The sequence below is a fragment of the Venturia canescens genome, chromosome 8 (genome assembly GCF_019457755.1).
Source record: "Venturia canescens isolate UGA chromosome 8, ASM1945775v1, whole genome shotgun sequence".
Lineage (NCBI taxonomy): Eukaryota > Metazoa > Arthropoda > Insecta > Hymenoptera > Ichneumonidae > Venturia > Venturia canescens.
The window spans coordinates 13,859,796-14,996,418 of record NC_057428.1 but is presented as its reverse complement, the minus strand read 5'-3'; the positions used below and the strand labels follow the sequence as shown (position 1 = coordinate 14,996,418).

Sequence of the window (1,136,623 nt, the reverse complement as noted above, 5' to 3'; positions counted from 1 at the left end):
TCTTTTCTTTGCATCAATGTTTGAGAATCGACGAAATTTCGGACTTTATTAACTAAAAAACAAACGAAAACACGCTAAATGACGAGAGATATATTTTCATTGGTATCTCGATCGCCGGTGTTTCATCCTTAATTCGCTAACAAGGATTAATCGAAGAAAAACAAAACAAGAATCGCGATATTCTCATTACACTCGAAAAAAATGCGTGTTTTTCAAACATTCGCTCATTCAAAAGTATACGAAATTTTCTCGAACGTCACGACATCGTTGATCATTTTAATTCTTTGATTTTTTCTAAATATTATTATTGTTATTACTTGCTTCACGCCGAAAATGTGAATTTAAACTTATTCTATGAAACGTCGGTACGATTGAGATACGCGACATTGTTTTATTCTGCTCCCGATTCTGCTCCCCTCAGCTCCCGAACCGATTCCCTTCGACGTCATTCAACTTTGATCTCCCTTTAATCCTCTCGTTTTCTTTGCACTCACAAATAATATAGCCCGCGTGTTAATAAAGGAAAAATAATATGAAAAAATGAAAATAAAAGAAAAGAAAAAAGAGAAGGAAAATTGCCATTCGGCCAATTGACAATTTTCATTCGGAGACTCTTGTCGTGTATTACTTTGGCGAATTACATTCGCTCCGATCTGTTAACCGTTTTCATAAATTAGTGTTGATCGACTATTTGTTAAATACGGGGCTTGAGACATGGCGATGATGAATTTTCGAGGCGACGAGTGAAAAAGGAAATATCGAAGGACGAAGGGGGGAGAAAGAATGAAAAAATCTAACATTACGAATAGCGCGTCGTTACATGAAACGCGAACGTTTGTGCGTCGGTGAACCCATGTCGACGTCGTGCGATGCAGGCCGTTTATGGTGGCGCGCGAATTCGCTGCTTATAAAGGCCGACAATTCGGTTTGCCTTCCGGAACGCCGCGACATCGGCGAGCCTGCGAAAATATTCATTTTTAAAATAAATAATAAGTTAACGACACGAGATTTGAAACCGGCCGATGAATTCATCAAAAAATATCAGGTGAAATTGCTTTTTACGATATTTTTATACATTTTTTTCCTCGGGATTCTCATTCATCGGCATTAATTGAAGAAAACTTTTTTTTTCTCTTTCTTTTTTCTTTCGGAGGTAACGTACCCGAAAGAGCTATGGCTTCCCTGAAAGTGTGAAGTTCCGGATCCGGATCTACGCCTACCGCTGGCGATGGCGTAACCACCATGCTCGGTGTGGGGCTCTGTGACGGTGGTGAACCGCAAACCATCATGCGAGGCTTCGGTGAACTCCTGAAGTAACATTTTTCATATAAATTTCATGATCTAAATCCATTTTTCAAGAGAGAATACGAAACAGTTTTTTTCCGTGTTGCTTTTGTGAGCGATTTAGAGTTTCCATAAATCCAAAAACGTCAAAAATATGCTCAATGTTAATCCTCTTCTATCGTACTAAAAAACTTATTCTTATTTTTCAAATTCAGTGGACTGCGCTCGAGGTTTTTGTAAAAACTGTTTGGAACGAGGATTTTTCGGCGTAACTCTCCAACCCAGAAAAACCCATATTTCTCGCATTCACCAAAAAGATTTCGATTTTAAATCAAAATAAAATGTTTTTTCTTCTTTTCTCCGCAGAAATATTTCCAGAAAATCGATCTTCTGCCCTTTCAGAATGGGTTAATCGTTCACCACACTTTGATCCGTGAAGCGTTTTTTTTCTTTAGGAAGCTCAACAGCGTTGACTCAGTCCGCGACAAACTTTCGTCTGAGCGAAAAGACTTGAACGGAGTATTTCGAAGGAAATTAAATATCTAAATCGTCACCTGTGTGTATGTGGTCGTGGAGGAGGTGGTTTTCCTGCCAGATATGCTATAAGATCCTCCCGGCGAATCATGCGCCTCTTTTTTCGTGCCCAGTTCATAATCTCTTTACTACACTTTTGTCGTCCCATTTGAAGACCCAGTTCGCTACACCGCCGCATCCCGTCGACCGAATCTGTGGAAAGTGCGATGAAAAAGGGATGAGAACTTGTAAAAAGAATTGAAATTTTCATGGCGATTTTTTCGTATGATTTTTTTTTTTTTTTTTTTTTTTTTTTTTAATTCAACTCGTCATAATTTTTTTATGACGAGTTGAACTTTTGTTCACGATTGTTAACGAAACGTTGATATTTTACAATGTAATTAAATTTTCCGTAATTTTGAGTTGTATCAAAAGTTTTTAAATATTTGGTTTCAGAGTGCTGCGCAACATCGAAGCTCCTTTTGTGCAATTGTGTCGAATTTTCTTTTTTCTTTTTTTTTTCGTCTGTGCACAAAACCGTCGAGCATTTCTCCTTAGCATTTCAAAAATTCATACTTTACGATGCTGTTATTCTGAATAATCATTCGTTCCGTCCTATTAACAACACTGATGCAGATCGCAGCGTTTTCATTGGATGACGAGTGACAAAAGATATTTATATCACGTCGACGTTGCGAGCTATTTCAGTAACTAATGCTCCTCTCCATAGTCGCAATATTTCCCCTTCTATTTTCCTTCGCCACTTCGTTCCGAGTATTCTTGCACGTTCTAATCGATAATTGGCAATCTGATAAGCTCGCGAGATCTTCGTATTGGAATGAGCAAATGTCAATAATGGGAAAAGGGATTTTTGCTTCGAAATTTCCCCCAAATTTCTCCTCCGAATCACGTACTTCAATATTTCCATGTTAAACCTTAATATTGCCACGTTTACGATCAGAATAACATTTCCAACACCGATTGAATGATTCAGATTAAGAAAACGATTTAAAATTTTCTCCCAAATTCTCAAATCGCTTTTGCGAATGTACGAAAATGTCAAAAGATTTTTCAATCCCTCAAACGTCAAATCCAAGAATTGTCAAAGCCTCGGTGCACGCTCGCGCGTTCTCACTTTCGCGAACCACGTTTCAAGTTTGAGAAAAAATAAAGAAATTGAAAAAAAATCGCACTGCTCTCGACGCCAGTGGCTGCACATTCCAATACACAAAAATCGCAGCAGCACGAGCGTGTGCACACGTCCGTGCATCAGTGTGTTGGTACTGACTGATGGGGAAGACGAACGTGTTTGGAGCCTGAAGCGAGACAAGCATAGGAAGGGGAACGTACGAAGTTGAGAATGAGAAGTGGAAGAATGCGTGAAATGACGGGAGAAGAAAGAGAGAAGGAGCGTGGCGGGGGGGGGGGGGGGGGGGGGGTGGAGAAATAAAGAGGCGAAAGAAAGAAAAAATATAGAAAAAGAAAGATGTTTAAAAATGTTGTTGACAATAAACACATTGGTTGAGTGTGCACGCACCTTTGTAAAGAGAAGTGACGGTGCCCGCGGCTGTCTGAAAGGGCAGCCAGAGCGACGCACCCTGAGTTCGGTCTGTAAAGTAAAAAAGAGAAAAAAATGCGTCGAGAAGACGCAAGGAAGACTGGTTAGTAAAAAAAAATTTATTTCAATGCTAGCTCGCGGTATACGACGAAGATAATGATTCAAATAATAATCATGACAATAATAATAATTCATTTATTTATGTACACAGAGTTATGGCCAAGTGCATAGTCTGTATGAATATATATGTATATATACGCGGGTGATAAGTGGACGTCCTTCCCGACGGCTGTTTCGTCCCTGCATTGGACTCCCGTGACCCCCACCCAAGCATTCACGTCCCACGAGAGCAAGAGTTTCATGAGATTGAAAAAAAAGGAAGATTCTACTTTCGCATAACACACGAAATATTTCGAGTTAGTCTTGGTTTTAATGTGAAGGAGACGAGAAATTAGGCATTGAGAGCTTTCTTTGTTGAAATAATGTCGCGACTAGAAAGGGGGAGGCAGTGGTCATTCGATATTCTGTCAACTTTCGTCCCTCATGGTCAGGGCCGCCTGTCGAAAATAACAATAATGATAATAAGAACGGCCCAAGAGTCTCGCGAGAACGTATGAATGTGTAGGAACTGCGACAAAATATTGTGGTCGCACGTGACAAAATGGTTGAACGAGCAAAATGGATACGCAGTTTTAAGAGTTCCGAATGCGAGCGACGAGTTTATACACGTTTATGCATCTGGACGATTTTTCGATGAGTCAGAAAAGGAGAGAAAGAGGGAGGGGGACGAGAGAATAAGTTCACGTCTAAAATCGAAATGAGCCGAAAGGGAAAACTTGCTATAATCACTTTTCAGACGAGAGTCCATCAATCTCGGGAGAACTATTATTATTGTCATTGTTGAAAATCGCATCAGGTTTCGCGTGAAGAACTACGTTAGGCAATAAACCGAAAGAGAAGGTAAAAATATAATTTTAGAGCCTCGCCTCTGTAGAGCTGAGCTATGGCCGAGGCTGTTGTTTGAAACCCCGTCCATATCTGTTGTGAATATAATTCCTTCTCGTTGTGCAGCTGATTTTCGTAATCCGGCTCGGCCTCGATCGCCTCGACGCACTGTTGCTCCCAGTTACTGTACCAAAGATCCATTATCGGATCATCGTCGCTCCTCTCGTCACTCATATTGGACACGAACTTTGCGATATATATATATATATATATGTATATAATATATACGTATATTTATATATTTATGTAAGAGTATTTTTTTTTAAAATAATCTTTCTTTTTTCTATTGCCTTCCCGTGATACATATAATACGCCTCTCCTTCCACGCACTCGAAACACCAAAGATATAAAACAAAAGTGTTATATATATAAACTCGAAGGAAATATACGAGGTACACGCAACGTCTGCGGAACTGGAGTAGTGATGCGGGGAGACTTTAAGAGGCGAGGAAAGGAGAAAAGCGTAGAAGGGAGAAACGAAGATAGAGGGAGAGAGAGATTGGGAGGAAAAAAATAACAAAGAAAATTATTTTAACGCGCACGAGAACGTTGCTGTTTTGTGGCGTTTTTTCTCTTCTTTTTTCTCCTCTTCCTTTTTCGTCGACTCGGTACTATAAACACGACGAAAGTTAAAATCCCCGATGAATCCCACTGACACACCGCACACACGCACAAACACTCACGCACCCAAGAGATCCTGAAAAGATCTCCGCACGGGACGATAAAATATGTACACGAGATTGCGCTTATGGAGGTCAGGTTGCGGCCATTACGCGAGAACAGCAGATCACCACTGCTGTGACGGCCTCAGAGCGACGGTGCTGCCGTTCGACTAAATTTTTCCATATACTTTCTTCTAATTTTCATTTGTGCAAGAGCGATCGCAGCGCTACTTGTAACAATGGTGACAATCGAGAGAAATTACTTGCTCCGAGAGCTGGCGCCGCTCTGCGTCGTTTTTCATAACTAAAAATTTGTCCGCAAGTTTTTTTCATGAAAACAGCACTTGAGAGATTAAAGATTTCGGGGTGTTCCGGAGAGAGCCAGCCGAACACTTGTAAACAAATCTTGAACTCTCATAAAATATAAATTTTCCCCCCCGTCGGTTCCCAAGAAGTAAGAGTTGCGACTTGCTGCTCGCGAGAGTGCGTGCTAGTGTGTCTGCATTTTAACAAGATGGTCGACGCGCATCGATTCGACGACGATATAAGGTCGTTTTGAAACGGGAACTTGAGAGAGAAAAAAAACGAAAAGAAAACATGGGCACGGTGTACCCCAAATGAGGTGTTGAAAAAAACGAGAGTGTGACGGTGTGTGAACTTTTTTGTTTTTCATTTATACCCCGAGTGCAACGAATTTGTAGAGAAAGTTTTTAAACTTCTGGTACGTAATTAAAAAAAGTGAGAACATCGAAATTCCGCTAGAGGGTTCCCTAAATAAAATGAAAAAATAAGAAAAAAAATATGGCCAGAACGTACCTGTCATCGCGGTTTTCCCCTGGCAACAAGTGTCGTTTTTTCCATCTCAAAAACAACAAAAGCGTTCGATTGATCAACTCGTAGAGCGTCTAATTAACATTTCCAAACACAAATCCCTGTTTTTTTCTCTCCAATTTTCTTAATCTCATTTCGTTGAATGAAAAAAATAAAAAGAAAAAAAGACAAGCGAAATCTTTTGAATATTAACTCGTTCACTCGTGCTCGTTCGACCTGTTAGCTTTTACCGAGTTTTCTATGTATATATCTATATACACCCATATTCATATATACATATATAAACGAGACGGTATATATATCTATACATAACATATGCATGCGTGGAACGGGGTTGGTAATTCGATTGTCTACGGCTCCGTAACGAGATCCGCTCGCACGTCTTCCTTTTTTCTCTGTTATACCTGTTTATTGTTTTCATCAAAATCGAACGTTTTTGTTTGCTTTTATTTATTGTTTCTCATCGATTAAAGGATTAGTCAGTGCTGGATAATAATATCGTTCGAATAAAAAGTTTGAAAAATCCACTTGAATAATGGATAAACTACAGGAAGGACTCGCTCCGTTTTCATCTGGTGAGTATCTCTCGTGTGCCGTATGTCTGTTCAACGGTATTAGTCTCCGCTATACCGTGTGCTCTTTTTATACCTATATACATTTCTATTTATCCTGCCTCGAATAGTTTACACGTTTGGGAAGCCTTGTGCGTGCCTAGAAACATCAAACAGCCCGATTTTCAGCTTAACCTTCTCTCGATGCACTCTCATCACATTCGACTTTTGTTTTGCTATAATGTCTCCTCGGGTCGCCGCTGTATTAACTTACGTTCTTGAAAGAATGATATTTTCGAGCTCGTACCGGGTCCTCGGAATTTCGGTTTTTCCGTGAAATTCGATACTTTCTTTCGAAATTCACCATTTCCGTTTAAGATTCCAAGAAAATGTAGTGAATCTGCATTGAAAAGAGAGCAAGCGAATTTCGAATATCAGCGAATATTCACCCACGTCATGGGGTTGAATAATGCAAGAAAAAAGTGGCATTGAATCGGGTGACAGTTGACTCGTCTGTTTGCTCGATTTCCGGTAGAGCGGCGATGCAGGGAAATCGTTATCGCTTCCAGGACAAGGGGTGGGGACTTTTTCAAGGAAGGGGCGAAGTAAACAGCGGCGTTCTGCATCAGTGTAGAAGTTATTTGTGGCGGTTAATATTTCGTGGAAATGAGAAGAATAAAAAGAAGATGAAGGACGAAGAAAAATGTATTTTTCGTAAATAAATCGAAAAAATTGCTCTCTAAATACGAATCGAGAGAGCAGTAGATGAAAATCGTTTCGCAAATAATTCTCCCACAGGAAGCATGCCCAACGAGCTTTGAAGGTCAAACGGTAGCCCCGAGTAGATTTTCAGTTGAAATTCAGCCTTGCAAGCAATTTCCACGTGCCAGAGAGATCGCGAACATTTTGGAGGTAAATTCATAAGGTAATAGAGTCTCTCGTAAATTGCATCAATTTTCGTGAAAATCAATTGATGCCCCGATCTACGTGAGGCGAGTTGAAATATCCATTAGGGTCCCGTGTGCCTCACCGAGGTCGCACTGAAACGGTGATGAAATAATAAAATCGGTCGAACAAAATTAACCTCAAATATGATCGTGAGAGAGAGAGAGACAAAGACAAAAAAAGCAGGAAAAACGATAGGGAACAAATCCGTCGACGGGAAAAAACAAGTTCATTTGAAAGCCGCAATAAAAATAAACTTTTACGAGGTGAAAAAAAAAAAAACAGAAGAGAAAAATGAGAAAATGAATGAGCAGAAAAACAATAACCAGAGGGGCTGCAGCCCGATATAAATCTATGTTTCGCCATGCGAATAGCGACCGAGCTACAAATAAAAAAGAAAAAAACAACGCTTCTGGTTGAGTGCAAAAAGTGACACGGATCCAGAATACAAGTGCGAGGGTCGCTCGAGAGAGGAATAGAGGTCGCTCCAAGGGGAGAGGGTGGGGTAAGCCAGGGTAGGGTAAAGGACATGTCGCTCGGGAGGCTGCGTGCGGAGCTTCGCAGCCGCGGATCAATTCGTTGAGGGGTCGCTTTCGCAGAAAAGTAACGGTGTGTCGTCCGTGTCACACACTTGAGGAAAATTTCTCGCTGGCTCATTAACATGAACGCTCATCTGTCAACGGGATGACCAATGTGACGAAAAAGCCTGTCAAAATTCCGTCGATTTACGATTCTCAAAATCTTCATATTTTACCGTTATTCCAAAAGTAAAAAAATATACAAAATAATGTGGATTTAAAAACTCGCATTTTTTTGGCGTTCTCGTATTTTTTTATCACCGGAATTGTAGAAAAATATTTTTTTATTTACCTCGAATATTCCTCTCGAGTCGCGATGGGAACAATAACAACAAAAAGGGTCGAATCGTTGACCCCCCCCCCCCCCCCCCCCCGTTTCACGAAAATCTTAGAGACTCGATATTCTCGAGTCACGTTGTTCACGAAATGCTACATTGTTCCACCTATGGCGTCGAACAACAGGCACGTCAGATTAATCGTGTTTGAAAATCTCAGATAGGTATTTTCCGTTTGTTCTCTTATCGACAGTCCTTGATGGACGGGAGCACCCTCGTGTCACTTGCAATATTGGCTCTGGAGACTCGCTCAACGATACAGAGTGTCCTAATGTCGAATGAAAGAAAAACGACGAAACAAGATAATTTATGGGGTCAAAGTGACAAAAACAAGGCGACGAAAGTAAAGAATTCTGTTTGATTCAATTTTTTTTTTTATTTTTGCTCGAAATTTTCATTTTTCAATTTTATTTTTAACTCTCCCTGTACATTATCCTCTCCACATGTTTCCATTTTACCAAGTTCGTTATACCCCCCCCCCATTGCCCAAGTGGAATCCTGCGAGTGAAGAGCTTTCCATTTTTAGACTCGCTTTCCTCGCATCGATGACGAAACAATGAAAATTACTTGTTTTATGTTCACTTCGTTTACTTTTTTTTTTTTTTTTTTCATATTTTTTTTTCTACACTGCGTTAACTTTCTCTGACGTAATCGATGACGTATATTCTTGAGTTCCTGGCTTTGCTAGTTCACTGGGCTTATCGCTCGGTACTTTGTCAATATTTTTTTTTACGTTTTACATCACACCTGTCAGATTTTTAAACGAAGAGCTTTGGACTTGGTCATTTACTGATTCAGGATAGTCGTTCGAGTTCCTCGATTAATTGACGTTAATTCTTTGGAAATTGAACTCTTTTGGTATAGATTCGCGTTGTCGGAGGTTTGGGAAAATTTGAGAGTTTATCTCCTCGAAATTGGATTTGACAGGAAATTTGAATTTTTATGAATTTTTTATTTTTCATGGCGTAGCTCTTCGTTGAATTAATAATTTTATTTGTTTTTTTGTTTTTTTTCCAATAGATGAATGTCCCAACAGCGGTGAAGACAGTGACGAAGATGTAATAACCGATTATCTCAGCTCAGGGCACACGGAATGTGGCCACATATCGATAATCAACGGCGAACTAACGAGTCTGAATCTTCATGGAAATAAACAATCGTCTGTAAATTATACCAAAGAGAACACCGATATTGTTATGTCGGAAGGAAGCGAGGAACACTTGCGTCACCATCCACCAATTTTGGGCACAAACATACAAATCCAACCGAATCAACACGTTCCAATAATCAGTGTGACTCCTCACTCGCCGGGACTGGCTAAACATTACCCCGTTCTTGGTAGGCAGACTTTTTGGTATTTTTCATACCGCCAGTTGCTGAAACTTCGGTGTGTAAACTTGAAACGAGATTTCCGTTTAAAAGCGACTGGGATTTTCCTGGAAGCCAGAAAACAATTAAAAAAATGTTTTTAATAAACCATTTGGAATGAAAAAAAACGTGTAAATTCTTGAGCGATGATTGAAATCTGACGGGGTGATAAAAAATTAATTTTTTCGGATGCTTCTTTGCAGAGGACAATCTCCAACAGCTCCATGAGATTCACAACAGTATTCAGCGCATGCGAGATTCGACATTGAGCACTCTGGCGTACGGGAACCGAGGAGGACAAAATGAAAATTCACAAAGACTGAGCTCTTCGTGTCCGTCGCTGTGTCCGATCGGAATGACGGACGGGAGCGGACGATCGGGTGATCGAGGAGCCGGATCTGATCCTGACCTGGCTAACTGCTCGACCAACAGCTCACCGACTCATTTTCCTCCTGTTGCCTCGCATCAATTGCCTCAAATTGTTTTGGGCGTCGATCGACGACGAAGTTGGACCGATATCGAAGACTCCAGGCACAATCGTCGTCGCTGCACGGTTGGCGATCACCTGCAGGCACAAAATATGGTAGGATCGGGATTAAAATTATTCTGGCAAATGCAACTTCGTCGAGGAACGTTCTCTTTTGAGGTGAAGGAGAAATTCGGTTTCTACGGAAGAAATTTTTTCACGTTGCAGCGACAACGCAGCATCAGTCTGAGCAGTTTGGACAGCGAGATGGAGCTCGAAATGGACGGAAAATCGCGCTCTTCGGTCGCCGGTGTAGGCAATCGATCGTGCAGATCTCAAGCGAGTACTCATTCCCTCAACGAGGCTGATCTCGTCCAGGTGAATAACCGAATTGGACTCGATCGAGTGTAAATAATCGTTTAAAACAATACGATTCGATTGAATGTGTGTTTAAAACTGTGAATATTCCAGAAAATAGCGATGAAGAGGGGAAATCAAAGACTGGGAGAAACGGCTAATTTGTTGCCTGGCGTTGTTGGTTCTCGCCTGCCGTTGCAAAAATCCATTTCCACACCGTCGATCATCGGGCCACCGGGACAAGCTCATCTCGTCGATTCTGGAACGTTAACAGCGCCCTCCCTTACCGCGTAAGAAACATTTTTATTCATTATTCCTGCTGATTCACATTTTTTCTACATTATTTTTTATCGAATTATTAAAAGTTGAGACGCACGCGTGCTATTCGCGGCACAAACGATCGGCTTCACTTTTTCCAACTTCATACATTTTACGCCTGATCACTTTTACAAATGCACCAGCCCATTCGAGTTCGAGATTTTTCATCGTAGTCGTGTATTTGCATGGTAACTGAAAATATTTCGTCAAGTTACGAGAAAAGCTTCAGAGTTGTAGAAATCTTCAAACGAATGGCTCGTTGCAAGCTAATAAAAAAACACAAAATTCAGCTGATTTTTGAAACTCCGAGGGAAAATTATCAAAAATTTACTAAAACAAAATTGACATAGGGAAACTCCACCAAAACTGTTCCGAGCAATCTCAAAAAACAATCGAATTCCTTGTTGAAAAACAACGCTATCCAAATGTACGTTGACAATTTTCATAGAAATTGGGAAAGGTTTTGTGTCATTTTTCGTCACATGGTGACGTTTCGAAATTCTTTAATGCCAAGTTATACACTGTCGATCCTAATTATACTGGTTATAAAAGTTGAATTATGAATTGAAATTCATACGAATTTCGAGTTTCGATTTCGCAATCCCTATAAAGTTTTTTTTTTCGAATCCAGAAACTTCGACTCTGAAGCAATTCTTGACTCGACCTGATATGGAAAAAAAAAAAAAAAAAAACATTTTATCCGTGATTCTTTAAAACGTTTATCTGATTGATTTTCGAATGGAACTTCCGTTTGGTACATCGAATTGATAAAATTTTTAAGAGCACCATATTCGATATTTAGTAAGAAAATTATAATACCAAAATAATAGTAGGATTTGAGAATAAAAAGCCCTTAATTCGCACTTGATAAAATGTGATAAATGCATGAGTGCCACAAAACAGCGTTCATTTTTTTCGCTCGCGTTATCACGATTCGCTTGCGTCATTTTTGTGCACCGGGTAGTTGGATATTATTCAAATGCATGAGCAAATTGATCTCGTCACGATGATACACAAACAGAGGCACGTCTTTAATCGGAAAATCATTCGCAGTCAGTTTTCACTCGGGTTAACATTCGCCATGTGATTGCAATGGAGGTTAACCCATGATTCGAGGGTCACACAAAATTGAATATCAGTTGAAAAAAAATGGTCCATTTTATTCGATTCTACAGGAGCACCGAACTTTCCTGATAAATTATGCTCGATCTGATGAAAAAACTTTGTCAATTTAACTTCAAATAATCACGTTTTTGACAGAAGGCAAAATCAAAGAGATAAAAATAAACAAAACAAAACAAAAAACACATCACGTTAGTCTCATAGTTTTTGTGTTTGCACTCGAATTCATTTGCCATGACCCTGCACGACAGCAGGAGGCATGAAAGAACTGAGAAAGGTAGTGGAAGTGAGACCGAGACGGAGGATCTTCATCCGGCCCATGGGCATGTATTTCACGAGGATTTAATCCGAGAAGGGACAGCTAATGTGCAGACGTCCCTAGACGAGCTCATGACTGAGTGAGTACCTGAAAAAGAACGAAACATCCAAAGGGAAAGAGAATATCTAAAAATTTAACCTTTTTCTTTCCACGTAATCGACTTAAAAAAAAAATTTTTTTTAATACTGAAATTTCCAACTCCACATTCTTTGCTGCATATTTTTTCAAGTCTAATACGATGGACACGGTTCGTATGAGCAAAACTCTTTTTCAACCAGTTCAAATTTTGGCAATGGATAGCAAAGACATCGCAATGCTCGTCTTGGTCACGAAATATCGTCATTAGTGCTTATTGTCGTTTTTTTTTCTAAGCTTGCATTTTCATCATTTATATTTAGTTATGGAAGAGATTTATTCTTCAAGAATAATTATTCATCTGGCTTGAAGCTCGCTGAACAAAGATAGTTTACGCCTCATTAATCGATCGCAAATAACTTTTTCTGATTATTATGACGCTTGTGTTTTCAGTGGCACTGTGTACGACGATCATCATTCCGAAAAAACTAGAAGAAAGCGTGGCTCCTTGTTCTTCCGCAAGAAAAAGGTGAAGAATCGAGGATTAACCAGCATTCAAATTTCTCATGCATGGGAAAAAATGAAAAATCATTAATGACGAAAAGTACCAAAACCGCCATATTCCACTTACTAATATTTTTTTCTTTTTCACTCACCAGGACAAAAGTTGTAAAAAGCCTAGTCAACAGGCCCATCACTGGGTGTCGATGATTGCAGGATCTCAGGGAAGCTTCTCGTGCGATTATTGTTTGAAACAATTTGGCAGCAAATCTGTAGTCCACTGTGAAAGTGAGTGCACGAATTAATATCATTTTCAAGTAATAGGAAAAGTATTTCTCAAAAAGTCCATTGAATTTGACCAAAATTGAAGAAATGTTCAGTGACTTTCTCCAAAAAACCTAATCCGGAAGGACGAACATTAATTCACGAAACTAAATAAAAACCGTTTTACGAAACTCGCTTTAATAATTGAAACACTCTTGTTAGATTGCGGTGTAACGGTTCATCAGAACCAGTGCAAAGATCAACTTCCGGCGGACTGTACGAAGCACAAGAATAGCTCGAGCAAAGGCTCAATAAAATCGATTTCAAGCGCATCCATTGCATCGAGTGTCGGGAGTACAAAACGGGGCTCGACGGTCTCACTACCACTTCCGGGTGCGATCGGTGCGAGCAGGTATGTTATGGTGAAGCGGAGCTTTCGAATATTTTCATTTACTGTTATTTATTATTATTATTATTACTGTTATTGTTATTATTATTAAAATTGCATCAAGTCTTCGTTTTTATGGGTTAAAGTTTCGCACGCTGCCGACGCATGGTCAGACCGAAGTTCGGAATTAGCACAGATAAAGATTTGACGAAATTCTATGGAAAATAATGAGTTTTCAATTGGAAAAAGTCGAAAGAAAAGAAAAAGTGGAAAATGATTCTTTTTTCTTTTACATATAAATTCAAAAGAATACGCTCGTTTTTTTTGCGGTGGGAAATGAGCTTGCGCAGATGTCTAGATTGTCCTAACCCCGCTCGCTTCAATCGCAATATACATTTATACAACATTTCGTTCGAAACACAACACAACGTGCCTGTGAGCTGGTTGTCTAGTTTTTTTTTTTTTTTTTTTTTCATTCTAATTTAAAACTCGACGACTGTCCCGGACTTATATTTCGGCTGCTTCTCTCGCTCTTGTGGAAGCAACGAAATTTTCGTTCGTTCAATGATCGTTGCTAGAGCTATGGTGTAGTGCTAAACCCAACACACAAACTCAATTTAATTAAGTTTTTACAGTCACTCGAAGCTTCGTCGAAGCCTTCGGAGGACCGATCCTCGGAATCAGTCGCGCGTTTGCCATTTTTTTGTTTCATCAAAATTTGTTTTGATTGATTTGATTGAACAAAGATTGATTTGCAACAATAAAATGATGAAAAACTTTTTCAAAATTTGATAGGTCGAGTTAGTTTTTCAGTTTTTGAAAGTTTGAAAATATTGAGAGGAACGAAGAGAATAAATTGGTGTGAAAAATTCATTTGCGTCTAGAAATCTAGAAATTTTGACTTCGGATTTCAGTCGGGAGGTTTCGCTGTAAAATTTAGAAGATGAAATTTCGGACTGAAAAACACGCGTCACTGATTCGAGAAGCTTCCCTCTCGAAAAGCTCATTCCACACAGGCTTTCGAGCCAACGAATGAACAGGAATAAAACACAAAAACAACAGAAAAACTTACACAAAAAAACCCGTAGGAACATTGAAGGAAAAACAAAAATGAGGAAAATGAAGTTGAAATAAAAGCGAAAATAAGATCGAGGTGAAAAAATCAACGGACGTGTTACGAACAGACCGTCCTGAATAGAGCTAATGCAATGTGTGTGCTTTTTCCTTCCTCTCGTGCATTCCCTACCCGTCGCAACCGACGTATACATACCGAAACCGTATACCGTATCAACAATAAAAGGGAAATTAGCAGCAAGAAAACGGTTTCAAGCTACAGCCCCTGGCGGCGTGTTGCCACCAAGCTTGGAGTCAAGTAAGTCAACGTTCCCAAATAATCTGCTGTGTCTTTGCTCCTACCTATCGAAAGTAAAAGTAACACACATTTCTTTGTATATATATTTTTTTTTTATTAATTTTCCTGATTCAAAAAAGTCGGAATTGATCTTGAGAAAAAAGCGGTTTTTCTTGTTCTACCTTCGCGTGCATTGTTCCACGACACTCTCTCTCTCTCTCGTAACTTCCTCGGTGATACAATAATCGCACAGAATATCCGTATGCATATTTTCAACGAGCACACATTGCGATACTTGAATTTAAACAAAGAATAATAAGCGTTTGTGTTGACTCTAAGAATTTGCTGGTATTTCGAAAAAATTTTAACTCAGTCGTAAATATTCGTTGTTTGACGGAGCAGATAAGAAGGAAAAACGTAACTTCGATGGACTGCCGAAATAATGGATAGTAAAATGAAGAAAAATAGAGCGTTGCGAAAAAAATGATGTCGATCGATACCTGGCCCTTAACACTTATTATTTTTTCTTCGATTCATATCACTCCTACCGTCATCAACTGACTTGAGTCTCGTAGTGATCGATAGAAAGAAACACCTCCTCGGCCTGCCTGAAGCTTGCAAAGATTGCTTGCTTTATGATTATTTCTTTACAAGGTTTTCTTGCGACTCCAAATGTGTACTTTGTACGAACACGAATTTTATGTGTGTGTGCAAGCTCGTCGTTTTCTTTCTTCATGTTTTCATCCCTTCAAACTCATTGTACCCTGCCCCCCTTTAGAGTTTGCTGATTCTGCTCATTGCCCCCTAGTACTGCATCTTTTGATTAACTACTCATCGTTGAGCCCATTCGGTATGAGAATTTTTTCAAACTTAACGAGTGTTGGAAAAAATTCGTGAGGCTCTAGTGCAACGTATACAAATTCGAAAGCTCTGAAAAGTTTTTTGATGTCTCACAGAAGAGAATACGTTTTGAATGGTCCATTTATAATCTAAACTAAAAACCTTGAATTTTATGTCACTTTCTCAAAAAATATCAAAGAATCTTTCAGCCGAACCTCAACAGCGATTACCACTGAAATTGATGACAGCAAATTATCGAGTGAACTTTGATGCAAAGAGGATCTCTGTGACAATCAAAGGAATTAATTGTTTATTATTCTCCCAATTTCACATTAGTTGTATTTCGAAAATTTTCATCCTTCCACTTGGAACATCAAGCAAAATATTTCATTTGCTCATTTTCTATCTCGATGTTTTATTATTTGTTTTTATAATCCAACAGCTAAATCGCTATTTCGCTGAAACATGGAATGCGAAAATAATTTTCACGATTCAGAGTCGAACCGTGCTCATTGGCTCCACTGACCAATCATCATTCTTCTGTCATTAATTCTTTAAACTATCGTACACCACGAACGTCACTGTTTAAGGGGCAACGTGACAGTGTTTTACTTCACTCTTTTATCTTCGAAGATTCCTTGATTATTCAACGCTTTTTTTAAGAACGTTCCACTAATTAGAAACTTTATTTTTTACAGTCAAACGATCAGCGAAGAAAAGGACGGCGATGGCAGTCAGCATCGTGACATTAACAGGTAACAATAAACGAAGACAGCAATTCGATGGTCGTTTTAATCATGCGGTTTAACAGCAAATTGAGAAATCATATTTTTTTCTTCTTTAAGTAAACAATCAAAACTTCAGTGGCGAATTGAAATTCAAGTTAATTTGAGTATTCTGAAACTTTATACGTTAGTCAAACAAGGTCGATTTTATTTCATCTGTTCCAAATAAAAATTTTCATCCAAAATTCAAAGACCTTGCAAAAGCTGAAATTAAACGAATACTTGGTAAATAAATTTTATATTTTCAGTGGCGTAGACGATTTTGATTTTGGCGACGACTTCCATCAGTTGACTGTGGGTGACATCGAAGGCCTCGATCCTGAGCTGGGTCTGGGAAAAGAGGAGCCGGATTCGTGGAGCGCAGCAATCGGCCGAAGCGATGCGTTGAAGCTCGTGAACAATTGTGAGCGAGAAGTTAAGCGTCAGGAGCACATTTACGAATTTGTACTTACGGAGAAGCATCACTGTTTGGTATTGCTCGCAATGGAGAGGATATTCGCGGAAGGATTGCGCCGACATTTTCGTCTCGGTCCACCGGATCTCGAAAGAATGTTCCCAAGGTTACGCGACCTCATCGACATACATTTACGCTTCTTGCTGAAGCTGCGAAAACGACAAAACTCACATCCGGTTGTACCAACCATTGCGGATATTCTCGTCGATCAATTTTCCTGCGACAATTCCTCGCGCATGAAAAGCGCTTACGGGGAGTTTTGCAGTCGTCACAGAGACGCCGTTGATGCCTACAAGTATTATTTGAGACACGACCCGCGGTTCGCACGTTTTGTTCGACTTTGTCAGGTAAAAAAATCTGCAAAAATAAATTCATTCGATATCACGAGAGGTTACTTCCTTTGAGACATTTCGCCCCAGGCCGGAAGGCTCACTGACTAAATACAAATTACTCGAACCGATACAACCTCATGAACTTTCATTAACCATGAAGACCCAGGGTGTTAACGTTTGTGACTCAAGAAATGGTAGAAACCTCGAAGAGATCGTACAAGCATTTTTGAAATCGACGTTTCAATGGCATGCTTTTTTTAATTGCAGACTAACCCGTTGCTCAAAAAGAAAGGAATTCCCGAATGTATATTATTCGTGACTCAGCGATTAACGAAATATCCATTGCTGGTGGAGCCGCTCATAAAAACAAGCACGACGACCGACGAAACTACGAATCTTCGCGAAGCACTGGGTTTGGTGAAGGAAATACTTGGGGACGTTGATGCTTGTGTCGCTGACAAGGAGCGAGAAGATCGAAAGTTGGAAATTTACAACAGGTAAAGTCCAACAGGTGATGGTCATTAATGTCACTCGGTGTTTTCTTTATGTGTATGAAAAACGGGCCTCCCCTTAAAGTTGTTCGAGCCATCATACGATATTTCGTTTTTTCAGAATCGATGCAAAATCATTTGCCATGCATCGGGAAGTAAAATTCAAAAAATCGGATATCATGGCGTTCAACAGAGTGTTAAAGTTCGAAGGCACGGCTTACCTGATGCAGGGCAGAGGAAAAATGGCGCCTGTCGTGGTCGTCGTACTCTCGGACGTTTTGTTCTTCCTCGCCGAGACGAGAGACCAAAAATACGCATTTTTCGTACCCGACAATAAAGCTGGTGTTGTTTCGTTGCAAAAATTACTCGTACGTGAAAAAGCCGGACAAGAATCTCGCGGCATTTATTTAATAAGCAGCAATCCAGCCGAACCCGAAATGTTCGAACTCAAAGTACAGAAACCCAAGGACAAACAATTGTGGATACAATCCATACGCTCTGCCGTTGAGGCTTGCCCTCAGGATCCTGAATGCGATAATCTCGGTGATAACTCCAGTAATAAATTACCCGATACTCGATCCTCATCCATTTCAATGATTTCGGCTGACGAAAGAATGCGCATTGCTAAAGCCAAAGAAGTTCACATATTAGGCATTGTTGGTAAGTTATCGTACAGTTTTTATCTCACTTTCCATTCCTTCTATTCATCAAAATATCTCCACAAATTACTGCGTTACCCATATTCTCAAAATTGTCTTGCATTTTACTGTCATTTACATAGAGACACGATAAAGAGTCAAATAATTGTCGAGAAAATTAATTGGCAAGAGCTTAAGAAGTGAAATTTCTTCGTCAACTTTCGAGATTTATTTTAAAGGATGTAACGCATCAATTGATCTCGTTTCTCATGCCACAGCTTTGCGTGAGGGCAGAATTACATTCGCTTATTAAACCCTGCGACTAATCGACTCCAATCTTTTCTGTGCAGGTGAGCTCCGAAAGAAAGACACCGAGCAAGCATTGCTTTTAGAAGAAAAAATAAGTCTGCAAATGAGATTATTGTCAGCTGCTAATGTTTGGAACGAGAATGATAGCGAAAGCGATAGAATCGAGAGATTTGAGAGAGAAGTACCGGATTACACGCGATTGGTACGAAACGAAGGGACTGATTCGACCCAATTATGGCAAGAGGTATAAAAAGATGAAATTCAAAATACTATCAAAATTCATTTTGCGCCAAAATACATTAATTTCTGTTATAACTTTTTAATTTTAATTAATTAATCCATCACTCGTTATGCTTGTTTTATTTATTTTTAGGTTGTCGTAGCTGTGCAGGAAGCAACGAGGCTGGCAAGTTCTTTGTCGTTCAGCGCTGGTGGTGCTTCTCTCTCAAGAAGTTTGAGCTCAGCTGGTGAAAGGCATACAGATGCTTACGTACCACCTTCCTTGTGCGTTCCACGCCGAGCTGAAACTTTCGCTGGTTTTGATCACAATAAGGTACGTCGAAGGCCCTTCAGAAATTGGAATCAAAAAGGTTGCAATTGAAGTACAGCGTTCCGAGGGGAAAAATCAGTTTATTTGGATGCTTCTCATAAAATGAAAGACTTTCTTGGAAGATCTCTCACATTTATTCGAAAATTTACATAAATTTTTTTCCATTTTGTTAAACTAAAGTGATTTCATTTAGCGAATCAACAATGAGCTTTTGAAAATTCCAAAATAAAAGTGGATTAAAAATGAGCAATAATGAAAAATGTTTCAATTGTGTACAGGAGAGATATCCATGGCGCGATTCAGCAGCATTGCACAACGTGATGGCACCGCCGAAGCAGAGTGGTGAGCCGATGAGAGAGGGAAACGAGGGTAAATTGGAGGACGTGGCTGAATCAAACAAAGATCAGCAATTGGCAGCAGTTCGCTTGTCACATTACGTGTATACGTTGCTCTGTATAATAAGCAATCAGATGACAACGATAGACAGTCTGCAGGCGCAAATGGCATCGCGAAAGGAAGGTAGCATTGGAAAAAGTTCGAGCAATCGACCGAATCCGAATCGGCAATTGGAAGAATTGCGCAATCTTCAGGATCAGCTGAGTCGTGAAAAAGCTGCGTTTCGTGCGACTTGTCAACAGGAGCGAACCCAATTGCAGGAGGAACGAAGCGAATTGTCGAGGCTTCGAGAGCAACTGGCAGCGGAACAACGTGACGTGACGCAACAACGCGATCAACTGTATCGTCGTCTCGAAGCTCTCGAACGCCAAGGCGTTTCCCTCGTTGCACCCTCAGCTGTTGGACCCACAACCACGACTCACGTTTCTCACTCGAATCCCAGTACCGATACGCTGCAGTCGAGAAAATCACAGATCGATGGCAAACGAATACCGCTCAATCTCATCAGCACGACTAATCAACAAAAAGTCCAGGCCAGCTTACCACCTATCAAACAACAATTGCCTCTCAAATTGGCCAGCGGCAGCAATAACAACAACACGAGGTAGGTGAATATTTATCAGTTTGGTATCAAGAAAATCATTTCAATTTTTTCTTCGATAAGAAGAGGTACTTGAATAATTGAATTGATTCTTGTAAGAATTTTTCTTCTTTTCAAGTTGGTTAAGCATTGAAAACGAAAAATTTCACTGTCCAATCGTTCGCGGAATATTTATTGTCAAAAAATCCAAAAAATCCAAATGCAGTTTGGAAGACGTTAGAGAGATAAACTTTCGATTTTAAAAGGGGAATCAAAATAATATAAAACTTTTGAGATTTAATGAAAATAGTGAAGCCATAACTTTCGGAACGGTAGAAAATTTTGAGAGAAATCAAAGACAAAGTACCACAAAAATTGGAACGGCAATTGAGTAATGAAATGAATATACAATCAGAAGCGGAAACTCGACGAGCAATAACAGCCCCGATCGTCATGCGCGAACCGGAAGTAGTCCAGCAGCGATAACAGGATCGGCGTATTCGTCACCGGAGCTTGGCAACAATCACAACAACGGGAACGTCGGTCAAGCTCAAACATCGAATCGTCCAATGCGAATAACGCGATCACCGCCTGATCCCTATCATCAGCAACATCATCAACAACAACAACAACAACCGCAGCAACAACAAAACCAACAAACGCGACCAGAGCCGCAACAGCCGATGGAAGAAGAGGTAATATTTTTCTGACGACTCTTTCGTTTCGGTAGGAAACATTCTCGCCCTCCTCGATCATCGGCCACTCCACTGGATACCCCGACATCGACACCGACACCCTCGCGAAGTCAATCGCGCGAGACACAGCCACGAAACCGCGTCAAGTCATTTTGACTTTCAAAATTATCTCGTTGAAATGAGATCGTGTAACGAGTTTATTAAGCGTGTCGAATCCAAATTCTTCTATTCCTCTTCATTGCTCTTTCGAGAACAACCGCTTGTTTTTTCGAGTCATTATCGCCGTTGGTTAATTATTGTAATTGCGGAAATGTGATTGAATCACAACATGCATGGAAACAGAACAATTCGTTGATGTTTTTTTTTTCTTTTTTCAATCTATAAAACATTGGGTTTTGTACTATCGTTACAAGCATTTATTCAACTGGACGAATTTACACAAACGTGCAAAGATCGAATCTTTTTTATGAATTTTTTCCTCCGTGAAAACTAATGAAACGAAGGTTGCGTTGAAAATAGTGGAATAACGTGTTCCGATGTATCTTGATTGCGAATTTAAGGTCAAATCATTCGTTGTCAACACACAACACACTCATAAAAACATTCCACATCTCCTATCACTTAATCCAGAAAACGATTTATGCATGAATCGCAGTGTCAAAGATCTTGATCATAATCGTAATCATTGAACTGCTCAAAGAGAAGGGCAATCTTGACGATCGTTCGAACGACAAATATTATTGAATGGTGAGAAAAAAAGAACAATCTATATATGAAAAATGGGAAATACTAGAATAGAATTCTCACGCCAGTGACGAAATGAATCATTTGAGATTCTGCATTTCTGCAAAGTATTCCAGAAGAGTATTAGCGATTAGCATTTAAAGATAAATAAATCCGTCGTTACTTCGGTTTTCCCATTTTTGTCGATCTATTTTATAGTTTTTCTTTTGTTTTGTTTTTTTTTTTTTTTTAACACTTGTTGAACAGACTGAAAGTTTTTTAGAATCCTCGAACGAACGGAATCTCGTTTTTTAATAGAGTAGAGTTTTAGTGTCGATAATTCGAGGAAACTTACATTGAAACATGTTCGATTCGGCATCTTTGGAACTTGCCAGAAGATACGTAATCTATTTGAATGAAAATTCTATTGATGACGAAAACTGTCTCGAGAGAAAAAAATTTTTTTTCAGAGACAGCGAAAGTTGCTCTTATCTAAATTTTGCCAATGAAATTTATTCTCCGCTCGTATTTCGGAACTATTCCATAGAAAAATAAAATGAAACATAGAAAAATTAGTGGAGGATCGAATTTTCAGTAATTTCGATACAGATTTTCCGAAATGATGAAATATCCAAATATTTTCTATTTTACGTAGATGACGACGATAAGATATCGCTGTTCTAAGTGCAATGACATGATCGTTCACAATAATAAGAACGCGTATGTAATTCGTTAACAATGAGAATGAAAACAAAAAATTGAATCACACATTTCGATACTAAAATATAAATTTATCATATAAAATGTTTTTTTTTCTTATCCCCGTACATACGTACAAGTGTGATGTAATTTGACGAAAATTCGACTATCGAAATGTACAGACTTTGTGTATATAGCGTGTGCAATCTACAAATCATTGTGATTAACTTTGTTTCTCTTCGATCGGAATAATCAACCGACATGAATTATTTTGTAAAACTCAAACGAGTACAGAAGCTGTAAGCATATTGTTTGCGTCAATTTTCGAAGGAAAAACTCGTGTGATAGACTGAACATTTGAATTCCGGAAAGCCAAAGTGAAGCATTTATTTTTATCATTTTCTGGACATCAATAAATCCCTTCACTGAAAAATAACTGTGAAAACTTTCCTCAGACTGCTACAGGAAAAATTCGTTGCTGGAAATTGCTATTTGCTTGTCTCCGGTTATGCATTTATTTTTCAATATTCTTCTACTATTACTATTATTATTTTACACTGAGATTAAAATACCTTCCGCTTTCCAATCGCTTTGATAATGAGTGCAAACGAACGTCACCAGCCAAAGTATTCCGATCGAAAAACAGTGCTAAATTTGTTGAGTCAACGTTGACTGCATAGCTCATTTTGAAAAAAAAAATCTGAAAAGATGCATTTTTTTCCTTCAATTATTGTCAATTTTACTGTCTCCTCTGAATTGAACGAAGAATTCATGGTACGCTCTGGTACAATGTTAATCGAAAAGTATTCAATTGGGAAATCAAAAAAGAAAGGATGAAAACGACCGTTAATCTTTAAAGGACGGGTCTGGTTGAAATATCGACCACTAGTTTGGTCCGGCACTCCACTTGAAAAATTCATCGATATTATGCAGAAATTTCGTATAAAAAACGGTCGATTTCAATGTAAAAATTTTTCAAAGCGTTTATTGGAAAAAAATTTGATTATTCACTCATTTGCGATTCTGCAAAATTCCCTTGTTCGAATTTTTATAAGTTTTCCTATTGCATCTTTTTCTATTCGCGGAGTACACAGGATAAATATACAGACGAATATACATATATAAGTAATGAATGTAGAGGGAAAAACTGCTCCTGGTACTTTTTTAGACGCGAGTTACAATTTGTAGCGGGTATACCTTTATTGTACCGAAAGTTTTAGGATACTTCATAGTTAGTTGTATTCCTACAAAAAATGTTGAAGAGGTTAGGTTTTCCTATTACGAAAAAAGTGACACCCTGCAACGGAATTCGTTACGACACCGAGTGCGTATATACGTTCAAGGACCATCAGAAACAAACAAGCACTTGACTTTTTTATTTATCGTTTTTTTTTTTTTAAGGAATGCACTGGCTGTATCGTCGAAAGTATAAATTAATTGACAGAACTTATTTTGACAAACTTTTTTTTACAAAAGATAAACCGATTCTGAGTCCAACGAGTGTTTGATACGTGAAAAGATTTCGTTGGAAAATCACCTGGACAAAAATGCTAGAAATTGTGCAAAACAATCTTTTACACGTGTCGATTTTCAGTGCTTACTCATCCAATGAAGAAAAATCTCAATAATTGAACTTAAACTCATGTTGAATGATACTCACGGTTCGATAAATTTTTCCCAATTTTAATATTATTGTGGTGTAGGTCAAATTGCTTTCATCTTTTAATGATGAACGTTGTTCAATGTCCGGTTGAGTAAATTATTTGAGATTCTGTATTTGCATTAATGAAACGAATGTTTTGAATAGCCAGAAATGGACGATGTCGAAGCATGTCAGGATTCTTCCAGACTCTTTAATGTTAATCGAACACTTGTCACACGATAAAACTGGCAGAGTGATTCCAGATGTTGCAATCAGTGCAGTATTGGAAAAAAACCTCGTTTGGCTTTGAATAAAAAATATTGTTCTCTTTTATTTTGAGTCCATTGAACAATCGCAGCTCTAAAAGCACTCTGAGAGTGAAATTGGAGGAAAATTGACGAGTTTAGGTGGAGGAGATAAAAAATTTTTTTTATTGCTAAAGCACACTAAGCAAAAAAGCAACCTGGGATGAAAGAAAAAACAATAAATGGTCAAATGTATGGAATGGAGAGTGATTCTATAAAGCTCCCAATCCGGTATCGGGGAGATCTATAGATTATTCACTGCCAATGTTATTATTCGATAACCCCTTTTTTTAATAGATGAAGTTCATTTGATTGCCTTTGTAAGATGAACTGAGACAGTTTGAAACATAATCAACGCAGATTATTCGCTCGATAGTATGAAATTCCAATTCTTGAAAATAATAACAAAGAAAATAATAAAATTATACAAACAAAACCAGCGTTGATTCGCGCAAAGCTGAGAATCATAAAGACGAAGTAACGCAATATTGAAATGACAAAGACTATGTGCTCGAAAGAAACGTTGGATTATTGGATAATCAACCAGTGACTATGTTTCATCGAGTGTCTCTATAATCTGAACGACCTACGAGATATGTCATTGAACTCTTGTAAAAAAAAAAGAAAAAAGAAAAATAAGAAAGCAAGCTCTTTACGAGAAAGCAAAAAAAAGTATTCCTGAGCCAACTAAATAAGTGATAAGATTTTAAAATCAATCGTGCAATATGTACCATGCTGGATTAAAAATGCAGATTCTACCTAGTTGCAGGGCCGTTGCGAAGAAACAAATGATAAATAATCATTTTCAAAAAGATACAAAAATATATGAAAAATAAAAAAAAAATTTTTAAAAACAGAAGAAAAACCCAATGGTCAGTATAGACGAAAATCTACGGGACAAAAAGCATCTGAAGTAACGCGCTAATTGCTAGTAACTCTTTCCAATCAATCGTGGTGACAATAGTATTTACTGTTATTCCGTAGTAATATAGTGTAAAAGTTAAATATATATTATATATATTAAATAGTCCCATATGTATCGTGAGATGTTGATGAAGCAAAAACGTGAAGAAATGCAAAAGCTCGTTGTTACTACATTGTTGTGTATGTGTGGGAGGGAGTGAATGAGTGTGCTCGTGGAGGATATTAAGAAGATAAAGGAAACAACAAAATCGCGCAAGTTCGTTGATAATATTTGAAAATTTGACCGTTATTAGTATTTAGGGGAAATAGATGTCTTGCGGACACTGACGTAATACTGAGCAATTCTCACTGATCTATTGCAGGCATTGAAAAAAAAACAGAATTTAAATCCTGATGGAATATGATTTTGAAGGTTATTAGGAAACTTGAATTTCCTATTGACTTTTGAAGAATGCATAGAACATATAAATTTCGCTCTGTCAAATGCTCTTGGAGTTGGACTCAAACCGGTGGATGAAAAAAAAAACTCTTCACATTTAACTTTATTCCTACCGTTTGATTCGATTTGCTTTTAAAACTCGACTAATATATGTATTCGCTCACACTTTGCAAATCGACCTTTCATCCACACCTCTGAACGATACTCCGAGAGAAAAATTCCTGAATTCAGCTCAAATTCATTTGTCCGATTATTCTTGATCTACGCTCGAATAATTGAGCTCTACAAATGACGAGATCAGTAAATTATTGTTATGGAGAAACTGAGGGAAAACAAAAAAGAAGGAAATAACAGTAAAACCGAGACGACAGTTGTACCTGTTTTAAACTGTTGGGCATCAAGTTCCACGGCCTATAAAAAAAGCTTCCTTTCCGTTCGACTATATTATTCCTGACTATTGTAAAGTCATGAATTCTTTTTTATTTTCACCTCTATTAGTTAATCGATTTTTCGCTTGTGGCTAACGACCTTTTTAGCTCCTCGTTCAAAGGTTACATGATTAAAAAAAAGACGCGGCGTTTTAACGAGAGTGACTATAGCGAGAATAATTACATCCCTGAATATACGGATATATTTTCCGTGGGAAGTATTTTTGTACGTTTACTCTGTACTATTTTACTCTAAAGCAACAAAAAAGAAAAACGTATAAGAAAATCGAGGGAAAAGAGAAAAAAAAATAAGGAAAAATACTATATCTATTGTTATCATTGTGATACCGGCTATATAAAATATCGATAACCGCCTCTACCGTTTAAAAATCTCTAATATACGATTATAATATTTTCATATTTCACCTAATATTCAGATAACAATCCTCTCTCGCGATAAATGTGTGTTGGATCGTGATTATATATGCATCAAAGTGTTTGAAATACTGTGTAAAAGCTAAAAAAGGAGTATTAAAGAAAACAGGCTCGTCGAACTTTATATGTATAACCTCTAAATGTACGAAAAGGAAAAAAAAAGAAAACCAACCCTATTGCATTTCCATCAAAGACTTACTTATATTACAAGACTTATTATGTATTATTATTCAATTTCGTCACGCAGTTATATGCATTTAAATGAGAAAAATGACGCCCGCCCTATTCTACGAGATTTTATTCTTCTTTCGCTTTTGTAAACGACGAGAAATGAAAAAATACACACCCACATATATATATATATATATACATATATATAATTCGCGGCGTGTTACGATGAGGCAATTTTATATATATTTATCCCCTGTTAAATCATGTATAAAAAGAAAATAACTCTTAGATTTATCGAGTATATGAACTCATCTTGATAATAAAACTTAACGCGACTTTCTTCTAAGCGATATCGAATAATGAGCTACGACAATTCCTCGTAATTTATTTACGAAATACAAAAGAAAAGGCTAATCTAAGACTTTGTCGAATAAATATAACGAATCGTTTGAGTAATAGACAGGAAGAGGCGATGCGAATGAGATTGAACTGTGCAGCGGTTCGCTCTATATTTTCTACAATGACTTACTATTGTCCTCTATTTCTTCTTCGATTAAACATCTATATTAACTGGTATTTGGACTCACGGTCCTAAAACCTAATTTACACCGTATTCTATACTCTTTTTTTTTTTTTCTTTTTGTTCTTTCATTTTTAAATAATCGCTACTCAATTAACTATCGTACACCGATGAATAAGTAGCAACCTCAAGAAACAATACTTATTTATTATAAATGTACATAAAACTGTTATTGTAATAAAATGAAAAAAAGCATGACACGATTTCGGACTTTTTATTTAAGATTATTTTTTTTTCTTCTCATTTAATCATTTATTCGTGTCTCGTGAAATAGTGTACATGAAATATTGATAAAAAAAAATACTATTTCAGATTCTTAATACTATGTATTTTACAAAAATATGGAAAATTATTTTTACATATACATTCGATATCGTGCATATTCACACTCAATAAGGCTTTGGCCTTGCTTGTTTATCTCGCTTTTTAACGCTCAATTTTGACAACGACTTTGCTACGTTGTTCTCTTGTGTCGTCTCATTTTCTTTCCAAAAATTTAGGATTCCCATTTCACCGCCGGTTACTAAACAGCCGGTCTATTGTAAGAAAAAGAGAATGGTAAGAAATTTGTATCTTTTAATTCTTTGTACGTTTCAAGATAAATATGATCAACTGACCTTCTCATCGTACCAGCTGTCACGAACGAGCTGCTTGTTCCCTGGCAAATCATAACACGTCTCTAACGTGTCATCCTCAACGATTAAACCGCTGAGATCGCTGAAATACATGAGGCAAGTGAAATTATGAACATTTTCATGTTTTCAACTCTGTTTATTGCAGATTGTTCTTTGTTATCCGATCTCACTTGTTAAAATTAGTTGATCCTGCCAACAAAAATGGATGCCCAAAAACGTTGCTGTTGTGCATTTTGACAACGTAGCAAGAATCCAAATCGGAATTCTAAACAAAAACAGAGCGATTTTAGTAAAAAGTCTTTTGTATTTGAGGTCGACTGTCGTCCTACAAACCATAAAAGTTCCAAGTGAGTCGCGCTCAAATCTTCTATATGGTTGGGCATCCTTACGATCCCAGAGTTGTAGTTCATGGGTGTGGGTTGTACACCAGATATTGCCGTTGTCAAGCCAACCAAGTCTGTCCTGTAAAGGAATTCAAAGAAATTTTATTGATCAATTAGATTTTTTAGATCAACATTTGGAAAAATGTATGATATTGGTCTGGAATTTTTCATTTGCTTTGACAACTTACAACTGACGATTCTGTATTTAGAGCATATTTGAGAGCCGAATCTTCGCTGTCTTGCGTAAGGTCGAAAATATTTATCAAGCCGTCTGTACTTCCAGAGGCCAAATAATCTTGTTTCGTTGGATGGAATGATAGAGTTGTGATATCGTCGATGTGAGACTCCCAGTACCCACCAAGTAAATCACTTTTTTCTTTCATTCTGCCATTGTTGTATCTTAAATCCCAGAACAAAATGAACGCATCACCACCTACATGCTCACTTCCAGCTACAGCATACCTGTCGTCATTGCTTATGTCGAAACTACTGAAAGGCCTGAGTTTACCATCAGGCGTGAAATCTGAAACAGACAAATTTTAGTTTTACAAGTACAGTTAAATATCACGAATTATATTGAAATCTATTTTTCCACCTAAATTGAAAGGAGCGAGAATTGAAAAATGAATAAGTACATTTGATTGAAATTTGATTATCACTATCCTCTAATTTTGATGTGATTATGATGGTTTTCTTGTTCCAGTTTAACGTTATCCTTATAATTGATTTTTCATGGATATTTACCTCTGATGGTGGCAATTATTTTTCCTTTGGCTCTCAGGTCACAGGCTGTGATAAAGCCATCTCTCATGGCAGTGTACACAATGTTTCGAGATATAGGACTGAATTTGATACCGACGATAGGAGAGTTGTTCTCATTGAGAATATTTATTCTATTTACACTTTCTCCCACTGAATAAACTGAGCTGGTACAATCCGAAGCAGCTGCAGCGATTCTGAATTCTGATTCACTGTAATCATACACGGAAATATCGTATTAACAATACGAAAAATTAATCATTGCTTGCATATAATATTTCAGACTGCATTTTCATTTAACAATAAAAAAGGAATATTACCCCTGATGAGTACCGCAAAGTGCTAAAATATAGCAACCTTCATCCTCGGAAATTTTTTCCTCACCGCAAATCGCAAGTTCGCATCTTTTCAAATTTTTCGGATTTCCAATTTCTGTTATTGAAGTATCAGCGTCCCTTTTTTTTATTGGACGACCCATTTTGAGCATTTTTTGCACTGAATTTTCGTTTTATTATAAATATGTTTTTCTATTAGATAATTGATACAACCGTAGCTCACTGAATATATACGTTACTACGCGCAGTAACCAATCCAACTGCCATGTGTTTTCTCGTATTATCATCATTATACCGGTTAAAAATTAAAATAAAAAGCATTTCCATCGCATAGAGGCGGTCGATTTGTGAAGCGTGATATGACATGTTTTCACTCAGTCGAAATTATAGAATCTCTGCTGCAGTTATATATAAGCTCTACTGTGAACGACTGATGATCACAAAGGGATCTTAGATATTTTACCGAACAGCTGATCGTCAGTTTCCTAGTAAATATTTCATTTGATAATAAACCATAATTTTTTGTTTTCACACGTACTAGCAGTTTATTAAAGAATGTGATCTCGCAAAATAAAGGTCCAATTTTAAGGTTATTTTCTCACATTTACCGGAATCATGCTGATGACTAACCATTTCAGTATTCTTATTAAAGAAATCACTGAGTAGATTTTTTTATTTTTTCTCATAGAGTGTATTTTACATAATAATTCGAATTTAAGTGATTACAAAAGATAATTTGTTTTAAACATTCTGTTTTTATATATATGTATATGAACACAGGGAGAAGTTGTTAGTACATTTTGATCCCTTAATTGTGACCGACTCTGACCGATGCTAACGATAAGCCTTTCAGACCCTTTCTGGCCTCTACCATTTTCAATGCTCAATAAAAATCTAAAAATTTTCATATTTGAATGTACAAGAGCTTGATAACTCAGACTCTCTTGTTCCAGTATAGCTGGCAACGAGCTGTCGCACTGAGTGTCTAAACTGCCTTACTCAATTCCTGAAAAATTTTATAAAAATATTGTTTACCACTCATCTGGCAAGCATCGTCCTACCAAATTATTTTACATATTCAGATAGTCGTCGGAGATCGTTCCAATAGGCCAGTGAGCCCTTTGATCTCCGTGGTCAGAGTCTCCTTCAAATTCATTGGAACCATAAGCTCATCAAGGGACTCGGAAGAACTGGATGAACAAATGCTGTCTCGGAAGTCAATCAGGAAGCCACTAAAAACACAAAGGACTGGTTTTATGCTTTGCAGATCTGTACGTAATCTGTTTGTGTTACGGACTGTTAGCACTTTCATTATTTATGTTTCCAATGAAAAATGTTCTTCGGTACTTTTGAATGGGAGTTTAAAAAAACACCAATTTTAAATGGGAATCAAAATTGATTGTGGATAAAATAAAGAAACAGCATTCGAGGTCTTCATAAAAAATCACAGAAAATTCAAGGTACGCAGTCTTTAGAGTTACAACAAGAAACTAAATACCATCACATTTTCTCGAGTTCTCGTCGAAGTATTTTTCCTGCTGGATTTTTCGGTATTTTATCAACAAATTGAACATGGCCAAGGTGTTTATACTTGGCTAAACGTTCGGCAATCCAATTTTTTATTTCTTCAGGATTCAAATGGACTCCCTTTTTCGTTACGACGAACGCTTTCGGTACTTCGCCATATTTCTCGTGAGGGACTCCTATAACGGCGGCTTCTGCCACTTTCTCGTGTCCCTGAATCAAATCCTCGATCTCTGCTGGCGCGACTTGGTAGCCCTGAACTTTTATCAGTTCTTTAAGTCTGCCCCGTATGTAAAGGTAACCTGAATCCATTCATTCAAAACAACTATTTTTATTGAATTCTACTGACGCAGGACAATTTCATAAATTCCATTTTTGTCTTAAACCTCGATTTAAATTTAAATAAAAAATAGGAACTCGATATTCAGTCAAAAAGTCTTTAAATCTGCTAAAATCGTCGAGAATCAAGATTCTCGTGTAAGCAACTTCCATAGAAATTTTTGACGAAAAGTTATGAAATAATCTTGAAAAATGTGCAAAGTACTTGCAGAATTGGAATAATGACAATAGTTCCAGGTGATTATCAATTGGAAATGAACTTGAAAGGGGAAATAAATGATTTTACCACTTTTATCTACACTGCCCAAGTCCCCAGTTTTCAACCAATCTCCTTCCATGCACTGGGCAGTGGCATCAGGATTGTTGTAATACCCTTTCATGACTTGTGGTCCTCTGACATAAATTTCGCCAACTTGATCGAAGCTCAAATTGTTTCCTTTGTTTTCATCATCAAAGCCAACGACGCGGATATCGGTGTTGGGAATCGGTTTACCGACTGAGACGAAAGGGGATTCCGTGGACATGGTGACGACCGGAGAACACTCGGTCAAGCCATAGCCTTGTAGGATTTTCGTATGGGATGGTGCGAGCTTGAGATATTTGGTTATTACTTCCTCGCCGATCGGAGCCGCCCCGCACACGAGTGTTTTCGTCGATTCCAAATGGCTTTTCGTCATTCTCGGATCGTTAACCATCAGCTGGATCAACGGGGGCGCCAAGTACAGCTGCGTGGGACGAGCTTCTTTGAGAACTTTGAAAAAAGCTTCGGCGCTGAACTGCGGGATGAACTGCATCTTCGCACCTACACTGTGAACATCTTCATTTAGCCCCCGATAAACTGGAGTTTTGGGGGAGAGAAAGAACGCAGAAAAATCGACGGGAAAATCGCCTTCGGCTTGGTCCCAAACCGAACTCGAATTAACTGTCATTATGGGCACGTTGCTTCAAACGAATTCTCGATTTTCCAAAGCACCAAATAATAACGCGATAACAGCTCTGGACTCGATAATCGACTCAACCACAGTAATCTGAGACTTTTGTATCGCCGTGAATAGAAATAGCAACATCGCTTAGAGATAAACTGTCAAAGTGCCGTCAAACGCTTTTCAATACTGCAGTGCTTTGTACGCCTCGTAATCAGTTTGAAAAATCAGGCCCAATTTACGCATTTCTGAAAAGGTGGCAAACGTTCTTACGTCATGCTCAAATTGAGGTTGACGATCAATCCGTAAATGTGATACAGCGGCAAAATAATTGGAATGTTTTCTTGCCAGTTGGCCGTTGCTGCTGTCGAGAGTGCTACGCCTTTGACTGACAATTGCTTCAAGTTCGCCACGACGTTTCTACGAATTATAAATGAATTATTAGCAAGGAAGATCGATAAGTTTTAAGCAAAAGTATTAGGATAGATTTTGGTAGGAAAAATCATTTGTTTTGTCCAGTTTATCGAAGGGTCGTTGCTTTCGAACCTGTGAGACAATTCGACTATTTTTGGGAGTCCGGTGCTCCCGCTGGAAAGAGGAAGCAGCATAGAATCCTCTGGCTCGGTGCCCGTTTTTTCGCCTGTTTTTTCAAACTCCTCAACGTCTTCTCTCGTCAAGTCGCCAAATTTAATCGCACCTTCCGGTACCTCGCCGCTGCCATCCTCGACGACGATGATCGGCAACTTGACTTCGCGATTGCCCTCCACGCTCGTCGCGACGGTCGCATATTTCGAGGGCGTCGTTACGACGGCCGAGGCATTGGCATTTTTCAGCTGGATTCCTATCTCGTAAGCGGTGAACGCTGTACTCATGGGAACCAACTGAGGAAATGGATTTTTTTCATTGAGTTTCGTTATGCCGGATTTTCCGGTGTTATTCACGAGAAAAATATTTAATAAAATTACATTTTCAATGGTAAGGACTACGGGACGGGAGGATTTTATTTCTTTTCTAATTCAAGGAGCTTTAGGAACGATCACTTAACAAATTTACCCGAATTCCTGCTTCGCTCGCCCCGAAAACTACAATCGCGTATTCCGGCACGTTCGGCAATACGACCGCGACCGTATCGCCCGGGTTGAGATTGCACTTCCGGAGAGATGTCGCTAATCTTCCGGAGGCTTTTCTCAGCTGAGCGTACGTGTAACTCCGTCCAGTAACGATGCAAACCTGTTTTCCAAAAACAACAAGGCAGCAAAAGCTCAAACAATGTTAAACCATCGATCAAATTTTCAATTCTTTATTCATGTATTTTGATTTTTAAAAGAAAATCATTTTTTTTCAGCAATTCCTTCACTAAAGTTAATCACGAAGTTAAGGAGTTTCAGTACAAAAGTCAAAATATTAAGAAATTGATGAAATTTGGTGATAATGTTCTTCAACATCAAGTGCGAAAATTCAAATTTTTTCAAAATTTTCTTCTACTTAGTTATCGAGTAATTACGCATTAAAGCAGATTTCTCATGCCCGGAATGTATACCTATATATATGGAAACGCTATGCTTATACACGTAAACTTTAGTGATCAATTACTCGATAACTGTGTAGAAGAAAAATCTTAAAAAATTTGTGTCGTCAAATTTGGCACTAAAGAATATGTTCACCAAATTTTATAAAATTCTGAACTTTTTGAATTTTTTAATTTTTTTAGCATGGATTAGCATGGCAACATTGTATCGCCTGTACCGAAACTCCTTAAGACGAAAGTCATAATCACAAAAATGACGCAAAAAAATTAAAGTTCTGGGCGCTAGCTCAAAAAGTTTGTGGCGAATCGTTTTTTATCAGCTCAACAATCGGTCATCGGTCGAAAAATTTTACCGCAGCAGTCTTGTCGGCCCATTTATCGAGGTTTTGCCAAACATAATCGTGCAAATGGGCGCCGGTCGCACAGTCGACGTCGTCGTGCAAACTTCGATAAACGTTGTTGGGATCAACGTTCGCTTTTGTCGATGAATTTCTAGCACTCGAGGCACAAAGGATTCTGCGATTGCGCACATAAAGTTTGACGTTCGACCGAGTTATTTTCCTCTGGAAAAAAACAGCATTTGAGAAGCCACTGCTCAACTTGATCGAACACCGAATCATTTTTAAAATCACAATGATCTATTTTCAAGGTGTAAATAAAAATGGAGAGAATTGCGTCGTCGGAGAAATATATTATTGATTTTGAAAGGTTTCTGCTGTTCGTTGCTGCTGCGACCGCGTCAGCGATCAGCGACTGACACGGAACTGAATTATGAAAATATAAACGAGTCTCTTATGTCGACAGTATATGGGTGATTTCTTATCATTTTCATTCGTATTATCTAATCAAGTTTAAACAACGTTCAAAGCTCGATTGATTCTCTCCTAATTTGAGATTAAAAATGTTACAGGTGAATAAAAAAAATTTTTGTATTTTCACTTGTTATGTTAAGCAGGTTAAGACCAGATGATTATTGTTATACTCTTTGATTCACACGCTCTCTGACGGTCGCAGAGATTAACAAAACTACTGATGGTCTGGATGCTGTAAGGGGATAAGGACAATAAGAAACAAAACGTGATCAGAATCACTATAAACGAAATAATAAAAAGAAATATTGAAGCGACAGTGAAATAACGAGGTGCAAATATTTTTTTTGAAGGAAATGACATTTTGCAGATCGCCTTCCATAGTTTGAACAAATAACTGCATTTTTCCTGGTCAAGTGATCGGCGATTCCAGTACTGCAGATGAGTCGCTGTGAAATAAATGTGATAAGAGAGCTCGAAAACGAGCCATTCCTCGAGTGGCCTCAAGCGCGAAGGTTTGAAAGAAAAAATGTTTTGACATTCAATTTTTCGGAGATAAGGAAAAGTGCAGAGCCGTCTTGACAGCTCTGTCAGTTCCCTTGAATCGCAATTCGTCGAGAATGGGCAATTCAGGGTGGAGTCTGAGAGAAGCGAGTTGAATTATTTTAGGAATTCTAGGTTAGAATTGGTTAATTTTTGAACGACAAATATCTATGTCGTTTCACGAAAACTGAGCACTGTCAATGATGCAATATTAGAAAAGCATAAATCCTTCACTTTCACTTTGCTTTCACTTTTCGTGGCGCTGTTCAACAGCGGTCAACTCTGAAATTAATCAGTTTACTTCACTCAATCGCTCATGCAGATTCCTTCTCTCCTTTTTAACCCATTTATATCCATAAATTATTATTCAAATTCAACACTAGATGATCCAGGTAAAAATATACGGTCCCAAAGAAATCTAGAAAAAATGGTAATATTATCAGTGTGGAAGGCCCAACTCCGGTGGAAGGTTATTGCATGCTTCGCTGCCGCGATTCCAGCCTTACCCTTTGAGTAGATAAAGCAGATTCGCTCGTTGATATTCCGGAATAGAAATTTTTATAATTATTTCGCAAATACAATCGATTTTATGATCAATCAGACATGCTTCTAAGCCAGCTGCTAAGTTGTTTTTAAGTGTGACATGAAACTAAGTTTGCCTGATGTTTTATAGTCATTTGACCTTTTTTACAAATTACTAAAATCGATTTCAGCTCGTCCAATCGGTTGGTGGTTGTTCAGGTGCGTATGGTATCGTTTTAAAAAAGTTTCTTTCGTCATCGTTTCTTTTCGAAATAGCATTGAAAGTAAGCCCTCAAGGACTTTAACCCAAGACCTCAGGCTCGAGCCGAGGCCACTGGGAGTCGCCAGATGCGGTGTTCTGGGATTCATGCGGTGACGTCACGACCCCACGTCGCTGCTGCGTCCCCGGCCCAGGAGCTCGAGTGCGAACAACCTGTATGCCTATACCATACCAAACTCGGAGTATGGAGTATGGAGGCGTAGTGAGAAGGAAAGGGGCAGGAGGCATCGAGAGACGAGTTTCATTCAACAATCGGCATTCCCTCGTGGGACGTCGATGCGCGAGGAGCACGGAGAGACGTTTTGCTTCAGAAATCGTTCGAACTATTTTTCCACGATCTAATAACAAAATTAACTGCACTCGTATTATAATTGTTCCTTTGCGAATATCCCTGATGAACAATAATAATAAATTAATTATTATTCGCACTTAAATTAATGCCAGCAATCGTCGTTAAAAATTTTGGTTTACCAATTTTCGAAAAGTAAAAACGTACAATAACATCGAAAAAATTTTTGAGACGAAATACATGCGTAAATTTAAACGCCGATTTAAATTTTCATCGCCAAAGGAATAAACCTCCCTCCCCTAAAAAGGATTGCGGAGTTCCTGAAATTTTTTATTTTTGTTTGTCAACAAAATCACGAATAAGAACAAATGTGACGAAGTTGGTTAATATCCCGAAGGAATTATTCGACCGCGCCTCAACACGCTGACCGTTTTAGTGGCGCCTCGTGGAGCAGAGCTTAAATAAAAAGTGAAGTGGCGAAGAAGGCACGACGTAAGAGGCGCTAAAACAAGGGTTGCTCGCCCCTCCCCGTGCTCCTCTTTCTTCGTCCAATCGTGCCGTGCCTCCTCGTTCCGTGTGTTGTCCGCTTCGACGCATTTTATTTTTCATGACACGCCGGGGAATCGCGAAGAGCGCAGTGGCTAACAGGACAGTTAGGTCCGCGCAAGCACAGTCGCTCCCACGTGGTCGGTGAGCACGGCTACGAAAAACATTCGGAATCTCATTCCCGCGACAAATACAAACATTCATTTGACTCTCCGTGTGTGCACAGTTTATTTATTTTTTCGAGTGTTTTCTCTCCCGACCAATTCAAAGGTCGATTTCTTTGAACTTTACGGTACTTCAAAACTTATTGTGTTGTTTTCGTTACAATTATTGAGTGCTCTGTTCGGAACAATGGAAAAGTGTCAATCGATTAAAATGAAGTGGATCTTTCTCATCGTTGCGTTTATCGCCGCCAACATCGACTGTCAAAGTAAGTAATTTTCTCGTTTTCTCAAGGTTTCTTTTCTGTTTACCAGTTTTTCTCCGAACCCTTCCGACTTCGACGCGTCGACAGATTCCCAGAATAATTCCACTCCCGATTTTTAACACCGAAAAGTGGCTTTTTCGTTCCTACGAATCATTGCGTTCGTCGGTTTTTTCCTGCGACATGCGGCGTCCTACTCGAACTATTTATTTTCACAAAAATTAAACTTTCTAGCGCTCGTCCTCGTCTCCTCCATTATTTACAAAGATTATTATAGATTCTCCGTACTCACTCGACCCGGATGTTCCATCGAATTATAAGGCATTGTCTCTCTTCGAAAGTGCCCGTTTATCTCGATAATCGATGAAACAAAAATTCCCACGCAATCCCGGAGAAATTTCGCGAAAGTATCGACGTTCCATTCCTCGACCAAATTTAGCGACTCGAACGAATAACGAAATAACGAATAAAGTGCGAAAAATATTTCGATGCATATTTCATTCGATTTTTCCCAAAATACACGAAAAATTATAAAACCACGCGAAATTTATCGCGAGTAATTTTTCAACTGATATCGAGTGCGGAACGAAATATTGGAAAAATATTTCAATGACACAGAATTGAAACAGCCTAGCCCAGAAAAAAAGTCTTCAGCTCGTCTTCGTAGTTTCCGCCATTGATCAAACAGCGGGATACTTCCAAGATTAATATGCGCGTATTCTATAGAAAATATCGAAGAAATGGAAGTTCGGAGGCGCTCGGGAACCCTTTCGTCGCGTTTCGCGTGCACCCAGGGCTCTCTAGTGTCGTTAAATCTTGCCGAGCCCCGCGATAAGAAAGACGTCCCTCCCCGAAGTATACAGTTTTTTGTATTAAAATAAAAACTATCTCACGATAAAGGAGCACGAGGAGGAGGATACGCGGCGAGGCAAGAAATAGGGAGAAACTTCCAGAAGAAGAATAAGTTTTAATCACGATAATGGAAGACTCGCTTTTCTCCTGTACATAAATATACACTACGACCGCATTATTTTACTCGCGCAATCGCGTAAGAAACTTCTTCATAATATCGCATATTCCCCATCGTTTAAATCCTCTTTCCCGATAACCATGAACCATCTAATTGCAACTAGCTTCTGCGCCCCTTTAATCGCGATAAGAAATCGTGTATTTAAAAACTTCTTAGACTCTCTCGTGGCGTCGGAATTCATTATTCCGAATGAGGAACGACCGTAAATATTCAAGTCTACGAATACTGGAGTATTAAATTTTTCAAAAGTTGATAAATTTATCAATTTTTATTCTCAATATCTCCGTTTCTTTTTCTTTAATTCTGCCATTTTTCAAAACACTCTCGTTTCTCTTGAAATATTTATTCTTAAAACTTTCAGAATATTGACATTGACATTTCTTTTTCGACTATTTATTATGGAAATTATCGAAATAATTTGGCTATTTTTTCCCAAAAAGCGATTGCTACGTTGCGAGTTGAAAAACTTCGATATTTATTTCCCAAGCTGAGTCACAAGTTGACCAGTGAAATCCTCCACTTTTGCATAAATATAATTTCACGAAACTGCTTTGTCAAAGTGACTCGAACGCCGTTTCACGTAGAATTATCTTTTTTTTTCTTTTTTTTTTTCTTCCCCCTGTAAAACGATAAATGATGAAATTTGAATGCACAAAGAAACGGTTGACAGTGAGAATGAGAGTGAGCCCTCGAGGCTTTTCCGAGGAAAGTTGTAATTCTGAAAGGTTACCGGGGATCGTTGAAAGAAGCTCGAAAAAATAGTCTGCGATCGCGACGAGGTTTTCCGGCGTCCGTTCATTCTTCCCCAGGCTTTTTTTCGTTGAGGCTGAGAAGCGGGATGTTTTCTCCGGAGTTTGTTTCGCTCGTCGGTCCCGCTCGTGGAGGGGGGCTCGGCGCGAGGGGGGCGACGAATTTGTAAGGAGCTCCGAACGAGATAAGGTCGAGGTGGGAGCGCAGCGAGGATCTGCGAACTCGAAAGTATCGTTTTAAGGCGGTCGCACACTGAGAGAGCGAAAGGTCGAAGGCGAGGGAAGAAAGGAAGCTTATTTGTCGGAGGAAAAAAGGCGTAACCCCAACGAATCCTCGGCCAAATTACGTCCTCGTCGCTGCGGAAAGCGATTGTCCGGAAAATGCTGCATGCCTGTTGACGTTAGCCTCGATGACGACAATGAGATGAAAATCGACGAACTCCTGGAATGCACCGGGAAAAAAAGGAGCGAGAGAGAGAGCGGGCGCGTAATCCGCTGTACTTTCTCATCCCGTCTCCGCGTCCATTCACGCGCGAGGAAAATTCCTCGCATTATTTTCTCGCACGCACACCAGCCCCGGTATTCGGATTCCTGGTTAATTTGACGGTTCATTTCGTCCGCTGACGTGGACGAGCGCAGGACTTTTCTGGCGATCTCACTCTTTTTGGCTGCTTCTCGCGCCTCGTGCCGGAAAAACTCGGCGCTACAGGATCGCGAGAACTTTGGTGACGTCGGGGAGAAAAAAAACTCGGGCGACTTTTGTCAGCCAGCGTTGAGCTCTCGCTGTTCCGTAACGATTCCATCGTCGTCTCAGTTCCTGCCGCTTTTTATCTTCCGTTCGAGAAACCTCGGAGGTCGATAATTCGCGTGAGTAATCTGCAAATACCTCGAGGCCTTTCTCACTCTCGTTTCTATCGCGGCAGCATATATTCGCAGCTCGTGAGTCAGACACTCGCCATTCCGGAACTCAATACGTTTGGATCTCTGTCGATAAACATCGCGCTGCGAGCAGGCTGCTCGTGAGAATGCTCGTTCGCACTTCCGGTTCCTAGTCCGAGCTCCGTCTCGAGGAATCTTTCGCTTCTCGAGTAACGGACGGAAGGCCTCTTCGCTTGGCATCGACGACGTCGGTGGGAAAAGCTTTCTCGATCTACGACCTCGAATCAGAGCTTTCCCAGCGATCGATCAAGCCGCGTTTTCCAACACGTTTTCGTCTGCGACAAAAATTCCAATTTTTTAAACCATTTTCATGCGCATTTTCCTTCCACACGGACCTATAGAGACCCGAAAAGACTGCGAAATTCTGTATTTTTAGGGAGTTTTTAAAAAAACGCTTCTAAAGAATAAGAATATCACTGCAACCTGCCTGAAATATAGGATCTCGCATTATTTTCGGCTTTCATAGGTTCACGGGGAAGGAAAATGTATATGAAAACGCTGAGAAAATTGGACGATCGGACCTGGCTCGTGAAGCATGCACAAACGAGTATTTCTCAGAGGAAAAAAATGTTTTTCCACTTTTGAAATACCCTCGAAACCCTACCGAAAAGTTGGATAGGGGAAAAAGGATTTTATCGATTTTCTAAAGCAGCAGGAGCCCTCCTTAATGCGCACGTGATTGAAGCGGGCAATAAAAACGAGGCGATCGAACGCCAGTTATTTTTATGAGGCTCCCAGAGTCTTTTTACACCTGCAGCAGAGAGAGTCTCGTATTCATCGGCGCATCGCGCGGCTCGCCTCGTCCGCACAGAACCGTACAGAGCGAAGCAGGTAACACGCGTATCGCGTGAGTCGCGATAAAACTGCTGCCGGCCGGAAACGAGCCGAGGCCCGCCAGAGAATATTGTCAGGTCCGCAGCGTACGCCGCGGAAAGAAATTCTTCCGAGACTCAACTGGGCGCGAAGTTGAAAAACCGAAAGTGCTTCGGAGTCGAATTTCAAGAAAAAAATGGTCTTTTCGTTGGAGCGTCGCTCGTGCTGATTTGAGTTTGGGGAATTTCAATCTTTCTGCTGGCCGAGGGGCCCGCAGCACTCGAAAGATGTTGACACTCTTGCGCAACGCCGAGAAAAATGGCGAGGGGAAAGAAGACACCCGAAAGCAGAGATCGCAGCCTCCGTGGACCGGCGTCGCTCGAGTTCGATCGCGATGACCTTTTAGAAAGCACGAGTTTTTGCGCTCCCCCGCCCCGATAAATTTAGCGCTCGCGGATCGGCTCGCGAAAACTTGGAAACTCTCTGGAGCGGAGCGATTTAGAAAAAGCTGAGAAAGCCAGCGGCCGGGGGGACTGGGAACTCACGAAATCGCTTCGGCTCTTCAAAAGCGTGAGGAACGCGAGGAAATGGGTGGAAGGGAAAGATCCGGCGGTGAGTGGGAGATCGGCACGCGCTTGGAATCACACCTGAGAGGATTCTCAGCCCGAGAATCCTCCCGGAGCTGCTCTCACCTCGCCGAATCACTTCGGCTACATTTTATTTCCACATTTAATCCGGTGCCCAGCTCCTGAGAAACGTTCGTCATCGCGAGAACCGCCGAGTCATCGGTTTCGCATTGAATTTTACGAGCTTTGATTTCCGCTCAAGATTATCGAGAATCTTCCCGATCAACCGATCCCCCGAAGTGTTTATTTCACCGTTTCGTTCTCGGCCGCTCGATGCGCGTGAAGGAACAACAATCGACGGATATTTTCTCCGCTTTTATATTTGCTCCTCGGAATCTCGCCAACTGAGCCATCAAAACGAGCATTTTTGTTTCTATTAAATCGCTCTTTACACTGCCATGAAAGTCTCATCTCCGGAGATTTGTCACTGGATTGTCGTAGCATCGAGGCCTTTTCCTCAGATTCCAACCAAATAAGATTAAAGCGAGGAGGAGGAGCTCGGCTCTCCGTGAGCTAAGTAGTAGATTCAACCGATTTTCATTTCACACTCAATTTCATTCCAAGCGTAGAATGCGCCACGAGGGTAAGAACGATGGACGGAGAAATCCTTGCGCAAGATTTTCCTTCGAATTATCTCTTCCGTAGAGTGCGTCTCATTGTGACCTTCGAACCACAAAAAAATCGCGCAGACTCGATTTTTCACGAGAAACTTTGCCAAGGGAGCAAAAAATAGCAGATATTTAGCAGCTGGTTGTGTATTATTCTTAAAAACATAGAACAAAATTTGGCAATGTTCAATTGAACCCGTGTGGACGCGACACTGGTGCAAATTTGCACCCACGAAAGTGTCTAGAACTCAAAATTCCTTTCTTCAATTTCGCCATTATTCTATAATGAAACTTGATTTCTCAATTTTTTAAATAATTCTAATCGATTACCAAGGAATTGTTACTCCTAAAAAGTCTCGTTTCGTAAAAAGATTAATTTCGTACATTCATGGACGAAATAAAAACGTTTTGAAAAGTCCAAGTGCACAAATTAATTATTCAAAAATATTACCAAATGCACAAAGTATTTATCAAATTTCACAATATATTTAGATACTGATTTGAGGGTTACGTGACGAAATTGGGGTTGCTCTAACGTCATATTTTGTTGCTACGAAAATAATTGTATATCGAAGAATCTCCGTGATGATGTTACATTCCAGCAAAAAATAGAGGCTACAAATAAGAAACTTTGTGCTCCGAAGAATAAAAATTCTCCGAACAAGAGATTTGGTTTCACTCGTTTAGTTTATTCACACAAACAAAAGTTCAGCGATTCGGATAAATGAACTATTTTTATTCTTATCGCAGCGCGGATGTTCGTTAGATTTTTGTTTTCAGTGTACGAAAATGTGCAGCGCTTACTCCAATTAAAATGAGTAAACGAAAAAATGTTCGTATATAGGAAAGCGAGCGTTGACGAAACGTTGAGGCCCAAGAAGATTTTTCAGCTCGCAAAATCGTTGAATCATTTCTAATCCTTGGCAGGTGAGAATAACGCGACGAGTGGCAATTTACTAAAGCATTTAGTCATTTTAAATATCTTCATAATCGCGTGGCTTCTCATCGGCGAGAGAGCGAATTAATTATGATTCACAATAACTCGCACCGGTGCGAGCGTTTTTTTCTCTTCCTCTCGCACACTGGCAATCTCACTTTTTTTCTTCCTATTCACCGTTCTCTTTTTCTCCCACGTGCGTGATGCCAGCCGCCAACGTAATCGTCCTCTTTGCCTTTTTCCGTCATTGCATCAAGGCGCGTGTATAAATAAATTTGCAACTGGGACAAGTTTGTCACCTTGAGTGTAATTAATCCGCGGTTGCACAACGAGCGATAAATATATTGAGCGAATGTTAATGAAAAATGCGACTGTTTCGATCGATATTGTTTCTCAAATCTGCGCTAATTGCGGACACGAATCGAGCGCGTTCGCTCTCCAACTTTCCCGTGCTTTCGGAGCGCCTGCGCCGCTGCTCTTTCGACATCGCGCGTTCGATGATCGTTTGAATCTTTCGAGGCGATTACAGAACGCGAATAACTCCGATACGCTCAATTAACGAACGAACTTTTGAGCCGACTTTTCGGATTATTTTCTCACGATTCTTGCGTCAGTGTCGTACGAAAAATAAACATTTGTGCGCGACACACTTGAGCACGCTAACGACTTCTCGTTACGATTTTGTAGCCCGAGCATTTTTTCCCATTTTCTAAATATAATTTTTCCATTTCTCCTCCCCTTCGCGTTGCCCTGCGCCGCACTTTGTCCCGCATTTGAAGATCGTTATCGCGCATCAGCTCTGCCGTGAACTTCCGGTCGTGAAATCTCCGGAGGAGATCAAAGTTCCCGGCGCCCCATCGCCGAGACTCGGCCGGCTCGGAGATTTTTCTAATCTCCCAGAAGCATCTTCCTTCTTGACCTCCCACTGGTACATATATACACATTTTTTCTTTTCTCTCGACAGCGAGAAAAAGGGGGCGTGTAAAATCACTTTGGGCTTTCGTCGCCCCAGCTTTGGGGCCAAACTGCTCGTCGTTCGGAAGTTTATTTATCCGAAAATCATCGTTCCACCAAACCGTAAGAGCGTGTTTTCATCTTTTTTTACACTTCGATTTTGAAAAGAAAGAAAAACGGAGGAAAATCGCGCGGGGGGGGGGGGGGAGATGATCGGGGAGCGTTTTTTGAGCAAACACGTGCCGAAAAGCTTATTTTCTTAACTCACTTCTTCCATTAACCACTCAACATATTTTCTTCAACGTGGTCATTTCTCGCTTTCGTTTTAAACTCCACTTTCATGACGTACCTTCCGCTTTTTTTGTATTTACATACTCGCAGCGTGGTCAGGCGCCCCGGGAATGAAAATAAATTCCGATGCTTTGTACGAGCTCGCCGCGCCGCAATCCTATTAATAGAGGCTGTCATAATTCGAAAAAACATGCGCCGATACATCAGCCCCCGAGATCCGGCGAGCCTCCCGAGTTGGAAACTTTCTTTACGCGGCGGGCGCTTATCTCGCTCTTTCTTCCGGCGTTGCACACTCGAGGAGATCGTCCCCCTCGACTGCTGATCCCTCGCGAATCGGAGGCTGATTTCGCACCGCGGCGAGCACCACCGAAACATTAGCGTCGGGGAAGAGAGCGGAATCGCACACACTCGAATAATCAGCACGGCAGAAATGCTCGAGAGAGATTCGCGCACTGACGATCGAGTGCGTTTGCATTTATTTTCGACGATTCGCGCGATAAATCATAAGCACGAAAAAGCCCGCTTTCGCTGTTTTTAAACCCGCGATATCCGCGCGCGCCAGCGCGCGGAGATTTTCGTTCTCGAGTGCCACAAAAAATAGAGTGCGCCGCGAGGAGCGTTTTTTTCGTTCATCAAAACTTACGAGCGCCACTGGAGCGGCAATTTTTCATGAAATTATCACAAAATTCGAAGTCTCTGCCCACGTCGCAACAGAACACGAACCGAGACAATTTATCTCCGCAAAATTCAGCTCCGCCGCCGAGAACGAACCGCGAGACTCGGAATGGACAGGGAATGAGAGAAAGTAAAATTCGCTATGGAAAAAATGCTCTCGAGGCTAATGGGCTTCCGCTTTTGGCCGCAGTCCTAATGGACCCTCGGACATTCCGTGTCCTGTTCGAGCGCCACCCACCAGGCGAAGACGATGCAATTTTCGTTTCGCTTTTTCCCTCCTTTTGCGCCGAGCGCTTGCTTCCTGTCAAACGTCCCATTGCACGATCAAACGAATCATCGTTTTCTCTCCTTTGATCTGCGCCGGAGGGAGGCGCGCGCCGAAACGCGATGATTAACGAGAGACTCATTCGCTGCTCGGCCTCGCACGCCGCGCTCCAACTTTCAGTCTCGACGATTCGAAAACAAAGCATTTATTTTTAAGCCGCGAACGTGCCGCGTCGGGAGAAAAACGCCCGCACCGTTTTCCTGACGAGCCACCAAAAATCCTTCGTAGATCAAACTCGAACGGGAGAAAATCGAAAATCATGCCCCACCGCGGCTCCGGCCACTGGAGAGAACGGCAGGTGGTTCACGTCCGAGGCAAAAATTCTTCTTCCTCGTTCAAAGTCCGACGCTCGCCGCACCCCAAATTAAAAGAAACACACTCTCGAGAGAGCCTCCCCGTGGAACGTGACCACGTGGCCAATGCACTCCCGCACCCCTCGGCCGACTCGACTTGACCCTTTGGCAAGTGTCTCATCCTCAATCGAGAAACCAATCCGGCGCGTGCCGGATCCTCCGACACTGCATGGGTCCACAGATGCCCAAGGAAAACAGAGTTGCGAACGTAACTCCTGGCGCCTTGGAATTTCGAATTTTTCACTTTAAGGTACACGGAGATATAAAATAGTAAGAATTACTATGCTGCCATGGTATTTTGGGGTTCTATGTCGCCCATTTAGAAGCTTTTTACCAAAAATATTGTCATTTCCGAGTCAATTCTGAATGAAAATTTTTTAATTGCGTATTTTTTGCTGTGACAAAGGTTTAAACTGTGCTATTTATTCCTAACATGATTCACCAAGTAAACGTTGTAAAATTTATGTTGACTCGACGATGACAAGTATAAATATTATGCCGTTTTCATATACTTAGTACTGTTTTCACAATTGAAATTTTTACAGTTGAACGTAGTAAAATTTGAGGAGCTCGAACACAAGCATCGATCATACGCCAAAGTGTTTAGAAATTTACTATGGTAAATAACAGAATTTCATTCGCGATTGTACGATAATATACATGCGTACCGATGTATTTATTTTGACACCACTCATCAATTTTCATCGAGTCGCCTCACAAAAAATTACTACGTATGTTCGTAAGAATTAATAAATATTAACGATATAGAAGCCTACTTCTATGGCACCATAGTAGTTTTTAGTGAAACTTTCTCTCCGTGTGTAGATCGTGCCCGAATGATCGATTTTTACTCCCTAATCAATGATATTATCACTGTAAATTATTTTCATTTTTTAAACTTATTTTTCCTCGTTCCCGAAGACGCCCGAATCGATCGACTCGATCGATTCTGCAACAGATTTTCGTTCGTACTTTTCGCACAATATGGTTCGACGCGTGCGTCCTTTCATTGTAGCAAAAAGCGATCGAGTGTACAGTTTCGAAAGGGCTTTTAAGAGTGAAAAAATTGATGGGCCATCTGTCGAGCTCGCACGACCGAGAATCGATACAAAACTCCCATTAGCGGAAGTGCGCCTTTTTTTCCGCCTCCCACTATATCTCGCACCTTGCTCTGGCGCAACACACGCGTCCTGCGTGCCGATCGAGCACTGCTCGCCCGCGCGATCCAGGGCTCGTGCGCTCATGAGCTGCTTCTTCACGCAACAGCTCCGGCGCGCACGACTCCTTTTTATTTCGATACAGACGCAACTTTGTAGTACTTCGGAAGCAAAAAAAGCAGGCGGATGAGGAAGTGAGCCCCCGCACTCGATGCGGCTTGTGATCAATAGACCACCGTCGAGGGGGCGGCCTCGCAGGCAGATGCTGCGATTCCAATCGAACGATCATCCGATCGGAACCCATGGAAACCTCTCACGGATATCTTACAAAAACGATGACGAAATTAAAACTTCGATTCTTTTCACAAAAGCCAACAACTTTGATCGTCCCGATCCCACAAATTTGTAGCTTTCGTTCAAATTCTCTGTAATTACGATGAAAAAAAGGCTCGATATTTTTGGAAATATTTTTCCCTCTCGTTGTCTCGAAATTTCGGAATCCTCGACGATTGAAATCTCGAAGGATAACTGCTGAAAATTGTTTCCTTTCCCCCCGCCCCAGTCGTCCCTCGACTGCACGGTCGTCGATGATCGATTGAAATCTCAGCGTGGAAAGATCAATCGACAAAAAAGAAGAATTTTATCCGCGAGCATGAAATAATTAGTCGTCGAGAACGGGAAAAAAGTCGGACAAAAAGTGTGCTCGATTCTGGTGAATTCGTTCGAAAATGTACGCTCTCCGAGCGAGATTTATACCTTAAAGGAATAGTTGCGAGGAGACTGGCACGCTAATTGTGGTCTTGGCTGGCAAGACACACGGCGAGTCAACAAGCGAACGAGAAGCGACTGCTCGTTACACGCGATCCGGTGAACCTCTTGGGAGGCGTTCGCAGTAGCGGAATTTCGTTCGCACCCTCGCCAACTTCTATAGCTACGAATAACTTCATATACTTTAGTGGAGCGTGCGGCGCATCGGCGTTGGTACATGGCGATTCTCGCAGCTCGGGCCCTTCCAAATGCAGAAATTCTCCGTCGTTTTCTCAATTCTTTAAAAGAAACCAGCAGTTCATCCTCGAACCTTTGGCAAAACTTGACAATTTTTCTCAGTTTCTCTTCGCGCTCCGAACATTCGATATTTTGTTGAGCCAACTGCAAGCCTTCCTGACAACGAACCATCATCAATCTCGAGACCACCGAACACATTAGTCGCGAGTACTTTGAGTCTGTACCGATTTCCTGGGTCTGAGAGATCGAACGATATCCCTCTCGGAGTCTGTTTTAAACTCGGAAAATTATGCCACGTAGATACCGACGCGACAGTTCAAAGTGAAAATCCTTGTATTTGGGGAATCGTGAGTTTGGGCGGGAAAAATTTGGAAAAGGCGAATGTTGTTGCGTTATTGATCCCTGTCATTTAACGAGAGTGGATCACGAAATCAAAATAATCAGAATTTGATCAAATTTGGTCATAACATTCTTAGACATCAAGTATACAAACACAATTTTTTTCAAATTTTTTTACCACATGGTTACCGCGAATAATTGAGCGTTAAATCGAACTTCTTCTGCACGAGATGTAAAACTGATGTATAAAACTCTATGCTTGTACACGTGAACTTTAGTGTTCAATTACTCGAGAGTTATGTGGTAGAAAAATTTAAAAAATGTATATTTTGTCTTATACATTTTAAAAGAATGCATTTACCAAATTTGATTAATTGTCATTTTGAAATTCTTAATATTTTTAGCATGGTTTAGCATGGCAATATTGTATCGTCGCGATTCACCCTCCTTAAAGTAGTTCGGCCGTTCTATGACTAGTCAACTTCACAACTACTTTTATGTTGATTAAATTCAAGTCTAAATTATTAATAAAATAATCAAACACTTGCATTGAGAATATTTTTATCACAAGAATAAAATAAAATGCTTTAAGAATATCATAAAAGATAAAATTAATGCTTCAACTTGACTAGATAATGATCGAGTCGCGGTATCAATGACACTTGAAATACACGTGACCTAGGCAACATTTTTATTGTGCGAAAGAAAGTTTAATGTCACCGAGAAAAAGGAATGATCGATTCGTTAAAAAAAGCGAAGCTATACTAGACGAATGAGAGCACGTGAGTCAGTCTGGAAAATAAATTTGATGAAATTCCCGCGATTCCCGAATTCGTCCGAAGTTCGTTCAGCCGTTGCCAGAGCAGTCCAACGTAATGACTGACATCGGTTTCCGAGGCGTCAAAAACTAAAGTTTTTTCATGCGTTCTTTCTTAAAAGCTCCGTAAGCAAATGCTTTTTAAAATTTTCTTCACTTTTTCGAAGCACCGTACAACTTTTTCACATTTAACATTATTGTGACTTCTCCCATAGGATAGGGTGTTGAAAGCTCGAAATTGTAAATGACCTAATCCGAAATTTTGCCCCTTAAGAGGCCCCGGAACCGTACTTATCGTCACCAGGGGACCTTAAACTAGTTATACGGCAAAAAAAAGTGGACCTCGTACTTTATCGAAGAGCCGAACTACTTTAATAACCGTAAAAGTGTTTGAGTTTTTTTTCCCCAATTGACAGTGGGACTCCACGCTCAATTAGCAGGTTTGATGGCGTGAGTTTAGTGTCCGGCGTTCTTGCGGGTCGAAACGCTCTTCGTTTCCGTCTCCAAGTTCTCGGTTCTTCGGCTTCTGAAAATAGTGTGAATCGCACTATTAAAAAAAAACTTATTTCTCACGCGTCGTTTACGATCCGAGCAATAAACGTTTCGAAAGGCAAGGGGAATGAAATTAATCTCGAAGTGAAAAAGCTTGTACTGGCCTAATTATCAGACTGGGTGGCCACACGGAGCCCGGATATCTCGAGACGCGCCCATTCGACGTCGCCTTCGATCTTAAGAACAGGGTTTCTCTTCGTCAAGGAGTTCCCTCGAAGGAGAATCCGAAGGACTCTTGAGCTTGAAGAATCTCCGGGTGCGGGAGGTCCCATCATTTATAATCCTCGTCCCCGCGCAGTCCCCGCGGCAGCGACGTCGTCGAACGAGCCTGAAAGTTTGGCGAATCGAAGCAATTGAAAAATAATTCGCAGGTATTCAAAAGGATCGGAATTTACGACACGCTGAAGCAGTTTTTAGGAGCGTTCGAGTCCAACGAAACGAACGAAAAAAAATAATGTGTAATAATTCACCAATTTTTTATTTCACTGGAGAGCGTCGGTGCAGCTTGGAAAAACTGCGAATTGCGAATTTGGCAGGGAACGAAATAGTAGAATTACTGGAATTATTGAAGGGTTTTTTAATATCACTTCGTTGGACCCTGCAGCTCCAGTGGCGCTGAAATTTTTCTGAAGATTGATAGATTCGAGTACATTTGGTGGAGCTTAAAGGAAGCTTCTGCGACGCGGACAACAGCGAACCCACCGCGAAGGTTCGCTCCCGCCTCTCGAGACCTTCTCATCCGCCGACCCTTTCGAAATCCGTCCAGGTCAAGCACGCACGTAACTCAATCTCGAAGCTCATTGTCTCCAAAGATTCGCCGCGTGAGACTCTCGCGTTTCTCCGCGAGGGATATGATTGCTGCTCTGAGAACTCGGCGCTCGCGGTCGTCGCCGCCCGGAGAAAGATCGAGAGGAATCGAGCAGGCGGAGGAAAGAGACGAAGAGGCGAAAAAGGAAGGAAAAATACGCGTTCGCGGCTCGTAAAGTGTCCCAAAGAAGCGATCGCTTTTTACTCGCCAACTTTTACGAGCTTCATCGCTGCTAACGTTATTATTCTTTCTTCACCTGTGCGCGGGGCCCCTGCACCACGTGCGTTTTTACACACTCGCGATATCCAGTTTGCTGCGCGTCCGCGTCCGCGAGACCGATAAATAAAGGAGTTTCGATGAAAACAGAGGGCGAGGAGCGGAGTGGCGACGAGAAAACTCGAGGCTCTCGAGGAGTCGGCAGCTGCTCAGCTTCCCGGACGACCGGAAACTCTTGTGCAAGAAACAGCGATGCGGTTCTCGCTCCCGCGAGCTACCAGAACTCCCGAGGAGACGTTTCGACCGTAAGATCGTTTGAGTAAACTCACAAGAGTGAAAAACAAGCTGGGATTGTCTCAATAAAATCGTCCAAATCGCATGCATGCACAATCGTGGTGAGCGATTTTCTGGCAGTCCCGCAGACAAGTTCAATGTCCTGGAAGACTCTCGGTCTCTCTTTTCTCGAATGGCATGTCAGCGAAGATCCGCTCGATGAAAATCGCCGATAATTAATCTCGAATAATTCGCATTCGCTGTGAAGATCCTTGTAATTTGCATTTCTTTATTTCACACACAGGCGACATAAAAAACGAAGAAAATTAATGTTCCCCGGTCCCAAATAATCTTCCTCTCCTTCGCCCGTGCTCCGCGGACACCATCCACGATCTCACAATCTTTCGACATTCTTTTCATAGCTGAACAATTTTTGTGTGGGCACGAATACGAGGCTCCAAGAATTTTTGAGCCAACGACCTTTACCGAAGGAGCTCGCGATGTCTTTTAAACTCGAGAGACTTCGACGAAGGCCCCGAAAAGTTTGTAAATATTCGACACCACCAACGAAGCTCTTCTGTCGCAGTTTCTTTATCCTCTCGCCCCCCCCCCCCCCCCCAACCTGCCCCCCTCTTCGCACTCGCGCTCTCCGCTAACGAGGAACGCGTCCCAATTTTATGCGTCCTAAAAAACTTTCCCAAGCTTCGGATGCTGCGAGAAACATTTTCAAAGATCCAAAAAAAAAAAAAAATAGTAAAAACTACAATTTTCATCCGTCAATTCCTTCCAAAAATTCTCGCGAAGAAAACGATCGCAGAAAACGGTATCTCAGGGACCGTATAAACGTCCTGGATTGCTGCATTAATTCAAAGAGCAATAATAACAATTGTTCTATCCACCATAGTAAAAAAACCCATAAACCTTTATTCAAAAGATTCAAGAGTCTTTTTCTCTGCAAGCATAGTAAGAAATCTTTCCAGTCACTTCAAATGTTTATACTGTTAAGTATGCTCGCGCAACCCTGTAAAAAACTATATTTATGGTAAAATATGTCACACGTATTCGGTCGATATTTATCGTAGAATTCACTGTGCTGACAGTGAAAACTTGTGATCTGCAAAACATTTCCACTTATCGTCAATTGTCAGTTTGGCACGATGAATAGCACTCGAGAACAAAACGAAATATAGTTCTGACCTGCATCACTTTTCGCTATCGACATATGAAGCTGTTCAGAATTGAAGGGACGAGTGAAATTCAAAAAAACTATGCTGTTTGTAATCCCGGTGGTCAAATGCTTTGAAAATTCTTGAAAAATGGTGAACATTCCTCACTATAAAAACGAGTCCGTTTTCTCCGTGGACTCCGCGGAGATTATCACTCGCGTGTGCGACACTCGGCGAATGCTTTCGATGTTGCATCCACTGCGAAGTGTAACCTCGATAACCACACGACGATAATTGATGCCGACTGTTGCGTCTGCGGCTGCTCCGTATAGTATTCCATGCGCATGAGGAGGTGATGCTTCAGTGCAAACATAGTTATAGCCCGATGAGCTCAGATCATTCGATCGAAGATAAAACGCGAGCTTCCGTTCGTGAAACGAGCAGCTGAGATTGCGATCGCCCGCTCCGATCGGAGATGCGGAAACGGTGGCTGATCGATTTGTTTGGGAGATTGGATCGACGAGATTTTGTCGCGTGTTTAAAGGAGCTGAAGATTTTCATCGATTCGTCGAAGGATCTTTGAGTCTGTCGCTCTTTCTTCGATTTTTTTTTTCTATACAATTTTTGCTCCAGTCCATCGAGTTCTAACGATGCGTGTGAATATTTGTTTGAATAATTTTATCGTTCGTTTCGTCCCACACGAGATCGTAAGTGAGCTTGACACATTTATCCATTTCGCATCGATCATGAGTTTGAATATTTCTTTATCCTCCGTCGCGCGTCTTACCGCGCACGCGCGCGCGCGGGCGCGCAACGGTAACTGGAAGGTAATTGTACAAATTACAAGAAACACGTTTCGCGCGTGGGTTTCCATTAACGAGGCTCTAAAGCAGCCCGAAGATACATTTGCGACACTTGCTTTATCCGAGACACGTCACAGCTGGTCTCATTGAAATCCACCCCACGCAGTTGTGGCATCTCGTAGCGCGGGATGGTTCCGCTCTTTCACACATTTTACGACGGGCGGCTCTAACATTCGCTGAATACTCGCAGGCCAAGAATTCTCCGAAGCAACGATAAAAAGTAAAATTAAACAAAACGCAGGTTTTTTGACGCTCCGAATGAAACTCTGCGCGGCGGAAGGTATGAAAACGTTGGCGGAAACGCCGAAGCGTGTGTTCGTCGAAACTTTTCGTCGATTCACTAAAATCTGCTCACATTTCGTTAGAAAGAAACTCGAGGCTGCATGCTAAATTGCCGCAGTGGCCTTTTGTCAAGGGTGCTCGATGAGACGCGGGGGAGAGAGAGAGAGAGCGCCGAGTTTGCGGTTAGATAATAGCGGGTGGCGATGCTCGGCGTTATTGTGGTCCTTTTTTCACCGGCCACGAGTTTCAGGGCCTTGCGAAAATCGCCGTTGTTTAGCTCTCCGTTTCGTTTCATTCGTCCTTTTCGTCTTGTCCCCGCCACATTCTCGTGATCGTGCGAACGCTGAGAGCGCTCGTTACCTCTCTATCCGTCTGGTGGTGTTGCGCCGTTGGTAAGGAAGTGGGAAGTCTCTTTCCCTTAGCGAGCGCTCTCGAGGGTCCTTTGTTCATTCGAAATTCAAAGGCTTCTCGTCGATTCCGCGACGGAAGCCAGCGGCAAGCTTCGCTACGTTTCGCACGCTGTTCCCGCGGCTCTCTCTCAGTCTCCCCGCGGCGTTGTGTCCACGTCGAAGCGGCTCGGTTCGGATGACTCGAGAGCCAGCGAACCGCCTGATCGGCCCTTGTGCTTCTCAAGCTCACGCAGAAACGTACCAATCGATAAGAACCAATCGACGATGAGGATCGCAGTTCCGAGTATGAATGACGCTTCGATCGCTCCTTCGTCGCAGCGCTTCACCCGCCAGCTTTCCATTATCTAACTGCGAGAACCGGAGATCCGATTCCACCGAAGCATACCGAGGTTACGGTTACACTTTCGGGAGATACGCGCACAGCGGAGAAAAACATTCCCGTGGGAACCTTTCCGTCTCATCGATCCGTAATCCAATCAACTTTTTCCCTCACCACTGTCCGCTTCGGAATCGTAAACACTCAGAAACGTGATGGCTTCCCGGGACGATTGCTCGACGTTCCGAGCCGCAGGAGATGAAATTCGCAGCCGCACAGGAAGTGCCTCAAAACCTAGCTTTCTCAACTCTCCATTATCCGGAGACGAAAAACTTTTTCATCTTCGTCCAAAAGCACGAAAAAATGGGGCTCGGAAGATGTCGATCGCGACTTTTCGCTCCGCGGAGCCTGACGCTGACGATGCCCTTGGAAAAAAGCAGATTCGACTCGTCCTTAAGGCAGTTTTGCGCGTCGGAGTCGCACAGACGCATTCGTCTCGAGTAAAGCCTCTCCGCCGTAAACGAGAGGAGTCCCCTCCGGAGCAGTCGCAACGTTCCAGTCCCCGAGCACATCGCCAAAGCCTCGCAGCTCTCCTAGCTGCGCTGCACCCCCTCGCAGGGCATCAAACTTTAATACCGCTCCATCCCTCGTTCCCGCGTGTGGAACGCTAAATCACTCCCCGGTGTGGAGACCCCCCCGAGTCGAGGCGACGGTCGATAATCCGGCCATAGGAATTCCGCCTGCGGATTCTGCGTGCCACTTTCCTCGTGGAATCAGCATCCCTTGGACAAGTGGATTGTGCGAGATCATTGATGGATCGTCGACCAATGGAAAGCGTCGATTTCTTTCCTAGTCGATGAACACTCCTGAGCTCGTCGCACCCTCAGCCGCAGCTGGAGTGCTCGATGTCGACGATAATGCTGCGGCGCGATCGTTCGATGCGAGGGCTCACTCGTTCACAAGCGGATTACCAAATTTCATTAGATTCGATGGCGCTGCGGAGCTTCCTGGCTGTTTATGAGCTCGATTAATCTTGGGGGACGAGGTTCGTGGTGCTTTTCCTCGTTTGGAATACTCCTCGGTCTGCGCCTGAGCTCCGCGATCGAGTTCCAAGAGGAAAAATTTGCGTGGAAAATTGCGTGCTTCGAAGTTCCTTAAAAACACGGCTTCCTCCAGGGTTTTTTTTTATATTTTGACAGGAAGGCGAAGATTTCGAGGGGGAATTTATTAAACTAGAGTCCTGATGCTCAAAGGGCTTCGACGCGCATTAAATTTTGTATTCCGCGTGGTTGAAATTGTGCTGCTGGTGCCATTATTTTCCTGAGAGGAAGAGTAGGAAAAAATGGAGTTGCGGAAAACGAGGAGCATTGGAATCCGAAACGCGGGGTCTCGCGGGGCTTAAAGTTTTTTGAGGTTCACGTTCCACACGAATCCGTTGATCTTCGACGCCATCGACAGGAGGAAGGACGAACGAGAATGTAATTAGAAGTTTCAATGGCAGAGAAAATCTTGCATCGCTCGAGATCGGGTTTGGCCCTTGGAGGATTTAAGAATGGCACGAGCACGAGAGTTGGGAGCCTCGAGCACAAAAGCCTCGAACATTCTTGCTGCAACCCCATCAAGTAAAATGGGCTGCCTGCACTCGGGCAGCTCGCCCTTCTGTTTTCTTCCGCTTCCTCGCGTCGTCCCGTTTCGCGGCGGGGTGTCCAAATTGTTTTGGGATTGTCGGGCGGCCAGGTGTCCACTCGGTGTTCCTTAACTTCTCTGCGCAGCACTCGAGTTCGCTTTCATCCTCTGGGCCGAGTCACCCTCGCGATATTGAGATTCTGAACTGAACTTGGCAGCGGTTTCTGCTCCGCGAGTTGAGAGGTCACGCGGGCTTTTCCAAGGTCGTCTGGGAACTCGAGGCTTCCAGAAACCCCGGAGCAACTTTAACGCTTCGGGGAAGGAGCGTTTTGTCGTTACGAGAGCGGGATATCGTGCCAGCGCCGGAAGTACGTTCGAAGTCTGCTCGCGCCGAGCGCTCACCCCCTACGAAAGCCTTCTGACGCGTCAACCTCGTGGATAAAGAGTGCAGTGTCCGACCCATCGAAGGTCTGCGTTGGAGGCTCGTGCCGCAATGTTTTTGGCAAGCCTTCCGCACCGGGAAAACTTTTCATTCGCTTCGATCCTTTCCGACGTTTAAAAACTTCAAAAAATCTTTGTTTTTCTCCCCTCGGGACGGTGCCCTCGGTGCTTTCTCGTCTCAAATTTTTCGCTAGGCTTGACCAGGTGTCCGTCCGCTCGCAGCCACGCTTCGCCTCGTCTCGCTCACCCTGCGAGAAACCCTTTTACCTCCATCCCCACTCACATGTGCCATTCGGTCTCGAACAAAATCTCTTTCAATAAAGAAACGAGAAAGAAGAAAAAGAAGGAGAAACGTGAATTCGAAATCGGAAGTAGGTGGCACACACGCACACACACACACTCGAGTGAATGGCGAACCTCGTGCGTTTTATTTATACGTCGTCGAAGCCGACAGATGTTTCCGCACATGGGGGTCCCTCCCCCTCCTCCTTCATCTCGCCCTCTTTCTCTCTAGGGCTTTCTTTGCCTCCCCTGCAATGCCAGCACACGAGTCCCCCCGTTTATCTCGGGCAGCTCTTTTACGCCGAACTCTCGTGCGCGTCTCTCTTTTTTTCTTCTAGACGAATTCATGACTCGACGCGACCGGAATATCTTTGCATTCGTATTCCCCGCTGGCCCGGTCGCAGCTAATAATTATTTTTCTGTTCGTCGCGGAGCAGCATCCCTAACGCCGAAACGAGGACTCTTCCGGTAATGAGCTGACGACGCCGCTCGCTCTGCGCGCCCCTGTAAGACACGAGCGGAAAAAACTTGATTCCCGTTTTTCAAGTCTAGCGGGCGAATGTTCCGAAGCGTCAAATCGATCTTCGGTTTCTCTTCCTGCTGCTTCCTACTCCGACGAAAGTCGTCGAATCGACAAATTAGACAGCTACGGTTCGGTGCATGACCGAACAAAAAACTTGAAGCTCATTTTTTAGGCACATTTAACTTGGCAATGAGCCCGCGACAGGAGAGACGAATCTGCGACCGTTGCTACGAGTTAATACAGCAATTTTCGTTGTTTCTTCGCAGCGGTAAAATCGGGCTAATCAGGCACTTTGATAACTGACAAAAGTGCTCTGTGCTTTCCCCCATTCAAGTAACGTTGCGTACCGAGCGTAGCACGCGTACACGCGGAGCTCGTGTCGAGCCGTCGATCCGTCCGTCCTCGAAGTTGACTCGACCATTGTCCGAGATCGGGAAGCATGAAAAGTCCCTCAGGCGTCGCAGGCTTCGTTTGCTTTTGCGCGCGCGCGCCCTCCGCATCTTTGTGTGCGCCGTGAGCTCTCGCGTACGTGGTCCTTTCTCGTGCGCGCGGGCTCGTGCACTCAATTTAACGTAGTGCCGGTGCACGATGCCGAACACCCACATGATTCGAGAGTCCACTTGCTTCGCTGTCCATATATTATGCTTATTACCAGTCGTTACATCCTCGGCACGCGATCGCGCGCGCCGCCGCGCCCGCGACCGTTTCGTTCGAGGATTCTCCGGGCCGGGTTTTCGCACGAGGCCGCTCCGCGAGGAATGAGAGAAGAGCGCGGAGCTCTACACGCGCCTATCGAATATCGAGGAAAAAAAGCGGGCCGCAGCCTCGGACCTTTGTCGCCTCGCGATCCCTCGCGGCCTGCGCGCGACAATCTTTTGTCTGCCGCGAACCTTTCATTCGGCTTCATTACTCATACGTTTATCGCAGGCACTCTTACAAGTGTGAAAATACGATGAGGCTCGAATGTGGGATGGTCGATCACCCACGCGTGACAAGCAGAACTCGGTACAGTTTCGAGATAAAAAGCAAACTCATTTTTGCCCTCTCGAACTTTCCGCGGGGCTTGCAACGCCTTGGGAAATAAAATCTTGAAAGGTTTTTTCACCTTCTTTCTCGTTGTTCGGCGCTCCGTTCAATTTTTTTGAAGAATCTTTCGTCCGGAGTAATTAGGCAGGTTCTTGAGTCGGGTTTGCGAATGGTTTTGCTCGTAGTTCCTTGAAAGACTCTTTGGATTCGATTTTTTTTGTTTATCTCCGGTTTCTTTCCGCATTTCGATGCTTAATGTCGATTTTATTGCGGGGTTCACGAAAACCTCGAGACTCGCATGTGCTTCTGGCAGCCGCGGACGGCCAATCACTAAAACTATTCCCTCGTGGCTTAGTCACGAGAGGAAGCAGTACGAGCGGGAGCAAACAAAAGTCCGCTTCTCGCGAGCGTACAGGTAGTTCGAGCGAGCTGCTGCCACGCATACGAAATGCCTCGGCAATGAAATTCTTTTCAACTGTTGTATCCTCTCGAGAAAGATGCCACGAGACAACGATTTCCTCTTCCCCATTCTTCTTCAGTAAGCGAGAGAGAGAGAGGAGGGAGCGTTCCGGGAAATTTTCGAAACGACTTTTAGTCAGTTTTGAATTTGAATGCGTTCCTCGGCGTCGCGCGCGCGCGCGCGACTTTCGAGAAGGAAAATGTAGTTTGCATTCAGAGGCTCGATTTTTCTCACAAATCTTCACGTCCGCCCGGCGCGGGAATGAAAATATAAAATTATCACCGGCGGAGCCCCGATCGTCATTTCACTCCGCAATTAGGACGACCAATGCGCAGTCGCGCGCCCCGAGTGAGAATTTCGCGTTAGTAAGAATCGAGAAATCTGCCCAATGACGAGGCTTTTCGTCTCGGAATTCCTGAAATTCCTGCCCGTTCCGCCGCTAATATCGGGTACGAAAAAAAGGAAAATCGGAACACGTACGATTTCGCGCTCCGCGCCGCCGCGCCACGCATAACGCTTCGCAAAGTACATCTCGCAGGGACGCGCGCCCGATCCCCTATAATCATAATACCTGAGGAATATTAAATTGCCACTCGGCACACACTTGCATCAGGGGCTCCCAGCAGCGGGCCAGCAGAGGAAGGCCAGAGTCTCCGGAAGAGGATAGAGAAAGGAAGAAAACGCTCGTTACCACGCTCCGGCTGCTTTATTCCCCGCGATTTTCTCAAACTTTTCGCTCGAAGCCCACCACGCCGGACCAAACTTTTCGTGCAATTCGAGCCCCGGTGAAAGTACTCCGAAGGTAATCGGTCCCGCAAAAAAATTCAATCCCCCGCACAAAAAGTGGCCTCAAGGCGCCCGAAAAAGCACGGAAAAAGTCGCAACCGCAGAGAGTCAAGGAAACGACGCGATCGCACGAAATCAGCGCGCGCGATGTCATACATTAGTTTTGAAATTTATGGAGCGATCTCGCCATCCTGGAATGCCTGACGAGTTGAGATATCGAGAAATGCTGGGTGTAGGCTATTTCCATGTAAAATTATCCCTCGAGGAGGGATACACGCGTAACTGGTGATTAGGAAAGATCGAGAGAGCTGCGGGAGCAACTCGAAAATGGATGGTTGCCCCACTCGCCGCTCCCCGGGCCGCTCGCTCGACTGTGCCCCGCGCCCGTGTTTGTGTCCGGCGCGCGTTTGTGTGAGTATCATGAGAGCAAGTGGTCAATAATCCTTCTAAAGCACGCGATGCGCGCGGTGCTCCTTGTCCCTGTTTTATCCTCCGTAATGTATACACACACGCGGAGCGGAGGACGCGCGGGGAGATCGAGGCGGATCGCCAGAAGGAAAGAACTGGCAATGCGCGAAACGGGTGGCCGCATCTGTAACGCCAGGTGTTGCATACCGAGAGGAACGCCGCGGACGCGGCGGCCTCCCCCCTCCGCCGCAGCTTCGCTCTGTTCTTTAATCCGTTCTTCCGAACCGCGAGGCCGGAGCACGATCGTTCGGGATGACCGTGAGCCGGGGCAGGGACCGAGGATTCGCGGGATTTTCGTAGCGAGTCGAGCGAAATCGTAGAATTTTGTGACCGGGGAATCGTGAGTTTTATTCGCCGGGGCGATGATGAGGAATTCTGGCTCCCGGTCGTCGAAACGTGAACGCTCGAGGACTCGAGCGTTTTTGGGAGCTTCGAACTTATTTCGGGTTTCATTGAAAGTTTGTGGGGTTGACGGTGAACGGAGAAGCTCCTTTGCGGGGAAAATTTTTCGAGGGTTCCCGTGGAAAAAGGATTGCGGCGAGCCGAGGTTTTTGGCCCTGCCAGGCGAGCAGCCTCCTTGGCTCCGAGGGTCGAGCGGCGCCGCCGAATAATGGCGCCAGGCGGTATCGCCCTGAAATGACACCCTCGGGACGAGTTGCTTGAGTTTGCCAACACACCGGGCCCAAACATGCTTTTCCTGCCTCGCGCGCGCCCACTCGTGTTTCCATTTTCCCCTCAAACTTCCCCGCCGCGTCCCTCTTTTCGGGCAAATCATTCGAGTTCACAGCCTCCGAGGGGGAGGACGAAATAGAAGGAAACAGAGAAAATCTTAGCGAGGAAAGCTTGCTCAGCAAAATCATCGCCAGGTGTGCATCGAGGCTACGGGCTCGTCACGCTCAGATGCAACAGTGACTGCGCGACACTTCCGGAAGACGGCATGCACTCGGAATCGCAAACTAAAAAAAATCCATCAACCGGAGAACAAACGCTCAGAAGTGATCGAAAAAAAACATTCGTAATTCTCCATTTTTTTCCCCTCTCTAATATGAAGAATTGTACGAAGAATTTCTAATTAGCAACTTCAAAAAAACTCAGTATTTCCGCAGAATTCGATTGAATCGCCCCGAACCGAGGGCGCCCTCGATCTCGAAGTGGCTCGTAAAAGCTCTTCGATTTCGACGAATTTGTCAAAGCAACTGAAATGGAAAGGCTTGATATTTTAGCGAGAGAGGGCCGCGGTAGTAATGAAATGATACACAGTAGCTCTGGCCACATATGGCAGGCGACTGGGAATGCAGAATAAATTCCTTGCTCCCGTAGCAGTTCGGATCCGCGAGCCCATTAATATGCCCATGAATTTATATCTATACAATGTCTGAGCATGCATACACACTTTATTTAGAGTCTCTCTTGCACTTCTCTCGAGAGTTAAGATCTCGCGTGTCTCTGCTTGCGCGCACAGCGTTTACAACGTGTGCAAGAGCAGAGATGGGGACTGTATAATGCGCGTTTAACCATACACGAGAGTTTGCGGACGCGGCCGAACGAAAGCGACTCGTGTCCGGCAGAGCGCAGGGCTAGAATAAGCAGCGAACTTAAAAGAGCAAAAACCAAACGACTTTCAGCGCAGGAGCTCCACAACTTCGACATAATTCATCCCGCGCCCGGGAGTCCGGAATGAAGAGGAAAGCGTTACATGCTTTTTTCGTGCCCTTGGACACACGCGCAAATTTTTACGTGCGCATTAAATACTCGCGGTTATCTCCATTTCCAGTTTCTCGCGAAAGCTTACGGCCCAAAACTCCATTAAATTCACGTTCGAATACGTTTGGGCTTGGAGGTGGAAAAAACTCGGAGTTTTCTCGCTTTTTCTCCTCGTTATCGCTCAATTATCTTTGTATCATTCGAATGATTATTCAGAACGAAATTCTTCGAGAGCGCTCGCGATCCAGAGGTTTTTAGACATTCGAGCTGCTCGTTTCCGGTCTGTTTATTCGTACGCTTTTCGCTCCCGAAGCCCGCTCCTATTATTTGGAATTTCGATTCCAAAACTTTCATTTCACGTCGAATTTCCCATTTTATTTAACCGTCACGGGGATCCTTGGAGGGTCAGAATTACCGTTGATGCAACATTGACGCTTTGAGGCAGCGGAGCGCAAATTTTATATTTTCATCAAAGCTTTTGTCCCCGCACTCCAAAGACGTTCAGATCTTCACGCTCGTGCCCAGCAGTTTTCTTACCTGCCGTGATATTCCCTTTCAACGCGGTCGTGCGGTGAAAAGACTCGCAAATATTGAGTGTTCTGTCAAAATCGTTGATGCAAAGATCGAGACAATGGGAGGAGGATGATGCAACGGTTGCAACAACGCGGAGCCGCCGACTCGAGAATTCATTGGGTCTGGGCGAGTGTACAACGGCTCGCGTATATAAGCGACAATCTCGTTAGATCGTTACACCGCGAAGGGAAAAATAGACGGATGTGTATATAAGTATAAAGTGATATCCATTAACGATCCCAGTGGCTTACGGATCGATGCGCTCTTCGCCGGAGCATGAGTATTAATATCCTCTGTCCTATTTTTCGTCGGCATTCGCTATTTTTCTTTCACGCTACAGAGCTCAGTTCCGAGTACGAATCTGCATTCTATGCGATAATATATCGAGGCGATCTTCGCCTGGGTCTCTGAGAAGCCATTAAAAAAATGTAAAACGAGTTTTTGTGGGGCATTTATTTAAGGCGAGTGCGGAGCAGCTACATATAATAAATGAAAACGAACCTGTGCGAGGCCGCACGCAGTCGTGGGTTGCGAGCATTATATTCAGACGTTAAAATCCCCATAAAAGCGTTCAGCTCCTCATCCATGAAAGCGGAGTTTCCTTCGGCGAGGGAAAAATCACTTTTCCTTTACGCAGTCTGCGATCCTCGAGGCTGCGGATGCAGAATCGACCGAGGAGTCGCTCGCCTGCTTTCCAAGCCGGTTCTTACGAAACTCGGAAAATCCGAGCTGAAACAATGCCAGCGCACTCATCATTACAACGGTAGTTTCCACTTTAGTGTATCCACGCAGAAAACGAAAATATACGCACGCGAATACGTCGCTAGAACAAAGTCGCCTGCGAGTCTCAACAGTCGCAGTTTCACTTGCCAGGCACGGCCTCGCTTCGTCCCTATTCGCCATGTGATACGACTCTGTCGACTTATATTCTCGGACACATAACAATATGAGCCTGAGACTCGCGCAAAAGAGTGTCTCCGCGTACCTAACCCTGCGAAGTCACTCACTTCAAATATACTCGCATTTCCAAGTCTCTTTCCCTCCCCCCTTAATCCGCAGCTCCATTCAACGGGTCTCCCGAGAACGGTTGATTGATTGATTTTATTTGTGCCCTGGAAACCTCTTGGGACAGACGAAACTTAAGAATAAAAGTATAACAATGCGTGATAAGAAGAAAAATGATCGTAACAACCAAGTGAGCAAGAAAAAAAAGAATCGTAAAAAAATAGTGAAATCGTGACAATATAAGTAGCTTGAATCGTACTTAATAGCAAAAATAAATAATAATATAACAGCAAAATGAATAAACAGCAAAAATAACGCAAGAATAATGGCCCATATAATCAAAATAGCCACGCATAATGAAGCACAAACTAAACGCAAAGCTAACAAACGCGCAGATTCATTGATTGGTAATTTGCCTCGGCAGAACTTTGGGGCACAAGTTACAAAGATTACAAACGGTATTAAACAAAGAGAATTTAAAGTAATACAGAGAATGTAAAACAAAGTCCTAATTTAAGTGACGAAGGGAAAGGCAGCGCAAGAGCAACAGCAGAATAGCAAAATGAAGTAGCAAACAATTGTGGAAAAGAAGAATCAGAGAATAAGAATGTACAAAAGTGTGAATAGGTTATAAAAATAAGTGGAAATTGCAAAAAGCTAGCGAACAGTAACAAAGAGATAAGCTTGAGAGGAGTCCTTACAACTAAATTTGCATCATAAATCAGAGTCAAAAAGAAATTTGAGAGAGATCTGGTATGTGATATTTTAATACACCGATGCCTCAGTAAAGCTTTTAGGCAATGTTTTAATATCAGAGAATAAGTATAACTAAAACTACCAAGAGAATATAAAATAAACAGCATTAAGCACAATACGTGGCAAAGAGCGAAACGATGCGATTGGTGGGAAGAACAGCATGGAGAAAAGAACGATAGCATAAGCGCAGAGTATCACCCAACAAGCCGAATCACACAAAATATGAAATCATACAAACTTGCAAAATCGTACAAATCTAGAAATGAGAAAAAAATAATAATAACTCCATACGAAATCACAAAAACTAAAAAATCATAAAAAATAATAGGAAATCATGAAATTATACAAATCGTACATAATCAAAGGCATAAAAAAAGGAGAAAAAGAAAAATCGCGCTTGATCGCCCGCAAACGAAATTGAGAGAGAGCGAGAGTGCAGTCTCTCCGCGAGAGCAGCTTATTTTTTCGCTGCTTCGCGGGAACGCTGAGCTCGGAGTCCCATCGTCTCGCACACGTCGTGCGCAAGCTACGTGTACACTTGAAAAGAGAAACCGTTCGCACGACTCCGCAGATACGAGGGACAAGCGCGCGCTCCTATTTATATAGATGCGAGTCCCTGCGCGTGTATTTCATATTTATCTGGTCATACATACCGAAGAATAGAGGTACACATGTCTAGATAAATGTTGAACATATAAATTCCACATTCCATATTAAGCTGATCTGCTTCGCGAGCAGGCTCCGAGGCTCTTATCAGTCTCGCTTCCTCATGGCGACGCTCAGCCGTCGCTTTTTATTCCCGTCATCCGTTCTCTCCTGCTCAGTTCGATATCACTTTTTACAGGTGTGAATAAGTCCCGCGGATATTCAATATCGAGGTTCGTGCCCTGAAAGGCTCTCGGGACGATTCGAGCGCTCTTGTCACGAGCCGGGATCGTCATTGAAACTTTTTTCGTGTGTAATGAGCAAGAATTTTCATTTTCTTCCGACCGGTTTCGTTGCAGCTCAATCGAGCTCGATTGAAATTTAAGTCGGAAGTAATCTGCAGCGATTTTCGATCCTCTTTATCAACGATACGTCACGGTGATTGTCTTAGAGAGTTTTTTCAATAAATTGAGTCCATTTTCTTTTTTCCAAAAACGTGAAATTTCACCGGAGGCTGAAAAAGCCTCATGAAAATACCTGCGCAAAGGGAGGACTCGATAACCCAGTAGTACATTTTCCCACCAGCCACTCCCCTCGCTCAGAATGTGTTATTCGTGGGATAGAGGTCTCGCTGTGCCGCGCTCGTGAAACACGAGTGCAAGCGCGAATCTATGCAGTGAGCGAAGGAAAAGCGATTCGCTAATCCTGGATGCCTGGGGCGCCGGTTCACCGTAATCTCACTTCGAAACGTAGAGAGCGAATGAGAGAAAGAGGCCAATGAAGAGGGAGGGAAAGAGACGGAGGTTCGCCATTTTTTAGGATTTTCTCTCGTTGAATTAGTGGCACAATAAGAGAGGCAATTTAGGATTATTCTAGCGAGGAATAAAATGAACTGCTTCGAGGTTAGAGGCTCGTTGTGCGCTCGAGTCGCAAGAGAAAACTGCGCTCGGTAAACGGAAGCAATTAGAACGTGTCTCGCATCGGGTTTATAGAACTAGAGCATCAATCCCGAGTTTGAACAAAGTCTTTTGGAACATGCGTGCGTCGGAGGGGAGAGCGAGAGAGTCGAAATGAAGCGGTTGAGAAGCAACTCGGCTGAAAAATCGTAGACATCTGTCAAAGTGATTGGAGTGGAGCTCGGCGACCGCAGACCAGCGATTTAAGCTTTTCGTTCCCGGCTCTCCCCCTCCTTCGTTTTTTATCGGCCCGAATTCGCATTTGCGAATTCGGGCCGATGCGAAAATGAGCGAGGGAAACTGGTGCCAGATGACTGCGGGTTTTCGGGCGTGGAAGAGGCGAAAAAGAATTTGCGCCCGCACGCAGGCCCCGCGCTCGCGTCGTATATCGTATACTTATCCCTCTCGCGAGCTGTCGATACAATAAAATGAGGGGCGTGGAGAAGCATATTGGTTAAAAAAAACCTACAAAAATTTTCGTTGCTCTGCAAACAAATAAAAGAGCAAATAAAGAGCGAGCGGAGGATGAAAAAATTGTCCAGACGGTGTGGGCCACGCTCGTAAGGCCGCTATCATTTTTGCCTCGCATATGTGCGACAAGCTCTCCCGCAGCATATGCGAAAAAGCTCGAGACACGATTATACACACGCTCGTTCGTGTGTCAATTTATCCTTTTTTTTCGCGCCAACCGTATACTTTTCTCTCGCTTCTTTTTGGCCGCGCGTCTCTGTGCTTCCTCGCCACCGAAACGTGTGTCTGTCAGAGTGATAAATATAATTTCGCTTCCAGCAGCAGCCTCCATTCACAACTTTCATTCGCGTCCCCCTGCGCAACCGCCACGTGCCACTGCTCGCCCGCATCCTCGTTATTCTCTCAGGTTCGAAAATGCGCGTGAAGAACGCTCGATAATGAGGCAAATTACGATCTTTTCCGAACTCTGGAGGGGACGGAAATCGTGCGATTCTGGACGACGGAGCCACAAAGCCACGTGTGTCGATTCTTTCGCCGGATTTTCAAAGCACGAAGAGACCGCGTCTCTTTGCTGTCCTCGAACGTGCTCGGAAGCAAGTATTTGCTTCCGGAACGTCACTGAATTTGGTTTTTCCGGTACGCCCATTCCCGGAAAGAATTTTCGCAGTTTGTCCTTTCGCGACTTGCAAACTTTCGTTGGAAATTCGCGCACGAGCTCCCGAAAACGTGGCTCGCGACTTTCCGGACACTCTCTACAGCCACTGGAACGTCCAGCACGATATTTATTCAGTCGCGGAACACCTCAAGGGGGAGGCGGAGGAGGAGATGAAAAGCGAGAAGAATAAGTGAACCGATCGTCGGTGGTGGTTCGATCTCGAGCCGGATATCCGGCGATCCGGAGATTAGAATTGAATCTGAGCAATGCGTTCTCCTTTCTACAGCGAAGTATACTCGTGAGCGGTGTCTCGCGTTCTGCGTCTCTCTCATGCTCGTCTCTCGTATGTGCTGCCGCGTTCGAGAATAGCTGAGAGTTTCGCGTGTGCACCTCGTTAGTGAACGAAAGAGAAAGAGCGAGAGTCGAAGCGGCAGGAATCCGAAGTGCATACGCTCGGAACGAGAGCGTTGCACCGCGTGCACCGCGTATATGCGGGGAGTAAAAAATCGTCGAAATTTATTTCACGGGGAGAACTTAGTGGATTAGTTACGCAAAGAAATCGTGCGCGCGAGCAGGAGAGAAGAACGGGGGATGCAAATTTCAACGAGTTTTTCAACCTCCCCATAAATTAGGCTTTCAAAAAAAAAACGTTAATTGGCCCTTCGAAAAAACGATGGACTTCATCAGGGGAGAGCGGACGCGTCGGGACGGAACGATTCTCGCACGAAGGTCCAATCGAATATGAGGAAAATCTGGTGGAAAAAGTGCTGGTATAAGAAACGATGGCTCGTCGCTGCTGAAAATCGTAAGAAAAAGAGCGCTCCGATCGGAGCGAGCGAATGAATGAAACTTTACGCGCTTCTAATATTACATTCATTCACTATCCCGGCATCGTCGTTTATTCATGAAAAGTCCTGGTTGCTCAACTCGCTTTCGACGAATCGCTGACCCGTGCCAAGCGCTTGAAAAATCGCGTCCGCAAAATCGTCGGGACGGTTCCGTCCGGTGTCAGATTCGATGGAAAAAGAGCGAAAGTGGTCGACAAGCCGCGGTGTCGTTTTTTTCTCCCGAGGGGAAGTCGAGAGGAAGCGGGAGGTTAGGGATTTGCGACCGGAAGCTCTCGAGCGAGGAGATTATTTCGTGAAAAAAGGTCCGCCGGGGCGCGCGCTCGTCGCGTAAATCCCGTGCGCACACGAGCCCGTATGCACACCGAAACGCGTCTCGTCTCGTTTGCAAAGCATCGCGAGAGTGTGTACGCTCGCGTTGAAGAACGAACAAAAAAGCGGCTCAGAATTACGAGACAAAAATTGCTTCGAAGAATTTCGCGAGAAACACGCCGCACACGAGTCCGAAGGTACGTCCGTGTACCACGACGCTCCCAGTGTTACAATGTATGCACGTGCAAATACATTTTTTCGGCAAATTTACTTTTCGCTTACAACGCGCTCTCGCAGTAACGAGATGGGGAGAATTATGAATCATAAAGACGGCGTTAAGATGCCTCTGTGGAGACTCACCGCTCCTCTTTTCTCTCATCCAATAATAATAACGAACGGACGAACGGACGGAGAAAAAACTCAGCGTCATAATAATAATGCTCGAAAGCCGGAGCGCGATCGCTACCTCGGGGAGTCGAGACGAGGACCGAATCTCGTCCCACCTCTCTTGCCTCCCTTCTCGTCTTTCCTCATAGAATATTTGCTCCGCGACTATGCGCTCTGCGTGTACACTGGCGGGCTACCGGACTCCGAAGATGGAGCAAAAGCTGCTGGCACATGCGAAGCGAACGCCGAGGAAGAAGCGAGAGGGAGCAGCAAAAGGAGGAAAGAGAGAATAAAGAGTAACAGGTGCAGCGCAGTGCCTCTCCGTCCTAATTGACTCGGCACGATGCGCTCGCCTTCGTCCCTATCCATAATGCATTCGACGCATTCCGGCATCCTAAACGACGAGGTCTCTAATCGCGCGCAAAAGCGAGCGGCTTCCTCGTACCTTTTCCTGGGCCCCTCCGCTGCTGTTCTATTTCTGCGGGAATTTTCTTCGGGGCCCGTGCATTAAATATTTGTCAACTTCTCCGTTCGAGCAGATCCGACGGAGGTGATTTTCCCCTCTTTTCTCGGTTCCCAGTCGCGGTTGAACGTGGCTCCGAAGCGGGGGGTTCGTCGGAGAACTGAGCGCGAGGAGGAAATTCCCGATTTCGAAGCGAAGTGATTTTTGCGGGTGGCTGCGTAGCGAGCCGGTCAATCAATATTAATGGCTCCGCTTCTCGTGTATCGTTTAAGCCGATTTGAGGTACGCGAGCGGACCGGAAGTGATCGGATCCTCCTTACGGAGAGCCCGAAATCGTTTCTTCTTCAGGTACGCTCGATTAGATCCGTAATTTAGGTCCATGCCGCGGATACAAGACATAAAACGTAATGTGGCTCGTGTGTATGTGTATAGAAACGTGAGGATGCTTTAGTTTCTGGTCCGGGTAGCCAGCCGACAACGAACCGCAGCATCATCCGGTCTTCTCTGGCCAGAACACGTTCCATTGTGGCACGCATCGAGCTCCCTTCCTTTCTTCCTCTCTCATCTCCTTCTCCTTTATCTTTCATTTCATCTCTTCTTCCCTCTTACATTATTATTGTTATTATCCTCGTTATTATTGTTTTTCCCCCTTAAGTGCTCCTCCGGAGATGAGCCTTCGTGCCTTCCTTTCCTCCGAATCCTGCTTCTTCGACCATTAAAGTTTAGCTCGCGTTTGGATCACTGCCATGCTCTTGAGGATCAAAGTATTTCGGTTGGCCCAGAGCCCCGCGCGTAGTCACTGCGGCTAATTCGTTTTTTATTCCATCGAGACCGTCCCGAATAGTCGGTGGAAAAATTTCTGTCACAATGGACTTGGCTATTCGACGTTCGTTCGAAATCTTGGACGATTGCTCGGGAAAATACTCAATAAAAGTCGGTGCTCGCGATGCGCCTGCTCAATTGGACGTCCATCCGTCGACGTTTCTCATTCAATTCGTTCGTTTCCTCCGATTTTTCTTTATTGCCCGCCATCTCGAAAAAAACGCTTGCCGCATCGAAAGGAATTCGAAAATGTTTCAAAATGAGAAGACGACAAAAGCAAAGTGGCAGCTCCCCTCGTCTATGCCTCTTTCGTACCGCCGCGTTTATTATACGCGTTCGTTACCGTGTTCTTAGGTTGACCGACTTCCGGCCGCTTCCTTCCGTCCGTAAATTCCTATTGCCCGCAGACTCGGTTTCTTCGCAGTATTTCCAGTTTTTAGCTCCCGTATTCCCGCCCCCGAAACGCGCTTCTGAAACTTTTTATTCTGCTCGCGCGCTCGTTGAAATTGCTGCGTTCTTTGGCTCTCCCAGGGAACATTGTTTATTAGTTATTTCTGCGTTTTTTGCGGCCCGAAATTGTGCGTCTTTCTCTCCTCTTTTTTCGTGTATCCTGTCTACCGTGGGTAGATGAAAAATTCCTGTGGCATGCTCGATTCACACGAGTCGCGAATGAGAAGCACCGAAAAAACGAGGCGCGCGCCTCCACCACAAGTTCGTTCGTTCGCAACACGCTGTTGCATAAAGGCGGGGCGCGCAGCGCACACGAGAGAACGCCCGACGATATTGAACGGGGGGTTTGATTTGTGGGAAAGTTTTGAGCACCTTCGAGCGCGCACCGGAAGCGGGGACAATCGTCGCATGGAAATCGTGAGACTAAATCCGGCGTCATTGAACTCGTTGATTTGTCTTACGACTTTTGGTCCACAAGTCTGAGAAATCGAACGTCAAACTCTCGGTCTCCGCGCGGACGGGTAAGACGATCGGCCAATTATAGATTTCGCCTCGTACCTTAACGAACCGATAGACTCGACCGTTTGCGAAACGAAGCCGGTGAAAGGTCCCCTTAATTGTTGCCCAGCTAATAAGCATCGCGGCCTAACGACCGCGCCGACGCACATCGTGAGCGAATCTTTCGAAAAAGGTCCGCAGCGGTCGCTGCCCAGGCCCAAATCCATGGGAGGTTTTCGAGAAATTTGTCGAGGACGCGAGACGAAATTAAAAGGCAAACGAGGCCACGGCTCGTCGGAGGGCACAGCGAATCTCCGCTCAGCCTAAAGCCGACTCGGTATCCCTCCTCATTAACGAAGATGAGGCGACGAGAGAAGGCTCGTGCAACCTTGCAGCCTCCGCCTTCGCGTGCACATCGCCGCATGCGCGTATTTCGAGCCAGAGTTCGCGGAGAGCTCTCCAGCTCGAGGACCATATGGCGCTCGACGGTCCAGTGCGCCTCGCGGAGTACCGGGAGACCCGAATTACTAAAAGAAAGTGAGAACCGCGCGGAGAACCTGAGAAGGAAGCGGTTCTTCGGGGCCACGAACCACCCAACGATCGAGGTCACTTTTTGCAAACTCACCACCCTTCGGACGAGCGGAGCGGCTCGTGATCGTAAGCCGGGGAAACGAAAAGGCCCAGCACGCTCGTTATGGCATTACGGCTAATGCCACATGATTATGAGTTTCTCGATATTCTCGTTTATTAATACCATCAATTCTGGGTGCCGTGCGAGTGTGTAGCAACAGCGGAATTGATAGATCACCGCTTTTAGTCTGACCGATCTTTTAAAGTATTCTCTTCATCCTCCGGAATAAATCGAGTGAATTCTCTATCGAGTGCAGCAGTCGTTTTAAAACTCGACGATTGTGGTTTAGAAAAAGAAGCTTGGAGCGACGACGGCGATTCAATCGCACCGAATCTCGGCCCCGTTCATATATTCGAACCCTCGGAGTCCTCTTCGCCCCGATAAAACAAGACAGGCGTCAATTAAAAAACGCTCAAGACTCCGGGGGCTCTGTTTTTTATAATTTTCCGGTGCACAAACTGTAAGAAAGCCTCGCGAAGCACGCCGCGCAACAATTTTTCACAAATCATAAGCACGCAGCGCGCGCACACCTTCAATTATGCACAATTACGTCTAGCAGTAAAGAACAACAACGCGCAGCTCCCAGCGCATTTTCTTCGTCGTAGGTCCTGCTCCTGCTCGACTCGATTTTTTAACGGTGCGTCAGGTTTATTGTGCACCGCGGAGAGGCGGAAAGCGAGCGAGCTCCTTCTCGTATGCGGAGCAGGGGCCGTCGAACTCTCGCACGCGGTTTGTGTAACGCCACGCACGCCTCGCTAAAAGAGAGCTCACACACGGACAACCTCCGATCCCCGACGAAACAGAAGCAGCCACGAGAGCTAATCGCCCTCGCCAATTATCATTATTCGCGGAAGCTTTTATTTTCATATTTGCACGAATACGCCCGTTTCCTTTCTCAAATATTCATGCTTCACTTGCACCAGCCCCCCGGGCCCCGGGAAACCACATTTTCTCTCGAGCAAACTCGAGTTTTTCGCAACGTTGCGAAATCACGAGAAAATTCATAATCCTCGGATTCATTTCGTCGACAAATTTCAACAGGATTTTGACTTTTACTCAACTCTCAATTTCCACGTCGTTTCCCTCCGCTCCTCTGCCTAATTGGACTTCTCATTTCAATACTCGCCCCACGCGAGTATCCTGTTTCCTGTTAATTTCACAAAAATATGTATCGCACCCAATCAAATTCGAAGACACTCTCTTCTCTACTGCGGCAAATAAAACACGGCGGCCTCGAATCCTCCTCCTCGGTGCTTCTTGAGAAAGCGTGACCGCGCGCTCACGTTTCACAATGTTACTCTAACTGCATATACGCATAGCTAAACAACGGATACATCTAATGTTCATCGCCCATATTTTTTTACTGCTTTCGTAATTAACGTAACGGGCATTGCTTATCGCTCAACAGGAGTTCTTCTCCTCGTCTGAGCGATGCTTTCATTCACGAACGATTTTGGGAGGGTGGATCACGAACTCAAAATAATCAGAATTTGATCAAATTTGGTGATAACATTCTTTGGCATCAAGTATACAGATACAATTTTTTTCAAATTTTTTTACCACGTGGCTATCGAATAATTGAGCGTTAAATCGAACTTCTTATGCACGAGATGTATAACTGTATAAAACTCTATGCTTTTGTACACGTGAACTTTAGTGTTGTATTGCTCCAGAGCTATGTGGTAGAAAAATCTAAAAAAATGTCTATCGTCTTATATATTTTTAATGAATACATTTACCAAATTTTATTAAATTTTTTTATCAGTTTGAAATTATTTATATTTTTAACATGGCTTAGCATGGCAACATCGTCGCGATCCAGACTCTTTAATTGAAGTGGAATTTTCACTGAGATGGAAAAAACCGTTTGACTATCGAGGCCAAAGGGTCCTCGGACAAAATATCCTGAGACACAATATATCCTCTACAGTTTTGCTTAACGATTATTTGTTTTTCATTGTTTTTATTTATTTATGCCAGACAGGCAGGCGAATGCACGCACGTCCAAACAAACACCCTCAAACAAACAAAACTACGCACACACATTGAAACATATGGTTCCAAAATAGTTTCGTCGATTACGATACTAATAATGATTTCCTTGATTAACAGAGATAAAAATATCCAAGACATTCGGTATCACAAGCGTGGGGTATTTTCAAATCGAGAATCATTTTCCTCGGGATTTTTTGACACGGGATATTTCGCCTCAAGATCTTTACTCTTAATATACGCAATTTATTTGATTTTCAAGTATTTTCAGATGAAAGAACCAGCACAGATAGTCTTCATCAACCAAGATAAATGACTATTCGAGACTTTTCGTGACTTTAACCCTAAAGAATATAGTGAAAAGTCTGAATTTTTGTCCGGGAAGATCCAAGTACTGTTTATTCCCGTGAGAAGCGCGTCGTCGATTATCGATCGATTGGCCAACGAACGTTCTTTGCTTGCAGAAAGCTGAATGCGGTGCTCCATGAATCGAATACCGCATACTCGGCCGAGCACGCGTGCACGTGCGTTTACGTTTCTTGCGATTTCTTATGAAATGTATAATCGTGAGATCTCATGCAAAGATAGAGTGAAACGGAGAGAGAGAGAGAGAGAGAGAGAGAGAGAGAGAATGAGCACCGCGGGAAGTCGCGTTGTTTTCCAGCATAAAATCGCGATGAAGGATGCTCACGCGTGCCTAGCCGGGTCTATACGCTTTGAAGAATGGGAGAGAACCGGGCGAGCTCCCCGTCGAGCGAATGCGATTTCAAGAGGCGACTAAAAGGCTGAAAAACCGGGAGCTCCTGTCGGCTCGGCGCGGCGGGATTGAGCGCTATCGCTCGAGTTTCCGGCGAGAAAAACTCACCAGTTTCGCCTGGTTTTAACGCGCGCGCGAGCCGCACCACGCGGAGGAATATTATCGCGAGTAAGTTGGGGATAAAAAAGCTGGCAGCGTGACTTTGATAGCGTTGGATTAAACGGAAATAAACTCGCGGCAAAGTATCGAGGAGAAATGAGAATGACTGGATTCATTAGCGCGAGATGAATGCGGGATGGAAAATCGAAGGAGCAAAAAGAGTGAGTAATTAAACGTCCGGATGAGATTGCAGCTCGAGACAAGGTACGAGGCCTAATGGCGGACTTCCGGCGCTGGAAATTCTCTCGGGTAATCTACAGCGCAACTGCACAGGTACCCGGCGAGAGTCCGGGAGGGTGTGCGGAAAGATTTTCATAGCGCAGCGACGCGGGGCAACGAAAATAAAAGGAATTTCTTTGGGGTCGACGCGCCTCCGGAACTAAAGGGCGTATCTTTCGTCGGCGAGGTGCACAAAAGCCCCTCGACAAATATCATTCGTCACTTCTCTTTTCACGACTGCGTACACACACTTATCGCCATTGCTCAGACCTCAACCTCGGTCCATCAAAACTTTAAATCATCGCCTTATCGGCGTGAGAATGTTTGCCGTTCTCGCCGCGTGGAATTCTCATTGTCTAACCGGAAATTCGTAGTTTTTCAACTTTTCTACTCTCTTATCGCTCCCGATGTTTCGTTAACCTCCGCCGCGCCGCGTGTAAAACTCCTTTTTATTCTCTCATTTTTTTCCGGAATCGGAAAAATTCTCGAAACGCCGCGCTCGGCTCGAATTTTTCTGCAAAGCGACTGATCAGCATCGCGAACTCTCGATCGAAACCTTCCAAAAGAGTAAAAGCGAGCAGGATCCTCTGGATCCTCTCATTATCGCGTGCAAGCTCCTCCACCACGCCAAGAATCTGAGCTCCGTCGAGCCCATACGTCGGATCAGCACGCGAAGATCGAGGGCGACCCGTGCTCGTCGCGACTAGCTCGATTAATATCGCTGCAGGAGCGTAAACGGCGTGACTTATGATCACTGCAAGAGTAATCGAGCATCGAAACTTTCAATAAACAATCCTCGAGTCTGAATAGCCTGAGAAACGTAGAAAAAGGATTGAACAAGGCAGAACAAAAACCATCCTTTTGACGTCTCTACTCGAAAAAAACTCTGCCTCAAAATCTTCACTCCGAAATTCATAACATCTCTACATCTACTCGTGTATAATCCACAATCTTCAATATCACACCGGACTGGATACGTTAAGAGTATCGATCAGTCGATTAACCTCACTTGGAATTTTCGAGATCGAAATTCTTCAGCAGGGTTTTACCTGCGCAGGACGGTGGCAAAAATCGGCTGGCAGCGCATTTTTTTAATCGGGCAAACTGCGTCGAAGAATGTCTATTTCGATGTACCGAGTGATCCGTCCCCTTAAGGATAACGAACTGTTGTTGAATACGTTTACTGAGAGTAGAATATTGTTGATTGGCTGCAACGTAACTCGACAATTATTATTAATGTCGCGTTATGTTTGATAATAATAATAATTATTATTAATGACGATTTATTTATTATTTATGAATTCATTTACAATTTATTTATTATTTATTATTAATGACAAAAGAGGAGACACGTTGCATTGTATTGATTTAGCAGATTTGAGAATAGGGCGGTTTGGAGCAGCGTTGTTCTTGAGTAGAGCTGCAGAAAGGACGGTTGTTACTCCGCCGATTCCGCTGGCAAGATTTCCAGATGATGAGCCCAACAAAAAAACTGAAATTGCCTGCAAATTTGCCAATTTTCATGCCCCCCCCGACGTCGGTAACTCCCACAATTTTCTCACAACTTTTCTCCATTATTTATTATTACGTTATCGCAACGTCGTATATTACATGAAGTGTTGTAGAGAGAGAAAGCCTGTCGGAAATGGGTATGAAAATAAGGCAGAGAAACACGGAAACGTAGACTCGTCGTTGCCTCTCTTGGAGATTGTGTCCCGCGCGATGTTGGTGACCGTAAAAACTCGTCTTTCTTTCGGTGGTCGCGCGAGCGTGAAGGAGGCGAGCTATCTCATTGTTGTAGCGGAGAGTAGCCGGCTGGAGTACGCCTGTAAACGTATGTCTGCATGTTACAGTATAATGTTGAAGCGTGTACACGCGATAGGATTCTACAGGGTGATGGAAAAATCGGGTCTGAAATGTGGAAAATCGAGTGGGAAGAAGGGATCGGGACGCGAAAGTTTCAGTCAATTTTTCGCCCTTTTCTTGTGGGTTGCGAAAAGATTTACGGCCGCTCCGATTCTCTGCGAAGGCCTCGAACACCGAGTGTGCAAAAGGGCTCTGGAAATTTTTTTTCAACCAAGATTGACGAGCCGCGTCGATCCGAGGCAGCCGAAGCACGGTCCCGGTGCTCGCGAGAGAGAAAAATCGACAGGAACTTATTCTCGTCAACGAGCCTTCGATTATTTATTTATTACAGTGCCCCGCTGATTCAGAGACCGAAGTTTTGTGGCACTCGCGATACACGGATCCATCGGCGTGTCTCTGCGCCGTGAAGTTCACGAAGCGAGACGACGAGTACGGTGCTCATCTTCCTGGTGGCCTCCCACCAGCTCCTTTTCGGATCCGTTTTTGCCTCGATTGGCCGGCTCTCATGTTCTTCGTGTTCCGTGTGCTCCTCGGAGTCCATAATCCTGACATAGTACATTAAGAATAGAAAGGAGGAGGGCGCAGGGCGAGGAGCGAACGTCGAGTTTGAGCCTGCGAAGCAACGGGAACGCGCGGCCGCTCGCCGGACTCGGTATACCTCGTACCGGAGCGAGTATACGGGCTCGCACGCACGTGTGTAAGTGCACACCGCTTTTATGCACTTTGCAATCGGATCCGACAGTGAGAAGAGGGTGGTAAAGCAATCTCGGCTTTCCCAGAGCAGCAAGCCCGGCGATAGAGATCCCGCGCGCCTCCTCTTTCTCCCAGCGCGATCCCCGCACAAGCCTGTGTGCGAGCGCGCGGTCTCGCCTTTCCATAAGTACAATAACCATCCTCGGATTAGACTTTTACGAGGAGGAACAAGTCGCCGAAGAGCATTTCACCTCGGACGGGGAGAAAAAAGAAGAAACCCGGAATATGCCGCGATTTCTCCTGTGTTTATGAAGCAAAGGGGGCGCCCAGGGATTCACCGAAGAAATAGCCTGCCTCGAATCACTCTCGACGGCTCAATAATCTGCACGGAACTCCTCGCGCGAGAGTCACGCGTTCCAGAGCCCGTTAACACCTTCCAAAGAGTCTAAAAGCCAGGGAATTTCGTCCCGAGAAGAAACGCTTAGCCTACGAACTTCTGCCTCCGCATCGCCGCTGCTCCACGCTCCTCTCCACCGGAGCGAGGAACGTTGGACTTCTATCTCCCGCTAAGTCTAAGGTTTAATCTGCTCGCTGTAAGGAGTGGTCACAGGTAATGTATATCCTCTCGCGCAACGATCCACGCAGAGAGCCGGATAGAGCCGAGATCAAGAGGGAACGGGTGTAGATACACACGGATATGTGCTGCACACGTTTATATAGACGAAATAAAACGACGAGAGAGAAAGGACTGCCGGGGAGAATACGCTCGGGATAGGCCACAAAGTGAGACAGATTTATGTGTATGTACGTAATAGCTGGACTTATGCCCGGGACAGAGAAAAGTCTCGAGAGCGCGTGCTTCGTCTATCGCTCTTCGAAGCCTCTCCTTCCCTCTCTCTTTCTCTTTTTCTCTTTCTCTCAGCGCCTCCGCTCCTCGGAGTGCATTATGTGGAGGCTAAACCCTCTCAGGTTCCTGAGAACCAAACCTCACAGGAGAGCCACGAGCGTGCAGAAGGTTCCGTATAACGCGCGCTCGTACACTCGCATGCCACACCTTTCGCACGGCCTCGCGCGCGCGCGCGCGGGCGACTTTTCGTCCGTGCTAGATTCCGGATGGTCTACGCGGTTTTTGCTTCCTCGCGGGGACTTTATTTTTCGCGGGTTGCTTCTCTCGTTGTTTTTGGGGGCGGGTCGAGTTTCGCGGAGTCCGCGGGGTCGAAAAGCTGCGTCGGATTCGCGCGGTTGGGTTCTCGCGTGCTGCTTTTCACCGCGGAATCTCTTGACGTTTCTTTCTCCAATTTTCGTTTATTTCGCCAATTTTTATTGGCCTCGCTTCCGCTCGGGGATTCTACGAGGAGGGTCTTTCGGTGGGAGCAATTCATGCGAATCGGAGGAAAAAGCTGTCGGAGGATTTTTTACGAGGAGGGAGCCGCGCGGATTTAAAATTCACTCGCGGCCGAGGCTGATTCAATATCTGGCAGCTCTTTCCGGCATCGTAATGATATACAGGATTCCACACATGCGTGCGGGACTCGCTCATGATGGAGCATTCACCGGGGCCGGGAGGGGCAGAGGATGCAAACGCGAATGCGCGAGCTCGCGGTGAGCGAGCACGGAGCGATTCGCAGTGAATCTCCCGCCGGATTGAAACAAGAAATGAGAATGAGAATCGAAAGATCTCTCGCATCCTCGCTCGCCGCGTACGAAAAACTTGACTCAACTTCCGGTGATGCTCTCTCAAACTCCTCGTTTCCCCTCGGCGGCGCGGCTGCGGTAAATTCTATCATACACAACGCCCTACCGCCAAGAGACCAGCCGCCCCGCCGCCGCTACAAAACCGCGAGTTATTTTTCTCTCCTTCTCGCTCTCGCTCAGGCGCTCCCCGCGTGAGCTCCCGAGATCCTCAATGAAATTGCTTTCGACGTCGAGTCGTGTTCAAGAGCCTCATCTTCTCGTTTCTCGTGGCGCTTTTTACGAGAGTCAATGCGCTATGAGCCTTCTGTGCTGCCGCGCGCGCGAGCAGCACAGCCTCCGACAACCCGAGCGAAATCTTCGCCGTGCGTTAATCGTTTTAGCTTCTCCCTGATGCTCTCATACTCGTTTTGCTCTCTTCCTCTCGCCTCTCTCTCTCTCCCATCGTCTTTTCCTTTGCCATTTCTTTTTGCACTCTCCTTTTCACTCAAAGATTACATCCCGTCTGAAAATATATATCGCTCACTTTTTCGAGCGCACCGCAGCGAGACAAGAGCCAAGTCTGATACGGAAATGGGTCAAATTTTTCAGCTGTTTTCAGCCTGGGATTGGTCGCTGCGTGGTTTGTTGCGCGCCGCTACGAACGGTTGAGTTATTGAAGAAAACTTGGAAGATCGAATCCCAAGATTTTCCGAATCATTCGAATTTTCAATGAGTTTCTTCCGATTCATTTTCCCCTCGATCCAACGCGCGCCTCGTGTTTTTACTCTCCATTGTTCCGAGCCTGTACACACACGACGCTTTGCGCGGGCACTTCGCTCCACATTCCTCTCTGCTCGTGCCACACACACTTCTATTTTTCCTGACGCTCGTCTCTGTATAAGAGAGTGGAAAATCCTGTTTGACTCCCGATTTCCACGTAAACGCACTCGCCATTATTTCCGGTCTCGCCTCACATCGGGTTCTCGCGGTGACTTTTAAAAAGTCATCTGCTCACGGTCGCCGCTCGCTATTGTCGTGACGACTTCGAGCGTTAAAAACGCCCGTGGAATTAGCGGAAAGAATCTTCCGCTGCTAAAAAATTATGTTTGTGAGAAAATGAGACGAAAATTGTTCCAAATTGGTGTATGGAGCACAGTCATTTGAGGGGGGAGCAATCGTATGAACGTTTCCGAGTTCCCAGCCAATTATTATCTATCCACCCACTGGTGAGTCGAAAAAAATGATGGCAGATGGTAAAAAAGTCAATTAAGGTCCGACTGCGGCTGCGGTCTTGCCGAAAACAATGTTCGTCGTCGCGTACGCGTTAAATGTAGGAAAGATTTTACGTTGCTCGAGTCGAGTGCGACATTGAAAATCGGCGTTCTCACGCTGCTCGTGAATGAGCGGCCCGAAAAAATTCATACGAAAAGAGCAACAATAAAGAAAGCCTCGAAACGGATCGTTTCGCGAGTTTCGACGTCGCCGGTGAACCGAGAGGTGCTCGCGCTACAAAAGCTGCGGGAGGCGAGAGGGCAAACGGGAGAGCAAAATATCTGAAAGATGAGGGGAAAAAACGTTCCGAGGGAAAAAAGCTTAACGGCAGAGCTGAACGACTATGGCGACCCGGCGACGAGGACGATCGCGATCCCGGAGCATGAGAAACGAGAGCGCTAAGATGAAGGAGCAAAAAAACATCTCGCCGCGTCATTATCACGTTCCGCCCAAACGATCACTCGAAATGTGTTCCACCGCTCCGAGAGACGAGGGGCGGCCTCGACTATCCCTGCTTACTCGCGATGTACCTGCAAATCTACCGGCCATTTACCCCTCCCCAGACTTCATCATATTCCGATGAACATCGTAAAATAATAACCGCTCATTTATTTATAAATACCAGCCTTCGGTTTCGCTCCGCTTTCATCACTCGAAGCGTATTCGACAAACAAATAATTCTCAAGCGAATTCAAACGGGAATGAAAAAAGTCGGAGGAAACTCGTTCCTCCAGCGAAAGTCTGTCGATTTTTAACCCCAAATTCCTGCGAATTGACATCTCGATCGATCGGATTTGGAAGCGTTTCGAAAGAGCCCATTTTCCGTAACGAATTTCCCGGAGAATCGTGAGGCACGGTTGAACATTCCACTCCCGCGATCTTCACTATTGTAGTTTACAAAATAGAATATATCGTTCGTGAAAAATGGTATTTATAGCGCGTGTACATCGACCGTAAGCGTTTGGAAGATCGATGTCTTCCGTTTCCGTTATGCTGACGCATGCTCCCGTTTTTTTTCCACGAAATATTGCGAAAGGAAGGCTCCCATTGGAAAAAAAAACAAAGTTAAAACAATAAAAAAACAAATGAAAAGAGAAAAAGCTTGAGAAGGAAAAAACGCAAAGGATCGAATCATCATTATCGTCAGCAAAAATCCGGGAGCTCGCTCGACTGCTGGCACGGTGGTCCCAACGGATTTGCTCTCGTAAGAGGCGAGGGGAAGGCACCACGATGTGTTATCCACCTGTCCGACGTGCACACACCGAGAGAGAGAGAGAGAGAGCCGAAGCACGTGAGAGAGGCGAGCGCGGGGCGAGAGAGAAAGAGAGGCAGAAACGAGAGCTCTCACCGGCGAGACCGTTTAATCGCAACGCTAATGACCTTCCACGGTGCGTTGACTGAATGCAAGCCAACACATAGCCAGGAAACTGGAGAACTTGAGAATCCCGTAGAATTTACATTTATATAAGTCACGTATATACAAAGCGAGTACAAACGCTCGCGATCGCGTTGCAAGATAAATCATAAGCGAAATGACAAAACGCGAATTTGATTACTCCTCGTAACTGAGCGATCAAGTGGGTTTGCATTTCTGCTAATCCACACTTCTCCTTTCGAATTGTTCTTCGTAATGCGATGACAAGACTTTGGTTAACGAAACTTGGAGACTGCCAATTCTAAATTCCATAAGTTCGGGGCTTTTTTACTGTTTTTGAGCGAAGCTGAGAAGAGGAATTTCCTCATTCTGGGAAATGCTTCAGGCTCGAACGTCGATAAAATCTTTTTCAATATTCCACTGTTCGAAGTTATCGCACGAGATTATTGCAGAGACATTCGACCACGATTGAACGAATCGGTCCCCCCGATTGCCCGGGTTTAAAAAATTACCGTATCCACAACTTTTTTGAAGCGCCCTTTCGCGCCTGTTCGCCGCGTTCACGAGGAGTCGGATAAGTGACGTGACGAGAATCAAAGAGGACCGAAAAACGCGATAGTTTATCGATGCAAACATCCGGTGAGGGGCCGCGGAAAGAGAGACGACGAGCGACGGAGAAACGAGAGCAAAGTCGAACGGAGGGAAAAGGGGAAGAGGAGGTCAACGTTGCGGAACCCGTGGCGCTTAATGGGCCTGGGCCCTCATTCCTCCTCGTTTCGCGTTCCCAAACTCTAAGAGCTGCCGGGAGAGAGACGAAGCTTACAGGCGCAAATTAATCGTTACGTTGTACGCACGCGGGGAGCTCAAAGTGCAGTGTACAAAGACGAAGAGACGCGGGTGAATTCGCACGACCTTGCTCACGAGGAAGTGGCCCCCTGAATATGAATTCTCGTAGGGGATTCCACACCCGCGACTGCTTAATTAATTAATCAATTAACTCGGCAATTGGCACGCAAGAAATTCGTGGCGCTTCGTCGTTTGACTTTTATAAAATCCGGAGCAGAAAAGTGCGGCCCAGCAGCCGCACTTCGAAACGCGATTTCTTCGATGCGTGCATATGCGGGCATGCGAGAAAGCTCATTACCCGCGCGGAGAGCACCTCAATAAATGATTTAATGAAGCGCACCAGCCGCTGATTATTCCCTTTGTGCACGCGCATAAAAACTTTTGGCTTAACGACCTTCGAGTATCTTTGATGCTCGCTCGGTGCGATTCATTAAAACGCGATTTTCAACGGAATCCTTCATTTTATTCGCTTTCGCGATTTTTCATGACGAACGATCGATCCGAGCCCGAAAACAATGAAATTTCTCATGCTCTCGTCGCCCTGAAACTGTGCTCATTTTCTCCCTCTTCTTTCTCCTCCACAGACGTCTCAGCCGACTCCGCAGATTCGCTTCCTGCCTACGACCCACAGTTCATGGACCGATGTTACTTCCCGGCCGAATTCCAGGGCGAGTTTCTCATGCAGGTGAGCGGAAGAGGCGCCCGGGGATCCACCAATACCGGCGAACCGATCCAGTACTCCTCTGTCAACATCACTTACGACTCCATACCGGTCTGGGGATACTGCCACAAACGCGTCGGCGACAATGTTCTCCTCGTCGACAAGTAAGTTTCATCAAAATTGAAAAGAAACTTGAGTTTCGCAATCCCGAAATCGTTCGATACGTTCGATTCGCTTTTGGATCGACGATTCTCGTTATTCGTGTGGAAAACTTGAAAAAAAATCGTGACCGAGAAGCATTTTGGACGAAAAGGAGCATCGAATCGCGACGAAATTTAGTCTCCGGGCCCCCGAGACCCGTTCCGACAGTTGTTTCTCCATCTTCACCCATTTTCATGTTGCCTAGGCTCGTCGGATCATCGATCGAGCACCGAAAGCCCCGAGATTGTTGAAAGCCACAAATAATCGGTGTGTGCAATCGCGATTAAATCGATCGTTTATCGATCCAGGATCAATAATGCGCGTGCGCCCACGTTCGTGCCGCGTCGGAACGAACGGCGCGTCGAGCCTCCGGATTTATAAATGTTTTTCCCCGCGTCGCACTCTGCTTTACTCGTACGCGCATTAACTCTCATTACTGTTCTCTCTCGCGGGAGGCGCGACGACGTCCGGCGTCTGAGACACGTCTACGCCGGGAATAGATCTCTGTCCCCGACGCGTCCCGAGACAAACCTTCATACGCTCTCGGTACATTGCGTGCTGACAAATAAGAATTTTTTAAATGAAACTGCACATTAAACGGGCGCTGACGTGCCGCCTCGAAACTCGGAGGATTCGAGCTCGAATCTTTACACGGTTTTCCTCTTTTTTCTTTGCGTTTTTGATCTGCTTTCGCGAGACAAATTTCGGAAGAGACTTTCCCCCATTTTTCCTGTCTCGTTTGGTCGGAAAAATTCACTTTTTGACGTTTGATCATAGTCGTCGTTCGTTGAACAAACTTTTCACGAGTTTTTACTATTTTTACAAATTAATTTGTTAAAAAGGTTTCTTCATTTCGATCGATTCGAACGACAGTATTGCTGGCTCATTCACTTTTTCTGTGTAGAAACAAGAAAAAATCGTGCTTCGATCGTTTCCACGTTGCTGGGAATCGGAACAACGATTCTTCACAGATTGAAGGAAAAACGAGAAATCGTTGCGACCAAAAACGATTGTAAATCCGAGTGGAGCTATAAATAATTGCGTCAAGTAACAGACGTTCGATCAATTGCGACACTGACAATTACAAACGAGCCGTTTCGTCGAAATCTTTTATTTACACGTTTTTATAACCGCGATGCGATACTTTTTATGGTCACAATAACGGATCATGACACGCTCGTAACCGGTCTGCCATGTTTAGTTAAGTTATTTTGTGCCGTTTACGCGAGGACTTTGGTACACTGAGACTAACGCGGCGGGATCGAACGATCCTACAGAAACGCGCATTACTTTTTCATGGCGTGCAACCGCACTCGGTCCCGCAGAGTTATGGGAACTCTTTAAGGCGATTTTAATAGTATTCCATTAGGAAAACCTTTTCAGTCTTTCGCTTTCGATTAAAGAAACTTGGAACAATTATAATTCTATCGAATCCAGTCGACGTTTACGCGTCTCGAATCAAGTTCGAACATTTTCCAACTTTTGCGTCGGAAAAATTCGTTTTTATATTATAAAAAAGGAGAAAAAAATGGTTTTCATCGCATCGAAAAAGAGTCTCGTTTCGTCCGCGAGATTTTGTCAACTCTTTTCATTTTCGCAACTAAAAATCGAAGTCCTGAGCGCGGTACGATCGTAACTTCTCGCCACTCCGAGTTCCATTCCAAAGTCGGAATTCTCTGCGTCGTTCTCCAAGTCGAATTCATTGAAAAGTCAATTATTCGGAGCTTCGTATTTCTATACATAGAAGTGGACGAATGTTTGAGCGAAGCGGAGGAAAAGTCGTTAAAAAAGTGGCGAACGGCCAGCAGGTCGACATAGTTGCGGGGCGATGCGCGTGTCTCGAGCCCTGGCGAATCTGCTTCTCGAAGAGACACTTTCTCCCGATGTAACCACGCGAGTCTCCTCGTCGCGACTACATTACACAAGCCGAGATGGGAGCTTTTACGAGGAATTAGCGGGGGAGCGTGGGGCAGCTCGCGGCGTCTCTTTCTCTCTCGGGTGGCCGCGCGCGCGAGAGGCGCTTTCCTCTTGAAACTCCTTCAACACGGCCCGGCGAATTCCTGACTCGTGTCGTTAGCTGCGCGCGTGTATTCGTCGAATAAATTCTCCATTTTTGTTGCGCTCCCTCGGGGACTACATTGTAAGAATTCCCACGAGACTTTTCGTCGCGGTTCTCATCAACGCGAAACACTTTTTCGCGTTTTCTTGGCAAAGCCATTTTCTGGTTACAAAGTGTATCGTTACACATTCTCGTAAACGTCGAGCTCCGCGGTCACCGATCGCTGGAACGCTCCAACGCAAGTTTCCTCTCGTCCGCGCCTCCCCACAAAACCCAAACTTTCCGCATCGTCAATTTTTCTCATACTCCCGTATTCCTACCATCCAAAATACAATCATTTATTCAGCCTCCGAGTATCCATTCTTCGCTGTGTTATTTTCCCCTCATTCGCAGCACCCTCGCCATTACTCTTGCTCATTTCATCGTACGAGATAAATGCCCGGGATAAAGAGAAGAAAAAACTAACAGGGGAGTTGTCTCCAGGAGATTTAAGAGGCCCGGGCGACCCGGGGACAAGTGTGCGGAACATTTCGCTCGGATTTTTCGCTGGACCATAACGAGAAAAAAAAATCGAGCAAGATAGAGAGAGAGGAACGGTCTAACGTCCAGATGAGCGGGGACACACCTTTGAATTCTCGCGGTGACTCTGCGTCGCGGACCCGCTCCGTGGATTAGTCGACGAATTCATTTTTTCCTCTGGCTTCTTCTCTCTCTCTCTCTCGGAGACTTTTGTTAGAGAATTTGGTTGGGACACGAGTGCGAGAGGTGCACGAGGCGACTCGTTCTCTTCCTCCTTTTTATTTTCCTCCTTCATTTCTACATTCATCGGGAACGCGAAGCTCCGTCCTTTCCCTTGGGAATCGAGAGGCCGAGAACGAGCGAGCGGATCTCCCAGACCTTTGTACGCGCCTATTTATATACAAATAAATATATAATGAAAGCGCACCGGAAGAATGAGAGATTGAGAGAAAGAAGGATCGTCGCTATATAGAACACCGAGTGTGGGTGTCGTCCGAACAAGAATGCATAAATTGGCATCCACGCACGCCCCTGCGCGCGCGTGTGCGCCCGTCCTCGTGTACATTCTACACCCTCATTCATGTTAAATCGTTAACGAACCAGCGCCGATCCCTCGATACACGAGCATCTTCTAAGAATTTCTACGCACTAAATCGACCGATGTTACGATCATCGTCACCAATCAATGATGGTAATCGATTAATCTGCGAATCCGGCGACGTAGAAAACGCTCGCGCGTCGAGCAACGGGAGCTGGACTCGAGGCTCTTCGGAAATTAATCGAATACAGAAAAAATAACATTCGAGTTGTGATCAAAATCTTTGAGAGAAAGTCAGCTCTTCGTCGGCTTCGCTGAGAAAAAAAATTGGTGGCTCAACAGCAATTGACGTTACTGCCGAAGAGTTTTCTCGTTTAACTGCAATCCTTTGGGGGGAACGAATCTGCAGTTTGGTCTAAAACTATTTTATTCGTTTAATCATGTTTAACCTTGTAATGATCAAAATATTTCGTTGTTTCCATGACTTTGCGAATCGGAGGTGTTTGGGGCCTCGCTTTGGCAGACGAAATATCTTCGTTTTTTAATCACGAACTGAAAAATCGACTCGATCATCGAATTTTTCTGGCCAGGGATCCCAAAATAACTGCGCAAGCATCGAGAGATCCGAAGACTCCGGTAAATCGCGAGAAACTCGATTTTTTTGGAAAATCGCGACCCCGCCGATGAGTCCGACCCTGCCAATCTCGTTGCCATCGATCGAGGCTTTTTCTCCCGATGGAATTGGGTTGCGAGGGCGAAAGGGTGCTCCAACGTATTTGTGGAAGATCCTGTACCAGGCAGAGGAGGAGGAAGGCAGGGAAGGCGAGCTTCGAGAGATATGAAAAAAAGGTTGAAAATACGCGCGAGTCCGTGGATAATATATCCTACACTAACGCTCCGGGTCGTCCGGAGCAAGACGTACGAGAAGTGAAGAGCGTATGCGAGGTAAGAGCAAGAGGAGTCGGGAGGGCTGCCCTAATACAAAGGATAGACCGGAGCTGCCCAGCCCCCCCATTCGAGAACACACTCCGCGCGTATCCGCTGCAACTTTCAGCCTTTATTATTCTTCCCTCTCCCTCTCTTATTTGCTTTTATTCTCGTAAGAATGCAAGCCCAACTTCCATTAATCTCGAGGAAGATTCGCTACGATGTAGTATCTAGCCATTGAGCTGCTGGTGGGCGCACAAAACAAACGTGGAAAGAGGATGAGCCGGTATCAGGCTGACGATTAAATCTGAACAAGCGAAAGCTCAAATCTAATGGCCTCGTGCGTCGATCAGCATTTTCTCATGTCCCTCCGTCCGTGCTCCTCCTCGCAATCGATCAAATTCAACGGCAAACAGCCTCTGCAGAAATAATTCGTTGCAGTTGATGAAAATCGACGGAAGTTGGACCGCGAGCGTCGCCAAAGTTTCGATGCTTCTCGAAGCAAAATTTCCATTTTTTCTCACATCGCCTTCTCGTCCGACTCCATCACGATTCGAAAAAAATACAATGTTTTTCAAACGGATAGAAACCTTGAGAGGTCTGAGATCCAGATGCTCGTTGCGTTGACACGTCCGAGTATGAAGAAGAATAAAAAAGCACGTGAGATGGCTGATGACTATGTTTAGAAGCTACACATATGCTCGCTCGTAAATCAAACCGCTCGAAGATTGAGGCTGATAGGTTGAGGCAAGCATACGTGCGAGCGCAGGCTATCGGTGATGAATACACTCCACACATGCAACCAACACAACTCGAGAAGCATATTATTATATCTGAATGTAATTTCGTTTCAGATACGCCGACGGTGAATGCATAAGGTGCTTCCGGCTGAAACGAAGATCACGCAACATAATCGAGGTATTCTCGGAAAATCTTAACAGGTGTTACACTTACGAATCTGCCGCTCTCAACTCCTGCAACACTCTCAACTCCACGTCGATTCTTTATCGTGAGTAAACATTTATTCAATGGAGAGCAATTATTTGAAAAAAGCGCATCAGGCGTTGAGGTTTCGAATGTTCGCGAGTATACCGCGGCAGCAGGAAAACGAAGAAAAAAGAAAACTTGAAACTCAACTATTTTTTCAATTAGAAATTACAAGTCGTTTTTTGCCTCGAGGCTTGCTTTAGAAAATACAAAAAATCTATTGTTTTTTCGATCGAACTTTTCGGTATCGTTTCAAGGATATTTCAAGTACTCGAGGAAATACTCATTTGTACAGAGCCAAGTTTGAGTGCCGAAATTCCTCAGCTGCGTACAATGGTCGTAATTATTTTCTGCAACGAAAATTCCAATTTTTTTTCCCGTTCTCGCATATTTTTTTCCCATACGAACCTATAAAAAGCCGAAAAAATTGCGAAATTTTATATTTCCAGCACAGTGAAGTGATATTCTTCTTCTTTAGAAGCGTTTGTTTCCAAACTCGCTAAAAATATAGAATTTCGCTATTTTCACGGGTTTTTATAGATTCATATGGAAGGAGAACATATGAAAATGGAAAAAACATTTGAAATTTTTGTCGCACACAATAATTGCGATCTCCACATTGTACGCAGCCGAGAAACTTCGACAATCAGCCTTTGCGCATAAACCACGTACAAATTAGTATTTCTCACACAAAAACAATGTCGTTTTTGTACTCTCGAAATATTCTTGTAACTTTACCGAAAAGTTCGCCACGCTGAGTTATTTCCGTCTACCCAAAAGCCTTGCCGAAAAGAATAATTTTTTTTTACTTTTTCAAGCAAGACTCCCTTTAATTCGAAACTTCAGGGTCATAAAAAGGCTTAAAATTGGCCTGGTTAATTGCTTAAAATGTTGGATCAAAAAAGTTTTCTTTCGATTTAAAAAAAATAAAAAATAAAAAAAAAAATAGTTTTTAGACCAAATGATCTCACGAAGCTCAAAAAACGTTTTCCTGTTTATTCTTCGGTGTCGTTATGCCCGGAGACGTACCACGCGGCGCGTTGGGTTCTCGGATTTCTATCAATTTGTCATCGCATTGTGCGAGCTCGCCGATAAGCTTGGACGACGCATTTCTATGCGTCGTGGGACGTGTTCGTACAGTTTTTTTTTCCCCCTTAAAGAAACTGGCGTCACGCACGCGCTTGTACGTACGGTAGATCGCGTGGGTTTCCGTCCGCCGTACTTCGCACTGTGCTTACCATCAATTAAAATACTTGCGGGTCTACTTGATTGCGCATTTGCATAATCTGCTCCCTGCGAAGTTCGCCTGGCCAGCTTTGATTTTCCCCCCGCTATTCTTCCCTCGAGTACTCTCTCACACGAATCATTAGTGCGTACTTTCGTCAAGAACTAATGAAGTACTCGCGGGGCTGAAAAGCTGTTAGAGTTTGTTGTGCGAGCTAACGACCGCGGGACAGGAGGAAGCGAGGCGATCGCGCAGCTCTGTTTAGAATGGTAATGAACCGCACATCAATTTACGTGAGTTTGAATAACTCGGAGCAGCGTTGGATCGAATCGGGAGGAAAATTCATTTCGACGTGTGCAAACGTTCGTAGATGAATTCTTTAAACTTTTCAGCATCTTTGTTCGATTACACTTTCTCGTCATTCTTTTTCCTGCGTTCGTGTCTCCCCGGACTTTCATATTTTTCTCCCACCCTTTGTTTCTTTTCGTTCCCTCCTCTGGCTCTCTCGCCGCACTCCTCGAGCTCTCGATTTCTCTCCCTCCATTCTCCGCAGGAGAGGAGAGAAGGGCGTCGAGTGTGGAAGCTTCTCCGAGGAGAGCGCCCGTGAGGGACCACCAACGCGTTCTGGTGGCTCCCCAACTACGAGGAGACTAGTGTACGGGGGTTCCCCGGTCGGAGGTAGGTCGATCTACCGTTTTCTCTCGCTCATTCACGGCGGCGAGGGGCGAACAACGTGTGGCTCGCGCGTCGCCGGGCATCCTCGTCCCTCTCGGAGCGGACACAGCCTCGTTCCTTTCGATTGTGTTGCTCCCCGAGCCTCTCCTGCGGCCCTCTCGACGGATCGCTCGTTTCGCTCGTCCTCCTGACGCATGCACTCGTCTAACAACGGCGAGCTATCCTCGCACGACATTCTCCGGAGGCGTGGGAGTGGTCCACTGCCAGCGTTTCGCTCGCTCGCCGGGGGTTCTTTCGCCCCTTTTTTCGACTCCTCGCGAACACACACGTCCGATTTATTTGTACGTGTGCCCGTGCGCACGGAGCGCGCGCGTATTGTGTGGATTCGACGAGTGTGTGCGCGCCCGCGTACACGAAGAATTTATCGGCTCTGGGAAAATTTACCACTCGATTCTTCGACACTCCTTTCTTTATGGTAATCGCGGCCGAGGCGCGCTGCCGCGGCGAGCAGGGGATGATCGTTCTTTTCCATTCGATCGTGCCCGAGCTCGAGCCACCTCCCGTTCAAATTATAGCTCGAGGATTAACGTGAGCATGTTTATGGATCGTGTATTGTCGGAGAGTGAACGCGAGCGAAGCGATGGTCCCGCGCGTGAGTCAGTGGGCGCATTTATCATTTCGTCTTCTCGCGCGACTCTCCTTTTCTCCTCGAGGATCCCGGGGCTTTCGGTCACAAACGTCGCCGACCGTTCGAAAGTGTTTTTTTCCCTTTCGAACGTCTTCACCGTCGCTACGAATTTGAATAATTGATCGTTCGATCCTGACGAGGGTCTCGGAAGATTCTCACACCGCGGAGCCGCCCCACTTCTCAGGCCCCGTCGACTCCGAGACGCGAACCTCGTTTCGAAATATTTTGTGAAAACAATCGATTCGCGATCGAGCAGAGAAGCCAGCGCCGCTCCCGGGAGAACCAATGTTCGTCTTGGATCCTCTCGAACTTTGGGAGCACAGCGGGTTCAACGTTCAAAAAATGGGAAGGTCCGAGGCCATAGTCGATGATCCTCGCTCTCGAGTCGATCGTTATCCGTATAAATATGTGCTCGATCAGTCACGTCGTCTCGAGCGCTCTCGGGAGCGTGCAGCAAGAAAATATGAAGACGTTATTCTCGATATTTTTATTGTTTCGGAAGATGACTCAACTGGGAGAATAACTGTAGGGCGAGGAGCGGACTGCTCGGGACTGGCGTTAGGAAATGTTTTGGCTTCTCGAGTTTCTCCGCTGCCCGTGCACGTTTCGATCTGTTTCTCTTCGAGGAGGGGCGAATGGAAAAAAAGGTATAAAGAAATCTGGCAATGAGTGGTCCCCGGCGCGTACGAACCTGTTCGAAGCGTTAACCGAGAGTTTCCGCGGCTTATTTTTACTCCGAAATCCACTCGCATCCGCAGGCTCGCGTGTGCGTTCGTTCCGCGGGAGCTCCAATAAAACGGAGTGTTCACAAAGCTCCGCAGTGGCGAGAGTTCGGCGAGTGTATTTCCACAGTGGCAATAATAAGCGGGGAAGAGACTCCTGCGGAACGAAATCCATTGGCAACGCGCATTGAGATTGCTCCTACAAGCGGATCAATGGAGCGAGGAAAACCTGAAAGAAGCGAACAGGTAGCCTCGTTCGCTCGGACTCGTCGACGTCCCCCCGCCTCTCTCCTCGCTCCCGCTCCTCTTTAAACTGCTGCAGAGTATAGCGATGTGACGAGAAGAAGAAAAATATGAATGAAGGCTCCTGTGCTCGGCATACTATCGCCGACGAATCTCTCCCTCTTTTTTCCCGCTCACAGGCCAGCCTGTTACCTGTCGAGTGACGACCTTGCCCATGACCAAAAAATCTCGGCCCTTTTCGTCCTTTTCTCCCCCGCTCACTACTTCTTTCCTCGACGACGTCCGGTGTGTCGAAGACGTCGTCGGGGGTCACGATTCTTCGGAAGCATTACCCGAGAGACCCCCGAGCACATTCCATTCCTTTCCATCCGGATCTCGCACGATCCCATTGACAGCTTCTTTCCCTTGGCCCCGCTCTCCGCGTCCCTTTCTTTCTCCGCGCGAGCTTCCTTTTCCTGCGAAACGCAGTCACACGGAGCGGGGACGTTTGTGTGGCAAATATTTAAAGCGTGCTTTTCTGCCACCGCGCGTAACCGAACCTTCGGATTAGTAACGACCGAGAATGTCCCGGCGGATGTATAATGGCCAATGAAAATATTTGCTCAAACCCTTTTCTCGGGTTTTTCAAGCGCCGAAGTCTCTGCAGCATCGATTCGCATCGTCGATTCGCTCGTGCTTCGTCCTTAATCCAAAGTCTTCTTTATTGGCTGGTGCTCGTGGTAAAACCCTCATTAACTCCCATTATGCGGGTCCCTCCCGCAGCTTATTTCCGCGTGAGGCCTTCTTCGCTTTTTGTGCGTGCGCTGGTGACGGCAGAGCAGAAATCCGTCGAGGAGACTAGCTCGGGCGGATAATCTGAGAATCGTGAAAACCGAACGAGCCGGAGGTTCCGATCGAATTATCGCGGAGCCGGCGAAGGGAGCGGCCCTCGGCGAAAGGGCAACGCGAGCCAAACGCGATCGCGTTTTGTTGTCTCCCCATTTTCGGTCCGCGTGTGCGTGCGCCTCGTTGAAACATGAGTTTCGCGCGAGCTACGAAAAACCGAAGACGAGTGTCTCGGATTTCCGTCTCGCGCGGCGTGTCACGAGCGAGGGCGGACAGCGAGAAAAAAGTTGGGAAGCCTCTGCGGCAACCGGAGAGCGAATCCATCGAAGAATCCCACAAAAATATGTGAGCCGACCTCCGCATATCTGCGCTACGCCGCGATACTACTCTCCATTCTGATGCGCGTCAAACGAGAAAAGAACCGACGAAAAAAGGAATCTCCTGCTCCCCGCGCGATCGCACGCACAGGAAAAGGGAGAATACGCTCCGCTCTCGAATGCCCCCGCCGAGAAGAAAAGACCGCGACGCGGAGAGAGAGAGAGAGAGAGAGAGAGAGAGAGAGAGAGAGAGAGAGAGAGACCGAGCGATCTCCGAATGGGACCCTTTTACGAGAAAAAAATGCGGTGTGTAGTTTCAGGCGCTTCCTGCCCAGGCACCGCGCGCCACAGCCAGCGATCCCTGCCTCCTCGTTCCCGCGCGCACTGATCTCGGATAATTGTCCGTGTTCCGATCGTAATAGCCAGTGTAACGTGGTTAGTTCCACCACCGCGTGCCCGATAACTTAATGAGCCTCTGGCTCAACATTTCTCGGGTTAATATTGACCTGGCGAATATCTAATTGCTCCCCCTCATTACAAAACTCCCGCATTCGTGTCGGCCCAACTAAAATTTATTTCCCTCCGGCCGCTCATTCCTCGGGACACGACGAAGCGACGAAGACTTCGCGAGGCTCGTTCCCTTCGAATTAGTCGCGTTCGACGAGTCGTCGTTTTCTACGATCATTTTTCAACGTTTTTTTCACCAATTAACTCGAGAATTCGAAATTTATGCGACCGACGAAATTTCAAAGTGTCTTTGCGGAACGAGGATTCTGAATGCTCGATTAATTCCATTGACACTTCGACTCCCCAGGGCCGAAAGCATCCCGCGAAGACCCTTCGCTAACATCGCTGCGTACCCGCGAAAAAAAGAATTTTAGGGCCAGTAAATACTTCAAATTTGACGAAAACGCACTTTTCGTTCACCCTCGTACATCGGAATGCTCCATGAGAATAACAATGATTTATTACGGCGCCTATTTTCATTACCTGGTGCCCTTTGACCCTCTCGCTTCGCGGCTCCGCCCTTCGTGCTCTTTGCGTGCGCAAACCTCTTCCTGCGTACTCGATCGCGTACTCGCATGTAACGTTGGACACTGCGTGCTGGGGAATCCCCCCAGGAATCCCAGCAGAAATTGACGAGGGAGCGAGGGACCCCGGTTACAGGGTGTGCCATCCCGTTTTCATATCACAACACGAAAACAAACTTCAAGATTTTTCCAACAATTTGAACAATTGAAATAATTAATGCAGCAAATCGGTGCTCCGCGGAAGGTCAAACCGAAAAATAACTTTGTTGGGAGAAAATGAATTTTGTAATTTATTGGACGGAAATTGGCTCCGAGACGCTGAAAAATTTTTCAGTTTTTTAGTTTTTTAAAGAAGTTTGATCGAATTCTGAGGAAAATGGGAGAGTTTCGACTCTAAACTTGCGGCGGGTTCGTTCTTTTGTGCGAGGACACCCTGTACACGGTCGGATTAGCGGATTTCCTCGCATGTTGTGCTCTACTCGTTTCTGTAGCGTTTTGTTAATCAGAAACAGGACGCGAGAGAAACGCGCGATTCAACTCGGTCACGTACGCGTTCTCGCATTCTCTTGTAATCATTTTTCTCTCCTTCTTTCTAATTCTACGCCCAGAATTCCTCATATTCATTCCAGCGCGAACGAGGGCCGAGGGAGGGAGGGGAATAAGAAAAACGAGGAATTGTGAATTCGAGAAAATTTCGACGCTCCTCTTTTCCATTGTGGCATATTTCTTCGGGTTTTTTCTTTACGCCTTAAAGAAACTGCCGTCGCGACGGAGCACGCACCGTATAAATAGAGACACGCGGCCATCGCAGCCTGATGAAGAGCTTTTCGGATTCCGGATCCCCCTCGATTTATCGACTCTTCATTTGTCTTCCGCAATCCCACGAGCTTTCTTTTCAGCCATTCACGCGCAGCGTGTTTCCCTCGAAAAGTTTCGAGCAGGAAATCTTTCGTGGAAATTCGTTGCCAGGCAAACTCTCGGAGAAAAATTCAAAATCTCAAATAAAATTGAACGCTTTCGTCAGATTTTTTGAAAATATTCGAAAAAAAATCGAACTTGGCTCACAATCCTTTTGCAGGTTTATAAAAAATTACATTTTCATAAATTCTCCCTTTTTCTTCCCCAATTTAAACTGAATTCTTCCTTCTTCTCTCAGGTACGAAAGAAATCGGTGGAATTCCAATCAGAAACGAATTCTGTCCGATCGCAGGTCGCTATCACTACAAGTACAACATAAACGACGGTTCCGAGGACAACATCGAGTGCAACACGTTTTCATCGGACTTCGACAACTGTCCGGACGGTTCGATACTTCGGCTCCAGTTCAAGAGATGCTCGTTCGAGAGTCATGGTAGGCTGGATTTTGCGAGTGATAATCGAGATGATGGGAAGGATAGAGCGAGGATGTCGCCGGATATGAGTGAGCATCTGTGGTGTTTGCTCGTTTTCGTGTTTTGTGTCCTTCGTAAATGACATTTCGTTCGTTTATCACCTTCCCATTAACGTTTTCATAATTAACTAATTGCAAAGATATCGAGCTTGGCGAATTAGCACGATAAAATTAACGTTCGATTCGACGCTTTTAGCGAATATTCTCTTTGGTGTCCGGAAGGGCTGAAATTTCGACGAAATTCTTGGCCGAGGCAGGTCGATCCGAAAGAATTCGAAGTCCCATAAAAATTCGTCTTTTCGTATATCTAATAAAACGAATAACCCGATGCTGGACACCAATGAGACGATAGTAATTTTCTGTCACGTTCGCACCACACTAAAATCACTCATCACGAGCATTAGAAATATCTCAAAGCATCACGGATTCACAGCTGTCCTAAAAAACGAAAAATCATCAAACCGATTAGTTCGAACGAGCAAGAGCTCGATTTTCCATTGCTTTTTCGTAGCTCAAAAATGATTTTGTTGCAAAGATATTTACGAATGAGAATCTTTCGGTCTTGCTATCGATGAGCTCGGAGGATTCGCGGGCGCAATTGGGAATCTTTGTATTTGGCTTGTGCATATGCATGCCCATTGGGAGTTTCTCTCGTTGGCATCGCAATCAATGACTCCTCGCCGGGACTAAGGGACTCGTTGATTTTTATTTTTTTCCCTCTCGTTTTTGCCCTGCTCGTTTCGATTGTTTTTGTTATTCGTGGATGAAAGAGCCACGCGCGTTTGCCTCGCGTTCCAATCGAACACAACCGCGGAACTATTAGTCTTGCAACTTTTGTGCTACTATTTTTCGAGGCCGTCGCAGTTCGTTTCATGCAATATTTCATTCGCGCACAGTTTCATTTTATTTCAATTCTCCTCGCACCCTTTTACGAAGCCGGTTCGATTTTTGTCGCGTTCCGATTCCCACTTTATTTTCTCACTCGCTCCTCGCCCGCTCTCGGGGCCGCTTTCCATTGCTTTTTTTGACTTTGCACTCTCCGTGTTCCTTGACAACATTCCGAGGCGCGAGGAGGCTCCGTTTGATCGTGTCCCGAGCCCTGAGCGCGTCGATTAAATCGCGGCGAATCTCGGCATTAACGCCGCCAATATCGAGCTCTTATTGCTCGTTCGAACTGCCAAATTGATCGAGTTATTTTTTCTTTTCTCTCATTCAATTGCTCGTTCGCTCTGCCATATTTAATTTTTTATAAATAAAATCCTTTTTTTCTCTCCTGCTTCGCCTTCAGACATCACGTTCAATTGCCTGGGAAGCTGGCCCGGTGGACCCGACGGCTCGAGATACGTCGCCCTCCTCGATACCCGAGTAGGAGGCGAACGCAGACCCCAATACCGCTGCGGCGTAAGTCTTTTTCCATTTTTCCATCTTATTTTTTCGCAATCTTTTATTTTCGCCTTCTCAGTCACTCAATTTATTAATTTAACGTCCCGTGGCTCAATCGCTACAGTTCGCCGCGTATTTTTCCTCGTTTCTCAAACACGCGTTTCCTGTTGTTCATTTCTTCCTGTCTTAACATTCAAATTTTCATTTTTTTTTCCAGCTCTATCATACCGACATAAAAAAAGGCAAAACCTACTTATCCTTCAGCAGCGACTCGAGCTGTACCCAGAATCTTGAAAACTCAACGAGTGGCTACGAAACCCTCATACTGAGCAAAGCTACAAATCAGAAAAGAACCCCAAATTACGTCAAGACTCACGTGGCATCGTAAGTCCAAATTTCAGCACTTTTCGGCTCTCACACAACAGCTAGTTTTCCGGCTGCGAAACTAAACATTTTTCGTTTAGTCAAACTCGGTTTGTTCGAATGAAAAACAGCGAATGGAACAACGCTTATTGCTGGACGAATCAAAGAAAAAATCGATTCAATGGATTTTTCATTTCTTTTTTTTTTATTTTTTAAAAATTTTTTTTAGGTACCCGAAGTGGGCGCAGGGCGAGTGGGAAGAATCTCTCATCGTCAACGGCACGATGACGTTCAACGATCTCAATGGATATCACAGTTACACTTTCATTACAGTCGATTCGAATGACGAAACCGGACGGTTCATAGTTTACTCGAAGGATCATTGGTAATTAGTGATTCATCGAATTTCCACATTTTCTCGTTTCTCTTCTGCCTAAAATTTGCTTCTGAAACATTGATTCGAAAAGAGACACAAATTATTCATTAGTTAATTTTCTCGTTTCTTCACGAATTTCAGTGAACAAGAAGCCTACGCTTGTCTGATGATGAGGCAAAGGAGCGAGAATGTTCTAGAATTCAAAATTGGTAAGTAAGAAATCATTGAAAATCGTTTATTCGAGTAATTTGCCTAATTCTGGAGACTCTCATTTCATTGGATTTTGCAGGAACTGTATCAAGCCCAGTTTACCAAACGGACTTGTGCGACGATCAGAATTTGGACAAAGCGGACTGGATGACACAAGCTCGTGAGTATATTGAGTTGAAGAGACTATAAATTCCGTAGAAACACGAAAAAACGAACAGAATAAGAATGAAAGAATTCGAGATCGAGAGTCTGCTGTTTTTGGGCTCATTTTTCCCGGACTTTCAATAACCCCGTGGCACGCGTTTCAGGTCTCGAAAGATTGGTCGAATCGCCCTGTCCGATAACTGGCAAATACATGGGAAGGATAACCGATTTGCCAGGAACTTGTGCAGAGTTGAGCAGCAATTGCAATACTCGAGAAATCATGTACTACAAAGTGACCGACTGTGAATCCGGAGAACTCTACGAAGGTAAATATTTTCTCGTCCCTCATGTGGTCCCAAGCAATGGATTTATCATAATTCTCTAAATTGAATTTTTCACAGAACGAACCTACTTGTGTCTCGGTCAGTGGGAAGAAAATGGCGTTATGTACACTTACACGATGCGAAACGACACTGGCACCAACGAATGTTTCGTCGGTCTCATTGTGAACGACGAAGAGATTTACATCAAAGAGGCTGGTGATCATTGTCTCAGGAACATCGATCCCCAGAAGGAAGGCATGCGCCTGTACAAGAAAGGTCAACATTTTTTATTTCATTTTTTCAATGGAAATTGCCTTTCGAACGAAACCATGATTTTCAACATTTTTGTTCAATTATTTCAGGCCAATGCTATGGAAACTCACCGAGTCCGGCACCAACTCCGATAAAGCCTCAAATACCGCACGATCCGATAATGAGAATTACGTCAACGCCTCGAACTCGACCGGGAGGTAATTCATTCCTCCTTTTCATTAATATTTTTTCGGAATTAACAGCTTCGCTTCGATACGTCAATTCACTGTGAGCCACAATTGATATTTGGGATCGTTCGTTCAGCACGAATTTTCAAATACGTTGAAAAATAGTCGGAAATTTGTTCAATGGAATGATGTTCTCCCGGATAATATAAATTTTGAAAATCTTTGTTGCAGCTGGACCAAAGAAAACTCCACCGGGTCACTCGTCGGCGTCGTCACTATCGAGGACGCGAACAAACGAAATTGCGTTGCTCCTCACAATCGTTGTTGCCTTCGTGAAGTCAATCGTCCACCAAAATTTCGTTTAGCGAACGCCATTTGAAGTAAAACAACGAGAAACTTCAAATTTTTAATGAAGATGGGCGACACATATTTATATTTTGATATACCCAAGGCGATCGATCAATATTATACTCGCGAAGCGTGTTTAACGAGATCGCGAAGTGGCATTGTAGAAATTGTAGAAACTTAATATTATTATTATTATTCGTATTCCTATTTTAAAATACCGATTTATGGAGAAAAAACTCGAGAATATCATGAAATAAGCTTTCGAAAAAAAACGGAAGTTTCGAGGAAAACGATTTTTATACGAGTCACAAGTCATTAATATTTATTTTACATAGCAATATTAATAAGAATCGAGATAGAAATATTTTTCAACGACGAACTGCCGGATCGTGAGAGAGACGAGAAAAAAAATCGACATACTTTTTTAATAACCTTGAACACTGAATCTACACGAGTTTCACCTCGCAACTGCCTTGTAAGATAAGAGTTCAATGTTGTATTTATATCGTGAGCGTATTTTGTCATTTGCGTTGTTTTTTTCGAATTTTCATATCGTGTGGGACTGCAACGAAAGTTTTTGTAGTACTGGATCTGTCAAAATTTGTTAGTCGCTTCACCATTCGCCGAATGGTTAAATTCGAGACTCAAAAACAATACGAATGAGAAATCTGAGGCATTGTTTTGGGAAACTGATAAAACATTTTATTTCATATTCATTCAATCTGGAAGAAAATTTTTCGTTGCAATCCGATTATGTGATTATCAATTTAACGAATTCGATAGTTTGTTCAATTTCCACGTATTTTTAAATGTTCGTCCGGTGTCGTGTATAATCGAGATATAAATTCAGGGACGTTTTCATACGTGCTGGTGTTTTTGCTTTCGTTTCTTTGCCTAACGAAGGAACGGGTCGTACAAGGATATCGTTGTAGAATATCCATGCAAAGGAAGAATGTACAGAGCTTAAGAATGGCTAAGCGCGAACACAGTGACAAAATAATTGCAACGAGCAGTGAACAGTTTTTTGTTCTTTTTCTTCACACGAAACATTTTGACGAAATGTTGATTGAATTTTTTGTCACTGTTCTTTTCGCTAGTCCGTGTGTAAATACATGTAAACTTGTTATTTGTATACAATCTATAGATTTTAGATAAACATATTGTGATATAGCCCCCTTGATTTTCTGGTTCGCAGACGGAATCAATCGAGAGGCTTGTCAGGTGCATTATTTTTCCATCTTATTGTTGGATATCAGATGCTATGATCAATAAATATTCGTATGAAGTGTTCTCTCGATATATCGAGAGCCTTTTTTACGACATTATGACAAAAAAATTCTCTTTAACCATTTTAAACTCCAACCGTGAACAATTCCAATGTGACAATTTCTGTTTCGGTATTATTTATAAAGAAGTTCACTCGCTACTTTTATGTTGATTTATCTTCGGTCATAACGGTTCATGAATATAATCAACAGAGGTATTCGGTTCTTGCAGAAAATGGGAAACTGAATCATTGAATAGCGCATATTCTGTATCTGAGAATTTTGGTTCAAAAATGCAATTAAGAAACCAAGTTATTTCCTTATTCCGTCAAGAATCTGAATATTCATCAGGATTTTAATGAGGTGAATATTTTATTTTATTTCTGCAAAGACATTTTGAGAAAAAAGTTAAAAAGCTGCAAGTATTTGAACTCCAGTTTGCACACAGTTTCGACAAATCAGATTTTTATTGAAAAAATATAAACTTTGCTTATAAACTATGGTATTACGTTATAAAATGATAATATCAAATATTATGCTTATGTTCATCATGTTTTGTAGATATAGAAGCTGTTTTCTATTACAGCAGATGGTTGAAGTTAACACTGAATTAAAACAAATCGTAAGAACTTGTATGTAGAAACAAAATGAAAAAGAAACTTTGTGATAATCTACTGGTATGAGATTCGGAGGAACAAAAAACCATTTTCATTGGAAAACGTGGATGAGAAAGTTCACCATTTTTTTTGCTTTTCAAATTCCATTATTTTGGTTCTTCGATCAGAGCCCCAGGTGTACTTGTTGACACCATTTTTGGCAGTGACCCGATGACAAGGAACGAGGAGGCCAATCCTGTTGTTTTTCATAGCAGTTCCAGCAGCTCTGATGCCTGTCGGATGGCCAATTTCTTCAGCAATTTTCGAATAAGTTGTAACTTCACCGGGTGGGATTTTCATTAACGCTTTCCAAACTTTTATTTGAAACTCTGTTCCACGCAATAAAACCGAAAGCTTTTCTCGCTCGACGTTCGAAAACATCTGTTTTGCTATTTTTGCAGTGTCGGTTTGATCTTCGGAGAGTTTTGCTTGAGGCCATTCTTTGCGCAGAATTTCCAGACATTCGTCGAAATTGTCGTCAACAAACCAGAAAAAACAAACTGCTTTTTCTACACCGGTTATTCCAATGAGACACTCTCCGAACGGTGTTTCGTGACGGCCGTAACGGATTGTTATTTCTTTACATTTCGATTTGTACTCTTCGTTACTCATTTCCAAAATGTTCACCATTTTTGTTAAATTTTCGTCTCAAAATATGTTTGGAAATATTTCGCGTAGAACAAATGAGTTTTGACGATCTTCCGAGTTTTTCACTCGTATATTGCGTCGGTTTATTTCAAACTTTCGTTATAAACGCGTTGACGCGGCGGCGTTGAGCAAATCCAATGGAAAGTCTGACGAATCACGTCGCACGAAAACGTAAACACTGCCGGTGCACGCGGGAATTTTTTAACATCTGAGTCGGTTAAGTAGAAATTTACCATGGATAACATGGATACTGCAAGTACGAATTCGTCCCAATAGGTTTGCATGGAAAATTTTCCTGAAATCTTCGACGGGGTATTGAATACGCAATTGACAAATGTAAAAATTTATATTTATTGTTGAAAATGGTTGATATTTAACAAAATTGATTTTTTGTCATGGTAATTCGATTTACTGCGTGATTATTCGCAATATATTCAGAGAAATTTGAGTTCGAACAGGAACAAAAAATGACTAAAAATTCTTTTCGGAGGTCTCGCATCCATCTAAATAACAGTCCAGCAATCAAGTTTTATTTTCGAGACTCGGCCATGGTCAGAACGACAAAAATAAATAAAAAATTATGAGAACTGGACATAAAAATAAACGTATTTGGTCGATGAAAAAGCGAAAAAAATAGATAAACAATGATTTTTCTCGAATAACAAATTTCTATGACTTTTCGGATAAAAACTAAACCGGAATTTTTCGAAATTCCGAAAAACGAAAGAAACGATACAAAATTATTGGTCAAAATTTGTTGACACTTAAGAAAATGATCTAAGAACTCAAAATCTCTTAAAAAATTCTAGATTTTTCAATTGTACTTGTTTTCAAGCTTCCTCGGCTCTTCTATTTTACGGTAGAATATAACGTTTAACTTTTTCAAGTGAAAATGGCACTGTCATTTTCACGTAAACTCCTCGTGATCGCGAATCCGCTACCAAACTGCTCAACAGTGAATCTCTCTGAAAAATAACAATGAACAAAAAGATGAACTTTTCTGTGGTCAAATTTGTTTTTCTACGATCTGGTTACTTACCCAAAAATTGTGGAAATTGCCGCACACGATCAAACTGTGTTTGGCTCTGGTCAACGCCACACAAAGTTTTTCGCGTTCTGATAAAACTTTGAAGCTTTCTTTACCGATGCAGGTAACGATAATGACGTCACGTTCTTGGCCTCGAAATTGGTCAATCGTATTGGCGTCACAGACGACTTTTTTCTTTATTTCATGAGGTATGAATTTGAACCTTAATTCGAGAAAGTTTTTTCCATTAATTTCCTACTAAATGAGTACAAAATTGAGCAGGTGAAGGAACAAATTTCAATCGGAAACTCACAGATTACTAATTTCATAACGTAACCGATAATTTTGACTCTCGTGCGTCGTTATTATGCCAATCCTCACAGGCACATCGACATTCCGAAAATTCGACTGACTGACCAAAGACTCGACGAGATGGGCGATGAAAATAATTTCATTTTCCAAGGATAAGCCGTCGCTCACGTCGACCGGAGCGATCTCGATAAGCTTGTAACGAGGAAACGGCAGTTTCTGCAAATACGCTGCATTTTTAATTACACCACCGTAAAAACGTCTGTTTGGCCACAGAGAGACGGGATAAGACATCCGGTACTGCGTGTCTAGTCGGATTATCGGGTCGCGGTCTCCTCCCATAAAAGCCTTTCGTACTCGACTGAAGAGCGATTGATTTAGACCCAAATCCCTCGCAACCTATTTCGAATAAAAAGTTTAGATTAGAGGAAAAAAGATGTTCAATGAAATTTGGTAAAAATCCAGTAAAATTTTGTTTTTTCTATCATTCGATTATTAAAATTGGCTTTTTCGAGTATTCTCCGCTCTTACTATTATAGAAACGTTCCAAACGAACTCATTGATGTTTTTTTTTTAAATAAAAGCTCGAATAATTATTCAATTCCGTGAAGAGAGTACCCAAAATTGACAATTTGTGGGCCCTTCAGTGGGACTTTCCTTTGAAAATAAGCTAAAAACTAGCCTACTTTTGACTTCACGCTGGACGGTTCCTCGTTGGAATCTCCAACGAGTATCAGGGTCCTAATTCCCAGCATTAGAGGGACAAGAGTTTCGGTCTCGGTGCATCGAGTCGCTTCGTCAATGATGCAAACAGAGATCGCTTCTTCTCCTCCGCTGTAACGGGCAATTGACGACTTTATTTCGATCACCAACCCAAATAAATCGATTCTACGCTCATTTTCAATCTTACGAAAATACAGATTGCATTCGATCCGTGTAACAAGATTCTAGAGGACAGGCGATTATATCGGCCCCCGCTAAAAGCGTTTCTTCTGTCGCTGTCTGCAAATTGTCCAGTCCCAACGAATCCATTTGTTGCGCCTTTAAAGAGAATTCGGTATTTCACCATGCAAGTCAAATTTAGTGAAAAAAGTAAAAGAAATGTCTTTCATCAATAATCATCAGGATTTTGAATTTTCTGAAGAGACTTAAATTTTTCAATATTCCAATCTATTAATAGGAATCATTTCATTATGAGTATAAATGAGTACCGATTTTCGACTCGTAATAAGATCATATTTGACCTTCACGTCATTGAGCTTTCGCGCGATTCGTCGCGAGTCCATCAGCGACGAGTTTTGAGGGCTCAATAATTCAAGTTCCAGGGCATTGATGCGCGCTTGGAGTTTCCGTTCCTGCAAAAAACGATGAAAATAATAATGAATGAACATTCGATACAACTGAGGGAACGACTCCAATCGAAGTCTTTAGTTAAAAGATGTGAATTTTCGACAAATTTCATATGCTGGGGACAGAAGGCATGAAAAATTTGATTCACCTCTTCCTCGATGCAGTCTTCGTTCAGTTGCGACAAGTAATGTGCTGTTGTCTTTTTCACCGCTGGCTTAGCTAATTCTGAGAGCGCGATTCTTCTGACCGAGGGATGCGTCGCCTCGCTTTCTCCTATTCGGACCATCTTGAAACGATTGCTGAAGTCGGTCTCGGAGACTGAAATCATTTCGATACAATGAAACAAGAAAATAAACAAATCACCAGGCGTCAGAAAATGTTGGCTCCTTTCAAAGGCCATTTTTCTCCCTCAAAAGAATATTTTTCAGATCAAAAGTAGCCATTAATTCTGCCCTTAATTTTGGCTTGTTTTTTTCTTCATATTTTAAGTATCTCTGAAGATGATTTCAATCATTTTCATTTAAAATTATGTTTTCAACTACGACGAATTCTTCAGAAGAAATAATCTTCACGAAAGTAGGAAAGAAAGTTTGAAAACTATATATGAAAATATGTCGGCAGGTCCCCGAAAAATGGTCCTTCAGGAAATGGATGAGACGAGAACGACAAAAGTTTTGTGATTATTGTGAAAAACTGCAATCTCACTGGTTTCTCGTATCTTCGCGAGTCGCAGTACGATTTCATCGATCGCAGCATCAGACGAGGAGCAAACGAGTATCCTCAGGGGTTGTTCGTGTGCGTATCTGCCACCACCGTAAAGTATTTTCATCACGAGGTTGACGATGATCCTAGACTTTCCAGTACCCGGGGGTCCTTCGATGAGGCAAATTTTCGGAGTCTGTTGAACGACTGTTTCCGTTATTCGGTCGACAGCTTCCAGCTGTTTGGCGTTCAATTTACCCTGCGAATTCTTTTGGTTAAAAGATTTGCAATAAATCAAACAAGATTTACACAAATTGTACTTTTGTCAGACTCGGATGATTAGTTTCCAAGTTGTTGCCAGTTGCCAATTGGAAATCCTCCACTTTCGGGTGCAAAATTTGTTCGAGTAAGGGAGAGACGACAACATATTGAAGCGCCTGGACCATTTGCATGTTGATTCTCGGACAAGAAATTTTTCGTAACCCGACAGTTTGAATCGCTTCGATACTCGATGGATCGAGAGGCTTTGTCATCAGTGTGTACGTGAGCAGAACGTAAGGTTCCTTTACGAAGTTCACTGGAATAAAAAATTTCATCAGAATCCCTTAAAATCCCTACAAAATGGAGTTCAGAGTCGATTTTTTCTGACACTCACACAAATTTCGATTAAAATGCGTCGAAGGAGTGATACTCGATTCGCGAATGCTCGTCACGTGTGCAAACACTTTGCACGTCCTCTTGTTTCCATTTGTATTTGAAAAGTACTCAAAAAGAACGAGATCGCCGCTCGTAGCACGAGACTTTGAGTTCATCTCGAGCCTCGAAACTACAACTTCCAGCATGAGGGTTGTCACGCGGATATTCGTTGAAGGTATCGTCGTCGAGTTGATCGAATTATTGACCATCGAAGACACGACACGATTCCTGCAAAACATTCGAATGTCAATAAATGAAGATTTTTTCAAAAATTCGTTATTCGGTAGTGAAAGTTTGTCGGCATTTAAATTCTGCTTTTCTCACGTAATTCGTTTGCGTACTAACGTCAAATTGTTTCCATCGGCCTCGAAGTTTTTCACTATTCCGTGCCAAAGCTCCAGCATCAACAGCGGTTCCATCGAGTCGAAATAGCTCCGGTAAGTTTCGTAAATCGGGAGCACACGTTCGAGTTTTTTATTACGCAGGACGAGCGATCTTTCGTCCGTTTGTTTTTCGTCCTAAAATGAAATTCGGTGTTTTAGTTAGGAGCGAATGACATTTGGACACTTCGTTCCTCCGCTGTAACAAAGATTCATTCATGTTTTCATCCTCACTTCCAACCATTCAGGATCCCAGCGAAAGATGTTGATCAAAAATTGCTGGAACTGTGGACACGATTGTTTATCCACGAGCTGAGCGCGCCTTCGTCGCCGTTGTACTAGCAAAGGAACGTCCTTCGAAGGGCATTTTTTCATGGCGTTGCCAGAGTTTATTTCATACTTGTTTATTTGCGTCGCTCCAACGTCGAAAGACACTCGCTTGACGGGCGTCGAAAGGCCGTTGTTTCGGGACTTTCGGAAAATGCTTCTGATCCTATTCAGTCTCGGATCTCGAGATTTCGTGAAAATTTTTTGTTCCGCTTTTTCGATCTTCGACAAATCGGGATCTGTAAAAAAAAATGATTCTCAATTTATTCTGAAGTCAAAAACTTCCTTCAATAATTCGTGCGTTGTTACACTGGATTTCGCCGTTGGGGAAAAATGGTGGCTCGTCCTCGGTACTGAGAATTTTGCAGGGGATTGCGGAGTCCAGAAAATTTCGTGGTCGTTTTCTTCTTTCGTGTTGCAACTTTTTTTTAACAGATTCCGTATAAGCGTTTGCTTTGCTCTCAATCGCTTCGAGTACTTCCTGAAATGTGATCGATGAATTTAGACTTCCTGCGTTTTTTTACGAACTTTAAAGACTCCGTAGGAAAGGCGATTTCAAAAAATTATTTGTTTCTGTTTACGTTTTTTTCACTGAGAAAAAAAATGTGGAAAAAATCATCGTGGATTCGACTGCTTTTTTCGTGCTTTTATTAATTGAACTCAATCATGCGCTATTTTGAAAAAATACCGTTGAATCCACCACATTTTCGTCCAACTCAACGGATTTTCTTAAGAAAAAAATCGTTCTCAAAAAACATAAAAAATCGTAACCAATGGAATTTATGACTCGGAACAATTTGATCGAATTATAAAAATGAAGGAAAATTTATTGAAATCTGAAACCCCACTCCAAACGACCGTGCGCGAAAAAGAGTGTTAAAATTTTTTCATTGGTGCAGTTATAATCGCGATATGAACAAAAAGGCAGATAAAAAATGTGTGGAGAGTTTGTTGCGTGTAGATAATACGAACCCCGAATCCGGCGATACGAAGCCCATTATCGTGAGGATAAAAACTGCAGCGTCGAGTTCCGAGGATACTTCGAGCCTCTCTTTCACTTGTCATAGTCTTATTACGCTCGTACTAAAGTAACAAAAGAATTCAAGAACGATCTTTTGAGAAATGAATGGTACGATACTTCTCGAGATAAACCGATGAATCCAAATACGTGATTAACAAAAAATTCAATAATTCGAAGTAATTTTGTGAGTGGAATTGAAAAATAAACGAACGAGCGTTCATTCGAAATAATTGAAACAACGAAAACGGCTGAACGAGGCTCATCGTTCTAGTATCCACTTTTTCCCTCTTTTTTTACACTTTCAAAATATTTCCACTCAAGAAATTCATACGTTCAAAACAAATGAAAAAACGTACGTAAAACTCTACTTCACATTCGACGAACTGTACTACAGATTTGTGTTTATGTCACAGCGATAACTGTACTATTGAAAACATTTACACGAAATTTCAGTCACACTGACGAAACTATTGTTTTCACCCGATTGAACTCGTTCCCATTAGTAAAAGTAATTAAATTATTGCGTCTCGGCAACGAGCACTCGGAGCACAATCCACACAATGAGTTCGAGCGACCGTAGCGCACGGAGATTTGTTTATATTTTGGGGGGTGTCGCATGTCCGAAGAGAGAAAGAGAACGGAGACCACATATGAAACAGAATATAACTAGCGATTGAGGCACGTGAGTGAGCCGGCAAAAATGGCCGGCGAATTAACGTGCCACTTTTTTTATGTTTACAATTCTTCGAGGTGCTCGCGTATTCCTCGTGTAAACTCAATTTTCGGGTAGGAAGAAAGTGAATTTTTTATTTCTACGGGGGCATGGAATGGTTTGTGGAAAAAAGTCACAGACAACGATCAATGAAATTGAATTTTATTCTCTCGTGAATTCCTGTCGCTGAAATCATTCAAATGGGCGAGTTTTTCATGGGTTAATTGTCGCACTAACCCATTGGAATCTTTACGAACAATACAAGTTTTTTGGAACGCAGATCGAGATGAAACAGTTGGCCAATTTTCAAACAAATTTTTTTCCGGTGACTCCGATAACCGCAAATTGTTCATGACGTAATTCAAACTCGAAAAAGTTTTGTCCTCGCGAGCAACGTTGAAATATTCGTTAAAATTTTGTTCTATTTTCACTCGTGTTCTTTCGATAGTTTATTTGTTAGGGATAGTGCTTTAAAAAAAAACAGATTTTTGGTTTTATTTTACATATACCACAACATTTTTTTTAGCAAAGTCGTTGTGGTCGGAGTGAAATAAATGGTTCGCATCTTTTGCAGCATTTACAGCGGTGACATCGACCAAATATCGGGTCATTCAACAAACAAACCGTGCACATTCCTATCGTTAAAATATATTCAATAATAGTTTAAAATAAAAAAAAGAACTTTTTCACATCCTCGTTTTCAGTGGTATAAAATTACAAAAAATAAAGAAAATATATGGGTGATTGGAGGCACACATTCGGATTTCGACTCTTCAAAGTTTCGAAGTGTTTCGACTGCCGTGGCGCCATCCTCAGAATGTGCCAGTCGCACATACTTCAAAACCGCGATCAAGAGACTGGCGTAACATCCATCAGTCAGTGAGGAATCTGTTTTACCGACCGAGCAGTACAAACACATATTGTAGATGGCGCTCGAAGTCCTTTAATGATAAAAAAGTAAGTTTAATATTATCGATGTATGGCAAGTGGCGAGAGGTGCATTTCGTAGTGTACATTTTGAAAAACGTTCAACTAAATTACTCGACTGCAATTTGTTTCAAGAGTACATAGAATTGGTTTATAGTGATAGAGACTTTTTAAAATCATGTTGTACAGAAAAAAATCAGAGTGCAGTTTCTACAGTGGAATTCAATGCAAACGACTATGACACACTGGATTGTGGGGCCAAGTAGTAAAAACGTGCATCCTTCAAACTAAGTTTTTTTTTTGACTTGCAAAACGTTAAATTACACTCCATGCCCTCCTGATGGCGTAAAACCCTGCAGAATAATGTGCTCGCATAATGCAATAAATTCTACCGTTTTGTAATATTTCAAAACAAATATCGAAATGCTTTATCATCATATCGTACCGATTCAAGGACACTTTCGCGAGGACGTAAACAATAGACGCTGCTAGAACTCCACTCCACGAGCGTAACAAAAAGACGTTGAAAAATAAACACTTATTATTACCCGAGTGAGCGACAAGTCGATAAGTGTCTTGCCCTTGTTTAACCTTTAGAGGACCGGCATTTGAGAGCTGAAACCGCCTTTGAAAAAAAGTGCTCAAATTAGTGTCTGGTATCACGCATCAACTACATACAAAGTTCATATATCACAGGATGAGCCGATATATCGGCTTTCCGGTCCTCTAGAGGTTAAGCGTTCGTGAATCTGTCGTATGGCAATCGTAAAGTTGAGGAATAATTCGGGAGTGTGTTAACGAAGCACTGGAATCAATTTATTCGAATACACGGTGCAGTTCTTGCAAATTATTTTTGCAATAACAACAAAAGTATCGCAAAATTGATTGTACAATCAATGAGCGACGAAACAAAGGAAATACACTTATAAATTCGTTTAAATATTTATACATTATACGAATATCGATAAAAGTAACACTTGAGTTAACCCTAGACCACTACGAACTATTATTTCGATGTTAAATCCCGTAAAGTGCTCGAAATAACGGGTTTAACCTTGTTTCTAGCACCGAATGTTCATCGTATGTGATCACGGGCTCAAATTATCCACAATATTGGCTAAACTTTCGTGTTTTTCGTAACTGTAGAAGAACGACGAACGCAGAGTCACGTTCGGTGAAGATTTTAATGACGAAAATTTCACAACATCATGGAAACGTCCGCTCGTCAGCTGACGCTTTCCGCAAATTCATGGCTACATCTCTGTTTTTTTTGGGTTCACAACACACGCCATAATACAGATTGACCTTCGTTGTCATTGAGCAGTGCATTGAGCTTTGCACAAGTGTTTTATGAAAATTTAGCACCAGATCGTTTCCCCTGACAGTGTCAAGTGCAGTGTTTACCTTCAAACGTTGCTCGCCGACGGTTTTTTTTCGAACTTTTGGACTTTCAATTGGGCAACTACCGCTCAATTATCTCGAACGCGTCGAATGTTTATCTACAATTTAGCTCAATGGTTCTACGAAACTAGGCAACTATGACAGGCTCCTAAAATCCGGTGTGATTTAATTTGCTTCGAATTCCCTCTCATAATTCCGGGTCCGGGGCCATTTTCGCGTAACCGAGTTTCTGCAGTACGGCCTTGATGTTCGGGTAAACACTCGCATCCTCGATCGTGCTCGGGATCTGAAAATATTCATCAACACAGAATTTAGATCGCTCGATTCTCCGGACTCCTTCTCATACTATTTCGCGAGTGAAAAATGAATTTTTTATTATTCCCGCAGTGAGTTTTCGACGAATTTTGCATAATTTTTTTCGACTTTTTTCAGACCTTCACGGGCCTCGATCGGGCCAGATCCGCGATTGATTTCCGGCAGGTTTTGCCCGACCGCGTTCTCGGCAACGCGCTGACAGCGGCTGCGATTTTGAAGGAAGCGATTGGTCCGATGAGTTGTCTCACCCGGTAAATTAATTCTTCGTTAATAGTTTTTTCGCTCTTCGTCGTACCTACGAATATATTTGACACATGATTGATCATTTTCTCCAACAGAATTTTCATTTTTCACCATTTCTCGTGTAACTTCCTCTTTTTTTCACTCCAGACATGCTTCGAGCGCCGGAATTTAGAGAAAATACTGACCGTTTCTCATCACGTAGAGACACAAAGGAATTTCACCCTTCGTATGCTCGGGGACACCGACCACTGCGGTGTCCGCGACGTCCGGATGACCGAGAACGACGTCCTCGAGGGCAGCAGTTGACAATCTGTGACCGGCGACGTTGATGACATCGTCGACCCTCGCCGTTACGTAAATGTAACCGTGCTCGTCAACGAAGCCCGCGTCCATCGTATCGTAATATCCCTGACAATGGTTCAAACATTCTACGAATTTTGCCTGCTGATTCATTCGATTGTCTAGGCACTCGGAGACTCGTTCAAGCAATTTTTGAAATTTTCCAAGTGAAAGTAAGAATCGATTAATAAGCTTGACACTCTTTCGAACCGTAATTAAAATTTGCTTGGAAAAGAAAAACTTTTTTCATTTTTACGTGCAAAAAGTCTCAAAGTTCAACACGTTAATTCTGCTGTCAATTTTTCTCTAATACAGTTGAGCTGAAGAGAAAAATCGAAGGTTCGCTTTGCTCGCAGTTGGCCAGAGCAACCAATGGAAACGACTTGACGAAAGATAGAGGGCGCAGAAAAACTTACGGGAAATTTGGAAAAATAAATATCCTTGAATCTTTCCGGTGCGAGGTAGAGTGACGACATTGTTCCGGGAGGAAGTGGCAGCTTGACAACGATCCTGCCGAGTTCGTGAGTCGACGCGAGGCTCCCATCTTCCCTCATGATTTTCACTGAGAAGCAATGATAATTTATCATTTTTTAAAAATCATTCTTGATTTTCAAATGACTTGCCAACGTCGAAAACCTTTAAAACACTTGCTCTTGCCATCAGGTCGATCCGACCGAAATCAAAAGCTAATTTCGAATAAAACAAAAAGTTCTTCGTCTCAGAGAAGTTTGTAAATTGGATGCACTAAGATCAACTATTTTTTTTCATTTTTAGTCGCAAATGGTTGAGTTCGTCGAACATAAGGGCAGTCGAATCCAGCTTGTTATCGTCCAATAAATGAGCTTTTGTTCAATGAACAAAATGTTATCCTCAGCATAAACCTCGAAACAATGCCAAAGTTCTTTCGATGAGAATGAAGAGCTTCTAGTCTCCACATTAATAGCTTCTTTTCGTACGTAATATCAGGAGCCAATTGAGCGTACCGTCGTAGCCGGGGAATGCCATTCCGGTGGTGTATTTCGGTGGACAAGTACTTTCTCCGAAGCCAAGGCACGTGGCTGTTATTGCGTGTCCGGTTTCCGTTTGCCACCAATGATTGAGAATGGGTACTTTGAAGACGTTTTCCGCCCAAGCTTTAGCCTCGTAATCACAGTGCTCACCAGCCGTGAATATCACTTTTAGCCTTATTGAAAAAAATTACAATTATCGACAAGTACGTAAACGTGCGATTACGCAAAAGATTATTCAAAGGAAACATTTACTCACGACTTTGTTGAGTATTTTTTGCTCATAAGGGCCTCTGGATCGGCTCTTCGCAGGACTCGGAGGACCGATGGTACAGTCAAAAGTGCATTGACGCTGTGCTGCTCTATTAATCTAAATGATTAAAAACGGAAAGGCTCGATAGTTAAATTCCAAAAAACAAAGAATCCCAATGACTAGAGACTGGATGAAAAATAAGGAAAATTCCACATGATTGTCCGAAGCGTACCGAGCTCGAACAATGATGGATCCGAAACAATTGTTTTGGCTTTCTACGTGCAGAAGATGTTAGCAACGCTCGGTGTGTTCCACTGAAAGTACTATGCTCATGGATGAATTCGTACCTGAAATATTGTGCAGCATCAGGTGTTCTGTCGGGTTTTCCTTCGTACATTAGACTCGTACCGCCGTACAACAATGGTCCATAGCAGATGTAGGAATGGCCGACAACCCAACCGAGGTCCGAGGCAGTCCAGAAGACGTTATTCTTGTCCATGCCATAAAGGACCTTCATGGTCCAGCACAAAGTAGCGATGTGACCACCAACGGGTCTGAGAACGCCTTTGGGCGTGGCTGCGACGCAGATTATTGAGTAACGTTATTATTCAGCATCGTAAACACAAACAACATTCGTTTTTTCCTTATTGAAAGGCATTTAGATCGCGTACTATTGCGATTTACCCGTTGTTCCGGATGTGTAAAGAATGTAAAGGGGATCATTCGCCTCGACGGATACGCAGGGATGGGGATTCGAGTTCTCAATCAATTCCTCCCAGTCCTCTTGATGATCCAACAGCGGAGACTCCCACACCTTTCGTCTCTGGTAGATAATGCACTTTGGTCTGGGAACGCTGATCAATTCCATGGCTTCGTTTATCATCGTTGTGTACCTGGTGATCGAACCGAATCTACAGGAAGGTGCTTCATTTTTATGCTTTATTCGTATAGCGAATTGCCATTTAACAAACTTTATTATTCTAGATGGCTCGAGTCCGCAACTGGCTCCGATGATGACTTTGGGCTCGGCATGATCGATCCTCACGGCCAATTCTCTTGGTGCAAAGCCTGTTTGGTATCGCACAAGATGAATGTATTTACCGAAAAGAGAGAAAATGAGAAAAGAAATGGGACTACCAGCAGTAATGAGAGGCTGCGCAGATCGCTCTTCGAAGCAGGGCATGTGACGGATGAAGAAAAATTTAACGAAAATACAGGGAAGTGGAAAAAGAAAAATACTCTAGGTCCAGAAGGCGGGGATATTTCGCAACTCGTCTCACGATCACTATTGCGTTCTTACGAACGTCACACCTCCACCCAACGAACAGGCTTAACTCATTTTTCAATTCGTGGGAGCTGCTCTAGCTGCATAGCATACTGATAAGTCTTATCTCGCTTCGGAGCTTCGGAAAACCCTTTAGCTTTGTTGATCTTAGCTCCGGGGGGCTTGTTCAAAGATGAAAAGGGTAATCGTTCAATTTGTAGTCCCGCACCTAAATTAGCTTTACGCTTCATAAATATTGCTAGTCTATATACATAAATTATTTATGGGCGAGTTTTCGTCAAGTGTTGTTTCTGCTTTTTCATTTAGGAGGGTCTTCGAGGCCAAGAGCGTTTTAAAATTGGACTGCTTCGAACCGTTCGACGATCGACCGAATCACTAATTCTTACTGCTGGTCTGCTCAAAGTCTACCACGAACTTTTCACAATTCTTTTTACCTCCAAACACCACCGAGTGGATAGCTCCGAGTCTGGCTGTCGCCAATATCGCCATTATCGTTTCCGGGATCAACGGCATGTAGATGAGCACTCTGTCACCCTTACGGACCCCCATGTCAGCCAGTACACCCGCCAGTCTCGATGTTTTTTCCAGCAACTCGTCGTATGTGACTTTTCGAATTGTCGGAATCAATGGGCTGTCGTGAATGAGTGCCGTCTTCTTACCGTATCCGGCATTCACGTGACGATCTACCGCGTTGTGACAAGCATTTATCTCCCCACCGACGTACCTGACGAAAATCGAAAACAGTCGACAATGTCACCGAAGACTCGAGCACGCTTGAGACAAAACGAATCGATTTTTTCAAAGATTTTCTTTCGATCATCACAATTTATTGGAATTTCTTAACTGAGAAAAAACAATTTTTCGGTGGACATTTCAATTTTTTTATTCGGAACTTGTGTTAAAAAGTTCGTTTGAGTAAAAGATCGTAACTGTGATTGACCAACTTTATCGATGACCTTAACGATCTTCGGATAAATTGAAGCAATTCGATGGCAACAATTTGAAAAAACCAGTTCTTGTTGCCCAGAGATGCGTTCACAATTTTCAAAAAAATAGAACCACCAATTCTACTTTTTCAGAATAAACTGCGAGAACTTAATAAAGAACTTCTCGGTGGATGAGAACTGAAAGATTTTTTGTTGATCCATTGAAGGACAAAGAAGCCTGTGAAAGTTTATACGTCTCTACCATTTTGTGAAAGGCTCGTTCGAGTTATCCAAAACTTTGTCCCAAGGTTTGCTCCAGTCGACGCAACGAGCCACTTCGGCCCAAAACTCCTCAGGACACTCAATCGATCTTCTGAATGCTTCTGCGTACGTCGGGCTCACACAGGAATTTTTATTCAGAATTATATCTAAAAGAATTTAATTGGATTTTATAATTCATCGTTTTCTAAACAGGAATCTAAAATAAATTTATTTTCAATTGTAAATTTCAGATTTTGCAAAAGGGTTTTCTCTTGTTGGTATCAAAGCACGCGACTAATGCGAGCACGAAGGCACGCCAGGACAACCATGAAAAAATCGCATTTCAAGGAGAGTTCTGAAGAAACTTGATCAAGCAGGTGAACTTGAAGCCCCAAGGAAAAATCTTTCGATGAAGAAATTCGAATCCGAAAATCAGGTGTTGGATTCAGAAGCCCAATAAGGGCGTGATTCGTATCTCGAAATGAAAAAAGTTAGTGAAAAGTCACGAAATATTTGTCCACTACATTTTTAGGTGGCCTCGCTTGATCCACTTCATAAAGGTCAATTCCTCGTGCGATAGGAAAAAGCGAGCTTCTATGTCAGTTTGATGGCATGCTCATGTGCTTTACGGGATGGTGGTCGAGCTTGATGATTTCTCGAAATATTTATGCTCCAAGAAAGGGATAGAGGAGTGAGCAGCTCTTTTTATTTTTCATGATCTTCGAGTCGATGGATTATTCAAACGGATTTCTATATTTTACGCGAATTTTGGTAGCTCGTTCGCTTTTACTCTAGAACGCAACGTGCTTTTTCTGTCGTATTTTTTTTCCCCGGTCGAACAACCCGATGGCATTTCGTGAAACGAACGAACCCTTCGCCAAATAATGTACATAATACCATGCATTGAGTACACACAAAACGTGCCATGAAAACTTAACTGCTATTTTAGTTTCCGGTTGCTGTTAGCCTTTCGACATGAATGAGAGCCCAACAAACTCTTCTCGTTTTTCACAACGACAAGAAAACTCATGCTCGAATTTTCATCGCCTTTCATTACAACGTTTCCTGTATTTTTAGTCTCTAATTATTCTCCACTGAGAATAAAGTTTTGTTCGTCTAACGAAGTCCATTTGGTCGAACGAAATTATAGGCGATTCAACTGTTTTTTTTTCCAATGCCAAATTTTTTTGTTAGTTCAATCGATAATAGTTGAATCCACTATATTTTCGTACAACTAAGGATTTTTTCGACGAAAAAGTTTTTTTTCAGTGAATTCGTAAAAGATTATTCAACAATTACTTTCCGGATAAGAATAGAGTCGAAAAATTCATTTTTTTGTATTCAATTGATCGGAGCTTTCAAAAATATTTTTATTCTCCACTACCTTCTTGGGGGCAAATCTCGTGATAAGATGAAAATGTTCACTTTTCTATTGAGATTTTCAGCCATTCGTTTGTTTCTCTATTTGATAAAAATGTCTCAGTAAAAAAACTTTTCGTCAACTTACCGTTACCGGCATCGCCTTTTCTCGATAGTTTCGTTCGCGCTATTCGAGCTTCGAAGCTCTTTTCAATGTCTTCTTGTATTTTTTGTTCAAGAAAATCACTGTTCACTTCCGAAAACATGTTCAGCTCTGGCTCTTGATGATTTCAGTGTTATAATGGTGTACACGACTCGGAGATGAGTCGACGGACGTTGGAAGCTGATTGCAGAACCGATGGCGTCGCCGAGTTCACGAGGAGCGGTCCATTCACCTGGTTTTGTCTGCTTCCTTTTCGCTTCTGAGACAATAATTAATTTTTTTTTTCAACTATTCTTTATTCCTTTCTCGGCGATTTCGATTTTTCACGTTTACGATTTCGAGTGGCTAATTTGAAAAATAGAGAGGCAAAAATAATTCGGAAAATAACTCAAAGTTTGAAAAACAGAGTTTTTTTATTTGATTTCTTTTTTTACTGAAAAAAACGTGTGAGAATGAGTTTTATCGTGCGATCGCTGACGAGTTATTAGACAACTCGAACGAATATATTTACAAACATTGTTTGCTTTTGAATTCTTGATTAAGGAATTTCGGTACAGGCGATACAATGTTGCCATGCTAAACCATGCTAAAAGCATAAAAAATTTCAAAAAGTTCAGAATTTTATAAAATTTGGTGAACATATTCTTTAGTGCCAAATTTGACAATACAAATTTTTTAAGATTTTTCTTCTACACAGTTATCGAGTAATTGATCACTAAAGTTGACGTGTATAAGCATAGCGTTTTCATGTATATAGATATACATTCCGGGCATAAGAAATCTGCTTTAAGGAGTTTCGGTACAGAAGTCAAAATATTAAGAAATCGATCAAATTTGGTGATAATGTTCTTCAACATCGAGTGCGAAAACTCAAATTTTTTCAAAATTTTCTTCTACTTACAAGGAACATCACTTTGGTGTCCCCCTCCGATTTTCTTGAAACTGCTGTATGTGAAAGAGCATTCGAAAGTAAGAGACACGTATTTTTTTTTATCGGCGGAAAAACGGTTTTAAGGGGTGAAACCACCCTTGAAAGTAAGGCATGTCAGGGGGTGATTTTGCAGTTTCACCAGCAAGCACTCAACTGATTTTGATAAAACCAAAACCAAAATGTTTCTTATCTGAAGTGATGAAAAGTTCACCCTGTGCACGAAAAAAAAAAAAAAAAACAGGGGGTTAACCACCCTTACATTCTTATATATCTCACGCCACAATAAAAAGGAACGAATATGAAGGAATGAAACGGGTTCTATTTCCATGAAAACATGAAAATAAAGTTCACGTGTTTTTGCATTTTTGCAAAATAGCAGTCTTAAGGGGGTGAACTACCCCTTTTTTGAATTTTCGTACCGTAGGTGGTTTATTTCTGTTTTACATGTTTTTGCTGATTCGAAATATTATAATAGTTTCGAATCAAGATTTTCTGACGTATCGAAGTCAATACAAGACTCTGAATGGGTGAATCTCCCCCACTCGATTTTCCTCTTTATTCGCTATTTCAAAATTTCTCCCTGCATTTCGTTCAATTTGGTTGCTCTGCATCGAAATTACAAATTTAATAATTTTAGGAACATATAAAACTCGTATTGACCTGGATGGTGTCGGTTTGGCGGGGGGGGGGGGGGGGGGGGGAAGTTCTCACAACTACTTTTTCGGTGATCATAGAAAGCTTGTAAACTGCACGTAAATGAATAGGTACCATGCTACAGATAAAAATGCCTCTATAAAACACTTTCATAACTTTGGCGGAAAAATAGAGGCGTAGACATATGATCCCGGTGTTTGTGCTAGATAAAAATGTTATCAAGTAGTTATGATCACCTGATATTTTTGGCATTCTCACACACCGAATAACATTAGTCATTCCGAATATTCTTGAGTCATGCATCAGATAAAAACGTTATCAGGCATCGTGAGATTAATAAATATTTTTTTCTTTCGATACTTATTTTCGAAGGCGGTAACCATTAGCATTGTACTAGTGCATTTTTGAGTGAGCTCCAAATCGTGCGTGCTTTTTCTGTGCTTTTGGTGTATTGTGCCTACTACTTTTACCAGCATGAAAGTCAACCCAATCAACGTTATCAAATTGTTACTGGCTACATTTGAAGCTATGAACATTGCACAAACTCCTGTTAATAATGCAGAAATAGAGATGAAGGAGAATTTCGAAAAAATTTTAATCGATTCTATGCAAGATTACAACGGGATTGAGATGATACAGGAAGAAACTCTTGATTTTCAAGAACCATTTAAAGAGTTCGAAGCAATTGCTGTTGAAGATATGATATGGCAAAAGGATGATGATGTCGATTCCGACGCTTGTTCTGGTGACGATGAGCTGAGCTATGATTATAAAAAAAAAGCTGTTGAATATTGGAGATCTGGTAAAAAAAAGAATTACAGTGTTGAAACCGTCAAACAAAAATACAAATCTGTAAAATCCATACGGCAGTTACGACGCTGGGCACAACAACTGAACAAGGGTGGTACATATAAAGAAAAACTTGCTCGAATTTCTGAATACACATTACGGAATATGAAAACTGCTGTAGACGCGGGTGTCATTGTTCATGATATTGACCTTCGAAAGTGGGCTCTACAGGCACAGAAAGAAATAGGCCATGAAGATATACGATTCAAAGCTTCTCATAACTGGCTATGGAAATTTAAGAAATCGCATCGCATTGTTTCCAGAAAAATTAATAAATTTATAACGAGAAAAACTGTGGAGGAAGAAGCGCTTCTGCAAACAAATGCGGACAAATTTGTTCAAGATGTTAAATTACTAATAGAAAAGTATGGGTCAAGTAATGTATATAATTCGGACCAAAGCGGTTTTCAACTGGAAATCCATTCAGCACGAACTTTAGCGATGGAAGGATCGAAAAAAGTTGAATGCGTTGTACAATCAGTGTCTTCAACGACCCATAGCTACACGATTCAGCCAACAATAAATGCCAACGGGAAACTACTTTCTCCACTTTTCATAGTATTAAAGGAGGCAAAAGGTGAATTTGGACCGAGAGTAACGAACGAATTGTTTAAGCCAGATAACGTCATAGTAACAGCATCGAAATCTGGGAAACTTACTTCCGGTGCGTATTATCGTTAAGGGTGCATCAACTTTTTCCAAAATATAGTTATAAATATATAATTTGTTATATGTTTACAGATCATTTTAAAATTTGGATGGAAAAAGTTTTTTTTCCGAATGTTGGAAGTGACAATGTATTACTGATTGATTCCTGGAGTGGACACTGCCCCAAAGTTGTACGTGAAGCCACCCCTCATGATAAAAAAATCATCACAATGATTATCCCAAAAGGTACAACTGGAAAAATTCAACCGCTTGATGTATTTGGATTCAGGATATGGAAAAATTTTGTACGACATTTTTCAGATAGTGTTCTATTAGTGGATGCTGATATAAATTTACATTTGAGGAATAATATAATCAAACTGCAATCTTTGGCCCACAATCAATTGTCATCTCCACGCTATATCAATCTTTTCAAATATTCATGGTTTAAAAGTAATTATATTACGGAAAAACCGGAATATTTCGAAAATCCTGTTGATTTTGGGTTCGGTCAATCAAAAACACACTGTGAAATACCTGGTTGCAATAATATAGCGATTATAAAATGTGCATGGTGCAAAAAATCTTTGTGTTTGAAACATTTTTTTGATGAATATCATTATTGTACAACGTATGAGCCATAATTGCTGGAAATGATAGGTTTTATTATATTTTATTTCGATATATGTACTTATCTAATAAAATCCGATTCTATACTATGAGACGGTTAATGAATTGTTAATGTGTATTGAAGTTTCATTTAAAAAATGTTCGTTAGTAAACAAGATCAACAGCATAGACTTATTCAGACTTCAAAGTTGAATCGTAGTAAATATCAAATGGCTCCCCTCCTCCTTCCCTTGCCCGCCAAGATTGAGGTCAATACGATCATTATACGTTCCTAAAATTATTGAATTCGTAATTTCGATGCAGAGCAACCAAATTGAACGAAATGCAGGGAGAAATTTTGAAATAGCGAATAAAGAGGAAAATCGAGTGGGGGAGATTCACCCATTCAGAGTCTTGTATTGACTTTGATACCTCAGAAAATCTTGATTCGAAATTATTATAATATTTCGAATCAGCAAAAACATGTAAAACAGAAATAAGCCACATACAGTACGAAAATTCAAAAAAGGGGTAGTTTACCCCCTTAAGACTGCTATTTTGCAAAAATGCAAAAACATGTGAACTTTATTTTCATGTTTTCATGGAAATAGAACCCGTTTCATTCCATCATATTCGTTCCTTTTCATTGTGGCGTGAGAAATATAAGAATGTAAGGGTGGTTAACCCCCTGTTTTTTTTTTTTTTTTTCGTGCACAGGGTGAACTTTTCATCACTTCAGATAAGAAACATTTTGGTTTTGGTTTTATCAAAATCTGTTGAGTGCTTGCTGGTGAAACTGCAAAATCACCCCCTGACATGCCTTACTTTCAAGGGTGGTTTCACCCCTTAAAACCGTTTTTCCGCCGATAAAAAAAAATACGTGTCTCTTACTTTCGAATGCTCTTTCACATACAGCAGTTTCAAGAAAATCGGAGGGGGACACCAAAGTGATTTAGTTATCGAGTAATTACGCATTAAAGCAGATTTCTCATGCCCGGAATGTATGCCTATATATATGGAAACGCTATGCTTATACACGTAAACTTTAGTGATCGATTACTCGATAACTGTGTAGAAGAAAAATCTTAAAAAATTTGTGTCGTCAAATTTGGCACTAAAGAATATGTTCACCAAATTTTATAAAATTCTGAACTTTTTGAATTTTTGAATTTTTTTAGCACGGATTAGCATGGCAACATTGTATCGCCTGTACCGAAACTCCTTAATGCGTAATTACTCGATAACTAAGTAGAAGAAAATTTTGAAAAAATTTGTGTTTTCGCACTTGATGTTGAAGAACATTATCACCAAATTTGATCAATTTCTTAATATTTAGACTTTTGTACCGAAACTCCTTAAGCTCCCGTGGAGCACGAGGACGAGAGAAAAAGTGTCAACGAATTTACGTTTTTCTCGAAGAAGCTCAACACCTTGAAATCGACAAAAGTTACGCTTTATCTTCGAATATCTGATGCTGGAAGAGAAGCCTGCAGATTGATTTTTTTCGGTCGTCGAAGAGTGCAACAGGCTTTTTACAACCCGGGGGACTGAGGTCTCGAAAAGCAAAAGTTGTTGCCCGTCTGCAAATACTGTAGCTCTGATCAGTTCTACGTCGTGCAGTTTCGATAAACCACAAGTTTCAAATTATACACAAAGTGTTCGAAGCGATAATAACCTAATGTGAGCTCCACACTGATGGTGTGAAGTGTGATAAGTGCGTTGGAAAATGCACTTTCGATAGCAAGGTAGAGCACACTATCTCCAGACCCATTTAATATGTAATAGAACTTCACATTAACCGATTGCCTTCACAGAATTAAAATTACAGCAGTTTTATACAAAAACTTACACGACGCTTGCACGCGCTTGTATGTCAGTGAAGTTTTCGAATTTTTTTGAATATCGCAACGAGCTTAAGATTTCAGGACTCATATATCAGCACTCAACGTTTTGTAAGTTTCGTATCTATTTGAAAAATTCTCAACTTGTTTGCATTTCTCTCTTGAATTGCAGAATTCGAACGTTTAACCTTTTAAGGACGGGGATCGAACGTTAAAATCGAACTTTTTTTTACACTAAATTTGTGGATAATGTTGATGAATTTTTCAAGTGGAGTGCCCGACCAAACTAGTGGTCGATATTTCGACCACTAGTCGAAATAGTTCCTGCAAAGGTTAACTCAGGAAACACGATGCAAATAAACAAGCAATTTTTTTTTAATTAAAATTTTTGACAAAACCAAGGTAATTGGCCCGCGTAATTTAGGACGAGAGAGGGAATGCTCTAATTATAGAAAACATGGATATTTAACAAAAATCCAATGATCAACGAACTCGTTTCACCAAAAGAGTTGCGTTACATCGTACCTTATCCTGCCTTTTTCCACTGGTTTCAATAATTTTGCAAGTTTGAGGTTTCGACGAATACTTTCGGGACCCCAGACTCGCATTACAAAAAATAATTAGTCTAGTATCGCTTATTATCCATTTGAGACATTTTTCTGGAGTAATTACTCCATTGGCTTATCGTCTCTAAAGCGTTTGAGCTCGAGTGTAAGAAATGTTGACATAGCATTAAGAGCCAATCCGACGCCAATTATTTTTATTTTGACATATTTTGAGCCAGTCCATTCAATCTATAAAAGAAAGTTCGAATAACAAAAAGCTTCGGTAAAGTTAGTCTCATTAGAAACGAAGAGGATTAAAATCTGGGCACGTTTTTATCTCTCTTCTCTCTTTCTCTCTACACATTACTTACAATTTACGTACGTAGCATACGTTAATAAAAGATTAAGACTTCTAGAAGAGTTCGTTTGAAAATTCCTTTTTCTCAATATCGATTCGTCTCATTATTTACTATACTGACAGCACTAAAGTATCGATATGTTTTCCAACATAAAGTAATATCCTGGTGAATACTTTTCAAGTGTAAAAAGATCGCCAAGTATTGAAATCCACTGCTCCATTTTTATTTAGAAAAAAAAATCTAAATTTTTGAATATCGTCGAGAAACATACAATGTAAATCCCCCAAGTTCACAGTCAACATAGTAAAAAAAACTTGTCGTGCATTTTCAAGAAAAACTAGTTCAGCAAAGAAATTTATCGTTCTTATGCACGCTTAGCAAGTAGAAACATCCATTAATACATTTTTTTTTACCCTCTGTGATTGAGAGAACTCCAGCGACCTTACACAATCATCCATTTGTCCATTCCCCATTCCATTGGTCCATGAACGCCTCGAGTCTAAACCACTATTCCTCCGAACTTATTTCCCTAACCATCCAAATCAGATTTTTATATACTTTTGCAAATTTACGTTAAATATCCATTTTTCCAATAAATTTGTTATTTTCTTATTGATGATCACAGCCAGTTTCATTCGGGATCAAAAAAGTCTTCAATTTCCAAAAAAATTGTTTCATTGCATGGTCAATTTTGACTGCATTTCCGGAGTCAAATCATCGAATTGAAGATAATTTTTTAACGAACAAAAAACCGCTTTTCCTGAGAGCAGTTCCGCGTTGCTCGAGTGCTCCGCTATGCCCAGCTCTCTTCTTTAAATTCAGCAAAAGCAAAGATACGAAGTTCAAGTTCACGGTAACCGATAAGAGCCCAATTTCCTGTACAGATACGCGATGCGATTAGATTTAACGTCGTTATTTTGTCAAAAACGTCCTGTTTTTCATCATGACTTTTCAATGTACACTGTTCGATGGATAGCAAACAAAAAGATATATCGAGTTCAAATTTACAGGTTTTTGATAAAAGCCAAACTTGGTGTATGAAAACGTCAGCACTACTGATGCTCTACGCCCTCATCTATTCCGTTCTCCACGATTACTTTTCCTCTAGATAAAAATTGAAAAGTATTTGTCCTTTCTATCTGAAGGCGATGGATCAGTCGGTATTTGCAGATTGAAATTTCGAAAGCTGATTTCTGCTGCACCGTTCGACTCGTAATTTGGCGAATGTCAGCCCAACAGAAATAAAAAAAAAACACACATTTTGAGCCGTGTTGCATCGAAATCGATGATGAAATGAAGGAGTAAGAAGCTTTTATAAATTTATTGAAAAAAATTATTGACATTGGTTTATCGAAATATGCGTGACCATCAGTTTCTGAAAAGACAAACGAAGAAGCATAAGAGAAAGTGACGTTTAGTATACGTCATGGATTTGACGGAAAGTCTTGTTGTGCAGTGGAGTGCTGTGGAAAAAGTGTAGTGCTGAAGAATAAAGGACAAAATATACAGAGAGGAACGTGCTCGATGTCGAAAGGCACATCGGTGGACACGTCAAAGCCCTGGAATCCGGTGTGGCGAATCCCTAGGACTCGCTGCGAGCGTGTGGATATCGAAATTTTGGAGAAGATAGACGAAAGTGATAAAAAAAATAACTGGAGGGAACAACAGCGAACGAAGATGCGAAATTTTCAATAATTATGGTAAATTTTCTTATTTCTCAATTTATCGATGTCTACCGCTTTTTCAAGCGAGAACCCAGCGGTCTTCGCTGCTCGAGAGTTCGATTTGTTGGGGAAAAAATATCATTGCAGCCGAATTTGCATATACATATATGTAAATTCAACAAAATCACTTGCCAATTTTACCCCCACCACCGCGAATCGTTTTATTCAGAGAAAGTATAGTCTCGACGAGAGCCTCGGGCCAGCAGACGACAGGGCTGTCAATGTACTTGTCCCGAGACTCTACCGAGTCTCTTGATTGGTTTTTGCGTTTGCGCATAGCGCACGAAATTCGTCTTTCGAGACGAGTGGCTGCCATGCAACACACACCCACACCTGGAAAACGCCGTCCATCGGATTTTTCTGATGCACCCATTGCGTAACCTTGAAACCTGATGGAAGACGAGTGCCGCGACGTCTGTCGGTATTCTGCAGTAGCTCGTTTCGAGTTCTGCAGTACCGGCAGAGGTGAGGGGCGGCGGCGGCACATTTATCGTGCGATATATCACCTTAAGCTTGCTCACATTGTTAAAGATCCTTGGAGAAGATATTCAAGTATTTCAGAGAAAAAAAATCGCGAAGGGAGGTTTTTTGGATCTTCGATGGATAGTTTGTCAGCTTTAGGTGCCTAATCGGGTCGAAATCTTACTTTCATAATCCTTTGGAGCTAGTGGAGTAAGAAAAAAAAACAGAAAAATCGATAGTTTCGGGAAAAACTGGTTTTTCATTTTGGCTCTGGATTGAGATTCAGAGTACGTTCGGTTTTCGTATTTTGGATGAACGCAGCGTCGGGCACGTTAGTTTCTAATCAAAGTTTTCTCTTTGGACCTTAATCGTACTGAATCTTGAAAGGAATTTTGAAAATATTTTCTCAAAAAGTTGAACGCCTTAGCAAAGAATCCAGAGACACGACAAATTTGGGGGAAGATCGTAAATAATTTTCGAAATATTTTATCCTAAAATTGACCTTTGACGATAGCGATTTGCGTAAGAGATCGAGACACCCGCTCTCGCTGGTTTTCGATGGTACCGAAGGATTATTCTGACCAGGATCGCTGCGGTGCGAGTTTGAATATGAAATGGAATTGAATCGATTCGACGCAAGAAGGAAAAGTCAAACAGAAGTTTCGAGATGATATTCGCGACCTTAAATGGCCCTGCGACATTTCCGCGTGTCTACATTTGTACTGACCTTGTAGCTACACCCTTTGAAAGAGGATTAAGAGGAGAGCGAAAGAGCTCGGGGTAAAAGCAAAGGGATAAGTAGATGAACAGGGAAAGATACGGCGTAAGAAAGCTCGCTCTTCCAAATGGCCGTGTCGGACTAAACTCGATTTTCACCACTGCGCTCTCCCGCGATGTGACTTCTCCTTTAACTCTGACAAGCTTCGTGCAAGTACTGCAAACTCACGACCCTGGTTTTAATATCGTGGGCGTCGGATAAATGTACGTTCATGTTTCGGTTCGCCCTTCATCGGAAAAATCGTGAATTTTTAGAAATTTTTGTTATCTCTTTAAAATCTTCGATTTGGAAGACTCGAGAGCATGGAAAAAATGATTCACGACGACCGAAGAACTTTTTTCCTCCACAAATCCGTTTCGAAAGCTCATTCCTTTGCGAAGACGAATTTTGAGAACCGCTGAGTTGAACGACCGAGAAACAAGGAACGAAAAATCGTCGACCGAGAAGGAGGATCACGAAAACGAAAGTGCGGACTCCTGGGCCGTAAAAATCAATCGATATTTCACAAGAACGTTCGAGATGACACATACGAGGTACTCGAAATTCTCTTCCTTTTTATGTCACAATTTGAAAGTCGCACATTCGTTGTTTAGCGTATCTCAATAGTCCTTAATCCAGCACTTCACCTTTGCAGCCTGCTATGAAAATTCCTCGTTTTAATAACTCTCACTTGGGATTAATTTTTATAAGCGAATCGTATAATGAGCGGAATACATGAACGAGTGAATAATATTTTCTCGGTTCTCGTTGCAAGTTGAACTTACGAGGCTCAATTGCAGACTGGGCAAGAAAAAGTGAACCGAGAGTTGCGTTTATCGTGGACGAAGGTAATCGCGTTCCGCACTTTCGAAAACTGAGGTTCTTTTCGGCCTCCTCGTAGAGGGGCAGCAGCCGCTTCTTCCACTTTCTTATCCCCGCGTTTATCGCTTCCTCGCACTTCTTCAACGTTATGCTAAAGAGCACGCCGAAAAAATAAATACGAATCGACGAAGTTCCAGCGTCACGTGACGCGAGTCAACTTCCTGGATGACCGTTGATCCCTGCGCGGGGTCGGCATTGCTCAAATGGAATAATTTTGCTGCTCGACGTTGCTTAACCGAGTCGATGAGCTGTTCTCGCCACGTCGATGAGCCAAATACTATAAATAATAAAAAATTACTCTTCCAACATATTTTATGCGACTGAATGTCCTAAAAAGCAGAAAATAATTAATTTTTTTGCTTTTTCAGGAAGTAAAATGTTGAATTTCACACGTTCCGATCGAGCTATCCGATCACGCATCTTCCGAGCACTTTCGTTGCTATCTTCCTTCGTATTTTCTCGGTGAGCTTCTCCTGATCTCGTTTGCAAGCTGCGCGAGGTCTCGTATTAAGAGCAGCGTATTTCCATCGAGAATTCTAAACCGTTACGCAATTGTCATACGTGAGGCGTTTTACATACGACTTTAAGCTGATGGACAAACGGATTAGTATCAGAGGCGTTTACGTCGAAATGTCTCATCGACTCTGCGTTATTTTTTATTCCCATTCATCGCGATGAATCACTTTCGAATAATTTCATTGCAGATTCAGCTGCAATGGCGGGACTCGATGCCCATTCGCCATGCGACAGCCTTTCCACGGGAGTTTTGAGCTCGGATTTCCATTCGAATTCTTCGTTCTAATACCCTCAATCGTTCCCTCGGGTCTTTTAGACCCACATTAAAGTTTCGTTTTCCTTAATCGTAAAATCAAAACAACTTTCCGGCGTTGATCGTGCGTGAATTCAGCACGATCTTCGGAAGTGAATTGAGCCGAATACGATGAATGTAATTCCGCTGAATGAATGAATGACCGGCGAGTCGGTTCGCTCTCTCCATGCTGGGTATCAATTACTCGGGAGAAAACTCAAGAATTCTTAAAAACTTGTCAACATGCGTCGCGGAGCTCGGTATCCCTCAGCCCCGGCGTTGATGAAGGCCAGCAAAGCGACTCAAAACAGCGCAAAGTTTCATCAACGTAAATTCATTTGGTGACGAGAAGAAAAAAGCTTCGGAGAAAGGGACGCGCCGACATAATGCTATCCCTGGTGCATATCTGCGGTCCAGGCAAACTTCAATCTCAGCCGACGTTACAGCCCCAAGATTGTCGTCGTCGGGCAGTAACGAAACAAACTCCGCAAGGAGAACAACAGTGCCACTACTCACTCGCAGACCCGGAGACACACTCGCTTCTTTGTACCGCACGCAAGAGACCCCTCGCCTCAGTCTTCTCGTAACTCTTTTACCAACTCGTGCTCCGCAAGACTTCTACGCTACTTTCCCTTCGCCTTAGCCGCAAACTTTTTACCTCCAACTTTAGCATGCATAGCCCCAGGGATTGGAAGAAAAACGGGGAGAGATGAAAATTTCATCAGCTCCATTCAATCAACGAATCGCGAGCCTCGTTGCGACGTTGTGCCAATTTCTCATTAATCGCGAGTCTGTCTCCTCGCGTTCATCGAACTCCCAACTTCGACTTTGTATTGTTATTCATCAGCCAAATATACCCTTCGACTTGTACAACGCGCTCAGGTCAATGGTCTCGTAGCCGTCCGAAGCCAAGTGACAAGTGGCGAGAGCTTTAAAGTCAAAACATTTGCGCGAGCTTCATGCATCGATGATTTTCCATGCATGAGAATGCACACACTTCATGCATAACTGCGCGGACTTCTCCGCAGGCGGAACGGTGCGTTTCTCGTCTCAGAACGACGCCGAACGACGGAATGTGCGTCAATTGTTTTTGACACGAATCGTTTATGGTTTAATATTTATTGAAATTTGCAAGGTCGGTGCGACGCACGAAGGAGAACTGCAATACTACTTCGATTAGGTCTTCAAAAGCGAAGGAAGAATGACGTTCGTTCTGAGGATAATTGACGAATCAGACTCTGCGAGTTTCGAACTGTATACACAGAGTTTCTGAAAACGAATTTTCAAACGAGACATAATGATTGTTGTTCTGCGAACGAATAATTTCCCTCTCGGAGAGTGGCGCAACAGGATCATCCTGAGAGACTCAACGAACACGATATCCTTGTCGCGAATCGTAAAACGTAGAGATATCTCGACTAATACCATTTACTCGCCCACCTGGTCGCTCCGCTTTCCACCGTTTTGCCACTGCAAAGGTTACACTCGGAAGTTTCAATCTTCGCTCCAGTCTCTCTTACGGTTTTTCTACCTTCTTTTTTACATTCACCCTACTCGCTGTTGACAGCGAATTTCATGGAACGCAGCCGATGAAAATGGAGCAAACTTCTTACTCGCTCTACCCCTTTAGCCAACCACTTCTCATCCTCGGAGTAGAAGACGCACGAATTCGGGGTCACGTGAGCGAGAATTTTATTTCCATTGAACAAGGGATTCAATTTTTTGCTTTTCGATCGTTCGAATGGAGCAGCTACAAAATACTTTTTCAGTTTTACATTTTTTTCGCGATCCATTTCGTTCCTAGAATTCGAAGCATTTTTCCAAAATCCCACAAAAATGCAGTTGAAAAGTTTTTCATGATTTTTTGTCGTTTGCATTAACGACGCTTGAATTGCGGTTCATTTGACAGCTTAAGAAACGAAAGAAAGATCTTTGTGATTCTAGCAGCTCCGCCGATGTCGTATGAAGATTTCCGAAAGGTATATGAAAAGAGTAAAACATAAAAGTCCAATAGAAACGAGCGAAGGAGGAGAAGGCGACGTAGATAGAGAATAAGGATTCCGAGATCCGCTTGGGGACGTAGGGAAAATACATGAATCTCAGGTTAGTCTAACGCGAGGTTTGTTGGTTTGTGTACTTTAGCAGTCCATTTCAACTTGTCAACAATACGAAGAAAAATAAGTCGAGAAAATTCCTCTTCAAAGTGGCTATTTCGTCTTATGTCTTCTGACCGAGCACACGATTGATCGATTTCGTCAGAGCAAAATTAAAAACAAGTTGCGCAATTTCAAACATTCGCGATTGCGCTACTCGGAGATACATTATTTTCCCTCTTGCTCATGCCTCGAAGAAAATCTCAATGAAACTACCCCAAAAATCAATGAACCAAACATTTTTTTCTTCAACATTCAATTTATCTGATTTCTCAAAAAAATTATTCGAATATTCGAAAGATTTGTCATTCTCTGACCAAATCATTTTCAGAATAAAGTTCATTCGAGTAATCCAACAATCGATACAATCGAAATGAACGCTGTCAATGTTTTTGTATTCCCGCAACCTTTTTTTGCTGTTTTTAAGTGATCACAATGTTGATTTTATTTGTAACGATGCTCAGGTTCACTCGGCTGCCGATGACGTACCGCTTTGAATATTCGAGAACAAATATTTTTAGTGATTATGACACGACACCGATGGCGAAGGTTGACGCGTCACTGGCAAGCACTTTGGGAGCGATGGCTTAAAGGGGATTATTCTCGAACGGGGAAAAATCCGAATTCGAGGTTTTCTTCCAACCGGTTGTGAAATAATTCGGAGGTACAATAAAAGTTATTCATTTATTCGTGACAAGACGCAAGAATAAAGTGACGAGTGATGAGACGATGGTTTTCAACGATGGGGCTCCATGCCCGAATAATTATGGTCCCAATTCGTTAGCCTTTTAAATTGAGGAGCTCAAAGCTTCCAGCCGTCAGAATGGGAGAACGTACTTGACCTTGTGCCGGTTCAATCGCAATAACATTTTCATCCATCCACGTGTCAACGAAATTTCGAACCGTTACTGCTCTGCAGTGAAAACGGCTCGGTCGAGTCGCTTGCTATAATTCACAATCGTCCAATTCAACGCTTCTCGAGATCCATAAATTTTATTCGAATGCCTGAAAAGTGTGATCCTCGACGAAGTATCTGCTGTTCCTTCCTCCCACGCGAGGAGTAACGAAATCGATTTGAGAATATTCAAGACAAAATGTAAATTGAGCTCGACAATACTCTAATGGACAAATATTGAGTGGAAATAAGCTATCGCGAGGAAAACTCTCTGCTGCAAGCTCCAAGCTCTTCTTACGAAATTCATAAACAGAAACTTCTCAATTTCATTTTATTATAAAATCACGTTGACACAAGAAATATAAAGATTTTAAAAACTGTAATAATGCTCCAAATATTCTAAGCATCAACGAGCCCATGACGAAGGATAAAACATCCTGCACCGTCAGAGCTTCGCAATAAGAGTAGCCCACGATCCGAACGATGGAGGTTTTCCCTGCACGCCCTGTTCGCATCATATGTCGACAGCCCTTCGAATTTGTTGACTGAAGAAAGCCAGCGGGGGAAAAGAATCGTTTTCTCCCCGCGCCTAAGCGGTCGACCTGCAAATGTAATATTAAATAAAATTTTTTACCCTCATTAGGAATCTCTTAATTGAACAACGGACCAAGGAGTCGAGGCTGTTCCCCGAAGGGAGCAAAATTCCTTTGTGTTCTATCGAAGGATCGTCGACGAATGGCGTGACGCGATAGGGAAGCTGGGAAAATCAAGTAGGTTTCCACGAGCTTTGTAATATTGAGAATTTTCATAAACATCGTCAAAGCATTACAGAACGGCGCAAGCAAATAATCGTGATGACATTAAGCATTGGAGAACGAAAAACTGTAAGAAGATGAATGAAGAAATTTCCCGCAAATCGTGACCACCTTTTTTCGCTGTTTTCCAGCATCACACTCGGCCACGTCATCCTCGGCTGTTTCAAAGGCTCTGCTTTGCTGTCCCGCATTTCCAAGCTCCTCCTCAACGTCTTCAACTTTGACTCATTACGTCCGATAAATTTACCGAGCGACTTATTCAGCAGAAATCCGACTATTCGTGAGCTCATTGTCACTCGGACTTTTCGCTCGCGAGTATGCACATCATTCAAACGTTTCTCTCGCGACGGTTAAGCTCGCTGACAGTCGTTGCACGGAATGTGGAACGACGGGGCGGAAGCTTTTCCGCAGTTCGCGTCCATCCCCCAACATTTCAATTCCGTCTCGTAGTTACGCGGAACAAAAAAATTGGAAAATGGAATGCTCTTCTGGTGATTCGGCGATAATAAACTTGATCGGTTCAGCATGCATACGAATGTGAGGAATTCCAGGCCGAACTGCCTCGACAGTGATTTTCCTATGACCGTGTGGAATTTTAATGACTTTTCAAAGGGAATTCTCAACAGGAGAAAGCAGTGAGTCGATCGAAACCCTCAAATAATTAATCGAAAATTTGCTCGCTTGATTTCTCATTGAAAACAAATTTTCGGTTAATCGAATAAATAATAATTATTGAGAAAATCCTATTTCTACTGTTCTTCAAATTAATGCAAAAAAAAAAAACAGTTGAAAAGCAGTTGAAAAAGTACGATTCGAAGAGATAGAAAACAGCGAGTTAAAAAAGTTCAAAAGTACGTAGAATGCAAATATTTTTTGAAGCACGTTCGCTCGAGCGCGCATCAGTTTTCCTATCCACAGGTGCCATTCATTAGATAAAGCGTGAGTAAAATCGTTACCTTCGCAGTGTTTCTGAATGACGAGAAGAGGCCGGAGGAGGAGGCGGTGATATGATAAACGTAAAAAACCCCCTTTCACGATTTGATTGAGGAGACCAAATGGATCTTTGACAGGAGTCAATCTCCGTTCGTGTGTCATTGATTTTCCATGGTAGCGAGAGTGCTCTTATCAGTGTCCATCTGTCGCAAAATTTAACGAAATATAGATAGCGCTCGTGAAGTGCATGAATTAAGGGGAAAAGCATAGTCCAGGAAAGGCTTTTGTAAGGTAACTTTCATTGCTCGAGTCGCGAGACGCGAATGCATTTTTTATTCAACAACGAAATAAAATGACAGACACAAAAAAAGCGTCTGAACGACGAAGAGTTTCGTAAATTGTCGTTTCTTAAGCAACGACAAGTCGAAATGATTGTATCGCGTTTGATAACGAACCAGCAGCTAGAAATTTCTGTGGCACGTCTCACAAACACGGCAATAATTGAATTCACAAAATGCACCCAGAAATTTAACTCCAAAATAGTATTGAGCAAAATTTCGAAGAATTTTGATATTTCTTTCAGAGCCTTGGTGCGAAAATGAGTGCTTGCAAGGAAATATGAATTCAATCGATTCACTGGCTCCCAAACCAACTGAATCGAAGGGGGAGCAGTAAAATTTCCCAAACAAATGAATTGTTTAACTTTTGCGATCACGAAGCTGTCAACTTTGATAAATAATTCTACTCGTCAACGTAGTATCGAGTCTCTTGATTAGTGACTGTATAATTATTATCTCGGGGATGCATGAAAATTAGCATATTGATCGATAGAGCAGCAACAAATTATCAAACTTTTATAATTCTTAGTAGAAACTTTAGTGAAACCAACTCATTGCTATTCGGTGTTAGTTTTCCAGAATTACAACCATTTGCATATTCCATTCCAATCGATATTCCTGCCAACACCTATAAGGTTGCGTTTGCAGTATGCGTTGCGTAACGAAATCTACGATTTCGTCTCGATCCGAGTTGTTCGAGGCGCTTCCAGGGCGTTCGAGTTTCGAATTTTTCCACTCGTCGTTGCTTATCACGTTTCCTCGAATTTGGAGCTAAAATTTGAAAAACTTCTAAAAATCCACGCTTCTCGTGATATTCTCAAAGGCTCAATGAATTTTCAGCAATAAAAAATTCTATTTTTGCCATTTATCAGATTCTCAGTGGACTTGATCGAAAGCTTTCGAACGACAAAATGAAACTGATACTGTCGTCCCGATTGTTTACGTCACGGAGATAAAAAGTTTGAGCAGACTTTTAATAAAGTTGGTTCCCATTACCCGAGCTTTCCAGTGCGAAAATAATCCCACGTGTTTCCGTCGCACAGCGAACACTCACTACAATATTAAGTGCACTTGTGTAAGAAGGTTGAAATTAATATTCCCTGCTGGTTACACGTCTACCGACCGAGAGATTTCTCGAAGTTAAGTTACCTTCGAGCTTAACGCAAGAAACCTGATAAAAGATCGAAGAGTTATATTTGAATGCCTGTATATTGAGGCAAACAGAAAGGAAGAGAGAGAGAGAGAGAGAAAAGGACAAACTACGGTTCTACAGTCGCTTTCAAACGTTTCGGTAACTGTACGTAGATGTGAGTGGTACACAAAGCGAGCATTCGCCTCCCATTCGTTCACCGTATCAAAGTACATGCATATACGTCGGAAACGAGCATTAATTCGAGAAATTTCCTTCTACGTCGAAACGATAATTAATCGATCAAATTCAATTTTATGTCCAACGTATGCAAAGTGTACGAGGACGAAGAAAATTAATCGAATGAGTACGATGAGAAAATATGAGGACAGAAAGACATTTTTTGGAAGATGAATTCTCAAATTTTTAAATAGCCCACCGAGTGTGAAATTTTGAGAAATTTTTTTTGGATATTTCGATAGTTTAGACGGTTAAAAATAACATACTAAAATTTCAAGTGAATATTTCGGATAGTTTTTTTTTTTTATTTTTTTCGTATGTTTCTCCGTACAATGACACTTAAGTTTTTCAATCTTATAAAAAATGTCAACTTGGCGGGCCAAAAATCGTCAATTTTTCGAGCGAAATTCGAAATTTTTTTTCCAAAACTCTGCCATTTTGGTGAATTTTAATCTTTTATCACAATCGCGATTCATTTTATGGGAAATACTTTCTAGTGTAATTTTTTTGGTTTTTTTCCAGTTACGGGGAAGGGCGCAGTCACTCCAGCAGTGCCGATGAGTTTTTTTTTGTGATGGCGAAACATAGCGAAGCCAGTGCGGTGGGCTGAAACATCTTTTCAATTTTTCTCCAGTAGGAACATGTCCAAAGTAACGTGCGAACAAAATATTCGAGTCTACAGTCATTTTCGAGAATAAAAGAGTTGCAAAGAATCACTGAATTTTGCAGCTCCTCCATAAAAAAGTTTCCCCTCTAAAATAACTTTTTAATGAATTTGAAAAACGGTCCAGTGCGGAAAGCCTCTCGTTTCGCTCTCTCGAATTCCATATGAAAATTTTCTTCATCGTCGTTTCTCGTCATTTTTTCATTCCACTGGGTCGCGTTGACACTAAGAAAATTCATATGGCTTGACATTTTACGGAGATGCAATTCACCGCCACACATATACATACGCGCCCTTCAGCCGCGCAAGGAACACAAGCACGTGTGCCTTATCGCCGGCCCACCGTTCCAACTCTCTTTTTCGCGATTATCATGTTATAAAAATTCCAAATGAAAAAATATATTCGCGAGAGGGAAGAGGAGCGCGATGGCTCGGCATACGGTGATTCTATGGCGCCCCTTGGAACGCGCATGCCAGACCAACGTTGAGCGTATTTAAGGGCTGATGGTCCACTGTCTCTCATCACTGTACCGCCAACCCCAGAGACTGGAACACGGTGAAATTCTCCTTTGCGTCTACTCGCAACACCACTCGATTCGTAGCCAAATTACAAAATTATTTATTGAACAATAATTTGTTCAGTTAACAATCTCGCTTTCGTCTCCGTATCTCTTCGGAAGCTTCCACGTTCTTCGGACTGCAACGCTGTTTTAAATTACCTCGAAATATCTTCCACCAAATACGTAAAACAGTTTCTTCTCGGCTAACACATTCCCACGAGGAGTTAAGCAACTGTTGGGGGGCTCCAAGTCCACAGGAAAACAGCAGGTGAGTAAAAAGCACTGGAAAAATTCTAGAAAAACTTTTTTTCGATCGATTTTCTCGCTTCGATTGCCTCACGGTTTCATCTCGATTTACGTCCGGAATCTCCCGACCTCACTTTCTACTCGCGCCACCTTTTTTTCGGCCGATTTTCGTATTTTTTAGCTGCCCCCTCGGCTTTTATTCTCTCGACAAGTGAATTAGTTTTGCTACTTTTCAAATCGGTTAACGATGCTTCGCGGTGGATGTCGAGTGTCGAAAGCACTTGGGAAAAGTTGAACTCCTCGAAATGCCGCGATGCGCGAGCGGTGGCGCGATCGATGGATTGCAACAAGTTGTACCCGCACGCTCGCCGTCAAACCCCAAATTCATTCGCGGTTCTCGCATTTCTTAATCGGTTAATTACAATGCGCTTTTCGTCATTCCTTCGCGAAACAATTTTCTCCTATTTTTGTTTTTTATGATTTTTCCGTTTGGGTTATTGAGTCAGCGAAAGTGTTGGGAAAATGATTGATCGATGAGAAAATCGAATTGGCATTTCGTGGACGAAAGAGAATGATTTTTTTGGAAAAAATAATTTTCAACGATATTCACGGCGAAGAAGGGAAAGAATGGAGAAATCTCTCGATTGCTGCCGCACGAACTTTCAGCCAATTGCAAACGACTTTAGTTTTTTTTATACGAGAAATAATTGAGTCTGTTTTTGACACATGAGCTGAGAATAATTAACGTTTTGCTCCAAGTGAACGCATGTTTTTGACGTCCTCGAGCGAGTTCGTTTTTTACCGGCGTTATATTTACCACCCTTTGGCGGGGCGATGTCGTAAAAAGCCTCAAATGGGAAGTACCCTTTGAGAAAATGAAGACAGCAGTCAGTGGCTCGGGATAATGCGTTCGCGTTAGCGTTAATTACAAACTTTGTCCTTTGATGAAAAATTGGCTCTGATTTCATCAAGCTAAAACCGCATGGATATTATAAGACATTTTTTAATCTCGAGATGCTGCTGGCTGCAGCTCGAAAAATGAGGCGAATTTTCAAAAGGGCAAACGATTTTTTCGGCAAATTTCACAACGTGGAATCAGAATTCGGTGAATTTATTGAAATTTCGAACGAAAAGTTATCTGAAATTTGTAAAAACGATGGAGAATAAAGTGCCTCTGAATCGAGAGAAATCTTCGAGCAGTGGTAATTGTGGAACGAAATTCATCGAATTCCTTCCACAATGGTTCGAGCCCTAACGAGGAAACTTTCAAAGTCAAGGAAGCAGAGCAAATCAACCACTTTCGGTAAATCAGCCCCAATAACGATGATGAATATAGTTTTAGTTTCTCCCACGACAGATTATCGTGCACCAACAAACAGCCGGATGAATCGAAGCTTTCTAACGAGAAAGGTTAGTTCGTTACTTCTGCGTGTCGCGTCCCTCGACTGCTCTCACATTTAAACGTTTCTCATGAACATTCTTCCCCTGAATTTCATCACCTCCCATAACGCGTGGTTACAACTTCAATTTCTTCTGTTCCGACGCTCGGATCTTCATCGTTTGCACACACCTTGTTAGTCGTTATTCCAAAAGCTATTAACCTTCCGACGAGCCTTCCAAAGTTCGAGTTTTTTTTATTTTTTAACATTTTGTCGTTGTGCTTCGCATCCACGATGACGCTCCCTCGGAACCCGAGCCGGGCGCGGTACAGCCACGTTTTATGGGGCCGTATGAATTAATGGAGTTACCGCACCATTTCAACAATAGCCTCGCGAAGATTTAACGAGATTTCGGCATAGGAACGAAATTCTGAAAGCTGTTACCAGCATTTTTTCAAGCTTTTTCAACATTTTCCGGTGTTTTTTCGCTCTTCGGTACAAACTCCGAACTTTTCCCCCTTAATTCGGTTGATTAGCAAGTGATAACGAATCCCATAACTTTATAAACGCGAATACCGAGCGAGATACAAAATGTCTGGAGCGTATTACACTCCCGATGAAGATTATTCGCCAATAAAAACTTTATGCCAACATTAAATTGCATTAAAAGCAGAGGCTCGAATATATCAAAGCTAATACAAGTGCGCGCGTTGTCGTAAGTCACGATTGGATTTTGATCGCCTGTAGCCCAAGAGGAAAGTCCCTTGACAACTCCCCCCGAGTCAGGAGTCAGCGACAAAGTGGAAAACTCGGGAAATTAAACGCGACGGAGAGCCACAGATGGAACAGCCTGTTTTCGCGTTATTAATATCCGATCGCTGCTTATTTCGATGAGGAATCGACCAGCGTCTTTGCTAATAGAAGCCAGGCCCAGCTGCTTCTATCCGATAAACGATTCCTAGCGGATTCTTGGACCAAAAAACATTCGAGGGCGGTGAACTCTTCGTGGAAATTGGAATTTGCTTTTTGCAGGTTTCAAATTAACTTTGGACACTTTGATTGGACAAATGAATTTTCATTTTACTTTGAAATTGAGTTTCTGAACTCGGAATTACTCATTCGTATGATCACAAATATCGAGATTTGCAAAAAAATTGAACGTTTTGATAAAAAAAATGTTTTGAGAGTATTCTGTCGAAATATTTCTGAGTAAAATCGATTTTTCAGTCGAGGTTGGACATAATTGGAGAATTGTTGACGTTAAGATTTTCAAAGAGTGCTGCTAAAATTTTAAATTCGTTTTGTGTCGTAAAAGGAATCTTCAATGATTTCTAACTCTCGTAAGTCCGATGAATTTTGAAATCACGTTAAAATTGTAATAAATCGATATATTAAGAAAAGCCAGTCGTTGCAACACGCCCTGGGATAGCGGGGCATTAACTATGCATGAAAACTTCGTTGGAAGCACCTGCGACCGGCGATCTAAAGCGGGAATCCGGTAGAAAAGAAAATTCATCTCTCATCTCATCGATACTTTTCTTCCTGCGAAGACGATTACGTGTATTTTCGAGATGTGATGAAATATGCGAGGAAAAATTCCCTGGCCGCCCGTGAGCGTGGGAAAATCTGAGCGGAGAAGCACAAAGTCTAATTCTCCCGATAAACTTGCGTTTCCTATCGCTATTTCCTGGTGAAACATTTCGGGAAAAGTATTGTGAAAGGAATAATATTTACACGAATTTTTTTCCATTCCCCCAGCACCTGGTGCACTTTCTTAAGAAAAGTTACGGTTTTTCTTGCCAAGGCTTCACGGTTCGCATGTATAATCAATTCCCCCCCCCCCCCCCCCCCCCCCCACTTTCCGCCAATCGAACGTAACAACGAGCATTTCACATAAACTCGATAGCTAGGGTTTGACAAAGTCTCAGAAAATACGAGAAACGAATGAGAAAAAGAAATATCGCAACTAAAGACCCAGGAAGAAAGTCGTTTCCGGTCGATTTCGTATTTCGTTCGAACAAATTTAAAAAAAAGTCCTTCAATTCATCTTTTTTCAATTGAAATTCTCGCTCCTTTCGTTTGTAGCCATAATCTTTATTGTCTTTGCGAAAAGAAAAAAAAGTATTTTAAAAAATGACGATATATCGTGAGCTTTGTTGATTGTACTCGTTTCGCAATAATCGTTTCCAGACTCTCGATTGTTGACTCGGGCAATTTGGCTTAATTTCTAAACTGCTCGTAAAAAAACAAGCGAGTAATTCGCACGTCGGTTCATATGTTTGTTCATCAGTGCGAGAGGAAAAATCTTCCCAATGAAAAACGTGCAATTACTTGCAAGTGCAGCAAAATGAAAGCGGATTTCTCTCGCACGAGTTTTATGCATTTTCCTACCCATTGAGCGTCGTGAATTTGTTTCATTCCGAATGAAATCGCGGAGATAAGATGTTTCTTGATGAAATAAGGAGTTTGAAAAAATTCGATGAAAATTCGATGAATGTCTCAATTGAGATGAAAATTAATGTGAGGATTCTAAACGGTAATTTAATTTTCACATCAATTTTCGCGAGACCTAAAAAATGTTTAAACCATCTGAGAAGATGTTTGCCAATAACGAAATTGTTAAATATTTCTCGACTTTTCCACCGTCGTCGATTTGAGTCATAAGATTCGTTGTCGTTTGCTCTTTTCGCTTGTGATTTTAACGATAATTTTGAAAATATGATTCCGTCAATGTGGGAGTGAAGAAGGAGCAAAATTTTTGATGGAGCGACTTTCATTTATCGAGATCTTACGTGACTTTCGAGCTTTTTATAAAACCCATTTTCCGACATTGAGAAGCTTCTCGTACCGAGAAAAATGCTTTCACGTGTTTCAAGGCCGCGTCGCGCGATCTTGCATTATAAAACGCCCTCAGTCCCTCCGCCTTATTCTTCGACGCGATGATTTCACCTGTAACAATCGACACATTTTATTTCAAATGCTCGTCCTTTCCAATGCATACTACAATGAAATAAATCACATTTTTCGCTTCACACGTTCCCTCGAGGATATTGCGTTGCATTCGTCGATCGCGTGTCTTTTTCTCGACCGAAATATCGAGAAAAATATGTCGAGAGAATGTACGCTCGCGACAAATAGAAAAATCGTGAAACTTTGTGTTTGATCGAGCAACATTTTCCTCCACAATCCATTCAAATATCACCTTTTATCAATGATGATAAACAAATTCGAAAGTTTTTTTTCCACCCTGTTTGGATACCGAGTAATTAAATTAGCCGGCAAGACGAGGGAAGCTTCTCGTACACTTGGATCGAATAAAATTGTTGAGAAATAAAAACGCAGCGTTTGCTCTTACCGAATAACACTCGAGGATGTTTCTCTTTCTTTTATCTCTAATAAAGGCAGAGAAAATGTTGTTTTTTCTCGAGGATTACTACGTTTCGTACATTAAATTGAATGAAGCGTGGAGATACATTAAGCTGGTTGTTCGTGGTGCTCTCTGCTGAGAGGTCTTTCGACGATTTCTTCGAACATAATTCGTGCGCAGGAAACGATGGAGGTAAAAAATCGTGTTCCGTTCTGCTGCTCTCTCTCGCGTTTCACTCGCGCTTATAAAATCATATTTTCAAGGACGCTTTTATAATTGAACGAAACACTTTGCGAGACGTCTGTTTCGCGAAAATTGCCACTGGCCTTCAAGGCCACTTGGTTATTAAAAAATTTGTCGTTCAAATCAATTTCCGCTGCGAGGGAGAAAGAAAAATACGAAAAGAGAATCGCCGGCTCGACTGGCGGGAAGACTCTCGTGACTGACGCCCTCGCATGCAGCAAAAATCGAGCTGTTTATACAGCCCACCAGAGATGGAAATGTTGCGTGTGACATTTTCGTATTAAAATATTTCTCTCTCTATCTCGACATTAATTTCGTTGTTCATACAACACGTGCCCGACCATGGGAAATTACAAGTCGACAGAACTCCGGACAAATCCCACCGTGCACGAGTGCGTAAGCACAACGCACTAATTTTAAATTGCAACGGTATGGAAATCGAGTATTACTCGGAAGGGAATATTTATGGAGGGGGGACTTGATGAAATGAGGAGTAAACATGTCGAGGCTTGCACGGGGCACCAAACGACGGAAGAAGGCCAGAGGAAAAATTGGGATTCGATATTTCGACCAAATTTTCCACAGACTCGAAGTGAACAGTAAATTTTCTGGTCTTTAGTCATTTGGGTACGAAAATGATTATTGAGAAGCCCACGGGCCATTCGGAGCTCAAATTCCCCGAGTCTCCGAACGGATCAAAGTTGAGAGCAGAAAGTTGATGAAAAGAGGAACAGTGGAACCAAAAGTACAGAAAGTCGAGCATCATTGACTGTGAATATTTAAACATTTGAAGCTCCAACTTGAGCCACGTCGTAGCCCTGAAAGCTTCATGGTAATTTGGACCGCTCAGGCATACTGCGGAAAAGATTACACAAATTGAGGCACTGCTTCGAATAATGTGAGGCTGTGATTTCGCAGCAATTATTAACCTCGGAAGCTCTCAAGCCTGAGCTCAACAGCGCGTTGTTACGAAGGAAGTTTGCGTGCACGTAGGTGCTGCATATTCAGGAGAATGGATGCAGCCAGCAGGCGACCAGAAGTCGCAAATCGCAACTTTCTCGCGGCAACAGGTTGCCCCTTTCTCGGGACTACGTGCGACTATATCGTTTGTGTGTTTACCACCCCGGGATTGCGCAGCAAAGTTCTCGTGGTTGTACGTCAAATTCTTCGGAAACTTGCACGTGCGTTTCGACGCCCTTGTTTCTCGAATCCTTCGCGAAATGAAGCAATTCAAGTTGAACCGATAACGACGCACGTCACTCAACGATCCCTCGATCACCATGGTCACCAGGAGTCTTTCGGGGCTTCGAATATCAACAACGCTGCGGGATTGTGCGTCGAGAAATTTCCGAGGCGTTAAATTTCATTCGAATTGCCAATATTTTGGGACTTTTTTTCAGAATTTCTTTCATTGTCGTCAAACATCGTGTAGAGATATTCGAGTATAAAATTTAACAAAAAGTCACATATTAAAAGAACGATTTTGCGTGCTTTTTAGTGAATTTTTGCAATTCGGAAAACTCGCGTGGACGCGAAATTTGGGCTTTGCTTATTATTTTTCTTTTTACGAATAACATTCGCTTTCGTTCGGATTGAAAGATCGATAAAAATTTCCATTGGTGCAACGGAATCGACCAAAGGGGAGTCGATTGGCTCTTTTTTTATTTCCGGAAAAAAATCGAATTTCCGTTTTCCAAATTCCTTTTTGAAGCTTCTTCATTGTCAGTAATTTCAAGTCGATATTTCCATGGGAACGAGGCTTTGTGACAGTCCCTTTTTGTCCTTCGACCGATTCGGGTATGGCGCAATTACGAGTAATGAGATTTCAGCTTCCGGTTGTTTATTCTCTGCATCGGATTATGGACCAGTGGCCAAGATGATTAGTTTGCGACACTCATGAGACTGAAAGCGCTCAATATTTTGTACAAGCTTGAGAAACAAGTGGGAGAAGATTCACGAAAGAAAAGCAAAAGCACCAATTCGAGGGCTGAAGAGAGTCCGAAGGATGGAGAAAAAAACGGAGCACGAAGTGGAAGGAGCGAGGGAAAATCCAGCGATGAAATAAGTGATTCTGGTGTGAGCAGAAGTGAGACTTTGATGGAATCGCCAAGATTGTACAAAATGAAGAAAAAAAGTGAGAGAAAGATAATGCGAGGGACGAAAACCCAAAAGAATTCGACGAAATGATTTTCTCGCACTTTGACATCGAGCCAAGGATGGTTACGTGGCCCTCAAAGTTTTTTCGCTCATACTATGTGCCAGGGACGATAACGTACGTGAAACTTTGGCTGGAGCGGCGCGGTCGAAGGATCTTCGAAGTTGGAGAAGCGGAAAAGTACAGCGTGGAGCAAAACTAGCCTGAGGTGATTTCATTCCGACTGGAAATTGCAACTCCACCGTCCGTGGCGCCCTCGATCATGATTTTTTCGCTCCCCTCGCGGTCCGTCACCGGATGGTCTCGTCCACCTCTGCCGAATCGAATTGGTCTGCTCAAGGACGCAAAAACTTGGTGAAACATAGCGCAGTGTGTAACCTGCTCAAGGAACTTTGAAACAGAATTCAAACGATGCACGAACCGATTGAAATTTTCGCAAGCTTCTGAATTCGGGGCTGCGAATGTCAAACTCGTTCAAACCTTCTTTCGAAAGCGTTTTAATTGAACTGACATTCGGAAATGAATATTTTCGTCTTGGAAATGGATGAGGCGAAATGAAGTTGGAAACACATTGGCTGCTTCAACTCGATGATGAAAATGATTGTTGATCGCGTGCCTGCAGTTTCAATTGATATTTCAATCCCCCACATGCGTGAGGGATTCGCTATTTCCAGAAGCGTAACATTGACTCGAACAGATTTAATTAAAACAGAACAAACGATTCGATTTCGTAATATTTTCACAAAACGTTGCAGATGAATGGGCGGATGACAGGACAAATAAAAGTTCGTTCCGCGGGCGGCATGTGGCCAGAAAATGCAACGTTTGCTCCCGTGGATTCTCGATTTCTGTACCCACCGCACCAGACACGACGAGAGGCACAAGTTTTTTAATAATAAAATTTTACTAAATCCTTGGATCGTCGGCGCACGCGATTGCTCTTGTTTGCTGCTATCGGTTTGTCAGACACTCGGGAAGTGAGTTGTAGACGCGAAACAAAATGCTGCTGAAGCGCAGCAAAAGTAAACGTGCTCTGAGAAACTCGACTTTTCGTACTCCACGTTCTCCCTCTGTTTGGCTTAAACACTGAGAAGCCAAGTTGTTGCAATGCGCTGCACTCCTCGCCTGAAAACTTTGCTCGAAACTTCAATCACACACCGCAGAATTCAGAATATGTGACGTGTTGGATTAAGCAACACCGTCGTTGTGCGCAGCGACAAAAAGACGACAAAATTCAACATTTTTTCATGTTTTTTTTCGAATTCGTGGATGAAAATTCAAGAAACTTTCGCACTGATTCGAACGAGGGGCAGTGCGAAAGAAACTTTTATTTCAATCTTTCGAGGAAGTTCGCAGTCGGCGAGTAATTTTCGCTTGGAATAAAACCCCACAAAAGTGCTTTCGAGCCTAAAATTTCAACTGCGTATACTTCGACGAGTCGATCACTTTTGGTGGATCGTTGGGGAGCAAGCTGATTTGTTTCGTGTTTCCTTCGTCGACGGGGCTCAAGGTTCATTGATTTTTCATGTCGGAGCTTTCGTTTCCGTCGATTCGTTTTGAAGTTTGATGAAAAAACGCGAGAAATGATGCACTGCACGGCTCTTGGAAAAATGATGATGAGGCACAAAGGATCGTGAGGTTGTCACGCAGCGAGCCTCAGGAGATCCAGCTGTTGTGAGTTCCAAGGGAAGAAGAGCAGCGAAGGAAGAAGGAATAAAAAGAGGATGAAAAGTTGTTGCTCATTAATTCCCGGGGGTGCGTGCACTTCGCCGTGTCTTCGAGGGCGAAACATCGACGTGAAAATGTCCACGAGCTGCTCTCGTTTCTTTCTTCGTTTTTCTTCATTGTGCGGGCGGGCTGGTGAGCAAAGCTCGAGACACACGTCACCAGTTTGCGGTGGGTACAGCGACTAAGTCAGATTTACCTCACGCAATACCGCCGGGAAACATCACTGAAAAGCTCTCCGCAAAGAATGAAACGGGAACAGAAGAAGCTGAGGCGCGGGCTGGCCGAGCCCGTGATCAAGCTCTGTTGCGTAAATTCATCTTTTCTTTGCACGACTCTTGCGCTGTAAATAAAAGGGACGCGGAGACGCGCTCTCCGCACGGGGGCGGACCTCCGCTACCCCCGGAACTTTCATTTCACCACCGAGCACGACGAATTACTCGCTACTAAATCGTTTAGTCCTACGGTCTTTACACTAAGGCGAGCGTGAATGTCTCGTGGATGGAATTTCTAATGCCCCTCAATCCTCCCGCACGGAGCTCGCTCGTACACACTTTGCAGACTCGTTTTTAACTCTCGTCTCGCGTCACGGTCCACGCAACTTCTCTTCGAGGATCGTCTCAATCTACATCACTTTTCACCCATCAATGTTTTTGATTACTTGTTTGTAGAATTTCTTACTGCGAAAGAAAAATCGAGAGAATTTACGAAGCGACTCAACGATAGGTTTGCGCCGGAGTGAGCGAACAAAAATTAGTGCGTTGATCACCCTTTCGTTTGCGTGGCAAAACTGAGCAGAATCCAGAGCCGGTGAACCATCCGTTTTTCATGTTTATGAAGAAAAAGGACAAATAAAAAATACGGTCGATTCGCTAGCACGGCAATAAGAAACAATTTTCAGTGAAGAATTTTTATAATTTTTCATTTTTTTTTCATTCAAGTTTCAGAAGAAAGCGAGGAGGAAAGTTTACTCGATTTTTCGCTATTTTTTGCTCACTCGGACGAAAATTTATCGAATAATGAAAACGAGGATGCATCGAGGACATGGAAACTTTTGAATTAGTAACGTGATTACGAAAGGTCGCGATATTTTTACTATAATTAATCGTGTTTGGTTGGGACTTTGTTCATCGAACGGCTATTAGCTCAGTACACAATGAGAAGCGATTAGCGGACGATTTCCCCGTGTGCTTAATCCTCGTACTCGTTCATACTGCTCATTATTATTGTTACGAGGATCGTCATACTCATGCGGCAGACATCACATGTGTGACAATGATTATTCCAGCTGTTAATTACCGCTGAATCGATTACGTATGAAGCCCGTTGCAGTGCCATGGATCGTTAGTAGTTTGAAAAATTTTGGTGCGCTCGTTTTCATTTTTTTAGAGAATTTCGCGTGGGCCGATTCTGTCGTAACTTTGCAATTGGCTAGAGCTTTTGAAGGCTTGGAAACGCCTGCAGCCACGCGTTGGACGTTTTTTATTCGGAGTAATTTTTTTCAGATTGCGTGAAAACAATAGTTTTCGAAAGACCTCAATTTAACAAAGACCCCAAACTCTCAAATGAATTTGGACGTGGGCGTGTGTGTTTATTTGCAGAAATGAATTTCAACGCATCTTTCGTGACAATTTTGTCAATAATCGTGATTGCTACGATGACCGAACGAGCCATGGGAATGCCCCCGGCTCAATGCAACCCGGGACTCTTGGACGAAGTACCCCCCCGAATCCGCAAGGTGTGCATGGCTCTCTCGACCATCTACGAGCTCGGTTCAGCAATGGAAAATTACATCGACGACAAAGGTAACTTCTTTTACCATTTCAAGGAACGATAAAAATACATTTTTTGTTATTTCTATGAACAGTACAATCAGAACATCAACTACTGACATGGGCTGACGAAAACATTGAAAAAATTCAATTTTTCTTCCCCTCCCCCCCCCCCCCCACAAGCGGAGTCGCTCGCTTGGCACTCGATGACTGATTTGACATTTAAAAACTTCGAAAGAGTTTATTAAGCTTTAAGGGGTCGTTGGAGCTTGCGTTGCTTCGGTGTTATTACTCGCAGTTTTAAAGCACCGGAAATCCTCGTTCAAACGCAATCGGTCAGGATTGAACGAACGGAGTTGAATTTTTTTTTTTTAGAGGGATGAACAAACCACTCAAGCTCAGATAATTATTGAAGAGGCTTCCCAAGATCGGGATTCGCGTTTCTAGAAGCAATTTGTTTTGAAACACGAAGCAAGCATGTTCCGGAAATTTTCGAGGCAACGAACGAGCCGCGTTTATTAGTGAGAAATTGGTCTGCCTCGGAGCACACACTCGCGGTAAACACGAATTTCGAAGCGCTCGCAATTTCCTAACCCGCAAAGGTTTACAGCGAAGAAAAGCACCTGCGCGGAGTTGGTCGTTGATTGAATAAAGCTTACGCCTCCCTTAATGATAAAAGCTGTACACGATTTGCTAGAATCTCATTAATCAACCGCATGACAAAGCTCGCATCGATGATTCTTGTGTCGTAACGCATGGAAGTTATTGGATCGCGATTTTCAATTAGTGAGACGACAGTATGGGAGAGCAGCGAGACGAAATTTCTATAAAAATCAAAGTTTCAAGAAAATTATCAATTTTTCGTGAAAAAAAATGTTCTGCCTCGATGCGAGCCAACCGAGCGAAAAATTTCTTCGAGAAATTCAAAAACCTCGAACAAAATTTAAGTTCCAGTGATCCAGCAGAACATGCCGCTCCCTGACAGCGGCGTCAAGCGCCAGGACGTCGACCACGTATTTCTGCGTTTCGGAAGACGGCGTTAAAGACCCACTCTCGTTGCAGCTTCACGTCCCTCTTCTCGTGGTCACCTTTACCGCAAGACATTAATCCGTCACCTTATACTTAATAAATCAATAAATAAAACTATTTAAAGCGCCGAAAGATGCAAAAATCCATCCTTTCTCTTTCCCTCTCGCGTATTTATACATTTCGGCCGAACTATTCGAAATATGAGAAAATTAAAATAGAGCTTAGAATACACCTTCGTTACTCTCAACATCAAACCCTGTTTTCGAAACATTCTCTCCCCTCTGTCACTGATTTTTCGAATAAAAAAGAGCCCTTTTTCTCATAGTTCGTCTGACTATTGTGCTTTAGCGAGGAGCTCGAATTATTTGCATACGGAAACGTTCGCCTCGAGCGACGAGGAGAGAGTCGATTTTAAAATCTATATTCTCGTTATTTTTCGCTCCAGTTTTCTTTCCATTATTACGATCCTTATCGAGCACCCATTCAAGGAAAGTTGCATCGGATTTATCCTCGCTAAGCACAGCTTTGTACGTGTCAAGCACAAATGTAACTCGATAAGAATCGTGACGTGTTGATCGTAAGAAAATGAAGCTGACGCTTTCGTCCGCCTCGGTCATAAGTGTCTTGTATTTGTGAGGCGAGAAAATAATTTAGCGTTTATTCTTCTCGTTTGAGCTGACGAGAAACGGAAGCTCGAAAATTCTCAGTCGAATTAAAGGATCTCGACTACTCTCGTCTAATTGTGCTGCACCCTTAAACTTTTAAGTCTTTAATCGCAAAATACTGTGAAACGTAGAGTTGTGAGTGTGCGAATCGAGCTTGGCTGTACTGAAATAAAAAATGGGAGAAGTTGTAAAGAAAATTGAGGATTTGACGAGCTCGAGAATCGACACGCAGCGTCCCTGCATCGAGAAATGCTCAATGTTTACAGTTCCCTCGCCCCACCACCTTAATCAATTTTATCCTCATGTCCCTCTCTCCGATACGAAATGACACGAAAATGGTAATAACGACTAAAAACTACACGCGCCAATGAAGGAATCGAGTTTATTAAAATAAACAATCTTACGCTGAATCGTGAACGAAAAATCTATTTGTTTGATGGACTCCGGTGACGAGCGCGCCACTGGGCTCATGAATAATCTTCCTGTACATGTGCGACTGCACGATCGTATCAAATGATTATATATTTATTGTATAATATATGTATATAAAAATAAGCTTCTGGTTTCTGATCATTTCGCACCCACTCCTCGCGCGCAGTCGTTAAACTTTGTTGCTGGCAATGCTTCGAGAGCTGCTCTGTTTCGAAATTTTCGTCATTCAGACGGAGGGAGAGCGGAGAGAAAAAATTCAATTGGCCGAAGGATGAATTTCGGCGGAGCCGGAGCCAATCGCTGGTCCAATCAGCGCGCTGAAGCGGGCTTGTTTAGAACTCGTGAGGGAGGCTGAATTATTAATTATTGCGAACTCAGGCCGCTGCGCTCGCATTCGGGGGACACGCGCGCGTTTACATTTTTTAGGCCGAGTTTATGAGCCCATTTATGGCTTGAATGGGGACAATCAAAGTTTATTGGATTACTCGCTTTTTCATGGGGGTAATAAACCCCCGAGGAGCGACTTTTAGCAGAAAATTGTACGAATTATTGCTCCGGTTTCGGGCTCGTTGCATTAATGATTGGACGTTCGGTCGCTCCTCCACGCGATGACGCGACCTTTGCTTCCCCGGATCGGTTTCATACGCGCGTCAAAGGCAAAGTTTTCTCTGAGGAATGACACTTCTTCGTCGCGTTAACCGCGGATGGATGACTTCTCTCCCACGCGCCACGCCGACGAGGAACGAGAGGAGCAAATTTTATCATGAGTCACACGGAAGCGAAAGACAAAATGAAACTCGAAGATAATTAAGGGGGAACCGTTAATTTGCGGAAAGAGGGAGAGTGATACGGAAGCAACGGCTCGAGATTCTGTGCAAAGACGAAAGTTCAAGAGCATACTTCATATTTATTAATGATCCTGAGTTCCGGGAGGAGTGAGACGCCTGTTGTTTGATCCTGAACCGTGTCTCGTTAACGACGGTCGATCCTAAGTACCGATAACCGCGTCCCTTCGCATCCGGACATCGCGCAGCTCCAATTCCACGCGACTTTGTGCCACAATAGAAACGAAAAACATTGTAAAAGCACGAAAAAGTGAGAGGAAACAGCGGAAGTCGAAGTACTCCCGAAACGTCACGAGAAAATTGTTTTCCGTTGCCCGTAATCCAAGTGAAAAAGTTCATTTGAAATTGCGCAGGAAAAAGTTTTTGAATTTCTTCGTTCTCGCAGGTGAACTTTCGACCCGAAAAGGAAATTTTGACAGCGCACACTAGTCGCCACATCGGAAGCTCCTGATCGAGGAGTAGAAACGTTGAGAGCGAGCAGCACCTTAATCGACATGCAAATACGCGAGGCCTCTATCGAGGTCCACCGTTCTCGCTGCTTACAATGCAAGAGGTTCAAGCCCTTCAGGCTCGGGCGAATGTATCGAGTGAAAATAACTCACTGCACTGACCCGCGAGGGAGAGAAAAAAGGAGAAGGCGCCGGAGGGGAGGGCGAGACTGTTTTATCAGTTGATTCCAGCGCGGCACGCGCAAAATCTCGGGAACATCAATCTCTCGTGGCCAATAATGATAGTCCTCGGGGAAGGAACGCGCACGTTTCTCCGCGACCCTCCCGCTGTGGAGGCAAAGTAACGCTGCAATTGAGGGATCTCCTGGCAGCGATTAGTCAGAGCGCGCGTGTGTGCGCGCTTTTATTCAATTACGAAAAGTGACTTGACACGTTTCGCCAAACCGTTGACTGCCAAACGCGTGATTCTTCGCACGTTTGCTCAACGATCCCTGCGTCATTTCTATATTGCAATGCATTCGTACGAATTCGTCCATGAAAACAGCGAATCAGGCAGGATTCGCGGATCGAAACGATCGTTGTTCGATATATTCAACGTGATTTTCGTCATTCTGGAGATCGTCGGCAGGTTTTATCTTCCTCACGCAGGAAACGTTCAAGCAAAAATTCACATTTACGGATCGGAACCGATGCGATTTTTTTCTCGACGATATAAACTCGACACTAAGAAAAGATGAATGGAGCGAAAATGTTGAAAAAAACTGATTTCTCGGTGAAACGATTCCAGTGCACAAAAGAGACTGAGAAGCTCGTGAAACTTGTGAAAAGTCCGCTTTTGTCGAGCCGCGGAGGGGCTTCCGTGTCGAGGAAAATGGAGGTTCAAGGTTACGTTTTAAGGTACTAGTTCAACAGAATTACGTCGACTCGGAGGTTGTGCAGTTGTATTCAAGTTTTACTTGAACACGAAGCAAGTGATTGCGTAATTTTACTATGGCTTCTAGGGCTTCCAGGAAATATTGTCCTCAGCTCGCTCGGACGAGGTGGTCGAAGGGAATTTCCTGCTTTCGAAAACAACTGCAACTTTATACTCAAAAACTATGCAACTTCGAACACCGCTTTGAAAATGCGGCAGGGATTTCCCTTTGTGAAAGAATGGGAAAAGCAATGAGCGCAGCACTTTTCACATTTTCTTGGCTCGAGCTTCCCAGGGATGCGGTTTCATCGGGATGCGAAAAACATCGGAGCTCCGTCGAATCTGCACGGGCATCGAAAAATTTCTACGCCTCGTCAAATAACTAAGCAATTTTCTGTCGCTCAATTTACGTTCGTTCATCGAACTCGATTTGTTTCACGATTTCTTATAGTATCTGCAAGGAATCCAAATTCGAAAGCCTTAAACGCACGTGCAAGTACGAAAATTTAGCTAAACCAGATTCCACGACGATAAAATAACGAGTCAAGTTTCACCAGCGTCATCGATGTCGATAAATTTGTCACGCGTCGTGGTAACTTTATCGAAATGATCGTTCGACGTCCGTGCGATCGGCCGCCGTGCGCGTAATAATTCAAAGTGTCTAATTCGATCGCGTAATTCTCGCTCGTGCGAGTGGGTTCCGAACAAACGTAAGACCCGCGATGTTGGTTTTCTCATTGGAGAAAAACGGGGAGAAAAGAGAGCAAGCGGGCGTGAGTTTTGAGGATTATCACAAGTGTTCGATCTCTCGTGCGGCCTCGGCCCTCCAAAAATCGTGTGGAATCGAGTGCACGATAATTTTTCATGTTTACCGACGATTCGTCGTATCTGGAACAGCGAGCGTCTCAATCGCGTGAGTTCGACGACGGCAGCAGGCCGGACTAAAAATGTTGTTTAAAAAGCCGAAAAGCGACGAGCAGGCCCACCAAAATTTTATTCCATCATGAAGCACCGCCGATGGCACTCGATCCTCAATCTGTCTTTTCTCGTTTTTCTCCTCGGAGAATCCTGGAGCGAAAAATTCATCGACGTCGGTAAGATTTTTCCGAATCATAATAAATCGCGATGGCGAAGCTTTTGCTTGTGATTTATTCACGACTCGTGTGAGTGCTCCAAACATCATATTTTTTTGAGAAGCTTCGTCCGGTAGAATCCCAAGTTTGGGCCTCATCGACCTTCGCTAAGGGTAGCAATCAACCTGCTTGACATTGTTTAGTGGATCGCTCAGTAGTTACAGCAAAAGTCACGAGGAAACTTGCGGTTTTTTCGTTTCCTCAATGCTCTCGCGAGACGCTCGAGGTTTTATCAAATTTTGGCTGACCGTTGGCGTCAGACGCGAAGAAACGTCAGTTTGTAACGATATCGAAGAAACCGAAGACTCCTCGCGCCTAGAAACTTGTCTCCCAATAATTTGAAGCAAATTCGTTGAGTAGATCGCTGGGAAAATGGTGCGTAAGTTCCGAAAGCAAAGTAGCGCGGGCCCGAGATGACTGTGAAAAAAATTCGGAGGAAACCGCGTCGTAAAATTATTTTCAGACGAAGATTATTGCGTGATTCTTATAAACGGGGGTTTGGCCGAGCCACAGCCGTTGTTTCTGTGTCCGAACAAAGGGGGAAACACATTTTTTTACCCATACGAACCGGGGATACTGCATTTGGTTGTTGCGACCGGTGAATCCTTTCGTATCGCTTGTCCAGGCAGCAGGTTCAATTTAAACAAAAGGAACCGCTTCAACGACACGTTCGCTACGTGCGTAGGGGAAAATTATTTCTACATCGAAGACGCCAACACTGAGAAAACGTTCGACCGGATATCCTGCGAAAAATATCCCAACTACATCGCGAGAAAAACGCAGCGAAGTTGCTTGAATGGAACGATTTACGAAATTGGATTTCCCATGGACAAATGGATGAGCGACCAGCTAATGTACGAAATATTTTGAAGATATTTCATTATTTTTTAGCGAATAATCGCTCGTTGACGAGCAGCTCGTAACGCAGGTTTTTACTGAGGAAATTATCAGTTTTTTACGCTCTTGCGTATTTCGATTTGCCGCTCCTAATTTCTTGCAGACCTTGACAGCTCAAATATTCCGAGTTTTATCGAGCTCAAGTAAACACAGTCGCGCGATAAGAAAACGCAGTCGCGGAGCTCGAAATAAGCTCTTTGGAAACGCGAGAAATATCGAATAAACGAAATCTCTTTATTGTGTATTTCTATGAATCGCAGAAAAGAAGAATTCCACACGGTGATCGATCTCTGCCATGACAACCGTCGAGCTCATACGATCTACGCCCACGCAACAATCCAGTCCACCATCGACGCAGCCCAAAAATCCTTCCCGAGAACCTCCTTCCGGAAAGGAATTTTCTATTCTTCCATACCAATCCACAAGCTCTACGGTCGAGACGTTCAACGTGAAACTATTGCACAGATTCTCGGAAGCTGGGAAATGGCCAAAAAATACGTACCAGAAAAAGGTTCGACGTTAAACCTCATTTTTTTCCATTTCAATCCATCAAACTCAACTTTTCAGCAATCATTCTCGACCACGAATTTGTCGCTTGACGCCTGCGGTGGCATTTCTTACGAAATTCGATCGAGAAAAACAAATTTCTCGTCGTTTGGTCACGCAACGATTGTTCAAAATTCGCGAATTTTTGTAGCCGCAATATAGAAAAGTTTGGCATCGTTTTTCAACGATATTTGCATCACGAGGCACTGAAGAATGGTACTGAAATTTGGTTGTCCACCGGGTAGTTTTGTTCCAAGCACATTTTTCGAGGTCGACGACTCCAAAGTATGTTAATTTTTTTCCCCAAGTTCCAACCTTTCGAAATTCAGTATTTTCAATCGAATTTTCCATCGTCAGATTTTTCTAGCTTTCCCTTTACTCTGATTAACATTTTTTCGTCTGTTTTTGACCGAGCTTTCATGACGCGCGTCTGGAAAGGAATTTCCACAGCGAGTCCGTCTTATTTCTTTCGATAAGAAGGGACGGAAAGGCGCTGTAAATGCAGTAGCTAAATTGAAACGCGTCAACGCCGAGGTCGTCGGTGAGCGAAGGGAGTTTGGTGAAAACGTGTCATAATTTTCTCCAGGGCAGTCGTATTTGGCTCGAGGTCATTTGGTCGCCAAGGCCGATTTCGTATACGGAGCGCAGCAGCGAGCGACATTTTTTTATGCGAACGTCGTGCCCATGTGGCAAAATATAAACGCGGGTAATTGGGCAACGATGGAGAACAGCGTGAGATTGTACGCGAGCAAGAGGGACGTAAATCTGGAGGTTTGGACCGGATCGATCGGGACTTTGCGATTGGAGGACGAAAGGGGCCGGCAGCACGAGATTTTTCTACACTTCGGTGGACAGCTCAAGCCTGCGGTCCCGGTGCCAAAAGTTCTCTTCAAAGTCGTCTACAGCCCGAGAGACCAAGCCGGAATCGTTTTTCTCACAGCGAATAATCCATTCCTGAAAAAACTTCCGAAAGATTACAAATTGTGCGAGGATGTTTGCTACAAAATCGACTACGTCAGTTGGAAACCCGACAACGCCGAACGAGGCTTATCCTACTGCTGCGAAATCGACGATTTCAGACAAGTTTTTCACGCTCTCCCCTGCCTCGGAGTTGTGCGACTTTTACTGTGATCGCGGAAATGACGCAACGGGCTGAGGAGCGACGACGATCGAACTCTTCTGATATCGAACGAGAAATCTTCCGATCGCGATGCTTCCTCGAGAGAAAATGACCATTTTCTTCTCGATCGACGACGTTTTATCGAAAATTTTAATAAAAGGGCGTGAATTTAAAATCTCGTTTTTCTAACTGTTTTTTATTTCATTCAACGTTCGGAGGGTAAATTCTGAGTGTACGAGCATAATTTTTCGAACGACAAAAACCCGAGTTTTCCAAAGCGTGGAAAGCGAAAGCAGAAAGTCTAAAGTTTGATATCCAATTTCAATAATTCGATTTCGAAAAACGTGTTTTTCCGATCGAGCCTTCAAGCGAGGACTCGGAGCTCCGTTGAGCGATCTCGTATTCGACGTCATTCCGCGCGGAATAAGTTGCAGCGGAACTCGAGCCTGATTCATCGTCGCGGGGGGTCATGAACTCTGCGAAATTCCGCAGTTTGTTGTTTTCGTGGAGTGGCGTTTCGTCCGAATGAATGAAAAAGTGTAGGCTTCGATTTGACGATTATTATTCCGAGACGGGGAATTCGGGGTCGAAATTGGCGGGGGGAAAACGAAGCGGTATCAGCAATGCAGATTATTGCTCCGCTGTCTTTTCAGCAATTTAAATTTCTCATTGTCCATCGAGTGAGGATAAAAAGAAAGAGAAAAAGAGGGAAAATAGATGGAGAGAAATGTATTTGGTAAAGCGCAGGGTCATCGTTTCGTTGATTAAAACGCTCGTGCGTTGAGTAAGGTAAATGTACGAGTGATCATGAACGTTTTTTAAATATATGACCGTGTAGCGACTACATAAATATAAATAAGTGCGCGTAGCGAACGGTACGTTTACTCTAACCGATTGACCTTTCGGCGGGTAACCCGCGAAACGGCCGCGCGCGACTCTTTAATATTCCTCAAATAATCTAATTTTGTCTGCGAGAATAGACACGGAAAATATATTCGGAAGGTCCTCGTTCCGGAGTGCCTTAAAATTGGCTCATCAATCCGGCTTTTCAAACGGACGAAAAAACCTCTTGAACACTGAACATTGGGGGAAAAAAAATCTTTTACAAAAAAATATTAACCTTCGAAGGACGGGCCTGGTTAAAATATTGGCCGCTAGTTTGGGTGGGCACTCGACTTGAAAAATTCCTGGCTATTATGCACAAATTTGGTGCAAAAAAGTCGATTTCAACGTAAAAATCTCCGCCCCTTAAAAGGTTAATGAGTGGTGAAAAATTTGGAGTTTTTCGCTTACTTGCTGCTTAAGGTAGTCACGTTGAATAATAATTTTTCATTATTCCCTCAAATTTGAGTAAAATCTGCGGTTTTTCAAAATTCGTCAGAATAACAATGATTTCCGATTCGCGACTCGTTAAAAACAAATTTGTTTCGTCATGGGAATTTTGAAGGACGTCGTTGTGACTCTTGAACAGCGGAACGAGTTCGGAGTCGTAATTCGACTGAGACTTGGCCAGGAAACTTCGTGCAGAGTCGTAGCGAAGGAATCAGAATCGTGTTTAGTCGAAGGGGATGCTGAAATAAAGTTTATTTTTGTTTTCGTTAAAACGAATTATGTACAGAGATTCGCAGTAATCGGTGTGGTACAGCACCATTGAGTGGACACAATCAATGATCGGATGGAGAGAGCGAGGGAAGAAAAAAAATTGGACAAACATTTGACACCGTTCGATGTGGCAAGAACATACGGAAATTTCGCGCTCTTTCGGGCTCGTGATTCACTCGTTTATCTACATTTGATTTAAGACAAATAACACTAACAATATTAACAAAGAAGAAAAATAAATCTGCAAAAAGGGTACATCATTGGGCTGGAATTATTGGCTGCGATAACTCTCCACGAAACAATTTTCCTTCGTTGTATCACTGGCGCAGGATGCCTCGATCAAGCTCTAAACACATTATGTACAACTCGCTTCCGTGTCCTGGTTAAAAGTTCTCAAAAAACAAGTGTTAAGCATCGCGATCGCAGAGACTTCGAGGCTTCGTTTATGAGAGAATCGAAAGCTTGCATTCAGCAGTAAGAAAAAATTGTGTTTTTCGACTTTGTGACCGAGCCAAGACGACTGTGGAATTTCATTATAGAATCTTTCGAAAATTCGTATTTTCGCCGGCTCCATAACCGTCGCGCTATCCATTGAAACTCGAATGATCGAAGGAGCCGGTAACGGAGTTTTCAAGTCTCTCGAAACGAGCGACGGGCGAATTCGATAAACTGCGCGAGTTAAACTATTGTCTGACAAAACGTATCTCTCGAGGAGCAGAAGACGAAACTCCTCCCTTCAAATTCAACGCTTTAATAACATTTGTATATTAATTTATGTATAATATTATCACTGAAATTATTGATTCTGCTTCGAAAACGCGTTATTAAGACTAATCGTACAGGCTAACGTCGTGTATACGCTTATAGCTAATGACTACCGGGGCCCAGGCAAATTCGGGCAAGGCTTCGAGACGTGAACACAAGGTATAACAACCGGAAACTTATCGCTACTTGTACGAGGTGTAAACGCTTTGTTTTTACAGTTTATTATTCATACGGACCGAAAACTTCGAGGTTTACTAATTGTAGGTGGCAATCGACTCGAAAAGTTTTCACGTTTGTACCGAAACGTTGATTATTTCGCGCGGTTTTCATTCGATCAGCGAAATAAATAGAGCTCGATTGAATTCGAATTAGGGAAAAATGTTCAATTGTTTTTTCTTCTTTTTCTCTCACGATGATCTAAAGCCACACTCGTCGCCACCGAATGGATGTTTCGAAAGCAGGAAGTTTACGTAAACGTTGTCTCCCCAGCATGCTGTCGCTGCGTTTGCCAATACGAGAAAGTTTATTAAGGTGGCGCCGAGTACGGTGGTTGCTGTCAGCAATTCTGATTGAGCTGATACTTCTCGTCGCCGTAGTATGACACTGTCACGACATCCCCGCCGACGTTGATGAGACATTGGCCCTGTAAGTGAAATTGGAAGGTTTTCTTATTTCCTTTGCCCTCATTCCTCCTCCCTCGCTTTCCTTACTTTCCATCTACCAGCATTTTCGAGGCAACCAGCATGAAAGGATTCGACGAGGATGAGAAAAGGAAGTGAACGGAATATGAACTCTGCCGACGACTGTGTGGGAGCACCTTCTCTCGAGTGAATTGCTCAATTATTTAATGTATTACTCTCACAAACTTCTGGGCTCGCATCAATTCCGAATGAAATTAGACATTTCACAGATCAAGCTTTATGATTGCGGGAATAACGAGAAGCCTCGGACGATGAATAACTTCGATGATTCACGAAAATAAAACCAATTTTACGTATTCAAATCTTGCTCGACTTTATACGATTTCGAGAGCTCATTATTGAAAAAAATCACCTTCGAAAAAGTTGCTTCCGAATTGATCCTCATTATTCGACAAATAAACATAAAAAATCTCTTCAGTCTTTGACACTTAAACTATTTCGGGGGGAAGCGAAATCGATCGAGTATCTTCGGAGCCTGAGACCAGTTTCTACGATCAAAGGAGCGCCGCCCATGCAGCAAATCATAGTTCGCATTCATGCTCGATCTCAAATATCGCTATCCTTGAATATAAACAGTGAATATCGCGCCCGATTCGACCGGTACGATAACTTCGTTAACGCTGATCTCCGTAGCGTGATGAAATTTGAAAAAACTTGAGCAAACTCGAATCGGAGTGGGGCGGGGGCGAAGCTTTTAATGTTTCAGCCTCCGATAAAACCGTCAAAACTCGCGTCGTTCTTGTCGACGCCTTTCCCATTACTCAGTCCCGAAAGAAACAAAATTCCGAAGAAAAACTGCGAGGTGCATCGAAATAAATTGTCGAGACAAAAACAACGCGCCTTCGATATCCATTTGGACGTCGAAGTGCTGGGAAAAGAAAAGATAAATTGTGAGGAGGCAAAAGGAACGTTGAATATTCACTTTGAGGATGGCAATGGGGAAATTACAAAGGTGGGCATATATAACCCGGATTCGCGGCTCGGAAGACACAGATATAGAGATTTCCGTAGCAGACGTTTCTACTTCAATTCTACTTTCCGATATATAACGAAACCTCCAACCTTTTCCTTATTCTTCGAGCTCATTATTCCAGCCACGAGGAATGCGAAAGCTCTTTGGATCAGAGTTGCCATAATTGATTTGGGCGAAGATGAAAACAGAAATACGATGGCGGAGGCCTGACGAACGATTTGGGTAAGAATTGGACAGGGAAAATTGGCAAAGTCAAGGAAATATTTGATTTAATGTTTCTTTGAAATTAGTCGAAATTTTTCATCCTCTCGAACGATTCGTTCGTTGGGATATTTTCATGTGGGAAGCTGTTCTGAAAGGGTGTACAAAAGTCTCGAGAATAAACGCTGCGTTCCAACTCCGTCGCATTTGCCGAGCGATAAACCTCGACGCTGCTATCTTTTGATCGAAGTTCATCGACAAAGTGTCCGGACGTCGTTATTCAACGACGATTGTCACACAATGGGTGGATGAGCTTTCGCGGAAGAGCACAAGCCGACATTGAATTTTCATTCCCTCCTCTTTCTTTGCTCTTTTATCACAGCATTCAATGAAAAACTGACAAATGTCTCGATTACTAACTAAGTTAAATGTCGGTTGTTAATGGATACGGATATTGACGAGTCGAATAAAAAGTCACACGGTCAAATCGAATGGGAATTTTGACGAAGACTGCAGCCTTTTGAGAGCCAATCGAAGAAGTAAATAAAATCAATATTAATCGAGGGAAATGCTGGCCAAAATCTTGATTCAACGATTGAAACCTCTGACATTATCGAGAAAGTCGAAAATTAGTGGAAATACCAGTCGAATTAAAAATGCTTCTTTACACACAAATTCACAAAATTGGCAGCTCCAACGATTTTTGAATTTATACAAATTTTTTCTTTTTTCATGCCAGCGAAATGCATTTTCAAACAAGAAACCCAACGAAAGCAGGTTTTTCAGAACAGAAGAATTGATGAAATCGTTTTTCCTACCAACGACCAGTCTTTTTGTTAAAACCTCTCATGTTTTGAGCTCCCGAGAAAAACAGGTCATGGAATGTTATCATGAAAAGCGTGGAAGTTTGAGGAAAGAGGGAAATATTATATTTGGCTTTGAGCTCTCGTGGCTCGAGAATTGAAGAGACAAGCTGCGTCGTACGAAATACTTTATTGTTGCAAGAAACGATCGGTGACGTACTCTTTTCGAGGTGAAAATACGGTAGACAAATCGATCGCGAGGAAAGCTGTCCGCGTAATTCGTCTCAATAAATAAGAAGATGATTGGATGAAAAAGTAATAGCCCATATTCAGGATGTTGAGCGACTAACTAGAGGCCAAAATAATAGAGAGGTGGAAAGGGAATGAAAAAGCCGAGTCACGCAGCGCGGGCTCAACTTAATTGTTCCATAAAACACGTCGAGACGAAAGTGAAATAGACAGGGATGGTTGCCGAAGCTTCGATTTTTCGGGCAACTCTTTCCCCACTCGAACGTGTACGTTCCAAGAGTTTTGGAATTTCCATCCTGATGAAAAGAAGAGAAAAATTCGAAGAAAAGGAACAATTCATTGAGAATAAGGGCTTCGAAGAGCTGACGACATTTCGGAATGTTGACGCATGGGAAATGCGTGTACCAGCAGAGACCTTCACCTTTAGTCATCGAGTTTCTCCATGGCAGCAGTAGCAGCAGCAGCATTGTATTTCAAAGAAGCCAATAAAGTCAGAACTCTCTATTTCTCGACTTTTTCAATTTCTCCCAATGCGATAGGCGAACACTGAAGAAAAAAGAAAATCAATGTGAGAGATAGAAGAAAAGAAAGGAGGAAAATGAAAGCAAGAAAATCCGAGTTATCGTGTAGGATTGATCGCGAGATCGAGTGACAAGACGCTTCGAGGTGCAAGCCCGTGGAGGCCAAGGTTGCCACTCTCCTCTGTGTTTAGTCTTCATCATTCCACTCAGAAATAAAAGTTATTCCCTCGCATAAGATAGCTCCGAGCCTTGATAACGCGAGATAAGAAAAATCTTAGGAATTCACTCAAATGCGAAATCTGAAAGCGGAAAAGTACAAAGGACTTTAATGACTACGCAAAATTTCTGACTCTGGTCGGTGAGTCTGATTTTCCATGCTTCCAAGCCATTACAATTGATTTATTCAGAACACGTGCACCAAAATCCACAAATTACGATGTTTCCCAAAAAAATGGCTCTTTGAGGTCCACCAGATTTTTAGTGTGTCACGTCTCCTCCAAACTGGACCTTATTGGGCAATAAACAAATTCTATCTGGAACGTGATACTCGAGACTTGTTTTCTTCGATGTTTTACGAGCTTAAATACACCTTGAACCTACTACAATTGACCGTCATAATTCAGGAGTATTAAGCACCTGGCTTTTCATAAGAAAATAATAGATTCATGGAGATGGATAGAAACTCGTTAATTTAAGAAATATTTTTCCAGCTAACCACGGTGAATGGAACGAATGGAGGATCTTAGAGGTATAAATTTTGATGAGAGAATTCTGAATACTTTTTCGAAGAGTGGAGAAATTAATAGCACGAAATTACGTGTACTTCGCGTATTTTTTACGTTTATCGGACAGTGAGGTCTGAAAATATCGTGATTTTTATTGTCGAGAAAATCTGAGCCCCTGATTGAATAATATCCACTCCCAGACTGAATTCGGTAGGGGGAAAGTCTCTGCTTTTCTCTCAGACTCTCTTAATGGAATATTAATGATTGAAGATTTGAAATACTTCTTTTCATGGCTCGTACCACCGAAACGGTTGGAGGTAGAATTAAATGCCCCAGGACCAATGTTGCAGGGCTGAAAATTTCCCACGAAAAAGTATTCGATAATATTTATCTATCTTCGGCTACTCAGCTCTGAGAACCCAACGAAATAGTAGCTTAAAGTTTTCCCTCGGTACTGATCTACTGAAAATATAAAAGTGTGGTTGCTCTGCGCCTTTGGTCCTATGAACTTTTATTATTCCTGCAAATCTGGCGTTGTATGCAGTCTGAGGATTCCTGTCCTCCAACATGTGAAATTGACGTTGGTAATTAAACTTTGACAGAAAGTTGGTCGTTGCTCGAAAATTGGAATTGTCGAACGATGGAAATTTCGGCAATATATTCATTGCGACACAAGCTCGAAAGTTCAAATAGCAAGGAGGCTCCTTTGCCTTCTTTCTCATTCCTAGGCGCCGAGGGAATGATCGAATTGGGCCGGGCGCTGTCCCTACCAAGCGTAAGCGGATCGATGCGGTCCGCAGGGTGGGAAAAGTTGCAGGAATCGAGCTCCGAACAATCGAGGTTGCAGTGTATTCGATGACATCCAAGAGTGTTGCGACGCCGCGTCACAATACCCGAGAAAATCGATGAGACACTTTCTTCGCGGATCGTATCCGTCCGTAACGAATTTAGTAGCGATCGATATGACAATTCTGTCCAGGATATGACTTGCTTCATAAACGTACGTGATCTCTGCACATGTTCGTCGTAGGGGTTAAGGTTGAAGAGCTAATTCCAAGTTGAAGGTGTTTCGAGGCTGACAGAAATTGATGGAAGAGAATGGGGGAAAACGACTTGCCTGATTTTTGTGCGGACTGTGGAGAAGAACGCACTGAGTCATGAAAAATGCCACCATCGCATTTCCGCCGAGCGCGGTTATGTGGGCACGAATGATCGCTAAAACTTCGGTCACGAAACTATGAGTAAAGCCACTGAGACCACCGTTCTGTAAAAACGAAAAAGAACACCATAAATTCTTCTCATCATTTAAGAAATACAAGGGTCGAATTCGGTTAGATCAAATGTTATTTCAACAGTGCAACGACCTTTTCCTACTTCGCACCTGTTTCTTCCCCCTCCCTCCCCTCCCCTCCTGCCCCTCACCCACGCAAAGCTTATGTACGCTAAATTATTCCATGGATCAAGAGACGCGGTAGCGGCTCGACGCCAAGTATTTTTATTACACAGAATTTTTTAACATTTTCCCTCTCACTCAACATCACGCGGGCGTGCATTCCAAACGTAAATAATAGTCAAGTTTTCGTAAGAATTTCAAAGTAAAAAACTTTATAGCGCCTCTCGTGATGGCCTATTCATTGTTAAAGGTTTCGTTTAAATTAACCACGCGTGGCCCGTCGAGACACTTGCAAATGGACGAAATCGCACGGAAGCTATTTGAGGAACCATAAAACTTGTGACGATAATTTATTGACCGTGTTTATTCATCTTCAGTTAAACGAGTCCTCAGAATGATCTAAAAAACAACGTTATCGTCAAGTTCGAGAGTTCATCATTTTCTGGAGATTCTCGATTCGTATTGAGGAACGAAAAATACTGTTAATTACTTTTATCGAATGAAAGATCTTGCTCCATAAAATTGGTCAGCATTCTTTATTGCTTCAACCATTTTTTTCAGGGCTCGAGCGAATACATAAAAAATATACTTTCGCGTATGCTTGGAGAATAAAAACGAGATATCGATACAATTGTGATCCGTTTTAGCAGAGGAATTCATTCTACTTTCAACGAATTTCAGCAGATTTTTATATTTCGTCTAAATTCGTCACTTTTTTATCGCTACGGAAATGTACACATCAGTGGATACAGACTTTTCGTCGAGGCAAAGCTTACCTCTCTTATTGACGTGCTTTCACGAATGAAAAAGAAATTGAGATTGCCTAAGTATCGCTCGATTTTCCCACCGGGTAAATACGACAGGGGCGTTATATCGACTCCGTAGCGTTCTTTGAGGGGTACCTGTTGAAAAAAGTAACAATCAATAACAGAGAATATCGACTGTGGTACAGAGAGAGAATCGAGGAAAATTTTTTACTCCGAATCGATGGTAACGTGGTCGTAAATTGGAAAAACAAAAGCAATGGCAATTGATAATTATTTTTGACTCTCGTAATGCAGGAAAACATAATATTGCCAAAAATTTTGAAAATTTAGGGGAATTTGTAGGGATGCTGGAATTTGCCGAATAAGTTGAACGATTGAAACGCAAGGCACACGCGAGTTTCGTTGTTATCGACTTACATGTTTGTGTCTGTGTTGAAAATGAGATTTTGTACGGAATGGCGAACGTGGCCTGTGCTTTTGAGTCGAAAGTCCTGTGAGAGGTGACGAATTCGTAGCGTTCGGGTTCGATTGATTTGTCATGGTTTCCTGTGCTGCTGTTGGAACGTCAACTTGATCCTCGTCGAGACTGAATATTAAATCAGCCTCGTCTGAAATCACGAACGAATGGTCGGTCCTTAATGAATGACTTTCGAGACTTTGTCAATCGTTAATAATTGAAAAAGTCTTGCTCATTCGACTAATTTTTAAATTGGACTGCAGGATATTTACCAGATTTTTTCACCGGATCTTTACTCGTAGAATTCGGTATTATTTTTCTCTTGTATTTACTGAATCTGGTTGGCTCACCGAGACCCAGAGCCATACCGACGACCGACAACTGAATTTCGTCCTGCTCAGGTAGCGCAACTTTGAATTGCATGTCGCACAGGGCGCATGGCACCATTCGCCGAAGTTTGAACAAAACCGTCTGTAGAAAACGACAAAAATGGTAAGAAACTCTTGAAAATTATCTTGGTTTACACTATTATGTTTCCTAGTGAAAATCTTTAAATTCTTTTTTATTTCGACACATTCAACGAAAGCTTTTCTGAAAATTTATTTTACTCTTTTCGCTTGATTTCGTACCTGAAGCATTCGGGCAAAATATTTTGAAGGCATAGAGGCAAACTGTCCGGCTGGTATTTTGGCTCTCGATATTTGTGTGAACATTTGCAAATTTCGTACAATTTCGAGATCCTCCAAGCCTGGTATAATCTGAGTATTAACAACGTGAAAATCGTCGGGAGGTCTTTCGTCCATAAGAAGATTTATTCGATCCATGTCCTCGACATCGTCGACCTCGAGAACGCAAGCGTCTTTGGTGCCGATACCGAGATCCAAATCAGGCAAATCCTCATCGGACTCGTCAGTGTCCGAGGTCGCAATGGAACGTCCGTTCTCAATTTCCTGATAAAATAAATCGTTTTATTTTTACTGTCCTGACAAGCACAATATTTTATTTTATTCTTTAGTGTTGGTTGTTTCAATCTAATTTTCCTTGGTTTTGATAACGATCAGCAATGCTTCGATGGGATTGTTTCGAATCATCACAATTTTCAAAAACAAGCATTAAAAATTTTTTTTTCGTTTTTAATACGCAAATGATAATAAATTGATGAATTACTCACAACGATCGGTTTGAGACGATAAAATTCCCGATTTTTCTTAACAGTTTCAATGAGATTTTTCTGTATTTCAGCCAACTGTTCTTCGTTGTGCCAGGAGTTGCCGGACGCGATTTTGGGTATAGTTGGAGTGGGCAACGCGGTGAGATAAACAGCGGTACCAGCGGCCATGCCAATGACGAGGCGTTCGCCGACAGAGACTTGGACTTTGAGGCCAAAAATAGCGTTCATGCCCTTGACTTTGAGCTTGTTGAGCAGAAGACTGTGGAGTTCGTACTCGAGAAAGGGGAGGCAATCGGATATTTCTTTGGCATTGAGTTCGCCTCGCAGATCTCTCTTGCATTTGCAAACGGTGGCTTGAACGAAAACGCCTCTGCCGGTCATCGGTACATTCTCCGGAAGTTCAATCGTCGTGAAAAGCACGTCGGGGACTTTGGCACGTTTGCATATTGCGCATTTCGACACATCGACGCGAAACGGAACGCTCGCTTCGCTATAAGGCAAATGACATAAACTGCAAGCACTCAGTGTCGGTAAATAAGGAATTTCGTGATCGTTGCTCTCCGATGTTCTCTTCAATTTTCCACTGGCTTGAGTCTGCTGTTGTCCTGGTGAAACGGTCTCTTCGCAGCTCTTTTCCATTTTTCCTACATTCGATTTTGGCTGCGTCTTCTCCCGTTCACTTTCCACTGACGTCGTCATTGTCGTTCGACTTAGAAGCGCATTATCCTGGTCCTGACTCGCGTTGAGCAAATTTATCACAGCTGCGGTTCCCGAGGCGTTGAGCACGCATACGTCGTCACTGAATCATTGTAAAACAAACTATGATTAGTGAGAATTCAAAAATTAAAATCTGCTGAAATAAAATTCACCCAAAAACAGGTGAAACAAATTTTATTCGCTTTCCTTCTTCTCCAAAATTGTTCCCAAGCTTACCATATGCTAATTTCCTCCTTGTAACCAAGAACGACGTTACAGGCAAGAGCACGAGCGTGCGATCTGACTTCCATCCGTATTTCCGTCCACCAAGCGTCGCGTCCTTCAGGTTCTTCTAAATTTGTTATCCTTTCTAATAACTTGACGGATCGCGCGCTCACAAGGCCACCGATGTTCAGAATAAAACCAGGTGGATACTGTTGCATGGTGATGAACGGATATTCGAGCATTTCCATCGTATCCTGATTCATCGTTCTTACGATAGCGGTCGAGGGCCTCATTTGCCCACCCATCGATCTGTCGCTACCGGCCAATGAGTTTCCTGGAGGTATTTTATCACGTTGTATCAATTATTCTCCATTGAATTTCGACGAGATATTTTTACTTTGTTTTTTTTTTCGGACGTTTACACATTTTAATCCAATTGACTGCGTTACAATATTTAGTTTGACTTTCGGTTTTCATTTAGAGAGTACGACAGTTAAAATGTTGTGATAGTATCTCAGCACAAAAAAACTCAGTTAAAATATCCCTAATTAAAATGAAATTCAAAGTGTTTATGGGCGTTGTGTAGTTGATGATTAAAACTGAAATGATTTTTCGCTCGTAATTCGTTCCATGCTATTTTTTTTCCACGAAAAAATTTTGTTTTTTCGTAAATTTACATGACAAATACCAGTTAATTTTTGAATGGATTTAAAACGGATGAAGTTTCGTTGAAATATTTTCTTCGACTATCTATATGGAAACCGTCGTTTGTTGTACGAAGTCACGCAGTTTTCGTTGATTCAACAAGTTTCGTTATGTACGATTACCACATTCACAATCATGATTATTCATTATGCCTGAAGGAAAAAATTCATGCGAAAAATCCTCATTTACTGTGGACAATTTGACATTCCAGAATATTCGAGTTTCTTAGTCCGGACTGCAACATGCTTTTACACAAAAAAGAAAACGTAAATGACGATTGGCACAGATAACTTATAACTCCCATTTTTCCTTGCCCAGAGTATACAGTTCAAAGTACGGATTGAAATTTTTACTGATTTAATCACACACTCAGAAATCATTTCAGATGAAACGTTTTCACGTGTCTCAAAAAAATATGCATGAGGAATTCTTCTGAAATGATGATAAATTGATGGCACAGAACTTCTGAACAATCGAAGGTCGGAATAAGATGAAAAACATTTTTGGGCGATTCTGAAAACGAAAAATTAGAAACAACGTTTCAGCACATCTATGATTTCACTCGTGCGAATCTTCTAAATACATAAAAAAGGATTTTTCTAAATTTCTAAATTTATTTCGATTCTGTAAAAAAAATTTTTTTGACTGTAAATCATTTGAAAAGTTCGATTGATCACCCAAATTTTGCATGAGAAATTTCATTTATTTGCAAGAAAATGACCATCATGAATTTGATAGCGTCTTCGAGAATTTTGAGACAGTAGAAAGAGATTTAAAAAAATCCTCCAGCCAAGAAAATCCCAACAAATAAATTGTCCAAGCTGCAAATATTACGATATAAACATTCATAGACAAATTAATGAATACCAGATGAAAATGGTTGTTCGTAGAATGAAAAATGGAAAAGAGAAAACGACAAGTACGTCAAGGGGGGACATGAACGTGCCCTAAAAGCACTGAGCTTTTGTGCTCTCCTCAACGAAATTTCGACAGGAACAAAGACCACAGCGAAGCAGAAACTTTAATCCCTTTTTTTTTTTGAAAATGTTTTCGAAACATCAGGTCTTTTAGGGCAATGGGAAAAAACGTCTCAAATGAACATTTACTGGGAATACAAAAACATTTTTTTTGTCGCAGTACTCACGTTTATGACCGAATCTATAAAATCCTGGCGGGAGAAATAATGTGAATGAAACAGAAAAACAAAAAACATAACTTCCTAACGGCCGTTTCGCAATGATTTTGTTTTTTCTTCGCTAAATATTTTCGTCTCTATTCGTATCGAGAAAAGAAAATGAACGAGATATTGATTGAAGGCTTCTACGTTTAGTCGCTGACCCGTACCGAGGGAGCTTGATGAACAACGTAATAATCAAAATACGATTTTTTCTTTCGAGCCAAAAGAGTGGAAACTTAGTCACCCAAAAAGTCAAGCAATATTTGAGTGCCGAATTCGTATGGCATCCGAAACGGAAAATATGTTCAGAGTATGATTTTCGTCTTTAGAGCTCGATAAGATTCCACTGCAATAATAATGTGCACCTGGGTCTTTTCCTACGTGATGAACGTGCATAACTCAATATTCTGAAACAAAAAGCTCGTATAAAACAAGGCAGTAGAAAGCGGGAGCAAAAAAAATCTGAAAAAAATTATAAAACCAGAATTTCCAGCAGTATCTCAGAGTCAAATGGTTAAAAAAACTTTCGAATTTTCATTGCTCTCATGATTGTGACGAATTTCACAAGCAAACTTAAAAATTCAAAGCGTTCGAATGTGATAATGATGAAAATAAGATAATGAAATAAACTAAAGCGGGTATGAAAATGTAAAAAGAGAGCCAGGTGCACACGAATAAAAATACTTCACAAGCAAGTCGAATACCGACCTACGAACTACGAATGGTATGAATATTTATCAATGTTCGATCGTTGCGTTAATCAAGTAGGAGCACGCGATGTGAAAAAAAAACTGAAGAAATTCCTCGTAAATATAAATCCGAATCGAATTTTCAAATAATTTGAGGAAACGGAGATTATTAATTCTCACCTTTGGGCGTAATACTGAGATCGGAGTCGCTAGATCTCCTGTGCATATTGGGTACAGCAGTGCTGTTCTTAGCGGACGATGCGTTAGGAGTGACCTTTGAGCCCAATGACGATGGCAAACCACCCGATGACGTTGGAAGCGGTGATGAGGGTTGTTCGTCCTGCTGTCTATGGGTGAGTTGCGAGCAAGGCACACACAAATCGTCAGTGATATTAGGAGTGTTAGTATTTTTAGTAATAAGGGTGGATGGACGCGAGGAAAAATATTCTAAGCTACCAGCGCTGTGGCTCTTGAAAACGGGGTGTTCCGAGTCTTTGGGAGCAAGCAAATTCGAGCTCGTTTTTAATTGGGAATCAATCGTTATTTCCGGCTCGTTATTCAACTCGTTATTTATCGTAATTGATACGTCGGGGGGAGAAATATTAAGAGTCAATTCCGAGGAAATTGGATGGACATTGTTGGACGATCGCTCGTCGTTTTTTCTTGGATTGTTTTCTCTCTCCGTTGGGTTTTGATCTTTCGAGGAGCTGGTTGGAGCTGCGACATTGGTTTTTGGTACGTTTTCGCAGCAAGAGGACTCCGAAGACACGGGATCTTGGGCGAGATTCGAAGTGGAAGAATTCTTCATAGGAAACGAGTGTGTCGTCAGAGTCGAGACGTGTCCGCGGCCGTGAACGTGAGGCCTGTCAGGGGATCGCGATCGCGAACGTCTCCTGTGGGTTCTCGTGCGATGAATCGAGTCCGGGGACGGCGTCGCGCTCGCGTTCATTCTCTCTCGCCTCTTGCGCTGTTTACTTCGCGTCGAATCATGTCGCTCGTGGTGCATGTGGTGGATCATCATTTTCGTGTCTATCGTTTTAATCAAATCGAGCATGCAATGCTGGCGATATTTTCTCGTGAATTTTTCACTCAACGTCAACTCCTCGGCATGGATTTTCTTGAGCGCTACGTTCGCACCGAACTGTTGACACTCCTTCAGCTCTTCCGGTGAACGACAACTCTGCACGTTTATGTTCGTCGTTTGGATCACCGGGACCTGCAATCGACTGGTTTTTTCCTCGGGAGGCGGTGCCACGACTATCGGTATCGGGCTCGATGCAGATTTTTTACTTTTGACCGATTTCACTGATTCTCGAGTCCCTGAACGAACGAATGGTTTCTCACGATCTTTGGCCGGACCCTTGTAAATCACAGTGTCCGTTCGTTCAACCTTTTTCTGCGTTTTCCTCGGGTTCTTCGCTCCAGCACTCTCTTGGCTCCGGGAATAATCAGTTTCTTGCAATTTTTCGGTTTCTCCGGCTCCAGAACTTTGCACGTCGCTCGTGGCTTTGTATTCTTTGGAATTTTCCGGTTCACTGCTGATTTTCGAATCGCCCAACATCGTTATTTTATCGAAAGCTACGCCCAGAGGGCAAATTTGCTTTTCGCACATTTCTTCGAGCTTTTTCGAGTTCGTCAGATCCACAGGTGACCTTGCTTCGCTGCTCGATGCCTCGCCCTTGATGGCGCACAATTCCGGCCTCGGGATCGACGGGAAAATAGAAAAATCCCATATCCTCGAGTCCGGTGACTCCGGGGATTTTTCTACGGGCGAAAAATCCGGCGGAGTCGCATCCGCTTCGACCGGTGTACTCGTCACAAAATCCGGATCGTCCACGCTGTCGAAATGCTTCTGTTTCGGCAGGAATTTCAAATGTGGCAGTCTGCCACTGGATGGAGATTGGGGAGCGGAGTCGATCGAAGATTTCGGTGACGAAAGTTTAAGATTTTTATCAGCGTTGCTCGAGGCCGTTGAAGAATTCGTCGAGAAGGGAGCTACGAAATGATCTTTCCTCGTAACTTCGTCTTCTTCAGTTTTATCCGGCCTTTTTTCGATTTCTTTCAGTGCCAATGGTAAAATTAAGTTCGCTATCATTTTCGGGGATTCCTCCGCATCGACCGTGTCTTCTAGAACATTGTAATCGGTGCTTGAATTCAAATTTCGCTCCGCTTGAGAATCAAACGAAAAATCATTATCGGTCGGTGGTTTCTCAAGTGTTTTCGAGACTTCGGGCTCCATCTCGATTCGGTGTGCACACAATGCCGAAATTTCCTCCCCGGCCGTGGCAGTTTCAATGAAATTTGTATTTTCAAAAGACTTACGAATAAAGGAATCCAAGCTTTCCTCGTCGAATGAACTCGGTGCGTTCAAGGAGCAACTGTCATCGAGAACATTGTAATCCGTACTGGAATCCAATTTTTCATCTTTTCCGAAAGTTGTGCCACTCTCGTTTCCATCCGATCTTTCCGTTTTTTCGATTTCTCCGATGAATCGCACGATTTCTTTGGTATTCGGCGACGACATCGATCCCGGCTTATCAATGACGTCACGAAGGTCGTTCTGGCTTGAGATCTGCTCGCATACGGAAATCCGTTTTTCCGGGAGCGGTGAATCAACCTGAAAAAATCGATTTACATCGGTAACTGTATCAGATTCCAGATTCTGGCGATTTTTTTCGCTGTACGGTGAAGCGAGGAACCACGAGGTGAGTGGAACTTCCGCAAACGGTTCATCTTCGTCGGGCAAACTGGGGTTTATGAGAGATTGCGTGTCATCAGGAAAATGATAATCTTGGCTGCTCTCCGAATGAGAATCTGGTGAGAAAATAGAGAATTTAGTGTCTGCGATTTCCGAATGGGGTTCAACGATCTCAGTGACTTGCAGAGTTGTTGAGAAGTCGAATCGATCGATATTTGTGTTGCTGGCGAAATCGGTAACCTCGGAATTCGGCGGTACCTCGAGCTTGGAATCTTCTAAAAATTTAGTTTCCGGTGGCAAGGAAATGTCGTCGAGAATATTGTAATCGGTGCTGGATTCCAAGCTACGATCTTTCTGGGACTGAGAAGAATCTTCTTCCCTAACTGGAACGATTTCAGCGACGTTGTTGCTCTCGAAGGAGTGCTTGATGATTTTTATAGGGGATGAGGGAGGCTGAGTGGATTGATCGGAGCTGCCGTAAGGTTTCGAAGCTTTCGAAGCGCTTTGAAATCTCCGGGGGAATGGTCGCTCGTCCGGAGAGTTTGGATCGATGAGAGAATAAGTTTCATCGAGAATATTGTAATTGGTACTCGATTCGGAGGGATCGTCGTCGTCGGAAGTCGAGGTGTCGGATTCGGAGGAAGAGATCATCGGTATGGATCTGTCGCTGGCGTATTTCGGGCCGAGCTTTGTTTTTGTAAGGATATTTTTGTCTTCGAGGTTCGCACGAGCGTCCGAAGGTTTGCTCGTTTCGGCGTTCGAATTTGCTGCTTCATTGTCGTTGGTCGGGGGCGCTTGATCATCGCTGTACTCGGTTGAATCGACGAGAAAATTCACGGGGGAGGGAGCCGGAGTTTCCCGATCTTCCTTGACGCTGTCGAGCGGAAATCCCGCGTGTACCGAGCGGATGAGGAGAGCGGCGATGCCGTCGTTCCCGCTGCCTTTTTTGTGGGTGAACTTTTTCCGTCTTATCGATTGTCTCAAGTCAGCGATCGACGATCTGTTAGATTCGGAGCCAGCCAACGACCACGTGCTCGAATAACTGCTGTCCGGGTCGCTCTCGTCGTCGAAGGAATCAGCGAACCTCGATTTTATTTGGGCCACTCGTTTCGGCAGGATGTTTTGATGCAAATAACGAAAGTTCTTCAAACCACGTGAAAACGGATTGCCCGCTGGTTCACCTCGCATGTCCTCCAACGCCAACATGTTTTTCAACGATGATTCGCTTATGAGATCATCCGTGAGGGACAAACTCGATCCTATCCCCTTTCTTATCGGTCCACTGCTCGGAGCGCTGCTGCTCTGCAGCGAAAACTGTCGCGCCCGCATCGCTGCCGCTCTGTATTCGGCGACTCGCATCGTCACTCGTCGCTGGTGCTTCGGCGATTTTTCATACTTTGGAAATCTCGGATTAATCGTCGTCGGCCGTATGTTAATGGGGGAACAGGGCACGGGGCTGTGACTCGGCGAATTTGCAAGCAATGGCAAACTGTCGTCACTCTCGGAAAAATCACCGAGATTTTTCGTTTGCAAACCAAAACACGTTAGACTGTGTAAATTTTCATGCAGTTTGTATGAAAGAAGAGAAAAAGAGTGCAAAAGGATTTTTTTAATTGTACGTTTTGCGTGAATTACTTTTTTTCATTGTTTTAATAATTGTGTGATTTCATTATAGAATTGTAATAAAAAAAGGTGTTTTGGCTTTTTCCACTTACTCCTCGATATTCGAAGGTTCGAGTGGAAGAGTCGACGAAATGTCCTGGATCTTTACGAGCGTGACGGCCGTTCCAATTCCACGTGCCACGATTCCTGATTCTCCTTCCAAATCGAAATTTTGCACGTAACTGTAAATTGTATCGGTGTGAATTTCTATTATTTATTTTTTTGCGCAAGTCGAACTGAACTCATGAATTCTTGACATTTCAAGTTTTACCCAATGACGGCGTTTCCACCGAGATCCAAAGCTTTCAAGCCAATTTTCCTTTGAACTTCACCGCTCATCTTTAAAAACAAAGTCTGTCGTGCCTCGTTCGATGCTCGAGGAGTTCGAATTTTGTCGATCCACTTGTACTCCGGATCGTCATTCACTACGAGCTCTTCAACGAATCCGTGGATCACTTGTGCGTGATATCCGTGCGGTACGTTCGGAGCTGGAAATTTCGAGAATCAAAAGTTTATTAAATAATTCATACCAGAGCGATTAAGACTCTTCCAAGCTTAAATTTAAAATTTACTTTTTTTAACTTTTGATTGAGGCAAAATTTTCAGTTTTTTTTTTTTAGAAATAAATAAAATCATATACTTCCTTACAATAAAAAAATTGGACGCCGCAAGAGGATTGTCGAAACTTATTACAGTCGGAGAATAACTCGACTTTAACAATTATGTTTACTTCGCCACGAATACCATGCATTGTATCGAACACGGGAATCCACCCAGTCATCACTGCACCTGAAACAGGACAATAATCATTTGCGCTAAAATAAATAAATATTAGGATGGATAGAAATTTTTTAAAATTCATCAATCGTCGATAATTGAAGATGACAAACATTACAAAAACAAAAGGCTGGTAACAAGGGAGTTACAGTCGTGAAGTCTCATTGATTAAAAAGATTCAGCTGATTTGGTATGATTAAATATTGATGGAAAAATTAACGTTTTTGAAGATGAAAACAAAGTCGAATAAAACCAATTAAGTAACGGTTAATTTCAGCAATTTTAGCGGACGTCCGTTGTAACAGACTTACCAGCTTGGGTCCCACCACTCGAGTTCATGGTAGCTTCAAGGGTCCAGATGTTTTTGACAGCTAGCGGAGATCCAGGCAATAGCAAGGGATTCAAATTTACATAGACTTTGCCGATAGCGTCGTTTGCTGAATAAGTATCGTGATCCATTAATCTAACTTGTAGAGGTTCGTCCTGAAGTTCAGCATCATCCACTTCAAATCTGTACCACTCGGAATTCCACTGCGGATTCAAGGACTTCCGACAAACGTCTGTTTTGTACGTTGTGTTGCCAAATTTTATTTCTACGTAAGCATCGGTCGTGTCTCCAGAACGGTCCATCACCGGCAGGTTCCTACCTGCCAGTATCTTCACTTTGATTTTTCCTGGCATGATTTATTGTTGTCATCCAATCGGTTTTCTAAATATGATAATTGATTATTTGAAAACAGTGAATAATCACAACACGAAGCTGTTCAGTTTCGTGATATTTTGGGTTTAGTACTTGTGAGATTTCTCTTCATTTTGAATTTTTGTTATCAAAGCTTGACGTATGAAAACACTTACCACTTCTTTTTCTGATCTTTCAAAAAAAAGCTATACAATGGGGAAAAATTTAGGTTAAGCAACGCGGTATCCGTTGAGAATTAATATTTGAATGTTTTGAAAATGACAGAGAATATTTCATCGGTCGAAATGGAATATATTTTGAGAAAATCACAGAAAAACTAGAATTTCGAATGTAACCTGACACAGTGGGAATGTAACGGATAATATTTTCACTCTCTTACCTGAGACCTGAGTAACAATGTGTCAGTGTATGTACATGCGACTTTCGTACGTCGCGTTCGCGTGTGTGTTGTTTTGAATTCTATTTTAGTCAGCAGACGGTTCACATTTAGGTCCGCATTTTTTTTTATATATAGAAAAACTTGACGGTATATTAGTGACGGAATGAGAAACTCACCGATGCGATAATCTCCAAAAATAGAAGGGAAAGTAAATAATTCACAGTGAAGGTGTAATCAAATGTTTGGACTAATTTTTGTTACGGAATTGAGTTGAGGTTAAGGCCAAAAAAGTATAACATATGGGCGGTTGTCTACCTCTTTTTTTCCTTTTTCTTCGTAATTTTTTATTCATTCTACAAAATCATCGTGATTGAAGTTCCACTTTTTTTTTCAATTGTTAACCTTTGAACTTGTAAGGTTTTTAAATAATCTTTACTATAAACGATATTTGCCCGCGGATAATTCGTAAACGAAAAGAGAGCTTTTTCATTTTGAAAATAACGCATAAACCGGAAGTGATCTCGCGAGTCTTCATTCCCGCGAGTTTGACGTTCACCAGTGCCGCATCGATAATTTGCGACGGACGTCTTGCATACTGAACAGGGAACAGCTGGTTGTCAATTTTTTGTCAGTTTCCTTCTGACGTACGAAAATCACTGATAAAAAAAAAACAGTACTCGTGTACAGGTCTCAAGAAGGCGGGAACGGCATGGAAGAAGAAAAGACAAGTGGTAAAGAAAAACAGTTGACAATCAGAGGATGGAAATTTTATTCGTGCCGCTTTCATGCGTAGAAGATTTTGGCATTCATAGTGTTCGTACAGTATTTTTTTTGTACAACAACATAAAAGTTGTAAGGTTAAGAACTGCCTGTCAACTTAACGATGTTACAGTAGCAAGTACAAAAACAATGAAATTGAACAAATTTATTATTGACCGCAAACCAAAAATATTAGCCAGTAGAACGAATATTATTACTTGTTCACAAAATATCCAAAGCATAAAGAAAATTTAGACAATTTTAATATATAAGAAATTTCGAAAAAATACTATTTGCATTCTAATTATAAGAACTTCAATATAGATTTTCTTTTCAGTTGACCAAGTAACTTCGACCCAAAAAACGCTGTCATCTTCGCACGATCCTGGCTGGAATGATCCACCTAAGTGGGCTTTTTCACCATCACCAGGTGCAGGAGCAGTGCCCACAAAACGAATGTTGAACAAGAGAGTGGCTTTTCCTCTGAATTCCGGATCCCCAGGAACAAGTTTGAACAACAATCAGGCACCTCCTGGCTTACCGAGCAGTCTCCCTCCTCCTGTACAATCTTCTCCTTTGACGTCAGCACCTCACCGGCCTCTTTCGATACCGTCAGGAAAAACTGAATCTCCATGTTCCACAATTATAGCTTTTGACAAGGATCAAGCTCTGATCGAAACTGTAGAAAACTTTGATGCGGTTATGAGCCAAGAACTTGAATTTAGTAACAAAATAGAGGAAGTTCAAAGAAGATTGGATGTTTTGAAAGTCATGTGGAAAGAGGATAAATTGAAGGAAGAAATTTGTGATAAAGTGCTAAAAATTTCCCAAGGTATCCTAGCATTTTTGAGTCCAAAAAATCAGTTCCGTTTGAAAACATAATATATTTTTATCTCATATTCATAGCTCTGAAAAACAATGACGCCGAAGCTGCTGATAAAATCCATGTTTCACTCGTTATGGAGAATGCAGCAGTCTGCAATACATGGATTTCTGGCATTAGACACATGATCCTTGAATTGAGAGAGAAATCGAGTCAGCGGGACACAGCAGTTTTGTTAAATTCCACTGCTTATCTTCTTCCAAAAGCGGAAAAAGGAGAAGAAGCTTTATGAATTTTGCAATACATTGAATATTTGTTAACAATAATAAATGAATTATTATATATCTATTATTACTGACATATTTTCTTTCTTTTACGTCATTTGTCCAATTCGAATATTGATGTCATTTTCGTTTTCGTCCAGAATCCATTATCATAATTAAATAAACCGAGAATCGAAGGAATAGTATTTTTTTTTTCGCAAATTTAATATAATAAAATTAAAATATGTCGTCGTTGAATTGTAGTTTTTTTTCAACTCGCAGTATGACTAATCTAGAAATTTTCGTACACTCGCAGAGTACAAAATATTCTCATAGCATAATAATTTTTCCGAAAGGAGGAATATTCCGATCTTGTAAGCACCGAATGAATAATATAAACATTCAGGTTCTAGTTTACGTTTGTCACAATCCTCTCGTGTTTAGACACGCACGAAGCACCCAGCATAAATTTTATTGGATGGTAATTTTATTTACAGTCGAAGCATACATTTTTCTGCATGTATGGCAGATGTTATGGCAATCGGTCGGTGTGGACAAAATGTGATATTCGGATGGATTTTCGATACCCAATTTGCTCGATTTGTTTACGTTCATCGCGCGTGTTTACATTTCACGCGCTTATATACTTCGCTGTGCTCGGCCGGGTGTTTGCTTCGTCGTAGCGGGAGCGGAGTGGGGAGAGGGGCGGGCACTGCCCGGAGCGCGAGGCAGGAGAGAGAGCGCGAACGTATTTCGCCTCACTCACCGCTCGGCGGGCGTGGGGTGAGGGCTAGCGCGGAGCGTCGGTTCGGTTGGTTAACGTCGCGCATCGTCGATTGTAGATTCCAGTGAATTGAGAAAACGGGACACAAAATACGACACATGGAATTCTACTTTATCCTTTGTGACTAAAGTAATCTTTTCCTACGATTTAATTTTTTTCAATCAATCGAAAATCCAATGGAATTATGAATAAATAATAAACAGTCAAACAAATAGAATAGCAACCAGTTGACATCGGTCATAAATTTGATAAAAACAATTATTTCACTCTCACTCAAGCAAGCAACTGATCGGTCACCCAAATAACAAAGTAGAAAAACGAAAAAATGTAGGATCGGTTATAACGATAAAACACACGAAAATACAACGAAACGAATGTTAACGTTAAAATTTAATGAAAAATAACGATTCCTTCGTTTTTGTCGTTCGTTACGAATATACAATTTTTTTCCTTTCTTTTCTGAGTCCCTTTTTGACGCAATAAATGCGGACAAGCCGATGCGGATGTCTTTCGTACTCGACATCATTATCTCGATAAATTTTGCGCATCAATTCCCAAAATTTTCGGCGATTCATGGAAAATGATATCGAGGCAAGGGCCCGTAACAGAAACAGTTATTTAGCGACGCCTGTAACGCAGCTTCGAGAGTCGTGTGTATGCTCGCACGCATGCGTGTTCGCAAGCGAGCTAAGATGCAACCGTACCCCGAGCAACGCAACGCAAAGCAAAGCACCAAACGCACGGTCCTAAAGCCATGGGGTTGTCGGCAAGCGAAGACGGACAGTCTGTAAATCTACTCAATATATTGATAGTTAGACACAGCTCCGAACTCGATACAGTTTCTGTGTCACTTTGAAGTCGCGCAGGCAAGATTCCATGCAGATAAGTCGGAGTTGCAAACGCTGCACGCTGAGCAATGCACGCAACGCGTATAACCGCAGCTATGTACAGCATTACGAACAGTTTTTACTGGTCAAATGCTAACGATAGGACGCGAGCAACCGACCACGCGTGCAGCCACGCGGGCGCGCTCGATTCTCTTGGAAACGGCGGTACAGGTCGTCGCTATACAAATGTTTCTGTTACTCGACACGTGCTTATCCATTTGCGCAAAAACGCTTTTCTCAGATAAAAAAAAAGGAAGAGTGGAGCAAAGCAGAACATTCCCCGAAAATGTATAAATTTTTATTCGAAATTTCCAAAGCAGATTTTGAACATTTCGTTCGAAATTATCAAATCCTGCTTTCCGTCTTTACATCCGAATAAAATCTTCACCTTTTCCGGAGTCGTTTAACTTTACAGTTTACCCTGCATTTTCGTCGGTAGATCAGAGTTATTTCAGTTCGTTTGTATCGTTGCAGGAGTCCGTTGTTACTCGTCTTTCATAAGAATTAAAAAACCTTAACTTTTCATTCGTTTATTATTTCGATAATAAATAGAATTGAATAACCCCTTTTTATTCTCGCGCCGGTATAAAGTTTCATTTTTCGTGATAAAACCCGAGCTTGTCCTCGAAAAGGAGACCAGCAAAAATATAAATTTGTGATAATCAATCGATTAAAATTTTCTCTGGTGCTGTTATAAGTGACAAGTGAAAAAGAAGAAACAGTTGTTTAACATAGTGAGAAGTTCCTTTTTGATCGAGACCATGCAGCAGGATAGGAAGAGCGAGGAGATCGAGGCGTGTTCCGACAGACGTGAGTAACTACACCAACGATTTTCTTTACGCTGAAGTTTGCAACGTTGGAGTCCAACGAAATGATGTAAAGAAACCCTCCAATAATTCCAGTAATTCTCCAATTTCGTCCCCTGTCGAATTTGCAATTCGTAGTTTTTTTTTCAACCTGCACCGATACTTCGCGAAATAAAAAATTGGTAAATTCCAAATGTTTTGTTTTCCCTTCATTTCGTTGGACTCCAACGTTGCAAATGTCAGCCTCGTTTTTTTACAAGTACGCGTGCGTGAAATTTGACAAAAGGTTTTGATGTTACATTCTGCCGGTTTGAATGACCAAAAAACACGAACGTCTGGTTCACGTTTTGACGCTTTATGGAATTTTTGTTTCTGGAAAAGAACGGTCTCACGATTTGAGACAAAGAGTCAATACCGTCATTATATGGAGAGGGGGAGGGCGCGTGTGAAAAAATTAAAAATCAAACAAATACTCGAGTTCAATTAAATATTTGTTAAAACGAGTTTTTACGTTTGGTATTATTGTCACCGAGCAGTATTTGATCACGGCAGGAATGTTGCGGGACTCAATTTCTTGGATATAAAAGAATTTTGATAAAAAATTTTCCCCTTGAGACGTAAATCTTTGGAGCAGCCGAGCAGGTTGAGCGTCGGTCGGTCAACGCAACGCTTCTCATTACTGTTCGTCGGTTTCGAAGGGGGGTTGAGCTCATGAAACACAGAAAAGCAAAGAGCAAGCCTTACCCTCAACGGGTTGAAGAAGCGCAGAAATCTTTCGCGCGTTTCGTAGCGTTTTTCAATAACCAATTTTAAAAAAACGGAACAAAAGCCTTTTTAGTGATCGTTTGCGATCGTTATGATCCTGCGACAAAAATCTCATATTTATTTGAATATTTCTGTGATGATTGTCCCCTGTTTGAATAATTGTCAACTACTTTTTTCGTTTTATACGATTTTAAAACATTGAGTACTAACTAATTGCAGTTCTGTCATGCATTCTACGATAAATATTTCGTACTGAAGGAAAGATTCGATATCGACCTGTGTTCGGTATTCAATTACGTTTTCAAGAGTACGAAAAACGAAAAAACCATTACTATTGTTTTTCGATTATTTTTATTCGTACGCTCGTGCGGAGTGCATCGCGTTTTCGATAAAAATATGAGGCACGTTCTTCAGAACGTTGATTTTTAATTCCACAATTACTTGAGAATTTTTCTACCGCTCTAGCGACTCCGTCGGTATCGGTGAGCAATAAATGCTCGGTACGAAAGGCTCCTCAATCCGCTGCGTTCATTTGGAACTCTGTTTTACGATTAATAGTAAAATTCGATTAATTTTGGAACAGTAAAAAGTAATTAGGTTTGGTAGAAATAATACGATTCTCATGCATTTCCGATGCGGCTTCCCGTGGAAAAAGCACTGCCAGTGCGTTTACATACCGAAGGAAAAAAAACAGCGAGTTTAAATGGTATTCGAATCGATTTATCTACCAAGTTTTTTGTGCATTCGAGAGCAAAGCTCGACGATATTTTATAGCAGAACTGTTCGAAATGAGTTCATTAAAAGTGCTTCTCAAACTCATTACGTTGAAGAAAAGAAATGGAAAAGTGTATTGATTGGATATCCTTGAATCGAAGAAGTCTCGTCTCTGACTTTCGAGATGAATAAATTTTTGATATTTTATCGAGCAACCGAAGCATTCTCGGGTGCTCTCGAGACTCCAAATATTTTGCTTCCGATAATACCCCGAGACCTCGTAATTTTGACGTCTTATTTTTGCCCCTCGCGTTTTCTATTATTGAACTCGTATTTCCAAACAGAGTCGTCAAGGAATTTGAACTTTTTCATTAATTTATATCCTCTTACAGTGCACCGAGTACTTGACATTATTTTCGGCTTGTTCACATGTGAACACGTTACCTTCGCGTTTCATTCTTGACCAATATATTTCCTGGATAAATCTTCATTTTCCTGGAATAGCAAAACCAATTATTCGATCTTTTCGTAGATTCGATGCCCTTTTTCCATCAATTAAACTTCACAACGATCAGAAGTCACCATTTTTTATCGTAAAAAAGAACAAGTTGTGAGAAATCCTTGAAAATTTTCTGAATTTCATTTGTCATTGGAAAATCCTGCGGAGATGAGAGCTAAAATTTTGTGTGAATCCATAATTTTTGTTCAATTTTTTTTTTCCCTCATTTTATCATTTCTATCAATTTGAAATGATTTTTCATCGAATCGATCGGATTCGAAAATCGTTATCGTTAAGAATGCAATTCGTATTCGTATCCATATCTTGATGTATTTTCAAATACATTTTTGTTCATATCAAACGATAAATTTGTGTCCAGGAGAATGGGACGAAAATCATGTTGATAAATTTTCCATCGAAATTGGCTTCACTACGAATTATGAAATAACGAAAGTTTGTGTTCTCTCATGCAGTGTGACGATGACATTTGATCACTGCGAAGTTGAACGAAAAATTAAGTGTTTCGGGAAGCGCGACAGGTTGATGCATCGCTGATGCTTTTATTCATAATTTTTTCATGTTTTTCTAGCTCAGCAGTTATGAAACTAAACTGTACTTTTGCGCAGGCAACAGCCCGACTGTTTTATTCCAGATTTGAGGGTTCGCGAGACGAGCCAAAGTTTGATTGTTCCTCCGGAAATTCAGTCACCTCGTGTTTATGTATGCGTGAGTGTGCGCGTGTGTTGCTCGTCCAACTCCGCGGTTCATATTTTAGGTCGAAAGTATTCCAATGATGCTGTCGTACCCAGAGCGTTGTGTTTTTTAATATTTTCGGCGCAGGCGTTGCGAACACGACTAAGACTTTGGGTATGCGACGGTAAATTTTTCACTCGGTTTTTCTCCCTACATAGAACCCGGCCCGAGAGATGGTACGGAGAAGAAAAAGGAGCGTTTAAATCAACGGTACGAGGAGGCTGCGGAGAATACACGCGGGCGTACACACGAACAGGAACTAATACGCTCGGATATATCGTCGGGCGAAAGTTTGGCGTTCGATAAAAGTTTCTGGTACAGCGAAGCGCTGACACTGTCCCATCGCGTTTGCATTTTATTGAATTCCTGCGCTCCTCTTCTATCCCAGGCGTCAAAAAGTGCGATGGTAAACACTCGAGCAGGCCAAAGAGGATCTTGTCGCCGTGCTGCCAACTTCATTTTTCTTCTCTACGAAACAGCTGAGTTTTTACGTCTCGCTTGGGTAAACCGATAGTTGAACGATGATTTGATGCTCCAGGAGGAAATGGCCGAAACACTCGGGCTCTTGAAATCACGGAGGGCCGTGAGGGATGCTCGAATAAAACGCGACGTGCTTATGAACTTTTGTATCGCCGGACCCTCCGAGCGGCAAAACCTTTTTCTCGACTCTCAGCTCAAATGGGGATATGACTCCAAAGTTTCCGGCCCTCCTGTCGACCAACCAACGTGCTGAACTAAAACCCAAAACACTTTCAACTGCTCGAATTTTTTCGCTCCAATTTAATGCACGATTACATACGAAATGAAAATTTATGAACGCGGTTGCAATCCCTAACATTGCAGTGGGTTTCACTAAAATATTTGTGATCGAGCCTCTGCCAGCATGGCTGCAAAGCTTCGATGCTTGGACGATAGTTTTTCAGTTTTTTTAAATCGATTCTAAAATCCTTTTCAATATTCCCGAACTTTGTGCGCCGAAACTATATGCGATATTCACATGTTTGAAGTTCTGAACCTTCGTGCCAGCCCATGCACTCTCCGACGTAGCTCGAGCCGTCCACATGAGTTTTTGTATATAATTCTCATGATACTTCGGTAGCAAAGAGAAAACAACAATTATTGTTTTCCTTTCTGACTTTGTCACGTTGAATTTTTTCTACTTTCGCTTCGATAATTCTTCTGTTTCAAAAGTAAAGGCTTCGACGGATGTTTATTCTCTATATTATCAAGTTGAAAATTGAAGAGCAATTTTGTCCCCAGGTAAATTGTAAGTCGATTGTATGGTCGAGCTTCCACAAATTTTCGAGTCGTCGATGAGCTGAGTTTGTTTGCCAAGTTTTTGGGTCAAGCAAATTGTCTCTGGTGGCACGTTGATAGGAATGACCACTCGGTTTTCTGGCCCTCTCCAGCATCCACTTCGTATGCCGGGTCGCCTATTTAAACTTTTATGATGCATCCCAAGTATACAGACACAACGTAAAATCCTCTTCGGCTTTCTCTCTCTCTCTCTCTCGCTCGCAAGCCTTCTACCTGCACCGTATGTACAGATGCTCTGGAACATTTACCGATGATTATTTATTCACGAAGAAGAGCGTGGCTCTATCGAGAGATCGTGTTACGAATTGCTCTTGCGGTTTCGTTATAGCCAAACATCCCTGTAAAATGCATAAGATTTCGGAAGCCCTCGAGTACTTCTTTGCCATCGAACCGACAGCACTTTTATCGGCCTTGGAGCGTGTAAAAAACTCGGCGCAAGTGCGCATGTATTGCGCACGGAGGAATGCGCTATAAAAGGAATTAACGACGCCGAGGATCGTTGCACCGCATGAAATCTGCATTCCTCGAGATCGTTCGAAGCGTTGATGTCTCTTTCTTCGAGACGCCGGACAATGCAGTCTCTTCGACGTCGCTGTTTTGCGCGATATTCCCGGCGGGGACCCCGCGATGTACTCGAAATTAACTCGAATGTCAACTTTCTCAGGCCCTTCGCGACACTCTCGAACGAAATCTCACCTCAATACTCGCTTCCGTCTTGTCGCAAGGGGCGTTGCAGATTATCTCAAAGGGGCGCGAGGATCGCAATTAAATTTTGCACAATATTCGCGTACCCTGGCTCAGTTTCGATGCTCGATTATAAATAATTTAATTTTACTCCTCTTTCCTCAATTTTCCGAACGAAAAGATCGGTACATCGGAGGCATTTACGAGGCCAAGGAATATAACCGCATGGAAACGATGCCAAATGGGAGCGCAAACACGGGGAAATATATGGCTCAAGGGATTTGTCGAGGCTCTGTGTGAAGATTATTGCGGGGGAGCGCGTCGATATTTCGTGACAAATTTCCGCATCTGAGGACAACGCCAGACTCATTGAGAGATTAAAAAAATAGGACGGGGGGGGGGGGGGGGAGCCTCATTTTTTTTTGTAAACCGGCGTTGACGCCGTGGCAGGAAAAAAGAGGAGGAGAGCAGACGCTATGAAAAGCATGGTGGAGGTGAGCCACTCGACTCCGGCACAGCATCAACTTCCGGGGCATGAATAGAAAGAGCACGCTTGCATTCATTGGAAGTGGTGGCCTGGAGTCGAGCGCATAGTACGTACACATGTAACCCAGTCTCAGGACGGGAAGGTTTGACGCGTGCGCGCATACATTCTCGTCACAGGGGATAAATGAACGGCGGTGAGGGGCACCGAGAACGAGAGTTTCTCTGTGAAAGTTGGTGGGAACACGGTATCACGAGGAATGTCAAATGAAAGGATTTTTCCTACTCGATAGCGTCCTGAGGAAATGAGCCGGGACGTGGAAGCTTCGCTCGGACGAATTGTTGCTGCTTAAAGTGAGCGGAGCTTACTGAACGAGAAGACGATTTTGGAGGCCGCTCCTCGGGCCAGATACGTTGATAAAAACTATTCCGCAAAGACTCCGGAACTAATGGCCACGCCTGCGGTCTCGCAGAGAAGATCGTAAAGCTCCGCTAATAACGGACGATAAAAGCTGCTGCTCCGGAGCTCTCCTCAAAGCTCCGCGCCCCGGCTTTGCCAATGGAAAATTAATAAAAACCTGTTTTACGGCTCGTTTCATCGGAGCGGAACGTCCTTCTTTCTCCCCGTGATTATTATAACGAAAAAGTACGAGAAAAAGTATAATGGAATAAAAATGTAAAAAGCTCGGTGAAAATGGAGTTAGTCCTGTCTCTCGGCTTGTCACGGTAAAGTAGCGTTTGTGCGATCGGATAATCGAAAAACTCGTGTACCAACGTTGCGCTGAACAAAAGCTGATCCGATTAGAGCCCAGGTATTCTAGCACATCATTAATTAAAGCAACTCTCTCTCTCTCTCTCTCTCTCTCTCTCGCGTCTGAATATTTGTACAGGCACTTTTCGATGGGGCTCTGCATGCGTGAGCACGAAGCGAGGTCCTCATACCGCTAAGGGAATAAAGAATGTTTTAAAGGAGCCGGTGACGTCGAGTAACGTCGATGGGCACACGCGCTCCACGTTCCTGTTGATCGAAAAACTGGGTTACAGATACAGAAGCGTGGGACCGACGCGGTTTTCCCCGACTGCATATACACACCGCGGGGGATATGCCCGAGGTCCTGTTGCTGCAGATTGGCAAGTTAGGGTGGCTCAGCACCGCAGTCACTCGTCGCTTCCCCGATCGCGTTATCATTTTCTCGAGCGCATTTTATTCGCCAAGAAACAACATCGCGGCGCTGCGCTCCCCGTTTATTCTCAGGGGGGTTCGCTGATCCTGGCGGGGGGAGTCGCCATTGCCCATGATACGGCCGCTCTGCGATGGGGAAAGAGAGAGCGAGGCAGAGGGCAGAAGGAAAAGCCGCGCGAGATCGTTGCCTCTCGCAGGAGAGAGCAGAAAGCTCCAGCACGAGAGAATGAGAGTTGCCGTGTACCTACGCGCCGTACGCTGGGCACAATATTGATCTGTGGATGAGAGGTGGGGGCTGCTCTTTGGATGGTGGATAGAGCAACGATGGTGGTGGCTCGAGCGATGCTGGAAAGGGACGAGGGGGCACCAGCAGGAGGCTGGAAGAAGGGAGAGCAGAAGGTGAAATTAGATGAGGTGGGAAGGCGGAGGAGGCACGGCTGAGGCGAGGAGGGATGCGTGGTCGTCCAGTCCGCAGCTTCAACGTGAAAATCTCGCAGGACGCGCGCGCGTCTTTTCACCGCGCGCGCGGGAACTCCGTATAACTCGCTTTCCCAGCGGCGAGAATGAACGAGGCAGATTTTCATCTCGCCCTTTCTTCCCATGGTGTGGTTAGCGACCTGCTTTCCCGAGCTTCGCAGCATCCTCGGAGCCCTCCGGAGGCGGCGAGCGTTTGAATTCTCGCGCCGCTACGAAGCGACCTTTGAACAAAAGTCCCCTCGAGAATCTAAGCTCTCGGATATATAGGATGCTTTCAACGTTGGAAATTTCCAACGCACCACACTCGCAGCTCGCAACAATCAGGTGCCGGTCGTCGCGGCAGCAGCCGGCGCACGCGATCCACGAACCGCCCGAGCGCGAGAGCAACAGCACGCCGGTCCTGCTCCTCCCCGAATGTTAAAACACACGAGATGTCCACCGGAAATGATAACGCCGAGATCGGAAGATAAGAGGAAAGCCCATTGAGCTAATAAGCATCCCCGAATACGATGTAAAAAGTAAATGAAAACAACATTCGTACCGTATCTTGTTTACGAGGCAAGGTATAAAGAAGAACTCGAGTTGTCTCGTGCTCTTGTGCGGATATACCAGAGACTCGAGGAAAACTGTTCCTGCGCACTCCCGCGCGTACACAGCTCCCAGCATCCACTTCATCGCTCTCTCTCTCTCTCTCTCTCTCTCTCTCTCTCCCTCGGCTACACGCTTCCTCTTTTTCTATATTCCATTATTTCCATCTCGCTTCACCCCCCTCTCTTTCTCTCCTCGTCTCCCTCCCACCAAAAGCTCTCTTTCTCTCGCTCTCAGCTGGCTCAACAGCGAGCTCATTTTCCTCTCGCTTTCTCCCTCAGCATCCCCGAGCGTCGACCAATGCCTGGTACACGCTGCTTTTCCGCGCTTGTATGGGGGTCGATGGTCCTATACATGGATGCCCCATGCCCCACACGTACGAATCCCAACCGATTACAATGTGTGGGTGTACACGCACATGGAAAGAGGGAGGTTTGTTCCCCTCCTGAGTCCGTCATTGGGCGCCTGATATCGCAGGTGCTGCTCCGACTCGTGAGCAACGGGGGTACCAAACGGGCATCCAACCTCGGGAACGGAGCCTGTGCTCCTCAGTTCCGTTGCAACGCTTCTCGCGGCATCGAGAGGGAGAGAGAGGATACAGCGACAAACGGGGCTTGTTGGGTTTTTCGTTTGGTTATCGCTGACGGGTATTGAGTCTCGCCCGTTTGTTCTTCTCGTCCCATTTTATTCGGAACTCGAAAGGCGCGATCTCGTTCGTTCGACTGCTCGTGCCTCGTTTTCAACATCGCCGTTTTTTGTGTGCCTACTATTCGCGCGCGTGTGTGTGCGTGCGTGCCTGTGTGCGTGTGTGTGCGTGCGTGCGTGCGCGTGTGCCTGTTTACGTGCCCGTGTCGCTCTGTGTGCCGTGTGTCTCTCTCTCTCGCTCATTAAACGTAAATTAACGATCGTAATCTTGATCGAACGAGTTACATGCACGTAGCACAACACAAACAAAGTTTTAGGGCTGTTTAGACGAATACTGTTGGGAAAACGAGCTCCCGGGTAACGAGGAGCCCGCTTATCGTCGATTCAACCAACAACATGAAATCGAGACGAGACCAAACGACTACCAGAACTGATTGAAAGTCTTAAAAGACTGTCGCACGCTCGCGGATACTCGGACTCGGGCGCCGAAACATCTTTCAAACTACACGCCACCCGGAACCTCCCGGGGGATGATGAAGTTTGCTCGAGATATACGAGCAAACTATAAGCTCGGATGGTGATCTCAAGGGGGGGAGGGGGGAATAAAGAATCGCGGGTGGAGAGCGGTGCACGGGAAAAGCCGATCTTTGGGAACAGCGAATCTCACGGCGACCCGGTTTTTTTCTGCTTATAAATAAACCTCGTTATCGGGCGAACGCGGAGAAGGCATTGACGATTTTCGGATGGCATGCTATCCGAAAAGCCGCTCGAGCAGCTCAATGCTCGCTTTCAGGTAGCCCCGATCCGCTCCTGTCGTTGTCGCTGTTTTTGTTGGTGTCGTTGTTGTCGTCGTCGCGCCGGCGACGAGAGAGCCTGCTCATCAGCTGCGACATCAAAACCGTTGAGGCTTATGGATTCGCCGGCGTCCTCGAGGATCGACGCCCCATCGGAAAATCCGGAGGCTCGAATCCTCCGCGCTCTCGTTTGAGGAAATATTCGACCCGCTGCGCGCTCCGTTGAACGAACGCACTTCCGGCCAACTTTGAGACTCGCGCCGGGACTCCGAGGATTCCAAGTCGTAAGTCGCGCTTGTTACTCGATTTACAGCATTGTCACGCGAGCCGAGAACGCACCGAGACGCACCGACGCTTTTCTCCGCTCTTTTCTCCCCCTTGCATCTTGAAAATATATAATTAAACCACCGAAAGATATTTATCTCGACGGAGATCCTCCGTCGTAACGTCAGCAGCGGCGGTCGTTGTCCGCGAGCCTCGAGTGGCTCGCTTAAGCGTGCAAACCGAGCAGCGAGCCACGAGCTTTGTTGAAACACGGGGCGGCAGCCAAGAGGGAGCGCGGAAAAAACGAGAGTGCCGGAGAGAGGGAACGCGGGAGCGCTCAGATCGCTGCTCGTGTTGTGAACGAAGACAGTTTACCCGGGGAGACACCTGTAAGCTCGCCGCAAGCGCTTCCAACTCGCTTCTCCGCCGCTCATTTTCCTTTCTCTCTTATTTTCCAAACTTCACTCGAATAGGCTCGAGCCTCTGGGCTGCCTCGATGCCGAGAGCCGGCAAACGCACAGCCTTTTCCTTTTCGTACTCCAGCGAGCCAAAACCATTATTTTATTAACTCACGCGTTTTGGGTTAACCTTTTAATTGCTTCTCGATCTCTCGCAACAGCTCCGAATATCACTTTCCATTGCTCCGACTCCTTCCACCGGGTCTCAACAAACAGTATACAAGAAACTTTCATCGGAATTTCATGCTTCCGAAGAATTTGGAATCCTTGAAATTCAACACGCTCCAATGAAGAAGCTCGACACCGTGAAAAAATCCAGCATCGTTTCAATCACCTCGAATAACTTTTCTCTCCGCACTCCCACACTCTTTTCATATTTTATCCAAACAGCTGTTGAAACGAAAAGTCATTTCTGTGCATACTCCGCAGTGTCATCATATTTTCATCCATTGAACTCCGGGTGCAACGAGACCTACTCAATTTTCGGCATCGTTTAATACTAATTGCCCTCACCTGATTTACTCCCTCGCATAATATAAAATATCAATTATTTCAACTAACGCAAGAGCCATGAATATTCTGAGTGAACGATTATTCGATTCTGACAGTATAATTATAATGTAATACCGAGACAGGAGTTTCAGCGAGGCCGTTAATTGAGGATTAGAATATCGAAAAAAGGGACGCTCGACCGAGGACTTTCCCGTCTACTCGAGTCACTCGTTGACAGAAAATAAACTCGCGTAGTGCCCAAAAAATGTAACGATCAAAAATAAGTTTGAATTAGCCAGAGTGCCGAACCGAGCAGACGTGTCCTTTTCCAATAAAACGAGCCCTCCTCACTTCTCACAAACTCCTCATTACCGTTAAGGAGGGTGGATCGCGACGATGCAATGTTGCCATGCTAAACCATGCTAAAAATATAAAGAATTTAAAAATGACAAAAATTGAATAAAATTTGTCAAATGTATTCTTTAAAAATATATAAAACAATATTCATTTTTTGACACTTTTCTAGCTCTCCAGTAATTGGACACTAAAGTTCACATAAGCATGGAGTTCACTTATATACAGTTGAACATCTCGTGCACAAGAAGTTCGATTTAACGCTCAATTATTCGATAACCATGTGGTAAAAAAATGTTATTTGTATACTCGATACCAAAGAATGTTATCCACCAAATTTGATGAAATTCTCATTATCTTCACTTCGTGATCCACCCTCTCCTTAACTGCGATAAATCCTTATGCTTGGTGAATTATAAACGAAAAAAAAAAGCAAAGAAAAAATGTTGTTGGTCGATCGGTTGAAAAGCGTGAAAACAAGTGAGAAAGAGCAAAGCTTCGGTTGATTTTGTTGCACGTTTGGGTGCACGTGACGAAAATATAATACGACACTGCAGAATGGATCAAGCTAACCACAAATCTCTCCTCTTGCTATCACTCAGTCCGGCGGATCGCTCTTGAGCAAACTTTAATCCCTGCTATAAGTATTACGTGTATACCAGCGTTACGCTCTCCGGGTTAAGTCTATTACGGGTAAACGAGCCTTTAAACAGATCTCGCGCACGTGTACCCCTTTCCCTCGACACACCCACGGCGAACGCGTGTCGCCGTGTAATTCGATACACGTATTGGCTCGGTGCCGCATGTGTGCGACTCTCGCGGAGTGCATGTCGGTACGGTCTTTGTCTCGCTGAGGATATTCCGTCCTTGGCTTGGCAAGCAGATTCAAGAGATTTGCCCCTTTTTCTTGCTCTCGCCTGCGCTCCCTCTCGCTCGACTTTTTCTTCGTTTTTCTGCTCGTTGGTGAACGCTAGAAATGCTCTGGGCGCGCGCGCGCTCGCAAATAGGTGATCCGATCTTCCGCATTCTTCGCCGCTATCTCGGCTCTCCGGCAAAAGCTGATCGCGATTATGCACAACTCGCGCCCGGTCTTACGTTTGCCATTTTCAAAGCTCTCCGCACGCTTCGTCGGGCAGGCTCTGACAGTGCTTTTGTCATGCTTCAACTTCCGGTGCCCCCCCCCCCCCCCGGCCCCGCTTTTGCCACAGCCCGCGAAACTCAATCTTTTCACTCGGCAAAGTAGAACAATCGTTTTCGGGCCTCGGACGAATGAATATTTTCAGAGACGCGCCACGAAAACGAGGACGCGCGCGATACCCGGCAAAACAATCCGGAATTTAAGCCTTTTTATCAGACAATTTATTGTAGCGGGCGGAGCGATTGACGTAACGAGAATATCGCGTGTTTTTGTACGTGTATGCGTGTGCTTGGAGGAACATCTGAACTGGAGATGACGCGCTGGGGTTCGATGAGGGCGCATCGGAAATAAATGCCCCGTAATTCGCGGCCGATTTTCATTACTCGACTAAATTTGCTTGGTCTATTGAAGCAGCGCTCGAAATACGGTTATAACGTTTTGCATCGAATTAATGCGGGTATTGAAATTTCATGGAATATCGAACGTTGCCAAGCGTACTAATGTGCTTGAGGGCGCTTAAACAGTCACGAAAAAAGCATTGAAAATGTAATCGTCGCATTAATCAGTTTAAAAATTTTTTAAATTCATTCAATTCGACTCCTCTAGCTTGGCTCATTTTCTCGAGATTATATTTTCGAGCGCGCTTGCTCCTGCTGCACACACGTTCCTCGTAAATTACCCGCGCTGCAGCACAAAAATGGCGAAAAGGGCCAAATTGCCTGAAGACAATTTACCGAAAGTTTCTCGAACAAACTAAGTTATTTCGTCGTACTTTGCCCTCTTCTGACACGCTCCGATATCCCACCCGGCAAAAGGAACTTTATCTTGGATGGTTTACGTACTTCGATATCTACGCGCGCGTGCCCACGATCGATGCTCTCCCAAACCCTGAAATACGCGGGTCTCGATAAAAAAACTTTGGCTAAATGTAACGAAGAGATCCGCGACTATATGTGGGCTACGAACAAAAGCTGCGTGAAAATTTGGACTTTAAAACCTCCTTCGCACTCCAAATATTCGGAGGCCTTCGAAAAGGAGGCAAATTTATGACGTTTGCACTCTTGAATTTGAATTCCGACTCGACGACGACGATTACTTTTCGTCTACATCCCAATCTTAATCTCCCCGGTGTAAAACTAATTCTGAAAAACTACACGGAAGTTTGAAACATTTCCGAGGCGAAAGCCTCGTCTCCTCGTCAGAGGCATGAAATCCAAAGACTGGCTTCTTTCAATGGATCAAAAGGAGGAACGTTGACTCGAAGATAACATTAAATCGAGCAGGTGAGATTCGAGGAAACGATCCACTCCGCGAACCTCGCGGTGCATGAACTCCCGCATTCGCCGTTGCGGCGCGCGTGTGCCAGAAAAACGTACGACGAATACGAAGCTCATTTTATCGAGAAGTTTCAACATCTTTTTCTGGCTTTACGTCCACTCGCAAGAAAATCACTGTCACGCACTCCGATGTTAATCCATCGATGCATCGATGATTTCGAATTCGTGGAGCGACCCCCGGGTCGAAAGTTAGTTCGGTAAACTGCGGCTCCGATTTCTAGGTCATATTATAAAGGGAGTTTATGAAGTTTGAGTAGTTCGTAAAGGTCGCAGCCCGCCAGCCATTAGGCGATTAAAATCGTTGGGAAAAGAGCCTCGGACGGGGTAGGATTACGCGGGGGGCTTTTTCAATGGAACGTTTGAGCGGCGGGTGACAGTGGGATCCGGGGAAGGGGATTTTTGTCCTTCGCGCATCAAATTTCGTGTCCCCATTCGTTCGCAACTCCCAGCGTCGAAAGCGGCCTGTGTCGGTCCAGCTCTGCGTTTCTTCACCGAAATCCATCACACGCGTGCACAAGACCGCGTGTCTTCCGGCACGTTGTCAAACACCTCAAGAGGCTCGCTCGTATTAATTCAATTCGATTTATCCGGGCGGGGCTCTCTCGCTCGTTCGCCTCGGCCGAGAATCTGCGCTCCCCGACATAGCGGGGGCGCCTGCGCCCTCGCAAACCTCCGAGACGTAATAATGCACGAACGAATGGACCTTTGCGTATATCCGTACTCGCGGTGTACTCGGAGCTTTACTAGCCGTTACGTGAAATGGAGCTCTCGACGCTCATTGTCCTGCGTTAAAACGATAATTGGTCGCGGGCTCCGGGGCTCCCGAGGTTCCAATCCGCGCTGCCTTCGTGCACCGACTCTCGCCTCTTTTTCGCCTGTTTTCCTTTCGTCTTTCTCCTCGCCCGCCCTTTTTCTCGCCGCCGCGTTCGCGGCTCGACCTTCTCCACATATGCGAAGGCAAGCAATGTTTTTGGCTCTCGACTTGCTGACGGAATCCTTCGCTCGCACGTGCACTGTGCACGAGGCAGCAAACTCTCGTCCGAGGGTTTACTTTTTCTTCGTTTTTACTTTTTCTTCTCAAACTTCACATTTATTATTCGCAGAGTCGTATCGGTCCCCTCTTTTATATTTTTAAACATTCTCGTTGAATTTACTGCGACATTTTCGAAGCTCTCTCTCTCTCTCTCTCTCCTCGTTTCTCGTTCAACCTCCCATGTGTGCACTATAAGTACAAACACTCACGCAAGAACAGTGATTCGTGGTGTAAAGCTCAGGTTTACTCTCTCCTGTCGTAACTCACCACTTCCTTGCACAATTTAGAAGCTGTAGGTGGTTTAGTTACGGAGGAGAGATTTCCGTGAACCGTTTTGCCTCGTCTCACGGGTCTTACCCGCTTTTTTTTGCGCTTTATAACACTCTCAATGTGTGCTCCCTGAATGATGCAATGGCCAATTTTCCTCTGAGTTTACCCGAGTTGAATAGCAACTTAGAACGCGGCTTTTATTTTTTTCAATTTATGATTTTACTGCTCAACTTTTGAGACCTGCTTGTACCTCGATAAAATGTAGCAAGAACCCTTTCAACTATGCTGCGACCGCGCCCGTATAGAAAAATCTTGTTCGAGTTATGCCCCGTCCTCCGATCACCTGACGCAGGACTACTTTTTATTGGCACTTTTCTCTGTAACAATGCCAAACGTCAATTAATTTTCATAAGTTATTCGGTGCGCAGTTTATTGTGATCGCAGGATTATCGGTTTGAAGAAGAAAATTCCTGTGTAACGCTCGATCTTGAGGAAAAAGATTGTTGTAGCAGAACATATTTTTCGATCCACACTCAAACTTTCTCCAAAACAATTTTTGGTTCTCGAGTGCCATTTTTAACGAATTTTTCCACTTTTTCATTGATTTTTGCAGCTTTTTTTTTCCCATCCACGCTCTCTGCGCTTTGTTCGACGACTTTCAGCAGGTTCGTTCAGTGGCATCCATCAATTTGTCGGAATGAATGTGTAACGCTCTCATATATTCGAGTTTACGAAAAAAAAACACTGAAAAACGCCGCGCCATCGATGCTCGCTGCGACGTCATTTTCAGTCGAAATATAACAATTTGAACTTCTGAGGCTTTTGAGTCGCCTCGGCGTCGCGTCGTTTCGTAATCGGGAATAAAAAATCATTCGAGTTTTTCAAACGATAAACAAATAAACGAGTTTCAATGGATTTTTGCTCCAAGAAAATCAATTCTGCATGGAAATGCGTGAACGATTTCGAGTTTGCGAAGAATTGAGAAGTTCCTTCGTTCAATAACGAAAGGAAGGAGCTTCGAAGGGTTGTTTTGCTCGCGCGATTGCTGCGAATATAACTAACATTCGTCTCGTTGCTCGATAACGAAGGAAATTCTTCGTTGGAGAATATTCCAACAAAGTAAATTCCAAGCAGGACGTAAAAACAAAAAGATGAAAGGAAAATTGGACGACCCCGCTTTCACCGTTATCGCGATTAGCTGCGTACACGAAATCAGGGTGCAGGGCACGTTTGCGTGCTCGAGGCGAAGCTTCCTGGGCTAGACGCACGTACGACAGTCGATCGGAAATGGTGGGATGTCGCTTGAAGGAGGCACGCACGTTAAATATTCTTGAAAATGTGAAACTTTCTTTCTCGTAATTGCAACGGTATTCCACTATCTTCATCACATTAACTCGCAATCTCGATAGACTTGTCGCGAACGTTATTCGCTGAGTCCTTCAGCAAAAAGAATATTCAGAGGCTTCCTCTGTCGCAGAACTCGCTCTCGAAAGTTCTTTCTCCCCGTCCCGGCCTCCGCCTTCCTCGCTCTCTCGCTTTTTCTCTCTTTTCCATGCATTAGCCCACTTTTCTTCATCCTGCTCCGAGGAAACGTCAACGTTGCTTCCCAAAGAATACCGTTAAATCTTAATTAAGCGAGCGGCAAAGAAAACGTCGATCATTTTGCTTTCATTCCGGAGCTGCGAAAAGCCCTTTGCTACGAGCAAAGGGCTTTTCGCAGCTCCCAACGCCCCGTCGCAGTGATCTCATAAGAATTGTAGTATCTCGCATCCAAAGGATTTCTATTAGCAATAAAAATTTTCTTGTCTATTAAAAATGCATTTGTAGAAACGCTAGCGAAAAGTCGCCTCCGTCTTGGCTTCGAAACTGGACGCTACGAAATTCGCTCGAGGACGAAAAATCCCCTGCAACGCGGATTCCTTCTCTACACGTTTTCGAGAAACTGCCACGTATCCGAGGCAGCGGCAAGGCCGATACAAAGCAACCGCGCTGGCGATTTTTTCGAGGCGAATTCGGGGCTAAAAGTGTACGCCGAATTCATACGCGCGGTTTCCGTAGCAGGTCTTTGTGTTTCGATCAGCGTCACATTTTCGTGATACGTGCTCGTGATTTTGGGGGCTCTGGGGCTGAATGAACTTTGATCACGGGGCTATGATCGCTTATTCTGGTGAATTGGCAACGCGACGCCCGCGCGAAAGCACCGCATCTCTTTGAACGAATAATTCAGGGGGAAGTTGTGCATTTCAATTTGCGCGGTAATATTCTCGTGACGCGTGACACACGCGCTTCAGTCTCACTTCCGCTTGGCTCTTTCCACGCTGATTTTTCTCACTCCTGCAGCGCCAATGTTCCAGTGAGAAAACCGCCTGGCAAACGAGACCGACGATATACGGCGGCCTGGTCGGGGCCACAATCGCGTTTCTCGCTCTTGAAAAACAGGGCATGAAACGCGGTCAGCCAAATTTGCGATGTTTAACCAACCCAGGAGCAGGCCATTTGGACGTGATTTCCGGCAAAGATATTCGCTTGTGCGAGCTCCCTCTCGCCCCGGGTCAAACAAAACGGTGCAATTATTCGAGCGAACCGCGCTTCCGAACAGAAATTCCCCTCGAATGTGTTAATGCAAATCCATTAATTTTTCTCTCCTTCAACGCACAAAGTTTCGTTGAACGATGTTTGGCGCCTTTCTTGAGTGCTTTCAGGCATTTTGTTGACCTGAAAAAAGTTGGAAAAACCGAGAGCTCGCTTCCGAGTTGATGCGATCGACCCTACAACCGAGAAATCTTTTGCTGCGCTCACGCACACGCGCGCGCCCGCGTTTAGCGAAACTCGCGATCGATTTTGTGACAATCTTGCCGGCTGTTCGAGAGCTCGCCTTTTGCGCACGTCGAACGCCAATTTCTTGTCGCGACTTGGTGAAATTTCATGCATTTATCGGAGCTCTACGATCAAACGAGATTCTGATACGTGCCAGTAATATTCGCCCTGCATAACGATCTCAAAGTTCGCTCTCGTTATCACTCGACACACACGTTTTCCGTCGATCGGCCTCACCCACCGACTCGAATATATGGAGCTCGTGCAAAAACGCTTTTCCTACTCGATAAACTGATCACTCATCAGCATGCCATTTTTTTCTATATCACGAATTTCGATCGTCGAACCTCCTTTTTTGCGGTTATCGAGCCTTACCAGCGAAAGTTCAAGCGAAATATTGTTTTATGCGACGCTGAACTTTGCAACGATGGACTCCAATTAAATCAAAACGGAAATAAACAATTTTCGTATCACCCATTTCGTCTCTTTTATAATTCACCGATCGCGGCTTTTCAACTTAAAATATGATTCGTCAAATAACAATTTATTGGAAAATTCAAACGATTTTTTCACTCACTTCGTTGGACTCGAACGTTACAAACTTTAGCGTCATTTCAGGCCCCGAAAAAAAGACTATTTTCACGAATTTTTCTGACCCCTATAAATTATAAATCTGGGGAGAAAAAATGTTGGGCCTCAAGAATACACTCTTAAAATAGACAAACAATTTTTTTTATATTTATTTCACCCAGTTTTCGTACAGAAAAACAGGTCCAAAAAATATGTGTGTGCTTCTGTTGATGAAATTTCTGGAATGGATGTTCGGAGAAAAATATAAAAATGGTTTTACACTCCATAGGTAAATGACTATGGCGCATATCATACGATTTTTGGTTTTTTACAAAAATTACAAAATGCTGGCCATTTTTCCAAAAAACTACGAAGAAGCACGTTTTTTTTCATCGTCTTTTGCAAAAAAAAAAATAGTTGCGCTCGAAATTTCAAAATTCACGTGATGTGCGCTTGTCGTAAAGAACATGTGGTCAAATTTTGGTAAGGATCGGTTCGACAGTTTCGGAGATTTGATCAACGGGCCGTCGAAAAACAGAATTTTGAGAAAAACGCGTTTAACGCTAAACAGTACTTTCGATAAATGTAACAAAAAAAAGCCGATTTTTCGAAAATTCTAATTAGACCCCTTAATGCGTCTGCGAGAGAAGAGAGATGAAAAAATTTCGACGAATTTAAAATGCAAATATGGATGAGGAGCATCGAGAGTTTTTCTAAATACTGAGACGAATGAAAATTTTATTTTCCCAGGCACGTGGCATAGCCCATAATGAAATTTCGTTGTTTCTTGTTCGCAGGGGATCGAGCACGAGGAAGAGGAAGAAATAGCCGCACCGAGACGGTGTTCGACGAATGCCAAACCCCGAGTTTGATGAGATAATCGAAGTCGATTCAGTCACCATTGCCAATAATCGCAACGAATATTTACTCGTAAACAGAAAAGTGATTGTCGGGGAGTTATACGCGAGGTGAAAAAGGGCGCATAGGAACATTGGAATCGATCGTGTTAGTATTTCGTAGCGGGTATGACGGCAAAGTCAGGAGGTTCATTAGATTTTGCCGCGGAGTAGTTGCACGCATTTATTATTTGACGAGTGTTCCGGTGCGCGCGTGCGTGCCATCGGAATAAAAAAGTGTGAAAATACTTCGGACAAATGCAGACCTCAGCAGCGACGTATTAAACGCGCTCTTCGCGAAGACAAAACGCGAAGAATAATAATAACAATCGAGAGGCAAAGCATCCTGAAAACGCCCTCAGACGACGCGAGCATTTTTTAAATCGATCAAAATGTCGCGCATCTGCGTTGTAACGAGAGGTAAATCCAGCCTCGTATCCGTCAAATACCGCCGAAGAATACAGTCCTGGATGCTGAGCATCGTTCCGATGTTCTTCATACTAGTCACACTGCCCCATGGTGAGTTTACAATATTTCATCATTTTCACTTTTCAGTAAGAAAATTCGTCACTCAGGCCTCGACCTCAAAATTACTTGACCGTTGTTTTATTATTCGTGCTAAATATTCTACGATTTTCTCGTCGAAGAAGCTCACTCGAATCCGTTTCGTGCTTACATTTCAACTCGACTAGTCGTTCGGTCTTTTCACAGTTGAATTATTAAGTTTAAATTTTTGAGATACTTTAATTAGTCGCTTTGGAAAAGTCGACCGGAAGTCGACCGAGTTTAAAATGTTGAAAAACTTGATTCTGATCGATCAGACTGAAATATGAGGAAAAAAAAATGGGAATGCCTCGTCGGGTGAATAAAAAGTTTGAACTTTCGATTAAAAGGGCAAAGGGAAAGGGACGAAAATGAAAAAAGAATATTCATTTAAGCTCGGAACGGCTTGGAGCATTTTTTCACGAAACATCTTTTCCCAGCGACTCCGAAGGAAAAGTCGTACTTCCTTAAGGCCCAATTATATCAGTCAACGAGTTTATTCGACGTCAGATTGAGAAGACGTTGCCATGGTGATCGCATCGATTTTCCGATTTTCCGGATATATCGAGAAGGAATATGAAGAAAGAGAGTCAAATATATTGCAAAAACATTGGAAAAGCATCGTGTGCTTTTCATGAATTTGACAGATCAATTATTGGGTTTGGGGCTTTACTCGACCGTATTTATCTGCATTATCCTTCAGAGATTTCTTTCATTGATCGTGTTGCTGTAAGCACCAGCATCAATGCAACTATATATTTGAATGAGCACCACTGTACGTTAATAACAATGGCCGGAGCACTGCTCTGGGATAGATCGATTATAGCATAGAATGGAAGCATCCAACGAGATCCTGGTCAAAAGCTCAAATACTCGACTTGGCCAGCCAGAGCATTGATGGGCAGGCAGGAGAAACGATCTTCGGCTTAGCCCCAGCGATTAAGCGCAGCTTTATCCTTCTCTTTGTCTCTCTCTCTCTCTCTCTTTCTCTTTCTCTCCTTGTTTTCCCTTCGCCCAAACAGCTTAAACAACGAACCTCTACTCCCTTATTATTTATATATATTGTCTTCAGTCTCCTTCAGTCTCTTCATCGCGATATCAAGTTCCCTCGCAAATGATAGCCGACGCGGATTCACAGCTATATTTTTGTACGCAACTATGAATGCAATTGCGCACGATAAATGTTTTCCAATCTAATAAACATGCAATAAATTGATGTTTCGTGTATGATGCTGACAACGATACAGATCCAGAAGGTTTTTCTCGAAGTTTATCGACACGCTTCGTTTCGTCCTCGTTTTTTATTTCAATTCGTCGTAACTCAGTTTGAAATATACTCATGTTATATATCAACTGTGAAATTAGCTCGAAGTTTTTGTCTCAATATCACTGTGCCTATCCCTGATGGAATCGTGATTTTTATCGAATCCCGAGTGCGCGCGAGTATCTCCAAGACGGTGCTACTTTTCCAGTACTTCGAGCCTCGGTTCTTCAAGTTTTACAAGATTTTTATAACTGGTGCATCGAGATAAACAGAAATTGGCCGTTGAGCGAAACTCCTGCTGTTGTTCGAACCGAATTTTCTATTTTCCACTATTACTTTGTGCTCAATATACTGACAAACGATTTAGTTTTTTCGATCGAATCAACACTTTTTACGCAGATTAATCAAGCAAGTGGGAAAAATCAAAGAATTTTGTTTTCCAATCATTTGTTTTATTGATCAGCTTCTCCACAAGCTGCTTCGATAAATATTCGTTCGAATTACAACAAGCAAATTTAAAAAGAACTCTCCAGTAGTTAAGGAGCACTGAAGACGAACCGACAGCTTCGTCGATCTTCCAGTATAGGACAGAAATTTTTGACAAAAAATGAGGAATGTTTGGACGAAATTTCATGAAGCGACGCTGCCACTTGAAACGCCAAGATTGCAATCAAGCAAATGATGATCATACAAAGGAAAGTTTCCCTTCAACGGATAGCCACACGGATAAAGGTTTTATTTTGCTTTCATTCTAAAGAGGATCTGAGGGAGGTAAAATAACGTGAAAAGGGGAACGAGGATGCTGCAAAGGTTGCACGCTTTTTTTACGATCGAGAGAATCGATGCATTTGGCCAGCCATTTATCCGATTCCCCAAGGAATTCTTCGCCTCGCAGACCCTTGTACACGCGAGATGTAATTGTGTGTGTACCCTCGTTTGAGAGCTCGATCAATCCTCGTTTTTTATAACACGCAAACCGAGGTTGCAACACATTCCATATGTGCGGGCAAACAGAAAGGAACTAACACCGCGACGAGGGTATGACTGCAGCTACTACGAGAAAACAAGCGCTCAGAGAGAGAGAGAGAGAGAGAGAGACTGAGGAAAAGCGTAACGAAGGAAATGCGCGCTTGATTCTGCGTATGAATCCATGAATAAGAACTCAAACAGGAAAAAGCTTCGGTCAGTACGTGCCGCGTGGAATTCACGGAGTGACGAAAAACAAAGCTCATTAACGCGGGACAAAACTTTGTCGTTATAATTGGCCAGTAACGTCATTCAAACTCACGAATTCAAGCGCAAATTCCACTTTTTTGTAAACCTGTTTTTTTTCCCCGTGCCATCGCGCATTTCGATGCGCGTCCCCAAACGACATACCAACATTTGTTCTCGCGATTTTCAAAAGAACTTTAATAACTACTTACCTCGAAGGTAATAACGTTCGTCGAGCAGAACTGCGCGTTATTCAATTTCACGCAGCCAAACCTCCTCCGCAGCGACTGCCCGAAATACGGGAAAAAAATGTACGGAGAAGCATCTGATCCGGATCGACTTTTGGTCGACATCCTTCCACTGCTCGTTTATTTATTTCGCGCTTTAACGTAAAGAAATTTTTAATTATATTGCCCTTGCGAGGCACAAAGTACTCGAAATTAAATAATCGCTATAAATGGCAGAATTTATGAAGCCTCGATCAATATTCAAGTGGATAAACCGTAACTGAATATTTGAAAGAGCAGAATCCCCGAGCGCAGGTGTCAAAATTTCGTTGCCCTCAATTTCAATGTACGACTCGTTTGCTCCTTGTATTAGTACACGTGGAAATGAAAAGTTGGATGTAAAAGCGAAGCTGCATCGGGGTAGAAAGCTCGCTGAAACGAACAATCGTTGAATGTTGAATAAGACCGTTGCTGGCAGGAGGAGGGCGGAACGGGGCCGGTGGGAAGAGGAGGGGGAGAAAGGTCGTAATAACAAGAGGAAAATGTTGGTATTTTGTGCATGCGACTTTGCCACCTGTAATGACGATAGCGAGCTTGCATCTGCTACTAAGATATTAATATTCATTGTAAAATAATGACGCAGCGATTGCTGCTTCGTTAAGAAGGAACGCCGGTAAGGCGAATATTTATTATTGAATTAATGACAAGCGGTTGTATCCTGAAACGATATTCTTTCGTTTGCGTATTAAGCAATCGGAAATTGTAAATTGGAGAGCAACAATTAGTGCCTCCTTCGGGGTGAAAGTTTACTTTCTGGCAAAACGTCTTTCGTTTTGCCACTGAAATGCTGTAAATTTAATGATCGGTTGATCTCGTAATTGCGATGGAATTTTTGTTCACTTTTTTCCGTTCAGTTTGTGCGCGGAGGTTTCGTTAGGAAAGGGAAAAGTCGAAAGTTGAGGAGAAAACGTGTAAAATGCTGGCAACTCTCGACTCTGCTCTCTAATTAACCGATTTTCTCTGCACAGCTTTTTTCTTTCGTGTACGAGTGAAAAATTCGTAAAAGGCAGTGAGCAATATAAGAAGCTTTGCTGGATGAGACAAAATAATGAGAGCGCGATGTAGAACTTTTCAATTTGCGGAGAATTTTATTTTTTCCTCGCGTCTCTGTCATTTGTTGTTCGCCTCGGCGCGGGTGTTTGTTGGTTTTTCTTCTCGAATGTTGCTCATTTTTGTTCTCGATATTATGGTCAGGTAACTATAAGTTTGAGGGCATAAAACGCTGCGGGATGAAAAAGAGTGAGAAGCGAGAAGCCGTTAGATATTTTTTCCGTTCGATCGGGACAAATCCCTGGCTTGTGGAAAGTGCCAAAGACTCGAGCCTCGTATATCTCTGGTTACTTTATGGCTGGCCTCGGCTGTTTTTCAATTACCTCCATCCTAGAAAAAGGTGTTTTCTACCACAGGCCTCTCCGTGTACTGAGCCTGGGCTTGATGCTGTTAAAGTATCCATGTACCTATGAGCTGTTTCATTTCAGCTCTGCGCCAGCCTGCGAGAGCTAGCCAATTAGTTGAATTATTTTTCACCTCATTTCGTCAACTTAGATACCGAATTACTCCAAATTAATAAACCTTAATTTTTCATACATTTTTCTTCCCTTTGCCACTGAAAACTGCACTCGATTAAAGGGATTTTTCAAGCTCTTGAAAAATTTCGATTGCAGCATATTTGTAGGGCTACAAACGACCAAAGCGAAGCTGCATCCCGAGCTCGTTCATCGGATCCTGAAAGAATCTTTTCCTTTCAGAACTTCCTCGTCACAGCACCTAATTATTTTACGGAACAAACAATAAACAAAACGGAATTTAAAATGCTACTTTTGTTCTTCTTCAGAGATCTCTAGAAGAAATTCGTTTACGAAGTGACCAACCGGACAGAAATGAACCTCGTTACAGTTGACACGGAATACCCCATTGAAATACACATTATTGTACGTGTAGCCACGTTCCTAGACAGTATACAGCGTGGATTTTCTTCAAAGCATCTCCACTCCTTTTCTTTCTCGTTTCAATGTAATTCTCCTGCTCCTCGTTCAAATAACCTCTCTATATAGACAAAATGTGTGCTCGATACTCGCTATCGAAGCTCCTCGTTTTGTCTCCCATTCACGTTAGCTGCAGTCTTTCTTTCCACATTTTCTCCTCTCGCTGTACGCGGCTTACAACTGCAACAGCGCGGATTCTACTAGCGAAACATGCCAACACGAATACTGTAATTCTACTAGGTTGCGTTTCTGGTGCTCTACCAGCCTACAGAACTTGGCTTTCACGTCTCAAAAGTGTTGATCACTCACTTCACCTTCAATTTTGAAAGCTGCAATTCTACTGAATGCTTTCACCGATTACGAATAAACTTTGTCCACTTTTGCAATAGATTTATTGCAATCGGTCATAAACGAGGTGAAAAAAATTGGACTTTTCACCGACTGCATTGTTGCCTTAAAAATTGACGGTAGCGAATTATGCGAAGGGGTCGTTTTTGAGCGGCGACGAAATAACTTTTTGGCGCAATTGTAACTTCGGGGTTGGACAAAAACGAGGAGAGAAAGCACGCGTACACGGAGAGATAATTTCACTAAAAACTACTGTGGTGCCATTGAAGTAGGGTTATATATATCGGTAATATTTATTTATTCTTATGAACATACACAGTAATTTTTTGTGAAGCGACTCGATGAAAATTGACGAGTGATGTCAAAATAAATACATCGGTACGCATGTACGTTATCAAGAGACTCGGTAGAGTCTCGGGACAAGTACATTGACAGCCCTGTCGTCTGCTGGCCCGAGGCTCTTGCCGAGTATACTTTCTCTGAATAAAACGATTCGCCGTGGTGGGGGTAAAATTGGCAAGTGATTTTTTTGAATTACCGAAGTTATGAGTCATCTGAGGCTTTGAAAATTGAACTTTCAGCTAATTAAGAAATTCTCTTTCGATTGCGCCCAAAATCAACACGATCGGTGGCGTAATTGCTGAGAAAAAACTTTGCACGGGCTCAAGATTATGCAAAAGTTACTGACACATCACGAGTTCGACGTATACGTATACGCGTTTTGACGTAGTTAGTGGTAGTAGAGTTGTTGCCTCTACGCATTCTGATTGGCTCAACGATGTCGGCTCCTCCAGCTGCTAGGCCGACCGCGGGTGAGGCTCAAGTGTTAGAAGGCCTAAAATAGCGAACAGGCATTCTGTATATCTATATATGCGTTATACAGAATGCCTGTTCGCCATTTTAGGCCTTCTAACTTTTGAGTCTTACCCCGACCGCGCTCAGACTCCGTAAATATTATATATATATATAAACCATGTGTCAGTTTTCGATCATCGTATAAACAAACGGAGTTTTGTCATTATGGAATGCGTGTGGAATATATAAAAAAAACTTTCGTCATCTAACCAAGTGCATAGTACTAAAACCTGTGGAATGCTAAACTAAACCGGTATAAAAGCAGTCGCGTAAATGTAGTCTGGTGTGTGAAAAAGAATAAAATAAAAAAATACGCGGTGCATGTCGACGAAACTTTTTAAGATTTCATTAATTCGTTTGACTGAAAATAAGTTTATCATTTATATCATTTGTGAATATAGGTTATAAGATATCAATACATCGATACGCACATCCGAAACCACCCGAGACTTGTTTTCATACTGAACGTCATTTTGACAGGTGAGGTTATGATCCCCAATGTGCTGTTGTGTGCGGACTCTAATTAATAAATGAAAATGGTTAGTGAAAATTGGTTAATGTATATTTTGTTAAAACTTGTGGTATACTAAACCGGTATAAAAGCGGCCGCGTAAATGTAGACTGTGATCTGTGTGTGCAAATAAAACATAAAAAAATGCGCGATTCATATATATGTCAACGAAACTTTTCAAGATTTCATTATTTCGTTCGATTGGAAATAAGTGTCAACTGAGATAATCTTTCAATTAAACCAGAGTTCGCGGAATATTGTCCAGTGTAAATATATCATCAGTTGCGTGATTACATATCATGTGTAATAATGTAGGTCATATATACGAGTTCCCTTTGATAGCTGTGTGGTAACGAACCGGCCGGGGTTTGACGTTACGAAGTGTGGGACAAATGTAGCAAACGTTCGCATAGTTAGTGAATAATATAAATAAGGCAAATCAGTTTATCAAAATAGGTCTGGAAGTTGTAAGAAAAAATGTTCGTCAACCTATAACGTCAAATTTTCTTTTTGCGATCTGAAATATTATGGTTGATAATTAATAAAACAAGAACACACAGAACTGTTAGTATATATATAATGTAAGAAACTCCAATCGAATAAATGTTTTCTAATTTATTTCTTGTGTCATCGGTATTTTTGAATATTCCCACATTTTGCTTCCTATTGAGTTTGGCTCTGCTCTTTCCGATCCTTGTTTTGACTCCATCGGTTTGCAGCGGATCGATACATAGTATTAAATGGTTGCCTAATATGTGTCCTATACTTTTCTACTATTTCTTCATGCTGATTGTGGTAACATGATTCAAGTGGTTTCCGACTATGATCATCAATCGCACATTTTATATATCAGATTCTTAAAACAGTTTCTGGTGTTGATATAAGTGTTGTTATACTTTTTCCACCTGGTCTGTCGAGTAATAAATTTTGAAACTTCTTCCAAAAAGTCTTTGGATGCTTATTTTGCTGATGATATGAAAAGTCGTATCTTGGGAATGCTGTATGCAAACACAAATTTTGATAACAAAACTTATGGAATGACATGTATGTTGAGTATTTCCACTTTGCAAACTACAAATATGGAATTATTATAAAAAAAATTCATTCGAATAAGTCTACTGTTGCTCAGTTTTGGATGCGATCAAATATAATGCCAACCAACATCCCCAGAAACTTACAGAATTGCTGAATGCAATGTGCGCTATGTCATTTTAATGTAACATCATGACTTTTGACAACTTTTCATTATAATGCTGTAAATTCGGATCATTGACATACTGCAAAAATCTGCAAACTATACAATTTAAATACTGTGCCATTCATTTTACATTTTGACTCTAACTGTAACATATATATGAAGTAAAAAATTGATTATAAAAGTCTTCAGTTGCTCATTTATGGATAGATTTGAAATTGCTGTCTTCGAAGCTCATCGCGCAGATACATTGACTCTGAAATTTCTGTGGATAAATATATATGCGACGGATCACCCCTTATCTTTGATTATGGTAATATGTAATGGAACTTGGTTCGGCAAGGTTTTAAGTGTTCCTTTTCAAATAGTATTGAAGTTTGTATGACTGATACACAGCGAATACTTCCAAACTTTGATATTTCTGTGTTGCAGCATGTGTGCCAATCATTCAAATCATTTACTCCAACCGTATCATGTAATCTAGAAAATTTATCACAAAAGTCTTCCGCTTTTCTAAATACTTCAATTTTCCTTTTTCTACTCCATTGTGAGTTTTCGAATTTCTAAATTCATTTCTGAATTGTCCTGAAATGGTTTTCCTCCAAAACCAATGCAGGTACCTTAAACGTCTTTGAATTCTGTTGCTCTGTTGAATTAAGTTCGCTTAGTTTTTTTTGCTGCTTTGAGTTCTGGCATAATAAATGTTAGAAGTTTTCAGGTACTTTTTTTCAGCAACTATCAAACTGTGGATAATTGGATCTCAGCGGCCACTTGCAAACTTTGGAAATATATTTCATTGGGGGCACGTTTTGGATGAAATGAAATCTCTAGATTCAGAATGCAAAAGCGACATTCAAAGTGGGCAAATCTGTTGGATTTTTCGTGTTTTGAATGTGATCTATCTTTCATTTGAATTTTGAAGAAAAGTTATAAATAAAGTCTGTTCTATTAAGGAAATCTTTACGTCAGTTGTTTCTTGGTATGAAGACTTGGAAAAAATCGGCAAAGGCCAAGGACAGACCGGTGACGAAATATTTCCAGTACAATTTTGACGAAAAATAGATCTTATTTCGTGGAAACCAACGTTATAAGCCGAAAATCATATTACGGCCCACAACACGCATTTCTTCATGCTCTTGGGTTCCCAATAGACAAAACATATTAGAAGACAAGGAGAAAAATCACCAAAGTCCAAGACCAAACCAGTGCCGAAATATTTTCAGTACAATTTTGAAGAAAAATTGGTCTTTTACGTGGAAACCAATATTATAAACCGAAATTCATTTCTCGGGCCTATCATCCCGGATTCCTCTATGCTGTTGAGTTCCTAATAGGCATAACATATTAGAGTATAAGGAAAAAAATCGCCAAAGTTCAAGGGCAGTCTTGTGACGAAATATCTTCACTACAATTTTTACGAAAAATTGGTCTTTTATGGTGGAAACCAACTTTATAAGCCAAACATCATACCGAGGGAAAATAAGATTGGGAAAAGTACATTTATGGTCCCTTATTTGCTGATAATTTCATGAAAAAGATTATCCCATAAAAATTGTTCGTATGAGAATGGAATCTATAAAAATATACTAAGCAAATAATTCATAGAAATTTATACTAAAATCCTATAACCGTCATAACATAAATGAGGAACTTTTGAGAAAAAAGGCGTGATATCAAACCGTAAACTTCCCCTAGGGAAAAAAAGGTTGGGACAAGTACATTGATGGTCTCTTGTTTCTGGATGACATAGAAAAAAGACTCAGAACCAGGAAAAAAATTCTATAGAAATAATAAACGAAAAATTGAAAAGTTCAAAAAAATTCAACAAAAATAAAAAATAATCGAAAAAAATTCTGTAAAGAAAAATAAAAAATTTTCAAAAAATTCATAAATATTGGACAAATGGAAAAATGTACTATCCAAGTTACATGCAGTATAAAAATGTATGATATCAATTGGAGGCCAAGTTTTTATTGATAATTTGGAATATTTATCCAACAAATCGGAAACTTTAATTGAAATTTATGATAATTATTTTCAAGAAAAAAGTTAATGAAAAAAAGTCATAACGGAAGTTACGTGCAGTACTAAAATGTATTATATCAATTCGAGGTCAAGTATTTATCAGTTATTCGAAATATAATCTCCGGCAACAAATGAGCGTTGAGAATCCTTGTCGGGCTCACAACGTTTTATCAAAATTACTAAAAAATGAATGAAAATAAAATCATTAAAAATTCACATGAAAATCATTCGTTACTTCAATAAGGTACACACTTTAAAGAATCGATTCCCCTCCGACTTTCAGGATCTCCTGGTATTATTCACAACATTCAACTTCGATTGGATCGGTACAAATTATGTTCAAATACGTCTTAAACGTACTTGTCCGGCCCATCACTTTTTATTCAAATTGCTCATTCGAAAACAAATCAAAAACGAAGTTAATGCATGTGTTAATATTAAGGAACAGTAATTCCCGAGAAAATAATTTTCCTTCGAATCACTCTTGTCAAAATGAAACGAAAATGAAAGATGAAGTTGATTAATCTATTTATATTGTATGGAGTCATAATTCACAACAAAATCATTTTTCTCCAAATTCCAGGAATCCACGTGTCGTACTCGACTAGTGATATTTATCAAAATGTGTACGTGACTATAGAAAAAAAAAACATTTCATGGCTGAGTAGGTTCGAAAATTTCTAGTAATGTGCCTGATTATTTCTCATTTTCATTGGTTCTTACCGAATGGTATGTGTTCACTGAAGAAAATGAGAAGTGGATATTGCTATACGAACTTGCGAACAATCAAGTTCAAATTACTTGGAGATATTATTTTTATTTCTATCGATTTTATTATATTTGTCATTATAGAACAGTCCTGATTTGTTTTCGAATGAGCAATTTGAATAAAAAGTGATGGGCCGGACAAGTACGTTTAAGACGTATTTGAACATAATTTGTACCGATCCAATCGAAGTTGAATGTTGTGAATAATACCAGGAGATCCTGAAAGTCGGAGGGGAATCGATTCTTTAAAGTGTGTACCTTATTGAAGTAACGAATGATTTTCATGTGAATTTTTAATGATTTTATTTTCATTCATTTTTTAGTAATTTTGATAAAACGTTGTGAGCCCGACAAGGATTCTCAACGCTCATTTGTTGCCGGAGATTATATTTCGAATAACTGATAAATACTTGACCTCGAATTGATATAATACATTTTAGTACTGCACGTAACTTCCGTTATGACTTTTTTTCATTAACTTTTTTCTTGAAAATAATTATCATAAATTTCAATTAAAGTTTCCGATTTGTTGGATAAATATTCCAAATTATCAATAAAAACTTGGCCTCCAATTGATATCATACATTTTTATACTGCATGTAACTTGGATAGTACATTTTTCCATTTGTCCAATATTTATGAATTTTTTGAAAATTTTTTATTTTTCTTTACAGAATTTTTTTCGATTATTTTTTATTTTTGTTGAATTTTTTTGAACTTTTCAATTTTTCGTTTATTATTTCTATAGAATTTTTTTCCTGGTTCTGAGTCTTTTTTCTATGTCATCCAGAAACAAGAGACCATCAATGTACTTGTCCCAACCTTTTTTTCCCTAGGGTCGTACAATCGCGAATGAAATTCTGTTATTTACCATAGTAAATTTCTAAACACTTTGGCGTATGATCGATGCTTGTGTTCGAGCTCCTCAAATTTTACTATGTTCAACTGTTAATTTCAATTGTGAAAACAGTACTAAGCATAGCAAAATGGCATAATAATTCTACTTGACAGTTCATCATCGAGTCAGCATAAATTTTACAACGTTTCCTTGGTGAACTATATGTTAGAAAAAAATAGCACAGTTTAAACCTTTGTCAGAGCAAAATACGCAATTAAAAAATTTTCATTAAGAATTGACTTGGAAATTACAATATTTTTGGTAAAAACCTTGAAAATTGGCGATATAGAATCCCAATACCATGGCAGCATAGTAATTCTTACTATTTTTTTCTCTCCGTGTATGAGAAGGAACAACGCGCGATGGCGCGCCAGCGGTAATCGACGACGATAAAATTTTGTTAATGGTTTTTCCCCTCCCAGCACGAAGAGAAAACAATTAAGGATAACATCTTTCACTTTTATTGCTAGGGAATAGAAGAAATATCGATATCAGCCGAAGGAACTTGGCTCCGCGAACAGGAAGCAATGAATTCTGATAGTAATGAAAAATTTGCACACCTGCTCTACGCGTGCGAAAGTTTAACGGTACGTGCACGGTCCAGGGATCGTATATTTCACCCGGAAACAAAGGGAAGAGCACACGTGAGGTATACAAACGCAGCTACGAGGCTTAAGAATGTCCGGGGGTCGCCGAGCTCCAGGTGAGAAATCGCTGTACCAGGTGCGGCAAACGTAATCTTCGTAGGTGCTGGCTGCTGGATATGTGACGTGAGAAAAAGAGCTACCGGTGAGCTTGAGCCTTTAAAAGTTCATTGCGGGACTGATGGAGCTTCCTGTTCTTGGTCGCAGCGTGCCAGCAGATTTCTCTCCTCTGATTCGTCACACTTTTTTTCGTTCCGTGCACTCGCGCAAGCTCTTTTCCCACGAATTTTGATTCACGCACGAAATCTCTAATCACGCACGCGATTCAGCATTTATTAGAATTTTTTGTGATTAAATCGAGGGGGCTTTACGTGTTTGAATCTGTTCGTTCCTTCAGCCAACTTTGCTCAATTTTTGAAGGTCATTTTGGCATGCATGACACTCGTATGGATCGTTTCGCTGTGAACGTGCGCCATTGAAACAGCTCAGCAACTCTCTTCAAGCTTTAAATATAAGCTTAAAGGGAGTTTAAAATCGCAAAATCTCCGTGTGGTTTATCTACCAATGGCAACGACTTCGAAAGCCTTCAAAAGTCATTCGAAATTGCTTAATCTCGAGTACAAATACGCTGCAGGTCTTGCCTTGGTGGTTTGAAAATGTTGGCCTAACACTCGCCCTTAAAAAGGTTCACACGAATCCAATGGTAATCGAAAAATCCCAACTTTACGAGTTGAAATTTGGAAATATGCTAGACATATAAACGGTCCATCTATTCCCGGAATTATTATAGGATCTACGGTCTAGTTTTCGAAAAAACAATTACCGCAAATCACATCTTTTGAAGGGGTCATCCACAGGCTCTTATGACAGGCAAACTTTAAAGAGTCAAAAAACAAGAATAAGAAAATACAATGTTTTTAGACATCAATGATGCCTTGAGAAAGCCTCGTTATCGGTGAAAATTATTTGAGGATGAAAAAAGAAAAACACTTGTTTGAGATTAGCGAGTAATAACGACACAAACGGTGGAAGGTTTGACAACGCCAGCTGGTTTGAAATGTAGATATGCATACGCATACAAACAGAAAATGGCTGTTGTCACATTTTGAAATACGAAAGTATTTAAACCGCTATCTATATATTAAAAATTTATCAATAACAACAAATAAGTTAAAAATTATTTTAATAATTGCGAGAATAAATTTTCATCGTTCCTTTGATCATCAAGAGAGCAAAAAAGTTCAGTTGCTTTTTTGAATCACAAGTAACGCATCATCTTCCTTAAGGAGGGTGAATCACGAAATAAAAATAATGAGAATTTGATAAAATTTCGTGATAACATTCTTTGACATCAAGTATACAAATAAAATTTTTTTCAAATTTTTTTACCACATGGTTATCGAATAATTGAGCGTTAAATCAAAGTTCTTATGCACGAGATGTACAACTCTATGTATGTAAACTCTATATGCTTATACACGTGAACTTTAGTGTTGAATTACTCGAGAGCTATATGGTAAAAAAATGTAAAAAAATTTATATCGTCTTACATATTTTGAAAGAATGCATTGACCAAATTTTATTAAATTCTTATCATTTTGAAATTCTTAACATTTTAAACATGGTTTTTTCATGGTAACATTGTATCGTCGCGATCCACCCTCCTTAAGGTAACTCCTGTACTGCATGTTGGTCAAATGAGTGCTGAGTTTTCAAAAGGGTGGAAAGCGGGTTCGAAGGTTTCGATAAATTTGAGTGGAAAAAACACTTGCACTAACAGCAACAGGTGTCGGAGTACCGATAATGAAACTAGGCCGTTTATTCTATTTTTATTATCTTCGATCGTGCGAACCGTTCATGCTTATCCGGAGTTTAATTAGCCCCAGTAGTCGCGACTCCTTTCGTCGATCCTCACTCACAAACACACACACACACACACACACACACGCACACAAACATCAGTTTAAAACGAAATTATTTCAACGAAAGGCTCTCGCACTGGAAGCGAATTTTAAGGACTTTGAAAGTGTGCGACGACCACGCCCTCGATCTTGAGCGTTGGAAGTTTGGGGGACCAATTTTTCGCTCCCTTTTTCTTAGTTGATTATCGCGGCGTCACGAAAAAATACGATAATTTGTCACTTTTCCTTTAAGGGAGAACATACGAAGCCAAAGAGGAGCATTCGAAAGAGTTTAAAATTGCAGAGGAATCGCGCTGAATAATATGCGTTTGCGGGGTATAAACTTCATGATTTATCTCATGTTTGTAAGCATGATTCAGTATGAATATGATATTTGCTTCGGCGATCTATCGCGTCCTGCATATTCATCGGTCGACTTGCAACGACGAGTCACGTATGCTGTGCCAAGGACGGAATAATCTTTATTCAGTCCGCATTTCGTAGTTTGTTTCGACAAAGAAGAATGAAAAGGAAAATCGATAATTTTCCATATCTGAGCATAGCTCCGGCCCAGTATTTTTTGGCCGGAAACCCTTTCGAGGCCAACTTTTTCGTCGCAGACCAGCAGCATTTTTCGTATCAATGGACGAGAATATTTGCTCCCTGCTTCCGTACCGAGGATCTCTCCGCGCTTGTTTCCATCATTTTCTTCCGCTTCCTTTTCCTCAGCTTTTCTTCTCTTCATCGCCCCCCCCCCCCCCCGCCGCTTCGCAAATGTAGTATATCGGCAGCCTGCAATTTTTCCTGTGTACGAAAAGGATCGAATATTAATCTCGTAGCATCGATATTTTCGTGCGCGCACCCCCGAGCCTCCGGCACTTATCGTGCAGCAAGGTATTTCGTTGTCGTTGAAAGCATATTGCTGAGGAAGGACAAAAAAACCGAATCGCAAAAAGGGCCACCTGTGCGTTTTTTTCGACTTAAAGGCAACGCGCATAATGCGCTCTTCCCAGTGAACCTCGTGAGCTCCTCTCACACGTAAAAACGGGCATTTTATGGTGCCGACATGCCCCGACTAACTAGAGTTCCCACCAGCTCACGAATCTTGCCCCCGCAAACCGCCACTTTCACGTGTTAATTGGCAAAAGCTACGTTTTTTTTCTCTCTTCAATTTTTTTCATTTCTCTTCTCTCTTTTTTTTTTTGATCTCATGAATAAATAGTTTCACTGGCGTGGGAACTGGGGTTCGAGTACAGTTGAAATTTTCTCGGATCTCGAGGTGAGCAGTAGCAGCAGTAGCTGCCGGGGGAGCGGGTGTGAGGTCAACGAGAAAACGGGTCGAGAGGAAACCCGAGGCATATGCTACTTTGAGTCAGTAGTTCGTGTGATTTGAAGGAAAAGCAAAGGGGGCTCTGTGTATGTGTGTGTGTTCGCGCGCGCGAACAGTGCACGAGATTCCTCGGGCGAGCTTAACGAGGGACAGACACACGCCAATCCGTTTATTCAAATCGTGCCGACATTTATAACGGTGTATACGAGTGCGAGAAGAGGCGGGCGGCCCGCGGGGCGGAGGACCCTCCGGATTGTACAGTCGCGCAAAGAGAAATGCGTTTGTTTGGCCAGTACAACGACGTATGCTTATGCTCTCGTAACCTCTTAATGGAGATTTATGTTTGCAGTCCGGGAAATAGGAAGCCCACTTGGCCAAATGGTGTGTCGGCCTCCTCCTGCTCCTTCGTGTTCTATTTCTCCTTAATGCTTCTTCCCCCGCCACTCATTTCTTATCGCATACTCTTATGAGTTAACAAGAATCGTAGGCTCCGAGCCAAAATTGTTGCTTCGAGACAAGAGCTTTGCGTGGGCTCGCAGGCTTTTAAAATGCGCGCTTGGGAAGATACACACTGCTTGGCTTTCCTCGAATCCTTTCAACGCGCGCTGCGCCACCTTTCAAAACTTTTGGCAGTCACTTTTCCGCGCTCGCGCGGCGCCTTGGGACGATCAAATAATAAATTACCAAATAATTTATCAGTCGCTGTTTTGCTTCCATGCTTTTTTAAATCATTTCTTTCGACGATCCTCCGTTATAAAGCTTATTAAACGCATCCGTCGTACTTTGAAAGCGCGCGGTTAGCATCCCTCCGATTCTGCAAACGGATGAAACGTTCGCGACAAAGCGCCCACACTCAGGATCATCGCACGCACCCCTCGAGAATACGCAAAGTTACGAAGCCCCTCGCCAAGTTCCTACTCAACACACAGACAAATCTCTCCTATATTCCTTGTGCATTTATAATGAAGAGTTTGCAGTTCCAAGACATCGCCGACGGTGTCCCAAGCGAGCGTCCAATGTTGCTTAGTTTCCATACCAACGCTGCGAAACAATATTGTACAAACATTTATAATCCCATTTCGCAGGAATGTACTTCGAAAATATTCTCATTACGGTCCAATATCGTGGACTCCTGACGACAGATCCGGGCCAAACTTCACTCTGAAGTTGCGCCTTCGGTTTTCGCTCGGTGCCCGCGCAATAACTTGGATATTTCGAAACTAGAACTTGAAGAAATTTCATCTACTTTGGCATTTGTCACAAGAGAATTTCGGGCTTACAATAAAAATAAAAATTTTTCGAAGTTTTATGGAAAATCATCAGAAAATTTTTTGTTACTAATAATAATAATATTTCTCATTTATTCACAATCATTTTCGCGATTCATTTTGGTTTGGAGTATAAACCATAAAACGAGTAATATTGTTGTTAACGTTGACACGATTATTGTCGGAGTCTGTGCAAATATTTGCAAAGGCATTTCTTCATTAACCTCATCTCCATTCGCCTCTCGAATCGCGTAACAAAATACATCGCACGAGTCACGCACACGAGGAACGATCAAAAGAACAAGAAACATAACGCAATGGGCCTCATCGATTTAACAGGAAAATCTCATCGCACTATCAGTCCAAAAGAACAATCACTTAACGTATACATGCCACAGTATTTTCCATTTGAATATCGTATAATAAATCTCCGGAATTTAAAGTCGTCTTGCTTCCCGATCGTTTCTGAGATTGTCCCGAGCTTGTTCAAGGCTTCTCAAGAGCAGATTTTTTCCTTTTAATGCCAGCAGATATCGGATTGAGAACAAAAATGTATGGGCCGTCGATTGAGCGGCTATTACTTTATTCGGTCCCATAGGAACGGCACCGGGCTTCTGATTCTTCGGTCCATCTATCCAGAAATTGGGAAAGTCTCCTTCCCTCTAAGGACACTTGTTCTCGCAACTCGGTATAAATCGAATAGTTGGACATGTGAAATCGATCTTTACAGCCGGCAACACTGAGCCGATCACTCGAATCGTGAAAGAAAGTTGTTGGAATTTCGTAATGTAACGTTGAGAGCCACCAAAATTATTGTTCGGGAAGGAGAGTGTGTTGATGATAAACGAGGGTGTGTGCTTGACGAAGCTCGATGTTTCTCGCGCATTCCGCGACACCGCGTACACGCCCGCGGAGGAATTCTCTCCACAGAGAGCCCGCCCCAACATCGAGCTTTATTCTTTAGAGCTTTTTTGTTAGTTTCTAAAAGGATTACGCCGCGGTACGAGGGCTCTGGTTGGCTGCTGCCTTCATAAGTGAATAAGCCTCGAAGAAGAACGAGGTGGAAGCGGAGAAGGAGTGGAATAAAGAAAAAAATGTGGTGAAGAGGGATACATAAGAGGAAGAGCGGGCCCCGGCGAAGGAAGATGAGAAAGTGTGCGGGCGAGGCCGCGGCGAAGCGAGCGAGCGAGCAAGGTGGATACAGTGAAGCATAGGCCACTTACTCATTCGTTCGGGGATTGTTGGACAGGTAATTAGAGAAGCAGCCCGTCGCCCCTGGGCCTAATTATAAAAGATTTTGCCTCGTCGGCCTCTTTCCTCTTCTATCGCGTTCTCTTTCAGTCGCTCGCAACTCTCTGTGCAATACGCTCACAGAACGAGCCCGTCTCTCGAGGCACTATCCCTTTCTCTGTGTCATACAGCATCCTCCCTTCGCCTCGTACCCTCCGGGACTTGTAACTCGCTGTACCGCCTCCTCTGTCTCTGTACTGTTGGTCTGTGTGTGGCATTGTACCAGTGTACCGCTATGTCAGTGGACCCGCGTGGCAAACTTGCTCGGGCGTGATCGCCGCAACGTCAACACGACAATTTGATGAACAATTATGATCTGGCAAGCGCGTTCTCCGCAATCGTCAACCGTTTACTCTCGAAAACTACTTGTTCATCGCACTGCGCCCCCTCACCGAGTCAAATGAGATATTTGACTCGCTCGAGTTATGGTCACTCGTGCAGCCTCTTTCATTAGACATGCAGAATACATGCGCGCGCGCGCGACTCAATTGTATTGTTTAGTTACACCGCGAACGCGCGCATACCTCTGCCAACGTTTTTCCCCGAAGGTCCGCTCACTTTTATCCCGGCACTATTTTCTCGGGGTACATTATCACTTATTCAACGTTGAGTCACGTTCGTTACGCTGTTTTTTTTTGTCTTTTCTCAACGTCGAGACCTCGTTAAAAATCAGCAGTTCCCAGGTCGCAGCCTTTTCAAAAGTACGACAGTCGTTGAAGTTCTTAGCTTTTTAAATCAACGATGTTTTACGCTGAAACGAACGAACCAGTATAGCTTTCGTGCATTAAAGGAGATTTAGGGACATGCCGCGATGAGGCAAATTAATCGTTGGTACTGGAACAACGATAAAATGGAGCTAGTACCTTAACAACTGAGCAAAAGCCATTCGCCTGCTCGAGAGCCTGAGGATTACCGAAGACTCGATGTCGTAGTGCCCACGCGAAGCCTCTCGAACAGCCAGGTGGACATTGGACCTCGGAACGATTCGCATCTACCGAAATTGCTCCTTTACACGTGACATTACTCGATGTACCGCGTGCTCTCTGTGTTGCCACATCGCAGGTGCACGCTCCTGTTTCTCGTAGACATTAAACTCTCACGTCACAATACACTATACAGATTCGCGTCTTGTGCTGCTGCTGCTGCTGCTGCTACTGCTCGAACACTCGACGGAAATCGAAATACGAGGATGTTTGCCATAAATCGAAACTGCCGGCAAAGGGTTGTTGCGCTCGCAATCCCTCGTTCGATTTATCCTCGAAGCACTACTCTCGGACTCCTCGCATCTTGTACGATCTCGTGAAACCATTTCGGTTTCTTATTACGCTTTGGTCCTTCATTCCGGAAGTTAGACGGATCAATAGACCACGAATGCGCGCCGAATGTCCTTTAAAAATCTTCATCTGCTGTGGAATTTTTTTTGTAGAAATAAATTCCCGCTGAGCTCATGTAATCCAGCAGCAGTTACTTCTGGAATTTTTATTTATTTTCGCGTTTCATTGAGTTCTCGACGACTCAACAAATACAAAAGCTTCCACTTGGAATATGTGTCGAAAGACGACCGCACTGGCAACGACTTCCTTCAAACTTTCTAGCCCCTTGTGGCTTCGCCTCGCTCTGTCCGTTGCTAGCTTCAGCAAACAGAGTGCAACTGACACTTCTATCGAACCGAAACGCGCGTTTATTCCACTTTTTACAATCGTCACAGACCATGGAGAAAATCTACAACGTGTGCATTTACTGAGTAAATCGAGACGCGGAGATAAAGCGACGCGAGAATAACCGTCAAGGCGCGATCTGGCTCATAAGACGCAGAAGCAAAATCGTTGCAGAACTTGCCCAAGTTCCTCGTTACCATCGTACCCTGCCTAGTGACCACTCGTTTGCAAACGCTTTTCTCACTAAATTATTCCATCCGTTCAAACAGGAGCGGGCATTCCAACGTTTTTCCCGAATCCACTGCGATTATAAATAATCCGATGCACTAACTGCGAGTCTCAACCTTTTCTAAAACAATCAAATTTGACAAGAATGTTTTGGGGGCAGCGCGTCTAAGTGTCACACGAAAAAATATCACACATCAAAAAATCACGCACATAAAATCTCACACGAGCGAAAATAACTATGTGGCAAAATATCACCTCGATAGTATATATGCAGAGCAGGCATTCGTCACGAATTAATCGAAGCTCAATGAAGTGTGTGTGTCCATGAGAGAATGCATAGCCAACGGTTAACAGTAACATTAGAGCGGGGCTAATGCCTGATATACTTGGTCTATTACACGTTGATAATCGTGATCGTAGTTTAGTACCAATCCCACGAAGTGTGGGTCTGTTTTTTGTTTATGGCTTTGTTTTGTGGCTTCGAGACCAAACGTTACACATCCTTTACTTTTATCTATACCAAAATAATTTAACGGCGATGTACTCTCTCTGTGTGATATTTCGTGTTCTTTTGTCGCGTGATTCACAGTCATGGAACCAATTTTTGGAGGTACTGATCACTCATTTATTGACGTACAGTTAGTTAGTTAGTAAGCGAGGAAATTTCTTTCACTGAACGTAAAATGTTGCGTGTAATTCAGTGCCGCATAACCGGACGAATGTTCCGGTGTGTTCTGGGACCAACGAAAAATCATCATCAACGTTGATAGTGATGAGAAGCACTGAACTATCGAGTGCATCTATTGATCGAAACTCGACGTCCTTTTGCAGCTCTTGATGTGTCTTCGCTGATGAGTTTTTTCACCTAGCGAGAGGCATCGCCTCGTGCATTCTTTCACGTTACCGAAACTATCAAGCCACCACGGCATTAAGCTATCTCGAGTTTTTTTTCACCTGTGCCATCCGTTGCCTAATATCGAGTATCGTCTTTAAGGGCCCCCTCCGCCTCTCTGCGCTTCCGGTAAGCCCGGAACGACGAGGGTATTCCTAACGATGTATCTTGCTGCTCGACCCCATCGCTCTTTCGCTTGTCTCCAGAAAGTGTACTGCACGGCACCGTACATTCTTATTGGCCAGCAGCAGCCCGACAAAATACGTCGAACTGATAACCCGAACGTTTAACCTCGATCGACTCGCGCCCCTTCGATAAAGTTTCTCTTTTTTCTTTGTTTTCTTTTTCTTTGTTGTTGTTTTTATCTTTTCTAACTTTGGTAGCGGGGGGAGAAAAAAAGTCGAATTGCTCGTCAACCAGGGTCGGAGCACGATGCAATGTCGTCAGTGACGAAGGAACACGGGTTACTCGACCTGCTGAAAGTCGTTGATCCGCGCATGCGCGGAGACCGGCTACTTTTAGCTTCAATGATTCCGAGTTAAACAAACCGAAGTTCGTTGAATCAGCGTCGATCACAGATTCTGTTTCTCCTCGTGCTGCTGCGTTGAATTTGAACAAAAACCTGAAAGAGTCCATCGAGCTTTGAGAGACTTTGAATAATCTCGAGTTTTGTCACACTTCGAAGAGATCCCGAATGACGATTGCGACCTCAACCGAAAAATCTGGCTGAAAAGTGGCTGATCCTTTTGCTGCGTACTTTGCTGCTCGGCTATTCTCGAAAGGCCGGAACAGAGTGCATCGTTGGACCTCGGACTTTAGGGGACTCGACTTGGCGAATATGTGCGGCGAAGAACAAGAACATCAACATTGGCTCTTCGTCGCCTCCGGTCTGATGGGGGCTCTCACTTGCGGTCACACTTCTTCATTTCATTGTTGTTTATCAGAGTGCTCATGTGCTTGTGCGGGCATGTGTGTTCGCGCGCGCGCGCGCGCGCGCGCGGGTCTCAGCCTGTCGTATTTCAGTATGTGTGCGTCGCCCTCGCTCTCTCGGGGCACAAAACATCTGCAGCAGTGTAAACAGGGTATGTGCACGCGTCGATAGTCAAGGGCGAATAGAGACTAGAGCGAATGAAGAGAGCCATCGAGCCACCGAGGTGGGGGAGTGAGGGAGAGAGAAAGAGGGCTTGAAGCAGTGTGGGAAGTCTGCTCAATCGTGCGTACGAGCACGTATCACCACCATGTTACGCGTCCTTCGATGCCGCTCGATATACACCTCCATGTACGCTTCGATGTCGCGACGCATGCTTGCCAACCGACCATGTTGCCCTCCCCCCCCCCCTCCCCCCGCCCCCCCCCCCCCTGTGCACCAATTTTATTGCTATTTTTCCTATTGCACTCGTTGCCCATCTCCAATGTGCGCGAGGTACTCGCTCTCTTTTCAATATTCCATCACGAAAAACACTCGCTGTATATAAGAACATCTCTTGGAATAAAACATTCGACAACGAGCCTCCCTTTGGCTGTTTGTGACGACGGCGGGGACGACTCACGGATTCCAATTCATAGCCCCTCACTCGAGCTCGATGAAAAAAAGGGTCACTGGATTTACAGATGTATTTGTGAAACCCTCTCTGGAATTCTAATCATTTGCATGTTTGTTTCTATTCCGGTGTTCTTTTGCTTTTGTTGCGTTTCATATCAATTATTTTCATCCTGCTTCTTCTCTGTTTGTAGAAATTACGACTTCTCATTTAAACGTCATTTCGTAATTGACCTGGGGGTTTTTGGTAAACGAACTCGAATAATCTGAGGTGTAGGTGAACTCGCGAACACTTTTCGTCCCCGTCGGAATGAGCTTTGAAGAAAAACTGAGGAGTTCGAATTTATCGAGTTTTCAATAAACACACTCGTCTCTCAGTGATGAAAAGATTTTCGCGATTTCACGACACACGATATATCGAATGGTGGAAGGTTCGATTATTACGACGCGAACGTCCAAATCGTTACCTTTTCCCTGGGCGAAATGGTTTGCTGTAATTCGAAATGGGCGAAGTACTTCCGGTTCATTATTTTCAAGCACTCCGCACGGACTGAAGTGGCACCGTTTTTTAAATCAAAAAGCCTGCAAAACATCGCGCCGATAACAAGATTAATGGAGATTTGCCGCGAGATGACAGACTCCCAAGGGAAAAGCGTATAGAAATCCCGAGTTGTACACGCGCGAGGCCACCGACTCAGCGGGCCGATACGCATTCTGATTGTGAAAAAGAAAGAGTGAGAGAGAAAAAGCTCCGAGTAACTATGAATACTTAATAATATTACTGGCTATCAAGCGTCATGCAAATGAAATGAGAGTGATTCGTTGAATCGCAATAAAAGAAAAAGGATTCCTCGCCGCATTCGCAGGCAAGCCCCCTCCCCCCCCCCCCCCCCGCTCGCGTTGCTCTTATACGCGGTATACGGCGGAGCGGAGCTAGCTTGGAAAAACCTTTTTCGAGTACAGCGTGAGAGGGAAAGGAATAAGAAAAGAGGAAAAATAAAGAGTATAAGAGAGCGAGAGAAAAAGAGAGACGCTGAGGGGCGGCAGTGCGCGCGGAATGTGGAGCAGTGTGTCAAAGCGACACCCTTCTCAACCGCTTCTCTCCCATCTCGCTTGCTCCAGCGTTATATTCCATTTCCAAGCCGCCGCCCCCCCCCCCCCTTCTCCCTTCGCTTCTCTCGTTTTTCCTCTCGGCTTTTCTATAACCCCTGTTCGCGCAACGGCCTGGACTCGTACCAAGGAACTCGGTTATATACCCTGGCTGGGTGCCTGCCTATACCTACTGGCCTACCGCTCACTAATACCTCCGCCAAGACCGCCGCACCAACATTACGGATCTCCTCGTATATTTTTTCTCCCCATTCGTACACTCGCCTCTTCTTCTTCTTCTTCTTCTTCTTCTTCTTCTTCTTCTTCTTCTTCTTCTGCTCTTTTTTGTCTTCTTCATCCTCGCATTTCTCACTCGTACTTTCTGCTCGTTTCTTCCCCCGAAACAGCATTCCAACAGAATCTCTCGGTGTGATATTCTCGTCTCTGCGAAACCTCACTCTTTCTATCCGTCATCCTCTCTCATCCTTTCACACATCCTCCGCGCCTCCTTCCTTTATTCCACGTTCTCTCTTTCTATATTCTCGCATACATGACTGAAGCCTCGCTCTTTACATCTGCCGGTGTATACGGCATGTTGCAAAGCACTGCGCGCTCTAGAGCTCTACTTCGTTTTCCTTTTTTCCTGCTCTCTCTCTCTCTCTCTCTCTCTCTCTCTCTCTCTCTCTCTCTCTCAGCCCCTCACTATTCCACGGGGCCTACGGCCTTCTCTTGAAAAGCCTCCTACGACTCGGGCGAGACGGGCAACATGAGATCCCCGAAGCTTGTCAGCTCGCTTCGCTCCTCCTGCTCCTTCTCGTTTCTCTATTACTCAGCATCCCAAAGCACTCTGCGCCATCTTCATACTCGTGAATCTTTCGCATTCCAACCTACCGTCGCCCCCGACGAATCCTCTCCTGACTGTACTTTCTGTCTGCCTCGCTCTTTCCCTCTCTCCCTCTTTTTTGCTGTTTAATTTCTCTCCCTTTGCTGCTCCCCCCTCGGCGGCCTTCCTCGCCTTTTTTCTTCCACGACTCCGACAACAGGAAAGTCGAGAGGTTGCGTGAGCAACTAGCCATGTGCTGTTGCTACGAAAATATGAACGCGGAGGGATGGAACTGGCACGAAGCTTTTCGACGGCTCACTTTCTCACTTCTCTCGCATGCCACCCCGAGCTTATCACGGCTCGCTCCTCGTTCACTGGCTCAGTGTACCACCGAGCTGCTGGGCGGTGGGGCCGTGTAACTCGAGCATTGATTTTGCACCCTCCGTTGCTCGCTCGTGCTTCTAAATGAATTCGAAAGAGAGAGAGGGAGAATAAACGACTTTAAACGAAAATTTTATCCCCCTCGATCGATACAGTTTCTCGCGGGGCGTCTCGCTGCGCGGGGATCCTCCGGGGGATAGAAATATTCGTTTTTTTCATAATGATTGATCCTTTTAATTTCGAAGAGGCTCGTCAGACGCTGCTTAACTTCGTGGACTGCCTTCGTGCTCCTCGCTGCGTCTGAACGGTCGAAAAAAATTTGAAGAAGCCTGAAATTTGTGAATCTGCCGCTTTCGAGGGCCTCTTTTCCCGAATATTCCATACTCCGCATCGTTACAATCGTTTATTTAATTTTGAAAATCCTATTCGGAAGTACTAAAATTCATGTTTGAAGAGCAGCTTTTCTTCCCGCTTCGCGAGCTCGTTGAAGCTTCGGTCGAAAAAATTCGATTGAACATTCATACAATGCGTGAAGCAAAGATGCGAGCGTGTTGACCAGAATCTTGGAACGAGAAAACGACTTTGAGCAAGCCTCGCTCACAGGCACTCATCCCCGAGCGGGGCAAATCGAGCCACCCCAAGGACAGCCGCGATGGTAGACAAGAGTTAGCTCAGATTAAACGCGAGACACTTTCACATCGCGCTCATCTACGATGATCCTATGGTCGACCTATTTTAAAAATGTTTGCGGGCTCGCTCGTCAGCTTGCGATCATTGCGCACGGCTGAGAGTCCGCTGCTCCAACAATTCTCTCATATATCCTCGTCTCGTAAAAACAGCACATGGAATTCGCGCTTTCGAAAATCATGGTTTTCATGAAAGTTTTCTCATCCCGTGACGAATGAATTTTCACACTAGCCCGTTGCGTTAAAGCGACAAGAAAATCCACTTGATATACTGACTTCCCTTATTCATAGGCTGAAACTATTATTTTTCATATTCCAACTCGGTAATATAATAGCACCGAGATCTTCCTCGAATTGTAGAATTCAATGAAAAATCGTTTCATCCCCCCCATGCAGACTCTGTACTCCGTCGCGTTGTACACAACTCGAAGAGGTGGATAAACGAAAATTAATTAGCGCAATTAAGCTCTCTGTCATTTCTCACCGTTTATTTTTGTCTCATTTAACACTCGAAGATACATAGCCTCCTTCGAATAATTACTTCGTGACTCTATTCCACTTAACTTCCGGGTTCGGTGCGCCTCTTTCTCCCTTTGCCTCGCCCTGCCCCTTTCTCTCTCTCTCTCTCCCCCCGGAAGAAACTCGTCGCTTAATTACTGCTCGGTGTCCATACTTGTAGTCTTCTTCGTCCTTTTTCTCGTTATGAATACTCCGCCGCGCCGTGGTACGCTCCGAGGGCAGCTTTCACCATTATCTTTTCAGTATGACGCTAGTTTGCCACGTCGCCTTGTACATTCAACTGCCTTTACCAATGGCCAACTGCATTGAGTAGCGTAAGAGCCCTCCGCGCCTCACCGAGGGACAAATGCACTCAAGAAGTTTGCCCCCCTTCGTACTAAACTTCGACATTTCGTTGTATCACCAGTGCACGCTCTGGCATTTCACATAATTACTCTTCTTACTATTGCTCCGCGATCTGTTGGAAACTGCTACTTACAATGGTTTTTCCTCCTCTGGAAAATCAACGGGAAATATCTCCACTATTCGTAATGAACGCAGTTGCGCACGGAGAGTCAAAGCTATAAACATCCTTTTCCAGTAAAACGAAAATTCTTTCTCGAGAAATATACTGAAAACCTTTGAGACTCGTTTTTTGCACATTTCTCTCTCTTTTTTTTTTTTTTTTTTTCTACCACCGCGGGATAATTTGATACACACGAAATCCAGAGTCGGTGCGGAATAACGTTGAATTAGTTGGACAGAAAACACATTGACGCTGCGTTATGTGAACGTAAGAAACAAATATTTGGACACCGGGTGGGTATGAACGAAAAAGTTTTGACTTTAAAATTGCTTTTGGCCGGTGAGAGTGCTCTCGAAAATTCTCATTTTCTGGTAATAGTTACAAATTTTCCAGGTATTTTCTTTAAGGAAGATCATACGTTACTTGTGATTCAAAAAAGCAAATGAACTTATTTTTTGCTCTTTTGATAATCAAAGTAATGATAAAAATTTATTCTCACAATTATTAAAATAATTTGTAACTTATTTGTTGTTATTGATAAATTTTTAATATAATGATAACGGTTTGAATACTTTCGTAGTTCAATCGTCAAGCAAAATGTGACAACAGCCATTTTCTATATTTGTATGCATATCTATATTTCAAACCAGCTGGCGTTGTCAAACCTTTCGCCGTTTGTGTCGTTATTACTCGCTAACCTCAGTGTTTTTCTTTTTTCATCCCCAAGTGATTTTCATCGGTAACGAGGCTTTCTCAAGACATCATTGATATCTAAAAACATTGTATTTTCTTATTCTTATTTTTGGCTCTTTAAAGTTGGGAAGATTCTGTTTCGTTAAATCCAAATGGTCGCACAGGAGGTTTGCCTGTCATAAGAGCCTGTGAATGACCCTTAAAAAATGTGATTTTCGGTAATCGCTTTCTCGACAATTAGACGCGGTAGATTCTGTAATAATTCTGGGAATAGATGCACGCTATATATTTCTAGCATATTTCCAAATTTCATCTCCCAAAGTTGGAATTTTTCGAGTTTAATTAGATTCGCGTGAGCTTCCTTAAAGCGTATTTTAACTTGAGTTTAGTGAGAGGAGTCGTTGTTATTGAGATTTTTCATGTCGTACGCGATATGCTTTCTGGCAATAAAGGCTTTAGTGTCGTACATTGCGGGATTATAGCTCGGGGGGGAAGGCTTTAATTTTACAATCGCCCGATGGCAGCCCAAACGGACTATTTTGTGCTCGTGTTTCTTGTTCGTTGTATAACTCGCTAAAAGCCTGCTCCTCGCAAGCTTGGATGGGCGTGAAAGAGCGTTATGGGGCGAAGGAGGAAAAAAAGGGAGGAAGTATTAGAAGCGGGGCAGTCAAGTCGAAGGCTTTTCTCTTATCGATCCTCTCCGTGAAAGCTCGGGGAAAATAATTGAAGCTAAAGGGAAAAATGAGGTTTGCGTTTCTTGCGCAGATCGAAGCTGCGTAAAGGCGAGCGAGCGCCGAGATGAAACAACTTTCCGATTAATTTCTTCACTTTTTCATTCATCATTACAAAATCTTCATTCGAAATTTTTCTTCGTTCGTGCTAGCCCCTTTCCCGGTTTTTTATACAATTTTTATTGCGAAAAATGTTCACGTCCCGCGAGCCCGGACGAACACAGCCGTAAAAATAGTCGTAACTGCGAAAGCAAACTTTACTTTTTCAAAGCAATCTACTTTGGCTGATTCATACGCGGACACACACCACATTTGTCGAACATTCGTAAACGACTCGAGTGCTCGCGGTCCCGTAAAAATCCAATTCGACGAAGCAACATCTTCGATTTTCGACCTCGTTGCTTTTGTGACAGACCGAGTGTGTCTCTCCTCGTATCTGGAACGTCCACTCCAGGGTGTCGTTTACCTGGAGATCTCTCAACCTGAAACACAGAATAACGGCGCTGTGTCTCACTGCTTGTTGTACCTTAAAAAATTCACGGTTACCACGAATAATTGATCGTTAGTGTTCGGGGACTGCGGTACCCGGAAACGAGCCACGAAATCTTCACGTTTACGTCCGAACCACGCGATTTTTCGCTTGCTTTTTATACTCCGCGCTCGCCGATTCAGCCTCTGAAATGGACTGTTTAAGGGGCCGAGCCCGCCGGTTGCTTATTATTAGACGATATTTGAGAAAACTTGCTTCTCCCGGAGCTCGTTAAAATCTGGGCTTCCTAATGACTTCATTAAGTATTCTCATGGGTTTAAAGACCGGCTTCTCAAGCGCTTGGATAGCGTTTACAGCGGTGCGTCGTTTAATCAGCATCTCTGCGTTTTTTCATCCCCCATTTCTCTGGTAAATATTCCAAAGGTTATTTCCAGAGAAGCCGGACTTTCCCGTTGCATTTAAAATCCCATTGAAAAGCCCGATCGATCTTCGCGCAGATTCATCTCCTCGTCATCGAACTTTTCAACGCAATGAAGACAGCGAGAGCCGCGCGTGTCCACAGAAATATACCCGTTCAGCATCGAAAATTCGTTACGTTTCGCGAGCCCGAAACGGTATAAGAAAAGCAATTGAAAAGCATCGAAACCCCCGGCACAACAGTCTTGGCAATTCTCATTATTCGTTTCCCGATACGAGTCCGACGAGAAAGCAGCCGCAATCGCGAGGCTCCTCTCCTCAAAGGGGACACGCGCTTTCAAAGTCACCTCAAACACCAGGAAGTAATCAACAAGTTTCTCTCCCTTTTCTACGCCATTTCTAAGCAAAACGGAAGAACGGAGACCCAGAATCCTGCTAAATTAACGCCAAAATGTAAAATAGCATCGACGCCTCTTCCCCCCCCCCCCCCCTCCCCCAGTAAATCTGATTCCATTCGAACTTTTACGTTAACCTCTCTGCGATATTGACGAAACATTTTGCCCCACTCGCACTCAACCGCCCCCAATCATACGCTCCACGGAGACACGTTCCACCTTTGAAAAATAATGATTTTCCAAATACGTCAGCCGCGTGTGCGCTCCCCGCGCGTATATGAAATGGAAAGCTTGGAGGGCGAGAGAGTGTAATGTAGCGTGTTACTACTTGGCTACGGAAGCATTGGAGCTATCCATCGGGAATTGTTGAGGATATACGCGTATAGCCAACATCCACGTGGCCACGATGAGGTTAGATGGTTAAGGGCGGGGGGAAACACGATATTAAGGAAGATCGAGGATCCTAGGAGCTCGCAGACTCGATGTACAACGAAGTAGATCGAATATATACGATGGCGTAACCTATCTGCCACGCGATGCGAATAATATAGCGCGCGGAATATCGTCGTCGAAGAGCGAGCACGACTCGAGACGAAGCTAAAGATGATGAAAGGGCGGAGGGGACAGGGGCAAGCTGGATTGCAGAGGTTTCGATATACTTTGGGGGTTACACGAGTGTTCGATGTGTTACGTGATACGACGACGCTGACGCGGGTCTGTCGCTGTATCGATACAAAGATGACAGAAGCAACGCCAACTATCGAGCGATATGTGTGTTTACTCATGTGATTGCGCAATGTCACTCATCATCTCATCACGATGATGTTTCACGTCCCTTAAGGTACACGCGATGCCCGAAGGATCGTATTTTATGGGAGTCTTAATTAAAACGATTTTTATCCTCCTCAACTCCTTAATTTAAGATATAACTAGGTGAGTCACAGACGCCCGCGCTCCGCGAACGTCGTCTTCTTGCAAAGCGTAACTTTTTATTTATTTTTACCAGGATTCATTTACGTTTAGTAATTAAACTCATTAATAATAACTATTGAAAGAATGTTCAATTCGATGAATTTTCGAGAAATCGAGTCGAGCAAAAGGTATCGACAAAATGTCAAATGTGGTTTGAATTCCAAGCTGTCGTTTTGACAGGACGGACGAACGTTGTTTCTTTCCGAATGAATTATTTAGCCCCACAATGGTCGTGGTTTCAAGAACCAATCGGAATCGCGGAAAAGCGGTGACAATGAAGAAGCTAATTCACGCTTCACAACCTTACTCTTTATAAAAAGGGATCACTTTGAATTAACGTCAGAGTTGTTAATTCGAAATTGTTAATACATTTTTTCAACTTATCTTTTGACGAGTGGAATTACAAGCCACTTATTAATCGGGGATCCAACACTGGCTGAACCCGAATATTTCATTCGGCCCTGGCGAAAATACTACAGTTTTTTATGCTAAAAATCGCTTTTGAGAGAGCAATGGTAAAACACGAACGGAAATGAATCGAGAAAAAAAAGTTGTGATTAAAAGACCGAAGGCTATGAGAGGAATGGGCCAAGCCAAGGAGAAACAAAATGCTGAAATAAGCAAATGTGAGGTTATACGAGTGCTCAGTACCAATTTCGTTCAATCTTTAATCTAACATATCTTTATTACTAGTAAGACGATCGTCTCGAATTTTTTCCCAAACTTTTAGTATATATTTCATTGTTATTGTGTACGTTTTTCATAAACTTGGTAAGAAGCGCGTTCTTTCGTTACATGGAAATATAAACGACTTTTTACGCACAGTCCCTATAACCCTGTCTATTTTTTTCCCATTTTTTGAAAATACTGAAAATTTTGATGGGGATTGCTTAGTTCAAGGTAGTTTTTTGAATAGGGAAAGCAGATAATTTTAGATGAATGAAGGAAAATGAGAAGAAAATGTTGTATTGACAGGATAACGCGAATGATTTTTCGTCCCACGATGAAACGTGGTAAGGCACAAAGAATTTGTCCCCTCAACCCTCGATGCAGCCTGCGCAGATGAAAATGAAATTTATGGGGTACAAACTAGTTCGTAATTCGCGAAAAAAAGAAAAAGAAATGTATTTGTCGATTGTTACGTGATAAAGGAGGAAAATAGTGCTGCGATTTATATAGAGAGGATTGTAATCTTTAATCGAAATTCAATGGTCTTTTTTATCGTGATACGTTCGTTCAAACGGGATCGACGATACAATCGAAGCAATTTAGAAAAAAGACCCATCATCAATATGTGTTTTTTTTTCTTTCGTCAACATTTCGCAATTCCCCTTCGATGTAATCCGAAATTCGGCTTGTTTTCACACGCGCCCTCCGCACTTCATCTCCGATAATGGAATTGTGTGCGTGTCCGTTCACCTGCGACGGGAGGCTCACAAAATTACTCGAACTATGTAACATAATACAGAATTTAAATTTAAGCGTGTTTAATCAACGCGTGTGAATCAAATGCAATGAAATGTGGACACAATATTTGCCAAAATACAAGATGCGAGGGCTCTCGCATTGTGTAGAACGCGACTAAAACAACAGCCGATCGTATGCTCTGCTTTCATAAATAATTACTGTATTTCGTTGTGCTGGAACGACGTTCCGCACCGGTAATTGTTATTCGGGCAATAGATACGGAAATTCAATGATAAATTAGTCGAAGTGGTGCGTCGGTATTTGAGCAATCGCGATGGACAACGAAGTAAGCTTTTTTTTTTTCAAATTAAATTATTATCAATTAATATTTTAATCAATTAATTAATTATTTATCTTTTATTTATAATTATTGTGTATTAATTATTAATTATATTTGATTAATTAATTAATATAAAAAAAATAAAATTAAGATTTTAACACATTTCGGAGCTCACGAGAAGCTTCGCGCTCGGAGTCACGAGATTTTTCGTTGCAGTCTGAAATGAAGTGCCCGAAGGTGAGAAACGCTCTTGCGGCGATGAAAAAATGTGTTTTTTTCCCAATTTTTTTTGCACCGTTGATGCACACGTCATTGCCAAAGCATCTACGAAGAGAGAGAGAGTCGTTCGAAATATGAAAAGCAATCTTCGCATCGAAGTCGAATGGTGATTCCAATCCGAAGTGAAATTTCCCGGCAAGTAATAGCGATGCCGATCGTACTTTGACCTTGGTGCGTGTGTCAATGACGCTCGGGAAATGATAGGAAGGAACTCGAGCGTTTCTCGATCATTCGGCAGGATCTTAGACTCCCGAAATGCAAGCGCGAAGGTCAACGCGGAATCGTGTGAAAAAAGAGGGAAAAACAGGGCGGGATTGTCTCTGCTGGCATTCGCACACGGTAAATATGTACACACGTCCGTCGAGGGAGAGAGAGGGAAAAAGCCGTTGGGTGTCCAGGCCTGGGATCGTAACCCCGGGGCTCGGAGTAAGGGATCGAAGGAACAAGGTTGAAGCCCTCCGAATAAAGCGGAGCATGTCCGCATGAGTATCATGTCGGTGAAGAAGGAGCAAGCTGGAGAGTCGGAGAGGAATGGGGAGACCGAGGACGAGGTGGCAGCGGAGGGAAGGAATAGTTTGGACTCACCTATTTCTTGTGTCACGAAGCTTTACGGGAGGGGAATGAAGTCGATGAAGAAATGCGCCGGGGAGTGAGAAGACTCGAGGGTTTTTCCACAAAATTGGAATAAGCATAAGGGAGAAGAGACGCGCGGTTAGAGGACGAAGTGCCGCGCGACGTACAAGTATTACAGATGAAGCCAGCGCGAAGAGGACTCGAGTCCCCTTGCGACGAGATTTCCTCTCGCCCCCGCGATCTTACAAACTTTCTCCGGCCGCCCCGCCCCCGCTTCTTCACCGTCGTCTTCTTTCATCTCGTGCCCTCCTCCTTCAACACGCTTTCTCGAGGATCGCCTGGGCCATGTTCTCTTCCTTCTTGCGCCTCGTTTTCTCTCGCCGCGAACCCCCGCCGGGCGCCAAAGTGAAACAGAGAACAGGCTGCTCGGGGGGGTCGACGATCCCCCGCGCGCTCACTCGCTCCCGCGTCGCCGCGCGCCTCCTGCGCCAACTCGGAGCCGGCGAAATTTTCGGGGCTGCCTGTTGCTATGGTGACCATCCGGGACTAAACGCCTCGCGATATATAGGGCGACCCTCAGACACGAGGAAACCAACACTTCCACCAAATATTGTTATTATCCCGAGTGTGCTCGTGTCCCTGTGGACAATACACACCGCAGCTTCCGTGCATCGATACAGTCTTCATCCTTAAGGCACGCACATGCCCGCTGTCAACGGACTACCACTTTGTCGCGGCCAACTGCAATTTAACGGGAGAAAAAACCGCCGGGAACTCTCCCATGCTCGATGGGAAAATGAGTTTTCCTTTTATCCTCTTCCCAACCTTGCCTCCCTTCACCGTGTATCGCTGTTTTTACACCGTTCCAAAAGCAACCCTCGAATACTAATATTTTATAATTTTCAATATCCTAGGATTGATTTCATCGAGCGTTGTCGGTCATCAACGCGGTGTATCGAGGCCGTAACTGGTCTCTCGTTACACGAAAGACCAGTCGAGCTCGTACGGTTTCTCGTTCGAGCACAGCTTCGACCCAATGAAAACGGTCTTTCCAACTTCTGCCTCTTGGCTTCCGCTATTATTCCATCAACCTCTTCACTCATTTGTATTTTCTTTCACTCGGTGAAGCGCAGGAAAGGAAGTTTCTCAACGATCCGGGATAGCTCTCCGTGCACGGTGTTGATCGATCGACGGATTATTTATCGCTTGACCGAAGCGCATTCACAGCTGTGCAGCAATGAGCAACCGATTTAACTTAAATTCGCCCAAAAACGAAAGGATGTTTGAGAGCGCGTGAAAAAATGGCCGATCTCCTCGGACTTGGTTTCCGAGCTTCCCGTGGCAAGCTCACATCACCGCCTTCGTTCCTCGTGTATTTATACAGCTGCACGTACCTTTTTGATCTTAATTGAAAGAACAAGAAACCCTTGGGAGTTGCGGACATTCACGATGCTTTAGCCAACTCGAAACCATAGCAGGCGCACTCGATGCTTATTGTACACCTTCGAAAGGGACAGTAATACAATGATGCCGAGAAACGTGTTTTACTACGGCTATGGTAAATCTTTAACGACACCCATGGCTCCGTTCCAAATCGACGAGTGGTATATGCCCGACGCCCAGCAATATCCCGGTTACCCCTATTGTGAGCTATCGCATTTGTGCATCATATACGCGCGCGAGAATTCTCTCTCTCTCTCTCTCTCTCGTATTACCTACATATCGAGGGAGAGAGACACTTGTGGCGTATCAGCATCGGCCTGCGCTCGTCCGAGCTCTTCATTTCCTTTCCTATCTCTGCGCAGCCACTTGTCGTCGCTTGGCCAGAAATACCGATTCGCTGTTTCTTATCCGAGCCCCTTGTCGTCGATGTCAAATCGATATAAAAGCGTTTTTCTACTTGAGTTTTAACTCGTCTTTCTCGCTGGCGGTTTTCCTGATGAAGGCTCTCGCTCGCGCGTTACTTTCTTGGGATTCCTTCGCACCCGATCAATAAATTTGGGCTCGGATTTGTGCTGGGTTGGGAATGAGTGGTTTTCTGAATCTGCGATTCAACGCCAGGCGAGGCACGATGAACTTTCGACGTTTCGCTCAACTCGTATGAAAAGTCGATGAAATTTTTGTTTGTTCCTTTGCTGAAAGCATTATTCGGTAATGAACGCGCACATTGTGCCATCGTGGAATGTCTTTCATTCATTTCTCGTGCGCTCGCGAGCCCTCTTCTCACCCCCTACGTCCGAGGGGGAGCGTGTACAACAGCCTCTGGCCTGGCACCGTTTCCCGTCGCCATGACAACGCCGTTGTACCATGCGGAGAGCAGACCTCGGAAGGGGACGTTTCGTGCGGTGGCGCTTGCTCCCCTGCAGCCTCTTAACTCACGCGACCTTCTTCATTGTACACCGAAAGCTCACATTTTCGAAGTAGCCAAAGCGTCGGGGAGGGCGGCGGGCAGCAGTTTAAGCGTCGCCGGAGCCCGCCCGCACGAGCAGGCACTGAACAACTTTTCGAATCATGCGAACCAGTCGATTTAAACATTTACTCAATCCGGACGAAATCCGGCCCTAAAAGCTTGCAGGAACAAGGTCAAACGCTGTGGAAACGAAACTAAAGATGTTGGCGACGAGCGATAAGGGCACGGGCTCAAACCCAATTGCGTAGACTCAATGACTCGAGGCCGAGTGAAATAATGATGAAAGAAAAGAAACGCGTGCAAGGTCAAACGCGCGATGATGCAGCGTTGGGCGACTAGCGAGCCGGAAACTTGAGCTTTTGCGTCGATGGGCCTTTACCAGAGCTGCGGACTCGCCTGGAATTTATGCCCAATGGAAACGTCATTTCGAGTATTAATTCAAAGTCCGATGCTGAGCCCCAGAATATTTTCAAACCCGGCCACTTTATCACCGACACGTTTCCGCGAGCCGAAGGACATCGCCGCGTTCATAATTAACCAGAATTTTTTGTTTTTTTTTTTTTTTTTTTTTTTCCCATTGAAGCAGAGTATGAAACACTACCGCAGGTGATTTCCAAGACCAAGGGCGAGGAGCCGGTCAAAGACAGGGCTGGGAAACGGCGGTCTCGGGCCGATTGGCATTTAGGGCAAGTGAGATAGCGATTATTGGAAAAAAAAAGAAAAAAAAAAAAAGCAGCAGCAATCCGTCGGTCCCGCAGGTTATTGATATTCTCCGCGGCACAGGCTAAATCTACGGCTGCCTGCTGGCGTGTTCTCAATCAATTTCTCAATGTTTACGACAACGAGAAATTCACGTTCGATTATAATGAATATTACGAAGCTATATCAATCTCTCGAGCTTCTACGCCGCGTGGCTGACACTTTGATCCGCGCATTCATTATAATTACGGAATATCAACGTCAGGATTGAGATCGATGGCACGTTTCATTGGTTCCTTGGGATAAAAATAATTCAGGAAAAAAGAAATGAACGAGAAACAGCGAACAAAAAAACAACCCGAACAACAGCTGAATGGAAGATTGCCTTGATCGAGCGACGGTCAGGTCTCTAAGTAAACTGCATTTCCGCTCGAATTTTCCAAAGACATTGCTCTCGCGCTGCACCTGGGAGCCGGTCGTGTCTCCTGATCGAAAAGAATTGTTTCGCAGTGGGATTTCCTCTTAATCCCCGGGACTACGTGAGCGTACGAAATCAAGTGAGACAGAGAGCGCGCGCCTCAACCCCGGCTGGAGCTTCGTGGCTCGTTTCCAAGTCCATCGGAGCGTGTACACCTGCATTCCTATTGGAATGCTCTAGGCCCGGAGTTGTTCCTCCCCCTCGCTCCTCTTTCTGCAGCCTGCATTCTCTCCCTTTCGCTATTCATCCCTTTCGCTCGCGCATTACCGGAGCACCGCCACCGCCGGAGACACTTGTGGCACTCGCGCGCGCTTCGTCCGCACGAGTCTCGAGGGCCTCCATCACCACTTGTCGCGCTCGAAAACTTGCTCCTTCTCCTGGCCCCGTGCTCTCTTCTCTACCTGCTTCTCCCCGGCGCGCGCGAGTGGCTTTTCAAAAGAATAGAGCGCGCACCGGGGCTCTGCCAAAGGGTCTATAAACACGGCTCTTTTTATAGTGTATATCCTCTGTTTACGGAACACACTAACGAAAAGAGATACAAAAAGGGAGATAAAAATAAAAAGCTCGTCGTTACTTTTATTATCTTATGTTTTGTGAATAGCTAAGAGGAAAACGCGTTAATGTTCGACTTTGTTGAGTCACCGAGCGAATTATTCGCTGACATTTTCTCCCTCCACGCGTAAATGAACTGATGTCGTCTCGACCGCGCGAAACTCTTCGAGGTACGAGCCTGTGGAAAATGATCGATTCCCGTGCGCAGTTTGAATCAACAGTTCTCTCCACAAGCGATGGAAAACTTGATAAAAATAGCGATGAGACTTTCTGCAGGGATGATTTTTGTGAGGTTGGACATGACCGAGTATACGAAGAGCACGGACAGGGAGAGCCTGGCAATCGAGAAGAGCCGCAGGCAGCTTTAAACTTGGGCGCTTAATTCGATGATGCTTTGTTCAAAACGTTTGGCGAATGTGCACTCCTCGGTGGGGATATCTCGAACGCCCGAAATGTTTCGCAGCTCTGTAACATTGTGAGGAACTTTGCACAAGTGACTCCGGGTCCCGCGAACGAATAAATATCCGGGCGATATCGCACACGCGAAAGTGCCTGGCATCTCTTGGCAATCTGAAACGTCGATAGTCGTATTTCGAAACGCGGTTGCCAAATAGTCTCTCCCTCGCTGGCCTTCTTTTGTACCGGACCTCTATCCTCGGGGAATGGACGCTGCACGGAGACTCTTCGCGCTGAATATTGCGCTGCATATATTTGTCCGTGTGGCTGCGTGCCGTTGCTCTGCTCCCTCGTTGACGCGCGCGCGCGCTGCCTCTGTCACTCAATCTCGCATTTTCCTCCCGTGCATACCGAGTGTCCGGAATAAAGTCTGCCGACGCTCTCCTCTTCGGGGAAAAAGGCTCAAGGCCTCGAAGCACATCCGTTCATTGCGGATCGTCACTGTTCGATTCGGAAATTTTGGCATTTTTATTAGTAACAGCAGCAATGCTTGACTGAGACGAAATGGTCATCGGAGAGACAGAAAAATGGCACGTGAATTCAATAATCCTCCCAAGTCAATTCCTGTTTTCTCGGACGCCTTGTACAGAGCTCATGTATATTTTATACGTACAACGACGACGACGACGACGACACATTGCGAGTGGACAGCGTATGTGCCAGGGAGTCTTTCGGTCGTTTGACACTTGGCAAATTGCGTCGTCGTCCTTTTCTCTTCGTGTCCATTGCGGGGGAGTTTACTAACAAAAAAAATGAAGTTTTTAAAGTCTAGGAAGAAAAAGTGATTAAAAAATGAGAAATATTATGAAAAGAGGGGAAGAGCGGTGGCTTAAAAGGCTCCACTTCGTTTCACTCGCTCCGAGTGCTTTCATACGACTCGGAATCGCTGCTGTACGGGGAATGAATCGCTGTCGTCGAAAATTTGCATTATTTACGACTCCCCGACGAGTATTATGTCGAGGAGGAAGAAAATACTATTAAAATTGTATTGGGGAAATAAGATGAAAAACACGATCTGCATCCGGTTTTATCTCTGTTTGAAACCGAGGAAAATATGAACCGTACAGAAGGAACTGCCGTCTCTAATACTTATTCGAGTCGCTTTATTATTTTGCCATGAGAATAACGCATTTTTTTCTCATCGTTTCATCCAACGAATCCCGCTCCACCCAACTCCGTCCCTGCTCTCTCACGCTTTTCTCTCGCTCTCCTTCCCTCAGCATTTTTAGTACTTTCAATGACAAACAATAATGAAAATGCAGTAACAGGACGGAGAGGACGTGTACTCCGCATTAATACTCGCGCCTCGCACGAGCTTCGAGAGTTTTCCGTCTCGGAGAAACGAGCCCAAGACGTTTCCACTTCCACCGAGACATCATATCCGCGCGCCTTTCTCTCCCCCCCCCCTCCCCCCTTAAAAGTTGAAAATCGGCCTCAAGGTATATGAAACGGGACACGAGACCGCACTCTCGCCTTTACCGGGTTCGACACTATAGCAACGAGCATATATCTCGAGATAGACGTAGCTGAGGCTCGAGACGACACGGCACAGCTTCACTGTGCAGCAGAAGAGAGCGTGAAATCGAACTTGTGACATGGACTTGTTGCGGGGATGAATGAAGAAAAGGGATGAACACGTCGCTCTATTCATACACGTACGAAAGCATTGTTCGTGAAAATTCTATCCCCTGGTGCCCACACGCGAGTCAATGTTTCATTTGTTTTGCAGGTGCTCCGCATCGCCCATTAAATTTCATCCTATTTTTACACTCTTCATGCCTGTACAAGAGTTCTCGAAACGTGCTCGGTTCTGAGCTATTTCGTGATGCGATCGTAAGATCCGACACGTTTTTTAGATGCATTATATCATTCGAAGTTGCACCATACCGCGCTTACACTCAGTGAAAACTTATCGCGGATGATTAAAGTGCTCGAGTATTCAGTTTCTTATCAGCATTCGTTAGAAGCTCACCAGACACTTTGCAGTCTCTTCCTGTTTGCGGAGCATCAGCGAGTATCTAGTCGGCGCGATACCCTGTGACGTTGAATCCCGAGAAAAATTGCTCGGAGCTTCACACTCCTCGGGTGCGGAAGCACGCGAGCGTGCGCGAGCAAAGAGAAGAAGAGCGGAGCACGCGGTCGCCGGGGAAGAAGAAATAAGGGCTGAATTTTGGCGTGCGATATCCTCGGAAAATTGAGTCGAGTCTATTCTCCCGACTGGCTGGCTTACTACCTTCCGTAAATTCGAGATGACACACTCATATCCGCAGTCTCTCGGGGAACTTGGGAGTTTCGAGTGTCAGGCGGCGCCGCACGGTACGTGTCAACGTCGCGAAGCAGAGCTTGCTGCCTGTAGTTTATCTATTTTCTTTCGAAATGTTGTTTTTTCTTTGTTTCCATGAAATGCACACTACAGCAAAAAGGAGTGAAATGGCGAAGCCGCGGCGGATGCATTTTCACTCCGATAATCGCGCAGTGCACGCCTAGCTTTTTTCTTGCGCAATGCGCTCGCAGCATCGTCCCGCATGAAACATTAATATGACCTTTTTCGAATACTTTCGGTCCGCGGTGTGCCTTCTGACAGATATAAAGCTCGGGAAACGTGCACACGTCGGAGACTGAGCTTGCGAGAGCTCCGCGATGATAAACGTTGTGTGTGTTATATTCCCCAGCAAAGTTATATCTCCCTTGAAGTTTCCAGTCGCTTTTACCGTCTCCTGTCCTCCCTCTCATCATCCACTTGGCCGTCGTCGTTAACGTCCTCGTCGTCGTTGTCGTCCTCTTCTTCTTCTTCTTCTTCTTCTTCTTCTTCTTCTTCTTCCTCCTCTTGTTCGTCGGCGTCGTTGTCGCGAGCAAAGGGGCCCCGAGTCACTAAGAATTCTTATCCCTCTCGCTTTCCACTTGTGTTGGGTATAACCTTTTAGGGACTCGTTAACGCTTGCTCTCTTTCTGCCGAGGAACCCTGCTCGCCTACAAATTGCGACAACTTGATGATGGAATGAAGCAAAGTGTGTTACACGCTCCTCTTCATCGTCGCGCAGGCGCGCCCGTTCAATTATTCGTAAACTTACATCCTAATAAATCTTGAAATTAATAGACACACGAGGGAGAGGGGGCGTTGAAAATTTACTGAGAAACCTGAGCTTTAGGCTATCAAGAAATTTCTATTGATTCACCAATTTATATTATTTTTATCCAACGAGCCTCATTCCCGGGCACTTTCCTACTTTATTTCCGTCGTTGAAAATTCTGCACAGATTTTCTACCCTTTCTTCCACCATTAATTACGCCCTTGACGCACATTTTTTCCGTCATTTTTATTCTCAAAACTTTGTATTATTCTTCACAATGATTCTATCGGACGTAGCTATTTTATTTGAAGGTTATCCCGAAGAATAAACACACCCTCGAATGACACTTGTCGGCTACTCTCTCGGCACACTTTGTACCGAACATTCCCTGCGAGGCAGCAAATAATATTGCTTCTCTTGTGGTCAAGCAGTTGCGGACATTCGCCACCGTTAATCGCTAAATGTAGCGAAGCTTTTCTCTCAGCATTGAATGCGGCGGGGTCGGGGTATGTGGTCGAGGGCAAAACCGACAGATCTCACTACTGACGTAGGTCCATTGACTCGCCCAAGCCCGGGGCCCCGCAGCACATTCCGTATAAAGTTGTATCTTGCAGTGGTTCATGTTTCAAATCGCTAGACAAGTTTCACGTGTGCTTTAACTTGGCATTCCCCCTTTCAACCTTCCCACTTATTTCCTCTCCATCGTATTCTTTCTTCGCTTTTCATGCCCCTCGATAATCTCCATTGTTGAAGCAAGTATTTGCTCAAGCTACTTGGACCGCGGAAGAGCCAAGGTTTCTTTCCATCTCGGATTCACTCGAGTCGTTGGACTGCTTTCTTTCACTCGCTTTCCAACTGCGGCACGTTACAGGCTCTGTAAGAAGATTGAGTACCCCCGTTACGAGCTTCAGATACCGAGTTATTGCCCATTTTACACACGAATCAACAACTTTTTCATCATAAATCGATTCAACAAGTTTCACTAAGTTCGAGGAACAACGATTAATGGATCGCACGCATGGGAACGCGCTTCCAACGGTCACAGGTGCTCTACATACCGCGGGATCGCGCCCTCGTGTACTTCTCCATCATCCTGTTTACCCACGCTTCCTGGCTCCTCGATCCAGTGAAATTACAAAGTCGGACGATGCATCATATGTCGTAACGCGTGTGCATTTTTTACACGCATCAACATATTAAGTGTCACTGAACTCTTTTCGTATTTGTAGATTACGAAGTGAAGCCGAAATCGTCAAAAGATTATTCCCCAGAAGCTGCGATGCTTTTCAATGAAATTTTCAATGCTTGCTCTGTCTAATTTTTCCTCATTTTTTATCCAGCCGTCTGCAGCACTCATTTCGGTCTCCCCCGCCCACGTTTTGCGTGTGCTTCCTCGGCAAAACAGTCAAGAAAATGTTAAAGGTCTCGTTTGTGTACCACCATACATGCGCGTATAAACGAGGCCAATAAATTCTGAAAGATCCCTCAAAATATCAATGTTCCGCGTGCGCCTGATAAAATCCGCCGTAAGCCGATTGAGAAGAGCTCCCCGCGTTTGAGTCGCAGATGATATTTATCGGTGACGCGGGAGTTTGTGATAAGGAGAAAATTCATTTCGGGCAAATGTCAAACCGCATAGTGGACTTCCGGTCAAGCGGATATTTCCCATGACTCGAGCGACGTATCTCGCAGTTTTACGAGTCGATAAAATGTAGTAGGTCGTAACGCGCTCGATCGGCAACGCACGGGCAACCGAAGATACGCCCTTTCGCTTTACGCGTTTATGCTCGTTGGTGCAACGCAAAACGCAAAGGTCCGAGAGCTCCGAAGAACGTGATGTATGGGAGGCTCTGACCGATTTAACCGCACGACACTAGCCCGCTCCCGGAGCTTTACATCCCCCTAAAGGACTCGGAGCGCCTCGTGACGTTATCACGAGCGCGAGGTCAAGGGATCCATGTATTGTTTATGCTCCGTTAGAGATGATGAGTCAAGTACACGGGGCTACATGCGTCCCAAGCTTCTTGCATATTGCATGCGGGAAAACCTGTTCTCATCTCCTTCAAGGGAAGCAGGCCCTTGGCCTAACGACAACGCGCTAACGAGATAATACTAAAATATTAGCCAACCGCCCCAACGACTCTTCACGACCTCCATATTCCGCGTACGTCCTTGTTTCGTTTGCCCCAAAGCCTCCCCTCTCGCGATCCTCCCTGTGCAATGCATTCCTTCCTCCCTTTTCCACCGCTCCCTCTCCCAGTTTCTCTTTCATCTCGTTCCCCTCCTCCCGCTCCTGTATTTGCACTTTCATGAGCACGTACATTCGCACACTTCAGATTACTACGATGTCCTGCTCGCTCCCGTTTTTAGACCTCGCCGGCCCATCTTCTCCACAAAATACATCGCCCCACTTGAGCCCGCAGTACATACGCTCCTACCTAGTCTCGAGGCTGTACAAACGCATATTCTTTTATTTCATCATTTTACCCCCCCCCCCCCCCCCCCCACACACACGCATACACACACACAGAGTTACGGATGGAAAAAATAAGGCTTAATTATGAAAAGCGGAGGAAAACTGCGACTGCCCCGGGCGTGCTAAGCACACTAACTGAAAAAATAAGACTCCTCTCATCGCGTCCAGAGCAAATATCGTGGGTCAAGAAAAGCGTTTTTTTTTTAACTGTTTCAACTGATGTGAAACTTTGTCAAATAGTTCCTTCTGCCCCCAGCTGGATGCGGAAGAGTGGGCTGGCAAAATGTTTGAGGGTTTTAAAGGGTTATTTGATTGGGAGAAATGATATAACTTGATTATTTATCAATTATGGGCTTTTATTTTTCGTTTTGTTTGTTCATTCGTTGTTTTAACTTTGACAAATGTTTGAATTCGTTTACAATCTGTCACTGATTTTTTTGGGTATCTAATCCCCGACGGGGTGACTCTCGGTATAAGCTTCGACGATTCCAATAAATGGGGTGAAGAAATAAAATGGGTTGAGGTCCGATCGGCAGTTATCGTGTGACGGGAGAACGGACAAACAGACGGATATACGAAAATTTCATCGTTCAACGAGTTATTTATACAGAAACGAATGAATATCGATGTTGGTACAAAATGTTGAAATTTCTATTGTTATTTCAAGGATTTTGGGGTCGATGAAAATCTTCCGGATTATTACGTCGACTGTAACGACGTCGCCGCGCGCCCCGCGAGTTTTGTCCTGACAAAATGAAAATTCGTTCTCGTCCTCGTATTTGATGAAATAAAAGACTATTTTCCCGCGCAATTTGTCTTTGAATAATGGAATTTATTCAACTGATTGGCAATCGATGAGTTTTTCATAGGAAATACACTTTTCTCCTGTAGCAGTTATTTGCACAGCTGATTCGCGATCTTTCAATCTATCACTGCGCAAGGACACTCTGTAATTGCCACGGCATCGAGCCATTCTCGATGAATTGCTGCAGCCCATCGTGCCCCGTATACTTTCAGAGAAATAGAAATTTAACGATCGAATAATCGCACGCGCGCCTCGTCGATGATGATTAACACGTGCCTGCCAAGCTTACACCCTCCATTCGCGCACTTTAATACAGCTGCGCGAGTGTTGTGAAGAAAGCTTTTTCAAGAGAGAGCACGAAGCTCCACGTGTCGAACTTGAGGAAGCCTCTATCGACGAGGCTGCTTTTATAAAGTGTGATAAGGGCGATACACGCTGTGCCGAGAAGTTCTCGTCCATCATAGCTGGTATATGCGTGTGTGCCCCTTTTTCATAACTTTTCCAATCGAGTTCATAACTCCTCGTGCTTCTGGTACAGCTGGACGATGATTTATTCCCTTTAACTACTAAAAGCCGAGCGTCGTTCCAACGTCAAACTACTTTCTTCTTCACTTGGACTTTCCCTCTCTCTCTCTCTCTCTCTCTCTCTCTCAATTTAGCCTCAATCTCGTTTATTCCCTTCGCTCCCTCACGCCACTCTCGACACTTGAAAAACTTGTCGTTTCCAGAGATCATTCTCCCTCTCCCCTCGAGACTTCTCGCTTCTTTACCTCCGGCGCGCTTCTCCTCTTTAGTGATTTATAATATTAACCGATTTTCGTGAAGCGCGAACCGAACCCGAACGGCCACTATGAAAGTTCCGCACCGTAGTTTCGTCCCTGCTCCCCGCATGGACAACTTCACAGTTCGAGTTCTGACCTCATACATCTTTTCGAACATGATTCTTCAACGAATTTCAATCACCGAACTACCTTTATAACCAGCACTCCAATTATACTTTCTGAATGAGGCTCATCCGCGTCTTTCATACCGCGGACAAAAACTTTCAGTTCCGAAACTCTCACAGAGCCGGTGGTGTCCGCGTGAAGCGCGCTCGAGTCCCTGCCTCCTTGGATTCTTCGAACGTTTTTTCCCCCAACTTTTCGATCACGTTAAAACGAAAACTCACAATGAACCTTCCTCAAGATTTTCGTCGACGCAACCCCGCCCCTGCAGACAAAAATGTCCAGAGAAACTCGCAACTCCAACGCTCCCTAACATGCTAATACGAATAATTCATAATCCTGGGATAAAGTGTATAAAACATTGACGACATTATTGAGTCGCGAAAGTAAAATTTTGCTCGGCCAAACTCAACGGACCCTGTTCGCATACGTCGAGAAACACGAATGAATCCGTTTAGGTGCTTGGCTGTTTTGGAGTAGCTGACACACAGTAGAGTTTACATACCCATGTGTTTATCTCTCTTTAATGTACCGTTAGGACAATTCCACACACAACTCTATGCCTACGTACACACAAATGAACGTACACTATTTCACTTCTCGTTTATTTATTCACGCTCTAGAATAACGTTGGCAATTTCCGCTTTGCTCCCCTTCGCGCTCCTCTCGTTGCTTGATAACAGAAGCACTGCTCTCTGTTATTGCTACTGCTTCCTATGTACTGCTGGTCTCTAGTGCATACGCTGCTGTATATGCACTGCTGCTTTTGCTTCTGCTTTTCCTTTTCGCTTTTTCTCTCTCTCCCCCCCCCCCCCCTCTCTCGCTCTTTCTCTTTCTCTCTCTTTTTCTCTCTCTTACGTTTATCGCGACCTTTAGCACCAGCGCTCTACACGACCTGCAAAAAATTCGTCTTCCCCTTTTTTCGAGACGCCGCGCTCGGTCGTGGCTCTGAAGAATACTGCCCTCGTAATTCCCTCCCACAATATTACAGCGCCCTTTTCTTTTTTTATGGGAGCTCTGACATCAGCGACGTTTGATCTGTATCTCGAGCTCTCTCCGCACGCTCCACCGAGTTTACCGTGATGCCACAAATTGCGTATAGACTCGCCTCGAAAGTACGGCTTATTCCGCGAAAGCTCGGTTCAACTTTAAACGACCCTGCGCTCGCCGCCGGCTCGCTCGGCGGGAAAAAATGTGCTGGCTTTCTTGTTTGTGAAGATAAAACTAAAAGTGCGTTTACCGTGCTGATTTCACGGGCTCGTTGGAGATCGCTGCACCGACGAATCCAGCACTCCCTTTTTATTTTCACATCTTTATCGTCCACGCAGATATTTATTAATTGGACGAGGAAATTCACTCGCGAGGGAATATTTTCCGCTGGAATTACACGTTGAGCTTCTACTGCACGGGCGAACTTTTTACAACGCTGTGCGATCAGATTCGGTAACAAAGATTACACACTCCGCTCAATAAACGAGACAGAAACGCGATCAAACTGCCCCGTTCATTCGAAGCTATCGGAGACTCATTCATAAACCACTCGATGGGTTCCACTGATCGCAGCCCGGAACGGAGGCCTCACAAAGCAGCTTCACGGAGCTCCGCTGTGTGGTCAACGGAACGTACTCGATGCGCGAGAATCAAACTGCTGATACGCCCGATCGCGCTATCTTTTTCACGCCATCGCCTATCTTTGTTTTTATTTAAATATATGTACGGGCTGCTGTCCATTTTTTTTTCGTTTCTTTCAATTCGATATCATAAAAAGCTGGTATTACGCTTCGAAAAACGTGCTTCGCTGCAGGATTTTTTCTACTTTGGTAAAGTCGGCCTGAATACGAGTCGAGTCGCGCGAAAGCGCGTCGAATAAATTCGCAAACGAGCGTGTGCCCACTCTCGAGCGTTTGGAAATTTAACAAAAAGCCTGCAGCCGCCGCCCCGCTCCGTCCCTCTCGCTTCTCATAGCCCCGTTTCGTTTCGCTCGCGCCAGCATCATTTTCCTCGCATGCTCGCGCGACAGTCCTATTGAATGAAGATCCGTTGCTTATTCCGGGCTCGATCTGTCTTTCTGGCTCTATGGAAGCCGGAAATTTAAATGACTCGAAAAAAATGTGAAAGTAGTTTCGAACGCTCTGGAGGATCGAGCGGTACACCAAGTCCTTCAAGTTTCTTGCCGGTCATTCTCGTCTAACGACGAGATTATGGAATATGAATTTCCAACGAATCGCAGCACTGATTTTAGCGATCGAAAAAACTTTTTAGTTCGCCTGCAAACAACGAGAAATCATTTTAATGTGGAAATGAACTTTGATAGACTGACGAAAATTCTCGTTTAGGCGGGGATATGCGGCAATGAGACGATGAGAAGAAATAAATAGTTTGGCGCATGCATGCGGAACGGCGATTTGAGGCAACACGGTGCTGATAAATCTCCGAGACCGCAGCGATCGCTATCCCCTTGAGCTTTCTCTGCTTCCTCTCTCCCGTCGTTCTTCCTCTCAATTCATTTTGCTCTCGGAAATACGTTTCATGAAAAAATTTCACTCTTTGTCAGTCGCACCATCCGAGAGCATCGTTCTCGAGGAGTCCCCCCGGACAAGGGAGAACCCGGTGACGCTTTTGAATGGCAGTAAAACGCGAAATCTGTTATTGTTGGAACTTGCGAACCCGATAAATCGGTCGGGAGATACAATATTTTGGGTCCCGGAAATCGGTCCATCCGGATTTAAAAAGTAGACGAGGGTGCATCGTACTCGCGGCGTATCCGCGAGTATCTCCCTTTTCCCATCGCCGCCTCTCCTTCTTTCTTTCCTTTCGTTTTCTACTCGCACACCGGTCAGCAAAAGCTCTTTTACTTCAACAATGTTGCATTCTCGTTGCACACTATTCTACTCGCCATTTCACTCCGCCCATCAATTCGCTTCTCGTGTCCGCATTTCTCGTGCACGTGTGCGATTGCGGAGTGCATGATTGTATGCAACATCCAGGCGGATCTAGAAATTCTCGTCGGAGAACTACTGCATGAAATCATGACGGGCGAGACGGAGGGAGAGAGCAGGAAAAGCGAGGCGTGCAGAGCTCCATATAACAAGTGAGAACGAGGTTGATGAACCACCATTCTCTAGCTCCTGTGAACACCGTCGCTGTTTCGTTCCTTCCACGTGCATGCTTCGTGCTCAATTTCGCTTTTTTCTACTCTCCTTTTATGTATCGGTTAAATCATCGTAGAAGCAGCAAAAAAAATTTACGAGAAATAATGTGAATTTTTATTCTTCGAGCTCCATCGAAATAAAGTAGTTCGGCCGTTCTACGACTAGTCAAATTTGCAAAATTAATAAACACTTAAATTGAGAATACTTTTATCATAAGAATGTAATAAAATCTTTTAAAATATCACAAAAGATAAAATTCATACTTCAACTTGACCAGTTAATGATCGAGTCGGTACCGGTGACGCTTTAAATACACGTAACCTAGGCAACATTTTTATTGTGCGAAAGAAAGTTTATATCGGTGCAATGCCACCGAGAAAAATGAATGGTCAATTCATTAAAAAAAAAGCAAAGCTACTGGACGAATGAAAGCACGCGTGAGTCAGTCTGAAAAATAAATTTGATGAAATTCCCGCGATTCCCGGATTTGCCTGTACAATCAGCTGCATATGTTACCAGCAGTCCAACGTAATGACGACATCCGCTTTCGAGGCGTCAAAAACTAAAGCTCTTTCATGTTTTCATTCTCAAAAGCCTCGTAACGTAATGTTTTTTTAAAGATACGAAATCTGTGATAAATTTTCTTCGTGATATAAACTTTTCCGAAGCTCGAACACCGCACAATTTTTTCCAAATTTTTAATTCAAAATTTTGCCCCGTAAGAGACCTCGGAACTGTGCTTATACTTGCAATAGGCCAATGAACAATAAAAACGTTTGAATTTAGCTGTCTCGACATACAACGAGCGAATGGAAACTTTTATTGCCAATTTGACATAATCCGTGGGCGCGTGCGTGGGCTTCGATGTTTGTCGATTGAAATAACGAAAGTGCGTGGGAGTTCATTCATCAGTTCGACGATGACGATCGGGACATAAAATCTTTGGAAATATATGTCGGCTCACACGAGCGAACACTGTTGTTGCTACGTTGTAATGAAAAATATAATTGAACTCTATAAAAATAAGCGACTGATGAGGACATGCGATCGGGAATGGAGCGTAAAAGCTTTTTCGTCGGTCATCGCTCGGCAGGACACGACGAGTATACGCCCGTGACGTAAATGAGAATTTCCAGGCTGTTCGGTCACTTTTCCGCTATAAAATTCTCTCTTAAAACCCGTCCAATTTTCCTCGAGCCCGAGAGCAGCAGCAGCAGCTCGACGTCGAGTGACTGAGACATCGTTCCGCGCATTCTTTTTATCTCCCTACTTTTGCCGCGTATAAAAAGCCTCAAAGGGTAGGAGGGAATATTGAAAATGGACTTTTTTCACAATCGATAAAAATCTCGATTATATGCCCCCCCCCCCCCCCGCCCCCGCCTCTGCTGTCCGAGAAACGCGAACAATGCTCCGGCGGTCTATCCCCGTCCGGCGTGGCGGCGCTGTGATGGACGATGCTGCTGGGATTGACGCTGACAGCTCCAAGCGTCGTTCAATGAAATGAATGACCAATATATTTCAACGGTAAACATTAGAACGCGAGCGCTCTACCCGACCAAATTATTCTCCCGCGGTTCATTCTCCAAAGAGAGGAAAAATAAACGCGGAAAACCGAGCCCCGAGTGCGGGCGCGAACGAGGCGAGAGACAAAAAAACGAATAATGCAGATTCCCCATCGACCCGATCCTCCCACGTACTATTACAGATACGATCATCTTTTGTGATCTAGAAAAAAGGAGTTTATCCGCTCCACACTAATATCGATTTCAACAGCCCCGGGCCAGGACGCGCGACTCTTGTTTCGATGGACGTCTGAAAACCCGATCACGCGACGCTCACCAATCTCTCATTTCCACCTAAATTCCCGATCTTGTTCCCTCGAATCCCACCAACAGTCCAGCCATGAATTCCAAACGATCAAAAGAAATCCGATCCAACGGAAATAAGTTTTTCCCACCCTTAGACCCCTCCCGGTAGCAAAGTACCTTCCTCCCCAAAACGGTTGATCATATTTACGTCCAAGTGATTTCTCAGCGCACCACAAAAGGCCCAATAAGATAAATCAGTTTTGAATTAAAAGCAGGGCGGGAGGCTGCTCTGCAACGACGGATGCAAGGAATTTACTCGAATGTCGCCGCATTTCCGCGGGCATCCTCCTGTAGATTATACGGTGAAATCGATAATTTCGAATGCTCGAAATATAATTGACGGGCTATATACATATATATTAAGATCGAGTATCCGATTAAAGCGTACGGGAGCGGGGGGAGTGAGATATACAGGAATGAGGGCCCATGAAATCGGATTACCCGCGGCGTAGATTCGACGTTCGTTTCTGCGGGCACAGCGAGGCTGCAGCTGTGCGCGGGAGGAGGGCGTGAGTCTGCGACCGCAGATCTATTGGCCGCAAATCGAATGTACGCGGATGCATTCGCCATCGTCAGTCGAGTGGGCAGCACTGCCACATCTGGCAAAGGGGTAATGCGCGTGAGAATATGAGCTATTGAGAGGGGGCAAAAAACGTTGAGGACTTGAGCTCATTTGTGTGAGATTTTGTGCTCGTACGCAAACCGCGATTAAACCGGGATTCTTGGCTCGAAGTTTGGAAATATTTGAGGCCGAGGGGCGCGGGAGCAGCGAGAGTGAATTCCGTACTTTCGTTGCCTGACGCATGTGCTCGCTTCCATCTTTCGATCTAGCCACACGCCCGCAATGATTCCCGCCGACTTTTGTGCGGAGTCGAGAAAGACCTCTGGGACTCGAAGCTGCATATGGAATGGCCAATATGAACGATCTTTACTCGGAAAGCCTGCAGGCTTTGCGAAGATTAAATTATTCGGGGGGGGGTGGGGGGGGGGGGGGGGGGGGGAGAAGAGTTAGAGAAAAAATGAGACGTGCAAAGCGCGCGACCGATTTCTAGGAGGGCTCGAGTACAAACAGCGCCTCCTGCACAGTATAATTGGAATAGAATCGCATGTACTCGCGATTACATGTGTTGCGCGAGAATTGTACGGGAAGCACAGCAAACTCGGTTTGAAACGATCGGAGTTCTCATCGGCTGTATTCGCCTACTCGCCCCGGGGCTCTTCCCTTTTCACGAGCAAGCCTCGCCACCAGCCCTCCTGCTTCTGGCTTTCCCGCTGCGAGCTCAACTCAAATAAGCGCAAAACCGCTGCACACAGACCGCGCGGTGGTCTCTCTCGTCGATATTTGACTTATATCGCGTCGTTGATTAACCTCTTGCTTTCTATCGTCGGCGGCGGTGTGCGGCCCTAAATAATTAGCGGTTACTTAGCCTTGCAACGCGCCAATTCATTTGAGGCTGAGACCAGCACCGCGGGTCCGCCCTAAATTTGTACTTTAAACGAGACTTGGAAAACTCATCGCTCGAACGCGGAAGCGTCGAGTGCGCGAAGAAACCTCGTTACCACGGCGGTTCCGCAATGAAAATTTTCTTGATGAATTCATCTCCGCACGAACGTCTCTCTCATCGAACTGCCGGCGGGAACGACGAGTCCAAATATACAAATTTATCCATCAAAAGTCGTATTTAATTATTCAAAATTTGTGCTCAAAGTTGTTCAACCATGATCCTCTTGAATATATTTATCCTTCTGAGCATCAGGCGCGCATATACGTCGTCGCTTTTTCACTAATTCCTAGGGATTTCCATTCCAATGGGCGCTCCCCTCCTCGACGTATTCCTCGGAACGTGTGACTTTTAAATCTCGAACAGACGTAGAAGCCTCGCGGATTATCGATGCAAATGAGATTTAACGGAAAGCCCGATCGCACAAAGGATACTCCCGACGGTGCGCCCACCGGCGGGTTACTCCGCACGATTGCAAAATTTTCGCTACGATGATCAAAGATGAACGAGCGCACAGACATACCCCTTAGATATTGAATAACAAATGGATTTTTATGCTTCGAGATTCTACTCCGTCTCGTTCTTGCCGAACATCAGCGCACACTTTTTCTATCATATTCTCAGCATTTACATACTCCAGCGTTGATGGCGAGCATGCACGAATCTAAAAATATGGTAGTTTCACTTCGATCCCTCGTCTCCGAATTCGTGAAAATTATGCAAGCTACACTTTTAACATTCCGGGCTTTGTGCTCTGAAAAATCGTTCGTGCAGATTCGTTTATCGCTATGCAAATTTTGGGGATTAGGACCAATTGGAAATAAGACACCGGAAAGCATTTTGTAATACTTTTTTCCAAACCATTTATAAGTCTCTTTATATTCGATTTTTTACAATGTTGGACAATATTCGAAGCACACGTTCTCGGTCGTCAAGTGGTTATAAGGAGAGTGCATCACGGAATCAAAATAATGAGAATTTGATAAAATTTGGTGATAACATTCTTTGGCATCAAGTAGTATTCAAATATAATTTTTTTCAAATTTTTTTACCGCACATGGTTATCGAATAATTGAGCGTTAAATCGAAGTTCTAATGCACGAGAAAATAAGGGAGCTTTCTTTTTTTCTTTCTTTCACGAGTACTTATACACGTGAACTTTAGTGTTTAATTACTCAAGAACTATGTGATAGAAAAATCTAAAAAAATTTATATTGTCTTTATTTTTAAAGAATACATTTACCAAATTTTATTAAATTCTTATCATATTTTGAATTTCTTAATATTTTTAAACAAAAAATCGACAGGAAATTCTTCGACTGGAAATCAAAATCATTTTTTCACTTTGATTCTTCAGCTGAGGTTCGATCGCAAAATTTCGAAAAAAGTGAAACTTTTTGCTCAGGAAAATTTATTGGTACAAAATCAAGAGACGCGGTAGTGCCTCGACGCAAAATCAACGTGTAAAAGAAAAACCAGCGTGACGTATTTCAATTAGAATAGAAATGGAACGAATTCGAGTCCTCTGGCACACAAGCAAATTCACTTTCCTATAAAATATTCAATTACAATATTACGTATAAATACTGAATCTAAAAATACATCCGAAGGACCACGAAATTGAGTTTTCCATTAGTAGATTCTTCATGAATTTCGTAAATGCATATTTTTTCATTCTCAAACGATTATTCGGTAGCGCATTTGCTTTTGTTGTACTGAAATAAGCTCCGCGAGCATCGTACGCATCACAGTGAAAAGGCGCGCTAAAATTGGGTGAAATTTTAACGATTGGGCTAGTCCTTCTGTAAAATTTACTGCGAACATCTCATTCGTGGTGATTCGTTGGTTTTCGAAAAATCGCATTTACGATTCTACAAGCGTTTTTCCCATTGATAAAAAACCAATAAATACGAACCGTATGTGATTTATTGAAATCGTCGGCGCATAGCACTCGCCGCGAATGTGCGAATCCTCGCGCGGCGAGTTAGAGCTCTTTGCTAATGCGAAACTGAGAGCTAGTTAGAGAAAGCGGATGGAGGGATCGGCTCCTCTCAGCCGGGAAGGGGGGGGGGGGACACACCAAATTGCGCGAAGGGAAAAGAAAAGGCACTTAACTGGTCGGAAGGAAGCGCTTGAACGTACCTGGAATAAATCCTGACGTGCGGAGAGCGCACTGGCTATGAGAAGCAGAACAGTTTTGCACCGTTATGCTTATACATAGCTCCTGTACGTGAGATGAATTTGTCTCTTTTTTTACTTTTGTACATTTGGCGTGGAAAAGGTGGCAGTAATAGCGATAGACTCTGCGGCGGAGAGAATCGCTTCTTTGCTTCTTTTTCTTCCTAGAACCCGCAGACTCGTCCAGCGCGCCCTTCGCGGCCTCGTTTCCTCCCTCGCCGCATTTTATAAATCGGTAGAACAAAAAGGACTGTCGATGCATTATTTTCCTGCGAACTGACATTTTCCGAGTGCAAAATATGCTGGTGTTTAAAAGAGAGAAACAGCAGCGCTGAAGAACCGTCAGGAAAATCTTGCGTAAAGGAGAATTCATCATGCGAGCTGATCCGGTGTAGCAGAGGAAATGAGGATGCGGAGATTTTCAGGTCTTGGTGTGTGAAACGTTGCTCTGGCGGCCCCGATGTGCCTTTGCGAAGGCACATCATTTCAATCATTTATCGATATTTTACCGGCTCATTATTCCCATTCGTTCTTCAGCTACTGGGAGATAAAAATCGGGAATGGAAAATGGCGAGACTTTTAGTAAAAAGTACCATTCCGAATCGTGATCCACGAGCCTGATGAGAATTGCAGGGTTCCATTCGATTTAATCGCGATCAATCGCTTCGTGGGTCGTCGTTTCCAAGACTTTAACGAAGCAAGAAAAAGGGAAGCTGGTCGTCGATCATCTCCCTCTGTTAATTCCGATTTCCATTGATTCCAATTCTCAATCGTTCGATCGCGTTCGTTATAAAAACGGCTGGGCCCCGGCCGCACGAAAAAGCTCCTCACTTAACCACTCTCAGCTTCTCAGTTGACCCAACGACTCCGTCACCCGCCCCTCTCTCCTTCTCTTTCCTCCGGTATTTGACGAGCTCTCGTGCGTCGTCCGCCACCGCGGAACGCTCCTCGAAGAAGCTCCCCGGTCGAGCTCGAAGCCTGCGAGCTTTTTCAAGAGCGAGCGCAAAATACCGTAAGAATGAGGCTGTCTGTGTGCGGGAAAATGGCGAATAAAAATTCCATGCGATCGAGGTGTTATCGTCAAGAGCCTCTTGGGAATATCCATTATGGCGGAGCCGCGATCGTTACACGTATACGGAGAGAGGGCAACGTCGATCAAAAGCTGCCGCACACACGATCATCCATAGAAAAAACGTCGGTTCGATTGACCTCCTCGCCCCGCGATCCCAACTTTTTTATAACATATTTATACAGCTCAATAAATATACCGATATAGTTACATCCGCGTGTGTATTTTCAAATGCATAAAAATGAGATATCTATGAAAAAGGTTTTAAAAGCTTTTCATAGAGAATTGCCGCAGGGGCAATTCGAGCCATTATGCCATCGATCCTTTCGATAGCATCCGTTCGCCGGAGCGGCGCGCACTCGCGCCGGAAATTCTCTTCCACACCGCAAAGTCCCTGTAACATGTTCCCCCTCCACCTGCAGAGCTTAATACATCAGGCGCTTAGTCCATTCCGCGAAACATCCAGCGTACACTCCGGAGAGGAGTTTCAACACGGGGCCCTCGCGGATGGCGGTTCAGGCTGAGCTCTCGCCTTATTTAAACGACGTTTCTCGCTTTACAGGGCTCATGAGCTCTCCGGCAACGCGAGCCATTGCATATTGCTGGGCGCAGAGCCATCGAAGAAGGAATCATCTGGTTTTTCAGGAACTTCGGACTCGTCGTCCCCCCCAGTTGTGGGCACCCGCGCTAAAATTCCTCCAACAAATGCTCGTGCGCGCTCGAACCAGTGAAAATACTCAATTTGCAATGAACCGCGTTGATCTTTGGCACGAGTGAAATTTGCTCGGAGCGCAACGACGAAGAGAAGAAGAAAAAAGCACTCGAAAACTTGAGCTTTCACCGCGGATGACGAGCCGTGTCTTAATAGATTTGAATATGCATTCGCTGCGGCTGCATACATAAATAACTCGCCGCTGCTATTTAGGACGCTCAATCGACGATGCTCGCACACACGTCACCATCTCCGCGTGTGTACATATAACGCAGGGAGGGGGGACGCGTGTTTCTGCAATGTTGCAAATGTCCCTCGATCCAGAACATATTGCCAGCCCCACTCCGAGCATACCGCACTCAACATCCAAAGTGGATGGTCATCAACGAGGTTCTCACGTCTTGAGAGCGACACCTCATAGAACGTGGAAGAGCCATCGGACTGAAGGTTTGACCTCGTGGCCTCTCCCTCATCCCCCCTTTTTCCCTGGCTACCTCGATTTGGCTACTTTTATCTCGTTTTTTATGACGATTATTCTCCATATAAAATGGGAAAATGCATCTTGCCAGACATGCTGATGCACGTGTGTTTATACAGACACTCAATTATCAAAATGAGAAAGAAACGGAGCCACGTGAACCTCCCACGCACAATGAGACGACGACATAGGACGCGGAGGCCGATTGTATCATTCATGTGACGTCTCCTCGCGTCCATGTCCGGATGGATTTACGCTCTCCGGAAGGCTCGACGTCGCGTAGAATCGCGTGTATTTAGCGGAACTGCCGAGTGCCCTGTCATGTAACGCATAATGCATGCTCCGCGAGTGTTTCCCTCTGTCTTCCTCACGAAAATGTATCTCCTCTCGCATAGTCACTCGACATTTTGACGGATTGAGAAATTTTACGCTTGAAAAAACATGGCTTCGAATTAGTCGGTGTATCGAGTTTGCGAAATGTTCGTTATGCGGTTTGGAATAAGATGAACTTGCGTGGGCAAATGATGCTTTTGAATCGTGCGCGTTCTAAGAAGCGCTTTTGGGGATCGGAAGGTTTTGAAAAGTCACAATTTCTCCAGGATTTTTCGGGGATTCTTTGAATAGTTTTTCGTGTATTTATGGGCATGCCAAATTGTAAGAAGGACATGCAATTTTCACGAGTTGCAGAGCCCGTTTTGCCGAAGGCCTCTCGCAAGCCCTCGGGATTTTAAGGGGGCGTGACGTTCGTTGCTCCTTCTTATTGAGCCTTATCTTTTAATCAACGTTCCGCCGTCGCTGCAACGGCCTTTCTTCCTCTTTTGAGAGGAAATCCGTGCGCTTTTAGTTGTAAGAGAAAAGTTAATTAGTGTCTTAGCCTTTGGCCTCTTTTTCATCGAGGCCAATCCGATCGTGGATCGGGCGGCCGCGCCAGAGAATCGGCCAAGGTAAACATGTGTCGCGTCCTCCATGAAGGCCGATAAGCAGTACTGCGATTTAACTAGAGGCAGCACTTTTGGGCTCGGACTCGTGACGAAGGTAGCACTCGAGAGAGCACTCGAGTACCTTCGCTACTTGTAACTGCTGCTTGATATTTGATGGAAACTTTTCACTGCTACTGGCGAAACTGCCTGCTCGTCGGGGGCAAGGGAACTGAGAGAGAGAGAGAGAGAGAAAAAGTCGCGAGGCTCGATACACGAAAGATTTTTTCTCCTCTTGACATTTTGCTATATAAAGTGAGATTCCGTAGTAACAAGGAAAAGGTGCTGAAGCTGTATGCAATATTCATGCAAATGGAAACATAAAAAACTCTCGAGAGTACAGTCCGAGACGAGAGGCTCTCGTGGCATTTATTAATGGAAAAACATTGCAAAGGCTGAAGACGCCACTCGGTTTTGCTTAGCAGGGGCGCCCCCTCGCCGCACCGTTTTCCTTATCGTCCATTGTATACGCGGGGCAGCATCTTCAAAGAGAAAGAGAGCGCGAGAGCGAGCCGGCTTGGAGCACAAACTCGACAACTTTTTTCCTCATCGGCCTATTTCCGTATCCGTATACATGCGGGGAAACCGCGAGGAGCGACGATGCACTTTTATTTCATGTCAAACGGAGCGGCCGATTCGCCCTGAGCTTATGAAACTTCAACTTTAATATGCAATTATCTTGATGGAAATTTACCACGAAAATGAGTCTCGTGCTGACCCGATAAAACCTCAGCCCGAGAGTCAAGTTTGACAATAATTTTCGAAAGAGCGCCCACTCCCCGGGAATATCAAATTCTCATAAAATTCTTACAATCCAATCGCATTCGCGTCGCATTACCTCCCCCTTTAAATCCTTAATACCCTCGCACGCGTTAAGGATCCCTCGCGAAATGCTCTCTTTCTCTCTAAGCGGGATCTTCAACATTTTTAGACTGCTGCATGGCACACGATAAAGACGTAGGATTTTCGCATGAGACGAAAAACAAACGGAAACGTTCTTACCTCCCGTGCAAAGCGGGCCAGCCCAGCCAACCTTTTTTCCTCTTCCCCGCGCTATTGCATAATCCAATAGCTACCGAAATTCTCTCGTCGTCTCTCGTTCACCTACTCGTGTGCCTCCACCGCATATCAGCATGAAATTTCCCTGTGCATGAGCCCGCCGGGAACGTCTCTCTACACGAACGTAGGCGCGCTAGCGCCAGCGTGTCGGTATGAAGTGCTTATTTCAGTTCCCGGGCATTCACGGCCCGGTGCACTCCGCGACGCGCCGGCAATCCGCTCTGTCGCGAGCTTTCTCTATTTCCAGGCCCCTCCTGCTCCTCCCCCATTTTTTCACCACTTGCTCGTTCTTTCGCCGAGTTGCTGCCGCCGGCTCTATAAAGTGGGGTAATGCTGAAAGGCTGCCGAGCGGAAAATCTTTGCCGGAAAAAAAAATCTTTATGCCCATATTTATACTCTTGCAGTAACGCGCCCGCTTTTGTGTCTCTTCATATTTTCCATCTTGCTCCTTCTCTGCGCTTGTCTCGCCTTCGCTTTCTCGTTCACTCACTTTCTTCGCGTGTACTCGCGAGCAGGATATTATGCGCTTTATTTCGGTGCGCTCGCGACGCCGCCGCGACCGGCTCGGCTAGTTGGAGAGCCAAGTGTCCTCTTCGCGATGCGAACAGCAGCGGCGTGTCGTCTTCAGTTTCCCGAAGTCTTTGCCTCGAGGAAACCTGCTCTTCATGCGGTCTCTATTATTCGAGGCGCGTGTTTGTAAGCGACATCGGATGAGAGCGCAAACAAGCGAGGCTCGCGGCGACGATGTAACGAAGACGAAAGCGAAAGAAACGATGTTACTTGCTGCGGGCCTTGAGGCGAGCGAGAATCTCGGAGTCTAAATTTAGTTATTTATTTGAGGGGCGCGTTACGGGGTCGATGAAAATCGCATCGGATTCGATCTCGCTGAGACTGCTGGCGAGGAAGGAGGGGAAGGGACACTTTCGACCGCGTCAGTTTCAGGAGGTGAAAGAATCTCGGTTTTTTCGTAGTTTTATTTTCCGTTGGAGCAGCGCGTAGCACCGACCTAAACTACTATTTGGAGGAAAGTTTTATCGCGCTCACATCAGGCGGGAAAATGTTGCGAGAAGTTTTCTTCGTTCGAGATTCGATGGAGGATATGACGAAGGGCCACCAAACGTTATTTTATCGTTTGAGAATAGTTTAAAGTTTTATCAAATCGATGTAGCAGTATGTGCTGCGGGGTAAAAAGAAGAAACTGGCTCGACAGCGTGTCGTCGACGACTCTCGAGAGCTTCGCCGGATACCTCGAGAATCCCGGGTTTTTAAATTCTTTTGAGAAAAGGGACGTATCAAAAACTGGTGAAGAGGATTTCGGTGCTAACGTTTTTTTGAGCGTGTACCGCGGCTCGCGTGGACTCAAGCAGGCGCGAAACTTATTACCGCGCGCGTGCGCGCGCGTGAGGAAAGAAAAGTCTGGTCTTTGCGGAGATCTTGTAAAGTCAGCTGGAGAAGTTTCTGTGGCGGAGCGGAAAAGTTGGCAGGTTCGGATACCCCCTTATTTTTGTCTTTTCCTTCTCTCTCGCTCACTTTCAATCAGGTCGCGCGCGCTCTCGGAGTAAACAGAAAGCTCCGAGCTCCGATTAGGCGGACATTCCTGTCAGGCTTTGAATTGAGAACCGATGAATATTCAATTCTTTGTATAATGAATAGGGCGAGCTAGGGATTAAAAAATAAAGCCTCAAAGCTGGGAAAAACGCGTCCCCCTTGCTCGGCCCCGTCTTCCTTGTACTCTCGCTCCGTTTCTCGGTCTCTTTTTTCTCTCCGGATCGTGCCCTTCTGCCTCTTTCAGCATTCGCTCGCGTGTACTTTAATTCGTTTCTGTCCCCGCGTGTCTGTCCTCGTTCAGCTCGTGGATTTCGCGAGCGTCGAGTCTCCCGCTTCCCAAGAGGAAACCTAATTAAACTTCCTTTTCCGTCAGTTCGCAATGGCTCGACGGGCTGTCGAGGCAGCGGAGCCTTCGATTACGCTGGTCGAAAAAACGAGCTCCCGCCCGGTGCCTTGCTCGCTTCTCCGTCGACGTGAATTTACGTTAAAGGACTAGTTCGGGCCGAACCTCGTGGCCCGGCGAGCTCACCGTTTTTTTCTACTCTTATATTTGCCTTTCTTTACCCTGACGAAGACGTAGAAATAAGGTTGGACCAGCGTCGTTCAACGTGGAACAGTGTTAACAGCCGTGCCCGGGTAGCCCGCCAGCAGGCTAAATTCAATATTATATAGTCGCGAGAATAAGAACGGGTAATCGGGGAACGAAAAGCATTACCATAATTGCTTCGAAGGCGTACGAACGTCTCAGACGGACGCGCGCTGCTCAATATCTCTTCTGCGTGTTTGCTTGCGGAGGAAGAAATCGCGATTGACAAATAACGTCGCAGCTTAGCGTCGCGGCAGCTTCCCACGGATAATTTATCCTGAAAAATAACCGGAGGAAAAATATCTGAAGGAGATGAAGAAGCAAGTAGATTCCAGGGATACCGGAAGTGTCGAGAGAGCTGACGCCTCGTTCGCGATTGTTTTATCGTCCTCCCCGTCGCGCATCCTCAATCTTTTCATACCCGAGGATCGGTTCGTTTGCGAGAGTTCTCGCAAGCACCGGCGCTTTTACTCCCGACAGAAGCGTTGGACGTTGAGCATGTTCGCGTGCCGATCAATGGGCGGTGCCGAGGGGCGAGTCCCGCTGGCATTCTCCATCGAGGAATTGAGCAAAGAGGGAGCGAGCCCGCGGGGGGAAACGATCCGGGGAAAAGCCTTTGTGCACTAGAAAACGTCCCGAGCTCAAAAGCTTCGCACACGCATTATATGAGCGTAAGCGCGACGCACGCGAACCCACTGAAAACGTCGCTTTTGCCTCGTAAAGATATTTCACCTCTTCAGCCTTCTATCTCCACTTTGCAATTGCTCTTGTAGCGTATCAAGTGAGCGGGAACAGAACGAGCCTTTCTCCTTCATACTCCTCGTTATCAACCTGATCCCAGCAACCTTTTAATATCTCCGCTCTCCTACTGTCACTTTCCCTCTCCTCAGCACCTCATTCCCCCAATCTTCTGGCATACGCCGACCCTTACGAGGCATAAGATGTAACCAATTGAAAGCTGTCCCTGCTCAATTTACCCCTCGGCTCAGAAGCGCCCCGTATCTCTGCGTGCACACGTTGCCCCCTAAACTCGTGTCACTTTCAGGCGTCTCCTCGAGACAGAAACTGCTACATCTGTGGCCTTAATGTCAGACGTTACGTTGACGCGCTCCTCCATTGTCTCTCGGCGAGCAGGCTGTCCGGATTCTCTCCATTTCTGTCCCTCTCGAACTCGCTATTTTATCTTTCTTCTGTTCGCCAACGTCTGCTGTGTTACTTTTCTCTTCGAGGCTGAAGCCGGCGCCTCGTTTCGCGGGCTGTTGCTGGACTCGAGGATATGTTCGGTCGTTTCCCCCTGATGCTAACTCTCTGCACGTATGACTCGTAAATTGAGGCGCGATTAATCGAATCCTTGCCTTCCTAAGATGGATCGAAACTGTGCGTGTGTCTAGAACGACGTCGCAAAGCTGAAGCGCCTTAACGCGTCTGCCATTTATTCAAAATAGCGTCCCTCGCTCTCTCTCTCTCTCTCGATTTTTCTACAACCGCGAAAACCGTCTGCCCTCCGATCTCGCTTCTCCCTTCCTGCTCGCGGTCCGTTTTCCTCCCCTTTGCCTACATCGTTTCGCGCACACTTGTCTCTCTCTTAGCCAGTGTCTAACGTCGTGCTTTTTCGCCATTCATAAAACAACAAAACAGAGCCTCGGAGAGCTCCACCGCACGCCAGCCCACCCACGTCGTCTGCCACGCTCGCTGCGAAAAAACACGCCTTAACTTCCCTTTTTCACCCTCGCCTCCACCTTCGCACAGTCTGCGCCTCCATTCACTTTTCCTTAGGACCGAGCAAGCTGTTGAACAAAATAAAAATGCAATTTGCCGTGGCTCGTGAGCCACGCTTTCCTCTCCGCTCTCCTTTCCTCCTTCCATCTCTCACACGCTTGGAGATTCCACCAGTACTTAACCGAATACTGCCACAGGCAGTGGCTTCTATTGATTTTTTTCTCCTTAACCGCATATACTCGATCGGCCCTGCCATCTGTTCGCCTCCTTTTCTAAGCCTTGAGTGCCAGTACTCACTGATTCATCTTTTTCTCACAGTAATCGTTTATTCGGAAACAGCACAACGCGTCCTCTGAGAAAAAAATTAAAAAAACAAGAAAGCGTTGTTTGGATATGCAACGCACCTTAATTATCGACTATGAATAAATTCCTAACGTCGTACAGCTTTCCAACTTTTTACCGGCCTCAATTATCGTTTTTGTTCTGCTACTTTTACGAGAAAACCGCGACAGCTTCCCTTTCCACGATTGAGGGAGACGGAGCGTAGGTCGATTAACGGCAGGATTTATTGAGTTTCACGTCTTACAATTTCAAGAACACAAAATCTAACGGGACGACGATGAGCTGTCAGTTGGATTTGTAATGACGCAGACATAATGAAAAGTCGTCTGATTAAGCCTTTCCTGCAAAGTGCTTCGGAGTAAATAATAAAACGGTCATTTTATCTCAACAAAACTCTCTTAAGCATTCCGCGTGCGATGGCTTCCAGCAACGTTGAAATTCTTCTCAATTAGTTTCCCCCTCAACGCAGTTTGAAAGAGACTAATTACGAATTCAATCTTCCCTCGCAATTTTAACGGCAAGGTATTGCGATTTTTCAAAGCTTCCTCCGTTCTCGCACGCGCACTTAAATAAAACGAAAAAGATCGAATAATTAATCGATCGCGAAAGAAAGTTCGAGGCTTCCTCCGGAGCTCGAGCTGCTTTTCTCCTCGCCGCGTCTCTTGTTCTTGCAATATTGCTCGGGAATAACTGCGTCTCGTTGACATTGTTGTTGTCCCAAACCCACCCGGAAACATGCGTCGCGTGTTTGGTACGCACGAGGATACGTGCGTCGCCGGTCATCGAGGCCAACCGCTGCCATTATTCCTCGATACAATCCTGTTGCATTCCGGATTCTCGGGGCATGCAGCACTGCGCGCCACAGTTACCAGAGCACTGCTGGAGCTCCGGATGCTTACCTTAGCTTTCCAATCTAATGATGGATTCCGAAGTCGGTTAAAGCCCATCCACCTACGACGATGTCGGGGACAATTATTGGATTTAACGAGATCTCGTGCATGCGTTGCCATTGATTATTCGCATTTCCGGTACGACTCTCGATACAAAATACAAAAAATCCAATTTTTTTCACCCTCGTGAATTCCGAACCACGCTCACGCAGGCGATTGAACAATCTTTTGTTTATCTTTTTTCAGAAATACACTGTGGTCGCCACGAGAAGCAACTACTCAATAATTTACTAGCTAATTACAACATCCTGGAACGACCAGTCGCCAACGAGAGCGAACCCCTCGAGGTCAAATTCGGCATAACTCTTCAACAAATAATCGACGTGGTAAGTTTGTTTCTGAATATTTAACGCTTTCGACCAACCTCTCCCTCGTCTCTCCGGCTCTCCGAGCTTTCCATCTTCTTTATATTCAAGTACTATCCAGACTACTCGTATTTCGAGAACTCGGAGCTGAAGCACGTACTCGTATCTCACGTCCTATGTCAACTACTCTTTTCACCAAATCGCGAACTTGTCAAAAAAAGTGTTTTTATATCTTTCCTATGAATACAAATGTTTAGTGTATTGAGTTTGACATTTTTTTCGTTCCCTTCACCGCACGAGGGCTTCTCTACAGTCGAATGTATTCTGACAGTATCGATGGGACACTTTCGAACCAGTTTTTTTGCATGAAACTTATAAATGCGACGAGGAGAGAAAACGCATCAGTTTTAGGATCATTGTAAGAAATTGTAAAATAAAATTTTGACAAAAATCATTGAAACTGTTCATTTTCAAGAGTTTAAAATGCTAATTTAAGTTTGCAGCACTGCTGGAAACCTCGGAATTTTCACTTTTCAATCCTCAGAGTCCAACGCGCGCTCCCTCAGCTCGTGATATTTGACTTAGCCCATTCGATGCACAGATTATTATCGATCTGGCCAATAACCGTGTACGAGGACAATGGAACAATGCGTTTGCTCTCACCACCGCGGCGATTATTATTTCTCCGGCTACCCGCTGCTGTTACGATCGCAAGCGTTTAACTTATACGAGAGCGTGTGGCAAATTTCGAATCATCTTTCAATCCGGTTTCCATGCACACGTGGCGCGGCTTTTATTTCCAGATGCAATTAAATCGTACTCGATACATTTTTCATGACAAACGGATACTCGCGTTCGCGGAACCATTTTTTTCTTCTAAATCCCACCAGGAATAATTCCTCTATCGTGTCTTTTTGAAATATCGAGGAAACGTTAATCGACCAACTCGTTCTGGTCAATGTAAAATTTCAATTTCACAGGAATCATTTAAAACAAAACTTTTGTGATAACAAAATAAAATTTTTTTCAATACACAAACGACTTTTCATCTACTTATCATACAAATATTTCTTTTTCACTGTTAAGGCCTTACGTTCACTTCTGATGGGCGAAAAAATCAAAATTTTTTTTATTAAATATTCTACAATGTCTGAAGAATATTCTCACGAAATTTCACAAAGATCGGAGCATTAGATTCGTAGCTTTGGGTATTACGATCGACCGCCCGGCGCGCGCGATCGTCTAATACTTGAATCTTTAAACGCGATTATCTCGGAATCGTCTTTTTTGAAAAAAAGAAAAAACCAATCTAAACCTGCAAGGTTCTAAGTTTCCGTAGTTGAAACAGTAATTTGATAATTTTAATTTTCCGCCACACATTCAGACGATATTTCGACTCCCCGAGAGTCGTTTTATGTCATAAAAAGTCAAGTTCATACGAGCAGAGAAGCCCGAAGGGATTTTTCGGAAATTGAATCTCTTTTATATCCAGACTCTCGAATAAAAAAAGCACATGCAGCTCCACACGTGTGTAGAGGAGCGGCCGCAGACGAATCTTCGCGGTGTTCGTTAGAGGGGTTATGTAAGAAAAAAGAACATTTGGCTATATACGCGAAGCATACCGGGGATGGAGCCTTTGACATGAATGAATGGAGATGGTAAAAGGAAAAAGGATTTCACCGCGAGCTAGCTCCCATCGCCGGAAGCTTGCAAGTCGAGGTGATACCGAGGAGGGCGAACGGGAAGGAGGAGTTTGGAGAGGGGCGAGAGACTGCAGTCACGCTATGCGAGCCGACGAGCAGCTCGGAATTATAATTACCACACGTACATGTACCAGCGCCAAACCGTCTATGAGAGACCCTCCGTACGGCTGAGTGTGGAGCGTGCATACTTGTGCTTTCATGAATATGCGAATACAGAAATATCACACCTCTCTACTTTGACTAAACATTAATGCTCCTCGTTCTCGCTCTATTTCTTCTTGTACTGAGAGTTTTTTTCTTCTCTTTATTTCAGGACGAGAAGAACCAGATACTGACTACGAATGCGTGGCTGAAATTGGTGAGTCAATTACGAGTCTTTAATTTTCGTTGATTCAAACCAGCACCACCTTTTCCCTTCACAATCTCTGTCCGCGCGCGCACGCGCGCGCGCTTCAAGATTTTTGTATTAATTTCAGCAGAGTTTATATTCAGCAGATGAATGAAACCATTATAATCTTTGTGAAAGGGTCGGAGGCAGAGATTCGAACGTTTTCATTTATTTTCTGCACTTATAATGCGAGTTTTACGAAGCTCTATGGATAAATTTGTTGTATTTATTTTCACGGTCTTTTCATCGGGCCACAGAAACAGCTTCGCGTTGCAGGCGATTTGCATTTAAAAAAACGTGAAAATTTCAATTTTTCTGACTACGGAGCGGGCTCGGAGTCAGCAAGCGCTGGTTTTACCGTGTTTCGATTCAAATTATCGTATGAATTATTTATTTTAACGCCCTAGACCACACGTTTCTAGTCTACTTTTTTAAGGCTCGCTATATTTTATTACTTTCACTCGAAAAATGCAATTTTTTTCTACAATTTATTGGCAGGTAAGCAGCAGTTCCTTCTCAATTTATTGCTAGATTATTTGCTCGTCGCGTCCGGGCGACGTATTACAACGATGAAAAAGTGGCGCGAATGCGTCCGTCCAACGAGCTCATACCGTGTCCCACCCGAGTTACTTCCTTTCGTAAAAGCTCTGCATGTAAACTGAAGGGGAGCTTGTGTAGTCAGACGGCGCAAGATTCATGCTCGGTCTAAACGCATATACCCGGAGCGTCTCGTATCCACGTGACAGCCATAAATATCAATAAGCCGAGGCTTCGTTGTCTACTTGAAATCGTCATACATTTTTACACGTCTGTACATCGCGTGGCACTTTTTCTGTGACAATCACAAAATTTCTAATTTCCTTAAAAAAAAAATGACGAGAGGGTTTTCCGAGATTTATCTCGCGACGGCCGTGTTCGCTCAACAAATTACTGGCTTAATAATAAAACGGAGCTCTCGATAATAAACTACCGTAGTCGTAAGAAAAAGCAACGATAAATAAAGCAGCCTGTCAAATTTCGAGTCCTCTAAGCCTGGAAGCATCAATTTTCGCACGTACACCGCCTGAAAAAATACGACTCGTAACCGAATCTGTTTGAAGTTAGGGGTGCAAGCTGCCATGCAAATTCTTGAATATATTCCATGTTACCTAATTTAGTACCAGCCGGCACCATATGAAGGACCTTCCTCGGCATCCCAGTTCCCTCGAGCATACCCTTCCTTCCTAGCTCCTGGCCTGCTCTTTTGTCTCGCTTCCTTCTCTGGGATGACAGTGACTAGAAATTTACGTACGGTGATCTCGATGCTCGAATACTTTCCGTGCTCGTATTAGCTTTTTCACTAGCTTATTTTGTTAGTCGATCGTGATGAAAAAATAAAACACCGTTTTTACAACGATTCGAACGTCCGTTTTTTTGAGATTTCTCGGTAACGTTCCTGTTTCTCGAAAAATCGAGCCGCATCATCTCAAAGAGGACTGAACTTTTGTCAACACGAAAAAAAAGGCGGGAAATCTCATTAAAGGGGAATAACAGTGTGATGGACTGAAAAATTAGGTATTTTTTGAGAATTTTTTTTGAAAAAACTGCTCCATCAAATTGTTTGAAATTTAGTGTATTAATTTTAATAAAGTACTGAAGTAAACGGGGGAATTTTTTATTTTTTTCATTTTTATTACAGTTTATTAAGCGGAGGAGCGCTCGCAAAATGCTCGCAAACACCGAAATAAAAAATTCAAAAAGATTATTAAATTATAATAGTATAGCTATCGCAGCGTCGCAGGAAATTTGAAAATTTTGATTAGAAAAAAATGGCAGTCATTTAAAAAAAACATTCGAATTTTACACAAAAATTTTTCAGTAAATTGTTAATAAAAAAGTAACCATTTTAAAAAAAACTCTACGATGCGACGATAGGGATAAATTTTCTGAAGAGAATCCTTTTTGAATGAAGTCGATTGGACAAAATTTGACACAGTTATGCTGTTAACCAGGTCAAAAAACAGGGTTTCGAGAAAAACGCGTTTAAAGTTTTGAGAGGATAACATTGAATGATGTATAACTTGAATATTAATATAAAACAAGTCCTTACCGATTATTCTGCGATCCCTGGACCACATAGAAACCCTTTTGCGCCCAAGCTCTTTTTTCACATCGACATTGTCCCTTAAACAATAAAATATAACTCAAACAGCCGCGATGTATGGAGGACTAAGAGCATGGAAATGCGAAACATCGTCGTTTGAGAATCGAGCCAAGTGAAGGAACGTACGTGCGGTTACAGTACTTGCTTCCAGCTCGGGTGGCAAACCGCATTCATACATTCGTGTGACGGCGTCGTAAGCCCTTGGCCCATGCGGAACTCGACACACGTCGTAATTCGCTGTTTTATGCACTTGTCATCCGAAATCCTATACTCGAATGAGCGAGGACAAGCAAGACATGGATCGGGGCGTCGGGAAATGAGCCCCTAATATCGTTGGTGGCATAAATACGAGGCTCGAATAACCAGCAACGTCGAGTCAGACAGGAATTTAAACTTCATTGACGTATCCGGTGTGAGGATAATTTAATTTTCTCTCTGAATCGAGAAACTCGAGGAAAAATCGCTCACAAATAGCATACGAGTTTGGTAAAAAGTATTAAAAAAGCCTGCAGACATTTGTCTACCGGTTGCGAAAGAGAAATGAGCCTAAAAAATGCAAGAGTGCAGTAACAGAAAAGGGGAAGAAGCCAAAGGAGAAAGAACAAATGCGGACGAGAAGTGGGTGAGTTACGGTCTCGTGTATTGCTAGTGGCGTGGATCAGGAGTGACGTTTCGAGGCTATCTTCGGTACATGCAAAAGCAGGATGAAAGAAGGAGCATTTGTGAAAACGGGGGTAGCACAAGAGAGAAGAGGCCGAGAGGGAGAGAGAAAGATAAAAAGAGTTATGGACTAGGCGATGAGAGGGAGCTGGAGAAAAAGGTGGTAAGCTGAGAGAAGTGAAGGAATGTGCGAGACGAGGATAGATTGAAAAGGAGGATGGGCGAAGGAAAACACACACACGTATACGGTGACTGTGATAGAGCGGTAGAAACTGATGAGAGGAAGAGGAAAGTGAAGGAGTGAATATCCACTCCTCCGTGTTTCTGCTTGCTTATCCCCGTGCCTCAAGGGCAGACGTGGAAAGCGATCGGTAGCGGAAAACCGAGAGAGACGCAGCGACCGGGGAGCCCATTCGATCTCCTCGTTCAGAGATATCGACTGAAGCAATTGCGTTTTTCCATTTCTCTTTTTTCCCCTTGCGCCCTTCATTATTTTCCGTTTGATTTTCTTCCCTTCGCCTTTAACGTGGTCTCGAGATTCTCAACTTAGGTTTCATGTGACCGAAGCTGCAGTGGATTCGATCATGTTGAACGTTGCGAAGATAATCAAAGAGTAACATTTTTACAGCGTCAAACGTGTTTCAATTCGCTTTCACATTTTCATCATTCAGCCTCTACGAGAGTATTGTGAACTAGAAAAAAAAAAACAATCGCTCACTGAACGTCGGTGCAAACAAACATGCTCGTTGTCAAAATACACACAATCAGTGCGATTAAACAATCCATCGAAGTATCTCGCTTCCATTCTTTTCGTACCGAATCTTTTAACAATTCATCGAAATTCACGATTGCCAATCGATTAAATAAACTCGAACGCAATCGAATCCTCGTGTGACCACCCGCTGTAATGAACGAGATCGAAAAAATGAACTTTTGTTATAATCAACTCACAAAATCCGTCCTTCACCGCGTTCGTGATGAAACCGAGTGTTTTTCAAACCTGCAGCATCAACGACAGTCTCTAATTTGCGGAGTTAAAATTGGACCCACGTACAGGATTCCACCAGTTTTTTGCCGAGTTCCGAGGAAACGTAATATCACACTGAGCGAGGTGTGCACCGGGGGTAGGAGTACCTGCAAGGATAATTACCTCGGTGAAATGTAGAGGGGTTTCGCATTCGACAAACTTGCAATTTAGCCGTGCAGTGAGTAATTCATAGCGTCATCTACAATCGAGAATGCAAGAGGTGTATGAGCTGTTCCGTCAGATGGTGCACGTTCTCCGCGTTCACCTGCATCAATGTACAATGTGCATTATAAACGTATACTCAACTAGCATTTTAAAGCAGCTTCGTATGACGAGCCAGGAGTTGCTCTTTGACACGTTTCAGCTGTTGGCTACAGACTTTTCCAAAGCCAAAGTTTAATCAGCTTTATTCGCACGGATGGTTGAGTAGATGCGAGCAGAGTCAACGAGTGTATTAAAAAGTTCATTGATCCGATGAACGACTGAAAAGTTATCATTTCGCTTGGCTCCGGAGATATCAGTGCGGGTGGGCGTTGACGTACGTTATTGAATTTAAGTTTTGAAACATCCTGGATAAGCATGCTTCACAACTTTCATTGTTCTGTTCTCGCGCTTCGTGAGAACTCGATGTCACGAGCCCTTTATCGTACAGCGGACCTTTTCCTGTCCCTCCGACTCGCCCCCCCCCCCCCCCTGATGCTCGTGGAAGCTCCTTTTAGTAGCAAAACACAGCTAAACAAACCACACGTACGTGGAGCCGGAGGTATCGTGAGCAAGCGATGAGATACAAGGGCTTAGAGGGTTAGGGCCGAACTACTTTGACTCCAAAGTTGTTCGCTGTCCGCAGCGGTGAACAGGTGGCATACGATAGAATACATTAATTTATCGTTGCCAATGTTCCATTCACGTTTATTATCCTTACAACTTTCAAATATGAAAAGTTTGTTAGAGTGTGCTCTGTGACGACCGGCGGTATTAAGGAAGCTACTCGGTTACCTAACTAGTCGTAAAAATATTAGACCGTCGTTTGACCTGAGCAGAAGTCCATCTGTCAACGTCGCTTTTCGTTTCCATGCGGGCGCGTTTATGTTTGTTCAAAAACAAATGTCATTGACAGCTCATCAGCTGTGTCAAATACTACATTAGTTTTCAAGAAAAATACTTTCCGATTATTCGAAAATGTGTTTGGAAATGAACGAGTACTTGTCTCGTGATTGCCAGTCTGCGCATACATTGCTCATAGATTCACTCAAATTTATTTATTTTAGTAATTACTCCTGTAATAAGTCATCTTCGATAAATTTGAAACTGGATAAATGTACAGCTAGTCTGACGTGATTTCTCATAAGATGCCATGTTAATGTGGCTTGTCGAGGCAGAAAGAAGTTACAGATATTTCGCGTTACAACCGACCGTGGACCTCAAAAATTTGTACGAATGATTTTTACATCACAATTTAACATTCTGTAGTTTCATATTTTTCAGTCCATTAATACTATTTCTTGCTCAACTTCCTTAAGGAAGTTGAGGCATTAGAATGAAAATGATGTCACCGCTTTTAAACCGATTGCATCTTATAAAGTGAAGTGTAAAAAAAAATCAGTTAAATTTTCAGACAGTTTAGGAGCGTCGTTGCTGAGAAAAATCAATAACAATTTGGGCCAAATCTTATGGAAGTCAAGACACATTCAGTGATATCTCTGTTAAAAATGATGCTAAAAATATGAAATTTTTTGGGCAACATGAGCAAGGCTTGCTGAATAATGTCAATTTTTTACAGATTTATTAGGAGATTTGCTGAGATTATATTAATAATAATCTGTTTTTCGTGCAGTGTTTTGAGGCTAGGATCGTCACTGTTCGTGTTTTCGACTGAGCTTTCACCAGTTTTTCGTCTTTTTTTCCCCAACTTTTCTTTAAAGTGTATGCAACATTGCCAAACTGTAAACTGGCCTAACTTTTGAAAGGTACAGGTCATCACTTTTGGGTAAAAAAAATGACTGTACAGCCTCAACTTCCTTAAATAACGCGGCGTAGGAACGTTACGATTTTCTTGACTCTTGAAATCCCTGACATCTTTTGTTCGATTTCGTATCCATTGATTTTCTCCGTCACATATTCTCTGTGACGTATATCAAGAGACGCGTGGCGAAGAAAATAGAAGAAGCATGTCGATTTGAAAATCTTAACATCGGTGAAATTCGTTAGATTTTTCTCTCCCTCTTTTTGTTGCGAGTAGATCGATTCAGGCAATCGTACGATATGATTATTCGGTGAATGGAAATGGAATATTTTTTTTCTTCCGGGTGTTGTGTAATTGAATGGATGATGGTGCAGCTTTGAAATCGTTTATCAGAAGCACGTGTATTGAGGCTTCACTGAGAGGGATAACGAATAATAGTTTTGATGGAAATTCTCCCAGGATTCCACTCTGACTACTGTATATATTTATTATCAGGGTTAAGGAGATTAAGCTCGAAGTTTGACGAACGACTGAGCGAATTAAGACTTCCGAGTACAATGAGAAGCTGGGAGGGGGGCGAAGCGATGAGTTGTTTATTCGCGTCTTCAATTTCAATGTAAGCATTTTCTCACTCTCTCTCTCTCTCTCTCTCTCTCTCTCTCTCTCTCTCTCTCTCTCTCTCTCTCTCTCTCTCTCTCTCTCTCTCTCTCTCTCTCTCTCTCTCTCTCTCCCTCTCTCTTGAGCCAGATGATTCGATAATCCTCATGGTGAATTCTCTCTGTTGTGCAACACCAGCGGATCACTTTCTCAGGTAATTCGATCCGCTTGGCAAAGTCTGTCACCGCTGTTGTATCCTCCGTAACTCCGGCTGTCTTTCCCCTTTAGAGTCTTATGTCCTCAATACATTCGATGGATATCAACTCAGGGTTTTGTTACTTTATAACTCTGCAATTCTGACAATTCGATTTGTTTCATTGTTCTACGTTTCGTCGAGTCAACCAAGTGAAAAATAAAGCTCGTCGATCCGTTTGTACAATGGAATCCTGCAGACGCTCGTCAACCTCCAGCAACAATATTGGCATGCAGGTGTGCAGTGATAAAAAAATTATCGGACACTCGTGGCGCAGGTGATAACGTTGCCTGGATCTCGTCCTTAACGGCGAGATCGCGCGCATTATCCGGCCGGTCCAGAAGGACCGTCGTTACTCGTCGCACTCCCACTCACAGAAAGTAATTTCATGGCAGAGCGTCGAAATTATCCGGGGCTGTGAGCTCAAACCCCGCGGCGCTACCGCGTTACAAACAGCAGATGCGAGATGGAAGCCATTTCCCTTGACTGACATACTCAGCTCCCAAGTTATCCGTGCTCTCCGGAGCCACCAAAGAGAAACTCGCAGCATGACACTAGCACATTTGGCTCCAGAAGCGGTCTGTGAACGATTCAGTAGCCTTACCACTACGTATTGAGACGCGCAGATGAGCTCGAGCTTCAATGTGAATGACGGACACGTACGTGAGCTTTAGCCGGAGTGTCGGCTCGGGTGAAAGGTCGAGCGAAAGCTTTGATCGCGACTCTCCACAAATTGCCTGTAATCCGCCCTGAATACTCATCACATTCCAACGCATATCCCAGCAAGGATCTAATCGATTTTCAAAACGACGCTTGTAATCTCGCGAAAGTAATCTCGCGAGCTGTCGTATAAACTTCCTGGCAGTGGGTCTGAACTCTCGATGTAATCGCACAGATCATGAACATTTATGAGTCGACGAGCAAATATCCAGAAATCAAACTAGAACTCGTTTCTACCGGATTTCGTCGCGAATGTAACGATTATGCGAATATTTTTAAAAAATCAAAAAATTTTATTCAATTAGCTGATCCCGGCTGCGTGGCCCGTGATCGGCCACCAGATTTTTCTCATCGACGCAATGAATAAATGAAAATACGAAGCAATTTGCGTACTCCATGACACCTTTTGCGCCGGCTACAAAGATTATTTTATCACAAATTCTACACGCATTCGTCACAACCGCGAAGAGACCCGAGACGGGTTCACACCGACCGACTTTTCTCATTATGAAATTCGCATTTGTCGCGATTTCAATAAAAACTCGAGCCATCTGACATTTACTATACAGTCGAACCCCCTTATAAGCCTGTCCGCTATGAGCCTCTTCCCCGCTTTCGACGTCGAGAGCTTCCCCCACTTTGAAACATTTTCGAGGTTTACGCCATCTCTTATAAGCTCGAAGCAAATTTATAGCTTGAAATTCTGCTGTATTATATATGGATAAATAATAACCCAGGAAATAAAACAGGAAAACTGCGGTTAAAAATTCATTGGCGGACTATAGTGGAGGGCGCTTAACACGTTGCCTCGCCCTTATAGCGGATAGCTACTCGCAACGCAAATTTGATGGCGCGCTATAGTAGGAGGGCCGTTAAATTTCCCCTGGTGCAGCCCTTAAGGAGGCTTATAAGGGGATTCGACTGTATATGGATATTAGAGTGTATCATTTCGTGGCAATATTTTTTCGAAAGGAGTGACTCTACGAGTTTCTTTCACAGAACTCGTTTTTTAGAATACCTATTTTTCTATAAAGTTGGCATTGAATGTTTCCTGTATAATCAGTAGTCCACGTGGTAGAGCCAATCGAATACAAATTTTCATGTAAAATTGACTTTAACCGATGGAGCCTAAAAAATTATTCAATTTACGGAGTTGGTACAATAGACTTTTTTTTGTAGAGCATCTACTGACTATGAAAAGCCGCTTGGAAATTATTGCAGCATGGAAAATCGCAATAGGGTAATAGAAATAATGAAAAAAAAAAATTTCCATGTCATTTAAATGAAAAACTTCAGTAGCAGAGGGCGACCTCTAAATATTTTTGGACACGTCCTCCATTTTGCACAGTTTCATTTTTGGGTGGAAAGTGAAGATTTTTGGAGCGCCATCGTTAAAAAAAATATTGCCACGAAATTATAAATTGGAATCTTTTTTCGTTACAGCGAATTTTTCAACATCAAATAATATCAGCGGCGTCGGGTGTGAATTTGATTTGACTGATTTCGGGGTCTGTGTCAGCTATTCCAAAGAGCTGAACACTTTTTACACCATTTTTCACTATTTTTCACTCGAACTTGTAGTGCATAAAGCTTGCTACTGACAGTATCACGAGCTCTCTGTGCTTATAAATTCTAGACTCGTACGCACGCGAAAACCTCGTTCAAACCGAGTCTTTCGAGGGTAGTAAATTCCATTTTCGGTACGTACAAGGCGCACACCCTCTGCACGAGTTTCAGGATCTCCAATGCCACGGGGAAATTGAACGGAAATTTTTATTCCACGTTTGTACATCAACGCCAGCGCGCGTCGTCCCCGTGTAGAGAGCGCGAATTTTCGAGTAATTTCGTTTTATATTCTCTGTCAGCTACCCTTAACTCACCCTATCAATCCCAACGAGAAGAGAGATCGCTTCTTGCATATGAAAATTCAACATAATTCGCACCTTCCTAATAATAGTGCTGACTGAGGACACATACTAATGCGTCATGAAACTTGAAACTGATCCTCGGCTGTTCAGTGAATTCAAAAGATTACCATTTTTTTGTTCAAGTTTTAGAAATATTCCACTTTTCTATCTTTTGGTCGAATCAAGTGTTAATGATTTTCTTTATTTATTTTCATCTTGTCAAAAAATATATATTTTAGTAAAATATCAAACCAAAGGAATACTGAATTGATTAAGATCGATTAAAAGAAAAAAAGGTTTTTTCTTTCGTTACGAAAACTTCATAAATAGCCGAAACCTTAATTTCGGTTGTCGAGGTTAAGAATGTTGGAGGTCACATTTAATCGTTGAGATCATCAGTTAACGGAAAATGAAAAAAAAACGGAGAGCGGTTCATTTTATACGAAGTATCGAGATGCTGTGTTATTTACGAATACACGTATTCGATCCATGTAATAAATTGAATGAAACATAGTGATTAATTTACAGAAGTTCGAGATAAATCGATTTCTGCTTAAATAAATCGAATAATTCATTTTAGCAATAATATTATTAGGTTAAACTCAAATAAGTTTGAGTGTTGATGAAATTAACAAAATTACTTATTTAATTGAATCAAAATAATACAAATAAAAAATCGTTCTTCATTTATTGTCCATTTTAATCTAGTCGAGAATGTTGTTGTTAACCAGCATTTTCCTTAGTCGGTTTTATATTCAATTAGAGCACTTAATAAGTTATAACTTTTATTTTCAATTTTTATCGTACTTATCGATTCTCAAACGTAAACTAAACTGTCGTCAAGGGGAAAAATCAATACTATTTTTCTGTATTGAATAAAAAAACACGAATTGACTAGCGGATCAACAACTCATTTATTTTGGCTATAGAATATTGACAAAATCGTGGTAAATCGACAATCGATAAGGAAGTTTCGAACATCGACGATTCAGAGACTGGCGAGAACCTTGATAGGAAATTCTTGATACTGAAAAGTTGACTTGAAAACTACGAAATCGGCGAATTACGTATTAAGGTGAAATGGCGTAACGCTCGGTTTTTCGCAATGAAAAAAGCTCTTTGAACTTGGGATTTGTGTGCGAGCTTGCATCTTACTCGAAAGTTTCGTGAACGATAATAGTGCCAGGTTCGAAGGGGAATTCCGATCATTTGCGAAAGCTGCGATACGAGCAGCCTGGGCCGAGCACGTGTTGATTCGATGTTCGTTGTGAAAAGGTTACGTAACCGTGAGCGAAATAACATTTGCGTAATCAACTCGAAAGTGTGTATTTGCTAGCTCGGCAGGGCGCATTCTATTGTCAACGAGAAAAGTGTCGCAGGCGAATTCGTTGGGTCCTATATGCTTACGATGATGCAGCATGCAGCGATGAAAATCAACGAAAAATCGTTTCCAAAGAGCCTGTATTCGGGACAATTGGAGATTGTGGAATAGCCGCGAATCGTGCTTGTACACACAACGCACGTTTAACAACAGCAACAGGTTACCGGAACGATAAAGCCAGAGAGTGGTTTGGCTCAGCTGCAGGAATCGCTGGATGCGAGGCGGGCAAATCCATGCCCGCCTCGATTTCTCGAGCGTAACGAATGAAATTGTCGTCAACGAAAGGTGGCGGGTAGTCACCTGAGCACGAGAAAACGACGCGCACTTTATGTCGGCCATTCTCATCTGGTTTGAGTTATACGCGGTTCAAAGACTCCGTGTGTGGCTGTGTCTGTGCGTGGGCTTTGGCAATTGAGTGTAATCAAACTGAAATGTCTTCACTCCATTTGGGCTTCCGCGCGCGTTCCCCGATTCTCTTTAATTCACGCACGCAGACCCGTTGAGAACCATCGGCCTCGCTCGCGTCGTTCCATTGATGACTTAACTTGACTTGCCCAGTGCCGCAATATTACTTCGGAACTTCACTCCGTTGACGTTTAATTAGGACACGAGCCTCCGTTAGTAAATGCATCCTCAATCGTGCACTCGATCGATGCGCCTCCATCTTGCCTCCCTGTTTCTGGTTAACACGAACGACAGAAGACGAAGTGTACGCGGAGAACCGTTTCCTACCGGAGGCGATTACTATTTTTTTCATTCACGTCCAATGCCATTGCGCCATCTTCGCATAGTTCAGAACTCGGAGCTGATCATCAGCGCGGCGTCCTGCTTGGCACTAATAATGGGAGACCTTCACCCAGCAGAAAGTAAATGAATCGGAAACATATTTGCTAATTTAAAGAACTAAAAACTCTCAAGAATTTCTTTCCTTCGTACTCTTCGAATTTCGCCCTCTACTACAACCCACAGAAACCAAAATGGGAACAGCATCACATGCACTATAACTGGACAGACCTTTTTTCACTACTTTTTTCCCAGCCGAGCGACCCCAATAAAAAAGTAGACTTCAGATGCGACCGCGTGTACGTTTGGAAATGAAATAAGTGAAGGAGCTTAACAATCTATTTCTTCCTGTGTGTTTTAATGGAGCGCGGAACAATGTAGGGTGAAAAGATACAGAAACACACAAATGAAAAACGGAAAGAACACGAAAGACTGCACGCGGATAAGACCGTGATTTACCTTGTTCGGATGCTAGTTCGCAACCACCTTCGTGAAGCAACGCCCCATTCTCACATCCGTGAGCTCTAGCAGTTCAACGCACACACACACAACACACAGCCAAAATATCCTCGCTTCAGTTGATCGAAGAACGAGGATACGGGTTCAGTTGAAATATGTTGGAAAATCGAGTTCCCCGAAGCTCTACACATGCACGAAACACATCGACTGTCTTCGCGGATCCCTCCGTACCATCAATTTTCCTAGCCTCTCTTTCCAATTCGGACACGTTAATGTCGTTGGGGACTTTGGTTAAATATAGAGGCGAAACTATGGTGAAAACGGAGGAAGCCAGGAGCGAATGATCGGGAAGATAGTAAAGGACATTGGCAATGTCCGCTGTCCTGATACGCGTATCTAATCTCGAGCGAGTGCGCGCATTTATTCGAGCGCATGCACCATCCGTTAACCTGTCGCACACCTGTCCTCGAATAGTCAAGCTATTTCGATACTTTCAGCGTCTCCTCGTTCCTCGCATCTCTCAACCTGGCATGAGCTCAACCTCCACCGATCCGAAAACCATGTTGAATCCTAAACGATCCGAAAATCATGTTGAATGCTTCTGGTGTGGACGTGATATCGACTATGGGGACGTTGCGAACTTCTGGCTAAATTTTATCTTCCTATTGAAATGTGTTACGAGACGCGAGCCCATTTCGGGGCCATTTTATGTTTATATCTTGAAGTGATTGAAACCCACTCGAAGGAACGTTGTTTACGAAAAGTTTTATCGCGATTTGCTAGAGAAATCTGTCTTTGTATTGCCAGGCTACTGAATCACGTTGCAATAAATTACCCTGAATGACTTCCCACTGATGGGTCGCAAGAAAAATACGATTCGAAATTCTTGTTTCCTATCGGCTATTTAGCAGATTACGTGTTTAACCGAACATTCCTTTTTTGAATTCGTATTTACTCGAAATCATGTATTTCGATAGTTTTCATTTCTAATACAATTTTAACAGACCATGCGAATGTCGAAAATTCACATTTTCGAATTCGGAATGGAAAGTAGTTGTTTTATAGACGGACCAGAATATAGAATAGCAAAAAATCGAAAGTGAATTTTTCGAGCCTATAAAACTCAGATATGCAGAATAGCGATGGCTCGAAAGGGCGAAAGTCAAAATGGCGATGTTTCAAGTTGGAGATCACCGGTCTGAGTGAATGAGTGAGTGAGAAGCGTGTATTTTGAGCTCTGCTGCGTTTCTTTGTTATAATCGATCGACTTTTTGGCCTTTCAGTATTTCAACCTCACTAACATTAGTCTTTACTTATTATATTTCGTAATTGTGAATATATTCGCAGTATTGCTGATCCTAGTAATTTATGAATCGAAAGAGTGATAGTCGAATTTTCGAAAAAACGATATTTCAGTCGTCGTTCAATGGGCAATTGTTGCATTCTATTTTCGATGTAAGCGTGCTTCGAACCTTGAAGTATCTACTTTATTTATTATCGACATTCAAACCTCTAGTCGAATTGATCCGTCTCCATATTACCATTCCAAGTTTATAAACTCGAGATTTCAGCTGTTCGAAGTTTTAGTCATTCTAACATTTTATCCTCACCCCAACTGATAAAAACGACTCGAAGCAACCTCATTCAAAGTCACCCAGTTACGTTGGCAAGGCTTGTTATGAAACGTGGCTTCGGTCTATTAGCCTGCAGACGAATGTCCTTCCTCGTCTATACGAGCTCTTACCCCATAGCCTGCTTTCGTAACTCTATAGCTCAACTTCAATATTAGCAGAGTGACCAGCAGACACTGTTCGAGAAGTTCTAACGAACCAGCGCACCAGCTACTTTAAACATGAATACTCTGTAACTCCATCCAGTATTATAGTTTGCCACATAAGTTATTAGAATCCCACACATGCTGGCTTGGCTCCTGCAACAAAGATCCATACAATATTCGTTCTTGACACAAGGGGGGTCGACCAACGTTTGACCATACGAAAGTGGTGTCGACGTTGACTGTGCTGTTGATCTAGATTGAAAATTTGTTGTACCGTCCAGAAGCTCCGAAGATGACTGATATTCCACTGGCGCACATATGTCACGGGCCAATCTACGTTGAACGAAAAGCAAACAAATATCGACCAACATAAAAAACCACAAATATACTTGACGTTGAATAATTTCCCAACGATGCTTGGCACTGTTTGGAAAGCTCATCGAGCTCATCGATATGCGTCTTGATCACGTTACGATTTCGATGAAATAATGAAACTCTCTCGGTTCGCAATGCAGAGTCGGGGCTTGTGGCTTATTTCTTATGAATGCACATCGCCGTCGATCGGCTTTGCAGAAGCTGCGACAGTCGGAGGTAACATCAAAGTTGAATCCCGTTATAGTGAGCCGGGCAGGGGGTTGGGGTAGAGAGAAGCATTCGATTTCGGGAATTCCTGAGCTGCTCGTATGTAAGCAGTGTGCTTCGAGCGTCATTGGTTATTGCAATTACATGATCGTAGCGCGTCCGATTCCCCAGGCCTCGGATGCATGCACGGGGTTACAAACACATAAGATGATATTTATATCTATATACGTCGACATCGATTCAACGGTTGAATACCGGATTGCTATATTCGCAAATACCAATGATTTCGTACTCGAAGCAAGGACTCGACCGAGATCCCTTTGCGGAATTCCCAATAGACTGCTCCACGACCTCCATTCTGTGCCCTGGTTTCCCTGTGCATGTGATCTTATGTATATATGCAAGAATGAGGATTCGCGAAGCTCTCTAGTTGTGTATTTCATAGGTTGGCATAACTGGTGGACTACTAGTGTGGCTAAAATCCGAATGCAATGTCTCGATTTTTTCATCCCGCGGCATCTTTGACGTTCGCATCTTCCACCTCGGCATGTGCCGAGCCAACGAATCGCAGCATGAGACGAAAGTGGTTCAGTCTTGCCGAGCCCGTCCGTCAACACGGTCTGACTCGGCCTCTTTGTCCACTTGCCATACCGCGAACGTGTTTCGCCGTCGCTCGAAAATATCCATTCCGCAATCTCAATTGTGACGGAATTTCTTACAAGGTAATCGAATGCTTTGATTGTTCCGTGGGGAAACTCCCGGAGCCCGGAACTATCCGTTACAATGTCAATTGTATGCTCGCTCGCAAGCGCGCTCACCGACAATGACACTATTTACCGAAGCGTTGCAGGAATAATAGTTGGGGCTTGATTGGATCAACGTTACACCGCAAATCATTGCGAAAATGTCCTCCCCCCTGCCATTTACGCATAACAAATAGGCTTGTATTCCAAGTATACGTGCGCGCGCGCGCGCGCGCGCCGGGTGAGCTGTGAATATTCGTAGAAGCCACCAAAACAACATGCCCGATCGCAGCCGATTTACTAATTAATTAGGTCTCTAGCCTCGACAAGCTCGAAAGGGAGATCGAGTACTCGATTGTTTCCCTGCGAGGGGGCGGCGGGGGGGGCGGAAGGCGCCGGGGAAAGTGCCCACCCTCGTATATCTCCAGCGGATATTCGCCTCAACATTTTCGCCTTCGATCTATCTACGCTTCCTCCCTTCCTCGGCTGTTAATCTGGCCTGCCATCAAGGCGGACAGAGACGAGGCTCTAACCGCCGCGATTGTATGCCCAAGCACATTGTTCTCCGTTCCTTTCGAAGACGCATCATTAGCGCAAACCTCCTACGGAACGGACGCGTACAAGTGGGCGGCAACTCTGTTTGTACGTCTCCGGAGAATATTTCTAATGCTATACAAACGAGACGAAGCTTCGGAGATTCAGCATATAATGACTTCCTGGCGCTCCTCATTCCCCGTTCGCAACTCAGATTTGCTTAATTTTCGTTCAAACGGATGCTCGTGTGTTCTCGCTGGTCTCGCTCTCGCAGCGTTCAATAACGTCGAATCCCCAGTCCCGAGGATCGGTGCCACGCACCACGCAACCCTCGGCAAATTTAATTATCGCCTCGGCAGGCCTGCCAATAACTTCTGACGCCGCATATGCATGTGCGTAGCTTGTGCGCGACCTCTCGAACCACAAACTCCTATCTCGCAGCCCGATTGAGGGAATGCGAGCAGGATATAGGCACATTACTGGAAATCCTGTACGAAACCGCGACACATCAGCAGTCTCATTCCATCTTGGATAATCTATATGCCATCTTCGCTCTCCAACGATCCGCTTAGCTGACCTTCGTCGGGCCGGATCATCCCAGGAACGCGGATCGGTGGCAGCATAACAGGGAAAACTCAACGAATACGTTTCTGAGAAGATGAAACACACTGTTGGAGCTACGAGCCAGGAGGGAAGATAAGTTTCGGATTGAAAGATCGTGTGAGCAAGCGGCTTCCCCGGTGCTCCTGGAACACCCTCTACATAAACAATCGGAATGCCTGGAACGGAAGACTGTGCGAAACTCCACCGAAGATCACGTATCACCTTATCAAGGAAGCAATTACGGGGGAGCCCTCTGGTCGGGGATCCTCGTGGTTATGATGAGCTCCGCACCAAACTCGCCGTTGAAATACTGAGGCTCGAACTTCCCTGGCCCGGCTGGTACCGTTTGCCTACAGGGCTCTAACGTCACGCATACCTTCACGAAACGTCTTCGTCATAAACGGCTTTTGGCCCACCGAGGACTTTGTAACCTCAAGGCACGCGTTGCCCAACACCCCGACGACCGGGAATTAATGCTGCCGGACGTGCGAGATACTCCTGGTTAAACACCCTCACGTTTGTCGGCTGCGCTTGTGCTTTTAGCTCCGGAAAACGGGTTGCGAAAGCTCTGTGGCTTGTTTTATGTGTGAGAAAACTGGGATCCTGGAAGCCCCACCGGAATACATCTTTTCCTCTGTTATTACGAGGTCGCAGTTAACCCTTATTTAGCCACTTTATGTGACCCTGAGTTATTTTCAAGAGTCGACGACACCCCTCGGTAAAAATCATTTTTGCTCTTCGCACGCCAACAAACAGCTTGAATTCGCTGCTGGGGCTTCTTGTTACTGCGAATCCTTTTTGGGGGTGAAAAAAGTATTTTTTTTCAGCATTTCATCATCCATGGTCACGCAAGCTTCGCGGAAGGTTGCAACCTGCGACGTTGCACTCCAACGGAATGGACTGAAGATAATGCATTTGATTCTCATGTTTTTCATTTCATGAATCACTCAAGAAATCTGCAGCAACGGGAAAACTGAGAATTTCGAGAAAATTGCTTTGCGAGCGAACCTCTTTAAGGGGTTTCATTACGTCGTTTGGTTCCTTCGGGACCAAATGGGACTCCGCGGATTGGATCACTTTGGTTATTCCTGCGTTAAGGAGCATTAAATTGTTGATTCCAAGCATAACGATGAGTCGAAATATGTGCGTTACAGCATCTTGGTTGAATAATCAATTTGCGGCTTTATCCAAGATCTGCTTTATCAGGTGAATCGTGAGGGGGCCCGGGTGCGTGAATGCCTCGTACTCAAACGACGTACTAATGAAATAATCGAGGATGCCCGACTCTGCATTGGGACTTTCACGAGCGCAATATCACGTGCCGATAAGCTTGAACCACGCGTGGATTACCACAACTCTTAATGGCTATGTGGGTGCGCGGCGGTTGGACTCTGTGCTCGACGAGAAGCAAGCTGGTGTATGATTCGCCTTGTCTGTCTGGCGTCGCTGTAATAAAAGGGCATCCCTCGCCGTATGATGGGACATTAAAGTGACATAATAGTCGAATTATGGTCGTTTACGTTCTGGCTCTCAGGCTCCATCTTCACGCAGGCTCTTATCGTATCCACCTCTCTCGATGCTGTGCTAGCTTTTCGTCAGCTTGCAAATGGTAATTGATGTTTCCATATAGACAATCTATTCTCGCCCGTAATACGTTTTCGCTTCGGTGTTGAGTGCACCTTCTTGACTTGCATGCGGCAGCGGTGATTTAGCTCGGAAATCATGACAATCTACAAGGATTTATTGTCCCTCCTGCCATATATTATTCTCACGCTCCCGAGCGCGCAGACCTTCGTTATAAGATGATCCGAAGCCGCACATTTCGTGATGGATTTACACGTATATTTATACAAACATTCGCACAGCATACTGCCAAGTTTGGAAAGACGGAAAACTAAAGTTTAAGTAACCTCTTGCGTGACGCCCCATTGTGGATACAGCTTATCCGCACCTTGTCATTACTCAACTTTACTAACAATGAGCAAACTTTCATGCGTCTTGTGTACCGAGGCGCGGACTTCTCCCCCGGCCCAGCCCAGATCCATAAAGTTACACAAGTGTTTGTTCAACCAAGTTTTGTTCCCATTGGTTCACGATCTTCTCGAAAAGTTATCGCTCCTTCTCGATCATAACTTCCATGCTAATTGATGGTTTTCAACCGATTTAGGAGGAAGCAGACCGAGGAAAAATCCATTGTCACTTGACAATTGTCAAGGCCACTTCTACCCGGGAACAGTATTCCGTCGTGTATTCTCGTCTCGCGAGTTACTGTTTATTCAAACCCGATCCAATTTGTTCTCGTATTACCGAGTGTCGATATAGAGGAAGCTTTCGATTATTCTCCATATTTTTATCTTCGGGCTGCTCATTTGCTGGTCCCCGTCCCCCTCGACTTGGATAATACAATTCATTTCTAAGAATACTGTTACATGGTAAAAACAATTCCCGTGAAAAGTGAACAACGTTGAATTTCAACGAGGCTAAAAGTACAGAGCTGTTGAGATCGGCCCTTTTTTCTCTATTCACGAGATTATTCAAGTTTATCGCTCTTCTACGAGCTCGATGCGAGTACCTTAATGGTGCGCTCGAACGAAGTTATCGCGAGGACCTAAATCGCCGCGATGATGTGACGTGCGGTCCTGCGGTACATTTGCCTTCTCTTCGCCGCTGCTGCTGCTGCTGCTGCTGCTGCTTGTTTCAGTATCGATCGAAAGCGAGTGCGTACCGTTCGACGATGCTTTCTCATCTACTTTAAACCGTTGTCTCTATTTTCATTAATGAAGTTTCTCCGAGTACATTTAACTCGTGGAGTTTTGCACACGATTCACACAAGCGAGCTAGTTCACCCCGTCGAGCAGCTCGCTGCGCCTAATTACTCCCGCGCTTTATCTGTCTACATCCGTGGATTATCGGTCACAAACCCTCGGCGCAAATAATTCATTTGAGCTTTCTCGACGTTCTGCTTGAGCCAGTTAAAATGCGAGTTGAACACTCGGTTTTACCGATTGTGGGATTCGAGTGATATTTTCATCTGCAGCATTGCAATGAACGGCATCACCGGACAAAACTACGGAATTTCGTGACAACAGGTTCGATGGGAAATCATATCGGGGAGAAACGACTCGTGCAAGTAGAAAGCATACGAAGGTCGGCGATGACCCCGCGCTCGTGAGGGGCTCTGGCGGTCGTCCAAGTGCCGAGCCAACTACGGCGAGTCTCATCGCCTTTGATCGGCGATCGCTTAAGCTGACGCCGGCTCAAGCATCAATCGCTGAGTGGGGGCGACCGTTTTTCTCAATTACGGAGGCTGCTGAGCCGATTGAACGCGCACATAAAGCGGTCTCCCCGCCCGTCTTGGCGTACAAGTTTGCCACAGTTATTTCACGACCTTGGCCAATAAGCTACGTGCGCAGCAGTTTTCGTTCAAATGATGCGCGCTCCGCAGGCAACATTTTCACAGGATTTTTCGCTAATTGGGAATAGCGTGGAAACTCGAAAAAGCATGTCGCAATGAATTAACAAAATTTATCACCGGTGAGTGTGCGGTCGGTCTGTGGCTTCGGTGATGAGCACCTTTGGAAATGACGCTCCGCGTGGACTGAAACTTTGAGAAAGAAAATGTTAAAAAACACTAAGGGGGGGGGGGGGGGGGGCGGGGAGAAAAGTGAGATCAACGTTACGCGAGAAGTGCTCGGAAAACCCGGAAAAAATAACCGCAAGAATAATGAGAGATAAAAGCAAACACAAATGATCTGAAAGCTTTCCAACCGGAATCACGGACTTCAATAAAGAGACATTGCGACGTTGAATTTACGTAATTTTTTAAATATAATTCCGTTGAATAACAGATCACCGCGGTAGTGGAAACGCATTGCTAGCTTGCTAAATTGCTGAATAATGAAAGAGAAAAGAAATGACCTCGTTATCTAAGAGACAGAAGATTGCGAAGGTTCGAGAATGATTACGTCGCGCTCGTTCATTTGGAGAATGGAATCCGGATGTGACCTTAATTTCCACAGCAGCGAGAATAACTCGAGACGCAGGAAACGCGAGAGAGTCGGAACAACATTTGCCAAGTTTTATCCAACATTGTTCTAACCACTTTTCGAAAAGCGTAGCACCAACGAGTGCGAGGACATCGCTTTCGTCTCCCTCAAGAGCCCACTTTTTAAATAATTTCAACTCCATGAAACGAGGTGATGCAACTATTTTGAGGAAGCAGTTTTAAAATGTTGAAATTAAAAGTTCGCCACTATTTTTGGAACTTGCAAACTCTCAAATTAGTCATCACTCTTGAAAAATACAGGGTTGCCCCGCTGCGAGTATAGCCCTTTAATCAAGGAGCATAGTTTTAAGGACTGTTAAAACTAATAGTTGAAGCGTCTAGTTTATGGCATAAAAGTTTGCCACTCTTGTTCAAGCGAGAAAAACGAATAAGTTTTTTATCTTGCTGCCTCCGTAGCCTGGTTTCTCCCACTTTTCTCTCTCGTTACCTTCGCATGTTTCATTTATACTTCGTATTGAATTTCATTGGAGAATTTCATTTTTCACGTTCAACCAAAGAATAACTCACGGAGCCAAAGTAATAACGAGTTTGCTTCGGAACGCCACGTTTTGATATAACTCTAATTAATCATATTCTATTTGACTGAATTTGCATACGTATCTCGGACAATGAAATTTCACTCTCCAGAGAATGCGAATTTATTCTCTCTGTGTCGTCCTCGTCGTCTCAGTATATTGAGTGTCGCGCCCGCACTTTTCCCTATTCAGCAATCGCGCGCTCAAACTACTTTGACGAGATCGCTTACGGACACAGAGTTAAACCACCTCGTCGGCTTTAATTATAAATTGAAATCGAGATATTTATGGACCTGTGATGCGGCCCGAAGTAACCGCACATTTCCTTTTTCCCTACTTTTCTCGCGTTATCTCGCTAACGAGCCATTCCTCGAAGTTTATAGATGCTGATCGAACGTATTGCGTTGACAAATCATTGAATTTTTCATTTTCATGCGCGCAGCTCCTGTTGAGAAAATTTTCGTGGCCCAAATCATTATATTTTTTTATTGAATTGTAAATATTCTTTGCGAAAATAGAAAAATTATTACGAATAACAGGGAAAATTGATGAAAAATAACTTTCGAAATTCCTAAAACCTAGCTTTCTACCCAAGCCCCAATTCGCTTCGAAATATATCATCGTTACCTATTGATTTGTTTAACAGGAATGGAACGACTACAATCTCCAATGGAACGAGACCGAATACGGTGGAATAAAAGGTCTCCGAATAACTCCAAACAGGCTTTGGAAACCGGACGTTCTCATGTATAACAGGTAACTTTGTTCCTACTCGGGTACGGTAATCGATTGAATTGTAGAATCCATAGATCATTTCGAGTCTATTATTAAGTTTAACAATTAATAACAGGATACACCATGCACTTGTAATCTTTTAACAAAAGTTGTTAGCAACAGTAATGAAAAGTTAACGGTTCGTTATCAACCATTGCCCAGTCTCCGACAAACTTTTTTTCAACGCATAACATTTAAAAACGTATGAAATATAAACGGCTCATCGGAGAATCGTATCAGCGCAAAAAAATATCAATCGCGGTTGGTGATCGGTCGGTATAAATCCATAAACGTAATAGCAGCTCGATCGTTGGTCTAATTGAAAAACAAATATGCTCAACTCGCTTCCGCGTAAAACATTAAACCCCACCAACAAAATATTTATTAATAAAAAACGAACAATCATCCGCTCGGGTAAAATTCATCAAAATTTGCACCCCCAATAAACCTCTCTGCATCAAAAATTCTATTTTTCGATAAATCTCCAAATAAAACAACCGCGACGCGTGCTGGAATGAGAGGACTCCGCGAACGCGTGGCTTTTGAAGGACCCTTTGAAACCATTTTTATTCGTTTTCCCCCTCGAGTTTATATTTATCATTGTTCCTAGACAAAAATTATTTCATGGTCGACAACACTTTTCCACGCGAATCCACTGAATTGCCGTCGTTCTTTTTGAGAATAAATCATTTTTATTTGCAGCTTTTCAACGTCGCTGCCGCATTGTTTTTACGGAAATGATTTCAATTGTAATGCTTTTGACGTAACAGTATTTCCGGATGCTTCAATATTATCGATTTACCAATGACGATCGAAGAATTATAAATAAACAGGCTTCAATCAATTCACTTTGATAATCTTCCTTTCTCCAGGATTTTTCTTGCTTGTAAGTCGACGTTCATTATCCGTACGTTCGAATAACGAAAAGTCTGATTGGTTAGTAGCCATTTCCGCGAGCTATCGGAGCTGCAGCTTCTTTTTTTCTCATCGGGAATATTTCATCGTTGATATAGTCGAACACGTATCTGGATCACGTATACACACCCGTCCGAGTACCGAGGGGTGTGAGCCCCTCCGGGATTGCAGCGCCCCCGGAGTTCCGATCCTCCGCAGCCGCCCGGTCCATTTCAGCTCGCTGATAAAACGGGGAAAGGTGGAAACGCTCGAGCGAAACGGTGACGAATTTGATCCTCCGTGAAATGGAGCAGGTACAACTCCGTTCGTATAATCCATCCCGACTTTCGATACATGAAAAATCGTCGTGTATATACGCGGCATTGCCTTTCGGGTATAATATTTGCGCGAGGGATTCTGCGCTCTCGACTGAGCTCGCGACGAGTCCTAGACCCGCTAGAAGGATTAAAGATTATATGAAACGTGAGAGCCTGTACTCGGAATCCCCGTTTTTACGAATTTTAAAAACGAATTTAAAATAAAGAAAAAAGAAACAACGCGACGAGCGGCGAACGACGAAACGACTCGGGCACGGTTGAATCCGCTGAGCTGGAACATCGCGAAGGAGTTTAGGTTACGGGGCCAAATACTCCGAATGAGAAAAATAAAACATTTATCGGGTCCTTAAAATACAAAAATGAGATAATCGAAGATTCTCTAAAGATCGAAATGCCTGAATAAATCGTGAGCTTTTTTCCTTTGTGGATCATCGCATTAAACCGAACTGCGTGGAACGATGCTTACGAGTGCTTTTTTTTATTATTCCCTTCGAAATTTTTTCTCAACCACTTACCCAAAGCTTTCTCGTATTTGTCATGGAATTTAGATTGTTTCAGAATATATTACAATCAGCAGCGTAATTACACACGCCAATTACCTCCGAACGCAACTCCTTTTTCGTGACTGTCGCACGAAAGTGAGAACGTCCGCCTTATAAATATGAAACGAGCGAACAAAAACTCCGACCGATATAAAACCCACTGTTTAGCCACGCGTTTTCAACACTAGAAAAACAACTAAAGCGCCGTTTACTCACAAAACAAACAAACAAAAAATCAAATACGATAGTCGTTCTTAAAAAGAAAAGAAAAAAAGAAAAAAAAAAACAAAAAAAGACAAACAAACAAACGAAACATAAAACCAGAGGGTACGTAAACCATTTTCCAATGTTGCTTCGCATCCTACTATAAAAGTATTTGTTACCATAAATATAAATACGAAATCACTCTTATTATATATGTATACATTGATTAATCAAGTGACCCGAGATGCGCATGCACATATGTATATTTCTTTATTAAAAACTATATTTTGAGCTAGTACATTTTTAAAGCAAAGTGAAAAGTATCATTAGAATTATGATTATTAATTATTATTATTATTATTATTATAATCATAATTTATTTCATTATTTTATCATAAACATATATCTGTGAATTTTTTGTTTCAACGATACGTATCATAGTCGCATATGATTTTCATGAAAAATATTAAATTTCGTTATTATTTTGCTGTATCTATCATTGATTTGTAGATATTATAGAGAGTCCATAGTATTATAGAGGGATAAGATTTGCAATTGAAATGAAACATAGAAGGTGTCGAATAAATGAGAATATAAAAAAGTGTAACCAAGAGTCCAGAATTCCTGGGATATTAAATATCTGCGAAAGGAGATATTGCGAGGGGAAAATGATATTGGAAAATCCAAATTTTTCTATCCGGAATTTCGAGTTGAAGATTCGGCTCAGCGAGTAGTTATGGTAATTGATAAAAATCGTCGTCTGCTCAAGAAACGCAGATGAGGGATGATTGTAAACTGGACTCATGGTTGCAGCTTCCTCACTACATCTCCTCGTCACTTGAATCTAGAACATCGACGCACTCTGTATAAAGTAACGGCGCGATGGGTCTCGTAGTGGGGGATTACGTTGGAGAGTTAACGAAGGGCTAATTAGTAATTAACGGTGGGCTAATTTAGAGCCGTTCTCTAATTATTCGACGAGGTCCGGAGTGCGAGGTTGTGCGCAGGGCTCGCTGCTCCCTCGCGCTGTGTGGCAACTCTGCGTATACTGATCGTTTCTCACCCTCGCCTCGAATATTATGCATACGGACGGCCGCAATATTCACAAATATATCGAACTGATATTGGATAAATAGTGCGCGCATATCCGCAAAGCTTACACTTGCAGGGCATTTAGTTTTCGTCTGTGTCGATGATGGCACACTGCATCGGACTTTCTGTAATCTCGCTCCACGCTATCGTACTGCTGCTGGCTCTCGCCCGGCCGCTAATAATCTTCGGACAAAGAGATCCATCTTGATGATATAATAAACCGAGGAAATATCCGGACGCGCGACGATGCCTTAATGAAAAATCGCATCTGATATTGACAGAGACTGCGAGCATCGTTAACTCTTCAAACGTCTCCCACGTGCACATTCCAACGATATTTCTTCATACAAATATACGCGTTTATACACACACACACGTATGTTTGTATATCGTACCATTAGAATAATGTATAAATATATTTATGTGTGTCAACTTATATGTGAACAGTCTACACATATATGATGCCGCGTGTATAGATTTAGATATAGAAATGATATTGATCTACGAATACTAATCGAAAGATGCTCCCGGAAATGCGAGCACGTGCAAAGGTCGCGTACGCTCGCATTATCGCGAGCATCACATAATTATTTCGACCGCTCTCGCTCGCGAAACGATAATCACGCGGTGGATTTTCGCTCTCTCGGTATTAGCTTGAAGTGGAGACGCGTGGATCGAGGTTGGGAATGTTGATGAGGGAGGGGCAGGATTCGAATTTTGATTATTTTCGAAGCCCTTAAAAAGGGAGTCGAACCATTTTTACTGTCGCGATTCAGCGTTTTTGACAGCGATTTAACCGATGGGAGTTCTTGATTTGTGAGTTGTTGACTGGCGATGGTGAGAGGGTTCATTTGAAAGTTGTATTTTCATGAAATTCGATGGAAAATTTGTGTCCCCGATAATAATTGGAGCGAGCAACGATCCAAATGGAAATTCGGCGTCTTAGTTATGAGCGATGAAAGCTGTGCGCGCTCGCCATCTCAAAACTCACGAATCAGAAGTGCACAGCCGGACAACTATAATTAGCAATCGCGCCCGTTCCTCAGGGGATTAGTCGCCCCGCTTAATGGCGTCGGGTGTGCACCTCGATTATATTCTCAAGCCCCCCATATCTGTACGGATACACCGACTCGTACTTATGGCGATCCTCGTTCTCGCTCCCCCTTCTATCTCTCTCAGGCCAGATGCGGCGAAGCTAATTCTGGCAAATTGCGAATCGCACCGCACTCCCGTGCGATATAATCACCGGACCGATCGTCACATATTATAACAACCTCGATATTCCGAATCAGCTGAGATTCCCACATTTCAAATCTTATCTCGAGCCATCAGTCAAACGAAAATACTTTGAGATAATTCAAACTTTTCAAACATCCCGCTTTCTTTTTCGTCCTCCTGGTGACTGTCGAGACGTAAAAATGGTCGATGGTTCGTTGCACTTGCATTTTTCAACACTCATTATCCTCTTGTGTAGAAAATTTTATTGTCCCTCCTGCTCTTCAACGAAAACATGCGCCTCTATCCACGGAATTCAAACACGGAACATTGTGAATTCTTCGAAATTTCAATTCTTCGAATCCCCGTTGCATTCGGCATCGCGAAATCATCGTGGCAAGATTTTTATGAAGATGACGATGACGAACTCACAATATTTATGAGTCGGAACAGCACGTGCGTGACATTCGCTTCGAAGTGCGAGAGTGGTAATTAATAATATTAATAGCTTATCTAATCGAGTCGTGAGACGTCAGGCCCCCCCCGTACTGCGGGCCACCTCAAGACCTTGCCCGATGCCCGCTCTCACTATATTTCTCATTTTCTATAAATTTCATTTTCAATATTATTGTTCAAAATATTATTTTGATGAAGAGAGGCGAGAAAACTCATTATATTTTTGGTCATATTTATTTGGTGGAAAAAAAAGTAAAAAAGTAAAAAAAAAAAAAAAAAAAAATACACTCGCCACTCGAAATATTTCGAGCTTTCATAGCTGCGAACTGGGACTCGTTGAGAAAATGAAAGGTAAAAAGCGAAAAAACCAAAACCATTTGGTGAATAGAAATGAAAAAAAAGGTCATTATTCACGGGGACCTTTATCGCTTGTTGAAAAATAATGGCAAGTGAGCGCTGAGCGAAGGATTATTCACAGCAACGGCGTCAAAAACGAGACTCGGATGTGTCCCGGTAGATTTAGCGAGTAGAATTATGGGCCGGTCGCGTCGCCCGGCACCCGCGCTGTTAATTCCTGTCGAGCAACTATTCTATAGGAAAATTCACATTCCCTCGCATCCGTTTAGAGCACATTCCCGTGTATAGCGCATTCGTATGGGATTTATAAACTACAAAAACGAAATGAAATACTATTTTTGGTTTTTTTATTACTTTTTTTTTTCCAACTGTCCTTCAGTCGAGCCTGTGAAATTATATTTATATTCGTTCAAAGTGATATTCCTGTTTGAAAAAGAAGATAATTCATGGATCGATTAATCACAAGAATAAATGAAAGCATGACAACTAAATATCGCATTAAATAATGAGCTGCATAAGATTCGCAGCGTTGCGTGCTTAAACCGTTGCTGCGAGTTATCCACGAGTTCGATGCAACAAACCAAATTATTTAAACGAGAAATCCACGCGTCGTCATAAATTCACGTGAAATCAAGTGGAATTATGATGACGATCGCGCTGATCGAAAGTATCAAAATAAATACAAATTTAAGCGTTTTTTAAAAAAATCCACTTAAATCCCGTCGAATAATGCGAAAGACTCGGAATATGGAGTGGCACTGGGAGCGGGTTTTGTGGCAATTGTCGATGAAACCCTAACCGCCAGAGTCTGATAATAATAATAAACGAGAACACTCAATCATAAATCATGTCTGCATAGTCAACTAATATCATTTATTCGCCTTTCTAACATCACGAAGCGTCTACGAAACACTTTATTTTCATGTACGACTAACTTCTATTAATCGTCCGCGTTCATCAATTTTCTTTCATTTTAGTTATTGATTTACGAAAATCCATGATTTTACTTTTAAAAGTGCGACTTCCGAATGGCGGTCTCACACAAAACGTTGATTTTTATTTCTCCTTGTGTGACAAGCTCATGTAATGACTGCGCCTCCTGAAAATACATCATCGAGCAAGCATTCTAGTTCTGGTCGGCTTGACCCAGGTGAAGCGAATTTCTGAAGCCTTTCGATCTCTAAAAACTTAATTATTTTATCAGTCGATTCAGCCCGAATACCATAAAGACGAGAAAAATCAATGAAAATAAAGAGAAATATGATGAGGAGAGCAATCACGCGTGAGCAAATGAACGAATAAGATTTTCGTTGCCTGCTCGCGCGATCGTAGGATAATGAGCGTAGGATCGCGATTACCGGATGATCCGCATTATTACCGCGGTCTATTGACGGGCGCGGTGCCCGGAAGAAACGCGGGGACAGAAGGAAATATAGGCGTATGTATGAAGTAGAGTGACAAAAGCACGGGGCTTATGTACTTGTTGCACAGCTCGCTCCTCGTTCAGGCTGTAAAGGGTATATTGCCGGGCCGGGGGTCTGCACTAGCCGCACGACGATCGTGCGCAAGTAGAAAAGGTCCGCGTTGGATCAGACAGACTCGCCGGGGCGTTTTTTTTCTTCCTTTCTATTTCTCTTTCCCCCTCGCTCGCGTAAAATACAGGCGAATAGTTGGCCTATTCTTGAAGCTTTTCTTCCTCCGTGTGCGTGTGTGTGCATGTGTGTGTGTGTGTGTGCACTTTCGCAGCTCCTTTCTAAGTAGTTGGACTTTTTAGAAGGGAATTTGTCTGTGAAAGAGGAGCGCGCGCGGGACCAAGAGAAACAATATAACGAGCGCCCACCGAGTCTCACACCACGACGCTGCTCGCGGTGTATACGCTCGGCAAACTGCCGAGAATACACGTTGGACTCTTTGTTTCTCGCGTGCGCGCGAGCGCGCTCGAGAACAATCGGAAACGAAACGCTTTTCTTCAAGCACTATCCCCCCCCGTGAGATGATGATTTTTTTCTTCCCTCTCAGACAAGGCGATAAAAAACATACGATAAGAGGGCAAGCACTGCGGTAAGGGAGCTTGTACAAAGAGCGAGTTGAACCCGCCAATTAAAATTCCACGTAAAATGGGTGTTTAAACAAAATTCGAATAAAAAAGGAGCACAGCGCGTTTCACTTCTTCAATCTCTCTTTATCTTTCTCTCTTTATCTCCCGTTGGTCCGCACCCGCGCCAATGTCTCGAGTCGTTTTACCAACGCGCGATAATATAATTTACGTTAAATCCGCGCGCAGCTGCGAGCGTATTTAAGTTTATAGAGTTTATGAGCATTGAATAATTCGTTGCTATATGAATGAAGCTCTCAAACTTTCCGCGGGGTGGGTCAGCGCGTGGAACAACGAAACATTAAACACCAGTGAAAATGGCGCTGGGAGCGCAGCCCATTGTAGGTCCCTCCATTGATTGACGTTCCAATAAAATATGCAATGGCAGCGATGTTAATGAACTGGTAAATCGATCAAACAAAACCTCGACGCGCGGTACATTGCCTCGTCAGAAATACTTCCTCGGGCTCAAATCCATTCAACATATTTTTTCGCCCCGAGCGCTATTTTGGCATGTGGAGAAATGGGAAAAAATAATGGACGCTTTTCACGAGGCTAATATGTGTCAAATATTTGCTCGAGATTATTGCAAAAGTGGTCATAACTTCGCTTGTTTTTGCGCCCTCGTTCAAAGCCACACACTCTCGTGTGCTCTTTTACTTTGCGCCATAATCGCGAGCGGTTGAATAACATTGATGCGGCCGGGGCACGGGGACATGCTAACTAAATGAGAAGAGTGCACACGCCAAGGTGGAAAGCAAACGAGCGACGAGCGTATCGCGTATGAATACACTAAAGTTTCGCCTGCCACTGTGCTCCGTTTTGGCGGAGTACGCTCTTCGCGTTTCGTTTTGCTCGCCCGCTATACGATTTGTGCTTGGACGATGAGCAGCTAGTACGTAAATCGTCGAAGGCAAACAGCCTGTAAACACGCCGATCGATATTATGCTTTACACACTCACCTCCCCCGCATCCTGCCCGCTTCTCTGTCTGTGCACACACGCTTATGAATTCGTGGGTATATCGGGATCGGGCAAATCCGCGCGGACAGAATGCACTCAGCGAGCAGTAAGCGAGCCAAACTCCAACGGCGGGGCCTCGTATTATATATAATCGTGTTTATACACCTCCGTAGCTTACGACTTGTCATTTAGCTTGTTCGTATCCGCTCGTAGAGCAACGCCCGTTTTTACTGCTTCTCCTTCGGCACAAACAGTCTGCCAAAAAAACGAACTCACGGTGGTTCTTGATAGGTTTAATTATGCTACTGGAAACTCAGCGAATGTAGGCGAGCGTCGTGGATGCGCAATTTTGTCAGTATTCGAATGGGGGAAGTTCATTGGGCACGAAATTTTTTTGTTTTCGGTCATTTATTAGTATCGAATGGATTCTATGGAGTCGTAAAAACCTTGATTTTCATATTTTTCTTGCTGTTATAAAAAAAGCCTTCTTTCGAAACTGGCTGTCAATGCTTCAATTGGAAAATCTTTTTTTATTCGTGTTTCTATGGAACAAAGTGTCGATCGCCGGACGAACTCCCTTAATCGCGATTCCGAGAATATTTTTCATTCGAACTGGGTTCTGAATCGAGTTCTGGGTAAAATCGTGTTGGGGCGAAATTGGAGTAGATTTCTTATGAAAAATTCGATTTGCAGTGTTTTTTGAAATCGTTTATCCGCAATACCGAAAAACTCGAGAAATTTCTAGCCTTCCATGAATCCGATTCGACGGGGAGTTTCGGTCGTGAATGTTCCTTTGCGTGAGCTGAAATTCGGTGTAAAGCGCTCGTCACCGTTTCGAGAGTTGATTTTTGCTCAATTTATAGCACGGAAGAGAGTATTTGCCGAAGAGTTTTCAAACCGAAATTTTTGAAAAGCCGTCCGAAGGGATTGCTCCGCAAACGTAGTTCGTCCGAAGGGAGGTTTTCGCGCGTGAATTTGCTTACGGTTGAAGGTGTTTGCGCAGAATTTGTGGATGTAAGGACGCGAAGGGAGGCTGCCGCCGCGAGTGCCATTCAAACGTGGAGTTTACGCTCGTTAAAATCTGCCGCGAACGTTTGTTCGCTCCGATGGAGCCTCTTACGCGTACACTCCTCGATTTCTCATCATTGCCCGCTCCAGTACTCGGCATTATGTTTGCCGCGCGCGGTGACGAAACTTCCCCCCGGCGTGGGAGCAGGCGGGAGCGCTAGGGAACTGGCGCAGCTCTCGTCGTTCTTGTTGCCAGTCGCGTGATCCTACTTTAGCGAGTACTTAACGGAGAACAATCACTTCGAATCTGCAATGACGAACTTAATAGTTACCACGCGAGAAACAGAAAGAAGAAAGAAGAAGAAGAAGAAGAAGCAGGAGATTCTAACGCTGTTAGATTCAAGTGTCACCCGCTTTTCCGAAATGAGCTTAAATCCGAATAAATGTCAAACCGAAAAGCAATCGGCTTCCCATCACTCCGCGCGCGTCCCAATTCAATCGAATCTCAGTCCCCTGCCCCGAATCTTACCCGCTCGAATATGTACAAGCGCACCGTAGATACTTCTCGAAATCTCGACTAACAAAAAGTTTATTTGCATAGTCGGAGGTGCACGAGACAACAGCTGCGGCGCACCATGCTGCCTCTCGGTTGCGACAATGTGCGCGAGAAAAGCACCATGTAACATCTTCCACGAGCAGACATATTGCAAGCTCAAGCGCGTGAGTGTGTGTGTGAAAACAAAGTTTGTCATACTGTTGGAGAGAATTGACGCAAGTCAGTAGAGAGCAGGGGCAAAGGAGGCAGAAAACCGGGACAAGTAGTCCAGAAGTCGCTAAGTGCCTTCTTCGAGAGGGTTTAGGAACAGAGGCAGGCCTCCCTCGCGCAAAACGATCGATGCAGAGCCAACGCAGACGGAAGTTGTAAAACTGTGAAAAAATCCATCTGCTTTAAGGGATGAAAGGAGGAGAAAAGCTCGTCTCTGAACTAATTAGGAGCATTTTATTCCCTTCGAAGTAACGTTCTGGTAGCGACGTTCACTGAAATTTCGCCAACGCACATTGCATCTATTAACGCAACTGTTTGCCTATGCCAATTCAAATTAGAATTTTCTGCTCTGATTAGCCGGTATAATAATAGCTGATGTTACATTACGGTATTTACATATTTTTGACGAGCGCCCACCTGCCGAATTTCCTTCCTGTTTTCCATCGGAAACGAGAGCCTCGCCGAAATTCGACGATCCCATTTCCGCAATTTCGTAATTATTTATATTTGACTGTGTGAGAGCAAAGTTTCCTCAGCCTCCGGTTATCGGACATAAATAACGAGAGTTCCGCTCCAATATTCAGATTTTGTGATGCGCCGCGAGCAGCATATTTATAAATACTTGATTAGCTGCTGCACGGAAGCGAGTTTACGTTTGATTGATGGCATTTAAATATATGCGTCGGGCAATCGCTAATGCTTGGCGAACGAAAAAACTCGGCTTCGTTAATTTCTTGTAGTTTATCCAAGACGAAATATTTATTCGAGTTATTATTTTAATTGCGATGTGAATATTTAACGAGAGGAATGAAATCATGGAGGAGTGAGACTTGATTGGCCGAAAGTTGGCCTCACGATTTCGCGCATAAACACCATTGATCGTGGCACCGCTTCGTTCGCAACAATTCTGTTAAGCATTCCTTGCGAGACGAAAATATAGCGGAATGTAATACTAACTTTCGTTAGCATCGACAACTTATATTTGCGAATAAAACAGAGATCGAAAGGCAATAAGAAATAAGCGACCACTCGGTTAATAACAAAAGCTTTCGACATGAAAAACAATCTCGTAAATGGGTCCGAAGGAAGGGAAATTCTTTCAGAAACGTCACTGGGCGAGTCATCGTTTATTTTTTTATTTTATTTTTTTTATTCTTTCATCGTTATTATTAGCGTCGCTTGGTGGGTGCGCAAGAAAAAAAGCGAAAATCGATACGACCGAATGGAATGATATTGGAAAAATGGGCACAGATTTCGGCGTTGTCGACAACGGATAAAGTCAAATCAATTTCTGTACTCAACTCGTTTATCTTTAATTCGAATGGCTTTGAAGTTTTTTTCAAAAAAACAGCGATCGCACCGTGAGATTTCTCTCTATTTCATACTCAAAGTTTTTCAAGCTTCTTCAATAGAACGGGAGCGAAAAACGGGTTTGTTTGTTACTGCCGACAGATGAGTGGATCGTGAAATTCGCGGCGAGCTTGGGTCGCTCATTCGCGCGGCCTTGTCCACAGCGAGAGTCGCAATCTTTATAACTCTTGAGCACGAAACTCGTTCCAGTTCTCTCGAAGCGGTCGCACACCGAAAAATCATTCTTCAAACAATCGGAATGATTTACGTAAGGAATCTCCGCGCCGAGTTGAGTGCGAGAGCCACTCGAGAAAGTGCGTTCACCCGGAGAGGGCTCGGCCCTTTCGACGTTATATTTTCACATTTATCGAATATATTTGTCCTCCCCACTTCGGTGCACGTGGCAGCAACAATAAATACAAAGCATAGCATGGAAAAATTATGCCCGTGCTTCCATTACATTTGATTACGTGCGCGCCCTCCCTTCTCCGGGCGAGCGATAACAGAGCGCGGAAGGGCCAAGAACGTTAACGGAATATTAAGTTGTTTATCGCGAACCTAATTTATCGTGCGGTTAAAGCAAGAAAGAAATACTCGAAGATAAACTCGTTGTTTATCAGGATCGCGGGAGCTTTGTTCCAGCAGCTCGAAAATAGCGTACTTGGATTAAGATTAATTGGAAAAATGCGATTTTCCCAAACAAATCCGAAGCAAATGTCATTCCACTCGATCCACCCTCGCTGCTTTTCGCGCGTATCCTCATTTTATATTTTATTTTCAATCATATTGTCACGACGACGCGTAATAAAATGACATGGCGAATAATTCAACATGAAATATGTAATAATAAATTTAAAAAAAAAAACAAAAAAAACAAGAAAAAACAAATAAAAGAGAATAAAATTAACGGAAACAAAAACAAATATGATCTCATATGAAACACGCTAGTGCGGATGAGGGTTTTGACGGGACGTACCAAACAAACGTGGTGGTCACGCATAACGGCAGTTGCCTGTACGTCCCCCCGGGCATCTTCAAGAGCACATGCAAGATAGACATCACTTGGTTCCCCTTTGACGACCAACACTGTGACATGAAGTTCGGATCCTGGACCTACGACGGCAACCAGGTACACCCACAACTGTCCCCAAATACACACGAAACCACACACACACACACACACACGCACACAAATAAGACACGAAAGTAAAGTACGAGCGTGCGTACACCACGAGCAATGAAAAAAAAACGAGCACCGAATTTATCATTTTTCAAGCTTTCTCAATCACGTGCTAAAACCTGCTCGACGAATCATGCTGCTCCATACCGCCCCCCTTGATTCAAACTTTATCGCCCTGCGAAGACGAAACGACGATTTTATTTCTCACCTTTTGTTCGTACTCCTCTTACTCCCTGATGAAAAGTGTCGCTTGAAAGAATTTACGAACAAATTGGGAAGCTGCCATTGGACTACCCAATAATCATTCTGCCCAATTAAGTTGGTAAATTTTTGTTCATTGCCGGCCCCGCCCGCGAAGCAGGTCCAATGGCATAGGGAATCAATGCGAGAACGGAGATAACGCGGGAGCTCGCCGCGCTGAGCGCGGGCAACAAATGATTCGTTTGTATCGGTGAAATAATTATGAGTCGTAAATTAAAATTGTTTGGGCTCGCCGGAGGCCGCGTACGGGCACGATATTCTGCGCAAGTTACGTACGAATCAATGGAGGGAATTAAAACAACGAGTGGGCGAGGAAAAAACATTGTTTCCAACGGAATTTCAATTTCGCTTCGTACACTTCGGATCCGCTTTAAACCGAGCGGGATTTTCGAGTCGCGAGAATGTTTTTCGTTATAAATAAATCCTTTATCGGTCAACTTTCATCTGGAATATGTATTTCCCAGTTGGAGAAGGATCGATACGCGCGTGTACCAGCGTAAACGATATGTTTGTTTTTCTCTTTCACCGCCGCTACTGTTGCCAGATACTCAACTATACACTTTAGTCTCGGCAGAGGGGGGGACGTCGGGACACGAAATATAAGCAGGTTTATGACCACTCGTATATCACTGAGAGCGAAGGGAAAACGAGAATCCTGCTGAGTTATACGGTAATGTCCGTATACGCGAGTCTACACTCAAAAGATAAAAGAAGGCACGGTAATACGTTGCCGGAATGGAAAAGTGTATTCGCGATACGCGGGGAAACTTCGGAATCGAGGAAATTCCATGAATGACAATGCCGCGGTGAGAATCCCTCTGTCACGGGCTGCGCTCCGGCGACGAGCGAGGGGAAGGGAGCGAAAATTTCCTCTTCCTCGCTCCCTCTACGACGTATCATTCGAGAATTTTCTTACGAATTGTTCATTCTATTTATGGATACTCTCATTCGCGAGCGCACGCATCAGCGCGGATGTTGCGAATCTTCCTGCTTCGCGGATCAACGCCCTCGACTCGTATTATTTGCCTGAAGATTTTCAACTCTCGTTTCCTTCGTTATTTATATTTTGTTTTAGTACATTTATCGATGGTTTGTCAATCACAGCTCGACCGGAAACTCTTTGGCACGTAGTTCAATCGAATAACTTTCCTCCGCTTTGATTACACCGCGGGCGCGACACGTTCGAACGAACTTTTTAATCGAAACTCCAGAATATTACAGATTATATATGAAACGCTTATCAACGGATGTTATTAACGCTCAAACATCATCGTGCAAGTGTTAAACTTTAAATGAGCGTTATCGTCGTTAGGATGATTTCACAAAAAATAATGAGCCACCCGTCGCGCGAGTGTTCAGTCTCTGCTGCTCCCAAAAAGCCCCTTTCACTCTCCTCGAATATGCACCGTGTCAGCTCACTCGCTTGCCGCACCGACCACCGAGCTACCAACTTTTGTTTCAACGGCTAAAGTTTCATCTCTTCAAACTCCCATCAATATACGCGAGACGTTTTAAACCTTCTCGTCACCTCCGGTAGCCGCGACAGTGAAATTCTATATTCGCGCCTCACGCATTAACGTTTAACGTGACAAGATTTCGATGACGTTCGAGCCAAGAATTTAAACTCACGAGAATAATCATTGCGAGTTTCACCATGAATTTTCTGCTGAAACGATGCTTTCATCGACACAATTGACGTTGAATAAACGAGAGTAAAATCATTAATGAAAAAACATTCGAATAGAAATATTTGTGCGAGCTACCTTGAGCCTCCGACGGATCGAATTCTAATGAATTTATCCCGCAAACCGTTTCCTCGTCAGGTGCGCGCAAAAAATCTCACGCTCCTTTGATCAAAGTCTTGCGTCAAAAGGTCGCGGTCACTTTGCGAGTTTCAGCCTCGCCGTTGAGAAACGGGGCCTTAACAAGCTCGTAATCTATTTTTAGTTCGTCCGCGTTTTGCATCGGTAATCCTTGCCCATGAAGTCCGCGAGACGCAGAGTCAACGAAGATTAATCGAAATCTTTACGGTAATACATGGCTGAGTATAACTGCAGGCGGAGGATAACGAGATCCGGACTGTCAAAGCCATTTTCGCTTCTATTAATCATTCAAACGTATGGACGCATTTATGATGGAAAGAGCATGATTTTCCGACGGGAAAATCAACTCGGCAGGCTTCTCGTTCCCATTGTTTTATGGGGAATCGAGCTGATTCGCGCGGTGAAAGAAACTCTCGAATGAAAATACTGCGAATGATCCGTTCGGGTTACGAAGCAACTCGAAGGCGTCGATTTTCGCGAGATTATCGCTTTCGATTTAGAGATTTCGAGGCATTTTCGTTCTCCGCATTGAAACTTTATCTCCGATTGAGCCAATCGACGAGGAAACAAACCTCCATAAACGCGCGGGGAAAATCTCGAACCTCATCCTCGCCAACGTTATTCTTTCTCTTCTCAATATTATTTTCATCCTTCCGAATAACATTTTCCACGCGCCATAACCTACGCATCTCTCTCTTTCTCATATTATCCAGTCACACATACACAAAGAGGCGTACACGCCGTTTATTTCTTGCACAAAATATCCAATAGCCACGCCACTGCTCTCTGTGTGGATCGGCATTTTCAGTAGCCCCTTACTTTCACGACGATATAACGGATACGAAGCGAGACCAAGAATATCTCGATGATAATACAGGAAAATGACGGCGGTTCTCCGGTGCGCTGCGGGATGAGAAATACGATGTTGGAGATACAAGCCGGATAAATCGAATGCGAAAGATATGAAAACGCGCTCGCGCTCCAACGACGTTCGTCGTTAAATGTATAAATCACCGTTCACCGTTACTCACTACGAGCCGTCGAGCCAGGAAAGTGTTTTCCTTGACAGTTCCAAAGTTTCTTTATCCTCCACTTTTAATTTCAGTCTATATCTCGAGCCGGCAATTTCGCCGCAGCGCACTTTGTCTGCTCGGGATTTCATCAGCATTTGCTTATCCAGGACAAACAAGCGGGAAACAATTAGTTGTCATATTTGCGGGCAAAGAAATACAGCGACGAAAGAGAGAACCGAAGGCGACCCTCATCCTCCTAAGCGTGATAGATCCGAGGTGCTCTTGTACCGGTGCCTGCTCCGACAACCTCAAATTTCATCGCGTTCCAAGGGTCGTCAGGGATAAACTTGAGAATTCACGAGGTGAAACGGAATTAGTGCCTCTCCAGAGTAAGACAAGATCGAGGCGTGTAGGGAGACAACGCCGTGTGCCCGTTATACGGGACCTTCCAACCTCGACGGATCGCTTAATCATTCGAATCGAGTTTCATTTCGCAGCAAATAATCTTTCATCTCCCTCAGAATCAGGAGCTTCCCGATCAACATTATTTTACGATTGAAACCTCGATTTTTCATATGAAAGATTCTCCAATATTCGTTAAAGTTTTTTTCCAATTTTTCCAAAATTTTTCGTACCCCACTCACCAGCAAGACTCAGCACGGAAAGATTTTTTCCAAAAGTTGCACGCTCTGTACAACATTTTCTCAAATTCATTTTCTTCGTTTCAATTGCAGTGAGCTTTCAATATCACAAAGCAAATAACGTTTGAGGTTAAATTTCAATATCGCGTGTGGAAGGCCTCGTATATGCATACGGCTGCAGGAGCGCGCAGGCAGGGGTGAAAGAACACGGAGCTGAGGAAAACGCATATATATATTGAGGGCTAGCAAGCGAATAGGCACGAGTTGCACAACTTGACCTATTTCTCTTTGTGACGTACGCCCTTCTGAAGCTCACTTTTACGGGGATATACGAGAATACACAAGTTGGCTCGGCGCTCAAACGAGAGGCGGACTATTCGACGAGTCGCCATCTTGGATCCTCGGTGCGCGGTTCTCCAAGAACAACTTTGTGCCAATCTAACTTGTAGCTAGCGCGGGAGCAGATCCTTGTCGAATAACCGGGAAGCCCTCGCTGAATACACCACTAACGGGCATAACACAAAGCGGAATGTCTTGCCCTGCGCGTTTCATGATCCTTTACGCTTATCTTGCTCTCTCCTGGATGACTGATCTCAGCCGAGCCATCAATGATTCAAGAGCTCGCATCTTCGAACCCGAACCCTCATCCATTTCGACTCAATTAATTGCGAATACAGTCACTGGATTTGTTATCTTTTCGAATTCATTGGCTCGAGTCGAATCGTCGCTTTTTATGCCAAATTTCCTGGATCGTTTACTCAGTTTTCTCTATTTTTGTGTTCCCCCTTCCGTGATTCAAATGCATTTCTTTTGAATACCGAGTCAAATGATAAATTTACGCGAACAAAATATTTGAAAGAGTTTACCAATTTTCAACATTTTATGTGAAATTAAAAAGAAAGGTAACGCACCACGTGAAAAAAAGAAAATATAAAAAAATGCATTTTTACGTCAATATTTATTAATGCAACGGTAGTTTTATAACTCAATTTTCAAAGTTGTCTTTTTTCATCTGTTTTTCAAACGTCTAAAACGCCATCCTCCAATATACTGGATTCCAACGTGACGTCACTCCGATAGTAGATAATCTGTAGATTTTTATCGTGCACTCTGTCTTTTTTTGAAATTTTACAAGTCATTATCACGTTTTTGGACTTTTATCATTTATTTTATTAAAATCGCATCACGTAAGAGGCTTTCGTGAAAGCAGAAAGTACAAATCTACCAATGATAAGTACACGTTGATGGTGCCGATGAATCCACAATTTTTTGTCGCGTTTTTACACTTGTATTGTCGTATTAAGGCACAACCACCAAAGATATAAATTATAACTCATTATTTCCACGAATCTCGTTACTTTTCGTCTTTCACAGTCGTATTTGTTTGCCAACGAAGTGACGTCACTAACCGTAACAGTAAAATTAGTTTTTAAGCTACTATTCGGTCTGACAAAAAGAAAAGAAAATATCTACTGGTTCACTACGATCTCAGGATTGATTTAAAAGAGTTTTCAAAAAAGGCGTGCATTCTGTGTTTTCCCGGGTTCGGGTGTCCCAAAATTCGCATTGAGTACGTGCCACCGCGGCCGCGAAAAGCTCGAGAGAAAATGAGCTCCATAAAAAGAGAATCGGTCTGTTAAAAGTTTCGGTAAATCAGAGCGTTGCGGAGGGGGTAAAGCCGGAGCTTTTAGCACCCCGTCATTCCGCGGTAGTCAACAATGCGATAGCTACAAGTAACCCCCGAAGCCGGAGCTTCCATCCCATAACGTGAGTCGGATGAAATAAGAGTGAGAACAAGCGAGAGAAACTGGCCTCGCTGCGTGCCTTGTTCAAGTGCACGTTTGTTCCTCGTACGTGTATTTGTTTGCACGGAGCGGGCCCGGAGTAGTAAAGTTTAACGAGCCGGCGATTGCGAGTTGCCGAACTCGGAATATCGCTCGGCCAAAAAAGCCTTCACTCGCTTACAATGATCGTTTGCCAACATGTAGTCGTACGACGCCGTTGCCCTGCAACGATCAGTAGTTACTTCTCTCGATGCGCGCCTTTTTTTTCGTTCACGTCCTTCTTCCGTACCCTTAAAAGCTACCCTTCGTTTTCGACTCTCCGTTTCGTTCCACATTTCTAACTCGAGTGGCCCAAAAATTCCGTGGCTTTTGCTCAATCCCACGAGTTTACGATTATTTCGAATAAATGTTAAAGATTTTTTAGCGAATTACGAAAATATTGAGGATAAAGTGATCACTGCGTAAAAACGGGAGATTAGCCTCGTTGCGGCCTCGAATTTGAAGAAACGTTGAAAAACTTTTCGAACCTGTTCGACGCCACGGAACTCCCCTGTCAAATTCTCTCGGCCGCGGAGCTCTTACACTTTTCACCGAAAACTGTTGATCATTTATAAACGAATACGAGGCACACTTTTTAATCCAAAGAATCTGAAAACTTTCGATATTTTATTTGATTGAAAAGTTGAAACCGATTAATCATTGGCGCGACGTGGAGAAATAATTTGACCATTTTCATTCCGCGTGCACACACTCGCCTTATCGTTTATTTATCAATCCATCTGTCCGCATATGTCTCGGGGACAGGAGGCGTGCGAGTGAATGGAACGGAAGCGATGAGCATGGCATTCTCACGATGTATTATGGCAAAGGTCGTTGAATAAATTGCCCTCTATCTCACTTTTTCCTCTCGATTTTCTCTCGGCTTTGTGAGCGCAACTTCACTCTGATATATCGATCTTTATTATCACAAAATCGTTTTATCCTCTCCTCCGCTTCTTGTCTCGGCGCACTTCTCACAATGACGAAGCAAATAATTATATTCTCCGCGCACGATAACACCATTTCGCGAGTCACTTTCGGCCGAAAAATGTCTTCATGACGATTCATCTGGCCCGATTCAATATGCCTCAAGAATTCGAACGTGATAATAAGATTCTGGAAAAAGTTGGAAACCCCCGAATTGCATTCGACGGTAACACGACCCGACAAGATTAATCGCGTAATTGGGAGCCCGTGCATTTTTCTGAATTAACCTGACGGACAGCCGATTCATTTCCATCCGGTCGCGGGTTATTTCATATTTCAAATAACTTCACCTCCCCGACACAAGTTTCCCTAACAAATCCTCTGTGCTAAGGAGATACTCCGGCATCGCGTTTCTTCGTTCGTGAATTTCCGCTCGTGAAACTTCATACACTTTATGATACTCGTGAATAATAAACTAAAATAAACGAAATAAGTATGACTAAAGAATATGAAAAAAAGTAGAGATCTTTCGTAACGATAGATGCGACGACAAAAACTCCGCAAGTTGGCTCGTAAGCGTTTCTCTCATCGCGCAAGTAGCGTTGCCGGGGCTTTCGTTAGATTGCCAAGTCCGCTCTTCTTCATATTATTCTTCTTCTTCGTTTTTTTCCCCCCCTTTTTTTCTCTACCCTCAAACGCGCTCTTCTTCTTTCTCGCTGTATCTTTCTCACCGTACACAACAGGGATCCGCGTATATACGGATCGTGACTCGATGTCGAGGGTTACACAGTAGAAGCGAGAGGCTCTCTACACGAAAGCACACCGAGAGGATGAGAGAGCTTTCCGGCTCTGTTATTAAAATTCGCCCAGTCCTGTGCGAAAGCTTTGCCCCCCTCGCGTCTTGCCCTGCTCTTGAACGGCTGTGGAAAAGAGAGATACGAGTTTGCCTCTAGGACGATCAAATTCACGTTTTTCCTGCTCCCTCAAACGCTAATTTCCAGCAGACGTTTCGCTTTTTCTCCTGGCATCTTCATACGCGCATGCAGGCTCGACGTTACCGAACGCCACGATTGTTTTATCAGCAAACGCATTTTTTGGTACTGTAAATAACAAGAATCGTGAGGTAGCTGCGAAATTTTTTTATCAAGATTTTTCGTAACGTTCCTCGAGACTCGCTGGGTCAGAACGCGAACGAATGATTTTCAGGGGTTTGTGGGGAACGTTGAAACGATTTTGTGCGCCGTTTTTTGACACCAAAGTCTGTCAGGGATGAAAATTTCTTATGAATTTCCGAGCTCACCGCAGAACCGTTGACGTAGCCTTCGTTATTCTTGGTCTAAAGATCGAAATGCGCTTTAAATCCGTTTTATTGTGAAAGAGAGGATCGAACGTAATAGAAATCATGTAATCAATGGCACTCTGGAACTTGCTGTTTTATTGTTAATTACCGAAGCGTCAGTGTTCATTGATCGATGTCAATAATCGTGACGAGCTTTGATTCTTCATCAGTCTAATTTTATTCAAGAATTGTCCATCACATGCGCTCCATTCGAATCATAAATATGATCAAAATTTTTACTAATTATGTTGAACAAAACCATTTAACGAGACAATCAACACACCGATACAACGCAGAGATTACACGCTGTGATTGGCTGATATCGCTTGCCGATGTTGTTTGCTTCACACGCAATTTATCACGATCTCTAAAACCCACTTACATTCATTATTATAATTATTATAAAAAATCAGAATATCTATAATCAGCCAGAGATTCAATAAAAATCCTATCCTCGCGCGCCGAAAAAAGTGAATTTTCGATGAAAATAAGTTCGGTTCTCAGATGCGAGTAAAATTTAATTTAACGACGATGCGAATCGTCGAATTTTCTTCAATCGCCACGGTCGTTTATGGCTGAGAAAAAGGACGTAATTTACCGATCGAAATGCATTATTTTCATGGCGCAACCCGCTGTTTTTCTTCGTACTTTGTACGCTCCCTTTTCTTGGATCCTTTTGCATTTGTTTTTCTCACTCTCTTGTTTTTTTTAACATTTTTTTCTATTCGCACACTAACGAGAACATCGACAATCGTCACTGTGTACTCACCCAACGTGTTAGAGAATGTTGCCATCGGTTTGATATATCCGAAGAGGGAGAAAGATGAAAAGATTCTTCATCTTTCTTCGTTGCTCCGTTAGTCGTTGCTCATTTGTTTTCATTTTTTTTTTGCTAAAAAGGAGGTTTTACAAAAACGTTTTTAATCGAGGACCACGTCTACGAATATTTATCAATGTCCCCCGAATACAGAAAAATCTATACACACATACATCGACCAGTCAAAGCAGGGACCACGTGATTATGTCTGAGCTGGAACAACGATTTTGCATGGAGCAACAACCTACGTCGCTCTCGAATCGACTCGACATCAATCCCTCGCTCCTCTCAACAATTTCCCCACCCTCGTACACACCTCGAGCATTATTATCATCATGATTTCATTAGAGATACGATTTTTCACTGGTTCGTATGATTTTTTGTATCGCTTTTTTTTTCACGCAATCGATTCCAAAAAAAATCGACTCAGCTTTACGCATCGAGAACGCTCATGCCAGATAAAGTTTTGATCGAACTAGCCAGTAAGAAGATGATTTACATTTATGGAGTTGAGAAACTCGTTGGGAAATTACGGGACCCTGGAGAATGTGTGTGTGTGTGGGTGTTTGTGTGCGAGTGCTGTCGCGTCCCGACGCACAACGGACCTTAACCGGAGCCTGGGATTGCCCGACGAACGATAAATTATCGAGAGTTACTTTTTCGATAAAATAATGACGTTTCCGTGAGGACGCAGTCGATGCGCAGGGCACGCTTGCGGTGCCCTGGCAAAAGAAACTTTTAAGCCCCGGCCTACCGCCGGTGATTTATTTTCATGTCGCATTTTGTATCGGATCGCGAGAGTGACGCAAAGTTCGTGTTAAAGTTGATCGATAAATTATGAAAAAATATAATTGCGACGAAAAAGCTGTTGTTCAGGGTCAATCCGACACTTTTTGTTCGGGGGATAAAAGGTTGTTTCGGCGGAATATTCGAAAGAACCCCCCGGCTCCGGGCGATTAATATTTTTCATTCGAAAACGTAAATTCCTCGTAAGTTTTTCCACGCGAATCAACTTATTCCGTGGGCGCGAGCTCGCGGATTATTTCGTGCCACTTTCGTATCCAGCGCGGGGATCCAAAAAGATGACGAAGCTCGCTCTCTGTTCTCGCCCTTCCGCACTTTATTATTTTCCTCTCGCACGCGAGCGCATCAAGTGTAAAGAAATTCTCGAACGTGACTGGGAATAACGGAGCCCAGATATATGCCGGGGCCTGAGGGAGGGAGACAAATCCCGAGTGCGGAGGGACAAAAGAAGAAGCGAGCGTGAATTCGGCATTCGGCTCTGGCTCTGTGTTTTATTGTTTTTTATTCGACGTTGTTGAGAAAATACGAAAAATTAGTGGCGATCGACAAAACAATGCGGGCAGAATCGCTCTAATTATTTGCTTCCTGAACAACGGTAAGCTCCCGGAAAATTTGGCTCTCTTCGTTCTCGTCCGACTTCATATCAGTCCGAGGATTAATTATTTCGATCGCGGCAAGAGCCGTTCATCGAGAAGCGATAGAAATATTGTTTTCGCCCGGAAAATATCTGGCAGGGAATGCCAAGTCTCGAGCCGAAGCAGATTCCGAGTCCGATAAAAATTCATCAATCTTACGCGATAAATATTTCGTCATGTCCGATCGGAAATATCTCGGCAAAACTTCTGCTCCTAGTTTATTTTTCATCTCGGTGTGCATACACAGAGAAAAGGGCGAGCCGTAAACGATCGTATTCTCCTCGAAAAGCTTTTTCTCCGGTGACCTTGCGCGGCTGGTCGACGAAACAGCGTCGCTTTATCACTCGCCGCTCTCGGCGAGCGAAGAAAAGGGGAAACCTCGCCACCGCGCACCCTCTTCCTCGGCAGTTCCGTAGTGAGATACACCACTGTATCAACGGACCAGCTCCCCTCCCCTTTTCCTTCCTTCGTCCTCCTCCCACGCATACGAATGAATCCCTTCTGTCGCCGTCGCTGTTGTGCCGAATGGTCCCACGGAGTCTCTACGAAAAAACGATTTATCTTTAACGCTTGCGCGAGCCTTCCACGCGAGGATAAGAGCACGAGATGGACGTGTACGCGGAGCAAAGCGCTGAGAGGACGAACAAAAAATTGTACAAAAAGAAGGAACGAAAAAGGGGGAAAAAATGAAAAAAAAAAAAAAAGGATGAAAAAAAGATGAAAAAAAAAACTATTGTGACGGCTCCATTCAGAGAGCGTACACAGACTTCGGCGTGGATCTCGACGATGAAAAAGCACTTCTAACGTTTATGCTGCGCACAAATAATCATCTGTAGTTTCGGTAATCAAAAGAACGAAAACGTCGCCCCTTATTCCCGTCGCGTTTCTTTTCGTCAAATTTTCCTAACCGTTTGTTAATAAAGTTGCCCGAGTACACGATTCTTGCACGATCATTTTGTGGTTTTTATTATTCGAATTCGATACTATATTGGAAGATGACGTATTGGAAAATGTCACGTTTTCTCGTCCATCGTAAGGGTTTGCAATTGTTGTTCGAATACTCGTTTTTCAAAATTCATGATTTTCATCCGAAGCCTCGCCCTCGATTTGAGACGCAATATTTCTTCTCTGATCGTTGCATTCCAACGCTCCATCATCTTCTGAAAAAACTTCAAACCGCGAGCGTTGCGCCTCTCACTTAATCGGAACTTTTTTTCAATCGGAAGGTCTTAAAAAATCATCCGCAGAAATAGCGTTTGCACATTCGATTCCGCGATAATGTGAATTCGATTTTCAAAATCGGTGCAATTCGCCTCGCCCGCAGTCCCCATAAATTTACCGATTCAATGACACTCCCCGTGTCGCTGCGTAACCATTCCACAGTTATCATTGAAAAATAACACTTTCCAAATGCTATTAAACAAGAAATTGGAATCGACCGGCGGGCGACAGGGTCACGATTTACGGCCGGTGACGCCCGCAGCAGTTCGAAGATCGTAACGAATTTCCATCAGTTTTTTCGTGACACGTCAAATATTTCCATAAATATCGATCATCGAATTGAACATCGGAGCTCACGTCGATGCCCGAACAAGTTCATCGCCAAAAAAGTGTTTGTACGCGCGCTGAGTATGTTCGTGAGTGTACGAATGAGGAAAAATTTTCCAAGGGTCGCGTCGCATTCCCGACAGTGGATTTCTACTCGTCAAAATATTTCAGCCTTTTCGTTTGTTTTCGTTCGTCCCATAGACACTCCCCATACAGAAAAATGCTTCCCGTGGAGTCCATTCTTGAGCGATGCCTCCGTGCCACAGCACAGGCGAGTCCCCACTTTTTGAATTCTCCACGTGGCTGCGAACGAAGAAAAAATATCAAATGAATCGAAGGGAGAGAGGGGGAGTTTCAGTCTCGAAATGATAAACGACACAAGAACGTGGGATCGATAAGTTTCGAAGCATTGTGTAATTAGTACGATCCGCTGGCTTCCCCGCGACCAACTTCAATCTCAACGGTTTTATTCGTGTGTACACAGAAATAATAAAAGGACGTAAGCCGCGCTAGTTGCCGCGCGTTCGTTACGCTCTTTTACGTCGTCTCGTGTTAACCTGCATGCGCGATCATCGCACAGACACATTAGTGCTGAGGGAAACCGTCAAATTGTCGATCGTTGTCGCCGCGCGACGAGAGCTTTTCCTACGGAACACCATTTCTGCCTCGTTTCTGTCCCTCCTGCCGCTGGAAGCCCGATGATGCTTCCACGTCCACTTTCCCAACGCGCGCGATACACTTCGAGACAAAAGGAAAGAAAAAGCGGCGCTGTCCAGGCCGGAAATCGAGACGAAAACGGTCCATTTCCGCTCGGGACTCTCGACGACTCGAGCATCCTTCGGAACTCGCCCTTTTTCGTCCGCCCATAAATGCCGGACCCATTACCACTCAAACTTCCCATCTTTTATCGGCCGAGCGGCTGCGTGGGGAAGCGCCTTCCTCCCGCGACAATCGAATCTCCTCATTATTTTTAATTAGGATTTCATTCGATCAAAAATACTCCGAGACTCGATGATTCCCATGAGCTCTCGTCGCTGGACGAACGACTAAATCGGCATGCGACAAGCCAGCGGAACGTATCCTAGTCACACTGAATCGTAAACGTGTGTTTATTTCTCCATGAAACTACAACGAATCAGTCAAAGTCACACGAACCGTAATGCGACTCGAACGATATTGCTGCATTTCACTCTCACATATTCGACGCGCTGGACGCTTTGCTTTTAATCGCTCTGGGTATATTAGCTTTAAAAACAACAAAAAATAAACAATATTTTCGATACGCTTTAGAGTTTGAAAACGTTTTTTATTTGAGGATTTTGAAAACCGAGTGAAATAACGTCGATTAAAGTAGAGCTAGGCGCGTTTGTAATGGCATAGTGGAGATTAGAAAAAGAGTGAGTACTCGCCACGCTAAGCTTAGGCTAAGTTTTTTCATTTGCTTCGCATACACTCGACTTTCGTAATGATTTTTTCCAAGCCCCGGTAAGCTCCGACTGTCCATTCGGCGGGAGCGAGATCGCCTCGGAGCAGCACATTCGCATGATATTTTCAAGGGCGACCATTTTGGCAAGTAGTTGAAGCAGTTACTCGTCAGACCTTTGATTAAACGTGTAATTCGAGGCAGGTCTATCGCACGATTCGTTTCACGTGACCGAGACTGCGGAAGCAGAGGGCGACGAAACGCTTCGCTGCTGGCAAATTCACTCGAGCACAATATGGACGATCGTTAATTATAGACAATTTATATAAAAACACTGTTGCAGGTAACGCCTTCGTGAACAAAACCATTTACGAGGGAGCAAACAACTTTTTTTATCCCGGATGAGCCTTGCGAAATTCGCTCGAAAAAAAAAACTCCCTTCCCTCCGTTTTTTCCTCCGGAACTCGAGATCTGCGAAGAGTATGCACAAGAATTTTTCAAATATTTCTTGTACCGCGCGGAGCAGATTTCAATGAAACGTACCTTAAAGAAGACTCTTGGGAGCAACGAATATTCCCTCGAGTCTTTAACTCCGCGCTCCGCAACGAAACGATGCACTCGATTTTTCATAGATTTTTACGTATCCCGGTACAAAAAGTTTCCGTGCGAAAGATACAGAAAATTCTCAGTGTCACGGGGCCGAGAAAAAGCTTCGTTTTCATTCAAACTTTTACACACGCGTATTTGCACAAGTTTTTTGGACTCTTCTGCCAAGCGGAGGATAGTACAAGAGAATCTGAAAATATGGAGCATATAAAAAATCGTCGTTCGAGATGGATAGCTTCGGCTCGCTGGTATGCGTCGCGGGGCTTCCTGGCCTATTTTTCACACTTGATATTCCGCTAGCAGCATGGCGAGCAATGTATATTTCGTGCAGCAATAGCCGACGTTTTGGCTTTTAAAAAAGCTACAGGAATTTCACAATTTCACTCTTCCACCGCATCGTTCATCCCCATAAACCATAAAACTTTGAGAATTCATTGACCCCGAGCAATAAAGCTTTATATCCTTTCGATAAAATGAGTAAAAAAAAGCCGTGAAAAAAGGCTGCTGTGCTACGGTTTGATGAAAAAATGCAAGTCAAATTACGCCATAACCAAACAGAAATAAAAAAAGAAAAATATGGAGTGATACCTTCCATTGGTCTCTCTCTCTCTCTCTCTCTCTCTCTCGCTGTATATTACGATACTTCGGGCAAACATTACGCGGGTGATGTCTCTCTTTAAAAAAATCTCTCGTCGTAAGTTATGTACATTTTTTATTGCCCGTCGTCGTAAATCCCTTGAATCTACGGTGTCAAGTGGCAAAAATAATTGACACGAGAAAAACATCTGTAGAACGAGTTTTTTCCCCAGTTAATTAAAGCACCGACGTGCAAAAAAACATTTTCTCGGCCGCTTCGATCAGTGGAACCGGCCCTTTTTATGGCTCTTGGCCTTGTTCGAGTGAGTGAATAATCAGTCGTTTCCGCACGTGAAAATAGCACGAAACCCCTCAAGAAATCAGCCTCCCGGGTCAATATACAAAGTTTTTATGACAAATTGTAAAAATATCAAGAGTTCGAGGCGCGTGTTTATCGAGGTGGGAATTCAAAGTGATGTGGCGACTCTCGGGTATTCCGTAAAAAGCCAAGTCGCGTCGCCCCGTGTCCGAGTGTGCGTGTGTGTGCACCTGTTGCGGTAGTATTTCGCACCCGCGCGCACGCCGCTCCCCGCGTACGTTTAGTTATTCGAGAACGCGTCCAAGTGCTCTTCTCACTCCGCTCCGCAAAACTATACGAGCCTTGTCCGACGCGCGGCGTACACGTCGCGGCGGTGTACAGCAGCGGGGAAAAGGGAGCTCGATGGTTACAGGGACATTTGCCAGCGAGGCGGTGCGAGCCCCTCGTCAAGCTCGCGTCCGCACCGGCGCTCGCCCCTGCTTCCGACAATCAGCATCGCAAGCCAAAAGCCAGCACGAGTTCTCTCTCGGCTGTTTGCTTTTCACATTCTCCGCATTTTTTATCGCGTCACCCTTTCGCCGGAGGCGTCTTATCGCGGCGTTTCACCCTCTGACAACTCTTCTGCCTCCATCAAATTTTCACGCTTTCGTTATTCGTCGAATCTTCGAGGCATATCGCATTGACATCTCGGGAGGAAGAAAAATTGACGCGCTTTATCGCGCGCTCGAGTGAAAGCCTCGAAATGAAAGTGAAATTACTCAATTTGCTTAATTCGTTCACGCGGCATGTGAAATATGGACTCGAATCGAGCGTGTTTCCTCCGCAATATCGCATTGTAACGAGCCGCACCAGTTCCCCACAATTCATTTACATTCGAATGAAGCTTTTTCCCCCCCGAGCTCATCGCCATTACAAATTCTATATTAATTGAGTATCTTCAATTGCTTTTACAATCCTGATAATCCCGGCTGAATATATCCGCGTTGTTGGTTCACGAAGCAGCAGCACACTTTCGTGTTTGGAAACGCGATGCATTTCCGGTGGGTGCTACGAAGCACATAACACGGGCTGTTTGTTCCTCGCGTACAATCGACTACGCAATGCCGCATAATTTTTATCAGCGACGTGCTCAAAATTCATTTGAGTCCATTTGGAGGGAATTTTCAGCAGTTTGCCAAAAGCGTCGAGCCCTTCGGTCACGTGAACGCCCTCGGCGCTCGGCTTCCAGCGATCCATCGTTATCCCAGCACTGACGATTAACTGCTCTCGGGAATATCACAATGAAAATAAAAATCGAGGAGGAAGAGCCTCGCAAGTTTTCTCATCCGAGAAATCCTAGAGATTGCACATAACCCGGAACTTTGTCTTCGATATTTTTTGTAATTAAACGCCCTCGAACGAAAGCATTTGCTGCACAAAAAGCATGTTTAAATCAACAGAGTCGATCCTCATTATTGCGAGACGAAAATCGCCTCGAGAGCCTTCGAGTGTGTGCGTAGCAGGTGATGAGTTTTTTTTTTTCAATTTTTTTATTTTTATTCGGATGCGCTCTTACTTGTGTGCCCCTCAACGCAATTCCGCAAACTTCTGATTTGGAATAAGTTGCAGTGCGTATGAGTGTGGGCACTCATGTAAGACCACGTACCGGCAAACATGTTTGAAACATTTGTCCCATTATTTGCGAATATAATAAATTAAAGAGCTTTCAGCTTAATCGTTACAATGATCACATAACCGTTAATCGTTTTGATTTTTCTATATATATATGTTTATGTTTATAAATATATATATATATATATATATATATTTATAAAAAAATTGATTTTTTATAGTAAAATGTACAATGTCGTAATTGCGTATGTCGCGTTGGATCAACAACTGCGAAGCGTGCTGTGTTTGCTCGTGCCTTTTTTCATTGCGCTTTGTTGTCGTCGTGCACCAATCCAATTCAATGTGTTTCCGACTAAATGTACACTCATTTTTATCCATTTATCCTCTCTCGTTTTTTCACGCATAAAACGTATATTAATATTTTCGACGCACGCGTTCATTTCCGCAGCACACAAATGCCCGGCATTTCTCGCCGTATCGAATTTTGATAAGTCATATTTCCGCCTCCCGTGGGCGAGTGGGCCTTTTCGTTGCTGCGGGGGCAGCAGTGACGAAAAGAAAAGAAGCTTTTCCTCGTGACGTAATTATATCGGGGAGGAGAGATGAGAGTGTTCTGCGAAGCGAATAAAAAAATCGTTTGAAGCATCGCGACCGAATGGCGCGTCCGCGGAGCATCCGGGGACGGTTTGACAGTAGTGAAATCTTGTTTGGTCAGGCGGCTGATCGAGAGCGCTAAACGAGACTTTTGTGCTTGGAAATTTATGAAAATACGAGCGTTCCGGGATCAATCAAGTTCCGAGGGTGCTCACAATCGTGCGGATACTTAAATTAATCCATTTTGGTCTGGCCGCACGCGTTCCGGTCACGCGTGCACACGCCATAAAAACTTATCGAAAATCGAAAGCCCATCGGCGGGGCGAGGGACGAAACGCCATATATTTTTCACCGCAAACGTCCAAGTTCGAATATCACCGTTATGGCTTCGGCTGTACACAAATTTACGACTGTAACTCACACCGCTGAGCACGCACACTCGCTCGGATACGAAATTCACTGCCGCGTTATTATTCGCCAGTAGTTTCGCGTACACTTGCCAACGCCCCGACGCGCCTCAAACCGATTTTTATGTTCGGATCGCGACTGCGAGAAGAGCGCTCTGGTCACAACGCACGATGCGATTCGAAAACTTGGAGGAGCTTCGTTAAACCAGTCCTCACTTTGGGCGATCGGTCGATTGCTCTCCGACCGAAATCACTTAACCTGCCTCGAGCGAACATTCCATTTGACATTTGGCCGAATCCCTTCGAATAGAAATCCTCGGGCGAGGGGCAATCCCGTGATATTTCATCCTAGCGAGTCGCTCTTCAAACCTCTCAACATTTGTAGAGAAAAGCCAAAAGCTCATTTCGCTATGAAATTACCGTTTGAATTGCAGCGGCGTCGCATCAATCGAGTTTTTAAAACGAACGAATTCATTTAACTTTTTTCTCCTTCTCGAGTAGTCGCGCGCAAGCAGCGAGCGAGTTTTTTTTATTAACAAAACGATTGAGTTATTGAATAACCGATATCGGTGCAACGCGTTTGTTTTTTTTTTTTCCATATATTTCAACAGAATCGAATTATAAAGGAATGCGGTGAATGTGCGCCTCGCAAGAGGGAGCATTCATTTTTCTAGTCACGCACTCCGCAACTCTACGAAAAACACATTGGTGGCGTGACTGCAACCGGCGTACGGGGATGAAATATCACGTGTATAAAGTTCACCTATCGCGCGATATATATTCCGATCATAATAAAATTATTATTCGTCTTTCATCGTCGCCGCGCTGCATGCCAAAGAGCGCGATCGGTCCTCGCCCCTTTTCTCTATCGCGCACCGCATTTTTCATTATCATAGTTTCCATCATTCACGAACATAGCGCGACTGCTATAACACACGTTAAAAACACCGAGCGCATATCGTGAATCGCATGAAATTATGTATTTTAAAATGATAATGAATAAACAGACGTTTTTAAGAGTATTCAGGAGAGCCTGGATGTTTGTAATCGAGGATCGATTCCCGGCGATCGATAATCGATGGAAAATTTAGCAGGCCGGCAATGCGCTAGTCCCTTAACGGATGCCAGAGATTTGAACGGGATCGTAGAATCGAAGATTCGCATGTGACCAGAAATCCGACGCTTCGCTGAGGCTCGCTTGAATTTCTTTTGTTATTCCTTTCATTTTTTGTTTGCTTTCGACGAAAAAAAAACAAAACAAAAGGAAAAATGTTGAAGCGTGTAGAAAATATGTTTTGTGTTGTCACGTAGTTTGTCGACGAATGACTTCGATCCTGAAGCTCTGAATTCGAATGCAAATACCGGCGTCATTGATCCGCCGTCCGTTCCGCCGCGGATGAGCAGATTTTTTCGTGGGAAACTAAAAGAGCGAAGAGTCTAGCTTGAAGTTGGCGTGCGGAAGTCTCGGTCGCTCGGAATTCGCTCGACGCCGGTGACGATGCTGCTCCTCTTTCCCGCAGCCTCTCGCCTGTGCTCCGTTCTGCCGCAGAATCTAGCATGATTTTGTGATTTAACGCAAAATTGCATCCGGTTTACGGGAGAATGCGCACAGAAAGAAGCTTTCTTTTGTTGGCGGAGACGACGAGGCGTCTGCGTAGCAACTTCCGCTGAGTCGAAGCGCGTCGCGGGCGAACTTTTTCAAAATTTCGCTCGTACGTCGCAGCTCGAATGGAAGGGGGAAGAGAAAAAGAGCGTGGAACTTGCGAAACCTCATTTTCTTTCGAATGGCCGATTTGCATCTCGGATTCGCAATGAAATTCCGGAGCGAAGCCCTTCGCGACCAGCCCGTCGAGTGTAGCACCACAAATCTTTCTGTTGTCACGAATTTTTTTAAAAATCTGTTTCGCTGGAGCATGAGCACGTGACTATACCGATAAACTTTCCCGAATGCCGTAGAGCGTGTAATGTCTTAATCGAACTTTGACCTTGGTAGCTTGATCTGGTACTCAACTCGGAGGAGGGCGGTGACTTGTCTGATTTCATCACGAACGGAGAATGGTACCTCATCGGTGAGTCCGAAGCGTGTACAGCGTCGAAACTATAACGTTTGGACGGTGTGTCATGCGTCAATTTTCTTTTCGCTCGCGACGTCTTCGGAGCGAATGTTCGTTCGAATTTCGAGAACGCAGAAAGCCCAATTTCTCGCTCTCCAAAGCGTCAAAAGTTCGGGAACTCGAATTTAAAATTTTATTGAGTCGAGAGCTCGCTTTTGCGACGTTCAAGGGACAAACAATTTGCATAAAAATCAATTTTCATTGCCTCGCACTTTCGCATACGGGGGCCATGATTTTTCGGAATTATCAGTTTTCCTCCTTAACGAGCAGCAATGCCGCTTTTCAGTGGCTTTTCCTGCACGAAGAATATCACGTGTAAAACATATTTTCCAAATGAAACGTTGATTCACGCCCCCGAACGAAGGCGATATCGACATATACGACATGGTAATACGAGGCCGTGGGGTGCACGAACATTTTCATGTTTTAACTGTGAGATTCCATGTCGTCGTAAAGCCCTCGTCGATCGTACGTTTTATGTCTATTGCCTGAGCGATGAATGCGACGAATTTAGTGCGCCAGGCAATGAAAGTGTCGATTGAAAATTGAGGAGAGTAAAAATAATATTGTCGAGCATGCACTCAATCGAGACGCGAAGTGTGCGAAATCTTCATTCACGCTGTTATTCGTTTGATCGCTTTAAAGACGAAAAATACGATTCAAATGTGCGAGTGAGTGAGACTCGAATGCGCGAAAATGATGAATCAGGAGACGATTTATCGTCGTCTAATTCATCACTCGTGCATCGAAATCCAGCACGTCAAAAACAGTCGCTAAAACAAAAAAAAATTATTTTTACAGGTATGCCGGGCAAAAAGAATACGATTAATTATCAGTGTTGCCCGGAGCCTTACGTCGACGTTACCTTCACGATACAGATTCGCAGGCGAACCCTGTATTATTTCTTCAATCTCATTGTGCCCTGTGTACTTATATCGAGTATGGCACTGCTCGGCTTCACCCTCCCACCGGACTCCGGCGAGAAGCTCACCTTAGGTAAAGTAACCCGCTCTGCATGCTTACGCTTGCGCAAATATTCAACACAAAATCCAAAATATTTATTAACTCTTTGAGCCACCATATCAGCCACTAATCCAAAAAGAGTTCCACGGACAATAAGTATTCAGGAATTTATTTACAAAACGAGCTACCATTTATCGTGAAATTCAATTCTTCGAGCCAATATAATCCCTTCGATCTACTTCAGCATGACAAAAATACCGATGAAACGAACTCTTTGTTGAATTTCCCGACAAAATTAGATACTTCAATCTCTTTACAAAAAAAAAAAAAAATGGAAAGAAAAATAATCTCCTCAAAAGACGGATTCAACGATATTTTTCCTGGCTTTTCGACAGTTCAATTCAATTTCAAAGTCTTCAAAAATACCCTCAAAATACTTCAAGTACATCCTCACCCCTGTAAATAACAAAACGGTAAATCCAATTGCGATGATTTATCGAAAAAAAGTAACATTTCGATGATTGCATTTGTGTTTCTGTAAACTATTATCTGTGGTTCTTTTTCTTTATTTATATTGCTAGTCTACGTCCCCTTAATCCTTACTTTCTATATTTATATATCCCATTTAGAGTTATATTATCCGATACATATTATGATATTCAGTATTTGACCACAAAGTACCTACACATAGCATTAATTTTGCAACAGCCTATATTTTATCTCTACCACTATAATTAACTCTAATTCATTGTTACGAAAGTTTGTATTCTTCCGGCACACACAGACACACACGTACACTAACACGAAGCGACACATAATTATGGTGCTACAGTGCCACTAAACTATTACTTGACTGTTGTACTCTTTTACTGCCGTTTACTATTGTACTATAGTGAAACACCTTCGTCCGCAATCAGATGTGCGTTATTTTTTTTCTATTTTTTTTTTTTCTATGACTTTTATTTGAAAAATTTACTGCGTTTTATTGTTAACCCGTAGACACCGCACTGGTGCAAATTTGCAACCACGAAAATTTCAAATGCGTAGAATTCCATAATTTCTTTCTTCAATTTGGCCATTTTTTTTTATAATGAAATTTGATTTTTCAATTTTTTTAATGGATCGTAATCGATTACCGAGGAATTGTTATCCCTGAAAAGTCTCGTTGTAAGATTAATTCTATACATCAATGGAGGAAATAAAAACGTTTTGAAAAGTCCTAGTGCAAATTTGCACCAGTGCGGCGAGTGCGTGACCTCGAGGGAGTGACGTGTCTACGGGTTAAGCATCGACGAGACTAAGACATAGAGTGATTCAACGAAAATTCAATGAAAGAGATTATGTTATCAGTATTTATAATTAAAAGTACATAATCAAAGATTGATTTAAACATAAAATGATCTAAATACGGTTAGCTCGAAGGAATGAATGGAGGACGGATGAATGCGCCTCTACCATCCCTGACACATCACGATGATCGCGACGTTTCAGCAAAACCCTGTGGAATGTTCAGCGTCTCTGCCTGATTTCGGACTATGCAAAACTCGGGTCATCATTCTAGTTTGAGGAACTATTCTCCGCATTTTTTCACACAATTTTGATTCATCTGATGCGTGCATTCGCGCAGCCACAGTTTCGCACTATTTTCGAAGGGATTCACATGTGTGAAACGGTTTCGTTTCTTTCTCCAACAAAATTCCGAATGCCGTCGAATTCTTCGGGCCCATGGAAATCTCCACTTGTGAAGCAGGAAGAGGTGAACGCTCGTTCGGACATTCCGCAATCATATTTTTCCGAAGCTTTCATTATTTTTCAAACAATCTCTCAAGATACACGATAAATGACGTCGAGTTGCACGAAGATGGACTACGAAGGACAAAGACGGAGGGAAATTTATAGAAATTCGAGCCGTTTTCGGGGCCACGAAAACTAAAAAATCTGCAAAATTTATAACGAGAATAGCAAACACGTTTTCAAAATTTTCCTCTATATATACTCGATAATATAAAAGCTCAAACTCACGCAATTCTCTGCAGTCCAATAATAAGATTTACACCGAAAATTGTTGCCCTTTATTTCGAAAACAGCGAAATTGAAAACCGTAGACCGCGAGTTAGATTTTATCTTAGAATATTCGATTTAACACGACGTACTTTACTGATGTTTTGTGGAGGCAGAGGGCGAACTGAAGCACGAAAAATATGAGTAAATCCTTAGTCTTTCGAATACGTAAGAGCGTCACGTGATTTATCAGGCGTTCAAGTATCCAAACATCCGGTTTTATGGAGATTTGTTGAAAATTCCAAATGCACACATGCGAAACGAGAGCAGGAGGAGCCTGGAGAACGTAAGCGAGAATGATGGATTTTCGATAGCTCCGGTGGCTCTCGGCGGAGCATGGTAATCCGGCGTCTCCTTTTAGCCCCCCACTCCGAGGCTTTTGCAAGCTGCTGGAAGAGCACGGAGCAGCCGAGTTTCTTTCGTGGCTGATACGTGATTATGTTTTCCGTTCCAGCTCATAAAATCGAGTCGCATATCGGAAAAGTCCTGTTAAAATATAAAAGCGAAGCTTCAACGTCTACCGAAATTTACCAAGCCGAGACACATGTTCGCGAGGTCGGATGCAACTTCCCGGAGCTATTCCGACCCGTAGATATATCGATCTGTACGGAAACGGGAATACAAAAGCGCAGCCCCGCGCGCACACACAGACACTCTCGAGGAGAATTACGTTTGCGGAGTTGTCCGAGCGAGACCGCGAGCTGTCCTCGTTCCCCGTGTAAAGAACGTACGTGATTCGGATCTTCGTAGGGTTTTATGTTAAAGTCGCACATCCGCCCAACTTTAACGCTGTTTTTCTTTATTTTTCAAAATATCGAGTGAACCGACCATCGTTGCGATTCGACCTCGGACCTTTTTCTATCTTGTATGACCTTTTGACGATGCTGTTTATTTTCAATTCTTGAGCATCGAATCTTGCAGGAGGTCCGGGGCTTCGTAAAAATTCTCATCAAAATCCAGCTCGGTTGGAGGCTCCTTAGCTCGCATCGGGTGGTTGGCATTCGTGGCGTTTTCAAAAACACTCGCTCAAAATCGCATTCGGAATTCGGAGCGACGAGTAGAAATTTCATTAGATTTTTTCGGTTGTCGGGAGTCAAGTCTCGCCGAGTCCACTTTCGCGATTCAAGTTTGTATGCGCGCAGTTGAAGAAAGATAAGCAGGTTCGATGTGCTGTTGGAGAGTCGATGAAATACCGAGGCTTCTGCGCCTCATTTTGGGATCGAAGAACAAAACGAGCATGTGGATCTGTGCGAGTGTATGAGGATGAGACTTTGTGCGCGGAAGAAGAAAAGCGCGGAAGCCGCTCTCGTGAGGCAGCGAAAGATACTGAGAGAAGTACAAATTCTGTTGGTCCCTCGGAATCGCCAGGTCTCGCGTGGCACGTTATTAAATCTTGAAAAATGAGGTACTTCCGAGGCAAAAAGAAAGCGAAAATCCCAAGGGGACGAGACATCAAGTACGAGCGTAGGAAAAAACGAAAGAAAAAGAGAGAGCTTCCTCCTCCCTTCATTTTTTCTTTCGTCGTATCATTGACATATATACACGCTCGCATAGCAATGCATATATGCATACTTGGTTCATAGAGACAGAGAGTACCGTACACCGCATTCCTTCATTTGCTTTCACTGCGAAGCCAGAAGGTCTTCTTTTCATTTGCTTCTCTCGTCCTTATATTCGTCTCGCTACAACTTCTTATATCTCTCTTACAGCCTGCTGCCCAGCGTCGTCTACTCTCCTTTGCACTCCCGAGAACTCGAGACTTTGTTTTATTCCCGCATCTCCATTTTTGCCCATCTGCTTTAAAGTTTTTCTCTTTCTCTCTCTCTCTCTCTCTCTCTCTCGCTCGCTCTCCTGTCTTTCTTCCTATTTTCCCCGTGGCTCTCCTCGTCTCTTCCGTCTCGAAGACACGCGTAAGTTTCCGTCTGCCGGAGTTGAACGCTTGAGCACCGGAAAAATCATCGTTTTTATTTCATTCGCTAAAGCAAACCTCCGAGGGAGGTTTCTTTCTTCTTCGTGAGTTCCTCCGTTCTCTGTAAATGTGCACTTTTGCGAGGGCTTTCCATCAATTCTGCGCATCAATCAAGAGGTCTCGACAGTAGTGAGGTTCCGCGTTGCCACCAATTTTCTGGGATTCGCTTATTTAGCTCCGGCTCTCTTGGAGCAGAGCGTATCGACGAGAGGGGCGTATTTTTTCAGCTGTTTCCGCTGGTGAACTTGAGCCTGGATAAACCTCGACGTGTTTGTTTTGCAATGCGACTCGCCTGGTGTAAAAACAGTGGCTGCTCGTGGGATCTGCGGGCTTGTTGCGTTGAACGATTGAAACGGAAGAATCATCAACGCACGAAAGCAGGGAGGGAGATTAATCGGTAAAAACAATTCTCCCATGCGGGGGAATCCCCGAGGAAGGGAGATCGGTGAGTTAGTTGACGCAGGGCAGCACGCGTCGAAACTCTCGACGTCAAAAGCAACTTCGTCGGATATTTGCTCTCGAAAGGAGTGGACGCGGGCGCAAGCACAGCCGCAGCAACAAAAAGTCTCTCGCACGACGAGTGTGTCGATGCCTTCGCCACTTTGACATATGAAATCGTCGCAGCACACGCGTACCGCCTTCCCAGCGGCCTCTTGTTATCCCTTGCAATCGACACGGATTGAAACTTTAAACAAAAAAGGCGAAGGTGAACCGGGAAGAGTGGGGAAATATGCGAGAAGACACGGACACATTGACGGCTGCATACAGGGACAATATTGGAGAAGGAAACAAAAAGAGCAGCGTGTACATTAGCGAATGAATCTCGCCGAGTGGTGAATCCTGCTCGAGAGAGCGGTGCGAACGAGAGCCGAAGAACAGAGCCGTGTGTGCAGCGTTACGCGGTGTATGCAGGAGGGCTCTGCCAGCTTTTCAAAAGGTCGGATATTCGTTTGATAAGAGCAAGCGAGAGAGAGAGAGAGAGAGAGAGAGCGGGCACGTTATTTTGTATTTATCGAGGTATCTCGTTGCACACAGGATACGCGAGCGATAGATCCGTCCCGTGTGATACCGAACGCATTCAAATTCGAAAAAATCCAAATAAAATGCCGAGTCAGGCACGCAGCAATGCCGGAGCTGTTATCAGCGTGTTTCTCTCTCAATGGGGGGGCATCAGCTGTCAAAAAAACAGCGAATAGCGACGCGAGGATTGAAAAAAAACAAAAGTGCTCAAGCAAGTTTCTACAACCGCGGAGTTTCGTCTTTTCTTCCGCTCCTACAACAGATTTTCAGCCCCGTGGGTCACGCTCCGCCCCAACAAAAGCCTCCGCACTCCATAACGAAGTACTCAGCTTAATGAGTGCTCCCGATTCATTGTCACTTCGATGCAACGATTTTTCAAAATTTTATTGCCACCCCGACACAATTGTTTTTTCTCCGCATTTATACTCCCGTCATCGCACGGCGGGGAGCACTCACTGTTTTTACTGAAATTATGATCCGTCGGACTCTCCAACCGGAGCGTAAACTCTGCGATCCCAAGGGAATGAAAGCCCTCAAGAACTAATCCGGTCAACGATTTATAACTGAGGCACGCTCGTGTCTCTATTGTGGACGAAGCGAAGGGCCGACTCGACGTGATCAGCCATGCAAATCGACTCGGATCGCGACGCCTCCGAACGAATCTCGAATCCTAAAAAAAAGAGTTGGGATAACAACAATAATGACAATTTTCTCATCGATTCCCAACAAATTCATTATCAAATTTGGTAAAAACCGAGGCTTCCGAGGCGCTTTTCAGTCGACTCGCTTCACAGCAATTATCGCGAAATAGTGGAGAACTGAATGAGATCAATAGGAACGTAATTATGACGATTGATGAGACAATGCTTACGCGTTTCTCCGCGTATAATCCACGGAATTCTGCGTGCAGATGGAAATAATCATTGACAGGCTGAGACCTCGACCACATCGAATTACAAATCGGAGCATAAATTGCATTGTACATTGGCTGTTCACACTCGCGGAAAGCTCGAGTATGAATGCATCGTTTGTGTAGATACAGGAGCGGCAGGGAGGGCAGGAGGAGGCATGGATTTTGCTGAAGCCCTGGAGCCACATACACGAGTCTTCCTCCCCGATAATAATATACAGCTCATGTACACAGGCTCGCGATAGCGTCGTGGCCCATTTTGCCGAATGCAGCAACGGTAGCTTCTGCTTCGCATTTAGTAATTGGCTACGGAGGCCAATTAGATTACGAGCCATGTGCTGGAACGCGCGACACCCGATCCACTGCCGCCTCAACGCTTTAAAGTTACAGTTATTACCGAGCTGATTATTCGACGCTCTTCAAAACCTCTCGTTCCACATCGAGCAGGCAGAGCAGCCAGCGATGCTGTTGCTGCGCTAATAACTGCACTTATTTCCCGAGCACTTGATCAATGCTTTGTTCCAGCATTTACGAAACATTGCGCTTTCTCTAATGATCCGGAAGCGCTTGGCTAGTGGCCGTTTAATGGAGAATCCGCGTGGGTATATTCGAGGCTTTAAACATTGTTGTGAATTCGATGCTTTGAAAATGCGAAGGAGCTCGCGCAATGGCTCCTGGCAGAAGGGAAAGGACCGAGGCGTCCCGGATGTTCGCGCAGCCGTTCCGATCGGCTCGCCCTCGAGATAGCAAACTTCAATGTTGCCCTTGGAAATTCGTAACGTCGCGAGTGAAACTTTTCCCCGCGCGACGCCCCGTGTTATAACTCGGTGATGGGATTTTCGAAGATCCCCATCGAAAAAGCCTCGGAAAAAGCAGCCTGGCAGCAAAATCTATGACAATTTTATGCTAAATTTGAGGCTCGTGAACCCGGCGCGTCCTTCTCTCCGGGCCGCGTACCATTTATTCGCAAAGCTTGTGGGACAGTTTCGCGAGGACGCGATCGTTTTGCTAGCAACTCCCTCACTCCCGGCTCCGCATTACCGACCCTGCCGCGCGACGGGGCGAATGAATAAACTCCCTCGTGTTAATGTACCGGATAAAAACAAATTGAAAGTTCTAATCCCTTCGCCATGTTGCACGCTCGATTTATCCCAGCGTTGTGTTAACACTATGGAAAACACTTTAATTACCGAAACGAATATCCGATTACTTTCGGACTAACAGCCACCTCACGCCCAAAAACCCACTTTTCATTTCGTTTGATATTATTTTTAATTAAACGAAGCATTAAAACGGTTTTTCAGTCGAACCGGCACCGCTAAAAAGCAGCTTGAATTTAGCAGCGCGTTCGGCCAAGTTCACGTCCGGAAAAGTATGATGAGGTACGAGGACTACGAGAGCAGCTGCATAAACCTTGTATTCATACCGCAGCCGAGGATGTACTTCTCTCCGTTGAGAATTTCCCTCTCCGAGCGTGTCTGTATTAATGAAATTTCCATGGTATTAACGGCACCGTCAAATTCCGCAGGGAAACCTTGCACCAAGATTCCCTACAGTACCCGTCGCCCGGCCCCTCCGCGGACGCGCGAATATGTACATACACTTCGATATCCCACGAGCCAAGATCTCTAATGCAGTGGATGATTAAATTAATGTAACGACCAAGGAAAAAACGCATTTAAGGTATTCCTTCCAGAAGCCCGGATATTCTGCAAATAAGTTAGTCTAAATAATAGTGAAGTGGAAGTGCTTGAGAATAGATTGGCGAAATTTCAGGTCAGATTATCGAACATTTAACAAAGAATTAAAACTTATGGAGCTTGTGGAGCTTACGTCATGAGCAAATTTCTATTCAATAATTCATGTACTAAATTATTCGAAATTCCTGGTACAAGCTGCCTCACAGATGGAAATAAATGTGAGGAATCCATAGCGACGATAAAAATGAAGAATTTCCGAATGCTTGAAAGAGATATTGAGGATAGAAGTTGGAAAAATGGCAGAATCAGAAGCTTTTGTTACACACGTAACCGCGACTCCTCGGAGGTTAGGAATCAGTTCAAATTTCGTGCCCCAATTTGGTGACGAGAAAATACGCTCATGCGAAAGGAATACCTTAATGTTCTCGTAGTTTCGAAATTGTGAAGAATCGCAACGGTGATTCGTTACGCATCGTTCCATATTGCTTGATTGCTTGATGAAAAATCGAGGAAAAAAGTGAAATCCTGCGGTGCGAGCGACCGAAGTGAAGAAAAGTTTTGCGCTTCATTTGGCAAGCTTCCGGTGCAATTACCAGCTCGCTATATCGCGGCTGGCAAAGGTCACATAAATTTTTCACACGATTCCCTTTAATCGAGTCACTTCTGTGCTGCGAGCCCTAATCGCGGCCACTCTGCGAACCGCGCTGCCGCACCTCTCGTTAATTATGGTCGCCCTGAAAGTGTCCCTCTTTCCTCATCAGTTCTCAAAGGATCTCTCTCCGAAGGTTTGAAATTCGACGAAATTCGTAACCGATCAAAAGCCCTCGCTTCGTTTCCATCGTCGGAACTTTGCCTCGCAGTAAAATCGATTTTCGAAGCTCCTGGCGAACTCGGGACGCGAGAGATTCGCCCTCGGGAGGGAATTTCGATGGGAAACGTTATTGGAAAATCCTCAATTTTTATGAATTTAAGGATCGAACGTCGCCGTTCCATCGATGTGGCAATCTCGCCAGTGGAAACAAACCACGCAAACACTACCGCGCGAGCAATCCCAAACTGGATTTACATATTTTGAAGCAAGTCCGCTTGATTAGCCAATAATTTGTCCACGCCTCGGTTTCTCCGAGCTTCGCACAAAGGAAACGAGTCTTCTCCTACCCCCGAGATAAATGGACGGGATTTTGGTGGATCAATAGCTATATAAATGCTGCTGGAGCCGTGATATTAATAGGATTTTCAAGCAAGATGCGTGCTCGTGGTGCGCCAGTAGCTCGTTTGATTGCACATTAGCATTACAAAGGGTTGCTTATGTTAGTCCATAAACAAGCGCTCGTAGGTCCTCCTCAATTTTATCCAGCTCTCATTCACCGAGAAATCCTTCAAAATATCCCAAGGAAAGTCACAGTCGCACAAATGGAAAAAAATTCTCCCGACTCATAAGTGAACAAGATTTCCGAGAGCAAGAATTTGGCTGCGAAGAGGCGTTAACAAAAAGGATTTCGCCTGATAAGAAAGCACGAAATTGAAGATCGATGCAATCCACCGAATTCAAGTTCTTCAACGATTCACGCGTCCACATATTTCTCGATCGAAAATCCTACCAAAATTTAGTATCCGACAAGAGAAACGTTCTGTTACAAAGCCCTTTTCAAATGATTTTCAACCGAAAGAGAACGCTTCCCAGGAATGGCTTTCGTCCATCGAAAAATGTACTCGAGTGTGTCCAGCGCGCAGGAGCTCTGTTCAAACAAAGCGAAGTCTCTTCCCAAAAGTACTTCAGTTTCCTTTGAAACTTTGCTGACGAATCTACAAAAAAAGAGAGGAAACGAAGACACAAGATGCGGGACTGGCACGGATTTCACTCGGTTTTCATATTCCATAAATTCGTGTAAAAACAGCGCGTACGAAGTTGTAAAATGAATGAAGTTTCGGAAGAGAATATTCAGTGGAGCGATTTTAGCGAATGCGAAAATATCATTGAGAGCCGCACGAGTACGTAATGCAGCTTCGACGCTCGTCCATGTATACAGCTGGAGAGTCTACGTTCGAAGTTGAAACCGAGAGGCTTCTTCCAGAGACCAGAACTAATTGGATCGTTGATGTTATCGTCACGGCGACCGGAAGTCGCCGTTTGGATTTATCGATGTAATCTGCGAGTCCCGTTTCGCGTGGGCTCCTCGCCTCGCTTTAGCTTCAATTCGACTAGGAGCAGCTTGGCCACAGCTTGCCCGAGAGGTTTCCTCCTCGAGCGTACTTATCGACGGACTCGCAGTCAGAGATTTCGAAAGAGATATAGAGGAGAGGTGGAGCGAGAGTTGCGAATTTCCTCCTCAACCCTCGATTCGTCTCTGTGGTCGCGCCGCATCGTTCCCACAAATCCACTCTCGACTGACGTAAATCAATTACAGCCTCTCGTGCGCGCCTAAGTGAAAGGTGATGAATTCGTTTTCTCAGATAAATAAAAATCCTCCTAACTGTAGATAAATATATTGGCGGAGCTTCGTTCGACGGATTTTTCAAGCTTCTTAAAAAACTTCAATTTCGAATAGTCTCATTACGAACCGGACGTTGGCCTGACGTAATCAGCGACTGCGTCCATGCATTTCCAGGAGGTTACGAATTTCCCGAAAAAAAAAACGAAATAGTTGAGACTCGAAAATGCTTCACGATCGATGCTCTCAGGCTCGTTAAGGTATTAGACAAGTTTTCCAACTCGGTGCACGCTCAGCTCGAAATGGTCGTTCCTCGATTATTCGCCAGTTTGCCAACCACCGCTGTCATTACGGTTGATTCCAAATTTCATTCTCTTCCGACGTGTTCATTCCTCAGTGATACTTTCAACGGGGCCGGAGCAAGTTTGGCGAACTTGGCGGGCAGCATCACCGTCGGAGGCACTGATGCGCGATTCACTCACACACGATCCACGAAATACTGCTTTTCCATCATTATTTAATGGCGCACTTCCGTTAATCTCATTATTATTCTCAGTATGAATCAGTGTCTGTATTCTTGGTCGCGGCAACTCTGAAAATGTTCATTTATCTCAACACGAATCCTCAATATCTCACACAGGGGTGACGATTCTGCTGTCGCTGACAGTCTTCCTCAACCTCGTTGCCGAGAGCATGCCGACGACGTCGGACGCTGTACCCTTAATAGGTACCTATTATTATTCATTTTATTTGTTTCTATTTCAACTCGAACACCTCGCCGATGCCACCTGCTAATCGAATCTCTAATTGTCGAACCTCATGATGTTGATTATAGTCCCTTAACCGATAGAAGCAGCCCTCAGGGGAAAATGTTGATTTTAAAATAATAAAAACAAACAAAATCCCTTTATTCCGTCGCCCCAATGTCTGTCTGTGTGTCTGTCTCTCTGTATGTTTGCCCGAGCGCAACCCACGGATTTACCAACAAAAAACCCTTCACACAGCCCCCGTGTACCTCGCATCACAAAATTTGTATTCGAAAAATACGTTTTGCCAGGCAATGTCGTCCATTTGAAAAAAGAAACTATGAAAAACCTATTCCAGTCGAGTATAAAGACGGAAAATACATATTTTTTCTTTTTTTTTCGTCGTCTTATTTTGAAAGCCATTCGAGGAAATAAAATGATTTTCGAGCTCACTGCAAAAACGAATGTATTTTTTCGAATATATGTGTTGTTACATACTCTGTGTTATTTCCACCCTCTTTTGCCATAGTTTTTCACAACCTTTCCACGCAATCGCGGATCTATGCCCGTACGTAAATACGTGTGTATAGTGTGTGCACTAAATAGCCCCGATGGAAACTCGTTATTACGACGAAGCGTGTGTTTCGAGCGCGACGATACTTTTCGAGGGAGTTGCCTAGCTCCCGTAATCATTAGTCATTTCAACTTGGACGTTCCCGCATCTCGCGATGCATGGTTTTGAGTGATTCTGCAAAAAAGTGTATGACGAGTGAGGCTTTCGCCAGCTCATCGCAACGACGCCGCCGCGTTCTGCGTTCGCCTTTCTTCTTCGCCATATCACAACCGGGAATATCGATAAATTCGGATGGAAAATCATGGAAATGGAGATATTTTGGTATAATAATCGGCCGAGGATGAATGTTCAGAGGAGTAAAAAGCCATTGTCGAGCGACAATTGCCTCCGATTATGGGGAATCAAAGAAACAAAAACCGAGTATATTCGCAGCTCCCTCTAACGCCGCGCGGCAGACTCCATTAAAATCGTGCTCCGTTGGAACAATTATGTCGAGTTTTATTCCAGCGGAATAAATCGCTTGGAATATAATCTCTTGGTTCTCCAGTCGGGAGAGCGCGCGCAGCCAACGCGTTGTGCGGAAAATTCACAACTTTCGAAATAAATGAAATAAACGAGAAATCGGCGGGCCCATATTTTATCAACGATTTTCTTCTTCCTTCGCGCGCACCTCTCGTAACCGAATTCCAACGGTCACAAAGGATCAAATTTATTGGTTAAAGCGAAAACCTTCAAACGTTTCATCGTGAAGTGAGCCGCCGCACCGCGCTCCATTGAGAACAAAAGAAATTTTCCCCGAGCCGCGCCGCCCCTCTCACTCGCCGCGTTTAATTATTTCACCTTTCACTCAATCGGACTAAAAAACCGGCGAATATCACGCTCCCTACATTCCCAACAGATCTTTCATCTCTCGGACTCACAACACGCACACACGCGCACACAAACTTTCAGCGGAGCGCATTAAACTCCACTTCTTTTTACTCCGCCCAAGCCCTGTCTCTCTCTCTCTCTCTCTCTCTCTCTCTCTCTCTCCTCTACATACAAATTTATTTACACATCTCTATAAAAATGCATCTGATAATGCGCGTGGCAACGAGCTACGCTCATGTTAGAAATAATAAACGGGCAAAGCGTGTTTAAATAAACAAAACTTATAAAAATGACGTAATAATCAGCTTGATAATAACCAATCGAGGGAGTTATTGAAGAGAGGCACGAAAAAAACACGACCGAAGTGACAACTCAGCAGTTTCGTTCGTGCAGCTTTTGTCGTATGGTCAAACAACCGTTTTTTTTTTTTCTCACATTTACATTTTTTATCTCACCTTAAGCCAAAAATCGTTAAATTTTTTATGATTTTGATGGAGTTATTTTAGCAGTAAGCTACCAAACAGCAGTGAACGACCATATTCGATAGTTCGATTGTAAAAATGTGTTTCGATGACTCAACGAACACCAATTTTCTCCTGCAATGATAATCCGAGCTGAGTCTCTTATTTTCACGAAGCATGCCGAGTGAGTCTGAAATTTTGCAATGAATATTGAGTGCATATTTCACTTAGGCACACCTCGAAGATGTAAATTCGCTGTAAATCTGACTGAGGTCGATCGAGGAATGCGATTATACAGGCATGAGAGTTGTCAAACGTTTTGTATCTTCTCCGCTGCTCTGCTCTTTCCTTCAATCTTTTCTCATGGTCATTGACTGATGATTTTTCGACGCTGCTAGCCCGTTTATTCGTCGTCATTTGTATTAGTAAGATGCTTGCAGCAACGATTATTTCGGAGGGACATTGGTGATCGATGCTCATTGGTCGTTTACTGGTACATTCGTTCGACTCGAGCGATGATAATTTATCGAAAATTGAGCTCTCTGTCTCGTGTATCTTTGTGGCTACTTTGTGATTAACCGTAAATCGTAGTCGCTTGATAAACCGAGGCGCATCGATGGGGATGCGACAAGTCAGTAGGTAACCGATTTTCTGCCCATTTGTCGTCCGAGTGTCGATCGAAAGCGGTGCTCTTGTCTTCATTTTCGAATAAATATAATTTACGGTGCTCCTTGACGCAGGAACTGGACGAGAGTTATCAGCGACGAAGTAGCTAATCGTGACGTTTAAATCCCACGATTACGGACACACTGCGCGACAAGGAATTAACATCTCGAAGCTCTTTACAGGACGCGCTCTCGAACCTCGCCACTGCGTGCACGGGCAAAGTGGGCGGCACAGTCATGGAGTGGCGCCCCCGCATGGCGAACAAACACGAACACGATTAATTTAACGAGCTGCGTGCAATCGATCCTTCGCAAATTCTTCCCTCGTCACGCTCCTTTCTGCCGTTTTTTTCTGCCCTCATCTATAGTTCAATGAAAATCGGATTCCAAATAAATTCTATCGTCACATTCAAGAACTTTCGAAAACTTCGATCGCCCCGCGAGAGAGAGAGAGAGAGAGACGAAAAAATGCTCGGATTTTTCGCTCCGAATCCAATTAAAAATTTCCCGAAGATTCGGCTAACGGGGAACCCTCGCGAAACATCAATTTCCCGCGGTATTTCGACGCGACTTGACACCAATTGAGACAAAAATTTCACTCCCACGAAGCGCGTTTGACCGCAGTGCTTTTTTTTTCTTTTCTTTACTTCCGCAAGTCCATAGTATCGAGAAATATCATCAGCAATGAACATTCGAGGGGAAACGGATCCGCGCGGCGCATGTAAAACCAAACGTTGAGAAGCGCGGGGTGCAGCACAGCGTTCCGATTTTCCCTCCGTTACATTCCACATCGCGATTTCGTCGCGATGAATTTGTTCGGGATACGCGGCATGTCCGCGCGACAACGTACCACGAAACGGATTGCTGTTTTTGAGAACTAATAAAAATAATAAAAAAGTCAACAGCCCCGCGATGCATTGACAACATAGTATTTATGTGTACAAAAAGCGAGCTGCGAGCGTGTAGGGTGCGATGAAAAAAAAAATGAAAAAAAAAAACGGCAGAAACCCACGCCGAATAAAGCTCGTCAAGATTCGTTGATGACAATAAATGCGAGTGCGACAAGCCCCTCAGGCTGAAAAATCCCACCTCTCGGGAGCATTTCCCTCCCCAAATCACTCTTTTTCCCGCGTGCCATTCGCGAATTATAACAGCTTTTAATTCGTGGGATAAATATAAAAGCGCGCGCCCGGATAGAGCGATTATGCACCGAAACAACAATTTTTTAAATCTCGTTTGATAGCGATGCGCGTTCAACCATGCACGGGGCGAAGTAAGAAAAAGCGATAACGTGATTCTCAATATCCGGAAGAATCCTTTGCCTCGCTCAATTTATTTCGCTTCCTAAATTCCCGACGCCGAGCAACCTCCTGCCGGGCGTGAAAGATTCGATGAAAAAATTCCCTCTCCGCATCCTCCTCGTGACAATCGCGACACGCGAGCCCCCCCGTCCGACGCCTCGTTGCTCACGAGAAACAAGCGGAATATGTGCGTCTTCGATCTCCTCACTTCCGCGGGACGCAAAACAAAGGAGGATTTAGCGATTGACGGGCGAATCGATTCGTTGAAATTTGTGAGCCGCTTGCGCCTCCGGCTGTCCGATTGTATTGTGGATTATCGAGTTTACAAAATACCGAAATCTACTTGCTTTTTCTCGGTCGTTCGAATAATCCTGACGCGTTGACACTCGGAAAGTCTCGCAGCAGCGCAGCCCTTGGATATTGAGTTTTCACGCATTCGCTGCTGCGCCCAAGAAAGTTGTTATTTTTTCATGGGCACTTTACCCAGGTACAGAGGCTTGACTCTTGTGTTGAAAATATTTCATAACTTTGTTGTTTACAGAGTGTTAGTCAAAGGTAAGTGGGCTTGAGGAGAGAGCGCGTGTGCGAGAATGCTAATGATGAATTACCAAAGTTTTGAAAGCGCGCGAGGCAAGATCGATTATGCGATTCGGCTTAAAATAGAGCTCCCCGCATCAATGAGCGATTAAGATTTTGATTAATCGATTCTCCAAGCAGCTCCTCGCGTTGTTTTCCTCGTTTAAGAAAATCGTCGAAATCTACATTTTCCTGTCGCCTTCGATACTTGAGAATTTTTACAAATGAACCTCCCCTCGCGAGAATAACCGACGAAAGCTCTTTTCCCATCATCGATCTACTCTCGCGCCTTGATTATTATCAATTTCTCTCGAGGCAGAAAAGAAAAGAAAAGAAAAGAAAAAATCTCTTGAACGATCCAGCTCCCAGGTGCAAACCAGAGTTCGTTCAATATTTCTATGCCATTCTATGTTAGATTAATTCGATCTAAGAAATAATAATAATACTCATTGGATCATAACGATCGATCCAATAGATATGCATATATGGAAGATTGAAAATAATTTTGTATATCGTACATCTCGTGACTCTTTGAAGAACTGAATTTGATGGAGGATTGAGCATGGTGGGGGCAACGACTGTTTCAGGAGTGACCATCTTGCTATCGCTGACGGTGTTCCTGAATCTCGTCGCCGAGACCCTGCCCCAGGTCTCCGATGCGATACCCTTGTTAGGTACAACTGAGTTTTTACAAAGAGGCAAACGTTCACTTATTTGTGTGTTCTTATTTTACTAACATTGAAAAAAAAAAAAATAAAATAAAATAAAAACAATCAAAATTTCACTAATTAATCTTTCTTATAAAATCAATATTAACAAATCATTAAATCGATCGTAAATATGTGCTGAACGTGACGAATCCCCGGTCAGTCGAAGAGAGTCGGTCAAACGTTATCGTGAATTTGATTTCGGTGGGAAAAAATCCTGAAAAATACAACTAAAATAGAAGACTAAATTTTAATGATTCGCACGAAAAATGAGAATTTCGACGGATTTTTCAGGTTATTTTCAGTGATGAGTAAATGAGAATAAATTCGAAAGAAACGTTTCGAATTGATTGAAAAAAAAAAAAAAAGGAAATGCGGATAAGTGAATATCGAGGCTTTTGTGCGCGTTCGCGTGAGCTTGAAAAATAAGTTTTGCTTGGCAGTTTTCTCGTGGCAGAGAGAAACTAGAGAATTCATTGAAATCAATGCAAGCGTTTTGTCGGGCCGAGAGAGAAAGAGCGCCGGAGCGCGGTCCGTAAAAAGTAGAAACCCCGGGGGTGGGTACAAACGAGAAAGAAGAATGAAGAAACATTAAACGAGAAAAAGCGCGAGAGACGTAGGAAAATTCCAGGTCCTGGGCATTGGTGAGCCAGAGAGAAACGCCTGGGGAGAGAAACGTTTCGCCGATGTACGGTATTTCATATAGAATACGACGGCAGCCACCGGGGATTCGTCACGTATATGTATACTGTGGAGTGGTCAAATACGAGCGCGCTCGTACTGCTTGTGCAAGTGAAATCGAGACATTTTTTTGTTACCGGATCGCGCGAGAAGGAGGAGTAGCGCGGTTGATGCTGCGCGAGAAAAATCGAACATTGCTAACACGTCCGACTACGTTGGTTATTTGCTGAGGAGAAGAATGAGAGCGTATAATACGCGAGTTTCTCCGAGCCCTTCGACCAAATTTATTCCTATTCATTCCTTTTTATACGCCCTCGAACGTACTTTCGTCGTGGTAAAGAACGTTTTGATTAAAAGAGCTCAAAAGTCCTCTCGAGGATGGTAAAATCAATTTTTTTTTTTTTTTTTTCGCATCAATACCAAAATCCTCAAAGGGCAAACAAAATTTTTCAAACTATTTTAAAAACAAATTTTACAGACAATATTTAAACGCGTTTTCGAAACTGGGCGGCGACTGCACGATTGACAGCTGCTGGGATCGCTTGCTTGTTTTCGTTATTATTTTAATCTCGAATAAGGAAGCTCCTTCGGTGAAGAAGGAAAGATGATTAATCGAGTGCTCGCGCGCCTCCTCCTTGTCGCAGACACCTTCGAGCTCGAACCGAAACAATGATAAAGCCCGGATCGTCATAAGCTGCGAGTTCAAAAATTCGCTTTCTCACAAGCCTTGAAATGATACAGAAAGTGCGCGAGAAGCTCTCATTGGCATCAAGTGCTCGCGGCAGCTACTGAAGCAGCAACGGCCCATTAAAGTCAAGGGCGGAATGCTCCGAGGGGTGCGCAGCATGCCTCGGATTTCGCATCAATTTTAAGCAAGATTCGCTGCCTTAATCGATCACGCAGTTCACAAATGGAGATTCAAATCACGTAAACAATAATAAAACACGAATTTACAGATCGATGTACGCGTGCATATCCTCATACGAATATTCAGTCGTTCCACGAACTTATCGAGTTGAACTAGTTCACGAAAATATTATATTGATAAATTGTATTGCTCCGCGTGTGCTCGCGATTCGTCAGAAATTCCTTTCCGAAATCCGGGCTAAATCATCACCGCTCGATCGCATGAGGCAAAAAGCCGTGTAAAAAATTTGATATTGCAAAAGTTCAGAGAGAGAGAGAGAGAGAGAGTGAGTGAGTGAGTGAGTGAGAGAGAGAGAGAGAGAGAAAGCGAAGAAAACAGAAACAAAAAGCAGCTTCGCTGTGACCGCGATTCAATCCGTCGCGCGAGCTTTGCTCCATCCCCGACGAATCCCGTCGAGCGTAATAATTGACATGATAACGGCGAGATTGAATACCATTTTTGAGGCATGTCGTGAAGATAAAAAATATAAAAAAAAAAAACGATCCGCTACCTCGAATCGCGATCGCAACGAAGCTCGCGAATAAAGCATTACAATTAAATCAGCATAAAAACATAATTTTATCCTTAATTATATACGATATATAAAAAAGAGCGAATGTGTCAATTGAGAGGACGACGAATGCTGTTTAAAATGTGACTAAACAAACTTCACTGCAGGCTTTTACATCGCTAGGAATTCCTTTAAGGATTTATTACCCTTCACATACATTTAGCTTTTTGTTTATTTACATTTAACTCGAAAGAACGACAAACACACGATAATATTACTCTCTGTGACAAGAACCACGCTCACAGCAGCAGCACACAATGTTTTCTCTTTCTCTCTACTCTCCCGCAGAGCGTGTTTGTCTGCTGGCTCGATGCATTAAAACTGCATTTTTTCATATCTCTATATATACCGTATGATGAGATTTGAGTGTAAATTTATTATATTTGAAATGACGTTTGTCTTAATAATTTATTAAATATTTGTTCACTCGCTGCAATATACGTATCTCGCTGCGGAGTGAAATATATTTCTCAAATATTTTCGCTTCCTCTTTACCTATCTTCATTCCGCTTTATTTTTTTCGCTTTTTTTTGCTTTTGATAAAACGCTTTGAGATATTCTGTCTCATGACTTATTTGCGAGTTTTATATCGGTAAGTTTCGGTGCCGCTGAATGACATTTTCAGTAATGCATCGCTTTGGTAATTGCCTGGTATCGTTGTCTTAAAAATCACAATTGTTTATGAAATTTGACGATACGGAAAGCGCGAGCGTCGCTCCGCAAATCCGAATGATTTTCGTGCTCCGGTCTATCAATCACAAAATGTCTGCCTACCCACGGACAGTTGAATAAACTGTTGCTTCTCGGGAGGGGGGCGTCTTGCTCGCGAATTCCGAGCTCCCGTTTCGCACGTACCGCGATAAATTCCGAGGGTATGTGCGCGCCTCGCCTCGTTCAGATAAGAGTCTCGTCTATTTCTATAGCATACACAGTGTGCGCACCATTTACAACAGAAAAATCTTCCAACTCCTCGTGAATAATCAAGCCTCCACGCTCGACTGATCCCCCCAAGTCGCTTGCGATTCGCCAAAATGCGGGCTTTAAAAGTTCAACAAGAGAAACCGCGAGAGGAACGAGGCGCAGTGCGGGGAATACAAATAAAAATAATGAAAAAAGAAAGAAAAACCGAGTAGGTTGAAAAACGCGAACGGTGCACGGGTGCATAGGGAAGCGAGCCTTTTGTACGAAAAATTTCGTACGAAAAAGCCACCGCATCGGAGGGTCAATTTTTAAAGAGATTTTCACAAAGAATCTTTACAGTTACCGTAGACCGGATCTACCACGAGCAAAAAAAAGCTTAAGCCGAAAACGTTTGAATCCGAAAAAACGTCACGTCTCAAATGTCATTCAGACATTTTATGCGCGACATAAAATGCCGCGGGTGGAGGAGGGGGAGGGGGGGGGGGTTATATTCTCAGCCCCGGACTCGGTAACGCGCCGTGCGCAATGTAAAAGCTGCAACAATTGAACCGAAATTGGCTCGCCGGGAAAAAAAGTACAGCGCCAAAATTATTATGTACTACCCTCGGCTTGTGGAAACTTGGAAAGAGCCGACAATGCCAGAGATACTCGGTGCTGGCACGTACGCTCGGAAAAAGACCGGAAGTAGACAACGGATATCCGAGGTAGGACTCTTGAGCGCGAAGAAAAAAAAAAGAAAACGAAACGAAAACGTCTCCTTTTTCCTGTACGTGTACCTCCGAGAGACGCGATTCCGATAAAAGAAAGACGAAACGAGTTACTCGCCGTGTGCAACACTCCATTCGTGCATATCGAGTGTCCCCAAAGTCACGCCGAATAAAATGTCCAGCTAAAGGGATCGTTCAGCCCCGATAATTCATTCCCGCTCGTCCTTCCCTCCGGTTTTAACGTCGCGATCGAGGCGGCTTGAAATTCACGCGATTTCGACTCCGCGCGGCGGCTCTGCAGAACCCGGAGATTTCCCTCGCCAACTTCGCCTCCGTTTCGGATATGCTTTCAACTCGGGCTGAGAAACCGCGATGCAATGAGAACGTGAAAAATCATATTTTTCGCGGGTTCCCTTCCATCCGGAAGATTCAGCCGCGCCCAAAACTCTCCATTGCTCGAAACAAATCGAAGAAATTAAAAAAAAAAAAAAAAAAAAAAAAAAACTATTCGATTTACATTCGAAAGATCATTGAAGATATAAAGCACTTCCGGCACACATTTTATGTCCGCGGAATAAAGCAGAAACGCAACTTTTGACACGGCCGGTAGATCCTCGTCGGCGTGAAAGCAGAAGCCCCTGACGACGTAAGCACCGGTCGTCGTGCCGACTCGAAAGCTCCAGTCTTCAGACATACAAGGTGTATCCATAACCGCAAAAGAAAAAAAAAGTATTTCAAATATTGTCACGCAAGCTTCGTGCGTGATGAGCATCACACTCGCGCTCAGACGCTGCTCTCCGTGTCTTTTCACATTCTCTTCTTTCTTACGAAAAAAAAAGCGAGCATCTTTTTACGTAACACTGTGACACGTTTGAACAGAGCCGCGAGGGAAGCTTCAGCGAATCCGGAGCTTTTACAAAAAAACGTAGCCCAACCGTTCGAGAAAATCGACATCGAGTAAATCGAAGTTATTTCGCGCATTCCTTGAACTTGGCGCGCGCGATGCCGAAGCTAATTCGTTGATTGACAAAAACCGATCAACCGATGATTGGTCGGAGGGCGCGAGCGAAACGAAGTAAGAAACCACCACGGGTCGACGTTCCTTTCTGAAATTGCGAGGAACCTTGTCTCGTGATTCCGAGCAGCGCCATGCAATTACCAACTTTCTTTTCATCGTGTGACAACGTCCCATCGATCTCTGCTATTTTGTTATTCAACTTGTTTATCGTTGACGATTAGTTTGAGACGAAAAAATGCTGATTGGCATCTTCTTGGCGTTTTTTTTTGTTTCCGAATCGCTGCGCTCAGTTTTTTCTAACGTTTTTTTTTTTATTTTTCCTTGTTTTCAGTATTTCGTTACTTTTCGTTTCCTTTCACCGAGCCGGGGTCGTTGGTCGGATGTCCGATGATTTTTTTTCCTTCGAATGTTGCTCGTCCAAGCTTAATTTCAAATGCTTTAGTTACACCTTCGTTTCATTTGGTTTACAGAACAATTTTTTCGTGCCTTAACTCTGTTGTGAGCTTCTGCTACGTCCAACAATTTCTTTTGCTGCGTTTTGTCTGCTTACTTTGTTTCAATACACTTTGAAACTCCTCTTTATAAGGATGGACTTGCGTATGAATTTTTTATTATTACAAGTTTGAATTTGAATTTTCGTTCGGGAAAACCGCGACGTCGCGCGACTCCCTGTAAATAAATCAACATCGTCACGTGCATCGCACTTTTTTGCTTGTCTCTGCTTCATCGAAATCCTATATTTGTCACAAATTTTTATTAACTTTGAACATGAAGAATCTTTCGTCAGGATTTATCAAAAGCGTGACTGCGCACTCACTAAAATTCACCCAGGACAAAACGATTTCTTTTGTAAGATAATTTCGAAACGATCCCATTGATTATAGGCAAGGTACGAATTTCATAAGCTGATAAACATCGCCACGATTTTTAAGGTCTTCATATCCATTAGACGGTAACAAAAAATTGTAAAAATTCGCGTGATAGTTTTAAAAAATTGAAAAAAAAAAAACAACAACAACAACAACAACAAAAACAAGAAATTAATGCCAACAATTACGCCGCACCTGAGTCGCATTGGTAGCTCAATATTTTTAATTACAGGGGCGGATCGGGGTGGGGGGCTCTTTTCTCTTTGATATAATGAGAATGTAAATTCGGGTAATCTCGTTAGGCCAATGGAATTTGGGGGGGTGGTAAGCAAACGGGCAAATTCTGAGATAAAATATAGCGAAGCAGTTAGTTTTTTGGGCTTTCCGAACGCGCGGCGGGACGATTAAGAAAAAGGTGAGGCATTAATATCGTCGTAACATCAGTCTGCGCGGGGCTTTTTTAAACCGAGAGTGGTCGGGGGCTCTTAATGGCTCGATGCAAATGTTTTTCAGGCTCGGATGATTTATTGCACGAGGGTATTTAGCCTCGTTGTTTCGAAAAGCCTCTTTTTGCGAGCTCCTTTCTTCCCCGGTGTGAAAGAGAAAAGAAGAGGAGGGAGGGTGGTAAGCTCGGCCAGGGGAGACATCGAGAGGTTCGCAAAGGGGACGGCGGAGCGGTCTGCTCCGTCGGTAAAATAGAATTGAGCGCTCGGCGAGCTCGGCGGGTTGGGGCAGGCGAGGGTAGCATTGTGTGACGTTTCCTCCGTTATTCGAGCTGACTGCGCGCGGAACTTCTTCCGTACCGCGATCGCGAACAAAGGATGACACTCATCACGAGAAGACTGACGCGAACGAGCCATCACAAAACATAAATAAAAAAGAGAAAAGAAAGCAAAGAAAAAAATTGAAAAAGAGGGCAAAAGAAGGGTATGAGAGAAAAAAAATACTAAAACAATTGTGCGTGCTCGTAACCGCAGATGAGAAATTAATCTCCATTTTCTGCATTTATTGTGCGGGCTGACAGCGTTGACAGCGCTGTCAGCGCCAGCCAACCTGCTTCCATTTCTCTCTCTCTCATTTATTGTTTATTTTTTTCTTCTCAAAACTTTCAAATCCCGCAGACTTTAATCATCGATGAAAAGCGCTTTCGTATAATTAACGAAAGAAACGTCACAAGTATAGTTGCTCGTCGCGATTCTCGCCTCGCTCGAGTCGACTAAACTGAAAATTTGGCGCAATTTGCTCTCATTTTAGCCGGTTATACGAGCCCAGTGGATGCCCGCGATATCCGCAAATGACGATGAAGCCCGCGCGTGAGAGATGAAGAGAATTATTAATGAGTCGCGCACGTTACTCTCGACTCGATTTCGAGCTGCCACTCTCTCTCTCTCTCTCTCTCTCACTCTCTCTCATTGCGAAATAATACGAGCGTATATCCGCGCGCAGCGATATTTGCTCCGCAGTTATTATCCACGAGTTTTGTTCGTGTGCACGAGTAAAGCCAACACGCGGCGGGGGGTAAAAACACGTGCATCGATCGTTCGCTCCACCTTGCGAGGCTTATAAATACGAGCGTTAATACTCGAACAATATCTCGGTACGTTGAGAATATTCAGCACTAAACATCTTTCTCATAATCCTCTGGCCTGTAATGGGCCTCGATTAGCGTACATTCTCATTACTTAATATCGCTATTACACGAGGGGGGATGCAATAACAGTGGTTTAAATCTATTAATCACGCGAGCCCGCCCTCGAGCAAAATGATATTTGCATGCTGCATCATGATTTACGGAAAATCTCCATGTCTTTTGGCTAATGTTGTAAATTTCAGTGCATCACGACAATGATAAGTGTGCGAATGGGGTGTGAGGAATTTTCGAAAAACCAATTCGAGTCGCACGCCTCGCGCATTCAACTGGCTCGTACCGCGATAATTTTTTCGCCGCGTCGAACCCGCTCCTACGAAGATCGTTTAATCGCTAAAGCCCCCGGCGCGCGCAGGCACATTTTTCATTAGCCAAAATTCACACTCGACGAAGCAACATCACACGCAATACAAATATTCACGCTTTGCCACGCAATATTCGCCGTAACCTGGGGACTGGGGTACAGGAAACGCTGCTCTCCGTCTGCGTGCGGATCCACGAAACCGACGTCGATTTCCATTTCGCGGCTTGCAAGGGATTCGCACGCCGCGCACCGCCGCAGAGCTCATCTTCCTGCCAATTTTCCTTGAGCATCGTCATCGTCCTCTCGGTGTGTTCGCGCGGTTGCTCTTATTTCGAGCTAATTTCGTCACGATCGCAGTGACAATTAAACTTGAAAAAAAATGCATTTTGTGCTCGCTAATTTTGCTTTGCTTAATGAGGAAAAACGAAGGGGAATCCGACATCGAAATCGATCTCTCGCGATGCACATCCGCCGGACGGCCTCCGACGTTATTTCCGCATTTGGGGCTTCATTACGCGATGTAACGTCGTACGCTCATTCGTACTGGTATGATTTTAACGCGGGAGATCCAACCTCCCCCTGCCCCCTTTCCATTCTCGTCACTCGAGCCGATGGAGCTTGCGCTATTGCCAAAGGGCCACGATGAATCACCGGAATATACACGCAATCCCCTGTGTGCGCTCCTATTCACACTCGCATCCCCGCATCCGCGTTGTAAACGCACTGTTATTATCATTATTGTCTCTTCATATATCGGCCGAATATTCGTTCGCTTCCCCGCCGCCGGTAAACCCATCCACACCTGCTATATAATCACTCAACACTCGTGTCACCCTATAAAACGAGGTGTCACTTACAAGGATAATAGTTATTATGCATATTATTCTGCACGGCGTATATTTATCGCATTAAACTGTTACAAATGAATCTTGATGTCGTTGAGCTTTTTTCCGGGCTTTTTATTACCGTGCGATTCTCGTCAGCGAACGTATTTTTGTGTCTATATATTTCGCAACGTTTTCGCATATTTTTTGTCTCTAATTAACCGTGTTTATGTCCGACGCCATCGTCGTTTAAGGACGTTCAAGTACATCTTACATGGAGAAATGATTTTCCAACTTTGTTAAATGAGATTTTTTAAAGGGAAATCTTTTCCGAGATTTTTCACGCCGAGTGGCCAAAACGCTGGAGATGAAGGTTTTTCAGATTTCCACGAAAATTGGTAGCCTGGAGTTTTCGAGGTGCACGAATTGATCTGACGCCAAATCGCGTCAATGCCACCGAAGCAGGGGTTAAACTTCTGGGTCGATGATTCATCGTCTCAAAATCGAGATATTTATTTTTGAAGTTCACAATTATTTGAAAGCTTCAATAAGAGCCTGTGTTAAACATTTTCAACGGTGAATATCTCGATTACGAGGCGGTGAAACCTCTCCAGATTTTTCACTCATAATCGGACGTCGCTCAAATAAATTCACTCAAATTTTCAATTCATTGACTTGGAATAATAAAATCTAATGTACTTTTCGTACAGGCATGCTTGAACGTCCTTAAAGATCGGAGCTTTCATTTCAGGACCAGGAATTGTTAATTTTTTTGTGAACAAAATGGTAATGCGAACCGCGGAAGCTAGACTTCTTTGGCTCCACTCGCGGAGTTGCTCTAATTACTGGAAGTCAAAGAGAATTTTGATTATCGAGTCGAAATTTCAATGATAACTTTCCTGGTCAAGAGAAACGTTTTTTTGACGTTGCCAACGATCGATTTAAGTTCGTTCGACGGAGTGTTTATTTACGAGAAAATACTTCGACGATTTCCGGTGCGGATCGGAGGGAAAAAATCTCTTGAAGCGAAAATTCGCAACCGCCAGCTTCGCCTCATCATCGCGGTGTTTATTCCCCTGGTTTCGCTTTAACACTGTTTCGCGCGCCACACGCCTGCGACTCCGGTAAACCTTTTCAGTAGCCCGCTGTTGGTAATTTAACCAGAAAATAAAAGTACTCGTCACATACGCCGAGGGGAATTAAAACGTGCCGCACCGCTGTTCCGAAACTCTGCAGCAACATCGTCGTGCCTACGTTCCACCGGCGCGTACTTTGTTCTCTCTTTTACAGGCCGATGTGTGCAGCACGGTACACTCCAGTCGTCGTCGTCATCGTCGTCGTCCTCGTATATTTCTCGACAAACTCTCAACCACTTTTCCTCTTTTCGCTTTACTCCCGCACGAGTGTTTTATAACTCTCGTAATGAGATCTTTGCAACCAATATTTTGCAGTCATCTTACCGAAAGCATGAGGCGTTTTGAGGATCTTTAGCAGTTACAGCTCGGATGAAAAATGCTTCGGGAATCTCAGAAAATTCAGGCAGCACGTGACTCTTTCATGGACGCTTTTTCAGCTGCTTTTTTCAAGTTTTTATATTATCAAAGGCGCTTCGAGACTCGAATTTTTATAAAACTATTAAGAATAAATTGCCCAAGGAACATTATTTTCATCGACTACTGTCACTCGAGTTTTCAAGATTTGACATTTTTACAATTTTACTCTTTAAAATAATGATCCTTCGCTATTATTGCTCCGTATTCGCGCGAGTTTTCATCAACGTTTGTGCGAGCTGTCACAAGCGCACGAAGGAGGAGTCACCTCATCGTGAGATTTGGGAGACAAAACGTCACAGCGAAAGCGAATGAGAATCGTGGGAAGAGCGATGCCAATTGGCGAGTCGCAATTCTACGATGTTCCGCACACACGCGATGACTTTTCCACGTTAATTTTCTCCGAGCTCGTAACGCCTTTGACGAATATATTCATTTTCAAGCAATTATATATCAAACAAAGGACAATTCGAGTCTTCAGAATATTCCGATTCGGACAGCTCGCTGTAACCGTCCAACGAGAGCATATTTCTCTCGAGCACTGAGCAGCCTCTTTACGGAAAAATCGGGATGTCAGATTTTGAGAGCGGGTCAAATATCGTGGTACGGAGAGCCCGCGCATCGGCCCGATTCCGTGGCAGGCTTAATTTTCAGGTTCAATTAACCCTGTCATTTGAGTCGGATTTTTCATTTGTTTTCCGCGACTCGTGACAGGGAGCAGAGGAGGTCGCGAGCCACTTTGCGTGTCATTTTAAAGTGATTTGCCTTTGGAAAACGGTAGCGACGACGCTGCGTCAGATAATCGTGACGATTCAAAGGGAATAAGGATTCAAACACTGCGGGGAGAGGGAGCGAGATCCCGAGCGAGGATCACTGCAAAAGCGGAGGCTTTTGATCCCCCGCAACAAATATGCGAGCGTACGGACTTGCGAGTGTTTATAGAAAATCACATGACAAGGACGTGCGTGACACACGCACATCGAAACACAAAAGAATCGATGTACACGCTCGTCGATTTAAAAAATACGATGCGATGAGTCTAAACGACGCTTCGTGCGTAGTTCGGGCAAGATGAAAACGAAAAAAATCTATCATTTTGCACAACGGCACTAACAGGTGTATACGTTAAAAGAGGCGAAGGGACGAGCTCAATATTTAGGTCAGAGCTGGATCAAGTCCAATTTAAAAGCAATCAGGGAGGCGTGTTAAAGTACCTGCCTGTCAGCATCGATATTTTGTAACTTTTGTTACGATCTCACGTACGTCTCGCGGTGTACGTACAGTTATTTCGCTTTTATTTATTTTTTTTATTATTTTTTTTATTTTCGTTTTTTTCTTCTCTCTCTCTCTCGCTTTTCATTTTTCGTTTTGTTTTCGAAAGCTCCACAGTTTTAAGCTCGTCCAAAGCGATCGGTCACGCGGACAACCGGCCCGAAATGTCCATACGTTGGGGCAGTCGACCGCCGATTCTCCTCGGCCCGACAGCTTCTATGTGTAACGAGTAAATCGGAAAAGTGTCGGGCGTTACATCGCGGATTTGCGATGAAAAACAAAAGGGGAAATCTTTTATCCGCGCTCCCTTCTCGCGTCCTCAAACTCCCGGCCTCAACGCTTCATCCTTTTGTTTATTCTCAATCTTTGTCCCGTCGGGCTTGACAGACGAATTTATTGCTTTCCATTACTTTTCATTAATGTCGGCAATACCTCGGAGAATTTATCCGCTTTTATTACGTTAGCTGTCTTTCGTTAGCGTCGGGTTTATCCAAAGTTCGATCCGCGATACTCGCGGCGTCGACGATTTCAACTTTTTCCATTCCAAGCCGTAGATTCGTTTCACTTTTTTTTTTCCGTTATGAACTTTCTTTGCTTCTCGAATTCCGTTGATCGAAAATTTTCTCGTATAAGAATGTCACTTTGATGTGAAAATGTTAATTTGCCTTTTTTGTTGAAAAAATTTTTTGTTGTTCACATGAGCAATCGATATGTACATCGAAATTCCTGAAAAATTTTGCCACTTTGAAGTGATCAGTTTGTCAAGATGTGCGTGGGATGTTGCAGGTATTACGATCCTGTTGTCACAGACGGTCTTTTCGCTGCTGGTGGCCCACGTGTTGACTCGAACCTCAGAAGCTGTGCCACTCATAGGTACATGAGGACAAAATTTTCCATAAATTCGTCATTCGACAACCCTCCGAGAAATGATTGTGTAACGTTCGATTTGCTGCATACTGAGAATACTTTTGTGTCTTCCTTCGTTCAATTTTCATCTGTTTTTCCATTCGTTTATCAGGCATTTTTAGCCATAATGCGGAATGATAAATAAAAAGAGATTTTCTGGTGGTTGAAATAGCCTGGATGCCTCGACTCCTCGATATTTCAGAGCTACAACGCTGCTGTGATCCGCTTTCAAGCTCTCAATAATAAACGAGCAAGATTTTATGATTCTTTGTATGCAGCAAAACACGTTTAGAATCTCTAACAGAATTATTTGCAGCTTTCAGTTTCTTCGACGAGGACTGTTGTCACTCGTAGATGTGTCGAGAGATGAGACTATTTTTATGAGCAATTTTGTATTTAAATGTCACAGGACTCGAATTTGTTAGGATTGTTTGTCAAATCCGAATGATTAATATTGAAGTAAAAAATATTTTATTTCACGATTTTTTCTCAAAAAAAAAAAAAAACCGCACAAAAATTTCTCATTTTTCGACGATCGACGATGCTAATTCATCGAAATCGATTTATACGAACGAGATGAGCCCGGATCTGGATGTGAGCGACCCTACGTCATTCGCAATTGAGCAAAAAATCTATCGCTCGCCAAGCAATTCAGTAAAAGATAATCCCATGAAAATCTCAAGCTTCTGGCTCTTGAATAGCGAAGGACGTGCGGCGAGTTTACATGCCAGTTTTAAACATTGAAAATCTCCACAGCCGAGACAAGGGGAACGTTGCTCGAGAGAGAGAGAGAGAGAGAGAGAGCACGAATGCATTTCAAGCGTGCGATTCTTGTAGTGAAATAAAAAAATCGACCCTCTCAGAGCGCCAGAGTCCGAGGACACCCCAACGACCTCTGATGGTCTGGCTCTCGCCCTCTCGACCTCCCACTTTCACGCAGCTTTTTCCCCCCTGATTCTATTGTGCTCACGAAAAATCCGGAGATCCAAGGCTCCCATGAGAAAAGAGAGTGAGAGACAAGCATATTAAAGTTCGATCTTTTTCCATACATTTCCTCTAGAAAATTGCCCAGCATATTTGAATGACTTTCAGACTCATTTATCAAGCCGAAGGCATCATTACATAAAAAATGGAATTCCAAGGGTTAACGAAACGAACAATTGCGTCAAATCGTTCGCCAAAAAATGTCTAAATTCATTTATTCGAGTATCTGCATAAAAAACGATTAATTTTGCTCAATTTTATGAATATTTTTCTTCATTCGCATTCTCTCTACGAGAGCAACGTTCCCAGTTCTCTTCCAGCGTGGGTCCCCGAGCCGTGGAGGTTGTTTCGAAGCAACGAAACGCCAGCGAACTTTTATTTCCGATTGATTTATTTGACACCATAAAAGGAAAAAAAGACTGCGAATACTTCTCATGTCTCTGTCTATTCACATCTCGCTGCTGATGAATGACTACAAATTAAGAACTACTTCCTACCTGTCTATCTCGCATATATACAACGAATCGCTTAAATATTTCATCTTCACGCCGATATCTAATAAATGCATGAGACCGTACGTATATAAATACCGTAAAACACACACTCGTGACGCTGATTTAATAACAACATGATAAATCATAAAGAAGAGAAGAAAAAACGAGGATAAGAGACGCGCAGTGAGCGTGAGCCTTCTGTTCCAATAAAACATCTCACTAAAAAACACGCTCGCCACAGCTACGCGGAGAAAACGAGGCCGAAAATTCCAGAGGAAAACAGTATCTCGGGGGCAGTAATACGTACTGGATTGCAGCGCTAATTCGAAGAGCAGTAAAAGAATCGTTCTATCCACCATAGTAAAAAGACCAATCCCCATAGCCTTTTATTCAAAAGATTCAAGACTTTTTTCTCAATAAGCATGGTAAAAAATGTTTTCAGTAACTTCAAATGTTTATATTGTTAAGTATGCTCGGGCGACCCTGAAAAAAACAAACTATATTTATGATAAAATATGTCGCACGTGTATACTCGTGTATTTATCAGAATTTACTATGCTGACAGTGAAAATTTGTGATTCACGATACATATTTGCACTCGTCAGTAAGTGCTGGTCTGAGACGATGAATAGCACTCGAAAACAAAACGAAATATAGCTCGCACGTGCATCACTTTTTGCTGTCAACATAAAGCTGTTTATAATTGAAGGGACGAAAAATAGTAAAATTAAAAAAAAAAAAAAAAAAGCTATGCTGTTTGTAATCGGTGGCTAGAATAGTTTGAAAATTCTTGAAAAATAATATATTCCTCAGGATACAAAACGAATTCGTTTTCTCCGTGCATCGCTGCCATCCACAGCCACTCATAAGAATGCGATTCTATGTAGAATACGTAACGATGAATCCTTCACTACCTCGCAGCATCGTGTGACTCGAAAATGTATTAATAAATGAAATAAACAGAAATAAAATGAGAGGAAAGAGTGATGAAAGAGTCACGAGGCGCATCCGAATATAAATGAAACGATAAACAATCGTGGGCATCGCTCTCGAGTAATTTCTTTATCGTTCGACCTGTTTTTCTTGCCCCCTTAATTTTTATTATAAAACATAACGCTGTTCAGTCGTTTTATCGTTATTTCCTTGTCTTGTTTTTTTTTTGTTTTGTTTTTCTTTCGTTTTCACATGCTTCTCAAGTCGATGCACCGCGACGGGATTTTTTTGATGGAAGGCGAGTGCTTCGGGGGAGCATACACGATGATAAAGAGGACGTATAAAGTCCGTAAAAACGAGAAATAATAGAGGCACTGGTGCTCTTGAGTACAGAGGTTATGAAACCTTGTGGCAGCGGACAGACACCGCACTGCCGTTCCATGTGACGAGTCGGATAATTGCATTGTCTCCCTCCATACGTTCGCGTCGCGGGGGAAAAAAGATTTTTCCATTCTCTTCATCAACATTGCGGCGTGGAAGATGCTTCTGCTCGCGAAACGTGGAACGGCGCTCGATGAAAAATAAATCGATATTATCAAGACTCGCGCGGGCAACGAGGAATAAACAGTTATTGAAAAATCATCGAAACGCATGTACACCCGAAAGCAATTTTCTTGTCAACCAAAAGTGAACGGATCTCAATGAAGTGGCTCGGGAAAACTTGAAATCTCATATATTTCTCTCAATCTTTCAGCGTCTCCAATGATTTCGCTGACTTTCTTACTCATTCGGATGAGCCCCGCAACGTCTTAGTGACGTTGGTTTTTTCAAATTCATTCGCGAACGAGCCCAGCGAGCGAAGATTTTTAAAAAGAGACCTCCAGAGGGCGCTTCGTCACTCTTCGCGGTCCAGAGATCGAAGCGAGTAAAGCTCAATTTTAAAATCTCAATGAAATATGAGAATGGAAACGAGAAATGTGAATTATAAACGTTTTAATATAGTTTCGAGCTCCCGGTACGCGTGCATTTCCAACCGGCTTATAAACTCGTAACAGGACCAACTAAATATGAGTGCGTGTCGCGTGTGCCAAGCCCCGAAGAAGTGAAGCCAGCCGAGCCCGTTCCCACCGGTAAATATTTGCAGTTTCCTCCTCGTGTGGCGAGGTTCCAAAGTGGGCGCAAAGACAAACAAATCTACGGGGTGATAACTTCCGTGGCTCAAGCCCCCCGCAATCGACGAGTTACATTTGGATATAAGCGAGCAGTGAACTTGTTGATTAATGCGAGAAAATAGAGCGGGAAAGACTCTGTGAAAATTCAGTAGAAATGACCCTTAAAAAAAATCATGTCTCAGAGTATCCAGCAAGTATTTTCGGCGCTCCATATCCACCGTGAAATACGTTAAACACTCGCGCGTAGTTACACGTATCGTCGGTGGACGGGGATGCCGGGATATCTGGTTTGTTATAAAGCGATGACACGCGGGCGAATGACACTTCGTGCGCGGTATCGAATTGGAATACAGAGGGTTCGATAACTGCAAGTTCGGGTGTGTCCGATAACGAAACTTGAAACATCTCGTGGCTGGAGACATTCGAGCCTGGTTATTAAGGGGGGTCCTGCTTTAGAAAGTCAAAAAACTCGATTGTTTTCGGAAATGTATTTGGATAGAGGGAAATAACTCACCATAGCGAACTTTTCGGTGTTGTCTTCGCGGACAAAAATATAAAAAAAAGTCTTTTGAAATATTTCTTGAAACCATACGGAAAAGATTGCCCGGAATTTTGTTTCGTTTCGAGCCTGCAAACAATCCCGGATGAAAAATTATTCCGAGTTTAGCGGCGTCATTGAGGGCTTTCGGAATATTTAAAAAGTTTCGAAAGCACATTCTCTTAGTGGCAAAAGCAATGAAATGGTCTCGAATCGTCTCGTGATCATAACTCCCGATTCAACGATACGGACAACTCGAGTATGGATTTTCTCCCTGCCCCCAATCCTCATACTTCATTACGCGAATCATGCACAAGAATGTCGAGGCATTCAATTCTGACATCGCTATGCGTAATGAGGCCAAAGGCTCTTCGGTTTCGTGAATGGCTAATGTGGAATTCCGCGAGGCATGCAAGTGCTGTAAGTACTCGGGTTACGTGTCGATTGATCGATCTCTCGTCGCTCTTCTCAATAAATCACGTGTGTGTGTGCGTACTCCCGCCTCAAATTTCTGAAATGATCCACGTCAACGTCGAATCCAGTGACCATGTAAAATTGCAAAAAATATTTTTTTCCACAATTTTGTTTAAATCGTTATTGATTTTATAATTGAAATTATCGATCGAATCATCTTTTTTTCTTTCGCTTGCAGACACGCGAATGCGTATTTTTCGTTATTTTTTATGTTGCCTTTTATCGATTATTCAGGAGAAAAATGTCTGTCAATGAATATCGAGAGCATAAAAACAAATGAAATTCTACTAAACCGATAATCTCCGTGGGTTAAAGTGGATGAAAAACGATAAACGATAAAAGGTAATTTTTCGATTAACTCTTCGCAATAAAGGCACTTCATAAAAACAACATAATCAAGGGGGGTGTCGAGAAACCACTTAGGCTTTGGATGAAGCACATTCGAGCGATGATCGTGCAGCACCAGTAGATCGATAAAAAACACACGGAACAGCAATAATCAGAAGAGATTAAAGCATTTAATTGTGATAAACGAATCGTTGGTTATGATGCATTAAAAAATGATTTAAGCTACGAGGAATGAAGTGAAAGAAAAAAAACTCGACTGCCCATTCTGCTTTACTTTTATCATAGTTTTTATCGACACGTTAATTCCCAATTTAATTGTTCGCAATGTGCAATTTATGAGAAAAACAATATAAATCGAAATGGCAAGTTAATTATCAGAATATGCGAATTTCCATTATCACAATACATTTTTTTATCTTCTTTTTCAAAATATTTCACAATCGTTACGAATTACCCCGTCGCACGTATTCTCACCGCTCACGTTTCAATAAGTTTGCAAAATAATGACTAAAATCATTTGTCAACAGCGGTAGAGCCACCAGCAGTGAACATTTCTAAAGGTATCGTGTTTCGAGTTTAAACCGCATTTATTCGTAATGAAAATTCACTTTTGTGTAATACACACACAGTCGAAAAATGGGAACCGAAGCCTCGGTTTGTTATTTAACACAAATTTTAATGAATTTCTCTGATTGCTTGAGTGCACTCAATTCACTGTGTTTAATATTGAGGAATGACCGCAGTGTAAACGGAACGAATGAGGTTCGCATTCATAATTATGAACGTCGACAATCAGCGAGGGTTCATGGGTATTTGAAAAATGAAGTTTCGCTCGATTATTCATGATCGTTCTGTTAATTAAGCTTGGTATTTACCTCTTTCACTTCACTTCCGTGTCCCCCTCCCGAATATTCTCAATAATAAAATAAAAAGACCCAATGACGTCGCGCGTTCGTTGAGTAGAAAAAAATGTTTAAGGAGAGTCTTCGAAGCCCAGCATCGTCAGTTTCCTTTCCTTACTGCACGTAATAAAACGACGACACTTTCATCATAATATTCCTCTCCACACTGCACCGAAGCATCGAAACGCACATTCCGAGAAAAACCTTGCACAAACGATAATCGATAAAACCGTAAAACCTAGCCGAATCCCTCACTTTTTGCATTACTATCGAGTCCTTATGGTGACTGCACTTCTCTCCAAAAGTATCGTCCGCCATAGTTAGTACTCGACGAATATATATTTCACCGAGACATTCCATCGAGTTCACGAAACATTCTCAAACTCTCTGAGCAACGAATTATTCATTTCAGTCGTAAAAGCGCCACGAATATCGTCAAGAATTTTGAGATAATTGCTCGTTCGCTTGGGATTTTGATTCACTCCTGAAATTAAACGAAACACATTTCCAGACGACGTCGATTTATGCTTTTCTCTTCTCGTAGATAATCTTTTATTTATAAAAACACTTGGAACGAGATCACCGCGACTCGATTAGCCGAAAGTGACGACACGTCGCTGCGCCCCCGAAGCCCAAAACGTACTCACCAACAAAAACAAATAGAAATAATGTGCTACCGAATATAGCTTAGTTCAATGTTGCTGTCTTTTATAGTTGATAGCTCAATATAGTTGAATAGCTCATGCATAAATAACATCCAACAGATCATTTCGGCCGTGAGAGTTGCAAGACGAATGTAAGTACATTTTTTAAGCCTGAAATCACCTGTAAAATCGACAATTCGCCAATTTTTTTATAACTTTACATCGGAGAGTGTGATCCGGCGATGGATTTCGATTTCAAAACTTTTATCTATCGTCTCAAAAAAACTATCAATCAACGCTGAGAGTTCAAACACGGCAAGATCCTTCGAAATCTCAAAAGGTCGTTTCTCCCATTGAAATAAATAGTTTTCAACCATTCGATGAATCCCAAGCGAGCACACGATGAGAAATCATGACGTACTTTAATTCTCACTGGGATTTCCACGTGGCAAAAGTAACGAAGGAAAAAACGAAGTTGCAATTCGCTGGTGTCCTGCTTTTCAGTCTTTTTTCGCATCCCCATAAAAGCAAAGCGTAAAAACATATTCTGCTGTGATTGATTCAACGCAGCAACGAGAGCCCGAGAAATATGAATTTTTCTGCTTTTCTCTTTATTCATAGAACCGCCAACGAAACCAGATGAAATTCTCTATTTTTTCCCCTTTTCAAAGCCACTTTAATGGTCCCTTGAATTGGAACTTTCGTGATAAATTCTTCGTACTTTATTGTTCTAAATCATCGGGATTTGTGTCGCGACGAATCGCGCGTAGCGCGTTGCGTGTGAAAGAAAATTTTCGGATTTTTTGAAACCTGACCACGGTCAAAGGGAAACTTTCGAAGCAGCAAATCACTTGGAATGGTTTCAATTTTGCAGAAATTGGCGTGCTTAAACAACACTCGCGTCGATCCGTGGTCGAGAAATATCTCGATTAATCATCAATATTAACAAGAAATTTGTGGTTTCCGGGATCCCGGAGTGTTTTATTTTAAACCGATGAATTCGACGGAGTATTCGGGCGAAGCTTATTAATTACACATGAAAAATTCTCCGGGGAGGTTGCGAGTCGAGCGGGATGTAGATGCTGGGTTGAGGGCAAAAAAGATGAGAACAGAGAAGCTCTCGCGTGATACTGGCAACGCGCCAAAGCCCGTTCATCTTCGTTGCCGCGTGAGAGAAGGAGGTTGCATCGGGGAGTCCCCCGCAAGGAAACTTTTCAACGTGAGTTTCGTTCTTGGCCTGCCGATGGCAAGGATTAATGCTCGCCGGTGTATATAAGAATCGTCTGGTTTTGTTAATCCCGTTTACGAATCCCGCGACTATTCATTCCATTATTTTAACTTCCGATTGATCTGGCCTCCGGGACCGGGGACCTTTGATATAAAGTAAATAAACATTGGATTAAATCCCAAGCGAATATGGAAGTGCGATTATTTGTGGCAGCGAATAACAGCGGATCATATTTTCGCGAGGAATTTTTCGTGGACTCGTGTTTTGTCAAAAAAACCGCATAAACATGGACACGACACCGTGGGTTTCGATCGTTTGGCAAATCGCATTATTGCTGGCGCTGTTCTATTAGCGATCGACCTCGCCCATATGCCTATTTTTATTTCAATTATAATGAAAATATATTTCGCGTATGTATGCGTGAGCGAAATACTCGATTCTGTTGGCAAAACCTGCGTGGCTTGCGTTGCCGTAAATGTGTGTCGAGCGCATTGAATGTAATCGGTGTGTGTGTGTGCGTGCGTACGAACGTCATGGAAACACGTCAATTTCGTTTTCAGCGTTCTGATATTGTCGTGGAAACATCACTCGACACAGCAGCGTTATCGCTCCGTCCCCCTCCCCGCTCCCTGCCGCCTTAAAATTTTCATCGAAGAGTTGAGGCATCAATTGACAAACGTTTGCCGAGTGATAAATGCGATTTCGCTATTTTTTCCAATGGGATTGAAAAATTCATTGGATTTTCGTATCCGCGACCCCCCGCTAAAGCGGATAACTTTTCATTATACGATTATCGCAGAGCCTGCGTCGACCGAAATGTATACTCAATCGGACAAAGTTTTAGCCCGATCGGCGGAGATTTCCTGCTTCGACGATCCCAAAGCCCCCGCGATAACATTTCTTCATATTTCAGTGATCGATCGCAGTGCAGAGGTTCGCGTTGATTCCTCGTTCTCCTTAATCTGAAATGATTTTCCCCCGCACCCGTATACAGGTCGTCCCGCACTAGCCGAGCGTTCCGAAAACGCGTTACCGCGTAAAATAAATCGTACGAGCAGCGGCGAGCGCCTCCTGTCAAAAATGTCCATCTCATTCGCCCTCGTTTTATACTCTCTTCGCAGAATCGATCCCCGTTCGGGGGCTCGCTGCAGAAAGCTTCTTCGTTCCGTCGAAAAGAAAATTTGCAGAAACCCGCGAAAGAACAGAGTACTAACGCGAAATGGCATGGGAAAGAATGGCAGAAGAAAATGCGAGGGCAGCCTGTATACGAACAAATCTGCATCGGCCTATACCTCGGCCTTCTTCCTCTCGGCATTCGAGCTGTCACTAAATTTAATAAAATATGTGTCTCTCACACGATATCGATCATAAACCGAGGAGTAGCAGTGGCAGCAGCAGCAGCAGCAGCAGCAGCATCACACAAAGTATAAGAGGAACGAGGACGATTCGTTAACGAGCAAGCGCGGGAGATATGACGGTTTAATGTGGGATGGGAATTGTGTTGGAAGCGTGGAAGCGTTAAATACTTTGACACTCGTGCCCTGTGGCGGTCGGTGCGCCCGCGATGCTTACGCCACGATTTTATAATGCACGTAGAAAATTATATTTAAATTTATATTCTCCGGTGTGTGTGTGTGTGTGTGTGTGTGTGTGTGTGTGTGTGTGTGTGTGTGTGTGTGTGTGTGCGTGTGAGTGTGTGAGAAAATCCGGGGGAATATAAAGGCGCAAGAGAGGTTCGCTGCATTCGCGCAATCGTGCCAATCGCGCCCTTAAGTCCCGCAGCAGATGCGGGGTGCTCGTACGTTCCGTATTTTCCTTGGAGCAGCGACGCGCTGTCGTTTCACAAAGTTAAAGAGGATTTTCGGTATGAAACAGGCCAGCTCCGCGTGGAGTTTATAGAAGTCTAGAATTCCCCGAGCAGCGTTAGCCTCGCAGCCCTCCTTTTCACGTTTCCTCGAGCCCTCGAGCACCCTCTCCATCATAGTTTCCCAGATTGTCGTTAGAAAGGGGCGCGCACACGTGAAAATACGGAGTGACGAACTTTCGCGGTTGCAACGTACATCGTACCAGGGAGAAGGACGTATTCTATGGTGCTTTTCAGACCTTATCGAGCTCCTCGCATCCTTTCGCCGTCACCGGGATAAGCAGTCGACTTACGAAATTTTCGCGTCTTCAAACATTTACGCGACTCGGTTCGCGACCGCACGAGGCCGATTTTCCGTCCCGTTTTTTCTCCCATTCGGTAAATAAATTCAAACGGCAAATAATGCAGCCGCGAAAAGCTCTGAAAAGTGTGCGAGCTCCCGATGCGGAGGTATCGGCGAAAGCGAGCTTCGCGACCGCGAAAAGGGCTCGTTGGGTGAGACGCGGGGATTGGAATGCCGCGTATACATTTTCGTGTAAAATCATTCCGGGGAGCACGACAGTGCTTTGTGCCAACCGGGTGAATTGATGCGCGCAAATTATCGACAATGTTCTTGCCTCGATAAACTGCCCGGGATATCTTTAACGGCTGCTGCTGGCCGATGGTGGAGCACCAGGAGTTCGGGAGCTCAGAATAACAAACGCAATATTTTAAGAGGACAATAATACGCGCGGCGTGCGGTCGAGAGGATGAGGCGAATCGCGGCGTACATCAGAGCGGCCGGACGAGAGTTTCATTGTTCAAATCGACGATAATCATTTATCGCTTGCTCGTCATCGAACGAGCCGCCCTCCCCGACGGAACTGTTTTATAGTCGCATACATTAAATCGCACAGCCGCGCATTTCGCTTCCGCGCTGCGCCATTTGCCAGGGATGAGGCCAGAAACGACAGTAATAATGCAACCTTCGTTGATAAATTTTACAAATAACCTTCGTTACCAGACGCCGGGCGTTTATCTTTCCAAAGATTTATCGTTAATAAACGTTTCATCACTCTTATTGCCGGGCAATGCTGCTGCCGTTGCTGCTTGATCGCGCGAATAAAATGACCGTTTAGTGCGGCCCGTTTTCCAACAATCGTTCGCTGTTTAATCACTCCGATCGATTTTCCTGCTTCAATGCCGCACTGCTTATCGAGCCTTGGAAGCGGGAGAGCTCGATCGACCGATTGGGCCTCACGATTGTAGAAATTTTTATAAAAATGTTGATGGACTAGAAGTGAATTCGTTCAATTAAAAAAATGCTTTTAAACCGATGATTTTAAAAAATGGTAACATATCTCGTGTTGCTCTTTCTCCGGATTTCAGGAACGATATTGCGATGGGTTTGCACGCGGAGTGCGCTGCATATAAGCTCGTATTCGAATAATCGAATACTGCTGTGCGGCAATATCGTTGAAAACCGCGATAATTATAATCGAAGAGATAATTCGGAGCGATCAACACGTGGATGTGACCGGGCGCAACGCCTTAAAACTAAAACACTTTACGAATGCAAGAGCGGAAGAGCTTGCGGGTCGCGTGGCGCGCGTACGAACAGTGAAAAGCATCGTTGATTGTTACTGATGTGCGCGTCTTCTCGATACTTAATTAGCGCAGAATTTAAGGCTTTACGTGCACTTGTTATGGGCGGAAAAATCGAAAAATTTTTATTCAATTTTCTTCAAGTAAAATTAAACGTGATTATCTCAGAATCGTCTTTTTTGAAAAAAACCTTTGCGATGGAGACGACTACTAGAAAACTACTAATCCGCGATTCATACGAATTTTATACCGTTTATTTATTACAATAATAGTTAGAGCCTGTACGAAGGATTTCGTATTTTGTTGGAAATCAAAAATCTTGACAAAAAACCGAAAGTTTAGCACCTCAAAAAACGATTTTTTTTGTTAAAACTGTCGCAATTTTTTTTCAAATCAACATTTTTACAAATCCTTCGTCCAAGCTATTATTATAATAAATAAGTGGTATAAATTTAGTGTGGATCGGATTGGTAGTTTTTTAATGATCATGTCGTTTGACAAATTTTTTGATGAAAAACATTGTACAAGTACATGCACATATGTACTAATGAACATTGTTCACAGTTTTTCAATAATCACTTATTTTCTTGTCGAAAAAAAATGAAAAAAACCACGTTTCTTCGCCCGCTGCAAGTGTGAATAATACCTTAATAATAACAATTTTATGACTTCTCGTCGTTTGGTCTTTGTCCGAAAAGAGCGGCCTAATCACTAAAGCTTATTATCGCGACTGAATGGCCGACGCGCTCGTAGTTTAGAGCTTTAAAAAGTTGCTCATACTTTTATTCCATTTTATTTACATTATTTGGAGCACGCCGCACTCGAATAGAATTCACCGTAATTGCTATTCGAAACTCGACTTTTTCGTTGCTCAGTTTTTATCCAGAGAAACGTCACTGTGACCGGCTTTCTTAAGCTGTCGAAATGTGGGGAGTTCGCGAGTGCATGGGAATCGAGAAGTTCGAGATCGCGTATCGCGTGACCGCGGATACGAGTTCGACGTCTCTGTAAATTCGAGTAAAAGACAGAAATCGATCGCGAGAGACGATTCTATCGGAAGAGCCTCCACGCGGAGTATAAACCTCTCTATTACTCTCTCAATGCGAGAGATCCTCTCTAATGAATCAGGATTACTTAACGAAAAAACGTCAGAGAAAAGCTTTCGAACGATAAGTCGCGAGAGAACGAATGCTGCTGGCGGCCTAGCAGCGGGCGGATATAAATAAGCTGGAGAAACGAATGGACACGCCGACGAATTCGCTGCACACGCGCCACCAATTGACCGGCTCCGCAAAAACGCATTACTTTTTATCCAATCCATAAATTCAACGAATACAAAATATAAGCCAAGTCCGACTCCGACCATGTTGACCTAAAACGTGGTTCGAACCGAAAAATTCGTCGAGTTGATTGAAATATCAAATTTCCAAACCCCAATTCCAGCATCCCTCGTCATCTGGCATCAAGGTGTATGAAGCTTTGGAATAAAAAAGGGGAGAAACTTGATTCGAAATTTGGAATGATCATTCAGAACTTTTCCAACAAAGAAAATGACATTTCCGCAGGAATTTTGGGACATTCGTATCTCCGAATTTCGTCAATTTGAAAAAAGACTTGCAAACCTTCAAACATCCATTCAAAAAAATTGAAAAAAGAACTTTCCGAAAAGTAAAACTACAATAAAATTTTCATTAATTTTTCTTCCGAATTAAATCTTCCCTCACTTTTGTAGGGAGCTCGTGAAACGTCGCTTTTCTTTTCAGCATTAAAAATCAAATGAAATATCCCAGGAATCGCAAACACAAATAATTTCCACGGAGCCATTGACAGACGAATAGCATCTCGTTCACGAGCCCCATTATTCGCACAATATCGCGTCGCCATCTTCGGGTTTATCCAAAGTAGTTTGTTTTGTAAGCGGAAGAATGTTGATGCAGAATTTAGTCGGCTGTAGCACAATCTGTTTTGAGATACCAATCGAATTGTTCAGTCTAAGGATTGCTGTTACAAAACAGCATAATAATAGCATCCTCAGGCGAGTAATCTCGACACCGTATATATACGCAAAGTTGCCACGTGACTCGCTTCATTTCCGGTAAATGAACGAACCGTTTCTCCGGGCCTTCGCGCGGCGTCGTTGCCGGTAGACACACACACGCTATTTCTATTGGACGGTTCGTGTATCTTGTTGAGGATGTTCAATCCCATTATTATGATTGTCAAGCCCAAAAAATAATGAAGAAAAATCAAAAGATTTCTTTGGCTCATAATTTTTGTTCAATTTTCTCCTAGAATGTTAACTATCTTACAAATTATTTTGGCTTAATCGTCAAAATATATAGTGCTGAAACTCGTTTAAAAGTAACACAATAATTCGATTGAAAAATTGTTATTTTTGCTTGAGTCAGTTTCGACAAATATCGATTGGGTATAAGCAGGCTAATTCGAATGTAAACGAAATATCTGGCGATGGGCTTTAATACCTGATAAAAAAATGATTGAATAGTCGGTAAAATAACGCAATAAAAAGCGAGCGCGACGGCGCTGCTGGCAACGAATGAATGACGAAATGAAAAAAAAATTCACGGGCCAAAAGGGATCGAAGCGTTTACGAGTATTTTTTTATTGCTGACAAATATCGTGTTTGCGCGCGCGGAGAGTTCGAAAAAGCGTGTGTGTTGAAGGAAGAAAAAAAAGCGAAGGAACGACCTGTCGGAAGATTATGTTCCTCGGAGATCGGTTCATACGATCTGCACTTTTTTACGATGCATTCACGTTCGCATCATCATTTTTCTGCAACGATCGCGGCCGGAGAGGAAAAAAAAGCGCGTACACATATAAATATAGCTCGGAGAAAATACACCGAGCACGAGGGACACTCTCGTTGATAAACTCCCGCGCGTCGACGATACACACAGTGCAGCAACGTGGATATAAAAAAGACGTTGACAAGAAGCCTCGTGAAGAGTGAGTATATCGAGGCTGCTGCTGCTGCTGCTGCTGCTATCGTTGCTCGCGTTGTGTATCTTGGCTGCGAGGAGTTTTCACCATTTCCGGTAAATGAGGCGACGTTACGGATCGAGGGAAGGAGGAGCACATAGTCAATGTATTCCTTCGAGAATAGAGGACGACGAGCAGGGGCACAACATCAAGATTTATAAGTAAATTCTGCGAGTGACTTTCCACGCTTATATATTCTTCGGGGAATATCGATTTTCGGAGAGTGTCCTTGTGTCAGTGACCCCGAGGCGGTCCGGCGCGATGACTATTTCAATCTCACCCGCGCGCTTCGCATTATTCACTAAATCCGAATAACGTCGGTGCTTTTTGAGGGACGATCGGAGATTGACACCGCGGCGCAAATAAACGTTGGAATATTTGATCGGGGAAGCAAGTCGAAGGAGTTCCGGCCTCGAGTCCGTTTCGCCGATGCGATTTTTCTCCGTTCCCATTGCGATGGGGTGCGCGTTTATTAATTCAATTTCGAATTCCTCCAGCGAGTTATGCGAGCCGGTACTTTCGGGCTGCAAGCGTGTCTAATCGTCGCCCAATTGTTTTTATCGCGGGAATCGACGAATAAAAGTAGCACGATCCACATTATTTTATAACATCCGGAGAGATGAGCTCGCGACTGTTCCTCCAATAGCGCCGTTTCGTTAGTGCATTTACTCGACAGAGCACCGCGGCTCGCGGGGAGGGGGGGCGGGCGCTTTGAGAAGTAAACGAAATTTCTTATTTCATCGAGTTTCCTTTCGACCCGAGCTCCCTGTTTTTCCAGCGTGAGAGAGAAAACGGAATACAAGAAGAAGTAGGTCGCGCGAGGGTTTTGAAGGTGAGCGAAGGGCGCGAGGGTAGCTGGGTGCGAAAGTGATAAAAACGGTGCAACGTTAGTCGCTCTACCAGCGCAACGATGCGCGTCGCTCTTCGAGGCTCGAAATTCGTGTTGTGCCAAGAGCGCAGCCTCGTCATCGCCGTCCTCGTTATAATTATCTCGTCGCATTCCGCCGGCTGATACTCGCATATTTTTCGTGCCACGAAAAACAGCATTTCGCGCGCGCGCGCACGCGCGCCACTAGTTCATTCGTTCGAGAAAGAATGGCTTCAATACTGAAAAAATACGAGGCTCCGAGGCAGCAGAGACAAAGTCTGATAGCGAAGCGTAGAAAATTATTTACCTGTGTCAATTGATACACTTTGGAAGATTGGAAATCGTGAAAAAAGCAACGACTCCAATGAAGTTTCAAACGATTCGATTGTTCTCGAAATAATTGAAACGAATCACTGCAGCGAAGTTATTTTTAATAATAATAATAATAATAATAAAACGCAGCTAAAGCGTTCGTCAAACGACTGTGCGCTCGAGTAATAAAAATCATAAAAACTGTAAAACCATAAAAACAAGCGCATAGCCAGCTCAAAACGACTCATCCGTTTTCACGATTGTTACATTTCACGCAAACCAGCCCCCCCTCTCGGCCCGGAGTTCTCCAGACAATCCCTCAACGAGAAAGAAAGCATTCCAAAATTTTTCTAACCCTTTAATAAGCTTCAGTAAACATGAAAATAAGGAAAACACACAAAATACGTATGGCCCGGTGAGAGTGTGGGGCTCTTCGGCAACGTCCACGCTCTCGTCTAAACCGTTGATGAGTTTCCCTCTCGCCCACCCTCCTGGCCTCGACAGTAAGCACCCTTTTTCTGGTAAATCCCCCTCGTACCTTGCAACCGTCCGCATTACGTATCATCGACACGTTTCCCCATCAGCCTATAGCAATAATACTCCAAAAACGTACCCCCACAATTTTCAATAAATTGACTCACTTTCGTAACCCATAACCCAACATAATAATTCAGCAACGATACTTCATGGGTGGTAGAAAAAAAAAAAAAAAAAAAGAAAGAGAGGAAAAAAGAAGAAGAAGAAGAAAAAAAAATTGTAGTTTACGACTTTTAAAAAGCTATATAAGTGTGCCATAAATGTTAACCTGTAAATGCTCGAGTACGTGTTTTACTGCATCTTGAATGAGAATGTGTATAGAAATTTTTTTATAGTACATTTTCTGTAGTTGCAACATATCACGTGCTACAATGTCGCATGCTTCGTGTTGTTAAATGTCTATCGATATAACGGCAACTCGTGTTCAACGTGTTTAGAGTATGTGCGTACGATTCACATGTGTTTGAGATTGATGTGCGTGTCACGCATTGAGCCTAAGTAAGTACAAACGCTTGATTCTTCTTCGATCTGTGACACACTGTTTCTTCAACTTATCGCTGTTAGTCTCGTAAGAGGTCGAGAGGCTGCTCATCATTTCTCACGTATTACCTTTACTTTTCTTCATCTTGTATATTAATTTTCAGATTTGTTTTTTCAATCGAGAAAAAGTTTAGACTCGATACTCATTGGATGTTTCGTCATGTAGGACTCGGAATAAACCGAAATGTTTATTCGTTTTTATATGATCATTAGGAACAAATGAAATATGAAAGAGAGCAAGTCAGAGAATAAATATTGTTAAACGAAAGCTTAAATCGCTGGATGACTGGGTAAGCCTGAGAGGGAGAAAGAGAGAATGATCCCCCGATCTGGGAGTGTTTGTCGTTTCCTCGTAGCGTAGAAATCCGAGCGAATTATAAAAATTCAGCGAGCGTGAATGTCTGTGGAGGTTTGATGATAAATGTTGAACGTTTATAAATGTATATACGAAAGAAAATCCTTCAACGCTCGGCCATCTACGCGTACTCCACGATCAAATATTCCCGTGTATATTGCGTGCACTTGTGTGTTCATTGTGTGAGTGTGTATCGTTACGACGAGCAAGTATAAATTCCCCTGTTGCGGAGCGCTGCTCTCAACAGGAACTGAAAAATCCCTTCGAGCAGAGTCGGGCTTGGACGGCGCCAAATTGGAGTTTCGAGTCGAGAGATTTTCGACTATTTGTGAAGGCATCCGAGTTCGTTTATTCGCTTTTATAATCAATGTAATTCGGCGACCGTTCATGCGGAAGCTCTTGAAAGGATTTTTGCCAAACTCGTTGAAAGATCATCGAGCCTGAGAGCACCCGAACGCTGCTTTTTCTCTCTTCGCGCGTCATTCGCAACCAAGCAATGAACTCGGCTTCAAGATAAAAGATGTTCCTTCAACGATGGAATTTGTCGCGTTCGCTCGTAACAGTCGCGTTCCCTCTGTCGGGAACTCGCCATCGCCCGAGCTAATCGCTTTCCATTTTTGTCTCTCATTATCCTCGGGGAATTGCGGAAATTCCTCGTACCAGGAACGTACTTCAACTGCATCATGTTCATGGTCGCGAGTAGCGTCGTACTCACGGTCCTCGTGCTCAATTATCATCACAGAACTGCCGATATTCACGAGATGCCGCCATGGGTAACTAGAACCAAGCTTTTTTTTATTTCACTCAAGACGTTCTCCCGCGGGCAAACCGGGACAAACGACCCGAAACACGCGAAAGACCAAGAAATATGTTGACATTTTTTTCCATTTTGTCAAAAAAGAATTCATCAATTTAAGCACACGAGGGGCTACCCGCTTCAAAATTTGTGAACTTCTTTTCTTTCGCTGCCAATTCCAATCCAATTTCACTACTTTTAAAAAGCCGTCGAGAAACATTGTAAAAAAATACGGGGAAGAGAAGAGAGATTTATCGAAAAAAAAATAAAATAAAAATTGAAAAAAGAAATTTTTAAAGAATTCAATTTTTTTTTAACACTGGAACGTTATGACAAACTGGAAGATGAAAGAACAAAACATTTTCCATAATTTTTCGAGCGCCCAGTTTTGCCCTGATTTCCCGATTTGGATCATTCGATCAACGTTTTCCCAGTGAAGTCTTTCAATAGATTTTTCAATAGATTGACAAATGGAAAATGGGCATTTCAAAATTTTTAGCGTCAGCCGAAGAAAAAAATAAGAATTAATTACAAAGTTCAAAAATCAATAAAAAAATAAATATAAGAAAAATGCTTCGATATATTGAGCGAAGGAAAAACTTGAATTTTCAGATAAAAACGGTGTTCCTACAATGGTTACCTTGGATACTGGGCATGTGTAGGCCCGGTAAAAAGATAACGAGAAAAAGTATCATGAAGAGTCACAGAATGAGAGAGCTCGAGCTCCAGGAACGAAGTAGCAAGAGCTTATTGGCCAATGTTCTCGACATCAACGACGATTATCGTCACGTGAACGCATCAACGAATTCAGCACAGGGCTACATACGGTACAAGTGCATTGTTTCTAACTTTTCATCATCCAAACTTCAGCAGAGTTTGCGTACAACAAAGAAACAAAGAGCGGGTGTAAAAAAGGACGAGGCTGAAGTTTTCAACGTTGGAGTCCAACGAAATGATGTAAAAAAAGCCTCCAATAATGTCCCAACTCAATGTTGTTTTTTTCCTTCATTTCGTTGGACCCCAACGTTGCAAACTTCAGCATCGTAAAAAAAGAAGTTTGACCGAAACGCTGAATTAATGCAACGAAAATGTCGCGCTGTCACTTAAAATGTATTTCTCTTCGGATTGACAGTTCGAGAGAGTGCCCATTTAGCAGTAGGTCGACGTACGGTACACCAGTCGCTGGTCGGCCGGCAACGGTCGAAGAAACCTCGGCGTCCTTGCCACTGAATGGTACGCAGAGAGAACTCCAGACGATTCTGAAGGAGCTTCAATTCATCACGAATCGTATGAAGAAAGCCGACCTCGATTCGGAAGTGATAAGCGACTGGAAGTTCGCGGCGATGGTCATCGACAGGTGGGTGCACTATTATTTTTCCTCATCGTGTTGGTTCGTGAGCGACCAATAATGCATTTTCACCGCTCGATTGTTTTCGGTTTAGCTATACAAACCACTCGCCGCCGCATCGCTTTCCCTTTTTATCTAATTTTTATGATTATTTTGTGTCCACGAAAAATAATGGTAAAAAAATTCGTTTGCTCGGCAAAGGTTTTGCTTGATCTCGTTCACGCTGTTCACGGTGATCGCGACGGTAGCTGTGCTATTCTCAGCGCCACACATAATCGTCCAGTAGTAGACTGCCCAAGCCCAGCAGCCATCGAACAACGCTACCGAAAACACGACGACCGCCTCTTCCTGATTCTAGGTAATTCGATACTTTGATACACTTTCTTACTCGCTTCATCGACACGGGCTCGAGCATTTTCTTCGACGACTTTACGACCCGAATTCTCATTCAACGAGCTCCTACTTTTGGTTTTCCATTGATTTTTCGTCGATCTTTTTTACTTGCTCGCTCTTTTGATTGAAGATTTTTATTTCGATCGTCCTCAGTTATGATTTTCTCGTTTCAATATTTTTCATTACAGCACGAGATTTTCCCACTTTTCACCGCCGGTTTTCCCTCTCGTCCAATGAGCGTTTAATCAACACGCGTTCTTTCCCCCTTTTAATGCCGCACGATTCTCGCATCTTTTAACAGATTATTTGAGAAAATGAATTTTTCCCCCAAACCCGATTTATTATGAGCGCGTTTGATTTTTATTTCATTATAGCGAAACGTGACGATTTTTCAATTTACGCGTTTTTATCGAGAATCGTTTAAGCTGAAAATCCTCTTTGAGTTTCTGAAATAGTTATACGAAGCATCAAAAAAGCTCGAATAATTATTTCCCCGTTGTCCGTTCGACCGTCGATCCAATTGAAAAATGCATCCCTCCAAAAACTCAAAAAATCACTAAAATTCATGACTAAACAGTGAATATATAAGGAAACATGGAATTTTCTTTGTGCTCAGAAAGGAAGATGACGGCGTCAGAAACATCGAGGTAGCGGCTGTGCAACAATATTAGTGTTAGTGGATTAGATTGCTGGTGGTTATTAGCACACCACCAGTGGCAAGCAGGAGCAGCAGTTAATTAGAAGTCTCACGACGATCAACAATCACCAGAATATCGAAAGGGAAAAAAACGAAACCGAAAAATAGTAAAACGGAGCAAAACCGAAACGAGGCTCAGGAGAGTGAGAGGTGTTCGGGTAACGAAGGTTAAAAAGGAAGCTCCTCTGGAGCGGAGGGGACGCTCGTTTCGTAAAACTACGAAGAAACGCCTTGAATCGACCACGAAATGATAAAATCTCCAAATCTTTCAACCTTTATCGACCTTTCTACGCAATTCTACTCGTTAACGACATGCGAACGACTGTAAACAATCGTCCGAGGTCCGGCAAGATTGACTTCACGCACTATACCTAAATCTGTATATCAAATACACCAACTAAAACGAAATAACGGAGGAGCAAGAGGAGCCAAAAACTGTATGAATCACCAGGATAAATTTAGGGAGAGCGCTTTACGCCACTGGGATTTTTCTCTTAAGTTAATTCGCGATGCTTTGCGCCTTTTCCTCCTTAAATAATGGGCACTTCCGGCCCTCTCGAGGGTGGGGAGGTGCGCGTCGCTTGTGCATTTTGTTGTGCGACGCTGGCCATGAGATTTTTCATTTCCGATGTCATTAAGCACGCAAGTGCCTATAGATTGAATCGCGAAGCGCAAAGTGACTTTATTCAAATTGCAAATCTTAAGTGGACCCTTTTGAGCTCCTACCCGATGGCGTTAGCGTTGCAGCTCCGCGTTTTCCTCACGTTTGTCTCCCCACGAAATTATCTCCCCAAAGGAATAATGTCGCGATCGAGGAATATCGATAATCGAAAAGTTTTAAAGAAATACGAAACAAAAGTAGCGTTTATAGCGCATTTTAAACACGTGCGCTTTGGTTTTTTCTTTTTTTTTTCAATTTGTTTTTTTTTTCTTTTTTCATTTGTGTGTATGTACGAAAACGAAGAGCTCACAAAGAAATCGAAACTGCCACTGGCGAGTTCGCTATAAAATATATATAAAAACAAATCAAATTGCATTTCATGGGGACGAGGCGTGTGTCAGCTCATCTCGTTTTAATGCCAAACGAAAAATAACAATAAACAAAGAATAAGGAGTATAAAGATGATATTTTGACGTTTCCAATTAAAGCATCGTACGTGTCTCGTTGTCTTTCGACAACGAGGAGTGCGGCAATACGACTTTTGGAACGACGACGCGGTTACGAGACGTCGCTGCTTCTTGCTTCCTTTGATCTCGTCGGTTCGTACACTGGAACGAGCTCGTGTGACAATTCCATTAGAGTTACGTATATCTTTCTTTGTATTCGTTTGAAAGTTGGAGCCGACGGTGAAGTTTGTTTTTACCGCACGAGAAGCCCCCCTCCCCCCGCCCCCCCGAGACGCCACAAATTTCCTAATGAATTGATGCTTTTAAACGAATGAAATGAGTTCAACGCGATAAAGTTTTTTCGCGGATTCGGGATATTTTTTGGTCAATCAACGTCGTCGCATCGTGTCACTATGGAGAGCCCCGCGGGGAGCAGGCTCTGACTTCTCTCGCTGTTGTCCATCATATAATTCGATAGGAAGGCTTCACGTGTAATTTGCCGTTGACGAGAGCCGCCGCCGCGTTCCCTCTCATTTCGCTGACATAAGTCGATTAAAAAAATATGACGAGGAAGAAAAAGGGCGAAAAAAATAGCGTTCGGATATTGGCATGAGATTGCCGATCGATAGCTCTTATTCGCTTCGCTTTAATTTCAATTAACGCGCGCCCAGCCCTCTCAACTGTCATTCGGGGGAGGGGGAGAAAAAAAGGAAAAAGTTTGCGCGACTTTTCTGCTCTCGACGCTCGCACGCATTTCATTCACCCTCTTTGTGCTACCACTCGCGCATTTCCCCCGCCAGAGTTCACTTACGCTTCTTTATCCTTATTGAAGACTATTGAAAATGGGAATTTCATTAGACCAATCGTAATTCGATTTATTATTTTTATCGATGTGTCGCGAGCCGCGTTCACGATAACGGTGAAGGAGAAAGTTTCGTCAGAGCAAACGCGCTCGGAGAATCGGAGAGAATGAAAAACTCCGCGTATTCAAGTATCTCGGTGATTAAGCAACTTTTCATTAATCGAGATTGAGACACACGTTTTTCCACATTTTTATTCAACTTTCAAAGACGAAGATTCCTCTTCGCCTTAAATTTACTTCGGCATCGAAGCAGCTGAAAAATGTGACTGCTCGCGTCGTTCCAAAAGTCCTGCGGGTCCAAATGCCACTTTTCTCCATTTCTCACGCAATAACAACCCATTTTCTCAGTCTCTATCTCTCTCACTCTCACTCTCACTCTCACTCTCTTTCGCTGTAACGAGGATAAAAGGAAAGACGAGAAAAAAAAAAGGTGGAAAGGAAAGAGTTGTTTCGTAGTGCCACGGCGGGACGTCGATGAATCGAGAAAATAAGTCGAGAATGAGAAAAATATGCTGCAGCCTGAATAACGTTAAATAACAACGATAATCCACCCTCTCTACGAAGAAGAGTTTTTAATATCACATACACACAAATGTAGTGACACAGTTGTAATCGCGTGCGCTGGGCTTGAAGCTAAATTTAGCTCGTAATCATTTATCCGCTTCTGCGGCGAGACTTTTACGATTGTGCGCTTTTATCTCATCACATAATTTTATCACATGATTGTAACATTATGTATGGACACACACACACACACACACACACATACACATTTCGATCTTGTGGGAGGAGAAAAAGTCGGAGCTTTTTTTATCGCGTAAGTTTTCGTGGCTGAGATTGGAGCGCCAATCGTAAGAGTTCTCCAAACGTTATAGAAAAACGTTTTTAATTCCACGGATGTATGCTAAAGTGTTCCAAATTAATTGAGGTACAATACAGCCAAAGTGAAGAGAAAAAATGAAATAAAATAAAAATAAATACGAGAAAATGAAAGATGAAGAAGCAAATATCTCGAATAAATAATTGACATAGACGAGTACGAAAGTATCCCGAGGCGTGATGGGACGAAGAATAAAAAGTTTAAACAATAACGTGGATGAGTCTTCGACGAGGGAATAAACGTCTATTCGAAACGAAAGATTGAAATATTGCAATTCATTTGAATCGTCACTCTCATTGCGCATTATGAATAAACAGCAGAACATCCATACACACGTAAATCGTAATTTTCATTCATATATTATTAATAGAAAATCAAACAACATTAATTTAGGCCATGTGGAGCGAGAAATTTCGAGTTTTGCGTTGATCCTCGTTGGGTCGTCGGATCGCGGCAGGTTTTTCGGTGATCGGTGTAGATGACTCGGAATCAAAGTTACTTTTGTTGCCTCGAAACTTGGGCCGAATTGAATCCGTTATGGAGAGATGAAAAAAGCATTTTAATGGAGGTTCGATTAATTGACACTCGAGCTGGAACGAGCTGCGTGGAGAATATAAATCGCGCGTCAAAGTCGCTCGCTCTTTTCAGGTAGTTTTTCAGAATTCATTTTCTGTCGGTGAATACATTGAAAAGAGCAACCTCATCTTCGACGTAAACGTCGCCGAATTTTTCGCCTTTACGACAAAACTTTTATCCCTCGCGCGCGCATTTTTACAAAAGAGTACGTAAAAACGAGGGTGGAAGGAGCATAGGAAGAAAAAAGGGGAAATTGTGACGGGTGACGTAGTCGAGTCGCGATGAAAGACGATAATAATTGCGGCGTACCAAAAGGCAAAAAGTCCGAGGGAGATCACAGAGGAACGAGTCCTCGGGGAAATTCGTAAAGTTCGCGTACATATAATACGAAAACGGGTCGTTCTACCCGAGTTTCTGCCAGTTTCGATGCTCGTAAAACTCCTCCTCACCCTTGGTGGTAAGGTGAACACTTGAGGAAAACCATGCTAACCCATTGCCAGAAACTTTCAAACTCCTTCGAGTATACCGCGCCCGCGTGCGAGTTCTCAATTTACGTTTTATCCCAACGTTTTCCCCTTTCTATCGAATATATCAGATTCTCCGATCACTTTAAGATTTCTCTCGTGCGACAATGTTAAAAATGTGGGATCGAGTGACAAAACGTTTACGAGTTCGCGGTATCGAGCCCCCGAATATGCTCACGGGCATATTTGATACATTCCCGAAAACCCCAAACTCCCACAAATCGTTTGATTTCGAATCGAAGTGGAAAAAAAAATAAAAATAAATAAACCCCCCCCCCCCCCCCGCAACGGGGAGCCGTTACGCAGAGAAGTATTTCCGTTCCCGTCGAGCCAATAATTCCGCATTCCCCCATCGAGTGCGTCGAACCCTTTCGTTTTATACCCCCCCGATTTATTTCCGCTTTCGATATCCTTCCGCCCTGAAAAACCTATAAATCAAGAATTATATACCTGCGAATAAGGTGCTTTAAATTCTGAGCACGATGGGCCCCTCGCCGCGAGAAATTGCGAATAAATCCAGCCACCAATGAGCCTCTCGAAATCTCCAGTAATTGGCAAATATATCAGACTCTTTTTGTAGCCGCTAGTTCAAGAGCCAAGCCTTATTTTTCGATAATTGCTCTCTCCCCGGGCATCAACAACGTTGATAAATGCGTCATACCTTTAACGAGTTTTGGCCGACGATTCCCCGATAATATATTTTTCAAATATTCCCTGTTCCTCGGGCACAATTTTTCTCCTTTTTTCTCACAATCCCAAACTACGAGAACATTAGAACGAAAATAAGAGCGGCTACTCCCCCTTCCCCGTTAAATTGCCACTCGCGATTATGCCTGCTGATCGAACGAGGATCAACGTGAAAGAAAATTCAGACAAGGTCCTGTTAATATTATAAATAAAATAAATATCGTATATGAATAAAAATACACATAAATGTGTCTGTATTTATATGTATATATATAGAATATATATATATATATATATATACAAGTAAATACACACGAGGATATATAAACACGAGGTAATGTAAGATAAACGAGAAACCGCTAAAATGAACAATATAAAAATGAATAAAAACAAAAATCGAGCGTTAAACTATTGGATAATATGATGAAAAGAATGAAGAAGAAGGTGAAGAGGAAGAAGAAGAAGAAGAAGAAGAAGAAAAGTAAACAAAAGAGGAAAAAAGCACACTGTTAATGAATTGTAATATTGACTAATTAATTAACGAACTAAACACAAAGGAATTGAATTAGGTTACTCGGGAAAACGCGCGTCGTCCGATCCCAATATTTGTCTCTAAATATTCCTAATTATTATACGTAATATTTGCGAAAATACAAAAGAAAGAGAAACAAGTAAAGTGAAAGATTTAATTTTAAATAAACTGATCGGGACGAATTGAGAGGAAAAAAATAAAAACAAACAAACCCAAAGGAATAATGAAGTAAAAAATATCGTGAAAAAATCGGAGTTTTAATATTTCATAATAAAAAGAACAAACGCGTAGAAATTAAAGGGAGGATTAAGAGAACAAAACAAAAAACAAGAAGAAGAATGAAGAGAGATGCAAAGTCAATCAGGGCTAGAAACGTGTGGGGACCCCCCTGGCGTGCGACGAAGTCGATGCGCGAAAAATGAGAGAATTCGCTGCGCGCTTCGCGCCCGTTATTTCGTCGCTCAAGACGTTTTTCACGCACGCTTTTCGAAATATTCTGCCAAATAAATTTGATAAAATGAAAATCGGTTGAAAAAAAAAAAAAGAAAAAAACAAAAACAAATTAAATCTATATTGACAGCGCGCGTTAATCAATGCAAAGGTCTCTCGTTGTCACAGGAATTCAAATAAACACGGTATTGCGCGTATAATATTCACGATAATAATAATAATAATAATAATAATAATAATAATAACCTGATCGAGGAACAATGTCTTGGGATATGATAATGTTTTTTCAAAAACTAACACTCAATCGATTGCCATATGAATTTGATAATTTTGCAGAGCACCCAGAAAAAATGAACTCACACACTCTCTCTCTCTCTCTCACACTCTTTCTCTCTCTCTCTCACTCTCTCTATAGATATACCGCTAATTGTATACCGACGCACTCATCAAATCGCCATCCTGACGACCGAATCCATTTCCTTAGATAAACAATTAAAAAATTGATGCCCAACAACGCATGAGAATTGTCTCGTGTCGTAGTTAAGGATAAAAAAGTTTTTAAATAACCAAAAAGCCGCGGGATATGCTCAAAATGTAGAGGAATACACTTTCTCGTACATGTTATTGTATATTTAAAAAAAAAAAAAAAAAGAGAGAAAGAAAACGTTCATTTAGGATGAACACTAATAAAAGATATTAAAAAAAAAATAAAAAAACAAACAAACAAAAAAAAAACAAAAAAAAACAAGAAAACAAAAATATATATAAAAATAAGAAAAAAATATGTTGCAATATTAAGGACTGAAAGGACCGTTGATAATGACTGAACGAATATATATGCATATATGAGTGCCCACGTGTTGAACTGTTTGTGAATAAATATATGAAAAGAAAGAAAAAAAAAATACAAACAAAAAACCAAAATGAAAAAAAAAAAAGGGAAAAAATGTTGTACGAGTGTGTCGAAGAATCGAGATGACAGAATGATCGAATAGTTGAATCGTAATACGTAATAAAATGGAATTTAATAATAAATGAATAAAAGAAAAAGAAAGAAGGAAAAAAAGGTACGAGCGAAAGATCGAGGATCGTGGAGAAATATACGAGTGTAGAACTTACGTTAAGATTGATAAAAAAAAAAAACAAACGGGACAAGAGTTTAAAGGGGGTCAGGAAATTCGTCTTATCCGTCCCTTGAGAGACCACGATCCGAAACAGACTAATAATTAAATAAATTTATTAAAACGACAACCAAGAAATGAATGGAGTTGAGCCTGGTGGTGTCTCGTTTGGAGTCTTGATTCACTCGGGGATTTCATGTTTCCTTGTTTTTTTTTTTTTTTTCTCCCTTCTTCATTCAACATTTTATCGTTTATTAACTAAAAATATTTTGTTTCACAGCCACGAAATGGAATGTTTTTTTATTCCAATAACAATTCGAACCGTTAATTGGGGTAAATTGTAATGGAAAACCAAATGAGAGAGCACAAATCCGCGTTAGTGAATCAGAGTTCCAAAGATCGAGTAACGTATGCATTAAAATTGAGTAATTAAAGACCGCAGTAAAATGCACATCGAGCTTTGACTCGGATAAATATACAATAATGCGATGAATTTAAAGTACCGTTAAAGATTAATAACGATATTAGATAAAATGAAATAGCCGCGTCGCTCGTAAGAGCGATTCCCGACGAAAATATCGAGACTCGCAAGACGTCAAGGAAATCCTACGCGTAGATAAAAATTCTTCTTCTTTTTTATTATTTCGAAAAAGATAAAGACAAAAGCTCGAGAATCGATCCTACGTGCGACGCAAGGCGTCTGTACACTCTTTATCATTTGTATTCAAAGTTTACACAAATTTTATCCGACAAGTTTTATCGTATACTTTACAACAACAGCAACAACAAAACTTTTATTCTACTACCTTGTACATGGGACAGGAGGGAGTCGCCCAGCGTCAAAAAGCCGGAAACTATCGCGGAGGGTAGGTCGCGCCAGTACGCGAAGGCGTGCATTCATTCGAATGTGAAAAAAGGGCCCCCGTGGTGGGGCCGGGGAAGAGAAAATAAAAAGCTACAATAAGCCAAATGTACGACGAGATTCCATTAGTCGCGCACACTCGTTTCTAAACCTACCCCCCACGATCGAAATTAAAAATTTTAAAATTAAAAAAAAAAAAAAAAAAAAAAAAAAGATAGAGAGAAAGAAAAAAGAAGAAAAGTGAAGATTTGCGGAACAAACGAAAACAAAGCTAATAACGAAGCCAAGATGGAGAATTGATAAAGAAACACGAAAGCAGGTACGGCGACGTATAACAAATTGTATATTTTGCGCCAACTCGTTTCAATCCTCACACGCGAAAATATGTATAATTATATAGGGAGCAGCACAAGTTTTTTTGGGTCAAGGGATAACGCGTGTCTGGACAACGAATACGCCTCGAGTTTTCCCGCCTCACAAATATGTAAGTTTTCCTCCTCGAGCTTCGTACTTGTAATATCAAAATTTTTATAATATACACAAGCCACACACGCTCACACAGACGCACACTAAGAAATATTTATCTATATGTACGTATGAGGCGTATGCGATAATCAGCATATTCGCGCGAGCTACGAATAACCTCCTTAAAGCCCCAATATTTTCCTTGCATTACGAGCGTTCAATGGACCGCGAGACTCGCGAGTTTATCCTGCCAGATGAAAAAGCCAAAGGAGCCGGTTAACGGAGCGGCGAATCTCGAATTATTGAAAATTGGCATTTCACACGCGCATTTAACGTTATCCGCAGCTGCCCTCGTTATTCTTAAGTTTTTTAATTATCCGCAAGTACAAGGTTGAGCGTTCGTTAGCCGGATGAACAAAACTCGGGGAAAAAAACAATCTCGAAGCCGCTACCCTCCTTAACGACGCATTCGTTTCCTCTCGTGCTTTATATATACTCCAGAAAATCCGAAACTACTCCGCGAACGACCATTACCTGATATAGCCTAAGATCGCTCAACACACACACACACACACACGCACACACACACACACACACACGCTTATCTTCGCGCGTTGCCGGAAATTGCATGGATATTTTTGTATCGTTGAAACACACTCGAATCTAAGTCGCTTATCTCCATCGTCGCGCCTCCTTTTCAGAACCCCCCCGGTGCTCCGTCGCAAATTTACGTATTCGCGAGCCAACGCACACTCACACGGACACATACACACACGCGCACACAGCATAACCGCAGCCCAAAGAAACTGTTGCTTCCGAATAAGAGACGAAGGACGACTTTGCCGCGATAATATGTAATATGCCAATAAGAGTTATATTTATATTGATAATGTTCACCGTTATTTATCGCGTTATTTATCAATATTATTAAAGAGACAAGATTCTATTCGAGAGATTTGAGGAAAATTTTATTAATCGCAGCTTCGTTTCTCCGCGCGCGTTGACGATCGATAAAAGAGCTGTTTGAAATAACGATTGCTTGTACATAAACCAATAAGGAGAGTCGCTTTGCAGGGCTGCGAAACGATCTCGATTTTCTCAGCAATAGAATAACGACACGTTTGTTGCACAAGTTCGGAGAAACGTAACAACGAGAGCGAATTCTTTCAATAAATATATTTACGATAAAAGTGCTTAATCTCCGTTGTTGTTTGAAATAAAATTACGTTGTTGTTGCTGTGATCGCTGTTTCTCGCAAATCGTTTAGTTCGTCGTTATTGACCAACGATCGAATCAACGAACATTATCACAAATGCACATTGAACGTGTGTACAAACATATAGATTTATCTACAGAGCAAAGCAAGCGACGAGGCGGCGGTAAGGGTTGAGGAGGGTCGGGAGTAGAAAGAGGATGAAATTTTTAAATATCGGGCGGAGTCGTCGTTGGTCGAAAAATTTTTTAACTACCTACATACGATTGCGTATATTGATTATTCAAAAGAATTTGAAACAATTAAACACGGGAAATTATGATAATCACTTTTGTATTTTTACGTAAAATAACCATGACCTAGAAATAATAATTAACGATAATACGTAAGATATTAAAAAGCCAAACAAACAAAAAAGGGATGAGGAGAGTCGATAAAGCGATTAAAATAAGCCAAGCGCGCGGTGTGGGTGAGAAGAAGGGAAACCGAAAACACACAATAAAAGGCAAAACGCAAAAACGACATGTTACTGCGTAACTTTTCATACGAGAGTGTTGCCTTGCGAGTGCGTGCGTGCGTGCGTGCGTGCGTGTGTTTGCGTGCGTGAAAGTCGTGCGAGATATGACACACACAAGATTAAACGTAAGAGTGCGACGATGCGATTATATTGTTTAAGAAAAAACGGGGTGAGAAAAAACGCAGAAAAAAAAAAAGCAAACAAACATAAGAAATTGTTTCCGTAAGTGTAATTGAGGAGTCGAGGGTGAGTGGCCTGCTTTGTAACGAGTATATTTGTAAATGCAACCATGCCGTTGCCTCGAGTCGACGCGATTCGGCCGATTCCAATGCAAATATCGCGGTATGAACGAGATAACAAAAAATAATGAGAGTCGGGAGAGAAAATCATTCACGATTATTATTATAGATTATTATTAAATATATATATATATATATATATATGGAAAGTGCGCTCCTGAAAAACCGACGATCGTTCGCACCTTAAAAACACGTCGGGAGTCGTTGTTGTTGCTAATTTTTCTTTTTCTACAGCAATGCGAACACACTTTCCGACTAAAACCATAGCATACACAATGACCACATATGAATGAAGTGTCGCGCGATATCATTAATCGCCCACGAAACTAGCGTTCACGGACTATTCATGTATATCGTTTGCTTAGGCCGTAATTATCGAAATGAAAAGAAAAAACAAAACAAAATATATTGAAGATAATAAAAAAAAAAATGGAAAAAAAAAGAAAAATTTTTAAAACAGAGAGAGAATACGAGAGAAGGTGCGAGAAACCAACAACGTGAGCGTACACACTCGTATTGACAAGCCACACGCGACGTTGCGTTTTTGTACATAAATATTGCCATCGTAATAATATTGATTAATGTTATGCGTAAGTATAAACGAGAGGGTGTATGGGACGAATATTAAGGGGGCGGGAAGGGAGGAGGAGAAAATAGAAAATAGCGCGTTTTAATCGAAATTTCGTTGATATTTCGTTGGCGTTACGATTCAATGTGGATGGCGCGACTCTGCTGAGGCCAAAGTCACCGAGCCCGGGATCGAGAGCAGTTTTTACTTTTTATTTATCTCAATAATCGCGAGTTTCGTAGAGTTGAAAAACCTCGGGGACTGGGGATCGATTTTTGTGCAAGGCTCAGTGTAAATTTGGTCTTTAGGTGTGAAGAAAAAGCTCGGATCGCGTTGAGTTTTTTAGATGGTGATAAAAAAAAGGTAATTTCGTTAATTCTGAACGTTCCAAGGTTTTGTTGAGCAAATTCGCCTAAATAAAAGCAAGAACGCGAAGGAAAAATCATTCTCTCACGCTCGGTCAAACTTCCCATCGGATAATCAAACGATGGTAGGAAACTGGAAGAAACGTTGCGTACATCGATGCTCTCGTACGTACGCTCTCAAAATACTTAAAAGTCTTTCTCTCACTCTCGATCTGTCTTGACTATACCGAATAATGAGAAAAACAAAAGAAAACTAAAACGAGGAAGATTCAAAGATGGAAGAGACGAATGGCTGTCGTATAATTAAACGTAACTCAAACCTATCTCGTAGTGTTCGTTCCAAATCTTAAGAGCACCGTCTATCGTAGAGAATCCTAGTCCGTAGCAATCGCAGCGAAATCTTCCACGAGCTTCAATCCGCGAGTTTTAAAAATTCGCAAGAAATTATAACCCGAAGAGTTAATGACGCTAAGGAGAGTCGAAAGCTGGCTCCGTCGACTTGACGAAAAATATTTTCGGCCACTAACACCCGCCGCGCCCACACACACACACACACACACGCACACACAACATTTGCTCAAATATATTTTCACGAATAAAATCTTTTCTTACTTTTCCCCTTTCATTCTCCAAATAAATGTTCGTGCGCGCAACTTTTGCTACAGATATTTCGTCAAATCGATCGTAAAAGCTCGGGATAACACTCTGTCAGTAATCGTATTTGTATAAACGCTTCGAAATTAAATCTCCCTAACTACAACCCATTTTCCCTCTCCCCCTTTCTCTCTGTTTCCCCATTTCCCTCCCTCTCTTCTCGGTCTCTCTTTCTCTTAGTCTCTAATGTATTGTCTCTCGCGAATAACACGTAGGCATCCGTTAGAATTCGAAAGAAAAAAAAAAACTCAACAAAAGCTGGGGAAAAAAATTAAAAAACGAAAAAAACAAAAAAAAAACAAGTGCGAAAAAAACCGACCCGAGCTAACCGTAAAGCGCATCATTAAAGAGATTGAAAATCCGACTAACAGAGAGTATGACACGAAATTGATGACTAATGGTTCAGTTCCAATGGGATGCGTGAATCGTTTCCATCGAAGCAATTCGTTGCCTGATTACATACCGGGCGAATTACGCCGTACTATTTAATAGGGCCTAAGTATCGATTAATTCGTATGCGAGACTCGAGCGAACCGAGTCCATGGACGAATCTGACACTTCATTTATCCCTCGAAGTAGATTCTGAATAAATTCAATGAGGGGATGGTAATTGGCGGGATGGAAACCGCGGTAAAACCCTATTTTCGCAACACCCAGCGCGTTCCTCTCTCTCTCTCTCTTTCTCTGAGTCTGTCTCTGCGTCTCTGTCTATCTCTTTCGTAATTTTCTTTTTCCTCGTTCTCTAAGAAGCATTCGAGTGAGAGACCGTGCGAATTATTAGCCGAATAAACTTTGTTATCGAATGCGGGAGATTAGCCGAGAAGCGTGTGGTTCGTGTTGACGGAATAGTAACTATGGCGACGAGTAGAATTCCGTTTTTCTCGGTGTATCATTTTCGCGGTTAAAGTAAATAAATTATAATATTAAATCGAGGAAGCAGCCAATTTTCGTCGCAACGAATAAGCGATTTTAATAATCTGCCTGGTCCGTTGGGGCTCCGACGTAAGAGAGCGAGCGAATGTGATTGTGTATTTGTGTGTGCCTGGATGCATGTCAGCGCACGTTGCGACGAAAATGTTTCTCCCTCGTATTTGTTGAGACAAAATACACGAAAGAATAATTTATTTAACGAATAGCTAATAAACAAATGGTACCGAGACACCTTGACGTTTTCCAATCTCAAATAAGCCTCGTTGTAATCTGCTGGCAGAAAGAGCTTCACCAATAATCTCTTTGTTTTTCTCTTCCGAAACGAGGACTAATCATTTTTTTCAAATTCCCCTCAAAATACCAAGATTTTATGACTATCATTTTTCCTCGGCTCCACGATTCGATGCAGTCGATTGACATGAATTAAATTGTATGTGAACTGTATTATTAAGTGTAAAAACAAAGAAGAAAATAATGTGGGAAAAGATTATATTGAAAAAAAAAAAAAAAAAAAAAAAATACAAAAACAAAAACAACCAAAAAGAAAAAAAAAGCGAACACAATTTATTAATAATTATAATAATAATAATAACGAGAGGGAAAAAAAAGTTGAAAGGCAACCGAGATTATACGATTAATAGTGTGACGACGAGCCATTAATGGATCTTCCAATGGAACAATTCGTAAATGTAATGACGCCCGAAACGACGTTGTACCGCTAATTAGTAATTTTAAGAAAACTACCGATTGTACTGAAGAAAAAAAAGAAGGAAAACAACAACATGTGTTAATATTAAATATGAACAATGTAATTCCCTTGTAATTACACATATGAAATACAGAAACATATTACTAATATTAAAAGTTAATAATAAAATTGACACATCGCTGAGTTCTTTAATTATGGAATTTATTTATTTTTGCACAGTTTTTTCAAGCAACTGCGCGCGTCTTATTTTTTGATACGTTGATCAACGAATTCAAAACGACGACAAACCTACGTTACCATCCTAAATTCTTGAGCTTGCTATCCGACCGAGCGACAGTGATGCGCATCGATATTTTACTGCCAAGTAGTAACGGCCAATGCGAGGCAGACTGGGAATTGTGACTCGGCCGATAAGAATCCATGCAACGAAGCGACCGTTGGTTTTGAGGTGATCCATCACTTGTTCAGTCGGTAAAAATCCTGCTGCACGATTTATCCCGAGTAGCTTGATATTTGAAAGAAAATACGAGTTTCGCGCTATTCTCATTTTATCAGAAAACAAGGTGCAACTTTTATTTTTCGCAAAAAATCTAGCGTGCCCGAGTAAACCGTGCAACCATTTTGCAGCTTCTCAAGAATGAATGAAATTTTGATTGCACAACTTCCACGTATCAACTCTACCGGAAACACATTCTACCAGAACACTTCTATCGGTAAATGTACAAGTCGCAACGACTGTGCCATGAAAATAAATCATTTTGAAAATTTTTACCACCTAACACATCTACCGTCTACGAGAAAACATTTCTGCCACATAAATTTTCCATCGTATTACGCAGCCACCCCACTTTCGTCGATAAGGTAGGTTTTCCAATCAAGGTTAATAACTTTGATCAAAAATAAAAAATATTCACCAACATCTGTTGTTACAATTGTTTGGTAACATCGTACACGGTGAACCTATGAGGAAAAAAATTATTCCGCCATTTGACCTCCATCTTTTTTCATAGTGACCGAATTAACTTTTTCTTTACAAATCGTAGAGGTTCATTATTTTAAAAAAATATATAGTTTGATGAATTGTCAAAACGTCATGTATTTTGATCGTTCAAATAGACACTTGTAACATCAAAACCATTTTTCATGTTTCGTGCACTCATATTTGTGAAAAAAATTGTTGGTCTAATTACTCACGTTTACAGGAACGGCCCTCGATCTTCTTCCTACCTTTTTTCTCCGCGATCCTCGCGCTGTCCGTCTTCGTCCACGATCCTCTCGCTCTCCCTCCTCCTCCACGATCGCCCTATCCTGCTGCATGGTTCCGATCATAAAGAACTTTCCCCATATTTTCCACACACTTTTATTCCAATGTTTCTTCGTGTTTCGATTATCGTGTGATAATCGATTAATTATCACAAATTTATACTTTGCTGGTCTCTTTTACGAGGACGAACTTGGGTTTATTCACCAAAATTCGATTTTACACCGACGCGAGAAAAAAAACTCGCTATTTAATTCTACTGATTAAATATGAATTTGAACGTTTTAATATTATTGAAATAATGAACACGTGACAACTGAAGATTTTGAAATTCCTATGAAAAGCGTTTTTGCGCAAATGCATAAGCCAATGTCGAGTAACAGAAACATTTGTAGCGACGACTTGTACCGCCGTTTCCTGAAGAATCGAGCGCGCCCGCGTGGCTGCACGCGTGGTCGGTTGCTCGCGTCCTATCGTTAGCATTTGACCAGTAAAAACTGTTCGTAATGCTGTACATAGCTGCGGTTATACGTGTTGCGTGCATTGCTCAGCGTGCAGCGTTTGCAACTCCGACTTATCTGCATGGAATCTTGCCTGCGCGACTTCAAAGTGATACAGAAACTGTATCGAGTTCGGAGCTGTGTCTAACTATCAATATATTGAGTAGATTTACAGACTGTCCGTCTTCGCTTGCCGACAACCCCATGGCTTTAGGACCGTGCGTTTGGTGCTTTGCTTTGCGTTGCGTTGCTCGGGGTACGGTTGCATCTTAGCTCGCTTGCGAACACGCACGCGTGCGAGCATACACACGACTCTCGAAGCTGCGTTACAGGCGTCGCTAAATAACTGTTTCTGTTACGGGCCCTTGCCTCGATATCATTTTCCATGAATCGCCGAAAATTTTGGGAATTGATGCGCAAAATTTATCGAGATAATGATGTCGAGTACGAAAGACATCCGCATCGGCTTGTCCGCATTTATTGCGTCAAAAAAGGGACTCAGAAAAGAAAGGAAAAAAATTGTATACTCGTAACGAACGACAAAAACGAAGGAATCATTATTTTTCATTAAATTTTAACGTTAACATTCGTTTCGTTGTATTTTCGTGTGTTTTATCGTTATAACCGATCCTACATTTTTTCGTTTTTCTACTTCGTTATTTGGGTGACCGATCAGTTGCTTGCTTGAGTGAGAGTGAAATAATTGTTTTTATCAAATTTATGACCGATATCAACTGGTTGCTATTCTATTTGTTTGACTATTTATTATTTATTCATAATTCCATTGGATTTTCGATTGATTGAAACAAATTAAATCGTAGGAAAAGATTACTTTAGTCACAAAGGATAAAGTAGAATTCCATACGTCGTATTTTGTGTCCCGTTTTCTCAATTCACTCTGGAATCTACAATCGACGATGCGCGACGTTAACCAACAGAACCGACGCTCCGCGCTGCTCCTCACCCCACGCCCGCCGAGCGGTGAATGAGGCGAAATACGTTCGTGCTCTCTCTCCTGCCTCGCGCTCCGGGCAGTGCCCACCCCTCCCCCCACCCGTTGGCTGGCCGGTTCCTGTGTCCCCACTCCGCTGCCGCTACGAAGCAAAATCACTCGGCCGAGCACCACACCAAGCGTAAGCGCGTGAACGTAAACACGTGACGAACGTAAACAAACTGAACAAATTGAGCATCGAAAATATTGAAATATCACAATTTCCCACATCGACCGATTGCCATCATTTTATCAATGCACAAAAATGTATGAAGCCAATATAATTCATCCAATATAATTCATGCTGGTTCCTTCATGCATTGCAAATAGAAACTGAATGTTTACATTCATTTATTCCGTATAGCTATAAAATCGGAAAATATTCCATTCGACCAAAAATTATCATGCTATGAAAATATTTTGTTCTTTATGAACGTATAAAAATTTCTAAAATACTTGCGAGTTGAAAAACTACAATTCAACGACAACGACATATTTATATTTAATTTTTTCAATTAATTAATTTATTATCAATGAATAAACCAATCAATTCATTCAACAAATTTCATTCAATTTAAATTATTCATTTTTCTGGTGCACTCATTACGATTTAGATTCGAGTTGTTTAAGTTATTCCTCCCTCGCTGCCTTTTTTACCGCTGGCTGGTCTTTCGGTCGGAAACCTTCTCATTCGTCAGCATAAAATTGAATTCGCATTTTATTAATTCGCTGAAAATCGAGTAGAATTTCGTTCATCTTATTCATTGCTCCATTCTTATCAATTGCATTTTGCGATTTTATCTTCCATCGAAATTTTATCCTCGACAGTGAAACTCGTCGGCGCACCGGCGGAGCTGCGATCCAGTGCAGCAAAAAAGCTCCCATTTCTCACGTCCCGTAATGTCAACTGCCCTACAACTTCAACTGCGTTCGCCTCCGTATGAAAACTGCTACAACCCGTGAACATCAACGCCCTCCGTCGGTCCATCGCATCTCCACCTGAACGACGCCGGATTCCCGGTACCGGAAGTAGGTCTGCAGGGGAGCAGCGATTAACTTTAGTTGACAAATGGGATCGTCGAGTGTCGCTTCTCCAAGATTCCTCATTTCGTTTTCAAACATGTCTCCAAACGAGGTAAAATGCAGTGGAGCTTTATCAACGAGCGAACAGCACGGAGCCTGGAAGCGGAGAACCGGAAATCGCATTCCTTACCGACCGAGTAATTTAGTAACAATTTAGTAGACACCTGCACTGTCGCGTATTCCGAAATATTTCCAAGTGATCGATACTCATGAAAAATGTTGAATGTCTCAATAAAATTAATTGTCAATTATCGGTCAGGATTTCGTCAATTAAATTTGGCGTTACAGAATTCGGATGATCAATTCCGACGACAGCGATCGAGTCAGTATCGAAGACCGTCCCCCATTTTTCAACTCCAATCCATCAATCGGTGGCATTATTTCTAATAATAAATTATTGAGTCGAGATAGAAAAAGTTCGTTGTGTCTAGCGATCGAAAGATGTCGAGACAGGCTGCTCACGTGTGAAGAGGCTGTGCGTGTTTCTCGCCGAAGAGAAATAGAGCAAGGTAGTATGACAAACGGCCATTGCCACAGTTTGAGCTTTTTACCGCATAGGCGCGTCTGCATCGGCCAGTTTTGATGAGAAAAAAGGGGCGGTGGGGGGGGGGGGGGGGGGGGGGGGAAGGGCCAACGAGAAGCGGTGGTTTCCGGTCCAGGAACGAAATCGCCGTGTTGAAGAGCCTCGGCGACCGATAACACGGGCGAGATGAAGATATCTGAGGGAGCGAGGTTAAGCCTCATTTTTCCAGTTCAGTTGGGCGAGAGTGATGCTAACGGAGGAAGACGGTTGGGGTCAAGAAAAAGTGCCTTCGAGATGATCGTTCCGAGTCCTCCAATTTTCTATACGGGCCAATTCAAACTCAGCATCAATAGAATCGAATGGAAAACTCGAAATATTCTTCACTAAAGCTTTTCGATCATTTCGGACCTCCCGTCCCCACGGCTTGACACCATCAAATGGCTGTTCCCACTGAATCGAATCCACTGATTTTCCAGGACAGTAGTCGACCAGTGGTTGCACCAAACTCTATCGTTAACGTCATCGATAAACGAGAGAATCGAACATTCTGATGGATGAAAATTCCTTCAACTCACTTAATACAGATTCTCCATTTTTTAAGGTGGTCCATGCGTAAAAAATCGTTCATCTTTCCATATAACGAAGGAACGCTTCTTACGAAGTTTATAAATAACGTACACAATAACAATGGAGTACATAACGAAAGTCTGGGAAAAAGTTCGAGACGATTCTCTTACTAGTAACAAAGATATATTACGTTAAAGATTGAACGAAATTGGTAATGAGCACTCGTCGTAACCTCGCATTTGCTTATGGAACGAATGAAATTTTGGGTCCAGTCAGTGATGGATCCCCGTTCAATAAATGGCTTGCAATTTTATTCGCCAAAAGATAAGTTGAAAAAATGTGTTCACAATTTCGAATTAATCACTCTGACATTAATTTAGAGTGGTAGTATCTTTAATTAGAAGGTAAAAATCGAGCCAATTTAGACACCCATAAAATACGATCCTACCTTAAGGAGGGTGGATCGCGACGATGCAATGTTGCCATGCTAAACCATGTTAAAAATATTAAGAATTTAAAAATGATAAGAATTTCATAAAATTTGATAAATGTATTCTTTAAAAATTTATATTAAAAAATTTGAAAAAAATTGTATTTGTATACTTGATGCCAAAGAAAGTCATAGCGAAATTTGATAAAATTCTGGTTATTTTGATTCCGTGATCCGCCCTCTTTAAGTTACAAAAAAGCCTCGAATAACTTCGCAGATGGCAACATTGAAATTGAGAAAATTCACAAGCCGAGTCTGCTCACAGCTGAGGATCGAACGCCAAATATTATTTACAGTCGAAGAGATCATAACGATAACAACAACATTGACGTCAAGCATCCAATTAAGTGCCAGAGCGTTTCACATGCCCGTATATACATGCTGCACTAGTCTCCATTATGTCATAATAGTGTTCGGCGAAATATGTGGCTATAGAGCGGTTTGCAGGATGGATCTTTGGGAGAGGAAGATGTGCTTGTGCAAAAGAGTGGGGGTCAATCGTTCCTATAATTAATCGGAGCTAATGACAGAATATCGATTGTGCTCAACGGGCTCTCGTCTCTCCATCCTTCTCTCTCTTCCCGTTCCTACACATCGTCATTCCCATTTCTCCAAAGCCATTGAATCATTACGACGGATCAACCTGATTCCCATTCGACCTGTCACCCGTCAATACACACATGCGATTTTGGGTACTCGCTAATATTTCACTCCGATGCGTACACAGAGCTGCCGAACTTCCGATATGATCCACTCCACGACGGACTCGAGAGATAAATTATCGCGGGGATCTTATCGTCGTGAGGAAAATAATACGAAACTCTCGAGATCAGAATTGAACCTCGTTTTTAAATGAAATCAAATAAAAATATTTACTTTCTCGTGATTCCGGGGAATCCCCGAAAAAATACTCGTACAAGGAGCTGATCGATTTCTATTCAACTTCCGATCCAATTTCTTCGGTCGTTTTCCTTTGTACGATGGAAATCTGGAAGAAAAATCGATTTTCGCGTTAGATCGAAACCCTTTTCTGCGGATAGCATGACTGAATCGTATTTCTGGAGGTGTCAATGGCCCAGAAAAACGTACAAATTGGTGATGACTTCGCGAAAAGTGCATCAGTAGCTTTTGATTGGATTCTTCCACGTTTAGCGTTTGATGATAAAAGCAATGAAAATGTAACGCAGCAATGAAAAAATAAATGAGAAACGGCGGTAAACGTGTCGTAAAATATGAAATTGAGCATGAAAATCTAAAGGAGGTGGATAAACGGGCAAGCCTAACTCGTCGAAGGTATAATTGAATAAAATGTCGTCGACGATAGGCGATGATGCTCGAGTGTGACGAGCGTGACGCAACGGATCGCAAAGACTCCCGTCTGGGGCGGCTGCTCGACGAAAATGCTCCTAAGAACGATGCCGCTCTCGCGGTGGATTCTTCTCGTTCACTTCGACAAGAGACACTCTCGCAGCAGCCGCAGACGAAACTACGAGCATGTGATGTAACGAACGAGGTACTGAAGCGAGCTACGATCCTATAATCCTCAAGTTCCGATACCTATTTTTCGTTTGTGCTTGTAATTTCAACGTCATTCTATCATTTCTCGGAAAATATGTTCTCCCAGCGAATTCAGTGGAAAGAAAAACGTAAGATTTATTTTTGAAATAGTTCACGGAGAGACTTTTATATAAATACGTGGAATAAATACATAGAAATATTTGCTATTTTATGTAGCAGCGCTGGTCTGTATCGCCATTTTATTACATTTCACCAAAGTGCATAGTAATTTTGAGGCCGAGATCAGTTCTCTCAAATTTTACTGTGTAGGACAGGCAAAATTTAGGTCTGTGACATTCTTACATCGAACGATCTATCGATATCTGAATGCCACTCGTGCCTTTGGTGAAATTTTAAAAATTGGTTAATTGAACTGGAGAAATTGGTGAAAAGTCGAAAATTTTTGTATCGTTGAGTCGCACCGTCCGGAAAGAAGTGAATTTTCTTTTAGACAAAGATTTACTCGACAAAGTCCTCTCGTGAACGAAGCGATTGTTTGAAATTTTACTATACGTGCCACTAGTTAATTTTCATGTTTATACTCGCAGCGCCTCATGTGTTTGGTGGGCGCATGAATTTTGCTATGGTATTAAGCAAAATTCAGTGCGATTAAAAATACGAAACTGTGCAATTTTTCGTATAGCGCAGAGAAACAATTGCTATGTTATCTCTCAAATTCTCGTCAAATCATTTCATTATTTACTATGTTTTTAATCAAAATTCGCTCGGTGTCAATTTTTTATGTAGCGCAGCGCGTTATTTACTTTGGACCGTGATAATGGTTCCCCAAACTTTTGCATTATTTGACAAACTCTGTATCGATTATTATTGTAATATCGAGATGGTCGGACGTTACTATAAAAACAGTAATTTTTCGTTTAAATGTTTCTCCCTCTTCTAATGAGCTCAGTTCTCCAGAATTTCCGTCGAACGTCGATGTCAAGAGAGGGAGGAAATGCGATTAGAATTTCGATTCGTTCCGTAGGCATGAAATCTGGCGTTGGAGATTCAAATATATGTGAATGTAGCTTCGCAGGCTTTTTCCAAAATCTCGCACAATCGAGAGGTTGAGGAAAGTTCCCCTCGAGCTGTAACCAAGCGGAAGGTAAAACTTGCAAGAATATCGGTCAGTCAGCGGAGTTACGAGCGTCGTGAAGGTCCGGAGAGCTAATTGGAGCAACGGAGAAATGCGTCTTTTATGTCCGCTCAGGGGAGTCCGAGGTTCCTCTTCGTTACAATCGATTGCAATCGCGTTTAACAAAATGACGAATCTCATATCCGCGGACGGGGCTGCGATTCGAAGCGGAGTGTTTTTATGGAAATGGTGCGATTTGCTTGTTTGTACTCATCGATTTGAAAAGTCCTGTGGCGATGGTACGACAGCGAAGAAGATTCCGAAGAATAACGTTGATTGCTTAACGCTCGAGTGGATCGTCACGACATAAAATATTGATCAAGGACAAAAGTCGTGTTGACTCGAAGCATCGATACGCCCGAGCTTTCCATCGCCTTTGAAACGGACCGTGAATGTGTGTCTATCTGAGAAAAATAGTTTGATATTTCGGTCGCGTGTGCAAAGTGAGAAAATTGATGTGCTCCGAGCTTGGGCTTTGGCATCGAAAAGCTTGTGTATGATAGCAATAAAGCATCGCCATAAATATTTCCAAGTGGATCGCGAGAGGTCTTTGGACAGTTGAAGGAAGCGAATGCGCGCAGCAGTGGATGCACATATACATGCGAGAGAGAATATGAGAGCGGGAGGAAAAACAATCCTGAAAGGTAGAGAATGGAACAGAGCAGATCGAAATTCCATTAATGGAAACGTCGTGGGCGTGACGAAAACGACGATAACGGCGTGGACGAGGAGCCTGCTAACGAACGGGAAAGAGAAAGACGAGGCGAGGTGGAGAACAGTGCGGAGTCCTCGACTCGCGGTTGTCTGTTGTTCGGCGCCGTCCGATAACACGTCCGACTCACTCGATGACTCCTAAACCGCACACAGCGTTACTCTCCGTGTACAAACTGCAGAGGACGCGCGTACATCGCGGCAATAGTTTAAACCGCATGATGATCGATCCTCGTGCAGCCGAGAAGGGCGTAACTCCCGTCAATTTGTTTTTCTCCTCATTAAGATCCCGTCCTTTGTGCAAAACTTTTTCCGCACGTCCCTGCATTCGTGTGCGAAGCATCCTTCAATGGTGCGACGAGTGTGTTCGCCTCGATACGTGCAAACGCGTGTGCATTGTGCGGGGACGTAATATAGATCCGAATATATAACGGCTTCCATCAACGACGACCGCACCAATCGCCAATTTCCAATTACACAAAGCCGAGAGCCCGCGCGCGCCCCTCCATGCAATTCTCCTCGACTCAATTGTTTCGTTGGCCAACTATTTTCATTCGCTTCGTGCCGCGCGCGGCCGCTCTTTTTCCCCGGATTTCCGTCTGCCAAAGTGCGATTGTTCCTCTCGCTTTTTTCCTCCAGGAAACCTTGCTTTGTCCTTCCCCCTCGCGTCGCGATTCACTCGAAAATGCCTTTCAGTGTGCGGATCAGCCTTGACGACTCTCCGCGAAGCCCAAACGAGACTGAAAGAACTTTTTCAAATTAACTGTTGGCGCCTCGAACCGAGACGGCGACGTTCAAAATGAATTTTACCACCGGGGACCCAAAATCGCTGAAGACCCTCGCGCGTCGAGGCCCTCTCGAATCGCCGTGACGTCAGCTCGCTTTCAAAGTCCCTCCAAATTTGAAAATCTCTTCCAATTTGCTAAAACACGATGCCGGATGACAGCGCAGTTGACAATTGCGTTGTATTTTCCCGAAAAAGCCCTCCGACGAAAGGCCGAGGCTCTTGTTGATAAACGAGGAAATAATTTTTCCTCCCGATTCCTCATGGAAGGTCAATGTTTTCGAAGGGAAGAGCCTCGTATCTAATGCACGAGGATTAGATATTAATTGGTGCGAGGAGTGAACAACGGCCAGAGTCCACCCTCGAGGTGGTTGCACGAGCTCGGTTCCACGTGTCAGGTGGACTCGCATCGAGTGTTCCGCACACTATACGCTCGTGAGCCACGCCCCCACTCGATCCACAGGGACGAGGTAAGACGAGAAATCGTCGAGAGCGTTTGCCGAGGAAATTAGTGCTGGCGATGTGAAGCGATCGAGAAGGAGCTCGGGGTTTGCGAGAGCACGCGTGAGCCGTCTGCTCCAATGTTCCATTATTAGTCTTCACATTTGGAGAATGCAAAAAACCGGGGGAGAAAGGCGTGCTGAAGGATATGAGATGACGTTGACAACGGAGCAGCCTGCTGCGGAGGGGGAGTCCTGAGACCCACGTGGGTCTTTCGTTCGCAACATTATCGAGCGAATACTCTCGCTCGCTCCTTCTCTTATTAGTTCGCCAATGTTGGCTTCTTTATTTATAACCGAATGGCCGTGGTTAAGGTCAAGACGGCTGCCACCAATGTACCGAGGAGTCACGACGGGCAATGTCTCGCCTCGTTATGCGATCAGCTCGTCGTACAGTTTGCCTCAAAAGTCACGAACCGAGGGAACGAAATTCTCTTGCAGAGACGACGAAGCGTTTTTCCAGTTCCCTGGGGTGAGCTGCAATCGGCGAATCGATCAGCGCTCCGCAATTGCGCACTCGTTTTTATAAGTGGGCCAAAGTACTGCTCACGCATTGGAAATTTCGTCGTCCTCGCATTAGCCACTAAAAGACACTTTTCGTTGCCTTCGCAAAACGCTGTAACGGCGCGGATGCATCTTCCATCATCCGATTCCCCGTTGAACGCGTTACCATCGATTTTTTCGCATTTTATACTCTCCGTTACGGTACATATTATTCCCTAATGCACTAAAACTTGTTTACGATAGCGCCCCTAAGTCTTAAATGGATTATCGATCGATCTCTATTCACGGCTGTTTCGATTAGGAGCGGAATTACACCGCGATACCGAAATAATTTTTAACATTTCGTCAAGCGACTAGGCCTGACGAATTTTTCGAAGAAATTTAATTTTTAAGGCTTTGCTTGTGCGAGCTGCGGGTCTAAACAGCGCCCGGAACGATGGAGATTCATTGTTTTATTGAAATTCAAACGAAGACGCAGTCCCTCGAGTCTCTGTGTCACTCATTTTGTTGACTTTGTCCATCAATCAAAACGCTGTGCGAGCATAAGCGTTTCTCTCATTTTCTTTATTTACAAACACCCATCAAACTTATACCCCTCCGCATGGCCTCCCCTTAATCGCGGCTTTAATACTAATTCAATTATTAACGATGTTCTAACGTCGCTGCCGGAAGCCAAGACTCCGCATGATCGAGCAAGCTTAGGGCTAGCTTTCGATGTCAAATCAAATGGTATACGCCCTCGCCTCTCGTAATCGAGTATCCGTGCTATGTAGGGCCTGTGATATTCGTAGCGGAGCTCAATAATCGGCCTATTAAGGATGTTATAAGAGAATAAAGGAAGCCCGATCGAGCGTGGCCATTAAAACTTTGACTAAACACTCGTTTCTACGAGCTTTTTAACGACGACGCCAATTTATGGACTCTCATTTCAAAGAACGGGCTCGCAAGTCCGAGCTTTGTAACGACTGCTTATTTTCACATTCGAGATGAAAAAGCATGATTTTGGGGAGCCGAGGGAAACAAAAAACGGAAAACTTTGATCAACTGTGGAATTAGCTTGATGGAAAATCGCTTTGAACGCTCTTCACAGACACGATGAGTTGCCACATCACTTTGATCCTCAGAGACTAGCAATCGCCTCGCTGCACGCCCCCGGGGGTGAACGAGAAAAGAGCGTTATTTACTGCATTCGAAAGATTGGCAGATCGCACATGAATTTTTCAACGATTCATTATCAGCCGTTTCTCGTTGAGGACCGTAAAATGAGAAACGCCGTTGGCTGAGTCCAGGTCCGCTCAGTCGCAAAATGCTTAATTTCATCGACAATTGACGAAGAACATTCCGCTGTCGGTATTTTTATCGAGATCCCCTGTCCTGGGTTCCGCAAACAAAGTAACGCAAAAAAATGTTGTCGTAAGACGAGATCCGAAGCCCCGAAGTACGTTTTTATGATTCATAAATTTTCGTTGTTTTTTCATTGAATGACCGGATGATGGTTCAGAGTTGAGTATGGCGCTGTTGTAGCCTCTCGAACCGAAGGACGATCAAGGGGACGAAATTCGGAAGCGTATTTTCGTAGAACAAGGTACTCGGTCGCCTCTTTTTCGACGACGATCCATCGAGCAGATGTTACGGAATGATTCATTGGCTGATTCGCCCCGAGGCACAGAGTACTGTGCAAAGGCTCTTAACCAGCTCAACTAATAAGTTCAATCACCACCGGCTGAGCGCCCGCGGATTGGCCGCTCTCGCGTCTAATTAATATCTCTTGAACGGTTAATGAAAAAGAATAGCGCACAAGGACTTTCCACTCCGGTGCATGCTCGGGACCCGAAAATCCTCTTCGACGTCAGCACGACTTTTGGAAGATCCGTACGATTATTATGCATATATACGTAGCTCCACGTAACATCCATACAGCAAATATAAAGTACCCTTCTGTGGTCGTTCTAATTTCGTCGATGCGCTCTCTGAGGCAACGCCGAAATCGATCGGACCGAGGTTATATACGTGTCCTCTATCACCTTTCTCTCTCGCTCTCTCCCTCTTCCTCTCGCCGTTCTTACTTGCCGCCGTATCTTTTCTTCCAGCGCAGCCACCCACCGAGATCCAGACATTCAGACCGTGAGAAAACTTTTTTCTATACGCCGCACGCTGCGAAAATTCAATCGTGGAACATCGGATTCAATCGTATCATAAAGCGAGAAGGATCGATGGTGTATCAACTCGGGAGACCGAGAATATAAAGTGCTCCAAATTGACATTAGAATTAAGGTTTCTATGGTGCAAAGCTCTTATTCTCGTCAGGCTTTCTACCTTTTACTTGCTGGATGAATGGCTCGGCGATTTCGATTGATCGGACGAAAGTAGGCTCGGGCTTGTTCCGCTCTTTCATTATAATCGACGGAGGTTAAACTACTCAGGATTTTCGATGAGGCGCAGAAACCGGCTCGGAACTCGGACCCATAAATGCGACGGACTGCCCGAGGCTCCTTTTAACCCACTCTTTAAAAACTCGTGATACATCACAATAATCGATACAGAGTTTGTCAAATAATGCAAAAGTTTGGGGAACCATTATCACGGTCCAAAGTAAATAACGCGCTGCGCTACATCAAAAATTGCCACCGAGCGAATTTTGATTAAAAACATAGTAAATAATGAAATGATTTGACGAGAATTTGGGAGATAACATAGCAACTGTTTCTCTGCGCTATACGAAAAATTGCACAGTTTCGTATTTTTAATCGCACTGAATTTTGCTTAATAACATAGCAAAATTAATGCGCCCACCAAATATATGAGGCGCTGCGAGTATAAACATGAAAATTAACTAGTGGCACGTATAGTAAAATTTCAAGCAATCGCTTCGTTCACGAGAGGACTTTGTCGAGTAAATCTTTGTCTAAAAGAAAATTCACTTCTTTCCGGACGGTGCGACTCAACAACGATACAAAAATTTTCGACATTTCACCAATTTCTCCAGTTCAATTAACCAATTTTAAAAATTTCACCGAAGGCACGAGTGGCATTCAGATATCGATAGATCGTTCGATGTAAGAATGTCACGGACCTAAATTTTGCCTGTCCTACACAGTAAAATTTGAGAGAACTGCTCTCGGCCTCAAAATTACTATGTACTTTGGTGAAATGTAATAAAATGGCGATACAGAGCAGCGCTGCTACATAACGTAGCAAATATTTCTATGTAACTATGCCAATTATTCATATAAAAGTCTCTCCGTGATCGTGCGCCAATATATCGAAGGCTCTTTAAAATAGAAAAGAAATAAAGAGTTAGCTCGCGCGGCGTCGCGGAGGAGGCGACTCACATAATTGCAGTATCGGGTCGATGCTACCTGCTGCTTCTCTTTCAACACCAGCCATTCATACGAGCCAGCCACACTCATGTAAACATGGGAGCACCAGAGGCTACACATTGACGAATAAATAGATTCTCGTGCGATGCAGATAAGATACTCAATGTACACAGCGTGTCAACTCCTTCGCGATGACGTGTGACTGCCTGACGAACGACGCTATCGTAACTAATTATCTCGAAAACACCTGAACGAGAGAGAGAGAGAGAGAGAGAGAGAGAAAGGGACGAAGATAAAGTGAGAGCGAGCTGATGCGAGGATGTTAAAAAACTTGACGGCTCGACAGTTGGCCATGAAAACAGCGAAGATCTCGTTGGAGGTTCGCGTAGCGAGATATGCGATCGGTTATCAGCAGCTCGCCAGTTTTTTTCTTCCCGCAAGATGCCCGCCTCCCACCGTTTTTCCGTCGGGCCACTCGAGCAGGACTCATGGTTTAGTCTCGAAAAGTAGCTCTCGAGTTACACGACCTTTGAGCCACTTCGGATGCTTATCATCTTCGGTACAAGCCCCGAAGGTCCACGAACCTCCGCACAAATCTCCAGTCAACCCCCTCCCGGGTCCTGGATTCACCGTTCCCGAGGAATTTACGACGATCTCGCTCAACGATTATCTCCGTGGAACGGAACAATCACCCTCGACGGGGACTCTTCCCGATTTTTATCCTCACTCCTCCAAGTAAACTCCACCAACTGCGATTATCTTTTTTCCTCGGCGAATACGCAATCGTACAAGTTTCCTGGGATATTCTCCCGTTGCTACTTTTTCGACTTTGCCATTATCGTTCTCTTTATCTCTGCTTCATTTTACCATTGCTATCTACCTCCGGGAATTACCTTCGGATCGTCCCTCTTCCTACATTTTTCGCTATTAAGATTAATTTCACGGTCTTCCAACTTTCTTCGACATTCGTTGACTCGCAGACCGGCTCCCGGAACTTCTTCGTAGTCAGAATTTATGCAAAGTTCTCGTGCGAAATGTCGACGGGTCGCATTTCAATCGGGAAAATCCTCTGATAGCCCGGAAAGGGGAGACACTTTATCGCAGTCCTCGTTGATCGGCACTGTGAATTCAAAAGTAAATGAATTTTGAGTAATTAATGACTGCGAGTGCTGCGAGTCGATCAAACTCCTCAAACGGCTCTTTGCGACTCGTAGCTCGCTATGAAATTCCATTTATTCGACTTGCCTCCTGGACCACCGTTTGACCGAGTAGCGTTTCCGGCTGGATTCAAATTTTCCATCCCTTCCAAGGATTACCCAAAGTGCACCGAATCGTCGCCATTTTCCATCGGGATTACGTTCTCATACTTCGATGCACCGATAATCCATCGGCTCTAAATTGGCGCGTGTTTCCTCGACGAGATATCCGGCTGCTAGTGCCGAGGCTCTGGCAGATCGAGTATAACTGAGCCTAAATTCGTTGAATTTGTCATCGATGAAATACGAGAATCCCTCATTTCCTGGCGATGCGTACATGCAACCACTGCTTCGTACACGTGCTCATGAGATTTGCGATGCGCCAGAGGAGCTTTGGCTGCTGGCGCAATCCAAACTGATTCAATGTCCAAACTGAGCATCTTTTTACCCATCGACGTCCATAGGAGTTCTGATCGTTACCGGGGCTCAACAAATTGCAAATATTCGGAAATTTCTTCATACACGGAGAGAAAAGAATGAGAGAAAAAATTTTCAAGGTTTTTACCAAAAATATTGTCATTTCCAAGTCAATTCTGAATGAAAATTTTTAAACTGCCTATTTTGCTGTGACAAAGGTTTAAACTGTGCTATTTTTTCCTAACATTGTTCACCAAGGAAACGTTGTAAAATTTATGTTGACTGGATGATGAACTGTCAAGTAGAATTATCATGCCGTTTTGCTATACTTAGTACTGTTTTCACAATTGAAATTTACTGTTGAACATAGTCAAATTTGAGGAGCTCGAACACAAGCATCGATCATACGCCAAAGTGTTTAGAAATATATGTAAGTTTGACACCGACTCAAACTTAGTCCCCCACTCGCGCACACCACGGTTGTGGTATGTACGCGACGAGAGACACAGCTCATGAGCGAGAGCCGAGAGAGTCGCTCATAAACCGTCATACGGTATAAAGATACCGTCAATTGTATTTATTCAGGTGCGATACCAAAAGAACGTTAAACTAGAGTGTAAGATTAGTTAAGGAACATTTAATTGTAACTCTGTGTGAATTTTAAATTACAGTTATTGACTGCAACTGCATTTGTCGGGATTTCTTCACCTTTCCCAAGTTCAATAATAAGCCTTTATGGTAAATAACAGAATTTCATTCGCGATTGTACGATAACATACATGCGTACCGATGTATTTATTTTGACATCACTCATCAATTTTCATCGAGTCGTTTCACAAAAAATTACTATGTATTTTCGTAAGAATTAATAAACATTACCGATATAGAACCCTACTTCTATGGCACCATGGTAGTTTTTAGTGAAATTTTCTCTCTCCGTGTAAGAGATCAAAATCGTTTCTAGAAGTAGGGAGGAAACTACCAAAGAATTCTCACACCTGCCCGGCGACAGATGTTGAAAGATTAGCTCGGATCGAACGACCCCGGAGGCCTGAGCTGATTTGCAACGAGTTTCAACATTTGTAAAAAAGGTTATTCCGTCTGAAAATGGGTGTTCGGCTCACGAGAAGCAAAAGTTCGTGCCTCGAGCATCGTATCTCCAGAAGATTTGAGCATCTTAATCCAAGCTCGCCTATTGAATTTCGCTGTCACGCCTACGGCGAACCGGCTTCACGAAGGACGTCACAAGTAACAGAGAAGTTAGTGTAAATTCGACCCATGTGGTAAATTTCGGCTCTCGTGTGTCTGCTTACCGAGTTAACATGCTGCGAATAACTCCCACGACAATATTACGCAAGCCTGGACTTTATGCCCCCAGCCACCGGGCTTTGGGGTTGGTCAAAGCTAATTTTTAATTAATTCTTGCTGGAAGAAACTCCGCACTCGGTTTATCATCCCACTGGCTCAGGCTTTTTCGAGGTGAAAAGGTTTTAGGAGCTTCTATCACTTACCAAGTCAAATATCGGGCCGAAAGTGTTTAGTTTTCTTTGGTTTTTTTTTTATCGTTGTGCCCAATAGACTCCAAAGATCTCGGTGCTTGTTGTGATGAAAATTTTGGCATTGACAAAATTTGAAAGGACATGAAAAGGGTTTCGATATTTCGAATTATTTAGAGTAATTTTGCGGAGCGATTGAGTTTTCCTTTATTTTCTTTCTTCGCTTTTATAACTGGCGAAATCTTCGAATCGAAGGTGCTTTTTTTAGTCTCAATTTTTTAACGATTCAGAGGGGAGTGTGACTGCAACGTGTACGAATTTATCCTCCGGTGAGTCCGAGATCCGACGTGACTCGATGGCAATTTTTTGTCTTCGTCTACTGGATGAAGAAGCATATTTGCTTAGGTGCGCAGAAAGAAAAAATATATTATTCCTGGGCGAGCGGACTCGGAGCGTTAAGAAACTGAGCGACGAAGCAATTCCGAAGGCTTGGGAAAGGCGCTTCCTGCCCAAGATTTTCGGAACATGCTTTTTTTCACCCCAGAGAATTGTCAAACGTGTGTCGTTATCCGCGCCAGAAGGAGGAAAAGTTTCTTCGATCTGCGTGATGGCGTGCGTAAATCGGAAAAGAAGGAGAAACGGAGCGCGAGGAGCTGCAGGGGATGAGGAGGGCGAATAAAATGTAAAAATACAGCGCGAGCAGGCAACTTTCAAAGAATTTCAAAATTGCTTCGACCTTCTTTCGCTCCGCCGTACTCTCCTATTCCGTTTCCTTATTGCACGTCGTGTGACGTCACCCCTCTCCCATGAGACGATTAAGGAAAAGGTTTGACGAGAAAAAGGTTTCCTCCGAGTCGGCGATCATGTGCGTTGCCTCCATATTGACGTCACACTAAATCGACCGATTTTTCATCAGGCTTGTAAGCGAGCGGACGTTTATTCTCCACCGAGCACCGCCGCGAGAGGCGATCGGGTGATTTTAATCTCGCCATTTCACTCGTCAAACTTCCCTGATGAAAAAACAATCTCCATCAACTCTCATCGACTGTTTTTTTCCAACGAAAAGTTGAGGAACCAGTTTCGTTGGAGGAAAAACCAGACGAAAATGTACGTTCCGAGCACTAAACTAAAATGAGCACGAAAAACGAAGTTTTTCCACGTGAGAAACTCTCATCGCCCACCAGTCGAGGAGTCACACAAGCGATTGCACAAAGAAAGCACCAGACACAAAGGAGAAACGACGCTGAAAGATGAGATGAAATGAAAATAAAAGAAAGAAATAAAAGAGATAAGAAGAAACAGTGTTAACACCGAAGTTAGGTACACGGATTATTCTCAGCCTTTCGAAATACAAGAGAGAGGTTAAGTCGTCGACGCTACCACGAAAACTTTGTTGTAGCTGAGCTCTCCTCGATGGAGGAAAGCTTTTTACAAAACCAAAGGATACTTTCCGTGCCCGAGACCACCGCGCCACTTCCGTCACTCATTTTCTCCCCTTTCACGTTGTTTCCTTTGAGCAAACCGAGCGCCTTGATCCACTGGAGAAACTTTAATTTTTCCCCTTAAGAAAATAACTTTGATGAAAAGGAGAAAATTACGGGCGCACGATCGAGGTTAATTCGGCTGAAAAATTTGAAAATTCGCTCGAGTTTGGTTTTATGAAAAATTATCAGTTTTCCAAAGTGCTCCGCAGGAACGAGAAACTCGAAACAAGCAAATTTGAGGACACTTATCGAGTGGTTGAAATTACGCGAAAATCCCCATGGAATTTTCTGATTTTGAGGAAAATCGGGCCAAGCAGGGCAGATTTACTGCCTCGCTTACGCTCCAAATTCGGAGCTCCGACTCGTTCAAGGCAGTCTCGAGATACGATTGTTTGAATTTCACAAGGTCGAGACACACACACACACACACGCGCGCGGCCGGGCACGGAAGCGTCGTAACGTTTGTTCAAAACGTGATTTTTCGTCTGTTTTAAGCGATTCGAGCAAGCGTTTTTTAACAGCAAACAAAAATTCCACGGAAAGTGCAGTTGAACAATTAAATATTCTTCGTCGATTGGACCGAGCAGTTTAGAAGTCAACAGAGCGCCGACGTTTGAAAAACTACTGGGAATGGCAAAAATAAATTGAAAAGAAAGACTTTCACAGCGATAAATGGAAAATTGTACGGAGGCGAACTGCACGAAATTAGCAAAATAAAGCCCTCGCGCGCTCCGCTCGTGGAAACACAAAGTGAACAAACGAAACGTTCAGTTGAGTTTACATTTCAATATTTCAACGATTTACAAAAGAGAATCGTCAATGTGCGGAGCTCCTCGGAGCCGGCAACGTTCGCTCTACTTTGCGAAACTAACTTATGTCCCTTCAGTTTCTCTCATCGTCGACGCGCAACGCCGACCAGAATAATTAATGTCAACCATTTTGGAGTGGCACGTTTCATCAATTTCAATGAGCCTCGCCACCTCCATTTTTTCATTCGTTTCCCTCCCTCAATCTTTTTCATCTGCGAATTATAAATTTGCACACGCCGGGCGGTTTAGATCGAGGAGAATTCCGTCAACGAAGTACGCGATTACGGGCCCCGGAGCGCTCTCGACTCTTGGACGTGAGAATAAAAAACTTTAACAGGCACTTGAGCAGGGGCCTGAGAAAAGCGCCGAATTAGGCGTTTTTCAGGCTCGCTGTGCTCTCGAGCACCGAGAAAATCATCAGAATCTGTGCAGAATCTTTCCCGCGAGTACACTCGCAGTTAAAACCTATCATCGACTTTGAGAAAAGTCTGAAATGGGTCAATCGCGTCGAACGTGTCGAAGGGAACAAAAAATCTCGAAAAGAACGTTTGCATTTTGTGAAAATTCTCGCGTCCCTCGAGCTCAGATTCTAACGAGTTTTCCATTATCTACCTCAAAATGTTCACCATTGTCCGAGCCCACAAAAAAAACGAGCAAAATTCGTGACATGTGCGAATTCAGCATGAAATTCACTCGTAGGATGTCCTCGATATATTATTAGTCCGCAGTTTTATCGATCCATTTAGTAGGATGAGTGGCTCCGTTGACTGGAAGAATACGGAATACTCTCGACAAGAGGTTGTGAGGGAAGGGGGAGGGGAGGAGCGAGGCAGTTCCTTTCCTCGGTGAGAGCAGCCCAGCGAGCTGCTTCGAGTTCAACTCCTACCGAAGCTAATTCTTCAATTAAGCCGCTTCCTTCGTCGAAGCCCGCGCTCATGAAGAGCAATAATTGCGAGTGCAAGCTTCGCTTGGAACTTGATTTCTGGAATATTAGTGACTTGCCATATCCCGGATCGAGCCCGGCGAGCGAGCTCGAGGAACTTTGTTTACTTCGAAAGATTATCGACGCTGACATTCACAATGGGCGTTTCGGCGTACGAAAGCGTGTTTCCTCATTCACAGCGTTGTTATCGTACTTGCGAGAGCGAAGATGCTGGCAGCGTTGAAGAAACTTTCAGTCTCAGCAGTGCGTCATTGCGCTACTTTCTTACGAGATAATGAAAAGAAACCCGTAGCAGTTTGCTCGTTATCGCGCGCCAACGCACTGATTTCCCGGGCAGAAAATCCCCTCGACATGCCCACGTGGCAGCAAACTTTAATTCAGCGTTGCTCACGGCTGCTCCAAATGACGCTGAACCACAGAGCGTCCTTGAATCGAAGGGAGGACCTCACCGGACCCGGTCAGAAGGCCATGCGGTCACCAAGTTCTCCGCAGAGCTATAACGCGCGCTTCGGCGGTGAATCGAATTAAATTAGCGTGGTCACGCCTCGCCTCCTGTCAAATCATCGATATGGATTAATCAGCGTCATAGAGGAACCGTACCAGGGAGCACCCAAAGCAAGGCTTGACTTTGATAAACTCGCTAATTACCGCGTGGACATGCGACTATTGATTACGTACGAGCATGAATTCGCCCCGCTGGGTTTTATTGGAAAAACGAGAAAATAGGTAAAATTACGGGAATCCGGGACGAGTCGTGTGCGTGCGTAGGGGGATAAACTCGTCGCTGAAACGCGCTCGCGTCGCTCCGACCGCGCGCGTGTTTGTATCTCCTGACAAATGGATTTTACAAGATAATCCCTGAATCCGGAAGAAAATAGTGAGGAAACTTGCTGTGTCCGCACGGAACAAAACTCGCCCAGTGTACAGCGGAGACAGGCGCGTTATCCGAACGGTTTTCATCCACAAAAGCAATTTTTTCATGAGAGAATTCTCTGCGCTGGTTGGGCGAGATGTAACTGGTTTATTCCACGCAAACCTAAAAGTGCAAGGTCGCGAGCGGCGGAGCTGGGCTGCTTGACCGGACACCGCGCGGTGATTCCTCGACCACTCGCTCCGCAACGTGTAACGAGACTCGTTCGCTCAAAGAACTTGTGCACGTCGCATCGCATACACATTCCCAAGTCTAGGGTTTCGTGCTCTCAATTTGCGATCCGTCACGCGCGCGCGCGCGCTTTCATCCTTTTCGATGCTTATTTTTAGAAGTTTACGGAATCGCGCTCCGTAGGCGGGCTTTTGAAGAGGATTGGCGCCTTCGGGGACGCTAATTTCGAGTGCTTTTTCCAAAAATTGGATTCTTCGAACCTTCGGTAGAACGAATCGTGACTGAACTTTGACCCAGAACCATTAGCACGTCGGCCAGGGGCTGCCATGTTGCGTAGAAGAAAATGCCGAATAACGCACGAATTTTATTCACACAACGCAGAGGCACGCAAAGTTGCCTGAGTCTCGTGAAGGGCAGGGAAGTAACGACCGCGCACGAGCTGAAAAAAAAGGTGGCGAGTTAAGGTCAAAGCGTTACATTGACCCGCGCGATGAAAAGTCGATACGATCGCTCTTTAAAGCTCGAGGCCCAAGATCCCAGGATTTTGCGAGCTTTTCAAAACTTCATACATCCGCGAACAGCGAACGCGATCGTTTCAAAATACACTCGTAAATCTTCCCCGCTTCTTTTCTCAGGCAGTGTACAAACCCCCGACTCCCTGCTTCAGAACGACAAACACGCGCATTATTCTTCTCGAGATTTATGAGGAGCTTGAAAAGCTTCCTTCTAATCCTTCAACATTCAGACAAACACTCATCTAGATACATCAGCCGAGACTGTTTGCATACGAAGGAAAAACGACCATCGAACAGCTTCGCGATGATTCTCTCACTGTTAAGGAAGATCACGAGATTCAAAAAAGCAACTGAATTTTTTTGCTCTCTTCGTTATCAAAGAAACGATTAAAATTTATTCTCACAATTATTCAAATTATTTCTAACTTATTTATTGAGATTGATCAATTTCCACCGTTTGTGTCCTTATTACTCGTTAACCTCAAACAAGTGTTTTTCTTTCCCCATTCTCAAGTAATGTTCACCGATAACAAGCAGGCTTCCTCGAGACATCGTTGACATCTAAAAACATTATATTTTCTTATTATCGTTTTCGGCTCTCTAAAGTTGGGAGGATCCTATTTAATTAAATCGCACAGGGAGTGCACTTGCCATAAGAGTCTGTGCATATAACCCTTCAAAAAATGTGATTTTTGTCAATTGTTTTCTCAGCAACTACACAGTAGATTCTGCAATAATTATTTTTATTACATTCGTGTGATCTTCCGTGACTCAACAAGATCGAAAATATTGAAAGTCATATTTCCATCGCTCCGGGGGGAAAAGCATCGAGAAGAGTATGAAAAGGTCCATCTGCGCGGCGTCAATTTTCCACGAACCCTGGAAAACCGACTCCAGGTCGTCTGAGCGAACCCCGTTGGTCCGGTTATCGTCGCAAGTTCGATCGGTGACTCGCGGCCACTCGATCAAAATCAGAGCCAAGTTCACGAGGATTGTTCAGCGAAAATATTCGGCCGCGCACGCTCCCGCGGTGGAGTGGCTAATTTTGTGGATCCGACGAGAAAGTCTGATCGCGAGTAGGTGGATCGGAGTCAGGGATCGCTGTCAGAGTCGTCAATACTTGATGGGTTAGTCTCAGGAAAAGTCAACCCGGCGATAAATTCGAGCCTAGCATAGATGCGGAGGCAGATGGGCGTCCACGTTTATGGGTCTGAACGTATCGAGTAGAAGGTCGTAGCCGAGATGCAGATGGAGACGTTAAATGTGGCTGGTTACGCCCGCTCGTTTGTCAGAAGCCGGCACGCGGGCGCGCGCGCCGAGTTTTATCGCGTCGGTGTGGGCTTGACAGGTAGCACGACTCGCTGTTTCGTTTTATCGCTGTAGCTCTGGCTTGACGTTAAAGGAGCGTCCCGGTGACGTCATCGGACCCACTCAGCCGATGGACGGGAGGCACCCGAGCGATAAACGTATTTATTAAATGTGCTAAGAGAGAGGAGGATGTGCGGAGGGTGGCGAGGGTGAGCAGCGTGCAGGTGAAGAGCTTCGCACTCTCGATTCCGCTATACATCGATGCACGAAGGTAGCGAGGAGTGTGTTGTTTTTATTATCGAGTAGCGTAAAAGCCTCTTGCACGCCCCGACCCATCCAACACAATAAAATATGCGAGGATCCTCGCATCCTCTTTTTATTTAAATTGATAAATAATTCTCCGGTAGGTGGTGCGTTCGCGCCTCGCGAGGCGAAATGATATTCCATTACGGAGGCGAGCACGGATGTTTATTCATAACACGATCAAGACGAAAGAGCTTCCTACACGTGCTTCCCGCTCGCGATAAATTAACGTTGCAAGTGCGTGAATATCGAGTTACGTTTTTTAGAGCTTCACTTGTTGCGGCACCAGCACCAGCACCAAACGAATTAACCTTTTTTCGAGCTCAAACATCTCTTGTAGGGAGTTTGAGAGCTTCGGCCTCCAGGCAGTCTTGTTTCGACCCTCCGCTCCGCGGCTCAGCATCGACGAATATCCAATCTAGCACACGATTTCATAACGAGATTGTAAAATTCGTACCTCGAAAATACGCAGCTTGAGCTTTTAACCGGAGATAATAATTCGGAGTGATTCTTTATTCAAGCCTCGCTCTCGTACTCGTTCATCCTCCATCGTGTTTATCTTGCGTATTTTCAAAACAATCTCTTCGTTTCGCCCCTGTAAAAATGATGCAATTAAGAGTAGGGTGATAAATAAAACTGTCACAGAAAGCCACGAGTTTCTCTAATTTTCTGTGTTTATTCGCGAAACTGAGCGAATACGCACACGAGACGAGTCACGCCCGCTCTCGCTTCGGCCCTCTCCTTTTCCTCTTTTTATCCCATCCCTCTTATTCTGTTATATAACTCACCGAGTTCTCGTCTTATAAAATATGTATAACTCTCTGTATTCTCTCGTGCTGCAGCCCTGCATAAACGCGCGGCGTGTGCTGCTTTTCCATGGTTTTTCCCTCTGAACCGAGAAAGTGCACTTCGAGGCAAAATTATGTGTCGGAGTATTAACGCGTGTGCTTCGTACCCGAACAAATTTACAATGCTTTCGCGCGACACCACGCTCCGGATACAAATTGTCTTGATGATTTAACCTCGCTTTGGTTTTCCCCATTAAAAGTAAACTTACCATTAGAATTCTCCAATTTTTTTACTACGATTTCCAGAGATTCAATGAAACGAGGAATATTTAAAGAAAATCTTGTTTTATTGAAATCCAGCGAAAAACTAGTCGCTGCTAAACCCGAAAGGGAAAAGAGTTTCGCACTTTTCGCAAGTCTGTCAACTCGCCAAGCGATTTTCCGACAGGGAGAGCTTCGATTCTAATGTAAATTACGCTAAACTCGAGTCACCTGCGCTCATCGGATCGAAACAACTTCGCAGTTCGTCCCGTTTAGACTTTTTATCACGAATGCGCTCTCACCCAAATCTCCCAAAAAAATGGCTCAACATCTTCGGAGCCAAAAAGAACTGTCAAAGTCCCCGAAATCCCGGGGGCGCTCGAATAAAATAAAAAGCCTAAATTCGAGGAAAATTCGATGCTCGGAGGTAAGCAACTGTCTCGATCGAACGACAAGTAATGAATCGAGTAATTTTCGATCGAGAACGCCGACGGTCGGGCTCCGTAATTGCTGTTAGTTTCTTGGTCCGACAAGAGAGCCGGGCGACCGGCGTCAGGTCGCCTGTCTTTATTTAGTTATCGAAACGTCCAGAGACCCAGTTAGCAAAGTTATCGAAACTCCGGTTCGACGCGTCGGTGTGAGTGGAGCCGAGAGATTCGTAGAGCGAGACCTCGGTGTGTGCGTGGCCTCGGAGTCGGTCGTGTTCGCTGGCTCATGTGCTCGCTACACTAGTAAATTCAGTGCTGCTCTGCTGTTTTGTTACACCGCGCGCCGGCAAGAGCAAAGTAGTGCATAAATAGAACGGGACGCGGAGAGAGCGTCGCGACGTAGCCGGCGGGGCCACCCGATGCTGAGTAGTGGTAACAGCTGTGCGGGGCAGACGAGAGGGACACGAGAACGCTGCGGATGAGACAGTGGCAAATATCGGACACATCGTTCTTCAGCAGCCTCGTCGAATGCGCCTGTGGCCGCGGATCCTCGCTTGATCCTCGATCCACATTCTCCTCTGACATAACTCCATTCGGTTGCGTCAACTACGACATTATTTTTTCTACTGCTTTTTATCGGGGTGAATTTATATTCACGTTTAAATAAAGCTGCTGGCCATTCCGGAAGACAAATGATCTCGTATCTCGTCGATGGCGCGAGCATTGCTCCCATTTATCTGTGCCTAACCATCTTAACGCCCACCTCAATTTCTCCGTGTTCGAGATCGCCTATTTTTGTGCAAGAACTTCATTATTTTGGCTTCCCTCAATCCCCACGAGTTTTCAAGCAACGAAATTGAGAAAGTTCGTCCGGTAGTGGAATTAACAAAGAAATTTCGATTGAAAAATTTGGATGGGGTAATGAATAATAAAAAAATGTCCTGTTAATTATTTTTGAGGCACGAGGATACTTTGTTCGAGAGAAAATAATTAAAACGGATTCTTCAAATTAACACAGTTCCCCACGGGTCTCAGGGGTTTTCTAGTCTTCATGAAATTTGCACGTATTGACAAATTATGCTTGCAGAAACTTTCACAAGTGATAAAAAAATATCTGAAGAATGTTTACAGCTTCGTAAAATCCATTCAATGCTTATAAAGTTCGCGATTAATGATTTTTCTCTCGAAATATGGTGACCGTTGGAAGGTTAACCCATATGTTAGTTTCGCAATGGCAACGTTGCAACCGCGCGCTTTTCCAAATCGGAGACTACGTTTTCCGATGCACGCAACTGACACTAGGGACCTGCAATAAAATATGAAGAACGGATGAGAAAGTATTGATGTAATTGATAAAAACTTGTTTTTTTAGACATCTCTGCCGTGTTTTAATTATGCCAAACGTTTGAAAACGGATTATGACATGGACGCGCGTTAAAAATTCTGCGAATAGCAGCTGCGTGTGTAGACAGTACGGGTTGCAAATTTGCGGCTGACAAATGCGTTATCAATATTTTCACTCAGATTTTTTCCTCCGGTTTATCTTCCGTTGAGCTGCGAGATTCCAAGTGACGAAGTTCCATGGCTCCGCGCTTATCATGCCCGAGTATATTTCGATGTTCGCAATAATAAAAAGCTCATAGACACTCCCTTATTTTCATCCCCATTGGCACATTCACGTCTCCGTCATGAATCTGGCTTACGGTGGATCTCGGGCCCGGTCCAATGGGGCGAGAGGACGCGCTGAGATGGGAATAAAATCTCGTGCTTCGCACTCGCGAATCACGAATTTATCTGACTCATATTCAGCCCCGACGTGAGCCAGGAGAACTCTTTTCCCTTTTCGGCCCTTCCTTTTGCTGGCAATCGCGCGCGCACGAGTGGTACCAAAAAGGCGGAAAAAGATTACGAACGCGGCTGGGGGAATGTGGAATTTTTCGCTACTAAATTGTGCCGGAAAATGAAATGAGCTTCCACGTATGTCGTCCCGCGGTCGTACCGAGCGGTACTTTCGATCGCTCGAAACCTCGCGAAGCCTTTGTCTCCGAGGCACCCTGCGATCTTCGGGAAGCGCAAAAGACCCTTGGAAAATCGACGACGGAGACGTGCTCGTACGAACCTAGGCGGGAATCCGAGCACGGGGGCTCAGGGGTCGGGTTGCCTGTCGATTACGCGGTCGATAATGTGACAAGAGCAGAGAAGGGAATTAATTCCGAGTGTAGTGTCCAACCTGCGAGGCTCCGGGAGGACAGCAAACGAGAAACAGAGACAGAATTTCATCCGGTGAGACAATTGAGATTGGCGAAACTATGCCGACGTAGTGCGCCGGGCCATTTCTCTCCCGTCCATAATACGAAATTCTAATAGGTGGCCCGATATATCGTGGGTGCATTTAGAACGACAGTGACAAGAGACACTGACAACGAAGTGAGACGGATGTTGGTGCCGAGGGTTAGCTGTGGCTCTATATTCACGAAATACCTATAAACTGAATCCCATCGACAACATCCTTGATATAATATTTCCTTCTATAGGCGTCTACTTATCGCGGATTGGAATTAAGCCACCAAAGGGAAAACACTCTCGATCTTGATGTCTGTGACGAGTCGCGTGGGTTCCCCGATTCACAGCGAGTCACTCTAATATTTGTTATCCTTAATATATCCGATGGGGTTTTCAATCAGGGATTTGCGGTTCGATTAAACCTTTGTGTTCGCAGTGTTGAGAAGGTCGGACAATTAGCAAGGCGGAGTTGGATCTGGAAAACTCACGAGCAGTTTGCGACGACGAGCGTCTTGGAGCGGAACGCTTCATGGTCATTTCATTCCGGGGAAAAGGAATGCGATTAGCAAAAATTTGATGTCGATCGAACGCGATTTTTTTGAGGACTTCAAAGTCGAGTAAGGAAGATTTCTAAAATTAAGGGGCAACCAACGAAGGGAAGGGAAGCATGGTTTTTTCTAGTTCCGAGCGCGAACGAGCTTCAATTCCGATAACGATTTATCGAGCTCCACGAAATAGAAGCTCTTCGGACACGCTGTGGGCGGATACATCGATATTCAAAGTGATCAGCGAGTCGGGATAATCGAGGAGAGAGCCATTAATCAATTCGAAATAGCCCGAATGGGAGGACGAGCAACCGAAGAATCGGTTGTTCGGATCTCCGAATACGTTGTTGTAATTCTTCGAAATATTTATTCTCTCCGGGCGCGTGGGCGGTCGAAAAGAGCGTGTTTCAATGGAAACCTCGTTCGAGTTCATTCTTATTTATATTTATTTCAGTATGCCAGCGTATTTGCCACCGCTATCGCCTTCCTCAGCTCGCATTCAGCTTCTTCAATGGCCGAAGCAACAAAACGCCGCTCACGTGCGCGGCGCCGCTCCGTGTGTTCGAGAATGTATCATTTTTTCAGTCGACGAATCGATCGATCGCGGACAAAGAAAAGCGAGGAGTCGGACGCTGCTCGGGATCGATTTGCCTGCTAAAATACTTTAGCGCAAGTGAATCCGGGACGAAAAACGACGATGAGAATTTCTTTCATCGCCTGCACACCCCGCGCGTCTCGGAATCGCATATTTCAGGCGCCAACTTATCGCTGCATTCACCTCCCCGATTCGTCCCTCCGCGCTGAATATTTTTCGGACAGTTATTCACGTTGGTTACGGAACCGGCTAAAGGCATCTTCAGGCGTTTGCGAATGGTGTGAGGCAGTATTTCCCGGGCGTGGAAAATCAATAGCGTCAAAACCTCGTTCACTCGGGCCTCCTGCTACTCGCTCTACATCCACAATTACAATCCCGTACATGCCCATTGTTTCATTCGCTTTATCACAGTGAAAATTCCTTTCATTACTGTACTCTCTTCTTCCACACTCTTTTTATAGCTGATGACTAAACTCGTTACAGAATATCCACTCGACGCTATCGTACAACGGCCCCAAATCCGCTCTTCATATACTTTCGTCGCGCTCGTTCTTTTCTCTCTCGAGTAACTCCAATCAAACAGTGACCGCGTTTGCACTCGACTAGGCCAATTCGAATGGGAAAGAAAAATTAGACATCGAGTGATTTGACGCGATACTCGACGGAAGACCGAACGAAGAGGCGAATCCTCCGAAATCGAGGGAACCTGTTTTTACCCAGAAGCTCTCTGGCCCGACGCACGGGACTTGGAGTCCCGGGGCTCGGTTCCGCAACCCTTCAGAAAGCGCAGCCGCTCTCGTGAGCCCGCTCCTGCGGAATTTCCATGCCGCCGCATCGCTTCTAAAGATTTTCCAAAATTGCACGTTCAATACTAATTAGCCGAAAGTGTCCTCGGGGATATAGTTCCGGGGCAGATAAAAGAGCTGAAAACCCACTCTCGGTTGGGCGATGACTAAAAAGTGTCACGAAAACGAGATCGCACTCGAGTAATTGAAGCATCAGAGTGCGGAGAGAGCTCGTTGAAAATTGAACTCGCTCGCGAGCTCCGTGTCGGGCGCTAGAGGCCGGAATATAAATAATGTATCGACGCCGCGGTAAGATTGCACGTCCTTCGGAATATAAATATTCAATAAATTCATATTTAAAGGTGCTATTTATAGTGGAATTTTCAGAGTGCGCGAGCAAGAGCGAAGCTTGTCAATGAACAGTTGGAAGCCGAACAGAGCGAGAACCGCGCGGCCTCAGGGGTCCTCGTCGCCGTTTCGTCCGGGCGCAGGGGCGAGCGAGAGCTCAAAATATCCGACGATATGAGATGATTACGAGCCGGTGGAGCCGAGAAGGGTAGTTTTGCTCTCGGTGGATATAAAACACATGAAAAATCGCGTGTGAGTGGGATTCGTGCGCGGCGATCGATAGCTTACCCGCGGAGACGAGAGAGAGAGAGAGAGAGAGTCCCGCGCGAGCAGAGCAGAGGGATGAAGCGGAGATATACGCAAGAGACGACAGCAGCGGGGACGAGGATGCGGGCGAGCGAAGCGCGGAGTCAACGTCGAGAGTGCTCGTGACGACCGCTTTAATTATTTCTCGCACGCGCTCATCTCATTCCATGCACAGAGAGCACTGACATTCGTGTGTGTAGACGCGAGCTTAAGGCGATCTCGCAGTGACATTTCCATACCAACGAAAGCTCCGCCGGGCATGCTCGTGCTAACGAGTCCGCATTACACGAGCTCTCGCATCCTTCCAGCATCAGTGAAAACCGCCTTATTTCATTGTCTGTACTTGCACCAATTAAACGCGAGCATTCTTCCTCTCGGGATGTTCGATCAAACTCCTCCTCGATTTTAGTTTTAGTACTCGCCCGGCACATCGATTTCGGATGGAATATTTATGCCGAGGGTGCGTCCACGCTCGGCGCTCCATTCTCGTGTTATTTGCGGAAAGAAAGCTCCCGAGCAACGAATCTCGGATGAGGGGACCCGGCCGAAATGTGTGCCGGAATAATTGGTTTCCAGATCCCTGGGATCGCCCGGTAAATGCGAGATGGGAAGTAGAAACGCGGATTTATAAGGCAGGCCTGGTCTGCGGGCCAGAGTATAGCGTGAACGGCTCGATGCTGCTCGAACCGCGTGAAAAGCGAGCGCATCATCAGGCGGCTCCGTTCTCTCTCGCGTGTTTCAATATTATGAGCATTCGTTTGCCAATATCGGACGAACAAACACCTGGCAATATTTGACCAATACACGGGGAAGTTTATCAAGTGGGGAAGCCTCTGGTAAATCGAGTCGCGGGGCGTCGAGACTATTTCCGAGAAAACTCATTGTACGAGTGCCCCAATTGTGTGTTTGGCAAATATTGAAGTTCGAACTCGCTGTTAAAACAATCGAGGAACACCGTTGTTTTAATATCCCTCGACTGTCGCGGAAAAATAGCCGCTGGAAAGAACCGCCGCGAGCCCCCGAGAAGCGAGCTGGCCAACCGAGGAGCTTCCCCGGCGAAGCATCCACCCGCGGCTGAGATTACATAATTCGAGAAAATTCACGCTGAGACAGCACGCTGCGAATCGGCAATGTAAAAAATAAGCGAAATACTAGGCTGCTCGCCTTTTCGAAGCCAACGACGACGCTGGACCGGACACGAGAGAAGCTTCTAGTGGCGGAGCTCTCCGGCGTTAACGCCACTGGGTATCCCTTCAAGCGCACACAAGAGGGAAAGAGAAGCGGCTCGAAGGAGCGAGGAGGGTGCAAGAGGGCGAGAGAAAGAGATACCACACCCTTTGTGCTAAAATTAGAAATGACGATAGAGTGTATTCACTCCGTTGGCTTCGCGAGGCTGCTGCTGCTGCTGCTTCTACCTGTACACTTTTTTCCACGAGCGTATGACCACACAACCTGTGCTATATTCACTCCCGGCATGTGCGAAGAAACGATCATACCGAGAGGAGAAAGAAAGAGAGAAAATCTTGCGCGTTATACGGAGCTAAATGTGCTGATGCTGTGAGCTGGGAGGAAAACCTTTTGCACAAATCAACAACGTTGCACGATCGACTTTTCCATCAGTCGAGAGCGCTCTCGCGTGTGTATACTCAATTTCGATATTATTTCACTCCGGCTTACTACGAATTTTCGTGAAAACGAGCTGGAGGTAGCTCGCTGCTTAAATTCGAGCTTCCCCGTGGCTCCGAAGGCTCTTCTGATCTTGGAACACTCCCGGCAACTCTTCGCCGGGCATGGTAACCCCCCGGGGAAACTCGCCCGTGGAAAATCGCCGGAAAACTCAAACGAACCGCTTGCCTGGCCTCGTGCGCTTTCCACTCCGGTCGCGTCCATTCCAATTTCCATACGGACTCGGAGATCGATTCGAATCGAAAAATAACGTTGTTCTCCGATGAGTTTTTAGCATTTCAGTAAATAATAGCTGCGAGCTCCCTTGGAACGGAGCGGCGACATCGAAACGACCTATAAAATCCATACTCCATTGTCAAACAGGATCGCTCGATAGACAACGGAGCGCGCGCGTGTGTGTCGCTCCTCTCGAAACCCTCGATCCGGTCTCTTTCGCTTCGTCACCCTTCTCGCAAGGTTTTTACTCCAGTTTTTTTTATAAGAAAATCATCGACGCGTCTCCCGACGAAATACCTGCGGATGTGCTCAGCGCTTGGCCCAGATTTCATTGCGGCGATTACTCATCGTGCGTGAACCAGGGGCAAAAGAGATTATCAGTTAAAGAGACGGAAGTAACTTCGAACTCGTGCAATTTCGTTGAGCCCAAAAATCCACGAGATTCCTCAATTAGATTAAACTTTTGACCTTTCGATGAAAACGCTCCTCGACTCGTGATCGGCTGAATCTTTCAAAAGGATTAAAAGCCGGAACGTTGTTTCCATTGAGCGTATAAAAAGTTTCAATGCTTCTTGTGAGCTCGATTATTCAAAGCCAGAAACAATTTAAATGTCACGAAAAAAAAACTGAAGCAGCTTTCCGACGAAATTTTCCTGCTGAAGATCTTTTTTTATCCAAAGTTTCCGCAGTCCCAAAGCTTCTCCTCACATCCGCAGCCTCATTCGCGAAATATTTATTTTTCAAAGACGAGAAGCTAATGCCACGGCGGCGTCGAGGGGGATGGAGCACCGCGAAAAGGTCTCAACTCCCGAGAGCTCGTTTTCATACTGGAAATGACAAAGCTCCGCGCGCACCATAGAAACATATAACTTTATCCTCTCTGAGCCAGATTACACGATTCAGCGAGGCGCGCTTTACTCTGCTCGGCTACAATTGTCAGAATTAAAAAGGATTGTGCGCCTCGATAATTTTATCGGCAATAAAAAACCGGACGCGGTAAGTACGAGGGTGAATTTATTCCGAGATTTTTTTCAACCTTTCGCGAGAATGAACTTGGCAAGTCTGAAGGAAAGTTGAATTCGAAGGAAGTTGGTCACGGTGGTGTTTGAAGGACGTTCGCGATTCGTTCCCGCGGCCCGAGGCGTCCTTCGACGATCATTTCGCTGCAGCAGTTTTGCCCAATTCCTCCGCAATTATTGATTCCCTCGTACCGAGCGAGTGAAACAAGCAAGAGAAAATATCAGTGAGCAAAGAATTGAAATCGGCTGTAAAAATACGACGTTCGTCTCATCCCCGGAGGCTTGGCCCGGAACCAACTAGCACAAAAACTCTGTCGAAGCCCTCGGGACGAAGGGAACTGGACGGGGGCTCCAACGAGCCTGAGAAAATGGGAAAACAGCAAAGTTCGATTTTGGGCAGCGCTCAAAACTCGTATTTTCAAAGCGCTTGCTCAGTTTTTCAATATTCTTTGTCACCGCTCCGACCCCGTGTTTCTTTCGCTTCCGGAAGCTTCGCCCAGCCTTCAACCGACGGTGAATGTCAAACGCATAAACGAGATGCGAGCGCTCAGGTTCGGAGATTCGCTGATAAGCGAATTCATCAAAACAGCGTTTATCGCCCCGCTCGTACCACCGGCGCGAGTTCAACTTCCGGAGTATTGATATTATATCGGGGGCTCGAAATGATCGATATTATGGAAGCGAGGATACGAGCCAATGTTCATAAACACCTCGGGAAGAAGTTTACGAGCAAATAAATAAAGCTCCCCCCGTCAAGCGTTGAATATATGAACAACATTTATGAAAGTAAAGCAAGCGTATTTAGAATTTTAATGATGTTTGTTAATGGATTTATGGAATACATAAATGGTAAAATGGTATATCGAATACTCGCTTTTACGGTTCGCTCGTGCTCGTTCGAATCCAAGCTGACGTTCGGTCTCGTTAAAATTTCATAGTCCAAGGATTTCCGAGTGCTGACAGATGATATACGCAAGTGCCTACACGTGTGCTTCTCGCACATTCTCAACCTCCTTCTCTCCGTCGTTCTTTCCCTTTCCCTCTCTCTCTCTCTCTCTCTCTTTCTCTCGCCTGAATGCATCGGTACACATGCACGGTGCACTTGGTAGTAGGCCACGAGTTTCGCACCTGATGCTGTCTCTCAGAGATCGCTCGGAGGTCTCCGCTGTGGACCAGGACCGATGGATTCGCAGGTTGCGGAGGTTGGCGGTGATTTCTGCGCGGCTGGTATGGCGGAGCAGTGATGGGCCCGTGCACTCTGACGCGGCAGACGAATGAGCCGGCTTAATTGAACCCCGAGGAAGATGAAAACGAACGAGGGGAAGGGGGAGCCCCGAAGATGAGAGTTTCCGTCGCTCGATAAACTCGTTTCCGTTTTCATAACTCGAATATGTGTTTAGATACGTGTCTGTGTCTGTGGCGGACAGAAAGACGGAGCGAGAGCGAGAGCGAGAGAGAAAAGGCTCTCCTAACTTATTACCCGAGCCTTATCTCCTCTCTCACGCTTGCTTTGATGCTGCTATGATATCGGAAAATTAGAGCTAATTTGTACCGTTTGAGAGAGCGTATTCACGCTCCAAACTTTAGAGCGCTATAAATAAACGCGGAGCGACGAATTAATTGAATATTTTGAGGGACGAGAGAGCTGCATTTGATATTTCGCTTTTTTATCCCCAACTTATAATTGGCTCGTGCGAATTTTAACAGCAGCGTTAACTTTACTGGAGTTTCCTGCTCTTTCATCACCCACCTTCGCTTCGACGTTTTCATTACTCGCTCACTACATTTCGTCTTTGTTTTAGCTCACTGTTTAGCACAGCGATCCTAGAAATCCTTCAGTTTTTATTCTTCCTTCAATCATCAAATCGTGGAACGAGTGTAACGAAAAGTTTACCAACGAACTAGAATACAATAAATATCGTTTTTGCTTACCTTCTGTGACTCCGCCGCTGCAGAAGTGATCGTCAAGTTTCCACCGACGAATCCTCGAGATACTGGCACGAGGATTTACAAAACTAAAAAGTGCTGGGCGCACCGACGATCGACGAGATTTCTCTCAAGAACCCACCGACGAAAAAGTTGCGCATTTATCTCCCCATTTACTTCCAGTCGTCCTTTCAAGATTTATCAAAAAATATTTTCCAAAAAGAATGAAAAAACTAAAAGCCTTCTGCTCTCAGTTTCACGCTCAATTTTTTTTCTCCGCCTGCCAATCAAGAAAAGCTAATTCAAACCTTCAAAAACCTGCGCAAAGAACGACAGAACAGAACGAAAAAAATCAAATTTCCAACATTCCCAGGTTGTTACTCCCAACACGATTGGCCTTGAGGAATAAAAAAGGGAGTCGATGTCAAGGGCAAATGAAAGAAGATATATGTAATGGCGTTAATGAATCAGTGATATTGTACTATGAATCGACGATAAAACGTGTAAAACATTACAATCTTTACAATAGAGGATTTATTTAAATTAATATTTACAAAAAATGAGATTGGTAAGTTTAGTTGGTGGTTGCTTGCTCGTTTTATCATATCTCTCTCTCTCTCTTTCTCTCTCACTCTCACTCTCCTATTTTTCTCTTCCACTTCATCGTATATATATATTTTTTCTTTCATAAATCATAATTCGTACTAGATCAAATAATACATTTTTTTCCTTCATTTATAACTACGACATTTTAATAGCGAATATATATAATTTATATACATATACATATTTGTGTATATATATATATATATATATGTATATACGTAAAAATATATACACACACATACATATACGGTGTTGTTTCTAAACGATAAACGCAATCACAGGGCGAGGGGGGGGGGGGGGGGGGGGGGGGTATAATTAAGAGTTATATTGACGCGCCCGAATTTGCAATTTTTCTCGCGTCTCGTTTCTCTCTCTCTCTCTCTCTCTCTCTCTTTCTCTCTCACTGTATTCGTGTGTCGTCTGTGTATTGCCAGTTTTCGTTTTTCATCATTTACTTTTGTATTTCTCATTATAATTTTTCACTAGCGAAATAGTGGCCAATGGGATATGACGTCGTGAAATGGACCTCGCGTACGTTCATCTCGTTCTTTGAATAATGAATTTTTTTGTTTTATTTTTTTTCTTTTCTTTCGTTCGTATTCTTGCCTCCTGTCCACTTGGCCCTGTCTCTCAATATCGTTCAGTGACGCATTCGGACTCGTTATTTCGGACTCGATTCATTGAATGAATTGTGTATTTTGGTAATGGTTTGCTTAAACCTCGACACTTCATTGAAATATTTTACATTAATATTGGTGCGGTGAATCTGGCTGCGCGCTGGACCCTTTGGTGAAACGGGACGTCGACAGTTCATTTTAAGGGCGTTTTAAGGGCGACACACATTCGGGTTTAATGGGGTTTCACGGTTTTGGATTGAATTTTGACTTGCTCTCGAATGATAAGGTACTCGCGCTTGATTTCTTTTTAACTTGACTCTCCTCACCGGCGCAGCCCCTGACTGCTCTCTCTCTCTCTCTCTCTCTTAGACGTATTCATGACAATTATCATCGATTAACGACTATAATAAAATTATTATCGCGCGGATTTCTGCGGGGAAACGCACCCTCCTCGCTTCCCTTTTCTCTTTGTTTTTCTCTCGATTAACTTAATTATAATACGCATACTTTGATCACCTCTTTGTAACGCTGCTCCGCATCGCTTTTTTATGTCAATTCATATTTTTTTGTTTTTACGTATTAATGTTTCAGCTCGTCGCGCCCCAGAGATTCCAAGTAGATTACAAATTCATGTCAAACATATAACAATGATGTACACAAAATTTTCGGTTCTTAACGCTCCGCATTATTATTCTTAACTTTGCCTCCTTTATCCGCCGATTTATTAGACGCCTATGACACGACTATTGCACTTACTTCCTAAAGGAAACGAACGGAAAACGCTTCTCTTCTTTCTCGCACGCACAGACATCCTCGGTCCTCTGACGGACGAAGGCCGTCGACGGAGGAGCGCTCGCTCGAATCGACGACCGAACGCTCCTTCGTCCGCTACGAATAATCATCCCTGACTCGTTCTTTCGTTAATGGACAACGGTACCGGCGAGCAATTGAACAATTTGAAAATGTGAATTCACGTCGATGTTCGGTCAGGACCAAACGAGGCTCGAGGCCACTCAACCTTGCTTGATTCGCACTTTTGTCGTTTCGGGAAAAACTGACGCTCCTCCGATCGCTCAAAATACTTTGACAGAGTCGATGGAGAGAAATTGAGAATTCGAAAAAGAGGGACACCCTCCGGACCCCGAAATTTCAACCTCGCACCCTCGGAAAATTCATCCCCGCGATCCTGAAACTCTTTTCTCACGTCTGGCCGCAGTTTGGACAATAATAAAACTCGACAAAAGGGGCGAAACTAGTGTCGAACGAGCTGTACGAACGTGTCGGGTAAAAAGTTCATCGCGAAATGCATTACACAGACGCATCAAAGACTCCGCCGCGCTCGCTCGATCGGCGTGCTCCGCAAGCGGAAGTTTCCAGCAACTATTAATTACGTAATGGATCATTGATGGGAGCACCAGCAGGCGGTGAAGTCCGTGTACGAGGAGTTTGCGAAAATCGTGGACTGCGCGCGCTCCGGAGGTCGCGTGTGAGCAAATTCATCATGCGATAACGCGACGGGAACATGCTCGCGGAATCATCGCACCCGGAACTCCGAGAGTTCCATCTCCCGGGACTGGAATTTCAGGGCTCCGGGCAACCCAGGAATCTGATGCGAGAAATAAAGGTTCGTCGTTTGAACGAAGTTTCTGTGTGTTTGGTTCGAATGTTTCGGCGAAGGAGTCGAGAGCAAGGGAAAACTGCGAGGCAGCAATGAAAAAAGGAGGAAGAGAGCTTGGGACGAGACTCATTGCTCCGCGCCCTTTCGCGTTTGCATGAACGACTGCGACTTCTGGCGAAGCTTTGATTCGAGCTCATATTCGTTGAGGACGAATGGACGAGAAAACTTGTGGATCATCGCACTTTGTTAGCATTAAAAATCGTAGTTTCAGCTCGACGGAGATTCGGTTATTGGACGATCCCGAAGATTCTCGTAAAAGATCATTAAATTGATGGTTTACTGGGGGCGAATGAAAAGGGCGAGGACCTTGCGCCCCTGGAAGTTGAACGATACGCAATGGCCCTTAAAGTCGAGGGAGAGTCTGAAAAATCGCGTATTATTCCGGCTGAAAAAACATTGGAACCGTAAGCATTCGATTTCGCGTAATTCGGATGAAAAAATGTTGGCGCGGGCTCCGAGCACTGCGGCATTGATATTGCTGCATCGGGAAGAACAAACGGACGCTTTACAATTTTGTGCTCGTTGGTAGATAAAGACCGAGAGGGAGAGAAATAAAACGCGCTATACTCGCGCATGCCAACACCCGAACGTTTCCAAGCCCCGCCCGCGTTTTGTACTGAAAATGCGATTCTCCATTGACGCAATCGTATCGCACACGGCCCGAAAGCGGCTCCGCTTCATGCTTCAACGCTTTCGTTCTGTTTGTTGTCGCTGAAAGCTCTCGCGCACTCAAAAGCACAGAATTTTGTATTTTCCCGAAAACGGAGCGTTGGAAAACCGTAACTGGCACGTCCGGAACGAACGCGATCGAAGCCAGTTTCGCAGTAACGAGAAAAGACCGCCACCGCCACGGAATTCATTGCGAACCAATTTCCTAACGATTAGCACGATTTTGGCACACCTATTGATCGACCCGTCGCTGTCCAGGACGGGGGAGCAGCTTCCAGCATTTCGTCATTTTCGATCGATCAATTTGCATCATTCGTGCCCACTTTCCGAGTGGCTTTCCGTCGACCGCTCTAAAGCAAACGCGTCTGATCCTAGCGACGTTTATTCGAACCCCCAAAATTCCCATTCACGAAAGCTTCCAAATGCTCGGCTCGCGCAGCGACGCGACGAGGATAAACAAAAGTTTCCAATTAGTGAAAAGCCCCTCGGATAATCAATATTCTTCATAAATTCATAGCGCGCTGGCAAAATTGCTTGTACCAGTGACCATGACACCTCGGAAATTAGCCCGTGGAGAGCGAAACTTGAGGGTGCGCCTCGAACACAAACAGAGGCAACGCGGTCGGGCGCCGTTAGCAACAAATTATCGTTTCGGTTAAACCGCTCTTCAAACACAATCTGCAACACGCGAACCCCAAATTCCTTCGGCCCGTTTCGTACTAAAATTTACCATCAGGTGGCAGCGTTCGTCGATTCGTGAATTATGCACAGTTTCATTCATCGACAGAGACCGGAAAATACGGTCCTCGAATTTGATGCTCGCTTGGACCACAAAACAGTGAGTCCGACCATTTTTTTGTTCTCGAACGAACCGAATTATTCGCGATTCCAGAGGAAAAGGTTCGATTTTTCACTCTTCGACCGGGAAATTTTTCGTCAAATTTTACGAAACTTTGACCACGAAAAATCCATCGAATGTTAGCTCGCATTCCGAACTGTGGGGCGCGATTATCAGGGGCGAGGGTCGCGGAGATTCAACGCGGAAGCCGACGTCCGTGGACTGCGCTTCCCCATTTCTGCGTCTCTCTCCTCCTCCATGAATTTACATATTTCTCCACGAATAAAATAAAATGAGAAAATTCATGAAAAAAGCGAGCAGTTTAACGAACTGCGAGATGAAAACCGTTCGCCCCGACGAGCTGGGGATCGGCCACGTGACAATGACGATATCTCTCGACTCAGATTCATAAACGTTCGTTAAGAGCCTCGCGTCAATGCGAGATTAGAGAAATAAAAATTCGAGATCGCGAATGTACGACAGATGGGATTGAGTTACGAGTGAGCGTTGATTCCCACACCTGTGGAAATCGCTTTCGTGCGTTATCGCTCTTCGAAGCCCGGAACGTTCGGAGTGTAAAAAAAGCAAAAAACATTTTGGGGGAGTACAAAATATGGCGAGGAAAAGACCAAAAAAGTTGTTTTTGAAAAAAATTGTTTTTGTAGCCCAGCACGCTATTTCCTGAGCTGTTGCTAAATCCCGGAATGCGTGAGATGGAAAAGCTGTTGAGCGAAGCGGAAAATTCAATGAATTTATAACGAACGCACATTCGCGATGGTTCGCCGATCGCAACGGGGATCGATGTACCCTACATACAGTGTATAATTAAGCGGTTGAACGGTTCGATGAAATTTCGCGTATAATATTAACGGCCAAGTAATTCGAGGTTGTGCTTTACACGGGTCTTTCAGCGTCGGGCCGAAGGGCGCGCGGGAGGGTTGATTATAACTAAATAAAAATGAGATTCTCATGGGAGATTCCTAGCTGAGATTTAAGAGCGAGAAAAACGACGAGGGACCCGCACGGGTGGGGAGAGTAAAGTTTCTCGGGTCCTACCGCCGGAGACTTGAAGCTGATTCCAGCCAACCGCAACAAACATTTTCAACAATAAGTTTTTCCTCCTTTTTTCGTAAAGTTGTTCTCTCGAGCGAGCAGAAACCCGGCGACGTTGCTCAGCCAGTCAAGGGGCCAAGGGAAAGGCTCGAATTCGAACGTTTCGTCCTGGGTGATTACAAAATCAATAATCTGATTTGAAAAAGTGAGTCTAACGGAATTTTCCTGGGTTCGCGCAGTGATCCCCTCCAACGAGGCGGTTCAGGGGGGAAAGCCGTTCCAGAAATACTGGCATAACGCTGCGTCTTTATACCCTTTATCTATTGGCAACCCCGCGCTGCCCCTGCCCCGCTGGCATTCGTCTCTGCTCCTCCATCCCACTTCATTGACCGCGTGCGCGCGCCCGCACGCCCCGGCCCGGCGTTCACTCATCCAATTAAAATGGCCGAGAGAAAAGCCGATCGGTACAATCGAGTCGCAGCGAGAGAATCACGGAAGCATCGCGACTGCAGGGGAGTATCGTCGTTAGGGAAAATGTCCCGCTTTCGGAGAGGCTGGCCTTCGAAAAGCCCGCTTTTTCTCTCCTTTTCGAAGCACTTTTTCCTATTCCTGGGTCGACTGATCGACCTCCCCGGGTAATCAGTGTTTCAATGAATTCTATCGGTTTTAATATTTCTTTGATGGGCGCCAAGGTCGCGTACGGAGAAGAAGGAAAAATCGTGGTGCCTTAAGATGCGAAAGGGGATCAATTTTTCAAGCGCTGCGTTTTTCTTCGTTTTCCACTAAAAATTCTACATCGAACGGGAGCGTCGTTCGGCGATGACTCACTCGTGTGAGAAGCAAACACTCGAGCGTGAAATCGTGACAATTCCGAGTTTCGTGTGGCCTTGAAAACGTGAATTATCGGAATAAAAGAACCAAGTGAAACGAGCCGTCGATACCATTAACGAAAGACGCATATTCTGAGCATCGCCGGATGAAATATTTGTGAAGTATTTAACAAAATGAATTTTAAGGGGCCGCCTGTACCTTGAGGCACGAAAAAACCTTCAAATTCCGTGCTTCTTGTCGAACAAACGGTAAAAAAAATAATCGCATTTCTCTCGTCTTCCCGAAAACCCACAAACGGACAAGCTTCCAAAAACAAAAAAAAATCACCGAAAAACGAGAGGAAACTACGAAAACACGGCGTTTTTTCTGGAGCCCAATTTTCCATAGATTGTCACGAGTATCGTTCGAGCATCTCGCCCGCCAAACTTCGAAGGTCGTTGACGCTGTCGCATTTCAAAACGACTAAAAATCTTTATTCCAAGCCTTCTCAACGCCGAATTCATCGCAAACTTCTCAAAAACCGTCATTTCAAAACATGCCATCGTCAAAGACTTCTATAAATACTCGAGTGACCCCATCCAATTTCGGGATTTTCCGTACACCCATTAATTCGATCCGTCGACTATCCGCTGCCAAACATCACAGCGAACAGTCCCGGACACCCGAAACCCGTATTTTTATCGTTTCCTCTCATTTTCCCCCTTTTTCCAAAAAAAAAAAAAAAACGAATAAAATCAAACTCTACGAAAAAAAACTGCCTCCATTGTCGATCGACCACTTTTTAAAAACTCGAAATTAACCATTTTTTCGAGCCCCACGGTATAGACGCAATGCCTCGAGAGGACGCGATTGAGTTACGCTCACATTCTGAATAATACAATAATGATAATGACGATAATAATAATAGTAGTTATATACCCGTGGGTCTCGCAATTGAATGAATGAGCTTCATTCGCTCGCGACTTCTTTGTTTCTATAAATAGTAAATAAAAACAACAGCAACAACAACAACAACACTGACGTACAGATCATTCCACGTCGAACGATTGAACAATGTATACATATACACGTGCCAATAGATGAATTAAGATTTTCATCAAAACTTCGAAACTTTAGCAGCCTCAATGTATGAAGCTTGGTGACACTGAAGTTTGCAACGTTCGATTCCAACGAAATGGTCTGAAAGCCTCTCCATCGCTTCCAGTAATTCTCCAGTTCTGTAACCTGCCTAATTTTCAATTTGTAGTTTTCCAGTCTACACCAAGGTGAAATAAAAAATTGGTGAATGACAGATGATGTTATTTGTTCGATTGGAGTGGAACGTTGCAAGCTTCGGCGTCGTAAAGCTTAGTGAAATCCGTTCTCTCGAAACAGACAAAAGAATATAAGGGAGGGAGGATCACTCGGTCGTTTTTATTCGAAACCCGAAGTGATGAAAGGTCGCATCGTTTATTGTTTCATCATTTTTTCTCTTTTCATCTCATTTAACGCTGAAGTTTGCAACGTTGGAGCTCAACGAAATGTTATTTTAAAACTCTCCAATAATTCCAGTTATTCTCCAATCCTCTAACCCGCCTAATTTGCGATTCGTAGCTTTTTTCACTCTACGCCGATGCTTCGTGAAATAAAAAATGGGTTAATCGCCAATGTTATTTTCGTTAACTTCGTTGGACTCCGACTCTGCTAACTTCAACGTCCTCTCATATTTATATAAAGCTCCGCGATGTGAAATGATCCGTATTTTATTCATTTACATATGTGTATATATATATATCTACATATACCGACTCACATACGTATATATGGATATTTATATATGCACATACATATATCGATATGTATATATACATATAGAGCTCTTCTTTGAAGGTATTATGGCATTAATCTAAGTGTACACGTGTGTTATTTATTTGTTCATCTCTCGCCTTCTTTCTTTTCGTAATTTTCCTTTTTCTTGTATCAACGTGGGGTTGGGGAGGGGCTGGGGGGGGGGGGGGGGCTATGTATAAAACACATAATCAATGTACAATTGCGTTTGGTCTCTGGTTTAAAGTAGTCTAATGTTAAAACGTTCGACGAGGGAGCAGACGATGGAAATAAAATTTTTTGCTGTTTTATATACTGATATTCTTTTTTGACTTTTTTTAACTCTTTCGACGCACGGCGCGTGTCGGTGTAATTGCGTGTTTGTGGGTGTTGTCGATACGCTGGTTTTTCGTATTTTGCTCGTTGAAATCGAGGGATGAAGGAATTGAGGCAGGAATAATGAGAGCTCAGATCGTTTGGATACTTTCGAGAGCTGCACGGGTTCGTTATTCATTGGTTTTATCGTCGTATTTACAAACGGAAAATAAATGGGTTCGCTTTAGCTTTTTATGTGGTTTGAACGTTTTTTTTTTTTTGGTTTTTTCATAGGGCTTTTCAAGAGGGCTGAGCTTTTGTTAAATTTCCGTTGATTTATCCTCGAGACCGGGTCCTATTCTTTAACACCGAGGCAAATATCTAGGTAACCATGGCAATATTACATCGATTACATGACATGCAAATCGTAATTTGTTTGTTTTTGGGTTTTTCGTTTTTCGCTTCTACTTTTGCTCTCTCTCTCTCTCTCTCTCTCGCTCTTCATCTCTCTCGCACACTCTCGCTTTTCGATACTGCGATTGCTTCGGAGGAATTTGGTACTTTTCGGGTGCCTCGCCACTGATCAGTGCTCTCTCCGGATCTTGGAGTCTCGCTATTTTCGTCGATTTTTAAAAGGAAATTTTTTCAATAATTTTCAAAATAATCTTTATCTCGAATCTTTCTTTGCTGGCGCTCTTTCGTAGATTTTTTATCAGACCGACGACGCTTGTTTTACTCGGATCTTTGGATACGTGGGCAAATGCGTTTTTGTCGCTTACGAACGATTCGATCCTGGCTCGAATAGAACGTCGAGGAAAAATGGGCGTTTCGAAGCCTCTGTACCCGATGTGACTTCGCTCGTGATTATTTATAGTTTCGTTTTCGCTCCGACTGCGATCGAATTTACCGAAATATTGGAGATTTCCTTTCGCCCGTTTTTCCTTGTTGCTCTCCTTTGTTTTTATACCCGAATAGATTCTTTGTCGCGAAAAAGCGATCGCGATTTCATCCGCTTCGAGAATAATGGAAAACAGTATGCCGGCTGGCAATAATTCGTCGTGCGAGTTGCGCTGACTCGAGTTGCGCATTCTCACTCGCTCAAACACCTTTTATTCTTCTTCCCTCGTTCCTGGCTTCCGCGTATTTAGTTTTCCCAGGGGCATCATCGAACGAACTTCGGCGACAAAAAAGCCGGATAATTTAACGCGTTTCGTTGGTGAACCGAGACCAGTTTTTGTCGCCTCTCGAACTTTTCAATTTCCACACTCTCTCAGCAACGTTATTTTTGGAGCGAATTAATGTGTGCATTTGCTCAATCGATGCGGCAAAAAATGGGCTCCGTTTTCCACTCTTTTCCACGCCCTTTCTCCCCCCCCCCCCGCCCCGCTCGCGAAGCCCGTCGCATAACTAAAGCGTTGCTTTTCCTCCGTAGCAGAGAGTTGATGAACTCTCTGTTTTCCTTCCGTCCAGGTTTATTCCCTCGTAATATTTTTTATCCTTCGACACTTTAGCGCGGGGTAAAACGTGGAGGTTTTTACAGGGGGGAGCCGCGAGGTCCGTTTATCCTTGCCGCACCCAGGGCAGCCCATTTTTCGATCGTTTTGCACTCTCCGTTGCTCTGACCAATGTTGGCTCGTTAAAAAAAGGATATTCAATAAAAATCACTGTTCCCGAGCTTCGTCATATAGAAACGGGGAGGGACTCGGGCTGGTTTCTTCTTTCTCCTTGTTTTCTATTCGACTTTAAAGTGAACCAGAAATCAACGGAGGCCTCGCGATCAAACGATAAACTGACTGAAGCGTTGTCACGAGTCCGCGAGACAGAGAGAGAGGAGGAGGGGGGGGAGGCAGCAGGGGGGAGAAGTGACAGCCGCTTTTCACAATCCGAGTGATTTTCCGAGTGGAAAGAGATGTTCGAGAGAGAGAGAGAGAGAGAGAGAGAGAGGGAGGACACACGAGTATTCGTGAAAGAAGCATAAAAATTGATCGTTTTGGATAAAATTTGGACACGTGGATTAGAAGGTTAATAGAGATCACGAGTTCGGTGTGTCATTAAGAGTAAGGGGGATTAAAATTAACGAGATAATCTCTTGGATAAAGAGCTTGAATAGGCGATTTTCCTAAATATCCAAAGTTCACCGAGATTTAGATTTTTACCGAGTTTTCACGTTAAAATGAGGTTGCACGCGCGCGCCCGTTAAATAATCTCCGAGGGAACGTTTTTTGTTCGTTTAGCTCGTGTCCAAAAATAACAGAATGGAAGTTAGTATTTCTGGATCGTATGTACAATGGGTGCCAAGATCTGCTTTCGAGTCTGGTCGCAGAGAGGGCGAAGGGAAGGGGGAAGCGGCCCCGGGGCCGAGGGCCACGAAGGACAGAGATTCGAAAAAGATAAACTTCTATTTTGCGCAGAGTTATTACTTTGCCAAAATTTCACGCTTTCCGACACGGGAGGAGGGTGTATTGGCTCGTGGCACGACGAGCTCTCTTTCCTTTTAGCTCTTCTCACATTTATATTAACGACAAATGGACGATGCTGCCTTATTATTTTTCTTTTCTTCTTTCTTTTTTCTTCCTTTATAATGCGATCTTGAGGTAGGGAGGAAAATTATCCTAATTACATACGTTTCATCTAATCGAGATAATTTGTCCCTAAACTATCACACGCAAAACACTCGAAGGTTTTTTTCCTTTCGTTTCTCTCTTTCTCTCGCACTTGATCGCTCGCTCTCTCTCTCTCTCTTTCATTCGCTCAAACATCGAGACACACGTACACGCGCAACCTCGCAAATGACCTAACTAAGTCGAAACATATCGTTAAATATTTTAATCATTTACGATTATCATCATACTCATTCACATCACATGACAATCACGTCGAGACTTTGGAGACTGCGATGTTCTTTATCATCGTTTTTTTTTCTTTTCTCTCTTTTTTTTCTCTTCACCTTTTAATAAGCTTTTATTTAACACCGAGGACCAATTAAATTCGCTGTTGCTGCCGGCTCGACAGCTCCTTTCCCCACTTGGTCAATCTATTCTCATTCTTTTCGTTTCTTTTTCAAATTTTTCTCTCTCGATAACTCGACAGCAATCACTTCTTCGCTCCTTTATTCTTTATATTTATCTCTCTCTCTCTTTCTCTCACTCACTTTTAAATACTTTTGCACTTCCCCGAACTGATCGATCTCACTCAAAAAGCCGAGAAAAATAGCATTCACTAAAATTTTTCATTATTTGTATTTTTTGTTACTTTTTTTTTTCATAATTTTCTTGTTATTTTTACTCTCGTTATCTTTATCATTGTTTTTCTTTTTTTGTCTTCATTTTTGTTCCCCCCCCCCCCCCCACCCCCCGCCCCTCTTTTTTTCCATTATATTATTTTCTTTTCAAATTTATATCGTTTCTTTTAAATGTATCTTTATTTTCAAACTGCGATGTGATTCGTGATTCTTACGTGCGTCTTGGGATATGGAGGACGCTCAATCAGCTGCCCTCGAAACGACACGCAACCCTCACAACGAGAGATTATGATGACGTGAAAAGAAAGAATAAAAAGAAGAAAAATGTTCGAGAGGAAAAATAACTCGAGCGAAACGTATTCTCTTTTGTTTTTCTTCGTGTTCGTTTTTGTTTTGTCTTGTTTTTTTTTTCATCAATTTAGGGAGTTTTGTGTGTGTAAACCGGATGAATCGAATTGACAAAATTTCACCTCGAGTTGAACGGGATTCTCGATAGATGTGTTTACTCGTTTCTTGCTTTGTTCTCTTCTCTGTGCTCGGCCTCGTTGCGAACGACGGTGCTGACGCCTGGCGAGAGCGTGGACAAACTGCGACGACGAATCTTCTCGAAAATGACGATGAAATAAAAAGATGAAAAAAAGAAGCGAAACGCGTTGTTCCAGGTTTTACTTAGTTTTGGCGTACGCTCGTCGTTCAAGCCCGAGCACTCGCGTTCTTCGCGAAGAGACTGCGACCTTGAGGTTTGTTTCTTCTCTTTCCAAAATTGCACTTTGCCTTACTTGAAACCGAGTAAAAATAATAAAAATAAGCGGCGGGTAGTACTCGTAAAAATTCGGCGCACTGAACTTCAATCCGTTTATAAACTCACACAAGTCTCATTTCCGAGGAACGTTAATAAAATTAATTGAAAATTTGAAAAAAAAAAAAAACAAAAACAAAACAAAACGTCAACACAACTATCGCGAAAAGCCAGTCATACGTTCACGAATGGTCTAAAGTTTTTTCTCAATGGTTCTCTCCTTACGCATTGTTTTCTCTCACTGGCGCGCGCCGAACAGAGCGAGGGACGAAAAACAAAATGGCTGCGGTTCTTTTCGTTTAATTTGTTGAGTTTTTTTTATTCTCGAAGGGACCGTGACAACAGCGAGTAGTTGAATTGTTGTTTTGCATTCTCCTCCGCTTCCATAGCATTCGAAGAAACGATCTTCTTGGTGCCTATGTTTATCCTGGGTGTATCGCGTTCGTGAGAATGAGCAACGTTAAAAAAAAACATCGATATAACTTGGAGGGATGAGGATCCACAGCGAGAGTGTTCGGCTCATCGAACGAACGTTTTGACAGGTCGTGCATGTTCAACAATCGTCTCCGAATTGGTTATTTATAGGTATTCGTGTATATATTTGGGTGTTTAAATACGCGGACTCGGATGTTGACGGGGTACTCGAATTTTCGTTTACACTCCCCATTTTTTCATAATAATCATTGATGCAATAATTATGGCGAGTGATAACATGCGAAAATGTTCGAATGTCGGGCACGAGTACACACGACGCTTCGCGCAAACGCGCCACCTTGCGGCCGCTTTCGAAGAAACTGTCAGGGCAAGAGCGCCATCTTGCCCCGGAGAATGAGACTCGTTTTTTTTTGCTCCTCCATTTTTGTTGTTGCTTCGTTCGCAGAAGGTGAGAAAGGGTCGGGGGGAGGATGGAGGGTAAATAAGAAAGCGACATCGACTTCATGTTACGATGCAGAAGAGAATTTGCCCTTTCGATAAACCATACGAAAAATCCTGGCTTTTTTTACTGTTATTCTCGAGGAAGGAAAAAAAGAGGAAAAACCGTTTCGGGAACGACGACGCCGCCATCCCGCGTCTCACCACGGGACTCGATCTCATTTTCGTAATTTCGATGAAAACATTTGGTTCACTTTCTTCTCTCAATATATTCCGTCTCGTAAAATTGTTTGTTTAGTTGTTCGTTTTGACATCGATCGCTCGTCGTCCTGTTCTCGTTCATTTTTTTAGTCCCATGCGCCAGTGTACGCCCGCGTTGTTTCCTCGCCGTGGGGCCTCGCGTCCGAATAGATTGAACCGGTTGACTTTTTTATCGAGAGAAGGCAAATGAGGAAGCGCACGCACGAAAAAAATTCAAAATTCGGCAAACTCTTTGGCGCATTTTTCCGTGGACGAGATTCTGAGCGCTTCCTCCTCGTAGTCGTCGAAATTGCTCGTGTCACCGGGACCCCGACACTTCGGTATGAAGGGCGCCTCGATTCTCTTCTGAAAAACGGCGATCCAGTCGGTACTGGAGAACCATTTGTGCAATTTAATGTCATTTACGCCCGCCTTGAGATTACCGTATCTCTTCGTAAGATCGACTTGCAATAAATTACGCAAAAGATCCTTGAGGTCGGAGCCAAAGTGCGTTGGAAAGCGGACTTTGCCGCCTACTATTTTCTCGTATATCTGTATCGGTTGATCGGCGAAGAAGGGCGGATAACCGGCAGCCATTTCGTAAACTAATACGCCGAGGGCCCACCAATCAACGGCTTTGTTATAACCTTTGCTGAGTATTATCTCCGGAGCGAGATACTCGGGTGTGCCGCAAAGGGTCCACGTTCTGCCCTTGACCCTCTTGGCGAAACCGAAATCCGTAACCTTGAGGTAACCTTGGGAATCGACGAGAAGATTTTCGGGTTTTAAATCACGATAAATAAGATCGAGATAGTGCAGATACTCGAAGGCTAGTACAATCTGTGCCGCGTAAAATCGCGAGTGTGGCTCGGAGAAACGTCCAACTTTGCGCAAATGACTAAACATTTCGCCTCCCGGTACGTACTCGAGTACCATATACAAATTAGAATTGTCCTTGAAGTGAAAGCGCAACGATACGAGAAACGGGAAGCTTATAGCTTGCAATATTCTCTTCTCGTTTAACGTGTGCTCGACCTGCTTGAGTTTCACCACTTTTTGCTTGTCTAGAATCTTCATTGCGTAATATTCTTTAGTTGGTTTGTGCTGTACTATCATAACACGACCGAATGACCCAGTACCGAGGGTTTTCATACGCTCGAAATCGTCCAAGCCGGCGGTATTCGTCGGATTCTTCTTCCATTTCTCTTCGAATTCCTCCTTCGCGTGTTCCAAAAATTCTTTCACGCTCTCGGCTGCGTCGACCTTTTTGTTCGCTGTTGCCGCGTTATTACCCATTTTTCCAGCCGTGCTCGAGCCCGCCAAGGCTCCACGGATGTCAAATTTTTTCAGAATTTCTGCGGCTTTTGTAGCACTATTTTACGAAAAACTACTCGAACCTCTTCGTTGCCCACGGACCCCTCGCGCCGCGCTTACTGGCCCCCGCCCTCGCTCTATCTTTCTCTTTCGCTCTCTCGCTCCTGACGTTTTGCGATTGTACCACCCGCCGTCTACGACCGCCTCTTTAACGTTCACGAAAGAGAAAGTTCGTTTCAATTTCCTCTTTTTAACGGGCTATATTAAAAAGCTTTTTCTTGTAGGTCAAGAGATTTTTTTTTCTTTTTAAATAAATTTTTCTCTTGAATGGTGGTTCCCCTTTGCGGTGTATATATCAGCGAGAACCAACCGCTCGATTTCTCACGAAAACCTCCCCGGGGTCAACAAAATGGGTCAACACTCCTCGTCCGCACCTTGCGCCATCTTTCCTGTCAATTAACGGTTCGAGGACGGAGGAGGGGGTCTCTCTCTCTCTCTCTCTCACACACACTTTTTCTCCCTCGCACTAACTTTACTCCTGTTCCAAGTGTGTAAATACACACGCGTCCGCGCACGTACACTCGCACTCACTTAATAACGCGGCGAACGTATAAATTTCCCTTCCCCGCTGTGGCGGCTTTGTGTTTTTACGCTTTTTTTGTCAAAGCCCCCGCGCACTTGCTTTTTTGACTCTCCCGCTGCTACACACCCGATTTTCGATCGTAAACGCCTGTCGGACAACCGCAGCGCGCTGCTTCCTCAAAGTTCACTTTTCTTTCTATATCTCTATTTTTTTCTTCGCACTCGTTCAGCACTTTTGCCTCTAAACTCACCTCCTTCTCTCGCTCGTGTATTTACGTTCACGTCGTCACGAAGTATATTCGTTTTTACGAGTGCAAACAAACACCGTAATCCAACATTCACGTTGAATACACTTTTTTTATTTCTCTCAATTTTTTCCTTTTTTCTACTACTCCTTATTCGTTTACTGTACGCGAGCGTTCTACACCGAGGACGTCGACTCACTGTTCACTTTGCAGACGACAGGAAGAAGCACGCGCGGCTATGTATGTGTGCTCCTCTGTCTCTCTCTCTCTCCCAACGCCGAAAAGCCTGCTCGCACGACACTAAGGCAGAGACGCGGCAATACACACAAACACACGTTCACACACTGAAATATACATGTATATATCACCCGTAATCTGGAAATGAACGTTATTTATAAATTATTATTGCACCATTTTCGCCAAATGTTAAAAACGTGAGGGACCCACAGCTGATAGGGTGTTTGGTGTTTTTTTTATTCCTCTGTACGTTTTGATGGAAAAAAGTCTTGACTTTACTTAAAGATGGCGGCGGGCAGCCTGACGTCCCGGATTTCGCACGAATGATGCGAAAATGGTGGTAAGGAAAGAGCTCGTCGAAAGGGAGCCTTCGCCTCGCGCATCTCATCCACCCACTGACCCACGTTGATACGATTGTCAATCCTCGCAACAACTACTACCTTCAACAACTTGTTCTCACCACCACTAGATGGACGATGAGCTACACTGTTTGCTCTTATGGTAAGAGGATAACTTTTTTTCTGCGGACGCGGCAAATTCAAGATGATGAATCAACACATTGAAGCTTCGCAGCTGAATGCAAAATTTTTGTTTGGTCTTTGGAAGGTCAATTTTGTTCTTCGAATTTCAACCGTTGACAAAGATAAATCTATCCTACTTTTTTCAACTTGTTTAACAGATTTTCTAAAAACTTGGACGAGTTTCGTTGATCCACGAACTTGTATCCTCCCCGACTTTTACCGAACAGTAATCAAATCCTATAATCTCAACACTCCAGAGATACTTTGTTTCTGTTTGAAAATTAAATAGTCGCCTACTTGGCGACTTGAATGTTTTGTTATTTTCAACAATGATAAAGAGCAAAAAACGTTGCACTAAGTTTCAAATTCCCGCTGATACTTCAATTTCACGCAATGGTGTCCTCTATCGACGTCACGACGAGCTCGTTTCTTCAAAACTGTTCCATTGACAGTGGGTTCAAAATTATTTAAATGAAAAGTATATATATATAGACAGAACGCCTCGTAGACCTCGTGGTTAGCGTTCTCGAACAGAACGACACTTGCACTTGTTCACTGTCGAAATCACGAAAGAGAGGTTAACCGAATCGCAGTTGACAAATTTTTTTTTGTTCCTCTAATCAAACATAGCAATATTGTTATTAAAAAAAATTTCTCTTGAAACACCATATGTAATTAAATCTTTTCAACAAGTAAAAATGGCAGTTCGCGTACAATTCGAAAATAACAACGAGGTCGGCGTGTTTTCGAAACTCACTAACTCTTATTGCCTCGTAGCTATTGGCGGTTCGGAGAATTTCTACAGGTAATACTCATCCTTGCGACCTTGAAACGACGCATCGATTGTCATGAATTTTGACGGTGTGACATAAGTTTGTGAATGCTCTATTATTTGTTGTTTCCATAGTGTTTTTGAAGCTGAACTCGGGGAAACGATACCTGTCGTTCATGCCTCCGTGGCCGGTTGCAGAATTATCGGGAGACTGTGCGTCGGTGAGTTTTATGTTTGCACCACATTACGAAATTTGATTTCTTATTTAAATTCATGGTACAAGTATTTTCATTGATTTCTCTTCAATTAGGCAATAAAAATGGACTTCTTGTACCAAATACCACGACCGACATTGAACTCCAACACATAAGAAATTCTTTACCGGATAGTGTCAAAGTTCAGCGTGTAGAGGAAAGACTTTCTGCTTTGGGGAACGTTATCGCCTGCAATGATTACGTTGCTCTTGTTCATCCAGATCTTGATAGGGTATGCAATCCGTTAGCTCTGCTGTTCTATATTTTTGGTGGCCCACAGTGAGACAAATAGAATCCACTGATAACGACCAATTCTAATGTATAGGAAACGGAAGAAATACTTGCAGACACCTTGAACGTCGAAGTATTCAGACAAACGGTAGCAAGCAATGTTCTTGTTGGTTCTTACTCTGTTTTATCCAATCAAGGAGGCTTAGTGCACCCAAAAACTTCTATACAGGATCAGGATGAACTGTCGTCCTTATTACAAGTGCCATTAGTGGTAAGAATGAATGAATACAAATCGTGAAGTAGTTCCTTCACTTCCTTAACTGGGGCCTAAAATTAATTAGCATTTCGATTTGAAGATTTGTGGAATGCGATATCCAATTGCATTAAAAATAGAAGCATAGAAGTGAAGAGAACGGATCAAAACCTCTTGTGAGCAAGAACAATCGTTAATTTAATTTTTTTATTATTTCAGGCAGGAACGGTGAACAGAGGTAGCGATGTAATAGCAGCTGGTATGGTTGTAAACGATTGGGCAAGTTTTTGTGGTATGGATACAACGGGTACAGAGCTATCAGTGATAGAGAGTGTGTTCAAGTTGAATGAAGCAACTCCAGCAGCAATAACATCATCGATGCGCGCGTCCCTTATCGAGAGGTAAGCAGATCAGAAAAAAAAATTTTGAAAACAATTTTGAGCCATCGGAACCATTAGAAACCATAAGAAAAAAAAACGATAAAACCTTCAATCTCTAGATAATAGTAACGATCTCTCGTTATCTTTTCAGCATGTCCTAGAACCACCTTAAAAAAACTTGTGCGACAACTTGTGTGCCGAGCAAGGAGACTCACCGTTACCTGTGTACGTGTACATAAAAGCGAACTTATTGTATTCCATAATTGCACAAAGTGATGAGAACGGCTTTCGGAGAGGATGTCGCACAGAGCGTTACGAACTCTTCAATTTACACCCGACAAAAAACAAATAAATTTTCCAAACGCTTAAATAAGGAAACAAAGAAAAACATAAAAGAACAAAGCTTTCTTCGAGGATTATATAATAAATTTCCATATCGATATGGTATACATATTAATGAAAATAAAACAAAAAAAATGAAGTCATGATGAATATTAAGAGGTATAACAGTACATTTTATTGGAACCGAAGGCGCACGTTTGTATTTGTTACTCGTGAAACGTGTGAAGAACCAAGTTTTCATTTATCGATCGTTCCTAAAATCGGATTTTTTCGGTTGATATTCTTTTGTGGGTTGAATGAATTTCCAATAGTAATTCAAATGAAAAACTGAATCTCGACGTCTGCATACGTATAAATACATACAAACTTGTATATATTTATATTCAATATACTGCATGGTTAGCAAAATAATGAATTACATTGGTAAACATGTAAAATAAAAATGGTATCTCCGGGGGAGCACGATTAAGAGCGCAGAAAAAAAAAGGCTTAGTGTCGCGGTAAACACGTCATAACTTCGTTGAAGAGACCTGAGTTAAATATCAATCAATGTTGACCACTATTATAATTTATATTCAGTTATATAAAACTGAAAAACTATATACTCTGCGTGTAATGTGAGAATATTCACGGGCATTATGATTTCCTTGAAGAGAAATATCGTTTTCATAACGGAGTACTTTTGGGAAAATCGAAGAGCATGGGTAAAATCGTGATTTATCGTTGTTCAGGCAAGTTTATCTTGTGATTTCTCTTATTTTTTCGTTTCGGTTTATGGTTTTCGACGCGACGTTGTGCGACTCAGCCTATCAAATTACAGCTATTAATTACAACGTTATTGGCCAGTCGACGACGAAGGACGTTAAGTGAGCCTTACTCTATTCTTTTTTCTCTCCTTATTTATCCTTTCCATCTCGTTCTCGTTTCTTCGAATTCCATTCACTTCTATCGTGGGACTAGAGTAAGGGCAATTGTTCAGTGTGCAATAATTCTTCAGCAGCTGGTGCGTCGGTGCGCATAACCAAAGTGATTCCAGCTTGAAAAGACGCTGGTATGCGGAGGTGACTCGCTCCTATCGTCGAATTCGCCGGTCGCTTCCTCTCGCTCATTGTTTCGCGTATCATGTTCACAACTTGACCTATTTTGGAGGATATATGAATGTTTTTCAAAAGGTTTCCAATATTATCTCTTTTTTTTTTCTTCAGTCGAGAGCAATTAATCTCACCGAGAACATTGAGCTTTCGCCATCGCTGATCGAGCCGTATCAAAGGTGTTAAATCCGTAGACGGATTCCAATGTGCCAAAACGTCGGCTCGTTTTATTAAGAGGATACTCGGACTCACGAGCTGATGCCAAACCAACTGTTCCGGCAAACATTCTAAAGGGTTCGTCATGTAAATGCCCGACTGACTTACGCCGAAGATCATTTGATAATGCCACGCATCCGGGATGTTTGAACCCGTTGCACAATTTTGTAGATTTAACGTCGCGATTGGAGCAGCTCCTGAAATTCATCCGGGTGATCAGTAAAATGACATGGACGAAGCTAAAAATTTGATTTACCAAAAACTATGAGATCATTCCATTTCCGTTCCGTTTTTCTGAATCGTTAATTACCTCGGGAAATCCAATAATGAAGCCAGTGCGAAAGCGACACGTTGCGCTCCGGATAAAAGGGAAAAAATTTGGTAATTACAGCGCCGTTTGTCGCTAAAGATATGCCACGAATTACATCCTTGTGTGTTGCACCCGCGAGCGATCTGCTCACAAGATACCTTGGCAAAGGTGTTCCAGGCTCGCGCAATCTCGTCGCTACACCTTTTACCAAAACTTCAAGGGAAAATGGCACGTCGAGGGCGAGCTGGAAAGATTAAATGAATAATATTAAATACCATGTCTTGACCTCTTCAAGTTTTCATCAACTGCGTTAAAAATTTTATGAAAATAAAATGAAACACTTCGTTTGGTATACTTTGTTGATTCTTTTTTTTTTACTCAAATCAAAACTGAGGATGAAAATATTGGATATTTGAAAATTGAATGAGTGAATTTGTGTTTTGACCACTGATTAAAGTGCGAGTAATTTCAGAGTGAAAACGTACGAGAGCATTTATAGCCGAAGTTGCCCCACAAGCTGAAGTACCAATTTGTGTGACTTGTTTTATAGTAGCCTCTTGTTCGCTCCAGAGCATAACTTTTTCAACAATCGATCCTCCCAGTCGAGCGTTGCATAATTCATTTTCCTGAGGACGGATGAAATTTCTATTCATTAATCAAGTCTTCGTCATACTTTTTCATAAAGGAAGAAAAATTTACCAAATTAGAATCGCCGCTTTGACTGAAAGTGGTTTGTTTGTTGAGCATCAATTTCTTCGCCATCATGCGATGATATAACGTCGAGCTTAGATTATTCTTCCTCGTATTAAAATTAGCACTTTCGGGTACCGAGACAGAGCAATTTTCCGCCCATAGTTCTGCCTCGGTATCACGATTCTCACCTGGTGATATTAAATCACCGCTTGTGTTGTGGTAACTATAGGATTCTCGTAATGGGCAACCGATGCTCCGATTGAGACTCGTCGCTTCCCATTTACCTGTAGAAAAAAATCAACTAAATTCAAATCGTCAACAAATGTTTTTGTTTTCTTTTGTTAATTATTCTCGACTGTATTGTATTTCGAATTCTATTATTGAGAGTTAAAACTTACGGAGGCCAGCACTCGTGCTCGGCATGCATTGAGAGTCAGGGCTGGTGCAATTGGTAGGCCGATTGGATGTCGAGGCAATTTCATTGTCACGTTGATCCTCATAATTGGAAACGTTATGTTCACGTTGTTTGGTAACAGTAACTTCGGGAGTAACAACGCTTTGTTGCCTAGAAACAGCAACTTTGCCACCGCTAAGATCGTTCAGAAGCAATGGATCGGAATCGACGTTGTCAAGAGTGAGATTTTGTATGTCCTCGTTGATGGAAGCTAAATCACTGTCGCCGGTGTCTTGCTCGCAGGAAGGTCCAGGATCAAAATCCATCTCAAGAAAATCCATCTCAGGGCTGGACCTTCCGCTGTTGGGTTGTCCAGCGGCAACCAATTCATCCTCATTTCCAGGGTTCATAGGTTGTCTCGCATTCAACGGTTCAACCGCATCATCGTTTCCTTTGTACGTGTATATGCAATAATCTTCAACGTCCGACAAATCACCCTCGTTTCCTGAGCTCGAGTCCCTCCTGTCAGCCTCATCGCGCCGTTGCGTCCCACTTGGGCCTTCTCCATCTTCCCGGCAACCATTTATGTTCGGCCTCAGATAGCAACATGTACCATGGCTTGTTGAACCTATTCTAGCTCCAATGTTATTCATCGAAATCTCACTCGTATATGAATTCGAGTAATTACCTACATCCGAACTCGACTCTTTACTGCATGAAACTTTAGCTGGACATTTTTCGATGCCGAACGTGTAATCCACGTTATTCCGAATGTCTGAATCAAAGATTTTCTCGCTTTCCAAACTAGACACATTTGCTGACTTGCTTTCCGAGTAAGAAGTACTCGCACTCAATTGGGATGAATTCGAAGAGCCGTTAATTATTACACACGAATTCGGGTCTGTGCTCAATTGATTTTGTACCTCTGGAACCTCCGGCGCTCCATTTGAAATACTTGGAGCTTCGTCCGCACGCTGTATTCTTGAAATTTCAACTTTTTCTTCTGACCGTCCCTCCGAGTTCTCTGTTCTCGCTGATCCAGCTCCATTCAATATTACTACAGTTGGTTTTCCTTGAGGGAGAAACTTTGCCTCGCCTTCTCCGATGTTATTGTTCAGCTTCAATATGTCACTTGACACCATGCCATTCTGGATTTTTACAATCTTCTTCACGCTCTTCTGTTGCTCCAGCAGTCTGTAAAAATTTGTCCATTGTAAATTGAGCTTCTATTAATGAATTGGGCTTTAATGACATTACAGTTCTGCACCATTGGAATACAGACTTCCAAATTTTTTTATATTTTCAATATTTAGAACATTGAGCCATAAAAATATCATCTTAGATTAATTCATTAATTGCTCATTTTTAAATTACTCATTTAAAATATTAATTGATTGATTTTTCTTGACACTGATTTTTTTCTATTTTCTTGTCAATTTGGTTTGTCTACAGGAAGATGTACATCTACTGTTTATCGAAACATTTAACTAGTTCAACTGATTTATTTGATTTCATATTATAAAACACTTTAACTTTAACAAACCATTTAATTATTTATATGAAATGAAATGGAAGTAACATAATTTGATTAATTAATGTGATTAGTTCAAATCAAATCGCTTTAATTTCTCTTTATCACGAGTTATTTACCATTACATTGCTTTGAAGCAATGTGAATGTTTATTTTTTCGAGTACTCTTGTGACAATGTATACGTTAAAATAACTTTAAATATCAGTGGATATCAAATGTTGTATAAAAATATATAATTGATCATTGCTGGTAAAATTTGGTTACATTTGATTTCCGTTGAGAAACATGGTTAATTCGCGGTAATGGAGTTCGTAGCACACATTCAATGGTGCATATCCGATAAATCAACATATTTTTGATACATAAAAGGGCTGTCATGTTGAATAAAAGGTATAAAATCATAAACGAACCCATTATCATTGGTTTCCTCGGGTTCATCCAGATCCATGTTTGCTTGGCTGTTTCTCCGAGATCCCTTCGCGGAATCCATAATTGTATCCTCGATCGTTGGACGAAAATTACGTTAGATTCCAAAAGTATTTACAAATAAGGAGGCACATTACACGATTGAATCTCTATCACCGTAAGAGAAAACATAATTTTCGTTTTTCACGGTATGCAGATTGTCATTCACGTATTATGAGACAAATCTATTCTTTTTGGACTTTGTGGTTATCGGATGTGTGAATTCTTAAGCGTCATTTTCACATCGTATGTTTCAAGTTTCAGGTCTTCATATAAACGCAAAAGGTTAACGGAACTAATTGTGAACTCAATCAAACGAAACTTTTACTTTTTAATAGCCCATTTTTTTTTCATTATCATTGGATAGAAACAACAAAAAAATTGTGTGCACTTCTGTCACTCAGAACGGCTAATAAAACGAGATGCTTTACTGACCGTTCGAAAAACATTAGAACCGGAAGTCAGCTGTTTCTGCACCCACAAGTCGAAATCGCTCAACGAATTTTCATCTCTTTCCCGTATTGATCATTTCGACAAAATTTTACGAATTATCGTATCAATATGAATTGATAAATTCGTCGGGAAACGCGGAGCTAATAAAATGTGGCGGTTAACCTATTTTGGAAGTCATTTTTCATGAAAAAATGTACAAATTTCATACTCATTCCGTGCGTTCGTCGCAACAACGACATATATAGATGAAACTCGAGATTGTTCTTTCGGGTTGTAAACATACAAGTATGGTTGGTAGTTTATCTCGAGAACGGAGTGTCACCTCTTTCTTCCACTTACCACGTTCGCCATTTGATATATAAAACGTTTTTTTACAATCGGAATGAATATCGTTCGGATTAGTTCACGAAATGTAGTATTCGTCATATTTGCGCTTCTTTCGAGCACAATCAAGGAGGCGCACATGGGCTATGGTAATTGTTACAAAGTTCTCTGTTACTTTTGACATAATTTTTTTTTTCTACGATATTTTCAAAACTACATTTTTCTATGCAGAAACTACAATAAAATCATTTCATTACAAAATTCTAATGCACAATGACGGTTTCGTAGTAAAAAATTGTTGGTCAATTGATAAGGGGATAGAACTTTCTGTCAAACAGTAAATTTTTTCGAGCATTCGAAGAATCTAAAAACATTCGACCCCTGTAGTCAAAATTTTTGGTGATGTGATTGTTGACCGCAGGACGAATTTGTAAGATCCAATTTTGTTTTCAATTTTATAATGAATTATGATTCTTTACTTTCATTTCAGAAAGTATAGCACTGAGAGAAATCAGTGCAAATTCAACACCGGCTTATGGCAGCAAAAAGGTGTGTTAAAGAGGAGCACGCAAGTTCAGTTCTCTTATAAAATGATCAAATTATGAATAAAATGCAGGATGCTGAATTTTTCTTGAATCTTATTTGAATGAAAGAATTGATTATTGCAGGATGACCTTTATGGCACTTGCCCAGTAGGAATACCATGCTCGAAAATGGGTGGAGATTGTCTCAAGTGTGATCTCAATCCCAAATGTGTATATGGCAAATCTTACCAAGTGAACTGCACTGTTATGGATCAAACCGACTGTGTCGTGAGTCTCAAAAATTATTTTTGCTCTGCAAATAATTGCTTGATCACAGATAAAGACTGATTGAAATTTTTTTCATTTAAGGGAGATAGAACGTTTGAAAAAAAATTTATATGCAGATACTGTTATCAGACTGCACATTGGGAACATCAGTGCCTGAAAAAAAATTCTTGTAGCTCCGTTGCATCGCCGCAACAACACTACAGGTAAATCAAATTTGCAAAATCTTTATTCTCTTCACAAAGTCTTCTCAACATTTACTATTATCTGGGAAAAACAATTTTTCCAAAAATCAATCATACGAACAAAACTTCTTGGTACATGATCTACGTTTTTGAAACAAAATCTTGAAATAAGAGTACCTCTAAATTTCATACAATTTCAGAACAAATTGTACAGTCAACGATGACATTGTGTGTCTGGGTAGACGAAGGTTTATGAAGAATTTACGATGCAACTGGACCGGTGGTTACAGATGGTCGACCGCTCTTATTCTGAGTATAACACTTGGAGGTTTTGGCGCCGACAGATTTTATCTGGGCCATTGGCAGGAAGGTATCGGCAAATTATTCAGTTTTGGAGGACTCGGCGTTTGGACATTTATCGACGTCATGCTCATATGGATGCGATACCTTGGACCTGCGGATGGTTCATTGTACATTTAAACTATATTGAATTTATATTGTTTGTTAACATTTTTTCGTGATGTGAGAGAAACAGTGACTATAACTCAACGGACGAATTGCATTCTGCTAAATCTGTTCATTATTGCTTATTTTTTAAAAATAGAAATGCCCTGCAATACCTTTTTCAACGAAATTTGTCAAAGTTTGGTCATTTCACCATGTCCTCATTCCCTCAAGACTTTTCCATTAATCGAGGCTCTAGTTTTACCACAGATTTGACGACAGTATTTTTTTCCACAGATTTCTTTATTTCCGATAAAACAAAATCTGCGTCCGTAGATTTATCTTCAGGAATCTGCAAATATTGAAACTTTTGAAGTCTCATGAATTTCCAATTGCTATCACAAAAAACTTCAATGATTTACCAGGATCGAAGTATACCCGATTTTCTCAAGTAATCGCAGTTTCAAATTCATTAAGCCATGAGGAACTTCTGTGCTTTTGAAACACGTTGTTTTATTCAACAAGTCAAGGTGGAATGACATTTGTTTTCTTTCGAAACTTACACCAGGTATGTACATCGCTTCCACTGGGCAATCGATTCTAATCTCATTCATCTCTAATTTATTATCTAATTCCTTAATAAGCTTGCAGAGCTTTTTTACAGGCTTGAGAATTTCGAGTCCCACCTCAGGAAACTCGAAGAGTTCGCTGGGCAAATTTGTCTCTGGAGCTTCGATTTTAATGCAAACAAGGAGCAAATGCAATCTGGCAACTCGTTTCCAAAATTTCGTTTCTTGTTTAACAAGTTCAAAAGTTCCATCACTTAAACCTTTGTCAATAATTTCGTGAAGTCGACAATCGAGAGTCCATAAGGCCAAAAGTGTGTTGATTAGTAGATGAGGACTTTCCGTAAACTCTCTGTATCTTCTGGACACAAACAAAGCCAACTCCTCCTTGTGAACTTCATTCAGTCTGTGATTGAGCCAACTCAAAGCTCTAACAATATTATCAAAATCTTTAATTCTGACCCATTTCTTTCTGTTTCTATCTTCAATTATTTGTGCCATTGAATCACAAACGAGCCTTTGAACGATTTCCGAATTCAGGTGATTTGCTTGTACATAAAAACTTAGAAGATGACCAGCATTGGTTATACTAATTTTTTTTGGACTATTCAAGATCTCTCGATCCAAATTGTCCAGAGAAAATTTTTCACTCATTCCGGCATAGCTCAAAGCTTTGCAAATTGTGGACAAAATTGGTGGATCTTCAATGAGTTCTTTGACATTATTTTCCAAGTGTTCTTCGAGCAATCTTGTGTCTTGAAGATCAAGCCTAACGCTACATTGGAAAGTCGTATGAGCCACAACAATTTTTTCCATGAAAGATAAATCTTGAAAAGGTGGCAATGTATTTAACAATGATTTAACATACTTTCGAGCTGGTCGTTTGGATAATCCTTCAAAAAACAACAGCTGCAGTTTTTCTTCCTTACTCAAACAATCTCTCTCTAAGTATTTTCTCAACGCTAAGAGGGAACTTTTGTATGATTTAAGCAATGTAATGTTGCTACCAGTTTTCATAAGTAAATGCAACAAGTGAAATATTTGTGATACCGTTAATACTCCTAAAAGCTTGCAGTATTCGTCGTCAATGGTACTCAAATAATATTCCTTTCCATCAGATCGTTCCTTACGAACATAAGCCTCCAGCAAAGCTACGAGGTTGTTATACTGCAGTGAGTATGTTTTGAATAAATTTGAATCGTTTATTCCATTGGAAGTTTCAGCTATTTGAGCGTTCATTTTGGAGTTTTCATCGTAATCATTTATCTTCCCATTTTTCTTCAAGAAATCACAAATTCTCGTTCGCAGTAAATTTTTCACGTGAGCATCGCGTTTTTCAACAAGGAGCGAGGCTGTCGTCAGTGTGGTATATTTTTTCAATGTTCCAAACAGTTTTTCCAATAGACAGAACCTCTTTGCTAGATTCATACTTGAATGAGAATATTAGCACTAACTCATTAAACTGCTTCAAAGATATTCGTTTATATAGTTGTACTTAATATTTTCATGTATTACTCAACCACTCGCGAATCATCACTGCGAAAGTATATTAGAATAATCGTGTTTTAGTTCAATTTTACTCTGTTATTATCCATCACTAACCTCAAAAATTCAAAAGAATCCGAAAGATATTTTCAATGATATTAATTTCAAATCATTTTTGGCGTATGTAATTAATTTCAACATTATTCGATTAATCTAAATTAAAAAATATTGCATTCATTCAAACGAGAGTAATTAAATATTAAAAATATAACTGTTGCAGGACAAAGCCTGCCACTGTGTCAGCTGATCGGTAAATAAAGAACACACGTGCGTGAGCGATTAAATGTTTTTAAAAAATTGAGCAGAATAATGTTAGTGTTGAATTTACCAAGAAAAACAAATTAAATCATTAAAAACAAAGGTTTGAGACACTTGTTTAAATTGATTTGACGAACATGTTTTTCACGTCCCCTCTTTTAAACTTTCCCGTAATTCAACTTGATTCCAATATTTCAATTTACCCAGAATCCACTCCATATCACACATCATTTGACGATATTTTTCAAGCTTTTACTTTTACCCTTTATTATCTATGTTTCCAACAGCAATTGGTTTTCTATATAAGCAGCCCAAAAAGAATTTTTCAAAGCTACAACAAACTTTTAAAAAACCTAAAAGAATTTTCAGAAATTTTTGAGTATTCATGCTTATTGAGGTTGTACAAGTCATAAAAGTATTTGAAAAAATCTTAATAGACCGAATAAGTTTTTATTTGAATGGTGCAAAAGAAAGGTAAAAATATATAGAAATTGATGTCATTTATTAAAAATAATTGGTATTAATTACATTAACAGCATTTCGCGGTAAATCTGGCATTTTTCAAGAAAAGCTAAATCACTGTCAGTTCTTTGGACCCAATGGGTGACAATGGATAATGCTTTTAAAACTTCTTTCGATGATGTATCATCGGTGAAATTTTCAACATCTTGAGAGGGTAATTCCGAATCGGATTCAGCAGGTTCATGAACTTCAGAAATGCTATCAGGGTTTTCTTGGCTTTCTTCGGCAGACGAGTCGAGAGCATGAGTCCGATCGAGACGAGCGTGCCAGCCGAATTCTCGCGCGTCAGCACCCAGCCATTTGTTAGTTTCCTTGAGTTGCAAATCTTGGAATCCTGGAATTCTTAAAAGTAGTGAATGGAAAGTAACGAGATCAATGATTTCCAAATCTGAAGAGGACTCGGCGTCATTTTCCAGAGGGATCAACTTTTTCCAGCAGTATCTCACATCGGTAGGAGTTACTTGTTTCCAGGCTAAAGCGCACATGTGACAGCAGTCCAAGAGATTGTGAGCTTGCAGTACTTTCTCTACACCTTGCGACAAATCTTCAGCAATAATCTTCGTCAGCAGCATGGCTTTGTAACATTTTTTAAACTTCTCAATAATTCCTTGTTCCATTGGTTGTAACAGGGTAGAAACGTTTCGAGGGAAAAAAAGTACGGTACAAAAGTCAGAGACTTCGTTAAATTCATGTTCCAAGAGATGGCAAGGTGCGTTATCCATAATGAGGATAACTCTAGATTTAGAATCCTCGTTGCTGCTGTGTTTTTTCTTAACTTCCGGAAGGAAAACAGTCGTGTACCAATCCATCATCAGTTCTTGATTCATCGAAGCATATTTTTCATGTTCATAAATTACTGGCAATTGTTTGATACCTTTCAAGCACCGAGGTTTATCAGAGTCACCAACAATGTACAACGGGAGGGAGTGAGTGCCAGAAACATTAGTGCACATCATCACGGCCACTCGATCTATTGCTTTTGCCGAACTTGAGATTTTTTTCTTATTTCCACTTCCTGGTTTGGTTGGCAGCATTTTCCAGTATAAACCTGTCTCGTCGCAGTTGTAGATATTGTCCAGCGGCACCTCAGTAACATTAATCATGTTGCACATTTCTGTTTGAAATTCTTCACTGGCTTCGATGTCTGCAGTCCTTTTTTCTCCTTGTACAGCGATCGACTTGACTCCGTGTCGTTTCTTGAATTTAGTCAACCAGCCGTCACTAGCCTTGAAGGATTCTGGTCCACCCAACATTTTGTTGATTTTAAGAGCTTGCTTTTGAATCGTCTGTCCGCGAACTGGCGATCCCATTGCCGATTCATCAACCAACCATTTCCAGACTGCTTTTTCCACGGGATTCTCTTCAATTTGAGTGCATCTACGTTTTTTCAAAGTTCCATTACAAGCCGCGATTATTTTCTTACTCTTTATTATTTTTTCTCTTTTCTTCTTTATGTGAGAAATCGCGCTTGGAGATATTTTGAATCTGTCAGCAACATTACAAGCCGGTTCTCCAGCGTCGAGGAGCCTCAAAATTTCTATTCGCTCTTCGAGAGAAAGAAATTTCCTCTTAACCTGCAAACATAGCGTTCATTTTTGTCAAGTTATTTTCTACTCATTTATGTATCATTTTCTGTCAAAAATTCTTACATGATATTTATGGCGAGACTCGTCCATGTTGACGAAAAAATTTGTATACACACGACGTTCCTATTTATCAACACAACGGGGAGAACATTCCGTAATCACAACTTCGTCTCTGACCCCACTTATTGTGACGCGACTCCCGATCGGGTGTACGGGGTACTGCGACCAAAGCATACAAAAATGGCGCAAGTATCGCTAGGACGAGAAATAAAGAGAGGGAGGCAAGGAGGTAAGAACAAGAATAAAAGTCATGCCGATAACTATTTTGATGCCGATGAAGAGGACACTGAAATCATCGACATGTCGGAACGCTCTTTTATGGTCACATAAACGTAATAATAAAAAAGTTGCACCGTATATAGTTTTGAACTGCTTTTTTATTAATGTCGCTCTGAATAACTTACGATTTGTTCTCCGTACCTCATCATGCATGTTCAATATAAGACTGGGTCAACGGAAAATTTATTCAACGACGAACGCATTCGATCTCGTCGGAATAAAAAGCAGGACCATCGATTCGTAATCTTGATTTTTGTCAAGTAGTATAAAGTTCTACTTTATCGTCTGTCTAACTCTGACCCCCCTGTAATAATAAATTCTCCTGGAATTATGCCTGAGCCTGAATATAATCAAGGTGTATTGACACGCGCGTAACAGGTTGTCCGTGCCGAAACAGATTCTACCGCAATCAACCCGAGTCATAATAAACAAAGAAAAAATTCCAATGCGAAATATTTTTTCATGAGAATACCCTAAAACCATTCAAGATATTGAGGAGCTAACCCCGACATTGACATAATCATAGTCAGTTTCACAAAGTAATAGTGTGACAAAATAAATTTCGGTGATTTCCTTCGACGTTAATAAAAAATTAACCATTAAAATAATATCGATTGCCTAAAAGTATGATTGAAGATGAACTCGTGCGCTGAAGGAGAATAAAAGTAAGAACGATAATGCCGTATGAAAGTTTGTTAATATAATTTATTGTATATCGAGGTTTCAACATGGAAAAGTACAAATATTGCATTATAGGGCCCGCGAGCTCTCCTCGGGAGGGAGGGAGGGAGGGATGGTTGGTATTTTTTTCAATTTTTTTTAATAACATATTTCTTTTTCTCTCTCTTTTTTTTAAATCTCTTTTGCGTTACGATTGCACAGGAAGTTTTGAGGACGATGCGAGGTACGAAGTTCGAGAAAAGAGGATCGAGAGATGTGCGTTTGGCGAATCGCATTCGTAGTTGGCTCGACGCACAAGTGTAAAATGAGGGGTTAGGGGAGGCGGGAGAGAGTTTGACAAGTAATTTATATAGTTCAATACAAATTTATCGATGCACATGGATAAATTTATGCATCCGGTGTGTACAGGAAGATTCCCTCCTCTCCACGGCCCCCGCATATATTTAATACTCGTATTTTATTCGTTTGTCACCACATTCCGTTGGTTTTGCTTTTTTACCGAGGAACGCGCACGTTCGTACCAGCGCCTCCCCCCTCCCCTGCCCCCTAAACGCGAATAGGGACGTAACGAGGACGACGCGCTACCTGATGACAGTTTCAATTATGCATGTATGTGAGCACATATATATTTATATGTGCACAAATGTATACACACATATATCCACATATATACACAAATACATTCGTAATCTTCAACTACGATGCTCTCCCCGCGACATTCGCTCAGTGCTCTCGTCCTTACGTGCTCTCCCGTCCTACGCTGAACCGTAGCAACTCTCGTTTGTTTTTCTTCCATTTTCAATGTTTCTTCTGTTCGATATCGAAGCAGCAGCAGGTCAACTCGCACAAGGACGCGTCCTTTTTTTTCGTCATTTGACAGACCGGTTAGGGTTCAACAATGGGGGAGAAAAAAGAGGAAAATACGCGATTGCTACGATTCAATCTATTGTTCTCGATCAACGTACACTCACATCTTCGGAGGTGGAGTACCTCTGTCTGTCTCTCTCTCTCTCTCTCTCTCTCTCTCATGCTCTTCCATCGACTCTCTCGTTCTACCTCGCTTTCGCTAGTCTTTTCATTCGCTTTGCAACGTTGCGTTTAGCGGTTATATTTCATGTTTTCATTTGATCGCTCACAATTTCGCTCTTCGTCATTGCTGTCGTTTTTCTTCTGCACTTATTCACTCTCTCTTTCATATCTCGTCAATATCTCTCTCGATCTCACGATTTGTCCTATCGCCTAGCGCTCAATATCTTTTCACATAACTCTTGTTCATAATGTTATTTTTTGCTGTTGTTTTTACTTTGCTTGTTGTTGTTGTTGTTGTTGTTGTTTTTCTCACCTTTCTTTCTTCGTTTATGCAACACATAATGCGACTAGGTATTACAGGTTAATAATTAATAATTAATATCGTTAGTTATACAATAATAACGTATGACTAGACAATGCAAGATAATAATTATATTCGTAAATAGTAATAATCGTGGATTGCAATTTATGTCAACAATGTGATGGCGCATTTCGAGTTAAATGGTAAATATATTTATGTACGTGTGTTGTTTGTGTGTTGTTTCACTTCTGTCGATTTTCTTCGTTAGTTTTTTCGTTTTAATCTCATTTTTCTTTTGTTCTTACGTTCGTTCATTTTCGTTAATATATTTTGTTTTTGTTTTTTTTTCTTTTTCAAATGTTTTCGCATTACCGTTTTTGAGTTACGCGCGAGAGGAGGGAGGGGTGTATATACTGAAAAATCTCATTTTGTCGCGTCCCCCGATAGTGTTACTACAATTGATAAATTGTGTAAGGTCGAAATAAAAGAATTGCTTTGACCAACCGATGCGTCTTTTCGTGTGTACGAGATCTGCGGGAGGGGGTGAGCTTTTTTCTGTTATATTTTGTGCGTGTAGTCTGTCCCCGATCTATAAATATATCATACATTAGTTTTGCCCTGTAACGATAATGTTTTTGTCTTTGCTACTGCGCGCTCTCAATGCACCTCGCACCATTTCGGTAGTACAGTCGTCAGCTCGATTTTGAGGTTATATTTTGTCTCGTTTATTTTCTCAAGCAGTCCAATGCGCGCGCGGGGTTTTTGTTCAGTGATAAATTTATTTCCGACAGTTCACATCTCTCGTCGTGGCTCGTTGGTTTAATCTGAGAAAAAAAATCTCTGATTTTCTGATAATTTTCCTGCCATTCGTTCGCTCAATCGATCTTTTGCCAGTGCTCGTTGTTATTCTCTTCATCTCTTTTTCGTCGATCGAATGATTTACAGTAAAAATGTAATTTGTGCAAAAATCCGCTTAAATCACCCAGGAAGAACGTGAGTCACGTATGATCGCGTGGAATTGCATTAAAACTGGAAGCATACGAACATACTATGTATTGCGCGACAAATACCATTTTTCTACCGCTTTTCTTTTCACTCAAACTTCCTTTTCCTGTCCTCTTCTCCATCACTTTTTTTCTCACCGATCACCAATTTATTCAAGAGTGCTTAATATTTCCACGAGGATTCACATTTTCACACGATCTTTCATATTTTTTCTTTATTCCTACAATCTATCGATGCTTCGCTTTCGATCGATTGATGCTCTGTCAAACCTATCTCGATTGAAAACTCGCGATATTTTCGATTCTTTCACTTTAGCCATTACCTTTTTTTATTTCACGACGATGTTATTATTTAATTTGTTCGATCGCGGCGTTTAAACTGCCAAATTCGTCCAGCGAAGACCGTCAATAAAAAAATTTTCGACAAGACTAACCAATCGATCGATTCACTCATTCGATACGACTCGCTCACAGCTCCGAGGCGAACTGACGCCTGAGCGCGCATTCGCCGTCTATTCTCATTCTCGTTCTCTCCGCCATCTTTTTTTCTATTCATTTTCTTCGTCTCCGTTCTCGTCTCCTTCTTTTATATTGTTTTCTTTTTTTTTCCTCTTTAATTTCTACTTAGCGTAGTTATTACCACAGTACGGTCATTTTATTATCGTAAATACAATAATATCGTTCTTTTGTTTTTTTTTTCTCTTTTTTTTTTTACTTCTTACTTATAAACCCGTCATAAAATACATTACTTTGTAATATCCACATATGTAATATGTCTTTTTCGTCGCTGAGAGTATTTTTTTCGTTTTCTCGTATTTATTTTTCCTTTTTTTTTTTTTAATAACGTTTTTTTTCTCTTTCTTTCATTCTTGTCAGTTTTCTCCCATTAAATTTTCCTTTTTTCCCCTCAGTTTTGCCTGCGCCTTCTTCACATTTTTAATTACCCAAAAACGACGTAGCACTCGAGTTTTCACGAATGATATTGAGATCATTCGATCTTTCATTTCTTTTTTTTTCCCGTTATTCTCGCATGGAACAAAGAAGATTCGTTATTGTGACAAATTTCCGAAAAAATTCTGAAGCACGCGCTTTTTCAACGAAAGACGGTAACAAAAAAATGGGTAGCGAATGACAATAAACAGCGCGATTGTTGGTGGGAATGTTCGAACGTGAAAACACAAAGAAAGACGAAGCAGAGTGGCAAGTCTCTTTTTTTTTAAATATATGTACGAAGAAAGAGGAAAAATCGTCGCATCGCGTGTTTTTTCCTCAACGTTGCACAGCACGGGGAATGTACCATTGGAATGTCAATATACATCCACACTCGTGTTTTAAAAATTCATACGATCGAACAAACAGTGCGATTTTTATAAATTAGAATAATAATTATAACGAGACTAATATTAATGAAATAGAAAGAAGAAAGAAAAAACACATATTTCGATTAAATATACGACGAATAATATGTAATGCGCGGGGAGCAATGCTTGTCAGGTGTTACAACAAGAGTGTCACCCTCCCGAGGATCTTGAGTAAGGATCCCGGTCCCCCTCCCCTTTTCCCCCGCCACTCGTGTTCATCGACTACCGGAATACATGGTACTTAAATATGCCTTTTTTGTTTTTCTCATTACTTTGTTGTTCTTTTTGTTTTTTACACCCATTGACAGACTAGCTACCACGTTTTTTTCTTCTTTTTCGTTTAAATATATAGTTTTTCATAGATATTCAATGAATTCATTCGTTAATTAATAAATAGTTCATTACGAGTATGATAATTCATAATTATAGAATAATTAAAACATGTACAGAAGATTATAGATTATCTCTTTTTTTTCTTGTTCTCTTCCACGCTCGCTTCACCCTTCTGTTTCTTTTGCTTTCCATCATTCCCATCCTCCTGCACTCCTCCTCCACCTCTTCTCGTTCTTTTAACTTTTGGTTTCATTGATCCTCGTTTTTCCTCGTATTTCATTTCTTTCTTTATTTATTTTTTATTTTTTATTTTTTTTTTTTTTCATTAGGGAGTAGTTTTTCTTCAGTTATTATTTCTTTTTAAATACTTTTTTGTTGATCGTTGTGGCTCTCATCGGAGTAATATCTCGATTACTTTGTTTTTTTTTGGTTTTTGGTTTTTTTTTTTTTTATCATTTGAGTACATATTTTCACATCGCAAATATACGTCGTCGTAATTTGTTTTTTTTTTGTTTTTTTACGGTCATTCGCACAATTCTCTCACTCTCTCTCTCTCTCTCTCTCTCCCTCTCTCTCTTTCGCTCGCTCACGTTCATTCGCTGCATCGACACATTCGCGCCTTTCGCACAAGTCAATCGTGTAAGTTTTACATAATACATATGTATAGTGTTTTCTTTCTTTCTCATTTGTTCATATTCCCCATTCTCTTTAGTTCTTCATTTTCTTACTCTCCATTTGTTTGTTTGTTTGTTTGTTTGTTTGTTTTTTCATTAATTAGGCCTACAGTGAGCTAGAGCATGCCGTTGTCCCCGTATATTTGGTTTTTTTTTCACATTTTTTTCTTTCAACCGGAAGTTTCGCTCTCAAATCAGATTCGTTTCTCCTCCCCATATACAAGCCAAAAATGACTTGAATATATGTACAGCAATCCCCGTCAATCCCCCTCGTTTTCCGATCCGGCAAAGATACGTTTCTTTTTTTTTCTGTTTTTTTCCTTTTTTATTTTACTTTTTAATGCAACTTTTTCGCCTATCTCGTGTAGAAAATTTGAACCGCCCTCTATAAACGACGGCTCCGATCGAATCTTCGTTTTGTTCGTCTTTTCGTCGTCGTCATAATTTTTTTTGTTTTTTTTTCTGCGTTTTCTTTTTATTATTATTATTATTATTTTTTTTAATTTTGTTCAAGCTCGAACGCACGTTATTCTCCCTGTATTTCTTAATCTCGACTATTTACGTGTGTTTGTGTGTGTTTTTGAAACCCCTACGCCAAACAACCAGCAAAAACGCGTGTCCCGCTATTTATTTTTAAGGTTACGGACGGTTTCCGCGGCGTTTCACCATTTTTTCATACATACGCAAGTAATAAGCGAAAACTACGGATTCGACAAGTCCCCCGTGCGTGTTGAAAGGAAAAAAAGGAAAAAATGGACCAACCTCATCGATGAATGTTGGTGGGAAAAACGTGACGAGAATACATCGAATGGAATTCTTGTCGAGATTCTCATACATTTTTCCGCACAAGCAACGTATCACGCGTCTGAAAGATTCGATCGAGTCCTTAAAATGTTTCTTTTTTTCACTTTTTATTCCCCTCCCCTCCCCTCCCCCGAAGCTATTATCGAACAAGATTTCGTATTTTACTTGCCTAAGAGTCGAGAAGGAAACGAAAGAAAACAACGAGATTCACGACTCTCTACGACGATACGAGGGACAAAATTCTCCGAACTCTCTTTCTCTCTTTCTCTCTCTCTCGCTCGCTCTCCGACAATTCATTCAATTTTCACATGTTCACTTCTCGTTTATTTTATTTAATTCATTTTCTTCGTCATCAATTCATTCATCTGTCTACAGCACCGCTTGAATTCCCTCGTAAAATTCTACAATTTGATCCGAAGAGTGGATCGAGTTTGTTCGTTTATTTGCATATTATCTTAATTTTTTAATTTAAAAAAATTTTTTTTTCCGTTCCCTGCGCCTCGCTCACCCTCCCCGGGGGATGTACGATCTACGGTAACGGAACCCCGTCCGCGGGTGCCTTTTAATTATTTAAATTTTTTATTCACTTTCACCCTCACCTATATCTCAGTATCAGTAAATAATTATATTATTATTTTCACTTTTTGTTTTCCCTTTTTATTCAGTTTTCAACATTCTCGAGACTGATTACCGCAATTATTACTTTTGTTTTTTTTTTTCATCGTCTTCTCCGCTTTTAAAACTCGATCTACCGTACCTCTATTTTCGATTGTTTCCCTTTGTTTTTTTTTCTCCCCCTCCCCTACTTATTTTGTTCCATCTGTGACATTGGCAAACCGCGCGTCATTTTCTCCTCTCCCCCATTCGTTATTCGTTCGCCTTCCCTCCTTATTCTCCTCACTTTATTTCTCTATTCTTCCTCGAATTATTCAGACCGTTTTGTTTTGTTTTGGTTTTTTTCTTCTTCTCATAATCCTCCTCAATCAGTAAGTAGCACGAGTACTAATAATTATCAGTACAATAATACAATGAGTCTAATGGTTAATATAATAATTCAATAAATGGTAATATCATATTCCTTACACAAATAAGCTAAAACTCGTGTGTGTGTGTGTGTGTGTGTTTTTTCCAATGTTTTCTTGACTCTTGTCGTCTCTGTGTCGTTTTCGGATGTATAGATGGCGCGTGTTCGTACGCATTCGTCGTCGTTCGTGTGTGCATGAGCGTGTCGCGTGTCCCATTAAATTTGTGTGTGTCGGGTGATTTGTTGTTCGGGGTCTTTCTACCTACATAGATTTCTTTTGTTTTGCTTTCGTTCTTTTCATTATTTTTCTTTTTATTAAGAAAAAAGAAACAAACGATATTTGTTATTTTTGCACAAGTGCCTCCGGCTAATATTCGCCTCGAACAGTGTATTCCCGTGTCTCCATTCTCCTTCTTAACCTCACCTTCGTGTGTATAATCGATGATAATCGATATTCAGATGAAATAAATGATAACTCCTTATCGAAAGTTCAAAAACGCTTTTCATCACTTTTTCCCATTAAAATCCACATTTTCTCTCTTCAAACTCTCGCCATTCCTCGTAGCGATATAACTAACAACGATTATTGAGACATAAATACAATACACATAATGTATATCTAACGTAATAATCGGATTGGTAATATTATAGTTAATTAAGTAGATTAGCGTGGCTTTTTCCTCTTTTTTTCATTCCTCGTGCCTTTTATTTTTTGAATTTTTTCTTATTTCTTTTTTTTTTTCATCTGTCTGTTTATTCGCGATTCTCGTAATATGCAAAAACTTCACCGGTCAACGTCTCATTTCCCCATTTATTCGATTTTCTCATATTTTTACCGTTATGATTATTTCGTTTTTAGGTTTTTTTTCCGTTTTCATTTAGTTTTTTTTTTTTTTTTTATGTATACGCGTGTGTGAGATCATTGTAGCTGCGAGCGCGGTGCGTGCTTTGTGCGTAGGTCCGCCAGCAATTTTCATCCTCCCTCCCCCCTCTCCCACTCATTATCTCTCTTTCTCTTCCTTCGGGGATCCGGACTCGCGCGAAAATGGATAAATCAAGAGTTCAAATGTATGATATTACCTAATAAAGAATAAAGAAATTTTACACCGTATTTTCATCAGTCGAACCCCCTCCACCGTCATTTTTTTCCCAAGTACATGACTACAATAATTTTTGCGTTCCTCCTCAAAAGTTCCACGATCTTTTTCGTATTCCACTTGCTTTCATAATTCCCTTACTCCACCTCTACCATGATAAATAAAACCGACAAGGATACGAAAAACATCGTGATTCGTAAAGGCGCGAACGACAGTTGCACCACCGAGAGACTTTCGAGAACGAGAACGGCATATTATTCATGCTTCACTTTTATTGTTATTTTTACAACGAAAACAACACTCGAAAGGAATAATCCATTGCGTTTGCAGCGATATATTTATTTGTGCGTGATATAGCGCCCCACGACGATTTTTCTTCGTTCTCAGGAAATGTGCCACGATCGTCTGTCGTTCGATCACTCTTCCATTTTTTCGTCTACATAACCCCGTGTTCACTTATAGGTTAAACAATCTTTTATCACAATAACACGCTTTCTTCCTCCCACTCTCACTTTTCCCACTATCATAATTTCGTGTAGTAAATTGTGCGTTTTTCCTCAGCGTTCCTACCCCGATTCCCTTTCTTTCACAGGCGTTTTTTAAAAACACGCTGCGTTCATCGTCGCGTATAGAAAGGCAATTGACACTTCGTCCCGACACCAACCGCGAAAGCATCGTAATATCCTCCCTTTTTATCATTCACTCACGATTTCGAATAATGGTAAAGAAAAAAAAAATCAATTGTCTCTAAACTAGTAAAACTGAAAAAAATACACACAAACAAATGCTCAAGGATCAAGGGTAATACGAACTGAACATGTAAATAAAAAAATAATAACAAACGACCATCTTTGAACCAAACACAAATCAGTTTAATTCTCAAATAAAACATAATTTTGTCTTCCGTTATGGTTAATTATATAATAATTATTATTAAATAAATAAATAAATAATCGATGATGATGGGGGTAGTAATAGCGTGTAGTAAAGTTGGTTGGTTGGTTGCGGAGAAATGGCGGCGGCGGGGGGGAGGGGGACGAAGGTTCAGTAATTCAGTGATGGTAGAAACCGTAGCAGTAGCGTTTAGTGTAGTTATCGAGTGAAATGATTACTTTTTGTTTTTTTTTGTTCTTTATCTCGTTCCCTAGTGAATTAATGATTAACTAAGCCAGTGAATAAAGTTTGTTCTTTTTCCTCATTTTTCCAAGTGTTACGAACTAAATTACGACGAAAGACACAAAAAATATATAATGATTGCGACAATAATAATAATAATAATAATCATAGTAATAATGATAATAATAAAGATAATAAGAATAATAATGGTAGTAATAATACGAGAAGATGACGCTAATAATGGCAATAATAATAATAATAATAATAATAATAATAATAAACAGCGTAATAGGAGTACAATAATAAGTAAATAATGTGAAGTAAATTGATTCCTTTTGTCGTTGATCGTTTCTTCAAGATTTGATCGAAAAACCACGATAACGAATCGAGGCGATGGCACGTTGACTGGCTAGTGTTTGAGAGAACAAACTTACGATCGATTTTGACACATTGTAAAAACGATCTTCGTCCACCTCGCCATTTTTTATGCTCGCATTATAAACGTACGACTCGAATGAGAAGTTTACGAAAATGTCATCACCTCGATTCATCCAACGAGAGCTGTTCGAATATATAAAATCTTGCAAGAGAAAGAAGAAAAAAAAAGAAATTGGGTTAAATGACGTTTGAATTGCTACGCAGTCTTCTTTTGTTTTTCTTTTCCGTTTATGCGGGCGCGCGTGTGTGTCTGTGTGTGTGTGACGTTTTTTTTTTCAGAAATAACGCGAGCAACGCAAACTCGTCATTTTCCCGGACTAGACACATGAATAAGGTACACATAAATAGGACACGATACACTATCTCACGTTTTTCTTTAAGCATGTGCACATACATACATATATAAATATATATTAAGACGTATGTACGTATATATATGTATATATATATTTATACAGACACCTTCCGGTCCAGGACTTCGAATCGATGTTGTCATATGGCAATTTGGTGGAGTTTTAATGAACCGATGAATTATGTGCAGCATTTAGCATGGTTTTCTACTTCGAACATACATTCACACACGTGTCAGACGAACTTTCGCGAATTTTTTTCCTCCCTCTTCTCATCCTATTACGCTCCCGATCGCGGAGGACGAAAAAACGGTTACCGCGTGCTCGAAGTATGCTAAATTTTCAAATTCGTTCCTGAATACGATTGATATTACGTTCAGACTGCAAATACCCGTTCGTTGCGTTTCAACATACACCATTTGTACGCACTAGTCTACACATCAACTACACTTTAGTTTGTTTAAACCTTTTTTTTACGATCGACGATTCTTTCCCTTCGAAACTAAAGCTAGAGCCTCGCAATATTGGGTGCAACGGGGGTCGCACGTCGACTAGACGCACTTTCCCCACCCTCTCTCCGTCCTCTTCTTTCGTCTCACTATACACGGATGGTTAATCGTACGAAATAAGAGGAGAAGAGACTTCAATGACGACCGAAGGTGGTTCGCACCGCTTTGGAAAGCCCGATCGAGTCATCTCAGCGTTTTCGATTCTTTTTTTTTCAATCCATAAACCCTCCTCCCCCGCTCTCATTTTTGTTCGCTTCATTTTCCACAAGTTTCTTGCACTTTTCGTTGCGAAACTACGCTCGTTCGCGCAACTACTACTAACACCACTACGACCACCATTACTTTTCGATCGCGGTATCATCAACATCGTAATGTTTTTTTCATCATTTTCGTATGAAATTCGTTTAGACGACGGAGTATTTGAAAATTGAAAAAATTTTTTTTTTAAAAAAAAAAAAAGGAAAAAAAGTACCGGTCGAACTACGGCTCAAATTATGAATTCTGGTTCTCGATATTCGCGAGAGCTCGTCGTAGATGTAAATTCATTGGGGGGATTCATCTGCGAGAGAATTTTTAGAGAAAAAAATTATATTAAAGACAATTTAATAATAAGATTATGTCGATAAATACTGCGTTCAACATTTTTTTTCGTAATCCTCGTCAAAACGGTGCATCGTATTTATCATCTTTCAACGTGTCTGTACTCGTGTATATATGCGCGTGTAAATAGCGATTTATATATGTATCCAATATATATATATACATATTTCATGAAAAGTTAGTATTACTTCACCGTTGAAAACGTGTACTTCCAACATGAATCATTGTATAAAAGAAAAATCATTTTTTTTCATTGCCACACCGACTTCATCGCACCGGTTATTTATTTAATCGCTTCATTATGTTTTTTTTTTTCGTTTTTTTTTCTCTTTAATTTAAATATATGTTCAAAGTAGAACGCGGGCTGACTCGATCGAAGCCTCTCTATCTCTCTCCTCTTTATATTAACGAGAATATGTACCAGCGTCGGCTGCCGCTCGCGATCCCTTCGTGTCGCTTGATTTTTCTCACTTTTCGTGTATATTACTTTTGATGATCGCAGTACTCGAAGAATTTGGCAATTCGACAAATGTGTTTGTGTACATAATTGAATGATGTACGAGTCAAGTGTCGTGGCGAATATTTGGAATACGATGCGAGAAAAAGTATAGAAAATGTGTTTGATTTTGTTTAGTTTTTTTTCTCGTCCTTAGAAGTATTGCGTCTCTGGTAAAAATTTCGTGATCGGAGTGGCAGCCTCGGTGGGATGAGCGATAGATTTACACGAAATAAATAATACATTAGACAAAACTCGCGCCCTGGGTGCGATCGGTGCCCTTATCTTTTTCTCACTTTTCTATACGCGACGTTGAGGAAAACGCGTGTTTTTTGTTTGTCTTTCTTTAACAGTACATTGACTAGCACGAGACAACGTTTTGTATGTTTGTTTGTTTTCTCTTTTTTACCTAGCTTATCATTAACATAGCGCGTGTGTCGTTCCCTCGGAGGGTTTTATCTCATTCGACTACATTTTTCCAATTTACTTTTCGTCGTAAGCACAATTTTCATTATTTTGAATGAAAGATTGAGAGACAGGTTGACGTGACCACGCGGGAGGCTCTCGTACGCAATCACTAATACACAGAATTTCATGTCGTCGGACCGGAAGCTATGAGGAATATAAAACATTCGTCATGCTTGATCGAGTCGACGTAATATCAACTACGCAATTAAGTACGCGTCTCAGCCGCGAGGCCTGATCAATTCTCTTTCCAACCTTTCAATCACCCTTCCCTCTGACCTGTTTCGCGATCATTTAATTTTTCTTTATCTTATCGAATTAAAGAGATCAATGAGCCCCGAGGCCATAATTTTCCTTCGTTTCTCTTGATTTTGTTCCTCCGCTTGATCCTCGCCTTGGTACCTAATATTCTTATTTAAAGACTCCATTCTTTCATCTCGCCTTGCTCTTTCATTTAATCGCCTATTTTCATCGGGCTCCTCGTGAAAATTCATCGGGGTTCGCTTAATTAATAATACCTGGGGAGCTCGTAATCGCGCCAGCATTCCGTTACAAGCGTTCTCGTTCACGGATCTCTTCGGTTGCCTATTTCATCGTTCCGAACACCACCTTTTCCACATTAACTTCTTCCTCATTTCTCTTATCCTTTATATAAATGATAATATTCTAAAACTTACACATAAACGAGTATGCATAACTTTCTATTACGTTTTCCATTTCTGTACTTCTCATACTCATTATTTCTTTTATTATTTATTTTCGCAGTCAAACGCGACGTTTACCGAGCCACGAGATTGACCCTAGTCAGAAAAATTGTCCTTCTTTTTTTCCAGAGATGAAAAAGAGAAAAAGAGAGAGAGAGAGAGAGAAAGCAAGAAGAAAAAACACTCAGAGGGAGAGAGAGAGAGAGAGAGAGAAAGAGAGAGTGAGCAAGATTGCAAGAAAGAGAACAGGGCGAACGTTGTTTCTCGTACGGGTGAAAAAAATTCACTTTAAAAATGTTTTCTGCATGAAAATTGTCATTTTTTTCGTGTCAGAGTGGGGTCGACGTCGCCTCAAATTGACGATATAACTATAGTATGTTACAGCAGAGCGAGTTTCACATTTTTTTCATATCGTTTCATTTCGAACGTAACATTTTTCATCTATTTTTTTTCTCTTTCCTTCTCTCTCCCTTTCCTCTTTCATACTCACACACACACACACATACACGCACGCACACACTTTCACGAAGCCCATTTTTCCTTCAGCTTTTTCAACTTTGCCGGCACCCCACGGTAAGGTACACATACATAAATCATAATATGTTTGTACAGAATACGCAGGGGGCAATTTAACCACAGGATTTAGTAGTCTCTCTATCTACTTATCTCTCCTTTAATTATTTCGAAAATTTGCTTCCCTCTCACTGTTATCCCATTCCAGGGCTCTTTTCGCTCACACTTACTCTCCATAAAAGACGAAAATTATTAGGTACTCGAAGCTATGGAACGAGGTATTCGTGAGACAACAATCGAGTAAGTTTCCTCAAATAATAAAAGAGGAGAATCATCAACACTTTTCGTGTTCCATTTTCGTTATTATTGTGTTCGTCAGCTTGTTCAAACGAATACGAGCACGCCATGAAGGCAGTTCTTATTCTCGGCTGGGTTTTTTTCTTTTTCCTTCTGTTCAAACGTATACAGGGCTCACAGTCACAGTCTCAGCACGCGTTCCTGGCGGCTCGAGTTTTCTCCATCTAATTCCTTCCCCCTGCCCCCTCCCCCTCCCTTACTCTTTCTCTCTCGATCTCTCGTTTTTCTCTCCCTCACATTCTTTTGACCCTCATTAATTGTTTGTAACTATATTAATTTGGTTATAGCCCTGGTAAAAATGCGCTGGTTTTTCTCGTCGTCCTTACGTGTGTGTTGTTCTCATAGTGTGTGTTTGTGTTATTTCGGTTAAACTGAAACTCCCGGAGCTTCAGAGAGGAAACGAGACCGCGAACGTCCTATCGCCGTATAAATTTTTGTTCCTTTCTATCAGTTTTGTTCCTGCTCTCCCTCGTTACTTTTGTTTGTTTGTTTTTCTCTTATTTCCCCGCCATTTCGTTAACATTTGCCTATTCAAGAAATCGCCGTTCGTTCAAAAACTGTGCTCTCGTTACTGTTCTCAAAAAGAAACAAAAAAATCTTTAGACTCGTCTCGAAGTTCTGCATATCTTCTCTTCATGACGCACAACTCCTGCTTGAGTATGTCCAACGACGCTCTCAATACAACCGTAGGATCCTCGTTCTACGCGGCTTTGCTCTTGTTCGTCTTGAAGCTAACTTGAAGTACCCTATTGCCGAGTGTATAACCGTTTAGGCTCTGTATCGCGACAACCGCCTCCTCGTAATTCGTCATTGTTACGAAACCGAAGCCCTTGCACTTGTTGGTCTGGAGATCCCTTATCACCTTGACCGATTGCACAGCACCAAACGGACCGAAAAGCTGCCAAAGCACGTTCTCCTCGGTCTCCGGTGCGAGATTGTACACGAAGATGCACCAACCCGAGCCGTTCATCGCGTTACCAGGTAGCATCGAGTTGGCAAGTAAATCACCAGCGAGAGGACTGTACCTGAAACATTTGCCAAATTCATTCGTCAATATCCTTCTTTTTTCTTTCGACCTTTCATTCCATTTTTTTTTTTACTATTCGTTTTATCGCTTTCAATTTTTTTCACAATTTTCGCTCATCTTTTCTCACGCCTCGAATGAAATTATTTGTGAGCCGTAAATTTCTTTCTATTTTCTAAATACTTTCTACTTTTCGAATTGCTGTTGTTGCTTTTTCATATAATTTCTACAAAAAGAGCACGAAAGTGGTGAGCGACAATTTTCTTCGTTTATCACTCTCAATGAAAAAGCCTCGTGTCGCACAAATCGAGGAAAAGCCAAATATCCAAGCACGCACACTCACACACGTCCATAAACAATTATTTTTAGCTACTATCGTCATTTACCGAGTATTTCGAAATTCTGGCTTACGCGCAAACTCGTTACGAATTTTATCGCAAACCAGAACTCGTTGAATTATATGATTTTGCATAATAGATCCTCGCTCCTCCTCTCCCGAGAGTTTAACTCAACTACGGCATTCACAATTTTTACACGATAATTTTGAATTCAGCGAAGAAAAAAAATCTTTTCAGTTCACCAATTTTCAGACGAAAAAAGTCTTCTTTTTTTTTTTCTTTTGCCAAAAACGCGTTTCAGCTTTACAACATTCAATTTTTCACTGTTATTTTATTTTGATCAATTGGTCGTGCGTACGATGATGAATATTCGATTTTTCGAATCGTCCGAAAATATTCGATAATGCACTAGCGAGGTTTTCTCAACTCGACGAATGAAATAAATTGACAAGACGATTGGAAAAAACACGAAAGGGCACACGAGCGCGCGCACACACACACACACACACACACACGCACACACAGAAAAATATGGTCAATTCAACTACGTACCTACTTGACGTCACAAGCCGCGTTAAAACAAGGCACATCTCGGTGAATGCACGTTTTAAACGATTCAACAATTGATCGATAATCATAATTGATTATTATTTTGTTTATCTCTTATTTAAAACACGTTTGTATAAATTACGATTGAGTGGAAATTGAAAGACAAGAGACGAGATTTGTATTCTCTACGTTAAAAAATCCTCGAGTGTTATTGGACGTGAAAAGGGGCATTCGAAATTCAGAATCACTGAGCATGACATGTAGGTTAGAGTTTCGTGGTGGTGTGTGTTGGAAGGCGAAAAGAAGGAGACGAAAGACCGGAGAGTGTAAAGACGAAAAAATGGCGGCGCACACTCGCCATTAAAAAAGTCGCTCGGTCAACAGCGCAAAGCCAAAAATTCGCGCGAGTTGCAGTAAGTGTAAGTTGAAAAAAATGTAAGCAAAAGGCAAAGAAAACGGTGGCAAAATGATTTGGAGCCATGTGAAAAAACAACGAATGATGATGACAATATATTTCGAAGAAAATAAACACGTTTCAGACGCAAAATTCGACATTCTCGGAGCCAAAATTAAGGAAATAAACATTATAATAAAAGTCGAGTAAAAACGGTCAAATAAGACATAACCTAAAAAGCCACACAACAGGAAACGAAGTTATGAAAATCAACATAAATACTGAAACAATAAAACAAGCCAAGTGTACAAAACTTATACGATTATAAATAACGGGAAAAAAGAAAAATACTGACCTCTGTAAGCCTTTGTTAATGGCAAGCATGGCCTTGCCAGTGCTAAAACAAAAAACACAAAAAGAACAACGTAAGATGAAAAATATATCACGGGGCAAGAAGCTAGCTAGAAGGAAAGTGTACGAAAGCATTTTTCTTTTTTCATTTCGCTCTATTTTTTTTTTTTCTTTCAAGTCTAGTTCATCTACGACGCCTCTTTTATACTCGCTACTTCGACATTTAGAGAAAAAAAACGATAAATGAGAAACGCATAAAAAAAGCGAAAAGAAGATTCTTTTGTTATTTCTTTGGATTTTTTTTTTTGACAAGTGGGATTCAGATCTGCGCGCGAAATGATCGAGAACTTAGCTACCCAGCGAATCGTGAATGTTTTATTTATCTTTATTTGTGGTGAAATATTTGCTGTGCTGTGTGTTCGAAAATGGCCACATTGAATGTTATTTCGTGAACGAATAAATAAGCTAATCAATTTAGTCAACTAAATAAAAGCACTGATTGGAACCAGAGAATAATGAAAGCTCACGATAATTCAATGTGCTCAAATCCTTTGGTGTGTTGTGCTCCTGCAATGTGGATAACCAAAAAAGTGATGGAACGTGAGGAATCAAGATAATAAAGTATGTGTGAACAAAAGTAAAGCGAAACTTCTTATTCGCCTTCCTTCTTTGTACCTTTAGTGTGTCCTTCAACGAGTGTTTTCTTTTCGTAACAATATTTGGCAAGGACACCCCGAGACTCGTAGTCCTACAGTGTCGCGCTCTCTCTCTCTCTCTCTTCTCTCTCCACACGTCAATGTTTCGGGTACAAAAAATAAATGCCGGCGAGATATTCAATGTCAAATCGCAACTGTTTCTATTATTTTTTTTTTATGTCAAATCACATTTGGAATCATTATTTATCATGGAATTGAGAATAAAATATGAAGAATAAATTGAGCTTTGTTTGGTTATTGCAACGGCTTTTTTTTCAAATGAAACTTTCGATCGTCGGTAAAGCAGTTCGGGTAGTTTTTTTTGCGGGATAGAGCTGCGATGATAACAAAGCACGGTATAGTTGTGATTTGACTCGAAAATCTCCGTGAACATGTTTCTGCGTGCAGGAGCGTATGATTGCAGTTTTTTAGGAGCTTCGACAGACCGATCCGATGACTCGAATTTTTGTGGATTGTGTGAAAAAAAAAAAATACTAAAGTGTTTAGATTTTTGTAGTATGCGAGTCGAAAAACAGCAACTTTTCCTCGTATTCGTTAGCCGTCATTTTGTTCGTTGGCGAGTCTTGAGAAAATAAAAAGGGTCTTGCCTCGAATCCATTTTTATACTGAAACACGGTGGTGGAACTCTTGATTTTCTTTCACGCCCCAGGAGGGACTCGGCCTAGTGAGAAAATCGATGAGGGTTAGAAAGAAAAGGGTGACAGTTGTGAATATGCGAGGAAGCTTCGTGTACGGGGGGTAAGAAAAATAGCTCCAGGGTGAAAATAAATTGTTTACTCGAAATTTTAATGAGACTGAGATTGCGCGATGGAAAGTATTATGAATTCATCGCATTCTCAAAAGGTGAGTGCAGCTGTACCGAAAAGAGCTCGATAAAATAAATCGTCGAAATGATCTCGTCAGTCTTGGGGATTTTTGGCAACTAACCTGAAAAAATGATCGAATCTCGAGAAAAATTGAGGCCGAAATTTCGAAAAGTTTTTTTAATCTTCGGATTAAAAAAACGAAAAGACTGTGCGAAAGCGGCAACGAATACGGAGAAAGAGAGAGTTTCGTACGAAAAGGAGAATGGTGTAGAAAAAAATGTGTGTGTCGATCGATCGACCGATCGATCCGATGAGCGCGCAAGATCTTTAATCAAGAATAACGATACTTTTTTTGGGGCTTGTTCGTTTATCATAGATATTTAATTGTTTCATTCGTTTTTTTCTTTCTCGGTAGAGCGAGTAGAGGCGAGTAGGTACCTGGATAGTGGCGACAGTGGAATGTACCTGAAGCGGCCGGTCGGATGATGTATCGGACCGCCGAAGCGTCGACTGGCCTGGGGAGCGAGATAAGCAGCAATCGGTGGTATCGCCTTGTTGTTGTTGCTCGGGTTGTTGGCGAATTTCACGGTTATCGGTTCGGTCGAGCCCTTCGGAATCGTCCCGTTGAGCTCCTGAATCGCCCTCTCAGCTTCCACTCGTTGATCGAACCTTATGAATCCGACACCTTTCGACAGGCCTGCCAAGGTCACGCATAGAGCCGCGCGTAACAATAATAAACATGGAAGAGAGGGCGGCACGAGCGAGACGAGACTTTTTTCTCTACTCTGCTTTTTTAAATGAGTTTTTCATTTCATTTTCATTGTTAAAACTGAGTTAATTACCGTTGATTTTTAATAGTTTCATTTGTTTCTTTAAATGTTTAATTTTTCGAATGAATTTAAATAGAAATAATGAGAGCAGCTACGGTTCAAGAAAAAAAGAGGAAATATCGTGAAAACTGCCGAGATTGCAATTCATTGGTCTCTTCTAGAATAAGATTCGATCAAATTTGCCAATCGATCGAGAGTTACGGAATAATTCAACCAATTCCACACCTTTTTTCCAACATTTACACAACTTTTTATTCGTCAATTGCTTGTCGATACGATCAATCAAATATCTCAATAAAATAACTCTTCCAAAAGCTCTTCTCTCAGATTTCGTCTACGTTGATCACTTATGCCGATTTCTGATCCTGTTTTTTCACGATTGTATCGAAGCCCGGCAGCTTTCGGTCCTCGAAACGGTAAAGAATAATAAATCAAATGAACGAAAGAGCACGGAATAAAAGCACATCCAGATGCACGGAGCATTGACTAAAGTGACAAATTCTTCATTTTTCTCCTTCCTTCTCTACTCGACAATCATTTCAAGCCCAATTTCGTGAAAGCTTTTTTTGCTAATCGATAACTCGCGAATTTGGATAATTCGTGTCCGCCGGAATTTTCGTGCGCGTCGTCAACAATGAAAACTTGGTCAAAATGAAATTTGTAACTCGAAGCGAAAGTTTCACCGCGCCCGCTCGATCCCACGGGAACGAGCATCGAAAATTCTCAAGAGACACGAATGCCCCGCTTTCACGGAATCAGGAGTATTTATTTGCATTTTTTATTCTCTACCGTTGAGCGCGCGAGAGAAAATTAGAAGAGGGGAGAAGGGAGCGTATTTCGAAGCGAGTGGTTCGGTGCGCGCATGCGCGCGCTCTCGCAACGTATTTTTCTTTTTTCATTTTCGACGCACAAAATCACAAAAAAAATGAGATTATCCCAAAACTGTCATTTATCTTTGGTCTTTGAGCTGCTAAAGAAAAGTGTCTTTTCAAAGTGACTTGCCACAGACAAAGGTAGAGGCTGGACTTCAATGTCGAAACATAACCAACAAAATTTCTCATTTTCGGAACAGCGCTCGCTGCCCTCGTGAACGAAACAATTGTCTGGTATTGCTAAATTATTTACATTTTCAATGGATTAACAAAATACTGGTAAATCAACGTGATTCTCTAAAACGATAATGTACGAGGTTCGTTATTTAGATCAAACTGAAATTGTGGGACGTCAAAGTGTGGGGGGGAGGTTAAGTGCTCGTAATGTTTCGGAAGGTGAACGTGTATAATCGTCCGCGTAATCAAGCAATCGAAATCAATTGTTCAAACGACGCTTATAAATAATAATTGTAATGATAACCATAATAATAATGATAATAATATTAATAATAATATTGGGATGACAGAAAGAGACAGAGAGAGAGAGAGAGAGAAAGAAAAGAGAGAGAGAGATAGAGAAAGAAAGAGAGAGAGAGTGATGGGAGATTTCGTGAGAAGTGAAAATGAAAAAATTATGATTTACGTACCGGGCAAATTGTCTCCGCCGCCAGTCACAAACTGTCGTACTAAACAGAAATAAAACAAATCATATCTCGTTAAAATCACAGCGAAAATCGGTTCGATTGGTTCGCCCCTGATTCGCGAATATGGTCAGAAACCGAGAAAAAAAGAGCGAGAAAATAGATCGGAAAGAGAAAAAGTGACAAAATAATATTGAGCTTGATGATGAGCGAACTAACGTTCGATGAACGTCAATAAATTTGGTCGAATAAAATGTCGAGGGAAGAGTCGTTCTCGCTCGATGAGTAACAAACGCAAATAAAACGAGTGAAAATAAAGTAAAGGAAATTATTCGGAGTTGTCAAAAGTGAAGATAAAAACGATCGTTGAACGAATCAGAGGCGAGCAAACTTTCGAATAAAATATAATATCCTTTGACCTTAAGCGTAAGTGCGAATCGTTGCTTTTTTTTATTTTTTCTTAATATTCTGATTTTTCTCGTGCATTAATTCTCGGGTTTCGAGCACGGTGCATTGTTTCTGGTTTTTTTTTCACTCTCGTCCTCGCAGCCCAAGACTTAATCTCGATATCAAGCAAAATATAAATAACACAACTCTAATCGGTAATACGGATAGAAAAAAAGAAACGAAACGAAAGAGAGAAAGAGCTAAGGAGGTAAGAAAGTGAGTGAGAGAGTGAGAGAGTGAGAGAGAGAGAGAGAGAGAGGGGCAGAGAAAGAGACAGAAGTGGAAGAGAGAAACAGAGCTAAAAGAGAGGAAAAAAGTATACTCGTCGATACAAAATTTAAATGTAAACAGAAGCTCTATGTATACGATGATTTTGAGCGAAGAGCGTAACGCTGTGTGTACAAACGTAAGAAACAAGAAGTGTAAAACTTTTCTTTTCGTCCACGCCTGTGCCAGTCACAACCAAAAGTCAAATCGAAGAAGTTTCCTGGAATTCTTTGAAATTCGATTCTTTACTCGTTGGTTGCTCGATTAAAACACGACAAATTTCATTTCGACGTGAAAACGTTGACTCGCAATTTTCAACTTTTTCGTCCAAATCTCGATATCTCGTAAATTCATTTTCGTTCGTCCTTACCACTCGCGGTGGCGCCACGCTGCTCACGCCTGAGGAAATCACACGAGACAAAAAAAAAAAAAAAACAAGGAAGCGAGACACTTGCCAAGGAACACGAGCACGAATTTTTTCCTCAGCTTCTTGCCACCGAAGTGGCGCCACCTACAGAAATGACAAAACATCGAGTAAGAAACCGAAAAAGTATTCAAACTCGAGTGTTTGGAATTTCAAGAGTTTTTTTTCACCTCCCAAAAGATACGAATCGTATTTCAACACTGTTCCACTAAACTTTCTCATTCGCAGCTTCGTCATGAACTTTTGATTGCGGCTGTACGGTGGTGCAGAATCGTAAATCCCAAGGAACGAAACAAAGTATGGAAACACTCGACATAAACACGAGAAGGAGGAAATTTTGAAGACACACAAGAGTGTAAACACACAAAGGCATGGGGAGGAAGTCTGATCGAACGAACTGAGGAGTTTTATCGATGGGGTGAAAAAAAGGAAAGAAAAGTATCGCGTCGAAAAAAAAAGCCACGCGATTATTTCTCATTTCTACTTTAGGCTGACTATTTTCTACGGTGCTTTTCTAACGATCTCGGAGTGACGTAATGAAGAAAAAAAAAATAAAAATAAAAATACGAAAAACTAAATGAAATAATCGTTCTTCGTGTCTTGAACGAAATAAAAGGCGAACGAAGCCAAAGTGAAGGAGAATCGAAAATGATTCGAGGATCCGGGTGTTCTACGAGGTCGGTAAGAATTTTTATCCTCTTTATTGGAATTTTCAGTAATTTTTCAAATGCTTTTTTTTAGTAATCTAATGAAAAAAGTGTAAAGACTCATGATTGAGCGAAAGTGAAAAGGCGCACCGATCCACCCTTCGTTTTCGCAGCGATAAAAAAAAGGCCCAAACCAAAGTAGAATGATAAATAATGAGAAACTCAAAGGAGAAACGGAACCAACGAACGCTACTCGAAGAGAGAAGAGCTCGCTCGTGTTACACCAGTCTTGCTCGACTTACCGGTTATGTTGTCGCACAGAATTCGCGATGTTATTATCCTTCCGTAGGGACTGAAGAGGTTCTCGAGATCGTGCTGCGTCATGTTCTTCGGTAGACCGCTCACGTAGAGATTAGCACCTTTGATAGCTTCGCTGCTCGGTCTCGCGTACGATACCTTTTTATCATCCCCCGACGACGACGACAACGACGACGACGACGAGCAACGATTATTCGACAACAAAAAAAACGTAATGCAATCATTCCCATTTTTGTTGCGAGTAGAGAAAGCGCATTTTAAATATAAAAATATGAAAATTCTGCCTGGGAAGGTCGCCGAGTGGAAAAATGATATTCTCAAGGGAATAAAAAGTGCTCGAAAGCGATTCGAATCGCGAGGAATTTGGCCGAGTGACTCGAGCCTCTAGCGACGTTTCGTCGTTCGTCGCATTGTCGTACCCACCTTGATAGTTTTATTCTGCAATCGAAGGCCATTCAGCGTGCTGATTGCTTTTTCAGCGTCCTCGGGCCGGTGGTAGTTTACGAAGCCATAACCCAAGCTTTGCCCTGCGATCACGAAGTCAACGGAGTCTAATTGAATTTCACATAAAAACAATAATGTAAAACTCAAATTTTCGAATCGATCGACGCGACACGTCCCTCGCGCGGATTCGACGATAATATTTACCATTTCATCAAAGAATCGAACATTTTCATTTTTTTTCTATGACACTCTCGTCAGTATTTTTTTTTTTTGCACCCCCAAGAAGGAACGACTCGAACGGACTCGAAACAATCTCGCGACTTTTACCAACGTTTTTACGTTCGCTCGCGTGCGTGCGATTTCACGTATTTTTCGACCGATCGCGAGAGCACGTGTCTCGAGGGACACGCGTGCGATCGGCGACGGCACGCGAGCCGAGGGCTTTTCAAGATCACGTTCGAGTGCCCGTGACGTTACATCCGAGTCGATCGATTGCGTTTCTTGGAACAATCAAATAATCAGATTTATCGGGCAACGTGAAAACGTGCAAATGTTTAAAGTCGACTTTTTAAAATCTTCGACAAAAAGCTCCGGATCCGGATCTGAAGCAATTTTACGAGCGAAATGAAAGTTTGAATTGAAAAGAAACGATAATTTGAGGCAAAATTGAATCTGTGGCGTCGGACGACTCAAGTTACCTGTAACTTTGTCGCGGATGAGCTTGCAGCTCTCGACCTCGCCGATGCTCGAGAAAAGTGCACGGATTTCCTCTTGCGCCATCGTCTGAGGCAAATAGTTGACGATGAGATTCGTCTTCGATTCCTCCTGCGAGGTCTGGCCCAGGGTAGAGCCCCCGTTCTGTTGCACCACCGTGTCCATTCCGTTTGCCATCATTTCAATCTTTCGTTTATCCAATAGCGTCACCTAACTACGTACGGAGTCTGAAAACAAAGGAAATTTCGAAAGGGGCGTTTTAATCATCGAGAATCGAGATCGTCACGATTTTTTAAAAGTACTTTCAAACTTCAAATTGACGTCAGAAAAAAAAACGGTGGGTCCAGATGTTTTTGGGGGGTGATCGAAGAGCTCGAAAATCGATTCGATTTCGGAAGCGGAAACGATCGAAATACTGGGAGCGGAGGAACGTGGTCGCGTTTATCGTTCGACAGAAGTTACGTTTTCGAAGGTACTCGAAACTATTCTCAGTCGGAGAGGATATTTCGATCGTCGGCGTTGTTGGCCGTTCTCGCATGTCACCTCGAATAAAATCGTTTTCATGGAAGAAGCTCTTGGAATTAAGACTGATCGATATTCCATCGAGTTAAATATAAACCAAGGTTGAAAATCCTGAACGTTGTACAAGCTCGTCGAAACGTTGTTGCCCCTGAGGTTGGCTGCTGTCAAATTGTTTCATTATCTGATAACTTGACAGTTGCGTTTCGAAGCATTTTCTATTTTCGGGGAGGAAAACGTTTGAGGTAGCGATTGATATTGTTTTATGACAAATTCAAATTGAATTTGGGCTCTTGGACGAGCTGCTCGGTTTCTTCGCTTTTCTCTGTAAAATTGGGCGACCTGAATTTTCTCTCATAACAGATTCGACGCTTTCGGTCCGTTCGGAATGACGTCGGATGGTTTTTGAGGCCGATCGGAGGCACTCGGTGCACATTTGTCTGGACGCAAATACTCCGGGGTATTTTAATTCCTTCCAGAATCGCCTAGCGAGTCCGCGAACGACCGAGTCTACTTCGCGCGGGGTTGTTCCTGCCGGGGATGCAAAAGGCGCGCATCCCCCCTCGTCTTTCCCTCCATCGCGATAAGAATTGCTATTGCTTTGCAGTGACGCTCAACGCGTACTTTTCCGAGGGACGAAAAAACCGAAGGGAACCGCCTCGGTTCGAGTACTTGGAAAACCTGCGAGTGTCGATCGAACAGACGAAGTCAATCGTCCATCGGTCGAGCGTCGGTGCAAACCGGCACGAAAGAACTGGGGGAAAGTGAACCCTGGACGAAATAAACGAGGGACGGACCTAGGGCAACGTCCGATTGAGAGTCACTGATCAAAAATAATGGAGAAGGATAAAAAAATATGAGAAAGGGGGCCCCGTATGAATCGTCCCGACTGAAGAGGGTGAGAACGACGCGGACCCGCGATGGGATGAGTTTAAAGGGGCGACGAACCCCGACACAGGAACGCGGGGTGGTAGTTTAAAAGGCTCTCCCGTGCTGCACACTCGCCGGGGTTACATGGCACCCTCTCGCCACTCTCGTCAGCCGAAACTTCCCGTCGTTCTCTCTCTCTCTCTCGTTCTCTCGTCACGCTATCTCCGTTATTTTCCCGGCACACTCTGCTCGTACGGATGAATGTGCACATGCACATGTTTGTCGTAGGGTCTCGATCCTGGTGAAGAGGGAATCAAGAGAGAGAGAGAGAGAGAGAGAGGAAAAGTCTGCATCCAAAATTGGGGGGAGGATTAAGTCTGGGGGAGACTCGTGCCTGCGGAGGTTTCCCCGATTGTTCAACGCGAGTACACACAGCCGAGTATACGGCTAATTGCAAAGTTTCGGGGCGAAATGGAGCACGGATAAAAAAATGGCAAATGTTTTACAAATTGGAAGAAAAATGCAGGCTTCCAATCACTATTTCTGGTGACGGGTTCGAAAATTGTGAGACTCTTGTCGGGGGACCTTGATCCGAGCGATCTCGAGGGTTCCTTTAAAGTCCATGACGCTGAAGTTTCCAACGTTGGAGTCCAACGAAATGATGGAAAAAAACTCTCCAATAATTCCAGTAATTCTCCTATTTTGTTCCCTGCCAAATTTGCGATTCGTAGTTTTTCAAGCTGCACCAACGATTCGTGAAATAAGAAATTGGTGAATTACAAACGTTTTTTTTCGTTCGTTTCGTTGGACTCCAACGTTGGAAACTTGAGCGTCGTTTAAAGTCCTATTTTCCAATAGAATCTTCGACTTGTCGAGGGAAGAACAAGGAAAAACTTCCGGGGCATTCCGGGCTCGGAGGATTTTCGCGTTCTCCGAATTTTTCCGAAACCCGTCGACGAGCTTCTGCGGGAAATACTATATTGCGGTATCCCGCAAAGGGAAGAAAAAAATAGGTGACCAAGCAAAGCTTGAATGAACCCTTTTTTTCAGAAAACCGTGTATTCGAGTCCAAAAAATACAAAAATTCACCATTTTCTAGTTCGTTTTGTTCGCCGCGCAAATGACTTTTCCCCGGGCCCAAGAAAGGATATTTTCAGTGCACGAGATTCGGAATGATTTCCAAAAAATTCTAAGCGTTCCATATCGCCCCACCTGGGGCCCATACCAGGTTTAATTTCATTTCTGGCGAGTGTCTCGTAACATATTGAGAACTCTCGTACGTTCCTGACGTCTTTTCCTGCCCTCCCTGAAACAGTCGACAGACGTCGGCATCAGCTGTCCCTGCGGACACCTTTGCACCCCTCGAATCGTGCCCTCCTGGGTGTGTAACATATTTTTCGTGTGTATATGAAAAAAAAAATAAAACCGTATCCACGCACGTAGTTTTATGCGGACGAGTGTGCTTGGGGCAACATGTTGAGGGCGCGCCACGAGAGAGCGAGAGAGCAGGGGGGCGGTCCCCGAAGCCAAAAAGCGCCGAGGAGCGGCGTCGCGCTGCACCGTTTTCTCAAAGTTTTTCCTCCGCCTTCCCTCTTCGTTAATCTCACTCTGCGGATGCGTAATTTAAAAAGCCTGTCAGGTCAGTTAATATTTAATGTGACATCGATAAATATTTATGTCATTAATAATGCGTCGTGTTTTCGAGTACGCGCGGCGCGAGCGTTATCGCGATCCCGCATCTCTCCTCGAGCTCTCGCTTATCGATCGTGGCTCTCGCGAGGCGTGCTTCGCACCGAATACATTTCCCCGGGTAGATGCTAGCGCCGGCGAAGAGTTGATTGGTTTAGAAAAAGCCTCGTCCCTCGGGCCGCTCGAACCTCCATTTTATTTGCTCGTTCGAGGCTCGAACTTCCGTCACATTTACGAGCAACGAATTCGAACGATTTCACGAAATAAATCTGCGCAATGTTCTGCTCGGGGCCACAAAACAAATTCAACGATGGAAGTATCAACGCGAGCAAATAAAAAAATGAAATAACATGTTACATTGGCGCTCGTGTGTCGAACAGCTGATGCGAGCGTAGCGATCGAAATTATAAGCTTGAGAAACACAACGACGCATGCACACAGGGCGCTCTTGTACGCGCTAACACGTACGTACGAAGATAGGATCTTTGACGTCGGCCAGGTGGTCATGGCGACGGGAATCATGAAAATCGCGTGGCCACGAGAGCGATCAATACGCGCGCGCCCCTCGGTCTATCCCGCTATGGCTGCGGACACCGAAACGGCAGCGGCGGGAGAGCTCGCCAACACCGCGCGCTGCTCTAACCCTCGCATCTCCGTCTTTCTCTCGCTTCTCTCCACTCTACACACGCGCGCGTATATTCCTATTCCGTTCTCTACTTATTTTTTTTTTCTGTCTCTGCTTCGCCGAGCAAGCTCATTTCGAAGGGTAGACTCGTGACGCGTGTCCCTTCACCCCCTGGTGGCGCCTTCGCGTACTATTCTGACGTGTGTTGCGACAGACGCACCGCTGCTGTTTTTTAGTACCGGTTTTTCGTATTGTTCTATGGGAGCCAACCGAAGAAAGGCGAGGAATTAAAGTTCCGCTATTTTTTTGACGTTTTCGAATGTCAAACGTTGCACGCATTTTATTTTCCGTCTTGACAGTTAGAATTAAAAAAACCCCGAGGGCGAGTTCGAATTCGTGGCTCTTGCGCCTCGATTTTGAAAACATGGATTTATTCGGGAGAAAGATTATATTTCCACGAGCGAGAATTGGAGAAGCGAGGGAGCGCTGAGTCAGCGAAAAAAATTTAATAGTACAAATCTCGGTAGGATCGGGAGATGAGTTGTGAAAAAAAGTGTCGCAGTAAATACAGCTCCGGAAAAAGCTGAAAGATAAAAATAAAAATGAGCCTAAATGATGAAAAAAATATACACGTATCTCGAGTGCAAGGTGCACATTTGTTTTTCGATCGTCGACGTTTGAAAATCGCGCTTGAATGACAGGGACGGAGAGAGCGCGAGGGAGGGGGAAAAAAGATAGCGTAAAGCGAGGAGGCGAAGAATAGGCGCGTAGCGTTTTCTCGAGTATACATGTATAACTCGTCGCGTACGTGTGTTGCTCCGAGAACGCCATACCGGCGTTTTCGCGTGGTAGCAATGTGGCTTCTGTAAAGCACGTGGTAAGAAAAAACGTAAGAAAAAGGGGAAGTTGGGGCGAGTGAAAGAGAAAGAGAGCGACAAGTACGGACGGTATTCGCACGAGTGTTTCTGCGTACTGTTTACAAATATACGTTCATAACGCACACGCACTCGGCGAGGACGCGTGAGTGCTGAATAAAATATGAAAATATATAAATCCTATTTTAGGTCGTGGGTTCTTACCTCTGGTGATAGAAATCGTGCGAAGGGACCGTCAAAAGTTTCATTCGACGGTCAAAGTCTTGTTTTATGATTCTCGAGTGAACAAACACGCGACGGGGGAGGACGGGGAAACGTCAACGTATAAAGTGTGTACGTCGAGAGGATAACAAGAACGCATACGAAGAGTGTCCAATCAGACGCACCGCCCGCAAAACGCGTTCAGAGAACGAGAAAAATCAATAAAAACGGATTAATCTCGTACGGGAAATTTTGAGCGGCATTTATGCTCGTTCGCTGTCGAACGAGAGAGAAAAAAACGAAGCGGGAGCCAAAAGAACGGGAGGAAAGAAGAACATTCGGCGAGTTCGAAGATTTAACTTTTCACGATGCTTCTTTTTTCGTATTACGGATTTTTTTTCAAATTTATTTTCTTTCAAGTGTAAGGTGATTACGCTCGTTATTAATCACAGTGTCTCATGATCCGTGGCTTGATCGAGACACCCCGGGCCGATGTATTCAACAAACACGTTTCTTACTTGCCCCGCAAGACGCCGCTAAATTCTTCGTTCTTTTTAGCAATCACACGCGCGACCCCCGCGTACGAACACGTTTATATTTATATGTATGTATATATGTAGAAATATATATCTATATATTTAACGTACGCGCGCACATGTATGAATAGAAACGTGTGTATAGACGTGCTGTGTCGTATGCGTTAAAAAATCAGAGTACACGCACGCACTCGAATACATATGATGTATATATAGATTTATTTACACAAATACAAGCACGCGCACCGCGGCGCGACGGATATTTTGTACGTAAAAACTTTCGTCTATGAAAAAACTCGCAATGACAGAAGAGTCGAAATAAAGGCGGTTAACTATACTAAGGAAACAAAGAAACAACGTTACGGGCGGAGGCTGCCTAGAGACTGAACGCCAAAGAGCAGGAGAAACCCACGCACCGAGCCTAAAGAGTGGGGGGAATCGAAAGAGGAAGAGAGATACGCTACCGTGAGCAGCACACGACTCCGAACCGGCGTTTCTGTACAAAAAGTTCGTCAGTTTTCGGTCCTCCCCGTTGAGCTTCGGCTCCGCTCGCGGTTACAGCGCCATCGCTCACGTAACGATGAAACTACAACGAGTTCTCGGCGTCTACTTTTTATCGTTGATAAAATCAGGACGAATATCGCGTCGAACAACAATTGCATTTGTCTTAATTTCACAGCTTATTTTATCCTCCAATAATGCTCGTTTCACGAGTTATTTACGAAATGTCACCGTGTAGTAGTATTTTTGTGGAGAAAAAATACGATAAATCGATTGAGACGAACGTTTTGGCGGGAAAAATCGAGCGTTCCAACACTAAAATAGCTCGGACTGTTATTTTATTAAAAGTAGCGATGCTCGCGCTATTTTTCTTCTCTCGCATCATGACTCCGAGGTAAAGAAAAGGTTATGGATATCGATCCAACATTTTGGCACGAGTCGACGGAGGATTAGGGCCGTAGGGGGGCCATGGGTCTTCCTTTGTTACGAAAGATCGTGAGGGACCCGCTCCCTGCCCACTTACGATTAAACCCACAATATAGATATATTCAAATGTTCGTGTATACACACAGCCAGGTCATATCGACTTTCCCTGGCTTTTTTTATTTCCTTACGACTCTGCGGTTACTATATCCGGTTAAAATATATTGCGGAACCGTCGGCATTGTGTAGTATATTCATCGTGCGTTGGTTAATATAGAACCGGCTGGACGTCAGCTTTTCTAACGTCATTCGTCGAACATATGTCTAACAACCACGACCTATCCTCTCTTTATTTTCTTTCCTTTTCGCTTTTCATTTTCTCTCTCTCTCTCTTCCATTTCTTTTTCTGTACAATCGCGTTTATATTCACGCCCTCTGTTCTTGCCTTTCCCACGTTTTACAAGCTTCGCCAATTATAACTCGATGCGTCCACAGTAATAGATACACACGCTGATAAGTGCGGAGAGGAATAGAAATTGTAGTGCAGAATCTGCTCGGTGGTCGTGCACATTTAAGTTTGTCGAGGATCGCAACGTTTTTCCGTCATTCGTCTACGCGTGGTTTTGAGGTTAACTTTTCTCGGCGCCAACCGTGGACAGGCACTTTCTCGATTTGGCAACCGTCGGAAACATTAACCTCGTATTTTTCTGGCAACAATGTGTTTTTTTTCTTTCATCTTAATGTAAACTTCCTACTTTTATGATTTGTCAGCGCTACAACGAGCTTTTTAACCCTGACCTTATCCCGATTTGTCAGCTCTGTGACAAAACACGACTGCTGGTCGCGACTTTTATTTAGGATTAGAAGCGCGCGAGTGGAAAGGGGAGAAAAAGAGAGATCTTTAACGGCGAATCTCTAAACGATGACAACCCAAAATTATGTGACTCTGACGTAACGAGGCGAGTAAGAGTTGGCGGTTGAGCCAATAAACCAAACTGCAAAAGCCAATACGTGTTTTATTCGAGCGCGAGTTTTCCTCAGCAGTGCGAAAATCATTTTCAGGAGTTAATTCTCCAACGACGATTGCAGAAGCATAGCTTCCGAACGAGATTTCAATGTTGCTACCTTCACAGTCACTCGAATACGAAATTTCGCTTGGACGATTATTTCGAAATTGAGTTATCGTCAATCAAGATCACCCGGAGATTGGGGGTTCGCGAGAAAGCCACGGTCAGGGGGGAGGCCGACATATCTTGATCTCGTGTACGCGCGGGTTGAATCTCCCGAGGTTTTTGCGCTCCTCTCACGGCCAGCTCTCCGCCGACAAACGGTATTCGCGAGAGGAACGAAATTATAAATACGTACCGGTGTATAAACACTATAAATATAGGACGCTTTCTTCAAGCGGTTCTCTCCGTTATACAGACTATCCAAAAAGTGATGAACAACGAATCGGAGCCGTGAAATTTCAAAATTCCGAGGGATCATGTCCTCGCCATTTTTTCTTCCGACGCATCGTTGCCGGGACAGTTATCCGGAGTGTTGACCAATCCGGTGCGCCAGCGAGTAAAAATGGGCGTGGCGTCCCTGCGCCGCCGCGGCGGGCTGTCCCACTGCTCGCTTCGGCACGTTAATTATCCCGAGAACGGTGCATCGGACAGAAAAATTGCAGTAGACATTTCCTCTTCAGAATTTCCCAATGTATTTGCCTGGGTCACTGGCGCGGGTCTCGGTGACCCGTGAAACTTCGCGGCGTTACTGTAATTTCTCGAAAACAACCATTTTTTACCAACGAAACGAGACTGCTCTCAACACAAATACTACCTTTCGTCCCATCACAGTCCGAGGGCAAAGAAAAGAGTAATTTCCACTGAAAAATGCAGTAGATTCAAAGTCGCAAGCACGAATAACGGAGCACAGATGCTCTTCCCGATAAGAATAACGTCCCGGAGCCGGAGTGTCGAGTCGAGTCAAAGTCAGCATATTCGAGTCTGCACAGAAGGCGAGAGGAGATAGAGACAATTTTTTTTCAGGTTATGAAAAATCGAGCGTATGTCGCACCGGCTCGGGGGAGGGAAATTCCCATATTCTGACGTTCGAGTCAAATTGGCGAGTGGGAAAGGGACGGGAAGGCGAAAACGCCGTGAGATGTCGGGGCAGAGTGTGGAGAGGGGTCATTGATTGGTCGGGTGGTGGCGCGCATAAGATAAGCGAGTGTGCTGCTCGGTGGTGGTCGAAGGAACTAGGGGTTTCAGAAGCGCGTTGTTTTCCCGTTGCATCGCAGGCCTGTCTGTGGCGCGATCATCGCGGCTTTACAGCCCTGGGGTATATGAACTTTCTCCCCATCGTAACCCCTCCAGCGGTGTCTACGTGTGTATAAGTATAATATGCACGAGCGTTCGCGTACATAAGCATTTTCTGTGTTTCTTGGCTCACCCTCGCCGCAGGTTCAACCCCACATGTACGTCGAATATCTATTCGTAAATGTCTATATATCGCGGCGGTACGCAGCAGGAGAAAAGCATTGTGCGCGCGCACCTTCGAGCTCCGGCGACACATGGACCTAAAAAGCGATCAATACCCGGCGGCGGCGGTAGTGGCGACGATGAGGAAGCTCTGAAAGCCTCTGCTCGTGCCGCTCCCGACAGCCGCGACAACATCTCACTAAATCACTAAAATTAACAATATTTCAAGACTCTTCGAACTCTTTTTCGTCGAATTTCTTTGTAAAAAAAGTGCCATTTTTTGGCAGGCGAGAGTCGACAGATTCTCGGGCATCGAGACGCGATTAAATCGATCGAAGAATATCATAATTATATTTTAGAAAAGATCGAAAAAATTCGGTGACTTGGTGACGCTTCGAGTCGCTCCCCGTTCGGTAGGTACAACTCGAGATGACACATGCCAATAAAAACCTCTCGAATCTCATTTCTTTAACACTACATTACTTGGTGATTCAACTTACTGAGCTTTCATTTTGGCACGGTGCTTTCGTATGCTCCACGAGGGGATGATCTCCCCTCGTACATCGTGCATCGCTAATATCGCCGATAGAGAAGAATGCGGAATAGAGAATATAAGAGAGACGCTCTGTTGGATACGATGCCGGAAAGCGAGCGAGCTAGCGCGGCGGCCGAGTGCGCCAAGTCGGAAAATTCTCGTTGTTATTATTATTCACCGTACAATAAAATGCTTCTCGCTATATTATCATGATTATATATTCTTTTTGTCTCTCGCTCGCTTGATTGCTCGGACAATGTGGACAAAATATAAGAGGGAGCGAGATGCATTGAACTCCCCTGGAACTCGCCACTCGAGACCCCATTTTTACATTCTTTTTTCTCTCCTTTCTTTCTCTCGCCTTTCTTCGCGAGGGTGGCGCTTGCCCTGAGACTCGTGCGAAGCTGCCTATACCACTTTGCTTCCGGTTTGAGGCAGCTCTCGGTGCAAGATCCCCCCTTCGATACCCCCCTCGGACTTCCGGCAACCCGGTTTTTAATTGTCGGCTGTTACAGTTACGAAATACGAGTTTAGTCTGCGCACATATTTATATGCGACGTTTATATATTCCTGTATATTTATGTATACTCGTTTATTTATCTTTTGCTGTTGCATTCGAGACGTCAAAAAATTATTCGGCCGGGGGGAGGGGGCAAGTTTGCACAAAAAACCGGTTCTTTGAGTCATTAAGGTACCGTCGCGCTACCGAGGGGCTTTGCACTGAAATTTAAACACGTTTATCGGGAGCGGCGTGATCTCGGAGCCACACCCAAGCGAAGAAGGCTGACTCGAGCGACTCGAGGCTCCGTCATTCCTGAAAATGCGCAACTTTTTCGTTTCTTTTCGAATTTCCGGCTTTCTTAACTTTTTATTTTTCTTTTTTTTTCTTCTTTTTTTTTTTTTCTTTTAACGAACTAGCGCGAATCGAGTTTCATCGATTCCCGTTAAATTTACCAGCGCGAAAGTGCACTCGCGTCCCTTGCTCAACGACCCTGCGGCACGAGGCTCGCTCGGAACGCGTTCAACGATCGTTCCTCCGACTCCCCCGTAATCGCACCGTGAATTTATCCCCCTCGAGCCACCGGACGAGAAAAACTTGCGAATAGGTCTTTCTCTCCGTATTCCGAAGCTTTTTTCAACACGACCAAAAATGCTTTTAACGCGCCCGTGTTTCTTCGCATAAATAATGAATCCCGACACACCTGGACACTGGAACGCGTCGCACGAAAGGAAGCGTGGAGAACGGCCCGCGCGGCTCCGTGCACATTAATTTCGGGACGAAAGTACGCAGATAGCGAGCCCACCCGGACGCACACCGCCCTCGCTTTCCGGCGTAATGAACGCAAAATTAATTAAGGCCCTACGCCGGAGGAAACTCGACAGTGGCTCGATCGGTTCGATGCTTCTCCTCGATAATATCAAATAATCAATGTAACAGAGATCCATGTACATTAAGGTGGTTCGAAAGAACAAAAATATATATATTTTTTCCTCAAAGTCGCAAGCGACTGTGTCAGCGCACAATGAAAAAGTAATTCCCTCGAAATTTGTGCCATCTAAAAAAATGTTGACGCAGGCGGCGGCAAGGACGTTAAAATTGTTCTTTTCTTTCCAGTGAAAGAGCACGATTAAAAAACATCGATAGTTCACGGTGTCCCAACTCGAACTAAAGTCAGCACTCGATCAAGAGTCGATTCTCTCCGAATTTGAGCTCCGACGAAAAACATCTTCTTCAACTTTTCTTCTCTCCATTTTTCGTAAACGTCTCGGGATAAAAAAAAAAAAAAAAAAAAAAAAAAACAACGATCAGCCTTGTTTTGCAGCTTCGTATATGTCAGCATACGACGAAAACACTATTTTCTCAAAAAAATTTATATATTTTTCAACTCCACCAGCTCTAAAATTTCTTCTAAATGCCCCAAACTTAGAGAGAGAGAGAGAGAGTCTCTTTTCCATCGTGCGTCAACCCGATCACTCGCGACTTTGAGGCAAACCTTTCCATCTTTTGAGTCACCCCAATGCACGTATACAGATACATAAATACAGATTATAACGAATATAATTCAAAGATAATAAGATAAATATGATAAGCACAGAACACAAAGTAAAGAAAAATAAATGAACATACCGATTAACGATGAAAATCAGTGGTTGAGTGGAGCAGGATGCTGAACTAGGCGGCGGAACGCGAAGTTACGATGATTAGATATCGCATTTTACAACGAGTGAATAATGAGTACGAAGATTATCAATCTTCGCACGTGTATATACCGGAGGGCTGGCAAAGTCGTGGGGAACTTACTCGAGAGTTTGTTGATTTTCGTTAGTTTATCGTCTGTACCGGGCGAGTTGAGCGGGGCCTGATCGTCGAGTGCGATTCTTTCTCGGCTCAGTTTTAAATCTTTGTACAAGTTAATGCGAAAGAGTCAAAGTTTGGCGGGCCGATCGTCGCGGGGATCTTGACGAAAATCTTCCAGATGAGGCGAGCCTGGGCGCGAGGGGTTTCCCGGAGTGCGAGGCCGGTCGTGGCGTCGAGGGCGGTATTATCGGCGGGCAGAGATTTTCCCCGAGACAACAGGTCCCCTCTCGAGAGGAAACCGGCCGGTTTAAGCGAGCTTTTGCTTCGAGTTCCGGGGGCGCGGATCCTGAGAGGATGATTTCTCTCGGTCTCGGCGAGAGACGAGAAATCTCGCACACGGAAACGAGGACCTCCGGGGCGGGCGGGCGGCCGGTCGGTGGGTTGGGGGGGGGGGAGGGATTGCGGTACGGGAATCTCGAGGTCCAAGGTTCTTCGATCGAGTTGGTCAGGATTGAGAAAATAAAAATTGAGGGGGCGGGGAGGGGGGGGGGGGAGAAAGAAAAAACGAAGACACACAAGAGCGCTTTAAAGGAGGCGACGAACGTAACGTAATTGTATGATTATAATAAAAAAGGAGAATTTAATCGTTAAACGTATCGTTTGGAGGTATCGAACCAACGGGATAATCAACGAACGAACGAATTCAATGAAAAAGATCGATGTATGTTCACATTAATACACATGGACATATAAATTTTGAATAAAATATGCATGTATATTATGCTTTCCGCTGCTTTATATTGTAGATATGATTTTCTTATATTCGTTCTTGTTTTTGGCGTTGTTTTTCTTGTTTATATATCTTAGATGTTTGTCGTGTTTTGTTTGATCGTTAATTGAATGAATAATACAAGTAAAGGTATAATAATATTGCGGGTAACGGTGTCTACGTAACGCAATGCCTTATGTGGTGCGGTAACTAAACTGACGGGGTTGCCGGCACGACCGGGCGGCTGCACCCTCGGTCTATCCTTTCCGTCGAAACTCCGGGCGTCGAGGAGAGGGTAAAAGTCCCCGCTTTTCGCCCTCCGCTTTCCTCCCTTATAGTCGCGGCCGCGCCCCCACTCTTTCGCTTGTTGGCCTCCCTCGCACTCTCGACGTAGCCTGAACGCGGCGGGGCCGCGGGTGCCCAGGGAAACGGTTGGACGGCGACGTGGGATTTCTCGTCGTTTTCACAAATTTTTGGAGATTCGACTTTGGAAGTTTGACCTTTGGGCGCTCGAGTCGATCGGCCTTTTTTGACGGATTGCCGAACCTCCGGACGCGGAGCCGCCCGCGGCGGAGGGGCGACGGGGCTTTGGACATGCGCGAAAATACTCGATGCCAATGGACGCTGCCGCGGCATCCTTTTTCTCAGGCAGGGGCCAGAGGGGTGCAAACGGTCTTCCGGGGATCCCGCTCGGGCATCAGGAAACGCTCATTTGCGGAGCGGAGCCCGGAAGAAATTAAGAAATCCTCCGAAGGGGTTAAAATCCCCTGGAAAAAGCTTGAGATCCCTGAAACACCCGGAACAAAATGTCTTCGCCTGCTCTCTCTCTCTCTCTCTGTTCTCGGATCGAGCGGAAGCGCTCGCAGGAGCAGGGGATCGAACAATCGTCCTGAGGGCAGACTTTCAAGCCGCATCGGACACCCACAGACGCTTGCGTTCGCGCAAGCGTCGCGCGTATACAGAAAACCCTCTCGGAGAGAAGAAGACGCCGCTGGGCGACTGGAAAAACGACTCGGGGGTGGCGCCCGCTCGCGCTTTTTCATGAATAAACCCTCCGCCCGCGTCCACGTCGCATATTACGTCGCCGGAGCGGATCTCGATCCGGAGAGAATGCAATAAAAAGCGTGCTATGTTTGACGCGAGCGTTTCCATCGGGGCTTGAATAAACGAGGAGGAGGAGAACGAACGCGTTCGAGGAAAGATAACCAAGAATTTTCGTGCTCCTCGTCGATGCACATCGCAATTCCCACTTATGATCGTTTCTACAGAATTTTTAAACTCCGGGGGACGATGATTGGGAGATGAAATCCGATCGGGGAGCGACGAAACCGATTTCCAAAGTTTTTTCCCAACCCTCGCAGGAACCAATGGACCTGCCGCGCTACTTTTTTGATAAAATCATTTATTCATTCGGCGTGTATATTTTAGAGGGAGCTCGAATGAAAAAATCGATAGGCACGTATATGATAATTTTGTTGATGCAACGGCGCGGAATCCGTCGCGCGGCAGCTCGCATTTCGGTCCTGATTGTTCGTTCGACCGAGTTAAATTTGACCCAAGTTCGAAGAGAGAAAAGCCTTAAATCGAAAAATCCGCCGGAAATGGACGTCCCAAGTGAAACAAATGAACAAACGCGATGAAAAAAAGGTTCGAAGCGTCAAAAAAGTGTGTTGAGGGACGGAATCCCCGTTGGTCTACGCCACTGTACGCCACTGTACGTCCCACGACGGGAAGTTGACGGGAGCCGCGCCGGGCCGAGGGTTAGTGGAGAGGGCTTCGATTATCGATCGTTCCCCCGTATAAACCCCTCGCTCTACGCTCCCTTCGTCTCTCTCGCTCTCCGGCGTTCCTCGCTCCTTCATTTGCCATCGGGGTGTGTGTGTGTGTGTGTGTGTGTTATGCTCGAGGGAGAGCCTCCCCGTTATTTCGACGTCGAAACGAGCTTCGGGCTAGTGGACGAAGCAGTTAAATTTTGAGCTGCCGCGCATGGATGAGATTCGATACGAAAATCCAATCATTTTCATCGCGTCCTGTCCAAATCACAGCGTCACTTTTGATGCTCGATTATCGAAACTTCGTTAAGGACTTTCGAGCGCGCACTAATTCGCTCTTGTCACTGCTGGACGTTGCGAAATCCGATTGAGAGTTGGCGAGTATTAATATTCATAGAAATTAGCTGCTTCCAACCTTCCATTATTCGTGTCATTACGAAAAAAATGCAAATTAGCGTCCAGCGATGATTGCGGAGTCGGGGAATCGAGCATCGATGAACGCGAGTCCGACTTTCATTTCGATCGGGTGGAAAAAGCTGTCACTCGGGGGGGGTCCGGGACTCCCGTCCCTCGGACGCGAGGCCGATTTTAATTATTCATCTTCATCCGAGAAACTCTCGCTCCCCCGAGCTGTTCCTCGAGATGAAAAAGCGAACGAAAAGGCTCGCGGGCGGAGGGGTCGAAAGCAGGGGAGGCGCAGAAGGGACGCCGAAAGGATGCGGGAGAAAAATTGGCGAGAGCGCGAGAAAATATCGCCGGCCGGTGCTCCGTCTCTCGTCTGGGAGTCGCCCCTCGGGATGGAGCGGGGCGCGCGAGAATCTTTGCAACAATTCCGCATCAGAGACGGACAGCGAGTGAGAGCGAGAGGGAGAAACCGCGATGAATTCGGCGCCGGGGGAGAGACGCGCGAGAGGGTAGTTACCCTGGAAGCGGGTGTAGAATTGAAGACGCTGATTGAACGCGCGGGGGTGCGCACGGCCCATGCGCACTCCGCTCGCAATCCGCCGGTCTTGTTGCACCGCTTTCACCGCGCGACGAAGCAGCGGCCCTGTGAACCGAGAGAAGTGGATAAACCCGAGAGAGGTCAAAGGGCAACGAAAACATGCAACGTACGCGCGGCTATTTTAACACGAGAAAATGCGGAGTTTCCGATTAATCAGGACTCGCCGAACGATCTGCCGCTCGATGATCCCTTATTTATTGATCTTGCGGTTATATTTGGCCTTCGAGGATCGGGGGAAGGTGCTCGGTGCGAGGAAAAATCGATTCTTTTTCCCGGAGGAACGGTCGGTAAACGAGGACTCGCCGAGATCTATCTTCGGCTCGTAATACAGGAGTTCTGGCCGCGGGAGGGAGCGCCTGCGAGCTCGGCTGCCGGGAAGTGGAGTTTTCGGGGACTCCCGGCTCGAGGATCGATCGGCTCGGGGCGAGTATCGAGTTATTCGCGAATCGAATCGCAGAAATTGGCTTTGCGTTAAAAATCATTTTCCGCTCGGGTGAAATCGCGCTCCGCGCGCACAGCTCCCCGGGAGGCTGAGAGCTCCGTCGGGAATTGGGTCAGGTGCGTCGCCGAAACGAGGAGGATCGTTGGAATTCCATTCGCGAGTATTCGCGTCGAGCGAAACGAGTCGGGAGGCGCACTCGTGAATGGATTCTTTCGGAACGTAATAGAAATTCGGGAGGCAGCGCGGCGGAGTATCTTCCGGGGGGCGGGAGAAACGAGTCGCGCTCACTCGCACGAAGAGTGGAGCGGCGAGGATCGCGAGCTGATGCTGAAACGCGATCGTTCGAGCGGGCTGCTGCCGGCGAAGAGCCTCGCCCAGTGCGCGCATGCGTCCTGGGAAATGTCAAGCCGCGGAAAATCTGAGGCTCGGTGAATTTCCGGCATGCCTCGTGCGGACGCGTTCTTTATAATTGCTCGAAACGCGTTGCTGGCACGAACGCAGGAACCGCGGGAGGGGTGACATCGTCGCCGCGATAATCGAGCGACGTCGTCGTACCGAAAAAACGCTCCGGGGACAGTTTTTCCGAGCGTTTTCCTCCGACGAAAATCCCTAAAATGATGCCTCCCGGAGAAGCATCCCCGCGAGAATAGCCCATCCGAGATCCGACAGGAGCTCCGAAGCCGAACAAGTTTAAATAGCACAAGTTATGGAGCCGCCGTGGCGAAAAAGCTCGCGGGGGATGCTATATCGATTAAACAAGCCAAGGAAACGGCTGGCAAGTGGCGAAATGTCGCCAATCGGTTTAACGTTTCAACGCGACGGCGGCGGGGGTTCGATCACGTATAAGCGGCAGTGTGTTGGCCTCGTCCTGCCAAACTCGGTCCCGATACGCGATGTCGGACTCCGATAGCGGTGAGTTCCAAAAACGCGCATAAGCCTTAACACGTACGTACGTTTAACACAGAGGAGCGAGAGCGTCGAATCTGCACGCGGGAACGGTCTCCGTGTATACGTGCCGATGTGCCGGGGCGAGCTGACACGTTCGAGGAATTGGCTGGTGCGGAGATATTTAACGTACAGTTATATATACGCGCCGGGTTTCTCCTCCGTGCGCATCAACATTTTGCTCGAATTTCAGAGCCCCCGGCGCCCCCGCTGTGTTTCGTGTGTGACGTGTGCCCTCCGCGAGCACGACAGGAGATCCGTGTCCGCGGATTAACATCGCGCACGAACCACCTCCGAGAGACTCTTTTCTCACACGAATTTCCTACGATCCGAGAGCGAGCCCCGATCCTTTCACCTCGTCTGTCAAAGACCGCTTACGTGTGAACGTACGCGAGTAGATGCACCGCGCGTTCTATTGGCAGTCACGAAGGTTTATTTCGCGCGGGTGTGCGTCCCCCGCGCGAGAGCTTCTTAGCACCTAGTGCATCGTGCCCCTCGACCTACGTGCACGAACGAATGCGATACAACGCCCATTTACGGAGGCGCTGTCCCCCCTCCCCGGGGGAGTTCAGCTCGCGGTTGTTCGCCTGCAAAACTCTCCTCGCGCCCATCGCCGCCTCTATTTTTGTAACAATCATTGCTCGGCCCCGTTCCACCTCTGAGATAAGAAGCAAGTTTTCATCGCGGCGTGCACACCCGCGGGATCATCGACCCTCGGAACGGACGGGGCCGGGGAGGAACACCCGAAACGCGAACTTTCAGCCGAGCCCGCTGATCCGATCTCCTACGAGCTTTTTTTTAATTCGACTTTTTGGCCTCTCTTCGCTCTCCACTTCCGGGAGGCTATCGCAAGGGGAATACCTCCAAGTTCCTTCGAACCGGAAGCCCCCTGCGGTTTTGTTCGTGTCAGAACTCCCGGGCTCGCTTCGCGCTCGTTAAGTTATCGTAAGTGAAATTTACCAGCTCCCCGATTTTTCGCCCTTACACTCGACGAGGAATCGCTATACGCGCATCTGAAAATCCTCTTAATTCGCCACCCACCGCCGGAGCTGGTGAATTACCTCGAAGTTTCCAATCCCTGTAAAAAAGAACGAATCGCCTCGGTCGTTTCCAGCAGGCACGAAAAAGCTAGCGAAAGCTTCTCGATCCGCGAGAAGTTTCATTGAAACGGGGCAATCCCGCAGAGCTGGTTAAAAATTCGAGGAATTCAGCACGTTTTACTAAGAAACGCTGCGATTTATTTCTCGATAATTCTCCTCACTGCGCGGGCTATATTTAGTAATAAAAGGGACGCGAGACCGCGTGCTATGGAAAGTCTATAGCGCGCGCTGTGTACAGGGGAGCGTTAAGTGGCTTTCGTTAAAAGAATCTCGTACGCCAAGAAGACTGAAGAGGTAAAGAGTGTCGGAAGGAGGAAGAGTCGGAGGGGCGACGGGAGGGTTAATTCGCGATGTTTGAGGCAAACTGGAAAATACTGAGCTCGTGCGAGGCTTCTTTCTTCTCTCTTTCTCGTGTGGGGCTCGATGATTTGGCCTCGTTTTCGCGATCGAGCACCCTCTCGTCACGAGAACGACTCTTTCTCATCCAACTTTTCTCCACCCTCGCTTTCGACACTCGAACGCTCGTCTGCCGACGTATGTGTTTATCCTCGTATAAAGCGACTCCCGAAATTCTCGGCTCGCACGTCTCTCTAGCGAGGTGTACGAGAACGACGACGAATTACGAGCCACCCCGGCTCGCGATCCTGGCCAAAAAACATCGCAATCTTTCGGGGCGAAACGACACGCGAATCTCTCCCGCGCGATTCTCTTTCATCGTCGTTATACTCGCAATGAGGGAATTTCGTGTTGGCATTTTACCCCCCGAGAAATCACGCGGCGGTCTGCTCGCCTACTGCGGGCAAAGTCAAACAGAAAGAGCGGCGCAGCGCCGAGACCTCGCTCGTCAAGTGTGTGCTCGTTACGCGCAAATTAAAAGTCAACTGATGCCACTTTAAACTGACGGAGCTTTTAACTCGAACCTTCCCTTTCCAGGGAGGGTTCGAGTTAAAACATGAAAAAAACCCAGGAAATAAATAGTCAAACTTCGATTTTCATTTGTCAGAGTCGGAAAACTCGGAGAAAAATTCAACGATTTTCCATTAGAGAGCAACGGGTCGATAAAAATGGAAATTTCGACAATAATTTTAACGTGAATTTTCTTTGCGAATCAAAAGTCACAGAGAATGTGATTCCAAAAATGCTGGAACGAGCGACGTCTGACGACGTCAAAAATCGTGAATTTGCTTTCGTACATTTTTTTTTTTTTTTTTTTTTTTTGACAATTTCACCAAGCCCTTTCGTTTCAGCTGGCAAAAAAGGTTTCGCAGTCTCCAAACCCCGGAAACTTCGACGTCGTATACTGCGATTTCGAGAGCTCTTTCGAGTGACACCAATTCGGCGCGATGAGACGCCCGCACGCTTCCTATTCATTCCCCTGAGAACGATTGAGCAGTTTCTCGAGGACTTTTTATCGCTTTGAATCTCCCCCCAAGAATAGAGTGCGAAGCGAAGCGTTATCGTAATTATTGGTCGGGGAGTAACTCGCGAAAATAAGATGGAAATTTATACAAAGCATCCGTTTGGTTATTGGACTCGATCACGAATCGATTCCGGATGAAATAGGGCGAGAAAGGCGCTGACGCGCTCGCACCACCGACTGACGAATAGTCTCGCGTCATGCGCTCCGCAAATCGCGTGTATAAATAAATAGATTTATTCGCAAATATTGTTATTATCGTTGTACACACGTGCATTGAAAATGGGAAATGTACGAGCTCGTGTGTCTCTAAACGTGTGCAAAAGGCTCGCTCACGAACATTCGCAAATGTTCGTATGTGCCTAACGTGTTAAAGGATAAAGAGAGGAACACGATAGCCGAGACTTTCCGAGCCAAAAGCAGTTGAGCTGAGCGGTAACTCGCGAAGGCCTCGCTCCAAACTCGGCTTCAGTCTTGCTCGGTATCGCTCTCGGGGTGGACCACCACGAAAATCATTCCGAGTGAATTTTCCCGCTGAAGAAACACCGGAAACGATCGATCCGAGCGGCGACATCGTTTGCCGATCTCGTCTCTTTCGTTTCGAGTTTTTTCGCTCGAATGTCACGCCTCGGCGAGGGCCGCGATCCCCTCGAGCAAACGAGCCTCTACCAACGGGCTGGTGCACATTTTTCTGACGATTTTTATTCGACGAAATTCGGTTGATCGGAAGGCTTAGATCGGCGCAAACGGATGCTGCTCGGGACAGTGAGCCGCGGATAAAAACTTGCGTTTCGGCTCAAAGTTTTCACAGTTTCTTGCAACATTCTCCAATTTTCTCGAGCTCCGATCGGTTTTCTTTTATTCGAGTTCCCAGCCGCTAATTTTAGGATCGAAATATAGATTTGCAAGAGAAGAGATTTTTCCAACTTTTCGTAAACTCGTTGAGCGCTTGGTTAATTTCCTGTGGTTTTTGCAAACAGAAAGTGAGGACAGCGATGCCGAGGGAGGTTTGGGGAACGTGAGCAGGCTGATAATCCGTCCGCCGGGGCACAGCGGCAAAGCGAAGAAGGGTCATCTGTGCTTCGATGCGGCGTTCGAGACCGGGAACCTCGGCCGCGTCGACTTGATATCCGAGTACGAGTACGATCTTTTCATCCGACCGGATACGTGCAGCCCGCGTCTTCGCTTGTGGTTCAACTTCACCGTGGACAACGTGCGGGCCGAGCAGCGGGTCATTTTCAACGTCGTCAACATTTCCCGGAGCCGGAATTCGTTCCGGGATGGAATGACGCCGCTGGTCAAGGTGAGAGCAGGCTTTCCTGCGGAGTCGGATGCAAGCGCGAGTAGAAAAATCGCTTCGACTTATTCGTAGTCGTTCGATAAAAAGCCTCGGAAAAGTCGAATTTTACTAAATATTTGAAAAATTCGGTCTTTCTATATACCCGCTCAAACACGTACGATTTCTATTCCCAACCGCCGCCGATTCTCATTGGCCCTTCGAATCGAAGAGCACGAGCAAGCCAAAGTGGCAGCGGATACCGCGCAGGCAAGTTTTCTACTACAAATCCGCGCAGCACCAGAATCACCACGTTCTCAGTTTCGCCTTCAACTTCGACCGGGAGGAAGACGTTTACCAGTTCGCTCTGACGTATCCGTACTCGTACACGCGATACCTCGGCCACCTGGACAACCTTTGCGCCAAGTGCAGTTCGGTCAAACGGGAGACGCTCGCCTCCTCGATACAGAAGAGGAAAGTCGAGCTCGTCACGATCACGGGGAGCGAGATTCCGAAGGAGGAACGCTCGAGGAGAGTCGTCGCTGTCCTGTCGAGAGTCCACCCCGGCGAATCGCCCTCCTCTTTCGTCTGTCAGGGCCTCATGGATTTTCTCGTCAGTGCCCATCCCATCGCCCACGTCCTCAGGGATTACGTGGTTTTCAAAATCGTCCCGATGCTCAACCCCGACGGCGTTTTCCTCGGTAATTATCGGTAAGTGCGAGGAAACTCTTATTCCTTATTTCGAGGCATCCCCCGACGTAGGAAAACTCATTTTTTGTCTTTCTCCTTGAATTTTTCACTTTTTTTCTCTTCCTTTCCGTTCGCTAAGTTTTTATAGCGTTTCGACGAAACCGTGGCTGTTATTCCCACTGAAATGATTCGATCCCCTCGGCAGGTCGACGCTCATGGGCATGGACTTGAACCGCGCCTGGAATCGAATATCCGATTGGATCCACCCGACTCTCTCGGCGACGAAAACCCTGCTCGAGAATCTTGACAAAAATACGAAAGAGCCTCTCGACTGCGTGCTCGATTTGCACGCCCACACGAACGCCGGCGGCCTCTTCGTTTATGGAAACACGTACGACGACGTTTACAGGTAATTTTGACGATCGATCTTTAATTACCGCGGTGAAAATTCGTCTGCGCAAGAATAAAAGACACGTTTAGAGATTGAGCGAAACTTTCGTTGTTTCGATGAGTCCAAAACTGCCGATAAACCTGAGAAAAACCGAAGCTAATCGGTGGCTGCTAGCCCATCAGGTACGAGCGGCACATCGTCCTGCCAAAGCTGTTGTCTCAGCACGCCGAAGATTACGAGCCCGGTAACACGATGTACAATCAGGATCCCCACAAGGCCGGAACGGCGAGACGTTTCCTGTGCTCGATACTCGGCGAGCACGTCAACTGTTACACGATCCAAGTCTCCATGTACGGTTACTGCAGGAAAGGAAATCCCGCGATGCTGCCTTACACCGAGGAGAGTTGTATCCTTTGGGTGAGCCAGAAAGCGGGCGTTTTCGGTGGGCAGACAGCGACGAAACTCAGTGTTTTTTCGCAAACAAAAATCAGGGGATTTCGGAGACGAAGCGGAGCTTCGGCTCGCCGCGAACTCGCGCTCGACAGCTCTCCTTGCCCCTGCGAGGCTTTTTCCGATCGAAAATCCTCCGCAGATTAAATCCTTAACTCGAAGAGTCGAATGACCCGACGCAGACTACAGAGTGGGCAGAAATTTGGCCCGCGCGCTCCTCGAATACTACAAACTGACCGGTCTCATACCCTCAGGACTTCCGGACCAACCGGCAAACAAACGAGACCGACAGTCGCGACAGAGGCACCGTGCACCGCGGGAGCCACGACCCCGAACCGCCAGGACGCCTGCGCCTCTTCATCTCGCCAGCATACACGAGTAATCGCCGTTTTTTATTCCCCGCTTTTATTCTGCCCTCGACGTCTATTCCAGCGGGAGTTTGTGGCTCGGAGCTCCGCACTGTTTTCCGGGTTTCTCTCCCCGGGCACGCTTTTCCGGACCGAATGTCTCTCTGGAGCTGCTCGAGACGTTCCAAATTCCGTGGACGAGTTTTCCGGCTTTTCGGACTCGAACGGGGGGTCTTTGGAAAGTTTTTTTCTCACATTCTCTTCCGGACGAGCGCGTCGGGCGTTGGCTGCACACGAATTGCAAACATTTTTGTACTTCCCTCTTCCCACTCGTTCTGGAGATAAAGTGCGAGCCTTACTTCGACTCTTAATTAACTTCGATTTTGTAAAAACGACTGGCGAGCAGCTTCGGATTCGCTGTCCCTTGAGCGTCGCTCGGAAAATGAATTTCCCGGCCAAAAGTTTCTTTATACCAAAGACGATATTGAGCATAGGAAACTCCACATTTTTTATGATCGCTCGTAGTTCCTGGACAGGGAACTCCCCGGGGAGCCGGTATAGACGAGAACTTAGCTCGTCGATCAAAAAAACTGCAAAACGAATTGGGAAGTGTTGGAAAAAAGGGAGATTTTTGTGTTTATTGAAAAAAGCGTAGAAAGGCATCGGAAATAATGGAATCTTTTCGGTTTATCGGATGTTCCGAATTGGCAGATATTTTCGGGAGGACGCGCCCGAGGCAGCGTCGGGAGTGTACGGAAACCGATCGATGAGCGGTACGAGAATGGACGGAGGCGGTGCAGCGACGGGAACCGGGAGCTTCGGAGTAAGTTCCGGCGCGGGGGTTGGGATCGCGCCCGGTGGGAAGAACCAAGCGAGCCACAGGTACCCGAGCCCCGGGGCGACGTTCGACGGCAAAGTAACGACCTCGAGGTGCAACCTCGTCGTTGACGTCGTGGCCGAGCCCAGACTCGCAATTATCGATTTTAATCAGCTGACGAGGGGCGGTTTGGACCTGGCCACGGGAAAAAACCGAGCAAAGGTCGAACGTCATCGCTCGCCGCAGCGACACGCTTGCAATCCGGCACGACGATGATGGAATGATGCTCGACGCGCTCAAGCTTTCAACGTTTTCTCTAATCTCGCCTTTTTGTATTCGCGGTCGCGAGTCCCCCTCCGTCCTACCTCGGAAAATTCCGATTTACTTGAGAAATTAACCGCGCTTTGTCCCCTCGATCGCGATCGCGCGCTTCCGGTTTCAGTGTAAAGAGGAAATCTGGCGAACCGAGCAAATTTATCCCAAGTTCAAGCGCTCCTCTTCGGCGGCGACGGGAAAATATGATTTTGTGTACTCCGAGGAGGAAGTTTTACGAATAAAATGGAAAATTTGAGAACCTCGCATTGTGGAGAATTTTTTTACAATTCAGAGACCGTTTCCGGTTCGTGGAGAAAAAAAATAGGAAAAAGTGTCGACGAAGCGTCAATTTCGAGTCTAATTTTCATGAAAATTCGAGGCAAGAACCCGAATGTTGAATTTCGCCCTGGAAATTCGTTGCGAATGCAATTTGTGTGATTCATTTGGGACGAGAGCTCGGCAGGAAACTTTCCCTAAGTGCCCAAAACGTTCCCAAACGTTCCCAAACCTTTCCCAAAATATCCCAAATCCTTTGTATTTTAACTCTTCCAAGTAAAGGAAAACAAGTGGCGAGCAGATCCCGCCTCGTTGCTGACCTTGCTTCCGGTAAGTTTTCTCACCCGGTACACGAGCCCCGCTGGTGCATCGAGCGGTGAAGTATCGATGACTTTGGAATCAACGCCGGAGCAGCGAGGAGGCGAGAGAGAAAGATAATAAAAAAGAGTTGTCGCGAGCGGGCCGGGGGGGAAGGGCGTAAACGCACCCCCGAGTGCATGCACGCCGCCATGACACTTGGATGTCGTAGGATCCGGCAGATGCACAAAATTAATAAATCTCGGCTCGAATAAGCTTCGGTAACTGGCCAACGAGTCGATTCCTCGATAGATAAACGACGAGGAAAAATAAAATTGTAAAGGTCATTAGAGACGAAAAGTGATGTTCGACCGTCGAGAAAAACGAGCCGAATTACTGGAGAAAACATGGACACGCGAAATAGAACGGAAACGCTCTCGTCGAACGAATGAGATTTATTAAAAAACAATCAATTTTCACATACCTGATGCAAATATGCGTTACTTCTTGTTTTGCCTTCCGGAAGTGCGGTTCTCCGTGAATATTTTGCTCTCCGGATGTCAAGGGCTGATTTGCGAAATGTCGAAGATACTGTCGGAGATGTTCACAGATATAAATTATATCGGAAAATACGCGATTTCGTGTACACTAGTTAGCCCCGCGCGTGCACTCTTTCCGCGTTTTAAACTACAACGTAAATAGACTTTTTTTCCTGTCAGAATATGTTTTTATTTTTTTATTTGTGTGCGCGCGAGACGCACACCGGTGAAATAGAGTTTGTTCTCTTTGTGGTCTTCTTCGTTTTTATCTCTCTCTCTCCCTTTTTTTCTTTGTTTGTATCGATTTAAAATTCTTCCTACGCTATTAACTTTATTATTGCACGTAAATATATATAGATATGGAATATCTATATATACGGATATACATATATATTTATAGAGATAAATATACACGTATATGCCCGTGAATGATTTTTGCTATTTTGGCGTGTTTATTTATCGTGCTTTTTCGTTTTCTCGATTTATGTTTTCGTAACGAAGACGTAATAATATACGTACGAATTTAACGAATATCAATGGAATCAAAAACGTAACTAAAACGAAAGAAATGAAACTAGCGAAAGAAGGGAGCAGACAAGCGGCCAGTAGCTTCTACCCCTGGACTCGACGGAACTGGCCGGTTTTCCTTTAGTACACGAAAGTCTCGTCGCGCTGTCGCTCTCGCTTAACAGATAGCGCAACCTATAATCCGTGTATCGCACCGCGCGGGAGAAGCAACGCGCAAGCGGCCCCGGCGCGCGGAGGCGAACTGCGAGCGGCGCGGAGCGGGGGGCGGCGGCACGAAGGGGCGGCTAACGAAAACGGGAAACTACACTAGCGCCATTTGAGCTTTCCCGGGGATAGCCCCGACCTTTCGTTTGTTCCCTTTGTATAAACCACCCTGCGCGCTATATCTCTCGCGAATTTCGCTGGTTATGCGAGTCAGTGAACAACGTTTTTTTGACTCGGATTTTCATCGATTATATTTTTTGATGTTATATGCCGATCCATCGGTCGAGTGCATCGGATTCTCGTTTTTTTTATAGCGGCGTCGTTCTTAGTGGTCGAAATATGAGTTAAATTTTTGTTTAGAATATGAGACATATATGATTAATAAAAATGTTTGGATTCGAAAATCGACGAGTTTCCATCAGCGCTCTCAGAGTTACATCGAAATTGCATCGCAGTCGCTACACGCGTCAGAAGTTTGACTTTGAATTTCACTCACGAGAGACATTTTATCGAATAAACATAAAAATGTCATATTTTTATATCGCGTCGGTGTTACTAGCATTTTTATGAGCTCTAGCCGAACAGGGTCTACGACCTAGACAATTTCGCTCGCTCGTAACTCCCGAAAGAATTGATTTTCGACATGATTTTTTCCAAGGCAACTTTCGACTGAATAAACGCTACGGAGCTCGGAGAAGCGTGGAACACTTTGTTACCCGAGTCGTAAAAGTTTCAAAACAAATGCTTTTGATCAAAAATTGCGGTTGCGGTCATGATCAGAATATAACTCGATGCTAGTCGCTTAGTGTACAGTTTCGTCAATCATCGAGGAAAATTGAGGTTAGGAATACCGAAGTTGAGACAATTAATACAGTTATTCAGTAAATACGGAAGAAATTGATTATTTTATTGGCATCTTCGTAATGAATTCGCATGGTAAATAAAGTGAACCCGATTACCCGTCGATCTTCATTGTCCGCCAATATTTCCACGTACATATATTCGCGGGAAGCCTGGAAAAAGGGGTGAAGCGGGGGGGATGTATGCATCCGGGAGTTGGAATCGGTCCGCGAGAGCGAAAGGGACGCGGGAGGAGCGAGCGAAAGAGAAACAGTGAGCAGGAGGGAAGTTGAAGATCTACGGTGTGTGTGCCGCTGGGGACGACACGGGGTTGGTCGAGAGCAGGGCGGTGGTCGTTGAACTTCGTGCACACCGCGCACAAACGCGACTGAGAGATCTGCGTGGACGCGGGTGCGCGAATATATACGTATCGGTTTCTTTGTGTGGGTAAACGCGTTCGGGACCCTCGCTAGCTCAACCCTGGCGAGAAAGAGCCACCCTGCCTGGAATTCCCCACACGCGGTTATTCGTCAACCCTCCCCCATGTATTTCTCTCCGCTGCTGCTGCTGCTGCTGCCCCCCCCCCCCCCCGCCCCTCGCCGCTTCTTCCGCGCCTTTCACCTCCCCCGCCACTTGTCTAAGCCCGTTTTTGTTGCATCCTGGGCTCTAACCCTCGCCCAGCCTCATCCGCGATCGTACTATCGCGAGGGGAACGAATCTTCCGTCACTATGCTTTTATATGCACGCGTATAAAGCATCGATGAACGAGACTATATATATATGATTCAATTGAAGGGTACAATGCTCCAGACTCTCAAGTTCATTTATTTCACTTCATTTATTATTTGTTATTTTATCGTTTTGCGTCCAAGTTTGATAGTTTTCAAATTTGAAAATGGAAATAATATAAACAAAAAAAACTTCTTCGCGACTCCTCCGGTTACCCAACGCTTACATTTCATTTTGGACACTTGCCCATTTTACTTATACGTTTTATCATATATCATGAAATCTCTAGACAACGGGAATCATTTCGCAAGATTATACTTCGAATGCATTTGCTATTCTTCCTTTCGACGATTATTCATATTTTCAACGTTATTATAGACGACGTTATCGATCCAACCGTTTTATCTGCGTTGACAATTCGTTTTCCGACGATACGCGATTGTGGTGTAAACATTCACGTTCTCATTTCGATTTTTTTCCATATTTTTACACGAACGATATTCATTATTGTTTTTTCCAAAGATCGATATGCTATGACACTGCTGGTCGTAAAATTTTGCGACCATCCTGATACTGGATTTCACCAAATTTCAATATTCTTTTGTTTCATTGCGCTGCTCAAGTATTTAGTATTTAGAACGATAATAACGAGTACCTAAAATAGGCTGGAACGTTGTCAAATAACATGCGACAACACTGGAAAATATAAATTTATCGAATTCATCTGCGATTTGTATGATGAATAATTAGCACTTTTTGCAAAATTGGCACTATAGGTACCCTCTCAATTAATCGAGTGCTAGTGCGATATCAACGCTACGGGCCACGGCATGATATTCGTCATCCAACCTATGTCTGGTCGCTGTTTCACGCATGAGCCTTTCGCTTCTGACGACTCTCATTTCCGCTTGTTCTATGAGGCATTGATAACCTATATTTCTCTCTACTAGAGGATGCCTGGGCATCACATCAAAATAATAACTGGTTGGTAAGTATCGGAGTATTTTATCTTAGAAAACTTTTACCTCTTATTGATGTGGCGGTGAATCGTATTTATCTCAATATTCTGAACCGTTTTTAATATAACCTCAAACCGTACCGGACCAATGAAACGTTGATCCATGAATGACGAATTGCTTTCATTAATTCGAGGTTCCTCACGATGATTTACACACCGGAATAACTGTTTCATTCCTTTAATATCTAACCTTCAACGTTTTAATACTTTCAACCACAAAAGTTGTTGAAATCACGCGAAAAATAGCCTATTCGTAAAAAGTGAGGTTAGGTTTGAGAGTCAATTTTTTATTTAATTTAGCTATTTTCAATTGATTCATTGGTTTTTTGCGCTATAGAATCAAAGTTGGATTATCAATTGAATAAAAAATTTCGACAGAGCGAAGAATCATTTTGTATGTCGCTGGCCAACTCGAAAAAATGAATAGCCAAAAAGTCTATACTTTTCTAACTGCTATGATTTTTACAATATAACATTTGCCTTCCAATTTTCATATTGAAACGTCTTCAATTTTGGCTTCAACTATATTACTAAATAACAGTAAAATCGAAAGGAATCATCATCGACTATCATTCTGACAAACATTATGTTAGATAATTTAAAAACATTCATAACTTAATAGTCGTTGAAAATAATCATAATCTATTGGTTACAGGGTCATCATAACTGTTATTGGTTTTGGTGCATTTGCACTTTCCAAGCGTTCGATAGATAATCATCGTTATGAAGCTATGCAATCTCGTAAACGTATGAGAGATTCCAATATCGGCGATTACGAAGTCAGCGAAAGATTCGCCAAGCATCAGTAGAAAGAAAAAAGCGCAAACTCCAGTATAAACAAATAAGTACAAAATGACGGGAATGCCAGAATTAGACGAATCGAAGTTGAAGTTGATGCAAGATCTAGAGATAGAAATGATGTCCGACATGTTCAATAGAATGACGTCAGCGTGTCACAAAAAATGTATTTTGCCTAAATATGTTGAGCCAGACCTTGGTAAAGGTGAATCGGTCTGTCTGGATCGTTGCATTGCAAAATATCTGGAAATCCACGAGCGTATAGGCAAAAGACTTACTGAATTGTCTATGCAAAATGAAGTTGCTATCAAGGGCCAAGTGGCAGAAAAACAAGCCAGTTAATCCGTTACTATTACTCGTATGATGACCCAAGTTTTTTTTCTTTCATTGTAATAAGAATTGACCTGAATAAACAGAAGATGTTACTGCATTTAGAAAATATTTGTGTCTGCAATGGAAACTGTGTAAATTTTAAGCAATAGTTTTATGTAATTAGGGAATGTGTTATTAAAAACTATCTACAAATTGCTTATGCACTTGTTCAATGTGTATAGAGTGAAAATATGGAGTTGGCATCTAGACTATGAAATAATTTAGAGAATCTTAACCCATTGCCCTGCTTTGACCCAAAAAAACCTTCAACTTTATTGAAACGAATTCTTTTAAGTTGAAGCAACGTGACGAAAAATGAATTATCGACTTACGAGTATTTAAAGTTGTGCTCGAAGACCTTGGCTTGAATGATTGAGCTCAATAAGAATAACTCCGGCTTGATAATTTGAAAACGAGCGAATTGGACAGTTTTTTTTTTTCATGATTTAACATCATCGCATCCGGCAAAATTTACTTAAAAATATTGATGCCCGAATTTTTAAGATCATGATAACGCGAATTCACAACTTTTTGCCGTTTTTCGTTGAATTGAAATCTGAATATTAGGAAAAATTCTGGACCTAGTAACAAATTCAAATCAAACGATGATTGCATTTCAAAGCCCGATTGAGTATGTAAAAATTCAAATTTATTTTAAAACAAATTCCAAAAGATTCGCAGTACAGATGAGAAAAAAACAATTTCACATTTTCCTACAAAATTTTTGAAGGTTCCAGATTCGTGGGTTCTAGAACTAATGCAACGAGAGAACGATAACTTGCGTACGATCAAGCGATCTTAATTTTGTCCTAAAATTGTGAGACTCTTGAACAAAATATCTCACCAAGCTTCCTCGCTTCGACCATTATTCGATTAGCTAATTAAATTTATAAATAAACGAACAATAATACTTACAAACTAATCGTAGTTATGAACAGTAACTAGAAACAATTGATTAAATGAATAGCTTAGGTAATCGAAATCAATTCTGCTTTGTCCACTTGAAACCAATGATTTTTTCACGAATGTAGTATGTGCTCAACGTACTGATTTATTCAGTATTTATATTAAGTATTTCGATGAAACATTTTTCAACTTTTATTTCACTATCTATAAAAATTACGCTTATTTACACACCAACACACTTCAACTCTTCATGCAACGATGTTTTATCTCGGACATGCAATTTCCGATATTGATCACAGTTATTCATGTGAACGAGAAAATAAAGAATATCATTCGTAACGATTCGATACAATTGCAATCTGTATCGGCATGCAAAGTACAATTATCGCTAGGCGTTTGATGTTTTATCTTGAACAAGAATTAAAAAAAGGCTGTTCTCGAAGATCCTCCCCTCAACGCAAGAAGTTTCGAGATTGTCGAAGGTTTTTTTCCCTAGACACCGCATAAAAATATGATTTCTTTGATTGTCTTAGGACGGAGGTGAAACAGGTTCTTCTTTCATTTCTGGGGAACCTGCCAGAATAAGAGTATGCTGTCCTCCGCCAACGACACGAACAACGACTTTATTGTCCTTCATCCACGATTTGCCTCTGATAACGGTTGGAATCGAGACATCGTCCTCTTCACCGGTTCCCAATTGGCCGTTGCTTCCCATGCCCCAGGCGTACAAGTCTCCTTTTTCCGTAACAGCAAACGACTGGGCGCTTCCTGCTGCGACGTCGATGCATTTCAAGTCAGCAAGGCTCGGCACAAGCGTGAGCTCCTTCGCATCCTCGCACGTGTCTCCGAGTCCGAGACGACCGTATTCTTTACGTCCGAGAACAAAAACTTGACCTGTTTCGTCAAGGGCCAAAGTGTGATGTTGTCCACTGCTTATGTGTTTCCATTTACGACCATCGAACGTTTCGGATTTGCATGGAAACGCTTGTGTCCCTGTTTCTGATAAGCCTGCAAAAGATTAGGAACAAATTGCAAATGAAGATGCACTCGACTTCGCTTTCACCTCTCCGTTTCTCCATAAACTGAATTATCGTGCTCACCTAATTGATGATAATTGTTCAGACCAAATACGTGAATATTTTCGGTATCGTGAATTTTGACGAACGTACAATACGATCCCGCCCAAATATCCTCCGCTCGCGAATGTTTCGATCGATTGAATTGTACGAGACGCGGTGTTAACAGCGGAGCAACCCCTCGGCGACCATGACGATCAGCACTCCGCGGGCATATCCTTCCTAGCTGCCCTTGCTCAGCACAACCGCAGGTATATACTTGGCCATGATCCGTCAAGAATATCAGATGGTCCGCACCTGATGCAATTTTCACTATTTTCTCACGCGGTAACATCTGCACGGGGATACGTTCGTTTCCCTTTAGAGTCAGTCCCATGTTTCCATGGGAATCCTATAAAATTAATCAATATTATAGTATTTCGCATGTTTACTGATTTTTTATAACATTGAAAGAATACAAAAATTAAGAGAATAATAAATTGAATGAATAAGAGAAAACAATTATGAATTTTTCAAACATTCACAATCATATAGAATTCTCACCCGAAAAGAACCCCATGCGAAAGCTCGTCCATCTTCCAAGAGAGCGGCGCTATGTGAATCTCCAGCTGTAACTTGGATAGCTTTTCCATCCAACTGTACCAAAGCGGGGGTAGTTTCCGAATCTTCGACCGATGTATCGCGTCCCAAAGCGCCCTCATCATTACATCCAAATGTCAATACAGTGCCATCTTTGGTTAAACATACACTGTGCATACCACCCGCGGCAATGCATACAATATCCTGACATCCTGGTACAGCTGCTGGCCGCATTTTTTCCATGTACTCTGTTCCCAGGCCCAATTGGCCAACGTCACCTTGTCCAACCGCCAATACCATTCCTCCATGTTGGTAAGTTCTTAAGTCTGGGTTCAGCAAAATTTCAGCTACTTTTTCCATGAAAAGAAACAATAAAAGTTATTTTTTCCATTTTCAAGCTCAAATTTATTCCAGAGTAACGAGTAATCTCGACAACATTGTAGTATGTTGCTTAAAAAAATATTCTGCATTTATAAATATACGTTATCGGTATTACATAAGATTTTTGAGAAAATATGTATGAAAACTGCACTAACTAAGGCTCTAGATTCTTCAATCCTTGGAAATGAAACACATTGATGTCTGTTTAATAAAGGCTTTTTAATGGATGACTTAGTAATAGAATATAAATGAGGAAATCATAAGACTCTTTGGTATGAAAAAAATACGTAGAAAATAACTGAAATATTCTTCTTTTGATTTCATTTCATCAAATTAATGTCATTTAAGAAAAAGACATTCTGCCATTCTGGAGCCCGTCATTGATATTTGTCTAGCAGGAATTCTCGTCTGTTTTTTAAAAATTTCTAAGGGATATTCTAAAATAAAAATACAATGCTTCACGAAAATGTCGATTTGGAAAAGATCAACATTTTTTTCTAACCTATCCGAATAGAAACGAATCTTTAATGATCGCGATGAAATTTTAACTTTAACTCTAAGTTATGAATATTCGGAATGAGTCCCGAATTAAAAAGTAGGTTAAAACATGAATTAGTTATTTGAAAAAAACAAAAAACATGACTCAATGGTACGACGCTAACCTCAATCTCACCCCGTGTCATAAATTTTCTACGAAAATTCACGATTATTGAATGAAGTCTTGCTCGTAGATGGGTTAACATTGAAAACAATATGATAGTGAAAAACTTACCGTTCTTTTGTTTTATTATTTTGGCTGGTTTGTGGCTTTTGGCTGGAAGAGCGGCTGCTCGTTTCGCTGCTTTTCTCGCCGGCACTGAAAACACGAGTACCCCAAACCCACGTTGATCAATCTCAATTTAATTCCGAAACATATGCAATGATTATTCATCAATAAATCCCAACAAAATGTGCACGAAAATTTGCTTTTAAATCATTCGTTTTTTCATGAACATACTTACTTATAAAATTCGTTGTTGGCACACTATGCGATAAACGGTTACAAGTAAAAGAGGCAACGTGTAAAAGAAGCTCCTTTGGCGCCAAAACTCGTGATCCTCAAATAGTGAAGTGACCGTTAAGAAATAGAGAGGAGGGAAAGAATCAAGCGTTCATAGTGGCGAATTTTCGAAGCTCTTTTGTTTCGGCAATCGGTAACGCAAGAACCGAAGATTCCAAATTATGATAAAATGTTTGATACCTGACGCTCCCATTGGTCTACTGAACATTCCCTAATAACTATTTCTGCGCCTTGTGACGTTTTTTCTCGAAATAAAACATATATTAAGAAATAAAAAATCACCTTATGATCCTTTGGAAAAGGCAGTGTACCAATATGGTTCGTTGAACGAAGACCTAAAGGACTAACTCCTGGAATTTTTATCCAGAAATAAACTTTGGCATTCAATAAATTGCACGGAAAACCCGAATTCTTCAAAAATAGCGAATCAAAAAACCAACACGGATTCAAACCATTGATTGTACGAGAGAAATCAATGCGATTCGGATGAAATTTGCGATGATTTCGTCGAAATACCTCCAGAAAAACTTTTCAGAGGATTATCAATAATTGACGCAGATGATGAGCACGATGGAATGGAGAAAAATTATTCATTTGAAAAATGTCTATGCAAATCACTCCTGTGTTTTTTGTTTTGGATTGTCCAAATTAATTTATCTGTCAAGTTGCAATTCATGCAGCCACTTTCGGTTTTTCGATATTATTTTTACAAATCCCGGAAACTGTTGTATACTTTTGAGGTTATAGCGAAATGCTTGCGTTCTACTAGCGTAAACAATAAAAAAACCGTAACGATTTTTCCAAATATAGGTCGCAGAGGGGAGCAGCAGCAGTAATTTCGAAATGTAGGAATGGGCTGAGATGCATTTTCGAATTGGTTTTAAATCAAGGAGTGTTGGATATATGAGGACATTGATTACGTCCGCAAATGTATTTCTAAAATCGTGATTATACGGAATAACAATAGTTAATAAATATTGCATTTACTCGCTTTACGAACGTTCGTTTTTCGTTATTTTGGTTACTTCACTAGAACGCCCCCTCGTGTGCATATGGGCATTCAATCCTAGCAGACGAGATACTACTTTCGTATCTTGGTATTATTGCTCTTGACTGTGGAGGTTAGACTCGTAATAATATCGTACGAATAACATTTTTTGGAATCGAGAAATTGATTATGATGGCAACGAGAGGATGGAAAGTGAGTGTTATGACGACAGATAATTGACATTTACGGGAATATTTTATAATAATTCTCCGAGTACGGAACAACGCGAGGAAAACTTCCGATTGAACTTTTTGACATATTTCAATTAATTTTTTTTCTAGGTCGTTCAGGCTCACGTGCCCATGATAAGATTTCGCAAAGGCGGAACTAATCCAGGTATCAATATTTATTTCTCCAATACATAGAAACAGTGGCAAATAATATTTATTTTTGGATTTTGCAAAAATATCGTGGTAAAATGTGAAAATTGATACGATAGCCATTGGAGGTGCGACTGCGACTCGATCAGCTGCGCCAGGAACCACTATGAAATCCGGTGGACCCGGGTCTACTGGACCCGGTGCGATTGCTTTGCCTGTTATCGAAGATTTCCAACTACCATTGAGATTTCAAAGGAGGCCCATTGATCCGAACGAAATCGAATACATCAATGTAAGGAAATATACGAAAATATTTTTAAAAAAACTTTCTGAATTTTCCTTGTAGCTTTCTATTCGATTTTTTTTTACACCCCTTTGAACTTCTCTACGTATTCATTTCTCATTATTATATCGTAATTCATTTTTCATGCTTGTTTTTTAGCGCGGTGGACCTGAATGATCATCCATCCACAAATTGCTCTGTCAAACTTGTCATTAAATTAGTAAAGTAACTCCATATATTTCACCGGACAAAGCTATGTAATACTTATAATATGAATAAATGAAAATATTTTCACTTCAACATGTAATGGTTTAATGATCACTCATTAATCCTCGAATTTATGCAATCAAGATATATATGATTATTTTTGTGATTCATTGTGACCTCTATTTTCTAAAAAATAATTGGATTGGACAATATAAAGACTTACCGATCGAGCATCAATGCTCATGGACAAAGAAAGCCGTATATTTCTTTTATTGTGGAATGTCGCCAACGGCGTCGCTGCAAACTGGTTTGCGATTGCGTGGTTATCTCATTGTGATAATCGGCACGGCACCTGGACGCAGCAGCAGCACGCGGACCGCGGACGGACAATTGTTCACGGGGGTTATACGGGTTTTGCGTGCGCGCACATAAATCACAAAGAGGCAAAGCAAATCGTGAAATACATCAATTATCTTAAATTATTGAAGATACTGAGCAAGGATTGAATAAGAAAATAAGAAAAGAAGTATTACTCAATTCGAATATAACCGAGCGATACAAAGGGTGGAATAAAAGTTGAACGTAAGTGCGGATTGAGTGTATCATATATGGCTTCGATCGAAGAAGTTGAAGTCGTTGAAATACTGGACAGCGGTATGGGTAGCAGCGACGTAAGATCCCCTGAAATCAAATCGATTCTTCCGGATGATGGTGAAGATGAAGAAGTAAGTATTATTCCTCAATATTCAGTATTATTCATCAATATTCATAAAAATGAAATGATCGCTTCGTATCTGTTGGATTGAATTCCATGGAGTTTTCGAGGATTTCCATGCCTACCGATCGATCGATGAAATCGTTTCCAAATTCAAAATAAATTTTGATTCCATCAATTACGAGAAACACGAAACAACGCAAGATAGAATGTGACATCAATGATTAATAGAGTTCCGACTCGTAAAACTCCGATCCCGCCATCGTAACCTATGAAAGCAAAAAAGTCCAGCCGAATTTTTTCATAGTTTCGGTCTTCCGGTACTTACGTAATTTTCTTCCATCCAATTGGACAAATTAGACTTGTGTCACTGGAAAAAATTGATTGCTCCAAGTTTTTTTTATGTCGAAAAGATAATTTGTTGTACCGATTCCAGTCGGTTTCATTAGATAACATACAAAAATTCTAAACGCCAGTTATCTCCCATAGCAAATTTTATCTGTTGGCTAAGAGTCAATATCTCCAAACATCAATAGAACAAAAAATCCTGATTTGAATCGATAGTCAAAGAGATGAATCTTATTCAGCATTACGTCTACTTTAGGTTCTTCCCATATTAATTAATTTTTATTGTATTGTTAGGATGAATCGCTGGCTGAGAGACTCATCGGACTTACAGAAATGTTTCCGAATGAAGTACGCAATTTTGGATACAATTTTGGCTCTGGCTTGTGTCGTTGCATCAAAGGTAATTTCCAATTTTCCATATTTGAACATCAAACTTGAAGCATCAGTTTTTTTTAACCAAACAGCAGTTGTCAAGTAAAAATTCATCGAAGCCTGAACTTCAAGTTATCAAATTTGGTCAATTCTGACTTTGGTCAACTCTACAAGCTCTAACTCATTTGCAATTCACTTTTTCTATCACACTTATAATGGTGGAGAAAGTGGCTTTCCTAGAATGCTAATTTATCCAAAATTTATAAGAATGCATTGAAGCAAAAAAATTCTTTGCACACAAGAAAAAGCTTGGAATATTCACGATTCTTCTTGTTTTTTCATAACAAAATAAATAGCGTATACTAAAGTTGCAAATAGGAAAACAATGATGAAAGCTATATAAAACCAAATAGAAGAAGAAGTATTTTTCAAGGCAAATTTGTGTTTTCTTGATGCATTTCCAACAGCGGTCAGAGGTTAATTTGTACATTCAGTCAATAAGTCTAACAATATTGACGTTTTCAATGCTAAAAATATTGTGCCACTGTCTGATCAGATAAATATTGTATTTGCTAAAATATATAACAAAAAAATTGTGATTTTCAGGTGTTTACGGATTATCGTGCACAGTGACGTGGTTATTCTTTAGCTCTTCGGCAATACTCTTTGCACCAGTGATATTTGAGATTGAAAGATCACAGTTAGAAGAGGCGCAGAGGGCTCAACAAAAACAAGTTTTACTTGGACCAAGTACAGCAATGTCAAACGTGAGCGCAGGCATGCCAATGGCTCCGCCGGTACAGCGGTAGATCATTTGGGAATCTAGTTACGAAAGCACTCATCCAAGGATACGCGTAAAACACACATTACACCCGCAACAATAAACGTTCAATCTCGTTTTTCGGGTAAACAGCTGAACAATCGACAAACATTCGTTCCCGAACACGACAACCTAAAAGACGACGAAAAATCACCTCGATTTTTGAATCTTTACGCATAAATCATTCAGAGTTCTCGATTATCGAAAGAAAATAATTGACAGCGGAAGCTATTTTCGTCCCAGTCCGTCGGCTTCATCTGTCTCCACCATTTCAAATCATACGTGCCAGCCAAAGAACAATAAAAATAAAAAATAAAATAAAATAAAGCATTTGGATTTATTAGATAGGCAGAAGGTTGGTCAAGTGGATTTCATGTTCAACCCTCTAGACGGGACGGAAAACTAGACAAATTCGATGTCGCATTTACAAATATGATTAGGTCTTAATCGCGGCCATCATTTGTCGACTGATCGTATTAAAAATTTCTTTTTATCACTTCTGTACAAGCCAAATTCGAATACCATAATGTTTGTTCTCAATTTAGTCGGACGAATAAAACTCAATACTAAGAATAAGATCTAGTCTATTGACTTTGGAATTTAGAGTAAAAAATCGTTCGGCGACCCTACGTGCAATTAGAATTTTAACATTTTGCTGCTCGACGAAATGGCATTCGTTAACGAAATCCAGATTACGTGCATTTTATTTCTTTGCCAATTACCAACTTGTATTTGCTTGCAGTCTTCTACCATTTAAGAGGTTTCGAGTCATGTAAATAGCTTGTTTCGTGCCATAGCACGTTTGTTTTTCATTTTGATTCCTTAATCTGTTTTTAAACTGGTATGAAATTTTTGGCAGCTCGTATCATCGCGATCAAAAGAAGTAAGTGAGAACACAACAAGAAGTCAACAAGCTGATTAAAAACGAGACAAAATGTAAAAAATTTCACCAACTCGACGATGAATACGGTGTCCCAATGTGTAAACTTTATTAGTCAAATGAAATGATGAATAAATATTCGGGGAACTGGAATCGCGGCTCGTATTAATATCCCTACAGTGTACGCTCAAAATAATGTATTTACAGCTGCTTGAAAAATACGTATTTCTGGTAATATTAGTGATAACTATTATGATTATGGATGACGGATTCTACATTTCATCGTACATGAAGTTGGCCGGTGATTATATTAGCGACTAATTATTCAACAATTATTATCAACCGACGTCTAGAACGTGATTCTCTTTTCTTATCTTTGTCACATTCTATGTTTCGCACACGAAGAAACGTTGAGAGAATAAATGCAGCAAACGAATGAGAACAATTGTTCAACCCTCAAACGAGAAGAGGTATTTGTCGATACAAGTAATTTATAAAAATCTCCTTTATTATGGAAACTGTCAAGATCTTTAAAGATGCTCTTTTTTGTCCAAGCATCTTTTACAACTCGTGCGTCAAAAGGTTGTAAAATCATGAACCTAAAATCGCATTGTTTCTCACATGTATTTGGCTTGAGGAAGAGACAAAATTAAACGAATAGCCAATTACCATCTGCCCTATGATATGTCACAATGAATCGTCGATAGGAAAACCACTTGGTGATTGTTCCAGCACTCATTTAACACTAGCCTCTGAAAATTACATATTCAGGACTATTTGAAAACAATGAAACTTTGCAAAAATAATAATATCTCATGTAATTTTGGTTTATGAAATCCGAAAATACTTATCTGACAATCTGTTAAAAAATATATCACATACATTGTTTTCTTGAAACATCTACTCACGACGATAAAGAAAAATTCATCTTTCCGTTTGTAATCTCAACGAGAACATCGTCGTACCATAAATTCGTCGAATAAACGTACAACTTCCACAAACATTCGCATTTTTACGGTCTGACGAGGTCCTCGTCCAACAGAAAACGACAATTGAAGATGAGCAAATATTAAGGAAAGTCATTGCTTGATTGATGTTCTGATTCTGACGGTGGTATGTTTTCCTTATCACGAGATTTGCACCACTTAGCGCAAATCTTCATTTGCAAATATTTCCATATGTTGAGGCATTTCACAGGAGTTATTCATTCCTAAACTTTGACCCATTTTGATTCGTACAATTTTTTTCTTTTAATATTTTGTCATGAAATGAATATTTCTCAAGATTCTATCTTCTTCATTTTCTTCAAATATCAACTAGAAAGGTACCTCGTTTCAACGAAAATTCCGAGTCATTACTTACTTTTTTATTTTAATATTTCGAAATTCTAATAGCTGTGTAATCGCTATCTAAAGAAATCCCTGAATTCTAAACTTGGGTCTGGAAATTTTATGAGTTCTCGTTGTTTTTGTAAAACAATTGAAAAATAGTGATTAATTCCAATGACCTATTGTCAGCATAATAAATTCAACAATGAGAAAACAATATCTTTGACAAATGAAGAATTCAGGGTCAAAAAACTCGAAGGCGGGGCGTTAAATGACTCATCAATATACACAGGATGTTTGAGAACGAAGGGTCATTAACTTATGAATACAGACCTCTATCGGGATACGTTCACAAAATTGTACTTGTAGAGTAGAGTTTTTTAACGCATCTAGATCGAAGTCAGTGGCCTTTCGTAATGAAATATCCTTTGTAGGTTTTTATATATGTATAATATACCTATGAGTTATATCAAAACGTTATAATACATATGTGCGCTATAAGTATCCTTTCTGTAGAGTATAGCGCACATTTTCTTATGTTTTCTTATGCATTTCTTCAAGCTTTAAAAAACCTGACAACGCGCACGACGTATTGCCTGCAAATCGGACACTCGGACATTTGCTTGCCGCAGTCTATGCAGCATGCGAGATGACCGCATTCGAGAATCACGCACTCGATCGGCGAGTCCCAACAAATTTTGCAGAGACTCTCGTCGTAAGGACCTTCCACTTCGGTCTCTGAAATTCATAGAAAAATTAATAATTGGGAGTGGTTTCTTCCTTCATAAGAAAAGCCCAGAACCAAATTGGTACGTAAAATTTATGTTTATAAAGAACATCATTGTTTTAATAAGTCCTTCAAGCAGATTACATGGTTTTCAACTAAAATCGTTGCACGAAATCACTCACCATTTCCACTCTGCTTCGATGCTTCCCAGAGTCGTGTCGCCCGATCAAGGAGCTCACTTCTTTCCACACAACCCTTGAAATCGACGCGATTAGTCCTTAATAGAATTTTCAATTGTTTCACACTTAAATTCTCGAGATCGCCGCATTCCGTTATATCCGCCAATTTTACTGTTCCCGTCCACTATATCAAGAACAAACAAAAACATTCATTATTCCAATTTTCCTATATACTAAATGCAGCAAAGTGTGGATATGAAAACCTTGAAGATGTTTTTGATCTTTGTTGACAAGCTCTCACATTGTTGAATTTTTAAAAATCTGCAATGATTGGAAAGCTCACCGTTGGCAGTTCGGTGAAGATTGGTGATGGCTGAGTATTGGATGCTTCGTCAGAAGACATTTCTTCAACGTCTTGTTCTGTAACGAGTGGTTCAGGCCCAGTGGGACTGAGCGTTGAGGTAGTGTCTTCACCGGAGACTTCTTCAATTTCCACTTCATGAGATCGTGCGGCTGAGGGTGCAGTGTGGGCTTGTTGATCCTCAGATTCAGGATATTCAACTGTTTGTCTCGTTGTTACCGTCGGGGGGCTTCGAGATCTTCTAGGGGGCGAAGGGGTCGGACCATTTGTGCTTGATGGAATTCTGCCCAAATCAAATTGAATAATGAGACTTTCTTTGAAATATCCAAGTATTGAAAATGTCAAAATGCTGTTGAAATCACTGGATTAAGGTGACACTGAAATGGTTTTGAAGAATATATATTCAAGAATAATTCAATTTCACTTACTGAGGACCAGTTGGAACGCCATTTGTTCTGTCTTGATTCAACGGGCTTTCTGGCCCATTTGCATATTGCATTAAAATGTTTATCAAGTCTTCTTTTTCTGAAACAAGAACATATTACTATTACAAATTGCTTGCTCAATAAGGTTCGTGACGATTCTAGACCTTGCAAAACATTATTGTAAAAAGTATATTTCAACAAAGATTCAACTCACCAACACATCCTCGCAAAGAAATTTTTTTTGCTGTGAGATAATGTTTGAGATCTTTTGTTCTCATTTTGAGTACTTGAGATCGAACGAGTGGTCTTCTTGAGAGCATACTGCAATTATCACAGCTTAGTACACGATCACCTCTCTTAATAACACAATCGGTACAGAAAAATCTCATGCAATCTCTGCATTGTTTCTGCAATGAAAAAAAATGTACGGTTATTTAAAAAGTTTCAGCTGTCAAGATTGGGTCCTCCATCTGTTTTGTATAATAGCTTAAAATCTGTAATATTCTTTTTATTAATATTCCATAACTGTCATACAGGTTGAGAATATGAAAAATTCATCCTAAATCACCTGTGCGAGAATTGTTCGATTGCAATAATGAAAACAAATGTTCAAGAAATGTCTTTTAACACAGCGAAAAACCCCCACTACTTTTGTGCAAAGTCTAGAAATAAACATTTTTTTTGTACTATTTCAATGTCAGTCTTGTATATTTCAAAAGCAAAAAAAGTATGAGCATTTTGTTTATGTACTCACTTTGCGTTTGAAGAGGGAAAACTTGACGGAACAAGCCTCGCAAGCCATGTCGTCGAATATATTGTTAGGTATGAGACCATTAACGTTGAGCATAAATTTGTAGGTTAGGTTGTTCTCCATTCAGATTAATTTATGTAGCAATATACATTCACGCACTGTATGCCTTTTGGATGTATGTATATCTCAATACATATATATTTCCGCCGTAGGGGATATACGTGCGTAGTTCGCTAAGAATGCTCGTAGCTCTTTTTCGCGTGTGTATTTCGACACTTATCGTGACGACATTATCTCCCTTCTTTACGTTTGATTATATCTCGTTTCTTAGCACTCTTGACGATATAGAGCGAAAGCCTGATAAAAAACGGATGACGACAAATGTATAGACAGATTGTTCGTGGTACCGTATTTTCTTCCAATGTCCAAGAAATCAGCTACAGTTGAAGATACTTATAGGCAATGGGCAATTCTCGTTGCGACTCGTATCACTTGTCAGCGAGTTTTTTTTTGTAAACATATGTATGTGATTGTTGCGCATGTACATTGTACATGTTTACTCCGGTGCTTGAGGTCGATTTTTCTTTATCGACGTTATGTGAAATATTTGTAAAAATACTATTCCGAAGTAGTGTTTTATTCACGTTCACAAAAAAATCTATTTTCAAAAATCAATAAATTATGTTCCACTGGAGCTTTTCTTTCTCAATTGTTGATTCTTTCTTTTTTTAGATTTAAATGCGCATCGGCCTCGCACCGGTGTATCGTATATGTATTCGAGACAGCGTAATTTTAGGGTTAAACGAATACAATGTGTTTATTTCAACTTTTATCACGATATGAACAATACAAAGTATTGACAAGAGAAAAGGTTGTTAAAAGCTATATATAATGATTCACGACTGGACAAATTTGAGTCTCTATCGTCGGTCGGCTTTCCTCTTCGACACACGATATTATTGTCGACGTTTCATTTTCTCACACCCCTTTTGATGTCAAACTTCTGTAATCGCAACTCTACAACTCGATCCGTTCCCACATTTCACTTTTCCCACTCACCTCGGGTTTCGAAATATAATATTTACTCTCTTGCTGGTTATTTTTTATCTCCTGATGGCTCTTTATCTTTCACAGCTACCACAGCTACAGTTGATGAAAGTGCGAAAAGAATATACGAAATGAAGCCGGTCAGGTTAGGTTGTAAAAAAAATTCTCAGCCTAAATAAGTAAAATCTCTATCTATCAAACGGTAAGTTATCAGCAGTAAAACAGGCAACCGAACAATCGCTAATGTTGCGATTCGCTGTGAACATTTTACGACCATCGTCAAGCTCGTTAGCTTTCGATCAGCTGATTTTTAGTTGCACCGTGACAAACTTGAGCTGTCAAACGTGGTTTTCAACGAACAAAGTACGTCATCTTCTGCATTTTAATTCTTAAACAAAAGAGATACTCGAGTTCCGAGATCAATAATCAGTAATCGTCATTTTCGACAATTAAATTCAGGTGAAAAAAAATTAAATAATTGTTTCGCTGAATTCGATTGTTGATTTGAAAAAAATGGCGCCTCCGAAATTTCAAAATTGGTAGATATCGAAAAACGTGAATGATATTGGTCTGACAGGTTACAAAATGATTATATGAGCGAATTGCAGTTTGATTTTATTGATATCTTATATTTTTGAATTTAAATTTTGAAGTCAAATCGACCGTCGGAAATATATTTATTGATAAATGAAGAGCACTTTCATAATCTCAATCTGAAAAAACGTCATAAAAAGAATCTGAACAAAGACTTAACTATTTTATCAAAGGGTCTTCTGTTTAACAATACAGCGTGTGTGTTGCAGCAATATTTTTGATTGAAAATAAAGCTGTGGAAATCTCATTACCCATGAGATCGATAAAAAATGGAGTTTGTTACGAGTATCCCTGTAGAATGTTTGAGCGCTGGCGAGGCCGCCGCTGTATGGTCCGGATGGAGCACATTTGGAGATCGAGAAGTTGTGAGGGAGGCTTCTGCCAAGGGCACTCACATAGACCTTGCATACAAGTGTTTAGCTTATCGTAGACATTGTACACTCTTGGATGCACAGAAATACTTCTCTGAAGAAGTTGAAATCTGGGTCAATGAGATGCTGAACAAACAACAGATTCATAGAGCTACGCATATCCTTAAAAATGCAGTAAGTTACATCCATAATGAAGCTTCGTAACTTGCCATTACTCTTCCTATGTACGAGGAACTTTTTATGCTAAAAAGAAGATTGGAATTGTTTCTTACCATTTTGAAGAGTTGACATTATGGAAATGTGATTTCAGAGGTCCATGATTTTATACATCCCAAAAAATCTTGTATTCAATCAATATTTTGGCATTGAATTTTTCTTTTTATACTGTCAACAATAGACAAAATCTCAAAAACTTCAAAAACATTTGTTTCGTCAGAACTGTGAAAGAAAAGTGTGCAAGTGGTCGTTTTGCAACATTCTAATTTCCATCACCCTTGAATTTTTGAATGTTCCACATATCGAATGACCAAAAAATATAGATATAGATTTTTGACTATCAAATTGGAACTTTTGCAGGGTAAAAATCCTGTGGAGTTTATAAAAGATAAGTGCATTGAGTGCAAAGAACCAAAGTTGCGCAAATATCTAGCAAATTATGTAGTCGCCAAAAATGGTTTTGAAGGCAAAATGGAGGAGTCTTGGAACATTATGAACAGTATTACTTTGTTTGAAGAGGAAAATCGGTAAGGCAAATATATATTGAAACGTAAATTAAGATGCTGCACAACAATCCGAAGATTTGCGTTTTTTAAATAAATTTCTGTGCAGGCCTGAAGAGAGTTTGATCAAAGGAGCTAGCATTCTGGAAATTTCTCAGCTCCCCGAAGATGTGAAATCCGCTTTGATCACAGATCTGTATTTTTATACGAATCAATCCTACCTTGGAAATAAATTGACAAACACAGTGCTCTGGGATTATCTTTTGTCGCATAATAAAATTCAATTAATCGAAGCCTGGATCGATGCTAAATATAGCAATTCAGAAATGATCGAACATGGTAAAATTGATGCGTTCAGCCGGTTGGAAATTGTCGAGGATATGATCGAATCTGTGGAAACATCCAGTGCCACAAATCCTGTCAAGGAATTGGTGCTAAATCGCTTATCCAAGTAATTCAACGAAATTTTTTTTCTTCCTTTAATTTCCTCATATCGTAACTGTCAAAATTCAATTTCTTCTTTTCCTATGAACAACAGATTTCAATAAATTTTTTTGTTAAAAATTTCAGTTACGGAATATTTACGAAGAAAGAGAGACAAGATGTGAAATTGTTGCTTTCGAGGATGTTTAGTAACTGCAAAACCCCCAACGAATTCATGGGAATATTTTCTCGAGAAAATTGCAACGTCGATCGTGAATTATTCGAGAAAGAATTATTTTCGATATTGTACAACCGCAATGCGAGTGAAAGTAGCCTTCAAGAGAATGTGGAACCACGAGAGAAAAAGCTGCTGGAATTGTTGCTGGAAATAAGCGAGGAATCGGCGGAAAACGAGTTAATTTTGCAGCGTGCAATACTCGAAAATATTGCAATGTTGAGTTCCGATTTTGAAGGTTGTCTCCGAGATAATCCTTTAATCGTCGTGTCTCTCGTCTACCTCGAATATCGAATACGGAAACGCGACAATGAATTCGAGCTGAAAGAAATATTTAAGACTGGCATGAAAATCGATTCGAGAATCGTCTCGGCCGAGTTGATTTGCGAAATCCTCGGCCACTTTCCGTACTTGATACGATCTCTGGCGGAAGATGTGAAACCGAACGATGTAACGATTTACCAATTATTGAATGGCTACGAGAATCTGGACGTTCAAAGGCTGTTCAAATGGCGTTACAGGAAAGAGCCGATGCCGAGTTTCACGAGCGAGAATCTCATTAAAAAATACGGTCGAAAAGAAAAATTGACTTACGTTTACTACTTGAAGGAATCAAGGCCGACCATGGCCGCTTACGTGTTGCAAAAACAACAGGATAAAAAGCGGGACGGTTTGTCTTCGAAAATGAAGTGTCAAGCAGCGTCGTACGCGCATGCCTTCGGTTTGGAGAATCTCGAAGACGACGAAATCATGTGCAGTTGTATAGTGTTCATCGAGATGCTCGACGTCAACTCGGAATGTCTAAGACTCCATGCAACAGCTGCAGATTATGTAAAAAAACGTTTGAACCTTTCGATCGACGATTTGTTGCAGAGAGTCTCTCCAAAAAATCCGAAGGATCTCGACACGATATTGAAACATTTGGAAATGAGTTTTCAGACGTCCGTCACTGAAAAAACTTCCCGAGAGCCTGGAAATTTCGTCGAAGCGATGAAATCTTGGGATTTTATCGTCCGATTCGCCCGAGCTCACAACGCTTCGCTCCCTTGTTCTTTCTTAAAATTTCTCGCTCGTAACAATCTTTGGTTCGAGTTCGTTCTCGTGGCACATGTTTTTTCTTATCCTCTCGAGCTCGCTCTCGAAAGCGCTCGGCATTTCAGCAATTCCAGTATCCGTAAACATCTCTCATTGGCTCTGAGCAATCCTCACATTCTCACTGGTAATTTTGCTCAGAATCATTTACCGAAAGTGAAACTTGGAAATTTGACAGAGACGAGACAATCCTCCGTCGATCAACAGAATTACAACAGCGATAACAGCGATCAGGAGAACGATCTGTGGCTCATCATTTTAAATTGTCATCAGAGTCAGGATCCACCAGGAGCATTGTTGAGTGCATCGCAGATGTTCAAGTCTCCGGTTCTCACGGTTTTGGCTGCTTGTTACGAGCCTTCCTCAATTTCCGCTTATTGTTATTCTTGGCTCGTCGTTTCCGTCGACGACGAACAGCTGACCCAGGATTACGCTTCTTGCCTGGGAGATCAACTGTGGCCGGCTCAAAAAGTTTCGCAACTTTTCCGGAGCGTCCTCTCCCTCGGGTACGTCACGACCCTGAGTAGAGCGTTCCATATTTTCATGCCGGAAAATCCGCTCTGCAAATTCTTCGACTTCATAGTCGAATCTGTTGATTTAGTCGAATTTAAGGGAGCTAGAGAAAAACTGCGTGATTTCATCAACGGCTGTGTGGGTTTGAAAAGCAACAAGAGCATCGATTGGGAGAGCGTCGAGACTGACTACTTGAATAATTCCTACTGGATCGTCACCGTAGCGATTGAATCTGCGATGACCGTGCTTGGGAAATGTCTGCTAAGCACTCACTTGCAAATTAAATTTTTAGAGATTCTTGTTGATTGCAATTTCAACGAAGATCTTCACGTGGAAACACCCAATTTTTCCACGCTCTGGGAAACCATCAAGATTTTAACGGGCACGAAAACTGTCTTCGGTTTCGACTCTATTCGCGTTACGCCCGACGAAGGATCCAACGTCAACGCCGAACTCAGACGCTGCATCCACGAGCTCGTCGAGCTCGAGGATTTTCTCAGTGCTCTACAATTGTCCAAGGTCGCTGGCTTCAATTGCTCAACTATTATCCTGGCCCAGGTGAATAAAAAAATAAGCAGAAAATGTCAATTTTATAGAAACTTGGTTTTAGAAATTTTTAGTCAAGTTTTTCATACTTTTGAGTTAAACTTGTCTCCATGAAATTTCAGTACCGAAGTGAATTCAAGCGGAGCACGAATGCTGGTGAGGAAATCGAATCTTCGTTCTGGAAACGTTGCGCCGAGGACCTGAAGAGATATGGCGTTACGTTCGAAGAAACTGCAGCATTTTTCGTCGAGCACGCTGAAAAAGTTTCATTCCATAAAGAACGGTGCGTTGAAATTTCGAAACTTTCATGGCTGTTACGACGAAGTTGACTTTTTTCTAACGATGTAACTTCATTAGGTATGAAATCCTGAAATTGGCCCTGGAAACTCTCGAGCCGATCGTAACGGACAAGCAAACATTGGATACGGTAGAAATGGCCATGTGGAAATCTTGCATTCTCGCTGGCCCTGATTCCATTGAAATCGAGACTGAATCAGAAGTTTTTAATAAATTGAAATCAGAGCTTCTGTCGGGTGCAGCTGAGCTCCGAGTGAGCTGCTCGCTCAACGACTCTTCCGAAGAATCTGCCGTAGAATTATTGATTAATCGTTTCATAAGTGCTGGTCAGTTAGCGACTGCACTTCGTATAAATACTATTTTCAATTATAAGCATAAGGTAAATAAGAAAAAATAGAGCGGAACCATTTTTTTTTAAATTGTTTGAAACTTACGTCGAAAAGTCGATATTTTTTGTTGTTTCAACATAGTTTCTTTTTATTTTCTCACAATGGGCTAAAAACAAAATAAATTGAGGGTTCAAAAGGTTTATATTTATACAAAAAATTCGGCTTCTCATTGAATAGAAAAAATAAAAATAAATGTGAAAATGATTGAATTTGACGAAGGATCTACAAATTTTGCTGTTGTGCCTGAGCCTCGCGGAAGGTGAAATTTCGCCGTATCAATTAACGTCGCAGCAAAGAAGCTTATTATCGGACAGTGGAAGGGTTAAGATTCAGAAATATGCGACACTGAAAAAACGAGGCTTTCAAATAAGATCATCAGTCTCGCCGAGTAAGACATTGTATTTCAAGTATTTGAGTGCACAATTTTTTTTTGAGTTTTTTGCTCGTAAATTAGAAAAAAAAAAAATGTTTTACGAGAAATTACCAGTGACATTGATTCTAATCGAATGATTTTTGCAGTGCCAGCATCTTCTGGGAACACGACCGACGGAGCGGAAACATCAAGTGTAATGATTCAACAAATCCAGTTGGAATCATTGTCGATGATCGACAAGCTCGTGAAGAGCCTTCAGAACGGATTTGCAATAGGAACGAGAATTTTATTGTGCACGAAGCTTGGCACGTATTTGAGGAGAAGTTATCAATCGCTATTGACGCTCGAGAACCCGATGCAGTTGCTGTACGAAGTCGTAGGCAGCAATTGTGACCGTAAATTGGAGATGGTCGGGGATATAATCGTTGCGTATCGAATAAAAAACGAAATGGTTGCTAAATTCCTTGCTGAGGAAATAGTGGCCAACACTCCTCGCCTCGTCGAAGGTATTTTTGGCACGACTTTTATCAATCTAATATGAAATTCCGTACGGCGAGCTTAACGACAAAATACTGTATAGAAAGCCTCGAAGATTCTCTGGTGATGTGGGGCAATCCTTTGGGCGGTAGTATCCAAGCGATAATCGAACTTTGCAACGATCCTTCTCTCCTCGGATGGGAATTGTTGAAAACGGCCAATCTCAGCTTGGGCAATTCTCACGGTGAACGACGAAACGGTTGAACGAAATTTACAAATGATTTTTTTCTATCGTCGCTGATAGTGCAATGTGCTTCCAGCAATCTCATTTTGATGAAAAAATTGCTGAGCTGCACTATCAAGGGCGATTTTTCAGTCCAACTAAACGTGAATTGTCATAGTGGCTCCTTTTTTTTTTAGTTTTGACTCTAAAAGTTGCGGTTGAACTTCTAATTCATGCCCACGATTGCTTCACCGCATCTTGCAGCATGGAAGGCATTGCTTCGATTCTACGAAAAGCTCAACACCTCGTGTACACTTTGCAGCAGCGAAAACACTGGAGTCTTTTGGTAAACTTCGTAGAATATCAGTTTTATTTTAAGGACAATCTTAGAAGGAACAATTTTTCGGTTGCATCTTTTTTCAGTTGCATTTTGAATGAATTACAAATAAAATTAATTCAGGTTCGACTGGTGACGGGGCTCGGACGTTTTACTGAGATGAATTACATCTTTCAAATACTGAAGGAAAACGATCAGTTTGAATTTTTGTTGGGCAAAGGATTAGACAAGGTGAGACGAAGGAACTGACAGTTCACGTGAGAAAAAAAATATTTCAACAAATTCTTTGCAGATACCAGGACTGAAAACAGCTTTACTGGAATTCTGCAAGCGCCAGTGTCCCGGTGACAAAGAATTATTCACCCTGATAGCGTTGCACTTTTTACTGTACAACGAAATCGCTTTCAAGTGGGAGAGCGAAGCGAAGGAAATAATAAACGAGCTGGTTGCCGAGGGGCGAAAAAATCAGGTGAAAGCTTCGGGCGCCATGTTAAAACTGACGAAGAACGAAAATATCGAGAAAAAATTGCAGGTCGTTATCGAAAATTATACACACGCTACAGAGTATTATCTACAGGTAAGTCTTTGCGTCAAAAAAATCTCCGAATCAACGAGCCATTTATTTTTGTTTTTATTTTAATTGTTGTACTTGTATTTTCAGGATAATAAACTGAATTTGGCGAGTCGTTGTTCGTATCAGGCGCAGCTAGCAGCTTTGCAAATTTCCCTGCTCGCTGGAGTAGCCCAAAATCATCAAGTAACTTGCCTCTTCAGTCTCAGTCCTGACGAAGTCAACAAAGCAATGTGCCAGGAACTGACAGTTCCGCAATCTCTCATACTCGTTCAGGCTTACAATCATCATGGCGATTGGTCGATCGCCCTCTACAATCACGTTGTGATCAATGGAGAAACTCGATATTTCAAAGAATTTCTCGCTTGCAATCTTCTCTCGTCAGCCATCGTCCACGACTGCGTTTGCAGGTAAAAAAGAACGGAAATAAAAAGAACTAGAATAAGCCCGAGTGAAATGAAAATACGGAATGAATACGTGAATTTTTTCTCACCGGAAACAGATATCGATCGGAAAAAACAATCACCAAACAAATGACTGAAAGCATGCAGTTGCTCGTTTCCGAATTGACGGACGTCGAGTGTAAATACGTGCTGGCGAGTCAGTTGGGATTTAAGAAAATAATCGAGGACCTATTAGCGAATCCATCAACGGGCTCTTATTTGAAAGACACGGTTTGGAAGCAGGGTTCCAAGGCGAAAGATTTCATGGCGGATAATTATCGTGGATGAGCTTATTCTATTTTTTAATTCGTCATTTTTCATAAGTTCCTTTTCGTGTCGATTAATCGACCGCAATATATTTTATATTCTTATTACAAAGGAATTTACTATTGTAAGACGTTTTACGTACTGGAATCGTTGTCTCAAGAAGTAGCATTTATTGGTCTCCTTAACCGCGACAATAATTGTTGTTCAAATTTTTGAAAATTATGTAAATATTACAAATTAATAAACATCAGTTATTGTATAATATTTTTTATAGTTTCGTCGATGTTGAAGTTTACGAGATCAAAATAGCACAAAAATTACATTTGATTTTTCCAATCTTAAGGGAGCAGCCTCATTTGCAGCACATCTTTTGTGTGCTGTAACACTAAAAACAGATTTGATTCAATTTTTAGCCATAAATGTACAAAAGAGTGAGAAAGACTGAGTGAACGATAAAGTTTCGTGCAATTCTAACGACGCAAACCCCAAAATCGTCGTTATAATTTATGGTTATTCATATTTGTGTACGACATCGTAAATACGAAGGCAATGATGAATATTTTTACAATGGTAATCTCAACAGCGTTACGAAACCTGCGTAAATTCGGTCCCCATTGTTAAATCGAGAAATCTTTTCACAATCCCGAGTAGAAGAAAAATAGAATAAATGTATCGAAACCTTCCATTTTTACATTGCCCTCTAGATTGGGACTTTAAATAAACCTCAGTATTTATACAAGCGTTTGCACTATCACAGAGTTTCAATTCGTGTACATGCATTCCGACGAATAAAATCTTATAAAACACTATGGAGTTTTATGAAATCGAGCGCGATCGATTTGGACATAAATGTTTTTACAACTGGACAATTAAATAGGAAATATAAAAAATAAAAAGAGATAAAGGCACGTGTAGCTTAAGCATTACAACGAATACCTGAGAGTTACTTCGCGTTGGACGTTAAACTCAAGAAAATATCTCAACCTGGATCTAGATTTGAATGCAGAAATAGCTTTTCTTTCTAAAGAAGGATTATTTGACATTAAAAATTAACATAATTTGTTCGTTTTTATCGTGGACGAATCTTGAGTCCGAAATTTAATTGTTTGTTCATGATTGTTCTGGTATAATCCCATGTGCTTCTTAAAAATTAGAAAACATGGAATCATTAAAGACCTTTTCTGTGTCATTTGTTAATGAACAAATTGACTAGTTCTGCTTTAAGCATGACACTTATAATTTTAGTTTACAAATATGAAAAATTCTCTTTGATACTTGTGACGAGTATCGTGTGACAATGGCAAACCTTTTTTAGCTTCTCAATATCGAAATTTTCTTGAACTGTTCGAACCTTCTTTGAATGGCATTCAGTGTGATATTTCCTTGTTAATCAAGACAGCTATTTTCAACGATGGATGAAAAAACGTTTTTACTATATTTTTTCTAAATAGTTGCTGGGAACGTAACCCTCCTTCCCATCGCGATTTCTCATCAACCACCACTCTTCGTTTCCCTCCTCGTCGTGTTTTTTTATCAGCTTCAGTGCTTGCCCTTTTGTAATGCTGAGAGTGCTGTCGTTTCCGTCTTGGTGATAATCGTACGCCCCGTAATAAAACTGTAATGCATTTTATACGTTAAAACTAATTTTTTATTCAGAAATGGTGAAGAATTTCAAGTCACGATGGAAGAATCTCCCGACTCCGAAAGCATGTTCGAGGTCTGGATGATCCAAAAAAAAAAGTAAAAAAAGATAAACAAACCTCGACATTCTCTGGTACGACGTTCTCATAACGTTGAGGCTTATTGAAAAGGTCCAAATTGGAATTAGCGACAGTTTCGTTATTCCCGCTGGCGACGTTGAGGTACCAGTTCGTTTGGGAATTGAGACTAGTGCTCCTAGGCAAAACTTTTTCGGGTGAATCAAGGGACATAAGATCGGGCTGACTGTCGACAACATCGAGGCTCAATGGAGCTGAATCTTTGGTAGGCAATTGCCGTTTCAGTCCACGAGCTGGCATGAAGCCCTGGAGGGAGCCGTTGTCAACGAACCATCGTCTCGGATCGCCCATTGGATCCTTCTTTTGTATGACAGCAACAAGAGTGCCTATGCAGGCGCTTAAATCGTGCGATGAAGTGCTCGCTATATTTTCCTTCGTAACGTATAATCTATCCGGCGGATATTTACTTCGCAACGTTGATCTTTGCTTTTCGTCCTGTGGACAAAACTCGATCCGCGATTCGGTTATCCTTGAAGAGCTTCCTTCCATAAACGTATTTTGATTTATTTGGTTCCACACCAAACTATGATTGTTCAAAAACGATCCGTGTATATCATGAAGCGAAAATTGAGTGACTGACTAGAATGGAAAAAAATCGTTATTGTTTGTTTCGTTTAAAGTTTTCAAGTTATTTTATAAGGAAAATATGAAAAAGCAACGAAAAAATATGGTCGCGTGAAAAGAAGAAAACTTGTAAAATATCATTAACGGAGTGGAATAATGTACTCACGGTGGCAAGTGAGAAGTAAAGTTCAATGGTTCTTCCACTGAGTAACTTTCGTGCATTCGCAAAAGCTGCGATACAATTGGCGAGAATGGATGTAGCAGCGTCAAGGAGGATCGGCAGCTCTTCCAAAAGCTGTTGATTCAGAGCTTCAAAATTCGTTTTTGCAGAGTTTAATTCCTCTTGAGCCTTGAACGAGAAACGCGCTGGTCAGACCGTGAGAAAATTAGAAAAATATAAAAAATAATTCAAGTATTAATTACAATTCTAGATTCCTTGTTCTTGTCGCTCCGAGATATCGCATTGTCGTAATCCAAAAGTTTATCGGACCTTTTAGTAATCAAGACGGCAGGCCCTTCCAGGAGGGTAATGAGGGATTTTATAGGTACATTGACACGCCGCTCGATGCAAGCTTTCAATTTTTCGACATGGTTCGACCGTATTTTAGCGCGAGTTTCTCCGTATCGTTTGACCTCGTTGTCCCGAGTTCCAGTGTAATATTGTGCGAGTAGATTGGCAAGAATTTCGCCGCACATGGCCTCGTCGTCGAGAAACTTGAGACATTGTTCGATGTCTTTCGACAATTGCCACGTCGATTTTTCCAAAACTTTGAATTGCCTCTCGAGCTCCTCGAACTGGGGATCTGCAGATAGATTCGTCAGACCCAAACTGGCCGATAATTTGGCGCTCAGTCTACTTGATTTCTTAGCTACGGAATGCATGGTGAATTTTGACATTTTTCTCATCAGGGTATTGTCTTCGTCGAAGTATTTCGAGACAAGATCCTTTCGACGTTTGTACTCGTTTATGTGGGTAGCTACTTGGGTCATCGCTTTCCGGGCTTCTTCGATTCCCTTTCTGTCTGGATGGTCCTCCTCCGTACACTGTGAAAATATTTTGTTTGTATTCACTACTGTTTATAAGTTTTCGAAATGTTTAAACCTCGCAAAGGGACACTTGAGTAGGCGACTAAAATTGCTGAATAAATTTTCAACTTTTCAAATGAAATTTGGACGTTAAAATAGATTGAAGAATGAACCTTTTTCCAAATACCTTTATCAATTCGTGCAGCATGAGCGGGTATTTCAATATTCGCTGCACCGGTTTAATCAGAATGGAGCTCATATCGAAGCAGACGACCTGTCGTCTGAGAGTTTCGATACCTTCGTCGAAAATCTTCATAATATCTCGGTTCTCTTCGTACTGAAACAACCAAAAAATGTAATGGGATTAATATGAAAAAAGTTTTTATAATTTACATTGAAACGTGCAACTGATTTGAAGAATGAAATTTGTGACGGTTTACTACCTTTTTCAATAAGTACAACGCAGCTTCATGATTGCCGCAATATTTTTCATAAGTAGATCGCAATTTATCAGCCATTTTTAAGAAGCACGGGGCGATCGTTTGATAATCCTCGTCGCATCCTTTCATGGCACGCAAAACGAGGTCCAATAATTCTTCGGCGACTTGTATGACTTCCAATAGATTACCGAAGAGGGTAGCAACGTCGATACCCCGGGATTCGAGAATACAAGGATTGTGAAGATTGAATATTTCGTAGGTCATCTTGAGATCGCGAACGTATTCTTTCTCGGTAATGACGAGCTCGGAAATAACGTTTTGTCGTTTGTCCGCGCGTTTTTGTTTTTCGGTGGGAGTGACAGGGCAGATAGTATTCGAGATTTCGCTATCGTTGGAACTTTCGGGAGGATCGATTTTGTCGTTGATCGATTGTTTGAGCAGAGGCAAGCGTCCGGGGGCCGGAGCAGGCGGGGCGGGTCGATGGGGTTCCGAGAGCCTTTTCGGTCCTTCGTCAACTTTGGCTGTTTCCTCAAAGTCTTTCTTGTCATTTCTCATAACGACAAAGTCTTCGAGGAGATTGGATTCGGTGTCGGATACGACAGGGATTTCAGCGTTCAAATAAGCACGAGGACACAAGCCAAGGGCGCCTCGGGAGTTTCTGACGTTGACCCAATCGTCGTTCGCTATTTCGACAACCTCGACAATTTCGCCCTCGACAACACTCAAATCACCGTCCATTTGTGCGTCGAAGGTGTAATCGACCTTCATCGAAGCTCCGATTTTCAAGCAATTCTGAGGGCGCGTTCCAATTTCCGGTGAATTTCGACTGGTCGTTTCCTCGTTCGAGTCCGCACAATTTACTATCACGTTGACGTAAGAGATCGGAAAGTATCCTCTCGCTTCGTCGATCGTTCCCTCCGCCCATTCTGAATCAAGGTGCTTCACTAGATGAACGACTTCGCCCTCCGCGAAACTCAACTCATTGGGGAACTGAGCTTTGAAGGGAAAGAGCGTTATCGCGTAAGGTTCCACCCCGAGAGGATTCAAATTGTCGTCGGGCGGTGATTGGCTCACTTCCTTCGAAGATTGCAAATAATCAACGGGTATTTTTGGCTTTAGATCTCTAGGGGAAGCTTTTGGAAAAAGATCGTAATAATTGGGTGCTGGCTCGTCCAAAACGTTGCTCGAGCAAGCTTCACCAAAGTCTTTGTATATCGGTCCTCCTTGCATTACTGAATTTGGCATGAACCCAGACCCCGAATTCTGCCCTGAGCCAACACTCGAATAATTCTCCTTTGTCGACTCCGACATTTCGGTTTCGCTCATGTAACTCACAAATGCTTCTGGAAATGTTCCTTCTTTACCATTCTCCTTCACGCCTCGAGCCCAACCATCTTCTAATATTTCTAGAACAGTAACTATCTCTCCTTCTCTCAGATCCAATTCTTCGTCCAATTGCGCACTGAGCGATGTTTTCACACGGGCTCTTTTCCTCACAGATTTCCTGAGTGAGGGTTTCTATACAAATAAGCATAAACAAATACATGGCAAAATGTGCAGATCAAAGTAAAACTTATAGGAAAAACTTATAGACAAACAGGACCAAATTGTGTTAAACGTGGATTATTTTATCAGCTTCGAAGCTTTACTCTGAAATAGATTACCTTAAGAATTGATGGATTGAGGTGCCAAACATGAGAAATTGGAAAAATTCCTTGCCGTGGTTCTATTGATCCAAAAAGCCAATTTTCTTCAACCAAATGACCTCCAACTATGAGTTCTCCTGTGAAAAAAAACTTCTTAGTTGTACGGACATTATTGTTTAAATGGCAGATTAAGAATTTCCATCACAGTATTTAAAGCTGGGGGTATGTGAAAACATTGACAGACCATTTACCTTCACCGAAAGACAAGTCTCCGGCTTGTTCTCCACGGAAAGCAGCTATGGAAACATAAATGTCCTCCGTTTCCTGTGTCTCTGGTATGTCAACTTTGTACAAATGGTTAGAAGGAAATTTGCCCCTTCTCTCTCGAGATTCGCCATAATACCAGTGCTTATCGATGATATCGTATATCTGAAAGAATTTGTTAACAGATCATGTGACAAAACATCGCACGTAACTATAGAGATGATCACATCGGCTCAAATTTCGAGGAAAACACAAAATAAAAACAATAGCAGCTATCGGAGACAAACCAAAAAATAATCTCCTTTAGAGAGGCTCAATTCGCCGTCTATCGTTGTGAAAAAATCCTTTGAAACCCTCGTCAATGATCCACGCTCCATTTTTTGTGTTTTTTCTTCATGTGACACGATTACGCAAACTTATTGGGGTTTCTCCAAAATAATATTAATTCACGCATTTTTTTTTCTTCTGCTGACGTTACGTTTTGTCGCAGTGGGTTTTCCGCTGCAATTCATATTCTGCTGCCTTCAATCACAGAGGCTCCACGGCTCCACATATACATTACATTCTTCGAGGTTAGCTATCAAAGCGACAAACTGAACGAGAAACTTACAGGAAATAGGCACTTATCGTTCAGATCGGTAAAATCATTTTCCTTTGATCTGCTTTGATGATGCAATTTTATCTAGGAACTTTTCGAACGGTCGCCGCTTGAAACTCTCGTTAAAGATTGCAATCACCATAACCTCCGAAGCAAATTTTGTAGTTTGATATCGAATTTGTAAATAATGGTGGATGAAAAAAATAAAAAGAAAGAGCCGATTACTGTGAGAGAATTGGGGGACCTGTCGGCCGATTGCATTTTCTCGGCAACTAAATCTTCGATTTTAATTCTCCTTTTCGGTAATTTATAATTTTCAAATCATTTAAATAATTCCATTTATCTGGTAATGATTTCGATCCGATCATGTTCAAAAGTGAATACTGGTTTTGTTTGTTATCTTTGTCTTTAAAATGAAATTTTCAGAACTCGATTTTTCTTTAGTGAGACAATCGCCGCAAAAATAACAAATAAGAAAATTAAAAAATAATTTCTCTTTAAGGGGGTGGAGCTATTCAAATATCTCAACATTTGTTGAAGCCGATCTATTACATCAGGCCAGAAGTGAGATTCCTTACTACATCATTGAGTAGCCTTTTTCTTGGCCTCTATTCTGTTAAGTGGCTTAAAAACCGCTGTGATAAAAAAATCTCTGATATGTATGATACTGACAACCCGATTAGATAAACCAAGTCTGCTGGATCAAAAATGAGATGTTGAAAGCAATGTATATTGCAAGAAGTTTGTTGACTGGAATGTCCAGGCCATCACAAGGGACAAGAAGAATCCTGAATAAAGCAAGCAATGTAGATTTAACAAAACGTAGATATTCGCAGGAATTTTTTCTCAGTGATGATGAGGAATTTGAGGCAGAGAACCAAGAGTACATGGAAATGACTGGTGAATATTTTAACCCGGTGGCTGAAGGTCACAGAACTTTTATAATGCAGCCATATGTGAAATGGGGTGAGAAGAAAAAAAGGATCACGACCCCGGAGTTGCAATTAGAGGAAGCTGAAGCGCTCGTCAAAACTTTGCCTAATTGGAGTGTTGTGGATAAAATTTGTATGCCGCTTCTGAGTTTGGAGAAAAATAAACTCGTCGGCAAAGGCAACATGGAGAAATTGCAGTCTATATTTCACAGAAACAGATTCATTAACGCCCTGTTTGTCAGCAAGAATATTCTGCGGCCGGTGCAAGTGACCGAGCTCCAGGATGCGCTGGGTGTACCTGTTTTCGATCGGTACGCTATAGTCATGCAAATTTTCCGAGACCACGCAAAAACCCCAGAGGCCAGGCTGCAAGTAGCTCTCGCTGAACTCCCTTATGTTTGGAAAAAAATTCATTTCGTAATGGAGGACAGCGGCGGTAAAATCAATTTGATAGAGAGTCGTAAAAAATTATTACATTCTCGTGAAACTAAGCTGCGCAATGCTCTTAAAAAACTCAAAGAACACAGACAATTGATCCGAAAAAATCGTTTGCAAAACAAAATTCCCAGCATCGCTGTTGTCGGCTATACAAATGCTGGTAAAACTAGCCTAATAAAAGCTCTCACCGGTGACGAAAGTCTCGAACCAAAAAATTATTTGTTCGCAACTCTTGATACGACATCTCATCAAGGAACTTTGCCCTGTCATTTGAAAGTTCTTTACATGGACACCATCGGTTTTATTCAGGATGTTCCTGAGAGTCTCATTGAACCCTTTATCGCGACCTTTGAGGATGCAATGATAGCGGTAATTATCATTTTTTCACTTCTACTCATTTTCAAATTCTTCATACTCTCACATATTCCAAAATTGTCAAATAAGTCTCTCAACTGGAAACAGAGACGATGTTTTTAAACCCAACCGTGTAAATTCTGATATCAACACTTTTTTAGGACCTCATCGTTCACGTATTCGACGCTAGTCATCCAGACAGAGAAGCCCAAATACAACACGTTCAGCAAACTCTGGACATGCTGGTGAAGGACGAAAGACCAATTATAAACGTAGCCAATAAATGCGATATCGCTGATAAAGGAAGCATACCCGACTCCGTGCTTGCTGTGTCTTCAATCAATTCTACAGGTCCGTCCAATTATGAGTCATAATCGTTCATTATTTGTTGATAAAGTCATCGATTGATTCGAAATCGAAATCGTATTGATTCTACGTAAAAAAACGATGTTGACTTCTTCTTATTTTGTTTCAAAGTTCAGTTACATTTTTTCTTGTCAGCATTGCTTTAATCCGTTTACAGGTTATAGCTGTTGCTTCAATATGCATTGAGTTTTTTTTTCAATTCCCATAAAAAAACATTTACTTGAAAATTCATTCGAGTTTAACAGTTTTTGATTCTGTTTTTTCTATAAAACAGAATGTTGAGAAAAAAAAACAAATATCGAAAGTAAACATTTTCTGACAAATGAAAATTAGTTTAAAAATTAATTGTTGCCTCTATTAATCGTTTATGATTTATTTTTATGACGTATTAATCAGGTATCGATTTACTGCGTATCGAAATCGAGAGGGAATTATTAGCAGTGACTGGGCGAAATTGTATGACGATCCGGGTCAAGTCCGGAAGTTCTGAATACGCGTGGTTGTACAAGGAAACAGTAGTAAAGAGCATCGAGGCAGATCCAAACGATCCGGAATATATGTTGATGGAGGTTATCGCGACGCCGCATCATCTTCACAAATTTCGACAATTTCTCAAACAATAAATCGTGATCATTATATTTCAGTAGTTGAAGATTTATTTCCCAAAACGTTAGAGGACGAAAAAAGCTGTATTTCTTTTCCTCGAATTTTTGAAAACTTCGTGGCTCATGTGCATCCATCCAAGTGCATGTGCAGAACACGTGTTGGTAACACGTGTTTAAAAGGCAAAAACTTACGAGTCCGCAGGATTTAGCACGCTTACAGAATTTTTTTTCCCATTTTTTTGGACGTTTTCTTTGAGTCGGCGCGAATTCGACGTAAATACTTTTTGTAGTGTTGAAAACGTTCACGATTCTATCGGAGGCTCTCCTGTATCAATTTTTTGTATTTATTTTGAAGAGAGTACATTTTTTTCGACCTTAAACACTGCTATGAATAAGGGTTCAATATTTTTTTTAATATTCTGTCAATAGTTGAGTAATGAATTATAGGTATAGGTTCTCGAACATAAAACACCTGTCAAAGAAAAAAACAACGACTTAAACCATTTAAAATAGATTTGTGAAAGTAAGGCAAAGTTCGAAACGTTAATGGAGTTTGCGTGTCGAATTAATTATAGAGGAAAGACGCTCGTGTAGAGGAGTAAGCAAACGAGATTATCCGGCTCTTCGGACATTTTGGTCCAGTGTGTTTCAACGCTTGTTGATCTAATTTCTCTAGTGTTCCGAGTGTTTACCTCGTATCCGGTATTTTACTGCTGCGTTTCCAAATAATTGACGCGAATTCTCTTCGTTCAATTAATGCTGAGATTGGGTCTAACAGTATTGTATGTCTATCGACTCTGTTGCAATTATAATTGATTATTATAATCATCAATATATTTGATAAGAAAAAAAATTGAATCCTGGCACAGAATGTATGTTTTTTTTTCTCACGAAGTAGATTTTTTCTCTCTTTCTCTTTGTTTACCGTCGAGTGGCGCCGCCAGCCGGTCAGGTGATCAACACGATCTTACTGTTATCTCGTCTCTTGCACTGGCGCAGCGAAGTCGGTGTTGCCGCCGCTACATTAGCCTCGATCGCTTCTCGATACAATCGAGCATCGAATATCTCGAGGAAAAGGAGAAAAGGGGCAAATTGTGTTGCGGCTGTTGGTAGAATCTATCGAGAACGCGATGAAAATGAAGACGTAAAACAAAGTCTTTGTGAAGTTCGTACGACATGTGTGCAAATGAGTCATGGAATAAAGTCCGACGTCAAATGTTTTTATAGCGGATAGTAAACAATGATTAACCTACTAGATCATCGAATTTCTTCGAATTTTGCCATTCAAACTTTTTTTAGGCAACTTTACATTTCCAAATGAAATCTTGTCTTGTTTTCAGGAGGAAGTAACTCGACAAAAAATACACGTCGTCATCGTCGAATCGAAATGTTCTTTGTGAAAGAAAAAATCAGAACTTGTGACCAAAAAATACTGAAAACTTACAGTACTTTCTATAGGGGTTTTTACATTTTTTTTAAATTTGAATTTTTAGATGTATAATCGAAAAATTCTATCCAACGTGACAAATTAAATTTGCATTGTAAGTATTAAATTTGAAAAAATCGAAATTATTGGATCGCGATGGACGTGGTTGAGCTGAAATCAGGCCACATTCTGGCACAATGCCGCGCGAGATGACGATTAGAAATTTTATGACTAAAACATTTCGTGGTTGGGATGTATTTCGTTGTCGACGAGTTACCGGGAGTATATACGAGAACGTTACGGGTTACGGGGCGGTCCACGGGCGTGGGAGTTGGTCAAAAGGGAATAAATAGTGAGAGCGAGAGAGAGAGCAAGGTTCGCTGTTGCTGAAGCGTTAGTACGCAAGATGGCCGCCACGAGACGAGTTTGGTCGTACGGGTAGTAGAATTTTCCAGCAGAGGGTAGCAGCGGCGCGGGAGTGAGCGAGTGAGAGAGAAAGAGTTTCGCCCGGCTGTGGTAGCGGAGCCCAGTCGTGCCCCGCGAGTGGTCCGGGCAAGCACAACGGAGAAATACGGGTGGCGCGCGTGTCGGGAATAAAATTGCCATCGAGCGTCGAGGGCTGCGCGGCGAGGGTGTGTGACGTGATGAGGGAGTGAGTGAATGGAGAGAGCGAGAAAAAGAAACATAGCCCAATAGACGTGTAGACACGAAATTAATGAAGAAAGCCCGAAAGAGAGAAGGGACATAGAGACAAACGAGACGATACAACGTGAATATCTTCGTTTAAAAGATTTTGTAGAAAAACGCAAGGTATTCGTCGAGGAGGTTGTGTCTTTGCTGTATTTATAAAAAAAAAACGGGAAATTCGGAGGAGAGAAAATTAGAACCTCTCGATTAGTGTGTAGAGAATAAACCTGTGAGTTTTCCCGAGTAATAAAATAAATTTGACGAAGGGGTTTAACGAAGAGACAGAGAGCTGTCACTTCGATCGCCATTTTAGCGCCGCTGAGCACGGGAATGCGCGCCGCCGGCGAAATCGAGCAGCACGCCAAGGGGGATTTTGTTGCGGACGCCAGAGAGTAGTGGACGTCTGAGTTTTCCACAGACACTTGTGATTCCTCGTGTACAATAAGAGCATAGAGTTTTCGTGTGCGCGACAGAGAGATAGATAGAGGGTTAAAAAACGGTAGATAGAGAATTTCATATTACAAGGTAAATACACCAACACACCAACTTGGAGATTCCGTGTGTCGTGTCTCTTCCCCCTCTCCTCACCCTCTATCCACAACTCCCTCGTGCGTGCGTATGTTTCTCTCACTGTGTTTTTCTTGCGTCCTTGCTCAAAGCGTGAACGGCATTGGAAATAGTAGTTAGTGCAAGAGAGAGAGAGAGGGAGAGAGAGAGACAGGAAAAGTGTGAGAGTGTAAAAGAAACGGAATAAAACGAATTGGAGAAGAGTAATAGACGCGGATGAGACGAAAGCAAGAGAAAAAAAGAAAGGCGTGCTAGTATACAAAAGTGTACAGTGAAGTGTCCAGTTTTTATTGCGGTGTGGTTTTTTGTGTGCCAGTGTTTCGTGGGAGGCGATATTTTCCTTATTCTCTTTTTCCTCGCGGACCAACGGACCTCGAGTTTCAAACGCAGCACAGACGTGTTCCAAATTCCGCGATCGTTTTGTTTTTTTTACCTTTCTCACTCTTTGCCCCGTGCGTCCACGCACATTTCGAGGTTAAGCGTTGTCCTCGCGTCTCACACGCGTTAACGCTGCTCCATTGTGCTCCACGTCATATTTCGCTATTCAACGAACATTCAACAAACAATACGCATTCCTACGTCCATCAAAACACCGACCAATTCCTAATGAACTTTACCCTACGAAAATTCCACTTGGAACTTGAAACTCAATGAAATATTAGTGGTGCCTGTTATATTTTTTTGATACGTCACATTGTTCGTCAATTTACAAAAAATAACGAGACTCTTCGGACCGCGTTTTTGGGACGAAAGTGTTCGGGTTCCATTCCATTCTCGTGATTTACAGAACAAATTCCATTTTTTTACAAAGTAAATATCTTCGAGAAATGAATAGTTATAGAAGTAATGAAATAACGAAAACGGGTAAATCGTGATAAAAATCAAGTTTCGCTAGAGTTTTTTTATGACGAAGAAAAGGTGGCATCCGTGTGCACTACGATAAATCGTGTTCCATTTTTGTTTTTATCTCTCTTTCTCTCTCTCTCTCTCTCTCTCTCTCTTTCCATCCCTTTTCTCCCCCGTTTCTCGTCCTTTTGACGAGCGAGTTTCCGTTTGTTTTTTTTATTTACTCTCTTTTCCGTGTAATTCGTGATCGAGAAAGTGAAGCGGAGATACACGCGAGTGATATTTGCCGTTCATAAAGGCGAGCAGCGAGTGTGCTAGACGCCTGAGTTAAGACAGAGTGAAAAAGAGTGAGAGAGAGAGGTAGAGAGCGGAGGATCGAAGCAGAGCTCCGAACCACGAGATGATTCTGCGCGTCCGTTGAGACTTGAACTGACACACGGTAAATACATTTATTCATGCGTTTTCATATATTATTATAAAATTCATTTCTACCAAATACGGAAATTTCAATTCTTGCCTCTGTCGGTACGAATGGAACTAAAATTTTCAGTGCTCACTAAAATATGAAAAATAACGTCAAACAGAAAATGCGATTTTGAAAAGCTTGCTTATAACTCATCGACGTATAAACTACTTTATTTTCATTCTTCCAAGAATATTTCCGATCCCTTTCAGAACTTTTCTCTCCCTCAAAACTCGATTCTCGTGAAATTTATGGGCGTGAATTTCCCTTCGGACAGTGCGACGACCACCGACAACATTTTTCCCAGAAATCATCATCGAAAGAAACAAAATTCTGTACGAACTTGCCACATGACCGAGCCAAAATAAAATCTTTTGTCCATGTTTCAAGAGTCGTTCAATCACTGTACGAATTTTCTTAAAAACTCGATCATTACGAAGGCAGGCGAGAGTCCCCGAAACGACAGTTTTGAAGCTCAAGGTCGGAGCCCGCGTCATCGAGGGTAGAAGTCAGCGGGAGGGGGGAGTATGAGTGATTTGTTTCTGTTACGTTCCAAGGAGCCCTCGCCGTGAGTCTATTCCGTCGAGTGTCCTCCACGCCTGTCCATCACCGTGTTTTTTCTGATTTAACCCTCTTAACCCCGCTCGATCTTTCAAACCCTCAATTTCTTCGTTTCCCTGACATCAAGCCTATCCAAAATGACTATACCCTTCGCTTATATTTCATCCCACCTTAACACGCCGGATATCGAATATAATTAAGAAACGCGAAGGCCCACAAAAATAAATATTCGACTCTGATAACCAAAAATAGAAAATTTTCCTCGTCGGATCAAAAGTTCAGTCTTCCAAAAGTTCATTTTTATTTCAGTCCCCAGGGCTCTCCCGACTTATTTCCACCATTATCTTCTCTCAAACTCCAACAACCTTTTAACGAGATTTGTCTCGAGGATTATTAAGAAAAACCAATTCGAATATAGCCACATCGATCTCTCCCTTTCTCCCGATCCCACACCCCACCAACCACCTCCATATATTTATACAGACAAACCATATTTATTTACCAAGCTCACGTATGAGTTTATTTGATCGTGACTCCGAGAAGTTTCACTGCTAATCTCGGACTCTGCTGCTCAATCCTCTCTCTCTTTTTTATTTCTCCCTCGCTCCTCTACGTCTCCCGTCGTATTTCGTTGTATGTATTCGTTGTACGGGTACGATACTCTCCTGCAGTTATGCTGATGCTGCTTAGGCATTCCTCGCGCCACTCTCGCCTTTTATAGAACCGGTATATGCGAGTTGTATACGTGTGGAGTATATACTCCCATAACAGGAGAAGGAATAAGAGGGGCGGGGGAGGAGGACGAAGCGGGGGGAGGGGTGGGGGTAACAGTAACGCCAATTTACACATAAGACGTTTCACGCCGACTGGATCTAGGATTTTTTCGTCGTTTTTTTTTTCTTCTGATTTTTGTTGCTAGTATCTTGGAAGATATTCACGTTTCGTTTGTACGAAGTTGAATTTTTCTTTCGGTCACGTTAGGAGGAGACGAAAGTAAGGGTTCATGGGGAATGATTCTTTGTTAGTGAAATTTTTGGTAAAATGATTTTTTTTTTTGATTTGGTAAAATAATGAGATGAAAGCGCGGATTGGATAATTTTACTGAATTTTTGTTGTTGAACGTTCTCAAGAGAGTTGGGTTTTGTTGAGGCAAACTACTCTCCGGTGGATGACGCTGAAGTTTCCAACGTTGGAGTCCAACGAAATGATCGAAAAAAACTCTCCAATAATTCCAGTGATTCTCATATTTTGTTCCCTGCCAAATTTCCGATTCGTAGTTTTTCAAACTGCACCAACGATTCGTGAAATAAAAAATTGGTGAATTACAAACGTTTTTTTCGTTCATTTCGTTGGACTCCAACGTTGGAAACTTCAGCGTCGTCTCCGGTGGTGGGACGAAGGGCTTTTTGGGACAGAGAATCTTTTGAAGCGAATAGAAGGTTTTTGATGAATGGACGAAGTGATTCTGAGATTCGGATGCTTCGATGGAACTTTGTTTTTAGTCGGGTTTTAAGGTAGTTTTTTAAGGTAGCAAAAAATGTTGGGGACATGATCGTTGGTGCAATAACGGACGGGAAATAACGGGGAAATGTTGAAGGGAAGGAACTGAGAATATATTTGCTCGCTTCGGGATGCTACGATAAAATATTCGTCTGGATTGCTCGAATCGAAGCGACCGAGAGTCCTCGGAGAAGTCAATGAATTTGTTTTATCAAGCGTCTCGTTCCCAAAATATTTTGTTTCCCTCCTTCGAATGCGCAACAGCCCGATCGAGACGAACGAAAATAGTTTGGGGCCAAGTTTCGTTCTCCGCTTGGTTTCTGTTCTCCAAAACCCAAATTTTCTTTCGGTTTTGGAAATATTCAAACGTTCCAGTGGACAGACGAAAAGTTCTTTCATCCAATGAGATTCCAAATATTCCAAAAATCTTCAACTGAACAAAACTTTTGAAAACCGGCGAAACCAAACTCGCTGAAACGCCAAAACATTTTTTACTTCCTCCTTCAAATTCTTTCGTTGCTTTCAACACACGAAACTTGAAAATTCCAACAAAATCTCGTTTTCCTTAGTAAAATCATTTCTTCGGATCTCCCCTTCCCTCGAACGTTGCATCCCGAAGTCCATTAATCGAAACCGAGTCGCCAACGGTTCGCTATTGCAGTCCATGAGGATGATAAGAGGCGGATAAGTGCGGGGGTCTCGTGTACAGCACGAAGTTGGAAGCGTGCTCTCGCACACTCGATCGGTAAAGAAAACAAAGGCATAAGCGTGCTACAGATATACAGGAAGGAGGAATGGGGCGCGCGGGGGGGGGGGGGGGGGGGGAACGATAGCATATAACGAATGTACAGAAACCGGGCATTGTTCGCGTCGACAATTTACTCTCGCTATCTTAATTACAGGGCGATGATGTGCGATCGTATTATCGACGATCGGTGTGCCGTTTAATTGTAGCGGTGTTAACCGCGAGCGCGTCTTTATATCGAATGTCTTATCCGATCGATGTATCTCTCATTTGTTTTGATGCATGCGCGGGCGCTGGCTTTCGAACGATTTTGTTTTAAGGTAGTTCGCGCCTGAAGGATCGTATTTCATGGGTGTCTAAATTGGCTCGATTTTTGCTTCCTAATCAAAGATATAATCACTTTAAATTAATGTCAGAGTTATTAAGGAGGGTGGATCGCGACGATACAATGTTGGCATGCTAAAGCATGTTAAAAATATGAAGAATTTCAATGACGCTGAAGTTTGCAACGTTGGATTCCAACATTTGTAATTTACCAATTTTTTATTTCGCGAATCATCAATGTAGACTAAAAAACTACGAATTCAAAATTAGGCAGGTTAAAGAATTGGAGAATTGCCGGAATTGTTGGAGAGTTTTTAAAAATCATTTCGTTGCTGGACCCCAACGTTGCAAACTTCAGCGTCGTGAATTTCAAAATTATAAGAATTTCATAAAATTTGGTAAATGTATTCTTTGAAAATACATAAGACGATATAAATTTTTTTAGATTTTTTTACCACATAGTTCTCGAGTAATTGAACACTAAAGTTCACCTGTATGAGCATAGAGTTTACATATATACAGTTAACATTTCGTGCATAGGAAGTTCGATTTAACGCTCAATTATTCGATAACCATGTGGTATAAAATTAAAAAAAATTGTATTTGTATACTTGATGCCGAAGAATATCATCATCAAATTTTATTAAATTCTGATTATTTTGATTTCGTGATGACCCACCCTCTTTAATTCGAAATTGTGAATAGATTTCTTCAGCTTATCTTTTGGCGAATAAAATTACAAGCCATTAATTCATTGGGGATATCCATCACTGAGCGAACCCCGAATTGGAAATGAATCAAGAAAAGTGTTAATAAAAGACAGAAGGCTGTGACGGGAATGGGCCGAGCCAGGAAGAAACGAAATGGCGAAATAAGCAAATGTGGGGTCTTACGAGTGCTCATTACCAATTCCGTTCAATCTTTAACTCTTACTAGTCACACCTCAAGTTTCTGGCGTAATAGTCACACGCGGGGTTCAAAGTACTCCACTCACTTTGGGGGACGATAAATAATTGAAAAACTGTAAAAAAAACTAAAATAATAATACTGCAATGTATTTTGAACCTTTAAGAAACGACCTTGACGATTTTATTCTATTCGTGTTATTTTTAATATTAAAAAAAATGTCAAAGAAAAGAATGGAGGAAAAATTACTTTTTTCACAAAAAGTGATGTAGAAATCGTAATTTTCAATTAAAAAAAAAAAAAATCAACGCGTTCTATAAACCTGAGAAATCACACTTTCAGGTAGTATTAGTCAAATTTTTCACGCTGGGGTGGATCGGAGCCCGGATCTTCGCACGGCTTGACTTGATCGACTACCAAAATTAAACTAATCGGCCCTTTCAAATAATAACGATGAGGCTCTCTTCTCAAAGGTTCGAACTATCCCATTTTCTCGAAATTTCTATTTGGTATCGTCGACCGAAAAACGGCCGGGGTCCAATATACCCCGTGTGACTATTAAGGGTTAATAAATAGTTTAATCTTTAATTTATTTTGTACGTTTTTCATAAACTTTTTTCATGAGTATGATAAACGATTTGTATTTTCTCCGTATTTAAGCAGGTTTAGCTCAATAACCAATGAGACGAACCCTTCAAAATTTGATACGCGTGTGAGTCGACCGGCCATTTAAACTCTGTGTAAATTTCAATACTTAAAAAAAATCGTTTCGTGGATGAACTACCTTAATGAAACTCGAATATGCGATCGGTGGGGTACGCAAGGGATGATAAAAAATCTCGTTCACCGTGAGTCATAAAAGTTGAAAAAGTTGTGCTCGAAAAACATGGATGCGCGTCCGTCAATTACTGCGAGAGAGCACTTCGACTATTGTAGCCTTTTTAAAAAGTCACCTTTGTCCGTGTGCATGGCTCGCGCATGAAATTATAACGAAGAGGGGCCATTGAACGACCTCTAAGTGACCTCGGACGCGGTTCGTAGCCGCGCGCGCCCGTACAAACGTTAAATACGTTTAATGAAAACGGTTTTTATAGTCGAACGAGCTGCAGAATTCGTTCATCGGGATTTTCAACTCTCCTTCTCTCTCTCTCTCTTTCTCCTTCTTTCCCCTGCGAGCACGTTCGTTCTCGAATGCTGAGAAAAAAAGTATGGAAAAAGCGTCGTCGCGCTGGCGAGGAGGAAGGGGGGAGGGAAGTCGTGAACGTTTAGCCGAAAAAAAATGGCCTTTCCTGCCTGGAACTTGGCCAGATTTTCATATGGTACTCCGTACAAAAGAGTAAAATAGTGATATTTATACGGGAAATTTGTCGTCGATAGCCGTGAGAAAGGGCAAAATTGCTTGCCCCCCCCTCTACCGCCCTCGAGCGCGCGCGCGGCGACCTTCAATCCGCTATTTACGTTTGTACGCGCACACATAGACGGGCGCGAACTCTCTCCCGAAGCATTTATTAATCGAACTCTTATCCGCTCGGATGCCCGTTCGAACTCGATTACAAATTGCTTCGATCGCCATTCAGACGATCTCCCGGCGCCTCTGTCTAACCTTCTCCAACGTTTTTGTCTTCCCCTTCTCCTCGGCTCTCGCGCCTTAACCACGAGAAATAATAGGCGTAATAAAGTTTATAATTGAAACGCATTCTGCACCGATTCGAGCCACTCCGATAGAGGCCTCATCCTCAGCCTGTTCAGCTTGAAATTTAACTGGAAATAATGCTAAAGGCTATTTCGTGGGGATTAAAAAATATCGAGAAATTTCTTAACCGCTCGTGTTTTTTCCTTCGGCGACTCGGCGGACGTCGCCCGATTTTTTTCCCACGTTTCCAGCGAGTCGAGCCTCCCCCCATTGACTCTGTGACGTCTCTCATTGACGTTTTTGCAATTTCAGTGGCATTCGAAAGAAAAATACTCGAGGCTCGCTTCAGTCCGAATAAAGAAGCAGAAAAAGCCGGGGAGCGAGAACTCGTGTAAATGCTCGAAACTCGTGTTTCTCTCATCCTACTCGCGTGCTGCTCTTGTACAAAAATCGTTTGACAAACTCTCCTCCTCTTCTATATCAAGCTCTCTTTCTCTTTTCTTGGTTAAATTAAATACGGCGCACGCGTATGCGCGCGTGCGTGTGTGCTGTCCGCGTATTCGCGCGCTGGCTCCACCTCGTCGTTTTTGCCTCTTTCGCGTCGACGAGCTCACGTCTCTGTGCGCGAGAGCAGAGCCCGGAAATTGGTCGGTGTGTGTAAAAAGCTCCGGAGAAAAAGACTCGCTTGGCTGTATAAAGTGTCTGTTCCTCTATTCCAGCGTCTCTCGCTTTCGGGATTTTCCTTCCAGCTCAAAGAGCCTTGACCGCACCACATTTTTCACAGTCGTCCAAATACTCCGGCGACAAAGAGCGTTTGACTCGTTTTCACGTTTTTTATTCTCAAGAAAACTTCTCGAGTGTGTTTCTTTTGTTGTGTGTGTGCCGAAGGATTGTTCAAACTACGCGCAAAGTCAAGTGCGTGCGTGCGCGTTCACTGCAAGTAATTGCGCCACCATTTTCGAGCCGATTTTCCGCTCCCCTCGCTCCGCAGGTTTCGACGATTCTTTGAGACTTGGACGCGCCGATCGGAAAGTTCGATCCCGAGTCCTCGTTAGTGCGCTCGACGCTCGCGAGATCCTCGAGCTGCCGCGGCTTTTATATTCTTTCCTCTTTCTTTCGCACTCGAACCAACAACGGAAGCGCCTTCCTCGGAGTGTGACCGCGAGCCCACGAGCGTCTGCTTTTAGAGGACACGTGCGAAAAACGAAGAGAAAACAAACGCGCGCGGCTCATCAATATTTCGACGGGTGTGCTCATATTTGTTTGGAATTCATGGACACTCTCGTCTCGTTATCGGGATACTTGGAATACTCAGCGACCAGCATTTTCTCGAAAACTAATGAAACGCGAAGCGTCCAAATCCATCGGCCTCGATTCGACGAAGGAAAGGCTCGAGTTTGGCGACTTTGAGGTAGATCATGCCCGAAGAATCGTATTTCATGGCTGTCTAAATTGGCTCGATTTTTACTTCCTAACCAAATATATAATCACTTTAAATTCAAGTCAGAGTTATTAATTCGAAATGGTAAATACATTTTTTCAACTTATCTTTTGGCGAATAAAATTACAAGCCCTTAATTAATCGAGGAAATCCATCACTGACCGAACCCCAAATTTCATCCGTCCCTGGCGAAAATACTACAGTTTTTATGCTAAAAATCGCTTTAGAGAGCGCAAAGGGAAATGGAGCAAGAAAAAAATTGTTAGTAAAAAGACAGAAGGCTATAACAGGAATGGGCCAAGCCAGGAAGAAACGAAATCCCGTAATAAGCAAATGTGGGGTTATACGAGTGCTCGTTACCAATTTCGTTCAATCTTTCAGGCAATATATCCGTATTACTAGCAAGACAATCGTCTCGAATTTATTTCCGGACCTTCATTATATACTTGATCGTTAATGGCCATCACTTCGAACATTTGTTAAAATAAATTTCCTGCAAAAAAACATGAATTACATTATTCAGATAATCATATTGTCAATACCATAACGATTTCTCGTCTTTACATAGGTATCATTGGTAGTGGAAGGAATTTAGTGTAATAACTTGTTAACTATATTAGGTTTAGGGCTAATGTAGGTCTACACTTTTTTACTCAGAATTCGATACTCTACCATATTTTGATATAAAAAATATAGCATTCCACTTGAATAAACGAAGTTGACCTTCAAATCTCCGAAACGTCTTCACCTCGAAACCGTGCAACTTTTGTCTGAACATTTTTTTCATACAACGCTTAGTTTAGGAAATATTCGAGGTGGTCACGTTAAATGATTCACCCTGTACACTTAATTGATTACACTGAAGTTTGCAACGTTCGAGTCCAACGAAATGATCTCAACAGAAAGCCTCCAATAATTCCACCATAGTTCTCCAATTTCGTTCCCCGCGTATTCGTTCATTTCGTTGGACTCCAACGTTGCAAACTTCAGTGTCGTCTTCATTGTTATTGTGTACGTTTCTCATAAACCTGGTAAGAAGCGTTCATTCGTTATATGGAAAGATAAACGATTAGATTTTTCTTCATATCAATCTCTTTAAAATTTGATATGCTTGCGAGTCGACTGTCTATTTAAACTCTGCAAATTTGGAGCCTCTCTCAAGAAAATCGTTTCGTGCATGAACTGCCTTAAATAAAAATATCCGGAAGGATTACTCAAGCCCGGTCGTCGAAAGCTCGGGAGAAGCAAAAAATTGAAATATTAAAAAGGAAAATCCCCGGTTTACATAGCCTCGGAGGCTCCGCTCAATTCACCGGACATAAAAAAGCTCGCGAACATTCGGAAAAAGAGCGCGAAATTCTTTTTGCCCTTCAATTTCATCGAACGCTCGTATTTCCCGGACCTTTTTTCCCCGGCGTTTTCCTTCTTTTTGAATTTCTCGTTTAATTCCTCCTCGTGTAAATTCGAAGTCGTTACGTCCAAAGGGAGAGAGAACGCGAGAGAGCCCCATTATGAGCGAGTTCCTGAGTAGTACTAAGAGCGTAAATGCGTCCTTGGCCAGGGCAAAAACTACCACTACGGATCGAAATGGACTCGATCAAATTATACAAGCCCGGCAACTCTTTTTCTCCCCCCTCCCTCTTTCCCTCTTTCCCCCCGCATCGCTTCTCGCTCTTTTGCTCTCACTCGCCGGAGCTTAAATGCAGCAGCATGAAACGATTGTCGGTCTGATCCTCTTCCCTCTCCCCCTGCCCTCATTATTGAAATCGTTCTTTGAATTGAGGATCCCGAGTCGTGATTTTAGTGCACGTTCCTTTATAACTGTATATACGTAGGAAAAAAAGTAAAAAATAAAATGCATGTACAGAGCGATACAAAAGCGAGGGGGATTCTTCTACGAATTCAAAGTTCTTCGAACCCCCTTTTTTTTCCTATTTTCACCCTGCCACTTCTGCAACGCTAAATTCTTCTCTGATAAATCTTTCTTGTCCCGTCGAACCAAATGAAAATTCGGCCTCCGCACCTCGGGGTCGCAATTTCGAAAAAAACTTCCCAAAATGTGCTTCTTCGTGAACATTTTGAATGACACGGTATGACTCGCTCGGGCTTTATTGTACTACAAAAGATTATTACATTAGTGACAATTGGTGGGACTTGGTCTATAAATGGTGAGGCCCCCGGTATGAAAGGCCAGTGTGAAATAGTCTCTCAGTCTTTAACAAGGACAATTGTAATTTTGTGCTCGTGCGTCGTCGTTTTTGAGTCAATTGATGCACAAAGGAGCTCGTACGGAATCCTCTTTTTTCGCCCCTCCCCCCGTTTTATGTGGTCGTTGAAAAATCAGTTGACGAATCAACTGCAGTAGTGGCGGCTGGCGGCTCGAGGCAAGAAAAAACATGACGATTGTTTCGTCGGATGGGAAAAAGGTACAAGAGGCTCGAAAGAATGCGAGAAACCGTGGAAAAAATGGTTTTCACGTCGATTTGTGGGCGCTTCTCCATTTCGTGTTATCGCCATCTGCGAATATCGCTTTGCGGGAGCCCTCGAATGCGAGGTCGCGTTTCCTTTTTCTTTTTCAAGCACGACGTTGCACTTCGCCTCCGCTCGGAGGCAATGGACCAAGTTACATTGGTAACATCGCGCGCCCGATTCTCGCGAACGAAATAACAGCAAAAAGCGGGGCTTGACGAGTCAATGAAACGGAATAATAAGGAAGATTTCTTCGGGCTTTCCGGTAGGATGAAATTACATCGAAGATGAGAAAACCTGGAAGAATATTCTTACGCTTCTTACCGAGAGACACGACGTATCGATGAAAATTGAATTAGGTTCGCGCGCGGATGCCGCATAAACAAGATCGTCATCTCAATTTCCCCCCGCCCCTCTCGCCGCATCTTATTTCACCGTATACGAGACGATTCGGAGAGAGGGAAATGGAAAAGCCCCTGCGTTACACAACAAACGTGATAAAAGCTTGAGCACGACGAGGGAGAGAGAGAGAGAGAGAGAGAGCGCGCGAAATTCACGAGGCAACTCGCGAGAGCCTCCTCGGCACGAGAGCAGAGGCCGGTAAACAAATTGAAATCTAATCCAATAAAATATTTGAAACAACGAGAATCGTGAGAACAAAAGAGAGAGGGAGGGAGCGAGGGGACGGGCAGGGAGCTCAGTTTCATCGAAGTATTGGCCTCCGAACACGCAACCGAAGAGCTATAATCATCATGATAATAGCAATAAAATGCTCTTCGGTATAATTTTTATTGCGAGGTACAATGGGAATAACAATAGGAAATAATCCTTCCGCCATTGCTCAATAGACTCCCGTCCTGTATATTTATACTAGTGATATAATATGTACATGGCATTATGAACGCGAAATATAATAATAATAAGAACGCGTATCGAATCATTGGAAATATCGCATTTAACGGAAACGGAGGATCTCATTTTTCAATAATTTTCCAATATTGTTTATCGATAGTCCACTTAACGAGAGCGCGTACGCGGCGGGGAGCTTCAGTTTCTCGCTCGCGAATAATGAATTTTCGTTTCTGTTTTCCCGATCCTGTTCGCCAGCGTAATATGATGGAAATTTATTGAAACTTGTTAATACGGTTGTTTGCCTCGTTTTCGAGTGAAATTCGAGGATTGCGGAGGACGGAAAAATGGGGAATATTTTCGAATTGATTCGGGAGACATTTTTTTTGAGGTATTCGTGCTCGCGGTAAGGCGAAGCCATTGGACCGATACGGATTCTGTTGCTCGAAGCAGGGCCCTTCGTTCCTGGTTTATTAATGCTGTTTGCAGTGAATCGATTAACGATGAAGTAACGAGTGGATGATGATATTGCGAGGTTTTTAAATAAGAGAATACGAGAGTGGATATAAATAAAGGAGAGGAAAAAATGTGTGGAGGAATATAATGAAACGGTTGTAATAGGCACCAGGAAGCCGATCGGCTGTGTGTTCCTGTAGAACAAAGAGGACGATCCGGACAGATCGTGACAAAGAGAAATTATGAAAGAGAACACACAGACGAGGAGAACTTTGGGAAAGAAGAGAGTGAAGGGACGGAGCGAAAGGGGAAGAGAGACACGGAGCCGGAGGAAGCGAGACGAGCCTTTCCTTTCTTCACTTTTTATTTGTTTCATCTCCTTCTCTCTCTCCACCGTGAAGAGACTGTTGGCAGACGAGCGAAGAGAGTGCGCGGCAAAGTTTCGCGAGAACCAGAGAGACTCGAGCCCCTCGGTATTTTCCCTCCCCCCGCCATTCGTTTCTTCTTTTAACATTTTTTTTACGAATCCTCCGTTCTCTCCCCCTCTGTCGGAGCTCGCAACCACATCCTCGCGCCGTATTCTTCCCATCTTTCCTCGCGTCTCGTTCATTCGCGTTGGCCGACGAGAGAGGGCGCCCTCGAGAGGGAACCGTCCCTTCCTCGTCTTCTTCCTCCTTCTCCTCCTGCTCCTACTTCGTCCTCGAGGCTTCTTTCTACTCTTTGTCTCTCTCAATTTCCTCTCCACCCCCCCCCTATCCTCTTCTCTCTTTTACCCTTTTTTTTTCATTCGGCCTTTGGTATTCCGTCCTGAATATCTTCACTCGTCGACACCACACGTTCTCCTACATTATCGCTTTTCTTTCCCTCACCATTTCTCTTCACTCTCTCTCTCTCTCTCTTCCTCACTCGCTCTTCCTCTACCTTCCTCACGATATTTCTGTTTATTTTTATCTCCTGCCCCCCGCAAGTCCCCTCGGCTTCTCTAACCTCCTTCCTCCACACGCTTTTATATAGATATAATACACATGCATATTGTGTCTCGTGTGTCCCAGAGAGTCGTCGGCTTTAGCGTGTGATACGTCTCTCCTCGACAGTCTTGCGTGGCCTTCTCTCCATTTTTTATCTCCCTTTTCTTTCCCTCTGCCAGGTCTCTCCTCCTTTTTGTCCCTCTATTTTCCTTTTGTTTCGTCGTTTTCTCTCGGTTCTCTCACTTTCATCCTCCATTTGGCTGGCTCGTCTCTTGTACACACGCGCCATCGATATACCCTGCGTCGTCGTCCTTCTCGTCCTTTCCCCCTTCCTTCGAATCATTATTCTCCTCTCCGTCTCTATTTTCTCTGTTTTATTTTGCTCCGTTGCTTTTTCTCTCCTTTTCTCGATCCATCCTGCCTCTCATTCTTTTTGTATCGCGAGGAGCAAACTCATCTTCTTTCCATCTATGGCTCGGATTCTTCTGTCCTTTTCATCCAACGGACCAATCGTCTTTTGTCACTATTATTCGTTTACTTCTTGTTTCGGATCTTCCTGCTCGCTCCTCTCCATCTCTACTTTGTCTGTCCTCCTCGCTTCGAGTCTCCGTTCCGCGTGCCTCTTATTCCCAGCATCTCTTCTTGTTTTTCCTACGTTTTCATCCTCTCTCTCTCTCTGTCATTTTCATTACATTTTCTTCTTTACCTACGTTTCTTCCTCTCGCTCATTCACTTTTCTTCCCTTATCCAAAGTCACGAAAGGACTTTCTTGCCACGGGCATTCCCCCTGCGCGCCAACTTTCATAGTTCTCTCGCGAAAATTCTTCGTCCTTGTTCGGCGAAGCTCTCGAGCCACTGTACCCAACGAACGCCTCCCGGGCTTCCCAAACTTCCCGCGAGCTCGTGAACTTTTACACAAAGTCGAGACTCCTCTCCTGACTTTTAGGCTTTTTCTGTAGCTTTATTCTTCTCCCCCTTTATTGCGATCTTCGCTCTTCTCATTCATTTATTTCTGTTGATGAATTAATCCTCGGATTTTCTCTTTCTTTCATTCGGAATTTTTCATACCGCCACGAATATTGTTTTTTCTCTTATTTTCCAATTAATATCCTCGCTCAATCTCTCTCGAAAACGTGACGCGATTCACGCTTGTGTCCTAATATTATTCGGGCTTATTTATACGATTCTTGATTGTTACACGAATAGAGGGAACCTCCGCTGCGGGAGCGGAGATAAAAAAGAGCGCATGATTGATCGCCCAAAAGGTTTAAGCTCGCTGCCGAATCAGCCTCCTGCTCGTATCATTAGACCGACTCCATAAGTAGACAGAGAAAGAGACCGCGAAGGAGGCCGGGAATTAGAGGTTTCTCAATATTTTTTCCCTGCTGATAGATTCGTCGTTTAAATTGAATTAAAAATCCACTTTTTTAGGACACGAGGAAAAATAACGATGAAAAGGATCATCCGTGATTCGTGAACTTTACTTATTTCTTTTCCAAATAAATTTCTATGAATAATGCAGTCAATTAGGAAGCGGGGTTTATTAATGGATCGAGCGAGCATCGAATTAAATGACGGATTTCTCGGTGGCTCTTTCCCTGCCTTTCAAATTCATGAGCCCCGAGGAAAAGGTTTATTAAAAATCCATTATTCTACGAAGGAGCAGCGAGCGAGAAGAGAGAACGATCACTAATTTCTCGATACGTCATATTCTCCCTCCCGAATAGATCGGATTTGAATGCGGATTCACTACTAAAAATGAATTAATAAAGGGGGAATAACTTGGCATGGGAGCAGGAAAAGTTTCATTTCTCAATTTTTCTGGCTGCGCGTACGACGAGGGCAATCCTTCACCGCGATCCGCGTCCCTGCTCAATAGGACATAAACGTCGACCGCGATACTGCGCACATTTTATCATAATGCGATTGTCCTCTTTCCTGCAATTGTAATTTCCGGAATGTAGCCTCAGCCGTAAAGGCTCTCTCGCCGCGCGCGGTTAACTCGAGCCCGTGATATCGTGAATGAAAAACGTGAACACAAAGTTTCAAGTAATTCGTGTCATTTCGCCTCGTCTCATGTATTTAGTGGTATCACGTTAATTTTTTGCGGTTTTCTCGTAACTGCAAACCCTAATAATAACGTCGAGTTAACTTTTCACTTTTTCATTCTCAATTTCCAAAGAAATTTCAACTTTGTTCTTCCCTCATGCTCGACGAAACTGGTTTTTCTTGAAATGACCTTTTTCAAATACTTTTCAAAGGAACCCCTTCGATCAGCCGTGCCCAGTCGATCACTGTTCCTGCGTTTTCCAGTCTTCATATCGACGTTTCCCACAAGCGAGTCGCTGAATATTTGAACGTTCGAATATGCGGCTTTCCGTTTAAATTCGTAAAGCCCTGAAATTTTAAGAGGATCTTAATTGCTTTGGGAGGAAAAAAAAGTGAAGCGCGTCAGTTAAACCCGGCCTTTATAGACCGCTGCATCCGACGTGCCCCGAATGAATATAAAATAAGAAATTTTATTATGTTTTTCGTTATTAACGGGCACCGCTAGGGGTTTGCAATTACGCGGATTAAGAGAGACATTTAAGTTATTAAAGGTAATGCGATTGTTATCGGCGGCGTATTATTGCCATTCGTGCTCAACAAAATCGTTGGCAATTTGGATTATTCATTATTATTGGAGTGCATTATTAATGAGGAGTTGAAAAGGTGGGAGTGGGGGCAATAAAATTAGGTGAATATTGAGAAATGACGATCCACTTGAACGATTTTCCGAATATCGTTGAATTATCCATGTTTTATTATCGATAATAACAATGCAATAATCTCGATAAGAATATTAATTCGTACCCAATTTGATAAATAATTGATTGGACGGAGGCATAATTTGTTGAGTGTATCGTTCTGGGACAGAAGTGACAAGAATTTCTCATAAATTCGTTCGTTTCGTTCCGCTACTTTTTCTCGTCTTTCACATCGTTATTGTCGTGGTCGGTTTTGTGTTCAGCGGGTCGAATAGAAAAGGTAGGGTGGAAAAATATTTCTCATTCGCCTAAGCCTACTTTATATTTGAGTTCGAGATGCAAAAAGTTATGGTTCTTTGTCGAGATGCGCAGAGGTTTCTCGTTTATTCAGATTTTCCTTTTTCGTTGTTGTTGTTGTTGTTGTTGTTGTTGTTGTTGTTTCGTTGGAGAATTTGCGGCTCTCCGTGGGAGGGAGGAGGCGGAACGCGCGAGTATTGCTTATTTCCATTCTCGCTGCTTTAATTCCTCGGGGCGGCGCAAAAGGAGAAGAGAAGTCTTTCGCGTCTTTGAATTCTACTTTCGCAGATGGTTTTCCCCGCGGAACGCACTTTCGTCCGCGTTTCTTTGTTTTCTTATAATCCCCAAACTACCCTCTCGCGAGGATCTTTTTTCCATGCGCCTGGCAGAGCTCCGCGGTATCCGGGGCTCTATCGCCTTCGGAAAATTCATTCGTGCCCGCGTATCTCTCCTTCAGAAGCGCGCAGCAGTTATTTTCCAAGCCCTTCTTACACACCTTCGCGCCTCCTCTTTGTCATCTCATCGTACAAGTAGTTTTTTTTTCCCAACCGTTACAGACTGCTCCTGCTCTCGCGAAGAACTCGAACGCGAGGCTGCACTCGACCTCCTTTTTTCTTTGCGCGCGTGCCTCAACGCGGAAGATTAACGCACTTCTCCCCCAGGATAGCGAGCAAGGGCGCGCTTACACTCTTCTTTTTCTTCTCTCCTCTCGCTCTTTATCTCTCGTTTTTCCTCTTCTCTCTCTTATCTCTCGCGCGCGCCGACTTTTTTCCACCCTGGCCGCGTTCATTCATGTATATATATTTTCACGCGCGATCGTTTCCTCCCTCGTTCTCGTTTCCAGCCTCCTCCCTTGATCATCGTGCCCTGGGAAATAAAAGTGCACGTGCAAAAATAAGAGAAAAAGAGCGCGCGGGGGGGGAAGGGGAGAGGAGGAAAAAAATGGTACGAAACGGCGCGAGAAGGGGACCCCCTCCGGGTCAGCCTCGTCGTCACCCATGAGTTCACAACACCCTGGGGGGGCTTTCGTATAATCCGTGTCCTGGACTCGGGGGCAATTTTTTCTCACTCGTTTTGTTTTTCCTCTCTCTCGCTCTCGCTTTCTTCTTCTTCTTTCTTTCTTCTCGATCCCACCTCGCTCCGTACACCGCGTGCATGCTCCAGTTGCGAATCTTATTTTTATCGCGCTCCAAATCCCTTCAACCCTCGCCGCATATTTCCTCTTTGTTTTTCTCCCTCCCCGCCGCCCCGGAGACACTCTAACAAGCATCGAAAAAAAAAAACGGGCTTTGCAGGAAAAAGAATCCGACGATATTTCTACCTGCAAAAACATCCAAATGAACAATATTTTCCTCAGCGTTTTTTAATGAGCGCGGAAAGCAAAAACTCTACCGAACGCGCCCGCCTACCAGATATCGCTCCCTGTACTTTGAATTCTTCATTCCCTTCTCTCTTTTTCTCTTTTCGTCGCCTCTCCCTCTCTCTCTCTCTCTCTCTCTCTCTCTCTCTCTTCGTCATTGGAATCCGTGTTGCAAATGAGCTTTTGCCATTCACGCGCGCTCTTTTCGCTCCGAGAACTCTCCCGGCTGATGGCGCGGCGGTGCGTTATTCGCTACCGTCTGGACGGTGCGCGAATAAATATAAATAAATTATAGCCGGCGCTCGCGTGTACCACGATATTACGCAGGTGGTCAAACAAAGAGGCCGGAGAATGAGGAAGAGAGAGCAACCTGCGGGAGCGGGAGCGAGAGAGCAGGACCGAGAGAGTGTGGAATGAAAATAAATGTACGAGAGCGAATGATCTTATTGGGAAGAGGCCGAGCGAGCCACCAAATTATTATTATCAAAGTAATTAAAGTAGCAATTTTACATTTATACGAAATTATACGTCTATATTCGCCCTCGGAAAAGGCTCGTTGAAAGAAACGACGAAAATAGACGATTGAAAAAACAGAAACGGGGGGGCGCGAGGGAGAAGCGAGAAAAAAGGCATTGGAGGGTGTCGAGGCCGATCGGCCCAAAGATCCGGTGCATAAAGTGTCTCGTGACGTATATTTCTAAGAGCTGCAAACAAGCCGAGGGAGAAAAGTGTGCGAAGAGTGCGATCTACCCTGGCCCGAGAGTCTCGAGCCCTCCGGGCTTTCAACCCCTTTGCGCAGGGAAACAGAGCAAATCTGACCACGCATCTCGTTCTTTCGTCCCTCTTCTCCGCCCTTTCTTCTTCTTCGTTTTAAAGTTTTTTCTTGATTTTCTCGTAACCAGCGAAGCCCCTCATTCCAGTCGTCGTTCGGTTCGAGATCTCCTCGGCCCGAAAAATATTCAATTTCACCTTCTTCTCGTCGCGGCTGCTGCGTCCAAATAAAGTTTTTACTCGATGACCCACTCGCATAAGCAGCAACGCGGAACCATCGGAATCCACGGCAATATTTGTGGCAAAGCTGATTAATGGCACGAAATACCGAGGGTTCTCGCACCCCCCTGAAATCTCGGGTTTGTTTCCGATGCATACCTCCGCGTATCACAGCAGCGATGTCACAACAGTATACACACAAATACATAAATATATACTTGCCTTTATAAAGATGTAGACGGCAGCGCGAGTCACGTACCTTAACGTGCGGTCTTATTCGTGGGTCAAAGTTATGCTAATCGTATGCCACCCCTCGTGACCCCGTGTCTCTTCTCCCTCCCTCCTTCTCTTTCGTTCTTTCCCTTAATATTTCGCCTCTTTCTCTCTCTTTCCTTCCTTATTCCTCAGAATCGCAAATCCTCGTCTCGAAACTTCCGGTTTCCTCGGCAAGGACGGAAATCTTTGTAAAAACTCCGCAGAGAGACGCGGGCCAGACGGGGAGCGAGCTTTGATTGAAATCCCTCGGCGGACTTTTGATCAAACGCGTTTTTCCCTTAGCTTTCAGTCTCATCTACCGGCTTATGAGCCAGTCGGACAAACCTCGTTTTTTGTGCGTTTTCTTCCGTCCGAGAAAATTGAGTCAACGCGTCGTTCGGAATCTCTCTCGCTCGTCATCCGCGATCGCGAACGTCGAAAAAAGAAGTGCGCGAACGCGTTTTCCGCTCACGGGCGTGTTCCGGACGCGCTCTCGTAACTCGACGCGCTTTAGTCCGCAGCGAGCGATGAAATATCAATTATAAATCGACGTACCTCCGCATACACGCGCGGATACACCGAGAGGAATTTCAGAGAGTCTGCTAGTGGAGTAGTATCGATTGCACAAGGAGAGTTAGCGACTCTGCTCGACTAGAACACGGCACACGACGACGATGGCGACGACGACGGGAATATCGATTCCTCAAGGCTTTGGCGCCGCGAACACGCGAGCCTTCCCTCTCCAAAGTGTACACGTTCGAACGTATGCACGCACATACACGAGGAGAACGCGCATAGAGACACACACGTTGAAATTGGTTGAAGGCAGAGCGGGACGGGCGCGAGCGCGAAAGGAGCGCGGAGCGAATGTTTTTCGCTTCGTCACTCGCAGCTCGCTTCTTCATTATTTACATTTTTTTCCTCTCCGCGTGATTAAAATGGTCTTTGCCCTTGTAGAAACGTCGCGGATTCCAGGCTCGTTGAAAACGAGCTCCGGAGGAGGATAAAGCGGAGAGAAACGCTACTGGAAAAGACGTACGTCCTCCGGATGATGAATTATTCGAAAACGCTTGTTTCCTCTTCCCCTTGCCACGCGCTTTATACATCCGCGCAATGATTATTACGGAGCGCTGCTGCTGCTCCTCCGTAATGAGAGCATAAAATAAGCTTTTGGAAAAGTTACGAAGAAGCTGCTCCCTCCTCGCGCGTCATGAATGGGCGAAAGCGCCTCAATGGCAGACTTAAACTTCGTACACTTATTTCCTTCCGACGCGCTCGCGCGCGTATGTATTCATTGGCATACATTTTCCTCTCCACACTTCTTTGCCTCGCTGTCGCACGCGCGCGCGCGTCCGCGACGTTTCTTTCCCCTTTACTTTTTTACTATCATGAACCGGTCCCTCTTTATTATCTCCCGCGGAGAGTTGTAAAGTTTACGAGCTCCGAAGAGCAACGAGATCGAGGGCGCGGCAAGGGGAACGCAGAAACCGAGAGAAAAGAGATACGATATGTGCGCGCGCCCCGAGAGCTCCAGTTATCAGCCTGCCAAATCGCATCTGGAGTACTGGGACAGGGTCGAGAGGCGGACATATTGCTAGAGAAAGGTCCTCACCTCGCTCCCCTGCCTCCGCGCGCTGCTCTCGCTCCCACACACCGCTTTCTTTATCTTCTTTCTCGAATGTGACAATACCCGGGAGCACTTGGCGCCGCGATAGGAAGAAAATCGGCGAGGGATCTTCCTCATCCCCTCATTTATTTTCTGTATCAAGAGGCCGGGGCCCTCGCCCCACGGGCCAAAGGTCATTGGAGCGTATGGAAATCCGTTCGAGATGAGCCATTATTTGCACCAATTTTTTTTACTCTCGCGCACAGCTCAATCACCGCGATGCCTCGCTCGAACTTTAGTGCTTTTCGATTGGACATTCGACCTGAGCTCCGGACACAACGCGGAGCTTCTCATCTCCCGACTTTTATCGCCCTCTCCGCTTCATCGCAGCGAATTCGATTATTCGCCCTGAATATTCACGTTTTTTTGGTCGTTTTTGTTAGCGCGTTTGCGAATTCAGTCACGGCTCGCTCCTCCCTCTTTTACTTACGAATTTCTCGTGTTTTTTTCCTCAAGGACGAGTCTCACTCGAAGAATTCGGCAACTCTCTCTCTCTCTCTCCTTCGGACTTTGGAGACTCGCTCGAAAAGTTCGCAGTCAATGGCCTCTCCGAATTCCTTATTGCTAGAAATATACTCACACGCGGAAGAAATAAAACGCGCGGACACGCGCAAACAACGAGGGACGAGGGACACGGCGAGATAAAAATTGATGTTTTTTATTTGATATTTCACCTGGAGGATATTCAGCTCACGTAGAAAACGGCGATTGGAAACTTGCTAATCTTCGGCTTCGACGCGTTCGCCGTCAAAGTTGTCGAGTTTCCGCGCGACACTGCAAAAACGAGGGAGAAAAAGCAGCCTGCTCGAGTCCGGAAGCCCTCCCTCCGAGTTGCGCAACATTTCTGTAACCATTTTGCACATCTCCGCGGCCATAAAGATAATTTCCTGCTTGGATTAATCCTCTCGTTTAATCATCTCTCGTTTCGATATTTTTACGTATTTTATTAGCCTCGCGGTTCAGCCGCGGTGCGCTGCTTGCGTGAGATTTTCAAGGTCGTATGCTAATGAGATTGCGCGAATGCCTTTCCCTCGCGCGATCATCTCCCTGCGCCGCTCCGCTCCCCGGGCCCGATCTCGCGCATCTGTACCCGCGATTCTCTCTCGCGCGAGTCCCCCGGCTCGCTCTTTTTCTCCTACAAAGTACCACGACCGAATTCACTCCTCGGATTATGGGAGTCTCGGAATTTCCAGGTATTCACGGCCTTCGCCAACTCTCAGCCTCTCCCCTCGCTCCCTGCGCTCCAGACGATCGCCAGGACCAATGTTCGAAAAAAAAAAAAAACGATATCAGTGAGGCGTTTAACGCGAAACGAAGAATGTATCCTCGCCTATAATATTTTACGATTTCATTGAAAATTCAATAAACTCAAAATGAATTAGCCATTTACGAATAACATTAAAACGAGAATAATTCCACGATTTCACAACTTTTCCTAATCGCGACGTGTCTCTCGTTATCGGTTACAGAGATCGATCCGTTGGGCCCAAAAGTTCATCGCGGGAAAATGAATCGTCCGGCACCGCGCTCGAAATAACACGGTAAGTTGAAATCCATCAATTCTATAAGTATATTCCTATACAAAATGCATTTGGTAATTATTGAAAACTTTGAAAGAGAGTCGCGTCTCCCCGAAAATTCTCCGTGCCACACAAACGTGTCCGATCCCACAGCCGGTGCGAGTATGTGCGCGCGCGCGCGCGTCTGTGTTTGGTCAAGTTTCGCAATAGAGTTCTTTGGCCCGAAGCCGAAAGGGGCGATCGGGAGCGGGCAGTGCCCGGAGGAAAGGATAGTATTGCAAGAGCCGAGGGAAGAAGGAAAAAACAAAATGTTGAAGAGATGAAAAGGAGGGAAAAGGAGCGAGGATGGGGACCGGTCGAAAGATGCCGAGTTCGCCTTGCCGCAGCCTTGCGAACGAGCCAATGATCGTTCCACCCCCCGCGCTTTTCCCTCCTCGCGGTGTAAATATCGTATTGACTCTCTTCGACACACTTGTACCTCAATTTCTGGCTGGCATTACCTCCGCGCTCCTTTCTCTTCAGCCAGGAGAGAAAGGGAGACCCGGAACACGGGCTCACACCGAGCCACGTGCACATGCACGGGCACAATACCGCCATATATGTGCTTACGAATACTCTCGACGTGGGTATAGCTATACACAGCATTGGGACGACGAGGGACACCAAATTCCAAAGAACATTCTCTCTAGTTTCAATGGAATTTCGACAGCGACGCGAGCGAGAATTATTCCCTGCTCCCGAAGCTCCGAGACTTTTGGGACGCGAGCGCTCCGGGCCCACGCAAAGGGTGGCCGCAAAGTTCTCTCGAGATTAGCGAGCTCCGGCTGCGTTTCGAGAGACGGGTCTCGACCCAGATTCGGACATCCGCCTTCGCGAAGGCCCACTCCGGTCGCCGCTTCGTCGATCGCGGCGATCGGAGGAAAAAACGATCGAGGATTTTCTCGGCTGATTTTCAGGACATGCTTTACGTTCGAACCCGCACGAATATGTGCTTTCGTCTCTCTCCTCGAATATCCTGCCTCTGACTTTATTTCATTCTCGAACAAAGGCTATGCGAGAGATCGAGTTGACAGAGAAATTCGCGTTTCGTTTGATACTTTCGAGCTAACAACACCCCCCCGCCTCTTTCGCTCTTTCTTCCCCCGCCCCTCCGGGGCGAGTAAAAAGCACTTGAAAGTTGTACTCGTCGCAGTTCCGAATCCGCGCGCATCAAAACTCCAGCAGAAACACGCCGCATGTTAATCGAGCTTCTTTACTCTCCTTATTCACCGGTGCATTCATACATTATTTAAGCAAATGCGAAATTTGCTTGCTCAGCGCAGAAACGCTACGCTCTCTATGACGTGTCTATGCACAAATATTACATTTGCAGTCTCGCTCGCTTCTTCATACGCGTCTCGGCCTGTGTGCGTGCGCGTGGGCGGCGCACACTGCACCACCCTCGCTCTCGTATCATTCGTCTCTCTTCCATCCTATCTAATATACCGTGGCCGTCGTCGACGTCGACGACGACGACGACGACGACAAGAACGAACGGATGTCGCGATAACACGTTTCAGAGAACGCGTGTGTCATGAACAATGAGACTCTCTTTCTCCCTCTCTCTCTCTCTCTCTCTCCCGGCGTAGTCATTCATGTATGCAACGAAATCGTTCGTACGTATTGCTGCATGTGTGTTGAAAGTTGGGCGGCGAGCTCGACGCAGATATATAGACGCGGCGAAATTCTGACTCGCGTCGTCTTTCGATAAATTTCCCTTCTCGCTCGTCATTTCGAACGCTCTTTATCCGGGATCCTGATTCGTTCGAGTCTCATTATTTTGAGGGGAAAATGATTTTTTTTGCCGGATGGTGATTCAACTCTGGGCTTCGAAGTTAATTTCTTTCTCAAAGTTCGTTGCTCCTATCTGACACAAAATGATACTGATAATGCGACGAATGATCGCATCGCGCGGTTGCTGGTCTTTCGGTGATTCACGTTTCCTTATCTGCCTGCCGAGCTCCCAGAACCTCCGATCCGATTCCCATTGAAGCGCGGGCACTTGATAGCCTCGCTGAAAAACAAACCCCGTTGAGATTCCGCGCTGCTCAGGTAATGTGTTGCAGCGGGAGAGAAACCGAGACGGAGAAACGCGGACGTTGCAACGATACCGCGCGGCGCGACGACGACGCGATATCGCGTTACTCCTCCCGCCAAACTCGCACTCGCCGACACACGCGTGATCGACGCAGTTATTTCGTTTGAAAAAAATCACGGCAAGTGACTACGCGGAGGCTTCGAGTTGCTGGCACACTGGCCAAAAACAAGGGAATTTATAAAATGCACTCGAATGCGAAAAAAACGCGAGTGCGATTCCGTTTCACTCGCTCAGTCGCGGCTCTTCGATCCTCTTTTTTTTCGCTCGTTCGGAAAAAGTGCTCTCAAACATTCTGTTTGCTCAAGCCCTCTTCCCATCCGGGCTCAATCGAATCATCTTTCGAGTGAATCGCAACGTCGAAAATACAGAATTTCATGACTCGAAAGTCCGTTTGAGCGAGCGGGAATGTCGAGCGTCACGTTGGAAAAGTTTTTTACGAAATAACGAGGATTTCGAATCGGCCTGTAAAGCCGAGGCAAAAGAGCAAAACGGATGTTACAACGGAGCGAAAAGTTACGGAGGAGGCGTAATAAACTGGTCCACTCGTGGGCATATGCGCGCACGGGGCTCACCACACTCTCGCGAAAGGAGATTCAAAGTAGTGCACACGCTCTCGAGAGTCTCTCGAGTTTAGGACGCGTCAAGAAAGCGCGACGCGAGCCTTCGGATCGAGTTTATGTCTCATTATTTTCTTCCCATTATTTTTTACAGTTTTATTTTCCCCTCCTCATAATGCAACGGATTTTCTATCTTTTCCCATATTCCTCCGTTCCTCTCTCTCTCTCTCTCTCTCTCTCTCATTCGTCGACTCTATTTTTTCCTTAGAGTGCGTCGAGAGTCTGTGTTATTATGGCGCGAGGAGTATCCGCTCACCTGAGACTCGTCGTACCGTTGGGGCGACTCCTGAAACTTGGGATATCGCGTTACTCGTCGTCAACGCGACAACGACGACGATTCTTAGTCCCCCAAACACGTCTAAATCGAGTCGAGAGAATCCGCGTGCGAAAGAAACTCGAGTAGGTGTAAAGCCGTTGTAGGAAGGAGGTCCGAGAGAGAGAGAGAGCGAAACATTAGAAGAGTCCTCGCATATTAATTGCATTCGTTTTCTCGTCTCCGCTGGCGAAGATCGATCTTTCTGAGAAGCCGTGTCTCTCTCGCCAACGCTCATTTTATTCCCGCCGAACTTGATCGTCTTGAGGATGAAAATCGTACGCGAAATCCTCACCAAAGTTCAGCCTTTTCTTATTTTTTGTTGAAAATACACGGAAAAATTCCCTCCAACGCGTTAAACCACCGAGAAGTTCCTTGCAAGCATCGTCAATTATTCGAGATACCAAAACCTGAAGCTCGTCCTCTCTCCAAAGTTTCGAGTTTCGAACAATGTTTGATTGATGGTTTCGAACAGAGGAGCTGAGGTATCGATCACGATTCAAAGTACGCTCTGGAGAAAGGACTACACATTACAATGAACGTAAAAAAGAAGCGATGGAAAAATAAAAATCGACGAAAAACCGGATGAAAAAACATAAGAAAAAAAAACGATACAAAGCTTGCTAGGCGTGAAGCGAGAGAGTATCGTGTTACCCGGCTCGTCGAACATGGACCGTGGACACCGTTGTGTGTTTATACAGGGTGACCCATCGTCGATGATGTTCCTGGGGAACGCGACTGCGAGAGGAAGCACGAGAGCAGAAAATCCTGATTCCGGCGAGCCTTTGGGAGGAGCCGGCGCGGTTCCTCGTCGCCGGGGAGGCCACCCTGTGAGTCCTCACAGGAATATTTTGGAGCCGGGAAAATCGGAGGCGTTAGAAATGCAGTGGAACGTCGGGGAGGACGCTGCGCGATGTTTGACGAAGCTGTCGAACGTGGACGAGCGTCGTCCGAGAGCCGGCAGCCTCGCCGGACATTGTACTCTCCCAATCTCTGGTGTTTGCTCGCGCTGCCGCTTTGTTAGAGTGCAAGAGACTCTTGCGTTGGCTCAACCAATGGGAAATAATCGAATGGGAAACGGTACTGTCAAGGGCCGCGTACAAATGCACGAGCGAGCGCTGCTTCGATTGCTCGGATCCTCGTAAACCGGCTGCCCTCTTCGCGATGCCCGAGCACCAGTTTCTTCCCTGCTTATTTCGTTCTCTTATTTTCCTATGGAAGAACATTGAGTCACCGCCGCGACGACGACGACGACGACGTCGGCCGGCCACTTCGCTCTGCCACGGAGCGTCTAGCGGAGCCCTTGCCTCCCCCACCCCCTTTACCCAGCCCCTCCCCACTCCCCGGGCGTGTTGTGCGTCACTGCCGTTGCGTCGCGCGGCTCTCCCGTCCCAGCGACCGGGAGTAGCGTTTTCTGCCTTTCTTCGGACCAGTCAGTGTTCTCGCGAACTCCGTGCGAGACGAACGAGCTTGACGCGCGTTCTTCCACATCGCGTCGTCTCGCGTTTTCGTACCACGTGCTCCAACTCTCTAGCCGCGACCAATCCACTCGATTCGTTCTTCCCTCGCTATCTGTCGATTTCTCATCCCAATCGAACGGATTCACAGTGCAGCAAAATAATCGTGCGATTAAAATCACACTCAAAACGGCTATTAATTTTCTGTAATTACGTTATTAAATTTAACTTTCTCTCTCTCTCCCTCGTCCCCCTTTCCAACATATTTATCGCTCTCCCTCCCCCCCCCCCGTTCCCAGGAAATTTCATTACATCGAGAATAATTGATCGTATTATCTCGCGCGATCCCCCCGCCCGCTGAAAATCCGTGACAACGAATACACTCTTTCCTCCACAAATGGTGTGCCGCGCCGAACGATCGGTGGGTTATTAATTTACTTCAATAGAATCCCCCCTGCGTCCTCGACAACGGAGACGAGCGAGACACGAGTGTCCTGGAAAATGCTTCATTACGAGGTTAAATCTCTCGTCAGCCTCCGGTTCATCGGTGTTCACCGGACCCCCGCTTCATATTCGTCGTCGTAAATCTGATATTGATTCAGGCATATTCGTGCTGTGTGGCTAGTGCTCTCGTGCTGTGTTTTAGTGCGTTTACAGTTTGAAAGCGAGCGGGACAGTGTCCACGATCCTCCCGCTCCGTTCCACAAGCACCCGCCAACGAGAATTTCCCACCGAGGATTACCCCTTCAACTTATGAATAAAACGCCGATTCGCCGTTAATTTACACGGTACACACTCAGACGGATTATTCAAACTCAGGATTATGTGCGCGACGCTGATTAGCCTGAATTCGGGCGTCGACGGGTGCTATTTTACCGATTATCCGAGCTGATTGTGCAACTGGTGAAGAAGGAGAGAAAACAGAGGACGATTGCCCCTGGTTGGTCGCCCATTTTCGACCTCGTGGACAGGTAAAATATTCTTTACATCGAAATTCCACTGTGGAACTTTCATTTTCTCCAGGAGTCGAAGAGTATTTTTCACTTTTGGTCGTGACTCTTTTGGTTTATGAGAGCGAATGTACACGTCTCATTGAACCTCGCGTCGCTGCTGCCGCCGATGCTTATCATTTTTCGTCCCATTGGCTCCTGGTAGAAATCCCAGTAAACATTCAAGAGTGAGCTTTTGACGTGACACTTTCAGTCATTCTTTCCGCTCGATCACTGTTCGTGGCAGTGGGAGGCGAAAGAGCGAATTTCTCGGACGAGCGCTCCGGCCGGTCGTGCAACCGTGATTTTCCATTTCTTTGGAGCTCGTTACGAGCGATTCGTTGAGTTTTTTGTCTAGGATATTCGACATTTGGGAATTTTTATCGGTCGAGCGCGACACCGGGGTTGGCGGGAAGGCACGCGTCTCTTCGAAATTTATGCTCGATTAAAATTTGCCGAGCGCGGAGCCCCTGCGGATCACACACTCGATAACTTTTCAAGGTCGTTCCGTTCGATCAGTCGAGTAAACGCGACTTTGCGAAACTTCTCACGCCTCACTTGTGCGCGGGGGTCGTGAATTTTTCATCGATAAATCGTTGCCCAGGGCAGTGCGTTGCCCGAATTTTTGTACACGCCGCCGCGTTCGTTCGACCTGCACAGATCGAATTTCGCGAGTGGGAAATATCCGGGTACGAATCGGAAGAATAAAAGTCGTTGAAAGAGAGAACGGAGAGTCTAAAAATAGTGGGCGCGAAACTGGTAAGAGCGATCGCGGGTGAAGCAGCGAATCGATCAAGTGCGGCTTCCCTCTCTCGCTCTCACTCCCCGTATACACTCGAATTGTTATGAGCATTAATCCTTGGAATTAGGGTCGTTTTTTCAATCAGATACGAAGGAATCAATCGCGGAAATACGAACTCCCGGTTACGTTTCAACCGACTCCGCAATCATCGCGCAACACACTCGTACAAATAACACACACACACACACACACATACACGCGCGGTAATAGAATGACGAAAAGGGATGCGAAGGGGCGAGGAGAAAAGAAGAAAGAGAAACTAGCCACGGAAAATAATTAATCACAATTAGCTCGAGCTACCGCGCGCGCCCGGTCTCGCGCCCATGTTCCTCGTCTCTATATACACTCCGTGTGCGATACCTTTTAACATTTAATTTGCATATAGGACTCTAGTCGTATGCGCTCAGACGCCGCCGTGATCCCGACCTCTCCCTCTTTCCCTCTCAGCTGGCTGGCAAGATTCTCAGCACAATATAAAAAGAGAAACGCGAATGAGCGAGAGAAGGGAACGAACCGTTATTGCGGAACCGATATCCTGCTCTAACAAATGCTCGTATTTATATACGAGCGCCTGTGTCCGCGCCGTATTATAATATACCTCAAGGCTCTCCATCGCGGGAAGCAGCATCGTGCGGGATGCTGCGGCAATAAGAGAGAGAGAGAGAGAGCGAGATGAGCCGGGACGAGGAATAGTGGGAGACGCAATAATCGCGGTATTATATGCATAAAGCAGAGACTCGAGAGCGTTACTCGCTTTCATAGATCATCGGAGAATGTAGATCGAACGTTTCCCTCTGCTCTACACACGGGCACACGGACAGAGACACGGAGGCGGACTAAACTCGTTGGGCTCTGGAATATGGAGACAGCGACCGCAAGATTCTCTCACACCCTCCCTCAATCCCTCCCCCTGCGTGCTCGACGAACCTCGGAACTGGAATATATCTGCTATTGCACACTGCATTACCATTATACATAATTATCGAACGTAATTTCATCCCGGGCTTCGCGAGATTTTGGGGTGGAATTCCATGATTTCTTTGGGGATTATTCGAATTATTTGGGAAGAAACATTCTTGAATGGACGCGCAATTCTATATCGACGTTGCTGGTATTTCGTTGCAGGGGATTCAACTACAAAATTATTTGGAATCTCGAGAGCTTGTAGATATAAAAAATTTGAAAATTTCAACAAAATGTTGTTTTTTATATTTTGGGGTATAAACGAGAATGCTTTATCGGGATGTGCGATCGCGCTCGCGGTGGGAATTTGTACAACGAGAACGTCGCGTTTTTATCGTTCGCGCGTGCTCCTCGCGGCAATGTATTTTTCGCGTTAACAAAAAAAATGTTTCAGCCAATAAATAATTGCAGTAATTCTTAAATTTCGTTTCCTCCCGAATTTGGAATTCGTAGTTTTTCAAAAATTGGTCAATTGCGAATATTATTTTCCTTTGTTTCGTTGGACTCCGACCTCGCAAGCTTCAGCGTCGTTTCTTTTTCCTGCTCAGCCATCCTGTCCAGCGTTGTATTCGTAGATTCCAATACGACACAATGGCTCGCTGCTCCTCGGCGTGTTCGTTCTTCGCCTATGCGAGGGGATAGGCCCGTCTATGAGGATGCCGCGATGGGAGGGGATGAGTGAAACGTGCGCTTAAACACCCAACGTAATTAATCCCCGGATTAGAGACGCGGCGTTGTGAAATTCCTGTATTTCTCTATCGATTTCTCCGGCGTGCTCTTCCTCTTGGATGTGTGTTTCTTTGCGTTGGCGGTTCGCTCTTCCTCGTGCCTTTTTCGTTCTCCTTGTGTCGAGAAGAGCGTCGGTGCGGAGGATACTGCGATAGGAACTCTGATAATTTCGTAAACGTCCGTGCACCGGCTCATAATTCTCAGACTTTTCGATGCACAGAGAGAAGGGCGATGAGTAAAGAGTTTTCATAACGAACGATCGACCTGAACGCCGAACTTTCTCCGGAGGCTCGCGAGCAGGCCCGCGGTAACGCATTCAATAGGAAAGGTCGAGAGTAAAAAAAATGAGGAGCGAGCAGCGGGAGCAGCAGCGGAGGAGAATGAGAAGAATGAAAAACGAGCCGGCGGACGTGCGTTTTTCAGCTCCTCGCTCTCTTTTTCTCACGATTTCTTTCCGAGTCTGCCTTCTCTCGATGCGACGACGTCGCCAAAACTTTTCCGGGGGCCGAGTTACGAAAATACTCGCGTACGATAAAGAGAGAGAGAGAGAGGAGGCGAGGAGTCATTTTCCGAGGGAGCCTCCGCACCGAGAGCTTCGTCTCTCGCACACGCGTGCGCACGCGCCCACCTGCAAACGCATATATCATGCACGATATAGAAAAAAAACAAAGCTCTCGCCTCCTGCCGAGCTCGGGAGGGGGGGCGCTGAGACCTCCGGAAAATCGTCTCTCCCGCATATCCTTTATCATTCTTTTCTGCTTCCATGCTTTCTCTCCTTCGCTCCATCGCTCTTTCCCCCCCTCGTCATATCAGCCGTTTTATTATCACACACGGCGGCAGAGGGGAAATGCGATACCGGAAGAGACGAGCGAGGCCCGTTCTCTCGCTCCGCAATCTTTTTTTCTCCCCCTCACACTCGCTTTCCTCTTCCTCATTCTTTTTCCCTGCGCCCTCTCGTTCTTTCGTCTCCGGTGCGCTTCTCAGTCTCGATAGTCCGCACCCTAAGCTTCTTATCCGAAGCACCGTGATTACCACCCCCCCCAGCGAGATCCGACCTCCTCCCCGGCCCGTTACACCTCGCCCTCTGCTATCTCTATTTCTACCTCGTTCCGTACGCACCCCCGCCGCGATCGTTTCACACCCCGCGCGTATCTCCAGGCGCTCGCACTCGCGCACACCGAACGAATGTGGGAGCGTCGAATGAGTTGGGACTCGTGTCTGCTCCCCTTTTCCGATGCCATAGAAACTGACTAATTTCAGGCGTCGAGGAGGCTCGCGCGTCTTCCTCGCGTCTCGTGTAACTTGCCGGGCGTTGCAGCCGACGGGTTTCTAATCCAAACTCCTGCGCTATCGCCCGGGCGTCTTGCTCTTTTCTTTTGTTTCCTCGCTCCGGGCTCTCCGCGTCGCGAGGTCTCCTCGCCCGACCGTCAGACGCGCTTGTTTCTTATTTCTTATCGTTTAATCACTCCGCAACGAGTAATCTCGAGTCGTTCGATTACCACCGAGGCGTGGATACCGACACGAGTTTGCGCCCGCGAACAATTGTCTTCCAGACAACAAACGAAGCTCCCTCGATTCGATTATATTCACCGCAGTACAAAAACCGACCTTCCATCTCTCGCGGTCGAGAATTCAAATTCGCATTCCCGTGAACTCGCTAGCGAGACGAGCCCTCGCACAGGCCGCTCATGCACTCGTGTACAAAGCTTTTTGCACAGCGAGCACATAATGCATACGTGGATTTGCAGTTGCAGACGACCATCGCCCCCCACCGCAGCAGCAGCAGCAGCAACCCGAGTCCTATAGAAAGAGAGAGTTGATATAATCGCCCGGCGACGAGACTCCGCGGCCTCTCCACTCTTTATTTGTACGTGTATACCCTTGTGTTTATGCTCCGTACAATGGCGAGCTCGGCGCGCTCGCCGAGGCGAACTTCTCGAGCCTCTTTCCCCTGTTTCTCTCGTCGAGGCCCGTTGTGCATCTCGATGCTGCTTTCTGGCAGACGAGGAATTCCAGGTACGAGAGGAAAAGCTTCCAGACACATGAGCCAGCACGATGCAACGTGTTACAAGAGACTTTTGTACGCGCGATTGAGAAAGAGAGAGTTCCTCGCGTCATTGCCCATGGGAATAGGAATTCTTCGAATAATTATCGCCGCGCATCTTTATTAGAATTCATCATTCCCGACCTCTGGCAATATTCTCACGTGACCCAGATCCAGTTCCAGTGTCCTCCGTTCTCCGGGTCTCGTTCAACGATTACATATTCTCCGGAGACTGAAAAATTGCTTTTTCAAACGATCCGGGATCGGGGCTCATCAAATTCTCCTCATTTTTACGACTTTGGTATAGCTTCACTGGCGTCTCAAGCGGAGAACGAGCAATCGGAATGCAAAATGAGTTTTCATTGCATCGCTAATTGTGTACTCGCTCGATGTTTTGTCTGCGCGAACTTTATTCGCTTGCGAAACTCTTTCGAGCCCCCCCCCCCCCCCCCCCCATTCTGTCTTTCCCAGTCCCCGCCTCTCTCTCTCTCTCGCCCTTGCTCATTGTTCACGGCAATTATCAATTTCATTCGCAGAGCCTCACCTCGATCTCTGCTAATGTGGAGATTCGTATTCAGGGTCCTTTGATCGTTATCGCTCGTCTCTCCTGCTTCCAGCACCCTTCCGTTGACAATAGTTTCAGCATGCTTTCCATTATATACGATACGTACATATTATGTGGCTTATGTACACCGAGGCGCGGTGTCTCGTGTGCGTCAAAACCGCGATATATACTCGTGCAGAGCGCTCTCTGACTCGAGAAACAGAGCGAGAGAGGCTCGCGCGCACGTTTCTGCACGGCGATGTGTATACGTGTGTTTATACACCGAGGAGAAAGGAAATGGGAGCACGCTACACGTGGGATGTTCGCCAAAGACGTTGATGGCGACAGTAAGGCATGGCGTTGTGGAAACTTTGGCCAAGCCAATCTCCCAAATTAGTAACGAGTTTCCGGAAGACCCGCGCCCCGGAGGAGTGCAAGGGGGGCTGGGGCCGCGTATCTCGTTGAGCTTCGTCCTGCTCGCAGAAATACAACGAGGGATCCTTTTCATTTTCTGATTCTTTCGAGTCTTTGTTACCGCTGTGCCATTGGCTTCTGCGCTTGAATGAGTATAAGAAACGTTGAGAAAAGCTCGGGAAGAAAAGTTTCTTTCTCGATTCCTTTTCTCTTTTCCCTCCCCGGGAGTCAAGCTGCGAGGTTTTCGCTCTCGCTTTAATCGCGTTTTGCTACTTTTTATTTTCTCCTGACGAGAGTTGCCTTCTCGCCTCCTGCTTTTTCTCTCACGCCCTTCGCGTCGCAATCGAACTTTCCGTGTATCGCTCGCGCTCCTGCGCGCGCGATTCCGGTCCGACCAGGCGCACTTTTCGCTTGATAAATATGTACGCGCGCTCTCCGCTTCGCCTGTACGAACACACGATACGTGGTACGTGGACGCGCTCTGCGTACAAGCACTCGGCCGACGGTTATTACGGCCGGAAGTGAGCCGCACACCTACCGAGTCTTCACTTTTTTTTACTCCCCGCACCGCCCCTCGGTCCTGCCCATCTTTTCAGTCTTTTTGTTTCTCGCGTTTCACTTCTCTCTCAGCTCATGTACCACCACGGGGCTTACTCGCAATCCCGTAGACTCTCCGCCGCGGAGCACCAGGATATAAGACGAATCTGCTGGAGGGAGAAATTCCCGCCTCCTTCACGAGCCTCTCGCTCTCCCTTTCTTCCTCTTTTGTTTCTTCTCTCATCGCTCTCTCCCTCTCTCTCTCTCTCTCTCTCACGCCTCTTATACGCTCTCTCTTTCCGAGTAGCCTTTAGCTTCTAATAAAGATGCCGGTTTCTCTGAACCGTGGCGCTCCCCAGTTATACACTCAATCGGTCCGAGGAAAAGTGTGCATTTTACTCCGTCTTAGGTGTCAATGAGTAGCGCACCCTCCCGCTCGTGCTCTTCGTCCTTCCTTCGCTGTTGCTTCCTTCGCTTCTACGTGACTAAGCCGCCTTCGATCGACTCCGCACTTGGGAAAAAACACCGTGAGAAAATACTGCCGCTCAATGATTTTTATCTCGCGAGCTACGTAGCTCAGGCTATTTTACGATCTCGCAGTTTTCTCTATTTTTCCTCTTTTCAAAATATATTTCTACCGAGCGCGCACCCATTTCCGTGCGTTTTTCTCTCGATTCTCCTCCTTTCGTGGGCGCGCTTCCCTCTTTTATCGCGTCTTTGCAACCCCTTTACTTTGTTTTTGGGTCAATCTCCCGCTCGGGCCGATCTTACCAGGGCTTTTTATCCCTCTTTCCCTCACCTTTTTGCTCTCCGACACGGTCACATTTCCTCTCCCCATAGTACATGATACTCGTCACACGGACTGACGAAAAGCGAACTGAGCGAACCGCGCGCGCGATCTTAATCGACGACGACCAAGGGAGAAAAAAGATCGCGTGTCCGGGCTTCCCGTCACGCGAGGAACCCAGGCCACTGTGTTACGTTTATGATGCATCGCTGCTGCTCGTATACTTGCAGAACATACGCCGCCTCCTCTCACTTGTAATATATTACATGAGAAAATACTTTTCTCTCGATCACGTCGATACCAACCGGCCTCATCGGGCCACTGGGCCATCGTCTCAAACTTCTCTTTATCTCCTTCATTCATCATTCACTTATTACGACTCTTCGGAACGCAAGAATTCTCGAGTGCTCTTTATTATTCGTAGCAGCAGACTTTCGATCTTTGGATTATTGGTATTCGGCACCGTCTCTTCGCCTTTGTCGCTCAATTATTTGAAGAATCTCTCAAAGCGCTCGACATCACCAGCCATTTTTACTATAATATCGATAAAGTCACTGGAAAAGGCGATTTTTCTAGTACTTTATTCAAGAACTTCGATCCAAAAAAAAAACTACTCCAGTTACTTTTCGATCCGCAAGAAACGATTGAACTGATCGCATAAAGTAACGTTAAATTTTTAAATGATTCCTCATTCGACAGGAAATTACGTTCGCAATCGAATTCTCTTCAAAATGTGAAGTCAAGCAGGTGAGCAATTCCTTTAGAAGCGTAAAAAATAGGTATTTTTCGAGAATTTGTTTTAAAGGGGATCGAATAATCTCATCATTTTCAAATCTGGGCATGAGTTTATTACAATAAAAAGTCTGAAGAATCTGAAAGTTATATTTAATGAGTGTCATTCGTTTACTGACGCGTTAAGGCGAAGGATGTACCTAAAAAATGAAGACAATGTGCAAAATTCAACATTTGGGAGCCTTTTATAAACAAAAGTTCGAATTTTCGACTATTTTTCCGACATATTTCACCCCAAAACAGTGATTTGTTTACCTGCCACCTTTCGAAATTAAATTATGTCCTTCCGATAATATTACTGAGGGTAATCTCTCAAAATTTCATCCAGATCGGTCCATAACTTTTTGAGCTACGACACGAGAGCAGTTTTTCAAAAATTCGTTCCGAGATAATCGCCTTTAAGTCAGTATATTCTTTGGGTATCATACTTTCGAAATATGTTTAAAAAAAAAACGATTTTTTCAAAATTCCAAAGGAATTGCTCGCCTCAATCAACTTGTCTGTGTTTTTTTCAACATTCGATGTTGCTGGTCAAAAGTAAATGTTTCTTCCGGAGCGTTTATTTTGGCACAAGAAAATGGGAGGTGCTGCTTAACATCATTGTTGTTTATGAGCTTCTGGGCTGCTGAAGATTCATTGAAACGGCGTCGAGTTTAGTTTTCGTGGGTATATGAGTGCTGGCGAAACAGATATTGAGGCAGAGAGCAACATTTCTCGTACGGATGTTTATATTTGGAGAGAAGAGATGGACGATTATGCTGCTTATTCAATGGAGTGGTTGAACTGGCGATTTTGATCGTGCGAAACGTGAGCGACGTGAACTCTTGAATGGATTTTGGTGGAACATAACGAAGCTGAGGTCGCATTGTTAGCTGGTAATTAATGACTATCCTTTGGTTCTTGCATCGCGGAGAGAAAAATGGACACGGAGTTTCCTCTCTTTGGGATTTGGAGGTTTATCAGTCCTCTGAGATTTGAGCACGTCGGGTACGTGTACAGTAAAACTTCGACATATAGAAGTTTTTTCTTCATTCCTCTCTCGCTCTCGCTCCTTCTCTTATTCTCGTTCTTTGGGCACTAGTCTGATCTAGCGGACCGCGCTATTAAATCTAAGTGGCTTAAGGCCTTAAAGCCTGCCAGGCAACGATAAAAATGGATGAAATTACGTTTCCTGCGGATCTCTCCGCCCCGTGGTCTTACCCAGCGCTCCCCGAGCTCTGTACGGATTTTCGCCAAGAGAGTAAAAAGGAGAGAGAAAAATAAGAGGAAAACGAGCTAAAGCGGGGTAGAGAAGAGGCAAGAAAATCCTCGCCGCCCGCCCCCTGGACGACGACTCTGCACGGAAACTTTTCTAGGATGAAAAAAAGGAGAGAGAGAGAGAGAGAGAGAAAAGCACAAAAAAGATGTAAAGAATAAAAAAGCAAGCAGAGAAATAAGAGCTGCGCTACGAAAAGCGTGATGAAATCAATGCGACTCGGGGATAAAAAAACATACATAGACGCGGACTGAATAAATCGGGTAATTCACCTAGAAACCCTCGGAAAAATGTTGGGCCACAACCTCGTGGAATTTATCACGAAAAACTTATACTCGAACGCGCTATAAATAATATTATCGAAATAATACCACGATGACAGTTGTCTCGAGCGAACCTCCCCTCGCAGCGCCTAGCTCATCGCGTTCTCTGTGCTTTCGACAACCCCCCGGGAAATAAATAACGATGAGAGGGGCACCCCCTCGGCATTGAATGTGGTCCCAGCGTTTTGTCTGTCCTCGACGTTTGCACGATATGCTTCTAGCCCCCTCCACTCTTGCTATCTCTCTTTTTCTAGTCGCACTTGTCTCTCGTACGCTCGATTTTCGGTGCATTTATGAACCCTCGAAGTTCATCGGTTCTATTCGCGAATTTTGTTTTCCTTTTTGATGAACTCTTTTCGAGTTTCATTATACAGAAATATATTATTTTAAGAGTAGCAAAAAAAGGGGGTTGGAGGTAATCGATACGTCGAACGAAGCATCCGTATGTGCTGCTCGCTCGACACGTTTTACCGAATTTATCGAATTCTGCGTCGCTCGCTTGTCGGTGAAACGCAGTGACGCGGGTGCAGCGAGAGACGAAACTTTTCAGCTTCATATTCATTTGATTACAGGGGAAATCAGAAATTCTGTTCGTGGAGGAAAAAGATTTTTTTTAGTACACGCCAACAAGCTCGTTGGGTCCTGACGAATTTCCAAAGGTCAAAGGACCTTCGCAGATTGCATGCGTCGAAACGCTCCATGGGGGAAGGGCTCAACGAAGGGTCGGAGCCGAGACCTTCCTACTTTGGTGATGACTCGCCCTTACAGTTTTCCTATCGAGCCCTGTACAATGTACTACATCAAATTAATGTGCTTCCCGCTACAGGCTTGCTCAGAAAAAGTATTTATTATCAGCCGAATACGAAACAGCATCGCTCTCGCCTCTCGCTGTAGATTTCCAGTCGAGTTTGTATGTCTCCGAAGTTGACGCAGCTGCGCGCCTTCAAACTCACCGCGACGAATGAAATTCGTTTCTCACCAGTCGCCTGCAATAAATCGCGAAAAAAAAGCAAATTTTGTTGAAACCTGAGCAGGTGGATGCTCATTCGGAACAAAAAAGCGTGTTTTTACCGAAACGATTGAAGATACTTTTGCAAAAAAGTCGATTTTTCGGTCGCTTCCTCGCCGTAGGCCTCGAAATAACTCGCCTATTTTCCTCCTGAGCACGCCCACGTTTGAATCAGCCTCTACAAAAAATGGTATCTCGCCTTGTTTCGATACATCCCGGAGGCTTTATACCCAGGGGCTTATTGTCGCTCGCCCCTCAAAAGGCTCTGGCCACAGTATTTTGTACAGACACTGCACGAATGTGGAAGTTGAACATACTCGGCGCAGAGTGTCGTCCCAAATACGTTTCCTTTCTCCGTCCTTTGCTCGCGCATTGCTCTTCGTATTTCTCTCGTTTTATCGCTCTCGGTTGATGCGCGCGGACTCGTCGTGAGTGATGGCGTAACTTTTCTTCAGTACAGTCGTGCTTGAAAATTATTGGCACACGAGTGTAACGCGCGCTCGCGCTCTCTTCCAAGGGGGTTGGATGATTTAGGAAAAAACTGTTGTAACGGGTATAAGCGCGTAGCTTGTTAAGAATAATCGTAATAACGGAGGGTTTATCGTTGAGCATTAAAAGAGCAAGGACAGAGAGCGAGAAGCTTTGAAAGAGTGGATCTCGAGGCAAAATGCGAGAGCGACCGAAGGCCAACGGAGATAGAGATTGTAGGTGCGCGCATGAAAATTATAATGACGATGTACACGAAGAAACAGAAGAGAAAAAGGGGAGCGAGAGAGAGGGAGAGAACGGCTTTGCCTTGAGCCAAGTACGTTCATGCACTCGCGCTTTTACGCATATACGTGCCCGCCCGCTTGCTAAGGGCGAGGCAAAATATGTACTATAGATTGTACAAAGAAGTACATTTGCCCCAGGTACGACATCCGGCTTTGTTATACTGCAATTAGCTCTTTGGCTCCCTCGTGGCTAACGTTAGCGTGCTCCCTTTCTTTCTCCTTCTTCCCCGCCTCTCTGTCTCCCTTTTTCTCTTTTTCATTCTCTCTGTGTCCTTCTTTTACAACCGCACACACCGCACGTTCTTGAACAATTTCGAAACATGGCAGAAACATTTGTCCCAGCTCTCCTCACAATTCTTCCTTTTTCATTCCCTTTCTCTCGTCCTCCCAGCGCACCTCTCCCGGTGCTTTGATCCAATTACGCTTTAGTGTCCAACCCCCGCAAATACTGGGACCGCCGACCCTGCCTCGACCTCCCTCTGGCAGGACGCAATAAAACTCTTGACGACTCTATTTTTTTCGTTGCATTAAACTTTACTCTCAGCGGAACTGCTGCGATGAATTCTCAAAAAATATGTCTCGCGATAAAGTCGTTAATAATCGCGCGGAAGAATCTCCTGGCGTTTGCTCTCTTCGCCGGAAAAATGCGAAAACTTGAGTGAAAAATGAAAAAATTGCATTTTTTTTCCCAACGAATTCATGTCTGCTGCGACGACTTTTCCAGATTTTAAATTCCACAAGCCCTTCATCCACAATTTATCGTGAGATCAAAAAGGTGCCGATCGAAGACCCGCGCACGAAGGTGCATCTTCACTGGGAACTTTTCCAATCGACCTCTGAAAATTTAATCGGAGCTCCAGACGCTCCGGAGATTATATATCAAGAAATTTCACTGTGTTCCAACATTTAACTCTTATCTTAGCCTGGCATCATCTCTTTCTCTCTTTCCTCGGTTTCTTCTCCTCCCCTCGCCGTTGCCTCAAACCCATCGTTTTCCTGGATTACACGATTTTACCTTCACCCGCGATAGCTGCACGAGGCGCACCGCGTTCTCTGCGCGTCCACGATTTCCTCGAAGCTCAAGGATTCATTGGAATCGTAGGCTAAAATTAGCTGAAACGAATCGACTATTGGTGAAATTCTCTCCGAAATTCCTTCACCGCACCGCCTCCATTAATTATTAGCCGTTTCTCACGCTCGTATCCAGCAGCAGCATGTTGCTCCTCAAGAACGAGCCGAGTTTTTCATCACCGCAAATCTATCGAACGTCTCTACCAAAAAAAACTTTATCTCGAACCTTATTTCCCGAAGAAAACTCTCCTCTTTTGAAGCTCCAAAAATCGGGAGACTCACCAGCCTGTCTTGCCTCCGCAAGTATCAAGAAAATTCTCGACTGCGGCCGAGAAGCAAAAGACGCGCGCGGCGTATCTGCTCTCGACGCCGATTTCCCTTGGCTTTTGAACTTCGAGACGACCTCACCATTCGAAGTGATCTCATCTTCGAGACAAAGTTCGTCAAGCCCCACTCGAAGCCTGTACAAACGAATCTGTCCGCGACCTCGTCGCTGTTTGAATCCAGCACAAATATTATTTTTAGCTAACCCTTTATTAAAACGTATGCTTAATAGAGAGAGAGAGAGAGAGAGAGACCGCCATCTTTAGAATATTAGCGACTGTCGTTGCACCGTCTAAGCAATCTCTTAACTCCTACGCGCCCCCCGTTGTGTCAGCTCCGTTACAGGGCATCTTGCAGTTCTCGCTAATTGGTTCGAAATTATTCACAGTGGCTCCCGGAACTGTGTGCACAGGAGTTGCGAGCACCTCTGGAGCTCACTCCGTCTTTGTCCCTCGTCTCGTTCCATGGTCGCTATATATACGTGGAGGTTTCTCCACCTTTTCTCTGCACAGTTGTTACGCTCTGTACATATCCTGAGACGAGAGAGCACGTCGGGCTCTTACTCGAGTCTCGTCTTCTCGTGGATGCTGCCCGCTCGAAGCCACTTTGACCACGACGCTGAGATCTCGTGACGGAATCCACGAACGTCATTGCTATCACGGTTTCTCCTTTTCTCTCCTTCCCTCGCTCATTTTCTTTCCCATTTCTCTTACTCCCTTGATGTTTCTGTTTCTTTCGTTCCGTCTGTCGTTCACACAACTCGTGCAAGGAGCGCGAGGAAGGTGCGAGCGAGAGGGGGACAGTAGAGAAAGACCGAGAGAGGGAGGGTGAGCCCTCTTTATCTTTGTCACGAACGAACGCCGCACGTGAACCACGTCTCTCGTCTTCTCTCTCCTTTTCTATCTGCCTCGCTTTCTTCTTCGTCAGGCATTTGTGTGGAAAACAAGCTAGAAGAAAATAAGAGAGGAAAGAGATCCTTAAGGCTCCTCCGGAGCGGGCTCGTGCACGTTTTATTCGGCGAAGCTTCTCCCGACACATTTCTATATACCCAAGCACACAATACACATTTATAAATGTACGACTTTATTTTTCTACATATTAGATATATAGGTGACTCGAGGAACGAAGAAACTGTATAATCTGTGACCCGGCGAGCCGGAGGGTCAGTAATGAAATAAATAAAAGAGCGAACGAAGGGAGACGTGCGTGATAATAAGTTGGAGAATTTCTGGATGCGAAGAGGAGGCAAGATTCGTTAAGAAATGTACGAGGCGCCTCGTCGCGATGGCGTTTTTGTAAAGAAAGTTTTTCGGGGGAAATGATTTTTAATGAAAAATCATGCTCGAGCGCGCGGAATAAGGTCAAAAAAATACGAGACGTGGAATATCAAAGTTCGTCTCATCTTTTCACCGTCTTTATCTGCTCCCGGTTGAGAATTCTTGGAAAGTGTCGTTGCGTAGATCACAAGGAGGGGCGATGTCCGACCGGGTTCTCGCATTGCTGGTTTTTCCGTGTTTACACGCCGCGAGTTCACCGAGTACACTCTCCTTACATGTGTGCACGCACACTCTTGGCAAGTCTGTGGTTATATATTCCTGAGCACACGGACACGCAGAGACATACGCGTGTGGATGGTGCTGACCAAGGTGCGCGACTATCCTCGGACTTTGGTCTCCCATCTGCTCTCTTTGGCTTGTTTAAACTCTTAACGATTGTTCAACTCGTCAGAGTTTGTGGGCTCTCCCATTCTCTCGTTTTCTTCGTTAGATCATTACGGCCTTCTAAACTCCCCCACGACGAGAGAGAGAGAGACTCGTGAGAATTTTTCTACAGCGACTTAGCCCTTTTTTCTTCTTTTCGTTTACTTTTCTCATCCCTTTTTTCCAGTTCTCTTTCCTCTTCTCGCGTCTCCTCGCACCTATCGCCTCTTGCTGTCTCTTTTCAACTCGTTCCTCGCCGCCGCTCCGCTCCTTCGTTTCCTTTTTCCTCGGTCTCTCCCCCGGTCTTTATGGACCGCACGCCAGCTCTCCGCGTACTTCCTCGACGCGTCGCTTTGCACGAGCTTTCTTCTGATCGTCAACGCTCCTTATTTCGCCAGTTTCCTTCCATTCCCTCATGTCGCATCTCTCCCACGAACCATTTATACGCTCTACACGAGGCTTCAAGACTCTTCAGCTTTTTCATTTCCTCCCCTGCTCGCTCCGCGAAAAAGCCAAAAGCAAAAACGCTCGCCTTTTCCACGAGTTTCGTTACAACCTCGGCTTTGCCGAAGAGTACTCGAAACTACTGTTTCCTCGCGTTCTTCATTCATCCGTGGGCAGACGCGCGTAACGTTGCCCGCACCGACAAAGCGGTCGATCATCGCGTGGTCAGCCAGCAATTCTAGCCATGCGGAATGCCGCTGTACAGCTGTCCCTTTCGTTCAAATAGTTTGCCTAAACGTTGTGATAATACGTGGTCAGCTTGGCAAACCACTGACTATTAATACAGCTCGGTGAATTGCACAGGTCTGCAACTACTGGCCGACGCTTCTATTTCACCTTGCCTCGCCCCTCTCTCTCCCTCCCACGAAAGCCCCGCGAGCCTTCGTGGCACGTGGGCTAATTAGGGGCAAAGGTCACGCGTAATTACGCTCCAGGCTACAAGGAGAATCGTCCTCGGAGTGGTCGCGCTTCGTCCTGAGAGCCGGCCCCGAGCCAGCGCGGGTTTCTGCTCGGTAGCTGTCGTCCTTCATATTATAACGATTAATTCTGATGGTTCGGTTGATCGGAGCAGCGCACAGTAGTTCCTGAACGGGGAACGATGATGCTCGGCGCTCTGTTTAGTTCGCCGCGAGTTGTCCAGTCTTTTATTACATTCGCGTACGTCGTTCGGCGAGTCCGCGAGTATATTTACGCTCAGCGTCCACGTATTTCACAGTACCGACACGTGCGGTCAGCCTATTCACTGTGCAGGATGCCGGAGGCAAGAACGCGTTAAGAGAGCCCGAGAGAGAGAGAGAGAGAGAGAGCGAAAAGGTGGAACGAGTTACTGCGAAATCCCGTTTACTGGCTGGCCGAGCTGGTCCAGCCCCCGCAACGCTCAGAAAATAATTCGCATACACTAACAAAGCTCGCAAGCAGCATACGAAACTGGCCTGTACGTATTATTGTACGGTCGCAGGCACTCGGGGCACACGCTCAAACGTAATTCACCAAAAGTCCAGGTCAACTCGTTATTCTCTCGCGGGCTTGTAGGTCGCCGCAGCGATTCGTACACACTCGATCTCCCGGCGCACATTCTCTTCGTACAGTACCCAGGACAAGGCTTCGCGCGCGCGGTTGCCTATATTTGAGTATGTGAAATCGGGCCTGGCCGCGACGCGATCCTTATCCGGTCAATTCTCAAATTGGCGACGACAAGGACTCGGTACACAGTTCCTCGGCGGCCGCGCGCTCTACGCCCGTCGTTCGCAACGCTTCATTCTTTGTTGTTAGTTCAAACGAATTTGCCGTTAAGAACCGCGCCGCGAACGCGAGCTTTGATTCATTTGATTCATCGCGGAGTCGGAGCCTGCACTCGCGCGACCTTCCTCCAAACGCGCACAAAACCTCGAGCAACCTTGATTTTCTTGAGCGATTTAAACGCAGCTGTTCGATCTCACGACCGTTCCCATGCTCTGCGCCTCCCCGTCTCTCTCTCTCTTCTGCTTTTCATTTTATATCATCGTTTTTCCATCGTTCGCGGGAATCCCGTTGAAAAATGTTTGCCGCACGATTCACACTTGTCCCGTAATCCGGAAATCAACGCGCCTTCGAGGACGTCGACGCGATCGATTAATCAAGCCCCCCCTCCGCCCCGTGCTCCGATAAACAACTGTAACCCGGGCGCTGGAGCATGCCAAAGGAAAAAGCGAGTCGTGTGCGTGCTAGACGCGAATAATGCGCGATACGTTGCTCAACGCAAAAGGAGCATCTCCTTAGAAAAACGTGGGTAACCCTTACAAATAGGAAGTGCTCCGGGTACAAAAGTTTCTCACATCGCGATCTGTGCGCGCGTGTGTGTACGCGTAATCCGTTCTGCGCGTGACCCGATGAATGCCAATGTGCCCCGGTCTCTTTAGCGTACCTGGAATTATAATAATTACTCGCCCGGCGTGGATGGTGTGCCGAGCGTTTTTTCGAGTCCTCTTTATCCCCGAGCTCGGCTCCGAGTCGTCGCGACTTGTTTCGAGCCGAGTTAAACGCGGGCTGGAGAGGAGGGCGGAAGTACGCGTTAGGAGAAATAACGCAGAGGGGCTTAAAGAATAAGCGAATGTGTGGAAAAGGGGAAAATATACTTTAGAGGAAAGCGTCGGTGCAGGCACCTGGTGCGCCGCCGATAAATCGCTCGTGGTTCACGACCAACCCCCAATTTCTCTCTTTCTCCCTCCCTCGCTCCGCTCTCTATTCTTCTCCCAGCACCTGTTTTTTCCTCTCTCTGGCTCTCTACACTTGTACTTGGAGTTGGCTAGGGTCTCGACCTTTCTTCTCCCTATCTCTGCTTTCCTTGCGGCCTGGCTCTCTATCTGTATCGGCAACTTCCGTTTCCTCGACTCCCACGGGACCGGAAGCTATATCCCTCGGACGCCCTCCCAGCAGCGGAGCGTGTACCAAGAACGAGCTCGAAGTGTGTGGTACGAGTTCGAAGATCCTGGAGAATCGGGCTCGAGTGGTGCGCCGTGTGTATAACCGCCTGGGGTCTCTCTATCTGTCCAACCATCGCTCGCTCTCCATCTTCCTAGTTTTTCTCTCACTCCAGTGGATGCTGAATTGCTCTATATCCAGGGGCGGTCCAGCCGTTTGTGCACAAACACACCGCGCTTACTCCCGCCCCCGTCTCTGCCTCTTTCCTCGTGCGCGCCCCCGGAGAGCGCTCTCACCCCTTGTCGCCCGGTAATCCCAGGGAACAATGTTTCCAAGAGGCTCTGTCGCCTCCCCCCGAGTTGATGCTCTCGTGGTCGGCTTCCGTAGCACGCGTGAAAACTTTCTCGTTGGAGCCGATGCGACCTCAGCTCCGAGGAGCGGAGCGCGGCTTTGTCTTCGTGTGATCCCCTGTACAGGAGGTTAAGTGTAGGTTAGATTACGCCTGGCCCTGTTTCTTCCGGCGTGTACGAGCTCACCGGTTCGCCACGTACGGAGACAGACACGGAGCAAAGATCAACTTGGCCAAATTCTCGACGATCTTTCTCCGCGACTCTATCCCTCTGGACGCATCATGTCCTGAGAGGAAGAGTCAAAAACGAAGAAGAAGCGAAAGAACGACGGCGCGCTCGTACTTTTTCACTCGATTTATCGACCCATCGACCTCGGCTGCATGACGAGTTCGTTTACACATGCTCTCCAACAAATTTTCTTCCCCAACTCGTCTCCCTGCTTTCGAGCCACGCGTCCAATCTCTTTTCGTTTCCTCCGCATCCGACTCGAGTTGACCCGAGTATTGTGTAACTTGTATTTCGCGTTGGACATCTCCGCGCTGACTCCTCGCGCGATGTCGAAAGCTCCTCGCAAACTCTCCGCAATATCTTCCGATTGTAAGAGTCCTCGGTGTTACTTTTCGCTCATGTTTAATTGCTTTTTTTTCCCCTCCCAATTGTAATTCGCGCGCGCTGCTTTCATGAAATATTCTGATGAACTCTCGCAACGGAGTCTCCGTTATTATTTGATTCTTTTGAAAGTCAGCCGACTGCGGAGGCTCTTTCCAACGCGCGGTTCCCCCAACGATGAAACAAATCTTACGTACCAGCCTCCTCGCTCCTCGCTCCTACGTATGCGCGCGGACTAACGAGTACGGAGGGCGCGCGTCCGTTGGTCCATTCGTTTGCACATGAACGGAGAAGATGGAAGTTCCAGTTGGCCCGACAACCCACGCATATTCTCCGCCGTACATACGATTGCGTACACATGCATGCACTCCGCGCTGTTGCTGCTGCTGCTGCTGCTGCTACAGCGCCGAGTGTATCCGTACTTAGTACGTTCGCGATGGAGGAGAGACACGAGAGAGCCTCCCGATGAATCTCGAGTGAGAGCTGCACACGTCCGTATCGTGAACTGGCACGAGAGCACACGCTCGAGTGCAACGAGGACGAGGGCGAGCTCTGCGGCTCCCTCCCGCCCCCGGTGAGCTCTCCAGTCCCTTTTCACAGTGCATATACCACGATGCTACCTAGCCGGAGCACAGTTATCGTCTTGCCCTCCTTGGGCTTACTTTCCATCCGCTCGTGTCCCCTCGTCTGTGTCTCTCTGTGTGTGTGTGTGTGCGCGCGCGCGTGTGTGTGTGTGGGCCTGCCTCGGCTGACAGACTTCCAGCTGAAATCAATCCAAAGTCACTATCGATCCCTTTGCTCCTGTGTGTACTCTGCCACGCTGCTCTCTCCACCTTGCCAACCGCACCGCCGGGTCTAACGGAGAACGAACGATACCGAGACCCCCCTCACAGAGAGAGAGAGAGAGAGAGGACTTCGTTAACCGCGAGTGAGCCCACTCGCCCACGAGTTCCCCCGGCACGATGACTCTCCGCGATTCTCTACTCGTTAAGGGAACCTCCCTCCTCGCCCTCCCAATATTCTCTCTGTTTCTCCCTCTTCGATAGCATACGGTCGGGTCAGTCCGGGGTATTGAGACTGCTTAAAGTTGATTCTTACTTGTGAATACTTGGGCATGAAATTATAACGAGGCTCGTTGTTCAACTGGCTTCAACTTTGTACAATTTTGTTTCCGCGGAGCCTCGCGCGCACTCTGCTGCGCGATGGTGACGCAACGATGTCCGGATCACGCATCAATGGAACTGCTGCTAATGATTTATTTGTTGTTTGGTTCATGATTGCAGACGTTGGGGCTGTTCGGAAGATCCGTAACGCGCTCGTGGCTCCATCCAAGGGGAGGAGGAAGAAGAAGGAAAAAAGGAGAACAGCAAAGAGAGAGAGAGGAAAGGGCGAGTGAAAATCTCGGGCGACGTCGTAGTTTAGAGAAAGTTGGAATTGTCAAAGTGTCGTTTCGTCGGGCGTCGAGTTGCCTGGGAGTCCTCCCAGTCAAGCGGATCCCACGGAGAGCGTTAAGTGGCGGTGCGGTTAGTGCGGGTGATATTTGAAAAGGACAATGAAGCTCGAGGAGCGTTGCCGGTTTCGGAGGCGATCCTCCTCGCCTCACAAACTCTCTCACAATTTAATAGCGTTTTATTTTTTCGTACAATTGATCGGGACGTGGCGAACTTTAAATTGCGTTGCAAATGCCCAAGCCTCGTACAACATCGTCAGTAAGTTTTACGATCCCGAAGTACAGCGAATGAATCATCTCGTCGTCGATAAAAATACCGGTCGCGTTTACGTCGGCGCGGTTAATCGGTTGTATCAATTCTCCCCCGATCTCAATCTCGCTGTAAAAGTAATAACGGGACCTCAGGACGACGCGCTACTGTGCTCGACCCTCGATTGCCCTCGAGAAACAGTGAAAAAGCTCGCCGATGACGTTAACAAAGTTTTGGTTATCGATTACACGACCACTCGGCTCATATCGTGCGGCAGCCTCTTTCAGGGGATCTGCACAGCCCGCAATCTCCACAATATCACTGACGTTGTACAAAAGATCAAAGAGCCCGTTGTCGCGAACAACGCTACAGCCTCGACTTTTGCCTTCATCGCACCGGGCCCACCGAATCCACCGGTTTCACAAGTCATGTACGTCGGCGTTACCTTTACCGGTAACTCACCTTATCGGGCGGAAGTACCCGCCGTGAGCTCTCGCTCCCTCGACAAAGACAAAATGCTCAACATCGCCGAATCCGCTGTCACAACCGGCACTCGAATCTTCGTTAACTCATTGGCCCGCGAACGTTATCCGATCAATTACGTTTATGGCTTTAGCTCCGAGGGCTTCAGCTACTTTTTCACTACGCAATTAAAGGACACCGCCGTTCCCGCTTACATATCCAAACTCGTACGCGTATGCCAGGAAGACAAATACTATTATTCCTACACCGAAGTTCCCATCGAATGCACCGGCAAAGAAATCAACTACAATCTCGTTCAGGCTGCCTACGTTGGAAAAGCCGGCTCCGTATTGGCCGGCGATTTAGGTATCACCGCACAGGACGATGTTCTCTTCGCTGTTTTTGCCCAAAGCACCGCCGTTAACAGCGATCGACCACTCAATCAATCCGCGCTATGCGTCTACTCGCTCAAAGCCATCAGACGCAACTTCATGAGGAATATACAGAGTTGCTTCACCGGCGAGGGACAGCGAGGCCTCGACTTCATTTCTCCCAGTCACAAGTGCATTCGAACGGTAAGTCTTTCATTCTTTATTCGTTCCCGGCATCGTTACCAGCTTTAAGAGACACTCGGCGCAATCTCGTACTTTCAAACTCTACATTTTTTACTTACAAACTAATTTGAGAAAGGAAAGACGAAGCGTTGTCACAAATTCGCGTATACACGGAGAAAACGAGGCCGAAAATTCTAGAGGGGTCCTGCATTTTGCAGCATTTATTCGAACAGCAGTAATAAGAATTGTTCATAGTAATTCTTCATAGTAAAAATACCAATATCCATATACCTTTTATTCAAAAGACTCAAGAGTCTTTTTCTCTGTAAGCATATAGTAAAAAATCTTTTCAGCCATTTCAAATGTTCATATTGTATAAAGTATGCTCGAGCAACCCTGTACATTCGCGTGTATTTATCATAGAATTTACTATGCTGAAAGTCAAAATTTGTGATTTACAATAGAATTGCACTTATCAGTAAGTGCTGGTCGGACATGACGAATAGCACTCGAAAACGAAACGAGATATAGTTCTCACGTGCATCACTTTTTCCTATGCACGTAAAGCTGTTTAGAATTGAAGGGACGAAAAATTGGAAAATTTGAAAAATACTATATGCTCTTTGTGACCGGTGGTTAAAATACTTTGAAAATTCTTGAAAAATAATATATTCCTCACTGTACAAAACGAATCCGTTTTCTCCGTGTATAGGCTAGAGAAACATCGCGTTGGACAAAAATCGCCGCTAAATAACAACGAGTGCAAAGAATGAAAAAGTATTCAACAAAATCTGAAGCTTAAATTTTGGATGATATTTTTAAAAAATACTCGCCAGTAATTTAAATGTTGATGCGACCAGCAATTGAATAATTGGGAAATATGATTGAAAAATACATGGGAAAGAGCAATTTTTAAAAAACTTCACTGAGGAAATAAAAAATGATAATCTACCATGTAAAATGTATTATTTTTAATTTATTCCGATAGCGTCGAGGTTTAATTCAACGTTGAAAATAACGTTAACCAGAAAGATACGATGCGGGTTTCAACAGTCTCGTTTTTATCATGAAACTCACGATAAACCACGAGAATTGGGCATATACGTGGGGCGAGGCAGCAGGCCGCGCTTGAATAATTCAGATCGATGATCTGTCTGCAGAATATCAGCATAACGAAATAACAAATAATGAAAGCTTCTCATAATTGGGTCGAGAAACAACAATAGAATGTCGCGCTAGCGTTCGCCACTCGTAAAACATTTGCGGTTGAGTTTACACCGTTGCTCGTGACACTGGGAAAGTGTCACCCAAATTTTTTTTGAATCGTTATGCGAGCCCTCGGAATCCATTGAAATACTGAAAAAGTTTCGTGCACGAGAGAACTGCAAAAAAAATGTTGATTATACGACTCGATGGATGAAAATTCGTCGTTTCCAACCGCACAAACTTGAAAATCGGATGAAATCGAATGCGGCGCGCGGTTCGACTGTGGACGCAGTATTAGCAAAACTGACTCATGCATTTATGCAGCTCGCTATGCGGCAACGTTTCCCATTCCTATATTTATACATGTATAAATGTATGGCTCTTCATGAGCGCTCAGAGATTGTTTTCTCAAGGAAATCCAACGGCAATGCCGCCGCGCGCGATGTAACCACACCGCGCGCGTCCTTCTCCCTCTCCCCGGCTCTATTTATCCCGTCTCCATTTCTCTCGCGTACATTGTACCGGAGTATAAATCAATTGGCCACGTTTTAGAACGCGGAGAAGAGTTTTCGCTCTGCGTCGATGCTGCACCCATCGAGACTTACGTAACAGGTGAGAATTGTGTGCGCCTCGCATCGCGCTCTAAGAAAGAGGATTTTCGTCCGTCGATCTCGCAGTTATGCGCGGAAAACTTTGAAATTTCATCCGCTTCGTGCGTTTTCCTGCTCAAAATACGCTTCTAATGAGAATTATCGAAATCCTGGCTTTTAGAGTCGCCGCACGACCGGGGCTGGAAAATCAATTTCGCCGAAGGATTTCCCTTTTAACAAAAGCAGTCCAATTTCGGGCTCAAAAATTGTGGCGGGGTTCAAAACCGTCCCAATAAAGAGTCCGAAAAGATCCGGTTTCCTCCTGCCCGGTGCTTCCATCGCACTCATCCCTGCAGCTGGTCTGAACGAAACATCAAAAGTATGAAAAATATCTGGAATTTGTAACTCCAGTTACGAGGTGTAAAATGCCGTATATTTTATGGGAGATGAAAAGCTTAATTCTTTAAGATTTTGGCTGGGCGTGGTAGACCGAGCGATCGGAAAATTAATTCTCAATTCCGTCGCGATCAATGAGGAGCCAAGATTTCTGCGCGCGCGGTATTGCGAAGTAATCCGTGCATTAAAAATCGAGCCGGGTTGAGCAACAAAGTGTTTCTTTTTTATGTTATTTTTTAACTCAGACTTTTTGTTCTTTCCTCTTAAGCTCGATGCTTTATTGCGTAGTGCTTTTCGCCGCACATATACTTGGCACGCCGGTTAATCTATTTTCCGATATCAGTTTATGCAGATTATTCGGTTATTCGCGCTGCGTCGTATATATTTGGGGGACTCGGTGGAAAATTAGGATTTTAGGATCGACGAGCTCGCCGGAAAAGCGTTTGCCGACGAATTTAAATTGCGCGCGAAAGAGCAAGAGAACCAGTGAGAGAGAAAGAGGGGCGGGCGAGGACTAGACGAAGAAAAGCGGGAATTTCAGGTGGCTATGAACGATGAAAGAGCCAAGGTATATAAAGTGCGCTTTGACGAAAGTTACTTAAGCCTCCGGCTTTCGGACGTTTGAATTTGTTTATCCGCACTGGCTGCTCGAGTGGAAAGACCGCGAATTGAGTTTTCCCAGCGCTCGTCATGGAGTGAAAACGAGGCAAAGGAAGAGAATGCGAGAGAGCAAGGGCCGAGGCGAAGGAGAGAAGCAGCCCGAGAAAACGGATCGTCGAGCCCTAATAAACTCGTACATTGAGCGTATATATATACACACAGTTGGATAACTCGTTTAATATCCCGAGCGAGTCGCGGTGTTCTCGTGGAGAGCGCGAGGCGCCATGAGCCTTGCTGCAAAATCAATATCATTTTTCTCTCGCTCTCGTCCCTGCAATCTCTCATCATTGACTAAATATTTGATTTGCCAATTGAAATACCGATCAATTACTCGGCTCGTAAATTCTTAGCGTCATTTATTTGTCCGTTGGCATCTGTTTCGCGACACGAATCATCGTACGGAGCAGGGACGTTTCATTAATATTATCGCGATATCTCATTTTCGTTTCTCCCACGCGTTCAATATCGCACCGGCTCCGGACATGCTCAATTTATTTTCTCTCATCATCGACACGGGATGCAATTTTTTCGTTTCCTGCGTTCCTTCTTTGCTTTCTTCGCTCGTCTCATTCTCTCGGTATCACCATCCGCGGGGCGGCGCTCTCTTATCAGCAGGATGCAAGCACTTTGAGGTTATCGACGGGCTATTATCGTGTGCAAAAAAAAGCCGACGAAGAAGCGACGGAATAAAGAAACTCGCGCAACAGTATGATTGCAACAATTTATTTTTTCCACAATTATTTTAATCGACGCCTCCATTTCTCCCGGGAAATTAAATTATGCTTCGAATTCGCTCCGCTCGACTTTCCTTTCCCCGGTAACCCAATGAATTTTTCAGATTCTCAAACCCGAGCGCGGATCACCTTCATCCATTTTGCACGAGTCTTAAAAGACCATTGTCTTTGGAGCTCGCGTTGGGATATATGGCGCACTCGAAATTTTATCGAATCCCGGACGAACCTAATGCGAGAGTAAATTCGAGCGAATGCGCCACTGAACGAAACGTCGGACATTGTACATGTTTAAAAAACCCCTTTACACACACACACACACACACACACACACACACATTTTATATTAACGTAGAGACGGGGTTGAGAGCACTGCGCCTGCGCTCAACCCCATCGCGCCTTTATCGCTCCATCATCTCTCTCCCTCGCGCGCGCTCGCGATCGACCTTCCCGACGATTCTCTCTCGCATACGTGCTCCAACGTATAACGATCGCTCGACGATTTTCCGTCGATCCCTTTCCCTCGTCTTTCTCCCCCGCAGTAACCGCCCTTTTTTCTCAGTGCATTACAACCCTTACTTCCACCAAAATCATCCCCCCTCCCCAGTCTTTCTATTTCCCCCCCCCCCCCCCTCTTTCTCCTTGTTCTCTCGTGTTTCTGACTACGTGCAGCCAATCATCCTGGATGCTGACGGACTGACGAACACGCATAACTCATAAGTACTGATCACATGCATAAACTGTCGGAACACCGTACCCGGAGGATAAAGGGACCGGGGGATGGGGGAGGGAGATAGAAATAATGAGGAAGAAAGGAAGAGACCGGGAGAATATGCATTTGAGTATGATAATAGGGCATCTGGGCGTATTTCTGATCGTTTCTACATGAATGTGGTATTACATACGAACTGCTTTCTCTCTCTCTCTCTCTCTCTCTTGTTCATATTCTCTCTTCGTCTTCCCATTTGCTCTCACAAAAGCCCTGTCTTTGGCTCGAAACTCTCGACGAGCGGGCTTTGTCTCAACTGCGTTCTCACGTAAACGCACTCTCAATATTACTAGTTACAAATTCTCGACGATCCGTATATGCGATATGCATAACGATGCGCGGCAACACTCGTAACGCGGGGGGCTTCTCCCTCGCACGGATCCCGAGCTTTTTATCTCGTGAGCCCGGAAACACCGGCGAGCATTTATTCATCTGCGATGTATACGAGGGAATATTTTCACGGTGTGGCGGAGGGGGGAGGGCAGAATCGAATGACGAAAAGGGAGCCTCGCGATTTCGATATTCCGGTGGTTTTCACTCATTCGGAATATTATTTGAAAATTGACCGAACTCGATGAAACTCGATGGAAAATACGCTCCCCGATCCCTTGCAACTCAGCCCAGAAACCCCCGTGCACAAAGTTTTATCTCACGCGAATTTCATGATGAAAACGATCGTGTCGAAGAAGCACGTAATATTTTGACCACCTTGTATACCGTAAAGCAAACCTCGGTAGTTGTATGGCTCTCTCCCTGCTCCGTGAGCACCCGGACTCGGTTACAGTCTACCTTTGCTCGGAGTTTCGCTTGCTACGTGAAACTAGCCAACTTCCGGAAGACTTGCATCGAGATAGCTGGGACACGGTGACGCTGAGCGGAGAGTCGCTTTCGCCGGGGAGAGGAGCACGGTTTATTGGAAAATACAACGTATCATGTGTACAACCCTCGATGCCCGTGTTGCTATATACTCGGTATTGAAACGGAGCCCCTTGAGTGTAGTCTTCGGGCATTGAGAAACCTCACTATCGTCCTTTCTCTGTCTCCTTCTTTTTCCCTCTTCTTTTTCTCTCTCTCTCTCGTTTTCGCTCGTCTCGCGAAAGCACATAGTCGCGTACCGGCGTCTTGTCATTTCTTCCATTCACCGTTTAAAGCGCTTTTCCTCCGAGCCACACACACACACACACATACACATTTACTAGAAAAATACACAAATATCGAAAGGTACGTGTGTGTGCATCACGATCCGTTAGTGCTTTGGGAAAGGAAGAGCGAGTGGGAAACCGAGGGAGTAAACGAATGCGGTGTGGCAGACCAATTTCTCGACAGAATACTTGACGGGAGGGTTTGCTGACTCTCGGGGAAAATCCGGCCACGTCTCGTAATCCAGCCAATCATTCTACGCCCTAGCTACGAGCGCTAGACTCTACGTGTACCGACTATGACCTACGATCTATATTTCTCTGTCTTATAGTCTCCTCCTTCGCGTCGCTGCTCGCCACTGTCAGGCCGCGGAACTTGGAAATGTCAGGTAACACAGAGCCCGTCAGGGAAATCAGCCAAATGTCAGGGAATTAAAAATTTCGCGTGCGAATATTTGTGCGCAACGAAAGGCGAGAAGGAGCTGTTACTCGGTTGGCTCATTTACCACGTCGCGGAGTTGCTCGCATCGTTTTCAACTATATTTTTCAACTCTTAATCCTCTTTCGACTCAACCTTCCGTGGGGACAACGAAGTTTTTTCTCCCTCGTCCATCCGATTGCGGGCATTCGCTCGATTTCGATAAAAATACTACAAAATTTTCAAAAATACATTTCGCTCGGACATTTGGAAAGGGATAATTCGACGAGGGTCGCGGATGTGTCGGGGAATTTTATCCCCATCAGGCCCCGTAACTCATTCGGTTTTCTCCTTTTTATATTTTCCTATTTCGTTGCATAGCCCCCGCACTCGGGGGAGGGAAAAAACTCGTCGAAACGCATACAAAACTTTATTGTTAACTCGTACAGAAAGCTCTCGGTACAAAACACGAGCGGCGTCGACTTTGGGATTTTCACATCCATTTTTACAGGCTGACCTAAAATGTCGTTGCCTCCCTCTCCTCCCTTTTTATTTTCGAGTACGTGCCGATTGTTTGCGCGCCCCCAATTCTTCACTACTTTACAAAGGGCATTATGGGAGGGTGCGTGTGTGTCCGTGAGACGGGAAAAGGGAAAAAAAATGTTTGATGAAAAAGAAATGTACCGAGTGACCGGACGACCGTGGAGCTGGATAGTTACAGCAGACAGAGAAACTCCGAACGTAAATACAAAGAGAAAAAGGGTCATGGAGAAGGGAAGAGGACGGGGAGGGCCAAGGAAAGGGGTAACGTTGAGTGGCAGGATCAAAAAGAAGTTATGGCAAGCAGTGAAAGAGATTGGTGCGAAAACGAGCGAGTGGAAATGGCTCCGGCCGTAGGAAGTAAAGTCTCCGGAAGTACGGAAGAAAAAAATGACCGGGCGGGCGAGAGAAAGAATGAGAATGCGAGAAGAAAAATAAGGATCGCGGGACGCGCGGGGGGGCGAGGGGGGGGGGGGGGGGGGGAAGAAGGAGAAAATGGTCCCGCGATCTTCGCGCTCGCGTCACGTTTAAGGAAAAAGCCATTCGCGCAAATTGGATGGCCCGGCTCTACGCTCTCTCGCTCTTTCTGCCGCTCTCTCCCTCTCGGATTTTTTAACTCCCTTTTTCCCGAACTAGCTCTCTTACTTTCAGGACTTGAAGGAACCGCGAATGCCCGGTAGTCGTAGCCAGCGCACAAACGGCCCGAGACTAAACCGTGCAATTAAAAAGTTTCGAATGGAAATAAAGAAGAAGGAGAGAGAGAGAGAGAGAGAGGAAAAAAAGAACGGGCGGGCGAGAAGGCGATATCAAACTCGGCAACCACGCGGAAGGTACTCGAGAGGAATCGCGTTAAAATCCACGGAAAAGTGGAGAAAGTGAAAGAGAAGGGCGAGAACGAGGTAGAAAGAGAGAGAGAGAGAGAGAGAGAGCAAGAAGAAAGAAAAAGATGCGAAGGGGCGCGAGAAACGACTATGCAATTGTTCCATGAACATTTGTGAGTTCGAGAGTTGGTGGAACTGAAACCAAATCAGCGAAATAGAGGAGCGCCGGAGGGGGGAGGAGGCAGAGAAAACGAGTGGTAAATCTTTCGGTTCGGGCTGCATCGTGCTTCCAGCATTTTTAATTGGCTTTTCTTATTCCCATTCTCCATAACCTCTCATCCGCGTTGTTTTTGTTTTCCGCTTTTTTTCCTCCCTTCTCTTTTTCTCCTCCTCTATCGCGAAGACTTTCTTCTCTCTTTTTTTGCTCAACTCCCGCACAAGAGCGCGGAACAATTTAAATTTTTATCGAACCCGACCAACTACCGCGCGACGAAGGACGATGACTCGCTGAAATAATGACTGATTAATTTATTCGCGCATGAACGCCGCCGAGGCCCAGCAGCAACCGACTAGGAAAAGGAGGAGGACGATCGATCGAGCACGAAATTCATTCGAACCAAGATTATATGCGCTTTCTCTCGCTAATTAATCCTCCGCAGTATTCAACCATTTCCTATTCCTTTGCCCTTTTTCTCAGTCGTTTTCTCCTCCCAATGATCCTCTCCTACCGAGGCAAACAGCAGATTTCCGCGCCACAGCGAGAATTCGATCCACATAAATGCTAAAAGTTTTATGCGAAAGTCAATTGACGAATGTCCAGACAAAATGCAAGAGCGAGTCGAAAAATCTAAAGGAATCTCACCCGTGTCAAAGTTCGCCTCGCTTGACGTTTCGTTATTGTGTGCTTCGCGTCGAGGCTTAAACCTCAAACGTGTAAGAGTGTGCAACGGATGACACGCCGAGCAGCGCCCAGCTACGTGGACCATTTCTGTTCCTTCGAGAATAAGGGGCTGCTGGTGGTGTGCTCTGCTCGCAGAGGGCGTGTGCATTCTCGCCCGCTGGCACTTTGCCTCGTCGCCTGCAGCGACAGCAGCTGCAGATGCAATTGCGGTAACACAACAGTTATATAGACAAGACTGCTCCCCTGTGTCGATATGGCTATATATATAAAGGAGTTAACTCGTGTCGAGTGTTGAGGCTTTCACTCTGAGGACGAGTTCCAGTTGCTGGACTCAGCGACCGAGATACTTCCGGCCAACGAGATCCGCCAGAGCGCTCTCTCTTTGTTTTCTTCCTTTCTAGGATATACGTACGCGCTGCGGCTGTAACGTTGCACTCCGTGTGGGTTGGCTCAGTACGAGTAACCGGGTTAGTGCGTTTATGCGAATGGTTAACTGCCCGCGATGGCGCAACGATTTCCAATCCCTTTTATATTCTGCATTTGTCTCTGGAGAATAAAAAATTCATTGTTTCTACAAGGCTCGTTGGAATCGCGGCCCTGCGGAGGCTCGGTTTTCAAGAAATCTCGATTCTGCATCGATCATCGACGAAATAGGACACGAAAACGATTTTTTCAGCCCAACGCGGATACGTTCAATTAACGGAAACTTCACCTCGCTCCTGCGATCGTGTTGGCCCCTGGTGTGCAATCACTAATTACACGGCTCGGTCCCTCTCACGTTCTCTTCCTATAAATAAGGATTAGCAGATCTCGACGATTGTGCATAGCGAGAGAAGGAGGAGGAAGCCAGCAGCAGGGGAAAAACGATGTCGTATCAGATTCCGAGGGAAATATGGGCTTAACGAGACTGCATCGTGAGCGAGGGAGGGGCCGAGTAAGCGAGAAAAAAGGAGGCAGGCTATTGTGAAAATGGCCAAATCCGAGGAAACGATCGACGAGAGACACAGGCGCGAAGAAAGATGCATTACACGCCTAGGATCGAATAAATTCTTCGGAGGTTTTCTCATGTCGCGAGGAAATCGTGGCTGCTTCGCAAATAAAATGAAAAAGAAGCTCTAAGGAGAGTGCAGAATCGAGGCCAACGAGAGGAAAAAAAAGAGCAGAAGAAGAAAAAAAACACGCACGGGAAAGTGAGAAAAGGGCGAGAGCAATTTCCATTCGAAAGACACCGATTTATATTCCCATCCTGTGTCACCGCGAGACAAGTCGATATAGGGCAGACACTTTTTCACGCCGATCTCAAGAGCAAGAGGAAGAAAGATGGTCGCAGAACGAGAGAGGCAGAAGCTTCGAGTGAGAGACGGACGAAGCCGTGTCGCGTGAACGTAATAGATCCCTTTTCGAAAGTCCCTAAATGTTTCGTATATTTCTCACACGCTACCTTACGCTTTTCTCGTCAAAGCAAGACAGGGAGGAAAAAATGGCGCGGTTGATAAAAGTGGAAGGAATTTCGTCCTCGTCTCATGAATTATCCCAATTCCATTTCTCTTGTGCTTAACGTTTTTTCTTGTTATTGAATCCCCGTTTTTTGCCTCGATTTTATCTCCTTTTGCTGCATGAAAAGTACGCGACGACGCTTGACAAAAATCAGGTTTTCAAACTTTTTATATATTCCCTGTACGGATCATGTGCAAATGAACTTTGATCTCGGAGAGGTCGAGTCACGAATTTTATTGCGCAGGGAAGATAAAAAATTGTTTGCATCCGATAAAAAGGATCGCTCGTTTAACCAAAAACTTTTTAATTAATAAATTCTATTTTGCCCTCTGTCGAGGCTGATGTACCAGCAGTATAAAAGCGAATGAAAATGGAGAATATAACGAAATAGAGGAAAAAGCTCGTGCGATCGGGGATCTCGTCTCGCGTCAGCGAAATGAAAAAGACGACAAAAAATAAAAGTGCATATATTGCGATTTTATTCATTCGCATCGGTGAATATTTACTGCGAATTTATTGGACAGTCCCTCCCCCTCGCGATATGATGTGAAAAAACGTACGTACTCGCACACCCGCGTAGCGTGTACGCGCGGCTCGATTCGCTTGTTCCCGAAAATTGGGCTTCGTTCTAATTATCGTTGGAGGTAAAATATTCCGAGAGTCGATTTATCGCGAGACGATAAAGCGTGTCGACGTGGCGGAGGCCGATTAAAAGAAGAGCACGCGAGAGCGAAAAAGGAGAAAAAAGGGCGAGGCCGTCTCTGGACCACCCGGCGAGTAGGCCGAACGTCGAGGGAACGGCGGAGCAGGAACGAAAGGAAAATAAAAGGGAAAAGGAGAGAGAGGGAGAGAAAAGCCTGCTCAAGGGCGATGATGATAATTCGATGCGAAGCTACTCAGCTGAACGCAACAGGCCGGAAATATTGTGAAACAGATAGACGCTGATAGCCGATTGTGGATCTGGGAACGCGAGAGTGCAATGAGACGAGGATCCGAACGGACAGGAGGCGGAGAAAGGGGAACATGAAAGCAGCGGAGAAAGGTTGAATAATAAAGTCGTGCGAGTACGGAAAAGTATTCTCCGGATATTCCCCTCGTGCATTATTCATCCTCGTACATAACGAGACAACATTTAATAACGCAAAAAAGTCTCTTCCAGAGGCTCCTCCCGTTAATCAGACTTGCATCTTTCGTCCTAGCCTCGTTTTTAGATTTTCTCGAATTTTCTATCAACACACAAAAGAGGAAAATGCACGATCTCGGGTTTCGTGCGCGCACTGATTCTCCGGATTTGCTCCGGTTCGTAACAGCCTGGTACAACTCTCTGTGTAATCAACGGACGATTTGCTCGGAGCTTTCTAATCAGTCCTCGGACGAGATTCGCGCACGGTAGCCGTTCGCTCACAGACCTCGGCACACACACACACACACACACACACACACACGCGAGCCCACCAGCCACGCATGTATAATGCATATATTTAATTTTTGTGGCCGGCAGAAACGCTGCTACGGTTTCGTCGATTCCAGAGAGAACGAATTTCGGCTCCGCTCTCGCCTTCATTCAGCTCGTGTTTATCGTATTTAATCGCGACTGCTGCGCTCCCTCGCTACGGCTAACTTTAACCGCAGAGTCAAAATCCACGTTATCAGCCTGTGCGCGGCTTTATAACGAAGCTTTTGAGAATATATCTGTATTCGTGAGCGCGTGCGCTCGTCCATGTGTCGAGAAAATTTCACCTGATAGGATGTATGCTCGGTTTCTCGGAGTGCGAGGACAAACCGGACGTCGAAACACGCTCGAATAAACGTGCGGTGGCGGTGGCGGCGACTCCGTTTAGCATTTCCGTTTTCCGTCTCTGCCGGTCTCTGCGCGACGACCACCACCATAGCACACCAGCTCTTTCTCTTTATTTCACTTTATCTCTAATTTTTAGCGCCTCCGTATCGTCCTCGTTGCGGAGCAGCTCCGCAGTGCTCAGTTGGCGAGGTCAAGCTTCACGAAAATTATGAAAAATTGAGAAGCAAATGAGAAAATGAAAAAATTCAGTAATTACGGTGAACGAAAAGTCTCATTTTTCGTATCCGAAATACGCGGAGACTTGCGCACGAGACAAAAGACCCGAGGCAGCGAGGCTTAGCGTTCATTCCGTGCTTAATCAAACTCCCACGCGTTCTCACCTCCGCGGGTCGAAGAATAATCAACTCCATAAAAATGCAGGTGGACGAAGAGAGCGAGAGAGCGCGCACGGAAGCGAATTGCCGTCGATATAACACGGGAATCGTTGACTCAAATTAAATGGGTGGCGGTCAATGTTCGGGAGCCTTTGTTGACGAGCCATTGGGACGTTGATGCTCCCTGCTCGGGGTTAAATGACACACACACGCGACATTATACGACGGAGCGTCCGGCAGCTTCCATCTCGGGGAAACACACGCACATCGGCCCGCGCGTATGTGTACATGCACACATATTTGCTCGTGAACCACAAGGGCGGATAATACGTAAACACGGAGCCGTACTTGGAACGTTATCGTAGGCTATGTACACGGGCGGCGGCGTTCTCGAAGATGCAATTTACAGGCCTGCTGCTGCTGCTGCTGCTGCTGCTGGCGCATCAGGCGCACTACTATCCAACGGATCCCGTGAATTTAACCAAGCCCTAGGATTTAACGGAGGTAAACGTGCCCTCGCTCCCTCATAAACGCCAATCTAACTGCTGGTTCCCCCTCGCACCGACGATCTCTCCACTTGTCATGCTCGACCGAGGGAAAAGGGACGGGTGAGATTCTCGAGCGACACTCCATTCTCACCGCTCAACGTGCTTCTATCAATTACGATATTTTCGCTTCAATCGCCATGCGCCTCGGACAATCGAATAGCCGCAATTAATCAAACGCGGAGTCGCGAATCCGGAGATATTGGCGAGTCTTTGTCGGGTTCAGCTCGAAGAATTAGATTGCAGCACGAATTCATAACGCTGTTTTGATCACTCAGGCGAGTCTATGCGTGCTGCTACTGCTGCTGCGGAAAGTATGGAATACCGAACGCATCGCGACGCGGTAATTGCATCAAGGCGTGCTCTCGCACTTCCTTTTCGTTGTTTCCCTCGTTCCCCACTTTTTTCTCATCTCCCACTGGCTGCCAATTTTTTCTAGTCTTCCACCTGGCTCTCGGGCCAGTGCGCGAAAAACGAGGAAACGAGAAAATTCAATGGGGGAGGCGGGTACACACGCGGGGAACGAATTTTCTTTATATTTTTTCACGTGCGGCCCCCTTTATTGACCGGGTATTCCTCCGCTCACCGCCCGCTCTTCGGATTCACATTTTTACTTTCTTCATTGCTTTGGTTCGACGTGCCCCTTCCAATCGATACTTTTGAAAAATTACGACAAAATTTACGTGTTTTCACGCAGCACACTTCAACCGGGAACTCTTTTAATAACGCAGCTTAAAGAGGAAAAAACAAAAGGAAAGAACTGCGAGTTACGTAAATTCATAACTGCCTGCCGAAACGGATTGGTCCAATTTTTATATACTTTTTATTGACTTTTATTATCATTATTGTTGCCCCCCTCGGTCGTGCCGCTCCGCCTACTTCCTTCTTTCAACTCGATTTTCTTTTTAGCCAGGGCCGGTAGACACCGTGAAAAAGACTGATCGAATGTACCCCGCCCTGCTCCTAGTGCAGTGATCAAGCAGGCGCGCGCGTGTGTAATTGAAACTGTGAAATAACGTGTCACATCTATGCCGAGACGTCGCCGTTAAACTTTATTTTCTCCCCGTCTCTCGCATGCCCTCCGTTATTCTCCTTTTCCACCTCGAAAAATCTGAATATTCGATCGGAGCTTTCATATCTTGCGTCAAAAATGACAGGAAATTTGTAAAAGTCGTTAGACTCTCGGCGCTCCGAATGCAAATAAAGGAAAGGTCGTTGACGTCGAAACACGCGAAAATCGTAGCTGCTCGAGCAAGGAACTTTATGAAAAGAAAATTTTTTCGTAACGCGAATGACTGTGAGACTTTTCGCCTTTTATTTTTCACCAAGAAATCAGCGTGGAAATCTCGAGATCCTCTCACTCTCACTTATCTTCATTTTCTGCCGCCCCCTGACTCTCTCTCTTTTTTCGTAAGAAGGTCGCTACTGCCATTTCTCGTTTCTATTCTTATCTCGTTGCTTTTCCGCTGCTCGGGCTTCACCTGCTACCTTCTCCAAAAGAATTGAGAGAGAGGGCGAGAGGCAGCGCGGGAGGGAAGAGTGGAAAGCTCGGTGTGCCAGGTGCGACCATTTTATCTCGCCTCCACAATCCAGACAATGCCATAGTACAGAAAGATCTTTAATATACACGTACAAACATCTTTGTGCAAATGTGTGTGTGTGTGAGAGCACACGAAGAAGAATCGAAGAATTCCATGCCACGTAGTACATCTCGTTTGCAAATGTCTGGCTCCCTGTGTGGCGGCCCATTACCGTGAGACCGTAATCCCTTTCGCTTTCATTCTCATCCAACCGAGTGAATCACACGGAGATACTTATAGATCCCAGCTGCCCCGGAAGCGCGATGTTCAATAACGCGAGAGTTTCGCGATTCGGGGCCAAGGATGCGCGACTTGGAATAAAAAAGTCTTCCCTCCTTTATCGATTCGATGTGAATCGCTGATTTTTCATCAATTTTTCATGCGAGGTCAATCGGGGCCTGCGAACCGGTAACAAGTCGCGGCTCCATTTTCCTTTCCCAACTGCGACCTTGTTTCAACGATCAATGTCCCATCATCGATTCTTTTCTCAAAAATATCTCGAGAAGGACGCTCTCCCACGTGCTCATAGATAACATCCCTCGAGTCATTTCGTCACGCGGAGTAAACACACCGCGGCCCGTCATATTTTCCAATGCCGATGGACACACGCACGCGGAAGAGCCGCGGTTATTAGAACAGCGAGCGCCGCGATTTCGTGACGCGACGATGATACCGAAATAGTCGGCACGATAACTGTGATCCGTTCGGATGAATTGCTGGTCGTTTCCAGTCTTCTTCTTATGCAAGCCCCGTCGTAGTCGGAGGAGAAATAATTGTTTCGTACCGAGGCCCTTTGTCTCGTGTTCCCGACGTTTTTCTTCCGTCAAACAAACGCGTTGCGTAATTAGTGTTTTTCTGCCATTAATTCACGCGGCTTTTGTGTTCTAAGCCTCGAAACAATGAAATGAATTTTTGCTAAGTTTCTCGACCTCCGAACAGAGACTCGCGCGCTCACCCTTGCGAAATAATTGGTTGCTATCCTCACCGATCGATTCCCATTGGCGAGTTAAAAGTATTGCGGAGGTGACGCTTTTGCTGGAGGAACAAAAAATTAATGTTTTCCTTGCGTCATCCTGTTCACGTGGAGCTGGGCTTTAAATAGTACAATATAAGTATGATACATTCTTGTGGCTCGAGCACAATATGTACCTCGAGCACGCTACACGCTACGCGAGAGAGAAAAAGAGAGAAAAATCGAGAGGAAAAGAGATTGCAGTTGAAAGATATTGTACGTTCTCTTCAGCGGGATTTGCGACTGCATTACTCGAGCCGGGCGATACGTGCTCGTACGACGTTAGCGAATGAGCGATTCGTTTTTTTTTTTCCTTTTTTTACCGCTAAACTATCACTTTTTTCTCTTCTCTGTGTTGTTTTTCTGAACAATTTTCTCACTATTTTTATTGCGGGTAAACTCTCCTCGACGCTTCAAATGTGCGAGTGTTTCCAATCTTTTTAGGAGCAAAAACGACATGCGAATTGTCGAACGTAAACAGGCGAAATACAAATATTTCTCGATGCTCTTGAAAATCGATACGCTTCGGGGCGGCGGAGCGTGCAGATACGAAATTGGGTATAGGATCGTTCCGCAAACTCTTGAGAACTCGGTGCAGATCATTTTAAATGAATACCGAGAGAGCTCATTTATTTAAGGCAGTGAACGTGCGCGTCAGCTTTGTGTCGGTGTGCGCGCGTGTATTTTTCCCCGCTCACATCAGCGTTAAGGGACCCCACAAATATGTATTTGTCCTGGCTTCCGTGACGTCCAAGTTTTTCTCGAGTGTGCGCGTCGCAGAAGTCGGTAAACTCCCGTCGTCGTCGTCGTCGTTATTCGAAGCTTCCGTTAAACTCGTGTTCGTAAGTATAAAAACAAACTGAGAAAAAAAAATATGAAAGCAGGGAAAAAAACGGAGCGTGCGGGTCGAAGACGCATTCGTGACGCCGCAGCGACTCTCGTTTGAATGTCAAGCTCCAATCAGCGCGACGCGGCGCATATGCTCACGGGGACGTTAATTTCGCAGGAGAAAATATCGCGAGGATTGCGCCACGCGCGTTTACTTCTCCTCGTAGAATCTTCCGCACCGAGAGCGAGGATATCGGCGCAGGGTTGTTGGCTGCTCCAAAGCAGAGAGCGCGAGTGCAGAGGGCAAAAGCGTGTTATCCTATGGAAAGAACTGACGGAGCGAGAGAGAGAGAGATAAGTTTGCAAAGCTGCCTAGTTATCTTGGCACGTACACAGGCCCGAAAACACACGAGCGCACACCGAAGAGGAGGCGCGCATGTGTCCGTGTGCAACGATCGCTCGAGGGAGCAGCAACGATGGCGGGCTAACGTCGTTGCTGCTGCTGTATACGTTGGTGCATAGATACGAGCAGGAGAGGCGAGGGAGCCCAGAGGAGCTTCAGTAGCAACAGCAGCCGGCAATTACTAGCTGGAATGTCTGGGAACGCGTGGGACTCGATCTTGAAGAGCCTGGCCACGACAATCCTCCTCTCTTGCTCCCATCTCCCAGCAGCACCTTCGACTCCTCTCTCGACTCTCCTTCTTCCACCCTTTGCCCTCTCCCCGCGTGTCAGTCTCTTCGCGAACCACCTACGGAGCATCAAAATTCATCTATAGACATAGAAAAAGCCTGCCAAGGCACTCTCTATATGCGTTTATATGCTTTGATAATACTCACTGCGCCGCGCAACAAATATCTGTATATATAGGAGCGAGATACTCTTGTCGGGGGTGCATTATGTACGTACACATCCATCCATCGAATTACTCCGAGCACAGATGTATACACCTATACAAATATATTGAGGCTACGACCGGAGAGTATACACACTCGGTGTACACCGTGTACTTTGGAGAGGGGCTTTCTCTTCTCGTGGCTTAACGCGTGTACTAGGCGCGAGGGAGGTTACGCGAAATGCTAGATACAGGGAGGATTCCTCTATTTGCAATCCCCCTTTTTTCTACTCTTCGTCTCTCGCTATCCGCGGTTGGTTATGCTTTGGCTTCTGTTGTTACTGCTGCTGGATGGTCCGGAGTCGTCGGCTCGGTTCTCTCTCTCTCTCCCTCTCGGCTTCTTTTCCGTCGTTTCACGAGATATAGCACATCTATTTTATCTCTACGTTTTTCTCTGGATGTATAACTGAAGATGTACAATACAAACGTAGTCTTGTTTCTTTCTGATATATTTTTTCGCACTCTCTTATACACTTCGGCTGAGGGTTTTTTTCGCGTTTTTATTGTAAAAATCCGGAGATAAAAGGAGGAGAGAAAACGTCTCGTGCAGTGCTCTTCTCCGTGTCCCTCGTTTTACTCTCCGTCGCACGGGGGAACTCAGACTCTCTTCTCATCTCGTTTATCATCCACGAGGTTTTATTATTATCTCCGCAGTGCGATGGATGCTCAGGCGTTATGGAACTTTCTCATTTTCATCTTATTTTCGCGTTATCTTCTCATTTCTTTTTCTCTTTCTTTATCATCGTTTTTTCACTCTCTATTTCCCTCTTTTTTTTTTCGCATTCCGAGGAAATATTCTTTCGTGCTCTCGCGAGACCACTCGCTCATTATGAAACGTGGGCTCGGTATTTCCAATCTTCTCTTTCTCTCGATTGCTTCTACTCCGTTCCTGGACCAACGCACTCAATGATGATCCACCGTTTTCTCGAGATCGAGGAGCCCGGTTTACCGAGATGTCGAGTGACGACTCCGCGATGATTTATTCGGTTTACGAGCCTTGAGATACACTCGCGCGCGCGCGCGCGCGCGCCCACGGCCTCCATTTTTTTCCATCATCAAACGCACTCCGCTCGAACGAGGGCCTCATTTAATCTTGATGTAATTATGTCCGGAGCTTGAATAAATACTTGACTCTGGGACACGCCCCGATGAAATTTGTTGTGGGCTTCGATGAAATTTTCATCGTCGAGTCGAGCAGCAGCACACCGAGCGTTTGTTTGTTTATGCGACCGGTGAGCTCGAGTTTACTTTTTCCTCGTTTCTTTGCCACTTTTATCACGTCCAATCTGTCATTAGCGACGCGCATTGATGCCGCTTGTATGGGCGGCGGCCACTCGCATTTTCGTTTGTCACGAATTTTTATCTCACCATCCTCTCGAATCCACTTATATCTTCTAACATATCCGCTTTCTCTGTTGAACAAACCTACGCTCTGGGCTAAACTTTCCACGATTCGAAAGGTCTCCGCGCACCGGAGCATCAGATCGTTCATTAATATTTTACCGAATCACCATTATTCTCAAGGCGTACAATAAAATCATTCGTAGTACACGCACATTTAGATTCGCTCGCTATAGATTCGAAAAGTAAACGCGATTCCCAACACCTTTTTTCCATTATCAATCGCCCCGTCGTTCCATTTCCTCCCGCGCGCGACTGATCAATTTCTATTTTCATTTCTGCCGCGTCATATTCGCGCTCAACTCTTTTCTAGCTCGTCCTCTCTGTACCCAAACGTATATACCGTGTCGAGGAATTGAAATTTTTGCTATCGCTCTTGTCATGTCCGCCACGAAAATAGAGACGTTGCTTCACATTTTTCTCTTCATACTTTTTACCCCCATGAATATTCATATAAATATTGAAATAGTCATAAATATCTACGTTCCATTATGACTCCAAAGACTCACACGATTATAAATTTACACGACGAGGCGTGAAACTCGATCTGAGTTATTTGTCTCTATTATCCGTCGACTAATTTACACACCACATTTTTTTCCTCGGCGCGCGATCCCTCTCGGAATTCCATGTTCGGATCCCCATCGATCTGCGCGACCGCGGTCTATCGCCGCTTATTTTTGACCCGGTCGACTTTTTCCCTCGCTCTTTCTCCCTGCGCCTTTTGCTAATATTTTCCACACGCTCGAATTTCGCTCATAACTTTCTCACTCGCGGCTGCTCCTCCGTTTGGTTTCGCGCACGTGTGTGTCCGCCGAACGCACAATACGCGCGGAGGAATAATTTATCGGCGGTGTTGTACCGGCTCGCGATTACGCGAGCCGTGAAGATACGCGGCTCAGATTCGCCGACGGGTGCGCGCACGCGCTAACACTTTTTACATTCTTATCGCGCCACGAGCTCGGTCCCTACACATTCGCGCAACGCGTGTAAAGACACTCGGCACGGCTCATTATCGTCTACTTTGTTATGCAAGCGTTCACGGTTAGCTCGGATACGAGCTCGCTCCGCCGTGAACCTCGCTGTTGCCCGCTGCGATAATATTCGTTACGTTTAATGCGCGAATTATATTTCTGTGCTTGCGGTTTAATCGAACCGGGGCCTCTGCTTAACGGATTCGCGAGGACCAGAATTCTCGAGCGTTCGATCGTTGAGCCTCCGCAGCTGCTCGCGATTCGCTTTAGTTTAAAAAGGCGCGTTCGTCGTGTCGCACGGCCTCGCGATTTCAATGAACGATACCGAAATCCCACGACGGAGGGACGTTGACGATTATTTTCATGAATTTTACGATCCCGACTGACAAATTTGAGTGATTCAATACTCCGCCCGAAGCCTGACTGCATGGCAAGAAATAATTGTTGGCACTCGTCCCAACAATCTTCGCGGAGGTTTCCTCCTGCCCGATTTCTCGTGCTATCGATTTTACGATCGCGCTCCCCTGGCACACTTGCCTTTTTTATTTTCCATAAATTCCCCTCGTACTGCTCGCACACGTACACGTGTACACACATAATCGCGGAATAAATATTCCGAACTTGTCACAGTTTCGTTCTCCTTCGGAATTTTGCCGCGCGGGACCGGGCCAAACACGTGAGCGGCTTTTTTAATTCGCAAACTGGAGCTTACATCGCCTTTCGGCTTGTATATGCGTCACAGGCTCGTTGCACATGTTGCATCGCATGTTTTCCCATGAAATCACATTTTCTCTGCGTCCTCGGATGCGCATTTCTTTCCCCCCCCCCCCCCCCCCCATCACGCGAGATTTATTCGCTCGCGGGATCAGCAGATTCAACGGCACGAGTAATCGAGTTAACAATCAACAGCATCGTCGACAATTCATTATTGGCGAGGATTTTTTCCATCAAAAAAAATATTTCGACGCAATAATTCATCGTCGGATTATCGATTTTCGTCAAAAGTAATGTCGTTACTCGAGATTTCGTTATCGAATTATCGCTTTTCACGTCAGAATCGCATCGCTCGATTCTCGTTGCATCACTCAATTATTTATTTCCCTCCCTCCGTCATTTTTTTTCACATGCTTTATTTACAAATATTCAACGAAGAGTCTCGGGGTGCAAAATAGCAGAGATCGCCCATACGAATCTGCATAATTGACAACTCACCTGCACGTTTGACTGTGCGCGTGTGTGTGTGTGTGTGTGTGTATCGATGAAAAGTAGGGTGAACAAAGATACACGAGGATGAAGGATAAACGAGCTGTCGTTTGCGAGATGGGCGTGGGTGGCGTTATTATTGCAGCAGCAATAGCAGCAGCAGCAGCAGCAGCAGGAAGTTGGAAATCGATTTCTTGTCAAAAAACATAACGGAATATCGCGATGAATGTTAGACTCAGGCCTCCGGGACTTTGTTCGGCTTCTCCGCGTTCGCTCCGCAAATAATTTACGTTTTGTCCTTATTCAGGCTTCCCCATAGTCATACACCGAGACTTAAATAGTAAAATAATAGGCCCGATGATCGCGAGAGCCGTAACAATGATAAACCATCAGTCGAAAACAATTAGTTCGTTTGTCGATACCTCCGCGGTAATGCAACGCCAATAATAAATCGTTGTTTTACCGCTCTCGCACTATAGAGCGCGATAAAACCGCGCTCCGTTGACAGAAAGCCGAGACCGTAATCCCGCCGGTTTGTATGGTCGACGGCAATTTTCCACTTCCGTCGAAACTCGCATAGCCAATCGAGGAAATCGTCAAACTAAATATCCACTTTGCCAGAGTTAAGAATCGGAGAGTTTTTTAGTCGCAAAATTACCAGTTTCGTCGTCTCGTTTTGAAGGATCGTAAACGATTTTCTATCTCGGAGGCAAACACTCTGCGGATGTTTCGACGGCTCGATGCGACTCGGACTGAATCGTGGCGGTAAATCCTGTTGGAAATGAGTGCATTGCGCTTCTTTTGTTTCTACACGAAACCCCGTCGTCCGTCGTCGTCGTCGCGCGTACGTGCGGTCCGTAGGGCACACTTGACTTGTTCGTGTACATATATAAAGCACGAAGAAACAATAGCTCGAGGGCCGGGTCGCAGCGACGTGGCGCGGAACGAAATAACCTGTAATTTGATAAACAATCGATCGCCAGTCAACGGAATAATATATTGTCTCGTCGCTACGAAACGTCCTTAAAATCGTGTACGAAAAGTTTGCTTTTATTACCGATGTTTTGGGACGATGGCACAAAAAATGTGGAGGGCTGAGTGGAGGGTTTTTTCCTGTTTTCGATTCCCGGGCAGGGGAAAATCGGCGCGTCGAAAAGTTGGTGGTGAAATTCGCACGGTTTGTGACTCCCCCTCCGGACGAGTCGGGGCTCTCATCAGAACCAGTAATTCGCTCATTAGCATATGAATGCTCCAAGAGAATTGTGGCTGCCCCCTTCTCCTGTCTCGAAGGATCGTCAATCCCGTCGTGACGCGTCTCACTCTCACCGCTGGCCCTGCGGCTTCGATGTTTAATCCTATTTACTTTCACCTCGTTTCTATTACACGCTCGTTTGTTCATTCGCATCTCGCGTCCCTCGTCGCTCGGCCCTCTCCCGTGCGATACAGGCCGACGCACGCTTCGTGCGGTTTGACAAAGCGATTCCCTCTGGCGTTGAAAATAACGAATGCGCCACCGCCGCGGTAACGAAAAAAACTAATGAAATCCGGGTGAGGCGAGAGCGAATTTAAAAAATAGGGGCGCGATGCCCGTTGTCATTGAAATTTCGGCGCTCCCGAGCCGAATATACTCCGCAACCAGCAGCAGCAGCAGAACTTTGGGGGAAGATAACGGAAACGAAAAATCGTCAAATATTTTGATCATTGTCCGGGATAACTTTTCGGCGTTAAACAGCCCCGATTCACTCGCGTCTCTCAACTTCAATTCTCCCTCGAACGTATAAACGAGTTAATTACAACTTTCCAATTATCGTTCCAAACATGAATTCCGCACAGCCAAACGGAAACCATAACGATGAGCGGACCCCTCTTCGCACGTCTCTCTCCTTCTCGCTGCTCCCCCCACCCCTCCGCGGTGGTCCTGCTTCCTTTCCACACGCCTCTCCGAATCGATGACTATCCAATCGGATTTTCATTATCGCCATAGCCATTCGATAATTAGCTACTAAACTCGTGCACTCTCTCCGGCTGGGCCCTGATGATTTTCCCGTCCCTCGTTGCGGTCTCTCGTATACAAACTTTAGCGAAAATTGCGCCGAGTTTATGCGGCGCAGGTTCCTCGATGATTCATGAGCTCTCATTCCTATGTGCGGCGAAATCGAATGAAGAGAATTTACCGAATATTAATCAAGGAGGGAGCAGAAATCTGGTTTTTTTAAATCGAGCCCGCGCGATGCGAATTCAGGCATTTTGGCGAGCCGCGCGATTGCCTCGCCTACTTTATCAGGCTCCGGGCCTCGCTTCATTTTCTCATATTGATATTAGCGTTACTTTATTCCTGCGTACGTAATACGAGGATGATTGAAGCCGCCGCTGCTTTATCATATTATCCGCGCGAACTTTGCGCTATTGAGTATGATTACTCCCGCGAGCTGAATTTTCCTCCGGGTTTAAACTCACGCGACTTATTCGTACGGCGTAAAACGTTTTTCCTCGTGCTCGGGTCCGCGGGACAAGAGTTCTCTCTCTCTCTCTCTCCATACTCTCCTTCCTTCGCCTTCCTCTCCGCGTGTACGTTTGCATATTATTTATCCGCGCGAGTATTAGTGGGGAAGAATGAGATGAAAGAGGATACATCGATACGTGCGCACACGGCTCGGATTATGTGAGAGCAACAACGGAGAGGAGAGAGAGAAGAAAGGGCAGCGCGAGCGAGAGAGCGAGATGAGTTGTGCTGGGAGATTCTCCTCGCGAGCCATGCAACGCCGCGGCTCTTTTATTCCATCTTCGCACGCGTGGGAATAACGTTCGACGAAAAGCCCCGTTAAAAAACGTTGTACCTAAGCATTTTGCCAATATATACTGCGAAATATGCACGTATATCGAGGCAAGAGCTCGATATGTGTATGCCTGTGAATCCACGCGAGTATAAAAGCTCACGGGCTCGGCTGGATCGGTGTTGGCGACTGCGCCTCGGTGTGAGTTGCTTTTATAACTTGTACCCCGGCATTAGACACATATTTACACGGCTTTGCCTCCAGCAACTTACATTTTGAGGGTCTTGTCGTGTCGCGAACTCGACACTGCGAATTTATTCACGCGTACACACACACGCACACGTGCCAAGTGCCGGGAGAAGCTCTCTCCCATATTGGGCTCCGTACTTCTATCGTAAATCTCGCTGCGTACGCGGGGCTCAGACTCGTGGAAGCCACGATAAAAGAAAAAATACATGCGACGACGAAGACGAAGAGAAAAACGAATTTTCATCGCGTACACACTTCGGATGTAAATGCGGATTATAAAAATAACGCGATGCGCGGGGACCAATGAAACGATGATTACGCGACGCGGATCAAACGCAGGATGATGAAGACACGATGATGATGTCAGCGAGGCAGCTGTATAAAATCGGCCGTATGTCATCGGCGTCGCATACTCCGCATTTTTGCCCCTGCGCTCCTTCCTCACTCCGCCGTACCGAGTCGCTCGAGGTACAAGAAAAAAAGTGATTTTCACACTCTCCCGAGACGAGTCTGTGACTCAGCGTGTCATACTCTATGACTCTAAGACTGCTAATACCGTGGCTAATAGCCCGTGTTACGAGTAGTCAGGAATTTTCCACAGGATTTTACCGATAATCGATTACGAGCTCTCTCCGCGCGCGCGCGCTCACGTAACCAACGTGTGGCTCGGTTTCCTGTATCGATTTCTGCAATCTATCATCGCACGGCTACGCCGTTTTATCGACACTTAATTGACCTTAGCATCGTCTTTTATTTATATCCAGTCGATATCATCCGTTCGAATCGATATCCCCGCACGCGACGTCGAACCCGAATTATCGCTTCTGTTGTCGCATTCGCTTTTTCGATCTAGCCGCAAACGGTCCACGTTTCGAGAATATACTTTGGCAAAAGCTCTCAGGCTTTCCCCGCTCCCGACAAAACTCTCGTGCTTGCTTTTTATCGTCGGCACATTTTCTCGATGCCTTTGAGATGCGATCTTCCTACGGAAATATCGATTCTCGCGTCTGAACGACCGGTTTACCTCCAACGAGTGACGAATCTCGTTAACTTCGTCTCGCGCGCGCCGCGGTTAGAAAAAAAATGTAGACACTCCCGTCAACATTCAAGATTCGACTCGAACGTGCGTGCGCGCGAGCGCGCGAGCGACGGGGATGAGCTCGGCTCCCTCCGCGCGCTCCTCCATGTCGAGGATACTTCGAATGTTCATCGCTGAAATTTCCGGAGCACATCTCGTCCTTCCTACATTTATACGCACGTTCGTGTCTGCGTGCACACGTATTTCCGGGCTTGGTGGTTAACTTCCGGCCCTTCGGTGATGCTGCCGGACCGCTGGCCATTTTGTACTCGTCCGCGTAGGTCGACATCACGCGTGTTAATGACCCTCGTATACGGACCTCGAGCCTATAGAATTCCATCAATAAAGTGAAGCCCCGGCTCGGGCCATCACTTTTTCAGTGTCCCTATCAACGCTTTCACCCGTGAATACCTTTCCGGAACGATGCCAGAACAGCGTTATTTCGAATCACTGGAATCGACTTCGTGCCCTCCGCATCGGGGCAGGGGGGACCACAATCTTATCAAGATTCCGAGAATCATGAGCCTCATCTCTTACTCCTTATTATACGACTGCTGGGCATCGAGGCAAATCGTCTGAAACATTGATCACACCAGTTGCTACCAGGACGAATTCTCATGTACTTCCTACCGTTTTGCCCCGCGGGAGCCTCGCCAAATTGGTTATCACCAATTCATCGAATACCTCATCAAAACGCGCGCTCCCTCGTAAAGAGGAACGGCCAACGATGAGGTTTTCCTACTCCGCATACGTTTTTGCAGCACCCCATTCGCCCATACAGAAGCGTTTGAGCAGCAGGATTTTGGGGAGGGGGGGGGGGGGCTAAATGTAATGAAGATGTGGGCACATTCATATTTATATGCAGGCAGATATTGACCTATGACGCTGTGCACGATATTATGACCGTACACGTGCGCATATCGGTATTTCTCCGTGTGCGTGTGTGTTCCTCCTCCCGTGTATACAGGAACGACGTATTGGAGGCTGAACAGCACAAGATGTGAGTATGGTATCTCGTAAACTCGTGAGATATGGCTGACATAGACCTCGTCGCTTTTCTCCTCCTCCTCCTCCTCCTCCTGCCTCCATATTTCATCGTGAACGAGAGTGTCTCCCGTTGATGATGCTATTGCCAGGACGGTAGGCACCGCAACAGCGCAAACGCCAGCACCCCGTTCTCTCTCTTTCCCCGCTCGTTCCTCGGCTCGCGTCTCTCTCTTTCTCTCCGCTCTTCTCGGTTCAATACGTCTATAGATGGCGAAACAGAGAACTCACTGCTAGGAAAACACTCCTTACGTGTGCCAAGGTGCACACATGAGCCGGGACGAGGAATCGAGGCACGTATCGTATGACGCCTGCCGAAACGTCGCTATCCGATCAATTCAATTATATCAAACATGCCAAAGTTTCAGACTCTCTGCGTACACTCTGAATAAGCCAATATTGGTCAATGCATGCAGATACCTTTCCTGTGGCCAATCTACTAAATTTCTCCTCAATTATTTCCTCCGCTCGACGCTCTCAAGCCTGATTCAAGCGTCTAAGCACGCAGACACTTGGGCTGGCCAAAAAGTTTTTGGGCCAAAGTACCTTTTGCGGTTGCACGAAAATGCGCTAAAATACTTTTTCTTGGTTAATCCACTCGGTTTTTTCACATTTCCTAATTTTCTTGAATCCGCTTTATTGGGTAACTGAATGAGATTTTGATCGATATACTTTTGAAGCAAAACTATGAAAAAATGGTGCAATTGGGTTTCGTATTTTCGGTTAATGGTTCCCATTTGCGTAACGACACGATGAGCGTGTCGTTACAGAAATGGCGGCAGCTCGATGCGGAAGTTTTCACATTTTGAGTTTCACTCTTCTCGCTCTGTCGTTGAAGAATCGTAGATATTTCAGACTTGCATTATTCACACGCTTCTCATTATTATTATTATTATTCCGCACTCGTTCGAGGATCGCTCTTGTCGCGCGCGCGCGCGCTGAGACGTGATTAAATGTGTTATTTCGAGGGATCCGGGCTGTGCGAGATCAGCAATAAGATGAGACAGTTGTCCAAGCCCCGTACAAGAGGAGGAAAGACGAAGAACGACGGGGAGAGAGCGAGAGAGCGAGTGAGAGATGAGATGAGCTATCAGAGGGCGGAAAGGGTCAGTGACCCGGGAACTCTTGACCTCGTGACACGTCCTCGGGTTAAAGCGTAGCTCTAGGCTCTCGTAAACTCCGCGATCTCGCTTCTCTCGCCCCGTTTCGTGTTGGGAATAACGCGGACGCGGACTCTCCATATGTTTATCGTTCCATCTTCAATTTTCTATCTCGCGATACAAATTTCATGTGCGCATATATAAAACTCTTTTCACACGTCCAATCAAGCAGCGCATATACAGCTCGGCGCTGAGGCTTTAATAATTTCGTATGTTCCTCCTGGACGGTGGTTTGTCGCGGTGCGAAACGGACCAATAATTTGAAGCGACTCGTCGACGCTGTAGCCGATAAATAATGCAGAGTTGCTTCAAGCTTTTTTGATTCTCACAAGCTTTCAACATTCTCTTATTGCCGCGAAGGTGGGAAGAAAAAAAATAAGCAGAAGGGCCGCTAATCCCTTAAACCGTGATTACGTTGAACGCTCTGCGATCGCGAGGATCCCCGTTAAACTATTCGCGCGTTTCATTTTCATTTATATATGATTAAATAAATGAATGCACACATGTATCAAGGGGGGCGACCAATTACGAACATGACGTGGTTCCGCTCCGTGATTTTCAGCTCGACTACTCAGCCGCGTGTGTGCTCGCGTACGCGTGCGTGTGAGCACACAATGTAATCTCGCAGGGATATATGAATTCATGTATTTTGCCTAACCTCCCATTTCCATCTCGTTGCCCACACCCTCAACCTTCACGCTCGCGCTCTCTCCGAGCTCCGGGAGTGTTGAGCGTTAATACACGGATTAAAACGGATTCCGGATAAGGGCCGCGCTTCGCGGGCCAAGTAATACGGAAACGGCGCCAGCGAAAATAAGAGCACGAGGCGAATGTATGCGCATAACACACTCCGGAAGGAAGAATTTTCGAAGAAGGGGCTTCCTCCATGCGTACGCGGGGCCAGCGGACGGGCGCGAGGGGGCAGAACGTTTAGCAGGGAAAAACGATGGCGAAGGTTAACGCGACGACGGCAGAAATTCTGCAATGTCTATATTGATTCACCCCCTTCCTCTGGCCCTCATCTTCACATATTCCGGCTTCTGCTCTCTTCATTTGCTGCCCTTCGCCTCACTCTTTCGAACTCCCGCCTCATCCTGCTCTCCGCGTCGTTCAACGTGATTGCAAATGATATCGGGTGCGCTCCCGTTTTACGTAAACACGATGAAAAACGGATTTATTTGGAAAATTTGAAAAATTCACCAAACCGCAACGATCCCAGCAAAATCGTTTTTCGCACATACATCTCTGCGTCAAAGGATCCCTCGCGGGCGTTCCTCATGGTCAGCCCCCTCCCCCTGGGAGCATCGCCCAGCACCGCAAACTGGCATGCACGAACCCCGGTCACTCCGCGGATCGCGACGTCGCTTGCTCCTGCATCCTACCGTAACATGTGCGTAATTGCGGAAATAACTCATCGCGTACCCCGGTGGTATTATGCAGATTTTGCCCTTTCACAGCCGCCTTAATCGACTACTAAACCCTGAAAAATTGTTTGTACGAGCTTACCGCCGAAGGTGTACTTACTTGGTCGCTTATTATAATGGAGATGCGACTCCCCTCCGCGAGCTCTACCGTGCCCGAGAAGACTGTGCGATGCGACGTGGAAAAACTGATCACTTATCCAGTTGCCAGGAATGAGAGCGCGCTCGTTTCTTCTCAGACACAAAGGCATTCGCGTTGTTTGAAAAAATGACTCGACGCTGCCAGCTGCGACTTCCATTTTCTCCCCTTTCCAACGATCCAACCATTTTTTTTCGTTAAAATTTAACTCCCAACGTTTAAAAGCATAAAAAACTATGTCGGATTGCGTTTTCTCTACGAAATTTATGAATTACAGGGCGCATTACGTTCCTCGCTGACCCGGTATTTGCTCCTGGCTCGCTCTTTCTCTCCTGCACACCTTAACGACACAATGCCCGCGCCGCGCGCGCGGCGCTCTCTTCTTTCGCTCGCCATTCATTTTCACGTTGTGAGTCACGTAATCGTGTCTCTGTTCTATCATTGCGTCAGCGAGTTGCACAGCGAGTGAGCTACGTCAAAGCCTTTTTACTGCGCGCATGCACGGGACGAGAAATTCATAACGCTTGTAATTTGAGCAAAATTTCATTCGCGCGCGAGCGACGAATTTCGTAACGTTATTTTTACTTTTATTCCTTTTTTGTCGGCTAGGACGACAAAGAATTTTGCAACCGGGAGGGGAAAAACTGTGAGGGGAAAAAGTTTCAAAAATAATCGCCAGGGCGTACCTAGAAATCCGTATCTCCGTGCGAGATCACGCAAAAAAGTGGTTGAGCTCGGAATGAAAACTCTGATGCGGCAGAATGGAATAGAAAGACAGATTATGCGAGAACTATAAGCGCGTGCAAAAGCAGGTAGCGAAGAAAAGGAAAAAAGGCTGGAGAAAGAAGAAGATGCAGGCTGAAAAGGTCGGCACGCCCGGGCGAATCCTCGCGGATGGCGCACGCTTATTTTATCCGCGTCTATGTATGTATATCGCGTGGGTGTGGTCGGAGTCATCCAAAACTCTGCTGCCTCCTGGATGCTGCGTCCCCTTTAAGCAGCCTCATAGAAAGAAGAGAGAAATAACCGCGCGCGGAGAGAAAACGGGGAAGAAGGCTAAAGAAATAATAAAAGCTTCTCCGAGTTCCATCCAATTTACAATAAAACTTAAACATCCTTCATTCCTAACGTTTCGTCTCTCTCTTTTCTGTTTCAGGTGAGTCGCCGCTTCCATTATTACGAATAATACAGCACACAAACCGCTGTCCAGGCTCGTGACTGCGTGAGTGCAACTTGGTCTAATTATCTTTTTTTTTTTCACTGGCCACCGTTTTCTCAACCGCGCAGTGTACTCGAAACCCTCGAGAAAATCGCCACCCGGTACATTCCCTTAAAGCAGCGTGTCTATCTAACACTACAAAACTCGCACCTCGCGTACATTCTTAAGTTTGTATTACACGTGCTCAGAGCCCCGCGCGAGGCAGCGCTACACCATCAGAATCGAATTCCACTTTGGGTACAGCTCCGGCGACAGGATCTCTGCGCCAGCAGGAACGAAGTCACACGCGGTCTGACACGAGCTCGCGCCGGGCTCGCGCGCTATCCATCTGAATTCCTCGTGTACATTATACAGTCACGTATTTTCATGCTTCATACGTAATAAGCTATTCATACACGCGGTCACGAGCCTCGTGGAAAAGTATTACGATCAACTTTTCATTCGTTTAATAAACGAAAATGAGGAATTTCTCGTTCTGCGAACTCTCACGTTGCCTCGAGATTCCTCCGGAATCGCTCCCCAACGATCTTTCCTGAGCCGGAGCCCACTTTTCGGACACCCCCTATAGAGCCCGCATTAAGCTTTTCTTTAAACGAGGTGTTGTACGGCTAATGCAGGATAGATCGCGTAGTCTCTCGTGAAACCAGCAGCACACGAGGCTCTTCTCACTCGATCCCTCTTTTGCCAGCAGGGCCGCTACGAACTCGAGTCCGTGTGCGGGTTTTTTCCTCCTTTTTTTCCGATCTCTATTGCGGAGGCTGGCCAGTGTGTGCTGTTGCGGCGAAGCGAGGCGACGCGACCGCGCGCGCGTGTGTGTGTTGTGTATGCGTTAAACAGCGTGTTCAGCCTGACCACGAAACTTGCCGGTCGTACATTCTCTAACGAGAGTTTTATACCCCGGAGCAGTATCGGGCGCGCGCGAGCGAGCGTCTCCCTCGTCTGTGCGTGTGCACACGTGCACACGAATTTTAGTGAAAGATCGTGTACGTACGCTCGCATCCTTTTATTTCTTCATCCTTTTCTCGCATAGCCGAACCATAATCCTCCGCGGATACGACGGATCATCACGATACACGATACTCTCTGGCTACTTTTATGCCGGCCAATAAACAAGCTCCGTAACTCTGATCCCATTGGACGATAATAAACGGAAGAACAGCCTTAATCGCGATTCGATACTAATGCCTCGAACGAGAACATGAAATTTTAATGGTCTTCGAGGCCGGATCGGGGCGCTCGCTGCACACTGCGGAATTGAATGATTTTTTTCTTCTCGGTATGCGTCGCGAACGTTCGAATTCGGAAAATCAGGACCGCGATCGTTTCCGGGCCGGAATCGTCGGAGAGTCTCTTTACTTCGCTCAGCGGTGCGGAGCTTTCAGTGCCCGCCGCGTCTCTCGCACGAGGATCAGTTCTGGTGCCTGACGATTGAAAAGTTATTGTTTCACCGGGTCGGGAGAGATTCATTCATGATTTTGTGACAAAATGGGAATTCCTCGTTTCGCGTTTCGCTCGTTCGATCGCGAGCCCTCTGATGACTCGCTTGTTCGCGGAATGCTCCGATCTTCTTTGCTTTTATTAGCACCCGCTCCGCGCGTTTCGAGCAGCTTTCGAAGGACGAAACAACGCCGGCGTATGCACGATGATGATTAATTTAATTTCTTGATCGCAGGATATTTACGCGCCGGACTGACCAAGCGATTTATTCAAGTCCACGGTATAAACTTACATAGTCGATAAGTTCGACCCTCTTTCACACAGACGCACGAGCACAACGGGATGTAAACGACGAGTGCGGACGCATATATCTATGGAGAAGAACCGTGCGCTCAATCCTGAGCGATCGAGGGAACAGCCCCTCTGGATCACGCGATCTTGCGCGACTCCTCGCGGGATCGTCTCGGCCCTCCGTTCTCACTCAGCCCTCCTCGCGGCCGCCGCCTCTCGCTCCCTCTCCCTGCAGGCTCTTGGGTTACGTTCGTGCGCTCCCTCCTCAAGATCTTTGTCACGCGAGAAGGAGAGAATAAGAAAAGCGGGAGAGGGAAGATGCTTCGGTTTATGCTGATTTTTTTGCTCCCTCGACATTTGTCTCTTTCTCAGTTTCTCGAGCTTGCTAAACTTTTCTACCTTTCGCTCGCTCGCTGATTTATTTAAAGGTACATATAAATATGAGGCTTGACGAACAGCAGTTTTCCCGTGTCCCCTCGCTCTTTCTTCTTCTCCCTTCGCCTTTGCGAAAATGGAAGAGTTCGTGCGACTTTATTATATTCTTCCAGGAGGAGTGACACACGTTTTACTTTGCCTTCCGGAGCGCTACCCTCTTTCGAGTAGTGCAAACGTGAGCTACCCCTATGCAGCCGCGTTCTCTTCGTTAAAAAAAGCCCGCTCTTTGCCCTTTCGTTAACTGGATAACGCCCTCGCTTTCTTTTGCTTTTCTCTATTTTCCCCCTTCTCGCTCGCCCCGCATATTCTTTTCATCGAGTTTTCTTGCACTTCGCAGCCTCCGGAGAATGCGACCCATGGGCGCGTACGACGGAACGGCCCGGCATTCTCAGTCTTGATTATTCTCGCGCTTCTTTCCCCGCGAGTAGAAAATCGCGCGTCGCTAAAATCTCGTGATCTTCGAAACGCGGATTGAAAATATTTTCCTTTCCCGTTATTCTCGCAGCGGGAGGGGTTAGCGTTGAAGAAAGAGCTGCGGAGCGGGGGAGAAAAGAGAGCCAAAGTTTGCCGCTCGCCAAACCCTTGCAGCGTGATTGCTTTACGTTTCTGGCTTTTTGCTTCGGAGCTTTGCTTCTCGCGTTTACCGGCGGCTATCCTCGGGTTTCAGTGCGCGAGGCACAGTGTGTTTCCGTAGTGCGAGAGATCCATCGCGGCGCCACACCCTCTCCTGCCACCCCTGCTTCTTCATCAAACTCACACCCGCGCGCTCGTCGGAGAGCGCGATGAGAGCCCCCAGGAAATTCGGCGATCCCGGCCGATCGCGATCTCCCTCGCTTTTCCGTCTGTCCCGAGGCGTTTTTTGAGCCTCAAAGAGCCTGGAATCGCCTCGCGAGGGATTTCGACCGGCGTGTGCGGGTACACAGGAGCGGATTTAACGGCTCGACGAAACGCGGAAACTCGAAGGTTCCTCGAACACCGCTCGCCACGCGTTCATTAAATAATTAAACGAAAACCTCTTGCACTCGAGGTGAAAAGCGAGAAAACAACGCTTCCCCGATGCCATCGAGGAAGAGGGAGCACTCGCCAAGAAAAACCAACGAATTTATAAACCACTCGAAGCTCAAGTGCCTATCGTCTTGAACCTTAAAATACAAGCATATATTTACGAGCTCCAATAGAGTCACGTGAGAATATCGTAAAACTCCGAGTAGGCTTTTAACTTTGCGATTATTCGTGTCACGCGGTGACCAATCAATAAGCCCACAGAAGCCTCGTTCCGTTCGAACTCGCCGTATTTTCTCTCTCTCTCTCTCTCGTACGCCGCCGGGAGATCGTTACTATGAAAAAGAGAACAAAAGAAACGCAAAGTTACTTGTTAACCTGTAATGATCGTCCGAGGAATTCTCGAGCGTTGCTTTCAATCCTCTCGCGTACATAACCCTCACTTTCGTACGTGATTTTGTTTCTTCATTATTTAATCGCATTTTATATTAGTCACGAAGCTCCGTCGCGGGCGTACAACTACCCCGCGAGTGAGCGGTAATCGGATACCCTATTATTACTAATTTTGTGTACTTTAAGCTCGAACTTTGTCGAGTTCTTCGCAGCGACGAATTCCATTCGTCATTGTTGTTCGTCAAACGAGCAGAATTTTTTCGTGTTTTTAATCACCGCCCTCCTTTTGCAAATCTCAATTACGAGAGGAGAGCGCTATTTCATTTGGACTAATTATAAATTCAATTCGCACGTATGTCCCCCCGCTCGGCGCATTCGGGGAGACGAGTTATTCGCAACGGCTCTCATTCGCCTCTGCCTTAACACTCGCACTTTTGCCCGTTGTAATTTGCGGCTTACCGATCCGCCATATCCGCTGCTGCACTCATCGCAGTTATTTCCACCCGGCGTGCATGTGTGTGCGTGCGCGTTGTACTCGCCGCGCCGAAAGGGAGGCTCGCGCGTTCTCCCCGGCGCGTGTGAAGGCTTCTCTCCTCTTGCAAAGCTTGTCAAAGGCGTACAACGCTCCGGCGTATACCGGGTGTGCCGGAACCGCGGGTCATCCCTTTCGGGAGGAATCGATGAAAAACGCGGGCGAAATTTCGCCCGGTATCGTCATGAGGGCCGCGGAAATCGTAGCGAGAGTCCCCGGCTTCGCCGAGTCCCCCAGCCTCCTTAATCCGCACGCCTTCTTTACGGTTTTCGCAACACCCTGGACATTCGAGGCTCGCACCGTTCCGTCGAATGCACGTATGTGCCGGGGCGCGCGAGAAGGATGGCCGACGCCAGAGCGGAGGACAGAGAGGCTCCGCCGCGAGTTTGTTGGCGTCGAAACGTCGGGCCAGCGAGAGCTGGTCGACGGGGTTCTCCTCGTACATACCACCTACGTTCGGCCGCGACAGCGGCGCCTGTCGACAGAGGCGAATGGAGAACGGGAGCGAGGGAGGAAGAGAACCGCGAAAACCCCGTGCCTTCGACAAATCGATATCCCGATTTGTGTGCCTCTGGGAGAGAGAAAAAAACGTATTTCCGCCACATAATGATAAAGGATCTCGTAAAGAGGCCGCGCGCGTGAGGGCGGCAAATACGCGTGAAAAATGTGGATATGGAAAGAAGGAGAAAAAAAAACACTGGAAAACAATTAACTGAGTGACGGGCTATCGCGGTAAAAGCAATTATAAAATTTCCATCTCCCTCTCCGCGATTACGCTTTTTTTTCTTCCCTCGGGATCATTCTCGAAAGCACATTCACGCCCTCCGAGTCGACTGCGGATTATTTATGCCGTATTCCAAAGTTTTGCAATACGTTTTAATGTCCTTGATGAATGAGACGAGCTGTGCCCGACTTTCCACATTGAACTCCGCTCGGAAAATGCGTGTTTATCATCAGTTCGCATGAATCGTAAGAAACGCGATCGTCTTATTGCCCTCGGTCCGATTGTCGCCTCAATAACATCTGCATGACCAAACGTTTTTTCCAAGAAACTGCACACTCTAATAACTCCTCGCAAACGCGCACGGGGAGGAACTCGAACGTAAGAAAAGTTAGACGAACGAAGGAAAACATATTTCGGCGGAAAATGGCCCATCTGCTTCCACTCCATTTACAGAACAGGGGAAAAAAAGGCAGCGGCACCGCCGCCACCGCGCGTCGATGAGAACACGATATAGAATAAAAAAGCAAACGAGACGAACGAACGAGCGAGAAAATTCGAAAGAATGGAATGAGAGAATCCGAAAAAGCTGTACACGAATCCACGAAACTCTCGCACGCGTATTCTGTACTCGAGGAAATCTTTTCCCACCAATTTCCATTTACTCCCGCCAGCCTCCCTCGCAGCTCCCTTCTCCCATTTATATATGACACTCAATCTCGCTCGATCTCTCCATATATATTCTCTCTTTTGAGCATCGCGAATCTGAGCTCGTACATATTGGCATACTGTAAAACGAGATATCGATTTTTCAAGCCCAAATGAGAGACAAAGTGCGCGAGAGCAGGGACGGAGACCGAGGGAAAACGCTCCCTCCTCCACAATTCTATTTCGACTCTCCATTATTCTCGATTCCAAGGAGCGAAGAGAATAAACCTGGAATGAAATTAAGTCGTATCTGCCGAAAGAGAGTTCCGGAAAGAGCCGAAGACACATGCAAAACTTCTACCCACGTAGATATCTGTATGAATGCACTTTATAGATACTGTGTGCTGGAAAATATATATGAAGAAATGAGATTTACTTGCTGCATCGCGCCGCCCGAGCTTACAAACGAAAAATAAAGGTATATACGCGTAATACATAGAAACGAAAAGATATATGGCTTCGTACGGTATGTACGTGTCTCGGTGTGTCTGTGTGGTGGAAAGAGATCGGTTTCCTCTTTCTGACGGTGAGCAGCTTCGCAGACACTGAATCGTGAGAGAAATGGCTTGCGCAAAGACAAATATCCTTGCTAAAGGAGTTGGCGTGTGACACGAAGAACGTTTACGTTATCCCACTGAAACGTCGATCTTGCCTCTCTCAAATGGCTCTCACTCCAAATGTTTCTACGCCTTTTTCTCTTTTTCTCACTCTCTCCCTCTTTCCTATTTAGTTATTCATCCTGCATGATTTTCCAGCGATCTTTTTCTCATCTCGTTCGGGGCCTGGACGTGTTCTCCTCGAATTAGGAACAAATCGAGCACCTGTCAGCCAAATATATAGATTGACATATAAATATGTCGGTACGTGTATACATGTACGCGATAAAACGTCCGCGCAAAATCGTTCAACGGGCTTCCCGGCTGTATCGCTTCGCATATCGAATACCGAGTTCATTGAATAATTTATAGATTCATGGAGTCGCGAGAGCGCCTCGATAAATAAAAGCGAACGAAAGAGAACGTGAATTGGGCGTATAGTGAGAAAATAACTGCGGCTCGCGCGCGCGCGCGCGAGCGCACAGCGTATAAAATGAAAGAGAAAAAGAGGTAGGCAGGCAAGGAGGCTCGGGATCGAAAAGAGTTTGCACGACTCATTGCAACGCTCGAGCGAAGCTATGGAATGTCCAAACATCCGTAACTCGAGATAGGAAGAAAATGATACACTCGATATCCCACGAGTCGCTTCCCCCTGCGTCCAGCAGACACACGAGCACGTAGACACACGCGCCAACGATGATCAACATCGCCTTATTAAATCGATTGATGCGCTCCCATTGATAGGGAAAGATGATTTCGAAGAAATTTTCATACTCCATCTCGAAGGCTCTCGTTTCATATTTTTCCCTCAAACTTTTATTCGTCGCTCGATATAAAAAAATGCAATTTTCATCGTATCGCATCGGCGTATCACCGATTTCCTTCACATTTGCCTATACTCGCTCTACCGCAGGCAAATATACGATCGAATTTACTCCCGGAAGTTTATCTCTCTTCGGGAGTTATGGAAGCACTGCAAGAGCGAGGAAGAACGTCGATAGGAATATGGGAATAAAAGGGAATAAAACGCGGCGAGAGGAGCTCGAGAAGCAGATAGAACGAAGGAAAAGGGGAAAAGAGTTCTCTGATTCTCGTTAGTCAGCCTCTGTGTGTGCAGCTTCTCCTTCATCTTCTTAAGATCGCGCTTCTCTCCGTCGCTTTTCTCAAATGGTCCTCAGGAGCAACGATCTCGGCTCTCCCTCGCGAGCGAGAGAGAACGAGATAATCCACCAGTGGGAAATGACTTATGAACGTCGAGGTCTCATAGCGGGTAGGGATCTCTTATCTAAGTTAAATCGAATCCCGTTGCCGGAGAGCTTGTAGTATAGTAACTCTCGTTTTTCTCTCTCTCTCTCCCCCCTCCTCGTGCTTCTTTCTCTTTATGCATCTCTCCCCTCCCCGACTCTATTTTCCCTCGTCCTCCTACACCCTTTCTTTTCTCAGTCTCGCAAGCGAGATAAGATTTCTTTATGGAATATCCAGATGCCCATTGAACAAGGAGGCTTTTATTCCACTCGGAAACGTTATCACGCTGGGACTAGGAACCTCCTTCCTTTTTCTCTCACTCGCTCTCTCGCTGCCCCTCACTTCTTCCTTCAAACAGACTTTTCATCCTTTTCCCTTCCTCCTTTAAAGCTCCTTCTCATGAACGATCGTGGACGCTTCCTTCCAGTATTTGAAAAAAAAAAAATAAAATAAAAAAAAAAGAAAATGTTTCATGTCCGTGTATATCTGTGAAGTCTGAGGACAAGCGCGCGTATCTCGATCAGAGGTCCTGGGTCCTCTCGCTATACCCCTCCAAAGTCTCTCCTATCGCTCGAGCCCCGAGAGAAACGATCGCAATAATGCTTCAGCATAAATTGGCATTCCTTAAATCCAAATGGTACGCTCCTCCTATCTTCTTGAGTACGGAGAATAAAAAGTGCTCTTCAAGCGCATTTTTTATATATTTGCGATACCGAATTTTGGCGGAATATACGACGATGCTTACTTGGCCGAGTACGACTTACCGGAAGTCATCAATCTCGCCGGTGATTTGCCTGTTGCTCCCTCGCCGATCGAATCCCCGTTGTATATACGTCGATAGGGAAAAGAGGTCGCGGGTCCGCGAGCCTCATCCTCGGCTCACGGGAACGAACGTTTCTTCACTGACCTACGCGCGCGCTATAGTATACCGAGAGCCAAAGAGAAGCGAATGTTCGGGAAATTGCGAGTGTTCCACAATCCTCTTCGTGCATTCATTCGACTATAAACATCCCCGGCGCGTTTCACCCACAGCGAAGAAGATGCGGAAAAATGGGCAGGCTCGTATTGATCCGGCCATTACCCTTAAGGGCTTCTCACTCTCTTTTCTCCCAGCGCCTCTCTCTCTGCTTCCCGCTTTTCTAAACTTTATGGAAACGTGAAAACTGAGAGGGAATTTCGTCGAGTCCGCGTCAGGAACGAGCGGAATCAACGTCGCCGCAACAAAAAATAGGAAAAAGCTAATCGCAGGCTGCATTCGGGAGACGACAAATTTCTGTTCGGCAATAAATCAAGGGGCGAACATATGCCGATACTTTGTGCTCATGCGATCGCGAGATAAAACAGCGATTCGGGTCACACGAAACAAAAGACAAAAAAACCTACGAAACGCGATAGTCACACATATTCGTAAGAAAGTTTACCAGCACGCGCCTTCCCGAACGCGTTCGCGCCCAACATGGCCGCTGATTTCGTCGCTCGGCAATCGGCCACGCTTATAAACCTCGCCACTTGCAAGCCCCTCGTTTGACCTTTTCCCTTTATTATTCGGAGCTCGCGAGAGAAAGAAAAATAAAAGGAAAACAAAACCAACAGCGTACAAGAATTCGCGCCACCCCCGCGTTCGGAAGCAAACATTCCTTGTGTGTATACATCCACCTAAGGCTCCGCACATACCCCGTAGTTGCACTTTTCGCTTTGTGCAACCCCGAGCGCGACCCAATTCCAACGAGTCGCACGTCACGTCAACGATTATTCACGTTTTCTGTTTTTGCTCCGGAGCCGCCCGTTCTTTTATATCACACCGAGAAGTCATTAACGAAAATGTCATAAAACTCAAAAGCATGTTAATGAACAACGAATTTATATTGACAAGTTTTACGAGAAACTCGCAATCGCTGAATCGTGCCTCTCTTTTCGTTCCGCTGCCAATGCCAGCCCCTGTTCGCTATCGCTCCAATGCCAAATCGTTAAATTACTTCCCAGTTTCTCCATCGATATGGAAAATTTGTCGCGAAATTTAATAACAATGGCATCCTTCGTCCCACGCGTTGTATTATTTGTTAAACTTTGCCTCGGCTCAGCGACAGAGAGTTCGTCGTTAATGAAACAAATACAGAATATCGAAGTTTTGACGCGAGGGCCGCGATTAAGCCCCGGTCCGGATTTTCCCCGGGAATGCCCAATTTCACTGCAAATTTGTACAGCATCTGGGTTAACTCGTAGCCCACTGTTTAGTATCGCTGAATAATCAGTGTTACATTGCTCGCCCGATATCTCCGCCCCCTCCCCAGGCTCTTCAATTTCGCCTCGGAGGAGTTTGAGCTTTAGCTTTTCGAAGCTCAACTAATTAGCGGAGAGTGGGAGAATTTTACTCCGGATGAAAAGAAGACGAAGAAGAAGAAGAAGTGGGAGGGGGCGCGAAGAAGGAGAAAGTCTTGGGTCGGGAGCGCGGAGGGATTTGTAGCTCGGCCTTCCCTCGCCCCTGCTCGATACTCTTTCGAGCCTCCGATATAGTGAGACGCTCAGCGAGGCAGCGCGGAGTTTATAGTTGCTACTAGAGCCGCGTTTTCGTGGCAGAAGCGAGAGGTTAGAGCTCCACGAAAGTGAGGTATGCGACGCACGCGGCTAAAGGCTCTTTCAGAATGAGCGATAGCAGAGGCGAGCAACATCCTATGCATCACACGAATGTACGTAAGCAAACTCGTTCCGAGCTCCGACACCCAGAAGGACGCAACTTTAACCAGCGAATATACTCGTCGCTTACTCTCCGGCGCGAACTTGGGGCTTTCTGGGTGTCGAATTATCTCGGTGTACATGCCTCGTAGAACGAGCCACTGTGATCGTGGACGTAGGAAAAACATTGCTATAGCAATACTCCGCGTGTTATGGCACAGGCAAGAGTTACTGGCACAGAATGCTGTCTATACCCCTGAAAACGAGCCTCAACCCCTTAACCCTAGCGCCACACAAGCAACCGCTGTAGAACGACGATTATACGAACACAGTGGATCTTCCGCACAGCCCCGTAGAACCGACAACAACCCTCTTTGCCCCTCGCTCTCTCTCTCTCTCTCTCTCTTTCTGGCTTCGACTCGCCGTCTCTGTCTTTTCTACTCCTTGGAAAATGCGCACGGGAAACAGATTGGTTGTTGCTTCGCAGTTAAACCCCCCCCTCGTCGTCAGGAGCCGCCAGTGTTGAGATTCTACTCTCCTTTCTTCGAGGTTCGTGTATTCGTGCGGGTAATAAGGTGGGGCAAAATATCCATTTATTTAGCCATCCAGTTTCATTGGAAACTGGAATATTCGTAGAACGCGGATCGGGAGTCTTGATGATCTTTTAACTGAAGATTCTGGTTTAGAAAAAAGATTTTTATTTGCGGGCTTGCAAGTCGTCTGCTGCTTAAAATCAGAGGGAAATTGACGTTTGACGACGGCGATGGAGCCGGTATTTTGAGAAAAAAGATGAAATTATCCGGGTATTTTGATTGGATTAAAGCCTCTGGAGTATGAATTAACGTGCATAACAGAAATCGAAAATTAGTGAACTGTGTAAATCTTCGGCACGTTGGGGAGGGCGCGTGCTCCACCGAGAAAGGGGATGCGGACAGTGGACTCGGGGCGAGCAGAGCCCCGAGGCTCGGTCTCGTTACAGGAGCTGTACGAAGGCTTGGAGATGACCAAGAGCGAAAAGCCCTCCGACATCGTTGGGGCAAAACGCGTGACCCTCGCGCGGCCGCCACTCACCCTTGTGCCTCGACCCTCCAGTTTCACAGAAGCAACGAAAGCTGTGTTTAGTTCCAGGTTTTCCGGGCTGTGCGCACAACACTCGGCTCTCTCTCTCTCTCGCTCGCTCCATTCGTCTCTGAAAGCTCAATTTAGTGTGATACGCAAAAGCAAAAACTTTTAGCTCCCATAAAATCGAGATTACTCGCCCATCAAAAATTCCCTTTTTTGTTATTTCTCCCCCTGCTCCCCCGCACCGCGGAAAAGACACACTTCAATTTCGAAACGCAATCCAGACAGTCGACGTAACGGGCGAAGTAAAATAAATGGGCGGTACAAAATGGAGATGCACGGAAAAATTTGTTATTCTAGCCGACTGCGAGCCTCACCGCAGCAGTATCGATAAATGTGTTTGTCCACCGTGTGCATGAGGACCGGTATGTTTGTCCTCGGTGGACATGCATGTCCATATGGGACAGCAGGGGATTGCAATGAATGAGATTACACGAGGCGCTTGCGCGCATACACCGTCAAAACGTGTTTTCAATCTCTCGAACATGGCTATGAGAAAAATAGAAAAACGGGGGGCTGCTGCTGCTGCTGTGTGTTTGACCGAGGCAGATACAGTTAGAGAGGTAAAAACTCTTCGATGAATTCAAACTAAAAAATTCCACTCACGCTTCCGTAGATACACGCAGCTTTGCGATCACGCGTGAGCGGAAACTGGACGGCAGGATCGACGCTTCGCGTGTCTACCGGGTGAGGCATATCCGCACTTTCTGCCAGCACCGCTTCCCCCGACCGCGTAAGTCAATTTTTCACGAATGCCTCGCACACTCGTCGTCGTAGGCTTCCGAGGCGACGGCTCAAAGGAACTCCCATTAAAATCCTGACGCAAGTGTACCCCCGTCAAGTCCCAACTTCCTCGAGGATTCGAAGCTGAAAACCTTCTCTAGATTTCTCCGTGAGATAAACTCGACGGGACCTCGCACGAGTACAAAAGCCTAGTCTCCGGTGAGCCTGAATCCACTGAAGGAGAGCAGGATTCAAGGGCACCTTTCGCGCCCCCCTCGACAAACGCGTCTCCGAGCTCGTCATTTTCTCTCGGAAAAGAATTCCCGGATACTACAGAAATGCCACACCCGGTGCATGCGACCATGCTACGTGTAACAAAGGATTACAAAAGTGGATTATTCGTCCATTAATGCAACTGTGCGAGCGACTCTCAACAGCTCAGAATCGACGGGTACGAATACACACTATCGGGAAATATCAACTCAATAAAAAAATATTCTCTTCCCAATTCGTTTAATCTTCCTCCCACTGCAGCGTTATTCGCCCCACCGACTTTTTTCTCCCCCCCGAAAAAATCGCCTGCCAATTTCGTCGATTCGATCTACCAGCAATATTATTTCACAATATTCAAATCCGCGCTAGTCATCGAGTAATTTCTCGTGATATCGAGGATCCGCTATTCGATGCGCTCGCCGAGTGTCGTGATGCGCGTATACGAGCGTGTAATTGCTCGAAACTGGCATCAGATCGAAGAGAGTAGAGCAGACTCTCTCGGCCTCATTGTCCCGTTGTTGCTCTCGTCCCCCGGAGGAGCCCGCACGTAACTGTCATTCCGGCAGAGGCTAGTCTGGCGGAGGAAAATGTGCCAGATCTCTCGTGGCATCGCGCGGGGCACGCAAAACGTGTAATGCCCAAGGTAGCAGCGGCACAGTAGGGAGAGGCTTTACAGCGAAGATTCCCGTAGCACGTGAGCGGCACACTCGCGTCGTAAGCGCGAAAGCGCGCTGCTCTTGCAGTTGGAAAAGCGAGGGGTGTGTGTGCCAATACTGATGAAGCGAGGGCTGAGCCATATTTTCTGTTGAGACGAGGTCGGCGCGCGGCGGGGTTACAGGAAAACCAGTGCTGGTAGCTAGTCGGCTCCGCACTTTGACACAGCCTTTGAAACGCTCTTTGCGTATACAGGCCTCTCCAAAAGATGGGCTCAAATATTGGCGAAGCGCAGGAATCTTTTCGTTTGATATTCTCTTCAATGAGAAATCTCGATTAAATGTAAATTGGATGCGGAAATGGACGATGAAGCGTGTATGCGTACTCGAAAGTCGCGCCCCCCTCCGCTCGACGACGGATCGGGGGAGCGAGTGGCGTTCGCAATCTTTGGAGCTAATAATTATCAAGGAGGGATCGCAGCATCGCGGTGAAAAGCGTGCAATCATCGCTGGCCTCGAACGAAAGTTCTCGCGGCGGATCCTCGTCGTTGAAATCCGGCGTTGTCACGACTTTTGGGCTTCCCTGTATATTTGTGTCTCGAGTGTAAGGTGGTTACAGGGCCGTGCGCACGACGGCTTAGCCGATGTCTCCGGAGGAGGGTTGATGGCTCTCCTGCTCCGGTAGGCGAGTCTCTTGGTATGTATACGCTCTCTTCGGCATCGCTCTCTCGTAACGTAGTCGTAGGCGATGTAAGTCTGCGAGATGGGTGTCGGTGCGAGGGATGAAGAATGAAAGTGTATACGATTAAAAGACGAGTGGGGCAAGGGGGGCGGCGGGTTAGCAGCGAGCCTCGGGACGGAGAGAGGAAGTGCCTGGTTTTGTGCACACGAACTCGACATAACTCGACGGCCCTGATCCCTGGTGCGCGGGCGCGCGAGCTTTTCAAGCCCCGCTCACCCCCGGGCTGCCGCTCTTCTCGACGTCGTCGTCGTCGTCGTCGTCCTCTCCCCACTACCTTCCCGTGCGAATCAATAGTGCGTACCTAGTCCCGCGACTCGGCAGGAGGCGCGGGGCTGGGCCGACGCCCGATGACGTCCGAGCTCGGCCGATCCGGAGCGAGAGGCTCTCGCCCCTCGGCACCCTCCTCGCGCGATCCTATTCCCCGAGAATGAGAGAGAAACTCGATCCGCCGAGGCTCTCCGGCCCGACTTCTTCTTTCTTGCGCGTCCCGTGTTGCCATGGCTTTCCTCGTCGAACAGGCACACTCGACGAGAGTGACTCCGCGTCCCCCCCTCTTGCGCACACACACACGCACACTTGCTCATTCCCTTTTCACCTCGGTGAGAATCCTCGTGGCAGTAGTCCTCGTCGCCCTCGTTCTTTCCTCGTCTACGCGGCACAAGCGGATGAGGGATATTCACCGATCGACAAAGTTCCTCGGGACTTGACTCTCCGAGGGCTCCCGCAGGGATCCCATTTTCGGGGGAGGGCGAAGAGCGCGCCGGTGGGGTATGAGACACGCGGGGAGCGACTCGCTCGTCGTAACGCGATCGGAAAGGTACGAGACGCTCAAGAATTAACGTCGAAGCACCGAGGCCACCTTTGCTTTCTGCGTGTATGAGCACACCCTACGCGCGAGAAAAACAAAAGAGAAAACGCCGAACAAGAAGAACGAGGCTGGCTCATCGTGCCTGCGTTACGGAACGCGGAAATAAAGTCCGACCAGCAACGACGACCCCGCGAGGAAGATCGAGTGTATATGGATATGCGGCTGTTTGTTATAAAAGATATAGAACCGAAGGGAGCGAGGGAGAAGGAGATGAAGAAGCAGAAAAGCGGAGCCCCGGAATAGACAGGACGGAAGAGAGGACACCGACTAAGCGATCGAGACACGTTCGGAATTCGCGCCAACTTGCAGACTATTTTTCCCACCCGTAACCCGAGTGGTTTTTTCCATTTTCTTTCTCCTCGTGGAAATTCAACGCGTAATCTCAGCTCTCGAGGAGTCTGGCGAGACGCTAGGATCCCGGTGAAATTTTCTATTTAAATATGAAACCCCTGGCTACATATTCGCTGGTGTGTGGGACATTATATAAAGGTCCCTTTCTCGCGCTATGAATGCTTTTATATCCATAATACGAGAATGTATTGTGATAATGGAAGGTATAGCCCGGAGGCTACACGCTCCTAATGGACGTATATCCCTGTCCTTCCGGCGAAAAGATGCTGTGACCAACATTTGGAGGAGCTCGCGAGCGAGCTTTCGCCTCAGAAATCAGGTTTTCTCGTTTGCCCGAGCTTAAATTTGTACCCTTCCCAAAGGGGAGCGATACCGAGGGTTGAAAAAAATGTGTAATACTCGTAACGCACACAGAAGGGTCGCAGACCCCTGTAGCGCGGCCACCAACCCCCGGGCCGAGCTCAGCGCGCGAGCTAGTTTCGGGGGGTGGCGCGTCAGGCCACTGCGCTCTGTGCCAGCCCCTCTGTGCGCTCCCTCTCGCGTTTTCCAGTGCGGAGCTACGAGGGGGTGAACAAGAGCGGGGTAGTGGCTCGCGCCGGTCTCTCCACCACTCCTCTGTACTGTTCCCTCGACCAGTCGACTCGTTCCGAACGACGTGAGCCGATTTTTCCTCCCTCTCGCTCGCCCTCCCTCCCTCTGTGGCCTTTTCATTGATGCGACTCGAGAGCGGCTGCTTTCCTCGTTCATCCACACCCTATACACGTACATAATGTTACGTACTACATTCCACATACACACTCCGAGGCGAATGAGTCGAGGGGAATCGCGAGCAGCAAAGGGGTGGGGGGGGGGCGCAGGGGCGCGCAGAAAAGCAGAAAGAGAAGCGCGGGAGTGTTGGCCGCTCTATTTTAATAATGTCTGGCACACTACCCCGTTAATGTCCCCGGGCCTTATCCCTCTCAGCCTCCCCTTCGCCCTTCTCTCCATTCCGCCCTCCTTCTTCTTCTTCTACCACGTCCATTTCAATCTCATTCCCACACGAATTGATTCACGCGAGAATCTACGTTGCTTATTTCGCTGTTGGGCTGCTGCTGCTGCTGCCGCCGCTTCCCTTCGTTGTTTTAACCAAGAGAACCCCCTTCATATTTTCCTCTCATCCTGACACGGCCCGGAGGAAAGGTTTTAACTGAGATTTATCTCCACCCCATTGGTGCCAGACTCAGTGTCAGGATTTATCAATACTCGTAATATCTTATAAATAGCTTTAATCCTTTAACAATACGAAATTCGACAGAAGCTTTCTCGCGGCCCGTTCGCACGGATGCTGGATCCGGACGGAAAGTCCCCTCGTCGATCATCTTTTTCGCGCGTCGATATTCATCCCCATTTGATCAACGAATCAAATTTATTTTCAATGATAAATATACGACGAGTAAAAGACCAAGGATTATCGTACACTTTATCGATACATGCAAATCCACGCTCCAACGATTTAACGACGACTGTGAAGAACAATCGCCGATAATTCGGTACTACACCAACCCCAAACTAGCGATCCGCTCTCTCGCCAGTGTGCTGTGCCTCGCTTCCAATTAATTATCGATTAAATCGTCGAACGGAGAATCGAGTGAAATAATTAGCCGACGGGGGGTGCGCGCGCGGAGAGACCACTCGGAAAGCACCGCGTTTGAGTGCCACTGCCAACAGAACGAACCACGACAAGCTCCGACAGAGATACCGACCACGAGAAAGAGACACAAACGAAGAGAAACGAGACGAATAATTAGAGAGCATCACGAATTTAGCGCTCGGAACTCGAGCGAAGTGAGCCACATCACGGTCGAGGGTGTTTAATTATTTTCCTTTTCGCTTCTTCGACCCCCTCCCCCGCCCCTGCCTCGCTTTATATCGCCCCCCCCTCACATACGTCGTTTGTCCAAAACCATTGAAAACTCCCGCTGCCTTTCCCAAATTTCAACCAAAGCCCTCATAAACCAGAAAAATCAAAAAATATGATAAAAATTCATTTTTACATGAATTGAAGAATCCCGAATCGCGTTAACAATGAGACAAGCATCGCGGAAATTCGTTGTGTAGCCAAGGCTTTCGGGAACGGGAAGTTTACCGTGAGAGATCCCGATCTGAGTCATAGTCTCACTTCCGCTTCTCTCCGATTCTGGCACTTTGCCCTACGCCTATATTACATCTACGTACATCCACGCAGGCCACAGCCACTCTCGCGAGTGTATTACGACTAGACTGGACCAAGACGAGAGTATTTATATACGTACAAACGCACACATATGCACCGCCGGCGTGTTTACCATCTCGAGACATTCTTTCGAAATGGATTTAGAGCAACGTGCCTCCTTATTCCGCCGACAACGTGTGGCTCACCGCTTACTGCCACCGGTTGAATATCGCCAAGTTTCTCCGTTAGTGCGCGAGGACGAATTTGATGATTCGGCCAGCTGCTCCATAAATCCCTAACAACCCTCCGATCGTTACTGAACCACGTTCGCGTCCGTGAACCCAAATTTCGAGAGTCGTACGCTCCGGTTGAACGAGTTTATCGGTGGTTAATGTAGAAAATTGTTTTCATAAGTATATCAACAACTTTAATCGTTGAAAATTCGACGTGAGCTGATAAATAATTGACCGGACAAAAGCTTCGGAATGAGAGGAAAGAAAAAAAGAAAAGAGTGGGGGGAGATGCGCCCAGATGAATTCTTCGTTGTTCGATGTTGCATTTCCTTCGTTTTTTTCACTCGTCGGATCATTTAATATCGCCATTTATATGTATATATTAATTGTACCTCGGGAGAATTATCTGCATTTCAGTGGAGCGGATAAATCTCGAATTTTCTTGGTCGAACGAAGATTTATTATTCATCCAGCGTCCGAGAGCGCGCGCGAGGACGATATCAAATGATATTCCGATTGGATTATCCATCGAGAATATTTATGAAGCGCAGCCAACAGGTTTTTCTTTTTTTATGTTTATACTTTTATTTCTCGCTCTTTATGCTTTTTTCCTATGTCGGATCTCCACGCGCGCCGCCTCTGTAGACTCTCGCGATATTACGATCGGACGCGGGAAGATCACTGCGCGATGAGGGAACCGCGGCCCGCGCGACCGTCTCTCTCGTGCGAATGTGCATAATAAAAGAAGAACGAGAGAGGGAGAGAGGCTGCTCCACAAAATGAGAATTCACCGGTAGACGCGGAAATAAAAAGGCGACAGCGTCCTTTTGACGCCCTTTCGGACCGACTATCTGCATTATTAAACGCTCGTCGCTCCTTGTTCTTTCTCTCTCTCTCTCACTCTTCCCCTTTCCAACACATTTACTTTCCAACATTTTTTTTTAATATTCTATTATTTTTCCATTCTCGTTTACAAGCTGTACTCATTTTTTTTACTCCTCTCAATGCTTTCATAAATATTTGAGTTTACGACGGGAGAAACAAGCAATTAAAATACAAACTATTGAGTTTAATGTCTCGGGATTGGGGTATTGATTCCAGAGGGAAATGCGAGTGAAAAAAGTCGCCGGATTTCTGGATGAATCGGACACGAGTTAAATTGCTCGCAACTCGATCTCTCGCGATATTGGAGACTGTGAAACTAGCCGGAAATGGCGGGTGCTGTAATGAAAAGTGAAATTGATTTTTTCGGATTGACGCAGTACGCAGCTACTTGAAAGTCTCTTCATTATCTCGGGTGGGTTGAGCAAGTCGATTGGAGTTTGCTGCCAGGGGAGTAGAAAATAAAAGGAGAGGGCGAGCAAGGGGTTGAAGAAAAGCTAGCGAATGTTTTGCGCAAAAGTGAAAGAGAGGTTCGGGGCTCGCTATACACGGTGTCGGTCGATATCATCGGAGAAAAAATTTGCCATCGTTCCGGGCCGTTTGAAACGCGGATCGCTTGCATAGCGCCCGGGAAGAGTCGGCGCTCTTTTTCTCTCTCTCTTTCTCTCTCTCTCGCTCGCTATTTCGCATTCCGTCTCGATTTTCCGCATGAACGTCCCACGACCGCGGTTGTGCGTAAATTCTTTCTCTCGTACCGGAGCCGGGCAGCATCCGAGGCTCCGGTGACTCGAACTCGGCCCCGCCGAGCGAGAGATAAATACCGACGCGGAGATTTCAACAAAATAGAATGATGAGGAAATGTGAATTTTTATTCACATTTACACAAAGTCTCGCGTTTCCCCCCATTCCGCATTCGATTTCGTTCATCGTCCCTCAAATTCATACGCGCAAATAAAGTAAATATTTAAATTCATACGTGCGAGAGATCATTTGTCTCGAGGGTTGCAGGTGCACGCGAGGCCTCTTTGCCTCGTTGCCCGAGTCACTCGATATCCTCGATCCGGCATGTGTCCGACCAAATAATATCGCCCGACCCCCCCTCTTTGCTCTTCCCCTCCCGCCTCGTTTTCATGCCCCCGAAAAGAGGACACCAGTCGATTTTTTCACACCCTCCCACCAGCCCACCGCGAGGGATGCACACATCCAGAGAGAGAAAGAGAACCGACGGCGGAGGGAGAAAGACAGGGCAATCAGAAAATTTACGATCGAGCTGGTCACAGTGCACATACCGGAATTGATCCAAATACAAACATACGCGTACACGTACATCATCTGCGCGCAATATATACAAATAGAGCGACCCGAGAGTGGGGGCTCCAATAAATCCGTAAAAAATCGAGTGGTCATTCACGATTCGTTTGAAACTCGGAGAGATTTACCGTCCTATTTCGACAATCAAGTAAACTCACTGCAGCTTATTCGTATCCGCGTGTACGTGTCTGTGACCCGTCGCTGCATCATTCCCCGAATCATCCCCCTTTTCAGCCACTTTTTTCTCCCCGTACACGCCTGTCCGTGTGTCCATTTTCCCCTTCTTTGCCTCTCCCCCTCTTTTTGTGGGTCACGTTTTTGGATGCCGCGTCCTACATCAGCGAGCCCTCCTCTCTCTCTCTCTCTTTTTCTCCAATATGCTATTATATACGACACGAAATCCCGGACGATCGGTAGAGAATCGTTTCCAGAGATCTCTCGCTCCGTCTCGCTCTCGTACGTGTGTGTGGCTCCGAGGGAAAATCGCTTCTATTTATAGCGTTATATCTCGAGCGATTTGATCGCGCGCGATATGTATAGAACACGAGAAAACGTGGATATACGTAGACCCTCGGCGCTATAGATCTCTTTGAACCAGTTTCGCAGTACTTGCGGTTTTCCCACCCGCGAACAAGTTTTACCGGACGGATAATTCTCGCATAAATGGGCGCGCAAGAGTCGCCCGGAGCTCTTACGACTACGAGTGTTCACATACCAATCGCACACATGTTTATGACCGTCTACCGCCGCGCGGGCTGCTCGTACATCGATACGTTTGGACTTATGCAACGAATCATTCGACGCCAATCAAATTTCCATTACGTTGGATAGGACAATGAAACTCATTTCTGTCCAAATTCAATGTGAGAGACACGCGTGCGTGCCGGGACGGAAAAACTACTCGGAGCTCAAAGGTACGCGGGCTCCGTTGTTGCGAGCCTTTCAGCCAAAACATAACAAATTAATTCCATTGTACGCTCGCTGCTCTCTGATTCGAATAGCAGCTATTAACTATTTAAAAGAAACTCAGCGTTTCGTTCGATGGCTTCCGCTTTTAAAGGGTGCTGCGCGCCTTTCAAACTGTTCGAAATGATTTTCGAGCCGCAGTTGCGGATTGAAGTTTGATTGGAATTCATGATTCATCGCGTGATACACCCAAACGAATGCAAAGCAATGAAAACTGACGTTTTACGGCTCTTTTGAAAAGCAACTGCACTTTATATCATTTCATTTGCGTCTCGAGAGCACACAATTGTATTATTTTTATGTTGAGAGGGAATAAAACCCTGCGGAAAAGAGGAATAAAATATTAGCATCGCTCCGATATGTACCTTCTCTAGATAAATATCCGTGTTTGTAGGTCTGCCGGTAGGTTTTTCTGCAAAAAGGCGCCACCGAGCTCTCGAGAACTAGTGCGCAAAGACACTGAGTGAGAGAGTTTTACTATATCGATTGAGGGAGCTAGGGGCTCGTATTGTAATCGATCCTTTCCAGTTCTGGAAAACCCTCCCCTTGCCCCCCCCCCCCCCCCCCCCACCTTTTACATCTCGTTGCGAGACGATCCGAGTAAACTTTGAGACAAGAGAATAAAAATCAGCGAGAGAGCAGGAGATTTCATTCGCGATCAATAGAGGACGATGAAGTTCTTGCAGACACGCAGCAGCAGCAGCAGCAGTTCAAAGGGCGCAGCAGGATACTTGACAAAGTCCTTTCATGCAAAAATCCTCAATTTTGCCTTAGCAATACGCGGCGGATTTAATATCGCTTAGAAAATTGAGGATGATACGGTTGAGTAAAGATACTGCTGGGGAGGACGATCGTGTATCACGAGAATTTCGAGTTCATACATATTTTCATAGGGAAAACAGAGATTTCATTTGTAGTAGACCCTTATGCTTGGACAAAAAGCGAATGAGCGCAAGGCTGAGAGAGAGAAACTCTTGCGAGGCTTTTCTCCGACGAGTCTCCTCTCATTGCTATTATGTAGATGTGAAAAAAAAACGATGAAAAAGAAGGAAAAAACGAGGAACGAATGCAGGAAAAAGCGAGAGGTACGCGATGAAGTACTCGGGAATTTCCGCTGTCCCTTTTTTTCGCCACGTTTTACAAGTCTCGCTTTCCCTGGTTGCGCTTATCTCATCCTCCACCACTTTCCCATACGCTCGTTCTCTCCTCTCCTCATCGTTTTTTCACCCCTTTTACCTCACATATACGGAGAATAAATGCAGAGGGACAACTCTCCTGTATGATATTCTGCCTACTGCGCGGCGCCCTCCCTCCACAACTCTCACCATCTATTCACGCATACGGGACGCAGCAACACAGTGACTATCAGTTATGCCAAGTTGTATGCGAGCCCACGAGTACCTACCCGGAGATAAAGAGAAAATAGCTCGAAATTAACCGCGAGCACGAAAGACTCTATTCCGCCGTTCTACCACTTTCTTCAGCCCTTTCACTCTCCCTCTTTCTTCCCTTTATTTTTTCACTCGGCCCCTTGTTGAACAGCCGGAAGCATAATTACTTGGGTGTACGTGAAAAATCGTAAAGACGAAGAACATTCGAGATTCGAGGGGAGCCCGCGCATTTTTCATCAAATTTCAACGAATAAAGTTGTGACGAAAAACTCGATTATTGAGGAATCGAAGAATTTTTCAGAGTCGTTGATTAAATCGCTTCGTCGCGATTTTGATATGAAATACAATTTTGTGAGAGCCTCTCACACTGACGGTCGGATATAGAAACGGCGGAGCTGCTGTCGGGCGTTGCATTCTGAAATGTTTGTTATGCGACTAGGACGCAGCGAGAAAGAATGCAAACAATTTTCGGAGTGCACGCGAAAAATTGGAGAATGCACTGATATTTCTATGCCGCAGAGTGCTCCGCGCTAATATTCGTTGTAGGTACGGGGGAGAAAAAATTTGCATAAACCACGACGAGGCGATAAATTTGCAAAACCACGTCAGGGACGAGGGAATTATTCATAATAAAAAGCACGGTAGACCTCATTTCGCGGAGGGTGGAAGAAGCGAAAAAAAATCAAACGGAGAAGAAGGAATCGCGTAAGGGATGAGAAAAAACGTGGTGCCCTCTGGGTGCTGCTGCGAGGGCGCTCGTGTCGTCTGCAATGCCACATATATACGTATAATATTTGTGGTTTAATAATAAAAGGAGCGAGAGAGAGAGAGAGAGAGAGAGTTCTGTGCTAAAAATTCGGAATAATCACGGGTGCGCCTACATAGTTATATGCGCAAGGATTCTGGAACCAGCTCCAGATCTTTCCCTCGCTTTCTGCTTCGTTTCTTTCGTCTCTGTTTTTTTCTCCGCGTGCCTTTCGCGTTTTATGCTCTCGGGGGTTAGTTGTCGACAGGTTCGTCGAGCCCGAAGCCCAAGGAGGGGTCGGTTAATTCGAGGGTGGAATAAAAATAAAAAAGGAAAAAGCTGGAATAAATAAAAAAACGATGTGAAAAATAGAGGCAAGATGGTGCTCGGGGAAAAGGTGGGTGGAAAGCGAGGAGTGTATTCTCGGTAGTCTCCGCGCGGACAAAACGAGATATTCGCTAGGAAGAAGTAGTCGTTGGGAAAGAATGGAAGCGCGAGTTAAGAGTGATGGAGATACAGAATAAAAGCGAGAGTGCAAAGGAGAGATATTATCCGTGCGGAAATAGCCGAGAGAAAGGGAATTAGAGAAAGGGAGCAGGAGGAGGGGCAGCTGGAAAGTCAGAGAGGAAAAAGTCCGAAGAAACACCAGCACGAGGAGACTGAGAGATGCGAGAGAGCGCGAGAACAGGCCGAACGCGCGGAAGCGACCGGGAACGAAAGATACAGCTCCTCGTTAGAGGGGTTTGGTAGACGTTAAGCTGGCTTTATAAGCCACCGGCGGGTCGTTGGGTGGCAACCCTTACGTTCAATACGACTTATCCTTGCTCTCGTTTATGCTATTCGCTCTCAACTTCTCCAAGCTTCTCTTCCTTCCTTTTTCTTGCTTTCTCCCTGCCTCTGGCCCTTCCACGACTCTGCCCATTTTCTTTATTTTCTCATCTCACCCCATATTTTTAACATCCACAAATTCGCGTCCTCTCTTATCGCCCCTAAATATACCGGCGTAACATGTATTTTTAATCAGTGCTCAATTCCCGTTTTTTCAGCACGAGCAACATCACTGGCAGAATCGGCTGTTCGAGGGCGGCGATTCTCCGCACTTTTCCTTCCTCATATTTTCTACTCACTTTCTTCTCCCTCGCGCCCTCTCTTCCCTCACTCTTTCTTTCATAGCGTGTTACAAGTACCGGAGAATCGTCTTCCTCCTCGAGTTTTCCTCCGGGGACTCGACACGCCCGCAGCATCCCGGTAACTCTGGGTAACATCCCTCTCGACGAGGTCCCGACTGAATATACCACCTTCTCGTCCCCTCGTTTTTGACCCTCCCGCCGGAACCGTCATACGCTCGCCCCCGCGCTCAGCCCATTCCATTAATGCCATTTTTCTTTTACTTCGCGTCTCCGCACTTTTCGCAAACTTGGCGACGTTACGTCCCGCTCATACAAACATCAAGTTTTTTGCTGAAACGAGTTATTTGATAGCGAAGAGACTGAAGCAGCGAGCAAAAGGCTCCAGCTTCTCGGCTGTGTTTGCACAATTCCTTTTTTTCAACCTGCTCTCGTATCTTTTTGCGTGACGAGTCCAATTCATTAACCAATCTCGACGATAAATTTGTGCTTCGAGACTCTGAATTCTGCTAATGCGACTCGTTAAATCTCTCGCGTTAACGGGCCAGTCGAAATTTTTAACGTGCCGGAAAACCATTTGACTGGGACCCGATCAAACTCATCCACGCGTTTTTGGCCCCCTAAAGAGATATAAAAACACCATCGCATAAAACTGCCGGTTAAATATATTTGCTTTACAATCGTATTTGTTTTTCCGTGTATACCATCCTCAACGCTATTCAATTTCCTAGCTTTCAAAGGCAATCAGACAAAAAGGTAGAAGGGAGAGAAGAAATGAGCTGGGAAAGTCGAACGCACAGTCGCGCTCCAATTTCAATCAATCGACAGTCATCAATTCAACACAAAAACGCATATCAAACGCCAATCGAATGTTGAGCCATCATGACTCCTGGTATTAAATGAACCTGCTCGGACCCTCCGCTGGTTCTACACTATTTTTCCTTCCACATACCCAACTTTGTCGACACAAAAAGCTTCGCCATACACTCCCAATCACTTCGGACTTTAACCGCGCGTCGAAACATTAATTACAAGTTTTTTTTGTAATATCGTTCGACACTTTTTGCACTCTGAACAGAATTTTACCTCTTTGTTTTCCGTTGAACGTGAACATGAAAATGTTGTCACGCCCGAGCTCAGTCCGAGCGTGAAATTCATCTGCAAGCTTCGTTGACTCTCCTTTATGAGGTTTAATTACCATTTAACGAAAGTTTGCAGAATATTGAGGCAGAAAAAGGGAAAAAAAACAGATGGGAAATTGTCACAAAATCAATCGTTGCTTTCTTGAAATTAGTAGAAAAAACGTCAAATTATGCTTCGACTGCTCCAGAGAAACGAGAACTTTTCATCTTCCTGCACACTCTCGATCATTAATTCGCACATGAAATTCGAAAAAAAGTGATTCTAAAAGTTGCTGAAACAAGAAAGAAGGTCGTGACAAACTTTGACAATCGTGTTGGCTCGTAGCCGATATTCGCAGCATCCTGCAGCTTTTATTTGATTGGATGTGAGGACAATTTTCGTTATGAAAATTGGGTGAACCCGAAGGGGTAGCGAGTGTGTTTGTCGAGCACATGTATATCTCTAGTTTGAGAATAGTTGGTCGAATCGCTCATTAAAATCACAAGGGTCGAGAGGGTTTCGTCGTCGGATAGGCAAAGCTCTCGAAGGGTGAAGCTTCCTCGTCGTAATATTACAATTTCTCTCTCGCTCTTTCCCCGAAGAAACTTTGTCGAATGCTTTGTCGCAAGCCAACGCACGCGTCTCTTCTCCAAATGAAATCATTATGCTAATTAATTAACAGGCGCCCGTATGAGAGGCTTCGAAGTAGAGAAAGTTTGAGGAAAAAAGAGAGCGAGAGGCAAACTCGTTCGAGAAATAACGTTCGTGTGCAAGCCTCGTCTTATATTCGACATGAACTTTTGGCGTCCTGGTTATCGAACGAGCGTCACAGTGCTGCATCATTACGGAAGCTTCATTCGATCAAATTAACCCTCTCAGACCGAGACCTATTTCGCGTTGACGGAAAATGATTCCCTTCATAATTTTATCTCAAAATACTTTCTAGTTTCCGAATCCATTGTGACATTTCGGTTTTTTTGTTGGGAAATATGAATTTTTGAATGTTCGCTGCGCGCAGCACCAGGTCCTTGGGGAGCAAAATCAGGAAAATTTACGAATGAATCTAGCACCGAATACCTTAAATACATCATATTAGCTTCCCTTTGATAGAAAATAACGTTTGGAGTACGAAAAAAAAATTTATACCCACTTTTCTTTTGCGATAACTAAAGCACCTTTTCACACAACGCCAACTCAACATGAAACGCCGAATTCATATTGATATTTCGATGAGTTAAAGCAGTTTATCTCTTGGTTTAGGAGTATCTAAGGTGCAATCTAACCTTGCTTGATGGAAATACGCAGTTAGAACCCCGACCTTACTGACCGATGCAGTTTTATTGGGCCTGGAAGCGCGTGTTGCGTAGAAGCAACATACGGTCCGAGAGGGTTAAGCCTGAAAATGAGGCTGAAGTTTGCAACGTTGGAGTCCAACGAAATGATCTAAAAAAATTCTCGAAAAATTTCAGTAATTCTCAAATTTCGTTTCCTGTCGAATTTCCAATTCGTAGTTTTTCAACCTGCACTGATACTTTTTTAAATAAAAAATTGGTTAATTAAAAATGTTTTTTCCCCTCATTTCGTTGGACTCCAACGTTGCGAACTTCAGCATTGTGCCTGAAACATAATTCATCGGCGTCAAATGATCGGTGTTACAATCAAAAATTCATAAATAGAAGATTGATCGACAGTTTATAGCAACAGCAGCAGCGTCTATTTAATATTCTTGAAGTCGAGTCGTTACTGAGCGCGCAATCATTCCGGATGACGTTCGAATGATACCCGAAATATGAATCCGAATAATCGGTATTGTTATCGCGAGCCTATAAATGCAAGATTAATAGCTAATGTCATTGAGTATAGCAGTGCGAATTGTAACCAAATTATAAATTAATTTCAGCAGCATGCAGGTGTGCACACGTAGCCCGAGCCACGTGTGTATATTTATATATGGGAAGCTGAGGAGCTAATTATCTCGAAACGATACAGCTAAAACCCTGTCAAGTGCACTTATATGTACGATAGTGTGGGGAACTTGGTCTGAGTCTTTCGAGCAGGGGGCGAGAGAGGCGCGGGGGATGCTGGAGAACGCCCTCAATTGCCGGGCTAATATCCTGTTGGATGAGTTTCCAAACGAAGCTTTCCCCAAAGCTCCACTGTTCTGTGGATTTTCTTTCTCCCTCTCTCTCTCTCTCTCTTTCTACCCGTAGCAGGAGCAGCTTGGACTAAAAATCGGATGATGAGAGAAATAAGAATCGGGGATGAGAGGTTTTCCGGTTAAGTGTATCGTGGAAAATGATCGATAGGAGCCTCTGCCGCTAAATTTCTGGGCTTCCCGCTCTGTTGTGTCTTTAGCATAAGAGGGGGAGAAAAAAATGCGTTTGCGTGTGGGCGCGTCTATAAGGGGCACTGTCATAGGCAGCCGCACATTCTCTGTATCCATCGAGCCACCCTCGTGTCTTCTTTCATCCCTTCAACCCCCCCCCCCCCCTGGCCCCTGCTTCCGCACTCCCTTTTTTATCATCTCTATCTCGCTCGTTCCGGGAAAATTGCACGACGCTCGCGAGACGACTTCCGGCGAGTTACCGATCGAGAGAACGTAGTGCACACAAGGGAGGAAACTCGAGCGCGCGTGTGTGTGTGTCGGCTGATGCCGCTTCTACGGGATCCTCGAGCCCCGCCGAGCCTGTATGAGATCGTAGCCGCCCGCGTTCATATACATGGAGACGCGATGGAAAAACTCGTAGCGGGATAACCCCGCCCTTGGAAACATCGCGCCAAGGGAATCGCTACCTTCTCTCAACGAGATCCGAGGGATCGACGTTCACTGCTTCGCCTATAAAATTGCATACCGTCGTGAGCATATACTTACTCATTCTTTCCGCCCCCCCCCCCCCCCCCCCTCGCCGTGCCTGCAGCCTCTTTTCCTACTCTGTTTCTTTTTTATCCTGCTTTTCCTACTCTCTCTCTCTCTTCCATAATCTTTTCTCAAAGCACTGCACGTCCGAACATCTTTTACGCGTATCCCTACATTCGTCCATATTTTGCCTCGGCCTCCTCTCGCCTCTCGCTCTTTTCGCTGGTTCAGATTTCGAAAAACATTTGGAATCGCATAGGAAAAGTCGATTGCAAGGCTGTTGGGGGAGTGAAACAAAATGTGGGAAGGCTCATGCGTTTATTTTTTGACATAAAACTCACTCGGCTCGGTGTTTATTGTTGGAAAAAATGTTGGAAAAGTTTTTGTACTGGCGCGTTGTATCGGGAAATGATAAAGAAAAGGTAACTTGGAGGGATTTATGTTTGAGAATAAAGCTCAGCGCGTAAAGTGCTTTTTAACATTAATAAACGATCCTCTCGCTATGGGAAGGACGCGGCGCGCACTCGATGCCATAATAATCCTCGATAAATATATCCTCGGAAATATATGTATCTCGAAGAAGCAGCGGGCGGGCAGGAGGAGGAAAGAGCCGGGAACAAACGATCGGTGCGTGCCAATTGCTCCGTGCAAGGGCTCGTCCTGTGTGTGGTCAGCCGCAACGAGTAACGACGTCATCTAAACAATTCTATACAGGAATAGCGCTCTCGTATGGCCGAGTCTTTACCTTCGCGGGGATATTTATAAAGGTGGGTGCGTGTAAATCTACGTGAGAAAGCACGGAGACACGAGGGAACGGTATCTCGGAGTTTTTCGTCTCGCCGACCCCTCGGAATTGCAGTAACAAAAGATTTTGGAATAGTTTATTGGAACACGAGGAAAACGTTTGGCTCGTTGTTTTATCTTTGCAATTTTTTCTCTTCCCCCTCGTTCGTCGTGCGCCCCCCCCCCCCCCCCCCGCCTCGTCGGACCTCTTCTCCTCGAGCTTATATGACCGATGACACAAGAACGTTTCGGTTGACGAGAGAGAGCCTCTCATTTCATGCACCGCAAGAACGAACGAATGCGTGCAGGCCTCTCCTCGACGTGACGCGCGCCCCGTATCGCATCGTGATTCTCCTCTTCCGCGCCCGTACGCTCGCACACTACATTCGCGAAGGGGGAGCGAGCGATATGGGGGCACACCAGCATCCGGAAAACTGGAATGATGTATTTTTATTTGTCACCGCATTCCAACGAGCTCATGGCATTCTCTCGGGCTCTTGACACCGTCCCGTGAAAAAATTGCCGATGCTTACCATATGGCCGATGCTTGGCTCGATACTGCGTAAACGACCGTTGGGACTCAGCGTTGGGCCCGAGTACGGGCCAGCATGTTTGCCCACGTTTAGTCAATGCTAAACTTGGGCATTGGGACCCGACAACCAGCCAACCCTCGGCCGGTGTCGGTTTATAACTGGCAGCCAACCGTTGGGACTCGACGTTGGGCCCGAGCATGGGCCAGCATATTTGCCCACGCTTATAGCCAATGAAGAATTTGAGCATTGGGACCCGACAATCGCCCACGCTTGGGCCGGTGTCGGTTCATGACTGGCAGCCAACCGTTGGAGGTCATCATTGTCCCATACCTCGGGTTAATACTGCTCGCCTTATTTTTTAAAATCTGTACCTGCTATATTGTTAGATATACAATCGGTATCCGCTCATCAGCCTAGGCTCAGCCAGCACTGTCTTGCAACGGCAGCAATTGATGATCAACTTCTGGTCATCCATTAGTTGTTCATCAACCAATTTGTTGTTATTAATCCAAGAATATTTTGTTGCTCGCACTCACCAAATAATAATCGACTCTTTGAAGCAATTTTTTTTTTCAGTATATATAATTTTTAGTGGACACATGTTGTGTTATCTTCATTTTTTTGATATTGCAAATGAATTAAGATTTCTTGTATAACAATAATAATAACGACAATAATATCAATAATAATAACAATAATAATCTAGAGACGCGGCAGCGTCTTGACGCTAAGTATTGAGGTAAAGTGTAGGCAGAAAGATTCAAGACGGGCCGTGTATCTTTTAATAATATACAGATTAGTCATTTAATTTTTTCGACTTTATTAATTAATCAGCTGCAGGATAAACTTTTTTCAATTTTCTTATCAAAACTCGTACGAGCTAATAAGTTATCGAATTACACGAAAATTTGTTTCCGGGTATTTTACAGTTGTGTACCAAATTTGGTCTAAATCGGTTGAGAATTAAAAAAGTGATTTCAATATGTACACATATGATACAATACCAGAATGGGCCCAATATTTTATTTTGAGAATGTTGATACAAAAATAGGAAGTAGTCGATAGTGTAGTGGTTAGCGTCTCGGACAAACTAGGTAGGCATTAGGTAGGAAAGTTGTAGGTAGGCAGTTCAAATTCCCTCTGAAAAATTTCAACTCTAAAGAAAATATAAAGAACTGTTTTTTTTTTAACTAATTAAAATTTCCACAATAACGGATAATTGTATAGGGTGATAAAATAAGCATGATTGAAAATAAATATTATTTAATTAAATAATCGATAACAGGCATTCGCTGGGGAATGACGCTGGGTGAATGTGGGGCTAGCATTGGGCAAACACCGGCCCAGCGTTGGGCCGTTGTCCAAACTAACGCTGGGCCGATACTGGTCCCAAGCGCTAGCCTACCGTAGGACCGTAGCTATCACTCCAACCGTGGTGCTACGGTTGGCCGAGTTATATTGCCAACGGTCGTCCAACCATCACGTATAGTTGGCGCGGTACTGCACCAAGCTTGGGCCAATGGTGCCGTTTTTCACGGGGTACTCTACCTCTCGCGCGCCCGCGCGCGCTTCCTCACTCCGGATCGTTAAACTCCACTTTGACGTCGCTCCTTCCCACTCGCTCGCTCCCTCTCTCTCTCTCTCTCTCTCTTGAACTCTTAAAATCTCATCTCCACTTGGAAACCCTGGGAAAACTGCGAAATGAAGTTGACACGAACGAGAGGGGAAAATGATTTTGAAAAAAGTTGGTGAAAAAAAGAAGCAGCGAGGCGGACGTAAAAATAGAGGGAAAAATCGCGCTTCGCACGCTCGAATATGGCTTGTTGATAGTGATTTTCGCGTTGACGCCTCGGCCAAACGAAATCCCGTCCTCCGGACCCTCCAAATCGACTCCTCTGATACATCGCGCGGCCAGGCAAAAAGTCTATAACGCGTGCGTAACAGCTCCTCTTCCTCTTGCCGAAATCAGCCCTTCGCGTCGCATCGGTGCTGAAAATCGAGTGAAAATGCGTGAGAGAAAAAGAGAGAGAGCGAACGAGGGAAGGGACACGCGGACCCTTTTTTCTCGTCCGACGTTCGTTTATCGTTAACAGCGTTCGGTGACACGGTCTCCTGTGGCCCGTTTCCGAATGACATTCCTCTTTTCTCACTCTGCTCCGATCCCGGCTGCTCTCTCGCTCTTTTCGTCCCCTTCGTATCCATTCTCTCTCGCGTTTCGTCCTCGTTGCACCCCGTTATCTCCTTTGGTCCACCTCTTTGTCTGACGTTTATCAAGATCGATCGAATAAAAATTGATTTATCGACATTTAATCACCGACCGGGACTCTCGCTTTTCGTCTCCTTTTTCCAACCCTCTCCCTCCCCCCCCCATGAAAATGAATATAACGGACAACATTCCCGAGTGGGTGTCAAACTTTTGTTTTTTATGCTCCAGCCTCATTTACTCGAATTTCATCGAAATAATACGTCAGACCTTTTCTCGGTCGCGTCCTCCTCCATCACTTTCTTGTGCCAGCAGGCGCTCACACGACGAAATAAATGCGTCTACGAGGCCCTCCGTCGCTACAACGTTCCCTCGAATATAACACCACCTGCCATAGCCAAGGACAGCACCCGTGCTTCGACTCGTCTCCGCGCGTCGTGTACAGTAGCTCTTTGTTTCTGGTTCGTCATCCCATTTGCGTTTATCTCCGTGCCTCTCTCCCGAGCCTTGCCAGTGTAATTGAGTTGGTCGTGTCAAAGTGTCGAGTAATTATAAACGATGCGATTTCCGCAAGACTCGGGAAGCAAGGGGTAAAGAGTAGTACGACTGGCGGGGCTGCTCCGCGGTTTAATTAGATGTAACGTCGAAACGAGGATGCTCCGTACACGCATAGACCCAGCCGAGTATACGCGTGTGGCTTTATATTGGTAGATTAGGGGAGTATACATCCGAGGGATGTGCAAGAGCGGAGCGTGGTTTTCGGGCTCGGGATTTATAACGACGCCCTGTGGCTTGCCCTCGGGGACAAGGGAGGGAGATACGCGGAGGACACGATGAAAATCCACACCCCCGTGGCATTCTTCCTCTCCGTTTACGCTCCCCTCGCTGCACGCTGCTGCTGGACTGCGAAAGCCACCTTGTTCAAGACACAAAGCACCACCGCGGCGCTCCCTCTTCTTCGCCCTCACTTTTATCTTCGAGTATACTTATACCCGGGCTAATTAATCCCTCAATTTTCGGAGTGACTGACGCGAAAATTGGCCGAGTTTCGCCCAAGCTTCTTCGTCAGCTTTGCCAGGCACGCGAGGGAAAGATGATTTTCGGCGCAAGTGCCGCGAGAAGAAGAATGTTTCTTACGCAGCCTCCCCCGAGCCTGGATCCAAGGTCCTCGTTAAAACTTATTTCGCGAGCATTCGCATATTGTTGTTGGGAACGAGAGATTTAGCGAGTGCACTCTCGCATCGGAATAATATCCTCGAACTCGGGCCGCTGCGTTCAACCTGTGTCTCGGGCAAGACTCGACGGCTGAATTTTCGGAAATGTTTATCCAGGCATTTCAACGGCGAGGAGCAGGCATGCCGTCGCGATAGTCTCGGCAGCCACGGGGAAAGCGGGTCCCGTAACTAACTACAAAGGTAGAAAAGGGTTTGCAGGAGATATAATACTTCCGACCTACTAAAACAGCGCTCTCTGTACATCGCTCTCTTCTTCCTCTTCTTCTTCTTTTTCCAAAAGCCGAGCACCAGAGAAACCTGCAGTTTTCGTATCTCCATCGTCGCACTGCGCGACGAGACTTTTCAGTGAAATAATAAATTTGTCCTCGCTCCCTGTCCGTGTCTCTGCGCGCATGTGTGCCCGAGCATGGAGAACGAGCAACAACGCCGAGAATGAAATCGTCCTGGACACGAATGAAATTTAAGCGTCCAGCATCTCCCTCGCGTCTCCGCATTTTCGCCTCTCTCGCTCCCGCCCCTTCACCTTTCCCTCGCATTCGCTCCACTGAGTTTCGCGGCTCTCCCGCTATTAAAACACCCTTTTATACATGTAAATAACACAAATGTACGTATACACGTTAAACGAATATATAAACTTACGTCCCCGCGCCGTTTCCCCTCGCGCGAGAATGCACCGACGACTTATCGTCGTTCCGAGAGAAAGGGACGTCGGATTTTTAAATCGCGATATACACAACGACCAACAAAACACCCGTTAAAAAATGCGCAGAAGAAAAAGCTCAGAATTCACTCTTCGTTCACGCTCCGCGTCCATATAGCTGACAATTATCCCCATAATAAGCATAGATGCGTTTTCGTACGTTTGTTGTGTAACCGATGGAAGAAAAAAAAATATGACAATTTGCAAAATAACGTTTCGCGCGATATCATATTATATATCAGACTCGCTGAATAAATTATCATTATTATTCATCGGGCCTCCGAAGGGCGAGAGAGAAAGTAAGAGACTGAATTTATATACACGTGCCAGCAAAAATGCTTTGTGCAACACGAGCTCCCGAGCGACACCCCTCGGCGATAAGTCTAATATTTAAAAATATCCGCTTATTTATCACACTCGATCTAATAATGAGATAATACGCGCGGAGAGTTGTGATTTACTAGAAATTCACACACTTTCGAACGTTTATCTCGCACTGCTACTAACACTCCGATAAACTCCAGTGATATTTAAGCATCTTTTTCCGTGAGCTCGACGCTCGCACGATCCCTCAATGAAATCCCACTCGCGTTCCAATACTTTTCAATGTTATTTTACGGCCACTTCAACATAACAACGAAATAACTAGCGTTACAAAATGTTATTCATTATACTCGACGTGTGTGTAACTAAAAACTCGAGCTTCATTAATTCTAGAAAAATATGCGAGGATATTGTGAAATCGCGGAAACGTTCGCGATATCGATGTCGTGAATTTTCATGTAAAACTCTCGATTCGACGATATTTTTGAAAAATATTACGTCTCGTCGGTATCCCGATATTTTCATCGTATTTTCGTGACGATTCGCCAACTCGTCCGAAAACAAATTGAATGTTTCGCTGATCGAACTTTCCCACAGCATATTCATCCGAATAAATGTTCAATTTAAATAAATATAAATGGGATCCGAAAAACTAAAAAGTCCAACGAATAATCCATTTGTAATACGGCCGAAGATAAGTCTGTGTTTCGTGCAAGCGAAAGGAAGAATCTGCGCCGTGCGAGCACCAAGCCCAAGAGAATGGAGCGCGTAGGAGTGCAAGTCTATTATATCCGTGACGGATTGTTCCGAGCTCCAATTAATCGAAAACGAGCTCTTGTTTCTCCGCTGTTGTATGTCCCCCGATCCGGGACAATCCGGGCATCATTTTAAACGGGATGAAAGGGCGACTGCAAACATGTTTGAGTTTTTCTACACTTTCCACAACTTTATGGAGGCTCGTTACTCTACCCAGCTTCCCGGCTGCAGTTCGCTACGTTCCTTTTGCTTGTTCCACGAACTTGGAATATCTGCGCTCGAGATAAGCCGCAATATCAATTAGGACCTCCATAACAGCAAAGGGTCAAGCACAGCCTTATAAATAAAGTACAGTAATAGCCGGTGATATGCAGAGCTTTGGTACGTTGAGTGAATCGAACGATCTCGTTATCAATTCAACGATATTATTAGGCGTGTGCGAGCGATCGTTGGATTGGCATTCGATAATTAGCGAGGGACGTAATCGAGAAGGGCCTCTCTCTCGCTCTCTGGATACATCAGATGCAGCTTGTGACCTGTTATTATACTGTTATATCCATACTAATATACTCCCCACACCGAAACACGCGTATACCGTGTGTCTGAAACTTCGGTTCGATGGGTTCAACCGTAAAGCTTTACGAGCCTAGCTCGTTGAGGAAATAGCAATTTCTATGTTTTCTCGTCACAGAATACCGCTTTGGTGCTTAAAAATGTGGAGCTTCGCGAAAAACTTTGCCTTTTTCCGCAAGCATTCGATGGGAGGAGTCGATCAAATTTATTGAAAATGTGTTAAATTGATTTGAAGATTTGATGAAAAGTTTTGTTGTGTTTGAAATGGTTGGGAATGATCGGTCAAATCGTCGGTTCGTTATCGAAGCTCCGTCGATCCTCTTCTCTGACACCCTGTAGACAAATTTATAAATTAGTAAGTATATACGTTTGTGTATGTATACGGATATTTGGTGCGCGAGTACAACATCACAGAGATTGTCACGAGGCTCAAACGCACTGGGGAATCCACGAGAGACCTCTCGTCTCTTTGATCTGGGCATTAATTGGATATTGATCCTATTGTAGCCCCACGGATCATCGATTGCTCGTATATATACAAGCGTTTACTGCCAGTTAACGTTTGTGTATATACGCGCGCTCAGCAATAATAAACTGGATGCTCTTTAGGAGAAATCTGCAAATTTACACGTTTCACACATACCTTGAGAATCGTCAAAGGGAGATCGGAGTTGCTATTTCGTGGAATTTGATCGAGGAATATCAATATATATTCGAATTATTTTGTGCAGTAATTGGCCGTGCGGGGATAGAAAACAAAATGAGTGCGCGGAGAAATCACGATTTTTCTCACTCTCCAGGAGCGCTTTTTCTAATGAAAAATTTTCTTTATTTATATTTACAGAAACTTCAAACGATAGCTGAAGATTTTTGTGGCCTCGACGTGAACACGCCGCTCGGTGGTCAAGAACCGATGAAGGCTCAGCCGGTTATAACCTTCGAGGATCTTTTGACAGCAGTTGCGGCGACGTCCACGGGCGATTACACGGTCGTGTTCATCGGCACCCACAAGGGCCACCTGAAAAAAGTGAGTAAAAATTATAAGAGAGCATTTTGTTATTGAGCGAAATTCCGGAGGATTTTTCCCTATCGAAAAAGCTCGAACGATTCGACTGGTTGGTTCGGTAGACACATTTTTGCAAGCAGGTGAAATTCGTGCTGCAGAGGAGAAGAAAATCGTGAAAAATGTCTAGGCAGCGCGGCGGAGGTTGAAATTTCGTTGCATGCCAACGACGCGAACGTCAAAACGCGCGGTGAAACCTCGCAGATATTCGAGAGAGTAAAGTTCCGGAGTTCCGTAAAGAGAATTTTGTGGATTCCTGAGTGGCGCACCGGGACGCAGGAGCGGGGTAGCGAGCGAGGAAGAAAGAGGAAGGCGAGATAAGGAAAGATCGGACAAGTAATATGGAGGATCGTACAAGGAACACACACACCGCGATACTCGAATCCTCTCGTCCCGTGATCCGCTTCTTCCTCCTGCTGCTCCTCGCTTCCTCTTCGTCGTCCTTGCGTCGACGACGAGAATCGCACGTGCAGGATCGAGCGCGCGCGCGATCCAAGTACCACGCTGTCGGCCATCTGCTTGATTCATGGTCCCGCATATCTTTCTCTTCCTTTTCTCCTCCTGCGCGCTTCTCACAGCCACGAGTATCTTTCTCCCCTCGGGAGGATTATTAATTAATGATGCCGCCGTTGCCGCCGCCGCGAGACCGTTTTGCCCTCTTTTCTCTCCGTCCTCTCCGCCTCCCGCGAATCAAATACAAGTATTCTTATCAAAATCTCATTATTATTCGTTCCGTAGCCCATGAAAGCGCGATCGCTCGACCCACATTACTTTCGAATTAACCTCACTCCGCTTCCATTTTAGAGTATTCATAATAACTTAGTAAAAAAAAGGCTCGTACTAAAAAAATCTCGATTTCTTCGCATTCCGATGTGACCGCGCGCGAATATAAAACTGATCGATAAATCACTTTTTTGCGCATTCATCGGCCTTTGGTCACGTGACGATCCTCGCGTAACAAGACTATCGCGAGAATCGTTATTTGCTCGAAGGATGCTGCTTACCCCTCGCCGCAATTTGCGCATCATTGAGATTTATCTCGAATCATTTTCTTCATCACGATAAATGCGCGTGTGCGCGTATGTATCATCTGTGTACATGTCGGATGAAAAATGCGATCGTTGCGAATGTACATTTGTCCGTGAGCGCAAATACTTTGATATTTTTATGACAATGTTATCTCGGATCTCGTTGTCTCATCTTCCTAAACTAACTCTCCATGACAGCCATGAAATATGGTGACTTCATTCGACCGCGTCATTCGTTCTTTTGTGCCCACATTCTTGCGTGTGTCTATTTATCTTTTCTTTTTTCTCTTCATAGTTATTCGGGCCTCCCTTCGGTCTTATCTTCCGTTTCTTCTTCCTTGCCTCCGATGACTGCGTCGTCTATCCGAGGAAACGAGAAATCTTTGATGGTTTATTCGAATAATTCCGCTCGGAGGCGCGGATGCTGCTTCATCATAATCGAAACTCCAAACGCTCACGCAATCGATGCAAATTAATATTAAATGCGAATCCGATGAGCCCCCAACGTGCTACGCGCCACGGTATCGTATCGAATCGCGTCCCAACGCACGCTTCGCTTTCCCTCATAAACGTCGGATTAAAAGTGCTCCCAGGTCAATTATAATACACCGGAGAGACGCAGATGCGGAGCTGATTGTTGAGCCAGCAAAGAGTTACTCCGGTTTTTCTCCCTTTTCTCTCTCTCTCTCTCTCCCTCCGCCATTTTTATTGTCCTTTTTATATACGTTCAACTCTCACAGGCGAGTGGAGAATTGCGAGCTTCGGAAAAGAACACAATTCGTGAGTTATGCTGTATACGTATACGCCGTAACGAGAATTCGATCATCCGGATCAAACTCTCGACAGTCGAGTCCCGTTCCTTTTTTCTCCCTTCGCGCATTCATACGAATTTCTCGTTATCTCTCTCTTATTCCCGGACTCGTTTCCCCCCCGTCTCCGGTACGTCGGTGTCCGCGGCGCTGCTCGGCTTCCCCGAGTTTCCACTTTTTCCTCCCTATTTTTCAACTTTTATTATTTTTATTACTGTGCTATTGGTTTTTTTGCCTCAACGAGTACTCCACTCTTTCGATCGATGGGAAGAGACTCTCTCGCCGAAGGACCGAAACGTGTGTTTTAATGATGCCATATTCTCGGGCTCTGAATGCTCCTGCGACGCGCGATTCGCGAATCTCCGCGGCGCGCACGACTGATCAACATATTTTTTCGATCGCGTAAACCCTCGTGCTAAATAAATGCGATGGCAAACAGCAGGTGCAAGCGAAATGACACTTTTTCCATCAGTATTCTCCTCCGATACGATAATGCCCTCGTTGAATTTAATCTACGATGGGAAAAATTCGTGAAAATGATTCACACAAACGTGCGCATTGTCTTGCCTCCGCTCGCTCGCGTCGTGCTCAGGATCGCCTCGGCTTTCTTTTATCCCATAACACAACGTCTCGTCGTTGCTGCGGTGAGACGACGCGGTGAGAGATTAATTTATCGCTCGATCCTTCGCCGATTTAAAGGGATGGAACATGAGAGAGGAGCAGCGATAAAGGGAGACGGAGAAGTGGTCTTTACATAATTAATGATCGTTCACCTCGTCAGAACGCCGACTCACTTAGGCCCGCGAGGTATGAGCACATAAAACGTGCTGGACTTTGCAAAACGGAAAGAGACGAAGCGAGCACGAGACGAAGCGAGAGGCAAAGCGAGAGGGAGAGAAAGCAGCGAGCACCGTGCCCATAAATAAAGTAGGTGTACATAAATAATGGGCACGTTGTGCGGTGCACAGAAAGAGAGAGAGAGGCGACCCCTTAACGAGAGAGAGAGATGCGCCTAGAGAGGAGCGGAGGCCGAGGGAGCCGGAGAGAGAGGCCAATCGGCAAAGTTCTACCGTAAATTTACAATCCGCACTCGCACTCGAGCAATAATAGATAAACTACGGGAAAGGGAAGGAGACAGAAGAATCGCGGCCGGGGGAGGAGGGAGGAGAGAAATAAAGAGAAACATAAACAGACAGGGGGCAGAGAGAGAAAGATGCGTACACAGATGAGATTTAGATCCGATCTATCTCTCGAAAGGCAGAGAACCAAGTAAATTGAGTTCGTAAATCTTCTCTCCGAAAATGGACCGTATACAGCCAACAATAATTAATTATAAAATCACGAGAGTTACAAACAGATTATTCAAGTGAGCTCGAGTCGGCTCGCGGCTCAACTTAGAAACGAAATATGTATAGTTACACACGCGTGCACAAACACTCTCGCGAGGGGGAAAAAAATTTCTATCGCCCTCTATCAATTCGTGTTAATCGCGTACACTCGTATATCTATTTATATCGATTTTTCAATTAATTACACTCCATTTTTTATCACGAAGATATTTATTTTACCAATATTCGTGTGACGCGTCGTATATTCAGGTATTACCCCCGTTCCGGCCTCTTCTCCCCGGCGCCGCTTCTTCCTATCGTTTTCAACCCCATCCCCGCGGATTTTCCGATGAATCGATTGGACAAAGTCAATTAGTCGTCTGGCCTGAATTGAAAGTCGTTTTGGATACACATTGAGACCGAGGCCGGCGAGATTTAACGATGCCAACGTTGACTTTCCGCTTCGCAGTGCGCCCTCGCTGCCCCCCTCCCCCGTTCGCCTCTCTTTCAATCGCCAAATTTTCGATGCAAACAAAATAGAGAAATGGAAAACTCGAGAGAGAGCTTTTGATAGCAAAATAGAGCGAGACGGAGAGATAAACGGCGGAATAAAGCTCCAGCGCGAAGGTTCGCCCCCAATTTTGACAGGTGCAAAGTCGCAGCGCCAGATCTCCTTCGAATATCGGACTCTGCAGCTGTGCCCTTCACATTTTTCGGAGCTTCGCACTCCAAAATCATTCGAACGATAACGAAAGAAAATCTCATTTCAATTATTCATCGATACGGACTCCCGGATTCGTTAACCTCGAGACTCGATATTTTTAATACAAATTTCAATAATCCAACTGTATACGGACACCGAGGAAACGTCAAACTTTCGAAAAAATATTCAAAGGAAAAGTCTTCGAGCCTGCAGAGTCCCCCTCGCCCCGTGTAAAATCGCTCGGGTACGATGATCCTCCTCGTCGTTCCTCCACATCTAAATCGTCAGCCGCAGTTTAAGGGGCGAACGTGTCCATCGGTAAATTAATGTCTGATCAGTCGGATATCTCGGTATTAGCGTTTCCCTCCCCGGAGCGCGTCTCGCTCGAGCGTCCCCGTCCTATGGATGTCTGTACACACAGGCGAAGCGCAAAGTGAGATGTGAATGTCCTACAGATCGCGGTACACAGGCTCCCCCACACTTGCGATAATCTTTGCACGAGCCTATACGTGTACGTACATCTACATACGTTGGTAGCAAGTTCTATAACTCTATCGACGAGCATAATCCCTCTCTCGTCTCGCGGAGCCTTCTTCGTTTCACGTATTTACGGCGCGGTGTCGGCTGCGATCCGTACCGGGATGTAATTAAGCGCATATTACAAATTTTATTTTACTTTTGTATCGTACGAAACCATAAACACGCACACGCAATTATACTTCGAATTGTAACTTTTGTGCAGGACGAAACAGTTTTTCTTTTTAAAGTAGTTCGGCTGTTCGATAAAGTACGGCGAAGGTCCACTTTTTTGCGATAGTTCAAGGTCCCCTGATCACGACAAGCGCAGTTCCGGGGCCTCTTACGGGGCTAAATTTGGAATGATTTTATTTACATTTTTGAGTTTTTAACGAGGTACCCTACGGGAGAACGCACAATAATATTAATTGCGAAGAAAATTTATCGCAGATTCCGTTATTCTTTTTAAAAAACATTACCTTACGGGACTTTTAAGAAAGAAAAGATGAAAAAATTTTAGTTTTTGACGCGTTAAAGGCGGATGCCAGTCGTTACGTTGGGCTGCTGGTGACAGCTGATTGAACTTCGAGCAAATTCGGGAATCGCGGAAGTCCTATCAAATTTATTTTTCGGACTGCGACCTCACGTGCTTTCATTCGTTTAGTAGCTTCGCTTTTTTTTAATGAATTGACCATTCCTTTTTCTCGCGGTGGCATTACACCGATACAAACTTTCTTTCGTACAATAGAAATGTTGAACTAGTCAAGTTGTGAACTTCACTAGTCATAGAACAGCCGAACTACTTGAAGTACACGCTTGTCGATGGTATGGCATGGAACTTGGGTCGATGAAGCAAAAGTACTGGAAGACGCTGCAGTCGGCCGGCCCTCGTAATACCTGCGAAAACTCGATCACATTCTTCGATTCTCAACTTCACCGACTTTACTAAATTCATTCATTTATTTCTTGTGATCCGGTTGAAACTTCATTATTTTTAAGTATTTCTGGGTCCGAGCAGACGCTGACTCGGTTCTGCGGACCTCTTCCTTCCCAGTTTTCGTTCTCTCTTTCCCTCTCGGCCCCTTTCCTCTTCTCTCATTCCGCCCTTTTTCCAGCTTTTTCTCGTTTCCCATTTTTTCCGCTCCCTCGCGTGAATTCACGTTATAACGGAGCTCCAGGTAATCCGGGAACCCTCGTAACGATATCCCCTCGTTCCCGTGCACATTTTCTTCCCCCTCCCTCGCTCTCCCCGTCGGTTTATCGTACTCTCGCATCCTCCCTTTTCTCGCTCATATATATATATATATATACAGACGCACGTAGTGCGAAATCCGTTATTAACCGGTCGGAAAATAGAAGAAAAATATATAAAAAGCATGCAGTTTGAGGTGGAGTGAAAAAATCGATGGAAAAGAAAAAAAAATCTGCGCAGAGCTCTCTTTCCCATTAGGGAGAATATCCCGATAAAGCTAATATGCATAACTCATCGTGCATTAGATGCACTATGTGCATCAACCCTGTGCGCCAGGAAAAATGTATTTTTTTCCTCCTTCCTCTCCCTCTCTCTCTCTCTCTCTCTCTCTCTCTCTTTCTCTCTCTCTCTCCGTCTTTCGTTATTTATTTCTCTATGATTTCCTGTTTCAAAGAAAAATCCACTACCGTTTGAGCGAATAAGTAAAGTATATTGAATACGCGTGAGCAGGCGCCGCGCACGAGCATGCAAGCGAATGAATATCATTGAAAAGTCGTTATTCCATCTGCTCCTTTTCTGCATCTCCTTAATACGTGTGTATACGTCGGGTAAGTAACTCTCTTCGTTTTTGTGCCACCCGCGAGAGAGATCACACCGCGCGGCTCTCATGGACATATAAGTACTCGAAGCGTGTGCGTCTCGTGTAAGCAACGCGACCGAGAGAAAGACCGATTATGTGCAGCGACATATTTCTCGGCAAAGGAGAAAGAGCGAGAAACGAGCCAGGGGAAATGGAATGGAGGAGAGAAGGATTGAGCGAGGGAGAGAAGGAGAAAGCGAAAGAGGGAAACGTGTCCAGGTCGTCACGAGACTTGTACATGTCGTGAGCCCACATTTTAAAGCCAAACTTGGCGCACCGGGTTTTAACTTTCACGCGAGGGTGTGTTACAAGCGCCATCACAAAAATCTCTCTCCCTCCCTCCAACGCTCTCGCCATTTGAATACGAACGTACATTCGAGATTCGCGGCTCGTGTGCATACGCGGAGAGTTGACGAGCAGAGGGGCGTAGCTTGCACCGTTTCGCTAGCGAAGGCTCGTGACGTCCGATCTTTTCTCCGTGTCGAGGCGAACATCCGTACGCAGGGTGTCCCGAGACTCTGTCACGATTTGTGGCGAGGATGAATCGCTGATAAAAAAACGTTCCAACAGTTTGATCCTCGCGGGCCCGAGATCCGTTGGCGCTGTTCCGTTTGCGCATCCGGGAGGTTCCGAGGACACCCGGTGAATCGATTCGCCTCTCGCGCGAGCGTAGCGCACGCACACAGCGCGCGTTATGTATGGGCGCAAAAAACCTTCGTGTGTAAAGTAAAAGAGTAAAGAAAAAGGTATAAAGAAGCGACTTACAAAGCGCCCCGTAGAGTTACGTATTACCAGGATCTTTTCTGTAAAGACGAGTCCTGGGACAGATCGGTTGTAGATACATCTCGAGTTTGCATGTGCGATCGAGCCTCGCGCGTCGTTGTTGCCTCCGCGATGGAGTTTTCGCATATTCCCAGCCGCCGCTTAAGGACGCGCTTCACTGATACATTCTCGGGTGAAAATTTCATTCGATCACAACTCAAGTACCGCGCGCATGGGAAGTGCACAGAGAAACGAGCTCCGGTGCAAAAAGAGCGTTGCCCGGGTGAACGCGAATCTACAAAATCCTCCACGCCCGCCGACCATCCTCGATCTCGGCTCCCTCGACGCGATCCATGAGAATTTAGTGTGCGGATTCCCCGCGCACTCGCATGCACCCCGCACGAGAGACACACGCAAACGCGTACATTTGCTTGTGCCGACTGCGGATGCCTGCACGCACGCACGCACGCACTCCTCTCCAACGTTGCACAATAGCCGAGAGAGACCGAGATATCTGGCTGTATTTGCTGGGAAGACATTATTACAGCACGCCCACCGACACAGTGACCAGGCCCGACTCGAGTTTGCTCGTGGTACACGAGACGCTCGCGGTCATGGAGAGAACGAGCGAGACGGAAAATACTGTCTCTCAAACGGTAGACAGTCGGACAGCGGCTGCTGCAGCGTCGTGAACTTCTCTTCTTCCTCTCGGTCCCTTTCGCTTGTTGTTTTTTTTTCTATCGTCCTCGCCGCACTAAAAATAAATCCTCGAACGTGTAATAAACGCCTGGAATTCCGTCTCTTTTTCTCAAACCACCTCCCACTTTTAGAAGAGAGATAAAAGCGTAGAAAGATCCTGTGGAACATCAATTTTACCTCCCTTTTCGGTCCATCCCTTCCTCCGCGATTTCTCTCCTTTTCCATCTTTCTTCTCCCTGGCTCCTTATTCGCTCGCATTCGCCTCAACTCCCCCGCGTCTCATTGCACGTACACACACATACACGTATTTATATACACGTATAAACTGTACGTGTACTCCGTCGGAATTCACTTTTGAACGAAAGCATGGAATTCCTCGTGAAATCGTTTACCCAAGAACCGGTTTTCACGCGGCGATTCTTCTTTCTCCTCGTAAGATGTCCCTTTATTTTCCTCCTCCGTGTGCCAAGGGATCTTCCTTCTTTCCTGTATATATAGGCTGTTGCGAAAAATTTTATCGGTCTTTGAACGCGCGGTTACGATCCTGGCAAACTTTGCATCGACCGATAAAAGAGAAACGAGGCGCTCTCCTCGCGAAACGATGAGGAAAACTTACGAATGTGTTACGCGACCTGACTTATGCCACTATTTTTCATTGTTCCACGATCGTATCTCGTTGACGATGATCCTTCATTGTGTTTTGTTTCGCGAAAAATTAACCAGGAGCCTCCGGTAGGAGGGCCTTAATGAAATGTGCTGCTGCTGCGTGCGGATGCTGAAATTCGATTGAATATTTTAACGGTTTGAAAAGGTACTGAAACAAAGTGGAGAGTTCTGCAAATCGAGCTTTCATCTTTGGATGCTTTCGTCGTTCAAAAGTTCAAATGATCCAACCGAGCTACAGAACTCGAGGAAAGGCTCCTTCTACAACGTGGATTTAGAAATGTCATTTAATTTGTAGGGTCAAGAGGATCCTTCTCTCTCTCTCTCTCTCTCTCTCTCTTCCTCGGGTTTCTCCCTTTTTCCACTTGGCGATCTCCCGGTCCTTTGCCCTTCGTGTTTCTCGGTTTTCTCTCTGATGGCCTCTCCTCGGTGGTTTTACGCGGGTATGGGGTCTGCCTACGAGGTAGTAGCCGCAGGACGACCACTCGATTCGTTTCCCTCGCGGACGACCGCATCGACCATCGCTCCTGCCATTTTGCTTTTCTCCTGCTCTTCATCCTTTATATTTATTTTATTTCCCACACACGAGTCTCTCCTTTTTTCGCTCTTTTCCACCATATCTCGATTCAGCGTTTTTTTGTTTTTATTATATTTCAAGATTTTTACAACCTCTCGGCCGCGACGCTGATGTCTCTCGTTGGGTACATCGATCCTGCGCGCACCTGGAGTCTGGAGCATTTCTAATACCGTTGGAAAAAGCGAAGAAAACGCATAAATGCGGAATGAAAATGCGCGCGCGACCGCGCTTCCGTAGTAAAACGGAATTTCGAGTTTTTTTCTTCTCGTGCCTTTTCCGCGGCGTAAATCGGCTCCTTTTTTTATTTTCTAATTTCATTTTACCAATAGCTCACTCGCGGTACAACGAGTCTGTTTTAATTAGAGAACCCGGACTCGTGCCTCCTCTCGCTTTTATTTTTCCCGCGGCGTATTCCGCCTCTTTCCTCATTTTTTAACTTCGGTTTTCTTGTTTATTTTCCAGCATTTTTACCATTCGTTCAACCCGCTTCCGTCTCTCTCCCGACCCCCGCCAACTCCCCACGCAAATAATTTCGTCCTTTTTTACCATTTTCATTACAAACCGATAATTCGAAGCACGCGCTTTCGCGTCCTTTTGTACGAGACGCTCGCGAGGAATCGAATGCTCGGAAGATTCCACTGACAAGTACATCCGCTCTCGTCGTCCTCGAATTCTTTTCACTCGTATGAAGATCTCTTTGTCGTATAGTCGCACAAATCGAAATAAGCTCGAAATATTTCTCGTCCGTTTTCGCTTCGCTGGCTCTCCCGCGTCCCGGGTGCGCGTAGTTTTCAAGCGACTCTTTCAGTCTTTCTTCATTACTGCAAAACTCCCTCTTCTACCTCTTATCTTCGTTAGAACGTCGCTTCATCCTCAGCCAGTTACGGAAAGGGAATGAACCAAGAGGGCGTTTTTACTCGCAGCTTATTAGTTCTCCTGCCTGCGCTCTCCCTCTCTCTCTCTCTCTCTCTTCGTCTGGGGAGAAAAAATTTATATTATAAATACGGTGAAGCGTGCTTCGTTATAAATATCTCGCAGACCGTTTATTCCGTGTCCTCTCGACTGCGCCCTCTCGATGTGTTTTTTTCCTCGCTTTTGATAGAGCGAGGAAAACCCCTCACTCGAAAATCCCTCTCGACCCTTACGCCTCTTCTCCGGCTAGTTTCACAACGTGCTTCTCCACACGCGGCCCGTCCTTTGACACACACGCGCGCGCGCGCGCTAGTACGAGACGGAGCGTTCCGAAGCTCGTGCCATTGTGGAACGTGACGTACACGTAGAACAAGAGGCGAAGGGATGGAAAAACCGGGCAGGAGAGAGAGAAAGTGAGAGAAAAGGCACGACGCGAAAGGGGGTCGAGAGGGTGAGTTTGCGGAGAAAGAGCAGAGTCCCGACTCTCTCGTGGGCATATTAAAACCAGAGTCTCTGTAGATTTTCGGTGCTCCCGGGGGCAGGTAGACAAATTTTATGCACCCAAATGTACCGGGTGCTCCGGACGCTGCTCGAGAGCAGATCGTTCAACCTCAACGTTAATGGGGAAATTCTTCGATAGAGTCGCTCAGTGGAATGTGATCAGCGGAGCACCGTCGATTTTCTGCTTTCCAAACGATTCGATTTTCCCGATCTTTTCGTCGGAGTGCTCCCTTTTTACGAGTCGCTCACAAAGGTGCGTACAAAATCAAAGGCAAAACAATGCTGATGCGATTAAAATGATTGGAGAATCGAGCAAAACGACGATACACTTTCGGGGCAGCCTCGCCAACTTGGACATTGCGACGAAGCTCGATTTGCACGCCTTTTCCAAAGCGGTGTTCGCGGTCCGTGCGTACCCGGACTGAAACATTGGATGGTAAAGTATAGAAAGCCGCGCGCACACCCGCACCGGAGGCGAGTTAACATCGAGCAATTCTCAAACGAGAGACACGCGGAGTGTGCTTTGCATCGTGTTTTACGAGGGAACAAAGCGCCAGAAGAGTTAGTACGGAGTTGAAGAGAGAAAATAAATACGGAGAGGAACGAGAGATAAAGGGAGACGGAAACGGAGAGCAAGAGCGAAAGGGGTCGAGCGGGTGAGATACAAGAGTCACATAAAAGTAATCGTCAATTTCGTCGTTGAACGACGACGTAGACGAGCATGTGATCGGACAAAGCACTCGCTTCGCTCGCTCGCTCGGTCAGAGAATACGGAAAGGGAGAGAAAGGGACACCCACGGCGAGCTCCGACTCTGACAGACTCCGACGGATTTTGTTTGTATCTATGCGCAAATCTATGTAGACTTCGGGTCATTAAAAAGGCGTAAGTTTTACAATCGAACGGTTTGACACAATACGAGCCTTTGCGCCCTGGACCCTTCGATTTTTCCCAGCAGCTTAACCTCCGCAGTACACATTTAAAACATTTATTTGAAATCTGTCGTATTCAATCGACATCCCTGTCACAGTTGGTAGAAAAATAAAAGATTTTTCTCTCTCCTTGTCCACTGACATCGCTCTGCATCGCGATCTTTTAATCCGCGGTTGACCCTTTGACGCTGTACAAAGAGAAATGTTAAATGTGTGTTGAGAATCTCTCGTGCCACTCCGCGAGAATCGTTTTCGAATGTCAATTCCTTTCCCAGAGAGACTAAAGCCACGAAAATTTGAATATTTTTCACTCAAATGATGCTTACGGTCTTTCGTCTTTCTGCCCGTGACGACAAACCCCACGAAATCCCATCGGCAAGTCACTTTTTCCAAGAGACTTCCGAAAACACGAAGGGGCTCTCTCGCAAGGGGAATTGAAATATATGAATATAATATTGTGCTCGGGGTATACCTGAGCCCCGGCAATTTGCTCGCGGAATTTCCACTCTCTCGCGCTCTCTGGATATAAAAAACGTCTCTCGACCCCGATCCCCTTGAACCCCGCCGCACTAACCCGCCCTTGTCATCCCTCAAACTTGGTTCTTTATTCAACCGACGGGTTTTTTCCTTCCGGAATCGATCTTCGCATACCAGTCACGATGTGAATATGCAAAGTACATAAAACGCGAGAGATGTGAGAGAATGAAAATCGAAGGAAAAGAAAAGAAAACCGAGAGAGAGAGAGAGAGAGAGAGGGAGAAAAAAGCGCCTCGTCGTATCAACGCTGGCTAAAAATTTATGAAAATATTTGAACCCACGAGGACCCTTTTTCTCCCCAAAATAGATTTTCCAATCTTCGTCACATCTTTGAAAAAAAATTCCCACGTGGGGGTCTAGCGCCCGCCTGAAAATCCTCGAATCTCGGCCAATTGCGACGCGCCTCTTGCATAACAATTATTTATTAATAATATCGTCGCCAAGTCGACTTAACGGGAGTTTGCATGCGCCCTCTCACCGATCGATGCGATTCAACGATCAGCACGAGCTGCAATATGCTAATGGGGGGGTTCCGTCGTTCAACGCATATTGAGACGCTTTACCCACTGGCGAAAATTGAGGCGAACAAACGCCAAGGATAACAATTACACTAAGAGCAGTCTCGAAATTGGTTTCGCCAATTTTGAGGGTCCCGAGTACCCTGACAAAGGAAGACGCGAACGGAAATTCGAGTGTGCAGAACGAAATAAGAAAATTCGAAACGAAACTGTTGTGTCATTCCGACTTTGAGGCTTCGTACATTTCGTCGAAGCATGCAGCAACAAGAACTCGTGAATTTCGGTGTCGAGGAAAATTTGCTCGATGAAAACTGCGCCGCTCGTTTGGTCGAGAAATATCAGATTTACGTGTATGGAAGCTAAAATATGTACATAAGACGTACGCTGAGAGTTTGGTTTAGCAAAAGTTGCTAAGAGCCGTAAACTGGTTCCCGACGGTGCATCTATCCCTCCCGCTATGCTTCTCAGGGGTTGTCTCGAAAGTGTGAAAACGCCATAAGGGGGAAGAGCAGCAGCAGCAGGGGGAGGCCCGAGAGCGAGGTAATGTCGAGAGTTCGAGCTTCCGGCACGACGTGTAGCAACCTCCTTCTCCTTCCCCTCTCTCACCTCTTCTTAATCACTCTCTCGCTCGGCTCTCTATCCCTCTTCGCTTTTGGAGAAGAGAAGCGGTGAAGTTGAAGCTTGTAAACAACTTCCGAACGACGTTTCGCCTCAGCAGACTCTGTTCTAGCATTCTCCTCAGCCCTCGTTCAACTACCCCCGAGGGTAAGGCCGAAGGATCTTTCTCCTCTCTCTCTCTCTCTCTCTCTCGATTCTGTACACTAAAATATAGATTTAGAGTCTCTGAGCGTCGTTGCGATCTCGGCCACGTTCTATTTCGTAATTTTCCAAGATACGAGAGACATTAAGAGCGAACGTCTTTCTCTCCGTCACTTGGCCTGTCTTTCGGATCCTTTCGAGCGAATCGGAGCCTCATTGCGCTTCATCTATACGTCAGAGACGTCGATTCCCCGAGTCTCTCTTTTCAGACGAACATTTTTTGTCCGAATCGTAGCCTCGCCGAGAGAACAAACACTTGAGAGATGGCGAGAGGGAAAAAAGAATCTTCGGTGAGTTTCATTCATGTACGGGGTGTCCCGGGTCGAGTTGAACCGGGGCAAAAATAGTTTGCGAGAATGTCCGAGGCCGGGATTGAACTCCCGTTGGGCGAGGATCGGAATTAGCGAAATTCGATTGGGATCTCTCGGTGGAAGTTTTCATCGGTTCTGAATCGAGGACACCGGGTGTGGAGCCGTATATTAGCAGAAAGAACGCAACTTTTTTCGGAATTCAAAGGACTCTGTGGGTAATGACGGGATGAGATGCGGAGCTTAATAAATATGTATAACTGGTTTACAAAAAATGAAAGACTCCTAAGGAAGCGCGCGGAGGAGTAAAAACGTAGTTGCTCTCTCGCGATCTCGCGGATGTTCCCGTCCGCGCTGGCAAGGCCTCTCAGTCACCGTCCACTCTCTGTCCTCTCCTGTTAACATAATTTTCCGTGTGTACTCTGCCTCTCCCTCGGTCTCTCTCGTTCTCTCTGCGTCTCAGTCTTATAGCACGGTCACACGGCGACTGCGAGTTAGCGACTCCACATTTTTTCATCGTTTTCTTTCTCTCTTTCTCTCCAACTCGCACTCCTGCTTTTGCGAGCTCAAGGGTACGTTAGACCGCTGCTAACGAGCGTGGTAATTCGTCGACTGTGTGTTAAGAGCTTCTTTGTACAAATCGAAACTGTGGAGGTGGCCTGTGAAATTTGGTTGGACTGCGCGGAGCAGACCGTAGTAAAAAAACAAAAAAAAAGCCTTTTCCTTCTCTTCGTTTTTCCATTCGCTTGTGCGTTTTTTTGACTCGTTCCCAAGCGCAAAAGATGCATAAATTTTTGCCTTCGCCACAGCGACCGTTTGTAAAATAACACCCCCACCTGGGAATAAATCTGCGAGTCTCGTATGTTTACTTGAGTTTCAGTTCCCTCCCTCGCCGGCCTTCCCCCCTTAAAAATCCTCTTCCATTCACTTCGTTGTTATGATTATTACCTTTTTCACTAGCTTGCCTATTTTTGAGGGAGACGAAAAAAAGCATAAACTCCCGGAGATAAACTGCAGTGTTGCTAATGTCGAGATTTGTGGAACAAAACGTACAAGTGGACGCGCGTACGCGGGAGGCGGAGACCACGTGTAAGTGAATAATCAGGTACTCTCTGTACAGCCTCGGTAGTTTCACTAACACGATAATTCATAAAGCTCGAGTCGTTTGTCACCGAGGAAGTTTAATGCTGCTGCGATTCCTCCAGTCTTTGTACTTGCCTCTTTCCCTCGCGGATTTACGCCCTGGTGAAATGATTCAAGCTCGCGAGCATGAGAATTAAACGCAAGCTAATTTTGTAACTTATGTGATATTTCGCTGAATGCAGAAATTCATTTAGTTTATAATATAAAAGCGAAGAGAACTAACGTGCTCGCTTCTTTTGTCCTCGCCCGTACTTTTTCAAAAGTTAATGAACTTCGCCGAGTCCCCGGGGAGCCTCGAGCCGACTCCGTGCTTCTCTCTTTTCCCCAGGAAAACCACTCGAATTTCACTCCCAATGAAATTGAAGATCGAATATAAATGCGAAAGCACTCGTCAAAACGAACTTTCAATTGCATCAGAGCGCTCGCTAAATTTTAGGCTCCTTTTTGTCGTTTTTCTTTCTCGTTATTACTTCCGCGAATGCGCGCCGCCTCGTCGTTAATTAAGCTGAAACGTCTCATGCGCTCCTTGCTCCTTATTTTTAACGTCGTCGAGTTCATGCAAGCGCTCACCTCGCATGCTAGAAACCTCGAGAACCGAGGATCCTACCCTCGCACCTCCACTCCGAAACGTACAGACGCACACTCCGGCCTCATCCATGCTCTCTCGAAAGTTTCGAATCTTATATACATAAGAAAGCACGCAGCAAAGTCGCCTTTTCGAAAGTTTGAGTCCTCCGCCGCGGTGCATCGATTTCGACACTTATCCAAGGGTGGAAAATCGAATAGTCCAAAGTGCGCACGGGACTTGGATTAATCCCGTTAAAATTGCGATGGGTGAAGAGGGTCTGCGGTCACGTCAAGATACATACACAAATATACTTCGTGTGTACACGTACACACAGAGAAAGAGAGGAAGAGAGAATTTACGGAGAGACGTCGAGTGCGTTTTGGAGTGAGAGAAGCTTGTGGATATTTCTGACAAAAGTTCTCTCGTCGAGGCTCGTACTCGGATCTTCGATATATGCTAACGAATTCACGAAAGTATCGAGGAAACTTGAGACCCGGTGGAAGCGGAAAACTTCGGCGCGAGTATATCGTTCGGTGTAACAGCCCCGAGGACGAGATCGAAACGAGCAAGTGAGCGATATCGCGGCCGCGTCCACGCGGAGAAGGACGCCACGGAAAAGTGACTGAATTACTCAACTATAATTATACGTCGCGGGTATACCTGTGTCTTGTGCGAAGCGACCAACGAATTCGTTAGGAATCTTCTTCATTCGAATGTCCAATTTTCCTTACGGGGAGCTTCTTGCTGCTCGCAGTGATCCTTATCGAAGACACGCCTCGCGGAGGACTCGATGGGATGGACCATATTAAAAGCAACTGAACTAGAGAATCTCGGTAGATCCTGACTCCTCTCCGCCCTCGTTCTCATCCCCAAGTTGGTTAACCCGCCGGAGAACTCGTCCAATGAGTTCTTTTTTCTCCTCATTCCCATCGACTCCAAATGATAATGTGAAACCGAGAAAAAGTGTAGCCAATTTGTCGAATTTGCGTGGCTCGTATCGAAACTATTTCTCCGGGAATTGTGTATTGACGTTACGTCAATTATTTCAGTTCTCGAGAAAACCTATCGCGACCGTGGCAAATCCCTCGAATGCGAACTGCCACGCGAGCGGCAAGGAGGATTATATTCTTGAAGGAGCAGGTTGAAACAACCCCAATAATAACACGAGTTGCCTGATGTTCGTCAGACTCAATCAAATCATTCACCCTCACGGAATTCAAGCTCAATTACTATACTCTTCCTATAAATATATATATATATATTTAGTATAATAACTCTCTCGCCAAAAGCCACGATTATTGATGGAATCAATTACGGCGCAACGACGGGAATATACACAGTCGAAAGGAAAGGGAGAAGATCAGCAGAGAGTCGAGACCACTCGAGATGAGACGAGATGAGTTTGAGAGTTGATCTACCTCAGATTTGTCAATGCCTATATATATATTTAATATTTTATAACTCGACATCCGATAATAGCAATTTATTTGATGCCCCTCGCTCTCCTCCTCTCCGCTGCCGCGTCTCCGTGTCGACGACCTGGCCTCTTGAAATCTCGTATTTTATTTGATTCCAAAAATTCTGTAGATATTCACTCATGTACGAGCGTAATAATGAATAATTTCATCGTTCGAACTGCCGGATGGAGAAAAACCGTGAGATTTAACGACGGTTGAGTAACGAGTGTGAAAATTCTTAACTAGAGGAGAGAGGCTCTCTGATACGCGGTGAAAGTGTTGAGAGAACGTAACATCGTTTGGAGCCGATGGAGCGGTACGGAAAGCGGTTTTTTGGTGTGCAAACTCGGCTAAATTGTTGTATAGATTAAATGAGTGATCGATGAAAGGGGGGAAGTTGGAGGGGGAGGTCGCGATCGCTGCGAGATATGGAGCCCTTGTTTTCCGCACGTCGAGCCTCCGTCCGGGCTTTTAATGAATTGCATTATTGGCATTCTGTTGCCTATAAATAAAGTAAGTGTATTAACCCCTCGAACTCTCGTTCTCCCGGTTGAATTAAGCCCTTGAATCGCTCTAGAAATATGTGTTCGAGAGCGTGCGTCTAGGATCGACGAGAAGAAGCCAAATAATAGGAGAGGCGCGCTGAACTTTTTAGCTCGTCGGTGGGTCGCGTCGGGTCGCGGGAGGCTGCCGGGTCGGCTCGCCAATGTTTTTTTGTGCGACAGGAATATCGGAGAAGCCAAAGACGAATTGTGGAGAATCTCGAGCAACGGAGAAACGAATGGGGAAAAAGATATTTTGTTATTACGTGCTCGCGTATTTGCCCCGGGGTGAAAAAAATATACGCTCGTGCCATACGTCGGTTGTCTCTCGAAGGGTTTCTTTTGGCCCTTTTTCATGTGCTTCGGTGCTTTCTCTTGCCGGTTAAAATCGATGTGTCACGAGGTAATCGAGTCGAGATTTCCCGTCTAGTATTTTCTCGTTCACGATTCACCGCAATCCAAAGCATATCCGTAGGGGCCTCGATGCACGTTTACGTACATATAAATAAATATATATACACGAGGAACAACTCGGTATTATATAAACGAGATATGTTTGTACGAGACGGAAACGAACGTATGCGCGCACACAGCCACGAGCTCCGCTCTCGAATCGATTCGGCGCTCTCGGAAGGGCCCATTTACCCCCCCCCCCCCCTTTCCACCTTAATGTCGGCTGTGCTTCTCAATCCTTTTATTATCACGCACATTGCAAATACACATGGTCGATAATACGCGCGCGCGCGCGCTCGCGCCAATACGTAACTCCCCCGTTCGCGCACAAAAGCCTCATACATAAATACATTTTTACACAAGAATCTACCCACCTGTGCTCCTTTTATACGTTGCATATGTTCCTCGTACGTACGTACATGCCTCCGCGATGCTCTTCTTTTTTACGTACCGCTCTCCGGACACCTATGCATCTCCATCTTTATATCCACGCGAAACGTGTATAGTTGCATCCTCCGAACGTATGCGACGATACATATTTAACGTATGCGAGAGCTACGTCAGAAAAAAGTCTCCGCAGTTTCTGGCATGCGAGACCCGAGCCGCTGCTCCAGCTCTCCGGTCCGCTTCTCCGTCGCGCACAAGATCGAAGAGACTCGGACGTACGGCAAGCTGCTATAGTAGTATGTTAGTACCCCGAGTGACTCCAGGTATGCAATAGACAGTGCAGAAAAGAGAGAACGCGGAGGTTCGTCTCTCCTCCGGCACCTCCCGCCCCCTCGCTCGCTCGCTCGCTCGCATGCGAACGTCAGTGGCCTGAGATCGAACACCAGAAAAGTCTGCGTATAGGCGCTCCGGTGCGGCGTCCGCGCGTACAGGCTGATCCAGAAGGTGCTAAACCGAGTTGTTGCCTGGACCTCGGGATATCTCGGTGCGGCTCTTTTCAATTTTTTTTATTCCCCGGCCTCCGTTCACTCGATTTTTCATGTGACGGGAGCAGAATGTCGTGGGAAATCGCATCCTCCGCGTTCTCCGGCTAAGTTTAATGGGGATCGTTTATCCCAAGACTTATTTTGAGACTCGCTATACGCGTGCATCCATGGACTCGGGGAAGCCCTTTGCTTATGTATTATGGAGCATGCGAGAATACCCCGGCCCGGCAGAGATTCCGGAATCGCTGGCTGCGAGATGATTAAACGTTTTTGCGAATCGGCTGTCAATCACAGGGGAAGACCGAGAGCAACGCTCGGAAATCCCATCAGGATACTTCGATATGCACACTTACATCCACGCGTCGATGTCTATATAAACATGAAATATAAGTTAGCGCTTGGCACGTTGATCCTCGGAGCTTCGTACCTCGGATTCGCTCACCCGCTTGTTTCTTCCTGCTTTTATTTATCCGCACAGCGATGCGCGGAGACCCAAGCGATCCGTGTTTTTTCTTTGAGGCATAAAAACAGTCGCCGCCGCGGTACGGAACTCCCCGCATTTGTTTCTCTCTCCTCGATATTTCATCCTCCTATTTGTACGAGCTGATTTCTAAAATAGCCATTTCAGTGATCATCCGAAGGAATTGGACCGAGGATAAAGCCTCGCGGGCGACTCGCGTTTTTTCAAGTTCACTGTATATATACGAAAAGAAAATATTTCTGCTTTAACTCACTGCGAAACAAGTAATTGCACAACCCATTTTTCTGCTCCAGTTATCTCAGCGACGAACAAACGTCAACGCGAAACAATAGAACGGCCACACTCGAGCATAAAACTCAGTGAACTGTCCGATTTCGGAAATCAAGGAATTATAAATTGGAAAATGATTCAAAGCAGGGGCCATCGATCGTTGGAAACGGGCGCTCTGCTCGAGCCAATGAACGAAATCACTCTTTTGTTGCGTCCTTTTCTATAAATAAGTATCGAGCAACGTTTCCGGTTCTTGGGAAAGCTCAATTACGAAAAAAGGATTGTTAACGAAATGCAGTTTTACTCCCGGGACACCCTTTGCGTCGAGGCAACTGTTTGAGTATTAATTGCTTCGTCGAGCTTCTGGTTTACGCTCAGTTTGACGAAGTTCGCTGCTCTTAGATAGAAAAAGAGAGTTTGAAAAAAAGGCCGATTGAAAAAATAATAAAAGTGGAGATAGAGGCGAGAGAAGATAAGCGATAAAACGGTCGGTGCAGCTTTTTGCTGCATTTTATTATCGTACGGCGAGGAAAACGGGCGATAGAGCAAGAGAGAGAGAGAGGAAGAAAGAACAACGAGCGTTGTCCGAAAGAAAGAAATCGCTCGGATTCGCCGCAAGACGAGAGTGCGGGGCAAAAAAGGCAGGACTACACAGACGGTCCAGCGGGAGAGGAGCATCTCTTTGTTCGAGATCTTGACCTTTCGCACGAGATCGCAAGAGAACGAGCGCGCGCGAGCCCAGAGATATCTTTTGCTGAGAATAAGACTCTCGGTGCAGAGAAGAAATAACGGAGCGAGTAGAAAAGTCCATTGACTGCATAACAGATCAGACTGAGATTCCGCTCTCGAGAATTTGATTTTCGAGTCGAACTCGGCCGCGCGCGCGCGCGCGCGCCTCCTAACAGTTCTTCGTTAGCTCCCTTTTGAATATTGAAATCGTATCAGTGTCGCATTAGCATACGGAAAACAACGTTTCTGCATTATCGATCGAGAGGCCCGTTCGTCACGACTACATCATCAACATTTCTCGTGGCGATCGAGCCTTAATAAAATTCTGTGAAGAGCTCAAAGATAAATTACTTCGATTGAGCATTTTTCGTAGTCTTCCTGTGCGCGCCTTCGAAATTTGAGTCTCCCATACACACGCGCGCGCGCGCTCTCCCCGAGCTCTCGATACAGTGCCTGTCGTCGGGTTCAAAGACGAGGCTCTTATACACGTTCGAATACGTGCACGTATATGATAGGACGTTGGTAAAGGATGAGAAACGGAGCGAACGCCCCGGAGACTGTGAACTCTCCAATCGAAAAGGCACACCGCATTCCACGGGATGGAACACTCTCGCGAGCAGCGAAACAACCACCAAAGTACCGCGTCACGCGCCTCCTTCCTCCCTCGACCCATATTTTCCCGCGGTCTCTCCTGCCCTCGCCCCGCACACGACTCAAGAGCGCGCAACCGAAGAAAATAAAGAGCGAGAGAGAGAGAGAGAGCGGGGAGAGCTCTCGCTCTCTGACCGCGCTCGTGAGCGAACCCGTGATCCTTCATTTTTTATTTTACCTCACAACTCCCAGTGCAGCTCGCATCGATGCACAGCGATACTTTTTTCCATACGTTTGTTCTTCTCCGTGAAAAACTGCACTCGCGACTCCGGAAGATCGAAGCTCCGAGATAAAAGGTTGTAGAAAAAGCTGAAAGGAGTACGGCAAATTAATGTTTCGAGACCGAAAGAAATCGAGGGCCGTTCAGCGCCATTCTGTGGATAATCCTTCGAAAATTTGATATTTCGTTTGACGTCACAGAGACGAGCGCGCGTTTGTCGGAGAGAGCTTCCTGCGAAGCGTCTCGCGAATGATACATCGATGGTAATATTTATACCTGCCACCGTAGTAATATCGATGCTCTTGCATATTGAATTACAATGGAGATGTGATACGAAGCGTACTTCACATCGACGTCGGTGCATATGCGGGCACATAGCGCGAGAGCATTATCATTTCTGCGAGACTCCGTGTGCCAGCCACAGTCGTATTACTATTATCTCATTTCCTGGATGAGTCATCGGAACAGCGAAAGATGAAACGAGCTCTCGGGAGAGGAAGTGAAAGAGATAAAAAAATCTCGGACCATTCGTGATTCGTCGCTCACTCATTTCTGAGCCCATCACTACTTTGTCTCTCGATAAACTACGACGGACACGATCGTATTTTTCTCCAAATCCTGCTCTTTGCTTTCGCGAGCGATGGCGGAAGAGTCGCGTAAAAATGAATAAATATAAACAAAGATAAAGGGGGAGAGAAACGTAAAAAAACGACGAGTCAAACAAATAAATGAGGAACAAAGTCCTCTCGTGGCGATGCAGTATTCGCCAATTGTAAATCGATTCGTCCGAACGTACCGCGCATCTCCATTATTTTATTTCGTTCATCCTCCTCCTCCTCCTCCTCCTCCCATCTTCTCTCTTACTGTGTATTATTCAAGTGGTTATACATCTATAGACGAGGTCGGTACTTGGTTAAAAGATGAGATTTTTCTTACGAAGTAGGTACATACGGAGCCGGGTATATATACGTGCTCGCTGCTCGGCGAAGTAATTGCTTCTCCTTCGACTCTCGAGTCTCCTTACAGTGTCCTCGTTCATCGTCCTTAACTTCCGTACAAAATCTCGATTTAATGTTGCAATAAAATCCTGATTTTCCAGCTGCTCCTCTCGACTTTCGCGTTTAAATCTCGAAAAGGAAGCGCCATATCGCGCACGTTTATTCCACGTTCGAACGTGTGGCGACAAAATATTTTTCGTTAATCTCGTCGGCGAATTTTGTTTCGCGAGAGACGCGAAACGTTTTTGTCAACCCCGAGGATCCCCGAGGCTCGTAAATTTAATTAGCAAATAACCGGTGCATTGTTCCATCGCGACAGGATCCCTTCGTACGTGGCGTGCCCCCATTGAAAATGCGACATTCGAAAAATCGGTACGAGATAGAAGAGCACGAAAAGATTACGAGAGATAAGCTCCCTCGCATTGCCATATTTATTTTATTACGCTCCCTGCATCGGACCCCCTCGATCCCCGAGCACCGAAGACCACGAGAATGACGAGAACCTCGCCTTTGTTTGCCATTACCAATGCGACTGCAATAAATACCGTTACCGAGATTGAGCAACGTCTATCACGTATCCCCCTCGCGGTCTTCTATCTCCATTCTTTGTCCGCTCCCCTCCCGATCCTTTCCCTTTTTTTGTTAATCGCTTCCAGCGACATGATTCAACCGACGTCGAATTCTCTGTCCTTATTTCCGCTAAAACTCCCGTTCGCGAACCGTTTAATTCGCGTTTATTGCCGAACCCAACAACTGAAACGGGCTTGTGAAAAACTATGCGAAAATTATGAAATAATTAGATGATTAATCGACCCGGAAGAGCTCGGGGAAAAAATGGAGTGTTGAAAAAAGACAAGGACAAAAGACGACTGAAAAACAGCATCCGCCGTGCCCGCATATGGCGATTCGAACGGTCAGTATTATTCGCACGTTTCTTCGTTGCCGCATCGAAAAAGGAGAGAATGCATTATTTGGACGTGAGTTAATCCCTCCTCATCCCGGTTTCTCTCTCTCTCTCTCTCTCTCTCTCTCTTTCTCCGTTTTTCTATCTCGTCGCGTATCTCATCTCCTAATCGTTTCGAACTCGCGCGGGTGGTGGAGGGTCGTGAAGAAGAAACGAAAAAGGCGAGGAGCGGAGTGTGGAGAGCTGCGGGGGAGGTGATCACGAGAAAAGATACTTCCGTGACGTCGAAGAAGTACCTGTTGCACCTTTCACACGAGAAAAAGGGAGAAAGAGAAGTATAAAAAGAGCGGGGAGCGCGCGGGAGGGAGCGAGGCACTCCCTCGCCTCTTTGACCATATAGGCTCGTATCTTTTGAAAGGAACGAAGTCCAGGGTGGACCGAGCTAGGATCACGGGCCCTATGCCCGCTGATAATAGTATAGCAAAGATAAATCTGCGGTCGAGGATGATCCTTTGACCGTGTTCGACGAGAGAAGGAGCAGGGGCGAGGTGAGCTAACGGAAGAGCTGTTAACCGCAGTTTTGCGGTTCTCTCCGACTCGATCTATCTCGCTATCCTCTCTTTTTATCTCCCCACGGACAAGATCAAGAGAGAGAGGGAGAGAGAGGAGTCGAAGAAACGGATTGTAAATGAAGGCCCGATGGAAAATGCCTTTTTGACCGCGTCCGCATGGAGCAGCCTGCGGGACACGCAATTACAACAAATCTTGCACACATACCATTTTCCCTCTCTCTCTCTCTCCTTCGCTCTCCCTTGCTTCGCGTTATACCTCCCGCAGTTACTGCCCGCACCTATTCGATGCCAACATCTTTCCTTTTTTCAGGCTCCTATTCATTTACTCGAACATATTTAACATTTTTATTATTACGAATCTTTTTTTTCTTCGGTTTTCTTCGCCCTTGGCTCGTTCGTTAAAATAATTGACTTTTTTTTTGTTTGCAGCCCCCGTTCACTCGCTCCTTCCGCACACGAATGTTTGCCTCGTATTCACATTAATTTATTCGTATTTATCTACCAAGGATATAAAAAGCAATAAAAATTTCGTCTGCTTTCTTATCGCAGGTCGTTGTCGAGAGTTCAGTGTTGGCCGTCGAGTACGGTGACCTCGTGATCGACCCGGACTCCGCGGTAAACCCAGATCTCCTATTCGACTCGCAACTGATGCATCTTTACGTTCTTACCCAGAAGAGGGTGTCGAAGGTCAAGGTTCAAGAATGCTCGGTATACAAAACTTGTCTGGATTGCTTGGGTGCCAAAGATCCTTACTGCGGCTGGTGTTCCCTCGAAAACAAGTGCAACCTGCGAAGCGACTGTCAGGACGCTGCCAAGGACCCTCTCTATTGGATTTCCTACAAGAGCGGCAGATGCACCACCATCACGAACGTCTCTCCTTATCAACTCCAACGCACAACTGCCCGAACCCTCGAGCTCGGCATCGACAACTTGCCAACTCTCAAAGGACAATTTTTATGCGCTTTCTCCGCTCTCGACAAAACTCTCATCACCAACGCCACGAGAAAATCCTTCGGGGTCAACTGCACCACGCCCAGAACGGACCTGCTTCCACCCATTCCTGCCGGACAACATCACTTCACCGCCAAACTCTCCGTCAGAATGACCAACGGACCTGACCTCGTCGCTACCAATTTTACCTTCTTCGACTGCAACACTTACTCCTCCTGCACCCAGTGCGTCTCCTCAAGCTTCCCGTGCGACTGGTGCGTCGATGGACACAGGTGCACTCACGACACTGCCGAAAACTGCCGTAACGATATTCTCGTCACTGGCGTTGCTGTAAGTCTCAACTTCCCTTAGGATTTATTCGTAACGAAACACGATCATTTTCATCGATTTCGCAGTGTCATTTCGACACTGCGTAACGTAACATTTCCGTAACGTTGAAAAATTCATAAAATTTGAAACCTTTGAACCTCGAAAAAGATGGGGGAAAAAAAGGTTGAAAAATGAGAGAATTTTGGAGAGAAACTTCAAAGTAAACGTTTTCTGAAGAATTTAGTGAAACGATGGTAAATTTTTTTAAAAATTGAATGATGTTGATAAATGCATTTTGTTTTTACAGCGAACGGGCCCAAGTTATCGAAGCGGACCTGCATTCTGTCCGACGATAAATGCGACTGATTCACAAGAGATCCTCGTGTCTTCCGGCATCAAGAAGATCATAAGAGTCAAAGTGCACATAATAGGGGTGAGTATTGTGAAACACGAGTGAACAATTACTTCCTCTTGATCGTTCATTCGTTCGCCATTTTCTCGGTCTCGAGTACACGATCCTCTTGATTCTCGTCGAAGCTCCATTATTCGTTTTCTTCCCTCTGCCGTTCTCTCCAAGCCGATTGGAATTTCGCGGTTAATTCGATACGCTAATTATACGAATTGAGAGCCATCGCTCGCAGCCGTTCAACATTTAGTCATGGAATCGTCGAGTCAACGATGTTCAAATTTATTCACTTCCAATTTTAACGCTCTTTCAGCGCGGTTTTTCTTGACAATTGTTCCTTTTTAATTGGATTCGTTTCATAGAAAGAGGAGCATCCGGAGAAACCTCAGAAAGATGTAATAAAAAATTCGCAATTTGGAAAAATTCGAGAAAATGAGAAACGAAAAAAGAAAAATGTATAATCATTTTTTTTTAAGGCCTCATATACACTTGCAGCGGGCGAAAAAACGTGATTTCCTTCATTTTTTTTCGACAAGAAAATAAATGTTTATTGAAAAACTGTGAACGACATTCGTTGGTACATATGTTCATGCACTTGTACGATTCTTTTCATCAAAAAATTTCTCAAAATTACGCAACTCCAGCTGTATTGCAGTAGCACCTTTGACCCATCCCAAATTTATACCACTTATTTATTACAATAATAGCTTGGGCCTGGACGAAGGATTTGTAAAAATTTGGATTTAAAAAAAATGGCGACAGTTTTAACAAAAAATTCATTTTTCGAGAGGTGCTAAATTTTCGGTTTTTGGTTACAATTTTTTTTTCCAATAAAATACGAAATTGTTACAATAAATAGGTGGTATAAATTCGGTATGTATTTTCAAGAAAAATAACAAAAAGGTATTTTTAAAAAAAGACGATTCCGAGATAATCTTGAAGAATATGTAATAAAAAAATGTTGGATTTTTCCGCCCATCACAAGGGCGGAATGTAATAAGGCATTGAGAGGAATCTATTTGAAGATGAAAAATAAATTAGCGCGCCGGTAGGAGGAGAACGAGTTGGCTAAATCGTTGTTTCTTGTTCTCATTGCAGCAATTCATCATCCAAACAAGATTCGTGTGTCAGTTCAACATCGAGGGTCGTGTTACGAGCGTAAACGCAAAGTTGCTTGGTGACACGATATATTGCGAGGAAACGGAGTTCTCGTACACTTCGAGAACGCCAAACATAACGGTGCCGTTTGCGGTGATATGGGGGGGCTCGAAGCCTCTGGACAATCCGGACAACATACACGTGGTGATATACCGATGTCGGGACATGGCGGAAAATTGTGGTATGTGTTTGGCGATACCGGCTAAATACGATTGCGGTTGGTGCCAGAGTTCCGAGCGTTGCGAGGTCAAGGGTCAGTGCAATCGTGGCAACGGTTCGTGGCTCAACAGAAACATGACGTGCCCCAATCCGGAGATTCACTCGTTCGAGCCAATGATGGGTCCTTGGGAGGGTAACACGACGGTGACGATACGAGGCATTAATCTTGGCAAAACTTACAGCGATATTTACGGAGGTGTAACCGTCGCAGGAGTGGCTTGTCAGCCTTACAAGGATCTTTACGTCCCTACGAAAAAGATAATTTGTCGAGTGGACGGTCCTGGGGAAAAGCAACTGCGACAGGGTCCGGTGATAGTGAAGATCGAGGATTTCCGCGGCCAGTCGGAGCAGAACTTCGAGTTCGTTAATCCGGAAATAACGTCGATATCGCCTAAGCACGGTCCGATGAGCGGTGGAACGATTATTAAAATAACCGGTAAATACATGAACGCGGGAAGTGAAATAAGAGTTTACATCGACGAGTTACCCTGCTCGATAATCAGCGCCGAATTCAACGAAACTCTGTGCATGACAAGCGCGAGTGACGCCAAACGCATGGGCAAACTCGTAATGACTTTCGACGGTGGTAAACGCAGCTACAACGGAATATTCGAGTACGTCGACGACCCGACGATCGACAGCGTCGAGAGCGGGGTCGCCCGACAAATGAAAGTTCCCAAGGGCATCCCAGCCGGTGGCATCAAAATTTCTGTCACCGGTAAAAACCTCGGATACATTCAAGATCCACAGATGTACGTTTATTACGACGAGAAAATGTTCGTATCCCGGTGCGACGTGCTCAGCCAAACGAGCATGGACTGTCGATCGCCGACGATCGAAGTACCCGAACACGAACAACTCGACGCCGAAACACCGCTCTCCCTCGAGTATGGTTTTCGCATGGACAATGTTACCGGGGTACAGAATCTTTCGCAAAATGGTTTCAACAAATTTCTACTCTATCCAAACCCGATTTACGACGTTTTTGATGAAGAAGTTAAGTACTACAAGAGCGATTATCTCACGATAAACGGACAGTACCTCGATCTCGCTTGCCAAGAATTGGACGTCACCGTACAAATCGGTAATTCGTTCTGCAACGTTACGTCGTTGTCGAGACAACAATTGACCTGCCGTCCACCGTCCTCGCAGCCTCCGGCACTCGACGCGGATGGTCAACCGGACAAGCAGGAACTGCCCGAAGTCATAGTGATCGTGGGGCACACGCTGAGCTTCAAAATCGGCAAGCTCAGCTACGCTCTGCCACCGGGTTTGAACGGACCGCTCTCGAAGCCCGCTCTCATCGGCGTCATAGCCGCAATCGTAATTCTCTTCTTCGTTTTCATCGCTTTTCTCATCGCTTACCGTCGTAAATCCACCGAAAGCAACAGAGTTCTCAAGAACATGCAGGACCAAATGGACATTCTGGAGCTACGAGTCGCTGCCGAGTGCAAAGAAGCCTTTGCCGAACTACAAACCGAAATGACGGACCTTACCGGCGACGTTACCAGCGCCGGTATTCCCTTCCTCGATTATCGAACTTACGCGATGAAAATATTGTTCCCCAATGTCGAAAACCACATTGTTCTACAGTGGGAGAGGCCCGAATTGAAACGCAAGGAAAAAGGTCTCAGATTATTCGGTCAATTAATCATGAACAAAACGTTCCTTCTACTTTTCGTTAGAACCCTCGAGAGCAATCGTTATTTCTCAATGAGAGACCGCGTCAATGTTGCGAGCCTCATCATGGTAGCTCTTCAAAGCAAAATGGAGTATTGTACCGATATTCTCAAAACCCTTCTCGCCGAACTCATCGAGAAGTGCATGGAGGGTAAAAGTCACCCGAAACTGTTACTCAGACGGTTAGTATACGAGATTAAATATTTCTTGTCACAGAATTTTTATTATTTTCAGTGAAATTGTTCGAGCTCGAACAAGCAAAGTCTTGAACAATAGAGAACCACGTACACGATTGGAATTTCTTATCAACGCATTTATCTTGTTTGTATTTCAGAACTGAGAGTGTCGCGGAGAAAATGCTCTCGGCCTGGTTCACCTTCCTATTGTACAAATTTATGCGCGAGTGCGCCGGTGAGCCGCTCTACATGTTGTTCCGTGCGATGAAACAGCAAGTCGACAAAGGCCCGGTCGATGCGATAACGTCGGAAGCGAGATATTCACTCTCCGAGGAAAAGCTCATAAGACAATCGATCGATTTCAAGCCTTTGGTGAGCACCACCTTTGAAACATTGTTCGAGCGCGTTGTTGTCAAGCGTTTGAATTGTGAAACCTCACATTCTCGTGTGCTCACTTTTATCATGATTAACGAAAAATATGCATTTTTATTTATTTATTTATTTATTTTGGCAGACTGCTTATGTCTCGATCTCGCAACAAACGGTATTCGTGGGTGGATTGGATCCAAACACGGAGAACGTGCCGGTGAAGGTGCTCGATTGCGACACGATATCGCAGGTTAAGGAAAAGGCACTCGACACGATTTATCGTGCGACACCATACAGTCAGAGGCCACGAAAGGACGATCTCGATCTGGGTAAGAAACGACGTTTAAATTCGAAATTCACAGTCGCAATTAAAAGCCCCAATTATTCACACTAATTAACGTTATATTTTTTGTCTCTTTCTCGATTTGCAGAATGGCGCACAGGAACATCGGGCAGGTTGATACTGTACGACGACGACTCAACGACCAAGTCCGAGGGCGAGTGGAAAAAGAGAAATACTCTTAATCATTACAGAGTACCGGAAGGAGCTTCCCTCAATCTAGTCTCTAAGCAATCCTCGATATACAATCTTTCAATATTATCGGAGAAGACTGACAAATCTCACAAATACGAGACGCTGAATTTGAGCAAATTCAGCTCGGCTAGCCCGCCCCTTTCGCGTGCAACTTCTCCCTTGAATCACGACCACGACGGTGGCCTCAAGTGTTGGCATCTCGTTAAACACCACGACACAGATGCTCAAAAGGAAGGCGAAAGATGCAACAAAATGGTCTCCGAAATTTATCTCACTAGGTTACTCGCAACCAAGGGTACACTACAAAAATTCGTCGACGATTTATTCGAGACGATATTCAGTACGGCGCATCGAGGCTCCGCCCTTCCCCTCGCCATTAAATACATGTTCGATTTTCTCGACGATCAAGCATTGCATCATGGCATTTCCGATCCCGAGGTCGTACACACGTGGAAGAGCAATTCTCTACCTCTCAGGTTTTGGGTTAATCTTATCAAAAATCCAAACTTTGTATTCGACATTCACAAATCGAATATCGTCGACTCTTGCCTGTCGGTTGTCGCACAAACCTTCATGGACAGTTGCTCCACGTCGGATCACAGACTAGGTGAGCTTTGATATCTCCGCTTTTTACCCTTTTTACATTTACGCATAGAGAAGATACGAATCGTGATTAAAGTAGCAAAAACAGCCGAATAACATTTAATTATAATCTTTTATAGGCAAAGACTCGCCGAGCTCAAAATTGCTCTACGCAAAGGACATTCCAGTGTACAAAGAGTGGGTGGAACGTTATTACTCGGATATCAAAATCATGCCCGCCATTTCTGATCAAGATATGAATGCGATGCTCGCCGAAGAGTCGAGAGTAAGTTAACTGAACAACGCATTTTCCATTCCCTTCAAATATACATTCACATAAGTTTAATATCATTCTATTACTTTGCACACGGATCACAACCATCCTCAAATGAAACCTGACGAACGAACATGTTGAAGAAAATACAAAATTTAATAGAAATTCGAGAAATACGAGCGACCTTACAATTTGCTTAATGAATTGAATTCTCTATACAATGAAAAAAATATTTTCCATACAATCACAACACGAGAGTCTGAATTTAAAAAAAAATGATTCTTTGCAGCAACACACGGCTGAATTCAACACGAATTGTGCCCTGTACGAGCTTTACACGTACGCAGGAAAGTACAACGAACAATTAATAGTGACGTTGGAAGAGGATGAATTTTCGCAGAAGCAAAGGCTGGCGTACAAGCTCGAGCAGGTGCACAACATAATGGCGGCGGACGCTAATCCCTGATGCCCCGTTATACCGACAACGCATCCCACTAAATCCTTGCGCAATGAGTGGTCCTGCTGAGTCGCGACAGACTAGGTATTATCAAATAAATTGCCAATCGTTACTGGCCTAAAAACGCGCGCGATGCAAAGAACGCGTGCATTTTCTCGAAGGTCGCACGAGCTCGTAGCGTTGTCATCGTCCAGTGATAACCATCGAGAAACAGTTTTTCTTTTCCTCGTATAATCTCCGTTTACGCTATACAAAACGGAGATTCGAAAGACTGGAGCATGCTTGAGAGATTAACGAAACGAGAGTAGAGAAGGAAAAAAAACGTTTCGAAGGAATAAGAAGAACGTGGCTGTTGAAGGAGTCGCGCATGCGACGATGGTGACGCTGACGTGACGGTGACAGCGCGCGCCCGCGAAATAAATGGTTAGGTGTGTTTATAAACTACGTATAATACGATTCGACAAAGTCTTCTGAAAGGCCGCTGGCTTGCGAGTGTGACGAATAATAATATAATGTAACTGTAACTCATCGCACCTACCGGATAATACACAACACTGTACATAAGATACCAAAATAATGATATTGTAATAGGGTGATATGTATTATTGTAATAAGTTCACTGAGAGGCCGGCGGCCCCTCACGAAACGAAGTAATCACCTCCCGTCATCATCGGTAGGAACAAGCATTTTTTTTCTCTTCGAGCTAACTTTGACTAACAAACGAGCAAACATACACGCAAATTACACACAAACAAACTGAGAACACACGTGCGAGTGAGAAGATTGCTGACGGAGGTACGGGAAAACATACACGATAACGATAATACTAAGTGAAAGTGTGTGCGGCGAGTGAGTGAGAAAATATTCAACGGTTGTTCAATGATGTATTTGTAAATGTGTGATAAACAACAAAACGCAAAATTATGAACGACCGTTACACGATACGCGACGTTCGCGCGATTCGCGGTCGACAATCGCGTTACAATTTTGACGAATAAACATTTCCATCCAGCGTTAATTGTGAAAACTCGTCGGATTATTCGGAAACTGGGTACAGGGCAATAGCACCAGGAGTCGTAGAGAAAGTGCGAAAGAAAATGAGAAACTAACAAAAGGGAGAGAGAAAAAAAATTTTTAAAAAATTAAAAAATTAAAAAATAAACAAGAACCATAAACGAATGCGAACGAAATGCTCTGAGAGTCTCAAACAATTGCGACGATTACGGGATAACGTTAATGAAATAATTGATATGAGCATATTATTATTATACATGAATGGTATGTCGTATGTATATGTGTACATATATACACTTAAAAGACCGACGCAACGCATGTGTATGTATATATTATGTGTGTATGCCCTTCCGTACGTATATCGTCGCGTTACAGATTCAATATATATATATATATATATATATATATATGAACACACACACACACACATATATATATATATAACGGAACGAAACAAAAAGTATGTATAGACGCACACGGAAAAACGAGGCGAGTAGTAATTGAAAGAATAAGCTGACAGACTCGTGCGCACGGGCACGCATTAGAATGGAGGGGAAAAACGAAAACTATAAATGAGAACAAGGGGTGTAATTTGCTAAGTTTTTGTGTCGCGCGTCAGGCAAAAAGAAAGACGAAGAAGAAAAAAAACGGAAGGAACAAAAAGAAAATCTCGTAATAGTTTATAAGTATTATTCATTAATATGGACTAAGGCCACGCGCCCCCGCGGGGCCAGCTCTCGATGTGACGGTTGTGTTGAATGTGCGTGCTTCCTCATTCACCTACCCCCCCATCCCTCTTTCTCCGCCCTGCCCCCAAAAATATCCTCGGTACCCTCTGCTCCGAGTAAAGAGAGAAAGAAAAAAGAAACTGCCATATATTTCGCCCTCGTATTGATCCCGTACCTCCTACTACTCCAATCGAATAAATAACATCGTAATCGTGTCGTTGTCATCATCGAGAAACTCCATTCCCTTGAAAAGCAAACGTGCTCCCCCCCCGTCCACTCTCCTTCGCTCTCTCTCTCTCTCTCTCTTTTCGGACGAGGAGGTATGAAATGAAGGATTCGCTTCGTATATTTTCATCGTTCTCGATCTGATTTTTCGTGTGCGTGCGTGCATGTGTATATGCCTGTATGTTTGTTTGGATTTGTTCCATCTTTTATTTTTCGTTTTTCGTTTTCCCCTGCCCCCACCCCCCCGAGTACGTGAATGTGCGCGAACATCATCCTTTCCTACCTACGAAAACCACCTTGTGCCACTTGTCCTCATAATAATGCTTCAACGCCTCCGTCGTCATGTTGTTGTCACTCTTAATTAATGTAATATATATGAATAATGAAAGAAACAAAAAAATCACTGTTGAGTATTGTCTGATTGTAATACATTGATATTGAATTGATATGAATTGATAATCATTAATTAACGTAATATTAATCTGTGGATGTAGCCATATTAGTGTGAAGTGAAAAGAGAACGAGCGAGAGACTGAGAGAGAGAAAGAAAGGAAACAAAAAAAAAAAAAGAGAGAACGTGAAAGAGTGAGCGTGTGAAAGAAAGAGGTTGTAGGTACGATGATGATATTATCGTGCCCTGTCTGCAATGCGAATGAATAACGTGTGTGAAATGCAACGTTTTTTGGGTGTCCTGTGCGTCAATTCAATGTGCAGTTGTTCGTGGAGAAAGTATTTATTGCTCAAAAATAACGAAAAAATGCGCGGAGAGGTGTAGGAGAAATAAAAGAAAAGAGATAGACAGAGGAAACGGGAGGGACTTTTGAAAGAAAAGTAAAAGAAACATGAAAAGAAAAACACAAAAAAAACAGAAAAAAGACGTTAACGAAAAGCGAAGAGCGAGAAACGGTTTGAAAGAGCTTGTTGAGGCACGCGGAGATCGATGGAAAATTAGGACAAGATGATAACGAGAGGGAGGGGTAAAGTCTCATCTTTATAAATCTTTGCTTCTGGGAGGAAAAAAAATGGCACGAAAAGGGCGAGCAACAGAGAGAGAGAGAGAGAGAGAGTGCCCGGGGAAAGACGGATGCGAGGAAAGCATGTGCAGTGTAGAAAAAAAGGAAAAGAAAAGAAGAAAAAACGATAATCCCGAATCTCGGCGAGTGTTATTTTTCTTTCTTTATCTTTTTGTTTTAGTTTTCGTCGCGTCGTCGTTGATCGTTCGATGCTCGGAGGGCGTGCGGCGTAACTCCCTCGCACCACACGCCGATTTTTTAATGGTACTAATAAACCCAAAGTGCCTCTGGTAGATTTTTGGGCATAAGCTTGAGTAATAAACGAAAAATGAAAAACAAAACGAAACGAACAAAAATCCGATACACTCGTAAACCACACACACACACACTAACACGTCAAACTTTCACGTCACTACAATGAACACAAACATAACCACCAAAAAAGGAAAGGAAAGACGGAATAAAAAAGGGAAGCGCGAGAGAAAGTGAGAGAACAACGCGATTAAACTAATAAATGATAATAACGACGAAAACTCTACGTGTGCACATGCGTATACATATCATGTTAATGTCGTAATTCGGGCGTGTATGTATACCGTGTGCATGTGAAAAATTTAGGATAGGATTTTTAGATAGTTCGGTAGTAGCCTAGTCTCTATGTCTGTGTGTCTGTATGTGCCCTGAGTGTCTTTCCCCTGGCTCTCCCTCGTTCCCACATCGCTCATCACAAAGTTCCACGTATTTCGTTCAACTTATTTTTCCTTTTTCATTGGTTTTCTCATACGTCTATATGTTTTTAATTTTTTTCTTTCAAATCAGACCTTCGAAATGTCGTCCCTCTCTCATTGATCACCCATGGCGTCAATCACCAAAGTATACTAACTAAAAAACGTAAGAGGAAAAAAAAATCAAATGGAAAATGTATCGAAACGATTCCCAGATCCTTGTACACCCGCCATTTTGTCTCATTCGTGATTCTCGTTATTTCACATTAAACTCCGTTTCACCGTGCGTCAACCTTCCATTATTAGATATATACCCTTCGTGTGTGTCGAATTTTCCAATTGCTCCTTAACGAGGATGAGGAATAATAAAACGATTTAAAAAAAAAAAAAACAAAAAAAAAGATAAAAAAATCACAGATTTTCCAGACAAAATAAAATAATATCACCGAGCGTCGTGTCTCCGTTAAGTGTGCTCACACGCGCCCCCACGCCGCGTTCCTTATTTATTATTGCCCGTTGAATTATCCGATTGGCACACGTTTTTTGCTGAATAAATATTTATATCGATGGTTCCTCGAATTAACTATGAAAAAAAAATAAAGAAATAAAAAATAACAAAAAAAAAACACTCTGTAAGGTCCCAATTTGTAAAATTCGAACTAAATAAGGTGTGTAATTAAAGGACAAAAAAAAAGAAGGAGAGCAACCGAACGAGAAACAAAATAATGAAGAATGAAGAAAAAAACGTACCTTGCGTGTACGCGCGGCTTGCTCTGCCTAGCAGCAGTCTAACGTCGTTCGCGCTAATAAATGAGAATAACGAGAAAAACAAATAACAAGCGGCAAAAAAAGCAGCAGCAGCAGCAGCAACAGACAGAATGAAAGGGAGAAAAACTTAAAGCTGAATATAATGCGCGCGCGCCGAGTGTGTAATCGTTCTTTTTTTTCGTCGGGTTGTGTATCAAGTACGTGTGAATAACGCGAGGATGATGATAATGATGATGGTTATGATACGTAGTTCGATCTCTCGGGCTCCTCGTTCGTTCAATCGCAAAATCGCATTGATGATCGCGGGACACTCGTCTCGCTTTTGTCCTCCTCCGTCGCACCGAAGCCACGTGTTAACACGCTGCGAATGCGAATATAAAATATAAAAAACGAAAAATTACGAATTCACGAATAAAATTTAAATAACGCCGAGATAATGTGAGAGAAAACGTGAGCGGGTACAAAAAATTATAACAAATCGAGAAAACAAACGAACAAAATGTAAAACGCGAAATAAATGAGAGGAGAAGAAATCAACGAGATTCAAAAGACACGTATATGTGCGAGAAAGAGGTGTGAATGTCCATGGACTGTGCAAGACTGAGAGAGGCAGCGAAACGGGGTCAATGACCCATCGACTGGGTCTCACCCCCACCACGCCGCTCATTTTTACGTCATAAACATTAATTACGATTATACATAAACAACAACAATAACAACAACAACAACAACAACAACAACAAAATAATGCATCCAACACGATTACGTTGCGTTTCATGATAGCCATGTTCCTTTTCAATCATAATTGATTATTGATAAAAAAAAAAAAAAAAAAAATACGAAGAAAAAAAGACGAGAGAACGAATGAAAACGATGAAGAAAAAAATGGAAAAAAAAAAACAAAAAATAAGAAACAAAAATCTATATCGAACCTTGCTACTCATTATTTTGTACTTGTTTTTTAATCTTAATATATTAAATATATATATATATATACATGTATATGCGTGTATAAATATCTATATATTTCCTTATATAGATACATCTCGTAAATATGCATATGTATACATATATATACGTATATATATGTATATATATATATAAATAATGCCGTTTTTAAGTTATCCAATTTTATTATGATTATATTAATTATTATTATTATTTTTGTATAAATGTGTGATTAATAGTATGGATAGTGTAATAATTTTGTATGTTTATTGAACCAAAAATAAATATTATTGATAATGATGAACAGAGGATCGTCATTCATCGGTATTTAATTTGTTCAAAGAGACTTCGAGCTCCTCCGTCTCTTTGGTTGACCTCACGTCCTCGGTCTCGTTTCTCTTGACGGACGACGAATGCAAACTTCGAGGCCCAATCGTGCTCAACACGACTGGCAAAAGTATCAAACCGTGCCACAGACCGAATGTTATAACCATAAAAAATATTTTAAAAAAGGAACGAAATACGTAGGCCTCCGAAAATGCCATCATCGATTGCGACAGCAACGTTGAACCTGCACCGTACGTAACTGCTGCACCGATGTGACGCACCGCTGTCAATGTCCTCGTAAATCTATTATCCTCACCGTTGAATCCTCCGTTGTTGAGGAAAGCGTGGGCCACGTGCGCCGCATAGTCGACACTCAAACCAACCGCGAGCTCCAATCCTGAATTCAAATCAGTCGTATTTTCCTTTTTACATGAATTAACATTTTTAGGAGTTGACTCAGTTTTAGTTTAGCCTACAATCATATGGAATCTTCATATTGTTGCTAAGCCTGAAGTCGTGAATATCGAGTCGCGAATAAATTTGTGTATCGCTTCAATATGCAATAATGTTACGAAACTGATTTTCATCGAAATTCAACACTATTTAATCTCTACTTAATATGGAATATTGTGATTCGATAGATAAGATTTTATAAAGTCACCTATGCATGAGACAATGTCTATTGTCAGGCCCCAATAAAACATGAAGCCACAAACGTCGAGAAGAGTCAGAAGAACGCACAACAAAATCCAAAAGCAGGTTTGCGGCTCGGCAATGAGGACGGCGGTCGTAGCCATGACACACACCAACGCAAGGATCAAATTCCGTGTTACTTCTTCAGCGATTACCTTGTCGGTTACCCACGAGGCAAATATTCGACTCCAGACAAATACTAAACCGGTAATATTCGAATGATTGGCCAAATTTTTGACTCCGTCCATCGCCGGAATCCATTCTTCGGGACCGTTGAACGTCACGAAAGAAAAATCGACTATCGAGACGAGGATCCTCGGTGCAGTTACGCCGCAGGTCAAATTACCGTCGAAATGAAATTTTCCCTGATATTTACCTCCCGAACGACCGAACAGAAATTTCGATAAATAATCGTGAAACTCTGCAGAATTCATCTCTCCTTTCGTCACATCTGTTATAAATTGACAAAAAATATCAATCAATAACTTCATTTTCATAAAATTTCGATAATTTCAAGAGCTTACCTTTGTCAAAATGAATCCTCATGAAATCAGCGAATTCGTGAGGCCACGCGTCGACGTGATCAATCGTCGTCAAATTTTTTAAGGACTCGGTCAGCGCCATTATCCGGGGGAATTCTTCGTGATACTTTATGTCGCCGATAAAAACTGAGCCAGGGTGACCCCGCCCTGGATATTGTTCGTTTTTAACTTTAATAAAATCACTGAGGTACGTGTCTGTCGGTATGAACCACTCGGGATCGAACCACTGCTCCAATTGGCAACAGCCAAGAATTCCAAAGCTCGCAACCCCAATCGTAACCAGAATAACAACTATTTTACCAGGAACTGTGAGGATTATTTTGGAATAAAGAAAATCGATGAATCGCCAAGATATCGATTTGCTTGGCTTGAGATAAATCAGCTCGTATTTTTCGTGAACGATGCACGGAATTACGCCGTTTCTTTTGCTTTCCACGCGCTTCATGTCCAACGTGAAAAATGCGACGAAGAATGTTACTTGCAGGAGAAAAGTCATCATCACGCCGACCGCAGCGTAAATGCAAAACGACTGAAGCGATGGTAGGATCTGAAAATAAACAATGATGATTCCTTAAATATTTGGCGCTGCTATTATTGAGTTATAAAATTACTGAGATCCGAAAAGAATACCGTGGATGCACCGATAATAAAAGCAACGACGTCCGTAAAAGAAGTGACGAAAATCGCTGCACCAGCGTGGCTGAGCATCATACCGATTCTCTCGGCTAGTGATCTCAATCGATTGGGCGAATGTGAGAGAATCTGGTCCCAGGATGCCATCATAACGAAAATATCATCGACCCCTAAACCCATTAGCATAAACGGCAGCGACGTGTGCACGGGACCGTAAGGCACCCCGAATAGAGAGCATAATCCAATAGCGACGACGAAAGCTCCACCGACACAAAGGAGCCCGACACTTGTCAAGCAAAACTGCGAGAGAACAAAGATTTTTCAAAGGATTATCTTCGATTATTCGTGTCTAAAAACTTTGGTGATCATTTTGAATTGCAGATTTGACTCAAAACTTTCCTGCCCGAAAAAAATGGATTGAATCATGAAATTTCCGGATTGATTATTTCCTTTCTGTATAATCTGATTAAATAAGAATAGAGAATGAAAAAATGAGGAAACTTCTTGTGATGGGGTTGAATTATTCTTACTTTTGTTTGAACTTACTCGCCATTCGACCCAGTTGAACCGGGACAAAATAATTTGTACGTAAACGGACATGAGCAAAATGCCAAACACAATTTTTCCAGTATCCTGAAACATGGTCGAGGAGCTGATGTCGCCCCAGCTGCGTCCAGCTCGGTACCACAATTTTAAATTCTGTTCGTTTGTTCCCGCGACGTTAAGTGCATTCAGATATCGAGAACTGGACGCCAGTTCACGTAAGAATAGCGCTTCCCAGTTGAGGATGTCAACGGTGATCTGAAAAATAGAAAATAGAGCGAAAGGTTCCCGTAGTGCAGAATGAGTTTTCATGGAGAAGAATAAAAAACGTACCGTACCCAATCGGCCGTTCCCGCGTCGTTACCAGACTCGTTCATTTTCACATCGCTAAAATTAATATGTACCATCCAAAGCGTTTCGACCGCCGTTGCTCCGATCACACGTCCGCCCTCGTCGCGAGTAACGCCGCCCAGGAGATCAGTGAAATTCATGGGGTGCCCGAGTGTTGGACTCGTCTTTGCGGAATTAAATTTATTTATTATATCGTCCTGCGTTTGATTTTTTATCAGAACACTGTCAAAGTCCCAAATATCGAGAATACTCAGAAGAAGACATCCCTTGGGTAAACTATTGACGATGGGGCAATAGAGATCAGTCGATAAGTCGAGACTGGGATCGAAAGTGCCTCCTTTCGAATGAGCATCGGGAATTTGGTCGAAAAAATCGTCATCGTCCACGTCTCTTTTGGAGCGACCAACGAAACCCGAAATTATAGGCACTCTGTGTTAAGCGAAATTAGAATCATTTTCCCATAAGAACTTGTCATTGAAAAACATATACTCGAATCTCTGTTTTTGCTAGACTTATGCTCCTCTCATTTCTGCCAAGTACTATCTTTAAAGTAAGGGAGCTTACTTGAAGCATACATCCGACCATGATATTGCCGGCTGAGAAGCTGTTTGTAAGGTCAATATTCGCTTTGTTATCTCGTTCAGCTAAAATCACAAAAGAGAAAAGTTTTAGTTCACTAGCATTGAACACATAAATAACCATCAATAAAATAAATTATCTTTCAGCGGTGTAACGCTTACTTCGTAGAGCGCTTCAGGATGAAGAATATTTTCTCCGGTCAATATCATTGTCTCCACCTGTTGACCATGTCTGAAATTTGACATGACCCACTCTGTGTCTTTTACAAAGTCTGAATCCGGAGGTATCCAAAGTTTGAGAGGATTTTTTTCCTGTCTGAATCGATAAAGGCCAAAAAGGCAGATGAGCACAATGACCGTGCAGCCTAAAATCCATTTTAAAGGATGCCGAGCAATCTGATAGCCGAGTCTATAAAAAAGATTTATTATCAATCACAGTGGATAAAACCGACCGACTGGTAATACTTGAGGAAATTGAAGGAAAGAAACAGACCTGTAAAAAAAATTTTCTACTACACTGGATATATTCTGAGGTATGCGGTGTAAGGCATTGCGTACGCTACGCTTTTTCCCTGTTTGCTCATTCTCCATAGTCAACATTAGATTATAAGTACGTCTTTGTTTTTTACCTTGTATCAAAAATAGGTACTTTTATTTAGGATTAAATAAAGTAGATTTCGTTGAAAATATACTGTCCTGGATTTCGAGACGGCGTGTAGTTGATGACCTTGAAAAAATGAATCATGCAAAGAAGAATGTGTTAGTTTCTCAATAGAAAATTGAATCAGGTATTTTATCATTTCATATATTAGGTGAAAAGGAATCAATAAAAGGAAGAATAAAAACACATGTGAATGAAGGAGCTAAATGTGAATGATTCATAGCATGAATCAGTGATTGAGGGTCAATTACGACAATCGACATTGGATTCTGAGCGACCAATGAAGAATGCATGAATGAAAAAACCTTCGATACTCGTGTGGCCAATACGATGTTACGTGTGTTTTAATTACATTACAAAATCCATTGCTTTTCTTAGACGATGTATGTTGTATCAATATACACAAAGGCATATAGGCATACTGTGTACTTACGTAACCTTAAAGTTCAACGAGCGCAAACATAGCACAAGGAAATATAATCAAATGCAAACTTCCAGTTCCTATGTGCAACAGAGATTAATTCATTATCTGTGTGTCACTCGCGAAACATCCTCCTTCGCTCCTTCCCGTCCTCATCTCCTCGTCTCGTTACACTCGTAAAAAGATTTAGCAAGAACAAACTTTTCTTTGGCATATTATTTTCTATTATCTTGCACAAACAACCACTGCTACGATTGCATTTTCCCGCAATTTGTCCCGGTGGAAATATTCAATGTGACTGGAGCACTCCAATCTTTTTCGAACTATCGTTTCGTCATCCTGAGGAAAATAATAAGCAAGTAATATTGCCTGGAAATGAAGACAACCAAAGTCTATTTATAGTTTAGTGAAATATGATCAAGTTGGGCGGTGCATGCTTTGCATTTTTTTTCGCGATAGCAAAAACTGCTAGCATCGTGATGACCACGTCACGTGACGTGCATTTTGATATACTCGATAAAAACTCCGTTGGCTGCGTGCGTCATCGGGGAAGTTTTCTTTTACTAAAGCAGTATTAAAGTTTTTTCAGAGAAATGTTAAAGACAGAAAAAACGTTCTCGGTAGAAAGTCTGTCTATACGAATTTTCAAGGTCATTAATCCTACGAAAAAGTAGCACTACTTTAGAGCGAGCTGAAAATGATTAGAAAATAATGTGTTGATACGGAAATCATGATCAAAATTATATATGAATGATTCAGGGACAAAGATCATAGGTCGGTAAATAAAGTTGGATAAAAACGAATTAATCGGAACTTGTGCAGTCTCTGGTTTATTGAAAAACACACAAAAACATACGCAACGTTTCTACGCCAAAGATTTTCATTTGCCGCTCCATTTTTCATTTTTCGTTGTTATTTTTTTTTTTTTTTTTTTTTTTTTTTATTCATTCTTTCTTTTTCCGTTTCCACATTGTATAAAAACTTCTTGCATACACGTAGTTCCAACAAAAAGATCAGCGCACATATCCAGAGAATCTTCCGACAATGCTTAGTATTTTGTTTTTCAACGTTCTATTCGCAATTACGTACTTATTCTTTTCAATAAATCTATGGCATACCATATATGATCGATTAAATACGCAAATATTAGATTTTACGTTAGTTAAGGGGATTCTGTCTTTTCTCATACTTCTCGGGGTTCGAAAAGTTTTTAGTGAGCGCGTGAGAGTGAGGTTAATTGCGAAGGAAAATTTAATGAGATGAAGAGTTTCGATAAAATTCACATTTTGGCGGATGATCTTTTCATCATTGATCACGCCTCAGTAAGTAACATATTTTTTCCACAAACTCAATGACCTTTCAGTTATTAATTAACAGAGATTTAATCATTTTAGAGGATTAATCCTCAAGGACATGTGGTCTGAGATGACCCCAGCAATTTCAGCAGTTTAGATAGTGAATTCCGATTTATTTTAAATTTCGTTTGATTCAAATGTCAAACTGTTTGAATTTCATATTTGCTCGGGATATCCTGACTCGAAGTATAGTGATCAATCCGTCTTCCGATCGCGAGTATTATCTTGAGTTACAGAACAAAGCTCTCGACAAATGTCAAAGAAGACAGGCGCAGGGCAGTTTTGTATTGATAACTATACTTCTAACTAGTTTCTTGATCAAACGCATGATAATAAATCGCAATAACAATTATATAAATTAATGAACACCTGTATTTTCGTTAATTTTTCGGACACACTGTTGATTCACAGAAATAAAAACATTTGCACAAAGTGTTGCAGTGAGTGGGTTGAATTGATCCTAAACTAGATAAAAGAAAGCCGATTTTACGCGAGAATCTCGACTTCTTTTTCGCACGTTAATATATGTTCAAATTTTTATTAAAAAAATAATAATTCCTTCATCCGATAGATTGCGTTAGATAAACAACAAAATAAAGAATAATCCATTCTGTAATCGAATGTATGGGAGAGAATGAAACAGTAAATGATTGAGAATCCGGTATTTAAATGATCAATGATTCAGTGTGTTTATCTTAGTGTAACGCTTTTCGGTCGAAGTTTTCAATTATAAAAAAAAAAAAAAACATTTTTTTTCTGTTTCTTTTTTGTTATCATAGCCACAACGGCCCGAATGATGATGACGCGGTAGTTGTTTTCAATAAATTCGGCCATAGAACCCAGCCGTCAACGATGGGTCACAATTATTCATTAGTGCTACAACATTTTTTGTCTAACGGAACACAAATACTCGCTCAGTGTGTGTCTTTTTGTTTAGGCTGAAGATGTTCGAAATATGATCGACAGTGAAATCGATCAGCAAGAAACGAAATTCAATATATATATTTTTTTTCATTCTCGATGACCTCGTTAGAAAATCAAGAATAATAAGTATATTTTTGGATATACTGTGAACGCTGATTTAATTCCCAGACTGATGATGGATATTCAAAAATTCACACACGTTTTTTTTCTACCGGTGGTGACGAAGCTCGTTCAGACGCTGCTCGCTTGAATCACATCGTAAAACCGTTGAAAGTAGTCCCGCCTCTCCGCTTGCCATATCCACCGAAGAATGCTGCAAAAGTCTCGCAGTCGGCTGAAAAAAAACGCCAGATCGTTGAGCCCGTTGGAAAGAAAAAAAGAAACAATAGGGATCCTCGATGTTCATTGACTTGTCAACTATTTTAAAACAAAATGGCTACTTTAAGAAAAAACCAAAATTTTCCTCACCGAACTCACCGTCCGTGTTAATGTCATCGTAACTTTGTCCGTCATCGTAGCAGGAACGTTTCTTCGGATCCGACAAAATCGTATACGCTTCACCAATTTCCTTGAATTTCTTTTCCTCAGCTTTCTGCTCGGCTTCGCTGGCATTCGCATGGCGATCTTCGAACAATATGGCACAATCTCAAAAATTGGTATCCCGATCGTTATTCAAGGAGGATAAAACAGCCAGGTTTGATTTTTACCTGGATGATGTACCAAAGCTCTCTTTTTGTAGGCTCGCTTAATGTCATCAGTAGAAGCAGTTTTACTGATACCCAGAATTTTATAGTAATCTTTTCTCTTGGATTTAGCGAGAGCTGCTTTCGCCTCCATCAGTAATCTTCTGTTATCTGCGGAACGATTACGATTATTGGAAATTGGAATTATTGATTATAATTGAACTGTAAAAACCGGATTGAAGAGTTTCAAACTTACAGAAACCTTTGTCTATTTTGCAAGCGCTCTCATAATCGCGTACAGCCTCTTCATAAAGTTGCAATTCCATGAAACAGAGCGCCCTCCTGAGAATGGCCTTGAGATATCCGCCGTCGAGTTTCAATGCTTCCGTGCATTCGGAAATCGATTCGTTCAGTTTTCCCAACTGGGAAAAACATTTTATTCATAATCATCAGAACCGTTTTTCATATGACCGCGTAGGAAAGAAAATTTGGATTAAAAATTCACTAACTTTTGCAGCGACCGTTGCTTTGTTGAAATGTAATTTAGTGTTGGCCGATTTGTTGAGTGGATCGATTTTCAGGGCCTCACTGTACAGGTCGTAAGCTTCTTGGAAACGGCCCAATTTGAATGCAAGTCCGCCGTTAAATTTTTTTTCTTTCAGCAATTTTGCTTTCTGTAAGCAAGTGAAAAAACAGAAATCGATATATTCTGTTCATTTTTGCATTGCTGAATTTTCCAGTTTTTTGTTTCTTACCTTGTAAATTGCCAGAGCTTTCGTGTGATCAGGGGCGAATCGGAGAACTTGTTGGAAGTGCATGAAAGCTTGTTCGACATTGTCTTGATAATACAAACACATGCCGCGTACATAAGTCGCATCGGCGTTCGTTCGATCTTGATGCAAAATATCACTGTAATTCGAGATGAAAGTGAGTTTGAGCATCGAAATTGCGAAATTATAGATGACTTTGGGATGAATTTTGAAAAATCTTTCAGCGAACTAACTTTGCTAGCTCCTGAGCTTCTTGATATCTTCCCAACAGAGCTAAACACTCGGCCTTCGTTAGTTTAAATCGTGGGCATGATGTACTGACATCACAGCAGCGATCCATGCAATAAACAACCTGCGCGAAACAAAAAACGGTGTTACAAATGCTTGGGAATTTTCGTGACTACTGCGCCACAACAAGCAGGTGTTAGAATATTCTAAAAGTCTTCTGCGACTCTGGATTAATTAAACGTTGAGACAAGCTTTGGATTAATGTCTGCACTACTTTTTATGATTTCATTCAGTAAATACAAAAATACAAATATTTTCTGACCTTGCGGTAATCCTTAGCTGCATAAGCAACTTCTGCTTCTCTGATGTATCGTTTTACATGTTCGAGTTCCCTGCGTTCATTGGCTGTATCGATGGCTGGATCCAAGAGAGCTCTTTTATCGAGGAAAGTTTCGGCTTCAACAATTTCACCCAATATCAAGCAGCACTTGATAACGCGAGTATAACCCTGATGAAACAAATATTTCATGGGTGAGAGAGCCCACAGGTCCCGAACTAATAAATGAGCTATCAATTACCTTGACAGACTTTGGATCGAGTTCTACACATTTCTTCGCATCTATGAATGCATTGCGATACTGATAGAGCATCATGTAACACGCAGCACGATTCCCGTAATATTTTGCAGTGTTTGGACATAGCTCTAAAACATTCAACTTTTTTCATTATAACACAACTTTGAAGTTTAAACAGAATTTCAAACCTTTACAACCAGAAAGAAGATCTCATTTTTGTGAAAAAAAAAAAGGAAAAAAGCTTTTTTTTTGCGTTTTTCTAGAAGTTTAATCTGTTTTAGAGATCGTCATTCAATGTATGTGAAATGTTATATTATTTATATCAACCCTATTAATATTTGTGGGAAACATTTCATGTAAAAATGAGGGTCAATGTCATTTTCAGACTTATCTGATGTCAATCTTCATAAAAACAGATTATAGAGGTTGTTAATTGAAATAGTTTGAAAATTGTAAAAACTTTTTATTCATATACGTCGGAAATAACATTTGAAAATGATTGTCATGAAAGTAAGTTTTGAAGAATCGTTATCACAAAGTACATACCTATAACTTTAGTGTACCCTTCGAGAGCTGATTGATATTGTTCTGCAGCATATAATTTATTGGCCTCATCTTTCATGCTCTCGGCTAACCTGGAAGACATTTTCAAAATTCAATAACGAGAATAATGAAGGATCCAATAATCGAGAATTTCGAGAAGTTTCTCTGAAATTGAAATGAAAAGTACAATTGGATATTCAGATTTGCCGCTGCATAGCAGGTCAACAGCGCCATCTGCGCTCACTCTCTTTGTCTATTTTTGTACTGCATTACATATATATAATATAGGGTATATTCGACTTGGACGCTGACAACGTTAATAACGCTAATGACAGTTTTCTCCGACGCGGTTCAAACTCAGTTCAATTTTTTTCATATATAGCTTCGAGATAAGATGAACCGAGTTTAAACTCAGATTAACGTTGGAGAAAACGGGCATAAAACGTGTTCGATTTGAAGTGAACGCGGTGACGTCGGTTGCGTTCACGTCATGTTCAACTTGGTGCGATTACAAAATGGCGGAACCAACAAGTGATCTTGTTCTTTTTCAATTACTCGACGAAATAATACTGGATTCATCGGAAAGTGAAAGACAGTGAAACAAGCAGTAGTATGATAACAGAGACAACAGACGATTCTCTCTGTGGATGCGTTCAACCACTTGAACGTCGGGAGCGTTGAAAGCATAATTCTAAACGCACCCATCATCCCATCAAAAACGCTTGTAGCGTTTACAACGCAAAGTCGAACGCAAAATAGCGCTATTAACGCTGTCAGCGTCCAAGTCGAATATACCCAGCTTTCGATCTATTCCGCTTGATTTCGCAGAATTCAGGACTATACCCGAACGACCAGAGCTATTCTCGGCTTTTGGCAAATGCTACAGTTAGCGTGTGCCAAAACATTCTCGCATTGGCATAACAAGAACGATGTTTTTTATTTCATTTGCTGTTGAACAATTGTTTGATGAGAAAAAGTGTAAATATCCTCATCACAACTGCTACGTCAACAATAGTGTCATCAATAACGGTATTTTATCGACCATTACGAAATGTTTCGAGTACTTGCGCACTCTGTACGGATGTCATATTGTTTGGAACTTTGTGGTTTACCTCAGACTAAGGGGACAAGAGGGGGTAAAGATTATGGACGAGATAGTACAGTGAGAGTAAAGAATGTTAGGTTGGTTTTTGTGCAACTTACTGTTCTGTATCAAAAATCGGGTTTGGAATTGTTATAATTTCAACCTCCCCTGTATCCATTGATTCGTCTGCCATTTTTGTTTCTCGATTGAATTGTCAAACTTGTCCTCTAAAGTCTTCGATCTATTTTTTATCCTCAGCAGAATAAATTCGACGTTACTTTCTCTGTCACGTGAATATGTATGAATCTTGATCAAGGTCAACGGTCACAATTCACAGTGAAGAATAATGAAGCAATCACAATACACACTGCGAACGCGCATACGGGATATACAATATCGAACGCGAACAAAAAACCACAATCACCGTTCGAGTTTACGATTTCGATGCTCTTAGTTTTGTCATACTGTCTTGATCGATTTTCCGAGTTTTCACACCTTTTCACGCTGTCGACTTTTTTCGAAATCGTATTCTTATTTAATTAAATTGAGCCGTTCACGAGAAGGTAGCTTCTGAGGGAAAAAAATCGTAGACAACTGAGGACTTCGTTATTTGGTCGACTAAAGCCACGAGAAACGGGCTTTCAAGAGAGCGTCATATCCGTGTTTCGTTTCGCCTGTGTCTCTCTCATATACAGTTACATCGATCACGTGAAGCTACGCCATCAGATGTCGCCATATCAAAACGGGAAAATTCTCGTATTTTCCAGCACATTTTATCAATAGAAATAATTCCTTGAAAATGCACATAATTTTGCATCTGTTCGTTTACCGTCGTTTTTTACCATTTTCATCCAACCAGTAACTTTTGAAACCAATTTCTCTTATCCTTGTTGTCGATTTTTGTCAGACATTTCTAGTTTGAAGACAAAAAAATTTAGGTCGCTCTTGTGGTTTTCGGTCGTCCAAAATCCGTCCAATGAATCTCTCGAAAAAAACACTGTCTGTCGTGTATTTGCATGTTTGCTACTAGCTATAAAATAAAAAAGAAACAGAGGATATTTTCAGTGCAAGACAAAAAAATGACAGCATTTCCATAGATTTACAAAATGTGGAGTCCATGTATTTTGTTGGTGGTATAATTGTTTACAACGATATATACGAAATATATGTATATATATATTTATGTATATAGTGCGAAAAATAGGTATTCGGTCAAATCGTATCTATCGGCCGAACGTTATATTCTTCTATTCATTCTTAGATTTAGATGTGGATTTTTCGGGGTGAAAACGAGAAAAAACTCGAGCCCGATAAAAGAGAAAGCACTGACCAAAAAATGCATCGATTTTAACTATACAAAATGATGTTTTTTTTCAGTGCAATTGAATTTTTTGGGATGTTTCATCATTGTCATAACTTGGTAGCTTTACGGTACAGATCGTATCGAGCAAATCGAAACGGTAAGAGAGGGTTCAGGGGAGATTTAATGACCCTTTATACTGTGAAGTATGAATTATTTGTACACATTGTGGAATTACATTTAATAATTACTTTTAATCGAATATACAAAAAAGAAATATCGCTTGAGCTCAGTGTGCGTCTGAGCGCGTCCGTTTTCTCACTCGCCCGAATCTACAAACATTCGAAGTAACAGGAGCGTAACAAGCAACTCAAAAAAGAAAAAGAGGAAAAAAATTGACGCACTCAAGACCCATTCGTATTCACATATTTATATAATTTACAATATTACAGTTTCAAGGAAAAAAGAAGAAAAAACAATCGAAATCTCTATAACTCTCTATCGATCGAAATATATACTTTCCATGTTGTTTAACTACGTTTTTTTTTCGTTGGTCTCGAAAGAAAAACGATAATTGGAATATGCTTTTTCCCCCGTATAAAATGCAATTACCTTTCGTAAATCTATAAACTAAAATGCACTTTTTGGACATGTGTGAAAACGCGTCGAGGAAATTTTCTAGGACAATTTTATCGACTTTTCATCGTTTTCGGTTTTACTTCGTGTCTCGAGATACTAAACACATTTTTCAAATACTCAATCGTCAATATATATTTCATACAAAATACATTTTTTTCAATCTGTCGAAGAGAATATTTTTTTATGAATTTTTCTATCGAAAGCATCGAAACTTTCACATTAATTGACGTTTAAAATTGGACACGTGACATGCGAAGTAAAACGTCGTTTTTCTCAACTCCAGGCCCAGGGTCTCCAAATTTTTCCGCACCACTACAAATTTTGACGTTTTTTTTTAATCGTTCGTACAAATAATCGACGGTGAAATTTTCGCCTTCAAGCCAGAGTTGCATTTTTGTGTATCAGTGACTATTTTCGAGGCTCTTATTTGTTGCAGAAAACATTGTAAACAGAGGGAAATACGATTCAAATTCATTGAACGTGCTTCGCAACTTGATCTCTAAATAACTTTTCGTTATTTAGAGCATTCGGAGTTTAAAAATAAATGTTAAAATACTGGACAATAAAACTCGTTCCCGACGGAGAACTAAGGTCGCCTTTGTATAAAAAAAAACATAACTCTCCGTAATATCCAACAAGATTCACAGATCGTATATGGAAAAAGGACAAAAAAGAGGGGGGAAGAAAAACGCGAAAGGCCAATTGGCGCTGAAAAAAAACAACAAATCGAAAAGCTTTAAAGAAAAGTACAAAAATTCCACTTGCGCGATAAACGAGGGACGTTATACATAAATATATATATTTATATATTTACATACATAAAGTAAGGTCTGGAGTGACGAACGAGCGATAGAAAAAAAACGTGATAAACGGGAATCGCGAGTTGACGATTTAATTTATCTGTGTTATTCTCGAATACTGTAACTCTCTCGAACATCGATTTTGTTCTTTTGATCTCAGATCCATAGCTGCAAATTAGAGCCACCTACGAGCACTGTAAATATCTCGATTCAATCGAGCTCTATTCTCTCGATTCTAAAGTATTATTTCTTTGTATTCTACACGATGAAAGTGTTCAAATTTGAGAATTTCAGATGCGAGAATGCTCGCGGAGGCTTCTTTATGATCGAGCTCTTGGTCTCAATCACATCTCGAGAACACACACTTGTAACGCACGCATACGAGCACCATTTCCATCAGATTTCCGCCTCGTCGAATGTCCGAACCGGTTTTCACGAGTTTTTACCGATTTTATAAAAACCGAGTCTTTCCTCGAGGCCACGATGCTACGCACTCGACGTTGCACTTTGTTGCGTTTCCGACTGCAAACTCTCCACCCGATACCGATTGTACTGTCTGTACGGCGTTCGGGTCTGATCGTTGTCGGTCAAAACTCGCGTCCTGTGCGGTATCAAGTTCTCGTATTTTCCCATTAGCCAATCCTGGTAGGAACGGTGCTGCGCTTCCGTCACGTTCGTCGTTGCCCGCTTTCCCAACCACGCGTGGAATTTCGCGTTCAATTTTTTCGTTACCGTTGGATGACACTGCAAATTTCGAATAAACAAAATACAAATTATAATAATCACTAATTTTCGACATTTTTCCCACGCCCGCGTCAATCAAAATCCCAGATTTATTGCTTCGCAAAAAAACCTTCACCGTCGTGCTCGGTGAATCTCAAAATTCAAAACGCGCGTTTGTCAATTGTTAAAAACAAATTCCAAGGATTTTTTTCATACGTACCGCTTTCGCTCGAGTGAAGCAATTTTTTTTGTACAGAAAAGCTTCTTTGCTCGCGATGTAAAGCATGTGGTAGCTGTTCGGGTTGAATGTACATTGAGTTTCATCAGACGTGATGATTTCCGAGTTTTCCGAAGTTTCAGCGATTCTCAAGGACTGCGGCCTTTTGAGTATTGCACCGACGTTTTCGACTTCCGTTTCTTCCCGTTTTTCAGCATCGGTTAACCTGGTGAAGTGAATAAAAATCAATTAATTGATAACAATTACTTTTCAAGAGTCAGCATCTCAGAATATTTACTAAAAAAAGGAAAAAAAAACTAAATCGAATAAAATGAAACGAAAGTAAAAAACGAAACGTACTCTGGATTTTTTTCGGCACCCGGTAAATTCGTTCTCGTAATTTGTGCCGCTCGTTTTCTCCACTGTCTGACGTTTCTGTACAAGAAGACGGGCTTCCGGCCTGCCAAGATTCTCCCTAACGAACTCCAACCATTGCCATCGATCTACAACAATCATAGCTCATTTTTAACTCGATTTAAAAAATAAATCATGACTCAATAAATAAAATAACGCTAAAGGTGACAGAAAATGATTTATTCAAGCTCGTTCGAATCAAGTTCATTACGCTCTAAAACTACTTCCTACAGGACACACGCACTATTAAAATAAAACTAAAACTATTTCTAGCATTCCCATAGTTTCTAAAAATTTCGTCGACGAAATAATACCTAAATTCATTGTGAAGTAAAAAGTACTCGGAGTTCGTACAGGCGTGTCAATAGGCGGGTACATTCTTCATTTTTCTTCTTCACGGATATCTAATGCTACGATAAAACGATCGAAATAGCGAAAGTCGAGAATTCATGCATTTCTAGGGCTAGGGTCGTTTCGAAATAAACATACTAGCAGTGCAGAGAAAAATCGAACAGAAATTATTCTGTGGGCTGGATAAAATGAATAATCTCCTTGCAATAGCCATGCTGCTCGTTTCTCATGAAAGAATATACTACGTAAATGTATTTTTTAACTAAAATTTGGCTACTGAAGTTCATGTCAAAAACGATGGTAACACTGGACTTTTCGAAAAATAATTTTGTCGTGGGAGCAAACGTCAAATATGGACGCCCGAGGAGGGAGCCACCACTCAGTTGATCCATTAATTGTTCAATTTTCAAAATGACAGTATGGAGTTTCGTATTTTTTAAATGATTTCGATTGAAAATTTATTTTATATAAAATTAGAAAATTTCTTCATGCCACGTTGAATTTGACATTGGTCCGAATGCTTTTACTTCGAGATTCTATTAAGGAGGTGAACTTGGGGGGCAATTATTATTCCGAATGGTGACGGTCCCTGCGGAGGACAAAGTTCATATTTTCATCGAGACTAAAATACTCCGGTCAAGAACCACTCGATGCTGCGCGGCAGTGCAATCAAATGATTCGAAAAAAACAAAGATTCAGCTAGCCTAAGAATATAAAAGTAGAATAAAAAATCGAGCACTATCAAAGTTTGAAGTATCAGTGAATTGAGTGTAAATCGGTGTACATATAAATGGAGATTGGGTGCGAGTGGTATGTAATGCACCTACTTGATTATTAGTACGAGCCCCATGCGCGCTTCTTAACTTTTCATAGCTCGCTGGTTCGGGATGATCGCAGCGAGTGAGAACATTGGGACAATATTATTTGAACGCGTTGACACTCTCGTGAGAGAAATAAAAAAATCACATTGAAACGTTACGCCACGAGCGACGAACTGTTAGAAACAACGAAAAAATTTCAACTCAAGCTTCATCTGCTCGGGCAAATTGAGCTGCGGGGAAAAAATGCTCCAAAATGAGGGTAACATTTTGGTAATGGACTTTCTGCCCATAATTACTGTCAAATACTGATGGTGGATGAAATTTCGTTAATTTTATCGAACGATTATTGGGAAAGTGAGTTCCAATAATTTTTCATTGTCACTGAGCCAAGCTCCCACCGAAAAGTGCTGTGAAAGAACGTACAAGAAGCTTAGCCATTTTTTTCAAATTCATTTTTCAAATCAAGCCCGTGTTAATGGAGAAACTTAAAAATCAACGAAACGAAAGTAAATCAAAGTTTGAATGTGCGCATGACGAAAAATTGGCGAGACGAATGAATGCCAAATGATAAGTGAGAAACAACGATGCTTGACAAATCGGGGGGCCTGGGTCTTTCATAAGCGATGATGTTAACGTTTAAAATCATGTTTAAAAAAAACCCATAATTTCCATGTTAGAAAAGAGATATATTGCTGTTTTTATCAACGCTCGTATGAATTTGAGGCGTGAATCGAAGCAGAATTAACGATCAACTGCGACATCAGAGAGAGGGAGAGGGTACCAAAAAGTTGAACAATTGAAAAAAAAATGTAAAAACTTGTCAAGGGAAACGAAGAAGCAAAGAAAAATCAAAACTCAATGGCCCTTGAAGAAAAAGAGCTGAAGCAACGAACGTCACAAAAACTGCGTAAACTCAAACGATACTGTTCATTATTTCAAATTAAAAAAAAAACATTGAATCCTCTCTTGTTCTCTCACGAGCGTACAATTGCTTGAAAATTGAAAAAAAAACGTGTTAAACTCGTGGCAACGTAAGCAAAACGAAAACGTACATTTTTTTTGACAAATCAGCAAAAACAAAGAGACAGAGAGAAAGAGATACAGAGAGACGGAAATAAGAGTACAAAAAACAACGAAAAAAATTAAGCATTAATCCAAGTGGTACAACAAATGATGTTAGACGATTATTTTTAAAAGCATCGATCATGTATTTCAATATCTCTCTTCTATACAATATTGTTATCATTTTAATATCATTATATGTCCATTTTTACTTCATATACAGTTTACAGTTACAAAATATATATATCTTATATATATATCGAGATTAAAATTCGTTATATAAAGGGAGTGAACGAAGGGTTGTATTGACGGGGGGGTTGAGGGGGGGGGGGGGGGGGGGGGCATTCATAGGTTCACAACATACACATTAAACTCGAAAGTACGGACGACAGACTAGTCTCGATGAAAATATGTTACAAATGTCAATGATGAAATTTCGGAGACAGGCCCCTAAGTGGCAGACAAATTACAAGTTTTCTCGTTTCCTTATCTCTCTTTTTACTCTCCTCCCTTTCTATCCTCGGTCACCTTACTAAACCATATTTACACACGCAATACTTAGTCTTTTTATTTATTTTATCAGATTTTCTTTTGCTGCGCGTTTTCGTAAACGATTTATATCCATGAAAACACCCTATTTTATCGGAGAATAAACAGAGAAACGAAAAAAAAAAAAAAAAAAATGGAAAAACAAGAAGGAAAATCAAATGAAATATCCTACACGACCTGCGGCAGGTATTGCAAGAGAGTTCCCTCTGCGACTCACGTAGTTTTATTTTCTGTTTTTTTTTCTTTTCTTCAATTTCATATTTACTTCTTCCTCTTTGTGTTATTATTACTTTTATCTTGTGATCTTTTGCTTAAGATTTTCAATACATCGATGGGTACTGGAGAATGAAAATATACGCGACGAGATGATGAAATAATTTACAATATACTTGGACGTTTGTTGGAAAAACGATTTTTTTTTTATGCGTCGTTTGGTTAAGTCTGCGTTTAAAGATACACGACGGTTTCCAAAGAGTTTTTTAATATTCTGAGCTTAATATAATTGTACATATTGACTCGACCAGAGAACGATCGAAAACTCGTTTTTCCAACGGAAATGTGCAGAAAATGGTCTTAGTTACTTTTTTCTTTTTGTACAGAAAACAAGAGATTTTCGTCGGTTTTCGTTCCAATGATTTTTCGATTTTTCTTTTTCTCTCTTTCCCCCCTCTCTCTCTCTCTTTCTCTCTCCCTCTTTCCTTGTATTCATTCAAACGGACTAATTGGACAACGAATTGTGCGAGGCAACATCGGGTCGTTATTATTATTGACAACGTATATTCATTAAGGGAATGCAGAAATTGTGCCGTGGATTCCAAGTTTGTCTGACGTTCAAGTAACGAGGATTATTCGCGAAATAATACGATTTTAAAACGTGTAATGAAAAAGGAGTTTTTTTTTTAAAAAAGAGGAAAATCTACCGAATTGTGGAGAGATCTTGGATTATCGAAGATTCATAGATTCAGGAGGACTTTTATATTTTTTTCAATTCGATCTTGAGGTAAAGCAAAACGGTGGAGAAAATGAAATGGAATGAAACGAAAAAATTAAAAAAAAAAACAAAAAAAAACAAAAAAAAAACAAAAAATGTAAAGACTATCAGTGTGCGGGAGATCAGAGCAAATGAGCTCGTCGATTCGTAATCGTATAATTACGATGATGAATCGTTATCACTAGAGGAGACCACGATCTCGGGTCTCAACTTTGCACAATAATATCGGTTTGCTCACATAAAAAATGTAACTTATCGCGTTACTTTGAACTTTCCTTGCTTGTTAATATTTTCATTTGTTTGTTTTTTTTTTACTCATTTTTGTTTTTCTCTTATATTCTCTTTATTTTCTTCATTTTAGCATGTGTCTTCGTTTTGTTTTAGTTTTCTTCGTAGAAAAGTTAAAAAAACATTGCTCGCGTTACTTTGAGATCCCTGAATATTGCCATGTTCAATATTTTCCACGTTTTTTTTTCTTTTTTATTTTTCATCGTGTCTTTTTGCCAACATTTTTATTCGTTTGTTTGTTTGTTCTCATTTCTCTAGTTTACATTCGTGTAAAAAAAATAATTTCATACAGATCAACGAGATATTAGATTAAGTAGTACGGTTTAACAGACCGTTCGTGTTGCCTGGGACTTTGGCCCAATCCACCCGAAGAGTTTGCGTTAGAAAGTTACGTCTTTTTGTTCAACTTTCCTCTATTTTTCTCCATTTATCATTTTTTCTTGTCGTTTTCTTTTTCTAATTGCTAGTGTTTTTTTTTTTTTTTTTAAATATTCCTCTCTTTTTATCCGTCATGGACCATTGAGACTACTCTTTATCGTACACTGAATATCATTTTGTTTTGTTCTTGCCTTTGTCACTTCGTTAATTATCGTTGCGTATCAAAAGTTCTATTTACAGGTGATTCGAGTCATCGAAATTTATCATTTTTCCCCCTCTTCTTCTCTATTTAATATTTACACTAATTATTGTTATTATATATCATTCGTTTCTCGATTCGACTGCTTCGGCGGATAATAACTGAAACATTCGTTCTTCCTTTCTTCAATTATGCCACTTTGAGTTCGAGTTCAAGAACGTTCAGAGACGCGATGATGACATTGGTGAGAAGAGTTTTCACTCGAGACTTGAAATATCGTAAAATTCCCGATTCATTTGTGTTCTGCAAGGTTTCACTATGCGTTTGAACTTCATAATTAAATCTCGACGCTTCAATTGATTCGATAATTTTGCCGAGCCAAAGGAACGAAAATTAATGAAAAGAACCAACTTCCATCCTGGCTTCTGGGATCAAGATTTGTATGACGTCACTGACGTTGTCTCTGGTTAACGACTCGACGTCAAGGTGGCAGAGCAGACAGTGAGAAAAGAGGAAGAAAATATTCGAATCACCGTATTTTTTGAGCAGCTGAATCGAGAGGACTCTCCTCCGGCCACAGTCGTTACGTCATGATATACATGTTATGGGTACGATTAATATTAATTCGCGAGGCGGTTGTTCGTCTTTGCAAGAAGGAGGAAAGAAGAAAATAGAAAGCGATATTGGACAGTTCTCTTAATTCGTTCGTCGTCTTTGCCTCGCTTATTTTCCTTCATGTTTTTCAGTGGAAACTTCATTTTCGTAAATCATCGGTCGAGTCGATATTTTTCATGGACTCGTAACGAAGCGATCGAATCTCGCTCACGACCGCGCCAAAACGCCGGGGTTTCCATGCACAAATATATCAAAACGAAAAAAAAACAAAAGAAAATTGAAAGAAAAACCCATTCCCTGAACGCAATCGAATCCACACAGTCGGATTAAAAAAACTGAGATCGCGACCTAAGACTGAGCAACATTTGAAGAAGCATGAAAAAATGAGAAAGAAAATCGTTCAGAATCACGTCAAAACGAGAGAAAAATACATTTAAATAAATAAATAATTATAAATAATTGAGTAGCAAAAAAATGGAAATCTGGACGACGATTTATCGAAATGATTCTCGTTTTCCTAAAATCGTGGGATTATATTCAATTTGGCAGTACGAAAAATTCGATTCTGAACGAGCCCGTCTCTGGTTTTCGTGCTTCCACGTACGAAAGATGCTTCAGTTTGGCCGAGGATTTTTATCAACTCCGAAGGAGTTTCGTCATTGAAAACAAAGAAAAGATAATAGAATGAGAAATCGAAAAATCGCGAGTTCCGTTTCGTTCAGCAAGCACCTTCGACTACCCAGTATTTCCGGAAGACAATTTTACAAGTGAACACATACTCGCACACGCAGGCACACGCTCATACACACGTAGCTTTATTTTTTTTTCTTTCGCAAACGATGAAAATATCGGAATAAAGTCGCGCGTCCGAGTGCCCTTTTGTCGGAAGCGACGCGTCTCTTTCAATATAAGTGAATAAAATTTCAATAAATGCACCGTGAGATTTCAGTCGGAAGTGGACACTGGGACGCGCGACGAAAAAATAAACAAAATTATCAAAACGACGAATCATCGCGAATTTTATGCATTTTCCAATCAATGTCACCCGACTTCGAAGACAAGCATGAACAAATGCAAGCTGCAATCGTTACGTTCCTTTGTGCAGTGAAAAACACAAGTTAAAACAACACAGCAACAATGTCACTCCGATTGTCGGTACGGAAAATTTTTTAGTAATCAATAACAATTCGGTTAAAACTATTCGAATATAAATAAGAAAAAAATTTAACAAATTTTGAGTTTTCAACAGTAAAATGTTGAGTATAAAACAAGGGTAAACTGGCTGATATAAAATTATTACAAACTCAACAATATGTGCATGTGGTTTCCTCACTTATAATATGAAAAATGCATGTTAAGAGAAAAGAGATCGTTGAGTGAAGCAAAGGATGAGGATAAATCGTACGAATAATCGGAGTGATAATGTTACGACGAGTGAGCGACAGACGCGCGGATGATCTTTTAGTAGAAACGATGGAAATGAATGAATTTGCAATATAATATCGTCGAAATGATTCGTGAAAACGACTTCAGTTATTGTTGATTCTTTCTATTTATGACCCGGTGCGTGAACGAGATTTTCGCCTCGTTGAGTATCTCAGACGAGTGCCGAAAAAATCACAAGTGTACGAAAGAAAGAAGAGACAAAAAAAAATATATAAAAAAATCCATTTGAAAAACGAATGCAAAGCTACGAATGGGCGTCAAAGTAGTTTTTTTTTCTTACAGAGAAAGAGGGCTTTGGTTCCTATACCTTCTTGTTAATGTCAGTGTTCTTGCGCTTTCTGCCCCTGCCCCCCCTTGCTGCCTGGTCGCTACTCACAGGATGATTGGTGGTTGGTGGCTCGTTGTCAGGCGACGTTGGTGTTTCCTTAGGACTGGCCTGAGCGACCGGTGCCGAAAATCTTTCGACATAAGTCGACCATTTTTCCGTTGCATTCACGACCTCGTCCCTCTCTCTTTCACTACAACCCTCCACGTTCTCATCACCCTCAGTGTCCAACAACTCCATCGTCATTTTACATTCTTTCTTGTACTGTAATGCAACGAATATTCGTTTTATTATCTTTTCAATTAATTCCTGTTTCTCAACAGTGTAAAAAACAATTAAAAAGAAACATAATTCAATGGGAAATTACCCTTGTTCTCTTTAAAACTTACTATATATATTTTGAAACAATTCTCCTCCGCCATGGCTTTTTCCGCTTTTCTCTGATAAGCCATTTCGGCACCGATCCGCATGTACGCCGTCGCGCACAAACCACCGGCACCGCTACTTTCTTTCAGTTGTCTTTGCTCACGTTGAAATAACTCCATGCACTGCTGGCATATTTGGTCGCATACCAAATGTTGTAACTGGACAGAGCAATAAGAAATTTTAGTTTCTGTGTACGAACAATTTTTTAATACAAAAACATTCCACTTCACAGAATGTTTTTTCGCGGAAACTCTATTACGAGGCGCGAGAATCGACTCGGTATAAAACAAAAAAAATGTGTAAACGACTTGTATTCTTACTTGTCTAACAGCGTACGTCACTACTTTGTCCAGGGTGAATGCAACGTAAGCATGAATACCGAACATTTCCCGTAACGTGTCCTCGTACGCTGTGCTTTCCATATTGCCGTCTAAAACGTTTTTGACCATGTCCAAAAAAGCGGGATAGTAGTCTTCGATCTCGATCTCACCTGAGAAAAAAGGAATCGAAATATAAGTAACAACATTTCTGTTAATATGGGGTTTTAGACTTCGGCTGAAAGCAATTTTTAAAATCGTATGTGTCGGGAAAATGTTATCGAAAGAACAAACCAAATGAAACGTACTTTTTGGCTTTAGCCTGAGAGCAACTGCGGTGCTTTCTTTCCGTTGTTGTTTATACCGTGACTCTTCGTCGCTGAGAGCGACCGCTTTTTCGTACATTTTAGTCAACCTTTCGCACAATATTTGATGTAACCTCAGAAAAAGGTACCAATTATTGCTGCCCATGAAGAGGGTGTAAGCCTCTTCGGGGTCGGTGGAAAGTGCGTGAACCGGAACTTTAATATCGCTCTCGGTTTTGACAGCACAGGCCGCGTTTGTTGCCGACTGTGATGTTTTATTCCTCGTGCCTTGAAGACCGAGGGGTGATGCGGTTGCCGTGGCAGTCTGTAAGTTGCTGCCACACGTTGTGATTCCTGCGTCTTCCTTTTCGTCTACAAATGAAAGCAAAATTTGTGAATAAACAAAGAAATAATTAAAAAGTATTGAAAGATTGAATTTACGAAAAATTTCAAAATATCAATTTGATACATTGAGAAGAGCACAAAGTATTTCATAATCATTTGACAAATTAGGCAAAAAGTAATTCTTTTAGAGAATAAATTGGCAGCTCACCATCCTCATCCCGCTCGTCGTCGCTGAGCTCTTGACGAGGATGGAAAAAGAGATCGGGTATAAAGTGTTTGAGAAGGAGTTTTATTCGTTGCTTGTCCTCTTTGTGTATAACGGTTTGACGCTTGACGTGATGTATGAGAAGGTTGGCGGCATCGTCGAGCACGGATTTGTCCTTGTAGGCAAGAACAAGGTGAGGTCCACCGTTACTCTGACTTTCGCCAGCTGCATCGTCCACCTGTTCATGTCGCTGTTTGAAAAAGAAAGGATACATGAATTATTAATTGAAGTGTCTTTATGTAATGAAGAAATGATATTTGATTGGGTAATGACAATACTACAAACCTCGTCGTAAAGAGTTTCAATTTCATTGAAAAGGCTCTTCGACCTCAGTGCTTTGACGTCGGTTTGCTTAAAGTTGATGCCCTGATGATCGAGCGACTTGAGATAATATTTTTCGTTTTGTTCCCGCCAGATTTTGTTGAAACCTTTTTGGGCTTCCCGCCATTCTTCCTCTTTACTCTTTAATCTTCGTAGAACAACGGGGACAGCTACAACAGGATTTTTCTTAAGACCATCGATAATGTCGGCGGCTTTGTCGCCATAAATTCGTTTGAGGGCACGTTGATGAATCGTGGGAGAACAGCCACCGAGGCAATCGTCCAGCTTGAACTTTTGCAGCTCTTCTTGGCTCATGCGGCTCATTTTTTTGTGTACACCCTCAAGCACCCTGATCGTCGCGGCGTTTGTTTCGATAACACCGTCGAGCTCGAACCGCTCGTCTTCGCAACGATAAATAAACTCTTCGTACTGAGTTTTACGGGATGTCACGAAAGTACTGTCTTCCGACCAGGTTGGAAATGATACCCACGTGTCGTTTAACACTTCTTTGCACAATTGAGTCCTACCAGTACATTTAGGTTGCATATAAGATTTGGGTAATGCACAATACGAAGCACCGAGTCTTTTGCACGTCGTGTAATCGATCTCCATTGCAAGATCACCTTGTGGTCGCTCCTGATGACTGCGAACCACGTTGTTAGGTAGTGCCTCGATACCGAGGCTCCCGGGAACGCTCGTCGTTGAACCGAGACACGCGGGGTCGGGCAAATGCCCGAGAAAGTCTTTGAACCAACGCAATAATTCGGGAAATCGCCCGAGGAACGGTGTTACCAATTGTATAAGTTCGCTCTTCGATACTATTTCTTGATTGAAAAGGACCAAACATCGTAGGAAATTTTCGTAGACTTCCTGCGACCTTAACGCTTTTCGTACCTGAAATAAAAAGGAACAAAAACATTTAACAAAAACTCAATGAAATATCGAAGTGAAGCGACTAAACGAAGTGACTTACTTTGTCGAAGAACGCGTAATCGTTGAGACTGCCGTATTTCGCGGCTTCGGCTATCGTCACGTCACGAACTGAAGCTGCGACTTTGTGCTTTTTCGGTGGTGGTGGACCGTGTTGAACGTGATGCGAATTTCCAGTTGTTACAGATGGCGAGAACGACGGACTACGCTTCAATTGGCCGGTATTATGACTGAATTTTTGACCGCTATTTACATCCCGTGGTCCCGGTCTCTCGCGTTCTCGTTCACGATGATCCCGGTTATCACGCTCCACGGCACCAGCCCCACCGCCGCTGCTCGATTCTCGATGCTCCCTCGGCACGTTGCTCGTATTATTGTACGAAGTTTTAGTAATAGCGAGCGGTTTTTTAACGATCGCCGTATGATCGTTAACCGCCCCAGCTTTGTTGCCCTGGAACATAGCAGACTAGCACCAATTAGATTTGATCTATCATCATGAATTATTTCAGCTTCGGAATTTCTAATAGTTGAGAGACGAGTCGAATTGAAAATTTTTTTCCATTATTGTCAAAATTTTAATCAGCTGTTCGACTAATCTTTTAATAAAATTATCAAAAGGTTTAGCAGTCTTGTAAAGTTCCGAAAAATTAATTTCTCCTAAAAAAATAAAAACTTTCTATGGAATCGTGGAATATTCTCAAATTTTTAGAAATTTCTCGTGTCAAACCAACTGGGAGGTTCTTCAATTGAGCAGAAAGTTCATCGACAATTTTTTTTTTTTTGTGAGTGTTTCGAACTAATTTATCAAAGTAGCAATAATTATCATTTTTATTTTCCACTGAAATGGCTCCGTTTTGAAATAACTATCGATTTCTAAAAAAAATTATCAAATTGTTACTCAAAACTTGTACAGAAATAAATTTGAGACAACTGCAGAATGTAAACTTTCCATCAATTGGGATAGCTGACGGCGAACGATGTTTTAAGGAATTGATGATTCAATTTTTGCGTCCAAAAAATAAATCCTCCCGGGATCGTATTTAAAAAACGTAACTCACCAATGCGCTCTGTTGGTTCGTCGCGTCCGGAAGAAATTGGCCGAACTCAGCGAGCAAATCTTCCTGATTCTCGAACAATTTGGCAACTTGACTATAAACTTCAGCTTCGGTCAAGTGCTTACCACTGGCCGCGGTATTGCTTGCACTCCCGCCGCCCATGTGACCGGATTCCTTCAAGCTCCGCTGTTCCTTTTGATATGTGTGCAAAATTTCCAGGAAACGCTTGTACTTGTCGGGTTGACCTTGGAATCGATTCTGCATGAAATAGCGTATTATTAGGGACTATTTAATCACGCGCGAGAGATGAAAAACGAACGATTCAATTCTCTCAAAATCCAAAAAAGCCCAGTAACATCTTCGACACTAAAGTACACTCGAAATTCGCAATATTGCGGACTAAATAAAGCCTGAATTTGAACGCTTCTGACGTATCTGAAACGTTTGTAAACATCCGAAAAACTGCGACCTCTTCTTCGAGTAATGCGACGAAAGGAAAAGATTTGGAATTATAAAAATAAAAACATGAAAATCATTTCGAATGACACATTCACGAACCTTAATTTTATTGACGTAGTTGATGGCATGATTGAATTCGACGGGCTGACTCTGTTGCGTCTGTCCGCTGTTCTGCACCCCGTCCTGCGCCTGGCTCAGTGCTTGGCTAACAGCTTGCGCTTGCGCCGCGCTTATGTGCGAATTATTGTACGTTTGTACGGGCGGCGGTGACGGCGCATGTACCGTAAGGCTGTTGTTGGAAATATTATTTGCCAACGAGTGATGTATGGGACCGGAACTGCAATAATTCATTCAATTTATTCGAAAAGCCCTTCGCCTTCGCTTTCCAATTAAACGAATTCATTTACGGCTTCACTCGATTTATATTATTGAAATCAATCAAATTCATCGCTTTCGAAACCATTCAAAACATAATTTAAACATTTTTTCAATATATTTTATATACAATTTAATTGGTACAAATATTTTCCTACACAAAATTTTCTACCAATATTGGAATCTTTCTTAGGGACCATAGAGATTCACACAAAAGTTTGTGATCAAAATAATAAAAATTATGATTACGGGAAAATGAATTCTTTCGATCCGCAAAGCATAAAAAAATTTGATCTCCCAAGACAAGCCACCCGCGTATCAATGCTCGATATTGAGAAAAAATCAGTAATTTTGGAGTACATTAAAAATCATGTTGGACAGAAAGCGAGAGAATAATATTCACCCTTGCATGATCTGGAGAACCGGCGGTGCTTTTGCCGGTTGGCTCGGTGGGCTGGCGATCGGTGGTGAACCGACGTTGACCGTGCAATGATGCTGTGACAAGGTTGCAGTATGGGTGGCCGTAGGACTGGGCATACTGACGGACACTTGAAAAGCATAGCCCTGTTCATTCGATTGAACCTCGATTTTATAACCGGGTGGTAAAAACGTATTGAATCCAACGATCAACTCGGGATGACCTTTGAACAGATGGCTGACCCTTGTTATAACACCAGGCGTATCGATGCTCTGGGACTTGAACTCCTTCATGATATCCAGAAAATCATTGTAGACCTGCGAATCAACAAGCCGGGGCCGGCGATCCGAATGAGCATTTTTGTTTCGTTTGATAAATAACATCTTTCAATATAATAATTGCTTCATCAATAATTTTGTAGCCGGGATGGAGAAAAAAAAACGAAAATATTATTTTGGAGTGTCAAGTTGGAAAAAGGTAAATTCAATGCATTATTTCAAGACAGAAAATTTGTGATGTATTTTTATAAGCGCTGTTCGTACCTGTGGCTGGTCATTGAACTTGCGTTTGACCTCGTCGAGATACGAGAGCGCATCTTCGACCTTCAGTCTCTGAAACTGTTGGGATCCACTGCCACCGCCCAAACTACTACCTGGCGGCGTTGGTGCCAAGGTCGTCGCATTGCTCGAGTGCACCTGAAATTGAGAGAAAAAAAAATATACAGACTCATATTTTAGGTACAATTTTTTGCGTCAATTTTTACAATAAATCGAGATGAAAATCAATGATCTACGGAAATCATAGTATTCATTATCAGTAAAAATTCAATTCAACGAACTTCGCTTAAATTGCAGCAAAACATACGAAATTCGAAACGAATGAATCGTACTCTTTAATGAGCAGTCTTGGTTATTCGAAATTGAGTTCCAGAATAATGAAAATGCATATTCGTTCTATGAGCTGACAATGAAAAGTCGTACTTTGTGCCTTATTGTTGGTGGAGTGTGCGAATTCGGCTGTGCCTGGGCAACTTGAATAGATTGTTGAGGGCTATGGCCACCTCCACCACCTAGACTAGTTGTACTCCCATGTATTGCGCCTGCATTGCTACCGCTACACGTGGAACTGAAGCCAATCTAGAAGAAAAGAAAAGAAAAAACCATACATTTATTGTACTTCCGTAAAAGTGACAATTGAAACAGGAGCTTTTGACTATTCTAAATTTCTTTCTTCAGATCAATTTTTCTTTTAACAATTCCTAATCCAACACCAATCTATTCGGTGATGAAAAATGAAGAAACTTTATTAAAAATTCGTCTAAATATCTGTCAAATAAAATCTAAGACAACTCACTCATAGATTCCAACACAAAATATGTAATTTTCATTCCCTTGCTGTGTTCTATGAATAAACTCTTAGGAAGAATGTTGAACGTGATTTTTTTATTGGCGATAAACTTGGCTTTCTGAATATTTTTTGATATTACACAATCTCCTAAATGCTAATGTGAATCATAAATTTTTATCCCCCTTCTTCAATAGTGAGTTGAAGATTTTCAAGAAGAATTTTGATGAAAGATCGATAAGTACCTTAACCGAAGATGGTGCAGCGGTTGGCACCACAATAGCCCCGGTGTATTGCTGCTGCGTTTGGGTCGTCCCAAACTGAATGCTTCCTGGCATTTCTTTGGACGTTATTGGTCTCAATGATTGACCAGTGGTTACGACCTCTCCGATTCCACTATTGGAATGGTACTCCAAACTTAATCCTCCGCCGCCAAGGGCACCTCCGCCCAGTGACGTATGCTTGATCGTTGCTCCTGCTGGCGATCCTACCTCTTCCACCCCACGGACCCGTTTCATTTCAAATCACATTGGAAATCCTGCAATCAGTGAAAAATAAAACTGAATTATAATAAGTTCTATGACATTACAATGACTTTGCTCGATCTCTTTTAAATTTTAATCGAATTGTATTCATTACTGCGAAAAATTTCGATGACGAATAATTACGAAAATTGCATCAGCAGACATTTTTGAATTGTATGAATTTTTTTCACAATTCGTCGATATTCGATTATTAAGAAACGTAATGGAAGAACGAAGATTTTTCTGACTCTGATTCTTGTCCGCGAGCTCTTGATAACCATCAATCTTCTCGAATTTTTATATGACAGCAATTCTTCAATTTTCTTATTGTGCAAATACGAGCGATACGACTCAAATTACGAACAATTCATACAATTCAAATTACCGTCTGTTCGTTATTCATGAGTTGCCATTTTTCAATAACAACCAGACACCAATTTCTATTGTGAAAAGAAAAAAAAAACGTAGTTTGTTCCACTTCGATTTTAATGCAAGTTTCCAGCGATTTAATTGCCTTTTTCGATAGTAACTCTTACCTATGGGGTAGAGTTATCTCGAGGCGAAACGACCGGCTCTGAAACACACGTACACGTTCATTGGTACGTCATCGAGAAAGCGACGGGGGAGGGGAGAAGAAATTATTTTTTTTCGAAAATCTTCGAAGCACGATAGACGTCAGAAGGTTCTTATGTTTCGAAGGATATTGGAGTGTGGTGACAACCGAGAACGTCTGCGGCGAGCCCCTGCTAAAAATCCGAATTTTTTCTTTGAAAAGAATACGATATTTTTCGTAAATAAAAAGTTTTTGAGACTTCAGCTGGCGAGATAAGAAGAAAAGGCTGAGACATTTTCCTCATACACTGTCACGAGCGTGCTAATGTAAAAAACGAAAGAGAAAAAAATAGGTGGAAATAAACGGAATAGTTTCGCAAGTGCAAGAATAAACGCGCGCGCGTTCGCGTTACGTTTGAGAAGAGAATATTATGCCGGCAGAAAGCTCCGTTGGTAAAAACGTTCAAGATCAACGATCCGGGAGTCTCGAAGGGACGCTTTACATCATTTTTTTGTTCCTCGAAACTCGGCGCTTTTGTCGGTGGTTAAAAGACAAAAAGGCGAGAATTGAGGGAGATTTAAAAGAGAAAAGAAGGACGGAAGGAAAGAGCATTAATTCGGGACGTTATCCCGGGGAGCGAGCGATGCCGCACACACCGGAGCACATGCGCATTGCACGAGGAACACATATGAACGCACACAAGAGCGTCACATGCACATGTAGAGATGGGAAAGCGCGGAAACTGAAAAAAAAACGGATGAAAAAATGCGAAAAAAGCATGAGAATAAAAAAAGAAGAAAGGAAAGGAGAGAAAAAGCACAGAAAGCAACACTTTGGGGCCCTCGGTCGCATACACGCGTTACGCAATAAATTGCTCGGGTATAAAAGAGTAAATACATAATATAAACGTACAAGAAAGACGGTGAGCATCGTGCGCGCGTTCCAGTGGCAAAACGTACGGGTTGAGGAGAATATTCGCGTCGTTCACGCTCTCGTATATATATCTATCTATAATATACACAACCCAGAGAGGATCGAGTCTTCTCCTCGCGGTACGCGAGGCGGAGAGTGGACGAGAGAGGTGACAAGGAGTGGGGTAGGGGGGAGCGCGGAGGGGGGACCCGGGAGTAGTGAGGCGCGCGAGAAATAGGAGGAAAAGGGGTGGAGGAGAGTGGGAGGGGGGGAGCGACGAGAATATACGCGAGTGTACAGCGTATAGAACTTGTGTGCTTCTCTATCAACGTTGCAATCGGGGCCCGAAAAACTCTCGTTAAAATAACGAAAAAATCAATTTCACCACTTTGTTTTCTTCGTGTTATTGTTTTTTGTCTCTCTCTCTCTCTCTCTCTCTCTCTCTCTCTCTTATGCGTTTTCTTAGATCGTTTATTTAGTCTGCACTCGTGATGCACTTGTACCACTATTTCTTCGCTCCACGTTTACACCGAGCAACGAAAAAAACGCCAATGTCCGTTAGAGATAATGGTGTTTTATATTATTTTTCTTCGAGAAATAACAATACCATGGGAATGCAAGAAAGAAATGAGAAAGAAGAAAAGTTTGTGTCGTATCGCGCGGTTTATTCGCGTCCCGGAGTAATCGACGTAGCCACCGTAGCGACAGGCCGGTGAGGCGGCAACGGATATATTATAAAAAAAAAAAATTTAAAAAAAAACGAAAATAATAAAAAACAATAGCAAGAAGGAACTTTTACACGGTAGTTTCGTTGCACTTTTGCACAAATTTGATTAACGTTGCTAAAACGACGCACCAGGATCTCGTTACGAGCATCTTCGAATCCCTTGTTTTTTTTCTAATTTTTTCTTACATATATTTACTCCTCTCGTTTAACATCTGTCTTTTACATTTCATTAACCGTCTTTAAAGAGTACGAATGCGTGATTTTTGGAGCCGCGAAAGGTAACGAAATTCCGGCGAATATTGTTGAGCGCGAGAAAACACACGGCCATACAGGCTTATACTCGCTACTCTTCTTGAGGTACAAGGCAAACTATTGGATTTTGTATGGCAAACAAGGAACTGACTGGTCGTGTGTGGGGATCGAGATGCCTCGTTGGTAGGGATGGAACAGGAGGGACGGAGGGGCAAGAGACAGAACGGCTCAGGAGCGTAACGAGCGACGCTGCACGATTGCTGGCGGTCTCCCCTCTCCGCACTACTCTTCATTTTACACCCTGACGAACTCGACACATCGTCGGCTTCCCACCGACTAAGCAAAGGCGCTTATTATTTTTATTCCTTTGTCGCGTTTCAACAACGATATTTTTCTAATATTTACGTATTTTTTCTTATCAAAATTTTCCATCTCAACAGTGCTGTCAGTTTGAAAAACAAATATGATTACGCGTTTGCTAATTTTATGAAAATAAGCGAGCAAATTTCTTCATCTCGCGTAGATCATTTGCTGCGACATCTGTGTATTACCATGGTTACAAGCATATTTATATTTTTTAAAAAAAAGAGTGTTAAATTGTTGTCATGGATTCTATAGAAAAAGTCTGTTCGAATGATAATAATTCTGTCACTCGTAATATCAGTGACGAAAAAAATAATAGAAAAATGAAAATGGCAAAAATGGGGATACTTCATAGAAGGATCGACGCGACTGTACATTTAAAGTAGTGGGTATTACATGTATATATGTACAATGAATTCATATAATTCGTACTGTATATCCGCAGTCCGGATTGTCGTCATCAGGAGGATACGCGGTGAAATAAAAGTGTGCGATAACTCGGCGAAGACCATCGATGAATATTGCTGGTACGTTCCTGAAAATAGTGGCGGCTTCGCCGCCAAGTTGCGCGCGCAGTTTGTGGATTACATATATATATGTAAGATGCGTTTGGTTGCGCGGTCGACATGTTCGCGCGGCCAACAGCTGTTCCGTACGCCGTGCGAACTCCCCCGTTCCAATCTGGGTCATGGAAACTGCGCAAATACGTATCTGCGTCTTTTGATGTGAAAATTTGCGAAAATGATATTTCTCAAATTCAAGTTGAACTCGACGGAGCGACAGGATAATATTCGTGTGTTTATTGTGTCAATCGCGACGGTTTTGTTTGTGCCGAACTCTCACAAAAATTCCATTCGAAAAATAAAAAGGAGAAGCAAAGAAGAAAAAACGTCGTAGCGTGGCCGTCGTTGTCCGTGTGGTTCTCTCTCGCTAGGCCCGCCGATGCCCGTTGTATCTGTCGACTGGTATTACTGGACGTCGAGGAGAGAAGAGAGAGCTGATTGGAGCGCGCAGCCTTATTCGAGCTTCGCCGCGCAGCCACCATTCCCCCCTTTCCCTACCGCGCTCTCTCTACCTTCTTTCCCTGGCAGTTGCCCCTTCCCCTTTATCGAGTTAAGCACGGGGAAACACGAGAGACGACGGACGACAGTCGACTACGACGCGAGCAGTTGCTCTACACGCTCGTATTGTAAAATAACACGACGTATAGCTTTAATCTCACATATATGTATAGGGTGTTCGATAAGAAAAAAAAACGCATACCGGGAGCTCGAAAAACTGATACTGTGTTCCTATCGCACGTGTTTCATCAGTCTCTATCTCTTTCTTTTTAGAAAGGAGCCATAATTTTTGTTTCAAACGAATGATAAAATCGTTTGAAATATAAAAGTAAATCGTCATTTTGTTGGAACAGTGGCGCCATCTGTGCTCGTAACACATCATTCGAGTACGTTTACTCAAAAATTTAACGAAACAGATTTTTTGTTTCGTGGCTGTTTACCAGACCAGCTTGATTGTAATGTACCCATAATTGTGTAAACGTCCCGGAATATTCTCTGTATCTTATAAATCATATAGAAACATGGCTCAAAATAAGTTTCAACATTTTTCTCATATTTTACACACGTTACAACAAGTCTCGTTGGTTGACAACACGAATCATCATGTTCTTATTTGAAGAGTAAGTTTTGACGGCTCCCATGTTCGAAATTCTAGAAAAGCTAACTAATTCAGAGAAAATGAATCATCGATCGGGGCGGCATACGAAGAAAGAAATATAGCAAAATACGTTCGAGTCTGAAAAAAAAAAACGTTCTCAGCTTGTTTCGAGCGCCCACGCATTTCATTTATGCTCTGACCGGAACTTGTTCCCTCTCTTACTCTATCTTGCTCTTTCGTTCGCCTGCCCAACAGTTTCCCGCCGAGGGTTGCGCGTGAAGTGTGCTCGTTCGCGCGCATGCGCCCTGCCGTGCATTCTCTTCTCCCTCTCCTTCATTCCTGACTACTCGTCGCGCTGTTATAAAGCTCCTTCCGACTGGGAAAATGCGCACCCTGCAAGTATGCGATGCTTGTCCAGTGCGCGTGTGCTACTTATTTCTCGTGTATATACATAAATAAATATGTATACACAGGCGCATACGAATGCTGCACGCAGAGAGAGGCTCTTTCGTGGATCTTGCAGAGCAACGAAAAATCAAACGCGCATCAAGCCTCGAAGTAGGTACGCGAGTTGTACCAGAGCCCGGAACGAAAGAGATCGCGTCGCGCGCGGCAGAAAGGGGGGAGTGGATCGGGCTCGAGGTGGTGGCAAGCTGAACAGCAAAGTGGGCGGAGCAAAAGCGTATAGAAAGTTATAGTTGTATATAGAGTGAAGACGTTGACGCGCAAGGGCCCTGCATCGCCGAAAAGATAATGGCGATTTTACATTATCCGAGAAAATCCGCGGCATCGCTCTGTCTCGTCATCTCGTCCGTCTTTCGATACCCGAAGCGTTCGAATACGAGAGAAAAGCGGTGAATAGTTTTTTTTCCAATTTTTTTTTAGTGACAGAGGTACGCTCTTACGGTGGGAACAAGTGGGGGAGAATAAAGAATCGAAAGTGCGAAACAGATTCTGACTTACGAGAGGCACACCCGCGAGACGCAGCGATCGAGAAAGACAAAGAGAGAAACAAACGTAGCGAGAAATCGAAGGAAGTTATTTTACGAGCATGAACTGAAAAGTAATCGGACGTTTTTTTTTCAATAAGAACATATACTCGGTGAAAAATTTTGATCGACCTTACGCCTTCGTAGTTCTCTCAGGTGAAATCGTATTTTCATACCTATTTGTATACTTATTTTTATATATGTGCGCGTATACGGATTTATGCATCAAATAGGTTAGGCTGTGTAGCAAAATGGTGACTATGCGGGATTGTCGCAAGTGGAACAACCAATTCAGGCTCGAGGCGACCTCCCACTGAGCTTGGTCGAAATAAAACGAACGAAAACATATGAAAAAAGAATTGAAAAATAATTAGAGATGCGCCTGACCCGTGAATACACAAAATATAAAGAATATCAATTGGTGAATAAAGTTCTATTAAAACGATAACTTATTATTGCTTCGTGATATGATAATTCTATCGAAAATTTTACTGAGCGAGATCCGTTAGCTGAGCTTTGGAACGTCAGAGATATTTTATGCATAGGTTAATCACTACATCTCGTAAATTATCATGGAATATTCAGGTCGATTGCATGAGTTCAAGGGAGTTACGCGAAACCGAGCCCTTTCAAATATTTTAATCAATTCTTGTTCAGACTTTTTCATGTTTTTCGTAGTTAGAAAACTCGTGTTTGCGCCAATTCCCGAATGGAATAGAATTTTATTTTAAAATATACTCTATTCAACGAGTTGTTTCCAAAATTCAACATGATTTAAGGTTAGATTTTTTCCCCCCTTCCAAGAGAATCTTTCAATCTGAATTTTGATAACTCAACTATTCGCAAATTGACAAAAATGTTTCAAACTTCTCTAAGAAATACAACAAATTCCTTTTCATTTGTACAAAAAATGCAAAAGCTTTGGGGCCTAATTATTTTCAGTCTAGCTTTCTCAATGTTTTGAAGAATTTTGAGTTTTACATATTTAGAATCGAATGTATCATAAAATATGACAATTAATTTAATTCATTGTTCCGCCAAATAATTAGTTTCATTCAAAAGCACTGCAGAGGAATCTGCAATGAAAATATTCATTGAGATAGTTCTACATTGCAGATCATGCAATATCACAAACTTCTCATAATCAAAAATCAGAAAATTCCCAACGTCGCAGAACCATCAGAATTTTGAGGGAAATTGGAGACAAAATATTGACTACGTACCTCTTGAAGCACTCAGACACAATCCCGCAGCATCTCTGACTTTTTCGACATTCTAAAATGACAAATAACAATTTGAATGATTATTAGACAATCCAATTTCACACGGTGAATGAAATTTTTATATCTCGGCAGAACTTGAGAAAAATGTTATTGCTACAAATTGTACAAGTTAATATGGGAATCTTTGTGCATCTAACAATTATTGGATTTTTGTCCATTGTTTTCTAGGTAGGGGAAGTCATAGATGCATTATTTTTGTTTAGTAGTTATTAGCGGTTTTGCACCATGGAGAATTGATTTTTGGAGCAATCTTCTTTGTTATACCGTCAGAATATAATTAATTATTCAAAAGTGTATGGTTTTTCTTGGATATAAATATACTTGTTGAATGAAAAAAAATGGCTTATCGATGTTTTCAATGGTTTCTATAAGAACAATTTTCAGTCGCGCGAAACTTTGTAACGACACAAGTGTGCACTACGTAAGTACAAGGCGCACACGCACTCACACAGAAAGAGAAAGAGCGATAGAATGAGACACAGGCACTTGTGAATAAAAACATGCGTGTATCGCTCGAGCGAATACCTGGCTACGAAAAGTTTATCGTCCCGTATTGTTCCCATTCCCGCGCACAAATATTTTCGTGCTTGCACGTTTTGTGTGTAGTTTTACCAATTTTCGGCTATTTCATAATTTTATCTTGCGACGTGTTGTAGAATAAGAGACAATGAATATTACAGTGAAACGTTTCGGAAGCGTCTCTGACAAAAATTAGGCGGCACTGAATCAACCGGTTATTTACTCGTTTTTTCCGAACACCGCGTGCCCTCTTGACAGTAGGAGCGTTTCTTTTTTATTTTGTACCTTCTGACGTCGGTAAATAGACGACAAAGTCTCGAGAAGCTCGTTACTAACGCGTAAAACACACGGATCAAAAAGTAGTATAAAAAAAATCGTTTCGGTCAGACTGGATACTAAAGCCTCGCGAAATCGAGTTTTTATTCGGTATTTACGAAAAGCTGTGCTTTTCTAACGCGAGTTGCAATGAAAAAAATGCGTAGTAACGCTTTCTAGCGGCACCGGGAAATGTAAAAAAAAGTTTGAGAAACGAACACTTGGACAGTAGAAGAAGGAGAAAGAGATGAAGAGAGATGGAGAAGAAAATGTTGAAAAAAATGCTTATTCTTACCTGGTATAACCTCTTGAACTTCACTTTAAAATCGCACTGACAATCGTTAAAATCACCGTTGAACAACGTGGTCACTTCGCTCGTACTCTTAGCTAATGATTTATATACTTTTTTGTACGATGAATCTTGACACATCTTACAAACGAGAAAAGTCGGATGCGTTCATGTAGGTGACCGATTGTGAACTGTCGGCCAGTGTCGGGTCGACCGCGGCGAACGGGGGCGAGGCTAAATTCGGTACTGGTGGGGGGTGTTACGGGCACCATCATGTGGTCGTCGCGGCCGCCGCCGCTGCTACCGTTGCTGTTGCCGCCGACGTCGTCGTCCCCATCGTCGTTGTACATCGACTACATCGTGCTCGCTTCCTCGTCGCGTTCTGGTCTCGTACCACTATCGCGCGTTCGCGGTTGTTAGATCTCGCATATTTTTTTATTCCTTCTCGATCGCCGGAGATTGATTTTTTTTCCATAACTATCGTTTCAAACCCGACGTCCTGAGATTTTAGTTTCTCGTCGTCAAATTTGTTTCGAGATTCTACGCTATTGAGTGATTAAATCTCATTTGTGGATTGATTTTCTTTCCATTCTTTATCCCCTCTACCCGTTTAGCTATATCTCTCTCTCCCTCTCTCTCTCTTACGAGCTTGATTTTCGGCGATGCTGCCCAACATCCCTGTGTAACGAAATGGACTTTCCCCGGGTATCGAAGTGTATTTCTCCATCGACCAATAGCGCTCCAGCACACCGGACGTTGCTATTCCAAATGTACCAATGAACGACTCTGCTTCTCCGGATGTTGAGAGTCTCGGCTTCTCTTATTGGCTCAAACAACATTTACACTTCATAGTATCCAATCACGATTTGTGTACTTCATAATTTTTATGTTTCTGTCAATTTTCTTGCTCTCTCTTTTTCTCTATTTTTTATGTTTTTAATACATTTTTTAATTTCGCGTCAAAAATTGAGTATACTGCATCGTTGATTTCGCCGGCTTGCACCGACACCTGACGGCGCAACTTTAACATTAATATTTTCAATTCCAAATTATAACCTATTTTTTTATCAATATCATTACGAAATTCTTGCTGCTATACATTTCAAATCGTGATCACAATAATTATCACTTCAGTGCTTCAGTTGAGACATAATTCTGTCATCGTTTTTCAACAGTGTTTAATGAAAAAAAAATTGTTAATATTGGCTTTTCAACATCATGGGCACGTGGTTTTGATATTTTGGGGTTAATTTGAAGGTTGATGTAGTTGAAATTATTTAGTCAGTGCATACATATCACAATTCAAACATTAAATAATGGAGGCTCTCGGTGAAATATTACAATTTTTGGACGTTAACGCCAGACTGGATTTGAAAGTTATTGCACTTCAGCATGTTTTAAGTGAGTCGTTCGAAATTACTACTGAATATTTCTACTGTTTAAACAATGAGAAATTCCGAACAGCAACGCATCTCCGGACAGTATCCACTGTTCGAGATTGAGAAACCTGAAAAATTATTGTACTGTCACCTATGTCATGTTATCATCTGCAGATTTTGCAAACGTTTTTAGAAACATTAATCACAAAATTAATCATCTGTTCTACGATTCAATCATTTGAGACCAAAGTCCTGATGCACTACACTTTGTTTTGTTTTTTTTTTAACACATTCCAAAAAAATGATTAAATGATAAAATAATGCTTATTATTCTCCGAGAAAGAAATATCCAAAAAAATTTTGAGTCAGACCAAAACTGTCATTGTAACTGGAAGGAGCTCCAATATTTTGATAGATTCATAGAAGAGGTTCTTTGATCCTTTTTGTTCTTTGATTGTTTCTTGTTTCTTTGATCTAATTGATCTGACTGAAATAATTATCTTTAGGCATAACAGGAACTGCAAAAGGTCGTGACCTCCTCCAAGGCCATTCAAAAGTACTGCAGCAGTTGGTGATTCTTATACAAGACAAAACTACTGCTGTGGCAAAAGATGCTGCTCTTGCGCTGGTCAATATATCTGGAGATGAGGATGGAGCTAAGGAGCTTCTGCATGTATCCGAAGCTTCGAAAGCAGCTTCCAAAAAGGACCAGACCGAACATCTGGTACATGTTTGCGTTAGGTAGAATTTTGATGTTTTTTGGAAGTTTCGAAATCTCAAATTGCTTCCGAGTAGTGGAAATTCTGTATTTTCATAAGGTTCAATTGTTTTCTTCCTGTCTTCAACGAGAGATTCTGTTTGCAGATTCATTATGGATAAAAACAGTGTTCTGGCAGATCCTTGCTGCATGATCTTGTCCAATATGACGAGACCATCTAGTCTCGTCAACCGGATGGTAACTCTTTTTGAAAACAGTGGATTTTCTTGGGACTCCATTGTCGCAGCATTCACTGCAACGCAGTACAATAATGTTGGTGCCAATCTACATTATTTGGGACCTGTCTTTAGTAATCTTAGTCAGTCTCCGGATGTCAGAAGGTTAGCAAGTATTGTTTGGGTTTATGAAAAAATCCTTTAAATGACTTTACTCAAACAATTTTTCACAACTATAATAAAATGTGCAATTCTTCCAAAAATAATGGAAAAGTAACGCTCCTTTGGTTTTGGCTGTAGATTCTTGATGGACATAGAACTACGTCCTATTCAGAGGCTTCTGCCCTTCACCGAATACCCGGACAGTATAGTTAGACGCGGTGGTATTGTAGGAACCCTTAAGAATTGTTGTTTCGACACGGACAATCATTCGTGGCTGTTGAGCCCCGAAATCGACATTCTGCCATATCTTCTTTTACCGTTGGCTGGACCGGAGGAATTTGATGAGGAAGATAGCAATAAATTGCCATTGGATTTGCAATATTTACCAGAAACAAAGAAACGCGAAAGCGATCCTGATATAAAGATTATGCTTCTTGAAGCAATTGGTCTGCTGTGTACAACAAAGCAGGGACGACAATTTATTCGTGATAAAAACGCATACATCATCCTTCGGGAATTTCACAAAGCTGAAAAAGATCGCGCTGTTCTCCTTGCCTGTGAAAATGTCGTTGATATTCTTATCCGGTAAGATTTTTTTTCAATTTCACTTTAATCATCCCATAAAAATGAAAAATTCTGGGAATCTTATTTGAAAATTTTTCATCCAATTTTCAGGACTGAGGATGAAATCGGTTTGGACAACATAAAAGACGTCGACGTTCCTACCAAATATGTAGAAAAGTTCAAAAAAATGGATGAGGATTTTGTCAATGGTGAATAAAATCGAGCAGTGGTAATAAAATGCGAAATTTGTATATATTTATAACGTTAAAAAATCAAAAAAACTTGTAATACTATCTAAATACAATAGATTATTGTATATAAAAGTGTTTAAAATAACCAGGACTTTTAATATGTTAGCTCTGCGAGATTTTTCTTAGAATCCGCAATTATTGCACGGTCCCTCGATTGATACTCGTTAAAGTTATCAGGTCCATTGTAGCAGATTAGGAAAAATAAATACAATCTCGACGAAATGGAATCGAACATTGAGGCTCGTTTCGGGTTTCGGGACTTCCAAATTGAGATTGCCAAACCGGTGCTGAATTCATGAAACGATTGTAACAAGATTTTGTGCATGGATTAATGATTCAGGATTAATTTGACCGACTCAAGTTGAAGAACAATTGATAGCGATGAATTCGAACAACGCTCGTTCAAAATCGACAAATTCTATTGAAGAATTGTGTTTCGTTCTTATTTATTCACTGTAATCGCTACTTTTTATTCGCAGGTACAATACAGAAGTGAGCACAAGCTAATGAATCCAGAATCAAAAAAAAATACTGGCTCGTGGTCAAATATCACGATATTTGCTCTCGTCTCTAGTTACTATTTCTTCATATTTTATTTTCATCATCATTTGATTTTTCCTTATTTTTTATTATTATTTAATTTTTCGATATATTATTTATATGATTTTTCTAGTGGAAATCAAGTCTTTATGCGCGCAGTTTTTTTTATTTACTTATTTGCTTTACTTCCTTTTTATTTTTATCTGTGTTTCAAGCCAGTTCAAGGTAAATAACCCAATCCAGCTTCTAGACTGACCGAGCTTCGAGCACTCGTAATACTCGAGGCTCTTCGACAGCCCCGGACGGAACCAGGCCCGAAAACAGCTGCGATTTCAGCGCTTTTCTTAATCGACAACGCCTCGTGGTGAGCTTCGCTTCGATTTGATCCTTTCTCAAATGACTTTTTGTCTCTCTCCGTACCCCCCACGTAAACTAAACGACCTTGAGGGTCTCGAGCACTCACGACCAATACTTTTTCACTTCCTGCCGGCGAATGCTGTGACTTTTTGCCTGGACTGAAAAGATCGTAGTCCAGAGCAAGATTATCCGAGCTGCTGCGTCCTGGGGATGGACGAACCTTTGAGAAGTGAATTTCGAGGTCAAAGAAAAGCTTCGATTAAAATTAATAATTTTTGTCTTCAAAGTTAACGGCTTTTTAACTTACTTTCAGAAATTCTAAACTCTTCGACGACGCGTGACTCCGATTGATCTTTGACGTCTTTCCTCGTTCGGGACTCCCAGCTCTGCTCAATGAACTCTCCGAGGGGACGATTCCACGTTGCCGTAGTTGCTCCAAAATCGTCGGTTGAGAAGCTTTTCGAGCGCAGTAACACTTGTTACTGTCGGAACAGCTGTCCGTGTCGCAGGCGCAAACGAGAGTGTTGTTCGCTGCTTCCGGCTCGGTCGGAACTCGACGCGACAACGAGCAGTAACACTTGTCCGCCGAGACGCACGTGCACGACTCCGAATCGTAGCTACACTCGCTACAGCTCACGTAACCGCTGCTACTCCGGTTTGCGCCGGCTCCACCACTTCGAACCAAGCGACGACCTTGAAAAATCGTCAATAACCGCTTTTTAATTCGTAAAACACTCGTTTCGTTGCTTTTCATTTCCTCTTCTTTGCATTATCGATGAATGTTCGATACTTCACAAACAATTTTACGGTTTCGAACGTGTTTTTGCATGTTTCGCCTGAAATCATTGCATTCGATAATAACTTTAGAGCTGGCATGAGAGTCAAAACAAATGAAATCGCGTTGCTACTGAAAAATATTCGTTTTTCGATTTTATATAAAATTAGAACGAGAAAAACTCACAAGTGTCACTGTCCTCGGACGTAGTTTGTGTAACAACGGATTTTTTGTTTCTCCAGGACGAGCGTTTTCTCGACAGACGACTGGCCAAAACGCGAGCGGAATTTTTTCGATTGTTCCGTGCCTCACACGAGGAGCTGCTGTCGAAGCTGTCGTTCAGTTTCCTCGCTGGAAATATAACGGAGGTGAACTCTGTAGGGCCGCCTTTGAGCCTCGACACCGACCGTCTGATAGCTCGGCCGAGAAGACAGGGCTTCCTGGTCGATCGTCTTCGCTGTGGACGACGACGACGCCTCATTATACTCGCTGATCTCTCATACAATTCATCCTGCGTCAAGGTCGCTGCTAATTTCAACAGAAACTCTTTGTACAGCGGCTTAAGATCGTTGAACGACATTCCTTCGGGATCTGAGAATCATGAGCGAGCAAAATCAACAAAAATTACATAATTCTGAGTGTTCGAGACGTCTGGCAAGGATGCACGTAACAGTCTCGTGAGAACGACTTTCTGTACAATTTTAAAAGGCACTCTAACGTAATTGCGCGAACAGAATTCAATGAAATAGCAATTGGATAAAAAAAATGCTATAATTTCGGTCACTCTGAACTTGAAATTCCACTTTTTTCTCTCGAAAATGAATTGTTGCTGATGCCTGAATAATGTAACTACGGTTACGAGATTATTTTGTCAGTCGTATCCAAGTTTTCGAATATTGAAGAAAAATTTAATTTTCGAGCGAGACTGCTGCGAAGCTGTTGGCTTGATGGTCCTCGAACTTTGAATACTCACCGATAATCGCAGCGAGAATGTCGTCGACGCTGGTTAGTCCTTCCTGGTTACGAAACTCGTCGAACAGTTCGGTGAACCCGAGGGGAGTTCCGCCGCTAACGTTGTTAGGTAACCGGGCACTTCCGGGTTTGAGAAAACTGCCGCGTCTAGGCAATTCGACTCTCGTCATCGGGTCGCCTCTGTCGATCTCCAGATCGCTCTGCGATCTTTTCAATTTCGATTCTTGGCGATGACTTTTGACAGCGTCCTCGGTTCTGCTGAACGGTGGTTCACTTCCCGCTCTCGTTCGTTTTCGTACATTTGACTGATCCTCGTTTTCCCTTGACCTTGAAAACCCACTTTGATTATTTCTCAAGGGCATGTCCATCGTATTTACTCTGCTCAATCTTCCTCCGGATCGTGGATTTCCCACCGGTTTTTTTTCCTCTACGTTGCTGGATCTACTGGCTCTCGAAAACGAAAAGTTTTCCTCGTTCTCAGAATTTTTCCTAATCTTCCTCGATCCCGGTCTCGAGATCTCCTCGGGCCCGAGACTGTAAATTTTGTCTACGTCCTTAAAATGCTCTTCGTACATTTTCTCGCGAGTGCTACGTTTGTCCAGAGCTCGGACGCTCTCGTACATCGAGTTTTCTCGACTTCTCGACGGAGTCGCCGATACCGGATGTGAAGTTTCTCGTTTTTTATTCGAACTACGGGCTCTCGAGTCGCTGTACTCCCTGGGCCGATTCAGCTCGTAGGAAACCTCGTTCGACTCGTAAAAATCACTGTTTTTCTCGTCCAGTACCAGCTCGTCAGTGATACTCCCATTTCTTTCGACGAACGAATAATTCACTTCCGGATTGTTTTGATAATCGAAGGATTTACTGATTTTAGGTAATTGTTCATAATTGTTGAGAAGCCTTTCTCCGGTGTAAGCGCTTTTAAAGGCATAATTGAGGGATTTTTCTCGAGGCTCATTGACCCTCGTGATGTCGCGGTGCCGAAGTTTGTTATTCAGATTCTTGAGTTCCTCGTTCCCAGACTCCCTCTCGAAGGGTTCGTTCTGAGTTTTGTTATTTGTTTTTTTATCGTTGATCGGAACGATTTTTCCGTCCCGAAGTTCTTTCAGCGCGGCTATTCTCGAAGCTGATAATTTCCGGCTCCTCGCTTCGAGAATATCCTCGGCTTTGATTTCCGATACTTTTTTTATTTTACCTTTTGACCTATTGATGCTTTCAGGCTTGGCGGAGCGCAGCGATACTTTGTCGGCTCCAAATGTTGAGGTCTTCTTCGACCTCGGTGGACGGACCGGATGTGCAGGCGTTCCGGGGGACGTGGACAGCGATATCCTCGAGTTTTGAGTGTAGGAGCCGAGGATCGAGGGCTCCGGGAAACTGGAGGCTACCGAGGCCAAACTGACGCAGCCCAAACCGTTGCTCTGCCTCGGTCGTCGACGATTCGCGTCCAGATCCGCCAACAGCGCACGATAGAGCGTCGCCGCGGCTGCCACCGCGTCTTCTTCCGTTTTACACGCGAATGCGTGACACTCGAGGAGTCTCACCGCCCCCGGACGACGCATCACTACCGCAAATATCGGCGGATAATCCTTCGTGTCGCATTTCACTCCCTTCATCACTCTGTAAAGATCCGCGTGCTTCTCCTCCGTCCCGCCTCTCGGTAGCTTCTGCTCTTCTGTCACCAGCGGCAAAAACGCGTGCGTCACTTCCTCGTCCTTCGATGACGCTTTCGAACGGAGCCGAAGAGCACTCCAGACCGCTATGCGACGAAAAGGATTCGTTTTTTCGCTCATCTCCGAACCTCGGAACGTCAAACCCCGCCTCGAAATTTCCAACTCTGCGCTCGTCGAGTCCTCCACTCGCTCCAATAATTGACGAAGTGGCTCTTGCAAACCTCGGACACTCGCGACGCGACCGCCCACCGGCGCTGCACCCATGTACCGAACCTGAAATCGTTTGAATGATTGGTTCGAAAATATCCTGCAAAATTTAAGTTTTTTTATACGATTTTTCATTCAAGCGTCAGGGTATTCCCGGATTAAGCGAAAAATCGAGCAGCAACTTGCGACGTTGCTCTCGAAGCGTTTTCAGAAGTTTATTTCAATTTAGTCGAAACTGTCAAGTCATTGGGTCTGTTTGTCGCACGAAAGTACACGAAAAACTGACCAAATTTGTGTATCTCCGATAATAAGAACAATCGAGGCTAAAAGATGAAATACAGGAAATGTTGTTGAGAAATGTTGAAAGAAATTCCGAAGCCTCAGCGAAGGGGAATTTAACGGACAGCCAATTCTTAGCGAATTCGCATCTTTCGACGCGGATATCTTGCATCGCCAAGCTGCACGCTCTGCTGCTTTCACTGTATGGCTACTGTTCAGGGATAAAAGTGAACGACGTGGAAATTATTGAAACAAAAAGAAACATGGTATCTCGAAAGAGAGAAAATTGAAAGAGAGTTGTCGTTACGTGTGAGTAACCATCTACACATTCGATTGTTTGCAAACTAATTTATAAACCGCATAACACCAAAATTTCGATTTCAAAACTCACGTTTGATGGAAAAACATTTTCCAACCAAAATCGTTGATTGGCTCGATGAAAAACTGTGTCAAGTCACCTAACGAGAGAACTTGAGCGATTCAAATACAAATTAAATTCATGTTTTTCGAATAGAAAACCAAAGTTGAGAAAAATTTTGTAGAAATCGTTTTGACAATGTTATTGCGGTCCAACGATTGTCAATTAATTCGAAATAAATTGAAATTCTTTTTATTATTTCTTTTCTACATTGATTGGACATCGAAAAATCGTATAAGGGCTGTTTTCGTTACGGTAACTTAATAAGTGCCTGCTCGAAGTAGAGCTAATTTCTAATGTACAGCGAACACGTTTGGAAAGTAAAGCCGCGTTTGTTTGAGCGGAGAAAAAAAGTGGTCGAGTTTTCTTGGGCTTACTTACGGAAAATAAAAGCGAGTCCAAGAGATTTGAATGGCGTCATTACCATAAGTGAAAATGTAGCAACTGAGCGTGCAGTGCATGTGGAGGCTTCAACATTTTTTGTCCTTTTCTCAACTCTCCTCTTACTGCTGCTTTTTGTCAATAATTATTTATAAATTTCAGTCCGTATCTAACTCGGCCAAACAAATTCATTTTTTTCGCACATTTTCATTCTTTGGTTTCTCTAATTTCTTTCGTCAGTTTTACAATTCCACGAGCGTTGTAAAAATTTGGAAAAATTCATTGAAGACTCGAAAGATTTGGAGAAATTTATGAAAAACTTTGAAAATTCATGAAAAATTGAAGTATTGCCTTCCGAGGGCAATTCAACTTTGCAAAAATCGATCGCAAATTTTTTCGATTTTTGAATTTTGAGTACTGAATTGAAAAAACCAACTTTCATGGACACTTTTTCGATATTTTCGTGTCACTAGGCAGTTTCTCAATGGATTGAGGTTCGGAAAAAATGGGTCAACAGATTTATCACAGTTTCTCAGAGAACAGGCGACGAAAAAATGGCTTCGGGACAGCTGATCGCAGTGAAACGCATAACTTTTTGGCCTGGGAGCAGTCGAGAGTTAAAATCGAAATGAAGCATCCTTTGATTTATTGCGAGGCTGGAGAGCATAGCGTTAGATTGTCTTAACCACCAATGTGGAAACAAAAGCAACTTTCGCTCTGTATGTATTCGGTCAAGTACTTTTAAACTCTATTAAAATGGAATACGATTAGACAAGAGTGCATTAATTAACGATTTAAGTCGATTACTCCAGTTTCATTCTTTGTATCTGATTATTTTTATGGGTTGAGATTTTTCGATGCTTTTGCCTTCAGATTATTAATTTTTTTAAATCCTTGACCACAAAAAAATACATTTTTTATTGAATCTCGTCCCAAACGCGACAAAAAATTGGTTCAATGATTTGTTGGTTAACAAAAAATTATCCAGAGAATCTGGTTTAAAAATTGACAAGAATTTCAATGAATTTTTTCATCCTTTTTTCAGCGACTCGAATTCATCTCGAAATACCAAATTCATGGACAATTTTTCGGTCGGATCCTTCTCACAAGAGCACAAAAAATGCATTCTGAAAGGAGTAAAGGTGAGATGTAAAATTACCGGAAGTACAGCTGCTGCAGATTTTCCAAGTGTGCCAGTTTCAGCCTCGACCGAGGCAAACATCGCTTCGATTCGGGCCTGGACCGCGCCGTTCGCCCGAACTTGTTCTTCCGAGCTCATTTCATTGGTGTCGAGGGAATAATGATCGATCGTCGCTGCCCCCCAGCCACCGGGGATCGAGCTGCAAATCGATCTCGTGTCTTCGAAAAGTGTATCGATCCGAGCTTTGCTTCGCATCGAACACTCTGACGCGGCGTCAGCGAGTCTGAATCCTTCCTCGTAGCACGACACCATTTTTTCCTCCTTTTTTCTCCTCTCGATTATTAAATTTCTGCCTTCTTTGCCGGCCGAAACCTCCTTAATCGATTTCTATCTCATCGCAGTCTCCAGCATCCGAGCACAAAAACTTTCTCGTCCGTTTTGGCATCGCTCTCGTTTGGCAAAGCCATTTCTGAAAGGAATTCAATTCATAAAAACTTTCCATTTCCAAAACTCCAAATTTATCCATTATTTAGTATATTTTTAGCCCAGAGGAACGTACCAACGTTCCTCTGGGCTAAAAACCCTTGACAGCGAACGACCGTCACGTTTTTCGAACGAACTCGTGCATTTTTCCTGCTAATTAACTCAGCGACTCCAACGCGGCTCGAGAGAGAACGTTCGACTATCGACGAAGCAAATTTACTCATTTACTGGGACGAAAGAATCCTGATTCGCTGAAATTTTGCCACCGTAAATATTCGATTCGAAAATGAATAAAAATTCGTTCGTTTTCCTTGCGGTTCGTTTCACTCGAAGCCGAACGAACAACTGAATTTTTATCAATTTCCAAGCAACTTTCAACGCACGTGCTAATTTAGAAATCACATAGAATTCCCCTTCAAATATGAGCGAGAAATTCAACGAGTTATTCAATTAACAATAGCGGGATAATATATTTATTTACGATCCGCGAAAAACCCGATTCGTTTCGGCCCACGATCCCGCCGGGCTCTTGCGTATACCGTTAAAAATTTAAACGATCTTTCTTATACGATCATTCGAATTCGTTTCTCAGCGGAAGAGAGGGGCAAACGCGCGATGCTGCGTTCGCGGATGCGGAGTAACGGGGAATCTCTTGAGCACAAACGTGCACATGTGACGCGACACAATGAGTCCCATCGCTCCCAATTTTAAAACACTCTTGTGTTCGATTTCGCACTTCGGAAAATAAAATTCGTCGACAGAATCTTCAAACGAAAGGTGCGAACGACGTGAAATTCACCGAGTCAGCAAACAATTTGTCGATGCGAACACCGAATTTTCAGGCTCAAGAAATTCGTTGATCAACAACAAGTTCAATTTTCCAGAGCATCAGGAAAACATTTTCGTTGAAAGAAATTTGCAAAGGGAAAGAAAAAACATGAATTTGGCTGTTCAAAATGCTTTTTTTCACCCTCTGAACAGTGTAAATTATGGGATTTTGGGTGTTGTTTGTTTATTTTATAAATAAAAATTGGTTGGATGGATTTGAATAAAAAATTGTACAAATAATCTTTCACATATTCAGAGGTACTGGAAAAATGTTAAAGAAATTCTTTTCTATTTTTAATTTAATTTATAATTTTTTTAAATCAAATCACTTTCAAAATAAAAATGACAAAACAGTATAAATTTAAATGATTCAATTAATTTAAAAAAATAGAAACTTATTATGGTCCAATCAACAATATTACCTCCTTTTATTTGTACAATGGTGCACTGAAAATGGCACTCCTCGAGTCGGCATTGACAGCAAATCTCAAAAACGCAACATCTCAGGACAAAAATCATTATTATTATTAATTAAAGACATTCTTGCCTTTTAGGCTGAGGAGAAAAAACCAAAAAGATTGTTAAAACGTGTACTATTAGCTGTCGCGCAACATAGTGGATTTTCAAAATATCGTTGAGAAAAAAAATGCTGACCATTTGAAGAAAAAAATCACAATTTTGTGGATTTCTCAGTAGAAAACTGTTTATAAAAGAAAGAAAAAAAAAGCAAAGTTATCAAAAAACATCTGCGTAATGCCGAAAACATACGTTTTCCCTACAAAGTGCGATTTGAATCAAGTCGCTGGGATAAAAACTCTTTCCGTTTTGCTCTCAACGCCATCATTCATGGGGTGGTATTTTCAAACACACCGCTGTACAAAAATGCAGCATTAAAAAAACGTTTCCAATAAATTTTTCAGTACTTCTGAGTATGTAAAAGACGTGTACAAGGTTTTATGCAAATCCATCCAACCAATTATTATTTATAAAATAAACAAAGTAAAACAGGTAAAATTTAAACGTTTACACTAATCGTAGGCCCGTAAACCTCGGCCGATTAGAAAATTAGTGTCCTGATTAATAAAAAGCGTTGAAATAAGAGAAGGAGAGAGAAATCAATTAGCGGGATTGAGCTATTCGGCGAACAAGTTGGTGCTCGCTTCATTATCATTTTCATTAGATCTCGTTCTCTCTGGGGTACCTCATAAAAATCGCGTCCGATGAAAGAAGACGGCGAAGCATGAAAATTGGCACAAATTTCTCCGGCGGCGCACGCACGCAGCGTATTTCGTACTCATCCGTAAGTGTATTCTCGCGCGCATATTCCGTCACGATTAAATATCCCATGCGGCGGGATGCTTTTCCACCACGGGGTCGATGCTGCGGAGCGCGGCCGGCGCAGCCGCTTTATTCCGAGTCGGTAAAAACGTGGGTCTTTTTGTCTTGGCGTGCGTTCGATTTACGGATAACTCGGGGGACGGAAAAAAGGGAACTTTCGCGCGAGGAGATCGAAACGAGGCGAGATTCGCTCTCGCCCCGCCGAATTCACAACCCTCCGGGACTGACGACGGTTAACGATATTCCCACTGGTAAAGTTCAGATTGGTCGATGGATCGAACGACCGGAACAATAATGAACGAGAACTGAAGATTAACCGGCCACCGGAAAGCTTCGCGAAGCCTCGGAAACTTTTGCGGGACGCTTCCGAGCTCGTTTTCAAATCCTCGAAGATGCTAAGATTTTCGGTTTTTACGCTATTCGATTTAGTGTTACGAACGAGCGGAATTTTTATCTGGGGCTCGAGCGCCGGACTGAAGGAATGGGAGTTTGGTACGCGCGGATATGATAATGCGCGTGGATATGGCGTGTTTGAGTCAAGAACTCGATTATCGGAAAGCACAGAATACAATGCGAAGATACGCGCGCTGACGGCGGCGGTGTGCGGGTCTGGTTAAATTATATGGCTCGTCGCTTCTTCCAAGGCCGTGTCCGAGCAGGAGCCCCCCATATTTGCGGTGTGTAAGCATATTAACGAAGCGAGATAGAAGATGACACACTTTTAAAAGCGACTTATCTCGTTGAGTGCGCGTTATACCAACGGAACTCCGAGTGTCTCACATTTTTTTCATAAGTAGCGTACCGCGAGTTCGACTGCTTATTTTTGTCGCGAGCGCCTGTCTCTGGGGCGTTCCACCCTCGCGGCTACGGGGGCCGGATTAAGGGGGGGTTAAGCGGATGATTCGGAGCAGGTTTGGGATTGCTCAGAAAAAACGGTTTTGGTTACCCTGCTTCCGGGACGCCCACCGCACGAGGGAATGCGAACTGTATCCGGCTGGGGCAGGTGCGCCCAAATCGGTTGGGATCGACGACGCCCTGGCTGGATTCTCGCGCACTCGAGTCCGTCGATTCACGATCTTACCGCCGGTTTCACCCGCGCTGGCTCCAACTCCTGGCGCAAGTTGAGCGCGACTTTTGTCCCGGGGTTTCGAGTCATGATCGGGAAAAGTGGGCCGCGACTGTCGAAACTGGAATCGGAGATCGTCGCGGCCTCCAATTATTCGGGCTCGATTCCCGGCGCGATCTCGCTCCCCAGAAACTATGGAAACTCGCGAACTCGACTCGATTTCCGCACCGAGCTCCGAACCCGCGTCTCTCGCGCGACACAAACTCGGACTGGAAAAGCCGACACGAGTCCGCCGCGGGCTAAGATCCGCGACTCAGCACCGCCGGACCTGCTCTGTACCGAGCTTCGCGAATCTCCTCTGGTACCTCAACAGCGAAGATCTCTCGAGGCCGCCGTTCACGGAGCTTCGGCGGCTTCGGGGAGGCTCGATCTTCGTTCTCTCCCTCGCTCAACACTTCTTCCAGAGCCCACTAATACTGCGCCCGCACGCACGCGCTTGCGCTCCGATTCTCACTTATTCCGCGGCTCCCTTTCTCACTCGCTCCCCTCCCTCGCTCGCGCTTTATCTTCCAATCCGTCTCTTTCTCTCGGTGCCGATTCTCGGCTGCTTATGCGCCAACCGGTAACGGTACTGCTCCGCGAGCTCCTTCAACCAACTACCGCGATCGCCCCGACGAGACTCACACTCGCGTGGTCTTTGCGGTACTGTTATACTAACCGAGCGCGCACTCCAAAACACGCGCTTTACCTTCTTATTTCTCTATATTATATTCAACCGACTTATGTGTGCCCAAGCAAATGTATTTACACAGATACGTGCGTTATCATTTTCACTCACAGGGTGTCGATATTCGATTGGATACTCTTTCTCGCGTTTTCGTGAAAAATCGTCACAATCTTTTTTTTTTTTTTTTTTTCATCTTCTCTTCGAATCTCGCACCAATATTTCTCTTTCTGATTATTTATAAAGTTCTTTTAAAATTGTGCCGAATTATTGAAATTGAAATCAGGAGCTGCAGGAATCAGCAATTTGTTTTTTTTTTTTTTTTTTAATGCTTCAACGGTTGTCTCAAGCTCGAACGTTTTGTAATCGTAGTCGAGTCTGATTATTTATAAAATTCTTGAAAAATCGTACACAACAGTTGAAATTCGCATGAGCAGCTACAAAAGTAAGGAGATTTGATTTTTTTTAAGTTTCAACGGTTTTATGAAGCTCGAACATTTCGTAATCGTAATCGTAATCGTAAGGGAAGGAATGAAGTTTGCAGAAACGCTCTTTTTTTTTACGGTTTTGATGAGGAGAAATGAGAAATTCATTTTTTCTGAAAAATTTGTTTGATTTGAGTCGTTGCAGTCCGTTTTGATGGGAGTTTCGAGGAGGAAAGATTGGAAGCTGAAACTCGGAGCTCGCGGAGCGCGCTCGCCCTGTAGGTATTTTGTATTTCCGAAAAATCAGCACTCGACAATGCTTCAAGAGACGAGAAAAAAACGAGCCAGTGCGCGAGTGCCTTCGAGTTGGATTTATGTGCATTGTACGGATTTAGTATGTTAAGAGGCCCCTTAAGACGAGCTGGAAGCGCTGCCAGTTGGCAAACCTGGTGGCACTCGGAGCTATTTCTTGGCTGGATATTCATCGAGGTACAGCAGATGGATTTAATGGTTCTCGGTGGAATAGAATAGAAATTAAAAGCACACAGCGATTTTTTCGCCTCTCGTGCGAGAATGCCCGGGACGACGTACCGTAAAACGCAAATAACTATGCCATTTTAACGGACTCAGTTTTTAATCTCAGTTTTCCCGAGAGTCTTTTCATGAGAAACAGCAAAGAAAATTGCGCTCGATACCAAATGGAATCAGGGAATAGAATTTTGACGAAATTTTATTCCTTTGAATATATATAATCGAACTCAAAATGGAACATTCGAAGAAAAAATGCGACCACAGAAATCCGTTCTTCGAAGCAAATTCAATTTCGCTGAACGGAAATCCATGCTTCGAACAACAATTTTCGTTCGGTGACAAATTATTCGATTAATTCAACTCGATCGCGTGACAATTTCTTATATGCCAACTAATCGGATCCGGTCACAAAAAAGAACTACTTTTCAGTTGCTCCAAAAAATTGATTGGTCGATGAACGAATAAATTCGTTTATCTTGACATTTCGTCGGGGGCTCCACCAAGATTTTAATGGTTCTAACATATTTTAGTGCCTCCATAAAACTCAATATTTTGATCGAAATACTCGGCGAGTAAAACTCTTCCTAACTGTCGATGACGCAAGGATGAGCTTTTTCTAAACTCCTCCAAGCTCCCGTTGCTGTTATTAAACTCGATGTAAGGTCTACGACGTTATGCGAAATGGCAGCTGTTGCGCGTTACCTTCGCCGAGGACCGTTCGTCCGTAACCGGAAGTCTTACGTATATATTGCAGGATTGCCGCCTCTTTACGGTTGAGCAATGTATCCGAGCCGACTGCGATAACGGAGTACGTCATAAGCAAAAGGACTCTTTGCTTCGACGAGCAAAGCGTCGAAGCTTTCACGTGGAAAAGTAAAATGTTGTAGTTTGCTCTAAGGGACTGTGAGAATTAATTCAAAATTCAACATTTTCTTTCTCGATTTCGTATTTCCAAAAATATAAAAATTCAAAATCGCCTGGAAACTAACCACGTTGTAAGTGGCAAATCATTAATTTGTGTAAAAAAGAGACTGAAACGTTGATCCTCCGAAGGAAAAAATGACGCCATATTCGAAAGTACGGCGTCGATTAAAAATGCATAGTGAAAGAGACGAAATTTTTGCATTTTTTCAGAGCATCGCGGAAGAAATCGATTGCCTTTCAAATATTACGCGTAACGATGTTTTTTTTTTTTTTTATTTTTGAAAAATGATTAACGATGCAGGAAGTCTCAATTCTCATTTAGACAATTTTTAAAAAACCATTTATCACGCGCCGATTTCTCATCGGGGATTTACGCGAGCGTTATATCATCAGATTATTTGAAAAATTAATTATTCGAGCCGACTAACCCTATTTTTGCGGCTGCCCGAGCTCACACTCGACGTGCATGACACACAAGCATTAAAACTTCTAACTGTAATATACAGCAGAGCTTTTAACGCGCTCGCAATACTAATAAAAGGAACGTACGCCGAAAGAAGGATACTTGGTACGCTCAGACGATAATCAAGCCTCGAATCGATCGTCGTTTTTTAAATAGTCTTTTCGAATGAGTTATAGTCACTGCACTCGTTAATACGCTTGACGACTTTGGCTTTTTTTAATTTATGGAACCATAAAGCCAATTGAATTGCATTTTGGCGCAAACTGTTACTTGTGATTCAAAAAAGCAACTGAACTTTTTTGCTCTTTTGATGATCGAAGAAACGATTAAAATTTATTCTCGCAATTATTAAAATAATGTGCAACTTATTTATTGAGATTGATTCATTTTTAATACAATGATAACGTTTCGTAGTTAAATCGTCAAGCAAAATGTGACAATAGTCATTTTCTATTAATATGCGTATGCATATCTGTATTTTAAACCAACTGGCTCATGGTGTTGTCAAACGTTCCGTCGTTTGTGCCGTCATTACTCGTTAACCCCAAAAAGTGTTTTTCTTTTTCCATTCTCAAGTGATTTTCACCGGTAACAAAGGTTTCTCAAGACATATCATAGAAGTCTAAAAATATTATATTTTCTTATTCTCGTTTTTGGCTCTTCAAAGTTGGGAGGATCGTATTTCACGAAATCCTTTAAATTCAAATTTCATTAAATTGGCATTTACTGGGCATCAAAATAGAAGATTACGATGATAAAAACATTTTCTAGCATATTTCCAAATTTCAACACCCAAAGTTGGAATTTTCCATTTCCATTAGATTCGCGTGAACTTCCTTAACAGTTCGCAGTTTGAATTCGTGTCGTAAATATTTCTTATCATTTTTTTCAATATTCAATTAGAAGAGAATCGATCAATTGCTGTAAAAACGATTCGATTTTTTGCATAAACGGTCAGGAAGAGCGAATTTTTGGAATGAGGAATCGACGAAGATCGAAAGGATCACGAAGAAATGAGAAAATGTATTTGTACAGAGATTTTCTATTCGTTTAATAGCTTGTACATTGAATCGTACAATATTATTCACACAATTCTTAATTGAGGGCAGAGTACAATAAAATAAAAAGAACATGAGGATTTCTTAAGGGGGGGGGGGGGGGGGATTCGATCGTCGAACGTAAGGCGAGAGTCGATCGAGAGAGAAACTTTGACGCAGTTTCGTTGGATCCAACAGAGCAGGCACGCACGTCGGGACGATCTTAATGTTTAGATACAAAAACATTTGACACATCGATCTGACAAATCGCAAATACTCGATGGCACATTCTCAATGGTTCGCTCCGTGAATTCACCAGCAGCGCCCCCATTCACGACTTTGAGATACGTCGAAACTCGATAATCGTAAAGAAAGAACGAAACGGAGTGAAGGAGAGATCATTTCGAAGTAAAAAACAAACGAGCAGGAATGGTCAATAAATAAATTCCATTTTCTAATCCCCCCACGCGGTCGACGAGAATCTTTTTATTCTCAAAAGTGAAAATTCATTGCTCTCTCTCTCTCCTTCACGTCGATTTCGAACTTTGACTGTACGACTTCGTACCAGACTTTCGAGCTGCGAGCATCACAATTTTATTTATTCTTTTTCACTCGTTCTTCGCATCACATTCATAAAATTCATAACTCGTGTTCGATCCACTATTTTTCTTCGTTTAAGAGTATAGCTATATATAGAGATTCATAATAATCGTAATTTTATTGATTTCGTTACATATGCATACGTTAGTCGTTCGATTTTCGTAGCTGGTTCCTCGGAAGACATTTTAAGGTAGATTTTCACGACGTATACCGAGTTTGTACGAATCGTTTGATCCTCACTTGCTGCCCTCGATATTTTTTGACAGCTCTACTACAAAAAAATATTTCGAGATTTTTCAAGTGTTTTTTCCTCGTGCACAGTGGAAGTTCGAGTGTCTCTGGGATTCGCTTATCTCTCGCGAGGCATGCGGTGGAAGGTGGCTCATTAAAATTCGTGCGATAACGCACGAGCCGGAGCGTTTCGGTACTTTCAAACGCGTTTTTTGTCCCCGAGACGCTGGAAACGAGGCGACAGCCTTCAAGCAATTCGTACACTGATCAGTTATTCATCCATGCATTTGGCGCAAATTTTGTTATTATTTTCCTATCGAAAGACCTTAATATTCACACTTTTTCACTCCCAACGCTCGCAATTATTCTTACAATCTTTTCTCTTCGATCTTTTTCGTGCTCACACGCACAGGACACTGTTTAGCTTCGTAAAATAAATACTAAATTCGTGCCCACCTTAATTCCAGCTCTGAATCGCGAAAAAATCCTCGCAAATGGCGCTTAACCAGTCGCATTTCTACATGTGACTCGTTCATTTGGTAAGTACAGTTTAGTATGAAGGAGAAATAATTGATTAAATTGGGTACAACGAATCTCTTGAGTTTCTGACATTTCGTACGAGCTCGCAACGCACTTTGGACGTGAAATTTTCTTAAACGGCAAATTTTCCAATGTTTGATGAGGCATTTAGTCGTGGATGAAATCGTTTGAAATCCCGATGCTTTAACGCCCGATTTAAAATGGTTTGCAGCAAAGGATGAGAGAAAACGACACTTTCGAGTGCAGTGACAGCATCAGCAGCCTTGAGGTAAAGAGTCCTTGCTGAAAGCAGAGATTTTCTTCGCGATGACTAATAATGTCCATGCAGTGTGTCTGCATTCTGGATGCATGCTTCGATGATTCTAATCATCATCCGGAGCGTGACGCAATCATAATTCTCGTCGCGCAGCTATTTATGTAACTCTCTCGAGCGCCGTGTTTTTTTTTTTTTTTTATTTATTTTCATCCTTCGCTCCGCGGAGTGCATCGGGATTTCACAACATCTCGTTCCTCGGTGAATTTTTTGAGCACGAAGCAATGAAATTGCGTCGAACGCTCGATCGATGATGATCGATTAATCGGCTTCTTCGACTTTCTATTTCCGTCGGAAGAGAGGAGAAATAAATGAGGCCAATTTATTACATTTAGTTGGAAAAAAAACTGGAAATTTCGTTGATGCTTCGAAGCAACGAGGCGAGGAAAAAATTCTCAATACCGTTGGCTGAGTTTGCTGACGAAATTTCTGCCACCCGAGTGTCAATGTTATCGAGATTTTTCTGGGCTCCGAGAAGCGTTTGAATGCTAATTGAGTCTGATTATTCGTGGACGTTTCTCGGTTTGACCTCTGCGCGAGCGCTTCGTAAGATCGTCACGCGAAGGCAGCAGGCCACGAATCTAGGGCATTGTCTGCTGCCGTACAAAACGGTAAATGAAAATTCAATTATCGCGACCCCCGAGAATCTCCGTTTGATCGAGCAATAATCGATCGCTCGATAACCGCTCTTCGCTCAATCGCGTTTCTTCGAATCCTCGAAGAACCAATCGCTTCCGTTCATCCTCCTCAATCCGTTATTCGCCACGAAGCTCACTTAGAGTTCCTACTCAAATTCCAGCTGAATTTTCCGCTGGAAGCCTCGCGCTCGTCAAATATTTAATCGCACAACAATGCCACCTGCGAGCAGCATTTTTTTATCGCTTCGTTATCTCGGCCTCGTGCTCGCGCCCATATCCTCGCAGGAATTCCACGCTCGTTTCGCACTTTTTGCTACTTACTATACAAGACGATATGCAAAGCGAAGGAGGGAGATAAATGAGACGGAGAGAAATCACGTTGCGAAACGGAATTCGTCGTTTTACGTTCACGTAATCGAAGCCTCGGGTGCGGCGCGCGATCTCTCTCCCCGTAGATCTTTCACTGCTGATCATCGAAAGTCCCGAAGGCACGGAGAGACCGGAGAAGATTCTAAAGACGCGCAGTATTTGAGGCTGTTTTGCGCCGAGCTCAAAATTGAGTTTCCCTGAGCGAAGATCGATTTCGACGGTGAGCAGGCTTGGTTCGGGCTCGTCCAATTTGGCGAGTGAATAAAATTGGAAGCGTGGAATGCGCGATGCTGCAACGAGCGGCGAAGAGTGCATCGACCAGCCGAAGAGAAGTTCTCAGCTCGGAGTTTTACCAACTGGACAATTATGCTCGAGTCTGTCTAATTAGAAGCTCGTTTCAGGCAGGAAGGTCGTTATGGTTTTCCCCCTCCATCGGGGCCCGTTCGACACTGTTGGAATGCGTTCAACACGCGCGGGCGCGGTGCGCTCAACATTGTCTCTCGCGTATGAGATAATAATAAAGGCGAAGGGAGCGTTAACGAACTCGTACGCAAGGGGCAGGCTCGCGTGTGTTAGTTAATCGGTACGTAAGAACAAGAGCTTATAAATAATAAATAATATTTTTCGAAAATTCATGATAAAATGGCTTCTTGTAATCGCCGACCATCAACAACTATCGGAGGTCAGTGCTCGGGGGGGTCCTCATGGCAACGACGCACTACGAATAAGTAGAAAAAAATAAAGAAAAGGGTGGAAAAGCACAAACGTTCCACTAGATTTTCTCCCGGAGGGGGATTACGAACGAATTGTTCGGTTCGCAGTGATCGCGATTATCGGAGTATCGGTGATTTGGTGCGACGGGGCGGATGACACAGTGTTAAACGAAGGCCGTCGATTAGCGAGGTCGAGGCCGAGGGAGCGGTTGAGGCTGTTGCATCTGATGTTGGTGGTGATGGTGGACGTGGGGGTTGACGCTGCGGGCGTAGGGGCCGTGATGGTGCTGGGGCCTGTCCTCGTCGAGGTTGAGGCCGGCGACGAGTTGGGCGATCTCCCGATCTTTCTTTTCCTCTTTGGGGAGGGCGTTGCCGTTTTGCGCGGGGCTGAATCCGAGGGAGGCTAAGCTGCCGTGGCTCCTGCTGCGGTGTTCGGCTCGAATGCTGTAAGAAAATGCGCGTTCGTTGAGGTGCCCTTTGCGCCGGTAGATCCCGGTGCCGAAGCGAGATTCGGTCTCGGCGGTCTCCGGGTTGGCGGGATCGGGGGCGGTCAGGTCGGCGTGAGAAGCTGTGAGGCGACGCGAGGCGCCGAGAGTCGACGAGTCGAGGGTTTCCGGCTGGTGGGATCTTCTGCTCCTGTTACCGGCGGTACCGTAACTTCCCGCTTGGTACAGAGCGGTCGGCGGCGGCGGCGGGGGGACCACGGGCAATGGCGCGTAGAGCGGTATGATCGGAGCAGCCGCTGGTATCGGCCTCATTCCTCGGCCGTGATGGTGATGAGCTTTCCGGGGTAATGTTGCGGCGGGCACGAGGAGAACGGGAGTTGGTCGAGCCAAGGTGCCGGCGACGGATCTGCTGCTCGGTGGAAGTTGATGAGAGTGATAATGCTGTTGCCTGACGGGATGTCCGAGGGTGTGATGTCCGTGGCCGTTGGTGTAGATGGCTTGGGGGGGAATCGCGTGATGGTGTTGTTGGGGGGGCTGCGGCTGGTGCTGGTCATCGGGGACTTGACGGTTTTTCAGTGCTTTCTTTATTTTCCTGTTGGCTTTCCTGCGCCCGGACGTTGTCGCGGAGTCTTCCACGAGGAGGGGTTGCGAGGGGGGCGGAGGCGGGGGCGGCGGAGGGGGTGGGGCGACGAGTTGCCGGGGTCGGGATCCCCGGGTGCTCCTCAACGTGCCCTGTTCCTGGTAAATGGCGTCAACTTCGTCGCGGCCTTTCGCCCAGACTTTGTGGTTCTCGTCGCCGTTGTAGAGACTGAGATCGTCGCTGGAGCGCGCCTCCAACCGGGTTCCCGGGGGACTGCTGTTGTCCAGGGTCGTGCTGGAGCCCCCGAGGGTGTGGTAGAGGCTGCCGTTCGAAGGGTGCGAGCCCGTCGGCGCGCCGTTCGTCGCTATCGTCGCGGTCGACGGATCGAGGCCTTTGGCGTAACTGCTGTCGGCGTAAGCGTGAAAACAACATCTGACCAAGGCGTTCGCGGCCATGTCGCGCTTGCAGATGAAAGCGTGGCACTCGAGGACTTTGATGCCGGTCGTGCGGCGCAGCACCGCAGCGAACAACGGCGGATGGTTGGCGCTCGGTGTCCTCGCGAACGGCGAATCGAGCGGCAGGAATCGGGTCGTCGACGAGTCCCCGGTGCCGCCCTTAACGTGGCGCACCGCCGCGCAGTAGTGCAGAGCTTCGATGGGGAAAAATCGAGTCACTTTCTTACGATGCTCGTCCACGTTCTCCAACAAGAGACCGTTGCTCCAGACACTCAACCAACTGTCGATCCCACGGGCCCCCACGGCCCCTTGCTCGGGGTAGAGCTCGCGCAGGGGCTCCTGCACACCCAGGAGACCCTCCTTGCTCGCGTGAGGCACCGAACTCCCGAGGTAGAGCACTCGGCACCGGCAATAAGGCGTCGCGTTATCTTGATTCGAGCCCCTCATCTTTCTCCTCCAATTAGGTCGGATTTACTTGCGATTTATTATCGAAACGAGTCCGTTGCTGCTCCCCCTGCTCAACGGAGGCGGCGGCTTCTCTCGCCCAGGGGCCAAAGGGTCATCCGGAATTCTCGTTTCACCCGAAATAAATCACTTTCCGCATTCCAGCCTCGTCTATTTGGCTTCGTTCCTCCTCGTAGCCTCAATTCGTACAAACCCGACGGTTCGTTCGTTTGTTCTGGAGGAAAGTTGAGGCTGCACAGTTAATCTCGTGTCTGTTTCCGTTGGTCTCTCACCTCGTGTCGTTTCTCCTTTTTCTTTTCCCCCTCAGCGTGTTCTCATGCCTTCCCTCGGGCCCTCGTTTCTCAAGAGGGCCTTTGTCTCCCTCGCACTCGTGCGCAGCAGCAGCAGCAGGAGGAGGAGGTCGGATCCCCCTCGGTTCGCTCTCCAGTTGTGCCGGGCCCCTTTCTATCGTCGCTCCCCTTCCCTCGGACTTTCTTGGCTCGTATCTCGGCAGGCTCTTGTGGTATGCGGTGCTCGAGAAACCCAGTGGCGTCGGAACAAGGCGTACGCGGACCCTCGTGGAATTTGTCCCTCGCGCGCGCTCCCCGGGACACCACCGGCTGCGTGGCTCCTGGCGTATCTCGGGCGACGTCGACGTCCCTGGAATCCCACAGAGGTGCGGCTCTCCTTCGTATCGCCTGTGGGCAAACTCTTTTCCTCTCTCCTTGTCCCCGCGTACTATACGGACCGCTCGATCTCCGCGTATATATTCCTGTATTCGAGCGTATAGATCGCTGGATCCCCCCCCCCCCTCCCCCTACGCTCTTTCGTCTACAGCCACTGTCACTCGCGCACACGCCTAGACCCACTCGTGTGTCCTCGGAGCTTCGACAAACTCGCTTAAAAACAGATTTTTCAACGTTCCGACCACCGCACGCCCCCGCGCGGACCACTCTTTCTGACTATCCGACAAAAGAATCGACCGGGAAATCCTCGGGCGCTTGGCATATCCGCGATCTCTCACTTATTTCCATACTAATACCCGAAAATCCTTAGGATCAGACAAATCTTCGAGATGCACAGCGAAACGGCGATCCCAAGAAAAACAACAGTCCCCGACGACACGGTTTCTCCGACTCGCTTATTTTTCTACCGCGAACAACACACGGGACGGGTCGACAGGTGAGGCGCAACCGACGGCTCACAGCAGGTAGCACACGGGGGCACAACGTGTTGGGAGACACGAGGGGATGCTGCCAGGGTGAACGGTAACTGTTCACCGAGGGAGCAGCTTCCGAAGAAACGGAGAAGAAAGAGAGCCAGAGAAACTCGCGGAGGGGAGGGAGAGAACTCGAAGGAAAAAGAAAAAGGAGCACCGTTGGCCCGTCTCCCAAACTCTCGAATACACAGCGGAGGGGAGAACGCCCGACCGATTTAAACGCGCTTCTTCCGTCGACTTTGACGCTCGGTGCCAGACTGAGAACTAAAAACTTCACGACTGACGATCGCTCACCTGAGTGGAAGGCAAGACCGTTTCTTACTCCCTCCCTCCCGCCCTCCTTCTCTCTTCCTCTCGAGCGAAACTATCCAGCCGACTCGCAACTCCCACTTGGTCCCTCGAGCACCCTCCCTCGCGCCTTCCCCGACGTCCTCTATTTACCTGGCTCGTAATACACGCGCACACTCGCCATACATCAGAGGCTCGGCACAGCCGCCCGGGGCATATTCTCGGCCGCGGTCTTCCCACCGGTCCGCACCGCGAGCTTGACGTCATAGAACGCAACGACGCGCTGTATCGCTTCCAAAATTATAAACTCTACAAACTCCTGCCCAATTTTCGCGTCGGCCATCAAATCGGACCGAAATATCAACACCTCGGCAATCGTTCGAACGCGAGGTTCCCCAAGGAAATGTCCTCAAGCATTTTTTTCTGTGACTCTCCGATGCCGGGATTTCGAAACATCCCGGACGCGACCAATCCGGCGCGCCGGTCGAACGAAGTGGGCGCGCCCCGCGCTCGCTCCCGATTGGCCGGAAACGAATTACTCGATGTCGCAGCAACGCTGCCTCCCAGGACGAAACTCCTGAGGACTTTTCTCTCCAGAATTTCGCCATCTTTCTCCCTCGCCGAGTAGATCTCGCCGGGAATCCACGAATGTCGAATTAAATTCTTGAGGAACTTGATCCATATCGAGCTCCCATCTTAAATTCGTAATAGAGACGAATATGGGTTAAGCAACTGTTCTCGCGCTCCGGAGCCCGGGAACTTGGGGCCGTCGCTACTGAAACGAAAGTATTGCGAAAAATTTGCGTATTTTTTCATGGAGTCTTGAAAGACTCGATTTTTCTCTCGCAGACGCTCCCGACAATCAACGGGCTGCATCGCCTCCCCGATTCTCACCTGCAATTTTGTTATCCCCGCCAATTTACTTCACCTCCCTGCACCGTAATGACACGTCTCCGCGCGTACGCGTACTAGAACGTCGTACAGTCCCTTTGGGGATCGGAGGTCGAGGACTGAATAGGTCGGTGACCATATACATTTGCACTCACATTCGTACACGAACCGAGGCCCCCGAGTGCTCCAACTCCAGTGCAGAAATGAAGACACGAATGTAGAAATGGCTCGGGAAATGCTCGTCCGTTGCTAGCTGCTCACTGCCAAGGTGCAATTCGAGGTCTCGAGGTCAGAGTCTTTCCAATTCCGTGGCATCGCGCAGCCTTCCCTCTCGATCCCATTGTGTCGGACGAAACTCGTCGAGTGAAACTCCAAATTGAATTCCGTCTCGGCCAATGGGTGTACGTGCGCAACTGAAAAATTTTTTAAGAAAAATCGTTTAATGAACTTTCCGCGGTGGGTGCGCTGCGTATTGTTCGAAGCTGCAGCAGCATCGAAACTCTCTTCAGGACCTCAAATTCCTATGCAAATCAGTGCTTCTCAGGCGACTAAAGTCTCGGCAATTTCCATACCGCTGCTCGTGTCGCCCGCGACCGATTTGACGATCGAATATGGACGTAAATACGTTTTTTTTCTCGACTGCGTGAAACGCGATCGTAAAGTCTTTGGCGCTCGCGATTTTTCTGGCGCCTTTGAGTGCACCGACTCCGCAGTTCGCCACGACTTTCAGGAATTACCGGTTCCTCCTTTCTACGCAGATAATATAAAAGAGAAAAATATTTTTGTATTTTTGGAAACCACTCGCCCGGAGGGCTCGACTCGACGCCCCGGGAATTTCATTGTCAGCGATTTCACGGACCGGAATGTTCTGCGTATACCTGCGGCGAAGAATCGAGATGACGTTAAGCTGGCGAAAATTCCTCACCTCCGTACACGCTTCCTCGTGCAATTAACGAGCGCGTTGAAGCGCAGACATTCGAATGTTGCACTCGACATTCCTAATGACCGGTCATTAAGGATTCACTGCGCGCATCGCGCGAGAGCATCGCCGCGTATCTTTCTTCCAACGCGCCTCTCCTCTCGAAAGCGACGTTACGAAGGACGCTATTTTCATACGCTTTTTTGTAGGCTTCTTCGATGGAAGAAGAGAAAATGTAAATCCACGTATTACGTGTGCGCACGCATAGGCGTAAAATAACAAATCGGCCGTTGCCTATCCTCGTGCCCACGTCGTATCATTAGCGAAGCGAAAGGTCAAAAGTGTGGAAGCTTTACTGACAATCGATCCGAGGAAGAAATGACCATCGTTGCGAAACCGCGTCGACGATTAATTTGTTTATGCTACCATGTCATTTCCACATTTATCGCTCGTCTCCTCGCGCAGCGCGTTCGTTATTCAGCCATAATTCAGCGACGAGCTCACTCGAGTTTCGTCATCGCGTGCGTCTCTCGAAGAAAAATGCTTATATACTGCCTCGAAGTGAGGCCGACGGGCTTTTCAATTGACTGAGATCTTCCCGTCAACGCTCGGAATGCGTCTGAAAAAATGCATTATTCATGAAAGAGATGAAAGGAAGCCACGCTCGGCAGATTTTCTATCGATCTTTTTCTCCCCGCAGTGCGACTCGCGCTCCAGGCATTTTTTCCTCTACAAGTTCAAATTAAACTGACAAACCTCGAAGCTGTGGGGAGCGAAAATTGCGCGTGCGAGAAAAAGCGAAGCTGGAAATCATCGCTCAGGCCCGCCGCGCTTTTTTCTTTCTCATCCTCTCAGCACGAACGTCCGCAATCGCACAGACCAAATTACCGGACACCGACGGAAATTCGCCTCCGCGAGTGTGTCAGTGGGTCATCGCCATGTTAATCACGAGGAATTCATCAGCGGGCTACAGCAGCGCTGGGCATCGACGAACGCACAATCGGTACACTCGGGCCGGGCTACTGGAGATGGAAAAACGTCTTTCTCCCTCGTCCCGCAAGGTTTTCGGGTCTGCGTCAGTTTCATTCAACTGACGATCCAAAGTAGTCGAAGATTGTTCAGTGCTTCCTCCAGAAAAACGTTTCCAAATATTCTTGGCCTTCGGGACCCTCCGCGGAACGAAGATTCATTCGAAATTTTTCCGTCTCTCGGAACCGATCGAACGAAGCCAGTACGAAGTTTACACCGGACGCGGACGAGCCTGCAAAACGTCGTTGTCCGTATAAAAATAAGATCGTGCAAGTCCCTCGTGGCTCTCGCACCCGGCGAGCATGCCTCGCCGCATAAATACGAGTTTCTATTTCGCGGAAGCGGATTTCCGCAGCCATAGAGTTTCTGCTACCGCGTGTATATGCGAGAAGCGCATTCCCGGGAGCGAGCCACGAGAAGAACCTGCTTCTTCGAGAGAGATCCGGGCTTCTTTCGGAGCAGAAACATCGCCCGTAAGCCCACACACGCGCAGCCCTCGGGACGTGGAGAATCGCTGCGCTCTTGGAGAGAAGCCCGGAGGCCTTGTCTTCCGGAGACTCGATCGACTCCCCGACGAATCCTTGACGAGACAATCTCGCACCCGGCACGTGGCACACTTAGCAATTAGCCGAAGAAAACTGAGGCGTGCGCTGCTGCTCCCTCGTTCCTCGCGCAAGCTGCGAATCAATCAAAATCGTTAGAAAGTTGAAAAAAAATCTGAAAAACCGTAAACTTTGAAATACGAACTTTCCTCACCGAGCGTCCTTCGACGAAAGGCAACGAAAAATTCCAAAACTTCGTTCCCGCGCCCGCTCATTCTTCGTTGGCTCCATTCTCAACTTTCTTCAAAGTTCCCTTCGAGATGAAACTCTGGACAGAAACTTCCGGTTACGTCGCAGCCGCGTTGCCTAATAATAAAAGAATCGTATGCTTTCATATTCGGTTTTCAACGTCGGAGATACCAAGACAGTTACGTACAATTTCCTAGTGGTTTGCACGGATAATGAATATTTTTAAATGCATTACGTGGCCAGGCTTTACGCAAGACTTTCAACTCAATAAAGTCATTCGTACTTTTACAGCTGACCGTTGCGAAACCTCGAAAAGGGTCGAACTGATTTTTCGACAGCGTCGTACCCGAGGCTCCGATCAACGGGACGGGGAAAACGCGTGGCGAGAGACGACCGCGCCCTTGTGGTTTGTGTGCGCGCACACTTTAAAAGTCGATGCATATTTAGCATTCCGATCCGTCGACACCTTTTCCTCGTCCCCTCTCTGTTTCTGGTTTTTCCATTCAATTAAATATTTCGATTCCTCATTTTTTAATAGAGCCGATTGGAGTGTGCGGCTGAAGTGAAAAGCCACGAGGTGGAGCTGCGAGAGTATTTTCTCTTGGATCGGACGAAAATAATCGCGCGGCGAGTTAATCTCGTGGAAAAAGTAGCACTTACGACGGCAAGTTAATCCGCGGCAGCTCGCGCGGTGGCGGGCCCGTTATCCCCATCCCTCCGTTAAGATACTTTTCTTGTTTCTCCGAAGGCTTACACGGCTTTTCTATTTTCTGAGAAAGTGGAATAAACGTTTGATTATCAGCGGAACGCAGGCGGCTCCGGAGACGCCTTTTTTCATTCGCTCGCTTCGTGAACTCGTCCCTTTGCTCGAGCGGGCCGCATGAATGAAATAATTCGTCGCTCCGTTTCACTGCTTTTTATTTGCTGTCGTCTTACTCGAGTTCTTTCCGAGGCGGTTCGTCGTGACGCTAGAAAAAAAAAATATTATTATGCAAAGGCTGCGAGCTCGGGCCGGAAAATCACTCGCTGCTCGCTCTCTCTCTCTCTCTCTCCGATGCAGGCGAGCGAGGAGCCCGCATATCTATCAGCGACTTCGATGCTCGCATGGACGACAGCGATTAGAATAACGGGAGACGCGAGCGCTCGCACAGGGCGCTCGGTGGCTCGAGCACTCTACGTATTTTCAGTATCCCACTGCCTTACTCAATTCCTCGTGAAACTCGACTCTGGAAAAGTGAATAAAAAGAAGATTATGCGCGTTACTTGTGATTCAAAAGAGCAGCTGAACTTTTTCGCTCTCCCGATGATCGAAGAAAGGATTAAAATTTATTCTCGCAATTATTAAAATTGTGTGGAACTTATTTGTTGAGATTGATTCATTTTTAATGTAATACCGGTTTAAATACTTTCGTAGTTAAATCGTCAAGGAAAATGCGACACAGCCGTTTTCTATTTATATGCGTATGCATATCTATATTTTAAACCAACTGGCTCATGGTGCTGTCAAACATTCCACAGTTTGTGTCGTCATTATACTCGTTAACCTCAAACAATAAGTGATTTTCTTTTTCCATTCCCAAGTGAAAATCACCGGTAACAAAGGTTTCTCGAGATAGCCATTGATATATAAAAACATTATTTTTTTTATTCTCGTTTTTGGCTCTTCAAACTTGAGCCCGTTAGAGCTCATAAGAGCTCATGGATAACCCTTGAAAAAATGTCATTTTCGTTAATTGTTTTCTTGATTAAAGTTGGAATTTTCGATTTCGATTGGATTCGCGTGAACTGCCTTAAGGAGGAAAAAATCAAGTGGAACGGACCTATAAAGACTCGCTCGGAATTCTCGACCGCGCGAGTCTCCTCCCCGCGAAAACTCTCCGTTGAGAGACGAGAAAATGGAGGGAGCAAAGTTGAGTCGAAACCCCTCGGAGTTTCGATCTCCATTGAAAATTCATCATTTTTATTGTTCCGGTAGACTCCGCGCACGGGAGTCTTTCGCCTCCGGAAAAATCTTCGTTTCACACGAACGCGTTACGGTTTCGATTACGGTGCAGGCTTATTTGCAATGTTTTTATGGGCTATGTAAAACCGCGGGGAACTTACGAGTTCGAGGATTTACCAAGGAGAGCGAGAGAGAGGGAAAGAAGGCGGCTTCTGTAATATGCGGACACACGGGGACGAATGAAACGCGTAAAAATGCTCGTCTCACCGCAACAAGGACGCGTATATAAAAGCAGAGACTCGCAATAAATTAAGTCGGCGGGTGCGACGCAGCTGCGCGCGAGTGTGCATGAATCGGGAGCAACGGGAACTGCTTCCGACAGGAGGTATCCGTTTTTCTATCACGTAGCAAGAGCTCCGCTGCGCCTATAGATAGACGCGGGGTCACCTTGCTCTTCGTTGTTTTCTATCGAAGGCGCATCGTCGCCGCGCGTGCGTCATCTCGAGCTAAAATGCCTGAGGATACGAGCATGACGACCGCCCGATCAAATTTCATTACCTGAGCATCTTCCGAAATCTCGAGAAAAAAGAACACGAGAACTTTTCAGCCGAATCTCCGTCAATTTCTCTCCCTCCTGCCTGCCTGCCTGCCTCTTTCCTTTGCCAAAGAAATGATGCTCCTTCGCACGACGACACACAGGTATAAGACGAGGACGCCGGGGAACGAGGGGCTTTCGCGCAGCAGGTCACTGCCATCGAGAGAAGCGAGCAGGTTCGCCCTTTATGGGAGAAAGGGATCTGCCGGCTGCGACGAGCGCACTCTCCAATGCGCGTGAGTACTGGTTTGTGCGCGTTCTTAAACCGTGTGATACTGCGGTGTACCACGTGACTGCGAGTTTCGTGCCGTGGCAGGAGTCTCTCCTCGCCGCGACCCGCCGCGCGTGTGTGTGGACGTACCTGCGCGCCACAATACTCTGCCAAAGAAGCCTCTGCGGAGGAATGCGCACTCGTGAAACAAATCTTCTCACGATAAACGATCTTTTATCCTACATAATGCCGTGAAAATGGGGATAATAATATCGTCGGTTTTGATACATGCTCATGGGAAAACGACATCGAGAGCTTTTTTTATGGGGATTTTTTGAGTTTCGAGCTGTTAAATTGGCGAGGCCAAAAATTCCTCGGGTTTGAGCGATAAGTTGTCGGTGTTTTTGTGACTTTTTCCGGAATATTCAACGATTCTATCGACGAAATGTGCGCTTCCACTGCTCCTAGACTCGAGCCCCTTTCACGGGGTTTCACGATCTCCGCGTGCACCTGAGGATTCCTATGCACATGTGCATGCGGCAAGGAAGATCATATGCATGAAGTAATAACGTTCTGCACCGTTGAAAGCAAGTTCATCGCGGCGAGTAAAAGCGAGAGACGGCGACAACGCTCTGCGAACGACTCGAGCGGGACGAAGCGATTGCAATCTAACATAGAAATGCGAAAACTCGGAGGTTTTTTCGGGGTTACTGACCGCGGCGCGCGATCGCGGACTCGCAATTAGGGGCTGAAATTCATCGTTTTGCTTCGTTTTAAACACGCCCGGCCGAGCGCGAGTATGCTAATTCGGAGGGAAAATTCATCTGAATAAACGTTCCACCATTTTTACTCGCTTCATCCCCACCCCCCTCTCTCTATACACATAATGAGATTTAAATCTTTCGTAGAAACGGGAGAAAGGCGGACTATTGTTCCTCCGAGATGAATAAAGACGCGGCTACGATTCATGAGAATTTCATTTTTCATATTCATCGAGAACCGAAGAGAGAGGGGAGCAAGGGAAGCAAAGAACTAAAGTCACGACTAATGCTGCGGTGTTGTTAATTCGACAACAATAACGCGCGCGCTGGTGAAAGATTCTCAGAGTTTATTGTCGTATATACCTACGCGGGCATGGCGCATCAACATCGCCATCATTCCTCCCAAGTGACTCCGTAATTATGGCTATCATTTCGTCAAACCAGGTTACGTCTTCTCGCTATTAATTCTTGTGAAGAAATCAACTTTGTTGCACAACTTTTTCACAAAGTTTATTGCTTATGTTTCCTCTTATCAAAAATTACGCGTTTCCGATGTTTCGAAGAGAATAATTTTACGTACGATTTTTCACAACTTTCGTGGAAAAACTTTGCCTTGACGACTGACGCGATAACTTCGATTCAATTAAAGCATGGAGATTCGAGTTAAATTTCTTTTGAAAATCTTTGTCAAACCAGCGTTTTTTACTTGGTCGATTGTGGTTAAAAAAATTTTAATAAAATTTCATTTCGTCATGCAGTCCCGTGTGAGGAAACGATACAAAAAATATTCCTGTAGAAATGGCAAGAGGAATTAACACTTTTTCCAAAATTCTGAGTTTCGAAAATTTATTAAAAATCAAAGTGACATTCGATCCAAAAATCCAATGTCACATCTCGGACAATGGTGTAAAGATATTCGTACAAATGTGATCGCGAACTTCGTTCAGCGAATTTCAACATAGAATGTTCACAGCTCATGCGCCATTTTTCGATCCATCTTTTCTTCACGATTGCTCATAAAACTTAAAAAAATATAAAATTCACATAGAAAATCGCGTTGAAATTTCTCTGAATTTCATGTTGGTTTTTCCGACAGTCATGGAGAAGAAACTCTCAGGCTCGATTTTTCCATGTCGTGATGAACTTGAAAAACGCTGCCGCGTCTCTAGATACGATAATTAAAGGTCCGTCGACCATCGCTACAACCGTCAGGTAAGGTAAAAGGTTTTTGTAGGACAATCGATGATGGAAAAAAATGTGTATTTTTGTTAAAAATTTGACGTTTTTAAATACGAGTCATTTTATTATTGTCGTTAATGAGACTTGCCTCGTGTGTGTTAACAATATACATATTTCTCATACATATACATGTTATTCTAAGTACACATGATAGTAGGTTTACATGTAATTACATAAAATGTCAATTAAAAAGTTAATGGATGCTCGAGAGAAATCGTTTTTGATTTTCCTCGATAACAACGGTACATCATTTTAGATAAATAACGTGAGTCATTTTTCATTTAATTATCCAATATAAAGGATTAAAAGAAAGCTGTGAGTATGGATTTTTAAACGACATGCCACGATTATAACAGTTTTGGGCATAATGAATTATTCGTTGAAAACACTGTTCAGTTTGCATCGACGCATTCTTTACATTCCTCGGTCGCCGATTATTGCGAATTGGTCATTCAAATTCTTGGTGCTTTACTCTCAATAATTTTGTTTCAGTTTGGAAAATCTTAAAAGATCGATAAATTTATCGAAAAATTGATCACTCTTCGAGTTTACTCAATCATTTTTCAACGAGATGAATGATTGCTTGAAGGTATTCCTAATAAATAATGAAAGGACGATTCTTCCGATATGATTTGTCTATGCCCAAGTCTAAGATACAATAAAATACAGTCAATAACGAAGGCTGGAATGCTACACTTCGTTTTTCACCAAAAAAGTCCTTTCAATCAAACGCGCTCTAGAAATATCAACATTTTCCAGGTCGATTAGCACAGATTACAAAAAATAACTGTAGGAAAATTCTTTGTAATGTTTTTTGAAATAAAATATATAAAACAAAAAAGAGAAACATGAAAAATCAACAAGCAATGGAATGATTTTTGGGTGCGCGGACGTTTCTGTAGATGAGCCAGACGGTTTGGTCTCTGGAATGTTAAATTTTTCACGAATCCACATTTCTTCATCAACCAGGAAATAGTTGAGTCGCTATTTTCCAACTTTTAGAACGGATTATTCACCAAAGCATACGGTAGATGAGCAAAATAACGTTGATTATTCATTCGTCAACAACTCGATTCGTAAAGCAGCTGCGAGCAATGGGAGCTCAGTAAGGATCGAGTGCAGCGATTCCCAGTCTCGGTGGTTCCGCATAACTGTGACGATATCGACCGGAAGTCGGAACTATTTCGAGCGAAGATCTCGTGTGTTCGCGATCCATTATCGGATATCTCTCGTGTTTTTGAACATCCGGATAAGCGATCGGTCGCGCTCGAGGCTTTTCTCGAATGTCCCGGGAATATTGTCTCTCCCTCGAGTCTCTCACCTGATGGAAAATAAAAGTTAATGATTTATCGTATAAAATGACGAAAAAATGACAATTCGACTGAAGAGTTAACGTAAATTTGTTAAAACAGTCTCGATTGATAGAAAAATCGTTCGAGTCTTACGTCATTGAGATTCCTTTGATCTCTGTGATCCGATCTGTGCTCCCTGTAGTCTCTGAGATCTCGTGTGCTCGACGAGTTGTCATAAAAGCTTCGGGGTCTTGGCCTGGAGGATATTTCCGGTTCTAGGGCACGTTCGACCGGATAATGATGATTTCTCGGGGTGACTCTGGCCCTGTAGCCGATTTCTTTTTCCCGGTCGATGGATTCCGAGTTACTTCGTCGCATGAGGCGTTCGTGAGAGGGCGCTGATGACCTGTTCGCCGGTCTCGATGATTCTAATCTGTGCGTAGCAAAACGAGAAACGATGGGAAAATGAAGTAAATCGTGTTTTTTCTGAGGAAATCCTCTGTATCGGTAATTGTCAACTCGTTAAGTTACTTAAAAGTATGGAAAAGGCGTAAGCGTGCGAACACGAGTAGTGAAATTGTTTCTCACGCCTTATTGGCTAGTTTCCAGATTTCTCAAACTCTTTAGCGACACTCGTACAAAAGGAAAGCTATTTGCCGATGCAATAGCAACGCCCCAAGTCGAGTCTACAAAAAAATCGTCTGCACGCTTCGGATCACGGTCTCGGAGAAGAAATTATCGAAATTATCATTCGATCATTTATTATGATCGATATACAAACCTGTGGGCACCAACATGATGATCATCGAATTCTCTAGCTCTGTTGTTAACGGCGACCGGTCTGACGATGTTTTCTCGCTCCATGGCCTTGAACATTTCCTTGGCATCCTGGAATCTTTCTCTCGGAGTCGTCACCTCGGCAGGCTCCAAACGTGGTTGATACTGAGGACTCGGAGACCGTTGACGTAGCTCCGGGGCTCGTCTGACCCTGTGAGCGTTCGAGGGCGAAAGGGCCCTCGATAACTGGGCCTGCTGCATCTCCGGGCTCCTGGGTACTCGTGGCAATGTCATGTTCGGTTGTCCCGAGTCTCCGAAATACTCGTTTTCCTCAGTTGTCACGCCCCAATCTTCGTCTGTCAAAAAAAAAATACAGGTAAAATAAATTCGATGAATCGTCAAACACGCATAAACGATAATGAGGGTAACGCAACGATAAACGATGCTTTACGAACGTTAAATCAAGCACAGATTGAATCTCCCTGAGGAGACTTCCGCGACTCCGTATTCCTTCGCTTTTAACACATGCATAAATATACAAATATATATACATATAATTTACGCGCATTTGAATTAACGAGAGTCTCGTACCGATAATAATTGACATTTGAAAGAAGCGAACACTGCCAAGCGACATAAAATCGTAGAAGGCCGTTTGCATAGCTCGCGTATACTTTCTTGGCATATGGCGGATTTTATTTATATATAAAAGTGACATCAGGCTCTTTACTTTCTCGTTTCTTCCCTCCGGTTTTCAGCCGATGAAAAATGTCCTATTTATAGCCGGGAATCATGATTGAACTTTGCGTCAGGATTACTCGAGGACTTCGGTGCCAGGAGCCGAGGAAATTGTGAAATGTTTCAGGAACGATTTTTTTTGTTGAATAAAAAATTATTTGGATCGTTCAACCGAATCGTAGCGATTGTTCGCACTCGAGTCGATTTCGTCTCCTTTTAAGTTGCTTTGAAAAAATATTTCGATTGAGAAAAACAAAATGCTTTCGGATGAAAATCGTTTGAGAATCGGTGAGGTGGAAAATTGAGTGGAAATGCTGGTAAAGTCTTCGTTGAAGAGAACTTGGGGAGGCACAGATGGGACTTCGATTGCTGCATTCGTTTGGCCAACGAGGCCACGAGATTTCCCGTAAATACTTGAGAGATGCTCGAAGAGATTTAACGAGATATTGCAGCGAAGAAAAGAGGCAGGTGAGCGGGGGCAAGTTTCGTTTGATGCGAGGCTGTTCCGAAGAGATGGGCCTTTGGGTCGAGGGCAAAGAAGATTCGAGGAGGCCAAGCGAGGCCCGCGGCTGTGGGCCGGGAATGCGGAACCTTGTTCCTCCTCAACTCCCACCAAAACCATTCACCGCCGCGTGATTCTCCTCCGCGTTTTTTATCCTCGAGACGGCAACCTGCGACTTCGATTCTCAAGTTATTCCGGTGAATTAACATACACCCTCGTAAATATTCCGAACACGTGCACCGCGTAACCTCCGGCTACTTTGGGCCAATTTCTCGCGTGAAATCCAACCGCTGAAAACATAAACGTTTTGTTAAACACTCGCATTTCGCTCGCTCATTTTCTCCTCAATTTTCGATACTCAACTTCCTCCCATCCTCGTTCCCTGAAACTAGCGATTCACCCAAAAATACTTAACCAATGTGCAACAACAAAAGAATTTTTTCGACTCGACTCTCCTCAGCGTTGGAATTACCAAGTTTATTGAGCATAACAGCACTCCGATATCGAGGATTCGTCCCCCTAATCACCGTCAGTAAATAGTTACCTTTCGAAAGTTCCAGTTACCGAATGCCTGATTACCCGTTCATCCGCATTAACAACCAACATTACGTGGATCTGGAATGAACGCTCGTCAAGTTAATTTACACTAAATTACATCACGTGCTCAGCCAATTAATCACGCATATAAAACGTCCGTTAAACGGTAACTGTTCGTACGAAATAGACTCTCGCGAGATGCAGTTTCGAACGAGGGAGAAAGAAAATTATTGCTGATATCTCGCTGAATTTATTATGACGAGGATTTTGCGGAGAGATTCTCAACCAGTTTCATTCCTCGTCGCTCATTTCCTCTACAAAACGAGACGCTGAATTGCTTTTTTCGAATTTCTCTTATATTGGCCTGCGATAAAACGTTGTTGGAAGATACATTTTTCGGCAATTTTCACCCGATGAAAATTCGAGTCCCGAAACACTGTTCCATTGAGTGTCTTTCGCCACATTGGTCTGGATCTTTCTCGCTGAGCGATTTGAAACGATGGGGAACGCAGCAGTTATTATAACGGAAATAACAACTCGGCCGTGCAATTATTCCCGGCGGGATTGATTGCTCGGATTTCACACGGAGAATCGATTGAGCAATAAAAGAGGGCATTAAGCACACGCTTTTCCAAAGGGTCGTTGAAACCTCACGAAATATTAGAATCCGTTCGACGATTATTCATTCGTTGTTTCGATAAATTGAGAAAGATATTTCGAAATAACAAATTTACGCAACGTTGCGAGACCGTGAGTGAATAATGCGAGAAGGTCGAGAGACGGAAAGAGACACTTGGACCGAAGGTTTTCCGAGGCTGACGTTTCGTTGAGAGAAAGAGAGTTTCGGGTAATTCGCTAAGAAATTCTTGTGCGATTGAGGCTTCGAAAAAGCGGCCGTTAATCTAATGATCGCTCGGCCATCCGGCGCGAGGTCTTCCGGGGACGTGGCTGCGAGTGGAATTCTCAAGAAAGTAGTTGCCACAGCAACGCGATAGTTTTGAGCATAAAAATGAGTGTCCGTCGCGGTACGGAAGAGGATTCCGAATGACGAAACGGTCGGTGTTGAGCGAGCCGAAAATGGTGCCGGTTCACTGGGAACGTCCCATATGCGTTATGAGATACGAAAGGAGCACTTAAAGTATGCCAGGGGAACGCATTCGCACATACGAGAATAAGTAGGCAATCGAGGATTTTAAAGCGCGCACGAGCCAGAGAAGAGAACGCGAGCCTGGCCGTGCCTCGCGTTCTCTCTTTCTTCTCCTTATTCATTTGCTCGTGTGTCGGTGGTGAGCGCGACAAGTGTGAGTGCAAGTTCTCGCGCGCGGCTCGAGAGTCCCCTCGGTGATTGCGAGCGCGTGTGCGAGGCTCGTTCTCTCCTTCGTTCCGTCAAACGTCTCTCCCTCGTCGCCTCTCTCTTTCTGTCCCGAGCGAGGAGGCGCGCGTGTGTAGGTTCATTGGTGTGCTACCTGTCACCGGACCGCACGCTGTGTACCGTGCCGATGAGGTCGTCGTCTAACGGTATCTCCGTTCCGCCATAACAGGTGCGCCCAATGTACACAGCACATCGTCGTCATTTCGATCTTTCTCGGGATTTAACCTCAGGCGAAAAGCAGCCCGGGCCTGGGAGAAACGCGGAATCGGATTCAGGACGAAATTCCGAGGGCGCGCAGTGTGTCCAGCAGCCACTGTTCGAGTAAATCAACCGTCCGAAGCTGACGACGAATCGGAGTCCTGGACGCGGTGCGCTCCGGCCGCCCCCGCGTCCTCGTTGGCTCCGAGCTCCCAACGAAACAACTCGCCGACTCCTGGCCCGATCGGAGACCAACCGGAGCCGTTTCGCCTCGAAATTTACTCTCACATTCATCTGTAAATACAAACACGTGGCTTTTTAAAGCGTATGTAAATAAGAATCGTAATATATTCATCGAGGATAAGAGGGCGCGCGCGCCCGGCGGACTGCGTAACACGCGGCGTGCAAATGTGTACGGAGCACGCGCGGAAATAATTCACGGTCCATCGAGAAACTCTTTCGCTACAATAAGAACTGGGGAACCTGGGAGAGTGCGCGCCCTGCGTGCCAATTAGAATCTCCCGGGTTAGTAGGTACACCTCGTTAGGGCAGCGCGCGCGCGCCCGCTCCTCAAGCCGTGAAAACTATGACAAGCCACATAAATATACATATACGTGGCCAGGTATGCGCGCGGTGCGCATTGTACGCGGAGTCAACGTAACGCTATAAAAGCGACTCGATGTATAAATAGTGTGAGAAAACTGCGAACTAGTTGCGCGCGTCTTTGTTCGACGTTCGACTCTTTGGAGCGTTGTAACGTCACGAGAGGCCCGTTGATTACGGCAATTCTCCGGTTAATTAATCAGAGAATTTGGAACGATTGAGATACCTCGAAAATCAATTTTACTCAATTTTCGATAAGAAATTACGAGTTTTATGGGCAAATGCATAACGATAACGACTCGAGGCTCGAACGAGGGCGATTTAATTGCGATATTAATTGAAGCAATTAAAGGAGCCTCAACGAATCGGTGGCTCGATCGTTTAATTGGCGAAATAATGAGAAAAAATCATCCGCCAAGAGTGAATTAACGGGGAGCGCTTTTTTCACTCCCGTCGCGATAAAACTGAGCACACGACCCTATTTACATCGGAACTGGGTTAACGGGCCGTGTGCCCCCTTGCCGGAGCCCACTTCGGGCATTTTCCTCGCGTGTTCAAGGGTCCGGAGTCTCTCATGGTGCCTCGGAAACGAGGAAGATGACCGGCAGCCGCCTTGGATACGGGGAGAATACGCGCGCACACGAGCCAGTCCCGGAGTGCTCGGCCTCCGAGTAGAAAGTGTCCAAATTCCTTATCCGGTCGTCAACCTTCTATCACTTGCCTCCTCGATCACGCACTCGCGAATCCTCTTTTTGCCACGCCGAGCCCCGGGATTCGACGATCGATTTCGAAAGTAGATACAAACTCGACTAAAAGGAAAAAGTTATGTACCCGGAGAATGCGTGCCTACGGTTTACGATGCTGATGATTAATCGAGACACGTACACGAGACGCTCTTCGACGAGAAACAAAAGCTCCTCATTTTCAAAAGTTTCTATCTACTCACCAGTTGCGATGCTCTGCTCCCAATTCCCAAATGAGATCGGATCCACGCGTTTTTTTTTTTCCAACAAACAATCGAGTGTTAGTCGTCAGTAGGATCGTTGCAACGAATCATTATCAAAAAGTCAGACAGAGATTATAAAAAATGTCAAAAACCTTGCAAGGCTTGTGAAAAAGAGATGCGAAACGAAAAATAGAATTTTGGACTTATTCGTAATCCGAAATGCCGAGCATTTGCCAAGTCAACGAAAAGCGGAGTTTGGTGCTCGCTTGTGCTCGACGCAGTCCTCTCATGATAAGCTTGCTCTTTGCTTTGTCACAACTGAGAAAAATTGGGTCAGCCGCGGCGATGAGCAATGGAAAGGAATTCTCGAAGGTGCTCGGAAGTTCGATGGGCAATCTTACCGGAAGATGTGTCTCTGGACGGTCTCGAGGGCCTCGGGCCCAAAGCCTGATGGGGCTGATAAGGCGGGGGAGTCGCAGCGCTGTCGGAGCCGATTCCGCTGCTCGCTGCGCTTCTCGCGCCGCCGCCTCTTTCAATCGCTGTGTTCCCACCGACGATCGTCTGATTTAGACAACGTCTAAATTCTATGCCAGCCAAGTTTCCACGGTGTCGGTGAACCGTGTCGTAATCGCGAGGTGGCAAGAGTATGGGGCCGACGTCGTTGTCTGCGGAGTTGCCTCTTCCTACACGAGCGGAGAAATCGCTTTATTTTTTGCTCCTCGTCTCTCGGTGGTGCGCGCGCGCGCGTATTAAGCTAGCTTTGAGTAAATCGCGTCGATAGTGGCTTCGCCAATTTCTCGTCCGCGCTCCCGCTAATTAGCCGCGAACTCGTCGCGATCGAAACGACTGTCATGGGAAAATTCACCCACCCAATTTGGCTCTCAATTCGGCAGCGAGCGACTCGTAGATCGTCGAACTTTGTGCCGGCGCGTGTCTCAGCTCGCCGCTCCCTTCCGAGGACTCGGACTCCCTGGTGCTCCGTCCGTCGCTCCCCAAATTACTGCGGACGCGATTTTCGCCGGTTGAGACTTTGGCAGGGCTGTCCGACTGGGCGGAGAGGGCCTTGAGCTGGTTGCCGAGAAGTTCAGCAGTTTCCACGGACACGCATCTGTAAAACGAGGAAATTAGATCGAAGTTATTCTCAAAACGGTTTTTATCGGTGTTTCATCGGAATAAATGGGACTCTCGATGAGCGAAGAAAACGGTCGCTCTCTTCCGCTGCTACTATTCGGAAAGAAGGTCGTTTAATAAAACTCGTAATCGGCGCCCAGCTGTGATACATCGAGCTCCGATCTTCGTTACTCCGATTGTTCCGCGAAGGAGTGTGAGAATAAAAAATGAGGAGCGGAGATGAGAGATTGAACGGGACATTGCAGACATTATGAAAATTTTTAAAGCCGTTAGAAAGGTAGAAAATCCTCGGGTTAGTGCGATGGAACGCGAGGCCAATATAAAGAGAGCTGCGAATCTGCGCGCTCCTCGCTCGCCAAGAGGTCAACTAACGAGGCTCCGTCGAGGCGACCGGGACGCGTGCGAGCGTCAAAAATATCGTCTCCGGACGTAACGGAGAAAAAGTGTGACGGGCCCCCTCGGAGGAACCGACCTGTAAGCTTGCACGTGCACCGGGTTGTTCGTCGCCGGATTCGGGAGTAGGAAAGTCGCAGCGACGATGTCCTCGCGCTGCACGGCCGCCAGAACCGCGTGTCCCGGCACCAGGTGCTTCACCGCCGATTTCGTCGACACTCCAGGATGGACGGTCTGGATAATCTTCAATCCCTTGCTGCTCACCTGCGCAAATACAAAAAACATTATTTCCAAGGTTTCCGCATCTCCGTGCTCCCAACTCCCATAAATCTGTCGCCGAGTAATTGCGAACTAAAATACTTCGCGATTTCCGCTCTCGCGCCCGGATCACCGATAAATCTCGACGTCCCCGGAACCCTCGTCTTTCGTAAGACTCGCAAAACTTTCTATTATCCTCAAGTGCCCACGGGCACGAGCAAATAATTAGACAATTATTATCAATACGAATAAAGCACTCTCGTAACGGAAAACTCCTCGCTTCTGCACTCGCCTCGATCGCCAACACTGTTACGACATCTGGCGGTCCGCTGTAAACAGCGCACCGCCGGAGGGGTTGTTAACTTTCTCGACGCCGGCACAGTCCCCTCGCGCTCTTTCACTCAACTGACTAGCAATTACAATGGCACAATTCCGATGCCTCTTTAATAATGCCATTCGCTCCCGGTGTCACAACAAGAGGCCGCGCGATGACGCTGCCACGATCGGTCACGCACGAGTCCGTGCTGAAATATCGATTTGTGGCTCCTCGATGTCGGGGGAACGCGCAATCGCGGGATGTACGACGATCCACGAAGGCGATTGGCGCTTCGTTGGAGATTTTTGTTGTCGGGTTTATAAATTCACGTTTTCGGGGAGGAACACCACGTGGCGAGGGATTCTAATTTGATTTTGTATTACGCTGAGGTTTGCGAGGAAAAGAGGACTCTGGCGTTACGAAGTTCAGCGTCGTATTTTTCTATCGAATGCGGAAAGCGTCTGTTCGTTTGGGTAAGAAAATGTTGAGAAATCGAGCGAAGCGGAATGATTTCGTTTTGGAAAATCTGAAAACTCGCGTTTGGACGAATCCCAAATATTTCGATGGCTCGAGCGAATTGCTTCGGAATTTTTTGCTCATCGGCGAACGTTGTTCGAAGTTTCTTTCGGTATCACGAAAGATTTTTTTTCGGGATTTCGCAGCGAGAAATCGATCGGGTTCGTTCCTATTCTGAAAATCGAAAGTCGTTTATGCGGTTGAAGATTTCCACCGATTTTCAACGCTACGAATAAGTTCATTCTGCCGTTGAAAAAGAGGCATTTTCTCGAAGATCGCGATCGAATCGCACGCGTAGGCAGTCGAGTTGCGTTCGAACGATAGAGAAAAAAAAATTGGAATAAAAAAGTGCGGTTAAGTTGCGACGCTTTCGTGCTGCGCGAGCGAGCGCGGCGCGCACGAGAGAGTCGAAAGATGGGCGCCTCCGTTTCTGACTCTTTCTCTTTTCTCCTCGGCACGGCGGGGAGGGGGGGCGAGTCGGTTCGGGGATCGGGGGGCACACCGATACTTGCAGTTCGATGAGCTCATGGTGCGCCGCGCGCGGCTTCGACACAACACAACGACCGCGCACTGTCTCTACACACCGTAAATTCTTTCACGCCGTTTCGTATTGAAATCCCTTGATTTTTCTCTTTTTTTTTCTCCTTCTGTCGGGGGATCTACGCTATAATCTAATGGGAATTGGCTTTCACCGGCCGAATTATCCGCTTATTACGCACTATTTTTTCATAACGGACTTTCCAAGTGTGTATCCAGCAGCGGCACGGACTCGCGGAGCAGGTATGTTTGCTGGTGGAATGTTTAAACGAATTTGTTTCGTCACTGGCTCGCCGGCGGCGTTCATTTTGTTTTCACATTTAGCTCGAAGAATTCGCCGCAGTATGGCGGCTGATAAGAGGATCGTTAACCCGAAAATAAAAAGTGTTTCGTTCGTTTTTGACGCGATTAAATTCGCCAGGGGCCAACTTCCATTTCGATAAGAGCCGAAATTCCATTTGGAGTTGCAGAAATCTCGCGACTCCCATACTCGAGATTCTTCCCGGATATCGGGATCTTCCCGACGAAATGCGAGCTTTTGTACGATTATTAGAATTACACATCCGCCGATTTTATTGCTCGCTCGCAGAGTGCTTTCACCCCGCCGATTTTCATTATTGTGTTCACCGAGGGATCAAAAAACGTTGGTTTTAATTAAGTGCCCGTCGAAAACAAAAACACTCGAAAAAAATGCTTTTTCAGGCTTCGCGCACAAACTCGCATAGAGGGCGCATCTTATTCGCCCCCACCGCTCCCCGATTCCCGCGCTTTTCTCTTTTTTCGCTCTTCCTCAAACCGGCTCGCTCTCCGGCCCGCGCTGTCGAATGTGTGGCCGTCCGAACGCCCCGGCTTTTCGAACCCCCGGAACGATCAACCCGTTAAAAAATTCACGAAATTCTTACCTGCAGTGTGACCTTGAAAGGCTCCTGAAGTCTCTCTCGCTCCAGAAGATACGCTATCGCTCCGGGCATTGCTTCCACGCCCTTTGCCTCCCTCGAACCCAAATACCACACGTAGTAAGACCTCTTCTTGACATCTTTGCTACCCCGCATCCGCAGTGCCATAATTCACTGCAACAAATCCCCGAACCAAGCGTCCTCGCGTCAATAATCGTGAAATCGCTGGAAACGATTTTTTTCGGTGGAAATCTTGAAAACTTTTTAACCGCGATCAGCAGAGCGAAAAAATCCGATCATTTTTATACGAAATCATTGAAGGAGGAATCACTTTTGTGGTTAGAAACTAAAAAAAATACGTGTGGGTGTGAGTTTAATGATGAAACTGTAAAAAATTTGTGTTAAGTATTTCATCGATTCAACTGAATCTAGTTTCGGCATAAACTTAAGAAAAAAGAATTTCTGTGAACAAATGACTCGAAACCAACGTTCTATTCGTCACCCATAACCTTCAACCGTGCACGAAAACCGAAAAAACTTCTAAACGTTCGAATTTTTGTTGCCTCCACAAAATTATATTTCATTAAGCAGGCTCAACAAAATGTTTCATTATTTCAACCACATTTAATTAGCAGCGGCTTCACTCAGAGCTCCCTATTTTACTTGTGTAATCGAGTGCAGAAACTTTTGCAACAAAAAAATCTCCTTGAACTCTCGCTGTGCGATGAAAAAACAACGAAAAAAAACATTTCTTAGAATCGTTTTTCTGAAGCAACGCGCAAGTGTAAACATTAGGCGCCAAAAAAGGCGTGGACGTGAGCCAACGTTGGGGTTTTGAGGTTAAGAGTCGTGGCAGCAGCTCGAAAAGCATTATTCGAGTCGCACGTTTTTTGTTTATTTCTTCGTCCGTTAGGCCGAGGCTCGTTCAAACTGCTTTACTAATTTATCATTTACAATCGTTTAATGCAAAAATTCAGCATTTTTTGCACACATTTTCGGTACTCGAGCATTTCTTTCCGTTTTTAATGCTCCATTCAGTTTTCTTAGTGTCGCAAATTTTTGTAGCCGGACTTGAAACGTTGCTTGAGCGATTCGCAAAGTTAACGGAAGATCGAAGGAAAAAATTGAGGAATCGTGCGAAGGAAAATGGAAAAAGGGAATGAAAAAAAATTGATCGGCTGCGAGAGGGCGGCAAGTGGACGGAATTCACTTGTTCAATTACTTTCACATTTGAATCAATTTCCTCATGAGCATAAAGTGAGTTAGCGATCTCTCGCGATAATCCGTACGTGCTCGCCTGCTGTTTTCTTCCCTTTTATGAGTATTTTTTACAATTTTCTTAACAACGGCAAGAAGGATGGCGCGAGCAATGCTGCAAAGCGAGCTGGTTGTTCGAGCACCGGCGCGGCCAGGAGAGCATCGATTGTCCAGAACGCGCCAACCCGATCTGCTCAATTCTCTCTCTCTCTCACTCCGTCGACTTTCTCGATGAGGCAGCGCGAGTGGGGAGCGAAGAACTGATCGCTTTGCTCGTCGATCTCGTCCGCGGAGCAGGTAACAGCAGTAGGAAAACTTGCATCAATAGAAATGCCTTTTTTCTGCCTACGGTTTTTGTGCCTCTTTCTCTCTCTCTCTCTCTACGTGTACGAACGTAGTCCGAGAAACCGTATTCTCGAAAGATACCGATAGGTCGTATAGACGATCCTTCATCGAGAGAATGAAATTTTCGCGTGATCGTAAAATTCAACGAGGTCGAGATCGCTCGGATTTTTTAGCAGTCGCGTTCATCGCGATCGAGTTTTTCGTTGGAGGAAGAAAAAAAAGGGGCCGCGGAGATTGAGGAAATTGGGAGGAGCATTGGAGCCAGAAAATTTAGAAAAGTCATGGGAAACGAGCGTTTTGGCAGAATGGTTAGAGCGGTTAGAGAATTTCGAGGCGAGATCGACGCGTATATTATCGAAAATATTGAGGACACCCACGCTCGATACCGCCCTTGACTTTTGTGCAACAGCGAGGCACTTTCGATCGTTCAAGGTTAAAGGAACGCGTTCAGGAAGGCACGCGCGGGCTTAATGTTTTTTCCGTTGACCCCAAGCGCTCGAATAATCGAGGTCCGTCAGGCCCCGCCGGTGGATGCGAATGAGATGAAGAAGAAAACAAATGTTCGAAGTGTCCTTGAAATGTGAGCGGAATATCGCGAGGTTGCACCGCGACGATCAAAAATACGTAATGCGCGCACGCAAAGACAAAAGGGAGGAAAGAAAACTCGAATAAATACAGGAGAAAACGTAAGGAAACGTGTAATACGTCATTCGAATCAGACGTCGACCCGCGGCGGATCGCGAGGGATCTCTCCAAAAGAGAAGAGATTGGATAGAATGTACGAGTGGCGCGGGCTTGTCGAGTGCACGCAACTTACCCAAGTGCCTCGAGAATGTGCGGTCTCTTCGGAGAGCCGGGGGCACGAGGGAGCTCGAGCTCTCCAACAGGTAAACTTTTAAGATTGAGTTGTACAGGACGTTCAAAAGTGCGAGGTCAAACGACTCGAGAATTTCGAGATGATTCGCTACTTTCGGGGGAAAAATTTATCGGAAGGGATTCTAACCTCCGTTGAACGTTGGAGCGTTGAAAAAAGTCGTTAAAAATAGTTGTTTTTTTTACAATTTGAGGGTTACCGCGTCGACGGAATCCTGGCAAGTAGATTTGAGGCTCTCCGTAGAGCGTGGCACAGGCAAGCGAGCAAAAGCAGGCAGGCAGGCAGGCAGGCAGCTAATAATAATACGGTACGTACTACGGTACACACGAGAAAAGGAAGAGAGTAGTCGACGAGAGAGTCCCGGCGGCGATGGCAGCGGTGGCTCTCGAGCTCCGTCTGACAGGTACGAGCGTCGACCGCTTGACAGCCAGCGCAACAGCAGCGGCGCACCGAAACGCCAAAAAATAACGAACTAATGTTGCAAAGAGATGGTAACACACGGAGATTAATGCTTTCCCGATTACAGTTTATGCTTGTAACAATAAAAACTAGGAAAATGATTTCGTCGTAAAATGACGCTTGGATAATTGTATTATAAAAAAACGCGGGAGTTTCAAAGCGGATAAAAACACAAAAAACGATCGAATTTATCGGCAAACGTCGAGACAATCGTACCTGCGCGATCTTTATCACCCACACACACAAAAACACACGCGAGCGCGCACACACCTCGAAAGCTCGCGTTGCTCTAATGGACAAGTGAAATAATAAATACTTTTTATAATCTGCCTATCACAGCAGTCGTTAAAATTAATACGATATACGAGCGAGCCGCTGATGCGATGAAAAACGAACGCACATGCGGACTGAGAGCAACAGAGAGAGCGTGCGTGTTGATCGTACCGCGCGAAACTACGAAATGGACCGAGCGCCGAACCGTGCGCTCAGATTACCAGTGAGCATTTCTACCCGTCGTTTCGAGAGGGGGAAAAGAACCAAGCGAGAGAGAGAGAGAGAGACCGAGAAACGAGCGAAAGACAAAGAAAAAGAGGGACAGCGAGATCGGAGCTGGGAGAAAGAAAGGGAGCCTCTGATACGTCGTTAGCCAAAGTTACTATACATGTATATATATACATATTAAATCTATGTATACAAATATAGGGTGTCCCAGGTGGAACAATTATCCCTGCGAGCAGCAGGTATAACTTCGAGTGGGCGACGAAAATATTTTCGTCGCACGCCTCCGCGAAAAGTTCTCGCCTCGAATTTTTCACGAAATCCGATCAAAACATCATCAGTCACGAAATAATTCCACACTTTTTAGCCAATTTTTCTTCCGGGGGAACTTCAGTTCCCAAAAGTTCCCTCGGCTTCGATTTTTTCATAACGAGATAACTAACCTAAAAATGTCGATTCGTCTATTCTCGGCAAGGATAAATAAAAGCCATTTTTCTTGGTACCAGAGTATTTTATTCGAGCGACGAAAACTTTGTTCACCTTTTGACAAGTTTTTCGACCCAGGTTTTTCGGTGTTTCGTGAATACGGAGAAACGGTCGAGAACGCGAGACGAAGCTTATCGACTGAAAATTCGGTTACGAACTTCGGTTGACGTTGCGGCGATACTCGGAATCCGACACACTCTGTAGACTTGACAAGTTTGGTGCGAGAAACAGGTATAGTGTATATATATAAGAGGGCTTATGGCGGAGCTCGAATATATGCGGGAGTAAAAGAGGACGAGCTGTTCGGTAGTGCAGGCTGAGAGTAAAAGAGAGGAAGGCTACGAGTCGCGGTGTACATAATCGTAGGAAAGGGAATCGGGCGAGCGAGAGGGAAGCGAAAGAGAGGTTCGTTATATCGGTGACGTATTGCACGATCTTCTCGCTAACACCATCACACTTTTTATCGTGTGTGCGTTCGTTCGTCTTCGAGAGAGGGAGGGAGAGAGAAGATTTTAAAAGCCCGTAAATGTAGAGGCAGAAAAGTAAGGAGTCGAGGACCACGTTCGAAAAGAAGATGGAAGGGAAACAGAAAGGAGGAGATTCTGCTCTCGCCACACCTTTTGGACTGACTCGATCGGACTTTTATATTACCCGTAATTCTTCCATACTAGATTCTCTCGAGACTTCTCCCGTTGAGGATTCGTCTCGTATAACTGCGTGTGGCACAATCGCATTTGGTATAAATATGCTTCCGAATTGATCGTTCGACCTTTGTGTGCTTTATTGAGGCGCTCGTATCACTAATTATCATTTATTACGTGCGTTTTTCTAGATTTTCATTTTATGTAATATCAACATTCGTGACACGGAAATAAACAGAGTTTATCGAATGACAAAAATTTTGTCACCTTCGGTGAAAATGGAATTTTTAAATGAAAATATAAAACAACGATGCGCAATGATGCAGTTTTTCGCCGCTAGGAATTCGCCTCGAAGATAAATGTAATTAACATGAAGGAGTTAACATTCGACGAGTGGAATCATCGGAACTCGTTCAAGTGCGCACTCTCGATAATAACTGATATCAAACGGTCGATCTATATAATCCGCAACTTCCCATCTATACCGTATTTGCTCGCACACACTCGTAAAATATGCCCATGGACTATATTTCATTGGCAAAAAGAATAAAAAGCTTTATCGCGTTTACGAGTATGCTCTGAAACTCATGAAAATTAGTTCTCGTTACGAATTATTGCACGGTATATGAAAATCGCGTGTGTACTGAAAAAAATCGTTGACAGGAACGAGAACACAATTTTTGCGGGCTTGTCTCCGCAACGCGACGAGAGACAAATGCAAAATAGTGAAATTTGTCCCATATACGAGGTCTGCTTAAACTTTTACGTATTTTTTTCAACCTCACATGCGGATAGTGTCGCTCAAATTTCCATACAAATTTGCGGGCTAAGTAGATCGTGTTTCAATGCCGCTTTCTTTGTAGTCCAGCTACGGCAGCTACTGATTTTTTTTTTCTTTTTACATTTTCTCGAGAAAAAATTTGTTGCAGACTACCGGAGTCAAATTTTTCACGAAAAAACGCGCATACCTCGCTCATCAGTCGTTGATTTGGACTCGCATTCCCTCAAGCAAATTTGTCGTTAACTACCAGAGTCAAATTGTTCACGAAAACCACACGCGTACCTCGTTCTCATCAATCGCTGATTTGGACTCGAATATTGGAAATGAGAAATCAGTTGGTCCCTCGTCGAGACATCGAGCGAATGTCGAAGGAATTTTTACATTTTCGTGTGTAGTTTTGTTCACTTTAAATTTCGTAAGTAACATAATCGAAAAGATCTAAAGTAATTCTTTATTCGACATATAACGCGAAAAACTTTCTTCAATATACTTTTCGTTAAGGAATTTTGAATTGAAAAGTTTTTTTCAACGGAAAGTAAAATGGCTGCAGAATCGTTTCCGCGGAATTCGTTGGTCGAACTGTTCTCACGATTTTCACGAGAATATTTCGAACAGCCTGTACACGCGAGTGTGCATTGGCACCCGATGTTTTACGCTCTTTGTTGTTGCAGGCGAAAGATTCACGAGAGAAGAGAGTACTTGCCGCGCCTCAAAATTCTTGCTCTATCGTCCCCGGATCGAGAGAATATCACACGAAGGCGCGCGAGCGACTCAAACTCGAGAGAATTCCTCTTGATCCACGACTTTTTATTGGTTTGGTATAAGCACGAAAGCCCTTTGTTGTTGACAGATAAGGAAAAAGATCGCTACTACAAGCAAAGATAAGATTTTTCTCGAGTGTTTGGGAATTAACACGCGTTGATTAACACAATCGCGCGTCATTGAAGATTGGAGAAAAAAACGTCCGCTCTGGAAAGGAAAACACCGCAAAATCCTTCGACGAGTATTTGGCGAAAGGCTTGTTCACGAACTCGACGATATTACGCGCATGCGAAAGACACTCGCATCCGGAAGATGCGGAAGTTTAATCAACGCAGATTCTCATCTTTTTCCGTGGAGAATAAACTCTTAGGAAAGCTTTCCTACAAATATATCTCTCAGAATTTTCTCAACTCGTAGAAGGGGATGGAGAAAGTCACGAGAGCTGATGATACTTAACGTGTGTATTTGTTACGTGAATGCGGCCAATTCAACGAATTCGTGTGCTCGATGATCTCGATGTTCAAACGTTTTTTTTTTTCATCGTTTAGTGTTTAATTTCGAAAAGTCGTGCACCATAAAATTTTCAAGGGATTTTAAGGGGGTTGAAACGTTACAGAAGTCGGCGAAATCGGATACTTTTATAATAATTTTATTCGTTATTTAGCTCGTTAAAGGCGATTTGGGATGGTAATGAATAGTGAGAGAAAAGTAATAACTTTGGGGATGAGAAATATTCGCTGCGATTACCACAAATCTTAAACTTTAAAACACTATCACTTTAAATTTGTTTCTTGTTTTTTTTCTATGCTACGCTCGGTTACGAGATAAAGTCTAGATGACGACACACCATACACAAGTCAAAATGATATTACGTATAGAGTGGAGAGGATTTGAGTTCAACTCCGGACGAAAAAAAAACTTGTGTTCTTGAAGAGGCGATTTTTCGATCAAACTTTCAACCTCTTGTGGAATCAATTTCGAGACCGGGATTAATTAAATACAAAATTCACAAAGAAAACAAAAATACGTATGAGGCGTTGCAGGACTGGCTCAACAGTTTTTCACTACCAACGCTCAATCTATTTCTCCTCGCACCATTCGTTCTCCTTGCGAACTTGCTCCTCCTCCGATGCAGTAAAATCATTCTTTATGTTAAACGTCTTGCGGATCTCTTCTGGCGTTTTTCCCTTTATCATGTTTGCCACTGTCTTACACGTCACGTCCAACAGCCCTTTGATATCCAGGTAGTTTGCGGCTAATATCAATTCGAACAGCGTACCTTGATCGACCTGCAATTTTATTACAATTCATTAACACTGTCATTCATTCAATTCCAAGTTTCTTTCTCGTCTTTGCTTTCTTCGATTCTACAAACTTTGTACGGTATTTAATCCTAAGAGTGCATATATGGGTTTAAGGGTTTTGAAAAAAGCCTGACAAATCAAGATTCTATTACAGCAAAATTCCTTTGAGCTCGAATCGTTATTTTCAAATGTGAGTGTACAATCTTGGATTACACAACTCAATATTAATTGAACTGAATTGTTATCATTCTGATCTAATTCATTGAAGCTAATTATGAGCATTGAAGACGAGTAGAACGTTTTTCAGTTAAAAGTTTCATTTCAGTGAAGTTCTCTGAGAAAATTATCAAATTTATTTGACGAAACGATCAGATTAGTTCAGCAAACATTTTTCCAAGTAATTTGCTGATAATCCAATGATAATTTGATTTTTTTCTTGGACTCCGTATCGGTGATCATCGAGTCTGAAAGATAGCTGAGTTTTAATAATTTCTTTGTAACCTCGATTTTCCATAAAAAAGTTATCGTCAAGAATATCTGTGCCACTGATTCAGGAGTAAATTTTGCCAGTGTTACGGATCACTCGCGTTATTGCGAGTTTTCAATATCAGAAAACTTGAATTTGATGATTCATTGAAAATCGGAACAATATGAAGAATTCTCAGAGCTTTGAAGATTTTGATTTTTCGATAGCCACATTCGCATTTGCTATTTTTTTGAAAGGTAGTTTGTGGAATTTCAAGGTTGAAAATAAAATTTTTGAGGAATAAAGACCTTTAGGAAATCAGCATCCCAAGAGCTGATATCGTCGGTACGCTTTTCCTTATTCTCATCATCTTCGGCTGGTGCAGGATCATCTTTGTGATAAGTAGCCCACTGAATGACTTTGCGAAGAATAGCAGAGTTGACGTTTGGCAAAGGGACAACCTCTTCTTCATCTTCGTCCATGCCGAGATCTTCGAGCATGGTTTTTATGGTGACGGAGCATTTTGCAATGTCTACGTCAACCTCAAAAACCTCACCGTCGGAGCTCTGCAGTTTAATATTCGGCATCTGAAAAGAGTGGCCATTTTAATATGAAATATAACTTAAATATAGATCGAAGGCTGAACATGAATCGATAGGTGCTGGGAAGTGGACCGAAGAAAAAATAACACGTCACGACAGTATCGATAACGTCGTAGAGGTTAGAATCGCAAAGAAAAAAAATACGTTATTGAAAATGAGGATTTCGAAGGGCCGCCATTTGTAGCAAATTCAATTCGAAAATTCTGTTATTTCACTGAATATCCAGATGCAAAGAGGACTGATGAAAGATCAAAATAAATAATGGAAGAACGTAGCGTTCGTGAATAATGCATTGACGACGAATGGCTTCGTCCGTTCGTCAACATTGTCAATCTTTCAACGCAACTGCAGTTCTCGACTTGTTGGCTTCTCGATGAAAATTACGGATTTCATTAACGTAGAGAAATGTTCGCATGACCAATTGAAGTCGGAGACTCGGTATTATCAACGGGTATCGTTCCAGATGAAAAAAAAAACAATAAACTTTTATTCACCTCAAAAATTTGTATCCCGTACTTCCGTGTTTCAGAAAATGAATCGTATGTCGTATGTATTTGGTTAAACTTTATAAGACACAGGAAAAATTTGGTTTTGTGTTACAAATGTCTCACTGCGAGACGCTTCTGTCCTTCCGTATAGCAGCGCTCGTCTGTCTTCGTTTACGGTCAACCTTTACGTTAACAGCTCACAGCCGTTTTTGTTCTCTTCCCCGCTCACGCGTCCCGCGACAATCTCAACGCTTTTGTCTCTCTTTTTCTCACGTGGTTTCCATTACGTTTTCGCATGCGACCATGCGACGAAGACTGAACTAGGTAGATGCGGGGGGGTACTGCTGCGCGCCAATGATTTTCTCGCGCTTGCGCACTCCCGCTTGGTTCGTAATAAATTCAACTGATGGCGTTAGTATAGCGTTTTAATAAATTTGTGCTAAACGACTGCATGAGACAACTAATCTCAAAGCCCTCTTTTTGTTATATTTTTAAATACGAATTAGCTGGGCATCACAAGACCAAGAATTTAATTTAACTGGCATTTAAACATTGTATTATCGTTTCGTAATAAAATTTTTTCAAAGAATCTGTAACAACGAACACTGGTACGATCCAAATAATCCACAACTTTCTCCGACACACGCGGTTCGTTTCTCAATCTTTTGTTTCTGTGATTAAAAAAAAAGTATGGCCATGCGATCCTTGAAGTAAATGTCTAAAGTAAATGAAGAGGGCTCTCTCGCTTGATTGGTGACCCGAAATCCAGTCCCCCAGTCGTAGCATGGGAGCCTTGAAAATCCAAACTTCTGTGATTTATTTGTACATCAAGAATTTCGGTCATGTCTATCGTCACGCGGGCGGGAGGATACATGACAATGAAATTAAGGTTTTCATCGATGCTCGCTGATTACAATTTTACACACGGAGTCCCTTTCTTCGAGTAAGTTTATTATTTTTCTTTTGTTCTTTGGAATCAACGTCGATGACTCTGTATATATGTGATTAGTATTTCGGCTATGGACGTGTTCACATGTGATCGGGGTAAAATACGATCCATTGGGGTAAATCGAAAGAAAAAAATGTTGAAAAACTTTAATTTTCGTTCGACTATTGTGAAAATTTCGATATTTGATAATGAATTCTTTAAAATCGTGCAAAACGTCGTTATGCGTTACGTTCCCATGTCATCCACTTTGTTATCCGATAATTCCATTATCATTTCCGAATGGTTTGGCTCATCGTCAGATTCTCGTCGAATAACACACTTCATAGAATATTAAGAGGTCACGCAGTGTCTTGAAATGTTCATGGAAATTCGAAAACCATAGTTGGGAACTGCACACTCGAAAGAGCGAGAATGAGACTGGGTACTCGGTTGATGGGGAGTACATAATGGAATAAAATGGGCTACAAGTTGCATGTGCTTCGGTAGCTCCGGGGCACTCTAGTGTCTCGTTTCGTTCGAATCGCTTTAATAATAACAATACTCTCGCCAAGACGACAGATTTTATTGTACGACCCACCGTTATGCATTTTCATATGTTGGCTGCGTCAGATTTACAGGTTTTTTCACAAATTGTAACCGCAGGATCGGTCGCCATCTTGAAACCTGCCTGGGAAGGGATGAGTCACAATTTTTTCGCACGTAAAAACGCGTCAAAACTCCCCAACGTTTATTATTTTGACACAAAGTGCTCTTCCTACGTTAAAATCAGGTTCAATTATTTACCATTCCTTTTTCGTTTTGTCGATAGCGAAGAGAACTCTGCTCTCGGTGAAAAGTTATTATTGAAAATGTTGTTGAACGGAACAAACTTTCAGAATATTGAAAAGTATTTTCGTGGAATATTGTGGTCGTTCTCGCCTCCGTCAAGGGGGCGTTGTTGACACTTTTTCCGTTCACTGTAACTCGGCTCTGTGTATGGCCTAGCCGAATGAGCGTGTTCATCACAAGTCCACCGAGTCACGACGTCACGCGTGCATATCAACAAAGGAATAACTCCCGACCGCGAGTGAACGTTACGAATTTCAATTGCTGTCGAGTTTTGAAAGACTGCACTCAAATCAACTGAAATAATATAATCCGCGTATCGAATTGGTGAATAAAATAAAAATTATTAAAGAAGTTGCTTTAAAATTCACTTTTTCACGGTGTCTTTACGCAGTTTAGCTCCGCGGTCAAATGCCATCGAGCGGCATTAACCTTCAATTTTAACCCTTAGTGTGGACACCTTCACAGCGAGATACTTCGTGCACATGAGGTCACTTTGACCCCAGGTCATTTTTGACATCGAATATCTCGGTAACTATGCGCTTTTCGGAATAAAAGGTTTAGTCACTTTTTGCAGTGTATTGATCCAACTTTAAGGCTGCAAAGTCGGATTTCCAAAAAAATCTTTTTTCATTGTTCAAAAACGTCCTCAAAGTTGGATAGTGCGCGTAAAAAGCACTTTTTTGGTTAAATCTCTCGTAAAAAATTGAATTTTGAGTTTTGAAAAAAATCCTTACAGAGTTTTACAGACAAGGGTCCATGTTTTAAGGAGTTTCGGTACAGAAGTCTAAATATTAAGAAATTGATAAAACTTGGTGATAATGTTCTTCAACATCAAGTGCGAAAACACAAATTTTCTCAAAATTTTCTTCTGCTATGCTTATACACGTGAACTTTACTGATCAATTACTCGATAACTGTGTAGAAGAAAAATCTTAAAAAATTTGTATTATCAAATTTGGCACTAAAGAATATGTTCACCAAATTTTATAAAATTCGGAACTTTTTGAAATTTTTTATGTTTTTAGCATGGTTTGTCATGGCAACATTGTATCGCCTGAACCGAAACTCCTTAAGATGATGGATCAGTCGGTAATCACACCTCGAATTTTTGAAATTGAAACTCTTTGACATCGTTCGTCCGATTAAAATAATAAAAATGTCATCGTACGCAGCACGATCGCAAAAAAACGATGACATTTTTATTTTTTCGATCAGACGAACGATGTGGAAAAAATTCCTTTTCAAAATTTGCAGCTATCTCTCTCGCACTCACGGTTGTGATTACCGACTGATCCATCATCTTAAGGGAAAAATAGTCCACTTTGCAACCGTTCCAAAAAGTGTATTTATTTTGGAGTATGAAGTTGGCTATGCTCCCCCCTACTTTTAGAGAGGGGATAACAATTTCTTAATATTAGGGGTTTTACTTATGAGATGCTCATCTGTAAATGCTATTCATGAGAGAAAGAAATGTTGGGGTCAACCTGACCCCAGATGCACACTAAGGGTTAAGATGTTTTTCGCCGCCGCGGGCTTTAAGTAATGTTATTCGCATCTTTAGTGCTGTTTTAAAGTCCAGGAATAGTCATAAGATTTCTAGCTGCAACTAGAGATATCGAATCGGATATAGCTCGTAGGCGCCACAAGCGCCCACGCGTTCGACAAAGCAGAAACGCTCTTTTATATTGTTTTGGGCCAAATATCGTTCCGAGCTTTTCTTAGCCCTTGAGGAGCATCACTTTCTTTTTCCCTCTCTCTCTCTCGTTCTTGTGTCTGTGCGAGCTGCCTCGCGTTCCAGTTTTCGCAGTAGTTTTATTTCATAGACGACGCCCCCGCGACACCGTAAAAATCTCGCTCTTCGAAAAAAAAAAATCACGGGATAAAGTAACGCGCTTTACCATTGTGTTTTGCTAGTGGATCGTCGTTGCGATCGTTGCGAGAGAGTTCACGAGGAAAACTTAGTCACACGCTCAACTACTTTACGTAATATAATCGTCGCCGGGCATCTCGCGACACTTTACAGCGAGTTTGACGTCACGCTAAAAACCCTCTTTTGATCCATCGCGCTCGTACATCTCGGGAGTTTATTCGATCCGGTGAAAAATAGCGATATGCCGGGACGTTCCGTCGAGGGCTCGTGATCGATTCGCTTCTCAGAGTTTCTAGCAAAATCCTGCATTTCAACGGCGTGACGTTTCGATAAGGCGTCACGATTTTACGGCGTTTCCTCAAATACTCAAGCGCACTAATAGATCTTCATCTATCGAGAATACGCGTGAGAGACGCGGAGAAACGGAGGGAGGGAGGGAGAGAGAGAAAGGACATACACTGCGGAACTGGCACCGGATCGAGGCTCGTTCATAAACAGCGAAATCTTAGGAAGTGCGACGAGCCTTTGTGCGGCGGAGTCGCGTAAGGAAACATTCGTCGCAGAGTTTGGGGGCAAAATATAGAAATGTTCGGGAAGGTGCTTCGGCGTTTGGAAGCTTCGAGACTCGAAACCTGTTTACGTAATGGCATCCAGCGAGTTTTGTGGTAATTGAGTTACTGAATTGGACGTTATTTGCGGCTGTAAATGAATAAACAATTAGTACGAATATGCGCGAACCGAGTCATGAACGACTGTTTATCCGTCGTTTTAATTTTAGACAAAAGCAAGCTGGGGCAGCACCGGCGTGCTAATACGAAACAGAAGATCCGCTTCATTGGATATGAGCTCAGGCGGAATATCTCGAACAAATGATTAAATTACGTGAAACTTTCCGACAATTCACCCCAAATTTGACGATCAAACGAGCCCGCCGAAGGCGGGCGAAGTTCGATCGAAATTATATGTACAGCCTCGTTCGAAGAGATTACAAACATGTAGTGACTCTCGAGTCCACCAGATGGCCACAACGTACAGAGTAAAAAGCGAAAAACTGAGAGTGGGGGACGTAGGCCCCGCTCGTGGCGTGCCTTCCGCCGCTTCCTCATATGCTTTAGAGTATCCAGGATTGTTGTTTGAGGAAAATAGAAGGGTTGGGATCTGAGTTTTGTTCAGGGCGGGTTGTAATCTCTTCGAACGAGGCTGTACATATAATTTCGATCGAACTTCGCCCGCCTTCGGCGGGCTCGTTTGATCGTCAAATTATATTTCCCGCCTCGTTCTCGAGATTACAAACATGTAGTTGTTTAGAGCAAACAACAATCAATATTTACGGTCATCAGAACCTCGTGTCCTTTATTGGAGAAAACTATAAACTATAAACGGACAATAAGTAACTTAAAATTAGCATATATAGTTAAAACGAAAACTTTCTTTTCTTTTCCTTTTTTATGAGATACTAAAAACTGAACTTGCGAAAACAGTTGGTCTTGCCTGAACTGGGCGATTGTAGTATCTTGCAAAAACCTGCGATCTCTCTGACCAGCCTGCAGTCGCTCTGATTATGTCTAGAGAAACACCCTTTGTAAATGCCGCGGACGTAGACGCGTGACGCGTAGAATGAGCTGAGAAAACCTCTGTATCAACTCCGCTCTCTTTCATAACTCTCTTGATCCATCTGCTGATGGTCTGGGCTCCTACCTTCTTATGAGGCTTCTTTGTCGCTAAAAATAAACTTTTCTCCGTTCCCCTATATTTCGCCGTTTTTTCTAAATAAACACGAATAGCTGAAGCGACACACAACTCTGGTCTCTCTTTAAACTCAGGAATTATCAATACTGGCTGACTTTTACCCGGACCAGAAGTTTTGATTAACTTTGTAATTGTTATTTCCATCCCTCTTGGCGATCTTTTAATTTTATCTACTTCAATGCAAGAAAGAGTCTGAGCTCTGTGAGCTGTTGACAAAGCCAACAACATAACTGTCTTGTTGGTAAGATCTCCTATCGATAAGCTCTCCAAGGGCTGCAGTTTTGCCAAGTAGTCTAGTACAATATCGACCTCCCACGTGTCTGAATATTTTGGCAGCAAAGGTTTCAGCTTATAGGCCCCTCTAAGGAAACGTCTAATAATAGGTCTATCACCAATCTTGTCCGTAGAAATTAATGAAATCGCTGAGCGAAAGCAATTTAGAGAGCCATACGATGCTCCTTCCTCGAATTTCTTAGATAAAAACAGCAACAGACTCCTCTCATCCGGATTGAAAAAATCTATCCCCTCCGTGCTGCAGAAATTCCACCAATGACTCAGGGCTGACTTATATTGTTTTACTGTTGCCGTTGACAAGGATGCTAGCACGATCTCCAATGCCTCTACTGGGACCTTTTGTCGTGTAAAGGCCTTGCTGAGACTCTCGTTGCTATTAAAACGAGGTCCTTGGCTCTGGGATGGCAGATCGATCTACACGATAAAGATAATAAGTTATTAGAGGGTCCGAGCACAATACATTCTCCTACCGAGAGGGATCTAAATAATGGATACCAGGCTTGATTTGGCCAATCAGGTACCACGAGAATTCCCTCTGCCTCGTCTCTCTTAATTTTTGTCAGAACTCTAAGTATCACTGAAAAGGGTGGAAAAGCATAAAAATTTAAATCCGACCACTCTGTCGTGAACGCATCAATCAACATCGCACCTGTCTCCGGAAACCAAGAACAATATCGAATGCATTTTTTATTCTGACTAGATGCGAATAAGTCAATATCTGGTATTCCAAATGTCTCGACAATTAAATTAAAAGCTTCCGGATTGAGTGACCATTCAGTGTCGATATTCTTCTGTCTGGATAATTCGTCGGCTTCAATATTCTCTTCCGACGGAATGTACGACGCTAGCAAAAAAATATTCCTCTCTTCCGCCCATTGCCAAATCCTACGAGCTAACGCATTGTATTTTCTGTATCTCGTGCCTCCCATCTTATTTATGTATGCTATCGCCGTAGTGTTATCTACGCGGAGCAACAACTGACAATCTCTCCTATCATTGGCCAACCTCTGAAGTCCTAGCCACACAGCGAATAATTCCTTATAATTTATATGCCATCTCGTCTGACTCTCAGTCCAAAACCCGTAAAACTTTTTCTGATTACTAATCGCCCCCCAACCAGTATCGGACGCGTCTGTAAAAATTGTCATCTGAAAATTTCCCGATTTTATAGAGCTATACCCTCTCCTGAGGTGCATCTTCCACCAATTCAAGTCCGGGCTTATTGATCTCGGGATCGTCATCATAGAATTATAATTCCCCTTGTTCACCACTAAGGCCAAAGACTTTTCTCTCTCCATGATCTTAGTATAGATCCAACCGTATTCCATACCTAAACATGCAGCCACCAGCTTGCCTATGAGCTCGGAAAATTCTCTAACAGAGCACTCTTCTCGTTTCTCAAAATCCTTGATTGACCTCAATAATCTCTCTCTTTTTTCATCGGTTAATTCGATTGAGAATTTTCTTGAATCCAATACGAAACCTAAATATTTGCACCGCGTTGAAGGTTTAACGCTGCTCTTCTTTTCATTGATCAGAAATCCCAAGGATTCTAACAATTTTCTTGTTTCAGTTATATTATTCTTACACTTGTCCGCGGTCTCCTCTATACATAATAAATCGTCTAAATAAATGACCGAGGAAAAACCCCTCTGTCTCAAAACACGAACTACTGGCTTGATAATCTTTGTAAAAATGAAGGGGGCTACAGCCAGGCCGAAAGGCAGACAAGTGAATTGAAAAAGCTGACCCCTAAATTCGAATCTCAAAAACTTCCTATTCTCTCTAACTATCGGAATCAGATAATAGGCGTCTTGTAAATCTAAAGTGCCCATATATACTCCGGGAAAAATTAGTCTGGCCGCGGTCCTGATGTCTTCAAGTTTAAAATGCGGAGCCTGAATAAATTTATTTAACTTCTTGAGATTTAATATGAAACGGAAAGAGCCGTCCGGCTTCGGAACGAGAAAAAACGAAGATAAAAACTGACCCTCGCACGGGGAACACACCTCGATCGCGTCTTTCTTTATTAATTCCTCTATTGCTCTCTGATAATCTCTCGACTGAGCAGAAGGGATCTGAACTCGTGGCGCCTGGTCCTGATAAGGATTCTCTAAAAAATCCAGCCTGTAACCCCTTACGCAGCCGAGAACAAAATTGTCCTTTGTAATTTCTCGCCATTTATCAAAGAAAAAACTCAATCTGCCGGCACGTACACTCTGAGCTACTTCCTCGACTGTCTCTGTTGTCTCCGGTGTGTCGCCCTGTTGTTGTAGACCTGTTGCTTTCCTCTGAATGGTAATCTTTGTCGGCCCTGTGGATCTGCATGCGAACTGCCCGCGTAACTGGAGAAGGTCCGCTTCCCCTGCGGGCTCCGGAAGTTTAAATGGCTGCCTGTCGACTGTCGATAACGATTGACGGGCCTGACAAACTCGGTGCTCTTGACGGTGCGACCCATCTTCTCCAATGCCTTGGTCTCACTGATCTTTTCCGTCAAGTTCTTCCCAAACAATTCGGAATCCGACTTAGTTTTATCGAGGAGTTCTTTTAGAGGTTTGGATACCCCTGGTAAAATAAGGGCTCTCCTCGATTGGTTTATTTGAAAGTGCGTATCCGCCATGAGCTTGGCGGCGTCGTTGAGATTTTCCAGAAAAGCCAATTTATCGATGCTCTCAGGCTCGTCGAGCAACGTGGACACTGCCGCCCCGAGAGCCATTAAAGCTGAACCAACCGTCTCTTGATATCTTGTCGCGTAACTATCCCGACGGACAGACGATTCGGACATGACCGACACCATTACACGATTTAATTCGGGTGCAAGAAAACCCTCTTTTCTCGGGTATTTATCGAGGAGCTTCTTCTTTTCCTCCTTGCTCATTCCTTTGCTGACCCAAAACTTCCATCGACTGGCTATCGACGAATGCAGGTCGAAATTCAACGCATTTGATGCGGACGGGTCCTCGCCCAGTACCTGGAGAACTTCGTCGGCCAGTTCTTTTTCATTTATTTTCTCTGATCTGTCGGTCGGCGCTTCCGTCTGCAGCGGCAGATTCTGGCTCACCGGGGTCTCCTCTTCGAGGTTAGGCGCCCTGTTCTCTTTTCCCTGGACCGCGAGTATATCTGCGTCACAAGATCATAAAATACTTACCAATGTCGCAAAAAGGCAAAAAAAAATATTGGGGGTAAATCATTGTGGAAATGAGCATAGCTGTCCTGTCGCTCGTACGACTCTAGCCGCTCGTATATGCGCACCGGCTATTGCGCCGATTCTACTTGTCGCTCGTACAAGCTTCTCGGGCTAAACTGCGCCGCAACCATCTTGTCTCACGTACAAGCTTCTCGGGCTCCCCTGCGCCGATTTTACTTGTCTCTCGTACAAGCGTCTCGGGCTTTTTCATAATATCTTTCCATCCGCGCAAAAAGAAACGCATAATATGCCTACCCTCGATGTCGATCTTCTCTCCATCCTCGGAGTCGCCATCTTCTTCGTGGCTAGACTCGTCCTCTCCCGACGATGAATCCTGTAAACCTGCAATCTCTGACTGCAGTCGCCTAATCTTCTCCTCTATACCGATGATAATGTCCTGCTTTCTCTTCGGCATAATTTCACGAAACACGAACAAAACCTGAACTACTAAGAACCTGACTGGAAATTAAAACTCTCTATACGATGCTACCTCTGGCGCACAACGAAAGAATATGAGGAAGCGGCGGAAGGCACGCCACGAGCGGGGCCTACGTCCCCCACTCTCAGTTTTTCGCTTTTTACTCTGTACGTTGTGGCCATCTGGTGGACTCGAGAGTCACTACATGTTTGTAATCTCGAGAACGAGGCGGGAAATATAATTGGGAGGGAATCGCTCGTTTTCGTGAATGTACCAAGAAACGGTAAGGGAAAAAAGTATTCATACACGCAGAGGATACATTTCAACAAAATGAGAAATAATTATTCATCGAATTTTTTATCTTGCGCTTCGTAGTAAATATTTCAAAAAATCGCCGTTACGGTGCGTCCGAAATTTTTTTTTACAGAATTCTGTATTGAAGTTTGCTGTACAATCTCGCGGGCATTTTTTTCACTCACTTTGTTGGTTCGTGGTCGAGCACTTATCGGTGCAAATTTTTCGACACTCTCGCATCCCACAAAGTTTTGTTATACTTTGCATCATTGATAGACTTCTCGCTCGCTGTCCGATCTTGCGATGTTTCTGCGCAAAGACTTGTCTTGCTAATGCGAGTTTAAAACAAATTTTCTTTCGCAGTTAAACTCGTCGCGTAACCTTTTGCCTCCGCACTTCAGAATTATCCGAACGAAGAAATAATTCTGAGAACGAAATACTGTTTGATACCGAACTAAGAATCTTCACGGCCAGGCGCAGTCGTCACGTCGAGTAATTCTGAAATATAACCTACAAAAACCGAGATAGAAAGCTCGATTTTGTCCACAAATTTTTGCGTTACTATCTCGAGACACGAAATGAAAGGGCACACGTCCGAATAAATAAATAAACGAGTAAAATTATTTTTCATTTTCTTTAAATTTATCGTTTCTCTGCATGAAGAATACTTTTGTCGTTATAACTGAATGTAGGAACGAAGCGAGAGCGCGGCGCGGGAGCAAATAAAAGCAGCGAAGAATGAGCGAAGGAGGGATGAAAAAAAAGTTGTAGAGGTCGGGGCAGCGGCGCGGTCGTGGGGCTCGGAAGATCCTCTGTTGACTTCAGCTAATGTGTCAACAAAATTTGATTGAAGAAGGGAGTCAAGAGGAGCGAGGGGTGAAACCGCCGGTAACGCAGCAGGAGCGAGAAAGACTCGATATGGAGGTTGTAAAAGAAAAAGTTCGAGCTTTGTGAGCGGCGCGCGCGTGCGGAAAGACAAATAATGAAAACATAGTCGCGGAGCTGCTTGGTCGACGCCACGAGCCTCGATGGTGCGCGGCATCTCGCTTCGTTTTTCTTTCTCCTTCTCACCTTTTTATCCCTTTTCGCGTTTTGTTTTGTTTTGTTTTGTTTTTTATGTTGATAGTTCGATAAATTGGAAGGAATTTTGTGCTTCGAGGTTAAATCGAGAGCTGACATTTCGTTTTATTGTCTCTACTCACATATTTTGTGCGGCTTCGAACACGTGTCACTTTCTCGTGAGCGAGCGTTTCCAAGAACCACAAACTTGCAGCGCCCCGCATATTACAATTCTGCATTCAGCACGGAAAATCAGAGCGAAACGGGTCGCGATCGAACGGAGAGCAGTTTCTATATCAAAAACGGAAACTTCTCGAATCCTAGTCGATCCTTCCCGTGGATACTTTAAGGATTTTGAAGTACTTTGACGTTTGACGTCTGAACTCCCCGCGCGGATCTGGGCCGCGAGCGATCGCATGGAAGCTTTATAAAAATAATGAGATTCGAGTGTCGCCTTTAAAGGGGCGCTTCGATCGAGGGAAATATCGATCGGAACGTAGGATTAAATCAACGCCTCCGTACCAATGGGTTCGCTACGATATTTCGAGATTGGAAGAAAAATAAAATAAAAAGGAGAAAGAGAATAAAGAAACGAGCTCGGAGAGGCGTCCTATCGAGGGGCTCGGGGCAGGAAAAAGTATCGCGTTGTTCGCGCGCGCGCCCGCGCGACAAATATAAAAGTACGTTGGCGACGCACCCTTTCGTACCGAGCGGGGCGCCTCGAGGTCTGCATTCCCTTCGTCCCACGACCACCCTTCCGGCTCTCTTCCCATTTCGACCGGCAATTAATTATTCTTCGTTCGTACAATCGCCAAAAAAGCTACACTTTTCCATCGAGCTTCGTCGTCCGGTTTCGACACGGTTTCCCCTCAATTGTTCGCTCTTCGTCACCGGACTACACGAGGCTCAATCCCTGCTCCGAATACTCGATCCTCTCTGTATTTTGATCCCGAAAAAAGCAGAGAAATTAGAAGAAAAATTTGCTTTTCGAACATTTTTTTTGGGTATTTCAACCGACCGCCCCGTGTGCACGCTCGTCTAATACTCGAATCTTTAAGGAGGCTGGGATCACGAAATCAAAATAATCAGAATTTTATAGAATTTGGTGATAACATTCTTTGGCATCAATTATACAAGTACAATTTTTTTTCAAATTTTTTTACCGCATGGTTATCGAATGCACGAGTATGTGTGTAAATTTTATGCTTATACACGTGAACTTTGGTGTTCAATTACTCGAGAGCTACGTGGTAGAAAAATCTAAACAAATTTATATTATTTTATATATTTTGAAAGAATACATTTACCAAATTTTATGAAATTCTTATAATTTTGAAATTCTTCATATTTTCATCATGGTTAAGCATGGCAACATTGCATCGCCGCGATCCACCCTCCTTAATAAGGTAACTCCTGTACTAGATTCTAGTCAAATGATTTGTAAATTTTCAAAACGCTTTTAGACCAAGTTCGACGTATCGATTAAACTTATTGTTGGTAGATATATATTCAAGCCTATTTTATTAACGTGAAAAAATATTTAAAATTATAGTTTTGCAAAACTATCAACTGACAGATGCAAATTTCCATGATGACACATTTTCACAGCTATTTTTCAAAGAATCATCTGTATTTTTAACCGATTTTATTGCACCAAGTCTCACTTTGTTCCTCAACTGATCCTCTACCAATTCACCACGGAAACTATGAATGAAAAAGTTTTTTCACTCAATGAACAATTAGCTGCAATGATGAAACGGTCAAGTTAAAGAAACAACTAGGTACACGGTGGATTCGTAGAGAACCAGTTGACGAATAAAGTGAGACTTGTTGCAATAAAATCGATGAAAAAAGGCAGATAATTATTTGAAAAATACCAGTGAAAATGTGTCAACATGGAAATTTGCATTTATCAGTCGATGGTTTTTCAAAACTATAGCGGTTTTCATATTTTTACATCTTGATAAGATATGCTGTAATAAAAATCCACTAACAATACGTTTAATCGTTAAACTTGGTCTAAAAGCGTTTTGAAAATTTAGCACTCATTTGACTAGCATGCGCAGTACAGTAATTATCTCGGAATCGTCTTATCTGAAAAATACCTTTACAGTGGTCAGGATCCATACCAAATTTGTACCACTCATTTATTATAATAATAGTTAGAACCTGGACGAAGAATTTCGTATTTTGTTGGAAAAAAAATTCTACCAAAGAAGCCGAAAATTTAGCACCTCAAAAAATGATTTTTTTGTTAAAACTGTCGCCATTTTTTTGTAAATCAACATTTTTACAAATCCTTTGTCCAGGCCCAGCAAGCTGTTATTGTAATAAATAAGTGGTGTAAATTTGGCGTGCATTGGATTAATAGGAGTTGCGCCATTTCGAGAAATTTTTTGATGAAACAAATTGTACAAGTAGTACATGCGAGCATACGTACCAACGAACTTGGTTCACAGTATTTCAATAAACATTTATTTTCTTGTCGAAAAAAAATGAAGAAAACCACGTTTTTTAGCCAGCTGCAACGAGGCCTTAAACTTTTCAGCATCCGGGCGAAGATGCCTTGAGAAAAAGGAGTTTCGATGACGCCCCCGACAATAACTCATTCCGTTTGTCCATCGATGCTACTCGTGCCGAGTCTACATCGCGAATAAGTTATTATCTGTCTGGAAGAAGGTGCATTAGAGGATGATTGAGTGAAAAAATGTTGAAACCGTGATGTATGAATCGTGGGCTATGATGAATGGAGGGCGGTCGATAGAAGATTAATTCGCGGCTGATCGGATTATTATTTAGCGTGAAAATGAGCTCGGGCGCGGGAACGCGCAAAAAATTCTTTCGCTTCCGTTGAGGAGGGAGGATGTAGGTCGTTGGAATGATTCTCGTGCGGAGTGTTGAATTTCCGCGCGAGGAGAAATTAAACTTCGCAGTGTGGCAGAGCCACTTGTAATTTTGAGCGAAATCTCGCTCGAAGTACGATGGAAACTGGCGAGTCGCAGCAGGCTCCGCGTTCGCGGAGCCCAATTCGGAGAGCTCCCTGCTCATCGCCGTGCGATTAAAATGATCAAACCCATTTTTTTCCATCGGATATTTTCGTTGACCGCGCGCGCGCGCGCGCCCGAGAGAATGAAACAACACACGAGCGTGGCTATTGAAACAGAACGGGCGTGTTCCTCATTAAAAAATGCAGGCAAGACTTGTCCAATTCTTCGGCGCAAGTACGCGTGTAGAGTAACGAGGAAAGAAAGTTCGCCTCCTTTTTAGCCCTTGGCCACGGAAGCACGAGGAGCGTTGAAACTCCCACGTTTGTAACCGCGTTCAGACGAGTGAGCTAAATCGCAATTATCAGCAGCTTCGAGGCAAGGAAAAACTCTGAGAAATTTTATTCCATTTTCCAACAATTTCGAGGCTCCGAATACACTTCGAGGCTCGGACGTGCGTTATTCAAAGAACGGAGCGGAACCAGCACGGAGGTTAAAGTTTCGAGTCGTTCTTCGAGCTTCTACGCTCGCCAATGAATATTGCGATCGTTAACAATCAGCTGTACAACGAGTTCAAAAATTTCGTTTACTCAGCGACGTTTTCATCGTGGCGAGACGCCTTCGCCGGAGACTTCGCTACATTTTTGCTGAATCTACAAAAACTTCGTTTTGCCCCCCCCCCCCCCCTCAATTTATTGTCGATTCAACAAAAATTGGAGTGAATCGGCAAACTTTTTTCTCAGTCCAAGTAACAATGGCGCGGTTTCACAAGCTTCCTACTTTGTGTCAAGTTCCTTTCGCATGATCGTATTTTGTGGAGGAATAGAAATGTGGTGATGATGGAATCTCCATAAGCTCGCGTACAAATTTTACGGTTTTTTAAGTTTGAATTATTTATTAAATGTTCGATAATCTGACCTGAAATTTCACCAATCTGTTCGCACGTACTTTTACTTTACTGTTAATTAAAATCACTTATTTTTCGAAAGTTCGGGTTCGTGGAAGGCGAAACCCATTGGCAGGGTTTCATTACGCCACCGGGCACTTGGACCCCGCATTGTTCGGATATATCTATATTTATACGAGAACAATGCGAGGTCCAAATGCCCGGTGATGTGTACTGACACCCGTCAACCCATTTCAAAGAAGCTTTTAACTCAAAGTGATTCTCAACGATAATTCGTCGATGATTTTTTTCAATTTTTTACAAAATCCCGAACACGGTTCCCGTACACGAACGACCAAAATCCAATTTCATAAAGATGTAAGAAGAGACGAGAATATCATGTTGTTTTGGTATTGGATTATGGAAGCAGGTTTTGAAATAAATGGCACAAAGTTTAAGCAGAGCAATTATATATTTTATTCAATGAACTTTACTCTAAGAGATCTATCGATTAACTGAGCATTGCAGTGGTCGAAAAAGTGACTCTGACTCTAACGACAAAGGGCCTCGTGTCGACCTCTTTCTTTATCTGTATATTCGTTATATAAACAAACTTCTAGGACTGCGAGCACGCTCTCATGTGTATTGTTTAATATCAAGTTTTATTACTATGCTGATGGATTATTTTTGCTCATATTCCAATACTCCCACTCAAAAATAGTCCATCATGATATATATCAAATTTTGCTCTTTTGCTTTTAATCTTATTCAATTTTATTTTACTTCGGGGAATATATAGACATGGTCCAACATTTGTTGCATGGATTGGGAAAAACCCCTCGTTAATAAAAACCCAATCAGACCAGTAATGATTAACATTATTGTATAACATGTATGCTAAGATTAGATTTCTTCCAGGCCTATTTGTTTCCGGATTTTCATGAACTGCACTGCTGGTAGTGGTTTCGTAAATACATCCGCTAGTTGTTGACCTGTTGGAATATATTTCAGAGTTATTACCTTCTGTTCAACCTTTTCTCTTGAAAAGTGATATTTTACATCGATATGCTTTGATCGTTTATGATCCGTGGGATTGTTGGCTATTGCAATACACCCATTATTGTCTTCGTAAATGACGATTGGAGAGGGCATATCTAAATGAATACTATTTAATAAAAATTTTAACCAGCACGCTTCTTTCACTCCTTCATAGAGAGCCATGTATTCGGCTTCTGTAGAGGATGTAGCAACTGAATTTTGTCTTCTCGTATTCCAAGATATAGTATTTTGATCAAATAATTTGAATAAAAATCCAGATGTACTTTTACGATCAAGTTCATTGCCTGCCCAATCGGAATCGACAAACCCAGTCAGCATATCTTTGTAATCATTTCTTTTATAAATCAATTTCAGTTTCAGCGATCCTTTAACATATCTTAAAACTCTTTTCAAACATTGCCATAATTCCTGATTATTTTTGTTTTGGAATCTTGATAGCAAATTGAGAGCTAAGCTTAAATCAGGTCGCGTACACAACATTGCATACATCAAACATCCTATGAGATTTTTACATGGTGCTTCGTAAGTCACCTCTGAATTCAATGCAGTGTAATCTAACTTTACTGGTAAAGGAGTACTAACTGCATTGCAATCATTCATGTTGAATTTTTTGAGAACTCTTTCGAGATATGCACTTTGATCTAGAGTTATTATATTGTTCTTTCTTTCAATATTTATTCCCAAGAAAAACTTTGCTTCGTTCATGTCTACCATTGAGAATTGATTCATTAAATATCGTTTGAAATTTTTCATTCTGTTTTCTTCGAATGTAATTATCAAAATGTCATCAACGTACAAAATGACATAAATGTTTTTGTTTATATGACCTCTGTCAAGAAAATACAAACAATAGTCTACTGAGGAATTCTTGAATCCTTGTTCTTTGAGAATTTTATCGAAATGTTGAAACCAGCACCGAGCTGATTGCTTCAAACCATATATGGCTTTATTTAGTTTACAAACACAATTTTTATCGGTTTTCATTCCTTCTGGTACTTGCATGTATATTTCCTCTTTTAATAGACCATTCAAAAAGGCTGTTTTTACATCCATCTGATGAATTAATAAATTGTTTTGATTTGCAAAAGCTAAGAGAACTCGAAACGTCGTGATTCGAGCTACAGGTGCAAACGTCTCATTATAGTCTGATAAATATTGTTGACTAAAACCTTTGGCTACAAGTCTTGCTTTATATTTTGTTAAGTTTCCATAAATATCATTTTTTATTACAAATACCCATTTGCAACCTACAATATTTTTATTAGTCGGACGGGTCACTATATCCCAAGTTTTATTTTTTATAAGGGAAGCAATTTCATCTTTCATTGCTTTCTCCCACTCAAGTCTATCACCCCGATTTTTAATTTCTTCAAATGTTTTGGGAATGTCAGAGACGGTCGACTGTGCACTTATATAGGAACAATGCTCTTCATTATAAGAAATAGTAGGCATGTTTTTAAGACGTACACTTCGTCGTAGTTCGTTTCTTTTCGAACTTTCTTGAGAGATAGTTTCGTCTTCGAATGACGCTTTATTAACTTTATCTGTTTGATAATCAGATTTGTTAATTTCACTCTCTTCCCTTTCATTTGTTTCAGAATTTTGGCCAATTTCTAGTTTTTTTTTGCCTTTTAATGGCACTAGAATTTTCGTTAAGATCGGATTCTTTGACTTGTTTTTCAATATTGGAATTTTCTTTTTCAATCCCTTTACTTTGTACGAGAGGACGCGAATTTTTGAAATCTATTTCATCAAAAATAACATCGCGAGCAATGATAAATTTATTTGTTTCTGTGTTCAGTACTTTATAGCCATTTGTCTCATAGCCTATAAATATTCCTTTGAATGAACGTTTATCGAATTTACTCTTTCGATTTTTATCATGAACATACACGGTACTACCGAAAATCTTTAAATGATTGACGCTTGGCCTTTTATTGTGCCACAGTTCGTACGGGATCTTGTTTGCTGGAAGAGCTTTCGTCGGGGATAAGTTTAGTAAATAAGCTGCGGTTAAAATCGCTTCTCCCCAAAATTCTTTGCTCAACTCTGCCCCGTGTATCATAGCACGTGCTTTCTCAGTCAATGACTTGTTCATACGTTCTGCTACGGAATTTTGTTGAGGCGTATACGGTACTGTTAAGTGGTATTGTATTCCCTTCTCCGTACAGAAAGATTTAAATTCATTTGAGAGATACTCTTTTCCATTATCACAATACAAGTGAGCTACTTTTAAATTGAAATGTGCTTCACTTTTAGCAACATAGTCTTGAAACCGTTTTAAAACATCGGATTTATGACTCAATAAATAAACAACAGTGTAATGAGTAAATTCATCTATGAAAGTTACAAAGTATCTTCTCTCGTCAATTGTAGGAGGTGTGATTGGTCCACACACATCTGAATGAATGACAAATAATGGTCTTGTTACATGTGATCTGTCCTTTTCTTTTGAAAAGCTGAGACGTGCTTGTTTTCCGTAAACACAAGCTTCACAAATGTCATTCGTGGGATTTATAGCTTCTAATTCTTTGCGATCGAAAAGCAAATTATTCCTTTTCATTTCTAGGAATTTTGACTTGCCCATATGACCTAAACGCTCATGCCAAAGTTTATATGTGATTGAATTTGCATTTGCATTATTACACATTTTCTTGTGAATGATTAAGTCAACACATATCAAATTGTAAACTGACTTACCATTTGCGATGATTTTGTCACCTCTTTCAATGGATGTTTTGCCATTTTTATGAAAAATAACTGTCATACCAGAGTTTTGAATTTGTCGTACTGATAATAAGTTATACGGAATTTCCGGAGCGTATAGCACGTTCTCAAGGATTCCTGATACTCCCTGATCTGTCGTCACTTCTATGGTTCCTTTCTTCGTCGCCATGATAACTTCGTTCTTCTTCGCCACTGTTATCTCCACTGGTACTGGCAAATCCCATACCTTCGAAAAGGCATCATCTCGATTAGTCAAATGATGAGTTGCTCCAGAATCAAGAATAAAAGTCAACTTATCTTCTGTGTCAATCGGCTTATTAGATGACACTCGAACTCCAGTCATGAAACCGAAACCTTCAGTATCTTGAAATTGCACTGTCTGGATTGTTCGTTGACGGTCCTCCGAGTTTTGCTTTCTTTGCTTATAATAGCAATCTTTTTCCTCGTGGTTTCTTCGTCCGCAGAAATCACACCTTTTATTATTATCATTTTTTAAGTTGTGATTATTTTTCTTGTATTTCGTGTTTTGCTGATATTGTTGAAAGTTGGATCCCCGGGCAAATTTATTGATTGATTTTTGTTTAAAATTCTGTCGACGGTTGTTGAATTTTTTTCCATTTCTGTTTTGTTTTTGTGATTTATCTTGATGTTGAACTTCTGTTTGCAACACTTTACCACTTGTGTCGTTTCTCTCATTTTGTATTTTTATCTCGTAGTCTAGGAGTCTTGTTTTTACAAACGTAAGATTCACTTTATCATCGGCCATCGTTTGAATTGCTGTTGTCACTGGATCGTAGCTTGTCGGCATAGTTAGAAGGAGTCTAGCAATTTTACTTGTTTCTTGTAGTTTTACTCCGGCGGCTTCAAGTTCGACAATCGTTTCATCAAATAGAATAAAATGTTTTGTCAAGGAAGTGTCTTCTTTAAATTTGAGAGTAATCAATTTCTTCTCCATAGTCAGCTGAGATGCCAAACTCTGTCTTGCATATAGAGAATCTAATTTTCTGAATATTTCACGCGCGGTATCATCGTCTTTCCCGAGTCCAAGTGCGGAATCACTCAAATGTTCAATTATGGCACCTTTCGCAAATCTTTCCTTACTTTCCCAATCTTCTGTCATTTTTTCTGGTGGATCACTTTTAAGTACACATGACGCATTTCCTTCCGCGATCAAAGCAAACATTCGCATTTTCCATATACTGTATTTTTCACCATTAAACGGCGTAATGTTTCTTTTTGTCTTTTTATCAATATCGTCACTCATGATCACTATTTGAACTTCACTATAGTTTCAATTACCACGACCAATATTTCACCATCAATAAATGTAGATTATTTTATCGTAAATCAATATTCATTATTTTCAAGTAAAACTTTTAAATGTATCTTATTATGTGCCTGGGCCCATAACCTATTGGATTATGGAAGCAGGTTTTGAAATAAATGGCACAAAGTTTAAGCAGAGCAATTATATATTTTATTCAATGAACTTTACTCTAAGAGATCTATCGATTAACTGAGCATTGCAGTGGTCGAAAAAGTGACTCTGACTCTAACGACAAAGGGCCTCGTGTCGACCTCTTTCTTTATCTGTATATTCGTTATATAAACAAACTTCTAGGACTGCGAGCACGCTCTCATGTGTATTGTTTAATATCAAGTTTTATTACTATGCTGATGGATTATTTTTGCTCATATTCCAATATTTGGCAATAATGAATATTGGGAAGTTACATAAAATATTGAAAATAACTCAAGGACGTATTCTCGGTACGCAGTTCGTCTTCGCTGAATGATAGCTGACACATTCAGCGACGATAATTTTCCTTAAAAGATTTTGAACGGCGTAAGCGTCCAAGCAGTGCCCTTTCCCGATGGTTTTATGGCGCATTAGTTTCTCCCCGGGTCGCTTTCGTTCTACGTCGAATTTTGGATCGACCTTGGGCTCCATATATAGCTGAGGTCAGTCGAACTCGGAACGAAAGAAAGAATGATTGAGAATTCGAGTGGAGCGAGTCTGGAGCATCGTTTTGAGCTCTTTTTTCCCACAAGTTTTCACGATCGCATCGTCAAAAATGCTCTCGAGGTCCAGTCGGAGGCACCACGGTTCTCTCGAGATTCATGAGCACACGCGCCCGGCCGGTTCTCCGATGTTACGACGATTGCGTACGATTCCGCGGAGAAAAAAGCCCTCGAAATTTGGTGTTTGCGACTCGGAGCTCTTCCGGGCCACTTTTTTCTCGAGGCCTCGGAACGTCGCACTTGAAAATCTGTTCGAAATGATGAAGCTGCGTTATCGAGAGTTACGACGCGATTCGACCGAGTCGTCAGTCGCACGGTGCCGGAGAAAAAGAGCTCTTGCTTCCCACATTATTGGCCGGAGGTTCGTGTTTATGCAAACGCCCTTCCCGCCGCCAATATCATTTTCTTTGTCTCGAATCATCGCAGTCACTCCCTCCGATTTTTTCCCGTCATAAGAAGTTGGGATGACTGGAGCTATCGCGGCATTTGAGCTCACCGGGGCAAGATAAATTCGCGCGAATAATCTCCTGCGAAGACGAATTTCTCGTCATCGAACGGCCCAGGCACGTGGGTCCGGCACAATGAGCCAAAAGTAGTCGAATATTACACGATCATTCGCTAATTGATCGAAACGCCAACTCACGATCTCTCGGATTGGCCACAGAAAAAAATGCTCTTTCGCTTCCTCCTCCTTCGGTGGCTTTTGGCCTCGAAAGCTACGCGGCGGGGATTGCGGTGACTCTGCGTCGAGACACCGCGGCTTCGATGGCAGCGCAACATTTCTGTCAAATTCCTCCAAAAACTGTTTTTTTGGGTTCCCCCATGACAGAAAAGGGCGCAGCTCGATCGCGACAAAATCGGAGCACGTTCGAAGACTCAAAACCCCCTTAAAAGCCGCCGAAACCATCATTTTAAGGGGGTCTTGCTCTAGAAAGTAAAAAAAATCGATTGTTTTCAGCAATTCCTTTAGGATGGAAGGAAACAAAAGAACTCGAAAAATTCTATATGTTTGGCAAGTTCGAAAAAAAAACGCTATTAAAAAAAATCATTTCAACACCCTTTGAAGGTTGTTTAAATGGATACTTTAAATCATTTTTTAGGTTCACATGGAAGAGAATTTCATTCCGAACGCAATAATCCTCATTACACGTTTCGATCGGACGTGCAATTTTGAGAAACTTGAAGAATGAGGCTTGGCGCATGAAGCTTGTACATGTTTAAGCGTAATATGGGGCAAAATGGACACTGTGTCCATTAAGTTGAATTCTGGGGCAAAACGGACTTTCCCGAAACTGAAATTTCATAAAATGCATAAAAATTTTTTTTCGGTTCCAAATCATGTCCTGACCATGAATCATGGTAAATTGTTGAATTTCACGGTGACATCCCAAAAAAATTCAAGTTTCAGAGCAAAATAGATCCCAAACTACTTTCTCACTATCTATATTCGCTTCTTTGACTTATTTTTAAAAACCACAATAGTAATCAAAGTACGAACAAGGAAAAAAGGTTTTTTATTCATTTTTTACAAAAATCGCACTCATAGCTGACATTTTCGTCTTCAACACTTGTACACAAGGTGTGTGCCCATTTTTTGCATGTTACACAGTAAATCCAATCTTCGGAGGACGACGAATATAATCCTTCGCAAAAAATGCAAGAAACGTCTTCAGAAGACGAGGATTTGGCTGTCTTGGTGAGCTTTTTTCTGTCTGCTAAACTGCTACATTTCGAAAAATGTCGATATTTCGATTTCTGTCTGGAGGCCTCTTCGAGGCTGTGACCGTTGTGACCTGGAAAATTTTTTTGGAGAAATTCCGGAAACTAGGACCATGAATCAATGGTGGGATTTTTTTGGATTCCTCAAAACCATGACAGAAATGGTATATAAGATTTGTTTGACTCATTTCTTTTCATTTACATCCGAGGAATGGAGCCTGAGTGGTCCCATTTCTTTTCACATATTACCGAGTTGACATCCTATTCGGAAACAGTCGCTTGGAACGGCTGCATTTTGAAAAATATCGATTTTTCGATTTTTATGCCTCTGAGGGGCTGTGTCCGTTTTGCCCCGAATTTTTTTTTTTTTTTTTTTTTACGAAATTCGGGAAACAAGGGCTGAGCATCAATTTTGGGACTCAAAAATAGTTGAAAGACCATGCATATGCTCATCAATGAAACTTGCTTAAATCCTTAAGTGTCCATTTTGCCCCATACTACCCTATATATTAAAAAAATGTTTTTGTGCTCTTGAAATATCCTCGAAACTATACCGAAAGGTTCGCTACGGCGAGTTATTTCCTTCTATTCCAAAAAAAATCCCAAAATCGATCGATTTTTTTGACTTTCTAAAGCAGGATCCCCTTAACTCGGACAGTTTTTTCGACTTTTCGCAGATGAAATGACGTCGAGAATCGATGCGTCGCTCGTACGGAGCACGAAATCTGTCGTTGGACTGATAAACACGAATGCTGATAACGGGATTAAACAAATAAATTATGAATTTCGGTGTTTTTTTAAGATTCTCGGTAAGAGCGCGTTGATGGTGAAAAAATCGAGTGGAAATGAGGCTGGCAAGCTAGCGCGTTTAGGCGAGTGTATCCATTACGCGGTGGATCCTTTCGGCTGCAACGGCAAAGTGGGTTAACGGAATGACGCGGCGGCGTCAACCGAAATATTGACACGCGCGATATCCAGTTACGGAAAAAGGCGTCAAATGCAGCAGGATTCCGGAATTCCTCGGCTTTTGGCTTTATAGCGAAAAAAAGGAGGAAACAAAAGCAGAAAAACGAGCATCGCAATCGAATGACATTTATTTTCGGAATTCAGGGGACATTTTTGTTCTTTGATGAATTTCATTCGTAAATAATTATATCTTCGGTTGAATGAATATACGAAAAGTACATCAGAAATTAGAGTTCGTTTGAAAAGTCGATACTTTTTTCTCCAGCCAGAACACGACGCCAGCCAGACCCGAGAATACCGAAAGCAAAGGGGCTCCATTATCGAAAATGCAATTTATTTATTTGCATGCGCACGAGGATCCTCCTTTTATGAGGCTGAAGTTTGCAACGTTGGAGTCCAACGAAATGATCTAAAAAAATTCTCGAAAAATTTCAGTAATTCTCAAATTTCGTTTCCTGTCGAATTTTCAATTCGTAGTTTTTCAACCTGCACTGATACTTTTTTAAATAAAAAATTGGTTAATTAAAACTGTTTTTTCCCCTCATTTCGTTGGACTCCAACGTTGCGAACTTCAGCATTGTCTCCTTTTTTCATTTATTGCCGCAAGAAATTGAAAAATATTTGGCATGAATTCGTCGATAAAGGAATCGGAGATTGCGGTATACGTGGGAGATTCTCGCATCGTTTGAAATGCCACTTGAAACCCTCCCACTCTATCTCCCTTCGGATCTTATTTGTTCTCGTTACTTTTACGTGTGTTTTCGTCACTTTTTATTGCCCAGCACACATGACTTTGGCAGTAATGCGTTTTCCCGTGTCTCCCGGCTCGCGGTATCGCGTGCGATCTTCGCTCTCCACGTTGCTAAATTACTCCGGAAGATTCCGGATCGCGTGTTTTTTCGTTTATGCCGAAAACTCTTGAAATTCCATTCGAAATGTTCATCCCGCCTCGTAAAACGCCGATGAATATTTCAAATTCAAACTTCCATCGCAAGTCGAGGATCCTCCGTTTATTTTGAAAATATGCGACACTGCCCCGAAAGCGTTCAGTTCCGGGTGGATTTCCCAAGCTGAAAAGCTCATGGCCTGAGTCGAAACGCTGCGAATTCGAGGCTCATAAAAATGACGAAACTTCTTCCAAGGAGCAATTTGGTGGTCGAAAGTCGTGAATCGAAAGACCGAATGAGAATCGACCGAAAATGCTTTCCACAGCGGTCCATTCAACAAATTGAGGGGAAAAGCGCGTGAAAAACCGTGAGATTTGAGCGCGACGAGCGCGAGTCGGAGCTCAACCACTTCCGGGCTTTCGGTGAACGCGTTAATGAAGCTCGCGCTCCTAAAATCCGGTGAGTAGTACGTGTGCTTGCATACGAATGTGCAAACGCTCAAATTCATATACAAATGCGAGCACGTTCCAAAGGACATTAACGGGGATAAGCTGTTCGAGGCTGTTCCCCGTGCCAGGTCCATCGGGATGATGTCACGAGTACAAAGTTTTCGCGTATACGCATTATCGTTAGGAGGGAGGGAGGGAGGGGAGGAAAATACCGAAAGGATGACGTAGCGGGAGTTTAAGGGGGCGTTGAAAGCGCGATATCGAGTCGTCTCGGACTGCGGGAAGGATCGTCGTACAGTGAATTTGTAAAATGGAAAAATATAGCGCAGGGGGTTCGACGGGGCGAGCGCGACGCGAGGAAGCGCGCCGAGGGGGGGAAGAAAGCTCGCGCGAAGCGCGGACGAGACTCGCGGCTGCTGGAGCCTCTCTACCGAACTTGTGCTCGCGTCATGTGAGCAGATTCGCGGCGCGGGGGGAACGACAACCCGGCAACGCACTTGGTGTATAAATACCGAGGGCGCAAGCTCCGCGGTTCACTCCGTCTCTGACCTCCAAAGCTCCTCGAGCCCCCGGCTTCGGTGATCGGTACAAGAGTCACTCGGAGCTTCCTGTGTCCAGCACACTTCCAGAGACGACTTCACTCTCTCGGCGAGCTCCGCGGAAAACCTCAATTACGCGGACGCTAAATCTCCAGCCGGACAGAATTGCCGGTTTTCTCGCGATCTTGCCGGACCTTCGGTTCTGATACGACGAAACGTGCGCCGTTCGCGAGTTCTCTGTTCGCGGAAGACCCTCCAGGGAGATCGGCTCCGACAGCGTCATGGGTAAGTTACCATTTCTTTAAATCGATCGCAATTCATCGTTGAACGAAACTTCGCCAGGGATCGACCGAACCCCCGGTCGACGACGACGCTGAATCCGCTCTGAATATTCCCCAAGTTTTACGAATTGCCGCGGAGAATTACGTCGCGATATGCAATTCTCGTGACACTCGCATTTTCACTGTTTTATTGACGTTTCCCATTCGCCCAGTCCTTCGGACACCCGCCCACGCTCGCTCAAACTCGACTGAAATATTTGGAGGTCGTCCAAAAAGCAACTTGTTGCCCTTCCTCACAACTGCGCGTCTCTCGCACCGCTCTCGTAATAACTGAAGGAAAAAGAAGCCTCGAAGCCTTGAGTTGTCGAAGAAAAAAACTCCGGCCCCGCTCGTCTCTGCGGTCGGGAGAAAAGACTTTCAAAATAATTGAAATATCTTCCAACAAGCAAGATGCCCCCGGCTCCAGTGTGCTGGAAAATATGGGACGGGGACACGATCGCCTAAGATAATTGGTAGCTATATAGCCGAGCGTCGTGGACAGCTTCACCATCCAGTTACGTCCAATCATTTTTCATCGGTCTATCTTGTTAGCGGGTACGATCCAATCGGTTCATTTGACACGACCAAGATCTTTTGATTCTTTGCTCCACATCGCTTGACCGAACGATTCAACAAACCATTTTCGAGGTTCGTTAGCAAACTTTATGTTTTTTATCGTAAATCCCGTTCCTTGGGTCGGAATCAACGAGAAAAAGAGCAAGGAAACTTGAAACTGATCAGTCGTCATCGGAGGGCATGCAACGTGACTTTTTTGTCAGGGTATTTCGTCTCGAAACGAAGCTCAAGGTCGATGAAACTCATACATTTTTTCAATGCTCTTTCCTTCTGCGTCAGGATAATTGAAATGATTTTTTCAAAATAATTTCAAAGCTCACTGGGGAACATTTATCTTCGATTAATCCGTAGACAATTTCAAAATATGCTTCTATTTCATCCATCAATGTATGGAATTAAACTTTTAACGAGACTTTTTAGGGCTAACAATTCCTTGGTAATCGATTACAGTTATTTAAAAAATTGAAAAATCAAGGATTATTGTAGAATTATAGGCCAAATTGAAGAAGGGAAAAAGTTCTATAGACACTTGAAATTTTCGTGGGTGCAAATTTGCCCCAGTGCGGTGTCTACGGGTAAGATAAATTCACCTCTGCGCGGCGAACAACCAACGTCATAAAGCCCTACGACGTGGCAACAGGTGGCCCTACAGCGATGCCACTCGAAAGTTTGAGGACGTTCTTCAGGCTCGTTGAAAGCGTAGCAGGCAGATTCGATTGGTCGGTGTAATCGCTTCATTTTGAAGGGGAAAATGTCGCTTGGGGAGGGGGTGCATCGCGCTGCGTTCAGAGTTTATTCTTAAACGATAATCCGATCGAAGCGACGCGCTTAGAATTTCGAAAATTGTGGATAAAAAGTTTCATAGCGGTTTGAAGAGAATGTGAGGGCATCGATGGATTGAAATTTATTTCCGAAAAAATACTTTTTCGAGGTGAGACAAAACTGCGCAAGCGAAGCGACGAGTTTGTCGGTGATGCTGCGAAAGCGATAAGCGCAGTGTTGAGATTTGCTGGCTTTTGAATATCTGCAGCAAGAGTTTGTCCAGGAAATCGTTGCGTCCGGATATGCGACAGTGGATTGCGAGAATTTCTGGACGCACAAAAAGCGTTGGCACTCTCGCTGGGATGAGCAAGAGCGCGCTATATATTCCGAGGGGAAAATGCACTACGTAAAATCAGTGCTGCAAGCTTCCCACGAAATACTCCCTCGCTTCGGATATTTGACCGCTGCTCGCTGTGACCGAAGCCAAATTCAAACGAGCAATTTACCTTTTTGCGCTCAAAAATCACGGAGCACCGCATCGGAGAGTCGAAGCAGTTCAAATTCCGTTGGAATTTCTCCCGACTATAATTGGATCTCGCGCCAATAATTCTTTGGTTTTCATCCCACGTTTCTGTTTTGTAAACTCCACACCGATAATCATCAAGATTTTACTCCACGTTTTCGTCTCGTGAATTTCCGATCAGTTTCCTGCCTTTTGGTGTCTCCCTTTTTTCTTCATATTTATTGGGGTTTGCTTTTCTCACAACGCAGCTATATTCTTCGATGAGTTCTTCCATACTGTGAAAAGCGCAGAAATAATTTTTCGCTCCTCCGGAAAGTTGAAAAAAAAAACACATTTGAGCTAGACGACCTTGCCTGACTTTTCAATCCTTCTATTTTACACCAGCGAAATTAGGATGGTCGCGTGAAAAGAGCTTCGGTAAAGACGAAATCACTCTCAAAGCAGCCTGTCAATTCATGAGATCGATTCTTTAGTTAAAAAACGCGTTTGACACAAAAAGGCATTTCGAGACGATTAAAAATTCTAAAAATGCTCGAGAAAATGGCTCGAGACTTTTCGTTCTCTGGAAACGATTAAAAAAAGTCGATTCCAGTGTGTTCCTCGGAGACATTGCGAGAGGACAGAAAAATTGGGATGATTCAACAAAAAGTGGGTATGACGGGGGGGAGAAAACCTGTTGCACGATGTTCCGAAGGGTTGTGGAAAATTGACCCTTTCCCGTCCCAGCAAAGCTCAATCGCATCGTAGTTTCGTTGAAACATCGAAGACTCTGCGTTCCTTAGGCATGCTCGACGAAGATTTTAAGGCTCTACGATCTCGATTTTAACTCGACTCCCTCCAGCTTTCTTCTTCATCATATCGCGTTCCCATTCGGCACTACGCGCTCGCGTAATGAAACATTGAAAAACTCGTATAAAAATAGCAAATTGGAATAGTCGACGGAGAAGTAATTTGGGTTGAGGAACGAGATGAGTTGGCAATCTCTAAACGGACAATGGCAAGCGGTTTCCCCTTTTTCCTCGATTTTTCAATTTCGTCGATTCGTCCGAGCTGCCAATACGCGTGGTCTGGTGAAGGAAGCGCGTTACGCGCCATTGCGCTTCGGGACTTCGGGCACGCAAGAAAGCTCGAAATACGGTGGAAAGGGCGAGTGGAAAAGCACGTGGAATCGTTGAGAAAATTCACGTACACGGAGCGCTGATAAGGATGTTGAAGTGCTGGAGCGAGGGCTTGCGTATGAAAAAGCGGCAGGAGGAGGGCGCGGGTTGCGCGTTGTAGAGTCGAGTTTTTGCACGCAGACGGAGAGACGCCGGAGCGTCCCACATCCGAGAGTGAGTAACAACTCCTCTGGCTTTTCCCGTCTTCCGCCTTGCAACCTTCCCTCTCAGCCACCCTCCATTCTCATCTCCTACTCTTCCGTTCTGTTTGCCTCCTTCTTCCTCCCTCGCTCTCGCAGCCCGCAACCTTCGACGACGATACTCTGCGTGGCGAGACGTATCGTTCGAGAAACTCGTTAATACACCCCCTTCGAATGTGCCATTAAAGAAAATCAATCGTTCGCTAATGCCCGACTCGAAAAGCCCGTGGTCAAATCTGCGCGGTGTTTATCTCAATAAATATTCCTTCTGCTGATACGTCACCAGGAGCGCTTCAGCGTTTTGGAATACGAGAAAAGAAAACGGTTTTTCAAACGTTCCGATCGACCGGTCGATCAGCCCAGCGATGACTTTGGTCTATGACGCTGACGTTTGCAACGTCGGGCTCCAACGAAATGATCCAAAAAACCTCCAAATTATTCCAGTAATTCTCGAATTTTGTCCCCCGCCGAATTTACAGTTTTTCAGTCTACACCAACGTGAAATAAAAAATTGGTTAATTGCAAGTGTTATTTTCGTTCATTTCGTTGGACTCCAAACTTCAGCGTCGTTTGGGAGTGTAACTGAAAATTAGAAAACTTTCTGGTTCGTTTTTTCGAGTAGCCCAAAAATGAGTGACCTCCCTTCGAGGTCACAAACTCGCGACACTGGTGCAAATTTGCATTTGGACTTATCGAAACGTTTTTATTTCATCGATGAATGTGCGGAATTTTGGAGTTCTAGGGACTTGAAATTTTCATGGGTGCGAATTTGCACCAGTTTCGTGTCTACAGTTTAAAAAATAATTTCACCGAAAAATTATTCCCTGAACAGATGTCCGCTGATTTTCATCCGCGGAAAGTCTCCCGACTAAAAGTAACAGTTTTAACGCCTTAATATCGAAAGATCAAAGACGCGATTATTTGGATTTCTCGGTTTAGACAACTCACTGCGTAGGTAAACAATTGTGAATAGCTGAGGCGTTTGAGTGACTTGTTTTGTCAATGGGTTTCCATAATAGCTATCACAGAATTAGTGGTCAGCATCAATCAATTAGAACAAGGTTTATTCGCCGAGGTATTGCGAAGCCTGGATAATTTTGCGTCGTACGAATTCTCTTTTCCATTCATCAGGATCATACAAAGGCCTGGAGGAGAGTTATAACGTCATTGATTCATGAATTTACGGGCAGGTTTTGTGTTTATGAAACGAGCGTTCGGTGACCGTCGCGTAATCTCAATTATCAAGTGAAAATGAAATTAACGTCGTTCGGGGTAGGCGATCCGACACACCGGGAAATTCCGCAGTTTATTTTGAAATTTCGTTAATGGATTGAACGGAGGATTGAGTTCCTGGGAATCGATGTAAAATTCGTGAAAAATGAGCGAATCGATTCGACCCTTTGGAGCTAAATGAAATTTTAGCCGCCGGATCATCGCGCGGACCATTTCTACTGAGCGCCGCTCCAAAAGTATCTTCGTTTCGCGTGTTTCGAGATTTTTGAATCCCTTCCAAAGGCAACCAGGGAGATGACTATTTATCTTGCTTCTGCCCTGTCTCCGCGCTTCTGTCCTTCCACTTAAGATTCTTTACGACTTGGCCATTGTCGAACACGATACTTGCCCCCTTGTTCTCGAGAAAAATACGCCTCGATACGGAGGAGCCCCGAGTTGAAAACTATTTTTATACTGACTCTTTTCGAACCCTCGATTAAAGTGGACATAAAAATTACCGCAAATTGGCTCCTCGGAATTCTGATTGACAACTTTACCGCGATGGAGCATCCATCCGGTTAATTTACTTTCGGCAAGTTTAAGGCAGATCGTGCCCGAAGGATTACAGGTGTCTAAATTGGATCGATTTTTACTCCCTAACTAAAGATATAATCACTTTAAATTTATGTCAGAGCTCTTAATTCAAAATCGTACAAACATTTTTTCAACTTATATCTCATGCGGCGAATAAAATTACAAGCCGTTAATCAATCGGGCATCCGTCACTAACTGAAACCCCCAAATTTCATTCGTCCCTGGCGAAAATACTACGGTTTTTTTATATTAAAAATCGCACTAGCGAGCGCAAAGGGAAAACACAAAGGGATAAAGAAAAAAGTATTAAAAACCTTCGTTATATACTTCATTGTTATTGTGTAAATTTTTCATAAACTTTGTAAGAAGCGTTCATTCGTTATATGGAAAGATGAATGATTTTTAACGCATAGTCCCTGTAACCCTGTGTATCTTTCTTCATATTTAAGCACGTTTATTGAAATAACCAATAAGACTTTAAAATTGGATACGCGTGTCAGTCGACTGGCCATTTAAACTCTGAGTAAATTTCAACACTTTCTTAAGAAAATCGTTTGGGTTTGTTACGATTGGGTAATAACGAAAAAAACATTAGTAACCCACCAATTGTTTATTTCACGAAATCATTGGTATGGAAGTCGAAAAACTACGAATTGTAGATTCGATATGGAACAAAATTGGAGAATTAGTGAAATTATTGGAGAGTTTTTTGAGATCGTTCCGTCGGACTTTATAACGTTGCGAACTTCAGCGTCATCGCTCGACGCTTAACGTTGAATTTTCAACGTTTCGGAGCAGTTCAATAGTTCCAAAAACTGCTTCGTTTTCCCGACATTCCTGACAGCTCGTAGGTTTTCATGAGCGAAATAAGAGGGTTGGAGAGTTACAGGCGGTGCGCGTAATAACACTTTCGTGGCGTCGGGACGACGCCGCGCTCGATTGTATCGTCACGACAGTCACGACATTCAGAAGAGAATCAATGCTGATACAAATAAATGCGGATTACACAAATCCGAAGCACAAAGCTCCCCAATTGAGGAAGAGCGTGGCTTTTGTTCCCGTTAATATTGCACTCGTTGACAGCCTCCGAGGCGGCCGAGTCAGCCCTCGCTCTCCGTCGTACCGAGTCGTAACAGACCCTCGTTAAATGGACTTGGGCGGCATTGAGTACCGAGGAATGGGGTGGGGCGAGGACAGAAGAAAAACAGGGAATAAGCCTCGGACCGAGACTTTTCATTGCATAGGAAACGAACTTTTTCGTATTTCGCTCCGAACTTTGCCGCGGCTCCGTCAAACTGTTGCTCGCTTCGCGTCATTCAGTTTTTTTCACTCTCGCTGTGAAAAAACTGTTGAACACGGGGGCGGCAAACTCGGGGGATAAATATCGCGGGGGCACTTTGTCGAGTTTCTGGTTACAACGAGAACCCTCGAGATAAACGTTTCGCAGGGGCCAGAGGGCGTTATTCAAAACGTCAGGGTAAAAAGTCTCTTTTAAAGAGTCAATTTGGCCAGTTAATCAAAAGGTTTTGCTACGCGACTCGACGACTCGAGTAGGTTACCGGCGAAGAGCCTCGGAACGCGAGTTTCGTTGGAGTTTTTCCCTCGAGCCGGTTAATTGGACGGGAGTTAGTTCGATGGAGCGAGAGTTCGGAGTGCTCGGTAGTAGAAGAGGTCAAAAATAGTCAGACGGGCCGATCCTTCGAGCTTTACGGACGCGATGAGTATCGCGAACAAACTGAGAGTAATGGAACCTCGGTTGGTAATCGAATTCAGCGGTTCTCCAAGTTACACTCGCTCCGGTCAATACTTGGATGGGCGACCGTACAACTGCGCTCGAGCCGCTCGCGTCTATCGATTTCATTTCGATCCAATTGCTCCCGGTTTGCCTGAGGAAGGGTGCACAAAACTCGGTGAATCGCATGCGGGAATTGGCGGAAGTATACGAAACCCTGGAAACCCGTGAATTAATTAATGAAAATCCAAGCGCAAGTCCCTGCGGAGCGTCATTTTCGCACGGAAAAAACCGCCTCGATAAGTGCATAGCGCTGTATCCTTACCGAATGTATTATTAATGAACGCCCGTCCCCTGAAAGCTCCTCCGTAACGCACCGTCTCCATTGAGTTCCCACCTCCGCGATATTTTCCAGTGAAAAACGAATTTTTCATCTCGGACCGCTGAATGCGAGCTCGGAACACTTCCGTCGTTATACGAACGTTTGCTCAGCCTCCTTAATGCGCGCGAAAGAACGAATGAAAACCAAAGTCTCATAGCACGAGTCACGCTGCACGATTAGTGACGAGTCGAACTTCCCCGCCATCAAAACACCCTTACAGAGAACACTCGTGGCAGGGCTCGTCGCGCCTCTTCTCATCTCGCGGCTCAAATCTCGCGTCAAAACACCTACGCCGAATCACCAAATCTCATTGTCATGTACTGCTAGAGGGAAATTCATTTTGCAGGAATCCTCGCACTATTGAACCTGGGCCTGGGCAGTATCCAGACTCCCCCGCGATCATCCTTCCCACCACCCCGTTGTAAATTTCCTTTGTACCTAATGTAGAAACAAACGTTAGCGATTTTTCATCAGCTAGTCATCGATCTCAATTACACCCGGAAAAAATTCAATCCGAACGAGGAAGTTCGTCCGGTAATCGAGTTATCAAACGGATATCAATTTTCAAAAATCAATATCAACCAAATCGTATTACCAATTTTCAAGAGCATCGAGCATGAGAGCCATTTATAAAATCACACGGAGAAAACGAGGCTGAAAATTCTAGAGGAAAGTACGAGGAATATAGTATCTCGAGGAGAGTATTCGCGTACTGGATTTTGCAGCATTAATTCGAAGAGCAGTAACAAGAATTGTTCTATCCACTACAGTAAAAAGACCAATACTCGTGCCTTTCGTTCAAAAGACTCAAGAGTCTTTTTAGTCTATAAGCACAGTAAAAAATGTTTGCAGTCACTTCGATTTACAATAGATTTGCACTTATCAGTACGCGCTGGTCTGACAGGCTGAATAACACTCGAAAACAAAACGAGTTCGCACGTGCATCACTTTTTACTGGGACATAAAGCTGTTTAGAATTGAAGGGACGAAGGGTTGGAAAATTCAAAAAATATTACGCTCTTTGTAATCGGTGGCTAAATACTTTGAAAATTCTTGAAAAATATTATATTCCTCACCACAAAAAACGAATCCATTTTCTCCGTGTGCAGAATTCCGGACTCGGACTCTTAATTTGTGATTTTCATTTTGAAATCGAGCTCCAATTTTACTCGAAAATCGTGCACATCGATGAATTTTTCACGTTGAGATAAAAAATACAAAATTTCCGTTGTTTTCCCGTCTGTACAGACGAAATTGGCAAACATAGGCAAGCAGTTTCGAAAGAAACGTTCATAAATGAAGATTGTGCGAAAAACCACTGTTTTTTGCGGTTCGGATCGAGTAATACTTTGACTCGAGGATTAGGTCGAACTTTTCGAATACACTGAGTCGACGTAGCTGGTCGAAAGACTTTTTTTCGAACGTGTTCGATGCCTGAACTCACGGTTATCCGTTGCAAATAATTTAATTCGATTCCAGCAGGAAAATCTCTTTGCCGGGGACTAATAATCCTGAGTATATTGGCCTGGTGTGCTTACGTCAGCGGAGATGGGCCGAGACAAGTGAATTGCGAGTGAGTTTAAAGCGTTTTCGTATACGGAGCATCGAGCGGATTTGTTTCTCGTGTTACGAGGCGAATTCGAATAATGCAACGGCAATTATTCCTGTTTTCCAGAGTGTACGTTTATCATCCGAACTGCCGAGGGATGCAGGCGAAAAAGCGTTTCATGACTTCGGCCGAGAACGATAAAGCCGACCCGGCTTGTCCTTGTGGTAATTCGAAAAAGCTGCGGAACAACGAGCTCGATAAGTTGGCTAATTCGAAGCTCCTCGAAGCGATGTTGGCCAAGGTAAGCAAACAGAATCGTCCATGAGAAATTCCCGTTTTAAATCGCTCCGAGACTCATTCGTAACAATGAAAATTCATCGCGTCATTCAGGGCTTCGATGTCGACTTGCTTTACGACGCTTACGTCGCGACTGTCGATCGCCGCAGGAATTACAACCTGAACAGAGATCGACCGAACCGCGGAGGCAGCAAGTCGCTACCAAAGGACGGCTCAACGGACTTCAGCAACACGGAAATCGTCGAAGACTATTAATTGGTACGAAACACAGCGCGAGGAGAGGCTACTTTCGCGTCCCCGCGTCGACTCTCCGAACACGATTGACCCCACTCCATTTTTTCAATCCATTATATTCACGATTAAATTCACTTTTCATTTCCTCGTATCTCAAATTTTGCGTCGATTTAATATTTATTCGCGCCTCTGTAATCGAGCTTTTCTGTTCGCGCCACGAAACGTTGCTTTTTTCAAGGATGTGCGCTAAGATTTTTCGTTCTCGATGTAAACTTTTCTGTGCATGAGAAATTTCAGATCTTTTGCGCTCCCGCGCAATCGTAATCGTGCGATTCATTGATAATTTATAAATTTTATGAATTTTCATTAAAATTAATCACTTCGGGACTTGTTCGAGAATCGACCAATTGTCACTCCGAGCAGCAATTAATTCGCTAAAATCGCACAGCTCTCAGCCCCCTTCTCAGGAAACGGTCTACGTGTCATTTTTGGAGCAATCACGCTTGCGTCGACGCACCCATGGGAATCAATTGTTAAAAGTCGCGCGAGGATCGCGACAGCCCATTATCACGATCCTTCATATAAATGTCTAAAATATCTTACGATTCTTGTATATATGTATGTATGTATGTAAAAGAAGTCACACGTATTCTTATTCGATTTTACTTTCAAATATGTAATCGCTGAACTGACTACTATTATACCGAACACTCATAACCGCAATCGCTTAAAAACGTTAACGAAATCATTACTGCAAATATATTAATGGCGACTTCATATATATCTATGAATAAATAATAAACGAGTACTTTGTTAACATTTCTACTTTCACTTCCTTTTTCCGCGGAATGTCATATTTTCAAGTATTTTACCGTCGCCCCAAATGCGGAAAATCTTCAAAGATCTCGAGCGTTCGAACGGAGCTGGAACGACGACGGTGCTCCGGAAATCCCAGTTTTCCTCAATCTCCCACTCTTTCAGCTTGAGGCAGTATCGAAACCTCGGAAAGGATGGCAGCACTCGATCGTTTCGAGATTGCACGAAAATTTGAGGGCGAAGAAAGAATTTCTTCGCGTGAATCGAGAGAGGGACAAATTCGGAGAATTTTGGGACGACGGAAGCGGACGAGTCGGAGTTTTCGTCGTTTTTTCGTTCCTGATTGAAATCGTTCCACGCGTTTCGAGTTTTTTACACCAGGTGACTATTTTTTTGAGCAGTTTTTAGAAAACTGATCTCTGGATGGGGAAGATCGGGACGCGTTTCGGTTCGAGTGCCCTTCGACGACAGAAGCGTCGAACGAAATCGTGTTGACAGCGCTTGACGGTGATTCCCGACCGAGTACAAATTGCTGATAACTTTGATACTAGAAAACGAAAGGAAAAATCGTAGCGTCTGAGCTGGAAGGCGGTTGCACAACATCGGGGGACTATCGCGTTGTGACACACGCGGCAAACTGGCAATTGAAGATGTTTTAGAGCCATTGACGTTCTCGGTAATATTGTCAGGGTGAATAGGCCATCGGCCAGTCAAAACACGACACCACATTCCCGATACGTTTCTCGCGCAGACGTCTCGTTCGATTATTACTTCTATCTCCCTCTTTTATCGTTATTGTTGTCCCCATAAACATTAATCGCGAGTCTCCACACGGAGCGTTACTTACAAAATCTCTTCGATTCGCGGCTCATCTTCGATCGATCTTTTGGCGACTCGCTCGTCCGCGCGCGGAAGCTCCAAAATGACAAAACAGTATTTTCGTATTTCGTTACCGGAATATCGGGTCTGAGGGAAAATCGGAGTTCGTGCGGCGTTGGGCGATAAAATCTTTAGAAATAGCTCAAAATCGACCGAACTTTCGATTAACTTATTCCTTGACGTTTCTCGCATAGAAACTTTTCCTGCAATTCTCATCGGATCTGATGATTTGGAAACTTTTTTCTTGCATCGATAGCTCGAAAAAAGACGAAGCGCCCACGGCCGCGTAGAACGTCGAAGACTCCCATTGAATTCTCGAAAAAATACGATGCGAATAAAGTGCCGGGGATGAGAGAGCCGAGCGTTCTCATTCGTGGCCGAAATGATGAATGGAGAATGGCGTGATGTTTCGAGATAGGAGGGTTAGGGCGTGTAAATAAATCGGATAAGAATTGTTTTGGAGTTGATCGTCCAGGTCCGTTATTATGTGCGCTGAATCGTAAACCGCTTATCGTATAAACATTGATAGGAGAGAGAGAGAGAAGCTTAAAGAAGAAGCGAAAAAATGGAAAGGAGGAAAGCGCTGGTTCGCATTGGCTGCTCGGGCTCGGATCCGACGCGGAGCGGTGTCCTAACTCCCGCGTATCGGAGGTGTTGGCCGAAGGGGTCATCCTGGCGAAGAGGTTATCGGGCGAAGTACTGAAAGACAGACGCGAAAAAAAGAGAGCGAGTCGAGAAGAGGCGACCGCGCGCGATTTTAATTCGACTACGTGTTACTCGAGTAAGTCAGTTGGCCGGAAACCGTTCGACGACCAGTTCGGTTGTGCTCGTATGAGCTCGAGCGATTTGCCGGGGAATAGTGAATTTTCGGCGGAGAAATAAGAGCGAAGAATCGAGGAACCGCGCTCTCGATCGACATAGGCTTGGGGAGAAAATCTGCGTCGAAGTTGGAGGATTAAAATTTGAGAGAAAGATGACCCGGCACCTGTCGGCGAGTACGAAATGCTCGATGAGCGAGCGCCGGGAGCGCCTATTTTCGAAAAACTGCTCGATCGGCTCCCTCATCTTCGTCGCGATCAGCAGCCTCGGGATGTTCGTAGTTTTTTGGTGCACGAATATATTCCGGGACACGATACTCTCGAACCTGGAGATAAAGGAGGGCAGCTCGATGTTCGAGCGGTGGCAGCGTCCCCCCGTCCGGCCGGCGTATCGCGTCCGAATTTTCAACTACACGAACATCGAGGATTTCCAGAACGGACGAGCCAAGAAGCTCAAAATTCGCGAGCTCGGGCCTTACAATTACAGGGAAACTCTGACCAGGGTCAACCCAACGATCAACGACGACGGGAGCATCACTTATCAGGAAAAAAGATCGTTCCAGTGGGAAGGCGGGAGCCCCGACGACGAGATCGTCTCCGTGCCAAACGTCCCTCTCATTTCCGCAATGGCCTTCAGCCGCGACATGAGCTTTGTCGCACAAGTCGGTATCACAGCCTTTCTCACGACCCTGCAGCCCAGCACTTTTATCGACGTCACCGCCGGCGGATATCTCTGGGGATACGACGACCAAATATTCGAAGTCGCCAAGAATTTCATGTCCTGGCAGGAAGAAATTCCTTTCGAGAAGTTCGGCCTTCTCGCTATCGTACGTTTTTCACTTTATTTCTACGTCCCACTTTGGTTCTATCGAAAAATTTATATTCAGCGAACTGAAATTCCGATGAACAATCAATTCACGTCCGTAATTTATTCCGCGATGACTGTCGGAATTATCGTTTTTGTAACGAATAGAAAGTAAAGTAAACGAATTATCTCCAAATCGAGAAAATCTCTCAAAGTATGGAAGAAAAACGAAATCTCGTTGAAATACCAAAACAATATTGCGCAGGCGCCAAAATTTCGAGTTTTATTCCAAAACTTGTTGTGCCGAGACGAAACTTTGTTGAACCAATGAACAGTTATGCGGGGCGCGAGTAGGAAGTTTCACAGCAAAATATTCGAACGCATTTCAAGGCTTCGAGGCTTGTTTCTAGTAAAAGTAATGTAAAAATGGAGAATTCCATGAATGAGAGCAGCTCGATACTGCGCGGCAAGGGGCCGAGAGCGTGCGCGTATGCACATTAATCTTGAACTCAATAGCCTTTTAACCTTGTGGCCCTTAAATCTTAGAAAAACGGATTATCACCGGATCGGATAACGATTGACAGCGGCAAGGCTGACATAAGCGAGACCGGCCGGATAAAAAGTATCAACGGAGAGAGCAGTTTGAGCGTGTGGGGTGAGGCCGAGTGCGATAAGATCGAGGGTACCGACGGGACTATTTTTTCGAGCAAAGCACTCGAAAATCACAATTCAACGTTGCAAGTTTACGCGAGGGACATGTGCAGGGCTTTGCCGTTGGAATATCGGGGCCAGGGAATGGTGCGGGGTGTTCCAACGTTGACGTGAGTAAAAAATTCGAGGCTTTTTGGGACGGATCGTCCGGCCCCGGCGCGGGACTGTCAAATTCACTGTCAAAGAGATTCGATTATTTCTGTCCAGGTACAAGCCACCTCTGGATGCTTTGACCTCGACGCCGACGAAGGACTCTTGTTACTGCGCCCGGGACCCGAGCGGCTCGAAAGGCAGTCCGAGAGTGTGTCCACCGGCCGGGATTTTCAACAGTTCGGTTTGCAGCATGAACATGCCGTTTTTGGTATCGTTTCCGCACTTTTACACCGGAGCTGAGGAGCTTCTCGAGATGGTCGAAGGGCTGGAGCCTCGTGCCGAGGACCACGAGTCCTTCGTCGAAATTCACCCGGTAAGAAGCCCTCAGTTTTCTCAGCTTTTCCATCGTAAATATTGAGCGATCGATTTTCTCAATAAATCTGCCTTATTTCGGTGACATTGACGAGCTTTTTGCGCTCACAGCGATTGGGAGTCCCGATCGGTGGAGTTTCCCGTTTCCAGATAAACGTCGAGGTGCGAAAAGCCGTGGGAGTTCCCTTCCTCGGGAAGTTGAAGGACGGGACGATTCTCCCGCTGATATGGATCGAGGTCGGGATCGACGGCATGCCCGAGGATCTCCAGAACCGATTTTACCACGCTTACTACACGGCTGCAGCGCTGGAAGCGGGCATGAAATGGCTGAGTATAATCGGCATAGTTTTCTGCATATGTCGAGTGATGTGCATCCTAAAACGCAGTCGCAGCGAGCGGCACAAGGCCCTTAAAAGAAACATTTCCGGTCAGAATCCGCTCATAACGATCGAGAAAGATCCTTAATTGGGTGCTCTTCCTTTCTAAAATGCAAAAAGACTCAAAAACGTTTTTGACGAACGTTGGAAGAGCACGCAGTGCCCTCGGCACGCCTCGTAGTCGATCTTCCAGTCGATCAGAGTACAAAACCCCGATGATCGTAAGCACGAGGAGAAAAACGAAGAAACTTGTTCGGCGTACGTCCACAAAAAGGAGCATCGAGACGAGAAACTTCGACAAAAGTAACAGTGACGAAAAAAACGAATTTTCTTCTCCTCTTTGACGCACGTCGAACTGATTTTTCTCTTCACAATTGCTCACATTTTTATTCCCGAAGTGGAGCGCGAAGGCTCAATGTTTTTTCTTTCTATTTCAACAGTTCCAAAGACTGCTGTTATTTAAGGAGGAATATCAGCTTAACGTAAAGTGAGCTTTATGTAAATACGAATTTGATTGTTTTCATCTAGGTCACGTAAACCCTGTTTGCTTCGTTCATATGGGATTAACCCCCAAAACGAAACGCCCTGCAATTTTCCACACATGTTCTTTAGAGTTCAAACTGTCGAATAGTACTTTTTTCCAACCCATCATTTTTTATTTACTAAAAAATGGCTTTATGAAATGGATTAAAAATTGGAGAGGCTAGCGACAATATATCCAAAAATGTATTCTAAAAGTTTCATCAAGCCATCACCATTTTTCTCAAGCCGATGTTCCTCCTTAATATTATTTTTTATTAATTTATAACCGTCGATATAAGTTTGGGCTTAAGAATGACCATTGTATTGTGATGATTGTTTTCAATATTGTTATTAATTATTGTTATTGTTATTATTATTATTACTATGATTATCGGTATTGATATTGTCTGATGATAACGTCGAATGGCCACGTGTTTAGGATCAGAGATAGGGAGCATCGTATTTTTCTTACTTGGTAGAAAAAAAATGAAATGGAAGATTTATAATCGAATAGTAAAAAGGAGGATAATAAAAATTGTAAAGGAATGCAAAAAATTCGATTCATTCATTCGCGACGTTCGCTCGTGCGTGGATCGCTCGACATGACACAAGAGGCGCCGGGCAAATGATGAAAGAAAAACAAAAACTGGGAAAAAACGGTGATTGCGAATGCCAAGAGCGCGCGCAGCTTAGAAATCGATCGAAGTTTCGATGCTCGATCGTTCATGCGCGATTTGGGATAACCGAGAATTCCTTATCGCGTTAAGCGTGTGGCAGAAAATCTGCTGTTTTTTTTTTTCGTGCTGCTTCCTCTCCGTCGAAATTCTCGTACGAGCAGACGATAACACTTGACCCTGAGCCAAGTGAAAGAGAAAATGCATAAATAATATCGCCGCAGCTTCCGATAATCTCGCGAGAAAAATGTGGCTTTTTCTCACTCGTTCAAAGTCATGCGGAGGCACAGCGCAATGTGACGAAACACTCCAAGGTTTTCAACAAATTTTGAAACTCCAAGGGAAATTACGAAAAGAGAAGAAATGTCGAAGAAATTCAATGTCGCAAGTCGCACGTTCGTGATTCGAGCTTCACAAATCCACCGACAATTCGATCTAATATTACAATTTTTCATCTCGTCCAAATCGATCGGAATCCACGTCATTTAATCTCGATTTTTTCTCTCTCGATATGTTCCTGCGCATAATTGAATTTCTCCACTAATTTGAACCCGCTGAAACATCGTTTTGGTATCTTTTGATTTTTTTATCTTCTCATATTGTACAAAAGTAATTTTCACCTAAGATTTACGTATGACGAGGGCTCGAGGATAAAGGGAGGATGGGGGAGAGGACGAAGAGGGTCACTAAAAACGTATATCTAGCATAAAACATATACACAGAAGAGTACAAGGTAAAATGGTACATTCGACATAATTACAATTGCTTCGGGAGTCCGGGCCAAGCTCCAATGCCGTTTGTACTCTCCGGTCGATTAATGTGCTGTGAGCAAATAAAGTTGTTAGTCATTGTTATCTCTCGAATCGAGCTATTTGAAAATACGAGGGAGAGAAAAACGATTTTGAGCATTGGAGGAAAGAAAGACATCGAAGCTTGGCCCATTTTCCCCTATTCGAATAAAAATTAAACACAAAAATATACTGGAAAACAACACCAAATCCATAAATCCGTAACGAATGACAGCCAATTTTTAAATAACATTAAATATTCTATCGAAAATAGGATCGATACGAAGCGACGAGATTCATCAACAACGGCACATTATTTTCGATCGACGGGCCTGGAATAAACGACCCTTCGTCGCCTCTCGTGCTCCAATTTCATTGTTAACTTTACTTTCCCTTCGTTTTTATATTATTTTTACGATTTTGTTGACACTTTCACGTTTTTATCATTTCAAAACTTTTCCTATGCTTTTAGTATTCGATATAAATAAGAGATTCGAATCTATAATAACTGTACATACACCATGAAAAAATAGAATATACTAGAGAATTCGGGACGCGTTTTCTGGACGGAAATCTCGCACCATTCAAACTCTTTTTTCCCCAGTTTTTTTTTTCGAATTGACACATTTTTTCGTTTCTGCTACCACGAAGTTTCGTTCTCGAGGGATTTTGTGCATTAAATTTTCCTGCACAACGTGCGATTTCTGTTTAAAGGGGAAAAATATTGCGAGTTTTCATAATGCACGAAATTTAAAAGTGGAAAAAAAGCTTTTTCCTTTCTTTTTTTCCATGTTTCAGGGCGAGTGATATTTGGACGAATAGAGAGAGGAAATAAATAGAGTTTCAGGGTCTCGGAACCAAAGCCTTTCTTTTCCCTCGATGCCGCGAGCCTCGATTGTGCGCTTTTTTAGTTTGCCTCCTCAACGGGTAAGTGGTAAGTTTGGGTTTTTAAGTAGCTCTCGAGGCGCCTGTTCAACCATCCTTATTTCGTGGAGCCTTGGAACGCCGGATTGAGGTTTCCCTGCTTGCTGTTCGTCGCGTTCGACGGCAGTGGGTTACTCAAATGAAGCTTCTCCTGACGCTTCGCCGCTCTCGCCAAACACATTAGCGCTATTATTAATACAATTATTCCACTCGCTCCCAGTGCACCCGAAAGTGCGGCACGTGCGATCGGCGGCACGTCTACCGCCATTTTCAGCAGAGAGGTCACTTGACTCGGAAGTTCGTCGATACCCTGTCAACATTCGATCAATATTTTTATCATTCAACGTTCTTTTGTAATGAAAATGAGGCGGAAATCACAAAATTTGAATATTTTATTTAATTTGTTTTTTCTCATGAACAAAGTATCCTTATTAATTCCTTTGAATAACGTCACATTCCTCGAATCAAAGACTCGAATCCTTTCAATTGTATTTGAATGCTCGAAAATTCAGGTATTTTAGAAACTTTGGAAACATCAGTTTCCTGTAATAATTTTTCAAAAGAATCCATGAAATTCGATAAAAATATTATCTATGCGAAACAGCAATTGAAATTTTTCAAATCGCATAAGATTTTTTGGGAAGTTCACTTTTTCGTGGAAACATCGACGAAAATCGAGACTCGAGAGCCGGAATTTCGAAAAAAATGTTCTAGAGTATAAAAATTCGGGTTTCCCGCCTCAAAAAATCTTGCAACAGTCAGTAAAACCGTTTCAACCATTTGTGCCAGAATTTGATTAGAGTAAACGCAAAAAAGGGTCATTTATCGAAATGAGGAAACGTAAAATATCGATAAAATTGAAAAAAGTACAGAAAAAAGGTATGAAAAAACTTACATCTTCGAACCACATAATTGGGAAGACGATGTCAGGGAAAGTGGCGACCTGTTTGATATCTCGGACTTGGCTAACCGCGAGATTTATTTGGATGCGAGCACGAGCTCGTAATGCGGTGCCCATCGTGGGTTGTACGTCGATGAAGAGTTGATGTTTTTCTTCCTCGGGCGGTGACACTCCGGTTACAGCCTCTCGTAGCGCGGGGTCAGCTGTCAAACGACAGACAAATTTAAATCCAGCGAACACAATTACGCTCCGCTCCGCCATACCGGGGGGACGAGAACATCGTTAATTATTCTTCTCAATTTGGCGTAATTGTGATTGAATGAGCAATAAAATATTTTGATATTTAGATTGATGCAAGTATATCTGAGAATGTAGAAAAATGAAGGCGAATTTTGGGGAGAAAAATGTCGGCAAGAAAAATCGGGACAATGCGAGGGAGAGTTTTCTGTTATTCTACGTCGACCTTCCACCTCGCGAAGGTAATATAATTTTGAGTTTTTTTGCCTCGCGCATTATGTACGCGGTACAGGCGCATTAGCGTTGAATATTCTTTTATTTCAGCAAGGCGAAAGAGCGCTACGATTTCACCGCGCGTTATATTCAGTATCATTAAAACAGAGCCGCGATGAAGAAAGTAAAAGTATGCATTCATTGAAAATCCGTATAAAAACGTTCTCACAGAAAATACACGCGCCAGCAGACAATAAAAGACGTGGGAGAACGGCTCCCGCCGTTCCCGCAGACTCCGCGATTTACACCGGGAAGAAAGATAAAACACCGGGCTTTTTATACTTTGAGATGAGAAAGAGAGCGAGTCGTTTTCTTAGAATTTTTTCACGAATTTTCATGCTCGGAAGTCGCACCCAAATGCGAGCCTAGATATACGCGCGGTGCTGCGTTGCTCGAAAATATCCTTTCCGTCGATTACCGCGACTTAAAACTCGATTTCAGCGTCCCCGAAGAAATACGATTTTTCTTCGACTTACCAGCGACCGATCGTCTCGAGGCTTTTCAAACGTTGTAAAATGTGACCCAACGTGCTGGAACTCACCTCGGAAGAAATGTGGAAAACTGAGCAAAATCGGCGAGTCGTATTGGCAGAGAGAGGCGTTGAAGGTCCCTTCGGGTGCGCAGGGTGGCCCTTCGGGGCAGAAACATTGTTGGGCAGCTACCTTGTCAGGTGAGGCGAACACGTCCTTAGGAGGGGTGAATCTGTAGCCAGGAACTCCACCAGCAGTTGTTACTTCCTCCTACGAGTCAAAGAAAAGTTGGAAAATAGTTTGAAACTTGGAGTCTGTAGAGGAATTTTTCAAACGTCATAATCTCGGTATTTTGCAACCGAAGAAGGAACTTCTGGTAACAAGGAGCTCGTCTAATGATAAATTTTTCGTTATCAATCACGGTTCGCTAGCAATGAAACTACTGACTCGGTAAACGACGCCGGATTCGATGTCGGGGAGTGTTTCGCTACCGTCGAACTTCCGCGGAGTAAAAAGACTCGATTCCAAAAAGCGCTGAGCAAAGACTTCGAAAGCGACAACCGCAGGATTGTTTCAGTAAAAGGAGACGTTCCGGAGTCTTGAAAACTCGATAGAAACTCAAGTCGAGTCGCTCATTGAAATTCTTATTGAGAAAACTAATAAATGTTTGAATTTTCGCCATTTTTTATTTAACAAATTTCGAAATCAAATTCAAAAATTCGAATCATTTATTCCCACTTCGGGTCGGACATGAATCGACCATAATATAGTTTATCGACGGATCGTGACGTAATTAATAGAAAACGAGACGAAGAGTTTTCTTTTCTGGATAACAAAAAGTTGCCTTCGAATCGATGACCTCGAGCGTGCAAAAAGTATGGAAAAAACAATTCGAGTGAGGAAGCGCAGCTTCGTTTTTTTCCGAGCCAGAATTGCTGTAACAAGTAAATAAAAAGTGAAGAGTGTGCTGACCTTGAAAACGAGAGGAAGAGCTCTGCAGAGGTCTTTGTCAAAGACCTTGAGAACGGTGTCCTTGGTGATGTGAGGAGGGAAGATGCTGCCGTCGCTGCCCATGATGCTGTCGCAGCTCGGAGTGGTCCAGTGTCCGAGACCGCTTTTACCGTTCCATTTGTCCATCATGCCGTACTTCGTAACGTCCGATTGACCGGTGAAGACGGTGTAAGCATCGGCGGCCGTGCCATTCTTCCCGTAAAGCAGACCGAACTGATCGTACGGCAACATTTGTTCCTTCGGGACAACGTCCTTGGCAAGTTTCAGAAGGGGATCCTCGTAGCCCCAGAGCAGCTGACCCACCGAGACCTCGACGAAGGGCTTGATCTTGAGGATATCCATGATCGATGCCATAGCCAATCTCAAAAAACGGGCGGCGTGACGCGACTGACTCGTTGCCGATAACATCGGCACGTTTGGCACCACCACGAGATCCTCCTCCGATCCGACCGACAATTCCTACAATTTCAAACAGCGCTCAAACGTTTGACCCAATTTTCCAGCGCCCGTTCCTTGCTCGATCGACCTTTCAAAATCGGAGCACGAAAATTTGCAAATTTCGCAAATAGAAACAGCGTCGTAAAGGTGGAATCGCTGGAAAAAAAGTCGGAGGGAAGGGAAAACATTTAACATGCAATTTCATCAGCCTGCGATCGAATCCTTTAAGGGGGTCAACTCGTTTCTATTGATAACCGAGAATCCCAGAACTGAGGATCAATGTTTGGGAAAGAGTGAAAAATAATCTACAGGGAATCTGCTACCTCAATTATTTTGGGATCCAAAAATTGATTTCTCGACACCTCGCGCACCGTGAATCCCAAAATAATTCCAACGATGCACGGAGAAAAAAAAGTTTTTACTAAAAACTTTCTAATTTTCAAGTGAATTCCGAATAAAACTTTTCAATTGCGTATTTTGTTCTGGCAAAGGTTTAAACTGTGCTATTTTTTCCTACACACTTAACCGAGAAAACATTGTAAAATTCATGTTGACTCGGCCACGGTTAGTGCTGTTTTCGCAATCGAAATTTGCAGTTGAACATAGTAAAATTCGAGGAGCTCGAACACAAGCGTCGATCCGCCAAAGTGTGTAGAAATTTACTGCGGTACATAGCAGAATTTCATTCGCGCTTCAATCACGCAATAATTAATAAATCGGCATTTTCGTTTGTCCAAAGAAACTCGTGAATCCCCACAAAGTATCTGATCGCATTCCGCCAAGATTTTAGTCTCACGACTCCACTGTTTCAATGCTCCTTCTCCTCGATACTTGAAACTCCTCCATTAATATACAGTCCCGGTAAAACTGCCGCGCGGCGTTGCGGGGAGCATAATAAGAGAAAGCAGGAAAAAACAATATGGTCATTGAGTATTCGGGCAAACGTACTTCTAAATAAAGCACCGACGTTCACCGTTGCGATTATTTTTTACCGCACACCGGCCTCTCGGCTTCGTTATTATGATACGCTCGGATACGCTACGAAATAGGAGCAATCATTTCAAGAGCTCTGACCCGACGTTCATTCATGAGTATCTCTGTTCAGCCTCAAATGCGCTGGCTTTCCACCCTTTGCTCGATAAAATAGAAAACATGGAAATGCGGAGTTATACAATTTTGAAAGTGCGGAGCTGGGGAGTCGGGAGGCCACCGGAGAATCTGAAGAATCGCATACAGTTACTGCAAACTCTTTTCATTTTTTTTTCTCTTTCATTAATTGGTATTGAATTTGAAAAAAAAAAAAAAAAATTGTGACGTTAGCAGCGGGGATTATTGTGCTCTGTACGCGAGGCGTTGCACAACGGGGCTCTTTGTCACGTAGACTGACTCAGAAGCACTTCGAACTTAATCTGCCCAATCGGAGAGCTCGAGCTAGAACTGTTGAAGAATCCGGCTGTGACACGTGACCGGAATTAACGAGGCGAGGTAGGCTCTTTTGAAATTTTGACGACAGTCTTATTGGCACATCGTCGGGGATTGACGTGAATATTGAAAAATATGGCGATTGCTCCGAGAGCGAAGTCGAAGGATCGAAAAACAATTTCGACGTTCGTTCAAAGGCACATGACGCTGAAGTTGCAGCGTTGCTCGATCGAGGATCGAAACCGTTGGGAAGCTCGCACGTATCGAGTCGCATATACTCACAGGAGAGAATACAAATTCCTTTCGTTGCTTGTAGCTAACGGTGTCATTTCCATTGAACTTGATGTCGACCTTTTCCCAGTGTTGGACGTAGACGTAGGGCCCGAGTTCCTGGAGGGCAGGTTTGTCCCCGTTGTTGAGAAACTCGTCGGCGTTCGTCACGTTGTAAATGTAAACGTGCATGTGCGGCGAGACCGGCGGAGCTCTCCACCATCCAAAAGTTCGGCCGCCGTCCCTCAATGCGACTTCCTTGTTGACGATGACATCGATGATTTTGGGGAAAAGGGCGGCCAGAAGCGCGCCGATTATTATCAGGAAGACTCCGATCGCGATCGCAGCCCCTGAAACACCAAAAAAAAAACAAAAACAAAATGAATCAGCTGATTTTGACGTCTTGCAAAAAACGATCCCCAGGTGAAAAATGCACGTGCCCGTCGTTGAGAAAGTAAAAATTTCTCCACATCGATTGAACCGCCTCGAAAGTCTTTGGGTCGATTCGAACATCGAAGCGTCGTTCATGGATCTGCACAGCTCGTGGAAGGCTCTGCGCGCCCGGAGTTTAATGTCGCGTCACCTCAGATAATGACCGCTTGTTAGACAAACAGTCGCGGGTGTCGGATAAAGTGTCGGTCGTCGGGGACTCGCGTGTCGCGTTTGCAGCGAGTATGCGCGCGACACGCACATCGTAATTGTTCGAATACCTCGGTGCTTAGAAATAAACTGGAATGATGATAAACGTGCTCCAATATCATCCTCGGATGGTCGTTACTCCGAGGGGGACGAGAGAAGTTTCCTGTTGCTTTAAGGAGCGACCTCAAGCTGCTCGATGTTTCCTGGCGAGGCTCGCGACGCTCAAAAGCTCCTCGGAGGGGCCGAAGATCGAGATTTTTTTAATGGGACGTTACGAGACTTTCGAGGATTTCCACTCATCTCTTGCGATGCGTCAATGAAGGAGCTGGGGCGCCGCAAGGACAGCGGGGCCGAGTCATCCTTCACCTACGCCGGGGGCTCCGTGCATGCACTCTTTTGTATCGATTTCCAGAGCCTTCGTAATACCATGTTGATACGAACATTGAAATAATTCATTAATTTAACATACTCGTTAAGGAGTCTCGACCCTGTTCTCATAACGTCCGAGTCACGTTGACTCGCTTGACCTTCCTGTCGTACGAAGGTTGTTTTTTCATCGATTCGTGATTACTCGAATTATGCTTTTTTTTAGTAATTAACGGGGAAGCGAAGTGCAATTGGAAACGGTTTTGTCGCGGTTCGCTCAGGGCGTTTGCGGGCTCCTCATTTGCACTCTGATTTACAATGAATTGTCGTTTTTTTTCTACTTCATATTCTTCATAAAGTTTTGTAATCTCTCAGATCGCAACGATTTTCAGCCACGTTTATGCATTAATACGTTCCCATTATCGTTGCGTGCCGCAGCTTTCTATACGCGCTGAGATCGCCGGACGCATCTTCCAGACCGCTTCCGGGATCTTCACGCTTGTGTTTAACGCTTAATTGCCCCAAGCCCCTCCAACCCGGCTTCGAACGTCGCAGCTTTCGATGCACTTTTGTTCGAACGATTCAACGAATTTGGACAAACTTTCAAACCGAAAAAAATTGATGGGAATTCAGAGTTAACGCAACTGCAGTTCCCCTATCGGATCTCATTCCGGAAAATCTACGAGCTGCCTGAAATACGAGCTTGTTTTTGGCTCCCCCCTCAACGCTAAGTCAAGACTCAAGTCCGTTGACACGATTTCGGAAAAAAATGCGGCGTTATCTCCGATTAAATGTAAACTTGCATTTGAGCGAAATGCGAAGCTGTTCCTCCGCGGATGCGTTCCCGAATTCGTTTTCACTTCGCTGGTGGTTCGCGCTTTCACTTATTTCACCGCGCTCGCCGGCGATCGGCACTAGTATTTTTCTGGGCAGCGCACCTCCGCGAGCGCGCTCATCCACGATCACTTTCGATCCTCTCATTCCAGTGTTCCCAGTGTGCGCACGCATATTACCATGAACGAATTTTTGGATCCATCGGTTTTCGGACACGCGATTGGAGGACCTCAGAAGCCGAGGTATGCGGGGCACCTGCGCGCGGAGACTTCGAAAATTCGTGGCCTCCGAGAACCGACAAAACACCTGGAAAACTCGGGGGAAAATCGCAAAAAAAACCAAATTTTCGAACCGGGGACAAAGTTTTCCGATTTCAACGGACCAAAAACCTGAAAATTGGGTTTACTATTAAAAACAAAAGCGTTTGCTCGCAGGCTTCGCGATTCCAAATGCCTGAAATCGCGGTTCGATTGTATTTTCCAAATTCAATGACTTTATCTTGCCTCGAGCGCGGAGTCCCTCAAAATTTAGGAGCACAAATCCAAAAACTGTACGCCTCCCAACCCTCCATTGCGTTTCAACATTGACATTGGCATTGACGGTGTTAATGGACGATAAAATGGCAAGAAGCATGAAAAACGCAATAACTTTTATAGCCGGCGAGCGCGACATGAGAATTATCATTCAATCGCAACAATTATCAGTCACCGAGAATGCATTATTCCTGTAAGCACTTTTTATCTGAAATTATTGCTTGCTAGATTTTTCGATCAACAAACATTTGATGTAACCATAAAACTCGACGCGAGCGTTTAATCTTTTGACGCAGTGTAATTTGTTGTGAAACATCGAAAGTTCCGAACGAGGGAACCGGCGGGAGGATCAGAAGAGAGAATTTCATTTTTTTACAAATGGAATCTCGGTGCTTTTCAGGCTGATTTTTCCTACATCGTGACTGCATGACGTCAGAATTCATGCCCCACCTCACTCCGTAGTTGTAAAAAAACTCGATAAATTAACATCGAGAATGTTGGATAAAGAACGACCAAGTCGTTGTATAAAGTAAGCGATGAGTGAGGAGTTCTCGCGTGTCCGCGAGATCGAGCAAAGATCAAGGTTCCAATGAGGACAAAACAAAATGAAAAAAGGTACGGTCGCCACGCTTTGGGCCCGCGAGTCGAACGACCAATGGACTTCGACAATCAAATCTTCGCAAATGATCGTACGAACAGGCCCGCTTCGACTTTGCTTTCGTTTCACCGGAATGTTTTATTTCCTGGCCTCGAATTCGAAGCGGATTTCGAAAAAAACCACAAACAAGTTCGTAGGGATCGTTTGTTATCGGGACTTTTTGATTGCTCGTGAAATTGGGAGGAAAAAAAATACCGACGACGTTGTAGACGAAGAAAAAACTTTGGATTCTAATTCCAACGTTCTTCGGTGCCCCATCCTCGAAGCTACAGGAAACCTTCAATTTGTCAACTCTTCATGGAACTTGAAGGCGAAACCAGCAGCAGGCTTTGATCGATAGCAACGCCTCGTTCAGGTTGCTCTCGATGCCCAGTCCATTTAAATCTACTCGAAGGAGCCCGAGCCTATTCAAATGTCTGAGGAGAGTCATTGAAAGTTTTTGGAATCCGCTTGAACGCGCAACAACATTCTGAAGCATAAAATGCGTCAACAGGTTTGGACACGAGCCTCGAGGCCCTCGAGCGCGCGGTGGGAAAGTTTCTCGCTTCTATTTCCTCGTTTATGTAACGACGTATTAGAGCACCGAATCCCCCCACTCCGTCCGATGATCTTTGAGCAACTAAACTCCAATAACGAGGAGGAAAATCTTCGAGGTTCTCCTTGACAAAGTATCGCGTTGAAGGATGAGCCGAATACATGAAAAATCGGTGATCGGTGGAATTTTTCGGGATAAGATCCGCGCAGAGAGCGATCGAGCAAACAAAAGACTGGCGATGATCCCATAAGGGGGTTCTCGCTCGACCAAATTCGGACGCGAGTCTCACCGCGATTTCTCAACATCCAAGTTTGCAGTCTCGGACATCTCATTGACCGATTGACGTCTGCACGGATCGATCAAAAGTGGCGTAATTCCGAATCAATTATGCCGAGCGCAATGCCACGGGAGTGAGGGGGGCATGACCTTGCGAATCGTTCGCCCCTGGTATCGCAATTTTGGCACGACGAACAGGGAAAAAATGAAGAGCTCAGAGCTCGGTATATGGACGGCGACGTTGAAAATCTTCGTTTTGTGCTTCAATTATTTAAAAAATCATCTTACTTGTTGAGATTGATTCATTTTTGATGAAACGATAGAGGTTTAAATACTTTCGTAGTTAAATCGTCAAGCAAAATGTGACAACAGCCATTTTCTATTTATGTGCGTATGCATATTTATATTTTTAACCAGCTGGGGCTCATGGCGTTGTCAAACCTTGCACCGTTTGTGTCGTCATTACTCGTTAACCTCAAATAAGTGTTTTCTTTCCATTCCCAAGTCTTGTTCGCCGGTAACAAGGATTTCTCAAGACGTCATCGATATCTAAAATCATTTTATTTTCTTATTCTCTAATTCTCTCTTAATTATTTTCTCGATTTTCTCGACAACCTTCCGCATAAGATTCGCGCAAACTTCCTTAATCACCTCAATACCGAGTGGAATAGCATTCGTAAATAGGCTCGATAGGATCGTATGGAAGCGCAAATACCCGAGAAAATGAAAATCATGATTTTCTTCATGAATTATCAAGAGCTCAATCAAGTAGGTACGATAAAAATTTTGTTTTTCAAACCTGTAAGAATGCTAGTTAAGATTCCTGTAGCACGACATTCCCGATCAATTATACGAGCCATTGTATGTCCAATTGTGCAAGAACAATGATTGAGCTCGAGCGTAAACGCAAGCAAATAAACGCCACGCGCGTCACAGAATCTCGAATATTTGTAAAAACACTTATCACGGAGGGAGGAGGAGGAAAAAAGTCTTCGATTTTCTAATCAATCGAGACACCGCAGAGCCGTGGTTCGCCCGTGGAACAAGTTCCTACTTTGCATAACGTTTAAACAAGCAATCGCGAGGAGAAAAAAAAATGAAAAAATGATCAACGCGAAGGTGCCTTCGATTATAAATCGCTGCTCGCCATACCGCAGAAAGTGGCATTTCATTCCTTCCTTTTTTCAACGAGGCCGGCGACTTCGCAACAAGGAGAACTTGCTTAAGTCTCGGTTCTCCTTGAATCGCTGGATATTTCCATCAGTGTGCCCCCGTGTCACGTTCAATGATCGGAAGAGAGTGGGTGCGCATTAAAGATAAACAAAAATCAAAATAAAACGACAAAACACGACGCCGAATGTCTGAATGTCAGAGAACGATCGATCCGGTCAATCGCATCGAAACCCTGAGACCGTGTTTTCCAGTTTTTTCTATCTCCATCGATTATATCGGGGCCTCGGACAAACATTTCACGAGGCTCGAGATCACGTTCACTGGATTCGGATGAAAAGTACATTGGCACGCGAGATCAGCGCGTTGGAAGTCCCAAATTTCGATGAAGCCACGCGATCGAGCGTCGCTAATTATCTTCACTGTTGAAAACAAAAGAGAGAGAGAGAGAGAAGGTAACGAGACGATTACGTAGACTCGAGCCAGGAGGCGTTTGTGTAGGAAACGTCACTTTCAGTGTTCCCATTCTCACTGCTTTATGGCAATTTTTAAGTTCCCACGTCGAGAGTAGGAACACCGCGATAATATTGTATACGTTTCGACAATGCGTGAAAAAAAAAAGAAAAGAAAAAACCTGGACAAACTTCTTCGAGCGAGAGCAAAAGTGGCAGCTCCGGGGAGAGATTCCCCCAAATACCAAGTTCCTCGATCTACCGAGAACGCTTTCTAAAATCATAAAAGTATTCTATGTACGAACGAGGGAAATGAAATGTTACGAAAAGTTGTTAAAAATCGGGAATCATCGTTAATCTCCAGAGATGCTCACTCCCGAAGTGCTAAGAATCGAAAAATCACGCGAATTTTCTCATCGTGCTTCATCGCCTCTCGCTTCTTCGAATCGTACTGACGTCATTTCCTCTCGTGACTCGGCCGCTCGTAGCATCACATTTGAATATTCGATATGAAATTTAAAAGACACGTTGTATAGTGTGCATTCTTGAATAGTGTGTGCTTCGAGTCGCTCCTGGCAGCGCGCGATTCCACCACCGCCACCGACCGAGAGTGAGTGGACGCAACAATACGACGAATAACCCCAGACTCGCCTTGAAAACTCGACGAGATAATTTATAACGCGCGCACGTACACGCGCGCGCCGAGTACACACGAGACGCGCAACCATCGTCGAGAAGCTCTTTCTAAATGTTTTGCCAGTCCTACATCCCACGGACTCAAGTACGACGACAAAAACCCCGAAAAAATGATAAAAGTCTTGGAAAACTACAATAAAAAAGTGTTTTCTTGCTTCGGATGAATCTTCGGGAAAAAGTGGTGAAAATTTTGCGATAATACTTGTCCCTGAATGGAGTGGAGCGACCGAGGAGTTCTTCACGAATGTGACTTCATGAATGGCTCGCTGTTACGAACAGCCTGTTCGACAGCAAAGATGCAGCATCACTGATGCGTGGGATGTGAAAATGTATGGGAGTATTGGATCTGGACCGTGGAGCGGAAGGCTTGCTCGGTGAGGAATATTTGTACACGCGGGAGAGGAAGCGTGACACGTTGTAAACGTGAGCAGGTAACAGAAAGTCGATCTTTCACTAGGGTTTTATCTCGGTAACTAGACCGCGGATGGTTTTTATACTTTTTAGCTGTGCACCTCCTCGAGCATCGATGTTGTACGTTAATTCGAACTGGAATGAATCGCTTGTAGCGATTACACGGGCGTTTTGACCGTACGAATTTCAAGAAAAACAAACGTTTCAACGAGAATGCTCGTGTGACGCTGAAGTTTGCAAAGTTGGAGGCCAACGAAATGATCTGATAATTCCAGCAATTTTCCAATTTCGTAACCTGCCGAATTCGCAATTCGTAGTTTTAAAACTTACACCAATGCTTTCGCGGAATAAAAAATTGGTGAATTACGAATGCTTTATTCGTTCATTTCCTTGGATTCGAACGCTGCAAACTTGAGCGTCGTAAAGGACTCAAACGTCCTTCCGTTCCAGAGCTCGAATTCGGAGCAATCCTTCGACGAAGCAGGTAATCCGTGAAAACGGAGCGACGAATCGACGCGACATTCCCGTGGCTCGTTACGTTCCTGTGAATGCGAATCGCACTCCTCGGCTTCCGATGATGCAGCAAAATAACATGAGCAAGTCAGTCGAGAGACGGCGATGAGGAATCGCGAGAAACAGGGGCAACAGCCTTTCACCATGGGACATAAACAATGTTCCTAATCAGCTGTGGTCTCCGCAGTCCTCGGACTAATGTGAGCTCGCCCGGAGAGCAGTTTGTGAGGTTTTCTAAGCACACTCTCCGAACGGCAATTCGAGCGACAAACTCGACGTATTTCCAGGGCAGGTTCGAAGCGATCGAACCGTCGAATCGGTCACTCGCCACCGATTTTTCATCCTCCTCAAATTTGACTCGTTTTTTTAGACTCCTCGCGAGAAGATTTTGCATTCCTCGCCTCCTCATTCAACGATTGCGATCTCATACGCGCTTGACAAAAACACATGCAAAGGTCGCAAATATTCTCGGTGGGATTATTCCACAGGATGCAAACCGGTTGGAGACCGGATGGAAGACGTCCGACGAGCGTCCGCATTTTTTTCATCTTCTTCTTACATTCACCGTTGTTTTATTATTATTTTTTTATTATGAAGCACCTTTCGAACTCGTTTTCACTGCGTTCGACACATTTCAGCCAATTTCGTCCGAGAGCCTTGGCGACGACCTTCATATTTGATTGTGCCGAAAAAATCCTTTCGCGCGAAAAATCCCTGATTTATCTCCGGCTCGAGAGACAACATTCGATTCGATCGAGCCAGAACAGCTTCGATTCAACGCGGCCGGGAATCCCGGTGCCGAATTCAGCCCCATAACCGTGTCAAACGTTCCAAAACACGAAGTTTCGAGTCAGTTGCTAAAAAATGCTCCAATTTCATCGCCAACTTGCGCAACGCGCGTAAGCCCGAGTTAATGTAAACAAGAATTTCGCTGCGTGTATAAGCGCCATGAATTCGTAAGTGGAACTTTGTGTAATTAGCGTCTTCGGTATACAGGTCGTTTGCACAAATGATACTCCGTGCAACGGTTATCCTCGCACACACGAGGTAGAAATTCAGGGCAATAGAAAAGTAAACGATTCGCGAATGCGCGGTGCAGGCCTCCGCGTCGCGGGAGACTATTTCTATGCGCGTCGCTAAAATCGTGTCAGAAGAGCGGTGAAAAATGACGAAACGGATGGGCGCAGGAGCTTCGAAAATTTGTCGACTTAGAAAACCGACTACGAAAGCCTGATGCTCAGTGTGCAATTTTATTTCGCCGAATAAAAGTCCAACGGAATATTGCGGGGAGACAATGAGCATAGAAATAATCCTGAGAAAACTACGTCACGAAAGATCGATGAAGAAAAGTTCTGACTCGATGAGACAATGGCGACGCGCGCATTTTGCAAACCGATCATCCACGATGCACCGACAAAACGTGCTTCACCTTTGTTAAGCAGAGCTCGAGCGTTCGAAACTTTTTTCTCCGGATTTTATTGCTCCCGCATCTCGATGAAACCGTTAATATTCAGAGAGGAAACTAAAAAATATCTTATCGCAGCGATGTTTCCGGCAATCGAATATCTCAAACTTCTTTTTATCAAATCAGCGCGTTCGTGCTTAACTGCTTTTCAGCCTGTTTCGTAGTCTATTAAAACTACCAGCAAACCACGTTTTCTAACGGAAACGAATACATTTGAATAATTACAAATTGAGCTCTCGATCACCGCAATATGTGTTTTTAGAGATTTCTTCTCGCGTCGAACTTTGAAGCTTTTTTTCCCACTTCAAATATTTTCATACACACACTTCGAATTGAATCCTCCTCTTTTCTTCGGGGATTTCATTCATCCGGAATGATTCGAAGTTTCTTCTGCAAAAATTTGAAGAAGAAGTGAGCCAAAAAGTTTCTCATTCGAGTTCACGAAGTTCTCGATGTTCAGCCTCCCCCCCGAAGAGAGGCCGCAACGCTTTTTTTTGGAAATCAGGCCCTGGACGCTGATCGACTATTGAAACTAGTGACTCTCTTTGCCCCGCTTCACTCGATCTCAGAAAACTGGAAGTTCTAGGAGCGACGACGAGCACGAGGAGGCTGGACTGGCCGAAGGCAAGAAATGAGGAATTCAGCGTCGTATTCTCCACGCTGGCAGCAAGCTGCCGGGAGTTTTTTTGCCACTGGCAGCAGGCCGTCACTCTCGTGGTTTACCTGTCGAGACTGTGTTCACTTTTCCACGCAGATTACGCATCCACGATTCTATGCGTTTGTGGCTTTGTCGACGTCGAATAAACGTTCGAGTAGAATCATCATTTTGCAATTTGAGTTCCAAAAATGCGGCTCGAAGTTGGCATATCTCGGTTTTTTGCCTCTCGAGATCATTGATTTTCTCGGTTACCGATATGCCGGAGATTCCTCGCGATGGGAGTGGACCCTCGACGAAAAGATTTGCAGTGAAAATGCGAATAAAAAATAGAGAATTTTATCGACGCGCTTTGATCTTTCAGATTTTATTACTCCGCTCATTAGTGCGCCGAACGAACGAAAGGCTGTTGCAAAGTACGTGGAAAAAAGTGCGACAAGAAACGATGAATATTTCATTAGCCTAAAAAAGCCACAGCGCGGAGTGCTTGGATTTGGATGATAAACGACGAAACGCTCGTGATATTCGTTCGAGCGAGGAATCGCGCGGATAGTTAGAAACTTTCCCGTCCCCGCCTGTGCGCCGCGGCGGCGGAGTAACGTGGCAAAGGTGTTTTGAAACGAGCGTTTGAAAATCTCCTGGATCTTTGATGCAATCGTCCTCTGACTCCGTTCCAATGTCCGACGACTGATCAAACGCTGATTTATGCCAGTGGAAACTTTGGTGAGTCAGAGCTCCTCGGTACAATTCGCACGTCGCAGGAGGAGCTAGAAAAATGTGAAATGAGAGAGAAGCGAGCTCCGGCGTCAGCGATTATCGAACTCCCAGTGCCAGGTTCGGTCGACGCGAAATTTCATCGGAAAATCGAACGTCAGCAATTCAAGTGTTCTTGAACTCGATCGAGAATCGGTGCGCCGCATCGGAGCAAAAGTCAATCGGTTCAACGCCACGCAGTCGAGCAAGATGCGTTCGAATTTATCGATCACGAATCAAGGTTTTCTCTCAACGAAGGGAAAACGGGTGCGCGATTGTGCATCGAAATCGTCAACGCTGCGATAAAAGGAACGGAATTTCGGTCGTGGTGCGACAGCAAAATATAAACACACCGCGATCGAGGCACGATATTTACGACTTTTGATAAACACTTTCGTGCTGAAATTCTCAACGTCAACGATCGGGGAATCGCGATTAATTAAAAAGACATTACGATTCGATCCCAAACGCAGCTGGCGAAAAATCTGCGTACTGAGAATATTCCGAGTCGCTAAAATAGTAAAAATTTTCGTCGTTCAGTCTCGATGGTTTTTCTGTCGATCGATGGACCGTCGCTCTCGGTCCCTGTCTGCTGAGGAGCTCAGCGTCGAAAATTCCAAACCGACGTCTCTATAAGAATCCGTCGTCATTACAGTTTCGTGTTGCCGTTTCGATCGATTGAGAATCGGAGAGCCCAACAGTTTCAACGTGGCGACGGGGAGGTCGAGTTACCGGAGCAATCGGTGCGTGTTCGGGGCTGAGAATGGCGGTTCGTAGGTTCGTCGGGAGCGAAGGAAAGTACGTTTTTTCAAAGTTCCAAGGGAAGTTGGGGAGCCTCCGAGCGTTGAACTTCCGAAGGGGGATTTTGTGAGGAAAAAATGTCGATATTCCGGTCCCTCCGGTTTCCAGAATCACCGGGAGCCGCATTGCTATAGCTCGAAGCCGAAGATACGTGAAAGCATGCGAAAAGTCAAAGGTGCCGGGGCCTGAGACTGTGGCGCTGCGAAAAAACTGAGAGCGAAGCGTCTAATCGGAAGCGTCGAATCAATTGTGCGGCTCTCCGATGACGTCGCACGACGGGATCGGTGAGACGAGAGAACTCGGGACGAGGATCGACGAAGGAAAATTGTCGAAAGATTTTTTCTCAAAAGTTGCGGTGCGCGAAGGACGGAAATCGTTGTGACATCTGTCACTGCGGAGGCCTGCGGTTCGTACCGTTCGTACGCAAAACGCGAAGAAAGACCGCACCATCCACAAATAATGAGTTTCAAGGAAAAAACACGCGGAGAAAAAAGAACGAGATTGACAATGAGGAGCTCGTGACTGTTGCGTTATGTAAAGTTACGTGGGCTACGTTGCATCAAAGTGCAATTGCGATTCTCCTGTGAGTAGATATGTAGGTTGAAATACGCACGGATAAGCCCCCTCCCCCTTCGATCGTTCTTTCTCTCTCTTCTCGACTAATACCGAAGCTACGCTCAAATTACGAGTCCGCATCCGCATGATGCCTGCTGCGGATGTACGATGTTTGATGAGATCGCAAGAACTCGATCTTCGCCCACCGCGATCGCGTGTGTCCCACGTTCCCTGCTCGCTCTCGTTATCGACGAATTCCCGCACGATCATTTTTCACGAAATTATCATCCGTTGGCACAACGTTTCACTGCAATTCGTCCGCCCAATTTACTTTGTTGAATTATTTATCAAGCTACGATTTTGTACATCGAAAAACTTTGTACATTGATCAAAACTCCGTTGAATTGAACGCGGAGAACGGTTTTCTGTTCGTCGGAACAAATAATTTGCATTCAATGCGAATCGAAATAATTTCCATCAAATTTGCGGTCAATTGAGGGCGTCACTCCGCGTGGCAGCCGAATGTTTTGGGGTTTTTTTCGCGGCGAGGAAAAAAACGTAGACTTTTGAAATTTGCAGGGTTTATTTATTGGTATTTCAACTCTGTGATAGAATTTTTTAAGCCTAATATCTCGGGATAATTCGGTGTAAAACTAGTTCACAGATTCCGGGGGATCGGTTTATCTGAGATCAGAAAATCACGGAGCGTTTTGATTTGTAAAGCAGTGGCTATCGCCAGAACTAAAATCATACAGAAATATTAATAATTCAGGGATTTTCGCGCTTTCGAAGACCTGATTTCAATTTTGAAAAAAATCGAGTTTAAATATCAATAAATAAACCCTTCAAATATCAAAAGTCAATGTTTTTTTCCCCCTAAAAAACTGGAATTAAATAATATTTCGGCCAATTAAATAATTTGCATTAATTGTGGTTGCACACAACCAAATAATTTGTTGTTTCAAAAAATCGTAGCTGGATCCGCGCCGTCGTGGTTCAACATCGTGGAATTCCGTTCGATCCACAAAACTCGACGTTTCGCTTGATCAATTTCATTTTTCAGTGAGCCTCAGAGTCTCCGCAGGAATATTTGGCAAAATCCTCAACTTTCAAAGTGCTCAAGATAAATTTCACATTCCTCGAAACAACTCCGCCGACGAACGACCGTTCCCGCCGGGTCATTCTGACCCGGCTCGTCGCTAAAGCCACGTCTCGGATCTACTTTTGCGACACCCTATGAACGAAATGTAACTGAACAGAAAGAGCAGGAGAGGGAGAGGAAGAGGAGGCAGTGACGTCACCCCCGCAGGAGATCCCGCGACTCGAGGTGGGTCCGGGACGAGCCACGACGCGAGGTCGTTTCGGTCCGCGGAACCTCGCGGTCTCCGTGCACTACCGGGTCCACGTGCTACGACGACCCTTTGACACGCGAATTCATGTACCGAACTGTCCGCGATGCCGCCGCGGCGAGCCACGCCTGATCGATAATCTTCGCCTTCGATCGCAGCAGCATGACCGAGCATGTGATCCTGACCCTGATTACAAAGGTTGAACTTTGTGCTCGTTTTACAAAGTTGATGTAGTTTCTTCCTTCATCATTGTTAGGCAAACTAACCGGGCATCAAGTTTTTTCACTATCAGATATCCTGCAGTTTTTACCGCGCTTCGGAGAAACCGACATTTTTATTGCTCCCGCGTGTCTGATAAGCATCTCCGAGCGTCAACGAACGTTTTATTCTCCTTTGACGCCCTTTCCCGTCGTCTTTTCTCGTGGTTACAGCGATTGTCGATAACTCCAGTGACAAAGTCTACAAAATAGAGAATGAGATCGTGGGCGGATGAGTTGGCTCTGGAAGTGTGCCGTGGGACTGCATTTTTTCGTTGATCAAAGCTTCGAGAAATGTTCAACTCTCCAGTGGCCGTGCGAGATGGTCGAGGATTTGAGAATTGAGTGGCGGCGTTTCATCGAGGATGACTCGAAGGTGAATGAGACGCATGAAACAAGGAAGAATCTTGTAATTTATAGAAAAATTCTCTCGACGATTGCCGCGAGTGAGCCGCTCGATGGAAGCGCGACACATGCGAGGATGTCTCGGTTACGAGCGCAGCGCCGCGCAACAACACGGACACGGATCTCCGCGGGCGTCTCGATTACATAAAGCGTTGAGCGCATGAGATATGAAATCGCATATTTTATTTGTTTGTCCCCGAGTCTTGGGTTCCGTGTATTTTATTCAGAAATTGCTTTGGCGGTCTGTGATTGGGTGCGGAATCGATGAAAAATGAGTGTTTCAAGGCAAGGTCGAATTAAATTTTTCGCAGGGGATTGTAGAGGCGCGATCGTGTTCGCCGATGCTTATGCAAGGTGTTTTCGTGGGATCGACGGGTCCGCGAGCTCCGGACTGTCCCGGGGTGAGCAGCTTTGAGTGTTTCGCGTCGTTTCGTCCCTCCGAATTCTCGGAAGAGAGCAAAGACTATCAAACGCTTTTCAAAAGCGTAGTTGGTTCGCGCGGACAATTGAAATAATGGACTACTTACACCAGCGTCGTAGGAAGCCGCCCTGAAGCTTGGCGCAGATGCCCCGTTGGACCCTCATTTCCGGTGTAATCCTGGATGCGAGACTCGAACGAAAGATGAGAGATTCGCGTCGGAGGGGGGCGAGTGCAGCGGTGGATGATCAAAGCCGTCGCGCGCCTCCGGAGAACATTTGTCCGTGGGTCGACAGCGGGGGGGATTTTGAAAAAAGTTTCAGAGGTCCGGGGCCTCGCGTGTTCCTTCGAGTTTGCACGATTTTCGAAAGGCAATCGTCGTCGTTCGGCTGCGGGGCGGGTGCGAGGATTTCATACGAGGGAATGACGATTCTGCGGTGAAACGTAACGATACTCCGAAGGCCCCGTTCGCGACGACAAGCGTGCGCGCGAGTACCAGCACCAGGAGAAAGTCGGACTCGAAGTATGCCGCCGCAATCGCCGCGCCGGCGCAGCCTTTCGGAGTACACGAGCAGCAGCACCGGTGACGAACCAACGGAGAAACGAACGCGCGCACGAGTTTCTGTTTACTACGTAAGTACCGTAGACGTTTTGAGCGCGTGTCCCCCCGCACTCCCGCTAATCACTGGAGGACCTCTCTCTCTCTCTCTCTCTCTCGATTCCTCCTAGTTTACGAGCGCTCGCGCCCGAGTTTCGCGTGTTACGTGTGCCGATCGAAGGAATCGGATCGAGCGGCGAGTCCGGCGAGACGCACAGGTCAGAAGTTCACTTCTCGATCGGAGGAGAGACCCGAGCTGCTGCGACGATCCTCTCGATTCGCTTTTCCCAACTTTATCGATCCTCTCGGCTCTGGAATATCGACGTTTCCGTTCCTCGGTAGATTCTTAAAAAACAGTCACAGCTATGCGGGTATTGGCACTGAAAATCAGCGAGTCGCTCGAAGCCCGATTTGTTTTGACAGGTCCGTCGTTATACTCGCTCCCGAATTTTCTTTTGTTTTCTCCGGGCTTTTCTTCTAGGCCATCGGAAGCTCGCAGGCTGAGAGCGAGTGTCGCGGCTCTCTGGTATTTGTCTTTGTTGTTTGTTTCTATTCGGGAATGATAAGAACGAAATGCACGAGGCGACGAGGTCTTTAAGGCTGTGGGAGACCGGAGAGCTACGCGAGACGAACGATCGGTACGATGTCAGGCCCGGTACTGAAGGCGCTCTCTCGCGGCTCTCGCGCTCGCGAGCCCACAGGTGAACGATTTATTATTTCGCCTCCCTCCCCGCCGCCTTCTCGCGTCCTCCTGGCAGTCGCCGCTGCAAACGAGGCTACGCGACTCTTCGCTTCTCCTTCATCGAGCTCTCCTCCTTCTCTCAACGTTTGTTCCTACCTTCCCGCTCCGCAAATTCCTCGCGCGACCAAGTTCCTTTTGTTCGCTTCTTCCTCACGGCTACGACCGTCCAGTTTTTCTCGCTTCTTTCGACTCTTTCTCGGCGATCGGTTTTCCCGAAATTTTTTCCATCTTCACCGAGCCCCCGAGATTCGACGAAGCTTCGAGCCCCCTCCCGGAAGTCATTTAATAATGAGTTCTCCGTTGCGCTGCTCGGAGGATCGAGGAAACGGTCCTCGAATTAATAACCCTCGCGATCTCTGCCCCCGCACAGAGGAATGCTTTCAATCGAATCTCCAGCTGTTGCGTAAGGTGACTTAATCATTACATTATGTCCGAGTGAAATGTGCTCCGGGAGCAGCGGAGCTGCTCCCGGAGAAAGACGGAGAGAGGGAGAGCAGAGAAAAAATGAACGGGAAAGTGAATGGTGCATACTCGGCTCGTATACGTTGCATATAATGCTAACGAAAGTACGTAATCAAAAAGATACTCTTTTAAAGCACCAACAGGAACGAGTTGTTCGATAGCCCCTCGTCGCGCGCCGGCTCTCGAGACCGAGCGAGCGTAATTTCTCCCTCGAATCGCCCATTTTTTAATGGCTCCAAGATTCTGTCCAATTTTCAATATTTTTTCGAGTCCCTTGTCTCCCCAATTTATTTTGACTCCCTCGTTTTTTTCCGCTGCTCACAGAGTTCCGGCGCTTCTCCGGGGGCTTCGGAGCGAGCTCGATTCGCCTGCGGACACCCTGCGTGAGTGGGCGCGGTGATTTTATTCGCGAGGTGTCAAATGATTCAGTAGTTCGCGCCACACGAGGGAGAGAGAGAGAGCGAAATAGAACGGGTAATTAGGTGACATAACGTGTGTGAAAAAATCGGTGGCGTAGCGTGGGCGTGTGCTCGTCGGGGTTCGACACTTTCTACGGCGATTAAGAAACGATGTGGGGCGGGGGTCGCTCCGAGGATCGCGCTGTTATTAAGATCGTTTAATTGCGACGCCGCGAAGCGCCACTTACGGTCACACGTGTCTCGGGATCTGACACGCGACGGTTCTCCGGGACGTGTGTCAAGCGCACCGCGTGATTTCGACGCTTTTCCTGGAATTATCTCGCAAAATTTCTGTCCAAATCGAACTCGAGGGAAGACAGCGGATGCGAGGGCGCAAAGGAGAAAGAAAACTGACGTTTTCCGAAGAGCCGGAGAGTCTAATTAACGGGTCTGGCGAAGGACCAAAGACGAGCGAAAATCGCGTCTCTACTCCCAGCCTCGCACGCTACCGATCGACCGATTACGTAAATTTAAAGACCAGCTTGAGAAAAAACGAACGCAACTGCGGGGGACTTTGCGCTAACGTTTCAATTCGCCTTAGCTTCGATATACATTTCAAGGATAAAAATAAATAAACGAGGAGCGACGAAGGTGAATTTTCGATCGCAGACGCACGCGACGCGCTATCGAATTACCAATGTCGATGAGAAAAAAGACAGAAATATTGCAACGAAAACAACCTCAAAAATACAGAGAGCGAGCGAGAGAGAGAGAGAGAGGGAGGGAGGTCACGTTTGTGTACGCAAGAGCGAGAATTCTCAAAGTACCTAATAGCATGTAGCGTGCGGTAATACGCTCGTGCACGCTGCCCGCCGCCTCCCTCGATAATGTAAGTAATGGACATTGCGCAAGCATTGAGAAATATTAGTGAAATTAAAATGCTGACCGAGTATACGAATCACCTGGCAATGTATATCGGCTACGATTCACGCACATGTGTCATTTTGTCACCCCGTTATTTCAATATTTTTCTTCTTGCGCTGCTCGGCGCGCTTCTTCGCTCGTCGTGCGAACGTCGGACTTTCATATACGACGTCGCTCGATCCGCGCTTCCCGCATCTCCGTTATTCGATATTTTTTTCATTCTGCTATTGAACTTGGTATTGGCATAGGAAATTATTGGCGAAACTCGCTTGGAGGCGAAAGCAAAACTCGTTATTAGATTTATTGGAAAATAGAGTAAAATCAATTTTTCTTCTGCGTGGACTTGAGTGGAAAATTGAAAAAAATAATAGGCACTTCCAACGGGGAGGAAAAATTGAAATGAAAAAAAATCGCATCGGGAACCCGAAAAGCTCTTTGTAGCTGACACATTATTTGGAATGTTAATCACGTTCAAATAAATTTTAGCCCAATTATTTGAATTTTTATTTTAATTTTTTTTTTATTTTATTATATTAGCACGATGCAGAACGAGCGCATTCTTCATTTTCGTTAAGTGGAAAGTAATTACTGTTGGCTGCTACGAAAATGACCTTTCCCTCATCAATCAACATTCCTCTCCGCTCACACGCCAGACGAGAAAAAAAATGAACTTTCAGTCACCATATTCTGCATTAATTATTGAATTAATTATAAAACGCGTGATGACGAAATTAATTAGGGAGCAATAAAGCATGCGAAGATACCTAATTACTGTCAAACATCATCACGTCTGGACTCGATTACGTTTTTTTTAGTGTCAGGGGAGGTATAACTCGAGAAAACCACACAACACTTTTGTTCGACGACGACGCCCTTATCGACAACACATTCCGGACAAAGTTTACACCGCTCACGTGGCTTATCGGACTATGTTCAGACACATTGTTATTCTCGAGACGTTGACAATTCTAAAGGATTCTGACGAAGTTAGATTATTTTGTGGTGCACGCTGTTTTCTTCGTTTGCATTGCACAAAGAACACGTGCGATTAGCGGCTTTTATGTTGGAAAGATTATTCCATTTTTATTATCGAAGTTTTATATTTTTTACAACAGCAGACTCTTAGTACTCGATGCTTTGTATCCAAGCAGTTTTTATATTTTAGTTAAAAATATCTTTTTGTTGAGCGTGAATTCCGAATCAATGAGGCCCGATTGAAGAAATGATAAAAAACTTAACGAGTTAGAAGATTTTCTAACCTCCAAGAGTCTAACAAAAGTTGAATTTTAGTCGATGTATGATTGGAACAAAAACTCGATATTCAAATCACTCGTTCTTGTGATGAATTGTGGTGAATTTTTAATTAAGGGATCATACAATTTTCTCATGTTTCACCATTTAAGGTAGTACTCACGATTACAATTACTTTCGCAAAGAATGAACGTTTAAAAATGTTGTTTGTAAAATACGAACGCGCAGCGAGCGCCTCAAACGTCAACGTTACGAAGTTGTGTCTCGGGTTCCTTCGGCAAACCTCGCGCGATCAGTGTTCGGATAGGCTGCGCGTTACGAGTTTTTTTCACCTGCGCGTAAATATGTCAGTGGCGTACGGGCGATACTAAAACAAAAATATTCTCCTCTCGAGTTTGAACTTTTTCCAGCTCAGTGACATATGTAATTATTATTGAATCCACTTAAATTATTTCTTTCGATCATTCAAATACTATGTACCATTGATTTCATTGCTTCAATATGTTCATTGCATGTGAGACTTACGTCACGAGAAATTAATAAAAAAAAATGTCATAACCTAGAATGCACGTTTGATGTTTCGACGTCGTCGTCGTTGTCGTTTAACTTTATTTCATTGTTTGTAAATAATCGAAGCTTCGAAAAAATGTGCGATTGTGAAAATACCTCAAAAATATTACGAAATTCTGATTTATCCTCGACTCGTTTCATTATTACTTCGAGATGTCAGGTATTTCGATTGGCTCGGCTTTACTTATAGGTTTTCGATATACTCTCGTCCCTGATTATAATTGTCAGTGCGGATCCGTGTTAAACCCTCACATGTCAGTTATGTTATCTATTCACCGTAATAGCGTTATATATTCCTATAAAATCGTCGATATTACTCGATTTGACATTGAAATACTCCTATTTCTCGTCGTGATAGAATTCACAGAAAATCTCATTATTCATAACAGTCCAACAACTACTCGTTTTTTATGCAATAACATTATTCAAAGGCTTATTTCGAGAAAAATTTTGATAAAAAAACAAAACACTACACGGTAACATTCTTTTATAAAGATTCTGCCAAAATAGGTTTTCTGCTTAATTGAGTTTTGGTTTTTATGATTGATGGGAACTTTGCTGATAAGAAAATGGTATAAAATTTTTATCTGGGGCCTTATCTTTTTTCTCCCATTCATGATTTTTTTATGCACACTAGTAACATTTTAATTTCCATCAAAGATTGTAGAAATTGATAATGAAGTTCAGAAATGAATGGTCGAATCAACAAAATTAACAACCGTATAAGTAAATCAATAATGCAAAGTATTTTTTTTGGTACATTGCAGTTTTAATAAATAAATTATTAAAAATCGAACCAGTCAGAATGAAAGCAGATTAGTCAACTTTCATAAATTCTTTGAGTTGGGAAAGTTTTGAACGAAATAATTTGACAATCGACCGATCAATCCAATTTCTTTGTTAATTCTCACAATGAACAATGATCTGAAAGTATGACGGTGCTTTTTTTTGTTTTGTTTGTAGCAAGTACATTTTCTCCGTTAAAATGTAAGTGAGCATTGTCATGAGTGTAACGACGTCGCAAGAGCACTCTTACCTGAAGGTGCTATTCGACTTCCAATACAAAACAGCGGAGGGACGTGAAATAGTAATAAAAAAGAATGAGCGTTTGTATCTTTTGCAAAAGACAAACGCCGACTGGTGGCAAGTCGTGCGAAATTTGGAGCAGAGGTCGTTTTATGTGCCGGCGTCTTACGTTCGCGAAATATCAAAGAACTCTGGTACGTCAGCGAGGAAGAATTCAGAGGAGGAGAGAGATACAATATTTGAACCACCGCCACAGAATCCAAGCTACAAAAGTATGCCAAAGGAATCTTCTAATGCAATGCGCAACGTGAAAAAATGGCTCGCCAGTGCGATAGACAGCAAATCGGAGCCTCCCAAAATTCACGAGAGCGAAACTCCAGCAAAATTCGATGAGTCTGCATCCAAAAGCCGATTGAGAGTCGGCCTCGAAGACATGAAAACTAAGTCTTTGGAGCGTGATCGGAGATCTGGACACTTCAGCGATAGAGAAGAAGGTAAAATGTTTACCCTTCAACTTTGAAGGATTTTGAGAATCACGGAAAGTCAAAACTCTCTAGTTTTAACAACTGGTAATATTTCCTTGAAAAAAATTTCATTCTTTTCAGATGGAATGAACGGAAGTCCGCGATCGCGGGACAGTGGTGAATACCACGAGAATCCGAGCAAGATTGTGAATCGATTCAGCACGAGTCCAAAGGCTTCAGGCTTGCAGTATCGAATGGAAGCATCTTTGCAAGATCCGTTTCGTCGGGAGCTCGAGAGTAGTTTGGACCGTCGTAATTTGGGCGTCAAATTGGGAGGGCGATTGAGAACAACATCGATGAATTCGGAGGGTAGTAACGTGGACAGTGACGGCGGTGATTCGCGGGAGGCGAGTGACAAGTTGGAGAAGGATTCGAGGGTGGAGAGGAGGAGCAATTTGTCGATACACGAAGAATCTCCGCAGGACAGTCGTGCGTCGAGTAGAAACAGCAGATCGTTGGACATCGATGGAGGGAGCAAACGTGGGGAAAGGAGCACGAGTCCGAAGCCAATTTACGGTCGTCAAATGACGATCGCGGGTGGAAGCGCGGACAAAAAAATTGCGAGTTTTGAGGGAGGAGGGAGCGATCACAAAATTTTGAACGACAAACGACGCACGTGGGCGGTCGAAGAGCTCATGTCGGAACTCACGCAAATGTGTAAAGAACGTGGAAATACGAAAAAGCCACCTTTCCAATTGAAGAGCACCGAGGTCAAAGGAAACTTCGATCCCATCGAGAAACTCACGAGAGAAATTCACGAAATGAATCGCATGAGAAGCGAGACCGTTACGACCGAAGGGACGGAACCTTCGAAGAAAAACGTTTGTAAAATTGCCATCAATTCTTCGAGCCCGATTAATGCTGAACAGGAAGATTCCCAAGACTCAATTTTGCGTAACAAACAAACGGAAATATTGCACAAATTAAACAAAAGCACCAACTACACCGAGCCCGAAATCGATTCCGCTACATCCTCGTCTCCAAAAGCACTCAAATCTCCAAAATCGCCAAAGATACTCGACGAGTACAACGAAGCAAATATTCTCAACGACTGTAACAGCTCCGAAGTCCCGTTACGTTCTCCGATCCACCGATCCTTATCACCAGATAAGCAATCTTATTATCAGAAACGTTCGAGTCCGGCACACGCTTCGGTTGAAACGAGCGTCAAGGAGCCGTTCTATTCCAACGTCAAATTTAATCCGGAAAAAGTAAAAGCGCGACCGAAATTGAAGCTCAAAATGGTCGAGCCAGCGACCGAGTTGAAGCTGACGCCTTCCCTCGAGAAACTCGCAAGCGAAATACAATTTTTGCCGGCTAAAAGGACCAACAAAACGGATACAAGTGCCAACAGGGAAGACCGCGATGTTGACAAGAGTTACGAGGAGACTTCGTCGCACTCGGACGACTCGCTTGATCGACGAGAGTATCTCGGGGCGTCGAGGCACTTCGAGTCTAAGTTGCGTTACAAAGGCAGTTTTAAAACGAAGCACGAAACGAAGCACAGGGAGCGTGAGAAGCGCGGTGACAGGACCGAGGAAGAAAAGTCGAGCGTGAAGAAAAGTTCGACTTTCAATTGTGCAACGATACCGGAATGTTACCGGCGTTTTCGCAGATGCGATTTCGTCGACCGCTTCGAACCGGTTCTCGAGCATTCGTCCGCGGCTTACAAGAGACGAAGCCGGAGTTTGAGCGACCTCGAGGCCATGGACGCGAAGTATTACGAGGAAGATAAGCAGTCGGCCTCGGAGGCTAAAATCCCCAAAAGCAAACCGATTCCACTCCCCAGAACGAAAATCCCAGCGGTCCAAATTCGCGAGAGTCCTTCCCTGGGCTCATCCGGTTTGGAAGCTCCAACGAATCTCGGCAATCACAGCAGCACTCCCCTTTCGTCTGGAAACAACCTCGAAAAGATCCCACATCGAATCATTCCGGAGCCGAGAAAATTGAGTAAAAATAAAAGCAACGAGGACAACAGTTGGCAGAGCAGCAAACGACACGAGGCCACGATTTTCTCGAACCTCGAAAAGCGCAACGTCAACATCGAGTCCAGCACTGCCGTCGGCTTCAAGAGTCTCCTCTGCGCCTCCGACTCCGGATCTGACAATTGTTTACAATCCAAAGAACTGCTCTCAACCTCCGCGGACAATTTGAACGATCGAGGCTCTCTGAGGTCCGCTAGAAAATCACACTCCAGCGTCAATTTCAACGATCGATCTCGCACCGCCAGGGAAAGCTTGTCCGACGATCAAATACTCAGCTCCAACGCGAGCTCCGAAGCTCTGCATTCCGAGTCCGAAGTCACACCCACCTTCGACGTCTCCTCGCAACACAGTCCCATCACTGCTACTGCTAGCCAAGAATCCTTCGAGTGTGCTATCGATTTGCCGCCCGGATGGAAACAGAGCTACGACTCCAATATCGGACAGATTTGCTTTATCAGCGAACAAGGAAACAAGGTGATTATTTTTTCGCACTTTTTCATCATTCCGTGCTCCAGCGTCTGGGGACAATTTCGAAAGTTTCCTCTCTGCTCACGCGGTGTTCGCAGAGATTTTCCTTTTTTTTCGAAAGTTAACGAGGTCGATTTTTTCTAAGATCCGGTGAAACCTGAATTCTCTCTTTTAAAGCGTGTAATTAACTTTTGCGAAGCTTTCAATTGTCTCATTTTTCTCATATTAATTTTAAAAATATCAGACGATAATCCAGAAAATGTTTGCAACATAAAAATCGATGCAGTTTCTTTTTTTTTTTTTTTAATTTTGATTCTAAAAATATTGAATGATAATCCAACGGAAATTCTGTCAAATTCGAAGCAATCCAATGTTTTTTTATTAGAATCATCAATAAAATATTTTGAATTAAATCAGAATTGATATTCCAATGGGAGTGTGAAAAATATTGGATCGATTCTAATTTTGCAATGAACGAAGGGAAATGAAACTCGGAACGAGTTCAATATTTTTTTTTAATAAAATTTGAAAAATATTGCATCGATTTCAATGTTGCAAACATTTTTTAATCGGATTTTCGTCAATTCTTGCGAACCGAACCTTGGATAATCGAGAAAACCTTTCAGCGTAATTCTGCCTCAAAACTGTGGATAGTTTTGTGTGGGAAATCGAATAAATTTCATTGCATTACGAAACTTTCGACTTTCCATAATGATTGAAAAAAAAATCGTTGACTGGATCGACGTGACCGAAGGATTGTCAATTTCGTACAACGTCGAGGTTCTAAAAAAATCTTGAGAAAAAAAAAGAAACAAAGTTTTTACCCAAAAAATAGCAATCTCCGCGAGGATAAAAGATAATTTAGTATTGAGAAGAGTCGGTACAACGTTTATTTATCTCTGTCGTCGACCTTCGTGCATTCGTACTGTCGTTCTGTGTATTTTCACAGTGTTTTTGATGTGCAGCGAGCTCCGAAAGGTTCGAGACGACACGAATTTGTGTAATTTCGTATATTTTTTTTCCGAGAGCGTCCATTTGGGTGTATTTCCGAGATGTAATTAGTGGCTCGCACCGATGACATCATGTGGCAATTGGACGAAGCGCGACGAGCACATGTGGTGCAGGGTGAGATACGAGAAGGGAAAAGAGAAAGAGCGTGGCGGCGGCAGAAGGGGGGAGGGGGAGAGCTCCGTTGACTTGGGTCGTGGAATCGAGTTTGACCCGAGTAAATTAAGCTCCTCGCGACGATTCTCGACACGGAGAGATCGAGCAGAAACGACATAATCGTTGCCCATCGAATTCAGCGATAATTGACCAATCCCCAAGAACAATGTTGTTTTTAAATCAATAAAAAATGAGCCCGAAACCTAAAATACCGAAAAATTTACGAAAAATCATGAGCTCCATCGATGCGATCGGAGTAAGACGGAAAAATTTTTGAGAAATTCCCATAAAACTGCAAAATCTCGCAGAAAAACAACTCGCTAGTGAAAAAGCTGGTTTGAAAAGTTGCGTTTCACAGACACAAGCGAATTTATCGGGCCTTTCGATGCAACTTTTCATATCTGCAGATATAAATCGCGAGAGCGTTTGGCGAATAACAGAAGCACTGTCCGAGTGCTATCGTTCAGACGCATCGATGTATGGGTGCGTTTTGAATTTACGTACGAAAGCAAGCGCGCTGGCATGGGGGGGGGGGGGGGTGGTCTCGATGCGCTCGCTTTTCCAGATTGATACGGCGACTCAATCCCGCGTGAATTCTTACGTTCGTGTGCACACGTCGATGTACACGGTGTCCGCCTTATTGGGGAATTTCTTCGGTAAACGGAACACGTAATTCGTCAAAAGTAACTGCCCGTTTTCCCCAGGCCCCTGACTCACGATTTCGATGGTCGGACTCGTTATTCCCGTGGAAAAGTTTTCCTCCAAAGTAAAATGCTCGATTGTTCACGGTTTTCCGCGCTTCTTCGTGACGAATGAAATACTCGATCGGGAAGTGAGAATCGATGGAAATTTTATGGCAGGAAAACTGGATTCGAAAGAAATTAAAGAGCAAGCGGGGAAAAATTTCCGATAAAAACTGATGCGAGCTCCCTTCCAATAGCCCCGCACAGCGAAAAATGCTTTCTCGCGTCTTTCCTCCTCGCTATGCACGGGGAGTAACTATTCTATTAATCTCGAGTTTGATACAGAGAGTCCCTTGTATATATAAATACGCGGTAGCTGAAATACGCGGCTGTCTCGTGAATCACATGTGTGACTGGCTTCTGAGTGGAGGCATTGAGCAGCTCCCAGTGTGATGTAGTCGTCGGGATGGCTCGTAGTACTCTCGACGTCGTCGCCGAGTTTATAGCGAGAGCGCTCAGGCGGGAGGGCTAAGAGGAGGGAAAAAAGAGAGGAGAGAAGGAAGGAAGAAAAAAGAGAAGAAAATGTGAATGCTCCGAGTCATTGGCCTAATCCGTCACATTGAAAAGCTCGAGGGACCGCGCGTTTCATTGCACAATCGAGAAGGAATACGCGCGGAAGCGAAGTTTCGGGGGAGCGCGCGAGCTCGGGGACCGGCGAGAGGCACTTTTGACCTCTTGAGATTAAAAAATGAGGATTGTCCGGCTCTCGATGAGTCAGTGAAATATTTTCCAAGTGAGTGAGGAGCGGCGAGAAAACTTTTTGGGAGTGCGTTTGGGCGACGAAAATGGAAAGCGCGGGTGCGTAACGCGAGTGCAATTTGTCCGGAGCGTGAATATCGAAATCACGGGATGTGGTTAACCGTCGCGTCGCTCTGGCTGTTAGTTTCGTAGGGAACTTAAAAATTTGAGGGAGTTTTAATAATTCTGCGATCGAAGGTCCACGATGGACGACGAGTGCTGTGTCATGGAGGAAAAAAGTTTGATTCGGTGCTTCCGAAACGCTCGGGCCTCGCTGGTCGACGAGGCCGATGGACTCTCCGAAAATCGGCAGGACGACAGCCCCGCCGAAAGCATCGGTTGGCTGCCCGATCAACTGAGAAGAGAAATAACGCGGAGCTTGGAAAAAATCGGCCAAAGAACGAGCTACCCGGTGGTCGATTGGCTCAAGGAAATTCGCTCGAGTTGCGACCTCTACGAGGTCGGACTGCCGTCGGTCGTCGGGGACGACCGCGAGCCCCGAACCGACCGGGAAGGACGATGGTCCAGCTCCGAGGAGCCCGACGATCTGAGCGAAATCGCTGAAATTTTGAGCCTCGATCGCGAAACTAAAAGAAGCTCTTTTTCTCAAACTAGTGACACGGATTTACGTGAGACTGGCTACGAAACGAAGCGTCGCGAATGCGATAGCGCGGAGATCGAAACGGAAGCCCCGGGAGCACGAGCGACCAGCCCAATGACGCAATCGGACGTCCCCGGTTCTTGGAAAACAGATAAAAATTACGAGGACGCCGTTCAATCTTTCGTTGCAACAGGATCCCTCGAAATAAGTCTTCCGATCGTCGCCTCATTCGCCAATGACTCACCGATCCTTTGCCGCCACTTCCGGCTCCAACCGGAAAACACACAATTCCCGATCGATTCGTCCTCCGATCGCTTCCTGCCCGATTTCGTTTTCTCCTCCTCCGACGATCGCGCGCTAGCCGATTGCGACCATTTTTTCATCGAACAATGCCTCAACTCCGTTGCCGAGGAGCCTGACATCGTCGCGGACTCCACAGAAACCGATTTCTCCGAGGACAATCTTAGTGGCATCGAGGACACTTCGATTCTCACGAATTTCGAGGATTCGACCTGGCCAGATCGGTACGAAAGGATCCACGACGACGAGGACGACGATCTCTCGAGCAGCGACGATATCGAGCCGATTTTCCGGTGGATCGATCACTTCGAGAGCTCCGATTCCCTCAACGAAATCTGCGCTTCCCAATCCACCGAAAATCAATCCTGTAGCCTCGATCATTCCCAGGACGCTTACGGTCTCGTCGATCACAAAAAATCTAGCGATTTTACGAGCCTCGAAACGAACCTCGATCTTCGATACAAAAACGACCTTAATAACGAGCTACGACGGGGCTCCAATTCCCAGCCATTAAACGCCCTCGAAGAGAGCAGCCAGACCAACAGAATATCAGTTGACACTTTTAATATATTTGATTCTGTGAATGAAAGCAATACCGAGAATCCAATTCCCCTGTTGCGCCGCAATTCGAACGAGCATTCTTTCGAATACCAGCCAAATTCTCATGCGGGCTCACTGGCCGAGAACCTTAACGAAGCAGCTGACAGAGTTGAGCTTATAAAGGAATATCGCGGTCGCAAGGGCTCCGCGTCCAGTGACATTGTTGCCTGGAAACGATGTTTGCTCGACGAGTATTTAGACGAGGACGAATGCGTCGATGAGGTGAGACGAAAGCTCTTCGAAAATCATCGATTCACGAGTTATTTGGAATTTCTTCCACTTCACGACTGAATTTTCTATCCTCGAACCCGATTTTTCAATTTTTCGTACCCTCAGAAAATGCTGTGGGTCGAAACGCATTTTTTTTCGTTCGATCAAAATATTTAGATCGACAGGGGCAACAGAATCGTTTTTGAATGAGACTTATTCATTCGGGAACGCTGAAACGTGATATAGGCCGAGCCGAATACAAGGCATTCGAACGATGACAAATTAATCGATGTTGATGCAAAAAATTGAATTATTTATGCATTCCAACGATTTTTAATTCATGCTGAGCCAATTCGAGCATTTGGTTTCAACAAATGTTTAGTTAAAGCTGAAAAGTGTGCGTGAGCATTCAAATTTTAGCAGCTGAGTGAACAACAGACTTTTCATGATTTTGTTATCTCAAGTGAATCAAAGAAATTTATAGTTTGAGAGTTTCAAATCCGAAAAAAAGATTTTGTTTAAACAATTAATTTTTCAAATGTACTGCTTGTTTGTTGACAGTGGTTTTCGTCGAGCGATGCAGAGGGCAAAATATACTTCTTCGAGGAGAACAGTAACGAATCTTCGTGGGTTTTGCCACCGGTCGAGAGTGGAAAATCTAATGCGAACGATGTGGACGAGAAAAAAGATAAGCTCGATCTTGATAGATCGGCGAGTGATAAAGAGGAAACCGGAAGTGCACGGAGCAATGTACAGCCTAATCAGAGTATGGGTAGTCGAGAATTGTTCACGAAGAAAACTGCTCCGATTGGCGGTGATTGGCCGCATTTGTGCGATGGAAATAATATGGTAAGGCGAGAAACAAGAATGAGTAATATCAACCAAAGTTTTTTAAATTTATTTTTGAAGAAAACGTGACAATTATGCAGAAGTGGGGCACCACCTTAAAAGGACTCCAATTTTTTTTATAATGCACCCTATGAATCAGTAATGATGCAACATATATAATAGGGCCCCACTTCTGCATAATTACTGAAAAAATATGGCAGTATTTGACATTACCGAGAGAATAGCAATGACGTGAATTACATTAATTATTGATTAATGATTTCAGCTCGTACTCAAAGAGGGAGTTATAAATCGTACGAAGATCACGGAAAATGGGAAAAAACTGCGAAAAAATTGGAGCACCTCTTACGCCGTGCTAACGGAATTATTTTTATTATTTTTCAAAGATGCAAAAACGTTCGCGATGATGGTGAGCTTAAGTGAAGCCAATTTTCAGCTCGTTATTCGAGCTTCGAATCTCCCAGTTTCCATTATTTTTCACGAATGTTCTTTCGATTGTATTCGAGCATGTGTCTAATAATTTTTTTGTACTTTGATGCCAGAAAACGGGACAATCCTCGATGGCGAAACCCGACATATCCGTTGACTTGAACGGAGCTTTGGTGGAGCCTGGCGAACGAGCGAGCAGTCGCAAAAACGTTTACATGATCAGTACCGTACTGGGACTCCAAGTTCTCGTTCAGAGCGACAATACCGCTGTTGCGACCGAATGGTTTCAAGACATACACGCTGCGATAAGAAAACTGGTGAATCTGATACTTTTTTTTTTTTTTTTTATTAATGATACAACAAATGTGATTCAGTAAACCGAGATAAAGTTTCACTTATGTTAAAAGAATAAAACAATGAAATCTGAATTTCACAGCCATCGAGCTTCAAATCCCAGGCAAAACCATTGCCGATTACGACTGAGATTCGGAAAACGAGTGGCGGTAAACAACCCACTGAAGTAAATCATCAAGAAGATACCAAAAAATCGACAAAGGTCGCTCGCTCGAGATCGATGAAAAGTAAACGATTTTGATTTTTTTAGTTTCATTTTATCGACCCCACACTCATTGCACAGCTCCATAATATTTTTCGTTATTTCACTCAGTAGGAATTTGGACGTAACTAATTTTGTTTAATATACAGTGAAAAGACTGGACGATTCGTTGGAAGATTTGAGTGGCAGTGCAGCTGAAAGACAGACCAAAATAAAAGCGAAGTTGCGACGGTTTTTCTTGAGGAGACCAGCCGTCGAATTGTTGGTGAAAAATGGCATTTACAAAGGTACGTTAAACAGTCCACTGTTCCCGAGACCACGAATGTTCATTATTTCATTTCGATTTTTAACGTTCTGAAATATCGTTGACACAGATGAACCCGCGTTTGGCTCTTACCTGAGCGATGTCTGTCCCGCGGAACCACCGAGAGTTCCACTCTTTGTAAAAACTTGCATCGAAGTATTGGAGAGCAATGAAGAAAATATGAAGACTGATGGCTTGTACAGGGCCAGTGGCAACCTCAGCCAAATACAAAAGATTAGGCTTCAGGTTGATCAGTACAAGCTCGACGTACTGGCACAGGAAGAAGATGTTCACGTTTTGGCGGGTGCTTTAAAATTGTTCTTTCGGGAACTGAAAGAACCTCTTATACCGTCGTCGTTCTTCAAAGAAGCTGTTAACGCGAGCAGTAAGAAAAGCACACATTTTTCTCCATTCAAGATTTCAATTTTATTTCTATTTTAAACTCAAACGTCTGGCATAATTTTGCAAAAATATGTGAAACTGTAATTTTAGCGATATTTTTAGTTCAGTAGCACGTTCCCTTTCGCCACTGATTCATTGAACAATGGATTTTTTCTTTTCTAGTGTTGAAAAAGAACTCTGCGAAAATTCAATGCTTCAGAGAAATAGTGAAAGCCCTGCCACCCCCGAATTACGATACTCTGCAATTCCTGCTGAAGCATCTTTTGAGGTGAGAAAGAAATAAAGTTTCGAACTTCGGTTTTCTTTTTTCCAGATGATTTCCACCTGATTTTAATCTTTTCTCTGTTTCCACTTCGCTCCTTCACAGAGTGACATCGTATCAAGAATTCAATCGCATGCACATACCGAATTTGGCAATAGTATTTGGACCAACACTAATGTGGCCCGCTGAAGAAAGCGCAAACATGGCATTGGACTTTATGCAACAAAATTTAGTTATCGAATGCCTTTTATCCGAGTACAATAAGATATTCAAATAGTTTTAAAAGTATTTATTTTTTTTAAATGATATGAAGAAAGACGATTTATTGCGCGTTTACGGGGGAGGGAATTGTTGCTTGATCCATTCCGGCGAAGTGAACACAATGAGAGAGCGTGGATTGAGATATATTTTTCGAAATATAGTTTTAAAAGAGAGTCAGTATATATTGGTGAAGAAAGAAAGAAAGAAAGAGAGAGAGAGAGAGAGATATTAATTAAAAGAGAATGAGGCAAGAGCAACGAACAGTGAGATTTCGAACATTAGCAAGGCTTGAATCGACATTAAGAATGCCGACGTAATATTCATCAGCGCGAAGAGTCCCAACGACCATTCAAGATTGTGAGAAGCAAGGAATGATCGATCGTTTAGTGCTAAAAAAAATGCTCGCGACTCCGGATCGTCGCATTGAAATAGTGCGAAAACAGAGTATACAAGCAAATCACAAATTATACTGTTTATTACGTGTATATCAAGGCTGTGTCCCTACATCACAGTGTACACGAGATCCCACAGAGCTCTTAGATATATATACGTATATATACGAGTTATTTTTGGCAAAAATCCTTGACGTTTCACTAAAAACTTTCAAATCAATCGATAATTATTTACATTCGTTTACTGTGCCAATAAGCACTCTCAACCAACTTCATATTTTGCTGTCGATTTTAATACAATATTAAATCTTCGGAATGAAATATGTTCTTTAACTCCATATCAATCGATATTAAAACTTTAAAAACTATTCGTGAAATGTTCTAAGGGTAGTTTCAATAAGAAAAGTATTAAAAACAATTGGAAAAAGGCCAGAATTTAACGTTATTCGATTTTGCTAAAAATACCTCTAAATATACGATATGATTACCTACCAGAAATGTATTATCAAAAAAACGAAAAATTTACTGTACGTATGAATGTATATATATGACGTTTAAGTGGAAAAAGGTTTTAACGTAGTTTTGGGTGAACCAAATGTTTTTGGAGTATATAAAATATACCTACCATTCGCCAAAAAAGAAAAAAAAAAGTAAAAACATAGTGAGCAAGAGAGATTAATGTACATCAGTCGATCTAACGAGGGCAATCATCGACTGGAAATCCCGAATACGTATTCGTCAGCCAAATCAGCAAGTTCTTTAAACGTCCGCTTATGAGCAATTCAACATTCCACTGAAAGATTCCTTGATTCGCGTCCAACGCCCAAATAGGCTTTTGCTCGTATATATTGCGATATGCAGAAAACGAATGGTACTCTAAGAATAAATCCGGTATTTGTTTTATTCTCGATTCCTTTAGAGCTTTAAACTTAGCACGATATTCTTTTTAATCAGATACACTCAATGTTTAATAATCGTACGTTCCCACAGATGAACGTTCCTCGTCTACGTGTTATTTTATAACCTTCATGGTCCAACCGAATCGTGGGAAATACGAAAGAGAATTTTGTGAAAGAAGCTGTGGAGAGTTTGAGGGAAAGTGCCATCGCGCGTTTCTTGTGAATTTGTTTTTTTATTTTTCGTTTTCATTTGCATCACAAAATTGGCACAAACGAAAAACAAATGTGAAGGTATGACAAATCAGTACGAGACATGGTAATCTATGATCTTTGTTTTTATTTTCGATCGAGATTCACCACGAAGGTTTTTTAAAAAAATAATTCTTATTTTAATACTGTTTTATCCATCGATACTACGACGCATAAAGATATAATGCGAACACACACACGCGAATAAAAAACTATCATTGTTGTGACGTTTGTAAAACGTATACGATCGCATATGTGAATTTATCGAAGAAACCCGAAAGTTAATCTTCGTACAGTTTATGGCACACTTGTGAATTCTCACCCAACAACTGAAACTCAATATTTTGGTGGTAGTTTTGACAAAAAATATCTGAGAAATGAAGAGAAAAAGAATTGATCGTTTTTTGAGATATTTTCATCCCTTTGCTCGAACTCATTTTTATTACGGATTGTTGAGTGAGATTCGGTGGTATTAGCCAGAAAGACAAATTTCTTGATGTATAAAAGAAAAGACTTTATCAACACGTTTACTAGAGATTACGAACTATATTTATTTTTATAAATAATTGTATGGATCGATACACGGAGGATGTGAAAAATGTTTGCAAGCGATTTGAAAATTGTCGAAGCAGCGCTGATTAATACAGAGGAAGACATAGCGAGAGAGAAAATGAAGAAAAAATCAGAATTTGTGCAATCGTAACATAATCACAATTTTCTGCACTGCACTATTTTTCCAGGTAACTGGAGGAAATCCAATGTACCAGAGTCGCACAACCTACGATCAAGAACACTCGATCTTTAGCTTTTAGAAACAAAAGATAAACTATCACGTCCCGATGAAAGTAATTCCTCCCTCTCCGGATATGGCAGTGAAAAAATGAGAGATATCGAAGGAAAACATACTTTGATCTAACTGTTGATATTGCACAAAATTATTTTACCAAAAGTTTCACCGAATTTATTCCTCGCATGTAGATTAATTAAAATTAATCAAAAATAGAATTTCAGATAACATCATCCAAATGATAGATAGTATTTGAAGAATTCACCCCCGAGCTACATGTATCAACGATAACTTTCATTTTTCTCGTCTATGGAATATGTCAGAAGAGTGTTGAAATCTTTTTCTTTTAGGTCTTCCTTCTATATGCTTCATAGGAAAACAATTATCTAAATGCGTATCTTTTATTATTGTATTTTGAATTGTATCATATTTTTTTGACTTGAAGTTATGCAAAGTTATGTATTCAATATGAATATTATATTTATTGTTATCCAGAACATTTATCTCATGTTTTAACCATATTTCCTTATGCCGATCAAAATCTATCAACTAATGCCAATAGTGCAATGAATTCATCCTTTTTTTTAAGATATGGTATTTTGCCACTTAGCGTGCAAGGGAGAAAGCTGCAAACTTAGAAAATGAAATTATTCTACACTGTTTTTCTGAAAAAGATAAAAAAGTTTCAGTTCATTATTGTTGTTTTCCTGCATGAGTGGTAACTTTTTTTATAATCTATGCGTTAAGTACTTGGTCTATATCCAAAACTAATTCAATGGATAACAACTAGGTCAGTAAGTAAACTGTTTTTGACATCTCTATAGAAATCAAAATTCATGGGAAATATGACTAAATTCAATTATCGCCATTTCAATGTATTCGTTGATTTGCATCTTAGTTCATATTGTTTTTGCTTGCTTGAAGTGAAGGTCCTCAAGAAACACAAATAATGTTGAAGTATCAAATTATGTTCAAACTTTGCTAACGCATGAGTTCAAGAAAAATTTCAAAGATGCACTGAATCAGAGACAATGTTTTCTTAAGACTCCAGTAAAAATAATTTATAAAGTTGTTCCACTGACACTAAAACTTTTTGAATAGCAATTTTTTTAATGTTATAAATTCCAGGCAGAGGTATGAAATTCAACTCTCATTGACTATTTCTGAGGTTCAGAAGCAGCTTTTATTTACATGAGTAAAGATAAAGTAATTGGCAAATAGCATGACTGTGTTGCCATTAACATTTCCCTATTAGCACATTGTAGAAGTATTTATTCTTCCTTGGTCTCATACTTGTGCTTTATATCCTTCCATTGTCTCTGTAAACATAAAAAAACAATTAAATTTGAAATTTTTATCACTTTGGCATACACCTTATTTGTACAGTAAAATCAATTCAAGAAAAAATTAACCTACGGTACTGTATACGATGTTAAGGAAAAGACTGGTTTTTTCAGTTTTCAATCACTGTTGGAGGAACCACAGTTTGAAATTTAATTTAAATGGCTTTCTTTGCAAAGTTTAGTTTTTTCTTAAACATTGAATCAAAAATCTCTGAATTATATTAGCGTATTACTCCAAATTGCAATACATTGTTTTTATTTTTCTATGTCAGTGAGGGGTTACAGAAATGATAATTTTGTTAAACCAGTATTGAATTGTTATCGGGAAATAAATATACTTACGCCTTTATTGATATTGTCGAAAAGTTTATCAGCGCCGACATCGAAGGCTCGTTCAAAGAACACAGAGAAAGCCACAATAGATATCACGAAAGTAGAGGTGCGTTTGAAGAACACATTGTACACCGTCTGCTGCAGACCCATTTTGAACACCTTCTAAATGTTTAACAACTGATTATTGTACAGAACATTAATTTTCACAAAAAATGGTACATCTCTTGTATTTCAGGCGTTACCTGCTTACGTAAAGTTCTGCACAAAAACAGGCAAGAGAATCTCAAGTCAAGACACAAAACCTCAAGTCTAAACCATCGAACGCAGCTTTCCACGAGATCGCTGAGCTCCTTCTTATAGAGAAATCAATCGAGAAAATGGCGCTGCACGACACTTCTCTCTACGCATTAAAATGAAAAATTCTCTTTTATACCGGCTGTTGGATCTGGGACTCGCAACACGCTTCTGTACACATGTGATCATGCCGCACAAACTGACAGTTTGGTTTTTTTTTGCGGCGTATATAGTGCGTGAAAAACAAAATTATTGCTTAATTACTGATATAAAAAACTGTAATGAACGAAAATCAACACAAACAGGTATTTTTGAACCTTACCGCAATTCTAGACAGAGAACAACGCAAGAGGAAATATTTTTTTATTGATAATTCACGACCCAACAATCGTTTGATTACGATCGACGAAAACTTATTCAAATGTCACGATTTTCAAATCATGACAATGATATGATTGGAATTATTTTAACTGAACTTATTATTAACACAAGAATAACTGTTTTGTTTATTTAACAATTTTCGCAAGCTCTTTTTCAGTTATGAAAATTAACAACGTAATTGAATGAAATTATCATTGAAGATTTACCTGAACCTGAAAAGTCAAAAAAGTATTTCCGTAAACAATGTCCTTTGTGTGTTGATGAATAAAATAAAACTTTTTTTTTATATAGTTTAATGATGAGCCAGTGGATCATGAAGAAAATAATGAGCATTGTCAGTCACTCAAAAGACTTCGAGAAGAAAGTCCTGAAGGTCAAACTTCACAAGCATTGCGAAGGATAAGAAAGAAGCCTCTGCAACATAGCAGCAATGTTGAAAAAAAAGAAAATGGTAAATCGGACAAAGAAGAGAAAATTAATGAAGATTTTGACCTTGGGAGGGACAGTGATTTAATGAACGACTTGATGGCAGATTTCCATGGGGAATTCACACCTGATAATGTCAAGCCATTGCATAAAAAAAATGACAAAAACCATAAACATACTGATGGGAAACCAACCTCTCAAAATCAACAAGAAACTCAAATACTCGTGAATGAAACAAATGGAATTGTCACTCAGGATTCAGCAGTAGAGCTCGAATTTGAATTAGACAGTCAAATGGATGATTTTTTTGATGAGGATTTTAGCGATGAAACCAAAGCTGTCAATTTAGAGGAATTTCGAAGATGCAAGATTGTTAAGGTTGAGCGAGAAAAACGATACACAAAGTTGGTTGTCAAAGACTGTGTGGAACAGACTACGGCAAATGTGTTGTGTTATGGATTCTGGTAAGACAGAACATTTCTTTTTTCTTAGAACTCAAATTCCAATCAAATTCTACGTCAGAAAGTCCTATAATCCTTATTAATCCGGTACTTCCCTGAGAAGGATCAATTGTTGGAGATCAGTTTTCTCCAATCGCGAATTTTAGGTGTTCTATACAATTGATTCCATGGACTTGTTGCTTTATCAAAGAATATTACAATCGTTTTGACCTCAAATTTGATTCTCAACTTAAATTTATAGTTATGCAGTACAGCGTCTCTTGTATATTTATTTCGTATAACGTTATGAGCCACTTGAGATCAACGAATCAGACAATTTTTTTTTATCAGGAAAGATGCATCGGTTGAAGAAAATGATGTTGTATCGATCAAGGCAAAAAAGGATTCCCACGATTGGAAAATTGATAACGAGAATGGTGTACTTGTCGTCAAACCGTACTTTTTAATATCCGGGACGACGATAACGAGCGCAAATTTCTGTACTCGTCGTTCGATACTCGCAGAATACTTTCGTGGCCTCGATTCTCTACCAAATCTCGAAATCGACGATTGCGGAATGACAGTGGGCACTTTAACCCACGAAGTCTTACAAACTGTACGAATTTTTATAATTTGATTAACCCTGAGTAACGACATTGGATCACTGTGACCCAGGGCCAAAGTCTCAATTTTTGACCGAGTGAAATTTGAAGTAACATCGGATCGTCGACAAATTGGAAGTTTATCGGACTCTTAAACAACTTTAAAAAACGTTTTAGGTCCTTTCAAAAAAATTGACTTCGATCAACGAAATCCAGAACGTGATAGACGAGATTTTGGGTACACGACGAACGATCCGGATGCTTTACGAAGCAGGATTATCGCTGAAGAAATGTAAGGAACAAATGGAAGCGTATATCCCAAAAATCGTGGATTTCGTGCGACGTTATATAACCGGTAAGAATTTTACAGTTTCGAATGAACATTAGCAAGCCAGAATAATTGAGGCGTTTATTTTTATCAGGGATTGTAGAGGAAGTACACAAAGACGATTTCAATGGAAAAATTGAGCACGTAAGAGAAATCGAGGAAAATGTTTGGCTGCCGGAATTGGGTATAAAGGGCAAAATCGATGCGACCGTGGAGGTTAAAATAAATGATCGTCGCAGGATTATGCCACTCGAGATTAAGACTGGAAGACCATCGTTTTCCAATGAGCACCGAGGCCAGCTTATCCTTTACTGTATGATGCTAAAACTACTGGGTCAAGAAACGGACGCAGGTCTTTTGCTGTACATAAGGTAACCACGAGACCCACGTGAAACAGCAGTAATTTAAATACTCATTAATCAAATCTGAATCTTTACGTCACAGGGAAAATATAATGCAGGAGATACAGAGCAATCGTCCAGAAGAAAGAGATCTGATCTTGTTGAGAAACATTTTAGTGCATTATTTTTCGCAAGCACCTGCCAACGAAACAACTGAAAACGGAAACCATGAAGCAGAGCAATTTTTTAAGCCAATGAAACTGCCAGAACCAATCAATTATCGTAACGCCTGTATTAAATGTCCTTACAACGTGATATGTTGTGTCTATGCCGACAAGGATAAAAGTCTCGAACTTCCGGAATCTCATGTTCTTAAAACTATCTTTAAAGAAGCAATGGATTGCTTGGAACCTCAACATATCGATTACATAATGAATTGGATAACTATGCTGCGACTCGAATCTGGGAGCGGCTACCTCGGAGCAATGAAAAACATTTGGATACTCGAGCCCCTGAAAAGGTGAGCGATCATGTTTGTCATTGATAAAGGGTATTAAATCGTTAAATTCAATGATCGAGACTCTGAGCTCAGCTCACAAAGTACGGGTCCTTTTAAAATGTTATACTTCTTTGACACTTTTGTAGAGAACAAAAAGGCACGTGCATAAGCAATTTGGACGTTTGCGGAGACGCGATGGAAATAGGTCGGGGATACTTGCACACTTTCGTTCGAAAAAATTACGATGGAGAATATGCAGTAAGTGATTTGAACGAAGCACCTTTTAGTGAAGGAGATTATCTAATTGTCAGTACGGATACGAGGATAAATGTGTCGGCTGGTCATTTGCAACAAAAAAGCAAACATGCTATTGAAGTGCTTTTGGACAGGTATTTGCCGAACGTTCAATTACCACTGTCGAACTCAATTATTTTGCTATTTTCGATTTTTTTTTCGATGTTTTGTTGACGGGCACATTGGGAGTAATTTTGATCCTGATTTTTGTAGAGATATCGTGAGGCAAAACCCTGGAGCAACTTTCCACCTGGATAAATATCCAGAGGCAGGGTCATCGTCGCGGAATTTATCAAACGTTGCCTGTCTCCTGAACAACAACGAAATAACGAATAAACTGCGGGGCATTATAATCGACAAAAAGCCAGCGACGTTTGTTGAAAAACTGCCAAAATCTTTAGCCCAAGTCGGCGCACCGTTGTTGTACAATTTAAACAAGTATCAAAGAAAAGCGGTATTATCAGTTTTCTCGGCAAACGATTACGTGCTGATAAAAGGTATGCCGGGCACTGGAAAAACACGAACTCTGGTTGCTCTGATCGAAGTGCTCGTGAAAATGGGACAATCAGTTTTAATAACGTCCCACACTCACAGCGCTGTTGACAATATTTTACTCAAGCTCGAAAAAAATGGAGTTGATTTTTTGCGACTTGGTTCTGACTTGCGAATAAACGCGTCGTTGCTACATAAATCGGAGAACATCCTCGCAGCTCAGTGCACTACACCTGAGAGCTTAGAAGCCATGTATTTGAGCAAGGTAATTCAATTTACGAAGTTAGGATTCAACGAAATTCGCTATTTAAGTTGAAACTTCTTTTGATTGAACGGTCTTCCGATGATCGTTGGCTTTCACAATTATACCGTTCTTTCGTCTATACGAAATAAAATCATCAATTTTTTGTAGAAAGTCGTCGCTGTTACGTGCTTAGGATCGACCCACAGCCACGTAGCCAGACGAATATTTGACGTATGCTTAATCGATGAAAGCACTCAAGTATTGCAGCCGACAGTATTGAGACCAATATACAGCGCTTCCAAGTTCGTACTGGTTGGTGACCCTGAACAATTGCCACCGATAATCCGAAACGACGAAGCAAGGTGAATCCTTGATCATTCAATCTTTCTCCCATGGAACAAATCCATTGTTTTATTTGATTTTCTTGTTGCAGAAAAATGGGCATGAACGAATCACTTTTCGCTCGATTGGACAGTGAGAATAATACGGTCACGCTGAAACTCCAGTACCGCATGAATAAAAGGATTATGTCGATCGCCAATATTCTCACTTATAACGATTCCATGATCGCAGCTAATTCACAAATTGCCAATGCCACCCTTTACGTCAAAGATCCAACGGTGAGTTTCGAGCTCAAATTTTTTTTATTGAAAATAAGCAAAATGTTTGTCAATTCTTCCACATTCCGCTTGACTACAGTAAGGCAGTCGGAAGATACGACTCAAATTAATATACTCTAATACAGAATAATGTAATTTTTTTAACGAGAAATGTGATTTTTTCAGGTTTTGGAATCTTGCGAACAATGGGTTTCCAAAGTCCTGTCCTTGTATCTCGAAGATTCTGCTGTAATTTTGAATACGGGTGCGACGCATTCGCTCAACATCGAGAACCCCATTGCCGAATGTAGAGATGATGAAAAATTAGTTTCCAATGTATTCGAAGCAGCGATAATATTGCGTTTGATATCTGTTCTACGAAAGGTTCGTGATTTACCAAAAAAGACACAACAAAGAGGCGAGAAATTTGAATTTTTCAACTCCTTTTAGGGAGGAGTCGAACCATCGGCGATGGGAATAATTTGCCCGTTCACCGCTCAGGTTCAACTGTTGCGAAGCCTGAGCGAGGACATAGAAGTAAACACCGTGGACCAGTATCAAGGCCGGGACAAGGACGTGATTTTTTACTCGTGCACGAGGAGCGTAAGCAAAAACTTCAAGGAACCGAAGGTGAAAAAAATACGCGTCAATAATGGTTTCGATTAGAAAATTCGGAAAAATTTACAATTAAATAACGAACGACCTTATACAGGGATACTCAATTCTCGAAGACAGTCCGCGATTGAACGTGGCAGTAACTAGAGCGAAGCACAAGCTCATTATAATCGGGGATAAATCGTCGTTAAAAGTATTCAAACCGTTTCAGCAGCTTTTTCAAGTGATGGAAAACGACATCGTAGATCTAGAGCCTGGACAAGATCAATTCACGTGGGAAAGTCTCATGCAATCGATAAAATAAGAACTAGACGCAGGGAACACTTTCCTCGTCAAAAGTTCGTATTCCAAAAACTTCGTCAATGCAGTTACTTTTTCCAAAATCTCACGAAATTCTGTATTTAAATTGTTTTCTCCAATAACGATTATTCACAATTTGAGTTTACACGAGTTCAGAGAAAAAAAATGGGAGAGCCTAAAGACTCTTATTTTGCTATGAATGTATAACTTTTAATATTTTTTTTATTTGTATATGTTTTTTTTAAGAGTGATTAAATAAGTGATGAATGCATCTGCACAAAATGCAACTTTATTATTATTATTGATTAATCCATGATCCTGGAACGCAGTGAAAGCAAAGCTACATCTTTTTGACGATTTTTTTCTTAGTTTTTGATTATATATACATATAATCCTACGGACTTCGATAATAATCGATGGAAAATTCATTTTTGTCTGGAGATTCGGTTGCCAATAAGAATTTCTACCTTTGGCACTCGAGTTAAATCAGAAAAAAGGTAGCTCTACACGTATAAACACGGATCACGTCGGCGGTTTTATAACTACATACTGAGATCATTTGACGCCAAAGAAAAATCGATAATTGTCTAGCCGAATAGATTTTCCAAAGAAATTTGAACAATCGATTTATTTATCCGATTATTTGGCACACGCGTCCTTCCTTTTCGATTTTATTACCGTACTATTACCGACGAATATACGAACATCATTGATCAGAAACGAGAACTGAGACAAATTAACCGACAACGAGAACCCGCGAGATAAAACAAATTTGATGTTTTCGCGTGATAATGCAAAATTTTTTTTTTCAATCAACTCTTTGGAGAGGTAACTTTTTTCATCGATAAAATTTACATCGTTGGAACGGAATAAAAAATTATCCCGATTCATTATGGAAATGAACTGTTTCAAACCTTGACCGTGTCATTAAGGACGTTCACGACTGATAATCGAAGACAAAATTTTCGTATTCTCTCGGCTTAGTTCAACTGTCGCTGTGTAGCGCGCGCCGCTCTCCCTACTTCGAAACTTTTAGCACGGACTCTATGCACTAATATGCATATGGCTCTGGCGCACCCTATAAATAATACACTAATACAAGTATCCTTAGAGCGATGCGGAGATCTGGCAACCTTGCTTGCCTGCCACGTACTTTCAGTAGTATTCGATTTTGTATAAATTAATTTTTTTGTTATTGTTGATAATTTTTCATATCTCATTTTAATATTTATAATCTCGATTGCTAAATTGAACATTCATATGTATGAACTTATTTTTATAAAAAAGTGTCATTCCCAAAAAGTCTCCAAAAATGAGAGCCAAAATGTGTAGCCATAAATGCTTAAATTGACAATTCTTTACGAGATAAATCGTTGAATATCATGAAAATAAATTCCTGCCAGTGTGCATGCGCGTGTAGTCCCCCCCCCCCCCCTTGCCCTTACGTACCGTCGCCCGGCAGTGTTGCCGCTACATAACGGCGTCATCCCTTATATACCGTGGCACGCTCGCAAAATCGTCAAATTTATAGCTTTGAATCGTTACTACGTATGAACGACACGGCTGAGCGTCTCTATTTTTTTATATTTTATTCCTAATATCAATATCTATCATGATGCATTTTTTTATCAAATACTATAGAAAATTGTGACTGCTATGAATTAGAATGTTTCTCAAACTCATGATTTGCCTATACCTTGCATGTTAAATTTCCCAACTTCAACAACGAATATCTCCACTTTGGTACGGGCATGGTCTTCAAAATTTTGCAAGTACGTTAAGGAAGCTATAAATAGTGTGTCATCTAAATTTTAAGAAAATCTATAGAAAATCGATTTACTCGTGAACGTTCTTAAACAACAACGAAAAATCCAACTTTCATAGCGTCAAGTTGTAACAAAAACAACGAAGTACGATCAACGAAAAAATGTTCCAACTATGTTAACTTGAAAGCCTTATTTTTCTGTCTTTTGGACAATGGTTTTTCTTTATACTCGATTGTAGAAAAGTCCAAGCGTGACATTGATTAATTACACGATTATACGTGGAGTCTATGCGAAGTAACGCAACACTTTTGTTTCTCGTAACTCTACTTATATAAATGACGAATATTCAACCAACCGTTGGATTGAGAATCTCTAACGAAGATATAATAATACACGTACACGGGTAGTACGTGTATTTTGATAGATCGTGTGGTATATGGAACAAGACCACGACGTGCACACTCCAGTTATATTGTACAATTATTTATTTTAATTTATGATAACCTTAAATGTTTATTATTTCCTTCCTTACTCTTTCTGTTCATTGCTTTCCCTCATTTTTTTGTCACCTTATATAAATATTATAATTTGCATGCTCTCATCGTCGATCAACCAATACTGTACACGGGGATCTTTCTTTCTATTGTTTTTTCACGTTCCCTGTCTCATTTTCTCACTTACTCTCTCCTTGGCTTTCTGTTCCTTTCTATCTGCCTGATTCCAGATCAAATCAGTACGGGATAAGTTTTTTTTCTCTCTTGCATTTTATAAATCAAGTTGACGGGCGGTTGTTAGGCATCTCGGTGAGTAGCGGTTAATCAACGTTATTCGGTTGACGATGTCTCTCGCCTCTTTTCTGCATGTTTTTTTGTAAACTCCTCAGCATTCTTCAGATACTTTTTTCTATCTTTTAGAAACTCCTCTGCAAGATCAGCTCTCAATGGATGTTCTGGTTCTGGATCGTTTACCAGAGCTATCAAAGACTGGATCACTGCAAATTCATCAAATCAATTGATTCCAATAGTAATAGCTTTTAAACAAAATCAGTCTTCGAGAAAATTAGAGTTTACATCAATTTTACCAGGAATATTCATGAATATGAATATAACTTAAAAGTGCAAACACGTTTTTCAATTTACATTGGAACTAGAGTGTCGACTATAAATTTTTTCACTTATACCATCTATCCAATGAATGGAATATTTTTCTGAATGTTAAAATTTTCAAAATAAGCAGCAAATTTTTTTTCATTAGCACCACAATTTAGATTTTTCCAAACAATTTAGTGGTTAGTAATTTTGTTCTGTTGTTCGGCTTAGTACGATTTCCATCATAATTTAGAGAGATTGTAATCTTGCTTTGATCTTCAGTGACATTTCTGACTTTCGTTTTTTCAAAATTCAGGGGAATTAAAGAAAATAAATAAAAAGTTACAGACCTTGATCAGTTTTCGTAGCTGGTTTCCAATTCTCAGCACTAATAATCGGCAGACAAACTTGTCCTTTCTCGTCCACATTAGGATGATAAATTTTTGTCTTGAATGTAATTCGAGGTGGTTTGAAAGGATATTCAGCAGGGAAATTGATTTCGATGCGAAAAGCTCCTTTGTTATATGGTGGACTGTCCTAAAATGAACAGAAGTGAAAAATATGTATCCAAAATAATTTTCTTATCTCCTTGATTGATTATTTGGATGAGAAACGCTGCCATTTCCTTACCGGTAATATGAGACCTTGCCAATTGAGAATATTGGAATCATCTACTTGGATATTTGTGAAATTTTTCATGGCTGAAACCCGAAGGTCACCCAATTCCTGGAGGAAAGATGGAAAAATTATTGCTCCGCAACCATAATTGCTTAAGGTATTGTGCCGTAATTAAAAAACGTTCAAGACAATAAAATGAAAGTCATTCAGCCGTGATATTGAATATAAATAGAAATATTGAAGAATGAAATGCTATACAAAAAATCGACAAATTCGTGGTTATATGTGACGTGCTCGATGCATTACCAAGCAACAATAATCTACCAATATTTCATATGAATAAGTTTCTCGTGATTTTTATACGATATTACGTCTACTTATTTATCACAACTAACAAGTTTATCGGCATAAATATTGACAAAAACTTGAATTTACCTTCTGCAACCTTCTCGTAGCTGCCATTTTGAAAATAAATTTCACTAGAATGATATTTCAGGGTTGTCGCGATGTTACAGAGGTTAGAAAATGTAATCTATATATGCTCGTGTACACTTATATATATGCATACGTTTTTGTGTAACTTTTGTGATGACAAACGATACGCGCTATACACATGCATGAAAAGGGAAATTTCAATATTTCAATTGATGAACATCGAAATATCATAACTGAAATATATATATATTTCCCGATGATTCACTCTAAAATTCAAAATATTGACTGGGTCAACCACGAATTATTGAATATTATTCGAGATCACCCATCTTAAAGTTGTGGGAAAATGTTATGGAGACATTTCTGCTGCTAATTTGAGCATTCCTATATCAATAAAGTATAATAAACAAAATCGTTTAAAAAAAATAGCAAAATTGTAAATTCATCTAGAAGCGCCATCTTTTTCAGTGCGACCAACAACTGGTACAATATTTTTTAGTTTTCGAATTATTAAAAGATGTATCAAAATAAAAAGCTGTATAGTTTCCTGAGTAAGATTCTTTTACCCAAAACCCAACCAAAACCCAAAGAAGATTATACAAAACAAAATTTTTTTTGTCATAGTCAATAAACTATTTTTTTAAAGCGAATTTAGCTCCGAAATTTCGATATAATTTGAACCGGAAACCATTTACAATTTAGATTGAAAATTATGCTTTCCTTTACGCAGCTCCATAAAAGGGATTTATCTTTGGGCACAATTGAGGATAGGATGGCTTACTTTTTTTTCCAAATAAAAAACAAAGTCGCGTATTCCTCTAGTAGTTTACCAGGTTAAATAGTCTAAAAACGCAAGACATGAAGAGCTGAAGGGTTGTTTCGGTGATGAAATATGAGGCGGAAATAAATGAAAAAAAAACGAACAAGGACGTTCCGTTCCAAGGGGTTAAAATGACAGCTGAGCTGAGCGAGAAAGAGAAAGAGGGAGGGAGGACTAGGGAGGGGCGACTATTCTTATCCGTTACTACCAACACTGACACAAATTTCCCTCACTATTTTTTTGTGTTGACCTCGCTGCTAAAAAGCCGCGATACTTTTGTCTTGTCAGTTTGTCACTTTAAACCGGCGTATCTAAACTACTGTGGCTTCTCCCTACTTTTAAATAATCGTTTCCATTCGCTACTAACAATTTTTTTTCTTTCCCATTACCTGCTTTTTCGTATTTTCATTGTCAATCGTTTGTTCGTACCGAAGACTCGCGTGTGCATATTCGCGACACAAATACGCGCCAACGCAAATGTTTTTCTATACTCTTTTCGGTGGCTATGTACTCACTTCTGTCATTCTTTTCAAATATCCGATGCTTATACACAAAAAAAAAAAAGTCAAATTCACGTGTCATCATATAAGTCACAGAGGTGGTGGGTTTGTTTTCGACAATTTTATTATAATTTTTCTTCACCATCCTTTGTGGTTACTAAAGGTTTAAATGACTCGGGCGTAAACTCCAGAGCTAATTAACAGTGAACTTCTAAAATTAATCCTGGTTTTCTTAAAACTCCATTATTTTTCTAGAAATGTTAATATATTTTTTTGAAAAATAAACCATTTCTCGTTATAAAAATACCTGAAAAAATTACTCAAATTATTACATTGCTCAATATTCTTCGTTTCAAATTTATCTACAGTTTTAAATTGTGCGACTACTTTGGACCTAGTGTAGTTTTTGTATCACGCTTATTTCTTATAACATGCACCAATTGTATCCAACTCGTACTGTCAAGCTCCCCATTCAGTCTTTGTATCATAACAAAAAGTATGCCTGGCAAAAGTTATGTATTTATTCATGACAGTACCAATATGCAATATTTTATATAAACTTTTTTTAACATCTCACTCGATTCTGTTACTCATGAAAGTTCCTTTTTAAATGATAAGTGAAAAATCATTCTGCACTTGTGAGTTGATACGACTCAATGCGGTTAACACTGTGATCATTAAATGTTCATTCGAGTCATTTTCACCCCGTATGACTAGAGTGTTACTTCAACGAGATTCAGCAAAAAAAACTTGTGGAATCGATTAGTTGCTTTGTGAAAATATTAATTTTTATGGTGCTACTTTGCTTAAGTAATTACGTTTGTTTTTCAGGAGCAGGAGAAAGTTACGAAAATACCATGCACGCCTTCAGGAAGTAAGGGTTGTTAATTTTGGAATTTTTATCAACTCTTATCAGAATAAATATAAAAATTTGTTTTTCCAGAGCGGTAGAAATTGGCACAGAAATGCTAGAGCTAGACTGTCACTTGACAAGGGACGGCGAGGTGGTAGTGTCCCATGATCAAAATCTTTTCAGGAGTACAGGAACCGATAGAAACATTCAAGAACTGGATTACAAGGATTTACCACTGCTCAAACCAAAACTTTCCATTGATTTTGATCCTGGTGACCCACCAATAATTTCATACCTTCTTTAACGATTTTTTGGATTGAATTTTGGGTTATTAACAATTACAACTGATTTTTTCAGAGGTCGAATTCGTTGGATCGGAACGAGAGGAGGACAGGAAATTTGCTCTTCTCCGAGAAGTCTTTGAAGCTTTTCCAAAACTTCCCATCAACATTGATATCAAAGTCAATGACGATCAACTGATAAAAAAAGTGTCTGAGCTTATTAAGGAATTTAACAGAGAAGAATACACAGTTTGGGGCAATTTCAGTGACGAAATCACGAGAAAGTGTTACAAAACTGTGAGTTCCTGAGACTTTTATCAAACTCATAGTTCCACATAAAAAATTTAACATTTTTTCAAACAACCCATTAAAAATTGAGGATTTTTTCATTCGATCTTCAGGATTAAACACCTAATGATAGAAAAACATTATCAAGAACTTTTTGCACAGAATTTGATGCTCTAAAAAATTGGTCACATAGATTTTTGCTTTCCATTTAGACACTATGCACACACATCGAGCACCTTAAAGTTAAACAGTCCATAAAATTAGCGAACCTTTCAATTTGAATAACTCATTAGACATTTATTGAAAGCTCGTATCTCTTTGATTGCAGAATCCGAATGTCAATTTATTTTTTTCGATGCAACGTGTTGCTCTACTGATAGTTTTGATGTACACGGGACTGTTGCCCTTCATTCCTCTCAAAGAATCTCATCTCGAAGTATTTTTACCTTCCATTTACTTGAGGTGAGTAAAGTTCAATAGCTACGTACGATTCAGTAAATGATAAAAAACTGTATAATTTTACGTGTTGTTGAAAATGAATAGAAGGAAAGGTGGGCCAACGCCAACGTTTCTACCATTGGAAAAGCTCGTTTGTCGAACGATGAACGTTTTGCTAATGAGGCCCTGTTTGTTCAATCACTTAAGAGCCCGAGGAATTCAAGTATGCACGAATAATCGTCGTACAGTTTTGATCCGCGTTTGTTAATTCTGTGTAACTCATGCTAATCGAGTGTTTTTGCCTTGAAGGTCTATTTCTGGGTGTTGAATAGAGACGATGAATTCGAGCGAGCTTTTGAGCTCGGAGCGACTGGCGTTATGACTGATTATCCCACCAAACTCAAGGCTTACCTGAAAAACAAAGCAGTAAAGTAACTATCAGGGAAAAAAATATAAGAAATTAATTAATTGAATAATTAATTAATCAATTGGCCGTGGAATTTTGAGAACGGAGTCTCTCTCTCTCGTGTGATCGTACAAGTGATAAAAAAAACAAAAACTAAACATACAAACTGATAAATTCGTCACGCATTGAGGTAGTAAAGAAATCCTTGTTATTTCAGCCAAACTGCCACGTTACCAATCAATTTTTCAAAACGTCATTAATCAGCTGCACATTAACATTAGAAAATAACAATTATTAGTAAAGAATACTTCGTTGCACGCTTTTAGCTCCGTTAGTGAGAAACTTTCATACAAACATTTCAAACCAAACATGTATTTTTATTACCGATAAAAGTGTTTGATTTTAAAAGCTTGTATAAGGCATTCTTAATGATAGTAATTCAAAATCGATGTTGATCCTTTTAATCAGTATTTCCTCTAAAATCATGTATAACGAAATAACTATAACTGACGTGATTTTTTGCCAATACTCTGAAATAAACTCGCTAGTCAAGTTAACGTTTAACTCTGACTAATTTTAAGCTTATCGCAGCTACAGAATGCCAAAGAGCTTGCATTTCAAATCCTCCAAGTTTTCTGTTTTTCCAAGTTTTTCGTTGCATTTTTAAAACACTATTTTGCCCTATCACAAATGTACAAAAACAAAACAAAAAATGTAACGACGAACGTTGATGGATTTGTAATACAAATATATTTTATCACGTATGTGTGTGCGAATGTGAATAAGGAGCCAGGAAACATTTTTCAGAATTAAATAGTTATATTTATCCAAATATACTGTATAATGAAACAAAAAAAACAATGAAAAAATCGTGAAACAATAAAGTGAACATTTTTTATTCGATAGAAAGATTGTGTGAGCAATCATTATACTTTCCGACAATGAAGGAATGTTTCAAACGATTTCTTTGTACATGCATTTTCCCATTGAATGATTTTTTTCAAATATTCTTAAATTCTAAGTACAAAAAATACTTTGCATCTGGGTTTGTTCTCATCGTGCTCGTGACGAACATACATAAATATGTAATTATTGGCGTGCGTTACAACGATGATGAGTCACGTGTTTCGTGTACTCATTACCGTCAATGTCAACTCCAAATGATAAATATTGGAAAACCTTAGCATTACAGTATAGGCAACAATTATCGGAATAATGAGACTGATTAAAGTGGTTCTCGATATCACTTTTGGACGCGGGAATGTTGATTTTGCACTGCGGACAATACACATAAGGTTGCCGGAACCTTTCGTGCACAGAGTCTGTCACTATACGGCCAATATCGTCAGTGCCTTCTGCGTCATTTTTCAAGTTTTTTATTGTCGATTCGCTTTTGACGTCATCAGCTTCCGCTTTATTTGTGACGTCACCAACTTCTGCTTTGTTCCTGACGTCACTAAATTCCGATTCGCTCTCGACGACACTGACCTCCGACTCAAATTCCCCTTTGCCTTTCGTTTCAGACATTTTTTGTACTGAAAATGCAATTGGAAATCTCCTTGAAACGTTCTAACGATTTATTGTCGCAAATATTTGGCATAAATTTAGAAACGAGATATGCACGATCACATAACCTCGAAACTTCGAGCTTTATGTTGCGAGTATTCATTTTTAGAATGATGCATTGTTATCGCCCGCTAACGAGCTCGATCAATTATTTGCTGTTTTATATTGATTCAAGGTACTTTTCCTAGGGTTTGTCGAGTAGAAAATGAGAGAAGAAACACGAGCGCAAATTTTAGATTCACAAACTGTCAAAAGTTGCGAAAAAATCAAACGCGCATTTATATTATAGATAAAACAACAATATGCGTGGCATTGCATCTCATTATCTTGCTATAAACATTGTTTATTTTTCAAAAGAAACACGCACGATTGGAAATTTCAAATGGATAAAAATTTTCAAAAATTCGACGCATCCGGAAGAAAAAGGGAAAAACCTCGAAAGCGGAAATGACCAATGTCCGTGTATAAGAGTATGTATACACATACATGTGTGTTATATACGAGTCCGTACGAGTGTGTGAAAAAATAAATGGCGTTCGCGTGAGTTTCGGGAGGTTGAGAAAAAATTGAAAAAAATCTTACGTTTTTCGGCGTCCTGAAAAGTTTTGTTGAACGATACCAAGATGGGCAAGGGTTTCAATAATTATATGTGCAAAAAATTCTTCCATCCAGCATCGAGAGATAATTTGAAACGAGTACGTAGCGACGAACTGTCACAGCAGCCTTGAACATTACGATCGGGGCTCGATCGATTTTCTTTTCTACTTGATGAAAAAAAACCCGAAACTAATAATTATGTTTGAAAAATCATTGTGTTCAGGTATGGATGGCAGAACAACAAGCCGAAGCGTACAAAAAGAAACAGGAGGAACTGCGGGTCCAGTACGAGAAGGAACAGGATCTTCACAATAACAAGTAAGTTTTGAGGTTACGTTCATCGTAAATTTCTTTTTCCTCGCATCTCTTCAATCGACAAAATAGAGTTCTGTTTGGCCGGTGATTATTTTGTGTTGGAAAAATGTGTGTGTCGATATAAGAGGTCGAATTAAAGTATTCGTGAACGCGTGAGCGTGTGTAGAAAAATTCAAACGAATAATTTGGAAACTACTCCGAACATCTAATGTTTTTTTTTTCGTTTCTGGAGGAAATTTATTTAATTCGTATAGAGTGTAAGCAAACTCTAATTTGATTGGGGAATTATGCAGGGCATTACTGAGCAAAGAGAGCAAGGACAAGCTCAGTGTAAATTTTATGTATGAACCACCACCCGGAGCTAAAAAAGAAAGAGAAAAGGAAGACGACGAGCCTGAGTACAAGTTTGAGTGGCAGCGAAAGTACAACGCTCCACGAGAAAGCTATTGCAAAGGTGATAGCGAGATAAGGGACCAACCTTTTGGTATTCAAGTCAGGAACGTACGCTGTATCAAGTGTCACAAGTGGGGTCACATAAATACAGGTAATTACATAAACCATATGTCAGCTGAATCGATAATTATGTTTCCATGGGAAAGTTCATAGAAAAAATAAAAAAATTCTGCCTTTTTTCAGAAAATTTCTTAAACTTCAAATTACCCAGGTTTTCAAGAGCTTCTCTGTTGAATTAAAAAATCTTTATAAATTTGTCTTTCCAGGAATTGGAAAAAAATTGCTTCATTTGGAACAAAATATTAGTGAAATCTTTGAAATTATGAGTAAAAAAAATTTTCATTCTGTTTCTAGACAAAGAATGTCCACTTTACAGCCAGGCCATGAGCGTTGTGATGGCAAGTGGTAATGCAGAAACTGTGGAAGCACCAGATGCTTTGACGCTTGTACAACAAATGAGGGACGACGGATTGGCATTGAAAAAGTAAGATCATTAACCATTTTGTACAATTCTTTACTATACTGAAATCTCATTTGACGTTTAACGAATCTCTGTAATTCTGTTCTGTATAAAGATCAGCATTGAGCGCACAGCAGCACTTACGAGTACCAGAGCACGAAGACCTCATGGTTTCAGGTGACGAGGACGAGGAACAACCGGAAGTGACGTTCTTCAAATCACTTTCGAAGAAGGAAAAAAAGAAGCTTTTGAAGTGAGTATTTTTCTTTAGAAAATTAAAAATCTTTGACACAGAAAATAGTTAAGAAGCAAGATTAGAAGACAATGCAAATGTTTATATTACAACAGGAAACTGGAAAAATTGGAGAAAAGAGGTCGAAAGGGGAGGAAAAAAAAATCGAAAAAGCGGGAGAGTTCGAATAGCAGTACAAGTAGCAGTAGCGACTCGGATTCGGGTAGTTCGAGTTCGGAAGAGGATCAACGTCGCAAAAAGTCAAAGAAGAAGCAAAAAAATCGCCGGGAATCGACGGCAGATTCGGAAAAAGTGGAAGAATCTTTAGAACGAAAAAGAAGAGACGAAAAATCTAGGAGCAAACGAGAGAATGATCGTGACAGACGAAGGGATCATGACAGGCAGCACAAGCATAGAGACGAGAAAGAAAATCATCGTGGAAAGACTGAAAACAGGCGAGATTCGCGAAAACGAAGATCGGACGATTCGGACAACGAGAGACGTCGGAATCGTCATAGCAAGAGATCGAGAGACTCGTAGATTTCATTGTTACACACAAATCGATATTCGCTGTTTTTTAAACTGATGTTTATTATTTATACAATACACTCTCGTTATCATCTATCTAATATGTAAATAAATCGCTACATGAATATTAGCAACCGCACGATATTTCATTTAGTCAAAACAATATTTAATCGTTTTCCTTTTGCCTTCAACTTTTTTTTTCTTTTTTATTAATTCGCCAATGAGCAAATATAATATGTATATGTATTTACATGAACAATGATCATAATTAAAAAAAAAAAAAAAACAAAAAACAAAAAAGGAAACGATCCGAAGCCAATAAGTGTATACAGAGTTTGTATCACCTCATTTTGTACGCAGAATATAGACAGCAAGAAAAGACGATCAACGAAACAGTAAGTTGATTACGGGCAAATAGAAAGCTGCTTTGTAAGTAGCGAAGATAAGAGAAATTTTCATTTACGAGGACTTTCGAAATTCACAAGCAACGAGATCACTTACCAAGTGTCCGACAATGTTATTCGATTTTCGAGATAAGAGAAGGGGGCTAGCAGAGAAAAAGGAGCTAATACGGAAAAATTTCTATACAAATGAGCTGAGCAATATTTCTACTACTCTCGGATGCATTGAATCAACAACACGATATTCAACCGTAACTTCACAAAATTCGTTTTTCTCTACAATTTATTAATTTTTTTCTTTCAATATTCATGTATATGTCAATATTCGTGTATGTATAATATAAATATGCACTCATAAAATGTAAATATTCAGAGTTTACTATTTCAATTGACACGACGAATCGTTTTTGAAAATAAGGCCGGAGAACAAAAAATTTCATTCAAGACTGTAATAGTCGTTAGAACAAAAAAAAAGTTTTTACTTTTTCTTAGCAAACGTACAATTTTATCAACTTTTTTGGTGTGAAGGTATTTGAACGCAGAATTCTTTTTTTCTTTCAAGAAAAATCTCTTTAAAATTGAAATCCGTGGATGTGAAAAATTCAGTACCACGGCCTCATTTTTTCCAGATAACTCTGTCGTATTGATTTAAATAGACGACTCTTTATATCTACATTTGCATTTGTACATAGATATATAAGTATTTGCGTGTTTTTCTATGTAAAAGGTAAATACTAGTTGGCTACGGTTACGGTGAACACTTGGGCAGTTTGAAATCAATGTAGCAACGTTTTGTTGTTTTTTGTTTCCATAGGTTGACGGGATCGTTATCTTGAAAATTTGAGTTGGCCTTTTTTCCATAGGTTCGCGTTTCGATTCGAAAACATGAAATTTTTGTTCACTCCTCTGAGTTTTGGCAAACGTTGGGACGTTTTTAAAATGTTTGACGAATCCACCGAAAATTACAATTCAACATAAAAACACGAATAACAAATAAACGAATACGAATGACGGAAAGAAAAAAAGAGAATCGTGAATCGCACGATACTCGAACGTACGGAGAGCGATTTATCATATCGCTCGAACAATTATTTTCTTATTTACACAATCAAAAAGAAGAAAAACAAAAGCAATATACAATATCTGTGTCCGTCTCCTCGTTTGGCTTCATTCGGGGGAGGGGCTAATTTCATTTTTTTCTCTATAATTCATCTGTTCGCAATTACCGACTATTGTAACAGGATAATAAACGATTTGGGCTAGGGCGAGTGCGCGTAGGCCTCGTCGCGTGTACTTCTCAATAATCACTTTACTATTATCCTTTTTTTTCTTATTTTTTTCTTTTCTTCGTGTCCTTCCCTTCCAGTTTTCTCAGAAGTTTTCAGAATTGTGGTGAATTGGTTAGCTAAAATGGTAGTCGCCGGGAACTTATTTCTAATCGTTGCGCGGCAGTGGTGCGCTCGCTTTATATTTTTATATATATATATATTTAGCAATAATATATATAAATATATATATATTTATAAATGTATTTGCACATTTGGATCCTCTCCTGCTCTTCCTCTCTCTATTATTCCTTTTAAGTATTCTTCACTCCGTCGTTCTAGTACGTCGTGAATCGTATATCTCCCGGAAAAAAACACTGAGAAACCGTTTGGCAAGTGCTATACGAACATACCGAAAAAATCATTCGCTTACGTCGTTAAAGAGCGTGAATTAAATCTACGCGAGAGAAAGAGAAGAGGAATATATCGGTCTGACAATGCAAACCCGACGACTTTCCGAAAGCGCGCGATTTATTATACCGTTCGACTATAAGTGACCGGCCAAGTGACCGACGTCCATCATCTCCGCGTCTTCCATGCTGTTGTGACCTAATCCTTGGAACCTGGGAATAAAAATTCAAAAAAAAACTGTATTTCTCGATGCAGAATTTTGAGTTTATGCATAGAAAGGAAAGAAAATTCTACCTGTGCTGTTGCTGCAGATGGGGAAAGTGCGTTGGTTGATGACGAGATGCGAAGTCTACGTTCCTCGGCGAAAAACCATGGCGACTCGAACTATGACTACTGCTCAAGAGCCCGCGACGAGGACTTCTCGAATTCACGACCTTTGGCTGACTGTACAAACTCTCGAGAACACTGGGGGCGACGTACGTAAAACCCTTCGGGGATGAACAGTACCAATGTTTATTATTTCCCCTCTTTAGAGTTGAAAATGTGGGGAAAACGGTTTCAACGTTTCTTACTTGAAATATCATATTTGCGGACTCGCTTAGATTACTCTCCACTGGCGAGTCGACCGGCACCGTTGTCGTGAATTGCTCGTCGAACTGGGACGTGTCATCCGCACTTTTCTATCGTCCCAAATAAGTTGTTTTAATGATAATATCGGCTGATTCGTCAAGAGCGACAGATTTAGTGATTCAAACGCAAAAAATAACACGTACGAGTGAAGGCTTGAACGGAGGATCCAATTTCCTTGAAATTACATCCTGCCAATTAATGTGCTTGAAGAAATGGTGGTTTATTATTTCCTGCGCGTCCTCTGGACCCGAACCCAATCTTTGTGCTACTTGTCTCTACGGAAAAATGAAATAATCGTTACACACTTTTATTTTATATTTTCATTTGTCGTTGGATGTTTCTCAAAAACTTTCGATTCTGAACACGAAACATTTTTACCTTGAGAAGTTTTCTTATGAGATCTCTAGCGTCCACTGTCACGTATTGCGGAAGTGCTAATCTACCTTTCAAGATCTTTTCGATCGTTTTCTTTCTGTTATCGGCGGTGAACGGAGGCTGCAGAATGCATGGTTTGTTTATTTTTATTTGTTCAAAAAAGGAGAAAATGTGCTCGAAAACTGAGACACGAAAATTTGCTCTCACCATTCCAGTCAGCATGTCGTACATCAGAGCGCCGAGACTCCACCAATCAACGGCTTTTCCGTGGCCACTTCTCGTTAGTATTTCCGGTGCCCTTTGATGAACGATTGAAAATTGTATTTTAACAAACGTCAAATGATATTTTTTCGATTTTCATGAGACCTCGATGGTTTTCGGATCATTCAGCTTACATGTATTCGATGGTACCGCAAAATGTGTGCGTAACTGTGCCTTCCTGTATGTGCTCTTTGCAGAGACCAAAGTCTGTGAGCTTCACGTGTCCTTCACGGTCGAGAAGTATATTTTCAGGCTTCAAGTCTCGGTATATGATTCCTTGTTTGTGCAGATGCTCCAAAGCGAGAATGATCTCGGATAAGTAAAAACTGCAAATGATGAAAAGAAATTTAGGAAGGAAACCAAATCGAATGCGTAATTAGGTGTTTCCTTCGAATGAACTGCATTTTGACTTATTTTTTTGGTTGAAAATTGAAGAAAACAATAATAAAACGGGGGTGTGCGTCCCTTATTATTTACCAGGCGGTATCTTCCAGAAAAATTCCTTCTCTGTCCAGGTAGGTGAAGAGTTCCCCTCCGCACAAATATTCCAGTATCAAATACAATTTCCCTCCAGTTTGGAAGGCATAAATAAGATTAACGATGAAAGGATGTTTGACCGCTTCCAAAATGTTCCTTTCGGCTTTGGTATGAGCAGTGTCTTTTTGATTGCTGATTATCGACGCCTTGCACAGAACCTGTGATGAAAAAAAGGATTATTAAAAATTCTAAGCAGCAAGGGCAGATGTATTCACAAAAATTTGAAACAAAGCTCACCTTCATGGCAAAAATGCTCCCTTTGTCCTTGCCCGATACTTTTCGAACTTGAAAAACTTTACCGTAACCACCTTCTCCCAAAATTTTGCATAATTCAAAGTCTTGAGGACCAACTTTCTCCTGACCAGGATTCACATTCTGCTCGGACAATTGAACTCTCTCCACATTTTCATCTCTGCAATGAAATATTTAATTGGAGAAAACGAAAAAACGGGATTTTTTTCTATTTTACAATTTTATCAAAAAACTGATAGATGAAGAGTCAAATTCTGGTGATTACAGAAAAAATGAAGGCCATCTTTTACCATCTTGAGATTTCTTCTCATGCTCTAAATTTTGTCTTTTTTTTTTTTTTTTTTACTAAAAATAGGATGATTATGGGGAAAAATGGCACAGAACTTTTTTAAAAACAAAATTAAAGTTGTTACCGCCTCAACGAAAGTTCCGACCGAAAAATTTTTTTCTCAATACCTACGCGCCTCTTTCGATGCGATTTCAAATGTTGAAAAAAAAAAACGATGGAAAATAGACGTGATCGAAATAATGTAGCGAATTCACAAAAAATCATAGGAAATTTAAAAAATAAAAAAATCGAAAACAAATTCCTCCGTCTCCACATTAAATTCGTTTATCTCCTTGGCCGGTGAAATGGCATGAAAAATGGCTCCGAAACTTTTGGGCATGTCCACCTATACAGAATTTTGAAAACTCTTCCCTGCTCCGGTCGCCATTCACGCCTCTGTAACGCAGGCACGATAACCTAACCTGTACGCTCTGTTCGGACGAACAATATCTAACAATTCGTCCGGCTTTTGGATTGCCAGCCACTCTGTTTCATGTCGAAACATTTGTAAAAGTTGAAAAATTTCAGGCCTCATTGTTCATTATTTATCACTTGATTCAATTGGTTTCAATACAATCTCGATTTTTTTTCGAAATTTCAGACTAAATGCAGCGTTTTACTTGAGGAGTCAAGATTTGTATCGATTATAAAACACTTGACATCCTAACACGAATAAAACATTTGTATGCAAACTTGTGCATCAATATTTTGGCAACATGAACATTGAATTCATTTTGTCCATCAGCATAATTCGTGTGGAGCATCATTGAATAACTCGTCAATTTCGAGCAGTCGTCAATTGAAATGTATAACATCGTGCTACATTTGCGTCGTAGTAAAAAAAAAAAAAAAAAATTCTTCCGGAATGCACTTTCAATGAATGAATTGATGAAAATGATGGAAAAATACTTACTCGACCAAATTATTGACATTGGGAGCAGTGTCGTATTCGCCCTGAAACGAGAAAGCATTTAAAATATGTGTGATCTTGATTCATAACCTTGACACGACACAACAATGAACCTCGTGTTCGAGAGACAAAAAAAAAAGAAGTAAACAAGAAATCAGGAAAAGTGAGTAGGGATATTACGAGGAAGGTTGTAAAAAGTTGTGAATGACGTGAATAGCGGAAGAGTGAATTTACCTCAGCAGCTTCGATGATGTCGTCGTCAGATTCATCCTGATCAACGTTGTCGCCATCGTGCAATTCAATATCGAATATTCCAGCCATTATAACGATTCACAAATCGGGACAATTACATTTAATATAAGAGAGCACTGTTGACGAAAAAAAAAACAAAAACAAAAGTAATTGCGACGAGACACGCGCTTACGCGATTTTACTACTACGCGAGCGATGTACTATTCCTCAATGACGAACTTGTTGATATTTCACAATAATAGGGAAAAAAATCGGGTCAGATTAATCGTGTCTTTGGGTTTTCGATGTTCCTTTTTCGCTTCGTTTTTTTTTTCTTATTCTTCTTACTACAATCTCTCGGTGCTGCAATGTGTTATTCTTTTTCTAACATTCGCACTGGATAATATCTTGTATCGACGTATTTGCAGAGAACACACGATTTTCACACACCTGTCTCGGGTGGCCAGTTCCTCGCGACCCTCACGACTACTGCAGGGTTAACACTTTTTTCCTTCACTATGTTTTTCTTCCTCTTTTCTTTTTTCAACACCACCGTAAACCATGGGGCATAGCATGCAATTATGCCACCGTAGTACACAAGCAAGAAGTGTTGATACACACGACAGACGAGGATCAACGGAATTAAAACGATACAATCAATCAAACAGTTCAGTTGTCTCCGTTTTTCTTAACCTCGCGAGAGTGAGCGTTTCCTTTTTCCTTTAAAAAAATTGAGCATTTGTCCATTCACTCCATTAATATTTATCAATTCGCTCTAATTGAAGTTTGAGATTCTTAATGAGATATTTATCGCTGCGAACGCTCCTGAAAAACTCTGCATTCGAGGCCTCTTTTTTGACTCGGACGATACGTTTCCGGTCTGAAAGATTTAAATTAAAACGACGGTGAATTCGTCACGATTAGAGAGGTTATTTTTTCACTTTCCCCGGTCTCCCTGTACCCTCGCTTCTTCAAGCCTGTCACAATGCAATTTCATCTCGACACGAATCGATCAGTTTTTTCGATTCAATTGAACAAATAGTATTGATCATTGAATTGAATAAAAAATTTCGTGCTCTCAGAATCACCGCACAAACATGGCACAAACCTAAACAAACCCGACAAAAAAAGGGAATGTGTATTGATTGCGGAGTGTTTCCGAATCGAGAGTTCGAAAGATTTGGCGGGAAATATTTGATCTCAACTTCGAAGAAAGTAAAACATTGCCATAGAACTTGGGATAAATCAATGAAAAAATCTGCATATTTTTTTGGGGTAAGGTTTTTTATTCCGAAGTTTTATCGTCGTTACAACGCGATATGGATATTTTATTTAAAATAGTTCTGTACTCTACTTACATCGCAAACTATGTTTTTTTCTTTCTTTTTTTCATCAAAATGAACATGATCAGTGTGTTTTTGTGTCATTCGAATGTGGAAAAAAAATAAATACAATAAGTGAGAAGATTTGAAGATTGGTAACTATGAATCAGTTAAACTATGTAAACGGACGAGTGACAAAGATAATTTGATGGATACGTTTTCACAAATCGCGAAACACAATTCAGGATTACAGAAATTTCGCCGTTGAATTAGACGACTCTCGCACGTGTTTTTCGAACGAATCCCCCGGGAATATATAAACAACAAGCGCATCGACGAGTCGTCGAAGGTCGAAGTCGAGTGGGAAAAATATCTAACCTCTAATTGGAAGCTTAAGCCACGTTTGTGTCTCGTAATTCGTCGTTACATCTCATTCTCGAATTTCTTTCAATACATTGTTGTTTTGTATCAAGAGACTCGGCTTTGTTTTCTAAACGGCACTGGTAAAGCGAATAAAAGATGAGAATAGAAAAAACAATTTACTGAGACCCCTATTTTTTCTTTCTTTTTTCTTCCGTGTCTTCGATATAGATTTATACATACTATATGTGTATATATATATATTGTGGAAAGTAAAAAGTTTTCGTGGTAGAGCACATTTGTCTAATTTTCCTGATTATCATTCTTGGCAGTGAATATATCTTGTTTCATTTTCAATTATTGTTACTTTAATTCATTATTATTATTATTATTATTATTATTATTTTCGGTAGTTAGAACGTTCGGATTTATTCGAATGCGTTATTGTTATTACGAGTAGTTTTTTCCCTCCTCGTCGTCTGTACACGAACACACTTACATTTGCACTTACGCATGTATACTCACGCAAACACGCGCCACATATACACGTACAGGAAAAATAAGCACGAACAGGCGCGCAATCCACAAAATTTCATAGCGCTTATTGCTGAGTCGTTTTTTATACGCTTGTCTTTGAAACGTATTACCGCGATCGAATGATTTTTTCAACGCTCTTTACAAATGTCACGTATTTCAATAATTCTTCAAAAATTTGCCAGAAATTCCTCATCGTTGATCTCTCACAATAAAAGGACCGGTGCTCATCCCCTCACTCGTCAATGTTGCATGTTCACGTCTCGAACAACATTTTATAAAAAAATTTAAATTCTTCGGAAAAAAATGAGGATGTCTCGAAAGTTTTGGAAAAGTTGCCTAATTCGAAGGTTTCTCTTTTTTTCTATTCTGCGCACTCTCGCGCGTTCAAGTCTCACACGTTAAATTGATGAAACGCACGAATCGAATCTACATTTATCTTATCTAAATCATTCGTGTGTCTAGCTATCATATTTTTTGTTTTTTTTTTTCGTTTTTTTTTTCTTCAGTTAGTTTCAGTTTATTATTTTAATCCTCTTTTACCTATACCGCCTATAATTACATGATGACACTACGTTTCGTATAGCTCGAGATACTCTCGACGTGATTTTCTGTTTTTTTTTTTTAATTCCTGAATTCATTCATGTACGCTGTTTTATTTCTTTTTTACTCGCTCGATCGTATTTCCCTTATCATTCGAATTTATAGTCCCGCGAATAAACATTATTGAAGTTTAACGAGGGTCTTTTAAGCTTGGCGAGTCGATACATCGTTGACGATAACTTATGGCAAGCTCGGAGAGACTTATAATAAATCTTTGAGTCAATTACGAAGTCACGACGAACATATTTTTCATTTTTCCCTTTCCCTTCCATCATTTATCGTCCAAATCAACATTGCGTTAGGCACTATATTCGGCTTGACATCATTTAGTTAGAAATTCGATAAAAAAACTGATGGAACGTAGGATTTTTAACAGTCATTTTATTCGGTTTGAAGAATTTTCGTAGTCAAAGAAACATTTTTATGTACGTTTCCATTTTCTCTTCTTCATAAAACATCATATTTCTGCTTTCATTTTTATTTCTAATTCTCATATTTGATATCCATACTCTATCAGTTCTGAATCGAATTTCATGGAAACGAGCTTAAAAGCCTTGCGTTCCGCACAATATTGTGAATGATTTTTTCGCACCTAAAATTTGTCGATTTGTTCATTCCGTTCGTTATTTTTTGTTTTTTCCCCTTTTTCTCATCTCAATAAGAGAATATCTTAAGAATTAAGTCAAATATAATAATTGTATATATATGTAATAATAATAATATTATATCGTTTAAGCACACGTCTCGATCACGAAGGAATAAGATTTGCTGTTTCTTCGTTATGTTTTGTTTTGCTTCATTTTTTTCGTCGTATGTAAAAGATTATTGAATATATTCCGAGGGCCTGTAGATGGCCTTAAATCTACGCGACAAAAATGGTTTGAACACTTGGGCAGTTTTGGATTCGGTCGAGTGTGTGTGTGTGTGTGTGTGTGTGTGTGTGTGTGTGTGTGTGTGTGTGTGTGTGTGTGTGTGTGTGTGTGTGTGTGTGTGTGTGTGTGTGTGTGTGTGTGTGTGTGTGTGTGTGTGTGTGTGTGTGTGTGTGTGTGTGTGTGTGTGTGTGTGTGTGTGTGTGTGTGTGTGTGTGTGTGTGTGTGTGTGTGAATTGACATTGACACACCACTCTAGTATAACGTCGCGGGCGTTTTTATTTGGCTAAGTAATCCCCGACGAAACTAGTTTTCATAAATGAAAACGATAATGAGAAAAAAAATAAAACAAAAAACATTTAATTCTTTAGTCTTGCACTTGTTTTTCAATAAATGCTGATTATTGCGTTTTTTTTTTGGTTTTTGGTTGTATTTTTTTGTTTTTCTCGTTGAAGAATGCGTCAAAAAACACGCTGTCAGTATGTACATATCATACAAAACCTATGAACGTCGATATAAATTCTAGTGGAGCTCTCAAAGAAGTTTTGCTCCAGACGAGAGACAATTGGATTCGAGAAATTCAGTAAATCAACCAAAACTTGGCCCAATATATTCGCGTTTTCCATCTTCATTTAATCGTAGACGTCAATTAGTCGCAGTAGTAAATAGCGGTACGTAAACGTAGTAGTTTATCATAAATTATCTAGTTCGTTTGTAAAAAGAGAAAGAAAAAGTAGAGAAAAACAAAATTGATGACGAAAAATAACCGTTTCCAACGAAGACAGCGACGAGGGCGGTATGCTTCCGGTGTGCGTGTTTGCGTTTGTCAATCGATAGGCTTATAGAAGACGAGCCGTAGGGACCCTTTTCTCATGTTAGGCCTCTCCCTTTCACGCTTTTCATTTTCATCACCCTCCCTGCCAGCTGCACTATCGAAACGCTGTCACACCGGAAGCAAACGGATCGCTCTGCGAATTAATTCTTTAAAGTTTTCATAAATGTTTAAAAATAAAATAAAACGAAACGATAAAAGGAAGAAAATTAGCTAACGCAACTGGCCGAGCGAATCGTGATTAGATTTGTGCCTACGAGTTCCCGATAATCGGGAAACACTTGAACGCACCCCCGACAACAGTCGCGACCGGAAGTGCTCTAAAAACCTCTGAGAGGCCTATAGAGCCATTCTTCTTTGTCGTCTTCTTTTTCTTTGCTTTCTTTTCTATTTAAATTATCTCTATCATCTCCGCGTCCTCTATCCCATTGTGTGCCACGCCGTTATGCCTGTGAGAATAAAAACAGCAATCACGTTACTCTTATCGCTGTTACACTGTACTGAAACTTCATTCGGTCAAAGTGAGTCATTTGTGTCTACGCTTATTCGACCTTAGACCCCCACAATTTTTTTCAGAATGGAAACCATAAGGTGGGGTCGAAAACGACCGTAATTTTTGGGTTTAACATTTAATGTTCCACATATGCGATTATAAGATTTCATCGTCCACCGATTTCTAGATTTTTTAATACCAGGGAAAACAATTGATGAAAATAAACTCTATGAACCCATAAAAGAAGGTTTTCATTTCGAAAATTACGGTTGGAACCCTTTGGAACCCTATCGTAGGATCGAATTGAAATTCACTCGATTTAGAATGGATCCTAATTTTGGAAAGACTTACGAGAAGCGTTTTGACACATGCATAAAAATTCACTTAGACTTTTCATACTATTTCGACGAAATCCAATTCGAAGACAAATGTCCACGTTGACCGAAATGGGCTGTTGACTAAAAATTCGACTCTGAAAGGATCAATACCTGGGATGGTGATAGTGATGATGATGGTGATGGAAACGGGGGTGACCACGAGGTGAAAAACTCCTCATATTAGTTCTACGTGGACTTCGGGCCATTGGCACGTGAGGTGGTCCGCTCATATCTTCCAGAATACTCGGAGCAACGTACGTGAAACCCTGTTCAAAGAATTTCAATGTTAATCAGCAAAATTAATTGGAATTCGTTTTTTTTGGGCAAGGTTTTGAACTCTGAATTGTTGGAAGCTTGTGAAAATATTTTACGTAAATTTGAAAAAAATTGACCATTTTTTTTTGTAGCTGATTATTCAAAAATAGTAATGTCGAAACCTGGAAAATCAGATTGGCTGATTCGCTGAGGGTGTACTCCGGTGGCGAGTCGACCGGCGAGGAGGCAGTGAATTTTTTATCGAACTGAGAAACATCGTCTTCGCTCGTCAATGTTGGCTTGAAGGGTGGCTCTAATTTTCGTGATATCACATCTTGCCAATTGATGTGCTTGAAGAACGCATGATTTTTAATCTGTTCAGCGTCCGATGAGGCAGAACCCAATCTCTGAGCGACTTGTCTCTGTTGAAAAAACGTCGAATTTCGTATTCTTTTAATTATTTTTTCATATCTCTTGAAGTTACAGTTTTTTTATTAAATATTAAACAACATCTCCTTGTTCGAGATTTAGAATTCACCTTGAGCAACTTGCGGATCAAGTCCCGAGCGTCCGAGGTCAAGTAGGGTGGAAGATTGAGTTTGCACATGAGAATTTTTTCGATCGTTCTTTTTCGATTATTCGAAGTGAACGGAGGCTGTGGATAAGAGAACAAATTACTTCCAATACTGCCATCACCCAAACGTCACTAGTTGAAATTTTGTTCTTCAACAATTGTTATTACCGAGCCGGTGAGCATGTCGTACATTAAAGTTCCCAGAGACCACCAGTCAACGGCTTTGCCGTGTCCGCTTCGGGTCAAAATTTCTGGAGCCCTGTCAACAAAATATTATTATACCATGATTTTAGTCATCAGTATTATTTTTATCCATTTCGTCAACGAGATTCATTTTGTAATACAAAAACACAGAAATTCTTACATGTACTCGATCGTGCCACAAAATGTATGAGTCACCGAGCCTTCCTGTATGTGTTCCTTGCACAATCCAAAGTCCGTAAGTTTGATATGACCTTCAGCATCCAAAAGAATGTTTTCTGGTTTTAAATCCCTGTATATAATTCCTTGAAGATGAAGGTGCTGTAGAGCGAGTATAATCTCGGAGAGGTAGAAACTTTGATGGGAAAAAAAACGACAATGTTTTTATGGATGTTATAAACCGTGTAACGAGGTATTCCAGGGTTTTCTTATTACCAGGCTGTTTCTTCTAGGAAAATTCCTTCATCATTGAGATGACGAAATAGCTCACCACCGCACATGTATTCCAAAATAAGGTATAATTTACCACCCGTTTGGAAGGCGTACATGAGATCGACGATAAAAGGATGCTAAAATACGAAGAAAAGTGTTTGAGAATTGATCAATTCTTCTTCTTCCCACTTGAATTCATCTGCAACTGTTTCCTTACCTTTACAGCCTCTAAAATATTTCTTTCCGCTTTGGTGTGCGCCGTATCCTTTTGATTTCGTATTATCGATGCTTTTCGCAGGACCTTTTAAAAGAGAAGAAAAAATAATTTTCTTCTAAGTGAATTGCCTTCATTTCTATTTACCTTATCCATTGTTTGGCTTAGTTCATGCCGGTTGAAAAAATTGTTTATTCAGGAATGCAGGATGATTATTGTTACCTTCATGGCAAAAATGGTACCCGCATCGTTGCCCGTAACTTTTCGGACCTGGAAGACTTTTCCGTAGCCGCCTTTGCCAATGACTTTGCACAATTCAAAGTCCTCAGGACCAGCGCGTTCTCTACCACGGTTAACATTTTGCTCCGAAATAGGGACAGCCTCAACGCCATCGGCTCTTTGAGAACAAGCGTGTCAGAAATGATTTTCATATCATTTTTCAAATCTCCACTTGTTTCGATCGGAATTGATCGAATTTCAGAGTTGACATTAAAAACAAAAGAATCACGAAACAAAGGAGCCAGTTGTCATTGTATTCCTTTGCTCGCGCTCGACTCAATAAAAAAAACAAAACTTAACTCGGGGCTAACGTCATTCTAGTATTTTCATCGTTTGTTTACTCACTCGATTATTTCGTTGACATTTGGATTCGTGTCGTATTCGATCTACAACAGAATATGAAAAAATTTGTGACATTTTTTATTCCCGCAATGTATTGTCAATTCATTTCTTGAGTAGCTAGGGACAAAGGGAAAGATGTTGGAAAAGGAATTCGGAATAAAAATATCACCTCGCCAATCTCAATGACATCGTCGTCGGATTCTTCTCTGTTAACGCTGTCCACGTCGTGCAGCTCGATGTCGAAGAGCGCTGCCATTTCTGAGCTCGCACACCGGTTCTCTCGTCACATATGACGATGAAGAATTTAATTTGAATGTTTCACGCTTTTAGTTTGTATTCAGTCACGCGTTTAAACAATCTATCTCTTAATTTCACGTATTTACGAGCGAGAATGTCGAGAGCGAATCACACGGTTATACCAAACACTGTGCACAATATTGTTGCTTTCCAACTGTGGTAATAAAAACGCCTCGATTCTCGATCGCATTCACTGCATTCACTTTACCCAGTGCTTCCTGCTCCAATCGCAGTACTCGACACGCCCCCACTACTACATTTTACACCTTTTCTATGTATTAATCCGTGAGTTATCGGAGAATGGGAAAACGTCTCGATGATTGGATAGTTCTTGGAGCGTTCAAGCAATGAACCTGAATCATTGGGTGATCATTGGCACATCATTGGCCACACTTATGGGCTCTTGTACAACGAGCGACGAGTCATAATCAGTGTGACTAAATACAGATTTTTGCTCACGCTTCATTTCTATTGGTCCACAATTCCCTCACCTTTTGTGACGCGTTATGATACGTATGAAATTCAAAATACCGGAAATCTTTGTACCCTGTACGTGCGATCAAAAACCTTAGTGCCTTTAGCAATAAAATTTCTTTTATATATTTGCATACACACTGCGTTATATATTCATACAATAAAAGTATTTTTTTCACGTATTCATGAACAAGTGGCCAGTGCGCGGTTTTCGCTATTCCAAGGGTAATCACGAGAGTTCGACATTCCGGATGTACATTCATCGAATATTTTCCATGGTTTTTCGTGAGTACCCATTTCAGTGCTGGTGTGTGTGTGTGTGTTCATATATTCATTACTTCCAAGAATTCATTATCACCAACGAAGATTTGAATATCATTTGTCCGAAACATGAGAACTATATTATCCATTGTATGTTTCAAAATTCTTTTCTTCTAGATATATATACTTCCGATTTCCGTTTGTTTTTCTTTTTCAAATCAGTAAAAATAGAAATAAGTGTTATCGATGTCTGATAATGTACCGATTGTTGATCTTGAATATGCCATCGCTATACTTGGCTATATACATATACAAATACCGGCATTTTATCAGCTTATATATATATATATAAAATAATCAACAAGTAGTAGATTGATAAAGAGTCTTATATGACAGTGCTTGAAGTGTAACGCTACTACAATGGCGAAAAGACATCACGTTGAAGGTTATGAAAATTTTTTGAAGTTCATGGAAGATTTCAAAGAAAAAGGTTCAATTTTCGTGTTGTACAGCGGTACAAACCTTCCCACGGGTAAAAGTTGGTGTTCGGATTGCGTTGAAGGTAGTGAATTACATTCGGAATCGAATAAAAAATAAAATAAAAGAAAAAATAACCAAAAATTGTTTTATGATTTCTAATTGAAGATTATTCATTACTTGGCCGTTATTTGAAAGAAAACTCTAAGACATCAAATGACATTCTACAGTTAGTTTTTGGAATTTCTTTAAATTTTTTTTCCAAGTCTTCAAGAATTGAATCTGTGTCTTCGTCACATTGATATTTATATTTTTATGTAGCTGAGCCTTTCATCGAAAAAGGAATAGCCGATGCACCAGAGGGCTCACATTTCATCCATGTAGAAGTCGGAGACAGACCGTTGTAAGTTTTTATTAGTTTATTAATCGAGAGGAGCATGAAGTTGGGAGAACGAATATGAGTATTCATGGAAAACAGGAAAACAAGCAATAACATCTAGCAATCATTGAAAATGTTCTCCCTAAAAAATTGATGTCCTTGTTTCTTCAATAAAAAAGACTCCAACAATTTAAACAAAAATGTAGAAATTATTGTCTAATCTGACAATGTTAATGGCATAAATTTCTAAATGAAAAATACTATTTTATTTGAACATTGTGAGCGTTTTCATTGTGGTAACCAGTTGTCTCAATTTTCACACAGTTGGAAAGATCTCAAATGTCCATTCCGCACCAACTCGAAGACAAACCTTAAAGTTTTGCCTACATTGGCTTTGTGGGGCACGCAAAAACGGTTGGAAGGAGATCAGTGTTTGGATGCAGGACTGATAGAAATGCTAATAAATGAGGAAGTTGATTGAAGGACAATATAATAAAAAGGACAATTTTTTATCGACATTTCTATTAATCATTAATAATCCCTTTGGCACATGTGCCAATTATACTCATTTTTATACAAGTGTAATATACAAATAGAACAAATATATTGATAAACTGTATTTAAAGTATAAATAAATAATAAAAAATCGATGATTTAGAGTTTGATACAAATAACATTGCAGCAGCTGTAGAGTTCAATTAAACGACACATTCAGTGTTAGCTCCCCATTCCAGATACACTCCACATTTCATTTAATCCAATGCTGTCCAAATCGAATTTCTCCCCATCACAAAAATACATATATTTACAACAATGAACCTAGAAATACAAACAACACCAGTTAGAAAATATACAATACTCTTTAGAACAAAAAAACAAAATTTTTTCAACACAATTTGTGGCTGTCGCACAGCTTTCAACCAGCTTGTGGGGAAGAATTCCTTCATCATGCTTCTGATAGCGCTAGTTTAGTTAGATCCTCAGTGGGTGCGGTGACTCGCACAGAATAATGAACCTTCTTGTTTCTGAGCATACTGTACGTATTGTCAAACACCACGGAATCTGCAATTTGTCATGGGTTCGTTATAAATAATTTTAATTTTCGAACCAGTTTCCAAATAAACTTTGCTTCAAACTGATGATGGTTTATATTCAAATTTGATATAGTGACAGACTTATAATTTTATTGAATTTGTACTAAATTTTCTTTGGTAACTTACAGGTCGTGGGCAAATCACAAGTGAGTACTCCGACTTCGTCAAGTTGATGAGCAGCCACTCGATGGATCGGGACGATTTCTTCGTGTCCACCATCCTCATTTTTCCTGACGATGCCAAATTTGATGTCATGACCTTCGGATCGGAATTCCCAGCTGAGTATGGAGCCGATTTTCTCAGGAGTAAAATCGATTTTAAATTTGTCGCCTTTCTTCACGGTAACGGTCTCAAAATCTTCGATATCTTTTTCCTTTTCAATGTTTTTCGTATATTTTTCCTTCGGTATTTTGCCACCTTGACAAATCTGAAAATAATCGTTTTATGATTACTTTTATCAATACTTTCAATACGTCACGTTAAGGAAGTTGAGGCAGAAAGAAAATGATGCTAAAAATATGAAATTTTTTGGACATCACGAGCAAGGCTTGCTGAATAATGTCAATTTTTTTTCAGATTTATTAGGAAATTTGCTGAGATTATATTAATAATAATCTGTTTCCCGTGCAGTTTTTTGAGGCGAGGATCGTCACCGTCCGTGTTTTCGACCGAGCTTTCAGCAGTTTTTCGTCTTTTTTTTCCCAACTCTTCTTTAAAGTGTATGCAACATTGCCAAACTGTAAACTGGCCTAACTTTTGAGAGCCTAACCGGTCATAACTTTTGGGTAAAAAAAAATGACTGTACGGCCTCAACTTCCTTAATTGGTCATATGAATTCATTACTTTCGTCGCCAGACGAGGATTTCCATCAGGATCTCTGAGTATACCACCGAAATGTTCAGGCAGTTGATCCTTCGAAACCATTTTAAGAATCTCAGATTTCCACCGCTCCGGATCAGCCTTGTGTATTTGAATCTTTGAGAGCGTGTATTCGTTCATGAATTTTTTGGCGATCGAAAATGCGAGGGCGAAGACTTTCGGAGCTGTAACAATGGTGAGCTTTAATACAGTCGATCGGTCAGATTTTTCGGACAGATTTTTGGTTCTTAACGTCAAAAATGAACTAAACTCAATTGTTCAATGAATATTAATGATAAAAGTGATACAAATGAAATGAATAGACCATTGAACCAGGCGATCGATAAGATTTCAATACGTAGAATCGTCGATATTTCGAGTTAGAGATAAAAGCAGTTGTCATGGCATAGCAATTCGAATAACTTGATAAGGAGTTCATTGATACTTGATTCCTATCATTTTTGGGCTCATTTTAAAAAAATATTAATTTTCAAGCGAGAGCCATAAAGTTGAAAACGTCCTTGACGATCTTTCTTGTACCACGATTTTCTTCCTTTTTTTAACGAAGAAAAAAATTGATTGAAATTAGATGAACAAAACTCCATAAAAGTGAAGGAAATTTGAAAAAAATGCAAAAATATGTTTTTGTGAGAAAATTTGAGTTTTTTTATGCGCGCGCGCGTGTGTGTGTGTGTGTGTGTGTGTGTGTGTTTAAAAATGTTAAAACTCTTACCATTTATAATGAAGCAAGTTTTCAATATTTCAGGATAATTCGCTTCGTACATTTGTATAAGTGCGATTATGACTTCTCCAGCTGGACACGAAAAATCATCACGTTAAAATGAGGTGAAAGGAATAGCAAGGGATATAAACTAAGGAGCGGAAGAAGAAAGCGGCTTTACCAGGCCTCCACATGTACTGGCGAAGATTGAAGTCCTCCATGTCGAATATAACGACGACTTGACCAGCCGCTGGGCCGTGCTTCTTGGCTTGTTCCTCGCAAACTTTCATGTATCGCTCGAGATGCTTTATCGTTATTCTTATCATGTCATTTCGCGGAGCAACGTGAAGAATGCCGTAAAGATCGAGGCCAGCGAATGGCACCACTGCAACGGGAGCTCCTTCCTTGTCGAAACCGCAGAGCCCGTGAGGCAAGTGATCCGTCAATATCTGAGGAGGTTCCCACTCCTCGAGCTTGTCGACACCCCATTCCTTTCTCCATTCTAAAGACTGTTATTTCAGAGTACTTGTTTTATTAGCTCAAATACAAAAGCCCTGTAATTCAGACCAGAACTGTAATTCGTAGCATTTTTATACATTGCTTGGTATGTAGTCAAAGAAGAGGCATTTGAACGTTTCATTAAAGCGATAAAGTTGAGATTCGATAATCACACGAAACTAACAGTATTTTGTAGGAAATCGAAACTGAAAAAGATTCTGGTCCAGTCACAACTTTGAATGAGAGAAAAAAAATCAAGGATATTATTCCAAGTGACTCAAAAGTCTTGAAATTACTTTTTTTCTTCTTTTTTGTGAGCAGGCAGTTTTTTACGGTGCCTACAAATTAAAAAAAAAAACTGTTTTTTTTTACCGTACATTGCATGCGCTAATTATTACATATATTATCATTGATGCATGGTTTTGCGTAATTTCCGCACATAAAAACGAATTTTCAAAAATCTGGAGTAAGAAAATCACTCGTAATGTAATGCACGAAGGCTGTAATTCAAGAGGTAATTAGTTCCGAGGGAAAGCAGGATAGTTTAGGCTTTCACGAAATAACACTTGAAGCGCGACTCTCCGTCAAGCTATTTAGCACGAATGATTTATCTGTTCACAGAGATAGTATATTGCAACGGATCCTTTCCGATAAATTACCTCGCGGAGCATTTTTTCGGCAGCATTTGGATCCCATTTTCTGGCTGAAAGAAGAAAAATATAAATGAGCGTGAACGGAGCAAGGGTGATCGAAAAGGGAGAATCGCTTTTGAATTTCTTCTGGATTTCTTACCACGGAGCCAACGAACGAGAAACTGATCATCGTGATGAGGTTGCAAAACGTCCTGTACGCTGCGTCTGAACTGGAAGAATGAAAAAAAAAAACGAAAGGATCAAAAAATGAAGAGTCGAGGACGAACAATGAAGAATAAAAGAATAAATTGAATCTTCGAAGAATAAGAAACCGAGACGAGATTGTGAAAGGAGTCAACGAGAGGGATTTGCTCTCAAACGAAACGTGCTTTCGGTCAACTCCACGGACATTCTCTTCGCTCCTCTCGCAAATGGATTATGCATTATACTCGAACAAACAAAAAACGCAAACAGAGAGAGAGAGAGAGAGAAACTCGAATAATTGTCGAGTAGAAAGGAAGTGAACTCGCCAGGGAACTTGGGTTCCGAGCCGTCGTCACAAACTCAACGTTATCTTTGGCCTCTGACGAAAAGAGGCCTGAGAGTGAAAAAATAGTGAAAACTATAAGAAAATAGTAATTTCGCCAAAAAGTTTTCTCTCTCTTGGCGCAATCACTTTCACCGCGTAGTTGATCTCTCGATACGCACAATTTACGTAAGCTGTATACATTTCGAGCACTTTCTACGAGCTCTGCAACAAGACCGGAGAGATCGAAGCTTTTTTTTCGTGCTCTATCGATACCCCGGCACGAGGAGAAATGCCCACGTTTGTAACTCGGAAAAAATAAACGTTCAGGAATAAAAAGTGCTCGATCCTATCCACAGGCGTGTGTTTCACGTCTCCTCTTATAAAACGAGTATCGAGTGAAATAACGAGAAAGCAGTTTCGCTACTCCATCGTAATCAACGGAACGATTTCGGTTACGTGTCTTCCAATGAGAAAAAGTTTCGATAGCCACCCAAATACGTCACCCTTCGCAACAAAAACTTCAAATTTCCCATTGAAACTGAAGCCTGGTCCTCTCAAGCTCGACTCGAAAAACACACTGTTTCTACGTGCTTCTCAACAGCCCGGAGATTCTCACCTCGCCCTTCGACTTCCCTTCGCCCCTGATCGGAGATGTTCACACTACGTTTGCCACGATTATGCAAAGGTGCTTGTCGAATCGAGGCGAATTAACGAGGATGGAACGAATGATGAAAGTTTAATGAGAAACCCACCTCGACGCACCAACTTATATTTTCCTCAACAATTATGTCCAACCCACTGGGAAAGTTGATCGCCCATTTTTCATCTTTCTATTCAAGAAACAATGGAAAATAATGCATTCGCGGTCTCAGTATTTTATACTGTTGTTTTTACCGAAATATTCTCAATAACAGAGAAATCGTCAACGAAGATGAGAATGAAAAACAGTGAAGTGACATTAACGATTGTATACTCGAAGTGGAACGGTTCCGTGTTGACTTTGGAACATTTTTTTGCTCCTGAGTGCTTAAAACTTTCAACTACCGTAAATATTTTTCGAAATTTGTGAACTTTTAAATTTGCTTGCTTTTCAGCTCGGTTTTGCAGATTCGCTATCTCAATTTTCCATTCTCGTCTTATTGGCTTCGATTTTGAAGGATTTTTAGACAGAGCCCCGGGAAATTGTTCCACGAAGCGATAAAAATGCTTGAAACTTTTTTTCACCTGTTAAATATTCATGAGCGAGCAAGTATTCGAAAAATCCATACGGCTTGATCCTTCTTGACTGGTTATCGTGCAAATTCAAACAAAAACTTTAGTCAACAGAGTGAATGAAAAGACCAAAATGTTGTCCTAACTGGAATGCGATTGTTGATGTTTCTGGGCACTCGCGGACGTTCAACTGAATATTTTTTTATCACTGATTTCCTGTTTTTGAATTTTTTTTTCAAGATTTTGAAAATATATCGCCAGAGCTGCTTTATAAGATTAACGTCGAATACTGTAATGAATTTTTCTCAAAAGAAAATGTCAGGAGCTTCAGAGGTGCGGACTGGTAGCGATAAATCCATCAAAATTGTTTCGAAATTGTTCATAAATATTGAATGGTCAATTACAATTTTTTTTTTCAACCAGGAGAAAAGACTGAGTATTTAAAAATGTGTGCATGATTTTTTGTACTCGAGAGCTCGAAGCAGTCGCGTCGAGAACTTGGCACACGAGCAATATAATCAAATGTCGTGTTTGCGTGTTGCAAGAATAATAAACGTAAGTAACGAGTCGTATTTTGCGCAATACATCGAACCGTTTGATCGGCGAACAATAAAGAAGAAAAAGAGGAGAATAAAAAGACGATTTCGCAGGCACGCTCTCTCGCAAGAATTTCGAATGCTGTAGCCGAATGAGAATGAGGATCGAGGAAGGTGAAAAAAATGCACGGTCGCCCGTCGCGGATCGAAAACGCTGCGTAATAAAAAAAAGTCATCGAGGCTCTAAATAATTAATCGAGGGGCACAAACGGGTCAAGTTTGTATGCGGCGCACAATGAAATTTGAGGGTTTCGTGCAGCTCATCCGACCCGCGAGAAATATATTTCGTAACGATTTTTACGGAAACGTTTAACATGAAAAGGTCGTAAATCTCGAACGGGGAAAAAAAACGTAAAAGTTTGTATCGATGGGTGAAGAACCAGAGTCCGGAGTCTGCGAGATTCTCTTTCGTCAGACGCGCCTGTAATAACACTGAGAATCGTAACCGTGGTGTGTGCGAATTTTTTTTCCTTTCCTTTCACTGTGAGCGAATAATGTCTCGTAAATTACAAGGTCATCGACTAGTTCGCCTTGTCTCGATGCCCCGCTCGTCACAATCATGCAATCGGGGGATAAAACCATTTTTTATTCGATCTCTTTCGATAATATATACGCGCGCTCGAGTCTCGTATTTCAGCATCGAGCACAAAAAAACGTGACAATCGGTTGTTCGCAGAATCACCAATGTTTACGTCTTCGAGCAAAGAACGCGGAAAATTAAACGGTCGAACGTATATCGTCGAGGAATTCGCGGCTTTGAACTCGCAAAGAACAATGATATTGACCGATTATTGCAGACTTTTATACGGTGAACCTCTGAAACGCATGTGACACGATTCCGTCGCCGAATGACCTCGATCGGACGGCCCGATACATTCTCAAAGTTCAATAACCCACTTTCTTTCGGATTATCCTTCTCGGTATACAAGTTAACGCGTTGCTTCCGATCGTGATCGGGAATCGAGCGAAAAATTCTTACGCGATAAATCGAAAAACATTTTTATCTTTCAATTCTAATAATAAAACGACTTATGCGGAATTCTCATTTATTCGCGATTACGAACAATTGAAATGACTTGGGATTCGACGAAGGATTTCCGAAAAATCAATCGATACCCAAAACGTCAGTATTTTAACACGTAACAATGATTATCCCAAGACTTACTTTGCCCAATGCAAAACGCTGATCATCCGCAAGTTTCAATGGTGCCATTCTGCGAAAATGTTTTTATTGGCGATTATGAAAATTTTCGGAATCTACTTGTCACAGATATTAAGAGAAACACACGTGTCACGACAGCTTAGAAATTTACATACACCATACGAACGGTGGAACGAGGAGAGAGATTACACGTTGCCCCCTTGCGAGCTCTGTTTAAGACCGCTCGTTTAACACGCGCGAACGCTCACCGCCGACTAAACCTCGACGCACGACCGCACCACAGACTTCTCCGCAAGCTTTTGTACGCGAAACACGTAATAGAGTCTCGGCCTGCTCTCCCCCCACCGCCACCTTTTATACCTGAGAGATCTTCGATGTTGGGACCGCGCGACTCAAAGAAAGAAGAATAAAACATAATAATATAGCCGCGCGTCATTTCGAGGATTCGAGGAGCACACACAACGCTCTCAAAATTCTCGTGCTAATAAGTGAGTAATCATTTTCACCGCTAAATGTTCGTCATTAGAGTCGAGTGTCTCGGCGATGGGAAAAGTTCCTTTTTCCACTTAGTATTCAGCGGCGCAGAAATATTATGTTTACTCGCTATATTCACAAATTTTTTTTTCACACGGACGCTACGAAAGAGTCGACGAATGACCAAAATTTGTTGGCGAAATGTCAAGTTCCGAAAGGTGAACCGCAATTGCTCTCGCTTCCAGAACTTTTTTTACATTTTTATACCTGAAAAACGTCGATTTTGCCGATCCGGCCTGCGTTTTCTCGCGGTCTAAGCTTCCATCCACAAAATGTCAAAGTTCTTATAGCACACAGAATTTTTCGTCGGTGTCACTGTTCTCGCGAGCGTGTACTACAAATCCTTTGAGATTATTCGCATTCGTCTTTGAATTAACCTCCCGCAAAATGCTTGTGATGGAAGAATTTTTCGAAAGGCGATTAAAAAAATGTTTTTATATTCGATGGGAATAAAATGTTGGCCTCTGAATAGTAGAAAGAGAATAAAAGTTATTCAAGAATTGGAAGACAACATTCTCGATGAAATAATGAAACGCAAAGTGCACCGGTGCTGGCCCTTTGGAGCGACGCTCACTTTGTTGTGAACAAGACACGTGTCCGAGTGTCACTGAACGGCGCGGGCAAATCGCGTGAGGGGAGAAGGGCGAAGGAAGAAAGAGAGAAGAAAGAGGAAGAGGAAAAAAGAGAACGAAAAAGCGAGAGAGCTCGGAGAAGTTGGTGTATCGATGGGGCAGTTAAATCGGGGTTCCGAGCATTCGCGAACGGTATAGAGGCCGACCGCCAGTGGGCGACGTGAATCAGTTTTGTATAGAGAGCTTTTTGTTGCTTATCTTCTATCTTCGCTTCCGTAGGCAGTTTCTGTTCCGCTCCGGCTCCTTGGTTCGTCCAGCTGCTTTTTATTGGTATAGGAAAGGTCGGTCATGTAGGACTCGCCATAGCTATGGTGTGAAAAGAATGGTTTTAGGATTACGTTTCGTCTCTGGTACAGTGGCAGACTCATCAGTGGGGCTGTGCCGCCTACTGTACCCTACCCCAGACGCTTTGTGGATGAAGGGTTCTGGGATGGACGTTATATATATTGGACGAGAGCCTGACGAAGCGTCGACGAGAAACTGTAGCCTCGTAGCGGTTGTTTCGTGAAGTACTTTGGAACGCCACATTTGTTCCCGTATTTTCCGTCGGTAGGAAAGTCGTCAGCTGGGCCATGATGCACTTCGTTTTGAGCAGTAAACAACACCGAGTTCTCAATTTTTCGAACAGTATTTTGAACTTTGAAATACAGCTGATTTTTCTTTTTGAAAACTGATCCCGAAATGATTATTTTGGTTTCGGCAAAAGCCTTTCGCGCATCCTCGTATCTTCCGCGTACACAATATTTTTTGAGGTTCAGTACGAATCGATTCTGAAACGAGAACACCACCGGGAAATACTGAGTTGTGATTGCGACTAGAATATTTCTCGTTCCGAAATAAAAAAAGAAACAGAGCAGCTAAATTTCAGGTGTGTTCTGGCCTGGAAAGCCGCTAGAAAATTCGCTTCGTGCTCGACATCGCGGTGGGGAGGGAGTTATCGAATTTTCCTTCGCACGTCCGTTGTGTCGCCTGTTCGTTACGGCGGAACGACAAAGAACGATGGAACAAAAGAAAGAGAGCGAGAGAGATTGGCGGAGGAGAGTGTAAACGACGATTCGACGATAGCTGCAATAGCTCAGTCGTTGTAACAACACGCTCGAGTTGAGGGTGTTCTCGCGATCAAAAGTTTAACCCGTGGTGTTCCGAAAGCAACGTAAAAGTTCAAAAGACTAAAAAAATATAAATAATTTCGAAAGTTTAAATAAAGCCAAACATCGAGTAGAACTTTGGTGCTAATTTACATTCCTTCCTTTTGGGACTAGAATATGCAGTGACATTCGAATCGACGTGTTTTTAAGTTTTCAACAAAGCACCGGAGAGCCAAAGAATTCGACGAGGAAATACTCTGCCGGTTGCACTTCAATGAAGGGCAATAAACGATTCTATTAAACTAATTATCGACGAGTGAGCTGACTCCCCTGTGCACAGCTTTACAAAGCTTCGTCCCTCTTTTATACCATAAGCAGCTCTACTCTTGTCGTTCATCACGAAGCTTCAACAGAATTAAAGCCAATAAAAATATATTTATTCCACACCTCGATTCGCCGGATCAGTACAACATCGTCCAGCATTCTGGCAGGACGTCATCTCTCGTAAGTCTTTCTTCGTTTTCAAAGTAAATTTAAAATCGAAATTGACTCGGAACGCAGTTTGGCAAACAACTGTTGTGCACTTTTTCTCTTCACTCTGCTCAGCCGACTTTTTTCTGTTAATCGAGATTGTCGTTTGTTTTGTGCGTCGCCCGGAAAATTTCGTCGACAGTTTTCTACTGAGAAATGCGAGAAACACGATTTTCGTATTTTCTGTCAACATCGGGCGAGGCTGAAGCCTGACGTTCGATGAATTTTTGAATTTTGAAACAATACTAATGAATACGCGATGAAAATATTTGTTGCATTCCAATAGTGGGAACTCTAGCACCGTAATTAGAGCGATGCAGCACGATCGGTACATTCGGGATCGTTTTTTGTCCGTGAAATATAAATTTTTTCAGTATTTTATTGACTCCGTAAAATTGCTCGTTTTTGATGTTCCATTTACACAACTAAATAAAAAATTTGACCGTTTTTGTCGACTTTTTAAAAATTATTGTTCATTTTCGTGTGAGAATTTTATTCGGGAGGTCAAAGTGCACGAAATAATCCGGATGCCAAAAAAACTGTCAATGAAGCTCGAAGTTGGATCGAGTTAGGTTTTTCGTGACGAATTTGTGAATGGAAAATAAATGATTGCAACAAAATTTCGGCACTAAAAATAAATGGAGGCTGGTGGTCGATCGATGGCGGAAAATTTTCGAACGAGCTGACCCCACGAATAGATCTTAGCGGTTTAGTGTCTCTCTAGAAATTTCGTCGCGCGAGAGGTGTGAGAAACGAGTGAGCCAGGGATGTCCTGACCATGACTGCCGGCGTCGGTCGCACAGTTCCACGTTTCGTAGTCTCAGTTTTAAAAAATCTGGAAACCTGCCAGTTTTCAGCGCTTGCGACCGGAGCGCATATGTTCTAGTTTCGACACCAATTTTTGTTGAGCAAAACCATCTTTTCCGCTCGAAAAGACCTTTGACTGACACTTTTCTTTGTCAAATTTACTGTAAATGCAAAAAGTGAGTTCTAAATATCGGCAAAAAAATTTGAGAAAAACCTGCTGCGGTATGAAAACCGCTAAATGAATTTGAAATAATTTCATGAAGTAACCACACTTTCGCCGGTCCGTGTCAAGCACAATAAAAAAAAGTTTAGGTATATCGTCACGATCCGGCAGCTCGTCGATTTCCTTCGTAACGACATGAAATTCCAAGGCGTTGATGTTTCACGGTAAAAAAAACGTTTCGCTGAATTATCAGTTTCCACTTGTCCAAAGCGCGATGAAATATTGCACGATTTCATTTCATAGGTAAAAACATCGCGATCACAAAAATTTTATTCCGTTTCATTGAAACTCGATCGATTCGTGAATTTTCGTGCCCGAACACGCAGCAACAAGTAGCTTCGATTATAAAAATCGCGTATGTGTCACTTTTCAAACGAAAATAAAACGCTTGACACAATTCCGAGAATAGACGCAACACACAAATTTTTGTAGATATTCTAACGTAAATGGAAGCCATTTTGGGCGTAACGATAACAATTGTCATCTGCTATTATTTGCTTTCCATCCACTTCGAAAGGTTTTATCGACGTCGTCGACAGGCGAGTTTCAGGTGTGTAAACAGTAATAAACACGAGGCTTCAAAAATCGGGGAAAGATCGATGGAAATAAAAAATCTTTCGAACGAAAATTCGAGCCGTTATTTTGGTCGATATAAAATGTCAGGTCGCGAAACTTTGGCAGAGACTGAATGCATTCCAAGAATGTTCCGAAACGCGACAAAGAAATGTTTTCGAAGAAAAAATGATCGCTCAAGAGAAAAATGCTTCGTTTATTTTTTCCAGGATTGAGAAATATGGCGGCTCGTTCGAACTCACTTTGAACTTGATTCGAAGAGTGATTTTTTTGTACACAAAGTGATGTTAAAAATCGGTACGAGGCGCTGCGAATTCGTTGGACGCGCGGGGGTAACGAGATTGTATAATCGAGTGACCGTTACGGCGAGTCGAGTAAAGAGTTATGGGCACGAAAGGCAGGAGGGGGGAAGACCGCGCGCAGCTATAGTCGAGTCGATTGAACAGCGCGCGCGTTTCGTTGCCGAGACGCGGAGAGTGTGCGATGTGTAAATACAGCGCCTTGAACTTGACGTTCGCGGTCGCGTTTCATCTTCGAGTAAACTCGGTGGTTTTCACGTGAGCATTGAATAAATTTTTCGACTCAGGATATCGCAGTGAGGTGGAGAAAACTTTATTTATTGAAAATACGAAAGATCGAGAAACGAGGCGAAATCAGAGTTCGTCTCTCGTGATTTTCAGACAGTCGAAAATCTGAACAAGGATTAAAGACAAAGGAAGTGGAAACGGTGGGAAAAAAAACATTCCAACTTCCGTTCTCACACGATGAAACAACGAAATTATTTCCTCGCGTTGCAATCAGACAAAAAATAACAATTCGGTAAACACTGCAAGCAGAAGCGAGTTGAATACAAAACTCGTCGGAAAAAAAGACTTTTGCAGAGCCTTCTTCGTCGACGATCGGTCGATCTCGGTTCAACTCGGTCGTAGCCAACGTGACATTTGTTATTCGTCCACACGCTGCTGTGCGCTGGTGTGTCTCTGTGTTTTAGAGCCAGCTAACACGGAGGAGTACTTCGCACGCTGTCGCCGAAGCAGCACGACGATGTTCGCGCTTTATCCGTAAAATCGTTTTTCACACCACGCGTTAGCGATCAGTTTTTTCGTTTTTTTTTTCCAGTGACGTTTTAAGAGTGATTCTTTTGATTTTACGAGGACGAATACGAAACGCGAAACTAGTGATGCAATGACACCGATCGAGGGCAAGAGGATGCGAAGAAGATGTGCAGATTTTTCTCGCTCGACTGAACCATAAAATGGTAGAGGAACAAAAAAACTAAGAAATTCTCCGATGATGCAACGATTCCACTGACACGAATCGATATTGCATTTTCATTGCTCGCACAACTCTGCCTCTCAATTAAGCGTCAAGTGGAATATAACATAATTGCAAAAAAATCGTTTGCCTCGTCGCGATTTTTATCACTAACGATAAATGCAAAAAATCGAATTGAATTCTTTGCGACTTCTCATGAAACGCTTCAATTTTTTTTCTTCGCGCGAAACCGTCAGTTGACATCGAACTCGCACGAGAATTTGAGAAATTTCCCGGAATACACGACCAGGGAAGCGCGGAGGAGGAGCGCCAGAAAGGTTGAATTTACCGTTGATTTTGAAGTGACACGAAAGCGAGAAAGAATCATTGAAAAGGAAGGAGAATTGTGCAGTGAGGATTTTGGCTCAAAAAACAAAGCGTCTCTTCGGATATGCTTCGACTTTCTAACGCGAGTAGCGACGTCGCAAAGACACTCGCTGTCCTCGGCCCAAATAAACGTTATTCACGTCCGCGTACTATACATCTCGATACTTTTGGCCCTGTCACCTAAAGTCTCCTTTTTTCCCTCTCTCTCATCCCGTGTTTTCTAACAAATATTACCGAAAATAGCCGTGAGCCAGGAAGACGTACGCGAGTGAAACCTTATTAAACGGAAGAGCACGAAACCGTTGAGAATTCGGGCGAGGCAGTGAATTCTTTTCGTCCCTATCAGGTTTTTCGATCGTACGGTGAATCGAATTGGATCGCGGCGTTCGATCCGCTTTGTTCTATTCTCGTTTCGAGACGCGTCGCGGAGCGTTCGTGACGATAGTTTTTTGTGTCCCCACGTGCTTCTCTTCCTCCTTGTTAATTCTCTAATTTTCACGATCAAGCTGCCTCGTTTTATTGCGCAATATCGGTGTAATTAATTGACGATGCAGTCGAGTCCTCGCTCTGTTTTTCGCACGACAATTCGTTTGGCATGTGAACGATCCCCCTCGTTGAATCTACAAAGTTTTCCTCGCCTTTTTTTTCATTGTGAAATTTCCTCGAGAGACTTTTGTTTTTGCCAAAATTTGGCACTCTCTCGTCGACCTGTTTTCTTTCAACCGAAATAACAGCTCGAGCTTTCGATCGGAAAGTTTGAATTTTACATTGCTCGTTCGGTCCTCGAAGTGAGTGCTTTTTTCATCGTTTTTTATACCTGGAGCGATATCGACGCTACCGAAATTTCAGCAGAGTATAATTTGACCGAACATCTTTCGTGTTTCCACTAAAAATTACTGACTCGATCTTTTATTTCGTTCCCTCCGGTGCTGTCCTGTCAAAGTACCCTGACGAGCTAATCTGTCACGGAATATTTTGTGCGTGTGCAATCCGCGGAAGAATAACAAGCAAATTATACGAAAACGTCGTTTTTTTTGCCTGCTTCGCTTTCATTTTCCACTCGTGACAGCAACGATTCGCCATCGCAGCTGGCGCGTACAACTCGATGCTTACGATCCGCGTTTTAATGTCTTATCATTCTTGAGCTAATCACGAATATTTATGATCGAAGGATGCGCGAGTTTCCCGGACGAAGATAATCGTATTTAATTGCCGCAGGATTGCTGCCTCGACCAGGAGGAGGAGGAAAACGAAAGAAATTCAGCACAAAAACTTCATCACAAAAAAAAATAATCATTTTAAAGCTCGTTACGATACGAAGCCCAATTCCTTCAATTTTTTTAGTAAAAACCTTCGAATTACGTTCTCGATCATGAATTTTTTTTGGCAATATTCAATTTTAATGGATTCCCGGTCAAACGTCACCTGTCAAATTCCCCTTTTCGTGTACTTCGATTTTCCTTCGGATTGAAGCACTTTACATAACAATTTCCGCGGCTATCATCGTCGTTTTTTTTTTTTTGTTTCATTCAGTCTTCTCTGCTCGCGAGTTTTGCAATCAACGAACAAGAAGCAGGAACGCATCGAGTTGAGTTTTAAAAAATGAGATAGTTGCCAGTGAAATCGAGTGATATTTTGTTTGTTTTTTCTTATTCCTTCTTTCGCTCGAGATGAATAAAATCATTGGAGTTTCCCGGTGCATAATCCATCGTTTCGCGATAGCACATCGTAATTATTAGGAGCGCGTACGATTTACTATACACCATGATTTCCTTACCCTGACCCACAAACGAAGGTTTAACTGGCAGCTCTCTGTCTTCCTTTCTTCTCTATCTCGTTGCAGCGAGGCTGGCTCGTTTTCTCACGATCGATTATGGCCATAATCACCAAGTTGAATTTCAACGAGTGCGCAATTTCTCGAGTCGTTTTAAAAATTTAATCAGCCTATGAATAAGCACATTGAGAAAAAAAAATATATTCATTTTTCAACACTGACGACTGGCGAGTGTAGAAAAAAATTTTGGAATTATGGAAAAATGAAACTTTCGATGAGAAGCAAATTGACGAATAATGAAAAAATGTTTTCCCTTTTTTGAGTGTACAGTAAAACGATATTTTTCATTTTCAGTGTCGTTCGTGGCCGAATAACAGGAGGACCTAATGTCTGTATGGTCAACGAGCACTGGACGAAACTCAGTATTCGGTGCGGAGGGCGGAGAACCACCCTCGTCGCACCTTCCCGCAGCTCTGTTGGCCCATTCTCACGCCCACCTTCACAACGATAACGGGCATTGTTTCCACAAGCGTTTTCACAACTGCCAGGTCAGTTACAAGGATAAATCAGAGGCACACGCGTTGGTAGTTTCCTGGTTTTGTTCCTCGGTTATGCAACTGACATCCAGCAGCAGCTCTGCTGACGCGACGTTTCGTGTCTCGGGAACAACAAAAAGAGGAAAAACCCTCGGATTTTAACAGCAGAGAAGACCGAGTAGCTTTTTTTGTTCATTCCATACTGATAATTCATCAGCTGCGGACAGAATTTCAAGCTCGAATAAAACGAAACACTTTTATAAATATTGTCCTGCGGGGTTTCGACGCTAACGAAAATACGAGGAAAGTGGATCGATCGGCATTTGCATAAATGTTGAAACACGTGCGAAATTTATTCGAACGAGGCGCACGTTTCCATTGACTTTTGTTTTCGTTTTCGTTTTCGTTTTTTTTTTTTTTTTTTTTTTTTCGAGTCGAGCCATTTTGTTTTCTTCGGTAGTCCAAGTTGTGCCTATTGCTCATTATTAATATTCGTTTTTATAACTCTTTGGAACGCTTATTGTCCTTTCCACGAATCGTCTTCCCCACGCCCGTAAGTTAAATTATCAAATTTTGTTACGCAGGCCTCGTAGAAATAGTTTATTTCGAAGAATAAAATCTTCGGCGTTCGTGTACTTTGAATTTTTATAGAAATTTTTCAATAATTCATCGTCTCAGTTTCCATTTATAGAAATTTTTTTGTTTTTATCATCTTCTCACTCTTCCTCAGTCTCTGTCTCTCTCTCTCTCTTTCCTAGATTATATCACATTTTGTATTCTGTTTGGTTCAGCACCTTGGCTGTTGGTTTTTGTTACCATCGCGCGAGGCAATCGCACCGAGTTCTTCCGTTGGCATCGTCGTTCGGTATGTTTTCATTTATCATTTGAAGGAGTCCCCTTAGTCCGCTCTTGTCCGTGATTCCGTTCCAAATTCCCGGTTGAAAAGCGACCTCTCAGGTCTCGATTTGCCTTCCTGGATCGGTGCTTTTTAGTCGGTTGGTTTTTTCGTTCTTTCTCATCGTAGCTAATGATTTATTGGAATAAATAAAAAAGGATTATGAAGCGTACTAATAACTCGAGCATCTTGATAGCGAAGCAGCGCATTCTCGAATTATTGGAAGGAAAGTCCTGGCTGGATTGCCACGTGAAATTTATCATTTCCCTGCTTCTTACCCAGGAGCCTCGAAGCTCTCTCGCGTCCTTTACGCCTCTTTCTTCTTCGTTCCTATTTTCACACTTTTTGCGCCCGATTGTTTACGATCTGTATTGAACTCCAAATGCCAAGAGAACGACGAGACTCGGTTCACTTGGGTGTTGATGTTTCTGCATGCTATTGTTCCACGTACCAGGCACTAAACCGTTCCAATGTCTTCTGCACTGTCAATAACTCCAGCTGATTTTGATATTTCTCTTTCCGCTCTTTCTCTCTCCATTCGCATGTGGCATGACTCAACGATCGCAACTGTTTTTGCTGATGCATACTGATCGATAAGATTCCACTCTTTTACTCCCCGCACTAATTTATCTCATTTTTTTTTTTCAACGAACGACGCTCAACAGACAAAGATGTCGCAGTCCGGGGATGGTCTCCACACGCCGGGCTATTTGTCGTGGCGAAAACTCCAACTCAGCCGCGCCAAACTCAAAGCATCGAGCAAGACGTCCGCTCTCCTCTCCGGCTTCGCTATGGTACGTGATCGATCGACCAGTGGCTTCTTCGCTCGAATATCTGATCGTGGCATAATCGTATGTGGCTCGTGACTTCATTGACGCGTCAACAAAGTTCCATTGCGAGGGTATTCATATCACTTGCACGAAGAGGGAACAATAATTTTTTGCTCCGAAAGACTCGCGTTGCTCACCAGTGAATTCTGAATCGCAAGGTTCTGACAAAAAGATTAAAGTATCATCACCGTGTTGATGTTGAACTTGAATCATGATTTGGAATTATTTGACAGTGGAGAAATTGGAGTTCGGATCTTGGATAATCAGCACGTGCTATTGACAATTGTGAGCAACACGAGCTTCCGAATTAAACTGAAAATCCGGTCGTTTCGAGATCGAATAACGATGCAGTTGAACCGGAGATCTGACGGAGACGAAAAGATAAATATTTCCTCGATTCGAGTTTAATTTTTCATTTTATTTTGCAGGTAGCGATGGTTGAGGTGCAACTGAATTCGGATACGAAAGTTCCTCCGGAGATGCTGATAGCGTTTGCGGTCTGCACGACTCTGTTGGTAGCCGTGCACATGCTCGCTCTGATGATATCGACGTGCATATTGCCAAACATCGAGGCCGTTTGTAACCTCCACAGCATAAGTCTCGTCCACGAATCGCCGCACGAGCGTTTGCACTGGTACATCGAGGTGGCGTGGGCGTTTTCAACGCTCCTCGGGCTCCTTTTGTTTCTGCTCGAGATAGCGATATTGTGTTGGGTGAAATTCTACGATTTTTCGAAAGTCGCCGCGTGGTCGGCGTGCATCGTACTTATACCAGTGCTCATAATATTCCTCGCATTTGCGATACACTTTTACCGGAGCTTAGTCGCCCACAAGTACGAAGTCACGGTCTCGGGAATAAGGGAACTCGAACTGCTCAAGGAACAAATTGAGTCGACCGACGTCGAAGGCAGAAATGGCAATCTCCTGCACGGAACGACTCACATCGTTTGAAAAAAGCATTAAAAACATTACGAGAGTTAGAATAATTGATTTTTTCTGCTGATGGATTGTCCGGCATTTCGTCAAGCTCCCCGAGGACTTATCGCTGGACGATATGTGACCCGTGTGAGAAAAAAACAGAGACGGAGCGAGAGAGAAGGCACATTGTGACGTTCGCTCATTCGTGAAAGGACTGAGAACGTCTTCCAGGCGTTCCGGACGTGAGCTCGCCGTTCCACTTCCACGTCGAGGGACTATTTCGATGTTTTTTTTTTTTTTTTTTGCTATTATCGTTATACATCGTTCGAACTGAGAAAACGAATCGGAGAAAACTCGAGGAAAAGCTATTGCTGGATACGAAAGAAAGATATACGAAAGACCAACATTCCCTCTCACGCATAGTGACTTAAAGTTCGACGGCATCGAATTGAGAAGCCTTCATACACTTTTCTTCTTTTTCGTTTCTCCATTTTAGGTATAGATACGATAACCCGTGTTTCGGTGATTACAATACGTAGGGAAGCCAGTGACTAGAGCGATGCCAACGGTTCGAGGATGATAGATCCACGATCATTCAATGACGGGGACTTACCGTTTGTATAAACGCGAAGAAATCAAAAGTCTGATGAAACGAGGAATAACTTTAACGCCGGGTGTCGTTTTTTTCATTCTCATTGAGTTTTAAACTCAAGGAAATGACTAAATTGACGATTCTTCAACGACTAAAAATAACGAACTTCGGATTACTTAAATACGTGGTTTTACACGACTACAGAAAATGTATATTTAATTGAGGCATCAAGAACCATGAGAGATCGCGGTTGACCACTCTCGTTTCTACCTTTATAAGCAATGCAACGATTGCGAGTTAAGCTCATCGGATTCTTTTTTTATTAAAGAATAATAAATAAACGAATGAAGGAATTTTGCAATTGATTCGTATCGGCTTTTCGAGCATTATTCTCGTTCTTTCGTCAGTGGCATTCGACTTCCTTTTTATCGACATAATTCTCGTGACGAGCAGAATATATGAAAGGCTCTGAATCGCAGAGCATCCGAACTTCTTGGATCCTCGCTCGAAAAATCGCTTCGAAATTCTCCAATTTATTCTGCAATAGGAAGAAAATCGTTTTCAATTTAATTGCTACATTTTGTTGTGTGATGAGGAATCAAATCTGACCTTTGGAATTGGGTAGGGAGTTGGCACTCGTGCGGATTGACGCCAATGAATGTCTTCCACCGTGCTCACTTCGCATTTATCATCGAGCCAACAACCGTCCTGAAATTGACCTGTTTCTATGTGATAAAAAATACCTCGACCTTCTTTCTTTCCATTTGAAAAATAACCCTCGTAACGATTACCATTTGCTGTAAATATGAAGAAAAATATTTCGTATTGTGGAAATAGAAATTTTGGAGTTATTTGAGAAAACATTTTGAAAGTGCGATTGAATAAATATGTTATTTGAAATTTCTCACCTAAAATCAACATTCCATCGCCATGATAAACATTGTTTTTCCACGTGCCTTGATAAAACGTGCCATCGTGTTTCCACATGCGGCCGAAACCGTGTCTCTCGTTCTCCTTGAAATCTCCTTCGTAGAATCCACCACTTTTGTACCACATGCGACCAAACCCATCTTTTTTTCCGTTCACCCAATTTCCGGTGTAAATTTTTTTGCGATTTTTGTCTGGAAAAATCCTTCGGAGCTCACCGTAACCGTGTTTTTTGTCGTGGGACCATTCGCCTTCGTATTGCAGTCCTGTCGCCCTGATACGTTAAAATGAACGTCAGTTTTACAAAATTATCGAAAATTGACATTTGTTTTTGAATGGAATAGTGTTTTTTTTAAATACTCACTCGATCAGCTCCACGCCTTTTCCGTGCCTCTGGTCGTTCAGCCAATCACCTTTGTAAATTACATTTGTCGTGCGGTAGGGAAAAAGGAGGTAGCCCCGTGGACCATTTCGTATGCAAGCTTCGATTCTTGATTTTGTAACGCTCTCTTTTATACATTTTAAAAACGGCATTTTGTCGTTGTTTGTATCACAGAAAAATTCATTCAATTTTCACACAATTCATTATTCGACTCGGAAACGTCTCGATTTTTGTCGCCATTGGCGCCGTCTGCATGAAACCACTAACAACAATTTCATGAACTTTCGGTTCCCATCGGATTTGGAAACGTTTCCGGTACCATATTCAGTGATCCCGATACCAAATGTTGGCGTATGATGATTTATGGGAACTATAAAAAAGTGGGCGTTTTAAGAAAAATCTACAAAGGGGAAAAAAATTATTTGGAAAATTAGATAAAAATGTTTAAAAAAATTCACTTTTCTCTATAACAATTTTAAGAGCTTTGAATCATCGTTTCAAACGCCTGTCTAGGCAGAGAACCGCAATAAATCAAAGATAAAGCGTCGACCATAATTCATTGACGGTTATGAAAAATAATATTTATTTTGGCGTTTAAATATAACGAGCTCACTCTGTTTATCGTTTATTTGAGGATTTAACTAATCCCTCAATAAACAAGGGAATTCAAAACGAACGCCATCTGTGGAAATCACACGGTAAGATCAATTTCTTGCTTTTGATAAATGAATACAGATGTCCAAAGTTTATACGGGATCACTACGGGATGCAACATTTTCGAAACTTCACTGGTTAACAATTTCACAGTAACTCGTCGCTGCGCTGCGATCGACGATGTACAATCAATTGAACCGACTGTTTTTGGATTCCTGATTTTTTTTAAATGTCAGTAGCCGGCGGCTTTATGTCCTTTCATCAAAATAAAATGAAAAAATCAATTATATGAATTTAAAAATTCGTATATTTGCTTAGGAGAAGAATATTATAAGAAAATTTTATTTCGAATTAATCAATTTTTTTCAAGTTGTAAAATGTTACATACTTCATCTGGAGCCTGATGGTTGGTTAATTCGAAATCATTTTTTCCTCATCACGATTTCCGTTTGGGTCATTCATTTTCATCTTTTCCACAGCGATAGAAATGAACATACGCGTAAAAATGCAGTTTTTTTTAAATATTCGCATGAAAATACTTTATTGAGCGTGCAAAGTAAGATCTATACATGGTGGCGTTGGAACATTGATAAGGTTAATCGGTCCAACATTCGGTTTTTCGGTCAATAGATCTTGGGTTATTAAGACTCTTCGATCATTTTTCGATTCTGGTGATTTGAGAAATTTACAACAAGCGATGTACCAGATGGTTTGGACCACGCTGTTGATCAGGCCTGTATCAATCGGAGTAAAATTCACAATGATTCGTTAACGTCCTTGACAATAACATCAGTTGGTAAAAGTATTGATGGAATAACGAAAACAACTTACCACTGGTTACAAACACACCGCCAACGATGGCGCACAATTTCACTAAAAATTGTGCAAAAGAATCTCGCTGCTGAATCACTTTGACTTTCAAAGCGCTTGTGTCGTATTTAAAAAATATCCCAGGAATACCGTGGGATCCCTTGTTGTGATTAATCGGTCTTTGATGATCTTTCACACTGTATTGGTAAGACTTGGATGTGTGTAATAACGTAGAAATATCTGTTGGAACTATTTCAACAAAATACTGGTATAACATCATATCTGCGAGAACAAAAAATCATCAGTCATGTTGTGTCGCTCGATTAAAACTGAAAACAAAATTAATTTTGAGCAAAATTTTTCTAACTTCAGTTAGCATCACAACTTACTTTCATCAGCTATTTTTTCATCGCCGTCAAGAGGATGTATAATTCCGGGACTAGCTTCGCCAAAGGAGAATCTGTTGATTCTGTGAGTGAAATTATAATCCTGAAAGGACATGTACGCCGAAATGTGCACATGACCCGTTGGAAGAGACAAAGATTTGCCAGCAGTTATGTGGAAGTTTCCAGCAACTTTATTTAAATCCAGACTGCCATGAATGCGACACGCGTTCGGGGGATAACCAGGATCATCAGTTCTGAAAAAGTTTTAGGAATAAATCAATAGAATTTTAGTACGAATATAAGAATGATTAGCCACTTCTAAGGAGTAGGACACATAACAAACCTTTCTGGCATATCACCAAAGAATGTAACTTGCTGCGATTTCCACAACAATTCATGAATAGCATGATATTCTTCTCTAAGATAGGAATTCATGTGTTTGAGCGCATCGAAGTGAGATCTTTGGTGAACCGACAACTCCCACCAGGTGTCTTCTTCGGTAAGGGGCTCAAAGTCTCTAAGATTTTGATTGGTGGCATCCAATATGTCAGCACCAAGACGAGAACAAGGCATAGCGACGGTGATGTCTATGTTGAGTTTCAATTTAGCATCGATTTCTGTGTCCGGCTCATATTTGAATTGGAGTCTACTGTCGAGAAAGTATCTCGTCTCGGAGTAGATCAAATACACAATAAGGCAGAAAGTGACGAGAGAAACTATAGAGAAGATGAAAATATTTCATTCAAAAAATTAAAAAATCTTCGTTTTTGCCATACGAGACCTTTTAGAAATACTCACACGTTCCCCCGACCGCCGATTTATCTATACACGTGTCGGGAACTTTCGGGAATGCGTCGAGTTCTTTGACATTTTTCAAATTAACGTTTCTTCGCCGGAGCATGTTTGTGGGCAGATTTTATGGAGTGCTAACTCGAAAAATACTGTAAAATTCACTTACACGAATTCGAACACGAAATATACATCAATTTCTTGATTGAACCTTATTTTCGAAGTTTTTAATTTATTGTACTATCAGTTTTTTTATCATACACTACTCTACGTGAGTTTTATTATAAACATTCTGCCGTCGTGCTCATGCACGAGGTGTTGCTGACGAGGCATGTCATTATTTACTTTCCTTCAAATTCGCTCTCTACGCTCTCTACTGCCTAACTTACGCTCCGTCATGAAGGATATCCATGGCATCCAATAAAAAATTAACAACAATCTACGCTCCTATTTCTCACGATCTTTACACTTACAAACCCGCCACCTTGTCATTTTTTACTACGTGTGCTCTCGTATGTCAATTCCTCCTCCAGCTCCTGAGCCCCGCCGCATTGGAATATAGCGCCACGGCCAGAGAGTAAGTATCGAGCAAGATATATCGCAGCTGCTTAAAAGGTCCATAGTGAGGTGAGGACCGCGAGGACGCTATTGTGTATATTGGTTAGTGGTTGTATAGTTTGGAAAGGTTAATCCATGAAGATCGGCCGACCTGCAGATTCCGTGCCTACCGACAGAAAATAACGAGCTTCCCTACCTACGAATTTCTGTTTTGGCATCGGTCGGTACATCACAGTGGAGTTCAATAGAGGTGACGCTGATGAAGATGGCGCTTATGCACAATATTCCCGCCAATCGCACTCATGACGGTCGAAGTTTTTCTCTAGAATTGTTTGACTTCGAGAAAGTTTGTCCGTGTTTTTTCTATAGATGGGAATGAAAAAATGTCTGTTTTAATTTTTCAAGCGTCCAATATAAAAATGATCGACAGCTGTAGTTGCGCCGGGTCCGGGGGAGAATCATTCTTCAAGAGCCTTATATACATCAGGTACGAGAGAGCTTTTGTTACTCTGTACATATGGAAATCTCACATCTATGTGCTCCCAAACCATTGTTCATTTTTATACTGCTATTTTTTTTTTAAATAAATGATCGCTGCAGTATGTGCGATTCCGTATAATGCGATTTAGCGTAAGTTGAGCTGATTATGACGATGTTCATCGGAACGTTTCGGGAAATGTTTTCGAAGCATTAAAGCTACGGACACAAACAGCCGCGTCTATTAAAATGCAAATAAAAATGCAATGGCGGCTCCATAAGTGATACTTAGCGAGGAGCCGATATCAAGATTTCTAAACTATTAGAAAATCATCGTTATTTCGTTGAAAATTCATTTTGAATAACTTTTATCATGAATCACATATCTCGGACTACATTATTGACAATTGGAGAAAAAGTCGTTAAAAATTGGTTATGAAATAAGTCATCTGAGGAGCCAATTGTCGAAAGTTCATCCCGAAGGAACACACATTTTCGGCTATTTTTTAATTTGATAAAAGCAATCTAATGCTTTTGAAGTTCGAAACTTCTGAAAATCGGATGTTCCGGTGACGTGAGTTTGTGCGTCCCATGCAATTATTGCATAGATAAAAATGAAATATGCCTGAGGAAGTTTGAGTTGTAATGATCGATAGCGTTTGGAATTTGGAATAGTAGGGCATACGAACATGAGATGGATGTATGGTGTATTGGAAAATTGCCCGGGGGAGTTTAACGAACACACAGCGAAGGCAATCGATGAGGCAAACAACGCGTTTCGAATTGGTTGAGCAAATTCATCTCGGTACGGAATTAATTAATCGCCTTTCCCTACATTGGGTCATCGCCGAGAATTAAAATTTACTTTATTCGCCACTCTCGAATCACAATATTTTTTTCTTTTATGAACTTTTTTTTATTTCGCGGAACCCGAGCAGCAATTGTTGAGAATTATTATTCTCACGAAATCATGTATTCCGTTAAAAAAAAAAAAAAAAAATGAATATTTATGATTTTGTGTTGCGTATAATTATCAGTTGGAAAGTGGAATAAAATCGGGATTTTGTTGCAAGACAAAAACAAAAAAAGTGTTCACTCATCCCAAAGATGTCAATTTTAAAATCACGAACGAAAGACGATAAAAATTCGTTCCTCGCGGTTTTGTCTTACGGTGAAATAGTAAAACTCGTGTCGTCATATAACGTCGTTATATATTCATGACATAATGCGCTCGTGACCCGTGGTCATAGAGTCTAATCGTTTCAATCCGTTTTATTATTAATACCGACGATCCTGGAGGTAAATTATTAAAGCGCGTGGCACACCGCGAGTCGCGAGCGAGACTGGTTTCTTTGTCGAAGAAAGTCGTGGGTAGCGCGCGGGGGCGCTGGATTAAGCGAAAACTTTTGAGGAAGTCTTTCCTTGCCAAGAAACTTTCCTCGAGAATATCCTTGCCTCATTTCTTCGTTTCCTTATCCCGTGGCTTCTCGCGTACGTCGATATAAACGGCGGTTTTTTTTCCGCATTAAATTATTATTCTTGGTTGTTTCATTATAAATACACTGCGGAAGAGAGATACTCATGTGGAAGCAAGTTTAAACGGTGAAAAAAAAAAATACAACTTTCTTTTCACTCAGCCATGTTTGCGTGTTCAATCCACTAAAGTGCATTCGAAAAAAGTGATTTTTTGTTGCCAATCTCAAAGCTCAATCTGCAAAGCGATTTTTCCAACGAATAATCCCTTTATGAAGAAAGTTTTATGAGAAGGCCTCATTAAAATTGTGCCTGTCCGCACAAAGGGCTCGTTTAAGGTTAGTTCACGTGCCAAAACGATGAAAAAACGAGTGATTCCAATTCTTGATTTTTCGTCATTGATGTTTTGATGTTTAAAAATAATAACACGAAATTCGCGTGAGATTCTGGACAGGAGTGTGTCCAATATTTTTTCTTCAATTGATAAAAGCCCGTTGGTGAGAAAGCGAGTGTCCCGTCCGAAAAATGAGGCGGTTGAACAACGAACTACCGCTTGAAGGTTGAAGAAGTGAGGTTATGTTCGCGTCGAGAGATTATTTCAGACTGCATAGACTGCAAAGTTTTTTTAGTCGGGTTTTTGAATGATGCTGTATCGAGAATCGAGATCATGACAAAAACGTTAGTCGGGCAAAACATCTGTTAGCTTATTGTTTGTTGGTGTTTTTTTCGTTCGTAGAGTGGTTTTATCGCATCGTTGATTCGATGTTATTAATTCGACTCGTGTTTATCCCACGTTAAAAAATTGCTTTGGATTCGTTGTTGCATGCGAGTGCGCTGTTTCTCGCGCTCTTTTTCCCCCCGCTTTCTCTGTTTTCGCTTTTCGCTTACTCCACCCCCCTCTCTCGCTCCGTTGTTCTCTTCAATTCGTCGTGTAGTTTCGGCGCTCGTTTTCGCCATCTTTTTCACTTTTTGCTGCTGCACTACCGAGTCCGGACTTTTCCTACAGCGACAACAAATTTTAACAATGAACACATTGTTTCTTTGTTAGAGAAACGAAGGTTGAGCGGAAAGAATGGAGAAAGAGCGAGAGAGATAAAAAGGTAGAGCGACGAGAACTGAGGGAAACTGGGTAGAGAAGCGAAAAAAATGGCTAAACAAAGCGAGGGAGAGAAAAGTGAAAGGTTCGTCGTTGCTTTTGCGATTTGGAATGAATTGGAATAAATCTGAAATTACTAACAGAATGCTAGTTCGGGGGGTTCGGGGCTGTTCGGGGCAAAGCAGCAACGGCGTCGGGAAGAGTGGAAGGGGGGGGGGGGGGGTGCGTGTTTCCCAAACTTTTGCGTTCGAAGCCAAGGCATTCGTCGGTTTGTTTTGTTATGCTCTCGTTGTTCGTTGTTCTCGGATCGCGGTGAGTAGGGAAAAAAAGAAGAGCGGCAGTGGAAGAAGGAAGAGCGGTGCGAGGAGTGAGCGAGAGTTTGCGAAACGAGAGGGAGCAACAGCAGTCGGCTGCTTGGTTAAACGTTGGGGTGGAAGCGCGGACGCGCGCCAGTTGAAGGCGAGACTTCGCCCACGCCGCTCTGCCCCCCGCTCAGCACGGAATATTTGTTACGAAAGTGTCCGAAATACGAGTATCCTAATTTTTATCAGGGGTAGCCGAGATAAAGAAAATTAAATCGATTTTATCCCATATAAAAAATACCGGCTAATCGTAACGCGCTATTAATTTGGGGGGGAAAAAAAAGTATCGTTGGGATCGAAAGTCGCGTAAAGTCCCGCCAAAAATTCCAACTCTTTCGACCACTTTGCGACATCGAACGTTTTTTTCTTTCGCTCCGCGTGCTTTCGTGCTGATTTAATAAAAATTTATACAACATCGGGCATTGGAGATACGGAGATAAAATTTTTTGAATAACTTTCGATTAATGTAGACCGCCGTTAAAAAATGTCATCGATCAATCGACGCTTCCAATTCGTCCTCGTTTTGTTCTTCAAAGGTGAGTCATTTCGCTGTTTACATTTATCCCGAACCGATGTCGCGTTTTTTTTTCTTTTTCATCCGACATTCTCATTGTTCCATCGCTGCGTTTGTTCTTTTTCTGAAAATTTTTGGATCGCTCGAAACTCGTACAATTTTGCAGCTGTTTTTTAGCCCTCCCGTTTGCGGAGGTGACGAACGAGCTCGTAAAATGGTGCGCCGCGTAGGCATCAATCGGTGCGAAAGCATCGTGTCCCGATGTCACGTGCGAGTGCAGGCAGCCCCGTTGATTTGCGACTATCGCATACCCGTTTGCCGTCGGTTGCGCCGCAGATGCGCGGGCGCTCCGCAGCGGTTACACGTCGCCACCGAAAACACCACGAAATCCTCTCATTTTTCCCTGTTTCCTCGCCCCCCCCCCCCCCCCCCCCATTCTTTTTTTATTTTCATTCGGAAAAATATTCATTTGATTATTTTTTTTTTCTCAGACGCGAAGGGATACCGAATTCACAATCGGCGGAAAAAAATTCATCGAAATTCGCGCTTCTGGACGGAGGAATTGGACAGTTTTTAAGGAAAACGACGACCCGAGTTTTGCGGGCTCTGCTCGTTCGATCGAAGCTTCGAAACGGTCGGGGAAGCCTCGCGGTTCTCTCTCGCGTCGTGATCACTTCTCGGAAACGCTGAAAACGTTGAGAAATATTCGGAGAATCGATGCGCGGTACGCGTGGCAATCTCGCCCCTTCATCAAATTTCATCACGTTCTTTTATCCCGGGTGAGTTTTGCCAAGTTTGCTTTGATTTTGTCGGAATTTCGAGCTCATCGAGTGATCGAAGCTTCCCTCTGAATTCGGCATATAAAATAGCGTGCTGGCTCGTTTGATCAATCGAAAAGCCAAATTGCTTTTTCCACGGAGCGCAAATAATTTCATTTGCTTTGCACCGATTCGTGTACGTCACTTGGTCAATGTATACAGCAATTACTACTTTTAATTCGGTCCAACAGTCACGGGGCTCAGCCCACGGGAAATTATTTGGAAAATGAGAATTTTGACGAGAACATTACTCCAACGTCCGATTTTGGCCGGGAATGAAAATCGACGGTAACGTTTGGACTCGACGTGGCTTCGACCCGATGAGGAAGTGAAAATCCGGTCGGGCATTGTTTACCGATCTCCGTGCACGAGTCTACGTTTGCCCGGACGAAACACCGAGAAAATGGGTGGGGTTCAATATGTCGAATAACTGAATTGTAGAACGGTCGATATTTCGAAATTTTAAAAGTTGTGATATCAGTTTGGAGAGAAATAAGTTATTCGAAATTCTTATTCCCGATCGACTATTCACCAGATTGCGTGTTTAATCAAAAATTCCTTCTTTCTATTCGTATTTACCCGAAAATATATATTTCAATAGTTTTCATTTCGAATGCGCAATTTTAACAGACCATCCGAATGTAAAAAGTTCATATTTTCGAATTCAAAATGGAGAGTGTAATTGTTTTACAGACAGACCAGAATACAGAGTAGCAAAAGATCGAAAGTGAATTTTTCGAGCCTATAAAACTTAGACACGCGGAATAGCGATAGCTCGAAAAGGCGAAAGCCAAAATGGCAATTTTTAAAATTGGAGATCACCGGTCTGTGTTTGGAGCTCCGCTGCATTTCTTTATTTTGATCGATCGACTTTCCAACGTTTCGCTATTTTGACTGTTCGACTTTTTCCTGTTTCATTATTTCAGTCTCAGTAATATTTGATCTTTCGTTATTACATTTTCAAAATTGTCAATTTTCACAGTATCGCTGACTGTAGTAATTCATGAATCGAAACATTAATAGTCGGATTTACGAAAAATCGATATTTTAGTCATCGTCCTATCGGCGATTGTTACATTCTATTTTCGATGTAAACGTGCTTCGAACCCTGCAGTTTCTACTTTATTTATTTTCGACATTCAAGGCTCTAGTAGAATTGATCTGTCTCCATATTGTCATTCGAAGTTTATAAACTCGAGATTTTAGCTGTTCGAAATTTCAGTCATTCCAACATTTGATCCCCACCCCGAGAAAATATGCCAGCCGAATTGCTAGCTCGACAAACCTTCGTGACGCGTTGTCTCTCGGTTTGGTAAACGCTCGGGATCGCACCTGCTGCTGTTGTTATCGAGAGCCTTTTCTTTCGTTTTTGTAGCCTCCTTCGTTCGGCGTGTTGTTGACATCATTAGTATTTCATAGAAAATAGTACGGATCTCGTGCTCCTCCGGCTCTGGAAAGCTTCATTCTCTTCCGGTAGCGGCAGGAAAGGGGAGTGGAGAAAGGGGGAGAAGAGAGCAGCGCGCCGCTGATTGCGAGAGATCGAAACGAACGAACGAGCAGGGGGATACGAGGCGGGGAGAGAGGGCGAGGAAGCCTCGGGGAAACACGGCGCACCGTGCATTACACGCGTTTTCTCGGCCGATCGAATTAGCCTGCGCTACACACGCCCGCGACAGCCAACGACGTATGTACTCGATGAAGAGGACTGAAATTCACACAATTATCGCGACCACGTGACACATATTCGAACGCCTCGCTTATTGAGGCGAACTCTCACCAATTTTTCACCTTCCCATTTTCAGTCTCCGATGTCTCCCTTGTTATCGAGAGCATAATGATCGTGCATTGTTGTTGTTCTTTCGGCTCGACGGGAAACAGCAAAAATAACAGGCTGATTGGAAAAAACAAGCAATCGATAGAGTCGAGTCGAATTAATTGATGCTGGCAGATGCGTCGCCAGGCGCTTTTCGCATTGGCGAGTGCACAGCAGCGATCGTGGTAGTTGTACGTGAACAAGCAAAAATTACAATTTTATACCGAGTCCTTGTTAATTCGTATCAATATTGTTTTTTGCTTATTTTCAGTTTTCGGTTGAGCCGAGAGCGTTGGTACGAATTCGCATGAGGGGCATTGAGATTGCAGAGAACTGTAGAGAAATGAATTTTCCTAATTTTTCTCCCGAGGCCCTGGGCGCTGGAAGTTTCTTCCCGAATAAATCGTGAATTTGATGGTCAACTCTCGGATTGATGGGAATGAAGGAGATTTTTACGAAGTTAATGAAATGTTGAAGCTGACGCGGCGGGGACAAGAGTCGAACGAAGCGGAGAGGAAATGAATCGTTAGACTTCGAGGTTGCGAAGGTGCGAGAGAACACCCGTGGAAAGGGTCGGTAGACTTTGTCTTTGGAAAAAGCTCGACACGCTCTCCGCAAAGCCTCGTCAAAGGGGATCGTTTGACTTGGACTTTGTCAATGGGGGCGCGCGCGCGTGTGTGCGCGCGCTCTCTCGAGTCAGGGAATAAGGGCGCCCCGGCATCCTCCTCCTCGTTTACTCTTCGTTGGGTGGGACGAAACTTTCGTCCAACTCTCACGCTCGACGATTTCTAGCCTTTCGCGATTGTTCTCGTATCCTTGACGGGGGCGCGCGCTGCTCCCTCTTTCGCCGACGCCAAGTTCGAACGAGATGATGAGACTTTATAGCTTTTTGACCCCTTACACTCAATCACACCTTGTTCCTTCTTCTCTCCTTCGGCGATCCTTCCTCCTCCAATCTCTTCGTCCCGCACTTTGACTCGTTTCATTCGAGCCTCGATCTTCCCTCGCAAAAGTTTCCATCGCTCCGACTCATCCCCCTGGATGCTGCTTCGGTATTCTTAAACAAAACATTCCAAGAGTTGGGAGACTCGTGACAATTGTGGAAAGTTGCTTGGGATGATTCCAGGCGAGAAATAAAATTATTCGAATTTTCATGCCCAGGAAATAAAGGGGACGAAAGAGCCGTTGAAATAACAGGGCAAGAGCCTGAGACCAGGCGGTTTTGTGATCTGCAATCGGAGTGAGATATTCCGTGCGCGCATTTAGCGACTCACGAACTCGCGGGCGGGAATCGTGACCGAGGAAAGTTTGGCTCTCGCTTCATTCTCACCTCTTCTATCTTCCAACTATTGCCATTCGTTCGCACAAATCACAATACGAACTTACCGAGTTTTGCCCTTTTCGAGAGACTTTATTCTTATCTCTGTTAACCCCCTTGCCCCTTCGCCGCGATCTTTTAGCTGTGACTAAGATATTTCATCGTGTAACTCCTCATTTCATCACCTTTTCTCTTGCGTGCTCCGGTGTGTGGGTGTACTCAACGAGGACGCGTCTTTGAAAGTTTGATTAAACTTCGACGTGCTCGTCGATCCTGTTCCTCGGTTCTCCTAAGCCAGAGAGACTCTCTTTATCCCCCCGGAGTGAGAAGAAAGGGAAAGAGTGCGAAAGTTCTCGTTCCTTTGTTCCCCTCCGAGGGAAGAAAACTGCTCGTATTTTGTCACTGTTTTGGACTCGTCGGTCCGCTCCATTTTCTCGATCGAGTTTTCATCGATTCAATTTTTTCCTCTCGCACGAGTCGCGAATCGAGGGCGAGCAACGTTTCCAAGAGTAACGTTCGTCCTCGTAGAGTTTCGAAGCTCCGCAATCCCTTCGAGATCCGAACGAAAAATGCGTTTTATTTGTGTTCGAGAGTTGGATAAAAAGCTGATTGGATTGGCGCACAAGCTGCGGCTCACTTAGCGCTCCTCGTAGAATTTCTTCGCCACGGAAAAAGCCGAGACCTCGACGGCGTCGTACTTCCTTACTCGATCGTCGATTCGCAGTGGCGGGTGGCAGTAAATTTTGAAATTCGAATGAAGCTGCACGCCGAGCACAGTTGGCCCATTCCTATGCTCGCTGTGGCTAACGGCGCGAACGCAGCTTCGATTCTCTTCGAGCGGGAGTCGGGCATGGAAACAGAGGATCGGCGAGCAGGGAGAAGAGAGAAAAGATTTGTTGGCCAGCGAAGGTTTTTACTCGCGCGCGCACGCGACCTCCCCAACCCCCTCGCAGCGTATGCTTCGAGAAAACGCGGTACATCCGAGCCGAGGAGTTGAGCGTTTTTTTCCACCAACTTCTTTCTTTTTTCCCCTTTATTTTTATACTCGGAAGACGGACACGGTGCTATTAAATGGAGCGTATCATGAAAGCAGGTTTTTCTACTTTCTTCGCTGATGAAATGGGTGAGCACTCTTACTCGGAGCAGTAGTTCCAGCGATCGTTTCTTCTTTACGAGATACACGCGGGCTCCCGCACATCCGCAGAGAGTGGGAGGGCCAGGGCGACTCGACGCGAGAACCGCAAAACTTGAAAGTACCCTCTGGAAACACCCAACTTTCATCAATAATAATAAATATCAATGTTTATTTAGCTTCTTTACGAGTTTCATTTATTGTCGAACTCGGGTCTAGCGGGCGAATTTTCAAGACGGTTTTACCTCGAGTGAAAATCCTCCCGATTCCGAAAATACGCTTGCTTTTCGAAGGAATCCTCACCGATTCGTGATCAATATACCGGTGAACCGGTCACAAGATTTTATTGAATAATAATTGCTCCTTCATTCTCACGATTATTTAAAAACATTTTTACAGAATGGGGAGCTTCATTCGTCGCATTAGCAGCGAGCTCGAGGACGAACCGCAGAGGGGTTTGCTGCTGCGTGTCCTGGAAATTTCAGCTTTGATTCCGGAAGCGTGCGCCGCACGCTCTGAGCAGAAGGTTCTCTGATTCGCGTGTGATTCTCACTCGGCGTGCCACCGAGTACCGATGAGATTATGGTTCGCGTACAGAGCGAAAGAGAGACAGGAGAGCGTGCGAGAGGGAGGCGCGCGGAGGACCGTACTTTGCTGGATTTCTACAGGAAATTGATATTCCTTGCCACGACTCGAGTGAGAACGCGGATAATGCCGCAGCTGCATGTGTCCGTGTGTACGCGTGCGTGGATTCGGGCTCGTTTCTACGTAGTTCCTCGCGGTCGCACAGGGATATTGACATTTCTCTCTTCATTTATCCATCGCTGTAGCGATCTTTCTCATTCTTTATTCTTCCCCTTGCTCCCCTCTCTTTCCGCCTCTCCGGCAGTGAAATATTGACCCCGTTTCTATGTGCGCTCGCAATTTCAGAGTTGTATGTTAATTGACTCGCAATCAGTGTTTTAAACGATTTGTTCGGGTTTCCCGAGCTCTCATTGTTTGCACTCGAAAGTACGTGTAACGTTGAAGAGCCGTGGAATTGAACACGTGTACATGCAGCCTGCATTTATTCAATAGCTATATAATTCATCGAGTGAACTGAGAAACGCGATGGATAATGCGAATGCTGCGTCCAGATGAAAATAAAAAGTAGCCAATTAAACCGGACGACTGATCGTACACAATTGCGTTTCCATCGACATTCATTAGGTCTATTCCAACCGGAATTTCCATCGTATGTCCTTCGGCTGATCAATCCAAACGGGGGGAAACGCCGATGCGAGATTGAAATATTTCAACAGCATTTAATAAAGTTGTTAACAATGGTGCTCCGACTCATTCACATTTCGTTAGTTTCATCTCGTGTATTCCAAACCTAAAATCTCTCTGATCGAGATCCAAATGTTTGAGGGGATTCGGATCACTGCACCAGCACTTCGAACAGCCCCCTTATTCTCGTCTGTGTGCTGTACTCGTGACCGAACTGGCGTCCCCTAGACAACAGCCTCGTAAACGTTGTCACGGCAAATAAATTCAAATGGATTTCTCGTAAAATACGTTTTTACACCTACACAGATTTTACGATCTCCGAGTAGGTTGGGCTTCGAAGAGTGCCGGAGAGAGAGAGAGAGAGAGTTGCGAATTCGGAATGAGGCCATCCAGAATATCAATATGTATACAGAGCTCTTCAAAACCCCCCGGAAAGTGAAAAACCTCCGAAAAGCCGCGTTTCCATTCCTCTTCGCCCCTCGATTCCGTCTGTTTTAAAAAGCTCAATTTTTCTTCTAAAATCTCCCGAAAATCCAGTTCCCAAAGAGCTTCGTTCGTCACGAAAAGAAACTTTGGTGTCGTCGTCCCATATTTGTAAAAAAAGCTCTTCTCCCCCGACTCGTTCGACGCTGGGCGCTCATCCTCTTGAAAAAGCTGAATAACGGAAGTTACGCTCTCCGGAGTAGGACAGAATCAAGCACAGTTTTTCGCCCGTACACAAAGGTCACTTTATGTGCAGACGCCTCTCGAGCTTTTATATTACGACGCCTCGACGAATCGGCTGTCATCGTATGACGAGTTTGATACACATGCTCGCGAGACCGTGCCTGAATTCAACCCTTCGTCCCCCTGCCCCCTTCCGACCATAAAAAGCCCCATTTCGATGGTACTTTTTCTTTATGGAAGTTATATATCTCCTTATTTTCACTTGCACAGTTTCGTGGCTTTTTCCCCTTTTTCTGTCACCCCCCCGCCCCACGGCTCCACGACGTGGCTTAACAACATTTGTATATACTTGTATACGTTATTCAACTTATTTGCTCACGATATACCCTCGCATAAACTATAACAAAATGTCACACCAGCACAATAACTCGGCACGATAACGCGCGCTTGTGTATTTGAGTGGTGATAAAGAAAATGTATGTTCGCGTCCCGAGCTCTCTCTCCCTTTCTATTTCTGGTTAACAAAGTTTCCATTTCGCTCTTCTTTATTCGCAAACCCTGAAAAATTTAAGTGCCTCCGCACAACCCTTCGGACGCGTTTAAAAACCGGACAGCGCTCCCCGTGCCTTGATTTTTATCGGCCGTGCACTCGATAACGTCGCTAAGAATAATGATGAAAATCGATGACGAATAATGATGAGTATCGATGAATGAAACGAAGAAGTGAGTCGAAGAACGATTTGGCTGACCGAAGCTCTTTATTCGTTGGTTCGATCGGGTGGTTTTCAAAACTATGAAAATATCGTTGGGCCAGCAATGAAGGTTTTGGTGAATCGCCAATTTTCATTGGGCGACGATTCAACAAAAAAATAGTTTGAAAAAATTACGTTTTTTTTTCTCATTTCGATGAAATTGGGATGATCCACGCTCGTTCGGCGTCGACGAATCTTATTGTTGCACTCTCGTGTCTTTGAGCACACGTTTGCTAAATTTTCGCAACTTTGACGTTCAATTTGCGCGAGTTGATGCGAGAAGTCAGCGTAAAAATAGTGGAAATAATTCACGTGCGTTTGTCCGGAGACAACGCGAGTATAAATACAAGAATGATTCACTGCTGCAAATAATGTGGTAACGCGCGCGCGCGCGCGCTCTCTCCATTTTTATTTTCCATTCTACTCTCCTTCGGTCCTCGCTTTACAGTGCGAAGCTTTAGCTGGCGCGTTCACTTTTTATAAAAGGAGTAAAATTGCGATGACATTTTTTGTGCCTCGGTTCATTCCCTGCTCATCCAGCAGCACTGGTAGCAGCAGCTCTTCCACGCGAGAATGCCGCAAGTTTATACGTACAAAGGTGCAAGAGAGCGAGAGGACACCACCTCGACGCTTCCTCTTCATTTTCCCGTGCTCCGCCGCTCTTTTTTCACCTTCCTGCCGACAATCTGTCCCCCCCGCACCAACTCCACCGGGGACAATCGCTTTTTTCTTTTCATTCACCTAAACCTGCCCGGTCCGGATCTCTCACTTGGAGACCAGACAGAAAGAGAGTGGAATCGAGCGGGAGAAAGGGGGGATCGTTGGCTCGCGCCAAATCAGCGAACGGGAGGAATAAATGCCACATAATCCGGTGCCTCAGCCTCCCTCCCTTTTGATTGCTTCGCGGACCGGCAGCAGGGAGCGCAGCCAACTTTCCCTGCGACCCCTCGAGTCCGCGACGTGTAAGCTCGCCGACATTTTCTCCTGCTCGCTTTCCCTACCGGCCCATTATATTCCGCAACCTTCGCATCCCGACCCCCCTCCGGGCCCTGATGGAAAACGCTCACGAGAACGCGAGTGGCTCTGTTTTAAACTTTCAGCAATTCGAGAAGCTCCCTTCGAAGAAGAAAAGACGAGAACCCGCGCTGCTGCTGCTGCTGCTTCCCGGTGATAACTCGCCGATGAAAAGAACTCGATCAGCTATTAATAAACTTGCCACTTTCTCCCACCACTTTCCCCCTTTCCCCTATTCATTGTTCCCCAAAAATATAGAAAATCGAACTTTTATCCACGGAAATTTTTCGTTGGACGGCCGATCATCGGAGAGGCTCGAAACCTCTTGAAACGCGGTCTCCAGCGATATCTTTAAACTTCCGCAGCATCCATGGACCAAAAACTTTATTAACGTTCTCCAGATCCCGAAGATCCGGGGAGTACGAAAAAAGTTCAGGCTCCCCGACCCTCGAAGGGTCCTAATGCTCAAAGCTCCAGGCCGTTGCCCGAGTTCGAGACGCTTCGGTAGATTCGCAGAAATCACATGTTCAGTTTAAATACAAATGAAATGATTGAATAACCAATCGATTTCGTATTTTCGATCTCCATCGTCGAATCCTCGATTCTGCGTCTCCAAGCCGAGTCGCTTTCGAGCCCGTCGATTTTCGTGGACGATTTTCCCTCGCTGTCTCACCGAGAGACAAACTCACAGAATCGGACGCTGAATTTATTTCCTCTAGAAATCGTAAATGGTAGAAGCGTTTTTATGCTCGACGATAAAAATAGTGGCTCGGTGCGTTGTACATCATAAGCAATGATATTTTAAAGTGAACCTGAAACGGACGAAGCATCGATTAAGGCCTACAAAAATATCGTGCGAGATTTCATTCCGCATGTGTGCAACACATCGATACACACGCTCCCCCATCGAGATAAAATCCACGTGCGTATGTACCCTGATAATTCAACTGGCTGTCTCAATATTTTCACGCGCGGCAACGGCCTCCGAGCCAAAATCCCTTAAAATATTCTCTACCAAGTAGATATGGAAATTCTCGTTCCGACGTACATGCACGGTTCTGTAGCTATTCGAATGGCGGAGGAAAAGGAGGAGGCGCATGGGGAGGAGGGAGACGGCTCGCAGTAACGTGACCATAACTATACGTGTATATTAAACCAGGAACTATTGGAGCTGTGAAGCTTTTATCGATGCTGCGGTGATGGCAGAACGGACAGAGTTTCCAGTATATACAACATGGAATTTCGATGTATACCCAGCAGTCATATTAACATATCGAGGCTGCTGGCCTGGGAGCTTCAAATCCGTTACAAGTCTATAGAAAAAAACTACTTTTTGGGTTGTTTCTCGATGGGGAGCAGGGCGGGAATATTCGTTTTAATTTTCGCTACTTTTTATCGATTTTTTTTCTTTACGGTAGTTCTGTACCTTTGTTGAAATCTTGAGAAACGGCTGAAATTAAGGAGGCTGGATGACGAAATCAAATAATAAGAATTTGATCAAATTTGGTGTTAACATTCTTCAGGATCAAGCATACAAATACAATTTTTTTCAAATTTTTTTACCACATGGATATCGAATAATTGAGCGTTAAATCGACCTTCTTATGCACGAGATGTATACTTATGTACAGATGTAAACTCTATGCTTATACACGTGAACTTTAGTGTTCGATTACTCGAGAGCTATCTGGCAGAAAAATCTAAAAAAATTTATATCGTCTTATATATTTTTAAAGAATGCATTTACCAAATTTTATGAAATTCTTAATATTTTTAACAATGCTTTAGCATGGCAACATTTTAGCGTCGCGATCCACCCTCCTTAAAATACGTTGTAATAATGGGCTTCGTGGAGCGACTGTCAAAATTTCGAATTGATTGACTATTCAGTTTTCCAGCCGAAATAATCAGAATTTGATAAAATTTGGTCTCAACATTCTTTGACATCAAGTACACAAATACAATTTTTTAAAATTTTTTTACCACATGGTTACCGAATAATTGAGCGGTGAATCGAACTTCTTACGTACGAGATGTACAACTGTGCTTATACAGGTGAACTTTAGTGTTCAATTACTCGAGAGCTATGTGGTAGAAAAATCTAAAAAAATTTATATTGTCTTATATATATTTTAAAAGAATACATTTACTAAATTATATTAAATTCGTATAATTTTGAAATTCTACGTAATTTTAGCATGGCTTAGCATGGCAACATCGTATCGTCGCGATCCACCCTCCTTAAGAGTATGAATCAGTCGACTAACCGCACTTGGAATTTTCGAAATCGGAATTCTTTGACAGAGTTTGATCGATTAAAAAAAGACTCTGTCAGCCTACGCAGAACGATGGCAAAAATCGACTGACAGAGCCTTTTTTTAATCGGTCAAACTGTCTCAAAGAATTTCGATTTCGAAATTGGTAACTATCTCTCTCGCACTCATGGTTGCGACATACCGACTGATCCATCCTCTTAAAGGAACTGCCTTGATACGCTTCCACATTATTTTCCCTTTTCGCTTTTCGTCGTCTCGATCTCGCAAATAAGGGGTATTCGTCGTCCTCGAGGTCCGACGTTCGATTCTCGAGGATTGTTAAAGTATTCCCGACTCGAAATGAGAGCGCGTTGAGTTGCGGAGAAAAAAGGCGGTCATAAATTTGCCAATTTTTGGAACTGGAGGTAAATAAATTCCGGCGAAAAGGGCGGTTCTCGATGTTACTCGCGTACTCGCCCTGGCCTTTCCTCGGACACTGTCACATGCAGCGTTTCTGTATATACGTGTACGCATAAATGTACGGGATGTTATCGACTTGTCGGAGAATTCGAGGGAACGCGAAACGTTTTCGTGTTTCCGTTGTTTGGGCGGCCCGGGGGTGGTGGCCGCCTGGCAGGCGACGAAGATGGGGCTTTTGCCTGCGCTTCCCGAGTGTCCGGGTCGGGGTTCGAGTCTCGTATCTGAGAGTGGAAGAGCGAGAGCGAGGGAGAGAAGAGAATCCCGTTTTCCTCTTCCCGGAGCGTTATGCCACGATGATAATTCAAACTCCAAAGTTTCCTCGAGTATACAGAGCATTCCAAAAGTCACGCCCAAGTTTCGGGATAACTAAATAGCGGGGCTCTGCTGCGCGCGATAATGAGAGCCCCGAGCCATGTTTTCTCTCGGCTCCATTCATTATTGGCCACGTTTTCAAGCAGCCCGCTGAGCGCAAGTGATTTTTCACTTTACTCCAATCTTCCTGATATCCTTGTCATTTACCTTTTGCGACGGCATGTACGTCGCTCCTGCTCTTTCCTCTTTTTTCCCCCACATAAATGGCCCATTACCGATAGACCGATAAATCGTCCATTCCCTCGTGAGATATCTCGTCGTCGTTCTCTCGAATCTCAATAATAAATAATCAATTTTCCGACCTTTCCGCTTAAATTGCGCACGCATGTTTTCGAATATGTTAAATTATAGCGGAACATTATTCGCCAATAATACGTTTCCAGCCAGTTTTTTCCATCGACTACTTTCCTCCTCCCATTTTTATCCGATTTTTCACCACTTTATTATCGTTTTATTCAAAGTTACCAGCAGCCCGGTGTAAAACCGAGTTTATCATCGTTAACACACTCTGTGCAAAAGCCATCAGCAAATTATCGATTTTTAACGGGCCTCGAAACGTTTTAAAAATTGTTGCAAAACTGTGAAAAAGATGGCTCGCGTGGGGTCGGAAACTTTGGTCTGAATTTCGAAAAAATCAGGTTTTTTAAAAATTTTTTAAAAACTTTTGATTTCACCATTGCAAGCTTTTCTCCCATCCGATTAACCATAAATCGTGTCACTTGATTCTCCACTTGCAAAGGGGAAGATCGAGAGGGTGACAAATCCGTTGATCGATGAAAACCGAAATTAAGGTAGTGCTCGAAAGCGAGGGCGTTGGTGCGCCGGGAGGTGGAAAACTGGGTCGCGAGTTAGTATGCGAATGAATATGCGACTGGGGGCGTTCTAATGCGGTATTCCGAGTCAACAATAGTGAAAATTATGCGCCCGAAAGATAATGGTGCCGATTGAGTTTTTCGGAGTCGCATTGAAACGTTCGAGCTTGGTACAATGTGGTTTCGGAGCATGGAACACGCCGAGAGAGACAGAGCACCGAGACTTTCCGCCATTGATGCTATTTTACTCCGGGCCGTTACACAATCGCAATAGACAAAGTTTCCGATCGCCAGAATCAGATAAATCAACTGTGCGGAGCGCGTACCAGAGGCTGGATGCGCCCAGCACACGTATATAAATACGTCGATGCACATTTCTCCTCATGCACGCTGTGAAAACTCCCGAGCTATATCTGTACGTCATACAAATCTGTATTTGAAATGGTAAATAGGTTTGTTCGTGGGTATATTGTGCCAGAAACTACGGTAAACAATAAACAGCATTGCAATGCGAATCGAGTTTCGTTATACGCGCTGTTTGCCCTCGTCTTTCTTCTTATTATCTGTATACATTTGCGCGCTTTCAACATTTCTATATGCGGAGCTGGCACATCCGCGACTGATAAAAACTTTATTCCGCGATCGCCCGGTGTATCGGAGATTTAGCGAGACGATACGTAGAGAGCGAAGGAGCTCGTGGACAACGAAAACAAGTAAATAATATGTTTAAAGCTGATCAAGCTGAGAGGCTTTGAAGTTTACTATTCCCTGAGGTTGCGCGCCGAGTTGAGAGGAACGGATGAGGGGTGGGGATTAAGAAGTATCGTCGCGAATCACACCCAGAGGAAACGGGGTTGGCTCTTTGGTGCTTTCTTTTCTTTTCATCTCCGGTGTACAAATGAAACATCCGGGATAATGGAAGAGCATCTTTTTAAATGATTGATATTCCGCTGAGGGATTTCCGTAGTTTTTCGTTACTACGCTTTTTCTCGCGGCAATTCGTGTGATATTTTTGCGTCTTCTCACGCTGCGACGGGGAGAGGCGAGATGAAGGAAACAGAAATGTGCAATGATCGCGAATTCGGTATTTCGAGATATTTCGTATGTACGTTTTTTTGAAAATCTCGACGTTACGATCTTCGTAGAGACGTAAGTGCGACACGAATGTTCACTCGTAATTCATCGGTGTGTTGCTCGCGGTACGGGAAAGCCTGTCGTAACAAATTTACGAGGTCATAATGCCCCCCGCCCTCCTTCGTCCCCTTCGCGCTTCAGCCCGACCCCGAACTACTTCACGTCTTTCAATCTCTTTCGCACGGCGATGCTCCGGATAACGCGTACACAAGCCGCCGCCCGATAAATATATCGCATGCTCTTCCATGGAGCCAATGACGCTGCTCTCGCGACTCTTGTGAACGAGGAAATATTGTTTCGTTTAAAAAAAGGGAAAATAATCGTCTCGCGACTCGTGGGGCGGTGATTTATTCACTTTTGCGAGGATTCGAGCTCGATTTTTTTCATTTTTTCATTAACGGGACTCGGATTTTGAAAATGCATCGTCGCGAATGTCGTTTGGGTTCGTTGTTCGTGCACAAACCTCGGGGAACTCGGACGAGACCCGAAATTCTGTAGTTTTTTTTTCTTTTTTTTTTTTTTTCGTTTTTTCGTTTTTTTACACTAACGAAATCGTCGGGGGAACAGAAATGAAAATCGATTTTCGAATCAAAACCTCGTTTGATTATAGTTCCGGAGATTCGCGCGAGCGCGTCGCGCGATGTGCGCGCATCCAATTTTCACAGTTTCGATAATCAAGATTTCAAAGATCGTACGAGTGGGAATGGGGTCGAAAAAAACTCAAAACTCGTGCGGAAACTCGCAAAAATGGCCACGAACGAAGCGAACTATGGAATGATTATTTTTCAGGCCGTTAGGGAATATCGACTCTGCGTATTTTTCAACGAATATGACTGCTGAAATCGTTGAATGAGTGTTTCCCAAAGAACACCAAAGTCGAGAATCCTTTACAATAAGAATATGGAAAAAGTGTGAAAAATAGTTGATTTTCGACATCGGGGTTCCTGCCGAATGCGAACGCGGATCCGATAGCGAAGCAACGTTTCCAAGGGCGATCCGGGACGGATGAAACGTAACAGGATTCACCGGCCCGTTAAATCGAGAGGGAAAGAAGAGGCGCGAGGAGGAGGAGGCAAAGAGTGTTGGAGTGTTTGTCGCGCTCGCCCTACCGAAAACGCGTCGGTGGAGGGTGTCGGCAACGGGGAAAAAGGTGCAGGTGGAGAGGCCGTTTTCCGGAGAGTTTACCAGGGCAGTAGGACGAGAGCGAGGGTGGAACGAGTTTGTCTCTGTATTTTCATATCCGCGGCAAAAAAGGAGGGGGGTGGGGGGGAAACAAAACAAAAAAATGTGAGCACAAACGAAGCCAGGCGAAAGAACGGAGAGAAAAATGCAGCGACGAGTGAACACGATCGGAAATTTCACGCCACGCCAATATAATGCTCCCCGGCATATGTTTTATTCCCGAGACTTTTGAATATGGAGAAAAAGGCGATGAAACAAAGTAGGTTGAATGCGGAGTAAAACTGGCGAGAGGGGGATGAGAACGCGCGGCGCGGAAAACGGAAACGAGGGAGCAGAAAAAACTCTCGAATCCCGTTCGCGGTGTCGGAAACTGTGCACATTCAACTTACGAGGGGGGAATACACCGGCGATAATGTCGCCCGGTGCGCACGCGAGCACAAACAGAGGAAATTGAAATCGAAAGAGTCAAACGTCGTTTCCACCGTTGTTTCGTGCGCACCGAGATAATTAGAAGTTCAAAACCACCGCTCCAGCAACGGAGACTGGTAACAGCACCGAAACTCTGAAAGCATTGAGAGCACGAGGCGTGAAAATTTACATTAAAAGGAAATCAAATTTCTCGCAACGGACTCGCGAGATTTGACTTCTCTTTCACGAAAATTTGCAGTTCGAGCCGTTCTTTCATCGCTGCAACCGTGATTTTGTTCCCCCTTCTATTTCATCCGAGCATTTCGTATGCGTACTTTCCCCACGTTGAATGACAAAAGATAGAAAAAGCAAAAGCTAACAATTTCCAAATTGGATTCCGCATTAGTTGAGAGGCTCCGAGCCTCGAGCTCCCTTTTCACGCGGGAGATCAACGCGCATTTCCAGACAAGGCGACACGCCGAATCCACGCTCCAGACAGTACGAAGGCACACGGTCACGTGACTCTGACGCGAGCAGGCTCGAGCCGCAACGTGTTCGGAGCGCGCTCCAGCCTCGAAAAAGCACGGCTGTCCCGCTTCGGGGGCTTGAATCTCTCGGAATTACGTACAATGTACGGCTTTGCATATTTATGTTCACGTAGATGCATACTGCATGTAGTACCAGGGAGAAGAGAGACCGGTACAGAGTTGCTCGTCGCCGCGGAGGCGAAAGAACGGGAGTTTCGTTGCTGGTCCCGTTACTTCGTGATTTCCGTGGATCAGACTCGCCCTCCCCTCCTCGCGGCACGTTTGTACGCCCTCGATTCTGTATACACGTAAATGCATTTGTATTCACGGATCTCCGCACTGCACCGACGAGGGGGGGGGGGGGGGGGAAATTCATCACGAACAGGAGCTGCGAGCTGCTCTCCGCTGTGGCATTCTCCCCTTCCGCGAACCTCCTCGCTACTTCATTTCCCGCGCTTTTTTCCATTCCCTTTTTCTCTCACCTCGGCTTGATGTATAGCTCTGAGGGCGATGCTGCATTATTTATGCGGGAGGAAAACACGAACCCTCTCGAATGCCGCGATCCTCGCTCTCTCTCTCTCTCTCTCTCTCTCTCTCTCTCTCTGTCACTCAAATAAATAACCGAGTCCACGCTCTCGAGTTATCAATTTTATTAACGAATCTCGTGGCTCCGTTTCATCGCCGATTAATCCTGAGCAGCTCACGAGCTTTTTTCTTGCTGAATTACAAGCTTCTTTCTTCGCCAGGACGTTGAGGGTTCGACCGGATTTTTAGACTTTCGGCGTCGCGTTTGTAATTTTACGAATTTTATAGAGAGAATGAGAGAGCTCGGTTGTTCGCCGGGATCTTCGTCGATACGACGCCGAAGTTTCCGAGGTCGGAGTCCGAACGAAATGAAGGAAAAAGATATTTGTAATTCGGCAATTTTTCATTCCCTGAATCATTATGGTGCAGATCGAAAAACTAAGAATTGAAAATTCGGCAGGGAACAAAATTGGAGATTTACTGGAATTATTCGAAAGTTTTTTTTTACATCATTTCGTTGGACTCGAACGTTGCAAACTTCGAAAGACCACTCTCCATCAATTTTACAAAGAAATACCTCAACTGGAGATCCGACAAGTTATTTTAATTTGATGGAATATAATTGTGTCGCGATCCTTTTTCGCATCACGTCGCATCGTTAATCGAGTGCGCTGCTGACAAAAAGTGTGGACTACCAATAAAATTCGTTCAAAAAGTGTTGGTGGTTAATCAAAATAATTTGAACCCTGATTTCTCATGTACGAAAGTCTGAAATATATCGAGGAAATATTACGAGTTCATTTTATCGAGTAAATCTCGTTGTGAATGTCACGCATGAATGTCAAAGCTCAACGAGATTTTTCCGCAAGGTTCGCGCGAACTCCTGCGAAATTCTGCAGAAAGTTTTGCTTGAATAGGAAAATGACGAGGGAAACTAAAAAGGCATAAACCCTTTTAGAGTACGGAGAGCCTGAGGACTGGAAGCAGGAGGGAACGAAGAGCGACGAGGGAGAGAAAAAAGCAGAGGGTTTGGCTTCGCTTAAGATGAGTTTAGCGGAGCTGTCAGGAGGCTGCGGAGACGAGAATTTCTCCTCGCAACTTCATATATCTCCTGCGTGAAAAAGCTCTCGTCCGTGCGTTTATGACGTGTGCAGTGTTCTTTGAGAGAGTGAGACACACGACTTGGGCTGTGTGTGACTCCGCGTTTTTACTTTTGTCACACCCTCGCCGCGCTTTCTACTTGAGAATATGAGTCGACGGGGCTGAGAGCGCCGAGGAGGGAGCGGCCGCAGGAACGCGAGCGTGCATACCAAAAATCTCTTGTGCCGCGAGCAACCCCTCGAAAATGAGCGTGGAAAAAAAACACTCGAATCGGTGGGAACCGCGAGCGAGAGCTATCGAAGAATTACAGCTCGAGGAAAAAGATTGCTGGAAGAGACACAAATCTCGCGCGGTGAACGGAGATTAAAGGATCGAGAATAAATCGCGACGGAAACGAGCCCAGAACTGGAGAAATAGCGCGCAAGCTCTTCGACTCTCGTCTTTCGACGTTCGGAAAACCGAGCAGTTTTTCAGGCCCTTTTCCCCTCTCAGCCGATACACTCGAGACACTCCTATTTACTGTTTTTATCATCCGCCTTCGTACGCTCTGGAGGAAGCTCTGTAGACGTGCACTCGGGCAAGCACGCCCGGCGAAAACGAGAATTACAGAAGGATTTTTCCCGGAGTTACCGCAGCTCGTGTACAGGGACCCACATCGCAGTTTATCCGCGCTCCGAAACGTCAATGCGCCTCTCGCTCATGCTACACATTACACGTGTTCCTCTCCCCGTTACTACCCGGCTTGACAATGACATCCGAGAGCCGACTCGCTAAACGTTTCCCGGATAATCGAGGATTAAACAATACGCAGTCGTATTTGCCGAGATAAAAGCAGCACCGAAATATCGCCTCGCTGCCAGCGGCTTCCGAAACGTTGTGCGAGAGCGAGGAACAGAACTTCACTTCTCTCTATTTCACGTCGGAAATTCTCCGAGAGTCGATGATATTTCGATGCCGGATGAACCACCGCGCGGAGCTATGCGACTGTGGATTATTATTTCGTCGTTATACAATTATTTCTGCGGCCAACTTCCGCGGGGAGTCGCGAAAGCACAAGCTTCTCCATTCACGTCGAGTTTGATGAATGTTTAGCTTGAAATAAAAAGAAATATATGCGAGTGATGGAGAGTCCAATAGTTTTTTTAGATTTTTCCGTTCGAGTATCCACCGCGCCCTCGTTTTATGTGCTTCTCGTCGAGAGTCCCGAAGCAGGTTTTTCTCTATATCGGGATTCTGTAAGGACTCGGGTTCAGGCACGCTTGGCGACCGTGCGATACCGTCGTGTATATTCTATGCAGAATCTATACCGCGGAGCGGTTTTTTAGCTTTTTATAACGGATCGCGACTGGCCTCTCGATTCGTGGAGCAACGAGGTTTTGCGGAACGTTTGTTTTTCCCTTTTCTCTTCATTTCTGCCTCTCCCTTCTCGCCCATTGTATCATGCTCCCAATTATAAAAGTATTTACTTTCGATCATTCGTTTTTTATGTTTTCTTCCTTCCGCCCTGTTTATATCCGCATTTTTCTTTGAATTCTCTAGTTTATTTATCCCCGAGTCGTTCTAACTGCGCGATCCTCGCTCTCGCCCGACCCAGCACCGGCTCTTTTATTTCTCTCACTTTTCTCGCGAGTGTTCAGCCTCCCTCTCTCAACGACCTCTCCCCTCGAGTCCACTCGCGAGAACGAACGATCGATCGTTTTCTTGACGAGTCTCATCCGTCTCTTTGACGGCGAAATCCGAAAAACGAGCAACCACCCGGCCGGCATTTGCAATATCTTCCCCATGCGCACGGGCAGTTTCACGCGAAATTGAGCTTCCCCTGCCGGGCGAATCGTCAACGGAGAACCCGAGCACACCACTTCCATGTTTTCATTGAAACAGGAAACTCGACGTTTTGAGAAATTTCATTATGAAAATCGCCGCGAGGATAATAATCGCTCGTTGAAAAATATTTCGCCAAGTCACTTTTGCCTCGAGTGCGACGACAATATGTTCCAACGCGTTCTCAAAAGTCTTGCGTCTCTCATTTTTCCACGCTTTCATCCTTTTTCTCGCATCCGCACATAAACTAAGACCGCTCTTACGTGTTACACGCGCATTTATACGGGGTTTTTTATTTTGCGAACGGAAATGAGGGGACGAGATGGCCGGGGGGGGAATGAAAAATAAAATGCGAGGAAAATGAAGCGCGAGCAGAGGTCGAGGAAGGGAGGGGGAGCGCACTGTAGAAAAACGTAACTCTTGCGTTCCGTGAGAAAAGAGCTTTCGTGCTACTTTTTCTACCTACATATACACGCGTTCGCGCACGGATGTTGGTGAGCGAATCGGTGAGAACAAGTGCGAACGTAAGGTAGCACGAGTTTCATGCGAAATCAGGAGGGTCGCCCACAGCCCTTTTACATCATTTTTTAAAATTAACTTCGTCATATTTCGCTCTCCATGCGGACGATTTTACGCTCGAAATTCACCATTTAAATTTGATACGAAAATCGACGAAAGGACTTGCAGCGAGGCGACATTTTAGCAGCTGCGAGGCAGGCTTTTAGTTCCGATAATAACGTTTGTATGACGCGCTTGACATTTTCTGGGAAAACAACGCTACACGAGAGGCGAAATTATCGGAGGAAAGTAAAGGTAAAATCGCAGGGACTGGAACGCCTTTTGATGCGAATGTCCACTGGAAATCGTAATTCTTCCATAGGCTTTATGGTGCTTCGCTATCGAGCTCGATTTATCACCTCGCTTGCGGTCTCTCGGCTTTCGCTCGCGCTTTCTTTATCCCTTTCTGTCTTTCGCTGCTCTTTCTTTTTCTTCCTGTTTCGGAAGCTTCTCTTCAGCAGAAAGTATAACGACGGAAAACGTTGAGGAAAAGCCTGAAAATATATTACAGTTTGAACTTAAACGCGCGAATTGACGTCATGAAATATTTATTTTTATGGAACTCGATGGAAAATGGAAACAATTTGAAAGGTTTTCAGCGGCGCGTGCGCACGGGGGAGCGAAAAGGGAGGAGAAAAAGGGTTTTTTGTCGTCGAGAAAACTCGCGCTTGTTCGGAAAAATTGCACGATTGCAAAAGAGCATCGGACTGAAACAAAATTGGCAGGAATTTTTCTTCCATCGCGTTTACTGATTCCCCACAAATTTTCTGGTGATTCAGGACGTTTTGACTCGAACCAATCGTTCAATCTTAAGAACGCTATGGCGCTCAACGGTCCCCAGAAATTGTTGAGTTTGAGTCGAAAAGAATGGTCCCGCGTCTGAAACAGACGCGGGCCAGTATTTTATTTTTTTCTCCCATTCTTTTTGCGTTGTTCGCGAGAATCCCTGAATCGGACAAAGTGCAGCGGAGATTTTTGGTCGCACAATACGTAACGAGAACGACAAAGTTCGTTGGTCCGGGAAACAGATGAAGTGTGCGTGTGTTCGAAACGCAGGATAGAAAGAGCGCGTCAGAGGGAGGAATAGAGAACAGTGGAAATTTCGCCTCGTTGATTTTCGCTCACCTCGGCATGTGACAAAAGTTTCTCGTGCTTTATTTTCCGCCGGAGCTTCACCTCCGTACTTTCCTTTCTTCTTCTGCTTCTTCCTTTTTTTCCCTACACCTCATCTCGTTCCCCTGCGATTTTTTGCTCCCCTTTTCTCGCCGCCGAGCTCGTACGTGACGGTGCATTTCCATATCGCGAGCTCGCGCTTTCTCTCTCTCTGGAAATTGTCAATGCGGCCAGCTTTGAAAATAAAATATGCACTCTCCGCTATTCCCTGCTGCTTCTGGCCGCGAGCTCCTCTCGCGGGCGCGCGGTTTCGGCAGAGCAAAAGAAAGAAAGAAGGAGAAAGTTGAGAGCAGAACACACGAGAAGCGACGTGTGTGCACCTTCGTGCGAGGCCGCTGCTTCGCGATGGTCCGCGCGCCCGAGGACAGATACAGGGAGCGAGGAAGCGGGCGAGCGAGAGAGGAAAATAAGCGAGGTTAAAAGAAGGGGATCGGGAGCATGGAAGAGGGAGGTACAGGCGTGATTTAAGGGGTTGTGCAGACGAATAAATTTCGCCAAGTCCTGGCTCGAGCGTCCCACAAGCGCGGGTAAAACTCTCGTCCGCGTCACCCCACCAAAAACCCACCCCTTCAACCTTTTTTCTTTTCTCTCTCTCTCTCTCTCTCTCTCTCTCTCTCTCTCTCACTCTCACTCTCGATCTTGCCGGAGAAAAGCTGGAGCTCTGCATGCTGTGCGAAAAATACGGGGGGCGCATGCACTTTTTTGCCCCCTTTTCTCTCTCATCCCTTCGTACACATTCCGCTCTGCCTGGTCTCGGTTCGCGCGCGAAATTTTTGTTGGCTCCAGCTTTTTCGCCCCTCCACGATGCACCTTCCCTCCGGATTAATGTGTATATATATGTAGATACGGAGAGTGAGTAGAACGCGAGGCAGCAGCAACAGCACCGAAAGCTCCTGCAGGCCGACACGTTCGCCGATATCGTGGTGCGCGCGAGCGAGCCACAGCATATCCTTCGAGCTCCGTCCGTATATGCATGCATACACGTGCATCTGAAATAATATACAAGCCCGCGCGTATATAGTTGGAGAGCACAGAGCGGACGCCGCCACAGCTTTCTGCATTCGTTTCAACATTATTTTATTTTCTCCCCCGGCATCCTGTGGCCCGAACGAAATATCCTTTTTTTCCCCTCTTTCCTCTCCCTTTTCCGCTGCTTTTTATTTCGAGGCTTCTCGTTCACCCGAACCGCAAGTTTTCCAAATACGGAATGTCTCCCCGTACGCGCGAGTGTCGCCTCGGACGAAACAAATAAAAACAAGAGTCAACGCGACGAAGCGCTCAAACGAATTATCACCCTTCCCACCGCCCATCGACGATCCTTCATGAAAAATAACTTCCCCCAAAACCTCGATGAGCGCGTCGCGAAGAAGCGAATCGTCCAAGTTTCCCCTCAAAATACGTGTCGACGGAACAGAGCCACGTGCTCACTTTAATCAAAAATCGCGTTCCTGATCTCTCGAGCGTCCTAGCCTCCTCGCAAACACACCCGCAAAGTTGGCGAACGCGAGCATGTTTCACTTATCTCTTCGTTATACAGGCCGCGTACGCTTTCAATCCGGAGCCGAGCGCCGGCGACACATGCGGATCGCACGTATGGACATATCCGCGTCTCCAGCATCCGGGGTCCCCTCTATCATATGAGCGCATATATAAAATCTGTCGGGAGCGGTTGCATCTCCGTACGTGGAGGAGGAGCAGCAGCAGCGAGGAGCGTCGGTCCCGACGAGAGTCGACTCTTTCTCTCCGTCGTCGGCTTTCCCTCCCTGTCTTGCTCCGTTTTGTTTTACTATTCTCGAATCTATCCGCACACACGAGCGGATCGCGCTCGTATAAAGTCGCAAAATATACTCCCCCGGTTGTAGCTGCTTGTATAGATGTGTGCGCGGGGGCGTATGGCGCGAGTAAATAGAGTACGCTATAGAATGTATAGGGAACCGGTTGCCGTGGCCATAGAGTGTTGCCATACAGAGCTGACGATGCGTTTAATTAAACCGGCTGTCGCCGTCCCGTCTCTTGGCGCATTGTTTCATTCCGCGGGCCTGAAAACTTGCCGCAGTATTCCCTGTTCGCTGCTGTGTACGTGTGGACCCTCCCGCGTCTCGACGGTGCGCGAGACGGAGAAAGACTCGTGGCACACATCGCTCCCTGGAAGCATCGCTAAACTATCGGTGTACCGTGTGTGTGCTCGTAGTTCAGTGGTGCAGGTGGGCGAGGCTCGGCCGGGATGTTGAGGAAAAATGGAACAAAAGATCCCCCCGGAATGAAATTTCAAGAATAACTTTCCTCTTCAGCCGCGTGAAAACCCGACTTTTCTCGCGATCCGAGCACTCAGACTTTTGTCCGTATCGTAAATCGGGTTTGCGCCTCCTGTCGTTTTCATCTCGGCTCGCAGGAATGTTCGTTGGAGTCGGATCTGTGAACTTTTGACTCATCAAGAGTTAGAATTCGTCGAATTAATGTTTTCGCCTGTAAATTGAGACCAAGTACAATTTTTCTCTGCAGGACAGTGTTTTTTGTCGTTTCTGAGTCGAGCCGTCTTGCCCCAGGGTCCCATTTTGCCTCGATCTCTACACTATCCGTGGAGATATGTGTGCGGAGTATTGTGGAGCTCAAACTCCACGTTGGCTATAGCACGCGCAGTCACAGAGCCAGAGGCCTCGAATCTCATCCCCTCTCGCTCCTACTCAATCCTTTTCCCGTCCCTTACACAATGTCTCTTTTCTCCTCTTCTCTCTCTTTCACTCTCCCGCTCTCTTTTCCTCTCTTTTCACTTTTCCGGCTCTGTGGATGCGCACACGTACACGTGTTTATGCATTCTTCCGTTCTCTTATTCGTCTCTCCTCCCCAATTCGCCCCTTGTCAACTTCACCGCCCACGTACACATACGCGCCAGCGCATTTTCCAGACAACAATGCACCGTTATTTGTTGCTCATTTGATGGACAACATACAAGAGAGGGAGAGAGAGAGAGAGAAAGAGAGAGAGAAAGTAAGTGAAATGTGTACGTATTTGAACGTCTATTCGTTTCATCCTTTCTCTCCCTGCCCTCCGCTCCGCCCAGCCTCATCTTTTGTTTTTTATCTCGCTTTGTCTCTTTCACGTTTGTTAGATATCATATGCCCATCTGTTATTAGCGTCTGTGCATTGCTCATGCGTTTACAGTGGTCCTTTTGTACTGGCGGATATGCAGCAAACTCTCGTCAGATTTTACAGCTGCTTCTCATACGCTTTTAGGAAGCGAGTTTTCTATCGAAACTATTGAATTCTTTGGGATTAAGCTTCCATTAAGGTTCACGATCGCGAATATTCTTAAAATAACTGGATTTTTTAATTTCAGGTCAGGTTATCGAACATTTAATGAGGAATTAAGGTGGATCGTGCCCGAAGGATCGTATTTTATGGGTGTCTAACTCGGATGGATTTTTACTCCCTAATTAAAGATATAATCACTTTAAATTAATGTGAGAGCTATTCATTCGAAACTGTGAATACATTTTTTCAACTTATCTTTTGACGAATTGAATAACAAAAGCCATTAATTCATCGGGGATCCATCATTGATCGAAACCCAAATTTTATTCGTCCCTGGCGAAAATACTACAGTTTTTTATGTTAAAAATCGCATTTGAGAGCACAATGGGAAAGCACAAAGGGAAATGGATCAAGAAAAAAGTATTAATGAAAAGACTGTGACAGGAATGGGCCAAGGCGAGAAGAAACAAAATGCCGAAATAAGCAAATGTGAGGTTATACCTACGAGTGCTCATTACCAATTCCGTTCAATCTTTAACGTCATATATCTTTATTACTAGTAAGACAATCGTCTCACTTCATTGTTATTGCGTACTTTTTCGCAAACTTCGTAAGAAGCGTTCATTCGTTACATGGAAAGATAAACGATTTGTGTATTTTTCTTCATATTTAAGCACGTTTATCGAAATAACCAATGAGACGAACCCCTTAAAATTTGATACGCGTGTCAGTCGACTACCCATTGAAACTCTGCGTGTAAATTTCAAGACTTTCTTAAAAAATGGTTTCGTGCATGGACTACCTTAAAACATAAAAAAATCGTAAAATTCGATAATTATCACATTTCAATAAATAATTCATACACTAAATAATTCTAAATTCCTGATACAAGCTGTCTCACAGATAGAAAAAAAAAGCAAGGAATTGATAGCGACGATAAAAATAAAGGGTTCCGCCGAGTGCTTAAAAGAGATATTAACGACAGAAGTTGGAAAAATTGGAGAAGCGTGCAAAAGGAATACCTTAAGTTGAACGAACGTTGTAGCTGCAGAGCGTTTCGAACGGAAACTGAATTAGTACTCGAATTTTTCAATCGAAGCTCCAAATTTCAACGAATCGCGCGTTTGATCCTATGAGCCCTCTTAATCGTGGCAAATTGTTCATATATCGATTCATCAAGCCCGGAGTCCATCCCATTTTTGCCCGACACAATGCCCACGGCTTATTGCAAGCTTAATACGTCATGTAGAGTTTCATGACGTCAGCGCGGTGTACGCGCGTGTGTGCAAAACGCGCATAATAAGCGATATTGACATGGAATCACAATATGGAGGGATTTCAGTGACATAGAAATAGGTCGGAAATGGAGTTTGAGTGGTTTCGAAGCAGCAGGGGAGGCCTCTAATGCGTCGTGCATAGTATAATCCATATATTTGGTGCAGATGGTGGCTAACCCACGGGCCAATGCTCCGAGGTATGCATACAAGCGTGGATCGACCGCAACACACAGGGAACAGATACAATACGCTGGTCCAGTTGTCCAGGGGAGTAGTCCTCCGCAGAATGTGGCAAAATGTCGCCCAAAATTGGAGCGAATGAGGAGGGACGATGAGAGAGATTCTCCAAAAAGGAGAAATCCCTTTGGATAACGCGGCGTCGCTTATCGAACTGACGGATAATGAAAATTGTTGTCGCCCTCGTACCGACGAGCCGGCGGTACTTCCATCCGGATTTTCTCGATCGCGAATGCACGCGCGATCATTATGAGATATAAATGAAAAATCAATGAAACATCGCGATGGAAACAAGCGGTTTATATTTTTTCAATATTTTCCGTCAAACTGAAAAATGAAAGACAATAATGGAGTGGAGTATGTGCGCTCTCGAGAGCGCGATAGTATGAGCGATTTTCTATTATCGGCGTTGTTAATCCATGCGAAACGCGAGTGATAATGCTGCGACGAGCGGCAGGGGCGTTCGATTCGTTCTCATATTATTGTTTTTTTCTGCCTCCCTGTTTCTGTCTCTCTTTTATCTCTGACACACGCTTCAACTGTGATGACCTTTGACACTCGCTGTCTGTGTGCGTGTACGGAGTGTGTCACAATAAAAGCTTGTCGCGGGTGTTTTTACCTCGTGAAAATCGCTTCGAAATTCGACGGATTCGAAAATGCGCGTTTCGGCACATCGCGCGACTGTTGATTTGATGAAAAGCTTGTCACACGAGGAACTCTGATTCTTCCGACCCCGATCGCTCCCTCGCCCCCCGCCGTTGACTCGCTTCTTTCTTGCTGCTTTTCCTTTTTCATCATTTCGAAAAGCCGGCTGAAACCCCGCCGACAGAGCGTGCACAAATGTTTCACATTCTTTTATTCGTCGCCTGGTTTCCTACGAGATTCGAGGAATTTCTACACTTCTTCGGTATTTCGGATTGTTCGAGTCCGCGCGGGCGCGCGCGGCGATAATAAAAGTCTCGATTTTTCCCGGCTGTCGACACACCACAGCCAATAAAACGCTCTCAACGCTCCCGCGGATCTTCGAGCCAATAAACGTTGGTCTCAGCAGCAGAAGAACGTCGATCAAGGCGATCGCGAGGGACTGAATTATGAATCGCGAGTCTTCACCCTCCACCGTGTCCCGGCGCTCGCCGCTCCCATCGCTGGCTCTTTTGAAAATTTTCAACCCACTGCCCCATCTCAAAATCGCAAGACAAATGCGTGCCGCGATGGAAAGAGGAAACAATTGAAAGCTGAGATAGAAAAGATTTTACCAATACTGTGGCGCGCGTATGTGCGCCCTCGCACAGGATGAATCTCGTGCCAGGCTCCTCGTCCCTTTCCTCCGGCGCTGGAACCTACAGACGTCAGAGTAAATGCAATTACCTCTCTACCTATGTAGCAAACTAAGTTAAACTTGTGACTGGGGCTTGGCCCAAACTGTTTGCATTATGTATCCTGGTCGCTCGCAGAGAGAGAGAGAAAGAGAGAAGAGCGAGAGAGTTTGGCTCGGGGCTTGTCCTCGCCCTCGTATATACATCGAATGCGATAGAACGAGAGAGTGCGCGGCGCCCCGTGCTTTCGTGGAGTTTATACTCGATGGAAAGACGATGCATCGGTGGTCGTGCGCTCCTCGTCGAGTGGCGAACCTCGACCTCTGCATTTATGTGTAGCTGAAGCTTGCCTTCCGGTCTTTCTCGATGCTGGTGCTCGTGCTATTCTGCAACCCTTTCAATCTCTGCTCCATTCTCTCTCCCGTTCGCTTATTTTCTTTTCTCTCAAAGACATTTTGCCACCTCTTGATTTTCGGGAGGACGATTCATCGCTCCTCGTCCGCTGTGTCTTTTCAATAGGATTTTCGAGCATCGAAGATCCCACGAAATGGATCGAAACTCGGGAATCTCGTGAGTATTTTCGATGGGGAGTCGAGCCGAGACGAAGTTTGGAAAAATCCAAGAAGTCGGTCCACAAATAATGCTCGCAGCTGCATCCAACGGTGCAGCATTCGAAGCTTCTTTGAAGTATATTTACTCTCTTAAATTGTTTGACGTTTACCTAGAAAATATTCATGTTTTATTTGACAAGCTTTCTCTCTCTCTCTCTCTCTCTCTCTCTCTCTCTCTCTCGGTTATGGATGCGCGTAATATGGTATTTGATAGAGTGGATATGAAAGTGTTTCTTTGTATGCATCCACGTGTGTGTACGTGCTGGCTGCTGCTCCGAAAGCAGGCGGTGAGAATTCGATCGACGCTGGTGTATACAGCATCGAAGCAAGCTCTCGAGCTAGTTTGAGAAGCTACAAACTTGGTGAAACTTTACTCGGTCGCCGTTCATCGGAGAGCAAAGAGATAGAACGGAGTTTAAGGAGAGGGACGGGGCAGGGGCACTTCGGAGGAGGGCTTTCGCATCGGGGGGTTTCCTCCCGCTTCCTTCTTCGCTCGTAGCCACAACCGCTATCAACTTTAGTCACCGGGGCTGCCTATATTCGGCGGACAAGATTTACCACTTAACGAAGGAGTGAGAAACGCCCGAGAGCGCAGGGTGGCCCCGGATTGAGGGCTGAGGTTAGTGGCGAGTTCTCAAAGCCGAGAGACGAGACTTTGGAAGCGTCCGATGTCTGCGTGCTCACTACCAACTCTCTCTTTCTCTCTTACTCGCTTCTCACTATCTCAAGGAAAATCCACAATTTGGCGCCGAAACTGTTACGCGCGATGAGCTCTCGCTAAGATGTATGGAGAATCCTCTTAAAAATGAGAATTCATGATTTTATTAAATATTTCAGAGCTTCGAGACTTTCGACTTTACTGCGAACGATTGAAACTTTTCATCGAATGACGCCGGGGCAAAGGCGAACGGTTAATCGACTGAATGACTTCTCGAGTATTCATTTTTCAAGTCTCACCTCGATTCTCCAGAATCCAAGACAACGAAAAGAAATTTATCCAGTTGATTAAACGCTTAGCTTCCTTCGGTTCAATAGAATTAAGAATTCCTGCAATTGAAAGGTCTTTTGAGTCTTGGAAATGTTCCATTCGACGTGTTCAACGACGCCTTAAGATCCTGACGACTCTGATAGAATTACTGTCCATCGGGATATAGGTTGAAAGAGTGGACTTCCTTCGATCGTCATTTTTTCTCATCAACATTGATGATTCGCAGTATCGAGCACTCTCGACGCAAGTAAATGACAGAATTAAGAAGGGTGGATCACGAAATAAAAATAATCAGAATTTGATCAAATTTCGTCATACCATTCTTTGGCATCAAATACACAAATACAATTTTTTTCAAATTTTTTTATCACATGCTTATCGAAAAATCTAAAAAAATTTATGTTGTCTTATATATTTTTAAAGAATACATTTACCAAATTTTATGAAATTCTTATAATTTTAAAATTCTTAATATCTTGAACATGCGGTTTAGCATGGCAATATTGTATCTTCGCGATCCACCCTCCTTAATTCATTCGTCTTCGCATACCTTCAGGATCCCACCAGATCCAGCAGCCAAACCCTTCGTTCATTTGGCGTGTCCAAAGGATCAGGAACCAGGAATTATTTTAAGGTGGGGATAGCTCGCACGAGTTTTTTTCCGCACGAATTAACCCCGTAGACACGACACTCGCTTTGAGGTCGCACACTCACGACCCTGGTGCAAATTAGCACTTGGACTTAAAGTTTTCATTTCATCCATGAATGTATGGAATTGATCTTACGACGAGACTTTTAAGGGGTAACAATTCCTCAGTAATCGATTACAATCATCCAAAAAATTGAGAAATCAAGTTTCATTATAGAAAAATGACCAAATTGGAGAAAGAAATTTTGTCGTAATGATTCCAACGATCGGGATCAACCACTCCCGAACCAAGACCTCGACAATGGCGTAAAAAAAGTGAATGAACCGTTTCAATTAGCGCGTGCGTCCACAAAGATAGAAATCATCGAACATTCATATCCGCGAGGGCTGCGCATGGTGACAGAAATCATCGCAACCATATTCAATATCCAGGCCTCTATATATGGAGCGATAAATACACGCGCATATGCATTCGAGTATATAGGACGACCCGCGGTATATTTGACTTGTCGCATTCGGTTAGCTTATACGCGCGCCAAGCTGCGGTATAGTTGCATTTCGAGTAGCGTACACGCCCTGCCGGGGTGTGTAGGTGCGTGTACGGATTTTCATCCAGTCACATTTCACTGTCTCTCGCATTCTATCACGGCGCGGGGACAAATACGAGACACGAAGCGACGACCGGTCGATCCGCGGATTCGATAAGCCATGCTCTGTACGCGGCTGGGTACCCCGCGGATTAATATTTAATGGACATTACGCCCGGGAGGTAGGCAGGAGGGGGACGGTGCGGAGGCAGAGCCCGGAGAATTGTTGGCCCGATGGTCATCGCGACTGTGTGCTTCGACCTCCCACCCTCCTCGGCCGCCCACTCGCCCATATTCCGCTCTCTACTTTGTGTATTAACGACGTTTCTATACAAATAGTTCCACGCATATTACTATGGATTTGGGAGCCAGCGGGTGTTTAAATTTGTACGGGAATCTCTGTGGGCCTCTCCCATGTCGGTTGTTCCCCTTCAATGTTGCTGGCGATTCCCTTCTCCGGGAGAAGCTTCCGAATAATTGGTGTATCGAGCTTAAGGTCGCTGCTAAATCTTTTTCTCGCCTGTGCTAATAGATTCAGTGACGTCGGCAATGCCACCTTAAGATACTGAATGATCACTACTCGGATGAGGAATGCGAAAATTTTCAAGTGTGTGAACGATAATATTAATGATTATTCAAAAATACGTTTATTTTAATGACTACGGATTAAACTTATTGTTAGTAGATATGCATTCGAGCGTATTTTGTTAACGTGAAAAAATATTTAAAATTATAGTTTTGCAAAATCATCGACCGATAGATGCAAATTTCCATGATGGCACATTTTCACAGGTATTTTTCAAACAATCATCTGTATTTTTTAACCGATTTTATTGCACCAAGTCTCATTTTGTTCGTCGACCGATCCTCTGCGAATTCACCACGTATATAGATTTTTCTCAAATTCATTCCTTCAGAAATTATGCTGCAGCGGTGAAACGATCAAGTTGAAAAAACAACTACATGGTGGACCCGTAGAGGACGAGTTGAGGAACAAAATGAGACCTGTTGCAATAAAATCGATGAAAAAACGCAAATAATTATTTGAAAAATATCAGTGAAAATAATCTGTCATCGTGGAAATTTGCGTTTGTCAGTTGATGGTTTTCCAAAACTATCATTTTTCATATTTTTATATAATAAAATATGCTCTAATACAAATCCACTAACAATACATTTAACCGGTACGTTAAGCTCGGTCTAAAAGCGTTTTGAAAATTTAGCACTCATTCGACTAGTACGCAGCACACTATTTGCCTTGGCTGATAGAAAATTTATTCTCCCTTATAGAAAATTGCGTTGAAACAGAGACAAAGTTTGGCAACGTCGCGTAATTTCTTCGCACTCGGCTGTCGGGTTGGATGCAGTGAGCCCCATGCCTTTGTGTACGCGTTCCTTGTTTCGCTCGGGGTTTTTGGAGTTTATCATGTCGACGACTTGCCCGTAGTTGCAGCGTTGTCGAATTTCTATAAAATGAATTTTACTTCGTCCCATGAACTTGCATGATTCCGTAGGCTTCCCCGTGATATTTGGAACTTCCTGTACTAGCATGTGTGGTCCGTGTTTACCACAGAGACCGAGAGATCTCGTGATCTCCGTCCGGGGGTTAATAATCAGCGTATTACGCCAATTCGAAGCGCGCGACAGCCCCAATATTGACCTGGGGCATTTAAAACCGTGGCTCTCTCTCCCCCGTCAATGTCGGTTGTGACGACAACGGCGGCGAGAGACCGGATAATCGTGAAGCAGAGGGAGAAAGGCAACTTAATTGCATCGCTATTGAGCGTGCTAAACATACATTTGCAGTAACCGGTTCGTATAGTTATGGCTTCGTTAATATTTGCCAAATTTTCGATCACAGGCTAACGCAATATTATCGCGTGGGGATTCGCCGCTGCGAGTTCTCCATTCCGAATATCGGGCCGTGCATTTGTGTGAGAAAAACAGGATGGAGGTCTTGAGGCAGTCACTTAAAAACGTTACGAAATCTTGTTTCGTTGGCCAAACAAGGTTTTTCGATTCTTTTGCCCATTTTCTGACTGGCGTCCATCGCGAGTTCGAAGCGAGTTGACGGACCGTCGTAAATCTTCGATTTTTCCAGTGTCCGATCCTTCGCATTGTTTCTACGAAGTATAGCAGCGACTGAAACCTCGTTGTTTCAATCGCTTTCGTACTTGGCACGTGCGATAATTGATACGTCCATATCATTCTGTCCGTTGATATAAAGCCCTCGACGATATTTGCTTCGTTTTTAACACGTGTCAGGATCGATTGAGCGAGAAAGAGAGAGAGAGAGAAAGCGGGGAGTGCATTCGATGATTGTACAATGCAGTGGGCCACGAGAATGTTGAGCACGAGAATACGAGCTCTTTGTATATTCCCGGTGTGTTTAATATGCGACAAAAGTGTGCAGGGGCGGGGCGAGCTTAACGAACATTATCGAGGCTCCCATTTAGCTCGAGAGTCAACACACTCTCGTCTCAGTCAAAGTGCATTAATTAACCGTTTAATTAGCTTCATTACTATCGCGTTGTTTTCCCGTTTTTTTTTGCGTTTTTAAATCGTTTTTTTTTTCTCGAGGGAACAGAAAAAATGAGTCAAGGCGAGACGGAACGTAACGCGATTGCTACACATCGTTATTTCGTTACTCCGTTAATATGCCGAGGGGCGGAATTTATTTTCCAGTTGTGTACACAACTGGGACGTATTTGTAAATCCGGGAGCCGGACTTGGGCTCGATAATCAGCAGGTTATTTGGTTCGTTAATCCGAAAAAATAGTCGATTTATACTCTTGTTTGTTGTTTTAATAGCCGTTAAAATAATAGATTAGTATAGTGAGGCGTACGTGCGTCGAGATACGCGTGTATGTAATAGGAATATAATGGGACGAGGACAATTAGGAGAACGACCCAGATATGCTGGAAAGCATTATAACGAGGGTGAACGCGCGGGGAGTTTATAATCGAGTCTCTTCGCGATTCGACCAATTTGTTGGCGCACGAAACGAAAATTTCGTTGCACATTGACACACACACACAGGCGCGTGGTGAAGCGAACGAGGGGACGCGTGGACACACATCCTCGAACTAATGACATGTAAACATACGTTGCATTGTCCGGAACTTTGGCATTTTAGCCAATTTGTCGAGTGTTAACTTATTTGGACATTGCGCCCTCTACGAAAGAGCGGATTCGCTGGGGAGGCGGAAAATCGATTGAGAAATGTTGGAGCTTTTTTCGTATACATCGAGAATATTCAGCGCGTGCCCGCGGCTCTGAATTGGGTGGGGATCAAATGCTGGAATGACTAAAATTTTGAACAGCTAAAATCTCGAGTTTATAAACTTTTAATGATAATATGGAGACAGATAGATTCGACTAGAGCTTTGAATGCCGATAATAAATAAAGCAGAAACTTCAAGGTTTGAAGCACGTTTACATCGAAAATAGAATGTAACAATCGCCCACAGGACGATGACTAAAATAATATCGATTTTTCGAAAATTCGACTATCACCTTTTCGATTCATAAATTACTACAGTCAGCGATACTGTGAAAATTGACAATTTTGAAAATATAATAACGAAAGAGCAAATATTACTGGGGTTGAAATACTGAACACCAAAAAGTCGAACAGTCAAAATAGCGAAACGTTGGAAAGTCGATCGATCAAAATAAAAAAATGCAGCGGAGCTCCAAACACACGCGTCTCACTCACTCACTTACTCAGACCGGTGATCTCCAATTTTAAATATCGCCATTTTGACTTTCGCCTTTTCGAGCTATCGCTATTTTGCATATTTAAGTTTTATAGGCTTGAAAAATTCACTTTCCATTTTTTGCTACTCTATAATATATTCTGGTCTGTCTATAAAACAATTACTCTCCATTTTGAATTCGAAAATATGAACTTTTGACATTCGGATGGTCCGTTAAAATTGCGCATTTGAAATGAAAACTATTGAAATATATATTTTCGGGTAAATACGAATTCAAAGAAGAAATTTTTGATTGAACACGCAGTCTGCTGAATAGTCGATCGGGAATAAGAATTTCGAATTACTTATTTTTCTCCAAACTGATATCACAACTTTAAAAATTTCGAAATATTGACCGTTCCACAATTCAATTATTCGACATATTGAACCCCACCCTCTGAATTATCGATCGCATACACGCCTCATTAAGGTCGTCGCAGCAGCCTCGATAGATATCGAAAACGAGACTATATTCGAGGCTCGTTCATTTGTGAGGAGAAACTGCGATTCGTCGATTTTGCAATTTGTTTTACAGCAGCAGTTTAACTGGCGCTTCAATCGGAAGCAGTTATCAAACTTGCATGATTTTTCGTTTGTTATCGCGCCGCGATTTCGCTTCCTCCAAGTACGACAAACGGAGCTCCCCATCCCCGAAGGTCGGCCGCTCACCGATCGATGGATCCTCAATTTCCTTCCAAATAATACACTTCCGGCCCCCCCACCAAACCGCACGTTTCCACTATCAAAGTTACTACTAAACTACACACTCGCACACACACTGTTTGGCTCGCGATGTACAGAAGTTCTCTGCTAAGGGAACGAATAGAGTTTACTCGTCGTTTTCGAGTGAAAGTTTGCAATCGCGCTCCTCCCCTCGTGTCCTTTCGAGCCAGAGATCCACGAATAGGACCACGCGTGTTCGATCCAGTTTGCCGAGCGAGAGTTCGTCAAACTTGGTGCGCGCGCGGGCCCGGGGCCTCGATTATGTGTTCGAGAAAGCGTGTCTCTGTGTTGCAGCTCCGCTTGAAGCGGCTTCAACTGCTGCACGATTCACACTCTAATTCGAGTTAAACCGCACAGGACTCCGGCGAGCTGTGCTCGTGGCGTTAGACATCGTCGCTTCGAATGCGCGATGAAAGGAACGACGAAAAGGCACTTTTTGTCACAGAATTTCCGACAGTCGAAACCCCCTGGAATATTTGACGCGCCGATTCTCAACGTTTCGAGAATTTTAATGCACCTGCGCGCCCCACAAAATGACGCTGCGGAATAACGTCAACGAACTTTCACGCAGTTGACGCAGCAACTATTTCGCGAGCCTTTTTTCGGCAGACATGACAGACCGAAATCAACAACGAGCTTCTACACTCCCTCGTCGGCGGTGTACACCTCCCATGAAATAGTATTTCGCTCTATCCTCTCTCGCCTGCGGATGTTTGTCATCGGGAGAAAAGTGCAGGAAAGTGTGGAACCGAAGGCGAGACCGGCTCGACATCCGCCCCGAAAAGTGCAGACGGGAATCTTCGATTCTTCCCTCTCCTTTTTTATTCCTCCGTTAAACCCTCCGCGGAAATCGTCTGCGGCCGTCGTATTTCTCGTCGCGCGGAACCGCATGCGACTAAGAGAATTTTTCCACCGCCATCCCCGTCTCGAAGAGTTCCGACTGCTGCGAGAGGTGCAAAAGTGGAGAAAAAACAACGCCCCGATGCATATACATTTGTGCATATTTACGCAGCTGTTGTCTTTCACCGTCGCCTCGAGGCGAATCCCCGCGAGTACCCGCGCGTAAGTCAAAAGCCGCAGAAACTCCGGAAAGCGGAAAGTCTCTTTCATTGAACATAAAAAATATGGATGCGCTCGTATTCCTGCGACGTATGGAGCCGAAGGCATAGCGAGAGTCTTCTCGCTCTTTGCACGGTCGCAGCTACACACGATGAGTAAAAAGATGGGGCTCAAGTTCTTTCACGCTTCAACGTCGCACACGTGTATTTGTACACAAAGTATTTCGAGGGAACTTTTCACTTTTCGAGAAATTTACGGACGTCCACCGGGACAGACGCCGCACGCGAGAAAAGTTTCTTTCGTTCACTCGAAACCCAGAGGAACTTGTATTATGCTGGTTACTAAAGTTTGAAGTATATTAGGAGTGATAACGCCCGCGTTTCCGAGATCACCACGCGGCAAACTTCGATTAACCGGCGCCGATAATGTCACTGGTGAAACTCCTCGTCGGTAATTCAAATTCCCGCAGACCCAAAGTTGTCATATTCAGTGTGATTTTTGTTTATTTTTTTCCACACAGCACGTTGTCGAACATTAATTTAGCGAAAGTGAAAATTGTTGTACGAGCATATTTCGAGGTTCAAAAGAAATGATAAAGGATGTCTATACTGCCCTTTTAAGGAGGGTGGATCGCGACGATACAATGTTGCCATGCTAAACCGTGTTAAAAATATTAAGAATTTCATAAAATTTGGTAAATGTATTCTTTAAAAATATATAAGACGCAATATCAATTTTTTTTAGATTTTTCTACCACATACCTCTCGAGTAATTGAGCACTAAAGTTAACCTGTGTAAGCATAGAGTTTACACAGTTATACATCTCGTGCAAAGAACTTCGATTTAAGGAAGTTGAGGCATTAGAAAGAAAATGATGTCATCGCTTTTAAACCGATTGCATCTTATAAAGTGTAGTGTAAGAAAAAATCAGTTGAATTTTCAGACAGTTCAGGAGCGTCGTTGCTGAGAAAAATCAGTAAAAATTTGGGTCAATAACATGTAACCTTATGGAAGTCAAGACACATTCAGTTCAGTGACATCTCCGTTAAAAATGATGTTAAAAATATGAAATTTTTTGGACAACAGGAGCAAGGCTTGCTGAATAATGTCAATTTTTTCAGATTTATTATAGGAGATTTGCTGAGATTATATTAATAATAATCTGTTTCCCGTGCAGTTTTTTGAGGCTAGGATCGTCACCGTCCGTTTTTTCGACTGAGCTTTCACCAGTTTTTCGTCTTTTTTTCCCCAACTCTTCTTTAAAGTGTATGCAACATTGCCAAACTGTAAACTGGCCTAACTTTTGAAAGTCTAACTGGTCATAACTTTTGGGTAAAAAAAATGACAGTACGGCCTCAACTTCCTTAACGTTCGATAACCATACGCGGTGAAAAAATTTGAAAAAAATAGTATTTGTATACTCGATGCCAAAGAATGTTATCGCACGAAATTTAATCAAATTATCTCATCATTTTGATTTCGTCGTCCACCCTCCTTAATCGATGCATGGAAAGGTCGTTATAAAAAAATTTAGAGCCATACGTGTCTTTCGTTTCTTTGGATAATTCCTCTTTCGATATGTTCCCACAAAAGATCGCGCTCAGGCTAAACCCGGCCGGGTTTTTTGTCCACGATGATTGAAATGAGGCCTCGCGGCGATGGTGGCACACTTCGATGGTTAGATACGCTCAGGTCGACGATCCAGAGACTTCCAATCAGAGAGCGATCGACAAGGATCTTGGCGGGATCGTCGCCGCTGTGTTCAAGTTTCAATGACTCTTTGGCCCGATGAATAATCGCGTCAGACGCGGATTACAAAAAGCGAAACTGCGACTGTGTTCGCGCGGAGGCTCCAGAATTTCAAAAAAGTTAGCTCCATTAGTTTGAATATTTCGAGTACTTTTTGTTCGTGACCTCCTGGACCGAGCGGGCTCCGGCTGCTCCACCGAAAATTGGATCTCCGCAGTCCCATGATGTATCGCCATGGAAAATAAACCCTCGGGGCGAGTTCAGTTCTCGCTTCCACCTTGTCTCTGTCTCTCTCTCTCTTCGGGCTCGCGTTGTGACGTATTGCAAAAGTTAGTCTCTCTGAGAATAGTCTGCGTAGCCCGCGGGCCGCTCAGGACAGTGGCCTCGGGCGGGAAACGCCACGTGACGAGTTAGTTGAGTGTCGTACCCCTCGAGTGTGGTCCAGTGCGAAGGTAACTTTCTCATAACATCGTTCTCGCTATAAGTATATTAAAACGGCATCGTAATTCACCAGCTTCCGTCGCTTCCGCTCGAAAATGAACGGAGCGAAAATCTTGCGATTGGAATGAAGCGTGAAGAGCGTCCGCGTCGAATATTCGCTCTTGTAAAATAATGAGCCAAGAGCGGGATGCTTCGATGATTTTTCTCGTCGAGCCTCCCCCGTCGTCCTCGGTCGCGCTCCCCGCTCCGCACCATCCACGATTACTCTTCCCCCGAATGCAGCTTTACGCTGTTCGCGATTTCCCACAATTGGCTCAAGTGCGGTAACAATACTGAGAGGAAAATAGAAATGAGGAGAAAAAGCAGCAGGGGCGAGAGCAGCAGCGAGATAAAGGGTGGTGAGGAGCTCTCTCACTTTGGGTAGCTGCTTTGCATCTTGTTAGCTCATTGTTTCTCGAGAGTAATGCTCGTGTACAGTCTCCTCGCTCGTGCACGCGGCGGCTGCACGTACACCGACACGTAAGACTCGATGTGCAGGGAGCTCGGGAAGCAGCGACGACGGTACACGCGAAGCGCCATAAATATAGCCATTACTCTTGCTCCACAATGGGCTCGAGAGGGTTCCCTTGAAAACATTGACAAACGGCCCAGCAAGGTTTCAGTACCTAGACAACAGTACTCAACCATCGGCCCACCATCGAAAAATGTGCTGAAACTAGATTGGGTGAAAGTCTGAATGATAACTTGGGTCCAATGGTGAATCTCACAGTTGGCCCAGGGTCGTCTTCAATATCTGCCCATTAGTTCCCCAACAGCAAGCCAATGGCCGGATGTATCGAGGTCGTTCGTTGGCCCAAGATAATTTCATTGGTTGACCGGTCCTCGGTCACATGGTGGACCGATCATGAGTACCGGTAGAAGGATGTAAATTTATTTTTTTTTAAATATACAATCGTATCATTGTTAATGCAGATATTTATTTCAAAGCATTCTTTCATAAAGTAGCAGTGAATGGCATTATTTATTTTTTTCATCATCCAGAAAAATTTTCGGGATTCAACAAAAACTTAAAAATAAAAGTAATAATATTAAATAAATATTTATGAAGCCAAATGTGTGCAAATAAGCCAACGAAAAGAAAATATTTTTTTTACGAAATTACACTTTGTTCATATGAAGAATGTATATGAACTATGTATTACCGATTTTCGAAGTACCAGCAGAAAAGAAAAAAAAACTTTCAACTGTATCTTTTGTTAATCTTAAAAATAAAGCAAAAAAGAACATAGAAAATTATTGGGAAACGAAAACTTTCTTAGCAATGTAAGAAACCGATTATTCTATATCGGATGTCGCAACGGGTTCAGTGGTAGGCGTAGGAAGCTGATTGGTGCGTTCACGACGACCACCTTCTCGGTCACCAGCACCTGCGAACCACCGACTTAGTTTCGTTGAAAGCCCGACAAGCTCCGGACCATCAGAATACTTTTCTCGCAAAATTTCTGCAATAAAACAAGAATACGTTGATAAAACAAGAACTAAGATTGAAGAAAATGTAAAATTTTTCTATCACTTTACCTTTCATACATTCAAATGTCAATGTTGCGCTGAAATTCAATTTTGTTTCGGCGTTCTTGACTTTTCGGCCGCATCCACTGTATTTAATTTGTACAGCTTTACTCATGATCGTTGAGACCATGATACCAATGTCTTTTTGAATCGAAGTTATTCCGGCTACAGAAGACTTTAGTAAGATAATCTGCAAAGTGAAAAAAAACCTTTAATAAAATAAATAAAACCTTTAATAAATAAAACCTATACTCACAAGCTTGAAAATAATCTCTGAATCATTTTTATACTAACCAGTGCACTTTTTGTTTCTGCATTTTCATCCTGTAGAGACTTGTCGAATTTCAAGAAATCTTCCAAATTATTAATAGGAAGCGCGGTAGTAATTACTTTTCGTGCTTCTGACCCATGCTTCAATGCTGATTTCGACGAAAACATGATATTATTATTAATTTCGACGATTTTTTTGTCCAAGTCGTACTGGAGACTTCTTTTTGCAGAATCTATTGCTCGCATCAGATCTCGTTTGATTTCATTTAATTTTTCGTCAATATGACGCTTTAAATCATCTACGAAAGAAATTGTGTAAACTCGCAAATGATACAATAATAATAATGGCCGGAAAAGCGTTAACATTAGACCTACCATTTTCGTTGCGTTTCGAATTTCCGTTTCCATCTGATAATACACGGTCGCAGTTGATGGATCTATTTTTATTTGGCGATGGCATCCCTTGCGTATCACCTATTATTAGAATCTATCGTTAATCAATCCGAAGTACAACTGCTACACATTTTAGAATAAATAAAACATACCCAAGATATTCGATAAATGGAGACTATCATTGACAGGTAGAGGATTTTCTTTATTGAGATACGACAGTAGTTGTTTTTCCGAAACGGAATCCAAAAGTGTCAGGGTTGTTTCGTCGTTGTCGGTGTCAGTGCTTGGTGCCGTTTCAATGTTTTTTAGGCATCTTTTTAGACGTCGAAAACCTTGTTCATAGTCATCTGTAATTGGATAAAACATATAATAAAATGCTGAACCAATACATAGGATATTGAAAATGAAGTGAAAAAAGGCAAGCAATAAAGTTCGTGTGATCTGCTGACGAAACCATAATATTGTGTTCGCAGCATAACTACGGGCGTATATCGGGAGACTGTGCGGGTACCAACGCTAGATCACGTGACCACCGAAAATTTTGTTTATACCCGATGCGGGCAAACCTTGGCGAAACAATGGGCCTGAACGTTTAGATACGTGTTCATGAGAAATTTTATGTAATATATATGGTCACGGACACATAATGAATCAATGAAAAGATACTTGTAAATGATTTATACTTACGTGCTTCAAAAATGATGCGAACAACAGCATAATCCATCCAATTCGAACGTGGTTCTTTTTGGTTTTTCACCCATTTCTGAATTTTGCTGGGACTCGCGTTCGGATATTGACAACGTAGCCCAGTGGTCGTCGATACTACCCATGACCGTGGAACTAAATCAATGACCGGGAAATTTTCTTCAGTGAATTCGTCGAATTCAACGACGAAAAATTTCACTTGATCTTCGATATTATCCATCCTGAAACACACAGAAAAAATGCAAAATTTGGTGATCAAGAAACGTGGTAGTGGCTGAACGGCAAGTATTAAATCGCTATATTAATAACGGATCATTCTTACCTGTAAGTTTTAATACTGCGAATAGTATCTTTCCGGGGCGAATGACACGATTCAACACGTTCGACACGTTAGCACGTAATTACTGGTCTGGTCACCGAAAACACCGAGTGAGGACTGACACGAAATCTTGAATTTTCGAGTACTGCGCATTAATGGGCGCATATCGGTAGAAACGAAGAAAGCCGACGATTTTCTACGGAGGGCTTACGTTGGCGAAGAAATGGGCGCCGATGCTTCAACACGTACTCGTATCGGGAGTCTTTGAACGGAAACCAACTTCATCATTTTTCGTTTGAATTAATTGTGAAGTAAATTAACAGCAAATCGAGCAGAATTTGTTCGTATTTCAAAACATTTACAATAGATTTCTTCTATAGGCACGACGATTGATTTGTCGGAAACTTCCAGAATCTCCTTGAAACCAAATTTCTGAGATGAATCTGGGCGAGAGAACAGATCACCAGTTTTTATTACCGGAAATCCTTCCACAGCAAATTTTCTACTCTGCTCATTCGTTAAATCATTCTGTTTTTTCTCCACAATGTTGTTGATTATCATTAATTTTCCGTCTTTTAATTCTACAACATTATCTGGTCGTTTTGATTTAATAAGCATTTCTCCCACCATAACTCCTTTAATAACGGCCCCTTCGAGAACCATGCTATTACATTTTTTTCGAATACGTATTTTTTGGCCGGGCAGACAATCGACTTCCGTTAGTCGTTTTACCACCTGAATTAAGGGATATTTCGGAGTTCGTATCAATTTTTTAAGTTGCCCCAAGAAATTTTCTGCCCAAAACGCCGAGATTTCGGTTAGTGGCAATTTGAAGTGTTTTACGTCGTCCGAAATATGAATTAAATTATGGACATTCAACACCTGTGAGCCTGGTCCATATAATGATGGCATTAGGGATACAAATTCTCGTAGTAAGATATTCGCATAATCCGCATACGGCACAGCAAGTTTTTTACTGGAAAGAATACGACTTGCCACTACCAGCAGCAGAAAATGTTGATAATATTTATGTGGCAATACGTCACGAAGAACCACTGCACCAACATACAGCAGTATGGTCCTGTATTGCGTTGCTTTCCATTTTGCCACTTCGCGTATTTCAAATATTTTTCTTTGGAATTCAGCAGGTACTGAACCTTTCAATAAATCCAGTAATTGCTTTAAAAGGTTCAACTGCGCTCGTGTTAGACGTTGCCGACTTTTTCCCTGTGTCCACTTCTCTAAAAGCAATTTCATGACGCCTAAAAGCAGTAAATGCATCGAGTCCAATGGCACTCCTTTAATAATATCGAAATCTGTAAGACGTAATAGTGGCGACAAGAGATTTGGCAAATGATGATCGCCGCCTGTGTGCATACGGAAAGATTCATTCGTGCGCTGCTGACAATAAATTTCAGGGTACACACGTTTATTCTCAATTGTGATTCCTTTTACAACACATCTTTCACATGCGAAAAATCCGGTAGCGTTCTTGCAACACTTTATATACGCTCGTGCTGGAGCATCACAAATCATTGCTGCAATTTCGAATGTATATTTCTTATCGTTGAGCACAACTCCATTTTGAGTCAAGTCTTCGGCTTCAGAAATAAAATCTGTCATGAAGTGTTCAACATCGTTCGGCTTCGAGTCTCCTAAATAAATCGCCACAACAAACGGTAAAATATCAAAGTTTTCATGATAAACTTTACATATTATAGGCCAAAACTGTTTATTGGAGCTGTTATAACATTGTACACCGTCAATGTTCACGAAAACTTTAATATGACTATCTTTGTATATTTCCGGTAAGATTGTCTTTTTCAATTGATTTTTTATACCAATATATACGAAGCTTCCTTCGGTTTCCTTTCGGCTAATCATTGTCTTTTTATTGGTGCAAGAAACGTTTCCCAATAAAGTTTTTGCCGTTTGTGGAAGGTTACTATATCCTTCAGATCGTAAAAGCCGTAACAAATCGGTTAAAACATTGTGTCTCAACGTTTTCGCATGTTTTAGTGCGAACATTCTTAATTTGTCTTCGAACGAAATTTGATTTTCGTCGTACCGTTGCTCACTTTGTTCATCTTCGCTATGTATGCTTTCATTATTAGTACTATTGCCGTCGCGTAAATGATCTCCAAATGCTCTGTTTTGATTACTGTTTCCGCTGTTTTGACCACTGCAATCGGGGCTCATATTCATATCAATTTCCTCATGATGATTTTCCAAACTTTTTTCACTGCAGTCACCGTCACTATTGCGATCTGTATTAATAGAAAAACTTTTCTCATTTTTCTCACGCTTACGATCATCGTATATTTCTGTTTCTGGAATTTGTATATTTTTTTCCGGCACTAAAACGTGAGGATCAGGGAAGTTTTTCAATGCTCGATTTTTTTTAATGCGATAATATCGTTTTGACATTGTGCTGATATATTACATTACAATAAACACAATTCAAAAAACTTTATTGCTCAAACGTGGGCCTACATTGGAGAAACACTGGGTAATAATCTTTTGCCACGAATACGCGTATGGTCGTTGTCGAAGGATTCACTTCAAGAAAAATGAAAATAAAAAGACAAGCTGGCACTAAAACGGTAACTCGCAGATTAATAATACGGTTGTAACATATGTAAGAAATATGTCATATCTCAAACTCGCGAAAAGTGGTTATTTATAGCTTATATGAGAGACTAACAAAATCACGAACAGTGCAGGCAAGACTATTACGAAAGACATGACCATTCGCGGAACGTAACACGCGTACAAAGCAGCTCAAGCAGTCAAACGTACGAGGTACTATACAAAGGTGACTTTGTAAATGTATACATAAGTCGAATAACTAACAGAAAATATATATGTTCGAAACACTCATAAACTACGGTACTGAAAAAATAGTTGGTTCAAAGTTGGGCCATACATGCGTGCCAAGGTTTATTAATATTCACGAGATAGCAGTGGCCCAACCCTGGGGATTCAATAATTCCCAATTCTTCATTCAGTCATCGGTTATGAAATGATGCAAATGATCGGCCCATCGTCCGGCATAAAACTCGACACCTATGATCGGGATCAATTATGAAGCCAAAAGTGGCGCATCGTCAGTCGTCAGTAAAACGCCAATACTCGATCTAACAATCGGCTACATGGTGGTAAGTAAATATGGCACAAAGTAGGCTCAGTCATGGGTTTCAATGGTCGGGGGTTCAGTATTGTCACGGGAGTCGGCCATATTGTAAGCATTGGCGATGTTTTCAAGGGTTGCTGCAAACGGGCGCGAGCTACCGAGGAAACGACGATGAATGAAGACTTGTAAACGCTTTTATTCTCACCCTGGATTATGAGTCAGTCGCGCGGGAATCGGGAATGATCGAGTTCGTAAGCGAGCCCGCAAAGTTTCGTCGTAGGAAGGAGGAAAACGGTCGTTTTTCGTGGGTTTTTCTCCGAGCAACCGCGTCGTTGTTTTCGGCTTGAGATTACATCGGTTCTTGGATAATCTGCAGATTTTTCGGCCTCGCCTTTTGTGGCTCGAAGGAAACTCGACTCGCGTTTTCTTTGCAGAATCGCCCCGGTCCGGTGGGTCCCGCGGGCTTCTTCCAAGTGACTTTTGGGACACGCTGTATATGGATACGCGTTCATATCTATATGGATAATTCAGTATTAATAGTACACGGTTAAGCTCGCTCGAGCATCAGTGGCTGAGTTGGCTCTTTTTACATTCGTCTCTGCTTGCTCTTATTTTCATGCTCCGTTCTCCCAGCGCCCTCCCCCGCGTCTCCTGACCCAACCTCTTTATTCCTTTCGCTCAGTGAAAGAGACAAAAGCGTCTTAATTGCCGCTGCCATCGCGGAAACTCGCTGCTACGGAGAGACTCGTCTCGTCATCGAGGTCTTCGTACACTAGCCTCCGTTTTATAAGAAATTAGTTATGACGGAGAGACGGAAGATCCTCTTAGAGATGAGGAAATGGCCTGTGAAGGGGAACGAGAAATGACGCGGAGGAAAGATGCACAAGGGATTTTATATATTTATTTGTACGCTCTTTTCCGTGCGCAATCGTCCGAGTTGCCCTGAAAAATGTTCTTCGTCGCTGAATTGAGTCGAGATTTTTCGAGACTCTTAAATTTTGTAGTTTCGATTGTACGAATAACGAATCCCGTCTGTTCCGTCGCACATTTCCATATAGAAACTCGCGAGCGACTGCGAATTTCATTGGAAAATGAGCGGGGAGCGAGTGTTTCGAACGAACCGTGCAATTGATCGATTGTTAGCCATCGCTGGGGTCTTTGAAAAAGTGAATGTGCGCAATCAGAGAATAATGGTTAAATCGTCGAAGGATTTTCAGTGAATCGAGGCCTCGAACAGACCCGCGCGCACACACGGGATTGTGGCAAGTCCGTGTGTAGCATTCCGGGGGGTGGAAAAAGCGGAAGAAAGAACGTTTGCAGAAACAAAACAAAGAGATGAAAAAAGAGAATGCAATTATTACGTCGTTCAGGCCATTTCCCTTCAATAACGAATTAAGGGTTCAATGTTAATCGACGACGTTGCGCCGCGTCCCGCGATCGATAAAAATCCCTCCGCTGTACGTTAATACGAGCCTCCCTTTTCCACTCCGTTTCGGTCTAGTCTCATTTTCTTTCCTTCGTCCCACCAACGAATCTAATCAGCCCTAATAACCCAGCAAAGTGTCACTATCGCGGTGCTCGAACATTTGCCTTCCAATTTCTCTTTAAACCCTTTTCAACGTCTCTCTCTCTCTCTCTCTCTTTCTCGCTTCTTCTTCCTCCGACACATTTTCGCTGTTAATAGGAAATTTTAATATTCGTCAAGTACACTGCGCGGTGATGCAGTTGACGCGAGTTGAAATTTCAGCCCTCGAGTTTTCATTTGAGAAACAAATTATCCGCTTTTTCTTCAACCAAGTTTTTTCGTAATCGATCGCTGATATATGAGTGCGTGTGCAGACAACTCGCTTGAATCTCGGTACGAAATAAATCCGAAATGTTGAGTAATTGACCTCGTTAAGCGTAATTTGTTGGGAGGAAAAGTCAAAGAAAGTGTGTAGCCCAGGATCGTTATCCGCTGGAGCTTGCCAAAGCTGCTGATTAAATGATTAATACATATAAAATAGTTTGAAGGAGCGCCCATAAGAGTGCGCACACTCGAGAGGTAAAAGGGCTAAAAGTACAACGGGAGTTTCGTTATACTCGATTGAGCGCACATGCATTTATATTAATAGAGGAAAACTTGGCTAAGCGAGCTACCAAAGCAGGTTTGCAAATTCCCGTGTACAATCCCCGTTTGGAAAGAGCCGAGGAAGACGAAGAGGCGGGGAGGAACGGAGCGAGAGTCTGCTAGGGAAAACGTAAGGTTTCGAGAGACCAGGTTCGAGTGTAGAAACTCCCCACGAATGGGAAATTCACTCTAGTGGCCTCAACAGTATATATAACCGGGAGGCGGAAAGCACAAAGTGCAAGCTCTGCCCTTCCCTTTTCCACCTCTCACCACAAGCAGGAAGTTAACTCTTTGGCGGATAGGGATGAGCATCAGCATCTCCCAATTCTCTCTCGCAGCGTACGGCGAGAATCTAACGCGAGGGAAGGTACAAAATCGTATGGTCCTCGTCACCGATTTCTCTACTTTTGAGGAAACGTTTTAATCTACTCCTTTGAAACGTTGGTTCAATCGTTCGTCGTTGTTTTTTCCAAGGGAGCTCGGGAATCTGATGGAATCCATGCGGGGAGCGTCTGGATTTTCTACCGTTTGACTCTCTCTCTCTCTCTCTGTGTTTCGCGTGTTTCAACTTGGAAATTCGTTTTCCACGTTGCTTCCTCGTATCTTTGATTATTCAGGCTTCGCCGTATATTCGCTCTAATTTTGTTCTCGTATATAAATACATGATTTAATGTAACTCTACAGAAAATTACGAATGATGGTAAAAAAGTAGTTACTTCCCGGAGGTTTTACCTCTCAAAACTCTTCGGCCCTGCAGCGTTATTAATTGGAAAAAAGTCTCGGCCCGACGGCTGCTGCTGGCTACTGACGTTGGCTGCGTAGCAGCATGAGAGCAGCAAAAGAGAGAGGGAGAGGAAAAGCTTGAAGAGAAGCTCTGTGTCGAGGGTGGTAGTAGTAACGGCAGTAGCAAGCTCGGCCTGTGCTTGGGATTGCAGGAAAAGCGAGCTCATTAAAGCGATAAAATTAATTTAAACCGGGTCTGGGCGGCGCGGCCGCCCCTCCGACTGGCTTCTCCTTCCTCTCGATTCCCTTACAGCGTTGAGCGAGGGGGTGGCCGCGTCTGCCCGGTGCGCACAATCTAATTATTTTTACCAGCTCAGCGAGCTGTATTACCTTCGACACGCGTAGCACTGAATTCCGCGGTCTGGATTAGAAACGGCGATAGCTCTCGTTGATGATTGTGCATTAAACTTTAACATGAACGACTTAAAGCGCGCAGAGCCGCAGCCAGCTCGGGAGTACGGAGCGTTGTTTTTTCGCGAGGCTCCAAATTCCCGTGGGTCAGCTAGTTTTTTTAATTAGTTGGCGCATCCCCGATGAAAATAAAGAAAATAAACGAGCGTTGTTCCGCCGAAGAATCAGAGGCTCCGCGTTCCTTGAAAAAGATGAGCCGAAGCTTTTCAAGTTTTCACAACTTTCGTGGCAAAGGTATAAAAGCCCACTGAGAGCGGAGCGTCGCGAGACGAAAGGAACTTGCTTATTTATCGAATAATTAATCGTCGCGATTGAATTCCAATCGAATCTTCCGGGCCAGGCTGCGTCGATGGTGCTCGTCCCGCACCGGCTCCGGAGCTCTCTTAAACCTATTACCAGAATGAGATACACATTAAAGTGCTGTACCCATGTGGATATAAAGCGAGAGACATGCAGGAAACTTAATATACCGCGCCCATAGAGTCGAGTTAGTTGAGACAAGCAAATCCATTTTGCACACATTTTATGTGTGCGGCTGAATGTACGTGTATTCCAAACGCGGTGCTACCATTTGCTGCTAAAGTTCCAATCTCTCCGTGTCCTATTGTCGCGTACAGCGAGAGAGAGAGAGAGGCCGCGAGGGAAGGAAGGAAAGAGAGGCAAGGAAGAGTAGCAAGCCGGGTGGCGCGCAGACAGTGGCAATTACCGGCCAATTAAGCCACCTCCGAGCGTAGCAGAGAGCTGCTGCATGCCACCTCCCTCGAACTCTCCGTCTCTAGAAATGTGTTCTAGAAACCCACTCGCTTTGCAGCCCCGTCTATGTGCGTTCGCTTCTCTCTTCGCTTGCTCTGTTCCCTCCTCCGCGATGCATACAAATATACAATGGCGTACTGCCAGTAATGCATATATCGATTGCCAACGAGCATGAGGCCACGAAGCACACGAAATTTCATGGCGAGAAAGACGCCCGCGCGACAGACGCGACTCGAAACTCCTCCGAGCACCTCCTGCGCGAAGAGAGCGCTACACAAAATTCTCGTGGTCCTGGCCCTCGCTCGCTCTTCTCTCCCATTTCCGGTATCCGCACGGAGCGCACTATGACGGCGAATGAGAGACTCGCTCCGGGAGCGAGCGCGCCCGCTGTCACCCCGCTGCTGTTTCGAGCTCGTAATTTCATTTGGGCTTTCAATGCTCCCTTCCGATCCCCGCCGCCGCGAGAGCGCACCGAGTTTACCTGCATCGGCCTCGCTCCTCGTGCACTTCCGCGTGTTTCCAAGCCTGTTATATTCGTGTATCGTCAAAACCAACCCGGCAAAATGAAGGGGCGCGAGTCGGGCGGCTCGTTCCGAAGAGAAAAATCCGCACGACCAGCAACTTCCCCATTCTTCGGAACTCCAAACCTCGAAAACATCGAATCACTTTTTTTTTTAAAAAAATCTTAAACTCCCGATCGCACAAAAAATTCAACTATTCGACGTCTTGGGGGAACAACTCTCGAGTTAAACTCCATCCAGGCTCGGCCGATGAACGCACTCCTCATCACGTTGTTCCGCCACGTATAGTATATCCACGCGAAATTCGCTCCCTCTTCGCTCTCGTTCGGCTTTTACGACGAAAATCACGACTACTTTGATAAGTTTATTACAACAGTTTGTATACAGTTTATAATGGAGAATTTTCACCGGTAATTGTGCACGGCAACGAAGCGCGATGGCTCGTTCGCTCGAGAAGAACCGAGACACTCGGGGGTTGGGAAGAAAGCCGAGGGCCGTGGTGGCGCCGGAGGGGGAGAGGCTGCAACGAGTTTATGAAAATATACACAAGCTTCTATACGCCGAGGAAAATAATTCGTCCACTTCGTGCGCATATAGACGCACTTTCCGAAATTATATTTATCTACGCGTCCTCTGCTTCGCCGGAGTTTCAAATATATTGCAAAGTTTGAGGTTCCGTAATAACGTACCGAAACGTACTTGACTTTTACGTCCTTTGTGTCTCCCGCCGCTTCCGTGGACACGCACGAACACGGGACGCTAAATCCGTCAATAGCCATTTTCTGAAACACTCGCTTCTCATATTGTTTTACAAACTGCATTAAATTCATTCGGCCTGCAACATCGGAGCGGAGGGCTTTCGAAGCTCGAGCCAAACTTCGCTGAATAATTGACGTCTCTTTAGCGAGCAGTCGACCTTAATAATTATTAACGATACGCTTTAACGACCCTTGCGCTGACTCATCCGAATCCCGGCATTGAACATCCTCCGGCTGGTGCGCGTCAATTTATGGAGAAACGTTGCTCCTCCCATTGATGAACCTGAAACACGAAGAACTCTCCGTCCGCTGTTTCTCCTCGGAGTCTCCTGACTTGTTGGATTTTTCGGCTGATACGAGGAGAATAACCGAGTTTTGCCCTAGAGTCGCACGAGTTTGAACGTTTACTTTTCGTTTTCCATTTTTTTTCGTCAAGAATAAACGACGAAGAGGGAGCGAGAAGGGGGGCGGATCGTTGAAGATGTTCTCGAGAGTCGAGGGCGCAGATCGAGTGCACTGGTCGGGACGATACTCCCTGTGAGAAGAATATCATAATTCACGGTGTATATACGGGCACGGAGCGATGGGGAGCGGGGAGGAGAGAGAGAGTGTGTATAAACGCAACTAATACCGAGGAGAGCTGCGCTCTTGTCCTTCGTCTCCGTTATGTAAAATGAGGGTTAATGAGCCTCCAGCGAGCGGCATCCCCTCGGCAGGTCTCAATTTTTCCTTCCTTTCCTTTTACTTTCGGCATATATACGAGTAGAGAAAGAGGGAGGCACGCGGACGAAGAAAAATACTCGCGCAGACTCGCCCACACGCGAAGCACGCAATATTTTATTGTTTACTTTGCACTCTTACGCGCTCGCGGCTTTCCTCTCGTACCGCGACGATGAACCGAGAGCGAAAGCCTCGCCTCCCCTCCGCGGGAGAGCCGACAATGTGCACCGTCCGCTTCGGGCTACGAGCGAGAAGTAGCGTCTGTCCTTTGCCCGTTAAACGACGAGAGGGCTCGTCCTCCTCAGCCCGCCTATATGTACAGATATGTGTCCTTGGATACGCGAGAGAGCACACAAACGCGTATATAGAACTGGAACGAGGCAGCGGAGAGTCGGAGCAGAGAAGCACATAACCGGCGATTATTATCTTCCACTGGGAACTCACTCGCAGACAAACCCACAGCCTTTCTCTAAGCAACCACTCGACAAAGTTTTGGACCATCGGCGTATATCCGGACGGAGGAGGGTTGAGATAATTTGAATGATGACCGAAAGATATGCGAATTAACGAGCGGAATAAGGCGGAGAGACTCGAGAGCAGGGGAAAACGTATTACAGGAAACCGCCAATGACCACTTTGTAGTTTTCGTGCAACAGCGTCCCCGAGCCAACAATTTCGTGGTTTTCTTCACTTTCAAAACGCAATGGGAACAGAGATTAAACTATCCGAGGATCTGAGACACCATTTTCCCTGTGAAGGGAAAGATTTTCGGGTTTCCTCGCGCATCGAATCATTCGTGGGTCGTGTACACTCGAGAAAATGGAAGGAGACATCCTTCGACGTGGCACACAGATCATATGGTAATAGAAATTGTATACACATCCTCCTCGCGGTCAGATAAATTGCACCGTGTGATCCCAGTCCCCTCCCCCGCGTTTCCGACTCCAGCCGAGTATATCTATGTACGAAATTTCCGGGCAGTCGGGGCTTTCGGAAATTTGCATAACTATGCCTTGATTCCGGCGCGGGGGGAAGACAGAGACGGATTTCGTGGTCGGCTTGCGGCTTACCTGCTTTCTGCGGGGCAAGACAGCCCCGTACGTGTGCTCGTGCGGGCGTATTTTCGCGAGTTTTTGGTCTCAGGAAATCTGTTCGCTATCGTTCGTCCAGCACAGCAGGCTGAGACCATGAAAAATGGCGCCTCGAATCCTGCTCCCCGAGAGCTCTCAATTCTACTCGAAAAAGCTTCCCCCCCCCCCCCCCCCCCTCAATTTTCGAACGTCAGAATTCCCCGGGTAATTCACAATCTCGCAACACTCGCGAAGCTCTTCATTCCACAGAGGCCATCACAGAATGTAATTAACAAGCCCTGACATTAAGCTCCGTTGTGTATGACGAGTCACGTAATTCAAAGCTTGATGCTGGTAGTAACTACCGAGTTATGCGCATATATGCATACCCCCCGGAGTTACACCGCGTGTAGATCTCTATATATACATTCACCGGCTGCACATCCTCTCGCTGTACGGAGATTATGCGTACAGCACGGCAGAGTGAACCGTTACAATCCGCGTTGGATATTCGGTTTCACCTTGTGTCTATCGGTTTGAAGGATCGCGAATAATCCAGACGACGCCGGATCCCTGGCCCGTTTTCCTCTCTCGGGCGACGAGCCTGACATTTTCGCCACTTGTGCCTGTCCCACGGGCTCTGATTTCTCGTATCTTCCTGACGACGCGGCCTCCGAGGGCTTGCTTCTCGCGAGCAAATAGAAAGAAAATAAAAGACGCCGGAATCTTTTTGCTGCGTGCATTAGCGATTAAGGGGCTGCTTGTTTCGAGCACGTTTGCTCAAAGCTTCCGCAGACTCTCTCCACATTTGATGTATCATAGGGAATGTACGGAATATCGTTTCGAAGCGGGGGATCTCTCGGTCCGACTTGCACGCCCGCGCGGCTCCTCGTAACGATCGTTTAGTCGGCTTTTTCCACTTGGAGTCTTCTCCGCACGGTATTTGTCCCCGGCCGCTCGTGTCTCGGTGCGGCCGAGCGGGATAAAAATTGCAGCAATATTCCAGTGAACGTGTGCGAGCTGGATATAGAAAGGAGGCCGCGGGAGGGAAAATTCTCGGTAGGAAAAGTCGACTGTTTGCTCACCTAGGAACCCCGGCAAGGGGGTTTGGGAAATCGTGTTGTGTGTGCCGCGCAAGAGGCTGAAGTGAGAGAAAAAGATGGGATATATCTGCCGCGCCCTGTACCGTGTTCCTGCGGACGCGGCTCATGTCCAGGGTGTCCCGGGAGCGAGCGCTCTTCGAGGGAGGCTCGATCGTCGCGGGTGAAACTGTGAGAGCCCGGAGGGGCTCTCGGTCGAGGCGTCCTCGAGGAAGTTTCTTCCCGAATTTGGTTTCCTGCAGTGCCCCTGCACCAAGCTCGAACTCCGGAGCACCCTCTACAGACGCTAGTTTCGTCGGGAGCGCTCCCCCGCCGTGCGAGGCTCGGAACAATACCCCAAGCCGGTGGCGAATTTTCGTTGAAATAACAGTTGAAAGCACACGGCGCTGTGAAAAATGTCGTCGTCGTTGTCGTCCTCGGCTCCCGCGCCCCGCGAGACTCACGGAAGCAAATAAAGTAGAAAAACCGGGGCGAAAGCCGACCGGGCGTGTTCCTACTATCGTCCGTGTCGGGTCCGCACTCGCCCGTGTGTTTCTCAGCCCCCGCGCCTCCGTACAAACACACACGAGTTGTTACATCGAGCCCGCATGTGGAGTTCAGTCTCAATGCGCCAGTTTCGTGCCGTCTCCAAAACCACGTGTTTTTGCACACGTTCCTGGCCGACACATGTTTTTCGGCGACGCGGAGATGCTGAAAATCGAGTTCGATCCGCTCCTCCACCGCGCGAGCCCACGATTCTCCCGCGATGCATGCAGCGAACAGTCGATTATGTAATTTTAGATTAAAATCGATGGATCCCCGGAGCATCCCGCGTCCGCGGGAACGTCGCACGACCTGTACGGGGATGAGGATGCATAAATTTGTAAAAATATCAACATGCAGAACCATGCGCACACGGAAATTTTTCACGCCCAACCTTTTATGGTTCGCCCCTGCATATTTACAGGAATTTTCAGCTCGACTTTACACACACCTGTGCACATTATTTATATATACTCGCCGTACACACACGAACGAGTCGCGTCCCTCGTGCAGATACCTATGCATACACGCGAACACACGTATGAATCGAGAAAAACTTCTTTTTTGTCCATCAACGCGAGAGTCAGAAACGCGTGTGCGTGCTCAGTGAATGCGGGATACACAAAAGCTAACCCCGGGATGCTGCGAACACGCGTATTCCCGGGCATTTGCACAATCCGCGAGCTCCACTGAGAGGGAGAGAGAGAGGAGATATAAAGGAGGTAAGATAATGGGACTTTCCGGAGTGCGCAGCACGGACACGCATTATGTGTGACATTCATATCCTTCGCGTTCCTCTGATTTTTTTAATCCTCCCCATCTTCCTCGTCTTTTCCTCACGCTCTTTTCACCCTCGTTGTCAGCCCTCTCCCGCTGCCTCGGCAAAGTTTGCATTTCGTTGATGTTGAAGAGAACAGAGAAAGGGGAATGCGCGGGATGGGAGCTGGAAATAGAGAAAATAGTATTAAAAGGCAGCAGCAGCAGGTTGGGGTTGACGAGAGCGTCGACGGGAGGCTGCGCCGCCGCGCGGTGCGTTAATGCCATATTTTTATTTTATGCCCCGTGCACAGTCACATACGCCCGCAGACGTTTCGCGAGCGCAAAAACCCCTCAGCCATACATAAGCTTTGGATATGCATGCGCACAAATTTATATTGCGAATGTGCGTCGCTCTGTGTGTGTGTGTATGTGTGTGTCTTTATGTATAATAATATCGCGGATGTAAGTCATGTGGACGTGCGACATCCGGATGAGGAAATCCTCCCCCCGGCTCCCTCGCTTCCTCTCGCTGGGCCCTGCACACTCTCCGACGAGGCAGACACACCGAGGTACGCGGTTAGAATAAATATCCGGATGCCGGAGGTTTGCTGTACGGCGTCGACGTCTACGTGGTGAGAGAGACTCGAGCGCTGACGCTAGCATACATTTTCTCCTGCCACGATTCTCTCGCTGCGCAACTTTCATTCGTCCATATGTAAGAAAACAGAAAAAAAACACGAATTACACGTTAAACGCTTTGTCGCTCTGTACCAACATCAAATTTTTAAGGTTCGTTGTCTCCGCGCGAATTTTCCGCGACTTTCCACTCCTTGCAGCGAACCCCTGTTCGCGCAGGCTTTTATTAAGGCGGAAGATCCTAACGCGGAATCGTTGTTCGCTCCATTCGCCAATATTTTTCTTTTCCCCCTCGTCAGCCTCGAGTAACGAACTTCCCTGTCCGTAACAACCGACGGATACGTGCGCAGGCCGTCGGAAATTCCATCTTCTTCCCCCCGGCCCCGCCGTCGTACTCGAATTTCTTCCGGAGCAGCCGAGAAACCTGCTGCGAAACGTTTCTACCGCTCCTGCAGTACACACCGGTCGGATTGTAATGGAGTCGAGAGATATTACGTCCTAATGCACTACATCTATAGAGCCTGCTCGCCACGAAATATATATCGTTGCTTCGAAACAATCGCACACTGAAAACGGCGCGCTTTGGCCGAACAGAGTGCGGAAAACTAATCAGAGTTGGACCCAGGACGGTGGCGTGACGAAGGATTTACCAGGCACCACCAGACGACGTACGAGTTATATAAGTAGAACGAGTCAACGTGTGGTCAGACTTAAGCGCATCGACCGCCGCTTGTCTCCGCGCTTCGGGGAGAAACAAAACGCTTCGCATTTATTTCTCTGTTATAATAGTTTTTCGATATAATGTTTTTTCATTATTTGTGAAATTTTTTTCGAATTGTTCTGTTGAAATTATTTACAGTTGGTTTCATCATTTTTTATATGGAATTTTTTTTTACATTTTTCGTGATATGGTCAGGGAACAAGGGGCCATCAATGGACCAACCTTTTTTTCTCTAGGTTTCTCTATTGTAATAGAAATTTTGTGTGATTTTTTTCATTTTTTTTTACTGTCGTTCTAGTCATTTTGAGGTTCTCGTGGCAATGGTGGCGAAGGGATTGGTGTGCCTGCGGGATTGGGTTTTGGTGTTTTTCATTTCGGTGGCGAGCACAATTCTTTCGTCCTCTGTACAAAGTACTTTGAAAGTTTCGCAATTTTTCAACAGTTTTTGCAACTTTTGCTCCGCGGAGAATACGCGAAGCGTGCCGGTGGCCGATGATTATCTTGCGTTTTCGAAATAATCTTGGAATCGGGTTGGTCGACGTTTTTTCATGCTCGCTGAACTTTTGAATTTGAAAATGGGCCGAAATCGTTCGAATTTTTTTGACGTTCTCGTCAAATGTAAATGTCGGAATTTCGTGGAGCCACAGGCAACTTTCGAATCGTGATTTTTGATCTCCCGAAAGGTTCGTCGTCTCGGTTCAACGATTTTTTATTGAACGCAGCAAAACTTTTTTCACCAAACACGGGTGCACGTAAAATATTGATTTTTGGGAGCGAGTCTCTTCATTTTTGGAGAAACGAATAGCCAGCACTGCCCAGGGAATTAAACTCGGTATTTTCTCCACTGTTTGACCACATGATACCAATCGGGGAGTCGTAAAGCCCCGCGTTCCAGTCCCCTCCCGCCCATTAAAGGGGAAATTATACACAAAAATATTCTAGTGCACACAGCGCGGAGATCCGCCGATGCGCATGTGTACGAAATATGGATATTGCATTGGAACTTACGACGTAAGTACGTCTCCCAAGGCCTGTATAACCTCGTTAGGGAAAGGGAGTTGGCTGAAAGGCGATGCCAGGCGGTCCCAGCGGAGAAGCAGCCCGTAGCAGCGTTCGCCTCTTGGAAACGACTTTGACACTCAATATTAATTATGAGCGAGAATCTCGATACGCGCGAAACGTCCGTGCGCGGCCTGACGCACGAAGATGCGGTGCTGGCAGGTTCCTCGAGTGCCTAAAACGACTCGGAGGCGTACTTGGCCAAAAACTCGGTCCCGAGACTCGGGGGTTTTTCGTTCTGTGAGAATCGCGAGAATTTTTAGGCTTCAACGTTCGAGGATGCGGGGAAAAAAAGTTTTGATTTCCAGTGAAGCCCCGACGACGCTAGAGTTTGCAAACATTGATTATTCACTAATTTTTAATTACACGAAATCGCGTTAATGTAGATTGAATAAGCGCGAATTGAAAATTCGGTAGGAAAAAAAATCGGAGAATTACTGGAATCGTTGGAGAGCTTTTTTAGATGATTTCGCTGGACTCCAACGTTGCAAACTTCAACGCCACACTGCCCTTTTATTAGGATCGAAAGCTCGCTTTATTTTTCCATTCGCATCGAATTCGTTACTTTTCGAAACGATCAATAAAATCCAGGAGATAGAATATGAGGGCGCACATTTTCTGAACGATAGCCGGAGCACGAAGAAACGGAAAAACACATGAAAAAAGAAGTATGATAAAAGTATAAATCTCGGTGATACAGTACACGTAAATAAAAGAGATAAAGCGCGCAAGAGACGCGGAGAAGGCATGCTCGAGAAGAACAGAAGGGGAAACGGGAAATGCTGACGTGAAAAAAAGCTTGATGGACGGAGAATTTAATTATCCGGTTGTTTGTGAAAATATGTAAAAAAAGAAGGAATTCAAGTGTCGTGTATGTGTATATTTTCTCTCTCGCGCGCGCGTGTGTTTCTAATCCACCGGATAGCTTTGCCGTTTAATGCTGCATAAGCTGTCGAGAGTTTTTCCTGTTCCCGTTGTTTCCGGTAGGGTGCTTCAATAGGATCCGCGGCTAGGCTCGAAAAAATCAGTTTACTCTGTTCCGGGTTCGTTAAAATTCTGAATTGGGTCAGAGAAAACTGGCTAAATTTGCGAGCTCGAGATCGCAACTTGTTTAAATCGTGCGACGATTCTACTCTGAATATTTTGAAGATAATAAAGATAAAAAATAATAATGATCGTCCAAAAGCGAGTGTCGTCATTTGAGCTCGCGCGGCCTGTTTTTCTCTCCCGAATCTGCCCGCGCGAGTCTGTTCCATTCCCTTTTCGTTCGCTTTCTCTCTTTCTCCGTCTCGCTCTCTGTCTCCATAAGCGTAGATTGTTTCCACGCTCTTGTAATCTAATCTCTTCGTTCTCATTTTCCTTCCTCACTTTCTCTCTCTCTCTCTCGCTGTGTCTTTGCCCGCTCACGAGATACAAACCTATTTAGTCGGCTGGTCCGAACCAGCTCGACGAAGACTCCATTTCCACTTGAAGCCAAAGTGTATTATCGCCCTCTGGCGGCGCCCGCACCAAGCAACTTCCCTTTTCTCCTTTTTCTCGGTCCGCGCGCCCGAGGTTCTTACGCAACGCACATCTGGGTCCGTTTCTGCTGCAGGAAAATCTACGAGCGGATATCCAACCGCGCGGCGACAAGCCGTTGCAGGAGGGAAAAGCCAGATTTACTTTTTTTCTCCTGCCTCAAAAATCCGGCTCTTTTGACTCGCCGCTGCTCTTTCCCTCTCTTTCTAATACACTCTCGAGGATTATTTCGATTTTTTTATTGCTCCACGCCTCGGTGTGCGATCCGACGGAGAACGCCATAATCTTTCGGTGCGCGCATACTTGTGAAAAAGGCACGCGTGTCTTTGTGTGAGTGCTGTCAAGCAACGCTGATGTCGCTGCTCCCGGTTACAAAGGACCTGCAATCCTCGCTAACGAGGGGATCTAACTTTTTACGGGGGCTCACGCTCTTGCTCCCCTTGCCCCACAGCAGCCCAGTTCCGCCTACTTTCCTCCTCGTTTCCTACGAGATGATGAAAAAATGAGGAAAACGTATACAGCAGAAAAAAAATGGAAAATCTGCTCGACTCGCGCCTCTCTCCGGCTCTCCTCGCCTGGCTTCCTGCTCCTTTTCCTTCTGCCAGTTCGTTTGATCCTCGCGAGTTCAAATGTTTCGTTCCTTTTCGCACATTACGACGTTCGAGCTCGACTGTTTCGATGCCCTCGCATCGATTTTTATCACACCCTTCCTTCCCAACTAGAAAATAAAATTCCGTTTGGAAAACACGCTGAAAGTTGGAAAATGTTGAAAAATTTACTACTCCGAGAATATATTCGGGTGCACTAATTCTCCCAAAACTCACCTCGAGGACTCGCGTAATCATAACTCAGCAAAAAATATATTTCAGCCAATTAGACATTTCTGCAGAGACGCCTCCGAATTCTACCTTAATTAGATCCCCGGTTCGTGCGCCGACGAAATATTGCTGGCCAAGAACAATGCTGGGTAAAGACTTTTAAGGATTCCGCACTCCCGGATCGACCTGCGGAGATTCTGTTTCTACTTTTTTGTTGATTCATCAACGTTGGCGAAGGGCACGAAGGAAATAAAAGTGGTTCCGGGGCTCGTGAATCTCCATTTCGCAGTGTTGTCGTGGAACGATCTAAAATTAATAATAATTGTTGTTGTTGCTGCCCGCGGGATTTTTTTTCGAGACCAACTGCAGCGGCGTGTTGATATAAATTTAAATGAAATCTCTTGAGCAGAGGAAAATTTCGTACGGCGTGCTCATTCGTTCTCTCGGGGATGGTAAAATCCCTCGATGCTTCGCGTCCATGTCGCAAGCGAGTATTCGCACATACTCCGTATACGCGAACGTCGATGTAAACACGAATTCGTTCGTTCTCCACTCGCCCGCACGAATTGTTGTGTTGACTTCATTCAAGTTTCACGATTAAACTTTGTTTCTCCGGTGCAATTATTACTGCATTTCGATTCGATCACGCGAGGCCGCGCAAACAAAGAAAATAATCATTTCCTGCTGCTCTGGCGCTCATACTGCGAGTACGCGTTGATTCTGGTTCAGGTTTTCAAATACCGTTCTCATCTTTACGCGGACACTACAAAATCGAGCGCTTTTCTTCGCTCTGCAAAGAATATAAACTGGATCGATTTTTACTCCCTAATTTAAGATGTAATCACTTTAAACTAATGTCAGAGTTATTAATTCGAAATTGTAAAGAAATTTTTTCAACTTATCTTTTGCCTAATGAAACTACAAGCCATTAAGGGGATCCATCACTGATCGAACCCCAAATTTCATTCGTCCCTGGCGAAAATACAAGAAGAAAAAAATATCTTTGTTACTGGTGAGACAATGGTCTAGAATTTTTCCCCAAATCTTCAGTATTGTGTACGTTTTTCATAAACTTCGTAAGAAGCGTTCATGCGTCATATGGAAAGATAAACGATTTTTCTTCGTATTTAAACACGTTTATCTGAACAACGAATGAGACGACCCCCTTAAAATTTGATACGCGTGTCAGTCGACTAGCCATTTAAACTCTGTGTAAATTTCAAGACTTTCTTAAGAAAATCCTCTCGTGTATGAACTACCTTAAACTGAAATTAAAAAAACTAGTCACACTCGTCGCTGTGTTTTTGACGTTTCTTCGAAATGTTTATACCCAAACTTTATTCAAAATAGTGAATTCGTTGCTCGCTTTGAAACATATACAAATCATAGTGAAATATCAAAAGGGGAGTGACTGAAACACACGTCACTCGCACAGTTTGCAAAATTTGTAATTCAAAAGTGCTTCCCCCTCCCTCCGCCGCGCTTGCTCACTCTTCCGGCTTTATTCTGTAGAGCAGCAAATTTTTTCAGCCTCACGAATTTCACACCATTAATCCATGCAAATTCGTCAAGCCAGCCATGTTCCCAATTTGTAACTCGGTTGTACGGGCACGCTGCTTTTTTTTCCTTCCTGCGGCCTCGAGTTTCCTCGCATAAACCTGCTCGTGTACGAATACACGTTAACACGCGCTTTTTCCATGTACACACGTTCGTTATTCGGGTTCTGAATCATGTTGGTTAATCTTTCGCACAATATTTAGCCCCGTTAAAAATGAATCGTCTTGTAAATTATTGGAGAAAAACCTCGTCGGTTTTCTCATTGTGGACGCGTACTTCGTTTATTTTTCTCCGTTTGTTTATTCAACGAGGCAACTCTTGAAATTCACACATTTTTATGATTTTCTCGAAAGGTCACGAGCCTCAGCTTGATTCAGAATGGATTTCGCATGTACGTGATGAATAACATAACAATCGCATTTATAATGTACCCCGAAACTGCGAATGCCCGGTTTTCTCTTCACACACACAACCGCCAGACTTTACGTTGAAAAATTGAATTTTTAATGCCCTCGTTCGTAACCTCGGCTGCGGTTTCAATACCGTCGGTTGATACGCGTCCTAAAAATATTCGTGACAAGAGGCCATTCCGTATGTCCAGCATTCCCGATTCATCTCTTCCTGCTATTTGCTTTCGTCGTTATTTTATTGCATCATTTGAACGTCGTGATCGCAGGGCGTTTGTCAAATGTTTCGTTTTCGCAGAAAAATCGGTCGTTTGACCCCTGCTGACCGTCGGGGTCGCGTTGACCCACATCAAATTCGTGACTTTTGGACCGAGCAAAAAAGCTCGCTCATCGAACAAAGTCCCAAATGGTTGGGTTATTAAAAAAAAAAAACATCTTCGAATTTACAGTACATTTTTTTTGACGAAGGAAACCTTTTTGTCAGCGTGACCGAGCCGAAACTCGTTTTCACTTAGACTTCGATCGCAGTGCAATGGATCGTCGTGCCTCTGCGATCAGGCTTTCCCACTCGCCCATTTTTCAATCGTTTCGATGAAAAACTCAAACTCGTTACAATATTTATTCCCTACTTACTTCCGGAATACATAAATTAGTTTCCAAAAGTTCTTGGACAAGTAATTGAAGCAATTTTGGAGTGAATTTGACGAAAACTTGAAAAAATTCACCACCGTCCTTCGAATTATTGTTCTCCAGGAATTTTTAGCTTCTAAATGAACGCTCGTGCACGTACATTGTGCGAAGCAACTGCATAGTAGGGCATGGCGGATCTTTAGTGGATGAACATCGGTTGGCTACGGTTGCGAATGCATGACCTGTGACCTCGGGCTCAGGTACGCTCCGAGCTAACGAAACACACTGGCGGTAAACGTTAATTCACTCGCGTTTCGCGAATTCATGACATTCCCCATCACATGGGAGGCAACGCAGTACGTGCACAGGGCGCTTCCGAGAGCGAGCGAGTGCATTCGGGGCTCGTAAAGCGTTCGATTTATTTTCAAATTCCATTCGAAATTCATTTTTGTCAAAAATTCATCTCTTCGCGTTCGAAATGGAAAATCGGAACACGAATTTATCGGAAAATCATTAGGGTTTCAACAAAAAAACCCCGGAAATGAAAGCTTTCAGCAATCGCTGAGGAAATCCTTTTCGATATATTGGGCCAAATCGGCGGGGAAGATTAAAATAGAAAAACCTTGAAACTAATTTATTAACGTGGCCTAGAAAAGCCTCCGGGGCTTGAACTCTTCACGTGTGTTATCATAAATACAAAGTACGTTAGCCAAAGCTCAGTTTCCATGCGCACGCACATCACACGATTTTCCTCGGCTCCGGGGGCGCCACTTCGACCTGAATATTCTCATTCGAAGCAGCTGCAAGACCATTAGGAACAGCGGTGTAACGGAAAATCAGATTCCCTTGCTAAACCCTATTCGCTGTTTAGTCCGTCTTTGTGGTGGCTTGGCATGGCGATTATTTACAGTGCGAGTTTCATCCTAGTAAGAAATACAAAAATTCGTGGTTTGTGGATTAATCAACGTTCTCAGAAATTCGAGTGACGAACAATTCTATTATTCGAAAGAGGAAGAAACGTTGAAGCTTTTTCGTCTACTTTATCGAACGAGGCACACATTTTGGTGCATTATTTCTTGAAAAATGATTATCAAAACTCAACTCAATCAACGAACTCGGTAACTGCATAAATTGTCGAGCGATGTACGAGCTTGATATTCAGATTATTATACAACGCAACTGTATGCTTCGAAATTCATTCGTTGTTTCACATTCCCTAGTTCCAATCAATCCCTGGAGAAGATATAATCTCTGAGCCCCATCCCTGCGTACGTTTACACGCACCAGTATACGCATGGGCATGGGAATAAAACTGAATGCTAGCTTTTGCTGCTGACCATGGTTAATTGAATACTCTGGATCATTTGGAACTGCGACAGCAATCATTGGCTCTGTAAAGTGTTGCTCTTTAATCCCTCCCTTTCTCTCTCTCTCTCTCGTTCTCTAACAATATGTCAGTGGGAATGAAAGCATTTGAACATTGTGGATAAACGTGTCAATGTGATGGATTTCAGTGGAAACTGATTTTCATTCTTTCTATGCTCTTCTCGTTTTCACCATTTTTTTCATTCACCTCCAAACTGCATTTCTCGTGAGTGATTTGAAAAAAGGCAATAAATTTTGACGATTTTTTTTCATTATTTCAGTGCCTATCGGCGAGTTCAATTATTCGAATTCTGCGGATATTAAAATATGCTTATTCCCGATTATCCGAAAACGAAAGATTTTGCGATTCGCGTATCAGTTTACGTTCGCAGTGCCAAGATTGTTTCGAAGTGCATAGATACAAATTTATTAAATTCCGATACAAAGTGAGGATTAAACTCTGCACAGGATTAACGAACCGAGCCGCGAGGGCTCTCTGTTCCGACGTCATAATTAATCGGAAGAAGGATCGAGCACTCTTGAGAGACAGGCGAAGATATAAGCGTCAGAATCCTCGGATCAATCGTCCGGTTTCATCGTCCATTGGTCCTTTATGAAATTTATTTTCTCATTATTGAATGAAGGGAGGCTAAATTGTAATTGGTTTGAACAGGAGCATTTACTGTCCAATTTAAAGCTGCCTCGAGCGTATTTCACTCGAGACGATGTTTTTCATTGAATGTCTCTGGTAAATTTGAGGATGAATGAAAAACCTTGTAACTATACGAGTCATTAAAAATGCCAATGTTTTAAATATATTTTCAGTTTGCCAGGGCATTCAAAACTTTGACGAGACGCCACAATACACCGAGGTGAATCCAGGCCAGGATGCCAAACTCGTGTGTCGTGTAACTGCCAAGCAGGGCCAATGCATTTGGCAAAAGGACCAAAAGGTAAGTTCGCTCCTTCATAGAACTTCGTCTCCCGAATTGCATTAAACTTGAACTTTCCTAGCATCAATTTTTTTCATAACCCACAAGTTTCATAAACGTACAACGAACTTTATTTCACTCTCAGCATGTTCCGGTCGTCGGACACGACTTTTTTTCTCTATTTTAGTTGGTACAGAAGGTGTGAAATAGTCGGGTGTTTGTAACAATCATCTCACTTGTGAGGGGAGAAAAAGAGCAGTTTTTATACGAGAAGAAAAGGTTAGCCCTCGTTACGAGGGTGTAATTTTCCTTTTTCGCGTGGCCTGATTCACGCCACGTACAATCGCGAACGATGCCTCGGGATATCTGCGGTCCTCGTGGTGATATATTTTCTGTGTACCCAACATACACTGCGCTTCATAGCGATGTACGTGTATAAAGCAAGTAGCGAAAACTTGATTGGGGATGAAACGAGAAACCGAGACGAGAACTCTGTTTGTCCGAGTCTCGAGTTTGTGTTTCGATTTTTTTAAATCTCATTTTACGTCCTTTTTCGAGGCTACCTTGCGCAGGGAACGGAGGATGAAAGGGATGAAACTGATCGCCCTCGAAATCCCTGACGAAAGAAATATCAGAGAAAGCACTCCGAAATAACCGCCGGAGTTTCGCGTGAAAATCCTCTTTAAATCCAAGAGCGAATCGACCTGTTTTTCAGCATCTACAAAAATAACCGATCCGACTTTCAAACCTGATTACGAAAGGTCGGAACCTCGATCCATCCCACTTCGAACAACAAATCGGCTTGGGTGCTGCGACAACGAAATTTCATCGTCACTTCTGATCGTCATCGGCAACTCAGATTTTTCATCAAAATCGTTTACACCCGCAAGACATAAAAGTCGTCGTCTCGACGAGCGCGATTCATTTTGCACGAACCTGTAGAGACTGATGACTCAGAATATATTTTTCCGGGGGATCCCCGGCGTTTGTGAACCTTCACCCTCTCACCAGGCTCATTCGAGTGTTGACCGAGAATTGCTAAGAATAGAATTTCCGGGGGATCCCCTGCGTCCAACGCATGCCCCCGCCAGGCTGACTCGTTGTACCGGGAGAAAGTAAACTCGTCGAGAGTTTCCGTCTCGGTCTCGATAGCCAGTCGCAACGCCAGGAGGCACCTTGTTCATTGATATGATTACGAGGGGGACTTTACCGAGGATCTTAACAGCCGGAGCCGATGTCATGAGACCCTCAGGTCAGTAATGTGGTTGCAAAAAGTACGAGCCTTGGATACAAGCCGGTACGGGGGGCTACGGTCAGAAACGTTGCGAAGGAGTAGAGCCTGGGGTGGGGCGAGTCTTTTGAAATTTCGCACGTACGCTCGTGTGCGGCGTTGTTGACCGTGCGCTGGTATCAGGCACGCGGATTCCGCGAGGAGCGCGAGCGACGCAGTGTGTGACGAATGCGCAATTCGTCGATAAGAAATATGATTCTAATCTTTCGCAAGAGCGTATTTTTGGTGGCGCAAATTGGGCACTCGAAATTTGGACTGATTTCTAGCCTCTGAGAAGTCGCGGTTGTATAGAAAAAGCTTCTGCTTCTGCCATTTATCATACGTCTATCGTTAATCTCTTTTAAAGATCGGTAACATTATTTTTATCGTCGCTATGGATTTTTTACATTTTTTTTTATCTTCGAGACAGTTTGTATCAGAAATTTATAGAGAATTAGTGCGGAGCCTGCGCGAGAGAATCTAAAATTTGTAAGACTGAGATTTTTAGACTTGCAGACTTATATTTTTCGTACAACATATTCAGCAAAGTGAATCTTTTGTCTTGAGTTTTATTTACGAGAGAAATTTCGCGAGGGGAGTTTCAACTCCGCGTCAATCGAACCCACCCGGGTCAAAAATTATAATAATTATTTGAAAAATTCGCGAAAGCCTGATACAGAAGGATTTGATTTTTGCATCCATCGGGAGCGTTGCTTCCCACGCCCGGGGCTTTATATTTGCTTCACACCATTGCTGCGAGCTATGGTGCGTGTGCCCCGGGATAGAGCCCCGAGTGACTGCAAAACAGAATGTCAACCATGAAAGAGCGATGATAAACACGTTCGAGCGGAGATTCTTGAGGATTTTCTTCCCCCATGCATGTTTCTCCCCACTCCTTCTCCCAAGCTTGATCAAGTGAGTTGACAGCACCTCGACCTCAAGGACGTCACGTATTTATACTCAAGATATCATGTAGCTGCTCGGTTGATAACCGCGCGAACTTTTATTCCGAACATTTTTCCTCGAGGCGGCGCGCGTTCGTGTGCTAATAACCAAGTGCCGAGTCGTCAACTTTGGAAAAATGAAATTTATTTGTGGACTTCAAGTTGATAGTCGGAGCTGCACGATGCGAGCGTGACCGCACCGTCCCCCCACCATGGTTTCCCATCTGCTTCCCCGTCGCCCCTTGCGCTCGTGAGATACAGAATAGAAAGAGAACGGCAGTACTCTACAGAATACATGGCCGTATGGTTTTGATCTCACCAGTGAGGCAACCAGAACCAATCGAACCAAAACTACTATTCAGAAGGGGACGGTGACGTCGCGCCACGCTATTGTTAATTCCGGTAACGTGCGTTTTCATTCTTCAAATTTCTTCAAAGTTCTTTGAAAACCGCGAGTGTTTGGGATCTTCGATAAAATCGTTTTTTCATATCGCGTGAATTAAAACGAAAAATATGTACGAGCTTTGCACGACTTGTGAAAAACCTTCGGTCAATGAGGCGAACCTGGCGACGTTGAGGATCGTGGTCATTACATCAGGCATTGGGCTCGCGCTGCTAGGAGGAGTTCTCGGTGCCCTTGCGTTGCCGTTGATAGGTTTCGGCGTGGGAGGAGTTGCGGCAGGATCGGCAGCAGCGGCGTGGCAATCGTCGATCGGCGCTGTAGCTGCAGGCTCTCTTTTCGCGACGTTACAATCATTGGGCGCCACCGGACTGGGGATCCTGTTGTTTGGATCGGTCGGGACTCTCACCGGTGGGGCATTAGGTGTGCTTGCATCCATCGCCAGCAAACTGGGCTGGTGTACGTGCGTCTCCGATGTTCTTCCAACGAAAACACAGTAAAAATAATTGGAAATGGAACGATGAATCATCGCGTTCGAGCATGAATTACTTTTCGAAGCCATTGATACTCGTAATTCCGTCGTTGTTCATTCATCAGCAACAAACTTGTTTTCTTATATACGTTTTAATTTTTTGATATTTTTCTAACCATTTTTTGATAATGAAACTTCAGAAACTGGCGACTCGACTAAGAATCTCTGTGAAGAGCGTAGCGTTGAAAAAAACGAACAATTTTTTCCGTCTTGATATTTTTTTGAATTTAAGGTACTAATGTGATAACTAAGATTGAAAAAATCGACCATTTTGTTACAGATTTCAGCAATATTATTTGTTAATGTTATCAATAAATAGATTGTAACTCTCAATTCGTTACGATTCCTAAATCATTTAAAAAACAACAAATTTCAAGAAGAAGTCCTGGACGACTTCGTTAGATGAATTCTTATTAAATAACCTGCTGTTCCTCGATGAAAAAAAACCGCGCAATCTTCCGGTCTCTTATTTTCCTGTTTGTTTTTTTTAATCCGTAGGCTTTCGCCCGAAGAGTACACAGTCTCGAAACTTTTTCTTGTCTCTCAATATTCAGCGAGTTCTTCGAGGCCGGTGGCGAGGTCATATTTGAATAACATTTATTCAATTAAGGATAAAAATCCAGGGAAGATTGAGAGCTAAGAGTTAAGAGGTTCTCTGTCGGGTTCGCACCGCGATCGTTTATATATAGAAAAGTCGCATAGCCTGTGTACATAGATATAGGCAGTTTATTTCCCGTCAAGGAAAATGAAACATTTCGGATCATTATTGTCGATTGTTCGCCTCGACAGAACTTCCTCCCCGCGACGTCTGGTTTCTTTTCATTCCTACACTTTTTGCAAGCTGCTTCTTTTACGCTCATTTCTCCTTCGTTCTCTTTGCCATCTCGTGCGGTATTTATGCTTTTTTTTCACTCCCTTTCCCCTCCTTTTTTTATCATCCGCCGCTGCATTTTACCTCGATCGACCCTTAGCACCCGGCCATCGGCCAAATCGGGTTTCCTCTATCAGGAAGCGTAGTGCTTTCCACTATTCTCTCTTTCTCTCTGGCATCGCGATCTCTCTACACGTATATATAATGGAGAGAGATTTCAAGTCGACTGCAATATACGATATTGCTGATAATGGCCGTTCCCGAGTCCACCGCGTTGCTGCGAATTTTAATCCGACTCCTTTTTCTATGGGCCGCACTGTATCGCGATTTCCTCCTCCTCGATTTTCCCCTCTTTTAAAAAACGTGGAGCACCGTTGTCCACGCACATTTTTTCACTGAGTTTCAACAGCCCCGATGACTCTTCGATGCTTGCGCGCTCGAGATCGTTACTTCAGGGTCGATTATTTCTTGCACGCTTGTCGGGAATCGCGAATCGAAACGGAGGAAAAGAAACGAAGTTTTCTGGCCCCGGTTCTGTAATTCAGTTTCATTTCGTACGATCCAGTTCGATGGCTCGGGACTTTCGTTTTTTTTCATCCCCTCGCTTCCTCTCCCGCACTCGATGAATCTTTTTCGTTCGTTATCGCAGTTGGCGCGCATAAATCCATCGACGCAAGTTCCTGGGACAAATTTGACGAGAAAAGTTTGTTCGATGCGGCGATGCACGAGCTGTTGGCCGCTCCGCACGCGATTTTATGGCAAACTCCCGCGTTTCGAGCTTAGTATTAATGTGTACATAGGCAGCGGGGGCGTTCGATCTATTTTAAAATTTTTATTCCGCCCCTCGAAATACTCGTTCATCCATCAATATCCGCGCGAGTCTCGTTAGCCCCGAGCGTCGTGTGGGTGCAACGCGTGCGCGTGTGTGTACGAGATTTTATGCATCAATCATCGCGAGTTACTCCACAGAAACTTATGCATATATGGCTATTTATTTTAATTGATATTTGTACACGCGAGAGCGTGCGAGTGCAGTGGAAATTAATATTCCGCACTGTTTCACGAAATGACTAACAATGCTTCCGAAAACTGGCTTTTCTCGTATTAGCGATCGCGTGCACCGCGTATTTCGCACATTAGCAAAAAAGTTGATCAACGCTCTACCGAAGATTGCTCGCTCCATCAACTTGAAACGTTTAAATTCGCATCTCCAATTCGATTTAGTGAATTTATTGATTAGTATCGGGGAGACTTCCGGAAGAAATGGGCTTGTGTGAGCCGAGGAAATTCGCTGGGGATCGAAAAATTTGGAGCGGAGCAGTTGCGAGAGGCCTCAAGATTCACGGTTTCCGTGTGCTCGGAGTAAATCGCTCGGGCGAAGCTCCCCCGATTAGGGGTGAATTACAGCAATATTGGAATGCGCAAGCTCTCGGAGTGGCATCTCAATATTTGGGGGCTTGAAGATCGTTGAATTGAGGTTACAGATTAAGTACGTTGAAACTATTCCTCGGGTAGTCTTCAGGCTATGAAAAATGCACGCTCGAACAATCTTCCGATGACTTTCCCCCAGTGAAATGTGGGCCGCCGCGCTCTCCACTCGTGCTCCAGGATTAAATGAAGTTTCTAATTATAAATGGAAAAATTATTCACGAGGATATAATCAGGGGTATAACTTTTTCACTGATTGAAGTCCCGCGGCTTTTCTACGGGCGAGTCACTACTTCATCAAGCTGAGCGCGACAGAGGGTAGAGAGCCCGGGGGTGGGATGACTCGAAAGCTCGATAATGGCATATCCAAAGTTAACCACGAAAATTGTCGACGGGGTGGCTCTTTCCGCTGCAAAGTTTTCCGCGTTCCGGTCACGTCTCATTTTTCTTTCTCTCCTTTCCCTCGCGAGGCATTCGGTTCCCACTATATAACCGTCTTTTCGCAACCTCCGTGATTAAGTTCTCTCCCTTTCTGCCGAGCCAAAGAGGCTGAGCAGGCGGGATCTCTCGGTGAAGGGATCGAAGGAACACAAAGAAAATGGGCACGTCGATGGAGCAGCGGGAACTCGGGAAGGTCGAAGGAAAAGGAAGCTTCGAAGGGGCTCGCAGCAGCGCGCGGCAAGGAGCCTTCCCGTGGAACCCGTGCAAAGGGTGGGCGCGAGTTGGGCTTGGACTTGGAAGAGAGGTAGTTAAGGGAGGAGACGCGAGCGAGATTGAGAGAGGAGTTGCCGGCTTCCGGCGCAGCGGAGAACGAATTCGAGACTCCTTCGTGTCACCGCGTGATCACGCGGCCACCGATGCACGGGAATCACAAGGAAATATGAAGTTGGGTCATCGTCATCGTCGTTATACCCCGCCCGCGTGTGTGTAACGAAAGAGGGAGAAGAGGGAAATGCCGATCGCTCGTGGTAATATGCGTCAAACTAAAAGATCGACGATCCGTCGGCCTGGAATCGAGGGGTCGTTAATCAACGCTTTCCCACCACCGAACACGTAAATATATAACCGGCTCGGATCCCCGCGTCGCTCCAAAGTGCCAGGGGCTCTCTCGCTGGAATAAGGCATCGTTATATATTTCGCGGTGAGCACGAAATCTACGAGGTCATGGAAAAATTGACTAAAATATGATTTATCCGTCGAACTGATATGCATCCGCCAATAACCAGGCTCCTCTTCGTGCATTATATTTCAAAAATATATAATCCCTAATACGTCTCGTATTTTTGGTGGTCATCTCCATGATCTACGACGTCCTCGCACGGACGAATGAGTGACGCTTTCGTGTTCTCCAGGGCTCCGGTTTCACCGTATGGTGCGTTGTGGATCGTTGAAAATCAAGCCGCACTGCAAAAGTACGAAAAAGCAGACCAATTTTTCAGGTTTTCAAAATAATGGAACGCCGCGTGAAAAATTGTTGTGTTGTAAAAACAAAAAAAAAAACGTTCTGAAACTCAAAGTTTCTTGTTACGAGAAATTTGTAACAGTCGCGAGGGCAGAATCAGTAGCCGAAAATTCTCGAAATAAACATTGAAAATGTAAAAAGTTTTTTCCGGTGTTTTGCACAACTTCAGGAATTTTGATAATGTTGGAAAAAGTAGGAGGAAAGCAAGACGGTTGAACTTGATAGACGTTGATGGATTTAGGACAACTTTTATCATGAAAATTTCCCAGCAAAAGTTCATTCCACTGACCATTCTGTGAATATATTTCTTGGGCGTTTCTTTCCGTCATTCGTTTTTTATTTCGTTTTTGCTGAGGCCACCTTCTTGCAGATCGGGGAGGAAAGAGCGTGACGATAATTCCTCCGTTAACGGAGAAAGATTTTACGCCACTTGAACACTTGGCACACGGCCCTTGGTATCAAAGCCCTCACTCTTTCTATACACGTCTGTTTATGTGTACATATATATTCGAGCATCCCTTGGCTCGCTTCCTCGAAAGCTGTCTAGCTCTCGTAGTGGCCCACTCACGTCTCTCCATTTCATATATTTACGGTTTATACGTTCGTATCAAACGTTTATATATGTATTTATATCTTGGATACATACATGCACAAACGACGTATGAGTTTATGTGTATGAAGACACACGGGAGGTGTGTCCATAAGGACTTATGGTGGATACGAAATCGAGAATCGAATTTGGCTACGTTCGGGCATCCAATTTTCTTCGAAGTTAGCTCTACTTTTAAAAGGAGGGTGGATCACGAAATCAAAATAATCAGAATTTGATCAAATTCGGTGATAACATTCTTTGGCATCAAGTACAAAAATACTATTTTTTTCAACATTTTTCACCGCATGGTTACCGAATAATTGAGCGTTAAATCGAAGTTTTCTCATACACGTGAAATTTAGTGTTCAATTACTGGAGAGCTATGTGGTAGAAAAATCTAAAAAAACATATATTGTCAAATATATTTTTAAGAAATATATTTATCAATTTTTATGAAATTCTTATAATTTTGAAATTATTTATGTTTTTAACATGGTTTAGGATGGCAACATTGTATCGTCGCGATCCAACCTCCTTAACAGATTTCTGCAAATTATGAATATACTTTTTGTGATTACGCTGAAGTTTGCAACGTTAAGAAACCCTCCAATAATTTAAGTAATTCTTCAATTTCGTATCCCGTTGAATTTGCAATTCGTAGTTTTCCAACCTGCACCGATATATCGCGAATTAAAAAAATGGCTAAAAAAGTCGCAAACTTCAGCGTCGTTTTTTTGTGCGGGAATACGAATGAATAATTAATTAATAAAAACGAAATGTTATAAACGAGAATGTTAGCGCTTAAATCAGTGAAAAACTGAGATGACAGGAAACATTCGAAGCTGATCCGAAGCTCCTTTGGAGTCCTGTGAACTCAAAAACGCTGGAATCCTCGATGATTTTATTATTCAACTCAAATTTGCAAAAATCTTTCGCCACTTTTTCAATGTTTCTTTGAACCGCGGTCAAAAATCGCAATCGCAATCAAATATTTAGAAGATTCAAGAAGAAACTGATTTCGTCGTTACTCAAATGATCGCTGCAACGAAACTCGAAAGCCTGTGACACAGCGCGGAGCACACTACGAAGGAAAAAACTTGCGCGAGACATCGCGAGCCAAATGCGCCCTTGCCCGGCTGGTGCAGCGTGCGTCAATCGAATATCTTTCAAATGCGAAATCTTCCTTGTCACAGAAAATTAGAGTCTCCAAGCTAGCTCTCGATCTCCGTGAAAACGAGGCAAGAAAAAAAAAGAATTTTTCAAATCATCATTATTTCCACCGGACCATAGAACCGTGCGTAATCTTGCGTGTAACAATGATTTGCGAATCTTCCGATAATAAAACCCGTTAATCCACTCGATATTATAGATAAACGTTATCATGGAGAGTGAAGAATCGATATTTCGTTCAAGATAAAAGAGAAAAAGTACAAAACGCTGTTACATCCTATCTAGCCCTAGCGCGAGCTCAATACTCGATATACGCGAGATAATAAAGTGACTACAGAGATAGGTTGCTAACAAAAGTAAATAGCTGAAAATCCACTAGCATTCCACAAGGTTGTTGGGTGCACGGAGGAGTACAAACCTCAAGTTACCGCGTACAGCACATAAATTTCAATCAAGGAAGCTTTTAAAAAAGCTAACGAAAGCTTGGGGATATAGCGAGGGAGATAGTACAGAGCGGGAATAAGCACGCTCTCATTTTATATCTATACATTGATACAGTGGAAGTACAGAGCGTGTTAAAAGTTGCCCCGGGGGCTGTCGAGGTCAGGATCCCGGACAACGGCAAAGAAAGCAGCTCCCAGCAATCTTTCATTTCTTCGATAGCGCAGGAGACATCGCAGCACGAAAAAAACGTCACGAAGATCCAATGCATCGTGTCGCAGTAAGAAGAGCCATGGGAGGCCAAGGGCTCATGGGAGTTGTAATTTGTACCAATTCTTCGGGACGTAGCTCATGCACTCAGTTTTGAGACGAGCTGTACTATATGTGCGGGGCAGAGGATATAAAGCTTGGCAAAAGAAGAGAAACTAGTCTGGTGTATGGTACACTGGGATGCTGGGAGGAGGATAGTGCTCGGAGCTCGGCGGGCTTCTATTAAGGGCGAGAGAGGAGCAGGGCAACGTAGCTATTAACTCGGTTGGCCCTGCTCGTATATAGCTGGCCTGCCAGAGGTGAGAGGTGAAACGTTCGTTTCGCGAGAACGAGAAGAAGAAGGAGAGGAACGAGGAGGATAAGTGTAGTGGAGGAAGCTTGGGGTCAAATTGGACCGGGGTTGGGGGCAGAACGAGTCTGGGGTTTGGAAAAAATGGAAATATTGTTGATGCGGAAGGTTGCTTGTATTTTTATGGCTCGTTTGGATGATTAGTGAGCGTCCAAGCGACGAAGATCGTCGCGAATTATTCCCAATGCTCTATACTTTTATCTCGCAAGTTTCATTTTACCTCGATCTGTTCGCGTGGGTAGTTGCGCTGCGAGAAAAGCTCTTTTCTCGTCCTCCCTGCTCCGCCCGGTTCCACCCGCGGATTTCTCTTCCCTCCTGACATCTGCCAAGCTTTTCCTGGCTTCTGGGGTCTCTGGCGTTGGGATTTCTGCCTCGTTCTCACTCGTCGTGGCGGCGGGGGGCGCCGGCAGCAGCGCAGGGAAGACTACAAAGCCCCGCCTAGAAAATTTCCTAGGTACCTCCTTAGGGTATTGTCAGGCTGCCATGCTGCCTTGGTAAGGCGCTTGTAAGGCCACCTGATGACACCCTGTTCCAAAATGTTACGCCCTAAAACAAATGGCCATGACCAGGTTGTTTGGTCAGGCCCGAATAGGGCGCCCTGGCCCGGGTCGGATCACGCTCGTTTACAGACCCTGATTAGGTTATCTGACCGGGCGGTGATCAGGGTTTTCGACTAGGCTACTGTCAGATTGTCCCTACATGAAAATCTCGTGCAAATATACTTCTAGAAGACATCATTATTTTATAAATATTTATTAAATCAATCATGTAAATTATAAATCTTTTTTTAAATATTTTTACATGTGTAACATATAAATTAATAATTATGTTTTATAAACATAAATTATGTTTTTTAAATTGTCAAGTTTGAGGAACATGTGGATACAGAGTCTAATTTTATATTCTTAAAAATACGCGTTTATTGGGAATTTTTTTGGCGTATAGCCCGATTTCCATCCCAATCCTTGGCATTGTTGATGACTCTGCCAACAGCTTGCTCAAAATCTTTGACGCTTACGGATTTCTTCTCGTCGCTGGCGAATTTTGCGATAACAACATCTGAAAACAGCAAATATCAATTAAATTCTCGATATTTTAATTTTCGTTAAGATAGTGAAAATTGTATCCACGTCCAATTATTATTTGAATAAATACTGAATATTTGAATAAATATATTAGTAAATATAAAATATTTGAATAAATACCTTGAACGCACGAGAAGAATTTAGTTTTGGAAAGGACTTGCTTTCTTCCCGTATTCTTCACTGCGGTGAATTGTACAACAATGTCTCGAGAGATGAATTTTTTGAAAATATCCCGTACGGTCTGTTGCATTGGCACGGAAATACTAGCAATCCGCCACATGCTTGCAATCTGAAACATAAATAAATTTAAATATGATAATAAATGAACATAAAAATAAAATAAAAAATTTTCCCACTGAAAATTGAGTTCGAAAAATCTGTGGAGAAGTAGTTTTTATAGTGAGTTGAATATAAACGCAAACTCACAATGTCATTACGAAATTTTTCATCGGCGAGTAGTTTAGCCTCGAAGTCCATAAAGTCTTGCATATTTTTTAATGGCAGAATTAAATTATGTTTTTTGGTTGGACTGCTGAAGTTTGGAAGCTCGGACATCTTGTTGGCTACAGTTTCTGTACACATAATTTTCAGTTCTTCTAGTTGAGTCGATATTTGCGCCAAATGAAGGCTTTGTGCATAGAAACCTTTAGTCACGGCTGCTTTGATATCTGAAACATATAAAATCATAAATTTATGGAATTGACTTGAAACATCGAATGAGCATTATATTTCCCATTACAAAATCAAATTTTATTTTTAAAAAATACTGACCTTCCAATGAAGCACCATCTTTCATTACTGATACCATGTCGTCGAATAGCATAAGAGGTGGTGTACTCTCCTGTCGTGTTTGAGTCTTTGTAAAAGACTCGGGGATGATTTTGTTTTGCACCACTAGAAATTAGAAATTCCATTTGTTAGAAACGACAAAAACCATGTTTTGGAATATGAAAAAAATTGCAAGAAACCTTTGATCTTTTTTGTCGACTCTTTCTCTTTTCTTTTAGATACTGTCTCCGAGGCAGCTGCTGGTTCAAGCGTCTCGGATACTGAAAATAATAAATATAAAATTGATCTCAGATTCCAAAAAAATTCTAGATGATGGAAATAGAGTCTCCGTTAAATCATCACAAAGAACTTTGGCTACAAATCTTCCTTTCATATTCTTTTTGAGTCAAATATTCTTATCTAGTCAAAAAAATACTTGGATTCAGATTTTTAGAGTCAAAATGTAATCAAATCTCTAGTAAAAAAAAAAAAAAAAACAGAATCCGATTTTCAGAGATTATCTAGTCAAAAAAATATTTAGAATCACATTTTTAGAGTCAAAATCTAGTCAAATTTCATATTAAAAAAATACTAACCTTTCAATAAATTACAGTCATTTATTACCGAAACCATGTCGTTAAATAGCATAAGAGGAGGTGTGCTCTCATGTCGTATTTGAGTACTTGTAAAAGACTCGGGGATGATTTTGTTTTGCACCACTAGAAATTAGAAATTCTATTTGTTAAAAACGAGAAGAACCATGTTTTGGAATATAAAAAAAATTACAAGAAACCTTTGATCTTTTTTGTCGACTCTTTCTCTTTTGTTTTAGATACTGTTTCCGAAGTAGCTAGCTCAAACGTTTCGGATACTGAAAATAATGAATATCAAATTGATCTCAGATTCCAAAATATTTCTAGATGATGGAAATAGAGTCTCCGTTAAATCATCACAAAGAACTTTGGCTACAAATCTTCCTTTCATATTCTTTTTGAGTCAAATATTCTTATCTAGTCAAAAAAATACTTGGATTCAAATTTTCAGAATCAATATCTAAATATACTAAATAACTAAAAATACTTACTTAGATTCAGATTTTCATCCGTCAATTCAGGAACCTCCCAAAGACTGTTAGAAACCCGTTCTCCCGTTTTATAGGATTCCATTGCCATCCTAGCTTTGTCACTTGAAGAATATTCATCGTCAGTAGAGAATGCATGGTCTTTTTGGTCGAGTATTCTCAATTTTTTCAAGCCTTCTTGATAAGTTCCTGTGAAGTCGAAAGCAAATTGGTACATATTCAGGAAAAAATATAGTGGCAAATGATGAAATAATAATAATATCAAGTAATTTAACTTACTAGCTCTGCCGCGTACAGTGACTGCATAAGCTGGCCAATCCTCCGGTGCTGGAGCACAACATTCGATAAGTGAATGCAGTAATGCTGAATTCTCTTCATCATATGGTGGGGGCATAAATTTTGCCATGAGTCCATCGGTGTTTTTATCATAAGCTATCCAACTACTTGGAATAACATCGACTGATTTTTTTTGTCCGTCATTCTCTTCTCTGAATTCAACCAGTTTGAAAACGTTATCCATCTACACAGTACAAAAAAATATGACACTTTTCTTCTTATTTGAATCATGATTATTTTTACTTATTATAAACAGTTTTATAATTATACAAATTATACATATTACACCGTTAGACATGAGGAAAACTTTTTTTGCTTCAAACAAGTCACGACCACGCGTAATTTTTGAGGTTATTGCTAATGTTTTTCCATCATTCATTTATTGTGCAAGTATCTTACTTTGAAAAAATCTTTTCTTTTGATTTTTTCCTTCTCATTTTCGAAATATAAATGATATCTCGACTTACGAAGGTCATGAATTCCGTTTGTGCAAACAACGAAATGGCGCGGTCATTTTTAGGTTATAATTTTCGTTTTGAGCAATATTCTGGACCGTTTATACTTTCAGGTTTTTTTTTCGTGAAATCATTGAAAATTCGTAATAGTGATTGATTATGCATGGAAAAGTCATGTTAATAAATATAAAGAAAAAAAACTTACGATTTGCCGAATTCTGAGATGACGGTAGTACACGTTCCAACTTCAAGCGTTTGTTCCGAACTGTCCAGTATCGACGACGCGAAATGCGATGTGATAATTTTGAGGTTAGAATTGTTCTTGTCTCCTGCGTTATTTTCAGTCATACATACTTCAATTTTTTTTTATGTTTCAACACTCACAGAGGTAATGGTAATTGCTCATAAAAATAAAGTGGGAATTTCAAATTACGAATTGAGATATACATTCCCATATAGAGAAAAAAATCAGAAAAAAGTACACATTAGAATGTCGACACTTGAACTCATTTTTTTACGTATGAAGTAATGGCATTACATAGATTTTTTTTTCTTCTGAACCATCATCGATTTTCAAGCACACCATTTTGGCCTGAATATTTTGAAGAGCACAAGTTTTGTTAATGTTGGTTTTTTTTACCTTCCACATATGCAGGGTCTGTGAGTTACACGGATATTCAAAAATAGGTTTTTCTCGACTCAAAATTTTTCCGGCGATCTTAATTTCTTCTTGATGTTGATTAGACAATTTATATATTGCGTTGATCATTAAAATCTGACCGTTTTGGAGCATTACCGTGTTGTCGGGTGAATTATTAGTCAGAGTAAATTCTTTATATTGAAGCTTTTTTATTATTCTGTTTCTTTGTGGTTCGATGCCTTTTTTGACTTTTTTGTAGACTATTATCACAGCTTGTGGTATTTCAGTTTTATCTGTATTAACGAGAAATTCTTCATAATACCGACGACATATTTGAGACAGCGGACGATTGCCATTTCGGACCATTTTTTTAATTTTTCCTAATGAACTTTCAAACGGAAATGCGGTGATATTATTCAAAGGACATTTTAGATTTTTGACATCGTCGGCCAAATGTATTACCGAGTGCATATTTAAAACTTGGCTCTGTTTTCCATAATAAAATTCGCTGAGTTGTACGAATCGTGTAAGATAAGTCTTTGCCTGTTCATTGAATTTCAACGCCAGGTCTTTTGAGCACAAAATTCTACAAGCCGCATGCAAGAGCATAAAATGTTTGTACAAGTCATCTTGTAGAACTTTTTTCAAAACAACTGATCCGAGATACAACAAAAAAAATCGGAATTCCGTTGCTTTCCACTTTGCAATCTCGGCCAATGATCTGGTTGTGCGTTGAAATTCTTGAGGTATTTGCGATTGCAGTTCAAGTAAAATGTAGGTCAAAATTGATTTCCCTGTGTGGCTCATTTTTACTTTTCGATCACCCTTCATCCAATATTCGAGCAATTTTTTCATCAAGCCAAGACAGCAAAGATGCATAAAATCCAACACAAAATGCATAACCATGTCGAGTTCAGCGATGATTAGTAAAGGTGAGACCCCTCTATGGTGTTCAGGTTGTTCTTGTCTCCGAAAACTTTCATTTGTTCTTTCCGGGCAATTTGTGGATGGATAGATTATACGTTCATCATATCTCTCACCTTTAACAGTACAACGCTCACAGGCATAATATGCGCCATGGTTTTTTATGCATTTGACGAAAGAGCGAGCGGGTTTGTCGCAAATGAAACACATAATACGAATTTCGAGTAGCGTCCCATCTATAACGATTCCTTCGCGTAAAAGATCTAACATCTCATTGTTAAATTTTTCAAAATACATGTTCGCAACGTGCGGCTTTTCGATTCCGGCGTATATAGCCACTGGGAAAACTCGATATACGTCGGGTTCAGAAAAAACTTTGCATAAAATTGGCCAGAGTTGCTTACTGCTTGATTTAAACAGGGAAATTCCATCGATGTTAAATTGCAGGTACAATATATTGTCTTTGTGCAAATTGGAGTTCACAATTCTTTGGAGATGGTGTTTTATTCCAAAATACACAAAGTCACCTATTTCAGCACCATCAACATCCTTGAACTTTTCAATTTCATACATTGCTGATGTTGTTTTGAGGAAAGTTTTTGATGATTTTGGCAATTCTGGTAACAATCTTTTTCGAAGAATTTCAAGCAATTTATCCAACTGTGTTTGTGGAATACGAGCAGCCACAGCCCACTTTCGCAGTTCTAAAATTTCAGTGTTTTCTTCAACAGGATGCCCTCTCCGCTCTTGGTTTTCTTCATTACACTGCCTGTCCCCGTCAGAATTTTCTTCGCTGCTTTCTTCATTCATGGATTCTACTTCGCTGCTCTCTTCATTATTAGATGTTGCTTCGCTGCTTTCTTCATTGGTGAATTTTCCATCGCTGTCTCTGTTTAGCTCATCACCGCTGGATTCTTTATTATCAGTATGCCCTTCGCTGTCATGTTTGTTAAAATTCAATTCCCCACCATTGATTGAACTTGTCGCAGACTCACTGTTTTCATTATCAAAAATCTTTGTCACACCATCTGTGATGTTTTCATTTCTTTCTCTAGTTACCGAAGCAAAACTAGTACTCGGGCTATGTAAATCTGTGAAATATTAAACAATAAAATAAAATGATTGGTGTGCTAAGATTGACACAATTTTAGAATTTCCAAGAGAAAAATCACAAATTTGTATCAATAATTCTCTCAACACAATTCTCGTTCGTTTGTATAATGTCAATTTTAATTCGTTCACATAATTAATGCAAATCACTTTAAAATTGTACATACCTTTTGAAAATTTACGCATAGAGCGATATCTTCGCATACGCATGCGCGCCTTATACCGACGTTGCTCATCTCGATTCATTTCAACTTATGTTCAGATAAAATTTTTTTATTGTTTGATTTCACTTGAAAACTCGTCACTCGGATCTTTTATAAAATACGAATAGAATAAAACTTCATCAAATATATGGAAACTCACTTTGAAAATCACTTGGAAACTTGTCACTCGGATCTCGTATAAAACACTAATGGAATATAACTTATTCACCATATTCGAATACGCGTTTGTGCCAGTCATAAGGCAAGCCTTGGAAGGACCTAATAGAACAAGTACTGTCAAGGCAGTATTGTGGTAGATTCCAGCTGGAATCTCATAAGGATTTCCACATATGGCGTGATTAAGTCGAGCCTGAGCAGGACCTGAATGAGATAACGGTCAAAAAGGCCTTATCTAGGCGAACCCGATCAGGGCCATTTTAGATTAGGCTGTTTTGGAAATTATTGTGGAAAACCTTATAGCGGCCACATCAGGCTTTTAACAATAGGATTGCCCGTTTCAAAACCTGATCATGACCTCATCATGAACAGGTGAACCCTAACAAATTTCTAGGCGGGGCATCGCCGTCCCGCTCCCCCCAGTGCGCAGTGTTCTTCTCGACGTCGAGGAGCGCGCGAGTTTTTTTCGCGAGGGAGCAAGCATCGTTACCGAAACTCTTGGCGGTCTCGGCCACCGCGACACCTTCAATCGTCACGCGCGTCTAAGCCTAAATACTCGAACGCGATGTTTTGCGAGGGTGCGCTCTTGTACGAAATTGAGCCACGACGAGGGGCCGTTTCTTACTCGAGCCAAAAACTACAACGAAGCTAACCTCCGAGCGGAATATTCTCTCGGGTCGTTTACCGCTGTTCACCAGTGTGCCGAGCGGGAGCCACGGAGTCAGAGGGAAAGAGAAAACACGCTCCGCGCCCCAGCCGTTTCGCTGTCTGACTCTTTAGCTTCACTCGCGCACCAGACGCTGCTCTTTACTCGCGTGTTAACAACTCCGCATCGTATCACCGCGTGTACGTACACGTGTACTTTGCATACGCGTCATAACTAAAGAGGGGGAGAGCGAGCGCGAGTGGTAAGTGAGCAAACAAAAAGGGATACTCGTGAAAGAGCTTGCGAGCTCTCGCCCATGGAAACGTCTCGTTTCACCTGATTATTCGAGCACCCCGTGCCCTGCTCCCCTCCCAACACCGGGAGTTAAACATGAGAGGAAACTTCGCAGGCGCGTTGTACCGCGAACATGCTTAAAAAACCTTCTATCCTTGATGCATGCATGGCGTCATAAAAAAGTGGGCTCCCTCTGATGTTCCCCGTTCCGGGTTTCCCGGGTTCTTCGAAAAGTATAGCTTCGCGCAAGCACGTCCGCCGGGCTTTTGGAGCTCCGTCGTCTTCAAACCCAAATTCCCGTACTCCCGGGCAAGGATTTCTACGAAATTGGTAGCTCCGAGTGGGCGGTCGAGTGAGCGAGGGCGTCGGGGAAACTGCGATGTTTGGGAGCTCGCAAGAAAATTTTCTTTTCGTTTGTCTTTTTTTCTAGGTTTCCTGGAATTAGTGCGAAGCTAAATGCACTGGATCCGCTCGTTTTGGCTCGTTTTCGCTGCTCGTTGGTTCGAATCGATGGCGCATTTTATTTCGCTTTTTATCAGGATTCGTTTGATTCTCGCGCTCTCGTGCTTTTGAGGCCTCCGTGCTGTTTTTCTAGAGGTCTCGTGCGAGGTGAAAAGTTGGAGGGAGCTTTTTTGTTAAATTCATGAATTACGCAATTGTGAGCAACGATTGAGCCATCAGGAGAGAAAGCAACTCTCATACTCGTGCGAGTGTTTTTTTAACCACAGCAAAAGGGAACTGCGAGTCTCAAAGTTGCGTCGTCAGGGAAGAAAAGAAAAAGGAGCAGGAAAGGAGAGCACGCGGCCGGGGAAAAGTTGCTGGTTCTCGCATACGTAACTGCGCCAGGGTGTATTTACATTGCAGAGATTTCTTTTGAATTACAGTGTCGAGGAAGGGAAAAGTTTGCGAAGCAATTTTAGCGGCTGATGCTCCCTCGAGCTGCCTCGTCGCGCGCCCCCTCCCGCAGACCGTGAGCCCGGAACTTAATAGAATCTGTGTACTACCAAGGCGACAGAGACTTTTCCAGCTTCCCCGAGAGCGATACACGCGGCCTACGTCCGTAGAAGTAAAGACGTGGAAAAGTAGGAAAAACAGCAGTCAGCAAGAAATATATTATAAACAGGGCGAGACTCTTATCTTTTCAAACGGAAAGAAACATTTAGCGCTCACAATGTCTCGTCGTTTCCCGGCAAATACCGAGCGCGTATTAGCTTAATGTCCACTCAAATTAAAACTGTTTCCAAGGGATTTTCTACGGGGGCGCAGAGCGAATACAAAGCCGCGTCTCTGTTGGCAGAGAGCTCGAGCAAATACCGCTATGATCGATTCGAACCAAAATACTGTGTGAGCAGGTCCAAGATAATTAATTGCTTCTGCGATACGAAGTTTGCTCAACATATCCAAGTCCATTTCACGCACGTATATTTTTCGAAAACTCAATTAAACGTGTACTTCAATCTAGCTTAATTAGTCAGCCGTGCGCGACACTTGTCATTGCGTTATTCAAAAGCTCTCTCGGTACCGAGCGCGCTCATATTCGCGAACGCTGTCCGCAGACACGAGCGTTCTCCTCCCACCTCGTGTCGCTAACATAACGAAGTAAATATTTGGACTAGACACACATTTTGACATAACCCAGATAATTTCGGTAATGGATGACAACGCCTCCGCAGTCGGAAACAAAAACAGAGAGGAGAGAACGAGAACGGCTGAGAATTCACGTGAGGAGGGGATGTTTTGGGCGGAGTGGGCACTCCGGTGATGCTGACGATGACGAGGGACACGAGAGCGTCCCACATTCGCACTGGGCTACGAGGACGTGTCAAATGCATACGCACATATGAATAAAATCTATTCCGAGCTGGTCTTCTCTAAAAGGAAAGCCTCGAAATTCATTTTCACCGAATTCATTTTTCCACAGCTTTTTCTTCATTTCGAGGCTTGATTTATCATCGAAAAAAGTAAATTTCCCCTCGTACCGAAAATTTGAGATGGAAGCTTTTCGGTGATGAGAACGAAATATTTCGAATCGATCAAAAATTTATTGGCAGCGCAGCGTCGATTCTTGCCAAAGTGCGAAGAACGCCCATTTTCTCATGAATTTGATCGATGCCCGTGCCTCAGTTCGAATGTATTACATTCCCCGGACCGAGAGAGGTCTCTATAAACATATGAATTAGGATGGAGTCCGTCGGCACATTGTGCGCGTCCGGTGACTCGTGTCCCACAAAAAGCGTGAAATATAGCCGAGGAAAATATGTTTGAAGAGCAGGCGGATCCGCGGGTGTGAAAGGTCATACGTGTCAGAGGCCGAAGGTGCTTCGGGCTTCCGCAGTTGCACATCGAGGAAACCGCTCGGGGGTGGACCAGGGAATATGAGCTGCGCGCGAGGAGCAGGGGGCGGGTGTAGTAGATTGTACGGAGGAGAGGAACTCGCGTGTGTTGCGTGCGCTCGGATGAGGCGCGCGGGGTCGAGCGTCCACACGCCATGAAGCATGAATTAATTTCCATATTAATGCGCCCGTAGAAAATCCGTTTTAATGACATCTGGATTAGGGAAAATGGGGCGGCGAAAGCGCGACGGGCCAAAGTGCAAAAACCTCGGGGAGCCGAGTCCCCGCGTGTGTCTGCGAGCATGCTCGTGCGCGCACGTACGAGCTTCCGCGTAAATTGCATCTTAACGTATTTCGCAAACACGTATCGTGAGACCGAACACACACAGCGCGGCGTCGGACTTTCCTGCTGTGTTTTTCTTCCCTATTATTCTCTTCGTGCCCCGGCGCACGGGGCACGAAACCCAGTTAAAAATACGTACGACTTCCGGTTTTAATTAGAGTCCGAAGCCCCGGGGCGGGGACGAGGAACTCGCTCCGCAGCGTTCGGAAAGACTATCGAGATCGCGAAGAATCCAATATAACTACATTTGATAAATTCAGCGTTCCGGCGCTGGCTGGGAAGACAAAACAAGGATTTCCAAGCGCCCATTCCGCGAGCTCCTTGTTACCACCCGACTCCGGTCGCTCGCTCCCTTTTTTTCGCTTCCTCCCAGCAATGCTACATAGATCATTCCTGTTTTATTAATATGTTTACTCGCTTTATTAACGATTCTCTTCCTCTCTTTTTCCGGCCCCTTCCGTTCCTTTTCCCTCGTCTCCTGCCCCCCGCCGGGTCTCCCCCTCGCTGTTTCCTTCTCTCCGCATCACTCGAAAAACACCCGCACTCGTTCGCACCGCTCCAGAAAAAAGCAGCCGCCCGGCGAGACGAATTTTCGCACGGAACATCCGAAAAATCGCCTCCGGAGAAAAAGCGAGCCCGCGTGTGCTGCGAGCCTCACAGAAATCAAGCGGAATATCTATACCGCAGAGCGCGGGAGAGAGGACTCTCACCGTATCCGAAAGATTTATGCTCTCCACGGTTTCTCATTACACACCCTAGATGAGCTGTAGCTGCTTTCATCCGCGCGCGCTCGCACACCGAGTGAATATTTATGAAAGATGTAAATAACTGGTGGATCATTTTGCACGACGCGGCGTGTGTGTGTGCGCGCGCGCGGATGTTTATGTAGAGATATCCTCGGGCCGCGTCTTGTCAACGTGGTGCAGCCGCTCGAGGAGAGCGGCAAAGACCGCGAACGGGCGTGCATCGCGTAACTCCCTTTTCTGATTAACTCTTCGGCGTTTTCATAGCTCATTCGCATTTCGTTTGTCCCTTTAATTAATACAGTCTTGGTATACCGAGAGCAATATTTTTCTGCGCGAGCTCAAAACCGTACGAGCGGGAAGGTCTCTCATCTACTTTCAGCCACTGCTCAAAATGGCTTTCTGCGAAAAATAGAGGTCTCTATTTTCTAGGCGTCGTGACACACAAAATCCTGAATTTTGGTGCACCACCTCGACGCGAAGAATCGTTTATTCGATTACGTGTCAACTGGAGAATGCGAAAACCACGTAAACTACATGTTATGTGGGAAGGGAACGTGAGAGGGAAGACATATACTCGAAATGTAATATGTTAACTTAAAAAAAAGCGATGATAAAACGAACAACTCTTGATAAAATAATGGCAAGAAAAGAAGAATAATATGAAGAGATTTTTGACAGTTTTGTTGGCAAACCTCGTAGAATGAAGTCGTTTAAAAAAAGATATTGTAATTGAATTTAAAAATAAAGAATTTCGAATTTATTATATATCGGATTCTATAGTTGTAAATAGTTGTAAATATCTAATCTAGATTGCTACGAACGCACGAAAACGAGAGTGTACAAATGTATCAAATCGAAACACTAGGTTCATTTATGTAATCTTTAATAATTACTTATTTATAAGTCAAAGTTGTACAAAAAAAAATATTGTATGGCATAAATATATCATAATATCATATCTAATTAATTCGCATATTGAAATATTCGAAGATTTATTCGTCGAAGGTCTATAACGATGTTGCAAATAAATGGATTGACGGAAGTGAATTTCTTCTTTGATTTATGAATTATTCTGCTCCGGAGCAAAGAAAAAATATTTAACCGTCAAATTTGCTCGGTTCCATTGTTTCTTATCCTTTGCGCCAGTGCGCCTTCCAGTTACTTTATTTTTTTGCTTCCTCGTTTTTGCGGTATCTCGGTACTCGAACACGAAGACGACTTCGTCTATACGAGTCCTTATGATTTCATAATGCTATTGCGTATACCTTCCAAAGATCGGGGCATTTTAGTCGGAGAAATTGCACGGAATAAAGCTCCGACTTGGCGGCAGTCATGAATAAGACATCGATTTTTTTTCGCTCCGCTCCTTACAGCAGGCAAGGAGAGAATCGGAGAGAGAGAGGGACGTTGATACTGAAGGGCGCGCGCGGGGCGCACAAATGAAAGGAAGAGAGACGAGAAAAGAATAAAGAGCGCCCCGTATAACGGTTTGGATTTTGCGGAGAAGTTTCATGGAGCGACATAAAAGCTTGAGTTGCTTGGGCTGCTGGTTTTCTCACCCTCTTCGCGCACAGCCTGCTCCCGTCGAGCTCCCCCGCCGCACCCGGCCGCGCGAGGATCCTCTCGTACACGTTTTTCCACCCTGCTGCAACTGCTGAGGGTGTAGAAATTCTCGGAAAGCAGAGCGATCCCTCGGAATCGCGATTCGAAACAAGATCGATTGAGGGAGTGAATAAAGCGTCGTGTGTCTGTGTGTGTATAGAAAAATAGGAATGAGAGAGGGAGCTCAGCGGAAAAGCAACGCGGTGAAATTCCCTCCCGCCCTGTATAGCCCAGAGGATACCGTTGGTGCGATCTATTTCGTTGCTCTCAATGTGATTGCTGTTGGCTTGGCCTCCCTCTCACTTTCTCTGTGGTGAGATCCACCAGCAACACCACGAGCCCGCCGGGCGTTATATACACGACCCCGCATTTCCACGGGCCATTCCTCAACGTTCTCTCCTGCGTTATCATCACGCTCTCTTTTGGCCCTCCGGGCTGTATACCTTTCCCACCGATGAACGCCAGAGAGGCATTTCGCTGCTTTTAAAAAAAGGAGAAAAAATGGACAATAAAAAATAAAACTCGAAGAAAAAAGTCTGAAGCCTGCCTGACGCGCCCGTTCTCGTGGACTCGCCTGTAACCGAAAAAACCAGTACCAGGGGGGCTGCTCGAATGTTTTTTTTATTTAGTCGAATCCTACTTGCATCTTGGGGATTAACGCTCCATCGTGGAATTAAAATATCATTAGGATAATGAGAAATCTTTTTAAGAAATCTTCTTAACAATCCTCCGCATCGCGAGCTCGCTCGTGGATTATTTGTACACGTCCAAAACGGACCGATACGGTTACGGATTCTCATGATGCTCAAGTTCGCAACGTTCCAGTCCGCAACGAAATGAGGAAAATAAAATGCATATTCGAAAATGCAAAATATTCGGGTCTCACCAATGCTGGTTCTTTTTCGTTCTTTTCGCTGGACTTCGACGCTACCCATCGACTTGTTGAAAATCATCGAAATATGGAATCGCCGTACGGAGTTAACGACGGTAGTTTACGAAGAGGGAGAAATTTATGATGCTGAAGTTTGCAACGTTGGAGTCCAACGAAATGCTCTTAAAAACTCTCAAACAATCTCAGTAATTCTCAAATTTTGTTCCAATCCACAGCAATGACTTGGCGGAATCAACAAACGTTTTTTTTCACCGAATTCTTTGGACTCCGACGCAGCAAACTTGAGCGCGTAAAAATGCAAATTTTCCAAAGAAATGAAATATTAAAATTCCGTAAGTGCGCTACAGCTTTTATTCATCCATTTTTACCGTCCATATACGCGTAACTCTTTTTCTCCCAATAGGAAGGATCAATCTCATCATGTGCCTGTTCCCAGGGCAATACGACGCCGCAATATTGCAAAAATATGGAACGGGGCATTATTGAGTGTGTCTCGTGACACTTTTATGCGCACCCATACACACGAAAGTCAGTATTACATCGACATCTCGGGAGTGGTGAGGTTAGCGTAGCAAAGAGAAAAGTCGAGGAGAAATAGCGAAGGAGTCTCTGCGCGGGAGAGATCGATCGAGAAAGGAAAGGGAAACACGTGAGGTTTGCGTGCACGGCGGGGGAGCGCGAGAGGAAAAGCTTCGCTGATCTATCTCGCAGCTCTCAATGTGATTGCCGTTCGGTTACTACAGAGTTTTCTCCGGCTCCGTATTATCGGTGTGCCTTTGGCTTGCCCGCAAGGGTTACGTATCTTTGCTCCCTTGGAGAACGAGCGATACACAAGAGCCGGGGGCTCGTGCTGCGGCTGCAGAGGCTTCGCTCGTTCCATCTTCGGGGGGAAGGAACGAGCGTGCGCGTTGTCAAATTTATTGCAATATTCTCTGGCAAGACGATCGCGTTCGATGAGTTACGAGGATGGAACAATCCGGAAATATTCGGGGGCGGGACGAGAATGTTCGTTGAACCTCTTAAGGGGCTTCTCCCGATCGTCGGAGCATTACTTTAATAAAAATCGACTGAATTATTCCCCGCAGTAAAACGAGCTAATAAACAAAGTTGATCGCGCGCCCGTCGAGCAGGTTGACTCTCGTTAACCCCGTTTCAGCGCGTATCCATGCACGCGAGGGTAGAGTTTCGGGGGGTGAGAAAGATGTTAATGGAGAGAGGGACCGTGCGAGATGTGCGGAGGCGAAGAGCGAGCGCGAGAGGGGGATTGCGGGGCGAGGAAGGGCGGCGGGAAACGGAGCAAAGGAAGAGGGCACAGTGGCGAGCGGCGAGGGGCCGCGGCGGAGGGCTTTTGCGGGTGCATTACGCTGATTGCTGGTCGCGCACGAGCACGGCGCGGTCTCTCTGCTGGCTCTGCACACTCCTGGCAAGTTACGAGTGCACGAGAGCCCGGAGAGAAAGAGAAAAGAGCGAGAGAGACCGCTCACACGGAGCGGGAGAGAGAAGGGCTACTCGTTCCTGAGGGCACGGAGCTTCGAGGGAGAAATCGGGGGAAACGAGAGAAGACAAAAAGAGAGCGAGCGGAGGCAGGAGAAAGAGGGATTGAACGCGATAGACAGCGAGGTCTGGCAAGGGGTTGAAAGACGAGTGCGCCGAGAGCACGAGAGGAGAGTGAAAGCACACACGAATAGGAACGGTCCGAAGGAAATGAACATTACGTATATACGTGGGCGGCGAGCGAGGCGGAGTGGGAGACCAGCCCCCCGGGTCACACAACCCTTTTGAACCCCCCCGTGCCCCTCGTCGACTCGCTAAGTTTGAGGCTGGCGAGGCTTACTCGGAAACTAAAATGCCAAGAGAAAAGGAGCCGGAGGAGACTGAGAGAAATGGGGAAATAGAAAGAAGAAATAAGGGCCTGGCCCTCTGTGCAGTTAAGTAAGTGAACTCCGCGCGTAGTCCGTGCAGCGGCGAGCAGGCCACGGCCAAATAAGGGTGGAACGGAGTATCCACCTCGGGCGAGCAGCAATCCCTCGCGCGCTCTGGACTACCCTGCATTTTCTCCGAGCACAGTTACTCCATCGTTCTCGTCCTCTGGACCAAACGCTTCCCGAGCAAAAGAACTCGCCACGCTCCCCGTAGGATAAAGATACTCGTGCACGTGTGTACGTGGATACATGCACTCCGGGCACAGATTAATGCACTGGCAGCCAGCAGATTTTAATCCCTCGAATGAATGACGACGCGCCTGGACCTCGCGAGCTTTTCCGTTTCAATTCTCTGCAAGGGTCGCTCGCGACCTTACGCTTTTTCTCCCTCTTTCTTTCTCCATTTGTATCCGCGTGTATGAAACCCTTTTCTGGAATTTTCTTTCATCGTACGAATGCATATTGGGAGACTCGAGTCTGGGAAGCAGCTTGAAAGATTCTCAGAAAGCGATTCACATTGGTCATTGTGACTCGCAGGCATTTTGTACGAGGACACTCACAGTGCGGCACCGAATCATTTAGTTGTTGATGGCAAATGGCAAATTTGAAGGGAACCACGCTCCGCTCACCGCGCGTCAAGTGCCCTCGGTCTTTCATGGCCCATCGCGTGCTTTTCCCACCGCATTCTCACACCCTCGGATACGAAACGTTCGCAGTTTGTTTACGAGCCGTTATGACATTGCGGTAATATTGCATTTTCTTGTCCGACGAGAGATTACCGATGGAATCCATGTTTGTATAAATCTCTTGGGAATATACGCCGTTGGTGTTATTCCGGACTGGGAAATACTCGTGTCGGGGCGAGTTTTTGCGTTTGGAATGCTGATCCTGTTGTAACACACGCGTTTTACCGAGTGTTTGTGTTTCCCGTTCGTTATACATTTTCGAATGCAGAGCAACGCCCGAACAGCATCCTCAGCCCTTTATGTATATGCGCTCTCAGCCAACGTATGGAATCGAATGAAATTCCCGGAGAATAACGCACCGAGAGAGAGAGAGAGAGAGAGAGCAGGGAACCTCCCGGCAACCCCGCCGGTTACAACCCCCGCTCGCGTGGCTCTCGCGGGTTCACTCTCAGCGTGTATTCCCTCCGAAACATCACTCGGTATCTGGAAATGACGGATTTTTCATTCCGTGTGCACGCAAAAATCCTCCGAAATTGTGCAGCTCAAACGAAGCTCCATTATACGCTTTTTTTTCAATGCGGTTTCACCGCTTCCACACTCGTTTCATGACGAGTCTCATTCTTTCGTTGAAAATTCACTGAAGCCTGTGAAAAGCTTTGGTGCCATCGAGCCCCCTTAGCGCTTTCCACATTTTCGTAACTCAAATTCAATGTACTTTTTCAGCCAATAGGAATGCACCTGAAAAAATACGAATGGGTCGGTTCGCCGGACAACGGAGATTGTTCGCTGTGGGTCAGATCAGCGACCCTCGAATTCGACGATGGACTCTGGCAATGCCAGGTTACCGCGAGCGACTTCACTGCCCAGGATGCCCTCACTTCGGCGCCCGCCAGACTCGTCGTCAGGGGTATGAATCGTCGGTTTTTCCTTCCATTAACGCCCCTTCTTCTGCACTAACATGATTTTTTCCAGTTTAGACTAAAATTCTCGTAGCCTGAGAAAACGTATCCGCGTGCAGAACCACAAAATTGTCAGTTAAAACTAACTTTTCAGCTCGTGCCTCGTTTCTTAATCCTGACGGGCGTTTCCGAAGAAGCGAAGAAACTCGGCGCACGTGAATCTCTCCATGCTTCGACAACTGGCACAAAAATATGCTTCAAGTTAAATTCCGTGGGAACAAATTGATCGGAGAGTTCGCTAGAAACTGCAAGAGCAGTTTTAAAGAATGATAAAAAATCAGAAAAAGTTGATTTCCCCAATTTATTTGTCCCCGAAATCGAGTCCTCCGTCGAGTTCCCAAGCTCAACAACTCGAGTGATCAACGGGCTTGTTTCATCCCGGATTTTCTCGTCGTTTCGAAGCCCCCATTAATAAATAACCTTACGATAAAATTCCCTTTCGCCTTTGAATTTCCCGGAGCTCGGTTCGGCCCGTAATTTACATAAAATATTTGTATACCGCGGCGCGCGCGGGCGTCCGAACTTACCGCGAAGCCGCGCACGATGCTCCGCGCGAACAGCGAAAGCTTTTGAAAGGTCGGAGCTACTTTCCCGGACGCTCGCGTTACAACGCACTCTGAGCTCTTTCTGCCAACCGCGGTGGGCAAGCTTATCGATAAATCATTAATTATTCATTGTCCGCCGCCCCCGCGTGGGGCAGAGGAAGAGAAGATCCGTCGTAGGAGCGCGCATTTACCTGTTCTGTATTTACACTCGAGAATATATCCAGCGGCGTAGTCTGCTTCCACCGGAACCGGCCCCTGTCGAAGCGTTGCACCGCGTTGCACACACGCCTGTCTCGGTCGGTGTGTAATGTCGCGAGGTTCGGTGCTCGCCTCCTCGTTTCGCCGCAGGTCGCCTGTCCTGTCCTCTCAACTGCACAGAAACCGGGCCACGGTACGAGCCGTTATTGTAACGCGCGAGCGAGTCCTTGACGGATACACATATCCGTGGCAACGGAATAAATTCTCGTATATCAAACAGGGGAAAGGGATCCTCGTGGTGAAACCTCTCGAACTCGTACAACAACGCGTGCATCAACGTTATTACGCGTAATCCAGTCAACGCTCGTGGGCCTGCGGTCGAAAGGATCCTGAGACACCGTGTCGGGCCAAAATATCCTGAGGAATAATATCCTCGGACTCAGTATTTTGGGATCGAATTTCAGGGATAAAATACCCTGGGATGGCGCTGAAGTTTGCAGTGTTCGAGTCCAACGAAATTATGCAAAAAACCCTCGAATAATTCCAGTTATTCTATAGAATCTCTGGCGAATTCGCTATTCGCAGTTTTCAAACTGTACCGATACTTTGTGAAATCTAAAATTGGTGAATCGCAGACTGCTCTTTTTTCGTTCGTTTCGTTGGAACCCAATGTCGCAAACTTCAATGTCGGCGATATATCCGAGCCAAAATATCCAATGAGACGATATGTCCGGTTTGAAAATATCCGACACTTTTATGTGTGATATTTATGAATAATAAAAGGAATATTGCAAGTAGTATTACTTGTATGTTTGTTTTTTCGTGTGTGTTATTATGTGGGTCAACGAAAACACTCGAGAAACTCGATGAAAATTCGAATTTTTCCAATTTCATGAAGTAATTTGTTTCATGGAAATCATTCGAGTATTTTTATTAAAATATTGTTATGGCTTTGACAATTGGGTCGTTAATATTTACATTTGTATAAATTTTCGATTAAATTTCTCCCAATTTCGTCGAATATTCGCAGTTTCGTTAAAATTTATTAATGAAATTATTTCCCACGGGGAATTGCCTCGTGTTTTTATTCAACAAAATATTGTTGTAGTGTCACAAAGGCCATTGAGTGTATTCATAATTGTATGAATAGTCAATAATATTTTGCACCAATTTCCTCGCAAATTCGGCCCATTTACAATTCATTGATGGAATAATTCGTCACACGAAATTACTGTACGCGTTTGCCTCCAAATATTGTTGAACTATTAGTCAATGAAGTGAAGTATGCATGACGATGTGCAGATAAACGAATAAGCTGGCAGAATTTCACCGCAATGGCAATATCTCTTGTTTTTTAAAAATCGCTTGTCGATGTTTTTGCGAGATCTTAAAGTCTGTTGTAATTGCAGTCAATTAATATGGCGGATGAAGATTTATCATAGTATTTTTGGGTTTAGCACAGAAGTTGGGACAAACGTTTCGTGAACGAAAATGATCTCCCCTCGTTTCTCACAGACTTCACTGGGAGCGGATAAACGTGGGATTGCGAATTAATCTTCGCTAATTGTCTCATTCTAGTGAGCCCTCAACGGCCGCAGATAGAGTACGCCGGTAGTGTAATTCTACCGGGTAGCAACGTGACAGCTCGAGTAGGTGAGATCGCGACTCTCACTTGCACAGCTCGCTACGGGAATCCATCACCTCTAATTAAATGGTTTGTTAATAAACCGAAGTACACGTAGAGAGACTCGAATCTCGTTTTTTATTTTGTATTTAAAAAATGTTTTTTTCCCCCCTATTTCGTCGTTTATTTATTCCATTTTTCGAAAGTTTGTCTCCTGCATGAGTGAAAAAACTGCAAGGGCTGCGGCCGGGGGAGTGAATTTTAATCGAAATTACATTTTTACCGAGTGAGTATAAATAATAAAGTGTGATAATATTTTGACCGGGGAGCCCGGGGATCGTGTAGGAATTCCCGGCAAATTCTCCATTTGCCTGCACTCGTTAATGAAACTCTAAATAAATGATATTTCGTTGAAATACCTTTTCCCTCGACGTTTCCCCAGTTTCTTCGACAATCTCCGTTCCGGTATTTGCCCTCGTCGTTCCGGCTCCCTCTCTTTTAAAAATGTGTATGCTAAATTTGTTCGGCAATTCAACGAGGGCTAACGAACGACTCGACGTTTGCACGTGCACAGTGTGCTGCGCTCTCAGCGGCCCTCTTGCTCAGCAAGTGTATATAGACTCGAGAAGACGCGATGAAAGATCCGGGCAGAAAGAGGGCGAAAGAAAGATGGAGAAAGAGGGCCGCGTGTGTGTTAAGGGCGCGGGTTGAAATTCATCTTCAGCAACGCGCGCGCCAGGGTTGGTCTTTTCCTCAGCAAAGATTCCCGCAGCGGATAACTTTGCAAAGAATATCTCGCAGATAGAAGCAAGCTTCCAACAGCCTCACCTCGCGATATTATAGTCTCGTAAAAAAAATAATAAAACAGAGCGGAAAATACAGACGGACAGAGATAGAGCAAGAGGAGGGGGGAGGAATCGTAAGCTCAAGTTCTCTCGACGCTCCGCGGTTCATCCCCCATGAATAATCATGATCTATTTTGCATCTCGTACAGAGAATCCGAGAGAGAGAGAGAGAAGGAGGAGGATAAAGCCTCGGAGATAAAGGAGCTGGTCGAGCGATTCGCGTATCTTGTAAAAAAATCTTTGCTACGGGAAATACAGTTAGCGGATGATAAAAAATATATTAGTCTAGATGTGCTGTGAGAAAATAAGTATACAAACGAGATTTTAACGAAGTTGTTATCACTTTGGTCGATATTTCTTTCGGCTGGAAAGATTCTCGAGTTCAATTATGATCGCGCGGTAAGTACGCAAGACTTGAGGCAATTGCATCAAAAGTACTGTATTTAAGAATCCGAGAATGCAACGCTCGTGATAAAAGCACTTGTCGCTGTTGAAACCCGGCGCGGAGTCGTTGGAACGTCCTTTCTTTCGCGGGGGACGGAGAAGAGACTATTTCGCTATCGTTGCGTGCCACATTGAGGAGGAAATTAGTTTTTGCAACTCCGCGAAAAAAGGGCGTGGAATTAAAAAATCGAATAATCACGCGGATCGAGGAGTTTGCAGCTTTACGTATGAAAATATGGAACGAGGCTCTTTGCAAATTTTCTCTCTTTATTCACCGCGGCAACACCGGCTCGGTCTATCGAAACAGAAGGGAAAAGATCGGGGCTTCCCTGTGACGGAGGGAAGAGAAATGTTGCAGTGTTTCGAGAGCACGAGAGCGTGCGAACGCTGCAAGCGGAGCGTTTTTTCTGACTCTCGCGTAAATAAAATAATACAGGTTGTTTCAGAATATATATTCTTTTAGAGAATTGGCGTTCGCGTTTATTCGAGGGAATTTGGCGAGGAGGTTTGAGGGCAGCCTGTACGACTAAATCCGACCCTGTGTCCGTCCCTTTCCGTCCGAGCGCATACACACGTTTTCGATTCCCTCGCCCTGGAGCATCACCGAGTGCAGCAGTTGAGAGTATACCGAAAGGAAAAATAAAAACGATGAAAAACCTGGAGAGAGAGAGAGAGAGAGAGAGAGAGAAAACGGGGGAGGACGACGCCCGAAAACGAGGTCGCGAAAATAAGTGAAACTCGGACAATCGAAGCCTCGATGGAAAATCGACTTTTTTTGCCTAGTTGTCCGCCCCCGCGCGCCTTCCCGGTTGGAATTCTTCACAGCTGGTGCTTCCATCCCCGGTCAGCCTCTCTCGATTCGGAGGATTCATCTCGTGTATATAGATCGACCGCAGCATCCCGGAATGAACCGCGTCAGGGTCCATCTCATTCGCGCAGCGCGACAGATCCTCCGCGCACACAAACGCGGAGCGATCCGCACACGAACGAGGCGCCTGGAACAATTCCTGCCAATTATTCACAGCCAACCTCCTCCCTTTTTGTCTTTTTTAAAAATGTTTTTTTTTTTTTTTTTTATTTTTTTACTTCTTTTAACGTCGAATAATATGCATGAGAAATTCCCCTCGCTTCTGTCCGCAAATCCCTCCCAGATTAGCCCCGCTGTACAAGCTTTTTTCTACGCTCGTACCGCGTTATTCGTTGCCTTGTAATCTTGACCGCAGTCCACCTGCGATAATGAATACACCGCGGCGCGCTCGTGTTTTGAAACAAGGCGAGCGAACAATGCGCCCGCGAACTTGTCGGCCCTGAATAGCCGCATGTTTTTTGACGTCTCCTTTTTTCCCAAAGAATATTATTCAATCCTAACAAAAATATGGGTTTTTGTGTAATTAGTTAGTTTGAAGATAAGTGCGGAGGAAACTGAGAGCCGCCTGGAGCCTCACGCTCCCCTCGCTGTCATTGAAACCCATCTAAAAATCCTCGCGTTTATTAAATGTAAATCGGAGCATGTGCGGATCAGAATACGAAGAGCGACAGCGTGGGCGAGAAGCTCCTCTCAGATTCCGGATAGTCTGGACCCCTCGCCGAGCGGGATGCACCAACGGCGAGGAATTCTCGCGAATAACTTGCGGTGCAGACCGAGAATCTGGTTTGCTTGCCCATTTACAAAGGTTTCCTCGAGCCCGGCTCTCTCTCTCTCTCTCTCTCTCTCTCTCTCTCGCTCTTCGTCCCCGCCAACCGTGCAAACTCTTCCGGTTGTAATGCTCCTTTCTCACAACTTCGTCCACGCGGTAATTTCTATCCGACCGAATCCATCAGCGATTCCTCCCCCTCCCGATCCTCGGCCCTTCACCGAGCCCCGCGATCGATGACCACCGGCGAATGCTAATTTAACGATAACCGATTTTCGACAGGTATCTCGGCGATACGGAAGTGAGGACATTAAGGCCACAGGTAAACGCGACTGAGATTGACAACCCAAGAACGTGGTCGACCAAGAGCGTTTGTGACATACTCGCCGAACGCTCCCGATACGGACATCCCATACGATGCGTCGCTATACATCCCGCATACGTCAGTCCAACAATGTCGAGCAGCACTGAAGTTCGCTTTGATGTACGATGTAAGTGCCTATACACGTATATGCACCCCTCATCCATATGCATTCGTTCCTTTCTCTATATACTTTGACCTCGCTCGCGTTCTCAATACCACAAAGCAGCTTCCCGCGCACCCTCCGCAAATGCTGAGTCGAAATATAATAGGAAAATAAAAATAGCAGTGTTTCGTAAACGCGCGGGCTTGAAAAGTTGGAGCTTTTTACGAAAAAGGCGAAAAATAGAATCTTGGAAATTGGAAAAACTTTCGGATTTGAGCTGTTTTTGTTGAGGCTACAAAAATTGGGGTGAGAACTGCTGAGGGTGGTTTTTCGGTTTTTCTTTCTGTAAAATTCGGCGAGAATACTCTTTAGACATTGTACTTGAAGGATATTTGATAAAAAATTTTCGATTTTTCCGCTCCTCACAAGCGCACGTAAGGCCTTATTGGAAAAAAAGAATCGTATAACGATCTTAGGTGTCGGGAGCGAGAGGAAGGTAGACAAAATACGGAATACCCGGTTTTGCTTTTGTTGTTTTATCGAACTATGGAGATTTATACATTGGCAGGGTATTCTCGAAAGATTTGCGCGCGCGTTTGCGTCAGGCTGGTGTGTACGCTCGCGAATTTTCATTCCTTCCTTTCCCGATAAACTCCGCTTTGGAGCTTTGCCTCGTTTCGATATTGCAATAATCGATTAACAGCATTAATCGAAGCGGAGAATTTTTTGTTCTCTTTTTCTTCCTTCCTCCCCCCCCCCCCCCCACTTTCGTACCGATTGCGCGTGTTTGTTTTTCCTTTATCTCAATCTGTGAGTGCAAATTGAAAAATTCGCTTCGATGGAAATGTCCGCGTCACGCGAGCCTTATAACCCTCGGCCCGGCTCGGTGCGCTGTGAAAAAAAGCGGATGCGAGTCCGAATCGCCGCTGATTCGTTTCGATACGGAATCAGCGCTTGTTTTTTTCCCGGTTTACAATCCGGACGAAAGTTTTGTGAAAAATCGTGCAGCGTTATATCCGGGGCGCTGCGATCACCGAGGCGCTCGTGATGCGGGCCAACTTTCGAATTTGCAGTCCGACGGACACGATTTCACGGCTAGAAATGATTTTCATAATACGATATTGTTTATTGGAGCGCAATCGGATGTAAGAATTGTGCTTTTAAAAAATTTCGAGCTCTTGATTAAGCCGGGCAATTGCGCGGAGCGAATGGAAATCGAAGCTCCTGATTTTTTGCAGCATTGTTCAGAGACGTGTTACGCGTTTGATATTCGCGCGCGGAGCCAAAAAAAGAGGCTAACGAAAACAGGCAGGCGGGATATGGAGAAATAAAACGAGAATATAGAGAAAAAGAGAGAGAGAGAGAGAGAGAAAGGAAAATAGTTAGGTGCTCGCTGGTAATAGAGAATGGAGTTCAAATTGTGAATGGGTCAGCGGGTGTTCGTTCGCGCGTATTTTGAAATCATTGTTACGTGAAATGGACAGCTGCGCAAGCTATCCACCGGGGGCTCGGCACACACAACACCCCCGCCCGGCAGCCCCGAGTTTTCTCGCACCCCCGGGCAATCCCATTCCTCCCGGACGCGGGCCCACGCCTATTTAAAAAACGAAAATATCTTCGTATGGAAATAAACTGTTCGCCCTGCGCCAGATCCGCGGTTCTCGTTCTCCCGCGAATTTATTCGCTGGCCCGATCAAGCATTTTTCTCTCGTTTTTTTCATTAGAAAGAGTCTCGTTTCGCGCGAGAGCTGTAAACGCAATTGTTCGTTTCCAAAGCTGCTTTGGCCGCGCCTCGAAAAGCTCTTCGCGACGTTTTTCGAGTCTGAAGAAAATCTCTGTTCCAGACGCGCCGGAAACTCGATTGGTCGGCGTGCCTCAGGGCCAACTCGAAGAAGGTCGTGACAAGCTCGAAATCCGGTGCATAGCTGACGCGAATCCAACGGCCTCGATCCTTTGGAGACGAACGAAAGGCTCGGAAATCAAGGAAGTCGCTAGCATCGGAGAAACTCTCATTTTTTCGCCGATTTTTCGAAACCACGCTGCGACTTATATCTGCGTTGCTACCAACACCGAGGGCGAGAGCACGCCGGTCACCATCCAAATCAACGTCAACTGTACGTCCCCCGCGTCCACGGTTTTTCGTCGGGGCTTTTAGTTCGATTTTTCCAACCTAATTTACCCATAAAATCCCTCAATTTCTTTCAGATCCGCCTAAAATCATTTCCGTCGGACCGGAACGTCTTTCGACCGCGCTCCTCTACTCGGGTGCCTCGTTCGAGTGTCACGCCGACGCGATGCCATCGGCCGAATACAGGTAGAGGGAAAAACGCTCTTGGGCAGCCTTGAGTCGAATTTTTCGGGGCTTTGCCAGCGCAGCGAAAACGGCGAGCAATTAACGATCCTCGTGATCGTATAAAATAGCTGAAAAATAAAAAAATCGATTGCGAATGTATCGAGGGGGCTTCGAAAGCGATTGAAATTGGAAACGTTTATTTTTTTTTTTCAGGTGGGCGCAAATATTTAGCGACGGTAGAGCACCGGCCGAGTGCGGCGTCGGCCAACGCTTGATACTCTCGAACGTAACTTACGCACAGCAGGGTCAGTACATTTGTTTAGCATCCAACAAAATCAATGGAAATTTGCGCGAGGTCAAAAGCAATCCGGTCTCGTTGCAAGTCGTCGGAGCACCGAGGGTAATTAATCGATAATTTTATCGCATGTGGATTAACGCCTTTTTATTGCGAGACAAACGAATCATTTCGCTTGATTGGCTTGGATGGAATTTTCATGAACGTCTTATCGCCACCGAATTTATTATATCCAATTTCCCTTCTTTCTCTTGTCCTGCTCAATATGAAAACGACGCTTATTTTGTCAGGTCGTAAAGCCAACGAGCAACGAGAAATTCGTCGTTTCAACGACCGAAGGAAGTCCCGCAAGATTAGAGATAAAATTGTGCTCGGATCCCAAGCCCCGACTCGTCGCTTGGGAATGGGGCGACACCAGACTCCACGCCGGTGAAGTACTCGAATCACGTTATCGTGCACTTGATCTTGAACCTCTCGCTTCCGAAGACTGTTACATTGCCATACTCGAATTTATTCACACTGTCAAAGAGGATCAAAGACTGTATTACGTCATCGTCGAAAACGATCATGGAAGTGATCGACGAGCTCTCATGTTACGAGTCGATGAGCCTGCTCAGGTTTGCCACATTTTCTGCGCCATTTTTCTCTCAGCTTTTCATTATTTTCACTCATTTTTTCTTCTTTCAATCCTGAAAATCACAATTTTGCAATTTTGCAATAAATCATTCTAGTTTTACTAATGTTCTTAAATAAATGGAGTAAAATAAAAAATCTCAGATTCCTCGTGTCTTCGCGATCCTCGAAGGGAGTTAATTATTAAAAAAATTGTTTTCCAAACCAAATTGTATGCTGCGAGACCAAAAATACTGGTTTTGACTCTTTCTTTTTGTCAAATACCAAATTACTCGGTTCATCCAACCGCATAATGAAAGATTTTCGTAAACGAGTCAACCAGAGATGGGAGAAGCGACCGACTATTTCCAATGGTACTTTGTGCACCAACGTTAATTGGCTGACGCCCCCGAAGTTTTATTTGCTCGATCCGAAAGTGGTTGGAGCATCCGAAATTCGAGAATCAAATTAAATTAGTTTCAGCGAAGAGTTTTTCACTCGGTGTCAATTTTCCGAAATTACTTTCGAAAAGTATTTTTTTAAAAAAACTTTACAGAGCCTCCGAATGACAGTCCGAAGCAAAATCAGTCGTTGAGCAAGCGACAAAAATTGTTTATTCTCTAAAAGTGTAATGCGAATAGGAACGAAAGGAAAACACTAAAAAATTGTTCTATTTTTCAGATACCACTCGTGATCGCATCCGTAGCCATATTCACCGTCCTCTCGATCTGCATAATGGGTTTCGTGTGCTTTATGCGATCGGATCACTGCTGTTTCGCGAGAACAGCTGGCCCAACGCTTCAACAAGTTCACTGGTAATGAAATCTAAATATCGGATCGCAAAGGTCATTCGTTTTCGGTAGAATAAAGCTGTTTGTGCAAAAACCAAATGAAAACGAGAACAAAAAATAAAACACCAACAGCACGAAGGCTTCGAACGCGATGATAGAGGATCCTCGCATGCCCGGCGTCGACACGATGGAACGAGCGGCCCAGCAATTCGTCCAAGAGAAACGGCACAGTAATCACGTATTGAAGCCGGTCGCGACTCAACAATATCCACAGGATTGTTATCAGCACGAGGCTCATCCACAGTCCCACTATCAGAGGCATCATCACCACTCTAGCCAACAGCCAACGATTCATGGACCACAATATACGATGCAGGTCAGATAAGTTGTGAGAATCGAAAAAAACAAAGTCATCAAAGTCTCGTTGAACCAATATATGCGAAGCTCAAAAATGCCGAAAAAAAAACGAAAAACTAAACGATAATAGTTACAACCAAATCGATTCTTTCATATAGAATTATTGCACCGCAGAGTTGAAGGAGCCTTTTCCCTCCCTCGAGACACGAAGATAACACCTCACTGATACCCCTCGCCATCGATTCTCTGTTATAGTCACTAAAACACCCATAGACTTTGTAATTGCATGATGGATTGGAGGGAAATTTCATTTTTCAAATTGAATCAACGATTGTGGGAGAGGAAAATGGAAGAATGAAACGAGGGGCAAAGTGGGACGGAGGCTGAGAAAAAGTAGATTTTTCGTGGGGCATATCTTATCGAAAAGTCGCACTTTGCTCGAGTTTTAACTGTAAGAAATGAGACAACGAAAAATCAAGGAGCGAAAGGAACGAAAACGTGAAAAATTCCGTCGCCCGAGTTGAATTTGTCAGTTTTTCGTTTTCCTCGTAAGTGTTGATGGAAAAATGAGATTTCGCTCATTTCTGTCGCCTTCACCGTAGACCAGTTTGCGTTGTGGGCTCGCTTCGCCCTCCTACAAATCCCTCTCTGCCAGTGCTCCCCCCCCTCAACGCCGTTTGTATACCCTTGTCAAGCACGTTTATCATCCAACCCGTTTTGCCACTTCCGCGTTACGCAGAAGGACCGAGAAGCTCGATAGTGCAGACGTGAATCGAAGGGGGCTACGGGCAACGAATACCGTCACGATAAATATTGTTCCCTCGCTCGAGCCGCGCGAATGATAGATGCGAACGTCACGCCACTCGTAGATTTACATTAGTTATTTACGTATCTTCAATGCATGCATTATCATGATTCGAAAAATCCTAGAAAACGTAAGTTCCTCTCAGGAATGCTTAACCCTCGTAAATCAACGATCACCTTTTTATTTCAATTACAGTCTCAGAATTCAGCGAACGTTGACGAAAATTTCAAATAAATTTTAGTCACCATTCTCGAGTACTGTAAATATTGATTTTCACTGAGAATGGGCCAAAAAAATATTCAAACTTAAAATCCATTGGAGTTCATTTATAAACGACTGAAAAATATTCAATATTTATTCCCATCAAAGGGAATTGATTTGTTGTCGATATTTACTAATTTATTCAAATATTGACAGCCCTTACATCGAATTTCACAATCGCTTCAACACTGTAAATATTCATGTTTACTGAAAGTGCAACAAAAATCGACAAAGTACACTCGACCATACGATAGTTGAAAATATTAACGAGTTTTTGGTTTTTCCATCACAGAAAAAAAAGCTTTTCAGTGATTTTTTCGAATTTTGCTTACATTCCTACTGTAAAAAATCTGTTGCGATTTTTTTTGGAACAATCGAAACAGAGAGAGGGTCGAAAGGGTCGTTGGGAGTTTGGGGATGAATTTGTAGCTGTCAAAGCAACGGGGGAAAAAATTGTACTTGTAAACCGACACCCTGTAACACGTGGATAGCGAATTCTCGATATCGAGAACTTTGTGTTTCCTATCAGTGTGGAAAAACTACCTATAAAGTTTCCAAAGATCGTTCAAAAACAAATATATATATATATATATAAATACATGATTATGAAATGAAAATGTGTAGAATAACCAGAAAAATTTTTCGTCCCGTTAGCATAAAGTCGAATCATCGAATTGATTGAAAAAAAAAGAAACAAAATAAATTCATTTATATATATGTATATATATATGACCTGTTAAGAATGTTATTTAAATCGTGGCTTTTCATCTTCTCTTCGAGAGTGCATCGAAGAAAGAAAAAAGCATGCGTCGTCTCGATAATTGCTTCATATACCAATATTGCACTCCTTTACCAACGAAAAATAACTAGAGGGCCTCAAAAAAAAAGAAAAAATAAAAACTAGACTCTGTACAATAATGATTGATTAAAAGTGCAGACCACAATTCCTGAATGCGTGCATTTTGTACCCTTAAACATGCCATTAATTTTCCTGCAATGACCCTTGCGAATGATGCGTTAAAATGAAAGAAAAAAGAAATTGTAAACAAAAGTTATGATTTTATATTCAATGTTTTTTAAAAATATTTTCTTTCTTCTTTTTTATAATACACTAAAATATTGTACAGCTAATTGTTTTTCTCTGAGTTTCCGAGTAAATCGATGTTATGCAGGGGGAGCAGCTGTTTCTGAAGCCCGAACGTCTCGCAACGTTGAAGCCTCATAACAGGAAGGACAAGCCACCGCAATATACCACGTTCAAGCCGAGTTTGAATCATTGATTATTTTGTTATCTATTTTATATTGATACGCTTAGCAAATAAAATGGCATACAATCAAACTTCTGTCACTTCGTTTCGTCTATTATTTTCCCAATACTAGCACTAGTAAAGTCTACGAGTCCCTAACCTTGAAAAATTCATTTATATTCAATGTACTTAACTAAACTCGCGCTGTGATCCTCGATATTACTGAGAAAATATTAAATTAGTCCGAAATAAAAGTATCGACTTATGAAGCAGAAAATCAGAGTTAAAATGCTTTGAAGCTCAAGCCTCTATTATAGATTGTAAACTTTCTTTCGTTCGAATTATGAAACGTTTTTTATCGTTAGTGGTAACGTATTTGTACGATAGACGTGGCTATATCGATGATTTTGGCGTACTCGATTTAATTCAAAATTAATTGAGTACTTAGGAAAGTATAGAATCAGTAAACTTTAGTGATTAAAGACTGGAGACTATTTTGAACTGCAACAGGTTGTATTTGTGGGCTAAACTCTGATTTGGAAATTGGAAAGTAGTGACATCCCGTGACGATTATCGTACGAAAGTAAATGCTCGATCGTGAAATTCTGTTTTCGGAGTTGTGCTCATACCGACCTTCGGTACAATTGTGTTTGTACCGATTATCGGTATGCGACTGGGAGCTTTATTATATTTTCAAACGCGTATCATGCGCGATTTTCGATGTAAACAAAAGTAAGCCAACAACTTTCCACATAACCTCTCACGTTTGAACTAAGAAATCATGTCAGCAACATTGGGAGAAAAACGATCGAAATATTAAACTTTACGTGTAAATAAATATGAAAAAATATACGTGACGACATCTCAAAGTAAAACAATGCCGACTGTCATTGTCTTAGACGTTTCGCTGTCTATGAGACGTCCTGTCACCGGTTTTGCCAGTAACGATGCTTTAGCTAGTGAACAACAATCAACGAGGCATTCTCTTGCAGTCCATGGGATCAATTTGTTACTTAATTATCTCCAGGCTAATTCGAAACTTGAGTTTGTTGCATTAGTAAGTATTCTAACCTCAAAGTATTTGTCATCGTGGTAATCGAACATTAGTGTGGAGTATTTAGTGTCAAAACAATCGTTTTCGTCATATCACAGGTCGTGTTCTCGTCGTTGTACGAAGTAGTATGTCCTTTCACTCGAGATTACGACGCAATAAGAGTAAAGCTCCAGAATATAGAAGAATGTGACAAAACATGTATAGAAACAGCACTGCACGGCGTAAACAATGTGATCATGGCTGAATGGGGCAACTCCACCGCTTGTCAAGTTGTTCTCATAACAGACGGCAACCCTGGAATTGGGCCCATGTCTCTGAGCGATTCGTTGAATTCTCTCAACGTTGGACGTGAAGCCAATCCATTTCCTCTGCCATTCCCATATCCAGGAAAATTGACAATTGTATGCATCGCCAATCCTCAAGGTAATTTATTATCGTTAATATAGATTCTGCAGCTCCAGAAACTTTTCCTGCATGAGATTAAGAATTTTTCTTTTCTGTTCTAAAGATCCTGGATTAGAATACGGGTTACCGTTGTACCAGCGTCTCGCTGAGCTTGCTGGTGGTGAGAGCGGAGTCATCGTACCTGAGGGACATCTCTCCAAGAGCTCGATAACAAACTGTTTCCAAAAACTGGCAGAATCCAATTACGTGCCTTTCCAAGGATATTTGAAATGTGGTAATTTGGGGTCTCGCGTGCTTTTGTCACCTCCACCAATAGTGAGAATCGAATTTTTAACAAAGAAACTAATTGGGCAGAAATTTTGGATGTATGTGAAGTAAATGTTTAATTTTTCGTTTCAGCCGTACACGAAAAAGGCCGATTTCGCTTTACTACCGAATCTGACGATATCAAAAACTCTAGAAATTTGTGGTTTCATATCAGTCGTTGATGTTGGAAGTCCGAGTGCAATTTCAAGGCATTTGATATTGCCATTACCTACAGAAAAGACTCCGAGTATGCAGGGAGTTTCTTTGGACGAGGATTCGGAAAACGAGGACAATGGTGACGAGGGAAAATTAGCGTCGTTCTGCGTTTTGTTACACGGAGCTCTCAAGGTCGAAAATATGGCGGCTCTTTGTCTTTTGAACGACGATTGGTACGGTTTTATATACTCGTGGGCCGATACGAAGAAGAAATCGAATTTGATGCTGACCGTGCTTGACCAAGGCCTCGACGTTGTTCCCTGGCTCGGTAATTTCAATCATCTCGGACCGATCGATGGTATCGTTAACAAAGTCGGCGAATGTAGCTTCCCTGTTAAACCAACCGAGAAACGCAGTTACTCACAAAATGCACCATCCTGGATTCGCCAAGTCGGACTGCAATCTGACATACAAAAAATTCTTAGGCACGCAAGGAAATTACCGGAAAAGACACAGAACTTTTACAAGGTATTTTTAGTTTGAATTTTTAACAAAAAATTTCCATTCTCACGGTAAACCACAGCAGTTTTCATGATGGAAATACGAAAATTTGCAAATAACCAAATGCCTAACAGCAAGTTTGTAAATTTCGTGACCGCAAAAAGAAATTTTTCTATGGTGAATCAAAAGTATTGTCAATATTTTCCAGGAATTGAACAGATTGCGACGCGCAGCTCTATCGATGGGTTTCGTCGAGCTTCTAGAAGGTTTGGCATCGATATTCGAGAGAGAATGTACCCTATTGCCGCCGAACTTGCACCTCGATTGTGCCATTCAAATGGGTCACGTTGCGGAAATGCTTCGCAAGCCTTATTCTCGTGAGCTGAAAAACAACATAACGCCAGTGAGAACGAAGTTTCATCCCGGCGATCAATAGACGGGGAAAGATAATTGGTAAGGAAAATGAAAAGACGAATAAAATTTGTAGAAATAAAGATTTGAAAGTTGACAAATGTCCCTTGTGGCAAATCCGTCGTTCGAGTAATCGCCAATGAAGTTCTTCGGATGATGAACTTCGGAAAATTTCTTCGAGAGTCGCCGCATACTTTTGGCAGTGTGGGGAATCGAATGGAAAAAAATAATAGTAAATCGAGCCAGAGAAAAACAAGAGTCGATAAATTCGCGTAGGAAGTAGAAATATGAGTTCGCCCACGTCCGCCAGTCACTTACACGGCGTTTGTGGGTCCGGCTCGAAGCGCACGGAATATCGAGGTCTCCAAACGGGTGGTGGGCAAAAGCGGCTCTTCCAGTCATTTCGGGGAAGCGATATTCTTTCGAGAAAGTTGGCCCTGACGATTTCGTCTCCCTCCCTCTCCCTCCTTGCATTTTTATCGTTTTATTTGTTAAACCATTCTCTCTCAGCTTCTCCTTTCCTCCGGTCTTTTATTTTTCTTATCTGTTGACGGTAGTAAAGTTCCCTTTCAAAATTCCACGAGTCTTTTCGATCCCAGTGAAAATAAATAATCGAAGGTTGCCCAAAGTCTCGTCCTTCTCTCCCTCTCCGTAAATTTCTAAAATTAGATCCACATAAACCTCGCAATTTCTCATCCTCTCCTCTCCATTCTCTCTCCTTCGATCCTCCCTCTCCTAATATCCTCTCAGTAAGATTGTGCAGTCCTCATTATACTCTCTCATACCGTGCTTTAATGCCGCATAATTCAAACGGCAAGAAAACTTTTTCTTGCTCTCCTCCGCTCGAAGAACTCCGAAGAGTTCTCCGGGGGTCGATACTTAGAAGGGATAAGCCCATTAGGAGTCATAGGCAGGTTCTCTTTACACTCGTCTCATCGTTAGTCTACAGCAAGAAATGATGATCCAACTTTTTTCTTTTTTGCAGGCAAAATAAAAATATTTGCATCCGGCGAAATCATCGAGTTTTGAGGGAGAAGAGAGGAAAGGATCGAATAAATCACTCGTACAAAAAAAAATGCATATTTTTCTAAAAAAAAACCTCCACCATGTCGCAGTCCGAACGAGCGTTCATGAATTTCCTTTTTCTCTACCATCTCCAAGGGTCAATATTGCGAATATAATTCCAATTATTCGACCACCCACTCGTTCTCGGTGATATAATCCACCATGTTGTCAAGGTAGCCAAGATGCGTTGCATAATCATTATAACAACATCGATTCCATCGTCATTACTTAAGTTTCAGCTCGGCAAGCAAGCTAATTATTAACCATCGATAGGAAATGAGTCGTACGTGTGCGTGCGTCTGATTATCAGACGTTTTTTTTTCTTTTTTTTTTTAGAAAAACAAAAAGTAACAATTATTATTAATTCAACGATGGGAATGAAGATGCACGTTTTTTTAGACGTTCGTGTACTTTTTGCTGAGATCGTCTCGAAGGAAAGCAACTCCGGACTGTACTCTGCAAACACTCTTTTGGATCTCTCACGAGCTCAGAAAACCTACAAAACTACAAGCATTTCAAACATTCGAATGACGTTGATAAAAATAGAGAAAAAACGAAATATTCGCGCAGGAAAAATAGTCAGACTCGACGTCCGATATTCGAAAGTAGAAAATCGAGATTGGATTCTCATTTTACTATTCCTCGAATTTCGTATTGGCAAATTCTTCAAGATACTGACAAAAATTATAATTGCACAGCGAAGAGAGTAAAATAATTGACGAAAAAAGAATCCATTAATGATGGGACATACTTGGCAAGGATAACCGGTCGAGCAGAGACTTCCGGTGGCGAGTATTCGCAGTGCATACGTACACGAGAGCCACACAGAGGCATCGGATTCCGACTGATGCGCGAATAATATCGATTGAGGATAAGCAAAGCCCTTGTGACTTCCGGTCAAAGGTAAAAGTGACGTTTTTTTTTCTTCTCCACATCCACGCGGCCTTCGTGACGTTACGAGAAGCGAAAGCCTTTAGTCCCGATCCACGGACAAGCAGAAGCTCTCGCGGCGAGAGCAGGCTCGAGGCGGATGACGCATCGTCGAAAAGAATACGAAATGAACAGGCGGGACCGCCGGGACGTTGAAACGCTCGTTCCGATACACACATCTCTAATAAACACATACAAAGTCCTTTGCTTCTCGAGAGCCAAGCGTTTTAAAATGAAGACAAAATAGTGAAAAACGATGAAAAAAATCATTGAAAAATGAAGGAATAATAATGGTAATGAGACGAATCGGACAAAGAAATGCGAAAATTTTGGCATCAATTTGAAGCATTTTCGGGATCACGATCGCCACTTTCGTCAATGACCATTGAGATATGAGCGTTGACAAATAAATCTCGAGAGAGAAATCGTCATTCATTTATTCGTGAAAATTTTTCTTTCAGCCGCCTTTGCGGTTGTAGTGTCATTGTCGTACAACGGGAATTTCTCTTTATGTGACGTCTCGCACGGACATTCTCGAGTCGGGAGCGAGAGAGAAGGAAAGAGAAAAAGAGAGGAAATTTCGTCTCCGCCGTTCGTAAAAGCGACGAGTATTTTAACATTTTTTTCCTACTTTTAACACCCACGAGAAGAAATTCTATGGCTTTCGTTTTCCTCTTTCAGTTGTGCTGTTTAAATAACGACGCATCTCATCCGAGTGTGCGAGCGCACCGGTGAATATGGGCGTTTTCGTCATTCCCTCGTGCCTCGAGACGCGTTCCCACCCGGCATCGAAATCACCGTCGACACGGCTCATTTTTTAGCCACCCGAGAAATATCTCGTCACATTTATTCTTGGCTCGATGGATTGAGAGATGAAACATTCGTTGCACGTGATTGATGCAGGAAAAAAGCTTCATTGAGGAGGGCTCGGAAGAACCGTACGATTCGCTTTTATAACTCAATCACAAAGTTTGCCTTTCTCATTCGAAACACGTACAAAGCCAAGTGCAACATTCAATTTTAACAATTCGCACATGCAGAAGTAGCTAACCGGAAATTCATGTTTTAAAAGCCACGAATTTATGAGACTCCATAAAAATCCCATTGACATTGACGCTTCTAATGAAAAATCACTCCTCGGCTTTGGTTGTTGGACGCAAACTCCGGAATAGCTCCGAGCTGTGTGCACGCAGGAGAGACTTCGAGTCAGGAAAGCCAATCTAAATAAATATCGCAAATTCTTCGCTCTTTAATGTATGAAATAAGTATTTTGCAAGTGGAGAAGCGTATCAAACGGGAAGAGAACGATTACGGAGCTAGAAAATATTTTTCCCGGTGCTCACCATCCGCGAGCCGCGTTTGAATTAACTGCTCATAAAAATTCTCAATTATCCGGAGAAAATGGTAACAGATGAGGGAGGAATCGCGTTCCGAGGTTCTTCCAACATTTTCATGTTTATCCGGATCCGATGTCGAGCCCGAAGAGATCGAAGGGAATTTTCCGCAAGAAAAACGTCCAAATTGCCAGAGAGAGATCGAGAGGCGTAGACGACCGAATGAAGTATCGCAATAAAACCTTATGAAATGAATGACGAAAAAATTCGGTCATAATTCCTTCGACGCCGAGGAATGATTCGTGGCGAGAAAGTCAAGCTGCGATTAATTATTCATGGGATTCATTATTTTGATGAGTAATAACGTCAGTTACGATGAAAAATGATGCTCGCGCGGTGGTGGCTCGCGTGTTTTTTCTTTCGTGTACAAGAAAACGTTTATCCTCGTTGTTCACGAGCTCGTGAATTATTCGAGGTGGATTGCTCGTTGCAGAGTACTCGTTCCGAGGAGATGTTTTAGCGAAGCTACTCCGGGTGTGCGCGCCGAGTTCACCGACTCCTCGTACGCGTCTCACTCGTGCACACGGAGTGGGGAAGCTTCTAGGTACGTTCGTTGAGCTGCCTCTTTCGCTCTCGTCGTCCTCCTCCTCGCAAAGCGAAGTTCACTGTGATAGAGACGAGTAAGTCTCTCCGTCCTTCTCCCTCTTTCCTCCTCCCTCCCGACTGCCCATTATATTTATATCTTTATATACATGTATACGATGTCCTCGGTGAGGACGAAGAGGGCTAGCCGTGGATGGCTAGAGGCAACTAGCCACGATGGATGCTCGCAAACCCGACGCTTACTTCTCGTCCTCGCTCCTCGAACTCAACACACGGGGAAACGACCCGTCGCCCCGCTGAATTTATAGCGACGCGAAACAAATCAAATTTTCGTGTGTTTGATTTCATTTGAAAATTCTGCGTGCAGAGATTCGAGGAAATTTTTTTGGTTCGACTCGAGCGCGAAGATGGAGGTTTTACTGCGGTGGACGATTTAAAAAGATTTTCAGACTTGGAACGTTTTTTATTATTGTTTTGACGGATTCGGTGGTTTCGTTATTTAATTTGGGGGCTTGGGAAGCCGGGGAAGGATTCTGCGGGAGCGGAGCGAACGACGAGGCTCCGCGAAATGGATTTTGCCTCGATCCTTCTCGTCTCGACTTTCTTCCCGAATCGAATCTCCTTCCGCGCAGGCTTATTCGCAGTCTGCCGGTTTTATAGCCCGGCCCCGAGGGTTTTTGGTGCGGCATCGCGTTGTTGTTCGTCCTACGGTCGGCGTGGGAGTGAGCTCCGGCCAGGAGTCGTCCAGCGGTGTCGAGTCGCTCCCCCGAAAGGAGAAAGACAAAGTAAGTAAGGGGAGTTTGAACTTGCACCGAACCGAGACGCCGAGAGTCGGCTTCGAACGCATGCATTTACGCAGGCAAGAGCCGCGCGAGCTCTCGGGAGGAGAAAGAGGCGAGGCGAGTACAGCGGAGCCTTCGGAGAGTCCTGGCTCTCCGAGAGATACAACAGGAATGTGTAGAAGTGCGAAGGAGCGAGCGAGACCGAGAGAAAGAGAAAGAAACGTATTTTATTCGTTACAGAAGGCGCGCGAGAAAGGGACAAACGGAGTAGAACGGAATCTCTCAGCCAATAAGATAGCAGCCTGGCGATGACGTAGTCCCGCGTTCCCTTGATAGTGTTGTATCGTTGGTGAACAAACCCCGTATACGCGGTGTCCCACGAAAACTCGAGTCGCGCTACCAGTCAGTCCGCGGTCTCCCGGCTGGACGTAAACACCTGCGAGTGCCCGTGCGCGCGCTCCTTTCGCTATAAAGCTCGCATTTTATTAAATTATCTTTCTTCCCCTCCTGGTGTGCTAACGAAAAAATACAGTGGCCAGTTTCGTTTCGCAATTTCGTTTCGTACGTCGCCTTTTTTTTCGTTTTTTTAAAAAATTTTTTTCCACCGAGTGTCGAGAGTCTTACGAGGAACTGGATCGAGGATACGCTACGAGGGTGGATTTAAGGCGGAAGGAGGGCTGTCACCAGCCATGACGACGGGTGAGTCTTGCCGCCGTCTCGCTGGAACCCTTTCCCGAAACTTTCTCACTTTAGTTGAGACTCCGCGGACAACTATTCGGTGAAATTTTGATGAAATATGTAACCACGCTTCAGTCTAATTGGTCGTTAATTAGATTACGTAAATGTTCCTTCCGAAGCGAGGGAATCCGAGCTCGAGGAGTTTCGAAGATCGGTTATTGGTCGTCGGGAGGGAGAACGAGTCTTCGTAAGTTTGAACAACGCTCGTGATCGCTATTTGCTTTTGCGTGAACGGATTTTCGTCGAGTACACACTTGGCTCGGGGAAAATCGCGCGACGTCTTTCCCACGAGGCTCAACCGGCCGGGGCTCCTCTAATCTCGCTCCCGACGAATCCTTCCTCGGCAACGATCTTCACTTCTTTTAGCGTACACTCGAGCCTCCTTCTTCCAACTCGTTGATTCTTTCCTCGTGCTTCCTTCCCACTTTCTCGAGGTACCATCTTGCGAAACGCGCTCGTCCCGCGAGGCACAGGCTCAGCTGCTATCGCCAGCACCGGAACTTGCCGATTTCATCGAAATTTAGAGCCCCGAAAGGGGCCCTCCTTATCGGACTCGCGCCCGCCTCGCTCACGATTCGTGTGCAACGCTGCGGCAGCTCACCTGGAAAAATTAGAGTTGCAGAATTCTTCCGGTCGTTCACGTCTCGCCCGTTGTGCATCCACCTTAACGCCTTTAGAAAGTAACTCGCGCGCGCGCGCGCGCGCGCGAGAGAGTCTCGTGGTCATATGTGACCGACATAAAATTGGGTATTATTTCGAAACCTCTTTCGCCGGATCCCCCGGAGAATCTGATAGCCAGCGTGCGCTCGCGCGGATCAGACAATCGCTCGAAATTAAGAGTGGAACGAATTTTGGCGTCGCACCCCGCGATTTCGTTATCGGCTCCCCGCGCGCGACCACGGAGGACGTCAGTCCGTCTTCCAAAGGTCAATATACCGGTTCGCCATATTTCTCTCGCGCTACGAGTTCGACACACGAAATATTGGTCGCCTCCATTCCGGTCCAGCAGCAATTTTTGCATGTGTAATCGCGAATATGCAAACTACCGGAGCTCCGTCTCCGCAGAACGAATCGCCGTTTCTTCCTTCTCTTTTAACCATTTAAGGGGAAACCGACTTGGATCATTTCTCGTTTCGTAATATCGGGTTGGAGGGCCCCGAAGGGTTTTCGATCCGAACAGGGGCAAAAAGGGAAAAGTAATCGGGCCGTCGAGTGTGCCAATTTTGCCCAAAACTAGAGAACGAAGGAGAAAAACGGTCGACGCTCCGCACTGGGGCGCTTACGTGACGAACTGCAGTAGCCAATTCTCGTTAACCGTGAGGCTAAATCAGCGAGAAGTAAGAGCCAACGCAAGTGTCTATTTTTAGTTGCGTCATATTGCTCGATGATCGAATCGCAGATCGAACTATGACACTTTGAGACTGACTGAACGAGGTGCACAAATGTGCGAATTGCGAGGCATCTTGTAACAGGGAAAATACGAGAATTCATTTTTCCCGTCAATCGTGTGAGTCACCGAGCTTTTTTCAACGCTTCCCGCATCCTCTCCAAGTCCTTGAGGATTGCGCATAATTTTGGAAGCCGAAAAAACTCGTTCTCGAGATCCGACGACGCGGATGAAATGTCAAAGTCTGTGTTTTATAAAATCCTCATTATTTTCGTCCCATTGGCGAAATACGAACGGGCCGGACGAACAGCCGTTCTTACTAAAATAAAGAAACTATATACAAACGAGTTATTTTCCAATGCGCATATAGAAAGGCGCGTAATTCGAGAGTTCTCGCCCGAGAGCGAGAGAACTGTTACGGTAACGCGCCGCGAGTTTTGCTGTTAAACTCGCAAGGGAAAAAAGTTCGCGGCGGTTAGGGGCGCGGGGGGAGCGGTTTGAAGAGTATTGCGCGAGGTCGTGGTAGCGTAACATTGGTGCAACTCGTTTTTTGCGTTTGAAAAAACCTTTGTTTTCTTGGCGCTGCGTATATCGAAGGAAAGCACACGCGCGCGCATCCAGAAATCGTAATCGATATCGATCGATGACACTCTGACTAAGGAGAAGTGACAGTAACGAAGGCTCGTCGGCGACAGCGTTCACGGCAACGATAGGCTCGCGCCAAGAAACATCATGCGAGAACGCACACGATCATCGCGTTCGGCCCGATGAAAGGGACGTTCGAAAACCGATCCGATGCACGGATGCCACGTGCCCGAATTTTTTTATTTCCATTATCCTCCCTTCGAATTTATAAGCTTGGGAGGAGCGTCGATCCTTCCGTGTAACGGAGATTCCCGCTGTTGTAATTCGAGGAAGGAACGATCTCGAGAACCGAAGGACGAACACGTTGCGTGCGCGCGCGCTCTTTTATGGAGCTACCGATCGCGGTCCACTGCGAATCTGATACTCGCGCTTCTCTCTCCCCTCGAATATTCTCCGCGATTCTACAGTTATCCGAGAATCACGATGCAACCATTCGCCTCCGTATTATCAAGATACTCGACGATAATAAACTCCGGAAAATCTGATGCATAACAAAAACGCTCCTCTCACCGCTCAGATACCCTGCGGAGCATTCATTTTTCATGCTCGTTTGCAGCTGACATCATTTCGCCGGAGCCATTTGAGAGCTGAAGTAAATCTGCCATTCTATGACTAGTCAAGTTTGCAACTACTTCACGTTCATTTATTTTGAGTCTAAATTATTAATAAAATTAATAAACACTTACATTGAGAATATTTTTATCACAAGAATGTTATAAAATCTTTTTAAAATATCATAAAACATCAAATTTGTACTTGAACAGTTAATGATTGAGTCGCGGTGCCGGTGATACTTGAAATACACGTAATCTAGGCAACATTTTTATTGTGCGAAAGAAAGTTTATATCGGTCTAATGCCCCGAGAAAAAGGAATGGTCAATTCGTGAAATAAAAGGGAAGCTACTAGACGAACGAAAGCACGTGAGTCAGTCTGAAAAATAAATTTGATGAAATTCCCGTGATTCCCGAATTTGCCCGAAGTTCAATCGGCTCTTACCAGCGGTGCAACGTAATGACTGACGTCCGTTTTCGACGCGTCAAAAACTAGAGTTTTTTCATGTTTTAATTGTTATTGCGAGCTCTCCCATCCGGGTACCGTGTTAAAAATTCAAAATTATAAATGAAATAATCCAAATTTAGCCCCGTAAGAGGCCCCGGAACTCTGATTATCGTTATCAGGAGACCTTAAACTGCGTCATTTACCGCAAAAAAGTGGACCTTCACCGGACTTTATCGAACGGCCAAGACTACTTTAATTCGATGGATTACACGCTCGCTACTGCGCCACGAATTCAGTGGCATTACTCGGATGAGTTGCGTGTCCAAACCCCGCGATCCAATTGAAATTCGCATTTCTTTCGTCCACGTAAATCCTGACGTAATACTGCAAAATCCTTGGAGCACAAAAAACCGGTATCATTCAAAGACGACACTTTGGATGAATTTTACATGAAGAACGATTCGAAGCAGGAAAAATGGAGTCAGAGGTTATTAATAAGTCGACGATAAACTTACGACGAGGAGAATAAAGAAAAATATTGCAATTAGATAAAGCGATAACGTGTGATGCAGGAAATACATATTTTCCAGGCTGCGTATAGAGCCATGAATAATTTCGCAGAGGCAAATGGATTCGCGGATCTTGAAATATATTTATACACATGGCTCGCGATGCAGCATGGAACATATTTATATATAAACGCGATGATGGCACCATTCGCACGCTCAGCAATTCCTAATCCGACATTGGCAACCTTGAGTCACTCCGGTCGTTCGAATTCGTTGTGTTTTTTAACTTTCAATTCCACTTTTCACTCCTTCCTCCGCATTTGACCTGTGGCTATATCGCGTTTCGCGCATCCGCGGACGAGCCGATTTATGTAATTTTGTCGGAGAATCACTCGAGATATGAAAAATCCTCTTGTTTTCACCGGAGTCAAGTTTTAGATTTTCAGAGTTCTGCGTTCCTCGGCCAGCCCGCATGAATTTCGTATTCAGGGAACAAAGAAGCAGATTTCTGTATTCGTTAGGCAGAGTTTGCTCGAACTTTTGCGAGTTGTATCGTCCGCGGGGACCGGAAAGAGGGCTAAAATAATGGTAACAGAGCCAAGAAGACACGAGATTATCTCGAGAGCCAAAGAAATTCCATAGATAATTGTTCTCCTCTCGTTTCTGCTAGGATTCTCAGCGATCCGGAGACGCACTCACACGTACTCGCGAAAACGTAGGCTCGCACACATGCGCCCGGGGAGGGTTGGCGATACATATAACTCTCGTGTTGGCTCTCGCTCCTCTCGCGCAAAGGCTGCTCGCTGGCCGAGGTCGGGATTACCGGTTAGTCGGCTCGCCAGGCACGATTCCTACTCCTCGTCTCCTCCTTTTTCTCCTGCTTCTTCTTCGTCTTCTTCTCCTGGTGCTTCTTCTTCTTCTTCTGTTTTGCTCGTCGTTTTGTTCTGTTGGAAGGAAAGAGGAGAGGAGCGAATACCGATCCCGACTGACTCTCTCGGAGCTCCGTGGCTGCATCACGTCCGCCGGATAACAGATTCTCCACTCCCGCAATCGCGGCTTTGATGCAATGTCGTACTTTTGCCTTTTCGGAGAGGCGACTCGCCTTGTTGGGATTTTTCTAAGGATCCTCCTCCCGCGCGAGAGCGAAAGTGAACGTTTTTTCTGGCCGATTCGCAGCCGCAATCTCGATCGGGGCCGAGCGAACGGTTTTTTGAGAATTCAGCTGAAACTGAGGCAGAGTTTCCCGGTGGATTTTCTCGGGTTCGAATATTCATAGTGGCGAAGCCTTTTGAATTTCGTGGCAGCGCTGATCAAACGATGGAGAAAATTAGCATAGTTTCGTGGCCGAACTCGTAATCGCGCTTCTTTAACCGGGGTTACGCCTGGCAAAATACCGGCTGCTACGTAAGAAAGTAATTGGATATTATTCACGTTCGTCTCCCGGCAAAAGCGGTGATCGATAGATATCCAAGTCTTGGACGACTGAGCGAGAGAGATGGGCGAAAGTGTCGACGAGGTGCGGTCGCGTATGCGCGCTCATTGCCGATTATAGGCATCCTCCGTTCGCTCTCGGTGATGCCATAATAAACGTCGCATTTGCCGCTGCCTTCTTCTCTCGTCGCACTTCATTTCAATCGTAGTTATCGCAATGATCGTGTTTCCAACGCGCGATCAAGGTGATTGTGAAAGAAAGAATCGTCCGAACGAACGATCAGAAGCACTGGACGAATCTTTTCTTCCTGAGAGTTGAATCGCGAGGAAAAAAGGGCGAAGGGATTCCGAAGGATGAAGCAAAATGTGGCGGAAGATCGTATATTTCTCAAATTCTTCACAATCTTCGCAATATTTTCAGTTTTATTGGTGTTATTTGGTCAGACATTTTTTTCCTGAATTTAACTCGAGTCGTATATCCTCAGGACGTCAATCTTCCATCCTCCATTATTCCTGAGGCTGTCTTACGACCTTCCAGGCTAGAGAGAAGCGAGTGAGAGTCCAAAGGCGCCATTGGCATCTTCGCTTTTCGTAGTGTTTCTTTTTTTGTCTCTTTATTTTGAGCATTTGTTCGTTTTCTTCGTCGCCTTTCATTCCTCCTCGTGAACGCTCGCTGCTTTCCTCTCTTTTATCCCCACCGTTTTTTCCTTCCTTCCTTTTTTTGCTAGAAATCCTGAGCTCTTCTCTCTCGACTCTGGTCCAGCACTAGCGTGCCTCGCCTCCCTTCTTCTTCTTCTTCCTCCTGCTCCTCCTCCTGCTCCTCTACTTCTCGTTCCTCTCGCTTCACCCTTCGTTTTTCCCTTTTTTATTCTCCCTTGCATCGAGTCAAGGACCGTTCCCAAGGAGGTCGCTCCTTTTAGTCCCAGTAGAGATGTACTTTGAGTATATACTCTCTCGTGTACACCAGTACACGAGCTCCGACTACCTGTTGCTGCTGTTCAACATTGCATATATATATATATATTTATTTATCCTCAATGCACATGGATAGGCCGCGACGTAAAGTCAGAAATTTGAAACGAGTTCGTTATTATATCGACGCAACAACGAAGCTTCGCGGCGCCGCATACCTCGGCCTCTTGCTTTTCTATGCGTGCAACAATGACCGCGGGATTCGTTCATTCAAAACGCATGCATTATTTATCAGTTTGAAGAGAGTATGGAGGGGGCTCGGCTCGTCGTTTAGGCACAAATTGCACTCGTCGCTTCTTGGCTACGATTGAACGCGCCCGTACTGGAAGAAAAGCAGCGAAGCAGTAGAGTCGTTGGATTATTTGCATCGTTATTATTCAGATGTTTTGCTGGCCCTGGGAGTTGAAAAAAATGAGATCGAACGCCGCGGAGGCAGTGATCGCTGACCTTCTCCTTCGATGCCTTATTAATTACTGACCTTATTATCCGACGAGACGCGAGAAGAAAAAACGCTCACGCTACGAATTCTCAAGTGGCAGGGGCACATGGAAATATCTAAGACTGTGAAATTCGTGTGGGACGCTCGCGGAGAGAGAGAGAGAGAGACTCGTACGGAGATGATCTCCGTTGCATCACACGAGGATTCGTTCGGTACGCGCCTTCGTCCGGTTCACCCACGTGCACCGAGCCAACATTTCCATTTTTTAATCTCTTTCGCGCTCCTCGATTAACCTATAATTCATTGCAGCTTCATCCGTTTCGTTTATCCCGCTGAATACTCGTTTGCGCATTGAAAAATAGCTGCAACGAACCGCCGATTGACCGTGTTCTCGGTCCAACGGACTGTGCGATTCCTGGCTCATTCGAACGGAGAAATCACCCTCCCGGGATCCCTTTGCGCATAAACCACGTACAAATTACTGTTTCTCACATGAAAAAATGTTTTTCTACTTTTGAAATATCCTTGAAACTATGTACCGAAAAGTTCGCTACGCCGAGTTATTTCCGTTGATCTTAAAAACTTTCCCGAAAACAATCGACACGCCGCCAGCTAAAAATCTTCCCATTTTTCGAGCTGAACGATCGATTCATAAAAATCGAGAGGGAACAACCCCGCTGGATGTGGAATAACGAGGGAATCGTGCGAGGCGTTGTTTACGTTAAGATGCATCTTCCGTAAACAGTAAAGACAGAAACTATTCATTGCAGGCGAGTTAAAAGGTGTATAGTTAAACGCGTAGCGTACGTGTCATCATCCCAAGCGGTGTCTCGTGCGCTCGCGCTCGTCGTGGCATCGATAACTCATAGAAACAATACTAATCCTCTGCTTTATGTCAGTATACATCCGATGCATACGAGCTTCTCGTCCGGAGAGTCCTCTCCGCGTGTATCATGGTGAAAATTGCAGTAATTTGCTCGTTTTACAATCCTCGTTTTGTTCTGGCGCCGCGTACACTCTCGCGCGGGCAATTTTTCTCTAATGCTTAATAATGCGAGGGTAAGAGAGGTAAGATCTTAAAGGCCATCGAAGTTTGCCAGAGCTGGATTGAGAGTTCGGTGCGAATCGAGTGTGTATTATTTAGTGATCTAATGTTTTTTTTCGCAGTCTCGTATCCTCGGTAATAACGAGTTTATAAAACGCCAAATTTATTCTCATGGAGGAGGATGTATTATTGACGAAAACAACTCGAAAGGCTGATAATCGAGGAGGAATATATTGAAAGAGATTGTTCCGGAGCGAGGATTCGATAACGTGTTTTTCTCGTAAATTCTCGCGACTCGAGAGCGACATTAATCGGCACGTGTATAATTAAATTCGAAGACGCTTATATCGATAGCCGAGGGAGCAGGGAGACGAAAAATCCGTTAATTGACGCAGTCGCGCTCGCGAATGGTTCGACGGTGCGAAGGCCCGAGGAGCGTCGAGCGTCACCTACGGACTTTCGATATTTCGAGTCGATTATCATATTTTTCTAGTAACGAATCGATCTCCCTGTTCGCGTGAAAGTCCACTCGAATACCGTGGAAACGGACGAAAATTCTGGTCCCGAAAGAGACTCTCGTCCATTAATCCGAAGTATTTTAAAACGTCCACACTGAATCTCAAATCGAGAATCATCCGAAATAAATATCCCGAGGATAGTGGGTAGAAAAAAATGAGCTCGTTGATGACTCAAGAACGAAGTTTAAGGAACTGGCGATTCGGGCTCGCCGCGAGGATGCGAGCAGGCAACCCTGCAATTATAAAATACATTTATAACGCATTATATCGTTGTACAGTTACGTAGGCGACTTCCCAATGGGTTTCGTTGGCGAACGCGCGCCAAGTGTGTGTATTTACACATAGGAGCGCGCGAGTATATCGATCGTTAGTCAGCGAATCCTTAACCGGAGACACCGGTCGTCGCGAGAATCGTGCTGGCTCCGGAGAGTTCAATGCTTGCATCAGCGAGGTAGATCATTCGAGCTCTCGTCCATAAATTATACATTTATGTACGCATAGCTACGAGGCTTTAAATGGAAAGATATCGGAGGTGGGGGGAGCCCGTGCGACACGAGGAGCTCACATTTGATCCGTCTTACGAGCTAAGAAACCGGCGTCTCGCACATACGCGAGATATTCCATATTAGGGAATACACTCGTAATTCCCTGCTCTCGGAGCGGAGCCAAAGTGCGAGAGAACGTTTTAATCCTGTTGCAAGGCGCGCGCGCGCGCGCGTTAAAACTTTATAACCGATTTGTCCTTGCCCAGATACATTGATCCTGGGGACGGGGATGCTGTTTTAAATACGAATGATCGAGGCTCCGGAGCCCGGTTCAAACTAGCGCGAAGGACTTTCGGTGCGTCTTCTTCTTTTCGTTAATTTTCATCTGATAGCTCAATTGCTGAGGGATTTCGAGTTTACGAAGACAAAGTGCGAGACGATTTTTCGCGGCGTAATAATGAAAACTGGAACGAGCTCGTGCGCGACTGTTTGTTTATTATAATCGATCGCGTAATCCCGGGCCGCTATTGCGCGACGAGTGCAGTACGCGCGAGCAATTACGTCGCGCGGCTCATCGTCACTCGCATGGCATTCGTGATATTCCGAAGTCGCCTCCGTCGCTTGTCCGCGGAGCAGTTTTTCGCGGATTCTTTTGTACGAGAATTCTCGGAGCTGGTGATTCGTAATGTCGATAAAATAGGAAAAGATCGGGGAGATTGAGGCGAGTTCGAAGAGAGCGAGAAAAGAGGGTTAAGGGGGAGAAATTGGAAGTGTGGGTGCGACTGATCCGTGGCGCAGAGAGCCAGCAAGTTCGTACTGTGACTGCGCCCACGCGCGAGCAGCACCACCGTCACCATTCGTGAAGCCGGTCCTTTCCATATTTAGACTTTCACTCAGCACCCGAACAACGAATTCTGTCCCCGGACATAATACACACTTCTCGGAGCGAGCCCTCTCGAGTGCTCTCACACACACACACACACGAGCTCGAGAACTCTCAAGTTTTGCTCTGCATCAAGAGAGCTTGTACGTGTGTTACTTGTCCTGTGTCGTTTCGTTTCGCTTGCGCACGGTGGGCGTCAAATTGGAGCTTTCTCTCTCGCTCGCGCGTACGACGCTCGACTTGAAATGTCTCCCGTCTTTGCTCTCTCACACTCTCGGCTCCTTCGCTCCTTTCTCGGGCCTCTTTTATACCCCCACACATATCACCTGGGTATAGCTCGCTCGCACGCGAGTCACCGACTATTTTGCTTCGTCGATTCATGCCGGATGTTGCCACAGGTAAACCAGCGGGGAGGGATCCAAGGTGAACATTTTCTATCGCGCTCCCTCCCTCTCCGCTGCGCTCGCTTCCTCTCGCTCTCTTTTTCTCTCCCATCGGGCCTATCAACCTGTACATCTGTATATATAGCAGCGCTGTCTCTTTTTCGCTTATTACTTGTGCCAATCCCCCCCCGTGCGCGCCGTCGTAAAGCCCAGATAGAAACAGGCACTCGGGCGTGCTCGGAATACAAGCGAGTTCCTCCTCTACTCCACCTTCTTGTCTCTTCTTCATCGAGAATAACTGCCCGAGGTCGTCCACAGGATACGCTCAGAGAGGAAGGGAGATCTCACGAGAGTTATTCCCTCCGCCCGGTGCACACTGAGGTTCTCTCCAACTGTGACTCCTTCTCTCCTCGAACCCTATTTTTTAGGGTCCATCTCGAGTAATCGACCGTCTCGCGGTGAGCGTCGAATGTCCACTTTCTCCGTTGCTCCTCTTACCCGAATCGCACGGGCCCATCGCGACTGTATTTCACTGTTTTCATTAGGGGAAATCGCTCGAACTCCGAACCTCGAGGAATCGATGCTCGGGGGGGGGCAGGAAAGATGTCGAGAAAGGTGAAAACACTGGCCTCGAGGTATCGCCCTCTTAACCTAATATTTCTCGACTTCCAAAAAGCCGACTTCGGGAATAGACGACGCTGAAGTTTGCAACGTTGGAGACCAACGAAATTAAGGAAAAAACATATTTGTTATCGAGCAATTTTTTGTTTCACCCAGTATCGGTGGTGATTGAAGAACTACGAATTACAAAAATTCGCCAGGGAACGAGATTGAAGGATTTCGTTGGACTCCAGCGTTGCAAACTTCAGCGACATGAGAATATAAACTTGTGAAAATCTTCCCACCCGACCAGAGTAAACGCAACAATTTCAATTCCCCGAAAATACTTCAACGCCATAGTTTCATTAAAGTTTTTTTTCATTGTGATAAAAAAATGTTGGTCCTCCCCGCGTCATAAGGTGACGTCTGACGAGTCCGGCTCGATGACGAGGATCTGGCATAACAGCATCGGTCAATGACGAGAAAGGTTCGTTCCCCTTTATACTTGATAAATAGCTCCTCAGCCGCATTCGTAACGACCTTCCACGCACAGCAACAACAGCTCGATCTCGTACGAAGCCCCCGACTTTTCGGGGCTCTCAATGCTATCGGGAAAAAAACGCACCTGCGGTGGTATCCTGAGTGTCTATATAGCATATATATATAAACGGCAGGTACCTGTTGCTTTGTGGTGAAGAGTTTTCAGGCAGATAATGAAAGAGCCGCTGCAGGGGGCAGCTGCTATTGTTTGCCAATTAAACTTCTAGACCAAACACCGAGAGGAAAAAGGAATTTAATTAACGGTTCCAACGAAAATAAATGAACAATTAAACGAGCTTGATTAATGGATCATTGAAAGGAGTGTGGCCGAATGACCTTGCGATTCTGCGACGTTTCTCATGCCCCGTTTCCAGCAGTTTTTCATGACTTTGCCTCGTTTCCTCCGAGCGCGCGCCACCTGGAAAACATACGTAACCCAGTGGAGTTCGTGACGCAATCCCGTTTTAGTAGCTCGGAGAATAATGACCCGCGAAATTTTTCCTGTTTTTTTTCTCTCCGCCGTTTGGCTCAACGATCGCGTTACGAAATCGTACAGCAATTACTTTATGAACCTCGATCCTATCCCGAGTAGATGTACGAAGATCGAGATGAAAATACAACAAAAGGGAGCCTCGTCCTCGTCTCTCCGGCGCGAGCAGCGACTCCGATGCGACCCAGCAGGCCTTCCTCGCGTCTCTTTCTTCTCTTTTCCTTCCTGCTCCCTCCGCCTCTTCGTACACCGCCTAGCCACCGTCGCGTTACTCAAATTAGAGTGAAATTACACGACGATGATGTGAGAGTCGCCGGGTAAGAGTCAGGGTCGCGGCGGAGCCGAGAGTCTCTATCCTGGGAATACGGAAGTGTCGAATACCCACGATCCACACACGAATCAACCTCCGCCTTCGCCTCGTTGCACGTATTTTCAAGCATTTTCGTATTTTTTTTTATCCGACGTTTCTAAGAATTCGTGGGTATTTGTGCGGTCTATCTCATCCAGTAATTATTCTTCCGAAAACATTTTCGTTAAAGCGCTTTTTTTCAAAGTTTAAAAACATCGAGAATCGCCCCGTTTTTTCGAGATCGATCCCGCGCACAAACGCGGAGGAACGATCGATTCTAAAATTCTCCTCTTCCATTAAAACGAAGAAAAAAAACACTCTTCGATACACTTTTTCATTCCCACATACTCGCCACGGTTCCCTTACCTTTCCGGCTGTGGAGTCTTCCCCTCCCCCGCGCGGCTGCGCGTTCCTTCTCTTCATATATTCTTTCGCCGCCGCTGCGTGTCTTTTTCTTACCGAAGCATATAAAAGAGAGAAAAATACGAGTACAAAACTAGCGTTACGGTAAATAATGCATGCAGATCGCGCATCGCCGAGCTGTTTCGGACTGTGCATCTCAAAACTTGAGTTAAACATGGGCTTTTATTATTCAATCTTCTTGGCTCGTAGGCGCACGATTTTTCGTCGTGGCAGAAAAAGCAATTCATTGGAGTAAATGCTCTGAGAATGCACTGAGAAAAACGTTCGTCGGGAGATATTTTTCTAAAGTTATCTTTCGCACCTTTCGAAACCCGCGTGACCCCTCGGGCCCCGCTCGACGCGGCGTGACACAGGACAGTGTCGCAACGAACAGTTCCATAAAAATCGAACGCCCTTGTCCGTGTGGGCGATCGTAAACGAGGACGAGAGAAAGACAATCGTAGAAAAAACTGATTTATAAACGCGAAAAGTTGCGTGGGAGTTTGACGATTGATTCTTAAAAAAGTGACACGAAGGAGGACTCGAGAGGGGCAAACTGGCGGAGTCGTCCAAATTTTTTCACACCTTCGCGGGAGAACAAAAATCGTAATTCTTGTTAACTCCAAACATCATCTGTCGAGGGCAATGACGCGAGTTCGGAGCAACGAGATCGCCCATAAATCTACGTGCCAATCAGCATTTTACTGTGCGCCGTTGTAACGAAGCTCGCGCGAACGAGCCGGTGAGAATTATTTTACAAACAAACGCCGTAAAAGAACCAACGAGGAGGAGGAGGCATCGAGTTTGTAAAATAAAGAAAGAAAGAAACGAAAACAAGAGCCCGGGCATCGAACCCAGCGAAATTCTGGACCAGCTTTTCGCCTTTTTTACCAGCAAATTTTTCATCGAAAATTAACGAACGCGACTGTAGTATATAGCCAAAAGTAGCAAAATTCTCGTGATCTTTATCGCGTGCAGTTGGAAAAAAACTCGACCGTTCCATCGAAGCGCGTTCTGCCAGTTCTCTCATCTTTTAACGATCACAATCTGAGAGTCCTCGACACACTATTCGTGCTCGCGCGTAGGTGCTGCGATTGCATGATTCTCGATTTGAAGTCAGGATCGGCTAGATACGAAAAAAACGTTCGATATCGTCGCAGGCGTGTCAGGGCGCACAAAAACAAGATTTTTAAAAGAGCGTCCCATTCGAGGGGCTCGAAAATGCTACTCGCAGCAATCCTGTCGCGTTCGCAGGTCGTTCGAACGCGATCAATTGCCGAAACAATTGCTAATTACAGAGGCTCGAGAAGAGCGTGAAAACTCACGTGTTTTCTTATTTTTCTCTCAACACACGCCGAGCGGAAGAAGCAATCTCATTAACATTGGCTCGCGCACACGTTGGAATTAATTTCCGAGTGAATAACAGTTAGCTGTATAGTTATAAAAGCGAAAGCCTCGTGACCATGTACACCTCGATTGTGTACCATTTGCGCTGGTATAGTGGGAGTATCAAAGCCCTTGATCGAGCCTGGAGCGTCCTACATTCAGCAATCGATATAATTGCCAAATGATAATTCGCGGTTATAAAAAAACAGCGAGATTCTAGAAAATATCAATTCTAGCGCGATAGTTTCGTTTTAAAGTCACGAAAAATGAGTTTCCTTTCACGAGCGCACAAGTGTTGGCTTGTTTGATTAGAATTCGTCAATCGATCGCTATTTCGCGTGCGTGAAAGTCCACGGTTCGAGCCGAGCACGCATATTACGCGCGTCACTAAAATTCTGTTTGTACGATCCAAACAATGTGTGTTTTGCGCGCGGGAAGCTTTCAGATGTCTCACACTCTCTCGAGATATAAAAGGCCGCGTCGTTGTTTCGCAGCTGGGACTTGATGCCGTTGGTTATAAATGCGGAGTTCTTGGATCCCGAGCCGAGGAGGAACTTTGCTTTGAGGAATTGTTATAGCTTGCTCTCCGGCGGGCCTTGCACGGCGATGCACCGCAATCTCGCAGCGCCCTTTTTATGACTCAATTCCTTTGATTTTCACTGTAATACATTTCGGTACGAAACCCTTTCTTCTCGGTTTTTTTTCTTTCACAAATTAGAGAAACATTTTTTTCTCCTTAGAATCGCCCACGTTCGATTGTCCAATCAATTAGCTCGTTTTACACCGAAAAAATGTACTTTTAATAACCACCATAAATTATCGAGTTTGGAGCAAACGTCGGGCTTCGACGAGGCTGAAAAATGCGAGAAAAAATCCCAAGAATAATGGTAATAAAAAAACATGAATAACTGTTTGCCGATGTAATAGGAAAATGATATTCTGTTCATCTTCGTCTACGAGGCCGTTAATTTCCGCGATTCCTTAGAGCCATCGAGGTAGCTCGCACGAGCGTGTGAGTTAATTTGTCACTCGGTGCGGCGACGAGTCACGACTCTATACGGGGAGAATATCTGTTAGTCGCGGTGTTGCGATTAATGATTACTCGTCGTATGCTCGCTGAATAGCTAGATAAATAGTCATAGACGCACAGTAACGCGTTCGTTGCGTATTTGTTACGATTGAAAGCCGCGTAAGGTTGCTCCTCCCCCCGCAACAGTTAACTTTAGGCACGGAATTTGCGTTCCTCGTGCGGAGAATAATTGAATAATCTGCCGCAGCGAGATGATCGAGGGGAGAGACGCGTAATAAATAGTGTTTCTAATGATCATTCGATGAATACTTTTCTCAGGCATTCAAATAGTAGTTTATCGTGCGTGATTAATTCCGACGAGTTTAGTGGTTCTTCGAACGATCCTTTCCGTTTGCACAATGTTGCGCTTCTTTATTCGAATAATCTAATGAATTTGTTGTTCTTTTATTTATTTCCAGCAAAGATGAAACATCTTTGGCCGTTGGTGGCTTGGATACTCCTGTCCTTGTGGCCGGTGAGTTTTTCTCAAAGTTTGCACCATTATTTCGTCGTAAACGTTGGCGAATCTCGAGCCCGTTTCGTGGTTGGGGATACTGAGAGAAGTGACGAAAATATTATTTGAGATTTGACTTCACTATAACGAATTTTGTTTGACGACAGGCCGATTCCCACGCCGGAATCGGACGAGGACCGAGGCGCGAAGTATTCTTTCTGAATTTGGAGGACGGTTACTTCGGGTGTCAGGTGAACGAGTCGACAGACGTTCTCCAACTGTTGGAGCTGTCGAAATTGTGCGATAAGAAGAACGACTGCTTCGGCGGCACGGACGAGCAACGGGAACGATTGAAGTGCACGGGTGAGTAATTAATTAGTGAAAAACGCGTGTCGCCGATTCGACAAAACCGCTGGCCTTCCTTATCTCCGCACTTCCGACGCGATGTTAACTACTCCGGGAACGAGGAACAAGCTGTGAAGGAGATAGAGGAGACAAAGAAAGATGAGAAGATTCGTCATAGCGGAGGCGGCCACGGTGATTGCCGCGGGAAACACGAAATTATACTTACCGTATGCTCGACGCGATAACTTGTCATGAGAATTGAAAAGAAGAAAAAAAAGATGTTGAAGGAGGAGAAATAAATAAAACTTGTATGACGGAGAGAATGAGCGGAGGAAATATTAAGCGGCGAGAAAACTACGACACGTTGCGCGAATCCGTCCCAAGCACATTCTCATAGATATAAAACACATGTACGCACACATTCTTCCGCGTCGGGCACAACGACGATACCGTTAAACGTGCTCGCTCCTCGTCCCCTCGCGCTCGCTCTGTACAGGCTGTTTTAAGAGTCGCGCACGAGAGAATATGCGGAATTAATGAAAATAGGAAATTTGAGAGTAAATTCGTTTTCCGAAAAGAGGCGTCGCGGCCACTTTATCTCTCGGAGCCGCGCGCTCGCACTCTTCGAGCACCCGGTACACTTTCGCATTCGTGTTAACTCTCGTATATTTAGCGCGCTTTTCGCACGCGCGTTTTCCTTCTTCCCTGATTTCTTAACGCACGCGGTAGCGCGAATCTCCGATGTAATCTCGCCAACGGAATAATCCCGGCGCGTCAATCGTCAACGGAATTAGAGGAATGAGGGACGAGGCACATGCAAAGTTGGCCAACGCGGAGCGTCCTCTTGACGGAGGGATTATCCTCCTCGATGACGCAACCTCTTAATCAGACGTTTTTTTCTTTTGTTTCGATCTTTTTAGACGATTGCACCAAGGAAGATGGGAGCAAGTGCCAGAACGGCGTATGTCTCGACTCCGTTTGCCATTGCAACGACGGTTTCGGCGGCTGCAATTGCCAAGTGCCAGGTAACATTCTCCCTGCTCGACGTTTCTTTCCAGTTTTCTTATCGCTCGAGGATTTTTCTCGAGCTCTAAAAGAAAAATTGAAGGTTGATGCAACTGGACATTTTATAGTCTTCGCTCGCTCCTTCGGACTCGGCGGATCTTACAGTTACTACGAAAAAGCTCCAGTTTACATTCCAATATGCGCCTAACTGTTACGTTCGGAGCATTTTATGCTTTGTTTTGTTTTTCGTTATAGACGAGAACGAGTGCAAGTACAGGCCCTGTGATATTTTTGCCCATTGTACCAACACACTCGGAAGTTTCCACTGTTCCTGTTTTCCTGGTTATCGAGGCGACGGCTTCTACTGCGAAGGTACGTACTTCGTGCTCATTCCTCTTTTCCTTATTGCCACGCATTTCCAGCAGGAACGCGAACGTTGCTGCTCTTTCTTGAGCCCCGGTAACGGTCCACTCGCGTGTTTATGGGCGATCCTCGCGGTCGCCTTCGCAGGCTCGAAATTCACTTGATTTTCGGTATCAACGCGAGCCTCTCGCTTTTGTATCTTTCATTCCCTCGATAACTGTAATTTATTAAGTTTTCTAAGAAATATATCGTAAAAATGGAGTTTTTTCTATTCCCGTGGCGAAACGAGCAAACGATGACGAATTTTTCAGACATCGACGAGTGCGCGGACCCCGCGCTCGCTGCCCGCTGCGTCGAGAACGCCGAGTGCTGCAATTTACCGGCCAATTTCCTGTGCAAATGTTTGCCCGGTTTTAAGGGCGACGGCGAAGAACTCTGCGAGGATATCGACGAGTGCGAAGCACCCGGGGCTTGCGGGGACAACGCTCTTTGCCAAAATACACGAGGAAATTACACGTGCTCGTGCGAGCAAGGATACCAAGGAGACCCGTTCGTGACTGTGAGTTGAAACAAAAACACGAAAATCCCTCCCGAAAACTCCTTTTTTACTCCTCACTATTCTCCATAAAAAATCGTTACAAATTCGATCGATTCGCAGTGTAACGACATCGACGAATGCCAAAGCGAAGGCGCCTGCGGCCGAGGTGCCCACTGCATAAATTTGCCAGGCACCTTTACCTGCAAATGCCCGGAAGGATACGACGGAAATCCCGAGGACGGGTGCTCCGACGTGGACGAATGTGCGAGAAGTCCTTGCGGTCGTTCGGCCCTCTGTACGAACGTGGAAGGATCGTTTAGATGCGCCTGTCCTGACGGAATGGACGGCGATCCACTGTCTGGCTGTTACGGTATGAAAAAGAGAGCAAAAGTGCCAACACAATTCACGAGGACTCGAGCAGTACTTTAATCCACAGTAACGCTTAACAGAATTATTAATATAAATCTCATGGAAAAACCAGGATTAAAATTGCTCGCTGGACATTTCCACTGTCGTTTGAAAAAACGAATCGCTTGAGACACTGATTTTTTGCATAACGAAAGAAAAACGGTATTAACTCTAACACAGACGTAAACGAGTGCGAGGCGAGCGTTTCACCCTGTGGAAAAGATTCGACGTGCGTGAACACCGATGGAAGTTACGAGTGTCGTTGCCTGACCGGTTACCAAAGGGATACCGTCCACGGTTGCATCGACGATAACGAATGTTCGAGGACAAACGCTTGTGCGCCAAACGCTAAATGTATCAACGTGCCAGGATCTTACAAATGCTTGTGTCCCCAAGGCTTCATCGGGCAAGGCCTCATTTTTTGCGAAAGTCAGTAACAAAAGCTAACAAAATTTATCTTCCTCTTACTTGTGTGCCTTCTTGAGTTTTTCATAAAAACGAAAAAAATTAATTTGATAACATTGTTGAACGTCGACGCCGACAGATGTCAACGAATGCAAGGACGAGCCTTGCGGCGAAAACGCCGAATGCGTCGATACACTCGGGAGCTTCGTTTGCAGATGTAAACAGGATTACACTGGGGATCCTTTCAAAGGCTGCACTGGTCAGGCTCTTACAATCTAATCAATCTTCCAGTCTATCTGCCAATTAATGGTTTTTCTTCTTTACCCAACCGAAACTTCAAAACGACACGTCTCACTCGCCTGAACGATAATCGTTATGTTATTTTCTCGTTTCATTTCTTCGTACAGACATAGACGAATGTACAGCCTACCAAAACCCATGCGGCTCGAATGCGATTTGCAAAAATGCTGTTCCCGGATACACTTGCCTGTGTCCACCCGGATACAGCGCCAATCCGAGCCCTCAGGTCGCCTGCGATCAGGTAGCTTTACAATTTTCTGCTTGAAATTCATCATCGAATAATTCTGAAGACTTTGAAGTTTATGAAAATGACTCCAAGCTCCAAATTCAGCTCGATTTTGATGAGGAATCCGAAAAAAGTAGTAATTCTCGGATAAATTGGTGGAAAATTTGCGTTCCAGACCGATGTGACGACACTCTGCAAAGTGAACTTCGATTGCGTCAACAATGCGGAGTGCATCGAGGGACAATGTTTCTGCAAAGACGGTTTCAAAGCGGTCGGGGCGGAGTGCGAGGACGTGAACGAGTGTCTGAACGACCCATGTGGACCGGCAGCTATTTGCACGAATACACGAGGAAGTTATCACTGCGAATGTGAGACTGGGTTCATCGGAACACCGCCTCACATCGCTTGCAAAGCTCCCTGCGACGAAGTCACGTGCGGGGAGCATGCTTTCTGCAAAGCTGACGGTCACGAAGCTTATTGCATCTGCGAAGACGGATGGACTTTCAATCCGAACGATATTTCAGCCGGTTGCGTTGGTGAGCATTCGAGAAAATATTTCACATCGATTAAAACAAATTTGTAAGTAAAAAAAAAAAAAAAAAAAAAAAAAAAATGGTTATCGACACCTTTCCGTTTTAGATGTTAACGAATGCGATCCAATCAACGGGCCTTCGGGGAGATGCAGTAAAAACGCCATTTGTACCAACACCCCTGGAAGTTTCACGTGCCAGTGTAAGCCTGGATACTCTGGAAATGCCTTAAAACAATGCATGGGTAAGTAAATTGCTGTCAACGAAATCGTCTCTTTCGAGTCGTAAATTAAATTCGACGAGCTTCAAGAAAAATCGTTTTAACTCAACCGATGCTGGATTTCCAGACATCGACGAGTGCGTCAAAAATAACGTTTGCGGACACGGTGCAACGTGTACGAATGTCGATGGATCGTACACTTGTGCCTGCCCGGAAGGTACGATTCCCGATCCCGATCCTTACATAAAGTGCGTTGGAGTTGTAACTTGTGACGCTGATAGCGATTGCCCGGGTAATGCGATCTGCGATAGTCAGAGAAGGTGTTTGTGTCCGGAGCCGAACGTCGGAAATGACTGCAGGCGTGAGTGAAGAAAAATTGGAGTGAAATAAAAATGATTTTTCTTCTCTGACCGAAGGGCTGAAATAAATGGCGAAATTGAATTTTCTTCGCAGATCCCTGCGAGGATTTGTCGTGTGGTCCGAACGCCCACTGCATGCTTTTGAACGACGTGGCGACATGCCTATGCAGTAGCGGTTATACGGGAAAGCCAGGTGTCAAGGGCGGCTGCAAGGACGTGGACGAGTGTGCAGTGAACCCTTGTCCTTCCGGAGCGATTTGTAACAACGAGCCTGGAACATTTTCGTGTCAATGTCCGAGCGGCACAACGGGCGATCCTTACAGCGGGGGTTGTGAGAAATCTGACATTCCCCACGTGTGCGGACCGAGCACGCCGTGCCCGGCTGGAGAACAGTGCGTTAAGGACGAATTTATCGGTAGCAATGTCTGCATCTGTCAGCGGGGTTACACGAGGGACCATGAAACTGGAAAATGCCGGGACATCAACGACTGCATGGAAACAAAAGACAAACCAGCCTGCGGTATCAATGCAATTTGCAAAAATTTACCAGGCAGCTACGAGTGCCAATGCCCGCCCGGATTCAATGGGAATCCTTACACCTTGTGCGAGGAATGTAACAGCATCGAGTGCCAGTGTCAACCACCGTATAAAATCGTCGACGGCAAGTGCATGCTGTCGGGCTGCTCGCGAGGCGAAGCTTGTCCCAAAGGTGCTGAATGTATCACGATCACTGGAGGAGTCAGTTATTGCGCTTGTCCCAAAGGCTTCACCACCAGTTCCGATGGATCCTGCGAAGGTATACCGCCTCGTCATTCCTGTTACGAAATTCTCAAATGAGCATAAAACATCCATGCGGATTATTTAATAATCCTTTTTGTCCTTGTTATCAGATATAAACGAGTGTACAAACGGTCACCAAGTTTGTGGTTACGGTGCCGAGTGCATAAACCAACCGGGCTCCCATGAGTGCGTCTGCCCGCACGGTTACGGTGGCGATCCTTACAACGGTCTCTGTTCGCCAGCTCAAAAGCGGTGTACGAACGACAACGAGTGCAAGCCCAATGAAAAGTGTGTTCAGCCTGGCGAATGCGTTTGTCCGCCGCCTTTTTACACCGATGCTCTCGACGGAAATCTCTGCAAAAGTGAATATCGCTCCGATTTTAATAGCTCAATCGATAAATTACCAAACTAAACTTGACGATTTTTCTCTTCTCGTGTTTCAGATCCCTGCGATCGTTTCCCTTGCGGTATCAATGCGAAATGCACACCAAGCGATCCTCCGAAGTGCATGTGCGAAGTCGGCTACGAGGGCGATCCCCAACACGGCTGCGTCGACGTGAACGAGTGCGCGAACAATCCTTGCGCTCACGGAGCGTATTGCGTCAACAATCACGGCGGTCACGTTTGCGAATGCCCGCATGGGATGTCGGGCGATCCATACGGCGTTGGCTGCACGGGCTCGATCGTAGCTCGTTCCGAATGCTCGAGCAACGACGAGTGTGACAATTATTACGCCTGTGTTCAAGGTAAATGCGTCAATCCGTGTGACAACGTGCCCTGCGGACCAAACGCTTACTGCGAGCCTGACAAGCACGCTCCCTGGTGCAGGTGTCTGAATGGCTTCACCGAGGGAAAGAACAACGAATGCGTGTCTCGTGAGTAGAGAAAAACTTGATTTTCAAAGTATCTTTATCTAGCCTGGAGATAACGATTGGATAATTTGGTCCCTGCAGAATGCGACGGTTTCGTTTGCGGCGCCGGAGCTCAATGCATCGTCAGTTACGACGGTCCGACGTGCAAGTGCATCGAAGGTTTTATGGGAAATCCATTCCCCGGGGGTGAGTGCGCTCCGGATGTATGCACCCCGGACGTGCCCTGCGCGGAGCCAAGCGTGTGCATAAGCGGCCGTTGTAAGCGTCGCTGCGAAGGCGTTGTATGCGGCATCGGTGCAATGTGCGATCCCGAAACTAACAAGTGCGTCTGCAATCCGTACTTCGTCGGCAATCCCGATCTCCTGTGTATGCCACCGATAGAGCCGCCTCGGTGCGAACCGAAATGCGGTGAGAACGCGCACTGCGAATACGATCGTACGGACTTCAAGTGCGTGTGCAATCCCGGCACTAGCGGTAATCCTTACCACGGTTGCGGTGCACAAAAGAAATCGGAGTGTTCGAGTTCGGTGTGCGGAAAAGATGCGCTTTGTCACGCTGGTCCGAACGCCATCGAGTGCGTTTGTCCCCCCGGTTACGCTGGAAACCCGTACATTCGGTGTCACGACATCAACGAATGTAACGGAAATGCTTGTGGTTTGAACGCCGTGTGTATAAACACCATTGGAAGCTACGACTGCCGCTGCGTCGACGGCTTCTTCGGCAACCCGTTCACCGACTGCCAGGCCCTGCAGCCTGGTCCGTGCAAACATCCGGAGGACTGTCAATGCAGTCTAGAGATTCCTTGTCCCATCGATTACACGTGCGTTAACGGCAAATGTCTTGACAAATGTCACAACGTCGACTGCGGCCCAAGGTCGGTGTGCCAGGACGGAACTTGTCTCTGTCCACCCGGCTACAAGGGCAATCCGAATGACAAAATAAAAGGGTGCTATTTGCGGGGCCACTGTTCCAACGATCTCGACTGCGAGCCCCAACAAATTTGCTTCCAAATTGGCAAAGGTGTGAGAAAGTGCGTTGATGCGTGCGGCAAACTGCAGTGCGGACCGAACGCATTTTGCGTAACGCAGAACCACGTTTCATCGTGTTTGTGCATGGACGGCTATTACGGAAATCCGAGTAACCTTGTGAACGGATGTCAACCGGATCGGAGCGTCGTGACACCAGGCTGCACGCACAACAGCGATTGCGCGAAGGGACACTTTTGTTTGGTCCAATCGAACGGTCTTCAAGACTGCGTTGATCCCTGCAGCAAAGTCGTTTGTGGCTCGCACCAACGCTGCCTGCCCGATTCTCAAGGCCACGCTGAATGCGCCTGCCAGGAATCGTACGAGTGGAATCCGATTAGTTCGTCGTGCGAAAAACCGTCAGTTCCGGATTGCATATCAGACGATGATTGTCGCGCGAGCGACGCCTGTCGGCCTGACGCCCTGGGAGTACTCAAGTGCATACCGATTTGCGACACGTTCACCTGCACCCTGAATTCACAGTGCGTGGCGCACGATCATCGCGCCGCTTGCGAGTGTCTGCCAGGTTTCACCGGAAACCCTAACGATCGGCAGGGTTGTCAGAGCGCGAGAAAAGATCATTGCACTACCGACGCTCAGTGCGCGGAAGACGAAACTTGCAGGTCGTCCGGCGACAACGTGTTGACTTGCCAGCCGGTGTGTAATTTCGTCAAGTGTGGTCCCAACGCACTTTGCGTTGTTAACAATCACGAAGCCATTTGCGAGTGTCCACCAGGTCTGTACGCCGGGGACCCTAACGAAATGGCCCACGGCTGCAAAACCGTGCCTTGTGTCTACAATATCGACTGTCCACCGACTCAACTTTGCAACAGACTCACGCACACGTGTTACAACGCCTGCGACGAAAATTCCTGCGGTACTAATGCTGTTTGCATAGCGGATGACCATCGGGCAATCTGCCAATGTCCACCTGGATTCCGAGCCAATCCGGTGCCCGATGTAGAGTGCGTTGCCGTCGAGGCCTGCAATCCGAACCCCTGTCATCACACTGCCGTCTGCCTGGTTGGTCCAACTAATAATCCAGTTTGTCAGTGCCAGCCGAATCACGTTGGAGACCCGTACGAGAGCGGATGCCAGCCCGAGGGCGCTTGCCACTCGAACAAAGACTGCCCCGTTCATTCGATATGCGACAATCAAAGATGTATCAATCCGTGTGAAAGCGCTTGCGGAGCCAATGCTATTTGTGAAATAATAAACGGTCAACCGTTCTGTCGGTGTATCCATCGCTTCGTACCGTCCAGCGAAGGACCCCAGCACGGTTGCGTTAGGTCAACCAACTACTGCGTCCACGACGGCGATTGCGACGGAGGTAATTGCATCGAAGGACAGTGCAAGGCCGTGTGCCGCACTACCAAGGATTGCGCTGCCAATGAAAAATGTGTCAACAGCGTTTGCGTCGTGCCTTGTGTCACCCCGACCCAGTGTCAAACGGATCAAACCTGCCACAGCGGTGTTTGCATACTCGGATGTCGCAACAGCCGCAACTGTCCTTCGGATCAGTCCTGCATCGAGAACCAGTGCCGGAATCCTTGCGCTAAGAAGGATGTTTGCGGGGCCAACGCTATCTGCACCTGCCTCGACCATACCACGACTTGCTCTTGTCCTCCTGGATTCCAGGGCAACCCAACGCCCACTCAAGGCTGCGTGAGAGTTCCCGGCATTTGTCACTCCAACGGAGATTGTCCGGCGCTGCATTACTGCGTCGCTGGGCTTTGTCAATGTCAATGCACGAGCGATACCAATTGTGCGCGCGGTGAAACGTGTAAAAATGGTTTTTGCGTCAAAGTTTGTTACGGCGACGGGAATTGTTTGCCGGGCGAATTGTGCGTCGACGGTAACTGCGAAATCGGTTGTACGTCCGACGCCGGATGCAAGAACGACGAGGCCTGCATCAATGGCAAATGCCGGTGCAGTCAGGGCTTCATAGCCGGTCCAGCCAGAACTTGTCTCGACATCGACGAGTGCGAGGACAGGCCGTGCCACCATACCGCCGAATGTGTCAACCTCCACGGTTCCTACCGCTGCGTCTGTCCTCAAGGAACGGCCGGCGACGCTCTGACCGGCGGATGTTTGACGCCACATCAGTGCGAACACGACAACGACTGCCCGGATTCTCAGGCCTGCGTACAACACAATTGCTCAGACCCTTGTTCCCTGGTGGATTGCGGACTGAACACCATTTGCTCAGTGATAGATCACGCAGCCGGTTGTCAGTGCCAGCCCGGTTACATCGGTGATTCATCCGGTTGCTTCAAAGTCGAGTGCCTCACCGATAACGACTGTCCCGACGATAAATACTGCAATTCCGAAATAAACAAATGCTCTAATTCGTGTAACCGTCTGCACTGCGGTTACGGTAATTGCGTCGCTGTTGGCCACGCTGGAATTTGCAAATGTCATACTGGTTTCGTGCTGGCTGGTGGCGTTTGCGTCGACCTTGACGAGTGTCTGTCCCACCCTTGCCACGCCACTGCCACGTGTCACAACACCGAAGGCTCCTACCGTTGCACCTGTCCTCACGGTTTGGTCGGCGATCCGTTCCAACTGGGATGCAAGCAGCCCGGCGATTGCTTCACCGATTCCGATTGCCCCACGACGGCATCCTGCATCGAAAATACTTGCAGGAATCCCTGCGACGTCCCGTCTATTTGCGGCATCAACGCTGACTGCGTTACGAGAAATCACGTCGTCCAGTGCAGATGCTCCGGACAGAGCACAGGCGACCCGAAGTCCGAGTGCATACGCTTCGAGTGTAATCACCACAGCGATTGTTCGCCCAACGAAGCCTGCTTCGATCATAAATGCGTGGACCCCTGCACAGTGCCGAACGTTTGTGGCCACGGTGCCGACTGTTCACCGTTTAATCACAGCGCCCACTGCACCTGTCAGCCAGGAGGCACCGGTGATCCGAACCTCGGCTGCACTCCTGTGCAATACTGCAAAAGTGACGTTCAGTGTCCAACGGGATCAGCCTGCAACGGGGGCATTTGTACCACGCTCTGTTTCAGTCTCAGAGACTGCATCGGCGATCAACTGTGCATAGGAGGCCTTTGCCGTCCGACTTGTAGAAACAACTCCACCTGTCCAGAGTATCAGTACTGCCATAACAGCGTTTGCGTGCAGGAACTGCGTTGCAATAACGACAATGATTGCGCTATAAACGAAGCGTGCGTAATTAACGACATGGGACAAGCGGAATGTCGGAATGTGTGTTACGTCGGGGCATGCGGTAGAAATGCGGACTGCACAGTTTCGGTAGCCGGTCATATAGCTGTTTGTCGCTGTCAGAAAGGCTTCTACAGTGCTCCGAACAGAGACAGAATCGATTGTCAACCCATCGAGTGCACAAACAACGAGGAATGCTCCGAAGAGAAAATCTGTGATAGACACAAGTGTCGCATAGCTTGCTTGGCTCGGAATCCTTGCGGGGTGAATGCGATCTGCTCGACGAAAAATCACGTCCAGGTTTGCTCTTGCCAGCCTGGTTACACCGGTGAGCCAACGGTGGGGTGTCAGTTGATCGACTATTGCGCCGATTCGCCGTGTGCACCCGGCGCAATTTGCAGCAATGCTCGCGGATCTTACAAATGTCTTTGTAAACCCGGAACCGTTGGAGATGCTTACAACAGCGGGTGCCAGCCACCGGTCGAGTGTCTCAAAGACGACGATTGTCCACTTACCGCGACGTGCCTCGAGATAAACGGCGTGCCGAAATGCACCGACGTTTGCTCGAGAATACAGTGCGGCCCTAACGCGGACTGCGTCGCTGAATATCACGCTGGCTCGTGTCGCTGCCACGACGAGTACGTGGGAGACCCCCAGGACCTCCGCACCGGCTGTCGACCACAACCGATCGCTTGCATCTCGACGTCGGCTTGTCCCGTCAACACTTACTGCTACGAGAGCATATGCAGACCATCCTGTCATACCGACGAAGAGTGCAACTTGTCGGATGTCTGCTTCGGCGGACAGTGCCTCGACCCCTGCAAAGTCCACGCTGCTTGCGGCATCAACGCCGAGTGCCAAGTTATCAGCCACACCAAACGTTGCAGTTGTCCACCAGGATTCACCGGTAACTCGGAGACCGAGTGCGTCAGGTTACCGGTCTCCTGTCACGGAAACGACGAGTGCAACACTGGAAACACGTGCAGAGACAACGTCTGCTTGCCGGTCTGCGCGATCGACAACGAATGCGCTTTCAACGAGAAGTGCGTCAATGGAAATTGCCTGCTAACTTGCCGACTGGACAACGATTGCTTCCTCGGTCACATATGCCTGAAAAATATGTGCACGTACGGATGCCGGGCCGATGTCGATTGCAACGCGAACGAAGCTTGTCTCGCGAACAAATGTTCGAACCCCTGCGACGTTACGCCCTGCGGTCCGAACGCCAAGTGTACAGTTTCCAATCAAAGAGCCACGTGCACGTGTCCCGTTGGATTCATGCCGAGTCCCTCGGCCCGCGTGGCCTGTCTCCGGTCCCCAGGACCTTCTTGTCAAGCCAACCGCGACTGCTCGCCAGGAATGGCCTGCTTGTCGGGCACATGTTCACCGGTTTGCTCCTCGAACGCGAACTGTCTGAGCAACGAACGTTGCGATCCCACAGGCGTGTGTAAGTCGCTCTGTCGTCGCGACGAAGATTGTCGCAGCGGTGAAATCTGCGAGGGTCTCGTTTGTCAGGCCGGTTGTCGCGCCGATATCGAGTGCCCCGACGAATATTCTTGCAGAGAGAACCAATGCATCGATCCGTGCGCGCCCAGCGATTCTTGCGGTAGGAACGCCAAGTGCAGCGTCACGAATCATCAGAAGCAATGCTCGTGTCCGTTCCCGCTGATCGGCGATCCCCTCGTCGGCTGCAAACGGCCCTTCGTCTCCTGTCACAACGAAGCTGATTGCTCACCGGGCCATACTTGCTTCTCGAATACTTGCTCCACGACGTGTCGCAGCGACTCGAACTGCCTGGACGATGAGCGGTGCGAGTCAGGACTGTGCAAAGCGATTTGCAACAGCGACGATGATTGCCTGAGTAATCAAATCTGCGAAAATAGAATATGCCTGATCGGCTGCAGGAGTGACAACTCTTGTTCGAACGAGCAATCGTGTGTCTCGGATCGCTGCAGAAATCCTTGCGAAGGTGGCAAAGCCTGCGGCGAATGCGCCGGTTGTCGCGTCGTTAATCACTCGCCGCAGTGCACTTGTCCGCCGAACTACTACGGCAATGCTCTCATAAGCTGTACCCGATCCATGACCCCGTGCAACGGTCACTGCGAGTGCGACGAAATTGGCTTTTGCCTCCGCAGTTGTCAGAGCCAGGAACAGTGCGAATGCGGTGAAATTTGTAACGCCGGCAAATGTCGCGTCAAGTGCGACGTCAACAACGGCTGTGCCAAAGGATACACCTGCCAGGGCGGTTTGTGCCTCGTCGGATGCAGAACTCATTCCGACTGTCCAACCTCGCTGTCGTGCACCAACGGCAAATGCGAAGATCCTTGCTCGTCCAGCGGTTCACCGTGCGGCATTAACGCGCTCTGCAGAACTTCCAACCATCGCGCCGTCTGTCTGTGCCCCGAAGGATACCAGGGCGAACCGAGCCAGGAATGCTACCAACTGGAGTGCCACCACGACGAAGATTGCGAGCCGAACAAACGGTGCAGCGATGAGGGCGTTTGCACGAACCCTTGCCTCCATCACGGCGCGTGCGGTCTCAACGCTCAATGCCGCGTTGTTAACAGAAACGCGCAATGCTCGTGCCCACCCGGGCACTACGGCAATCCCCAGATCAATTGCAAACCAGGTGAGTCACGGGCGGAATAAATTCTCCACGATTATCCTCTTCGTATTCGTCGTCGCTAAACTCATTTTTGTGCTCCAGGCACCGACGAGTGTCTTCGCAGACCCTGCGGCGTCAACGCCAAATGTCGCGAAACTCCCAACGGCTCCGAGTGCAGCTGCGACCCCGGCTGCTTCGGAGATCCTCATCAAGTTTGTCTGTGCGACGATCTTTGTCGCGATACTCAATGCGGCGAGAATGCAGCCTGCAGGATCTTCAACAATCAACCGCAGTGCTATTGCCCACCTGATTTCCCATCTGGCGACCCACGGGATGCATGTAAGCGTTGAACAAAACGTTTCCCCAATATTTCCCTCACAATGAACGTCTTCAAACTCCCTCGAATGAATTACACTTCTGACCCTGTGAACATTAATATTTATAACGCGAATTTGTGGCTGCTGAATTTTCAGGCAGCACCGATAAGAGTGCACTGGATTGTCGAACTATAGGATGCGGTAAGGGTGCCGAATGCATACGCGACGGTACGATTTTCGTTTGCAGATGTGCCCCAGGAACCGCCGGTTCGCCTGACGTCGAATGCAAAACAGGTAACATTCCCGATTCACTCGATAATAATTAACAATAAATAGTTCGAATAATACTTAGACCACATAGATTTTAAACATTTAATTCTCCTATCTGTGTGTGCGTGTATAGTACAGCATCTGTGACTAGCGACAATTAACCGTGCAGGAAAACGCGTGTAGAATAACCGTGTTTGTTACCACACATACACACACACACACACACACGACATGAACGGAAGTAGGATTTTCATTTCTTCTTTTACTCGAAGTAATGCGAATAGAGCCGAAACCAAAGACAAACACAGACTCTCGATTATCTGTATTATTAATATTATTGTCTACAGTAATACGAGTGAGAATTGGTTAACAAAGACCAAGAGACAGATGTGATGCTAAGTTTACAATCGCAAAAAAAAAGAAAAACGATTACCAAAAATTTCTTTACAAAGTGAGGAAAGTTGTCACCGTAATCATACAATTTTCTGATACATTATCTCTATTGCACCTGTAAATAGACACTTCTTATGTCCCCTTTTTATACATTTATGCATATAAACATGTTTCCATTTCGTATATTTATCGTATAGGAATTTTACTGTATATAATCAAATTACAATTAATTTAAACGAGAGGAATCGACCCTGGGAGGCACATTTTTCCATAAGTGTTTTCAAATCATTCATTTTTCTCGTGGCATCGAATCTGGTCCTTGGACAATTCGAAAACTTTGTAATCCCTGCGTATAAAAAAAGCGTTGGAAAATAAATTCTTTAATAAAGTTAAAAAAAAATTCAATTTCATTGATTTGAAGATAATTTATATTCTTTCGCATTCGCAAACATTTTTTTACTCTTTTTTCTCAAAGACCGTCGAGGAATCACAAAAATATGACAATTCAACGCGACTCTGAATGTACCGGAAGTTGATGTCGTTCCAGACACTACTTCGAAACTTTCATTTTTCCTCTTGTAACCTGGACATCGAAAGCAGATTTGAAATCCATGAAAAAAAAAAATGATTGATTCTAGTTCCCACTTATGTTGAATAGTGCACAGGTTTCTGTTGCGATCGTTATACATATTTGAGATATGTATATTTGATATACATATATATTTTTCTCCTACATTTATTCTTCAAAGTCTATCGGCTTGTGTTGTAAATATGCGCTGCCTGTTGGCTATCGCTCTGAGGAAAAATTCAGACCTGAATAAATGAGCGTAATTCCCACCATCCCTTTACCCCAGGCCCCCCTGGCCCCGAAAAAACACTCTAACCGCGTTGATGTTCTCGAAAAGTGCTGTAAAATGGAATAGCCATTGTGCCACATATGGAACTAGTAATGAAAATGTTTGTTCCTCGGTTTTATTGAAAAGAAAAGAAAAAGTACGCGAAGACGCATGCGGTTTTTGTGTTTATTTTGTGTGAAAGTTTCTCTTCATAGTTCTTATAAATGCTTTGTTTCTTTTTTTTTCCTGCCCTGCACCCAAACATCACGAACCAACAACCACGACGAACTCTGTCACGACGAATTTGTGTGATCTTCATAAATGATGATGAAACAATGAACGGTTATCGGTCGCTGAACAAACATTAATCTCGGGCTAAAACACACCGCGTGCTTTCGAACGTAAAAATATCGAACGACACGAGCGATACGAAGAACGGGAATGTACGAGCGATTCGGAATGTCCCCAGGAGAAGGCTTGCATTAATCTAAAGTGCCTCGATCCCTGCGCGTTACGCGGTGCATGCGGAATAAATGCACTTTGTCGGGTAGTCGTTCACAAGCCACGTTGTTCCTGCCCTCAATGTTACGTCGGTATGCCACAAACAGCGTGTCACGTGGATTCGAAATGTCAATTGATCCATCCACCTCCCACGCAGCCACCGATCGGGTGCTCCAACGATCTTGATTGTCCGGAAAATCTAGCCTGCGACCGGATAAACGGCGATTGTCGGGACCCTTGTTTGAGCATGAGAAAAACTTGTGAAATAAACAAACGATGCCAGGTTCGCGATCACAGGCCAATGTGCGTTTGTAAACACGGTTTTGTTGTTAACGAAATCGGTGAATTGACTTGCGCCCCCGATACTCTAACGTGCTCGCGCGACGTCGATTGCCCCTCGAACGCAGCTTGCATTTATGGCAAGTGTCAAAATCCTTGCAATTCTCACGCAACACCAACACCATGCTCGAACGGAAAAACATGCGAGGTATTAGATCATCGTCCCGTTTGCGTATGCCTCAAGAATTGCAATCCTTCCCTATCCATTTGCCTGCGTGACAGCGGCTGCTCACCAGAATTCGCCTGTCGCAACTATCTATGCGTGGATCCATGCAACAATTCGACATGTCCGGCCGATGCCCCGTGTTACGTCGAGGAGCACAAGCCCATCTGCAAGTTCTGTCCCCCCGGCTTCGTGCCAGATACTAAGTACGGATGCATGAAAGGTAAACATCATACACAGCCACACGACACCTCTTTCACAAAGCTGCTCTTCATTTTATTTTTATTTTTTTCATTTTTTATTCATCTCTCCCGTCATTTTCATCGATTCTTTTTCTCTATCTTTATCCGAGATCCAATTTTATGTTTCATCATAATTCGCCATAAGCTGCATGGATTGCAAGCCTGTTTTTTAAAGAATTTATTGAGCAAAACCCTCCGAACGTAAAGTGGTCTCAAATAAATGTTGTCTTTCGAGTTGTTAGTTTCTAAAGATCTTTCGTACTATGAATTTGGGACGAACGATTGGAACGAGCTTCCCCGGGGGACGATAAAATTCTTTTTTCTCAACTAAAATTCAATCTCGGATTTATCTTTTTTTTATCAACCGGCGATGCACCATTTCCGGTGCTCTTTTATTCCCTGTGCAAATAAAAACCCTGCGTTCCTCTCACCGGCCTTGCTCTTACCTTATCTCTGCCAAAAACCTCTGCCCGAGCTGCTACTTCGTGCCGAAATTCCATTTATATATAGACACTTGTGTTCGTACCGACGACGAAAACAGACAGTATTTTTTAAAAACCGAAAAAAATCAACTCGAAACAAAGCGCAATTGACAATTGTATTTATTTATTTACTGAACTTAATAATTTCGATGAAATTCAGTGAGTTTTGGTATTTTTCATTCCACGGGGTCATCCGCGAAACAATTTTCTAGATGCGTGAACGTTTTTTCGACATGCATAGGACGAATTGATTTATAGTCGATCAAGGCTCATGTGTTCTTGATGCACAGCAAAAACGAATTTTTCGAATTTTGGAAATTAAAAAAAATAATCCTCAAAATTACAACCAATTAACTTTTGGTTGATTAGTCAAATGGAGCTATTAAAAATTATTTAATAGTCGGAACGACGCATCGACCCTCAATTGGACACGCAAAAAAAAATTAATCCCATACTCTGCAATACAAAACTATTCTATCGGTTTTTCTTCCATTTCGACTACCGGAAGATGTTTTTACATATTTTCCGTTACATCTGTCTCTATGAATCTATTGATTAATATTTATATTCGTTTTTCAATCATGAGCACTTCTCTTACAGTAATAATAATAAAAATAATCATAATAATAATAGTAATAAGCTAACATAAATATTAATAATAATTAAGAGTAATACGTAGAAGTAAAATGAAAGGATTGGCTTTGAGAAAGAAGCTCGAAACCCTGTAACAACGATTTAATAATTGTACTGAATCTGTAAATTTGGAAATGCTGAACATAGTTGCACGATCCTTATTGGAGTCTCTCACAACTGAAGGTCTTGGTGTATATTATTGTGCTTTATCGCCTCGCTAAGTTTAATAGCAAGTAAAATAAGCCTGCAAGAAACGAATCGCTTTTACTGCTCTAATCGCAACGGCTGAAATCTATGCGTTATAATAAAACATTTAGTAATCATAGAAGAAAAATTGGGCACTAAATATAATGCAGGTGGCCAATTGCATCAAAACCCGCCGAATTTAGTCCCATAAAAACATCACGCATTGTTGGACAAATTTTTTTTTTTTTCAAATTGTGAATGGCAAAAGCTTTTTATTATGTTGATCTTTGCGATCCCACCATAAAGAATGTGTCTTGGCAAAAAAAAAAACAATATCACGTAAAAAAAACTCGTCAGGGATTTTGAACGGTAGGGATAGAAGGATTCTGGAAGGTTCTTTGATCACGTCCTCGTTGTCAAAATCGTCCTAATGCCGATGTTTATAATCTGATAGTCCCTTGTAATTTTTGACAGACGTTAAATGCTCGAACCACGACGATTGTCCGCCTCAGCTCTCTTGCATTAATCAACAGTGTCTGAATCCATGCACACTCGGTAATCCGTGTGATTACATCGAGGACTGTCACGTTCAAGATCACAGGCCTGTTTGCGTTCAAGGTACTGTTTAACGATACTATTTTAACTCGAGCATCGCGTCACATTGATTCCCAGAATATAGCTGAATCATTTTTTTTTTCAATTTCAGTCGATCCAGGCAGAGGATGTCCGTATTGTCCACCCGGAATGCAATGCGATCCAGAGACCGACACTTGTGTCAAAGGTAAGCGATGGATAAGATCCCAAAAGTGAAAATATGAAGTTCACTGTAAATATGTAACTAATGTAAATAAAGCATCAGAAAACGTCACTTTTATTTCCCATTGTGGAAATTGAAAAAGAAAAAGAACATCATAAATCTTAGCACGAACGATGAACAATGTGCAGCTCGCACCAGTGAATTATTTAAGCACTTTCAAAGTCCGAAAACTTGTGTCTTTCACGAATCTGTGGTACTTTTCTTTCATTCAGAATCAACTTTTTTCCCGTATGATTGATAAGTCGCACTCTTACAAATTTCCGTCTATCCGGAAGTTAATTGCATATTTTTTATCATGCTATCCGAAAATTGGGAAAAGAAGTCTATTCGTCGCGTGGAATTTTTTAAACAATTTATTTCCTATATGCACACTTTCCTTTTCGGGGTAACACATGGGCACTGTTCACTCTTTCTTTAGCGGGTTGCACTAGCGACAGAGATTGTCCACTGACTGAGACCTGCACTGGACAAATATGTCAGGAGCCTTGTCTCCTGAAAAATCCCTGCGTTCATCATGCTGTATGCGTTAACACCAATCATGGAACGGACTGCGTCTGCGAGGAGGGTTATCATGGGAATGGATTCACACTTTGTAACCCTGGTAAGTTGATAAAAAATTTATTACTATTGTTGATGGATCTCAACCTCGTTGCAAAAAAACTTGGTCTACCTTCGCATAAAAACACTGAAAAACCATCTCAATTGTTTTCGAACTGCATTTTCTTACAGACCTGGAAATATTTTGTTTCATAACCAAATAATCCTGAAAACGAAAGAATGTGACCTCGCCTGCTAAATTTTTTCCTTTCTTAATTTTCAAAAAAATGTCACATGTAAAATAAAAAAATATTGTTTCCTTTCAGTTCCCGGCAATAAAGACGTGTGCCACTACAACGAGGATTGTCCCCCACACAAGTTGTGTGATCGCCTCAACAGACGCTGCATCAATCCGTGTCTCGAAGATAGCTGCGGCGATAACGCAGAATGTTACGCAGAAGATCATGTCGCACGTTGTAAATGTCTGGCCGGATATCAAGGCAACCCCCAGATCCATTGCGAACTCAAACCCGATGGCAACGCATGTGTACCGAATCCTTGTGGATCCGGTGCCACCTGCGAAATCGATGACGGAGCTCCCATTTGTTTCTGCCCTAAGGGACTCACCGGTAATCCGTTCGAGCAGTGCAGTAAGTGTTGCCTATAAAAAAAAAAAATGCTTATAAGAAAAAACTAAATGAACTCGAGTGAATAACGAACGGTTGAGAAATTTAATGATCAAAAATGTTTGAAAAAGTTCCAGAAGGCGAAGAATGCCAAGGACAACCCTGCGGTGCCAACTCCGGTTGTCGAATCGTCAATTCTCAAGTGACGTGCTTCTGTCTGCCAGGCTACGAAGGCGATCCACCATCCACGCCCTGTGACCTTCCGGAAAATCCGTGTAACGCGTCGCCTTGTGGTCCAAACACACGTTGTTCAGTTCTGCCGAATGGACTGGCTAAGTGTACCTGTCTCCCTGGTTTCATCGAGAGTCCAAACACTATTAGAGGCTGCATCGTGAACGAGGATCCCTGTCTAGCGAATCCTTGTGGTTTTGGAGCTATTTGCGATTCTTCGAGAAATCCACCGTGCTATTGCCCGGATTCGACACTGGGAAATCCATACAAGAGCTGTGCAGGTAATACTCAATTCTCATAAACTATAATCGTAATAATTACTCAAGAAAAAGAACATTGGATCGAAGAAATTTTGCGAGTATCGCTAATCGTGATGCTTTTTCCCCCAGTAACACCACTTTGTCGACCCGGACCGTGCGGTTCTAACGCCGATTGTTACGTATCAGACAACCGTGAACAGTGTTACTGCCGTTACGGTTTCGTAGGTGACCCCTACCTAGCGTGTCATTTGCCAAGCGGAAGTCCATGCGAGCCGAATCCATGCGGTAGAAACGCCATATGTCGTGTAATATCCGATAGCCAAACGGTATGCGAATGTGCACCGGGGAGCGCGGGTGACCCAACGAGCTCGGCGGGTTGTGACAGACTCGAGTGTGTAGAGAACGAAGATTGTCTGATCTCGCAAGTCTGTATAGGTCACAAATGCCAGAATCCATGTCTAGGTGCTTGCGGAATCGATGCGCACTGTCGAGTAGAAATCCATCACCCAGTGTGTTCGTGTCCCGAAGGTTTGTTCGGAAATCCAATGATAAGATGTTCACCACCGATGACGCCAGGACCACCGGATACACCGTGCTGGCCAAATCCCTGCGGTAGCAATACAGCCTGCCAGGTGATCGGCAATCGTGCTGTTTGCTCTTGCCTGCCAGATTTCCTGGGCGACCCGCAAACTGGTTGCCATCCCGAGTGCATTATCAACTCGGACTGTTCTGATGATCAAGCATGTGTCAACATGAAATGCGTTAATCCGTGCTCGCTCACCGGCCATTTGTGCGGTGCCAATGCCGACTGCGAAGTATCTCACCATCTCGCCGAGTGCATATGCGCGAGAAATTACTTCGGCAATCCTTACATACGTTGTATGAAAAAACCAGGATTCACGGAACACGGCAATGCCAACACCACGCGTCCTTGTAACCCGTCGCCCTGTGATCCTTACGACTCTTGCGAGCCATACACCGACCAAGTCGCCATGTGCGGTACCTGCGAATTACCGGAAAATCAAGACAGTGTCTTTTGTCGTCCGGAGTGTCTCGGTAACAGCGACTGTCCATTCGATCGCACTTGTATCGGTTGGAAGTGCGCCGATCCGTGCCTCGGTACTTGCGGAGTTAACGCCAATTGCCACGTTATATGGCATCAACCCGTGTGCACCTGTCCCCAAGGGCTGCACGGTAATCCCTATCAGGGTTGCATACCCGGTGACGACAATCAGAGAGATGCGTGTAGCGTGACCCAGTGCGGTGCTAATGCGGTATGTAAAGAGAGCCGGGGTGCAACCGCGTGTCAATGCTTGCCGGGCTACTTCGGCAACCCCGAAATTGCTTGTCGTCTCGAATGCGTACAAAATTCAGACTGTCAATTGGCTCAAGCGTGTACCAATCACAAGTGCGTTGATCCTTGTCTGGGCGCGTGTGGCAATGGCGCTTCTTGCAACGTGATCAATCATTATCCAGTTTGTTTCTGCGAAGCCGAATTAACGGGTAATCCTTTCGTGAATTGTTATCCTCATCGCGAGGGTGTTATACCCAAACCGGAACCCAGTCCGTGCGATCCTTCGCCATGCGGACCTTTCAGTCGATGCCTAGTTTCTCAACACGGTTACGCAACGTGTTCCTGCCTTCCGGACTACAGAGGCAGCCCGCCACTCTGCAATCCCGAGTGTATCGTGAGCTCGGATTGTCTCCAGATACAAGCGTGTATCAACAACCGTTGCGTCAATCCGTGCAATGGAATTTGCGGACACAACGCGCTGTGCTCGGTCATCAACCACAATCCGGTTTGCGAGTGTCCCGCTGGACAAGATGGAAATCCTTTTGTGGCTTGCGTACCTGCGAAACCCAGAGACCCAATGGTAACAGCTTGCAACCCATCACCATGTGGACCGAACTCAATATGTCAGGTCAAAATGGGTAGACCAGTGTGCTCTTGTCAAAGTACGTTCACTGGAAGTCCACCTAATTGTCGTCCCGAGTGCCTCATCAGCCAGGAATGCCCGATCGATCGTGCCTGTGTTACCAACAAGTGTGTACAGCCGTGTCCACACAGCTGTGGACCGAACAGCGAATGTGCTGTCATCAATCACACACCTTATTGCTCCTGCAAACCGGGTTACGAGGGGGATGCTTTCGTCGGTTGTGTGCCTACCAATAAAATATTTGGTGATCCTTGTACGCCTTCGCCATGCGGAGATAATGCTGTTTGCAACGTCGTTGATCAAGTGGCACGTTGCACGTGTATACCACCCTACATCGGCAATCCTTACACCGGCGGTTGTAAACCTGAGTGTATGACAAATTCTGATTGCCCGAATCATCTCGCTTGTTTGAATCAGCACTGCCGTGATCCTTGCCCAGGAATTTGCGGTTTCAATGCGGAATGCGAAGTTTATAATCACTTGCCGAGCTGTTCCTGCATTTCCGGCTACACTGGCAATCCATTCCAGTCGTGCAAGCATGAAAACACGACTGGTCCAAAACAAAATCCGTGTTCACCATCACCTTGCGGCCCCTACAGTATTTGTCGGGTCACCAATCAGCGCGCAGTTTGTTCATGCAGTCCGGGCTACCACGGTACACCGCCATCGTGTCGACCTGAGTGCCTCGTCTCGCCAGAGTGTCCACCACATCTCGCGTGTATTGAACAAAAGTGTAGTGATCCCTGCCAAGAAGTTTGCGGTTTGGATGCTCATTGTCAAGTTACCAACCACAATCCGATTTGCAGTTGTCCACCCGGTTTAACCGGCGATCCATTCGTTCGCTGTGACGTAAAGAAAGCAGGGCCAAAGATCAATCCTTGTCTTCCGTCACCTTGCGGACCCAATTCTCAATGTCGAGTCGAAAAAGATCATCCCGTATGTTCTTGCATCGCTGGAATGTTTGGTGCCCCACCAAATTGTCGTCCAGAGTGTGTCATCGACCAAGACTGCCCGAATCATCTCGCTTGCGTACGCAACACGTGTCAGGATCCTTGCGTGGGCTCTTGCGGGATAAATGCAAATTGCGTCGTCAGAAATCATCGACCGATCTGCCATTGCTACGAGAACTACCAAGGAGACCCGTTCACCGCCTGCACGCCAAAAGTAATGCAGCCGGAAGAACCACCACCTGAACCCTGTAACCCGTCACCCTGCGGTTCGAACGCCATTTGCAACGAGAGGAACGGTGCTGGATCTTGCACCTGTTTGCCCGATTACACCGGTGATCCTTACGAAGGATGCAGGCCGGAATGTGTCCAGAATTCGGACTGTCCGCACTCTAAGGCGTGCACCAACAACAAGTGCAAAGATCCTTGTATCGGAGCATGCGGATTGAACGCTGAATGCCAAGTTTACAATCACCAACCATCATGCAGTTGTTCGACCGGTTACACGGGAAATCCTTTAACGTCGTGCCACGTTCCACCACCTCGTAAGTGACCTACGACTCGAATATTTATCACATATTTATTTATTTTCTTTGCCACCAGATCTAACGATGACCTGTAATTTAATGTAGCTCTACCAAAGGACGAGCCATGTCAGCCATCACCGTGCGGTCCCTACAGCAATTGCCGAGAAGTCAACAATCACGCTGTTTGCTCTTGCCAGGCTAATTATATCGGTAGTCCGCCGAACTGCCGTCCCGAGTGCGTCGTTAGTGCTGATTGCGAACAGAACAAAGCTTGCATTAATCAACGTTGCGATAACCCTTGCATCGGCACGTGCGGTATCAATGCCGAATGTCAAGTTATAAATCACAATCCGGTGTGCAGCTGTTCTTCGGGTTATACGGGTGATCCATTCTTCGGTTGCCTTAGAGAGCCAGATTCGGTGTCAACAACACGACCACCCGAATACACTTGTGTGCCATCCCCGTGTGGACCAAATTCTCAATGTCGTCTCATCGACGGTTTCCCTGTGTGTTCATGCCTGCCAAATTATATCGGTAGATCGCCAAATTGTCGTCCGGAGTGCGTCATAAACGAAGAGTGCCCAGGAAATCTGGCATGCCAAAATGAGCAATGTACCGACCCTTGCCCAGGCTCGTGTGGTGTCAACACTTTCTGCAACGTAGTTAAACATAATCCAATATGCACGTGTAATCCAGGATATTCTGGTAATCCGTTCAGCGAGTGTAGAATTATTTACGAAAATGTTTCCACAACGGAGCAACCACCAACGCCTTGCAATCCGTCTCCGTGCGGTGCGAATGCCATTTGCAATGAGAGAAACGGCGCTGGTTCCTGCACGTGCGCTCCCGAATACTTTGGAGATCCTTACACTGGATGCCGTCCTGAGTGCGTCACCAACGCCGATTGTGGACGCAGCAGAGCTTGCTTGAATAACAAGTGCATCAATCCTTGTGAGGGTACCTGTGGCCAAGGTGCGACGTGCAGGGTTGTAAATCATGCCCCCTCGTGTAACTGTTTGCCAGGATATACTGGGAATCCTCAGACCCTTTGTGAACCGATCGTTATTTCTACGACTCCAACGCCCGTCATCGAGCCCTGCGAACCATCGCCATGCGGCGCAAACAGTAATTGTCGTAAACTCAATGGCCATGCAGTTTGTTCGTGCAAAACAGACTTCATAGGTAGCCCACCGAACTGCCGACCGGAATGTGCTATAAGTACCGAATGCCCGAGGAGCAAATCGTGCGTAGATTTCAAGTGCATCGATCCCTGTCCCTCAGCGTGCGGACTGAACACAAAATGTCAGGTTGTTAACCACAGTCCAATATGTACTTGTGCTACCGGCTATTCGGGAAATCCCTTCGTAGCCTGTGACAGAGTTGATCCGGAAGGTTCCGGCAAGGTCAATGGCCGACCGCCTTGTGATCCAAATCCGTGCGGACCTAACTCGCAATGCAAAGAAATCGAGACGCAGGCTGCTTGCTCGTGTGCCCCCAATTACATCGGACGACCACCGAACTGCAGGCCGGAGTGCAGAGATAATTCCGAGTGTCCAACTAACGCTGCGTGCATAAATGAAAGGTGTAAAGATCCTTGTCCAGGTGCCTGCGGTCAATTGGCTCGTTGTTCGGTCCTCAACCATTCGCCTGTGTGCAGTTGTAGCGAGGGCTACACAGGCGATCCGTCACAAGGTTGTGTTCTGAACGAACCCGTGACTGAGTCGACTCCACCACCGAATCCCTGCGTACCAAATCCATGCGGTCCTAGAGCTCAGTGCCGTGAGAGAAACCGAGCGGGAGCTTGCTTCTGTCCACCGGATTACATCGGTGACCCCTACGATAGCTCGAGAGGTTGTTATCGCGAATGTGAGCAGAATACCGACTGCCCGGCTCACCTTTCCTGCCTTGGCTACAAATGCACCGACCCCTGTCAAGGCATCTGCGGCACGCTCTCGATATGCAACGTTGAAAATCACGTTCCAAGATGCACTTGTCCACCTGGTTATACAGGAGACCCATTCTTCGCTTGTGAATTACGCAAAATCGTAATCGGCACTGGGGATCCGTGCTTGCCAACGCCGTGTGGACCAAATAGCAAATGTAGGGCGGTCAATGACCAAGCAGTTTGTACGTGTATGCCAGATTTCATCGGTTCGCCACCCAACTGTAGGCCCGAATGTATCGTCAATGGCGAGTGTCCGACTCATCTTGCTTGTATCATGAGAAAATGTGCTGATCCGTGCCCCAATACCTGCGGTATAAAAGCTCTGTGTGCGGTGAAAAATCATAATCCAATTTGCACCTGCCCATCCGGATTTACAGGTGATCCTTTCACATACTGTACTCCAAAGTTGGACGAACCATCAACACCGCGACCACTGTCATGCAACCCTTCGCCGTGTGGACCCAATTCTCTCTGTCAGATGGTCTACGAAACACCAGCTTGCTCTTGTCTCCCAGATTATGTAGGTTCGCCACCGGACTGCCGTCCCGAATGTGTGCTCAGCTCTGAGTGCAAATCACATCTCGCCTGTGTTAACTTAAAGTGTCAAGATCCGTGTGTTGGCTCGTGCGGTTTCAACGCTCAGTGCCATGTTTTGAACCACATACCAGTGTGTACTTGCATAGAAGAGCATACGGGAGACCCATTCACTCAATGCATACGGATAACGGTAACAACCGAAGAAAGTCGTACGGATCTGTGCAACCCATCACCTTGCGGCTCCAATACAATCTGCAGAGACGGTGAATGTGAGTGCATGCCAGAATTCATTGGCAATCCATGGGAAGGTTGTCGTCCCGAGTGTGTACTTAACACGGAATGTCCCCGCGACCTTGCGTGTAAGAGGAACAAATGCCGTAATCCTTGTCCAGGCGTTTGTGGACTGAACGCACAGTGCGACGTGGTCAATCACATACCTGTTTGCTCCTGTATCACTGGCTACGTCGGTGATCCATTCGTAACTTGTCGACCGGAAGAACCGACCACCAGCAGACCCATGGATCCTTGCAGCTCATCGCCTTGCGGACCGAATAGTCATTGCCGAAACGTCAACGATCGTGCAGTGTGCACGTGCTACCAAGGCTATCTCGGTAGCCCTCCGACATGTCGTCCGGAGTGCATCGTCAGCTCAGAATGTTCGCCAACTCGCGCGTGCGTCAATAAAAAATGCACTGATCCGTGTCTCGGTTCGTGTGGTCTTGGGGCACGCTGCGAAGTAATAAATCATTCCCCCATATGCAGCTGTCCGCCTGGACAGACTGGTGATCCATTCAAGAGTTGCTACGAAGATATTAAAGTGATTGGCGGAAAGGGACCAGAGCTTGATCCCTGCTCGCCATCACCTTGTGGGCCCAATTCTGAATGCACAGTGTTAAACGAAGGACCATCGTGTGCGTGTCGTGCCAATTACGTTGGCACACCACCGGCATGCCGACCCGAATGCGTCATCAATCCTGACTGTCCGCCAAACATGGCTTGCGTTAATTCGCGATGCATCGACCCTTGTCCCGGCTCGTGCGGCGACCATGCCGAATGTCACGTTATAAACCACGCGGTAACTTGCACTTGTGGGACAGGCTACACTGGCAATCCATTCGTTCAGTGTGTCTACGCGATAGAAAATATCAATCCATGCGACCCGTCACCATGCGGTGCCAACGCTGTATGTCAACAACGCAATAACGCCGGAGCTTGTGTGTGTATAGACGATTATCAAGGCAACCCTTACGAAGGCTGCCAACCGGAGTGCATACTTAGTTCTGACTGTCAAACCGACAAGGCATGCTTACGGAACAAATGCGAAGATCCTTGTCCAGGCATTTGCGGTATTCAGGCACAATGTTCGGTCGTTAATCACATTCCAACATGCACATGTTTACCCGATCATGTGGGCGATCCATTTACTTCGTGCGTGAAAGAAGTTACCACACTCAGACCGGCCCCAGAGCCTTGTTCACCATCGCCGTGTGGTCCAAACAGTCTTTGTCGCGTCGTGAATGGAAACGCTGTTTGTACCTGTCAAGAAACATACATAGGTTCGCCGCCCAATTGTCGACCAGAGTGCGTCGTGAATAACGAATGTGCGCAAAACCGCGCCTGTCATAAATACAAATGTACGGACCCTTGCCCTGGTACTTGTGGAACTGGCGCCGAATGTCGTGTCATCAACCACAATCCACGATGCAGTTGCCCACAAGGTACAACCGGCGAACCTTTCCTAAGGTGCTTCGAAGTTGAAGACGACAACAGATATCTGCCACCCGACCCATGTCAACCTAACCCATGTGGCCTGTACTCGGAGTGCCGGCGAAACGGGGATCAAGCTGCTTGCTCTTGTCTCAACAATTACATCGGATCCCCACCGAATTGTCGTCCCGAGTGCCTCGTCAATACCGATTGCCCGTCGAACCAAGCTTGCATATCTGAAAAGTGTCGCGATCCATGCGAAGGCTCTTGCGGCCAGGATGCTGATTGTCGAGTTCAAAATCACATAACCACATGCCTTTGTCGACAAGGTTTCACCGGGGACGCTTTCACTGTCTGTACTATGATACCGCCGACTCCTCCACCACCTGGAGATCCTTGTGATCTGTCGCCGTGCGGATCTAACGCGATTTGCGATAACGGAGACTGTTCATGTTTGCCAAATCACTTCGGAGATCCATACACCTACTGCAGACCCGAGTGCACCATGAACTCGGATTGCTCAAGGACAAGAGCCTGCATAAACCAACGTTGCGTTGATCCTTGTCCCGGTATATGCGGCACAGGAGCGCAATGCGATGTCGTTAATCACGTACCGATGTGCAGCTGTAATCCAGGAACTTCCGGAAATCCTTTCTCCTCTTGCAAGCCGATAGTCAAGGAACCACCGCGTGGAACGTGCTCCCCATCGCCATGCGGTCCCAACAGTATTTGTCGAATTGTCGACAACCACCCTGTGTGTTCGTGTCAACCAAACTTTTCGGGCAGCCCACCAGCCTGCAGACCGGAGTGTGTTATCAGCTCCGAATGCTCGCTAACTCAGACTTGTTGGGAAAACAAATGCCAAGATCCTTGCCCAGGCTCATGCGGACAAAATGCTGTATGCCAAGTCATTAATCATAATCCCATATGCAGTTGCATGGAGGGCTACAGTGGGGATCCGTTCTCCCGATGTTACGAGCGACCACGTAAGATTTCATTGCTTATGACAATCCAACAAGCATCTTCTGCAAGTTCGCACTCGCATATAAATCTCTCACCAAGTTCAAGAGTTTCAAGTAGTAGGATCATTTACCGTAGTATCATCAGTACCGAATATGAAATTTCAATTTTTTCCCCAAAATGAACCCAAACGATTAACAATTTCAAATGCCTCTTTTATGTTCGATTATTGTACATCAATGACAATGTTCTCTGTTTCCGGTTTACAGGCGAGCCACCAGTGGAAATAAATCCATGCCAACCTTCACCCTGTGGGCCGAATGCCGAGTGCCGCGTTATCGGTAACAGTTCCGCGTGTTCGTGTTCGCAAAATTATATCGGTTTCCCGCCAAATTGTCGACCCGAATGTACGATTAATCCGGAGTGCGCGCCTCAGTTAGCTTGCATACAACAAAAATGTCGAGATCCCTGCGTTGGTCTTTGCGCCGCGAGTGCACAATGTTCAGTGATAAATCATCACGCCGTCTGTTCCTGTCCAGAGGGATATACCGGAGATGCGTACAGCAACTGCATTCCAACTGTGAAGGGTGAGTCAAACGAGAAAAATTATTTTCATTCGATGCATGCTTTCATTCATTTTTACCAATTGGGTATGGTTATGGATTTTATAAAACTGAATCATCGGTGATGCCTCAACGAAACCAGGTGAGTGATGTTTTCATTACACATATAGTGGCCTTTGCTTGAGTCGATGATAACGACATAGTCGCGCGCCTCGCTGAAATAATGCGTGACTAATAACCGAGCAAGCAACGCAAGTGAAAATTTATCAAATTAGACCTGTTTTTCAATGACACACGCCTGATAAACCACCGCAGCCCCAACCCATTTAAATCCAATGATTTTGCCATTACGTTAAGTAGCTGCGCACTCGAATGCAATCACGTGACACCGCTAGCTCCACGCTGCTACGATCTAAACAAACAAATAATTATTAATATTTTTTTAAGCTACAGTATTTATAGCTTCCATAGATTTAAGAATATAAGCATAAGTGCATCATAATAATAAGAATAAGAGAGTTTCCATGCGAAATTTAACCCCAAAATGACATTAATTAGCACCGGCCTGACCTCCACTCAACACCGATTACCTCAACCACTACCTAACACCGCTGTCTCTCACATCATATTACCCGATATTCGTCACTAGCTTTTGTGAGAGAATTTGTAGGCAGGAAGTCCGATTGCGTTCATGTTTGAGCAATTATCATTTACATTATCTTTAGTGACAGCATAAGTATTATTATTTTTACGTTTGCTATTGATTTTACAATTATTAATAGCCACAACGCATTGCTTTCTCACAATGCACCAATTGCCATACGAGTAACCAGAATAACAGCTTTAATTAAAAATAAAGCTTCAACCGAAATGTGCTGTTATGTTATTGAGCAATAAAAAAATTTGAAAAAAAATCTATGCCCGGTTTTTAGAGCCCAATGAGAAGCTGAACCCGTGTACACCTTCCCCGTGCGGTCGCAATGCGATCTGCCAAGAACAGAATGGCGCGGGTGCCTGTACGTGCCTGCCCGATTACATTGGTGATCCATACGATGGATGTCGTCCCGAATGTACCCTCAATTCGGATTGTCTCACAAGCCTCGCCTGTGTGCGTTCCAAATGCCAGAATCCGTGCCCCGGTACATGCGGCCAAAATGCCGAATGTCAAGTGATAAACCATCTTCCGAGTTGCTCCTGTCTACCGGGATACACCGGAAACCCTTTCCAATTCTGCCGGCCCGAACTCAAACTCCGTAAGTGGGAAACAATGGAAAAAGTGTACCTTGCCGATCTACTCAACTTTTTCGACCTTCATAAAAAGCACGGCTAACGTTCTATGAGTCCGTTGTAGAGTGAGGAATGAATGTGCATCACAGTACGCCTTTTTACCTCACGCAATTCATTGATTGCACAATCGACGATTTCCCTAATGTTCACTTTCCCGGATAACAAAATATGCGAAAACTCCACCAACTCACCCTCCCATCTGTGCCAACTTATATTAAAAACCTTTCGAATAGTAGATGCAGCAATTAAACGACTAATTCGTAAATCCGAACTGGAGAAGATGATTCTTCGAAAACTTCCAAAAACCAAAACATAAAACCTCTTAATCGTTCTTTTTATCCACTGCTTGAGACAGAGAAACCAAGAGATTTTGGTTTCACAGCCCAAACACGCTTTTTTAACCCAAGAACACCCTCAACTGCTTCATCAACCAAATTAAAAATAGAACAATGCAATAAAAAGGTCCACATTAAACCCCATTACAGCACCCCCAGACGACCCACGACAAGACCCCTGCAGACCATCGCCCTGCGGTCCGTACAGCCAATGCCGAAATGTTAATGATCAAGCTGTATGCTCCTGTTTGCCCGAGTATCAAGGCCAGCCACCCTCCTGTCGACCGGAATGTGTTGTCAGTAATCAGTGTCCTACGAACCAGGCCTGCGTTAACCAAAAATGCAGGGACTCGTGTCCTGGCCCTTGTGGCATAAACACTATATGTCGTGCGATCAATCACAGCCCCATTTGCGCATGCAAAGATGATTATACCGGTGATCCCTTCACGAGATGTTTCCGCAACCCAAAACGTAAGATTTTTCAAATATACCAAACAAATATTATTATGTTGATTCATTTATTTTCAGCTGTTTTTACTATCAGTAATGAAGCTCATAGAAATGATACACGTCGGCGATTATTTTTCAGCGCCTCTCAACGATCCTATACGACCGAACCCTTGCTCCCCTTCGCCCTGTGGCGTGTACGCCGAATGTCGTGACATAGGGGGTAATCCTTCGTGCTCGTGTCTTCCCAATTATCGTGGTAGCCCGCCAAATTGCAGGCCGGAATGTACTGTTAATCCTGATTGCTCGAGCAACCAAGCGTGCATGTTACAAAAATGCGCGGATCCTTGTCCAGGATCGTGTGGAATTAGTGCACTTTGTACAGTCGTAAATCACACTCCAGTGTGCAACTGCCCCGAAGGATACACCGGAGATCCATTCACGAGTTGCCAGCCTCGACCACCGCAATGTAAGAAAACCTCTGGAAAGACAATTGTACTCTTGGCTCACTAGGCATCAACGAATGTATGGAAACTTGATGGAATTTTGCAGTGCCCCCACCTCCAACCGACCCTTGTAACCCCACACCCTGCGGATCGAATACGCGATGCAATAACGGAATTTGCACTTGCATCGAGGGATATCGAGGAGATCCTTATGGGGGTTGTCGTCCAGAGTGCGTAATGAACACAGATTGTCCACAGGACCGTGCTTGCATACGCCAAAAATGTCAGGATCCTTGCCCCGGCACTTGTGGCCGCGACGCCGTTTGCAATGTTTACAACCATATCCCAATGTGCAGTTGTCCCGCTGGAATGACGGGCAATGCCTTTCTCGCTTGTTCACTGGCAAAAGGTACGCCCCGTACACAAATCCTGGCCTAATAACACCATCAACGACCGAGTGCATTGCATTAGAATTTGTCTTACATTTTGCCATGAACCTCATCGCACAGATACACCACGACGAAACCCATGCAACCCATCACCTTGCGGACCAAACAGCCAATGCCGTACTGTCAATGAACAACCAGTATGCACTTGCATCCAAGGATATCTAGGAACACCACCCTCGTGCAGACCCGAGTGTACCGTTAGTTCGGACTGCCCAAGTAATCAGGCCTGTAGCAACCAAAAATGTCAGGATCCTTGTCCAGGAAGTTGTGGAATTAGAGCACAATGCCAGGTTATCAACCACAACCCGATCTGCAGCTGTCCGGAAGGTTTCGAAGGGGATCCCTTCGTCAGATGCGTCGTTGTCTGTGAGCACAGTAGCGCTTACAATTTATCATTAACCAGATATCTTAGATAACAAATCTCGTTGCCGATAAACATTGCCAAACAATGATTTAAGTTTACCATCAATTTTTTGTGTTCCATTTAGCAAACGAGCCAACTCCTGATCCAATCGACCCTTGCCAACCATCCCCTTGTGGTCCAAATGCCCAATGTCAGGTAGTGAACAATTTACCATCATGCTCGTGTCTTCCGGAATTCATCGGTAGCCCTCCGAACTGTCGTCCAGAGTGTATTAGTAATAGTGAGTGCCCAAGCGACCGTGCATGCTTGAATCGCAAGTGTGTCGATCCCTGTTCCGGCTCTTGCGCCATCAACGCCGAATGTCGTGTTGTCAGTCACACTCCAATGTGCGTCTGCATGAGCGGCTACGAAGGAGATCCATTTACACAGTGTAACTTCAGGCAACGTAAGACCCATGGGCAAAATCGACAGTAATTAAGAGGACGAATCCATTCGCCAACAAACACAGTGACATTAATTCGTTTCCTCCGCAGCCAATGAACATCTCACGCCGTGCATGCCATCACCTTGCGGCTTCAACGCAGTCTGCCGGGAACAAAATGGCGTTGGATCTTGTACTTGCGCTCCCGAGTATATCGGAAATCCTTACGAAGGATGCAGACCCGAATGTGTATTGAGCTCAGATTGTCCCTCCCATCTCGATTGTATTCGTTCCAAATGTCAGGACCCTTGTCCTGGCACTTGTGGACAAAATGCTAATTGTGGAGTCATCAATCATCGACCAACGTGTACTTGTCTTCAAGGTTACACTGGCGATCCATTCCGTCATTGCCGTATCATTTCAGATGGTAATTTAAAATCTGTATTCGGTTTTCAAGTCAGTTCAACAAAATTTTGTATCGCGTGCCGTATTCTGACGCAAACCAACATTGCTAGATACAGGAATTGTGCGGGAGGAACCCTGCAGACCGTCACCATGCGGTCCAAACAGTCAGTGCCGCGTGGTCAACAATCAGGCCGTTTGCTCTTGTAGCCCAGAATACATTGGAAGTCCACCTGCATGTCGTCCCGAGTGTGTTCTCAGTTCCGAGTGCCCTGCCGATCGCGCATGCATCAACCAAAAGTGCGTGAATCCGTGTCCAAACCCGTGCGGCACCAACACCAATTGCGTCGTTCTTAATCACAGTCCGATTTGCGCTTGCAAACCCCAGTACACCGGAAATCCTTTCACCAGATGTTTCTCCATGCCAAGTGAGGGCAACGACGACAGGATTAAATCTGAATTCAGGATCGACATCAAAGCAATTTTTTATCACGTTTTATTTTCAGGTGTATCGAGCGATCCGATTGTCCCTCAAAATCCTTGCTTCCCTTCACCTTGCGGCAATAACGCGGAATGCCGACAAGTTGGCGAGACTGCTTCGTGCTCGTGTTTGCCTAATTATCTTGGTAGCCCACCAAATTGTCGGTCCGAGTGCACTATCAATCAGGAGTGTCCCAGCAACAAAGCCTGCATTCAACAAAAATGTCGTGACCCGTGCCTAGGCTCTTGCGGCATTTCAGCACGCTGTGAAGTCATTAATCACGTGCCAATTTGTACTTGTTTCAATGACTACACCGGCGATCCATTTACGAATTGCTTCCCGCTACCACCAGTCACAGTGCCACCACCAACAGATCTGTGCAACCCTTCGCCATGCGGACCAAACGCAGAATGTAACGAAGGCGTATGCACGTGCATTCAGGAATATCGTGGTGATCCGTACAGTGGCTGTCGTCCGGAATGTGTGCTTAATAATGATTGCCCTCAAGATCGCGCGTGCTCTCGTAACAAATGCGTCGACCCTTGTATCGGTACTTGTGGACAATTGGCCATATGCAATGTCTTCAATCACGTACCGATGTGCAGTTGTCCGAAAGGAATGATTGGCAATGCGTTCGTTGTTTGCACTCCACAGAAAGGTAAAAGTCTTAGGAAATTGATTTTACATTGATTTTCGGTCATTCCGATAAAAATCTGACATTTCTCACTTCCTGTTGAATCACAAAATTTTTAGATCCCGTCGCACCGAATCCTTGCAATCCAAGCCCCTGCGGTCCGAATAGTCGTTGCCGTGAGATAAACGGTCACAGTGTATGTTCCTGCGTCGAAGGCTACATCGGTTCGCCCCCAACCTGTCGCCCTGAATGCACTGTTAGTTCCGATTGTACTCGAAACGAAGCATGCTCGAATCAGAAATGCATCGACCCTTGCATCGGCGCTTGCGGGCTGAATGCCAACTGCCAAGTCATCAATCACAATCCAATCTGTAGTTGTCCGGCGGACCTTTCAGGTGATCCGTTCTCCCGATGTGAACCAAAATGTAAGCGCTTTTTCGAAAACAAGCATCAATAACTTGAGGAGAAATTTGAACAAAAGAACAAAAAACCCTTTGAATTTTAGCAAATGATCCTGCGATCTTCGTCAATCCTTGTCAACCTTCGCCTTGCGGACCTTACGCCCAGTGCCAAGTAGTCAACAACATTCCTTCTTGTTCTTGTAACCCGGAATATGTTGGTTCACCACCCAATTGCAGACCCGAATGTACCAGCAACTCCGAATGTTCAAGTAATCAAGCCTGCGTTAACCTCAAGTGTGCAGATCCTTGTATCGGCGCATGCGGTTCAAACACGGAATGCCGCGTGGTCAGCCACACTCCAATGTGCGTCTGTCTACAGAATTACGGCGGTGATCCTTTCACAGGATGTTCCTTCGTTCAAAGTAAGAATTAGACTAAAGTCGGCTTCCGTCAACTCCGCCATGTGAGGATGAAACTACATTTTCTTGATATAAAAACGCAGACCAACCGATAGAGCCTCCAAGACCTTGTGTTCCTACGCCCTGCGGTCCGAACGCAGTCTGCCGTGAGCAGAACGGCGTTGGATCGTGCACCTGTTTGACCGACTACGTTGGAAATCCTTACGAGGGTTGTAGGCCGGAGTGCGTCGTAAATTCGGATTGTGCGTCGAACTTGGCCTGTATCAACTCCAAATGTCAGGATCCTTGTCCCGGTGCGTGTGGACCAAACGCTGAGTGCCAAGTCATCAACAATCGACCTTCTTGCAGCTGTCGCGTCGGTTACAGCGGTGATCCCTTCCGCTACTGTAACCTCACTCCACTCTTTGGTACTTTCAAAACTAACGATACGTTAATACTCGCTCAATGTTCCGGAGTACCTTTTAAAATTTCGTTTATCTCATGCAATGGAAAATACAGGTGAACCGAACGTCGCGAATGATCCTTGCGATCCATCGCCCTGCGGACCTAACAGTCAATGTCGAGTGAACGAAAAACAGGCTGTTTGCTCTTGCCGGACCGGATACATCGGAAGTCCACCAAATTGTCGTCCTGAGTGTGTTACCAGTTCCGAATGCCCCGCCAATCGTGCTTGTGTCAATCAAAAGTGCCAAGATCCTTGTCCCTCAAGTTGTGGCATTAATGCCAATTGCAGAGTCGTCAATCACAGCCCTATTTGTACCTGCAGAAATACTTATACCGGTGATCCGTTCACGCGTTGTTTCTACGTGGAAGGTACGTCCGAATATTATTCCAACGGTATCCATTGATCCCAACAAGTCTTTATTTTTACACTTACTTTTGTTTCTCAGCCGTTCCAACACCTGCACCACCATTACCCCGTGATCCTTGCAGCCCCTCTCCGTGTGGCGCAAATTCTCTATGCCGTCCGATCGGCGGTTCCCCATCGTGTACTTGTGCACCTAATTATTTCGGTAGCCCACCAAACTGTCGTCCCGAGTGTACCATCAATGCCGAGTGCCCGATAAACCGTGCCTGCATGCGGGAACGCTGTGCCGATCCGTGTCCAGGATCTTGCGGTTTCGAGGCACTTTGCTCGGTTGTCAATCACACCCCAGTCTGTACTTGTCCCGAAGGTTATACCGGTAATCCGTTCGAGCAGTGTATCAGGAAACCAGTTGATTGTAAGTTCCGTCCGAAAAATCCAACGGCTCCTCATTCCTTGGAATTTCTGCAAAAAATCACAGCCCCTCTTTGTGTTTACTTGCCTTAGCTGAGCCAACCGAGAAGGATCCATGCGCAAGATCGCCTTGCGGTGCTAACGCTCGTTGCGACGACGGTGCTTGCACTTGTTTGCCTGAGTACTTTGGTGACCCCTACTCCGGTTGTCGTCCTGAATGCGTTATCAATAACGACTGTGCGCGTGATCTGGCGTGCATACGGAACAAGTGCACAGACCCGTGTCCTGGTACTTGTGGCAGTAACGCGTTGTGCAATGTTATCAATCATATTCCAATGTGTAGCTGTCCACCGGGCAACGAAGGAAACGCTTTCGTTTTCTGCGCACCATCAAGAGGTAAGATAACGAAGGAGCAACGCTCGCGGAGACAGAAAATAATGAAAATATTATAACAGCACCCGCAGTCACGACTCCGTGTGACCCATCGCCTTGTGGACCGAACAGTCAGTGCCGAGACAACAACGGGATCGCTGTGTGCACTTGCGTCGCCGGATACCTTGGAAGTCCACCTTTGTGTCGGCCCGAGTGCGTCGTTAGTTCGGATTGTTCGCCTAGTCAAGCGTGCAGCAATCAAAAGTGTACGGATCCGTGTGCTGGAACTTGCGGAATTCGTGCTCGCTGCCAAGTCATTAATCACAGTCCAGTGTGCAGCTGTCCCGATCGTTTCTCTGGCGATCCGTTCGTCCTCTGTACTCCAATCCGTAAGAAAACGCATCCCATTCATGAAGCAGATGGCCAATTAAAACAGCAGTTTATCATGAGCATATTAAATACGCAGCGGACGACCCACCGCGACCGATAAACCCTTGCCAACCATCGCCCTGTGGACCGAATGCCCAATGCCAAGTAGCCGGTGAGTCACCATCCTGCTCTTGCCTACCGGAATTCATCGGTGCACCACCAAACTGCAGACCCGAATGTGTCAGCAACTCCGAATGCTCGGCTCATCTGGCGTGCATCAATCAAAAGTGCCAGGATCCATGTCCGGGGTCTTGCGGTGCAAACGCCGAATGTCGTGTCGTCAGCCATACCCCGATGTGTTACTGCTCAACGGGCTACACCGGAAATGCATTTGTGCAGTGCGTCTTTGCTCGACGTAAGGCGATAACTACGACTGATTTTTCGTGCCTGATACTCCGAGGCAGTTCCGCGTAATTATCTTTCTTTTATCGTAACAGCCAACGATCCAGGACCGGAGAAGGTTTCACCGTGTTTACCGAGTCCCTGCGGCTCGAACGCCGTTTGTAACGAGCGCAACAACGCTGGCTCTTGTTCCTGCATCGAGGGTTACTTCGGCAATCCTTACGAGGGTTGTCGACCCGAGTGCACCCTCAATTCCGATTGCGCGTCAAACCGTGCATGCGTAAACTCCAGATGTATTGACCCTTGCCCGGGAACTTGCGGAACCAATGCCGAGTGTCAAGTGATCAATCATTTGGCAACGTGCAACTGTCTTCCCACGTATTCCGGAGATCCTTATCGTTACTGCGCCTTCAGGGAGCCTAGTTGTAAGAAATCTAGAAGACACTGAAGCCAACTTTTATAAAGTGAAGAAAAACACATTTTTAAGTGTTTTTTTCTTAACCCAGTGAACGACCCGGAGCCTAAAGAGCCTTGTGCCCAAACGCCTTGTGGACCCAACAGTCAATGCAGAGCAATAAACGGTGTGGCTGTTTGTTCCTGCCTGCCAACATACGTCGGCAGCCCTCCGGCGTGTCGTCCCGAATGTGTCTCCAGTTCGGAATGTCCTTCGGACCAAGCATGCGTGGCTCAGAAGTGTGTCAATCCTTGTCCAACTTCGTGTGGCCTGAATGCCGATTGTCGGGTGATCAATCACTCACCAGTTTGTAGTTGTTCGAGAGGATTTACAGGCGACCCGTTCACCAGGTGTTTCAGCATGCCAAGTGAGTTTGGAGTTCCAGGATGGAAGAATAATCCCGATTTTCCTGAAATACTTCATTACTCTTTCTCATCACAGCTCCTGTACCGGGTACAGTGAATATACTTCGTGATCCGTGCATACCATCGCCCTGTGGAGCCAATTCCGAATGCAGTAACATTCAGGGTGTATCCTCGTGTGCCTGCCTCGCTAATTACGTCGGTAGCCCGCCGAATTGTCGTCCAGAGTGCACAATCAATTCCGAGTGCGCAAGTAACCTCGCGTGCATGCGTGAAAAGTGTCGCGATCCTTGTCCAGGCTCTTGTGGATTTTCGGCAAGATGCGAAGTCGTCAACCATACGCCGATCTGCACCTGTCCCGATGGCTACACTGGAAATCCCTTCGACAATTGTTACCCGAAACCTCAACGTAAGAACCTCGTCTGTCTCAACTGCTGTCTCTAAAAACACGCGGATTTGAGCGACTTTTGTTTTACGAATTGCAATTTTGTAACTGCATTGATGGTTACTCTGACCTTGATCATCTCACAGCTCCGAATGATCCTGAACCGGATCCCTGCGCCCTTGCGCCTTGTGGAGCTAACGCGGACTGTCGTGAAGGCATTTGTACCTGTCGCCCCGAGTATCAGGGCGATCCGTACGTCGGATGCCGTCCCGAGTGCGTCATCAACAATGATTGTCCGCCCAATCGTGCCTGCTATCAGAACAAATGCCGAGATCCATGCCCCGGTACTTGTGGACAAAATGCTCTGTGCGATGTTTACAATCACATTCCGATGTGCAGCTGCCCGCCGAGTATGAGCGGAAACGCTTTCGTATTTTGTTCACCTCTTCAAGGTACGTTCGTGGGATTACAAGGGACACCGGCCAGTGAGCTGTTGAATGTGTAGCTGCTGAGATTGCTTGGTAATTCCAACTTCTTGGCTCCATTATTTCAGATTCCCCTGAGCAAGATCCTTGCAATCCATCTCCTTGCGGACCCAACAGTCAATGCCGTAAAAATAACGGAGTCGCCACTTGTTCGTGCATCAGCGGCTTCGTCGGCTCGCCACCTAGTTGTCGGCCCGAATGCGTCGTCAGTTCAGATTGCGCGCCTAATGAAGCCTGCAACAATCAGAAGTGCGTCGATCCTTGTCTCGGAAAGTGCGGTATCGCCTCACAGTGTCGAGTCATCAGTCACAAAGCAATTTGTAGTTGTCCTCAACGAATGACCGGAGATCCTTTCACCTTCTGCACACCGATTCGTAAGAAATTTCGTTGAGATTCCCGCCGTATTCAGAACCCCGTGTCAAACTTCGTGTCCCTGCGTGGCTGATACATTTTGTTTTCAACTCCAAAGCCGAAACACCTCCGGCCCCGGTGAACCCTTGTCAACCATCGCCCTGTGGAGCCAACGCACAATGTCGCAACGTGAACGATTCACCCTCGTGTTCCTGTTTACCTGAGTTCATCGGAGCGCCGCCCAACTGTCGTCCCGAATGCACCAGCAACGATGACTGTTCGTCGCGCCTCGCTTGTATACGACAAAAGTGCCAAGATCCTTGCGCCAATGCTTGCGGTGAAAATACTCAATGCCACGTCGTCAGCCATACGGCAATGTGTCTCTGCAACTCCGGATACATCGGAGATCCCTTCACCGGATGTCAAGTTCAACGATGTAAGACTTTCTCGAAGAAAACAAGAAGGAAATATCGACGAACGATTTTGACCAAAGCACTTTTTTACAGTCGATCCCAAACCTACGGTCGTCGATCCTTGCACACCATCACCTTGTGGCCCCAACTCAGTTTGTCGAGTGCAGAATAACGCGGGCTCGTGCGCCTGTACCCAAGGCTACATCGGCAATCCTTACGAAGGTTGTAGGCCAGAATGTGTCCTCAATTCCGATTGTTCGGCGAATCTTGCCTGTATTAACGCCAAGTGCCGAGATCCTTGTCCTGGAGCTTGCGGCCAAAATACCGAGTGCCGTGTCATCAATCACCAGCCCACTTGTACCTGTTTCGAAAGATACTCCGGCGACCCGTTCCGTTTCTGCAATCCTTTGAGGGAACCAGGTGAGGAACAAGTGCGAAATTCTTGGCCCGATCACCGATTCTTGCTCTTTTCCATGGCCCTATCATTCGGTCTCTTTTTTATCCAGATCCAGAAATCATCGATCCCTGCAGATCTTCACCTTGCGGACCCTACAGCCAATGCAGAACATCCAACGGCCAAGCTGTCTGCTCCTGCATGCCTGACTACCAAGGAAGCCCTCCGGGGTGCCGACCGGAATGCGTCACGAGTTCTGATTGTCCAACGACTCTGGCCTGCGTCAATCAAAAATGTGTCGATCCCTGTCCACGGCTCTGCGGTCTTCAAGCTGACTGTCGAGTCATCAATCACAGTCCAATCTGCAGTTGTAAACCTGGACTTACCGGGGATCCGTTCACTCGTTGTTTCCAAGTACCGCGTAAGACTTTTTCCTTAGAAACTATATTGACGCATTACGAACTACGAAAAAATGGCACCTCGAGTCCAAAACCTTAGGAAATGGCCTAATTTTTCCTTCACTTTACAGTACCACCGACGACTCCATTGATAAATCCATGTGCCTCTTCACCGTGCGGTCCAAACGCCGAGTGTCGTGACGTAAACGGAAGCCCGGCGTGTTCTTGTTCTCCCGGTTACCAGGGAAGTCCGCCCAACTGTCGTCCCGAGTGTCTCATTAATTCCGAGTGCCCGAGCAACAGTGCCTGCATCCGTGAAAAGTGTCGCGATCCTTGTCCCGGTTCTTGTGGTTTAAATGCTATTTGTACCGTTTACAATCATGTGCCAGTGTGTTCGTGTCTTGAAAGTTATACCGGCGATCCGTTTACCTCGTGCGAATACAGGCCAGGTGAGTTGCTTCACCGCTGACAAAAGTCCTGCCTACCGGCATCGGAGCTCTACGAGTAATTCGATTGTTCGGCTTTTCAGCAACCGAACCGACCGTACCCGAAGACCCTTGCAGCTCTTCACCATGCGGACCAAACGCCAGATGCGATAACGGAATCTGCTCCTGCAATCCGGAATACTTCGGCGATCCTTATTCCGGATGCCGTCCGGAATGTGTCATCAACAACGAATGCTCGAGCGACAAAGCTTGCGTTCGTAACAAATGCGTCGACCCCTGCCCCGGCACATGCGGTGATAACGCTCAGTGCAACGTTTTCAATCACGTGCCCATGTGCACTTGTTTACCTGGCATGGCTGGCAACGCTCTGTTCTCGTGTCAGCCCGTCCGAGGTACACTTTACAATGCTCACCTTCAGCGATGTTTCCTTCGGAAAATAGTTGAATAATTTTCACACCGGAACTGCCAACCTCATGTTTTTCTGTTTCCTCCTCCCCAGGCGAACCGCAAACCAGACCCTGCACCCCATCGCCCTGTGGACCGAACAGTGTCTGTCGCGAGGTCAACGGCCAAGCCGTCTGCACCTGCGCTCCTCAATATCTCGGAACTCCACCTTCGTGCAGACCCGAGTGTCTCGTGAGCTCTGATTGCCCCAGCAACGAAGCCTGCGTAAATCAACGTTGCAGAAATCCTTGCCTTGGCACTTGTGGCCTCAGAGCCTTGTGCCAAGTCGTCAACCATAGCCCAATATGCTCCTGTCCTGCTCGGTTTACTGGAAGCCCATTCGCAGCTTGCAGCCCGATGCGTAAGCTTCCCAGACTAGAAACATACTCTGAACCATTTTTTCGTTGTTTTCCATAAGCAATTACAGAAACGACATTTTTTTATTGAAAGGAAATAACGCAGAAGTTGCGTCCCATCATTAGGACATTTTTTTATCATAAAATTGTAGGATTCAACAGAATTTTCGACATTAGACATTAACATCGAGGTTTTTTGAAAACTACCATTATCTGACTTTCCCATTGAAAGGGCATTGAAACAAAGAAAAAATCGCTTTCATCTCACAGCGGACGATCCACCAGAGCCAGTGAATCCCTGTCAACCCTCACCCTGTGGCCCGTATGCCCAATGTGAGGTAAGGAACAAGGCACCTTCGTGTTCGTGTCTCCCCGAATACGTAGGAATACCACCGAATTGTCGTCCTGAGTGCGTCTCCAATTCCGAATGCCCTACCCATCAGGCGTGTGTCAATGAAAAATGTAGGGATCCGTGCGTCAATTCGTGCGGATCTAATACCAATTGTCGTGTCATCAGCCACACACCGATTTGCATGTGTATCGATTCTTACACCGGTGATCCATTCACACAATGTCTTCCGATGCCATGTAAGAATCTTGTTTATTCATGTTTATTAAGGAATTTATACCGCTTCCGATTTTGTCGGCTATTCGTCTACGGATTGCTTCGCTTTCAGACTGTTTATTTCAGGACGACGAATCGTAAAATTTCTTATCATCACCCAACCACACCAACTAATGAAATGAATGAAATGTTTTATAGTCGCTCCCGGACCAGGAGTGCCCATTTCGCCCTGCGACCCTACGCCCTGCGGCTCTAACGCCCAATGCAAAGAGTCCAACGGAGCTGGCTCCTGCACATGTCTCGCCGACTACATCGGCAATCCTTACGAAGGTTGCAGACCGGAGTGCGTCATTAATTCGGATTGCCCGTCCCACCTCACTTGCCTCAGGTCAAAATGTCGTGACCCTTGTCCGGGCGCCTGTGCCGCCAATGCCGAATGCGTTGCTATCAATCACGCACCCTCCTGTACTTGCATCGCTGGCTACACCGGTGACCCCTTCACCTCGTGTAATCTACCGCGCCCACCAACCAGTAAGTCTCCTCCTTAGGCCATCAATTTTCAAGGCACTTCCCCACCGCCCGTCATCCTTGTGAACTCAAACTCGAGACCATTAAACTTCCCGATCAATTTCAACCAGGAAACGATATCCATTCGAACGATGCGCGCTCTTTTAAGGCGTTAACTATCGAAACGATAGGAAATAACAGGAAAATCCTAACGAAGAAAATTACAGGTCCACATATTCTCTGCGTTAAAAGCTCAGGACGTTCAGATCGAAGTGATACTCCGAAGACCCCTCTCAAGTCAGACATTCTCTTTGCGCTGACCCCTGAGCTACTGGAGCTGAAAAAATCTCGACTGAAGCTTTTTTGTAGGAAATTTGATGCCCTACAAAATTGATTCTGAAGGTTTTCGCTCTATTTCCAACCGTTTCGAGGGTATGAGCAATAGAAAAACGAGTATCCGCCAACTTTTCTGATCACTAGTTATCGGGACTATGGATTCGAAATTCTGGTCCCAAATTTCAGATTACAAGGATGGCTAAACGCGGTGTGGTGCACCGCCGGTGAAAGAACCACAAAAAGTAACATTTAACGACCCTTGATGACGTGAACAACGATTAATTATACAATCTTGTCAATGACCAACTTCAGACCCGAGTGATGACGAGAATCCCTGTGTCCCATCACCCTGCGGACCCAATAGCGAGTGCCGAAACGTAAACGGACAAGGCGTCTGTACCTGTCTTCCAAATTATATTGGCAGTCCACCCGGATGTCGACCCGAATGCGTCTCCAGTGCCGAATGCCCTGCGCACCTCGCCTGTGACAATCAGAAGTGCGTTAATCCGTGCCCGACGCCTTGCGGCCTTAATACCGAATGTACGGTCATCAATCACAGCCCCATTTGCTCGTGTATGTCCGGTTACAGCGGGGATCCGTTCACGAGATGCGCTCCAATTCCACGTAAGCATTCGACCTCCGGAATAAAAATTGAGCCCAACTCTAGCATGTTCCAATTTCGCATCCTTTCAGGCCCACTTACTTCGATTATTTATTGTTTTTAACAAACTTTTTGCCACATTTTTCTAGCCCGTATACCCAACGAGCCTATCGATAAGGACCCCTGCGCACCCTCGCCCTGCGGTAGTTTCTCCTACTGTAGAAACATAAACGGTTCACCAGCTTGCACATGTCGCGAAGGATATTTAGGCCAACCACCGAACTGTCGTCCCGAGTGTACCATCAATTCCGAATGTCCAAGCAACGAGGCTTGCATCAGAGAAAAGTGTCGGGATCCATGCCTCGGTTCTTGCGGTGCTGAGAGTCGCTGCTCAGTCGTCAATCACATTCCCATATGCGCCTGTCCCGACGGATACGAGGGCAACCCGTTCCAGTATTGTTCGCCCATAATACGTAAGAAAAGCATTTTATTTCATGTCGAAACGAAAGAGAATCTTGACAGCTGACGAATCCTTATTCCCCGAGAAGCAACGAGCCACTGTTCAGAGTTATAAGTACAAATTGCACTTCCCTCATCGAACCAGGTCCGGAACCACCGAAAGACAAATGCAACCCCTCACCTTGCGGTTCCAACGCCATTTGCGACGACGGAAAGTGCACTTGCATGCAAGAATTTCAGGGTGACCCTTACGCCGGATGCCGACCAGAATGCGTTCTCAACACCGACTGTCCCAGAGACCGAGCTTGCCTTAGAAACAAATGCGCGGATCCTTGCCCAGGCGCATGTGCGATCAATGCCCAATGTGCTGTCATTAATCACGTCCCAATGTGCAGTTGCCCTGCCGGCATGACCGGAAACGCTTTCAGTCTCTGCTCGCCCCTCAAAGGTATGCGATTCCTGTGCACCATTATTTGTGACCTTCGTGAAGAATTTTTACGAGAAAAAACGACGTTGAATCTCCATTAGACGTCCGACCACCGGAGAATCCTTGCAACCCGTCGCCCTGCGGTCCGAACAGCGAGTGCCGTGCGGTCAACGGCCAAGGAGTTTGCTCGTGTATCCGCGGTTATTTGGGAAGTCCACCGAGCTGTAGACCCGAGTGTATCGTCAGTACGGACTGTTCCCAGAACGAGGCTTGTAGCAATCAAAAATGCATCGATCCGTGTCCGGGGTCATGCGGCATGAGAGCCCAGTGCGTTGTCGTTGGTCACAGTCCCATTTGCAGTTGTCCCAACGGATACGAGGGCGATCCGTTTGTTCGATGCCTCCCGAAAAGTGAGCACAAATTCCCATGAAAATTCGTTATTTTCTTCAATCTCATATCAATATTATTCGGAGAGTAAAGAATGAATAAAATTTTGATAAAAACCTCCAGTGGAGCCAAGACCACCGATAAATCCTTGCGAGCCATCGCCCTGCGGTCCGAACTCGCAGTGCCTCGTCAATAACGACGCGCCGTCCTGCTCTTGTCTCCCCGAATTCACCGGCTCACCGCCCTACTGCCGTCCCGAGTGCGTCAGCAATAGCGATTGTCCCAGTCAACAGGCCTGCATTAATCAAAAGTGCCAAAATCCGTGTACGAACGCCTGCGGCGTCAATGCCGACTGTCATGTTGTCAGTCACACTCCGATGTGTACCTGCATGAACGGCTACACCGGGGATCCGTTCTCCGGCTGTACTTTCCGTGAATGTAAGTGAAGAAAATAATCGTTAACATTTTTACTTTACAGAATTTCGATCTTCGCTAAAAGCGGAGTTTTCGCGTTGATGCAAACATTTTTTTATGAGTTTGAAACTTGCGTTGGTGTTCGAGTTCCCTCGATTCCTGGGTCCCAATGACCCACGACGGTATAACGAAGCAGCAACACTATTTACGTTCTCATGACAATAAATTATTCGAACAGTCGATCCGATACTTCCGAGGCCAGAAACGACCCCCTGTTCGCCATCGCCCTGTGGCCCGAACGCCATTTGCAAAGAACAAAACAACGTTGGTTCCTGCGCCTGCAATCCCGATCACGTTGGAAACCCGTACGAAGGCTGTCGTCCCGAGTGCCTCATCAACTCCGACTGTCCGTCGGCCCAGGCTTGCATTAATTCCAAGTGCAAAGATCCCTGCCCCGGTACTTGTGGCCTCAACGCCGAGTGCCACGTCCGCAATCACCTCGCGATGTGCAATTGTTATCCTGGTTATACGGGCGATCCGTTCACCTACTGCAGCGTGTTCAGACCTGGTAAAAAAGAAATTTTGTTTATTCGTTGATTTTCGTGATTTTCCATGCGATTAATTATCCCGATCGAATCGCCCTGCATTGTCACAACAGAAGAGAAACCAGGAGAGCGCGATCCTTGCTCCCCGTCGCCCTGTGGACCCAATAGCCAGTGTAGAGTCGTTAACAACCAAGGAGTTTGCACCTGCCTGCCCGACTTCATGGGCAGTCCACCTGCCTGTCGTCCCGAGTGTACCGGAAGCTCAGAGTGTCCGAGCAATCGCGCCTGCATTAATCGCAAATGTGCTGATCCTTGCCCCGGTACTTGCGGCATTAATTCCCGCTGCGAGGTCATCAATCATAGCCCGATTTGTTCCTGCAGGGAGGGATACACCGGCGAACCATTCGTCAATTGTTTCCAAATGATCCGTAAGTTTTTATCCTCCGAACATTTTTTTGTACTTTCGTGTCCAGGCCTTCTCAACGAAACTCTTAAAATTTTGCGACCCATTTATTTAACAGCCGAATTCAACCGTACTGTGACACCTCCGAATCCCTGCGTCCCATCGCCCTGTGGACCAAACTCCGAATGTCGAAACATAAACGGCAATGCCAATTGCGCTTGTAACCCCACCTTCGTCGGCAGCCCACCCAATTGTCGACCCGAGTGCACCATCAACGCTGAATGTCCCGGCAACCTTGCCTGCCTACGATCCAAATGTCGCGAGCCCTGCCTCGGCTCCTGCGGATCCAATGCCCGCTGCGCCGTCGTCAATCACACGCCAATGTGCACGTGTCCTGAAAGATACACCGGGGACCCGTTCACGCGATGCTTCCCTGCGATTCAACGTAAGCCTCCCATTGATTTCCAATGAAAAATAAAAAATTGAAAAAAAAAACATTTGAATCCTGCCAGGAGTCGAAGAAATGTTCGAACGTTTCGTTACAGCTCCAGAACCAAAACCACCGAACCCCTGCGACGATTGTGGCTCGAATACCCAATGCCGAAACGGCCAATGCGTTTGCTTGCCCGAATATCAGGGCGATCCTTACATAGGCTGTCGACCCGAGTGCGTTCTCAATCCTGACTGCTCGCGCGACCGAGCTTGCATACGAAGCAAGTGTAGGGACCCTTGCGAAGGTACCTGCGGACAAAATGCCCAGTGCACCGTTGTCAACCACGTTCCTGTCTGCAATTGTCCACGAGGAATGACCGGCAATGCCTTTGTCGTTTGTTCACCGATGCAAGGTATGCCCTGATCGAAACACTTTTTCCAAACTTATTCAAGCGCGTTATGATTTTATAGGAAAAGTGTCAGGCAACACACACGGAATACATTTTGCAATTTTGCCCTTATTCAGAACCACCGCAGCCCGATCCCTGCAATCCGTCGCCATGCGGGTCCAACAGCCAGTGTCGAAAAATAAACGGTCAAGCCGTCTGCTCCTGCATACCCGATTACCTCGGCTCACCGCCCAACTGTCGACCCGAGTGCATCATTTCATCCGACTGCGCTCCCAACATGGCGTGTAGCAATCAAAAATGCATTGATCCTTGCCCCGGTGCGTGCGGTATCCGCGCCCAGTGCAACGTCGTCAATCACAATCCCATATGCTCGTGTCTCAGCGACTTTACCGGCAATCCGTTCGTCGCGTGTACGCCTAAGCGTGAGTATAACGTCGAGTTTCAATTAAATGAAATAAAAATTGACGCAATTGTGCTCCCATTCCGAGGCGAGATTTTTCATCGCGAATTGTCAATTTTCAAAAGCTGATGTAGAAAAATGGAATTGGCTAGCTCGGAAATTTCGTAAGTTCAGAAAAATCTTGTTTGCAAGATTGTCGCGAAAAAAAATTATTCCCTTGGGAGAAGTCTCTTTTCCAGACGTTTCAAAGGATTAAAGACTTTTTGAAAAAATTGGAGAATTATTTGAAAATGCTCGTGTCCAAATTCGAGAATCCGAAACTTCATAAAATCAAATACTCCTCAACAGCCAAAGAGCCCGAAGAACCGCCGAGAAATCCGTGTGAATCATCACCCTGCGGACCGAACGCGGAGTGTCGTGTCGTCGGCGAATCATATTCGTGCTCCTGTTACCCCGAATTTATCGGTGCGCCACCAAACTGCAGACCCGAATGTGTTAGTAACAGCGAATGTGCTACGAACTTGGCATGCATCAATCAAAAATGTCGAGATCCGTGCCCCGGTTCTTGCGGATCCAATACGGAGTGCCGGGTCATCAGTCACACGCCGATGTGCGTTTGTGTTCAAGGATTCGTCGGTGATCCTTTCACTCAGTGTAGCCCCGAGCGAGGTGAGTTGAAAATTTGACATTTCACGGAGTTGAAACTTCATTGGGAAGTGATCCGCTCAAAGCGCGTAATTCACGTGACAAAATCTAAGAACCTTCGCGTTCATTTACGCAGACGATCCAATGGTCCCGAGGCCAACGCCCTGCGTGCCATCGCCATGCGGTGCGAACGCAGTTTGCCGGGAATCGAACGGAGTAGGAGCTTGTTCCTGTAACGAGGATTACATCGGAAACCCCTACGAGGGTTGTCGACCAGAGTGCGTTGTTAATTCCGATTGTCCAGCGAATCGGGCCTGCATAAGATCGAAGTGTCAGGATCCTTGCCCCGGAACGTGCGGCTCGAACGCCGTTTGTCAAGTCGTTAATCATTTGCCGACGTGCTATTGTCAGCCGGGTTACAACGGAGATCCGTTCCGTTATTGCAACGTCGATGATGGCCCGGGTGAGTCCGAAATGAGAAAAAAAAAACGATTGGAAAACAACCGTGTCTCGATGCACTAATTTTTGGTATTTCTCCTCCAATGAAGTTGGTCCCCCGAGGAAGGATCCTTGCGAACCGTCGCCTTGCGGACCGAACAGTCAATGCCGGGTCTCGAACAACCAAGCGGTTTGTTCCTGCGACCAAAGTTTCGTTGGAACTCCACCCTACTGTCGTCCCGAATGTACGGTCAGTTCGGAGTGTCCGTTGAACCGAGCCTGTGTCAACCAAAAATGCGCGGATCCTTGTCCTCAAATGTGCGGTATCAACGCACGTTGCAACGTCATAAATCACAGTCCGTTCTGCAGCTGCAATGCTGGATTGATCGGAGATCCTTTCGTCAGATGTTTCGCAACGCCCGGTAAATAAAATTTGAACAATTTGCTCTTTTCTCGATTTTCATTCCCGACCAAATCTCATCTCGATCTTCCCCGAAGCAGAATCTCCTCCAGGCGCAACACGACCGTCAGAGAATCCTTGCGTGCCATCGCCCTGCGGACCTTTCTCAATATGTCAAAGTGTCGGCGGCATTCCGTCGTGCACTTGTCAACCGAGCTACGTCGGCTCACCACCAAACTGCAGACCCGAGTGCACCATCGATTCCGAGTGTCTCAGCAATCGAGCTTGCCTACGGTCCAAGTGCGAAGATCCTTGCCCAGGCTCTTGCGGAATTAATGCCCAATGCACTGTCATCAATCACATGTCGGTGTGCACTTGCGTCAATGACTACATCGGCGATCCTTTCACCAATTGCTTCCCCAAGCCACGTAAGTAGAAAAAAGAAGCGAAAAACTTTGAAAATTCGATTTTTCAATAAACTTCAAAATATCGATGAAAAATGAGCGTTTGTGATGACGAAATCTTCATTCCAAAGCGATTGTTCCTGGACCGGTAAATCCCTGCGAACCATCGCCCTGTGGATCGAATGCTCAGTGCCGAGATGCTGGAATTTGCACCTGTCTCCCAGGATACCAGGGCGATCCTTACAACGGATGTCGTCCCGAATGTGTGCAAAATCCCGAGTGTCCATCGAACAGGGCTTGCATGCAGAACAAATGCGCTGATCCTTGCCCCGGGGTTTGTGGACAAAATGCTGAGTGCATGGTCGTCAATCACATACCGATGTGTAGTTGTCCTCCTGGAACAACAGGCAACGCTTTCACTTCGTGCATCGAGGCCAGAGGTGAAAAGGCATTTCAATCGATCTGCGAAACGATTTTTTTCCATCGTTTTTTTTCAAACTAATTCAGTTTCTCTCTTCGCAGAACCCAACGTAACAAGACCTTGCGAACCATCGCCCTGCGGACCGAACAGTCGATGCCAGACGATCAATGGCCAAGCAGTTTGTTCGTGCGCTCCAGAATTCTTGGGACAACCTCCAACCTGCAGACCCGAGTGCTCGATCAATTCGGACTGTCCTCTCAACCAGGCGTGCATCAACCAGAAATGTGGGGACCCCTGCTCTGGATCTTGCGGCGTTTCGGCACGCTGTCAAGTCGTCAATCACAATCCCATTTGCAGTTGTCCTTCTGTCTTTACCGGGGATCCATTCACAAGATGTTTCCCGATATGTCAGTATTTCAACATTGAAAAAAAAAAAAAAAAACACTCGAAAATGAAAATCCAAGTAGATCATTGTGATGTGCTAAGTGAAGAAAAAAATTTCAGCTCCCCGTCCACCGACGCCACCGAAACCCTGCGAGCCATCGCCCTGCGGTCCGAACTCGGAGTGTCGCGATGTAAACGGTTCACCATCGTGTTCCTGTTTGCCGGAATACATGGGAGCGCCACCAAACTGCAGGCCGGAATGCGTGAGCAACTCCGAGTGTCCGAATCATTTGGCATGCTTCAACCGAAAGTGCGAGGATCCTTGTCGCGGCTCTTGCAGCCAAAACGCCGAATGTTTCGTCCACAATCACACGCCAATGTGCAGTTGCATGAGAGGCTACTCGGGCGATCCGTTCGTCCAGTGCGTGCAACGCGAGCCGGAGGTGCCGGGCTCCCTCGTCAATCCTTGTGATCGAAGCCCCTGCGGCGCAAACGCTATTTGCCGGGAGCGAAACAACGCAGCTTCTTGCATCTGCGCGAACGGATACATCGGCAATCCTTACGAGGGTTGCCGTCCAGAGTGCACCATCAACACCGATTGTCCCGCTGATTTGGCTTGCATCAGATCCAAGTGCCAAAATCCTTGTCGGGGCACCTGCGGCGTTAACGCCGAATGCCAAGTTGTCTCGCACTTGCCCAACTGCAATTGCATTCCTGGCTTCACCGGCAATCCGTTTGAGTACTGCAACCGACAACGAAATGATCGTGAGTGGAATAAATATTTGGCAAAATGACACTGCGGAACATGGAATTTCTCTGAAAGGATAAATTTTCATTCATTTTATTGATCGATTTTTCCACAGCTGAACCCCCACCGACTGACCCGTGCCAGCCTTCGCCCTGTGGCCAAAACAGCAATTGTCTCGTCCGAAACGGTCAAGCCGTTTGCTCATGCACCCCTGGATTTATTGGCAACCCACCAAACTGTCGCCCCGAATGCGTTGTCAGCTCGGAATGCGATACTCGACTCGCTTGCATCAACAAGAAGTGCCAGGATCCTTGTCCAGGTACTTGCGGCCAGGGGGCCCAGTGCAGGATCATCAATCACAGTCCCATATGCAGTTGTCCACCTGGATTCACTGGAAATCCGTTCAGCAGTTGCTTCGAAACTCGTGAGTACAAGTTTCTACGTCGACAGCAGAAAATTGTCGTGAAATACTTGGCTGCTGCACGAAGTTTCAAAATGAAAACGATTTTCGCCTCTTTTTTATAAATGTCAACAGCAAAACCACCAAATGGCGTGGAAACTCCGTGCAGTCCCTCGCCCTGTGGACCCAACTCGATTTGTCGCCCGGTCGGTGGCTCGTCCAGTTGCGCTTGCGTCAACAATTACATCGGTTCCCCACCGAATTGTCGTCCCGAGTGCGTCATCCATCCCGACTGCACGAGCGACCGTGCTTGCATCAATGAAAAATGTCGAGACCCTTGCCCCGGATCGTGCGGCTCGAACGCTCGTTGCTCGGTCATAAATCACACGCCGATGTGCACGTGCCCTGAAGGATACACTGGAAATCCATTCGAAAATTGTTACCCAGCGCCGCAGATTCCAACTCGTAAGAATCCCTTTCTTTCAAAACAATCAAAGACAACGAATTTTTTTTTCCTTCCTCAACAATAAACTCCATTTTTCAGCTCCAGCACCAACCGATCGATGCAATCCTTCACCGTGTGGTCCGAACGCGAGATGCCGAGATGGAACTTGCTCCTGTCTGCCCGAGTACCAGGGCAATCCTTACACAGGCTGCAGACCCGAATGCGTTATCAATACCGATTGCTCTCGCGACCGCGCTTGCATTTCGAACAAATGCCGTGACCCTTGCCCTGGCGCGTGTGGCCGAAACGCAGAATGCAACGTTGTCAATCACCTGCCAATGTGCAGCTGTCCTAGAAACATGTCCGGCAATGCTTTCGTCTCTTGTTCACCGGCTGAAGGTACTCGCACACTGTTCGATCGCAATCTTTATCGCTCCGTCCACTGATTGGATGAATTTCTTTTCACTTCGTTCAGACAGATTTTTTCATTTAAAAAAAGTCCACGAAATTCGTGCCGTCAATTTTTTGTAGTAAAAACCAACTTCCGGAAACGGAGTCACAGTTTTTGAGAAGAGTCGCCAAAGCCATTCAACGAGGACCTAAAAATTATTGAACTTCCTGCAAGATAAATATTTTGTTTAAAAAATGATTGTTTCGCGTTTCAGTCCCGCCGATGATGAACGCCTGCAGTCCTTCACCGTGCGGTCCGAACAGTGATTGTCGAGAGGCTAGTTCAGGGCAGGCAATTTGCAGTTGTATTCCTGGCTTCCGGGGAACGCCACCGACCTGCAGACCTGAGTGTGTCGTCAGTTCCGATTGTGCGAGAAATCGGGCTTGCAGTAACCAAAAATGCATCGACCCTTGCCCTGGCACGTGCGGGCTCGGAGCTCAATGCGCTGTCATAAATCACAATCCAATATGCAGCTGCCCATCTCAGTACATCGGAAATCCTTTCGAAAGATGCTTACCGCCTCCACGTAAGAACGAAAATCCGAAGAAATAATGAAAAAAGAAGAAAAGAACGGTTAAAAATATTTCATCTGTCAATCCCACAGGCGAGGAGGAACCTCCAGGAAATCCGTGCAGCCCCTCGCCCTGCGGCCCCAACGCTCAATGTCGCGTTGTCAACGGCGCTCCCTCGTGCTCTTGCCTCCCCGGATTTTTGGGATCAGCTCCCGGATGCAGACCCGAGTGTGCCAGTAACAGCGAGTGCCCGAGCGATCGTGCTTGCATCAATCAAAAATGTCGAGACCCTTGTCCGGGTTCTTGTGGCTCGAACACCGAGTGTAACGTCGTCAGCCACACCCCGATGTGTTCTTGCGCCACCTCGTTCACCGGGAATCCGTTTGTCCAATGCGAGCCTGTCCCAAGTAAGATACAAACCGCGAGTCGTACTTCCGTTCCTGGAGGAAGAAGTTGGTGAATTAATCATTTTTTTCTTGTTCCAATAAAGTTAAACCGGAAGTGAGACCTCCCAGACCCTGTGAACCATCGCCGTGCGGAGCAAACGCAATTTGCCGCGAGTCCCGGAGCACTGCTTCGTGCTCGTGCGCTCCTGACTTCTACGGCAATCCTTACGAAGGTTGTCGTCCCGAATGCGTTCTGCCCAGCGACTGTACTGCCGACAGGACTTGCATCAGATCAAAGTGCCAAGACCCTTGTCCCGGCAGTTGCGGTTTTAACGCGCGCTGTCAAGTCATTAACCACGTGGCATCGTGCTCGTGCCAGGACGGCTTCACCGGGGATGCCTTCCGCTACTGCACCCCCGTCGACCGAATTCGTAAGTCCCTGCTCAGTAATGAACTCAAACGATCCATGAGTTCGTATAAACCTGTGAATTAGATTCAAACACGCGCATTCCGTCGATCTCCACAGCCGGTGGTAACGATACGACGAGGAATCCTTGCGTCCCATCGCCCTGCGGACCCAACAGCCAATGCAGAGTTGAAAACACCGAAGCCGCTTGTTCATGCGACCCTGGGTACATGGGCAACCCGCCGAATTGTCGTCCGGAATGTCGCGTCAGCCAAGAGTGCCCGAGTAATCTCGCTTGCGTTAGAATGAAATGTTCTGATCCTTGTCCCGGCACTTGTGGCATCGACTCGAGATGCGAGGTCATTAATCACAGTCCAATTTGTAGCTGCAGACCGGGTCAGACCGGCGATCCGTTCTCGAAATGCTTCGATCTACGACGTGAGTCCTCCTCCGTCCTTTCCTTCGTTTCTCATCTCTTCTCTACGAGTATAAATAATTGAGTAATGTTATTTTTCAGCTAACATAGAACCCGAGCCAGGTCCCAAGCATCCCTGCACACCATCGCCTTGCGGTCCGTTCTCCGTGTGCCAGGAGACCGATTCCGGTTACGCGAGCTGCTCCTGTCTCACTAATTATATAGGCTCCCCACCAAACTGTCGTCCAGAGTGTACCTTGAATTCCGAGTGCCGCAGCGATCAGGCTTGCATACGCGAAAAATGCGCCGATCCTTGCCCCGGCTCGTGCGGCAATCGGGCACGTTGCACGGTCGTCAATCACACCCCGATGTGCACGTGCTTCGAAGCTCACACGGGCGACCCGTTCAACAGTTGTTATCCGATACAGGAGCCCCCGCCAAAACGTAAGATTAGCATGACTCACTGCGAGGACAGTGCGAAAGGACCATTGTCGATCATACCCTAACCCTAACCGTTGAAACAAAAACCTCGTTGTAGCCCCAGGACCGAGAGACCCCTGCGACCCTTCGCCCTGCGGCCCGAACGCTCGCTGCCAATCCGGCGTTTGCACCTGCCTGCCGGAGTACCACGGCGATCCTTATTTCGGATGCCGTCCTGAATGCGTCCAAAATTACGATTGCCCACTGAACCGCGCCTGCCTCAACAACAAATGCGTCGATCCTTGCCCCGGCGTCTGCGGTCGTTACGAAGAGTGCCAAGTCGTCAATCACAATCCGATATGCAGATGCACCCTTAACAATGGCAATGCTTATTTACCCTGCGAACCTCCGAAACGTAAGTCCGCCGATCTTTAATATTTTTTATCCAGGCAAACCCATTCGGGCTCGACCCTAATTGGCCTCGTTCGAGAGCAGCATCTTTCATCAATACGTTTATCGTACCCGAACAGCTCCGGGCGACAATCCCTGCGAACCTTCGCCATGCGGACCCAACAGCGTTTGTCGTCGTTTCGGCGATCGAGCCTCCTGTAATTGTCTACCTGGTTACTTAGGCGTATCACCCAATTGTAGACCCGAATGTGTCGTGAGCTCCGATTGCGAGCAGAGCAGAGCTTGCATCAATGAAAAGTGCGAAAATCCTTGCACCGGCTCTTGCGGACGTAGCGCAATTTGCACGGTTCGCAATCACAATCCCATTTGCATTTGCCCGGATCGTTTTACCGGAAATCCTTTCGTCAGTTGTTCCCCCATGGGTAAGTCACCTTGACCTTGAACAAATCTTGCTATCGTTTCTGTTGAAATTTGTTGTAATTCTTTAAATTACACCCATCCAATAATTAATGAACCCTCGACTGAAAATGCTAGAAGACTCACCACCACCGCCAAATCCGTGCGACCCTTCGCCCTGCGGTCCAAACTCTCAATGCAACATCACGCCCGGTGGCTCGTCGTCCTGTGCCTGTTTGCCCGAACTTCTAGGACCTCCACCCAACTGTAGACCGGAATGTCGCGTTAACAGCGACTGCCCGTCCAATCTCGCTTGCACCAATAACAAATGTGCTGACCCATGCCCTGGCACTTGCGGTATTAATGCAATATGCCAGGTTTACGTTCATCAACCGAAATGCAATTGTCTTGAGGGTTACGTCGGCGATCCCTTCAGAGTTTGTTCCGTTGACAAGAGTAAGGATTACAAATTTACCGTTGAAAATACGACGTTACCAGCTTCACCTGTTTCAGTCCAATGAACCTTTTGTGACAATTTGTTTACTAATACTTGTGTTTTTTTTGTTTTTTTTTGCATAGTTTGTAATTATTGTACATAACGAAACATTTTCACGCTGCATGCCTACAAGCTTTTTCTTCTCTTTTTCGCATGCTCATATTTTTATGCATACACTGTCATTTATTGTACAACGTATTTGTCCGTTTCTGAAACTGTACAAATTTACGAGCTTCAGCGTACTTTTTGCTTGCTGTTTCTCGCATCACTCAATAGTCAGCTCATAGAAACCTTTTTTTAACTTTATTTACAGAACCGACGGTGGGTCCTCCGGCCAGACCTTGCAGCCCTTCGCCCTGCGGGGTCAACACCTACTGCAGAGAAAGACAAAAAGCTGCGGTTTGCGAGTGTCTGCCGGATTACAGAGGAAATCCTTACGAAGGTTGCTATCCGGAGTGTCTGGTGAACAGCGATTGCCCGAATTATCGTGCCTGCATTAGGAACAAGTGCGAAGATCCTTGTCCAGGGACTTGTGGAATCGGTGCCATTTGCACTGTTACCAGCCACGTGCCGAATTGCTCGTGCCCCCCTCCGACCACCGGAAATGCATTCAAGGTGTGCAGGGAGGGACCGAAAGTCGAGCCCGATCCGTGCCACCCATCGCCCTGTGGACCAAACACCATTTGCCAACGAATTGGCAGTAGCGCCGTTTGCAGCTGCCTCCCTGGCCTCGAAGGCGAACCTCACGCACTCGCCGGGTGCCAACCCGAATGCATTCTCAGCTCTGATTGCCCGAGCGATAAATCTTGCGAGAAAAATCGGTGCGTCGATCCGTGCCGACGAAACATCTGCGGCCCTGGCGCACTCTGCAGACCCATCAATCATAGTCCGCATTGCTCCTGTCCTCCGCCATTAATTGGAAATGCATTCGTCGAATGTTACGAGAGAGGAGGTACGGCGGAAATAATTCATCGTTGAAATAACAATTTTCGTTTTGATGCGCAGGAAAAAGGAGCTTTTGAGATTCTTCTTTTCTCATTCGAATTTTCGTTAAAAATATTCACGCGAATTGAGGATCCATTTGTCGATAGCAAAGAAATGAAGAAATTCAAATTCTGACAGTTTGAGTTTAGTGACTTTGAGTCAAGCAAAAGTCGAATTGAAAGTAATTTTGTTTTACCGTAATTCCAGAACCGGATCCTTGCAACCCATCGCCGTGCAACGCCAACGGTGAATGTCGAGTGCAAAACGGAGCAGCATTCTGTGTCTACCCAGAGTGCATAATAAACGCGGATTGTCCACGTGACCGAGCGTGTTACTCCCAACGCTGTCGCGATCCTTGCGTCGGAGCCTGCGGTCTCAATTCGATCTGTCGAACCGCCAACCACGAGCCCGCTTGCTCCTGTCCGCCCGGCTTCACCGGTGACGCACAAATTCGATGCAAACTTTTGGAGCTCAACGAAGCCGAGGCCGAGTGTACAACTAATTCGGAATGTTCGAACGACAAAACTTGCTGGAACAACCGATGCGTCGATCCTTGCACTCTGGACACTTGCGGCCTCAACAGTCGCTGTCATCCGCAAATGCATCGCGCAGTTTGTATTTGCAACGACGGCTACGTCGGCAATGCACAACAATTTTGTCGTCTCGGTGAGTTTTCCCAATATTTTTGACTTCGCTCGTTAAAAAAAAATCGCTCCATTCAGTCGTTCACACACAACATTTTTCCTTCTCCACACCGACTGAATCTATCGTCCTTCCACAAGCTCCGGATCTCAAGCATACCCTGAAATAATTTCAATTTTCTAAAAATTTTTGTTCACTTATATGCTAATTTTTTTGTTACTTTCATTTTTTTCATTCCCCGAAGCTGGTTGTCGAAGCGACAGCGAATGTTCATCGCGCGAAGCTTGCATCAACGAGCGATGCGTCGACGTCTGTTCACTTACCCAATGTGGAGCAAACGCCCTTTGCGAAGCCGATGGTTACCACAGATCTCGTTGCTACTGTCCGGACGGTTACATAGTCGATTCTGCGGACAACTGCGTTAGGCCAGAATGCACGAACGACAACGATTGTGCCTCGTTCCTGGCCTGTCGCAACAACAAGTGCGTCGATCCTTGCGTTTGTCCAGCTTCGGCTCAGTGCAACGTCGATAATCATCGTGCTTCCTGTCGATGCCCGCCCGGTTTCATCGGTGATCCTTATACTTTGTGCACAGCAGGTAAAGTATTTTTTTTTCGCATTACCGATTCAGTCAAATATTCAGTCGATTTTTCAAATTTTTTTACTTCAAAAAATCCCACAAATCTGTGACTCGCGACAATATTAATTAACTTTATCGACGATGTTTGAAAACAGAGCCATTTGAGCCCCCCGAGTGCAGCCTCGATGCCGATTGCCCAAGCAAATTGGCCTGCTTCTCCGGTACCTGCAGAAACCCATGCGTTGAAACAAAGCCCTGCATCACGAACGCAAAATGTACAGTGGTCGATACACTACCAATGAGAACAATGATTTGCGAGTGCTTGCCCAATTTCATCGGCGATGCTACGGTCGCGTGTGCGGAAAGTAAGAATTTTTTTCTCCCCAACCAAAAGTATCTTCTTTTCTTATCAACTGTAATCGCTCAATTAAACTTGGATGCTCCACATCTAGTTATCGATCAAACGAGAAATTCGTGCCGTTCTGACTCCGAATGTCCTCCAACAACGGCTTGCTTGAACCAGCGCTGCCTGAGTCCATGCGCCATCAAACCTTGTTCAAGCTCAGCCGAGTGCCACGTTGAAAATCATCGTTACGTCTGCAGATGTCCGTCAGGACGCTTGGAGGATCCTTTCATCGGCTGCACCGAAGGTAAACATTCATCGAGGGCTTGAGAAAAGAAAACTCTCATTTCGCACTTTTATTCGGTTAAAAAGTGAAGTTTCTTCTTCTCAAAATCACTTTTAATCATTTTTTATCGTCACTTCGTTAGAAGAGCCGCCCAGGCCAGAATGCACATCTAATTCGGACTGCCAGGCAAATCTCGGCTGCATAAACCAACGTTGTGTGAATCCCTGCGTCAATAATCCGTGCGGTTCTAACGCCGATTGTCTGACAATCGACCATCATCCAACTTGTCATTGTCCCGAAGGCTATGCAGGAAACCCTCAAATTCAATGCTTCAGACGTAAGTATTCGAATTCATGGGAAGAAAAAATAGTAAAATTTTGTTATTAAAAATTAATCTCTAAAGAGACTGCAATAGCTGATCATCGCAAAACAATTTCATAATCAAAGCAGGCAACAACTGTAGCCACGAATTTTTAATGAAAAAAAAAAGTCAAAAGACTCAATCGTAGTTTATCGATTAACATGCAATTCATTTAATCAATTATTTTCTTCGTTGCACAGCGGAATGTAAGACCGACGATGAGTGCCCATACGACAAAACATGTAGAAACGGTAATTGCACAACACCTTGCCTCTTCGGGGAAATAATATGTGGACGTGGAGCCGAGTGCACAGCGACGGCTCACCGTGGCCAATGCACCTGTCCTCGTGGAACTCAAGGAGATCCTTACATATCGTGCATATCCGCTGTTTGCCACTACAACGAGGATTGTGCAGATCACGAGGCCTGCGACCGTTTGAACAGAGTTTGTCGTCCGGTTTGCGAAGAAGACACGTGCGCACTTTCCGCGACTTGTCTCCCTCGTAATCATCAGCCAAAGTGTGTCTGCGAGCCTGGAACGAGCGGCAATCCATACGTCGAGTGCATCAGTGAGTAGAGGCTCACCTAAGATTCGAAGAGAGACATCATCGAACCATTCGATTCGATAATTTGATGAATACGCACTGGAACACGATTTTAGCACACAATAATTGTTAATTTTGAACATTTTCGCTTGACAAAAACCACCATTAAAACCACAGTCGATGCTGTAAAAAAATGAACAAATGAAATTCTTTTATCATACGAAAAATCCATTAGAGTCGAAGTCTCACAAAATTTAAATGAACTTTGAAAATCTTGCAGAAAATCATGCTAGGCCGGAATGTCGAGAGGACAGCGAATGTTCACCATCAAACGCCTGCATCAATGCGAGATGTCAAGACCCTTGCGCTTTATCGAACATGTGCACAGCGGAACAAGAGTGCCGAGTTCTGAACACTCTGCCATTGCGAACAATGATTTGTCAATGTCCCGGGGACACATTCACCGACGAGAACGGAAGATGTCGACCAATCGGTAAAAACAAGAACAACGACAGCAATATTTTGAGGCGTAATTTAATTTACAAACAAATTCTTTAAAATCGATGTCTTTTCCATAGATTGGTCCGACCCGCTGTGTAAGCTCGACGAGGAATGCAACAATCATGAAAAATGTTTGAACGGTCAATGCGTCGAAGCCTGTTTCACACTCCAATGTGGAATAAACGCTCAGTGCAAATCATCTTCGCACACTGGAATTTGTTCCTGTCCTGATAAATACACTGGAAATCCATACTTTCAGTGTTCACCGGAACCGAGAAATCCAATGCCTGGATATCCAGAATGTTACAGCAACGACGAGTGTTCGAAAGATCGTCAGTGCATCAATTCGAAATGTTCAAATCCTTGCGCCGTGGGCGATCCGTGCGGCAGAAATGCCCTCTGCCATGTCGACAATCACGACCCAATCTGTAAATGTCCGTTCAACTATTTGGGCGATCCTAGAATCGAGTGCATACCACGTACGTGTTTGAAAAAAAATACTGTTTTTCTCATTTTTTAATTGTAGTAAGAAAAAATTGCAAGGGTCATTGCTTATTTTTATTATCTTTTGTCTTTTCAGCTACGATCGTTCTTGGCTGTGTATCGAACAGCGAATGCGCCGGTACTGAAGCCTGCGTTAATGAACGATGCACCAATCCGTGCAACTGCGGACCCAACTCCAAGTGCATCGTCACCAATCACTATCCTTCATGCGTTTGCAATCCAGGCTACTCCGGAAATCCACAGCTCGGCTGTTCGAAACGTAAGCTTATCGCACCGAACGATCGACGATCAAAGTTCCCCTCGAAAGATTTCCTCAAAAAGTGACGCAAAATTAAACAAAAAATAGATTCTTTCAACATTTGCTCTAATACACAAAAGGCAAAGTTCGATATTCTACTTCATTCTTTATAATCCCATGCGTTTGGGATTGTTAAACCATGAAAAGGCACAGGCCAATTTCTCGAACATCCAGAACGTTTTTATTCGAAGGAAGATGTTAATTAAAGCTACTCAATTTGATCCGAATTCTCAACGGCTCTTTAGTTTAACAAAATTTTAATGTGATATTATGCAGTGATTCACGATCGTGACGCTATGTTTGTATTATTTATTTCAGTCGAATGCGAATCCGACGTAGAGTGTCCATACGCAGAAGCTTGTCACGAGGGTCGTTGCATAAATGCTTGCATTTTGAGCAACGGTTGTGCAATAAACGCGGAATGTTATGGCAAAAATCATCAATCGTCGTGTCGCTGCGGTCCAGGCTATTTCGGTAATCCTGAGATTCTATGCGAGAGAGCAGAGTGTACGAGTGATCAAGAGTGCTCGCAGCATTTGTCATGCAAAAACAATCGTTGCGTCGATCCTTGCTTCGAGCGTTCTCTTTGTGCCCAAAATGCTCAGTGCTACGTTCGCGATCACATTCCACTTTGTCGCTGTCCCGAGGAACTACCGAGCGGAGACCCGTACTCGCATTGCGAGTACTTGCCACCGCCTGACAAACCAGAGTGTCAAAGGGACGTCGATTGTCCGAGCAAGCTCGCCTGCATCGACGAGCATTGCTCTAACCCTTGTCAAGTCATCAGACCCTGTTTGGAGAATGCTCGTTGCGGTGTTCTCGATACAACGCCTGTTAGAACGATGGTCTGCACCTGTCCTGAAGGATGGATCACCGATGCCGATGGCCTGTGTCGACAGAGTGAGTATAGAAAAATGGAATTTTCATTCTTTGCAGTGACAAATCTTCCAAGTGACTTTAGAGTCTAGAAATGCTGTTCAGTGTCAGAAGTATAGTGATGGGAAATCTAAAATTATGCGATATTTTAAAAATTTTAGTAATCATTCGCATACCTGGAACATGCATGAGCGACGACGAGTGCGGAGAGCGTGAGGCTTGTGTGAATCGTCGTTGCCGCGACCCCTGTAATTGCGGACGTAACGCGAAGTGTTCCGTGAGAAATCACAAGCCAGTTTGTTCGTGCGTGGAAGGCTTCGAGGGTAATCCTGAGGTGGGATGTTTGACGGTCGAGTGTAGGAGCGATTCGGAGTGCAGTCGTGACAAGAGCTGCGTCAATCAAATTTGCGTCAATCCATGTTTGCTGACGAATGAGCGTTGCGGTACGAACGCTGAATGCGTGGTCGTCGAGCACGCTCCGGAGTGCCGTTGTCGGGAGGGTTTCCTCGGCAACCCTCGTGGCAAATGTCACGTGATAGGATGTTACAGCAACGGCGATTGTCCGAGCGACCGTGCCTGCGTCAACAAGCAGTGCGTGGATCCCTGCATCCGCGACGACAACACCTGCGCCGCCCGGGCCGAATGTCGCGTTCGTCATCATCTGCCAAGCTGTCGCTGTCCCCCCGGTTACGTTGGCAATCCCCAGGTCGATTGTCGCCTCGAGGACGAACCCGAATGCCGCCTCGACTCCGACTGCTCGAACACACTCGCTTGCTTCAACAACAAATGCCAAAATCCTTGCCTCGTTATCGAACACTGTCAAACACCATCCGAATGCAAAGTTTTACCAACTCACCCCGTACGCACCATGCTCTGCGTCTGCCCCAGTGGATACGTCAGCAGCGGCAGCGGTACCTGCGAACCTACTAAGCCCGTCATACCACTCGAATGTACCAGCGACAGCGACTGCGAACCCTCCAAATCCTGCATCAATGCTCTCTGCAAAGATCCGTGCAACTGCGGCTCGAACGCTGACTGCAACATCGTTAATCATAAACCAATTTGCTCGTGTGCCAACGGCTACGATGGAAACGCTGATATTCAGTGTACTCGAAGTAAGACTCGCTTTTTTTCGAATTTTTTCAAATTAATTTTTCATTCCTACTTTATTTCTTTTTTTTCTTCCTCTTTTTTACATTTTTTTCTTATTCCTAATTTTTTCTTTTATTTATTTCTTCCTATTTATTTATTTATTTAGGAATTATTTGATTCCTAATAATAAAAAAATAATTTTCTCAAAATTCCATCATTCTCACGCAGTTCCTGGCTGCCGATCTGACCGAGAATGCAGCGAGACTCACACCTGTGTGCAAAACACCTGCGTCCCAGCGTGCTCCCCCATTCTCGCTCCTTGCGCCAGGGAAGCCGAGTGCTACGGAATCAATCATCAAGCCGTTTGCGAATGTCCTCCCGGCTACGCCGGCAATCCACGAGTCTCTTGCAGGCCTGTGGGATGTCGTAGCAACACCGATTGCCCTACCAACAAAGCATGCATCAATCAACGCTGCGAAAATCCGTGCGAAGCCAACCCGTGCAGTGGGCAACTCGAATGCTCGACTCACAATCATGTCGTCGAGTGCTCCTGTCCCCCCGGACACGTCGGTGATATCGATTCTGGCTGTACACCAGGTTAGAATAAAATATCAAGAATTAATCAAGTAATTAAGTAATCAGATAAAATAATCATCAAATTGACTAATTTCGATGATTAAAGAGAATAAAAAATTGATGGACATTTTTATTCTAATTATTATTTGTTACAGTGGTGGAAGTATGCAAACAGGACGACCAGTGTCCATCGCAGAAAGCATGTTTCGATGGCGACTGTCTGAATCCATGCAAGGAAATCGAGCCTTGTGGCATAAACGCTAACTGCAAAATTCTCGATTCAAAACCCATAAGAACTATGATTTGCGAGTGTCTGCCAGGATATCGTGGCAATGCTGTTGTACGATGCGACAAAAGTGAGTGATTCATGCGAAACAACGAAGCCTTGGTATCCAGGAAACGAATTTGTTGCCGACAAGTTCTTCAATGATATTCTTTGTGAATTTCAGTAAACCGATGCTCTCCGGAAAAGGGTCAAATTCGTGACGAGAATGGAAGTTGTGTTTGTCCACCGGGAACCGCTAAAGACGAGCGAGACGTTTGTGTGCCTTGTCGCCAGGAAACTGGAATGATCATCACTTCCGATGGACGATGCATTTGTGCTCTCGAACGAGGAATGATCATTGACGAATATGGGCGATGCGTTTGTCCCGTTGAACACGGATACCGTCTTGATCTTCAGGGTTACTGCAAACCAAGTAAGTTTTCAAGTAAAATTATGAAAATGCCTGATGTCACGATAATTCAAAAGCTGAAAAAGTTTTTTTCCTCTCGCTTGTTCATGCTGAATTCTAACCCATTAACTTCTAACCCATAATAACAGCCATCGTTCCCTGCCATCACGACGATGAATGCGCCGATGACAAATACTGCGAAACAACAACGAGAACGTGCGAGGATCCTTGCCGCAAACAAATCTGCGCTGTCAACGCAATTTGCACAGCAAAGAATCACAAGCCTTCGTGCGCGTGCATCAGTCACTTCAACGGCGACGGTTACACTATCTGCAGTAAGATCATCTGTAAATAATATTAATTCAAATTCATGAGACTTGGGTCACTTTGACCCGAGAGTTTGCTTCGCTGCATAAAATAATATTAATCCACTAAAAAATATTGAAAAAATGTGAGCGAGGCAAGTGACTTTCATTCGATTCGAGCTTTGTTCATTGAGATATTATTGATATTTCTCAGCTGGAAAAGGACGCACCGATTTACCGAAACCAGATATGATGGCGAGTTGCTTGTCAGATGGTGTTCAGATCCAAATACACGTGCAGGATCAAGGATTCGACGGTGTTCTTTATGTCAAGGGACACAGCAAGGACGAAATGTGTCGCAGAGTTTTGTCGATACCGGCTGATTCGCCGGACCGAATGGAAATATTCAAAGTCGCCTTTGGCCATTGTGGCCTCATCCACGTGAACGTAAGCATTTCTTCTTTAGCTTCGTCACGATTCAAGATTTTACTTTGAAAAATAATCCAAATGGATATGAGAATTTATTTTCTCTTATTCTCAAATTTTTCATGGTGGATCATCGAATTTTATTATTTTACAAAAACCACGAGAAATATGGTAATCTAATGATTAATTTACAATCAACAGGGCCAAGCGAGCTTCGTTCTCGTAATCCAAAAACATCCTCAGCTCATCACTTTCAAAGCTAAAGCTTATCACGTCAAGTGTATCTATCAAACTGGCGAACAAAACGTTACCCTCGGTTTCAACGTATCGATGTTGACAACCGCCGGAACGATCGCGAATACCGGGCCACCGCCAATTTGTCTGATGAGAATAATAACGCAAACTGGTAGCGAAATAAACACCGCTGAGATCGGCGAAAATCTCATGCTCCAAGTCGAAGTTCGACCTTCCTGTAAGTTCAAATCGTTTTCTTTTTCTATCGTCAAAAATAATTCTTTGAATTTGGAAAATGACGTTTATGAATAATCTTTTTTTTCTGGAATTTACTTTAATTTCAATTCACAAAAGTAGTAAAAAATTTGTCGTTGATATCCCCTCGTGTTTTTCACTTTTAGCTATTTATGGAGGTTTCGCCCGTAACTGTGTTGCAAAAACGATGGAAGACAGCAAAGAGAATGAGTACATAGTGACCGACGAAAACGGTTGTGCAACAGATCCTACGATATTTGGCGAATGGGAGCAAAATCCCGATTCGGAATCTCTCGTAGCCAGTTTCAACGCATTCAAATTCCCGAGCAGTGACAATATTCGATTTCAGTGTAACATCCGAGTTTGCTTCGGACGTTGTCAGCCTGTAAGTACAATTGCGAAATAACGACAAACTCTAGAATCGGTGGCATCGATTCGTCAATATAAAAAAAAAAAAAAAAAACGTTGAAACAATATCGTGGGCTAATTTTGCCAGGTTAATTGTCGCGGGTACAACGCTTTCGGTAGAAGACGTCGTGACGTCGATGCTGAGCTCAACGACACAGCTCTGAGCATCTCCGAAGGTTTCGACGGACAATTGCGAGAAGAAATTACCATCACGTCCAACCTCATAAGAACGTTGGAAAGGAGAGAGGAAAGATACACATCAGATCCAGCCGAAGGTAATAATGAACAGACATGTTTTAGTAAAAAGTTGAAAAAAAGTAGAACGACGATGCCCGTCATTATTTTTATACTCCAAAACAACACCGATTTTCAATTTTTTAGTACGAATTAATTTTATCGAAAAATATCTGAAATCAAAGACGTCCCATCGCTCATTTCTGATAGCCAAAGAACAATGCCAATAAACGAAGTCTCTAGAACCTGAAGGGAATCTAATTTTTACATTCGTTCAATAATTTTCAGCGCCAGCTGCTCAACGAGTGGAAGACATTTGCGTGTCGATGGTCGGCTTCATAATAGCACTGGTTATAACAGCGTTATTGGCGCTCGTGGCGGTAGCTATTGCCGTTTCCTGTTGGTTAATGGCGTACAGACGCCAGCCGAAGACTGCCGGTCCACTGCCACATCCACCAGAATTTCCAAATCCATTGTTCACCACAGAATCCGTAGCCGAGCCATCACCGGATTATCATCTATCGTAAAACTACCCTTCGACGTCCCCCCTCCCCGTAAAAACAGAACAATCGTGGAGAAAAAAAAAAGAGACAAAAAGTATCAAACGAAAACATGCCCGAAATTATCTCCTCAAATGTTTGATATCCTAATGTTAAATCTTTTTTAAGGATACTTATAGATAGAGATATATATATAATTGCATTGAACTTCCAATAATCGAGGAATGCATTCCTGACCACTCGTCCTACTGGTTGGTTATGTATTTTCGAGAGCATCTCCTTCAGTGACTATTTTACTCTTACTTCTCGTGGAGATGTTTTTCGAAAAAGATTTTTTTTCTTTCATTTCTTCTATTTGCTCAAAAAATGCTTTTATTTATCGCTTCCAAGATGGCGAAAACGATTTTTTTTCTGGGTGATATTTTCCTTGCGTGAGAGTCTATGGCGCGAACTTTTTCAACTACGCTCTCGGGATATTGTAGTCAAAATTTTATGGTGATGGTCTTCTGTTTCTATCCCAAAGTTCGCTTTCTTATTTAAAAAGAAAAAAAAACAATACTCATAGCACACGATCGAATCACGGAATGAAAAATGAAACACTCCTTTCTCGTTGCCTGCCTTTAGTCACTGGAGGACTTGTCTAATATTTAAATACGAAAAAAATTAAACACGCGAAACGAAACGAAACGGAAAAAAAAACAAAAACAATCACGGGGAATTTAATTCCCATGTAAAGTCAAACGAATTAGTCTAATGTAGCTTTCTTATACCGTGTAATAGACAATTGTACATTTTACCTAATAAACAAGCTAAATAAATAATAATAATATAAAATGCTGTCACTGTATGATCTCAATAATTATCGGTTTTTTTTCAATAGTTAAATGATCATTCACTGATTGAGAGCTCAAAGCCAAAACCCAAAGATTTACAAATTTGATTCTGGGAACATTGAAACAGGATTTGAGAATTACATTATTTGAGGTAATTCCTTTGAAAATTAAATAATTCAGCCTTTAATAACCGCAATTGGTCTGAGTTTGATACATTTTTTTGAAATACCAGCAGCGTGACAAGTATCAACGACGTCAGTTACGTTCTTGTATGATTCGGGTGCTTCCTCCATCACTAGTTTTGGTGATGCAACTCTGATCGCTATTCCAAGCTGATCGAGCTTGTTTAGAACCTGCTGATAGTCCAAATTTCGACGAGATTTCGCCCTCGACAAAGCACGGCCCTGGAGAGAGAAAAAAAAATAACAATGATTATTATTGTAGTTTCGAATAGAATACGAATTTCGGAAAAAAAGGTACTGGGATAAAAATATTCATGAAATTGTAAATAATCGTACAGCTCCGTGACATGTCGATCCAAAAGTTTCTTGCATTCCTTGAGCTGTTCCGGTGAGAACGTAACTGCACGTTCCCATCGTACCACCTATGAGAACTGGCTGTCCAGTCAGCTGATAATCCACTGGTATAAGGGGATGATGCGGTGGAAATGCTCGGGTCGAACCCTGAAAACATGCGTCAGTCATGTTATGAATTTTTTATAATAACAATAAACGAGGTGAGACTTGGTTTTTTTTCATTTGAAGCACGAATCGTCAAAATGATCATTTCGTTGTAATAATCATCCTAAATATTGATTCATTTATATTTTGACTGTTTTTATAAAGTTCTGTACTATTTAATCTGTTCTTTTTATACCTTTCTGTGAACCAACAAAGTCTTTGGTTTTCCGTCCACCATATGCTCCTCGACTTTGGCAATATTGTGAGAAACATCGTAAATCACATGCATGTCCAAATCGTCAGGTGTCATGTGAAATTGTTTGGCGAAGGCCTATTCAAAATTTTTGCAAAATTTACTAACTGAAGGAATGTGAAAATGAGTTGCAAACACTCAGAGTTCATTAAATTCCCTTTTGTAAGATGGTTTTATGTACCTGCCGACTGAGAAATGTCATGGAACTTCTATTGACCCAAGCAAAATTCGCAGCAGCTGCCATTGACTTCAAGTAATCCTGACCCTCTTGTGATTTTATATGAGCACACGCCAACTGTCTATCGTTTGTCTCAATATTGTCACGTTTCATGGCCTTCTCCATTTGCACAAGAGCGTCTAAAATATTCGTTACATTTAGTTAAGATTTGAAAAAGAAAATGAGAAATTAGGTAGACTGGATTGCAAATAAAAATTTACCAGTTGCTACTTGATGACCGAATCCTCGACTTCCTGAGTGTATCATCACGCAAACTTGACCTTTCTCTTCGATTCCCATCTTCGAGGCAGCAAATTTGTCGTATATTTCGTCCACGACTTGAATCTCGGCGTAATGATTGCCAGCACCCAAAGTTCCCAACTGCAATTCATTAGCGCCCATTTATTGAAAAAGCAAGTATTTTTAAAGCTTATTCAGATTCATATGAGCACGAGGCTAAAGATCCGTATTGGAAGTTTATTTGAAGCTCATTCCATAATTGATTCCCAAGATACCTGGGGAAGGCCACGTTTTTTCGCTCTCATGGAAACTTTCGATGGATCTGCATTCAACATTCTTCCATACTCCTCGCAGTGTTCTTTGTCTTCTGCCCAAATATAGCCCTCTCTCAAAGACCAATCCATTCCCATTTCAAGGGCCTCTTCCAGATCTCTTGCATTCATTGGAATAATTCCTTTGGATCCTACTCCTACTGGTATATGATCGAATAAACTTTGAGCAATTTGTTCCTGAAATAAATACAATTTGAATGCAAGTATTTATTAAACAAGTTCAAACAACATTCTATTCTAAGCTCCCCAAATAATTTCTGAAGTTATCAGGTTCTATATACCTTCACAGGAGCAACGTCCTTTTCAAACAGATTTGTTCGGAGAAGACGAACGCCACAATTTATGTCAAATCCCACACCACCTGGAGAAACGATTGACTGCGGATCGTTCATATCAAAAGCAGCCATGTTTCCTACAAAAACAGTCATTCGTGTTACAACATTTGCCAAGTACCTACCGACAGTTCAAATACTTGATGAATCCAGAAATTAAAAAAAAAACTTGCTAAAAATGAAATATCATTTTACCTATTGCGAATCCGTAGCCTGAGTGAATATCCGGTAATCCTACAGATCTGCCTACGATACCAGGGAGTGCTGCAACATTGGCGATTTGTTTGACCCCAGGTAAAAAGCCTCCTACCTGCCCTGGCCGACAGGAATTTCTCAACTCTTCAAGCATCAAACGTTCCAATGTTTTATTGACATAGAATACACCTTCAACCTATGATTACAATTGAAGTAAACAAGACTTTTCATTGCTGTTCGATAAAATCGATGAAATCAGAACATTGATAAAAAACCAGACCTTCATGTTGGGCTGAAAACCCTTTTTTATGCGCCAACAGTGATCATTTATCTTTTCGAGATACTTGAGCTCTTCGTCATACTGTCGGACGACCATTTTTCTGGAAAATTGAATTATTACAAAACGTCAAAAATAATACACCAATTCGAGTGAATTCAAGTCGGAAATGTGTTTAAACTTTCTTCTAAAAAAAAGACCCGAAAATTATGACCACATAAATATTGTAATATATTGACCTCAACAATTACAACTTTTGAGAAAGCGAAAATTTCAGGTTATGCCTATGCAAGACTGATATTAGAGACCATTAAAGACCAAGAAATGCATTACAAATATTCAATGGCACTATTGTCAAATCACAAATAAGAATAGACGTAAAGCAGTGAAATTTTACAGAACTTACACTGATCAAACGTAATGAAAATTGAGCCGGCGAAAAAACCCCTCAAAACCTCTGACAGTCGTCAGACTAGACCACGCGACTAGACAGACGGGGTAGACGACCTTGGAAAACTCCCCACCCCGCACGACTGCAGGAATCGGTGCAGTACAAAAGATCGGGTTCTTGGGCAAAGTTATCTCCAAATTATTGTTGCAAACTTTTTATTTTTGAGAAAACATCTAAGAGGTCTTCCAGGAATACTAAAAATAAGATTTGCAATTTTCAAAAAATTTGGTCCTGTGGTGATCGAAGCGCCACTGTTAGGGAACAGTTATATTATAGTTAAGTTTTTCTACGGCGAATATCAATCATTTTTTTCTTCAATTTGCATATTCACGTTCGGTCCTTGACCTTTGTCAGCTGTTTCACTGTTATGGTTAAATAGAAAATATACACGTTATTGATCCTAGCGTGAACCTAAAAGTATCTGCGAAATTGGGCTCCTATGCATATACTAAACCTACTGCCTATAATAGCCAAAAAGAAATGAACGATTCTAATGCGAGAAGAGAATTTTATCTTAAAAAGATAACCCCACCAGAATGTTCAATCCGCTACGCTACAATAAAATATGCTGTCACATGCACCTCATCGTAATTATATTCACAAATACAGTATAACATAGTATGAATAAAATCAAGATGGAGTTGTTTTTTTTTTATTGTTGAAATCAGTGTGTCATGAGACGGCAAAAATTGACTACAGTGGCACTTTCACTCCTGCAAAGATAGTACGTAAAACGTTTTTTTGGATCTGTATACAAGTTTTTCTTATATTTTTATCATATTGTGATTATTTTGAAACAGACTTTTTTTTTGCCTCACAAGTGAATTAATAATTACATAGGACAATTATATACAAGCTTGTAAGTATGTTGTTCTTATTTTCATAGGAATCAATTTGACTTGTAAATGAAAGCAAAAATTCTAATGAATAATACTATATACTAACTAAAGTTTGCACTAATACTTTATTGAACCATCATCAAAGCTTTTTTCTATTAGAATAAAATACATCCATTTGGTACTTGTCGTAAGCCGGATTTCTCATAATAACATATTTCCAATGAAATATTTCAGTCGCTAGAGCAACAAAACTCAGAAAATAACCAATACCCAGAGCAACCAAAGCTCCATGGAGTTTATGCAAGTTAACAAGAGTCTGTTCCGGCGGGGACTTATATCTGAGCTCTACGATTTTTGACCATTCTGTCACGTCACTCAGCCATTTCGCTACAAAACCAGCTTCAACAACTTGTCGAATCTGTCAGAAGAGAATAAAATTGTGAGATTTTAGATTTCATAATGGAAAAAAATTGATTTTTTTCTCATTATGAAAAATTCAAAAATATTTTTCTTTTTTCTTTTCTCAAAGAAAAAAATCTCTTTGATTCTGGGTTCTGGATAAATTGTTAAAAAATCTGAAATTTTCACAGAATTCTCTCAGTGTTTAAATTATTTCCAAATTTTTCATTCTTTGAACAAATTTCAAGACAATCATGAAAACCATGAGCAAGTACCATACGATCGACGTGGGGCTTCAGAGGAGAATTTTTATCCATCCCAATGGAAACGGGCATGTCGATAAGACACTCTCCCATGATGTGGAGATCTCTGTCAGCCTGAACTTTGTGATCTTCTTTGAGAGCATTTTTCATCTGCGTATATTCAAGTTTTTGTCTTATCGCTCGAGCCTGTTTCAAAACGTAAATATTTTCGTAATACGAAAAGCTTCCGTTTGCTACACGAGCGATCGCTTCTTCCTCGTTGCCAGTTAATTCGAATTTTTCTCCTATCTTCTGAACGTCCTTATCGGACGAGGATAGAAAGAGGTCTCTCTGCTCGTCGTTCCAACCGCCTGCTCCTATCCGGCTCTTGGCTAAATCGGCTATCGTGTCTATCGTCATTCTGATCAACAGATTATGCCGAATCATTGAATTCCTAATTATTTTGATTAATTCCAGGTTTCTATTTATCGGATTACTCCAAAATTTGTATATTTTCAGTAAAAATGTTTGTGTCATGAAATTGAGCTCAATTGAACTTATTTTGTACTCTAATCAAACGTTTTCTTATTTCTCAGTTATTATACAAAAAAATGTGGAGTTTATGGCTCCAGAAAATGATTCACCTTCCTATGGGATTGGCCAGGGTGGCTGTCATGCTCGCTCTGTAAGCGACTGTTACAAGAATACCGTAAAGCCACCACCAACCGATGAATACTCTGACAGCCCAGGCAGCTGGTATTCTTGGTAATGAGACTTGAAGCAGCATGCTGTATGTGTACAAAATGCTATTCCCAGGCTGGGTAAAGAGATCCAAACTTTCGAACGATTTTTCCTTCTTCTTCGACAACGATTTACTCACAGTACTTCGAAACTTTCTTATCACGTGGCACGTTACTTCAACTTGTTTATTTTGCGTGTGCGGACTTATGTACTTTTCGTAAGTACGAGCGAAGAGATGGAAGATACAAGCGCCGAGGAAGAGGGTGAGAATTACAGCGATCCAGGTGTACAATCTGTTTGGATAATTTTCTGTCAGTTCGTGATTTTTGAGCAAACACTCTCTTCGCGAATGGCAATTCCTGTCACTGTGGTTGGGATCAAATTCTGAATGAAATTCTTCTTTGATTGACTTTCTTCCGGTATTTTTTCGAGGATACCGGCGAAACGGCGGCAGATAGAGCCAAAACCCATAGGACCAATATTGTAGAGCTTCAAATCGTCTACAAAAAAGTTCCCGGCGGTAATTCTCTAGCGTCGACCGTTAAGCCCTGAAACCGAAATGAACGTGAGAACACCGAGAAATCGGTTCGTCCTTTTGATCGGCTCTCAGGCCCAAAGTACTGGAGATACGAAAAATTTCGTTAATAACATTTTTGCATAAAATTTAACGCTCTACAAAATTGGTCCTATGGACTTTTGCTCCAAACCCAACGGTTTCGGCGGTATGGATGATAAAAAACCGCGTGTCCTCGAAATTGGCTTGCGACTTTTAGTGCGCGGAATTGACCATTCCGAAGAAGCATTCGAAGACTCCTCCCCCATTTTCAACCTGAAAGGTACGATGAGAAGTTTCCAAGAGTTATCGGTCAGTGCCTCGGGGGTGAGGAAGGTCAAGCATTCGGTATTGTAAGGCAACGAAAGATCCAGCAATCGATTGTGTCTGAGCGTGTAATGAAGATCGCCGATGAGAAAAGCAGCCTTGCCAGCGACAGCTTCGCCCAATAAACCGTCGAAGGTGTCGTTTTCTCTGGGGCTTCCCCATCGCGAGACGTCAACGCCGTAGGGCTCGTAGAAGCTGGCCACAAAGTTCATTTTCCTCGCTATTATTTGAACAAGTTCGAATTCGATGCCCCGTGCTTTGCCAAATTCGTTCTCATCGTCCCCACCGTCTTTCCGCCCCGTTGGAAAACGTTTAAAACTTCTTCCCGCTGCCTTCGTAACGGCCGGGACGTGCTCGAAGACTGCTATTTTCATAACAGTTTTTCTCAAGTTATCAATTTTCGAGGTAAAATGATTTTCGCCGTAACGATATTTGCCTCTGTACCAAGTATCCAGGTAGCGAGTTATCACGAAATTCTTAACCCGCGCCGGATAATAAACCGTCTCAAGATTGAACCACTCCCGGGAAACTCGTTCCCCGGAACGTCGCTTCGCGAAGTTGAATCGTCGAATGAATACGACGTTTATTATTCTGTTCCAAACGTGCCTCATGCTCGAACCGAAGAGCCTCCAATCGTGAATCAGCAAAAATAATCCATGAGTATTGATTTTCCTCTCGCTGAAATCGGTCGTGTCGAGAGAAGTGAGTGAGCCTTCGAATTGCCAAAAACAGCCAAATATATCGAAAATATTTAACTTACTTTTCGGCGTACTGCAAAAACTGTGTTACTTGAAGCCCATTGGCGACTAAAATAACGTACGCATCGCAGGCCGCCCTTTTGCTCTGCTCCAGGATCATCTCGACTCGATTTTTCGGTGGTAAAAAAATTTCGTTTTCTCGGATTTCGATCTACGGAGAGAATAAAGCTAATAAAGCAAACGTGGGTTCTGGTTCGAGGGGGGCAATGCGGGTCACTCAGCGAAGCGGGTCACTCCTTCTGGAACGTTCTTGAAAGTTCGAAGACGACGTGTCACCGCTGAATTCGGCGATGATGTCGTGAGGAGGTGGGAACATTCTCGAAGGTTCGATGATGCCACGTCACCTCTAAATTTGATGACGATCTCATGGAAGGGAAGTGTATGTACTCTCGAAGGTCGATGACGTCATCGATGACGACGATGCGAGGGAGCTTAGTGATTGAGGGATGCTGGAAATTCAACGTCGTCGCATCATCGAACCTTCGAGAAGCGGTGACCCGCATTACCCCCTCGGTCCCGAGCCCGCTGTGCTTGTCTACTAAAAATGATTTTTTTCATAAAAATGTGATGTGCTAAATTTCCCGAGATTCTAACTCATGTTTATCTCACCGAATAAATAGGCATGAGTTTCGATTTTCTTATCCGATTGTGATGGATCAGTCGCCGATAGTAAGCGTCGAAAACAAAGACCATGCACTCGCTACGATTGGATATTTCATCGATTACATCATTGATCACTGCCTCGATCGGTTCAGACCTCGTTTTTTCGCAGAGTTTCTCAGTAATTAGGCTAAAATTGATAAATCATTGGGTTTCGTATAAATCACAATGATTCTCAATAATTACCTTGCCCCGGTGACGCTTGTAGCTTTAGAAAACAGCACGAAAATCAACACCAGCGATAACATATTTGAATAATTATTTCAACAGCTTTGAAACAGTTTTTACATAATTTTTATCAGCGTTTCTCACGATGCAACGAAAATCATTGACTTTGCCGAGTGCATTTCAACATTTCGATACTCCCCGAGGAGTCGATCCTGTTCGACTGTTTTTTTTTTTTTTTTTTTTTCTCCAATCGGAGAAACTGTAATTGAAATGAATAATTGATAAGGAAATTACGAGGAAGAAACTACCTCGATGGAATATTCAAATTTCGATTATCTCACGAGCCTCTAATCGCTCATGCAAATCGACTGTCAGAGGCTTTCGAGTAGCGCCGCTAATCTACCTTAAATGTGGATTCTCTATTTGTAAACACGTCAAACGGTTGGACGAAAATAAAAGTATTAGAGAGAAAGGAAAAGAGGGAAAAACTGGAGCTGTCAAAGGTGCTTTTGCCCCTTAATAATTCGTGGAGATCGTGAATTATGTAGATTTTCAAAATGTTTTCAAAATCATGAGATAAACGCAGAGAAACGTTTGCTTCTCATAGACGAATGCATCGCATCAGCCAATCGAGCAGTGTGATCGAACGAGTGACAATTCTCGTTTGCGATAACGTTCAATTATAATCCAAAGTGCACAACAAATGCGAATGCAGACGAATGATAATTGATAGCAGCGATCGAGCTGTCTGACTTGCTTGTCAGTTTAAACTCGCACTTTGAGCCACTGAACAATGTTTCAGATTTTCCAAGGCAGCACGATTCTTTGACGATTCACATTCCTCTTGTTCTGTTTTATTAATTTCCAGTAAATCGAGTGGTGCAACGATGAAGGTTAAAGAACTGATAAAGGATCCGCCCAAGGGGCCTCTCGATGGCTACAGGAAACGGGCGAGCTTCGATTGGAAATCGATGAAACTCAACTTGTATGGGGAAGAGTCTTTGAGGTTCCAAGTGAGCAGAATTTCCGGTTTTTTTTTTATAGTCGCAAAAACTTGAAAAAATTGTTTTAAAAAATCTCGATTTTCCTTTTTTTTATTCGTTTTCGTCGGTTTTATGAAACTCTTTTCTGTAATTTAATTGCTTTTCTTTCGACAGGAAGAATTGTTCGAGTTTATGGAAAACTCACCGATATTTAAAAAGCCTACTGGACACATGACGATGGACGAGCATCGACGAAGATGCATGGCCCAAGCTCGAGAATTGGCGAAAAACGACTTCAGGGTGAGACAAATAAATAGCGGAATTACGAGTAATAATAAAAAAAACAATGACGAAATCGATACTGTCTCTCGGTAGATCCCTCTCGACAGAAACGCCTTCAATGTCATGTTCGCTTACGACGGTGCACTGCCAATAATAACGGGACTCAGTTTCGGAATGGTCCCTGGTATCGTGATGTCATTGGGCACAGAACGACATTCTGAATTTATGCAAAAATTCATGTCCGGCGAAGTGAGTTGAAGAAACAAAACTTCCTCAGTACATTTTGCTCGTTATTCGGGCCAAATTTATTTTCGTAAAGAAAAAAATTCGCTTTGAGATAAAGAGGATTTTTGTTGGATCAGAATTATCAAAACTGTAGAAATCCAAATGAGACAAAAAATCGAATGAATTGAATTAAAAAAGGGAATTGAAGAAAAAATTATTGGTTGTTCAATAGGAAAAATTGAAATTGTAAAAATCTTATTCGAAAAGGGGCACAAAAATTCAAATGGATTGTCCAACTAAATAAATCAGAGTGAAACCTTCCAAACGAAGGATAAAATCGTATAAAATAAATGAAAGAACAGAATATTCATAATTTGATTAAAAACCAGTATAGAGGATGTTTTGCAATGACTGAAATGAGCCACGGTTCGAATGTGAAAGGAATAAGAACGACAGCGACTTATGACACGAAAAAAAAGTGTTTCATCCTCAACACACCAGACTTTGAAGCTGCGAAATGTTGGGTCGGCTGTCTCGGTAATAATTTTTACGTTTTTTGTCGAATTTTACTGTCGAAACGCTATTAAAAAAATGGAAAGTTTGGAAAGAAATGAATTTATTGATTTTGTAGGGAAATGTGCAACGCACGCCGTCGTCTTCGCTAAATTAATAACTCCGGATGGGGTAAATCACGGTGTCAATGTTTTCATCGTCCAAGTTCGAGATCCAGAGACTCTGTTATCGATGAAGGGTGTGACGGTTGGTGACCTCGGGGAAAAAAACGGTCTCAATGGCATAGACAACGGCTTCGTTATGTTCCATAATTATCCTGTGCCACGTGTTAATCTACTCGACAAACTCTCAGATGTGACGGAAGATGGGAAATTCGTTTCCGCTATAAAAGATGCCAACAAGAGATTCGGTAAATGCTGAAAGATGACACGATGGATTTGCACTTTTGTCGGTGCAGCTTCTCGTCGGTTTTTGACTTTCGAACACTGAAATTTCCGAATCAAAATTTCTCGTCATACTTTTTTCCTTTTCATTTTTCAAAAGATTAAATTTCCTGGAAGCTTCCTTCAGTGTTCCACTTTATTTGGCTGTTTATTCTCGAGAGCGAATTGGGACAATAATTTCGAAATCCAGACTCTTCAAACCTCTAAAATCAGCCAGTTCTCTCATTCGTTGTCAGGTCGAAAGCACTGAAGATGAAAAAGTGTCGTTGAACCTTTTGATTGGGAAATTGTGCTCTGAAAAATGCTGGAAACTCCATTGCACCTGCACCTTTAAAAGAAAAGCAGAACAATGTTAACTGGACATAAAAAACAGAAACAATGTTGTCCTTGATTGCAGGTACTTCCTTGGGCACACTCTCAATGGGACGAGTCAACATTTCAAGCATATCTGCAGAATATTTAGCTACGGGTGTTACGATTGCTCTCCGTTACTGCTGCGTGAGACAGCAGTTCGGACCAACGGATAGCGAAGAACTCCAGGTGATCGAGTATCAAGCCACGGTACGTTGGGAAGCTGAGCGAATAAAATGAGGGATCTTGTGCAACCGGTTTTTTGATAATCAAAAATTCGGTTCTCATAACTTTAAATCTCACAATTACGAGGGATTTTTTTTTCAAATAGAACACGAGACTGGTGCCGCTGGTCGCACTAACTTATGCGGTCAAAATATTCTCGAGGAATTTCGCAAAAAACGCGCAATCGTTGCAAGCGAAATTTTTTGGCGATGGCGACAGAAATAAACTTGCGATCGAAGGAGCGGAGATTCATGCACTTTCGTGCGCCACCAAACCGCTCGTTTCTTGGTTGGTGAGAGACGCACTCGTTGATTGCAGAGAAGCTTGCGGTGGTCACGGTTACCTCAAACGTAAGTGGAAAAAAAGCGCCATTTTCTTTGCAGCCTTTTTATATTCGGTGATCAATAAAAATGAGTATCCTGCAGTCGCTCGTCTGGGGGATTTGAAAAACGACCATGATGCGAATTGCACGTACGAAGGAGAGAACAACGTACTGTTGCAACAATCGTGCAACTGGCTGACAGGCCAGTGGCCTAAAATCATGAACCAATATGCTGAGTCAACGACCCTGCACTCAGCAGATTTCCTGATGAACTTCGACAGCATAATCCATCGAAAATTCACCGCCAAAACGGTCAGCGAAGCAATGAAACCTGCGAAACTTCACGAGGCTTTCGAGTGGCTCGTTTGTCATCATTACAGGAGGACTCAGGAACGCCTGAAACAATTGAGAAGTCAAGGTCAAGACGATTTCGAGAGCAGAAATAATTCTCAACAATTTTTCGCTCGTACTCTGTCCCTGGTTTATGGAGAGGTGAGTTTTCACGAGTTCGATAAGGACCTTAAACTTTTTGAACAACCTAGAATTGTCCCCAATTAAATTTGGGTCCGCAGCAAACTCTGTTCAAAAATTTCTTGGACGAGCTGGGAAATAGTAAATGGAGAAGCGAGGAGAAAGCAGCGTTGACGAAATTATGTTCACTTTTCGGAGCCGGGCTTCTCGAGAAAAGAGTCGGCGATTTTTACTCCGGTGGTTACGCCACACAAGAATCACACTTCAGTGAATTTTTACAACAGGGAATAATCGACCTGTCCCGAGACCTCGTAGGCGAAGTCATGGCTCTCGTCGACGTAATTGCACCGCCGGACATTATAGTACAATCTCCCCTCGGAATGGCAGATGGCAAGGTAAATGCCAAAGTTTTTTACCTCAAACATTGTAAAGAGAACAAATTATTAGAACATTTACCGAAGACGAATGAATTTTTCAACAAAAAATTAATTTGTTGAAAAATCCCTTGAAAGAAACAATGACAAACGTATTATTCGCTCGCTGTTTTTGCTTACACTCATCTCGAGGAATTTCGACAGCTTCGCTTCAGGTACGCTAACAATCAAAGGCAGTTCCAAAAATCGAAAAATTGATGAAGCACAAAGATAAACTTGGTCTATCAGTAGCCTGAAAATGCTAGTTATTTTAATAAATATTTGTGATAAAACCAATAGTTTTTCCAGTGAGTACTCAACCTCGATGAATAACGTCGACAAAATGTAAAATTTCAGGTATACCAACATCTGGAAGCTGCGATATGCGGAAACAGAGAAAATTTGGAACGTCCCTCATGGTGGAGAGAACTGACTCAATCCAAATTGTAAATTGTCGTTGTTACGTTTGCATTAAATTTTATATGTACAAAATATATTTTTATATTTGATATTTTTATACTTGGGACTCAGGGTTGGTGGGACGGGACAAAGCTCGTTTTATAAGTTTTAATATCAAAAGGAATGATTTTACGAAATGAAAGAAAAATGTGGAGAGAAGAGATTTTTATGACCCTTCAGGAATCGAAAAATTTCTTAACAAAAGAATTTTTTCGAGAGCTGACCATACGGACAAGCCCTTAATTACAGGGCATCAAGATGAGAGATCGGCGAATACTCGTTGAAAAAAGTTCAAATGAATTATACAAATTTACAAATTTTCACCTAATAGAATGTATTTGTTAATTAATCATTTTATCGTAAAGAAGAATAAGTTACTAAGTCTGCTATGATACAACCATTTACATATGCGATTTGCAAAAATATACACATCACGTTGTTGTGCTGAGTGGATCAAGAACCCGCAAGATCATTTTCAAGCCGTGACGAACATTAATACGGATAATGTACGAAAATAAAATAAAAAGACATAAATACAAGGATAAAAAAAAACTACATCAATACAAAAATCTTGATTAAGCTCCTAATGTTACGAAATATCATTGAAACGTGCAAAAATATCGACGCGCGTTATTATTAGTCAGCCTTGTAGGGAGAAAAAATCGAGAAAAATGCACGCAGCCGAAAGTTTTTTCGAGTTTGAGCACTGTGCCGCATCGACAGCAAAAAAAGTCTACGTGTGCTCACCACATTTTGTCAAAATTTTGTGCATCAATCGTCACTAGTGAGTCAGAAACTCGATTAATACCAAGAATTTAATTGTGCCTGAGAGTTCTTAGCTGAATATATTTTTTCTCTTTTTCATATCATCTTCGAGAAGAAATTTGATTATTCTACTTGAACTTGAAGACACTTTTTTTACGTGCGTCACCTGGAAGATGTCTAGCACCCAACAAGAGACGAGCTTTGTCCTCCTCTTGAGGCGTCGCTTCTTCTTGAGGCCCGCGGGGCTTTATTTGCAATTTTTGCTTTATAGCTTGGCTCAATATCACTCGCCTCGAGTCACTTTTCATCGCGAGGAGGAGATCGAGCCACGTCCACGTGACGTTGTGGTATTCCAGTGTCGGTATAACGAGAGCGAAGTCCCGCACATCCTCCAAATTCTTTTCCTTGTTGCCCTGGAAATAAACGGTTATCTCATCAATAAAAATTGAGATTTTCTGACATTTCTATAGGGAAATAACAGGTTTATCGAAAAATACCTTATACGAGACACGGACCGGAACTTCCGGTATTTTTATGTAAATAAATAGCTTGTTTTTGTCAGCTCGCTCCTTCATCTTTTCCACGTCGTCTCGCCTCTCCATCGGCACGTAAAACGACGAGTCTCGCTGAGGCGCCGGAGGCTCTTCTATTCCATCGGGATCTCGCTCGGGGAAACAGAATTTCAGCATCGTATTGAAAAATTTTTTCGTCAAACCTAAATTAACAATGAAAACACAAATAATGCAATATTTTTTGTTTGAAAATTGAAAAGAGAAGTTCAAATGCAGATTCAAATGTGAAAAGTGGTCATCCTTAGGGTCGGAGCTTGAAATTTCAAATACGAATTTCTCAAACGACTTTTTTGAACAGACTGTGAATAATGTTGCAGGGGTACACAATCAGGAGCATAATTCTGTATACAAAATCCTGTACAGTGAGGCGATACGTTTTCAATTATAATTTTTGCGTTGGTTAGAGAAACATGGTTGTTTGGTGATTTTATCTTTGCTCGTATAACTTTTACAATTCAACAGACAGAAATATGACTTTTCGGCAAAAGAAAAATTGTTGAAACAAAAAAAATTGATTTTGTCGCAGAGAAATCGTCGGTTTATAAAAATTGGCAAGAATTTGGCATGAAAATAAAAAAATCCCTAATTACCTATCGTCAGAGGTACAACGTTGATTTCAAAGTGTTCTTTAACGGAGATGCCAGCGACCGGTGCCTTTTCTCGACAAAAGACACGAAGTGCACGTTGCCGATCGACAGGCATGTTGCTCTGAAGTTCGGTGGGGGTGAGTACTTCGGTATAAATTTGATTGGGTAATAAATTCGTCATTCTGACGTAACCAAGTTCGAGCAAGTGTTCGACGGAGTCATCGGTTTTGCTGGTTTTAGTATACAAAAAGTTGGTGAGTATGAGATCGGCGATGCCGAGCTGTCCATCGGCATCGGTCAATCTCCACTGGGCATGTTTGAAGCAAATTTCAGCAGCTCTCGCAACGGCGGCTGGTTTGTCTTTGAGAGTCGCAGCGGCGACGGCAGGTGCAGTCGTCTCTTTGTAGCAACTGAGCATAACGTCAAGTTCTTCGGCACGAGCGCCCAATTGTTCCTTGCACTCGAAGACACAAGCTTCGAGTCTCTCCATTTCCGTGAGCAATTCGGGGCTCGATTCCTCGGCGAGTGCTTTTTGTACAAGATAAGTTTCCCTTTCGAGTCTTCGAAGTTTCGAGACTAAACCTCTAACAGTATTTTGTAATTGTTGAATCGGTATTTTTTGGTCTTCGACCGAATGCAATTGTAACTGAAACCTCATACGCTGGAGACGTTCCAGGGCTTCTTTTCGTCGTGGCTCAACGTACAACAGCAAATTGTTCACAACGTCGAGTATCATCGCGTACTGCAACGAATTCGTGCAAACATCGAGGTCGTGATGCATCAAAGTAAACGCATCCGCAGCCGAAAGGTCTTTCCTCTCCCAGGGCGTTACTTCTTCCCGGGGAAGCGGTGGCACCTCGTCCAAACAATCCGAATCCAATGACTGGCCGTAACCAACGTAAAAAAATTCACATTTGCAGCGTGACACGATACGTTGCAGTTGATGCTGCAAGCCCCCACCGCCACCGACCGTTTGGCTCACAACGCCACCGACGCTTTGCCCGGATCCAACGAGGGCTGGCACGTCAGGCAGTCCAGCTATTACGGTCGAGTCCTTCTCCTAAAAAGGAAACCAGGCATTTATATCACATATTGTTTTATTTTCCATTCGATATTCGTCTATAAAAGCCTTTGCACTTCTTATTGCTGCGGAACACTATAAGAAACTCGAAAACAAATTAATTTTTCCAGTTATCAAGTTTCAAAATTAAAAAAACCTCCAGACAATTTACAATTCATCAGGAATTTTGCAAAAATCATCAAGACAAGGATAAATTTCTATTTACCTGAATATTATCCAGAGTAAGCCACATGATGTTATCATCAATATTATCATCAATATTGGCACTGACAGTCGCATAATATTGCATACATTCGAGGGAACCGACCCACGTTGTTTTTGAAACGAGAGTTCTTTCCCGCCACACAGGCCTGTGAACTCTTTGCAATATTTCAGCTTTCGCAGCCGAAAGGATAACGTATCCGCGTGTTTCAATGCCTTTGAGAAGAACTTGACTGTTGACGAGTATTACTGGAAGAAAATAAGATAAAAGTTGAACACAAAAGTAGTTTTTCGTTACTAAAAATTGACGTTCACAATATTGCGAAGCTTACTAAGCCAATTCTTGTGAAGCACTCCATCCTGGTGGCAAGCAGCGAGTCCCCTGAGTTGTTGTCCTCTCGTCTGAACTGACAAGTCATCGCTGAAAGCGACAGGTTTGTTGGCAGCTTCGGCAATGAGTCGCTGGAGCATACCAGCAGCTTCGCCTTGATGACCAGAAGTTTTGGATGTGAGTGAGGGGGTCGCTTGGGCGGTGGTTGATGCGCTACTCGGTGTGGTTTCAACGGGTCTGGCTCGACTTTTTTGCGGTGTGACGCTGCTCTCACGATGGAAAGCTTTGAGGGCTGCGGTGGACAAATTTTTTTTGAGCTGCTGAGTCTTAATGAACGAATCGAAGAGCGCGAAAGCGACGTCTCTGTTGGTCTTGGTCCAGGCGCCTTTTAAGTCGTGCACGACGAGGCGATGAGTCGGTATGTCGCCGCTGACGCCTGTGACGAGGGCTTCGCGACCGTAACTCACGCGAGTTACACTGAGACAGTAACATTTTTCAACGGGCTGCCTCAGAGAAGCACTTTCCTCTTCCTCCTGGAGAGCGCTCTTGAGCCATATTTCAGCATCGCTCAAATCACAATTCATATAAATAACGGACCATTCGGCACGTGGACGGTGAATGAGACCGTCATCGATGGGATGGAGCGAGAGATTGTGTTCCGAGCTGCACACGACGCGTCCTCCGGTGACCTCGAAGCCACGCTGCATAGCGAAAGACATCCAGTAACTGACGTGAAAACGATGGAAAGCGAGAGTCAGCCGAACTTTCCGGTAGTGTCTGCTGAGCTGCTTCTTACGGGGTCTTACGTTCTTGAACAACGGACCTTTCCGCGTTGGTCTCGTCGCCCCGGAGAGAATGAATTTGAGGTTTTCAAACCACCTCAAAGTACTGCCGTACAAAACAGCGGTCGGTGCGCTCGACGTTATGTTCGGGGATCCTGTCTCAATCGGTTTCGTCTCGAGGGACAAGCTCACGTTGAGATTCTGCGATCTGAACGCCCGAAACGAATCGTGCTCTTGATTGCTCGAATATTCGGGCAAACGATCCGGAGCGCAGGGAATTGCCGAGTGATGATCGCGATGATCACCGAGACACACCCAAGCGAGTTTTATCGACAATTTAACATTCGGCAAATGGAGTAAACGACAGTCGTCGTATTTACTCGCTGTTCTCACGTAAACGTCCAAATCTCCTTTGATTATTATTTTGCCGAGTGTCCAATCGAGCTCGAGGCTCGACCAGGTCACTTCCATCTCTTCGGTCGTGTTGTAAGGATCCAGAGAAGCGTGGAATAAGACGGTCAATTGTTTCACACAAAGTGTCAATCGTCCATGAAGCGCCAATCGCATTTTGTCCCAGAACGGCAAAGGTGGACTCGGATCCCGAGAGGGGTGGAGAATTTTTTCGAAACTAAGATTGCACTGAGCTATCACGGGCTCCCAACATGGACCGAAGGCGTAACGAAATTTGTCGATGTCCCAGTTCAAATCGTGGTAGTATTTGAGTGATGTCATTCCCCGCTCTACCACGATATCGTCCCAGGGATATCCGACTTCGATCCTGACCGTTCTGCGAGCTCGGGAGTGTGCCAGAGCTTCAGCACCCGCCAAACGACCCCAAATGCTCAAACCTTCGACGAGCAAGAGCGGTTGTGGAAAATCCCGCAATTGCAACTTCCATTCGGCACATTTGACCGATATGCCGCGCACCCAGAGGGTATTGAACTCGAGACCGTCCTCCGGCCACGGCGTTTCACTGTCCATCTCGACGAGTGCCTTCACCGCTCGTTCTGTACCGTGAATCGTCGGATCTGCCAATGCTATTATCTCCAGATCCTGCATCGTCCAAGCAAACAAACGAGTCCGGACCGGGCCCGCTCGCTGCATTTGCCTCCAACGCTGAACGTATATCTCCGCATTCTTTTTACTCAAACTCGCATACAATTCTTCCACTTTGTCCTGCGCTAGAATCAAATGCGCGCGTCGCAATTCTTGCACTTTACCATCCAACATCGCCTGACGCTTCAATGACTCCTTGTACTCGTCCTCCAGAAGCTCGTAATTGTCGCGCAAACGTACCTCGAACGGATCGTCGCTGACCTCAAACACCCATTCTTTTATCTGAGAAGCAATACGTATCAATGTTTAATCAATTCGATCAATGGGAGCAATTATAAAAGGTCAACTCAACGTCGTTGTCCTTCCAAAACGACTTTCTACTGAAACTTTTAAACGTTGATAAAAAAAATTACTCTTGAAGTTTGAAATATGCAACGAAATAAACAGAAATAAATTTCAAAATATAGGCTCGAAATTTTGGAGAGGGGAGCAGACAAATTACCTTTATAACGAGGTCGCTGGGTACAGGTTTGTCTTTGGGAGATCCGGAAGAGTGAATTTCCTTCAACCACTTTCTTATACTGAAAAGTTCGTTCTGAATGGCATCGGTGAATTGATGCTCGTAAGGGAAACAAGCTTTGGCAGATTCGATACTGCACATCCACGTTTCGTTCCAATCGAGTTCGAATCCCTCGTTGTTTTGTCTCTCGATTCGGACCTCTGCGCTGTCGCGGAGTCGTACAATTTCGAATCCCTCAATTGTTATGATTTCGGATAAGTCGAGGGCCATTCGCAAAAAGTTCAGGGTCCATTCGCCGTTCGAGCAACGTAATTGATCGGACGAGAGTTCGAGGAAGTGTTGAGGCGAAATATCAATCGTCAGAGCTATTCCACCGGTTGCCAGAAGATCAAGGCTCCGTTTGGGCTTTGTCACTTTATTATTTTCGGCCTCGTCGCTAGAGAAAGTCGAACGGAAGTCCGCGGATTCCCGCCAAAGATGCAACAATCGAAGATGCAAATTCGGACTCCACGTTATGTTCGTTCCGTCGAGACTAACGTTTATCACATCTGACGTTATCGCTCCTTTGCATCTTCTCACTGCGAGGAATGGCTGCTTCAGCGACTGTGCATGCTCGCACATTATGGGTTCATTCTTGTTCAACGTTATTGCACATACACCCTCCGAAACACCAACGAAGCGTTTCGCACTGTGCTCCAAAGTCGCCGAATCGAGTCTCAACATCACAGACACTAAAAAAGTAAACATTTTTCAAGATCATGATTAAAGAAACAATCTTAACCGGTTAATCGACAACAAAGTGGGGGGGGGGGGGGGGGGAAGCAGGAAATAGTGGCGTAAAAGCCAGTAAGTAATCCGGAAAAGATAAACTCACATTCGTTCTCGGCTATGAAGAACAAATTGCAGTTGGAAACTTTGAGGTTCAATTGCACAGCATCCACGTTGCTTTTCTCTTTCGATATTTCTACTGACTTGAGTCGTTTGTGCTCGTTGTAATATCTGCCAACATTTTTTTATCAGTATCCAGTTTCACGTTCATTCGATTATTACGTCATTGATGCTGGACTACTACCCGTCACTTTAGCCTGGACGAGAATTACCACGAAACATTACCTGAATCCTTGCTGAAGGAATCTGGCAAATTCAAGACTCCACTCAGTTCTTAAAGTATCGAGAACAATGCCGACTGCGTTGGGGCCCGTAGTAGCTACGAGAACACCGATAGATAGTGGATTTCCCCAATTATGAGCAGCCTCAGGAATTCCTGGTTCTGTACCGCTGAGAGCACATCGTAAAGAACCGATCATCAATTTAGTGTTCCACCTATTGTGCTTTGCAGAATTTTCTGTGGATTAATAAACCGAAAATTGTAATGAAATTGGATCAAAGTGTCATTTCAGCTTGGTCAAGTTAGTTGAAAGCTTCTTGTCACTCGCATGTTTACCTGCGAGGCGATCCAATGAAAGGCTAACGTGAGCAACGCTGCAGCAAGCATCGGGAACGTCCGGAACGTCGGGAAGTCTGACGATTAGTGAACCATCGTGCAATTCTGTAGTAGCTTGGATTTCAAGCCATGGAAACTTGGCTGTCGAGGCGATGTGAACGTCGGGCGTTGGAATATCTTGCGTAGCATTCGAAATAATCGATTCCCAGTCACGAGGATCGTAAGTCATGTAAAGACTGTTCAATTGGCTTTCGATACGAAGTACGTCGTCCTTCATCTGCAAAATATAAATCTCGATAAAAGGGTCGTTCGCACAAAGTTTTCTGGGTCAAGCAGACCCACTGTCGCTATTCAAAGTCAGTAAACCATTTTTGTTAAAGGAGCTGTGGAATATAGCGATGAATCAACTTGTCGAAGACGATTGTCTTTGCCTGTGTTGGAATTTAATTTGAACTTACTCCTGATTCAATGGACAAGGATCGTAGAGACAAAACCGGATGTTTGCCACGAATGGTAAGTCCTTCTAAATTAACAGCAAGATGAACGTTCGGTCCTTCGGGCTGAAAGGTAGCATCGACCTCGAGGCTCTTCATCATGCCTTCGAGCCCGACGATCGTGCCTTCCTCTCGTCCAGCTATCACAGAAGAGCTACCCATCTTCAAAGTGAGATTCTGAAGGAAAAAAATATGGAATTAAAGCAATGTTGATGAATGTAGAAAAATCTTCCATCAAATTCTATTTTAACAATTATTTCCCAGGGATGATTGCAAAATTAAATAAAGCATGAAGTAGAAGCGATGCATTTTGGGTCAGGGGATGTTCTTACCTTGGGCAAAATCGGTGCTAACCTAGCCAAAAGATCGCTGGCCGGTTGATCGGACGGTGCAGAATCGTAGCTCTGTGCTCTTCCGGGTGTTAACGATTTTCTGTCCCTGAGGAACTGAAGGAGACCAGCTCCTCCAGAACCTTCTGTCTGTGTCACTCCGATAAACAATTTCTATAAACGAGAGCCCGACTTTTCATTCGACAAGTTAAGAACGTATTTTCATTACTTTTTCTTATACTTTTGAGGGACAAAACTCAATTTTTAGTCATTCCCATTGTTCTAATTTGCTTCTCACTTTTTAAGGGACAGAAGATCCACCCTTCATATTCTATTGAGTGCAACATTAATCTGATGACTCTTATGGTGAAAAAATCTTTCTGATATTTTGTTCATGGAAAACACAAAAAACAGCAGCTGAATGAGATAATTTAAACAATAAAACGCAAAAATGATTAATTGAATAAAACACGTATAAGTCAATGAAAATTATTGAAACAGTCACAAAACAAGATACCTCTACAGTAAGCTCGCCTTGGGCCTTCAAAGTCGCTTCGATTGTTCCAGCAAAACTTAATTGAGAGAGACAAGCGTCTGATGCATGTCGTAACAGTTTCATCGCCCCTCCGGTTACCACAGCTGATGCCAACAACGTGCGAGCTCCATGAACCACACTGCCATCCAAACTAAGACTCTCAGCACTTCCATTCGCCAACCAACCGTTCCCTAGAGCCAAGAGACTCAAATTCTCCACGTGAACAGCCATGAACTGCCAAAAAAATAAAATGATTGTAAATTTCATTTTTTTATTCTATTCTGAATTTATTGTGGAGTATCTTGAAAATATTATTCGTAGTTACATTACAACTGCAATTTCAAAGCTTTCATCTCAGTATCTTAATGACCTAAGCAGCTTTGTCGAATTGTTAAACATTCAAACATCAATCTTTATCAATCGATGACAGTGTTAATGGCATTAAAATTTGGGTATAAAATAATAATTTTAGCACCATTGTTTTTTATGAAAAAAAAAAAGAAAATGTTTGGCGAATGCTATTTTTACTTTTACCTGAACAAAGGTTATGATGATCGTAGGAATCTTCCTGTTCCTGAAGTCATAGGGCTTGCCTAAGTCTCTTGGTTCACAATGTGGCCTAACAGGAACATCCTTATTGATTCTCACATCATGCATCACGACTTCAAGTAATTTTGCTACTTCACTACTAAATAAACTACTGCGGAGGGTGATCTTTTCCATTTGCTGAAAAGGTAAAAATGATTAAATATCAAAAGTAATTGGTTTATTCAAATAGATTCATTTGCTGTATTTTTATAATATCCGTTCTACTCACAACTGTGAAACCATTTTTAGAAACTATAACGTCACGTAATATAAAATAGGGTAGAGATATGTGACCAACACGGAGATGGATTCTGTAGCGCCTTTTCACTAGCCATGCCAGACCTCTTGGGAGAATCCTTCAAATGCAACACATCAAAATAATAGGATCTCACAGGAATGCAACAAAATCATATAACTCATTCATTAGGAATAAATCGATTATAAGAGGACATGATCGACTTCTGAATAACCAATAATTGAAATTTCCATTCCAATTTTAGCCCTCTCTAATTTTAAAAGGTAAAGTTTTTTAACATCTTTTAATAAATTATATTTAAAAAATTTGAGCCTGTGCAGAAAAAATGGGATATGGTTTTGTTTCATCCCAATCAAACAAACACTATGAAAAAATAATTATTTATAAAAAGAATGACATCAACTTGAAACGTTGGATAATTGAAAAATTAGAAAAAAACTAAAACTTGCCATGTAAAACTGCAATAGACAATAAAACAAATGATGCATATTGCCAGCAATCCTGTCATTTTGGACGACCGTAGATCGAAACGTCTGAAATTAAATATATAAATGTATACACGTTTGTTTTGTGATTGATTTTTCGAATTCAATTTAGAGATAACCTTTAAATGTATTTATAACTGAACCACAAATTTGCGACTGTTTTTCTAACGTCAAAGTAAGGAATGTCAGTAAAAAAAATCTTTAATAAATATCGAAATTCTAACTAATCTCCTTCAAAACTAGGCTTATTGAACTCAATGAACCAAATTCAGATTGACAATTTTTCATTTTAATATCGTCCATTTTTCAAGTATACCTACTTTCAATGAAGGCGGAATTTGGAACATCTAGGAGTCACAGAAAACAACACAACAAGGAAATACACATTGTTATCTAAACTGGCATGAATTTTCGAAACTCGGATCGCCGCGTTACAATCCGAGATCTAGACCACGGTGTCGCACCGAGTTCTTCCTCGATGCTCCTCGATGTGACCAGATGTGACGAACAGCTGATTTCATAAATCGTACTGGAATTACAGAAAAAAAACATTCCAGCATCAACGAACCTCTGTGAACTGCCGTGTTAATCGACTCATTTTGTTCCGGATTGATTGAGACCAATTGAGACTTTCTCGATCCGACGAGGAGCAAAACTCTAAAAAACGTCGGTAGATGGCAACGTCATCGACTAGCAGCAAAAAATTTGAAGCTTTATTGCAATTCTTGGAAATCACGACACTTACATGCAAAGAATACAACAAAAACTGCATTATCAACATTTTTTAATGTGCACACAATGCAAAGAATAAAAATCTTTCGTCTTCAATTTTACAATTTTTGTGTCATCCCGTTTTCCAACCTGGCGCCAGTCGTCAGCTGATCCAACCGTTATCCAAGGCGTTATCAATCGCCTATGAACTGTCAGTTTTTAACCAAAGACGTACATCCCCGCCGTGGTTTACTACTATGCAAAATTCATTGGTTCTTTACTATCATTGAAAAAAATAATTTTTTAAGATTAAACAGAAGAAAATTCTAGGTCCATCATACGATCATGACGAAGGCAGGTAGACTGTTTAGTATTGTTTAGGAATTAGTGAGTGCACCAGTGCATGCCTCAATTTGCACCTGCAAACAAAACCACAGGTGTGCGAGTGTGTGCCCAATGGATCCTGAAACGGAGAGGTGAATAACAGTGTTGGTACTGTACAGTGCCATTACATAAATTGCCATTATTCACTGAGATTTCAGCGCGACCTGAACGTGGAAATACGTTAGACAAAGTTTCTTTATTTTAATAAAATAACATAATATCGTTTTTTCGTTTTTATCGCGAATATATTATGGTATACTGGCTACCCAAGAAACGTTTCATTAAAAGGTATAATTCAACGTCACCCGTTTTCTATGAAAACTGATAAGGCTACTTCAAAAGCTGCATGAACTTTTGTCATTTCGTCCGTTTTTATTACATTTACATATACATATATACATCGTCGGAACTTTCCAATCGATGTCTCTCTTTCCTATTATGTATTTATAAAACGAAGTGCGAACGTTCATGCGACAGCCCTCGCGGAAGGTAAATATCGAAAATAATACCACAGCTCTTCCGTTTGGCCCTCAAATTAACATCGTATAACCCTACATCTTTACGCATCAATGACTAGATTTGAAGGTTCCCTGTCACTTTTAAATACGAGAAAATTTTCAAACAATATTTCATCATCATTGCCAATTTGTCATACACACGCAATCGATTTTTGATACAGTGATTTCATCTAATGTATAGCTGGATGTTGAAAAAAAAGTACATGATAGTTTTATTCTTATTTTTTCCTTAGTTCTTAACAACACTATTTGAGCAAAAGCAATAAGAATTTTTTATTTTACGATGTTGATAATCGTATAGCATTTATTCGTATAACATTTTTCAACAAAAGTGGAATCATTTTTTTCTTCAATATTAATAGAACATAAAAAAAGATAAAAAATACTTTATGCATACTGTGCATATTATTCAGTAATTCAAACAAACACATTAAGAAAACATCACGTCAATTTGTATCGAACACTATTTTGCTGATGGGGAATCCTTTATGTTTACCAATAACAGTCTCAAGTTCATCATCAAATTGACCTATTTTCTCCTGAAGAAAATCCTCAGTAATTCAAGATTGCTTGCCCATATCGGTTGGAAAATTAATCTGTATTTTTCCATATTTTTTTATTTACTCGCTACGAGAATTGAGTTGGTCAAGATGCATAAGTTTGTATTATTTTTACAATTAATATTGGTATTACTAACGAATTTTATTAACCATCATTTTTACGTTTTTCCACAAGCTCCATTATTTCATTATGAGTTTCATTGTCGCAAGTTTTTATTTGGCCTTTGGACAAATGATTCATCAATTTTGTCAGATGATTCAGTGATGCTGATACAGGCAAAACGTGTACTTGCATCAGTTTCTTTTGTACAACTGTGCAGAAATGTTCTGCCGTGTCTTGTGATGAAATTTTAATGCCAAAATAATCATAAATTACCATTCATTGAATTTTTTCTTCAAATACATTGAAATCTGTCATTTAAACTTTTCTTATTAAAGTCCCTGTTATGTCTGATATTATGCGTGTCTGAATGTGTTTGTGTGAGTTAGTGATTTAACAATTGCTTGCATCAAAACAGTGGGGTATTGGTCATGACAAGTGAAAGAATGACTCGATCGAACAATTGAATTCCTGCTACTAACAAATTAAGGAGACAAGAAAAACAAAATTAACAAACAAAAGGGAGGAAACATGCAGTCGTCTTATCTACTTTTGGGGATGCTACTACCGTTCTTCGCCCTTGATATTTGGTATACAGGAATGTAAGTTTTCTATCATTGCTAATCATGCTTCTAACAAGTAAATTAAATGTTGTTGGTTTTCACGAGCGAGACAGAAATAATGTTGTGTTCCCTACGTTATCATGTAATTTTTATGAGTTTTTCAATGACTCTCATACTTGGTTTTGCATGGCATCCAAAGCTTATTTTCTGTACTATTGTGGTAATAAATGACAATAATTGTCATCAGATTTAGAAATAATTCAAAAATAAAACAAATATTTGATGAATTTTGTTGTATCGCTTTGACTTTTTCTCCACTATTTTCCAACAAGTGAGTGTAAAAAATTGTTAACTCCCTTCTCACTCGCTCTTCTTAACAGGCAACATATACTCTTATGACAAATAGGAAAGAAAAAAATCTTTCAAATCACTTTTCTCAAAGTGTTTACCACCCTTTTCTATTTTCTTTACATGAAAGTATCAAAATGGTGCATTTGTGATGATAACACGGTACGATATATTTCAAATTTTATTATATCTCTTGATATGAATTTGTAGTAGTTATGTGTAAACACCTAGACTAGCGTTACCAGCTTGAAATAATCTTGACGGAGATATCTATTTGTTTAGTCTATCTTTTTTAGAAACAGAAATTTAGTCATATAGTTTTCAGGCTTCCACTGCCTAGGAAGGTAATCATTACTCATTCACCAACGTGATAAGAATAAAATAAAGGCATATTATGTCATTCTTTTACAGACTTATACTATGGATAATGAAGACAACGATAATCGCTTATCTCGTTATCTTCGGTTTGCTGCCACTGATATTTCATTATTCTTCCACAATACAGAGGAAAATCCTTTTCCTGAATTTTGGTAAAATGATATTTACCACTTGGTTTCATTTTATATTGAATTTTTATTCTTTCTCCAAAATCTAATAATTCTTCATTTTTCTATTCTATCCTCACAGTTTGTTGGCCACCGAGTACAGATTTTTCAAAGCCTCAATTACGAGGACTCGAGGGAACGAGAAATTTTTATCTCACTACAGATGAGAAGGTGAAAATCGGCGCGTGGTGAGTTTTTCCAAACAATCTTCATTTACTCAGATCTAAAGAGCCGTCCAATTCATTCGCATTATAAAACTCATCCTAATTTACGTTTTTGGTTATGACAGGCAAATTTTGCCCCGATCTCTATTAAACGTTTCGGAATCCTGGGATGATGAAAAATATGAACAGACATTGATGACAGCAAAAAGACCAGTATTTTTGTATATGCATGGAAACAGTGGAAACCGAGCGAGCACGCACAGAATCGAGTTGTACAAATTGTTCCAAGAACTCGATTATCACGTCGTCTGTTTTGATTACCGAAGTTAGTGACAGTGAAATAGCAAAAAGTAATTCACTTCAAAATTAAAATCGCCTCGATCTTTTTTATTTTTTAATTTTTATTGTGATCGCAATTGAAGGTTATGGGGACAGCGATTTGGCTGACTTATCGGAAATCGGAGTCGTCGCTGACAGTAAATTCGTTTTGCAATGGCTCCTCAAAAAAGTTGATAGGACTGTACCAGTTTTCGTTTGGGGTCATTCGTTAGGAACGGGGTAAGAAAATCGAGATGAAATCAATCGAAATTTTACTAAAAAAATAAACGACCAACTAATCATTTTTTTTACAGAGTATCTTCTCACGCTATAGCTCAATTATCCGCGGAAGGAATACAACCAAACGGACTTTTCCTCGAATCGCCATTCAACAACATTGCTGACGAGCTGAGTGAACATCCTTTCGCCCAAATTTTTAAACATCTGCCCTGGTTTCATTGGTTAATCGTTGAACCGTTCTACGGCAACAATCTGCGATTCGAGTCGGACAAACACATCGGGAATATCACTTGTCCGATAATGATACTCCACGCCGAAGACGACAGCGTCGTGCCGTTCTCCCTCGGCGAAAAAGTATTTTTACACTTTTTTTTCTACTTTCCGTCCATAATTTTTAGAGAAATTCAATCAAAAACGTAGTCTGTGTGAATTTATGAAAGGATTTTTCACTAAACTGTTTTGAAGTAAAATGTTAGATGAAACTTCTGGTTTTTTGGTTTAAGTTATACGAGGCTGCTCTGAAATTCCAAGGAAACGAAACGAATAAGATTCAAATGACGCGTATATCTTCATCTCTTGGATTTGGTCACAAATGGATTTGTCGATATGAAGAATTGCCAATCATCATCGAGTGAGTACATCCACCAATTTATCATTATTCACATTAACGAGAATGATACCGAAGAATCCAAAATTCAACTAAAATTACTGTTGCAGAAAATTCGTTGCTCAGTCGAGGGCGTTTCGATGAAGGAGTACTTCAAAAATAGTATATTTTTACACGATGATCATTCGAGTGATATTTATTCAATAATTGTAACTGCACCGGTATGTGCATAAAAATCGAAGCGAGTGACGCTTTATTATTTCCTGGATGAATGAGCTGCTATCGCTCATTGAACGAACCAGTGAAATATCATGAATCCCCGAGCACTACTCACAATCGCTAATCGCTTAGAGACACTAAATTTGTATTGAATGTGTCAGTGTATCTGGTAAAAATGTATATATCCATATTCGTATCTATATATCTCACGGAATGCTTTAAGTATTGTGCAAATGTGTGAAGATGAAAAAGAAATGTCGCTGTGAACTACTGATAAGATCATTGAAATCTCAATAAATTATGTCTCAATCGTAACGATTTGAAAAAGTGAAAAATAAAATACGTTCGAAAACAGAAGCGTTACGATCGTTTTTTTTTTTCATGTATTGCGTTGGCATCGTGCCAGAGCCACGATGATAAATGATTACGTCAAGAAATTGGAAAAAAAACGTCCCGATCTGCTCACACGTCCATCGGTCGGATCGAATGCTCAGAACACTTTGTACACGGCCGTCCAGTAAATATTTTTACATCGAATAACTAGCAACTCAAATTTATGGGAAAATATTATTTTATTTACAATTTCAACGAGTATAAAAGAAAATGATTGTTCATTAACAAGTATTTACAGTTCTAACAAGTGTGCGAATATGAAAGTACTTAATCAACGAGGAGTTTGCCACTGGAGAGATCCATCCTGTGCCAGCTTGACTTGACCGGTTGCCAAGAGCTCCAGAGCTCTGGGGAAAGCTCGGTGTTCAGCCTGTTTGACTCTCTCCTGGAGAGTTTCTACGGTATCACCAGGCAACACCGGAACCGCCTCCTGTTCGATGATAGCTCCGGAATCGATTTCCACCTGATTGAACAAACGCTTCGTTCTTATGGGAGCATTCTTGTCGTCGGCTGTTTGATAAATGAAAAAAGAGGGCTGGGAATTTACCTCGACGAAGTGGACGGTACAGCCACTGACTCGAACACCCGCTCGAAGAACATCCTCGTGAGCGTGAGCTCCCTTGAAGGAAGGCAAAAGGGACGGATGGACGTTAAGCAGCGCCCCTTTCCATCTCTTGACGAATTTTTCGGACAGTATCCTCATGAAGCCCGCAAGACAGACGATTTCGACACCCGATTTTTCGAGCTGCTCGGTGACCGCGTCGTCGAAAGCCTCCCGACTCGGGTAGCTCGTGTGCTTTATCACCTGCAGATATTCGAGTGTTAAAATCATGGCGAGCAATCGACAGGGCAAATAAAAGGGGTTGTGTCGGAGTGGAAATACTCACGACGCTTGGAATGCCCGCGCGCTTCGCCCTCGCAAGTCCTTCAACATTTTCCTTGTTAGAAACGACCAAAGTTATTTGTACAGCGTTGGAACGCCGACTCGATCCACGAGTGGCATCGATGAGGGCCTGGAGATTGGTCCCGCTTCCAGAAATAAGAACACCCACTTTTTTCGGCCTGGAGGACAAAGATTCGACCAACGACGGAACGTAAGCTCGCATTTTCGTCTCGATAGCCGAGGCGAAGTTCTGTACGGTGACCCTCGAGTGCCCGCGAACCGCTTCGTGCGATTCAATTCGACCGATTACGAGGGGCTTCTCTATCGCAGTAAGCGTCAAAACTTGCTTCGCGTTTTCGGGTGAACACACGAGTATCGCACCAATTCCGCAATTGAATGTTCTCAGCATTTCCGGCTCGGCGATTCCTCCTGTCAAACATACCATCGAATAACGCAGTTACAGAAAGTTTTTTCACGTAAAACCGCTTCTTGCTTGAGGAGACTCCTTAAACGTTCAAGCTCATCAACCATTTTTACTAGTGCCGATCGTTTTCAAATTTTGACATTCGACCCCTGCAACGAATCCAACTTTCTCTCTGGAATCTCTCCGAAACGTCAATCCTTCGACCGTTTTCAGTATTTCAGAATGTTTAACGTTGCAAAGAAAATCAGCTCATACCCGCAGTAGCGAGCCATCCGAAAACCGGTAGGATATCCCAGGCAGTGGCATCGATCACGGCTCGCGTGTGGTCGGGCAAAACCCGTGGAATATTTTCCGTGAGGCCGCCGCCCGTAACGTGTGCGAACGCCTTGACCAGGTTTGATTTCATAGCCGGTAAAACTCCTTGAGTATAAATCTTGGTTGGTGCAAGCAAGGCTTCGCCTGTGGATGAAAAATCCGAGATAATAGAGTGCGATGATTTTTTTTTTGGAGGCATCGTTCAAGGTGGGGGGAACTCACCGATTGTTTTTCCGTCGCAAAAGGGCGCCGGGTCGTTGAAGGTTTTTCCGGTGAGTTTCAGGACTCTGCGAACGAGGCTAAACCCGTTGCTATGAACTCCTGACGAAGGAAGACCGATGACGACGTCACCGGGAATTATTTCGTCTCTGCGCGGCAGGAGGTTACCGCGTTCGACGGCACCGACCGTGAAACCCGCCAGGTCGTATTCCCCGTCGGCGTACATGTCGGGCATCTCCGCAGTTTCACCCCCGATCTGTCCATCGTCGAAAAGACAAATAAAGTTAAAAATCAAAAGCATGGAATTTGGGTCTTATTCGAAAGCAAAAAACTGACCAGAGTGCAGCCTGCTTGTTTGCAGCCTTGGACAACGCCAGAAACGACTCGCTCGGCAACGTCAACGTCCAGACGTCCGCAGGCGAAGTAGTCAAGGAAAAAGAGCGGCTCGGCACCGTGAGCGAGAACGTCGTTGACGCACATAGCGACGAGGTCGATGCCAACAGTGTCGTGAATCCCGCACTCGATGGCGATCTGTCAGAGATACGATAAAAATTGAATTTTAATACGCGAGCGTGTCGTTCGCGCCAAATGAAATGCTCATCCGCCTGTCTCCGACCTTGAGTTTGGTGCCGACGCCGTCAGTACCAGAGACGAGGACCGGATTCTTGTACCCAGCAGCAGCGACGTCGAAGAGTCCACCGAAGCCTCCGATGCCGCCGAGGAGCCCGGAGCGACTGGTTGACGCAACCATGGGCTTGATCCTCGACACCAGTGAATCCCCAGCTTCGATGTCGACTCCGCTGCTCTTGTACGAAGTTTGCCCCGTGCACAAAATAGATCTCGCGATCCCCTTATGAGCAATGTCCGTCCGGAATTGTTTGCCCTCGAAAACGATTTCCCGAGCTGCCAACGTCGCTCGCGCTGCGGCCAATTCCAAGGCAGGTGCCAGACAAACAGTCATCAGGACTCTGCCGCCTGAATAAACCACAAAAAGCTCTTAGTAAAAAAATCAACAAAAAAGGGCGACTCCCAGCCCGCCGTTTTTTTACCGTTTGTCACCAGTTCTCCTTGCTTCTCGTCCCGAGCGGTACCGCTGTGAAAAACAATATGATTTTCCAGCTCCGTGACTCGCTCCACTCCCCGGATGACTTGCCCCTTGGACGAGGACTCCGGATAGCCAGCGGAGGCGAGAATCACACCCGCGGCGAATACTTCATCGCGCCATTTCAGCGGCACTTCCGATAGATTGCCTCGACAACAAGCGACCATTACTTCGAAGAGATCAGACTCGAGAAGCGGGAGAATGACTTGAGTCTCGGGGTCTCCGAAACGACAGTTGAACTCCAGTACTTTCGGACCGTCCTTCGTGAGCATCAATCCGGCGTACAAGACTCCTGCGTACGAGATACCATCGGCTTTGAGACCTTCGATGCTTCTTTCGACCACCTGCCGCTTCACGATTGTCTCGTAATCGTTGCTATCGAGCAAACGACACGGTCCGTATGCCCCCATTCCTCCGGTGTTTGGCCCGAGATCGTTGTTCAACGCTCTTTTGTGGTCCTGCGTCGGTGGCATTGTCGCCACGGTTCTGCCTGCAACAAATTTTCTCGTTTCATTAATCTAAAAACCTTCCTTCGGTTCCCGCATCACTGGAGTAGCAGGACAACTTTGTTCTTCAATATTTCTAAAGTGGAAATCCAATTCCGAGGAGCCTCTGTCCTCGAATTAAAAATAATTGCAGAAAGTCGGATGCTCAACGCAACGAGGCGCCTTGGAACGGGGATTTGAATTTTTGCGTCGTTCAAATACGGAGAAACGAGGAATCGAGTTGTCCTGGGGCTTGAGTTCACACTGACCATCCGTAAAATAAAGGACGGAAACTTCCTCGCCCTCGAGGAGCTCTTCGACGACGAGATTGTCTCCGGCAGTCCCAAATTTTCGATCCATCAGAATTTCGTCGATCGCTCGACAGGCTTCGTCAGCGTCCTTGGCCACGACGACACCTTTGCCTGCTGCTAGACCTGCTGCCTTTACCACGCGAAACTCCTTCGAACTGGAACGAAGGGAAACCGGTTGAAACATCGAAAGATTCAATTGCTACGTACGGTGGTTTCTATAATCGATTAAGAAAATCGATCAACATGTCGCTGAAGTTTCCAACGTTGGACTTCAACGGAATGGAAAAAAAAAAAGAATTTCGATTCATATCTTTTTTATTGTACGGAACACTTTGAGAGGTCAAAAAAATAAGACGTACCAAATATTGTAGAAAAATTCGGTCCGGAACACCCCCATTTCGGGGGTTGAAATTTTCGAAAATTTCAAAAATCGAAAAAATGACCTCCAACGATGGGTTCGAAACATGTTTCACGCGATTTTCAGTCGAATGAGACAAAAGTATAATGACCGAAAAAAAAAAAAAAATTTCGAAGGCAATGGACTATGAAAAAATTCCAAGGTTCGAAAATTTTCAAAATTTTCGAAAATTAAAAAAATCGAACAAACGACCTCCCACGATGGGTTCGAAACATGTTTCACGCGATTCTGAGTCGAATGAGACAAAGTTGTAATGACCGAAAAAAAAAAAATTTTCGAAGGCAATAGACTATGAAAAAATACCAAGGTTTGAAAATTTTGAAATTTTTTTTTTTCGGTCATTACAACTTTGTCTCATTCGACTCAGAATCGCGTGAAACATGTTTCGAACCCATCATGGGAGGTCGTTTGTTCGATTTTTTAAATTTTCGAAAATTTTCGAACCTTGGAATTTTTTCATAGTCCATTGCCTTCGAAATTTTTTTTTTTTTTCGGTCATTATACTTTTGTCTCATTCGACTCAGAATCGCGTGAAACATGTTCCGAACCCATCGTGGGAGGTCGTTTTTTCAATTTTTGAAATTTTCAAAAATTTTCGAACCTTGGCATTTTTTCATAGTCTATTGCCTTCGAAATTTTTTTTTTTGGGGATGTTCCGGAACGATTTTTTCTACAATATTTAGTACATCTTATTTTTTTGACCTCTCAAAGCGTTCCATACGATAAAACAGTTATGAACCGAAAATTTTATTTTTTTCCATTTCGTTTAAGTCCAACGTTGGAAACTTCAGCGACATTCGATCAACAGTAAAATGTTGATAAAAACTGGACGGACTGCCATCGCGAGTAACTTACTTTCTTACAAATTTTTTCGCCTCGCTTGCATCCGTGAATGCTCTCCACTTTGCCGTGGGAATTCCGTGCCGATCCATGAAAGATTTTGCCCAGTCTTTGTCAGCCTCGATCTTCGCTCCAGATCTACCAGGCCCAAAGCACAAAATTCCTACCCGGGAGAGCTCGTCCGCGATTCCGTTTGCCAAGTAATCCTCGGGTCCGACCACCACGAGATTGACTCCTTCTTTTTTGCTCCATTCAGCCACTTCCTGTCAAGTACAATTTCGTGTCAATGTCAAAACCCAATTTATTTAATTTTCCTCACTTTTAACTTCGTTATTCTCATTCTCACCTTGTTGTTCTTGAGGTCATTGAATTTCACCAGGGAAACTTTGTCGACTTCAGCAATTCCAACATTACCAGGAGATACATAAACATGCCTCACCTGAAAAGCGAATTAAAATATTAGGAAAGCACGATTTTTTCAATCATTAATTTTCACAATTTTTTCCTCGCGAGCTCTAGAAAGTTTGAAAATTCGAATCAATTTCCCGAATTTTTATACTCTTCCAGCAAAAAGTTTATGAAAAAAATTCAAAAAAGTTGTGGAACAAGTTCTCATGCTGTTATCTTAAAAGGTAGAAATTTTTCGGCTTATTTATACCTTTCAGATCGTCCCCGATTTTAGAGGAAATTTTTCTGTATTTTTTTTTAACAGAAAACATAAATAAAGAGCTCATTCAAGCTTCAATTTGGTTTTTTTTTAACTTTTTGCGATTCTTCAAAGTAATACTGTTTTTTATGAAAAATTGGCAATTCAAAAAACCCCCCGTGGAACGCGAGAATGATAAGGATTCATGGAAAACTCCGAAATGACAAAAAGTTGCATTGATTTTTGCTGACTTCGTGGAAATTTTATCGAATTTTTTTCCCCCGTTTTCAATCGTTTTTGTAAATTTTTTGAAATTTTTTCCCCCATTTTTCCTGACTGCGAATGTATTTTTTCTACCATTCAATTGTTCACTCTGTAATTGTTACTGGACTGTAATGACTGTTTTCATCAACATGTTTTGCCAATAAAACCATGGTTTTAGAGACAGGTGAATTCATTGATCAAAGTTTCAACCAAATTTATACGATGGTTATGAGCGCAATAAATGTTCTTATAATTAATCATTTTTATTTTCATTACCTTGGGAGATTGAGCCAGCTTCCAGCATATAGCGTGCTCTCTGCCTCCGCCACCAATAACCAACACCACGTTTTCTTCACCCATGCCTTGAACCAATTCCACTACCATTATTGAGGAATGAAAGATCGAGGAAATCAAAACCGCGTAAACAATAAAAATCCAGTGTTTTTCTTTGAGCACACTTCGTTACTATTTCAACGTTTTGTTTAACGAGTTTTGTGATCAGTACAATCGAGCACTATAAATTTGATTTATCTGTTGGAATACGCTAAATTTTAAACGAAACTTCAGCTTCAACACATTCACTTTTGACTGTATAGACTCGAAAGTATTGGGAAACGTAATTGTTCTTACGT

The 1,136,623-nt window shown here is 43.7% G+C and overlaps 65 protein-coding genes and 4 long non-coding RNA genes across 158 annotated transcripts in view; 31 read left to right on the top strand and 38 right to left on the bottom strand.

The window, feature by feature from the left end:
- LOC122415073 (UPF0472 protein C16orf72 homolog) overlaps positions 1-5,909 on the bottom strand; it is a 9,865-nt gene extending 3,956 nt beyond the window's left edge. The window contains exons 1-6 of one of the 2 annotated variants that reach the window (XM_043426900.1): positions 5,839-5,909; positions 4,342-4,546; positions 3,335-3,406; positions 1,839-2,010; positions 1,163-1,308; positions 1-959 (exon numbers count right to left, since the gene is read on the bottom strand). The exon at positions 1-959 is cut by the window's left edge and continues 3,640 nt beyond it. In XM_043426900.1, coding sequence (XP_043282835.1) covers positions 817-959; positions 1,163-1,308; positions 1,839-2,010; positions 3,335-3,406; positions 4,342-4,534 — 726 coding nt within the window. In that variant the 5' untranslated portion in view covers positions 4,535-4,546; positions 5,839-5,909 and the 3' untranslated portion in view covers positions 1-816. Of the gene's footprint in view, positions 960-1,162; positions 1,309-1,838; positions 2,011-3,334; positions 3,407-4,341; positions 5,181-5,838 lie in introns of those variants that run through there. The other variant, XM_043426901.1, reaches the window with a different exon arrangement.
- cyst (rho guanine nucleotide exchange factor 18 cysts) lies at positions 5,495-27,410 on the top strand. 9 transcript variants are annotated; one of them, XM_043426881.1, is made up of 20 exons: positions 5,495-5,670; positions 6,327-6,428; positions 9,283-9,600; positions 9,834-10,213; positions 10,325-10,474; positions 10,568-10,743; positions 12,145-12,291; positions 12,442-12,459; positions 12,741-12,816; positions 12,947-13,076; positions 13,275-13,464; positions 14,741-14,812; positions 16,330-16,386; positions 16,665-17,217; positions 17,470-17,699; positions 17,815-18,353; positions 18,682-18,884; positions 19,014-19,193; positions 19,469-20,190; positions 20,582-27,410. In XM_043426881.1, exons 2-20 carry the CDS (start codon positions 6,389-6,391, stop codon positions 20,874-20,876), a joined length of 4,476 nt encoding a protein of 1,491 aa, XP_043282816.1. In that variant the 5' UTR covers positions 5,495-5,670; positions 6,327-6,388; the 3' UTR covers positions 20,877-27,410. The 9 variants fall into 9 exon arrangements, with proteins under 9 accessions (XP_043282816.1, XP_043282818.1, XP_043282815.1 ...); XM_043426883.1 differs by having other exon boundaries at positions 5,495-5,743; positions 12,148-12,291; XM_043426880.1 differs by having other exon boundaries at positions 5,495-5,743.
- A 5-nt stretch (positions 27,411-27,415) lies between these two features.
- Positions 27,416-29,736, bottom strand: LOC122415072 (WD repeat-containing protein 89). Its single transcript, XM_043426899.1, has 7 exons — positions 29,305-29,736; positions 28,970-29,196; positions 28,414-28,748; positions 28,176-28,304; positions 28,013-28,107; positions 27,825-27,924; positions 27,416-27,743 (listed from the first exon to the last, which is right to left on the bottom strand). The coding sequence occupies exons 1-7, from the start codon at positions 29,469-29,471 to the stop codon at positions 27,597-27,599; spliced, it is 1,200 nt and encodes a 399-aa protein (XP_043282834.1). The 5' UTR covers positions 29,472-29,736; the 3' UTR covers positions 27,416-27,596.
- A 223-nt stretch (positions 29,737-29,959) lies between these two features.
- On the bottom strand, positions 29,960-35,179 carry LOC122415070 (4-coumarate--CoA ligase 2-like). 2 transcript variants are annotated; one of them, XM_043426895.1, is made up of 7 exons: positions 33,987-35,179; positions 33,159-33,335; positions 32,652-32,986; positions 32,379-32,525; positions 31,469-31,989; positions 30,818-31,145; positions 29,960-30,567 (listed from the first exon to the last, which is right to left on the bottom strand). In XM_043426895.1, exons 1-6 carry the CDS (start codon positions 34,251-34,253, stop codon positions 30,820-30,822), a joined length of 1,773 nt encoding a protein of 590 aa, XP_043282830.1. In that variant the 5' UTR covers positions 34,254-35,179; the 3' UTR covers positions 29,960-30,567; positions 30,818-30,819. The 2 variants fall into 2 exon arrangements, with proteins under 2 accessions (XP_043282830.1, XP_043282829.1); XM_043426894.1 differs by having other exon boundaries at positions 29,960-30,551; positions 33,987-35,168.
- Positions 35,180-35,892: 713 nt separating this feature from the next.
- On the top strand, positions 35,893-99,080 carry LOC122414844 (uncharacterized). 2 transcript variants are annotated; one of them, XM_043426446.1, is made up of 13 exons: positions 35,893-37,052; positions 81,773-82,013; positions 86,948-87,102; positions 93,963-94,157; positions 95,485-95,597; positions 95,797-95,963; positions 96,172-96,327; positions 96,460-96,527; positions 96,608-96,688; positions 96,837-96,998; positions 97,074-97,271; positions 97,358-97,465; positions 97,667-99,080. In XM_043426446.1, the coding sequence occupies exons 1-13, from the start codon at positions 36,974-36,976 to the stop codon at positions 97,798-97,800; spliced, it is 1,857 nt and encodes a 618-aa protein (XP_043282381.1). In that variant the 5' UTR covers positions 35,893-36,973; the 3' UTR covers positions 97,801-99,080. The 2 variants fall into 2 exon arrangements, with proteins under 2 accessions (XP_043282381.1, XP_043282380.1); XM_043426445.1 differs by having other exon boundaries at positions 93,963-94,226.
- Positions 99,081-99,496: 416 nt separating this feature from the next.
- Positions 99,497-100,503, bottom strand: agt (O-6-alkylguanine-DNA alkyltransferase). Its single transcript, XM_043426447.1, has one exon. It carries the CDS (start codon positions 100,332-100,334, stop codon positions 99,783-99,785), a length of 552 nt encoding a protein of 183 aa, XP_043282382.1. The 5' UTR covers positions 100,335-100,503; the 3' UTR covers positions 99,497-99,782.
- Positions 100,504-100,684: 181 nt separating this feature from the next.
- LOC122415008 (probable helicase senataxin) lies at positions 100,685-106,716 on the bottom strand. Of its 3 annotated transcripts, none has more exons than XM_043426759.1 (15): positions 106,521-106,716; positions 106,116-106,226; positions 105,453-105,624; positions 105,051-105,382; positions 104,782-104,954; positions 104,396-104,664; positions 104,061-104,317; positions 103,744-104,008; positions 103,187-103,356; positions 102,900-103,043; positions 102,599-102,729; positions 102,375-102,522; positions 101,693-102,087; positions 101,392-101,602; positions 100,685-101,317 (listed from the first exon to the last, which is right to left on the bottom strand). In XM_043426759.1, the coding sequence occupies exons 2-15, from the start codon at positions 106,206-106,208 to the stop codon at positions 101,207-101,209; spliced, it is 2,871 nt and encodes a 956-aa protein (XP_043282694.1). In that variant the 5' UTR covers positions 106,209-106,226; positions 106,521-106,716; the 3' UTR covers positions 100,685-101,206. The 3 variants fall into 3 exon arrangements, with proteins under 3 accessions (XP_043282694.1, XP_043282697.1, XP_043282695.1); XM_043426762.1 differs by having other exon boundaries at positions 103,744-103,999; XM_043426760.1 differs by having other exon boundaries at positions 106,116-106,716.
- Positions 106,717-108,593: 1,877 nt separating this feature from the next.
- On the bottom strand, positions 108,594-125,604 carry LOC122414827 (acyl-CoA synthetase short-chain family member 3, mitochondrial). Of its 3 annotated transcripts, none has more exons than XM_043426423.1 (13): positions 125,520-125,604; positions 115,341-115,614; positions 113,835-114,000; positions 113,081-113,370; positions 112,333-112,429; positions 112,046-112,254; positions 111,709-111,937; positions 111,368-111,478; positions 111,085-111,284; positions 110,518-110,663; positions 109,948-110,170; positions 109,639-109,814; positions 108,594-109,490 (listed from the first exon to the last, which is right to left on the bottom strand). In XM_043426423.1, exons 2-13 carry the CDS (start codon positions 115,456-115,458, stop codon positions 109,392-109,394), a joined length of 2,064 nt encoding a protein of 687 aa, XP_043282358.1. In that variant the 5' UTR covers positions 115,459-115,614; positions 125,520-125,604; the 3' UTR covers positions 108,594-109,391. The 3 variants fall into 3 exon arrangements, with proteins under 3 accessions (XP_043282358.1, XP_043282355.1, XP_043282357.1); XM_043426420.1 differs by lacking the exon at positions 125,520-125,604 and adding an exon at positions 120,453-120,693; XM_043426422.1 differs by lacking the exon at positions 125,520-125,604 and adding an exon at positions 120,477-120,693.
- Positions 125,605-134,105: 8,501 nt separating this feature from the next.
- On the top strand, positions 134,106-147,287 carry Ms (Myosuppressin). Its single transcript, XM_043425615.1, has 3 exons — positions 134,106-134,419; positions 144,868-145,071; positions 145,987-147,287. The coding sequence occupies exons 2-3, from the start codon at positions 144,870-144,872 to the stop codon at positions 146,079-146,081; spliced, it is 297 nt and encodes a 98-aa protein (XP_043281550.1). The 5' UTR covers positions 134,106-134,419; positions 144,868-144,869; the 3' UTR covers positions 146,082-147,287.
- A 3,076-nt stretch (positions 147,288-150,363) lies between these two features.
- On the top strand, positions 150,364-153,221 carry LOC122414469 (uncharacterized). The gene is made up of 4 exons (XM_043425762.1): positions 150,364-150,465; positions 151,130-151,358; positions 151,662-151,912; positions 152,534-153,221. The coding sequence occupies exons 1-4, from the start codon at positions 150,375-150,377 to the stop codon at positions 153,076-153,078; spliced, it is 1,116 nt and encodes a 371-aa protein (XP_043281697.1). The 5' UTR covers positions 150,364-150,374; the 3' UTR covers positions 153,079-153,221.
- Positions 153,222-154,636: 1,415 nt separating this feature from the next.
- Positions 154,637-173,088, bottom strand: LOC122415132 (uncharacterized). Its single transcript, XM_043427009.1, has 15 exons — positions 172,880-173,088; positions 172,336-172,733; positions 171,896-172,036; positions 171,519-171,735; positions 171,301-171,429; positions 167,068-171,134; positions 166,166-166,189; positions 164,329-164,650; positions 163,396-164,194; positions 162,854-163,174; positions 162,497-162,695; positions 162,185-162,375; positions 161,777-161,902; positions 160,725-160,871; positions 154,637-156,077 (listed from the first exon to the last, which is right to left on the bottom strand). Exons 2-15 carry the CDS (start codon positions 172,703-172,705, stop codon positions 155,991-155,993), a joined length of 7,140 nt encoding a protein of 2,379 aa, XP_043282944.1. The 5' UTR covers positions 172,706-172,733; positions 172,880-173,088; the 3' UTR covers positions 154,637-155,990.
- Positions 173,089-173,175: 87 nt separating this feature from the next.
- On the top strand, positions 173,176-175,036 carry LOC122415131 (steroid receptor RNA activator 1-like). 4 transcript variants are annotated; one of them, XM_043427006.1, is made up of 3 exons: positions 173,176-173,834; positions 174,200-174,694; positions 174,769-175,036. In XM_043427006.1, exons 1-3 carry the CDS (start codon positions 173,813-173,815, stop codon positions 174,975-174,977), a joined length of 726 nt encoding a protein of 241 aa, XP_043282941.1. In that variant the 5' UTR covers positions 173,176-173,812; the 3' UTR covers positions 174,978-175,036. The 4 variants fall into 4 exon arrangements, with proteins under 4 accessions (XP_043282941.1, XP_043282942.1, XP_043282939.1 ...); XM_043427007.1 differs by having other exon boundaries at positions 173,176-173,916; XM_043427004.1 differs by lacking the exon at positions 173,176-173,834 and adding an exon at positions 173,848-174,001.
- An 11,291-nt stretch (positions 175,037-186,327) lies between these two features.
- Positions 186,328-377,189, top strand: nAChRalpha6 (nicotinic acetylcholine receptor alpha6). 3 transcript variants are annotated; one of them, XM_043427002.1, is made up of 14 exons: positions 186,328-186,611; positions 195,858-196,475; positions 259,116-259,255; positions 261,251-261,295; positions 282,685-282,794; positions 295,040-295,220; positions 314,432-314,507; positions 315,354-315,548; positions 331,388-331,474; positions 361,126-361,235; positions 361,871-362,085; positions 362,391-362,615; positions 362,808-362,964; positions 363,616-377,189. In XM_043427002.1, exons 2-13 carry the CDS (start codon positions 196,349-196,351, stop codon positions 362,890-362,892), a joined length of 1,596 nt encoding a protein of 531 aa, XP_043282937.1. In that variant the 5' UTR covers positions 186,328-186,611; positions 195,858-196,348; the 3' UTR covers positions 362,893-362,964; positions 363,616-377,189. The 3 variants fall into 3 exon arrangements, with proteins under 3 accessions (XP_043282937.1, XP_043282938.1, XP_043282936.1); XM_043427003.1 differs by lacking the exon at positions 331,388-331,474 and adding an exon at positions 326,248-326,334 and having other exon boundaries at positions 363,620-377,189; XM_043427001.1 differs by lacking the exon at positions 331,388-331,474 and adding an exon at positions 326,248-326,334.
- Positions 377,190-406,078: 28,889 nt separating this feature from the next.
- LOC122415005 (uncharacterized) lies at positions 406,079-408,519 on the top strand. Its single transcript, XR_006261845.1, has 2 exons — positions 406,079-406,510; positions 406,577-408,519. It is a non-coding gene; the product is annotated as an uncharacterized lncRNA (long non-coding RNA).
- A 15,268-nt stretch (positions 408,520-423,787) lies between these two features.
- Pka-C1 (Protein kinase, cAMP-dependent, catalytic subunit 1) lies at positions 423,788-444,367 on the bottom strand. The gene is made up of 2 exons (XM_043425479.1): positions 443,803-444,367; positions 423,788-427,082 (listed from the first exon to the last, which is right to left on the bottom strand). Exon 2 carries the CDS (start codon positions 426,562-426,564, stop codon positions 425,503-425,505), a length of 1,062 nt encoding a protein of 353 aa, XP_043281414.1. The 5' UTR covers positions 426,565-427,082; positions 443,803-444,367; the 3' UTR covers positions 423,788-425,502.
- On the top strand, positions 428,672-430,555 carry eIF6 (eukaryotic translation initiation factor 6). The gene is made up of 6 exons (XM_043425480.1): positions 428,672-428,972; positions 429,075-429,160; positions 429,250-429,425; positions 429,519-429,695; positions 429,897-430,078; positions 430,209-430,555. The coding sequence occupies exons 1-6, from the start codon at positions 428,866-428,868 to the stop codon at positions 430,216-430,218; spliced, it is 738 nt and encodes a 245-aa protein (XP_043281415.1). The 5' UTR covers positions 428,672-428,865; the 3' UTR covers positions 430,219-430,555.
- On the bottom strand, positions 429,871-435,494 carry LOC122414314 (uncharacterized). The gene is made up of 7 exons (XM_043425454.1): positions 435,046-435,494; positions 433,108-434,297; positions 432,716-432,993; positions 432,502-432,642; positions 432,017-432,260; positions 431,625-431,903; positions 429,871-431,537 (listed from the first exon to the last, which is right to left on the bottom strand). Exons 1-7 carry the CDS (start codon positions 435,123-435,125, stop codon positions 431,356-431,358), a joined length of 2,394 nt encoding a protein of 797 aa, XP_043281389.1. The 5' UTR covers positions 435,126-435,494; the 3' UTR covers positions 429,871-431,355.
- On the top strand, positions 435,579-437,505 carry amx (almondex). Its single transcript, XM_043425482.1, has 5 exons — positions 435,579-436,026; positions 436,368-436,426; positions 436,546-436,689; positions 436,771-436,892; positions 437,072-437,505. Exons 1-5 carry the CDS (start codon positions 435,936-435,938, stop codon positions 437,349-437,351), a joined length of 696 nt encoding a protein of 231 aa, XP_043281417.1. The 5' UTR covers positions 435,579-435,935; the 3' UTR covers positions 437,352-437,505.
- LOC122414316 (uncharacterized) lies at positions 436,898-439,818 on the bottom strand. The gene is made up of 3 exons (XM_043425458.1): positions 437,738-439,818; positions 437,492-437,667; positions 436,898-437,325 (listed from the first exon to the last, which is right to left on the bottom strand). Exons 1-2 carry the CDS (start codon positions 439,307-439,309, stop codon positions 437,545-437,547), a joined length of 1,695 nt encoding a protein of 564 aa, XP_043281393.1. The 5' UTR covers positions 439,310-439,818; the 3' UTR covers positions 436,898-437,325; positions 437,492-437,544.
- LOC122414317 (jerky protein homolog-like) lies at positions 440,170-442,052 on the bottom strand. Its single transcript, XM_043425459.1, has 2 exons — positions 441,856-442,052; positions 440,170-441,780 (listed from the first exon to the last, which is right to left on the bottom strand). Exons 1-2 carry the CDS (start codon positions 441,880-441,882, stop codon positions 440,209-440,211), a joined length of 1,599 nt encoding a protein of 532 aa, XP_043281394.1. The 5' UTR covers positions 441,883-442,052; the 3' UTR covers positions 440,170-440,208.
- A 2,888-nt stretch (positions 444,368-447,255) lies between the features above and the next one.
- fne (found in neurons) lies at positions 447,256-490,205 on the bottom strand. 12 transcript variants are annotated; one of them, XM_043425467.1, is made up of 9 exons: positions 477,311-477,717; positions 477,137-477,181; positions 465,754-465,996; positions 465,035-465,162; positions 464,596-464,749; positions 462,515-462,553; positions 460,604-460,862; positions 458,648-458,689; positions 447,256-457,012 (listed from the first exon to the last, which is right to left on the bottom strand). In XM_043425467.1, exons 3-9 carry the CDS (start codon positions 465,947-465,949, stop codon positions 456,688-456,690), a joined length of 1,143 nt encoding a protein of 380 aa, XP_043281402.1. In that variant the 5' UTR covers positions 465,950-465,996; positions 477,137-477,181; positions 477,311-477,717; the 3' UTR covers positions 447,256-456,687. The 12 variants fall into 12 exon arrangements, with proteins under 12 accessions (XP_043281402.1, XP_043281407.1, XP_043281405.1 ...); XM_043425472.1 differs by lacking the exons at positions 458,648-458,689; positions 477,137-477,181; positions 477,311-477,717 and adding exons at positions 457,902-457,904; positions 490,099-490,205; XM_043425470.1 differs by lacking the exons at positions 477,137-477,181; positions 477,311-477,717 and adding an exon at positions 490,099-490,205 and having other exon boundaries at positions 460,631-460,862.
- On the top strand, positions 482,059-489,300 carry LOC122414315 (cytosolic carboxypeptidase 6). Of its 2 annotated transcripts, none has more exons than XM_043425456.1 (7): positions 482,059-482,205; positions 485,736-486,058; positions 486,264-486,742; positions 486,927-487,130; positions 487,295-487,518; positions 487,745-487,940; positions 488,621-489,300. In XM_043425456.1, exons 1-7 carry the CDS (start codon positions 482,187-482,189, stop codon positions 489,000-489,002), a joined length of 1,827 nt encoding a protein of 608 aa, XP_043281391.1. In that variant the 5' UTR covers positions 482,059-482,186; the 3' UTR covers positions 489,003-489,300. The 2 variants fall into 2 exon arrangements, with proteins under 2 accessions (XP_043281391.1, XP_043281390.1); XM_043425455.1 differs by lacking the exon at positions 482,059-482,205 and adding an exon at positions 485,137-485,434.
- A 5,064-nt stretch (positions 490,206-495,269) lies between the features above and the next one.
- On the bottom strand, positions 495,270-499,518 carry Rcc1 (Regulator of chromosome condensation 1). 6 transcript variants are annotated; one of them, XM_043425460.1, is made up of 6 exons: positions 498,927-499,518; positions 498,586-498,844; positions 498,357-498,440; positions 497,168-497,553; positions 496,649-497,015; positions 495,270-496,556 (listed from the first exon to the last, which is right to left on the bottom strand). In XM_043425460.1, coding segments are annotated over exons 2-6 (1,317 nt in total). In that variant the 5' UTR covers positions 498,587-498,844; positions 498,927-499,518; the 3' UTR covers positions 495,270-496,077. The 6 variants fall into 6 exon arrangements, with proteins under 6 accessions (XP_043281395.1, XP_043281398.1, XP_043281397.1 ...); XM_043425463.1 differs by having other exon boundaries at positions 497,168-497,550; XM_043425462.1 differs by having other exon boundaries at positions 498,586-498,841.
- A 161-nt stretch (positions 499,519-499,679) lies between these two features.
- Positions 499,680-500,595, top strand: LOC122414324 (28S ribosomal protein S36, mitochondrial). The gene is made up of 4 exons (XM_043425483.1): positions 499,680-499,845; positions 499,974-500,028; positions 500,132-500,304; positions 500,455-500,595. Exons 1-4 carry the CDS (start codon positions 499,822-499,824, stop codon positions 500,470-500,472), a joined length of 270 nt encoding a protein of 89 aa, XP_043281418.1. The 5' UTR covers positions 499,680-499,821; the 3' UTR covers positions 500,473-500,595.
- Positions 500,596-500,835: 240 nt separating this feature from the next.
- mge (translocase of outer mitochondrial membrane 22 homolog mge) lies at positions 500,836-503,790 on the top strand. The gene is made up of 3 exons (XM_043427449.1): positions 500,836-501,227; positions 501,860-501,965; positions 502,544-503,790. The coding sequence occupies exons 1-3, from the start codon at positions 501,111-501,113 to the stop codon at positions 502,744-502,746; spliced, it is 426 nt and encodes a 141-aa protein (XP_043283384.1). The 5' UTR covers positions 500,836-501,110; the 3' UTR covers positions 502,747-503,790.
- Positions 503,791-504,127: 337 nt separating this feature from the next.
- On the bottom strand, positions 504,128-508,536 carry LOC122415363 (E3 ubiquitin-protein ligase rififylin). 2 transcript variants are annotated; one of them, XM_043427448.1, is made up of 7 exons: positions 507,412-508,536; positions 506,872-507,064; positions 506,661-506,757; positions 506,215-506,515; positions 505,875-506,055; positions 505,504-505,703; positions 504,128-505,455 (listed from the first exon to the last, which is right to left on the bottom strand). In XM_043427448.1, exons 1-6 carry the CDS (start codon positions 507,529-507,531, stop codon positions 505,522-505,524), a joined length of 1,074 nt encoding a protein of 357 aa, XP_043283383.1. In that variant the 5' UTR covers positions 507,532-508,536; the 3' UTR covers positions 504,128-505,455; positions 505,504-505,521. The 2 variants fall into 2 exon arrangements, with proteins under 2 accessions (XP_043283383.1, XP_043283382.1); XM_043427447.1 differs by having other exon boundaries at positions 504,128-505,703; positions 507,412-508,534.
- A 126-nt stretch (positions 508,537-508,662) lies between these two features.
- LOC122415360 (spatacsin) lies at positions 508,663-516,589 on the top strand. 3 transcript variants are annotated; one of them, XM_043427442.1, is made up of 15 exons: positions 508,663-508,818; positions 509,259-509,594; positions 509,997-510,163; positions 510,249-510,590; positions 510,710-512,960; positions 513,071-513,231; positions 513,306-513,624; positions 513,854-514,022; positions 514,154-514,513; positions 514,588-514,743; positions 514,905-515,053; positions 515,168-515,275; positions 515,337-515,621; positions 515,706-516,025; positions 516,118-516,589. In XM_043427442.1, exons 2-15 carry the CDS (start codon positions 509,319-509,321, stop codon positions 516,344-516,346), a joined length of 5,292 nt encoding a protein of 1,763 aa, XP_043283377.1. In that variant the 5' UTR covers positions 508,663-508,818; positions 509,259-509,318; the 3' UTR covers positions 516,347-516,589. The 3 variants fall into 3 exon arrangements, with proteins under 3 accessions (XP_043283377.1, XP_043283379.1, XP_043283378.1); XM_043427444.1 differs by having other exon boundaries at positions 508,716-508,818; positions 509,245-509,594; XM_043427443.1 differs by having other exon boundaries at positions 508,775-508,914.
- On the bottom strand, positions 516,473-522,586 carry LOC122415361 (dynamin-binding protein-like). Its single transcript, XM_043427445.1, has 9 exons — positions 522,331-522,586; positions 522,031-522,208; positions 521,798-521,916; positions 520,137-521,651; positions 519,881-520,030; positions 519,091-519,711; positions 518,834-519,016; positions 518,086-518,682; positions 516,473-517,940 (listed from the first exon to the last, which is right to left on the bottom strand). The coding sequence occupies exons 1-9, from the start codon at positions 522,418-522,420 to the stop codon at positions 517,758-517,760; spliced, it is 3,636 nt and encodes a 1,211-aa protein (XP_043283380.1). The 5' UTR covers positions 522,421-522,586; the 3' UTR covers positions 516,473-517,757.
- Positions 522,587-522,739: 153 nt separating this feature from the next.
- Positions 522,740-525,369, top strand: LOC122415362 (putative GTP-binding protein 6). The gene is made up of 4 exons (XM_043427446.1): positions 522,740-522,943; positions 523,144-524,380; positions 524,527-524,716; positions 525,128-525,369. Exons 2-4 carry the CDS (start codon positions 523,355-523,357, stop codon positions 525,352-525,354), a joined length of 1,443 nt encoding a protein of 480 aa, XP_043283381.1. The 5' UTR covers positions 522,740-522,943; positions 523,144-523,354; the 3' UTR covers positions 525,355-525,369.
- Positions 525,370-527,306: 1,937 nt separating this feature from the next.
- On the top strand, positions 527,307-674,862 carry PlexA (plexin A). 3 transcript variants are annotated; one of them, XM_043426038.1, is made up of 12 exons: positions 527,307-529,301; positions 549,962-550,033; positions 574,739-576,192; positions 641,076-641,258; positions 665,206-665,937; positions 666,224-666,349; positions 667,421-669,561; positions 669,714-669,927; positions 670,070-670,253; positions 670,356-671,066; positions 671,182-671,327; positions 671,605-674,862. In XM_043426038.1, the coding sequence occupies exons 3-12, from the start codon at positions 575,008-575,010 to the stop codon at positions 671,779-671,781; spliced, it is 5,799 nt and encodes a 1,932-aa protein (XP_043281973.1). In that variant the 5' UTR covers positions 527,307-529,301; positions 549,962-550,033; positions 574,739-575,007; the 3' UTR covers positions 671,782-674,862. The 3 variants fall into 3 exon arrangements, with proteins under 3 accessions (XP_043281973.1, XP_043281976.1, XP_043281974.1); XM_043426041.1 differs by lacking the exon at positions 549,962-550,033; XM_043426039.1 differs by lacking the exons at positions 527,307-529,301; positions 549,962-550,033 and adding an exon at positions 554,520-555,507.
- Positions 674,863-677,438: 2,576 nt separating this feature from the next.
- Positions 677,439-682,406, bottom strand: LOC122414614 (NPC intracellular cholesterol transporter 1-like). The gene is made up of 10 exons (XM_043426053.1): positions 681,955-682,406; positions 681,354-681,587; positions 681,023-681,269; positions 680,847-680,926; positions 680,270-680,711; positions 679,935-680,189; positions 679,386-679,688; positions 678,738-679,302; positions 678,182-678,664; positions 677,439-677,917 (listed from the first exon to the last, which is right to left on the bottom strand). The coding sequence occupies exons 2-10, from the start codon at positions 681,458-681,460 to the stop codon at positions 677,508-677,510; spliced, it is 2,892 nt and encodes a 963-aa protein (XP_043281988.1). The 5' UTR covers positions 681,461-681,587; positions 681,955-682,406; the 3' UTR covers positions 677,439-677,507.
- A 451-nt stretch (positions 682,407-682,857) lies between these two features.
- On the bottom strand, positions 682,858-688,767 carry Tpr2 (Tetratricopeptide repeat protein 2). 2 transcript variants are annotated; one of them, XM_043426055.1, is made up of 11 exons: positions 688,224-688,767; positions 687,024-687,112; positions 686,481-686,605; positions 686,225-686,410; positions 685,908-686,026; positions 685,660-685,813; positions 685,414-685,578; positions 685,161-685,326; positions 684,929-685,075; positions 684,699-684,845; positions 682,858-684,555 (listed from the first exon to the last, which is right to left on the bottom strand). In XM_043426055.1, exons 1-11 carry the CDS (start codon positions 688,295-688,297, stop codon positions 684,473-684,475), a joined length of 1,455 nt encoding a protein of 484 aa, XP_043281990.1. In that variant the 5' UTR covers positions 688,298-688,767; the 3' UTR covers positions 682,858-684,472. The 2 variants fall into 2 exon arrangements, with proteins under 2 accessions (XP_043281990.1, XP_043281989.1); XM_043426054.1 differs by having other exon boundaries at positions 684,690-684,845; positions 688,224-688,765.
- A 431-nt stretch (positions 688,768-689,198) lies between these two features.
- On the bottom strand, positions 689,199-714,369 carry Sin3A (SIN3 transcription regulator family member A). Of its 6 annotated transcripts, XM_043426043.1 has the most exons (19): positions 714,174-714,369; positions 712,985-713,036; positions 706,843-706,880; positions 706,028-706,320; positions 705,419-705,574; positions 704,981-705,133; positions 704,424-704,755; positions 703,745-703,982; positions 703,190-703,444; positions 702,175-702,597; positions 701,166-702,095; positions 700,824-701,070; positions 700,274-700,642; positions 699,969-700,138; positions 699,612-699,806; positions 699,205-699,486; positions 692,144-692,286; positions 691,787-692,009; positions 689,199-691,587 (listed from the first exon to the last, which is right to left on the bottom strand). In XM_043426043.1, exons 4-19 carry the CDS (start codon positions 706,298-706,300, stop codon positions 691,330-691,332), a joined length of 4,647 nt encoding a protein of 1,548 aa, XP_043281978.1. In that variant the 5' UTR covers positions 706,301-706,320; positions 706,843-706,880; positions 712,985-713,036; positions 714,174-714,369; the 3' UTR covers positions 689,199-691,329. The 6 variants fall into 6 exon arrangements, with proteins under 6 accessions (XP_043281978.1, XP_043281977.1, XP_043281982.1 ...); XM_043426042.1 differs by lacking the exon at positions 706,843-706,880; XM_043426047.1 differs by lacking the exon at positions 706,843-706,880 and having other exon boundaries at positions 699,274-699,486.
- A 136-nt stretch (positions 714,370-714,505) lies between these two features.
- Positions 714,506-717,541, top strand: LOC122414616 (protein HGH1 homolog). 2 transcript variants are annotated; one of them, XM_043426056.1, is made up of 5 exons: positions 714,506-715,037; positions 716,053-716,287; positions 716,411-716,644; positions 716,780-717,226; positions 717,317-717,541. In XM_043426056.1, exons 1-5 carry the CDS (start codon positions 714,944-714,946, stop codon positions 717,420-717,422), a joined length of 1,116 nt encoding a protein of 371 aa, XP_043281991.1. In that variant the 5' UTR covers positions 714,506-714,943; the 3' UTR covers positions 717,423-717,541. The 2 variants fall into 2 exon arrangements, with proteins under 2 accessions (XP_043281991.1, XP_043281992.1); XM_043426057.1 differs by lacking the exon at positions 714,506-715,037 and adding an exon at positions 715,046-715,568.
- On the bottom strand, positions 717,439-728,570 carry LOC122414613 (uncharacterized). Of its 4 annotated transcripts, none has more exons than XM_043426048.1 (6): positions 727,792-728,570; positions 724,215-724,665; positions 720,102-722,043; positions 719,315-719,719; positions 718,661-719,046; positions 717,439-718,573 (listed from the first exon to the last, which is right to left on the bottom strand). In XM_043426048.1, exons 2-6 carry the CDS (start codon positions 724,506-724,508, stop codon positions 718,217-718,219), a joined length of 3,384 nt encoding a protein of 1,127 aa, XP_043281983.1. In that variant the 5' UTR covers positions 724,509-724,665; positions 727,792-728,570; the 3' UTR covers positions 717,439-718,216. The 4 variants fall into 4 exon arrangements, with proteins under 4 accessions (XP_043281983.1, XP_043281987.1, XP_043281986.1 ...); XM_043426052.1 differs by having other exon boundaries at positions 728,277-728,570; XM_043426051.1 differs by lacking the exon at positions 727,792-728,570 and adding an exon at positions 726,709-726,728.
- Positions 728,571-731,455: 2,885 nt separating this feature from the next.
- Positions 731,456-738,894, bottom strand: LOC122414662 (uncharacterized). The gene has a single exon (XM_043426158.1). The coding sequence runs from the start codon at positions 737,345-737,347 to the stop codon at positions 735,602-735,604; it is 1,746 nt and encodes a 581-aa protein (XP_043282093.1). The 5' UTR covers positions 737,348-738,894; the 3' UTR covers positions 731,456-735,601.
- Positions 738,895-747,265: 8,371 nt separating this feature from the next.
- On the bottom strand, positions 747,266-764,261 carry LOC122414463 (uncharacterized). 7 transcript variants are annotated; one of them, XM_043425746.1, is made up of 9 exons: positions 761,393-761,619; positions 761,033-761,189; positions 758,248-758,415; positions 755,798-755,982; positions 755,064-755,302; positions 754,596-754,877; positions 749,303-749,654; positions 748,675-748,954; positions 747,266-748,550 (listed from the first exon to the last, which is right to left on the bottom strand). In XM_043425746.1, the coding sequence occupies exons 3-9, from the start codon at positions 758,407-758,409 to the stop codon at positions 748,332-748,334; spliced, it is 1,719 nt and encodes a 572-aa protein (XP_043281681.1). In that variant the 5' UTR covers positions 758,410-758,415; positions 761,033-761,189; positions 761,393-761,619; the 3' UTR covers positions 747,266-748,331. The 7 variants fall into 7 exon arrangements, with proteins under 7 accessions (XP_043281681.1, XP_043281682.1, XP_043281683.1 ...); XM_043425747.1 differs by lacking the exons at positions 761,033-761,189; positions 761,393-761,619 and adding an exon at positions 763,770-764,261; XM_043425748.1 differs by lacking the exons at positions 761,033-761,189; positions 761,393-761,619 and adding an exon at positions 763,865-764,261.
- On the top strand, positions 763,385-765,180 carry LOC122414467 (uncharacterized). The gene is made up of 2 exons (XR_006261766.1): positions 763,385-763,997; positions 764,254-765,180. It is a non-coding gene; the product is annotated as an uncharacterized lncRNA (long non-coding RNA).
- SkpA (SKP1-related A) lies at positions 764,978-767,450 on the bottom strand. Its single transcript, XM_043425753.1, has 3 exons — positions 767,211-767,450; positions 766,423-766,701; positions 764,978-765,633 (listed from the first exon to the last, which is right to left on the bottom strand). The coding sequence occupies exons 2-3, from the start codon at positions 766,699-766,701 to the stop codon at positions 765,424-765,426; spliced, it is 489 nt and encodes a 162-aa protein (XP_043281688.1). The 5' UTR covers positions 767,211-767,450; the 3' UTR covers positions 764,978-765,423.
- Positions 767,451-772,177: 4,727 nt separating this feature from the next.
- Positions 772,178-776,555, bottom strand: LOC122414464 (uncharacterized). 2 transcript variants are annotated; one of them, XM_043425752.1, is made up of 4 exons: positions 776,337-776,555; positions 775,310-776,014; positions 775,111-775,216; positions 772,178-773,308 (listed from the first exon to the last, which is right to left on the bottom strand). In XM_043425752.1, exons 1-3 carry the CDS (start codon positions 776,494-776,496, stop codon positions 775,119-775,121), a joined length of 963 nt encoding a protein of 320 aa, XP_043281687.1. In that variant the 5' UTR covers positions 776,497-776,555; the 3' UTR covers positions 772,178-773,308; positions 775,111-775,118. The 2 variants fall into 2 exon arrangements, with proteins under 2 accessions (XP_043281687.1, XP_043281686.1); XM_043425751.1 differs by having other exon boundaries at positions 775,111-776,014.
- Positions 776,556-792,094: 15,539 nt separating this feature from the next.
- LOC122414466 (uncharacterized) lies at positions 792,095-802,436 on the top strand. 2 transcript variants are annotated; one of them, XM_043425755.1, is made up of 4 exons: positions 792,095-792,375; positions 801,031-801,121; positions 801,224-801,398; positions 801,488-802,436. In XM_043425755.1, exons 1-4 carry the CDS (start codon positions 792,372-792,374, stop codon positions 801,647-801,649), a joined length of 432 nt encoding a protein of 143 aa, XP_043281690.1. In that variant the 5' UTR covers positions 792,095-792,371; the 3' UTR covers positions 801,650-802,436. The 2 variants fall into 2 exon arrangements, with proteins under 2 accessions (XP_043281690.1, XP_043281689.1); XM_043425754.1 differs by having other exon boundaries at positions 801,028-801,121.
- Positions 802,437-804,095: 1,659 nt separating this feature from the next.
- On the top strand, positions 804,096-807,576 carry LOC122415380 (lysosome membrane protein 2-like). Its single transcript, XM_043427468.1, has 4 exons — positions 804,096-804,968; positions 805,493-805,767; positions 805,865-806,123; positions 806,234-807,576. Exons 1-4 carry the CDS (start codon positions 804,297-804,299, stop codon positions 806,585-806,587), a joined length of 1,560 nt encoding a protein of 519 aa, XP_043283403.1. The 5' UTR covers positions 804,096-804,296; the 3' UTR covers positions 806,588-807,576.
- A 681-nt stretch (positions 807,577-808,257) lies between these two features.
- On the bottom strand, positions 808,258-829,444 carry emp (epithelial membrane protein). The gene is made up of 6 exons (XM_043427469.1): positions 828,280-829,444; positions 814,442-814,779; positions 812,261-812,758; positions 811,360-811,558; positions 810,303-810,511; positions 808,258-809,717 (listed from the first exon to the last, which is right to left on the bottom strand). Exons 1-6 carry the CDS (start codon positions 828,335-828,337, stop codon positions 809,466-809,468), a joined length of 1,554 nt encoding a protein of 517 aa, XP_043283404.1. The 5' UTR covers positions 828,338-829,444; the 3' UTR covers positions 808,258-809,465.
- On the top strand, positions 820,902-847,361 carry LOC122415378 (uncharacterized). 2 transcript variants are annotated; one of them, XM_043427464.1, is made up of 11 exons: positions 820,902-821,019; positions 834,079-834,635; positions 834,747-837,124; positions 842,036-842,323; positions 842,589-842,732; positions 842,866-843,069; positions 843,189-843,333; positions 843,458-843,595; positions 843,683-843,997; positions 844,177-844,282; positions 844,382-847,361. In XM_043427464.1, the coding sequence occupies exons 2-11, from the start codon at positions 834,119-834,121 to the stop codon at positions 844,551-844,553; spliced, it is 4,407 nt and encodes a 1,468-aa protein (XP_043283399.1). In that variant the 5' UTR covers positions 820,902-821,019; positions 834,079-834,118; the 3' UTR covers positions 844,554-847,361. The 2 variants fall into 2 exon arrangements, with proteins under 2 accessions (XP_043283399.1, XP_043283398.1); XM_043427463.1 differs by lacking the exon at positions 820,902-821,019 and adding an exon at positions 832,849-832,968.
- Positions 847,362-848,893: 1,532 nt separating this feature from the next.
- Dna2 (DNA replication helicase/nuclease 2) lies at positions 848,894-854,682 on the top strand. Of its 2 annotated transcripts, XM_043427467.1 has the most exons (14): positions 848,894-849,139; positions 849,507-849,666; positions 849,748-850,105; positions 850,433-850,697; positions 850,861-851,038; positions 851,106-851,382; positions 851,456-851,872; positions 851,998-852,240; positions 852,359-852,902; positions 853,050-853,243; positions 853,315-853,501; positions 853,667-853,864; positions 853,931-854,110; positions 854,193-854,682. In XM_043427467.1, exons 1-14 carry the CDS (start codon positions 849,116-849,118, stop codon positions 854,397-854,399), a joined length of 3,432 nt encoding a protein of 1,143 aa, XP_043283402.1. In that variant the 5' UTR covers positions 848,894-849,115; the 3' UTR covers positions 854,400-854,682. The 2 variants fall into 2 exon arrangements, with proteins under 2 accessions (XP_043283402.1, XP_043283401.1); XM_043427466.1 differs by having other exon boundaries at positions 849,507-850,105.
- LOC122415391 (ubiquitin-conjugating enzyme E2 L3-like) lies at positions 854,669-858,525 on the bottom strand. The gene is made up of 4 exons (XM_043427488.1): positions 858,303-858,525; positions 857,880-857,975; positions 857,600-857,786; positions 854,669-857,152 (listed from the first exon to the last, which is right to left on the bottom strand). The coding sequence occupies exons 1-4, from the start codon at positions 858,327-858,329 to the stop codon at positions 856,986-856,988; spliced, it is 477 nt and encodes a 158-aa protein (XP_043283423.1). The 5' UTR covers positions 858,330-858,525; the 3' UTR covers positions 854,669-856,985.
- Positions 858,526-859,315: 790 nt separating this feature from the next.
- Positions 859,316-862,797, top strand: LOC122415388 (lysophospholipase D GDPD1-like). Its single transcript, XM_043427475.1, has 7 exons — positions 859,316-859,723; positions 860,454-860,496; positions 860,566-860,747; positions 860,833-861,053; positions 861,373-861,506; positions 861,588-861,705; positions 861,792-862,797. The coding sequence occupies exons 1-7, from the start codon at positions 859,600-859,602 to the stop codon at positions 861,915-861,917; spliced, it is 948 nt and encodes a 315-aa protein (XP_043283410.1). The 5' UTR covers positions 859,316-859,599; the 3' UTR covers positions 861,918-862,797.
- Positions 862,769-864,172, bottom strand: LOC122415394 (uncharacterized). The gene is made up of 2 exons (XR_006261914.1): positions 864,037-864,172; positions 862,769-863,423 (listed from the first exon to the last, which is right to left on the bottom strand). It is a non-coding gene; the product is annotated as an uncharacterized lncRNA (long non-coding RNA).
- LOC122415387 (corepressor interacting with RBPJ 1) lies at positions 864,009-866,169 on the top strand. Its single transcript, XM_043427474.1, has 6 exons — positions 864,009-864,149; positions 864,275-864,369; positions 864,660-864,910; positions 865,174-865,303; positions 865,395-865,532; positions 865,628-866,169. Exons 1-6 carry the CDS (start codon positions 864,078-864,080, stop codon positions 866,049-866,051), a joined length of 1,110 nt encoding a protein of 369 aa, XP_043283409.1. The 5' UTR covers positions 864,009-864,077; the 3' UTR covers positions 866,052-866,169.
- LOC122415382 (ribosomal protein S6 kinase beta-1-like) lies at positions 866,078-872,447 on the bottom strand. Its single transcript, XM_043427470.1, has 11 exons — positions 871,644-872,447; positions 871,413-871,453; positions 870,157-870,331; positions 869,860-870,077; positions 869,517-869,708; positions 869,329-869,419; positions 869,125-869,241; positions 868,890-869,021; positions 868,689-868,796; positions 868,411-868,604; positions 866,078-868,328 (listed from the first exon to the last, which is right to left on the bottom strand). Exons 1-11 carry the CDS (start codon positions 871,728-871,730, stop codon positions 868,253-868,255), a joined length of 1,431 nt encoding a protein of 476 aa, XP_043283405.1. The 5' UTR covers positions 871,731-872,447; the 3' UTR covers positions 866,078-868,252.
- Positions 872,448-872,947: 500 nt separating this feature from the next.
- LOC122415383 (ribosomal protein S6 kinase beta-1-like) lies at positions 872,948-879,828 on the bottom strand. Its single transcript, XM_043427471.1, has 11 exons — positions 879,497-879,828; positions 879,331-879,371; positions 878,929-879,103; positions 878,710-878,793; positions 878,496-878,629; positions 878,224-878,415; positions 878,028-878,118; positions 877,824-877,940; positions 877,468-877,707; positions 877,142-877,296; positions 872,948-876,609 (listed from the first exon to the last, which is right to left on the bottom strand). The coding sequence occupies exons 1-11, from the start codon at positions 879,581-879,583 to the stop codon at positions 876,552-876,554; spliced, it is 1,374 nt and encodes a 457-aa protein (XP_043283406.1). The 5' UTR covers positions 879,584-879,828; the 3' UTR covers positions 872,948-876,551.
- Positions 879,829-880,724: 896 nt separating this feature from the next.
- Positions 880,725-881,731, top strand: LOC122415392 (thioredoxin domain-containing protein 17-like). Its single transcript, XM_043427489.1, has 3 exons — positions 880,725-880,921; positions 881,158-881,239; positions 881,540-881,731. The coding sequence occupies exons 1-3, from the start codon at positions 880,780-880,782 to the stop codon at positions 881,694-881,696; spliced, it is 381 nt and encodes a 126-aa protein (XP_043283424.1). The 5' UTR covers positions 880,725-880,779; the 3' UTR covers positions 881,697-881,731.
- A 256-nt stretch (positions 881,732-881,987) lies between these two features.
- LOC122415384 (SEC14-like protein 2) lies at positions 881,988-888,816 on the bottom strand. The gene is made up of 9 exons (XM_043427472.1): positions 888,673-888,816; positions 888,521-888,569; positions 885,179-885,248; positions 885,046-885,089; positions 884,070-884,397; positions 883,901-883,981; positions 883,153-883,352; positions 882,436-882,736; positions 881,988-882,277 (listed from the first exon to the last, which is right to left on the bottom strand). Exons 1-9 carry the CDS (start codon positions 888,675-888,677, stop codon positions 882,162-882,164), a joined length of 1,194 nt encoding a protein of 397 aa, XP_043283407.1. The 5' UTR covers positions 888,678-888,816; the 3' UTR covers positions 881,988-882,161.
- A 1,461-nt stretch (positions 888,817-890,277) lies between these two features.
- LOC122415389 (calcium release-activated calcium channel protein 1-like) lies at positions 890,278-900,455 on the top strand. 11 transcript variants are annotated; one of them, XM_043427484.1, is made up of 5 exons: positions 893,496-894,163; positions 896,675-896,868; positions 897,615-897,721; positions 898,417-898,602; positions 899,010-900,455. In XM_043427484.1, exons 4-5 carry the CDS (start codon positions 898,423-898,425, stop codon positions 899,529-899,531), a joined length of 702 nt encoding a protein of 233 aa, XP_043283419.1. In that variant the 5' UTR covers positions 893,496-894,163; positions 896,675-896,868; positions 897,615-897,721; positions 898,417-898,422; the 3' UTR covers positions 899,532-900,455. The 11 variants fall into 11 exon arrangements, with proteins under 11 accessions (XP_043283412.1, XP_043283415.1, XP_043283411.1 ...); XM_043427483.1 differs by having other exon boundaries at positions 893,497-894,163; positions 897,648-897,721; XM_043427477.1 differs by lacking the exons at positions 893,496-894,163; positions 897,615-897,721 and adding an exon at positions 890,278-891,275.
- Positions 899,807-901,711, bottom strand: LOC122415393 (MORN repeat-containing protein 3-like). The gene is made up of 3 exons (XM_043427490.1): positions 901,382-901,711; positions 900,999-901,291; positions 899,807-900,887 (listed from the first exon to the last, which is right to left on the bottom strand). The coding sequence occupies exons 1-3, from the start codon at positions 901,549-901,551 to the stop codon at positions 900,664-900,666; spliced, it is 687 nt and encodes a 228-aa protein (XP_043283425.1). The 5' UTR covers positions 901,552-901,711; the 3' UTR covers positions 899,807-900,663.
- An 848-nt stretch (positions 901,712-902,559) lies between these two features.
- Positions 902,560-904,590, bottom strand: LOC122415386 (endoplasmic reticulum-Golgi intermediate compartment protein 2). Its single transcript, XM_043427473.1, has 5 exons — positions 904,048-904,590; positions 903,593-903,965; positions 903,253-903,503; positions 902,885-903,145; positions 902,560-902,787 (listed from the first exon to the last, which is right to left on the bottom strand). Exons 1-5 carry the CDS (start codon positions 904,148-904,150, stop codon positions 902,594-902,596), a joined length of 1,182 nt encoding a protein of 393 aa, XP_043283408.1. The 5' UTR covers positions 904,151-904,590; the 3' UTR covers positions 902,560-902,593.
- A 3,516-nt stretch (positions 904,591-908,106) lies between these two features.
- LOC122414569 (kin of IRRE-like protein 2) lies at positions 908,107-1,011,276 on the top strand. Of its 4 annotated transcripts, none has more exons than XM_043425964.1 (12): positions 908,107-908,540; positions 971,729-971,856; positions 998,531-998,714; positions 1,001,088-1,001,223; positions 1,004,339-1,004,547; positions 1,006,368-1,006,637; positions 1,006,729-1,006,837; positions 1,007,030-1,007,216; positions 1,007,402-1,007,728; positions 1,008,405-1,008,538; positions 1,008,647-1,008,890; positions 1,011,110-1,011,276. In XM_043425964.1, the coding sequence occupies exons 1-12, from the start codon at positions 908,489-908,491 to the stop codon at positions 1,011,215-1,011,217; spliced, it is 2,088 nt and encodes a 695-aa protein (XP_043281899.1). In that variant the 5' UTR covers positions 908,107-908,488; the 3' UTR covers positions 1,011,218-1,011,276. The 4 variants fall into 4 exon arrangements, with proteins under 4 accessions (XP_043281899.1, XP_043281900.1, XP_043281901.1 ...); XM_043425967.1 differs by lacking the exon at positions 908,107-908,540 and adding an exon at positions 909,201-909,297; XM_043425965.1 differs by lacking the exon at positions 1,001,088-1,001,223.
- Positions 910,755-911,571, top strand: LOC122414573 (uncharacterized). Its single transcript, XR_006261785.1, has 3 exons — positions 910,755-911,020; positions 911,139-911,340; positions 911,421-911,571. It is a non-coding gene; the product is annotated as an uncharacterized lncRNA (long non-coding RNA).
- Positions 947,517-949,802, bottom strand: LOC122414572 (uncharacterized). Of its 2 annotated transcripts, none has more exons than XM_043425973.1 (7): positions 949,556-949,802; positions 949,216-949,454; positions 948,681-948,875; positions 948,511-948,609; positions 948,160-948,284; positions 947,875-948,055; positions 947,517-947,798 (listed from the first exon to the last, which is right to left on the bottom strand). In XM_043425973.1, exons 2-7 carry the CDS (start codon positions 949,451-949,453, stop codon positions 947,632-947,634), a joined length of 1,005 nt encoding a protein of 334 aa, XP_043281908.1. In that variant the 5' UTR covers position 949,454; positions 949,556-949,802; the 3' UTR covers positions 947,517-947,631. The 2 variants fall into 2 exon arrangements, with proteins under 2 accessions (XP_043281908.1, XP_043281907.1); XM_043425972.1 differs by having other exon boundaries at positions 948,160-948,434; positions 949,556-949,800.
- On the bottom strand, positions 982,359-985,714 carry LOC122414571 (uncharacterized). 3 transcript variants are annotated; one of them, XM_043425968.1, is made up of 9 exons: positions 984,778-985,018; positions 984,502-984,687; positions 984,211-984,288; positions 984,014-984,136; positions 983,618-983,698; positions 983,421-983,543; positions 983,076-983,317; positions 982,770-982,938; positions 982,360-982,623 (listed from the first exon to the last, which is right to left on the bottom strand). In XM_043425968.1, the coding sequence occupies exons 1-9, from the start codon at positions 985,016-985,018 to the stop codon at positions 982,484-982,486; spliced, it is 1,383 nt and encodes a 460-aa protein (XP_043281903.1). In that variant the 3' UTR covers positions 982,360-982,483. The 3 variants fall into 3 exon arrangements, with proteins under 3 accessions (XP_043281906.1, XP_043281903.1, XP_043281905.1); XM_043425971.1 differs by lacking the exons at positions 983,618-983,698; positions 984,014-984,136 and adding an exon at positions 985,495-985,714 and having other exon boundaries at positions 982,359-982,623; XM_043425970.1 differs by lacking the exon at positions 984,211-984,288.
- LOC122414568 (uncharacterized) lies at positions 985,799-988,732 on the bottom strand. The gene is made up of 2 exons (XM_043425963.1): positions 988,131-988,732; positions 985,799-987,944 (listed from the first exon to the last, which is right to left on the bottom strand). The coding sequence occupies exons 1-2, from the start codon at positions 988,207-988,209 to the stop codon at positions 985,804-985,806; spliced, it is 2,220 nt and encodes a 739-aa protein (XP_043281898.1). The 5' UTR covers positions 988,210-988,732; the 3' UTR covers positions 985,799-985,803.
- Positions 1,011,277-1,011,890: 614 nt separating the features above from the next.
- IntS14 (integrator complex subunit 14) lies at positions 1,011,891-1,015,093 on the top strand. Its single transcript, XM_043426593.1, has 6 exons — positions 1,011,891-1,012,241; positions 1,012,337-1,012,661; positions 1,012,747-1,012,958; positions 1,013,043-1,013,633; positions 1,013,815-1,014,059; positions 1,015,003-1,015,093. Exons 1-5 carry the CDS (start codon positions 1,012,062-1,012,064, stop codon positions 1,014,040-1,014,042), a joined length of 1,536 nt encoding a protein of 511 aa, XP_043282528.1. The 5' UTR covers positions 1,011,891-1,012,061; the 3' UTR covers positions 1,014,043-1,014,059; positions 1,015,003-1,015,093.
- A 19,334-nt stretch (positions 1,015,094-1,034,427) lies between these two features.
- On the top strand, positions 1,034,428-1,102,038 carry dpy (dumpy). The gene is made up of 106 exons (XM_043427226.1): positions 1,034,428-1,034,478; positions 1,034,625-1,034,820; positions 1,035,723-1,035,827; positions 1,036,063-1,036,179; positions 1,036,482-1,036,729; positions 1,036,829-1,037,078; positions 1,037,297-1,037,545; positions 1,037,661-1,037,780; positions 1,037,929-1,038,062; positions 1,038,223-1,038,583; positions 1,038,687-1,038,821; positions 1,038,925-1,039,158; positions 1,039,251-1,039,952; positions 1,040,047-1,040,298; positions 1,040,380-1,040,811; positions 1,040,890-1,047,648; positions 1,047,727-1,047,963; positions 1,048,098-1,048,235; positions 1,049,875-1,050,666; positions 1,052,461-1,052,604; positions 1,052,693-1,052,767; positions 1,053,222-1,053,404; positions 1,053,667-1,053,990; positions 1,054,098-1,054,478; positions 1,054,587-1,057,886; positions 1,057,974-1,063,043; positions 1,063,287-1,063,604; positions 1,064,513-1,064,833; positions 1,065,353-1,065,673; positions 1,065,792-1,066,118; positions 1,066,202-1,066,504; positions 1,066,605-1,066,910; positions 1,067,033-1,067,353; positions 1,067,442-1,067,756; positions 1,067,845-1,068,159; positions 1,068,238-1,068,870; positions 1,068,966-1,069,271; positions 1,069,352-1,069,669; positions 1,069,750-1,070,073; positions 1,070,165-1,070,479; positions 1,070,557-1,070,889; positions 1,070,979-1,071,281; positions 1,071,341-1,071,646; positions 1,071,724-1,072,041; positions 1,072,124-1,072,453; positions 1,072,535-1,072,849; positions 1,072,924-1,073,253; positions 1,073,376-1,073,681; positions 1,073,783-1,074,088; positions 1,074,184-1,074,501; positions 1,074,572-1,074,898; positions 1,074,985-1,075,293; positions 1,075,402-1,075,719; positions 1,075,800-1,076,108; positions 1,076,216-1,076,521; positions 1,076,787-1,077,104; positions 1,077,280-1,077,612; positions 1,078,237-1,078,548; positions 1,078,675-1,078,998; positions 1,079,130-1,079,432; positions 1,079,513-1,079,821; positions 1,079,922-1,080,236; positions 1,080,451-1,080,780; positions 1,080,871-1,081,185; positions 1,081,279-1,081,605; positions 1,081,706-1,082,005; positions 1,082,119-1,082,424; positions 1,082,751-1,083,071; positions 1,083,184-1,083,510; positions 1,083,596-1,083,907; positions 1,083,987-1,084,313; positions 1,084,421-1,084,729; positions 1,084,812-1,085,117; positions 1,085,215-1,085,859; positions 1,085,958-1,086,266; positions 1,086,378-1,086,707; positions 1,086,787-1,087,086; positions 1,087,353-1,087,664; positions 1,087,743-1,088,057; positions 1,088,141-1,088,467; positions 1,088,563-1,088,880; positions 1,088,960-1,089,301; positions 1,089,396-1,089,692; positions 1,089,808-1,090,110; positions 1,090,223-1,090,540; positions 1,090,894-1,091,532; positions 1,091,772-1,092,230; positions 1,092,451-1,092,804; positions 1,092,942-1,093,151; positions 1,093,239-1,093,436; positions 1,093,558-1,093,752; positions 1,093,977-1,094,345; positions 1,094,602-1,094,814; positions 1,094,900-1,095,301; positions 1,095,403-1,095,585; positions 1,095,943-1,096,524; positions 1,096,662-1,097,615; positions 1,097,821-1,098,189; positions 1,098,324-1,098,524; positions 1,098,618-1,098,866; positions 1,098,992-1,099,177; positions 1,099,362-1,099,594; positions 1,099,775-1,100,045; positions 1,100,209-1,100,447; positions 1,100,559-1,100,745; positions 1,100,993-1,102,038. The coding sequence occupies exons 1-106, from the start codon at positions 1,034,428-1,034,430 to the stop codon at positions 1,101,229-1,101,231; spliced, it is 47,208 nt and encodes a 15,735-aa protein (XP_043283161.1). The 3' UTR covers positions 1,101,232-1,102,038.
- A 158-nt stretch (positions 1,102,039-1,102,196) lies between these two features.
- RtcB (RtcB RNA ligase) lies at positions 1,102,197-1,105,109 on the bottom strand. The gene is made up of 10 exons (XM_043426806.1): positions 1,104,970-1,105,109; positions 1,104,567-1,104,666; positions 1,104,287-1,104,482; positions 1,104,041-1,104,171; positions 1,103,703-1,103,936; positions 1,103,409-1,103,568; positions 1,103,152-1,103,327; positions 1,102,914-1,103,048; positions 1,102,556-1,102,720; positions 1,102,197-1,102,441 (listed from the first exon to the last, which is right to left on the bottom strand). Exons 2-10 carry the CDS (start codon positions 1,104,660-1,104,662, stop codon positions 1,102,214-1,102,216), a joined length of 1,521 nt encoding a protein of 506 aa, XP_043282741.1. The 5' UTR covers positions 1,104,663-1,104,666; positions 1,104,970-1,105,109; the 3' UTR covers positions 1,102,197-1,102,213.
- A 427-nt stretch (positions 1,105,110-1,105,536) lies between these two features.
- Positions 1,105,537-1,114,423, top strand: LOC122415026 (peroxisomal acyl-coenzyme A oxidase 3-like). Of its 3 annotated transcripts, XM_043426789.1 has the most exons (12): positions 1,105,537-1,105,738; positions 1,110,570-1,110,714; positions 1,110,859-1,110,984; positions 1,111,060-1,111,215; positions 1,111,581-1,111,728; positions 1,111,823-1,112,113; positions 1,112,545-1,112,708; positions 1,112,830-1,113,073; positions 1,113,149-1,113,537; positions 1,113,618-1,113,911; positions 1,114,095-1,114,105; positions 1,114,287-1,114,423. In XM_043426789.1, exons 1-12 carry the CDS (start codon positions 1,105,689-1,105,691, stop codon positions 1,114,360-1,114,362), a joined length of 2,094 nt encoding a protein of 697 aa, XP_043282724.1. In that variant the 5' UTR covers positions 1,105,537-1,105,688; the 3' UTR covers positions 1,114,363-1,114,423. The 3 variants fall into 3 exon arrangements, with proteins under 3 accessions (XP_043282724.1, XP_043282723.1, XP_043282725.1); XM_043426788.1 differs by lacking the exon at positions 1,114,095-1,114,105; XM_043426790.1 differs by lacking the exons at positions 1,105,537-1,105,738; positions 1,114,095-1,114,105 and adding an exon at positions 1,105,739-1,105,873.
- Positions 1,105,866-1,109,940, bottom strand: LOC122415025 (Ionotropic receptor 68a). Its single transcript, XM_043426787.1, has 7 exons — positions 1,109,720-1,109,940; positions 1,109,483-1,109,663; positions 1,108,876-1,109,024; positions 1,108,065-1,108,793; positions 1,107,139-1,107,528; positions 1,106,528-1,106,915; positions 1,105,866-1,106,271 (listed from the first exon to the last, which is right to left on the bottom strand). The coding sequence occupies exons 1-7, from the start codon at positions 1,109,779-1,109,781 to the stop codon at positions 1,105,993-1,105,995; spliced, it is 2,178 nt and encodes a 725-aa protein (XP_043282722.1). The 5' UTR covers positions 1,109,782-1,109,940; the 3' UTR covers positions 1,105,866-1,105,992.
- Positions 1,114,424-1,114,705: 282 nt separating the features above from the next.
- hob (hobbit) lies at positions 1,114,706-1,124,943 on the bottom strand. Of its 2 annotated transcripts, XM_043426781.1 has the most exons (16): positions 1,124,735-1,124,943; positions 1,124,379-1,124,462; positions 1,123,903-1,124,029; positions 1,123,620-1,123,811; positions 1,123,068-1,123,319; positions 1,122,554-1,122,724; positions 1,122,186-1,122,398; positions 1,121,728-1,122,004; positions 1,121,397-1,121,628; positions 1,121,158-1,121,282; positions 1,120,266-1,121,014; positions 1,117,927-1,120,045; positions 1,117,599-1,117,843; positions 1,116,316-1,117,372; positions 1,115,651-1,115,868; positions 1,114,706-1,115,566 (listed from the first exon to the last, which is right to left on the bottom strand). In XM_043426781.1, the coding sequence occupies exons 2-16, from the start codon at positions 1,124,435-1,124,437 to the stop codon at positions 1,115,282-1,115,284; spliced, it is 6,321 nt and encodes a 2,106-aa protein (XP_043282716.1). In that variant the 5' UTR covers positions 1,124,438-1,124,462; positions 1,124,735-1,124,943; the 3' UTR covers positions 1,114,706-1,115,281. The 2 variants fall into 2 exon arrangements, with proteins under 2 accessions (XP_043282716.1, XP_043282717.1); XM_043426782.1 differs by lacking the exon at positions 1,122,554-1,122,724.
- A 363-nt stretch (positions 1,124,944-1,125,306) lies between these two features.
- Positions 1,125,307-1,130,048, top strand: LOC122415036 (lysophosphatidylserine lipase ABHD12). Of its 9 annotated transcripts, none has more exons than XM_043426814.1 (9): positions 1,125,467-1,125,601; positions 1,127,106-1,127,289; positions 1,128,010-1,128,128; positions 1,128,226-1,128,331; positions 1,128,433-1,128,632; positions 1,128,730-1,128,865; positions 1,128,940-1,129,219; positions 1,129,369-1,129,496; positions 1,129,583-1,130,048. In XM_043426814.1, the coding sequence occupies exons 2-9, from the start codon at positions 1,127,219-1,127,221 to the stop codon at positions 1,129,614-1,129,616; spliced, it is 1,074 nt and encodes a 357-aa protein (XP_043282749.1). In that variant the 5' UTR covers positions 1,125,467-1,125,601; positions 1,127,106-1,127,218; the 3' UTR covers positions 1,129,617-1,130,048. The 9 variants fall into 9 exon arrangements, with proteins under 9 accessions (XP_043282755.1, XP_043282752.1, XP_043282749.1 ...); XM_043426813.1 differs by lacking the exon at positions 1,125,467-1,125,601 and adding an exon at positions 1,125,662-1,125,797; XM_043426815.1 differs by lacking the exon at positions 1,125,467-1,125,601 and adding an exon at positions 1,125,855-1,125,998.
- A 196-nt stretch (positions 1,130,049-1,130,244) lies between these two features.
- Positions 1,130,245-1,136,623, bottom strand: part of Gart (trifunctional purine biosynthetic protein adenosine-3 Gart) — a 7,343-nt gene continuing 964 nt past the window's right edge. The window contains exons 2-13 of the mRNA XM_043426783.1: positions 1,136,268-1,136,353; positions 1,135,428-1,135,520; positions 1,135,097-1,135,344; positions 1,133,782-1,133,978; positions 1,132,975-1,133,517; positions 1,132,542-1,132,900; positions 1,132,262-1,132,456; positions 1,131,929-1,132,181; positions 1,131,647-1,131,850; positions 1,130,972-1,131,396; positions 1,130,632-1,130,889; positions 1,130,245-1,130,547 (exon numbers count right to left, since the gene is read on the bottom strand). Coding sequence (XP_043282718.1) covers positions 1,130,356-1,130,547; positions 1,130,632-1,130,889; positions 1,130,972-1,131,396; positions 1,131,647-1,131,850; positions 1,131,929-1,132,181; positions 1,132,262-1,132,456; positions 1,132,542-1,132,900; positions 1,132,975-1,133,517; positions 1,133,782-1,133,978; positions 1,135,097-1,135,344; positions 1,135,428-1,135,520; positions 1,136,268-1,136,351 — 3,051 coding nt within the window. The 5' untranslated portion in view covers positions 1,136,352-1,136,353 and the 3' untranslated portion in view covers positions 1,130,245-1,130,355. The remainder of the gene's footprint in view (positions 1,130,548-1,130,631; positions 1,130,890-1,130,971; positions 1,131,397-1,131,646; positions 1,131,851-1,131,928; positions 1,132,182-1,132,261; positions 1,132,457-1,132,541; positions 1,132,901-1,132,974; positions 1,133,518-1,133,781; positions 1,133,979-1,135,096; positions 1,135,345-1,135,427; positions 1,135,521-1,136,267; positions 1,136,354-1,136,623) is intronic.

Coding starts and splice junctions, on each gene's coding strand:
- cyst (XM_043426881.1), top strand. CDS start 6,389: ATGGATAAACTACAGGAAGGACTCGCTCCGTTTTCATCTG. Junction 9,601..9,833: donor TAAACATTACCCCGTTCTTG/GTAGGCAGACTT, acceptor GCTTCTTTGCAG/AGGACAATCTCCAACAGCTC. Junction 12,817..12,946: donor TGTTCTTCCGCAAGAAAAAG/GTGAAGAATCGA, acceptor TTCACTCACCAG/GACAAAAGTTGTAAAAAGCC.
- LOC122415072 (XM_043426899.1), bottom strand. CDS start 29,471: ATGCTCAAAATGGGTCGTCCAATAAAAAAAAGGGACGCTGATACTTCA. Junction 29,197..29,304: donor CTTTGCGGTACTCATCAGGG/GTAATATTCCTT, acceptor GTATGATTACAG/TGAATCAGAATTCAGAATCG. Junction 28,108..28,175: donor ACTCACTTGGAACTTTTATG/GTTTGTAGGACG, acceptor GTTTTTGTTTAG/AATTCCGATTTGGATTCTTG.
- LOC122415070 (XM_043426895.1), bottom strand. CDS start 34,253: ATGATTCGGTGTTCGATCAAGTTGAGCAGTGGCTTCTCAAATGCTGTT. Junction 33,336..33,986: donor GGGCCGACAAGACTGCTGCG/GTAAAATTTTTC, acceptor TTTGGAAAACAG/GTTTGCATCGTTACTGGACG. Junction 32,987..33,158: donor CGAGCGAAGCAGGAATTCGG/GTAAATTTGTTA, acceptor CCATTTCCTCAG/TTGGTTCCCATGAGTACAGC.
- LOC122414844 (XM_043426445.1), top strand. CDS start 36,974: ATGGAAAAGTGTCAATCGATTAAAATGAAGTGGATCTTTCTCATCGTT. Junction 95,598..95,796: donor GACCCCAATACCGCTGCGGC/GTAAGTCTTTTT, acceptor TTTTTTTTCCAG/CTCTATCATACCGACATAAA. Junction 96,999..97,073: donor ATCCGGAGAACTCTACGAAG/GTAAATATTTTC, acceptor AATTTTTCACAG/AACGAACCTACTTGTGTCTC.
- agt (XM_043426447.1), bottom strand. CDS start 100,334: ATGGTGAACATTTTGGAAATGAGTAACGAAGAGTACAAATCGAAATGT.
- LOC122415008 (XM_043426760.1), bottom strand. CDS start 106,208: ATGACAAGTGAAAGAGAGGCTCGAAGTATCCTCGGAACTCGACGCTGC. Junction 105,625..106,115: donor TTCGTATCGCCGGATTCGGG/GTTCGTATTATC, acceptor ATCACATTTCAG/GAAGTACTCGAAGCGATTGA. Junction 102,088..102,374: donor CGTCCAGCGTGAAGTCAAAA/GTAGGCTAGTTT, acceptor TATTCGAAATAG/GTTGCGAGGGATTTGGGTCT.
- LOC122414827 (XM_043426423.1), bottom strand. CDS start 115,458: ATGTTTTCGGAAGTGAACAGTGATTTTCTTGAACAAAAAATACAAGAA. Junction 110,664..111,084: donor GGCATTCCCCGGCTACGACG/GTACGCTCAATT, acceptor ATTGCTTCTCAG/TGAAAATCATGAGGGAAGAT. Junction 109,815..109,947: donor TCTCTACGTGATGAGAAACG/GTCAGTATTTTC, acceptor ATATATTCGTAG/GTACGACGAAGAGCGAAAAA.
- Ms (XM_043425615.1), top strand. CDS start 144,870: ATGAATTTCAACGCATCTTTCGTGACAATTTTGTCAATAATCGTGATT. Junction 145,072..145,986: donor AAATTACATCGACGACAAAG/GTAACTTCTTTT, acceptor ACAAAATTTAAG/TTCCAGTGATCCAGCAGAAC.
- LOC122414469 (XM_043425762.1), top strand. CDS start 150,375: ATGAAGCACCGCCGATGGCACTCGATCCTCAATCTGTCTTTTCTCGTT. Junction 150,466..151,129: donor CGAAAAATTCATCGACGTCG/GTAAGATTTTTC, acceptor TCGCTTGTCCAG/GCAGCAGGTTCAATTTAAAC. Junction 151,913..152,533: donor AAAATACGTACCAGAAAAAG/GTTCGACGTTAA, acceptor AATTTTCTCCAG/GGCAGTCGTATTTGGCTCGA.
- LOC122415132 (XM_043427009.1), bottom strand. CDS start 172,705: ATGCCAGGAAAAATCAAAGTGAAGATACTGGCAGGTAGGAACCTGCCG. Junction 164,195..164,328: donor AAGGAGGAAATTAGCATATG/GTAAGCTTGGGA, acceptor ACAATGATTCAG/TGACGACGTATGCGTGCTCA. Junction 163,175..163,395: donor ATCGTCTCAAACCGATCGTT/GTGAGTAATTCA, acceptor TTATTTTATCAG/GAAATTGAGAACGGACGTTC.
- LOC122415131 (XM_043427004.1), top strand. CDS start 173,863: ATGGAAATTTTATTCGTGCCGCTTTCATGCGTAGAAGATTTTGGCATT. Junction 174,002..174,199: donor TAACGATGTTACAGTAGCAA/GTACAAAAACAA, acceptor TTTTCTTTTCAG/TTGACCAAGTAACTTCGACC. Junction 174,695..174,768: donor AGTGCTAAAAATTTCCCAAG/GTATCCTAGCAT, acceptor TCATATTCATAG/CTCTGAAAAACAATGACGCC.
- nAChRalpha6 (XM_043427002.1), top strand. CDS start 196,349: ATGTCGCGCATCTGCGTTGTAACGAGAGGTAAATCCAGCCTCGTATCC. Junction 261,296..282,684: donor CGAATGCGTGGCTGAAATTG/GTGAGTCAATTA, acceptor TTTGTTTAACAG/GAATGGAACGACTACAATCT. Junction 331,475..361,125: donor CGATGCGATACCCTTGTTAG/GTACAACTGAGT, acceptor TCCTCGTACCAG/GAACGTACTTCAACTGCATC.
- Pka-C1 (XM_043425479.1), bottom strand. CDS start 426,564: ATGGGTAATAACGCGGCAACAGCGAACAAAAAGGTCGACGCAGCCGAG.
- eIF6 (XM_043425480.1), top strand. CDS start 428,866: ATGGCAGTTCGCGTACAATTCGAAAATAACAACGAGGTCGGCGTGTTT. Junction 429,161..429,249: donor TATCGGGAGACTGTGCGTCG/GTGAGTTTTATG, acceptor CTCTTCAATTAG/GCAATAAAAATGGACTTCTT. Junction 429,696..429,896: donor TATTACAAGTGCCATTAGTG/GTAAGAATGAAT, acceptor TTATTATTTCAG/GCAGGAACGGTGAACAGAGG.
- LOC122414314 (XM_043425454.1), bottom strand. CDS start 435,125: ATGGATTCCGCGAAGGGATCTCGGAGAAACAGCCAAGCAAACATGGAT. Junction 432,643..432,715: donor AAAGCGGCGATTCTAATTTG/GTAAATTTTTCT, acceptor ATCCGTCCTCAG/GAAAATGAATTATGCAACGC. Junction 431,538..431,624: donor GCGAAAGCTCAATGTTCTCG/GTGAGATTAATT, acceptor CCTCCAAAATAG/GTCAAGTTGTGAACATGATA.
- amx (XM_043425482.1), top strand. CDS start 435,936: ATGAATATCGTTCGGATTAGTTCACGAAATGTAGTATTCGTCATATTT. Junction 436,027..436,367: donor GGAGGCGCACATGGGCTATG/GTAATTGTTACA, acceptor CTTTCATTTCAG/AAAGTATAGCACTGAGAGAA. Junction 436,893..437,071: donor TCGCCGCAACAACACTACAG/GTAAATCAAATT, acceptor ATACAATTTCAG/AACAAATTGTACAGTCAACG.
- LOC122414316 (XM_043425458.1), bottom strand. CDS start 439,309: ATGAATCTAGCAAAGAGGTTCTGTCTATTGGAAAAACTGTTTGGAACA. Junction 437,668..437,737: donor TCGGGTATACTTCGATCCTG/GTAAATCATTGA, acceptor CAATATTTGCAG/ATTCCTGAAGATAAATCTAC.
- LOC122414317 (XM_043425459.1), bottom strand. CDS start 441,882: ATGGACGAGTCTCGCCATAAATATCAT. Junction 441,781..441,855: donor AGTCTCGCCATAAATATCAT/GTAAGAATTTTT, acceptor CTATGTTTGCAG/GTTAAGAGGAAATTTCTTTC.
- fne (XM_043425467.1), bottom strand. CDS start 465,949: ATGATGGCAAACGGAATGGACACGGTGGTGCAACAGAACGGGGGCTCT. Junction 464,750..465,034: donor TGCAGAATAAAACTATCAAG/GTGGGTACGACA, acceptor GATGATAAAAAG/GTATCGTACGCGAGACCGAG. Junction 462,554..464,595: donor TCTGTGCGACAACATAACCG/GTAAGTCGAGCA, acceptor ATTTCTGTTTAG/TACGACAGTTTGTGACTGGC.
- LOC122414315 (XM_043425455.1), top strand. CDS start 485,374: ATGTCACGCCTCGGCGAGGGCCGCGATCCCCTCGAGCAAACGAGCCTC. Junction 485,435..485,735: donor GAGCCTCTACCAACGGGCTG/GTGCACATTTTT, acceptor TTTTGCAAACAG/AAAGTGAGGACAGCGATGCC. Junction 486,059..486,263: donor GAATGACGCCGCTGGTCAAG/GTGAGAGCAGGC, acceptor TTCGAATCGAAG/AGCACGAGCAAGCCAAAGTG.
- Rcc1 (XM_043425460.1), bottom strand. Junction 497,554..498,356: donor AATAATAAAACAAAAGAACG/GTAAGTTTTTCA, acceptor TCATGGAAAAAG/TAGCTGAAATTTTGCTGAAC. Junction 496,557..496,648: donor GAACAATTATCATCAATTAG/GTGAGCACGATA, acceptor AATCTTTTGCAG/GCTTATCAGAAACAGGGACA.
- LOC122414324 (XM_043425483.1), top strand. CDS start 499,822: ATGATGGCAACGAGAGGATGGAAA. Junction 499,846..499,973: donor TGGCAACGAGAGGATGGAAA/GTGAGTGTTATG, acceptor TTTTTTTTCTAG/GTCGTTCAGGCTCACGTGCC. Junction 500,029..500,131: donor CAAAGGCGGAACTAATCCAG/GTATCAATATTT, acceptor TTGATACGATAG/CCATTGGAGGTGCGACTGCG.
- mge (XM_043427449.1), top strand. CDS start 501,111: ATGGCTTCGATCGAAGAAGTTGAAGTCGTTGAAATACTGGACAGCGGT. Junction 501,228..501,859: donor ATGATGGTGAAGATGAAGAA/GTAAGTATTATT, acceptor TTGTATTGTTAG/GATGAATCGCTGGCTGAGAG. Junction 501,966..502,543: donor CTTGTGTCGTTGCATCAAAG/GTAATTTCCAAT, acceptor TGTGATTTTCAG/GTGTTTACGGATTATCGTGC.
- LOC122415363 (XM_043427448.1), bottom strand. CDS start 507,531: ATGGAGAACAACCTAACCTACAAATTTATGCTCAACGTTAATGGTCTC. Junction 506,056..506,214: donor TCTTCACCGAACTGCCAACG/GTGAGCTTTCCA, acceptor TTCTTGATATAG/TGGACGGGAACAGTAAAATT. Junction 505,704..505,874: donor ATCGAAGCAGAGTGGAAATG/GTGAGTGATTTC, acceptor TATGAATTTCAG/AGACCGAAGTGGAAGGTCCT.
- LOC122415360 (XM_043427442.1), top strand. CDS start 509,319: ATGGAGTTTGTTACGAGTATCCCTGTAGAATGTTTGAGCGCTGGCGAG. Junction 513,232..513,305: donor GTTTCATTCCATAAAGAACG/GTGCGTTGAAAT, acceptor TAACTTCATTAG/GTATGAAATCCTGAAATTGG. Junction 515,622..515,705: donor CTACAGAGTATTATCTACAG/GTAAGTCTTTGC, acceptor TTGTATTTTCAG/GATAATAAACTGAATTTGGC.
- LOC122415361 (XM_043427445.1), bottom strand. CDS start 522,420: ATGGAGCGTGGATCATTGACGAGGGTTTCAAAGGATTTTTTCACAACG. Junction 520,031..520,136: donor CGTTGTACTTATTGAAAAAG/GTAGTAAACCGT, acceptor TGGTTGTTTCAG/TACGAAGAGAACCGAGATAT. Junction 517,941..518,085: donor TCGTACCAGAGAATGTCGAG/GTTTGTTTATCT, acceptor AATGCATTACAG/TTTTATTACGGGGCGTACGA.
- LOC122415362 (XM_043427446.1), top strand. CDS start 523,355: ATGTTGAAAGCAATGTATATTGCAAGAAGTTTGTTGACTGGAATGTCC. Junction 524,381..524,526: donor TTGAGGATGCAATGATAGCG/GTAATTATCATT, acceptor ACACTTTTTTAG/GACCTCATCGTTCACGTATT. Junction 524,717..525,127: donor GTCTTCAATCAATTCTACAG/GTCCGTCCAATT, acceptor CGTATTAATCAG/GTATCGATTTACTGCGTATC.
- PlexA (XM_043426041.1), top strand. CDS start 575,008: ATGAAGCTCGAGGAGCGTTGCCGGTTTCGGAGGCGATCCTCCTCGCCT. Junction 641,259..665,205: donor ACAAGGGCCACCTGAAAAAA/GTGAGTAAAAAT, acceptor TTCTTATCGCAG/GTCGTTGTCGAGAGTTCAGT. Junction 665,938..666,223: donor TTCTCGTCACTGGCGTTGCT/GTAAGTCTCAAC, acceptor TTGTTTTTACAG/CGAACGGGCCCAAGTTATCG.
- LOC122414614 (XM_043426053.1), bottom strand. CDS start 681,460: ATGTTGACTATGGAGAATGAGCAAACAGGGAAAAAGCGTAGCGTACGC. Junction 681,270..681,353: donor GTAGAAAATTTTTTTTACAG/GTCTGTTTCTTT, acceptor TCTTTTTTATAG/ACTCGGCTATCAGATTGCTC. Junction 680,712..680,846: donor TGGTCGGATGTATGCTTCAA/GTAAGCTCCCTT, acceptor CGCTTAACACAG/AGTGCCTATAATTTCGGGTT.
- Tpr2 (XM_043426054.1), bottom strand. CDS start 688,297: ATGGCAGACGAATCAATGGATACAGGGGAGGTTGAAATTATAACAATT. Junction 687,113..688,223: donor CCGATTTTTGATACAGAACA/GTAAGTTGCACA, acceptor AATGTCTTCCAG/GTTAGCCGAGAGCATGAAAG. Junction 684,846..684,928: donor AGCTTTGGTACATCATCCAG/GTAAAAATCAAA, acceptor TATTGTTCGAAG/ATCGCCATGCGAATGCCAGC.
- Sin3A (XM_043426043.1), bottom strand. CDS start 706,300: ATGAAACGGGTCCGTGGGGTGGAAGAGGTAGGATCGCCAGCAGGAGCA. Junction 705,575..706,027: donor CTGCACCATCTTCGGTTAAG/GTACTTATCGAT, acceptor CTTTTCTTCTAG/ATTGGCTTCAGTTCCACGTG. Junction 691,588..691,786: donor GCTTCACTCGAGCGAAAGCG/GTACGTATGAAA, acceptor CGAAATTTGCAG/TGTCATCCAACGGTAACGAA.
- LOC122414616 (XM_043426056.1), top strand. CDS start 714,944: ATGAACGACTCTGCTTCTCCGGATGTTGAGAGTCTCGGCTTCTCTTAT. Junction 716,288..716,410: donor CTGGTACATGTTTGCGTTAG/GTAGAATTTTGA, acceptor TTCTGTTTGCAG/ATTCATTATGGATAAAAACA. Junction 716,645..716,779: donor CAGTCTCCGGATGTCAGAAG/GTTAGCAAGTAT, acceptor TTTTGGCTGTAG/ATTCTTGATGGACATAGAAC.
- LOC122414613 (XM_043426048.1), bottom strand. CDS start 724,508: ATGGTGTCGTGCTACGAGGAAGGATTCAGACTCGCTGACGCCGCGTCA. Junction 719,720..720,101: donor CATTCTCGCTGCGATTATCG/GTGAGTATTCAA, acceptor CATGATTCTCAG/ATCCCGAAGGAATGTCGTTC. Junction 719,047..719,314: donor GTCCGAGGACAGTGACACTT/GTGAGTTTTTCT, acceptor CGATTTTTCAAG/GTCGTCGCTTGGTTCGAAGT.
- LOC122414662 (XM_043426158.1), bottom strand. CDS start 737,347: ATGAGGGGCTCGAATCAAGATAACGCGACGCCTTATTGCCGGTGCCGA.
- LOC122414463 (XM_043425747.1), bottom strand. CDS start 758,409: ATGGCACTGCGGATGCGGGGTAGCAAAGATGTCAAGAAGAGGTCTTAC. Junction 749,655..754,595: donor GTCCAGAGACACATCTTCCG/GTAAGATTGCCC, acceptor TTTTTTTGACAG/ACGAAGATTGGGGCGTGACA. Junction 748,551..748,674: donor ATCAAAGGAATCTCAATGAC/GTAAGACTCGAA, acceptor ATTTTCCATCAG/GTGAGAGACTCGAGGGAGAG.
- SkpA (XM_043425753.1), bottom strand. CDS start 766,701: ATGCCGAATATTAAACTGCAGAGCTCCGACGGTGAGGTTTTTGAGGTT. Junction 765,634..766,422: donor GGGATGCTGATTTCCTAAAG/GTCTTTATTCCT, acceptor ATAAAATTGCAG/GTCGATCAAGGTACGCTGTT.
- LOC122414464 (XM_043425751.1), bottom strand. CDS start 776,496: ATGCCGAAGAGAAAGCAGGACATTATCATCGGTATAGAGGAGAAGATT. Junction 776,015..776,336: donor AGAGAAGATCGACATCGAGG/GTAGGCATATTA, acceptor CTTGTGACGCAG/ATATACTCGCGGTCCAGGGA.
- LOC122414466 (XM_043425754.1), top strand. Junction 801,122..801,223: donor CCGAGACAAGTGAATTGCGA/GTGAGTTTAAAG, acceptor CCTGTTTTCCAG/AGTGTACGTTTATCATCCGA. Junction 801,399..801,487: donor TCGAAGCGATGTTGGCCAAG/GTAAGCAAACAG, acceptor CGCGTCATTCAG/GGCTTCGATGTCGACTTGCT.
- LOC122415380 (XM_043427468.1), top strand. CDS start 804,297: ATGACCCGGCACCTGTCGGCGAGTACGAAATGCTCGATGAGCGAGCGC. Junction 804,969..805,492: donor AGTTCGGCCTTCTCGCTATC/GTACGTTTTTCA, acceptor CTTAAATCTTAG/AAAAACGGATTATCACCGGA. Junction 805,768..805,864: donor CGGGGTGTTCCAACGTTGAC/GTGAGTAAAAAA, acceptor ATTTCTGTCCAG/GTACAAGCCACCTCTGGATG.
- emp (XM_043427469.1), bottom strand. CDS start 828,337: ATGAGGGTCCAACGGGGCATCTGCGCCAAGCTTCAGGGCGGCTTCCTA. Junction 811,559..812,260: donor CTCTTCCTCTCGTTTTCAAG/GTCAGCACACTC, acceptor TTTGACTCGTAG/GAGGAAGTAACAACTGCTGG. Junction 810,512..811,359: donor TTTTCCACATTTCTTCCGAG/GTGAGTTCCAGC, acceptor GTCGTTTGACAG/CTGACCCCGCGCTACGAGAG.
- LOC122415378 (XM_043427464.1), top strand. CDS start 834,119: ATGAGTGTAACGACGTCGCAAGAGCACTCTTACCTGAAGGTGCTATTC. Junction 843,070..843,188: donor ACGCTGCGATAAGAAAACTG/GTGAATCTGATA, acceptor TGAATTTCACAG/CCATCGAGCTTCAAATCCCA. Junction 843,998..844,176: donor AGAAGCTGTTAACGCGAGCA/GTAAGAAAAGCA, acceptor TTTCTTTTCTAG/TGTTGAAAAAGAACTCTGCG.
- Dna2 (XM_043427466.1), top strand. CDS start 849,116: ATGAACGAAAATCAACACAAACAG. Junction 852,903..853,049: donor AAGCCATGTATTTGAGCAAG/GTAATTCAATTT, acceptor AATTTTTTGTAG/AAAGTCGTCGCTGTTACGTG. Junction 854,111..854,192: donor AAAACTTCAAGGAACCGAAG/GTGAAAAAAATA, acceptor GACCTTATACAG/GGATACTCAATTCTCGAAGA.
- LOC122415391 (XM_043427488.1), bottom strand. CDS start 858,329: ATGGCAGCTACGAGAAGGTTGCAGAAG. Junction 857,976..858,302: donor CTACGAGAAGGTTGCAGAAG/GTAAATTCAAGT, acceptor TCTTTCCTCCAG/GAATTGGGTGACCTTCGGGT. Junction 857,153..857,599: donor AGCTACGAAAACTGATCAAG/GTCTGTAACTTT, acceptor ATGAATTTGCAG/TGATCCAGTCTTTGATAGCT.
- LOC122415388 (XM_043427475.1), top strand. CDS start 859,600: ATGTTTTTCTATACTCTTTTCGGTGGCTATGTACTCACTTCTGTCATT. Junction 861,054..861,372: donor CGAGAAAGTGTTACAAAACT/GTGAGTTCCTGA, acceptor CTTTGATTGCAG/AATCCGAATGTCAATTTATT. Junction 861,706..861,791: donor TAAGAGCCCGAGGAATTCAA/GTATGCACGAAT, acceptor TTTGCCTTGAAG/GTCTATTTCTGGGTGTTGAA.
- LOC122415387 (XM_043427474.1), top strand. CDS start 864,078: ATGGGCAAGGGTTTCAATAATTATATGTGCAAAAAATTCTTCCATCCA. Junction 864,370..864,659: donor CAGGATCTTCACAATAACAA/GTAAGTTTTGAG, acceptor GGAATTATGCAG/GGCATTACTGAGCAAAGAGA. Junction 865,533..865,627: donor GAAAAAAAGAAGCTTTTGAA/GTGAGTATTTTT, acceptor ATATTACAACAG/GAAACTGGAAAAATTGGAGA.
- LOC122415382 (XM_043427470.1), bottom strand. CDS start 871,730: ATGGCTGGAATATTCGATATTGAATTGCACGATGGCGACAACGTTGAT. Junction 869,022..869,124: donor TCATAAGAAAACTTCTCAAG/GTAAAAATGTTT, acceptor ATTTTTCCGTAG/AGACAAGTAGCACAAAGATT. Junction 868,329..868,410: donor CATCTGCAGCAACAGCACAG/GTAGAATTTTCT, acceptor TTTTATTCCCAG/GTTCCAAGGATTAGGTCACA.
- LOC122415383 (XM_043427471.1), bottom strand. CDS start 879,583: ATGGCAGCGCTCTTCGACATCGAGCTGCACGACGTGGACAGCGTTAAC. Junction 877,941..878,027: donor ACGACATGCTCACCGGCTCG/GTAATAACAATT, acceptor TCTTATCCACAG/CCTCCGTTCACTTCGAATAA. Junction 877,708..877,823: donor TGATCCGCAAGTTGCTCAAG/GTGAATTCTAAA, acceptor TTTTTTCAACAG/AGACAAGTCGCTCAGAGATT.
- LOC122415392 (XM_043427489.1), top strand. CDS start 880,780: ATGGCGAAAAGACATCACGTTGAAGGTTATGAAAATTTTTTGAAGTTC. Junction 880,922..881,157: donor GTGTTCGGATTGCGTTGAAG/GTAGTGAATTAC, acceptor ATTTTTATGTAG/CTGAGCCTTTCATCGAAAAA. Junction 881,240..881,539: donor GAAGTCGGAGACAGACCGTT/GTAAGTTTTTAT, acceptor ATTTTCACACAG/TTGGAAAGATCTCAAATGTC.
- LOC122415384 (XM_043427472.1), bottom strand. Junction 884,398..885,045: donor CCGAAAAAATGCTCCGCGAG/GTAATTTATCGG, acceptor CTGAAATAACAG/TCTTTAGAATGGAGAAAGGA. Junction 882,737..883,152: donor ATCCTCGTCTGGCGACGAAA/GTAATGAATTCA, acceptor GATTATTTTCAG/ATTTGTCAAGGTGGCAAAAT.
- LOC122415389 (XM_043427477.1), top strand. CDS start 896,707: ATGTCTGTATGGTCAACGAGCACTGGACGAAACTCAGTATTCGGTGCG. Junction 896,869..898,416: donor AGCGTTTTCACAACTGCCAG/GTCAGTTACAAG, acceptor GACGCTCAACAG/ACAAAGATGTCGCAGTCCGG. Junction 898,603..899,009: donor TATCTGATCGTGGCATAATC/GTATGTGGCTCG, acceptor TTTATTTTGCAG/GTAGCGATGGTTGAGGTGCA.
- LOC122415393 (XM_043427490.1), bottom strand. CDS start 901,551: ATGCCGTTTTTAAAATGTATAAAAGAGAGCGTTACAAAATCAAGAATC. Junction 901,292..901,381: donor AAAGGCGTGGAGCTGATCGA/GTGAGTATTTAA, acceptor TTAACGTATCAG/GGCGACAGGACTGCAATACG. Junction 900,888..900,998: donor CGATGGAATGTTGATTTTAG/GTGAGAAATTTC, acceptor TCATATTTACAG/CAAATGGTAATCGTTACGAG.
- LOC122415386 (XM_043427473.1), bottom strand. CDS start 904,150: ATGCTCCGGCGAAGAAACGTTAATTTGAAAAATGTCAAAGAACTCGAC. Junction 903,504..903,592: donor TTTGGTGATATGCCAGAAAG/GTTTGTTATGTG, acceptor AAACTTTTTCAG/AACTGATGATCCTGGTTATC. Junction 902,788..902,884: donor CGGTGTGTTTGTAACCAGTG/GTAAGTTGTTTT, acceptor CGATTGATACAG/GCCTGATCAACAGCGTGGTC.
- LOC122414569 (XM_043425964.1), top strand. CDS start 908,489: ATGTCATCGATCAATCGACGCTTCCAATTCGTCCTCGTTTTGTTCTTC. Junction 998,715..1,001,087: donor CGCCAGACTCGTCGTCAGGG/GTATGAATCGTC, acceptor GTCTCATTCTAG/TGAGCCCTCAACGGCCGCAG. Junction 1,001,224..1,004,338: donor CCATCACCTCTAATTAAATG/GTTTGTTAATAA, acceptor GATTTTCGACAG/GTATCTCGGCGATACGGAAG.
- LOC122414572 (XM_043425972.1), bottom strand. CDS start 949,453: ATGGATAATATCGAAGATCAAGTGAAATTTTTCGTCGTTGAATTCGAC. Junction 948,876..949,215: donor TCGCATCATTTTTGAAGCAC/GTAAGTATAAAT, acceptor ATCCAATTACAG/ATGACTATGAACAAGGTTTT. Junction 948,610..948,680: donor CCATTTATCGAATATCTTGG/GTATGTTTTATT, acceptor TTCTAATAATAG/GTGATACGCAAGGGATGCCA.
- LOC122414571 (XM_043425968.1), bottom strand. CDS start 985,018: ATGGATAACGTTTTCAAACTGGTTGAATTCAGAGAAGAGAATGACGGA. Junction 983,544..983,617: donor GTCGACAAAAAAGATCAAAG/GTTTCTTGCAAT, acceptor TCTAATTTCTAG/TGGTGCAAAACAAAATCATC. Junction 982,939..983,075: donor AAAAATTTCGTAATGACATT/GTGAGTTTGCGT, acceptor TTTATGTTTCAG/ATTGCAAGCATGTGGCGGAT.
- LOC122414568 (XM_043425963.1), bottom strand. CDS start 988,209: ATGAATCGAGATGAGCAACGTCGGTATAAGGCGCGCATGCGTATGCGA. Junction 987,945..988,130: donor TATGCGTAAATTTTCAAAAG/GTATGTACAATT, acceptor AATATTTCACAG/ATTTACATAGCCCGAGTACT.
- IntS14 (XM_043426593.1), top strand. CDS start 1,012,062: ATGCCGACTGTCATTGTCTTAGACGTTTCGCTGTCTATGAGACGTCCT. Junction 1,012,959..1,013,042: donor TTTTGTCACCTCCACCAATA/GTGAGAATCGAA, acceptor TTTTCGTTTCAG/CCGTACACGAAAAAGGCCGA. Junction 1,013,634..1,013,814: donor AGACACAGAACTTTTACAAG/GTATTTTTAGTT, acceptor AATATTTTCCAG/GAATTGAACAGATTGCGACG.
- dpy (XM_043427226.1), top strand. CDS start 1,034,428: ATGAAACATCTTTGGCCGTTGGTGGCTTGGATACTCCTGTCCTTGTGG. Junction 1,064,834..1,065,352: donor CCGGCCCGAACTCAAACTCC/GTAAGTGGGAAA, acceptor ACCCCATTACAG/CACCCCCAGACGACCCACGA. Junction 1,088,468..1,088,562: donor CACCCCCGTCGACCGAATTC/GTAAGTCCCTGC, acceptor CGATCTCCACAG/CCGGTGGTAACGATACGACG.
- RtcB (XM_043426806.1), bottom strand. CDS start 1,104,662: ATGGTCGTCCGACAGTATGACGAAGAGCTCAAGTATCTCGAAAAGATA. Junction 1,104,172..1,104,286: donor AGGCTACGGATTCGCAATAG/GTAAAATGATAT, acceptor CTGTTTTTGTAG/GAAACATGGCTGCTTTTGAT. Junction 1,103,049..1,103,151: donor TGACATTTCTCAGTCGGCAG/GTACATAAAACC, acceptor AATTTTGAATAG/GCCTTCGCCAAACAATTTCA.
- LOC122415026 (XM_043426788.1), top strand. CDS start 1,105,689: ATGAGACGGCAAAAATTGACTACAGTGGCACTTTCACTCCTGCAAAGA. Junction 1,105,739..1,110,569: donor CTTTCACTCCTGCAAAGATA/GTACGTAAAACG, acceptor ATTAATTTCCAG/TAAATCGAGTGGTGCAACGA. Junction 1,113,912..1,114,286: donor TCGGAATGGCAGATGGCAAG/GTAAATGCCAAA, acceptor GTAAAATTTCAG/GTATACCAACATCTGGAAGC.
- LOC122415025 (XM_043426787.1), bottom strand. CDS start 1,109,781: ATGTTATCGCTGGTGTTGATTTTCGTGCTGTTTTCTAAAGCTACAAGC. Junction 1,107,529..1,108,064: donor CTTCTCATCGTACCTTTCAG/GTTGAAAATGGG, acceptor TTATCCAAACAG/ATTGTACACCTGGATCGCTG. Junction 1,106,272..1,106,527: donor AGCCCCACGTCGATCGTATG/GTACTTGCTCAT, acceptor CTCTTCTGACAG/ATTCGACAAGTTGTTGAAGC.
- hob (XM_043426781.1), bottom strand. CDS start 1,124,437: ATGACAGGATTGCTGGCAATATGCATCATTTGTTTTATTGTCTATTGC. Junction 1,122,725..1,123,067: donor AAGGCGAGCTTACTGTAGAG/GTATCTTGTTTT, acceptor TCTCGTTTATAG/AAATTGTTTATCGGAGTGAC. Junction 1,122,005..1,122,185: donor CCTTGTCCATTGAATCAGGA/GTAAGTTCAAAT, acceptor TATATTTTGCAG/ATGAAGGACGACGTACTTCG.
- LOC122415036 (XM_043426811.1), top strand. CDS start 1,126,516: ATGTTTACCAATAACAGTCTCAAGTTCATCATCAAATTGACCTATTTT. Junction 1,128,866..1,128,939: donor GGTCATTCGTTAGGAACGGG/GTAAGAAAATCG, acceptor TTTTTTTTACAG/AGTATCTTCTCACGCTATAG. Junction 1,129,497..1,129,582: donor GAATTGCCAATCATCATCGA/GTGAGTACATCC, acceptor TTACTGTTGCAG/AAAATTCGTTGCTCAGTCGA.